The following is a 1,142,728-nucleotide window of genomic DNA, read 5'->3' as shown; positions in this document are numbered from 1 at the left end:
GCTTTTAATCTATGGCAATCAATAATGAAATCGAAACTGGTTAATTTCTATTACTTCCGGATTGAATCTACGATTAACAGATGTGATGGTACATATTCTTAGGACGCTGAATCGATTTAAAAAGACACATTCTCTATATTACTTATTGTTCTTGCTCTAACTGTCCATAGACAGATGGACGAACATAGCCGCTCTGTAAGACTTTCCATACTTACGCATACTTATGTAAGACAGTTTGGAAGCTTAATAAAAGGAGAATATAGTAACTGACTATTTAAATGCTTGAGAGAGAGACCCACCCAAAATCAACATGATTTACAATTAAAATTATTTAGTTTTAAAACTCAAGATACTATACAGTTTCAAGTGTGCTCTACAAATTGTAAAGCATGTAGTTAAAGAGGAGAAACACATTGCGAATACAGCGAAAACTTTACGTACCACGTACTCATTTTAAGTGCGTTTTACACGACGGACACATAATTCATCTATATTCTGCCCTCACAAATCTCAAGACACAGAGAGAACAACATAGATCAAAAACATGATGAGAGCAACAGGTATCATGAAAATAAAGATACTAAAGTGGCAATTGGCTGGATATATTGTAAGATATAATGGTCGATGGACAAAAGCAATTCTTGACAAGATATCAAGACAAGAAACGACCTAGGAAACGTTCTTATATAATGTGCACTGATAAAATCAATAAGTACTGCAGACAACGTGGAAAAGATTTGGCCAAGATATATGGTTGTGAAGAATATTTGAAGAAACCTTCATCTGGCAGTGGATTGAAGATGGTTGACTATATATACATTTCTTGCAGTACGAGTGAATGTATACTAAACATATTTGTTTCGCGCATATGAAGATATTTTAAATACACATCAGTTGTAATTAGATTTCTGCGAAGTTGTGTCTATACTGTTTCGAATGCCTTTTACCTATTTCTTACATCTAACGGAGCAGACGTTTGAGCTTGCAAACCTCTCCCTTTCTCTCACGGCAGAGCTGGAATTTCCCTCTGGGGGTTGAAGGTTGTTTGAAATGTTGATGAGAGAAGATGGAACACTTCCAAAGAGGAGGGAGCCCATGGAAAAGTGATAAAAGGTATCAGGAACCCCGAAACGAATAAAAGGTGAGCATGAAAGGCAACAAAGACTTAAAGAAGGGTCTTCTCTCAACAAAACTCGTGCTTCGTGTATACCAAACGTTTTGTTAATGCATGAGGACGAAACCCAAGTCTTCATCAAATGCAAACTCTAATCAATGCAGGGGAAGGCCAAGAATAACATTAAGTGAAATGTCCCGAGAATCATCTAAGAATTAACAAAGATTACTATTTTTAGCAATATAACGCGACAGATTAACTACATTATTGAAATATACGGTGATTATTAACCCTTCAATTTATTTACCTTAATAAAATCTTAGCATATGTAGCAGGTTTTTACATATAAAAATAGATTAGAGAATTATATTTTAAGATAAATTTCTTTCTATTGTTCAAAATTCAACACAAGTGGAGAAACTGTGCCTAATATGATTCAAGAATATAGACATTTATCGGGAAAAGTAAAGCAGCATACGGACTTAGTAATTTTCTTACTTCAGAGAAATAAGTGTATTTATTATTCAGGACATTCTAAACAAACGATCACTAAATGAATCATCTTATACGAGAGAACAAAACTATTTTAAACACTTACAAATATGCTAGTTACTTATCTACTAGACTAGTGGTTCCCAATCTGGGAGAGTAAAGGAAGAAAGGAAGACGCAAGCTATTTATAGAATTAAACTGGAAATATGAGTGAAAAGTATTCTGAAAAAATATGAAAACACTTAAACATTATAACCAATTTATGAGCCGATACAAGATTCCTACAAAATTTGAAGAAAATTCCTGATTTTTCGCTGATTTTCCACGACTCTTCATAAGGATTCCATGACTACATGAAATTCTTGTGAAGTTAGTCTCTTCTTCTACAGCCGGTTCTCCCTTATTAATCTAACAATTTCTCTTCAGCATTTTTTCTGTACTAACTGCTTTTATTTTCATATATATATATATATATATATATATATATATATATATATATATATATATATATATATATATATATATATATTGTCTCTTATTTTTTTAAATTACAAAATTGTCTACAAACAAGATTACATATCTCTATATAAAATATGTATAAATATAACTAAATAATTCAAACAGAAAGGAAAATAGGATTTTATTTAAATTGAAACTATTAAACTATAAGTAAAAGCAAGTTAACGAAAATCGTAACCAAACAGAAATTTTCGCATCACGAGTTTCTGATATTTACGTCAAGGAAACCCTTTTCTTTTTGATCTCGTTCAGTTCGGTATCAATGGCTCGATCCTTTTCATCACTTTCTAATTTTAGATATATCTTCTGTTGATCCAAGTCTATCAAATGTGCATCCAACATTCTCTCTTCAGCTCCCTTTTCGTTGTGCTTCTTATCTCTCTCTTCTGTTGGTGCAACAAGGAAGAAAGCATCTCTCTACTCTTTCACATGAAGCAGCATCTTCCGGTGATTTGCACGTGTTCAATACTTCCTGTTTCTTGTACCTGGCTATGAACATGTCTTCACGCTACAATAGACTTTTCATACATACTTTCCATTAAAACTGATTTATTGTTGGAAAATCCTATTTCCAATGATAGAAAACCCTCTTTTGACCATTGGATTTCTATGCGAGAATGATAGCCTAGTTTTCATTACCGTCTTCAAATGTTTGTATTCTTCAGTACAAACAAGAAATTTTCTGTAAGCAGCGTCAAGTTCTAATTCGTTACAACTCAGGGGGACTTCTTAAGGTTCTCCCGAGGTTCTACTGGAGAAAGAGATGCATCCTTTCCCAGAGTTTTCAGCAAGATCATCATCTACGATGTCACAAATATAAAGTTCGTTTAGAAAAAGAGAAATTTTCTGACCTACATAGGAAGAATGTTGAGTTACCTTAGGATCTAACGAAGACAGATCTATACTGCTTTGCACTTTAGGACTGCTCTGTTGAAGTTTTGTAATCATGGAAGTTAGGTTTTAGCGGCAATTGTAGAAATTCCAGTTTCTGTTACTGTTTGGTCTCTGTTCCTATTTGTGCGAGAAAACGTGTGGCAGCAAATCCAATTGAACATTTTCGCACACAATAAGATTTTCTGTATCTGTCCTATCAATACGTAATAGCCCGCATTTGTACGTTTCAGTAGTTCTAATTTCACACATCGCATCATGAGATCTTGCAAAAGTTTTTCTACAGCATCAAAGACGAACGGGACCAATGGTCTTCAATTCAGAAAAGTGCGCAAGAAGGGCTGAATGGCATGCAATGACTACCATCATGCAGAAAACAAAACTGCACTTAAAAATGGATTGCTTGTTGCCTTCTTCAGGGTTTCTATAGGTCTGGTGTTTGGCAGCATGACTACTTCTAGAAATTTAATTATAATCCCAAATTGTTAATGTCTTCTGAAAACAAATGGAAAAATCTTTCAACCAGCGGACGCCGCACAACTTCACAGGAAATTCCGTGCTTCTGTTATATCAGTAAACTTTTCTCGACAAGCTGAAAAGTGACTGAATAAGTACTGTAAGTGACGTAATACGTTACGCAGATTCCAGTCCACCGATTCATTGGACAATCAATGATTCATAATAGCTTTAAGTTAAAGATATTGCTGTTATTTTAAAGCATTTTCCACTTTTCAAAACAAAAATGACCGAAGAAACTTTAACATTTTTCCTGACTTTCAATTAGTTTCCATGACATTCTTTAACCATCTGTAATTTCCTTGACTTTCCAGTTTGCAGGAACCCTGCAAGAATATAAATGAAATTACGCTGTTTCACCTCATAGTTACATAGCTGACAAACATTACGAATAATGCAACAAAGTGTGTTAAATTAAATATACAAACACAGATCAACTGAGATCACTGTGATTTCATTAAGAACAAAGCTAGTAAAAGAATAATAGTGATCTATAATGATATGCAGAACTGTTGCTGAGAATAAACATAAACTAATGAGATTTTTAAAAATTATTATTATTATTATTATTATTATTATTATTATTATTATTCAATGTAGCATCTGAAATCACAGGAGGCGGCAAACAAAAAGCACGTATAAACAACAAGCGGGAAGGGAAAGTAGCGTGAAGTACGTAGGGTTTAAGAAGGGGTTGGAAACCACTTCACTAGATGCTTGATATATACCACCAGCACAATATGGAAAATAATTACGATTCCTTTCATACAAAAAGCAGCTACCAATTCATAAATCAATGAAAGGAAATTTTTATTATCTTTGTTGCCAAATAGTCTCAAAAGAACATAAAAGCTGTAAATGAAAATCTAAGATCAACAGAATTCATTTACTCCACGTAAAATTACACAATAAAAATAATAAGAAACCACTGGCAGTTTGTGTAGAAGTCTCACGAATGTTTTACACTAATTACTTTCTGTTTAGTGTAAATAAATAGTAACTTTCTCTAGGGGTATTCACACTAAATATTTGGAAGAAAATTAGAAAAGATGTTAACCAACTTAGCTAAGACTTGCGATGGACACAGGTTATTACGATTACTTGAACTCTGAAATGCTTTAATGAATGTGCGAGTTCCACCGTAATTTTTTTCTCTTTCACGAGCGAGCATTCAAAATAAAACTGAACTAAACAACTTTGAATAACAAGGAAATTCTGCACGTTCAATTACACAGTTATCATGTGCGAAGATGAAAAAAAAGAAGAAGAAGAAGAAGAAGAAGTGGGTCTCAGGTTGAGTAAGGCTTAAGGAATTAAATTGTCACGAAAAACACCGATGTGTGTGAAATTATAGTTATCTCCATTGTATCATTACTTTATGTAATACTAGCTGAAATGCAGCTTCTTCCTATGGGAAAAATGGGTTGTAGAAAACACACAATCCTTTTTTCACTTTGGATCCACATTTCAATAAATTGAAACGATAAAAATCCATAAAATACTCTATTTGGGGATAAATTTTGTATACCTCTATTCCCTTTGAACGTGCCCTTTAATCAACATATAATAAAAGTACGGCTTGCGGCAGGTACGGACTATGTTCCAAAATTCACTTCAAACTATTCAGTCATCTTCATATAATGTGAACACAAGGAACAGACAACGTTGATTTCAAAGCGGTCAAAGTAACTAAAAAACTGCCCCTTTTCCCCCTTAAAAGCCGGAAATTACAAGGACTCCAACTACTTCTCAGTTTATCGTTCTATTCGAATAAATTTGGGCTTAAATGCCATTGGTACTGTCACCAATCAGCTTAACGACCCCGAAAACTGGATATAACAGTAATCTCGTTTATTTTGAACTTTTTTCACCTCTCCGCACCCCTAGTGCCGATGGGGGCTGAACTTGGACTTTAACATCGGGATGTGTCACTTATTCATCTCACCGAACACAAAACCATGGAATCGTCAATAATATCAGTTGTTCTAAATTATTTTTACATCTCGCTCCTCCCCCCCCCCTAAGGATGCTAGAAGTGTTATTCCCACAATATTTCGTTTCAAATTTTAAGTCATTATGTACCAAGTTTGGTAGAAATTACTCCAAGCATTCCAGTTATACCGCACACAAACCTATATATATATATACATACATCTTCATTACGTGTGTATTTCTCATTATTCCTTTTAACTCACAGCCCGCATTCTTCGAAGTAAAATTAAATGTTAAAATGTTTAAAAATTCCAGAAAAGTTTCAATACAATTAAATGTTAATTAAAAGTAGTTTTTCATCAACAATTCAATAACAGGATCGAACACGTAATGACTGTCATTCGTTTTATTTCCCAATGACAAGGGTGATCGCGAAAAAAAAGAGAGAGAGAATAAAAGGGGGGTCGAATTTTCTTCCTATCTCTCAAAGTAATGTAGTTCACAGGATGGTGAAAATATAAGATTTCTATTTTCTTGAAAACGGCTCTGGGGGCACGGTGGCTCGGTGTCCAGTGCTTACCTCTGGTGCATGGGGTCCCTGGTTCGATCCCCGCCCAAGAAAGTTTGTGCTGGACATCGTGTCCGTAGGTTTTCTAGGAGTGCTCCCGTTTTCTTCCACATTCTCATTCTATCAATTCTTACATCATCATTCGCTTGACTGAATCATCCATCTCCCTTAGCCTAAAGGGTATAAAGTGGGACGTTAAACTGGAAGGTTCATTTCATTTTGAAAACAGCTCTTAACGATTTTGTTTAAATTGCATATATCAATGTTTCACTAACAATCTCTTACTGTGCTGTAAGCCATTTCCCTGGAAAAAATCTAAAAAGAATAGTTTACTCTTCACGTGAGGTTTCTTGACCGATTTTCTCGGAAATGACAGGCGGATTTGCTCATATTTCAATACTTACTAGATAATCTGGCATAACTCGTTTGTCCTGAAAAATCCACAAGAGGCAGTTTATTTTAGGGATTAGTTTTATTCGGGCGATTTTGTTGCTGTTTCAAGAGTAAATGTTTCATGAATAACCTGACAATATGGTGTAACTCATTTGATGTGAAAAACTTCAGAAAGGGTAGTTTACTTTTGGAGGTGAGATTTTTCGGGCGATTTTGTTCATACTTTACAAGGGATAAAAGTAGATGTACCCCACTATGGCTGAAATTTGATCCCTCCCGTTCTTAGAATTCGGTATCATTTCCGGGAATTCGGTGGCAAGTTTCGACAAGCCTTTAGTTGCTATGGTCATAGCCTTTTACGGCTACCACAGAAGTGCGTGGGAAAATTTTGGTTTATTTGAACCCCCGTTACCCCCCTACTCCTCTTTAGTTGCTATGTTCATAGCCTTTTACGGTTACCACAGAAGCCCCGTGGGAAAATGTTGGTTTGCTGTTGCTATGCTCATAGTCTTGGACGCCTACCAGATGTAGAAAACAAGATAAAACATGAATTTTCGTGTTCTTGTCGTTTATTGGTTAATAATTTGAATCCCCAAACCCCTCACCCCTCCTGCGAAGAGCGTAAGCGGAACGTATGTGCTTGTGTCGATCATTCTGTTAGCAGCTGTTGCAAAGGAAGAAACGTCAAAAATTTTAAAGATGTCATCGTCAATGAGTTTATTAGATAAACTTAATAAGCCATCAATGGTACCCTTTACAAAAATGCGAGATTTGGAGATTGGAGTACCATTTCGTATTGTAAACTGTGAGATAATTACAACGGTATATGGTAGGAAGGCCTGTGTGACATTTGAAGGAGGTGAAAAAGTGATTTTACCTGGACGTTGTACTGAAAAATTGGAAGCAGATAATGGTGCATTATTAACGTATTTACAAAGTGGGAATGTCTGTTTAATATATAAAGGAATGAAGATTAATGTATCTGGACGTAACATGCATGATCTTGAATTTACTGAACTGGTTTACTCATCGTAAGTGTATGGTGACATGTACAAACAAGATGAAACATGAATTTTCCTCTTCGCCCCTCCTCTTCATGCATGCGCAGTCATCTGTATGCATAGTGTCGTTATTCTGTGCTGACCAGCGACTAGAGTAACATGTCTTTGAGTGCTTGTGCGTCAACTATGGATACCAAGAAAGAGTACTTGTTAAATGTTGAATATGGACTTAATTCAATGAAAACCAAATTAATTTGCATTGGACTGGATAGTGATACATTTGAACCAGTGATTCGTGTTGGCAAAGGACTTGTGTTTGGAATGGAGTTAAATTTGGCAGAGTGGGAGAAACTTGTACATTTAACCCCATTTGTTACGGACTATTTAAATTCTCAAGTGGAAATTACATTTATAAAATCTCTTGGTCGAAAAAACGAACTGGTGGTGCGAAAACTAATGGGTGAAAAATTAGTGATGTTAGAGAAGAAAGGAACACTTCATGCTCCTCGAAACACTGTGTACTTATCTTCAAGTGATTGGCTTTATTTCTTGGAAATATTACCGTGTATTGAACATGCTGTGAAAAACAGTAAAGTTTGTAGTGTTGTGCTACGTGATTATTTTGACTTGTGTACAGATACTATTCGTAATCATGTACAATTACAGTGTCTTACATGCAGAGGACTTGCCGGACTCCATACCTGTGTAGATGAACAGAGTATTATTAATGGTATGAATATTAGTTTTCCAAGTGTCTCTCTTGATAAGAACAGTGATGTGAACATTGATGGTGAACGATTAAAATTGGAAATGAAAGTATTTTGCAAACAAAAACTCATAGATTCAATTATGGCTGATTTATTTGATAGTGTATCGACACAGCCATGGTGGGGGGAAACCGAAACTCAACCTTCGGAGGGTATCAATGAAGTGAACGACTCTTCATAAAGAAGGAGAAATTGATTTGTTTTTTTTCATGTATGCTAAAGAACGTAATATTAAATGTAATAAAAATATATATATATAGTGGAAAGTGAAATGTTTTATTTGTGTGTGTGTTTTGTGTTCGTTTCATACACCTCAATATGTTAGGATTTTAAAATTTTTTATAAGAAAAAAATCCTAACATATTTTTTTCATCGTATATTATAAGTGATACGTATAATAATAATAATAATAATCATAATGAATTCAAATTCTTGAAATGAATGTTAAAATAAAAATTAGTATTTGAAATTATTATTATTATACAACTTTGTCTTAAGTATGATAGGACTTTTTTTTTAATTTTAAAAAAAGGAACTAAAATAATTAATATTAAAATTTTAAAAAACAAAAGTCCTATCATAATAATAATAATAATATTGAATTCACATACTTGATTTAATTTACGAAAGAATAACTGATTAAGTATTTGAATTCATTATTATTATTATGTAGTTATATGATTACATCATTGAATTAAAAATCAGTTTTAGAATCTTTTTTTTTAAATCACTATGAAATTCTTTAATTCAATGACTTAAAAATATGTTTTATGATATGTGTATTTAATTACATAACTGATCATAAAACATATTTATTTATTAGGAAACGGAGAAAATAAGAAATAAAACATTTGTTTTCAAAGAGAAAAAATAATACAAAGTGTTTATTGTTGATGAAACTATTTACACAATTAAAACGCCGGTAAGTATAGTACATTTTAAAAAGAACGTTAGATTTTGTTTCCACTGTCCGTGTGATGATAACTTCACAACTGCCATATACTGTTCACTGATGATACTACTGCTGTTGATGTTGATGATGAAACGTAGATACAAGTCAATCTGTACATTGAAGATGATGTCCATACACACGATGATGATCTTTTACTCTCTGAAATGAAAAAAAATTGAAAAATAAACTTAAAATTTATTTTATCTATAATCATGAACAAATAATAATACATACAAACACATTATAATAAAGAAGAAGAAGAAATGGCTACCTGCAATAATATGAAAAGAAAGTAATCAAAACAAACGAAGAAGAAGAATGAAGACATGATTACCTGTAAAAGTAAATACAGCAAACGACGATCATTTTTTTCTGGAGTTGATGAGAAAGTGTAATGAAATTCATTTAAGGACTTTCCTTTAGCTTTGAAGCATAGGAAAAGATATGAATAATGCCCACATAAGGATGATTTTACACTTTGAATTTGTTTATTATTAAATGTATAAGAAGTGGAATTTCTACGTAGAAATTGAATATGATGCATTACATATGGAGGAAATCCAAATGTATCGAAGTAGTGGGCACGGCCATCAGTATGAATATATACGGAAATCCAGTGTGTGCCAAGTTTGTTCGAGGGATCTGTATTTATGATGATAGCTGCAGGTAGTGGAACATGTGCTGGTAATTCATTGGCTGCATATACGCCAACGAAATGATTGTGAAATAAAGAATTTGTTTGCAAAGCATTTAATAAATCTAGTGTAGAGGACATCATGTATAAAAATGCAGACATGTACATATATGATATGATATTTAAATAACGTACCTTTAAAAATCCATGATGATGTTCCTCTGATGATTCACTTCTAAGAGAGATTGGAATTCTCCATACACAATGCAGGAGATAGGTGCTGGTAGAGGCTTCGTAAAATGAACTTCCAGACGAACACACCCATGACGTATAAGATTCCAATGCTGCACAGCGCTGGCTTCTCCATCTTGAGTAATGTCGAAAACAAAGATAGTGTATCCTTGAGGAAAGTCAAGGCGAGGAATATTGTTGCCATGATTGGAAAAGTGAATGCCTGATCCACAGAATAAGGTATGATATGAGGAAACATAGAGGTTGTTTTCGAAAATTGGTTGTAATGGTTTTGAAGGTACAGGTTTTCCATCAATGTATAGAGAGAAGAAATTGATGTCAAAATGTTTGAAATGAAATGGATTTGAAGTTATTGTTCCTGTATAGGCATCATTTTGTGTAAACGCCACAATCACTCGAGTTGGTAATACTCCCATAAATAAATTATCAATTGTTTTTGATTGAAGATCCTTTGGAATGACGAATGACTTCATTTGCACTCTTGTGAGAGGATATTTGGCTGTTGTTGTTGATTGTAGAAGCTTGTTATGTGCTAGTTTTATTGTAGGACTAACATTAATCTTTTTAATATGTAAAGCAGCGTCTAAAATGTTCACTTTAGCTTCAACAGACGCATCACTAGCGATGAGACAAAAGTTTGGCTTTGCAGGAATTAACTTGAGACGTAATTCTACTCCTTGGATTAAAAATTTATCTTGATTAAAAATATCACAATGAAGATGTCCAAGCATGTCGAATTTTGCACTTTTTTTTGTTAATTCATAACGTTGTTGAAATCCTTTATTACCACTAGATGTTGCATCCATATGTCCAGCAGTATCTTGAAACCAGAATGCACATTGAAGATGAGTATTTTTAGCAGAATCATCATAATTTAACAGTTTTTCAATGTATGATCGATATGGATGATTATGAGATGGAAATGAAATCAGTTTGTTATTTAAATACACTTCCACTTCACTGAACATAGAATTTAAAAAGTCATTAATAGGAGCCACCGTGATAAATTGGACAGGAAACGTATTACAAAGGAAGTTTTTCCACATCCACTTGGTCCGGCAACAATACATGAAAAGGGATGTTTCCACGTCGTGTCCATGTTAAAGAGTATGATCATTCTTTCTTCATACGTATATTTATAAAGGGCCTTATTACATTTCTCTTCTTCTTTTGTTGGAAGTAGTGTAGCCATATGGAAGAGTATCATATGAATTTGGTATTCTACGTCGTTTAATATAATTTATCTTATAAATTTTTGTTTCGGGCATGCTGACGATAGTATGGTCTTTCCTGCGGCAAATTTTTTTCTCATTGGTAATTTTTACTTCAGTAGGACGAGATTCTTCCTCTTCTTCTTCTTCTGCATCCTCTTCATTATCTACTATCATTTTCTTCATTACATCAAAATTTAGGTGTTTTGAAGATTCATAGTTTAATGAAAAGCCCCGTATCTTGCATACTTGAAACTCCTTCTTCGTGCTGGGATCAAAAATACGTAAGCTGTAATTCTTCGGGCCCGCCGAGACATATTCTGAAATATAGGCTTCTTTACCATATTCGAGGACTTCATTTGTTAAATCGCCTAAAAAGTCACCAGTTGGAATTGTACTTTCACCAGGTTTTTGCGTATAAATGACGGAATCAGTATCAAAATATAATACTCTTTCTTGTAGTTGATCTAAATATTTGTACAATTCTAATCTTGCTTGTGCTGTTGTGTATGCGGCTATGACAACATTTACTGTTGGTAGTGAAACAGGAACGTCATCGGTGTATTGCCAATATACATATAACATGTCATCATTTACTGGGAATATTTGATGAACATCTATATCATGAGATGTTAATTTTTCATATAATTCCTTGGGTTCGTTAATAATGCTGACATGACCCATGTTCTCACGTTGACCAAATTTTCCCCAAAATGAATTTAGCATTAATTTAGCTAAACTTCTAAGTGCTGGATTATGTTTAATTTTGTTCTCATCTAGACGTATTCCTTCCTTTTCATAAAATTGCTGAATGTACTTCTTCTTTAATTCATCTGTTTCACACCATGCTGGCCATCCACTTGCTTCTGTTTTTGCTTTCAGGAAGGTGTTTATGTATTCTGCAAATAAGCCACCACTTTTTGTTTTTTCATCATATTGAACAACGTCATATGCCCATATTTCATGAATATCTATTATTTTGTATCCTTTTTCTAATGCCTTTCTTACTTCATCTGCTACCCATGTTCCATGTAGCACTCGGTCTTCATCGTTGTGATTACAAGGTGCTTGGTTTAATTCATCACAACATGTACGGCAGAGTGGAAACATCAATCTATCATTTGATTTATAAGGGAGTACAGGATGAAACAGTTGTTTTGGAGGCAAAATACTGAGCTTAACTAATCCTTCTACTTCTTCAATGGTGGGAATATTTGAATCTCCAGGCAGGTAGATAGTAGGGTGACGAATTGGAAACTTCTTAGTCTTAGAGATAAACGGGTACAAGGAAATAACATCTTTGTAATTTATGGTCTCTCCTTCAGATTCTTGTGCTTTATGATACAAACGTATGGCATTCACACGTCCTCCATAAAAAGCGTCACGAGGTTTTAATGGTGTTTTCTTTGTATACGGATGATTACTAACATACTTCTTCATCTCTTCATTTCCTGCCAATTGTTTTTTAAATTCACAACCCCATATTTCATGCACTTCACAGCCAAAATCTTTTAATTTTTGGATTTTCTTCTTTGTTGCTTCATATCGAAATTCCATGGTATCTGTAGCATTGTTATAGATGGGTTTATTTCTGTCGTTAGGGTAGCAGTAGATACAACCATGTGTGAAATCGCCTTCATACTCCCAGACGTGTATTCTTCCTGTGTTGGGATCTGTCCATACACCATCTACTTTCATTGATGCTATTCGTTTTTCCTTACTACGTGCAGCATTGGTAATTTGGATGTTTCTGTTTTTTTCTTCCCAAGCTATCCATTGTACTGCTTCAACTGATTGAACATCTCTCCATCGATATCCGTTCTTTGGTATGATACCAATTGTATTTTCCTTTAAGAAATTTCTACGATATACCAAATTACATGCACTGGCAATTGTAATACATTCAAGTAAGGGATTGACATTAGTTTCAGATTCAAATGTATTCATAAATGAAATACAGGCTTGACGTAATACCTCGACATCCTGTACACAATACTTGATGAGTTCTTCTTTCATTTTAAAGGTGTCGTTTTGATGTTCGGTATACCATTGGAGAAACTTGCGTCTTTCGTCTACTTTCATAGTATCTGCTCCATAATATTTAATGTCTGGAAGCGGCCCTTCATAGGTTTGGTTCTCACGTCGATTAAAGAAGTGTGGGAAATATCCTTTGCACGATTGAAGCCCAAATGCACCACTTAATTTACTTAAGGGCATAGGAAGAAAGCTTAGTGAATCGATGAAGGTTACGTTTCCTATTTTAAGAGAGAGAATTTTTGCTCCATTCATGATTACTTCTGGAGTCCAATTCATCTTCTCAACCATGGTCTTAATGATGAAATGTGCGTCATATCCCTTTGAGTTATGGGCAACACAGATTACTGATTTAATGTTTGGTCGACGCTGTTGAAGATGTTTTAGAAAATCTTCTATTACATTTTCTCCGTCAAAAATATTTTCTCGCTTTCCACAAATGACACAATCATTCTTGATGTTGTTATCTTCATAACACTGGTAACATACATGTTGACTAACCAAGACATTAGGTATGTGTTCATATATGTTTGCGTCCTCATCTTCTATTTTCGTATCTTGTGTGCATTCAATATCATAAAACAGAATCATAGCTTTCTTCTCCATGATGATTTTTTCATTGGCTTTTTTCGATTTTCTTCTTTCATTCACTTTCATGTAACATTCATGATTGGGTGGTACTATATCATAGCAAATGTTGCAATAAGTTTCTCCACATACGTGAGAACCTTTCTCTTTCACTACATAAATTTTCAAACACTGGGTACAGCATTTCACAATGGAACATAAAGGCTTTCCATTTTGATACGGCGCTGACTTGTGATAGTCATAGCATGTCTGGCCATAAAATTCTCGATTACAATCATTGCAAGTAATATGGGTTTCTTTAAAATCACATGGAGGCTTCTGATGACAACGAAAACATACAGCTGTACAATGTTTCAAATGTTCATGCTTCTTTTCATATTTCTTATGACAGCTTTCGCAATAAAACTTACAGCTAAAACATGCTGTCAAGCTTTCAATGACGTTGTAGTGGTTATTTATGAACAGTAAATTTAAAGCAGTTCTCTCGTTATCACTTGATGGAGCTTCAAACATAACATCACTTCCTGAAAAGCCCCTATACACTGTGATTTTATAATCCTTTAAATATTCCTGAAATTTACGAATTTCAGGAATTCCACCACCATGACTGAGATCTACATCGGCAGCTTCACACAGATCTTCTACTTCTTGCTGAATTAAATATTTATTTTGATTTTTTACATATCTATTATATTCAATTTGATTTCTTCCCTTGTATTTTTTCAGTCCTATGGCAACGACGATTGCATGCGCTAAACATCTTGTACCTGTGTTCTTAATTGTGATAATACCACGTTTTGCCTTTACATAATCGTCGGTATTCATAATATGTTGTTTCAAACGACCTTGGCCTCTCGGCATGCGCACATGATGAAAATTCACGATGCAATCTTCATTTATAAGAAAAGCCGCATTACTTTGCAGTACTTTCTCATAACTTATCCATAGAACTTCTGCTGAGAGATTTCTTGCTTCTCTGAATGACAACCAAAATGGACGGTGTCCTTCTCTCTCATTTGTGATTGTTATTCCTACGTAATCATGCTGGTCCACATTACGTAGTAAATAATCTATTAGTGCCCGTAGACTTGCTTCAATTGCCGTAAAAGGGTTTTCATCTGCACGCACGGGGGCTAGACGGAATCGTAGCATTCTACCCTCCATATTGTATCTTCTGTATTGTCTTCTTCGTTCTTCTATTATATGAAATCTATTGTGTCCATCATTACGGTTGTTATTTCCGAATCCTACTTGTATATTTGAATTTCGTTGTGCTTGAAATACGGCTAGCAATTCGTCCATTCTTTTTTCTATGTCGTCTAAATCGACTTCCATTTCTTCGTGTTCTGCACTAGCCTCTGCTAATATTTCCATAATTGAGGGATATATTACTTCTTCTTCTTCTTCTTTTCTGGGGTCGGGAAACAAATTGTTAATCCAATTTTCTAGTTCATTCGTGTAAAACTTATCATCTTCTTCTTCTATCTTCATCTCTTCCTTATTGTAATCCTCTCCTATTATTTGGGAAAACGTGAAATTTAGCAGCTCTTCTTCTTCATTTCTCCTTTCTTCGACGTCTTCTTCTTCTGTTCCTTCTTGTAACCACTTTATAATTTCTTTAATACGGCCTGATGCTTCTTCTGTTATCGTTCTATTGCTAGCACTGTTCAATATTTGTAATAGTTCTTCTTCATCATATTCTTCTTTTTCTACTGGAATTTGAATTTCAATAGTTTCTCTTTCTTCTTCTTCTTCTTCTGTTGCTGCTTCTTCTATTTTCATTTGTTCTTCTTCGTCTTCTTCTTCTTGCATTTTTTCATGATGATCTATTTCCATTTCTTCTTTTGCGTCTTCTTCTTCTTCTTCTTCTTCTATCCCGATTATGGCATTTATTTCACTTAAAAGAACTTGCGTTTCGTTATTTACGCCCACTACCTCTTCTTCTTCTTCTTCAATGTCATTAATGAAGATCGTAATCTCCTTCAGTAAATCTTGCGTACTCTCTTTTGCCATTTTTCTTCCTCAGATGTATATATACGTAATGCAATATATGTAAATGGTATATGTAATAGTATATAATAGGATATATAAATCTTATTTAAATGGAATATATATATGTATATAAATATTTTGAAAGGATATATAAGCGTTTAAAAGAATATACGAGTAAGTAAAATGTGATATATAAGTAATTAAAAAGGAATAATAATAATAATATCAACGGGAATAGGGTAAAGGATTACACTTATCTTTATTTGTATGCAACCTAAAATAAAAAAGAAATGAATTTTGTTACTTATAAATCAATATATATTAGATATATAAATATATACTATATAAGACAGAACTTTATGATGTCAATGAAATAATCTCTCATCATACCTTTTAAATATTTTTAACTTTTCTTCCTATTCCACGGGATGAGGCGTGAAACAAATGTATGTTCACAATCTCTTTCAAATGTATTGACTAATGAAGATATGTAGATTACACGGTCTTTTATACTTATTCTGTTTTAGAATTTTATCGTTAATTTTAGTGAACGCGAAATCCGTATTTCCTCCTCCTCCTCCTCTCTACACGTCTTTCTTTTATACTGTCATTAATTTTAGCGACCACAAATTCAATGCTATCTTCTTCTTTACAACTTAACGAAAAGATGCTATTGACTTTCCCCCGGAAAACCATTCCTACATGTGTCTTATTCATATGCTCCCCTTAACGTGTGAATGAGGGATGGAAGACATTTTAAACTAAAAGATTTCATCTCTTTTTCTTACGTGATACAGCGTTCATCTTTAGTGCACGGGAAGTCACAGATTGGAATCCTGTCACGATATGGAATCAACACTAGGAAAACTATGGAATCGATACTAATATTGTTTATTTTATATTATTTTTTACGTGTAAGAATACCATCCCCGGGGATCCCACAACTTTTTACCCCTTAGATGTCATGTTACTGATTTCAAAGTGACTTTATTGAATACAACACCTTCGAAAACTATAGAATCGATACTAATGTTGTTTATTTTACGTGTATGAATATCACCCCCGGGAGCTCATCACTTTTTACCCCTTAGATGTCACGTTACTGATTTCAAAGTGTCTTTATTGAATACAACATCTTCGAAAACTATGGAATCGAAACTAATACTGTTTATTTTAAATTATTTTACGTGTATGAATATCACCCCCCGTGAGCTCACCACTTTTTTACCCCTTAGATGTCATGTTACTATTTTCAAAGTGTCTTTATTGAATACAACACCTTCGAAAACTATGGAATCGGTACTAATATTGTTTATTTTAAAATATTTTACATGTATGAATATTACCCCCCAGGGAAACCCCGTGAGCTCACCACTTTTTTTACCCCTTAGATGGCATATTACTATTTTCAAAGTGTCTTTATTGAATACAACACCTTCGAAAACTATGGAATCGGTACTAATATTGTTTATTTTAAAATATTTTACGTGTATGAATATTACCCCCAGGGAGCCCCTCGACAAGTGAACTTTATGTTACATAATATTATTACATGAGTACTGTACTTTGATCTAAGGGGACTCGGTGAATCAATGGTAAAGTGTTCACTTGTGATGCGATAGGGGACCTTGGTGATTTAGTGTCCACGTCTCATATAGCCTCGCTGCTGAAAGGGACGCTATGACAATATAGATGAAAGTATTTTACAAGTACTTATTGTCTTTTCGAGTGCAAAATAATACGCGTTCAATACTACACAGAGGCTTGTAGTGTTTGAGCCCCGTCGCCCAAAGCTTGGACCTCTCCCAACAAAAATTTCTTAATGCACGCCTGTGTACATAGCTAGTATACGAATTCTATGACAGGATTCTGAGCATTTTAGAAGAAATTGATGATAATAATGGGGAATATTTTAACTACTTTCGTCCTTTTAAAGTAATATCACATACAGCTTAGACTATAATATGGAGAAAACTGTATAAAGTTCAACTTCCTAGATCCACTTAAAGAAATGAAGAAATGTTCTCTTATTTGAGAATAGACAATTGTTTTAACTTGAAGATTTGTGCCCCATGATGAAATCGTGGGGTGCTGTGGATCAGTGGTAAAGCGTTCACCTTCTGTGATTGGGGTCTCTGGTTCAATCCTAACTTTCGTCGTGTGAACTTTGTGATGCATATAGCCTCGCTGCTGAACGGAACGTTAAACTCAAAAATCAATCAACATCATGTGTACATGAGTAACGACATCCGAGATGTATAAGCAACACTAGTTTTGTCAAGTTTTAGATCTCAAACACTGTTTTAATATTACCTAAAACACACACACATACATATCTTCGCTTCGTGTTGTCTGAAACCATGACCTAAGATAATGTTGACGCGACAGCTGAAGAACAACATTGAAATACAAAACATGTTCTGTTATCTTATTTTTCTGCTCTTTGCAAGTAGACATTGCAGATACAGAAACTCTCTCTCAGTTCGTTGACTTGTGTATGTGTATTTAACGTTAGATTTCACTCTTATTAACATTAGAAAATTATGAAATTAACTTCAGTGCCTCAGTGGTAGAGTGTTCACCTCTGATGCATGAGGTCCCGTGTTCAAATCACGTCTTTTTTTTTCTATATACTTGTCATTAATTTTAGCGACCACAAATTCCCTGCTTCCTTTACAACTTAACGAAAAGATGCTATTGACTGTCCCCGGAAAACCGTCCTTATCATTTCATTTTTACGTTCCAGAGGGCACGGTGGCTCAGTGGTAGAGCGTTCACCTCAAGTGCTTAGGTCTCTGATTCGATCCCAGTTCGTGCCCTATGAACTTTGTGGTGGACAAACATCATATGCGTGGATTTCCCTTCGGAGTTCACCAGTTTCCTTCCACTTTCTTCATTACATCATTTCATTCATTTTTTCATTATCACCTCTCCTTCATTAGCCTAGTAGACGTAACCGTAGGACGTAAAACTCTGTGGACAAACATCGTGTACGTGAATTTAATGCAACATTTCATTCATTCATTTCTCATTACCATCGTCCCGGCTGGAGCTCATGTGATTCGGATTCCACGTTAATCAGTAGGTCAACGTCTCATATAGCCTCGCTGCTGAAAGGGACGCTAAACTAAAATCAACTCAACTCATCAACTCATCATCACCGTCTGCATTAGCATAGCCGACATAACTGTAAGACGTAAAACTTAGTGGCTCAGACTCCACGATAATCAGTAGGTCCACGTCTCATATAGCCTTGCTGTTGAAAGGGACGCTGAACTAAAATCAACTCAACTCATCACCATCGCCTCCATTAGCATAGCCGACATAGAAAGACAGACAGACCTTGTTGGCTTTATTGTTGGACGTAAATCTCTTCATTGTTTAAAAGATTTCATTTACAAACAGAAAGACAGACGTATACATCATATTATCAAAATTAAAATACCAAGTCTACAGACACTTCTTGCGTCAATTGCAATGCGAGCCAGAAAACATTCAAGAATTCCATCTTATCATTTTCTTAGAAGCATCATAGAAGTTCGCTTATGTGTTTTTAACTAGGGCAGTCTTGTTATCTCGTTGTAGTACGTATCATCAAAACATTTGACAATGGCATCTTATCTGTTGCTCTTGAAACTAAACCATTTTAAGATGTAGTTCAATGTACTAACAAAACAGAGGAAGAAAGAGACTAACAAAACAGACATTCACATATATGTCGTCAACTGCTATCTAATTGCAATGTGCGTCAGAAAACATTCAAGAATTTCATCTTATCTTAAATGAAAACCTAACATATTGTTTTATTCTTTCAGGAATAATCATAGACCGTAATATTTTTAATAATATATTTTTTTTACTTACCTATTTTAATAAGTCTGATGATAACACTTATTCTCAGCTTTAGGCATCCAACGGATCAACCACGTACAAAGACACACACACACACTCACTCACTATTACAAATATGAAGTGAAAGTTTTTACGTGGAAGAGGATCGACACACACTTTACTCTTCTAACTCTGAATCACAAATGTTCTCTGTATACACATACATACACACACACACACACATACACACATACACACACACACACACACACACACACACACACACACACACACGTGTTTGTCTTAGAGAAACGTGTTTCAACAAGTTCGATCATGCCTACCATAATCGAAAACATATCTCGTTACGATTTCAATGCATAAGATAATATCTTTCACATCAAGACTTGAGAAAGTCATGTTTCATTTTGTTTACACAGGTATCTATATGGGACTGTATTTCAATTCTAAATTTCGTTAACGTAGTTTTTTCTACTATGGGAATATATTATATTGCAATTTCTCGTCACGACTTAGCAGCAAATTCATTTGGCATAATCTGATCTTTAATTTCTCTACATAAGTGATTTTAATTACTTGTCATAACAGACATCATGTGAATATTCATATAACACATTTCACATTCTACAATATGATATGCTATGAGAAGCTAGCGTTATTAGAACCCATTCGCAGGGGGTCTGGGGAGGAGTGTATAGGTATGTGTTTCGTTATGGGACTCATATATGGTTTCTTTTCTCATGTCTTTAAAAAAATTGTGAAATACAATATTTACCTTAGCAACTAAGTCAATTTCGTGAGAAGTTTTGATCATTTGAATATCACGTCTTCTACAGACACTTTGTGGGAATAGGGCCAAGGGGGGCTAAGCAACACGATTTTGCATGGGTATGTGTTTCGTTCTGAGACTCATATAATGTGTCTCATCTCACGCTTTTAAAAAAAATCATGACATATAATATTTACCTTAGCAACTAAGACCAATTTCATACAAGCTCCTGAGAAGCTTCGATCATTTGAATATCATGCTTTCAGTTCATATTCTCCAGACATCTCGTGGGAATAGGACCAAAGGGGCTTAATCGCTTATGCTCTTTGAAGACAAAAATCAATCAATCAATCAATTGGGAAGCTTCGATCATGATAACTTCTGTGCTATCCGTAAAAGGCTATGAACATAGCAACTAAAGGCTTGTCGAAACTTGCCTTCCAATTCCAGGTGCTATGAACATAGCAACTAAAGAGGAGTAGGGGGGTAACGGGGGTTCAAATAAACCAAAATTTTCCCACGCACTTCTGTGGTAGCCGTAAAAGGCTATGACCATAGCAACTAAAGGCTTGTCGAAACTTGCCACCGAATTCCCGGAAATGATACCGAATTCTAAGAACGGTAGGGATCAAATTTCAGCCATAGTGGGGTACATCTACTATAAATGATTTCTCATGAAACAATTTACACGGAGTGGTTAATCTTGGGAATGAGTTTCTTTTTGGACATTTTTATCAAAAAGACTCATGCGATTTTCAACATTATAATGTTGAGTAAATTCTTGCTTATGAAAATAACCACAAGGGGTAGTTTTAGTTAGGGGCGTCAGCGTTTCCTTCGGACGAATTTTTACGACAACGCCTTTTAATTTTCTTGGTATTTCATAGGTTAGTGTTTCAGTGGTAACTGCAGTATAATGAGATTTGGTTTAAAAAATTAGAGCAAGAAAGTTTAGTGCAGTAGCCCATGTATTTTATTTCTACTGTAAGAATACATCTGAATTACATATCTATCGTCTTAGTATCTCACTTTCCATCATTATGTAATATCGGAATGCAAGTTTTTCGCATAAGTGTAACATTCATGGGAAATCCTTTGAATTATATTATACATATTATTCAAAGATTTTATACGATGCAAGATCGATTTCAGTGGAGTTAGTTTACAAAATCGCTGCTAAATAATTTCTCACGTCAAGACATAGTCAAAACATTTCTCGCACACTGAAGACGTTGAATCACCCAAATTTGTGCTAAACCATTAAGGTGAAATCTTTAGTCAATCCCTACCACAACGAAATCATTTTTCTTTCTTCAGAGAGGCATATATCTATATTTTGTCAAAGTTGAGTTCAATCCTTTTCTTGCACCCGAAACTGAAAGTTTCTGGGACTTACGATATTTAAAAGATCTCCGAAGATAATATTTATCGTCATAAAAGTTCATATTTCTCAAAATAAATTTTCCAAAAGACACTATATAGTATATTTGTGTACTATATACAAACTCCGTGGTTGTATGTTAAGCATGTCACAAGAAATTGGTAATAACAATATTTGTTTTAAATTAATTTAGTACCCCGTGGAATAGAATTATTCAAAACTCCGTCAAATATACAGTTAGTACATATGAAATTTTAACATCCAAACGCGAAAACACGTTTAACCCCTCTTTCTACACTCTTAGATATCGAATTCTGCCTTATCCTCAATCTTAGGTCAGAGAAGAACACTTGCACAAAATTTTATTTAGTCACGTCCAACTGGTTCGGAGACGCACTGAACTGCGAGAAAGATCCAAGTCCGTTTTATTCACGCCCTTCAAGGTGAACGCCGTCTTACACTCAGCCTAATATTCAATGAAAGGGCATGTGTATAAATTTTCAAGTTCCTATACTCAACAGTTCCAGAGGTCTGGTGAAGGGCAAGGAAATGGTTCAAGGCTTCCTTCTCCCCGTAGGATTGGCATTTCGTAATTTTTTTTTTTTAACTTATCCTAAGCCTAGAGCACAAGCAGAACATTTCTACGACATATGAAGAAAATTTCAAGTTACTAGCCCAAAAGTTACGGAGATCTGATACATGTTACCGAAGAAGAGGTTCAAGGAATTCCTTTCCTCCAAGTAGAATCCGCATTTCTTAAATCGCCGTTTTATCTTGAGCAAAAGATTCAAAGAGAATGTTCTGTACAAAACTTCAAGTTTCTATGCCTAACAGTTAGGAAGACCAGTTGAATGTAGAAGCATCATTTAAACTTCCTACCTCTTCTGGGTTAACTTCTCAAAAAATTCTAGCCTAAAACTTACAAAATTTCAACTTCGTACGCCTAAGAGTTGCGCAGATCTCAGGAAGGAAAAAATCCATACTCTCCTTCCTCCTCATAGGTGTTGCAAATCGTAGAAGTTCATGTTGTCCTCAGCCGAAATTATAAGGTAAACATTTTTACATAATTACGAAGTTTCAGTTTTAAAAACTCAGATATCTTATGAAGGGCGAAATACACATTTCAACACACCATCCTTTTTAGGGTTACATTTAGAAAACTCGCTGTTTAATCAAAAAGTAAAAATGTACCTTGCAGCAAAGCAAAAAAGAAAATGAAATATTTCAGTTTAACGTCCCATGTTTATATCCTTTAGACTAAGGGAGACGATGATTAAGGCAAGTAAATGATAATGGAATAATTGGTGGAATGAGAAAGTGGGAGGAAACGGGAGTATCCCGAGAAAATGACATTTACACAACAGTATAGTAAGCAAACATTGTACCCACAGACATGCTCAATAACATCATATGTAATGCAGTGTTGCCAACTCAACACAAAATGAAGTTCTGTTAAATGGCACGGAACAGAAATTAAAACATGTGGAAAATCTAATTAGGAGTAGAACCATACCAGTGAAGTCGTGATGTACAGTGTTGCCAAAGTTTGAAGATAGGTTTATATGAATTCCTATATGAATCTCGGATGTAGAAGAGTGCATACAGTACACGATTCGAACTAGCTGAAACAAAAATATGAGACAACAAATAAGAATATTATCAGTGAAGTACAAAAATAATAGACAAGAAAAATGTCAGAATAGTACCAAAACACAGCACATAAGCTGAGATGACCCATGCCCTTGGATGACCAAGTGGCCCGCAGGTTCATTTCAGTTGTGTGTGTTGTGTTTGATAATATTATGATTTTCCACTTGGGCAAAACTGCATCGACACCGTGCTTCGTCCCTTATTTTCGTACTCATTTCGTATATTCTTGTTTGTGGTCTCATATTTTAGTTTTAACTCGTTCGAATCGTGTATCGTATGTACTCTTCTACATCCAAGATTCATAAAAGAATTCATATAGGCCTATCTTCAAACGTTGGCATCACTGTACATCACGACGTCACAGGTAGGTTCTACTCCTACTTACATTTTCTGCATGTTATAATTTGTGTTCACTTCTGCGTTTTAACAAAACTTCATTTTGTGCTCAGTTGGCAACACTGCATTACATATAATATTATTGAGCATGTCTGTGGGTACAATGTTTGCTTACTATACTGTTGTGTAAATGTCATTTTGATTAATTTGAACACTTTGAAGTTCTTTCTGTGCCAGTGTATATTTTGCATTGCTATCTTCACATGATTCTAGATCCTTCCTTCCTCTGTATCTCCTGTGTTTCTCGGTGTCGGCTCGTAAAACTTCGGATTCCTCACTTTTCTTCACTCCTCTATTGATTGCACATTCTTTGATTGGGCAATGTTACTATCAATATAAGATGTTCCCTTGTGAGCCACCGTGCAACCTCAAAGCAAAAATGTATTCACAACAACTTATATATACTTTTTGAAGCATATGTGTTTCTTCAGTTCTCCACGAGATGGCAATTGTGTGTACGTTGCGCACGTTGAATGATAGTTTTTTTCACGATGAACCTAGACTAGAGATGTTCAAAATTGTGAAGTTTCAAAGTATGGTCAGGTTTCTGTATCAGGACAGAAACCACATTAAATACATATTAAGCTATGTACAACGCATGATGACAAATGCATGATACTCGTAAATATAGCTGTGTGCAAAGTTTACAGCAGGGCTCGTAAATTTGTTCAACGAAACCCGTTCCGGACGGCCGCACATATCACACACCATGCGAATATTGACAATATGAAATGAAATAGTTCAACGGGACCGGCGGACAACAATCCAAACAACAGCGCATGAAGTGGACATTTTATATGGCAGTACCTACGGTAAACGTCTATGAAGTCCGTAAAACATCTATGAAGTCCGTAGGTATAGAGATATAGATAGAACATTGGGATGAACTACACCTTCCTTGGCCCACCCAATTCTCAGACCTATACATTATTGAACACCTGTGGTCAATTCTAAAGCTCGGAATCCGGAGCAGATAGTTTTCTCCGTACTCGCTGACGTAACTGAGTGCTGCACTGCACGAGGAATAGTGCAACATTCCTCTGAAAACTATTCATGGCTTATATGCCTCCATTTCACGATGATTCAGAGCTGTTCTATATGCTAAGATGATCTCGCACCATATTAATCAAGTAAGCTGCACTTTATTCAAGTGTTTCCGTTATCTGATTATTTGATGATGCATACATATGATTATGAAAATAATCATAACATCTCAGCAATACGTCATGGGACTACTATTAGTCTGCTTTATTATACAGCAAGAGCTAAAGAAAGTCAGTCGAGTCATATAATCATGAGAGAAGGTAAGCAGACGATCAAAAACTTGGGAAACTTGTGCTCTAGTTTATTTGCTACTGGATATACTCGGATACAGCAAGTAGATCTACATGCTTAATTCTACAGCATAGCCCTAGAATAATTAACGGTAATCATCATCATCCATTATGTCGCCGTGAGCTCATCCGTGGCTAAATGGTTAGCGTACGCGCCTTTGGCGCGGGAGACCCGGGTTCGATACCCGGTGGGAGCTCATGTGGTTCGGATTCCACGTTAATCAGTAGGTCCACGTCTCATATAGCCTTGCTGCTGAATAGGACGTTAAACTCAAAATCAACTCAATTCAACCATTATGTCGCCGTCTCCATTGGTTCAAAAGAAGGACTATGAGTACTAAACTTTATGCACATTCCAACTAATACTTATAAATCAAATACAAAGCAATAATTGAATTATAATTGACTGTTGGTTTTCAGTAAAATATGTAACGTGAATATTAAGAAACATCTAACATATTCGTACAATTAGATACGTAATTTAACTTTCCTGTGCAATCAGTTTCAACGCACTACTAAACTAATTTCGTCTCGAAAACATTTTCGTCATTTGCTGTACTGAAATTGTTAGCGGTTCTGGAAGAGCATATATTAAGTAAATTAAAATTCGGGACGAACTTGATGAAAATTCATTGTCTTTAACTTTGAACTCAACATGTGTCTTCTACCATTACACTCGCCAACTGACGCCACAGAGACCATCAGTGACCGTGATCTGCGTCCACATTGGGCACATTATACAAAGCATCTTGATTAAAATGCATATCCTGTTTAACGTCGTACATCACGAAGAACTGAAACTAACACCCGAATATACAGAGATGGTGACTAAACATCAAGTATCGGGCAATACTGAGGGGATTGAAAGCAGACGACATAATCTGAATGTTTAACAGGAACAGTTTTGCGTACAGAGACATGTTTTTTTTTTTTTTTTTTTTTTTTTTCCTTCACGAAGAATTTATGGATTCAAATGTAGCAAATAATGTTTTGTCTGGGGTTTGAGATGTATGTTATATATATGTGTGTGTGTGTGTGGTGTGGTTGTGTATATATATGTGCATATTTTACTAGGTTTATTACAAATAATAATAATATTAATAGTAATCATTTTAGTAAGTTTACTAATATCTTCAAACCCAACTTCAATTTCTTTATTTTTTAAATTGCGACTATTCTAGTTCTTAAATGAAATTTCAAATCAAATATTACGTATAAAACCTATTTATTTATCAAACTGTTTTATGGATGATCCAGAATCACTACTATTTTTTATATCCTCATTCTGCAGTTTCTAGTATGAACAAGTGAGTTCCGTTTCACAGTGCGAAACTACGTCAAAGTTCCAAACTATGCAAATTCAATAGTCAAACTTTAGTATATCCATAACTACTGGTTACAACAGAGTAATAAGATAAAAGATAGAATTTGTTTATCGGCGCTGAATCCACATCAAAAAGCCATTACTCGTTATCTCTTACTGGTTTTCCTATACGGAGATAAACATTAAAACCAGAAATGGTAATTGATATCCAGCATTTCCGGTTACAAAAGTGGAAGAAAATCAAAGATGGAACATATTCTTGGTACTGAACCTATATAGAAAAACTACATGTCGCTAACTATTCTTATTTTATCGATTATTTATAATCAGTGTTATATCCGATAATTTTCACCAGTTCCAAGTATTATTCTCAACAGATACATAGAAGTCGAAACAAAACTAATTCTGGGATCCCTGAACTGTGTCAAAAACTGTTTACCGATATCCTTTACTGTTTTGTGCTCTATGAAAATCAATACTGAAACCGGAGGTACTAGAAAATATAGAGTACTTCCGGTTTCGGTACAGTGTTACGTGTCATGGTGACATATCTTCTTCAGATGCTTTAACCTATTGCGCAAAAAAAAAAAAAAAAAAAAAAAAAAACGCTTGACGTTAGCCGGTTGACGACTTAGCCCAGGAAATGAAAGGAAAAAATCCATGATTGTCGGGAAAAATTCGAGACAAGCTGAATTTTTGTCAGTTGTTAGAACTTAACTAGAGGTGTATTTTCCCAAAAGTCCCCACCCCTCCTCCGTCTGCTTTCCCCTCACTCCCCTTTAACATCCAATTTGCAAGGTTTTCGATTATCACTCATATCTCCGTTATTATTAATCCGATCTTCAGACTCTTTTTACAGTTTTCTTCCTTGAACCACGATCTAAAAAACGTTATTCTTAACAATTTTCGCTAGGTCTAACACTTTAAGAGATATTCGTAGAAATGTGTAAAATTTTACAATTTTACGTGTATTTTTTTCCGTTTTTTATATTTTAACTTTCGTGTATTCGATAATTTGTAGAAAAGCTTCAAATAAAAGTTGTAGAGCGTTTCTTTAGCTTTAAAACGGTGTCTGTATTAATATACTTAGAGGTATGGGAACGCGTAAAAGGGCACCTTAAGAGAGCGAAGCGCGTGCTCACTAATATCACAGATACTGGTGCCGGACAGCCGCTACATGCGAATTGTTTAGTCGACTTTAATATGTTAACATAATAGTCGAGTGTTTCGTATGGTTTGCATCATAAGTGGTGGTGTTATGTTATTTTGATCCCGTTTGTGCTCATTAGGACAATCCAGGTTAATTAATATTTTTACTGAAATAAAATTTTCGCTAGGTAGGATAGATTTTGGATGCACTTTTTACTTAAATGTGACTTTTAAGTTAAAATCTCTTATTTATTCAATATTCCAAGTCTATTTAATTTCATCTTTATGCATATATACATATACAGGGGTAGACAAAAAATCCAAAAACACTTCATACAGGACATGTAAGTTTGACCCTCCATTGTACTGTACAACACGTGTTGCGGTTGCCGATCGTTTTTTGTTTTCAATGTGTCATGTGCACCTTCCTCTTCCGTAAGCAGTAACCAGTTCACCTGTGAGTGTCGTGGTGCGGTAAAATGGGCGACCTGACAGACTTTCAAAAAGGCATGATCGTTGGTGCTCGTCTGGTTGGAGCTTCAGTGGCAACAGTCGCGAACATTGTGGGGGTATCGAAAGGCACTGTGTCCAATGTCACGAGAGCATACACAATTCATGGGCAAATGACGTCTGCAAAGCACAACAGTGGTCGAAAGACAATCCTGTTAGATAGTGACCGGAGGGCATTAAAACGGATTGTAGCAGCTAAAAAGAAGACCACTGTAATGAAAATTACGTCTGAACTCAATTCCGGCCTACAGAACCCGGTTTCATTGAAAACAGTGCGACGGGAACTTCATAAAATGAAAATTCATGGCAGGGCCGCTATCGCCAAACCCCTGGTCACAGCAGTAAATGCGAAGAGGCGTATCCAGTGGTGCAAGGACCACAAGGCGTGGACTCATGGGCAGTGGAAACACGTAATGTGGTCCGATGAATCGACCTTCACCTTATTTCCAACAACCAGTCATGTTTACGTATGGAGAACACCGTCGCAGGCCTATGATACAGACTGTCTGCTCCCAACTGTAAAGCAAGGTGGTGGTTCTGTTACACTATGGGCAGTGATATCGAGGTGTTCTGCAGGTCCCATCATAACCCTGCATGGGATTATGAACGCTAAGGCGTATTAGGCCATTTTGGGGGACCGGGTTTTACCCATGGCCAAATATTGTTCCCTGATGGTGATGGCATCTACCAAGATGATTTGGCACCCTGTCACGCTGCAGAAACTGTGAAATCATGGTTTGAGGAGCATGACCAGGAGCTATCACACCTCCCCTGGGTCCCACAATCACCAGATATGAACATCATTGAGCCATTGTGGTCTGAATTAGAAAGGTGTGTTCGGTCTCATTACCCTCCACCAGCATCCCTTAAGGAACTGGAGCATGTTTTGGAGGAACAATGGTACAAAATTCCACACACCACGATTAAGGAGCTGTATACGTCCATTACACGTCGGATCCAAGCTGTTTTGGACGCAAAAGGAGACCCCACATCATACTAGGTATGATTTTCACACTTTTGCAAACGTTTTAGATTTTTTTGTCTAACCCCTGTATATATATATATATCAAATCTGAGCTCTTGAAAACATATCAATTGTTAGAGCTATATACGAAGGTCAAAATAGTAAACAGAATACATTGATACAAAAGTAAATGTACCAATTAGTTTTTTACATCTAAACTGAACTCTTTGTCAATTAAATTACGTCTCCTCACTATGAAATTCCATTGTTACTAATGGAAACTTTGCATTATTTTAATTTATCAAAAGTAATACGCAGAAAATTTAATGTTTAAATATATTGAGTCAATTCGTATTGTAAAAAGGTACCAGAGTTACTTCCGTAAAGTTTCGACAGTACAAACAAACAAACTTCCGTAAAGTTTCGACAGTACAAACAAACAAACAAAAAAAAAACTCAAAAACAGCAAGGATATGGAGTGTAGTCTGGAGGGATGTCTCGAGGGGACTGCAAAACGCCGATGAAATTCACTGTCGGTTTTCGGGTCCCTTAGAAAGCCATTGAAGAGTTTTTTGGGGGACTGCTGTAACATTCACTGAACAACATGTAGAGATTAGAGAAACAAGAAAAAGAGACCAGGCAGATTTGGAAATGTTCACTACATGGCTTACAGAACATAATCCGTTCACTAAGTTATCTGGAAAACTCCTTTCTTTATCATCTGAATATGTGTCTGATGATTCTGTCAACTGTGATTAGGCTTACGAAATAGGAATCGCAGCGATGGAAAAAATGAAAGACAAAAATTTTAGCGATTTACAGCTTCATAGGAGAGAGATGGTGAAAAGTCAAGCTGAACCAAAAGAAGTGAAAGTTCGGTCAAAGGAACTGACAGTCAATCCTCAAAAGCTTCTCAACAGAATATTGTGTGTTTGTGACAATTCAAACAAATTAAAAGAATATCTATCACATGAGCTAGAATCTAGACCACCGTCTCTTTTTATGATGTGTCACTTCGTAAAGGCACGAAATCCTCATTGCTGAAGATATTCCAAGGTGGTTTGCAAGAATATATTGATGTAAGTGATGCGACATTTGTAGTCTATGGAGAGCTTCTGATTCATTATGTGAGATAACTGAGTGTTTCCACATATGGATAAATAGTCAAAAATTATTGCAACTGTGTAATATCTAACTATGGAGGAAATGCTACTATAATTTTTGACGGATATTCAGAGCATTCGACCATTAAACACGAGGAACAAAACAGAAGAGCTGCAAATAAAACGTCATGCAAAATAAACTTTGAGGATAACACAAAATGTTTAAGAAAAAATATGTTGCAGGCAGTAGCATCAGAACTGGACAAAAGGGATGTACCAGTCCTCACGGCAGAGGAAGATGCTGATGTTCATATAGTGGAAGCTGCCATAGGAAAACTAAATCAGTGTTCCAAGATCGTTGTTGTAGGTTCCGATATAGATTTATTGGTCCTTTTAGTGACCCTTACTTTTAAGAAAGAAGAAAAATAGCATTATTTTTGTACACAAATAGGCAGTAAGGATCGAACCAAAGTATTTTATAACATTCAAGTGTTGGTTGAACAAAACAAATCAGAAGAAGTCTCTTATTTACCTAGGCAGTGACTGGCTGCGACACTACGTCTTCCTTTTATGGTTTAGGAAAAGTAAAAGGAGTAGAAATATCGAAATTCTCGTCTGATGCTAAGAAGTGAAGAACGTTTTGTATGGACTGAACAGATACTCAAACATGAATGAAGCCCGATACTTCAAATTCACTGCACACAAGGAAGTCAAATTTGAGATCGAATTTCGATTTGGATAAACTATCTCTAAGAACAAAAGTATGTCAACAGCACTTATAAATTGTTTATTTGCAAGTACAGAGATGGTTAAGAGCCAATTTGTCAGCTATTGAAAGGGGGTGGAAGCTCGAGTCCGTAAGAGGGAATGGAGGAGGAAGAAAAGTACTTAAACCAGTTACCTCTTCAAAGCCTACTGTACCAGATGATTTATTGTGTTTAGTGTCGTATTCTTACAGAATGATTGTGGGGATTATTGTAAGTATTGTCAGGTATGAATTGTTCAGCTATGTGTGAACATTGTTAATGATCTCTCATGTCACAACACAGCAACCATGGATGAAGATCAAGAAACAACTGATTTTGAATAAGAGCATGTATATATTGTAAATAGTGTTAAATCCCTTCAATATAGAAAGGATTTGAATATATGTGAATTATTAATAGGATGTGTAAACAAAAAGTCAAGTAATTAGGATTTTAAATTTCTGGGCCTTCGGCATCTAAGGCCATTTAGCCCTTCAAGTTTTGAGGGATGACGTCCCTCGGCGAGCACACAATTCGGGGAAAGGGAAGGAAGAAAGCGGCCTGGGACCTAGAAGTTAGGTACCACCCCGGCATTTGTCTGGTGTGAATGAGGAAAACCCAGAAAAATCTCATTGAGAGTGGCTGGCCTGAAAAAGCTTTTACACTTTCGACCGAGTGCCCCCACCGGGAATCGAACTCGGGACCGCTCGCACCAAAGGCGAGAGCGTTAGTGACTACGCAAAAGTCAAGAAATGAATAATGAACATAGCGTGAATAAGAAACACATAAAGGATAACATTAGCTAGCGGTGGGTGAGAGGTCTGTGATTCTGTGAATGGCAATGATTATTTTTAATAGATAATATTGTCAAATAATTCACAACTGCCGGCTGTCAGTCCGGGACACGGTGGGTCCATACGTGGTGAATAATGGAACAACCCTATATCATATTGGGTTAGGGGAAGAAGCCCTCCTGAACCAAAATTGAGAAAAGATACGCGAAATTGAGACAAAATACGAGAAATATATTCCACAAAATCGGGAAATATTTATTTACTACTAGCTGAACCTGCGCTCTCTACACAGCGCATCATTCGCAATTGAGCATAAATATCCTTTTCATTCCTTACAACATCTGTACATGTCTCTTTGCAGACATAAGTGTAAGACGTCTTGATTTAAAAAAAAAAAAAAAAAAAAATCGGCAAGGCGTATTATAAAAGGAAGATATTTTATCGATTTTTTTTTCAATATCTCGCACCTTTGCAAGATTTGAGCCTACTTTCGGTTGTAGCTTCTAATTCATGCATAAAAAGTGTTTTCTTTCTTCTTGCATACAGTATGGAATAAGAAAATATACACAATTTGGCAGTTATATATGGTGTTCATTGGGCAAAACACTCCAAAAATAAAGATTCATCTTATTGTCCGTTCACTCTAGGATGGAAAATTGTTTACAAACAACTGTAGTGCGAGCGTCAACACCTTGCTTCTCACCCCTACATGGTTAATTCATGGTTGCCAGGCACATGATTCGCCGAACCGAATGCACCTACTTCTGCACAGTCATAGAACAATTATTATTACATAAACTGCTGTTTTGGGATGACTGAAGTATTAACGTTGTGACAAATCGAGTTAGTTATTAAGTAATACAATCTTACAATATAGTACACACTCAATTTTATACAAGAGTGTTCTTGTTCGAAAGTGTGCGAAAACCTTGTACGCCTGGCAATATTGGAAGCATGTAGTTTGTATTGTAAACAATAAACAGAGAAAGCAGACCGTTAGGTTCGCTGGACAGCATTGTTTTCATGATAAGGCGACAGAAACATCTTGTACTGATTGTAAACAGAGGCTGGGAATTTCGATGCGAGTATAGGTGGAAATTTTTTCACCACATTATTGCCTGTTTATGAAGGTTTGCAATGTTGCAAACTGCCAAGTCTAGAATTTCATACTAATTGAACGAGCTTTGAGAAGGATTAGTATGATGCAATAATTATAAATACTGTACTAACAATCATAGACTTAAGGTATTAGGATATAAAGCATGCTGCTGTAAGAAGAATATAATTCACATTGAATTACGTGTTCAAAGTACAGTATAAAGCGAATTTTAACATGTAAATATTTTAAAGCAGTACGCATTTACACTGTTTGGGTGCCCTTACCAGACACTGTCCAACACAAAAAAAAGGCATTAAAATAGGTAGATCGAGCGTGGGCATGAACTCAGCTCTGGCTGGTATTCCTTATTAAGGTTTTCCTCAGTCCCACGAGGTGAATGCCTAGACGATAGCTTCTGTAAGGCAGGGGCGGATTCAGGACGGACTTCTGGGGGGGGGGGTTAGTACTGCTACTTAGAGCTACTTTTAAGAGCTCCAAACCCTGGGGTGGGTTTTATTTAAATATATAAAATAAGAAAGATTCCTCTCCAGGGGGCCCCGATCGTCCCCTGGATCCGCCACTGCTGTAAGAACAGAATTGGGCCAAACACTGAGGCTCCAGAATTGGCGGGAAATATATTACGCCAGAATGTTGCCAACACTTCTACAAATATTATGGTGGTGGGTTCCGATATCCCTTTTTCGTTTATATGTGTTTAAATTCATTATGGAGTAAATGTAGAAGTGTTTCTTTCATTCTCTTTCTTTCTTTCTTCACATCCTCGCTCTCTTTTCCCCACCTTCTTAAAATCTGAATACTATCCTCCTGTAAGATGTTTCTCTCCACGACCCAAGGTTTAAAGAGACCAACCTGATATAGTTAACTATTGGCAGAACTGTACCAATAAATTCACATTAGAGACAGCGCCGTAACTTAGATTTCTTTTCTGGGGGCAAGCATTTATACGTGTATTGGGCCTCCTACAAAAAGTTTTTTCTCATTCTAGGGCCGTCCCCTTTCTATCTTTCTCTTACTATTTGTCCCCCCGGAGCCTGTGGCCCTCCCTCACGGCAAGGTCTGCGGGGCCGTTACTTACGCCCCTGGGCCTCTTCCATACACGACAAATTAATTGAGGGGACAATATTGACAAATCTCAAAATCATACGAATAAATGTTATTTCTAAGGCCCCTAATAGAAGACGTTTTTTACTGAAGTGGGCCCACGACTCACTTTTGTTGTATTTACCTTTAGTGTGCTGTTTAGTTTATGTAATATAGCAGGGTTGGCTGGTTTAAACCAAGGTGGTTTAAACCATGGTTTAAACCAAAAAACAAAAAATGTTCGTAAAAGTGTAAGTGTTTGTAAAATCTTGATGAACACACATTTGTGGGTTATCACGTTTTACTCCGGTATATTATTATTCGTATTATATTCAGACCTAAATTCTCCATTCATTACTCAAAAAGATTATACTACAAAAGCAACTTTCTTTTTGTTTATAAATGTTTATTTTGTGATTTTTTGTAGTTGTTATTATTGTTATGTAATTGCAATCGAAGAAAAATTCTAAATATTGTTTCGTTTCAATGTTTACTATTGATAAAATACATCGAAAATGCCGTACTTTTTGTGTGTATGTGGGGGGGGGTCATACAGACTCCACGGGAGGCATTTAGTGAAATAAGTATCTTTGGTATCTATTCATGTATAAATGAGTCTGAGCCAAAGTGGACTCAAATAATTCGTATCTTTATTCACTTTTCTTATTGATTAAGTTGGTGTATTTCTTTAATTTGGACCAATAAAAGTCGTTAACTAACTTGAATTAAATTAGTTCTTCTGTACACCGTAGTACTTTGAAATTGTCCATATATAATTCTGTATAATGGTTTCACTTGTGCAACTATTTATCTTTTTGTCCTTCTGAAATGACGCTTGACAGTTATATTAAGAAGCATGTAAAGATCAGTACAACGTATTTTTATCAGGATTCCTTCGTAAGTGAGTCGGCAGACGTATCGCATTTGTGGCCAATTAGTCCCGGTTCCGAGTTCAAGTGGAGGACAATTTCTCTCGGATGTAACTCGAGAAGCGGTTTGTATTCCGCTTTAAGCTTATGTGACCCCTTCCAGCATAACCCGGTTGTTGCATAATAACATCAAGGCGAAACAAACTTATTTCTGTCCATATATGATATGAATATATAGAGCAAATTATTTAAACCATAAAAACCTGATTTAAACAAAAAAAATACCTGGTTTAAACAAAAAAACCGTTTTTTTTGGTTTTTTAAATAAAAACCATGGTTTTTGCCAACCCTGTAATATAGTGAACCTGTTTGATGCTTCATTTATAATTTCATGTTCGTATCGTATATGGATTAAGAAAATTTTGCCTCAAACTGGGCCCCTTCGAACGGCGGGGAACCTCCCTGGGGGCAGTTGCCCCTCCCCTGCCCCACACAAGTTACGCCCCTGATTAGAGAAGAAGTAAACTGTTTCGAAATTTACGCAACTTGCAAATACCAAACCCTACTAGTGCTAAAGTTGATGAGTTAGTGCCACTGTTACCACTGCGATAAGGGGAAAGAAGGGGAAGGACTGCTAAGATCTGCTAGCCAGGTTTTGTGTCAAAACACAGTGCCAAGCTACAGTAAACGGACAATACACTGGAGAAATGGTTACCCTTCTTTTTTCATTATTTGGCCATGAAACAAACGCCTGAGACATATGCAACCCATATATACAACAGCGTGGTGTTGGAATTATAACGCGTAGGATATGATATAGTTTTTTTTTTAAATTTCAACTCTTCCAGTGTACCCTTAAAAACGTAATAAAGAAATAATGGCCATGTTTTTTAAAGATTCAATTAGAACTGGGCAATCTACACAAAATTTCCAATCGGTCAGTGAAAACGTCATCTTTCTAGAGCTTGTAGTTTCCGAGATCTCATTGTCGAAAGAACTGACCACAAACATATAAACGTCCTCAACGTATAGTTTAAAAGAACTCGGAAGATGGAAGCACAATTCATATGCATTGATTTTAGAGAAGGCGTATTAAAATACAAAGGCTTTGAACAATAATTTTATATCATAAATTTTATGAAAAAAGATATAGTTAACTAATTTAGACTATTTAAAGTACAAATACTTAAAATATTTGTCTCTGATAAACGTTAAATCACACATAACCGTAAACGAAAGATTTGAAAGCTAAAGTTATAGGTTGGAGTTCAGGCGCTTGTAATTGGTATTGTAGCATTTTAATAGATAGATCATAATTCATCAAGAACGATATTGAGTGTGACTTGAGGCAGGGACCGTGAGTGTCACGGCTCAGGTAACTAACAAAGCCAAAAAAGAAAGGAACCCATTTTTGAATATTGCGTAGCGTAGGGGTTCACGCGGTATTTGAAGTAAACGAGGCGAGCGAGGGCGCGACAACCCTGCGAAGTTTGCACTAATGGTGAGCGCGCACTTCGCTCTCTTCAGGTGCCCTTTCCCATACCTCCAAGTATATTAATACAATTACCGTTTTAAAGCTAAACAAGCGCTCTACAACTTTTATTTGAAGCTTTTCTACAAATTATCGAATACATAAAGTTAAAATATAAAAACGGAAAAAAGTACACGTAAAAATGTAAAATTTTACATACTTCTACGAATCTCTCTTAAAATATTAGACCTAGCGAAAATTGTTAAGAATAACTCTTTTTAGATCGTGGTTCAAGGAAGAAAACTGTAAAAAGAGTCTGAAGATCGGATTAATAATAACGGAGATATGAGTGATAATCGAAAACCTTACAAATTGGATGTTAATGGGGGTGGAGGGGAAAACAGACGAGGGAGGGGTGGGGACTTTTGGGAAAATACACCTCTAGTTGGGCCCTAACAACTGGCAGAAATTCAGCTTGTCTCGAATTTTTCACGACAAAAACCCTTTATTTCTTGGGCTATCTACCACTTTCGGTTTAAACAGAGGGTTAACAGACGAGATGGGACTTAATTCTTGGGACGCAAGATTGATTGCAGAAAAGCATTCTTTATATCCCTTACCGTTCTAACTCTATAAAAACGGAAGAACTCGTGAACTCCAACCACTTCCGCTTTCGATAGTGTGTTGCAGATGATTATATATTCTGTTAAGACGTTGAGTCAACTAAAAAAAAAAAAAAAACGCTTGTCGCTATTGCCGATTCTCTTGAGTAGCGAAGAACGTTGAGACCGGAAATGAATTATTTCTATCACTTCCGGTTTAAACAGAAGGTTAGCAGAGCAGTTGGAACTTATTCTTGAAATGTTGAATCGACTGCAAAAAGCTGCTTCTCGAAATCATTTGCTCTTTGAAAATAAGTATTACTACCAAAGTACTAATACATTTCAATTATTTTCCGTCTCGTTAGAATGTTGTAGGTAGTGTCGATACGTTATGTTGGGTGATATGTTCTCTTGAGTCACAGAGCCGATTGTAAAGGATGCCTGTCGCTGTTACCGTTTTTGTTCTGTGTCTATAAACGTGGAAACCGGAAATTACTGATTTGTACAACTTCTGGATTGAAGAGAGGGTTAGCCTAGAGTATGGGAACTATTCTTAATACGTTAATTTGATTATCAAAAACTGTTTCTTAATATCTTTCACCATTTTTGCTCTATGAAAATAAGTATTGAAATAAGCATTGAAATCGAATATAAAGGGTGGCCCAAAAGTAGGTATACACCCCTGCATTGATCCAGTATAACATTTTAGTTTATGGATTTATTTGCTGCGACTCTTCCGGGCTTAAATTATAAGTAAAAAGACGTTAAGAACAAATAATAAAGAAACAATGTCTACCTACCTATTTGATAACAATAAGAAATGATATGAAATACAGTGCGGGACTGTATACCTACTTTGGGGCCACCCGTATTAAATTCAACCACTTCTCGCTTTGGTACAGTGTTTCGGATGGTGATGGTATGTTCCCTTGAGGCTCTGGATCGATTGCAACAAACAGTTCGTTTATCGATTACTGATTTTGTTATAAAGCGAAAAACGTTGAAACTGAAAATGCAACTTAGCAATTTTAGCAACTTTCAATTTAAATAACAGGTTAACGAAGGTGATCGAACATCTTCCAGGAACACTAAATCAATTACACAAAATCACTTCTCGATATCTCTTACTCTTTTTGCTCTGATACCTGTGGACAGACAGAGAAATGTGGCCGTTCTATACTACCTCCAACACTTATGCATAGCATAATTTGGAAGCCTAATTTCGACACCATTTTACGCATAGCATGGTTTGGAAGTCCGATAATATGTAGGTTTTAACTTCATTAGTAGAAAAATATATTCCGTTCTTACGAAAATACCCGAAAGCAACGAAGGTGTTCCTGTCCCTGCAAACTAAAATGACCTAAACATATTTTAAATAAATGGTTTTTAAATTTCGATAAATACAAATGAAATTTTGTACGTGCATACCTCTTTAGTCTATATTATATTGCACTTATGAGATTGAACTTAAAGAGATAAGGAATTATTACCTATAGACTTATGAAATTACCTATGCCGATGTCATTTACGTAACTGTATTTCAGCTAAATACTACTTACGTTATATTTTCAGTCAGCGGCGCAAATCTGTCTTCAACAATGGGGGAGGGGGACAGTTAAGACCGTTCCCATAATCTTTTTTTTTTTTTTTTTTTTTTTAAGCGATGTTCAAAATATTTATGAAGTTGAAAAACAATGTTGTGGAGAATCAGGGCAGCAGAGTTGTCTTCAACGTTGGGAGCCGGGCATATTTGAGTCTTATTCTGGAGGGACATCAATTTTATCTCACTTTCTTTGTGGCAATCGGACAAAAATAATCACCTCTCTCCCCAAACACATTTCAAATCGGATTATTGGGGGGACAGTCCCCCAGTTTCAAGATTGGAGGGGACATGTCCCTCTCACCCCCGGGATTCGGGCCAGTGTTTTCAGTGAATATGTCTATTCATTTAAAATACTCTAGTACCTGAATTTTCATGTTGCATTACGGAGGTTACATATATAATGTCACGAAATATGAGAGGAAAAGCTTTTAACATTACATCAGTAGAATCGTGAAGAGAATTGAACGAATGAACTTGTTCAACAATTAGATTAACGTTTTTTTTTTTTTTGTTTTTTTTTTCCAAAAGAAGTTAGTGCCAAATACAGGAAAACATCGGATAGCATATAAGATATCATGGGCATGGAGTATGGCAAGATGCAACCCATATAATGCTCAGTAGTCAACTACCTTACCACCGCACGTTGCATCTACCTACTGCACTGTACATAACGACACATCTGAAATGTCAGAACTTACTCCAAATGCAGAAACATTTCTCATTCCACGTACAATAATGATGGTACTCAATGACGGTTTTTCACGTGTCCAGACCTTTTGTCCCCCTTACACACACACACACACACACATATATATATATATATATATATATATATATATATATATATATATATATATATATATATATATATATATATATATATATATATATATATATATATATATATATATATAGTAACAAAGACAAATGAAGTGCCACCATATACAAACTCACGAAATACATTAACTACGAAACAGTTTTTTTTTTTTTTTTTTAATATGATATAACTCCTTAATTCACCAAACCTTTCAATTCCTTGTAAAACAACGAAACACTTTCGACTGATGCATAAATATATGACTTGAATTACTCGTAACATGACGACCCTCGTTATTGTCTAGTACAACACAAAGCTCTCTCTGGATGGTTTCTGTTACAATGTAGATAACGTCCAACCAACAATAATTAAAATGAAATACAATACAGTATTTTTACTACTACTCATAAGTAGTTTACTTTAAAGCAGTTCTACACAATGAATAGGTTTTGTACATAAGATATTTTTGCACTGACCTGTTTTCGTTTTTCTCTTTGACAAGAATTTCACAAACAAGAATTTAAAAAGCTTAGAAAAAATACGCAAAAAACTTTCGTACAAACATCGGCAAAAGTATACACACAATATGTCCTTTATCAATAACTTCGAAACGAATAAATGATTTTATTATTATTATTATTATTATTTTGACGTACGAACTTAGTTCATTGTATGGTACTGAGAAGTGACTTCCTAATAGTCAATTCCTTCGCAAGTTATTACCCCCCCCCCCAACAAAAAAAGAGGAAGACAGACGCCCTGAATTCACCCACTTTTGCCACTGACTTTAAACGCCTGAACGCTCACTTCGCAATATAAAGTACTTCGGACACGTACAATTGTTATGCGTTTGTGTTTATGATTTATTCGTTTTTGATGTTCAGTTGGTGTAGAATAAAATATACACATTTGGTTGATGGCTGGTTGATTGACCGATCTAGAGTTTAACGTTCAGTTAAGCCTTAAGCTGTGTGAGACGTGGACCTACAGCTTAACATGGGATCCGAACATGAGCTCCCAACGGCAAGAGAATATGTTCAGGCATATATTAATCATATAGCCTAGCCACGAAGGAATTCTACGGATAACATCCTGTTTATGACTGTTTCCTGGGCTCTCCCATTGTCTATCAGTTTTTCGTTTCACAAAGTATTTCATCATAATTTATTTGCATTTTCATTCATATTTTTCAGCCTACAAAAGAACAGACGATACTAGACTACGAACTTCATCTTCAAGACTATATTGTTTTAAGTGTATTATTATTTTCATATTGCTGCTATTATTAATATGATCAATAATAAACATTACAACGATTAAAACTGTACCTCAGTAGTGATTTATAAATCGTTCCATACTCCACAGTTCACATTAGTGAAAAAGATCCTTGTATTATCCGTTTGGAAAAAAAAAAAAAAAAAAACATGACATTTTGTTAATAGCCTTTTTGAAACTTAAACACAACACACAACGCATTGGGAAACCAAGCTATCAGTAACAAGTAAAAATTTCCTCTAGTATTTAAAGTAACAAAGAGCAGAGATTCACTAAGTGAATACGGATTAGGCAGGGGGAAAAAGTGGGTAGAAAATCTTCAAGCTTAAATGATTTCAACTAAATTTTAACTATACAAACATCCCCATTGCATTTGGGATCATGAAACTAATTTTTCTTCTCTTTCTTTTCTCCCCCTGGAATCGTAATAACGTGAACGAATAAGACTCAACCTTTTGTAAAACACGCCGACTTCCAGCCAAGGGACGCCTGATTACTTTTAATTAAATGAGTTTCGGAACGGCTCGGAAGAAAGTAAAATCAGTTTCCTTCTGCTTTCGAGTCACATTATTTGCTGTTAGGCAGGTAGACACAGAATTGCCAAACCAAGAACAAGTGAATTATATGTGACAGTTGGCATTTATATCAACTTCGTAAGAAATATTAACGACTTTACACTAGCAAACACATAAATTGCCCAAGCAATATTTTACAACTATTTCCCATTCCTCTACTATTTGAAATAAAAAACACACTTGCCAACTTACAAGATATATAATCGTATATTCTTAACAAGAAGTAATTTTTAACAAACTAACAATGACTTCTTATAAAGACAAACAAAGGAAATTACTGTTGAATTAGTATCTAAGTAACTTATGACTACACCAAACTTTTATGTTAGTTGATTTCTATATTTAAAAATATGTTTGTAATAAAATGTTGTGCATATGTTGTATGTTTGCACTAATATCGCAACTAAATATGCCCTAATTGAAATTTAATGTAGAGCCTTGAGAAAAACGCGTGCAAGCTACTTATTCAATAGGGAGTTCAAAATTAATGAACGAAGTCGAAGAAATGCACACTTGACCATGTACGTTCTGTGATATTTCCTAAGTAAGAACACATTGTTCATTTACATACTTGAAAATACTATAAATAAAAAAAATACTATAAACCATTTATGCGTTATGGGAAGTTAATGAGGAGAAAGTAACATTTTATCAATACCTAAATAACGAAATTGTATTGACTTACACATTTTACTATACACTATGAAATTTTATTATTTCCATTTAATAATACAACTGTATATCTGGTATTAATGTAGAAAAAAAATCGAAAATTCAATGTGATCCTTAAGTTATCAGCGATACACATGAGACTTGTCCTCATGGGGATAGAATACATGCAAACCCTCACTCCCATAGGGGAAAGGAGGGTAAGTTGACGAGGTGTTTAAGATGACGAATTGTCAATTTCAGAATCCTGAAGTGATATGGCAACACAGCCTTCATGCGGTTCGGAAGGCACTAGTGCCACACGTGTTGGGAGATAGAAACTATTCCAATCGGCCGTGTTCCAGTTGACCAGGAGTGGTTTGACTGTTTGCACGTCGGTTCGTTGTAAGATTCCGGTGTCAGAAAATAACGTCTGAAGCTATTGTGGTAAGTCCCCAGGACATGATTTTTGTTTTTTCGAAACAATGTAGTATATTAATTACATCAATAGCTCAATGTAACTCAGAAATAACTTGATGACAGATTTGTCTCTTTTGCAATAAAAAATGGCTGTTTCGTGTAAGATGACGAATCAAATAGGCGGACAAGATGGCGAATTCGTCATCTTGCCCGAGCTGCGTGAGCCTAACAAGGGAGCAATTTGGAAGAATAGTTTATGACTATGTTGAGACTATGAAGATTCCTCACCGATTCAACCAAGAAAAGAAGGCCAGCAAGGACTTCATCAAGACCTTTATGAATAAATTTCATTACTCTCTGCGAAAAGCGGAACTACATCTGCAGGGAGGCTAACTGTTTTCAATAAAACAAATGTTGAATCATTCTTTAATGTCTATAAAGATGTTTTAAATGAGAAACACTTTGAATCTCATCAGATTTTTAACATGGATGAAACGGGCTGTTCAACTGTACCCACGAAAACCCCAAACGTATTAAGTTCAAAAGGAAATCGAAGAGTAATTAAAGTTTCTTCTGCTGAAAGAGGTGTGAATGTAAATGTAGGTTGTCGTTTTAGTGCTGTTGGCAACTACGTCTCACCATTCTTTATTTTCCCCAAGATGCGTATGCAGGAACACTTTTTGAACAATGCTCCTCCTGGCTCTGCTGGTATCTGGAATGAGTCCCATCCCGTATTACCTTACAGGCAGTTTACGTGTGCAGAGAAAATCATATTAGCCTCTTAGGATTTCCTCCGCACACAAGCCACCGGATGCAGCCTTTGGATGTTGCTCTGTATGGTTCATTGAAAACTGCATATAGCCGTGCTTGTGATGACTACTTGATGGCTCCTCCAGGTGAGAGAATCAGCATAAAGAATGTTGCTGCCATTCAATGTGGCGTGGCATATAGTAGGGTGGCCACGATCAGTCACTCAGTAAAGGGTTTCCGTGCTACAGGGTTAGTGCCATTAAATTTTCAGATTTTCAGTGATTCTGATTTCGAGCCATCATTGACAACCGAAAACCAATATGTTCCTGAAGTTACAGCGACCGCAGCAACTGAAATAAATGCCACGGAACATTCAACAACTACAATGTCTAACTCAGCATATGCATCATCTGTATCAGTACCTAAACCTTCTATTCCAAAATTGTCTCCTTCCTTTGCGCAATCTAACCAAATACAATCTGAATCTGCATCAACACTTGCAGAACCTGATTCTTCCATTTTTGAACCCGGACCATCTCATGCAGACCCTGGACCCTCAAATGGAAATCATAAAATGGTCTACACCTTCTTCCTAAAGCAGTTAACGAAGGAAGGAAACAGCGAAAGAAGCTGCCTTCGTTGCTTATCACCAGCAGTCCTGTCAAAAGAACTCTGGAAGAAAGGAAAGCCGGGAAATAAGCGAAAAAGAAGACACAAGAAGATACGCGTACCCAGAAAAAAGGAACACGGAAACGAAAAGACAAATCTCCGTAGTATACAAAGAAGACATGCATTCAGTTGACTCCTCTGACTCTTCTATATCAGTGACTTATATGGACGAAGACGACGATTCCGATGTTTTGGGGGAAGAAGTGTGTGTAGTATGTAATGAATATGGTAAAAGTGAAACGTGGTTCGCTTGTAATATGTGTCAGAATTGAGCCCATGTTGCTTGTACTGAATTGTCTGTAACAGAAGCAAAATTCAAAGCATACATCTGTGACTTTTGCCCTTGAAATCACATTGCGCTTGTGTTCATATTCTTCTATTCATGTTATTATTTGTGTATTCTGCAAAATACTGCGTTTGAAATACAATAATCAGTCCAGTTCTGTTCTCGCTTTTTCTCTCGTCATCTTACCCACCTATGGAAGTCATCTTACCCGCATAGGAGGGTAAGATGACGAAAATGATATGGGGTCAATAAAAGTGAAATATCATCGTAACTTTTGAATTTAAAATCATCAAACAATTAACAGAGTAAAACGAAAGTCTAATAATTGCCGTGAACATAAAATCGAAACATTTCATCAACACAAGGCTGACAAAACATGCATAGAAGCTTACTATCGTCAACTTACCCTCCCTTCCCCTACTACCCACAGAACACTGCTGACGGGTGGGTTGCCTGCGTAACAGGGGTTCTGTGTGCCAGGAGCACAAAATTAAGTAGTCGTTTGAAGTTTATGTAATCTGCACATCCCCGTCATGGACACTACTAAGAGCCCTTTTGACAAAATTTGTTGTAGATGGAAGAAAATTGTAGTAATCTTGTTGTTTCGTAGTGGTAGGTATAGTTTACCCTTGCGTCTATTAAATCATAGTTATTACTGCTATAGAAAACGAGTAGAATGTAGTATGTGAGTCGTTCTTGTAACCAGTGATAGACATTTTAAAAAGTGGATGACCCAGTGATGGACATAGAAGAGAAATCAGCAAATTTTGACGTCTAACCTACTGAGGTATAATTTAATACTGACCAGTATTTATGCGTAGGATTTTTTTTATCTATTTTGTACTTGAAAAACGCTAAGCAAAACCAAAACTTGTGTGAAAACAAAATGAAAAGAGCCAAAACTTATGTGAAAACGAAATGAAAAGAGCTCAATCTTCATTAGAAATTGCATGTGTTTGAAAACAATTAGTGAAAATAAATACCACTTTTATTACTGAAAAAATAAACAATAAAGCAAAAGGCTATTCTGAAAGGTACCGGTACTATCTTCCGATTTCTTAGGAGCGAAGTTGCTCTGAAATTACATTTTCCAGAACAAAAACACACAGAAGAAGGTCGACAAGAAACCTTAATTTTAAACAAGACGATCAATCTGATAAAACCGAATTAATTCATCTTTTCAGCTGCAAGATATACAGATAGATTAATGTTCGTTTCTTCACCACTCACACTAACTAGTCATTGTTTATGCAATAAACACTTCAATATTTTCTACCAGCAGTAGTTGAAGATCAATCATTCCGATGTTCTATCTATAGTTAGTTTTTTTTTTAACAGAGCCTAAGAATATAAGAAAAATACGGAATACCAAAAAAATCGTTGTAGAGCACTCAACATCACTATTACACTAATGACGGCACTAAAGGATTTGCCAAAGCAAATACAGCACATAGTTTATTTGCACGTCTATATACATTATTCCTTCCTCGTTACCACCAACTCTTCGATCGTCACGTACATTATGAAAAATATTTTTTCTTCTTTCTGCAAAATATATCTGAAGTAATCTAGCGATGTTATTCAACGTCACGAATCTTTAAAAAATAGGAAAAAAATCATTACAGACACACCATAACGAGAACAATAAACAATTGCTTCATGCTTAAAACAAACGGGGAAAAGAATCAAATAAAGACTAAAACAAGGAAAGCAACCGACTAGAAGCTTTAATCCGATGGCAGTTAACTTGCATGCATCTTCACGCTTTACTTCACGCACATCCTGTTATTGTTCCCTGTTTTTGCATTTCTAAGGTTTCTGAACCTCACGATAAATTCTCTAATTTTTTAGTGACGTATTTGAAAGAAAGAAAGAAAAACAAACAAATGTTACTGTCAGTGTGGCGCGGTCAACTCCGTTTGTCTCCTAAAAACATTCGATATCTGAGTTTAGAATCGTATAGCTTTCATTTGTCCATTTGCTTTAAAGCATTTAAGAAAAGCAATTACGCTTTCAATTTTAAGGCATTATCTCAAGATAACAGCGTTAGAATGTTCAATGTTAATAGCTCCTACGTTATTGTAAGCTTCAAGAACAGTAAAAATTCAAAATACCCAGCTCTTACATTCCTTAGAAACATGTTTCAATCCTTGTCGCCTGCAGACAATGCCTGTTTAAGGTTTGCGAACGAGTTTCACCTTTTTCATTGAAAACCTGTCTCAACACTAGCTCGAAATCAAAAAATGACCATAACAAATTTCTGAAAGATCCATTTTAACATACATTGATTGAAATTTAAAGAAAACAAAGAAGAAAAAAGTGGCATCCATCAAGGATAGAAATATAATAAACCAAATCCAAACAAATGTGACATTACGGTTGCTAAATTCACGAGTTCGATCCCCGTTGGGCACACAATGCCCCACATACGAATGAATGCAAGTAGTGTTCTGGGAGTAGTAGCTGCTGCCTGCTAGAGTTCTCACATCTCGTGTGGAGTATCTCGGGTTCGACTTCAGCTTGCATTAGGTAGATTTTCCGATGAACAAACACCGTCTCCATTTAATCACTATCGCCTCCTTTAGTCACAGAGTACAATCAAACTATAATAATAATAATAATAATAATAATAATAATAATAATAATAATAATAATAATAATAATAATAATAATAATAATAATAATAATAATAATATAGCCCAGATCATTTTAAACACGACGTCTCGTTTAATATACCTTCTGTGCCATAACGAGATATTAAACTCCAAACGAAAAGTTAACCACTACTATACTACGACCGTTAAAGTTTTAGAAATAACCTGATTGAAACTTAAGATTTGAGTCGCAAAGGAATTTTCAAAAAGATCTTTTTTGGTATCTACATTTTAAAATAACGTGTATTGTGAATTGCCGTCAATATCAGAAATATAATTGCAACACTCATTTACAAGTAAGTTATTAATTTGTACTTGAAACCTGAAAATTTTGAGTTGTAAATACTGTGCGTACATACATACAATTACTTTTCTTGAAAACACGCATATGCCGTGACGGTGCCTGTACAACTGGTTGGGAATCATTATGTAATGGAAGGAATTAAATCAATCAATCTTAAGCAATACAGAAAGTATCCTTTGCTCACGTTTAAAGACGAGCACTATCATAACAACACACTCACGTAGTAAATTATACCGTTCTCGTAACACAAGTAATGATCGTTTAATATGAACGCGCTGCTTTCTAGAAAAGATATATATTTGCTCCTCGATAGAAAACTATGAAAGCCTTGAAATTTGTATAAATGTAGCCATAAAGATCTTGCGAATAAAATAACCCTGTTTTCTCTTGCGTTCTTAGGACTTAGAAAGAGTAAGACAAGAAACTACGTTTATGTCAACATTCACGTTCGCAATGTCTCCAACTACGGAAAGCAAACTGCATGAGACACCCAATTCATGCTTTTATGAGTACTATCTATACGATATATGATGATGGTACACCTTAAAGAGACTGAAACACGTATGCCATGAAACCCACCCGGTGCGGGAATACTGTTCAGAATAACAAAAGTTTGACCCCAAAAAAAAGTCCTGTCCCACTTATCATGACATGTAACCCATATAAATGACCGAATTTCCACCTTCTGTGGTCTTACTTTTTCTACAAAGCTTGACTGGCATCGATTATTGACTACCGAAATGTGATTAAAATACAGGGCGTTTAAAATAAGATATTATAAAGAATAACATAACTTCGACGGTTACAGAGTCCTGCTACTGAAGATTTATTTCCGCCATTCTCATATTACACGTATTCAAGTTAAATAATCTACAGCCGCTGGCTTCCACAAATGGTTTTCTTTATTCCTCCCAAATGTAATCCGTATATTAAATGTTCTTCTTAATACCCACAGTAAAGGAAGAATGTTTATAATACAATATAAAACTTTAGAAAAAAATAATACACCAAGTCAACGCATTAAACTAACTAAAACTGCAATAAATCATCCACTTTGTTAATCTCATTTGTCTTCCTGGATGCACATACTTGCGAATTTATTACTATATTATTGCATAACAGAGTCTGAGTCTGATCTTATTTTCTCATATTTTCTTCTTCTTACCATTCATATCAATCAAAACACAAAGTTAAATAAAAACCGGCTTTCATAAACAATTTCTGATTTCTTATTAATATAATAATTGTTCCTATATCTTGTAATTCAAACTTCAAGCACCGTAAAGACCTGTGTCTTCATAAGGCAGCATTCTGCTAATATAACAATTTAATAAAATAACATGTATGTGTACGAATATATGTAATATTATTGTCGCTACGAAAATGATATTATTGTCAATTTTATTAAAAATATACCCGAGGGGTAAATTATTCTCATCCTTTGGAAATAAACATAAGCAAAGTTTATGATAGGAATAGACGAGCCTTATAATAGTGCAAGATGCAAAGCAAACTCAAAAATAGTAGGGACGTGCAGATTAAGAGTAGGCGCATTCAGATACTAACAATTAAAGTCACTTTCATTGGTAAGAATAGTCTGCAAATACATTCAAAGCTTTTATATTTCCTCTCTTTCCTAGCATGTATGGACATACAGAATAGGTACAAACATGAAATTAAAATAAATGCCACGAAAATGATTGATATAACTATTGCAGAAGAGGGTTTGTTTAGTGATTCACTCTAAAACTGTTGAAGAGAAATTAAAAGAAGTTGGACTGAAGAATAGAATGCCGAAATGGCAAGAGTGGGCGCTAGTACAAGTGCATCATATGACGAGCAATTTTGATGCTGCTTGTACGTTAAGATCTCACTTACATTATTGAAGGTCATATAAATATGTTTCTTAAATAGTTTAGATTAGGAATAGGTATACTAACCGGGAACTACTGCGCATATCATACCTTTTGAATCAAGTCAACACTTGGAACCTTAAAAATAGTGTTTATAGGAAAGTTTTATTTCCCAGTTCAGATTTACGAGGAAGGATCAGAAATTAAGATTATAAGGCCGATAATTCTGGAGTTTCGTGTCTTGCAGCGAAATGAGAAGTGTGCGGTAATACATGGAGTTGGCAACTGTGCAGTTTCAGCCACCCACCACCTATGCCGCTAGTTGTAGATAAATACAAATGGCGCCTCGTTTGGAAAACTGGTCTCGCGAAGAAGTCCGCTCAGTTATTCGATTTCTGTGGGCGAAACATGTAACCGAGGCTGAAATTCACCTGCAGCTGGTAGAAGTTTGCGGAGAGACTGTAATGTCTCGTCAGCATGTCGCAGAATAGTGTCGAAAGTAGAGAAAACGTCGCCAACGAGAAGCGCAGTGGCCAGCCCAGCACGGCATCAATAGATTCCGTGCATAGGTTCTACGCAATCTGTCCAACCAACAAAAGGAAAAGCGCATTGGGAGAAGTTTGCAACTTTTGGAACGGTTTTCCACGGAAGGGAATTGTTTTCCTCACCGCATTGTCACGGGTGACAAAACATGGATCCACCAACACATCCCTAGTAGTAAGCGGTCATCAAAGCAGTGGAAACATTCCTCCTCTCTAAAGACAAAGAAGTTTAAGGTGACGCCATCTTCCGGGAAGGTGATGGCCACAATGTTTTGGGACAGCGCCAGTGTAATACTGGTAGAATTATTGGAAAGAGGATGCGCAGTGACCGCTGACCGATACTATGAGACCTTGCCACGATTACGCGAAGCAATCAGCCGGAAAGGTGATGGCCACAGTGTTTTGGGACAGCGCCAGTGTCATACTCGTGGAGTTTTTGGAAAGAGGAGCCGATATTGTGAGGCTCTGACATGATTGCTCAAAGCATTCAGGAGAAAACGCCCAGGTTTTCTCACCGAGGGCGTCATCTTCCTTCACGACAACGCGCGCCCGTATACAGCCCAGAAGACCACCACGTTGCTGAAGTAGTTTCGCTGGGGCATTGTCGACTACCCTCTCTACAGCCAGAATCTCGCTCCAAGCGACTTTCACCTTTCCCGCACTTAAAGGAGCACCTACGAGGCCATCGCTTCGCTTCAGACCAGTATGTAAAACACTTCGTAACAACGTAACTGAACACGCAAGTTAGGATTTTTACCAAGAGGAATTCTTGAAATTCATCCCACGATGTGACAAGTGCGACAACTGCATATGAAGACTATGTCGAAAAATAACCTAATGTATTTACTATCCATTGACTGTATTGTTTGTAAGAAATCATGTACTGTATACACACAGGTTTACTGTAGGCTTTGTAACCATAATTTCTGATAAAGTCTCGTACTTTAGGAGAGTTCAATCATTATCAAGGCCAGATTTAATGTTCTGCCGCCCCTAGGCCGAAAGGTGTTTGCTGCCTATCACTCTAACAAAATTATAACACAATAGAAATTAAAAAAAAACTTATGCATACATTTGTTTCAACGTTTTTGTATAAATTTCAATGAGTTTTGATATGTTGATAGGACACGCACCAGCACAACGGCGTTACTTATTCACCTCTACGAACTGTCTACTGCACGTACAACGTCGAAATTCAATTCAACTTGAACCACCAATACTGAAGCCAGTAGAATCGTTAAAGGAATTACCACCTACTTAGTTTAATCATGTTTATTTTTATTGTTTATTCAACTTTAGGATTTTTTCGTCTTGTTTATAAAGCCTTCGCTCAACTTCCGCCCCTAGGCCTGGGCCCAGTGGTAAATCCGGCCCTGATCATCATGGCTATGAAATCGTTGTTTTCTTGAGAAAATTACTCGAACTGCTTAAGAAACAGTTATATTTTACTACGTTGCTTCCACGATGGGATTTGGTGACGAAATAAGGACTTTAAGAGTCTAAGTGAGCAACGATAAGTAAGTAATACACAGGGTTGAGCGCTGGACCGACATTTCCATACATTTTCAAAATATTGGCACCCGAGTTCTTGAAGTGTACCCTGGATAGAACCTAGATATTTTATCCGCAGGATGTTTAGAAATGCGAATTAATTTTCTCATAAAATTCTCTGCAAGGATACAGGGATTCGCACTATCAAAATAGGCCACTAAACTTTATATTTGATTATTTTAAATTTGATTAATTAAAGACAAGTAACAAGAGTAAATATACTCATTTTCTTGTCACTTGCGAATAGCGATTCTCCTGCCCCTATTCTGTGAACTTGAACGAAATCGCTTCTCGTTATTTAGCTCACGAAAAAGTCGTTAATGATAGTTAAAGAATTGGAAATAAGTGCCTTCGAGCAATTCATGTTACATTTCAGTGGCCAATTCATTAGTAAATTCATGTAACGATTGATGCAGAATAAGCTCCTGGAACGATTCATTCCGCACATTTATTTAGTTGAGTTTTCTATATTATAATATTAAACATGTCCAAGTTTCATCCTTTTATCACAATTTCATTATACATGCTGAGTAGACCATTTACCTAAACTTGTCCCTATAAAATTTAAATTAATATATTTTTAAATATACAAAGTAAATATTGGTAGGTAGAAATCGATTGGCATTCTCTCTAATACCACCAGATTAACAGTGATGCCAACATAAAGTGGTATTTTTTTTTTCAAATGACATCACATTGGATTATTACGTATTTCAAATCTACAAGTTAAAGGGGAAATTACTACATTTATTATTCAATGTTATGAGCTAAGGATCCCAATTTTGGAGGCCCCAACACAAGCAAAAACGCATGTTAGACGCCGGGGAAATGCACATCCAAATATTTCAGTAGGAACAAAGTGGGATTTACACTGACTTGTTGTTGTTGTTAGAAAGGTTTTATTTCGAAAAACTCGGGATAAGCATCACATGTAATGACTTACATCATTTTAGGTGACAAAAGATCATAACTCTGTTTATAATAATTTGATATCTCAATCCATTCCAGAGATATGACAAATATTGGTGAAGTGTTCAACAATGCTTCTAATTATGCAACTGCAAGAACTTCTTACAACTACCAAAAACTACTAATGTAATGTTATAGAAGGAAAGTCAGAATCATAGATACGTCAATATTAAGCAGTAAAGCCATTTCCGGAACGGTTTCGAGGTATCACATTGTTGTAAAATGTTTTACCTATGATCTTTACGTCTACTGAAAACTAAACGTGACTGCTTATGGAACATATCTAGTAAACTTACCGAAATAAAGTGATTTGAAAACAGTCCAATTTTCAACCCCTAAAAGTCTGTTCCTACTTACTCCTAACACCTATTACCATTATGAGCATAATATTCCACACTAAGGTGCTTCGGATGTGAAATTCCGTTACTACTGTTGCAGAGGGCTACAAAATTTGAACGTTTGTAATAATGCAGCGTTCTTAGTTTCCAACACTGAATAATTAAAGTGATGTCTTAAGTTTTCGCTTAACATCTAGATTTGAAATACATATAATATAATCCGGCGTGATCCACTTGAAAAACATTAGCTCTATGTTTGCCAATACTGTTAATTCGGTACTACTGTGGAATATGTCAAACGATTTCCTCTTGTCAATACTTGTATCGTACAGTATTTTTTTATCTATTGATTGAACAAAATTTCAGCATATAAATGGTTGAAAAGTTACAAACAGTGTTTCAAGATAAATGATCCACTCTGTATATGTGAGGAAGACCGAGTGAACAACGTTATATGATGAAAACATTATATGTGTTTGCCAACTAGAAATTCTGCGAGCTTTGACTATAAACTGAAGTTTGAGAAAGCGGAGAAATAATCCTCCAGGTGCATTGAAGTCTTTCCATCTTCCCTAGGCAGTCAAAACTGACAAATTATGACTGTTGCGAGCCAACAGCTGTAACCCTCATTTGACAATGGGTCATACACTAAAAACAGAAATGAATTCAAAATTTGAGAGATATAATTTCGATCAAGTGTTTCTGATTAAGAAGTGTAACTAAAATCAATTAACTTTGTCACTGACAACAGGTTTTTCCCTTTGTTTTCTTTTTTTTTTCAACGAATGGTCTCGCACAGATAAAAATTTTGAACCACAACTTATAGAATATATGTTAAATTTTATTTGCTGTACTTCCATGTTAGGTAACAAGCAACCAACATGTTTTTAAAGTTTAAGAATGACATACACTAAACACTGATGATTTGGGTCTAAAACTCTACTCATCCTTCCAAAACAGTTAATATATACATAATTATCAATAACCCTGTCAAGAACTCTCTCTATTTCCCCCCCTCTCTCTCTCTCTCTCTCTCTCTCTCTCTCTCTCTCTCTCTCTCTCTCCTGTAGCCTTATTAAGTATCATTGAAAAGTCCTAGCATAAGAGCAACTTCATCGGAAGATTTACCACCAACTCGATATACTCTGACCAAAAACGTTCTAAAAATACATTTCACCAACATGTATCTTTTGTATATTTTACATTACAATTACGAAATTGCTTCTACTGATTCCTGAACTTCTGCTACTAATTAAAATTTGCAGACGAAATACGATATTAGTAAACGTCCAATCTGGATGGTAAGACTAGGCTTAACCACGATGGCAGCTTTCTTTGTCTTTCTGCGATGAGCTTTTGTAAGTCAAAAATTTTCTGCAGGAATTCTGCAAAAATTTTCTGCAGAAGAAACACATGTGAAAAATACGCTTTACGCGACGTAAAGATCAGTTCAAACTATATTTATGCGAGTCGTCTGTGCATTTAAGACATCTACACACAGCAGACATGTTTTCATACTTTTCTGTTGGCTATTTTTTTCCTCTGGCAATGTTATAGAAGGCGGCAAATTTTCTGCGATCACATCGCGGATCGCGGCATGTTCTGCTATGGGGGGCTTAACAATCCGAAAACTGTATGTATTCATCTGGTAATCGCAAGTAAAATCAAATTTGTAAAATGAATTTAGTTCACAAACCATTTAATCAAAATTATTTATTTTGTGAACACTGGTATCAGCGAAGTAGATGAGATTTTGTTTTAAAATGTATGCGTAATATGCTAAGCAACAATGTATACATATATCCAATCGTCTCATTTCAATATTCCAAATAAATATGAGAGCAATTAATATTATTAAAACTTTTGACTGAAGACAGAATTCATTTCAGAAGAAGCAATTCCTTTCACATTGGAATCCATAGACCAAGAAGAAAAATTAGCAGCTTGTAGGAAAACAAACACAACGCAAACAAGCACATAGGTGTGAATAACTAGATAATAACTTGTCTAGCAACTATCTTGTGTACCCAGTGACAGGATAGACGTGGATCGAGTTCAATAAGGCATGTTTTTCACGGGAAAGATGCGCTATGAGCACAAGATCCCTCACTCCCCTCTCATTCTTACAAGTGGCGTTCATATTTTATTTGTGAAAAATGGCCTCAGCATGACGGTGGAACGGTCCTCATGGGTAAAAACCAGCCATACCATCACTCGGGTTTAGTTGTGATCGATGCTCACGGGAACAGAACTCCTCCAGCAGGTGGAACATTTCTACAAAAATAGCCTTAACCTCTTCTTGAATAGGTGAATAACTCGTACTTTTCTTCGCTACAAAGTATTGAGGACGAATGAATTGCTTTAATATTTTACGAGACGAAACAAAACATGAGAAGAATCTTTATGTGTCTTCTCACTCACTGGCTACTTTGTAAATGATGATATATCATTTTTTGGTTGACAGAGACAAGTTAGAACTCCTCAAAAATTACCACAATGAAAGAAAATACCCCGCTCACTCTTAAACGCACTTAACAACATAATATCACGATGTAACGACATTTATTGAATTCTACAAACATACAATTAGGGCTATGTATGCATTGTTGCTCAGCAAATTACGTAGACTAAACATTTTGATATAAATTTTTGACTTCAACTGAAATTAGTGTTTAGCCAAAGTTATTACTTTTTTAAACAATGAACTAGATTCACTTTATACTTGGATTTCACTTGTAACTACCACACGAATACAATATTTCGTTTGTTACATTTCAGTCTTACCTAAATTTATTAATATTATAGTGTTATTACAAACCTGAACAAATCTCGCTTAACAATGTCCAGATATGAAATGGAATCAATGGAAATGGAAACCCAGAAAGTTTTGTTTCACATTTGGTTCACAACACTACATTACATGTGCTCAATGTGAATTCTGTCACGCGACACACATCCAATTTTTGTCATACAAGTTCGTCTGCAAATTCTAATTAGTAAAGAAAAATGTAGAAATCAATAAATCAGGGGCGGATCCAAAGTGACGATCGCCCTTCCCCGCAGAAGAGGAAACTTTCTTATTTTATAAGTAAATAAAACCCAAACCAGAGTTTGGAGCTCTTAAAAGTAGCTCTAAGTAGCAGTATTAAATTCCCTCCTCCCCCCAGAAGACCCTCCTGGATACGCCTCTGCAATAAATGCAGTTTCGTACTTGTAATATGAAAATTACAAAGGAGACCATTTATTGAAGTATATTTCTAGTAGGAACTTTTTAGCTCACATTAAATCGATCTGAAGACAAATTTTGGGGTAAAGTTACTCCTTTCTAGATTTTTCAGATACTTAATAAGGATACAAAAGAGAAAGAGAGAGAGAGCTCTCAGCACATTTACTCTACTCAGCACATTTACATACATATAGTTTTTCGCACGGACTGAACACCATGTAACCTGCAATACAGTACAGTAGTTTCGGTTGCAAATTTGAGGGGCTTCTGAGATACTCTATACTTTTTGAACCTCCAAACTGTGTTAATTCCTCCCCCTCCCCAGTAGAAAATCGAAAAAACGGCTTCGCATGTAATTAGATCTGGCACATCTATTTGTGTACAAAATTTGGTGGCTCTAAGTGATTCCTCTCAAAATATGTCAAAATTTGATGACACGCGTTCTTTTATACACTAAAGCAGCGTTTCCCAACCGGTGTGCCGCGGCACACTGGTGTGCCGCGAATGGGCCGCTGGTGTGCCGCGAGGAAATCGAAACAAATTATTAATTCTATAGGAACCAAATTGCAAGACATAGGGGAAAATATATATTTGTATTTCACATTACTATGAACCTCTACTATAAATTTATAATTTTAAGTTTCATACTGTGTTATTTTTCTGTACATTTTTAATGTTGAAAACGAATTTATCATTGTCATGACCATTATTGCTTCTTTATTGTTGCAGACTATTTCGTAACTTGAAATTTTAACATATCATTCAATAAATTCAACAAAGTAAACATGCATACAAATTACCTACATTTGTGTTTTTAAAGTATAGGAGATTTGTTTATTTGTTCGGTATTTAGTGACCTTCCCTTTTAGTTAAAGGTTAGATACAGTTTTCGAAAGAGAAAGTGGATTTTTAAAGACCCGAGTCCTATATTTCATTGCAATTGTTTTCTATTTTAAATTTAGAATGAAAAATAAGCATAATGATTTACCACGGGGGAAAATCAGTGATCGAGCTTTCTTCTCTGTAAGAAGGAGATCAGAAATCACATTAAAATACCACGGCATTTTATATTTACAAATAATAATAGTAATTTATATATATATATATATATATATATATATATATATATATATATATATATATATATATATATATATATATATATATATATATATATATATATATATATATATATATAATATGGGTGTGCCGCGAGAATTCAAGTTGCACCTGTAGTGTGCCGCAAGTTGAAAAAGGTTGGGAAACGCTGCACTAAAGGATAATACTCGATATATATTAACGATATACTGGGGAAACGAGTTTCAGAACCAAATCCATATTCCCGATAAATGGCATAAAGCCAGCCCCGTAGCCAGCTCGAAAATGTAGGGGGGGGGGGCGATGAAAGTTAGGGGGGTCCGATTCAAAAATATTATAGCCTATTTCATCCCATATTATAGTTCATTTGCAAGCCTATTATGAAAATTTTAGAGGAGGCCAGTAAAAATTTAGGGGGCCCCGCCCCCTAGACCCCATGGATAGGGCCTACATAAGGCTACTTATTCTTGTACTTTAAAAATTTCACTTTTAAAATTGTTTCTGAAAGTACTGCGAATGAAATTTTTAAGTAGTACGTAAGTTGTGACTCAGATCATAGTCTTCGCACTTTAAATTTTATTATGCAAGATCTAATATTAGAAGCTGATTTATACAGTAAATTCTTGCGTATTATCAACTAGCAGCGTTCACCCCGCTTCGCTGCGGTCACCCCGGAACGCAATAAACTTTGTTACTTAGATAATTTTTACTTTTTCGCTTTCAAGTGATATGATAAAAACCATAGAAGATTGCAGTAAATGTTAACATTATATCGCCTGTCATTTATGTTAACCCGCCCCGCTTCGCTGCGGTCACCCCCGAACGCAATAAACTTTGTTACTTAGATAATTTTTACTTTTTCGCTTTCAAGTGATATGATAAAAACCATTATAACGCCTGTCATGTATGTTAACCCGCCGAGTGACACGGTCATGCGGGTTGCATATAAATACGTTTATTTTTATACCTATGATGAACTAACAAAGGATTTGTACGTAATGGACACCTGAATGGTCAATTATCTCAAGACACTGGTAATTGAAAATTAAAGTGATATGATAAAAACCATCTAGGGTCCAAATCCTAATAACCCCCCAAAAATAAAAGAAATTGGTTCAGCCGTATTAGCGTGATGAGCGGACAAAGGATTTGTACGTTCTCTTTTATATATATAGATAATGTGTACCTCTATTACTTGTCTCATATTTCTAGTTGCTAATGCAGTTACTCAGTATGCTATTAGAACTTTTTTAATAGCACATATCTACTGTACAATATGTGACCTCTAATTAAGGTGACTACTGATTGTAGCGTAACTAAGAATGCATGTGCCTTCCCACAAAAATGTCAAAAGCCTCCCTTTATAAAAGTTCATGAAGGCACGTAAAATTTATAGATAACATAAAATGAAATGAAATCTTTAAGTTTTACGTCCCAAAGTTATGCCGGCTCGTCTAAAGGAGACGGTGATGATGATAAATGAATGGAATAGTGGAATGAATAAAGTGGGAGGAAACGGGACAACCCCGAGAAAACCCACGCACACGGTGTTTGTCTACCACGTAGTGATGAGCGCAAGAGTCTTGGTCTTGCAGTTTTTGCAAGAATCTTGCATGCAAGACCAAGACCAAGACCAAGACCAAGACCAAGACCAGGAATCCCGATGCAAGACCAAGACCAAGACCAAGGGGTGCAAGACCAAGACCAAGACCAAGACCACACCTGCAAGACCAAGACCAAGACCAAGACTCTTGCGCAAGAGTCTTGCACAAGTACCGGCTCGGTGGTAGAGCAGTCACGTGTGGTTATACGGGTCCCTGGATGGATTCTAGCATGCGCCATGGGAACTTTTTGGTGGGCAAACACCGTGTGCGTTGGGTTTTCTCGGTGTTTTGATGTTTCCTCCTACTTTCTTCAATTCAACATTTCATTCATTTTTAATCAATACCGCCTCCCTTGGCCTCGATGCATAATTGTGAGACGTTAAACTAGATATTTCGTTTCGTTTCAAAACATATTAGTGGTGTTTTTCTTCCAAAGCTAAAGAGAAATGTAGTATTGAACATTGGTAATACCGTACATGGGTATAGCCTTGACTCCGAGACTCAAGCATCCGTTGGGAATTTTTTAATGTCTGCTCATAAAATTAATATCGAAATAACATTTTCATGACATTGAAAAAACTTAATACATGTGACCGCAAGTTTTGATTTCATGGGCGGATGCTTATACGTTGAATAATTGTTTATCAATACAACTTTTAGCGTCCTTAGGTATACGACTCATCGAGGATTGAACGATATAACTATATTATAACCTACAACAATAAATCTATATTATAAAATTGAAAGTGACTATTTTTGTGACTCCTAATCTCTTGAACCACCCGACCGATCTCGATCAAATTTTCAACATAGATGGAGCTTCGGCCTGGTAGTGTTTTCATCATTTCACTTTGACGGTAAAACTTAGGGGAGGGGAGAAGGGGGAGTTATAAAATAATAAATAAAACTTAATAACTTGAACCAAACGAGTAATCTCGATCAAATTTTTAACATAGATGAGGTTCAAGCCTGGAATGTTATATGTCAGTTCACTTTGATGGTAGAACCTAGGGGGAGAAGAGGGGAAGGGTATATATATAACTTATTAAATCTTGAACCACCTGACCGAACTCGATCTTATTTTCAACATAGATGAGAATCGGACCTGAGATGGTTTCTGTCATATCACTTTGACGGTGCAGTTTAGGGGAGAGGGAGAGGAAAGATATTTAAAAATGACTGAAATTGACCGACATTAAAATGGAATCTATAGTTTTGGGGATCGCTGAGGTAAACAATGATACTTCCGGTGCTGTTTAAATCAAAATTCAGCCCCGTAGCTTGGCGGAGGGGAGGGGATATATAAAAATGATCGAAAATGGCGAATATTAGTGTCGAATCCATAGTTTTCGTGGTCGCTGAGTTGAATACTGAAACTTCCTATACCGTTTAAGACCAAATTCAGCCTCGTAACTTGGGGAAGATGGAGATACATAATAATGATTAAAAATGACCAAATATTATTGCCGAATACATAGTTTTCGTGGTCTCTGACACGAAGAGTGACACTTGTGATGCCGTTTAAATCCAAATTCAGCCCCGCAACTTGGGGAGGAGGGAGAGAGAGAAACATAAAAATAATCGAAAATGACCGATATTAGAGAGCGCTTTACTAATAGTAAAAAAGTAACTGACTAAAGAAACATATTATTATTATTATTATTATTATTATTATTATTATTATTATTATTATTATTATTATTATTATTATTATTATTATTTTAGTTTAACTCAACAAAGTGGGTTCTTGATACTAGTAATCCATATTCACAAGTGAGACTTCAAATAACTTGGAGTTTGATGCCGTTATTTTGTGTTTCTAATACAGGTCAACATTATTTATATAAATTGAGTTTACACAAAAGACATAGACAGTTGAGTCGTTTTCAGTTTTCACGCAAATTATTCTAAAATATTAAGAGATTTGATTATAATAATTATTATTTTAATTTTCTCTCCCTCTTTTTTTGGTCAATATTGCTAAACATATCATCATCATCATAGCTATTCTGCAATTATTGACAGGTTATTTGCTTCAACAGACAAGGTTCGACGTTCGGTGGTCCTCAACTAGTCTCTTCGTCTTGACGTAGCAATTTTCTGTTTTAATACCTTCCTTCAGGTAGTCTGCTTCGCTCTCTCCCTCTTTTTCCTTCCACAATACTCTGTAGCACGTCCCTCATAATACAGTTCCTCTTCAGCCAATATCCTAAACAGTTCCCTTTCCCCCTCTTAACAATATCTAAAATTCTTCCTTTTTGCTCCTACTGCTAATATTTCTAACACCTCCTCATTCGTTTCGGTTCAACACAGCTAATTCTCTCCTTTCTTCTCCATGCCCATGTTTCGAAAGTATGCAATTTTTTCATCGCTTTTGCGTAATATGAATGTCTCTGCCCCATAAAGTACATATTGGAATCAGTAAAACAAAGTTTCAATATTTAGTTGGAAGTTTGTTTAATACAAGAATTAGCTAATCGTGGTTGGAAAGAAAAATCTGACGCCTTTAGAGTGTAAAAATAATTTTGCAATTCATGGTATTTCAATAATCTGAGCCGTCTAATTTTCTTTCATGTACCTCAGGGGTAGCCTCCCCAGTTTGGGAATCAGTGGAGTGTTGGATTTGTTAAAAAAATATAAACAGATTAAGAAACGTTGTGATTTAGGCATATCTTATAAGTAGTGAAGCATGGGCACCCATTAAAAAAAATAAAGATCATCACCTATGTTGTACGCTATCATACTTACACGACGTTAAATTATATTACATTTTGAAACATACATGTATTTTTCCGTTACTACTGGTGCATTGTAGAGTTTATTATCCCTTATATCCATAGTAAAATGTACCTATGAAAAGCTTGAGATTTCTTAAATGCAAGACTTGCAAGACTCTTGCATGCAAGACCAAGACCAAGACCAAGACTGGGTGTGCAAGACCAAGACCAAGACCAAGACCAAGGGTTCCAGTGCAAGACCAAGACCAAGACTCGATGTGCAAGACCAAGACCAAGACCAAGACCACCCCGGTCTCGGTCTTGGTCTTGCATTTGCTCATCACTACTACCACGGTTCACTTGGCGTGAGCAGGGGTCGAACCAGGACCACATGCACCAGAGGTGAACGCTCTACCCCACCTCATGCACCACGGTGGCCCCGCGTAGCGTAGTCGCTAACGCTCTCGCCTTCGGTGCGAGCGGTTCCGGGTTCGATTCCGCTGGTGGGGCACTCGGTCGAAAAGTGTAAAACGCTTTTTCAGGCCAACCACCCTGAATGAGTTTTTTCCTGGGTTTTCCTCATTCACATCAGGAAAATGCCGGGGTGGTACCTAACTTGTAGGTCCCAGGCCGCTTCCTTCCCTCCCCAATCCTATCTTCCTTCCCTTTGCCCAGATAGTGTACTCGCCGAGGGACGTAATCCCTCAAACGTGACGGGTTAAATGACCATAAGATGCGGAGAGCCCAGAAATCTAAGTCCTAAATCCTGAGCCACCGCGGTAGCTAGGAGCCGTCATGGGTCCCTCCACACACTACTGGGCCCAGAAGTGATCATGTTAAGTTTTCTCAAGTTATCAGTGAGTCACCACCGGTCTGTTATCATTCTGCTCTACACGCCTCAAGTAGCTGTTCCGCTCATTAGTGTGATGAAGGTGGTATCGTGATTCATCGGACCATGTAATACTGTGCCACTGCTCTGCAGTTCAATAACGACTGGGACATGCCCATTGTGCCGTGTGTTAACATGATACACATGTGGGACATCAGTTGCTGAGGCCCATATTTAACAGCGTACGTCGAATTGCATTCTCAGATACATTCGAGCTTTGTCCACTGCTACAGTATGTTGAAGTCTGCTATTAATTGTGCCAGCCGAGAAAGTATAGGAAGTCCGACATTTATCCGGCATGATCTGGCTTGATGATGATTTTACCGTCCCTTGCCCAATCTTGGAAGACACTAACACGGGAGTTGTCGCAAAAATCCACACAAGTTGTCTTTAAAATCTGATTGCCACATAGCACATCTGATAGAGCATCATGAGAAATGGAAATAAGCAAAATTTAAGGACCAGAAGGAGGTGGACCAGAAGGATAGGAGCTAGGGGGCTTCAAAATTTGAATAGCCAAAAAATTATATCATGGAATTATGTACGTTAAAAGTAAATATCTTGAAAACCGTTAAAGCAATCAAAACAAAAGTTGCACAATATAATTAGAACAAAATGCCCTATCGAAAACCATAAATAGTGTTTTCATAGGTGAAGCAGTGTTGCCAACTCAGCATAAAAATATGTTATTAGAAATAGCACCATATACAAGTGTGCACAAATTTAAAATGCACTATTATAACTAAACATAACAGTGAAATGAAGTGGTACAGTGTTGCACACTATTGGATCTACGCGTGCTGAAAATGTGCAATGGAGAAGTCTGATATGTGGCAACAGATGGTAATAAAGGAATCTGGGTTTCATACTATGAATTTAGTTCAAATGCGTAACACAGACAGTATAACATAGCAAAATGTCAGCAGTGTCATAAAATATTCATGCATTTGAAAAACGAAATTGAGTGATGCCATTTTTACGTCCTGCGTCAGCTCCGAAGCTATATAGAAGTGCAAAGTGGGATCCGAATCACTATGAAAGAGAAAGATAACAATGAAATGTAAATTGAAAAGTACAACAAAAACATGTCCGAGGCGGGATTGGAACCCACGATGCCTAATATGTCGGTTGTCTAGCTTTCTAGACTACACCGCTATCCGGTCCGACTAAAAACGAAATAAGGTAGTAATAAAATAATCATATTTCGAATGTGAATATGGTAATATTACAGTGTACAAACATAATCATTTAGTATGTAGAGGAGGAAGTAAAAGAATATGTCACTTAACACTCAAGACAACAACCAAGAAAAAACTCTTACAAATATTGATAAGATAACCGGGAGAACCAGATTACAGAATTAGAGAACACACGTTTCTTTCCTCGCGTGAATCATTTTGTGTTCGCGAGTTGTCTGCTTATTCATCGGGGCTACAGAAGTATATTGGAAAATCCTCACTTTTTTTCTAATGCATTCCTTTATTATCGTTTGTTTCCACATATCACAATTCTCCATTGTACATTTTCGGCACATGTAGCTCCAACAGTGTGCAACACTGTACCACTACACTTCACTGTTATGTTTAGTGATAATAGTGTATTTTAAATTTGTGCACACTTGTATATGGTGCTATTTCTAATAACACATTTTTATGCTGAGTTGGCAACACTGCTTCATCTACGGAAACACTGTTTGTAGTTTTCGATAGGGCATTTTGTTCTCATTATATTGTGCAACTTTTGTTTTGATTACTTTAACGGTTTTCAAGCTATTTACTTTAAACGTACCTAATTCCATGATATAATTTTTTGACTATTCAAGTTTTGAAGCCCCCTAGCTCCTATCCTTCTGGTCTATAGCACCTTAAATTTTGCTCATGTTCATTTCTCACGATACTCTATCAGATGTGCTATGTGACAATCAGATTTTCGCGACAACTTGTGGGACCCTCCCGTGTAAGGACGGCTGACCGCGAACACTCGACAAGTCGCACTGTTTCCGAAATACTATGCTCATTCCCAGCTGTTTGGCCTGTCTATTAAAATCTGATATATCGCATTCAACGCACAAGCTTTACACTGACTAGTCGAGTGCGATCCCTGTCACTGTCTGTCGAGTGGTTCTGCTCTGCCCTGTGGTGCTTACGTCAGTTCAACGATTCCGTTGAGAACGTAGCGGGTGATTATAATGTATGGGTGATCAGTGTATGCTTTGATGGCGCTTAGTTAACTGAATAATTGCTCAAATGTTGCCGTTGTCAAGTAAAAGATGAGGTATAGTTGCAACAATATATTTTTTAACGTCACATAACTTTCACATCCTAACAAACATAATTTTCTAATCTTAAATGCCCCCCTTGCTCTGGGCCCCTCAAATTGCGGGCCCGTTAGTTACGCCACGGACATCTGAAACAAAATTTCTGGTGTTAAATAATGTCCGTTTGTGTTCTTTACCGTTCCATTTCCTCAGTGAGGCTGTGAAAGAGAGAGATTTATAGTTTATTATACTACTCCAAATTTGTACTCGTATACTTACATCCGGGATGAAAGCGTCGACTTCATGCACAGAAGATATACATGCTAACTACTTGACTACTACGAATTCATTTAGTTAAACCCTGACCATAGTAATATTATATCCCATTACGTGGTAGACTCTGAGAATTTGTAGCATGTAAACTACGGAACTGTTGTATTGATTGCGGTTTGTATGTGATTTCTGTTTTTCGATAACTCATCTCATAGCTCATTGTTTCACTTATTTGTATTTTAATCTGTGGCGTGCGCTTTTCTGATTGAGATTGACGCACCTACAAAGAACAACGACACTGTTCAACCAAAATGATTTGATTAACGCTTTGGCCAGCTTTCGCCGCACACTTCGCGATGCTAGTCTCAATGTGATTTTCCGGTCCAGCGAATCGTCGCTGATGGGATAATTATGCATGATGACACGAAGTTCGCTGTCCATAGGATTTAATGAGAAAGTAATGGACAACAGTGTAATCACTTTACTGTATTCATGAGGCACGGATGTTCCTACCCTTATTGTCAACCTGTTTTTCGTTTTGGCTGTAACTCCAGAACTTAATTATACATTTTTAAAAAGTAGTTTTGAATATACATATGTCGCCTCAAATAAAGAAACCATTTCATTTAGCTGAAATGGATAAAAAAGGTAGTAAGCGTTACTTATCAAAGGTAAATAACTGTTTTGCACATTTGTTCGGAAACGAAATGCACAATATTTTCTTTTAATATCTCACAAAAAGATAAAATTCCCTAAAAGGAATTATTTTCTTAATTCATCCCAATAACATCCACGTAAGCCGCTAGTACTTCTTTGCTTCATAAAGGCGAAGGGCATAGCAGAAGAAGGTACTAACTGCATATGTAGTACCTTTCTATATTCAATTAGTACGACATTTTCTATCCCACTAAAAGTATTAACTTAACTGGGGTAAGTATTGCAGCATTTTGAAAAATAGGATCTTGTTATACAGTGTTACTAAACAAGAGTTTTGAAGTTAGTTGTAAAATGCTAACTCGTTGTTATCATCCCTGTATGGCAAATTAGACTTTTCATGGTTTCGGGTAGGAGGCAGTGGTGCTATTCTAATTTCTTAACGTCTCTCTCTCTCTCTCTCTCTCTCTCTCTATATATATATATATATATATATATATATATATATATATATATATATATATATTGAAAGAGAGAGAGTGGATACATAGATATAACTCTCTTAGGAAACAAACTATACATAGTAGAAAAAAGCATTTTTTAATTTTATAGCACAAGTGACAAGTACAGGCCTACACAGCATCCTAATACAAGGTAGTGTCACGAATTTAGGTAGCACTGTGAGTATCTTGGAAACGAATTATCCAAGATAGATGGTTCTCAAAAAGTGATAGAAAGATCTTAATCTAGCAATGGTTTGACAATTTATTATTCATAATTATACATGCGCTTCATATATAAATTACCCTTACCACTACACTCATGTGATTCAGTTCTCATCTTCCACATTTAAAAATTAAAGTACACACAAGTACAAAAATAAGCATTTACCATAAAAACACTAGCTGCAAGTGTTCAAAATAGATTTATGGCTTCTATAAAATCAATTGAAAATTGCTATTTTTAATTAGGCAGCTAGTGAAAAACAGCAGCTTTCGACTCCAGCCGAGTTTAAGCTCAACCTAAACTCAGTTGACCAACGTGAACTGACCCGACCCGATAACCCGACCCGAGTTGACCCAATTGACCCGACCCGATCTGTAACCCGACCCGTTTGAGAGCACTACTTATGACGTTCCTTTTCCCTTTATGCCTTTTGCTGAATTATGTTCTATGATAACAAACCCTCATCAAAAATGATAAAATATTACCCTGCCACCGTAAAGAACAAATTATTATTATTATATGTATTTTAGGTGAGAGATATTCTGGTAAAACAACCTTCCTATGACAGGCTCAGGTCGGATTTTAAATGTTACTTGTTAGCACTCTAGACAGGGTTAGCTGGTTTAAACCAAGGTAGTTTAAACCATGGTTTAAGCTTTGGTTTAAAACAGCATTTTATTTATTTTTTTTTTAACTGGTTTAAACCAAAAAACAAAAGTTTTCGTAGAAGTGTAAGTGTTCGTAAAATCTTGATGAACCCCGCTTTCCCTGTTTTAGGGTTCTTCTCGTCATCTGTGAGCTGTATTATATTCAGACCTAAATTCCCCATTCATTACTCAGAGAGATTATACTACAAAAGCAACTTTTTTTATAAGTTTATGAATGTTTCTTTTGTGATTTTTTATAGTTTGTTATTATTGTTATAGAATTGCAATCAAAGAAAAATTCTAAATATTGTTTCATTTTAATGATAATTACTATTGATAAAATACATCGAAATACCGTACCTTTGGGGGTCAAACAAACTCCACAAAAGGTATTTACTGAAATCAGAAGTATCTTGTGTATCTATTTATGTGTAAATGGGTCAGAGGCAAACTGGAATCAAATAATTCTTATCTTTATTCACTTTTCTTACTGATATGCAAATTAAGTCGATGTATTTCGTTAACTTGGACTAATAAAAGTCGTAGTGAACTAACTTGGACTTAATTAGTTCTTCTGAACTGTGCAGTATTTTGAAATTATCCATATTGCTTCTACCTATAAGTCATTACAATATGTAATGTTGTATAATGGTTTCACTTGTGCAACTGTTTATCTTCTTGTTCTTCTCAAATGACTCTTGACAATTAGACAATTATATTAAATGTAAAGATTAGTACAGAGTATCAGAAGTCCTTCGTAAGCGAGTCGGCAGACCTATCGCATTTGTGTCCAATTAGTCCCGGTTTCGAGTTCAAATGGAGGACAATTTGTTTCGGATGTTAAGTCGAGAAACGGTCTGGACCCTGTTTTAAGCTTATGTGACCCCTTCCAGCATAACCCGGTTGTCGCATAATAACACCAAGGTGAAACAAACTTATTTCTATCCATATGTGATATAAATACATCGAGCAAATTATTTAAACAAAAAAACCTGGTTTAAACCCCCAAAAAATGTTTAAACCAAAAAACCGTTTTTTTTTTTGTTTTTGTTTTTTCAATAAAAACCATATTTTTGCCAACCCTGACTCTATATAATAAGCATGAGCAGGACTCGGGGTAATTTATTAATAAAAACAGAATCTTCCTCGGTAACACTGTAGCAATTCCACCAAACAACACCAACAAATGTTATACTCAATTAAAAATAGGGTGTTTAATGATTTAATTACGATGTATTTCGTATGTCTATTTTTATCTACTACCCTATACGCATCTGTTAAAAATGCATTAAACTGGTAGGAAGCTGGAATTCGTTATATAATCCCAGGAGCGAAAGTATTAACACAGGACTCTGTCAACAGCGAGGCTATATTAAAGTGTAAATAAAAGTACACAATTTAAAGTGTTGTTCGAACTACCATTCGGGGTAAGTACAGCCACCGGGAATCAAACCCGAGATCAGGCTCACAGAAAACACTCGCATTAGCACTCGCCTATGGAAATACCAGTGCAATTGTAGTGACTTTGCATATTATATATATATATATATATATATATATATATATATATATATATATATATATATATATATATATATATATATATATATATATATATATATATACATGAAAATTACTTCATTATTATACAAATTGCCACATAGGTTACAAAAATATATTTTATATATTATTAATTAGCAGAAATTGCGTGGGTTTGGTGTGAGGAGGGTGGTTACAGGAAAAGTGTGATAATTCCTTTAAGTATAAGGTGAGAATTCCTGTCTTTCAGATACGTTTTAAACAGCTGATTGAATCCCTTAATCTTACACGTTCTTTAAATTATTTAAGACAATTGAAACATTTTGAAATTCTCGTGCCGTTTCTTTCCATTTTTTTTTAAATATACAACAGGAATACCCTTTACATTTAATCAATCTGTGAGAATAAACAGTATAGTATTATTCTTACGAGGTCTAAGATTTTGAAAGTTTGAATACCAAGGTAGTTGTTATTTATTTGTATATATTTTCAAACGCATGAAATATGTTGCACAGGTTGTAACTTTTTCATTAATCACACTTTGTGTCAATTCTTGAATACATGAATAAGTCTGCTTGTTTTCACCAGTCTGAATCAATAACAATCACCGTACAAGAGGTACCAAGATGCTGATGATTAGGGAGCTCGTGTTTGGCACAAAAAAAGCGCAAAAATATTAATAGCTACATGTATTAGAATCTTCTTTTTGTCCAGTTGTAAAGAAAGTAGAACATATGAATTATTTTGTTGCAGTAAATTGTGCATAGAGTTGATTATATTTTTCTCAGTGTCAATTTGAATCAAATTATAATTACATTTGTGACTCTGGTGCATTTATATATAACGTGAGTTCTCCACGAATCATGTTTCTTTAAGTTTTTTCTTATAAATATTTATTTTTTTCCTGTTCGACTTGCATGTTGATGAAGTGGTGTAGTTACAAAGGACAATCTAACAAATTGTAATGGCCAGACCCGTAAAATCGGTGCAAAACACGGCGCGTCGCACTAGCAGTTTGAAGCTCACTGAATAATTGAAGTACCCTGTATACTTTTCTGTATCATACACGTACATAATAAAATCTCATACTAGTAGCAAACTTACTTCATCGTCTCCCACTGTTAAAATGCACTTACGTTGAAAATGTAAAAATTATTTAAATATTAAAATTTTTTTTAATCGCATTCTACAATACACAATAGCTTGTGGATATCAAGCTTAGGCTGGGCCGATGAATGCAGAAAAAAAGACTCAATACAAGGAAAAGCAATCATCAATAAATCACTAAGATAATTATCGAAACTTCGTGTATAATATTACTTTGTTGAAATCAAAATATTAAGTAGGCTGACTTGTTTTGTTTTAATGACGTTACCCATTCATTGTCCCAGAAGAAGAGTTGTCCCAAAGAAAGAAAGCTACAGAAAACCAACCGAGAAACTATATATAGAAATAAATTCGAGGGACCTCGTTCTTGTGATCTCTGGCAGAGAAATCAACTTTAATCATTACATCTTCAAAATAAGTCGCTGATTGGTAGCCTCACAAATACCCTACTCTACTGGGACCTCAAACAGATTTATTATGGCGCTGGTAACCACCTCATTTTTTTAAAAAAAATTATCTGTCCTACAGAAATTCTTATATAATATATTGTTTATATATAATTCATTGACTAAATTCTTTTCTTGTTCTGTGAGACTCCTAGGTATGATCATCTTCGTAAATGCTTCTTTTAACATTTCTATCTCCTACTTTTATCTCTAACGCTATTCTATCTCCTTCACATTTTACATCTTCACAAGTAATGCTACCTATGTATCGTTTGCGGACATAAGTCTTTGACCAGGTAATGACGACTGCTTTGAAACAAATGCAGAGTATAATAATTAAATCTGTCATATCTGTAGTTTCGTGTGGAGAAGAAACAAACTTGTGAACGAAAGGTTTAATAACAACTCAAGTTATTAATATAAACTTTGCCCAAGATTGTTCACTTATATCATCATAAAAGAAACACGAAAGGCTCTTTGAAACGAAGAAAAATAACATACAACTTTACAAGCGGGGTCAAAGAAACCTAACGTAACCAAACTAAAGACAAATCATTTACAGCATAGTGATCGTGGTTCAGTGGTCAATGCGCTTGGCAAGTAATCCGCAGGTTCTTGGATCGAATCCACGTCGGGCAATTTTTTTTTACTTAAGGAACTTTGATGATGATAGATCGGCGATGACACACGTTTTATTATATTCAAATATTTGAATACTCGAATGTTACAATACTTGAACTATCAAATCTTCAGGAATAATAATTGTAATAATAATTATTATTATCTCGTAGAAGATTAAAAATTAAAACTTATTTTCGCTCAGGTCATACCATTACAAGCAGAAACGTTACATTAGGCAAAAAATATTTCGGTTTTGTTTAATGTTGCCCATGAGAAGAGGAATTTCTCATCTCGATTCTAAAACAAACCAAACAAAATCGGGATGAGACTTAACATTTTACATTCGAGACGGAACATGGCTAACTCAAATTATTGTTTCGATTAGGAGATGAGATTCGAGACGAGACGAACAATATCGTAAACATTTCTCATCTTATTTGGATTCTCGAAATAATGTATGCCATCTTTAAGTAACAATTGCTCTGTAGACTGAATCTTATACGTTATTTTGTTACTTGCTATTTCAGAGCTCACTGAATTATGGTCTGTGTATATATTTTTGTAGCAAAGCTTTTATAATTACATCTGCATATTCTACAATTTAGTTTATTATATACCTTACTGTTCAATGATATTCAGCTATTTTCCTTAAAACGTACAGTAGAATACTTTCTACATCAAACTTTAGTGGAAAGCTTTCGTTTAAATATGGGTAGATGCCGAAGTGTCTCTTGAAGATACGGAACCCCTTCCCCGAAATCCCTACGTTTACGTAAGTTTTGTCAAATTTAGGGCAATTTTAAAACTTTTAATACCATTATTATTATTATTATTATTATTATTATTATTATTATTATTATTATTATTATTATTATTATTATTATTATTACTGAAGTGTTGTTAATTTAATGGTTCACCCTTCTCCACCCAGCTTCCGCGTAGTGGGCATTATGCTGAACAAACACCTTGTGCATAGATTTTCTCCGAGCTCCGCTTTCTCCCACTTGCTTTATTTCAATATTTCTTTCATTCTTATCATCGACGTCTTCTTTAGCTTAGCCGAGATAACCGTTACATAAAAACAAATTTTCTTACTCATGTGAGTTCAGTATCCCTACTTTCTACATAAAATTTACCTGGAAAGTTTCCATTTTAACATTTAGCTAGTTGTAGGGACGTATGCAGAGGGTATGTACTGATGGTCCTGACACTTCTCTCCAATCCCAAAAAGTTTGTAACTTTTGCCTAAGGCTAGGGGCGATTTTACAGATTTTCATACAATGTATCCTCATACGGAAATTAGCTGCTATATCATTATTATTATTATTATTATTATTATTATTATTACTGAATATTTGAGACCTGTATATTACGCCCTATTCCAATGCAAATAAGCATACTTAAATTAAGAGAAATTTTTTGGACCCTCTATAAGGATGAATTGCCTTATAAGAGAGACTTTGGAAAGAAATGAAATCTTAGAGTTTTACGTCCCACGGTTATGCCGGTTAGACTAAAGGAGACGGTGATAATGAGAGATGAGTGAAATGGTGGTATGAAGAAAGTGGGAGGAAACGGGAGTACCCCGAGAAAACCCACGAGCACGGTGTTTGTCCACCACAAAGTTCACTTGGCGGGGGCTGGGATCGAGAGGTGAACCCCAAGCACCAGAGGTGAACGCTCTACCACTGAGTCACCGCGCCCCCCAGACTTTGGAAAGAAAAGAGGGGAGAAAAGAAGGTGTCAGCTACTGGAAAATATGAAAATCGAACCTTCGGATGCCTAAACAAAAAGTAAGTAGGATTGGTCTTCATCACGATACATAGCAACACCCTTTCTTTGAGTAAAAGACATTGGATTATGTAGGCCTATGCGTTATATTGATATTTTAACCAAAATATACAAACAAATATATAAAAAGAATAGTTCCTATTTACCAATTTTTGTTGAACGAATATATGGAACGTGTTGAAAATGGCGAACGAAAATATTTCTAGTAAGAGTGAAAGAACTTAGTAACAATTCCAGAATGACGTTTCAGACAAATTTCTGACTCATACAAGGGCTGAAGGATGATCCGTTTGTATGCATGAATTGTTTGCGAAACACGCGAAGTTTTCAGACAGTAGAAATAGAGATTGTAGATTGTGACGTCATATTGTTAGTTTTCCACTGTGAAGGAAGTCGTCTCAACTCTAACTTGAGCTCCTTCGTGGCGAAGCGGTTTGCGTACGCGCCAAGGCGCGGGTTCGGTTCCAGGGAGCTCATATGATTCGGTTTCCACGTTAATCAGTAGGTCCACGTCTCATATAGCCTTTCTGCTCAACGGGACGTAAAACTCAAAATCAGTCAATCAATCAATCAACTCTAACTTGTAAGAACAAGAGAAATTGACTATTTTTCATGTTATTATCATCATGATTATGTTTATACATCAGAAATATCAACATTCTAAATTATATTTTTTTCTAAATATCCTCGTATGGAATCGAACCGCGGACCCCTAGCTCACGAAACGAATGCGCAAGGCACTACTCTAAGACTGCTCTTTTAAGTAAGAGTCAAGAAACACTCGTCTATGTAGCAAATTGCAAACGTTTACAATTCCAGTATTTTATTAACGATAAAACACTGATTTCGGTCATGATAAAATACTATAGTACAGAGAATTCAAGTTTAAACTTTAAAAAATACCGAAAGTTTCTCCGTAACTATCTCTATAATATTCGTTTATTCTCGTTGTATAGTTATTTCTAGTAACCTTGAACGACAGGAACACGAACACAGATACATTGAGGACATTTAATATTTCAAAGGCTCTCCCACCTAAAATCGAAACTGAGACCCTGCCTACTGTACTATCTGATGGGTTGGGTGCCTGGTTCGTTTCCAAGGCAAGTAAGCTTGAGACGGATAACATCGTGCTCGTGGGTTTTCTGGGGACACTCCCACTTTCTCATTCCACCAATTCGTCCATTGTAATTCACTTGCTTCAATCAGTCTTCCTCAACCTAACAGGCATAATCATTGGACATTAAACGTAAAGATTTCATTTTCAAGCTGTTAACCCAAACCAATACGAATCGAAAAACAGTTGTATTTTCTATTGCTCATTAACGTGTTTTCACACAAAAAAATATATAAAGATAAAAACATGGGGAGTCGTAATTCCATTCAAAAGTGAAACAGCAGACTCATACTACCTAACCCTTGACGAAACCATTACATATCGTTTGGAACTTTTCCAAAATATGTACGGACATTCTGAAAAGTGCCAGAGTTGGAGTGGGTCAGTGAGTTGGTGGGTCCGTGGGTCAAGCGGATCGAGTTTTCTGAGAGTCAGTGGGTGGTGGGTGAACAGCATGATCCACTGCGACCCACCACGCACCGACCCACTCTGCTCACTGTATCTGTAGACAGCATCTTCTGAACAGTATGTTTTTTTAACACTTGACCCTCTACATAGAAAGGAAAAACACGTTTCTGATTGGTTGCAGTTTGCTATTGTCTAAACCAGGCCCGCAAACAGAGGGGGGCTAGGGGATCTGGCCCCCCTAAAATTTTCGTGGCACCTCCAGACCTCAACACAGAAAACAATTTAGATATGTGTAAGAGAATTTTCAATCACTTGATCCCCCTAACATATTCATGCCCCTCTAAACCTCTGTGGCTGGTTGCGGCTCAGGTCCAAACCTTCTGGTGTATGTATTCTGTATTATAGTTGTAACAGAAGAAAATTATTTTGTTGGAGTTGAAGGAGGAGATTGAAGAAGCAGTTGAGGTTAAATTTATATCATGGCAGTCAAGGTGGAACAAAACGAGTCCTGCGGGGTTTCTAATCCGTTTTTACTACTACTACTGCTTATTATTATTGTACAGTGGAATCGTATAGAAAAACTGCACACGTAACATAAGTAAATCACTTCTTTGGGTATTATTTTTTATATAAAAATATTTAAAAAATCCTTGGCCCGGACTTGAACCCACGCCAAAAGCAATTATAATTACTAGCGTATGGCGCTAGTACGCACAGCCACGAAGACCGCCAGTGACAGTTCCTTCATTTCTGCTGTATTTATATATGCTGCGAGACGAGAAACTGATAACTGCAACTAAGGAGATCCGCGTATTTAGCTCCTATGGATTTAAAAATATGCTTCTGAACACTGGTGAATTTGTCTACGTTTTACTTTCAAGGCCTCCATTTCCCTTTCACATTTGTTTGTGTTTACGTGAGGCATTTTTGGATATTGATATTTGAAATTGTTATAATAGCAATAGGACTAGTACTAGTACTTAGCTTTCGAAACTATGAGTTTTTAGAGGAGCTAACTACAGGAAAAAACATTTTTGAATCACTGTAATATATAAATTATTATATTAAAAATGAAGTAACTATGTGTGCCTAATAATTACGGCCAAATTGCAGTCAAATAAAATGAATTTTGGTATATAGTTAGGCCTTAATTCAAACTTGGATGTTATCTAAGGTTTACTAGGGATCCGAATTTTTGCGAAAATATTGAGTATCTTACAAGCTGTTCAACTTATGGAGTTGAAATTCAGTATATTAACTCTTTGTTGAAAATGAACAGAACGTCTCCTAGCATTTTTAAACTTCTTTTTTATGGGGAGGAGCGGCACTTTCTATATATGGTAAATTGATAGTGAACTAGTTTGTAAAAATAATCGAAAACGATCGATATTAGTTGAGAGACAAACAATACAGTTCTTCGCATCATATATCCATATATGCCTACCATCAGGGGCAGATCCAGGACGCACTTCTGCGGGGGCGGTGGGTTGTAATATTGCTACTTAGAGCTACTTTTAAGAGCTCCAAACTCTGGATTTTATTTATATATAAAATAAGTTACCTCTTCTGAGGGGTTATCGCCCCCTGGATCCGCCCCTGCTTACCATGCGCTTTCTACTATAATAATTCCTGAAACATGTTTATTATATGGAGCGCTTAGAGCACAAGGGAATCAACCCATAAAGGGGTGAGAAAAATAGTCATAAAATTTGTAATGCAAGCTTCTGTACGTTGGTCAACTTACCTTGAATTGGGACTTCAAAAATTACATCTGTTGTTCCACTGAAAAACATCGATTATTCAACAAGGAAATAATTAGACCATGATAGTTTAATTGAAATTCATCGTAATTTTATCCATGACAAACACTTTACCATTTTATATCATAAAGATCAGATGCATCATTATTCTAACAGAGCAGTGTTTCAGCGATTGGCGGTGGAAATTCAAACTTTGATTAGTGAGAATTTTACAACTTGGTTGTATTACAAGTGTAAACTCTTTAGTCGGTAAAGAGGCCGTGTATCATGTGTCACAGTTGATGGAATGCTTTGGTGGGTCAGTGGTTCATGGTGGATGGTGTATCGGAATGGGTAATTATGTTGGTGGATCAGAATGGGTCACGGCGGGTGGTGGGTCAAGTTTTCATTGACTCACACCATCTCTGGGTTAACTTGTCTGGGTTTCGTTTAAACTTGAAACAAAATGTCCGTTTATTTCAGAAAACGAACCGTAATTTGGTTGTTTTGTTTGAAAACAGACACTATATTGCCACTTTTCAGAATATCCTAAATATTTTCGAAAAGTTTCAAACGATATGTAATGGTTTCGTTTTAGGTTAAGGTATTATGAGTCTGCTGTTTCACTTTTGAATGGAATTACGATCCCAATGTTCTTTCTCCATATATTTTTTTGTGAAAACAGGTTAATGAGCAATAGAGAATACAACTGTTTTCCGGTCCGTATTGGATTGGGTTAACAGCTTGAAAATGAAATCTTTACGTTTAATGTCCAATGATTATGCCTGTTAGGTTGAGAAAGACTATGATGAAAGCAAGCGAAGTATGATGGACGAATTGGTGGAATGAGAAAGTGGGAGTGTCCCCAGAAAACCCACGAGCACGATGTTATCCGTCTCAAGCTTACTTGCCTTGGAAACGAACCAGGCACCCAACCCATCAGATAGTACAGTAGGCAGGGTCTCAGTTTCGATTTTAGGTGGGAGAGCCTTTGAAATATTAAATGTTCTCAATGTATCCCTGTTCGTCTCCCAGTCGTTCAAGGTTACTGGAAATAACTATACAACGAGAATAAACGAATATAATAGAGATAAGTTACGGAGAAACTTTCGGTATTTTTTAAAGTTTAAACTTGAATTCTCTGGACTGTGGTATTTTATCATGACCGAAATCAGTGTTTCATCGTTAATAAAATATTGGAATCGTAAACGTTTGCAATTTGCTACATAGACGAGTGTTTCTTGACTATTATTTAAAAGAGCAGTCTTAAGGTAGTGGCTTGCGCATTCGTTTCGGGAGCTAGGGGTCCGCGGTTCGATTCCCTACGAGGATATCCAGAAAAATTTTATAATTTAGAATGTTGATATTTCTGGTGTACAGTAAAATGAAAAATAGTCAATTTCTCTCGTTCTTACAAGTTAGAGTTGAAGCGACTTCCGTTCACAGGAGAAAAACTAACATGACGTCACAGTCTACAATCTCGATTCCTACTGTGAAAACTCCGCGTGTTTCGCAAACAATTCATGCATACAAACGGGTCATCCTTCAGCCCTAGTATGACTCATAAATTTGTCTGAAACGTCATTGTCGAATTGTTCCTAAGTTCTTCCACTCTTACTAGAAATAATATTATTATTTTCGTTCGCCATCTTCAACACGTTCCATATATTCGTTCAACAAAAATTGATAAATAGGAACTATTCTTTTTATATATTTGTTTGTATATTTTGGTTAAAATATCAATATAACGCATAGGCCTACATAATCCAATGTCTTTTACTCAAAGAAAGGGTGTTGCTATGTATCGTGATGAAGACCAATCCTACTTACTTTTTGTTTAGGCATCCGAAGGTTCGATTTTCATATTTTCCAGTAGCTGACACCTTCTTTTCTCCCCTCTTTTCTTTCCAAAGTATCTCTTATAAGGCAATTCATCCTTATAGAGCAGCGTTTCCCAACCGGTGTGCCGTGAATGGGCCGCTGGTGTGCCGCGAGGAAATCGAAACAAATTATTAATTCTATAGCAAGCAAATTGCAAGACAAAGGAAAAATGCATATTTGTATTTCACATTACTATGAACCTCTACTATGAATCTTCAACTTTAAGTTTCATACCGTGTTACTTTTCTGTACATTTTTAATGTTGAAAAAAGTATTTGTTATCATTGTTATGACTACTATTGCTTCTTTATTGCTGCAGACTATTTCGTAACTTGAAATTTTTGAAATATCATTCAATCCTTTCGATAAAGCAAACATGCATACAAATTACATACAGGGTTTGTCCGGAAAGTAATAGGACTGAGTCGATTTAAAAAAAAAAATATTGAGCCAATCGTTACAATTCTTTTAAAACTTTCAAAATAAGCTCCTTCTGCGTCGATGCAGCGCTGCCAGCGCGATTTCCAAGCATTGAAAGCGTCACGGAAGTCATTCTCCGGAATAGCCTTGAGAGCCGCGGTGCAAGTTGCTTGGATCCCCTCTGTCGTCTCAAAATGCTTGCCTTTCATCGGACGTTTCAGGCGAGGAAACAAAAAGAAGTCCGGGGCCACATCTGGGCTGTAGGGCGGCTGCGGAAGCGTTGGGATGCCGGCCTTGGTCAGGTAGCTGTTCACAAGAAAGGCGGTGTGAGCCGGGGCGTTGTCGTGGTGCAGCTTCCAGTCGGCTCCGATGTCTGGTCGGACCAGATTGACCCTTCGTTTGAGTCTCTTGAGCACTTCCACGTAAAACTTGGCGTTGACGGTTTGTCCAGGAGGAACAAATTCATGGTGGACGATGCCTTTGATGTCAAAAAAGACAATGAGCATCGTTTTGACTTTGGATTTGCTCATTCTTCCCTTTTTTGGGCGAGGAGACGCCGGCGTGTGCCACTCGGAAGATTGCCTCTTTGTCTCGCGATCATACTCAAAGATCCATGATTCGTCACCTGTGATTACGTTATTCAAAAATTGGGGGTCACTTTTACACATGTTCAAATTTTCTTTGCACAATTCCACTCGCCGCAATTTCTGGTCGTCAGTGAGCACTTTTGGGACAATCTTCGCGCACACCTTGCGTATGTTCAAATGCTCCGTCACAATTTCATGAACCACAGTTTTTGGTAAATTTAACATCTGAGCAATTAAACGAATACTTAGTCGACGGTCTGAGTTCAAAACTTCGCGCACACGAGTCACATTGTCGGTGTTTGTCGAAGTCGAAGGTCTTCCAGCACGGTCTTCATCGGCTACCTCTTCCCGGCCCTTCGAAAAGGCCTTGTGCCACCGAAACACACCACTTCTTGCTAAAGCATTATCAGGGTAAGCCTGCTTGATCATATCAAACGTCTCTGTCGCAGATTTACCGAGTTTAACACAGAATTTAATCGCATACCTCTGCTCTAACGAACGCTACATTTTCGGCTTGCACCACTCACAGAAACACGTCGCGCGAAAAAGCCTGTCCTGACTCTCCGTGTGCTCAGAGACAACTGACCAGCCGCTCGTTCGTTAGCTAGGAACGCCCTCTACCGGATCCAGTCGGTGCGCGCACGCTCCGAAGTACAGTCATGGCGGAATAAAATCAGTCCTATTATTTCCCGGACAAACCCTCTACATTTGTGTTAAAAGAGAGATTTGTTTGTTCGTTCGTTATGTAGTGATCTTTCTTCTTACCCTGTTAGTAAAAGGTTGGATACAGTTTTCGAAAAAGAAAGCTTAGTTTTAAAAACCTGAGTCCAATATTTCATTGCAATTGTTTTCTATTTTTAAATTTGAATGAAAAATAAGCATAATGACTTACCACGGGGAAAAACCAATGATCGAGCTTTCTTCTCTGTGAGAAGGAGATCAGTAATCACAGAAAAAAATACCACGGTATTTTATATTTACAAATAATAATATCTATGAGTGTGCCGCGAGAATTCAAGTTGCACCCGTAGTGTGCCGCAAGTTGAAAAAGGTTGGGAAACGCTGTTATAGAGGGTCCAAAAAATTTCTCTTAATTTAAGTATGCTTATTTGCATTGGAATAGGGCGTAATATACAGGTCTCAAATATTCAGTAATAATAATAATAATAATAATAATAATAATAATAATAATAATAATAATAAGAAGAAGAAGAAGAAGAAGAAGAAGAAGAAAAAGAAGAAGAAGAAAGAAGACAAATTCCCTGTGAGGACACGTATTAAAAATCTGTAAAATCGCCCCTAGCCTTAGGCAAAAGTTACAAAATTTTGGGGATTGGAGAGAAGTGTCAGGACCATTAGGACACCCTCTTCATACGTCCCTACAACTAGCTAAGTGTTAAACGGAAAGTTTACAAGCAAATTCCATGTAGAAAGTAGGGATACTGAACTGACAAGAGCCCTAAGAAAATTTGTTTTTAAGTAATGGTTATGCTGGCTAAGCTACAGAAGACGTCGATGATGAGAATAAAAGAAATTTTGGAATGAAGAAAGTGGGAGGAAGCGGAACCCGGAGAAAACCTACACAGTGAGTGTTCAGCACAATGCCCACTAGACGGGAGCTGGGTGAACAGAGTGAACCATTAAATTAACAACACTTCTGTAATAATAATAATAATAATAATAATAATAATAATAATAATAATAATAATAATGGTATTAAAAGTATTAAACTAATAATAAACTAACTTGTAGAATATGCAGACGTAATTATAAAAGCTTTGCTACAAAAATATATACACAGACCATAATTCAGTGAGCTCTGAAATAACAAGTAACAAAACGTATAAGATTCAGTCTACCAAGCAATTGTTGTTTCAAGAGTGACATACACTATTTCGAGAACCGAGATAAGACGAGAAATATTTACGATACTTTTCGATTCTCATCTCCAAAGCGAGACGATAATTTGAGTTAGCCTTGTCCCGTCTCGAATGTAAAATGTTAAGTCTCATCCCAATTTTGTTTGGTCTCTTTCAGAATCGAGATGAGAAATTCCTTTTCTCATGGGCAACATTAAACAAAACTGAAATATTTTTTTCCTAATATCATGTTTCTGCTTGTGATGGTACGAACTAAGTGATAGTAAGTTTCTAATTTTTAACCTTCTACGAGATAATTATAATTAATATTACTATTATTATTCTTAAAGATTTTAAAGTTCAAGTACTGATACATCCGAGTATTCAAATATTTGAATATAATAAAACGTGTGTCATCACTGATCAATCACCATCAAAATTCCTTAAGTAAAAAAAAAAATTTTGCCCGACGTGGATTCGATCCAAGAACCTGCGGATTACTGGTCAAGCGCCTTGACCACTGAACCACGATCACTATGCTGTAAATGATTCGTCTTTAGTCTGGTTACGTTAGGTTTCTTTGCCTCCGCTTGCAAAGTTGTATGTTATTTTTCTTCGTTTCAAAAAGTCTTTCATATTTCTTTTATGATGATATAAGTTAATAATCTTCAGCAAAGTTTATATTAATAACATGAGTTGTTCTTAAACCTTTCGTTCACAAGTTTGTTTCTTCTCGACACGAAACTACAGATATGACAGATTTAATTCTCATATTCTGCATTTGTTTCAAGGCAGTCGCCATTACCTGGTCAAAGACTTATGTCCGCCACAATACATAGTTGCCTGCTCTACTTTCCCCCTACTTTAAAAAAAAAATACATTTTTTCTATTAACAGAACACAATGTTTCCCAGCATTATTATTAAGTTCCCGAAAAAGATACATAATATTTCCATGTGGTGGCACTGCACGAATAATTCATCACTCAGTTCGAGGTGGAAAAGAATAGTAGTTTAATTTTTTCCCTTTTACATGTAGCGTAGTAGTCGCTACAATTAAACGAAGATCTCAGCAAAAGCAAACACGGGAATCCCTACTCAGTTTGACGTTCATGAGCACGGGAATCCCATACGTTCATGTTTTATGAGTATAAACCGGAATAAACAGCTAATGGAATGAGAAGAAAAATATATTAGACATCAGTAAGAAATGGTAAATTAGCAAACAGTAAAACAACACTTTAAAAACAAATTTAAGAATATGATGAATCCCTCTTGAAAGCACCACCTACGTAATATCCACAAGCCACACATAACGCGGTAGGCTGATAATGTAAGGCACTTGAAGAAACATTCAACTTGGCCAACACTTCCTTCTTTTGGAAAATACGAAATGGACTGAAATCTCCCCATTGAACTGACTGCAGTTCAAAAAGTAATACGATGTCTGATCAGGATTTTAGCGTTCCGTTCAGCACCGACGCTATATGAGACGTGGACTAATCGCTTAACGTGGAATCAAAACATGAGCTCCCACCGGGAATTGAACCCGTGTATCTTGTATCGAAGGCACGTACGCTAATTGTGAAACCATGAGAAATGAAATGAAATCTTTAAGTTTTACGTCCCACGATTATGCCGGTTAGGCTAAAGTAGACGGTGATGATGAGAGATGAGTGAAATGGTGGAATGAACAAAGTGGGAGGAAACGGGAGAACCCCGAGAAAACCCACAAGCACGGTGTTTGTCTACTACGAAGTCCACACGGCGCGAGCTGGGATTGAACCAGGGACCCCAAGCACCGGAGAGGAACGCTCTTCCACTGAGCCACCGCGCTCCCATGTAACCATGAGAGAGTTCGAGAAAGTGACATGAGAACATCCTTGTGTTCCTTTGTTTTCTCATCAGGGGAGGCTTCGTTACTGGACAGTACTAAAATGCAATAAGGGATGGATTCTTTACGATAATTCGAGACGCAGTTATCATTGGACAACATTGTAGTTTCGTCAGGTTATCACAGATTGCTACCACGTGCCAAGACAATGAATGTGTCCGGGTACTCGCCTCATTTCCAGACGTTGTACTGTCGTATTATTTATACAAGCATGTTCCATTCGCTACAACATCCGACGACCGTTCCGAACCCTGCATGAAGGACCCACAGACCGGATTACTTTCTGACATCAAGTTCCGTTGGATTATACACTCATACTATCAATTGCCTCCCCAAGCGCTGGAGACAGGTTATTATAGCTGACAGAGACTATTTTTCGTTTTACACGTAGCCTCACTTCACGTTATCACTTTTTTCCCCTTTGTTGGATGAAAATTGGATACACGTTACTCCTATTAACAACAATAAATTATATACAAGGATTGCTGGATAAGTTTCTGCAAACTACTACTAACAGTGGTGCTAGTGTTTCGCTATTATTAAAATCGGAAGAAAAAAAAACTTTCTATGTTTAAATTATCTTCGTTTGTTTGTGCCTATTTGTTTTCCTCTTTTTTTCCCCACCGCAATTTGAAGTAGTAGTTTTGTCTGAGAAATGGAAATTTCTCGTGAACACTTCCGAGAAGTGATTTTTCATTTATGATATACAAATGCACTTTAATAAGAAAAACAACGTATCAAGCGACTTCATTTGGCTTTTAGGGCAGGAGCGTCATTTAAGGAGGGCAGGAGAGGGCAACTGCCCCCCCCCCAAAAGTTTGAGGAATTCATATACTTTAATATATTGTCTATTAATATACTAGTACAAAACGTGAAAATCTTATGTCGGTGGTGTTCTTGTCCCCCTCAAGCGAAGCTTGAAATGACGCTCCTGTTTCAGGGATGAGGCACCATCCAATGGAACTGTGTGCAATTGGTTTTCCGAATTGCAGAGTGGTACCTACTTCTTAGTGGTGAATTTTATGAACATCATCCATCCAAGTGTGCTCCTGTCTGTCTAGAACTGTCAAAAGTTGATCGTTAGAGGAGTGCTGTCAAGCAAATGATTGCTTGTTTTTTCGGTTATACTGGACATGCAGCAATCATAGCTTTGGAATATCGAAGGACTGTAAATGCTGAGTGGTATACAACAATTTGTTTGCCAGAGGTCATCAATGAAATGCGCAAAACAAACTCAAATCATCGCATCACAAATCATCATGGCGGATTACCAACAACGCCATTTCCCACTCAGTACACCGAACTAGATTTTTGTCCAGTGAAAAAGTTGAATTAGTGACTAATTCTCCGTACTCACCTAATATATCACTTAATTACTTCTTTTTGTTTCCCGTACATGAAAAATAACATGTGCGGTGAGAGATTTGTGTTGCCACCTAAAGCACCTGTTCACGCTTTCCGAACAGCGGTTTCTTAAGTAACAGCCTCAGAATGAAAAAAAAAAATGCTTGCAAAATTGCTTTGAGTGTACGCAAAAGTGTACCAGTATCGATCTTAAAGATGAATACCTGGAAAAACTACACAGCCATTCCCAGAATTTCATATTTCTTTTCCTATTGATCGCAGAAACTTTTCTAGCAGCCGTCGTATTACATATATTAAAATAATCGTCTAACACATTTATTTTACATATTTCTTAACCATAACTTTAACATTACAGCAATCCAATGCTTTCTAAATACTACAAAGTAACGTGATCATTGTTTGTAGATGTGCTATCTATTTATGTTATCAGATTAGATCCTCAGTAAATACAAACGTCTTTAAAACACTTGAATCTTTTATTTCAGATTTTATCTAGCCAATTGCTAAAATAATCATATTTTTTTAAAACGGTTACGCTTTAATTACGAAAAATAGGGATAATTATTATCCTACCAATTTGTTTCATTGAAAACTTATAAATGCCACAGAGAAACAAAATTCAAACCATTCAAATCCATGTATGATACATTTGTACTACACAAGCACATCAACATTCTCACCAAACTTGCACGACTTCTACATGTTTTCAATATTTATATCAATTGGAAAAATAACATTTGTATTTAAATTTTCGAAGCATGGTAATAGTATGCGTCGGAGACGACACGCGACAATCAAAGAAGCTAATAGCGTACTAAACTAAAGAAAAGAAAATATTTTTTGAATAAAGTATCGCAAACTGAAAAGCAAGAACAAATTCTCATATCTTTTGACAATTCCAACTCAACGGTGTGTGCCTTCTACTTTAACCAATGCATTATTTTGAAAACTTAGAAGAAAGAACGAAAATTAACAATCCGCATTTAACGACGACTCATTGATGGTATGATTAAAAGCGAGAAATGCGAAAGCAAGGTATACATATGGTTAAAGAAGCAAAGCAATTGTCTGCTGCTTCTCGGCTATTTATAAAATTTAATCTGACAGCTTCCTAATGAACCATTCTCCTCATTATTTTACTCTAAAATAATTCTACTAACCAGTAATGTTTTGCAAATGAAAACATGAAGGAAAATGATTCAACTAATCTTTCGTATTTGGTTTGAGAAATAAAGCCTAGCAGGGTTGCCTGCGATATTTTTAAAACATGGTCTTTGTTCTCTGAAGGTTTCCAAGGTAAGACCACAAATGCATGGTCAGCTACCACATCAAAGGACTGTTCAGAATTCCAACAATCGCATTTCGATTTTCCGAACTCAGAGAATGCACAACAGCAAGCTTTAGGTTTGCTTTCCGCAAAAACTCTCCTCTGCAACAACAGTCTTCTCTTCTCTTCAGCCAGTCGTCTAAAGCTCACGTTTCGTCCATTCTAGCTTCGTTCTCTAAAAAAACACTTCTTCTAGACACAATAAACAAAGAAATTTTATACAAAATGGTACTGCTTTCACATTTTTGTCTCTACTGAATACATATTTCATTATATTATTTTACATCTACGGGAGACGTATTTTTAAAACATTACACGAAAAAAAAAAAAAACACTGGGATATGAATTCAAAGTTTTGAACTGAATTTTAAGACTTCTCCGTAAACAAGAGTAGACTTGATACATATCATAATAACTTTCGCTTCACAGCAGGAATGGTCGAAATCCAGGTCCTTCCATTCTTGACTAAGAAAACATAACGTTGATTTCATTAGTTTTTATTGTTAACACATCTAATGCTCCTGTAAAGATTTTTTTTTTAAATCGCATTTTTTTTTTTTCAGTTAACTAACTTTATGAACTTATGAAACTGGCGGTTCAATGTGATATTTACAAAAGCTTTGCATTGTCTTCTAAACTTGGCCAACTGAATCCAGTTTTTGCTTTGCAATTCCTATTTCTGCCACCTATCTGTACCAGATCTTCCTAATTGTATATTACCGATTGAGTTTCGAGTTAAAATTTTGAAAACGTTTCTACTTTCTTCCATTCTGACTACTTGACCTGCCCACTTGAGCTATCTAGACTTAATGTTAGATAACCCGTATAAATTATGCAGTTCTTCATTATGAAGTTTCCGTCAGTCCTGTCCCTCTTGGATCCGAATATTTACCTTAAGATTTTATTTTCAAATACTTTCAGTTTAGGTTCTTATTTTAAAGTAAGTGACCATGTTTCCCAACTGTACAGTATAACAGGCAAAATTATCGTTTTATATATTTTAAGCTTCGAATTTTCGACAGGATTCACGAAGATAAAATATTTTGTATGAACAAAACCACGAATTCCCTACTTTCAGTTGCCATTTAATTTCTTCGTGGATATAGTTCTGGTGTATTTATGTTGATCCTGGATATTTGAAAGTATCCAATTTGTCGAAAGTTTTATTTGATATTTTAACCTATCTATAATTTGCAGTATTATGGTTACGGCGAACTTCCATGTATTTAGTTTTCTTTGCATTTAACTCTAAACCATGTTTCTAGCGTATTCTAAAACAAAACTGAATACTAATGGAGATAATACATCTTGTTTCAGGTCATTTTGGACGTGAAAGCTCATGGACAAGTATTTTCCTATTCGAACTTTACTCGGTTAAATGAGAAGTGCACCTATAGTTTAAGGTGGAATCCGAACCACCGTGATGTGTTCAAATTATACATCTCTTTCACACGGAGTTCAACCCGGAAACTCGTGCACCGAAGACATGAGTGCGCTAGCCACTAATCTAGAAGGGGGGCCTAACTACATATCAAGTGCCATTAGTCTCGTGAGTAGCCCATTTGCAACTTTTCTGTGGATGGATGAGCAACTGAAATTGTTCTGATTTATTTTGTCTGGTAAGAAAAATTGCCAGAAATTCCATCAAATACAGCAAACAAGAAAATTAAAATATCTTCTATGCGATCCTCTTGTGTTTATTGTTTGCAGGGATGTAATTGTGCGTACACGGGAGTATACGACGTACAATTACGTAATATTTTTATAGTCCAACGTATACTCACTACAAATTCACAAAAGAACAAAAATATAGGAGGTGAGTATACGCTACTTTTTGAAAGCGTTCTAGCGTATTCCCACAAAAATCCTAGCATTACATTACTGATCGTGTGTAAATATGCTAAGGAAAAGAGTGAGCGGAAGGAAAATACTTTAACTGATGCAAGGTTTCAAAACGAATAATCCTACGTCAAGGGGAAGAGGTTAGATGAGGATTGTAGTGTAGGGCTTCCTCAATTCACGCGAAATGATCTACTAGTGATGGTAGAGTACTTATGATAATATTACGTATATCTAGGATTCAGATAACGATATGTCAAATAAGATTTTAAAGAATAATGATATTTGCACTGTATGTTGAGCAGAAAATTGGCTCCAGAATCACATTAATCTAAATAACTTGAAATAACTAAATAACTCAGTTAAATGTGTACCGTTATTATACATGAATTTACTTCGACAATCATTAACGTCCCCTTATCATGCACGATATATTAAGACATTGAAGTCAGTCTAGACTGCTGTTCTCTGGATCCACAGGAAACGTTTAGACAAGACTGTGCTAAATTTTGCACTACTTTTTAGCATCAACATTACGTGGAATTTCAGCTTTATGTTGTATCCAAACTACCTGCACCTCAACTAGGAATCGAACACTGGTCTTCCGGAACACTACTAATTTAACTATGATTGAGCTCTTACAATTGCCGTGTTATCTATCTATTTCATATAGTGTACTAGGTTTTAGTACCTAGCATTAAACAGTCTTTACATATTTGTATTAAATAATAACTAATTGGATTCGTTTGCTGTTCTAGTTAACTACTAGAAAACTATAACCTGCTTACAATGACTTCTTTCGTCATACACTCAACAAGAATTTATCAATTAATACAACATTGCATTGGTATTTATTAACATTTTATTTAGAATAAATCATCTCTTGTTAATATATTCTTCACTTAACTATATAATCACTTTATAATATTTTAACTTTATGTTTCAAAGTCTGACACAATTAAATCATCGTGGCTGAGCTATGTATTGATTTCAGTGAATTACGGCTCAGTTCCATCTTTCGTGTTTTGCGTTCTTGTACAACATTGAAGTTATGAAAGACAAGATCTAGTATTAACGTGTGTTTCGAATCATCAGGGCTTCATTCCGATGCAATTAGTGGATGCATAATCATGCAAGATTAATCCTCACCATATAGGCCATTCGCCATAACACTATCTCGCCTCCAAGAGAGCTGAATTAGACGGCCATGCCATTGTCCCCTGTTAGCTAATTATATTATTATTATTATTATTATTGATACGCATTTTTCGACCTCAGCTAGGCAACTCTAAAGACTTAGACGCAACTCAAGACTCCAAAATACACATTTTGAAACACTTGTAAAGGTAGGAAATTGTCCTTCATTTTCTGAAACTCTCATTTCACTGTAACGTCGTAGTCTTCAGAAAATTCTGAAGTACGAGTATGATTACCAAGTCCATCCTTACAACGTAAAAATCTATTTAACTCACATCAAATTCAAAAAATGTTTTCAAATCTTCGTACGATTTCTGTTTCTCTACACGGTCATCTTATGGTTACACGCTTGTAAATCTTCTCATTAAATAGCTAGAACACTGTAGATAAGACTTAGTTTTTACAAAAGTAAACAAAAAATACCTGCACTATGAGGTTAGTAAGATAATAATCTATTTCATACAACTCATTTTTAAATGGTATTTACCGTAGAAAACTCAACGCTTTTGTAATTTTTCTCAATATTTCAGTGTGTATACTACAGTAAGGAAAATTCAACATTCATCTTTTTTATTTTTTATTTTTTTAAATAATGAATTTGGCTTTGGCCGAAATTCCAGGAAATGTTGACAGTACAAAGTAGACGAGATTGTAATTGTTTCGCGTTGGGTGGTAAATTGAATTTGTTTTCTCTTTATAAATTTCCAGGTTTATCTTGTGTGTTAGCAGAAGTTAGTCTTTCATGATTTCTTTGTAAGTACGATACTTACTATCAGATGTTTAGAGCTCTAGTTTTCGTCAGGCTCATATTGAAAATGTTTCTTCACTGTCAATGTCAAATACGGAGAATGTATGAAAAGAATGTAGCATACATTTTAAAGAAACATTATATGTTGAAAGTAACTTATTAATCAATGGTTCATATGACCGAGAGAAATCAATGAAGGAGAAAAGTGTCAATACTTTAAATGCTAATATTTAACTGACATTTTATTATTATTACCTATCAAGCTTATGATAATTAAGACAAAAAAATTAAATTACGATCTAGGTATTAGGTATTTGGGGGGAGGGATCTCCCATATTCGATATCACTCAAGATCTGAGGTACAAAATACTACACATTTTGTGTCAAAGATTTTGATCAATTGCTTTCATCAATGGCATCTTACTAACATCAATCAAAGAAATTAAAATTATGTACACTTGTCACTTTTTTTCATACACATTAATGTGCATGGCACTCTAATAATGAATACCTGGGAGTACGGTGGCTCAGTGGTAAAGCGCTTACCTTTGGTTCCTGGGGTCCCTGGTTTGATTCCCAGCCAATTTAGTTTGTGGTGGAGAACATCGTGCTCGTGGGTTTTCTCGGGATACTTTTTCCTCCCACTTTTTCATTCCAACAATTCTTCCATTATCATGTACTTGCTCTAATCGTCTCCCTTAGCCTAACGGGCATAACGTGGGACGTTAAGCTCCAAGATTTCATTTTAATTTTCTAATTATGAATACATAACTCAAAATTTCTACTTACATATCTCCTCTAACCATCTCATAATATTCGATGCAGCATTCGAAGATATTTGTAAGCTAAGCTTGCATTTCCTATTTACACTACAAGTCAATGATTTCACATGTACACATTTATTTTGCACGACAGCGGCGAAACCCATGATTTATTTTCTGAAACGCAAGCAATTTTGCTTAATGGGTTTTTCACTTCGAAACTATAATTCACGCCTGTCATGGTCAGAGTGTACGCTCCTCATTGATACTAACCTAATTTACTCCGACCAAAGCAGAGTTCAGAAATGAAGATATATACGTCTGTTTACAGATTAAGAATCGTTTCCCATTATCTACGTGAAACTATTTTTACTTTATAAAAACAAAACAAATGCAGTATGTAAACTGAAAATTAATTGTAGTTTATATATTAGCAAAACATTTGAAATGGCTATTATTCATTTTACCGTTCAATACCCGGGAGATCCTTTCTTCCCTCCATGCAGTTCTTTCTTCCTTGACTATTCCACGAAATACTATATATAGTAACAATAGTGTCACAGAATTATGAGGATACGACCATTGCCATACAGGGTGTTTCTAAAGGTCATTTACAATGCTTGGGAGATGAATCTACTCATAGAAAAACACAGTAAAAAATTCCTCGAAATTGCTTAGTTTCAAAGCTATAAGCTGTCGAAAAGCATTGAAAATGAACTTCGGAGGGCATATCTCCAATTCTGGATCGTGGAACTCATAGGCAATATTTACGGGGAAAAAAAACGTAATCAACAGGTAAAACAATCATGTGTGATGTGTTGAAAATCTGTATGCTGTCCTTTTGTAGCACCATCAGCATAGTTTTTATTATTATTATTATTATTATTATTATTATTATTATTATTATTATTAAATTTGCATGGAGTAATGTAATCCAAACCCACCTGATTGGTCTTTATCTGTTGCAAACCTGTTTTTGTGGCGACAATTACCTTTAAGTTTTTAGGTGACTTACGCTAAAACTTCATGCTAACACTTGCAGAAATGTGGCAGTGAACGCAGTTCCAACACGATGGTGCACCTGCACATTTTGACGTCGATGTCAAGAACTTTATAAATCAAATATTTGCAAAGTGCTGTTGGATTGGCTTTGATGGGACTTTGCCTTAACCATCACACTCGGCTGAATTGCTATTCTGTGCAGTGAAATGACACACTTGGCAAAGGAAATACCTATTGCAATAGCGAGGACGTCATTACAGATGTCGTAGTAAATTCCGAAATTCCAGACGTATCTGACCATATCAGGCAACACCAGATACGTCGATGCTGTCTGTTTAATTAGGCCAATGGCGGACACTTTCAACACCGTCTTTGAAGCGTTCCTCATTTAGTCTTTATTATACAGTTAAACAACTTCGTAATATAATTCAAGGAACGTATATAGAGCGAAGGCCCAAGGTGTTCCATGGTAGTGAAATGAACTCATTTTACACGTTTGAACTTAGCATATTTGAATAGTACATGTTGCGTACCTTCGTGGCTGCCTGTCACTTCACTTCCGTTGCATTGCCGTCTTTGCCATTATCTATTTCGGAAATTCATTTAGTCACGATTTTTGAAATATTGACCTCCTTAACATAACCCTTTTCAAATTTTTGTTATAACCAGTTTCCTTTCTTTCATGTGTTATAATCACCTTTCAAATGTCAACAAAGTTTTGATTGTAACTGACAAGGGAATGGTCCCAACCTGACAAGTTCCAGTTGGACAAAATTTCGTATACATACTAACTGGAGGTCAGTGAATAACGTGGGAATATTCACTCGATTCGCTTCTACGTACTCCATGAGATATACAGGGAGATGCAAAACATAATACAACTATGTAATAAACAAGTGGTAAAGATGTACGCTTCACCCTAATGCGTGTCATAATAGCACACAAATGAAAGAAACTACAGTTGAAATAAATTGACTGGAAGTTAAAACGAGACGTATCCTATTGATAGTAGTGTGGATTGTCAACTCGCAGGTAACAAATGTGCAAACGTGCTGCTGCATCTTCTGTTGCACGTATATCATCACCAATTTCAAATGGAGTTTGAAGAGCATTCCGGAGACTGCTGTTCAGTTCTTTTATTTCATATCCACCCTTCCGCCACGCATACGCTAACATGTCTTGCAGTGCAGGGAAACAGAATTGATGATAGACCACATAATGTAATTTCATTATAAAGACTCTACAGGGTGTCCGGGAAGTCCTTCCCTGATCACAGAAATTGATAACTCAGGCTAGAAATAAGATAGAAATATGAAACTGGTGTTGAATTGTTTACAAACTATAAAAGTTTTGGTCACATCAGTACACTTCCACATGAGCACCCTTGGTAGCACGTAGCACATCTAGGTGATATTCAATTTCCATCCACACATTAGCCAACATCACTGGAGGGATCGATGCAACGACTGTGGTTATTCGTTGCTGCAGGGTTTCAAGATCTGGTACACGTGTTCGGTAGACCTCATCCTTGACATAACCCCATAAAAAGAAGTCTAATGGGGTTATGTCAGGAAAGCGTGGAGGCCAAGCTGTTGGTCCATCACGACCAATCCATCGCCCAGGAAATGTCCTATCGAGATAGGCACGGACGTCCAAACCCCCATCCAAGACTTGGTAAAACAGAACAAACCTAACACAGACAAAAACTTTTATAGTTTGTAAACAATTCAACACCAGTTTCATATTTCTATCTTATTTCTAGCCTGAGTTATCAATTTCTGTAATCAGGGAAGGACTTCTCGGACACCCTGTATAATGCAACTTTTCTGTATTATTTTCAAGTATAATCTTGTGTCGAAAGTACTCTTCAATTCTCCGAATGACAAGTTTGCACTGCTGGAAAAAATAAGCATAAAGTGGCTGCATTTACTTGGGAGGAATTACTTGGTTTCGAAGCATCTTCTTGTGTAACACCTGTTATATTTGGGGGTTGTTAAAAATATAATGATCAGTCTGTCCACTCCAGGAATCTAATAGCAGTTACGTGTCATCTATAACATCAGGAATGAACACGCTCATTAGCCATCTTTGCACATTTTGTTTCGCGAGTTTTCCCGATTTGCTAGCATCAACGACAAGATTAAATAGAGGGTGTCTGTTTATAAAGTTTGTTTAATTTTAGGTCCGAACTCACCTTTCGGTTCTTGGAAACATATGTAAAATCTTGTCTCTAATGTGCCAGCTGATGACATATGAAGAGTATAGGAATGCGTGGCAGACAAGATTGATTTCACAACTGCATGCGTATGATTTTCACTTATCTGTGCTCAAGTTCTACCCGATATCAGCTCATATTCAAATCGCGTATGATCAGTGTTGAATACACCATCAGCATTGTACGGAGTTTCTGATATAATTTTACTCACATCCGTCACAAACGCTCTTCCTATGTCAATTAATTCTGATTTATCCTGTATATCTTTTCTAGAAACAAATTTTGTGATTTTTCTGGAGCTGATTCTGTTTTACTATTTAAAGCGGCAGAGAAATGTGCTGATGCAAGTAGCCGATATATTTTTTTTTGCTGATAATATAGCCCACTTTTTTAAAATCAACATAATGAATGGTTAAGCGCTGTTGGCAGGAAACCCTGAACTTGTAACAAGTCCTTTCTAATAGTCTCCAACATGTGTGGCTTTGGTACGAAGATCCTCACGTACATAATTTAATCTTTTTTTTTTTTTTTTTTAAATAACCTAGGAACCTAGTCCCCTCGAGCCTTTAAGGTCATCATAATGTTCTATAGATAATCTTAACAGTTCCTTTTTTGGTGCACTTGTTACGTGTTGTTCCGGATTTGAAGGTGCATATTCATTAGTGGAAAGTTAAGATTCACATTCTAAAATTTTATTGTCCTTTTGTGCCGTTCCCTTACTATCTGCATCACTCTCTATGTCTAACGTGTCACACTTTACAGTAAATGTCATATATTTATATTTGTCCTGTATTAGTTCTAAACGCAAATGACTTATATTACAGCCCTTCCTCAACTATGTCGTCATACAACTTTTCAACTTCCACTTTTAAAATATTCACAACTTTAATACGATTCATGTATATCATCTTCCAAGCTTCCGTACCATGTAAGGAAAACACTGACCCTACTTTCCCAAAGAAACGTACGAACGTAGCGCAAGCGAAAAGGAAACACTGCAGATGGTAGATACAGTCTTTACATGAACACAACAGTCATGCAACTATGTTTGGGTCAGCGATTGTGCGTTATCGTCGCTGCGTTCGTCCTACACGCATATGTTTATTTCACGTTGCGCAAACTATGATGTCTCATGGCATCCCACGTTACAAAATCTTGCGGGACATTTTGCTGGACCACCACAAGCCGTGAGTGTATTTCCAGCAACACATTGTGTTTGTTGAAGCAATTACCCGACTCCGTTGCTGGTCATGCAAAATTCCAGACAAAGCAATATTCGCACCAGCACACTCCCTACAGCAAAGTGTGTTGGAAACATTTTCCACCATCCAGTCTGTATTGCCTGACGTATGCTGGATTTTTGCTGATCCAGGAAGAAATTGTAACCAGAGATGTTGATTCTCTGTTTATCATCCGTTATGACACGACTGTCACCAGCGATTGTGTCATCTGAGCATTACGTGATCGGCGTGCGCATCTCCAACGGTGATTTCGAATGTACTTGGACTAGGCTGTCGTGTGCATCTGCTGTTCGTGGGTCTGCACGCGAATATGTGAATTGAGCTTTTTTTTTAAAAAAAAAAAAAAAAATACTTACTGTTTACTTTACAGTCGCTGGAACCAGGTTTCCATTCTAATGTTGACCTTTCACTGTGCTAATGCAACTGGTAAATGGTGCAATTTCACGGACATTTGATCTCAACGACTCGTGCTTTTTTTCTAGGATTACAAGATTGACCACTTTTTTCCCTTTTATTTTCATGCGGAAGCTCCCTTCCTCGACGGAAAATTTTCCTGTGACGTCACTGCGTTTCTCATTATCATGAGATTCCGCATACTCATTTTGGTATTCACTTTTGGGCTTTAATCGTATTACAGAATGCTTCTATGTTATTTTACTTTTGCATCACCCTGTATATCTTGTAAAGTACGCAAAATCGAATCGAATGAATGTTTCCACGTTGCTCACCGACCTCCAATTAGTATCTATACGAAATTTCGTCCAACTCGAACTCGGATTACATAGTTGTCTTATACTACATTATATTTTTTTCATCACTCTGTGTATCTCGTAAAGAACGCAAAAGCGAATCGAATGACTATCCCCACGTTATTCACCGACCTCAAATTAGTATCTATACGAAATTTCGTCCAACTGGGACTCGGATTATTTAGTTATCTTATGTTGTGTAATGTTTTGCATCACAATGTACATCATGAATCAGTTCCACCTTGCCTAACGAAATATTCAGAAATTTCTAACTTCTTCTGGGACATTGCCATCACTAAAAGATTACAAGTCTAAGACGGTAACAGGCCGCCTCAGCTCAATATCTATTAGTTTTTGGAGATATTCACCCCTTAAGTTCATTTTCCCAACTTCCGGTAACCCATAACTTTCAAATTAAGCGATTCCGAAGAAATGTTTACTGTTCGGTCTGAACAATTTCGCTCCAAAGCGTTGTAAATGACCTTTTTTCCTGTATATTTTACTATCATATAAAAACTTTGATTCTTTTGTATAAAACTGAATTTCAGAATACATAAAAATAAACCTTCTTATTCCATTCAATAGTAGATAGTATAAGTAATATAAGGTTTTGTTACGTAATCGCAAAATTAATCAATGGTGTACTAGTTACGTAAAATATTACAAGATATAATTTTTAATTATATCACCTATTTTAATACTTCACCGACATCAACTCTAACTTTTATGCTAAGTACATTTAATTACTCCTGACGAACTCGGGAGAGCTATGATGTAGATACGATGAACAGATGCTCCGAAAAGATCAATAAATCGACAACCAGAACATTATGGTGCTGTGTAATGCAAAATCTGCAAAGCGTCTCTTGAGTTTAAAACGGTTTAGAAATGCAATTTCTTCTTATCTTTGACTGACGGTATAATAATAATGATAATAATATTGTCAGAAGCACTCTTGCCGACCTCAATCAACAATCTTTTTATTAATCGCTGTTTCCGAGTTTTAATTTCTGGTGCTCATCACCTTCACATAAACACACACACACAAATAATTTTTAGTATATCAGTTACACAATGCGGATATAGATTAGCAAGTCTTTAAACCAACATTCTGGTTACATTATCTTAAGAGAAATTAATGCAAGCCAAACTGCCAGAAGTGTCCCAGAAATGACATTTCTAATATATTTTCATGTAAATTTCTACAGAATTTCTCATTATATTATCTGATCACGTTACCTGACTCAATTGCAGCAGCAACTGAACAGGATTTATCAAAATATAAGATTCATTATAAAGTACATTGAACAAGATACTATGCACAAGAAATTAAACCCAGCAACGTATCCATGGAATAGAAAAGGTGTTCGTAGGCCATCTAAATAAAAATATGACGCATGCTTGAAAAATAAAGACAATTAGTCTCCAACGTTTACAGACAATGGTCGAACTGAGGCGGTATGCGGTGGTGTGCCATACAGCCTCTGGCTTTTCACTGATCAAGAAATACCGTCACTGGAAAGTAGATGCTAAATACCTTTAGTAAGTCCATTTTTAAACGCAGTAATTGACGAATAGCATTTCACATAAAAAGATTTCATTTATGTAGGAATCATTTCTAAGTTGACAACATCGACATTTTTGTTATCTTTTTCCTACCTTTTGTTTGTAAAATGAGGTGCCTTCCAAGAAGTTAATCTATTATAGTTTGATGTGTATATTGAATTGTTTCTTTCATATGTATGGTGTGTCTTGTTGTCTTAATGCACATAAATGCCTTGTTTTGAGTGGGGCACAGACAAAATCCAAGAGTACAAAATCCAAGCTAAATTCTGGCAAGGCGGACAAAATCCATGGAACAGTATTATGTGCGTAGCTGTGGTATGTGCCTGTGAACTAATTAAATTGCATGTTTGTTTCTTCAATTGTCATGCATTCTAAAGTTTTATCTGTAATTCTTCAATTTATTGAAATATCATTTCATTTACTTTTAAAGAACTGAAAATCCAATAAAATATGTAAGATTGTCACAGTAATACTGCAGATGAGTTTTAATTACTTATCACATCCATATCAAAGTATGTAAAAGTATGTATGTACAAATACATTGTAAAATTATGTACAGTAGAGCGTCGATTATCCGAAGTAATTGGGGGATATGGGTGTTCGGAAAACTGGTTTGTTCGGATAATCGAACTGTACATGTTTATTTGCCAAAAAGAAGTACTGTACAGTAAATTTATTCATAAAAACAGGCATCTCTTTAAGTATTACAAAGTAACGTACAAAGGCAACTTTAGTAGGAATATATAGTATGTGGTACAGTTTATTAAACAAAAATATGTACATATTACATACGCATTTTGCTGGCGGCTTGGCCGGTCAGCAGCGCCTTATGCAGGCCCCATTAGAAGCAATGTTCCGCCAGCGGTGGCTCAGTGCGGCGACTAATGTGGGAAACTTGGTTTGGGAGTGAGGGGGATGATGGACGGTAGGGTGGGAGAGTAACAGATGCGAGCGAGTACACAGTTTGGTTAAGCGGTCGTTCGGTTGACCGACGTTCGGATAATCGACGCTCTACTGTATTTTCATCTCAATTTTATTATATATAATACATTTAAAACACTCAGCATATCGTTGTAAGACCATTCATTGGAGTATTTTAAAGTCTCGATTTGTTTGTTGGTAGTGTTTTATGATTTATATATAAATTCTGATTAGTGATGGGTAGTTCACGAATGATTAGTTCCGAAAGAACGAATCTTTCAGAGGAATGAAAGGAACGAATCTCTGAAAGGAATCGGATTCATTTGGGCGGATTCACTCACGGGATGGATTCACTTACGAAGTTTACGTATTGAATCAGTGGATTTAGTTGGTGGAACCAGATGGCGGAACCAAACAACAGACAAGTGGATTGATATGAATGGAGTCGGATTGATATGGATGGGACAAAACCAGTATTAAAGAATAGACCGACACTGCACAACACAGAAGCAAATAATGCACGCACTGCGCAGGTCTTGAAACAAGCAATCTTTCTTACGCGCTCTCGTGTCACTTTTCCGCAATATTCTGACCACTGCAACTGCTCTCTCAACTGGAGGAAAGAGGGAGATCGGATGCTAGTCTTATCACTTATTTTTTCTTTCTTGCTTTTTGTTTTTACTTTTTCACAGGTGTTCAGCGTTACCAGGTCTATAGATTTTTGTTGCAAGACGGATAATATAACTATTTGCTGTAACACACAAGCTCTTATTCAATATATTCTGATGTAATGTCCATATAACCCTATACTAATACAGGTTTGATTAGGTTTTAATGCTTATTTCAACACCAAGATAATATGAAAAAAATTAAACGAAGTCTTTGAGTTTTACGTCCTACGTAAAGGAGACGATGATAATGAGTAATGAATGAAATGGTGGAATCAAGAAAGTGGCAGAAAACGGGAGAACTCCGATATAACCCAACCCACGCGCATGGTGTTTGTCCACTATAAAGTCCACACGGCGCGGCTGGGATCGAACCAGGGACCCCAAGCACCGGAGGTGAACGCTCTACCACTGAACCACAGCAACCCCTCACGCGGGTCTCCCACGTCAAAGGCGCGTACGCTAACCGCTTAGCCACGAAGGAGCACTCACAGCAAGTGAGAAAGTACCTCACGAAGCACTACTTTTCTATGAATGCAATTAACAAATGAAAATAATTTTTAACGGCAAGTAAAACACTGGACTGAAGAAAGTTCATATTAAATTAATATGCTTAATTGGCTCTTAGAGTCCCAGATGTCCTTACTTATTCCAGAAATAATATCGTAACGGACACGTTTGCTGGCAAAAACATTTGCTAGGACATCAAGGAATTATCCCGAAACTAATATGAACTTCCCCAAACTTGAATTAGAATGGCCATGTACGAAAAACTCGAATACACTTCGCATTCTCCACTGGTCTAGTGGCTAGCGAATGTACCTCTGGTGCACGTGGTTTTGGGTTCGATTCTCCAAAAATTAATTTCATAATCTGTTACTTTCATTAATAAGTCTCCTTAACCTCAAGGGCATAATTGTGGGACATTAAACTAAAATTTCACTTCATTTCGAATCTACTTCATCCACTAATCATTGGACTTATACTCTGAGAAGTTAGTCGCTATGTTATAAACGATATATCAAGCTAATAGTAAATTTAATTAGCTACTCATTTAACTTTTTTCATATTAACTTAATTGCTAAAATTTCTATCAAGATATCAAATCGTCTAAAAAGCACTGAACCTTTTCCACACAAGATGGCGTTAGTGTCCCAAACGCCAAACCTCAGAATATGAATCACAATGATCAGGTTTACTGTCATTTGACAGCTGACAGTTTAAGCTATTGGACGTGCAAAATGTCGTGAAACTTTTATAACCAGACTTAAGCTATTGTGCCGTGACGATGAGTACATTATTCGCAAAACTGCGCTATATATTATAAATTTATTTCGATAGAAAAAAAAATGAAATGAAATCTTTAAGTTTTACGTCCCACGGTTATGCCGGTTAGGCTAAAGGAGACAGTGATTATGAGAGATGAGTGAAATGAAGAAAGTGGGAGGAAACGGGAGAACCCCGAGAAAACCCACGAGCACGGTGTTTGTCCACCACAAAGTTCACTTGGCGGGGGCTGGGATCGAACCCGGGACCCCAAGCACCAGAGGTGAACGCTCTACCACTGAGCCACCGCGCCCCCCTTTATTTCGATAGAGGCGCAAATGTTGCACAATCTCTTGAAGAAATTTGCCTTGTTTATGGGCAGAATACGTTATCGAAAGCAATAGGCAAAACATGCTTCAGTCACTTTCGCTCTGGAATTTCATTGTCCAAGATGCTCCTCGCAGTGGGTGACCAATCACAGCAAAAATAGATTATATTCTAGCTAAAGTCGAGCAAGACCCGCATATAAGCAGCCATGGCATCGCCAATGACGTAAATATCTATCGCCAAACAGTGTTAAACCATTTGAAGAAAGATGGCTACAAAGAAAAACTCGGCGTCTGGGTACAACAAAAACATCCACTCGATCGAATTTCCACTGCAAATCTCTACTGAAATATAACGAACTCGAACCATTTCTGAAGCGGTTGATCAAGAGTAATGAAAAGTGGACAACCCATTACAACAACCATATGCGATAAATATCGTAGTCGAAGCAAGAAGCAGCTCCACAGTCGGCCAGGCAAATTCCACACAGGAAAATTATGCTGTGCGGTTGCGGTTGATGGGGTTGAAACGGCATCTTCAATCACGAGCCCCTGCCTCCGGGAAGAATAATAAACACAAGTAGAGCGAGTACATCTAACAATTCAAACAATACGGCCAGAATTGGTCAACAGAAAGGGTCACATTCACAACGCCAATTCGCACACATCTTTAACGATACGTTAGAAACTGAGAAAACCTGGCTGCAAGGTTTTAATGCAATCTACCGCATAGCGAGATATGACACTATCAGACTGTCATCTTTCTTCGATCTCTACATCTACAAAACTCCACAAACAGTATTAACTTAGTTTTAAGAGAGGTATATGAAAATCTCAATTTTTCACTGAAACCAAAGACGTTCTATGGCTACGGAATTATGGTGTTGCCAAAAAATGTCAGAAAGTTGTCAAATCAAATTGTACATATGTGGTTTCAAAATTATATTTTCAAATAACAACAAATGTATTCTCAATTTCGACTAGGGATGCGCAGGAGACAAGATTTGTAGCTGTCTCATCTCGAAAATGTGCTGTAAAAGTGATGTCTCGACTCGAAAAATGTATATTTCTTTATTGGAAGAGCCATGTCTCGACTCGAAATTTGTCAGGAAAATCCTGCCTCGACTCATCTCGTGCGCATCCCTAATTTCGACCTCCAATGACAATACTTTTTACACACCCTGATAAGTAATAAGTAATGCGTTCAGCATAAGTTACGACGATCCTATGCCCGGTCCAGTATCAATCGTAGGCAATTACTCTACCTTTATACCAAATGCAAGTAATGTATCTTGGTATGTGTTAATATTCTTTATTAATAAAACTAATAAAATGTATTTTATATGTAAGTACTACTTTTGACAAAAACAAATTCATACATTACGAAACAATTATCGTTTAAGTTATGAGATGCAATAGTTATGAGTTATGAGTTCTGAGAAACATTAGTTATGAGATACAATATAATGTTTTCGTTACTAACCATTTATCAATCTCTAATTTGAAACACGACTAACATACTGTATTTGTATTAAAGAACCTCCGAAAAATAAAACTCCAAAATTTCTCAAATTCACAATAATAATAATAATAATAATAATACCCGAAGTAAAAATGAAATCTTTCAGTTTAACGTTCCACGTTATGTTCTTTCGGCGAAAGGAGACGTATGATGGAAGAATTGGTTGAATAACAATATGGGAAGGAACGGGAGCACCCCGAGAAAATCCATGGACACGATGTTGTCCACCACAGACTTACTTTGTGAGGATCAAAATAGGGACTCCACTCACTACAGTATACGCTCTACCACTGAGCCACCGTGCTCCCAATAATAATAATAATAATAATAATAATAATAATAATAATAATAATAATAATGAAGAAGAAAATTAAATTCAATACGAAAAAACAGCATATAAATGCATTAGTGTTTTACAATACACATTAAAACATTAGATAGTGAGAGGATTCCATTTTCTACTGTTTTTCTCTTTGTTTCAAATATACGTTTGTATTAGCTGGTTGTATCCAGAGCAGATTAATTCTGCCAGCATGACAGAAACATTGATCAGATGAAAGGTATTCACGGGTCAGAAGTCAATTTTCAAATATTAAATACTAGTTTCTTTGTTTCTGAAGTGCAAATCTGTACGATTCTGGCAACACTACCGGCAAGAAAAATCTGAAGTTCACAGATCAATGCATCAAATTTAGAGAAACTATTTTTCTTTCACATATTAAAAAAAAAAAAAAAAAAAGTGTCCCTGAAAATGTGAAGAACATGAAAAAGGACCTATGTTTCTCGTTCAATCCATTTGCTCTGTCACAGTATTTTTTTAATAAATACAAAAGAGGGTTTGGCAACGTTATGCAGGCAAGCCCTCCTTATATTTTCAATTTTCAAAGAAAGAAATCAAACAGAAAGAACATTTTACATTTCATATCAAATGTGGACCAAATGCTACAGTCAGAATTGGATTCGTTAGCACATTCAACGAATATAAGGAAGCAGAAAGATGGCCAAGTGGAAATTAAACTATTCAGAATAATCACCATTTACTAGAATACCTGTGATCGAGCAAATGTAATCAATAATGTTCGTACGATCATAGTCAAAATTGGTAAAATTAAAACAAAACAACGAGAACCAACAAATTAAGTTTATCATTGACTTGTAGACATGATGAATAATATCGCTCGAATGTTACGAGTTCATTCGATTTTCTCCTGTTCTTTTAACTGCATAATAACTATTAAATAGTTAAGAAGCTTTAAAAGAATTGCTTTTTCTTATACAGCTTAAAGTTCTACCACAGCTGTATGACTTTAGTAGTAACAATTCATTTTTGTTACATTTTCTAATAAATATGAAAATCAAAATAAAGTTAATTGTTGTAGTCAGTTACACGAGGCTTGTCAGAACAGTAAAGGTACAAGCGAAAAATAAAATACAGTAGAACCCCCTCTCGTCCGCCCTCGGCTGGTCTGCCACTCCGGTTGATCCGATTGTGCACATGCCGAACTTGTCCCGACTTGGTGACTCACGAGGACCATTGTCGTTTACTGCCATCGCGCCATTGTTCTTTACTTGCTGTTACTGCATATCCACTGTACTGATCCGTCATCTCTTGTATCGCCTCTTTCGTTGTGTGTGTTTTTTGTGCTGTAGTGTGCAGTTTTTAGTGCTTACTGTTCGTTTGTTTCTGCTGCAGAGAATACAACCATTTTTGAGTTCAGAAATAGTTTATTTTACTGCAATTCCGCATTTTTCTATATTTTCTGATAATCCGACCTTTTTTGCGTTCCTATCATACTCCCAGTCCCAAAGGTGAGTGACGGATTAGATGATTTCTACTGTACACAAAAAAGTATTGAGCGCAACGAATGCTACACTGGTACAGAAGCTATTTCTTTACCTAAGCACCACCATTGTTCAAACACTGATCAAACGCGGAAAAGTTTTTGTACCCCAGAATCGTAAAAATACGGCGCCTGCATCTTGAACAACGTTCTGACTGGCTCCTCCTCTTACTTCATAGCCGTCGTCAAATTGTTTTCCACCAAGATATTTCTTAAGGCACAAAAGCAGATGCTAGTCGCCAGGTGCAAAGTCGGGGCTGTATGGTGGATGTTCAAGGACGTCTCATTGAAAATGGGCAAGCAACTCATTGGTGACCTGGCGTGATTTGGTATTACCGCTTCTATTTCAAACGCGCGCTTCCTGCACAATACATTGCGCAGCACTAACAAATCACTCCCAACTCTCGTTGTATGGATCAAGGTTATTGGCAGGATTGGCAATACTGGTATATACTTTTCTCCTGTCGTGCAAAATATGTCTCCTTACTTTTCTGACAAGCCTCGTATGTACATAATCTCCATCTTCCCAGCTTACTGGCTAGTGCATGGGTCTCAGGTTTGATTTTCAATAAAAGCAATGTAACTTTCTGTGTCGATCTCATAACGTAAAGGCAACTAGAAATCTGCTTGAGTTAAGGACAACAAACTCCAGTCTAGAAAGCCACAGAAGTAATGAACAAATAATTAAACAATTCTTGCTTCTTGTTTGAATACTGAAGGCAAATTTACTATTTTTAATTTGCTTACAAACAGAATACATTATGCAAAGGTAAGTCGAAGTCTTGCAATGTTTCCACAACCCAAACAGCAGACGTTGTATACGCCGTGATCGATCTTCAGTGCAAGGACGAACTGACCCGAGAAGTCGTGTGGCAAGCAGACAATATCTAACACGAGGCACCATGCCGTCAGATCTTCACCAGTTGTTAGGGCAGTGATAACGAGTGCTTAATTAAATCTGATACGTGAATAGTTACTGTATGTGTTCGATCTCTGGAATAACGCTGCGGCAACAACCCGAAATACTTGTCACGCAAAAGAAGAAGATGCAGTGAACCACAGCACAGCAAATCCCTGGTTCCAGAAATTTCGTGCATATTATAAAAATTTCGACGATCAGCCAAGGCATGATAGCCCCAAAATAACAGATTCTGAGGTATTACGGCACTCCATCGAGGAAAATTCATCTACCAGTACACGGCAACTGTCAAACCATCTTAGCATCTTTCAGTCCGCTATAGTGCGTCAACTTCATGAACTCGGGAAAACTATCAGAAGCTACTCCGTTGTGCAACATGAGTTGATCCCAGTTCAAGCCCAGAGGAGAGTGGATGTGTGCCGAGAACTGCTGCAAAATCCGCGTGATTTGTGTTTCCTGAAACAAAGTGGTACATGTGATGGAAAGTGGGTGTTTTTCTGAAATCCGAATGTGCAAAAACACAAGCAAGGGCCAATTTCCAGAACCGGTCGTCAAACAGGGCAGTTTTGAGCATGAAATCATGCTGTGTGTGTTGGTGGAACTACAATCGTGCAACTCACTTCGAGTTCATTCTTAACGGTCTATCATTAATGTCAATCTTTATTTCGGAAAGTTGGAGAGGATATACGCTGTATTCCGCCAAAAATACCCTGCATTCATGAACCGAAAGCGCCCCTGCTGTAACACGATAAAGCAAGACCACAATCGGCTTGAAAATCTGAACAAAAATGCTGGAACTTGATGGAAAGAACTGAGGACACACTCGACATACAGTCCTGACCTTGCCCGTTCGGATTACTACCAATTTCGGCACATGGTATACTTCCTGAAATAACTGTTTCACCAGCTAGTATAAGGTGGGAACGACAGTGACTGACTTCTTTGCCTATAAGGGCAAGACTGTTATCGACGTGGAATCTAGAAACTTGCAGCAAAGTGGCTGCAGACAGACAACACAAGGGCTATACTTCAATTGTTAATTTTCTTTGATTGTACTGTAATAAATACAGGTATGCTGTGAACCAGAGTATTGCAAAACATGACTCAATCTTGTATACTCCACTGATAAATTAGCTTGTAACAAATCGAAATGATGTATTGAAAATTTCTTTATATAAAGACCAGTGGCATATTTAGGATTTTGTTTCGGGGGGCTATGCACATTTTCCTGAGTGGGTGTATATATACTGGATCTATGTATGTATACAATATATAAATTTATTTATCTCGGGGGGAGGGCTTGAGCCCGATAGCCACGCCCCCTAAATACGCCACTGATAAAGACATATGTATATTTAAATTAATCGTTAACAAATGCCAGTCTATCCTTTCCTGAATTTTATTTCTTTTCTTGCTGTATAATTCGAAAAAAAAAATCCGGCCGTCATGCTTCCATAGCGACTGGAAAAATGACTCTGCCGTCTAGCTTTCTATGATTTAACTTGCCAGTAGTTGTGATTTGGTGTCTGGTTTTCAGAACTGGCGCGTAAGTCACAAGAAAATTTTTCGAACCCTGCTTTATGCAATAAAATATTTCGCTTAATAGATTTTTTTACTAATTTTGGAGTATGCATTTCACTTAGCATACTGGTTTTATACACCAAATGGTGTCAGTTAACAGTGGTTCCAAACCTTTTTTGACTGATGACACACTTTATGCCTACGACATCGAGACAGGCTTGCTTGATTTTTTAAAAATGTAAATTATAATAGTAGTGGCGTACGCAAAGTTTAATCAAGATGAGGTCCAGACACTCTATCCCATCCTTCCAGGACACGTATGATTTATATCTTACTTTAATAAATTTTCTATTCTTTTCATATCTTCCTCAAAGTGATTAAAAGCGCAAAATTTCCATTGCATACGCCACTGATAATAGTGTAAGACTTACAAGTTTCTATAAAAGCGGTGACTGTCTGTAAACTGAGCATTGCTGCTGCCGTTGGAGGCGTTGACTGGTACAATCTGTTTCAAAATTGATTCAACCTAATTGGCTCATTAAATTCTAAAATTTCGCAACACATCCTGCAGGGCTGCGCGTGGTTGGAAACCACTGAGTTAACATATTGGTATTCTAAGCATACCATTTTGAAACAAATAAATGTAGAAAGCATATATGTACCTGGCCTCACCTATGTTACACAATAAATCTACACACGAGTATGACAAAACATGATACATACTTTTTATACGAAAGCAAATTATATCCTTATAAATTAAGTTTGAAATACTTTCAGTTCACTGACGAAAAATAAATTTTATATATTTTGTTTAAGAGACTTTTAATTAAGTAATAATTAAAAGTTTTCACCATATTGATCTCAGTGTGACCAACTACCAGAACTAACAGCAAAAAGTGGCTTGAAAGTGACGTCGTGTTTCACCAAGTTCCTATAGATTCATAAAGTTGTAATTTGTTGAGATAGCATTAATTTGTAATATAATAGTAACATTATTAAGAATTTTATAATTCCACACTTTTACCAAATTGTGGGGTAAGTGGGGACACATGTGCAACGTTCAACTTTCAACTACTGTACCAGTAATAGCTTTCGGATTATCAAACTGAAAATATGATCATATTAACTTTGGTTTGTACACTTGATAAGCATAGGGTCAATTTTGAAGCAATGTAAAACCTTGTTCCGCAATAAAATGTTTCTTGAACATCAGTTACTGTCCCCACTTAACCCGTTTTTTGGGGTAAGTGGGGACAACCCTGTTATTCCCATATGTTAACACGGACAATAAAGACCGGAAAGTGAGGGCAGAGTACCTGTTGTCTACTGCTGATAGGTCCAAGTTTCATATTTCTGCTGCAGTTCTAGCCAGAGATATTACATTTCGAAAATGATGCTGTGGCAAATGTAGAAAAAAACAAGTAATGTCAGTATTTTAAAAATATGTTTTATTTTGTTCACAAAACTGATATTGAAAAATATTTGTTGGACATCATTTACTTATCCTAGAAGCATTGAAATAATGAATGTGAATACAGTTTGCCCTAAGGCTTGATATTGAAATAAGGCCAAATACTGAATACTAACTAATCTACTGGTGCCTGACAGTTCTAAAAATGGACAAATAAGAATAAATGTAGGCTACACCCCGAAGCCCATGTAGATTCATATGTCTCTGAATTAAAAAGTGATGACTATTACTGAGCATTGTAAGGCATCTAATACAAATCTACTTATAGTTTATAGAATACAAATAGGGTCTACACAAAACATAGACTGTATGAACTAGATTTGTAGTCTACAGTTTTACTTTAAAGAAACGATAGTGTTTATCAATATTAGCTAAAATACAAGACTTAATTACGAAAGGCATCACACTGTCAAATATAGAAAATAGCCCTTTTGTGTACAGTATCTACATCTTCTCGAAGTGGGAAACGAAACTGCATGCCAATCCGTTCAAGGAACTTCATCCCATACACATTTTTGCTGACTATATTACTCTGCCCATATAACAATACTTCACGTAATCAGCTGCACAATATTCATTTTCTTCCATTTCTCTAAACCAGGCATTGCACTGTCTTCATCATCTTCGACGTATTATCGGAAATATCTGCATCTGTGTCCGTGTACCCACTTACCCTACACGTATAAATGTTGTGTCCCCACTTACCCCACTGTACAAAAATGTGAGATAAGTGGGGGACGTCTCAATTGTACATATACTGACAAACATAACACAGTACATTCATTTTTTATAAGTACCTTATCATATCTTCTTCACTATACAATGGTTACCCCAGATACTTCTGACAATTATCTCAGGATAGCCAAGCGTTTCAAGATCTACGAAAGTTGATCGCATGCTAAACCATTGACCCATTTTTGGCATAAGGGTATTCTTTAATACTCTTCATATTAGTTAAAACCACTCTACCACACGAATGGCACTATGTCCACACTCTTCAAATTTGGATAAACTGTTTTCATATTTTTTATCAGATTTTAGAAAACGCATCTGTCCCCAACCCCAACTACCCCTAGCAACAATACACGTACTGAAATATGTGACTAAAATATCGAAATTAGTGAACTGAACGAAGAAATAGAATGGGATCGAGATTTATTCATCATCTTTCATCATCATCCATCATTTTTATCAACTTTTAAATTAAAATTACTGCATTACAAAACAATTACGTACTTATAACAAAACTTAATGATATAGGATAAAGATGAATGGGCAAGGGCGCCGATCCTGGGGGGGGGCGAGGGCCCCCCCAAAGCTCATGTGGGTAGAGATGCAAAAAAGCCGGCTTTTTTGAATCGATGGTTTTTTTCACATAAAAAGCCGGCTTTTTTGGGAAAAAAACGAGAATTTTGGAAATTTTGGCTTTTTTCAACTTCATGATTTTTCTATCTAAATAGCTTTCTTATAGTATATTCTATAGTTAGATAAGAATTCCATGACCTGAATGTGATATTTCGCTCTGAAATTCACCATCAAGATGGATGGAGCACATGTTTTACGAATTAAAGCTAACATGAAGAATGTAGTATTTGAGGGTAATTTTAGAGGCTATTTAACTTTATTTTAACTTTTGAGTTATCGACATCTCTTTTCTTCTCTAGTTTGTCATCCGTGTTTCATTTCTAAGAGCTTTTAGTACTCTAGCTTCTAGCGCAAAAGTTAAACTTGCCCGTTTTTCTATTTATCCGTCAAAGCGTACGTTTTTCAATATATCCGTCAAGCCGTACTTCCATATTTCTGTTATACTGTAGCTGTGAAGTGATTTAGCAATAATTTTCCGGACACAACCTTGAATACCAATTTATACAAATAATCAATAGCGGATTTAGAAAAGTACTTTAGGAGGGTTTTTTCTGATTGTTTCGTTTCCTAAAAAGTCCTAATTTTATTTGGGAAGTGCTTGAAGTTTATGAGTAAAGGCATAATATTTCGTTTCGTTTATATGTTTAGCAATAATCTTCCGGATACAACTTTAAAAATCATTTTATACTGAGAATCAGTGGCGGATTTAGAAAAGTATTTTGGGAAGGGTTTCTTACTAATGTTTAGTTTTTTTAAACATTCGTAATTTTTATTTGACGGGAGCTTAAAGTTTATGAGTAAAGGCATAAATAATAGATATTTCGTTTGTTGCAGACATCCCGTAACTTTGGGAAACGGGCTTCAGTCCGAAAGACCGCCCCCCTAACCTTCGCAAAACCGTCACTGCTGGTAATTAGTAATAATAACGATTTAAAAACAATAAAAAAGGAAGTCGCCCAACTCACAGTACACGCACTATTTCTACTTTCACAGATGGAATGAAGAAAAGCTTTGTCAGAATGGTCGAATGCTGGTTGAATCCCGGACTTCCCGATAGAAGCGCAAAAGCTAGTTTTTTTTCGGGGGGGGGGGAGTTCCGTAATGATATGTTGAATCCCTCTTGTTAAAAATTCAGAAAACTTGAGGATTGGGTAAACTGTGATGGTGGTTCTATAAAACTTAACTGTAGAATTTCAAGAATATACAGAACCAAAAGCTCTAGATGTACAGCCTTTAAGTGTATCATATAAATCTAAATATTTCTCTTATGTTTTATTTTAATTTTATTTTGTTTCAAAAAGAGGGTATGGAATATTTTGAAGTAAAAATACTACATACTATTTTGCTAGTTATTTGTGTATTCTTTAAAAAGAAGTGTTTACTTTTAGGGTTGGCTGGTTTACACCAACTTTTTTTTTTTAATAACTGGTTTAAACCACAAAAATAAAAAGAATGAAAAATGCGAATCGTGTGAACTTCATGGTAACGTTTCCAGATATCAAACCACCTGCAATAGTTTTATTTCCCTTTCACCTTTTAATCAAGGTGTCCCATGTTCAATTCTCGGTCGAACCACAAACCTTCTTTCATGCGTAACCCAAGTAGCGGTTCGGATGTCAGTTTAAGCGAAAGTCTTCTCCGTGATAACCTCGGTATTTCGTAAGGATGTTAAGCCTAAATATACGAAACAAACCAAATTGTATATTTCTGCATGCCTAAATGCGTGTTGTTTTATAAAGAAGCCAATATTGCTTAAATATATTGATAGAAATTGGCAAAATTTATCGATTGCCTACGTAGCTTCCAACATTAGCTTGGATTGGACTTTCAATGATATCTACGTACCGGTACTAAATTTGTAATTTAATACCACAGTTTTAGCGTACTGATTATGGTACGTTGACCTTTAAATTTTACATGCAAAGCAATAACAGGATTTTCCCGTTATTGTCTTACATTTCAAGTAATGACGGGATTTTCCCAATGGCTAGGGCGGGAGATTCTCAACTTAAGAAATTTACTGACCGCACTTCTTTAAGCTTATGGGAGTTCTTCCGGCATAACCCCGCTGTTACATAATAACATCAAGGCGAAACAAACTTATTTCTGTGAATATGTAATATAAATACATAAAGCAAAAAATCTAAGTCAAAAAAGCCTGGTTTAAACCAAAAAAGCCTGGTTTAAACATCCCCCAAAAAACGGGTTTTTGGCATTTTCAAAAACAACCACGGTTCTTGCCAACTCTGCTTACTTTTGTATATAGGAGGATAAAAAATTCTTATTATATACATTGGTTAATCCTGTGGAATTCATAATGTAAATATGTCGAAGAAAAATTGTTTGAAATATTTTTTCGAAATTCATAGTTTATTTTCGATGTTTTATATTATTATCAGCATCAACCACTAATTAAATGATTTTTTGTGTTATAGAGAAGCGATACAAAGTCTGTTTTATCAATTTAAAGCAGTATTTTGAAAAAAGCCCAAAATTTCCCAAGCAAAAAAGCAAAGCAGAAAAAACCGAGTTTTTTTTTTCAAAAAAGCCGGTTTTTTTCCGAGCCCTTGCATCTCTACATGTGGGCCCCATGTATTTTTATGAATATATATTTTTATATGTATTTTTATTGTTATACGAGGAAGGTTCAATAATTATTGTCCCCGGCATATTTAAAATACTTGAGCTGGTATGGATAATGGGGGATATGTAGCCTAATGTCTTAGATGACTATATGCTAAATTTCAGAACCATAGTTGCTATATTAATATTCTTTTTTGTCGTTTCAGGTGTGTGAGGTGGCACCTAGCTTGAAAAATGGAGAAAACCGAACAACGAGCTGTCAGCAAGTACCTCCAGAAAAAGGGGCTAAGCCCAAAGGAGATTCATGAGGACATGATTAGTGTGTTGGGTGATAGGGCTCCTTCCTACCAGGTGGTAAAGAACTGGTGCCGCGACTTCCGTTGCGGCAGGGAAAGCTGTCAACAGGCTGGTCCTCCAACAACAGCATACACCCCAGAAAACATTGATGCTGTGCATGATACGATTATAGCAGACAGACGAATCACGGTGCAACAGTTAGCAGACATCACGCACATCTCTGTAGGCTCAGTGGAAACCATTGTGCATAAACACTTGGGATTCAGAAAGGTGTCTGCGCGATGGGTACCCAAAATGTTATCTCGTGAACATCAGAAAGACAGAGTTCGATGTTCAAGGGCTAGTTTGGAAGTTATGGGGGCAGACCTGAAACAGTTCTGTGATAGACTTGTGGCAGTGGATGAGACGAGGCTCCACCACTATGATCCCGAGTCCAAACGACAGAGCATGGAGTGGCGGCACAGCAGTTCGCCTCCCCCACACAAGTTCAAGGTTCAAGCATCAGCACGCAAGGTTATGGCCACAATTTTTTGGGATGCGAAGGGTGTGCTCCTTATTGACTACCTGCAGGTTGGACACACTATCACGGGGGCCTATTATGCAGCCCGAATCCCTAAGTTACTCGAAGCAATCAAGGAAAAACGGCGCAAGATGTTGCAGTGAACAGTGCTGCTCCACCAAGATAATGCTCCTGCCCACAAAAGCCATCTTACTGCCGCAATCTATGCTGCTGGTTTTGATGTGTTGGAACATTCTCCCTACTCACCCGACCTCGCCCCTAGTGATTTTTATTTGTTCCCAAAGTTCAAGAAGCACCTCAAGGGGAAGAAGTTTCACTTAAATGCAGCTGTTATTGAAGCTGTGGAGAAATGGCTCACAGCTCAGCCAGACATTCTTTGAAGCTGGCATAATGGCTTTACAGCATAGGTGGAAGAAGTGCATTACTATGAAAGGAGATTTTTTGGAAAAATAATACTGTACTGCTTATAGGTCAGGGACAATAATTATTGAACCACCCTCGTAAGTAGGCCTATTGTTACATGTATATTTTTATGAATGGGCCCCCCAAAGTTACAGGAAAATCGGCGCCCTTGTGAGTGCGTCCTACGTCTGCGCCTGAAGACATAAGACCTCTTAAAACTTTGGAAAAAGAACGAAAAATTAAGAAATCTCAATACAGATAAGTATAACCGTCAATAAACCGTTAACACATTAACATCTCCTTTTGTTTGCAGCTGCATCTATTGTCACAGTTTGTTTTCCAGTCCTTTCTTCCTCCCTCTCTCTTTCTGAAAAGAATTGTCTTTGCCTCTACAACAGATAATAATTTTAGCCTAGAACTCGAATCTCAGCTAAAATGAAAATTAACTATTTTTAAGGAAATGATAATCTAGTCATTCCCAGCAGACTTTCATGATATCCGCTTTCATTTAATTAGGGCATATCATTGTTTAAATAAATCTACCCACAGAAATGAAAATGGCTTCTACGTCTCTAAGAAACTGTACTGTACTGAACAATAAAGGAAGAAGCTGTCTCTTTTTCACGTCATCTTTTGGCAAGAAAATTAAAAGCAGACAAAATTAGAAAGAAAAACTAAATGGTCTCAAAACAATCCAATAAATGCACAGAGTGATGGTTTCAGCGCTCAACGCGTTACGGCTCATTACCGTAACGATTAGCATATCTCTGATTACCAACCATCTCCTGTCTGCGTTCGCTGGCCGTTTTATCCACAGCTGCATTAAACAGACTCTCCAACCACTTTAATCAACTTCTGGGTTTACTTTCGAAGACAAACTTCGTGACAACGTGGTTCACAAGAAGTTGTTATAAAAAGTCGATGTCATTACAAGAAAAATATGCATTTTAATATATTATATATATATATATATATATATATACAGATACGTTTACAGCGGACTAAAATTGTTCTTAACATTCGCGCTACAATACAGAAGTCAAAAGATGAGCCTCTTACCGTTAGACAAAATCCATTGGTAGCATTGTACTTAGTGCACTGAATTTATTTCCATTATTTTATTTGATTTTTTTTAAAAAAAAGACGATCGAATGGAAAATAACCGGCAGCCAGGCGAAGAAGTATGATTCAACTACAATAGTTACGTTAAAAATTAAATAGATAGTATTACGTACACTATTATATTTTTTAAAAATACGTTAAGTTATCGTTAAACTTAATAAACTTCCTCAAAGACCCCCCTCTGGTCTAATGGCTCATGCAAGTTCCTTTGATGCACCTGGTATCGGGTTCGATTCGCGATGGGAAAGCACAAAAAGTTTAATTTCACAACCATTCACTTTCATTAGGCTAAAGGGCTATCCATTTCCTTTAGGCTAAAGGGCATAACTGTGGACGTCAAATTAAAAAGCACATCTTTTATAACCCATATACCTAGGTAGGATATTAATCCAGATAAATTGATTCAGACATGTAGTATAAACCTACTTTACTTCGTAATACGAGACGTGTTTCTAATCAAAGAGCAAAGCATGTGTTATACACTGTCTTGTAGAGACCTCCACGGGCCGGGCTTGGGCGGGCCGACTCTGTTATTTCTTTGGGCCGGGCCGGGCTTGGGCGGGCCGCCACTGTTATTTCTTTGGGCCGGGCCGGGCTTGGGCTGGCCGACACTGATTTCTCTTCAGGCCGGGCTGGGCTGGGGCCGATCAATTGCAATTCTTTAATAATTATTGACTTTTGTTAAACGATAATTGGAATAAAGCCAAACGTTGAAGAAGTGTGTCCGTGAAAAATATTACAAAGAACAGTAGCTATTTACAGTTTGTGTTGCTTAGCGGTTCCACTTTCACTATAGAGGATTCCAGGCATTATGCGGTAAATTGAGCTCTGACCTTGACCTTCACTGAACTCAAAATATAACAAGAAGGAGTGGGAATATTTTGCCTGTCGCTAAACAATATTGCCATCTTCACTTTATGCTAAAAATCAATTAAGTTAGATTTTTGTTACAGGGAATGGAGTTTTTGTTCTCTTGATGACAGGCAAAGTTCTAGGAGGCAATGGTACCATTCGGGAGGCAAGCGTCAGGTTGTAAACCAGAATTTAGAAAAGGTCTCTGAGGTTAGGTCAAATTTAGTACTAAATTTTTAGAAAGATTGGGGCTCGAGCTAATTTTTAAAAGAATTATAGGGGCGGGGGTCGGGCCAAAAAGTTTTAAAATTTATCGGGCCCGGGCCGGGCTTGGGCCAAGAATTTTAAAAACTTATCGGGCCGGGCCGGGCTCGGGCCGAAAATCTCCTAAACTTTTCGGGCCCGGGCTGGGCCGGGCCTAGGTACGTTCGGGCTGGATTGGGATCGGGCCGAAACATTCGGCCCGTGCAGGTCTCTACTGTCTTGCACCGTTTCTCAAGAGACGACAAGGATATAGCAATACGGTGAAAATCATTTGGAGATACAACTATTACTTGATTTGGTTTGAGTTTAGCGTCCCTTTTACCAGCAAGGCTATATGCAGGGGCGGCTCTAGAATATTTTATACCCTAGGCGAAAAACACCTGCGCCCCCACATTCTCCTTCCCCAAACCCAAATCAAAGCGAAATCTTGTCACCCTTGACATTTTCACCACATCACCACATTGTTACCATTTGTTTAAGAATTAAATAAAATAAAACTTGCCCCTAATGCCTCTCTCTGTGGTATTAATAAGTAATCTATAAGCCAATTATTTTTATTTTTATTTTATTTATTTATTATTATTATTATTATTATTATTATTATTTTACGTGGTATTTGAAATGAAATTTTATCAATATAACCACAGGGCAACAGACAGCTAAAGTTTTATTGTAATGTAAACCATATCAATGTTTATTGTAAATATAAAACAAAAGATGGTTAAGACAAAGCAAAGATGAAGTTCCTCAATTCATTTTTAGTTATTTTGAATTTGCATAATTAGTAAAAGCCGAGTAGCTTAAAAATGCCCACGTCAGTTATCTGATTATATAAATTCGATGATCTGTGAAATAATCTTTAAGTAATCGACAGTCTAGGGCAGGAAAGGTGGAAGAGGTGGATATTTGGTGGTACACGGGTAGGAATGTGAAGGGATAATTCTTGAAGTAGGGCTTCAGACCTTAAGTTTCCGTTCATTACCTTATGTAGAAACTTTAGGTCAGTAACATTTCTGCGAGCATCTGGAGTCTGGATATTCAGATAATGCAGGAGATCTTATTTACCCATAGAATGAACAGTGAGAACACGGCAACGTACTATGGCCAGATAGATGTTCCTCCGTTTCATATAGGTGAAGAAAATGAAAATGAAATTAAATTTTTGAGTTTTACGTCCCACGGTTATGCCGGTTAGGCTAAAGGAGACGGTGATGATGAGAAATGCATGAAATGGTGGAATGAAGAAAGCGGGAGGAAACGGGAGAATCCCGAGAAAACCCACGCACACGGTGTTTGTCCACCACAAAGTTCACTTGGCGGGAGCAGGGTTTGAACCCGGGACCCCAAGCACCAGAGGTGAACGCTCTACCACTGAGACACCCATATAGGTGAAGAGTAATTGATCTTGGGTGATCCAAATTTTTGATTAATTTCCTCCTCCTAAATATGTAAGGCGCTGACGCACGTACGTTTTGGCTAATGTTGATAAACCTCACGTAAAAGAAACCGCCCTTAAATGTTTCTGCCATAGGCAGCCGCCTAGGTTGTCTATATGGATGAGCCGACCCTGGCTATATGAGACGAGGACCTACTTATTAACGTGGAATCCGAACCACATGAGCCCGCGCCGAGAATCGAACCCGAGTCTCCCACACGTCAAAGACACGTACGCTAACCATTTGGCCACGACGGAACAACTACAACTATTACAAGGTGAAAATCAATTAAAGGGCTGATGCAAGGGAGGAAACTCTTTCCAGTCAATTCTTCTTCGATAAAATAAATATTTTGTATATTAATGATTTAATTTTGTATACGTTCTTACATAAGTTCAGTTTGCTCTACAAATATTTTAGAAATGATTTCAATCATAAAACTGATTAAGTTATTAAAATGTAACAAATGTATGCTTATGAAATTGTATCTGAATCTTGCGAATTTTGCTACAAGGTGATTCTAACACACAGCAAGATTCTGAGACAAAATACAGAAAGGAATAACTACAAAGAGCATGTAAAAAAAGGAACGGAAATTTATCCGACATACAGTACTAGATACAGAAATTGTTTGAGGAAGAATGTACTACGGAGAGTGGATATTTATCTCGATATGCTCTTATAACTTTTAAACTAACGAACAGAAACGCTGAAATTTTGTACCATGCAAATATCGGCAGGAAGGCATAGTTTGGGATACTCTGTGATACAAGGTTAACCAGTGTTGCAAACTCAATATAAGGCTGTATATCTTCAAATCGCACTACATTAGGTTATTACATATTTCAAATCTACATGTAAACCGAACAAACAACTTCACACTTGTCAAGCAGTGTTGCAAACTAAGAACGCTACAATATTATAGACAACGAAAAACAATAGTAATAACGCAAAAGAGACGGACGGGTTAATATATACATCAAAAATACCTTAATGTCGAATACTACGGTAATAACACGGTTTATTTGAACTAGTAGGAACAAAGTTACAAGGAACTGAAAATTTGACTTTCTTCAAAGGACTTTGTTTAAAGAAAAACAAAGTGCTTAGATAAGTATCACATCCAATTACGTAGATGGTTTTCAATGAAGATCATAATGTCGCTTACAGCAATTTGATATCTCAAACCATTTGGGAAACATGAAAAAAATATAAAATTTGGAATGTTGCTTAAAATGCCGTATCTGTCGGAAATTTAAACTTTTTATTTTATTTATTTATTTATTTATTTATTTATTTTTTACTAACTTTGCCATTAGAACGTTATAACGATACTTTTTGGCAGTGTAATTACAGTAAGATCTCAGAATTACATTTAACAGTTTTTACCATATCTTCAGAACGGTTTGAGATATCAAATTGCTGTAAACGGCAATGTAATCACATCTATTCAAAAAAACATTTATGCAATTGGATGAGATAATACCCTAAAAAGTTTTTCAAAATAAAGGCTTTTGTAAAAAGTGAAATTTTCAATCCCATGTAAATTTGTTAGTATTCATTCGAAATCCGTCATGAGCTCCTCCGTGGCTAAGCGGTTAGCGTACGCGCCTTTGGCGTGGCAGACCCGGGTTCGATTCCCGGCGGGAGCTCATGTGGTTCGGATTCCACGTTAATCAGTAGGTCTACGTCTCATATAGCCTTGCTGCTGAAAGGGACGCTAAACTAAAAAAATCAAATCAAATCAAATCGAAATCCGTCATATCACGATCTTATTATTAGACATTAGTACTTTGAACGTCCGTTGCCTGCCTGTTTCATTTGCGTTATTATTGCTGTAGAGGCCACCAAAATGTGGATGTTTGTGATTCTATCTTTTCATTTCATTTTGAGCTTTGTGTCCCTTTCAGCAGTGAGCATATATGAGTTGTAGAACTACAGCTTACCGTGGGATCCGAATCACTTGAGATCACGCCGGGAATCAAACCCAGGTCTCCAAGCCAAATACACGGAAGCTAACCGCTTAACCACGAAGGAGCACATTTTGTGATACTATTGCGTCCTTATATTGTAACACTGGATAACAAGTTTAACACTGTACTTCGTTTGGCATGTAAATTTGAAATATGGAACAACCTGGCGTAGTGCCATTTGAAAAACATCTTTATGTTGGGTTGGCAACACTTTTAACTTTGTAATATCACAGACTATGCCAAACAATGTCCCCGTGCCGATATTTGCATGGTACAGGTCTGGTCACAAAAAGTGGGAATGTCTTCCACAGACTGAAAAAAAAAAAAAAAAAAACCTAGATCCATGCGAATTCCCTTTAGGTGTGGATCTTTCTCCCTGCATTTTTACCACAGTCACAGGTGGAAATTGTACGATAATATTGCAGTATACATATGCTAATTTTGTTGTGGAGAAGCAAAATAGCTACAACTCAAAATTGCTGTAATTGTAACTCGCAAATGAGTGATACAATATTTACATTCTTAATCTAAAACAATTAAGTAAGTGATGGACGTAGGAAAAATATCGTAGCTACAGACAGACCACAATGATTAACCATCTGCTTCATGCTATTTGCTAACTGTTTCACTGCAAATTCGAGTGTCCCCAAAACATACCTTTGTCCAGTTACCTTCCTTGGAGCCAAGTAATTTATGAAAAACCATTAAGAAAGCATGGTAAACACAATAATATTTTAAACACACTGTTGTTTTCTGACATAACATGTCATTCATCCGACCCATCGTCTGCATAGGAGGTTGAGAAGGAACTATGAAACAAAGTAAAATCATATTTACTTGTAATGTCAGTATTCCTAACTAGTAGAAAATAAACCAAACGTGAATAAAATCACGAGTTACTTTTCTTTCTTTCTTTCTTTCTTTCTGGGCTCTTAAAACGATGTTTTGTGTCAGGAAAACAGATAAAGACTTTTGTAATTTATTTTCTGTAAAGTTCTTCGGCAAGCAACTCTGTAATTAGTATTCAAAATAAACATACAAACACGATGAGGAGAATCTTTATGAATCTTTACAAAATACATAATTATTTGTTCTTACTTATATCTCTCGTGCGTGAGATCTCTGGACTTTGTGGTAGACAAACACCATAAGCATGGATCTTCTCGGGATTCTCTCATTCCCTCTAACTTTTTTCATTCTACGATTATTTTCCATTTCATTATCAGTTTCCTTTAGCCTGGGTGCATAAACGATGTTTTTGAATACGATAATCGGTATGATGACGGTTACCTAACCAGTTAAATCGCTCTTTGGTACATTATTGGCACTGACATCTCTTCGGTGATGTTCCAGTGTTAGTGAAACTCTTTTCTATGACGTGCAGTTCTTTCACATCAAACCCCTTCGTGAAAACCCGCATTTAAGAAAGAAAAAAGCACCTAAACTTCAAGTAATTGGTTAAATAGGAGTTAGACTGAATTTTAAATCAGTACGATGTTTCACAAAAATAGGCTCTGATACAGTCGGATAAAATGATACGACCCGTACTAATTCACGACGATGATCTTTTGATTAAGTTTGTCTGTTAACAAGATTTCCAGTTACGTGTCGTTTCTGTTTGACTTACTCGATTGACACAAATGATGACATGTAGCGTACAAAGATACAGATCATTACAAAGTGTTCTAACATATTTTCTTCCATTTAAAACAAACACGTTTAATAGAAGTTCCCACGAAAAGTCTGCCGCTCTGTTAGATAATATTGATTGGCAGACTTCACAGGGAAAGAAGCTTCCTGGAAGTGTATGTATAACTTCTACACAATTCAACTTTCTGTAGAGCTCTTGCCAAATACTAAATACATGTATTTGACAACAACAACAACAACAACAACAACAAAAAGCACATAAAACAAGCTTACGATAAAATTAATGTTATACTAAATATGTAAATTACATATCCTGACTCAAGTATCTTGAAAAGAAACAAAAAGATTATATATATACAGCGGTCAGACAAAAAATCTAAAAACACTTCATACAGGACACGTAAGTTTGACCCTCCACTGTACAACACGTGTTGCGGCTGCCGATCGTTTTTTGTTTTCAATGTGTCATGTGGACCTTCTTCCTTCAGCAGTAACCAGTTCACCTGTGAGTGTCGTGGTGTGAAAATGGTGCGGTAAAATGGGCGACCTGACAGACTTCAAAACAGGCATGATCATTGGTGCCCGTCTGGTTCGAGCTTCAGTGGCAATAGTGGCGAACATTGTGGGAGTATCGAAAGGCACTGTGTCCAATGTTACGAGGGCATACACAATTCATGGGCAAACGACGTCTGCAAAGCACAACAGTAGTCGAAAGACAATCCTGTCAGATAGGGACCGGAGGGCATTAAAACGGATTGTAGCAGCTAAAAAGAAGACCACTGCAATGAAAACTACGTCTGAACTCAATTCCGGCCTACAAAACCCGCTTTCGTCGAAAACAGTGTGACGGGAACTTCATAAAATGAAAATTCATGGCAGGGCCGCTATCGCCAAACCCCTGAGCAGCCTGATTTTGTAAGTATTTCGTTCTCTCTCTCTTTTTCTTTCTTTCTTTGTGACAGTTGCATCAGTACCATTTTTATTTAATTTTAAATAAATCTTTTTAATTCAATTTTGCATATAATTATGAACATTAGTGAATATCATTTTCATTTTCATTTTTGAGTGTTTAAAGAAGCAAGGGACATTCTTTATTTTCTTTTACTATCCGAGAGTAAGATGTTTTCTTTTTTTTTTTTATTCTGTATACCTGTCGTCGCGGCGAGGACAGTTGAAAGACCCTTCTATTGTCTCTTAATACCGCTGCCAAAGCCACATGCGTAGAAGACCACACACAACAGAGGACCCTCCGTGAGCCCAAGAAAGAAGAACAGAACAGCTTTTAGCATCTTTTTGTGAAATTGAGAAAAATAATAAAGTCTGAACACATTGAATAGAATCCAAGTGGAAAATAATCTCTGCGAATTTGTCAAAATCACAGCATAGACCATATGTCGCCACGCAGTGCCAAGATAAAATTTTGACACAGGTCTGTAACTTGGTTCAAAAGCACGCACGAGACTAATAGGCGCCGAATCAACCCCTATAAAAATTTTAGATATAACATGTGAAATCTAAAAAACTCACGTACGTCGGAGAAACGACGCTCGAACACCGTAAATAGGCGGAGACCAAGAGAATCAAAAATTTAGGACATCGAAATAATCTAACGAATAAGAGAACAGAGACGAAATCGAAGACACCGTTAGAGGCGTATCCAAAAAGATCGACAGGTTAAAAATTCAAAACTCCAGGTCAGTCGTATACAAGTACATCGCCGGGAAACATCAGATCACCACAACACAAAATTACACCCGGAACTTACACACACACTACATTGATAATTAAAAGTTAATCAACCGAGAATAATGTGCGGCTAAACTCACCGAAGCCGAGTGTGCGAACTTGCAATTTTTCTTAGGCATCGGAACTTACACTTTGATCCTCTTTATATATATCTATGTAAACTTTTAACGCTGCTAATATATATATATATATATATATATATATATATATATATATATATATATATATATCGAAACGCTTACAGACATTTTTTTTTTGAGTGACAGAATTTCGTACTTATAAACATATTCACAAGCTATTACAGACAATTAGGATGACCTACATACGCACCGAAAGCACTTAGACTAGTTTCAATAATACATAATGTTTTGAAGTACTATCAACAATACTTAAATAACAATAAATACTATTTATCCGTGTAACACTACACTTCACACACAAAGAGTGATGTTGGTGCAGTGTAACGTTTGAAAGTGCTGTCAAGAGTGAAAGTGACCAACAGAAATGGACCAACAGAAGCCCCACTTTGATGGATCAGGAGACGCCCAAGAGCGACGCCCCTTGCAGTTTAAGAGGAGGACGCAGCAGGAGTCGAAGAGAGAAACTCCGGATCCAGGTCACTTCTCACGGAAGAAGGAAGCCAAGAAACGCAGGGACATCTGTATGTGTATGGTCAGATCAATGGTGACTACGAAAGTGGTGAGAGCAGTGTGGACGGCGAAAGGTACGACCCATCCAAATTATTTTTTGTTGATACTAAAAGGGAAATTTTCGGCATTGAATAAAATGCAAGACGTTCGCGATATAAAAGTCGGAACTATTTGAAAACTGTAAACGCATTTACACCGCGTGGAGATAAGATTTTCCAATTTGAACTATTATTACTAAGCATTAGAACTCTTTTTTTTTTCTTTCTTTTTGAGCAAGGCTTATTGAAAATAGAGAGATTTTTTACAATGAAACTTATATATACATATATTCTGTGACTTCAGTGAACATGTCGTTGTTTTTATTAAAGAGATAGTAGTTTATGTCATTATTCTATTTGTCACTTAGGATTTTTAAATAATATATCAAGAAAGTTAATTTAAATGTAGATCAAATAACGGGTTGTAGACCTTTAACGTCTCGAACTGTGAAATTTGTCATGAAAGAAGTATTTACCTTACCATATTGAAGTTTGTATGAAGCGAAAGTGTATCATCTGCGCTATGGACATGCAATATTAGAAATTTAAGATAATTTAGAACAAGGCGTAATAGGTATTCCTAGAAAATATATTCAAGACATTGCTCCAATTGTCCAAAGATTATTGTGTTTGTAAAGTCATTTTGCATGGAAGTTAACGGACTAAATAAATCTATTTCGATCTATATGCTAGTAACACTCTAATACATAATACTGTAATGTCTCAGCAAAAGTATGTTATGTAAGAGAGCTAAGAGATTAATTAGTGATTGTAATATATGCGACTAGTCTCGCAATTAATCATTTTCTTGGTTAGACATACGTAATCCGTAAATAAAGTGGAACCAACATTATTTCAGTCAGGTAGAAGACAGATGGAAAAACACGAAGTAGGCTAAGTAAAGCCGCAATTATTACGTCATTCTGATCCTCTAACAATCGAGCGATCAGAAGTTTATGCGCATAGACTAGACAAATAAATGAAAATATACGGCCATATACCAATCTTATTCATGATACAGAGAGAAAATCACGAAAACTCAATATATTCATGTTAACAATCTCGAGAGACGTCTTTGCATTTACTACTAATATTCATATGTTATTTGATTTTTATGTATGTATGCATGTCTTTACTTATGATTTTTTTTATATATATCTATATATGTTTGTGTCTGTTGATTTTCTATTTGTGCTAATATGTGTATGTATATAGCCTTTATGCATAATCAAATAGTAATGCTACACTCATTGATTTTATGTGTTTAATGGTGTATTCTTGTTAGTTAGGTAAATGTCGAATTGCATATTCAGTGTACTTATGCCCCATTCTCAGTTAATAATTTCAATAAGTAGAAATGGTTAGCAGTCAGGCAGTAGGTTTACTTAACTCCTTTAGATCATTCTATGTTTCTGTCATACTTCCCACGAATCTCAAATCAAAGTCATGACTTGTTTTTCGACTTATTTTATTTATTTGTTTCAATTTACTTCAACTTATTTCCACTTACTTCAACTCGTTTCAACTTATTTTTAAATCATCCCAATATTTAGTTTTCACCCGAATAAGATGTAGGTAGCTATATTCAAATTCCGTCAAGCAATGTAATATCTTAATTTCGTTAATCTTGGAAAGGTCATAGTCAGAACATATCAGCTGATCAACGTAAACTATATGCTTAGCATACGATGTCAAATAAGTTGGTATTTTTCAAATGCAAGATTGTGATTTAACCAGTTTGGTATAACATATATGTAAATTATGAAAGCTCTATATAAAATATAAACAATGTAAGATTGAATCGAGCACTGGTTATAGACATCAATTCCTTAGTTTGTTTATGTGTGTCAGGTTAATAATAACAATTCATTCACTACACAGTTCAAGAAAGAAAGCCCAGATGTAATTTACTTAAATTGGTTTCTTTTTGTGTTAAGGCCTTAAGCCTTATTCTGAACATTTGTTGTCATAAATCTCAAAATTCAATGTTAATTTTCGGCCTGCTTAATTTTTTTATTTTAGAAAAACATTTCTTGTTGTTGTTTTCGTTTGCTCATTAAAACTTTTATTAAATTGTTAACCCCAAAGTCATAAGCTTTTTCTTTTACAAACAAGTTGTATCCCTAACCTTGAGCATAGCTTTGGTTTCCAAGGGATCTGTTAGGCTAATTAGGCAATATAAGCAATTTCTCGATTCTAGTGGGGATTAGACTGATTTTCAGAATTTTCAACTAAAATTTTAAATTCTAGATATTCGTTTATTCTCTGGTATTATTATTATTACTACTATTATCATTCAGTACACTTGGAAAGTGAAAGTCAGTCTAGTTCGTCCACACAAACCAAACATTAGAGCAAAATTCTCTTTCAGCGTTGCAGCATGTGAATACAGGATACGTATGCGAATAATATCAAGTTTCATTTGCTTACACGGTTTTAGAGGGATCTTGTTTCCCTAAAGCCCTGGGACACCGCGGGGAGATAGGATTTCCAAATCGTGAAACTAGTCCTTATCGAGTCACAAACCATTTTAGTTCGGGGAACGGAGACTTTAACGGTGGTGCACAGGGAATAAATAGTGAGAGACGGAATATGAACCCAAAACCCGCCATCTCATTTTTTATTTTTATTATCACAAAATCTGGCGCTACAAGCGATCACCACCGGGATGTCTCTCTTTCATTTTTCAAATTTTACATCTTTTTTTTACATTTATTCAATACATGCGTAGCGTTTACCTCTGAATTGATTAGAAGTTGAATAGTCTTTAACTACTATATATAGAACATTCCTAACTCTACAAATCTTTAAATATCATCTTTGTGAACCAAATTCTAGTTTAAGTTTAGAATCATTGTATATCATAAAGAAAACAGAAAGAAGAGTTGGATGCTGCACGAAAGATCAAGGAAAAATTCGTTCCATGTTTAAACAACAGGAGATGGAGTTACTGTTCGGAAAAAGAATGTAAAAGGAAGATTTCCTTTTAACTGTTTTCCACCAGTATTTATGTGATGAAAGGAAATAGTATCGCAAGTGTAGTGGTACAGTACCCTACGAATTTTTCTTTCGTCATTCCATATGTGTTACATTTGATTTCATATATTTAGAATTAACACATCTAAGAGCCATAAGACGAAAAAGCAAACATGTGATAATTGCATAGCTAATGTTTTCTCTCTGCCTCTCTCACATAATTTCCCCTCTATATGACGCGCAAGATTTACTTTGCTCTTTCTACGAACTTCCTCTTCTTCCCCATATGCCAGCAGCACACTACAGTATTTTGTTGTAAGTAACAAGAGCAGCAAATGCTGTATTTCTCAATCTCCCTTTTCTGGAAATTAACAAAACACGAGACATTCCAAAGTAAATGTATAAAAGAAAACTCCAAAAAAGTAAATGACGTTATTACAATGTCGGTAAGCGCAACCTCCAAATATGCACAAGTACTATTTACCAGGACTTTCAAGATTTGGCTGCCGGACATACGTTTCTGAATGAGAAATCAATTGAAATAAATTATCGACGTTTGACGTTTGCATAATTTCGAATCGCTGCTAAATGTGAAATAAAGACATACAGTACGTACAGGTACAGCAAACTAGAACAGTGACAGCGTGTTAGTCCCATATTGAGATCCAGTCTCGAATTTTCGATTTTGTCATCCAGGAATATTTGCTTTATTACTTCCATCATGCAAATATTGGCATATTTACCTCTTTCATCCCCATTCTTTCCTGCAGAACAAAGAAAAAATAAACATAAGAATTCGCCAAAAACACACGCACCGGTATGTTCTATAAGATATTTTTTCTTATAAATATAGTGATGTTAATTTCGACAATTGCAACAATTTATAGAGGGGAGATGATAATAGAAACTAGAACTACGTTGAATGTTAATCTTTTTTATTTTTGACAAAATGTTTCTAACCCATATCTAGCTACTCGAAATATTATACCTACTAACACTAATTCCTTGATGCTAGAGTCTGAAAGGACCTTGGAATAAACAAAACTTTTAATGAGTCAATACCACAAACCATGTGTTCCAATGGAATCGAACCTAGCACCAGGCACATCAAAGGCAAGCGTACCCACCGTTCGACTAAATGGGAACACAGCAGAGCATAACAGACTAAAATTCTGTAACAACATATACTGTATATCGTAGTTTTATAAGTTAACTCCTTATAAACTATGCGGTGTTTATAAGAAGAACAAATGCAGTCGACTTTCTCTTAAATAACAATATACCGTACTTAAACAAACTAGCTAATCGCTACGGGTCTTATGCAGATTCGTTTTGACGTATGAATAGCGTCATACTGAAGGCCTGACTATTGCCGGAAACATACGCCTCAGAACGACTCTGCATAAGGCCTTACAAGTCTATGCTTTTGTCTTGATACTGTCTTGACCCCATAAATACACCATAAGTAAGTGTGTGGTTTGTGTAATAGTAGTGTGCTTCATTCAAGATAAAGTATTCGTTCAACTGTCACAGAAGCAGCTTGTGGTCGAAACTTCTAATTCTGGAAATTAAATTTATAGAATTATAACACTGCAAGCCCTCCTTTTTTTTTCAACCACTATAGAGATGCTATACAACTTAGAAGCTATAAAATAGTGATTTTCGCTTTAACGGACTATTTCGTTATCCGATCGGTGTCCAGTCCCGTGGTGGTCGGTTAACAAGAAGTCTAATGTAATTGAAAATTGAACTTAAGATTAACTTTTCACTTAATTAAGCCGATTCATTGGTTATTAATTGCTACTCATGAATAATATTAAAATTTCGTCCCAAGAAGAAGGAAATAGTGAAATTGTTCGTATTAGGGGAACTTTGAAACTTTAGTTTGACTTCAGAGATGGTGCATTTAGAGCAATTCGTTTTCTTCGTTGTATGTTTACGAAGGGGTGCTGACTTTGCCCCCTTCTCCCTGTTCACATAAAACATTGAGTATAAGTTCATAAGCTTAGTATCTTAATATATAATGGTGCGAATATATATAAGCAATGATGGTGGATCCTCGAGCAAGTTTCAAACGTTTGGAGTGTCGAACCACCACGAAGTTTTTCTCTCTCAAGGGAAGTCTCCAAAAAACATTCACACTGAGTTGTCACAAAACATTGGGAAGTGCATGTCCTCCCTGCAGTACCATCTAAACTTGAACAGCTCGTTTCAAGATTGGTTATTTCACCGTTGAATATGGTAGTAGGCGCTCTCCAACATCAACCGACCCGCATCATGTGCTGCTATCCATGAACAAATCCTTGAGGACAAGTAAATATTACCCACAAAATATTACAGATAATAACATCTCATGGGAACGTGTCGAGTTCATTACCAGCAGTATACTAGACAAGTGAAAGCTTTTAATAAAGTGGATGCCAAAATGTCTGAACAGTGATCAGAAGCAGGAAAATGTTGAAGCATCCAAGGCAACTTTAGCCCGATTTGAGGCTAGAGCTCCTCTCTCTCTCTTTTTTTTTCTTTTTTTTTTTTTACCGAAATAGTGACTGAGGATGAAACCTGGCTCCATATCTATAATCGTGAGACCAAGGATCAATGAACAGAGTTGCGCCACTCCGGGTCGCCGCGGCCAAAGAAGTTCCGCACACAGGAATTAGCAAAGGTTACGGTTTTAATTTTCTGGGACAAATATGGCATTCTATTGGTGTACTGCCTACCTTGGAACTATTGAAATCACCGGCGAGTATTATGTTAACCTACACGACTAACTGCAGGAGGCAATTACGACGAAACGCTGCCGAGTCCAAAGAAATTCTTATTTTGAACGACACTTACCCAGCTTACATGTCTCACGTTGTGGATGCCAAACTGAACACCCTAAGATTCCAACTGTTTGCCATTCCGCGCTATCTGACATAACAAATAATAAGGATTAGGGAGCCAAGTCAAACTTGAAGGAACACTTCAAGGGACATAAATTTCCCTGACGTCCAACATGATGCGAAGACCTGGTTTCAGGCCCAACCAAAAGAATTTTATTTACAAGAGACTGGAAAATTACTACACTGCTGTACTAAATACATCAGTCATCGAAAAAAAAAAATATGCTAAATAACTGTAATTTCATCCGTCTAGCAAAGCCAAGAACCATTCTGCAATCCCTCGTATATTAAAATAGTTCGTTACATAATTACACTAACATAGTTCACTTGAAATAATGCGGTCCATAATTTGGAAAACACAGAAGAAAACGAAATGGAAATACGAAAAAAAATCTTTATTAGAACTTCCATCTGATACACATTCGTTTTCAATTCTTGCTGAAATGTCAAAACGAAAAAAGTCTAATTTCCTCTACCAACAACGTAAAGTGTAAAACGAGCGAGCGCAAGGCAACTGACAAGGTATTACGCATCGACTGTCATTGCATCTATTCCATTTCCTCTGAAACCTCTACTGCAACACCTTATCTCGTCTCTACTCTACCAAGCATTATTCCTGACGATAACAGTGAAGTTTCTATCGTCTGACGGTGAAAGAAAGGCTAGTGTGCCATCGAAAAACATCTAACCAGCAGGGAATCATTCGTTCACTTTTGTGTGAACAAACACTGAACTACTGAAGTGAATTTCATGGAATGAAACCAGGAATGCGACGTTTGTAACAGGATTTCTCAAGAAGGATTACATATTACCGGGTGCGTCTAAAAAATGTATACGAACTTTGAACTGTAATAAAATTTTTATATATATACTGTATATTGGATTGGCAACTAAGTTCCCGCTGTTTTTAATAATGTTAGTTAAAAGGTTATTTTTCAATAAACATATACAGTACAAGTAGTTAACCAAGAATGTATTCTTCTTTGTAGTTTACAACGTTTTCCCAACGTTCAACAAGTTTTTGAAATACCTTCCCAGTCCCACCATATGCAATCCATCAAGCAATTCGAAATGGAAAATCCCTTCCCAGTCCCACCATACACACAACTTTGTTTTACGCGGATGAACGTCCTGTTTCGCGCGTGGGGTCGCTTGTTCTCCGGGGCTAAGTCATTCCAGTACAAATGTTGCGAGCAGCTTCCGCGGCCTTAGAACATTGATTAAAGGCAAAAAGATGATGTCGAAAATGCTCATTCTTCTCAACTTGACATTCCATGTTAATACATAAGAAAATGTGTCTTAGTAACAACGAAACATAGGTAGAACAATATATTCTCTTTCGAATGATGTACAACTTCGTGCCAAAAGTATTTAATGTCATACAGATTTTTCCAATTTAAAAAAACGGCGGGAACTTAGTTGCCAACCCAATATATATATGCAGAGTAGTTTTGACGCATTATTAGCGTCATAATAAAGGCCTGACTACTGAAGGAAACATGTTAGTCGAACTCTTTAGTATGGCACTAATCACGCGTCAGAACGACTCTCCATAAGGCCCTATATTATTTAAAAAATGACATACGAAACAGCTGATGAAAACTTTCTTCCATCTCTGAAATTAATGTCAATGTAAAATTATATTTTTCGTAAATGCAAAGTGTCGCAAGCCACTTTATTGTAATTGTATGACTTCGAAAATGTAACATAAAAAAATAACAAGCAGTAAATTCTATATTATTTGAGATTACAAAAGAGAAAAAAGAAATAAATATTACTTTATAATAAGCGATACATAAATGCACAAGTCAACATGGATTTTAAACAGAAACAGAATATGTCAACTGAAACAAAATGCATTCACCAACAGACTAGCATTGCTTTTCATATTTTCAAATGTCGATGTTTTTACATATTAAAACCTATGAATGCAATACGCAGCTTAAAACTCGTTACTTTTCTTCAACAATATTCTCCATTACATCTGTTCGAAGTAACCAATTATTGATGGCTTTTGGAATATGTTACCAGAAGAATTTGCATTCAATTCTACTATTGATTTTGAGTAATTACGGGCTAATTACTGATGACAACAACTTTTGACAAATAACAGAAGAAACTTAGCTAACAAGCAAAGGGTACGATATCAGGACTCGAGAGAGTTATATATCCTTAAAGAGAATAAAATTGTTAGTTAATTGCCAAATTATTAGCTGTAGTTCAAATTATTGATAATTAAGGTTAACGTTAGCATTAGACTGAAAAGTTGTCATAAGAAAATATTAGACTACTTCAATTTTTATTACACATACCCAACATCAACTTTTTATATATACTGTGAAGGATGCTTTCTTTAAACGTCAATTCCCCATTGCCTTCTATCATTATACTAGGTTTCTATTCGTAATTAAAAATGTAATTATTTAGCTACGAATAGATAATAATTTAATTATAAGCTGTTCATACCAATTGTTAGTTATTCACTGAGATGCCTTCTGAGATATAGTTTAGGAATATTTCAAGGCTATTACTTGATATTAAACACATTTTGAGGCGTTAGACTTATATTTTCTGCATGATCAAGTATATAAAGAATCATAAGAATTACTACGGCAAATTTTTAAACCTTATTAACTTTCTTTTAGTGTAAATTGTTGTCCAGTTCTTAACCCTTTAGGGATCACTGAGAGACGAAAAATGGAACCCTAAAAGCCACCCAAGCCTATGACTGGGTATGAATGACTTATTTGACAAGTTGAACACAAGTGAGACTTATGAACGCCACCTGTCCTCTCCCTCCAGATGTTGTGTTTATATACCGCATTGTCCTCAACGGACAATCGGCTGTGTTTACATGCCACGCCTTGTCTCTAAAGGGATAACATATATCCAATTAATACGTATTTTTATTTCTCAGTAGGAAATTTCTGAACTCGATTATGAAAAAGTACCTGGCTTCATACTTACTCCTGGCGTGAAAACTTACATTTAAAACTTGGGCCAAGAAGATAATGAGGTTGTTCTCTTTCTAATTACACAAGGCAAATACAGAAGTGTAGTTCCAAAAGGCGTTTCATTTATTTACACATACAACAAGTCGAAGGTAGTAGTTGCCGCAAGGTCCGGCGAATATGGTATTTGGTACAATGTCTCCCAGACAAATTGCTGAAGGGTCTCCCTGGTCTTCTTTGCCACATGTTGCTTGGCATTGCCGTGCAGGACCAAAACACCCCTGTGATTCACCAATACCATCTCTTTCTGCCGCAATGAACGTTGCATCCTTTGCAACTGCTGAGAATAGAGATCAGTAGTGATGGTCTGACCAGGTGGGAAAAGTTCGTAATGCACCACTTGCTGACAATTCCATTATACAGAGAACATAACCTTTCGTGGATGCAGAGGTGATCTTGAGGTGAGGAAAAAGGTCACATGGCGAAAACTAATGTTTGGTATGCTTGGGAGTAGTGCTCTCAACGGGTCGGGTCGGGTTAACCGACCCGAACCGTGATCCCATCTGATTGACCTGACCCGATAATCCGACCTGAGCTGACCCGGTTGACCCGACCCGACAACCCGACTGACCCGACCCGAGCTGACTTGACCCGACCCGTTTGAGAGCACTACTTGGGAGTGTCATAAAGGAACCACTTTTCGTCGCCAATGAGCAAGTGATCAAAGACGGGTATGTTCAGGTGCCAAGTGAGCATAGACAAAGAGGTTGACATTCGTTGTTCCTTGTTGGCTGCCGATAATGAGTAGGATACCCACTTGCTTAATTTGTATGACTTCCCTATCCCATGCAGGTGCAGTTTGACTGTTTCAGCGGAAACACGGAACCTTCCTGGAAGTTAATCACACTTTAGATCACTGTCCTCTTCGATGGCTGCTTTTAGGTCTCGTGATGCAACACATGTGGTCGTCCACTGCAAGGTTCATCCGAAAGGCTCACATCTCCCGCCCGAACGGAATTTTTGAACTAATGCCTGGCGGCGCGTTCGTTCACGGTATTGCAGTGACTTGATGCGGAAGCTGACAGGCCCGCGAACAAGCTGCTTCGATACCTTTATTTCTTTCCGACACTGGACTGCTAAAACTGAATACTAGCTATGACTACTGCGTGCATACTAAAGGTCGACGTCAAACTAAATGCAGATCGCTCGGCACGTACGTGCGTCATTTCATTTCCCCTCTGAGAGCATGATTAATGGGACGTCAAAAACGGCATAAACTTTTTTGGTAACCTTACATAACCTAAGTTTGGACGCATTTCCGTCATCCCATTTTGCGCATGCAATTTTCACAATTGGGAATTATCACTAAAAGACTGTTTCAATTTTCTGTCAGTCGACAGAGATAATGGCCTCAGTCATTCAACGAGACATCTGGTCATCAATGGCACGTCAGCTGTATGTATGAAGCATTATCATAATATAGCGGGAAAATATGAGGACGTTTCAGGAATCGAACTCGAGACCACGTGCGCTAAGTTTGTATAGCCCTTTCGGGACGTACACCGAAAGTCGTACAGATGTGTCAATCCCATACGAGCGTGCGTAGTTCTTTTGTTTGCGGTTGAAGTTTGGTGGGGATTCACAAAGATGTTAACAATTTTCCCGTCCCGAAAGGGATAGGGGAAACCAGGACCGTACTGTGAAAAATCAGCGCCCGGGGCGAGAGTATACGACGGTGACCCCCCCCCACACACATACATATATATATATATATATATATATATATATATATATATATATATATATATTCCAAGCAATTTTTCCTTTTTTCTCCAGAATTTTTCGCCCCCTTACTTCGGCGCCCGGGGCCGTCGCCCTGCTCGCCTCCCCCCACGGCACGGCCCTGGAGAAAACACAAAAAATATAAGAAACAATTCAAATTCTTTACTTTTAGATCAAATATAGTATACTTACTGTTATGTACCATTATTTTATTGTGATGAACGCAAGCAAACAAACAACCACAAAAAAAAAAAGCCACCAATACGAAAATGAAAATGAAATGAAATCTTTAAGTTTTACGTCCCACGGTTATGCCGGTTAGGCTAAAGGAGACGGTGGTGATGAGAGATGAGTGAAATGGTGGAATGAACAAAGTGGGAGGAAACGGGAGAACCCCGAGAAAACCCACGAGCACGGTGTTTGTCCACCACAAAGCTCACTTGGCGGGGGCTGGGATCGAACCCGGGACCCCAATCACCAGAGGTGAACGCTCTACCACTGAGCCACCGCGCCCCCTGCCACCAATACGAGTATTTGTATGTTTCTGAATGCACGTGTCTGTGGATTTTCTCAAGTTCTCCAATTTCTACCTAATTCTTATTCCACAAATTCTTTTACAAATATTTGTTATCAAACAATTATCTGTCTCCTTTAGAATACACCGCAAATCTATGGATTGTAAAACTCCCCTTTTTGTCATTTTACGTATGACCGCTTAATTTTAATTGTAACTGGTTATTTTCAAAATTAATTTTCGATTTACAAGTTTCCTCTTTCTCTATCTGTAATTTTGAATTGTAACCAGTTATAGTTCCAACTACCTTAATTCGTTCAATTTAAAATACCGTCGCAACTATAAATAATTACTGTACATAAAGAAATAACACAGTATAATGGATAAAAACAAATAAGATAATATTGGTGAAAACAAAGTGTTATGGGTGGGTCTTCATGAACACTTTCATACTGATACTTCAGGATTATTCATTTATTTTATTTTATTTATTTATTTTATTTATTTATTTATTTTAGCTTGAGTGCAGATATACTGTAGGTTATGTAGTTCCACGTAGTTGGCAATAACACACAGTACTTTATTTTTTCATTTTGTAAGTGTTGGAAAGTCAATGCAAAATATACAACTCAAGATTCATCCAACTAGTTGGTTAGGCAAAATAATAAGCAAACACGAATGACCTTTTCCGACAGCTACGAGTCTCAAGAGGCTATGCAGAATCTTGTGTCAGAGTCTTTGCTCGATCCTTATTCCTTCAAATGCAGTTTCTAACTCTCCCTTGCCTGTCAAGAATAATCTACTGCGACATTTAGTTTCCTCACACAAAATGGGACCCAGCAAAAGTTTCTATCTTTCCCAACAGAAAACATATACATTTGTTCTCCAAAGAGACAACTTGAACTAAACTGATTAAGACAACAGCTTGAAGAGAAGCAGAAAGCATCACAAGCCGCATAAAGGCAGCAACTAAGCCAACAAACGTTTCGCATTCATAAAAAATACGATTCCTATTCCATAAACCTAAGGAGCCAAAGATCAAATATCGTTAATTATAAAGCGTAAAATTTCAATTATCTTATAAAAACTTCATGAGTCAACAGTAAGTAGTCGCCTTTCGTCTAAAAGGCACAACTATCGGAAATAAAACTCAAAATATAATAATAATTAATTAATAATATAACCATAACATTGCAGTAGCTGTCAACAATACAGTAGTATTGATGAAATTTGAATATTCGATCAAAATATTCGAACATTTTATTCCAATATAATTATTAAAACGAATGTTTATATAAATATTGAAGTATGTTTAACAAGTACTCCAATATATTTACTTCATTTTAATCCAATACAATTATTATTAAGACGAATATTTATATAAATATTGAAGTAATTTTAATAAGTACAATTCTTGAAATACTTCACCTAAAATCTCCCAGGCACACTTCTGATTGAACCTGGGACAAAAAATCAAAAACATGTAGAAGTAGCATCTACATGTATAATAATAACACTATATGCGGAAATTTGATTCTCCAAGCAACTTCAGATATTATATGTACACTCATGTCCAAAATTATTGTCGCATGTCTATAAATGTGTTGTTGTACGAATATAATTTGATAACGAATTCGCCTGGTAGTTCTTATAAAGTTAGTATGAGTACACTCCATGTATGTATGTGGTATAAGACATGTATGTGGCAAATTTCATGTCAAAACAGTAGATAAGAACAATGAAACGAAAATAAAACTTCCTTGTCTATTTAGCAACATTTTGTTTTACTCATTCTAATTTTCGTATTTATAATTCATTTCCTATGAAATTTACCACAAATATACATTTCCCGATTATACACACAGAATCAGTATGAAAAAAAAACCTGCAAAATCATTATCAGATTACATTATTTACAAGACAGTTATAGATACGACAATCATTTTGGACATAAGTGTACATGAGTGAAAGGGATAATAAAACTGACGCATAATGTGGAAATATTATCGGCGCATGGTAACATTATCGTAAAAATATTATCTCTAATCCATATACGAGAAGAAATTGTGATTAAGCACTGATACTGGCACTAGTAAAATCAATTTCGCCATCAACGAGGATGCATTAAGCATGTTCAGCGTATTTTGACTTGTTCTTCTCATGCGCCATCATGAGACAAAATTGAATTATTGTTTCATCTATGTCCCAATAATAGTCTTTAGTTCAGCAACGTTTTAGTCTGAAAATTTTCTTCATACGAGCTTGTTGTTTGATTCCACTCACGGCTCAACAATTAACAAACAAAAACAAAAGTAGATATCGTATCTTCTCAAATCACACTGTTAACGCATGCTCTGATCATATACATTTTATGTCTTAGCGCTGTAAATTTAGTTATTTACAAACTTCCTCATTTCCCTAATGAAAATGAAAGATACTTCAGTACAGAAAAATGTTATCTCGTGATTGAATTCAAAAGCAATCTATTACATGTTTGATGTTCGATATATTGATCGATAACGGGAAAAGACTGCCCTCGAAGAACTCAAATTCATAAATTTAGAGAAACCTTACAATGCTCTGCTAGAAACTAGAGCTTTATTTTGTCTAGTGTACGTACGAAGAACCAGGTTTCAGAGAAGTCGAATGACAATTCAAGAAGACTGTGAGGCATATGCTTTATCCGTTACTACATGGTCTAAAATAAACACAAGTACACGCTTTCTTACAAAATCAACCAATGAAAATTAGAAATGTGATCCATGTTCCCGAATCCCTGGAGAAATGATTCTTACAAAATACTAAAAGGGATTTCAATTCCTTCGAACAAACAAACGCTCTATAAACTCTTTTCAAGTTCATCAATATGCGGCTCAGAGTACGGATATCAGCTCCGAAGTCCTCGGTCTCGTTCCTTGATAAGCTATATCGAACACGGACGGTTCAGATTTATGTTACGCGCGACTTGCAGGTATTGAATTCTCTTGGGAGGAAGAATGAACGAATGCCTGGCTCATATATAACGTAATTTACATTGAACGCTTCCTACCAGAGATTTTTCTTCGATTCGCAGCATTGATAGTAGGAACTCGAAGACTAAAGACCAATACAACTTAGTACTATGCAAAACAATAATCTGATTCCCCGTAAGGATACAAATATTCACACCAAAAATGAGTTGCTTTAATTTAACATTGTCAATGATAGGAGCCTTTCAATCAATTTTCAGTACCTAATTTGATTACTCTTAAACAAAGCAATCTTTAATCATCTGACAAACAATAACTATGTTCAGATGAGTGTGCTTAATTACATCTATAATGAAAAATATTTTTCTCTCTCCTCTCTAAATCACGGTACAGTCTAATACCAATCATAATAATCTCCTGTGAAATTTAACGATAAAAACTCAGAGCCCTGCTTTCCAAAGTAACTTCCGGCTATTCTTATTACTAGTCGTAGCGTGCATTATAGAGGGTGTTTCAAAACAACACCGACAACGTTTGGGAGGTGATTCCTGACACCAAAATAAGACGAAAAATATAGACCAACCTGGGCGCACAAATGCTTCTTTTCGGAGTTAAAGGCTGCCGAAAACATGGGGGAAAAAACTTTAAAGGTCCACAGCTCCAAAACTATGGGACCTACCGCAGTCGGGTCAACACTTCACTTAGGAACTAGTATGTGCCCTATCCTAAGGTCCAAGTTTCAGAATCCTGCTGTAGTTCCGCCCCAACAATTTTTATAGAGGTAGTTGGTGAGTATTTCAGGTTATATGCCCGTAGCCAAATTCACTCTATAAAAATTGTTGCGTGAGTATCTTAGGATTCTGAAACATGTATTTTTGGATAGCGCACATATTAATTCCTAAGTGAAGTGTTGACCCTACCACGGTAGGTCCCATAGTTTTGGAGCTATAGACCTTTAAATCTCTTTTTTTTTTTATGTTTTCGATAGCCTATAACTCCGAAAAAAAGCATTTGTGCACCCAGGTTAGCCTATACTTTGTCTTATCTTGGTGTCAGGAATCATCTCCAAACGTTGTCGGTATTGTTTTTAAACCCCCTGTAGAAGCGAACGAAAGACCTTACAAGTAGTATGTGTATTACTTAGGTAAAGTCAAAAAAATAGATAATCTGCTACTTAATAGATAATAGATTCATGGTTTTCTTATACAGTACATAAATTAATAACCAAAAGCTATTCCTGCAGAATAAAAACTATCTACTGTATCAGATTGGCGACAAACGACATACTGCCATAAACATTCGTTTCTCTTTATTTTCTTGAAAATTAGGCATGATAATTCAATTTTAAGCAAGTCATTTTCTTCATCTTGATGTGATCTATTGATTGATATATGCCTTACCGTTTTGAAAAAAAAAAAAAAAGCTTAAGAGTTGACCATAATTTTGGAGTATACCTCATTGGCCATCCTGTTTCTTGTTAGTGGCATAATGAAAAGCATGATTAATATCTGTGTTTGCTGCGTAAAAGATGTTAAGTCCAAAATGTTCTAAACGTTTGAACTTAAAAAACCTTTTCATAATACTTTGTGGGGAACAATTTATGCAGAGATTTTAAACATTCAACACGTCACCAGCAGTGTAAAGTGCTTAATAAACTTTTAAGACTTTACACAAGCAGAAAATGTTCAATCCCAATCTTTGTCAAATTACTACGATTTATGATTTTTGAACTTAACACCTTTTACGCAACAAACATATTTTATATATACTCTTAATAGGTGGTGGTGTTATCATACTGCACACATTTTGGAGTTTAGAAAAAGAAAACTTATTTTTATCCATTTCTCCGAGACATGTGAATAGGGTTTACATTCACTCATATTTTGCATTTTACATGTTTCATCTTTGGGTATATTTGTTTCGTTAAATGATAATAATATTACAGAATATTTATCATTTACTGTCACTTAACGTCGAGTTTCTTTTCGTAACCAGCTTTCTCCACAAGGTTTAACATTTTTTTTAAAGTGGTGGCTGTTCAGGCCATTTTCGATGTCACGAGTGCTTACAAGCTGGTCTTGCTCGATTTTTGCCAGAATAGCATCCCCTTTTGTGTGATTGATCGCACACAACGACGAGTATCTTGGATATCAGAATATGCAGAACGAAAGCGGATGAGCCTTCTTTTGGCTGTTGCTTTTGATATCGTATCTTCTCCATAGGTAGCACAGATTTCTCTAACAAGCTGCGCGGCATTCGCTTTTCTTATCGAAATAAAATTGTAAACTGTAACGAAGCTTTGCGGAAAGTTCACTCATTTTCACGGTATATCATCTTACGTCTTGTTGTGGCTAAAATTTCGATTAAACTTTTTGTGGTGTTTTTCTAAACACTCTGTACATCCACAAGTTCTCATCTACATACATTTTTAAAATTTACTTAAAGCAATTGTTATACGAGTTTCACCAAGGCTTATTCCTAATTTTTCTCCTTTTACGAATTCTGTGGAATAACTCTATTTCTTAAAAACTTAAAAGAACACAGATGTTAAGAAGTGTCTGGCTCCCTTCCGTTTCAGACATTCTTCCCAATCCTTATGACCAACTATGACATAAGATTTTTTTTCTTTTAAAATAACTTCTCTGTTTTGCGACCTTCTCTGTTTTGCGACCTCCTGACCTTAACACTTGGGTTAGTCCATTCCCTATATGTCGCTATTACCATATCTGATACCTACGTTACCAATCTCTCTTAGAGTATTACTCTTAGTATTAAACAAGAATCTATATTTAACGCTGACTCAACACGCTTTGGTACAGCTGCTGAGTCTGACCTTTGAACTGAACCCTGGTGGTGATTATGCGTCATCCTCTCTGGTGTAATGTTGTGCAATATTAACTGGATGTAGTTGGAACCCATGCCTGTATTCTTTTCCTTTATTTTTCTATGCATTATCTTTGTGAGGGTGTGAGTATTGGAAGCCATCAAAGTCACTGGAATCGACACGAACTTATCCTGCGTCTCATGAGATCATCCCCAGTTAATTAGATATCACCAAGTGGTCCAAACCATTACCTCATCGATATTCAACCAAACTGTACCAAATCATCCCTAAGGATTGCACCATCTGATGCAACACTGACACACCTAAATTCGATCCACATAAAATCTCAGAACTGAGATCTCTCGAGGTCATTACCCATTATCGACGAAGTCCGCTATGAGCATGTAACTCGTGCTCTAGCCTTCCCTCCACGGAGGCAAGGCTCCGCAATTTTGCAGAGTTGAGATACTTTGTATTTTACTTCGACAAGATTTCAGATTATGCCTCTGTGTGTTCGTTAAATTCCTGGACATCTTTGGCCTCGTTTACTTAAGTGCGTGAAATTGTGAAGTGTTGTGTGTCAACTCTATAAGTGTGATGTTGTAGCTACCATGTCCATATCTCACAAATGGACTTCTACTACCGTTTGACTAAGTACTGAATCCCCTCTGGTCTACTCAGAGGGCCGTTTTACTTTGCTCTATCGCCCTAAGCATTCCGAACTGTTTCGCAAATTAAGCGAATTATCTCCGCATCGATTCTTTGTGCACATCTAGAGGGCCGTTTTACTTTGTTTCTTATCGCTCTAAGCATTCTGAACTATCGCAAATTAAGTGAATTATCTTCGCACCGATTCTTTGTGCGCTTCTAACAAGCTCCACTATGTCGACTTTGATTCTACCAGAATGCCACACCTATGCATAAATTAACTGATCTATGGTAACCTGTGAACTTTGACCTTATTCTGTGACTTATTAGCTGTTTTAGAACACTCCTGTAATTGTGGCCTGTAAAGAAATTGGACTCTTTAATAAATCTTTCTGCAACACATCCGCTTTGTTGTTAACGTCTTCATTGCTCAGACAGACCACATCAAAATCCGAAACCTCATCGTAATTACTTGATTGGTAATGCCTCCACCTTGTATTGCACGCTGCGAATTACGTGATAAGCCACCTTCTGGTGGGCCGTCATGTGAGTTGTTTCTGCAAGCTGTCTAGTGTTTCAGAGTCCTGTTGACTTCCGGGGATATTTTTCACCATCAACAGACATCACCTGGGTAAGTTACACCGACATCCTGTCTCGACTAAGACGCATGCAATTGACGTCTCCTCCGCATCCACCTACAGGTAAGAACTAAACATCTTTTAGCCAATCCGCTCGAGCTACTAATAATCACTGCCAGTCTCCTTCAAGAATCGACTGTTAGTGTGTGTTAATTTCGTCTACGATAATAGTGTTGTGATTCGATTCGCAGTTTGTGTTGTGTGTCATCAGTGAATAGTTTAGAAGGGCTTTGGTAGGAAAGTGCCTCTTAACGTAGATCATGTGTTCGAAATATTGATTTCCATCTTATCCTTACCGTCATCCTATCCGTGCGTTCATTAATCTTGTGGTTGTGATCTAATTTTGTAAATGATTAAGGGGAGTCGCTTCCTCAATTGGTCTATTATTTGATGTGTAAATTAATAATTCTTAAGCCTTTTAATTTAATTAATTATGTTGATAATGTTCTTTTGATCTAACTGTTTGGTTATTCAATTACCTTACATCCTCAATTGTCCATTTGCTTGAACCCTCTCATTTATGGCGAAGGCGCACTCATACATTGTTGTTTCGTCCGCCTCCTTTTGATGTAACTAGTGATATTGGGATGTTTGAACTCCACTCCTTTGTTGTACGAGATCTGGAGGTGTCTCCTATCGCCACCCGAGTGGCCCACTTTATTTCTATTAATTTATTATGGGTTAATTTACTATAAAGGTGTATAATGTGATAACATGGCGGGCAAGTAATTTCTAAGTATCCTTTTCGTCATCTTGTGTTATGTCTTCCGCCCAGGTTCGATCTTTTACTGCGCCGCTCTCAGATTGAACGACTGACATACTGTTTAGGCCTTAGTCTCTAACCTTAGAATCATAAATCACACCGCTCCTTGTTCAGAACAATGCTATCGGTGTGACCCTTAGAGAAAACATCTAAATCATTTTTATTGTGTTTGCCACGTTTGTATTGCCTTACGAACCTCGTAACCAATTGTGAGATTGAGGAAGCGACTATTCGACGAGCTTTTACCTTCCACGCAAGTGACAGAAGTAGTGTTATTAATATCAAACACTAAAAATTCCTACTGGTGGTACCGCTCCGGGCCCAGTTCCCCTTGAGGGCTTGGGCGGTCACTACAGTCTGATTATACGAATCCCAAAACTTCTTGTACTAGTTTCAACTGTTAGCTATCGATTGGCATTAGTCCTGACCCGTTGCGACTCACATATTTTGCAATTTAGAATACTAACGTTATCTCTTGCACAAAAGGCTCACTACTTTTTCGACTACCTGATATAAACAAAACTATTTATGATCTTATTTAATTTCTATCAGACGAATTTTAAAACTCTTTTCGGGCAGGCATTGGGTAATAGAGTTTCGGCTTGAAAATCGGGATGTCCAATTTATCAAACTGGTGACGTTAATCTTGATTGAAGTTTCTCATTCCCCCCTTAGCTCCACCAGAAGAATGCTGTGATAGTACCTTCAAATTTTGGTTCTGTCCGACTTCCTTTCCGTATTTCATTGATATTATTGTTGACATTACTGGTCTCATTGCAAATCGCCTTTTCATAACCTATCTGGAAGATTATTAAAGAAAGAAAGAGAAATGAAATGGCTAACTTTGTTTTCCCCTTTTTGCTTGGAGCAAAACTTAGAAATAGAGTTTAAAAGAAATTGATACTTTATTCTACAATTTATGCAATGCATTCTTACAGTGATTTCTTAATCATACACTATAACATTTCGTGACCGAAATACGTTCGGAATGTACAGCAATTTTTAAAAACAAAACCAAAACAAATCTTCCTTCTTTTACTTTATTTTATTTATTTTTCAAGTATTACTCTTACACTGAATCCACTGTACTAACCCTGAATAACTTGTAAAAGCTATAATTACCACAAATTTAAACGTGAAACCAGAGAATGATAAATCTTAACCTATTCTCGAAGGCAAGGATAAGAAAGTTTCTCTTGAGGTTTAGAGTTACGATTTTCGTGTTAGTATGGAATACCAATGTTCCTTTTCCGCTGGAAATTTGTGTGATTTAAATCCTAGAAGTTCCTGGTACATACTTCATGTATTGCCTTGGCACTGACAAGAAATGTTAGCGCTACAAACGAAACGGAAAATAAAATGTTAGTTAACATAAGATGATTATGTTCTGTAGGCAAAAGAGAAGGATGATAAAATGCTGGTGGAATGAAAAATTGTAAATAAATTCAGTCTGAAGTCTTTTAACTCAAAATTATTTGGTCTAAGAACCACAGATCCTTCCCATCACAACTGAGTGTTCTGCCACTAGGCTACAGTTTTTTTAAGAAAGCTTTTACAGAAATGAAACTTCAAAGGCTTCGGGAGACGTGTGGTACAGATTCGTAATTCTAAGTAGGAACTATTTCGCAGCATAATGGGAAATTTCATACACATAACACAAATTAGACACAGAACAAGAAGAAAATCTAGAATAAGTTTGAATGTAACAGTAACATACACAAGAACTACTTCGTTCGCTGCTTTGATTAGCATGTTTCATGTTTTGTTAGCTATGAATTTATCCAACATCTCAAGCAAAATGTATATATCAACGTATCATCATCCCTTTTCGAAGAGAAACTCTCCTTAACTCTACGGACACAAGTAACATTGATACAAAGGGTTAGCATAGTCAAGTTCGATAACTTTCTTTTTTTAGTCGTGAGAAATGTCTCTTACAGTTTTTGTGTTGCCTGCTTATACTAAACCTTGTCTTAAGTAATGGGAATAATGAGTTACTATAATTTTTATGATACGAGAGCATGGTCCTGAGTTTTTAGGCATATTGTACAAGGGTCGTTCAAGGTTGACTGGGATTTTCGTACGTAAATAACCGATGAATAGCCGGCCGATGAAACTTGCGTGTGACGTAATGTATTCCTTCTCGAGTAACTAGCGCCCGGCATGACTTATTTGGCGCATGCGCAGCAGCTGCAGAAAACATGGCGGCAAGCAGTGTGTCTGTGGCTGTGGAGCAGCGGTGTGTAATCAAATTTCGTGTGAGAGAAAGTTAAACCTGAGATTTTCAGAAGATTGAAAGCACAGTATGGTGAACAAACGATTACACGGACAAGAGTGTACGAATGGTGTGAGCAGTTTCGCGAAGGATGGGAGCTAGTTATAAATGGCAAGTGTCTTCTGGGACATGAAGGGTGTTATCCATGTGGATTTTCTGGAGGTGTTGAGTGGTACTGTATGAAAGTCCATTCGCAAGAAAAGACCTGGGATGTCTGGAAATGTCATTATTCTCCATGACAATGCCCGCCCTCACAAGGCCAATATAACAACTCCGGGCGAAATAAGCTGGGAAGTTCTGCCCCATCCCCCTACAGTCTAGATTTAGCCCCAATGAGTATCATATATGCCCTCGGGTGTTCTAAAAATGGCGCTAACAGACCCCAAAGCACTATTTTCCAGACCAAAATGTTATATAATGGTATCCCCTCCGGGGCCTCATCAGCCGCTATGGGTTTCAAAATTTAACAATGCGGCAACGTCGCAGATTAACTTGGGGCCATTTTCATTACTCTACGAATACAAGTAGTTGAATCGATTGCTACACTAATAAGTGATGCTAGTGTCAATCAATATCGACTTTAGGTGCTATCTGGAAAGAATCGATATAATTATTTGATAGATTGGTAGATCTATTGTCTTTATCTGCGACGTTGCCACATAGTGCAATTTGTCTCCAGACGAGGACTCGAAAGGTATACAAATATATATATATATATATATATATATATATATATATATATATATATATATATATATGGATTCTCACAAATATGGTCAGGGTGTGTCCAAATCATAGAGCACGTTAAAAACACCAAATTACTGGACAGACCAAAGTAGCCGAAATATATATATATATATATATATATATATATATATATATATATATATATATATATATATATATATATATATATATATATATATATATATTACTGTATTTGCAACATACACAAAGAATTACAAAAAGGATAACAATTACTGTCAACCGTCAGACTTATTCAAGAAAAATCTTGCCCATTCGACTCTTTTCAGAAAGCTATGTATGTACTCTTTCCAAAAGCGAAAGAAAATAAGATAAATGACAAAATCTTGTTTAACTGTTTAAGAACTTCGTCGCCCAGTTCAAGTATTCAATTGTACTCAGAATGGTCCTTTTAAAGAAGGTAGGTGGTTAGATTTTTTTCTATACATACCAGCAACAGAATCAAAAAGTTCATCATCCATTTTAAACTTTTGCCTATCAAAACTACTAAAAATTACGTGCAGAGTAAAATACTTACAATGGTCACACCTTCGCTGCCATGAGTATCACCGGTGATACTCATTTCGGAATCGCTAATATGCCGTGAGTATCATCGGTGGTACACAAAAGAAAGTTAACGTATAGGCCTACACCCTTTTTTGTTTGGCACGTAATCACAGATTTACCTTTATCAAGATTGGCACTGAACAATCTATTATACTTGAGCCATGGCTGCCATCTATCTTCAATTGTTTCGTAATTGTGGAAATCGCATATCTTTATTTTGTGTTAATTATTCTCTGCTTCTGGGGCAAATGTTAAGATTTTAGCGCGAAGAAATGGAGGGAACAAGTGGTGTTTCTCTGTCTCAAGAGGGATGAAGAAATAAACAAAAATTGTCTTCTGTGTTGATGGTGCCGGCAGGAGAATAAAATAGGGAAATGATATGCATGGTATACTCTATGAAGGAAACCGGAGTGTTTGACGGCGGAAAATCTATCTGAGGCACAAAGGCATGTTACTTTATAGGAAGACGTTCTGGCTATTCTGTAAAGGAATACAGAAAACCATTCTGCCTTCCCTCCCGCCAAACCTTCGCCAAGTACCAAAACATATACACAACAGCAGCGCCACTACAAAACAAATGCACAGACTCGTGCGACGGGTAATACTATATCAAAAGTACTAGCGCCGAGTCGTGAAGCTTGGGCTCTAAACCAATCATAGAAATATTTTGCTTGAGCACCGATACATCGGAAAACTTCGGTACAATTCGTGGAGCCGCTTCCTGAGCGCACACTTGGGGAAACGTCAAACAGCTGAAATTCACCAACAATGTTGACAAACTTTCAAGACATAGTAAATGAATATTATATATAACAATTAAATATTACCAATATTTTTTTTTTACCAATAATAACATCCCACAACACTAATCAGTGTAACAATTATTCTAAAATGATAACAATAACACGAATAGTAACAACGAAAATATAATCTAATAAAAAACAATTAACAAAACGAAACTTGGCGCCAATCCGACAAAACTACTCTCAGGAGATGTTATCCGTGTAGCGCGAGAGAAGACACTGACAAAATTTGATGGGTGGGGGTTGACGAATGGAACACACCCTCCCGTTCTATTGGGTGGTGAAGTCAGTATATCTAGGTCAAGCTTCACGAGTCGGAGCGAATAGAAGCATATTGATAGTGAAAATTGTGACATAGAATTACACTATGAGGTTTCACGTAAGTGGTGAACTACACTTAGAAAACAGTTCAGAAGCCCACCACAGACTGTACACTCATGTTCTAAATTATTGTCGCATGTCTATAAATATCTTGTTGTAGGAATATAATTTGATAACGAATTTGCCCGGTTATTTTTATAATGTTATTATGTGTATAATCGGCAAAGACATGTATGTGGCAAATTTCATGTCAAAAGAGCAGTAAATAAGAACAATAAAAAGAAAATAAAACTTTCTTGTCCATTTAGCAACATCTTGTTTTACTCATTCTAATTTTCGTATTTATAATTCTTTTCCTATGAAATTTACCACAAGTATGCATTTCCCGATTATACACATAGTAGCAATATTAAAATACCCTGCAAAATAAATATCAAATCATATTCCCCCAGGAAGACAATTATAGATATGCAACAATCATTTTGGACATGAGTGTACGTACATTGGTAAGTAACAAACATTCGTACATCAGAAGTAAAAAAAAAAAAAAAAAAATGAAACTGCGAGTGTAGTTTGGGATGCAGATTATCAATGGTTGGACGTTGATGGTAGTCATATTCAGATGGACATTGTTTTAGCCGGCAGTGAAGAATCTGTGTATCATCCAGAAAATTATCCTGCCAACAAAAGTGATCTTCCAGCTTTTGATACGTATAAAACATTTGTGGATAAGAATATTATTTATTTGCTTGTGCGTAAGACGAACAGAAATGCTCAAAGTAAATTATATAAGCATACACCCTCCATTCCAAAAGAAACCGAACGTTTTTAAAAAACAAAAAAGCAATGTACATTTTGGAATAAATCATTTTTATTAATCAATGTATTCCCCTTCTGCATCGATACACATATTTGCACACTTCAACAAGTTGTCAAACGACTTCTCCATGTCCTTTATTGGAATGGTCTTTAGGACGGCGGTCGTCGCCTTCTCAATGGCATTAATCGATGCGTGCCACTTTCCTTTCATCGCCAAATGCAGTTTCGGGAACAGATAGAAATCGCACGGAGCGAGATCTGGTGAATAGGGCGGATGATGCAACCGAATAATGTGATTTTTGACCAAAAATTCAGTTACAAGTCGCGAACGATGTGATGGTGCATTATCGTCCAAAAGAGTCCAACTGCCGATTTCGCGATATTCGGGCCGAATACGACGAATTCTTGCCAGCAAACGCTTCATGACGCCCAAATAAAACTCTCCAGTGACTGTCTGGCCGGGCTGAACAAATTCTTTGTGGATAATTCCTTTTGAATCGTAAAAACAAATCAGCATCATCTTAACTTTTGACTTCACCAAGCGACTTTTTTTGGGTGTTCCTTCATCCGGCGCTCTCCATGCAGCACTTTGCCGCTTTGTTTCGGGCTCATATTCAAAACACCACGTCTCGTCACCAGTTACAATCGATTTCAAGAAGTTTCGATCCTGCCGAGCACTTTTAACGATGTCTTTGCAATGCGCAATTCGATCAACGTTTTGGTCTTCGGTGAGTTTGTGTGGTACAAACCGCCAATTAACCTTCTAAAGGCCCAAAACTTCGGTCAAAATGCGGTATGCGGTTGTTTGAGGAATGCCTAATTCCATTTCAATAACTTTCACCGACGATTTTTTGTTATGTTTGATGAATTCACGCACTTTTTCGATGTTTTCTTCCGATAATCCGGTTCTAGGACGGCCTGATCTTTCGTCATCATCCAGCGTCTCTCTACCCGATTTGAATCGCCTGAACCACTCGTCAACTTGCGTACGGGATAGACACTCATCACCATATGCATTTTGTAGCATTTGGTGCGTTTCACTAAAAGTTTTACCCAGTTTAACACAAAACTCAATTGCAGCTCGTTGTTTGAAACTTATTTTCCGACCGATGTACACATCACACTGACAGTTGAAACGCAATAACTTTGTTGCCGTGCATCCAAATGTCATGACATTTATACCAGTTGTCAATGAGGGACTACGCCATCTACCGGTAAAATATTACAACAGATGGCACTAGTGGTACTATTTGTTTTCAAAAGTTCGGTTTCTTTTGGAATGGAGGGTGTAAATGAGCATATGTAAATTATATAAGCATATGTACACTCATGTCTAAAATGATTGTAGCATATCTATAACTGTCCTCTTGTAAGAATATAATTGGATAATCATTTTGCAGGGTACTTTTAATACTTATGCTATGCGTATAATCGGGAAATGCATACTTGTGGTAAATTTCATAGGAAAAGAAATATAAATACGAAAATTACAAAGAGTAAAACAAAATGTTGCTATATGGACAAGAAAGTTTTGTTTTCGTTTTATTGTTCTTATTTAGAGATGCAAAAAAGCCGGCTTTTTTGAATCGATGGTTTTTTTCACATAAAAAGCCGGCTTTTTTGGGGAAAAAACGAGAATTTTGGAAATTTTGGCTTTTTTCAACTTCATGATTTTTCTATCTAAATAGCTTTCTTATAGTATATTCTATAGTTAGGTAAGAATTCCATGACCTGAATGTCATATTTCGCTCTGAAATTCACCATCAAGATGGATGGAGCACATGTTTTACGAATTAAAGCTAACATGAAGAATGTAGTATTTGGGGGTAATTTTAGAGGCTATTTAACTTTATTTTAACTTTTGCGTTATCGACATCTTTTTTCTTCTCTAGTTTGTCATCCGTGTTTCATTTCTAAGAGCTTTTAGTACTCTAGCTTCTAGCGCAAAAGTTAAACTTGCCCGTTTTTCTATTTATCCGTCAAAGCGTACGTTTTTCAATATATCCGTCAAACCGTACTTCCACATTTCTGTTATACTGTAGCTGTGAAGTGATTTAGCATTAATTTTCCGGACACAACCTTGAATACCAATTTATACAAATAATCAGTAGCGGATTTAGAAAAGTACTTTAGGAGGGGTTTTTCTGATTGTTTCGTTTCCTAAAAAGTCCTAATTTTATTTGGGAAGTGCTTGAAGTTTATGAGTACAGGCATAACTAATATTTCGTTTCGTTTATATGTTTAGCAATAATCTTCCGGATACAACTTTAAAAATCATTTTATACTGAGAATCAGTGGCGGATTTAGAAAAGTATTTTGGGAAGGGTTTCTTACTAATGTTTAGTTTTTTTAAACATTCGTAATTTTTATTTGACGGGAGCTTAAAGTTTATGAGTAAAGGCATAAATAATAGATATTTCGTTTGTTGCAGACATTCCGTAACTTTGGGGAACGGGCTTCAGTCCGAAAGACCGCCCCCCTAACCTTCGCAAAAACCGTCACTGCTGGTAATTAGTAATAATAACGATTTAAAAACAATAAAGAAGGAAGTCGCCCAACTCACAGTACACCCACTATTTCTACATTCACAGATGGAATTAAGAAAAGCTTTGTCAGAATGGTCGAATGCTGGTTGAATCCCGGACTTTCCGATAGAAGCTCAAAAGCTAATCACTCAGTCATGTTTGTTGTGCAGTTGTATTTAGCTTAACTTAAATATATTCCGTAGTCTTTATTTTTTATTGGGGGGGGGAGTTCCGTAATGATATGTTGAATCCCTCTTGTTAAAAATTCAGAAAACTTGAGGATTCGGTAAACTGTGATGGTGGTTCTATAAAATTTAACTGTAGAATTTCAAGAATATACAGAACCAAAAGCTCTAGATGTTCAGCCTTTAAGTGTATCATATAAATCTAAGTATTTCTCTTATGTTGTATTTTAATTTTATTTTGTTTCAAAAAGAGGGTATGGAATATTTTGAAGTAAAAATACTACATACTATTTTGCTAGTTATTTGTGTATTCTTTAAAAAGAAGTGTTTACTTTTAGTGTTTAGATGGTTAACACCAACTTTTTTTTTAATAACTGGTTTAAACCAAAAAAATAAAAAGAATGAAAAATGCGAATCGTGTGAAATTCATGGTGACGTTTCCAGATATCAAACCACCTGCAATATTTTTATTTCCCTTTCACCTTTTAATCAAGGTGTCCCATGTTCAATTCTCGGTCGAACCACAACCCTTCTTTCATGCGTAACCCAAGTAGCGGTTCGGATGTCAGTTTAAGCGAAAGTCTTCTCCTTGATAACCTTGGTATTTCGTAAGGATGTTAAGCCTAAATATACGAAACAAACCAAATTGTATATTTCTGCATGCCTAAATGCGTGTTGTTTTATAAAGAAGCCAATATTGCTTAAATATATTGATAGAAATTGGCATAATTTATCGATTGCCTACGTAGCTTCCAACATTAGCTTGGATTGGACTTTCAATGATATCTACGTACCGGTACTAAATTTGTAATTTAATATCTCAGTTTTAGCGTACTGATTATGGTACGTTGACCTTTAAATTTTACATGCAAAGCAATAACAGGATTTTCCCGTTATTATCTTACATTTCCCAATGGCTAGGGCGGGAGATTCTCAACTTAAGAAATTTACTGACCGCACTTCTTTAAGCTTATGGGAGTTCTTCCGGCATAACCCCGCTGTTGCATAATAACATCAAGGCGAAACAAACTTATTTCTGTGAATATGTAATATAAATACATAAAGCAAAAAATCTAAGTCAAAAAAGCCTGGTTTAAAACATCCCCCCAAAAACGGGTTTTCGGCATTTTCAAAAACAACCACGGTTCTTTCCAACTCTGCTTACTTTTGTATATAGGAGGTTAAAAAATTCTTATTATATACATTGGTTAATCCTGTGGAATTCATAATGTAAATATGTTGAAGAAAAATTGTTTGAAATATTTTTTCAAAATTCATAGTTTATTTTCGATGTTTTATATTATTATCAGCATCAACCACTAATTAAATGATTTTTTGTGTTATAGAGAAGCGATAGAAAGTCTGTTTTATCAATTTAAAGCAGTATTTTGAAAAAAGCCCAAAATTTCCCAAGCAAAAAAGCAAAGCAGAAAAAACAGAGTTTTTTTCCAAAAAAGCCGGTTTTTTTCCGAGCCCTTGCATCTCTATTCTTATTTACTGTTCTTTTGACATAAAATTTGCGACATACATGTCTTTGCCGATTATACACATACTAACATTATAAGAAATACTGGGCGAATTCGTTATCAAATTATATTCCTACAACAACATGTTTATAGACATGCGACAATAATTTTGGACATGTGTGTACCTAGTTATACATAAATATTGACACAAGTTTGAATGTGAATAACACAGAAACTATTAACACCAAGGCAACTTATTTTGGTCTTTACATTGATATGTTGTACACCTGACGCACGAATCATTTTTCGAATGTCCCCCCTTGGCCTTGATGCAAGCACGAAGTCTGTCCGGCCACTGGTCAATGGCATTACGCACCACGTCCATGGGAAAATTGTTCACTAGTCGAGTCAAGGATTGTTTCAGACTGTCCACAGATGAACGCCGTTTATGGGAGACCTTTGCCTGAAGGACTGCCTAAAGTTTGAAGTCCAACGGGTTACGGTCCGGGCTGCTACAAGGCCAATCAGCGGTAGAAATGAAGTCGGGGACGTTCCGTGCCAGCCACTCCTGGGTTGGTTTCGCTTTGTGGCCTGGAGCGGAATCCTGCTGGAAGGTCCATCTTTCTCCAGGGAACATGGTAGCAGACAGTGGTTTCACTATAGGTGATAGCACTGTGTCTTGGTACAGACTGGCAGTTGTTTTAACACATTGTTCGCAAATATGCAGCTGGGTTGTGCCTTAGCAGCTCACTCCCCACCAAACCATCAGTGAGGCAGGATGATGTACCCTTTGAACCCTTGGAGTTGCCTCAGCAGCTGCAGCAGATGATGTTGCATACACACGGTCATTTTGGGCGTTGTAGGCCTGCTCAATTGTAAACACCTTTTCGTCAGTAAACAGAATCTTTCTGTGCAGATTGTTGGCGTAACACCGCAACAGTCTCTTTGATTTAAGGACCCACTGCGACATTAATGTTTGGGTCTGAAAGTGACCAGTCCGCCTTTTATACGCCCGTAGATGTAGGTCACTCCTGAGCATACGGGACATGGAATTTTTGCTGATGTTCATCTCAGCTGCCATCACACTTTGTGTTCGAACAGGATTTCTTCGAATTCTAGCTGCGACTGCTTTCTGGACCTGCGGGGTTCGTACCGTTCATGGCCTGCCACTCCAGTCTCTGGCAGGTCAGCTGCCGTTCCAGTCTCTGTGTATCGCTGTATGGCGCGATACACGAATCTCTTCCTGATTTGTAGGGGTTTCTGGAGGTTGAAAATCTCACCAGCTGTCTTCCCAACCTTGTGTAGTGCAATTACTGTTACACGATTTTCGTAATCGCCCCCTTCCATCAGAACTCACTACAATATCAACGTATGACATGAGTAGACTTCAGATTTTTGCATATTTGCATGTTTTTCTCCTGATGTGATATTGATATGCTCTTTAAACAGAAATTCGTTTCAGCTGTTTTGGGGTAAAATAGTAGGGTTTTATAGTGCATATATTTGCATATTTCGGAGGTTAGTGCATATTTATGTTATTATTGCATATAAAAGCATATTTAAAGAAACGACCAAATTGATAAATTTTAATGCTCAATAACTTTCCTCATAAATGGAATTCCAAGTTCGTAATATAAAAAGACTCAAGACCTTAAAATTGTTCATTGTTGTCAGCTTCGAATATCTTCCAAGGTTATGTAGAAGTAGAATAAGAAAGGGGTGAGTGATTCATCCTCCCGTCAATGATGTATAATTGACACTTTTTTTTAAATAGAAGATATAAATAGAAGAGGGTGTCAAATCATCTACAACAAAATTTTCACGTCACCCATCTCGGAAGTTAAAGTTGCTACCGTTGTGTGTGTGTGTGTATGTGTGTGGATTTGAAATTATGTGGTGCTGTGGCAGGACAAAAATACTGAAAGAAAAATGTTCTAGAAATTATCTCCTGAAACAGGGACCATTTACTTGTAGTGCGACATCTTCAAATCTGAAATTTAACTATGTCAGAATTTTGTTCATTTTTTTCCACCCAAGATTTTTTTGGGTAAAATTCAAGTAAACGAGGGAGGACCATTTAAAAATTTGGCCACTTTGATGGCCTGTACTTCGAGACCTTCAAATTCAAAATTTAACTAACTCACAATTTTGTCCAATTTTCGTTCATTTTTATTCTCAAGAAAAATTTTGAAAATTCAAATAAGCGAGGAAGGGCCATTTAAAAATTTGGCCACTTTGATGACCTGTAGTGCGACATCTTTAAATCTGAAATTTAACTACCATAGAATTTTGTCCAATTTTTGTCCACCTAAGAAAAATTTTTGTGATTGAAGTAAAAGAGGGAGGGCCATTTCAAAATTAGTCCACTTTGATCAGCTGTCGTGAGAGATCTTTAAATTTGAAATTTAACTAGTTCACAATTTTATCCAATTTTCGTCTATTTTTGTTCGCCCAAGAAAAATTTTGTACCATTCAAATAAACGAGGGAGGCCTACTTCAGGATTTGGCTACTTCACACCTGTAGTGCGACATGTTCAAAATCTGAATTTTAAACAATTCATAATTTTGTCAGATTTTAGTACATGTTTAGTACCACCAAGAAAAATTATGTGAAATTGAAATAAACGAGGGAGGGCCATTTGAAATTTTGGCCACATCGATCAATGTGACATGCTCAAATTCGCGTTTTAACAAGCTTAGAATTTTGTCCAATCCTTGTACCACAAACAAAACATTTTGTACCATCCAAATAAACGAGGAAGGTCATTGCAAAATTTGGCTACTTTGATCACCTGTAGTGTGACATTTTCAAACTCGAATTTTAATTAGTTCAGGATTTTGTCAATTTTTGTACCATCAAGAAAAATTTTGAACGCTCAAATTAACAAAGGAGGGTCATTTCAAAATTTTGGCCACATCGATCAGTGTGACATGCTCAAATTCGCGTTTTAACAAGCTTAGAATTTTGTCCAATCTTTGTACCACAAACAAAACATTTTGTACCATCCAAATAAACGAGGAAGGTCATTGCAAAATTTGGCTACTTCGATCACCTGTAGTGTGACATTTTCAAATTCGAATTTTAATTAGCTCAGGATTTTGTCCATTTTCTGTACAGTTTTGTACCACCAAGAAAAAATTTTGAACGCTCAAATTAACAAAGGAGGGTCATTTCAAAATTTTGGCCACTTGGTTCACCAGTAGTGTAACATCTTTAAATTCTAACTAGGGGCCGCGGTGGCTCAGTGGTAGAGCGTTCACCTCTGCTGTTTGGGCTCCCAGGTTCAAACCCTGCTCCCGCCAAGAGAACTTCATGGTGGACAAACACCGTGTGCGTAGGTTTTCTCGGGGTTCTCCCGTTTCCTCCCACTTTCTTCATTCCACCATTTCATTCATCTCTCATAATCACCGTCTCCTTTAGCCTAACCGGCATAACCGTGTGACGTAAAACTGAAAAATTTCATTTCATTTTTCACTTTCTAATTCTAACTAGCTTAGAATTTTCACTGTTTTTTGTAGAATTTTGTACCATCAAGCTAGTTGAAATTCAAATTTGAAATGTTTCACTACAGGTGAACGAAGTGGCCAAACTTTTAAATGTCCGTCCCTGATTTATTTGAATGGTGCAAAAAATTTTTCCTGGTGGTAAAAAATGCTCCAATATTCAACAAAATTCTGAGCTGATTAAAATTCGAGTTTGAAGATGTCTCACTACAGGTGATCGAAGTGGCCAAATTTTGAAATGAACCTCCCTCGTTCATTTGGATAGTATGTATCTTTTTGTTGGTGGTTCAAGAATGTAAAAAATTGGACAAAATTCTAAGCTTGTTAAAATTTGAAGATGTCGCATTACAGGTGATTGATGTTGCCAAAGTTTTAAATGGCCCTCTCTCGTTTATTTCAATTGTAAAAAAAAAAATCTTCGTGGTTCACCAATGTTCAAAAACCGGACAAAATTCTAACCTATTCAAAATTCGAATTTATAGATGTCGTACGACAGGTGATCGAAGTAGCCGAAATTTTGAAATGACCTTCCGTCATTTATTTAAACGGTACATTTTTTTTTATGGATAAAAATGGACAAAAATTCTGAGAGCTAGTTAAAACTGAAATTTGAAGATGTAGCACTACAATGGACCCTATGAAACAATGGATTGAGGTCGAGAGACGTTAACAATTCAAGGAGAAAATATATTTTGCAAAGTGTGTGCTAAACAAGTTATATTTTCAAACTAAGTATGTTGGTTTTCAGGAGAGGACATTTCCATTTTGTTCGATAGCAAAAGCTTACACTTCAGCAGCGCACTATTTTTTGGCCTTCTTAAATTTTCACAACAGCTTCATGTCTGGTAAGGAGTTCTACAAGTATGAAACAACCCTTTTTTTTTTTTTTGCATACTCGACAGAGATCATTCTAAAGAAACCTTTTTAAAAAGTTTTTCGGGAAGAAATGAACAACCCTTTGGAAAATATGCTCTACAATTAATTAAAATATTTGCTTTACAAAATCTAAAACTTGTCGCAGCAGTTACTGTTTGAAATAAGTTACCGAGTTTTCCTTTAAGGAGTTTATGAGATTATTTAAATATAAGCTTGTGTTGCACCTCAGGCTCTCGAAACGTAACTTTCCTACTAAGTCTTCTGTTATGTTTTCGATTACTTTACCTTCTTCCCATTCATGCTCCATGTCTCGCTCAAATCAGTTTATTCCATTTAAAGTATCAATATTATACATTGTAAATTCTTACTGTTTTAAACGGACAATGTTACGCTAGAAGAAAGTATTCTAGGATTAACACATAATTGGATACAAAAAGTAATTTGAAGTGGATTGATTTTCTTTTAAACAAGAATATAAGGTTTTGAATGCAGGCTTTTAATACAGTAAAAAGGTCCCTTAATAAACGGAAATATTTCACGGTCCCATGAATTTAAAGGTTAAAAAAAAAAAAGTGTTAAATTTTCTTGATTAGTCGGAAACTGTGTTGCGAACAACGGATGTTAAAATATACTTTTTAACGGAAATTTTCAAGTTCCGAAATGCAGCGTTTAGAAAATTTTTAGACATTCTGTGAGAGGTTAGGTATATGAACTACGTTGTCTGTAAAGGTCTTCATTTACTTGTTACCCTACACATTTAACCTATAGTCTAGCGCCATATAAGGCCCTAGATACCGTGCAACTTTTTGAACGAAGTGCAATTTATATAGTAATTTCCAAACCAATAGCTATTTCCCTGGCTGGTCTAGAGACACGGAACAAGGAGCATAATATACACAATAGATCAAAGGGACCCAAAAGTAGAGGGAGGAGCGCTGAAAAGGATATAGCATCTACTTTTTGTCTTGGCCTTGGAAAACGTACGTAGGTTTTTTTTTTCACTGTAAGTTTTATGTGTATGAATTTGTAGCATAACTAAATACTGTAATTTAATAGGGTATGTATAACATTTTATTTTATCTCCCTATGTCAATTATTTATTTTCTTGCATAGATCTATCTCCGTTAACTTAAAAACCTTTAAGAGAAATTTTTACTAGTCCTGTTCAATTTCACTAGTCAGGTTTTACTATATGCTTATGCCAGAAATGTTAATTTACTTCTCTGAGTATATTTATTCTTTATTCACAAATACTTGGCGCATTCTATTTTTAATTTGTATATATATATATATATATATATATATATATATATATATATATATATATATATATATATATATATATATGGGGTAGATGTATTTCCACTTCACATACTGAGCCTGTTTGAACCCGAAGAAATCAAATGTATTCAAGAAGCCGTGGATACTAAGAACATTAAAAGCGAACTTGCGTTTATCAATACTCATTTCAGTTTAAAGATCATAACGAGATGAGAAGAGCGAGGATTGTGGCAGCGAAAGTGATAAAAATGCCTGATTTTTAACTTAAAATAATATAAACTAAACAAAAATTTAAAAACATGTGTCAATTTACGCATATAATCGATCTCATAGAGAGATGCATGCAACAGCAAATTTAAAGACAGTTTCCAATGAGACTTGTTTAACGAAATACCTCCGCAGTGATCAACGATGATTTTACGGCATGCATTAGAGCTTTAAAGCGTGCTCGTAAATTACAATATAGGCACAGCTAAAAGCTTATTATGGCCTCAAAGGTATCTCTTCAACAGAGGTATGAGTAATTATGTAAATGTTCCCCCTCTTCATTTGTATCATTTTGAAGGTTATTAATATAATTATCATTACTGTATTAGCTCCTCGCAAATCAAATCTGACACTTTATAATTAAAAATCAATTATATACAACATACTTCACTTCGTATCATGAATATGATTTGTTAATTCGAGTTTGAGAATATTTTTCACTAAACTAATGAACATTTTATATCAAATTTCCTCCGATTCGATTCCTTTCATTACTAAGATTTGTACCTTCTGTTTGTTTGTGTGTGTGTGTGTGTGTGTGTGTGTGTGTGTGTGTGCGTTGGTGAACCCGCCAATCTTTGTAGGTCGATCGGCTACAGAGCAGCACTCTGAGCAATTTTTGCAAAGCGAGAATTTTTTAGTGGTTGCTCGAAAAGTTTTTTACTTTTAACGCGTGCAGGACCATTATAGGGGTCCCCCCGCGAGTTCTTTTGACTCCGCTCGTTTATACGGATACAGCCGGTTTGTGTGTGAAAAGTGTGTATTCAGACTGAAAAATTTCGTTTCTCGATCGGTGTGTATTCCGACGCAGTGCCATCTACGTGTGTATTGCAAGCAGGAACTAGAGCAATTCAAACTCCCTGCAGCAACGTTCACCATTGTTGCCAATCAAGTATTTGTTGAAATGTTAAAGAAAATTAGCAGCTATAGCAGAGGAATTATTCACAGTACGAACTAGGATATGAATATTACGTAAAAATAACCCTATGCCTAAATTTTTTTCGTTTGAACTGAGGGGAGGGAGAGGTGTATATATATATAAAAAATCTATATTATAAAATTGAAAGTGACTATGTTTGTGACTTAATCTCTTGAACTGCCCGACCAATTTCGATCAACTTTGCAACATAGATGCGGTTCTGGCCTGGGAGTCTTTTTAGCTGTTTACTTTGACAGTAGAACTTAGGGGTGGGGGAGGAGGGGGACGTATAAAAAATAAATAAAACTTAATAACTCTTGAACCAAATGACCGATCAGGATCAAATTTTCAATGTAGATGAGGTTTGGGACTGGGATGACTTTCTTCATTTCATTTTGACGGAGAACGTAGGGGATGGGGTGGAGGGGGAAATTTATGAAATCAATAAATATAAAAATAAAAGTGACCATCTTTGTGAATTAATAACTTTTGAACAATCCGATCGATCTCAATCAGATTTTCAACATATATGAAATTCAAACCTGAAAAGTTTTTTATCATTTCATTTTGACAGTAGATTGTAGGGGAGGGACAGGGGGAAGGGGAAATATATGAAAATGAATAAAACTTAACTCTTGAACCACCCTACCGATCTCGATCTAATTTTCAACATAGATAAGGTTTGGGTGGGGATGGTTTCTTCATTTCACTTTTACAGTACAAAGAAGGAGAGGGGGAGGGGAGGGGACAGATATATAAAAATAAATAAAACTTAATAAGTCTTGAACCACTCAACCGACCTTGATCAAACTTTCAACATAGATAGGGTTCGGGCATGGGATGTTTTTATCATTTAACTTTTACGGTGCAACCTAGGGGAGGGGGAGGGAGGAGATATATAAAAAACAATTCATATAAGACTAAAAGTGACTATTTTTGTAATTTAATAACTCTTGAACTATCCGATCGATCTCAATCAAATTTTGAAGATACATGAGGTCCGGATCTGAAAACATATTTGCAATTTCACTTTAGCGCTAGATCCAAGGGGAGGGGGACGTATAAATAAAAACTAATAAAACCTAATTACTTTTGAACCACCCAACCAATCTTGATCAAATTTTCAACATATATGAGGGTCGGGCCTTGAGAGTTTTTTTTATTGTTTCACTTTGACGAGCCAACGTAGCGGAGGGGAGGGGGAGATATATATGTAAAAATAATAATGACTGCATTAGTGACTTCATCACTTTTCAACCACCCGACCGATCTCAATCAAATTTTCAACATACATGAGTTTTGGGGCAGGGATTGCTTTAGGTTATTCAGTTTCACAATGGAACGTATGAAGGAGGGGGAGAAATTTCTAAATGATCCAAAATGACCGAAATTAGTGTTGAATCCATAGTTTTCGGGGTCGATGAGAGAAACAGTGAAACTTCTGATGCTGTTTCAATCCAAATTCAACCCTGATAGTTGGGGAGGGGGAGGGTACAACGTAGTGGAGAGGAATAAACATTTAAAATGATCGAAAATGACTAATATTAGTGTCGAATTCATAGTTTTAGGAGTAGCTGAGATTAACAGTGACAATTCTGATGCCGTATGTCGCAAGAAGGAGGAGGGGAGGGGAGCTATATAAAATAATGATCGAAAATCACCGATATTATTAGTGTCTAATTCATAGTTTTCGAGATCATTCAGATGATTAGTGACATTTGCGATCCGGTTTAGGTCTAAAATTAGCCCCGCCACTTGGGGGAGGGGAAGAAAGAGATATATAAATATGATAGAAAATGGCCACTATCAGTATCGAATTTATAGTTTTCTGGATCCCTTCTATGAACATTGGTACTTCCGATCCCGTTTAAATCCAAATTCAAACTCACAACTTGGGAGAATATATAAAAATCATCGAAAATAACCGATGTTAGTGCTAAATCCACATTTTTTGAGGTCGCTGAGATGAACAGTAACACTTCCGATGTCATGGCCCGCAACATGGGGCTGGGGGAAATGTATATATATAAATGGTCAAAAATGACAGATACTACTAATAAATCTATAGTTCCTGCGGTAGCCGAAACGAACAGTGACACTTCTGATGCTGTTTAAGTCAATGTTCAGCCCTGACACTTGGGGGATGAGGAGGGATGACATACATTAAAATGATCCAAAATGAGCAATATCAGTGTGCATTTAAATTATTTATTTCAACGCAGCGAAACGGGTAATATATGCTAATAAATCTATATAGATAGATAGATAGATAGATGGATAAAATTGAAGATAACTGTTTGTGACTCTAAATCTGCTGAACCGTCTGACCGATCTGGATCAAATTTGTAACATAGATGAGGTTCAGGCCTGGAATCGTTTCTATGATTTAAATTTGACGGAGCAATGTATGGGATGAGAAGGAAGGGGAGATATATAAAAATCATTTTATATAAGAATGAAAGTGACTATTTTTGTAACTTAATAAATCTTGAACTATCCGACCGATCTCAATCAAATTTTCGAGTTACACGAGGTTCGGATGTGGAAACTTTTTTGTAATTGCACTTCAACGCATGGGGACGCATGGGGACGCATGGGGACGCATGAATAAAAATTAATAAAACTAATAAGTTTTGAACCACACAACCAATCTCGATCAAATTTTCAACATGTATGAAGGTCGGCCGTTGGGTGCTTTTTATCGTTTCACATTGACGAGCCAGCATAGGGGAGGGTGAGGGAGGAGAAGTATATGAAAATTAAAATAAAAAAGACTGCTTTGTGACTTCATCACTCCTGAACCACCCGACCGATCTCAATCAAATTTTCAACATACATGAGTTTTCGGGCAGGGATTGTTTTAGGCTATTCAGTTTCACGATGCAACGTAGGGGAGGGGGAGGGGGAGAAATTTAAAATGATCAAAATGACCGATATTAGTGTTGAATCCATAATTTTCGGGGTCGATGAGAGAAACAGTGACACTTCTGATGCTGTTTCAATCCAAGTTTAACCCTGATAGTTGGGGAGGGAAAGAAAACAACGTAGGGGAGGGGAATAAACATTAAAAATGATTGGAAATGCCTAATATTAGTGTCGAATCCATAGTTTTAGGATTAGTTTAGATTTACGGTGACAATTTTGATGGTTTGTGCCGCAGCACTGTTGAGGGGGAGGGGAGCTATATATGATAATGATCGAAAATGAACAATATTTGTGTCTATTCCGTAGTTCTCGCGATCATTCAGATAAGCAGTGACATTTCCATCCAGTTTAAATCCAAAATCATCCCCGCAAGTTGTAGGAGGGGGAGAAAGTTTTATATAAAAATGATCGAAAACGACCACTATCAGTATCGAATGTAAAGTTTTCTGGGTCGCTTAGATGAACAATGATACTTTTGATCCTGTTTAAATTCAAATTCGAACCTTCAACTTGGAAGAGGAAGAGATTTAAAATGATCGAAAATGACCGATATTAGTGCTGAATCCACATTTTTGGGGGTCACTGAGATGAACGGTGACACTTCCAATGACATGGGCTGCAACATGGCGGAGGGGGATATAATGGTCGAAAATGACCGATATTAGTCTTGAATTTATAGTTTTTGAGATCGCTGAGATGAACAGTGACACTTCTGATGCTGTTAAAATCCAAATTCAACCCCACATCTTGAGAGATGGGAAGAGAAATAAATCAAAAGGATAAAAAATAAGCCATATTAGTGTCGAATTCATAGTTTCCGAGGTCGCTGAGATGACCTGTGACACATCCGATTTCCTGCCGCGCAACATAGAAGAGGGGGAGATATATAAAAATGGTCAAAATTTTTCGATATAAGTGTTTGATCCGTAGTTTTTAGGGCCGCTGAGATGAAGAATGACACTTCAGATCCCGTTTAAAACCAAATTCAGTCCGCAACTTGGGAGAGGGAGAGATAATAAAATGATCGAAAACGATTAATATTAGTGTCGAATTCATGATTTCCGGGGTAGCCGAGATGATCAGTGATCTTTCCGATGCCGTTTAATTCGATGCCATTAAAAACGAAACAGCATATTTTGTGGTGACTGAACACATGAGAGACGGGATTGTGCATTTAAATTTTCATTTTACCCAACGAAGCGGGTAAATATATGCTGGTAAAACTTCATAACTTTGGAACCACTGAATCGCTCTCATTATTCTAATTTTCAACGTGGATGTAGTTCGGAGCTGGAATGATTTTTATCATTTTAGTTTTACGGTATATATATATATATATATATATATATATATATATATATAGAGAGAGAGAGAGAGAGAGAGAGAGAGAGAGAGAGAGAGAGAGAGAGAGACCACCCGGTAAAGGCATTTTTCTGTTCGAAGTGCACGTAGAAACTTCAAACAAAAAATGAATCACTGCTGACGACAAACAAGAAGTATCCCCCTTTTCCTCAACCCCAACCGAAGTTGCGCATTGTGGGTCTTCAAAGGTAGGCCTAGTATATCATCTTGGAACACGAATCAAATTTGCGGACAGATAACCGGGTCTGTAAATGTCTGAGGGTTCAGTGAATATATATTCCGGTGCACGCTAATCTATTGAGAACAATATCCATGCGACACACGTTTCAATATGCCTCTGAAACAAGTTAAGAGCCGTAAATTAGTTAGAAATAAATAATTGCTAGCTTATTCTCAGATCGATGTTGTGGTTGCAACGACAGTAGCAACACCATGCGGCTTAGCTGTAATGCTTTTGCTTCTACCAAAGTCGATGGTGATAAGTAACTTAAGATTAAAAGGTAAAATCTTCTATCCCACAGCGGTCTAGGTTGGTGATTGAAAGGATATCTTTCTTACTCATCGTAGTTTCAGAAGACAGTATAGTTGTATCTCTTTGCCTTTTGCAACCTCCGCGGCAAGTAGTTATAGAAATACGGAGTTTACAAAACCTCCGTAACACAAAACGATCTCAGAAATAGTTTAGGAAGGTCACTGGATCACCACTGGGACTTATTCTTCTGTCCACTTGAGGTCCTCTTTTATGACTGTCTTCTGAAGAGGAAGTTGGTGAAGAGAGGGTTGACCATCTTCAATTTCCTTCGGAACCAACTGCGCGTCTTTATGGTATCCTTTTTCCACCGTCTGTTGGTGATTATGTTTTGAATAGAAAACACGTGCTCCTGAATGAAGCATGCTTTATGGTAGTTGCTTACACCTGAGATACTGAACCTTACATCCCCCACACCAGGAACAGAATTCACAAGATTATTTGAAAAACACAAACATTGCTTTGGAAACATCTGTTAAAAACGTTCTATCTTCATGGCAAAATCCTTGATATGTGCCAGTAAGTAGGAACATAAGCCCGTAAAACTGCAAAATTCTCTTTTGGTGGAATCTTGAACTCTATATTTTTAGCTTTCTTGCAGAGGTTTTAAAAGAATTACCTGATACTAAATATACGAGAACATTCACTCTGAGTAAAATAAATTTGTCTTAGCTGAAGCACAAAAATTTCTTAATTTTTAAAATTCCCTTAGGTATTATTGAAAAGTGTAGCCTCTCAGCACGATGTCATCGGCAAAAGATCTTATTCGTTAATCAATGTAAAATCATCCTAGTTGCAATTAAGAGAGCTTGTGTGCTAATTTATTAGGTGGTTATGTATTTTTTGCCTTTTAAAGTGTTTAACACATACTCAATTGACTGGAATGGCACCCACAGGTATTTAATGTAAGTTTTACACTGCTGTAAATTCAAAACAATTCTAAATGCGTTCGTATTTGGTTTCTTGACAATAATTTGTGGCGAGGCGAAGCTATTATCGTCTGTGGGTTGTATAATTCTAGCATTAATAAGGTCTTGAATTTGTTTGTTTTCCTGATCTCGAACATGCATTGGAACAGGGAGATTTGTTCTGGAACACTGCCGATTTAGGGATTCTTATTTTATGACTCTAGCCCTATAATGTCCAATGCCGTCCGAAGTGTATAAAAACATTTTTGTATTTGTATAATAACTCGTGAATGGCATGTTTCTGCGACTGGTCTAAATTAGGATTAATATCAAAAACATCAATTTTGAAAATTTTTATCTATACTTCAAAGAATTGTCAATCTCCTATTTTATTGTACAATTTTTATTTTCTTCTATTGAGTTTGTTTCCATTATTGCAAAAGATTAATCTTGACATGCCACAAGTTCCACCACTGGCGTATTTTCCTCAAAGTTACAGGATAACTGGACTGGACATTACCAGTCATGTTGTTTACGTGTAACCTTTGCTCGATAGCTTGTATATGTCAAGGAAGTCTTGGAGAAACGATACGAAGAAAGATGTAGAATCATCAATCTGTCTTTTTGCTATCACCGGAATAAATGCGTGGAAAAGTGGAACTAAAGTAATGCGTTTGTCGATAAAAATGCAAGCTTGTTTTCGTTTTCTAAGTATATGAGTCGTGCGTTGTGATAAAATGTTTTCCTGGTTCTTCTCTGGGAATGTTGGCTTTTTATGATTTTTAAATAGAGAGATAAGATTCTTTGTTAAACCGATTGTAACATGTAAGCGTTTTAGCAAGTCTAAACCAAAAATAACTGGAATACATGATTTCTTCATCATACGAAAGTAATGATAGAATTTCGCTTCCCAACTTTGAATGATACCATTGCTACATATTTCAAGTTAATTTTATTTCATATCCATTTAACCGCTGTTTTATGTTATATTAATTGAACATCAGGAAGTAAATATTCGAAGGGCCAGATGGAAATGCTCGATCCGGTGTCCACTAGCACTGTTCGTCTGTGTAATTTAGTGATTATTTATAGGATTTGTTCTGTCATTACAATTGCTTGATATTTGACTCCAGAACAAGAGTTGGCCCTACTCGCTTTTTGGACGTTTAAAATAGGTAAAAGCATAGGCGCCGGAACCTAGGGGCTCAGACCCCTTCAGCCCCCCCAATATTACCGATGAGGGGGCTGAGCCCCCCCCCCAATATTTCAGTTATGTTTTCGTAGTATTTCTTCAAAATACTTTTTCCAGACAGTTTTAGAAAATAACTACTCAGTTGCGTTTTCAGTTTCAGAATATAATATTTAGTTTTCTTTAGTAAAATTAGTGTCGCCAAACAACTATTTTTCCGTTTCAGAACTTTTATTGAAAAGAGGAAAGAGAATACTTTTTTTCTCCCGTTCCCAGCTTCAATTCTTTACTGGTGACTGTATTGGTGAGTATTGTCTTCCTGGAGCATCAAAACAGAGAGAGAGAGAGAGAGAGAATTACCGTCATTTTATTACTATATGAGCGGATGTAAAGGACAAGTATAGTGCGCCTTTCTTTCTAGGAATTCTGGAAGCCTTCTGAACTTTCCCTGCTAGCAGTTGCAACACATGCTAGTTTATATAGGGGTTTATGACCCCTGGTTGCAGAAAATCAATCCTGCTTCCCTTTCTTTGTTCTGAAGTTTTTCTTTCTATATTTTCAAATATTGAGTTTTGGTCATTTTGTGGAGATAACGCAGTCAGTAATAACGTATATTCCGATGTGTTTTGTCCCAAAGATTTTGGTGTCGTGTCGGTGTGTTAGTTTGTCGATAATGTTGACAGAAGAAATAAATATTATTGTGGTGACGTGTTATTGTTTCAGTTTTCTGGAAGAAGAGGAGCGTGAGTTTTAGTGGTGTTTGTTTTATTTATTCACTCATTCATTATTTGCGGGTCAATAGTGTTAATTGAACACTTGAAAAATGGATCGTTTTATAGTGAGAACGAAAAAAAAAAGTGCAAAATGAATCTTCTATTTCAGTGATTGACAATATTGATAGTAGTGCTTCTGTTGTTGAGGAAGAGAGAGAGGAAATTTCAATGCCGTCTTCATCTACAGACAGATCTATATCAAATAAAAGAACCTTTCAGGTACATTGGGGTGAGAAGTTTCCTTGGTTGTTTTATGACGCTAAAGTAGACGCGGCATTTTGTAAAATTTGCAAAGACGCATATGAGAAAAAACTTTTGAGGTTTTCATCAAAAATGGAGTTAACCTTTATTGAAACTGGTTTCCGTAATTGGAAGAAAGCGCTGGAAAGAATGAGAAAACATGAAAGCTCTGATTGTCACTGAGAATCGTTTTCAAAACTTCATGTTCTGAATAGCAAGATCAATGTATCTTCCCAGCTCTCTGATGGTAAAAGAATTCAGATGGAAGAGAGTAGAATTGCCCTACTGAAGATACTTTCTTCTTTGCGTTATTTGGCTGTTCAGGGACTAGCTATAAGGGGTCATACTGACGACAAAAGCAATTTCAATCATTTGCTCCGGTTGAGAAGTAAAGACAGCCCTATCCTTAAGTTGTGGCTTGAACGAGAGAGAGAAAAGATGGATATCACACGATATATGTAACGAAATGTTATCAATTATGAGTAATGCTGTAGTGATGCAACTTGTGTCCACTATAAAATCCACAAAGTTTTACGCTTTGATTGTTGACGAAACAGCAGATATCTCAGTGAAAGAACAGATTTCCTTTTGCTTTAGAATAGTCACCAACGATCTTGAAATTGATGAAATTTTTCTAGGCTTTTACTCAACAAATGACACACAGTCAAAAACGCTTTTCAAAATAATTCAAGATGTTCTTCTACGTTTCAGTTTGGAAATAACGTATTGTAGAGGCCAGTGTTACGACGGCGCTTCCAATATGGCTGGCGTACGTGGAGGACTTCAAGCAAAAGTATCTCAATTAGAATCGAGGGCTTCTTATGTACATTGCTTTGCTCACTCTCTTAGCTTGGTTGTTCAAGATACTTTAAGAAATGTGACAGGCTGTCGAAATGTCCTCAACCTGGTTAGGGAAATAATTGTTTTTGTAAAACATTCCCCTAAGAGACTGGCTTTCTTTCATCAACTGCAAAGTGAAAATGATAAGTCGATTAACTTACGACCGTTTTGTCCAACAAGAATGACAGTACGGCATGTCTCTCTTCAGTCGTGTTACCTTAACTACCATGAGCTTATGGATTTTATGTCAGAGCAATCTTTATCAGATAAGTCAGATGCTGGTGCCAAAGCACATGGCTTCCTGGTTCAAATGCACTCGTTCGATTTCTTTTTTCATCTCGCATTGCTAATGAAGCTGTTTTGTCACATACATAGCGCAAATACAGCATTACAAAAGAAAACTTTATGTATTCAAGATGCTGTAAATATGATTTCAGCCTACAGCTCACTTTGCAGAATTTCCGAACAGATACTGAATTTGACACGTTCTGGGCAGATGTAGTAGGAAAAGCAAACGAACTTGAGCTTTCAGAACCAGCTCTCCCGTGACCAAGAAAACTTCCAAAACGGATCAATCAAGGTGATAATCCCCATGAATATGAAAACCCGCAGCAGCTATATCGTCAACAATATTTTGAAACTATTGACACAGCAGTACAGTGTTTAGAATCACGGTTTGATACTAAAATAAAACATTTTCTAGGGCTCTGTGAACGGTTTATCATTGGTCAAACAAATGATGTTAGTGCTATAGACGAATTTTACAAAGACGATATAGATATCGAACGGCTCAAGCTACATCGTGATATGTTACTTGATCTTCGCAAAACACAAACTAGCTCCGAACCTTTCCGAAGTTTCGCGTGTGTTCTTGACCTCTTAAAGCAAAACACTTATCTTCAAACCATGTTGCCAGAAATCGTTAAGTTCGTTCGATTATTTTTGACGCTACCATCCACTAGCGGAGAGATCCATTTCTTCTTTAAGACGACTAAAGTCCTATCTACGATCTACCATGGGACAAAATGGCTCAACGCGTTAGCAATTTTAAATTGTCATCAAGAACTTTCTGCAGGACTCGATCTTGATCTTATTGCAGACGAATTTATAATGCGCACCGAAATTCGCAGGCAAACCTTTGCTATGAAAAAGAAGTAATTCTCCATTTGCCACCTACAAACCTGAACCTGGATAGAAGAAAATCAACTAAATACAAGTAAGTTAATATTAACATAATATTACAATTTAATAAGAAATTTAAATTTGGTAATCATATCTTATTCCTACATCTATTTTATTGTCTCGTATCATTCAAACATTGGAAATGTTCAAACTTTTTTTTTTCTGCCTCCCAGCACAAATATATGTATTGTTACGGGAGAGAACACTCCCTTTTACAGTCGCCTTTCATATATGAACAAATAGTCATGTCCCATAGATGTCCGTTATTAAGAGGTTTAACTGAACTTATTATGAGATAAAAGGTTAAACAGTTTATTGGTTATAGTGAATTCTTAGACATTATCGTTTCTGAATTGTTGCAACTGTATTGTTGAGTTGATTTGATTATTATTCATCGTATCTTTTCAGCAACAAGCCTATATGAGACATGGATCTACAATTTAAGCTGAAATCCGACCCACTGTAGTTCAACGCTCTCCCACCGGGAATCGAACCCGGGACTATGTGCACCAAATGGACGCGCGCTAGCCACTAGACCAGTTGAGAGGACTGCAACTGCATTGTGACGAGTTGTCAGTAGTCCATTATTGACGCACAGAAACGGGGAACGTAAATAGTGAGAAAGTGAATGAAAACTGTTAACCAAACGAAGCGGGGGAGGGAGAACTTAGGCTACAAGCAGGGACGTAAGCAGGGGTGGGCCCTGGGGGTCCGGATCCCGCCCCCGAAATCCGAACTTTTTTGTAAATTTAGTCTAATTTTAGGGGCAATTTTACAATTTTTAATATAATTTAGCCTGAAATTGTGTTTGGACCCCCCGAAAAGCTTTGGACCCCTCCCGAAATAAATTCCTGCTACGTCCCTGGCTACAAGGTGTCTAAATCCACTCTGATTAAAACCAGTTGGTTTTCAACCAACTAACCCTAAATCATTGTTTCTATTTAGAGTAGTTGAGCCCCCCCCCCCCAATGTTTTTTTCGTGTCGGCGCCTATGGGTAAAAGCACAGTGCTTACGCTTTCTGCATCTTGCGAAGTCCAGTATTTCATCTTCTGTTGTGGATTTTGTTGGAGGTTTTGTGGTGACCCCTGATTCCTCTATACTTCTCCCCGTTCTAATAGTTTTTTTTTTTTTTTTTTTTTTTTTTTGCTTCATCGATTATTCCCTTAATTCCCATTTCTGTTTTGGTTATGCAAACTGGTTTGTGCAACTATTAAATACGGCTCTACTATTTTATTGGCCAGGGAAGAAAAATCGTTTTAAACAAGTTTTCTCCTGCTGTGGAGATTCTACGACGTCGAGGTTAGACTTATGATCTTTCTCTAGTTGTGGTGGTGATATTGGAGTATGTAATAGCAGAGGATTATATTGGAAAATATGATTTTGTATAGGTACTGCTAAATTGACATTAACTTTATCCTGTAATGATTCAAGAGACTAAGGTAGTACATTTATGTATATACAAGTATAGTGCGACAATAATATATCGATTTTTTTTTTTTTTTTTTTTTGCAATAGAGAAATGAAAACTGCGCCGAAAGCAAATATGCTTCTTCGTTGCCAAGCGGTTATCGTGCGCGCCTTTGGAGTGGGAGACCCGGGTTCAATTCCCGGCGGGAGCTCATGTGTTTCGGATTCCACGTTAATCAGTAGTTCCCTTCTCATATAGCCTCGCTGCTGAAAGGGATGTTAAACTCAAAATCAACTCAACTGAAAGTATGTGTCTATCAAGTGTCTAGCACAAATGTCAGTAGTCGAACAATAACAGTTACACATTATTATTATTATTATTATTATTATTATTATTATTATTATTATTATTATTATTATTATTGAATAGAATCTTGCAATTAGGTTTTATTCCCTGAAGATGGGAAATTCAACTACGAAATCTCATAGGTAGTTATATAATGCTCATATATTAAGCATTGTGTAGCATTTGAGTTGCGCAATATTTCGTAGGGCAGTGAGTCTTTGAAGCATGTCGGTAAGACAGAAAACCGAGAGAACAATTGTGCACATGTAGAAGCCACGGATCAAGTTTTGTTGGTGACTAATTTTGGTTTCCAATGGTCTCGCTATTCTTTCATTAAATTAACAGTTGAATCCTTTAAGAGCATATGTATGAATTTCATGAAGAGATCGAAGTAGAAAAAATTCTGTAAGAGTACTGTAAATATGTGAGACAAATGGATAAAAAAAAGTTATCAGAAAAGTGAAGGCACAGATTATTGCTAACCATTCGCATTAAAATTGACAACATTGCATATTAGCATAAGCTATGGTTTGTTTCATAGTTAGTACGGCTAAAACAGTAAAATAGATAAATTGATTCGATTAGACAAATATATTATAATATTCCAGAGAAACAAACATTTTAAGTGATACAAGATTACGACGTTCAATAGTATAATAGTATATTTGTGTTTTGTTGCTAAATGTTAATTGAAGTAACATGATAATGTCTTAACCTCTTAAAATCCACCCTTTGCCACTTTTAAACTTACTACCTTTTTCGTCTTCTTTTGCAGTATTCTTACCGTTTAGTACTTCATTTTCGACGTTATAACAAAAATATTAAATTCGGTGGTACGAATATTTCAGTTAAGTTGATTTTGAGTTTAACATCCTTTTCAGCAGCGAGGCTATATGAGACGAGACGGGAACTACTGATTAACATGGAATCCGAACCACATGAGATCCCACCGGGAATCGAACCCGGGTCTCCTACCTGGTATGAATAATGTATCTTGTCTCGTGTTTCTTTAGGCATATAATATTGTTCTCCCGCTGGCCTTATAGCTAGCACGTGCCTCTTTGGTCATATGGTCTCACGGAAGCATTAATAAAATCTGAACTATTATAGTGGTTCTGATTCCACCTTAACTTATAAGTCTCTCTTACAGCCTCGGTGCTGAAAAGAAATCCTAACCTTCATCGAAAAACAAACAGATATAACCCTACTTTAGTCTCGCCATTCCATTTCAAAATGAAATTAAATCTTACAGTTTAACGTCCCACAAATATCCTTGTTAGGTTAAGGGAGGCGATGGTTAAGGCAAGGGAATGACGATGGAATAATTAGTAGAATGAGAATGTGGAAGGAAATGGGAGAGTTTCGAGAAAACCCATGGAAACGATGTTGTCCACCACAAACTAACTTCTTCGGGGATTGAATCAATGCAGTATTCCATTTGAAATCAAATGAAATTTCTAGTTTTATATCCCTTGGTTATCCTCTATAGCTTATAATCGACGGGTGATTAATGAGAGTGAATGATTATGAAATAATTGGTGGAAAGGAAAATGTGGAAAGAAATTGGAGGGCCCAAAAAAGTCAACAGCATATATCCATGTGATTCATTTGCTACAAAGTTAACTAGTGTTCAAAGGAATTGCTCTAATTGCATTGCTCACATTTACTCACTGAACTCGCATTTTACACATTTTACACACAATATCTTCGTTTGTTTGTTAGTGTCTTCGTTTGTTACAATTACTCCTTTTGCAAATGCCCAGTTGTTTTGGGTGCTCACTTGTACGTACCCAGTCAGGTTCGAGATACTGCATTCTGGTGCCTCTGGAAATGTAGCTTTATCGCTGGCGCAACTTTTGAGAGCGTATCAGGAAAATAGCTCCATTGGTAAAGCAGATATGAGTGCATACTCGGTTTTCCTATGGCCCAGCTTGCATACACCTTTTGGAGGGTAGACAAACAGGGGTGTGTGTGTGTGTGTGTGTGTGTGTGTGTGTGTGTGTGTGTGTGTGTGTGTGTGTGTGTGTGTGTGTGTGTGTGTGTGTGTTGGTGAACCCGCCAATCTTTGTAGGTCTATCGGCTACAGAGCAGCACTCTGAGCAATTTTTGCAAAGCGAGCATTTTTTAGTGGTTGCTCGAAAAGTTTTTTACTTTTAACGCGTGCAGGACCATTATAGGGGTCCCCCCGCGAGTTCTTTTGACTCCGCTCGTTTATACGGATACAGCCGGTTTGTGTGTGTAAAGTGTGTGCTCAGACTGAAAAATTTCGTTTTTCGATCGGTGTGTATTCCGACGCAGTGCCATCTACGTGTGTATTCCAAGCAGGAACTAGAGCAATTCAAACTCCCAACGGCTGCGTTCACCATTGTTGCCAATCAAGTATTTGTTGAAACGTTAAAGAAAAATAGCAACTATAGCAAGGAATTTTTCACAGTAAGAACTCGGATATGAATATTACGTAAAAATAACCCTATGCCTAAAATGCTTTTTTTACTAGAGCTGAGGAGAGGGAGAGGGGAGGGAGACGTGTGTATATAAAAATATATCTATATATATAAAATTGAAAATCACTATGTTTATGACTTTAAATCTGCTGAACCGCTTGATCGATCTCGATCAAATTTGTAACATGGATGAGGTTCAAGGCCGGGCTGGTTTTAGGCTATTCACTTGGATGGTAAAAGTGAGGGGGGAGGGGGAATGGGTATAAAATAAATAAAACTTAATAACTCCCGAACCACTCAACCGATCTTGATCAAATTTTCAACATAGATGAGGTTTAGGCCTGGGATTTTTTCTATAATTTTAAATTGACTGAGCAACGTATGGGAGGAGGGGGAGGTATATAAAAATCAATTTATATAAGACTGAAAGTGACTATTTTTGTAACTTAATAAATCTTGAACTATCCGACCGATCTCATTCAGTTTCAACATACATGAGATTCGGATCTGGAAATATTTTTGTAATTTAACTTTAACGGTAGATTCTAGGGAAGGGGGTGGGGAGGGGAACATGAATAAAAATTAATAAAACTAATAACTTTTGAACCACACAACCAATCTCGATCAAATTTTCAACATGTATGAGGGTCGGGCCTTGGGTGCTTTTTATCGTTTCACTATGACGAGCAAGTATAGAGGAGGGGGAGGGGGAGATATATGTAAAAAAATAAAAATGACTGTCTTTGTGACTTCATCACTCTTGAACCACCCGACCAATCTAAATCAAATTTTCAACATGCATAAGGTTCGGATCTGGAAACATTTTTGTAATTTCACTTTAACGGTAGATCCTAGGGAAGAGGGAAAGGAGGGGAACGTATGAATAAAAACTAATAAAACTAATAACTTTTGAACCACCCAACCAATCTCGATCAAATTTTCAACATGTATCAGGGTCAGACCTTGGGTGTTTTTTGTCGTTTCACTATGACGAGCCACCATAGGGGAGAGGGAGGGGGAGATATATGTAAAAAATAAAAATGACTGCCTTTGTGACTTTATCACTCTTGAACCATCCGACCGATCTCAATCAAATTTTCAACATACATGAGTTTTCGGGCAGGGATTAAGGCTACTCACTTTGACGAAGCAACGTAGGGGAGGGGGAAGGAGGAGAAATTTTAAAATGATCAAAATGACCAATATTAGTGTTGAATCCATAGTTTTCGGGATCGATGAGAGAAACAGTGACACTTCTGATGCTGTAACAATCCAAGTTCAGCCCTGATAGTTGAGGAGGGGGAAGTTGCAACGTAGGGGAGGGGAATAAACATTAAAAATGATCGGAAATGGCTAATATTAGTGTCGAATCCATAGTTTTAGGATTTGCTGAGATTAACAGTGACAATTTTGACGCCGTGTGCCGCAGCACGGTTGAGGGGAGGAGGAGTTGTATATAATAATGATTGAAAATGACCAATATTAGTGTCTAATCCATAGTTTTCGGGATCATTATGATGAACAGAGACATTTCCGATCCGGTTTAAATCCAAAATCAGCTCCACAAGTTGAAGAAGGGGGAGAAAGAGATATATTAAAAATGGTCGAATATGTCCACTATCAGTAGAATTTATAGTTTTCTGGGTCGCTTAGATGAGCAGTGATACTTTCGATCCCGTTTAAATTCAGATTCAAACCTTCAACTTGGTTGAGGGGGAGTAAAGCGTTTAAAAATGGTCGAAAATGACAGATATTAGTGCTCAATCCACATTTTTGGGGTCGCTCAGATGGACAGTGATACTTCCGATGACATAGGCCGCAACAAGGGGGAGGGGGATATAATGATTCGAAATTAGTGTTGAATCTATAGTTTCTGGGATCGCCGAGATGAACAATGACACTTCGTATGGTGTTAATTCCAAATTCAGCCGCGCGTCTTCTGAGAGGGGGAGAGGGAAATAAAAAATAACCCATATTAGTGTCGAATCCATAGTTTCCTGGGTCACTGAGATGACCGGTAACACATCCAATGCCGTGCCGCACATGAAAGAAGAGGAGGGGGATATATATATATATATATATATATATATATATATATATATATATATATATGTTCAAAATTATCCGACACTAGTGTCTGATCCGTAGTTTTTAGGGTCGCTGAGATGAAGAATGACACTTCCGATCCCGTTTGAAACCAAACTCAGCCCCGTAGCTTGGGAGATAATGAAATGATCGAAAATGGTTAATATTAGCGTCGAATACGTGGTATTCGGGATCGCCGAGGTGATCAATAATCTTTCCGATGCCGTTTAATTCGATGCCATTAAAAACGAAAACAGCATATTTCACGGGTACAGAATACATGAGACACGGAATTGTGCATTTAAATTATCATTTCATCCAGCGAAGCGGGTATATACTAGTAAAACCTCATAACTTTGGAATCACCAAACCGATCTCATTCAAATTTTCAACATGGATGAAGTTCGGACCTGGGATGACTTTTATCATTTTAGTTTGACGGTCCAGTGTAGGGAGGGGAAGAGGGTGTATCAGACCACCAGTCTTAGACATTTTTCTCAGCTTCTAGTGCACGTAGACGCTGGAAACAAAAAATGAATGACCAAATGGTACATGAAGAATCAAATGGTGATACTTCCATATCCAGTGGCGTAGCGGGAATACACCAAGGGGGTCAACACCAAAATTTTTAATGGAAAATGGTATCAATTTCGATTTTTTAGAAGTAATATTGAAAAAGAATTAACTTTTACGGGAAACACTTTTCGTTAAATTCTACGGTTTCGGATCTACGTCTATTATTTGTTGTATTGCTACTATAAGACAACCCGGTAAACTCATTTTTCTGTTCATAGTGCACGGAGACACTTCAAACAGAAAATGAATGACTAAATCGTATCTGAAGAATAAAATGGTGATACTCCCATATCCAGTGGCGTAGCGGGAATGAATCAAAGGGATTAACTCCAAAATTTTTAATGGAAACTGGTATCAATTTCGACTTCTTTGAAAGTATTACTGATAAAGAAACAACTTTTACGGGAAACACTTTTCGTCATATTCTACGGTTTGGTATCTACTTATGTTATTTGTTGAATTGCCACTTCAGACCAATTGCCATCTCAGTCATTTTCCTCTGTTCGTAGTACACGCAGACACTTCAAACAACAACAAAAAACTGAATGACCAAATCGTACGTGAAGAATCAATGGTGATGCTTCTATATCAATTGGCGTAGCGGGGATACATCCACGGTGGTCAACTCCAAAATTTCAAATGGAAAATGGTATCAATTTCGATTTCTTTGGAAGTATTATTGAAATAGAAACAACTTTAACGGGAAACACTTATCGTTAAATTCTGCGGTTTGGGATCTACGTCTGTTATTTGAAGTTGAATTGCTACTATCAGTCCACCCGGCAAAGGCATTTTTCTCTGTTCGTAGTGAACGTAGACACTTCAAAAAAAACTGAATGACCAAATCGTATGTGAAGAATCAAATGGTGTTGCATCTATGTCTAGTGGCGTAGGGGGAATACCTCTACGGGGATCAACTAGAAAGTTTCAAATGTAAAGTATCAATTACGATTTCTTTGGAAATGCTATTGAAAAAGAAACAACTTTTACAGTTAACGCTTTTCGATAAATTATACAGTTTAGCATTGTCTGTTCTTTTTTGTGGAATTGTTACTATCTGATCATACGTCCGAGGCATTTCCCTCGGCTCTTGATGCACATAGGCACTTTAAACGAAAAATTGAATGAGTAAATTGTATGGGAAGAATGAAATGGTGATTTCATATTCAATGACGTAGCGGATTACCTATACGGTCCGTCATCTCCAAAATTTCAAATGTGAAGTTTTCTTTTTCGATTTCTTTGGAAGTATAGTTGACAAAGAAATCTGTCTTATTTCTGTTGGCATCTGTATTATTTGTTGTTGAATTGTAATTACAGAACAACAGTTTTACTTGGCAATGACTCCAAGACAACACCAAATAACTCATTTTCTATCAAATATTCTGCTGCGAAAACTCTTTACAGCATTTAGTATCAAACGTTGCGACAAATTTCGTGCACGAATCAACGAAAACAAAATTACAAGACAGTATGTAGTTTAAATTCCGGGGTTGAAACCATTTAAAACAGAGAAACACTCTTTGATTATAAGAAAAGTACTTATGAAAGAAATTTGGATGTAAAGTGAAAGCAATAAAAGATCAAAAGAAATCTAAAGTTTCAGACTTATGAAACTTCTTCCACTCTGTCGATCTTCTTAAAGTTCTAATTAACTTTTGTATAGACTACATTTTAATTGAAATCACTTTTCGGAATTCACTGCACGAATCATTTTTCAGGAATAGTACAAATAAACAAACTGAGGATAAATAAATAAGGTGAACAGCAAATTCCGAACATTCTTACCAATATATCGTACTTGGACCAAAATTACTTACAATAAAGGCTCAAAGCATCGTCCAGCACGTGCGATGCATATGCGAATGTGTACCGGGACATTGTTGATTTCTTTTAACACTTAGTTTGCACTTAGTTCGTGACAGCCTTTACGGATCCTCTCCATTATATCCTCCCATGTAGTAGGACAGTCTTGGTAAAACAGGTCTTTGACATATCCCAAAAAGAAAAAGTCGAGCGGAGTCAGGTCCGGACTTTGCTACTTCGTTTGCTGAAGTCACTTTTTCTTTCAATTTACCTCTTATATGGTATCGCAGTCTACAAAGTTCTTTTGGTGCGTGACGCTAAACGTCTCGCGATTTTCCGGCAATGATGATAACTGTTCACTACTGGAGAGTTCTTTACTAGTTGATGGACGAGAAGATTCTGATATCTCGATCATATGTGGAGAACATGAATTCGGTGCAGACGACAAACAAGAAATATCATCCTTTTCCTCAACCCCTACCGAAGTTGAACATTGTGGGTCATCACAATTAGTCCTAATGTATAATCTTACAACACGAATCAAGTTTACAGAGTGATAGTCGAGCTTGTAAATATCTGAGGGTTCAGTGAATATATTCCGGTGCACTCGAATCTATTCAGAGCAACATCCATGCGACACATGTTTCAATATTCCTCTGAAAAAAGTTTAAAGCCGTAAATTAGTTTGAAATAAATAGTTGCTAGCTTATTCTCAGATCGGTGGTATGGTTGCAACGACAGTAGCAACACTATGCGGCTTAGCTGCAATGCTTTTGCCTCTACCGTAGTCGAAGGTTATAAGTAGCTTAAGATTAAAAGGTAAAATCTTCTATCCCACAGCGGCCTAGGGTGGTAATTTAAAGGATATCTTTCTTACTCATCGTAGTTTCAGGAGATAGTATAGTTGTATCTCTTTGCTTATTGCAGCCTCCGGAGCAGGTAGTTATAGAAATACTCTTTTGCCTATTACGGCAACAGAAGTTGGATTTAAAGAAATCTCCGTAACACAAAAGGATCTCAGAAATAGTTTAGGAAGGTTAGCGATCAACACTGGAACTTATTCTTCTGTCCACTTGAGGTCTTCTTTTATGGCTGTCCTCTGAAGGGGAAGTTCGTGAGGAGAGTGTTGGCCGCATTCGATTTCCCTCGGAACCAACTTCGCGTCTTTCTGGTATCCTCCTTCCACCGTCTGTTGGTGATTATGTTGTGAACAGAAAACATGTGTTCGTTAATGAAGCACGCTTTCTAGTACTTGCTTACACCTGACGTACGGAACCTTACAGCCCTCACAACAGAAACAGAATCCAGAAGATTATTTGAAAAAAACAAATATTGCTCTAGAAACATCTGTTAAGACGGTTCTATTTCCATGGCAAAATCCTTGATATGTGCCAGTAAGAAGGAACATAAGCCCGTAAAACTTTGCAAAATTTTCTTTTGGTGGAATCTTGAATTCTGTATTTTTGGCTATTATTGCTGAGATTTCAATAGAATTGTCTGATATTAAATATGCGAGAACATTAAGCTCTGAGTTAAATTAATTTGTCTTAGGTGAAGCACAAAAATTTCTTAAATTTAAAAATAAAATTTCTATAGCTATTGTTGAAAAGTATGACTCCCAGCAAGATGTCATCGGCAAAAAATTTTATTCGTTTATCAATGTAAAATCATCCTAGTTCCAATTAAGAGAGCTTGCATGGTAGTTTTATGATCCATCACGCATATGAGAATTTTGTAAGATTTTCTTGTGTGATTGACCTCGAAGGTCATGTATCAGCGGCTTCTCGGATGGAGCAAGATTTGGTGCTAGCTCGAGGAGATATCTAAAGTCATTATGTAGTTTTTGCCTTTCAAAGTGTTTAACACATACTCAGTTGACTAGAATGGCACCCACAGGTACTTAATGTATGTTTTGCACTGCTGTAAATTCAAAACAATTCTAAATGCGTTCCTATTTGATTTCTTGGCAATAATCTGTGGCGAAGCGAAGCTATTATCGTCTGTGTGTCGTATAATTCTAGCATTATTGAGTTCTTGAATTTGTTCATCTGCCTGATCTCGAACATTCATTGGAACAGGGAGATCTGTTCTGGAACACTGCCGACTTAGGGTTCTTGTTTTGTGATTGAAGCCCCTATAATGTCCAATGCCGTCCGGAGTGTATAAAAGCATTTTATATTTTTATAATAACTCGTGAATGGCCTGTTTCTGCGACTGGTCTAAATTAGGATTAATATCAAAAACATCAATTTTGAAAAGTTTTTATCTATACTTCAAAGAATTTTGAACCTCTTTTCCTGTACAATTTTTATTTTCTTCTATAGAGCTCGCTTCCATTGTTGCAAAAGATTAATCCTGGCATGCTACAAGATCCATCAATGGTGTATTTTTCTTTAAAGTTACAGGATAACTATTTAGATTTGAAATTACTAGTCAGTTGTTTACGTCTAACCTTTGCTCAATAGTTTGTATTTGTCAAGTAAGCCATGGAGAAACGATACGAAGAAAGATGCAAAATCATCAATCTGTCTTTTGCTATTACCGCAGTAAATGTTTGAAAAAGTGGAACTAACTTAATGTATTTGTCGATATAAAAAACAAAGCTTTTTGTCTTTGTCTAAGTATGAGTCGTGTGTTGTGATAAAATGTTTTCCTGTTTTCTGGTAATGTTGACTTCTTATGATTTTTAAATGGAGAGATAAGATTCTTTGTTAAATCAATTGTAACATATAAGCTTTTAAGCGAGTCTAAACCAAAAATAATTGGAATACATGATTTCCTTCTCATACAAAAGGAATGAGAGAATGTCGTTTCCCAACGCTGAATAATACCATTGCTACATATTTCAAGTTAATTTTATTTCATATCCCTTTAACCTCCGTTTTATGTAGTATTAATTGAACATCAGGAAGTAAATATTCGAAAGGCCAGATGGAAATGGTAGATCCGGTGTCCACTAGCAGTGTTCGTCTGTGAAATTTAGTGATTATTTATGGGCTTTGTTCTGTTATTAGAATTGCTTGATCTTTGACTCCTGAACAAGGGACGGCCCGACTCGCTTTTTGGACGTTTAAAATAGGCAGAAGCACAATACCTACGCTTTCTGCATTTTGCGAAGTCCAGTATTTAATCTTCTGTTGTGGATTTTGTTGGAGGTTTTGTGGTGTCCCGTTTTCCTCTATACTTCACCCCGTTCTAATAGTTTTTTTTTGTTTAATCGCTTATTCCCTTAATTCCCCTTTCTATTTTGGTTATGCAAACTGGTTTGTGCAACTATTAAATAGGGCTCTGCCGTTTAATTAGCCAGGGAAGAAAAATCGTTTTAAACAGTAGTTTTCAGCTTGTGTGGAGATTCTATTACGTTCAAGTTAGACTTCTGATCTTCTTTCTCTAGTTGTGGTGCTGATATTGAAGTATGTAATGTCGGACCGGGAGGATTATATTGAAAAATATAATTTTGTCTGCTAAATTGACATTAACTTGATCCTGTAATGATTCAAGAGACTGAGGTAGTGCATTTATGTATATACAAGTACAGTGCGACAATAATATACCGAATTGTTTTTTTTTTTTTTTTTTGCAATAGAGAAATGAAAACTGCACCTAAAGCAGATGTCTATGAGCTTCGTGGCTAAGCGGTTATCGTGCGCGCCTTTGGAGTAGGACACCCGGGTTCGATTCCCGGCGGGAGCTCATGTTTTTTGGATTCCACCTTAATCAGTATGTCCCGTCTCATATAGCCTCGCTGCTGAAAGGGATGTGAAATTCAAAATCTACTCAACTGAAAGTACATGCATATCAAGTGGCTTGCGCAAATGTCAGTAGTCGAGCAGTAACAGAGTTACACATTATTATTATTATTATTATTATTATTATTATTATTGTTAATAATAATAATAATAATATTGAATAGAATGTTGCATTTAGGTTTTGTTATCTGAAGTTGAGAAAGTCAACTACAAATTCTCATGGGTAGTTATATAATGCCTATATAATGCCTATATGAAGCACTGTGTAGCATTTGAGTTTCGCAATACTTCGTAAAGGCAGTGAGTCTTTGAAGCATGCCGGTAAGACAGAAAATCGAGAAAACAATGCTGCACATGCAGAAGCCACGGATCAAGTTTTGTTGGTGACTAATTTTGGATTCCAATGGTCTCGCTATTCTCTCATTAAATTTTTAGTCGAATCCTTTGGGAGCAATTGTATGGAGAAGTAAAAAATTATGTAAAAGTACTGTAAATATGTGAAGATAAACATTAAAAAAAGTTATCAAAAAAGTGAAGGCACAGTTATTGCTAACCATTCGCATTAAAATTGAAAACATTGCATATTAGCATAAGCTATGGTTTGTTTCATAGTTACTACGCCTAAAATAATAAAATAGATATTGTTGATTCGGTTAGACAAATATAATATAATATTTCAGAGAATCATAAATTTTAAGTGATACAAGATTACGACGTTCAATAGTATAATAGTTATAGTAACGAACTAATAGTATACTAATTCAATAGTTTAATAGTATATTTGTGTGTTGTTGCTAAGTGTTAATGCAAGTAACTTGATAACGTCTTAACCTTTTAAAATCCCTTCCTTGTCAATTTTAAACTTACTGCCTTTTTCGTTTTATCTTCTATCTTGTTTTCCAATATTCTTGCCATTTAGTACCTCATTTTCGACATTATAACAAAAATATTAAATTCGATGGTACAAATAATTGAGTTAACGTCCCTTTCAGCAGCGAGGCTATATGAGACGGGACCTACTGATTAACATGGGATACTAACCGCATGAACTCCCACCGGGAATAGAACGCGGGTATCCCACCTGGTATGAATAATGTATCTTGTTTGGTGTTTCTTGTAGTCATATAATATTGTTCTCCCGCTGGTCTTGTAGCGAGCACGTGCCTCTTTGGTCACATGGTCTGATAGAAGTATTAATAAAATCTAAACTATTATAGTGGTTCGGATTCCACCTTAACATATAAGTCTCTGTCTCATACAGCCTTGGTGCTGAAAAGAAACACTAACCTTCATCGAACAAACAAACAGATATAACCCTACTTTAGTCTCGCCATTCCATTTCAAAATGAAATGAAATCTTACAGTTAACGTCCCACGATTATGTCGTTACGTTAAGGGAGTCGATGATTAAGGCAAGTGAGTGACGATGGAGGAATTAGTGGAATGAGAATGTGGAAGGAAATGGGAGTACTCCGAGAGAACCCATGGAAACGATGTTGTCCACCACAAACTAGCTTCTCCGGGGATTGAACCAATGCGCTATTCCATTCGAAATCAAATGAAATTTCTAGTTTTACACCCCATGGTTATACACTATAGCTTATAATAGACGTGTGATTAATGAGAGTGAATGATTATGAAATAATTGGTGGAAAGGAAATTTGAGGACCCAAGAAAGTCAACAGCATTAATCCATATGTTTCATTTGCTACAAAGTTAACTAGTGTTTAAAGCAGTTGCTGTAATCGCACTGCTCACATTTACTCACTGAACTCGCATTATACACATTTTACACACAATATTCTTGTTTGTTTGTTAGTGTCTTCGTTTGTTAAAATTACTCGTTTTGCAAATGCCCAGTTGGTTTGGGTACTCACTTCTACGCGTCCAGTCAAGGTCGAGATATTGCATTCTAATGCCTCTGGGAATGTAGCTCTATCTTCGACGCAACTTTTGGAAACGTATCAGGAAAGTAGCATCAATACTAAATTAGATATGAATGCATACTCGGTTTTCCTATGGCCCAGCTCGCATACGCCTTTTGTAGGGTAGACAAACAGGGTGTGTGTGTGTGTGTGTGTGTGTGTGTGTGTGTGTGTGTGTGTGTGTGTGTGTGTGTGTGTGTGTGTGTGTGTGTGTGTGCGTTGGTGAACCCGCCAATCTTTGTAGGTCGATCGGCTACAGAGCAGCACTCTGAGCAATTTTTGCAAAGCGAGCATTTTTTAGTGGTTGCTCGAAAAGTTTTTTACTTTTAACGCGTGCAGGACCATTATAGGGGCCCCCCCGCGAGTTCTTTTGCCTCCGCTCGTTTATACGGATACAGCCGGTTTGTGTGTGTAAAGTGTGTGCTCAGACTGAAAAATTTCGTTTCTCGATCGGTGTGTATTCCGACGCAGTGCCATCTACGTGTGTATTCCAAGCAGGAACTAGAGCAATTCAAACTCCCAACGGCTGCGTTCACCATTGTTGCCAATCAAGTATTTGTTGAAACGTTAAAGAAAAATAGCAACTATAGCAAGGAATTTTTCACAGTAAGAACTCGGATATGAATATTACGTAAAAATAACCCTATGCCTAAAATGAGAGGGAGAGGGGAGCTGAGGAGAGGGAGAGGGGAGGGAGACGTGTGTATATAAAAATATATCTATATATATAAAATTGAAAATCATTATGTTTATGACTTTAAATCTGCTGAACCGCTTGATCGATCTCGATCAAATTTGTAACATGGATGAGGTTCAAGGCCGGGCTGGTTTTAGGCTATTCACTTGGATGGTAAAAGTGAGGGGGGAGGGGGAATGGGTATAAAAATAAATAAAACTTAATAACTCCCGAACCACTCAACCGATCTTGATCAAATTTTCAACATAGATTAGGTTTAGGCCTGGGATTTTTTCTATAATTTTAAATTGACTGAGCAACGTATGGGAGGAGAAGGAGGGGGAGGTATATAAAATCAATTTATATAAGACTGAAAGTGACTATTTTTGTAACTTAATAAATCTTGAACTATCCGACCGATCTCATTCAGAGTTTCAACATACATGAGATTCGGATCTGGAAATATGTTTGTAATTTCACTTTAACGGTAGATTCTAGGGAAGGGGGTGGGGAGGGGGACATGAATAAAAATTAATAAAACTAATAACTTTTGAACCACACAACCAATCTTGATCAAATTTTCAACATGTATGAGGGTTTGGCCTTGGGTGCTTTTTATCGTTTCACTATGACGAGCCAGTATAGAGGAGGGGGAGGGGGAGATATATGTAAAAAAAAATAAAAATGACTGTCTTTGTGACTTCATCACTCTTGAATCACCCGACCAAACTCAATCAAATTTTCAACATGCATAAGGTTCGGATGTGGAAACATTTTTGTAATTTCACTTTAACGGTAGATCCTAGGGAAGGGGGTTGGGAGGGGGACATGAATAAAAACTAATAACTTTTGAACCACCCAACCAATCTCGATCAAATTTTCAACATGTATGAGGGTCGGGCCTTGGGTGCTTTTTATCGTTTCACTATGACGAGCAAGTATAGAGGAGGGGAAGGGGGAGATATATGTAAAAAAAAATAAAAATGACTGTCTTTGTGACTTCATCACTCTTGAACCACCCGACCAATCTAAATCAAATTTTCAACATGCATAAGGTTCGGATCTGGAAACATTTTTGTAATTTCACTTTAACGGTAGATCCTAGGGAAGAGGGAAAGGAGGGGAACGTATGAATAAAAACTAATAAAACTAATAACTTTTGAACCACCCAACCAATCTCGATCAAATTTTAAACATGTATCAGGGTCAGACCTTGGGTGTTTTTTATCGTTTCACTATGACGAGCCACCATAGGGGTGAGAGAGGGGGAGATATATGTAAAAAATAAAAATGACTGCCTTTGTGACTTTATCACTCTTGAACCATCCGACCGATCTCAATCAAATTTTCAACGTACATGAGTTTTCGGGCAGGGATTAAGGACACTCACTTTGACAATGACAGTAGGGGAGGGGGAAGGAGGAGAAATTTAAAAATGATCAAAATGACCAATATTAGTGTTGAATCCATAGTTTTCGGGATCGATGAGAGAAACAGTGACACTTCTGATGCTGTAACAATCCAAGTTCAGCCCTGATAGTTGAGGAGGGGGAAGTTGCAACGTAGGGGAGGGGAATAAACATTAAAAATGATCGGAAATGGCTAATATTAGTGTCGAATCCATAGTTTTAGGATTTGCTGAGATTAACATGACAATTTTGACGCCGTGTGCCGCAGCACGGTTGAGGGGAGGAGGAGTTGTATATAATAATGATTGAAAATGACCAATATTAGTGTCTAATCCATAGTTTTCGGGATCATTATGATGAACAGAGACATTTCCGATCCGGTTTAAATCCAAAATCAGCTCCACAAGTTGAAGAAGGGGGAGAAAGAGATATATAAAAAATGGTCGAATATGTCCACTATCAGTAGAATTTATAGTTTTCTGGGTCGCTTAGATGAGCAGTGATACTTTCGATCCCGTTTAAATTCAGATTCAAACCTTCAACTTGGTTGAGGGGGAGTAAAACGTTTAAAAATGGTCGAAAGAAGAGGAGGGGGATATATATATATAAATGTTCAAAATTATCCGACACTAGTGTCTGATCCGTAGTTTTTAGGGTCGCTGAGACGAAGAATGACACTTCCGATCCCGTTTGAAACCAAACTCAGCCCCGTAGCTTGGGAGATAATGAAATGATTGAAAATGATTAAAATTAGCGTCGAATACGTGGTATTCGGGATCGCCGAGGTGATCAATAATCTTTCCGATGCCGTTTAATTCGATGCCATTAAAAACGAAAACAGCATATTTCACGGGTACAGAACACATGAGACACGGAATTGTGCATTTAAATTTTCATTTCACCCAGCGAAGCGGGTATATACTAGTAAAACCTCATAACTTTGGAATCACCAAACCAATCTCATTCAAATTTTCAACATGGATGAAGTTCGGACCTGGGATGACTTTTATCATTTTAGTTTGACGGTCCAATGTAGGGAGGGGAAGAGGGTGTATCAGACCACCAGTCTTAGACATTTTTCTCAGCTTCTAGTGCACGTAGACGCTGGAAACAAAAAATGAATGACCAAATGGTACATGAAGAATCAAATGGTGATACTTCCATATCCAGTGGCGTAGCGGGAATACACCAAGGGGGTCAACACCAAAATTTTTAATGGAAAATGGTATCAATTTCTATTTTTTAGAAGTAATATTGAAAAAGAATTAACTTTTACGGGAAACACTTTTCGTTAAATTCTACGGTTTCGGATCTACGTCTATTATTTGTTGTATTGCTACTATCAGACAACCCGGTAAACTCATTTTTCTGTTCATAGTGCACGGAGACACTTCAAACAGAAAATGAATGACTAAATCGTATCTGAATAATAAAATGGTGATACTCCCATATCCAGTGGCGTAGCGGGAATGCATCAAAGGGATTAACTCCAAAATTTTTAATGGAAACTGGTATCAATTTCGACTTCTTTGAAAGTATTACTGATAAAGAAACAACTTTTACGGGAAACACTTTTCGTCATATTCTACGGTTTGGTATCTACTTATGGTATTTGTTGAATTGCCACTTCAGACCAATTGCCATCTCAGTCATTTTCCTCTGTTCGTAGTACACGCAGACACTTCAAACAACAAAAAACTGAATGACCAAATCGTACGTGAAGAATCAATGGTGATGCTTCTATATCAATTGGCGTAGCGGGGATACATCCACGGTGGTCAACTCCAAAATTTCAAATGGAAATTGGTATCAATTTCGATTTCTTTGGAAGTATTATTGAAATAGAAACAACTTTAACGGGAAACACTTATCGTTAAATTCTGCGGTTTGGAATCTACGTCTGTTATTTGAAGTTGAATTGCTACAATCAGTCCACCGGCACAGGCATTTTTCTCTGTTCGTAGTGCACGTAGACACTTCAAAAAAAAGGATTCAAACTGGACCAGTAGTGTGCGTTGTGTATGCTGACATCTCCATTACTCTTGAAGGTTGCTACATCCGTCCACAGAATGTCCCGGTGGAAACGGGTTTCCTGGCACTCATCCACTGATAAAACTAGACGGATATGTAAATCTTGTTCTCGGAGTTCCTGATTCAGATGAACATAGTCAAAATGGAGCACGTTGTTGAGCAGAATCCTCCAAACCGTCATGTTGCTTATCGCAGCATCCCTGGCGAATCGTGTTTTCGAGATTTGGGGAACCACATGGACTGCAGCAAGGATGCCGGGAGACCGTTTATCCTAAACACAGCGCCTGATCTGCTCACGTCTTTTGTGTTGAGAAGGGACATGCCCAGTCCTCTGCACACCAAGTGCAAGACGAAACGCTTTCCTCGACTGCCCAGCACGATTGAGAAACCGTTGATCATATAGCCGCGCAGCCTCGCGATAATTCTCCCGACTTCACTCAATACTATTAACATATCAAAAGCTATGATATTCGAAAACATCGTTTGAGTTCCCACAAGCACACGAAATAATAGGCAATAGGAGCCGAAATCAACAAACATTCAACACTTTATCTTTCAACTACAAACAACAAATATTCAACTGTTTTATATCAGAACTTTTTTTCCGGTTTCTTCTCTTCTTCTACTTTGTCAGATGGCACTTCATTAATGTATTTTTCGCTACTAATAACCATCATACAAAAATTTCTCCCTTTTCACTCCTTTTTGCAGCTTCTTTCCCTCTTAACCCCCGTCTTCACCTGTATCTCATTCTTATGTGCTGGTATAACCGTGGGACGTAAAACTTAAAGATTTCATTTCATTTTTCTTATGTGCAGGTGTAGCTTTGGCGCACGACACTGAACTATTTACATGTAAAATTCAATTCTTTGTATGGATAGGCATGTTTATAAGGAACAAATGGCGACAGAATGAAATACAAAGTAATACTCTGTATTATAGGTTTACAAGTGTAGTGTTCTAGTATAAAATAATCACAAGTGATTTACGCCGGATATAATAAGTGAGTGTATATAAAAGATGGCACTATTAGATATTATTTTCCACTGGCAGCATATTTTTGCACAATGTAAAAAACCTGTATTTTATATGTTCAAGTGCAACGTTACTGGAAAAAAATTACAAGTGCTATTGAAATTCGTACCATTGACAAAACCCATTCCTTTTCATCTTGGCTTGCGCACATATCCCCGACTGCTGACAGACTTGTTCCTTTCGGACGCACTCCCGCGCTAGCGTACGGACCCACCAGCTTTATTCTTCCCTGACCTGAGTGGATAGCATTTGTGTTTTAATGGCCACCTAAGGCAGGTTGGTTTGAGTTTTTGCACTATAATATTTAATTATTCATCCCTGTATTTTATCTATGCCAAGTGAGACATTTTCATGCCGCCAAGGGAAACCTTTTAGGAAATTAGTAAAAGAATTATAAGTTTTAACAATTGTTTCTAGTGGTGCGCCAAAAGTAAACTTGTACGCATTCCTTTTCTCTCTGACTCTCTTTTTCACCTGTGTCTCAACGGTTTGCTTTAATTCTTCAGACTTCCATCCATCATCTTTTTGTATCATTTCTTTATACTTATCCTCTACATCTTTTTTCTTGACTAATCCCTTTATATCTTCGCCTTCTCTTTTATTTTTACACATTCTTATTATTTTACTATCTACATTTCTGTATTGTTTTCTTCTGTTTCTTTCTTTCGTAACTTTATTTTCTGTTCTCACCTGTTTACCATATTTGTTTTGGACTTATATTATTTGTATTCTTTCCTTCTATTATTGTTGACCTTGTACGTATTCCCTGACTCATACTAAGGTATTCCATTTCTACTACCTGTTTGTCGGTGTGTCTACAGACCTGATTCCTCTGTTATCGATTTTCTGGTTCAAGATTCTCGTGTTTAACCTCTGAATTTCGTTTTACCAATTAAATTCGATTAATTACTAGTGAACATATTTTCTTCTCTGTATTGGCTACCTGAATGGAGCTTAACATAAAATCTCCACTGAACTAAAATTTCGTTCATCTTCTACATTCGTATTTGCTTCTGTCATCTAATTCTTCTGTAATTCAGTAAGGATGAAGATCTTGTCTTCCTTCTGAATATCTTCATCAGGCAACTCATTGATTCTTCTTATGTACCTATTTGTATACCTTTTGGACAATATTGTGCAAAATGATTATATTCGTTGCAATTTCTACATTGTGCGCTCCTAGCTGAACATTGATATTCAAAATTTTCCCACATACTAGTCAACCATATTGATAACATCCATATTTTCCTGTGATTGTTTCAGAATGAAACCTATTGATTTTATGTAGTTTGTCTTGGTAGATTTTTGTACCTTTCGTTGATCTGTTGCGGCATTCAGTTGTAGCGAAAAAAAATGCTTTTGTACACTGATTTAACAATGCACATCGCATAGATATAGCAAATCATGTAGCATTGCTGGAAAGGGAAGTAACCTTGTTTTGTGAATTTTATCCAAGAGTAGAAAAAATGAATCTAGCTGCTCTCACTCTATTATTGATCTTCATTTGGGCCTAATTATCTGTTCTATACTAGCAGCCTGTGTTAAATGGATACAAAATCTTTGAAAACATGGTCGTCCCTGCATCAGGAATCATAAAATTCGTAGTGGCGTAAAAGACGGAAGAGTGATGTAAGGGAGCACTGCCTCCTCCAATTTCAGGAGGGGAGTTGACTGGTGTCCAACTTTTTGTTTTGCACAAATTAGTACCTAACTCAAGAGTGCTAAGCATTTTCTGAAAGTAAACCTGGCAAGATAAACATGTATTAGTTTACATTTTTATGGGAAAGGAGGTAGCCCCAGACATTTTAACACATTGAAGTGCCTCTTGGTAAAAAGATATAAAATTGCCACGAAATAACCCTGAAATATGGAATGTGAACTTTATTAACAAACTGAAGATATCGACATAAATGCCAAAATAATGAAATAAACAAATGACAACACAGATCGCTAAATTTAACATATTTGGAATATTGGCGAGCACTAACGAACACGTAAGATAATTGAAAAACATCATATTCTACACATAGAAGGAACAATAAGAAAACCTACCCACGATGCTAACAATGGTAACGTGTGTAATGATATCTGTTGATTTAATTGAGGTGCCGTTTCATGTACCCAGCCATCGCAGAATTCACACTACACCCAGCCTTCATTGAACGTTTCACCACAAATTATGAATTCAGTGATGCTTTCCTGTTAATATTTTCTCGTAGTCCGTGTGGTGGTTCATTAGCTTCTTGTTACGTTACTTTGCAACTTCGTTTGCTGAAGTCACTTTTTCTTTCAATTTGCCTCATATGGTATCGAAATCTACCCAGTTCTGGTGCGTGACGCTAAATGCCTCTTGCGATTTACCGGCAATGATTATAACTGTTCACTAATGGAGAGCACTTTACTAGTTGATGAACGATAAGATTCTGATTTCTCGGGCATATGTGGAGAACATAGATTCCCTGCAGGCGATAAACAAGAAGTACCCCCCTTTTCCTCAACCCCTACCGAAGTTGAACATTGTGGGTGTTCACAGGTAGGTCTAGTGTATCACCTTACGACACGAATCAAGTGTCTGGACAGATAGTTGTGTCTGTAAATATCTGAGGATTAAGTAAATATATTCCGGTGCACGCAAATCTATTGAGAGCAGTGTCCATGCGACCCACGTTTCAATATGCCTCTGAAACAAGTTTAAAGCCGTACATTAGTTTGAAATAAATAATTGCTAGCTTATTCTCAGATCAGTGCTATGGTTGCAACGAAAGTAATGTTTTTGGTGGTGATTTAAAGGATATCTTTCTTACTTATCGTAGTTTCAGGAGATAGTGTAGTTGTATCTCTTTGTTTATTGCAGCCTCTAGGGTAGGTAGTTAAAGAAATACTCCTTTGCCTATTACGGCTTCAGAAGTTGGATTTGAGGAAATCTCCGTAACACAAAACGATCTCAGGAATAGTTTAAGAAGATTAGCGACAAGCACTGGAATTTATTCTTCTGTCCATTTGAGATCTTCTTTTATGGCTGTCCTCTGAAGGGGAAGTTCGGGAGGAGAGGGTTGACCATCTTCGATTTCCTTCGGAACAACTTCGCGTCTTTCTTGTATCCTCTTTCCACCGTCTGTTGGTGATTATGTTTTCAACAGGAAACATGTGCTCGTTAATGAAGCATGCTTTATGGTAGTTGCCTACACCTGAGGCACGGAACCTTACAGCTCCAACACCAGGAACAGAATCCATAAGATCATTTGAAAAATACAAATATTGCTATGGAAACATTTGTTAAAAAGATTCTATTTTCATGGCAAAATCCTTATGTGCCAGTAAGTAGGAGCATAAGCCCGTAAAACTTTGCAAAATTCTCTTTTGGTGGAATATGGAATGCTGTTTTTTGGTTTCTTGGAGAGATTTTAATAGAATTGCCTGATACTAAATATCCGAGAGCATTCAGCTCTGACTAAAATAAATTTGTCTTAAGTGAAGCACAAATATTTCTTAATTTTTAAAATAAAATTCCGATAGCTATTGTTGAAAACTGTAGCCTCTTAACACGATGTTATCGACAACAAGATCTTATTCGTTAATCAACGTAAAATCATCCTAGTTGCAATTAAGAGAACTTGCGTGCTAGTTTTATGACCCATCACACATATGAGAATTTTGTAAGATTTTCTTGTGTGATTGACCTCGAAGGTCATGTATCAGGGGCTTTTCGGATGGATCAAGATTTGGTGGTAGCTCGAGAAGAGATCTAAGGTCGTTATGTGTTTTTGCCTTTCAAAGTGTTTAACACATATTCAGTTTGGCATGGCACCCATAGATATGTATGTTTTACGCTGCTGTAAATTCAAAAAATTCTAAAGGCGTTCGTATTTAGTTTCTTGAAAATATTCTGTGGCGAGGTGAAGTTATTATCAACTGTGGGTCGTATAATTCTAGTATTAATGAGTTCTTGAATTTGTCTGCCTGATCTCGAACATGCATTGGAACATGGAGATTTGTTCTGGAACACTGCCGATTTAGGAATTCTTATTTTGTGATTGTAGCCCCTGTAATATCCAATGCTCTTCGGAGTGTATAAAATATTTTTATATTTGTGTAATAACTCGTGAATGGCCTGTTTCTGCGAGTGGTCTAAATTAGGATATCAAAAACACCAATCTAATTTTTTATCTATACTTCAAAGAATTGTCAACCTTCTCCTTTTCTGTACATTTATCCTTCTATAGAACTCGCTTCCATTGTTGCAAAATATTAGTCCTGACATGCCACAAGATCCACCGTTGCCGTACTTTTCCTCCTGTAATTATTCAAGAGACTGAGCTAATATATTTATGTATACACAAGTACAGTGCGACAATAATATACGGAATTGAAGTTTTTGCAAAAGAGAAATGAAAACTGCACCGAAAGCAAATATGTCTATGAGTTTCTTCGTGGCTAAGCGTTTATTGCGCGCACCTTTGGAGTTGGAGACCCGGGTCCGATTCCCGGCAGGAGAACATGTGGTTCGGATTCCACGTTAAGCAGTAGGTTCCGTCTCATATATCCTCGCTGCTGAACTCTAAATCAACTCAAATGAAAGTATATGTCTATCAAGTGCATAGCGCAAATGTCAGTGGTCGAGCAGTAACAGAGTTACACATTATTATTATTATTATCATTATTATTATTATTATTATTATTATTATTATTATTATTATTATTATTGAATAGAATGTTACAGTTAGGTTTTGTTCCCTGAAGTTGGGAAAGTCAACTACGAAATTTCATAGGTAGTTATATAATGCTTATATGAAGCATTGTGTAGCATTTGAGTTCCGCAATACCTGGTAAGGTCAGTGATTCTTTGAAGCATGCCGGTAAGACAGAAAACCGAGAGAAGAGTGGTGCACACGTAGAAGGCACGGATCAAGTTTTGTTAGTCACTAATTTTGGATTCAAATCGTCCCGCTATTCTCTCATTAAATTAACAGTTGAATCCTTTGGGAGCAAATGTATGGATTTTATGGAGAGATCGAAGTAGAAAAATTCTGTAAGAGTACTGTAAGTATGTCAATACAAACGGATGAAAAAGTTATCAAAAAAAGTGAAGGCACAGATTATTGCTAACCATTCGCATTAAAATTGACAACATTGCATATTAGTATAAGCTATGGTTTGTTTCATAGTTACTACGGCTAAAACAGTAAAATAGATAAATTGATTGGATTAGTCAATTATGTTATAATATTTCAGAGAAACAGAAATTTTAAGTGATACAAGATTACGACGTTCAATAGTATATTAGTCATAGTATATGAACTAATAGTATATTAGTTCAATAGTATAATAGTATATTTGTGTGTTGTTGCTAAGTGTTAACGCAAGTAACATGATAATGTCTTAACCTTTTAAAATCCTTTCCTTGACAATTTTAAACTTACTGCCTTTTATTGTTTTATATTCTATCTTGTTTTGCAGTATTCTTGTCGTTTAGTACTTCATTTTCCACGTTATAACAAAAATATTAAATTCGATGGTACGAATAATTGAGTTGATTTTGAATTTAACGTCCCTTTCAGCAGCAAGGCTATATGAGACTTGACCGACTCATTAACATTGAATCCAAACCACATGAGCTCCCACCGGGAATTGAATCCGGGTCTCCCACCTGGTATGAAGAATGTATCTTGTTTCGTATTTCTTGTAGGCATATAATATTGTTCTCCCGCTGGTCTTGTAGCTAGCATGACCTTCTTTGGTCACATAGTCTCATGGTAGCATTAATAAAATATGAACTATTATTGTGGTTCTGATTCCACCTTCACCTATAAGTCTTCGTCTATTACAGCCTCGGTGCTGAAAAGAAACACTAACCTTCATCGAACAAACAAACAAATATAACCCTACTTTAGTCTCGCCATTCCATTTCAATATGAAATGAAATCTTACAGTTTAACGTCCCACGTTATGCCGTTAGGTTAAGGGAGGCGGTGATTAAGATAAGTGAATGACGATGGAAGAATTAGTGGAATGAGAATGTGGAAGGAAATGGGAGTACTCCGAGAAAACCCATGGAAACGATGTTGTCCACCACAAACTAACTTCTCCGGGGATTGAATCAATGTGCTATTTCATTTGAAATCAAATGAAATTTCTAGTTTTAAATCCCTTGATTATACTTTATAGCTTATAACAGACGGGTGATTAATGAGACTGAATGATTATTAAATAATTAGTGGAAAGGAAATGTGGAAAGAAACTGGAAGACCCAAGAAAGTCAACAGCATTAATCCATGTGATTCATTTGCTACAAAGTTAACTAGTGTTTAAAGCAATTGCTCTAATCGCACTGCTCACGTTTACTCACTGAACTCACATTTTACACATTTTACACACATTATTTTTGTTTGTTTGTTAGTGTCTTCGTTTGTTACAGTTACTCGTTTTGCAAATACCCAGTTGGTTTGGGTGCTCATTTGTACGCATCCAGTCATGGACGAGATATTGCATTCTGATGCCTCTGGGAACGTAGCTCTATTGCCGGCGCAACTTTTGGAAACGTATCAGGAAAGTAGCTTCAATACTAAAGTAGATATGAATGCATTCTCGGTTTTCCTATGGCCCAGCTCGCATACGCCTTTTGTAGGGTAGACAAACAGGGGTGTGTGTGTGTGTGTGTGTGTGTGTGTGTGTGTGTGTGTGTGTGTGTGTGTGTGTGTGTGTGTGTGTGTGTGTGTGTGTGTGTGTGTGTGTGTGTGTGTGTGTGTGTGTGTGTGTGTGTGTGTGTGTGTGTGTGTGTGTGTGTGTGTGTGTGTGTGTGTGTGTGTGTGTGTGTGTGTGTGTGTGTGTGTGTGTGTGTGTGTGTGTGTGTGTGTGTGTGTGTGTGTGAAAAATATAATATAGTTTACGTTTAAAATGGCTTTATAATTGAAAAGTCTCAGGTGCGATTCTTCTTCCCTAGTTTTCAAATGTATATTTATGTAATGGTCTACTAAACACAAAATGGCAAGATTAGAATAATAAAGAAATCAACAATCAAAATATACTAAAACTAAGAAGATTGGTAAGAATAAAGTACATGGAATAGAGAAGTAATACTCTTAAACAGGTCTGTTTTGGGATATTCTGTCAAAACAACAAGTCACCAGACTTGACCATCTCTGATTTTTGTAAAAATTGATGCACAGCTTTATTACAGTGGGAAACGAAAAAATCCCAAATATTACTCCTCTCCTCCTGAAAGTGTCCCCATACAGGGTGTTCAATTTTTTTTTTAAAAAAAAGGGCATTTTTTCGTTACAATGATTATTTTAAAGATTGTCATAAAATGGTTAATGTGTGCACTAGAAATATAGAACCAACACCATTGAAAAGCTTTAAAAATGCTCTACAAGTTGTACTATACTGAAAGAACCTGTAGAATAAAAAATAATACTTCAAAAATTCAAAGTAAAATTTGAATTTTGAATTTCGCACAGAAATGTCCCTGTGAATTTGTTCAAAATTGTCCAGATTGTAGTCTCAAATGTGTACTGCAAGAATTTATTAACTAAATGCTTGTGCTGAAAGTGTGTGAAATGATTGTGAACAGTGCCAGAATGTTTCACAACACAAATATTGATACAAATATTGTGAAAGCGAAGGAAACATATCCCTCCCTTTCATAATAAGTTCTTTTTCCTGTTTCAATGATGCACTTCCACATGTTTGTAACAGCAATTCTGAAACAAAGGAATGAAAATAACATCTATGAATGTTGCCAATATAAATTTAGAAACATCCATACTCACTAACAAGAATAATAACCTGTATTGAGTACTGTTCGGAAACGTAATACCTGTCTAAATAACTCGACAGGTGGTTAAGTGTGCAAATTTAAATTAGTACATCAAGAAACAAATGAAGTTGAATACAAATTCCTTTGATGCTGCAGATAAATAGCTACAGGCAAATGGTTATCGATCTGAACTGAGATATTCACATGGTCAATATCTTGCATTGTTTGGTTTATGTTCAATTTTGAATCGGATCCCACTGAGTGCCCAACATGCAACTTTCTGGTGTTTTAGTACACATATGATACTACAATCTGGACAATTTTGAACAAATTTACAGGGACATTTCTGTAAAAAATTCAAATTTTACTTTGAACTTTTGAAGTATTATTTTTTGTTCTACAGGTTCTTCCAATATGGTACAGCTTGTAGAGCAATCTTTAAAATTTTCAATGGTGTTTGTTCCATAGATCTACTGCACATAACCATTTTATGACAATCTTTAATAACCATCATAACGGAAAAAATGCCTTTTTGAAATTTTTGAACTCCTGTATGGAGACACTTTCAGGAGGAGAGGCGTAATATTTGGGAGTTTTTCATCTTCCACTGTAATAAAGCTGTGCACCAATTTTTACAAAAATCTAAGTTAGTCAGGTCAGTTTTTGTTATTTCATTGGTTGATTTCACATGGAATGTCCCTTTTCTGAAACGTAAAACAATGTAACTATGCTTATAATTTCAATGTATGATAAATTACTGTACATGGGTAATTTCCCTGAATTTGTCAGATACTATTAATCAAAGTCGTCTATCCTTCAGTGTCCCTTTATGGTCAAGTTGTTAAGGTACCTGCTCCCTGTGCGCACAATTTTTGGTTTGATCCCAGAAAGCGGATCGGATTACATTAAGTGAAAGAGTCAGTTTTGTATAGTTTTAATGCTAAAAGAAGATATTATAATTAAGTATAATTAAAGAGTATAATCAAATAAAATATACAGGGGTAAGTCAAAAATTATCCGCAATTTTGATACAACTCTTCTTACGTTGTTCATTCTGATCTCTGCTTTCGTTTATTTTATTGTTATGCTGTTGTGGTCATGCTATGAAAGTTTGATCCAAATTCCTCCATTAGTCTTCCTTTTGTTGCAGATAGATCACGGCCGCTCTATTACAAGTTTGCACCAAAGAGGAACAACGAGCAATGATCTGGTTTTTGTAGTTGGAAGTTATATCAGAGACCGCAATTCCATCAAAGACTTTCGGCACAATATAGGAAGAGTGTATTGCCGCAGCAATGTGTCTACGAATGGATTGAAAACTTCAAAAATGGTCGCGCGAGTGTTACACACGAGGAAAGATGGTTGTCGGGCTCCACTATAGCATGTTTAATATTATCAAAATTTCTTATATATTGCATAAATATATTTGAAGTTATTAATCTTTATAATTTTACTATTGGCAGGTTCATACTTCTCAAATATTCATTAGGTCATAACTTTATCGTTTATCCCCATTGACAGCTACTACTTTGGAATATGTTACACGTTTAGATGGGCTATCTAAATGTTTTCAGAATATTCAAACCCATTTTAGAATTGGGAAGCATTTCTGGTTAGTGTTACGTCCCACGTGTATGGCCTATAGAATAAAGGAGATGGAAGATTAATGAAAGTGAATGATTGAAATTTATTGGTAGGAGGGAAACCAAAGAACCTTGAGAAAAATTAATGGATACGGCGTTGTCCAGTAGGGATCGCCTACAGAATCCCTCGCATCAGAGATAAGTGCTCCACCACTGAGCCACAATGTTCCAACATTTGTACAGAATTCAGCTCTTTAGTAATACGATAGCATACTTTAAGTGAATTTATCTACGATGAGAGCTTAATAGTACATTTGAATAGTGAAATTAAGAGTCAGATTTATTACATACCATCAATAAACTGCATGAAGCAAAGTAATTTTAGTGAGTTCATTTTGACTTGAAACAATAGCAATCAATTAATAGAGTAGCTGTTTTTTTTTTCTTTCTTTTTTTTATCTTATTGATCCTAACAATTTGAGTACTCACTTTCCAGGCGCAACAGAGTTTAACTTCTGCACAAGGTAACCTAATTAGGACGAGACATGCACAACGTGACCAACATGAAACTACTTCCAGGAAATAAAATCGCCTACTTCATGAAACAGAAAATCATCACTGTGTGACGCGCATTAGAACAAATATACCAAATTATACCATATGTCTCATTCTTCAGAATATTCAATTGCTATGCTGGCTCTGAACACCCTCATAAGTCACTGGAATTAGTACGGTTGGCTCTACATTTCGATAGTTTGTTACAAGAAAATAACTTAATACGTTATTTTTAAAATGATAGTTTTAAAACCACTCTTCATCCAGCCTTTGGTGCATGTGATCCTGGGTTCAAATCCCATTGGGAAAGTATTAAAAATGAATGCTTTATGGTGGTTCGGATTCCACCTTAGGTCCACGTTTCATATAGCCTCAGTGCTGAAAAGAGGCGCTCAACTTAAAAAAAAAAAAACGAACAAACTGAATTCACTTATCATGTATTTTCAGATTATATTTTTTATATATAGATATCAGATTTCTAATGGTCGTAACTTTTATTTTATATAGCCTATATTCTTTTAAAGGAACCAATTTTATTTAAATTAGATAAATAATTGGACGAAGGAAAAAAAGCACCAATTATATAAGAAATTGTTAATTTTCTTTTTTAAAAAATATTACTAACTAAACTTGTACTTGGAACACAGGTACCAGCTGACTGACTGATTCCATCAGTATCCTCTTTTTTATTTCAGATAAGAACCATCATCACTCGCAATAGTATCGATTTGGGAATTCCAACTTACCCTTGCCTGAATCGTATATTTGTTCAGGTAATTCATCACCATCGGATTCTTCCGAGAGAAGATCTTGCATAATCGAAAGTATTTCGTCTGAAGAAAGTTTCTTTTGATGAGACATTGTCTTGGAACAAAATATTTGTATATTGAATAAAAGTCGCCCTTGTAATTTCAAATGTGTTGTTGACGCAACAGTGAGACTAAATTACTACAGAGCACTCTGATGAGGTAACGGAACAAAAGTCTATAATAACTAACACAAGCAAACCTTCAACCGTTGTCGTAGTACAAACTACTTCACAAAATAAAACTTAATCGAAGACTACACAACAAAAGCTCAATTTCCCTTCATTTAGGCACAGGTTTAAATTTGACACCTTCGAGTGCTTTCTACAAAATGTATCGTGCAGTCGTACATGAATAAACTAATTGGGCAATTGTTTTATATTAAATTACATTATATATATATATATATATATATATATATATATATATATAGTGTGGTCCGGAAGTGGGGTACCCCTAATTGGTGTTTTCTGACTGTTTTAGGTTTTACCCACATTTGTTTGGTAACATTGCTATCCATGTTCATTTGTTTCCTGCTGTTTTCTGCTTGGTAACAGTTATTTGCAGTTGCTGTAATCAACAATGTGTGATCAAAGTCCATATACTGTAGCATTGAACAAAGATTAGTTGTTGCGGTTTGGCTTCACGAAAGGTAACACTATGGACAGTATTAGAGCGACACATGTGACACCATGGAAAGCATTAAAGCGAAATTTACAGACCGCTTTGGTATTAATCCACCAAGAAAAGCAACAATGTTGGGATGAGAAAACGCATTTACTATGGGCAGTGTGAAAAACCTTCCCCGAGGCAGTCGATCGATAAAACGGAAGGAAAAGTGCCGTGAAGTGGAAGCATCAGTGCAGCAGTCGCCTTCAAAATCAACACGTAAAAGGTCTTCGGAGCTTGGTATTCCTTGGACCACCATGATGAGTCACATGAAAGAAGATCTAAAATTGAAGGTTTACCATCCAATGCATGTGAATGAACTGAGTGACGCCGACCATAGGTGTCCAAACTCGCGAGCCCGACGCTCGTGAGCTCGGCACTCACGCTCAACCGGACTCGGGCTCAATAATTGAGCCCGAGCCCCAATGAAATAAGTGAGCGCGAGCCCGAGTCCACTTGAGATTAGTGAGCGCGAGCCCCAGTGACCGCGAACCCAATCGAGAGAAGTGAGTGCGAGCCCGAGTGAGCGCGAGCTCAGTTAACAGAAGTGATCGCGAGCCCAGTTAAGAGAAATGAGCGCGAGTGCGAATGAGCGCGAGCCCAGTTCAGAGAAGTGATCGCGAGCCCGAGTGAGCGCGAGCCCAGTTGAGAGAAGTGATCGCGAGCGCGAGTGAGTGCGAGCTCAGTCGAGAGAGATGAGCGCGAGCCCGAGTGAGTGCGAGCCCAGATAAGATTAGTGAGTGCGAGCACGAGTGAGCGCGAGCCCAGTTGGGAGAAGTGATCGCGAGCGCGAGTGAGTGCGAGCCCGCGCTCACTTCACACTCACGTGGACTGATTTGCTTTAGAGTCAAAAAATAGGAAATTCATTCCATGTGCAGAATTGTAAAGGAAGAATTAAACAACTTTACAAAATGAAAAATCACATTCTTGAGGTCTGAGCTGTCATTTTATTGTCCAGAGAACTTCAAACACCTTTCGATAGAGAACTGACTTTTTCATTGCTATTATGAGAGGATGGTATTTGAGGCAGGTATTTGTTTTTGTTGTTTTAGTAACAACTTACATGACCCAAGCTTTTTGTGTGTGTGCGAGATCATAGAAAAAGGAAACTACTTGACCTTGCGAAGTAGGAAATTTATTTACTAACAACTAATGAAGCTGTGCGTTCATAGAAAAGTCGAGCGAAATAATTATGTATTATTTAATCATAGCTTCTTTAAATCCCAATAAACAAGAAGAATGTTGATAACTTGCATCATAATGGTTATTCAGCCCATTAATTTATATGAGGAAACAAAGAATTTAAGCCAGTTAATTTTACTGATTACTTCTTCTTGAGATCTTTAAATGTATTCTATGCGAAATTTAACCACTGTATTATGTAATTTTAATATATATAAATAAAAACTAAAACAATATAACATTGAATATTTTTAAAGCAAGGAACCCTTAAATAGGCCAGAAGAAGAAATTATTAAAATTGAATGAGTAAAATCTCGTCTATTTAAAAGAAAAATACTTCCTCATATAAGTCAATGGACTATTAAAAAAAGAAAGATAACAATTCAACACCCCCCCAAAAAAAATAAAAATAAAAATAAAATAAAATAACACACACACACACACACATCTCCTTTCATTAAAGTCTTTTTTCGAAAGCTACCGTACCCTGAAACGATGGCGTGTCGTTTGTTACAACCAGAGTTAAAAGTGAAGGAAAAAACGGGGGACGTCATCTCCCACTTCCAAAAATATCTATGGCGTCCCTCCACTTCCTAAAAAATATAGTGGACAAAGATAGGCACAAGGGATGACATGACGTCATGCGTTCCTCAACCTTTTCAGATCAATTTTTACCCCTGGTTACAACTCGATTTTGATGTTGTTTGACTTTTATTAAAAACAGACTCCAAATTGAACTGAACCCGCTTGATATAGACCGAGCTCACAGAATGGGTAAGGACAAAAATAGACCGATCATTGTTAAATTTGCATACTACAAAAGGAAAGAGGCCATACTGAAAAATGCATATCGTGCCAAGGGGACGACGCATACGGACACCTGTGCGTATAAGTCAGGATTTTTCCTATAGTATTAGAGCCATTAGAAGAGAGCTCAATGTATACCGGGTTCAAGCCAAGGCACGGGGACAAAGGGTGCGAATGCAATTCGATAAGTTGTATATTGATGGGAAATCTTATACTATCGAGGACCTACGAAACACAGATGACAAAAATCTAAGTGATACAGTTGGTGTGTGTTCAGTGAGTGTGAACAATGGAGACGCTTCAAAAAATTCAGCAGTTGCAGGTGCTTCTTGTAGTGTGTGGTCACCTGCAGAGCCTGTGGGGGTGAGTGATGAGTTTCCAGCTTTGAGACAAACAATGAATGCAGCTCGAAGGGGCAGAGGTCAACCACGCCCTGGAGGAAGAAGCATCCCTTGACAAACAAGGGAGAATGACCTTCAACAAGGTAAGACTTCTCAAAGTGAGTGCAGTGATGTGTTATGTAATAATGACAGCAAGTGTGTTGTAGATAACGCAAAAAATGATAATTTTCTAATGTATTATATGAATGCGAGATCATTTAGGAACAAAGCATGTGAGTTTTCCAGCAACATTTCATTGAACAATTATGATATCGTAGCAATAACAGAGACCTGGTTGTCTTGTGATTATTTTGATTCAGAGTATTTCGATAACAGATACCTAGTGTATCGTAAAGATAGGGACTATAATACAAGTGGTAAAGCAAGGGCGGGTGGGGTGTTGCTGGCAGTACAGAACCTGGAAGTGAGTCAAGTGACTGTTATTGACCAGAACCCAGAAGGCATTCTAGTGAAAACTATGGTTAATTACAAACCGCTTTATATCTGTGTTGTGTATTTTGAACCAAACTCACATTTATCATTATACGAATATTTTTTTCAGTTTATCGAAAGTAATTGTACGATAGGTAGCACTATTCTCCTTGTAGGTGATATGAATTTGCCTGAAATAACTGGAACAAACTTTGATTTTCTGCAGTCAACGAGTAAATCCCAAAGTCTCTATCATTTTATGTTATATCATGACATGGAATCACTCAATAATGTTACTAATAGCTTAGGGAGAGCATTAGATTTAGCAGGGCCGGCGCGAGGGGGGGTCGAGCCGTGCCATCGCCCAGGGCGGCAAAATTTGAAAAAGAAAAGTATACTATCAAAATATAATGCTTAGTAACAGGCCCACATGGAGAAATAAAATTGTGTTCATCTGAGAACGTAATTGAACTTACTTCACTCACATTCGAGATAATGCTCACTCAGGAAATTCGGAGCATTATCCTTCATTTTCAATTATCAAACCACTAGCCACAGGTATGTCGTTCAATATTTCCCTTGCAGTGGCGTAGATAAGTTTTTCAGCTAGGGTGGATAAGACTATCAAGGTTTCTTTTATATTGGTTTCCTATTCAGCAATGTTCTAACACTCCACTTCAGGTATGCAAAAGGTACACTCAACTTGAGACAGGCCGTTCTAGCCTACAGCTTCTAGAGACATTTAGGTTCTCGCAGCGATTTGTTAACCAATTTACTGAGCAAATAACAATAATCGTTCGTTTTGTATAAATTACATAAAGTAATGGAGAATGCCTTGTGGAAATTTGCGAACACTTTTCTTGGTTTCGTACCGGTAACAGACATCACTAGTCTAGGACTCACAGCAGTAATAATTAAACAGCTAAAGGAAATAAACATTCCTATCGAAGACATAAGGGATCAACGATACGACAATGGTTCCAATATGAAGGGCAAACATTAAGGTATTTACAAGACAATTTAAGAAATAAATTCCCGAGTCTTCTTATATTCCTTACGGTAGTCATTCACTAAATCTTGTCTCAACGATGCAGCCACAGCATCTCAATACGCAGTTTCATTTTTTGAATAGTTAAAAAAGTTTGACTTTTTTCATCGTCAGTTCAGCGTTGGACCATACTAAAGGAACATATTTGCAGTCTCACTTTAAAACCACTAAGCAACATAATGGGACAGCCGAATTGATGTTGTGACTCAACTTAGATATCGAATAGGGGAGGTTTATGATGCCTTACTTCAAATAAGTAACAACAATAGAACAGATAGAATGGTCACCCACGATGCTCTGTTTGTAGCAAACCAGCTGCGTGGCTACTTTCCTTTGCTCACTCGTTATCTGGTATGACTTTTTACTACACACAAACATAGTAAGCAAAAGTCTCCAAAGCATCTTTTCTCATGTGTTGAATGCAGTCGGGTTTCTTGAAAATGAATTTGATTACTTGGAGAGAAGAAGAAATTATGCAAAGTTTCAATCTTACTTAGTTGATGCGATGGAGTTGGCATCAGCATTAGATATGAATGGTACAAGGCAATACAGTGGAAGCTCGAAGTCGAAAGAAAAGACATAGTTTCAGTACGAGGTAGAGGATGAAGCTATTGAAGATCCACAAACAAGATACAAGATCGATTTTTATTACAAAGTTCTAGACGTGATTGTGTTAGCTTTAAGAAACTTAGCAACTTAACAACTTGGCAATGTATCTGAGCAAGTTAAACATCACAGAGAGTATTTCGATTTTCTTTACGATATACTGTAAGTAATCTTAAATATATGTCACCTGAACTTTTGTCTGAAAAGTGTACTAAATTTCCAGCATTTTAACACACGAGTAATCTAAAGATATTAACCCCAGTAATTTGGAAGACGAACTGAAAGAAGTGTTATCCACTATAATTAAGCCTAAATGTTCACCCAAAGAGACTAAAATTAATTAAGGCACGTGACTTTGCTCCCAATGTTAGTGTTGCACTTAGGATTTTGTTAACCTTACCGGTAACAGTGGCAAGTGGAGAAAGAAGTTTTTCGAAACTTAAGCTTATTAAAAACTATATACGTTCTTTCATATCTGAAACACGCTTGAGTAATCTAACGATGATATCAACAGTACACGAATTGGCTGGAACATTGGGCTACGCGAATGTGATAAAGGAATTTGCTCATAACAAAGCAAGAAAAGTTTGTTTCAATTAAGTTGTGTTAAATTTATGTCTGTCTATTGTAGCGTTTCCCAACTTTTTCCAACTTGCGGTATACTACGGGTGTAGCTTGAATTTTCGCGACACACCCATAAATATCATTATTATTATTTGTAAATATAAAATACCGTGATATTTTTTTCTGTGATTACTGATCTTCCCGCAGAGAAGAAAGCTCGATCATTGGTTTTCCCCCGTGGTAAATCATTATTCTTATTTCTTATTCTAGTTTATAAATAGAAAACAAATTGCAGTGAAATGTTGGCCTCTTGTTTTTAAAAATATACTTTCTTTTTCGAAAACTGTATCTAACCTTTCACTAAGAAGGAAGACCATTAAATAACGAACAAAGAAACAAATCTCTTGTACTTTTAAAACACAAATGTAGGTAATTTGCTTCGTCGAAAGGATTGAATGATATTTTAAAATTTCAAGTTACGATATAGTCTGCAACAATAAAGAAGCAATGGTCATAATGATAACAAATACTTTTTTCAACATTAAAAGTGTACAGAAAAGTAACACAGTATGAAACTTAAAATTTATTAACAAGGTAATTATACGTTACATTTTTTAAATATTATATGAAGATTAGAATTGTTCAATAATATTAGTAATGTAACAATTTTTCAATATCTATTGAAGGTTACAATTGTTTTTATGAAGGTTACAAATTTTCAAAAATAAGTAAAACAAGTTGGTGCTCGAATCAAAATTAATGTACAACTTGAGCTTGATATTCTTTCATAATCTTCTTCAATTTTCCACGGATAGTTGATAAATACATCTTTATATCGTATTTTGGAGTTAACAGTTGTGATCTGTTCTTACACTTAATTGTGTTCATTACTGAAAATCCTGTTTTACTTAAGTAGGATGTAGAAAAGGGAATAAAAAGTAGGGATGGCCACAAAGTTCCGGTTCCGGCGGAACCGGTTCCGCGAGGAACCGGTTCTCGGAGATCCGGTTTTCAGAACCGGTTCTGGACCTGGATCCGAAAACCCGGTTCCAAAACCGGATCTTAGGAACCGGTTCCAGACCTGGATCCGAAAACCCGGTTCCAGAACCGGATCTTAGGAACCGGCTCCACATCTGGTTCTGAAAACCCGGTTCCAGAACCGGATCTTAGGAACCGGCTCCACATCTGGTTCTGAAAACCCGGTTCCAGAACCGGATCTTAGGAACCAGTTCCAGACCTGGATCCGAAAGCCCCCAAAGACCCGTAAAGGAGGCATAAAGTTCACCTTCAAAAATAATGCAAAGAGGACCATGCGCTTGTGCCTTCCCCGCCCAGACCCGTTTGTGCCCCCAGAAAAACAATTTTGGTCCACCAGTGGGTGTTTAGCCAAATGAGTTGGCCAGTTTGCCTGTTTAACCAATGAGTTTGCCAGTTACCCAGTTTATTTAGCCAAATGAGACAAGCTGCCGCCGCCTGGGCGCCTGCCTGTCGCTTCCACCATTTCATCTAGCATACTGTTCACAGCTTGCCAGCAGCTCGGGTTTAGCGTAGGGATGGTCAGAAAGTTTCGGTTCCAGCGGAACCGGTTCCGCGAGGAACCGGTTGTTTTCAGAACCGGTTCCAGACCTGGATCCGAAGAACCGGTTCCAGACCTGGATACGAAAAACCGGTTCCGGAACCGGATCTTCTAGAACCGGATCCGTTCAGACCCGAAAACCGGTTCCACCAGGAACCGGTTCTGGCCATCCCTAATAAAAAGTATGTAGAAATAGCTGAATATCTTCTCCGGAAAGAAATCTAGAATGATGCCATGTCTTGCTGTGAGTGCTGGAGCTTCAAACTTCGGTTATTCCTCATATCGACCAAATCACTTTATTCTTGGATATTTAATTCTGGTGACTATAGGACAAAGGGGTCACTCACCCAGTCAAATGAAGTCAACTGAAGCATAGGGAAATACTTATCAACATTGATGTGCATGAGGCTCCGAAAAATAAAATTCTGCTTATGAAATACTATCTGCTACATAGTATTATTGTATGTAGCCTCCAATAATATATTACAATTACAGTATTTTTCCCTTTGTGGAAGTTTATAGCATTTGTCATTTTCATTGTCATTTTAAAATTGTTTTAATTCATTTTATTACAGGATTTATTAATAAAGCTGGGGAAAAAAGCCTGATGTTAAAATAAGGTATCAGGCACGAATTTGTAAGCCCCACTCCCACCTTTTGGGATTGACTTGTAGAAACGAGAGCAGAGACATACATGAGAGAGATTGAACAGAAAAGGGGCAGTTGAGACTGCCAAAAACCGTAAGGAAACGGAAAGGCAGGGGAGTGTGGAGGGGGAAAAAAGTTCATAGCAATGCGAAATACAAATACATTTTTTTCCTATGTCTTGCAATTTGGTTGCTATAGTATTAATAATTCTGTTTCGATTTCCTCACGGCACACCAGCAGCTCATTTGCGGCACACCAGTGTGCCGCGGCGTACCGGTTAGGAAACGCTGGTCTATTGTGTTCTAGTACATTATAAGGTTTAGGCTAATCACTTAGTTTGCCTAATATCTGATTCACTTTATTATCTTCATACTCCATACTCTATTGGGAACACCTTTTGATATAAAATAAGCTTAAAAATTAAAAATCTTAGTTGTGAGTAAAGCATACGGTACTTCTTTTATTTTATTCTCTGCATGGGCTACTGTACATCACAGATATACAGCGAAATCGAGCATACTGAATATTGTGCCATGTATGGAGTCGTTTAAATATTATGTAAGCATTCGAGAGAAATAGTTCAATTTTTTCCGTCCAAATAAGGTTTGCGGATTAAAGGGGCGGCATTTGAAAGTATCGCCCAGGGCGGCAAAACTACTAGCGCCGGCCCTGGATTTAGTAATAAGTAATCTTTCCAATGTAACAGTAATAAGAGAACCACACCCATTAATTAAAGAAGATAATTACCACCCATCTATTTGTATAAGCTTTCCGCATGTTAAATCATCTAGAATAAAAAAACAAACGAAACATATTTGGTTTCAATTTTAAGAAAGGAAGTTATGATAATCTCTATAATGAGTTAGCGAGAATAGATTGGCAATATCTAAACGAATATACGGATCCAAATAAAGCAGTAGAAGAATTCTATAAAGTAATTTATGACATATTTGAGAAGTGCATTCCCATGAAAAGGCCAACGCAAAAAAGGTACCCTTGCTGGACTCAAACTGATGTTATGACGTAAATTTCATTCATAAACATCTTTATTGAGCTTTCATTTACTTCTAATTTTCTTTGGTGTTGTTTTAACAAAATACAGGCTATAATCAACGCATACTTTCAAATTTTCAGTTTTAATACTCTTAAACTTGGCCTAAATTAAGAAATATTCATATTTAATGTATTTTAGCAGGACAATATCCTTTCAAATACATAATTAAAAGTAGTGGTTGCTCCTGAGGGAAGTCACAAAGTTAAAAAATTAAAGTTTTCTTGCTTCAAGGTAAGGGGAAAAAGTAATCTAATGGACTTAGAAGATGCAGGCCCGAATGGGAACACTATTGTGGGACTCCCGGTTCCAGAAAAAAACAAGTAAAGAAATCTAATTAAGACTATATCATCCTGGTATTCATTGAGGTGTCATCTCTCTTAATGGGCCTATTTTTTCATCGGAAGTTGGAAACGTAAAGAAATAAAGAAACTACTCCAGAATTAACTTTAGAAAATATTGCTTGTTTGTTAATACAAACTATTCACTCCCTGAAATTCTAGATAGAGGCCAACAGGCTATACGCTCCCTTGTTTATGTTCATGGATGTACATGTATTACAATATGTTATTGTATTTCACAAGCCAAGAGTAACAGAGCCATCTAACAGTCTGATGATCACTTGGCAGAGGGACCCGCGAGCAGAATGTATTAATTGCATGCAGTGGCGTATTTACGATTTTGTTTCGGGAGGGGCTTTGCTAACTTTTGGGGGGGGGGCTTTGCCTGAAAATGTGAAAATTCTGTAAGATATTTCATATACTTTACTATAGTAAGTAAGAATTCGGGGGGGGGGCTTAAGCAAGGAAGCCTCCCCCCTAAATACGCCACTGATTGCATGTATTACTTGCAGAATTTAGTCATAGGAGCCACACTGGTTTCCACAGGGGAACATTATGCTGCTAAGACGGCACTAAATAGTAGATTACACTCTAGCGCGGGACCCAACTGGGAACAATCGGTCCAATCCGCTGAAGTCCGGCCCTGATTGTTGTATACAACAATTAATATAGTAGGGAAGTTTTCTTCTTTTAGTTTGAAGCAACAAAAAGTCTTTTAATTTTTATCGGTGTTACTTCTCTTACAAGCCCCCTCCGATTAAAAGTACATTTTAAAAAATTTAGAAAATATTTTTCTACTTTTCCTTTTCTCTCTATATAAAAGTTATTGCTCTGGAGGTATACACTACCAACATTTCTCAAAAATCTCTAATTTTTAGTGCTTTGATTAGCACATCCCTGTAGGATAGGCCGGAACTCCTGCTAGTATTACTGGAGTCTATGAGACCATTGACATTTCAATACCCTCTGAAGTACTATCATTTCGTTGTGTTACATTCAAACCGATATAAAGGGATCAGATAAAGTTCCCTTTTACCTTTTGGTTTGCTTTTAGCTTCCGCAGAGGTAGCTGTTTTATTATAAAATGGTTTTAACAAACACTTAGAGTCACTGATATCAGATCCTGTTACTTCCTTTACCAAACGTTTAGCAGATTTTCGGGAAACGTTTAGCTCTTGTTATTATAAGTTCTGTAATTTCACGAATGTTGAATACCTGTAATGTCTCCCTAAATTTCTACTTCTAATTTTACTTCTAAAGCTGTCTTCTCACAAATATAAATAAATAAAAAATTAAAACCTAAGAATCTTTGTGTTAGTTAAAAACAAGAGATATCTATGCGTAATGTGGGTGTTGGACATAAGCTCACCGGCAAAAAGCTCACCGACAGTCTCATATTACAGTGATGGACAAAAGCTCACCGATAGCAAACATAAGCTTCCTTGAAGGACTTGTAATAAAATTCACCGAATATTGAAATTCAGGTGTTAGTTACTTCCTAAGCAGAAAATGGAGCTACTATCTTATATGACTTATCTATCAGGTATAAAATAATAATAATAATAATAATAATAATAATAATAATAATAATAATAATAATAATAATAATAATAATAATAATAATAATAATAAGGACGTTGCGGAGTTGCGTTGTATTAAACGTGGGCAGACCTTGAGGAACTTGTAATAAAATGCCCTGGATATTAAAATCTAGCTTTTGACTACAATTACAAATAGGCCAAATAACTCGGTACAAAGTAGAGCTACTAATGTCGTATAGCAGTTATCAGATATCAGAATAAAATAGGGATGTTGCAAGTTTAATGTGTGAAGCATGGGCGACAGTAAGCATAATTTTGGTCCTGGAAATTTTCGAACCAAATTTTTCTTATAAGCCTGACAATTCATCAACTGCATTAAAATAATTTCATGATAAGGCATGAGTACTTACATAATAGAATTTTCTTGCTAACAGGACTGGTGATTTTTTTTTTTTTTTTTTTTAATTTTACGAAATCATAATACTCAGATAGGCTTTGCTTCTTAATGCTGCCGTCGTGCTTGCAGATAAACACTCAAACAAGTTTCTTTCGTATTTACTAACACTAAGCTTTTTTTTTTGTTGTTGTTCATAAGTTGTTTTGATCTTAGTAAATAAGAAAGAGATTCATTTAATGAGTATTGGTCTGCAAGTGTGATCACAGCCTTAAGACTTGAAGTCTGCAACACTCTTAATATTTATTCTGATGTCTGATAACTCCTATATGACGTTAGTCATATAGCCTATTTTCTATTGAGGAACTAGGCCTACTAGTAGTCAAAGCCCAGATTTAAATATCTGGAGCATTTTATTTCAAGTTCCTCAAGGTCCGCCCACGTTTAATACATTAAACCCTGCAACATCTTTATTATTTTATTTTCATATCTGACAACTGATATATAGCATTAATAGCTCTATTTTCTACTGAATTAGGCCTACTGCTAGTCAAAGTCTAGATTTTAATACCTCTTTATACCCATCATATACCCGCGAGCCCAACTGAGGCAAGTGAGCGTGAGCCCGGGTGAGCGCAAGCCTAGTTGGGAGAAGTGAGCGCGAGCGCGAGTGAGTGCGAGCCCAGTCGAGAGACATGAGCGCGAGCCCGAGTGAGTGCGAGCTCAGTCGAGAGAGATGAGCGCGAGCCCGAGTGAGTGCGAGCCCAGTTGGGAGAAGTGATCGCGAGCGCTAGTGATCGCGAGTCCAGTTGAGACTAGTGAGCGCGAGCGCGAGTGAGCGCGAGCCCAGTCCAGAGAGATGAGCGCGAGCCCAGGTGAGACAGGTGAGCGCGAGCGCGAGTGAGTGCGAGCCCAGTCCAAGGAGATGAGCGCGAGCCCGAGTGAGTGCGAGCTCAGTTGAGAGAAGTGAGCGCGAGCGCGAGTGAGCGCGTGCCCAGCTGAGACAGATGAGCGCGAGCCCGAGCGAGCCCAGTGGAAAATGGTCACCTTTGACGCCGACACGGATGCGCGGAAAGTGGCATGCAGAATTCTCCTTAAGGCGTTCCCTTCTAAACGATCCCGTGGTGCAGTCCTCTTCACAGACGAGTGTGCTATCTGCCAGAGTATGCATTCTCGGAACGTTGTAATGTGGCATAGGGAAAAACCCCGGTTTTACAAAGAAATGGAGAGAAACCCACCACATGTAATGGTGTGGGCTGGAATGTGTGCAACACACATTTTTGAGCCTTACTTCTTCGAAGACAATGTTAATGGACACTCTTACCTGGAGATGCTTAATGAGTGGTTGGTGCCTCAACTGGAAGAAAATGGTACCAAAGACACTGTTGTGATACAGCAATGAAGAGCACCAGCGCACTTTGCGATTCACGTGCGCAATTACCTGAATCAGACGTTTCCTGACCGCTGGATTGGAAGAGGCTGTGCATCTTCACCAGCTCCCTTTGCCTGGCCTCCAAGAAGTCCCGATCTGACGACACCAGACAATGCTCTCTGGGGTTTTATAAAGCAACAAGTAAGAAACACTCGATATCACACAACGCAGGAATTACGAGCAGCTGTGGATCACGCCTTCACCCTCGTGACTCCGGAGTATTTCCGCAAAGCATATGCTAGAACCTGACGCAGAATTCAGCTGTGTTACGACACGAAGGGTCATACCGATGTTTATGACTCTTAAGACTCTTTGACACTTCAAGATAACTGTGTACAGACATTCTACCACAACTAACACTATACTGTTGAAACTAAAGAAGATTACACCCACTTCCGGGCCACCCTGTATTTTACTTTGAAAAAAATGTCAAGAATTTGACATTTCTAGCTTAAAGACCAAATATTTTATCTTTGGCTTTAAGATGCGAAGTGTCAAAATGGCATCTTGTGCGCGCTCTAGTGGTAATTTGTACGTATATCTAGGTAGATTTAACATATACGCTGCAACATTGGATACTACAGATTAAGCAATGAAGGAGGATAAATCACAATGATATTTGCGTTTCATTGAAATATTGTTCTGAGGTAATGCTAATAATAATAATAATAATAGCAATGGTTACGTTTCTTTGCCGATTCCTGTATGATTCCTACGACGCGTTCGCAAGTTCCAAAGTAGTTACATAAGTATGTGTATAGAAGTTCGATAATCTATAATAAGAAACTGCGCTGAGAAAAATTTGAGAAATGTGATCAGAAACCTCACTTTACCATTATTGGACTGCAACTAGATAAAGTGACAGATGATCACTTGAGGGAGTTTGGATTGTTCCTATGACAATATGGAGGTGTGAACCGTCTCACCTTGGAGAATTAATCTTCAAAATGACACGACCTGCAGCTTCCGTTCAAAGATTTACATTTTCTCTACAGAAAAATGTATCCAAATTGGTTAATTCACTTCACCTATATCCAGAATTGTTGTGTATATCCACCTGTGCCGGAACGCTTAATAGGCAATAAGAGAACCAAAAACTGAAATCAAATTATGTACTCCCATGCGCAAAAAATATTGCGCGTATACTGTAACTCACGATTTTTCGCAATTATTTCATTTTCCATATGTTTATGGGTAAAATTTAGTTATTAGTAAGTGGAGATAATAGAAAGCAATCCATCTAAGGAGATATTTCCAAAAAATATAATAAAATAATAAAAATATAAGCAAAAAACAAAATTATGTTCGGTTTTGTGTATACTGGCAATAATGTTTTCGAGGGAATTTTTGGAGTAGCACAGCACGATTGCAGAGGGAATAACAAGATTAGTAGGAGAAGACCTGAACCAAGGAATGGAAATTGGAGTAAAATATTGCATTTATTGGCTTAAATCTAGGGTGTAAATTGTCTGCCAAATATAAATTAGCTTCTGTAAGCAAGATGTTATGCGAAAATATATAAACAAAGAGAAAAACTGTTGTCTTAAGTTTGGAAGTGACATGCTCTATAGCCATGAGCATTTATTTCTTAAGAAAAAGATAGGCAACAAAAGAAAGTCTGTGTGGTCAAGTGGGTAGTGTGACGGACTAGTAATTCTTATACTGTTTTGACACCAGATCGAATCCCATCCGGTCCTGTTCAATTTTTTTTCTTTACAAAACATTGTAGAAAGTGTATAATTTTTATGTTGATAAAACTGAAACAATACAATTAGGAAATAACTTTTTGTTTCCTCTGATGACGTATTTATTTAGAATTAGTGTACTATTAGTAATACCGATTGCTTTCAGTTTATGGTGTTGTATAGCTTCCTTTATCATCCTCTTTTCTTGAAAAAAAAATTATCTCCAATAAAGTATGAAAAATATATATAGTCAGAAACAGACATCTTAGTATCAAACGTGATTTATCGTGATGAAATGAATAAGTTTCCCGTTATTAAAAAAGAAAACTATAGAAAATCATTGAATTTGGTCTTAAGGTTTTTATTGTGCTATATATATTCTTTATAAGACTATACTTTATAAGGGAAGATGAGCGATCATACCCTCAAATTTAGCTAGTGAGTGAAAGATGTTTTCGGCACAAATATTTTACAGGTTTAGGTGCATGAAACACCAATACGCCATGGTCTTGACCTTCGTTTATTTCACATTATTATCCGACATATCATAGCAGGTAAAAAGCAGCATCAATCGGCAAGAAGAACTGCAAGTTGTGGTCTTAGTCTCTTTTTGATGCTCCGGACTCGATCGCCTAGCACGCTCGTCTATACCTTGACTCATACGTCTATCATTCAGTGCAGGCACATATCCAACTTTTCTTTTCGGAGGGGACCCGACACGAATCCTCGTAAGCACGTAATTCTAATGTTTCAAAAATATCAATAATAATAATAATAATAATAATAATAATAATAATAATAATAATAATAATAATAATAATAATAATAATAATAATAATAATAATAATAATAATAATAATAATAATAATAATAATAATAATAATAATAATAATAATGCAACAGTTCTGTATTTCTCTTAAACGTTTCTTACTTGTCATTTATGAACCGGTCAAACTTAATTCTAACTCACACGAAATCGAAAAATATTTTCTAGAGACATGTAAGGAAAACTGTCTGCTACGTATATCACATAACAAAAATAGCAAATGGCAATGAGTGTATCGTTCTAATAAAGTAATGTTATAAACAGACCGGAAACGAAATTGTAATCCCATTTAAAAGTGTTCTTTAATTCCACCTGGTATCAATGGCATTACGGTATATTCTTACAAGTAACACTTCCCAAGTGTAACACTCCGATTTTGATAAAATTTGACAGTCAGATACTACACATAAAATAAACGAATACATGTTTTTTTATTTTCTGCGGAAAAACTGTTTTACGGGGGCAAAAGCACTCACCCAAAATTTTGAAAGTTGACGCCCGAAAGACAAAAACAACTGGACCAAAGTGTACGAAATTGTGCACAGATATGGCAGACGTAAAATGAAGGAATACGTGTTTTGTATTTTCCTGGAAAAAACGGTTAGGTGGGACGCAGACCCCTCCAAACCTTTGATCATGAAATATCAAAAGTGCTAGTAACAATATGTCTGATGTGTGTAAAGGACGAAGAATTCCGATGACACTTTGTGTATGGACAATACGCAAAAACTAAACGAATGCCTGTTTTAGGGGACAAAATCCCCTATCCAAAATGATGAAAGTTGACGCCCGAAAGGCAAGAAGAAGTGAACCGAAATGAATGAAATTGTGCACAGATATTGTAGACGAAAAATGAGGGAATATGGGTTCCGTATTTTCCTGAAAAAAAAAAAAACGTTTCGGTGGGACACAGACCCCTCCAAACAGTATGTCAGAAGTGCTTAAAGGATATGAAGAATTGGAACGACACATTGTGTAGGGACAATACGCAAAAAAAAAAAAAGGTTTATTTTCTGCGAAAAATTGGTTTTAGGGGGCAGAATTCCCCCCCCCCCCAATTTTGAAATCGTGCACAGATATTCTAGACGTAAATCGAGGTAATTGTGTTTCGTATTTTCCTGGAAAAAAGCGATTGAGTGGGGCTCGGACCTTCTAAGCTGTTGATTAGGAAATATCAAAAGTGCAAATAAGTATGTATACGTCAGAAGTTCCTAAAGAGTATGGAGAATTGCAACAAAACTTCGTATAGGGACAATTTGCAAAACAATAAATGAAATGCATTTTAATTTGTATGAAAAAACAGTGTTGGGGCCTAGAGCCCCTCCAAAAAAAAGTTAATATTACCGTAAAAGTGCAGGAAGGAGTGGACCGAAGAAAATGAAATTGTGTGTAGATATTGTATAGACTGTATGTAAAATAAGGACTTTCGTGTTTTAAAGATGTCCCTATCAATTTTGGCACATCAACAGCAAACAGGAAATTAATCGGCACGAGTTTTTGTTTATGCGGAAAAACATTGTAAGGGTTAAAGTTGCCTCGTGAAATACTACAAAATACGCTATACTGTTTGTGCTTGTTGTTGATCTGCCAAATTTGAAGAAATCTGATGGAGACACTTGTGAAACACGAGGGCTTTATTTTTCATATCCAATATCTACAGACAATTTCATTCGCTTCGGTCCAATCCTTCCGACATTCAACGCCTCGGTCCACTCAAAAGGTTTTTTTCTCTTTTCAGGAAAATACGAAGCACGTATTTCCTCATCTTACCTCTACAACATTTGTGAACAATTTCATTCAGTTCGGTACATTTTTTCTTGCCTTTCTTGCGTCAAATTTCAAAATTCATGGGGGGGACCTTTTGTCCTCTAAAACCGTTTTTTCGCAGGAAATAAAAAAGCCGAATTTGTTTATTTTTTGCTTATTGTCCTAACACAAAGTTTTGTTCCAATTCTTCATGTAAATTTAGGCACTTCTGACATACTGTTATTAGCACTTTTGATATTTCATGATCAAAGGTTTGGAGGGATCTGTGCCCCACCTAACCGTTTTTTCCAGGAAAATACAAAACACGTATTCTCTAATTTTATGTCCGCAATATCTGTTCACAATTTCGTTCACTTTGGTCCACTTGTTTTTGCCTTTCGAGCGTCAACTTTCAAATTTTGGGTGAGGGCTTTTGCCCCCTAAAACCGTTTTTCAGAAAAAAAATAAAAAATAAAAAAGCACTTATTTGTTTATTTTATGTATAGTATCTACCTGCCAAATTTTATCAAAATCGGAGTGTTACACTTGGGAAGTGTTACTTGTTAGAATTATAACAACAACGCATTGTCCACAGTTTGGACATTGACTCAAAGTAATCTGACATAAAAAAAAAACTCAAAAGGGAAAAAGTAGGTTTATTAAAAAGTGCTTGAGGTTTGGTAAGGGACAGCTTCCAGGACCTCACGCTGGATATCACTGAGTCAATGCATTATATTTGTTTCTTGCAAAGATGATAATTAGATGCGTAATGTGTAAAATTATATCATAGTTTGACTTTTTATAGGTCTTTCCTTAACACATCCATATTATCCGGCGTTCTGCCTGCCTGTTTTATGTCGGATAAGCGAAACTCTACTGTATTTTCAGATAGCATATACACAGGAGCTAGAGGTCTGCACGGGCCGGAATTTTTAGAACGGACTCGGCCCGTCCCCTTTAATTTATAATCTATAGGCATTAGCATTAAGGGCAGAGCCAATGGAGCCCAGGGCCCCCAGCTCAGGGGGCTCTTTAAAATCCCTCTGTTTAATACTTACGCTCGCGGTATCGCTAGATTTAAGTCTTTGCATCAGCAGCATTTACCTGTTAATAATGAATGCAATTATTTAATTGTTAATAATGAATTTAACTAAACTAATTATTGTAAACTTGGAGCACATTCAAATATTACACCATAGTTCTCGGTAGTTCCATAAGTAATTTCAGAGACCACGGTGTTTCAGTGGTAGAGCGTTCACCTTTGGTGCATGGAGTCCTTGGTTCGATCTATGCTCGCGCCAAGTGAACCTTGTGCTGGACAAACACTGTGTGCGTGGGATATCTCGAGGTTCTCCCGTTTTATCCCACTTTTTTCATTCCACCATTTCATTCATTTCTTATCATCACTGTCTCTTTTAGCCTATCCGGCATAATCGTGGGACGTAAAACTTAAAAATTTCATTTCAAATCATTTCAATCAAAAAACGGTTGCAGGAAGTACCGGTATGTAATTTCGAATAAAACCAACTACTATATACAATTCTGAGTATATTATTCTTTTATGAAATTCTCGCGAAACTTATTTCTAAATTGAAGGGTAAGAAGACTAAATTCATTCTCTTATTATTATAGATCCATTTCAATTGAAGCAGTTGGAATAGTTGAAAAAAAAAAAAAAACATACCCTATATTCCAGTGTGCCACAATCGGTATAACGCGCCACACTGGTGTGTCCAGCAAAGTGAACAGTGTGACGCAAACTTTTTCCTATTATTTGCAAGAATATTTGTCGAGTTCCTGTTATTTATTATTATTATTATTATTATTATTATTATTATTATTATTATTATTATTATTATTATTAACGATTTTTTCATGGATCAGCTGTCTGTATACGGTTAAGCAACCACAAGTATCACATTGAAGGAATGAGTGTAATTATTTACTTTAATAGTAATACAAAAGTCTATTTGCTTGTATATTCTACCGGTAATAACTGCATCCGTCTAGAAAGCTAGGACTAACAACAAAGGGATACCAAGTTGTGACCACACACCGCCCCAAATCGTGGGTGCCACAAGTTCTCTTCTACGCCTTAGAACAATAAGGGCTGTAGCGTTCAGGGAGAGAGAGAAACAACTTAATTCCATTGCAGTTATATGCTTATTAAATGTTAACTTATATTTATAAATTGTGTAAGTGATCGTATCGTTTTCTGTTTATTATTATTATTATTATTATTATTATTAATAATAATAATAATAATAATTCTTATTATTATACATTTCTTAATACGTTGATTGCCATGTGTATGGAATTCCATACACACGGCTGTCCTGTACAGTAGAGCGTGATTATTTTCCATACGCAAACAATGTAGATATTCCAAGTTTGTTGTGTTCGTTCTATAGGTGTGTATGTAATTAGATACATATGGCGTAGAAATCAAAATTTAATGGTGTATGGTTTTGCATGCCATGTATATGCAAAACCATACACAAAGACATTTATGAACAAAGACATTGAGTTTGAGTTTAACGTCTCGTTCAGCAACGAAGCTATATGAGACGTCGGCCTACTGATTAACGTGGACTCCGAACCACGTGAGCTCTCGCCAGGAATCGAAGCCGGGTCTTCCACGCCAAAGGCGCGTACGCTAGCCACTAAAGAGCTTATGACTGAGACATTTATGAGCTAAAACAAAGGCGAAAACAAAGATGTGTGATGTGATTTTGAGTTTATCGTCCCTTTCAGCAGCGAGGCTATATGAGACGTGGACCTACTGATTAACGTGAAATCCGAACCACATGAGCTCCCGCCGGACGAAAACAAAGACCTTTGGAATTGACAATTGTTTGGACATTCCAGTCGAACCTACCTAATATTAACAACGTTTCTACGATAATTTCGTAACTTGTATTATTTCTTTTGTTGATTAGCTTGGTTAGGCTTATTTAAACACTTGCTTCTTTGCACCGACGTGTCACATCTCTTGGATGAAGATACACTAGCTCTCACTGGAAATCTAATCCAGAACCAATGCACTTGAACCATTTGACCACAACAAGGCACATTTAAAAAGAAGTTTCGATTTTGTTCGGAAAATTGCGATTAGGTGTAACATTTAAAAATATATTTAAGAAAGGGTACGGAGTAAACGCACTGTACTTTCTCGCTCGAATTTTTTACACTGACTTATGTTAGGCTGCAACTGTTATTGAAACATTTATTTGGGAAATTGCGAATAAAATAATGTTTTGGAAAACTTTGCTAGAAGAAACTTCAGGCCCAAAAGTAAAGTACCCATTGGTCATATTTCCGTTAGAAATAATTTGATCCATATATTAGAATTATAAAGGATATAATTGTATGTGAACTATAAGCAAAAGCGTCTGAGTAATTTCTGAGAAAATTATGCAAAAAGTCATCCCCAAGAATAAATTATCCCTTGTGGATCTTTTCAGTACAAACGAGCTATGCTATATTGTTAGTGTTTTCATAAAACATTTATTTATGAAATACAAACACAATCGCCTGAGTCGTTCTTGAGAATATCGCAGGGTAAAACTTACTGTCAAAAGTAATATACCATTTCTAGATTTTCCGGATGAGGGAATTATACCATATAGCTAGGTTATTTATGTAACACGTATTTATAAAATATGAACAACAAACATCTCCTGAGTTGTTTTTAGGAAGGTCATCGGGAAAAGCTTACCCCCAAAGGTAAACTCTTCTATCTGTACTTTTGACAGTATATCGAGTAATTTTTAAGCAAATCGTCGGGAAAAATTTCACTGTCAAAGTAAACTCTCTCTTTTGGATTTTTCTTTTCGGAACAAGCGAGTTATACCATATTGTAAGATTATTACAGAAAATATTTTTACTGAAATTAGAACAAATTTGTCTCAGTTATTACTGAGACAATTGTCCTAAAAAAATCAACCCTTGAGAAAACCACTTCTTCTGTATGTTATCGGAATAAACTATTTATGCTCTATGTTAGTTTATTAATGAAATATTTCTTTACGAAATATGAACAAAATTGCCTGAGGCGTTAATGGGAAAACCATCGGGGGAAAACTCACCCTAAGATTAAGCTACTCCTTCGAACGAGTTGTCATATTGTTAGGTAATTAATGATACGTTTATTTATGAAATGTGGTTGAGAAAATTGTGCAAAAAGAACGCATCCCATACAGTAAATTACACCATATATATTTTTTCAGAAAAATTATTCATATGTGGTGGAGATTTGTTAATAAAATATATATTTATCAAAAGTAAATAAAATCGTCACAGCTTTTTTTTATTTGAGAAAATTGAATTATTTTAAATTTTAATCCTTCAGTAAATTACCCTTGCTTTTAGGTGTCAAAGGACATAAAATTCGAAAGATATTATGTTATTAAAATGTTATGTCTAGAATTCGGTGCAGATAAGTTGAACAGTATGGCCTCTATTTGAGTGCGTGTAAAAGCGTGACGAACCGAGAGACAAATAGATGGACAGACATCGAAAAATCATTTTTTTCGATATGTAGGAGCCATGTAACTTGAATTTATTGAAATCTAGTATTCGGTTTTTATAACTATCACCACACTTTCTTGTTTCGTCGCTCGAATGTGAAAACGAATAGGCCTACACCGACACGTACTGTGATAATTTGTAATCTCAAAAATTTAATTTGTTATGTTTAATGTGTGGTTACTCTAGAAAAAAAAGCTTATGCATGTTACATCATTTTATTATCAGTTTTTCATGCTACTGTATAATTTGGTACGATTATAGTTAATATTCATGGCATCTTTTGGAAGCATTCGCGTTCCTCACAAAGAGAGCTGTAAAATTTACTTTTGTTTAAAGAAAGCACTCTTGATTTTTTTTTCACACAGACTTGCATTTGTTGCACTTGTGGATATGAAACAAAAGGAGAGAGAGAGAGAGTCAATACTTTAAAAAGAAACACACACACAGAAACACTAGAACAGTTTTTTTTCTTCATGACAACGAGCTATCGCTGTGACTGTGTTCCTCACGCTGTGTGTAAGCTGCAGGTTGCTCTTGTTTTGTTTTTTTCTGTTCCTGACTCACAGACACTCGCAGTGAGTTGAAGCTGTGTAAAAACGGAGAGGGAACGGTTAAGCGTACCGTACCATAAACTAAAAACAATCGCTATTAGTAATAAATAGTAAGCTAATTCTGAAAAAATACGTCATCAGAAAAACAAAAAGTTATTTCATTATTATATTATTTCGTTTCTTATTAACATAAAAATTATACACTTTCTACAATGTTTTGTAAAGAAAAAAAATTGAACAGGACCGGATGGGATTCGATCTGGTGTCAAAACAGTATAACAATTACTGGTCCGTCACTCTACCCACTTGACCACACAGATTTTCTTTTATTGCCGATCTTTTTCTTAAGAAATAAATGCTCATGGCTATAGAGCATGTCATTTCCAAACTTAAGACAACAGTTTTTCTCTTTGTTTATATATTTTCGCATAACATCTTGCTTACAGAAGCTAATTTATATTTGGCAGACAATTTACACCCTAGATTTAAGCCAATAAATGCAATATTTTACTCCAATTTCCATTCCTTGGTTCAGGTCTTCTCCTACTAATCTTGTTATTCCCTCTGCAATCGTGCTGTGCTACTCCAAAAATTCCCTCGAAAACATTATTGCCAGTATACACAAAACCGAACATAATTTTGTTTTTTGCTTATATTTTTATTATTTTATTATATTTTTTGGAAATATCTCCTTAGATGGATTGCTTTCTATTATCTCCACGTACTAATAACTGAATTTTACCAATAAACATATGGAAAATGGAATAATTGCGAAAAAATGTGAGTTACAGTATACGCGCAATATTTTTTGCGCATGGGAGTACGTTTATTTATAAATGAACAAATATTTAAAACATAACTTTGAACATTTCCCGTGTACGTTTTTCGTTTTGTATTTTATCTTCCCTGAAATAAATTCGCATTTTTTTTTCTTGGCTGCACCGAAGTGTAGCTCCTTACTTAAAAGCTGTGCCGGAGTGTCGCCTGTTATTTCTCTCAGCGCCGGCTCCACTACATTTCTGCCTATAGAACAAGAAGGAAAGAAATGCATTTTTGTTGACGACTGTACCAAGAGTGAGGGGGAAAAAATTAAAACGTGCTAGCAGCACCTTCCTGAGGAGTCAAGAAATGACATGAAAAAGAAAAGTGGGAACTATATTTTACTTCCACTCTCTTGGTTTGTCTAAGCATTAGCTTAAAATGGACTTGAAAAAAAAAAAAAAAAAAAAAAGTAATTTTAATGAATTCTTCCACTGTATCAAGCCAAGCATAATTTGTAGTAAGATCCATTAACGCAATATGCGCCTATATAGAACTATTTGCTGAATCCAATGGCTTTATCTATTTAGAAAAGTATCAAATTTCTACAGTTCCAATTTTTAAAATGTGTTACAGAGTTCGTTAAAAACTGCATCATATGCTAAATATAAGTTAACACAAAAAGGAAGAAAAGGAAGTTAGTTCCACTGTCAGTGTATACAAAATCCATTCAAGTTGACTGTCACTGAATTATGAAACCTAACACCAGATTAAAATAAAATCAAAGTGGCACGCAATGAGATGTCACAAATGTTACTATCTAATTTTCGTACAATACATGTAGAGAACCCCGCAGCGCTGCGTGTGGTTCCGACCACAACATATAGTGCCACACTTGCTACCACAAATGCTATTAAACCAATATAACCAGAGTTTCTATTTTAGCAAATCAGAATTTCCTGTTATATGTAGCATAATTTTTAAAATGCGTGCTTGCAGAGTGGAAATATACTCTGTTAGATTCACATAAAATATTGTATTTGTTGCCTGTAATAAGCTACGCTCTAGCGGAATGTTATCGCACTCATACCATTTAGTAAGGCGAGGCTATTGCTTATGTTTTCTAAATGGGAGCACAACCTTCATTATTAATCTACAATGCAAGCAACATATCTTTCCATTGCACTGAAAATTAATCAAAAGTTTTGGATGATAGAATGTAATAAATATATCCTCATACTTTTAAAATACCAATATTTCATGTAAAACATAGATCTATGCATGGCGGTAAACATTACTAAACGGGACATAATTATTTCTACATAATCTCTATTTAGAAACCGAGCTCCCTCATGTCTATGTGGATAGCGTACCCCCCTTTGGCGTGAAAGACCCTGGTTCGATTTCCACCTGAGCTCATGTGATTCGGATTCCACGTTAACATGTAGGCCCACGTCTTATATAGCCTCGCTGGTGAACGGGACACTAATCTCAAATCCAATTCATTCTGAAACTACTGAAAACACAAACTTTGACCACCATCACAGATAGCAATAAGGTCTCTGTCTTAAATTAATGCGTCATCATGATATCTAATTCGCATTTCGTTCCCATGTAACGGCGAGATCGCGAACACCAAACAAGCGATTGTGACGTGTTGACACGTACTGAGATACGTACTATAGTGAGTTTGAAGTGTGCAAATCACAACGTAGTTCAGTTCTCACTTAACATTTGTATTGTCTGTTTCCCCTTCGTACTGAAGTGATTTTGTACACGTTTCAAATTGAAATGGACTGAGGGAGGCAGCGTAGAGGTAGAATTCTTCGTCGGAGATTAGCTGCATATCTTTTAAGTTTCAACCAGCTTCATTTGCAAGCCCAATGACTTATTGATACGCGTTGAATTGATTTTTTTAAAGGTGGATTTAAGAACGGAGGATTATGTTTTGTTCTAAAATTAAATTGTATGTAGTGGCTTCTGTGACATTCTCTATAAATGAAAATAATATTTCTCTGTTACGTACTAATTTCAAAATAAATTCAAGTTATGGTTGATACAATATTTGTTACGAAAAAATCAAATTATAATAAGGTTTTGATATATAGTAAAAAACAATGAATCGAAGTAGAATTAGTAGTTCACAAGGCGAAGAGTAATAGTGTCTTATTTGGAAAATTCTGAAAGATCCATACTGTGCTCAGACTTTTGACAATGACTGTATATACGCAAATATCAACAGGATGACATTATTTAACATACTCTACAATGCCACCAGAGTAACAATTGAGTTGAGTTGATTTGTAGTTTAGCGCCCCTTTTAGCAGCGAGGCTATATGAGACGGGAACTACTGATTAACGTGAAATCCGAACCACATGAGCTCCTGCCGGGAATCGAACCCGGATCTCCCACGCCAAAGACGCGTACAGTATTCATAATTCAACCAAGTTCTATTTTCTCAAATGGCATATGTCCGTTGAGTTGAGTTGATTTTGAGTTTAACGTCCCGTTCAGCAGCGAAGCTATATGAGACGTGGACCTACTGATTAACGTGGAATCCGAACCACATGAGCTCCCGCCGGGAATCGAACCCGGGTCTCCCACGCCAAAGGCATTATGTCAGGTTACTACATATTTCACATCCATATATTACAATACATACTAATCGGAATCTTAGGACAAGTATACTTATAATGACACTTAAACCAAACTAAGTACTGCACTATCCTCTGAACTATCAATTCTACTTAGATTCACTATTTTTTAAACTATATTATAATTTGGTTTATTCATAACTTTAATGTTGTTCAGCCATAACCTAAATTTACTTTGAAAATTAGTACATAACTGAGAGCAATAATATTTTTCATTTATTGAGAATGTCAAAGACACCACTATATACGATTTAATTTTAGAACAAAACACAGTCCTCCGTTCTTAAATCCCTTTTCTTAATTTCCATTTGACGCATACCAATAAGTCATTGGAATTGTAAATGAAGCTGGTTGAAACTTAGAAAGATATGCAGCTAATCTAAAAGAATTCTACGAACAGAGAAACACACAGCTCATTCCATTAGCATTTATTCGCCCTCCATAGTAAAGCCAAATTGAAAATGTCAATTAAACATTCAAGAGACGGGAAAGTATCATTTTCCAAACAAAATATGTATAATAATAGGTATCTTAGTTCCTCTTTGCTTCATTATTGAATATTTATTACGCAACACATATTTAATTTTTGGTTGTGTAGTAATGGTTATATCAGAAGTGTAATAAATGTTAGAAATAAATATTGACAACCTAATACTGTGCCTAATTGGGGATGCAAATCGAGTGCTACTAGGCGCCTACCACTCACCATCTAGAATGAGTGGGACAAACTATAAAATTAACTTGCGAGAGGTTTCTCATTTGGGGATTAGACAAATAAAGATACGTCCACTTCATTTAAAATAAAACACTGTATTTCGGTAATCTTATGAATGAACTGTAAGATCTATGAATGTTAGCTATAACGGATATTCGGATTCATTTGCCAGACAGGTACAGAACGATCAAGTATTGAGCTTTGAATTCTGACTCGGTGCCACACATACCTGGATTAAACTGGTGTATTCCCTCGTCGTTCTGGTGTTGAACTCTGCTCCTTAAGCTGAAACTCCTTGTTGGTGGACGACGAAAATGGGCATTGAGGAATGGCTCCTCTCAATGCAAATCTCTGCCTAAGTTCTGCGTCGTTAGAATATGTTGAAGTACAACGTACTGTCTTCTCTTGTCATCTCGCTGATATTCAAATGAAACTCGATTCTCCAAAATCGAACCCAAGAATGATCACGGTAAATTGATCATGAACTTCTAAGAATTATTCGCTGTCGTAACTCGGCAAACTCTCCAAGAACTCATCCAAGAACTGTCCGTGAACTGTCAAGAACTGATCTCAAAACCTTCTCGTCCTCCGGTTTTGTTTGGCGGGGTCCAACTACCATCGTCTGCTTTTTCGTCTGCTGCGGCACGTGTAACACCGTTTTCACATGGAGAGACAAATTCCTTCCATGTGTCAAAACTCAAAATTGCAATCCTCGACACGCTCTGATTTCCCGGTTCTAAGCAATTCTCCGTACATCCGTAATCTCATGAAATTCATAAAATCCTACAGATTCAGTTTATACAATTTCTAGAATCTGGCTAATGTGAGGAAAGACACATTGTCAACATTTCCTTCCTACATTGCCAGACTCTTAACGATGACATTCTTATACACAAGTGTTTACAATAAATTGCTGACACAAACGTTAACAAGACTGTGCAGCTTGCATTTACTTCACATTTACAACATTAAATTCCCATAACCTTATTAACAATTCCGCGACATAAACATAAAAATAAAATCAAAATATACAACTTATTATCCTCGAAAATCGAGTACTTCCACATGTCCCCCCTTAAAAAATTGGTTGCTCCGCAAACCAAATTCGACATCGTAAGAGGGCGATTTTCTATAAACACCCTGTACATGATATATACTAACACCATAGTAAAGATAAATATAAACTTGAAATGAAATAAAATATGTATTATTATGCAAAATAAATTATATAAATAGTAATCGATATTCCTTCACCTAACATGTATTCATAATATATATATCTTTGAATTTTTAATTTTTCTCTTACTTCCTAAAATTATAAAATACAATATTTGAAATGTAATGTAGCAAAGTATATCCTCGCGACATCTAGCGAGTTTTTGCTGAAATACTTGCACATCACGTTTTGTCAAGAGTGATTGTGCATGAATACATATATATTAGTTTGCAAGTACTCTTGAGTTATCTCCTCTTAGCGACAACGCTTTTATAGTGTCGTATTACCAAAAACTTCCATTACTCTGACTGTCCATACGTGCCAACCAATAAATTTATTGGCCGTATCAGTAATGTTTTAACTTCATTTATTTCCACCTCTCTGTGAATGGAAATCTAAAACAAAAACTTGTAATATAGTTTTTAGAACATGGTTAATTAACATATTCACAATCGCACTGTAAAACTTGAACATATTAATGTTTTATTTTCATGAAAATTTTATTCACTGACATTTTAATCTGAACAGAAAGAAAATCCTAACGCAGGGCATTGGATATCCTGAATGTACTTCCCGCATAGTTACTGCAAGATCATCAGTTTTTCAATCAAGCTTTGTCAAGGTTAATTCAACTTCCTGCCTTCTGTTCACGCGTCACCGTTGACTGGATAACATCGAGTGCTAATATTCCGTCGCACTTATTACATTATTAGTTTTAAAACACTTTATTTTACAAAACCACTATGTCACATGATGTACGTGAATGTTTTTATCTACGTCGAATGTTTATTGGAATTCACTAAAATGTTCCAATTCTTGACCTCTATTCGTGGGATTGCGTGCGGGATCTCTTGCACTTCAGTAGTGTTACCGATATTCAAAATTCATACTAATACTCAATCATTACTCTACCAATCTGGCATATCCGTTCGTGATTAAAATATTCAAAATGTGATATATTAAAAATTAAAAATATTATAAAGTGATAAAATGTTTAAAAGTGAAAATGTTATTGATTAATATGTGATATATACTTAAATGGATATAATTCCTTTATGGACATTACACAGGATTACACAATGGACTATTTACTGGATTATCTATATGGGTAAGTACCAAAAATTTACACGCGAATATATTTAAATACTATAAATATTTATTTATTCTTAACCTATAATTATTATTATCCCTAATACTTGTTAACTGCATACAAAAATTGATTGCGATTAAGAAAAATGATGGATTTTCCATTTCCTAAAAATCCTGAAGGCTTTGGTTGTTAAATACGGCAGCCTGACTTGCCGTATCATCTCAATCAACAATTGGCTACAGTTAGCATATTTATAACTATCTATATACATGGTTTTACAAAATCTGACCGGTTTTCAAATTTAAAACGTAATTCTTCTTCATACCTAAATTTTGATCAACTTTCGTGACGTGAATCTCTTTTTTTTTCATCAATATCGAAGACGTGACTATTTATTTTCCTAGATCATAACCATAGACTATTTATTTATTTATTATTATTTACTTATTTGCCTAGTTACGTTGTTTAGGATGGCCTTTCCCTAACAATTTCACTAAGTCAACAATTCATATTATTATTTATTACTATTAAACTTCTTATCACATTTATTAAGTTATTACACTATACTTATCTCTACATTAAATTATTAAATTGTTACATTATTTTAAAAATTGCCGACAGGGCCTATAGCGTGTGAGAAGGACTACTATCGAAGAAAGTCTAAAACTACTTCATATTTCCAACTCGAATAAGTTCTATATCTGTTCAGGGCTTCTCTTCTGCAGGAAAAATCCTCTGCATGTCCCCGATAACATTTCTCCATTTTCTTCTTTTCTTGCGCTTTATTCATATATATATCTATATCTACTTCTTATATTCTCATGGAGTACTCCTAGCGCTAATATATGCATACATATTCATCTATATCTCTATTCGTTGATGCATGCTTAAATCTATAAACTCATTATTTACTTCTATCTTCTTCTCTTATTTACTTATTAAACATTATTCATTATTTATTATTTCTCTCTTCTTCTCTCTATCCACATTTTATTATTATTCTTAGTCTATGTTATAGATCTACTGGTGGTTATTTCTTTACGTCTTACGTCTTTAATTATTTACTTTCTAACTCTATCTTCTACTAAAATTTCCTTCTTCTCAATAATCACATTCCTAAATCCACCTCTTTTCCTCTTTCTTCCTAACCAATACAACTGAATCGATTAATCTAGACTATTTTTATTATAACTAGAAGAATATAACTATATTCTATTTCTACTATATTCTAGATGCTCTACTAACATCTATCTCTCTTCTGACTATCCTAGACTTCCCTAGAATGTCAAATAATTTACTTGCTAATTATTTCTATCTTAATTTTAATCTTACGCTAAGGGATTAGCTAAAAATGAAGGATATCTCCACCAAAAAAAATTTGCACGGCTTTCACGTGATGTACGAGTCAACTCCTGTGTCTCTTTTCAACAATCACGGAAGACTTATGTTGCATAATAAATAAAATATTCTCATCGACGTTCGGTAATCGCCCAATTTTAACTCGAAGAGAATGGGATTTCCTTCCTGATTAGAGTTTCCCCTAATGAAAGGTTTGGCCTAATTATCAGGGTTTCTTAATTTTAAACTTATGTCTAGATTAAATCTACTTCAATTGCATCATTCATTTCTGTTTTTTTTTTCATTCTTGCCTTTTCTTACATCTAATATCCTAATGCAAAACTAATCACAAAATCATTCATATTTCATTTTCTTTGTTTTGCTTTTCTTTCTCCATAGTCTTTTCCTACTTTTATTCTTTTATTACGTCACTATTAAAATTACATTAAAACTATATGCCATAAAGACATACTGCAATAAAACCAATTGATAGTCAGATTTTCCTCTTCCAATATTAATAATACTACTATAACTACCCATATACTTATGTCCTCTATTACTAAACAAAATATCTTATAATCAAATTATTATCCTAACTAAATACTTAAAACATTAATAATTACTAATAATATATCCTTATCCTATTCATATATCTAACTAATAATAATAATACTAATATCTATACACAAAACTCTTCTACTTTCTTGGTCATCTCTAGGCTAATAACCAAGGTGTCCGTTGTTTAAAGAACAACGCAAAAGCTACTAAGTCTAGCAACGATTTATCGCTTGCCACTACTATTTTTGCTTGTTTCTCATATAACGCTACTGTACTAATAAACTCTGAAATTTTTACTGCCTGAGTGCAGACAAATCTATTCCTAAAACGATCAAGCCATTGGTTCACTAGTTCTTGACTAGCACCACTAGTGAATAACGCACATACTTTGTATTTAAGTTGATCTTCTTTGATTGCAAAAAATATAGCGTTGCGTATTAACGTATTTGTCTCTGAAATACCAGTAATTATAGACAAGAAATGTCTCCTGAATCCTAATTCTACCAAATCATCAACGCTGAAATTCTTCTCTGAGAATTCAATCATGTAATAGTTTTTGTATCTGCGACCCAGAACGTTATCTCTAAACGTCTGTTCCTTTGTTTCATTATATGTCGGATAATATTCCGCAAAATATTTTAAAACTCCTAAATCTAATGAATAGTACCTAGATTTACTGAACATCGTCGCAGGTTTTCCATTGTCTTTAAGAACAGGATAGTGCACCCTGTGATTGTTCTTTAGAGACAACATTGTGACGCTTATTACTATTTACTTCAAAATAAATACTAAATAGTTCACTTCTAGGATTAATGTAGGTTATATTTAATGTATTATACAACAACTGGTTCGTCTTAGTTATTCCGCCTACTCTGCTCGTAACTACGATACGGAGCAAATTTTTCGTGCGGCTCTCGACGTAATCGTGTGCCTTCGTGTCCACTCGGCCCCACTCGTGCTTAAACGCTTGAGCGACAATCGTCTTCCACTCAGCATAACCTGCCTGATTCATGCATCCCAGTGATGCCAATTGAAGGGAAATTTCCCTTGGCGCAGGGAAATTTTGAGTAAATTTTGGAGAAAAGAGAAAAAGGGAAATTGCTTGTAATCTCTCAATATTGCAGGGAAATTTGAACCTCTCTTCAATCAATTATAGATTGAATGTATCTACGTATCTGATTAAACTCATTAAAATGCAGTATAAATTCAACACCCTATTTGTTCCAAACATAATCCGTTGCACATATTTCACATAAATTCTCACAAGTTATCTTGCTTTGCATTCGTTAATATTTATCAACATTACACAACGATCAACATATTCAGTTAAATTCGAAACATTACAACAATGCTTATTTAAAATCTTTTATCAAAATTAGTCTTCCCATTCTTGAATTAAATGCAATAAGATGAAATATTTCTCAATTAAATTATCACTCCAACTATTATATCAATTTGGTTTCCCAACCAGAAAATTGATTATGAAGAGGATTAATCGATGTAAGAGAAGAAAATCTACGTGTCGTGAATATAAATATGTATATATGGGCGAATACTGGGTCATTAGTGTATGTGTGTTTGTGTAAGTTTACACATTTTCTGGTGACTGTGCGCACAGAATGATAAATTCTTAAGAATTCCGCATCTCTAAACATTGATTTAGTTTGTATTGTGCTTACGAACATTCCTCGTGTACACCCAAAGACAGTAGCAGCTAGAGTTTTCTTTGTAACTGTTCTTTTCAGTAAATATGGGAATGCTGCTCTTAAGTAAGTACATATCAAATATATAATTAATATTTTCTTTGTACCTTAGGCTACATTAATATTAAAATCTATCATGATATCTAGGATAAAAATTAAATTTACATAATATTTATTTTATATTGTTTATGATTTATTTAGGTTGTCCATCCTCACCGAGTTATTTATAGGGTTTTTCCTCAGTTACACCAGGCAAATGCAGAGATTGCACCTTTAACATAGGTCCTAGCCTACACCTTTCCATATCCTTTCCCCTCCTCTATCGCGACGCCTTAGATGCTTAAAAAACAAATCAAGTTCAAATTCTGCGTAAGCTAAAAGGAAGGCTGTCAGATATCTGCTTGTATGTGGTTATAAGATTGGGGTGAGTGGGTGGAAGCGAAAACGATTAAAAATTCGTTTACTAAATACAGTACTTGAACGGTTTGGATGAAGGGAAATTTTGACCGGAAAAGGGAAATTCTGAAGCTTGTGAAGGGAAAACGGGTCTGAAGGAATTGGCATCACTGATGCATCCGTTCTGTGTATCCAGAACAACAACAAAAATTATTTCACTTTCTTTTATCTTATTATTCTTATTGTAAACTTGTAATATTATCACTTTATGTGTTATTGTTATTAACCTTAATATTCTAACATAAACTACCATTTAATTACTAAGTTTGATGAACGTAATCCGTTATTTACTTTAAAAATATCACTAATGCACATTTCTGTTATTCAATCGAGAATCGAACTCAGTCGTCGCACTTTTTTACTGTCATGCTGAATCGAAGCGAGGGTGGGATGGGTGGGTTTCATTCACAAATACATAAGTTACTAATTTAACAAACTTTACCATGAATGGGTGGGTAGGGAGGGTTTTTAAATTTACTAATGTTTTAAATTTTACGAACGCTTAAACTCTTTAACTGGGAAATTAACCCAACGCATCTGCACCATGTTAATATACTGCACCGGGAACCGAACCCGAAGCATCTCGACCATGCTGTCTAATTACTAGGATCGTTACACTAGTCAAAATGACTCACAGCATCTCCATCATGACAACCTAGCCACTCTGTGCCTAATTGGGGATGCAAATCGAGTGCTACTAGGCGCCTACCACTCACCATCTAGAATGAGTGGGACAAACTATAAAATTAACTTGCGAGAGGTTTCTCATTTGGGGATTAGACAAATAAAGATACGTCCACTTCATTTAAAATAAAACACTGTATTTCGGTAATCTTATGAATGAACTGTAAGATCTATGAATGTTAGCTATAACGGATATTCGGATTCATTTGCCAGACAGGTACAGAACGATCAAGTATTGAGCTTTGAATTCTGACTCGGTGCCACACATACCTGGATTAAACTGGTGTATTCCCTCGTCGTTCTGGTGTTGAACTCTGCTCCTTAAGCTGAAACTCCTTGTTGGTGGACGACGAAAATGGGCATTGAGGAATGGCTCCTCTCAATGCAAATCTCTGCCTAAGTTCTGCGTCGTTAGAATATGTTGAAGTACAACGTACTGTCTTCTCTTGTCATCTCGCTGATATTCAAATGAAACTCGATTCTCCAAAATCGAACCCAAGAATGATCACGGTAAATTGATCATGAACTTCTAAGAATTATTCGCTGTCGTAACTCGGCAAACTCTCCAAGAACTCATCCAAGAACTGTCCGTGAACTGTCAAGAACTGATCTCAAAACCTTCTCGTCCTCCGGTTTTGTTTGGCGGGGTCCAACTACCATCGTCTGCTTTTTCGTCTGCTGCGGCACGTGTAACACCGTTTTCACATGGAGAGACAAATTCCTTCCATGTGTCAAAACTCAAAATTGCAATCCTCGACACGCTCTGATTTCCCGGTTCTAAGCAATTCTCCGTACATCCGTAATCTCATGAAATTCATAAAATCCTACAGATTCAGTTTATACAATTTCTAGAATCTGGCTAATGTGAGGAAAGACACATTGTCAACATTTCCTTCCTACATTGCCAGACTCTTAACGATGACATTCTTATACACAAGTGTTTACAATAAATTGCTGACACAAACGTTAACAAGACTGTGCAGCTTGCATTTACTTCACATTTACAACATTAAATTCCCATAACCTTATTAACAATTCCGCGACATAAACATAAAAATAAAATCAAAATATACAACTTATTATCCTCGAAAATCGAGTACTTCCACAATATTGTAAAATAATTATTACGCATGATAATAATGCAGTAAATATTAAGACACTATACGATAAAATAATTCAATGGATAACTTTGTGAAAGGTCAAATAAAACCATCCTATGCAGTACCAGGAGATACGAACAAAGTTTCAAACATGTTAGTTACAATCACATCCAGTACTTCTATAATTTGTCAGAAGCCTCCGCTCAGCCCACATCAAGCAAGTCATCATTCTTATACTCGAACTATTTCGGATTAGGAAACAATCCAGCTGAGTATCTTACATTAATAATCTGTGGGTGAAAACCTAACAATGCAGACTTCCACTGACTAAATCTTTAACATACAGTATATTCAGGGCTATATAGTTTGGAGCTCAGATAATCAGAGTAATCATGTCCTTAGAAAGACATGGCGTACCAAAATTATTGTGGACAGATGTGAGAGACTTTCATTCATTACTAGAAGTACATATATTACAGTAAAACCTGTCTTCAACGGATTCTTTATTAAATGGAAAATTATCATAAACGGAAATATTTTACGGTCTCAAATTTAGGAGTGAAATACGTATTGAATTTCCTTCATTAAACGAAAACTGTGTTATAGTACAACGGCAATCAAAATAAGTTTTATTAATGAAAAACTTCATGTTCGGAAGGCAAAGTTTAGAATTTTTAAAAGCTATTCTATATATTATGTCTCTGTGAAAGGTTTCTGACCTAGGTGCCCTAACTGACGGAAAGTTCGAAAGCAGAAGAAGTAAAGCAAAAAAAAAAACGAGTAACATCACATTGCATTGGAAAAAAAAATGTAGACTAAAAGACTTACCAAGATGCTGTCAAAAGTTTAAAAGGAATTGCAACAATATGTCTTAGGGCGAAAAGACACTGCTATACTTAGTGTGGTTACTCACGCTAAAGTGTGCTAATTCGGGAAGACAAGGAATAATGTACACAGAAAATCCTCCTTGATTATTGGAAAAAATAAGAAAACGTGTTCACAATATTTTTTCCTGCTCTCAGTCTGTTTGTATTAGATTTAGTATATCAAATCTAGATTCGTTTTAAACTCGCAATTTAATAAGGTAGAGCATTTTAGTATATCTCTGCATGTGTATTGTATGCATGTACTGAATATGGTTTATTATTTTCTTTTAGCACAGAGGGTTGTTTAACAACATTTTTAGAAAAGGTGCTGCACCTTAAAATCCGTTCTCTAGCCATGACTCTTTATGTTCTATCTGTATCGACCAATAAGATCAGAGGACACCTGAAACGCTTGGGATCCCCAAATATGCCTTGGAACTTTTTTTTTTCACGCGCTACCCTACGCAACTGTTTTAAATTGGTCACAAGGAAACAGGTGAGGTTAGATTTACATTGAAGTTTTACCACCCGAGTGTGACGTATTATAACAGGGTCAAGGTGGAACAAAACGAGCCCTGCGGAGCTTCTAACCCTCTTCGCTTGCCCAGCTATATTTCGTAATGTAAGTAAATTACTATTGATAGTTATTGTTAGTTATTTGTAACGTAAGTAAGTCAATATTGTTAGTTTATTCTCTATATTATGCTTAATATAAATTATTGTAAATCATTGTTAATAGAATTAAAAGTTTCTATTCTTGAACTCACTGTTATCGTTACTAAGAGCTGAAAAATTCAGTGCAGCGAAGAAGGATTTGAAGATAACACGTGTTGATACTTTGCTCTTTAAAAGCGACAAAATGCTCTATAAGCGCAAAAATAAGACCTGTTGTGGAAAGTGGGAAAAATGGGACAATACCTCTTTCCTTCAGAAATATAAGCAGAAGTTTCCCTTTATAGATGATCCTTTGTCTACAATAAGTTGCGAGCGAAGGTGTCGAGAGTACCAGAGTCGTGATACCAATGGAAATCTGGTATACACATATAGATTTGATGAAGAAGTAGTAAGAACAGCTGTCATTTACACTTTACAAGGATTCGCTGTCTTTTGCTATTCACTTGAAGAAAGGCGTCTGAAAGGACTGCTTCCTTATGTGAGTGTAAGGACTGATCTACGCGTCTTTAGGGAGATTCACAAGGATCCATCATTACAATTACTAGCATTAGAAGAATACCTGAATTCCCTCGACAGCGAAAGCAATTATTCATCAAATCTCTCTTGTAACCTTAATTCAGAAAAAGACGAGGAAGAATTTAATATATTCGATTTGCAAGAGTTATTTAAAGGTACCGGTATACATACGCACAATTCTTGCATCACACTCGCATCTGATGATGATGCTCGAAGCGAATTATCTGATCATTACGTCCTTGAAGACATATCAGAGTCTGAGTTGGAGCGAATCTTTCTCAATGGCAGTACAGCTAGTTTAGCAGATTCAAAAACGCCAAAGAGATCTTGGTGGAAAAAGTTGTTGTGTTGCTGCTTCAACGGCGAGGACGATCTTCGAAGCGAATTATCCGAGCATAACATCCTTCAGGACATATTAAAGTCCGAGTTGGAGCGAATCTTTCTCAACGGCAGCACAGACGATTTACCGAAGTCAGAAACGCCAAAGAGACCTTGGTGGAAAAAAAATGTGTTGCAGCTTCAACGGTAATTAAATAAAGGGAATTCTGCGATTATATTTAGGACCTCTACTCAAACTACAGACGCCTACAACAGGGAACGCTTTTGGCTACCTAACAGCAACGCCGACACTGAGTAAGAGTTGATTTCCCTGATATTTCGAATCCTTATTGCACTTAAAACTGCTTTTGGAAATTAAAAAAGAAGAAGAAAAATTTCAGTTGTAGTTGCCGAGCCTTGGCACATAAAAGGAAGTTTGGAAGGAAAAATATATCTTAAACTAACATACCTGATATCATTTCGGCTTACCTGCAATAATAAAATAATATGATGGTCTTCTGGGGAAGCTATTAACTAATGAAGTGGAGAATTATCAGACATCGTCTTTGAAATTATTGAATTAGGTTCATCAGAAATGAATTAAACTATTACTGACTTCATGAATTGGCAATCACACGTGGATGTTATGCATTGTATTATTTTTAGTTGTACTCCTGTGTATGTGAAGGAGTATGTAAGCTTCTATTTCATTTATTGTATTTAAATATTATATTATTGTGAATGTACCGTTTAAAAACCATTGTAAACACTTGTGAGAGCCAGGCAATGAAGAAGTAATCTAATTTTAAAACGTGAAAAAATGTTTTGAAGAGAATCTGAAGCAGAAGATGGGACGATGCTGATAGGAAAACGAACGTTGGCATGAATGAAAAGTGGAAACAGTATTCACAAATACTTTGAATAATTATTGTATTGCATTGTTTTATTAGGCATATTTTGACGATAACTTAAAAAAAAAGAAACAAATTAGTTTCGTTTCCGTCGTATCATAATGTTACCTGGAAATACATCGAGAAATTTGTAATTATTTATTTTGGTTGAAAAAAGCTATTAAAAACCATACGTTGCCTTAACCTAACTTTATTCATAATACTTTTAAAACTGTAAGAACAAGGGGCATATACTTTACCAATTCACAGCATAACAGCGGTTCCCAACCTAGGGTTCTCAGTCTTAGTTTATAATGTGAACAGTTTATAATCATTAGAATTTGCTTAAGAGTTTTAAGGGCAAATGACAGACAAAAGTTTTGATATATCAAAAGCCCTCAACTTACTTAAATAGATCAATCTAGGGCTCTTTTCCAAACAAACTCACGAAAAGAACCCTAGATTTACGAAAAGTCGAATTTTCGCAATAAACATTTTCGTAATCAAATACGAAAAATAAGAAAAAATCGACAAATTATTCCAAATTAGTAGTAGTTCATGCCTCAGTCACTAGATGGCTTGCAACTTAGAATTTAGAAATTTAATAGGGTGGTCCAAAAGTGTGGAAACACCTAAATAACATCCAAACCGTTCAGAATTGGGAAAAAAGGAAAAAAGTGATGATAACAGACGGGGGGAAAATCTTTTGAGACATAATGGCGCCATCTGCCGCAGTCTTGAAATCCGCCATCTTGAAATGACAGGAACTTTTTTTAAAATGGGAATCCTATCATGTGAAACATCAAGTAGGACTGAAATTTTCCCAGGAAGCCAGTGGTGAAATGTTTTTGGATCTACGATCAACCGTTGTAAAGTTTTAACAGAATTTCTTCTGCTTCAGGTGACGAACACGGAATGGCACTAACAAGGGATAAGCAGATAGAGATCATGCTGATCTCAGGAGAGCGCAGCAGCAAACAGATCGCAGACGATTTCAACGCTCGTCACCCAGAACGGGAGCCCATTTCCCATAGCGCAGCGTGGAAAGTTATAACGAAATTTAAGGAAACCAAGTCGATGGAAAACAAACAATAATCAGGGAGGCCTCGCACAGCGACGGACGAAGCTACATCCACTGCTGTGTTGGCATCATTCGCGAAAAGTCCCACCTGCATTATCGTCGCCTACTCCAAGAATGTGGTGTATCTCGCCCTGCGAATCGTATCTGTGCATAAGTGGCACCCATGGGTCAATCCATCTGAAGTTGTCCAAAGATGGTGAAAATGGTTGCTCGACAATCCTTGAAAATTCAGCCCCTTGGAGCAAGATCACTGGCGTATCTGGCATGTAAAATTTGGGGGGGGGGGGACATAAAAGGAAGTAATTTAAATGGCAGTGCCTAGCCCAACCTGTTTATTATATTCGATTCCATTTGTTACCTTTCTGCTTACCTTCACGGAACCCCTGAGATATATCAAGAACTCTGCTATAATCGTTTCAGAGGCTAAATATTACATTCCAAATAAATATAATTATTATTATTTATATGTTATTCTGTCGTAAGTAAATAAATTGAATTAGAATAAAATATTGAATATTTTGTACTTCAAAATATTGGGGGGACGTGTCCTCCTCGTCCCCTCTCCAGAGACGCCCGTGGGCAAGATAATGGTAATCCTCAGTTATGCACTTTCGACAAAACGCGAATAACACTATGAAGCATGTGGGTTACTGTAGAGCAAAGCAATAAGTATACTATATTCGGAAGCCTCAACAGATATTCCAAAAATGTTGGTTACCATTATATTGCAAAAAGGGTGAGGTATATCATTTTATTGCAGAAAAAAAGATTAAATATGAAAATGAGCAAGGTATTTATTTCTTTACAAAAGTGTCATTGAAATCCAATCCCAGTTACGGAAGTTAATGTGTTCACAATGTTGTGTTACATCTATCTATCCTATATAACGCAACCTTGTGAACATATTAACTCCCGTAACTGGGATTGTATTTCAATGATACTTTACTGATATGGGCGCCCGAAGGTGGGGGTAGGGTGGGGCCCGGCTCCCCCTGGCTTACGAAAGTGGATACGTAATATAGCAAACTACGTATGGCACTCATTCTAGCTTTGGAACTTCTTGTATAAAATAACAGACAAATTCTGACCAAAGCATATATTAACTAATAAATAATAGCGTTACAGTTTCGGCAAATTAACTTTGCCTTCATCAGACACATTATGAAATACAATTTCTAAGATTACAGCTTATATACTTCTTAAAGTGAGAGGAGGTATTCCATGAACCAATCATATTCGTCCTTTCCTTTAACAATTATTCGAAGTCCGTGGGTTCCGCGGAGCGCCCCATTCTGCTTTCTCATGATGTCTAATGACTACTGAGATCGCTGATAATGCGTACCTGGCAGCAGGTGGCAGCACAATGCACCTAATATGAAAAACGTATGTTTTGGGAATGTCAGGATACTTTTGATCACAGTATATGTTACATTCTGTAACGCCGTGTTATAAGTTTGGGCGAAGATTAAGAATTTGTAAATTTCAGAATATGTGAACAGAATGTTTCTAAGGCACAAGCTACATCAAGTTTATAGGGGCAACAGTTTTTAGTTGTCCACATATTATATTCTCGAGACAATTATTTAAGGGAGTAGTTATAATTGACAGTTCATTTGAAGTACTGAACTAGGTGCGTGCAAAGAGCTTTCATTTTGTATATGCAACTCGCGACCGGATTACTGGCATCACAGATGTCGTTGTTTTGGTTTTAATTATTTGTTGGAAAGCGGAAAGCAGTAGAGCACAGACAGGTATTATCATAGTATCTTGTGCGCTGAACGAGGTAAAATAGCAAACATTAAGAATATACCAATTTCCCTGATTCTTTCGAGTCTGATAAAAGCAGTATTATGACTTGTTACAACTTTCGTCAAATGTATGGAGAGAAGGCATTTAACAATAGCACATTTCGCTGCTGGTTTCGAATATTTCGAGACGAAGACAGAAGCTGTACAGTTCAAGTATGCTCTGCATATTCACCAGAGGCTTCTGTAGAGTTCCTGAACGACATCACAACAAATAAACTCACACCCAGCCATCAACAAATACGTGGACATTTTTAAGATACAGAACAAGCAGATGTCTTTAAATGCTTAGAATCACAATCATCACAAAATTTAATGAGTGGGTCTCACACCAGCTTGCTGCGAAGCAACAACGAGACTGAATACTTGTGCTTTCTTTGCTTACTAGTCACAAACAAGAATCTTTTTTTGTAACAAACTCTAAGAGGAAAGCAGATCTAGGTAATATAACGTAATATGTAGCATCGAAAGGTCTGTCTCGTGTTGCACAACCTGCTCCATTAACCTGAAAAAGGCTACACCCCTATATGAACTTGCTCAGCGAAATCTGAAGGGAAAACCTACTAGAAGGTACGATAACTGCACATACAGTCAATAGTTGGAACAAACAGAGAAAAACTGATATCTATGTGGCCAGCGCTCGTCAATCGCAAGGGCATTATCTTCCATCATGATAATGTCAAGCATGTTTCAATCATACAGAGGATATCACTGAATTTTGGTTAGGAAGTATTATTTCACCTGATATTAAATCAATTAAAGGCATACGCAATGAGAGTTTTACGATTTTAACCCCTCCCTTGATCAAGATATACAAAAATAAATATTTACCATATTTAGATATGTGTATAATACAAACATTTGAAATTATATTAACGTGAGAAATTTGAACCTGCTTGATGAACTTCTGAGTATGTTTCTGCCCTACATTTCTGAGTATGTCTCTGCCCTACAGACTATCTTTCTCGCTCTTTGCAGATCATCGCTCACCAAATCTTGATGTTGTGGAGGATAAGAAAATAGCATTATATTCTTTCTTTCTTTCTTTCTCGCTCACTCACTCACTCATATTATATACCTTTATATATATTTAAACGGTATCGCATCGCAATTTGCTACGCAACATCCCAGAAATGAGATGCAAACAAAAATTTGTATCGCAAATTACAATGCATCTATGACCGTAGTATAGATATATTACAGAAGTCGGCTATTTCCTTTCGTTGTCGGTTAGGCTTTCAAAAACACAATCTACTCTGGACTACATATCAAATCACTGGAAACTATGTGCAGAATTGACGAATTGACAACAGATAGTTTATTGTATCTATAAAGAAAGTAACCCAATGCGCTCTCGAAATTAAGACCCGATATCGCTTACTTTTCACAAACTAGACTACTAGCTAAAACATGGGACCCTCTTCTGCCCATTTATCTTCTCATAGTGGTTTCATAGTATTGGCCCAGAAACATAATTCGTTTTTCTACCCTCTTCTGTTGCGCACTGAAATGACGAAACAATATTAGTGTCCGGTTTAAAACGTCTGAAAATTGGCAAAACTAACTAGATGCGAGTAGTAATTCGCTACAATATGAATTCGGAAATTAACATTTGTGTGCAATTAAACTATTTTGTTTTTACCATAATAATGAAGGTTTACTCCGTGGACTGCGTAATTCCATTTCTCCGTTTCTTGAGATAATTATGGATCCAGAACTTAATCAGCCCTATGCAGAGTTGTTTTGACATATGATTAGCGTCATACTAAAGGCCTGACTACTACAGGAAATATATGTTAGTGGAATTCTTTACTATGGAACTAATCACGCGTCAGAATGACTGCGTAAGGCCAATATGGTTATATTCAAAACCAGTTACTTACCAGCTTAGGTTAATTTTAAAATGACAATGTTGCAACATTTTAAAAATATAACTATTATTATTTTTTCCCTACTTTGCTTTTCATTATTACACTACTTTGTGGCACAAAAAATATTTATTACGTAAAATAAATAAATAATAATAATGTTTTCCTTCCTAATGAAAATGGGATAATTTTTTATCATACAAATGCCAAGAGATCGTGTATAATGGTGGCTTACATTTACACGTGTCCTCTGTGGTGTTTTCTATCTTTCTGTTTTACTTCCAAAAACGGGTAAATTTTTGCATGCACTAATATACAGAATCTCGGAAATAAATAAAGCAGTGATATATTTTGGTCTAGTATGTAGCAGTTGAACGGCCTCCCAAGGTTTACAATCATACTTCAGTTAGCACTAGATCAAGTCTAACATACATCGTGCAGAATTCTAACTTAACAGCTCAAAGCTTACAATTTCAACTCTATGGGTCCTCTACTTCCTTCAATTTTAAATTTATTTGTGTTGCTTTGATTTGTTTGAACTGTTTTCTTTGTAAGTTTTAGCTGAAGCTGTTCTCCATACTTGTCTAGTGGCTAGCGCATGCAAATTTGGTGCGCGGAGTCCTGTGTTCGATTCCCAATGGGAAATGACTGAACGTATTACGAGGTTCGAATTCCTCGTCTTATAGTAGCTTCTGTACTGAAAAGGGACATTAAACTTCAACAAGCAACGCCAATTTTAGCTTAACCTTCCAGACCACTACTGAAGTCCATTTATATTTTAATTACTAAAGCACTATTAGCATATACTGATGATATGGCATGAACGACTTTGATAATATTCTACTACATAACGTGCATTCTTGAAAGAATAATGTGAACAAACTTCTACCAATGAGATTTAAGCCTTTTTTCTTTCGCAATTAATACATGCAAGAGAACCATTCTATAGCATGTTAAAGAGCTCTTCAGTTTTCCACGCAGAGGTCCTGCTACTCTTCATTCATCAAAGTGTTGAAACCAACCATTTTTACATAAGTACACAAACAGAAGGACGCACTTAATATACACTTATCTTGTATGTTCAGCAAGTACAAAAAATAGATTGAATCTGTATGAAATGGTAAAAGTACTTGACATATTTTACGACTATCTTGAAAAGTGCCAGAATGTAAAATACGCTGTGTTCAAGAAGCAGTTTTCAAAAGTATAATGTATAGTAATATACCAAATAATTACGTCACCTTAAGGATAGAAATATTTTATTTTATTTTAATGAAGTTAATAGACGAACATAATAGATTTCAATCATGATTTTTTCACTTAACTAGTGAACACCTTTCTGAAATTAAGCTATCATCATCATATATTTCAAAGCAATTTTTTCCAATTCCACTTTCACAAGGAAGATATTTCTGCATTCCGTACCATTCGTCATGAATCTTGAAATGGTAATGAAAATATTTCGTGTACAAGATATTTAGTGCCTACTGTCTACTGATTACATGTGAGTATACCTAAAATTCGTTAAGCGCGAAAATGAAGCAACCTAAAATCAGTAGTGAGGTCCAATTACGAGAGCAGAAAGTATCAATTCAGGAAGAAAACAGCCGAAGAGAGCTGAAAGATTAAAAGAAAATATTTTATATATTTGCTCTAAATACAGAAGAATAAAGAAATAAAAATATCATTTCAAATTGACTGGCTGTCGATTCTTTGTTTGTTCTTTGGAAACAATTATCCCATACATATGTTACTTCATTTTGACCATGTTACTCCAATTATGTGAATATTTAAAAAAAATGCAACAGCTAAGATCATTCCTTTCGGGGGGCTGGGTTGCTATTAAGAGGGGCTGGGTTGCTATTAGTAAGTAGTATATAAAATTCTAGAATATGTAGCAGAAGAATATCTCTTCTTAATATCTATTATAGCAAATGTCTTTGAGTTTTGTAATTGAAAATATTCCCGAAAACTATTCTGATTAATAAATAGTTCCTTTTCAAGAAGCTCACATCTCGATAGTGTTTTTGCAATGAGGCAAAACATACAAGACCTGTCTGAAAATATCTGATCATGGTCCCGAAAAACAATACACTTACTTGGTGTTTTCGTTGTCCTAATCGTTGCCCTTCAATGGTCTTTGTACTGCCCAAAACAGGCCTGGAACCCCTTCTCCTCGGGAAATACTGTCATGGCAGACATCGAGTTATGCTAGATGTTCTTTCAGGTGCAAAAGGGAGTTTCTTTCAGCTGCCTTTCTCAGGAACGGCCAAAACTCGCACAGAGCAATATTAGAAGAGTAGGAAGCTTGATTAAATGTGCTGCACCGAAAAGAACAATGAGAAAAGCCTTATGAACGGGTTCATCGCTCTGGTACAGTTGCCCAGTCTGAGTTCCAAAGGTCTGGTCATCCTCGACGAAGAGCAGCACGTAGACGACTGAAAATGTCCAAAAAGTAATCCTTGGTAACTGTACGTCTTACTCTACTTAATTATGGCGCACTATGCAACGCCAGTCGAAGAACGCAATCAATTTTACCCATTGTTGTTGTTGTTGTTGTTGTTCCTACGCACATCGCAAGATTATTTGGGCCTTCGCGAGTCTTGGCGACTTTAGATGCTTCCATTGGGTAGATTGCGCCTTTGTTGTTGGGTCGTATCCATAAACCTACGTTTCCACCCTGTTAGACCGGTGCGAATGATCTTACAATAGTACCGAACATAATCACTCCTCCACAACAACAGACACAAGTGGAAATAACAACAACTTCAGGCTACGATGGACCCCTCTTCCACATCGCGCGTAGGGCCAACCAGCGCCATGTAGTTTTCCCGAAAACAAAGAAAATCGGGTACTTTTCAAAGAATGCTTGTACAGTGCCGAATCATTTTAAAGATGTCTGATTGTAAGCATAGTAAGTATTGTGATTTATATACTCGTATTGGGAGAAAACAACCGAACTAATTTCACTGAAAGATTGATATACGGATTAGGTATACACCGTATGTATATTTATACCAAAAAAGAAAGAAAAAATACACTGTTAAACTACGATAGATTTCCAAACTATAGGGATCCAATATTTTGATTAGAAGTGATGATTATTAGTTCCGGATTCAATATACGAATAACTGAAGAATCCTACTATTGGGACACTGAATCTGTATCAGAAAATAATTTCTCGCTATCTCTCATCGTCTTTTCTTTACAAGGATCTTTTTAAAACTATTTCTTGCTATTTATTATCGTTTCTACTCATGGAAGTAAATATTGAAATCGGAAGCTGCAATTTGTTTAAACCATTTCTGGTTTTACTAGAGTATAAACACGAGGAGTCTGACGGTGAATTTAGACCAGAAAAAACATTTCTCAACGTATCGTACCTTTCTCGTTCTACGGTGGTCGTGTAGAAGCGAGCTACACTCTACACTAAATAGTTTAATAGTTGCATATCCTATTTTGTCGTAGGTACTAACACAAGCGGTCTGATGTAAAACTTACAGCCAGAAAGCGCAGCGCAGCAAAATAGCCTGTTTATTGAAGACATGTACCAAAGATGAGGAAACAACAGATCAGGTTTCAAGTAGTGAGGGTAAAATCCAACAAACATTCAACAGATAATGAAGATACAGTTTGCGGGTTCCTAAGTGTTGCTTCAGCAGATGTACAAGTGACAGTTTGAAAATGGAATGTCAACGTTGACTAATGCAAAGCACTGCGGTCAACCACACACAGCAACCACACCAAACTGTCGCTGCCGTGGATCACGTAAAATCATTTCCGAGGAGCTACAGTAGTATAAAGTTTTCGCTAGGTGGGTAATAAAGTCACATCGAACCGAGGAAACACTGAAGATAGCTGCAATATTATGAAGCGAAAAAAAATGGCTTCCTGAAACGTACAGTAACTGGTGGTTATGTCTTTGGCCGCCTTAGAGGTACAACGTGCAGGAAAGGTCTACATGCATGAAATGACAAGATATACTGCATGGGTGGCTACACAACCAGTCGCAAAATGTGCTTTCTCGTGAAATCCAAGTACTAGTTAAACGATGACACAATTAAATTTCATGCTGAAGTAAGTACGTTGAAGTGATATGATACTTTCAATCCCATTGTAGATATTAAACGCACAAAATGATTAAGGCTGCTTTTTCACTCTTCCTCGTATAATACTGTTTAACACCACTACTTTTTTTTTTTTTTTTTTTTGCAAATGTCTCTATTATTAACTAAAATAGTAAATTCTAGCTCACTTGTACAACATTTATTAGAACTACATAACAATTTTCTCTCTGCGTTCTTACTTTAATCTTTCATCAACCCAAATTAAAAAAAAAAAAAAACTAATCACAGAATTGTATCCTGTCTGAAGGTGTCAAATCGGCTCCCACACACTGGAATGGTTGATTGGCTAATTGGCTAGTTGGCTTTGAGTTTAGCGATGCGCTGAGCACCGAGGCTGTATGAGACATGGATATACAGCTTAAAGTGAGATTGAAACACAGGAGTTCCCACTTGAAATCCAGATTCGATTTTAGATTGAAGCTCATGTAGTTTCGATCTCACTTTAAGCGGGTGCTTATTTCTATTTATTTTCACTATTCCCACTTTGCTTCATTGTTTCCATTCACATTTAGTTTGCGACAAAGTTTAACACGATAAAAAAAATAAGCAGAACCGTGGTACAATTTGAACACGGACTGCCTGGTTGCTAGACAAAAACGCTACCCTGCTCTACCCCAAATTGTAGTAGCAGTCCTCTGTTAGATATTTATTTTGTAAAGTGTCACACAGTGTTGCCACATTGTCATATCTTTAACGGGCCCTACCGCCGAAACAAAGTCCCGGAAGTTAAAGGTCATATTATTTTCTCGTCTTCTTTCTCCTTGTAGCATAACCGCCAGCTGAGCATCAGCGCGAGTTTTATACCATCCTATATATACACAAAGGAAGTAATTAAAAAGAGTGTAACAACGAATGCGGAAGTGAAAGGTAAGCATTTTATTCTAACCTATATATAAGCCTATATAATTATATTCAAAATTACAATAAATAGGTAAATGTATCCGTAGATAATAAATTTCCTATAAAATTAAACTGTTCCATGAATCTAGTTAAACACAGTTTCGACATACGCAAAAAGTTTGTAAATAATCAGCAAACTGCCAGCTCTTCTAATTTAAAAAATTCTGTTTTGAAATCACGACATAACAAATTAGGCTAAACACTGCATAATGCTAGTCACTTCAATATTTCTAGTGTGATCCAACGGAATGTTCCAATTTGGCAACGTCGCTGCAGGAACGACGGGAAGTCTGTACTCTGGAGACTAGGCGACTGTCGCGTGATATGTTTCTTCCCTTTCCCTTTAAACATTTTCCATTCGCGATTCTCCCTACCACAGAAAGTTTCTCTCTCTTGGATCTGGGACGCTGCCGAATCACGAAAACAGCCTGTAGTGTTAGTCTGTTGTTCGCTGTAGTGTACTAGAGCAAGGCACTGCTTTTATGAAGATCTGATATACTCTTAAATGACTGCTGAAACTCGAAATGATGGTGCTCTTCCACACACACACACACACACACACACAACACATGAATTGCTACCGATTCTACTAGCACCAACAGTACATTTACTCCCTCCCCTCCTTATTCATTCTTGTGTATTTACACTGAAGTGCTCGTCCTACTGTGCGAAATCTGCGATCAATATTTCATCTACAGCTGATAATCAACGGCCACACTAAGGTCAATTTTCTTAGTTTTTAACATTATTTAAATATGAACAGAAGAAAAAACACAATAAGGTTATCAGCCTGTTCTAGTTTTACTAATTGCAACAGTAAAATATTAAATTCTCGTGATTTTAAGAAGGTTATAGTAAAAGTTCACTTTCTTCAAGAAATATATATATGTGCGCGGATCCAAGGGGGTATAGGGGCTATAGCCAGGGGTGGACTGGCCATAATCAAGTACCGGCCCCATGGCCGCTGCGCCCTCCTCACATCAGTGCCTTTGCGCCCTCCTGGGGAGGGGCTACGACCCGTCTTAGCCTCGGAAAGGTGCACAGTTTCCTCTCTGAACACAATTAAAAAAAAAAAAAAGCTACATAATTATTTTATAAATTTGCTAGCCTTTGGCCAGCTAGGGCTCCACCCCAGACACCTGTATTTGCTCGGCCTGCGGCCAGGGGCGTCATTTAGGGAGGGCAGGAGGGGGCAATTGCCCCCCCCAAGAGTTTGAGGAATACATATACTTTAGTCGATTGTCTAATAATATACTAGTACAAAACGTGAAATTCTTATGTCGGTGGTGCTCTTGCCCCCCCCCCCAAGCAAAGTCTGAAATGACGCCCCTGCCTGCGGCCTCGCTCTTTCTGTTTTTGCCTTTGGAAATCATTATAACGATCTTAGGGACCCTGAAATTTATAGATTTGACTCTAATATCGATCATTTTGGATGATTTTTATATATCAACCCTACCACCCCCACTGCTCCACCCCCAGATCCAGTCTTTACTCGGCCTACGGCCTTGCCCTTTGGCCGAGTTTGGATGTTTATATATCTTTCTTTGAGCTTCTCCAGGAAATTCAGATATTTTTGAAAGAATCCCAGAAACGACTTGAGGTGTACTTGGAACAAAACCCAAGCATCCGTCTTGAGGCTATTGGGATAACTCTATGGAGAAGTAAAAGCAACGCTGCTGTAAAAATATTTGGACACTTTCATTACTGGGCATCCGACTCAAAGGATGCCAGACCAAGAAAATCAAAACCAGTATATGTGGAACTCGTAGCAGCTTTAAGTGTGATTGGCAACTCGCAAGAATTCAATTCCAAAGTCAGACATGATGCAATGTCTCTCATTCAAAAGTTGTGCTCCTTTGAGACTATCATTGTGGCTATGTTTTTATTGATTTTTCAGCATACCACACCTTTATCAGACTACTTGCAAACAGAAAACTTAGACTATGTCCAAGCATGGCGCCTGATATTCTCAACACAAAATAAGTTGAAAGAAGCTAGGGACCAGTTTGACAAAGTCTACAAAGCAGCCGAACACTTTGCAACAGAAATGTCAAATAGTATTGAAGGACTCATTACAGATGTTCCTAGTCTAGAACAAGTTATTATGGAAACAGAATTGCCTGAGGTGAGATGTAGAAAAAGAAAGAAAATGGCAGGGGAATCAGCTTCTGATGAAGAATTGAAGACAGTAAATACGGATTTGAAGTAACAGTTTTCAACTGTGTTCTAGACCAAATTTCTAACAGCATGCAGGAACGATTTGCTGAAAATCAAAGCTTATACTTAGATTTAGAATGTTTTGATCCTAAGAAGTTCAAGAGTTTAAGTCTGGCTTCGTTGTCACTGAAAAGAATCACTGAATTAATTTCTGATTGTGAAGAGGGAAAACTTAAAGAAGAGCTTTTTTCGTTTTCATCAATGAGGGAAGAGTTTTCAAAATCCCCTTATGAGAACCAAGAAAAGAATCAAGAAGCTGTTGAGGTTCGTACGATTGAAGATTTGATTGAAGAGGACAAGTTTTCTGAATATTTCATGGAGAATGAGGAGGAATATTTGGGGCCAACTGACGATATTGTAGATTTAAGGTCTATAAAATGTGATGGAATGAAGTGCAATTCTTGCTTTAAGTGCGCCTTCGATGTGATTCTGCAGTACAATATGTACTCAAGACTCTACACAGAATTATTCAAAGTTTATAAGTATCTTCTTACAATACAATACCGGCAACACAAGTGTCCTGTAAGCGAGCATTTTCGAAGCTCAAAAAAACAAGACTCCGTTCAAGACTTACAGATGAACATCTGGAATCATTGTTCTTGATGAACTCAGAAAGAGACATTCTGACCAAAATAGACAACAATCTTATTATTGACAAAATGTGTGAGAAAAGCAAGGAGATGCGAAGGCTCCTTCAAGCATAAAGCAGTGACTTTACTTTCATTTTCCAGTTTTGTTTTTGAATTTCTTTTTTCACTAGGTAGGTATATAATTCTAAATTTACTTTTGTTAATTTGTAGTAAATGTTTCATGTATACTTTTAATCAACGGTTTTAAAAATAGATGAAAAATAAGTCAATGTTATGATGATCATAGCTTTAAAAGGACGGAAGTATGAAAAATAGCATAAGCCCCAAACTTAACTCAAATCTTCAGTTATAATTAGGCTGTTAACAAATGTAGCCGAAGAAATTAAACAACTGGTGTGATTTTTGTAGTCTCAGTTAAAGTGTGCAGATTTATATAGGCCTAATATATTTAGTACTCAAAGTCTCTTTGTTTGTTTACGAAAATATTGAATTTGTATAATTCTATCGTGATTAACTGCAATATCTACTTAATCTTTTGTTGTATTTTATGTACTAATTTTCCGGGGGAAGCCCCCCGGGACTTCCTGTTATTAGGAGGGGTTATTAGGGAGGCTTTCGCTCGTATGGACAGCGCCCTCCCAGAGTATGTGACCGCGCCCTTTTTACATATCCAGTCCACCTCTGGCTATAGCGCCTCCTTGACGGTCAGATATACACTGGATAAAATGGGCTTCAATCCTGCTTTACACTGGATGAAGCGGCAAACTGTGGTTTAGCTCCTCCCTTGACAATATCTTGGATCCGCCACTGTATGTATATAAATGTATATGTGGGTGTTCGTCAAATAGAAAAAAATTGCAGGTTGTTTTGCTAGATAATCAGTTATCTACTGTTCTGTATTACATACTAAACGAAAGACTGTTTTCTTCTAGGTCTACTTATCGATCGTATTAGACCCTCTCTACAGTAACTTATATATATGGAAAATTAATCAAAATTTTAACGGATTAAAATTAAAAACTAAAGCTAATGAAAAAATAATTAATCAAATTAAAAATTAACACTATAAAATTAAAATTAACAATTTGCGCTACTATGTAATGAGAACTGCCCCAAGTTGTGAGTTGTGAAAGTTGATGTAAAATTATGAAACTTCAAGACGTGGGGAAACTGTTATTATGAAAAGTTACTGTTTAGGTATAGTATTAAAATATAGCAACAGTAATTATGTGTATCGTGTCAGTATCACATCTTTGCAGAATATACATTTCACATGTTTTGAGAAAAAATATATAATGATTAACATTTTAACTGTTCAATTCTTTAACTGTTATCAATGGAGACCAGATGTTAGGCAAAATATCTATTCTTTAATATTAAAGATCTGTTCAAAAATAACGTTTTGAAGTTTATATACGAGGTTATAGTTTCAATTTAAGCCAATTTTATTTTCCCTTACTGTCTAAATAATTGCTTTACTGCCTAATGTTGCCTATTCTATGCATTTTCTTCAAATATGACTTCATTGGAAAAATATACAATATAAATAATATACAGGACTTGAAATATCTTGTTTGAAAGTACTAGCCAAAAAAAAAGAACTACTAGCCAGGCCATTTTGCAGTCACAGTGTTTATACAAATAAACAAAAAATGAAAAATGAAAATGAAATGAAATCTGTAAGTTTTACGTCCCACGGTTATGCCGGTTAGGCTAAAGGAGACGGTGATAACGAGAGATGAGTGAAATGGTGGAATGAAGAAAGTGGGAGGAAACGGGAGTACCCCGAGAAAACCCACGAGCACGGTGTTTGTCCACCACAAAGTTCACTTGGCGGGGGCTGGGATCGAACCCGGGACCCCAAAACAAAACAAAAAATCAGTACACAGTAAACATATCATTACATTTTTTATTGGCATGTCTCTTACAAATAAAAAAAAAAAGGAGTGATTACTGTTCTTTATTCTTGAATTTCTTGTGGATATGTCCAGCTGCATGGAAGCCACTGCTTTTGATTGATCAGACTTTACTCGCCAAATGTAAAAAAAGTACTCGCCACTGGCAAGCAGGTAAGTGGATTTTTGAAGCCCTGATAATATAAAAATATATACATGAAATGTACGTCAAGCTTCGTTTTTAAATAGAGAGTGAAAGAATATATTAACAAATAGATATATTTCTACGTTCTTTGAGCATTATCTAAGACGATTTTTTTAAAATTGTATTGAATATTTATCTTCATTATTTCGAGTTACATTTTAGTGTCTTGTTCATATACGGACTACGGACAATATTTTGCCCAGAGTATTTACCACGGTCTCGAATTTTAAACATCTTTCGTATATATATATCCTGTCTATTTTCACCAGATTGCCATGTTCATTGTCCCCAAACATCTCAAAATTATTATGCAACCTCCTCTGTGTCTAATTGTTGACAAAGCACATTCCAGGTGGCTTCTCGTTTGATGAGTAGCGTACCATCATCACTCTATAAAGAGCCTGCTTCCATTGGGTCTATAGTTCATTTCTTGTGTATATTTGCCTAGCTTAATCTATTTCTCTTATATTTAGCTGTTAATTTTAGTTTCTTAGCGGCTACACATCCTCCTAGATCAACGGACTGTAAACTTTTCTACCGTAGGACTTCATACTTGAGCTTCGCGTGCCTCATTTAAAGCAGCGGTGAGTTGTGGAGCAGTCAGCTATCATTCCTTTTAGATAAAAACTAATGAAGTGTGCAAGCTTCGTTTGGTGGATCTGGACCTCCCAATTCCATTTTATTCTACATTTGTACGAATCTCTCGAACATGAGTGTGATAAACATCTTACAACGATAGACTGAGCTTGTTCACAATTTACCAATTACTACACATCTCCTCACGTAGAATATAGACACTAGACTCTTGCTCAACAGTACGCAGCTCTCGCCTTGCCACTATAAATGCAGTCTTTTATACTGCATTAATAAAATTATTTGAAGAGCACCGAAGGACAAATGTTCGCTACGTAGGTTTAATATAGCTCGCTCACGAATGTTTCAACTTATGATACCCGATATGTAAAACAATTTGCAATTTCATCGACTTTTGACAACATATATGACCGTGACTTACAATCGGTGATGGTAATAAAACACATGAAAGCCAAATCAAGAATATTGTAAGGATCCACACATTCTAGTATATGCTAGTTCTACAAACACATGTCTCAGTTTAAACATGTGTTATTGCATATAAACAGTCACCAGCAGACGATAGTACGACACCTGGAAGACACGAAGTTGATGCGGATAGGAACCGAAAACAGACTACCCTCTTCTCACTATGCCTCTTCCAAGAGGGCACTCATAAAAGAAGACCACACCAGAGCAGAGGCATCAGCTAATAGCTGATCTTTAACCTAACAACACTTTCTTTGGGGGTCGCACTGGGCTAAGGAGAATCCTTTCCAAACCTTATCTCTAAAGGCCACTGTGGGCGAAGAGATATCCTAACAACCTACCTCTCGAGGCAGCTATGGGCGACGAAGGATCCCTATAACTGTCTCCCGAGGTCGATGTTGGCAACGGAGACTCCTTCAAATAAACATACTCCGGTGACTGCAATGAGCGAAGGGGTTCCTGTACCAGGGTGGCTACTAAACTTCTAAAATGAAATTTCGTGACTCTTTTGTGACCTTTTTTTTACCAACTATAAAATTTCTTAACATTCTCAGGAGCGAATTTGGGTGCGAATTAGGAGCGAATTTGGGTGCGAATTCCCATGCATGCGATAGAAGCGTGCTTTGCTTCCTTTGGTAGCGTCTAAAGCCGACCACAGACACTTTTGGTGGTGAATTTTGACGTTTTATAGAACAAAATTTTCCAGTCTGTACTTATATTTGAACAGATTTTTTTAAAAACGTGACTCTAAAACTAAATTTCTTGACTTTCATGACCGTTTTCTAATTTCGTGACTTTTTCGGGACTTTCGCGACCGATAGACGTCCTGTGTACAAACCTAAATCTAAATTGAATCATATTATCCGTAGCCACTACTGTGTGCTAACGAAAACACTTTTTATTGTACTAGAAAGAAACTGTAAATTAACTACAGATATTTATTTTTAAAATAAAATATGTAGGGCTTATCCCGGATCGTTTTATTTGACTCTACTGAAAAACATTTAATATTTAAAAATTTATAAGAAACACGCAAAGAAACTTCTTGTCTTCGATTTTGTTTAGTGTAGAAACATGAATCAATACAAATATTTTTTTAATAGTTTATCGTAAATTAATATTGACATGTAAAAATGTGACTGCTCCTACATTTTTCGGACGGTAATGTATTTACAGCAGGGTTGGCAAAAACCATGGTTTTTATTGAAAAACCAAAACAACAGGTTTTTTGGTTTAAACAATTTTTTTTGGTTGAAACCAGGTTTTTTTTGGTTTAAATAATTTACTCTATGTATTTATATTAGATATGGACAGAAATTAGCTTGTTTCGCCTTGGTGTTATTATGCAACAACAAGGTTATGCTGGAAGGGGTCACGTAAGGTGAAAGCGGAATCCAAACCGTTTCTCGGCTTACATCCAAGAGAAATTGTCCATTTGGACACGAAACCGGGACTAATTGGTCACAAATGCGATTGCCGACTCACTCACGAAGGACTCCTGATAAAAACACGTTGTACTGATCTCTACATAGGCCTACTTGTTAATATAATTGTCAAGAGTAATTTCAGAAGGACAAAGAGATAAACAGTTAAACAAGTAAAAACGTTATACAGAATTATATACAAATCTCGAAACTCCCGCCTTAGCCACTAGGAAAATCCTATTATTACTTTAAATGTATTTGTATGTAAAATTTTAAGGTCAACGTATCATAATCACTACGCTAAAATTGAGGTATTAAATTACAAACTTGGTATATAGATATCATTCAATAACATAAAAACCAAGTCAAATCCAAGCTGCTGATGGAAGCTATGTAGGCAGTTGATAAATTTTGCCAATTTCTATCAATATATTTAAGCAACCTTGGCTTCTTTATAAAACAACACGCATTCATTCAAGTCAGGGGTGTAGCCAAGGGGGGCCCATCGGGGCCCGGCCCCCTGAAATGGTTTCCTGGCCCCCCCAAATGACCAACTTTTAAAACATCATAGTAAACTTATCTCGCTTCATTCATATAAAAGTAACAAAGTTTATTGACAATTAATAATTTATGGTAAAATAGTGTGGAGAAATATTGTTTTTCCATACCGATCTAAAAATAGTATAGTATATCTTCCTTATACCGATCGAAAAATAGGATACTTTTTTGTGACAGCATATTACACAATTTACTGCGATTTATATTTGGCAGTTTGAAAACAAACTTTTTCACAAGGTACTACAAATACAGCCATAAAACAAAGGTACTAAACTGATTTGTAAGTACAGTATATTTTATATGCTTTAACAAGCGTTTTAAAAGACATAGAGGATGGAAAATTTGGTGAGAAACAATGCTTTTATTCCATTTGGATTTCATTCGCTCTCTTTTATTTCTACTCAGTGTAATAAAATAATTCTGTTTTGTTTTAGTCACGAATAATAAATAAATATTTTTGTCAGGAAACCATAAAGAAATTAAGTGAAATTTCAAAGAGAATCAATCTTGTGGTTCTCTTGTAGATACCTTGTACCTTGTAGATAGGTTCTGTATACAAGGTATTAAATTTAAATATAAAGGTAACCAAGAAAAGTTTTGTTGCTTTTTCACCCACCACCTTCGAACATCGATATGTCACCTAACCTGGAAGATCAAAAATAGTCCCCATCAGCATCGACGACCTTCTGAAAACGTTCTAAAAGGCCATGCAATCCATCGCGGTAGAACTTGGTGGGCCGTGAAACGAAGAAAGTATGAGGTGCATTTTGACTTTTACTAGGGATTTGAACTGGCGTCCTCTAAAATGATTCTACAAGGAATGGAACAGATGATAATCGGATGGTGCAATACCCGGGGAATATAGTGGTTGCAATATTGTTTTCCATCCACGGCGGAAAATGGTGTCCTGAGTCATCCTAGCCACGTGGGACTTAGCGTTGTCCCGTAAACGAGGACCCATTTGCAATTGATGAGTTTTTGTTGAGTGATGGCTCCAGTTTTGAGTTTTTGTTGAGCACAGCTCAACTGCTGACAGTACACAGTTGAACTGATACTCTGACCAGCTGGTAGCAGTTCCCGATGTACGATGCACCAAACACACAGAAGGACCTTCTTCTGGTACAGTACTGGTTTTTGCTGTTTTGAAATCGGTTCATGGGATGCTAACCAATGATGACAGCGCAGTGGAGCTTCGTATAGGACACACTTTTTATCACATGTCAACGCCCTGTCCAGAAATGGCTCCGAAACAGTAAATAAACACAGGCGACTGCCGCGTTGCCTTCTGGCCCGTAGTCAAAATATGAGAGACCCATCGACCCAACTTATAGTGCTTCACAAGTTGATGGATGTGCTGCCGAATGGTTTCACCACATACTGAATTGTAGTCCCAGTTCCTCTTTGTACATGTGTTGGTCTTCTGGCACGTGGTGTTTTCGGGTGTTTCGTCACCGTTTTTAAACTTGTTAAACCACCACTGCACTGTCCGCGTCGTCACGACACCCTCACTAAAGGCCTGGCATATCTTCTGTCCCGCTACAGCGGCGTTTGGCCTCCATTTGACTTTGACTTTGAGTTTTACGTCCCGTTCAGCAGCGAGGCTATATGAGACGTGGACCTACTGATTAACGTGGAATCCGAACCACATGAGTGGCCTCCATTTGAACTCGTTCAGCATACATGCTCTTATGACGCTCTGTGGATATCCCGTGTTCCCTCTGTCTTTACGCAAGTTCACGGTGTGTCTGAATTGCCACAACCAGGTAGTATGTTGGATATACCCAAATCAACAACTGACGCTCGCCTTATCTCCACTTGCATTCAACTCAGAACTTTCTTGGTTACCTTTATAGTTATGCACAAAAGTATAGCGTTTGGTCCCGGGCAGTAGTTCTTGATTAAGCACAATAAAAACTATATTGAATATAATTTATGGATAATAATAATAATAATAATAATAATAATAATAATAATAATAATAATAATAATAATAATAATAATAATAATAATAATAATAATAATAACAAGAAGAAGCTAAAATAGTGTTTTTAGTCTTCCAGAAGGAAACAAAAAAATTCCTTTCTTTCAGGCCTCAAAAACACTAGCAGCAACACATTTTTTTTTGCTTTGTACATTGTAGCTGCCCCCCCCTCAAAAACGACGGGCCCCCCCTACACAAACCTGCTGGCTACACCCCTGATTCAAGTAGAAATATATAATTTGATTTCATTTCGTATGTTTAGGCTTAACATACTTATGAAATACCAAGGTTATCAAGCTTAAGGAAGACTTTCGCTTAGACGGACACCTCGAATCGCTACTTGGTTTACACTTGAAAGATGGGTTGTGGTTCAACCGAGAACTGAACACGGGACCCCTTGATTAAAAGGTGAAAAGTAGATAAACGTAATGCGGATGGTTTAATATGTGGAAACGTCACCATGAAGCTCACACGATTTAAAGATTTTTTTTTGTGTGTTTGTTTGTTTGTTTGTTTGTGGTTTAAACCAGCCAACCCTGATTTACAGTAATCAGCAGAGCCCGGATTTCCATGCACAAACCAACCCTGAGATATGCATGCAAATATGCACGAAAAATATCAAAAATATGGATTAAAAACTGAAATATACATTTAAAAAATAAAATCTCAATTTCGTACAAAACTATATTACCTTTATTGAAATGAACTGTGAATGTGTTTCTTACTTTTTCTTCTGTAAACTCTCGGCGTTTATCAGTGAGAAATGTTTTGTAGATCGAAAGAGCATTTCTACATCAGCAGAAGTCAATGGTGCATGTGAGAAATACCAAATGTCTTCATATGTTAGGTCTTCTTAGAATCTCTTGTTTTCAAAGTTAAGTACATTTGCAATGTCACAGATTGTTTTCTATCCGGGATTTTTGCCTTTGGCAAAGTTTATCTGACTCTATTTTCGCAACACCCTGAATTTCACCGAACAAAATCTGCGATAATTCGCCCAACAAGGAGAGTGAATGATGCAAACCATTGTTGCGGGATTCCAACTGTCTGATAATTTCGGTTTTTGAAAACTGGTTGTGTTGCCACTTGTACAGAAACATTTTTCTGACATAAATAGCGGCTGCATCATCGGGATTTAGTGAGTTTACAACTGTCTTCAACACAACACAGGCGGGGAAGAATTACTGAACATGCGTGTGAATGACGACATCTTCACTTCGCTAAGTACAAGCTCAGAAAATTTTAAATAAGGGTTTTGCAAATAAGAAAGTCAAATGTAACTTAGCTATTAACTAAAAAGTATCGAAAAATGTTGTCATGTGTCCAATACAACATTGGTGGAAATATACTATACTAAACTTATTATGATGATTTTCAAATGGTATTTGAGATTTATTAGGAACATGTGAAACACCATAATTCCTAAAATATTTCTCTTGATTCTAAACGTTTATTCTTTTACTACTAATCCATCAACCCAGCTCAACATTATGTAACTATCATGATTATTCTTTCTTTAAAGAATCCTTTTTCTGCTGGAGATCACATATTATGAGTGTGGTTCAACACATTATTGAAAAAAAAAAACAAAAAAAAAACGTCGACATACATACACACAAATGTTAATGAGTGTTCCCAACATACAAGAACATGTTTTTTTTTTAACTATTTATGACTATGCGACAGGCACTGTATTATTATTTTTTAAAACATTCTATGTCTCAAATGAATAAGGTAATTATCAAGAAGATTTACGTTAAAAAATGTTCCCATAATGATAATTCACTGTGTTATTAAATTGTAAAAGCACTGCTTCATCACCAACGCAGCGTGGAGCTGACGTAACAGAACTGTTCAGCACCCATAAGCTTATTAATATACGGAAGAACAACCTGTAATTCGTTGAATTTATTTCCGCATATAAGACCAAATCTTCATAACCCAAACATAAAAAAATACTTCATTCCTGTAAATCCTCGCATATAACGATTGTGTTTTTTCTTATGTACACTATGTATAATTTTGCAACTTAAATTTATTATTATATGGATTTACACATTGCTAAATTCTATTTATTCTGAATTAAACATTTGCTAACTAAACTATACTTTGACACAATTTCTACTTGATGTTTATTTCATTCCGATTAGTTTACACCTTTACATGTCATAAATGAAATTGAGATAACAAATCGCTCCCAGAAAGTAAAAAGATAAGAGCAAAAATACAAATTTCTCAGGAGAGCATAAAAACGAATGAAACACTAATTAATTCCGATTCTTTCTTTCTTCTAGAATTCAATTTTCACTGAAGACCTTTCATATTGTCTCCGCCACTTGTCTCCTTTCTGCACAACATTAAACATGAAATGGGTAATCAGGATATGCACTTAATTGGAAATCAAGGAAAGTGGCGCTTAGAACCTTTTTAGAGCTTCCTCGTGGCTAAGCAGTTAGCGTACGCGCCTTTGGCGTGAGACCCGGGTCGATTCCCGGCGGGATCTCATATAGTTCAAATTCCACGTTAATCAGTACGTCTACATCTCATATAGCCTCGCTGCTGAAAGGGACGCTAAACTAAAAATCAACTCATCAACTAGAACCTTTCTGCTTTCTGGGGACGAAATATGCATAATACGGACGTTATTTGAGAAGTTCTCGGGATCAAGTACAAAACATGGACAAATATATTAAAACGTGTTCTTATATTTCAAATTCCTCTTGCTATACACTAATGCACATGGCTCAATGATGTTTTAAAATTTTCGTACTATCATTAACATTAGAATTGGCTACGACTGAATAATTCTCCTCAACTAACGATTTAAGTGCTTTGTCTAGTAGAAATCAATGTACACCAAGGATTTTTTTTTTTTTACACCGCCAGAATGAGGAAAATCGACATAAATCGCAATTTAAATTAGGACGATTTTTTAAAGCAAGTTTATTTTGCTTAAAACAGAAATTAAATGGAATATTTCCGACCATTCTTGGACATTAATCGAATGTCAGTCTGAAATTAGCATCTTAATCCGTATTATGTGATGATAGGATCTTAATAATGCAAGTTGAAACAAAATATCTTCTTTTTTAAGTTAATGACCCATGAATATTTGACAATGTATTTAATTTGATAATTTCATACTGCACAGGAAACTTACGGAGAAAGCTTGTATCCATTTAACATTCAATACTCAAAATTTTTAGTTCAAAATTTCACATATCATGGTAATGCATATTACAGCTTTCTTTTCTTTTTACTGTAATTGAAACATCTACAAATTAACCCAAAAATATACTATTATAGTGTTTTTTGCCAACAAATCGAATTATTAGAACGTGGTAGTACCGCAATAACATTTTAACCTCGTAAGGTCATAAGAATTAACCAGTCTTAATTCTTCGAAACTGCATACTGTCGTTTTCCCAAGGAGATCGTAACCATTCTTTTAGTCGCCGATGATAGGCAAGGAGGAAATACTGCCGGAAGATTCAGGTGAAACAAGATCTAAAGAATTGACATCGATCCAGGATGCTTCGTATATTTGAAGTTTGCAAGTGTAGACGATGCAAAGTTCTCTTCCTCGTCGACCACAGATTGGAAGTGGCTGTACACGTGAAGCAGGGACATATAGTTTGCGAACAAGTTTTCAAGCATCATCTTTGGATTTCAGTTCACCCCTTTTCAAATTATTCTTGTCCTAAATTAGGGCCAGGATGCGAAAAACTCGAATACTCCAGAAATATTCAAATCTAATTTTTTAAAAAAAAAAATCAGTACCCGACGAATTAGGTTTTTAATATCTTGTTTTGCTCTGCAAATCGTGGATCGCTCTGTCGCGAAAAATATTAATTGACGAAAAAGAGTTTTTTTCTGTTTCACATGCAAAACCCCTTACAAGAATAGAGTGGCTAATGATTCAAATCAAAAGTTTTAAATAATATCATCAGAAAGAGTGGGAACGCGAAAAAAAATTTCAAATAATGGTTACGATCACTAACAACTAACTCCAGAAAAGTGTGTGCCGTAAATGCAATCCTGCGATAGCTACAAAGCGGAGTTTTATTGTACTGTAATACACGAAGTGTTCGTCACCAGTCATGCTGGTGTCTAAGCGTTTTCGAGTTGAGTTGATTTTGAGTTTAACGTCCCGTTCAGGAGCAAGGCTATATGAGACGTGGACCTACTGATTAACGTGGAATCCGAACCACATGAGCTCCCACGGGGAATCGAACCCGGGACTCCCACGCCAAAGGCGCGTACGCTAACCGCTTAGCCACGAAGGAGCTCTAAGCTAAGCGTTTTCGAGTCCCTTCTGCAAGAATCAATTTATATAAACTGTATATTCGCAATTTCCCAAACAATAGAAATATTTATTTATTTATAAAAACAACAGAATTGAATAAAATTATCTGTTTAAAACGTTGCATATAAACCTGAGAATAAGAATAAAAATTATAGCAAAACACATGCGTTATGTAACGAAGACGCCCTCCTCACTCTTGTCAACTTCGTAACGCAAGCCCGAACCCCTCCCCGCTTTGGTGCATTACGTAATATGTGTACAGCCCCTTACCATCACTTGAGTTTTTCGCATAAATATTTGGAGAAGTTTAGCCTTATAGCCTTAATTGACCCTATCCCTCCTTTAGACTGAGACGCATCCCTTTTATAATAAGGACATAACATCCAAAAATATAATTTCAACCAAATAAAAGCGCAGGTGTACTTTACAGCGAAAGTAACTTGCATTCCTTAAAAATACAAATGCTTGCCTCTCCTCTCTCTCTCGTTTTATCCTTAGAAAAAGGAAGAAAATGGAAATAAAAAAAGAAATCAAATGCTTACAATGCACATGTATGGAATGCAATGTGTCTGTGAGTATATATACGTGTGTGTCTATAGGTGTGTGTGTATGTGTGCGTGCAAAAATGAACTACATTCTTTCATCCCAATTTACACAAACCCGCACGATCTTGTCGCACGCACTTACAAAGGCAAAAGTATCTTTACAAAGTGTGACAGAGAAAATGATAAAAGATCACTGAGAGAAAATACCACCTCGCAAAAAAGGGATTATCTCTTTCATTACAGTTCAAGTACATACAGGGTACACATGTCACGTGCTGAGAGATCAAAGAATAAAATTTCCAAAGGAATGACTTAAAGTATTTAATTATTCTCAAAAAAGAGATTATATAAAAGCCTTGTGTCCTTTAAACATTCCTAGAAATATCTAAAACCACACCTGACAGCAGAAATGGTAATATGAAGAATATTTCAAACACAAGGAAAAATCAGATTATAGCAGAAGTGTGCTGGCACATGTCTAGTAAAGAACTAGTAAAAAGCGCTCACGCTTCAATACATTTCTAATTACATTTTTTATACTAATCTGAGGAGTTGAATCTACTGAAACTATTTCTAAACGTATCCGTCTATGGAGTCACGGGGAAAATAACCTTGCCGTTACGATCTTCGAAGTACTGCTTACGCCGATAGTAAAAGTGCCCACTTTTAAATACATGTTTAACTGCACTTTTTACATTTATTTGCGAACACTTTACAACGACTTATCACTGGATAGTCGTTAACTTGGTTCGGCTAAGTAAGATATACAAATTTCGAGTGGTAGTATTTCTTTGCATGTAAAAATTAGCTTCAATAATTATATACTATTAATCTCACCTTTTTTATAAGAATGATAACGTCTATGAACGGTGCTAAAAATGGTTTATTAGTTGATATACTTTATAATATCTTTTCCTTAAAACTGTCAAGCACACAAACTTGCTGACTAGGTATCCATAAACATGTACATAGCAACAACTATCCCATAATAATAATTTACATATCTTAAAAACATTCTTCTTCTGTTAATATGATATTAACATTCTATGAAGTATAGTGCATATGTATGAGCACTTTCTGCCCAAGGTACAGGTAATTATTAACCTATCCAAAGTATTTTGTTATATAAAATGTCGCCCGACAAATGGACTGAATATAAAAGTCATAAGCGAGTTTGGCTTTTATGTTCAAGAACCACTGGTCCGTTTACAATAGTGTTCTTAAATTACATATGTACTTTATATTTTGATCGCACCTCGTATATATCTTCATTACATTTCATATATATATATACATTTATAACAAATATTACACTTCATCAATACTTATTTTTAATTACATTCATTATATTATTATTATATTTTCTTATTAAAAAATGTCGTCGCTCATTTATTTAATCGTTGAAGGGTGCGAATTCAAAAATCGTAAGGGACAAACATGAGTTACAAATAGTCAGGGCGCATTATATAATAAATAAGTTAGATGTTTTAAAATAAACATTGGATTCCTAAGGTATCAAAACATAGAAGAATCTCATTCAAGATAGTCGTTGAATAATTAGTTTTATAGAATGGATCTTATTCTTAACATAATCTTTGACAATTAAGTTTTCAACACAAATCAATCTAATATAAATAATCTTTGCTTTTAATCATTTATGAATTAAATTATAATTCTTACATATATTAAAAACATTTGAGAATTATCATTGATTAATGAGAATTAAAGAGAATTAAATTGAATAAAAATAAAATAAATGTTCATGAAAATCTATAGCTGATATGGGTTTAACCAAATTTCATTAACGGTAATCAGGTTACATTCGTACTTGCATACGATTCTAATAAAGTACATTGTACTGCGCAATCATGATTAGGTTCTGTACTATTTTGTACATGTATTACGTCGTGATTCTGATTTTGATATGAAATGCCATCTCTTGTTCTCCAATTACGTCTATCCACGTAGTTCGTTGTATTCCTGTAATTTCGCTCAGTACTTCGATTGTTTTTATATCTACTTGTGTTGGGTGATCTGACATCATGATTACCATGATTAGTTAGGTTAGGCGGATTCCCTACATAACTTTGCCTATTTTGCGCGTTTTGATTGCTAGAATTTACTCGGCTTAGGTTATGTTCCGTATTATTCACACTTCGGATATCTAAATTCCGAACTGGCACAAAATGATCTGAATTATTCTTATTTTTACCCATTCCGGCTTGTTGATTCATAGCATGGTATTGAGTTTCATAGCATTGGACAAGCATTAATAAATGGTTGAAACTCATACACTGGGTGGAAAATAAGATCTGTTGTAACTTAAATGGAAGCAAATTTCGAATCGATGCTATTATTCTCGATTCCGATTGCAATGGATTAACGACCTTTAATTCGTTGTATGTATTTACAACAAACTCTACAACAGATTTATGCAATCGAGGATTGAAGTGTTGATTTCTAATGGTGGCATCTCTATTTGCCAGCAAAAAGTCATTTTCATAATTTGCGATTCGTGCCGCTTTGAATTCCTCATATGTACTGATGTGATCACGTACTGCTTTAAACCATAATGAACAAGGTGGGAGTAATACATGAGGGATTAATTTCATATATTGTGATCTATCTATACACATAATATTGCACTCGTCCTGGAATTTTTCTAAGAAAGAAGTAGCATTCTCGTTACACTTACCACTGAATTTGCTCATAGCTCGTATTTCACTCATCTTAACACTTAATTTTACCTTCCTTTTATCATTCCGTGTACTTGTTGAGTGATAGTTCCTATCCATTACGTGATGTGTTGTTACACCATCTATGTTTCGCCCATCTGTACTCTTCGGATGTATTTCGTCCAATATAATATCCTCATCAGACCCCGGCGAAGGTGAGTTCATCACTGGTGAGTGGGGAAACTCCAAGCGATCACTACCCAAGTTATTACGGTATGTGTTGTCCTTAACCTGTAGCGTTCTAATCTCTTCCTGTATAGTAGCTAACAATTGCGTATTTACACGTATGTTGTTAGAATTGTTGATGACCTGGATCTTTTGCTGTTGAACGGAAGATTCTATTACTTCTAAATCTTTTTTTACAGCACTGATTTCTTGGTTTTGGTGATTGTGCTTCTCCTGACAATCATCGGATATTCTTTTTAACTTTTCCTCGAACTGTGAGGATATGTCATTCACCACCTGGACAATTGTCTGTTTCGTTTCATCTGACTTCTGTTCTATCCGTCTACTTAATTCTTCATATTGCTTGTTAGATTCGTCGAACTTCTGTTCCATTCGTCTACTTAATTCTTCATATTGCTTGTTAGATTCATCAGACTTCTGTTCTATTCGTCTACTTAATTCTTCATATTGCTTGTTAGATTCATCAGACTTCTGTTCTATTCGTCTACTTAATTCTTCAGAGTTATGTTCTATCGTCTGCTTTAATTCTTCGTATTGCTTATTGGATTTTTCGGAGTTCTGTTCTATGGTCTGCTTTATCTCGGTAGACATCTGAATCAATTGTCGCTGTAAAGCTAACAAGATTCGGTCTTCCGATGTCAATCCTGGTGTTACACTAGTTTCACCGTTGTCACTATTATTTGATTTATGCTCCATTATTTCATTGTCCATTTTTCTTACAATTATTCTACCACTTCTCAATATGGTGAAATTCGTATTCATTAACTAAGAAAGTAAATTCACTCCTACTATGCTTCGGGATGAGAATTTACAGTATATCCCGGGTGAGGTAAACCAAAATTTTTACAACGACTTATCACTGGATAGTCGTTAACCTGGTTCGGCTAAGTAAGATATACAAATTTCGAGTGGTAGTATTTCTTTGCATGTAAAAATTAGCTTCAATAATTATATACTATTAATCTCACCTTTTTTATAAGAATGATAACGTCTATGAACGGTGCTAAAAATGGTTTATTAGTTGATATACTTTATAATATCTTTTCCTTAAAACTGTCAAGCACACAAACTTGCTGACTAGGTATCCATAAACATGTACATAGCAACAACTATCCCATAATAATAATTTACATATCTTAAAAACATTCTTCTTCTGTTAATATGATATTAACATTCTATGAAGTATAGTGCATATGTATGAGCACTTTCTGCCCAAGGTACAGGTAATTATTAACCTATCCAAAGTATTTTGTTATAACTTTAACTGAGCTTTTTTAAACATACAAGTCCATGGGGTGCCTACAAAAGTGATCTCAATTTGGGATATAAATAAATACGAATATCCGAATTTTGAGTCACTTTTTAGTAACTCCATGCACTGTTAAGTTTGAAAATCGTTTCATTGGATTCAGGACCTCAAATTAATTCACAAATTGCAATTAGAAATGTATCCAACCGTGGGCACTTTTACTATTGACATAAGTGGTATCTCAAAAATTACTCATTTCTTGTGACTCTATGGACGAATATGTTTTAAAATAGTTTCTCTAGATTCAGCAAAATGAAATGAAATCTTTGAGTTTTACGTCCCACGGTTATGCCGGTTAGGCTAAAGGAGACGGTTATGAGTAATGAATGAAATGGTGGAATGAAGTGGGAGGAAACGGGAGAACTCCGAGAAAACCCACGCACACGGTGTTTGTCCACCACAAAGTTCACTTAGCGGGGCTGGGACCGAACTCGGGACCCCAAGCACCAGAGGTGAACGCTCTACCACTGAGCCACCGTGGCCCCACTCTCTAGATTCAGCATCCTCAAATTTGTACAAAAGGCACAATTAGAAATTATCCAAGAGTGAGCATGTTTCGTAGTGGCATGATCGTTAGTTCTTGAAAACAACTGTTTAGTAGCTGCGCTACCATTACTCTCCATTTTCGCCAATCAAGTTTAGTATCTGTTCCTTTGTGGTACAATCTACTGTGGATCGGAAATTTCATTTCCTTCCAACACAGGTCTGCTGCACCATTCATTGGTATCTCTACACGTGTTAACCGTGTCTTCTCAGTGACACACTGTTCTTAATTTAAAACCTTTCTGTTACTGACTAGTATATATTTATCTACGATTCCTGGTATACTCCTATTCAATTAGTAAGGCATTCACCATACAAGATCCACAATCTGGTATGCAGCAATATACACTACATATGCAGCTCACCTCTAGTCTTCATTCAGTGGAATATGGTTAATGCAGTACATTCGCGATGCCATAAATTGTCTTCTAAGTGTATTTGCATATTTTGCATAACTTCTAGCAGAGTAATATGTATCTTCATACCGTCAGGACAACGTATTTGGTCTCAGATTGCTAAAGCTCCTTACCTAAGCCCTTTCGGTGCTCCTTCATGGCCAAGTAAGTAACACGTGTGTTCTTGAGTTCGATTCTCGGCTGAGGTACTTGCTACGGATACAAACTCAAGTAGTGTTCGGATCGCTAAAACTTGACACAATATGTCCTGTCTCATGTATCTTCAGTACTCAAAGGGACGCTGAGCTCCACCGTTCATCAAGTACATATGGGACATGGTGGAACGGTTCCTGACTGTTGTAAGATCTACAGTGGCCCAATAAAGAAGTCGGACATATACATATTCACACATTCCAAGAGAGAATAAACATTCTAAGAGTACGCTTTAGAGAACAAAAAATATATTTTAATTACTCTATATTATTTACTTATGAAAAGAAGAAACACCAATAACGAAACTCAATTTCATGACTATAAAAGATACAAAATGTGAAAACATAGCGTAAATCCATGTCAAAAAGAACTCGGACACCTAATTTGTAAGAAAAGTTTAAATGTTATTAGATATTTTTAATATTTGATTGGCAATGCTTTATTTTTCATGATGGCTTTTAATATTTCGGACATGTATTTTACAAGTGTTTTGCAGAAGGAAGGATCAATTTTTGACCATTCAGTCTGAAGTGTTGATTCCAAGTCTTCCTTTGTTCTAATAGTAGATTTTTTAACTGGTTTTCCAAATGAGCCAATAAGTGCTCAATCACGTTAATTTCAGGAGACTACGAAGGTGTTTCCAGCACATTCGGGCAATTATATGGGAGCTACAAACGCACATTGAGTGCTTTGTGATTGGGATCGTTATCCTGGTAGTACTGGAAGTAATCTTTTATTCAAAATGTTTCAGCACTTTGTACCAAATTTTGCTTCGAATGTTTAAATACTTTGTTTGGTCTATAATTCCATCGATTACACAAAGTTTACATAGACCAACAGCTCCAAATCATTACCGAGTCACCTTCATATTCCACAGTAGATCGTAGATTACGCTCTCGGGGTTCTTCGTTAGGTTTTAACCAGACATAACATAGACCATCTCAGCGGAAAAATTAAATTTGCTTTCGTCCGCGAATTACACAATGCTCCAAAACGAAAAATCTTTTATTTTTATAATTTTTTGCAAAACTGAGTCTCTTTTTCTATTGCATTTGCTCACGAACTTTTTTTTTCTATTTTTACGGGCTACTCTTCCATGTAAATTACTTCTTCTTAAAACCAATCTTATTGTTTCGGGATGCACATTTTTTATTAAGGTGTTCTGATACTTCTTTGGCCAGTTTAGGAGCACTTATCTTGGAGTTTTTATTAACCTCCGTCGCTCATCTGACTTTGAAAACACACTAAGTCTTCCACTTTTTTATTTATTTTCCACTGCTTTTGTTGATTTAAAACATCTAATAATGTCATGAACTGTAGAATGTGCTCTATTTACTATTACCCCAATATCACGAACTGATTTTTCCCTCTTTATAATATTTTAAAATAAGTTCTCTTAACCCTAAAGACGTTTAATCACGTCGCCTTTCCACGTTAAATTTTAAACACATAATTTTACCCACGTACAAACAGTACGGCTCCAACTCGTTTCACTTGGACACCTAAAACTGTCAAGTAGACACAATCTTGGAAATTCCTCTATTACGCCCAAAAACAGAGAGATTGCTGCCAACCGTCCGAGTTCTTTTTTGACGTGGATTTTAGGTGTATTTTCACTTTTTGCAATTTTTTACCCATGAAATTGAGTTTTGTTATTGCTGTTTCTATTTTCCATAAGTAAATAATATAGAATAATATATTTTTTCCTCTGAAACATACTCTTAGAATGTTTATTCTGTTTTGCAATATGTAAGTAGGTATATGTCCGACTTCTTTATTGGGCCACTGTATAGTGAGACTGGTACACCGTATCCCATACAGATACTTCGGATCTGTACAACAATTGCTTCTACGGCCACACAGGATGTTTTCACGTGCTATTAATATACACTGATTCCTGCAAGCGTATTATTTTCCTCTTGGGTGTCAATCATGGATCATATCCCTGAATTTCTACTGGGTGTCATTAAATTCCTATCAATCACTGCATAAAATCATAAATATGCAGTTAAATAAAAGAAATATCAATACAATAAATTAGGAAACAGTAAAAATTTTACATCTAAAATAGTCACAAAACAAGGAAGTCACACTAAAATAAGCTCACGTGTAGGTTTTATGCTATTAAAGGTAGTTTTAATAGGTTCTGCTTCATCAGACGGTCATTTTTTCTCTTTCATTTCATTTTAGGCATACGTCCACATTTTTCAGATGTGTACTACTATTTTATTTTATTTTATTAATATAGTTGAGGCATTCTTTGCAAAGCTAGGTTACACAACACTAATTCTCTACCTAAGCGGAAATCATAATATATTATTTCCGACATATTACTTATCTATCTATTAAAATGCTACAAAAGCAATAAAAGCGCCACAGCTCCAACCTCCAACTTTTTATTTCAAACCTTTGGTTTACGGTTATTTGTGATTTCACGTTTAACATAACAAATATTTGGAAATGTGTGTACTTTAAATAAATAATTTAAATAATCTTTTTCATGAAGTTTATCTTTTTTTAAATTATTGTTCAAAGCCTTTGCATTTTAATAAATTTTCTCCAAAATCAATGCAAATTAACTGTGCTGCCATCTTTGGAGTTCTTTTAAACTATACGTTTGTGGACGTTTATATGTTTGTGGCCAATCCTTTCGACAATTAGATCTCGGAAACTACAAGCTCTAGAAAGATGACGTATTCACTGATCAATTGCAAATTTTCCGTAGACTGTCCAGTTCTAACTGAATATTAAAAAAAAAAAAAAAAACATGGCTATTATTTCTTTATTACATTTTTATGGTTACACTAGAAGTGTTGAAATTAAAAAAAAACGCATCATATCCTACGCATTATACATTTCAACACCCCATGATTGTATGCAGGGGTGCATATCCCTCGGGCGTTTGTTTCAAGGCCACATTATAAAGAAAAACTAAGTATAACCATTTCTCCGGATCTCTGCCATTCTGAAACTCCTGCAAACAGCGTTGCCAACATGTACGATAATTATCGAGTCATACGATAATTTTGATTCCTATACGATGTACGATAGAAGCTGTGCGATAATAGGAAGATATAGGATAATTTAAGAAGTCCTGGTAAGAAGTAAAGATAATTCTGGAGATTTGAGATTCGGAAAAAAATCTTTCATTACATGGAAAAGAATGCAATATACGAGATGTGGCAAAATTACTCAAAACATTACAAAGACGATCAACGTGTCGAGAAGGTAAATAATGAAGACAAATTAAAGTTAATCGGGTGATAATTTAAATATTTTTGTTGCACTGTTAGCCAGTTATAGACTGTATGAGATGGAACATGGAACATGGAACATATTCTAGAATTGATCCAAACCATTACTAGCATACTGCAGACATATCAAACCGGGGACCACTAATATGCACACGGGTAATTAATCAAGAAGAAGTTAGCTACTTAATGTATATGTTTTCACTGGTAAACACATAAAGTGTTGAAGGAAAACCAGATTCTTTTTTTTTCGATATACTAGTAAAGAATTAAGCTTCGATCTTGTTCCCTAGCTGTAAATGTTCATGTTAGTTCCTTGTTAATAATAATAATAATAATAATAATAATAATAATAATAATAATAATAATAAAGGTCCATGTTCCGTTAAGGGGTCCAAAACTACACTGGACCTCCTTACGCTAAGCTAAGCTAAGCTAACCTAACCTAACCTAACCTAACCTGACCTAACTTAACCTAACCTAACCTAATATAACGTTATATTATGTAATCAAACGAAAATCAATAGAAAGAAGTGGCGTCAAAGGCACTGGACCCCCTTAACGGAACATTGACCAATAATAATAATAATAATAATAATAATAATAATAAAACTTGATACTGAGACTGAAAACAAAAGATACGATAATTTTACGACAAAAACGATAATTTTAACTGCTACGTACGATAATATCTTCTTATCAGGTTGGCAACGCTGCCTGCAAATCAGTGCACAATTTGTCTACTGCACCATCCAGCGATACAAAGAAACGGGAAATGTTAATGACCGGCAGTGTAGTGGCAGACAGCGCACAGTGAAGACATCACAGGCAGCTAAAGCCGTAGCTACAAGGATTTAGCGAAATTCCGTCAAGAGTCAATCCGTGATGTCCAGAGAGGTATTCATTTCGACACCAAGCATGTCACGAGTGCTTAATCAGAACGTACAAACAACATACAGGTCACTTCCTGACTGATGCGTTACGCCAGCAGAGCGGTGAAAGCCATTAGTAGGTGCATAATAATCTTTCAATACTAGTTGATTTGATTGGGCAATAGGGGACATGATGGCTCAGTGGTAGCGCTTACCTCTGGTGTGTGGAATCCCTGGTTCGAAACTTGGCCAAATAAGTGTGTGGCGGACAATATCGTGTCAATGCGTTCTCCCGCTTCCTTCCACATGTTTATTCCATAATTCTTCCATCATCATTCGCTTGTCTTAATCATCCATCTCTCTTAAGGTTAAAGGGCATAATCGTGGGACGTTCAACTGAAAGATTATTTCGTTTTATTCTGGATTGGTCAATATTTGTACAATGGCAAGAAATTCCGGCATCTGACAAGGGTTTACTGATACCGGACACTTACTGATTGAATGACTCAATCCTTCTCAATTCTGAATTTAAGTTGAGCACCTTATTTCATTTTTCTTCAGGTCTTTTTATTAATTTCGCTTGGGTCAAAACCTAAAGAAGTTTTCACACCAAGTTCGAATAACTTATAGAGGTATGCACTTGAGTTTTCAGACGCTCGATTGTTTTAATAATTGTCTGAAAGTGGGACAATATATTTTTAATGCAAGAAAGAAGTAGTGATGATAGAAAAAGTACTTCTAAAGGGAGTTGAATACCGATTCAGGATGTTAAGAATATTAAAACTATTCGTATGCAGAAATATGTGAATACCGGTACCTTAGAATATGCAGTATGCACTAACCTGGGATCGAACAAAGTAGTAGGTCAGAATGGGGTTGATTACAATCAAAAGAATTCATCATGAGGTTTCGAATGAACCCACAGCAAAAAAATTCAGTTGACCAGGAAAACACAATTTAACACTGACGCAGTGTAAACAGTTTCACGCTCACTTGATGACCATTCAATTTTCGGAAAAGCTTAACATTGAAAATTATCCAGCAAATAATGTGCTATACTTGCACAGAAAATCATGCATTTGTTCCCAGTGGTTCCCGAAGGAAACGGTGACATTATGTTTGCGGCTTATTACGTAAGTTATGAAGAGTCCATGTGCCTGCTTAGCAAAACATGTTGAAAACATCGAATATAGTTTTCAACGCCTCAAAATCGGATATAACGAACAAAATAGGTCTAATCAAATTTATTCAAGAAATCTTTGCTGAAGCAGCGAAAGAATGATAATCTCTTGCTACTTGATCAGTGGGTTCCGTTCATAGACATGACTGGTATAGGCGAGGGCATTTGAAGTAGTCATTGTTAAGAATCTGCAGGCTATAACGGCCAGACTAGTACACCTGTAGGATGTCTGAATTTCGACCGTTGAATCGTTACATGAAGACTTTTCAGCACCATTTGAAGCTGACAATGAAAGATTTCCGAGTATTCCAGAGAAACTTGGGTTCAGTAAATTACCCACAACCAATTTAAGTGTTCTCCAATACATCGGCTTGTTTCATTATTCAATTACTCCAAAGCTACATATTGAAGACGTGACAAGTATATTTCGTTCGAAAACTCTGTGAAGTTTGGTTTCCGGATTGGTGTCACAAAGTAGGCTTCATGTAGTCGCTTGCTCGTATACGTTATTGCTGGTGCAAACAAATACCTGTTGTTTAAAGCACTTCGTCGTCGGAAGTTATTTCACTAACTTTGGTATAATCTTTATACTAACTTTATTAAAGATTCTCAATATCGGTTCAATAAATTCATAGTTCGTTATCATACAAATGTGAAACTGTACTTACCTTTAATAATTTGCCGAGATTAGGTATCTGATCCTGTACGAAAATCATATTCACGAAGAAATTAAATGTCGACTAAAAGCAGGGAATTCGTGTTACTATTCGGTTCAAAATCTCTTGTCGTCGCGAATTCTGTCGAGGAATTTGAAGCTTAAAATATATAAAATGATAATCATGCCTGTTGTTCTGTATGGTTGTGAAACATGGTTGCTTACTCTGAGGGAAGAACATAGACTGAAAGTATTTGAGAACAGGATCCTGAGAAGAATATTCGGACCCAAGAGGAACGAGGATGGGGAATGGCGGAAGCTTCATAACGAGGAACTACATAGTTTATACGGTTTACCCAACATTGTTAGGGTCGTCAAGTCTAGGAGGCTTAGGTGGGCAGGTCATGTAGCTAGAATGGAAGAAAGTAGAAACGCTTTCAAAGTCTTGGCTGGTACACCCATAGGAAAACGACCATTAGGAAGACCTAGGCGCAGATGGGAGGACAATATTAAGATGGATCTCGCAGAGATAGGAATACAAAGTAGAAACTGGATGCAATTAGCTAAGGATAGAAGTCAGTGGAGAGCTTTTGTGAACGCGGCACTGAACCTCCGGGTTCCATAGGCCATAGAGTTAGAGTTAGTTAGTTAGGTATCTGATCCGATGTACCAGGTTAAGATTTCACGTGCTGATTTCGAAAAAAATTGAAATCTTTCAGATTTACGTCCCACGTTAAGCCAGGTAGGCTAAGAGATGGTGATGATGAGAGATGAATGAAATGGTGAAATGAAGAAAGTGGGGAAAAAACGGGAGAACCCTGAGAAAACCCACGCACAGGTATTTGTCCACCACAAAGCTCACCTGGCGCGAGCTGAAATCGAACCCAGGACCCAATACACCAGAGGTGAGCGCTCTACCACTGAGCCACAGCGTCCCCTGCTGATTTCGAGTAATACCTAGGTACATATTGCATGTTGCTAAAAATCAAAATCAATGAAAGGCAGATTGACTGCTTTCTGAAGGTATTTCTTCTTTCTCGTAAATTTATCAGAGTAAAACGTGGTATTCTCGGTGAATTATGACTTTTATTTTGGGTTCAATCAAAAGCTCATGATGAGTAGTTCTTTTCACTGCAATCGCTAAATCAACCCTATTCTGACCTACTACTCTATCCAATCCCTGGTAAGTTTCAAAATATGCATTTGAATATACGCAAACGTATTTTCTTAAAAGATTCGGACCTTACTTATAATTAGCTGGACATTATTTTTTTAAATTATTTCCTTGATGATGTTCATAGTATTACAATAAGTCCCGAAAATTACGTAGAAGTACAGGTATTTTGTTCTGGAAACTATAATTTTCACAACAGTTCAAAGAAGGTATAACTGTACATAATAAGAGAAAACTGTTAGAGATTGGAATATTCAACAAATCAACATCTAAGATTAAACTTACGTCACATGCTGGTGGTGGTGATGAGGAGAGTCCGCCAAGCCAGGACGACAAGACCGACTCCTGACACCTGAAAAAAATAAAATTAATAAAACATCAATCAATCAAATAATGAACTTCATGATCAAATAACGAGACGTCTCGAATTCGAGTCGAGACAAAATATTCGAGTTAAAATATACGCACACATCAGCCAGAACATTATGACTACCTACCTAATTGTCAGTATGTCCACCTTTGATACGGATAACGACGGCGACGCGTCTTGGCATGGACGCAATGATCCTTGGTACATAGCTGGAGAGAGTTGGCATTACATGTGCGCACACAGGTCACGTAGTTCCCCTAAATTTCGGGGAGGGGGCGATGCGCTCTGACGTCACGTTTAATCACATCCCAGATGTGTTCGATTGGGTTCAGATCCGGCGAGTTGGGGGGCCAGCACATCACTTGAAACTTGCCCCTGTGTTCCTCGAACCAGTCCATCACACTTCTGGCCTTGTGACATGGTGCATTATCTTGTCGAAAAATGTTACTCCGTTGGGAAACATGGTCGTCATGAAGGGGTGTGCGTAATTTGCAAGCAGTGTGCAATACGCCTCGGCCGTCATGGTGCCTTGCTCGAGCTCCACTAGACACATAAATACTCACATTCCCCAGAGCATAATTAAGCCGCCGCCAGCTTGTCTCCGTTTCGAAGTACAGGTGTCAAGGAGCTGTTTTCTTGGAACAGAGATTCGCACCCTCCCTTCGTCATGATGAAAAAGGTATCGGGATTCATCAGACAATGCAACGCTCTGCCACTGCGCCAACCTGTATGTAGTTTATTGTTTTATAATTTAGTGTTTACAAAAATCTTTTTAAAAAACATCTATCTAGATACAGATATAGAAGTGAAAGGTACTAATTCTTGGCATCGAAGCAGTCCATTTATTATAATATACTATGTAAAATAGTTTCGTATCATAATGTGTGATGTACAACAAATGTTACATTATATATTATCCGTAACTCGTGATATGCTGCAACATATTAAAGCCTCAGTCCGGGAAGCGAATAATCCAGAAGTTATGTAGCCCTATTGCGTTCATGGGAACGAAAACTCAATAATTATATCTACGGTAATTACTGTAGACTGCTAATTGCTCATTCAGAGAATTTATGAAGTTCACTTTATCGCAATAGTTTTATACAAACTAGATAATCTTTATTATTATTATTATTATATTTGAAGTACAATCAAATATCACGACATTAATTATTAGTTTTAATTAACTGAATTGAGCTGATAATTAAATCTTGAACTCGAAAGATTAACTATTTTAAGTTTATACGTTCTGTACCTTTCTACAGTAATAAATGCTGAAATTGGTTTCAACACTGTTTCTGAGTAAATACTTTCTTCAAAATATTAAAAATTATAGAAAGATTTTCGAAACACTCGAGTCGAGTCGAGATGTTTACGAGCAGTCTCGACTCCACTCGTGTCTCGACTCGAAAATTCCAGTCCAGAAATACGTTTGTTTCGACTCGTCTCGAATTTTACAAAGTGTGTCTCGACTCGTGTCATCCTCAGTCGATTCACCATGTCGAAGAATAGCTGGCTTGTGTGTTAAAAGGGGGTTGGAAAGAGGAGGAGTGAGGCTATCTCTGTACAGCAACTTTCCATTCTGATATGAGCCGTACACCAGCTACTATCCGGAAAGTGCAGGCAATCATTAAAACAGACAAACAATTACATAGAGAGATGTTGAACATCCCCCAAATCAATTCACATCATGATTCATCATAATTTTGAGTTGGAGAAACATCGAAAAGGATATGTTCGGAAACTTTTGTCGAAACATTATTGCAGAACGCAGTACTCATTGTTGACAGCTCAATGAATATCATCTAGCACAATACAGGGAAAACACGTCACACTGGACAAGCCATATCTGTACCTCAATTACTGTAACAGGCTGCATGCAATTTTGTAAAAGGGGACTTGCAAAGATGGTGTTGTGAATAAAGGCAATGGATTCACGTCATTGCTGGTTTATATTACAATGTGTAACGATATTTGAATAGAAATGATTAGGCAGAGAAAAGGATTCTTTAAAAAAAGCTTTAAGAGACCTTATAATTTCAGTGCAGTTCCGCAGCGCCGTTGTGCCAGGAAAGGAAACTACGCTGCCTGTTGGTGGCTGGTTTGGATACGGGTGTCCATAGCTACTTCAAATGCCATGTGGATTACTTCTAACGCTAGCTGCATTAACATCGTGAAGTTAGATACAAGGTTAAGTGCAACTTTATATAACAGGCAATGAATAGTTGTTATTGTGCATTATTCTTTTTACAAAGGTCTCGTCGTTATAACCAAGTTTTACGAAATGGAGTAGTGTTCCGTGTTGCTCAAAAAATCTTTCGAGTGATTTGGTGATTAGTTGGCCAATTTGGCAAATACAAATGGTCGTTAGATTGATCTTCCGTGATATATAGAAAAGGATTTTCTCTCTGGTTCTCTTAAACATATTAAGTTTTCCGTGAAGAAGTTTTTGGCTGTATATATATTATATGGAAGATTATTCATTCAAATTGAAGCACCTATACTTGTGTTGTAAAAGGAATGAGTAATTTTATACTTTTGGTACGTTACCCATTTATATACATTGAATATACAGTATTATATTTGATAAGTAAATCGACTAAGACAGTAAGTTGTTCATTGATAGATATCTTCAAGTTTTGGCATATATAAAAATTTTGAATCATATGCAGCCTTTCCTTTCTCAGAAAATAAAAATCAGTAAATTCATTTTATATAGTAACCAGAAATATGATGAGTTATATCTATTTGAATCCCTTCCTAGTTTATTTAGCTTTACAAAATCTGAATTGCATTACTCTAATGACTTTCAGTCGATTAACGTTTCCAGTGTAGTGAGTTCTGTAGGACCATTTTACTTGTACCGAATTCACTTCCACACAACAATTCCTCTACTCCTATTCATTAGGACGGGGTACGTTGCAAATGGGAAGTTTGTTCCTCATTCGACGGTTTTCTTAGTTCAACAAATGGCAGAAGAAACTGGTATTCGTGCCATTCTATTCACCCACATTCCAATGAATTTCCGAATGGATCACCTATGGAAAATGCTTCTTTTTGATCTTCTCGAAAAGGCTTTGTCACAGCAGAGACGGACAGTGGAAAGTATGTGAAAAGTAACGGTTCGACTGGACACGTGTACACTGTGTGTCAGCCTTCAATAGGAAGTTCAGTGACGGGTAATGGCGAGAATTCAGGATCAGGATGAAGTACAGTATCTACCATTAACTTGGGCTCCAAACTACGAAATGCACTTGATGAATGCATAGACGATTATGTAAGATCAACCTTCACAGTACAAGTAATTCCCAACACAACCTTGTCTCCAAGAGATCACGCTGCCGGCCACAGCTGAATCATCTCTACACAAAATATAATGTATTTGCTATGTTAAAATATGAAAATTAATGTAGTTGATTGTATTCTAGGAAGAAAGGGAAAAAGAAGGAGAATAAGAGAAATTTTATATAATAACAATTTTATAAGATGCTGTCCATATAATGCCGAGAGTATTTGGTATGAGCAGGCCCGTGCTGGGACACCGGGACGTGTCCCGGTGCGCCCTCCGAAATATCACAGTATAAATAAAGGTACAAGTTTTTAGTAATAAATTATTACAGTTTTATTGGTAAAGAACCCGTAAAAGGTGCAGTGCGCCCTTTACATTAGGCGCCCTTCCGAGATCACATCAAATATGAACGATTTTATTTACTCTTCTGGTATAGCACTGTTCTGTACAATAAATACACACAGTTACTTTTGGCGAAGAACCCGTGAAAGGCACAGTGCGCCCTTTACATAAGACGCCCTACGAAACATCACATTATAGATAAGTGGTTTTAGTTATCCTGTATACCAGCTTTGTTTAATAAATTCAAATACTGACTGCTAGTACAGAACCTGTGAAGAATACAAGGCGCCCTTTACATAAGATGCCCTGCGAAATATCACTTTTTATTTTATTTTATTCTTCTGTATTTCAGTTTTGTATTATAAATTCATACAGTTGCTATTGGCAGAGAACAAGTAAACAGTATAATCACTTACAAAAATATTATAAAGTTATATAGCTATAAAACGAAACAATGTGATACATCAAGAATAGTTCGGATAGTCAAACGTACAATGCATTTATGTAATACTACACTGACATTAGTCTCTAATTTACGATTTTTACGGCATCGAAGCTTTCACAGTTTTAATATGCATCCATATATCCGAGCATATTCATTGTTCCTGTGTGTTTTAAAGCAGTGTTCGGATAATCAGTACCTGTTGTATTTCTGAAATATAGCTGTATTAATTTCCGTAAAATGTGGTCTTCCTGTCACCACGGCACGGCGCGTCTTTAGGTTGTGGATCGAGAAGGCCTCTGGGATATAGAGGTTAGCTGCGAATATACTGAGTAAGCAGTCGCGGACAGACAAGGGGTGATAATCCAGCTTGAGAATTTGGTATAAGGCAAAAAAAAAAAAAAAAGTAGATAAGTTCGCAGAATCATCGGATCAGAACTGATAACTTGGGCACGAATTCCGCAAAGTAAAATCGACATGAGATTTGGAACATGAAATATAAGAAGTCTCTATAGGGCAGGCGCGTTAAAATTTGTAAAAAAATGAGTTTAGAAATAGAGGTTGGACCTATTGGGATATCAGGAAGTTAGATGAGAAGGAAATGGAGGAGTCAAGTCGGGAAATTTTACGTTCTTTTACGGTGAACAAATTTAAAATTACCAACTAGAAACAGGGCTTTCCGTTCACAAACGAATACGTAATATCAGCAATTACATAGGTTGAATTTGTAAATGATAGATTTTCTTTTACTTTCCTTAAGGGTCGGTTGTGTAATATTATTGTTTTAAATGCACATGCCCCAACAGAAAATAACGATGGCGATTTAAAAAATACAGTTTTTATGAAAGAAAAGAACGGGTATTTGATCATCTTCTGCAATACCATATGAAAATTCTGTTAGGTGGTTTCAATGCGAAGGTAGGACGAGAGGGTATTTTAAAACCGATTATAGGGAATAAATGTTTGCATAAGGAAGGTTGTGACAACGGCGTTAGACTCGTGAACTGTGCAATATCCAGAAACCTTATCGTGAAGATTACAAAATTCCAACATCGCGACATTCATAAATATACTTGGACTTCATCAGATGGAAAAACACATATTCAAACTGATCATGTTTTAGTAGACATAAAAGAACAGTCTAGCACAACTGATGTTCGGTCGTTCAGAGGAGTTGATTGTGATAGTAAGAGAGAGACTATCGTTGAATAAAGGAAATATTCAATATCTGAAAACGGAGAGTTTTTTTTTTTTTTTTTTAACAGAGGAGAGTCAGGTGAGAGGGGAGCCACATTGAAGTGTCGAATAGATTCTCGGTTTTAGAAGATTCGGAGTGCACTAGTGTTCAAGATACTTGGTTGAAATTAGAGATAACATTAAAATTTCAGCAGAAGAAATATTGGAGCACGCAGAAATACGTAGGAACAAACCATGGTTCAACTAGAAATGTACTAAAGTAGCAGAGAAGAGAAAACAGAAGAAACTGCGTCGGCTAAAAAATCCGAACGAAATAACTACATAAAATTTCATTGCCATCTGGCAGAAAACTTCTAAAACTTTTAGAAAAAGAAACGCGACTTTTGAAAGTTAAAATTAATTAACTTGAAGATAATATTGAAAACAAAAACATTCGGGACATGTATAAATGCATCAACGAACTTAAGAAAGGCTATCAACTTCGTGCTTATATATTAAAGAAACCTAAAGGAACAGTTCTCACTGATACAGATAGCATCTTAAATAGATGGAAAGATTTCTTTGGCGATTTGCTTAACACACAGCCAAAAACTAATGCGCGTGGAGAAAGTGAAACGCATGCAGCATAACCGTATATTCCATAACCTAACCAGACAGAAATAGAAATCGCTATTTAAAAAAGTTAAACACACATCTCTGGATGTAGACGAAATTCTGGTTGACTTAATTTTAGCTGGAGGTGAAAAATTGTAGAGCAAGATACACTAACTCATTCTCATTATCTGGAACAAGGAGGAATTACCACAAGAGTGAAGAGAATAAATCATTGTTCCAGTTCAGAAGATAAGCAACAAAACAGACTTAATAATTATCGAGGCATCTCTTTTCTGTCAACATTCAATAAATCCTCTTAAACATTGTATTAGCAAGATTGACTCCATACGCAGATGAAATTATTGGAGATTATCAGAACGGATTTAGGTAAAATCGATCAACTATCGACCAGATATTTACCATTCGACTAATACTTGAAAAGAAATGAGAGAATACAACATCCTGGCATATCAATTATTGACTTTAGACTCTAGTAGGAAGGAAACATTGTACAACATGCTTACAGAATTTGCAATACCGAAAAAGGTAGATTAATTATGATATGTTTAGATGAATCCCAAAGTAAGGTTGGAGTAGAGAAATTCTTGTTCACGAGCTTTCAAGTTGAGAATGACCTGAAACAAAGAGATGCGTTGTCGTCATTATTATTTACTTTGTTCTGGAGAACACGATAAGGAAAATCAAACACAGCAATCAAGTCCTAGAGCTGAATAATTGTATTTGCCAGGTTATGGCGTATGCTGATGATGTAAATTTAATAGGTAATGATAGAATAATAGAGAGGAATGCAGAAATCTTAATTAACGCCTGCAGGGATATAGGCTTAAAAGTAAATGCAGAGAAAACTAAGTAAATTGAAGTTTGTCGAGATCGTAATCTGCATTTTATGGATGCGTTGAAATTCCAAATAATATTTTCTTTCGACAAAGTGTATACTTTCAAATATCTAGGATCATTATTAACAGACCAAAACCATAATCACTAAAAAAATTGATGTCAACTGAAAGCAGGGATTTCGTGCTATTATTCAGTTAAGAATCTTTTGCTGTCACTAATTCTGTTGAGGAATTTGTAGCTCAAAATATAAAACGATAATCATGTCTGTTGTGCTATGTGGTTGCGAAACATGGTCACTGACTGAGTGAAAATCGCAGACTGAAAGTATTTGAAAACAAGATTCTTAAACCAATATTCGAACTCCAAAAGGAACGGGAATGGGGAAAGGCGGAAACTTCATAAGGAGAACCTGCATAATTTTATACCGTTTACCAAACATTGTTAGGGTCATCAAGACTAGGAGGCTCAAATAGTCAGTTTATGTAGCCAGAATGCAAGAAATTAGAAACGCTTTCGAAGTTGTAATTGGAAATCCAAATAGGAAAATGACCGTTACGAAGACCGAGGCGCAGATGGGAGGACAATATTAAAATGGTTCTCGCAGAGATTGAAATATAAAGTAGAAACTGGGTTCAGTTTTCTAAGGACAGAAATCAATGGAGATCTTTTGTAAACGCGGCAATGAGCCTCCTGCGTCCATAGGCGTGCTATATTAAGTTGTTGATACATTTAGCTCCTTTTTGACAGAAATGTTATTACACGAACTAAAAAGTTTTTCTGTAGTAAAGAGGATTTCGATTCGAGATTAAAATGGCACCCATACGTTCTTTCAAAGTCTCTCTTTCTCTCTCTCTCTCTCTCTCTCTCTCTCTATATATATATATATATATATATATATATATATATATATATATATATATATATATATATATATATATATATATATATATATATATATATTCCCGTTTGTATGGGCACCCTTTTAGTAGACTTGTCCACCGCCCTCATTAGTATCTCAGCACGGCCCTGGGTATGAGTACGCTTTGTACCGTCCAATTATAATTTGAACCTTCTTGCAGGCATGCACATCATTCTCTCGAATTGTGCAATTTTTCTCCGTTGGTTAATATCTGTGTAACTACATATAATTTTATCACCTTGGAACAGCAAGTTGTATTTATTTGGATTGAACTAAATTCAGTCAGAGATAGCGGCGGTTCTTGAGGGAATAGTAATAATAATAATCTACCGCTACACTCTAAAGGAAGAAAGCTTCATACAGTTTCAGAAAGCTATGTACAAGAAATAGCTATTTTCCCTTAACCTGTAGCGACAGTTAAAATTTTCATGATGTAACTTTACTTAAGAGCCGCCACTGGATCAGAGACGACTTCAAACTCTGAGAGGAAGTAGACCATTGAATATTTAAAATCCACTCATTTCTTCAAACTATCTCCACAACTTATAGGATGAAGGTCTACATACCAGAAATTTGGATTTTATTTACTTAATATAGAACTGACATTAAAATACGAAGGCAAAAAGTAACAAAATTGAAAGAATAGATTTAAATACTATCTCTTCTTACAATCACATACTACATATAAAATCTAGTTTGTCACATGAATATGTTCTGATTCTAGGGGAGACTGTGATGATGTTAATGAACTAAGTGGTGGAAGCAAACGGGACAATTCTGAGAAAATCTATGCACAAGGTGTTTGTCCACCAAGAAACCCACTTGGCGACAACTTGGAACGAGTCAGGAATCTCACGCACCTGAGGTGAGCGTTCTACCAGCGAGCCACCGCCCCATTCCACCCCAAAAAATGAAATTAAAGCTGACATAAAGCGTATAAAACTTTATGATAAATAAATTTACGAATGACCCTAAGAAAAAAAAAACGTTTTAAATGTTTGTAGTGCGTTATTTGTAGTTAAAATAGAAAGAAGATATGAATTTTCGTATTAAGTGAAATGCGCTATGCAATTTTTGTCAAAATAAAATACCCAATGTCATATTAGACACACAGTTATCTACAGGAAATATTTTTCATTATTATGAACGATCGCGAAAAATCTAAGAGCGTCGTATAGCATAAAGTAAGGTTTTGGAGAAAAATTACCATGAATTACTGGAATATATGCTGTCATTTCAACGTTATTATAATTGATTATGCTTATCACAAAGTATATGGTTCATGATAAACAATTATTGATCCTTATTACTATTGATCTTTTTTTCTTCAACCATTACTGTTCTAACATCAAAACAACATTTGCAAGCGATTTCTTATAACTGTATTGGAAAATCGTAGTGCACCTAGGTAACGAAAACTAATCTAATAATAACTAAACTCCTAGTGCATGAGGGTCTACCAGCTTGTAGCACTCACGCCTTTTAGGTGATGTGTGGTCAGTACATCGGCTTCCCTCGCCGTTAATGCTGGCATTCTAGACCAGTTTGCTAATTCTTTTTTTCAAGTAGCTCCCCAATTGTCTTGACGACGCTGGGTGGATGTTACAATGCCACCGCCATCTGGTGAGTACAGTCATCTTTTTTTCCGCTCTCATCATACCATTGACTGCTTAACTTATGAGAAGTGATATTCCAGTACAGCTAGCGAGTTAGCTACAGAAAACTAATCGTATTTTCTTCCCTCCTAGTTAATATATAGTTCACCTCTCTGCGATTCCCGTACTAGGAATAACCTACACCTCCACGACAAGAACCATTCCTTTACTAACGTAGTAGAAATTAATTTTATAATTCTAGGTATCCGTTGACAAGACATGCTTGTAAAACGACTTGAATGCCCGAACCTCCCAACGACTAATATATCAGGGATATAATGGTTCAACGAACTTCGATACGTTTTTAACATCCTTTGTTCCTTCGTAGTAAAACTTTGCACTTTACATGCTTTCTACAACGTACACGCTTACCTGTTACATGTGACAGTTTCCATTCCCTTTTACTAAATATCTATATGTGTTTCAACATAACTGAAACATTCTATCAGAGGTCTACCAGGAGAGGTCTGTTTAAACTCTCATTTTTTTTTATTTAAAAAAAGGAAAAGAGACAAATTACATGCCCTGATGTTAAAATCTGCTTGTGTAGGCATACATGAAAGATAGTTCATGTTTCAATTCTAAAAAGCAAGCTTTATACTTCTTTCTTCCTCGATGGAGAGCTCCATTCCGGAAAGAAACGAGCTCCTCACACTGTTCTGTATGATGAACGGCTCTCATCTTAAGCTATGTGCTCCAAAAGTGTGAATATGTGTATGTGTGCGTCAAGCAAGAAAATTAATGAGGGGTGGGTGACATGAGAGCAAGATAAGCTGAAGCGCAAATACCCTTTTAAGAGGGAACGTGCCTTAAAATACTATATCCTTAAAATGAGTAACGGCAAAATGATTGAATTTCCATCACAAAAATGGAAGAATATATTTACGGACGACCTGAATAGTAGTAGTTAGTGCCATTATGAAAATGAATGGTTATTATACTTGAATTATATTTTTCTCTTTTTCATTCTTATCTCCAATAGAAAGCAAAGTGGTTACAGAACAAGTAATAGGAATTAATTTAATCTCTTCCTATGTATGCAGTTCAAGTTTAAATTACATGAGCCGTTTGATTCGCTATTACCAACTTTGTATTTATTATTATTTACGAATAATTATTTAATGAGAATTTTCTGAGGTTATGTGTAACATTTTTCAGGATATGACACAGCTTCCTCAAGCATCAAATATGAAAGATTAGGTTTATCGCTTTGAGTTTACTTCCAAAGATAGGAAGAATTAAGAGTTTGCCGATGCGGTTTCTAATCAACCAAGCCTATGTCTACGACAAGAACGAACAATTTTTCTAATATTACATTCATTAACTGGCTAATTAATTCTATTCCTAATTGTGTAATCAGGGTAGTCAATATTAATAAAACTGCTGTTTGAAGCAATGAACACATGAAGAAACAAGTAAGGTTTGTTTCACATTGAGAAACTGCAACGAACTTCCAAAAATGAGAATCCGATATTGAAATCGGAAGTATGGTACATCTACCAGTTCTGGTTTAAATAGCGGGATAAGGACGGAGGTGTAAGCTCGTCTTGGGACCTCAATCCATAGATCAACAAATAATGCAAAATAAAAAATTCTCGCTTTACGAAATGTAAATATAATTGCATTACGTAACAAAAAATAAATTTCCTGGATTTCCAATTCGTGCCAATCCATGAGCTTCCGTTCGTTTCGAAGTGTAAACAGAATGGAAGATAACAAGTAGGTAAGCGATTTGTTTCCTCTTGTGGCCTGTTGGCTGTAATAATAACAGTTAGATAATTAGATCAAACATGTATTCCTAACAATGTTATACGGGCCTATTTGCAGAATTTGTTGTCCTACTGGCAGAAAAGTGTTACATTCTTGGATTAAATCGTCGCAGAAGACGAATCATGATAGTACTATCACTGATTCAAAAATCAAGTGCATCATACTGTAATGGTAACCTCCTGTATCACAACCATCCACAAAACCACGCTCTGCCCCAATGTTCGAACAGTTATCTTGATCCTTTTCTTTGATTGTCATGGACCTATCCTCATCGACTGGTTGGCGAAAGGTGCCCCAGTAAACGTTGTCCGCTTCTGCGAAACATTCGAACGTTTAATGCGGAATATTAAGGAAACTGACCTGAAATAATATCTCGAGAAATCGTTCTTCTGCATAAGAAGGCAAATGCATGCATAGCACCTGACACCGTGAAAAACTTTGAACAATTCGGCTGGAATCTGCTATCTTAAGCTTTGTTCAGATCCAATATATCACCCAGTGATATTTACGTGTTCAGTCCAACAAGGACAAGCTATTGGCGTCGAGGCCTCAAAGTGCAAAACGTATTTCTTTTTTCATATTTTCAAACCCTGCCCTACAGAAAACAACAATCGATCAGTGTATCTGTGAGATCCCCAACAAGCATGTGGAGAATATGTGCAATAAAAAGCACTTCTGGAATCATAATGAGAAAAGTCCAGTTATTTATCGACTCTTATACAAGAAGAAATAAATTTATCTACATAATAATATAACAAAACTTTCGGATCGAGAATACAGAATATACACTAGACTCTCGCTAATCCAGCCATTCCTGGCACATATTGGTGCCGGATTATTGAGTGTCTGACATTTATTTGATTGATTTGTTTTTTTTTTTTATTTATTTATTTTGAAAACATAGGGGATATAGTGTGCTGTACTTTATTAAATTGAAGGATATAATTTTAAAACATAGAGGATATACTTTATTAAATCCAAATATACATTAATTTTCGAAGAAAACTTAGTCATTGAGTAGTATCACTCACTATGAAACATGTCCCTAATTTTTAACTGTCGCAATGATGATACGCGACGGTGGCATGCTTTATCACGCAACCGAACTGTGAAGAATGCTACAATTTCGAATACGTACAGTATATAAAGCATTGTTGCGCATGCGCACGATAATTCATTGTGCACGTGTTTTTGGTTGGATGTGCGCCGGATTACTGAGAAGCCGGACTACTGAGGGCCGGATTAGCGAGAGTCTAGTGTTCTTATTCTAGATATCTCCAACATCGCAGTTTAAAATAGCTAACCCAGACACCCAATATTTATATCCCGGATATCGCTAAACATCCTGCGAAAAACAAGCAAATTAACATTGCGTATAGTAGGTAGACGTATAAATTTGCATTACCGGAGAGCTAAAACAATAACAATAATTATTATTTATTGATAAACAGCCTATGGTAAATATACGAAGGATTAGTTTGAATACATACAAATATTTGGAATACCCAGTTCCAACAGAAAGAACAAATTATGTTGAAAAGTTACCAAACGATGGGAGTGTGAATGCAGATGGAATGAGTGAGTAAAACAATTTAAACAAATTAAATAAAAACTTTCGCAAGCTCACAATGTCTGACAAAATATACTATTCTTACCCGTTATTTATTGTGCTCACCATTTGCCGTAGGAAGAAATGTTAACTGCAATCTATGTACCAAAGACTGACAGTATCCAATCTTCTTGTCACTCAGTAGAACAAATGACATTCTCTCGACACCTGACTTTTAGACCTCAATGTTTTTAAAGATATCGATGTTTTGTCTGTTTTTCTTCTAACAGGCAAGAGTGAAACAATGAAATACGAATGAAATTACATGAAACCTTTTTTTATAATAATAAAAAAAAACTAAGTATACGAATCTCAAATTCGAAACTTCTGTTACTGAAAATTTGCTCTCCTATTTCTTCAAACATCACTCACTTTCGTTTTGCTATATGCAGTACTTAAGCAATGGAAACACAATGTCTGTTTAATAATCATTCGAAACTATTCAGCTATAATGCATCATACCGGCGTTTATCACTCAAAACGTATTATCTTCCCTCTTCCTTACTCATTCATTAAAAAAAATAGAATAAAATCTTTTGTTAATAAATCTAACCATTTAAATTAATTATACTAACAAAAATACTAATTGTTTTTTTAAAAATAGATGTTAAGAAAAAAATCATTAGTCCCATGACGTACCGACAGGCAGAATAGTTAATAATAACATAAGTAGTTTCGTTTTACAGTGTGAAACTATGATAGACTTCAAAACTATGCGAATTCAAACCTGAAGTAGAACATATGTTTCATTAGATTAATAAGATCAAGGACAGAAACTGTTTCTCGGACGCTGAATCCATTACTCGCTTTCCGTTATTGATTTCTTCTATGGCGATGGCGATCGGAAATAGTTAACTTGAACCACTTTCGGATTGAACAGGAGTTAAGAATGGAGATAGAAACTACTCTTGGGAAGCAGAATTGATTGCAAAAAACGGCATCTTGATATCTCTTACCGTTTTTGCTTTATGGAAATCAGCATTCAGGGCCGGATTTAGCATTTTGGCGCCCCCAGGCCCAATAATTTTTTCCGCCCCCTAGTCTGGTTGAAGTTACTTTCCTTAAAAAAAAAAAAAAAAAAAAACTTTATTAAAAAATTACAGCCAGTTCTCCCGTGTTTGAGATCAATGTTGTAACGAAGTTAATGCATAATGTTGAAAAATAGTTTAACTTTACCAACAATTATTTGTTCCAATGAACTTCAAAATCAGAATGCTTTATTAGCCTGATTTTTAAAATCAATTCAAAAAATATGTTAAATATGGCTATTTATTTTTATTTCTAGATATCTTTTAATTTTTTCTCTCAGCCGTGCGCCCCCTGGGAGCTTGCGCCCATAGGCCCGGGCCTACCGGGCCTATTGGGAAATCCGGCCCTGTCAGCATTAAAACCGTAAGTAGTAAACTTCAACACTTTTGGTTTGGTAGATTGTTGCGAGTTGAATATATTCTCTTTACACCCTGAATCGATTGCAGCAAACAGCTTCCGCTATCTATTACTATTTTTGTTGTCTGGCGATAAATATTGAAACAGGAAATAGTTAATTTGAACCACATCCGATTTGAATAAACGACTAACGAAGAAGGGGGAATCTATTCTTGGGAAGCTGGACCAATTGCGAAAAATTGGATCTTGATATCTCTTACCGTCTTAGCTCTGTGGAAGTCAGTAGGCCTACTGAAACCGGAATAGTAAAGTTGAACCACTTCCGATTTTGGTAGTGTTGCGAACAGTAATTGTATATAGCCTTGAGACGGTGGATCGTTGCAGAAAACAGCTTCCCGATATATCTTCTTGTTTTTGCTCTGATACCTGTCGACAGACGGACAAAGCCGTTCTATAAAACCTCCGATACTTATGCAATCCATAGTTTGGAAGTCTGATAATATATATAAGGTCGTTTAAGGTTTACGTTAACGAATTTGTTACTCTTGCTTGCCAGCTTACGAAATACTACGATGCCATCAGTGGTTTTTCTCGATGTGCAAATTCTGTTAGCTATCAACCTGCATCTCAATTTCCATTAAAGAAGACTGTGTTACAGGTGAAGTACAGTGCAATAAGTCTATTCCACTTCTATTGACAAACTTTTCAAAGGCTGTCGAGTGTGTGCGGCTGCTGACGATCCAACTCTCTTTCCAACAACGGGAACCACAAAACCATTTACATGGAAGATGAAATAAGAGATTTGATAGGAATGTCTGTAAAAAGGATTGTATGAACTTCCCTTTTACGTGCTATCGGATCCGTATATGTCACCGTTACTTTCGCCGTGTGATCGTACCCCTTGTTCTGGTGAATGTCAACGCAAGATATGTCATTGCTGTATATGGATGGAATATCATGGCGGTATAGTAGCTCCAAAATGATATTCTGGAATAACCTACATTGATTATACCCTTTTTGTCCACTTCTCGTAATGTAAGTTCATTAAAGAATAACCACCAACCATAATGCTCCGTGGAAAGCATTACGTACACTTACGTATCCTGTCAGACCACCTCTGGAAACACGGGACAAAAGATGGCCCGATTGTTATCACGTTCCTACAGATACTCATGCCTCGTCCAGCAGGGTTTGCCCAAGTGGGCCCAGCCGGAAAAAACCCACCGGGTTTTTTCGGGTTGGACCCACCTGAAAAAACCCACCTTAAAACCCACCTGGGTTTTTGAGCTTTTTGTTAATATATTATTGCTACAACTAAGTTGATCACATTGAAAGTGATTTTTATCAAATTTTGGACTCTCCTCCGGCGAATTAAATGCTTTCACGTTAAGATATACAACAACATTCTACATAAGACCTTTATAAAGTTCTGAATGCACTGAATAAATGAAAAAACCTTACCTTAGCTTGAGATAATTATATAACAAATTAATGTATTGATTATGCTTATAGCCTATTTGAAAACAATGCAGTTTTATATTTTAGAAAATACTTTCCGTAAATAGTGTGCTCGCCGACTCGGCCATACCGAGGGACGTTATCCCTCATAGGGGAGACCGGGGCACATTGTCACAATTTTCACGTTTTATTTTCTTGTAATGCTCGTGTAAGGCCGAAAATTATAATTTTTAGTATACACATACTTTGTTATCTTGTGCACAGCATATATTTCTCTGTCCAATGTAACTCGCTCTGAACTGGACTTATGTACTATGTTTTATGACCAATACAGTTGTGACAATGTACCCCATATGCGGGGTAAGTTGTCACAATATATGGGGCAAATTGTCACATGTTATTCTTGTGGCACTTTCCAGAAATTGGTAGATATTATTAATGCAACTATTACTAATGCAAAAAGACTGTAAATGTTACAAGCATTAAATACTTAGCGTCTGAAAGAGAATCAAAACATAATTAAATGAAAGGGGAAACTATATTAGTTAAATAGGAAAGAAAGTAGGATGACCTGTAGCTTATATTTTCTCAACCTAAAAGATTTATTGTTACATCAAGCTTTGTAGGAAAACCAAAACTGCCATGAAAACAGAACTAACTCATAGCTAAGGAATCAAAACTACAAACTAAAAGGTCATAACAAAATGACGAAATTATCAAGTCATAGCCTACATCTCCAATAGGCCAACACAAAATTAGCCAATTGCATTTAAGTTGTTTCTGATTGTAGTTTATGAACTGCAAAGAATTTATCTGATAGGACTACTGTATAGCTAGAAGAGGAGTAAATATTATTACGAAGTTTAGTTGCGTTCTATCAGTACGCACCGCAAACTAGTTTGAAAATGTTTATCCTTTTGCTTCTATAAAGCACCATACCTGGAGGTCATCGTCAGTCACAGTTAATATACACGTAAAACAAGTTCTGCTTCCCTCAGTTTTCGTAGGCCGATTCCGTACATCGAATGCACTGAATCCACTTCTCGCTACATGTATTCGCACTGTATGGATCGCCATAAACTAAACAAATGTATCGTCGTCCTCTGAGGAAGAATCGTCATCTTCTTTGGACCTTCGTTGACATTGTTTGTAGGTGCAAAACTATTTGCTTGGGGAATTCTTATAGCAAGATCACCATGTTTTTTTTCAGAAATACCGGATACCAGTCTGGGCCAGCAATGGCCTTTTCATTCCACGACTCTAGGCATTTCAATCTTAGCGCTTTTGCATAGTTGTAAGCCAAATCGCGAACCTCTTTTGTAGTGAGTCCAAATTATATGTGCGAAGCTTGTTTTGGTATGATACTAGTAATTCTTCCTGGTATTACGAAGAGTAACCTAATATAAATGAGCATTGGCCGAACTGTAGTTCGCCATCTGTAACACATGCACAAAATCTTGCCAATGTTCTGTAGTGGACATGAAATTCTTTAGCAGCTTTAGGCCTACGTATTGATATGGGGTTATTATTTCTTTTCATAGCTCTTGCTGCAACCGGTAGATCTTCCATTGGTGGTGCTTTCCTCTCTGTCTTTCTTTTGTATATTCTCACTGTCTGAGAAACAGAGATAACCCTATCGTCTGTATTATACAGAACACACAGTGGAGCACATTGTCACAGTGACAACATGCCCCACGCGTCGCCATTACTCTTTTTACAAAATATCTATACCAAACGACAAGATTAGGTGCATTCAAAGTAACACATTATGAAGCTCTATTTGTAACCTACATAACACACAAAAATATTTGTTTCTACCGCTTTCCCGAACACACAAAATAGCAATTTCAGGACTCGGAAAATTTACATTCCGGCACTGAAAACAAAGTTCAACTGACGCAGCACCGTTGTTGCCGCGTATCTCCAATCGAGTACAGTTAGTAGTGACATCTAGTAAGTAAAAAAGAAAGCAGCACCGGCGCGCTAATGTTTTCGCTTTTTTCAGAATTGCTACTTTGACAACATGCCCCTTGTGACAATGTGCCCCGGCCTCCCCTACGTTTGACGAGTTTAAAGCCATATGTGCCGGTACTACCAGTAAATATGTAGTGCATTAGTAAAACTATTAGTATTATTTCTTACCTTTGATGGTAGCACAAGTATTCTTCAGTAAAATTTAGTTGTCCAACAATAACAGTTTAGTTCAGTTATTTGTTGGTACTCTTCAAATAAGCGTTCTTTAGAATCAACACCAACAATAGCGTAAACATTCTTGTCAAATTTAAGAAGCTTAATGCTCAGAGTTCCGAAAACTACGTAACACCTACTACTTCAAGTGCTGAATTCAAACTTCCGTACTAGTGGAAGTTTCGATATACAGTAAAGAAAGCTGCATTTTCGAGGGAAAATAAGTCGCGAAAGAAATGCTCGGGAAATTCCCGCAATTGAACGCAGAAAGCATCGGAACTGAATACTTCAACAATAAAACTATTTTATTTTACGCTGGAAGATAAAATATGAATTACATCTTTGTTAATTGTTTTAAATTAATTTTCTGGAAAGAAACGTCATGCAACAATTGCTCGGGAATTTCACCTAATTGAACGCAAAAAATATCGAAAGTGACCTTCAAATAAAACCATTTATTTTACGCTGTTAAATTAATATATTTGGTGTTCATATTTGGCAAACGTCAGTAAGGCTTCTGGAATGATTCGATCGTCTGCCTGTACCACACATACTACAAGGTAGCACCTTCGATGTTTTAAGTTTAAATTTTCAGGGTACAAGCACGAGACACACTAAATTTCCTGTACAGATTTTGGCGGCATACCAACGTACAATTTCACAATGGTGGCTTTAAAAAATATAGCTGGTATCCACGCTACAAAGTGCAATTTTCGGTCTTTTAAGTTGAAATTTTTAGAATATAAGCACGAGACACTCTAAATTAGCTGTATATGTTTTGGCGGCGATCCAACGTAAAATTTCAAAATGGCGGCCATTTTTTCAAAACAGCAGTGAATAGAAAATTGTTGCAAGTTGTGACAATGATAATCTTGAAATATAAATCACATTTTAACACTTTTACCCCAAAGACATTGAAATATTTCGAAAAAACCCAATTAAACCCGAAAAAACCCGATTAAACCCGAAAATACCCGAAAAAACCCACATGGGCCCAGGTGGGTTGGGCTTTTTCAAAAAAACCCGGGTTTTTTCAAACCCTGTCGTCCAGACACTATAAGCTTTCACCTGTCCCCGTCAAGGTACGGTTCATGTAACTTTCTACTCTTCGACATGTGATGGAACGGAGCATATGGACTCGAGCTTTATGCTTCTTCACCAGACGTCAATCTTGCTCAATTATGCAATTTACGGTCGCGGTGGAACTTTGTGCTGCCTTAGTCGTTGTTCTTTGAGGCTGTGGGTTCTCGTGTTATAAATTTTTGATAATGTTTATGCAGTGACGACTTCGCAAGGACATTCAAATCTCATTTCTATGCTTACAGCAGGGCACTTACATCTGACCTCAAAAGGTTAATGAATCAAAGTTAAGCGAATAAGTTTAACGAATCTCAGCTTCATTCATAGTGTGAAATTACAAGAAATGTTCAGTAAATTTAGGGACTTGAGACACGTTAATGTAAGGGCAAATACGACGCGAGGAAGTAAGTAATTATTATTATGCAAAATGGAACAGTGCAAGATAGTTAATGCAATTAATTTAGCGAAAGACAGGCAATTTATCTAATCAATTTAACGACACTGATTGGAGACTTTGTCAACTCTCGTCTCGTCTCGATTCTCGAATAATTCTTTGTTGTCTCGATTCTTTGAAAGCTTTTCTCGTCTTGTTTGTAAATTTAGGGGAATTTATGCCCTGATTTTTTAAAATTTCATCTAGAAGCTATCAGAATCCTTCCGCGTCGCAAGAGGTCCAGGAAGGGTAAGATATAACATTTAAACCAAATGTATTATTAGAGTATATTATTTCTTTTCTATTTGGGGGGGGGATAATGACTTGCGTATCGTTAAACGTTGATAAATATTCTTCACTATGTTTGTACAATCACTTTCTCAATTTATAGTCTTCTACTATGAACCATGTAACATTAAAACAGTGTTTGAGATCTAAGATTTGGGTGAAGTAGTGTTGTCCACGAGATTCGTCTCGAATATGAAGATGTACTTTCTGTCTCGACTCTTCTCTTGTTCACCAGCCGAAAATCGAGACGAAACGAGAAATTTGATAAGGTAGGAGGAGGAATTTGGCGCTCGGGGTAATTGGACAGAAAACTTTTTTTAAAAAATATGTTTTTCATTTCAGTATATTTTTATGGAATTTAATTATACCAAAATTTTGGGTAGATAGATGTTGATCAGAAAAAAAAGCTTACATGAATTTTGAGAGGGTGCAATAGTGACAAAAAAACAAAAACTGATTTGGTTGAGAAATGACATTTGAAACCGAGTTTCAGGTTTGTGTATGTTTTGGTTTGAGACACAATAAATCATTCATCAATTTACTGCTGCCAGATTTTTTACTGCTGCTTAAAAATATCATAAGGATGGTGCCGCGAAGAGCAGCCATTTTCAATCCTCACTGTGAGGCAGTTAAGATTGTTAAAATTTGTACCTTCCCAATTACCTGCACGGGGTAATTGGGCGCAAGATGTGGGGGTAAATGAGTGGAATATATTAAGTGAACATTTTTTTCCTTAGAATTCATTTGAATGCTGTGCTACCTTTGTCTTTTGTGGTGTACACTTTTGTTTCACAGTGCATTCTGCTTATTAAACTATTTTTATGATTTATGATTTAGATTTCTGGGCTTCGGCATCTAAAGCCATTTAGCCCGTCACGTATGAGGGATGACGTCCCTCAACAAGCACACTATCCGGGGAAAGGAAGAAAGAAAGGAGTGGGGAGAGAAGGAAGCGGCCTGGGACCTGTAAGTTAGGTAACACCCTGGCATTTGTTTGGTGTGAATAAGAAAAACCCAGGAAAACTTTATTCAGAATAGCTGGGCTGAAAAGTTTTTTACACTTTTCATCCCAGTGCCCCCACCGGGAATCGAACCCGGGACTGCTCGCACCGAAGGATAGAGTTACATTTTGTTCATTTAGGCCTCCAGTGGCCGTTGCGTATGCTAATAGTGCTGATGCTATAAACAGGACCTGTCTATCAATCCAGAGCTCCAACACATGTTCTATCGTAATAATTCATAGTTATTTAGCATTAGTCTTATTACTTTCTCCTATGTTTGTTTGAATATCAGAGCCTCTTCTCTTGGTTTTTCTATTTCTTTACGGTTTCGGCCAAAGTTTTGACCTCTTACAGTTTTTTTTTTTCGTATGTGATATATTTTAGATTAATTTCACAGGACAATATATTGTGATATAAACAATAACTGGAAGGCTTGAAAGGGTATTCAAATGTCTTTGAAATTCAGAAATAAATTATTTCTAATTTTGCACAAAGGTATATTTTATTTTTTTTCTAAGCCACATAACACTATTAGTTTTCAAGTGGAATACAAGTTATATACACCAAATGAAAGCTTGAGTTTTCTTCATTTACACCCAATCATTCCAATGGGGGTTTATGTGCACTGGCAATGGCTTTAACCATTTTGCTCCACGATTTGCAATGATTTGCAAAGGGGGTAATTGGGTGGAAATCAGATCACAAAACTAAAAATGTTGCAGATGCCGAAAGCTTACCATTACCACAGTAGGTCCAGAAGAACCTGCGACATACAATCAGTTCTTAAAAACTAGAAAAACACCTATAACCTGTGAGGAAAAAGTTGACAAAAACATACCTCCCAATTCCCCCTTCTATCCTACTAATCCTTTCCATCTGTCTACGAGCTGATGCGTGCGCCATTGTGAACGCGAATCCGTTCGATTCCCGGTTGAAAGCATTGAAATTTGAACATATTACGGTGGTTCCGATTCCAACTTAGAGTGTTGACCAACGTCTCATATAGCCTCAATGCTGAAGACAAAATTTGAACTGACAATAACAAAAATTTACTATTATTAAATATTAAACTGTGTCTCAATGAATAGTACTTGCATGGCATATTATTATTATTACTAACAAGTTAAGAGGATTAATGGATAAATGTTTTTTTTCTCCTGTGAAGAGGGGGGAAACTGCATCGATAAACATTTATCTCTGCTACTGCTGCTGAAAAATTTCGAATGCTTGTTATTCGAAAATCTTTAGCAAATATTCGAAAAATGATTTAAGCACTCGTTAATTGCATAATCACTATTATATGATTATTACAAGCATATGTTGTTGGAGAACCCGAATTTTCACAGAACTAATCTGAACAATCACACCATGATCTCTCTCTTTAATTGTTTAATTCGATAACCATACTTATGTGATACGGTGCATCTTTCATCCTTGCTTCTATAACTGTTAGTACTAATTCTATGAATTATTAAGAACTCTGTCAAGCTCACAGACAAAAGCAAACTAGTATTTTTTTTCACATTACACCAGATTATACGAAAAGACGCCGCAGCCCATTTTTTTAAACTTCCTTTCTATGCCTTCTGAAAACCTGTGTAATTGTACCTTCATGAATAGGATTTTAACAACAAGTTCCTAGAATGTTACTTGAATCTCAGACCCAATTAACGAGAAAATTCGCTGAATACGTGGCTTCATGCTATTCGCAGTAAATGGAGAAGATACAAAAGCGAACGCTTTCAAACTGCAAGACGAAACATTTAAGTTAGAAAACGTTCAGAAAAGATTAAAACTACTGTTTCATTTGAATTAGTAAACTAAAACAAAATGTTCATTCTTGTCTATAGAGGAATACCTTTAACCATAGAATCCGTCGTTAATTTAAACATTAATTTTTAATTACTGTAACCCATCATCTTTCAGGATTCGTTGGGTACATACTAGAATCACATAAAATTTCTTTGAAGTTGTTCATTCCCAATAATTACCACGAAGACAGATACTATTTAATTTATAACTCACGAAGACGTTTGTATCTCAAAATACCTATTTCGAATCGATTAATATATCTACCAAAATTAATAGACAAATTCGTAGACAATTATATGGTTAAGCATGTCGTCGTAGGTATTCTGCCCTTATTGGCAGGTCACTTGCCGCTTCGATGCTCCACGGTCCTCCGCTAACCTCTTCGTCTTCACGTATGATCTTTCTGTTTTTATATAATCCATTAATTGTAGTCTCCTTCGCCCCCTCCCTCTTTTTCCCGCCACCGTACCATCTAGGACGTCCCTCATGATACAATTTCTTCTTAGGCAATGTCCCAACCAGTTTCTTTTACTCTTCTTAATATCTAAAAAGTGTTCTTTTCTCCCCCCACCATTTCTAACTCTCTCATTCGTTTTCCGGTCGACCCAACTAATTCTTTCCATTCTTCTCCACACCCACATTTCGAAGGCTTCCAGTCGATTTTCATCACTTTTACGTAATGTCCACGTTTCCGCCCCATACAGTACAACACTCCACACGAAGCATTTTATGAGTCTTTTTTTCAACTCTTTATTCAAAGTCCCACACAACAGATTTTACTTCCTCCTAAAGGCTTCTTTCGCCATACCTATCCTTGTTTTTATTTCACGTTTGCACTTCATGTGATTACCCAGATGAAGCATGGGTTATTTTCGGTAGGAGTTTATGTAGTTCGGATCTCTCACTAAATTGTAGATTCATGTCTCATGTAGTTTGTGCTGAGAAAAGGGAGTAAACTCCATAGTACGCTACCAACCGTCATAGGAAATCTCCCTTAAAAACATTCAAACATGTGAAAGTGGTATTAGTGGAAACAGAAATTCAAAAATTTTCAGCATCTGGTAAAATTGTCGCATAGTTATCATTTTCGCCGCTAGGACAATAGGAGAGGAAATGGCTGCAAATGAAGATAAAAAGGCATTTTGTGTATAGGATTTTCACGTCTGCCAGTCCAGTAGCGTAGCGTTAAGTTTCGCAATGGTAGACAAAACTATTTCTTCTCCTTGTAAACTTCAATTATTAGAGTTAGAATTCAATACATAATTACACATATGACATATATGAGGGAGAGTTCAGTGTCTCACGATTATGCACCAAGGTAAGGCAGATGGTGATGATGAGTTGAATGATATGAGTAAAAATAGCGGAAGTGAAAGGAAACTAACTGGGATCGAACCAGGGATCTACGCACCAGAGGTGACCGCTCTACCACTGAGCCAATGCGCCCCTACTTAAATATGTATATTGAATATAAATATTTATTACAAAAATATCCACTCACACTATTCCATAATAATAATAATAATAATAATAATAATAATAATAATAATAATAATAATAATAATAATAATAATAATAATAATAGTAGTTTTAGAATTGTCGGTTTAACTTCTTTTCTTCTTGGCAACTACTTATTTCCTTCAAATGCCACATTATTTACGGATTGAAACACACATTTTCCAAAACTGCGATTATGGTCGAAAATCGTAACTCACTATTTCATAAAATGATTTTACGCGCTTAAGAGTGTTAATGCTTCTTACCTTTGATGTTAGTCGATGGCGTTTTTAACTAGCGTACGCCATAGATGGTTTCAACAATAGCAGGTTTGAATTAAAGGCAACAATATAGCCAACATGAGTTCCTTCATGGTATGGTTAGCCAATAGAGATTCTTACCGTTTTCGTCTTTGGTACAAAAACACTGGGGAACTTCCTCATGTCTATGTGGATAGCGTACACCTCTTTGGTGTGGGAGGCCCAGGTTCGATTTCCACCGGGAGTTCGTGTTGTTCGAATCTTACGTGAAGCTGTAGCAACGTCCCATACAACCTCGCTGCTGAGCAGGACGCTAAAGTCAAATCAATTCAATTCAGGAGCAGAGTTTAATACCAGTGTGCTTCTGGTTCGGAACCAACATTAAGCTCTAGGTCCATGTCTCATATAGCTTCGGTGTTGGAAAGGAATATGAAACTCCTAAGGACATTTCGTCAGAAACTGATTTTTGCAAGGTTACACTCCTATATATAACATATGAGATCTAATTTTGATTAACGAGGTTCTTAATGATTAAACGAAACTAGCATATCAATATTAATTAATTCTGACAATGTATACTAAACACATTAAATTTAATTAATAATTTACTTCTTATGTATAATCTTCCTACTTGCTTTGCCTCTGTAAAATAAATTCGAATATGGGATACCCTACCGGGAGTATTTGCATGATGTCTAATTCATAAAGTAAACTTAGGTATTGGCTATTTTTTAAAACTTCAAACTAATTTTTAAACGACAATTTAGAATGTCATTTAATAACAATTAGTGCAATAAATCTATATCTAATCATTTGGTTTGCAGGTAATACATAATTAACCCAGCTGCCCAAATATACACAAATTTAGCTAAAGATTTAAAACGCAACATGAAAACAGCAGACTACAAATCCTTTCGTGTCAGTTTTCCCCTTTCGCAGTGTTAATACACTCTGGTATTGCGATTAAACAGAAGCCGAACCTAGATCGTGGAAGATTTATATGAATTACTGGTATCCATAAAACTTATAATTATTACATTGTTTTCTTCTATTTCTTAATGATTTTCCTTAAAAGAAAGAGTAAAAAGAATTTTGTTTTAAAGCATTGTGCTAAATATGGTATCACTGCTGCTGAAATATTTTCCAAATATCTCTGCCACGTTGTTTCAGTGCGCGCGTCCTTTCAAGTGGGAAATCCGCCGATTTGTTTCAGCCGCGTTGAGACATATTTCTTGAAGTCTGTCTGTAGCCTATTTGACGGAGATAAAACTTTTCTTCCTTAGTTTAAAAAAAAAATGTATTTACAAATTTGATTCTATCACTATTGCTATTAAACAAGCTATCGCCAACCCTAGTATTTCAACATTTTTCTACAACACGAAATGATAAGCGCATTATAAAACTTTGTTATTTTAATTTGAAAGGATAGGAATTGTCTCAATGTCTCATAGTACTCTAAGCTACTGTACTAGTCTGTTATCATTGTACAACGTAATTTTAGAAGGGAATTGGTGAAGATGCATTCAGTGGGCATAGTATTCGTGAGTAGTATTCTGACTTTAAAGCAAATGGACGCATCTGTACGCGAAAGTTAACTGATCAACCACCAGTAAGCGAGGCAACTGTGAAGCGTGTGAGAGTGTGTCTCCGTGAATTGGCCTTTACGTTCTTCCAATCTTACACCCTATGATTTTTTTTCTGGGGGTTTGACAAAACAACACGCGTGTCGTCTACCTTTAACCAAATATCACCCAGGAACTTAGTTTTTGCATCACAAAAGTCATTGCATTAGTGGATCGGCCAATGTTACAACCTGTATGACATGAAATGGACTACAAGCTAGATGTGTGTCGCGTAACAAAAGGAGCTCACACTTACCACATATTATGTGATGTTGTGAGCCAAATGTAAAATCAGGGCGCAAAATTTCTGGTCGCTAGGTCGCCATTGGCGACTAGAAATTTAGAGCTGACGACCAGTGTTCAGTAGGAATGGTTTCTGCCTAAGCTCACAGGGCTGCGGAATTTCTGTTTCGCACAAAAATAATTGATCTTAGTGAGAGAAAGCACGGAATGTGAAGTCTTCACAATGGACATGGAAAGTAGTCTTGTAAATCCTTGAATTTGGTGTGGAAGAAATACAACTGCTTTTTAAGAACTTGTAACCACGTTTATCCAGTGAAAAAGTGGATCTTGTCTTAACAGAGTGGACAGAATATAAACTTTTGTTTTCTTCATTGACGTTGAATCAGACACTGAAAAAGATTTAGACAATGAAAACTTCATTACGAGATTCACAAATCTGCCCCCAATTGTTACATTTTGTGCAGTTTTACATGTGAGTACTGCTTCATGTGAGAGAGGCTTCAACAGTCACAACAGCGTTAAGACTGCCTACAGGAATTCACTGAAGACTAACACACTGGATGATTTGCTGATAATTTCCATCAATGGCCCTTCACTTAATGACTTAATGAAAAATGGTACTTAAGTGCAGAGAGAGAATGTTACACAAACGTGAAGTCTTAACGTAAGATATTTTTTTTTTAACTTGTATATCCAATTCAAGACTGATTACCCTGAATCTAACTGACTGGTTTTGAAATTTATACCCTGATGTAACAGTATGCCAAAGACTCAAACCAAAGAGTCTGAAGGGGGGGGGGGCGTGAGAGATACTGGTGCCAATCATTTTTGGATTGCCGAGTGTGTCTGACTTTGGACTTTTGTGACCTGGTAAAACTTAACAAAAAAAAAAAAAAAAAAAGGTTTCCGTTTCCATTGATACCATTTCTTCGTTGTTAAGTGAGATTTGTTCAGGTTTGTAATCGCGAAGACCATCTGTAATAACACTATGAAAAACATGAAATTGTTGATGGTTCACCTCACTAATTACAATAAATTTATTACAAGCACAGTAAAACGTAGCCTGACACCAGAACAAATTGTTTTCTCTAACTCTGTCCCAATTACTAAAGTTGATCACTAGATTCGACTCAGTCGGTCTACGTTAACTGCCAGACTTGGCACCATATGATTACTTCGATTTAATCGGATTTTTATTTGTTTCATCTGTCGATGTACGAAGATCACACATTGAAATTTTCTGAATGACACAATCCTTGAATCTATCAGGTAGTAGTCTCTTGCCCTACAAGCAATATACAGTGTTTATTCATGCTCAAAACTGTTTCTGAAGCATCCTTCCAGTTCTCTAGAGAGATATCTTTGATTTCTGCATCGAATGCTTGCAACACTGGAAACAAAGGAGTCACCTCGTCGCATAGTGCCGAACGAAGCAAAGGTAAGTTTATGTGGTTCGGATCCCGCGGAAATAGGTCTATGTGGAATATAGCCTTGGTGTTGAAGAGGAGCATTAAATTCCTAGGTATGAACAAACACAGGGTCGTACACACAAAAGAGAAAGTGCGGTAACCATTTAGCGACCCCCCTCCCAAAAAAAACAGTGTAATACCGTTCATTTAAGTTAAATAAGTAAATATAATAATTAAATAAATCTTACGAACGATGATGAATCCCTCCAGACGTCCGCAAGTCACACACAACAAGGCACTCAAGGTGACTATTTTGGGCCCACTAATAGCCAAAAGCATTTAACTGAAGTGCAGAAATAATAAATATACATCTCCACCAGTTTACTAAATGGTATAAAGTGGGAAGGAGAGTTCTATACGAGTTGACTGCGGCTTAGAAAACGACACGAGCAAGTCAGTGTTTCTTTGTTGTCTCATCAGGTGAAGTATGTTTCAGAACAAAGTAGGATATGGAGTGAAAAGTGCATGTTTTACTATATACCACCATATAATGGACTACTAAGGGTATACATACTGAACTGCTGCCATCTGGTAGATGATCTATAGAAATGAATAAATGCTGCAATTAGAACGTACGCATTATAAACTGAAAACTGTGGTGACATTTCTTGTGAATATTAAATGTGTTACTAAGGTAATGTTACTAAGGTACGCATAACACCATTGTCCAACTTGATTCGGAAATGCTAATTCATCCACAATCCCCTGGCATCCCATTATTAGATTACTATTCTTTTCATTCGTTGAACAAATACATGCGACGACAATGGTTTCATATCCTCGACGGAATGACTAAGGCACTGGACGACTTTACTTTTGTATTCTACCACTGTGGGACCTATTGGATCTCCTGAACGTTGGAGACATGTTGTGCTGACAGGAACTTCATCTGATTTTTTCACGCAAGGGGACTTCATGTAATCACTTTTTTCCGAGGGTCAAAATCGAACAGAATATTTTGGATACCTAATCAATTCCAGCTATTTATTTAGACTGTTTCGTAAATTCTACATACAACTTCGTAGTAAGTTACGAGTGTTTCTCGTAATATTATTCCTTCCGTAATATTATAAGGCCTGCGTGAACGTTGCTTAACAGTAACTAAATTCCGCAATACTTTTATTTATTTCTTCTTTTTAATTCTCACTTAAGCAACTGGTATTCTACATCTCAAACACAATTCTAATGACCTTTCAAAGTACAACTGAACACGGCACGACTAGATTTTTAAAAAAATCAAATGCAACAAACATTCGGTCCACGTGGTATCATATTCACCTATAATTGATTTCGATTTTGATTCTAGATTTCACTTTGCATAAATAGTTAATGAAAATACAATACACACACGGCATACATGTAGAACTATGGAAGCTGTTCAAACACTTTTTCTCTCACTGCAAAATTTATAAATAGCATTCACGCTCTTATAGATGCTTGATACTTTTTATCTGATCATTTTTCTCTGATATTATTGCTAATATTTAATGAACAAGTCACACTTAACGAACTGATCTTTTAACAACATAAAGTTATATCTTCAAAGTATAATAAAGATTGTCCTAAATGACAAAAATCTCTCGCGTTTCTTTTGAATAACAAATTCGTAGTATTATAATAATCCTATATATAACAGTTTCTCAGCCTGTGGTACATGAGCCGCTATTGGTGGTACGTACAACTATGGTGGTAAATATGTTTTTCTAGTACGCCTGTGAAAAAGATTGAGAACCTCTGCTATACTGTATATACATAATGCAAACACATTTCCAGTTGTCCATGACGCTAATTCTTAGTGCTATGCAAATTGCAATACACAAAAATTCCGGGTTGCATAACATCAGAGTGAGCTCAATACTTGGGCGAATAACTTTTATTAAGTTTGTTGGGTTGTTGCTTTTTAATCCTGAGGTTAAATGATACACGGACCTACACGGTTTAAGGTGGTATCCGAACCATTGTAATGCATTCAAATCTGAAGGCTATTGCAACGGGAATCAATCCCGCAACCCTGTGCAATACAAGCGCGCGCGTTACCAACTTGGCTGGCAGGGAGAGATAATAATAATTTATATTTAGAAATACTTATTAGCCTTGTGTGAAACACGGGAATATACTGGGGACACATCAGTTTGATTAGCCATTGTCTACTAAAAACCTTAATTAAAGGAATGAAAATTCATCTTTGAATTTTAACTTTCATGTTGGGAAAAGAAACGAAAGAAGTATAAGCAGACAAAATATTAACTTTTAGTACGGTTCATCTTGTTCTCCACTAAAGAAAATAAACATAAAACTACGGTTACATAATATTTACTGAAACCACGTTGTTTAAAAAAATTATATAAAGCATACACACGCCTCTATTCACTTTGAACACTAACCTGAGAAATGTTTTTTCCTCATTACTACGCGTTTCTTCTTCTCTTGTAATTACATCATCATCGATACTGTATCACATTAACGCAAACATGTTTCACATTCACATCTCTCAGTGAATTCACGAGAACATTAGATTATAATTACTATCATTATTTAACAAATAATTATATGAGTCACAAGAAATACATAGTTGTCACTTGAATGAGGAAGGAAGCACATGGGTGAGGAGACCTTCGTCACCCTATGGAAGCAGAATGACGAACCGAGCGAGCCCCTCCGATTTTCCACGCCTGCTCTCTAGCACGTCAGAAGAGGGGAATGATGACGTCACTCCATGGATAGACGAGATGTCTTTCCCTTGCCAGTGCTGCTCCCTATAAAAGCCGCACGAATGTTCCGAAAGCATTATTAGCACGCACGCAACCGACATTCGATTATGGATGAGGACATTGACCGATGGTCTTACGTTTTACTCAATAATAGGTACTACATAAAAAATCTTCGACTTCACATAAAATTTATACCATGCCTTCCGTCCCCGACTACATATATATTCACACAAATTAATGACTATCCATCTCCTCCTCTTGTGAGAAACGACCTACCTCTCTCCCTTCTCTACACATAATATACTACCTCCTAATCACCATTGGTTCAATACATATTACATGGAATCCTCGTGGCTACATAGCATTTTTTGGCCTCCGGCATGGGAGACTCAGGTTCAATTCCTGGAGGGTGTTCATGTGGTTCGGATCCCACGTCAAGCTGAAGATTAACGTCTCATTTTCACTCGGTGCTGAAAGAAAAGGTAAACTCCACCCCAACCAAGGAACCAATACCTATTATACTACTTTCTTTGAAATCAACATGAAATGCATTCTCCATTGAAACCATAATTCTAAGCTTTGCAAAAGTTCATACAAATTTTATTTATTTAACTAACTTATATACAGTGTTTTTTTTTTTTTTTTAAGTTTTATCTTAAATGGCTCAGATACAGAGTTTTGCTCTTGTAATCCAAAAATAGGATACTGAGAACGTGAGAACTGCTACGAGGGGGTGCTGATAAGTTCTTAGCTTTGCCCCCTTCCCTCTTCCGATATTTATAATGTTTGTTTTTATTTGAAAGCTACATGTGTCTATATGTTTGTGACGAAATATTAAAACATTGGTACTAAGGAAAGTTATTGTTTTTTGGGTGAGTGCTTGAGATGGCAGGGCAGCCCAACAAGTTCAACGATGTTGAGTGTCGAGCGGTGATAAAGTTTCTCTTCCTCCAGAGGAAATCTGCAAAGACGATCCATGGTGAAATGCAACAAACATTGGGGGTTCATGCACCTTGTTATGCCACAGTGAAGAACTGGGTTGTGAAATTTAAGACAGGACATTTTGGCACTGAAGATGAACCCCGCCCTGGGATACCATCCATAGTGATTATGCCAGAAATCATTGAACAGGTTCATGAAATGATTCTCACAGACATACGAATTTCTGCTAAAAGTATAGCACAGGACCTAGGTATATCCCGTGAACGCGTTGGTGTCATTATTCGCGATCATTTGCATATGAACTTTCTGCCAAATGGGTGCCGAAAAGTTTGCCAGCCGATCAAAAGCGTGCAAGAGTGCTTGCTTCCAAAGAGGTTTTGAGCCGTTTTGAGCAGGAAGGGACTAATTTTTGGAACGTCTGATCGCGAAGGATGAAACATGGATCTATTTATATGATCCAGAGACAAAGGAACAATCAAAAGAGTGGCGTCACAGTGGTTCACCGAGGCCAAAAAAGTTTCGTGTGCAAAAATCAAGTTCAAAGGTTCTTGCCAGTGTTTTTTGGGATAAGGATGGGGTAATCTTTTTTGATTATCTAGGACAAGGTAACACCCTAACCGGAAAGCATCATTACTGGAAAGGCTTCACTCAGAGCTGAAGCAAAAACGAAGTGGAAAGTTGTCTCGAAAAGTTGTCTACCTTCAAGACAACGCATCTCCTCACAAGAGCAATGTTGCGATGCAAAAATTGGCTAGCTTAGGGTTTGAAAACTTGCACCACGCACCATATTCACCTGACCTGGCCCCATCAGACTACCACCTATTCCCAAATTTAAAGAAATACTTGAAGGGTCAAAAATTTGCCACCATTTCTGAAGCAATTACGGCACTAAACTCATGGTTTGACACCCAACCAAAAGAGTTTTATTTAGAGGGCCTAAATAAATTGGAGGCCCGAAGAAAAAAATGCATCGAATTGAAGGGAGAGTATGTTGAATAAATCCATCAAAAAAATTTAATTTTGTCTTATTTTTCTTAGTAAAGCTAAGAACTTATCAGCACCCCCTCGTATGATTGAATCCTAAATTGAAAGCGTATATTTGTAGTTCAGAGATATTCAAATTTCCTCTGACAAATTCTCCTTATTCTTAAATTTTCATACTAAAATTCTACCTAACCAGTGGCAATACTACATTTATTTTATTGCATATGAAAATCCATTTCTCCTTTCCGTCTCTTACCTAAAATTTTTGTTGTACCTCTGTCATGGATTGCTAGCTCATAATCAAAATCAAGATCAAGATAAGGTACTTAAGGAAATGTTCTACATTTTCTGTGCTTGCGAAAATAGCCCTATACCCGATTTATTTAACTTACTTCTAGATACACCCTGAAAGACAATTCACATTGGAATAAACAACAATGGGAAAGGCAATGGAAAGACGGCGGCTATGCTCTATACTTAAAAGTACCATCCTGTATGTCTTGGATCGTCTTGATGAACTGATGAAAATCCCTGAAAAATGCATGTTCCGGATTCGAACCCAGGGCCTCGAGGTATCTGGCTATTTCCTCGAACACAGAAAATGTGGGACATTTACTGAAGTACCTTATCTTGATTTTGATCATAAACTAGCAATCCATGACAAGAGAGAGAAAGGAGGAATGTATTTTCATATGTAATAAATGTAGTATTGCCACTTGTTAGGTAAAGTTTTAAGAATGAGGATCATTTGTCAGAGGAAATCTGAATATCCCTGAACTACATATATACGCTTTCAACTTAGGATTCAATCGTAGTAGTTGTCACGTTCTCAGTATCTCATTTTTGGATTATACAGACAAAACTCTGTATCTGACTAGGGAAGTACATGAAGTGGTATGCGGGGATTTGCATGTGTTATATATCGTTGGAAAGATCACACCGAGCATACCTCACATATGAAATGTCTTGCTTGAATGGGGCTTGTAGGGGGCGTGGCGACCATTTGAAGATCAGAACAAAGCACGCTCCGAAACACAACAAAACGTGGACAAAATTGAAAGCTATGATGTAATTGTTTTGAGACGTGGTATATATAGGTTTGAAAGGTAGCTGAATACGAATCTGACATCAAATATTTAGAAATCAAAATGGCGGATCCAACATGGCGGACACAAATTACAAAAAACAAGCAATGGATCTGAAATTGGATATACTGAGACACTCGACGTCGCTATATATGAATCGGATACCAAAATGTAAAATTCAAAATGGCGGACAAAACGCAAAACACCGCTATGGAACTGAAAGCAGGTATCTAGAGGTTTTTGTGGTCGCTGAATACGAATTCAATGTTAAAAGTGCAAAAGGCATATGATGGATCCAATGTGGCGGACGAAAAATGCAATATATATATATATATATATATATATATATATATATATATATATATATATATATATATATATATATATATATATATATATATATATGTACAGAACGGGTATCTGTTATTCTTACACATGCAATAGAAAAATACCTATAGACAAGATGGCAAGAAGGGGTAGGCGATGTTTTACAATAAACAGGGAACGTGTTTTGCTATACAATCATGCCAAAATTGAAACAAAGCATGCAGGGCAGGTTTTGTAGCGCACATGAACGTTTTATGATGCAAACAGATTGCAATCATAGAGAATAATTATTTTACTTCCAACTCCCTCCCCCGACCCGAAGAGGTACGGGAGATCATCATTTGTTATATATCGTTGAAAAGCTGCATCGACTACACTTGATCTCGCTTGAATGCGCCTGGAGGGTGCGTTGCGATTATTTGCAGATACCATCTGAAGATCCGAACAATGGCAGTGCAAAGTGCGCATTTAAAACATTGTTATGCTTCCATAACTGTCTTTCCGGTTCCGCTTTAAGATACGTGACTTAATATAATAATAATAATAATAATAATAATAATAATAATAATAATAATAATAATAATAATAATAATAATAATAATAATAATAATAATAATAATTATTATTATTATTATTATTATTATTATTATTATTATTATTATTATTATTATTATTATTATTATTATTATTATTATTATTATTATATACGTGATAACGAATATATAATTTGTTTTACTAATCAAAAACAATATTTAACTCAAATATCGATAAAATATACTTCCGAACTACCTTTAGATATGGAAGCCGCAGTCACAAAGTACTGTACTGGCGTTACGGAAAATTATAATCGTAATAATATCGGTGTAGCAGGGAACAAACGGGACCTCTAGAGTATTATTACCACCCTATATTCCCATTCATTTAAAATTATTCAACAGGCAATCATACCATATCACAGATACATCAAAAGAATACCTCGAAAATGAAATAATAATAAATTCAAAAAGACACAAATTCGAGGAAATTGATATAATTCCCTACAGTATTATTCTTCCTCGTCGAGGTTTTTCTTTGATGTATCTTTTGAAATAGTATGATTTTCCGTTGTAGTATGTCAAATAAACGGGAATTCTAGGAGGTAATAATTCCCTAGGGTATTATTACTCCCTTGTACTTTTCTTTGATGTTTTATTTTGATATAGTATGATTTTCCGTTGAAAGATATCAAATAAACGGTAATTAGAAGGGGTAATAAATCTCGGGGGTAAAAATTCCCTGCTACATTGGCAATAATGATAAAATACAACACTGTTAGCGTTTAACAAAAAAAAAAGTGCAAAAATTAAACATGCCAGACGATAAATCTCATTGTGCTTAACAAAATGATACAGGTGAGTGTAAAACCTCATGTATAGCTTTCGAGAAAATTGAGAAATAATAATTTCTTTGTAAACGAAAAAACTGATGCTATATGATAAGCTTGCCATTTATCAAGATGAAACTTACAGTAGTACAGCACGTCACGCAGAATAAAATAAACATGCTTGTAAATTCTCAATGCATAGTTTTCGAGCAAATCGAGAAAAAAGAACTTTTGTGGCGCTAAAACATATTTCGCTCGTTGCCAATAGTAATTAATAGCTTTTATTTCGCTGAAAGAAATTGTTATTTACATGAATGTCTCCGCTATACATGCAATGTACACTGTTAACTAGCAGACTGTTTATCTTTTGGTAACAGTGACACACTTCTTTATGCACATATTATTTGTAAAAACTGTCGGAAAATTGTCGGAAATTTCAACAACCCAAGATCCATGTTAAACCCTTCAATACAATGGGAAAATATGGTACCCTATGTCAACCGTTAATAAACTATAAGGAGTATAGAAGATGAGTACGATGTATGTTGCAGGGGAATACTCATGTACTGTGTGGTTTTTATGAGTAACACTGAACTGAACCGAGACTGTCTTGTGTTGAGTGGTACTGAATAGTGCACGAGGCGGTGTAGTATCGATTCTTGTATACAATACGTCAAACGTTAGTGGTGTCACAACGACACACACTTCAATTTTCAAACTTGGCAAATTGTCGTTGCGTGGTTAATAGGAGGGGGTGAAGAAGTATATCCAAAACTGTCAGTGTGGGTTTAATGTATTGAGAGCAACATTGTCCACACTGATAAGGTAATAACAACATAGACAATTCGTGGCAAAGAGAAACCTTTACCGAAGAGAAACAATGGACGGAAACTAATCCTAGGTGAGAGGAAGAGGCAGCCAAACAAAGAGGACTGTCAGAAAGAATCGTGGAGCTAACGCGGTACATCACTATCTGAAAGGACTAGGGATGGCGGAATCCAGAAAGTAAAATCGGAAAAATTATGGATTTCGAAAAATATTCTGACCTAGGGAAAATACTATTTTCTTTGAATTCCGTAATTTTCTAAATTCCGGATTTTCCGAATTCCAGAATTTATCTTAATCCCAGAATTTTCTAAATTCTGGAAAATTTTGGCCATTCATAGGAAGGACCTATTTCTATAATCAGTCCGACAACTGCTACGTAATCTTAACATCAGTAGTCGCCTTATCCTTAGTAATGATTGGAAGAGAAGGAGGGCAATATGGTCCGATGACTCACATTTCTCTATGTTTCCAAGAATAGGTGGCTTTATATACGGCTGGCGCCAACAGGTATGTACGCTGCGGACTGCATATCTCTTAAACATATTAGTAGAACTGTATTGGTATCGGATCCAATTTCATGATATTACCCCGTTTCCCTTACTACCCTCAAATGACGAATATAAATGATGTGTCGATATTTTAGGTGACCAGATGCATCCTATGATACAGATATTGTTGAAAGAACGACACGTCTTTTAAGAAGACAGCGCACAAAATGCATAGCCAGAACTGTTCAGGTATAGGTTGAGAAACATCTGAATGAATTTCACCACTACCCGTGGCCTCTCAAACCATTGATTTAAACCTAACTGAACACCTAAGGCATGTTTTCGATCAGCTAGTTCGGTGCAGATATCCTCATCCATCATGGCTGACTCAGTTAAGTGCTGTACTGCATGAAGGATGATCCACATTTCTCTTAAAACAATTCACCAGCTATGTGCCTCAATTCCCCGACGAATACACTACTATAGACTGAACAACGTCCACTGTTATAGTGAGGTAAATTGCACTTTTTATTAATATTAACGTGTTGCCATTAACTGATGAAAATCCGAATGATCAAATTTAGTTTATTATTATTATTATTATTATTTAATAAACAAAATTTTTAGGTTTTCTAACTTTTGGTGCGGAAGACCAGAATTTGATTCTCACTAGAGCGCCTGGGAATCTAATCCCACGTTAAGCTGTATAGCCTTGTGATGAAACAAATGTCAAAATCCAAACAATGTCCATTCTCCATAAACTTCACTCGAATTCGAGCTCGCCACCCATTCTCAACAGGCGCTCCATCAAGCCTGTGCTCACTAGTCTCAATACAACCTGTCCACAATTATTAAGGTTGAGCTCAATTAAGCATGAGTTTCGAATCCACATGCTTATGATTGCGAATCCGGAATCTCAAGTAAATGCCATTCATCAGTAGCGTAGCGTGGTTTTCAGTAATGGGGAAGCCAAAGTTGGTCACTTGTGCGATACAATACTGCTGCAATCAGCAATACATAGCTATTCCGAGGGGAAATATGATTGTAAAAAAATTTAGAGGGGGCAGACCCTTCTAATTGGTGACCTAGTGAGGCATACAGAAGCAAATGCGTGGATTACGTTAGAAGCCAATAAGCAATGGTCTCAGCTCCTTCTTGCCACTACCGCTGTGACGAGAAAACTCGGCTCCACTGTTGTATGAACATTGTTTTCAGTATAGTTCCCTTTATTTCTTTCTTGTGGGCAGCTTCTTTCTTCGCATACCATACTTCAATCTCGTTCCTTAAAAGTCACCTCTAGAAATTTGTCATCTTGGGTCCAGAACTCAGACGCCCGTTCGTGAATATGGCCTGAGTGTATATCATTTGAAGATGCAAATAGAAAGCACTTGAAACAACTCAGGGAGCCTATTTCTATGTCTATTTCGTTGTCAGATGTCCAGATATTGAAGGGCCCAAGCAATCTTTGTGAGGAGCGGGGAGTATTGGCTCTCTTGGCCTACCACATCGGCGACCGTGATTCAACAGAATGTTTTATATTTATGCTTGTGTAGGTGTGAGCTCCCTCAAAGAGTTTCTGGCTACACCACTGGGTATACTATGTATTTATGATGAAGATTAATACTTTGCCTTTATTTACGATTACAATTACAATGCATTTAAATACAATTAAAACATAACCATTTTTATACTATTACTTACATAACCGACATGCTTAAAAAAGCATTGAACTAGCCATTTCTGTTTTGTTCTATTTCCTTGGCGTTAGCGCTCGTACGTTCTGTACAGAAACTATAGCTTAGTTTCAAATAGATGGAGTTGGAAATACTTGAGAATATGCCAGCTTATATCTAAAGCAAATGTAGAGTTGCAAGGGATGAGGAGGAGTGAGAAAGCAAGTAGTTGGGCATGCGCATTTGACAGAAAGCAGACGAAAACCCCGATGCTTGGAGTAGGCCTGGAAGCCCAAGGAACATAGCATACGACAAGAGGAAAGACATGAAATGTGCATCTGAGTGACGCGCATGCGTAGGTTCAGCTTGTCAAAGTAAGGCGAGAGAGCGCATTCAGAAGATTGCAGTGGAAATTTGTGATAATTACAAGCAAACAATTCATATATAATGAAATACATACTTTTTCTTATTAGCAGGGGATGCCGGGCATACCGGCGTTTCTTTATGCTACGCCGCTATATATCATACCAATGAGAGTCTGCTAGAGATATTAGTCTCAAAACAATGGGTTTCATTCTCAGCACTTTTGTTAATGTAACATCTGTACCCAGTATTTCAAACGTTAAAGGAAAAATTTGATCTCCTCCCCATTTTTTCAAGATATAGGTATAGTATGTAGATGATGAATATGGTCTTCCCCACGTGTTTCAGACTGCCTCTCCTGGAACAAAGAAGATTGGGTAAAACCCTATGTGTAATATGTTGAGAAATAATACTGTACGTGAGCCGAAAAGGTAATCTTTACTTCTATCTATTATATTTACGAAATTATAAACCTACATCAACATGTAGTTATCGAGATAAAATTGTCCTGATTTAGTCTCTCTCTCTCGACAAAATATCTCACAAAGAAAAGATAAAAAATATACCAGTTAGTTGAAAAGAACTCATTTTTGGCTCCACCCCTCGCATTCAAATATATCTTCATACGAAATAACTTTGACTTTCACTTGACTTCGTGATCACTCGCTCTGAGCAACCTCACTGAAAGTCGCACTCGCTAACTTCAATGAAACTTTACGCTGCTAGCTTCCATACAGCTCAAGTTCGATTGAACCTGCACTCGTCAACCTCAATGGAACTCGCGTTCAATTATTGTGTCTGAGCTCGATCGAGTACGAGTTCAAAACTTGTGGGCTTAGGAGTCAAGTCTGGACAACACTAATAAGTACTACGGAATACAGGATCGCGCAGAAGTAATTATATCCTGCAAAATCAAGAACAAAAAGATCGCGGAAACCACACGTAAAATAATAAAATAAAAATAGCATGTAAAAATAAACGAGTGTTGAATGGATTGGCCTGGCAACATACATCAGCGAATGGTGTAATAAAATAGCGACTGGAAAGGGTTAACTCTGGAGCGGTGCATAGGATATATTTTCTTTGCTGACTTACCAACAATTAGAAGGGAACGTAAAAGGAAATTCGATAAAACAATAAGCATGCTAAAGAAGTGAGAAGAAGTAATACACCAAAATAAGTGTGACACACACACACACACACAAAAAAAAAAAAAAGTGCTGCATAACATAGGATTATACAAGAGTTACACCTTCGTTCATACTATTCCAGATTTAATAGCAAATTGAGCAAGAACAATCCGCACAGATACGTTACATTCCACGCAACATGACTTGCTCAGCTTCAAAATGAAGTTGATTTCGGATGTTGTGGATAAATGAAGCAAATATGAATGTGTCTGGAAGAATGGCAGACAATTATGTTTATTGGAAATGTGGTAACTCTGATGTGGACAGCAACAACGAGGAGATAGTTTAAAAAAAAAAAAAAAAAAATCTGTGACAGCATGAAGATGCATAGAATTTCCTTTTAGTCCATCATTCAATTAGGATAATTTTAGATCAAAAAAAAAAAAAAAAAAAGGGGGAGAGAAGGAACTTATTAAAATATCTATCAAATACATAACTGGTTACACCACTGCATACAATTACGATAGTTATTACACCAAAACAACGCTATTACTTCTTGTAACATACAAAACTCAAAGCTGAATTCTACTGTAAAAGTCCGTAGGTGAGTGATCTACAGTTTGTTTTATTAAATTTGAAGTTACATGCGGTACATTCTGTTCTTAATACGTTTATAAGTAACAATAAATTTCATACAACCCTTTCGTGTAATGTGTTGGGAAATCATGTTTGAAGTTTAGCATCCCTTTCTGGCACTGAGAATGTATGAGACATGGAGTGGGATATGAATCACATGTGTTCCAGATGAGGGTTGATCCCAGATCAAGATTAACATCTAAATACGTTATATACAATTAATTTGTACTAGCCAAGCAGCATGATGTAGACTGCCTACTTGAAGAACTGTAATTAACTCGTTATCGGATCATTGAAAAAACAAACAACGTTATCCTATGTATGTTTCAGTGTTCCTCTTTCAGATTTTGGTTTTAGTTTTGAACTTTGCTAAATGTTTCATTTATTGATGCATATATGGCATTAGCTTTTAAAACTAGATATGTAAATCTTAGTTTCTTTTCTTTTTCTTTTTATTTATTTATTTATTTATTTATTTATTTTTGCAAAATTTTCAATTTATTTAAATGTTTTATGTTATTTTTTCAATAACAATTTTATTATTATATTATATAATATAATTAATTGTTGCATATCGTAGTAAAACTCTTCATACTACGAAATTTTACAAATATTCTGTGTCCACAATATTTTTAATCTAAGCTTAACAACACAATAGGTAAATTTAGCAAATCCTAAAACTTTTACACTGATGAAAGCAGTAAAACAAAATGAAAAACAAACAAATGGAAAATATTTCAATGAACGTAAAATGGTAACATTAAATGAAAACATAATGGAATAAATATATTCTTACAGTAGGAATACTTCTTCCAGTTTTCTGCCTTTGGGTATGGTACCGTGTATTGAGGCGACATTGCCTCTTAGAACTGCCATACTTATTCCTTGTATGAGGAAGATGCTTGCTCTGTCATCGCCAGATAACTGCGTGATCCGTCTGCCTATTTCTTTTATAAAATTAATACGTTCTCTGCCCCATGCATTACTGGATTCAATAGCGATAGTTACAAAATGATATTTCTCCGCAAGATTACTGTATTTCCTCCTTTTTATCCGTTTCATTTCGGCTGGCTATATTTCCCGCCTGAATCGAAGAAAAAAGGAGATTGAAAGGAGCGAACGTATCTGAACATGTAAAGTCCCAAATTAGGACTTTACCTCTCTTCCACGGTAACAGAGTCATCCCATCTTGTCTTTTTCTATCTGTTCTGCTACACCCAATGGGTTCTCTTATTGCAGATATGCCGGCAGAGATTAGTGCTCTCATTATAATGTCATTAACATTTCAGTGGCGAGAATGTCTACCAGCGCTCTTGGAACATGAAGGGCCATGTAAACCTTTTTTATTTACTTCGCTCTTACATGCTTGACATTTGTGGTCTTCACATATATCTATCCCTAGACGTAACGCAATGGCTATTCGGAAGCATTCATTACTTAGGTGAAGGCCGAGCGTGGGCGAAGGCAGGGCTTTGAGCCAAGCACCTGCTGCTAAGGAGGAAGGAGAGATTAATCTGGCTTTGTCTTCTAAGTTGTCTGCCGACTGGAGTAAAAAGGAGAGGTGAGATTTAATGATAGACATATCCCATGTGATTTGTTTTGATCTGGAGTTGATTTCGGGTAATTCTAAGCCTACTAATATTGACCAAGTTGTAGAGCAATCCTCAATCTCAGTACTTCCATGAGAAATTATATCGTGTTGGAGAAGCAATTCGATTAGGCATTTGGAATTATAGAATAATGTCAAGAAGGCGGGAATAGCCATATCTAAGGCTCGTCGGATGCCTAATCCTCCAAAACTGATCGGAAGAGAAGCATGTAGCCATGCATTATGAGGAAGAAAACAATTAATAATGGATTCCAATCCAGATTTGATGAAATTATCGTAAGTAGATCATCATCTCTCCAAGATGGTGAACACCGTAGAAAATATAGCAACCTTAGCATGGTAAAAGAAGTTCTTAATAAATAGAAAGCTGGGTGTGCCGACATTAATGACAATCGTTGGAAATAATTCTCCAGCTTGGCAGTCTTCTCAATTAATAAAGCTTTCCTTGCTTCAGAAGAAAGAGCAGAACACAAAAGAAAAGCGTTTGAAGGTGTCATTAATTGAATGCCTGGAGCCGTCTCATTAAACATGGTGAAAAATATATTTGTCTGTTCTGGAGGTGTTTCCCGGAAGCTAATCTCACATTTGGAGTAGTTTAGTTGGAGGCCTATTAAAGATGCCTTTGTATCGATATCATTTAATGTATTTAGTAGGGTAATCGGGTCTCCAGCTATATTGCCATCGTCCAAGTACCATATATTTAGATCTGTATTTATAGTGTTGACAATTGGTTGTAGCGTTAAGGCAAATAATGCAGGACCTAAAGGGTCTCCTTGCTGAACTCCTCTTTGGGATAAGATAATGTCTGTGCCGTATAGTAAATAACTGACTTTTTGTCCTTAACGGCAGTGAGCATTGCATTCCGGTCAATTTCATTAAAAGTATTTTTAAAATCAATCTTTAGGAAGGCTTGAGGCTTTTGATGAGGGTGGGAGTAATACATACGTGCAGCATGTGCTGGAACTTCAGCCCCATGTTGAATGCCTACTCCTAGTTGGTGTGGAGAAAGGCATTGAAGTAACTGACTTTTAATTCTCCCACATATTATTTTAGAAGAAAGTCTTCTCCATGTGTTTCCTATGGCAATTGGTCTAATCCCTCCACATTTCTTTTTTAATGCAATAAGAGAAGCTCCAAAGAAAATTGGCCTTATTTCTACGGGTACATCTCCTGACAAAATTATAGAGAAACTCGCAAGTGATCTTGGTACGGCGATCTTTAGAGTCATGAATGTTGTAAAGAACTAAGTCCTTGAGAACTGAAAGGCGCATGTTGTCTATTCCTCCAGCTGAACCAGAAGGGAAGGATTTGAGCGCTTTTAGAAACTCGCTGGACAAAACGTTATTAACTGTAATATGATCTGCTAAATTGGGTGCAGTAAATGTATACAAGTGCGGAGGATGTTTTTCTTTTAAGGATCTTAAAACAGCAGGATCTAATGGAGCAAAAGAATCCTCAGAAACGAGAAGTCTGACAGCACCATGCATATCGCCATCAGCGAGTTTATTTTCGATATGTTTGATGAAGATGCCGTTAGGTGATTTGTTAAGACGTCTGTTGCGTTTGTCTTTGTTCGTCGTAAACTTGTTTGAGTTCGTTCTATCGTCGTGAGAGCTATTTGACCAGAGTTGAACTCTTTGCTTCACCCATGTGGTGAGATTAGTTTTTTTTTTTTTTTTTTCGGATTGGGTAGGCATACAAAGAGTAATGTACGGGAATATTAGGAGTTCGGTCCAATCTTCAATATTATTTGAAGTTACACTCTTCTGGAGAATCTCAATAAGAGCTTCAGCCACTGCATGTCTTGCTCCTCGAGGAACCCGACGAAGAATGGGCACTGATGATTTTAGGCTTCCCAAGCTATCAATAAGTTTTGTACTGACAATCTCCCCAAGAGGAACGTTATCATTTGAATTCAAATCTTCCTTGTTTGAAATACTACTAATTGAAGAATGTCTCACATTAACACATTGATCGCCATGTGTATCACTTGTGATTATACCCTCAGCACCAAGTTGTTATTTAGAACACTCTCTAGGTGCAAAACACGTGCCTACCAACTTTTTCTCAATATCTCTTACGGTTTATGATTTATTGCATAATTTATGTTGTGTATCACTTTTGATACACGTGGCATACAACGTAAATATTAGTCCGTACGCTATATGTATCTATTTTCATACACACATTTTTCATACTGTTCAATCCACGCGCTATGTGTTAAGTCTGATGCGTATGCTTTTCATACTTATTGCGTTATTCTTTTGGCTCACATTTGCAACTCCCGCGCTTCACGTTTGCTGTCTGAAGTAACTTCGGCTTGAAAGCAACATGGATGAATTTGTAAGAGATGTTGATATTGAAGCTATTCTAATGGATTCTAGTACTGAAGATATTGGTGTATCAAGTGACGAGGGGGATGAAATGTTAGTTGATACGGACATTGACCCAGAATATTTACCCGGGGACGATCAAGGTGAAGTATACAGTTCAGAAGAAACGGGTAATATGCTAGTGAGATTTCTGCTGCATCGGCTATAAAAAATCAATCAGCGTTCTCTACACCTACATTATCCGAGGAAGTTACTAATATTGTTTGGAGTGATCCAGTTGGTAATCAACCCACGATACCCTTTACCGGCAAAAACGGCATGGATCCAACAGTGAGTGAAATTTTAGCTTTAGCTGAGCCTATTGATTATTTCGAGTTTTTTTGAGATGAAGTGCTGAGTGTTACGGTGAATGAAACAAACTTGTACGCTACTCAGACTCTTGTAGAACATGACGATGTTGGACCTCATTCGAGATTGCATAAGTGGACTCACACCAATATGAAGGAAATGACGGAGTTTGTTGGTCTCTCAGGTTGGATCGGACTTGTGAAATTGTGTAATGTGAAGGATTATTGGAGTAATAATAAATTGTATAACCTCACACTACCGAGATCGGTAATGTCGAGAAACAGATTTGAACTTCTGTTACGATTATGGCATTTTGCCGGCAACGAAGCTGCTAGTGGTAATAGGCTTCACAAAGTGGAAAATATTCTCAATCTCTTGATTAGCAAATATCAACACGCATGCTCCAGGAGAGAAAATGTGCATTGATGAATCCACGATCCTCTGGCAACGACGACTGTCGTTCCGTCAGTATATACCTTCGAAGCAAGGTCCGTCGACCCTACTGTTCCGCGCTTTTACAGGTCCCTTCATAACTCCCTGTTTTTGCGTAGCCACTTTCTCCAGCTGTAGTGTGACGTCACCGCGGTGAAGCAGGGACAAATATCGTGTGCTAAGCCTATGTTCCGCCGTAGCGATTTGCAAAGGAAAACACATTTTTAAATGCAATAAAATTAGACTACATACAGATACAATATGTACTCACTATAGCATTGAGTAGCACTTGAAGAATAGCTTTGCATCCACTATCTTAAAGAACATTCCCTCCTGCGGAGTTCTTGTGTGTTTCTATTCAAAAACCGAATTCTGAAGTATGTCTTAGCCTTGTCAAATAGTTTCAAGAGCGAATTGTCTTTCTTAGGACATAAAACGGTCGGCCAATCACATTCTTTTTCTTTTCTTCGATTCACAGTTTTTTTGTGAAATGTTCGAAATATAACTTTATACTATTTTATTGCTTCCATCCACCTGGAAGAAGGTGAAACCAGACCACCACATAGCCTCATATTGCCACCATTGAACTTCGAAAGAATCGCAACTATCTTGAATCCTGAGACTTCAACTTTCGATATGATTTCGAAGATTATTTTTTTACTTTTCATAGTCTTATCGAAATCATAATGCACTGGCTGTTTCCACACATCTATTAAGCCTCGAATCATTGCCACCTGGACATTTCTGTTGGTCCTAAAAATAAATAAACCTCTTGGTCATAGCATACGCGCCTATTAACATTCAATTCATCAAATATAAGCACCGAAAATGTTTCCACACTCTTTAAGTAGCGCCCTTGCTAAGTCAAAATTTTCAAAACTGGGGTAAGAATACCAGGAAAAAAAACGGTAATTTTTGCATACAACGTCGAAATGTTGACACATTGGGTACGGGGATTCGAACTTGTAACCGCAGATGATTGTATAATTTATCAATGAGGCGTGTTGCGTTAATGCGCGAATGATATCTTAATCAATCCATCTTAGTTTTTTCTTACCATTTATTAGCATATATACTTGGCCTAGTGTAAAACTTTTTCGTAATATATCATCAGCCGGTTATTAGCCACTTTATTGAAACGATCACAATATTATATTTTAGAACTGGCCTTTGAAATTAATTCTTTATTATATTTGCTTTCGAATTATTTTAACTTCGTTTGTAAACATATTATTTGGCTTTCTACATACTGTTAGACTTCAGTTTTTCATTCTCTTTACGCAAGAAGAAGAGCTCTTCTTTTGGTTTCTGCCCCTCACTCTCCACAGAACAAACGGAAAATAACATAAACAAAGAGTTATTTTTTGTTTCAGTCTCAATAGTTATTTCATCTGGCTGCACCCCAATGTCTGATTTGTTTTTTCTTTAAACACCTAATTTCCGTACATTTAATTATTTCATTATTTACATCAACACGGTTCCGTATGGTAATGGTAAGTTTAGTGAAGGCACATCTTGTTTAAACTTTTTCTTGGGTAGAATATTTAGAAGCTCACATTTTGAATTATGTGCATAAGCTTCGGGAATAAAATGATCGGAATAGACGCTGGCGTTTTCAACTTTAAAGATGTCTTTTCGACAGCATTTCTTTTGCCAAACTTTCCGCAAAGGATCCGAGGGAAATACATGATAAATAACTTGGAACCCGTAGTATTTCTACTATAATTGTGACAAGTACTTAGTGTACAATTCGACATGCTTATAGGCTAACACATTAATACAGGCTTAATACAGGAAAGCAAGAATCACTCACTTTCCTGCAAAAATCAAAGAAACAAGCAAGGGTGAATGACAAGGACCTTGGGCGAAAGCTGTTTCTGCTCCCGCCGTGACGTCACAATTTTACTGCATCTTCGGTTTTCAAAGAAGGGTAGTTATGACGCGACCTTAAAAGAGGAAAGGAACAGTAGGGTCGACGGACCTTGCCTTCGAAGCGTCAAAAATACGGAATAAAAGTGTTCAAGTTACGTAGTGATAATGGTTATACATGGAATTTAGCCGTTTATGCTGGTAAAAGTGCAAATTTAGAGATGTCAGTTCCGGAGGCAGCGGTTATGTCGTTGACCGCAGGACTTCTTGATGAAGGACGCACTCTTTACGTAGACAATTACTATACCAGTATTACTCTAGCCTATCGTTTGCTTCGCGAAAAAACGCACCTCGTTGGAACCTTGCGCAGTAACAGAAAATACATTCCTAAGGAAGTGAAAGATGCAAAGTTGAAGAAAGGAGAGGCTATTGGTAAGGAATCAGGAGAAGGAGTAACTGTCTTGAAATGGAAAGATCAAAGGGATGTCCTAATGCTGCCCACTGCTCATTCTGGAAACGACTATATCTGCTGAGTGCATTGCAGGTTACAATCAAGGAAAGGCATTAATTGATATTAGTGACCAGCTGGCTACTTATGGCAGTGCTTTGAGAAGATGTACAAAGTGGTACAGAAAAATTATTATTGAAGCAATTTGGGGTATAAGTCTTGTAAACGCCAACTACCTTTATAATAGTAATACCCTGAAAGACAAGATGAGGATCAATGAATTTCACGAAGCTATAGTGGAATCTTTATGCTGTGCATCAACGCAAAACAATTTATCTCCTACTGTACCAGTCAAGAGGAAGGTAGTGCAACATCACCTAATTTTCAAACTTGCAGGCAGTCCTCCCAAGAAGGTTGGAGGAAGATGTGCTGAGAAGAGATGCAACAAAAGCCGGCTTTTTTGAATTGATGTTTTTTTTTACATAAAAATCCGGCTTTTTTTTGGGTAAAAACGAGAATTTTGGAAATTTTGGGTTTTTTTCATTTTCATGATTTTTCTATCTAAATAGCTTTCTTATAGTATATTCTATAGCTAGATAAGAATTCCATGACCTAAATGCCATATTTCGCTCTGAAATTCACCATCAAGATGGATGGAGCACATGTTTTACGAATTAAAGCTAACATGAAGAATGTAGTATTTGAAGGCAATTTTAGAGGCTATTTACCTTTATTTTAACTTTTGAGTTATCGACATCTTTTTCTTCTCTAGATCATTATAGTTTGTCATCCGTATTTTATTTCTAAGAGCTGAGTACTCTAGATCCTAGCGCAAAAGTTAAACTTATGTTTTTCTATATATCCGTCAAAGCGTACGTTTTTCAATATATTCGTCAAACAGTACTTCCACATTTCTGTTATACTGTGGCTGTGCAACGATTTAGCAATAATTTTCCGGATACAACCTTGAATACTAATTTATACAAATAATCAGTAGCGGACTGAGAAAAGTACTTTGGGAGGGGTTTCTCTGATTGTTTCGTTTTCTAAAATGTCCTAATTTTATTTGGGAGGACCTTGAAGTTTATGAGTACAGACATAACTAATATTTCGTTTCGTTTATATATTTAGCGATAATCTTCCTAATACAAGCTTGAAGATCATTTTATACTGAGAATCAGTGGCGGATTTAGAAGAGTATTTTGGGAGGGATTTTTCTTACTAATGTTTAATTTTTCTAAACATTCGTAATTTTTATTTGACGGGAGCTTAAAGTTTATGAGTAAAGGCATAACTAATAAATATTTCCTTTGTTTTAGACATTCCCTAATTTTGGGGAACAGGCTTCAGTCCGAAAGACCGCCTCCCTAACCTTCGTAAAACCGTCACTGCTGGTTATTAGTAATAATAACGATTTAAAACCAATAAGAAAGGAAGTTGGCCAACTCACAGTACACGCACTATTTCTACTTCACAGATGGACTGAAGAAAAGCTTTGTCAGAATGGTCGAATGCTGGGTTGGATCCCGAACTTCCCGATAGAAGTGCAAAAGCTTCACTCAGTCATGTTTGTTGTGCAGTTGTATTTATCTTAATTTAAATATATTCCGTAGTCTTTTTTTTTTATTTGGTGGTGGTGGGGTGGGGAGAGTTCCGTAATGATATGAAGGGTGTGAGCCAAGAACATGGTAACCAACAAATTTTCAATTGCTGAGTTATGCAGCACCAGATAGACAGCAACGCATAACGCTTTGTTTAGTCCTTCATGTATAGTCTTATGTGAAAAATCAGCTTTCCGACTTTCAAAATGGATTGTGTAGCAGAAAATCTCTAATTTCTTAAAATAGTAAAATTGTGGGTTACCATGTTCTTGCCTCATAACCTTCATATGTTGAATCCCTCTTGTTAAAAATTCAGAAAACTTGAGGACTGAGTAAACCGTGATGGTGGTTATATAAAATTATAGAATTTCAAGAATATGCAGAAGCAAAAGCTCTAGATGTGTAGCCTTTAAGTGTATCATATAAATCTAAGTATTTCTCTTATGTTTTATTTTAATTTTATTTTGTTCCAAAAAGAGGGTATGGAATATTTTGAAGTAAAAATACTACATAGAATTTTGCTAATTGTTTGTGTATTTAAAAAAAAAAGAAGTATATACTTTTAGGGTTGGCTGGTTTACACCAGCTGTTTTTTTTTCTTCTTTTTAAATAAACAACTGGTTTAAACAAAAAAATAAAAAAAATAAAAATGAAAAACGCGAATCGTGTGAATTTCATGGGGATGTTTCCACACATCAAACCATCTGCATTAGTTTTATTTCCTTTCCACCTTTTAATCAAGGTGTCCCATGTTCAATTCTCGGTTGAACCACAACTCTTCTTTCATGCGTAAACAAAGCAGCGGTTCGGATGTAACTTTATGCGAAAGTCTTCTCCGTGATAACCTTGGTATTTCATAAGGATGTTAAGCCTAAACGTACGAAATGAAACCAAATTATATATTTCTACTTGAATGAATGCCTGTTGTTTTATAAAGAAGCCAAGGTTGCTTAAATATATTGATAGAAATTGGCATAATTTATCGATTGCCTACGTAGCTTCCAACATTAGCTTGGATTGGACTTTCAATTATATGTACGTACTAAATTTGTAATTTAATACCTCAGTTTTAGCGTACTGATTATGATACGTTGACCTTTAAATTTTACATGCAAAGCAATAACAGGGTTTTTCCGTTATTGTTTTACATTTAGAGTAATGACGGGATTTTCCCGATGGCTAGGGCGGAAGTTTCCCAATTTAAGAAATTTAATGATCGGACTTCTTTAAGCTTATGTGACCTCTTCCAGCATAACCCCGTTGTTGCATAATAACACCAAGGCGAAACAAACTTATTTCTGTCAATATGTAATATAAATACATAAAGCAAAATATCTAAACCCAAAAAGCCTGGTTTAAACCCCGAAAAAAAACCTAGTTTAAACTCCGCCCAAAAAACGGGGTTTTGGCATTTTCAAAAACAACCATGGTTCTTCCCAACCCTGCTTACTTTTGTATATAGGAGGTTAAAAAAAATCTTATTATATACATTGGTTAATCCTTTGGAATTCATAGTGTAAATATGTTGAGAAGTAAAATTGTTTGAAATATCTTTTCGAAATTCATGGTTTATTTTCGAGATTTTATATTATTATCGGCATCAACCACTAATTAAATGAATTTTTGTGTTATAGAGAAGCGAAACAAAATCTGCTTTGTCAATTTAAAGCAGAATTTTGAAAAAAAAAAAAAAAGCCCAAAATTTCCCAAGCAAAAAAAGCGAAGCAGAAAACACCGAGTTTTTTTCCCGAGCTTTTGCATCTCTAGTGCTGAGTGCTACAAAACGTACGGTAGAAGCGGCAGGTCAGTACAGGGACAAAGTAAATACGCAGCACAAGTGTACACTATTTCCGATGCGTGCGAAGGAATCCGTACTTGTGCCGAGAATGTTTCAACAACATGCACTAAAGTGGCCTAATGATTATGTACGGTTGACCTGTCAGGGATTTTTCACCGGAAAAGATAGTTCACATAGACAGCGCTGTCATCATGATAGTTTACATAGATAGCGCTGACATCTATTATAATACTACCATTAATTGTAAAAGAACGTCAAGAACTTTCTTTTAGTTTTCCTTTCCTTTTACTTATTGATCGATTTGTGTAGGTTAGGTTCAATTCTATGATATCTAGTAGGTACTTCTATAGTAGATACCATAGAAACCTAACCCAACCTACTAAACCGAAGTTAACACAATGTAGCAGAACATATATGAAAAATAAAGACTGTGTTCTACAAACTGTAGAGTTCGGATTAGCTAATTTTTTTACGTATTTGATTTAGTACAAGGTTTTCCAGGCTTTTCAGAAAAAATATACCCATTAAAAGGAAAGTATTCCACTGGCGCCAGAATTCCTGCTGCAGTATGTTTTTCCAGCGCCCTGACTACACAAAGGTCATGTTAAATAAATCAGACTATGTATCCAGTTGCATACACGTGGCAATAAAAAGTGTTCGATGTGTATCAGGAATGATACACAAAGCGTAGGCGGAACACGCCGTGTGTATCACCAGTGATACACATGGCGATCAATGTGTTAAACTCAGATGTTCTCTTTTCATTATGGCATTTGCTGTTGTGAATCGTCAATCTTCTTTAGTTGAAGTATTTATTACATTTGGAGCAGAGGACATCTCTGGAATTAAAACTAGTTCCATTAGGTGTGCAAGATATATGTTTAGATTGATTGATTATTGTATCTTCATTGTTGGACTATTTAAACTTAGGCTTGAATGAGAATGTTATTGTTGAAAAATTCGAAACTTTACCTCTTTTTTAACGAACAATAACTAACATTCATTTTGTACTGTGAAACAAAATACGTCTATGAATTGCTAAGTTAAGATAGACGCCATTCTACAAAGTAGCTGGGAGCTCTGTTCTCTCTTTTTATTCATTTTTTTATATTTAAACAATATTTACTTTAGTACAATTTCCATTTTATTACAATCTTTACTGTTACAAATATTTTTACTATGTTTGGCGCCACTTTTCTTCCTTATATACATAATATAAGTTGAAAAACAAGATAACTGTTGACCGGCTAATCGTCTATTGGATGGGCCATTTTGTGATACATTTTTATTTTAAAATAATAATCAGTGATATAGTCGATCTTGGCTTGATTAGGCTGCGACTCTAAAACTGTATTCCTCGAGAGAGGATCAAGACAAGACAAGAATTGCTAAATGAATTTCAATTTACGTACCAGTTTATAAGTTTTGTATCGCATTTATGCAACTGTGGGAAATTATTATATATTTTATTGTTTTGTGTGAATACGAAATAAAAGTGTTGATAATAAGCTGGTAACTGGTTTTGAATGCGTCCGTATTAGTTCTTCTATTAAATGCTAAATCCATAATGCCGTCACGAAACCGAGATTGGATTACGTAGTCTACAAAATGAACCTCGATTTTTACGACAGTTAATTTCACACACACCTCCATTTTGTAACTAATATTCTAGCCAAATGCTACTAGGATCCAGTTCATTTCCCCAAAAGTTCTAAACTAAACACTACCTATCTTCTTCATTTTTAATAGAAAGCGAGAGAGCTTAACAAAGAGAACATATCTGGACCAATGTTCTGTACAACTAGATGCATCATTTATGAATTACATACCAAAGCTTAGGGCAGGAAAGAAAGTACTGCTAAAAGTCCCATGTTTCGGTTATAATCTTGTTTCCAAAACGTAAGATCGGATCCTGCAGCTCAAAGTCTCACTAACGTGCTTTATTTCAAGATGCAATATGTCCACAGTAACCTTTGCCGTCAATTCTATGACGAGTCTCCAGTAATATGGTGTGTAATTCGTAGTGGATTGATTTGTAATATTGAGAACCTGGAATACACCTAAAAGAGAAGTGTTGAGTTTTCGTGAGGAGGTTCAGCGTTGAGTTTATCACTGAAAGTTTACGATATGTGACATCGAAAGAAAACCGTTCTGTCTTGAAGGAAAGACACCGCACTTTGTTGCAAAAGTAGCAACAATAAATAAATTAATCTTTGGCAATAAATTATGATCATAAGTGATCATAAATCGCATTTTGTGATGCTATATTTCATTTGCATCGTATACCTATGATTTTGTGTTGCAAACTATATCTATACTAGGGATGGCCAAAATTTTCCGGAATCCGGAAATTTTGTTTTCCGGAATCGGAAAATTTACTTTCCGGAATTCGGAAAAATTCCGGAATTCAGAAAAATTCCGGAATTCAGAAAAAATCCGGAATTAGGAAAAATTCCGGAATTCGAAAAAATTCCGGAATTCGGAAAAATTTCGGAATTCGGAAAAAATCCGGATTTCGGAAAAATTTCGGAATTCGGAAAAAATCCGGAATTCGGAAAAATTCCGGATTTCGGAAAAATTCCGACATTCGGAAAAAATCCGGAATTTAGAAAAAATCGGAATTTTTCCGAGATCCGGAATTTTTCCGATTTTAGTTTCCGGATTCCGGAGAGTAAAAATTCTGGAATTGGCCATCCTTAGCTAGTAGTTGTTAAAAGAGAAACACAATAATGAATAGGGTTAGGATTTTATTGCACTATAAATGTGGGGAAAATGCAAAATAAAAAATGCAATTATGCACTAAAAATCTAAAAAAAATGCACTATAATTTTTAAAAAAATGCTTTCACAGAGAATCATCCGTTACTATTTATTAGTTCATTACCTATATATAAACAACAAAAAAATATGAAGGTTGGTTTTTTCGAACTGGAATGCATGGCGGTTGTCTGCAAATAACGATTTGTACATTGAAAAGGTTCTTTCAGTTTTTACAGAAACCACCGTAGCATATTCGAAATAGACCATATCACTAATTCCTAGATCACTTTCTAATTTGGGCAGTACAAATTTTCTGCCTGAAAGAATGTCCACTATCGCACAAAACATGGTAACCTGAGTTTTTTTTCGATACATCTGTCATTTTTCTTGACAATACAAGTCCTACTTCCCCAGAAACACTTTCTAATGCACTTGCTGTATTTTTGATTGAGTCAGTTGAAGTCAACTTTTCTCCAGATTTCTCTAAAGAAATAATCACACCTGGTAGAAATCCAAAATTAGATTGAATGTGCACAAGCTTACCTTGAATTTCAGGATTAACCAGTATCTCTTGTGCAGTTCCAATCGCGGAAATTTCGGAGGAGTCGAAAGAGTCTATCGTTTTCTTCACAGCTTCGAAGTTTTGACAATAGTATTTACAGGCTTCTAGCCACGTTCTCCACCTGGTAAGAACGGGGCTAGGTGGTAGAGGGAGTTCAGGATGCTCCGACTAAAAGCAGCTACACGTGGTCGGGCCTTGCTGAACACTTTCTTTACACTTCCTATGAGTTTATCAACATCAGGAAACTGCACACGTATCTCTTCAGCTACTCTGTGACAACCATGCGCGAGGCACGTAGTGTGAATCATTTTCGAATATAGCGCCTGAAGTGAGTTCGCTGCTTTTACCATATACGGTGCAGAATCGGTTACAAAGAGCAGCACGTTTTCGTGAAGGACGCCATTAGGCCATAAGAGATGCATTGACTTATCAAATAAATTACTGATCGTGGAATAATTGACCTTTTCCAGAACTTCGCAATTCAAAAATGTTTTACCCGGCCCACCCTCATGCATCACTCCAACAACATTTACTACATTTCGTCCCTCCGAATCACAAGTTTCATCCATGGACACCCATATTTTCTTTCCAGCCATTTCTTGTCTAATGCACTGCATGGTTTTTTCGTAAAGTTTGTTCACGTAATTCTTTAATGTCGAAGAATCGGGAGGGGTTTACAAGTGTATTTTTCCAAAAAGGCACGCAATGTCACGTTGTCCACTTTATTGAACGGAATGTCAGCACAAATAAATGCTTCACACAAATCTTCGAAAAAACAGAACGATTTTTGGATGTACCACACTGCGGGAGAAGTTGTTGCGCGGCGTTTGCCTCTCGTTTCGCACGTAACGTAAGTCCCCGTGTGTGTTTGTCCCTTGAAACATGCTGTTCAACGGTAAATTTTCTTTCGGCTGAAACAGCCGTATCACACACCTTGCAGTACAGAACACTTACATCTGTTGTAAATACTTTTTCAGCTCCAAATTCACTCACAAATCGTTTAAGCTTGGAAGCACTATTCTCTTTTATCTTCGGCATTTTAACCAGATACTCTGCAGAATTAGGCGTCTACCAAGAGCTCACCATAACAGTGAATGCAACGGTCACTGAACTCTCGCTCCTTGGCTTCATGTGACTAATCGCCAGAAACTGCAGTCTGCGGACATTGGCCACGCCTGCTCCAACGAATCTTCGAACTAGAATCGTGTAGGCGGAAGCATTCTGCTTCAGTTTATTGTTTTTATAAGAAAAATGAGAATTATGCGGTTAAAAGTAAGAATAAATACTAAACATGCACGTAAAATGCCCAAAAACTTTAAAAAATGCACTTATACACAGAAATGGGCAAAAAATGCAAAAAATGCAAAAACAAGTTTGTCTTAAATTACTTCTTTTTAATAAAACAGGATTTATAACACGACGAGCAATGTTTATACTAATCCAGAAAAAAGATGCAAAATCATCAAGATCCTAACCCTAATAATGAATATATATACTGTATTAGTTTCTTGTAGTTGGATATGTCTTTATCACTTACGTAGACAATTGCTACTGCAGTTATTTACTGCTTTATGAGAAAGGTCTTATTTTCACACACAAAAAAGTCGCCGGTATGTCTCAAACATTATCGCGTTCACACCTGCAGCTGCTCTAAAGCACTGCAAACTACTTTTTTAACCAGGCGAAAGGCAGTGAAGGAGAAGAAATCTCAACAAATATTCTAATAACATTCGCTTATTGTCAACATACCTACAGTGAGCGCAGAAAGTGTTCGTACACCGTGCATACTTTATATTGAAAACAGCTAGCATGAGAACGGGAGGTGGAAAATATATATATAACCAGAATTAAGACTACACATTCATACATTTTATTTCTATATACAAAAGAAAGGCCAAACAAAGACAATCACTGTTTTGTTCAGAAGAAAAGAGAGAATTCCTTTTTTGTAAACGCAAAAAGTCACCGTACACTTATGCTTGAATTAATGTTTATAAAGTATACTACGTTATTTAATATTTTGTGGGATTACCCTGTGCGTTAATGATTGTCTGTAGTCTTCGTGGCATTGATTTCACCTGTAGTAGTTCGTAGTTCTGTAGCTTCGGGACTGATTATGTCCCATTCTTCTTGAATAGCTTTTCTTAGGCCTTCTTTAGTAGAGAAGCTGTGCCTTCTGATTCTTGTCTCCAGAACAGATCATAGATGTTATATGGGGTTCATGTCTGGGGATTGGGGAGGTGTGCGAAGCCGTTTCAAGGTATTATAGAGTCAGGGGCGGATCCAGAGGGGGGCGATCGGGGCGATCGCCCCCCACAAGAGGAAACTTTCTTATTTTATATATAAATAAACCCATCCATAACAAGTTTGGAGCTCTTAAAAGTAGCAGTATTACCGCCGACCGCCCCCCCCACCCAGAAGTCCGCCCCTGGCAAACCTTGGAGACAGGCCTCGTTCAACAGTACAAACGATAATTGCGATGTATAATGTTTCTATCACTGTGCGAAACCACAAAAAAAAAATAATAATAATAATAATAATAAAAATAATAATAATAATAAAAAATAATAATAAAAAAAAAGAACTGGAAGACCAAGAGTGTTGAGTGAACAAGTTAAACGTTACATTATTAGGGAAAGAAAAAAGGTTCCAAAAAGTAGTGCTGTGCAATTGGCAACGGATCTGGAAACACGCGGTGTTAAAGTATCAGACAGTACAGTGCGGAATATTTGCAGGGTATCGTGGTCGGATAGCCAGGAAAATGTTCTGGGTGAACAAGACAAATCGTATAAAGAGACTAAGTTTGAAAAAGAGTATAAAGATAAGGGATCAGGCTTCTTTCTGGAATAGGGTCATATTTTCGGACGAAAGTAAATTTAATTTTATCGAGTCCAATGGGAGGCGTATGGTATGGCGCAAGGTGAATACAGAGATTAATCCTCAAAATCTCGTCCCTAAAGTAAGACACGGAGGAGGGTCCGTGCTCGTCTGGGGTTGTATGAGTGCCTCAGGAGTGGGTCGTCTCCACCTTATCGATGGAGTGATGATCCACAAAGTGTATATTAACATATTAAAGGAATATCTCCATACTAGTGCGCAGAAGATAATTCTTGAAAACAATTTATTGTTCAGCAAGACAACGACTCCAAACATACAGCGGAAAATACTCGATTGTGGCTACTCTATACAGGGGCGGATCCAGGACGGACTTCTGGGGAAGGGGCGGTCGGCAGTAATACTGCTACTTTTAAGAGCTCCAAACTTGTTATGGATGGGTTTGTTTATATATAAAATAAGAAAGTTTCCTCTTCTGGGGGGGCGATGGCCCCGATCGCCCCCCTCTGGATCTGCCCCTGAGGTTTGCTATCTTTCTCAAAGACTTACCCTTCTTATGCACTTTAATAATTACTTTTCTTGTCTCCTCATTTGTTTCTGTTCGGTTGCTTCCCATTTCGACAGCTCATCGTGCAGTTTTTTCACTCCTATTCACAACTAAACTCATTCTGTTACTCGTCATGCTATACAGAGGTGTATACTCAGGTGAATACTAGTGAACCCCAGTTGTGGAATCTTTGTTTCGTACTCGTACGTCAGGTGTACGATCACTTTTTGCGCCTACTCTATACATTTTCTACGGAATTCATTTACTTTCTGACCATTAAACTTGTCTTTGTGGTTCTTTATTGATATATTCATAAAGCTTAGTTTTCATTATTCATATTGTGTGTGTTATTACACTTCTTAAATTTTCTGTTTCTTTTTCGCAGGCATTCTCGTTTCAATAGCATAGGTGTACGGACACTCTGCGCTCACTGTATGTACAGTAAATACAAATTTATAATTTTTGACTTTACGAAGTATACAATGTAATTGTTCAATAATTAACATAAGCAGGCATTCATTAATTTATATTAATATAATAATTAACAAAACTAATAAGCGGGTGATTGATGACTCAGTGGTAGAGTTTTCATCTATGGTATTCTAACCCAGGACATGTGGGTTTTCGATGGCTAATTTTGTGTTCGAAAATTTTCCCGGTGGTACTCTTGGTTCCCTTTCTTATATTTGTTCCATCATCACTCATTAACGAATTTAGTTTATCAAAACTCTATAGCCATATATTCATTCTGTCCGTCAGTGAAACAAACAGTCTCAAGAACTACTTGATGGATTACCAATCAATTTTGGCCATGATGTACAGAGTCAATAGTTAAGAATCGAGTTCCCTGATGAATGTAATATTCAAACCGGAAGCGGTACAAATCAACCATTTCCGGTTTTAACGTTAATCATTATATAGTAAATATGGTAATAGATAGCGAGAAGCGGTTTCCAGTAATCGACATATATAACATTCATGTAGAAGAATGTTACCCAGTTTGTGCATCTGCTGAAAATAATGAGCTTAGGTATTTAGAGAGAATTTTCCGCTTTAGAAAATGTGTGCTTGGTAAAGAATGTAGAGAATTAGCTGAGTCAGGCACGTAGCTAGAATATGGTAATAGGAAGGGGGGGGGGGTTGTCACGAAATACTGTGGTTATTTACCAGGGGCTCAATCATTCTAAACTATTTTATTGGCAACATATATTGGTTCGTTTAGCCAAGATTTCTAATGGGGGCATGATATGAAATACTGTGGTTACACACCAGAGGCTCGATCAATCTAAATATTTTACTGACAACATACCCATATTGATTGGTTAGGACAATAAAATGAGGATATATTAGTAAGTATTTTAATAAGAAGCTATGAAGAAATCTCGAGTAAAAGAATATAAAAAAAAAAAGTATTGAAAAAGATATCGTCTTCCGAGGTCATTCGAACGGTGTCGAGAATTTTGCGTCTGGGAAATTTGCGCCCTACCTCAAGAACAGGGAAAATTGCACCTGCGATGTACCTCCACCGGGAAGTTTGAGCCCTGCGAAATAAAAGAACCCATTGGAGCTTACGCATTTGCTCGGAGGGGCTGACATTACAGCATAAACAATCCTCCTCCCACAACCATGCCATTTGTGATTTATTTTCATTGTGGCTATATAAGGGGAGAATAAACTTCAATATAAGCCAAAAGAACACAACGGATCAACGCAATCACTGCTTCTTCCAGAGATGATTTTGGGGGAACACTGGCCTCCCCAGAGCTCTCAGAGTGCCCCCTCGGAGGAGACCAAAATAATACGTCTATAATGTAATAATAAATAGAATAGTACCAGCAGTGACCCCCCTCCGGAATACTAAATGTGCCCCCCGGAACATTTTTCCTGAAAGAACGACTGAACGCAATTGTGTGTTTGAAGTGTAATTCCAGCAAGTAAACACACTGTACATAGTTTTCTTGATAATATTACTGAACTGATTTTACATTCACTTTACATTTTCTTTTCTATATTTTGTGTCCTGAAAAGCCAAACAACTCGCAAGGATTGTGAACAGAGATATCTGGGTAGAGCCAAACAACCTTTTGTAGATTAAATTATACTCTTTGATTATATTAATAAATAATTATATATCAGTCATTTATACGTTTATTGTAAATTTTGTAGTATAATGAAAAATTGTATTTGTATGGATTGCCCTTTAGTGAAATAAAATTGTATTTTTTTCATTTGTTCGGAATATTATAACGGATGGAGTAACTCACTGAGACGATGAGAGGCAAGCCTAGTTCAAGTGCGAGTGGAAGTTATTTTACACAATACAATAATAAGTTGAATTGTAGGGCGCTAACATCCCAGTGCAAATATATAGCCGGTACATTTTTTCCTATTTTTGTGGTAGGGCGCAAATTTCCCGGGCGCAAAATTCTCGCATTCAAGGAAAATATAATGTCCGTGAAGTTGACAAGCCACTTATGTCAGACTCCAATTTCGACTTTAAACGTCGCTAGTGCTACGTTAGTGTTCGATAGTGACGCAAATCGTTAGTACTCCAACTGCATGCCAACACGCCCACTTCTAAGAATCATCTCAAAAATGAGGCCGTTAGAGCAAGTAAGTGCTCAATTGGTGCCATTAACATTAACGTTAATGCCTCCATCGTACGGCCCTTTGAGTAATAATAACACCACGTTTTTTGCTAGTCTCAATGCGTCCCTATATTCTCGCGAACATTCTGACGTGCCCAAGTTAGTTACTTTTTTTGGGGGGGACTATTGTTTATTGCTAGTCTGCAGAGTAGTCCTTACATTAATATGCCATTGTCCTTGATAATCATTGCGTATTTACAAGCAATTTGTTATTACTGTTAGAAGATATAAAAAAACAACAGATAAAATCTACTGCTTAACGGTTCATATTTTTCTTTTATAGTACATAAACGATTAATAATAATAATAATAATAATAATAATAATAATAATAATAATAATAATAATACTATTCCAGCATAAAAGTTATCAATTGCATCACACTGGCAACAAGCGACGCATATTTTAACTTCATAAAAAATCGTTTCTACGTATGATAGCATCTTCATTATGTCAAGTTGTTTATCTCAGTGTGATATATGTCTTACCTCTGGACAATATCACAGTAAAACAAAAAATAAATATTAGGAGTACATCGTACTTTTGGACTACATCTCATTAACCATGGGAAGATTGAGTAGTGTATACTTTAGGATGTAAGTTTCAGCTTAACTTGCATCATACATTCTTAGAATTACAAAAAGGAAATTTGTTCGTTTGCATTTGAACAAAATTCTTAGGATTACAAAAAGAAAAAATAATTTTTCCGAATTCCGGATTTTTTCCGAATTCCGGAATTTTTCCGAAATCCGGATTTTTTTTCGAAATCCGGATTTTTTCCGAAATCCGGAATTTTTCCGAATCCCGGAATTTTTCTGAATTACGGATTTTTTTCCGAAATCCGGAATTTTTCCGAATTCCGGATTTTTTCCGAAATCTGGAATTTTTCAGAAATCCGGAATTTTTCCGAATTCCGGATTTTTTCTGAATTCCGGATTTTTTCCGAATTCCGGAATTTTTTGAATTCCGGAATTTTTCCGAATTCCGGAATTTTTCCGAATTTCGGATGTTTTTCCGAAATCCGGAATTTTTCCGAATTCCGGAATTTTCCGATTTTACTTTCCGGATTACGGAAAGTAAAAATTCCGGAATCGGCCATCCCTAATCTATACCTATGTGATACCGGTTTAAAAAACGCTTACGTGTGTGTATATATAATCACTTTCTTTAGCTGGTACAGTCGCCAACAAAAAGGCGTAACAATCCCTACTTTTACTATTATCTCCTACTATCAACTTCAGAACAAATAGGTCACTTTACGACCCAATCAGGAAAACGAGCATCGGTGTCAAAATCTAGTAGGTCTTGGATCTCAAGAGTTGTAAACAACGAAGTTTAGATTTCGTTTAAATCAGCGTTTCCCAACCTTTTTCAACTTGCGGCACACTACGGGTGTAACTTGAATTCTCGCGGCACACTAATAGATTTTATTATATGTAAATATAAAATACCGTGGTCTTTTTCTGTTATTACTGATCTCCTCACAGAGTAGAAAGCTCGATCACTGGTTTTCCACCGTGGTAAATCATTATGTTTATTTTTCATTCTAATTTTAAAAAATAATTTAAAAAATGCAATGAAATATTGGACTTAGTTTTTTTTAAATACACTTTTTTTTTTCGAAAACTGTATCTAACCTTTCACTAAGAAGGAAAATAACGAACGAACAAACAAATCTCTTTTACTTTTAAAACACAAATGTAGGTAATTCGTATGCATGTTTGTTTTGTCAAAAGGATTGAATATTTTAAAATTTCAAGTTACGAAATAGTCTCCAACAATAAAGAAGGAATATTGGTCATAACAATGATAACAAATACTTTTTTCAATATTAAAAATGTACAGAAAAGTAACGCGGTATGAAACTTAAAATTGTAGATTCATATTAAAGGTTCATAGTAATGTGAAATACAAATATACATTTTCCCCCTATGTCTTACAATTTAATTGCTATAGAACTAATAATTTTGTTTCGATTTACTCGCGGCACACCAACGGCCCATTCACGGCACACCAGTGTGCCGCGGCACACCGGTTGGGAAACGCTGGTTTAAATTGTTCTACTTTTCTATGACTTACGGAGAACTACGTCATCGTTTATCGAAGAAAAATATACTCTATGTGGTTTACTCGTTTCGAAGTTACTGTTAAAGGGATAAATAGAAGAATGCACACTGTTGCTAGTGACCAGATGAACGGAAATTTGCGTACACAACTACCCGTAAACGTAAAATACACCTTGCAGTACAGCGAAAATAAAGTACATACAAAATTAAATGCCCTATCTGAACAAAAAATATTTTAAAAGAGTTATATAATAAGCAAATCTATCAAGAATATGGAAATAACTGACTAGAAATATAATTTTTATGTTGACATCATTAAACCAATAAAACGTCTGCCAAAAGTGAGTCCTTAGTGGGTTGTAGTTGCATTAAGTTATTCCACCTTATGAGTGAAACAGGTGCAGTTTGAAATGAATAAAATTACATTTCTTGATGAAGTATGGCTGTTAAAATACATCCAAAAGACGAACTTTCTTTCTCATATATATATATATATATATATATATATATATATTAGTTACGTAGATCTTTAGAAAGAGATCTTTCCCGGTGCGCTCTTGAAATCTGGTTAATTAAGCCTTTAATTGCCTTGTGCTATTTGCCTTTCCAAACAAGCACACTTCACTCTCGTGTTACATAAATCTTGCCCGTCAGCATCTCCTTGCGATTTGCTTGTCTGTACTAAGAATAAAACGCGAACTAACTCACACGGTAGAACTAATGTGAATTCCCCATGACCAATGCGCTTTTCTGAAAACACATTGAATTCTAAAGTATGGAGTATATATACTTTGACATTTGCTTACGGGAACAAAAGCTGTAACCCAGCTACTGTCATCATCCCAGCTGGTTTGCTTGCTAACATTGATTGGTGCACAGCGAGTCCTCTGGTGTAGGAGCTGGAAAACTTGCATCGATCGAACTTCGAAACCGGCTGGGAGACTTGAAATCAAGATCATTCTCATTTTCCCTATCGAACAAAAGACTTCTCACTGATCGAGCAGAAAACCGTGTTTTCAAAAGGGTTATTCTTCGACAACCAGGTTGCAGCTCCTGGGAATTTTGCTACTCTCGAATTACGAAATGCGATTATATGCTCAATTGTCACAAAAAATATTTCAAGACATTACAGTTAAGTCGCATAATAACAGTAATAGTAATAAAAAGAAGAAAATCTTTTACTGTTCTTATGTAAGGGAAAACTATCCTCTCAACTCGAAAAATACAATACCTTAAAATGTGATAAATTACCTCCTTACTTAAAAATTAGAACTAACTTTTTCTTTTAGAAATAACTTTATATAATTGTACTCATTTTTTAAGAAAAATCTGTCAACATATAATTTTATTTCTATTTTTTAAACTTTTATTTACAGATAGACAAGTATCCAATATCTAACTTTAAAAATATTCAGAGTTTGGAATGCTATACAGCTTGTAGCGAAAATAGTCACGCAGAGTTGGTGAAAATCAGAATTAAACTGAGTTTTCTTCTTATAAATCATCATTTCCCGTATAAATTGAAAACGGTTTCATATAGACAGAGAGATGATTTTCTTGATCCTAATCAAATGCTGCTGAAAGTTCACATATAGTAACACTTTTCTAGAACTGTCAATATTTATTTTTATTTATTGATTGATTTATTTTCAATGATAAGCAACAGTGACTTTTCAAGGCTTACAATGGGACTAAGTATTACACTCAAACTCAGCACATAACATTCTCAATAAAATGAAAGTTTAGCGTCACATGATTGTGTTATCATAAATGAGGCCAATTATAAATGAATAATTACTAAATAATTCGAGAAATGATGAAGTAGGAAAGAGTAGTGGAACTCTTGAGTTTGGAGAAGTTTACCAACTACGGGGAGAAAATAGTCTTTCACTGATTTCTTTCTTTCTTTCTTTCTTTTTTTATCGAAAATTTCAGGAAGTTCATATCCAACATTTGAGGCCCATAACTTGGGAACCAACGCCTGTACAATATGATATTTCGTATGTTTGTACAGAAGATCAAAGTCTACCCACGCCAAGTTTGCTTCAGATAAGATGAGTTCAGTGTATGTTTTTTGTTTTCGAAAATGTGACTCACAATTTCATCAGGAACCAAAAACCTGCCACAATATTGTATACGCTTGTATAGCAGGTTGTCTATCACCATGCAAAAGTTTGATCCCAGATCTGATGATCCGATTAAACTCGTACGATATACAGCGTGTTTCTAAACAACACCGACAACGTTTCGGACGAGGCACCGTGTCTAAACCTTTCGGCGCCGAAAATTTGTCAGAAAAGTGCAACAGCCATAACTCGAGAACAAAATGCTGAGTCGGTTGGGTAAAATGATATATCCATTTTTCTTAGTCATTGATTCCATTAGTGCACAAGGGAGGAGCAAAGGTGTGGATTGGATGTGGTGAAGGGGAGAAGCAAAGGTGACCCCTCCAAAGAAACCGGAGAATTCTTGGGGCATTTTATCAAAAAATGAATGAGAAAAATAAACAACAATAAAGTACAATTTGTAAACGTCAGCGAGTAAAGTCAGTGCGTTGTTAATATTCTTAGAATTCGAAAGAAGGAGGTATACAATGTTTTACTGATCTACTTTTCCCTAGTACAGAATAAACTCTCGGAGGAAGAACTGTCATTCAGATGGAAATATCTTATCAGCGTTTGACAGAATATCAGTGAAATGAAATCTGTGAGTTTTACGTTCCACGGTTATGTCGGTTAGGCTAGAGACGGTGATTATTAGAAATGAATGAAATGGTGGAATGAAGAAAGTGGGAGGAAATGGGAGAACCCCGAGAAAACCAACACATACGGTTTGGACAGAGTGTCAGTGTTTGTTTATAAAAAATATTGAACGCATGTATGTTGAATGGGAGTTCGCAGCTTCTGTAAGTGTAATTATTAAGAATGTATTGTACTATATGAACAATACATCACTTTTCCTAACATATTTGTTCTCCATTTTTATTGGAGAATTTATCCTTGATACGTTTACATAATTTCTACTAAACTTATTTACTATGACATTTTTGCTTTTCTACTACAATGTTTCCTATCTTTTTCTCTTGTTACCCTTACCGCGTTTCCTTCGCGATGTCCTTCCATTGTGTATGTCCTAATACGTTTGCAATGCCAAAACTCTCTCGTGGGTATGTGGATAGCGTGGAAGACCCGGGTTCGATTCCTGGCGGAAGCTCATGTGGTTTGGATCCTATGCTAAGTTATATAGCCTCGCTGCTAAACGGATCGCTAAACTCAAATCCAATCCAACTCAACGTTTACAATGTCCTAGATTATTTAAAAGTTAAGAATCAGTGACGATGGCAGAGAACGAACAAAGGGGGGTGATCGCTGCCACCCCAGGCATGTTGCAATGTAAATCAAACCATATAAAACTATCCTTTTGAGTACAATAATTTACTGCCCAGTTTTTCAGACATTCCGTTTACCTGCTCAACCTTTTCGAAGAAATTAAAGCTGGAGTCGTCAATGTTGATTCAGTTAGCTCCAGTATAAATTTCTTTTGAATTTAAAATCCTTTTCATTGACTGTTTTACAAGTTATTGTGACTCAGCGAAGAAGTCTATACAACTTAATTCATTATTGTGGAATACGTACAGATACTTAACAATTTAATGAAAACATCTGGAACATTCTCAAACACATCAATATCCGGGTTGGCAACGAATAGGAGGCGACCGCAAAGCTGGACTGTTGATAATGGTATGTTAGGCATACTTCGGAACGTAAGAGGAAGTATAACAGCAGTGTGCGGTGAACTGAGCTGACAGTGACGACCTCTCTCAGTTCCAAAGAGAACGAATTGTTGGCGCTTGGTTATGTGGCTTGAGCATGACAAAAGTGGTACGTCTGTCGCGAAACGGTAAAACCACTTCGGCGAAAAGAAACAGTAGTCGAAAAAACACTCTCAGTATCAGGGCTCCAGAGCATCAAAGCGGATTGTCACTCAGAACCATCGCCCGACTGTGGCGCAAGTGACAGAGGAACTCAAGCACCACTTTCTACAACCTGAGTCAACAATCATAATCCACCACAAGTTGTATGACATGGACATACGGGATTGCCCAAGCGAAATCACTAAGAGGCCGCCATGGTTTAGCACAACACCAATCGTACCGTGGGCATACAACATAGACTGCCAATGACTGAAAACGTGTGAAATGGTCGAATGAGTAAATGTTCCTCTTATTTTACATCACGGACCGTGTTCGTGTGCGGCAGACTCCCAAAGAAGATTATGATCCGCAATGTCTCTGCCCAAGCGTGAAACATGGTGGTGGCTCTGTAATGCTGTGAGGCGCAATATCCTGGCTTCTAGTGGGTCATATGCTGACACTTATAGGTGGCATTACTGTCCGTAAGGATGTAGCAATTGTAGGGAACCATGTGGATCCCACGCTCCAGATGTTTTTTTCCGGGCAATACACCATATTTCAGGACACCTATTCACATGCTGAAAATGTTGCAGTGTGGTTTGAGGAGCATCGGAATGAAGTAGTTGATACCTTGGCCCATTCAATCCTATTCTCCGGACCTGAACGTAACTAAACATCCGTGGACAATATTGCAACACGAATTCAGTGCAGATTTCCACCTCACTTGACATTTTCGTTGTATGACACAGTTGCAAACAAAAGAGGATAACTCCCAACTCTATGAGGTACAAGGTGACCAGACGTCCCGTTTTAGGCGGGACAGTCCCTTATTTTCAACCGTTGTCCCGTTTTTTTAATTCTCAAACGGGACGCCTAAATGTCCCGCTTTTAGGCAAACATGATCCAGGTGTCCCGTAATTATTATTTAAAATATAAATAGTCAATGCTAATTCTACACTCTTCCGTACCAACACGCATTGGGAAAGTTCAGCCCTGCCTAGAACTTCTGAATATTTAAATGAGAATTGAGTGTTCTGTGGTTCAAGTGGTAATTGAGTGGGAATTCTGGGTGTTGAAGTAGTTAAAAGTATTGTTGGGTACTACTTAAGTATGAAACGTTGTGTTATCATTCTTACTTGTGTATTTTGTAAATTGAAAACACTGCTGAGTCCCAAAATGCAATGTGGAAGTCACCCCCCCCCCCCCGTCGCCGATTCGTATGCGTCCCGTTTGTGAAAGTAAAAAAGTTCTGGTCACCTTCATGAGGTATCATAAAGCTGAATTCTCCACTGACAGTATTGAGGTATCAGAATGGAATTTTGTTAGCTCAAACATTTGTCCTTACAGAAGATAGAGCAAAAAGAATATCTGTATGTCTGTTGGCGCCTGCCAAATCTATGATGAGATAAAAACTGTCTATAATAATGATACTGTTGTACAGTCCGCAGCAAAAAACCTACAACATGAGCATGTAAGTTTATTGTGAAACGACGAAGTCTTTTGCTCCAAAATAAGTGTGCAGGGAGGACGCCAAGGTTTCTCCTGGCGTGATTCGTGCCACTTAGACGTTATGTTGATTCCCTGCGCTCTTAGGCGTAATTTCACAATAAACTTACATGCTCATGTTGCAGGTTTTTTGGTTCGGACTGTACAATGCAAAAAGAATTTTCAATCTGGTCACATATCCGTGGGAGACAAGCCAATAAATGGACGGCCCTCACTCACAGAGGATGTGGTCTTAGTAAACGAAGTGGGGCATCTCATTCTGAAATACTACGAAAAACCATCCACACCATGAATGAGACTGGTCTTAACTTATGGAAATGTCTGGAAAATTATTCATGATGAATAGTACATGTTTATACTGTTAGCACGCTGGGTTCCGCGTTTACTAGTTCCCCTTCCGAAGCAAACACAGAGAGGGACACGTCGCTGAGGCAGATATTGTTACAGCAACATGTAGAGGATTCTTTAAACATCTGGTAACTATGGACAAGCGTTGCTGGGTTTATTTTTAACATCTAGGGACCAAAGAGATAAGCGAAGAGTGAACCACACCATCCCATACCCCAAGAGGGCTAGGGTGAAAAGGTTATCTATGAAGGTGATGGCGTCGATTTTTTGGGACTGCAACAAAGTTATCCTCACAGACTTCTTAGGAAGGGTCAAAGTGACAAATCTTGAAACGCTGCATTATGCCGTGAAGCAGAAAGCGTTTTATGTTCACAAAAATCGTCTCTGACTTTTGCAGAAAATCACTAGCTCATTCACCTCAAGTTGCAGCTGTAGTAGCTGTATTGCCAACTGAGCACACATGAAATACTATCGCATCCACCCTACTCTCCCTATGTCATCCCACTCTCGAAGATTAAAAATCCTCTCCGAAATATGTGATTTAACGATACGATCACGTCACACAGGAAGTAGAACCGTTGCTTTCGACGTCATAAAGACTTAACGTCTGCAAAGTGTGAAGAAACGAAGCAAAAATCTGTACCTGGAAGGTGATTACGTATATAAAAAAAAGCCACCGCAAGAAGAATTACCTGAAACTGAAACTGCCTTTCAGTCTTTCAGTCCCATTTTCTTCATGGAAATAAAAGTATACAAAATCCATTCATACATGTTCTTTTTATTGCCGTTTCTGTATGAAACAGAAAACTCCACTCAAATTTGTTCGCCCGCTTTAAGTTACTGATACAAATATACGCAAGGAAGGTATACACTTTAGGTTATTGCAAAAATGAAACGGAATCTAAGTTTTAAGTCCTACGGTTATGCCGGTTAGGCTAAAGTTTAGGTTATTGGAATACGGAAATCCTCTGTATTCGCAATATGTTTACTGTCACAATTTTAAGTTTTGGGTGAAATCAAGAACTCAAAACTTGTCCCTGTAATTAGCGTAAAAATGAAAGTTGATAATTAAGAACTGTTTTTGTACTTACAAACTTATTTCTGGATCACGTGATTATTCTCATTACCAATTCTCATTATTAATATTTAACTTGTTACTAGTGTTGCCCACAAGACGGGAACTGTCATATTTTCCGTCTCATCACGTCTCGAATTTTTTAAAAAAAGGTACTTGTCATATCGACTCCTGTTTGAGTCACGGGAGAAACACTAATTCACTTACGCCATAGATCTCAAACGCTCTTTTAGTGTTATATTATTGACATGTAAGAACTATAAATTGATAGTGATTGTACGAACACAATGAAAAGTATTTATCAGCGTTTAAATATACAAGTCATTAAAACCATGGTTTTTATTGAAAAAAAATTCTGTTTAAAACCGGATTTTTCTGTTTAAACCAGTTTTTTTTTTTTTTTTTTTTTTTAATAATTTGCTAACACGTTATGCATTATGTATTTATATTACAAATGGACAGAAATAAGTTTGTTTCGCCTTGGTGTTAATGATGCAGCAACGAGATTGTGTTGGAAGAGGTCACATAAGCGTAAAGCGGAATCCAAACCGCTTCTCGGCTTACATTCGAGAGAAATTATTCTCCATTTGGACTCAAAACCGGGACTAGATCTATTGGCTACAAATGCGATGAGTCTGCCGACTCACTTACGAAGGACTCCTGATAAAAATACGTTGTACTGATCTTGACATACTTGTTAATATAGTTGTCAAGAGTCATTTCAGAAAGACAAGATGATAAACAGTTGCACAAATGAAACCATTATACAGAATTATATATAAATCAGAAAACTCACGCCTTAGCCATTGAGAAAATCCTGTGTAAATGCAAAGCAGTAACGGAAAATTCTCGTTATTGCTTGGCATGAGGTATCAAATTACAAATATAGTATGTAGATATCATTCAATTAAATTAAAATTGAAAGTCCAATGTTGGAAGCTACATAGGCAGTCGATAAATTTTGCTAATTTCTATCAATATATTTATGCAACCGTGGTTTCTTTATAAAACAACAGGCCCATTCGGGCATACAATTTGGTATCGTTTCGTGTGTTTAGACTTAACATCCGTACGTAATACCGAGGTAAGAAGAAGACTTTCGCTTAAAGTGACATCCGAACCGCTACTTGGTTTACACTTCAAAGAAGGATTGTGGTTCGACAGAGAATTAAACATGGGACGCCTTGATTAAAAGGTGAAAACGAGATAAAACTAATGCAGATGGTATGTTATGTGGAAACATCATCATGAAGTTCATACGATTTTAAAAATTTTTCGTTTTTTTTTTTTTTTTTTTTTTTTGTTTGTTTGTTTAAACTCCCTTTTTCTAAAAAAACTGGTTTAAACCAGCCAAATCTGCATAATATACTCAAATAATAAATATAATTTAAATGATGCCTTCCATTTATTTCAACTCAGGCAAAAAATTAATAAATAAATAAAATTGTACCATCACCATCTCAGATATTGTTGAAACTTTTTTTTTATAGCAACTAGACATGTTTTTAAGAGACTCATATTTTTTGTTTTGTCGAAAAAAATTTTCCCGCCAAGTAATGGGCCATCAAAGACGGGGAGTACAATTTATGAATTGTAGAAGACTGGTCAACTGGACTGGTCAAGAGTTATAATTCTTGTTGTGGTATGTACATAGGTATATAAATAAACTATATTTTATTATAGTTTGGTTTGCGCAAGCGCATCTTTTTGTACATAAATTAACAAATAAACGTCAGTTTATCTGAAAAGTCGAAGTTCGCGAATTTTTTTTCGAGCACTTCCAGTTCGAATTTTAAAATTCTGTTTTCACAGTTGGTAAGAGCTAGTTACCCGCTTTCCGAAAAAAAAAAAAAAAAAATTGTATCGCTTCTGTGTGGAAAAAAATTCGCAAACTTCGACTTTTCAGATAAACTGATATTCATTTGTTAATTTATGTACAAAAAGACGCGCATGTGCAAACCAAACTATAATAAAATATAGTTTATTTATATACCTATGTACATACCCCAACAAGAATTATAACTCTACCTGTCTCTATAGCTGAATGGTGGGGTTCCGAAGTTGACCATTTTCCATGTCTTCCACAATTCATAAATTGTACTCCCCGTCTTTGATGGCCCATTACTTGGCGGGAATTTTTTTTCGATAAAACAAAAATATGGGTCTCTTAAAAACATGTCTAGTTGCTATAAAGAAAGTTTCAACAATATCTGAGATGGTGATTTTTTTTTTTTTTGCCTGAATTGAAATGGAAGGCACCAAATGATGTTATATCACACCTTTTGTGTGAATCTCTCGTAACATGGAATAATTTTGGTAAATTCGAGATGAAATTAAGAAAAAATTCAAGGCATAAATTTTGTACATAACTTTACAGAGACGAGACTTGCAAAATTTACGAACTACAACAACTTCATTTGTCGTTTCGTGTGAAACACTACTTGTCACCATGTGAAACAAGAGCACTGAGGAAGACTTTTAAAATGATTTTTTTTTAAAAGGTTATAAGTGTCCATTTATATTTTCATTGTGAAGAACTAATGTGTAACATGTATTTCATAGATGAAATATCTTTGCCACATCACCCCAAAAAACATGAGTTTGTAAGAAACGAGATTATATAAATCGAACTCACGAAAAGGAAATGTAGCAAGCGGTATTCTCTTAAGACAAAGTTATATATCATGTTGCAATCATAAACTACTTTACGCAGTTTGTTCGAAAAAGGAAGACTTTTTCTCTCTACTTACAAGTACTTATTTCAGACTTTTGTAAGCTGTCTTCAATCTTTGCCTCCTTAGTAGCTGATATCTACGTGAGGGATCATAAGCGGTTAACTTTGTAACAATGATCAGCTTTGGAAAATCTACATTTCCCCACTAAATATACAAACATGAAGAGGTCATTTAAACTCAAGATACAGAAAGGTGCATTGAAATGATACGATCTGATTAAACAAAATGGAAAATGAACTATTTCAATTTACATTATTCGAGTTTAGCGTCCCTGTCAACATCGAGGTCATATAAAAGATGGACTTACAGCGGGTTTCCCGCGCCAAAGACATGTATGTTAACCATACACCGACAGCCACGAGAGAGCTCGCAACTATTTCAAGTAGTAGAATACATACCATTATCATTTTCGCACACTTATTCAGAACCACAAACCTGATGCGCTCCTGATTATCCTACGAGACAAACCAATTGCCAGCACAACGGATCGCAATCAAACTCATGAAGGAGCACATATATCCTGGAAGTGTCGATTCCCATTTGCTTATATACTACTTCTCTCGGAAAATGTTGGCTATCCGGTTATATTTTGTCAATAACTCAGAAGTCAAGTCACCTTTGAGAAGATACTTCTGTGATTAAAGAGGACATGATTTTCTTTAATTTACAGCAAACTACTTAAATCGGCTCACACAATCCGAAGATTTTGTACAAAGAATACTCGCTTTTGTTCACGTTTATACATTAAGGGGTTTTACAGATTCACTCACATTCACCATAGAATATAAAATTGAATCTAGTAAAGCATGTCCCCTGATTGTATAGCACCATAATTTCCAAAAGTGGACTGATACTATTTGTGTTGTATACGTCAATATTCAGCTAGGAATTGGGAATGCCGGAATCTGAATGCAGATTTGGATCAGATTCCTATTACTGAACCGGCGATGTAATGATCATGCTATTAAGTACTAGTATCGAAATTCACATCTTGTCGAACTTCAGCAATACAATTGTTGGATTTTAGTTGAAACTATCTTTATTACTGGCTATTCCTAGTGATTTGGAGGACATCGAGAATCAAATATACTTCGCTATCTTACGACTCCCTGTAAAACCCCTAAAAGCGTCAAGATTAGTACAAAATCTCAGGGGGGAAAAAACTTATGAAGGAGCACACAGGCATGCTGAAAGTAATACCTTAGTTAATTCTCAGTTTGCTTACACTTTTCCAGAAGACCCGGGCTTATTTTTATCCGGGATCCTTTGGCCAAGGTATTATTGTTCAGCAGGGGCACCCGAAGAAAATTTTCTAGAGGGGGGCCATCTCCATGGTTGCTATATTGCGTCTGGTATTTAATATATGTGGTTTGCCATATTACGTACATAATTTCGTGAACCCTACCTTCCCCTTCGGGCGCCCATGTTGTTCAGCTAAAAGGTCTAAAAGCTCAACTGGTTTTAATGTGGCTCAATAGTAGTACGCCTGCCTGCTTTAATTGTGGTCTCGAAAGCATCAAGATTTTTCAGTTCTCACCCAGTGTTGTAAAGACAAAGCTACTTTAAAGAAATAAAGTCAAATGCGCTGCGCTCACAAAGTATCATCTACTTCAACGTGCTCTCTCTCTCCCTCTCTCTCTCTCTGGGAAGCAACAGCAAATTTATTTATGTAACTTCGTAATTTTATAGTGTTCGATAACACAAAAGGTGGCAATAAAACACATAAAATTAATTAAATTTCAGTATTTTCTAATGTTTAACAAAAATATTCAGCTACAAATTAATTCTATGAAATTATCAAAATATTCTAGAATTTCTGGGAATATTATATCTACCTACAAAAGTAATGTAAAATATATCCCAATAAGAATACATGAATATTTTACGGAGGTGGTGCACTAATTGAAATTACTATTAGTGTTAGAAATTTACGAGTCTCAGACAAGCTAAATCCGAACGTTATATTCAGTTCACGTACGCTATTGGTGTGGTAATTCTTAGGTACAGCCTTTCGTTGGTGTTGCCTTAGGGATTATTGAATTCCGAAGAGAAAGAATAGAACGGACAACATTCTTACGACTTCTTAGCACGTACTGGCATCGTAAAACTTGAGAAAGAAAAATAAAATAAAAAGTTTCGATTTCAATATGGAGAAGTTGTAACAAGGCTGACGTAAGAACTTCTTTTCTTGTAAATTCAGTAATTTCTTACAGACGAAAGCATTTTGGGAGTACACGCATCCTGAAATATATATTACGTTTTGTTTCTGGGTTACTGCTTTATTTCATAGAATTAGAAAAAAGTTTAAGCCAGCATATTCTCCATTCCTACTACACAATGGCATCTCTGACATGTAAAATTTGGGGGAGGGGGACATCAAGGAAAGTGATTTAAATGGTGCTCCCTAGCCCAACCTGTTTATTATCTTCGATTCCATTTGTTACCTTTCTGTTTATCTTAACGGACCCCCTACTGTATACAAAGAACTGTTATATCCTTTCACAGCCTTAATATTATATTCCAAATAAATATATTTATTATTATTATTATTTATATAAGTTATTCTGTCGTTAGTAAATGGATTAAATTATTATAAAATATTGAATATTTTGTTCTTCAAAATGTTGGGGGGATGCGTCCCCCTCGTCCCCTCCGGCAGAGACGCCCATGCTACTACATAATCCCCTCCTATATTCTGTAGATACTAAAACACATTTAATAAACCCTTCACGCCGGAAGTCCAAGTGCACTCGTCATTTAAATACCTACCCTATGGGCGGGATCCCTATGATGCAATTGCTAAACGCAGTCTGTAAAACATCAAGAATCCTGTGCCATCTATTGAATTTTCTTTATACGTCAAATAAAAGCTTTAAAGGTCTTACAGAAGGACGTTATTTAAATAGCAACAGTAGGGAAGGGCTGGTTTGAGGGGTTATGAGTGAATGTCAACATTTTGGTCTCTTTAGTTTACGTAATAACCACCAGAACAACTATTCAAGGCGCAACACACTCGCTAAATAATAAATTTCGATAAATTATTATTCTTTCTATACTGCAACATGATTCTTATTTCTTTTTTCTCAAAATCACTTCTGGTTTCTGCTATACTCACAAGCAAGGGGCGCGATATCAAGACTCGAATTTCGCAATAAGAGTTACATATACTGAAAGAGCATCAGGTACTTAGTAAGTTACCAAATTATTAGCTGCAGTCCGCCAGTAGGGAAAAAGTTATGGGACTGTAAAGTTCAGAGCCTGGCGTACGAAAAGCACACAAAACTTAGTAATTTGGCTTGTTCCTCTTTGTACTGACAAGATATAATGAACTCTAACGTATTCCCATCAGAGAACATGATGTTTGACATAAGAAAATCTGTATGAGAAGAATTGTCAGGTGTTGCCAACCATAGAAATTACAGTGTTGCCAGAATAATACCTCGAAAAGCTTGCAAGCAAATAGTACGTGATCGGGACTTGCGTTGCACATTACGGGTTATAAAATATATTCTGAAAGAGCACCAATCATAAAGTGACCACGTTATTAGCTGCAGTCCGCCAGTAGGGCAAAATTATAGGGCTGCAAAATGAACATGAGAGACTATGGCAAACAGAAGGAATAACCTGTTTGTGTGTGCAATAGCAAATGGTATTTGTTTGGGAAGGGGAGATAGCTATGTAAATGACAGCGTTAAGCCACACAATTGATATGAAGAGCTCAAAGTATCGAGTGATTCAAACAAAAACAGTTAGTACAATATGCACACCGGACGATAGCCAGCGACCGAGTTTTACGATTCGCGATGCTCGGCATTTGTGTAGTCTGTCTGTCGGTATGCCTCACGATAAATGCCCAACGAACAAACCGATTCGAACCCGAATGACATTTTCACAGGTTTACCGTGAGGTCTACTTTGCGAAGCACCTTCATACTAGTGTTCTCTTGGTAGCTTTTGCACTTCTGTTTAAATAATATTCTGTAATATTAATACAAAAACTAACTAACTAACTAACTCTATGGCCTATGGAACCCGGTGGTTCAGTGCCGCGTTCACAAAAGCTCTCCACTGACTTCTATCCTTAGCTAATTGCATCCAGTTTCTACTTTGTATTCCTATCTCTGTGAGATCCATCTTAATATTGTCCTCCCATCTGCGCCTAGGTCTTCCTAATGGTCGTTTTCCTATGGGTCTACCAGTCAAGACTTTGAAAGCGTTTCTACTTTAATATAGTAGTAGTTATAATATACAAAGTAGTTATAATATACTTGTAATATTAATACAAGTATATTATAACTACTTTGATTCTTACAAACTAAATAACGTATTATGTAAAACGTAGTTCCGTGCGTACCACGAAAACATGATGTCACAGAACACAGTTGTGTTCACTCTTTCATTGGCTGCAAACCAAGCTTTTCGAGGTATTCTTATTCTGGCAACACTGTAATTTCTATGGATGGCAACACTGACAATTCTTCTCATACAGATTTTCTTATGTCAAACATCATGTTATGTGATGGGAATTCGTTAGAGTTCATTATCTCTTGTCAATACAAAGAGGAACAAGCCAAATGCTAAGTTTTGTGTGGTTTTCGTACGCCAGGCTCTGGGCTTTACAGTCCCATAACTTTTTCCCTACTGGCGGACTGCAGCTAATAATTTGGTAACTTACTAAGTACCTGATGCTCTTTCAGTATATGTAACTCTTACTGCGCAATTCGAGTCTCGATATCGCGCCCCTTGCTTGTCAGTGGAATTATATCCCCAATTAGATCAAATGTTCAACCTCTGTAGACAAGTTTAAAAGTAATTTCCGCAAAATTAATAGTGACTACTCATACACAATCACTTTTTAAAGATTAAATTCATTATCAATATTTATTTTTAACCGGAAACACATAGTAGGGTGTTATTACACCCCAGTAGGTGTTCAAAGAAGTAAAGCAATGATATGGAAGCGGTAGTGCTGACTTCCTTAGTATTTAAAGTAAAGTTCCTGCTTGTTCTATAGAAGTGTGTTTAGCATCGTGCAGTGTGCGCGCGTGTGTGTGTGTGTGTGTGTGCAGTACTGTCGTATTCCGCGTTGGGGTGCTTTCACACCCCGCCTGTATGTTAATGTACCAGTTTTTTTTTTAAGATTTTGTCTTTATTATTTTGGATACGGTATATTTATGTTGAAATATGGCTGACTCGAGTCGAGACCCTCTACATGAAAGGCGGTAGACGATGAGCAGATACAACTCTGTCTTGAACAGGAGGATGCAAGTAACGATAATAACGATGAAAATGTAAATGAAATTAATGATTTAGAAGAAAATTATCTTCTACGGAATATTGGATCAGGTAGATGAGAACAGTATGATACTCTACAAAAGCTCATCACCAAACTAAGGAATTTCCTTTACACAACAACAACACTATTTGAGAGAACTGAGAATGCAACTTGCAACGCCTCACATGAAAGACAGACTTTTGATGCCCCTCCCTTTGGACCTATCTAAGATGATCAGAGACAGTCTTGGTATAAAAGAAGACATAAGAGAACACGTGCTTACACGGAGTCAATGTAGATGCTACGTAAGGTCCAGAGCTAAAGAAAGAAAGACCAAATCATTCTGCGCAATGAGAATCGAAGAGATTTCTTAATTTTATTCACTAAGTATTTTCTCTCAGGCCATTACATTAATTTATTATATTTATATATTACATTTATTTCAGAAAACTACAAAACAATGAAAATACATATCTGGGGTGCCCCATCACTCCATTATGTTTTACGTGTGTGGTTGATGTGTTCCTGGGTTGATTCATTGTATGTTTTATACTATGGTAATATTTAAAACATGTGTCTATGTAGATATTTTCTAAAATAAAATTCAAAAATTGTACTTGAAAGACAAATTCACAAAAGGCTACTTAACTTAATCTAAATCTACAGCAATAAACTCTGGTAAATACTGTAAAGAGGATCACGAGAAACGTGCATTTATGAATAAATGGGCTCGCGTTTCTAATAAAGATTAATATTAGAGGTATTTATTGCACGCCTTAAGTTTTAAATGTTTTGAGAGCTGCAAATTAACGTTACGCGAAACATAGTTATAGACGAATGGGATATGAGGAGCCACCATTACAGTTACCCTTACCGGTGAGTCGGTCGAGATAATCGCTCTAGCTGTCTATTGCAAGAAAACTCTGAAACTCATTTTCATTCAAGAATTATTATGTGGAGTAATGAACAGATGAACGTACGAAGATAACAATCTTATAAAGAGCACTAGGATAAAAAAATCATTAATAACAGCTCAACAAGAACATAGTTAATATTAGTTAAAAATAATAACTCTCCAGCCCGGTACATGAAGTTAGTCTCTTGCAGAATAACTTTGCGAGCAAAATGATTTACCGAATATGATGTATCTGGCAATTACATATATAACGGATTCATTTTAAATACTTTCCCTCATTTGTTTCAATAGCACTATCACCGTCTACCTTTCCACTACGCACGTAACTCATTTTTATCATAGCAAGTCATTTTTATCATAGCATATCCCTCACAGTTGTATGGTTTGGAGACTCGGGTGCATGCCGATGTAGTTCGGATTTAACGCTAAGCTTTAGGTCCACACATATATAGCCTCAGGGCTGAGAATGGGACTTAGAACTTCAATTCAATAAATTATCACCGTCTGTCTTTTTATACTACATACGTTAACCTGCTTTGTTATATTCACTTTATTCAAAATTTCGATATCAACTGCACATACCAGTTACGTGTTTGTCAATAGTTTCAAATTTATGATGTAGTATTCTGTGATTGAATTATTAAAAAAATACCCATAACAGTTCTTTTACAGAATATAATAAATATATTTTATTCTGTTTTTGATTGCTTCCTGAAACAACTCATTTGGGAAAAAATATTTTTTAAAACGTAACTGTCATTCGTAGCAGTGGTGCCCATCAAATTTAATTGTTTGTTTAATGTTTGAAACATAATACGAGTGTTCATTTTGTGATTCACATCAGCCCAGAAGACTTTTTTTTTTTTTTTTAATTTCACATAATCTCCTAAAGTACAGCTAGTTAAATACATGGAACCAAATTACCTAGAATAGATTTGTCCTCCATTTTTTATCTATTCACTAGCAAAATGTGATGACTAAAGATTCTGTGATCACGAATCCAGATAAGAATCAGAATTAAGACCATTTTCTTACAATAATTTATAATACATATTTATTGAGTTACTTTCCATAACATTATGTAGCATTTCACAACAAAATTGAAAACCTAGGGTTAAAAGGGGAAAAATACCAAACTTAGTGTGAGAGGAAGCAGAACAAATGTCACGCGAAATGTCAACAAAATCTAACGATGCTATAAATGTCTGAAATCCACCCCATCCATGGGTACATCTGGATTTCGTTGATATTACATGTTACCTATACACATTTTCATAACCGTTCTATATATACCTCTCCATTTTGTGTGTTACCACGTGCAGATATCTATTGTAACCTACTGCATTTTGTTCTTTCTTTCGTACCCCTCCGAGATAAGGCTAATTCACATCAACCAACAAACGGATGCCATCAGACCAGCAATAACATTCTTCAATGTATCCTGAATTTGTGTACCCCTATTTATTGTTACAGTTCTGATTGCCGCAGTCAGTTACATCTGTTCAAATCACTGTAATTTAATACCTTATTATAAATAAGCTGACAATGCATCGCATCCATATACGAAAGTTTATCCAGAATAAATCATTTCTGTCTTTTCTCTATGCCAATAATCATCTTATCATGGCCAGACTTACTATGGTCTATCACAGAAGTGCATAATGCGTGCTAATAAGCAACTAAAAATACGTTGCACCGTCTAAATCTTCATGCTCCCGCTCTCATTAAAAGAGCTCCCTCGTGGCTAAGCGGTTAGCGTACGCGCCTTTGGCGTGGGAGATTCGAGTTCGATTCCCGGAGAGAACTCAGGTGCTTCGGATCCCACGTTCAACTGTAGGTCCACGTTTCATATAGCTTCGCTTCTGAAAGGGCCGCTAGACTCAAATCAAATGAAACCACTCTCAGTACATGAAATCATAGATCTTCCTATGTTACAGAGTTACTTCTGAACTACATATTTAATGAACTATGAGCAATATATTCTCTGCGGAAAACTACATCCGAAAAGAACGCCCGTTTCTAGACTCTTCCTTCTTTAACAATAACAATAATATGGCGTATAGAAGTGCCGATAATACGTTAAATTTGTCAAAATCATGTGACAATTGGAGAACTAATTAAATTACTAACAGCTAAAGAGCTTCCATGATTACTTCCACTAGTTTAATTAATCATCGTAATTATTGTTACCACTGCTAGGTATCTTGTCACAAATTTAGAAGGATCAATATGTTAAGAAACTCACCAAACTATTCTTTTGGTAAATACAGGAATCATACACTTTAATACTAGCTATTAATTGTAATCTATCTTCTCTTCCTTTTTTCCTTCCACCATGCCCTATACCACGTCATTGAGAATAAAATTTCTTTTGCACGAATAGCCTCTTTTGAATTACCTACAGTCATTAGTTTCTCCTCTATTATTTTTAATTTCCATCTCTACCTCTTCGTTTCGCACAGCCAAGTTCCTTCATTATTCTTAACCTAGTTTTTCGTTGCATTTTCATAATGTCGAAGTTTACATTCCATACAGCATCATATTCAACGTTTCATTAGTCCCTTTTGTAACCTTTCATTCAGTGACTTATATGCATTTCTTCTGATTCTATAGCTGTCACTGCACTCTTTGTTCTTATTACAATTGTCTTCGTGTTTGGTATTTATTTTAGTCTCGCGTTCTTTCCACAGCTTTCACTAATATTTTCTCCGACAATGTTAATTTCAGATTTAAATTTACAACACCAGTCCTATCATCTGCAAGATAAATGCGCATTAATGTTTCTACCTCCTATCAAAGCAAGCTTTTTACTTATTTATAGTACATCCAGGAGGAATTCACCGATATGGCACACATTTCGTACACGAAAATGAAATGAAATATTTGAGTTTAACGTCTCACAATTATGTCCTTCAGGGTAAGGGGGACAATAATTAAGGCCAGTGAATTAAGGAAGAATTGATGGAATGAGAATGTGGGAGGGAACGGAGTACTCCGAGAAAACCCACGGACAAAATGTTGTCCACCACACACTTACTTGGCCGAGGATGGAACCAGGGACCCAACGCATTAGTCATCTCCCACTGAGCCACCATGCTCCCAATTTCGTACACGAGAAGGTGATGGTAGGTGACAGTGATCCCGAAGGGCGCAGACGCACTCGCCAATCCAAAAATGATGGTCGCCAGTATCTCTTACATACAAATTATTAGAGATCCCCCCCCCCCCACTCCACGGCCTTTGGTTTGGCAAAGAAAGAGATTACATCAGGGCATACAATTTCAAAACAAGACAACTAGATTCAAGATAATCAATTTTGAATTGAACAATTCATACACATGTTAAAAATATCACATACCACATTATATCTTTTAAAAAAAAGAAAAGAAAGAAAGAAAGAAAGGGGTATATTTCAATTTAGGCTTGAACATTCCTAGAAATTAAAATGCGACCTAATTTTTTACGCATCGTCATCCGTTTATGAGCTAAGGAGCGATATGTTTGCATAAGTATCTAACAGAAAAATGTATCACGACAGGACAGTAACACAGAGAGGCGTGACCAGAGAAAAGACAAATGTTGGAAGTTGGTACTGGTAAAAAAAAAAAAAAAAAAAAAAAAAAAAAAAAAAAAAAAACCTGCGTTGAATGATTATGTGTATATCATGGCAGCCATCTTGAATTCTGCATATTTGAAATTACACAGTATTTTTAAATAGAAAGAGGTATTGTGTCACACTAATTTACGCTAGAAAGAATCTTCCTACAAACGAGAATCTGAACTGATTTTTGACCGACAACCAGTTGTTTACGGGGTAGCGTTTGCTACGTTTGACATTTGTTTCTAGTAGAAGAAAGGATTGGGACAGACAAGTAATAACGAGGGTGTTAGACGTGTTCTTCACGGTTCTGTTCGTTTGCTTGCGTTTGTAAAATTTTATGGAGTTACCATATATTTTAATAGTAAGAGTATTTATTGTACTAATTGTTACTTTACGACTATGAAACAATATTATGCTCTTAATGTGCAAAATTTCTAATATTCAGTAGAGCTTAACTAATCGCAGGTGTTGACAATGTTTAGGCTGGTTAATGTATTGTGCTGTGTAATAGCTTCTTTCAGGTCTCTATGCGAAGTGAGATACTTAACGTAATATCACTGGATGCCGCTTGGGTACAAATTTACGAAAGCTCTACTCATGGAGAAAGAAAAGCTTTGTATGATGATGCCTTTCTTGTACTACCTAGAATTTGGAGGATATTCGCGCTAAGATAATTACGATCTATAAAGAGGGTGTGCCAGCATATGAGAGCGTTAAAAGTGTATGGGAACTTGAAAAGCGAACAAGTGCACAAGACAAACTGCGAAGTCACCAGCCATCTCTTTGTGAGGAACTAACATTACTGCGCAAACGGAGGCCCTACTGCTCGCAGATTCCTATAAGATTATCACTCACGTCATGAAGGTTAACGTTAGTAACGGACCCGCTCTCGACATCATCTACAATAATTTGCAAATGACTAGTGTCCGTCCAAGAGTTCCGACATTACTCACATAATGCCAAAGAAAGCAGAGCTGTAGGGGTTTTCAGGAAATGTTGATGCTGTACCAGGACGATTCTACGAGCGGTTAATCACTATGAAAGTGGAATGTACTACTACGACTTCTGAAACAAGGAAAATTAGTAAGCAAAGAAAACACATGCCTCGCTCCCAAGAGAGCAAAATTGTAACATGCATCTGGGAAGGTGATATTAAAAAAGATTTCAAGATGGCATGTTACCAAGACTGATTATACCCACGTAGTCTAAACTATCTGGAAATAATATTGCGACCTACTCCTGCGACAGATATGGGCATTATCAAAATGGATAACCCTGGAATACTGAGAAAAGGATATGACATAGTGTCTGATGAAGCCAAAGTGCATAGTTGGCGATTGCCAAAGTGGATATATATAAACAATAAACGTGTTGTTCTATTTAACGAGTGATTTAAATCAGATTTGAGAAAAAGAAAGTCTGGATGATGTAAACAATGGATCAGCCAATTCTGTTCAAGAGACAATGACATTTGCTAGCGCTTTGTCACCGGCCATAACCCCAATTTGGCACCCAGAACTCTTTCCTTCCAACTGAAGTATGTATGCTTCATTATCGGGGTTTACGTGAAGATGAATATGTGGAGGTTTTCTCCAAAACTCAAAATGCCGACTTCTACAATTAGTGTATTCGGAAATTGGTCAACCGCTGGAAGATGTGTATCGCCTTTTTGGTTTTCATTATTTAGAGAACTAAGTACATCATAAAATCTCGTAGACGCAGTTCCATACCTACTTGATGATAATACGAACTTCGTGACTACTCCTCGTATTTTAGGGATCCTATTATACTAAACACATATACACTACAGCGATAATCACTATTTACTACTGGTATCCATACAGTTCTAAAATTGCATTATCAAATTGTATATGTGGAACGCAATAAAAATAGTAGCGAGACCAGTGGCGTCTCGTGAATACCTCCAACGGGGGGCAACTTCAAAATTTGAAATAGAAAGTGGTATAACTGTTGGAATCGTTCGAAAGGACATTAAATGTCATGCAACTTTTAGAAGACAAACTTTGCCATATCCTTTCCCATTTAGCTGCTAGAGGCGTTGTTGTAGACTTGTATCTGACTACCCATAGCAGGCCTTTATATCAGCTAATAATGCACAAAGAGCCGTAAAACAAACAATTGAACTACCAAATCGTATGTGTAGAATGCAATAAAAATAGTAGCGACACCAGTGGCGTATCATGAATATCTCCAACGGGGGTCATCTGCAAAATTTGACATGAAAACAGGGGTTGGTTGTGCCTCCATTGAAACAAGCGCAAAATGGGAGAAACGTCGACAGGAAACACCCTCGCACCTTCTGACTTTCACCTAGAAATGCGACCGTGTTGCTGCCAACGAGGAAGAAATATGCCAAGGTGTTTCCTCTCGACATTTCTCCAATTGTGCGCTTGTTTCAATGGAGGCACAACCAACCTGTTTCCATGTCAAATTTTGCAGATGACTCCCGTTGGAGATATTCACGATACGCCACTCGTGTCGCTACTATTTTTACTGCATTCTACACATACGATTTGGTAGTTCAATTGTTTGTTTTACGGCTCTATGTGCATTATTAGCTGATATAAAGGCCTGCTACGACTAGTCAAGACACAAGTCTGCAACAGCTCCTTCGTGGCTAAGCGGTTAGCGTACGCGCCTTTGGCGTGGAAGACCAGGGTTCAATTCCCGGCGGGAGTTCATGTGGTTCGGATTCCACGTTAATCAGTAGGTCCACGTCTCATATAGCCACACTGCTGAACGGGACGTTAAACTCAAAATCAACTCAACTCAACAAGTCTGCAACAACGCCTCTAGCGGCTAAATGGGAAAGGATATGACAAAGTTTGTCCTCTAAAAGTTGCATGCCATTTAATGTCCTTTCGAACGATTCCAACAGGTATAACACCTTCCATTTCAAATTTTGAAGTTGCCCCCGTTGGAGGTATTCACGAGACGCCACTGGTCTCGTTACTATTTTTATTGTATTCTACACATACGATTTGGTAATGCAATTTTTTGCTTGAAGGCTCTACGTGCAGCATTAGCTGCGATATAGGCCTGGTACGTTCTTATTGAATCACCCTGTATATATATATATATATATATATATATATATATATATATATATATATATATATATATATATATAAAATCTCCAACCAAATGGATTACGGGATTGTTACAAATTTTTGTGTAGTATCTGCTACAAGAAACATATAAGCAATTACACACACACACACACACACACATATATATATATATATATATATATATATATATATATATATATATATATATATATATATATATATATATATATATATATATATATATATATATATATTCATGTAGACCAAATTACACCATCATCAGTCATTTATATGGATTGAGTTTTTAATGAATATGAAAAATACAATGTCCATGATAATCCCAGTAACGAGTTCACAATCACACACACAAAAAATGATGTGAGATTAAAATCTCGTAAAAGATAATCTATACTGATAGCACTAACCCGCCATAGGGATCCTCTCACTGAATTTGATATTCATGAATCTCAATATACTGCACATACTTCTCATCACATCATGTGCCAATGGTTATTCCGCTCTAAGAGAATCGGATGTCAACACTCAATTGTTTATTTTCTAGAACATGCATCACGATGTGACACATGCATTGGGTTGCTAAATGCCTTGTTCTAGTCTAGCATCAAACATTACAGTGAAGATCTGCAAACACAAAATCAATACTTTATTTTTGACGATTATGTTAGATTATGTGGTAAAAGTCTCATATACATGGGTTCTTTACACATTGCACATGTAATCACAACACAATTTGAGAACATCTTTTTATAGATGAAAGCGTCACCGGATTCATGAAAATGTCAAATCAACAACACACAAAATGAGTACTTGCTAGTTTATACACGAAAAAAAGTTGGAGGAAATAATATTGTTTAAGAAATACCTATCAATTCTTAGTAACATTTGTGCCTACCGATGATCATTCAGAAAATAAAACATTTGGACTTGGACTTGAGTTTAACGTCCCTTTCAGCAGCGAGGCTATGAGACGTGAACCTACTGATTAACGTGGAATCCGAACATGAGCTCTCGCCGGGAATCGAACCCGGATCTCCCACGCCAAAGGTGCGTACTAAATAAAACACGTTTACGTCTGTTGCAGGAGACAATAATAATAGTAATAATAATACACCAGTTAACATAAACCCTTATTAAAAATATTGAAACAATGTGCTCTTTGCGCGGCTGATAGTGATGAGCGCAAGTCTTGGATGCAAGACCAGACCAGGAATCCCAATACAAGACCACGACCAAGACTCTTGCCCAAGAGTCTTGCACAAGTACCGGCTCAGTGGTAGAGCGTTCATCTGTGGTGCATGAGGTCCGTGGTTCGATCTCAGCTTGGGCCATGTGAGCTGTTTTGGTGGACAAACACCATGTGCGTGGATTTTCTGTGAGTTTTCCTGTTTCCTCTTACTTTCTTCATTCCACTATTTCATTTATTTCTCATCATTTTCCTTAGCCTCGGTGCATAATCGTGGGACGTTCAACTAGATATTTCATTTCATTTAAAAACATATTAGTGGTTTCTTCTTCCAAAACTAGAAAGAAATTTAGTATTGTACGGCAATTCCGTACACCATAGCTGCCGATTACATGGGTATGGCCTTGGTTCCGAGGCTCAAGCATCCGTTGGAAACTTTTAACGTGTAGTCACAAAAATTAATATCGAAATAACATTTTCATGACATTGGCAAAAACTTAATGCATGTGACCGTATGCTTGATTTCATGACCGGATGCTTATACATTGAATAATTGTTTATCAATATAACTTTGTCTCCTTAGGTATACGACACATCAAGGATTGAGCGATATCCCATTATACAACAATAAATAATCTATATTCACAAGTAAGAGTAATTTTGTACAGTTATTTCGAATAATTTTGAGTTTGGTGCCGTTATTTTGTATTTCAAATATAGATCAAATGTATTTATATAAATTGAGTATACACGAAAAACAAACAGTTGAGTCGTTTTCAGTTTTCACTCAAACTATTCTAGAATATTAAGAGGTTTGATTATAATCATTATTATTTTAATTTTTCTCTTTCTTTTTGGGCCAATATTGCTAAACATATCATCATCACCATTATAGATATTCTGTCACTATTAGCAGGTCACTTGCTGCAACTGAGAAGCTTCGATGTACGGTGGTCCTCCGCTGATCTCTTCGTCTTGACACACGCAGCAATTTTGTGTTTTAATACCTTTCTTCAACTAGTCTCCTCCACCCCACCCGTCTCTTTCCTTCCACCATACCTTCTAGCACATCCCTCATAATACAGTTTCTCCTTAGCCAATTACCCAACCAGTTCCTCTTCCTCCTCTTAATTACATATAAAATTCTTCTTTTCTCCCCTACTGCTACTATTTCTAACCTTCTCATTCGTTTTCCGTTTAGCCCAGCTAATTCTCTCCTTTTTTCTCCATGCCCACATTTCGAAAGCCTCCATTTTTTCATTGCTTTTACATAATGTCCATGTTTCTGCCCCACAGAGTACATATTGGAATCAGTAAAACAAAATCTCAGTATTTAATTGGAAGTTTGTTCAATGATGTGTTATGTGGCAATCAGATTTTAGCGACAACTTGATGGACCCTCCCGTGTAAGTCTCGAAATCCAAGTAGTAGTATAAGTCCTATTGCTATTATTACAATTACAAATATCAATATCCAAAAATGCCTAAAGTTCTTTTTTCACCTAGAGATACTCATCTCAGGTAAGTGAACAGAAACAAATGAAAAAGGGAAATGGAGGCCTTCAAAGTAAAACGTAGACACATTCACCAGTGTTGAGAAACATTTTTAAATCACGCTCGACCCTATTCATAAGAAATAAATACGCGGATCTGCTTAGTTGCAGTTATCAGTTTCTAGCCACGTAGCATATATAAGTACAGCAGAAATCAAATAACTGCTACCGGCGGTCTTCGTGGCCGTGCGTACTAGCGCAATGTGCTAGTAATTATAATTGCTTTTGGCGTGCGTTCAAACCCGGGCCAAGGAATTTTTTCTATTTTTATAAAAAATAATACCCAAAAAAGTGATTTACTTACGTTGCGCGTGCAGTTTTGCTATACGATTCCATTGTAGAAGAAGTAGTAGTAGTAATAGTAGTAGTAGTAGGAGGAGGAGGAACGGTTTGAAAGCCCCACAGGGCTCGTTTTGTTCCACCTTGACTGCCATGATATAAATTTTACCTCAACTGTTTTTTCAATTTTCTTCTTCAACTCCAACAAAGTGACAATTTTCTTCTATTAAAACTATAATAAAAATTACATACACCAGAAGGTTTGGACCAGACCCGCAACCAGCCACAGAGGTTTAGAGGGGCCATAAATATGCTAGGGGGGGGGACAAGTGATTAAACATTCGCTTACACATATCTAAAAAAAAAAAAAAAAAACGCAAACTGCAACCAATCAGAAACGTGTTTTTAGTTTATATGGCTAGGGTCGAGTGTTAAACATGCTGTTCAGAAAATGCTGTTTACAAGCAGTGAGCAGAGTGGGTCGGTGCGTGGTGGGTCGCAATGGGTCACATGCTGTTGACCCACGACCTACTCACACTCAGAAAACACGACCCATTTGACCTACTGACCCACTCCAACTCTGATTGGCACTTTTCAGAAAATCCGTACATATTTTGGAAAAGTTCCAAACGATATGTAGTTGTTTCGTTTTAGGTTAAGGTATTATGAGACTGCTGCTTCACTTTTGAATGGAATTACGATTCCCCATGTTTTTTTCTATATATTTTTTGTGAAAACACGTTAATGAGCAATAGAAAATACAACTATTTTTCGCTTCGGATTGGTTTCGGTTAACAGGTTGAAAATTAAATCTTTACGTTTAATGTCCAACGATTATGCCTGTTAGGTTGAAGAAGACTATGATTGAAGCAAGTGAATTATAATAGACGATTTGGTGGAATGAGAAAGTGGGACTGTTTCGAGAAAACCCAGGATGTTGTCCGTCTCAAGCTTACTTGTCTTGGCAACGAACCAGGTATCCCACCCATCAGATAGTTCAGTAGACGGGGTCTCAGTTTTGATTCCCGGTGGGAGAGCATTTAAAATATTAAATGTCCTCGATGTATCTGTGTTCGTGTCCCTGTCGTTCAAGGTTACTGGAAATAACTGTACAACGAGAATAACACAATATAATAAAGATAAGTTTCGGAGATACTTTGTCTTTTTTTTTTTTTTAATTTAAACTTGAATTCTCTGAATTATAATATTTTATCATGACCGAAATCAGTGTTTCATCCTTAATAAAATATTGGAAATGAATTTTTTAAGTTTTACGTCCCACGGATATGACGGTTAGGCTAAAGGAGACGGTGATGATGAGAGATGAGTGAAATGGTGGAATGAAGAGTGGGAGGGAACGGGAGAACCCCGAGAAAACCCACGAGCACGGTGTTTGTCCACCACAAAGTCCACACGGCGCGAGCTGGGATCGAACCAGGGACCCCAAGCACCGGAGGTGAATTTAGAATGTTAAGTATCATACCGATTTTGTTTGGTTTGTTTGTTTTAGTCGAGATGAGAAACTCCTTATGTCCCGTCTCGAATGTAAAATGTTAAGTCTCATACTGATTTTGTTTGGTTGGTTTTAGAATCGAGATGAGAAACTCCTCATGTCCCGTCTCGAATGTAAAATGTTAAGTCTCATACTGATTTTGTTTGGTTTGTTTTAGAATCGAGATGAGAAATTCCTCATGGTCAACATTAAACAAAACCGATTTTTTTTTTTTTTTTTTTTTTGCCTAATATCACGATTTTGCTTGTAATGGTATGACTTGAGCGATAATAAGTTTCTAATTTTTAATCTTCTCCGATATTATTATTATTCCTGAAGATTTGATAGTTCAAGTATTGAAACATCCGTGTTTTCAAATATTTGAATATAATAAAACGTGTGTCATCGCCAATCAATCAAAATTCATAAAGTAAAAAAAATGCCCGACGTGGATTCGATCCAAGAACCTCCAGATAGCCGGCCACGCGCCTGGACCACTGAACCACGACCACTACGCTCTTAATGATTCGTCTTTAGTCTGGTTACGTTAGGTTTCTTTGCCTCCGATTTCAAAGTTGTATGTTATTTTTCTTCGTTTCAAAAAGTCTTTCGTATGTCTTTTATGATGATATAAGTTAATAATCTTCGCCAAAGTTTATAGGCCTATTAATAACATGAGTTGTTCTTAAACCTTTGGTTCATGTTTGCTTCTTCTCCACAGGAAACTACAGATATGACAGATTTAATTCTCATACTCGGCATTTGTTTGAAAGCAGTCGCCATTACCTTGTCAAAGACTTATGTCCGCCACTATACATCCCAAGGTAATGTTGAAAGGTCGCATAAGTTCTTCAGTGACTGCAGCCCAAAGTCAAAGAAACGTAAAATGAAGAGTATGAATGAAAAAACAAGTCCTCCAACAAGGGGGGATGAGTGTGGGGAACTTCTCTTGTTTTAGTTTGTATTTCAGTTTGTGAAAGAAAAATAGACCGTTAACAGTACGAGAAGCTTGTATTTCTTGAGCATTATATTATTAAATTGGGTCTTATTTTTACGTCTTTTTATAGGCCCTTTTTTAGGCAAGTTTTAGGTCTTCAACTTCCGAGCCCTATCCATAACCAATGGTTCCTTAGAAGTTTCCTGTTCGCGGTATGCTACTACTACTGTAGTATGATGCATGGAAAGTTTAATAAGTTCCCACCTCCTGTTCGTCTGTGTCGTTCATAATTTTCTTAGAATTTCCACTCCAATTCATGTCTTATATTATTACTTTCTTTACTTTCCACTAGAGCACCATTTACTGGTGTGACAACGGTAAGCATCCCTTTCACTGACGTACGTCGCCACAGAAAATAAGGATGTTACACTCAGTACTATGATTGACACCACTGTTTTGACATGGTGTTCCCAACAGAAGGCATATTATGATCGTTTTTTCCTTAATTTGGACCACTTTCGGTTTGAATACAGCGTTAACGGAGGAGATGGAACTTACTCTTGGGACTCTAAATCGACTGCAGAAAACTGAAACTTGATAACTTTTACCCTCTTTGCTCTGTGGAAATCAGTATTGAAACCGGAATATTAAATTTGAACCACACTTGCTTTGGTGCTGTATGCTGAAAGTCATGGTATGTTACCTTGACACGCTGAATCGTTTGCAAAAAAGAAGAAAAAAAAAACGCTTCTCGCTATCTGTTAGTGTTTTCGTTGTAGGGCGATAAACGTTGAAACCGGAAATGGATAATTCGAATCTTTCCGGTTTGAATAGTGGTAAGTGGACGACACGGAACCTATCCTTGGAACGCTGAATCAACTGCAACAAACTGCTTCTCGATATTACCGTTTTTGCTCAACACCTGTCGACAGATGCACGAGCATGGCTGTTCTATAAGACTTCGACACTTATGCATAGCATAATTTGAAAGTCTAAACATTAATTTGATCAAAAATAAACAAAAACTAAATGAAATGAAATATTTCAGTTTAACGTCCCTCGACTGTGCCCGTTAGTGTAAGGCAAACGACGATTAAAGCAAGTGAATGATGATGGAAGAATTGGTGGAATGAGAGTGGAACTAAACGAGAGTACCCCGAGAAAAATCCACGTACATGATGTTGTCCACCCCAAACTTACTTGATCGGGGATCGAACCAGGAATCCCACACACCAGAGGTAAGCGCTCTGTCACTGAGTTACCGTGCCAGCGAAAAATAAACAAATCAATTTATAATATGACTTTTCTGATACTACTTTTTTTTTTTTTAAGATGCTACTTTGCCTCTTATTGAATTACGTCAGTTTTGCATGACTGCATTTTATATATATATATATATATATATATATATATATATATATATATATATATATATATGTATATGTGTGTGTGTGTGTGTGTGTGTGTGTTTTCTTTTACATGAATCGCAGATCCACCACTCCACCACCAGCTGATCCCACATCAATGTTCTTGCATTAAATCCTCTGGACTTCAGATTGACTTTTTACATCATCCCCTCGCCCCGTATTTCTGAAAAAAAAAAAATGTTATAGAATTTTGGATTTTTCTAACACACCGTGAAGAATTTCCACATGTATTTATTTCCTCGCTGGCGCATTTGCATGGCGATTTGTTTTTGAAATTATCCAAATCTGCAATTCAAAATGCTACTGGGTATTTTCTAGTATTGAATGAAGCAGAAAAACTAATACCTACAAATCAAAACCTCAAGGAAAATCTTTTCCTGCCATATTGTGATACATGCATATCAGAAAGAAAAAGCGACAATTTCCTGCACATCAAAAAATATATTAAAATGTTAACAAAATAATATGTACAAACCTATACCTTATACAGAAATTGTTATACAGAGAAACACCTTCTACAGAGAAACACCTCAAGAAAGTGCAACTTACCAGATTAATGTGGCCACGTTTTGCATTTAGAACAACTCTGATGAGGCTTAGAATGCATTCATAGATATCGTGAATGGCAACAAATAGAATTACAGAATTCCGAGTGCATCACTCTCTTCAGAGAAAAATGAAATGAAATGAAATTTTGAGTTTTACGTCCCACGGTTATGCCGGTGAGGCTAAAGGAGACGGTGATAATGAGTAATGAATGAAATGGTGGAATGAAGAAAGTGGGAGGAAACGGGAGAACCCCGAGAAAACCCACGCACACGGTGTTTGTCCACCACAAAGTTCACTTGGCGAGAGCAGGGTTTGAATCCGAGACCCCTAGCACCAGAGGTGAACGCTCTACCACTGAGCCACCGCGGCCCCTTCTCTTCAGAGAATCGAAGCGGAAGTCTAACGGAATAATTATGTTCAGGTGCAGGAATTAATATTAAACCTCATCCCAATGTTTCTCAAACCACGTAGCAACGTGAATGTGTACATTATCCTGAAACATCCAGAAATATGACGTCATTGACTGTAAACAACATTTGGACTACAGGATGCACATGATCTCCCAAAATGGCGACACAATTACGAGCAGTAATGCGATTGGTAAATATCAGCATAGAAGTCACTGAAAACCAGGATACTCCATAACAGATCCGTAGTCATGTTTCACGGATGGGCGGAGGCATTGCGAATCATACGCTTGTTTGAGTGTACGCCAAACATGGATTTTCTTCTGACTATTGTTCTTCTTCACTGGTGTGGTTTTGCCAAGTGTTTTGTAGGCCGTCATTACCTTTCCTACGCGCTGTCCTTCGCGATACACCCACTAGCTTAACACATTCGTAACTCTCGCACTACATAATAGAAAGTCAACAATTTGTTCTCTTAGGAAATCTGAGAGGTCACCCATTTTACACTATCACTGTCTGCTCAGTTCACTGTATACTACCTTCTACTGCTCCTCACGTGTTACGGTGTTTGCCGTAACATACCACAAAGAGCCTGGCGCAGTGTCCGCCGCCTGACCGTTGTCAACCCACATATCTGATGTTTCCAGTTCCAGCTTTTTTTATTGTTTTGGTAACTATTTGTGTATTAATATATGTAAATTAGTTGTAAATCAAAATAGTAAATTAAAACATATCTAGCTAGAAAAGAAAGAAATAACATTCAATCAAAAAACTAACAGTAAAAAGGATCACGCACTATTAGTTTCAACTTCCTAGGTCAACCGTTGGAAGATGTCTGCAGCCACCTAACGGCGAGTCGCGTCATTTCTATTATCTTTGCAAAAAAAAAACATAATTCAAAACTTTGCTTTCGTGCAAGTCATCGTGTCGAGTAACGGATAGACGTGTCACCGTTACCAGTTAAGAAGTTAAGAAAATAACTCCGTTAACGAACTTAGTCGAGACAATCGCTCTAGCTATTCCAATCATAATTCAAAAATTCACTTTCTGTCAAGAGTTACCTGTGTGGAGCAACGGACAGACGTAAGTCTTCGTTAAGATGTTAACGACTTGACTCCATCAATGAACTCGGCCGAGGTAATCGCTCTAGCTATCTACTGCAAAAGGGATTTTAAAAATCGTTTACCTTCAACAGTAATTACGTGGAGTAACGGTCAGACGTAAAGACGCAGTTATCCGTTAGAATAAGATGTTAACGGATGACTCAATTAACGAACTACCAGACATAATCGTTCTAGCTATCTCTTGCAGAGTGCAGAATTGAAAAATTTACTTACATGTACGGGATATGAGCTATAGATGACAACCGTTAGTCACCGTTGCTCATTAAGATGTTAACAGATTAACACGACTATGAACTCCGAATGAAATAATATTCTCGCTATCTATTGCATAAAACAGAGTTTAAAAATTCGCATTCGTTCAAGAGTTATCGTGCGGAATAATGGACGGACGGACGTACTAACAACACAATACTGTATGTCTCGCTATGTGATCCTAATAAATTGTAATATTACAGCAAGTAAAATAAGATCAATCTTCACATTGACACGAACACGAATGAGTGTAGGCCCCTTTTGATAGTAAGACATCGTCTCATACATCAGGACGGTTAGAAACAATTTTAATAGAATTACAAAAATACAAAAATCTGGCAGACCATTACTATGCAAATCCTACAGGCCTCAAAAGTTAAGGCTGGATTCTCTCTAAATTATGTGCGAAACTAGATTATCATATCCAGAAAGATTAAAACATCCCCACAATAGTGTCGTGTCTCATTCGCGATTATCTTGGAATGCCTATCACCATAGAATCCAGCCTTTGGAACTCGCATGAGGATGACAGAATGAAAATCCAAGTTCTTGCTTGCGGTACGTTGCAAACTGCTATCGTCAGACCGCTTTCATTGATGAAAAGGTATTCTCGAAACAGAAGTCTTGCCACCGCCAAAATGATTGGATCCCTGCGCGAAGTTTTAAAGAAGCTACTGAAGTTACACAGAGGATTCATAGATGCCATCAAGAGGCTTCAGTAATGGTGTAGTGGAAAGTAAGTTAAATATTTCCACTTTTGTGGACAAAGGATAAAACATTGGCAAATGTGAATCAATACGATCTGTTCACTGTGTAATTAAACTCCTTAATAACAGCTCTTTAAAGTAGGCATTGGGCTTTCCAGTAGAACTCACCTTCTGCGAACGAAGACAAAACAATACAAAAGTGATTCGCAAACAATGTCTCCGTGTTCATTTGTTGTGCGGATAGGCCAGCTGAGAGTTCACATCTTTTAACTTCTGGCTAATCGTTTGTAGTATGAGTTAAAGTGGGTGACCTGTACTAAATGTTACTTCGATGTACAATTTCAACCATGACCCTTTATCCCTTAAAATCGTGCGTGATTTCGTAGACGCGTGTTCCGAAAGTTTAAAACTTTGTACTAGGAATAGGATAAAGCATTTCAAACAGCCTCAGTTTCTCAAGTTGCTATACTTTGATGAATAAATATGATAAAGTTCCTTTTTTTAACATTATTTTTGTTGATATGAACTCGGTTTTTATGTGAGAACAGAATTTATGACAGGACTATGTAATTCTATATAATATGCTTGATACACATATAACATTCACAGAGAGACCTACTACGCCTAGTTATTCCAGATTCTTTTCATTGTATCAGCTCATCCTATCTAAGTAATGTAATGTTTTCGATGACCGATGCAACGACGCCATCTGACGAGAGAACAGTGTAGACAGTACGTATCATATAAGACACTTACTTGATAGTGCAAAATGTGTCGATGGATAACCGCTTATTCCATGGTTTGGAATTTTGGCGTGAGTTTGATCATGGCAGTGTCGGAGGACCAAGTACAGCATACCATCCTGTGTGACTTTCACCAGGGACATTCAGGTAGCGACACGAAACATCAAATCTTGTATATGGTCAGGGTACTGTGGATGTGTGTGTGGAAGTGCCAGAAATGGTTTCAGAGATTTCGGTCTGGAAACACTAATCTCGACGATAAGCCACGAGAAGGAGTACCTGTGCAGCCGGATAATGATACCCTGTGAGTAGCGGTGGCAAATTCTATGCAAACTGTTGAACTGGTCAGCAAACTCCATGTCACACTCATTCAGTCGTTCCTCAACATGTGAAAGAACTTCAGTACGTGTCAAAATTTGGTCAATATATATTCCATACGTTGACGCCATAACAGAAGCAGAAGGGAGTAGACATCTGAAGTTCCTTACTCGCCCGTAACAGACATGAGCCATTTCTGGACAAAATGGTGACAGGGGATGAAAGGTCGATCCTCTACCATAACATTACACGTCAGTAAGCATCTAGAGGTGGGAGTGCACAGAAACTATTCCAAAACAGGAGCTCTCCCCCCTCCAAAGTGATGCTGAGTGTTTGGGATATCCGTGGTATAATTCATCCCTAGTTCTTGCCATGTAACCAGATAATCAATGTAGTTGTCTATTGTCAGAAGCTGGAACGCCTACAAACTGCATTGCTGAAGAAACGTCCTGCTCTGGTTCATCGCAAGGATGTATTCATTCACAGTGATAACGCGTGTCCACATACGGCAATCAAAGAATCGAAGAATGTGGCTGAGAGAAAATCCCTCGGTCTTTCTAGCAGATTCTGCACCAATAGATTACAGTCTTTTTCGCTGCCTGCAAAATCACATTTCCAAGAAAACTGCAAGATGAAATTAAATCTTTCAGTTAAATGTCCAACGATTATGGCTTTTAAGCTAAGGGAGACGGATGATTAAGGCAAGTGAATGATAATGGAAGAATCTATGGAATGAGACTGTGGTAGGAAACGGAAGCAACAAGAAAACCAACGAACACGACGCCTACTACAAACTTACTTGAGGGTCGAACCAGGGATCCCACTCAGCACTCTACCACTCAGCCACCGTGCTCCCCCCCCCCAGGAAAACTATAAGACAAGGATGATGTGACGAATAGTGGCCCAGTTCTTTGCCTCCAAAACCGGTGACTTCTTTCAGCGGGGGACTCAACAACTGGTTAACAGGTGGCAGTACTATGAAGTCCGATGGAGACTATCTCCCTGACCAATGGCAGTGTTTCAGTTTATCGTTCTCTTCCTCCTAGTGCAAAAACACGACATTACTTATGGGAAAACCCGGTAATAACATACAGATGGTGATCAGAAAAATGGAAACACCTGTAGTTGGCAACACGTCAGATGTATGGGTTGGCAGTGGTGTCGTGGCGCCCGCAGCGCCGGACAGCTGGTGGTGGTGTGTTAGGTCGGTCTCCATACTACGTCAGGCGCAGTGGAACAGCAGTGTCCAGTGGCTGCAGCAGACGGAGGTAGTGTAAAATAGGAGACCTCTCAGATTTTTAAAGAGGGCAAATTGTTGGTGCGCGGTTATGTGGAATGAGTGTGACGGCAGTGGCTACTGTGTTAGGTGTGTCGCGTGGGACAGTGTTGAAGGTGATGACGACCTACACAACACACGGGAAAACCACATCGGGGAAACGGAACAGTGAGCGGAAGAAAATCATGAGTGACAGGTCACGCCGGGGATTAAAGCGCATTGTCACGCAGAACCGTCGTGCCACTGCGGAGCAAGTAACGGAGGAACTCAATCAGCACCTCCCCCACCCTGTTTCAACAATCACAGTCCGCCGCGAATTACATGACATGAACTTACGGGGTCGTGTTGCACGGGCCAAACCGCTCATCAGGGACCATAACGCTTTCACACGCCGCAAATGATGCCGCAACCATGCAACTTGGACCGTTGAGGACTGGAAACGTGTGATATGGTCGAATGAGTCATCCTTCACCCTATTCCCAACCACGGGCCGTGTTTATGTGTGGAGAACGCCCAAAGAAGCTTATGATCTGCAGTGTCTCCGCCCAACTGTGAAACATGGCGGCGACTCGGTGATGCTGTGGGCCGCCATATCACGGTTTTCATTGGGTCCTGTAGTCACACTTAGCGGACGAATCACTGCCAACGATTATGTCGCAATTTTAGGAGACCACTTGCATCCTATGGTCCGGATGTTGTTCCCGGACAATGACGCTATCTTCCAGGATGATAATGCACCCATTCACACAGCTGGCGTTGTTGCAGTGTGGTTTGAGGAACATCGGGATGAAGTTCAACACCTCCCCTGGCCCGCCCAATCCCCAGATCTCAACATAATTGAAGAACATCTGTGGTCGTCTTGGAAACACGACTCCGGCGACGATTTCCACCTCCATCCCCTGGCCGATGCCCTGCACGAGGAATGGTGTAAAATTCCACTTGCTACCATTCACGACCTCTATGCCGCCATCCCACGTCGCATCAAGGCTGTTCTGAAGGCGAAAGGTGGCCCGACACCATAGTAATCTGGTAAGTTGCAATTTCGTTCAGGTGTTTCCATTTTTCTGATCACCATCTGTATATCCCGGATTCTAAGGCACAGCAGGTTAAGTTTAAATGCCCTAAAAAAAGTTATTCTCGCTTAAGTCTTTATGTGAATTTTCTCTGAAAATTTATTTTATCGAAAATAAATAAATACAATGGTTCTATTGGTTCTACTTCTTTTTAATTTTACGTCCCAAGATTATGCCTTTGAGCTAAACGAGACGATTAGAAATGAATTATAATAGGTATTCTATAGCACCCATGCCTTTAGCGGGATTCGAACCGCATCAGACAGATTTTGCGATCGCCGGCAGAGTTCATAAATGCTATAGTACACCATTCTGCCACAATAACGTGACATTAATTTTAGTATTTTGTAAAATTACTATCATTCAGTGAAGGTCCCTTCTTGGCACTACAAATACAGTTCTACATAAAAACAAACGATTGCGGTAGACTGTAACAGTCTCACTTTTCATCGAGAGGGAGAGGTACACCTATTTTTATGTCTGTGATGTTGAAATAGCAGGCAGTTATAAACTAACATCCTTTCTCAATTCGTGGTCCGCGGACAATAGAGGTGACAAATTTAGAGGGTCCATGCCATTATTTATATCTCATAATTTATATTTAAAAAATGGGTATGTAATGACCTCGGTATGTACGTGCCATGTGCTATATCTTTATAATATAAAAAGAAGGTTCATAATTTAAAAGATTTTATTATTGGTATCTACCTATTATTTAAAGAAGTAGGGTCCGTATCTTGCCATAAAAATAAGAAGAGTAACTCTAAAGTAATTGGGAACCACCGAACTAACATAACGCTGTATTGACACCTACTCCCACCAAGTGATAAAGAATCATTTCTAGCTTTACTTGACTATGTAACGGTTTATTATGATATATTTAGCTATAATCCTAATGGACCCAACGATCAAGTCATTCTTGTCGAACTATACACATTTCACTCTTCTAACTTTCCTTTTTCTTTTCAAAACTCTCTACACAAAACTACTTCTTAAAACAGAAGTATAATCATCATACTGCAGTTAATATTAGAATTAAAAATCACTACTAGAACGAAATCATTTCGTACCTACAGTCCATACTAGTCAGAAAACATCCAATAAGCTAACATTCTTTAGAATGTAGGTCACTTGGGCCACACATGACCTTCCTTTCCCGAAAGAGTAAGGACGTAACAGACAGTATCCGCATTCTCTACTTCTCAGATTTTTACTGCTCGCTAACTCCAGACAGAAGACATACACTGTTTAAGCGTCAAGTGGTACTTATTCAGTGCAAGCAGAACAACTTCTCTCATGGCTATCCTCACTTTTACGTCATTCAACACACCATCTGCCTACACGGAACGGAAAAGCGATCGTATTACAGGGTAGATTTCATCACATCTGCGGAAATTAAATCAATAAGTTTCGCAGAAAGTTCATATTCACGCTATATCAAACACTTTCTAAACTTGCCTTCTCCGGTGGTCCAAGTTGTTAACACGCGCGGTGCACGGAATCTCGGGTTCGACTACCGGCAAGGGAGCCTTGAAATTTCAACGTATTACAACGGTTCGAATTACACCTTAATTTCTAGGTTTACGTCTGATAGCCGTAGTGTTGAAAAGGAACGCTAAACTCCAAGCAATAAACTTCCTAAACTTGCACATTTTAATAGAATTGAATAGTTTAAAGTAAATACTGCCGTCTTTATATCAAGGTTTCGACTTCAAAAATTGGACATCAGCCTCTTGCTTGATGTTTTCTTCCAAAAGAATGGTGCGGCACTACGAAAATCTCTTCTAAAAGCCGAAAGAGCATTTCTCTACCTAAGAAAGAAAGTACTGTATTTTTTTTCTCAAAGACGATCATCAATACTTTACTTCAAGAAAATTCCCATACATGATATGATCATACAGCACCTTCAATTTCAAATTAAATATTTTCTTTCATTTATCTCTCACATTGTAGACTACACATTTTCAAATGGTGCACTCAACAACTGATATGCCGAGAGAAAATTATACGCGTTAATTCCGCAACGAATAAATATTCAAAAAGAAGTTTCCTTGCAAGAACGAGATAGTACAAAAATCTTCAAAACTGAAACATACACTATGTGATCAAAAGTATCCGGACATCTGGCTGAAAATGACAAGTTCGTGGCGCCCTCCATCAGTACTGCTGGAATTCAATATGGTGTTGTGTTAGCCTTGATGATAGCTTCCACTCTCGCAGGCATACTTTCGATCAGGTGCTGGAAGGTTTCTTGGGGAATGGCAGCCTATTCTTCACGTGTGTTTTATAGGATTCAAGTCAGAACTCTGTGCAGACTAGTCCATTACAGGGATGTTATGTTCGTGTAACCACTCCGCCACAGGCCATGCAGTATGAACAGGTGCTCGAACGTGTTGAAAGATGCAATCGCCATCCCCGAATTGCTCTTCAACAGTGGAAAGCAAGAAGGTGCTTAAAATATCAATGTAGGCCTGCGCCGTTAGAGTGCCACGCAAAACAAGGGGTGCAAGCCCCTCCAAGAAAAACACGACCACACCATAACACTACCACCTCAGAATTTTACTGTTAGCACTACACACGCTGACAGATTACGTTCACCGGGCATTCGCCATACCCACACCCTGCCATCGGATCACCATATTGTGTACCGTGATTCACACAACGTTTTTCCGCTGTTCAATCGTCCAATGTTTATGCTCCTTACACCAAGCGAGGCGTCGTTTGGCATTTACCTACGTGATGTGTGGCTTATGAGCAGCCGCTCGACCATGAAATCCAAGTTTTCTCACTTCACGCCTAACTGTCATAGTACTTGAAGTGGATCCTGATGCAGTTTGGAATTCCTGTGTGATGGTTTGGATAGATGTATGCCTATTACACTTAACGACCCTCTTCAACTGTCGGCGGTATCTGTCAGTCAACAGACAAGGTCGGCCTGTACGCTTTTGTGCTGTACGTGTAACTTCACGTTTCCACTTCACTATCACATCAGACACAGTGGACCTAGGGATGTTTAGGAGTGTGGAAATCTCGCGTACAGACTTCTGGCACAAGTAACACGCAATCACCTGACCACGTACGAAGTTCATGAGTTCCGCCGAGCGCCCCATTCTGCTTTCCCACGATGTCTAATGACTACTGAGGTCGCTGATAATGAGTACCTGGCACTAGGCGGCAGCACAATGCACCTAATATGAAAAAAGTACGTTTTGGGGGATGTCCGGATACTTTGGATCACATAGTGTATGTGCTACGAGACATGGCCTATTCATTTCATGCCATAGTGTTGTGTTTATGCATTACACCATGTTACAGAAATTAACTCCAATCAAATGTGGTCTTAAATATCAAAATACGAATTATAACAGAGAATACAACTAGGCACTGACAATATTTAAAATTTATTGTTTTGGAGAATAATCCCATAGTCTAAAATTAGTAATTATTGGTTGCATATAAATCACATCGTGAAAACATCCCTAAACGAGTTTCGTGAAAAACTGAATTCTTGTTCTCCGTTGCAAGAATACAATTAGAAAGGGTTTAATTTCGAGAAAGCCCATTGAAAGGTGTCTTAATAAATAAAACTCTTAGAAATACCTCAACTTTTACTCAAGAAAACTCCACTACTTCATTATGTTTGGTGAAAACTTGTTTTCGGATGCGAAAAATATACTTCGCAAGATCTCGGCTCCACGAAATCTAATTTATGCCGCCTGTTCAAAAACTCGCTGTGGGGACGCCTGACAACTTTGATTAAATTGAGTATACCCATCGTTTGTCTTAAATATTTTTATAAAATATGATTCTACATGTTTTATAAACGATTTACCTTGATCTCAACTTAGGGAATATTACCTAAGAACATCCGTAGGTAGTCCCATTTTGATGTGGGACAGTTACTGATTTTCATTTAAAAAAAAAGAAAAAAAAGATTAAAATGTTTTCGTACGCAAAATGAAATATTCAATTTTAATCTCCCACATTACGCTCTTTGGGCTGATAAGACAGATGGTTAATGGAGGTGAATGTTTATGAATGAAATGGTGAAATCATGTGGGAGAAAAACCGGAGAACCCAAGAAAATTCACGGACATGATGCTATCCGCCAAAACTCGTACGGACTGGGATCGAATCAGTAACCCCTCGCATTAAAGATAAGCGCTCTACCACTGAGCCGCTTTCCGTGTGCAATGTTATTGCTTTAGAATTACTTCTGGCAAGCTAGTGAACTAATAAGCAGACCATAGTGATCACTTGAAATGACTAATAGCCCTCAATCCTAAAAAGGTTAACCACCCCTGATATATATACCATACGCAATCTACAACTCATCGATAATCTTGACCTGCTTAGTACATGGGTGAAAAATTTTCCCGTGCAGATCTCTGGAAAATCCAGTGTGTACTTCATCAATGAGGAACGATTTTTTTTTCTGCAATATGAAAAATCATTATTAGTTTACTATCTACACGTCACATCCTTTTTTTATTGGGGGGGGGGGGAATACCACACTTATTCCAACAACAACAACAGAACTTGTCCATTTTATTAGTTACTTTCAGAGCCAACATTTCAATATACTTTCTACAAATTTTAATTAAGTGCCTGACATCAAAATTAGTTTTAGAAACTTACTAATTCTTTTAAAATAGTCAACTTATTACAACGCCATACTTAAAATTTACTATCATTAATGAGTTTTTAATATATAAATTTACACACTATTCCAATTATAACTTTTTACTTTTAATCTGATAAGAATGCTACAATCGGTATGATAATATAAATGGAGTGCACTGGTTCCTTCTTTGTGAACAACAATAAATATAATTTATACAGGGTGTCCCAAAAGTCACCGAATCCGATGTTGAAGACTGTATAACTAAAAAACTAAATGGAATGAGAAAGAACGCTCTTTGCAACAGAAAGCCCTATATATTGAGAAACTTTTCAGACACAAACATGTTTTTTGCCATGCATGATTTAATAATAAACATTAAAAATGTTGTCCGAGTCCGAAAATAAAGTTTTGCAAATCGATTACACTGAATACAGAATCCATACCCGTAATTTTATTTCAACATTTCTCAATACTACCGAACAATCTGGATGCCCATATATTGAATTTGACAGAAAAAGTACGTTGTCTGTCAAATTCAAGTCTTACAAACATTGCGCACGTGTATTATTGAGCTCTTCACAAAATCATGTTCTTACAATAATATCAACCACGCTGGCAACATTGCTGCTGTCAAGTGTCACTAACAGATGGGTTTGACCTCTAGCTAGCACACTAAGGCACTTTTAATGAAAAGGAGAAAATTGATTTTTTAAGGGAAAATATGATAACGTACATACACTGTGCAAACCTGAAATGTAGCGATTAATTTTTCATTTGTTTCATGTGCCTAGAATAGTTGCTATCCAGTTAGCTTTTCACTATTCGATAGGTGATGGTGTGCACTTGCGCTGAAGTGCTTTGTTTTTCAAAATGAAATTCTCTACTCAGGAAAGTGTCTATATTGTGGAACAATACTTCCGGACAGTGTCATTCTGGTGTAAGAGAAGCATTTGGTGTAAAGTTCCCAAACTCTCCTTTGCCATAGAAGTCAATCTTTTTTTTTTCCCTAGTTCAAAGGTTTCGCGAAACTGGATCAGTAGCAGACAGGTTCCGTACAGGACGCCTCTCTTTTGGTGGCTGACGTTATGCAGCGTGTTGAACAACGAGTTGTGGCATCACCAAAGGATGCCACAATTCAGTTAGGCAGCTCCCCTCAGAATGTGATTTATGCAAGTCAACTGCTTCCAGAGCTGTACGGAAATTGAAATTTTATCCATATAGAGTTCATGTTGTGTGGGAATTAAAAGAGGTGGATTTTGCATCACGGTTGCGGTACTGTCGTTGGTTCAAATATATATATATACGAATCTTGGTTTCAATTAGACGGCTATGTAAGCAGCCTGAATTCGTGCTTCTGGGCTCAGAAAACCCACACCAGCTATATGAACAACCCTTGCACTCTCAAAAAAATCGGAGTGTGGTGCGAAATATCGAGGCGTCATATTGTTGGACCGTTATGCAATTCGTTGCTCTCCTGGAAGATGAACGTGATGCTTGGCTGCAATAAGATGGAGCACCTTGCCAGACATCCAACGATTCACTCCGTATGCTGCGCGAATTTTTTGACAAGCGTCTGATTTTCAAAGATTTATGGCCCAGTCGCTCTCCAGATTTGACGTCTGCTGACTATTTCCCGTGAGATTACTTAAAGGGGAAAGTACCAAAATAAACCCAGGACCTTCGAGGATCTGAAAAGAAACATTACACAGGAAATTGGAAATATCAGTGCTGTAACCCTCAGAAAGGTGTCGGAAAATATGATAAAACGTACAAACTTATGTATCCAAGAAAATGGTGAACATCTTGAACACTTACTTTGAACATTTCATGTGATTTGTAGTCATTCGTCAATTTCAGGGTTGCAAGGCGTATCACATTTTTTCTTTAAAAAGTCAACTTTCTCCTTTTGCCTTAGTGTGCTAGCTAGAGGTCAAACCCATTTGTTTGTGACACTTGACAGCAGCAATGTTGCCAGCGCGGTTGATATTGTAAAAACATGGAATTTGTGAAGAGCTAAATAATACACGCGTGCAATGTTTGTAAGACTTCATCAACGTACTTTCTCTGTCAAATCCAATATATGGGTATCCAGATTGTCCGGTAGTATTGAGAAATGTTGAAAAAATTTACGGGTATGGCTTCTGTAATTCAGTATAATCGATTTGAAAAAAAAAATCCGTCAATTCCGTTAATTTTTAATGTTTATTATTAAATCATGCATGCAAGAAACTTGTCTGTGTCTGAAAATTTTCTCAATCTATACGGCTTTCTGTTCCACAGAGCGTTCTTTTTCATTCCATTTAGTTTTTTAGTTATACGTCTTAAACATCGGGTTCAGTGACTTTTGGGACACCCTATATTTTAAGTATGTGACATACTTTTAACCAGGGTGGAAAAAAATCATGATTTTTTTCAAAAAAATCATTTTTGTTGATTTTTTTGATTTAAATAGATTTTTTTGATTTAAATCAAATCTTTTTCTTCGTATGATACAAGTCGCGAACTGAAGAAAAAACATTAGGAATTAGTATCAAATGTTAATTATGTCATTTAAGTGAAAGTATTGGGTTTTAATTTTGAATTAAATCCCAATCGTTAACCTATTTCAATCCCAAACAATGTTTCTTAAGCATTAAGGAAAAAGTACAGCAATGTATATCAACATGACACTTTTCTTTTCACGAAAGTTACTGACATTTGGCAGGGGCATATTTTTAAACAATTGGAACTAGTTAGCGGCACGAAATACATATAAAGTACATAAATTTCGCCTAAAATTAACTAACTCACTCTATGACCTATGGAACCCGGAGGTTCAATGCCATGTTCACAAAAGTTCTCCTGACTTCTATCCTTAGTCAACTGAATCCAGTTTCTATTTTGTATTCTTATTTCTGCGAGATCCATCTTAATATTGCCCTCCCATGTGCGACTAGGTCTTCCTAATGGTCGTTTTCCGATTGGACTTCCAGTTAAAACTTTGAAAGCGTTCCTACTTTCTTCCATTCTCGCTACAGTCCTGCCCACCTGAACCTCCAAGATTTGATGACCCTAACAATGTTTGGTGAATGGTATAAATTATGCAGTTTCTCATCATGAAGTTTTCGCCATTTCTCATTTCCGTTCCTTTTGGTTCCGAATATTCGTTTCAGGATTTTATTCTAAAATATTTTCAGTCTGTGTTCTTCCCTCAGCGTAAGCGACCATGTTTCACAACCATACAGCACAACAGGCATAATTATCGTTTTATATATTTTAAAGCTTCAAATTCCTCGACACAATTTGCGATGATAAGAGATTTTGAACTGAATAATAACACGAATTCCCTGCAGGAATTCCAAAATAAAAAAATCAAGATGATCAGTTCCAGAAGAAGAAACACTTGTGATTGTTAAAAATATGCTTTATGTGACGTGAAAAACAGTTCAAATGCGAGTTATCCGTGCATTTAAGACATCTATACATAGCAGGCACGTTTTTATACTTTTCTGTTGGCTATTTTATTTCCTCTTACAATTTTTCCTGCACAGGCGCGGCAAATTTTCTGCGATCACATCGCAGATCGCGGCATGTTCTGCAATGGGGTCAAGTATCCACTTTATCAAAAGTATTATTCGATATTTTAACGCATCCAAAATTTGTCGTATTACGATCCCGAGGAACTTCTATGTATTTAGTACATAAATTTCGACCAAAATTTTAAAATCTATTTTTTTTTTTTTTTTTTTTTTTTTGTTTCGGAGAGGGGATCGAACCCTCTAAATACGCCCCTATTATCTGGAAACAAACAAATAGACATGAACACAAAAGAGCTTTCATCTTAAATGTCCATGGTAATTTCCCCGTTGGAACAGAAATTTTAAAACCCTGTGTTACGAAGAGAAGAAAGCAGGGTTCACCCGTAACCCGTTCAAACGGGATTTTCCCTGATAGTTCCCACATGATACTCGTTTCATGCTGTGCTTACATACATTTGAGTCTCACTGTATTATGATTATTATTTTCCATAATCGGAATAACAGAAGAGAAACGGGATTTTACTTACTTTCACTTTAAATTAATTCATTTCGGAATTTGATTTAAATCAACTGTTTTTATTTAAAAAATCAAGTGATTTAAATCTTGATTAAAATCGTGATTTAAATCAGACTGATTTAAATCAATCCACCCTGCTTTTAACTACCAAAAATGTCTGTTCTTCACTCAAAAACAGGGAAAATGAATAAAAAATGTATTTTGGGTTGAGAAACTACTGCATGCGGCTTTAAATTCCTTTGACTCCTCCTTGTTCTAGTAGTCACAAATAGCTCTCCATTGCGGCAGACATAATTAATTCTACTTTGCTCTCTCCATGCTCTTAGAGTTATTTTTTTCTAAAATCCCTCCACGTGAATGAAATATTCGAATTCTCTGCATTATAAAAACACTCTTATACTAAACTCCGAGCCATCACACTCAACTATTCAGGAGAGACTTATAGTAAGTTACATTCCATTCCATTCTTTCGGGATAAGATTTCTGAAACTCATGCAAGTAATTGAAATGCACCGTATTTGCCTTGTATCTATTAAAAACTCATTTATAAAAGTCCACGTGTCTTTATCCTAAATTTGCAGCAAACATAACATTATAAATATATCACTCAATTGACTTAGAACAGTAATTGGTCTTCTGATTATCCTTATGCTATTCTGGGTGATAACAGTTTAATTCATCTTCCCGACCTTTCTTGAGGTGAACTTGTCAAAATTAGTACAAGAGAAAGCAATAATCTGTCTCTTAGAAACAGGGTTTTGAAAAATCCCGGGTAATTTTGAAAAAACCCAACCCACCTGGGCCCATGTGGGTTTTTTCGGGTTTAATTGGGTTTTTTCGAAATATTTCAATGTCTTTGGGGTAATTTCCTTATTTTCTCATGAGTTAGGTATGTTAAATCCGTGCACCTGCATAGTATGTTCCATGTTTGATTTGGCAATTATTTTTACAACCTGCTGTCATCAACCCCCAACCTGGAGAACCAGGATTTTCTGTCGGAGCTTTCTCCCTTAATTGAAAGTACTACTACTGCTACTACTAAAATTTACCAAACTACTGTTAAAATTACCAAGAACTACTACTAAATGTCTATCTTAATACCACTCTACTTTGAGTGGATTTATGTTCCTGACTAAATTCGGGCTTAAATGTCATTGAGATTATCACCAACCATCTTAAGGACCCGAGAAACATGGATTCGACACCAACCTCGGTCTTTCTACACATTTTACTTCTCAATCCTTTCTCTACACCGTACAAATGACTGACACTGCACTTGTATTTATGTGTAAAGTTGCACAATAATGACAGAGATGCTGAGTAAGAGTTTCAATAAATTTCAGGTAAACTTGTGATGATATAGGAAATCAATACACTATCGTTAACTTTAAATTCCACAAATGTTTTTGCTCATTTTCTTTACGTAATGTCTTTATTAATTTTTAAATTATTAGGCCTAATTTCTGTTTAAAAATTCATAATACCTTAATGTTCTCTTTAGCAAGAAGAGCAATATTCCAAATTTCGTTCCAGCGATCCAAAGGAAATATGTAAGAATGCGAATAATAATAATAATAATAATAATAATAATAATACTCATTTGTTCGTACATCTTTCTCCTTCCTATACGCCACTCACCAGTTTCAGGTAGTCGAAATCTTTAATTGTTCATTTTTTTCGTAATTGTTGATTTTCGAACAAAAATGCTGAATTCTATATACGATAACAATAATCAGCTCATTCATATTTATTCACATATCTTATTACAGAGTAAGTACATCTGACAAGGAAAGGACATGAACCTGTCAATGGGACTTCCTAATCAAACCTAGTCCATTCGATAAACACAACAAAGATACGTTAATGCACAAAAAAATTAGGTGCCATGGACAACGGAGTAAGTCCCTGGGAACTATTAATCCTGTCAGTATAAAGAAATGCTTGTATACCAATACACGATTTCCCCTCATACGGTAACCATTCCGTCTATCAATACAAAACGTGGTATACACATTTCTTATCCCCTATACTTTTGAGATACATTTGGATTGTGTGCTTTTACCCGGGGCCACTCCAGAGGAGTCCAAAGTTCATGGGAGGGATTTCTGGAGGGAATTTTCCCGACACTCTCCCAGTTTATGTACATTACGTGCCCCAATACATAGCACCTCTGGAAAGCTTGTTTCATGCTGAAGAGAATGACTCTCCTATGAATAGTGTTGATGCAATAGCTATTTCACTGCGGGTCTACGATTTTCTTTATACTAACAGGGTCAATGGGAACCAGGGACTTACCCCAATGTCCATGGCATCTAATTTTTTGTGCATTAACATATCTTTGTTATGTTTATCGAATGGACTAGGTGTGATTAGGAAGTCCCATTGACAGGTTCACGTCTTTTCCTTGTGAGTTCTGTGTAAATGTTTCAAGTCTTTTTGTGTGTGTGTGTGTCTTACAGTGCATTAAAATTTCATTAGTTTGTTGAGTGATATGCAGTTCACAACCGTTAAGTAAATGTCAGTTCAAGATCATCAGTTGAGTGTCTATTACGTAAAAGTAAAAACCAAGGACATTTCATCACCCATAAATCAGGAAGAGAAAGAAATCTTACTACCAAACTACAAACTTATCCCATCACCTTCATTCTACAGAATGGACTAGAGGAAAATTTCGAACTATTACATGGTCGAAATAAAAACATTACTTGACCTCCCTTCATACTGAAACTTCGAAACAAGATAAATCAGGAAGAGAAAGAAGTGAAGTGAAGTGATTTTGAGTTTTACGTCCCGTTCAGCAGCGAGGCTATATGAGACGTGGACCTACTGATTAACGTGGAATCCGAACCACATGAGCTCCCGTCGGGAATCGAACCCGGGTCTCCCACGCCAAAGGCGCGTATGCTAACCGCTTAGCCACGAAGGAGCTCAGCAGGAAGAGAAAGAAATCTTACTACCAAACTACAATCTTATCCAATCACCTTCATTCTACAGAATGGACTAGCAGAAAATTTCGAACTATTACATGGTCGAAATAAAAACCTTCTTACTTGACCTCCCTTCATACTGAAACTTCGAAACAAGATAAATCGAAGACTTATACGTACAGTAGTATGAGCTCTGCATATTTTGTAAACGCAGACTTTATTTAGTTACAGAATCAACAGATTCCATAAAATGTCCAACTAAATGTTTAAAACATTAGAAAATTCTTATTAAGTTAACAATATTAAATGCAGTCTGTTTGAAGATCATGATGTGAGTAAAGATTATAATAATCAGAGAAATTATGTTAAACATTGAAAATCCTTGAGTGAAACTTATCACTACTGTCCAACCAATGTAAGATATTTCATGATATTTTAATTTAAAATTACTTCTGAGAGAACTCATTCGTGTCTAGATAGTTTGGGTATGTGCTTTTGGCGTGGGGCGCAATTCCAGGTGAAAGCAATCGTGGCTTGATTCCTCGCTAAGATGTAGATCCACGTCTTATACAGCCAGGTGCTGAAAGGGACACTAAATTTCAATCCAACCACCCACCTAATTGTTTGAAAACTAAAATTCAACAGTAGTATCCTCAGCCACTATTTCTTCATTACTACGGGTGTTTTTAATATTATTATTAATGTATTATGAAGGTCAGTGGTAGTAAAAACTACTAAGCTAATATACGCCACACTCACACTTCCCATTGGGTCACGAAACATCGACTCGAGGAAGCACACTTTGTAAAAGTAAACAGCAGACAGTATGAACTAATTGATAAATATGGTTTAGAAGATATCAGCAGATTTTATTATGGTATATGTTAGCTGGTAAATTATAAATTTAAACACTGTAGGCGGTTAGTTGAGACAAAAAAAAAAGTAGGTACAAGGCATTAGGATACCATTTCCACAAAGAAATAGGCTGATATTAAGTTTCTCCCCCAATCTTACACATATAAGATCTCCAGTGTTACTTGCTCCACAAAATATAGCTGAGCGAGCAATAGCGAGCGAAATGAATTAGAAGACCCATAGGGCACGCAGGTTTCTACCTTTATCACAATTTAGCCAAAAACAAGGTACACGCTTCTAGTCATGAAACGAGTTGAGGGAGATATTAAATGCCAAGCAAAAGAAATGTAATGTTGAAATGTTGTTATCAATATGACTGCTGTTCAAATTTAATACCATACGCTTGTAAAATTTACGTAAGAAATATCAAATGTTATTTTAAACGAAGAATATATAAGTAATCAAAATATATGAGGATCTTACCTATGCTTTTAAGCACGTACTAACTCATAAGGAAGCCATGATAAACTGATTTTTTATGTGAATGTAGTGTGTTGTCATAATCCTTACGGATATGAGGAACACGGTGTATTTTCACCATCTATGCTTAAGCGCTTCTTCGCCAGCACTGACCGCAATCCCGCTAAGAATCGCCAGCTTCGCCATGCTCTAACTCGGTTAGATAACATTCGTGCTTTTACTGGCCACCCAGCACAGACTGATCCACGTTTTGACTACATATATCCACACGACATACGTCATATAACAAGCACTCAAACCCTTCTAAAAGAATCTGCATCCACGAGGGCAACTTCTCCCCATAAGCAACAATGTGTACAGCACTATAGTCCATTTCCTGAGGAAAGAACACACAATTCATGAACTCAAATATGAAATTCTGAAAGTACCGCAGTATGCCGCTATATTCTTCATCTGCACAAACTCTTAACTCGTTCAACAGAGGGTGCAGATAGAGGATCTGAAACCATATATACATCCAATACATGCATACTTCTTCCCGTATAATTCATTTTATATATATTACATGTAAATCACTCTTTGTGTCCACATTAAAACAATAATTTTTTCGGGGTATTATTTAGTTTCTCCCCCAAATCACTTGGTAGTGACTCTAATTCAAATACTGTTTCCGGAGTCGTCGACGGTGTGTAGATTTGCATTCCTCTGTGCAGATTCACTGTAGGACCTATTGTGCAAAAGACAGTAACGAACTAAGTTCCCCAAAAAGCACAAACATATTTAACCGAGTCAGAGCAGGAGGGCAGCAGGGGGCCCCGAGCGATAGTAGGCACGTCAGCGACGGTACGCATACACATAAACGACGATAGCGCAAAACATAGTGTATGGCATAAAACACCTTATGTGTGGATGTGGGAAGATACTAAATTCTATCTATTTTTCGAGCGTAGATCTCCATTTCTCGATGCAGATTCACTTTAAGAAAGTTTAAGTGTCTGTATGCCATAAAAGCTATTGTGCAAAAAATCACTAACCAACTCACGCTATATGGCCACAGAGATATATCGAGTATATGCTAGTTAACCGAGACAGTACAGGAATGAAACAGAGGTGCCTGCACAGTAAAACAAGGGCGTAGCACGTCAACGACGGTGGGTTATACAAGAAATGTGAATAATGGGAAAATACTGTGTATGCCTTAAAAACATTACATTATATGTTAAATTATGTTCGTATGCGTTATTATGGACGTTAGAAATAATATCCTAGCATATTTTCATTGCTATTGAAGTGTTCTAAAATATTATAACACATCATTTAGCTTACATAAATCACACAAATGTGGATCCATTCACTCTAGAACACCTCTATGATTACCCACCCTAAGTTTCACACGACTTTTACATATTTCACTTTGTATAGTGTACTTAATACCTACCTTATGGACGAATACGTGCCTAACAGGTTTGTATTTCATTAATGTATTTCTACGTAGATTTCGACGTATTTTTACGCACCTAGGGTAAAAATACAACATATTTCGATTACTTAGACACTGACCTATTAATACTTTTTTTTTTTTTTTTTTTTTGTAAATTTTACAAGTCAATGAATCCGGATTCTTAATCGGCACCCAACGGAAAGTTGATATGGTGTACATGACCACTTAATATTAAAAGTTACCCCAACAACTAACAATTTGAAGCTATTTCAGGTGCAAATAACGAATACCCTAGCTTATAAACTGAAACTTTACGGGTCATAGTGAAAGGTAGAATGTAGGCCTTATCTGAAGACTTCTTTCTGCAAGCATCACCCCCCTAACTAAAGCAATGAGATACAAATAATGACTAAAAACTATTTAATAATCTATAAGTGTAACTCGGGGCACACTATAAATGTTCGAACATTTTACATGAACTTCCGAAAGTTATTTTGGGGGATAAATCTAAATATCAGATATTGACTCATTAATGAAAACCTGATTGAATAAACAAAACACAGGTACGTCCCTCCTCATTTGCTATTGTAATTTATAATTCATTACATGTGGCGTAATTATTAAGATCCGACAATAGTATTATTTCATCATTTCAACTTTTAATCAAAATAGAAATAAAAAATATATATACAAGTTCCAGTACTCGAACTTATACCCTGAGGCAAGAACATGACAGGTGAAATGCCGTCTGCTCCAAATTTTTCTTTGCGAGACTAATCGGCACATCCCTTCGACAATCGATACGGAACAAAAGCTTAGGAGTTACTTTCACCATATCAACTTGTAGAATATTAAGTACAATTGCAGTAACACTCGTATTCAACATTAAAAATGTAATTACTTACCGTTAATTAGTTCTTGATTCCACAAACAAAAAAATATTGAACCCCAAAACACAACCACAACATTATCTAAAAAATACCACAATTACCAGAACATGCTACATACATTACTGACCAACTTATTTCACTAGGAAGATCAATTCCCTTTTCTGGCAATTCTGAACAAATAATACTAACGCTTCCCTGCAGATGGCAGAACATTACAAGATCTTCTTGCGCATTCCTTCCCAATCAGTGTTGCCTACTCAAAGAGAATTTAAGAGATTCAACTATAAGTGTGATACAAATAATCATATTTTCGATTGGCAACTTTTTTTTTTTTTAATGTGTAACAAATTAGCGATTTACTTACAAATTTAGTGACTTTTGTTCTGCGAAAAATTTTTCCTTCTATTATCAAGCACCTGCAATTCAAACAGTATTGATATATATGATGATTTTTGTATATCCCCCTCCCCATGTTGCAGGGCACGGCATCGGAAGTGTCATTGTTCATCTCAGTGACCCCGACAACTATGAATTCGACATTGATATTGGTCATTTCGATCATTTTATATATCTCTCCCTCCCTTAAGTGGTGGGGCTGAATTTGGATTTAGACGGCATCAGAAGTGTCACTGTTCATCTCAGCGGTCCCAAAAATTATTGATTCGGCACTAATTTCGGTCATTTTCAACCTTTTTTAAGTGTCTCTCCCCTTCTCCTCCATTAAGTTACACCGTCAAAGTGATATGACAAAAGCCATCTCAGATTTGAACTTCATCTAGGTTAAAAGTTTGATCGAGATCGGTCAGGTAGTTCAAGAGTTATTTTTATTTATTTTTATATATCTCCCCTCGTCTCCCCCTCCCCTAAGTTCTACAGTCAAAGTGAAATGATAAGAAACATCTCGGGCCTGAACCTCATCTATGTTAAAAATTTGATCGAGCTTGATTGGTCCAAGAGTTGTTAAGTTTTATTTATTTTTTAAACTCCTCTCTCGCCTCCCCTAAGTTCAATCGTCAAAGTGAATGGATAAATATCATCCCAGACTCGAACATCTATGTTGAAAACAAGATCGGTCGGGTGATTCAAGAGTGATGAAGTCACAAAGACACTCACTTTCATCTTTTTTTACATATATCCCCCTCCCCCTCCCCTACGTTGCATCGTCAAAGTTAAATGATACAAATTATCCCAAGCCAGAACGTCATCTATGTTGAAAACTTAATCGAAATTGATTGGGTGGTTCAAGAGTCAAGTTCTATTTATTTTTATATATAAATCTCCTCCTCCCCTTCCTCTACCCTAAGTTCTACCGTCAAAATAATATGATAAAACCAACTAAGGTCTGAACCTCATGTATGTTGAAAATTTGATTAAGATCGGGCGGGTGGTTTAAGCGTAATGAAGTTACGAAGCCAATTACTTTTATTTTTATATTATTTACATATATCTTCCCCTCCCTCTCCCCTACGTTGCACCGTAAAAGTGACAAAAATATCTCAGGTCCGAACATTATCTATGTTGAAAGTGATCGAGATCGGTCTGATGGTTCAAGAGGTATTAAGTTTTATTCATTTTCATGTTTACCCTCCTCCGCTCCCCCTACCCTTAGATCTACCGTAAAGTGAAATTATAAAAAAAAAACTTTCCAGTTTCGAACCTCATCTATGTTGAAAATTTGATTGAGATCGATATGCTGGTTCAAGAGTTATTAATTCATAAACATAAACTTATATATATATATATATATATATATATATATATATATATATATATATATATATATATATATATATATATATATATATATATATATATATTTGTATATCTCCCCTCCTCCCTCTTCCCAACGTTGGGGCTCCGTCAATGTGAAATTATAAAAAGCATCCCAGGCACGAACCTCATCTATGTTGAAAATTTGATTAATATTGGTCATTTGATTCAAGAGTTATTAAGTTGTTTTTATTTTTTATAATTCTCCATCTTTCCCCTCCCCTAAGTTCTACCGTTAAAGGGAATAGCTAAAAACACTCCCAGGCCAGAACCGCATCTACGTCTAAAATTTTATTGAAATCAGTCGGGCGGTTCAAGAGATTAAGAGACATAATCACTTTCAATTTTATAATATAGATAAGCGTTTCCCAACCGGTGTGCCGCGAATGGACCGCTAGTGTGCCGCAAGAAAATCGAAACAAAATTATTAATTCTATAGCAACCAAATTGCAAGACATAGGAAAAAATGTATATTTTTGTATTTCACATTACTATGAATTTCTACCATGGAAATAAAATTACTGTAATTGTAATATATTATTCTACATCTATTACTGTATAGCAGACAGTATTTCGGCTTGTACACATTTCCACGGTTAGCTGCTATATTACGTTTCAATTGAGTCATACTAACACCGAGAAATGGAAGCACTTGTACGGTACGCGTCAAGTGAACGTTCGTAGAACACTCATTCGCACGTGAATGACAGAACAACACTTTGTTCAACAGCTGTGTTTTGACTTAGACGTATCGCAAGCTGTGTGATTGGACTAATATGCACTGTGTTACCTTATACATCGTATAATGTAACATGGCCCGGAAGTTTTGGGCAACCAGTGTATATATGAATTTAATATTTATTAAAATTTTATTTTTAATATATAATTAATCAATGACTTGATTTGAAGTAGACCGCAAAATTTGCGTTAAGTTCCTTGAACTAATGATTTTAGTATATTTAGAGGGAAATATATGGTAATATATTTACATTGAATAATTATTCGTAGATTTAGCTAAAATATAATATTATTTTGGGAAATAAGGTAATTTCTGGTCGTTTTCAATCCTTTCCAGTCAATTTTCATTCATATTTTTGGCTTTGGGGATCTTCGAAAGAATTCAAAATTTTTATTTCAAAAATCTTCTTTAAAATTTTTCATTTGTAAAGTCAGCCATAGTAGCTTCTTGGAGCATCCCTTTGTTTAATCTAAATTATCTGTGATTGGATCTTCCGCAATCACAGTTGTGGTTGAGATTTTTCGGCTTCTTTGATCTTGAGAGATACACCTATCATCGTATAGTTACGTCACAATGAACCTCCAATTAGGGATCTTCTTCCCATTGTCATTGTCTTTTTCCAGAAGCGGTTTTTAGTGATGGACGTACGATTATCTCCGTCCATAAAAAACGTGAAAACAGAAGTATTTAAAGGTTACGACACAAAATAATTGATACCTTTGATGTCTTTGGGCAGTCTGTGTATACAGAGAGAGTGTTTTGCTGTGCTCAATGGACGATGAAGCTACAGTTGTGAGAGCAAAATTCATACGTCAGGGTGTGAGTGGTTGACGTAAGCCATCTTGGTGGTGCAGCTCAGTCGCCCGGATTCGAAAGAGGATTCCCATACTTTTTTGAACACCGAGAAACCGCTCAGTTATAGCGGTGGTGTAAGTTAGTTCTTCAAAATACCAAACCCGGACTAATCAGGTAGGAGAGGAACTAGTATTCTATTTTCCATGGAGTGAACTGACCAATAAGTGTGTAAGCAGAAAATCCAGGTAGTTGTATTCGGACGTACTAACCTGCAAAATTTCTATATTATCGGATTTCGTCATGGCTTATTCTTTTAGTGTTGTGATGTTCTATATTATGTGCTAAACGCTGCGTAGTTTTCCCTAAGTTGTACAATATACAGACTCTGCGATGTAACATAAATCACTCGTTCAATGGAGGGGGGGGGGAAATATTGTTCTTTTGGAGTTTCAGTGTGGATGTTTGTTACCAACAGTCCATGAAATGTGTATACTTTCGAGTACATACATTTCACCCCCAAAATTATATTTTGAATATGTAATCTCGTATATTCTTTTTTTTAATTTATTATTTTTCCGTACTGCTATATTACATAATTAAATCCATTCTCTGGTTTGTGCTCACCTTCACTGTAGTTTGAATACGATGAGACAAAATGTATACAAAGTTTCGACTCACATCGATAACAAGGGTGCTTGCATAGCTATTGCTAATGGGAGATACTCGTCAGTGACAACACGTTCGTTATGTATTTTAAATTCCTTACACCTGAGACCGGAAATTCGAATATTAAGCACATAATTTAAGACTTTTTTTTTCCAATTCAAAATTAAAGCTGAATGGTCGACGTCCCATACGTCCTCGGTAGAATGGCAGGGGATGTGCTATATTATTAATCTGTTGAATAAAGTGATTTTATATGTTTTAGGTTAAGTTAGTTAGATAGTTAGGCTAGGGACTAGGTTAAGTGTACTTTCTTTTCATGTAGATTTATTTAGTGTATGTATTGTCTCAAAGAAAATGTTTTGTTGTGGAATCAAAGTGGACGAGGTCTGAGCTCATACAAGGGAGGTCACCTTGTCGGTATAAATCCTCCGCGCTGACCCCACTTTCACAACGGTATCTAAAAGAGAAAATACTAAGAAAAGAAAGTATAGTATGTAGCACACAGCCGTAATAAGTGGTACCTGTGTAGTACAAGGCTCATGTGGTTATAGTAGTAAATGTCTTTATTTTCAAATTGTTTTTGACTAAACTAAACGTATGTAGAATTGTTCATGTTATGTGAAGAGAGTATGTAATGCAATGATGGTACCCATTCAGCTATGTCAAGAATTTCCTCAATTTCCAACCTTTGCGATTTTTTTTTTTAAATGTATTCTCCTGTTATTTCTTATCATACAGAAAGTTAGTGTAATAAAGTGTGCGAGTCGAAACAAAATCTTTCATTGTCCAGTGCAAAGCTAATTATTTTAAAACTATGTAGTAAAGTAACTTCAATAGTATTGTTGGTACTCAGAAAGTAAAGTGTTTAAAGCAGTACGTAACGAAAGTAAATATAGCGTCTTGAAAACTCACAGAATCGATTTCACTTAGTGTGACCGGGGTTGGAATCACAGACCTGCCAGGAAATTTCACTTCGTTAATAGGATCAACTAAATTCACTTTGGCATTCAGTTTTTTTTTTTTCGAAATTCCATCCCGTTGCGCGATTTAGATTTGATTCGAGAATTTTTTATCTGGGTTAGTAAACACACACATTTAGATTTTCGAAGCACTCACCGTCAGTTTCACTCTTGGGTCAGTGTCTTGTTCTGTCGGATTGTAGTTTGTAACCTTATCTCGCGATGGGATGCAGGCTATGAACTGCGGATCGGGATACTGGGCTGCGAGTGAGAATGAAGGAGGCTTAGAAATCTTTATATTTAGGGTCAACTTGAGTTCTATTTTCCGGAGATGATTGGTGTAGTGGATGGGTCAGTGGGTGTTGATAGCTTACTCGTCTGGGCCCGGTGGGTTCGCGTTCAGCGGTCAGTGACACGTTCACGCAGCCATAGTCTCGAGGAAAGGGAACATCATACAGAAACACAATATCAGTATCATCATCATTATTTTTATTTTTATTTTTTTTACATTTTTTTTTATTTTACATTTTTATTTTATTTATTTATTTTATATGATTTTTTTTTTGTAAAATTGGCGTTCCACAGCCAGGATCTGTTATTTCAATCTTTCGCGAGTGCTAAGTGAATCATATTGAAAGAGCAGTGTAATGTAATGGGGACTGTTGTGACAAACGACTCCTTGAACGATGTGTAGTCACTCTTGAGTTTGTATATGTGTAACTTGGGGAAAACAATTTATATGAAATGGAGATGTCTGCTGCTAGCAGGTCGAGTACTGAATCCCGTAGTCCGGATGAATATGTATGTTGTAGTGAAGAAATACAGGGCTTTAGTGTTTATTGTGACGGTTGCTCTGGATGGGTGCATGCACAGTGCTATGGTATAACCGACGTTCAGGTAGAAGAATTGAATAAGTGTAGTGAGCCCTGGTTTTGTAAAACGTGTGTGGCCAAACAGCTGACTGTGCAATCGCTTTCCAAGTCACAGGAAAGTGGAAGTGAACGGAACACCGCGACGCACGACACGGGAGAGAAACTCTTACACAACGGTGGAGAGAATGTTGGAACTGCAGGTTCACCTGCATCCGTGACAGACCTTGCGAAAATGTTAGAACGTTTTAGTCAAACTTTAACTTTAACTTTGGACCAAAAATTTGAAAAGGTTGACAGTATTATGAACCAAAGATTTGAAAAGGTAGATAATAATTTGTACGCGATGAATAAAAAATTTGATTTGTTAAAGTCGGAAATGGAGCAAATTGTAAATGAAAGAGTCGAAAATGTAAACAAGGACGTATCGGACCTCCGGAACGAAGTTCGCGATATATACACTTCGGTGGGGGAACTTCAGGATACGATAACAACGCGGGTGGACACCGTTGAGGAGAATCTCCGGTTGTCAATAGAAAAGCAAAATCGCAGATGTGATCAGCTCGCCAAAGAACTATCGCATCTCGAGTTGAGCACCCAGAAATCTTATAACGTACTCGAGGCTAAGATCCAAACTTTGGTGAAGGATCGGGAGCAAAATAAACCAGGTCGTGTCGGTCGCCAGCGGTCACGTGACTTTGTTGGTTGTGAGGGTGTTGACTCTGACGGAACAGACTCTGACACCCGAGTGGATGTACCAGTCTCTTCGGTTGGGGAGACTCGTACTGTCCCAACGGTGACAGTCTCTGTCTGTCAGCCGACCAGAGTTCACGCTAAGAATGTCTGGCCGTTTGACTTAAATTCGCATTCGTTGGTCACGAACAATTCCAGTCCCGCCTGTGGGGATATCATGAGTGGTCAGGTTGCCTCTAGGGCTTTAAACCCTCTATTGACGTGGTCTCAGGCTTCGGTCTCGACTTCCAATGTATGTAGCTTAAGTCATGTAGTGTCCAGTACTGTTGCAGATAGGACTCCTTCGTTTGTTGGAATTCCGGAGGGAGTATGTAGTCGCACAGTGGTATCGATGCCGAGCAACTTACCTTTTGGACCAAATTATACTTCTTATTCGAATTTTGGACAAAATTATAATAATGCAAAGAGCCCTGTGATTGGCTGCAACTCTCCCCTGAATCCCGGCAGATATGAGGGATGTTCTGGAAATAGAGCGTTAAATTTAAGGCTGTCGGAACTAAATCACTTACCAAACTTCACTGGAGAATATGGTTTGGCCAGGTCTTTTCTTGAAAGTTTAGAACAGGCGTTTAAGATAATCTCTGCGTCGGAATACGAACGCATGGTTTTGGTACCGTGTTGTTTGTCGGCTGGGGCCAAGACTTGGTACCAAACGGTCTGCAAAGACATCAGCAGTTATGCGGACTTTGTGCGTCTATTTAAGGAGCACTATTTCTCGGCCAGGATGGAACGCCTGCAGAAGAAATTCATCCAAGGAATGAAATTTGACCGGTCCAAGTATAACCGGCTAACTGACTTTGCCTGGAAGGTCATAGCTGAATACTATGCTGTGGCACAACATCCAGATGAGACAGAACTCATTGAAATAGTCCTAGATTGTCTGCCAGCTGGAGATGCAAAATTGTTGCGAGCCGTGGAGCCCAAGAATATTCAGCATCTGATTGTTAAGATAGCCGAAATAGAAGGTCATCCGGAACCTGTGGAACCTGTGACAGATAAGAAATTCAAGCGTCTGCACATTCGGCAGGCGAAGATAGGAAAAAAGACCGAAAAGAACGGAAAGGCGCAACAGACTAAAGACACTTCGTCGCAGACGGAGGAGGACGAAGTAAAGAAGAATGGTGATGCCAAGAAAAATGGAAATGGCAATCAATTCTTGGGGAACCGAGGTCGAAGAAGAAATTTTCAGGCCAGAAGACCCTGGTTCAACAACCGAAGGCAAAACTGGGGGAACGGAAACCAGAATGCTCCATATGTTTCCAACCCTAACTACCAATCGGGAGCAATGAACTTTGGATGTCATCGAGGTGCATCCCAACAGTGCGCGCCGAGTTCGAACCACATACCGGGAGCGCAAGCCTATCCGGGATACATGCCGAATTTGCCTCCTGGAGGAGGAGTGGCAACTCCCACATCCACTCCTTCCCCAGCGGTGAACATGGCTATGTCCACTGGTTGGCCTTCACCGTATACGACGTTCATGCCGCCGATGGCGCAGTCATCTGAAGCGAATGGGAATAGTTCGGGAAATGCATGTCGCAGCCCTCATTAGGGGAGACTGTGGACTGCGATATGAATTCCTCGACTCCCCAAAAGGAAGAAAGTCCGATAACGGAACATCAAAATTTTTGTTTGGCATCAACCTGTCCAGAAGTTAATTTCGAACCTCAAAATTCAAAATTAGATGTTTTGGTAACTTCCGGAATTCGGGGAAACAAATCGAGCACGCCTCTGTTCTCGGTTCGTTTCGTGATAGACGAGAGGGAGTGTGACTCCAGTGCGGAAAAAGGTGTTCTTTTATCCTATCCCTCACCCACTCTAACTTGTTCGGTAGGAGAGTTATCTTTGGTTTGTATCCTAGATTCTGGAGCGGATACGAATTTGCTCTCGGGAGATGCTTGGAGACGAATAAAAGAGATCTATCCTTCTGCCAAACTTCGACCGAAAACTAATATCTCTTTAAAAGGTTTTGCAGGAGACGAATCATTCCAAGTTAAAGGTTTCCAGATCTTAAACTTCACTATCCAAGGTTGTGTGTTTGAAGTCCCAGTCTATGTTGTTCAGAAATTAAAAGCACACTGTATTTTAGGATTTCCGTTTTTCGTTCGGTATAACCTTTCTTTAAATTGTAAGTCTAAAGAAATTTTGCTTCAGTCAGACTCGGGACAGACCATCTCTATTGACATGGAACAGCAGCATTGTTGCCAGGTTACTGTCGCCGAATTAACTTCAGATAAAGAGGACGACTCTTTGTTTCAGCCATCGGTCACGAAGGAGGAACTTCGGAACTTTGTTTCTCAGAGAACCGATCTCGATTCGGATTCTCAGGAGAGGTTATTTTCTTTATTAGTTCGATTCAGGTGTCTCTTCACAGAGAATCCCCGTATCATAAAGGTCGAGCCGTATAGAATACAGCTTTCCGACGACGTCCCGGTGGTAGGAAAGTTGTATCCTGTACCCATTCATCTTCAAAAAGAGTTTGAGGAAGTCTTAGATAAGTGGGTAAAACTTGGGATTATCGTTGAAGGTCCTTCACCTTACAGATGCCCTGTACATATTGTGCGTAAGGCGTCTGGAGAGCTAAGGCCCGTGATTGATCTGCGTGGTATCAATGAGCGTGTGATTGCACCAAAGATTCAGGTCGAGCCGATCTACGATCTAATCGCGCGAGTCAGTGGTGCAACCATTTTCACCTCGTTGGACTGTACGCAATCATATCATAGTGTCCCGATCCATCCAGACTCTTACAAATATGTTAGTTTTGTTTACAAAGGACGTCAGTATCAAATGACTCGTTTAACAATGGGTTTGAAATCATCACCAGCGGTTTTCCAGTCTGTCATGCACACCTTTTTTGGATTAGAAACCTTCAAAAATTTTCTTATAGTTTACCTGGACGACGTACTTTGTTTTTCATCTTCCATAGACGAACATTTCCAGCATTTAGAAAAGGTCTTCAACACTCTTCGTTCGGCTAATCTTTCTCTCAATTTTCGAAAATGCAACTTCTTCAAATTCGAAATTCCTTTTCTTGGTCATCTTGTTTCAGGATCTTCTGTAAAAATAAATCCTAAAAGTAATGAGGCCATCCGTCACTTTCCCCTTCCACGAACTAAGAAGGCTCTACGGAGATTTCTTGGTCTCGTGGGATGGCGAAAGCGACATTTTCAAAACTTCGCAGGTTTAACTGCTCCATTTTACGATCTTCTTAAGAAGGACCGGAAGATAGAATACTCTTCGGAGTTGTTAGAAAAGTTCAATCACCTAAAAGAACTTCTAAGTAGTCCTCCTGCTCTTGCTCAACCTGATTTCAATTTGGATTTTCATCTGTTCAGTGATGCCTCTGCGGAGTCATTGGCTGGCTACGTGGCTCAATTTCCCCCGGGACAGGATGACCCGGAGGTTATTGCGTACGCGAGTCGGCGAATAAAACCGCATGAGGCCTCCTTGTCAGTTTTCCAGTTAGAATTGGCAGCTGTTCTTTTCCTCTGCGAGAAGTTCTCCTACTTCATTTTGGGTCGACGGACTACGGTCCACTGTGACAATGCTGCAGTCACATATGCTTTCAGTTTGAGAAATCTTGATGCTCGAACTACTCGTCTTCTGCTCAAACTGCAACGTTTCGATCTGCAGTTTGTTCACATCAAAGGCTCTGACAATGAAATCGCTGACCTATTGAGCCGTTATCCTCCAGAAATTCCTGAGGCAGAAGAGGATCATTTTATAAATTTTTTGACCGCGGAGGACGCTGACCTCTTGGATGTCGCGGAACTGAGACGCGAACAGCGGAAAGATCCGTATTGTAGAAAGCTACACGCCATTTGGAAGGATTCTCGAGACAATGACAGGATACGTGTGGAGAATCATTTAGTTTATATTAGAAATTCTCAAAATTCTGTTTGGCTGCTGGTCATTCCTGCCAGCTTGGTGGAAAATATTGTTTCGGCGATTCACAACAAAGGCCATTTTGGTGTGAAGCGATGTTTGTCGTTCGCTAAGGCCATGTTTCACTGGAAAAGTATGCGTGCGACTTTTACTAAGTATATTCAAGAATGCCTTCCTTGTGCACGAACTAAGTACTCGTACAGGGTGATCAGAAAGGAACCCTGCCATGTTGAGGCCTCTGCTTCCTTCGAGAAACAATGCCTCGACCTGGTCGGGCCCCTTCCTAGGAGTCAGGGTTATAAGTATATCTTGTCTATCTTGGACGTCTACAGTCGCTTCGTGTGTTTCTTCCCCCTTAGGACGGCTCACACGAGGGAGATTGTGGCTGTCCTCGAGAAAAGATATTACTATCAACTACCTTATCCTAAGTATTTGGTGAGTGACCAAGGTCCGCAATTCTTGTCGCGCGTCTGGCGAGAATTTTGTCAAAAACATCGAATCAAGCACATACTTACCTCGCCATACCATCCTTCCTCCCATGGCATTATCGAACGCAGACATCGTGACCTCCACCGCATTCTCCGCCTTTATTGCAGCGAGAATCAATCCAAATGGAGTACCTTTCTAAAAGCCGCCCAAGATTTGTGTAACCATTCCTGGTGTGATGCACTTGGATGCACACCGGCAGAGCGTTTCCTATGCTACTCTGCGTCCAAGAGCTTCAAGGAGAACTTCATCTGGCCAAAAGAGTCACTTCCTGTCAGTGAAGACAAGAAACTCGTCATATCTAGTCCAGCAATGGTACCCAAGAAAGAACGTAAACAGCAGAAACATCAGGATACCATTACAGAAGGCTCATTGGTAATGGTTAAAACTCATCACGTGTCATCCATACCAAAGAAAATATTTGCCAAGTTTATGGATACCTATGTGGGACCATATATTGTTTCCGCTATAACTAGAAATTCAGCGAGATTACAAAGTTTAAAAGGAGAGAATATTGGTACTCAGAGTTTCGACAACCTCAAATTATTTCGATGCTCTGAAGAAAAGAGGAGAGAGCTGTTGGGAGGTTGAACAGAAACAAAACATAGTCGAGAAAAAAAAAGAAAGAAAATCGTAGGTTAAATTTAGATTAAGGTAATTTTTGTTTGCTTTGTGTCTATTTTGTGTCCAATTTTCTTTTCGTTCGTTTAGTGTAGTTATAAATTCTTTGTTAGGATTAAGGCCTCTGAAAATTTTTCAAAACATTTCCTATATTGATTGCATTGCATTAGTGTATTTTATGATTAAAATGTTAGGATAGGGAAAAAAAAAGGAGCTTAACTTAGGAATTCTAAGTTAGATTTTTTTTTTTCGAAGCTCCCGGAGGATGTTACCTTATACATCGTATAATGTAACATGGCCCGGAAGTTTTGGGCAACCAGTGTATATATGAATTTAATATTTATTAAAATTTTATTTTTAATATATAATTAATCAATGACTTGATTTGAAGTAGACCGCAAAATTTGCGTTAAGTTCCTTGAACTAATGATTTTAGTATATTTAGAGGGAAATATATGGTAATATATTTACATTGAATAATTATTCGTAGATTTAGCTAAAATATAATATTATTTTGGGAAATAAGGTAATTTCTGGTCGTTTTCAATCCTTTCCAGTCAATTTTCATTCATATTTTTGGCTTTGGGGATCTTCGAAAGAATTCAAAATTTTTATTTCAAAAATCTTCTTTAAAATTTTTCATTTGTAAAGTCAGCCATAGTAGCTTCTTGGAGCATCCCTTTGTTTAATCTAAATTATCTGTGATTGGATCTTCCGCAATCACAGTTGTGGTTGAGATTTTTCGGCTTCTTTGATCTTGAGAGATACACCTATCATCGTATAGTTACGTCACAATGAACCTCCAATTAGGGATCTTCTTCCCATTGTCATTGTCTTTTTCCAGAAGCGGTTTTTAGTGATGGACGTACGATTATCTCCGTCCATAAAAAACGTGAAAACAGAAGTATTTAAAGGTTACGACACAAAATAATTGATACCTTTGATGTCTTTGGGCAGTCTGTGTATACAGAGAGAGTGTTTTGCTGTGCTCAATGGACGATGAAGCTACAGTTGTGAGAGCAAAATTCATACGTCAGGGTGTGAGTGGTTGACGTAAGCCATCTTGGTGGTGCAGCTCAGTCGCCCGGATTCGAAAGAGGATTCCCATACTTTTTTGAACACCGAGAAACCGCTCAGTTATAGCGGTGGTGTAAGTTAGTTCTTCAAAATACCAAACCCGGACTAATCAGGTAGGAGAGGAACTAGTATTCTATTTTCCATGGAGTGAACTGACCAATAAGTGTGTAAGCAGAAAATCCAGGTAGTTGTATTCGGACGTACTAACCTGCAAAATTTCTATATTATCGGATTTCGTCATGGCTTATTCTTTTAGTGTTGTGATGTTCTATATTATGTGCTAAACGCTGCGTAGTTTTCCCTAAGTTGTACAATATACAGACTCTGCGATGTAACATAAATCACTCGTTCAATGGAGGGGGGGGGGAAATATTGTTCTTTTGGAGTTTCAGTGTGGATGTTTGTTACCAACAGTCCATGAAATGTGTATACTTTCGAGTACATACATTTCACCCCCAAAATTATATTTTGAATATGTAATCTCGTATATTCTTTTTTTTAATTTATTATTTTTCCGTACTGCTATATTACATAATTAAATCCATTCTCTGGTTTGTGCTCACCTTCACTGTAGTTTGAATACGATGAGACAAAATGTATACAAAGTTTCGACTCACATCGATAACAAGGGTGCTTGCATAGCTATTGCTAATGGGAGATACTCGTCAGTGACAACACGTTCGTTATGTATTTTAAATTCCTTACACCTGAGACCGGAAATTCGAATATTAAGCACATAATTTAAGACTTTTTTTTTTCCAATTCAAAATTAAAGCTGAATGGTCGACGTCCCATACGTCCTCGGTAGAATGGCAGGGGGTGTGCTATATTATTAATCTGTTGAATAAAGTGATTTTTATATGTTTTAGGTTAAGTTAGTTAGATAGTTAGGCTAGGGACTAGGTTAAGTGTACTTTCTTTTCATGTAGATTTATTTAGTGTATGTATTGTCTCAAAGAAAATGTTTTGTTGTGGAATCAAAGTGGACGAGGTCTGAGCTCATACAAGGGAGGTCACCTTGTCGGTATAAATCCTCCGCGCTGACCCCACTTTCACAACGGTATCTAAAAGAGAAAATACTAAGAAAAGAAAGTATAGTATGTAGCACACAGCCGTAATAAGTGGTACCTGTGTAGTACAAGGCTCATGTGGTTATAGTAGTAAATGTCTTTATTTTCAAATTGTTTTTGACTAAACTAAACGTATGTAGAATTGTTCATGTTATGTGAAGAGAGTATGTAATGCAATGATGGTACCCATTCAGCTATGTCAAGAATTTCCTCAATTTCCAACCTTTGCGATTTTTTTTTTTTAAATGTATTCTCCTGTTATTTCTTATCATACAGAAAGTTAGTGTAATAAAGTGTGCGAGTCGAAACAAAATCTTTCATTGTCCAGTGCAAAGCTAATTATTTTAAAACTATGTAGTAAAGTAACTTCAATAGTATTGTTGGTACTCAGAAAGTAAAGTGTTTAAAGCAGTACGTAACGAAAGTAAATATAGCGTCTTGAAAACTCACAGAATCGATTTCACTTAGTGTGACCGGGGTTGGAATCACAGACCTGCCAGGAAATTTCACTTCGTTAATAGGATCAACTAAATTCACTTTGGCATTCAGTTTTTTTTTCGAAATTCCATCCCGTTGCGCGATTTAGATTTGATTCGAGAATTTTTTATCTGGGTTAGTAAACACACACATTTAGATTTTCGAAGCACTCACCGTCAGTTTCACTCTTGGGTCAGTGTCTTGTTCTGTCGGATTGTAGTTTGTAACCTTATCTCGCGATGGGATGCAGGCTATGAACTGCGGATCGGGATACTGGGCTGCGAGTGAGAATGAAGGAGGCTTAGAAATCTTTATATTTAGGGTCAACTTGAGTTCTATTTTCCGGAGATGATTGGTGTAGTGGATGGGTCAGTGGGTGTTGATAGCTTACTCGTCTGGGCCCGGTGGGTTCGCGTTCAGCGGTCAGTGACACGTTCACGCAGCCATAGTCTCGAGGAAAGGGAACATCATACAGAAACACAATATCAGTATCATCATCATTATTTTTATTTTTATTTTTTTTACATTTTTTTTTATTTTACATTTTTATTTTATTTATTTATTTTATATGATTTTTTTTTTGTAAAAACTGGTTTTGGTTAAAACAGCAAAGTTAAAAGTACAAGACATTGTTCGTTCGTTATTTAGTGATCTTCGTTCTTAGTGAAAGATTGGATACAATTTTCGAAAAAGAAAGCGTATTTTTAGAAATCTGAGCCCTATATTTCATTGGAATTGTTTTCTATTTTAAAATTAGAATAAAAAATAAGCATAAGGAATTAGCACGGGGGGAAAACCAGCGATCGAGCTTTCATCTCTGTGAGAAGGAAATCAGTAATCACAGAAAAAATTACCATGGTATTTTATATTTGAAAATAATAATAATAATAATAATAATAATAATAATAATAATAATAATAATAATAATAATAATAATAATCTTTGAGTGTGCCGCGAGAACTCAAGTTACAGCCGTAGTGTGCCGCAAGTTGAAAAAGGTTGGGAAACGCTGATATAGATTAATCAGAAGTGACGGGAAATTGGGCAGGTATGCAACTTGACCATTCCTTCACAATCTCGCTCTAGGCCTATTTTCTATTATCTTTGTTCTCTAATAGACAATAACTCATATCTTCAATGTCCCTTTGTTTGTAGATCTTGCATTCAGGGGAATTATTAATGTAGTATGAGGCTGGCTATGCACTGAGATAAATCCTAGGAAATACTTTCGGATTTATCTTAGGGAAAATGTTACGACATATCTCCTAGGAAATCCTACCCTTTTGTGTCATACAGGTGACAATTTTTTCTGTCTGTCCGTGTATGCCATAAATTATAATTCTGTAGTATTTATTTATTTCTAGCGTAACAGATGGTTCACATTTTCTACTTTTCGGTTGTTTTACTCTCAATTGTTACGTTTTGAAAGACCTAAAGAGCTGATTTTTGGATATTGCAAACACTGGTACTACATTTGAAGCCATATCGTTTTGCTCAGTTACAATAAACATATCGTTTTGCTCAGTGAGTAGTTTAAATCAAATAAGTCTATAAAAAGTAAAGCATCATAAATCAATACTCCATTAACAACTCTAATTTGTTCTGCCAGGAAAAATCCAGAAATGATAATTGCTCTTGGAGGTGAGTTTTTTCGTTTTCTTAAACATCTCAGGCGATTTTGTTTATATTTCAAAATGATTTATTTATATCACTACACTATGGTGTAGTGGTTTCTCATTTAAAAGTCCAGAAGCGGTAGTTTGTTTTTGAGGAGGAATTTTTCCAGTCTATTTTTTTCACAAAAAGACGATATTGTATACACGACTCCAAAAGTGCATTACCACCTGTAATTCTCGTTTTCCTGCAATAGCAGGCAACCCAAAAAGCTCGGGAGTTGGGTTGGTTCCGAATTCGAAAGGCGTTGGACAAAATCTCAATTTTGTAACAAATATATCAGTGTGGCAAACTGCAAATAAGGAAATAAAACAAATTGTTAAGAATGACAATTTTATTATCATGACGGAGTTATATGACATCAAAAGTTACAAAATTATCTTACTTAAGCAGTTCAAAAAAGATGAATGGCAGAGACAGATATCAGAAAAAATTATTTCTCTCCTTCCCCCCAAAAAAGAATTTCATAAAAAAGAAAAGTTACATAAAGTAAATGTTTAATATAAAAGCCCCACCCAAAATTTTGAAAGTTGACTCCCGAAAGGCAAGAACAACTGAACCGAAGTAGATAAAATTTTGCACAGATATTTCAGACATAAAATGAGGGAATACAAGCTTCGTATTTTCCTAGAAAAAACGGAGGGTGGGGCACGGACCCCTCCAAACCTTTGATCACGAGATATCAAAAGTCCTAGTAACACTATCTCAGAACTGTCTAAAGGACATGAAGAATTGTAACGAAACTTTTTATATGGACAACACGCAAAAAATAAAGGAATACGGATTTTTATTTTCTGCGGAAAAACAGTTTTAGGGGTCAAAAGTCCCCACGAAAAAATTTGACGTTTGACGCCCGGAAGGTAAAAAGAAGTGAATCGAAGTGAATGAAATTTTGCACAGATATTATAGACATAAAATGAGGAATACAGGTTTCTTATTTTCCTTTAAAAATACGGTTGGGTGGAGCACGGACCCGTCCAAACCTTTGATCACGAGATATCAAAGGTCCTAGTAACACTATGTCAGAACTGTGTAAAGGACATGAAGAATTGTAACGAAACTTTTTATATGGACAACACGCAAAAAATAAAGGAATACGGATTTTTATTTTCTGCGGAAAAACAGTTTTAGGGGTCAAAAGTCCCCACGAAAAATTTTGACATTTGACGCCCGGAAGGTAAGAAGAAGTGAACCGAAGTGAATGAAATATTGCACAGTTGTTGTAGGCTTAAAATGATGGAATACGGGTTTCGTATTTTCCTGGAGAAAAGGGTTGGATGGGCCACCGGCCCCCTCCAAACATTTGATCACGAAATATCAAAAGTTCTAGTAACAGTATGTCATATGTGTGTAAAGAACATAAAGAATTGTAACGAAACTTAGTGTATGGATAATATGCAAAAATATACGAATGCTGATTTTTTTAATTTTCTGCGTAAAAATAGTTTTAGGGTGTAAAAGCCCCCACTCAAAATTTTGAAAGTTGATGCCCGAAAGGCAAGAAGTGAGCCGAAGTGAACTAATTGTGCACAGATATTGTACAGATAAAATGATGGAATACGGGTTTTGTATTTTCCTGGGAAAAACGTGGGGCGCCGACCTCTCCAAACTTTTGATCACGAAATATCAAAAGTGCTAGTAACAGTATGTAAGATGTATGTAAAGGACATGAAGAATTGCAACATAACTTTGTGTATGGACAATACGCAAAAAATAAAGGAATAAGTGTTTTTTATGTTCTGCGGGAAAACGGTTTTAGGGGGCAAGAGTCCCAACCGAAATTTTGAAACTTGACGCCCGAAAGACGAGAAGAAGTGAACCGAAGTGAATGAAATTCTGCACAGATATTGTAGACGTAAAATGAGAATACGGGTTTCGTATTTTAATGAAGAAAATGGTTGGGTGGGGAACGGACCCCTCTAAACCTTTGATCATGAAATATCAAACATGCTAGTAACAGTAAGTCAGATGTATGTAAAGAACATGAACAATTGCTACGAAATTTTTTGCATGGACAATATGCAAAAAATAAGGGAATACGGGTTTTTATGTTCTGCGGGAAAACGGTTTTAGGGGGCAAAAGAACCCACCCAAAATTTTGACAGTTAACGCCCGAAAGGATAGAAGAACTGAATCGAAGTCAATGAAATTTTGCACAGATATTGTAGATATAGAGAGAATACGGGTTTCGTATTTTCCTGGAAAAAACGGTTTGATGGGGCACGCACCCCTCTAAACCTTTAATCACGAAATATAAAACATGGTAGTAACAGTAAGTCAGATGTATGTAAAGGACATGAACAATTGCTACGAAACTTTTTGTATGGAAAATACGCAAAAAATAAAGGAATACGTGTTTTTTATGTTCTGCGGGAAAACGTTTTAGGGGTCGAGAGCCCCACCCAAAATTTTGAAAGTTGACGGCCGAAAGACGAGAAAGAATGCACCGAAGTGAATTAAATTGTGCGCAGATATTGCAGACGTAAAATCAGGATATGGGTTTCGTATTTTAATGGGGGAGACGATTGGGCAGGGCAGGGACCCCTCCAAACATTTGATGACGAAAAATCAACAGTGCTAATAACAGTATGTCAGATGTGTGTAAACACCATGAAGAATTGGAACGAACATTTTGTATGGACAATACGCAAAAAATAAAGGAATACGTTTTTTTATTTTCTGCGGAAACACGGTTTTAGGGGGGCACAATAACCCACCCCAAAATTTTGAAAGTTGACTCCTGAAAGGTACATCTTGTCTCAAAGGTCAAAGGCGTTCTTTATTGCTGTTTTGAGGCAAAAATTTTCTAAGTCCAACTTCGGGTATGTTCGTGAAAAAGTAAACCAGGTTCGCACCTCGAAGCCAACCTTTGCAATCGGGAATAACTTTGCAGATGTGTTTTCCTCCTTTTAAATATAATAAGACTTGTTACTAATTGTATGAAAAAAGCAACATTGATTGAAATACTTAATATTTCGAAACTGTATTAATGTCAGCACATGCTTTTTTTATTTAGCTCTCATACGTATTAAAACTTTAGATACGTAAACAAATCTTTCCATATGTGAAAGAATGCTGAAAATTAAGACATAGAACATAATTCTCGCCTGAGTACTAAATTAAAGTCAAAATAGAACTAAAACAGCGTTTACAGTGGATATGAACCAGAGCTTTGCACGGGCCGGGTGTGCTCGGTCCAGCCCTGAATGTGCGCGGGCCGACCCAATCCGGCCCTGCCCATTTCAAGTAATATCAAACGGGACCGGGCCCTAACCGGACCGGCACATTCCGGGCCGAACCGGGCCGGACACAAATGCTATAGGGCCGAACCGGGCGCATGTATTTCGGATTAGAAATTAATGTCATTTTTTTCTTAAATGTCCTCCACTACCCCTGCCTTTGCCGTGATTGTACGGTCTTACTGCCAGTTTATATTAATCGTAATGTGTTTGGGAAACTGACTCTTTATTCAAGACCGCAAAGTACTGTAATATTACTAATATTACTACTTCTACTACTACTACTTCTTCTATTATTAGTACTACGACTACAGCTAGATACCACTATAACTGCTACGATTTCTCGCCAGAGTTGACATGTCTGGTGGTACAGAATTTACCTTCTAAGTAGAGAGAAAAAACAGAGAAACGCTAGTTATTATGGCCGGTCTGCATAGAATGTGAAGCGATCCTAGGGACAACGGTGGCTCAGTAGATAAAGCACTCACATCTAGTGCTAGAGGTCATCGGATCAATCCCTGCTCATGCTATGTGAGTTTTGTGGTGGACAAACACCGTGTACGTGGGAGTTTTCGGGGTGGTTCCGTTTCCTCCCACTGTTTTCATTCCACCAATTCATCCCGTCATCATCCATATGGCCTGAGCCGTAGTTACCTAAAGAACGTATGATGAAGTCAAGTACTTGACCTACTAAATAAATTTGGTACGCTACCATTGGCCCACGGAGGCCTAAACCGTTCATAAGATCAGTGCAATTTCTAGTAATGTTCAATTAGCAAGGCAAATAGCAAATGGTGTTACATGTTCCTGTATTGTTTATAGTTTGATACTACAAATATAACAAAATATAATGATAAATCACCAAGACGCCAGGGTCTATTAGGTGTTCCTGGAACGGTGGATCAGTGGTTGAGTGTTCACTCTGGTGCATGGGGTCCCTGGTTCGATCCCATCTCGCACCAAGTGAACTTCGTGGTGGATAAACACCGTGTGGGGGGTTTTCTCGACGTTATCCCGTTTTCTCCTACTTTATTAATGCCACCATTTCATTTATTTCTCATCATCACGGTCTCCTTTAGCCTAGCCGGCATAAGTGTGAGACGTAAAACTCGAAGATTTCATTTTCATTGTTTTGTTTTCGTATTACTAGTAATAGCTGTAGTGGTATTCGCTGTCGTATTGGTATAGTAATGAGTAGAAGTAGTAGTATTGGTAGTAGTAATATTTGTAGGAGTGACAGCCATAGTGGAATTAGCACTATCATTCGTGATCGTAATAGTAATAGTAGTATCAGCAGTAGCAGTTGTAGTATTAGTATTATATACAGTGTAGCAGTTTTACATATCTTCTCTGTTACTCGTAACCCACTAATGAGTGTAGTATAAGACTTTTACGTCCATGAGCTGTATTATTGTATAATAAACATGGCTGGACACAGCAAGTACAGATAACAAATAGACAGATAGAATAGGAATATAGAAAGTAAACCTTGGGTAACATTTCAAACGATTTTCCCATTCAAGAAGGACAAAAGGACATCAATATTATGACGACACATATCTCATTTTCCATTGGGCCAGGCCGGGTGGAGCCTGGCACAGAATACAGGTCCATCCGGGGCGGGCGGGCTGGGCCATCTTTGGGGCTGGGTTTGCAGGACTCTGATATGAATGTCATAATTATGTAGAGAGCCGAATACATCGCTAGAAGCACGTTCCAAAGAGTGCATGCGTTGACTCTGTGGACGCCGGTGGCTGTAGCCGAGCGGTCTGAGGCGTTAGGCTGACAATCGTTAGGTTAAACCCATTGGGGGTTCGAATCCGTTTGAAGATCAAGGGTGGAATCGTAACTGTCCTCGCTGTATCTGTGTTCGTGTCCCTGACGAGTCTAGTAGTCCTGAAAAGTGGTGAAAGTAGAAAATAACTCAGGAAGTTTCTTTTTTAAAAAAGTGGCAAGCCGTTGGATTCCAAATTGTAAGGTCATGAGTTCGATTCACATCTGGGTCTTGCTTTTTTTTGAAATTCTATTTTCTGCAATGCATATAAAATAATTACATTAAAATACATCAGTTGTATATATATAACATAATCCTTGCAGAACATAGTAATTATTATGGTAAATATATAACATCTGATATAAGTGTTCACAGTAGGTCGGTATTATATATGAGAATGTAAAATACAAATTAAGAAAATAATACCATAGCAAAAATAGGTTATATAGTGTATTTGTTTGCAGCTATTTGACATATATAGGTTACTTCTCAACATTTATATTACAGCATGACATTTATGTTCTTAAAAAATTATCCGAAGCATAAAAAGATGGTAAAAACAGAGAATCCAAAGTCGGAACGTTCGCAAGAAATTCATGAGCACCAAAGGTCACGTGAGCAGACTGGAATTGTCCTTATGAAGCATGCATGCCACAGCAGAGTCTTTACACAGATTTTCAATTCAATACCTGATATATGCTTTTGCAATGTTGAAGTAGTGATGCCCTGGTTCGACCCCTCTCTCTCACTCGCTCGCTCACTCGGAATTTATATATATATATATATATATATATATATATATATATATATATATATATATATATATATATATATATATATATAAATGTGGATGTATGTGTGTGTGCGTCAACATAATTCTGATCTGTCTAAAGCAATTTTAACCATACTTCTTACAATATGGAAAAGAATACTGTCAGGATACATATCAAAAATGTTAGAAAAGAATCGATATTAGTATCGAATCCATAGTTCGTGGTCACTTAGGTAAATAGTTCTACCTTCAATCCAAGTTCAATTAAGCTCCCATTAGCACCCAGAGTGGTTACGTAGCGACATAAAATATCGAAATCAACCGATATTACATTCGAACCTAATTTTTCAGCGCCGCTAACTGTGCCGCATTTCCAATTAGTCCAACTAGGCTCGTGCCTAGAAAGCAACATCTTTGAAGAGCGAAATGTTTAAAAATTAAATAATATTTTCATTTTTCGTATGAAAAAGTTAAAAAATCAAGAGGAAATATACTATTTCATAAACAATCTTCTTTTACTATTCTAATATGTTCAATGAAAGCGTAAGAAATCTAAAAATAATTCAGAACATATTTCCCACTATTTATTTTTTGTTACGTAGTTGTAGCTGTAGAATTTAGTGAGTGGTATTTAACTATGATGAATTCACTAATTAAGCACTAATTGTTTTATTTTGAAGTTAGGGATCAAGGGTCGGAGAAATGTGTAGTAATTGGGAGCGGCGAGAGCAAAAGTAGGTACGCAGAGGTTCTAAATGCAGCACTGGTAGCTAAATTAATTGGTAGAAATTTTAATGCCATTTAAGACCAAATTTAGTCCTAGTGGTGGCAGCATCCGTTTGCTCTCCTAGAAGGAATGAAAGAGGATGACATCAAAATTATAAAAAAGACCGATATTAGTGTCAAATCCATAATTTTGGGGGTCGCTTAGATAAAGAGTTGCAATCCAGGTGTCATGTAAGTTATGCTCCCATTAGCACCCTGAAGGAGTGTGTGAAAAATGACATGTAGAAGTAATTAAAAATGACCAATGTTAGTGTCGAATTCATATCTTTCGGGGTCCCTAAGTTCATTGGGAACAATTCTGATTACCTTTAAGTTCATCTTTCAGTAGGTGTAAGGTTCCCTAGCACATCTAATAAGGAGAGTCGAAGGGAGTAACATATCCAATGATTCAAAACGACTGTTATTAGTGTAGAGTCCATAGTTTCGTTATAACAGAGATCAATAGCAAAACTTCTGAACGAATATGTCAGCTGGATTTTGAATTTACAGGGGCAGCATAGAATCCATTGCTCGCACAGCTCTAAGTATTTTAATCTTTCTGTATAAATGAATATTCCAACCTAACTGCGGAATGTCTGGGACAACCTTTACCAAATTTTGGGACATATTACTTTCAATCTAAGAAAAAAAAATATTGTAGTAGTATGGAATTTTGGAAGTAAGAGGTGTGACATGTAATATTAATGTAAAACGACTGATCTTAGTGTTTCATCCATAATTTTCTCGGTCGTTGACGTGGATAGTGATGCTCACAATGGAGTTTACAACCAAATTCCTTCCCATCTTCACAGGATGATGGCCTGGGAGAGCTAAAAGTAAAATCTAAAAAATACCGACATATATGTGGAATTCATAGTTTTCAGGGTTGAGAAAGCGATTCTAATAACTTTGGAAGGTAGTTTGTACCCACTTCAAGATGTTTTTTTTAATCGTATCAATTTCTCACCGTGAGAAGAAATGACCATTTCAACTATTATATTAAGCCAACCTTCGCAATCGATGAAAAAATTGTGTGGATGTATGTTTCGTCTTTTAAATGAAATAAGACATGTTAAAATCAAAGATGGACTGGGTCAATGGGTCGGTTAGTAAGTGGGTGAAATGGGTCAAGATTTGTGAGTGGGTCAGTGGATCGTGGGTCAAAAGGACGTGACCTACTGCAAAACGCTACTGACTGTGACTCACACTGACCCACCGACCCATTCTGTTCAGTAGATTGTAGACAGCATCTTCTGAACATTGGTGAGCTTGTCTACGTTTTACTTTCAAGATCTCCATTTTTCTTGTTTCTAATGAAAATGTTCAGGTACTCTTGGATTTTGATATTTGTAATTGTAAGAGTGGCAATAGCAATAGGTGGTCGATTTTGAGATGCATCCTGTGAGCTTTTAGAGGAGCTAACTACTGGAAAAACATATTTTTGAATCACCTGTAATATATGAATTATTATATAAAAAATTGAAAGTACTATGTCTGCGTGATCATCACGGCTAAATTGCAGTCAAATTAAATGACGTTTGGTATGTAACTAGGCCCCAATCCCAACTGAGAAGTTATCATACACGTATCACTTTCATTATAATATATATCCTTAGGGGGGAGTAGGGGTCCGAATTTTTGCGAAAAATTGAGTATCTCACAAGCCGTTCATGTTAGCTGAAATTCAGTATAACTCTTTATTAAAAATAAACAGAACGTGTCCTGGCATTTTTTAAAATTTTCTTTTATGAGCGGGGGGCATTTTCTATATATGGAAAATTGGTAGTGGGTTGGTTTGTAAAAATAATCGAAAACGATTGATATTAGTTGAGAAACAAATTAAGAAATGAAAACTACAGTTCTTCGCATTTTATACCCACTGCTTTCTGTTATAATAATTGCTGAAGCTGGTTTTTAATATATGGAGCGTTCAGAGCATAAGGCAATCAAGCCATAAAGTTATGAGAAAAATGTCCATAAAATTTGCATTCCAAGCTTAATTACAAGTGCATTTTAAAATTAATACGGCATGCTTAATTATATGGAAAACTAGTTTTATATTTTATGTTGATCTACTTGATCTTGATTTGAGACTTTCAAATTTCATCCTTTTTCTACCGAAATGTATCTGTAAGCCAACAAAGAAATAATTATATATGATAAATTTAAATTCATCTTAATTCGGAAGATAAGAAATATTTTACCAATGTATATCGTAAACGTCAGATCCACCGGTGTTGTAACAGAGCGATGCTTGAGCGATTGACGGTAGGAATTCAAACTCCGATAAGCGATAATTTCACAGTCTTGTTTCATTACAAGTGTAACCTCTTTAGTGAAAGGAGAGGAGGACATGGATCATGGTTCAGAGTTAATCACGATGAGATTTGGTGGGTCAGAGTGGGTCAATGGGTTATTTGGGTGGTGGATGATGGTGGATCATTGCGAGTCGTGGGATCAAATTTTAATTGACCCACACCATCTCTCGTTAAAATTGTACTCAAGAGAAGAGGCACCGAATTATGCTCAAATTTTGCACATAGATAGTACCCCACCAGAAAGCAGTACATCTGAAACAGTTCACGGTACCACCTCCTAGAACTCGAGATATAGGGGTTTGTCTGTTTGGCGAAGACCGTAATAATGATTTATCATACCGCAAGCAAGCTTTTTATCGTCGTTTCCCTGAGGAAGTCAGAATTACACGTGATCGTAACGTTGAATGTTCGCGCCCATCCCGGGGTATTTGTTTTAGTGTTTTTTCTGATTCACCTAAATATAAGAGATGGAATATAGAATAAATAAATATAAGAGCACACATATAGGAGATTTAACGTATTTTGGGGATGTAGATTTGTCGTTCGTTGGCGTTCAGTCGGTCTCTGCCGCTGGTGTTATAATTTTCAAAACTGAAGTGGAGCAATCGCAGATCGTCGCTGCGGGGCCGTCAATTTTTGACGAGAAATCGTTAGTTGTCCATCGGTGATCCACCGACGCTTACGGCATGGTCCGTTGGCACCCCTAAAAATCTCATACGGTGAAACAGATATGAAAATTGGAAAACACGTATTTAGTATTTTCAGAGGTACCCCGTGTCTAGGTAAAAACATATGGCAAAGGGCCCCCCGGATGGTCCCAGGATGGGTCCAACTTAAAATTTGAACATGGCAAGGGGAATTTAGTAAATCATTTGAAAGTTTTGCTAGAAGAAGGAATATTTTAAGAGTCTCGAGTCTCTATGCTAAACTTGAGCAAAATACCGAGTCTTCTACATGGTAATGAATTCATTGAAAATTCCGTGGTCACCTCTAGAAATGTGAAACTTTTAAACCGATATCAGAAGATGTAAACACTTGTCTTATCATTGCAAAGTATAATGCACCAACGTAGAACAAAAAGTATAATGCACCAACGTTCCTTCCATTTCTGTATTCTACCATTAATTTCATAATTCACAATCACCTTGTCCTTTAGACTAAAGACAGACCATGGAACGTAGAATTTAATATTAATAATGTAATAAACCGACAATGGAGCACTTCTTCTTTCACCTTGGTGCATTATACGTTTGAAATGGTAAGACAAGTGTTTACCTCTTCTGATATCAGTTTCACAGTTTCACATTTCTAGAGGTGGTCACGTAGTTTTTAATGAAGGATTTATTACCATCTTGAACGCTCGCTATTTTGCACAAGTTTAGCATAAAGATTCGAGTCTATTACCATCTCTTTTAATTTTGGCAATACTTTTAAATGATATACTACTTGATTCCCCTTGCCATCTTCAAATTTTGAGTTGCGCCCCTCCTGGGGACCTTGGCGCAATCCTTTTACCTCGATACGGGGTACCTTTGAAATTATAAAATACGTGTTTTCCAGTTTTGACATCTGTTTCATCGTTTCAGACTTTTAGGGCGGGCTTCATGGATACCATGCTTCTTTGTTCTCTTAGTTTTCAGATACAAGCCCCCATGCCGTAAGCGTCAGTGGACCACCGATACGCAACTGACGACCTTTCGCCAAAAGTTGGTGATGCCGCAGCTACGATCCGTGGTGCCCCACTTTTGTTTTGAAAATTATACCACTAGCGGCAGAGACTCGACGAAACGCCAACCAACCACAAAAATACTACCCCAAAATATGTTAAATCGTCTATATACCTGATTCGTTTATATTCAGGTGAGTTTAAAAATAGGGATGGCCAGAACCGGTTCCGGGTCTAACCGGTTTTCGGGTCTGAACGGATCCGGTTCTAGAAGATCCGGTTCTGGAAACGGGTTTTCGGATCCAGGTCTGGAATCGGTTCTGAAAAACGGATCTACGAGAAGCGGTTCCTCGCGGAACCGATTCCGCCGGAACCGGAACTTTGTGACCATCCCTAGTAAGAACACTAGAAAATAAAGCAAGTACCCCGAGTTGGGGGCGAACATTGAACCTTAAGTTTACTAGCCGCGTATTTTTCTGACTTCGCTACGGAAAGGATGAAGAAAATCTCGCTTGTAGAAGAATAAATTTTTGAGGTCTTCATTTAGCCAATCAAACAAATCCCTCTATGTTGAGTTCTGTGAGATGGTACTGTGAACCGTTTCGAGATTTATTTCTTTCTGGTGGGGTACTATCTATGTGCAAAATTTGAGAAAATCACCGACAAGCACCTTCGGAGCCTCTCCTCTTTAGTACAATGTTAACCAGAGATGGCGTGGATCAATGAAACCTTGATCCATAACATACTGGCCCACCACATATCGTGACCCACGACCGACCGTCACCCACAATGACTCACCACCCAACGTAACCCATTCACCCAACATAACCCACTCTGACCCACCACCAACTATAAACAACTCTGAACCATTGTGACCAACTCTGACCCACTAAAATACATCGTCATTAACTTTGATTCGTGATCAACGCCATCCTTTCTACTGACTAAAGAAGTTATATTTGTAATAAACCAATTTTGTCAGTAGTTAGCTACTCTAAAAACTCACAGTCTGCATCTCAAAAGCCAAGTAGTAAGTTCCATTTCCATTGTTACAATTGCAAATATCAAAATCCAGCCGTGTTACCTCATTTTATGTCTACAATATCTGTGCACAATTTTATTCACTTCGGTTCACTTCCTCTGGCATTTCGGACCTCAACACTCAAAATTTTGGATGGCGGTTTTGGCCCCTAAAACCGTTTTTCCGCAGAAAATTAACTAATACGTTTTAATGTATTCGTTTATTTTTTGCGTATTGTCCCTAAAGAATGTGTCGTTCCAATGTTTCATGTTCTTCAATTTCTTCTGACACTCCTCGCTTCACCGAAGCAAAAATATTCTTTGAACGTCATTGAAGGTGTTCAAGATCTGATTGTCTGATTCAAATCTCAACCAAAAAAGATAACTCATTATTTGTTTTCGGAATTTAATAAGCTAACAATGCTTTACCTTATTGTTCCTATGACTTCAGTGACACCAGAAAGATTATTTTCGATTCTATGAAGAATGAAATCTTATCTTCGGAGTACCATGTCCCAACATAGATTAACTACTTGATGATTCTTCATTCCTACAAAGATCTTCTCGAAGAAGTTATGAAATAACCCAGTACCATTGCCAAGTAGCTCATATTAGTTGATGTGATTTTGAGTTTAACGTCCTATCAGCAGCGAGGCTATATGAGACGGGACTTACTGATTAATCGTGAAATCCGAACCACTTGAGCTCTCGCCGGGGTCTCTCACGCCAAAGGCGCGTATTCTAACCACTTAGTCACGAAGCTCGGAGCTCATATTAGTAAAGAAGAAAGCACATTATGGGAATTTCAGTGCAGACAACTACGTACGACGACTGTTAAATGAATATTTGTTATCTTGAATATATTGTGACAATCGTCAATCTTATTTGATGTCATTTATTAAAAACTAGCAGCGTTCACCCCGCTTCGCTGCGGTCACCCCGGAACGCAATAAACTTTGTTACTTAGATAATTTTTACTTTTTCGCTTTCAAATTGCAGTAAATGTTAACATTATAGCGCCTGTCATTTATGTTAACCCGCCGAGTGACACGGTCATGCGGGTTGCATATAAATACGTTTATTTTTACCTATGATGAACTAATAACAAAGGATTTGTACGTATGGACACTTGAATGGTCAATTATCTCAAGACACTGGTAATTAAAAATTAAAGTGATATGATAAAAACCATCTAGGGTCCAAATCCTAATAACCCCCCAAAAATAAAAGAAATTGGTTCAGCCGTATTAGCGTGATGAGCTAACAAAGGATTTGTGCGTTCTCTTTTATAATATAGATAGCATTATCATTTCTGTAACTCACTACAGTATACAAGTTAAATTTCACACAGTGTGCAAAAGAGGGGAAGGGATTACAACGTACAGTCACGAAAGAAATAAGTCAGGCGGGCAAGAGGGGAAAATATTCCCAACCCTGTTCACGTGAGTTTACTTCTCCGAGAGACTTGCTGCTTTCACGTGAGGTCTGTAAGCAGCTATATCAAAACAAATCCAGTATCTGCTGAAAAACAATGTTCTTTTCGATACTAACTTTTGTAAGTTTAGTGCTTTTAGACAGAGAAGGAAAACAAAACAAATAATTCATTCATAGTAGTTTACAAGTGCCAGATTACCTATTATAATTAATTTAGATATCTAAATACTCATGATCTACTCACAGGTAATTGAAATGTGAACAATGAAAAGAGATTTCGGAAATTCAAGATTGCATTATTGGTCTAATACTTTGAAATGAAATAGGAATTTTAACATCACACAATTATATCCTGGAGGCTAAAGGAAACAGATGATAAGTGAACTAAACAATTAATGAAAGGAACTGAGGAATGAAGTGGAAGGCAATAAAGAACTCTTAGAAACAAATTGACACAAAGCTGTTCAACATAAACTTACATAGTATAGGCTGGAATCGAGCCTATGACCTTGAAACCAAAAGTGAGCGCTCTATCATTGAGCCACCATACTCTCATTGTGACGGAAAGGCGCTCCCGGTTCCTACGTCGATTGGTTGGGTGGTGGATTGATTTGGAGTTTACTATTCTATTCAGAGCGAGGCAATTGAAGACCAGTGTTGAATTCAGACATTTTCACCCGGGGGGGGGGAATGTCAACTCCTCGGGGGGGATGGTTGTTTTTCTGTATTTTTGCAAGAAAGCAGTATATTTAAGAATTCCATTCAGATGCACATCTTACCTAATATTGAGACTAATTGCTGATAAATATTCAATGTGAGATTATAATTTAAAAAAAAAACAATCTTTTAATTTTATCTAAAACATTAAAGACTGGCAAAAATATTTTAGACTAAACTTTAACTGGTATTTACAGTAGCTATTTTTGTTATTATTTCCTATATTCAGTAGTTACTGTTTGTTACTAATGTAGAAGTTTTTAAAAAAATTTAAATTAACTCAAATATATTTTGTCCTAAAACAAACATACATAGGAATATCTTAACAAAGAGTTATTCTTTCTCACAATTCTGATTCTAAATCAAGCATATTAGCCTTGGTTTCTGCATTGCAATAGTTTAGTTTACGAAATCTTCAGTAGGATTAGTGCCGTGTCGTAGAAAATCAGCGCTTGGGCGAGAGTATACAACGGCACCCCCGTATATATGAGTGAGGTCGACAAACCAGCCGCGAAAGGTGAGAAAATTTTTAAAAAGTAAACCCTGCTTTTCCTTGATTTTGAACACTTTTTATTAATTTTTTCCTTTCATTTTATATATGTGCACATATGTTACATTACTCTTTTTTCTTTTCTTCTTTATTTCTTTTTCCCCTCTCGTATTTTGCGTCCCTTACTTCAGTGCTCTGGGCCATCGCCCCGCTTGCCCCTTCCAAATGCCACGGCAATGAGCATGATCTTCATCGCCTTCAATAGCAATATTTCACTTCTATACTATTATTATATTGATAAATTCTATATACATCTCTAACCCAGGAGGGATAACTGTTCCTCCCTGATCACTCTAAATGACGCCCTCTGTATCTCACCCTTTAACTGACTTATTTTCAATTAGAGAAAGGTGTGTTTACTTTAACAATCGTAAAACACATTTACGTCTATTACTTCCGATGCGAGAAATGGGATTTAGGCGCTCTATTTCAAATAATGCAAGAACTGTACATTTTCAAGAACTGAAGTCTGCTGACATCGAAGATCATATGGAATGATCGAAAGATCTTCCTACCTACTAAAATACAAACCTTTCTTCAACAGTTAACAATTACATGTTCTGCCAAATTCGGTCATAGTGTTAAGAAATACAAGTTCTATTGACTATTTGGTATTCTATCTTAGATGTTACCTGTTTAATATTTATATAGAATGGGTCTGCGTCATTTATATGTATATGAGAGATCAGATTTCGTCTGCACATGCACGGAAAAAAAAGCAAATAATTGGGTGAAGTACTTTCTACATTTTGAGACTAAAATTTTTTTTTCTCCGGGGGGGAATGATTTTTGGGGGGGAGATTCCCCCGCGGGCTACCCCCTGAATTCATCCCTGTTGAAGACGTGGACCTATATCTTAACGTGGAATCTGAACCACATAATCTTCCACCAGGAATCGATGCCGGGTCTCCCGTGCCGAAAATAAGCACTCTAACTATTACGAGGAAATTCCCCACGGTCCAGTGGTGCTATTCAGCCGGATCGCTAGAACCGGTTGTTAAAATATTTTCAGTCCGCAGAACCGTTTGTTAAACCCAGACAACAGTTAATGTTACCCAGTTACACCCAGAAACAGTACATTTTTCTTTAACTATCTTTGTTTTTAGAACCTCTTACAGCTACAGGGTTAAACATTATCTCTCAGAACAAGGTATAAGCGTTTATTTCTTAATCTCAAATGGTCAGATATCAAGAATGAAAACTGCGATTACATCAGTATAGTTGTGAGGGTTATTTATATTCGAAACATATACATACCGGTACCATTATCAACAACGACGTAAACTTCGTGATTTTTGCTACTGTTGTTCACGAAGGGGGTCTCTCTCGTCTCGTGAAGTATCATGGAAATTCAATTTCGTTTTCAAAAAGGTTTAATGATTTCTATTGGACGATGTCGTCTTGTGTCTTTTCCTCAGCAACATTACTTTGTGCGCACAATAACACACACATCAGTAAATAGCATGTGTATCAGTTTTCAGTATTATAGCTTGTCGTTTACTCGTCATGCATTGCAATCAAAAGATCTTATAGTTGTAGCATCTCTACTGTCGTATAAGTTGTGTTTTAAATATCCAAATCATCTATTGCGTAATTGCTGCTCGTGAAATTTTCACCAATCGTTCTTGATCGTTCGTGCGTTTCGGAGATTTGTCCATTTCTGCGGGAGTTATGACCGATCGTGTGGGCGTTTTGACATTTCTTGACTGTGGGGGTTTTGAATTAGACCCAAAGTTTTGGCGTCCATCAAAAACATATTCCATTAATTCTTGTTTAGTTTCACTTTGAATATAGTTATGATTTAATTTGTAATTCATACTTTGTAAGGAACAATATTTCCGATGGAAGAAATGAAGTTTTAAATTTTGGTATCAAACTTGTAGAAACAGGACACCACAGGAAGACTACAAGGAATTTTTAGGACTAGTCATCATATTCTTGGGTGGTATACCTCCTCGAGGCGTTTTCTTTCGTTTGCCTGGATCAACTCACCATGCAGGGTGGAAGGGAAAAGCAATCTACTGTTTAAAAACATTTTTCTTTCGCTAACAATTTTGTTTAACGAAGCAAATAGAAACGGGCCTTCGGAGAGTATGCATTTTTCTGATACGACTATATGTGCAAGCTTGGTTTAAATGTAATTGAGCATCCCATTCACCATTACAAGACCTGCAACTTTTGAACGGTTTGTACAGTTATAGACAAAGAGATGCTGAATTCACTCTCTAAATTTTCTCGCCATCTCTGGAACTTGGCGAAGGAACACGCAGTTTTTTATATGTACTTAGCATTATGAAAAAAATTATTGAAAGAATGAAAACTGTAAGGGGAAACCGTGAAACAGCAAAGAGGTTTGATTCAGTAGATAATACGATAAAAATTCTTGTGAAAAGAGAAATCAGTCGTTTTGTGAAAATAAACACAAATATTCCTCGAGAGATTTAAAATACCTAAAGGGTTTCTTGAGTGTGATAAGATTTCATGGTCAAATAATAATGACTATTAAATTCATTCACGTAACAAAACGATGCAGCAGAAAGAGAAGTGAAACTAATAAAAGATTACAACAACGTTCTTACGAAAAATGAGGAACAGAAACAGTTTCTTTTGCGGATAGTGAAGGTCCACAGATAATCTTTTCTCAGATGTGTCCGAAGTTAACTGTGTAGCAAATAAGATTGAAAACTTCTTCCAAGTCATAATTTTTCTCTTTCCTCATAATGGACTATGAGTCATCATGATGAAAACTTATTTTTAGTTCATAGCGAAATAAAGATTTAGGTTTTTCTTGCAGTTTGTTTCACTTTACGTAAAAAAATTCAAAATTCTTACAAATATGTTGCCTATAACTACAATAAGAAGCATTTCGTTTTTCATGTGTAATGACTCTTACATGATTATAGGTATCTTGAAAATAATGCCAGATTTGTGCTTCTGGTAAAACGCTACCTCAAAACGATATGTCCTGTGACCCTCTTCCTGTGTAAAACTTTTTACCTGAATTCAAGATGGCCGCAATGATAATGCTATACAGGATTAGATTGGTCTGTTTTTCTAGTTCCATTATTCAAGATATCTTCCCATTTCCTTAAACTGTTTCTAAATTGCAAAAGATTCTTCCAGTTTTTCTCCATATACTACGTATTGTAATCGGATTCAAAACTTTAGGTCGCTTGAGGCACCATTTAAATTTATTCAATGGATCTAGTTTTTCTTTTTGCTTAATTTAGTCCCATATGGAACCATTTTAGAGGGCTCGTCCTCGGAAATTCCTAAATTTATTTTTCCCCATATAAATAAGGACCACCCTAGTAGGACAGCTACTCTTTATTGATAAAAATCGTAATTTGGCAGTTATTAAAAGCAATATTTCTGTGTCTAGAGGTAGAAGAGAGGGGACTATGCAAATTACTATTGTCAAGTATAAAAATGAAACCTGTGTTCAACACTGACTACGTATCATTCAAGTTTTTTTTTTTTTAAAAAAAAAGCGAAATGCTTACACCTTTTGAAAAGTAAAATTAATATAATTACTAAAAAATAAATTCATTGAAAAATTCATGGTTAGCAAGTGCACCCTCTTAAATCCACTTGAGAGCGTTCGAGTGCAAATTTCGAGTAAAGTAAACGCATGGAAGACCCAGATTCGATTCCCGTTGGGAGTTCATGTGATTCGAATTCGACGTTAATCAGTAGGTCCACGTATCATATAGCTTCGCTGCTGAAAGGGACGTTAAGCTCAAAATTAACTCAAGAAAAGTTAAAACAATGAGAAAGTTAACTGTTTTGGAGTATTCAATTCTAGGTTAATTAAACTACATACAGTATTTGATAATGGAAGCATCGTCAGAAATACAATATCCAATAAAGCAAACTTTCCGAGTAGGGTTCGTCTGAAGATACATACAGATATTGAAAATAGTTTAAAAGGGTGCATAATGCAGAAATACTATTTTATCGCGTATGAACTTGAGGCTTCTAGAACAGCAAGTTCTGACCAGACATTAACATCGCAGAACCAGGATATGATCAAGGGATGAACTAAACCATAATTTCCAACTTTACCCAGTGTAAATAAAGTAGCATTGAAACCCATTTTATCCAGTGTATACCTGAGCGTCATTGGGGGTTGTAACCCCTATAAAATTCTCTTGGATCCACGCCTATTGAAACCAATTCAAATTTCATAACTTCACACACGGCACGATCAACCCTGAATCTATTGAAATCTTACTACGTAATAATTACCGAGTGTCTACACTTTTTTATTAAAGCTCATAGTATATTCTATCATAATATAATTTGTCACTCATGTGGTGTGCGCTAATGTAACTAGGGATGCGCACGAGACAAGATTTGTGGCTGTCTCGTCTCGAAAATGTGTTGTAAAAGTGATGTCTCGACTCGAAAAATCTATATTTCTCTATTGGAAGAGCCGTGTCTCGACTTGGATTTTGTCAGGAAAATCCTGTCTCGATTCGTATCGTGCGCATCCTTAAATGTAACTCATGATAAAAATGTTTTGTATTCAAATAAAATGAAACGGTTGAGGTGGATGTTGCCAAGTAGAAGACATTCAATATATTAAATCGCCTCGCAACCCACTTGGCCACACACTTAGGTCACACTCTTCAACCTTTTTCCCAAGCTATCTAAAGTACGGGCTAATCTTAAATTCACATTGCCGATTCGGGTTTTCTAACAAGAATTATTATGTTGCAACTTAATTTGGATGTAAAATCCTGACTTAATTAGCATTTAAGAACATTGCAGTGTGCATTAAAATCATGACAGAAATATAGTTAAATCTCAATTTCAAATTTCATGTCTACCTTGCATCCAAATACTTGTACTGTCATTTGTTTCAACGTTGGTAGGAGCCGAAAGTTCCAATTGATCCCAATCTTTCGCTTTAATTCCCTCTATTTGTTCGTAAAATTTTAAAGAAATATTATTACTAACAAGTAACACTTCCCAAGCGTAACACTCCGATTTCGATAAAATTTGAAAGGTAGATAGTACACATGAAATAAACGAATACAGGTTTCTTATTTTCTGCGGAAAAAATGGTTTTAAGGGACAAAAGCCCCCACCCATAATTTTGGAAGTTGACGCCCGATAAGCAAAAACCAAGGAAACCGAAGTAAACGAAATTTTACACACATATTGCAGACATAAAATGAGGGAACACGTGTTTCGTATTTTCCTGGAGAAAACGATTAGGTGGGGAACGGACCCCTCCAAAAAAAGAAGTTAAGGCCCGGAAGGCAAGAGGAAGTGAATCGAAGTGAATGAAATTGTGTACAGATATTGTAGACATAAAATGAGGGAATACGTTTTTCTTATTTTCCAGAGAAAAAGAAAACCGTTTAGGTTGGACACAGACACCTCCAGAACTTTGATTGCGAAATATCAAAACTGCTAATAAGAGTGTGTCAGAAGTGCTTGAAAGACATGAAGAATTGGAACAACACATTGTGTAGGGACAATACGCAAAAAATGAATCCGACTTTTCTTTTATTTTATACGGAAAAACGGTTTTAGGGGGCAAATGCCCCCACAAAAAATTTGAAATTTAACTCCCAAAATACGAGAAGAAGTGCACCGAATTGAATGAAATTGTGTGCATATAGTGTAGGTGTAAAATGAGATAATTGGGTTTCGTATTTTCCGAAGAAAAGCGGTTGAGTGAGGCACAGATCTTATAAACTGTTGATTACGGAATATCAAAAGTGCAAATAAGCATACGTCAGAAGTCCCTAAAGAATATGGAGAATTGCAACGAAACTTCGTAAAGGCTATTTTTAAAACAATATATGAAACGTGTTTTAATTTTTGCGAAAGAACCGTGTTGGGGCCTAAGCCCCATCTGAAAAAAAGGTAAATATTACCATAATAGAGCAGGAAGAAGTGGACCCAAGCAAATCAAACTTGTGTGTAGATATTATATAGACCATATGTATAATAAGTCCTATCGTGTTTCTCAAGTGTCCCTATCCGGTTTGCTTCAGATTTGACAGATCAACAGCAATATGGAAATAAATCGACATGTGTTTTTGTTTATGCGAAAAACATTGCAAGGGTTAAAGGTGCCTCTTGAAATACTATAAAATACGCTATACTGTTTGCGCTTGCTGTTACTTGATCTGCCAAATTTGAAGAAATCGAATGGAGACACGACACTTGTGAAACACGGAAGGCCATATTTTACATATTCAATATCTACATACAATTTCATTCGGTTCGGTCCACTGATACCGCCACTCAACGACTCGGTTCACTCAATAGTTTTTCTCCTTTCAGGAAAATACGCAACACGTATTCCCTGATCTTACCTCTACAATATTAGTGCACATATCATTCACTTCGGTCCACTTCTTCTTGCCTTTTCGGAGTCAAATTCCAAAATTTTGAACGAGAGCTTCTGACCCAAAAACCATTTTTCCCTTGAAAATAAAAAACGTATTCGTTTACTTTTTGCCTATTGTTCATACACAAAGCTTCGTCCAAATTCTTCATGTCCTTTATACACATCTGAGATACTGTTAGTAGCAGTTTTGGTATTTCGTGATCATAGGTTTTGAGGGGTCAGTGCCCTACCCAACCGTTTTCTCCAGGAAAATACGAAACCCATATTCCCTCATTTTATGTCTACAATATCTGCGTACAATTTCATTCACTTTGGTTCACTTCTTTTCGCCTTTCGGAAGTCAACTTTCAAAATTTTGTTTAAGAGTTTCTGCCCGCTAAAACCGTTCTCCCGCAGAACATAAAAAATCCGTATTCATTTACTTTCTGCGTATTGTCCATACACAAAGTTATGTCCCAATTCTTCATGTCCTTTACACACATCTGACATACTGTTACTGCCACTTTTGATATTTCGTGATCAAAGGTTTGGAAGGCTCCGTGCCCCACACTACCGTTTTTCCAGGAAAGTACGAACCTCGTATCCTCATTTTATTCTGCAATATCTGTGCACAATTTCATTCACTTCGGTGGGGGCTTTTGCCCCGGAAACCGTTTTCTCCCAGAACCAAAAAAAAAACGTATTGCTTTATTTTTTGCGTATTGTTAATACACAAAGTTATGTTGCAATTTTTAATGTTGTTTGCACACATGTGACATACTGTTACTAGCACTTTTGATATTTCATTATCAAGGGATTGGAGGGGTTCGTGCCCCATCCAACCCTCTTTCCTGGAAAATAGGAAACCCTCATTTTACGTCTGCAATATCTGTGCACAATTGCACTCACTTCGGTTCACTTCTTTTTGTCTTTCGGGAGTCAAATTTGCAAATTTTGGGTCGGAGCTTTTGTCCCTAATACCGTTTTTCGCAGAACATAAAAGAACCCGTATTTCTTTATTTTTTGCGTATTATCCATACAAACAGGTTTGGTGCAATTCTTCATGTACTTTACACACATCTGACTTACTGTTACCAACACTTTTCAGTTTTTGTGGTCAAAGGTTTGGAGGGGTTGGTGCCCAACCCAACCGTTTTCTCCAGGAAAATACGAAACCCGTATTCCCTTATTTTATGTCTACAAAATGTGTGCAAATTTTAGTAACTTCCTTTGAATTCCTTTTGCCTTTCGGGCGTGAACTTTCAAAATTTAGAGTGGAAGATTCTGCTCCCTAAAACTGTTTTCACGCAGAATTTTAAAAAAACCGTATTCGTTTACTTTTTGGGTATTGTCCATACACAAAGATGTGTTGCACTTCTTCATGTCCTTTACACACATCTGACATACTGTTACTAGCACTTTCCATATTTCATGATCAAAGGTTAGGGGGGTCCGTGCGGCATCCAACCCTTTTTTCCAGCAAAATACCAAACCTATATTCCCTCATATTATGTCTACAATATCCATGGACAATTTTATTCACTTCGGTTCACTTTTGTTTGCCTTTCCGGCGTCAACTTTCATAATTTTGGGTCAGAGCTTTTGCCCCTTAAAACCGTTTTTCTGCAGAAAATAACCCTTATTCATTTATTTTCTGCGTATTGCCCGTACATAAAGATTCGTTTCAATTCGTCATTTCCTTTACACAAATCTGACATACTGTTACTAGCACTTTTGATATTTCGTGATGAAAGGCTCTGAGGGTTCCGTGCCACACCCAACCTTTTTTCCAGGAAAAAACGAAGCCCGTATTCCCTCATTTTATGCCTACAATATCTGTGCAGAATTTCATTCAATTCGGTTCACTTCTTTTTGCCTTTCGGGCGTCAATTTTCAAATTATTTGTTGGGAGTCTTTGCCCACTAATGCCGTTTTTTCGCAGAACATAGAAAAACCGATATTCCTTTATTTTTTACGTATTATCGATACAAGAAGTTTAATTTCAATACTTGATGTCTTTTACACATATCTGACATACTGTTACTAGCACATTTGATTTTTTGTGATCAAAGTTTGGGACGGGTCCGTGCCCCACCCAACCGTTTTCTGCATTAAAATGCGAAGATTCTGCTCCCTAAAACTGTTTTCACGCAGAATTTAAAAAAAACCGTATTCGTTTACTTTTTGGGTATTGTCCATACACAAAGATGTGTTGCACTTCTTCATGTCCTATACACACATCTGACATACTGTTACTAGCACTTTCCATATTTCATGATCAAAGGTTAGGGGGGTTCGTGCGGCATCCAACCCTTTTTTCCAGCAAAATACCAAACCTATATTCCCTCATATTATGTCTACAATATCCATGGACAATTTTATTCACTTCGGTTCACTTTTGTTTGCCTTTCCGGCGTCAACTTTCATAATTTTGGGTCAGAGCTTTTGCCCCTAAATCCATTTTTGCGCAGAAAACTAAAAAAGCCCGTATTCCTTTATTTTTTGCGTATTGTCTTTACAAAAAGTTTCGTTGCAATTCTTCATGTCTTTTGCGCAGTTCTGACATACCGTTAGTAGCACTTTTGATATTTCGTGATCAAAGATCTGCACTGGCCCGTGCCCCACCCAACCGTTTTTTTTAGGAAAATACGAAACTCGTATTCCCTCCTTTTACGTCTGCAATATCTGTGCACAATTTCATTGACTTTGGTTCAGTTGTTCTTGCCTTTCAGGAGTTATCTTTCACCATTTAGAGTGGGATTCTTATATTAAAACTTTACATTATGTAACTTTTTCTTTTTTATGAGATTCTTTTTTTGGGGGTGGGGAGGAGAGAAATGCTTTCCTCTGATATCTCTTTCTTGCCATTCATCTTGTTTGAACTGCTTAAGTAAGATCATTTTGTAACTTTTGATCTCATCAAACTCCGTCACGATTATAAAATTGTCATTTTTAACAATTTGTTTTATTCTCTTATTTGGAGTTTGCAACACTGATATATTTGTTACAAAATTGAGGTTTGGTCCAACGCCTTTCGAATTCGGAACCAACCCAACCGCCGAGCTTTTTGGGTTGCCTGCTATTGCAGGAAAACGAAAAATGCAGGTGGTAATGCACTTTTGGAGTCGTGTATACATATTTGATAAATAATAATTTCATTAATAACCCTATAATTTGATATATGTTAATGTTATTTCTCTTGAAAAAATCAACGAGAGGGAGGTAGTTTACATTATGATGAGTTTGTTTTGGAAATTTCTCCAAACACTGAACAACCGATTTTGTTCATATTTCATATATAAATATTTTATTAACTACTTTATAACATGGCGCAATTCTCAAGCAGTAGTTTATTCTCTTATGTGCACAATTTCCCGATGAATTTTTCAAAACTGCTAAAGCGATTTTTGTTGATATTTCATACTTAAATATTACATTAGGAACCCATGCTGTAAATCATTTCTAATGAATATGAGTAAATCATTTCTAATGAAACAATTCACAAGGGATTTACACTTACGATTGAGTTATCTTCTAAGTATTCCGCAAACGCTTATTACAATTTTGTCTTATTATTTTAAGAAATGGGAGCGAGAAAGTTTAGTCCGGGTAGTTTTCTCTTTTTTTATTTCTTTCTAAATTTTATTTTGCCTTTTGGTGTTATTTATGCTGTACTATCGGAAAGCATTTTAAAGAAGAAGCTGAAAACACAGGAAACAAAGCGAAAGAATGACAATAGTATTTTTTCCTTAGTTTGGAGTTACCCCCATACCTGCACCAGACCTTCTTCACAAACCAGTCGTTTTTGTGGAATATATTTGGATGCGTATTTTTAATTTTTATATAAATAGCACCGTATTAGTATGACGGTATTTATAGCACCGTACGGATGCTACAAATGAATTTCGTGATGAAATAATTGAAAATATTACAATAGGATAACATGTGATCATTTCAAGATTACTACTGTTTGCACACATATTTTCAATTAGTACGCAATTATTTGGACATACGCCATTGTAACAACAGTCAAGCAAGCAAGAAAATTCAAACTTTTATTTTGCATAGAATAGTCTGCAAACAGACTATTCTAAATCTGCATCGGGGGCGCGGTGGCTCAGTGGTAGAGCATTCACCTCCGGTGCTTGGGGTCCCTGGTTCGATTCCAGCTCGCGCCGTATGGACTTCGTGGTGGACAAAACCGTACTCGTGGGTTTTCTCGGGGCTCTCCCGTTTCTTCCCACTTTCTTCATTCCATCGTTTCACTCATCTCTCATCATCACCATCTCCTTTAGCCTAACCGGTATAAGCGTGGGAAGTAAAACTTAAAGATTTCATTTCATTTTCTAAATCTGCATCCTATATCCTGTATATTAAATTATCAAGTTAACATTTATACTTATAATTGTCTTCATAATTTAACAGTATCTACGGCCATGTAAACACTGTAAACATGATTCGTTCGTTTTCCTCGTGTACAGTGTCAGAATCTCAAAGCCCGGTCCCTTTCCCCCGGAACCACAAAACAGCACTCAAATAGCGCTAACAGACAAAACCCCTCCATTAATGTGTTCTACAACGTTGCAATATGCCTTTCCAAATTGTTAAGCAGGGTATACTGCATAGAAAGGAATCTGATGGTCACTCTCTATTTTTCCTCTTTTTATTGTCATTTTCTTAAAAATTCTTTTCACAACACACTTTTTTTTCACTTTCTCGTAACTCAGATATAGTAAACATATTTGCCGCTAAATCAGAGCAATGTAACACAAGATAAACGTCTTCCCTGAACATTAATTGAAGACTATAGCAATAGAATAATATATACTATATAAACAAAAACTATTGATTGCATTTTGATAAACATTGTACTCTATTGTGTAACACAGATCGAATAATATTACCAATAGAATAATAAATACATCTAATATAGTGCTATCCACGAGACGAGAGGAGAAAAGATTTCCTTGTCTCACTTCATAAATTTTGTAAATCACGTCTAGTCTTGCTTATCAATGAATTCTTTCTTCTCCCGTTTGAATTATCGAAAAAGCTTTCCTCGTCTCGCTTCGTTTCGTAAGTTGATAACCAAAGTTTATACTCTGATTTATAAAGTTGTAGATTTTTTGCGATCTACAGTATTCAGTCTCCAGAAAATATACCATCACAACGCACAACACTAGCAAAACCAGAAATGGTGGAAATTTACTACTATTTCCGATTTCCACAAAGTGAAAACGGTAAGAGATATCGAGATGTGTGTGTGTGTGTTTTTTTTTTTTCAATCGATTCAGCGTCCCATGAATAGATTCTTAGTCCCTTAACCCTCTATTCAAACAGGAAGTGTCTCAAATTAACGATTTTTGGTTGTAACCTTTATCGCCACAGAAAAAATCCATAACGGATAGCGAGTAATGGCTTTCTGATATAGATTCAGGAAGAAGTTCTCAGTGGGGGATCTAGCCCGCGACCAGGGGGCTAGGATCTCCCAGGTTTTTGTGATAATAATAATTTAAGCTATAGTTTATACACCGTGTCCGAGAATTATCTATACAACTTTACGACGTTATATTTAAAGAAGTTAAGGTGATATTTACATGCGGTTTGTTGCATTCAATGCAGAAAGTCTTAAAGTTTTTTCTTTTACAGGCGGTTTTGTGCATTCAAAGCAGAAAGTCTTAGAGGTTCTTCTTTTGTCTTTTACAGGTTAGCAAACAATAAATGAAGATGTGGACACCACAAGAAAAAGCACAGTGTCTTGCCTGGTACATAGAAACGAAATCGGAGACTCAGGTGCAGCGGAATGTAAGGACCAAGTATGCACGTGATCCTCCAACCAGAGCTACAATTAAAGCTTGGTATAAACAATTCATGGAAACGGGAAGTGTTCTGCACCAGAAAGGAGCTGAAAGACCAAGTACCAGTCAGGAAGATGTGGAAAGAGTGAAACAGGCCTTTGTGCGTAGTCCAACAAAATCTGTTCGCAAAGCGGCGAGAGAATTGAATATGCCCAGGGCTACGGTTCATGATGTCCTTCATAAACGGTTGAAGCTGCTCGCCTACAAGGTGCAACTCCTTCAGGCCTTATTGCCAACCGACAAACCCAGACGTACTGACTTTGCGTGTTACATGCTGAACCGCATTGAGCACGATAACCAGTTCCTGCAAAAGATTTGTTTCAGTGACGAGGCAACATTCCATGTGTCTGGGAAGTTGAACAGGCACAATGTTCGCATATGGGGATCCGAGAACCCTCATGTAACACGTGAGATGGAGCGCGATAGCCCTAAGGTAAATGTCTGGTGTGGGTTAATGCATAATCGCATTATTGAACCCTTCTTTTTCGCTAAAAATTCAATCACAGGTCAGGTCTATCTGGATTTGCTCTAGCATTATGTGATTCCTCAGTTGGAGGATCTGCAACCAAACATTTCTGTTTCAACACGATGGAGCTCCGCCACACTGGTCTTTAGAAGTTCGAGAATACCTGAATGAGGTGTTTCCCAATAGGTGGATTGGTCGCGACGGTCCGATATCATGGCCTTCGCGGTCGCCGGATCTGACACCACTGGACTTCTTCCTGTGGGGGTACCTTAAGGACATCGTCTTCGCTACGAAGGTAGCAAACCTTGAACAGCTAAAGCAGCGTATCCTTGCTGCTTTTCAGACAGTAACTGATGATTTGCTGCAGCGCACATGGGCTGAAATTGATTTTCGTCTGGATGTGCTTCGTATCACACATGGTGCCCACATAGAGGTGTACTGAACAGGTAAAAAACTTTAAGACTTTCTGTATTGAATGCAAAAAACCGCATATAAATATCACATTAACTTCTTTCAATATAACGTGGTAAAGTTGTATAGATAATTCTCGGACACCCTGTATATTTTTGAAAGTTTATTGTAAACTCATGATATACCTATCATAGTTTGTGTACCGGTTGAACCTCCCAGTTTTTACCCTCTAGATCCACAACTGGTCTTATTCCTCTATTACAACTAGTAGTTGTAGATGTAGCCTGCTACTTTGAAATTTGAGTATTATATTCAGACAGTTTGGAAATCTACCTTAGTTTCACACTGTGAAACGACACTTACTTGTTTTAATTTCACCAAGAAGTTTTCAAAATCCTTCAGTGAAACGACAGGTCCATGAAGGAAATAATACAACAACATTCAAACCATATTTATTATTGGAGAATATGGTGTAATGACTTGCGTATCTTTAAAATTTGATAAATATTTTTCATTGTACTTATACAACCACTTTATCAATTTATGATTATTGTGCTATGATTCATGTATAGAGATGCACGCGAGACGAGACGAGACGAGAAATGAAAAAGTCTCGTCTCGTCTCGCAGCCTCAAATGTTGGTCTCGTTTCGCGTCTCGTCTCGCCTCATCTCGCAAGTGAGAAGTCTCGTCTCGCGTCTCGCATAAAATTTTGAGCCTCATCTCGCGTCTCTCGCGAGACTTTCTCGCATGGTCTCGCAGTCTCGCATGTGTCAAAGTTTTGCAATGTGTTATTCTATTGCTGTTAATGAATGATGATGTGATATTCTGTCCGAAGGCAGTATTTGACCTAAAAGTCCCTTGGCAAGGTGAATCCATGGTGGTTTGCCATTGCTTTCCATGGGATGAATGTTCATAACATCCTAAGACGGAACCTAGAGTTCAACATGATATCCGAACTTATGTTCCCTCCGCTCCAAATTAAAAGAAAAGTTGTGTTGGAATTTGATTGCTGGACCATTAATTTTCGTCAAATTAATAGAATAATTTACAGCAAAACCAGCATAAATTGTTGCTGGATCCAACATTGTTTTCCAGCTTAGAGGTCTCCAGCAATATTTGGCTCTTCTTAAATATCGTCGCCACTATCAACATGTACACGTTTTGGTCGTTTCCTTGAAGGGTGATTTTCCATTATAAAGATGTTTTTATACCACCAAAAGCGCTTGTAGACAACAAAAGAACTCCTCACAACACAATACGACCCAATTCTTTCGATTTGTTCGCGCTTATAGCAATGTTGCATTATCGCATTTTCTCAACTTTCACTTTCAGCTTATATAGTGTTGCCAGATCTAGAAAATAAAATTACTGACAGATATATGGCCATTCCTACCATCTCGCACCAAACCTATAGGGCCATCCTACCAAACCAGTGTTTGAATTAAACTTCCGAACTAGAGGGGGGTGTTTTTGATAAATATATAGAAAGAAAATACTTATTCCATGTAAAAATATCATGTTATTTCTGCGAGCCGGGCCAGGGATAAACTTTGACGAGTGGGGATTTCCCCGCCATCCCCCAACATTAATCGCAAGTAGTAATGTGAAAAAGACAGAAACAACAGAAATATCACATTTCTCAGCAATGGGGATCTTATTCGCTTTTCACACCAAAAACAGAAGTTCATGTATTCGTGCGCGCCCGCGTGTATGTGTTTGTGTTGCAAAATAAAGGCCTAAATCGATGCTGTAATAAATTTCCAAATTACAAAGCTTTTTCTTTTTTAATGATGTTTAGAAACTAAAGAAGGCTTTAATTCTGAAAATCAACCTTGAATAATAATAAATCTCATAAAATGTCTATTGCCCCAATCACTTTTTTGTTCCTGGTGACATTAACGCTCAACTTAAAAAACTCAATAAATGTAAAATCACTAAATATACAATTACTTGTAATTCATAAATGTTGCGAGACTGCGAGAAGTCTCGCGAGACTTCTCGTGCGAGACTTAACCGAGTCTCGACTAGCGTCTCGTTTCGCATGGTTTAGTCTCGTCTCGCGTCTCGCATAAAATTTTCACTCTCGTCTCGCGTGCATCCCTATTCATGTATAACACTAAGACAGTGTTTGTGAACTTAGGTTGGGATAAATTAATGTTGCCGACAAGACTAGTGAAATTTGAGACGTACAACAATAACATGTATTTATACTGTATATTTTATTTAATATCTAGATCCAAAGTGCTATTTCACCTAACACTAGCTACTTAATTTAAGAAGAAGAAGACGAAATGATATAATGCGTGTCATGAATCAAGGATGTTATAAATAGAGGATCTGCCCATATGTGTCTTCATCCTATTAAATCGATGAAGCCAAAAAACAACCGAGCATAGACACGTCTAATTGGCTACTCTCGTTTTCGCCATCGTCTGATTACCTACTTTCCAAGGATCTTATGAAATATAGGATCTGCCCTTACAACAAAATCTTGAAGCCATATGTCACCGTTTCGCCACCCCTACTCTGCCCACTCTCCCCAATAGGATTGCAATGTTTTGAGCCAACACTCATGACGGAAACGAAAGTAGCCAATCAGACGATGGCAGAAACAAGAGTAGCCAATCAGACGTGCCGATGCTCGGTTGTTTTTTGGTTTCATTGATTTAATAGGATGAAGATACATATGGGCAGAACCTCTATATTACAACAGCCATGCTACTTTCGTTTCCGCCATGATTGTTGGCTCAAAACATTGCGATCCTATTGGGCGGAGTGGGCAGAGTAGGGGTGGTGAAACTGTGACGTATGGCTTCAAGATTTTGTTGTAAGGGCAGATCCTCTATTTTATAAGATCTTTGTCATGAATAATCTTATTATGTAAATGTTTATTTTTCAGTCGTTAGATGTAAAATGATTTTTGATTGGTTGGTAGGACAGTGATCCAGTTGTCAATGTATCGTTTTCGTTTTTAGAAATTTCTTTAGTATAAGTAATCAAGGTATAGGGACCAAGATGGCGACGGACATCTTTACACCTAGAGTGTCATGCTCTTACAATTGTCCAACTGTGAATTTGTACATAATATTAAATTTTAACAAAATTTATTTTCTTTACAATTTTTATATATTACATCTTTTATATATGTCCTGAGCTTCTAACCCCCAAAGTAATTTTACAAATAGTGTGAAAACAAATTTACTTAGAACAGGCGAATTCGTCCATGTTGGAACGCGCCATTTTATACCAATGTACATTTTAAAAAACAAAACAAATTTAGTGAAGTAGTCCACTGGGCTATAAGGCTGGGACTTTCTTTATAAATCTCCCGAAAGAGAGATAACTAGAACTATAACTATTCAAGATATACCAGAAGACATCCGTTAATACAGATGTGAATTGTGAAAATTTGAAACATTTAATAATTATTATTATTAATTTATCGTGTAGTTTAACTATACGGATCCACACAGAAATTCATTATATATATGGACATAGGAGGTGATGACGTCATAATTCTAAAATATATATTTTCTTTTATTATTTTTTGGCGGGTCTATGTTCATTATTTTTTGGTGGGCTTATTTTTGCACGTAGAAGATTGAAATTTTGCACAAACATTCAGTCCACCGAGTAGTATTTACCAGATTATTTTATCAGATTTCTGCGTTAAAACAGGGGGGATCCAGAGGGGCAAAAAGTTGAAAAAAGGGATATTTTTGCCAAAAAATTCCCTTTCTTCGGGATTTTCCCGCCTTTGACACATGATGGAGACATGTGAATGGTACCGCCTGAAAGGCAGTTCTATTCTGAAGAGAATGATGGGCGAAACATGACCCTAGGGTAATTAGGGAAGTGTCAGGGAATTTTTATCAAAATATACTTCTGTATTAGGGAATTTTGGACATTTTCGGTATTTTTTGCGGGCTTATTTTTGCACCTAGAAGATTGAAATTGTGCACAAACATCCAGTCCACCGAGGAGTATTTAACAGATTTTTTTCGTATTTCTGTGTTAAAACAGGGGCGTACAGAGGGACTAAAAGTTGAAAAGGGAAATTTTACCAAAAAATCACTTTCACGGGCTTTTCCCGCCTTAGATACATGATGGAGACAAGTAAATGGTACCGCCTGAAAGGCAGTTCTATTCTGAAGAGAATGATGTGCAAAGCATGATCCTAGGGTAATTAGGGATGTCTCAGGGAATATTTACAAAATATCCCTCTGTATAGGAGAATATGGGACATTGTCGGTATATATTTTTTTGGCGGGCTTACTTTTGCACCTGGAAAATTGGAATTGTGCATAAACATTCAGCCCACCTAGTAGTATTTATCAGATTTTATTTAGATCTCAGCGTTAAAACAGGGGGTTCCAGAGGGTCTAAAAATTGAAAAAAAATGATATTTAGACCCAAAAAATCCTTTTTTCGGAATTTTCTCGCCTTAGATACATGATGGAGACACGTGAATGGTACCGCCTGAAAGACAGTTCTATTCTGAAGAGAATGATTGGCAGATTATAGTCTTAGTGTAAATAGAGATGTCTCAGGAATTTTTTTTCCTGAGATCATGGTGTTTTACGGTAATTTGGGGCATTGTGGGGATTCTTGATAAAATTTCTCCCGCCCTTAGTATTCAAGATAAATACTTGAAATTGGGCACACACATTCAGTATACCAAGTACTATTATCAGATTTTTTTTGAGATCTCTACGTCCACACAGAACCGTTCCAGAGGGGCCCAAAGTGTGAAAAAATTCCCTCGAAATTTTCCCTTTGACATCACTTTTCCCTCTCTTGGTATATGGTATGGGCATGCAAGTGGTACCATTTGAAAGCCAGCTCCATTCTGAAGAGAATGAGGTATGAAACATGATCCTAGGATAAATAGTGACGATGCAGTAGCTGTTTGACTGAAAGTCTAAAAAATACCCCAAAAACCCAGGATCCCTTAAGGGTCTGCAAAATACCAAGCAACGTGTAATTTTACTACACGGATCCATAATATAAGTAGTAGTAGGAGTAGGCGTAGCAGTAGTAGAACAAGCAGTAGGGGAGCTGGGGGAATAATGGACACCTTAAGGTTGAAATTGAAATAGCAACGTTGCTATAAATTCAAGTCGATGATTTTGCAGTATAATATTCTTTCTCCTACAAATGTAAAGAGGTGTAAGGCGTGAAAGTTTTACCAAACAAGTTGTATGTGCAAATAAATTGGCCTATTGTGAATGACCGTTTTAGCCCACTCCCCTGGGTAAAATGGCCCCATCCTTGAAACATATATATATTAACCAAAATTATGTTCTGTTTCGGCAAAGAAATGCTAGTTTCCTTATTCGTTCAAAATGTTTATGTAACAGTTAGTTGTACAACTATGCAACAATGAGCGGAAAACTATGAAAACGGAAATAATACTAAAACTAAATGGAAAAGAAAATACAAAGTGAAATAGAGGGCTATCAAAAAAAATTCGAAACTAGGTCTCTAATATGCCAACAGATGACAGAACAAGGCCAAACTCTGGGCCACAAGGAGCACTGACTTTAATACGTCAGTGGGTTAAGAGATAGTTTATTGTGTGTATCAATAATTATCAGTGGCGTAATTTATGGCCAACAGAGGCTATCGGCAGCAGCCCAGCAACATTAATAAAGATAGTTCGTATAACACGTATAAATGAAATAAAAATGATAGGTTTACAGTTTATTATCTTCTTTTAATGGTACTAGATTTTCGCAAACATGAATACGTAACTAAGGCAGCCGTTAATGCTTAGAACGTAATCTCTCTCGCTTTCGTAAACACTGATGATTTGATAACTCCTGAGAAACCGTAGTCGTTTTCCAGCAGGGAGAAACGTGTAACTGCTTGCGCGCCCACATAGGTTCCCCCGTAAGAGTATACTAGCCAAAAATCTGCAAGCGGTTATAGCACAACAGGATAATGTAAAACAAAGTCACGCTATTGATTTTAAAGTGGGGTACTTAAATGTTCAAGGGATCAATAATAAACATGTAGTTTTAAATGACTTTGGGAATGGGAATAATTTAGATGTCTTAGGTTTAAGTGAACATTGGTGCAAAGAGGATGAAATTGTGTTTAATAAATTAGATGACTATGTACTTGTTAATAGTTTCTGTAGGAATCACCGTGCTCATGGTGAGGTAGCTATTTTTGTGAGAGACAAGCTCTCACTTAAGTGTAAGAAATTAGACCTTGACTTTCTATGTACTGAAATCGATTTCGAAGCCACAGGTATCGTTATTAATTGTGTTAAGTTGGTTTTCGTATCACTATACAGATCCCCAAACGGTAATTCAATAGTCTTTCAAGATAGGCTCGAGGAACTGCTAAACTTATTGAGTAGGCCTAGTTTAAGAAATTTTAAGATAGTCATGGGTTGTGATCTAAACTCTGATTTTGACGTAACAACAATAAAGAACAGTGTAGATGAATTAAAAAATTTGTTAAGGCAATTTAATTATGGTATTACAAATATGAAACCAACAAGAGGTCTAGCTTGTCTTGATAACATATTTATAAATTTCAAATTCATTGTGATGTATCAATATTTCCTTTTTCTGATCATGATTGGTATGGATAAAATTGGATAACGCACTATTAAGTAAGGAGATTGATATCCACAGAATGTAAAATAGTTGTCTCCAGGCCCATCACTGAGGGTAAAATATCTGAGTTTAAGAGTTCACTCTGCAACATGAATTGGTTTCAATTGTTGTCGAATTACAATGACTCTAATGCACTGTTTGAACGCTTCTTGAATTTGTTTCTCTATAACTTTGACATATTCATCCCACAAAGAATTTGTAAAGTTAATCGGAGCCTACTTAAAAAGCCACATAAAGAAAATAATTCCATGTGGTATACCCCTCAACTTTACTTAATGAAGTGTAAGGTGATGTTACATTTAAACAAATATAAGAGAGAGAAAAATGATGTAACTAGGTCAATCTATCTGAAAGCTAGGAATACATATAAGCAAGCTGTTAATGAAGCGAGAAAGCAGTATACTTCGGCAAAAATCGAATCGTCTGTAAATAAGTGTAAACCAGCTTGGAATGTAATTAATTCTATAGTTAAGAGTAATCGAGACTATCTTTACCCCAATCCAGAAGATTTTAGTAATTATTTCGTGAAGTCTGTAGATGAAGTACACAATAATATTGACAAACCTTATGTAACAGCAGTCAATCTAATGGAACAATCTGTAAATCCTATACACGATAATTTTGTATTCAGAAATATATCTCCCCAAGTAGTTCTCAACATTGTAAATAACTTTAAGTGTTCAAACAGTGTTGATGTTTATGGATTGTCGAGTAATCTAATTAAAAATTATTGATTATATTGTTCTGCCGCTTACCCATTGCATTAACCAATGTCTAACACAGGGAATCTTCCCCGAAGTTTTAAAATTATCACGAGTTGTGCCTGTATATAAAAAGGGACCCAAGAATTGTCCATCTAGTTATCGACTAATTTCTCTGGTACCAGTCTTCTCAAAAATTCTTGAAACTGTGATACATATGCAGTTATGTGATTATCTTGATAAGTATAACGTAATTAGTGATTCACAGTTTGGTTTTGTAAAGGGTAGATCTACTGTTGGAGCGATTGATTCGTTGGTAAAGAATGTTATTAAAGGGTTTGAAAACAAGGATTTTGTTCAGGCAACATTCTGTGATTTAAGCAAAGCCTTTGATTATGTTGAACACACAATTCTCCTTTAAAAAAAATTAGAGTACTACGCTATCAAGGGTTTAAGTTTTAGATTATTCAAGTCTTACTTAGAAAACCTGAAATAAATTGTTTTTGTAAATAACAATAAATCTGGTATTGCATCAGTTAAATACGGAGTACCCCCAGGGTTCAGTACTTGGGCCACTTCTATTTTTACTAATGATAAATGATCTACCTTACTTTTTATCTGCTTACTCTATACTATATGCTGACGATACGACCTTCCTAAATACTAGTCCTGATCGTAGTAGACTTAATTCTATAACTGAAAATACATGGGATCAGGTTGTAATTTGGTTTAAGGCTAATGGTTTTTTTACTTAACGAGAATAAAACTCAACATATGACTTTTAGTCTAAAAGAAGTGCCTGCTGAGAATAACTCAACATGTGTGAAGTTCCTAGGTATATATATTGACAACAAGTTATGGTGGGAACAGCATATTAATTATATTTCTGGAAGACTCTCAAGAGTAATATATCTGCTAAAACAACTAAAAAATAATGTTCCTGATAACTATGTCAGATCGGCTTACTTTTTTTTTCAGAGTATAATTTTGTATTGTATATTATTTTGGGGTAACAATTATCATGTAAATAGCATTCTTTTAATACAGAAAAAGGCCATCAGAATTATTTCAAACGTAGACAAATTAGCTCATTGCAGAGCTTTGTTTATCAATCTTAAAATTATGATAACAATCAATCTATACATTTACAGAGTACTCGTTTATATAAAAAGTAATCACCAAAATTTACAACTCAGGCAAGACATCCACTCGTATAATACTAGAAGTAGTAAATTCATAAATATCCCATATCAACAACTGTCCAAATCATTAAATATTTATGAGACAATTGGAATAAAACTGTATAACAAGTTGCCTGCATCACTAAAACACAGATCACATAGCCTAACGGATGAACATATAGATAGATTTAAAAGTAAGTTATACAATTGGTTAGTTGCAACGACCTTTTATTCTTTACAGGAGTATTTTAATTGTTCAATAGAAGTGTAACGTATTTTGTAATCTCGTGTTGAGCTTGTATTTAAAATGTATATCGTTATTGTAAATTATTTTATAATGTCATTTCATCATTAATTTAGTTATAGATCATTATTTATTTATACTTACGTATCAATATTGTATCACATTTTGACGTTGTCTATTGCTATGCATAGCTTAACGACAATAAAATTCTTTATTATTATTATTATTATTATTATTATTATTATTATTATTATTATTATTATTATTATTATTATTATTATTATTATTATTACTACTACTACTAGCGACGCACGGGATGGCAACGAAGCAGGTCATTTCTCTGTGGATCGGTTTCTGTAGGCGGAGCAAGTAAATTGAAGTTAAGAACAATGACATAGCAGTCATTTTGTGGCTAGCTGAGAATTTCGAGGCATCATTTCGTAGCGCTTTGCGTCAACGCAATACAAAAAGTGTTTACTTTGCAATTTTTGTTATTGTAGTCATAATTACTTATTGCGCTGTTTGCATTGAATTGAATCCGCTGATTTTGCGCCACACATTACGAAATGAGGCCCACAGACAGTATTGTAGATTGGAGAATGTGTTGACTTATATCAAGGTTGCAGGTCGTTTCTAGGAACCTTGGACTTATATTACGCTGTTGAGCATTGTGAGTAATATCTAGCGGGAAAATTAAATGATATGAAGAAAACTATCAATTTTTATTTTTGTTAAGAAGTAATTTGGTTATAGAACGTTTTTTGTATGACTAAAATCAAAACACTAATGGATTTAAAACTAAATAGCAAAATCACTATACATATTTCGTGATGCAAATTGATGAACAAAAAATATTGTATGGGATAACCGGGCATATTCCGCAACCGTTTGCGTTAACACAACGAAAAATTTTTCATTTAGGTAGCGATAATGGACATAATAATTATAATGACTGTCTGCATTTTTGCGTTACGTTGCTATACTCAGAATTTTTCCGAAAATTGGTACGGAATGACAATCAACGTCAGTAACAGAGGGACTCCTGAGGGAAGTGACAGTGGTAAAAATTAACATTTTATGAATGTAATCCACAAGAAGTTAACTGCCCAAATGTATGAAGTGATTTGATATACGGTGGAAAACATTAATGCTCTCGAAGTAAAAGTTGAAACAAAACACACCAACCACTTTTTGTTCATTGTTATGCATATTATTATTATTATTATTATTATTATTATTATTATTATTATTATTATTATTATTATTATTATTATTAACAATAATATGCAAGGTCAGTGATAGCCTATGCCTTCAAAATAGTATACGCCACTGATAATTGTAAATTCCGTGCTATTGTGAATGGATGCGTCATCCATTTTGCGATTCCAACATGAACGGCAAGCTTAAGTGGCATGGGCGTTTCCGAATTGAAAGAACATCAATGGAAGACGAAGAAAGATCAGGAAGACATTACGGTCCCGTCTACCATTTTAAGGGGCCATTATGCCCCAATCCCTTATAACTTTCAAAAACCCTTTATCTGCTATCCGCCATCTTCCACAAGGAAATCATGCCTGATTATTTGATGGCCAGACCTTACTATCTATGTGTGTTATATATTTTATTCAAGTAATTACTTTTTTTTTAACCAACTAGTAGAATATTCACTACATACCTTATATTGACGTACCACGAAAATGGTTTTTTCCACTTAATTCTCATTCTATTGAAGGTAGCGACGGTTCCCTTTCGCAACACTCCACGCCACACTAACTACGGCTTGTGCAGTAGTCTCAGTTCTGTCATCAGAGGAACACCGTTATATACTGGGGTGACCATTTTGCCCCGGGGGTCATTATGTCCCCACTTTCCCTAATAGTAGGAGGAGTGGGTGTAGTGGTAGTAATAGTAGTAAGAGTAGGTGTAGTAATAGTAATAGTAGTAGTAGGAGGTAAGTAGTAATGGTAGTAGGAATAGCAGTAAGAGGAAGTAGTAGTAGTAGAGCATTCCAGGTCAAATCAACACAAAATTTACCTTACCATCTTAGATTGTTATGAAATTTTGCACAGGGGTACTATTTATATAGACTAAGAACCAAATTTCAACTTTATACATCGACCGGTATTGAAGATAGGGCTATGTAAAGTTTGGAAAAACTGCCCAAAATAGCATGTTCAATGTATTTTGAAATTGGAATTTCAGATCTCCTAATTGAGCTAGCGAGCTGGTTGAGGTGTCATTTTACAGTATGTTTTATGTGCTTTCATGTAATATACATCATATAGGCTAATACAATGTTTTATTTTCAAAATCAAAATCAAAATTTTTCAAAAAGTACATATATTTAAAATTTTGAAATTATTTCCATGAATAGATAGTATTGTTGTAAAGCACCTGGCAAAATATGAATTTGGGATGATAATGGGTTCATTGTTAAAAAAAATTAAAACTAACACTATAGTTTTCATTAATATCCTGTACTTAGCTAAAAAAAATACACGAATGCGTTTTTTTTTTACTTGTGGGAATAAATATGAAAACTAATATGAAAGGTACAGTAATTGATCTAAAACATACCATACCAACATGTAAACTGCTGGCTATACTTATTACCTCATACTTTAAAAACTAACTTAAAGCAAGTTAAAGTGCTGATACTTTTGAACTTTAAAATAATATTAATACAAGTTTCGCAATGAACAATTTTACTGTAAATAAGCGTGGTTTGTAAAAGTATACAGATAGTACTGGTACAACAACAGGGTTGGCTGGTTCAAACCAGGTGTTTTTAATTATTGAATAAACAATGCAAAAATGCCACAAATTATAATCACAAATGCCACATGAATTTCATAGTGACGTTTTCATATATGTCGAATCATCTATGTTAGTTGAATTTAATTTTCGCCTTATTATTAATGGGTCCCGATTAAGGATGTACCGATACCACTTTTTCACCGATACCCGATACCGATACAGATTCCGATCCTTTTGAACACATTTCTTATATATTATCAGGAATTTTCAGAATAATGAAGTATCAACATTGTAATAGCGTATATTAGATATAAGACCAAAATTTGACATACAAAGACAAAAAGCAGAATTTCATATTAGGTCTCACACAAAAAATATATTTCTTCTAAATTTAATCCAGCTCACATAAAATGAACTAAAAAGCAACAAATATAGTACTTATATAGTGTAAACTTAATTCTAAGAGTCTGTGATTGATATTTACAGTAATAATGTACTTTGATAGTTACATTTATTTACTAGACTATTATATACATATACTGCAAACGGATACTTCCGTTACAGATTTTTTATTGTTTACAAAATTATGCGTGATGAACCAGGTGCTGCTGTGTATATCATAACAAAAAGAGGGTTATTTAAGCGATGTTGAAAACGATAAAACTTTTTATTAACTTTAGAACTAATTGTTTTTAACCAGTGAAACTTTTCAAGTCAGATGCCACTTCAAGTAATATGTTGAATTCTTCATAACCTCGCTGTTACGTAAGGACGTTAAGCCTAAACAAACCAAACGAATTGAAGCAGCTTCAGCAGGTATGCACAAGTTCATTGGCAAGCAACAGGGAGCCTTCCTTAACTACACAAAATAAAATCTCAAAGAATCAGAATTTGCTGTCGTCTGTGATTTTTCTGAAAATAGTAATATAGTACAGCGCTACAAGACGAAGCACAGAGCTACCACTGGACAAGCTAACAAGTCATCATCCATCCTTTTATTTTATATTTTAAACAGGAAAACAAAACCGAACATGTTAAATTTGTAGTTGCTTCCGATTGTCTAGAGCACAATACAGTTGCTGTTTACACATTCCCCCCCCCCCAAAAAAAAAGAAAGAAAGAAAGAAAGAAAAAGGAAGAAAAAAGAAAAGACATATCATTTCTGACATCCAAATTTCAAAAACTTCCAAACAAGTTTTTTTTTTTAAATTTTTTCCGAGAGGTCTACCGCGCAATACAAAAATAAGAAAAAACTTTTTGAACCTCTGTGTTTATGAGGCGGCTTTTAAAGTGAAAGGAGGGTGGTACTTTTCGGCTATAGCACATGGCAAAAGGCCTTGCGATGGAGTAGGCGGTTCGGTAAAGAGACTGGCAGCTTGTGCTAGTTTGCAAAGACGCTATGACAATCAAATTCAAACCCCAAGGCAACTTTTTGAGTGGACAGTAGAAAACATTACCAAAGTAAATTTTGCCTTCTCAAACCAAGAAGAATATACTCTATCTGAAATGTTCCTGGAAAGTCTCTTCGTTCAAGCATCGATTATCAAAGGAACACAACAATATCACACATTCATTCCGAAAACACCAACATTATTGGTGAAATACGTTTCTGATCAATGATGTTATAAAATATAGGATCTGCCCATATGTATCTTCATTCTATTAAACCAATGAAGCCAAGGGAAAAAAAAAGCATCGGCCCGTAGGATTGGCTACTCTCATTCCAGCCATCGTCTGATTGGCTACTTTCCTTTCCGCCATATTTGTTGGCTCAAAACATTGCGATCATATTGGGCGAAGTGGGCAGAGTAGGGGTGGCGAAACTGTGACGTATAGCTTCAAGATTTTGTTGTAAGGGCAGATCCTCTATTTTATAACATCCTTGTTTCAGGTGGTTTGCAGGGTTGGGAAAAAGAAGTGTCAAATCTCCAAATAAACTTCAATTAGAAGAAATATCAGGCTGTCACCGCTGTCTATGAAGGAAATTGGTGGTTCGTGTATGTTTTGCAGAAAAATGAAGAACTTGATGAAGTATAAATAACTTTTCTTCATCCACCTGGGCTATTTCCATCATTCTTATATCCAAGAAACGCTGATGTTGTGTGGATGTCTGTAGTGGACGTCAGGGCCGGATTAAGTGGGGGGGGGCTATAGTCCCGGGCCTCCAGGTGAAAAGGGGCCTCCACTCTGATCAAAATCTCAACTGGCTATCTAAAAAGAATCATGAAGATACAATCATCATCATAAAATAAAATATGACCCAAAATATGAAACATATTCTCTTAAATTTCCTACTGTACTTTCACAGAAATGTATTAGTTGAAGTCAGCAGGGGACACTTATTTTTTTTCAAAGCCCCGGGCCTCCAGATAGGTTAATCCAGCCCTGGTGGACGTTCTGACAAAAGTAAATCCTGTAACTCCCGATGGAAGAAGTTATATTCTCCTTGAAAGTGATTTATGGCAAAGAAATATCGCTTTTTCAAATTTCAAGTGATAAACATATCCTATTAATTATTGAAAAGATTTACTATGAAATCATCTGTATTCTTTCTTCATATTAGTGTTCATTTTTATTTTCACAGAAGTGTAAAACTTAGTATTCTTATGTTATTACCCTACGTACAGAGTATTCCTTAAAAATAAGTATTAGTTTTGAATTATTTTAACAATGAACCCATTACTATCCCAAATTCATATATTTGCCAGGTGCTTTACAACAATACTATCTATTTATGGAATTCATTTCAAAATTTTAAAATACCGGTATGTACTTTTTGAAAAAAATTGAAGTAAAATTTTTATTTTGATTTTGAAAATAAAAATTAGTATTAGCCTATATGCTGTTGTATACCACAGGAAAGGGCATGAAAAATGCTGTAAAATGACACTTTAACCAGCTCACTAGCTCAATTAGGAGATCTGCAATTCCAATTTCAAAATACATTGAACATGCTATTTTGGGCATTTTTTCCAAACTTTACATAGCCCTATCTTCAATACCGGTCGATATATAAAGTTGAGATTTAGTATTTTTCTTAGTCTATCTAGAGGGCATCTATGTACCAAATTCTCTTAAAATCTGGGATGGTTAGATTAAGTCATTGTGTTGAATTGATATGAAATGACCCAGTAGTATTTGTAGATGTAGTAGTAGTAAGAGTCGTAGTAGTAGTAGTAGGAGGAGGAGGAGTAGGAGTAGGAGTAAGTAGGAGTAGGGGTTGTAGTAGTAAGACTGGGAGTAGGTGTAGTAGTAAGAGTAGGAATAGTAGGTTCAGAACCTAGAAGTAAGTCAAGTAGCTGTTACTGACCACAGCCCAGAGGGCATTCTCGTGAAAACAATCGTTAATTACAAACCGCTTTATATTTGTGTTGTGTACTTTGAACCAAACTCAGATCTTTTCTTATACGAATATTTTTTTACATTTTATCGAAAGGAACTGTACAATAGTTAGCACTATTCTCCTTGTAGGTGATATGAACTTGTCTGAAATAATTGGTACAAATATTGATTTTTTTACAATCAACTAATAAATCCCAAAATCTGTATCATTTTATGTTTATCATAACATAGAATCACTCAATAATGTTACAAATAGCTTAGGGAGAACATTAGATCTAGTAATAAGTAATCTTTCAAATCTAACAGTAGTAAGAGAACCGCATCCATTAATTAAAGAGGATAATTACCACCCCTCAATTTGTATAAGCTTTCCACATGGGTCAATCCATGCTAAGTGATCGAGAAAAAATAAAAATTGCCGCTGAACCCCAATATCCAGTTCGAGGTGATAGATTCCAGTTCCTCAGTGATTTGTCTCCTAGACTGATATATCTTCCCATGTCCTTTTTGTGACATAATATGTCACAGATTCTATATAGAGTTCATATCCGCCGCCATAATCTTTGGAAATTCATATAGTGATGAGCAAATCCAAAACCAAGACCAAGACCCGGGTGGTCTTGGTCTTGCACATCAAGTCTTGGTCTTGGTCTTGCACACCCAGTCTTGGTCTTGGTCTTGGTCTTGCTTGCAAGAGTCTTGCAAGTCTTGCATTAAGAAATCTTATGCTTTCCATAGGTAAGTTGTACTCTATATATAAGGGATAAATTCTACACTGCGCCAATACAATGTATGTTTCTAAATACAATATAGTTTAGTTTACCTTCGTGTAAGTATGATGATAGTGTAAACATAGGCAATGACCTTTATTTTTTTTTTTCAATTGGTGCCCACGCTTCACTGCTTAGAAGATAAATCACAACGTTTCGTAATCCTTTTATATTTTTAACAGATCCAAATACTCGACTGGTTCTCAAACTGGAGAGGCTACCCCTGAGACGCATGGAAGACAGTGGCGTATTTTATGGGCAACCGAGGCTACCGGCGGTAGCCCTGCACATTAATAAAGAAAATTAATATAACACGTATAAACTAATTTAAAATAATAAGTTTACAGTTTATTACCTACTTTTCATGCTACTAGTTTCTCTATATTTTTCGCAAAACATACTAAGACAGCCGCTAACGCTTGGAACGCAATCCCTCTTGTTTTCGTGGACAGTGGTGATCCGGCAAACCTTGGGATACCGCTCTTTGCAGTCAGCAAAAAGAAACGTGTAACTGCTTGAGCACCCACGTAGGTTCCTCCGTTACAACACATGTGTTAGCGATCTGCAGCTGCAGCTGCGGCTGGCAACCAAGCAAGTTTCCTCTCTGTGTATCGGTTTCCGTAGGCGGAGCGAGTAAACCGAAGTTAAGAATGATGACGTAGCTGCCACTTTGAGGCTAGCTGCGAATTTCGGGACATCATTTCATAGCACTTTGTGACAACGCAATGCAAAATTTGAGTTTTACTTTTCGATTGTTGTTATTATAGTTATGATTACTTATAGCGTTATTTGCATTAAGTGGAATCCGCTGATTTTGCGCCAACCGTTACGAAATGAGGCCCGTAGACAATATTGTAGATTGGAGAATGTGTTAACTTCTATTACTCTGATCAACATTGTGAGTAATATCTAGCGGGAAAATGAAATGCTAGGAAGAAAATTATCAATTTTTCTTTTTGTTACAAAGTAAATTGATTAGAACGTTCACTTGTAAGGCTAAAATCAATGCAATAATGTATTTAAGACCAAATAGCAAAATCACTTTATATATATTTCGTGTTGGAAACTGATGAACGGAAAATATTGTATGGAATAACCGGGCACATTCCATAACCATTTGTGTTAACAGAAAGCAAAATTTCGATTTAGGTAGCGATAATCGACTTAACAATGATAATGACTGTCTACATTTTTGCGTTCCGTTGCTATACCCAGAATTTTTTGTGAAGACTGACAGAGGCGACTCTTGAGGGAAGTGACATTGGTAAAAGTTAACATTTTACGAATGCAATACGAAAAGTTAAATGCGCAAATTTATGAAACAAATTTATGATGAAATTTCATTTACGATGGAAAAGATTAATGGTCTCAAAATAAAAGTTCAAAGATATCAAACAAACAATTTTTTTGTTAATTGTTATGCATATTTTGTATATTATTATTATTATTATTATTATTATTATTATTATTATTATTATTATTATTATTATTATTATTATTATTATTACTGCTACTACTACTACCAATAATAATAATAACAATAATAATATGCAAGGTTAGTAGTAGCCCATGCCGTCAAACCAGTATGCCACAGAAGAAAGAAAACGAAGGCGGCACAGAATACGGAAATACCATTTTTTTTTTCCAATTTCGATTAGCTAATCTTTGTATTGAACAAACTTCCAATTAAATTTTGAGATTTTGTTTTACTGGCTTTAATATGTACTCTATGGGACAGAAACATGCACATTACGCAAAAGCGACGAAAAAAATGGAGTCTTTCGAAACGTAGGCATGGAGAAAAGAAATGAGAGAATTAGCTTGGTTGAACGGAAAACGAATGTGTTAGAAATAGTAGCAGTATTTTAGGTATAATTAACAGGAGGAACAGAAACTGGTTTGGACATAGCCTGAGGAGCAGTGGCGGCGGTTGGACGTTAAAAGTGGGGGGGGGGGCAAGACATGATCTCAATATTTGTATATCAATGTTAGTTTTCCTGGTTTCTTCTAACATTTTGAATGACGAAAGGTTGTATAACTATTAGGATACTCTGTTTTCCAGTTAAAATACCGTATATCCTGTTTCATATTTTTTAAAGTAAATTGGCAAGAGCAACGCAAGTAGATACTAGCCCTTTTTACTCTTAAACAACGAAGGTGTAAGAAGAGATTTGATTCCTTGCTCAAGAACATTTTAAAATTCTGTCTCGAAAATTGTGGGTCAGATTAGGGTCCTATTTAATAACAAATTTGCAAAACAAATAAACAGAAAAAATAATATTAATAGAATAGTAATGAAAAATGAGGCTTGTTTTGCAAAAGTTACGTTGAAACCGGGGATTAATGAAGAACTTATATTTTAATTCCACACATGCTATTAAATGTATGTTATTACTCTTAGAAAGATAGTAAATACTAGAAGCATATGCTGCGACATTTAAAGAAGTACTTTTGCAGCTTCTCGAAGCATGTTCGTTGCATGTACAGTTTTCACTTTCTTGGAATACGTACGTACATCAAAACTCAACAATACTTAGAATCATTCCAGTTATACAAAATAATCCTAACACATAGAATTATGTTGAATTCACTAAATTTAATTGTATATACAAAATTGTATATGTACACCCCTAAAATCGTATATTACACTGTAAACATTGCCGCGCCTTTGACGTGGGAAACCCGGGTTCGATTCCTGGCGGGAGCTCATGTGGTTCGTATTTCACGTTAATCAGTAGGTCCTCGTCTCATATAGCCTCACTGCTGAACGGGATGTTAAACTAAAAAAAAAGGTCAAATCAAAATATTCCTTAGTATTAGAAAGATGAAAAGACATTTTAGGAACTTTCGATTTTTGTGCAATTAAAGAATAACTTGTGATTCACAAGTTGTGAAGGACTTCTTTTTTGTACGAAATGTTATCTCAATTTGTACCAAAGCGGCTGAATAACATATTGAGCCCTTGTAAGAAGAATGAAAAAACACTTGAATGGGCGCTCCAATAGGTTAATTTTTGGGCCATTTTTCGTGGCAATTAAAACGCAATTCCTGTAGCTTTCTTAACTGAACCGGAAGACAACCAATACGTACTCACGGGACGGCAAATATTTTATGGCACAATTGTTATTCTATGAACCATTAATTTATACAAAAACTTAATATTTCCAAATGAAACTATATATATTAATGGGTCATTTCAAAAAAAGGGGGCAACTGCCCCCTTTGCTTCCCCCTAATCGCCGCCCATGCTGAGGAGGAAGTGTATTATGAGAGATATGTTAAAGGGTATGGTGGAAGGAAAGAGAGGGAGAGGCGAAGAAGACTGTAGTTGAAAGAAGGGTATTAAATTGCTACGTCAAGACGAAGAGACTAGCTGAGAGCCAGGACCACAGTACATCGAAGTCTTTCAGTTTGAGCAAATGACCTGCCAATAATAACATAATAGCTATGATGATGATGATGATGATATGGTTAGCAATATTGGACAAAAAAAGAGGGAAACCATTAAAACAATATTTATTATAATCAAACCAGTTTTAAAGAAATCTTCAATATTTCGAGTTTACTGCTGCTTTAATGGAAATAGTTCCTGTGCTTCGTTTCTATGAACTGATAAAAGATGTGTTTTTCAGTCTTGGAGTGTTTTCTGTTTTTCATTTTTTATTGCCAATTTATTCTTCGATTATTTTGCATAGTTTTCATAATCCATAGGAATGCTCCCCACTTCCCGCAACAACTTCGAAGTACGCATGAAATTTACTTTTTGCACACACCACTTGCGTTTATTTTGCAGATTCCTTCTTACTGGACATTTGTGGCGTTTCGTCAGCAGATTGCCAGAGGCAAAGTAGTTCCAAATCCCTCTTTTGCTATATTTATCCCAGGACGAGCCGACAAACTTTACCAGCACGAAGGTCAAAGGTTTAACTTTATTCTAGATAACACATACATGTAGAATAAATAGTGTCTGATTTCCCGATAAGTAATCCTCATTGTTTAAAAATGCAGGAATGCATCGTAACCCAGCACCAATGACACATTTCTTTTTGTGCAATATGCTTTGATTAGAATGACACCTGTGAGGCTTGAAAACGATTAACTAGAAATGGCGGATTTCAAGATGGCGGCGGAGGTTCATGATCTACTCTGCCCATTCTTCTTTTGCCAATATGTGAAACTACTACTGTTTGTATTGTCTATCTTTCACTATTTTTACGTCTCAACACTTTATTTGATGTATTTCTATAACATAGCATAGGCCTTCCCCACCAACTTTGACCCCCTCCCCCTCCGTTTCTTATGGCGCTCAGCCGCTATAACTTTGCACATACTCATATTTTCATATCCTCTATCAGACGTACTATGTCCTATCCCGCAACTAGATTCATCCATTTGGACCCTTTACTTGTGAGTGGTGCTATTTTTTGTGACTGACTGTAATTTAAAATTACATTATATGTAGACACTGTAATTAGTCAGTAATGCCTGTTGTATCGATAAATAAATAAATAAATAGTAGGAGTAGGAGTAGGAGTAAGTAGTTAATAGTAGTAGAAGAGTAGGAGTAGATATAATAGTAACAGTAGTAGTAGGAGGAGGAGGAGGAGAAGGAGTAGGAGTAGGAACGTGTAGTAGTAGTAGCAATAGTAGTAATAGTAGGAATGGGTTAGAAGGCCCGCAGGGGTTGTTTGGTTTCTGTTCTCGACATTAAATGATGAAATTACAGACTTGCCAAAAATTTTATGGCAGCTTATGGGAAATTACGTGCATTTCAGGTTCGACTTTAGTTTCTATATTTCCACGTAAATACGCATCTCAGAGGTAAGTGCTTACCATATTTGAATTACCTATACACCACTCTATTAAAATATTATTAGAAATTTCTTCTGAAAAGTTTATAAATCTATGGATCCGTATAGTAAAACTGCACCTAATTTATTAATTATTATCTGAAATATAGTATTCTACGTATGTGAATCAAGTATGTAATCCATTAAGTAGTTTATGGATTACAAGATTTAAGATTTTAACAATTCGAACCGTGGTGATATATATTCGGTGCTTCCGCAACGAACTTTTATAAAGGTAGTTGTTGAGTACTTCAAACTATATGCCCGTAGCAAAACCCCTCTATAAAAATTGTTGCGTGAGCACGTTAGGATTCCGAAACCTGGATTTTTGGATAAGGCATATCTAAGTGAAGTCTTGACCGGACTGCGGTAGGTCCCATAGTTTTAGAGCTATGGATCTTTAAAGTTCATTTTTTTCATGTTTTCAGTACCCTATAACTCCGAAAGGAAGCATTTGTACATCCAGGTTGGTCTATACTCTTCGTCTTATATAGGAGTCAGGAATCACTCCCAAACGTTGTGTGTTGTTTCGAAACACCCCCTATATATACACAAATCCGTCATGCTAAATGTTCGTTTAATGGATGACTCGATGTTGCTTTCAGTGAGGTCCGCGGTAATCTACGTTCTAAGCATGCAGTATGGTTTCTGCTTCCTTACTTTTTGTATAGGTGCCCTGGTTACGTAATTGTGCTGTTGTAGCAGTGTTACTTTCACTGATAAATTTGAAAGTGATAGTTTTATCAATAAATATTGATTTACCGTTTATAAATAATTGATATTGGACATCGACATGGATAAACAGTGTGACATTACACCACAGAAAGCCACAAGAATTAAAACATTAAGTGAGTGTGGCCAAACTAATGCTGAAATAGCCCGGATTATGCAACTGCATAAAAGTACGGTGGGTAGGCAGCTGGCCAAGATTCGAAAAGCACGGTACATAAAAAATAGGAGAATTGGCAAATGTGGTCGAAAAATGAAATCCTCGCCTAGACGGAACAGCACACTGCGACGATTGTGTCTTGCAGACAGGTTTGAGTCATCAGCAAATCTTGCTAGAAGTTGGAGGGAAACATCTGGTGTCGACGTTTGTCCGCAAACAGTGAGAAATGGGTTAAAACCAATGGGTTTGCGTTCACATATAGCTGGCAGGAAGCCATATCTTACACCGGAACAACGTAAAAGGTGCGTAGACTGGTCCAAAACTCACAAGGATTGGAGAATTGACCAGTAGCACAAAATTCTGTTTATTGATGAGACGAAAATAACCATTTATGGCAATAATTCACGCGCTAGAGTTTATTGCATGACTAGTGAAGCACTTAATTCTGCATATACTGTAAAAGCTTCCAGTGTAATGATTTGGGAATGTTTTTCTTTTAGTGGAATTGGTAAAATTCACATTTGTGGTGGTGGTGTTACAAACATAGGTTCTATTCTTGAAACGACAATGATATCTATAGGTAGAGATTTATTCAACGGTGGTTCCTTTATTTTTCAAGACGATTCTGCCCCCTGTCACCATGCCTGAGGCCGTGTCCAAAAGTGCATAGTGCACACTTCGAGGATGCACACTCGAAATCTACAAATGAAGTGCACACTAAATAGTGTACTCAGTGACGACGCCAGAGGGGGGGCAAGGGGGGCGAGCGCCCCCCTAGTAGCTACTTCTGCCCCCCTGACTGCCACCTAGACTGCCCCCCCAGACTCCTACAACCTTTAAACATTCTATATGTAGTATTTTATATCAGTATCATAACCAATCTCATTGTCAAATTGTAGTCTGCTTTCCATGCATTTACTATGTGGCAGATTAGTCCTCAAGCTTTCTTCTTTGAGCGTCTGGGTATGCACGCATATTTCTGTTTTCTAATTTAGCGCCTTTTCCGGTAAATTTTAGTTATACTTCTTTCTTATGATTTTTAATTATTGTGCCTAGCGAACAATAGTAGATTTGGTCGACTTGTTTTCTTCTCATTAGATCAACTTCGATTGGAAACAAAAGAAAGGTAAAACCAGTTACGTAACTTGTTTGTATTTATCCAGGTTTGAAGTTTTCAGTTTCATATTTTGTTTTATTTAAAGGTTCTATACTTCTTTTTTCTGAAACATTATTCTCGACTTTCAATATTCAGAGGATGAGGTTATAACAGCTTAGTTTGCAACTACCAGTGCTTAATTTTTTGAAGGGGATAAAAAGAGCTGTGTTTTCCCTTCCTGTAAATGATGATGATAAATTTATGGAATTAAATCGATTCCCAATAAAATGTATTGTCAGAGTGCTGATCTTTAGTTAGTAATTGGTTTATAGTAGTGCTCCTTTACTTATTTTGTTTCAAAGTACTGACGTGACGTCTACCATATAGACTAGGAACTGCTGAAAAATTCGTAGCCCAACCCAGAAGGAGTGCACGTAGAATGGCGAAGTTTACTTCTTCTACACTTCCCCCGCGAATCAATATACTACTTTGGGGCCGCGGTGGCTCAGTGGTAGAGCGTTCACCTCTGGTGCTTGGGGTCCCGAGTTCGATCCCAGCCCCCGCTAAGTGAACTTTGTGGTGGACAAACACCGTGTGCGTGGGTTTTCTCGGGGTTCTATCGTTTACCCCCACTTTCTTCATTCCACCATTTCATTCATTATTCATCATCACCGTCTCCTTTAGCCTAACCGGCATAATCGTGGGACGTTAAACTCAAAGATTTCATTTCATTTTTTCAATATACTACTTTGTACAGTGCTCCAGTTTTTGCAGAAAAGTTAAAAAATCTGAAGATTTCCTCGCACCACTGTTCGTAGCACTACCCCTATCAGCTCTAAAATGGCTTCCTTTCAAGTGTTATTTAAGTTTGGGAAATAAGTACACGTAGTAATTAGACGAAACTAAATCTGCGGAATAAGAATGATGATCTAGACATTGAAATCCTAAAATATGCAATGTCAGTTGTGTTTGCAGGAGCTTGATGGACAGGTGTATTCTCTTGAAAGAACAGAATTCCTTCCTTTTCATTTTCCACGGCGTTGAACTTTGAATTTTTCTTTCAGTTTTGTAAGTAATGTAGAGATTCTGGATTCAATATCTGACCGTTGCGGAGGTAGTCTATGAGTACGACTCCATACTTATCCCAGAAGAATGTTGCAAACAGTTTCTCAACCTACTTCTGTGTCTTGAACTGCTTGGGGCGATGGAGAAATGAGTGCTACTACTCCATTGACTGTAGTTTCGATTCCGGATCATAGTGGTACAACCATATTTCATCTATGGTTACTATTCGTCAGCGAAATTGATCAGCATTACGGTAAAATTGGAAGAAGACTTCTCTTAATGCCGTCACTGTTCTATTCTCCTGACAGATATAATTTTGGGAACCCATTGTGTCGAGCACTTGAGCATACCCAAGCCATTCTGAATTATGCCACCGACGAGTTCCAAAGAAATGCCCAAAATCCCTGACACAAGTTTTGCTGAGAAGGTAAAAACAGAAAGCGGGGTGCAGCCAGATCTCAGACCATAATGTGTATATCGTGAGTTTACTATACACTTTAAACTACATAAATAATACCTTAAATTATTTTTGTCACTCAAACCTGGGGGGGCCTAGGCCCTTCGGCTTCGGGCTATATCCACCACTGGCTGAAATGCTGCAATTTTCAAGAATAATGTCACAAATTGCATCCGTGAATTCGGGAAGAGTCATTGCTTTTAATCATCCTGGATATAAAGCATAATTTGTTGAGAAATCGCCACGTTTATCCTAAGCGTTTTTACTTCTTCACTACTGTATATAACGGTGGAGAGTCCCGTGGTGTTTCACTGATTTCCTAATTAATATACTTCGGTGACTTTCTTTGGTGGAACAAAAATGTTATAACAGTTAGGATCTGGATGTTCGTGAAATTATCTGTTTGGGCGCACACAATCACTTCAGAGGCCTGAGAAACAATAAGAATTTCATTATTAATATGAAAATTTGCATTTTTACATACAGAGATATGTTTTTCTAAACTACGGTTTCATTTTAATATCTAGTACCTACATTCCTTCTGGATTGGACTGCGACATTTTCAGCAGTTCCTCGTAAATTCATTCATTCTCTCTCTCTCTCTCTCTCTCTCTCTCTCTCTCTCTCTCTCTAACTAGACGAATGTGTTACTTGTAGCATACGCGAAAGTAATTCAATTTATGTTTAGGCTTCAAAATTTTCATTGAAAATATTTCATGTGCAGACGTTACTTATTTGTTACTTACAAATTTTACTTGAAATAACTTTAATTTATAATCATATAGGTCTGATATAAAAACAGCAACAAAATTACACAATGTAATGCAAAATAAGTCAAACGTACTAAATATGTCATTTTTGGCATAGCAAATAGCCGCCCCCCCGAAAATGTATCTGCCCCTCCTTTGCCCCCCTAAGAACTTAAAGCTGGCGTCGTCACTGAGTGTACTCTTCGTCAAATTAGCTTCTGATCTGCATTTGATTCCAACGCCTCATCATGGTGGAATATGGAACATTGTTAACAAAAGAAGAAAGAATTTCGCGTAGTAGATAAAAGTAAACATGCTTTTTTTCTTTTTGATGAATGACTCTCCAGTTATATTAAAGATAAATATATCGTACAGATTGACAATATGGGGTAACCATATAATGATTTAAGAGTTTCTTACCTGCAAATATTTGTCATTTCAGAACTTTCACGCGCAGATTAACAAGAGCGGAGCGTAAATGCAATACCTATATATATATATATATATATATATATATATATATATATATATATATATATATATATATATATATATATATATATATATATATATATATATATATATATATATATATATATATGTGTGTGTGTGTGTGTGTGTGTGTGTTGTCTTATGTGCACAATAAACTCGTAACAGCATAAAACCCACTAAACTATTGGCGATGTTCTGTTTATTAATCCCCCGCAAGAACAGTAGCACTACTGATTAGGGCGCTGACGACACTGTTGCGAAGTAGCTTAGGAATTTTATTGCAAGCGAAAGTAGGCAACTTGCAAGAGCGTTAGGACACTGAAGGTACTGAGGGGAGCGCTGTTTACAATTATATGGCTCAAAACCACTTTGGGACAAAGTTCATATTGGGTATAAATGCTTCCTGTACGGTAGATGACACATAAATGACACTATAGTTGTCCTAGTTCTACTGTATTGCTTCAATTACAGGCATACTGATTGGACTTTTTCTACCATATTGCACTAGTAATGAAGTTCCTTAGATATTACTCTTTCTTTGTGAATCTATAGATTTTACCCGTAAATCTTTGAAATAATGTCTCCATATTCTTAATCTACACCAAAGTTAATACTTGCAAGGATGACAAGAAAAGAAGTGCTGTTTGAACAACATGAGGACCAAAATTTACAGGAAAAAAAACTATTATGTCACTATCAAATACCAATTTATAAGGATCACATATACTCAAGGTGGATAACCCTAATTAAAGTAATATGGTAAAAATAACAAAAAATGAAAGATTACTATCTTATCTTATATGACTGCTTAAATACAGTCCTGTACATTGTATGAACTTCAACATTTGCGTGCACTTCACTACGCTTTCGGTGCCCTACATCTCTCTATTTTTATACACTCGCTATTTTTCAACAAACCCGTCGTAATGCCTGGAATAATTTTGTTCAAACTTAAGTTATGGTTCCTCTTTATCCTCCATTTGGAAATTTTACCGGTCCCTTCGTAACAAAGCGTGTCGTCCTTTCTCTGGTGAATCTATTTCCTCTCCCTGACTCCATCAATTCCATTCCAAATTAGCCCCATCCACGTGTCTCTTCCCTCCTCTCTGCCTCTCTCCTCTTTATTCTCCAGAACTATCTACCCCCTAACAATCTTTCTTTCACCATGTCTGAACTCCCTCTCACCTTATTCCGTCTACCCAACTCTTAATCTGGCAAAGACGGCATACATTACCGACACCTACAACATCTTCCTCCACAATACCAGCAATCCCTACTCACCTCATATAATACTGTATGGTCTTCTGAACTAATTCCCCCTCCGTGAACTAATTATTCCCATCCTCAAACTCACAAAACAACCTGGTATCGCTGAACATTACCGCCCTATTGCTCTCTCCTCATGTTTTTTAAAGGTCTTCGAACATCTCCTGAAACAACGCCTCCAATGGTTCTCTGAACACCACCTTTTATTTTACAAACAATACGGTTGTCGACTTGGTTTCTGACCGTTTCTGACTGTCTGTCTATTCTTATCTCCGATATTTGGCTTGCTTTTTCCCGTACTCAGTTTGTTTTCGCCGTATTCATTGGCCTTTCTCAGGCTTATGACTCTGTTCTCCTTTATGACCTCACAGATATACTTTGGCAACAAGGCATCCCTTCGAAATATCTCCATATTATTTACAACCTTCTGGTCCAACGTACCTTGTATCTTCGCCTCGGTTCCCAACTCTCTGAAGGTCGCACCACTTCCCAAGGTCTTCCTCAAGGTTGTCTATTATATCCCCTTTTGTTCAATCTCTTTCTGACCCCTATTCTTCGCCAAACCAGTAACACTGTACGGGTTCTTTCCTGTTGTGATGATTTAGCCTTCTATATTACTTCTCCCTCCCCTCAACTTGCTATACCCCAACTCATTTCAGCTCTCACCACAGTCTCCACCTGGTGTTCCAAACATGGCTTAAGATTAAACTGGAACAAAACTTCCTTTCTCGTTTTTACTCGCAAACGCACTCCCGCCTTCCATTCCTTTTACCGGTATTACCCTTCCTCGCCGTCCCTCTGTTAAATACCTCGGAATCGTCTTAGACTCATCTTTACGTTGAACCCCCCATTATCAACTTCTACATCAAAAATCATCATCCTTCTTACGTTTAATTCGCTCTATTTCCACTTCTACTTGGTCTATAGATTTCCGTGTCCTCCTCCTGTTATATAAACAGGTTTAGTCACCTATTTTAATGTATGGTGTTTTTTTTCTATCTCCTTCTAGGGTCTTACAAAAATTCCAATCTCTTCAATATACTACTCTCTGCCGTACTCTTAGCCTTCCTTCCACCACTGCTGCTACTGCGCTTTATTCTGAGACCCGAGTTCCACCTTTAGCCATTCAGTTGAAACACCTCTCAGACAAATTCTGTCTTCAACATTTCCAATTTACCCAATCCTCTCTCCTCCCTAAACTCACCCTGCTCCGACACCTTCATACAGGCCGCAAACGTTCTCCATATCTCGCATCTCTCCCTTTCATATACACCAGCTACCTAGATCTTGCACCACATCTGTTACACATCCAGCGCACGTATACACTCCCTTGCTACTTGTATGACTATCCAGTTTTTTCCCAATCTTTTTTTCTATCATTTTTACCAATATCCTCCCGCCCACCTTTTCACTCCCGTCTCTTACCAACATTAATTCTCCTAATCCATTCCTACTTCCCTCAGCACACTGGGCATTTGTACTGCGACGATTCTGGCTAGGGCTTGTATTTGGGATCAGCCTTTTACGATTCCTCTCTTCAGCAATGTTTCAGCTTTAAACTGCCTCAATATGTCTCTACCTTTCTCACTGAAGCTTATGCCTTGTTTGCGACTCTTCTTCACTGTCTTCAGCATCAGTATACATTTATCTGTATCGCCACTGATTCTAAATCTCTCCTCCAATCGCTACAATCTTTCCCCTGAACTTCGAAATCCTTCTGTATTCTTTATGAAATTCGTCTTCTTCTATACCGCCGGACTTCCCTCAATTATACTACTTGCTTAATTTGGTCTAAAGGTCATGCCGGCATCCTCGGGAAATCTCTAGCTGATGCCGCAGCCCATTTCGGAGCCCTACACGGCACTCCCATAGATCTTGCAGCCTCGCCTATTTACCTTTTTCCACGACTTATTACACTTCATTATCAACGCTGGACTGCTTATAATGCCTCATGTAGAAAGTCACGTTGGTACTGGCACCAACCTTGTTCTTTCCGCTCTCCATCTTGGTTCATTCAACATACTTTCTCTCGTTCCTACCTCCATTTTCTGCTCCATAACAGACTTCACATTCTGTATACTTCCCAACGCTTATATGTTCTCCGAAAACGCACTACTCTACTTTGTAACTGTTGTCTCGAAAGAGGCTCCATGAATAAACTCATTTTCTCTTACCCTCTCTACTAACAATATCGCCAGCCATTTCTCTCTATTCTTCATAAATTTCACGTTTCTGGTTCATTAATGTAGATTCGGTAATTTTCACCTTATCCCCACCTGTTATCTTTATTTACAAAGATCTACGTTATTTAGCATCTCTAAAGATTCACCTCTTTTCATCATCTGTTTCTTTTGAAAACACCGTCTATAATTGCCGGGAGAGCTTTGATGATGGGAGTGGGAAAAGAAGAAGAAAGTGTATTTAGTTTACGATACATTCTGAACAATTAATATTTTCTGATATCGGTAAGATCTGTCCATTGTTGCTTTAATTGTGGCATTAATTATTAATATTGTGTTTGTTTGGTTTTTAGGTGTACCTTTTTTCAACACATAATTTCATTTTAAATAAACATATCATTTCATGATCAATTGTCTCCATCCATTGGAGCCTCATACAGATGCAAATGCCCCCCAAATAACTCAAGTTTTAAATACTAACATCATCCCTACCTCTACAGACTCAATGGAAATATCAAATGAAATGGAAGTAAGTACAAAAGAAGTTCAAAACATTCAGGGAACTGAATTAATTCCAATCATAGATAAAATTCAAAATAAGAAACAGGAATTTCAAAACTTTTCGAAACATAATGATCATGTAAATCTATATAGTGATCATCATTCTGCCCCATATTTTATCTTTTTAAAAGCTAACAATGGAGAAATTGGGAGAAAGCATATTATGTCTATAAGTCGGAAACTCTATTTAGCAGAAATCCCTGGCATTAACAAAATCCAAACAATTGGAAGAAACCTTTTAAAAATTCACTTTAACACAGGAACTGAAGCTAATCAATTTATGAGTCACCCAATCCATAAAACACAGGACTGGTAGTCCTATATTCCAAATCACGCTTTGTATTCTACGGGAGTTGTGAAAGACATTGATGTTGACGTTTCAACAGATGACTTACTACAGGACTTGGATTCTGAGATACCAATTATCTCTGCGCGCCGTATTCTTAGAAATGGAAATAATAACCAGAAAGTTCCCACTAGAACAGTTATTCTAACTTTTAATTCACAACAATTGCCATCAGAAGTAAAATTATACTTTCTCAAACTTCCTGTAGAACCATATATTCCAGCCATTCGACAGTGCCTTTATGGAGGTTTAAAATACGGTCACACGAACCGTACGTGTACAGCAGGCATAAAACTATGTACAAACTGTGGTCAAAATCATGCTAAAACTGAATGTTCCAATCCTACACAGTGCTATCATTGCAAGTCTAATCATAGAGCAGATTTCCCTCAGTGTCCCGAACGATTGAGACAAAAAAGAATTGTCCAATTAATGGCCAACCTACATCTATCTTTTAATGAAGCTAGCATGTTAACGATTAATAATAAATCAAATTCATCTAATGTCACGAATACTACGGCTCTCTACAGTGAAATTACTAGACATCCTCCTGTTGACAATGTATTCTCTCAATCAGTGAACTTACATAACAAACCACCCTCTACTTCTATTATTCCTGCAATTCCTCCCGGAAAAAGAAGAAAAGGTTTGCAAGATGATCACTTTACTCCATCTCAATCATCTTTCGATAGTAAAAGAAGTTCCTCAATACCTTTTGAGGTGCCTTCTTCTCCCTCTGCTTCTTCCATGTTTCCCCCACTAAGATTAGACACTCCGGGATCTAAACCGGATCTTAAAGGTTTAGTTCGCAATAAAGACAAATTTAGATTTCCTGACATGCAAACATCATCTAGTAAATCAAAATCAGCTTCATCCATTGACAACAAACTCATTGAACATAATAGTGCAGAGCCTTCAACTGGACCAATCAACAATCGCCAGAATTATACTTTCCTTCATAATAATGACAATTCTACTAATGATCAGATTCGTGAATTATCTCGCCATAATGATATTCTCCATAATCAAATAAAAGCAATAAAACAAATATTGACTACCGCTTCTGTCACTTTTACCGCTGACCCCAATCCCAAAATTCTAGATACTTTAATTCAACAAATTACTAGTGTTCTTTCCACCAAATAACTTCATCATGACTTCCGATACTTACGAAAATCTAGTAGTTCTTCAATGGAACATGCAGAGTGCAACTGGGAAGGGTTACGCCCTACTATACTTAATCAATATATTTCATCCACATTTGATCATGTTACAGGAGACTTGGTCAAAACCTCATTTGATGTTTCGTTTAAAAAATTACAAGTTCATCGAGCAACTGCGAGAGGATGGTTATGGTGGAATAGCAATAGGTATACGTCACGACCTTTTCTATCAAGAAATACTAGTAAAAATCCGCAATAAACCTCCTAATGTCCAAGTCCTAGGAATACAAGTGCAAAATTTTAATCTTGCTAACATTTATATTCCCTCTTCTGTTACTGTTGATGTGTCTTTCTGGCAGGAGTTATTCATTCTAATAATTTTGACATCATTACTGGTGATGCTAACACCCAAGGACTTTGGTGGGGTAGTGCATGTACCAATTCTGCTGGCAACAAACTAATCACTGCCTTATCTACAGGTGATTATCTTCTTCTCAATGATGGTACACCTACTCGTATTTCTTATAACTTTAAAAGCGCACCTGATATTTCGCTGGTACGAACAAACACTTTATTTATTCCTCCTGGCATGTTTTTTACGATGCTCTCGGTAGTGATCATTTTCCCATTATTACTGAGGTACCAGTTTGTAAAATACCTACTTCTACTCAGGGATACTCTTTACCTTTCAAATCTTTCTTGCAACATATATCTACGGAATTACACTGGGATAAATACAGCAACTTCCTTGCTTCAAAATTTCAAAATAACTTTTCAACTCCTACTATTACTCCTGATATGCAAGAAGCAGCACGAAGTTTGGATATTTTACTAAAAGCTGCGGTGCATCATTCAAAAGTGCAGCCGGTTCTTCCATCGAAATCATCACGTATTTGTAGTCTTCCAGCCAAACCTCCCTGGTGGACTCAAGAATGTCAACAAAGTGTTAACTTCAGACAGCGGACTTGGAAATTATTTCTTCGCACTAAAGAAAAAATTCATTTTCTAGCTTATCAGAAATCAAATGCCCTCACAAAAAGAATACTGCGACAAACACAACATCAACATTGGCAAGATTTTTGCAATAATATGTCATACCAAACTCCGAAAACAAAAATTTGGAAATATCTCAAATATCAAAAGAGTGTATATTTTAAAACTGAACAAAGTAATATTCAACTCAGTGGATATACTTGGATCGAAGAATTTCATCAGAATCTGGCTCCACCTTTTGTAAATAATGACAGGTTAGATCTTGTAAAATATTTTTCTTCGACGTCACACTCTACTTGTGATCTTCCGTTCACTATTGAGGAAATAACCACTGTACTCCAATCACTAAAAAGAGATTCATCTCCAGGGTTTGATGGAATACATTATAAACACCTCAAGAATCTTCCGTCGGAGGGAATCTGTGCATTGTTAAATTTCTATAATTCCATCTGGAAAACACAAATTCCTTCACAGTGGAGGAAAGTTCTGATTACTCCAATACGGAAACCAACAAAACCCATAGGAGCAGCGACCAACTATAGACCGATCGCTTTAATATCTTGTTATTTAAGAACATTAGAACAATTAATTCTAATCAGATTACAATGGTTTCTGGAATACCACCAGATATTTCCCCCTAATATGTCAGGCTTTAGAAAACACAAATCAACTTTAGATGCACTTAGTCCATTCCTTTTAGACATCTGGACAACTTTTCAACATGGTAAATATCTCATGGCTATAAGCATTGATCTTAAACAGGCATATGATCTAGTTCAATTGGATTTATTGATAACTAAAATGGCAAAAATGAACATCCCTACCGCTTTCATAAGATTTGTTCATAATGTACTCATTAATAGACAAATTTATCTCAAAATAAATAATAAATATAGCACTCCTCGGCAAACTTCTCTTGGTTTCATGCAAGGTAGCAAGCTTAGTCGCACACTTTTTAATGTCTTCATGGTGGACTTACTGGAAATACTCAATGGTACTGTATCAGCCTCTCTCTTCGCAGATGACTTACTCATTTATATTGTTACAAGTGATCTGGATATTGGTCGAAAGAAATTGCAGTCATCATTGGAAATAATTGCAGCCTGGTGCCGGAACAATGGTCTAGAAATTAACTGGAATAAAACAAATTACATAGTATTTACTAAAAAGAAAATCACTAACTTCCCTCCTCTTCAACTCTCTCATACACAGCTTCACAGCACAACAAATATCAAATATCTTGGATTATACCTTGATCGCAAACTAACTTGGAAATCACATTTAACGCACGTAATAAAAGAATGTAAACAAGTACAGAACATTCTCCGCAGCTTAAGTTCTAAAAAATGGGGCATTCATCCGCACACATTATATACCATTTATCAACAATGCATTGAAGCCAAGATACTCTATGGAAGTATAATCTACTCTGTTACCATGCCAAAATTCTATAAATCACTAACAGCGATTCAATACACTACTTTAAAAATTATACTCTCCCAACCCCACTTTTGTCGTAAAAATGCCATTTTGGAGGAAACAGGCACGCTACCGTTTTCTATTAAAATACTCAAACTTGCCTGTAAATATATCATATCTCGACTCGCTATCATGAATTCGCCACTAATCAAAAAACTGGGAGCCTTAGAAGTACAGAACCGTAATACCAAATTACCATATGTTACTAAGTTACCATGGATATACAAGGCATTTTTACTTTTGAAAAATCTCCAAACTCAAATAATAAAACTTCCCAACCTGTCATGCTCTAGTTTCGCATATGAAACAAATACAACAATTATAAAACCTATTCTGCCTTCATATGTAGATACCAAGATTAAAGATCAATCTCATCGCATAAATAAAAATATTTGGCGAAGTTTTCTCGATCAATTCCATTCTGACACAATTTTCCTTTACACTGATGCCTCTAAGGTTGCACATAGCCCAGTTGGAGTAGCTATCTTTGTCCCGCAACTTGATATTATCCAACAACTGAAACTTCCAGTTGCCACTACAGTAGTTGAGGGTGAAGCGTTTGGAATACGACAAGCCTTATTACTCATTCAACGTAACAATATCCGGCCTGCATGTATCTGCACGGATTCCTACAGTGTATTACAAGCACTTTCTTCTGTTCATTGGACAATTAAATCTAATTGGACAGTACTAAACATAAAATCCATTTATCGAAAATTAATTGAAATGGGTCATATCATAGATTTTATCCACGTTATAAGTCATGTTGACATAAAACCGAATGAATTTTTCGACGATTTATCCAAAAAATCTCGCAACTCTGGTATTTCAGCCAATATAAAATTATCACCTCTCAATTTTTTAGTTTACATTGACCAGATAATCTCGGAGCAAACAGTCCTTTGGAAACATAAAATCAGAAGTGGACCAGGAACATACTATTGGCAAACTAACCATTTGCAATCATCCAGCTGGAATGCACTTCGCACTTGGTCACGGTCAAAAATCATATTATATTATAGACTTCGTTTCAACACTGCAATTACTCCATATCTTCTGTACAAAATTCATCGGAAAGATTCACCTCTCTGTTGGTGCAACGAAAAGGTTGGAACTCTGAATCATCTCATATTTCAATGTCCTTTGTTATCTACAAATAGAACTAAAGTTATGGAAGAGCTAAATAAACGCTATGGTTATGGACCCTTCACCATCAAACAAATTTTGACGCACAATGATTTGGAAATCCTGAAACATTTAATCATTTTTTTTTTCAAGATAATGGACTTGTCCTTTAATTTACTTTAATCATTACCTGGTTAATAATATCATGTCTTCTTTTACATTTCATTTTCCGGTGGTTAAAAAAAAAAAAAATCACTAGAAAATCTTAGCTCTGTATTTCCCACATAGGCAACGGAATTAACATCACTAATATATTCCAACAAGAGGGAATGACTATTCCAGTTCTCATTTTTCAATTTCCACCGGAAAAGGTCAAAGCAGACCTACTAAGCAACAAACACAATGTTACTCCGCTTACAATTCCAAGGATATGGGTGAAACAGACTATGTCTGGACTCTGATAATGCAACACCTCTCGATAGGTGAAGGTGAGCTTTCTTCGCTAATGCAATTAGCAACCGCAGAAGAAGAAGAAGAAGAACACGAGGGAGGTAGTAAACAAAACGTTTTTTTCCTGTCAGTTAAATTTTCCTTGCAAAAATTAGGAAACGCTAGTTTGCATCTAAGTAGTCACACACATTTTTAAATCTATTCACCTTCTATTTAAATTAATTATCAGAAAATCGAAAGATAGAAAGTAGTTTAACAAAACGAGAGTTCTGAGAGGTAGTAAGTTCTTTCAAACGGATGCAATTAATAATAAATCTGCATGCTAGGAAATTAATGCAGTAATTTTTGATATAAAAATTAAGTAATTCTACTTTTTGTACTGTTAGAAGTACACGACTAGTTAAAGCACAAAGTGCTTAGGTAATTAAGTACAGTACAGTGCCGAGAAGTAATAGATTTGGATAACGTTAATGTATATGGGGTGCAGGTTTACTTTTGACGCACCACTCGAAATAATTCTTGAAAAAAATATAATTCTGTTAGTAATTTATAATTCTCTCAGTGATTTCATTTTTAATGCCCGCTAAAAGATTTGAGGTAGGCAACATGAAAATATCTCACTCGGCATAGATAAAATTCAAGGGGAGTACCGAAAGTATTTTTCGAACAATTACAATTCTTTTATAGCTTCGTATATATACAGAGTTCGGAAGTATGACTTACAAAATACAGTGCAAAACAAATCAACGTGTCCTAGGTGGCCATTAAGAATGCCATCTTAACGAGTCTGGGCAGTGCGAAGCTGAGTTCGTTGAAGGGGACAGGCGTGTAAGCGAGGGTAGTAAAAGCAGTGAGCAATAATAACAGGTTTCGATAGGACTTGTCATGATTTCATATTAGTAATGCTCCAGTTGTAAACATAAAATAGACCTACAGCTTATGTACACTGTGTAGAAATACACCTTTGGTAGAAAATGGTATGTATACACCTTTGGTATGTAATGCATTCATCTTTCGCATGCACTCAATTCTTTTCTCTGTTGTAAAACCCTTGTAGTGGTTTTGCACTTACAAAACTTAAAATACAAATAAATTATTGTGTATTTAATTGTATCAGCTGCAGTAACTTGCGTGCAGTTTTACTATATGAATCCTAGTATAAGTAGTAGTAGGAGCAGGAATGAGTTAGAAGCCCCGCGATGGTTTGTTGGGTTCTTTTCTTGACATAAAATGGGCAAATTAAAGACTTCCTCAATTTTTTCCGTACATTATATGATCTGTGTAAAATACAATACTTTGTATAGTAAAACAGAACCAAAATTTGTTCTTTATAAGTGTATCTTTTCATTCAAAGTATTGAATTTTACCTGTAAATCTTCCAAAATATGGTGCGCCAGAAGTAAAGTAGCACGATATCTTACTTGGTGTCATTGATGAAATTGAAGAGGCCACCAGAAGTAGTTGTTGAAAAATTACGATTTGCGTATAAGTACGGTTTCCTGAGCATGGCATTAAAACTGCAGTACAAAAAAACAAACCAACCGAGCCGTGGCAGGGCGAAGCTGGTGAGCCCGCGCGTGGTAGCGTCCGAAACGAGCAAACGCGCGTCAGCGATAGTTCAGGTACGTGGTTTAAACCAGCGATGTTTTTTATTTTTTATTTTTATTTTTTTTTTAACTGGTTAAAAAGAACACGGAAAAATGCATTAAATCGTATGAACTTCATAGTGACGTTTCCACATAACATACCATCTGCATTAGTTTTATCTCGTTTTCACCTTTTAATCAAGGCGTCCCATGTTTAATTCTCGGTCGAACCACAATCCTTCTTTCAGGTGTAAACCAAGTAGCGGTTCGGATGTCACTTTAAGCGAAAGTCGTCTTCTTACCTCGGCATTACATAACGATGTTAAGCCTAAACACACGAAACGAAACCAAATTGTATGCCCGAATGGGCCTATTGTCTTATAAAGAAGCCACGGTTGCATAAATATATTGATAGAAATTAGCAAAATTTATCGACTGACTATGTAGCTTCCAATATTAGCTTGGATTGGACTTTCAGTTTTAATTTAATTGAATAATATCTACATACTAAATTTGTAATTTGTTACCTCAGTTTTAGCGTACTGATTATGATACGTTGACCATAAACTTTTACATGCCAAGCAATAACGAGAATTTTCGTGGATTGCTTAACTGTTGGACCTTTCAGTGGTTGCGCGCGTCATGAATTAGAACTCTGACTTCAGATAGCCTACATCACTTAATATACTGTGGTTATTGGCTGTCTTATGGGCATATCCATGCTTAACAGGTTATACTTTTATTAATGTATTTCTACGTAGATATGCATCTCACAGATGGGAATATATTTCTATTATTTACACACCACTCAATCAAAATATTGTTACAAGTTTGTTCCGTAAATTTTATAAATATGTGTATTCCTACACCAAATCTGCACCCAAAGAAGGTAATCGAAGTCCTCGTTAGGGAAGAAAATTAATCTTGGACGTGCAGGTCAAGTTTAGTTACACAATGTTCTGAGGGAAGGCAGCAGTTCAGCAGTAGCCAAGTTGGCGGAAGTCATAGTGATATTGCTGCAATTTGGACAGTTCCAGGCGAGTTCGGAGTGAGTTTTAACGCCTGGAATACTTCGAGGTGGAAGGAAACGTGATACCATCTCTCTCTTTTCCCTAGGGACGCAGAACTACATACCATGTTAAAGGGAGGGAAGTTAGAAAATCTTAAAGAAGAAATAAAATAAAATAATCTCGAATTGGTAGGAGTTAGGGAAGTTAGTGGGTTGAACAGCGAAGTGTATAGAAAGTTTTACTCAGGTAATGAAAAGGGCGACCATAATAGTGTGGGAATAATTCTTGGTAAGGGCTTAAGAGAGAAGGTAGCGAAAGTAGAATTTGTTGATGATCGAGTTATGGTGTTAAGACTTGAAAGAAAGATCTGGTAGTAGTACATACATAGGCACTGATGACTTCGTATACAACTGAAGAAGTAGAGGAAGAATATGATAAAATAGAAGAAATTATAGACAGGGAGAAGAGGGGTGCACCAGTAATGGGAGATTTCAATGGAGTTGTGATATAAAAAAGTTCTGTCGGAAGCAATTATGATTTAGGCGAGAGAAATAACGGAGGTGAGGGGAGAAACATGTACATTTCTGGTGTTAGAATTCACTAGTAATTGGGAATACTTCGTTCAGTTAGGAAATTGTACATTGAAATTCTCAATACACGGGCGAAAATATCAAATAGAGTGTTATGATTCAGGACAGGCATCGGAATAATTTCAAGAACGTGAAGACCCTTCCCGAAGCCGATATTTTTTCTGATCATAACCTTCTGCTGCCCAAAGTGGATATTCAACTGAAAAATGTAGGCAGATGAAAAGTAGGCAACAAGATGTTGAATTTATGATTTTCTTATTCAGGTGTTACCTTTGCTTTCCTGCAGTGGATTCTGCAATTAAAATCCTTTTACTACATTCACTTCTTATAAGTTCTATGTTCAGTCTGGGACTAGATATCGTTGTTGGTTTTCGAATTGGCATTTTATTGGTGGCTAAGAAGTTGAATGTTCGTTGCTTAAGCAGCTGCAGTTCCTGGTCAGTATAGTGTTTTCACCCCTCTCAACCTCGAATATTAACGGCCTCAATAAATATTATGTACACAAGATAGATAGATGCACTTGTTCCGCTGAACCTCATACATAAATGGTGTCGTTAGCTCCAAAGAAGTTGGAAATTTTTATTTATGCATATGTATTAAATAATAATTTTGTTTCATAGTCAAACTTCTACTTTTCTGAGCAGTTATTATTAACACTATTAATTTTCACCAAAACATTTTTTGTCGTAAAACTTTTTTCTAATACAGTGTGTCTATCGGTCACGAGAGTCGTGAAATTTAGCTTTTGGGTCACGATTTTTTTATCTGGAAAATTTTGTTCTGTAAAACGTCAATATTCAATACCAAAAATGCCTATGGTCGGCTTTAGACGCTACCAAATTACAAGCAAAGCACGGTTCTATCACATATATGATAATTCGGCCTAATTCGCACCCAAATTCGCTCTTGAGATTGTCCTTCAGCGGCCATCATTGAGCAGTGGCGATGCAAATCGTATCGCCGAAGCCATCTAAGCGCTTTATGCAACTGTGAGAAGACACCAAGTTTTTATCGCTCCTCAGAACAGCCTTTGAAAAAAGAGGGGAGATAAACATAAGTGATAAAGTATATCCTAGGTACTGTTACTAGTTTTTAAATGTTACGAAATTTTATGATTTCGCAAAGAAAAAGTCACGAAATTTCAGTAACACCCTGTGGTAGTTCTATAAACAATTCGTAGAAAATCCATTAGTCCTTTTTCTTTCCTATCTAGTGATCCATTATCATCCTTGGTTACTGAATTTCTCATACTTTTTCTTCAGATAATGCAATTAAGTGCTTTTTTATATTATAATAGGAAAAATAAAGTGCTTTTCTGTATTAAACCCGAAATGTTCAAGAAAAGCCTAAACTTTTCCAAGAAGAAAAACCATGGGAAAATCATATTTTACTTCAAAAAAGCCAATTTTTCCGAGCCCTTTTACAGTGCTGTTGTGTCTTGCTTCTAATTCGATTGTTTTACGCTAATATTGAAAAAAAAAAAAGTATTGGAAACATAGTCTACTAACGTAATAAAAAATTTCGAGTATATAATGAAATTTGAAATATTTTCGACAAAACGTTAGGTGCAATATATATATATTGCCAGTAAAATTATATTGCATCAAAATCTTACGTTTATGTTCTAATATTTCTTCATATCATTATATTTTAAGATGACTGAAGTTGCGGCAAGTAATGCTTCCGAGGCAGAGCTTCAAGAAGAAGGAAATTCTTCTTCCCAAGATATATCCCTAACATGTGCTCAGAGGGCTCAAATAGAAAGGAACAGGCAGAAAGCTCTGATGCGTCGACAGGCAAGGCTTAATGCTCAGCCGTATACTAAGACGTAAGTACATAAATAGTGCCTTCTGTATGAAGGTACAAAATTTACAAAACAGTAGCTGATATTATTTACGTAACTAAATAGCTTCCAAGTAAAATGGCATGAGATCTTTAGTTTAACTCCCCTGATTATGTCGTTTACACTAAAGGAGATGAATGGTAAATCGAGTAAATGAGTTTTCGAATGACAATAGTGGTAATGGAAAACCAGAGAAAATCCGCAGATTTCATGATGTTTACCACTGAACGACGGGGAACATTAAAATGTATAAACATAATCGACAAAGCTTTGGTAATAGCTCCAGCATCATCCGTACATAGTGGAGGGAGATTTCATATGTTTGAATTGTAATTAACCTGTATAAATTACAACTAACCATTGTTAACTTAAACTGCGTGAAGAACTGTCTTATTAATAAATCCAGATTCTACTAATCCTGTTCTTCTGTGCTTTGTCACGATTTTTTTGAGTATTATATACTGGGTGTATCAAAAGTCCGGAGCCATAGGCCAGTTTCGTCATGAGTAAAGATAGTAAAAAGTAGAACGAGAGAAAAGTTGTTAGAAATTGGTGGTTTTCAGTGTAAAATGGTGGAATCACACCAGTCGTTTGGGTTCCACATCAGTATGGCGCCCTGAACATAAGGACACGCAAAAATGACGGAGGAAACCGCGCATGGTTGTTGAAGGAACCTAGTACAGTTCTAATTAGTTTTCCAACAACCTTGTATTACTAGTAGAGTGAGGGCCCAGGGGAACAGCCTGCTGAACTGGCAACAGGGTACCCTACCAGTGTAAAATCCAAACGGCTGGCAAGATGGGAAAAATTCCAGTTTTAGATTGAAAACCACTTATTTCCAACGACGTTCTTTGCTTTCCACTTGTTTCGTATCGTTACTCATAACGAAGTTGACCTATGGCCCCGGACTTACGATATACTAGGTATTGTTGAATTTCGGTTTCTTCTCAGACAACACTATGAAGATCCTGTTGCGAAAAAAATAAAAGGAAAAAAAAAAAAAATAATAGTGGAAATGAGATAAATGGAATTACGCCTCTAATGCATCGTCTCACAAGGTACAGTCGCGAAGGGTCCCCTCGCGATTCGTGTGAAATTGATTCAAATGCCAAGTTCTCCACGGCCCAATGTGTATTGTACTAATTTTAGCGACCCATACTGGTAATTTGCATATTATAGGCCTTCATATATCCGGAATTCTATCATATACTACTATAACGCTTGGACATAAAATTACTTTTAGTTTCTTCAGATATAACTGGACATGAATGTGGGCTTATGCAAAGCAAATTGGATCAAGTACTGCTTCTCTCACACATCCGCCATATTGTATTCAATTTTCGTTTTTTTTTTTTTTTTTTTTTTAATGGGAATAGGTGCAAGTGATACATCAAATGCATGTACAATTTTCTCGGAAATTCATTGGTGTAGTGAGTTTTACCATATGTTGTACCGTTTGCAGGGTTTTGCATTTAAATGTCAGGCAGTTCACGAATACTGAACCAAATAGAAAGTTGTGCAGGACCCCGTATGTATATGTAATGTTTTACGTGATTTATTGTTGACAAATATTCTGTGAACGTACGTACATGCAGACACACAGATGTCAATACGGAAATGGTAGGTCTTCACCCAAATCTGGTCGTATGTGGATTTACATCAGGCATTTTGACCATAATACAAAGGCATTTACTTTCTTGTTATTGTACAACATGGAAGTAATAACAGTCACTCACAGAAATGTAATAAGATTATAACCCCAATGTTGTAAAGAGTTTGTTTATACCTACAGTATTTTTCCAGTTAGAGATTGTTTTGGTGTGTCAACATCAAAAACGTAAGCGTAACTGCTATTACCCTGCAGTGTCTATTCACGAAGTGCGTAAAGGGATTTAACATACAATACTTTCCAAAGGGTACAAGCTATAGTAAAATTGACTACACCAATGAATTTTCGAGAAAATTTTACATGATTTTGATCTATCACTTGCATCTATTCCCATTTTGAAAATCGAAAATTGAATCCAATATGGAGATCCAAGATAGCGGTCGGTATGGGTAGCCTGTGTCAGAGAAGCAGGACTTGATCCAGTTTATTTTGCATATGCCCACACTCGTGTCCAATTACATCTAATGAAACTAAAAGCAATGTTGTATCCGAGCGTTATAGTAGTGTATGATTGAATTCCATATATATATATATGAAGGCCCATAAATATGCAAATTACCAGTATGGGCCGCTAAAATTAGTACCATACACATTGGGCGGTGAACAACTTTGCATTTGAATCAATTTTACACGAATAGTGAGGGGACACTTCGCGAATGTATCTTGTCAGTGTACCAGCGGGTACTAGATTATATTAACAAATAGCCACTGCGAAACCCCGTCGATCACCTTACTTATCCGATTAATCTGTTCAACACAATTCATGAATCGCATACATCATTACCATCATTCATGAGTGAAATCATAATCATCCTAAATTAGCTCTTCTCTTTGGACACGTTACATTAATTTCAATTCGTAACACATTTACCATAAATTCCGTTATTTATATCTAGACTTCGAATCAATATGCAGTATAAAACGGCAAAATATGCACTAAAAATCACGAGAAAATGCACTGAAAATATGCAAATATGCACTAAAAAGAATAAATATGCACCAATCAAAAGCTAAACTTAAATGGGAAATTGTATTATCCACAGAGAAAAAGGTTGTATTACTTGAACTACATATACTTGGTGTATAACTATGATGCATTCATGCTACAATACAGATCTATGAAGTTTTCGGTATTTTCTGGTAAAAACCTGCATTTGTCAGTCCAAACATTACTGTACATCGAAAATGTTACTTCCATGTCACAGGTCATTAAGGGATAGTATTTCAAAGAAGCAATGCTACTGCCGATAAATCTGAAATGGTGCGTCGTTGTTCCCAGGGATACTTTATTTACATTAGATAAGAATTATGTGCCAGGATTTTTCGCGTGAATTGACTGTGATTTTCGAAGAAATACTTGTCGAAGTGGTCATGGCGGAGTCTGTTTCGTTATTGAATCAAACAGCTCAAATGCAATACAAGGTCGTAATCATTGCTTTTCTAACCTCGTTATGATTTTCGAAATTGAACTGCAATGAGTATTGATAAACACCACTTCGCTTTTAATGTTTTCAGCTCCGCAAGCGTGCACGGCTTCTTGAATTCGTTTGGTTTCTGCGAGTTCAAACAGCTCAGTATGTGAAATTAAAGTACATATATATAGTAATTTAAAAAAATCTGCCCCAACTGTATGTGAATAAAGAATAAATATACTCAGAGAAGTAAATAAACATTTCTGGCATAAGCATATAGTAAAACCTGCCTAATGAAATTGAACAGGACTCGCAAAAAGGATCCCACACAATCCTTATGGAAATTGGATTTCGGTGCAATTGCTTGAAACAGTGATTTGTTGTAGATATTGTTATCCTGAGAAAAAGTCTCAATGGGCACAACCACCAATCACAGACCGTTTGGCCACTACAGGGCTGTAACAGTATTCTGGATTTTGATGGAATTACTCGAAACCATGATATATTGTAGATATTGTTATCCTGAAAAAGTCTGAGTACGCACAAAAGCTAACCACTGACCGTTTTTCCACTAGAGGGCCCCTGTTTGAATTCAGCAGAAGGTAACAGTATTCTGGATTTTAATGGAATTGCTTGAAACCATATATCGTAGATATTGTTATCCTGACAAATAAGTCTCAGTGGGCACAACCATCAATCACTGATCATTTGCTCACTACAGGGCCATTTAAAAAATGGCCGAGTATAACGGTGTTCTGGATTTCGGTGAAAATGAATGAAACTGATATGTTGTAGATCTTGTCATCGTTAGAAAAAGTTTTAATAGACATAATCATCTATCATTGACTGTTTGTGCACTACTGGTCCAGTTTTTAAAAACAGCAGAGTATAACATTATTTTAGATTTCAGTGAGAAATGAATAAAACTGTGATATGTTGTAGATGTCGTGTCCCTGAGAAAAGGTATTAATTTGTGGCTACCGAGCAACGTTATGTCAGTTAATAGAGCGTTTGTTCACATTCGGAAGGGTCGGCCCACGCCGGTCATTTTCTCTATGACTTCCAGAGCTTTCCTTTGTCCCGCAAGATGGATATCGGTATGTTACCAAAGCTTAAATGGTGTTAGCTGCTACTCACCACCTCCCTTTACCGAGTTGTGTGATCGGATGAGAAGATCTAAACATTTTCATGGTTTCATACAATTCCACCAAAATCCTAGAATATCGTTACCTTCTCGGTTTATTATTATTATTATTATTATTAAAAGCCTCGTAGTGGTTTCAAGCAATTCCACCGAAATCCAGAATACTGTTACCTTGTGCTGCTTTGTGAAAAGTAGCCCTGTAGTGGCCAAACGGTCAGTGATTGGTGGTTGTGGCTATTGAGGCTTTTTCTCAGGATCACAATATGTACACCATATCACGGTTTCAGGCAATTTCACCGAAATCCAATTTACATAAGGATCGTGCGGGTCCTTTCCGTTAAAGGTTTTAAAGTTAACGAAGATAGATCTATGCTTAAAAAAATAAATAATGTACATACATATAATGAACATAATGAGATAAAATAAAATGTTGTACATGCCGTATTCAATTACAGTATTTATTTATGCTGCGATTTAATACTCATGAAACTTACAGTATTTAAAAATAATAATAATAATAATAATAATAAGAAGAAGAACCCTACACATTATTTCCAAAGCCAAGACAAAACGTAGATACTATGCCCTTTTCAGCGCTCTTTCCTCTACTTTTGGCTCCCTTTTGATCTATTATATATATTATGCTCCTTGTTCCATGTCCCTAGATCAGCTAGAGAACGAATTATTGGTATTTGAAAATAACTATGGAAATTGCAGTTCGTTCAGAAACTCACACGGTATCTAGGGCCTTACATGGCAGTGGACTAAAGGTTAAATATGTAAGTAGAATAACATGAAAACGAAGATCTTTACAGGCAACGTAGTTCATATCCCTAACCTCTCACAGAATGTCTAAAAAATTTTTCTAAACGCTGCATTCCGAAACTTGAAAATTTCCGTTAAAAAGTATATTTTAACGTCCGATGTTCACAACGCAGATTCCGCCTAATCAAGAGAATTTAAGATTTTTTTTTACCTTTAAATTCACGGGACCGTGAAATATTTCCGTTTAAGATAAATTCTCCGGTTTTTAAGGGACTTGTTGAAGGCAGTTTTTACTGTATTAAAAGCCTGTGTTCAAAACCTTATGTTCTTGTTTAAAAGAAAATAAATCCATTTGAAATTACTTTTTGTATCCAATTATGTGTAGATACTTGAATATTTTCTTGTAGCGTAACACTGTCAGTTTCAAACAGTAATAATTAACAATGTATAGTATTGATACTACTTTAAATGGAATAAACTGATTTGAGCGAGAAATAGAACATGAATGGGAAGAAGGTAAATTTATCGAAAACATAATAGAAGACTTCAGTAGGAAAGTTACGTTTCGAGAGACCGAGGTGCGTATCAAAGCAACACAAGCTTACATTTAAATACTCTCATAAACTCCTTAAAGGAAAACTCGGGAAATTATCTCCTTATATCTCAGAGAGTAACTGCTGCGACAAGTTGTAGATTTTGTAAAGCAAAGATTTTTATTAATTGTAGAGCTCATTTTCAAAAAGGTTGTTCATTTCTTTCCGAAGTACATTTTTCAACGGTTTCTTTGGAATGAACTCTGTCGACTATGGAAAAAAGCCACATCTCGGTTGCTTCATAGTTGTGTAAACTCCTTACCAGACTTGAAACTGTTATGAAAATATAAGAAGGCCAAAAGATAGGGCGTTGCTGAATTTGAGTTTTTACTGTCGAACAAAATGGAAATGTTCTTTTCTGAGAACAAGCTTACTTATCTTGAAAATATTACTTGTTTAGCATACACTTTGCAAAATGTATTTTCTTCTTCAATCCATTGTTTCAGAACATAAATTCTAGATTTTCTTTCGGTATTCTTATACTGCCACAGGACCACACAATTTCAAATCCATACACACCCAACAGTAGCAAATTTAACTTCTGAGATGGGTGACGTGGAAATTTTGTTGTAGATGATTTGACACCATTATTTATATCTCCTTCCAAACAGGTAACAGTCATGTATCATTGCCGGGAGGATGAATCATTCACCCCTTTCTTATTCTCCCTTCACATGACCTTGAAAGATATTCTAAACTGACAACAAGAACCCATTTCGAGGTTTTCAGTCGATTTATATTAGAAACTTGAAATTCCATTTATAAGGACAGTTGTTTAAAAATTATCAATTTGGTCTTTCCTTTAAATATGCATTTATATGCAATAACCACATAAACATGCACTAACCTCCGAAATATGCAAATATATGCATTATAAAACTACTATTTTATCCCAAAACAGCTGAAACGAATTTATGTTTCAAGTGCATACTAATATCACATCAGGAATAAAACATGCAAATATGCAAAAATCCGAAGTCCTTTCATATCATTATATTCCCTAATTATAATAAATCCTATCTTAACATCGTACATATTCAGAAGCTCACTTCAAGTCAAGTGAACAACAAAAACAAACTGCTTGTTTGTCTTATTTTATATATATAACATGACCAGTGGCGGCGGTTGGACGTTAAAAATGGGGAGAAGGGGGACAAGACATGATCTGAATATTTGATATCAATGTTAGTTTTCCTGGTTGCTTGTAACACTTTGTTTGACGAAGGTTGTATAACCAGGGCCGGCCTTAAGCCGATTGGACCTATTGCTCCAAATCGGGCCCCGCGCATGTGCCGTCTACTCTGCTGTCCAGTCTAATCTACTGTACTCTTCACTGCCGTTTTAACATCATATTAGGCCCCAGAGCAAACAAGTGTGTTGTGGCCCCTATGACTAAATTTTGCTCCTAATACATATAATTAATACATGCCACACTGCTCGCGGGGCCCCCAAACAAATGGCTATGGTATCATTAAGATGGTTCTGCTACTCTCGGTTGTCAAGTACACATACCAACATTGCAATACAGGTACATCCATGGACTCCATAAAGGAGGGTATGGCCTCTCCCTAACAAGGAAATGAATAGTTTGTATTCAGTTTCCGGGTATAAGTACATATTTTCTGAATTTAATGCTGGAGTAGTTTCTTTACTTTTTATACGTTTACAACTTCAGTTGTAAAAATAGATATGTCCATTGAGTATTCTGCATACCCGCAACACCTCTAATATTTCTCAAATTTCCTTACACACACCCTTTGCCATAAAAATATTGTTTTCTTTGAGTTTGTGTAAAAATGTATATCATTATTTTGGGTGCACACCCTCTTTTGTTTTGAACACCCCACTAAGTAGGGATGATACCATACCGGGACCAAGTACCTGGGGAAAACCTATATATTGTCTGAAAGTTCTTGCCATGAGAAAGTATGAAACCGTTTTCAAATCACGGGCAAAACCGCAACTTGGCCCTATAAGGGGTCGGTTTGTTGGTGTTTATCACCCGATGCATGGCATATTCGATAGAATAAAAATGTAAGTGTCTGAGCCCATCATGTTCCTTTTTGACTCACTGCTAGAACGTCACTCGAGCAATGGTTTGATAATATCACTTTGCACCCAGACATACCCATTTGGTCAGTGTTGCCAACAAACTGTAAATACAGAGTGGAAAATTGTTTCTGTACCACTGGATGTATATCCATGAAACGTGGCATAAACATAATTCGTCATTGGAGAAAATATGCTGTGGACGTATTCCTCTCCCAAGTATCCCAGTTTGTCAGTGTTGCCAACCAATTGTGAAAATGGGAAGTTCTAAACCAGGTTCCGTACGATGAGACGTTTATACAGCAATCTTGACAGAAACATCACACGACACTATAGCAAAAAGACGTTGAGTGTTACCATCTTCCAACCATTCTATTTTGTCAGTTTGCCAACTAAGCGTAAACATCATAATGTTGCAAATGGCGTGCGTGCCATTGACCGAATATAGAACAAATGCGACACAAGCAGCATTGGACAACGCAAACATAATGTGAGTGTCTCCGTCTTCCAAGCACTCCAGTTTAGCAGTATTGCCAACCAATGTTAACATTCAAGATTTTCTCATGAAGTCTGCAGCATTAGCGAACATAATTAGACTGCGACCCATACTAAGTTTGTATTATGTTAGTGTGAACCCACAAGCACCCATATTGTCAGCGTTTTCAACCATTCTAAAATAAATTTTATCGAAAGGTTGCCTTACCATTCCATACATAGAGACAAAACTTGGCATAAAATCTTTCAACACAACAGCAAACATACTGTGGTTGGTATCATTCCCTAAGCACTCCAGTCTGTCAGAATGGCTAACGTTTTCAAAATGGAATTTTTTCAAATAGATATATATTAGCTTGGTTGTGTTTTTCTATTGCCTAATAATAGTTCTTAAGGTTTGTGTCATCTCATCGCCATTTCTTCGTCTGCAGTTGATAACGATTTCAAGCTGATTATACCTTTCATAAGTAGCTACTTACGATGTTCTCATTAGGATTCTCTGACTTGAATTCTTTTCAAAAACCTCTTAAGAAATCTTTGAACCAATGAATTCATATCAATATGCATTGCATTATGTCTTACAAATATAAGCTTATGGAACCATAGACTTCACCATTCTATTTCTCGTAAAATTCTAACCTAATTTGATATATTACATGACCGCCTTCCTATTTAAAAATGTCAAGCGAGATACAAGATGGCCATAATACTCACACCCTCAAATAGATGTTTACTTCCTCCCAGTGTCGGTTAATGTGTTTTTGTTTTTCATCCGTTTTACAAATAAAATTAAATTTTCAAACTTGAAACACATTATTATGGCTTATTCTGAACAATCAGGTTTTTGGCCACTGCGGCCGTTTTATGGACGGAAGCGCTTTAAATTTTGCTTACATTCGTTTCTTGATATTTCATACTTCTCTGCCAAGTTTTGTCCAGAAACTAGATTTCGACATCAATAAGTTTACTTGTAAGAGAAGAAAACTATGAAATACTGGTACAGAACCTTCTTGAAAAATTGCGAGGCACAAGGGTGAAATGTGTATTTTAAAATTCATTGACTGTCTGTATTTCCATTTGAGTTATTTCTCTTTAAAAAACATTGAACAGGGTGAACGTTTTCACCAAAACATTTTGCAGATGGGAAAACGTTATAAGGAAAAAAAAAAAATGAAATGAAATCTTTGAGTTTTACGTCCCACGGTTATGCCGGCTAGGCTAAAGGAGACGATGAGGATGAGTAATGAATGAAATGGTGGAATGAAGATAGTGGGAGGAAACGAGAGAACCCCGAGAAAACCCACGCACACGGTGTTTGTCCACCACAAAGTTCACTTGGCGGGGCTGGGATCGAACCTGGGACCCCAAGCACCAGAGTTGAACGCTCTACCACTGAGCCACCGTGGCCCCAACGTTATAAGGGAAAATGGGTATAACCACTAGACCAGCAGGGAGAGCAATGTGTATATATATATGTTCTACTACCTTGGTGCAAGTTAGTTGTAAACCTGGGGCCCCGCAAAATGTTTCTAATCGGGCCCCGCACCACCTAAGGCCCTGTGTATAACTATTAGGATACTGTCTTTTTCAGTTGAAATATCGTATATCTTGTTTCATATTTTATTAAGTAAATTGACAAGAGCAACTCAAGTAGATACTAGCCCTTTGTACTCTTAAACAACAAAGGTGTAAGAAGAGATTTGATTCCTTGCTCATGAATATCTGTCTGGAAAATTGTGTGATCAGATTAGGGGCCTATTTAATAACAAATTTGCAAAACAAATAAACAGAAAGGATAATATTAATCAAATAATTATAGTAATGAATAATAAGGCTTGTTTTGCAAAAATTATATTGATACTGGAAATTAATGAACAACTTATATTTTTAATTCCACGCATGCTATTATATGTGTTGTTACTCTTAGAATGACAGGGAATACTACAGGCATATGCTACGACATTTAAAGAAATACTTTTGCAGCTTCCCGAAACATGTTCGCTGCCATTAAGTACAGTTTTCACTTTCTTGGAATATATCAAAACTCAGCAATACTTACTAGAGTCACTCCACATTTCAGTTATACAAAATAATCCTAAAACCTAGAATTATGCTGAATTTACTAAACTGTACACCCCTAAACTCCTATATTATGCTGAATTTACTAAACTGTACACCCCTAAACTCCTATATTACACTGCAAAATTAATATTCCTTACTGAGCTCCTTCGTGGCTAAGGGGTTAGCGTACACACCTTTGACGTGGGAGACCCGGGCTCGATTCCCGGGGGGGGGGGGCGCTTACATGGTTCGGACTCCATGTTGATCATTAAGTCCACGTCTCATATAACTTCGCTGCTGAACAGGATGTTAAACTGAAAAAAATAAATCAGAATATTCCTTATTATTAGAAAGAAGAAAATACATTTTAGGAACTGTTGATTTTTGTGCAATTAAAGAATAACTTGTGAAGGACTTCTTTTCTTGCGAAATGTTATCTCAATTAGTTCCAGAGCGGCTGACTAACATATCGAGCCCTTGCAAGAAGAAATGAAAGTACGCTCGAATTGTGGCGCTCCAATAGGTTAATTTTGGGGCCATTTTTAGGGGCAGTTCAAACGCAATTCCTGTAGCTTTCTTAATTTCACGGGACACGGGAAGACAACCAATACGTACTAATGGAACGACAAATATTTTATGGCACCATTTTTATTCTATGAACCAATAATACATACAAAACTTTATATTTCCTAATGAAACTATATACACTAATGGGTAATTTCAAAAAAGTTGGGGGACAACTTCCCCCCTTTGCCCACCCTAATCGCCGCCCATGAACATGACACTACACATCAAGCAGCTATTCGCCAGCTTTGAATAACAACTTAATTTCCTAACACTTCCCATGGGCGGAGTGAAGGTGTTGTCTCCTATTCTTTCCCATTTGGTACAGACTGGATGAATCTCTTAGCCGCTTTGGGCGAGAGTAAAACGAGAAAATAAATCCTGCTTCACTGAGTATCGAACCCGAGCCATCTAGTTCGTGAGTAACTGTAGACATCGTACCATTTACGCCACAGGGACTCAGTTATAAACCACAGATATCATCGGAGTTCCCACCATCGTCACTTCTACAAAAGAAAAGACACAACGATTATGAAAAGTAAAGAAAAAAGCCACACGTCGTCTGTTATGTTTGACACTAATATATTAATATACATAGTTCTATCTTGTAATTCCTGTTCGTCCTTTCCACAGTTAACTTTTTTTTTTTTTTTAAATCGTACGAAGGTCTTGACAACGTTGCCACTAAAGGCAGCGAAATTTATGTATTGATGATTGTTCAATAAACTCATAATACGTAGTAGAAAGATTGGTTCATTTGACTGTTAACGTCTTTCAACGAATATGTAACTGAAGGCCTTATATAGCTGTGCTCTCTGAATACCATAACCATATAAAAATTTTGGAGGTCACAGTTGGTAAGTAGCTTTCTCATTTATAGTTTCATTGAAATTAAATATTATGATTATATACATGAATATAGAATATGTTTTAAATTAATACACTCATAATTAATTACAGATCTCCAGAAAAAGCCACGAAGCATGTCGTTCAAATACAGGGAAGCAGGTTTATAGATACAGGTGGAGGATTTCTTTTAGATGAAAAGGATTTGGAAGAACAACAAAACGAACAGGTACTTTTCGTCCTTTTTTAAACAGTGATACGTATGTACCGTCTTAATTTACTTTCATCCATTTCACATCACATCGTATACTTACGAAGCACAATAGTTTAGTACAATATTGTTTGTTTTTAGAACGCTATTTCGCATAGTAGATTGGATTTCATACGCTGACAAAAAACACAATTGAAACGTAACACAGTAATACCGGAAACATAAATAATCTAATTTCTTTCCACTATTTCCTTAAGATTTATCATGGTCGTTGCGTGGTGAGATTCTGTATATATTTTAACTAAAGGGTATGGCCGGATAAGGGGGTGAAAAGTGCCCTTACACGGATTACTGTGGTATTTATACGAAAGGTACCTCATATTCAAAAACAACTTTGCTAGAAAATCAACTTACGCCATATATATTTTAGCTGACATGAATTGAATACTATCAGAAGTCAAAGACGGTCGAGTTTGAGTTTCTCACTCATCATGAATGGCTCTACATGGCAATATGACAATCATAATCGTACTGCTTCCAGAAACTGTGTGAGAGCGCTAGTGCCACCGATTTTCAATCTGCTTTAGTAGGATACCAATATTTTAAATCGTGGTTACAGAAAACAATGTCTTTAATTATCCCTGTATATAACGTATACTCATATATAATGCACAATGTTACAAGTTTCTGCTGGTCTAGCATGGTTCAAGTTGTAGAGGCAAGATCGAAAGTGAAGTTCGGTGTGTTCGTTGTATCCAGTGTTTGCGTGCATGTAACAAGCATGTCAGTTTCCAAATATTCCAAGACCACATTCAATTCTACCTAGTTGTTAGATATTTTTTTTATCGTGGATTCGGGAAGTGCAGGTAACAAATTTGCTGCTCGCTGCAACATTTGCCGAAGCATCTAATCGATGAGTAACATCGGACGTCAAACGGTAACAAATCAAATGAAAGGTAAAAACCATATGCAAATAGCCACGTCCATTTCAATATTTCAATAGTAGGAAATGCTATCAAGAAAACAAACAGACCTTCTGACTTGGAGTGTCATCCTATTTGTACCTCATCTGTAGAGAATATAAGGTGTTTCTGGTGATGTTGCGTGCTCAAATCTGGATTCTGTGATGCAAGTGAGTACAAGTTCGGGGACAAAACAAAGTAGTTTACAAAAATTTGTATTTAAAAAAATACGAAAGCAGAATTACTATGATATATTCGAAGTGTAATGACATACATCAATATTCACTTTTGTTAAAGATGTCAAAGTATACAAACTTACGTTCCCAGACAATGAAATTGCCAGAAAATTCAACGTGAGAAAAATTGCATACACTTTTGTTTATAGGTATTATCGCCATACTCTAGAAGTGAACTAGTTCAGTTGTTGAAGGAGATGTAAATGTGCGATTCTGAGTACCATGAAAAGGCAAATGTGCACGTGTTATGTGACACCGGCGCTTCTTAGGTAATTCTGCAGCTTCTGATCTCAAAGCTCATAGCGAGTGACTTTTTTTTTTTTTAACTAAATGTTACTTTTTTTCAAGTTGGTCACTAAAAGTTACTTTTTTTCATGTTTGTCCCTAAAAATTACTTTGGGGGGGGGGGGGTAAAGTCATTTTTTCGTGTGATTTGTTTTGCATTGGCAGTTTTCTAAGAAAAATATTATAAAAATAAATGAAAAAGGCAGAAACTTGTTACTTATTACTCTTCTGAAAACTTCAGTACTTGCTGCCATGTGAACCAAGTCAGGTTTATTCGCACTGTAGCCTTTATTCTTTCTAAAGCACAGTGGTAGAGCGTTCACCTCTGGTGCTTGGGGTCTCGGGTTCAAACCCTGCTCCCGCCAAGTGAACTTTGTGGTGGACAAACACCGTGTGCGTGGGTTTTCTCGGGGTTCTCCCGTTTCCTCCCACTTTCTTCATTCCACCATTTCATTCATTTCTCATAATCACCGTCTCCTTTAGCCTAACCGGCATAACCGTGGGACGTAAAACTCAAAGATTTCATTTCATTCTTTCTAAAGCGCAGTGGGTGGGTGGTGGGTGCTTAAGCTCAAGGTGGGTTTGAGAGCCCTTCTGTGTCTATTCGTTCTTCTATTGTAATAGTCTTTTAGTTTTCTATCGTAATAGTTAACGCTTCGCTCCACGTTTGTGTGTGTGTTTGTGCGGTTCATCATGTTAATCTTGTATTATGCTTCTTATATGTTCTTCTTAGAGTAAGTGATGAATTTGAATATTTCAAAACATTCTGTTATGCATTTGTTTAGTCTAACTATTGATTTCTACAAAAATCTATATTACAACCTGTCCGTGCTCTCACCTATGCTCTCACATATATATGGGAGTGTAAGTGGATCTTGACAACAACCAAATGTCTATACAAGAGCGCTACCTTGACACTGTAAAATCATGCCCATGGCATATGTTCAAATCTAAACGTGTTCAAATGTTAGCTGGATATATTGTCTGGTGTACTCCACTCACCAATATGTCATACCCATTAGCCTGGGCAGTGTTAAATCAGACCTGTTTTCCATTAGCGTATTATTTTTGTTCACGTATTTGTAGTGTACCGAGACCAATTTGGCCTCCCGCAGTGCATACATCCATTATCTTGTTCTCTGACGCCACTCCCAACTCATAGCGGTGGTTCATGATGATGGTACTATTTTGGCTTAAGTGCAATTTCAAAAATCTCTCATTTTTGTTATGGAATACTTAGCAGCAGCCATTAGTGTTGTTTTGTATTATCCTAGTTTTGTTCATGTGTATTGTGATAATCAGGCAGTTGTTTACTGCCTTAACTGAAATATATCTAGAATTCCAGTGTTATTGTTTGTTGCTTACCTTTTCTATCAATTGAACTCATATATTTCATGTTTCTACTTTGTAAGATAAAGCTGATGTGCCCTCACGCACTAGCGACGCGATCCTTTCTATACCCTCAACCAATCACAGTTTGCCACCTGGATCACAGGTCTATAAAATTTGGGATCGGGGGCAGAGGGGAGATGGTTGAGACTGGTTGAGGGTGTTGTGAATTTCGTGTTGCGCTCGGCGGGGAACCTTGATTGATTTGAGATTTCGGCCTTGTCTTCCCTCACCCCATCAGTTGGGTGGTTTCGGGTTAGACTAGAGCCGATGTGTTGTATACTAGTGGCATTGATTGTTAATAATGGGCAAGTGCCATTTTAGAAGTGAATGGCTTTCCATAACGGACTCAAATGGCTATGTAATCTCAAAATTAACAAGGAAATACTGAGAACGAAGCCTTCTGCCAAGTTTTCGAAATATGTTAAAACTTTACTTACTTCAGCCATGATCCAGCCGGCCCTATTTGGGTTTAAAAAAAAAAAAAATGTAAACTTCAATTTATGCTCAAGTTTGGCATCAAGGTTTAAAGTTACTTTTTGATGAGATTCTGGTCACTTTTTCATGTGGTTTTGGTTACTTTTCAACTATTTAGAAGAGACAGACCACTATGAGCCCTGTGATCTTTTAATTGCTTTTCAAAGAGATGCATTTACCGTTGAACTTAAAAAAGATGTTCAAAGTTTCAATGAATGAGCCCAATGTAAATTTTACGTGTCTGCATACTTTCATGTCAAATATTAAGACGTCGTCAAATGATCGTGTAACACTTGATATAGAAAACTGTAGGTTACTTACCTTCCATGGAGCATTTAAGTGTGCAATTGAGGTAACAAACTGGAGAATCGTTGAATTTCTAAGAGTTTTACGTAACTTATTTAAGAATGTTTCAATGTGCCGTGCCTGCCGAGTACATCCATAGAGGCTCAGAAAATTTTCAAGTAAAATGTTGTTCTGTGTTTGAAAATAGTAGTATTGCATAGCGATCCTTTGATATTCATCCCTGTCTTCTGTTGTATATTCAGGGTCTTAGAAAGGATATAGTGGCTCCAGCCCTTGGAGCTGGTCGCGTAGGTAAGTTGGAAGAAAATAAAATGGTTATTTCTGATCTTACATTTTTTGAAGCACTTGCTTCAGAAAGAGGAATTTTCCTTGCTGAATTTCAGACTGACGCTTATCTCTGTCCATTTCTTTACAACACTTTATCGGTTGCGATAAAATATGTGATGCAAAAGTGTAAAACCAGAAGTTTTTAGTTGTTTAAGTTCATGTATAAGAAGAATTGATCAGGAAAATAAAGAAAATCTTCTTTTCAGTGAAAAACGTTCATGTTTTGGTTTTTGCTTCGCATACTGCCTTTAAGAAGTAATCTGAACTGATGTTGAATTGAATCGCATGAAATCTCTTTTAGCTGAACTTCTTGAAAATAATTGGTTACGTGTTAGGTGGCAATAGGGCAGATGGAGTTGTGAGGCAGTTCAAAAAGTTTTGTGAAAATCCAAATTGTAAAAATATATATACCATTGCAATATATATATATATATATATATATATATATATATATATATATATATATATATATATATATATATATATATATTGGTATTCTAGAACTAGTTAGCGTTTGAGTAACTTTTGACTGAATAATTGGATACTTCAGAGTGCAATGGTTCAAGAGATGTTGATAAAGTGGTCTTGATTTCTCTCTTGAAAATTCAAATCGAAAAGGAGAATTTTCAATCAATGCGCAATGTGTAGCAGATTATGTAAAAGAACGAACTTCAATAGCGCGCAGACTTGTGTACGATATAGTAGCTTCTTTTTGTGACTTTGAGAAGCTATTCACAAAAAAAAAGTCCATAATTCATTATGCACGAAATTGCACGCTTCGCAGAAGCAACTAATTAACGAAGAGAGGAAAAGGGATAAAAAAGAAGTTGAAAACTGGAAAATAAAGATTATTCTGAATGAGCTTGAAACGAAGAGAATTAAAATAATGGAAGATAAACCCAATATTGATGTGGAAATAAAGCGTTTGGAGAAGTGAAATGAATTACATAATACAACTGATTGTTTTTTCTAAAAATATATCATTGATATAGACGGCCAGTTTTAGATATAGACGGTATATACATTTATCCTTTCTCGATGAGTGTCTCAGTGTGACTTTTTCCTTTCATATATGACGAAACTTTCATCATGTAACTAACTATACAGAGTTGTGGAAAACAAGGATAAGTTAAGGATTTTTTTTTTTTTTTTTTTTTTTTTTTTGTAAATTTTGTAACCACTTTGGTTATCAATTTTGTGAGATTTTCGCTTTACAATTTACGGAACTCTATGATGAAGAAGAACGATCCGTACTGTTCAAGTGGGATTTGAACCGCAATTCGGATTTGTATTTAAAGCTTTGTGCTTCCAGCAGAATTTATATCGAGGTATTCTTACAGTAATGAGGATGTTTGTCCATGGGGTAGGGAGCTTTACGTTTCGAGCTAATTATACATAACATTTTTGTGTGAATGGTTATAAGTTCTTGTTGTTTCAGTTGAAAATAAAGGAAAAGCCTGCGCCAATAGTGAAACCAGATAAACCAACATGTGAAGAATGCCAAGAAGAATTTGATGATTCATTTTTATTCCAAAATTATGATTATCCTGTTTGTGATAAATGCAGGTAATTATTATATTATTTACTGGAAAAAATATGTATCTTAATCTACAGTATAATTATGTATAGTGAAGCAATAAAATATTTATATTAATGTCGATAATAATAATCACAAGCTTTCCAGTATTTCTAAATTTTAAACTCAAGGTAGATGCTGTTACGTCTTTAAACGCTCTCCGCCGCGGACTGTGAATTGGGGAGAGCGTATATAGACAGGCTTCATAAAAAAAGATTTTTCTTTTTCGTGGAATGTATCTGTAGACATTTCCTTCGAATATGTCTTCTACATGGTTCTTCAGTCTAATGTGAAGTGCAAATATTCTTCGCATGAGTAAAAGTTTTGTGGTGATTCCGAGACCAAAGAACCTTAGAAGGCCTTTTTTTTACTTACCCTCAGTCATGTTTCTAAAGAAAAATAATTTAGGTTTCGTATTCGCTTTTATTGTAAAAACTTTTATTTTTTCGCCAGTGCTTTTTTGCAGTTTTTATCACAAGCAGTTATATACATGTTTTTTTATTCTGATTTTTTTCCAAACAAAACCTCATGAAAAAACGCATGACATTAGTTTATTATTATTAAACAGGAAATTGTTAAATAATTTCGAGCACAGCTTTTATTTTCTTTCAAAAAGTTAATGTTATTGTCGTTGGATTAACTTTTACTAAAAATCAACTATTTCTGCTGAAGCGACTACTGAAAACAAATCTTCCATGAAAGGGGCTAACAGAACCTTCTCGATGTTTAATTTGTTCAGATCGTACGTGACACAATTGGTTTGGAGCAACCTTCGAGGCATTTTCCTAAGCAATGCAGAGATTTGTTTTCTTTTTTTGTACATCCCAGCAGTGTTACCCGCTCGAAATTGAAGTACATTATCGAATAAGCATATTGCAATTTTGCTTTTTCTTTAATTAAAGCGTGCAATTTCGTTGTTTTTAAATACTTACAAATGTATAAAGTTGCCTAATTGTTTATAGGTGTCCGACAAACTTCAAAAAATGAAATAATGATGATTGTTTTTGTTTCACATGATATGAGTAAAAGGCTAATTTACTTTATATCTTTTAAATCCTCAGTGCAGGGCTTATTCGTAAATAATGGGTCTACGGTTGTGGGTAGAAAGTCGTAAGTGTAGTAGATGGCCAGGGTTTTTTTTTTAACAATACATATATTAATAGATAAGAAACTATGTAAATTTTTACTTCTCAAGAAGTACTGCAGTTTCTGACTACTGCAAATCACACGTGTCTTATTTTGTTTATTTTCATTTGTTTATGTATTTTGTAGAGCACAATTAAAATAGTATAGGTGAGGAGAGATACCAAGCTAAAATAAAGAACTACACTTGCATTCACATAGGAGCTAAAAATAATGTCACAAAGACTGGTTGGCTTAGAGTTTAACGTCCTTTTCGGCATCGAGGCTTTATGAAACGGGCTTATAGCTTAACGTGTATCCGAACCCGTGAACTCCCACGGGGAATCGAATCCGGATCATCCGCACAGAAGACACACATCCTAGTCATATAATCACGAAAGAGCTCTACTGCCATGACACTATTACAGATAATTAAAATGAGTTTATGAGTTTAGTTTTACGGTATAGTTATATTTAAGGCGTTACTCAAGATTAGGATTAGATTTCTGGTCTTGCCTTGAGCATGAGTATTTTTATATGGTACTATTATTTATTTCATTATAGCAATTTGTGAATTCCTCAACCTGTACTTTCAGAATGTTATAGTGGAACATGAAACTCGATAAACAAATGGTAAAGTTCTTTTCAATCTGATAGGCCGCGGTGGTTCAGTGGTAGAGCTCTCACCTCTGGCACGTTGGATTGCAGCTCCAACCAAATGAGCTTTGTGATGGACAAACACCGTCTGCGTAGATTTTCACGGGCTATTTCCTCCTATTTTCATCATTTCACAATTATCATCCATTTCATCAGCACCGTCTCCCTTAACTTTGGTGCATAATCATGGGATGTTAAACTCAAAGAAATTAAAAAGAGTATAATCTGACCATTTTACATCCTGGCAACCCTGATACAATTTTACTACCGCACTCAACTTTATTTCTTTTTCATAAGAAGGTAGCTACGTTTGGGTACAGAACCTCGCGGCCAAAATCTTGCAGCCGAAAATCTTGTGTGGCCAAAATTCGCTGACCAAAATCTCGCCTGATCAGAACCTCACGAGACGTAATCTCATCTAGAAAAGTCCCATCAATACTAAATATCACCATAACGACTTCTTCAGTAGAGTGCTTTATATATCGCCATAGCTATAAACTTAAGAGGTAACACATAGATAATTATATTACAAGTGAAATGCCCATAGATTTTTATTTGTTCTGCCCAAGATCAACCTTTCATTGCTATTTAAATGACATTTATTATGTTTTTGCATGTCCAGTAATTTAGAAATTCGCTTTTGTTCATAACTTGTGAAATAATATTTCACACGCCAGCAAAACAGATCAAGGTCTACCACCATGCCAAGTTTGATCCCGATCGGATGAGTTTGATATATGAGTTTTTTGTTTTGGAATACGAGGCGCAAAATTTGACAACTCGCAGAACATATTTCATACTCTTATATAGCAGGTCAAGGCTATCACCATATTAACTTTGATCCTGATCGGATGAGTTCGTTTGAACTTGTACGATATAGATTTCTTAATTTTTCAGGAAGAAACAAATGAAGGATGAAACTAGATTCGATGGATAAGATTTCTCTTGGTTTGAGTTTATTTTAGGATTATGTATCTATTCATTTTGAATGTCAATTTTTTACGCTTCAAGTGTCTAGAGCAGTGCTATTCAACCGGGGTACGCATACCCCTGGGAGTACGCGAAGATGTTTCTGGGGGTACGTAATGCTTCTGGGGGTCTGCTGGAAATTTCTGTTGACAGTTCACTGCAAATGAAATTCGATAACGTATCAATGTGTGACCTTTGTAAAGTTGCTTTTAGTTCTGAGTTTTTAACATTGTCCTCAGTGTACGAATTATCATGGAGGATTAGGGGAAAATCCTCCTCAGTAGAACTGGATGTCTCCCATATGTTTTGAAATTTCCCATGTCAATTTTTTCGGATGTGCACTTTATTCCCCTGTAAATAGTCTTTTGTTTGGCACACTTTTTTTGTGTGTGTGTCTCTATTTGCCCTCTTTTTTATCAATCATAATCATAATCATAATTTATTGCATCCGTTCATCGTCATACAACGAAATTGGACATGTCATTTATATATATACCAGTATACATAAGCATACATACTATTATTACATATAGATTCTTATGGTTTCACTAATTTACTTACTATACATTTAATTTTACGTATACGAATTATTTTCTACATGTTCTTCAACCGAGTAAAAGCAATGTTCTATCAAGTACCTTTTAAGTTTGGATCTAAAGCTATTGACAGAGACCTGATTTTTTATACATGATGGAAGTAGATTGTATAATAGAATACCTTTGTGCGTAACTGATTTATTGTATATATTTGTCCTATGTGCATGCAAGTGAATGTCGTCTTTACTTCTTGTGTTATAACTATGAATGTCTTTGTTAACAATAAATTCACTACTATGTTTTTTCAAATATATTAATATTTCGAACAAATACATTGAGGGAAGAGTCATTATTCCAAGTTCCTTAAAAATATTTCTGCAAGAAGAGTTCCATTTTACTCCTGCAAGTATTCTTACTACTTTCTTCTGTAGCCTAAAGATAGCAATACTTTTAGGTGCATTTCCCCAGAACATCAAGCCATATTTTATTGTAGAATGAAAATTTGAGTAATATATACACTTAGCTGTTTTTACATTAATCTTATCTCTTACACATCTAATTGCATAGCATAGTTTGCTTAGCTTACTTCTTACATGTTCTATATGTGGTTTCCAGTTGAAATTATTAGATATTTTAACTCCGAGAAAGGTAGCAGTTTCTACATATTTAACTGTTTTATTATTTATTTTTATTATTGCATTGGCTTGATTACTTTTACCATTGTTAAAATTTAAGGCACATGTTTTATTTACATTAATGATTAGGTCATTTTTATTCATCCAACTTGAAAGTTGGTTCATTGCCATTTGGCAGTTTGAAGCTAATTCGCATTCATCTTTCCCACTAACTATTATGTTTGTATCATCTGCATATAAAGTCACACATGAACTATTAATACTTTCAGAAAGATCATTTATATAAAGAAGAAAGAGAAGTGGTCCTAGAATTGATCCATGTGGTACTCCACGATTAATAATTTCTTCACTTGACACACATTTTTGAATTTTCTTTTTAACTATTCCTGTGATTTCAGTTACTTGTTTCCGATCTTTAAGGTATGATTCAAACCATTTATTTGCTAAGCCTCTAATACCATAGCAACTAAGTTTTTTCTAGCAATATATGATGATTTACTAAATCAAAGGCTTTTGTTAGATCTAAAAATATTCCTATAGATAATTTTTTCTCATCTGCAGTTTTCTAGAAAATGAAAAATTGCTGTGTCAGTAGATTTACCTTTCAAGAAACCATGTTGTGTGTTGGATATAATAGAATATTTATTAATGAAATCCATAACCCGATTGAACATTATTTTTTCCAGAATTTTACCTATAATGGGTAGCAATGATATCGGTCTATAGTTTTCTATTTCATTGAGTTTACCTTTTTTGTGCAAACGTTTAACTTTAGCAATCTTTAGTTTATCAGGAAAGGTTCCTGTGGCGATTGAAATATTTGAGAGATAACATAATGGTTTAACTAAATATTTGTAACAACTTTCTAGTAAATTGTTAGATAATTCGTCCGACCCAGCCGAATTCGAATCTTTCATTTGTTTTACTATGATGATTATTTCACTCTCTGTTACTGGTTTCAAGAATATAGATTTATTACATTTTTTAATTTTAAGTTCCGATAAGTTAGTTTTATTAGTTTCTTTGTTTTTAATAAGAGTTTGCCCTACATTTGTGAAATATTTATTAAAAGACGTTGCTATGTCCTTTGGATTTGTCATGTTCACGCCCTCATAAATTATGCTATTTATATGGGTACTACGTATTTGCATGTTGAGCTCATCTTTAATTATTTTCTACATTGCCTTTGTTTTATTGTGTGACTGAAGAATTTTCCTACTGTTATAATTTTGTTTCGCTATCTTCAACAATTTTTTATAACTAGTTTTGTGTTGTCTGTAAATTAATTCATTCATCCCGGTAGGGTAACGCTTCCTAGTTTTATTTAGTTGTATGTTTACCATGTTTGCTTTTAAGATTTCAGGTGTAATCCATTTTATTTTTTTCTTCTTTATTTTACTAAAATTATTTTTTATTGGAAATGCTACTTCAAAACTATGTTGTACAGTATCATATATTTTCTCATATACGTCATTCACGTCGGTTAGTTCATAAATATCATCCCACGTCTCCAAGCCAAGCAAATAAACAAAATAACTAATATTATTTGAACTAAAACATCTCGTTATTATAGGTGTTTCATTGACAATAGAACATGTATATTAAGTTTAATAAGTTCATTTCGATTTAATTTCATTTAAACAGCTTTAGGGGTACACAATTGAATTGCGAATTGTGTCTAGGGGTACGCGAGTTGAATAGCACTGGTCTAGAGTAACCATTTCTGAATTACGTGTTACTTGAGTCTTCCTTCTTTTCCTCCCTATTATTATTATTATTATTATTATTATTATTATTATTATTATTATTATTATTATTATTATTATTATTATTATTATTATTATTTCTTCCCCAGAAAATCATTGAGTAGATCGTCATTGAGAGTTTTTCCCGCGAGATTTTTTTCAGGTGAGATTTTGACCAAGCGAAATTTTGAGGGGCGAGGTTATTGGTAGCGATATTTTGGCCGCGAGATATTGTCCGTATATCAGGTAACTATGACCGTGGAAAAGCTTATCCACTCTTGAAACTCTAGGTAGACACCCATGGTTTACATTATTCTCTACCTAAATGATCCCTTGAAAGAAAAGCGTAATTTGTTTCACCATTTCTAATCTTTATTAACTTCGCAAAACAGCTTATAGACGTAAGCACATACAATTTAAAAAATGGTCCCACTTCACATTCTAGAAATAAACTTCGTAAGAATGTTGAATAAAGAAGAAGGCACTATAGTAGATCTAAAGAAAGATAAAAGTATGATTGTAATGGCAGGTTACATTTAAATATTGGTTAAGATTGTTGATTCAATGTCGAATGAATTATGAACTACTTTCATGAGTGCTTCTTTGTGTGTTACTATTTGGCAAGTGATTTAACTTTTGGGATTTGCGCTCAGATATGTTTGAACTCTATCTAATTTGAATGTTGGTTAATTGGTTTTAAATAAGTGTAGTTGTGCACATGATTGCGTAATTCTAATCTTAAAGGTTAAATAGCTACTAAATACGTTTTTATCTGGTATTCAGTATAAAGCAAAGATTTTTTACAAACTACTTGTTTTTTTATTATTAGAGATAATGATGATAAGCATCAGTTGATTACTAAAACAGAAGCCAAAAATGAGTACCTGCTCAAGGATTGCGACCTTGATAAACGAGAACCACCATTAAAGTTCATTGTGCGTAAAAATCCTCACAATTCACGATGGGGCGATATGAAGCTTTATCTGCTACTTCAGGTGAGTTCTAATATGTCAAAACTTTGTATAGAATAAACAGTAAAGAAAGGAAATATGCGAATATCATACCTTACTCGTACCTCTATAAGTATCATGCCTTACTGAGAATAAACACTAACAGTTTTTCGACTCTAACAAGTAAACGTTCTCAAACAACAATCGGGAATCTAAACATAGTATATATACGTTGGTAAATTACTAACCGAAATTAGTGAATTACAAAATCTGAGCGTCAGACATCAAAGGGTATAGCAGTTAGAAGAGTCTAAAGCTAACATTGCAATGTATTTAAAATCTTATTTGCACATTAGTCTTGAACTTCTACAAGCCTTCCTCGCTGGTCTAGTGGCTAGCCCATGTGCCTTTGGTGCACGTGGTCCTGGTTTCGATTCCCGATAGAAGAGTACAAACTTCAGTTTCACAATCATTCACTTTTATGAATCATCCGTTTCCTTTAGTCTACAGGGCGTAATCGTGGGACATTCAACTAAAAACGTAATTTTTTGTTCAAGCTTATGAAATGTTTATATGCAGACACATTAAGACTGACTAAGACTTTCATGCCAGCAATTGCACAGTTAAGAGTGAGGAAAGAGAAACGAAGTAATCTGGCGGAAAGGAGCGGAGAGCATAAGACAGGTCAGCGAAGAGATAATCAAAGAAGGAGAGGAACGAATGTGCAGATGGACATATGCACTGTGACATATATATGTGTACATTAGGGTGGGCCGAAAATACCCATTTTTTTATTTCGAAGTTGTAATAGCACGGAAAAGTTGCGAATTATATAGACAAAGAAAAATAAAAAAAATTATCAAAATCGGTTGACATCTTCCGGTCGCGCATAGACCCTAAAATTTGACAAAATATGAAAAAAAAATCATTTTTGCGATTATTTTTTAAAATTTTTGAATTAGATGTTTTCGTAATGTAATAGTTTTTAACGTCTTCAAATAGAGTCTAAAAACATTGTATTTTAATTTGGTTTAGATCAGTTGATATCTTCCGGTCGCGCATAGGGCCTAAAATTTGTCAAAATATTGAAAATGTTACATTTTTACGAGTTTTTAAAAATATCTTTAATATATTGTTTTTAAACATAATACTTACAGTATTTTTATTTTTGAACATAAGAACATTGTGTTTTATTAAGATGCGAATAAATTAACAACTTCCCATTGCGCAATGATCCCAATGCTATAGAAAAACAGTACCTAAAACAGATAGTCCTGTGACATGATGGGTGATAACAGTAACAACGTGCATGGTACTTTTTGACTTGCTCTATATTTAAAAAGCTTAAATATTTATTTAAGTTACAATGTAGTTTTTAACAATAAACTTACTTTTATAAAAAAAAAGAAACAAACAGAGTTTTGATAAATAGTCCATGTTAGTTGAACCTGTCCAGTCCAGTGTCCATTAGTACTTTTCTCTATTTTGTAGCCGAAGGTACTTTGAAGACTGATTTGCTGGTGAATTTAGGCATAGATGATCTGGACAGCAGAGTGGTTCTTATAAATGCATCTCGTGATTCAGCTCCACAAACTTTTCCTGAGGCTTTCGTGACGACCAGTCAGGGATTGAGTCACTGCCGATGTGCGATTTGATCTCGTCGTCACTGATTTCTGCCAACAATGGGGGAGAAGATAATTCACAGTCCATCCAGTTGATAATTTCTGAGTATTCTTTCGCATTAAAGTTGATTTTTGGTGGCATGAATGTTCTTACTGTTCTCCTTCTTGCATCTCTCTGCCTTGCCTTCAGAATTCTTCGCAGTCCGAGCTCTCTTACGTGTTTCCTGTCATCTTGAGTCATGGCTAACAGTAAGTGTTCTGGGTGGGCGAAAAAAACATTCCGTTCGATCACAGGGTCGACAACATCAAGCAAAGTTTTTGGCAAATCCCTGGTAGACTGTACTGCTTGGTAAACAAGTTTTGGGCCGTCTGTAAAGTGTTTACTTGTTTTGATAGTAAACCACATTGGCATGTATGATTTTAATATAAACAAAACTAGTTCTTGAAGTTCAGGTGAGGGGCTTTCTTCACTAATGTACAATCTGAGAGTTCTGTTTGCTTTTGTCAACCACCTCGAATGTGATAAGTGCCCAGGATCTCGTACAGCCAAATCTTCATTACAGGTTCCTGATTTTATTGCCTTTGATCTTTGCTAAGCACGTTTCTGTCTATCTCTGGGATTTGACAATCAATACTCTGGAAGTTAACCACCGGAAGTTTTTGGCAGCCTACTAACTTTTCACCGATTGGCCCTTTAGAAGTACTAGGCCCTGTTGTCTTGCCATCCAGGTGCCCAAACATGTGGCGCAATGGTAACTCATTAAAATAAAGTAGGCAAATTGCCTATTGTACAGGTTTCCTCAAATGAAGTTCAACTCGGCGAACCAGACCAGTTTTCCAACCTGTATTCACAGCAGTACCATCACATCCGATGACAATTAGATTTTCAAGAGAAATACCACGCTCAAACAGGTAAGAAATTACAGACTTGACAATATCTTCAGAGCTTCCAGAATTTGGAGTAACGTGGCCAACGTACAGTGAGCCGGGTTCTTGAATCAGCGAGTAATGTTCTTCCTTAATAATTCTACGAAACTTTTTTGAATGAGCTTAATAAACATTTAAGCTTTTTAAATATAGAGCAAGTCAAAAAGTACCATGCACGTTGTTACTCATCATGTCACAGGATTATCTTTTTTAGGTACTGTTTTTCTATAGCATTGAGATCATTGCGCAATGGGAAGTTGTTAATTTATTCGCATTTTAATAAATCGCAATGTTCTTATGTTCAAAAATAAAAGCACTGTAAGTATTATGTTTAAAAACAGTATATTAAAGATATTTTTAAAAACTCGTAAAAATGTAACATTTTCAATATTTTGACAAATTTTAGGCCCTATGTGCGACCGGAAGATATCAACCGATTTTGATATATATATATATATATATATATATATATATATATATATATATATATATTTTTCTTTGTCTATATAATTCACAATTTTTCCGCGCTATTACAACTTCGAAATAAAAAAAATGAGTTTTTTCGGCCCACCCTAGTGTACATCCCACACATCCTCTCCTTTCCTCCCCTTGACGTTCCTGTTCTCTTCACTTTTTTAGTTCTGTTACCTGTTTTCCGTTCTCTGGTTTAGAAACCTTCCCTGCTCCCCAACCCTTTGCTGTCTGCCTGTATTACCTCCTGACTCTCTTCTATCTAAATATGTACGCAGTTGGGAAAGAATGTTTATCAGGCCTTCTGGGCTTTTTTTTTCCTTTCTTCAGTGAGAATTTGATCTGTTCCTTGCAAGCTGGCTTTACTTCAAGCTTTGCTGTGCCTCGTAGTTCATTACAGACATTCTTCCCATTGCAAAAGGGGAAAAAAAAAAATGATAAAAATACTCAAGTTCTAGTCCAAAATCTGTTATGTGATGGCTGGAGACACGATTTTGTGGTAAATAAAAATTCGCAATTTCGTTATAAAAAATAACGCGTAAAGCTGGATAAAATCGTGAATAAAAATTCAATGTGAGAACACTGTTGTCCTTGGCAATTACAATTAGTTACTTTTTATTTCCACCATAATTTCCACTCATCAATCATCACGATATGAGCTTATGCATGACTATATCAAACAATATTTGAGTTTTTAAAAAATAACACTAAGCATCCCCACTGAATAAAAGTATCATTTAAAGAAAAAAAAAAAACACAGAGAGAACATTAATAGATAAAATAACTTTAGTGTTCACAGTTTACTTATGCAAATAACACTTAAGCATTGTTTCAATGTTTTCTGGTGTTAAATTTGTTCTTTTGTCGTTAAGTATGTCATTGTAAGAAGAGAGACCCCTCTCCACATCAACATTCGAAACTGATATATGCACTCATGTCCAAAAGGATTGTCGCATATCTATAACTCTTCTTGTAAGACATAATTTGATAATGCTTTTGTAGGATACTTTTAATACTGATACTATGTGTATAATCGGGAAATGAATATTTGTTGTAAATTTCATAGGGAGAGAATTATAAATACGAAAATTAGTATGAGCGAAACAAAATGTTGCTAAATGGACAAGAAAGTTTTATTTTCGTTTTATTGTTCTTATTTACTGCTTTTTTGACATGAAATGTGTCACATACATGTCTTTGCCGATTATACACATACTAAAAATGTAAGAAATACGGGGCAAATTCGTTATCAAATTACATTCCCACAACAACATATATATAGACATGCGACAATAATTTTGGATAGGAGTGTACATTAGTTGGAGACACTTTCTAGCGATTTCTGAATGCTCATTTAACATACCGCGCAACACTCTTTTCACACTATTCACTTCACCCGTAGATACCGTTTGGAGCTCGCATGTAAAATTTCAAAAACTCATGGCGGTCTGTTTTCTCAAAAATGTGAGTTTTCATCACATTGCGTTGAAAAATTGTCACTTTTGATTAAATTTCGTGGAATATCGGGACTTGTTGCAAATTTCGCTAATTCGACAGAATTCCGTGTTTAATCGCGAGCGTTATATGGCTTAACAAATGATGAAAAAGTATATATTTTAGGTACACAACGTTTTCGCACAAAACTGACACATTTCGCGTTTTCGCATGTCAGCAAAAAATCGTGTCACTAGTGATGGCAAATGTTTTTTTTTTTTTTTCCTATTATATTGCCTCCACTTCCATTCGAAAAATAAATAATGAGCGTGCAGAGACATGCTCCTACGTACTGTACTTTTTCTTAATTTAATTATAATAGTTTCATATTTTCCAATGCTGTATTAGTTTCTTAATTTTTTAAATACTTTATTTTTATTCGTTATTGGTAATTAATTTTCAAAATCACGAATTTACAATAAAATTACAACATTCACATAACGTTTTTTTTTTTTTATGTGAAGGTTGTAAACTTATTCCAAGGTGTAAGTCATCAACATTAAAATAACATTTTCTGTGCAATTTTTGAAAATTCGCAACTTCGTTCACAGAAATTTCTACTACTAGAGCTTTCTCTTATACAGTGTAAGGCAGCTAAAAGTACCACCTAAAATAGCGAAGAAACTAGAAACACTAAACGCAATATTCTGCAACAATGAGGGAATTTGCGTAAGGTTTCAAGATTGGAGAAGGAAACACAATATAATGGACCATGTAAAATTGCCTAAAATAGATTTTTGGTTTGATTCAGTTCAACGTCCCACACTTATGGCCGCTACGCTAAGGGAGACCTGGACCTACTGATTATAGTGGATTTTCTAATATATATATCTGAACAATCCCTTTGGTATTCTCTGCTCTTCAGCACTATTAAACAAGTGTTTCATCGACCACCAGTCTATTCCATCACACTTTGAAATAGGTATAATTTATTACAGTGCTGCTATTCCTTTTTTCACTACAGGCATTTCAATTTAATTAATGATTTCTCTCACTAGGCTCAAGATCTTATTGGTATAGTGGCTCTTGTGGATCAAATGACTATTACTGCATTAGTTAAAACCCTGCATTTACTCGCACGACCATGTTTCATAACACAAATCTAACTCGAACAATTTTTATATGTTCCTGTAGGCGAGAGAGCTCCTAACTCTGAACTGAAAACAGATATGTAAACATTGGTTACGGAAATGGATTCAGAAGTAAATTTCAGTGCTATTTGATACCCCACATAACCCCCTTGCTATTTATCATATTTGACCGGGATTCAATATGGCGCCTTTCAAGATGGCGATCATGCACTGGAAGTACTCCCACATATAGATGCACTATCCCGGTTTACAATGTTGAAGTCAGATGTACCAAAAGCTTTTTCATTTTTATGCCAAAAGGGTATTCTTGGACATTGCCTATTGGAATTCAGGATGGCGTCGGTGTAACAGCTCAACGAAGCATTTGCGCATCGAGTGACTATTACTATGTTACTTAGCATCTCGAACTGAGTCTTGTCACTAATTTTCATCAAAATTCAACTTTCACGGTTTATGGACCTTCCTCGTAAGTTCATTTCAAAAGTGAGCGTGTACAACCCTGGTAGTGGTTCAGTGTGCATAGTGCGGCGTGTTTTGATATGTTTTTGGATATGAAAAGGTGTAAGAAGATTGAAACATACCTAAAGCTAAAGCTGAACTTCGCAACTGGGTGTCCGAATTCAAGCACTTACAACAGACGGAAAATTTCTCTTATGCACATATTACAATAAAAATGTAACTAAAATGTATGATTTTCATTTATATTATACTTAAAGATGGTATTATTTATTTCACGTAAGGCAGTAGACAATCAAAACAACTCTCTACTCCACCCTCCATCTATTTGCCATTACAAAAGAAGAACACTACTTGCTAATCAGGGACACAACTTATTTTAGTGATAACAAATCACGTTAATTTAATTTCTATTCCGTCATTACATTTTTCAGCCGCTAGCAACAGTAACTATACTAGATGATATTATACTAATCTTTAATAGAAGTATTGCTATAATTATTTTTGTATTGAAGACATGATTTTAGTTGTAGTTTTGAATGAAACTATCAGAAATAAGCATTCAGTTGCATCGAAGTTAATTTCAGTGATTATTTCATCTCAGAGTTGGACGTAACAAGTCAAAGTAATCGTGTTGAATTTCTCCAAATTTCAAAGAAGGTTGTCTTCTGGATATGTTTACGTAATCGAATGTATAGAGTATTGACAGGTGCAAAATATATTAATTTAGTGTTCTAAATATTATATACAGTGCCATGTGTAGTACACATGTATTGTAACACATTATAGTGTAGATTCATTTGTAGCATCTTTAGTCCTTAGCAAAGCCAGAATTCTTAGTGTGATTGCAGTTTGAAAAATGTGAATATGTCTGTTTATTATAAGTTCGCACAAATGTGAAATTTGGTTTAATAGTGGGTCTGTGACTTATTTTCTTCAACTAAGTTTCTGTGAATGAAATGTCTCCTTTGACGTATGGTGGGAAACTCATTTCAGAAATACAACCCAGATATGGACCAAAGTTACACCTTTAACTTTATAAACTCTGTACACGTCAAGCAAACAAGCTGGGTATCCAGACAATCAGGGAATCAGGGAATAGTGACCTACTATGTAGAGTTGTATGAAAGTGCTCCACGGACAACAATACAGAATTGCAAGTTAATTTTTTTTATTATGATTTGAAACTGGTCGATTCTAGGGGAGGGGGGGGGGATGTACGTCCTACACAGCAAAATATTAACAATGCACTTGAGCCAAGAATGGCGAACGAATTTACCATTCACCATTTGTCAAATTTCGTTCCAGTGACACAGCACTGCAAATCGAGGTCCATGGGCACCGCCCAATGTTATGTTTGAATGCATTTCTCAGGAACATTATGGAAACAGATCCTCTGAAAAGTGTTCGTGCCACTGCAGATGAGTTTGACATGCACCAATCCACTGTCGTTCGGCGGCTCCATGCAATCGGTAAGGTGAAAAGTTGTGGTTGTTGGTGCTACATGAGTTGACTCCGGCCAACAAGAATCACCATGGGAGGTGTGCAGTTTTTTAAGTGTAAAGAATAACCAGAAAAGCTTCCTACATCGGATTGTCACTTTTGGTGAAAAATGGATCTGCTACAACTACCGTAAATGGTCAGGACAGTTACAGATCAAAGTTCAGAACAATTTTCGAACCCCTAGGTTATGTTCATCATAAGGTGATTTATGTTCGGATTAATTTCCAGTATCTTTTTTCGGCAAAGCAAAAACATTACTGCGGATCGTCACAGTGTTGAACACCATAAAATACATGGCAACATTGCCTGCAAGCATCCAGAAATTACCAAAAGACATGATGTCATGTTGCATGACTGCATGCGCAAATGTCGCTCAAATGACATTGCAAACTCTCCATGATTGTAGTATATAACCCTTCCTCATCCACCATATTCCCCTAATGTCTCTTCCATAGACCACCATGTCTTCCGGCATTTCGAGCACTTCTTGGGAGGCAAGACCTTCCTTGATAATCGGTCGGTGCAATATGCATTCTTCACATCAAAATTCCAGACTTCTTTCTAATCGTGGCCAAATAATGACAAAAAAGTGTCGTTGCTAACAACCACACACTTTTGCAATTGTGGTTTTGATTAACCAGGTATTATAGTTTTCATTTCTTTGGCCTTTGAAAATGACTTTTCCAAAGCTTTTATTATTGAAATAAATGGCATAAACCTATGCGTAATATTTTTAAAAAGGTCATTGAGTATGTGATATATATATATATATTAATACTTTGCTTCTCTCTAGTCATAGCATTAAAGATAACCAGAATAATGGCTAGGGCTCACTGAAATCCACTTATCTATCTACACCACATTTCATTCTGAGATGCAGGGAGATAAGTCATGAAGCTAATGATTTCAGTCTGAAGTGTTGTCAATAGCTATTTTTCTTTTGAAGATATACTTAGTGACTGACAGATGAACGACCAAAACAAATAGAAAACTAGCCTTTTACGTGTAAAAGATAGAAGAGAATGCTTAAAAAAAAAAATAGTTACTAATGTTTGAGAGATAAGTTTCACTTCGGTACTTGATTTAATTGATATTTCATTACTTTGAACTATTGGATATGTATGTACCAGGGTTGATTGAAAAGTAAGGCCTCCATGACTGTAACTTTCGTATTTATTAACCGATTTTCAAAATTATTTTTGCACCTGATAGCTATGTTTGTCCTCTACGTAATGCACTTGTACCTTTTGTTCCCGGGTGCTAGTTGAATCCCGCGGGTGTTGATTTAAGAGCACAAAGTAAAGAGGAAAGAAGTTTGCCGGGCTCTGTTTGGCCCAAAACGAGCGTCAGGTTAGGCTTTTCTCTAGCACATCTCGTGGGACATGAATCATGGGCGCATCATGTTGTCCAGGAGAACAAGAGACAGTCGTTGAAGTACCGCTATAGCACATCTCCATATTCCAAGAAGCTCAAGATGGTTCAATATCTTGAGAAAGTCGTGGAGACCACTTTCTGAGATTTCCAAGGAGCCGTGGTCATAGACTATTTGGAACAGGAAACCACCATAAATTTTCAATGCTATGTGGAGACATTGGAGAAGCTCCGCCCACAATTGCATCGTGACCGAAAGGATTTGTACTCTATTCTTCACCATGACAACGACCTCCTGCATACGAGTTGTGAAACAAGAGGAGTTGCTGCGCCTGCAGTTCAGTGAGGTTCTACTCACCCGCCGTACAGCTCCGACCTTGCGGCTTTCATCTCTTCTTAAAGATGAAAGGGCACCTCAAGAGATATCACTTTCGTTGTGACGACGACATGAGAGCTGACGTCCAATCTTGGTGTTGACAAGGATTCTTCTTCGATGAGTTTGCCGGACTAGTCACGTGTTGGCGCAAGTGCGTGGAAAGGGATGGGAACTATGTCGAAAAGTGAATAGTGCATTTCATAACAAGCAATTGTACCATTCAGATACAAACAGAAGTTTGAAAATCGGTTAACAAAATAAAAAAAAAAAGTTATAGCCATGAAACTATTGTCTTTCTTTTTATTTTGCCACGTAAATTGCTTATGAAATATTAATTCAGCCAGGAGACATAGCATGTAACAAATAACAATAATTGTAATTCCGGTAGGCAAATATGGAATTCCTGTGTTATAGTAAGGGCATTGTAATCTTGAATTCGTGTAGTTGTTTGTGTGTTTCAAATCTAGTAAGACAGCATGCTTACTGACATTTGTGATAAGTGTAATATTAATATAGTTGTGCACTACAATAAATGATTATTTACGCCTCATTTTAAATAATTACATATATTTCATAGGAGTCATTCAAAAAGAACAGGTGCCACTATACGCTTTGTTGGTTTCCTTCTCATACGCTATTTACGTATGTTTATACACTTTAATAGCTTTATTGTAAGCATAGGAAAATTGTATTACTAAATTTTGTAATATTTGCAGAGGGAACGTAAATTTCCTTGTATACTGCATTATAAAGTTTGGTTTGCATCAGAAATTTGTTGTGAAAACTTTTTTTCTCCCTCTTTGCAGATAGAAAAGAGAGCACTAGAGGTCTGGGGATCAGAGGAAAAACTTCTCGAAGAAAGAGACAGGCGCGACGAAAAGCGAGAGAAAGCAAAGATTAAAAAATATAACAAACAAGTAAAAGGTATAAATGTAATATATTGTGAAAATATTTGATTTTAAAAAGTAGTCGTTTTAGGAGCGTAGATTTATTCAATATCAGTTGCTTGTACGATACTATTATTTCTTTTTTTCTTTATATGAACATATTGTTGGACTGAATGCTAACAAGAAAATTCCGATTTTCAATCCAATTCGTTCTAAATAGTTGAGAGTTTCATGTGTTCTCGTCTATTATGAAATGAAATAAATGATCTGCAATGAATAGCCTAATGCAAAAAATAATTGTGCAAAGTTAATGTCCTAAATTCATGTTGAAAGGACCGTTTATTGTTAATTTTTGAAATATGGGTGAAAATGCTTGTTTTTAGACTTCTTAAAATAATCAAAACATGGTGCACATGAATTGATACAAAATTTATTAATGGTTTCTTCTTGACATGAACCGAGATATTCATTCGTGCACAATACTTTTTCTGTACTTCTGTGTAGATATAGATTACACTAGTTAACAAAGGTTTTGTTACATAAAAGGAAATACCTGTTCTTAAAGGAACTTTTTGCACTGAATTCGAATATGCACTCGGTTTTTCTCCATCACGTACGATTTTCCCGTAACAGAGGGATTTTCGGGAAAATCCCTCAAAAATTTCCCTTTTCGTTTATTTTACACCCCAAGATCTTGTCCCCTTGCATATACTAACATAGAAATTATACCTAAGTATACTTTGATTCATATTTAACAAACCCTCCAAGTTTCGTAATAATCGCTTTATTCTTTCTAGAGAAATAAATATGTTTGTATGTATACTGTGTGTACTGTTTATTGCACCTTATAGTAATGCTTTCAGATCTTTTAAGTTGAGGTAAAACGTTTTGCTTTATTACCACAAACACATATATAAAATATAATACAATATAATTTACAAGTGTGACAATTTACAATAAACAATAATACAAATGTACCAAAAGGTCATGAAAAGACAATCAAAACTATCACAATATATGAAACTTCCATTGGGTTACAAAAACGTACACTACTTCCTTCTTTTGTAAGAAATGTTGCATTCTCTAACAAGACCCCAACAATAGTCCCCCATCATTGAAGGATCCCATCGTCCCTGGTACCTTTTCTCCATTGCCATTATATCTTGGTGGAATCTTTCCCCCTGTTCGTCGCTGAGAGCACCTAGGTTAGCAGGAAAGAAGCTGAGGTGGGAGTGCAAAAAGTGGATTTTTAAAGACATCCTACAACCCAACTCTTTGTATTTCTGTATCATGTCCTGTACGATTTCTGTGTAACTCTCAGCTTTGTTATTGCCCAGAAAGTTGCGCACAACACACTTTAATGTTGTCCAGGTAGCTAGCTCAGCACTGTTTAACTTGCTGTCTAAGCTATCATCAAACATTAATTTCCTAATTTGGGGACCAATAAACTCTCCCGCTGAAATCTTAGCATCACTCAGGTTAGGGAACTTATCTCGCAAATACTTGAAACCTTCACCAGATGTGTCCATGGCTTTGACAAAGTTTTTCATAAGTCCTAACTTGATATGAAGTGGCAGTAGTAATATCTTATTAGGATCTACCAAAGGAGCGTATTTGACGTTGCATTCTCCAGGTACGTAATTCACTCTACGTTCCCATTCTTTCACTTCAAAATGTTTGTCATCAGCTCGGCTATCCCATAAACATAAAAAACATTGGTACTTCGTGTAACCGCACTGCAGTCCTAATAAAATACCAACTACCTTGAGATCACAACATATTTGCCAACAATGGTCCTTGTAATTTATAAGATTTAGCAAAGTTGACATGGTGTCATAGGATTCCTTAATCTTCACTGAGTGCGCAAGTGGTATAGAAGGTTTTTTATTTCCATTATGTAAAAGGACAGCTTTAAGGCTGACCTTTGACGCGTCGATAAATAACCTCCATTCTTCTGGAACGTAAGGAATTCCTAGCTCCGCCATCAACCCATTTATATCCGTACATACGCACACATTATCTTGCATTGAGAAATAGCTTGAAAATTGAACATGCCTTTTCCTGTACACTGATATGTTCGTTTCTGCATCCAATAAGTTCCACTGCTGGAGCCTTGATCCCAGAAGTTCCGCCTCTTGTTTTGTCAGGTGCAAATCACGGACTAGCTCATTAAGTTCACATTGCCGGATGAAATGTGGCTCGCGAACACAGTCAGGGATGAACGTTGGATCTTTGGATGTACATGTTGATGTCGATGGTTCATCAAGGTCATGATCATCATCAGAGTCTTTTGGCCATATCTCTTCCAAGTTGGTAGGGGGCTCGGGAAGTGGAAGTTCATCCCCGTGCGGAATAGGTCTAATTGCGGATTTAACGTTGGGATAACTTATTGTGTATTTGCTTTTTTTAGAATGTCCCTTAACTACTGTGAGACAAAAATAACAATCATCCAGATGGTTGGTGGGTTCTCTCCACACCATTGGTACAGCAAATTTCATGAACCTCCGTTTCCCTTTGGCCCATGCAAGTAAAGTGACGTAGCACGACGCACAAATTATGTTGGGTGCCCAAGTTTTGTCCTGATCTTCCACACGACATCCGAAATATATATAATATGCTAGTTTCACCGATGGCGTAATGGATCTACACTGTCCTTTAACTACAAACTGGCCACACACATAACAAAAACTATTTGGTGAGTTAACACACGAACGCCGTCCTCTTGACGCCATTGTACTGATCACAAACTAAACTTCTGGTCTTAGTTGGGTATAATGCCGTTAAGATCAAACATGAACGCACTCTTAGCAGCAAAGACAACTTTGAAAGTGAAGTAGTGTTAAACCACACGTCAATATAAAAATGTACAAAACTCCCTCAACAGGTGTCAAGAACACAAGAAAGAAAGAAATGCGCGGGGGGAGGGGGGAAACGATACCGTAGTGGAAAATTCAGACTGCATTAGTTCATTGTTGTCAACAATGAGTCTGTATTCCATTCTTTCTTTCTTTTGCATTCTGTTACATTTGATAACAAATATTGATAACCATTTCATGAACAAAACGAAAAAACTTGGAGAATTGTATATATATGTATTAAGATATACATATACTGTACGTTTAAAAAAATATACGTTGTAAGTACATTCTATTTTTTATACACGTTTCTAATTTACAGAGAGCAATACAAGTGTGTTGTTGACTATTGTAAATATTCATTTTTATGTCTGTGTTTGTAGTAATAAAGCAAATCGTTTTTACCCCAACTCAGGAGATCTGAAAGCATTACTATCAGGTGCAATAAACAGTGCACACAGTATACATACAAATATATTTATTTCTCTAGAAAGAACGAAGCGATTTTTACGAAACTTTTAGGGTTTATTAAATATAAATCAAGGTATACTTAGGTATAATTTCTATGTTACTATATGTAAGGGGACAGGAGCTAGGGGAATAAAATATCTGAAAAAGGGAAATTTTTGAGGGAATTTCCCGAAAATCCCTCTGTTACGGGAAAACTGTACGTGATGGGGAGAAACCGAGTGCATATTCGAATTCAGCGCAAAAAGTTCCTTTCAGATCAGGTGATTTTTCTCATGTAACAAACAAAAAGTTTAAATTTGTTAACTAGTGTTATCTCTTACATATGTTCATACCTTTTATCTGTGTACATCATTTCTGCACTATCGTGGTTTATTTATTTATTTATACAGCAAGATAAGTGGTATATGCAAATTGAACATAATATATTTAACAAGTTGAGATAGTAATCAGAAAATCAACGGAAATATAATAATCGATGAAGAGGAGACACAGAAGTTCAAATACATAGACATAGTGTTAAACTGACAAAATGACAGTCAGGGAAATTTAAAATAGAGTAAAAGCAATATACTTGTGCAACTACGTCGTGTAAAACATATCATGACAGATATCCAAGAAATTAAGTTGAAAAAATATAAAAGCATAATTTTGCCTCATGTACTATATAGTTGTCAAAGTTGCGTATTTAGTAGCAGGGATGAACACAACTGAGGATTCCTAGGGGTCGCGGTGGCTCAGTGGTAGAGCGTTCACTCTGGTGCTTGGGGTCCCGGGTTCGATCCCAGCCCCCGCCAAGTGAACTTTGTGGTGGACAAACACCGTGTGCGTGGGTTTCCTCGGGGTTCTCCTGTTTCCTCCCACTTTTCTTCATTCCACAATTTCATTCATTACTCATCATCATCGTCTCGTTTAGCCTAACCGGCATAACCGTGGGACGTAAAACTCAAAGATTTCAATTTTTACAACTGAGGGTTCCAGAAAGAAAAGCTTTGTAGAAAATGTTCGAAGGAAAAACATAAGAACAAGTCGATGGATGAAGTTTACGTAACGCGGAATTATCCCAGTACTTGTCAGTAAATATACTTCAGGTTGTTAAATCTATACACGTGAAATGGGTGGGATATATCACCTACATGGAAAATACACACAGGGAATGCATTGCGTAGGCCAAACCAAGATAGTACGATAAAACACGATCTTAGAGAGATGGATAATAATAATTCTGATTGAGTTGAAACGGGATCTAATTTGTTTCTGGGGTGATGAATTGTTTTGGATTTTATGCTGTCAGTTTCTAATAATACCATTTGGTTTGAATTATACACACGAATCGTGTTGAAGAGAACATGGAAGTTTCGAAGCTGGTCTATATGATGATAAACTTTTGATAAAATTGTTAAAGAACAATCCTTCATAGTCTTAAGCATCATTTCTGTAGTTTTGTAAGCATTACGTTAGGAATTAAATTACTAAAAAGAATCATACAAATGCAGCGGAGTTTGTGTGCGTGTGTGTCAGCAATGATTTGTTTCTGTACAAGAGAAACAGGATCCTCAGGCTAACAACTGTTCTTTGTTAGAGTGTTATTTTACCGAATAATTATTTGTAATTAGCAATTTGATTTTTCTTGTCATTATTACCCTTTCGAAAAACTTGTTCTTTTTATAATTTGAGGACGTCTCAGTATTTGTGTGTAACACTCCTGATACTTCGCACTCACCCTAATAGCTCTCTGCGTGCGTTGCATGCCTGTCTGACACAAATAGATGGCGCTAGCTTGTAGACAGTTTACATATTTAATTGCAACTTAAAACTGTATTGTCAATTTAATTTTATCAAAATATAACAAAGCATTTTAACCTACAGTGTCCAGGCATCTAAAGGCTTGGAAGAAGCAACTAGTTAAAATAGTGGAGATATAGTTTGTTTTGAAATGGTACATAGGCAGACAAGGTAACTTTTCATCACGTACTCTCCCTTTTAATCATTAATTAGCGAAGTTGTAAACACGGAGATTCAGCAGTAGAAAGCTCATTTCTTGTGCGGAGAATCTCTGGTTCGATTCCACATTCCGTATGTATGTATGTATGCAAATCACATCTGGGGGGTTTCTCAGAGTACTTCCATATACTCTGATTACTTCCATTTTCCCATTACTCCCATCATCACAGACTTACGTTTAAAATCGGTTTTAAGCAGGCATCACCAGATTAGAGGAAATCCTTGCATGAGTGGGCTGAACTTCAATGAGTTTCATATGAATAAGGCCACATGACAACTATAAGAAAATTAATTAGTAAACTCATCTAAATGGCTGGAGGAACGTGTACAACTTCTAAATTTATGTATGTAACATAACGAGATACATCATTTTGCATTGGCGTTTATCGAGCTCGCTGACCTCATTTTTTTTTTTGCTTACTAACCACAATGGAACTCGCAATTAACTAACATACTTGAGGCTTGCGCTCACCAATCTCAGTGAAGCTCGGACGCGTCAACTTTGCTGGGGTTCACGCTTTCTCGAACTCGTGCTTAAATTTTAATCCCGAGCCTGTTGAACATGAGCTTGGTCCTTTCTGGTTCATAACGTGTATGGCCCTTGTATTAGGCAACGGACTCTTGAGGTACGTGGAGCGAATTTCCTCCCGTAAACTTCAAAGGCGTATTGAGGCATTACCAGATAGAAGCTGAAAAACAAAAATGTCTCCATTTGACACCAGCTCTTACTTCTCAGTTTTGGTAATGCTTATTTGAACACCCTGTACATGTTTATATTATATATACAGGAGTCACAAAAGTCAGTTTACCCACAAAGAATGACATATACGAGAGTTTCCCAAGTTTCCGGTCTAACGCTGAAATTTTACGCCACTGGTAATAAACCGTGAATGCCATACAGTGCCATCTATGGAAGAAAATAATGTATCAGTTCCAACTGTCTAGCTCCGTCAATTCGGCAGTCATTTGAATCAGTTGCTGTGTTTTGAGCTCGGATACTGCATGGTAATATTTCACATGGCTGTTATTTTTGCCAAGCTGCAGTGTGAAGTCTTGGCTGTAGGGTGGATGCTGAATCTCTTTGAAGCCAATCTTTCCCTGCAGCCTTAGCAACAACAGCTCCAGACTAGAGCATTATCATTCAGTATGCGAGCTCAACGCACAGCTACTGATTCAAATGATTGCCTCCCACGAACTGATGCAGATAAATCTGATAAATTATTTCTTCTATATATGGCACTTATATGCCATGAAGGCTTATTACCAGTGGCGCGATCTTTGTGTGTCGGGCCGGAAACACCTTCGTACGAATATTTTATGCTAAGTGGTATGTTTAAGCGATTGGGTAGTCACATTGTTGTGTGACCTTGGCAATATTCTTTAGGTACAGGTGAGGCTCAATCTTAAGTGTGCAGATAATGTTACATCCCTTTTGCAAATAAATTTCAATTTATGTATAGTTGAACTACACCACTCTTTCAACTGAACTTTATGAGGCTCTTGCTTATATGACATGTCATACATGCTTATTTTACTTAACATTTTCTGTTTTTAGGTAACGTGCAGAACAGTTATGCAAAAGAAGTTCCGGTTGCATTCTGTTGTTGTACCCTTCTGACAACTTGTTTCTGTAGAATTAAGCTAAATCTAGGTTCTCTCGCCAGTAGGTGAAAACTTTAATCTTCCATTATCTTGCAGAACAGATAGTGGAACATTAAAGAAAGAAACAAACTCTATTAATTACTATAAATTTATAGAACTATAGTGTCATGGTAAAAATTGAAAGAAGTTATAAGGAAATTGAGTACAAAACTCCAACAAACGTTTGATCATAATAATAATGGGAGTTTCGTAAAGTTTAGCGATTCCGCTGACAAGTTGTACAGTTGCCAGCAAGGGTCGATATCCATCTACGAGCTTATAATTTCATTTCATAAATACGGTGAGTTTGTGAGCGGATTTCAACATAGTTTTTTGTGATTTGCAGTAAACCATGTCCTCTTCAAATGAGATAAATATGTACAGAGTCATTTCGAAGTTTTTGGAAAAAATTGTGTAGATGGATACTTTTGGCTGATGATTCTACTATTATTTCTTTTAAGTACATAATTTATTGATGTAGCTCTTCGTTGTTTATATATCCATCTGTTCGTTTATATATCTACTATTTTACCATATACAACTAATATATTGGATTGGTGCGATTGAAGTGTCTCGATTGATATATGTCACTTTCAAAGGTTTTATTCAAACATCTTTCCTTCCAAGAAGTGATTGAGATACCGAGAAAAGTGGTAATCCATAGGAGAGAAATTACGGAAACACGGTCGGCAAAGAAGGGCTTCACCGTCCATTGAGCAACATGTAGGCATATATGTTCATAGAACATGAAGACTATTGCTGGATGCTTACGGTGCATTTCTTTTAGTTCAGCACTGTGATGATCCCACTGCCTTCTGACAGACTGGAGAGCTCTGCATGTTATCTAAATATGTACGGAGTTTGTGACATCGTAAACGTGATCCATCCGTTGGTTGATTTAGATCGTGATTCTCACAGATATAAAATGAAACATTTCAATCGTACTAACCCAACAGAAATCACTTTCAATATTCGCGCAACAAGTATTGAAAAGTTTGAATTCACGGTAAACTACAGGTTACACACAAGTAAACTTCCTTTTCACTATCTCCGATTTTTGATATGCTTTAATAAGAATCGTTGTTAATATATTAATTCCATTACAACTCTTTACTGTCAATATAATCCATTATAACTCTTTACAGCCCTTCGAATGTCAGTACGGAGTAGTTTATACGACAGAACCACTAGCAGTCATACACATGAATATGGCGAAGAGATATACAATGAAGATGAAGATAATTATAGTCGAAAATGTAAGATATGTGGATATGAAGAAACCTACGAAAAAATGTGAGCATATCTCGTGTGCTGCATATTTTCAAAACAATTGAAACCGTAAATGAATGGTCAGGGGTAGCATTAGACATCGGTAAATAAGAATGTACGTTAATTAGGGTATGAAACCAGTGCTTCAGTGTTGTACATGTGTTCCAGCAACTTCGTAGTAGTTCAAAGATCAGTCATAAGTCTTGCAATATTTTCACAACTCAAACAGCAGATGCGTGTATACGCTGTGATCGTATGTAAGTACAAAATCAAACTGGTCTAAGAGGTAGTATGCAAGCAGACTATTTAACGCTGAGATCTTCAGTCACTTTTTAGTGGCAGTGACAGTAAGTGTTCAACAACTTACATATGTGTATGATACATGAACTCATACGTGTTACTGTATAAGTTCGAACTTTGGCATAACGCTACGGCAGGAAAAAAAAAAGTCATGCGAAAGGAGCAGTGAACCATAGGACAACAATTCGTTGGTTCTAGAAATTTCGTAAAGGTTGTAAAAGTGCCGAAGATCAACTAAGGTGCGCCTGCTCCAGGGTAATCGATTCTGAGATGATGGTTGCCAAACGAACTCGACATGTCTCATTCTACTGTAGTGGGTCGCCTTCACGAACTCGGGAAAACCATCAGGAACTGCTGCCGTGTGCTGACAACTGCTACCAAATTTGCGTGATGTGCATTTCCTGAAACTTATTGTCACATGCAACGAAAAGCGGAAATCGGAATGTAGTTTTCGGAAATTCGAATGTATAAAAACAGTGCTCGAGCAAGGGTCAACTTCCAGAACCAGCTGCCAAAAGTAAGTTGTGTGTGTGTGGTGAAACTACAAGGGGATAATTCAGTTGAAGTTCGTTCCTAAAGGTCGTACCATCAGTGCCGAACTTTATTTCGAACATTTCTAGCAGATGTATACTGCACTACACCAAAAATATTCTGAATTGGTGAGTCGAAAGCGCGCCGTGTTGCAACAGGATAACACAAAACCACACTCGGCTCGAAAAACGCAACAAAAATATAGGAACTCGATAGCATCAAACTGATGTCATACTCGGCATGTAGGCGTAACCTTGCCCCTTCGGGTTACTACCTGTTTCGATCTATGATGCATTTCCTGAAATAACGATGTTTCACCAACCAAGAGGAGATGGAAACAACAGTGATTAACGTCTAAGGACAAGACGTGATATCGACGTGGAATTGAGGAACTGGCAGGAAGGTGGATGCTGGAACTAGCAGGTAGGTCCAACACAAGGGAACCTACTTCGAGTATTCACCTGCTTTCATTGTATTGTAATAAATGTATGTTGCATATCAGAATATTGCAAAACTTATGACTCTTCTTGTATATAAACTTCATAATACATTGGGAAGTTGATTTGAAGTACTTTTGTACTTATTTTCCACAAATGATTTTTCTAATTGATTTATGAAATCAGCCGAATTGTAAGATGATTTTGTAAATATTGTTATACTATACATAACTATTATATTTGTAGTATTTTTTTTTAAATAAAGGAAACTAAAAATTATAACAATTTTCCATTTCCACATATAACCAAGAAAGTTCTGTCGCTTTTTGTGGAGGTCTGTATTCAATTGGCCCTCACACCGTGAGTTGTATGCGAATGGAGATAAAGCGAAGGTCAGTTGTTGGTGTGGGTATATCCAACATACTAGCTGGTTGTGGCAGTTCAGTTACACCGTGAACTTGCGTAAGGACAGAGTGAACATGGGACCTCCACAGAGCGTCATAAGTGTGCGTATGCTGTACGAGTTCAAAGTGGGATCAAACGCCACTGCAGCGGAGCGGAAGATATGCCAGGCCTTTGGTGAGGGTGTCGTGACTACGCGGACAGTGCAGAGATAGTTAAACAAGTTTAAGGACGGTGACGAAACACTCGTAGACGCACCACGTGCCGGGAGACCAAAACATGTACAAAATGAAGATCTGCAGGCAGCACCTCCCATCAACTTGGGAAGCACTACAAGTTGAGTCGATGGGTCTCACATGATTTGACTCCGGGCCAGAAGGTAGTGCGAGCAGACACCTGTGTTTCTTTGCTGTCTCGTCTGAGGAAGGAGCCATTTCTAAACAGCGTGTTGACACGTGATGATAAGTGGGTCCTGTACGAAGCTCCACGGCGCTGTCATCATTGGTTAGCATCCCATGAACCGGTTCCGAAACAACCGAAACCAGCACTGCACTGCACTGCACCAAAAGAAGGTCCTTCTGTGTATTTGGTGGACTGCTCGCAGCATCATATTAAATACATCGGGAACTGCTACCAGGTAGTCAGAGCATCAATGCAACTGTGTACGGTCAGCAGTTGAGCCGTGTTCAAGAAAAACTCAAAACTCTGGAGCCAACACTTCTGAATCGCAAAGGGGTCCTTCTGGTATAGGACAACGATAAGCCCCACGTGACTAGGATGACCCGAGACACCAACACTGTTGCATCCGCCATATTCCCGGACATTTCACCGTCCGATTATCACCTGTTCCATTCCTTGGACAATCACCTTAGAGGACGCCAGTTGGACCTCGTAGAGGTGCAAAATGCACTTGACACCTTCTTCGCTTCACGGCCCACCAAGGTCTACCGCAATGGAATCCATGGCCTTCCAGGACGTTAGCAGAAGGTCGTCGATGCTGATGGGGATTATTTTTGATCTTTTAGATACGTCTTAGGTGACATATCGATGTTCGAAGGTGGTGGGTGAAAAAGCGACAAAACTTTCTTTGGTTATCTTTGTAATTAATTTTAAGGAAAATTCAAATGTGAACAGTCTTATCTCGTATCGCAGAGTAATTATATTTTAACCAAACTGTTCCAGAGTACACTGACATTTTTAATCCTTCTGAGTTCCTGCCTTTTTGTAAGATACAGTAAACCAACTTACTTTTCAAAACGTAAAGGAACTCGGGCTTCACGAAGAACTACGCTACTCATTTTGTAGGTTTATCATTGTTTTAAATTTGTCGCCACGAAGCATCGTACTTTGTGTAGGTAGTTTGTTTACTCTATATGTCAGAAAGGTTCCAGGAAGCAAGAACTCTTGCATATGGATTCAGTTAAGCATTATTTAGAGTCATCTTCAAAAGAAAGCGTCAGAGCACACTGAAAGAATTAAGTTAAAATATAGTTACTTCGTTAAAATATAAGGTAAAACTGTTCATATTCAAGTTACTGATTATGTATTCTATAACGATAACGATATTTGTATCCAATTTTATTAATTAAAAAAAAGGAATAACTAAAACAAGTGATAACGCGTACACAAAACTTTAATTCCTTTATATCAGGTCTATCTACAAAGTATTGAGCTTTTTGCGCACAAGGTGACGTTAGTGTCCCACAGCTCAGGATGTATGAGTCACAACGGGTAAGGGCCTAACGCCATTTGACAGCTGACAGTCGAAGCTAGTAATGTTTTCGAATTCTTATAATCAGACGTAAAGTATTGCGCCGTGAAGGTGAGTGAATTTTCCGCAAAACTGCACTACTTAGTAAAATTTTATTTTGATAAATGGCGCAATGCTGCGCAAGCTACTCAAGAAATTGTGCAGTTTATGGGCAAGACACGTCATTAAAAGCAACAACTAAACGATGTCCAAGCTACATCTCGGTCGCTTTCGTTCTGGAAATTTCGATGTCCAAGATGCTCCTCACAGAGGACGATCAATTACAGCAAAAGTGATATTCTAGCAAAAATCAAGCAAGACCGGCATGTAAGCAGTCGTAACATTGGCAACAATCTAAACATCTATCACCAAACTATGTTAAACGATTTAGAGAAATCTGGCTTTAGAAGGAAGCTTGGGTGATCTAACACGAAAACATTTACTCGATAGAATTTCCATCTGGGTGCTTCTACTGAAACGTAAGGAATTCGAGTCATTTCTGAATCGCTTGATCACGAGTGATGCAAAGTGGATAACTTGAGGACAACAATGTGCGAAAAAGCCCGCGGTCGAAGCAAGAAGCTCCACAGTCTGGCAAAGCCCACACTGACATCCAAGATATTATGCTGAGAGTTCGGTGGGATTGGAAGGGATCGTACATCCAGGAAGAACGACGATAGACTCGAACCTGTATTGTCGACAATTAGGGCGAGTGCACGTACAATTCCAAAGAAACGGCCAGAACTAGTCAACAGAAAACGTGTCGTATATCACGTTCACAACGCCAGACTGCATATATCTTTATCGACCCGTCAGAAATTGAGAAAACTTGGCTGAGAGATTTTAATCCATCGACGCTATAGCACGAACCTAGCATCGTCAGACTATAATTTGTTTTGGTCTCGCCAGAAATCCCTGAATGGCGTTAAATTCGTTTTAAAAGAAGCTTGTGAAAACCATGTGCCACAATTTTTTGACCAGAAATCACAGAAGTTCTGTAGCGACAGGATTATGATTTTGCCAGAATAAAGTCATCTAACAAAATGGTGCATATGTGGTTTCTTAACGTTATTCTCAAGTTTGACTTCCAAAGGCTCAACACATTTTAGACAACTTGATATCATGGTATATTTTTCCAAAGCATACTGTTTTACATTTCACAGTGTAGATAGTTAATTTTGCGTTCTATCGAGGTAAACATTTTTACCTTTACTTTTCATCAAAAAATTTTAAGATGATACAAATGTGGATTAATACCATAAATATTTATTAAATGGCAGTACATACGGTGAAACACCAATTTTCGGTATTGACTCTACTATTTATGAGCAATAGCTACTAAATTGTGTTCTTGGGTACATAGTTTAAAACTCAAAATCCTACTTTGACCCCCTAACTTTCGTTCAAGTCATTATCCTTACTGTTTCAATCATCCTCAGGCGCAGACGTGATGCTAGCCGAAATCGATTTTGTTATTACAAGGTATGGTCAAAAAGCACGGTGAATTTAGTTGCATAGTAGCATCTATCGATGTTGTATCCATTTCAACTAGTAAACCCGGTAGCCTAAACCTTTGGTACAGTTAGTGTTGATTTTGAACGAGTTGTGACATGTTAATGGGCTTCCAGAGGCAGAGGAGTGAGGACATGTTAAGAGCGTCTGTCGTGGCGCTAACATTAAGTTTTGTTCTAAGATTTAAAAAAGTTCCAAAGAAGCTCACGAAACGTGAAAATCAGTGTATGGCGATGAAACGGTGACATTGAAGACTGTTTACAAGTGGTATGAGCGATTCAGAAGCGGCCACGACAGAGCAGCTGAACGCCCTTCCAAAAGAAGCCTTCCAGTCTTGGATTCACTGTTGGGATAAGTGCATTGCTAGCCGAGAATAGTACTTTGAAGGAAATTAAATCAAATTCTATGTAAGCGTATTCCTTTGTTTTTGATAAAATAATTCATCATACTTTTTGATCACACCCCGCACATTATTATATCGTTTTAAAACCTGTAAATTGAAAAGTGAGCACCAAGTGTTCATCTGTACACTTCTGTAGCTTCTTAGTGTCCACTGCTATTGTTGCTTAAACTTGTTTACGGGCTTGCAAAATAATGAAATAAATGCCACTTACTCTTAGTGTACTCAGAGTACTGAAAATGTCAATTGAGTAAGTTCTTTATGTTTGAATCTAGCTTTGTATAATATTCACATTTGATCACTTATTTCTTTGTTCCTGTAATTAAGCAACCTCGATGTTGAACTTTAACATTGATACTATTGGTTTTTGTTTTAATTTTATATTTTAGTTTAATAAGTCGCACTAGTTATAATTCCTTTTCCATCTTCTTCCCGAAAATGGCTTCCGTACTGATTATGAAGATTGATGTTGCCATATCAATGATGGTATTTGTTCTCTGCGTGAAAAACAGTGTTTTTATTATCTTTTCAAAACTATCCTAATTTTAATTCAGTTCTTATTCTGACGAAGAAAAATTCAAAAAACATTTCTATCAATGTTGTTTGAGCAAGAGTATAAGACTTCGATTCAGTCTACTTCATGGTCTGGTGTTTGAAGATGTCTGGACAGTCCTGATGTATGGGGAGTGAGGGGTTCTTCACCTCTCGCATCCCTTGTGTGTTCTCTAATCCTCGTCTTGATAGTCTTTTGCATTTGCGACAAACAGTACATAAGAATGACCAAAAGGAATATGTAAATCCATATGAAGGGTAAGGGGAAAAAAGAAGGAATGTCACAAAACTGTATTTTCGAGAAAACGGTGTTTTAATATTGAAAGCCGCGTAAAAAAGAATACGATTAGTCAAAACTTTTGCCCCTTTATACATGGATATTTTTACATTTACGGATGCTTACATATACAGTCAAATAGTACCAAGAGTCACCAACAAATAGAACAAAGTACCCGATAAAGCACACACATGGACATTCCTTGTTTTTTCCCCTTACCCTTCATGTTTGACAAATGATCTATGTAATAAGTTTTGTAAGAAAAAATAAAAAAATTCGGTATGCCGAAGATCTTGGGTTCCAGTCTCGGTCCAATCATACATTATTATTATTATTTTTAACTCTGTGTAACATTGAATTTGCACCTATAGAGGAATTGGTGTTGTTTCCTCAATTCGTTAATATTTTCTATAGTTCTTATTTTTAACAAAATATAATGCCCAGATTTTATTTATACGACGGTATTTTGTTTGGGGGGTACATTCATGCTCGAACAGAGTTTGATTATTTCGTAACTTCTAAAATTCCGTTGTAGCATATGTCGCTCTTATTAGACTTCCAAACTATGCTCTGCATAAGTGTCGAAAGTCTTATAGAATGGCTATGTCTGTCTGGTGACAGCTATCAGAGCGAAAATGGTAAGAGATATCGAAAAGCGGTTTCCTGCAATCGATTCAGCATCCAAAAGAGTAGGTTCCATTTCCTCCGTTAACTCTGTATGTAAACCTGAAGTGGTAGAAATCAACAATTTCGGGTTTCAACTTTGCTCGCCATAGACCAAAAACCGTAATAGATAGCGACAGGAAGTTTTATGCAATCAATTCAGTATCTCAGAAGAACATAGTCACCATCCGCAACACTTACCAAAACTAGAAGTGGTTGAAATTTCCTAGTACTTCTGGTTTCAATATATATTTCTGTAGAGCAAATACGGTAGCAGATATTGAAAAGTGGTTTCTGGAATCGATTCAGCGTTCCAAGGATAAATACCTTCTTCCCCCATTAATCCCCTCTTCAAGCCAGAAGTGGTAGAAATAAACCATTTTGATTTCAATGTTGATAGCCACAGAACAAGAACGGAAATATATAGGGACAGGGTGTTTTTTTAAAAAAAAATCTATTTAGCGCACACACGGCAAAATGCACTGTTTAGATGAACAAAAATCGAGTTTCGACTTGTTAAGAATAGGTCTATAATGTATTGAGAAACGTTCTGCAAGAACCCTAGTATCAAAGTAGGCATCTATTTTTTCTTTGAGGCTATAGTAACATAGCGAGAGGAGCTTCTAAACTATCCGATTTCAAATAAAAACGCGCGGTTCGCCTGAGTCGTAAACCCATGCGTACAAGAAGAATAAACGTGTATTGTGTTGTTATAACTGATCTGTAAAACATACTGCGTATGTATTCTGGACCTACAGTTCATTAATTGAATGTGAAATGAATCAAGATCTTGGCAAATATCCGTCATTTGTAGAAAAATCGATATAATCGTTTTTGGCGAGACATACAAGAAAAGTTCCAAAGAGTACCGCGCTAGCTTGTTGTTTGTGTGAAAAAGTTACCTATTAAAGTTGTTATATATATAAAATAAAGGTATCACAAAGGACCACTTCATAAAATAGTGCTGTGTGTACATGGAGTGTACACAATTTGATAAAACAGTAAGATAACAAAAAATAAATAAATAAAAATAAAAAAGAGAAGGAAAAACACAATAAAACACAAGTTTTGTGAAGAAATGAGTTGAGTTGTTAATCAGCCAAAGCAGGAGGGGAAAACAGTACTGATGGTAACGTTGCAAGAACATTCATCGATGCTCCAAATAAAGTGGCAGAAATTAAAGGTCTTGATGCTAGACTTAAACACTTTGAGTACCTTGTCAAGGTGCCGTTATAATCAACACAAAAGTATTTTACAACCTACTGTTTAGACACAGATAATTTATTCATCGTGTTGTACAGCTGGAATAAGGTCAGTGCATCTGTACACAAGGTTCTCATATATGACGCAGACATAATCGAATCAATGCCGCTGCGATTAAGACATATGTCTGAAGTCACAATTGAAGGCTAGTCAGAATGGAATATAAGAATATTCGTCTTTTCTATCCAGAAAATCCTCTAGAGTGAATACAAATGAATTGATGTATTGTTGATATAATCCAATTCGGTAATTTTCGCTCACAGGAAAGCACTTAAGGAAACAAGAAAACCTTTTTCACAGGAAGAAGTGATTGACATTCCAAACTTCCCTACGGATGTAGCTATGGGTCCCGCTGATAACATTGGTGATGATTCCATGATTAACAGTGACTAACCTGATTTATCCAGATGATTTAAAAAAACAACTTGTCATTTGTTAGAATCTTATGTATCGTTAAATAAATATGGAATTATTTTTGCATTTTCCATTTCTTTGATAATATTTACTCATAATGCAACCCCCATGAATATGTAGTTGTTTTATTTTTTATCTTCATCTCAATCCTTTTGCGTAATATATTAATCCTAGAAGCAACTGCAATCATTTTTGCAACCATTATACTTTTGTCCATCTAAATAGTGCATTTTGTCTTGTATGCGGGGTATCAAGGGAATATACCATCTCTACCGTAATACTCTACTAAAATCGGAAGTGGTAGAAATTTATGGCTTATAGATTTGTTTCAACGTTGAATTGGCATAGTTTGGAAACCTATCGTAGATTTCAGAACTTTGAAACGAAACCACTTTATTTTATTTTATTTACTTAAGTTCCAGATACAGCGGGTTAAGTAATTTTATAGCGGGAAAATTAAAAAAAAAAAAAAAAACGTATAAAAAGAGATTTTGAAGTGAAGTTGCTAATGTATGATCCCATTCTCCTAGCAGTCACGTGGTGAAGCTGAATAAAAACTCATACCGAGATTCGACTTGCTACTTCTGAAGCGAGAAACAGTAACCGAAACATCTTCACATGCAATATTGTATAATAAAATGATGTTTTCGTTCATCCGTTATATCTTTATTAGGGCTGAAACTTAATAATACCCTCCAAATCAATATTAGCAGGTAGTTGATTAAACATATAGTAGATCCAAAGATTAGACTATCCATGGACAATAATTTATACTGACATTCAAATATTGTGTCCATATCCTTGGTTGTATTTAGTGCGGAACACGGTGGCTCAGTGGTAGAGCGCTTACCGCTGGTGTGTGGAGTTTCTGGTTCGATTGCTGGCCAAGTAAATTTGTGGTGGACAACATCGTATCCATGGGTTTTCTCAGGTTACTCCCGTGTCTTACACTTTCTCATTCCACCAATTCTTCCATCATTCACTTGCGTGAATCATTGTCCCCCTTAGCCTAAACGGCATAACGTCGGACGTTAAACTGAAATTTTACATTTTTGATTCTGTTTGTTATGTAAAGCAAGCATATATACAAATTTTGTGGAATTTTTTCTACAAAATATGTTCACTTCTGTCCTACATTCCAAGGTTATGCCGGTTAGGCTAAAGGAGACGGTGATTATGAGAGATGGGTGAAAATGGTGGAATGAAGAAAGTGGGAGGAAACGGGAGAACCCGAGAAAACCCGCGAGCACGGTGTTTGTCAACCACAAAGTCCACACGGCGCGAGCTGGGATCGAACCAGGGACCCCAAGCACCGGAAGTGAACGCTCTACCACTGAGCCCCCGCTTTTTTTTTTTTTTTTTTTTTTAATACTCGTTTAATCTTTTGTGTGTTGAATTCTAAAGCGTTCAAGTTATCTTCACGAAAAATATTTTGAAGCTAAAGATAGATATTCATGCCCAATCGAGCTTCTATTGTTGTTATGAGTTTCTTCTATACAATGCATTATGAGTTGCAGCAGTTCGTAGATCAAAAAATTAGAACTACTTTGTACATGATTCATACATTTAATGAATAAACAGATTTAGGAAAAAAATATATATATTTCTATTAACATTCTGTGTAACTACAGAGAGGATTGGAGAAACATTACGTTCTTCCTAAATAAATAATAATTAAAAAAAAAAGCCCTGATAAATGTTGACATCTTGTCACTTCAACTACTTTAGCTCTGGTACAAATACATTTTGTGCAGACTCCTCTAAATTCTGGCTACTTTTGAGGAAATACAACGGCTCAAATAAATATCAATAAATAACCTCTAACGTGCAAATGATCAGCACATATGTTAGGTAGATAATATATTTCGATAGTTGCTTTTGAGAACAATCTACTCGTGATCTAAAGAAGTAACAACAGAATACAACATGTGCAAAATTGAACATGACTACTATTTAGTTTCGTACGGTAACCATTTTGAAAGTATTTTTTTTTCTTAATTCGTTACTGAGATGAAATATTATGTTGTTTTCTTAGTTTCCCGCGTAGGTTCAGTTTCTGAATTATTTTCGTAAAGTATACACCATTAGCTGATATATTGGTAACTATATCCACTCACAAGATTTACTTGCGTTTCACATGCACTTCACATCACACGCAAACACATTGATCATCATACACATATACGTAACATTTTTCATTTTCTCAAATATTAAAAATGATACCAAAAAATTGTAGTAACAAAATTCGTAGCGCTAATATTTACTCTCGAATTCTTTCGTTGACACAATGTATTATCAATCTTACTCAAGTATAATACAACATACGCAAGATATCGACTTGGTTCCTCTGGTCATATAAGAACAATCTAGTGCAATAAGTGGCACTCATTGTATGAATAGAACTCCTATGGCTTCATCTTGGAAGTCCACTTTATCTACAGTCCTATTTGAAGAACTGTAATTGACAATATAACTTTAAGTGATATTGTGTAAAATATATCCATTCCCATGAAATATAAGTCGCTTAAATCAGTCTTGTCTGTCGGATGCAGCACTACATCCCAACTGTCTACGTTTATAGAGCACTATCCTCTGGTTTATTCAATTCCTCTTCTGTCAAAGTAACTGGTCAAGACTTCTTACATGTAGGAGGAAGTAAGTGTTTGGAATCTTGAGATGCTGGTTCGCCACATGGACCTGGCAAATTTACTGCTACAGACGACCTACATAAAAATAATTTTAAAAATCATAATACAGTAATTATATTTTTTATCTCAATCTGCTAGAATACACCAAAATATAAAAATAAATAGAGGTGTCCTAAATAACAGAAACCAGCGAGAAATTTAACCGTCTAGCAGCCTTAGCATATAAATTTTACAATACAAATAATTTCATCATCACAATATATAAAATAAATCCCGAGAAACTTTATTAGGATGAATTCACTCTTATCTGATCGGTATGAACTCTCGAGGGGTGATTGGTAAGCCTAAAAGAAAGTATGATCTGTCAGGAAAGTAAATGTACACCTATTTTTCGAGTCTGGCATTCCTGCGCTCCATCCGTGGAGAGTATGAGAATTAAATCAATCAAATGTTTACTGAGGGGCAAAAAGAAAAACTTAATCTGAATAAGACATTGCAGAGGGGCACAAGCTGTGAATACGAATAGTGCATTGCGTAAATAAAGGACGACACCGAAAGAGAAAGCCAGAAACAGCTTTTAAACTTACAAAAAAAGAGTAAAAATTGTCGAAGTGGGAACATAAAACACAAATACAACAAATACGCCGACAACTAAACGATCACCATGCCATGATCTTGGTGTAGTGTTAAGGTGCTGGCTTATAAATGCAAAGGACGCAAGTTCGAATCCTCGGCGAGGACATTTTTAAAAATTTTTGTTAATAATACATACAACTCATGAGAGATGGTAAAAGAGGTCGTATTTAGTTTTTCGTAGCAATTTTTATTGGTAATGTTTAGTACTGATAATACTTTTTGTCTTTGCGTATTGCTTTTGTTCTTGTCTTCATTTCGAAAGAGAAGATAATCCGAACAAATTCCACCAAAATTCCTCATATTTTGAATGTAAACGCCATTTGCAATTAGTAAAGAATAAAAATTGAACGTTCCGAAGTAGCTGCAAAAAGTAAAAGGAAAAACATGGAAGTGGACCATACTCATGGTTACTAAAAATACAATTTCTACATGCCTTACACCTCCCGACCACGTTTCTACGTTAGCAAGTAAGAGGCTTGTGTTTAGGTTAGGCTCGTCAATACGTTTTGCAAAGGGGCCCGGTTTAGCTCTGACGCACCATAGGTGCGAGAAGGGAGAAAAACACTTTTTCTCTCTCCCTCTGTGTGTCTATTTATCTATCTATTTGTATATATATAACGCTATTTGTGAATGCCATAACCACCCTAATTTTCAGCGGATTGAGACGAAACTTGGCACAAACATTAATTGTTGAAATATCTTGATGAGTTCGTTAACCAGAATAATCAGATGAAAATGTTCAAAATGGTGGCCCTTCAAACTCTTAAAAAGTTCCAAGGGAACCAAATTTCGCCCATAAATAGGTATTCAGAAAGTTTGAATAAATTTTTCTCTTTTACTGAAATATTTGTGTGCAGAAACTTATTGAAATATTGGACCCGATTAATCGCCTAAAGAAGGTTCACGCCCTTTCGCTACGGTCAGGGTTTTTTTTTTTTTTTTTTTTTTTTTTTTGCAGGAGGGGGTTATCTTCCTATTGGAACAAGATGATTGTTACTGATGATATGAAATTACACATTGGAAGTGAAGTAACTTGTGTAACGTGTTATTTGAAAGAATAATATAATAAATGTGCATTCCTCTAACACAGAGAACTGTAATTCATGTATTTCGAGTTCGGGAGCCTGAATGGCGAGGAGTGTTATTTGATTTGCTTTTTAGTAACACATTGCATTGCAAATAAAGGTAGGCAACATTAATGGTAAGTAAAATAATAATAATAATAATAATAATAATAATAATAATAATAATAATAATAATAATAATAGGTGTTGTTTGTGGCAAGGTAATATCTTAATCAATTCTTCTTCAAACGTAATGATTGTAACGCCATATCTCCCTTACAAACAAAATATTAGCAATTTATATCGAGAGAACGGGAAACTGTAGAGCGATGGGACCAACGTTGGACAGTATGCACTCATAGTACTCAGAAAAGTAAGCGATTTCAATGCAAAATGGACGAAGAGTCATTGTCATGGGTACTCATGGGGCCACGGCAGAGCACTCTTTAGGCAAAGTGTCAATAACTTATATCGAGAGGTGATACTGGGATGGGACCAACGTTGGCCACCGTGGACCCATAAGGCGCATCGAAAAAATTAGGGAGGCGGGCGCCAGCCAGCCTTACTTATTTCCACATAATAATATAAAATTATATTGTCGAAATACACACACGAGTTAGCTACTAATATTTCATATTATTATTATTATTATTATTATTATTATTATCTACAGCGTCTTTTCATTACGTGAGCATGTTTGACATGAAACCAAAGAGAAAATCCATCCTGTAGCGAAAAGAAACAATACTTTCTCTCAAATGGATAAAATATCAAGCCGAGATTGATTCGAACTCGCATGGACGGCGCGAAAAGCCAGTGCTTTGTCCACTTTTTTTTTTAACTGACTCACCGAACGCGTTTCAGTAACTTACTTATTGCTAATTTTACTTGCTTAACTCGTTTAACTTGCTTTTTCTAATAATTTATAACGACAGGGACACGAACACAGAAACATCGAGAACAGTTAAAAATGATAGATGCTCTCCCGCCGAGAATCGAACCCGAGACTTCATACACCCAAGGCTCACGTGCTAGCCTCTAGACCAGCGGCGATGGCAACGCTCACTTCCTGTGTCGTAAGGGATTACGACCACTGTATTGCCAGCTATCACTTCTGTGGGTTGTATACTATGATCACACGTTTCTTCTTTGCTGGAAGAGTAAAACCTACATTATATGTAATACATGAGGTATTTAAACCTACATGCTCTTCATATAATGTAATAAAAGGGTCATGGTGTCGGATTTTAATACATGACGTATTGCAGTATACAACATGCTTTGCATTACTTGTTTGTTTGTAGACAGCTACTAGCTTAGTGTTCTGAAAGGTTGTGTATAAACTAGGGATAGCCCGTTCCGGAATTATTAGTTTTCGGACTCCCGAAAGTAAAGCCGGATAAATTCCGAAATTCTTCTGAATTCCGGAGTATAACTGAATTCCATAATTTTGCGAAATCCGAAAAGTGAAAGTTCCGCTTCCGAAAAATGAATTTATTTTGGTTAATATGAATCGTGGCGGAAATAAGTCTTTGACCAGGTAATGGCGACTGCTTTGAAAGAAATGGGGAGTATGAGAATTCAATCTGTCATATTTGTAGTTTCATGTGGAGAAAGAACGAACTTGTGAACCAGTGGTTTAAGAAAAACTCAAGTTATTAATATAAACTTTGCCGACTTCATAAAAGAAATACGAAAGACATTTTGAATCGAAAAATGTAACATACAAGTTTGCAAGCGGAGACAAAGAAACCTAACGTAACCAGACTAAAGACGGATCGTTTACCGCGTAGCGATCGCGGTTCTGTGGTCAAGGTGCTTCTGCGAATGCACGTTGCAATTTTTTTTTTCTTACTTTAGAATTTTTGATGGCGATTGATCAGCGATAACATACGTTTTATTATATTCAGATATTTGAATACTCGGATGTTTCAATGCTTGAACTATCAAATCTTCAGGAATAATAATAGTAATAATAATAATTATTATTATCTCGTAGAAGATTAAAAGCTAGAAGCTAAATTATCGCTCAGGTCATACCATTACAAGGAGAAACGTGACATTTGGAAAGAATATTTCGGTTTGGTTTAATGTTGCTCACGAGAAGAGGAGTTTCTCATCTCGTTTCTAAAACAAATAAAATAACATGAGAATTAACATTTTACATTCGAGACGGGTCAGGGCTAAATCAAAATTTTCGTCTCTCTTTGGAGATGAGAATCGAGACGAGACGAAAAGTATCGTAAACATTTCCCGTCTTGTCTCGATTCTCGAAATAGTGTATGTCAATTCTTTAAGTAACAATTGCTCTGTAGACTGAAAATGAAATGAAATCTTTAAGCTTTACGTCCCACGGTTATGCCGGTTAGACTAAAGGAGACGGTGATGGTGAGAGATGAGTGAAATGGTGGAATGAAGAAAGTGGGAGGAAACGGGAGAACCCCGAGAAAACCCACGAGCACGGTGTTTGTCCACCACAAAGTCCACACGCTCTGTAGACTGAATCTCATAGGCTATTTCGTTACATTGTATTTCAGAGCTCACTGAATTATGCTCTGTGTAGGTATTTTTGTAGCAAAGCTTTTATATTTACCTCTGCATATTCTAAAAATTAGTTTATTATATGCCTTACTGTCGCGTGATATTCAGTTATATTTATTACAGTTATTTTCCTCAAAACATACTTTCTACATGAAACTTCAATAAAAGGTTCTAGTTTAAAATGTTGGTAGTTGCAGAGGCGTGTCTTGAAGGTACGGAACCCTTTCCCCGAAATATCTACTTTTAAGTAAGTTTTGCCAAATTTCAGGGCAAGTTTAAAACTATTATTATTATTATTATTATTATTATTATTATTATTATTATTATTATTATTGTTGTTATTATTATTATTATTATTATTATATCAACTCCATGTATAATCACGGTTTGTATCTGAATAGTAAAAGCTAATTGACTGTCGATCTCGGTCGTCTGGAAGTCTTCAGGAGGCAAGGACATCGGTCACGTTCTGGGTTTGAGTTCCGAAGGGGCAAGTATTTGGGCTCGAGCAAAAAATTGTTAAAAGTTATAGGCTTCATCCAAACATATTCAAAACAGCTGGGACCGGGTTTGGGTTTCTCAACGGCTCGAGCGGCTCGGCTTACAGCTCATTCAATATCGAACCGAATCGAGAAGTGAGCCGAGCCAACAGCTCACCACACCGAGCCGATTTGAGCCATCGGCTTAGTTGAGCTGAGTCGAAACGTGCTGATGAACTAGTTTCACCTTAGCTGGCTCGAACCGGTTCACATGAGCCGAGTAGGTGACCCATCCCAACCGAGAAAGCTCGAGCCATCGGCTCAATTGAGCTGAGTCGATGGCTTGTTCCAACTAAGCCGGCTCGGGTCATCGGCTCACCCCAATCGAGCCGACTCGAGCTGTTCGCTCAGTTGATACGAGCCGAGCCGGTTGATATCACTACCCGAGTTGGTCTTCTGCTTGGGCTCAAGAATTCGACCGTGCAGATCTCAGCTTTGATTTTAAGAACTACAGTATATACTTATATTGGTGATTACGATATTTGAGGCTGTCTCGTAATAATAATAATAATAATAATAATAATAATAATAATAATAATAATAATAAACTCTTGTCTTCTCGTTATCTAGACGAGACGAGATACACTAAAATTGCCCCACGAGATGCACTAAAATTACGAGATGAGACGCACCTCTGTCGTGAGCAACACTAAAAGTATTCCACATTACTGCTTACATTTCTCATGGCTTTTGCTTTCCAGTCTGATCAGGCCAATATTTCAAAACGAGTTAAAACGAGCTGAACGAGCGAGAGAGCCATTATCAAACTCAACTCAACTCGAAACTAGACCTCGAAAACAGCGACTTGGCTCGGAACTCAATTCAAGAAAATTACCTTTGACTCGACTCAAATTGTACTCGAGCTGAATTGAATTTTGGCTCGACTTGTGCTCATCCCTATTCGTGTTTGTATTTTATGTTTCCACTTCAACAATGTCTACTCTTTTTTCTCCTTTTACCTGCTGTTTCTGGATTTCTCTTTCGGTGTCGTCCTTTATTTACACCGTGCACTATTCTTATTCCCAGCTTGTGACCCGCTTCAATCTCTTATTCAGTTTAGGCTTTTCTTCTTACATTGACTTCACATGAGATTGATTTAATTCTCACTTTCCGCGCACGACCGATGAAAATGTTTTATTATTATTATTATTATTATTATACTATTGAACTTGCACGGCAAAATTACTGTATAATACGATATCATTTCTGTAATTTTACTCCATTGTATGTTATTTAGTTTATTAATGGGCACTAAATTGTCTCCAGATCAACGAATAAATTAACTACGGCATGCACTTTGGTGGAAATATCATTGCAATAAGATTATTGGTTCGTTCCAAACATGTTCATGTAATGATATTTCCACCAAAGTGCATGCCGTAGTTAATTTATTCATTGATCTGGAGACAATTTAGTGCCCATTAATAAATTAAATAACATACAATGGAATAAAATTACTGAAATGATATCGTATTATACAGCAATTTCGCCGTGCAAGTTCAATAGTATAATAATAATAATAATAATAATAATAATAATAATAATAATAATAATAATAATAAAACATTTTCATCGGTCGTGCGCGGAAAGTGAGAATTAAATCAATCACATGTCAAGTCAATGTAAGGAGAAAAGTCTAAACTGAATAAGACATTGAAGCGGGTCACAAGCTGGGAATAAGAATAGTGCATGGTGTTAATAAAGGACGACACCGACAGAGAAATCCAGAAACAATAGGTAAACGAATCAAAAAAAGTAGAAATTGTTGAAGTGGAAACAAAATACAAATACAAATAGGGATGAGCAGGAGTCGAGCCAAAATTCGACTCGACTCGAGTTCAATCCGAGTCGAGTCAAAGGTATTTTTCTTGTAGTACTTAAAATTATACTGTAGTTCTTAAAATTAAGGCTGAGACCTGCACGGTCGAATTCTTGAGCCCAAGCAGAAGACCAACTCGGGTAGTGATATCAACCGGCTCGTATCAACTGAGCGAAGTTGTTGTATTACTATACATCTGCTTCCGCCCCTGTCAAATCTGGTCGATCTCGTTGACGCGACATATTTGCTTTTTTATACCCCTTTCTTCGTTTACTGAACAAAACAGTAACTATTCTGAAATATACTACTGCGCATGCCTCGTAGATAAATATTTCTGATGCCAATAGTTTCCGTTTTGTCCAAGGAATGTTCTTTTTCTTATTCCCAGCATGACCCTTTTATTACATTATATGAAGAGCATGTAGGTCTAAATACCTCATGTATTACATATAATGTAGGTTTTACTCTTGCAGCAGAGAAGAAACATGTGATCATAGTATACAACCCACAGAAGTGATAGCTGGCAAGACAGTGGTCGAAATCCCAAACGACACAGGGAGAGAGTGGTGCCCTTCCCGTTGGTCTAGTCGCTAGCACGTGCGCCTTTGGTGTATGGAGTTCCGGGTTCGATTCCCGGCGGGAGAGCATCTATGATTTTTAACTGTTCTCGATGTTTCTCTGTTCGAGTCTCTGTCGTTATAAGTTATTAGAAAAAGCAAGTTAAACGAGTGAAGCAAGTAAAATTAGCAATAAGTACGTGACTGAAACACGTTCAGTGAGTCAGTTAAAAAAAAAAAGTGGACAAAGCACTGGCTTTTCGCGCCGTCCATGCGAGTTCGAATTAATCTCGGCTTGATTTTTTATCCATTTGAGAGAAAATATTGCTTCTTTACGCTACAGGTAGTCCACTCTTTTCGTATTTTTCGCTGTCGTTCACAGTTAAAGTAACTGACTATTATTCTTTCTACGAATGATGGATCTTCTCTTTGGCTTCATGTCAAACACGCACACGTAATGAAAAGACGCTGTCGATAATAATAATAATAATAATAATATGAAATATTAGTAGCTAACTCGTGTGTGTATTTCGACAACATAATTTTATATTATTATGTGGAAATAAGTAAGGCTGGCTGGCGCCCCCCCCCCTATTTTTTTCGATGCGCTTTATGGGTCCACGGTGTCCAAAGTTGGTCCCATCCCAGTATCACCTCTCGATATAAGTTATTGACACTTTGCCTAAAGAGTGCTCTGCCGTGGCCCCATGACTACCCATGACAATGACTCTTCGTTCCTTTTGCATTGAAATCGCTTACTTTTCTGAGTACTATGAGTGCATACTGTCCAACGTTGCTCCAATCGCTCTACAGTTTCTCGTTCTCTCGATATAAATTGCTAATATTTTGTTTGTAAGGGAGATATGGCGTTACAATCATTACGTTTGAAGAAGAATTGATTAAGATATTACCTTGCCACAAACAACACCTTTTATTATTATTATTATTATTATTATTATTATTTTACTTACCACTAATGTTGCCTACCTTTATTTGCAATGCAATGTGTTACTAAAAAGCAAATCAAATAACACTCCTCGCCATTCAGGCTCCCGAACTCGAAATACATGAATTACAGTTCTCTGTGTTAGAGGAATGCACATTTATTATATTATTCTTTCAAATAACACGTTACACAAGTTACTTCACTTTCAATGTGTAATTTCATATCATCACTAACAATCATCTGGTTCTGATAGGAAAATAACCCCCTCCTGCAAAAAAAAAAAAAAAAAAAAAAAAAAAAAAAAAAAAAAAAAAAACCCTGACCGTAGCGAAAGGGCGTGAACCTTCTTTAGGCGATTAATCGGGTCCAATATTTCAATAAGTTTCTGCACACAAATATTTCAGTAAAAGAGGAAAATTTATTCAAACTTTCTGAATACCTATTTATGGGCGAAATTTGGTTCCCTTGGAACTTTTTAAGAGTTTGAAGGGCCACCATTTTGAACATTTTCATCTGATTATTCTGGTTAACGAACTCATCAAGATATTTCAACAATTAATGTTTGTGCCAAGTTTCGTCTCAATCCGCTGAAAATTAGGGTGGTTATGGCATTCACAAATAGCGTTATATATATACAAATAGATAGATAAGTAGACACTCAGAGGGAGAGAGAAAAAGTGTTTTTCTCCCTTCTCGCACCTATGGTGCGTCAGAGCTAAACCGGGCCCCTTTGCAAAACGTATTGACCAACCTAACCTAAACACAAACCTCTTACTTGCTAACGTAGAAACGTGGTCGGGAGGTGTAAGGCATGTAGAAATTGTATTTTTAATAACCATGAGTATGGTCCACTTCCATGTTTTTCTTTTTACTTTTTGCAGCTACATCGGAACGTTCAATTTTTATTCTTCACTAATTGCAAATGGCGTTTACATTCAAAATATGAGGAATTTTGGTGGCATTTGTTCGGATATTCTTCTCTTTGGAAATGAAGAAAAGAATAAAAGCAATACGCAAAGACAAAAAGTATTATCAGTACTAAACATTACCAATAAAAATTGCTACGAAAAACTAAATACGACCTCTTTTACCATCTCTCATGAGTTGTATGTATTATTAACAAAAATTTTTAAAATGTCCTCGCCGAGGATTCGAACTTGCGTCCTTTGCATTTGTAAGCCAGCACCTTAACCACTACACCAAGATCATGGCATGGTGATCGTTTAGTTGTCGGCGTATTTGTTGTATTTGTGTTTTATGTTCCCACTTCGACAATTTTTACTCTTTTTTTGTAAGTTTAAAAGCTGTTTCTGGCTTTCTCTTTCGGTGTCGTCCTTTATTTACACAATGCACTATTCGTATTCACAGCTTGTGCCCCTCTGCAATGTCTTATTCAGATTAAGTTTTTCTTTTTGCCCCTCAGTAAACATTTGATTGATTTAATTCTCATACTCTCCACGGATGGAGCGCAGGAATGCCAGACTCGAAAAATAGGTGTACATTTACTTTCCTGACAGATCATACATATTGTTTAATTAAAAATAAAATAAAATAAATAAAAATGAAAAGTAAAATGACAGTTATGAAAGAAAACAGATAATGGCATTCTGCTCCTGTACAGGTTTGAAAAAAAAAAATCACGATATTTTTTAAATATATCATTTCTTTGCTATTTTTATTTAAATCGTTTTTTTCTTTTAATTTGAATAATTGGTAGTCGTTTTCAAAACAATAACACTTATATTCCTTTTTATTTGTTAACTTGAGGCATTTCTGTTTTATTATTATTATTATTATTATTATTATTATTATTATTATTATTATCATTATTATTATTATTATTATTATTATTATTATTATTAGGTAATGTTAGAATAAAAGAGAAATCGGAGTTTCCCGATATTTATGTTGTGTCTTTCGCAAGGTGTTTCTCTCACGGGCAGTTACTCAGTAACAGTACATTATTGTCCTTTTAACATCTAAGGGCGGGCGGGGTGATTTCGCGAATTCAATTCACAATAATTGGACAAAAAAAGTACTGTATAGTAATCTTAGTATATTTTTTAAGCATCTTAATCAGTGAACAACCAAAATAAAATATGCACGTGTGGAACATGTTATCATTTTGCAAACTGCAAAAGTTTTTAAAACTCTGTTTATAAAGAACTAATTAACGAACTAACTCTATGGCATATACAGCACGGAGGTTCAATGCTGCGTTCATAAAAGCTCTCCACTGACTTCTGTCTTTAGTCAACTGGATCCAGTTTCTACTTCGCATTTCTATTTCTAAGAGATCCATCTTAATATTGCCTTCCATCTGCGTTTAGGTCTTTCTAATTATCGTTTAAGAATTGGATTTCCAATTAAAACTTTGAAAGCTTTTTTACTTCCATTCTGGTTACATGACCTGCCCACCTTGACAACTCTAACAATGTTTGATAAATGGTATAAATTAGGCAGTTCCTCGTTATGAAGTTTCCGCCATTCCTCATTCTCGTTCCTCTTCGCTCCGAATATTCGTCTCAGGATTTTCGTCTCAAATGCTTTCAATCTGCGTTCTTCCCGCAAAATAAGCGACAGTGTTTCGCAAACATACAGCACAATAGTCATGATTATCGTTTTATACACGTATATATTTTAAGCTTCACATTCCTCGACAAAATTCGCGCCGACCAACTGAATACATTTTATTGTCCTTTCATCATAACTTTTTCATACCGAATATCTTTGCTTTAAAGCAAAGGTAAACTTGCATATCATCATGAATTGTACATGAATATAAATATTTCTGCACTTAGTACGACAAAAGATAATAGTACAATATGTAATATATTATAGTAGTCAGGTGTTTCTAATAAAGAATGGCATATTTAAATATATATGTTTCATTTTCGTTTCTATTTATTAACTAACTGAAGTGACTGTTCTTAGCACGGGAAGAATATGTTTATGGCAAACTCTGTTTCCCATCCTCGTTAGAATGCGTATTTGAATCGGAATGAAATAACATAATTTATTTCAAACGGTTCGATTTTTTCCCGTTACGATGAGACAGACAACGTTGTTATTTTTATATACTAAAAAAAGAAGAAAAAGTACAGAAATTCTCCAGTCCCTTCCCTCCTAAAAAGCGATTTTTTTTTTATAAAACTCTGGACATATGTCTACTTACCTTTGATAAGCAGTTTACATACGAAAATTCATTTTCCGAATGTGAGGGTTAGATACTATATTTTTGACATACATTGTGGTCCAAAAGTGTGGAAACATTGCAAAATATAACCGAAGTAAAATGTAGGTGGGAAAAAGGGATGAGGGAAATATTTGGGGACAAATTATAATGATGTCCGCATCTTGAATTTTACGCAAATGGTTTAAATGGAAACCATAGCATATGATGTATCATTTTAATAACAAATTTTCGAGCGACATTGAAAGCCATTGTTATTTTTTGTTCTAGTGCTAATCACGATTTATTCTTAACCCATTAACTTCGATCCCAAATATGAGTTATTTTGTTTAAACTTGCATCATTAAGATCCCACCATCACACAGTATGCTTAAGATGCGAATTTCAAATTTACACTCGATTGGTGTCCCAAAATGGCCAGAAACAGCACATTTTATTTGTTTTAAACTTTAAAAAAATGAATGTTAATAGGTTCTACTAATTAGATTGCACGTGCTTTGACTTTTATACAGTTCTTTAGAAAACGAATTTCTCAGAAAGTGTACAGCGTTCGCAACATGCTGGAGGTGTATGTATAATCAGGGACATTAAAATACAAAATAGCATGTCGAAAGTAAATACACATGTAACAGTTTGTGTAAGACTGAAATATTCACTAAGGTGAAAGCATTTAGAGTAAAATTACTAATTTAGTCATAACTTGGGGGAGGGGGAGGAGGGGATTAACTTTTTCGAATGCTGTGATGGACACGAACTGTAAATCATTCAATCAATCTATAATAATAGCCAGAAATGGATTATAGATTCTAAACTCTTTTTCGCCACTATTAAAAGATAGATAATTGCACTTTTACATTAAATTGAGGGTGCTGAATCCAATGAAACTACTTTTAAACATATCCGTCCATGAGGTCACGAGAAAAATGACTTCAGAGTCGGATTCTTTGAGGTACCGCTTAGGATATAGTAAAATCATCTAGGCTTTGATCCATTTTTAATTTTATTTTTACACTAATTTGAAGATGGTGTATGCAATGGAACTATTTTCAAACATAACTGTCTATAGAGTCCGGAGAAAAATTACTTCAAAGTTACAAACTTTATTTATATCCCACATTTAAGATTACTTTTCCAAGAACCTCATGGGCGCGTACCGGTATGTATAAATATAGTTATATTGGATTTGACCTGCTCCTTCTTCACTCCTCACATGGCGACGTCCAAGTGAACGAGGTCAGCCGCCCATCGCTGAAACCAGTTCGAAACCCATATAACGTATGGCAAGGTCTTGTACAAATTAGGGATGGCCAAACGGAACCGGATCCGAAATTTTGGATCTTGAATCGGGATCCGGATATCCGAATCCGAAATTTCGGAGTTCAGATTCGGACTCCTGTTTTGAATATTTTATGCCTTAGATTCAGACCCAGAACTAAAACATCCATATGTATAAAATATACATAAAACTTACTAGGTGAATTTTATCTAACTCAGATAGCGGGAAAACACTTCAATTTAAATGACAAGAGATGACATCAAAATCTCATTTTCACATTTTTCGGGGTTAGACCACTGTTGCGCACACCTCATCATTTAGTCTTCTTTAAACGTACTACGAGTATGCCACTTTCATCTCAAGTCAGTAGTTGTATAGACAGGCTAGTCTAATACAAAAATGAAAAGGTTGTTGTTTGTGATCGAATTACGGCAAAACGGCTGAACCGTTCGAAATGCATTTCTGGACATACGAGGGTCGGCTGATAAGTTCTCGGCCCGACCCACTTCCGAATGTACTACCCTGATGTAATTGATGTCATGTCAAATTTTACGATTCTACCATGAACTGTTTTTATTTTACAGGTAATTGAATGAACCATGGCGGAGCCAGATGTCAAATTCACCAAAGAGAAGTTGCGAGGTGTAATGAAGTTCTTCTTCCTGCAACAGAAGTCGTCCAAGGAAATCCATGGTTGCATGCTCGACACAATGGGTGGACAGTGCCCTTCATACTCTACTGTGAAGAAATGGTGTGCGAACTTCAAGCGTGGTGAATTTTCAACAGAAGATGGTGATAGGTGTGGCAGGCCAGTGTCAGTGTCAACTCCGGAAAAAGTGGACCTGATTCATGACCTGATTTTGAGCAACAGACGGATTTCGCTTCAGGAGATAGCTCACGAAGTGCACATATCCAATGAACGTGTTGGGTCAATAATCCATGATCAGTTGGACATGCTCAAGCTTTCTGCGATATGGATTCCGAAATGTTTGAACGCGGATCAGAAACGCGAACGTGTGAGATCATCGCAGGTGATTTTACGGCATTTTGCGAACTCCAAGGTAGAATCGAATCTGACTGAGATTGCCCTCACGAAAGTCGACAGTTTTAGTCAATCAAATTTGGAGTAATTGTGACCTATTAAGACACAAAAACCAAATATCAACAGAATGAAGAGAACGCAAGGCTGTTTCCGATCACATACCACAAGTGTCTTAAAATCTTATTTTAAGCATAGGATTGAAAATCACTTTGTCAATAATTTCGAAAACTTTGCTGATTCGGAACATCCGAATTTTCTGACACAGAGTTTCGGATCCGGATCCAGTGTCCGGATATCCGGACCCAAGTGGATCTGGATCTGGCCATCCCTAGTACAAATACATTTAAGTTAATTGAATCACCCCATGTAAAGCTACAATTGATACTAATCTGCGAGGCGACCCTTAGCTCTAGATCGCCATACAAATATTCGCATCTGACAACATTTTACCAAGTTCGGTGAAGATGATGTCTTCGCCCTAAAAACCAACAGGCAGTATAACAGAATCAGCAGAATTTTTACTGTTTGAACAAGCATTCACTAACCGCATTATGACATTAAGGTTTGGAATTTAAACATAATAAACATTATTATTAAAACGTAAATAAGATTAAATAATAAAATAAGACAAAACACCAGTACTAAGATTATGAGATATACATTTTTTCAGCTACAGATATATCCCAAGATATTCACGATGTTTCTAAGATGGTTCCTGTAAAATGTTTCTGCATACCAGGTAAGTATTAACTTATGTTCGGTTAGCTTCCTACACTTCTATTAGCTTGGGTTAAGTTAACTTCATATGGCTGTTAGGTTAAGTTTATGTAGACATTCTTTTCTTCGAATATCTATATAAATTCATAATATTCATTTCACACACATATATTTTAGTATAGCTTAATCTTTGTTTATTTATTTCCTCATTTTATTAATTATTTTATTCATAATGATTTCTTCTTCTTTATCTTTAAATTATTTATATTCATTTCTTATTTTATTATATATAATTCTTTACAGAAAACGATGGGTTAATGCTGCTGTTTTCCTAGCTACAACCTCCGTGCTGGTACACGGTAAAGGTAAGTAAGCCAGAATAAACATCTATCTTATATATATAATTGATTTTGAAATTTCACATATTGAAGTACAGCGAAAAGTAAAAATGTTGAAAATCCAAGTGGGCCCGAATTTTGTGTTTTGTAACTCATATCGGTGTTGAAAATCATTGCATTAAAACATCGAATCACACAATAAATTACATTAAATTTTAAAAAAAATACAAATGTAATTTCTTATTTGACGTAAATTCCAATGGTAATTATAGATTATGTGTTTATTCTTGCTATTTTATTACCAATTTACACAAATATATTTGACCAAAATTCTTTTGGACACTTATTATTATTTTTTCTTAACAACATGTGTATCTTCCTCAACATGTGTATCTTCCTCGTGTTCCAATGGACGGATATTTTTAAAAATACTTTCGTTAGATTCAACATCCTCAAATTAGTATAAAAAATAGCAATCGGAAATTTATGTAAGCGTGGACACATTTTTTTTTTTACCAATGGCATGATCATTAATTTTTTCCAAGCTGATAGACTAATACGTAACGTGTATATATCTCTAAAACCTAAGAAGAACGCATAAGAATAATTACCTGTTGTGGCGCAAATGACTCCTCACTAAATGACCTGCTGCAAGAGCTGCCATTAGAGACAGTTCTCCTGCCAACACAGTGCCACAAACTATCCTTGCAAGTGTATTAGCATTTTCTCCAGGACACTCTGCATTTGGACCTAGTCAAAAAAATTAATTAATTCATTAATTACAAAAATAAAAGTATTAAACAAAAATAAAAAATAAGCATTTTTGCTTGTAACAAAATTTTGTCTCTACATGTTCTGAACTAAAATTTGTGGCTACAGTGTTCAATACATAGTTAATGTTGTGAAATAATTACAATTAGCTCTTTAGTAAGAAGACTGCTACATCAATACCTAATGATTTTTTATTATTTCTTAATTTAATTTAACTTTGGAATTATTCAAGACAAACGTATTTTTTTTGAATATCCTAAATTACATGTTTCTCCAGTCATTCGTTAGGTGAAAATATTTCATCAGCGTTTTTATCTATCTTCGAACAGCTAGTTAAGCAACAATCTCTGTAATAAAGCAAAGCTGAAACAAATACTGATGTTTTTTCTATTTAATTCAATTGCAAATTCTCTTTCACGTGTAAAATATAGGTCTATATGCTTTCCGATGATGATAGTAACGTCAGAAGTTAATGCGAGTACGGTTTTTATTATTATTTTATTAACTGTACTATTCTGGTAATGGTGGTGGTGTAATTGTCAGATGGTGCTTGTACAGTAAGGGACATTTCTGGATGGTACACTTTTGCCGTAAATTTCCATATGGGTGTACCATCCAGAAGTGTCCCTTACTGTACATCCACTGGCATTAGTCAAGTATGCCCGATCGTGAAAGAACGTTGGGCAGACTGCACGAATTAAGAGAATACACAAATGTAAGGACAAACTCGACATACATTCTGTCTATCCTGCTTAACACTTGCGATTTGCTTATTATTACTATTATTTACCTCTTACACCTAACATTTCCAAACACGAAGCCTGAGGAGGTAATACAGTCCCTCCACCAACCGTTCCTATCTCTATAGAAGGCATGGTGCACGAGACGTAGAGATCTTTGCCATCTTCACCCCATGGTTCCATCAAAGTCATACAGTTACTACTGCCAACATTCTGAGCTGGATCCTGAAAATCACAAACATTACTTCATAAGATAAAACTTAGATGAAAATATACATAATATATTATATAGAGCGGGAGGATGTAAGGAAAAACCTTCAGTGTCCGTTGAAAAGATCATGTTGCGTGTCGATTCTTGGAAATTAGAATAAGATAAGTAAGTAAATTAATTCGAAGTTTTATCGCGCACATAGAGTTATAAAAATTATTTTCTCTTGCATATTGTACAACACGGTGGCTTAGTGGTACGACGAGATCGTGGTTAAATTCCAGACCATGTGAGCTTACAATGGACAGTATTGTGTCGATCGGATTTTTCGTTTCCTTCCACGTTTTCATTTCATAATTTCTTTCATAATTGTTTACTTTCATGAACCATCCGTATCCTTTACCTTACAGGGCTACAAGTTAAATAATCGTGGGACGTTAAATTAGGGATTTCATTTCATTTTCATTTTTGTTTTATGCACATTGAGTAAATGTCTGAAGTGCAATGCATTTAAGTTGTAATGGAAACCAACAATATATTAATTAGGTTTGAAAGGACTGTATTAAAAATGTATAACACAATACCAATGAAAATATATAGAACTGTCCAAGTTTCAGGCATACTCTTACAAATGTTTAATGGGGCTTTCTTTCGTCACACGACACACATCTATGTGCTACCTGACGAAGAACTCCCACTCCATTGGATTAGGCAATGTGCAGAAGATGACTTAGCGCTTTTCCCATGGCCCCCTACATCTCCCGTTCTAACAGCTTGTGATTTCTTTCTTTGAGAGCATGTAAAAGACACAGTATATGTGCCTCCACTACCAACAACTTTGGTCAAGCTTCAGGATTGTATTAGAGATGCATTTACAATCATTAGTAGGGATATCCTAGAACACGAGCGGAGTGAACTATATTATCACATCTGTTTCGTCTGACGAAAAGAGCTACATCGAACATTTGTAACATTATACTCGAAACTTGCACAGTTTCTGTATATTTTCATATATCGTTCGTTATTGTATATGTTATATATTTTTAATAAGCCCTTTCAAACCAGATGAATCATTTATAGTCACCCTGCTTTTACATGAAGAAAATATAGCAGTTTCCACCCACTCACACGACATCAAATTTAAAAAGGGAGTATAGGAGAAAAGTATCTCAAAAATTAAGCAAGAAGTTTAGTGCATAATATACTCCTCTGAATCTCAGAAACAACCTACGGCTAAGTAAGTCTTTATGGAACAATAATATGTAGCAACAATTTGCAACTCATGATACCTAAGTATAAACTCAGCTACGATGACAAGTTTTGTAAATGCAAATACGTAATTTTATGAAATGCATTCTTAAGTCTTATGCAAGCTTCTTTATCTTCTTTTTATTTTTTACTTTATAAACCCTTTCCTTTACTACAATGTTAAAGTATGAAGAACTTTCACAAAGCAAAAATAATACCTGTCCTGTAGCGATAAAAATAGCTGTCACCAGATTCGCGGCGTGAGCATTGAAACCACCTATGCTACCAGCAATCGCAGATCCCATAAGATTTTTAGTAATGTTTACATCCACCAGAGCCTGTACAGATGTCTTCAACAAGTCGGTAACTATTTTTGCTGGAATAACAGCTTCACAAACAACAGATTTCCCTCTGCCTTCAATCCTGCAAGCAAAAAACGTAATGACTTACTATAATCAAAGTTATGCCCATTCTCACGGTTCTAAAAATAAAAAATAAATAAATAAATAAAATAAAATAAAATAAAAAATTAAAAAAAACACTTTACATTTAAATGTTTATTTTTTATTTTTTCATTTACTTGGGTATTATGTTGTATATATCTGGTAATAAAAAGAATTGCGTGTTAAAATGGAGTTTTATCATGTATAATTTTACGAGACTTGCATTTTAAATTTCTACCTACAATTGTTTGTTTTCCATGCAAATAATACACTCAGAAAATCTGGATAGCAAATGTTATCCTTCATATAATGAATCAACTTCCTTCAACGCAATCAAAACTCACCAATTTACTGCAGCTGGCTTCTTGTCAGTACAGAAGTTCCCACTGAGACTGAGAATTTCCATATCTTGGAAAATCTGTTGGACATATTGCAATGAGATTTCAGTCCCCTGGAACAAGTGAAAGAGTAAAAATGTATAAACAGTAGAATGTACGATTTATTAATTTACTCTACAGTACATTCTCATCGAGGATTTCTAATAATTAGAACAATATATGGAAGATTGGGAAACGGAAATGCTGGACGATTTGACCACGGTTAGTAGTATAACCTTGATAATTCTTGACACAAATATTTGAATTAATTGTATTAGAGCTTATGAGCCTTTTGATACGATTTGGTTTATTTTTGGGAAGATTTTTATTCAAAATAAATATACAAAAAACGATTTTATAAATTAACTACAACATGCCAAAAAGAATTTTTATGTACTACATGTCCTTCGAACTTGGTTTCAGTAGATACCACGCGTCTCCTACGTTCCAATGCATAAGATATTGATATGCGTACATGCAAAATATGGTAAAACATTATTTGCACTATGTTCATTTTTTTTTTTTTTAAAGTAAAAATAAATCTTAAGTTAGCATTTCACAATTCGTCAACTAAGCTCAATGAAATGATAGTAATTACAACATACGAGTACTTAAATAATTGGTGAAATGACGGAGTGCAATAAAACCAGGTGAATTTCGTGAATATTAACGCAAGCGGTTTCTGCCATCAAATGGCCTCAAAGACTACAAACCTCAGCACCAGAGAAAACATTTCACCGATTTTAGTCATAACGGTTTCTTTTTACTTCTTTATTAGCTTTCTGAATTTTCTATGGAGTTTCTTTAGGTAGAATGTAAGAACAATGTTACTTTGTTCTACGAGACTGACAAGGCAAGTTAGTCACTTTCCACTCATCAAGTATAACGTTATATAATGATAAACACGATGGAATTGATAAATCTGTGTAAAATCGCTTTCTATTTACGATTCATTAAAACGTAATTTCTTGATGTTTCATTTCTCAGATCCGAGCGTTCCGAGAAAATTCATGTACCTGCACGCATTGAACTTGTAACTCTACACACCACAGGTAAACTCTAATTACTGAATAACGATTTCCTTCATCGTAATTTTTATTTTCTTATATTCTAATCGTTTCTGTCTTCCTTCTAATGTTGTTCTTGGACACTGTAATTTATTCAAACAGAATTTGGAAAGCTCATACATTAAAGCTAAAATTGATCTTGCATCATATGGCTCATCCACGAAATCACTCATTCGGCCATTTTAAATACCAGATTCAATAGGAGTAAATTTAATAAAGTACGTACTGGGATTAAAAAAAAAGAAAAAAAGAAAAGAAACTTGGCAATAATAGTTTCAACCCAAGCAAATTGCCATCTTTTACAAAAGCAAACGTAATTCTCGCATTTGGTTTTATAGGTCTAAAATTAAATGGAAAATGGTCATGTCTAGTTGCAGAGATGGTCAACTTAGTGTTCCATGGCGAAATTAAGTTCAGTTTTGCCATGTATAATGTGTATCTTTGCCCAAAAGGTTTATTCGATTTAGTGATAAAAATGGATCCGGCTGAAGACGTCAACTTCGTATCTCACTAGAAACTAGACTTCATACAATGAGTACAATATCAAAGTTTTAAGAAAATTGAATTAAGACAATTCATTAAAAATCGTTCTAAATTAACATTAAAGCTTACGGAAAGGAAATAATAATCATAAAACCTGTAAGAAGTTGGATAAAGAAGTTTGCCGAACACTGTCCTTAGAGAGCAATAACCGGGTATTTAAAATACCAAAGTCGGTTTAAAAAAGTACGTTAGAGGTGGAAGTATGATTTAAAGACTAATTTTCTACGTAAAGCAGTACTGCTGTTGAAACACCCGAGGTACGAGTGACGCTTTGCAGTGATACAATCAAAACAAATGGCTGGGAGTGGACTTTCTTCCTACTGTTCTGTTTTCGCGCATTGCGTGGTATCAGTACCATATCTACTGTGTTGCACCATTTGAGATTTCGAATAGATCCTTTCGGAAAAATAAGGATGTGCTTTATACATAAGTAGTGCTGATTCCTTATCTGCATAAATATTTTCAAAGATTTTACTTATTGTTTATGCATTAAAAGCAACAGTGATATCTTTGTACAAAATGCTTTATTAATCTAAACACGATCATCGAATTTATTGAACTGTGTTGCAACGTAGGCTAAGGTTCAATCAAACAAAAATCAACGTTGTCAACCACAGAGTAAACGACTGTGTTCACTACACGTGCGACCGACTTTATTATCATAGCTGGAGAGCTCGATCATTTTCTTCACACACTTTAGGCAGAAGTTAGTATGCAAAGATTTCTTTCCCTAAAAGTTTAATCTCAAAATCTAGGTGACCAAAATACATGACAAAGTACTGCTTACTTATTTAAAAATTCGAACGAGAGTAAGAAACAATGATAAACGAACTAAAAAAAAAAACTCTTATTTCATCCATAAATGAATATATACATCCAGACAAACTAGTAAATACAATTTCTACTATATTCCTTTCTACAAAGACATTTCAATTACTCCAATTACCTTTGATAGCATGTTCATTCCCATAGCATCACCAGTCTTTGCCACAAATCGGATAAAAAGATGCCGTCCTGCTATGCGGACATGCAGTTTTTGTAAGCGTGCAAATCTACTTGTAGAATCAAAACTTTCCTTCATTTTCTCAAAATTAGCAGCATCCTGCATCCAAATCATTGCCTCACTGTAAAGAAAGAAGTACATTTTTGACTTCTGCATATATACATTAAAATCATTGTTTAATGTGTTTTAAGGTCTACTGAGGGAAAAAAAATACGTATTTTAATGCCCATAGAACTTATTTTACTCTGACAATACTTCATGTGCGTACAATATACACATACTAACTGATCATTCCACATATTAGTGTTCCATATATTATGTAGCCCGTAAGTCAATTGGCACTAACCGCTACTTGACTAGGCCAGAAGTTCCCATAATTCAGTTGACACTATCACTGATGAGACTCTTGTGAGTTGAAGCTGTTGTTTATGTGAGCCCTGTAGCTATTAGTGCCAGTTATTTGAGAAACAATGAACAAAAAACTATCTACAGAACAGTGTGAAGAAAATATAACCATAATTACAGTGATGTTTAACTGTTTGTGGATCATACCCGATGGAATTTTCTGTCTGGGGTATACCAAAAATTTTCTTCCGTGAAGATTCATGATATTTGAAAGAACGAATTCAATCTGCATTCAAAAACCCACACTCTCTGAAAATATATGACGACATGTGTGCTTCAATGATGCGAAGAACTTGAGTGTGAGTTTTGCATCCAATAGAATGGAAGCCACTTTGAGGATCTTCTGTAGGCATATCTTGTATACTTCAGCACTATCTCTACTTGAATTTGAAATTAAAATATCCAATCTGTATCACTATTGGTTTCTATCTCATTCCTATATTGAAGAAAGAAAAGAAAAGAAAAAAAAAAACCTTGTGGGCCACCCTGTACTATTCCTAAACTTGAAGATATTGAAAAATGTCCATCTATACGAAAGGACGAGAAGAGCATTATACAATGTGCTGAAGTACGGCAGAATGCATGATCAAGTAGAAAGGCTAGGAAAAAAGTTTCATTTCTACGCTGAACAGCGTATGTCAGTACCTTAAAAAGCTGAAATAATTACTTTATTTTGAACACAGATATTTTGTTTGTTTGTCTCTACAATCCACAGGTAGATATTAAGAAATTTTTCTGAATACACAACTATTCCAGAGTTTTGAATTCATATTAACAGTAAAAAAGTGGAAAGTTTGTATCTAGCAACGATATATGTAGAATTCCTTTAATTAATTTCTTCGAGGAAAGAAAGGGAAAAAACACACCTAGCTCTTGTAACTGTAGGAAATCGGATAACTGGTCCACGGGTCATTCCATCTGATACTACACGACTCTTGATGCCTGTGCTCATGACTGCACGGCAGCCTCTGTTGGTGCTGGCAACTAAACACCCTTCAGTTGTGGCCATTGGAACATAATACAATTTTCCATCAAGCAAGAGAGGACCTGCGACTCCAACAGGAACTGGCATGTAGCCAATTACGTTCTCGCAACAAGCACCCATCACCTAAAATAAAAATAAAAATAAAATAAAACAAAAAGTTAATGAAGTTTTCTTATATTTAGCGTACATCCATGTTTTTATGTAAGAGCCATATACAACTCTAAACTTTATATAGATAGCCAGTTTAAACTCTATATACAACGTAAAATGTCAATAATTCATAGACCAACAATATACACTCGTTTCAAAAACTTAAGGATATGTTAACTTCCAAAAATTACCCTTATGTCATGTTGATCCTGTGAATGTCAGATATCGGGCTGACATACCTAAATGAAATGACGTAGGTACAAGTCCATTCGCCGACACAGGTGCCCTCTATGACGTAAAAACACGAGAAACCGGAAGAAAGTCGCAATTACTGAGTTAGAGTTTTTGTAGTATGCAGTGCATATCAATCATAGTGAATGTGTTCTAGAAACACACATATGTAAATGATGTAATGTGCGATCGGATCACTGGTAGACTAGAAATGGGTCAAAGTCAACAGGATGTGGTTAGGAATTTGAATGTTCCTCGCAGTGTTCTGTCGCGACTGTAAAATCGTTTCCTGGTTGGTGGAAACAGGAGGTCGTTGACGTACAACAACGCCATATGAGGATCGTTATTCCGTCTTAAAACCCCTTGAAGAATAACGATCATTGCAGTTATACTAGCTCTCGTCCCATTTGGAGAGTGATTCTCCTCATCTGTTTGTCTGGAGGGCACCAAGAACACGTTACCACCACCATCAAAATGTTGAAAGAAACATGTATGGGGGCCTTCGTGTCACAGTATGTAGCGGCATCATATTAGAGGCCCGTACATTATACCATGTATTCCAGCAGCGGGAGGAAACAGCTGAGATGTACAGGAACGTCATTCTTGAACTGTATTTATTTCATGGTGTATACGGTCCTGAATTTCATTTTATGGATAATAATGCACGCCCACATATGTCACAGTTGGTGAAGGATTACCTGCAGCATGAAGACATCACTCGTCTCGAATGGCCAGCGTGGTCACTGGACCTCAATCCCATTGAGGGTGCATGGAATGCCCTCGGACGATGGATAAAAACTTTAACACATTTACCACGATTAATTGCTGAACCGTTCTGGGTACTTGTGCAAGAGTGGGATCCTTCACCACAGGAGCTGTTAGATGGCCTAATCAGTAGTATGTGCGCACGATGTGTAACCTGCATAACTGTTTGTGGTATTGAACATTTCTACCAACAAAAATCCGGACTTGTAACGGCCAACAGACGGTGACCCACATGATGAAAGTATATACAGTCAGTTTTTTTTTGTATGTTCATGTATTATTGGAAGTGTTTATTTTGTCCACAAGTATCTGTTCAATGTTTCTGGACGAGCAGAAACATTTTTGTACCACTTGTTCAAGATTGTTCAAGGCAAAAGGCCTCAACTGTTAGGCAAGATGATGCATTTTTCTACAATAATGATGCGCACCCTCATACAGCTCATACGACAGTGAATATTTTCCAGTGGTGAGGATGGGAAATTCTTTCGCTTCCTCCGTACATGCCGGATCTGCCTCTATCCGATTTCCATCTTTTCTCCAAAATATAAGAACATCTGTGTAGCAAACGATTCATACCACAAGATAATGTCAAGTGTGCAGCCCAAACATGGCTTCATGGTTAGGATCCAATCTTCTATCGCCAGGGTTTTGACAAATGGATTTTCCGCGTATACAAGTGACTCGACAGAGAAAGTGACTATGTCGAAAAACAATGGAAGAACATATCTTCATTCTACATCTTCATTTCTCTTTATATGTAGTACAATACACCTGCGATAGGAACTATATTTTCTGACTCCTTATTGTTTATATATATACAGATGGTGATCAGAAAAATGGAAACACCTGTAGTTGGCAACATGTCAGATGTATGGGTTGGCAGTGGTGTCGAGGCGCCCACAGCGCCGGACCGCTGGTGGTGGTGTGTTAGGTCGGTCTCCATACTACGTCAGGCGCAGTGGAACAGCAGTGTCCAGTTGCTGCAGCAGACGGAGGTAGTGTAAAATGGGAGACACCTCAGATTTTCAAAGAGGGCAAATTGTTGGTGCGCGGTTATGTGGAGTGAGTGTGACGGCAGTGGCTACTGTGTTAAGTGTGTCGCGTGGGACAGTGTCGAAGGTGATGACGGCCTACACAACACACGGGAAAACCACATCGGGGAAGCGGAACAGTGGGCGGAAGAAAATCATGAGTGACAGATCACGCCGGGTATTAAAGCGCATTGTCACGCAGAACCGTCGTGCCACTGCGGAGCAAGTGACGGAGGAACTCAATCAGCACCTCCCCCACCCTGTTTCGACAATCACTGTCCGCCGCGAATTACATGACATGAACTTACGGGGTCGTGTTGCACGGGCCAAACCGCTCGTCAGGGACCATAACGCTTTCGCACGTCGCAAATTGTGCCGCGACCATGCAACTTGGACCGTTGAGAACTGGAAACGTGTGATATGGTCGGATGAGTCATCCTTCACCCTATTCCCAACCACGGGCCGTGTTTATGTGTGGAAAACGCCCAAAGAATCTTATGATCTGCAGTGTCTCCGCCCAACTGTGAAACATGGCGGCGGCTCGGTGATGCTGTGTGCCGCCATATCATGGTTTTCATTGGGCCCTGTGGTCACACTTAGCGGTCGAATCACTGCCAACGATTATGTCGCAAATTTAGGAGACCACTTGCATCCTATAGTCCTGATGTTTCCGGACAATGACGTCATCTTCCAGGATGATAATGCACCCATTCACACAGCTGGCGTTGTTGCAGCGTGGTTTGAGGAACTTTTGGATGAAGTTCAACACCTCCCCTGGCCCGCCCAATCCCCAAATCTCAACATAATTGAACATCTGTGGTCCGTCTTGGAAACACGACTCCGGCGACGATTTCCACCTCCATCCTCTGGCCGATGCCCTGCACGAGGAATGGTGTAAAATTCCACTTGCTACCATTCACGACCTCCATGCCTCCATCCCACGTCGCATCAAGGCTGTTCTGAAGGCGAAAGGTGGCCCGACACCATATTAATCTGGTAAGTTGCAATTTCGTTCGAGTGTTTCCATTTTTCTGATCACCATCTGTATATGTAAGTAGTCCTTGAGTGGGTAAATATAAACCTACCAACTAACAAATTCTATGACATGAAGAATCGGAAGGTTCATAGTCGGAGGAATAAAACCTAGCCATCACACCTATCCTATCCTGAGTCAATTATTACCCACCTCTCTGAGATCTTCACATTAGCACACCACCCTCTTCTCACTCTACTCAAAGGTCTCTTTTTCAGTTTCAGAATTAGGACACTGTGTACTCCGCGTGTTATTTCCCACGAGAACGACGTATAAAACCCATCTTTTATGTCCTGATTTTATTGTCTGTACGACATCCGGTGACGAATATAAATTCTGAAGTTCCGCATAGTGTAACTTCCTAAATTCAATTGTTCGTCTCTTTTGCAATTTTTTCTTCTTCCTTTTAACTTTTGTTCGAAAATACTCAGTTTCTGCCTTCTTAGCATGTCAGCCACCAACTTTCACAGTGAAAGAGTATAAGAGTATATTTTTTAAAAAAGATTTTATATGTAATTCCATTATAATATACTACATTTTATCTTATATTGTTCAACACTGACTGTATTCGCATTAATTTGCATTTAATATTCCTATTTGCATATTCTGAAGCAGATTTAAGAAATATCGTTGATAACGTGTCTTCTTGTTTCAGACTTTGTAAATTTTGAATAAATTCTGAATCAGTTTTCTTCCTATACGCCTTACTATTGGCTTTACTAAGACACACATTCGTAAGATTAACAATTATCCTGGAATTCCGATTTTTTCCCCCTGGATATTATACAGACTATCTATTTTAACCAAATCATAAGCTCCCTTAAAGTCTACGGCATAGTTCGTGAACTGTACTGTTGCATTTCCACTTTTTTCTAACATATGTCCGATTTAGAATATCTGATCCAATGCTGATTCATTAGTTTGAATTCGCCCTGATGATGTCCAATCACTTCATGTACATAAAAGATTAAATGTGCTCCTGAACAAGATGGTGTGGCATGTTGGTAACAAAATAAAATTCTCGATAATCATTGCAATCTATTTTGTCACATTTCTTAAATACCTAGGTATATATATTCTTACTGTTGCTTTCCATTCTTTAGAAATGTCTTGTTTTCCTCCACATTAACAGATTAATCTGTGATTCTCTTTGATGAAGGTTCAATTCACCCTCCTCTCCTTTCTCCCCTCCTTTTGCATAATTTGGCTAGAAATGAATCCGTTCCCAGAAATTCTTTAATAGCTAACTTAATCTCTAGTGGAAACGGTTCTTCAATCAAGGGTTCTACGGTGTGACTTTACGGAGTGATATCTTCTTCGCTTTCTACAAGTATATGTAATCAGTCATCTAAACAATGCTTCCATCTGTCTGTTTCCTACACAACTGGATATTCCCAGTTTCATTCCGAACAGCATTGAATCTAAGCTAATATCTGAGTTCACTTATGTCATTGTATACAGCCCTTATGCATTTCTTTTTTATTTTCTTCTGTTTGGAACCTTGTCTATCACGTATTCTTTCTTTTGCGTCTAAAACGAAGATTGGCTTCACATTTACTAGTATCGTATCTTTCTGTGTTTACAGGTATAGATATACCACATTAACTTGATACCTAATCTTCTGTTCCAAGCGCCGCTATCGGCTGAAGGAATTCCACTCCCTTTCGCCAAGGCTCTCTCGCTTAGCAACAGCTGAACCCTTACTGGCTCAACGCGACGGCTCAAGACATTTTGGCAGCACTATAATCTAGCACGATTTTATTGTTCATTTACATCTTTCCACTTCTAATCGAGCAATCGTCTACCCTCCTCATCTCGAACATATTTGTAAGATATTATGGAATTGGCAAATAATGACGTGCTGTGTTGTGCCAGACATTTATGTTATAGATAAAGGTTACTGTTTGTTTACTCTATTTAGTGATGGATTATATTTCCATAATAGAATGGAATAGCAAGTATCAATAGGTGGTTTTAATAATACAATAATCTATGGTTTCCTTCACTCTATTTTTTCATACTATCACAGATACGCTTCTACGTTTCGTTATCATAGTGCTAGTGCCATTTTTACCTTCTTTCGTCGTGACTTGCAAAATTTCGAACCTATTAAGAATATTAATAAGTTATTCCTTCTAACTTTCTTCCAAAGTACAATTTTCCTCAATTTACAGTTTCATTAAAAAAAAAAAAAAAATCTACACCGTGTCCTTGCAATCACGAGATTGTGATTAAAGTTACAATTTCCCTTCTATGGAGAAGTCTATGCATATTTTTAGATACCTTTATGTTGAAAATACCTGTATTAGATTCTTTGGTGCTGAAAAACCGTACCTGAGTCATTACTTATTGCATGGTAGCTTTTTTTCACTAATCGGTGGGAGACCATATCTACCCGCCAAAATCGCCTACGATCATTTTCATGTAGTACCTTGGAAACTAGTTGAAACATATTCCATCCACGTAGAAATTCTCTTTAATGCAATGTTCAAGTTTTTTCCGTATGAGCGTGCACATTTATTGCACAGATATTGTGCTACCGCTCTTTGATGTATGGCATTCAATTATTTATAAATTTGATCTTACAAAGTGCCAGTAAGATATCATTCAAAACGAAAAATAATTGCCCTAAACAACAAGCTTCGGTTCTCCCCCTAGAAAAACGTTAATCGGTTCTCCCCCTGTTCTATCTTGAGGTTATTGCTTCTGCTTTACCTAACTTTTTGGTCAAATTGTTTTATTTCTTTACGTAGTACCTAAAAATCTAGTTTTATGAAGACATATTACATTCCATGTTTCTAACTTAACTTCTTCGAACAATTTATGCTTTAATCTTCTATGGTAGTCCCACCTCCAGAGACCTGATTGGTGCACTATCTTACCTCTGGTATATTTTTCCATAACAGAATTGATGGAATAGATTTTTTTTTAACTTCTTGAAATACATATTTAACGAACTTTTCATACTGATTCTGTATAATATATAACTACATCAGTACTGTCAATTTAAATGAATGAATATCGTTTCCGAAAAAAAAACAAAAATACATAAAATACGCAAACAATATATACATGAAGAAATATAAATAAAACGAAACTTTTGGAATAGATTCGTTACCTTGCTGTAATCGTAATTCTGGTATGGCAAACTTTCTAAAGTATCTCCGAACTTTCCTGCAGTTGCAATGATCTTCCTTCTTATCCCAACACCTCGCTCTGGATTATTAACAGCCTTTTCAAGTTGATATGCATGAATGTGTTTTGTGTTGACTAGTTGAATTACTTCTTCATCAGAAAGTGCACTTGCTCCAGCCTATGATGGTAAAACAGAACAAAAACACAATTATAGCCAATGAAGAAGAAAATGCCAATACAGTAGAAACTTATTCCAAGATACATTAACTATTACATTTGTCATTTAAGTACTAATTGTGAGTTACTAAAGCTTTAAAACTTAAATACAAGGGATCCTTATTTCAGTGATGAGCGTACTAATAATAAACTTGGGTTTGGAATGGAAAATTTGATGGAAATATAGATTGTGTCTAAACACTGTAAGGCAGTTAGTTGTAAGTCGAAAATTTCATTTCGACTACGGAATTTAAGACTTCATATCCAAAGGATACTGTTAGTCTCTAAAATAATTCTAACATCTGTAACTAATGACATGGAATGGAAGGAGAAAAATTAGAAACAATTATAAATACAAAGCTACAATGAATAACTAAATAAATATAATTCATAAACATTACTAAAGAAAAACCTCTAACTAGTTATAATTTGAACACTGTAATGGAAATTATTAGCTATTATAATCAAGAATTTAATGTAGAGTAATATGTACTTCATATACCTCTGAATTTAGTATTTCCACACATTCTTCTATTGATCTGACTGGCTTAGGTGCTACAGTCTCTGTATCACTAGGTGATGCTTCCGCTTCACTCACATCCTCAGTCTGAACAGCTTTGTCTTCTCGTTCCAGTCCAACTTCCACCCAACCCTGGTCAACGCCCACAGATCTCTCTATTGAAAACGCTGGTTGAGGAAAGGGCGATGACACTCCAAATCGGTGACGCAAAAACATATCTAAACTTTGTGCGTGAACTGAAGAAAGAAAGGAAGAAAAATGTTGTATTACAGTTCAAATGTAACATCTGTGATTTCCAGTACCGTATAGTATAGTCGAAAGTATAAATCAAATGATAATTTATGATTTTAACTTCACATCCATCCAGCAAGAAAGGAGGATTTTCCTTTTATTTGTGATAATTTACAGTGTAAAATAAATACATTTCATACAATTTATAGTACTAAAGGAATTTTACTTTATAAGTTTTCTACTTGTACTCATTACGAAATTTTGATTTTTAGGTTTCCAATCGATATTTCGAAGAAACACTCTTTTAATCTAATCCAACATAAGGTGAAAGTATAGTACCTTTTAAAGAAAGACCGTTGAAAAAAACTTAGACAGTTAAAAAAAAAAAAAAAAAAAAAAAAAAATAATAATAATAATAATAATAATAATAATAATAATAATAATAATAATAATAATAATAATAATAATAATAAATAATTTTATGCCTAATAACTATCTTTCCAGAACTGTTTTTCTAAATGAGAATGAAATATGACCCTTGCAAGACTCGATGGCCAACTTCAGGAACAACGTCAAAAATTGTAGGTGACCAAAGGTTATCCCGCTTTCCGCGCTGGTCTAGTGGCTAGCGCGCCCTCATTTGATCCATGAGGTTTCGGGTTCGATTCCCGACGGGAGTGCATTGAAACGCATTATTATAGTGATTTGAATCCACCTTACACTGTATGCCCCTGTCTCGGCGCTGAAAGAAACTCTAAACTCCAACTAACCAAAAGTTACCCACAAATGAACACATCCAAAATACATCTGAAAGGAAAGAAGCGTGAGGGTCAATCCATATGAAGTAGTCCAAAAAAATTGTTTTTGTTGCCTGGCCAATTTTATATATATATATATAAAAGCAAGCTCCCGCCATGTGTTTGAAGAAGTATTGTTCAACCTCATTTTTGACCTCGTCGTCGTTGCTGAAGCGCGTGTTCCGGCCAAATGTTCTTTCAACTTAGGAAACAGTTCTAATTACTGGTTTGGTCAGCCAACGCGACTGTCTCGTCGGAAACTGATGATCTCCTGCTCCTTTCAGTACGACCAGCTGCGAACTCCCCACTTCTACTTGCGGACATTTCTGAAATCCATGCACGACTCACCATACACTTCTGTCAATTGGCGAAGAATTTCAATCGGTTTAATGCCTTTTGCGTAGTAGTAGTAGTAGTAGTAGTAGTAGTAGTAGTAGTAGTAATAATAATAATAATAATAATAATAATAATAATAATAATAATAATAATAATAATAATAATAATAATAATAATAAACTTAGTATAGGAGGAGTATAGCTGCCCATCACAATATACCTCAATCGAGTCTGAACTTTTAACTATGAAAATATTTTCTTTAACATTTTAGTTATTAAGCTCATTCTGCAAAATACGGCCACTGGTACTGGGTCGATTTTTAGAAAAATGCAAATTTCATATAGTTACATCCAATTGGGCTAAACACTTGAACACGAAGCAAGATACACAGAATAGAACAATCATTTAGAAAACGTAAGACTTGTGCGCATTCAGCTACCGTTGCTTCGAGGGAGAAAGAAAAATGGAAAATGATCCCCAAGTATGGTTCTCATTCTGTCCTAGTCCGCAGTGCGTTATGAATTTGCCACTACTGAATTAGAATATTACAACTCACATTGTAATTTACTAGTTGTAGTTGAGATGTTTAAATATATAAAGTCAATTCGGAATTCTCCATGGCAATGTACTAATAGACATATTGCTTTCTCATACCTTGCTTTCCATCGAAGAAACACACATCAGTTCCATCACTTGATTCAGTCATCTCGCTCAATTTCAACTGTTCCGTGAGCTCTTCTTTGTCTTCGAAAAATATGTATTTGACAGCCAAAGCGAGTAGAAGAATAAGGATTACAGCATGATCAGGACTTACAGCAGGTAACCATCTGTAATGCAATAGAATGATGACTTCACTATTAAAACAGGTTTTTTTTTTTTTTTTTTTTTTTTTTTTTTTTTTTTTTTTTTTTTACAACAGTTATCGAGTAATGCGGCAAATACAATTCATAAAAAGAAAAGAAATATGCAGGTCAGTCGACTCCGAAAATGCTTCCCCGTCCAACAATATAAAATGTTAAAACTCTTTGCTTATTTCAAACTTTTTATTCGCACAAACTACTATTTGTGAACCTAAACTTCATATATTTCAGTAGCAATTGTACTTCTCGAAACCAAATGTCCTCAGAATTAAACTTTTAGCCTCTTGGAAGGTTTTGATCCGAAATTTCTAGTTCTGAAAGGGGAATGCCAATACGTTTTCCTTCTTCTGCTTTCGTTTTACTCTTCACGACATGAGAGAGAATATTTGGAGTACTTTTATGTTATTAAACAATTTTATGGAGCTAAACTATTACTCAAGTTACTGTGATACAATTATATGTACTCTTTTCCAGACACTATATTGCTCTCTTATACAATACTGTAAAACTAAATGCGTTGGAGCACTAGATCTTTACAGCCGCTTTTGTGAAATGTCTTTACATCAAAAAGGAGTTTTGTACGAGCTGTATTCGTATAACAGTCATGTAATAGACCTCACAAGAGAGATTCTATCGCTAATCAGTGAGTACAAAAGTACTTTTAAAAGTTCGTTGTTTTATAATTCATAATGCAATATCATTATTCGCGTATTACCTTTTATACTCGTAGCAACGTTTGAAGACACAACTGAATTTTTACCTATTGTGTTTCCTTTAATAAAATAATAATTTAAAAACCTCTAATATTTCATGTCTTGATTTGCAACAAGCTTATTTCTTTTTGAACATTCTTTTATTCTTTGTATGATATCTTTTGCATATCTCATCATCTATCTATCATACCTTTTCTTTCACTTCTTAACATATCATGTAGTATTTTTATATAATTCGAGCTTCAAATGTTTGCATAGAATAAATTGAATAGACATGGGGATTTCCAGAATAGCAAGACAAAAATTCTTATTCTACTTACTTCATAATATACATGTGAACATCAGACTCTTCCGTACGGTTGGTGATGATAGTATGTTCCGAGACAAGTGAAGTCTTTGCTTCTGTATCCAGTATATCATCATGTTCTGTTCGAAATGGCCAGCGACTGGAAATAAAAATTAAAATTGAAAGTTACTACCTTAAACAGGTCATTAAAAACTCTTCACTAAAGCTTCGTAACTGCACAGCTCTACTACTTGTGTTACTTGTACCTACCGATACTCAAGGGAGCTTGTATGTATGTTATTTTTACTGTCTCACCTAATATACATAACAGTAGACCAAACAAAATACGTATGTCAGGAAGTTCATAACCTCCACCTCTATACACAGTTCCTTTCAATGATGTCACGGCCAAAGCTTATCTCCTTTTCCTAATTCTTTTGACTTGTAAAACAGGTAAGACTTCTCCATGAGGCACGTTTCCTCATATGTAATATTCCATCACTCAAACATACTAATTAATCCGAATAATCATGATATCCCCAGTATATTCTAAATACTGAAATTTGCTTTAGGAGTTCACGTTGAATAATTTTTGTACAAGTATGTAACCAATACGGCAATACAATATGCTACTATTCTACTTCTCTACATAGTTAAAATAGACTATAATGACAAATCTCACTGAAGGACGAAGATTTAAAATGGGATAATCTTATTCTTAGTTTTCTATTTTCAAGTGAACCAAAATGGATGATTAAAAGGTGTTAGCACCACTATCCTGATCTCATTTGTCCATTTTTAGACAAGTCACGATTAGCAATAAAGGAAACAACGAATTTTTCTCACATCTATTCCTTGCACGTACGAATTCAATAAAATTCCAAATAATAATAATAATAATAATAGCATTCAAAAAGCAAAAGAAAAAGGATTCAAAAGTGAAAATAAACATTCAAAGAGTAGAAAAAAGAACATTTAAACAGTGAAAAAAATTAACAGAGTGAAAAATTAATATTCAGAGAAAGAAAAAATTAACATTCAAGAAGTGAAAAGATAAATAAATAAACTACTGGACTGATAATTTCAAGCCGTATTGAATAAAATTTACTTCTATCTCCAACTGACTCCAAATATATGTTTACACGACATCTATGAAGATTGTCTGGCAATTACTGAGAAGAATCTTTGAAAAGTGACAACATCTAGATTTTACTCAGCTTACATTAACATTTATTTCTTAATTCAGCATTATTTTAAAGTCTTTATTGTTTGATTTAATAAGATTCCAACATTAATTAGGATCAAATTACCCATACTTAAAAAATAAAGTTTAAGTTTGACTTGCTAAGTTTGCCAGTTGTTGTTATGTGAGAAAAAGCATTGAAAATTTCGTAATATTGATAATGAAGATAAATTAAATTCCATATTTGTTTCAATGTACAATATCTTTTACATCAAGCTCGAGTTCAATTATACGAGCTGATAATTGCCATTCAGTTAAAAAACATCATATTTTATACTTCTGCTAGTTCTACAAATACAATATTATTTTGCCTTTGGTGCAGGGGATTTCGAGTTCAATTTCTGGATGGAAAGAATTGAAATTGGAATGCATGACGGTGGTTCGGATTCCACCTTGAACTGTACGTCCACGTCCCATATAACCTCGGTGCTGAAAAGGAACACTAAACTTTTAACAACAAATAACGTTGCTTTTAATTTGTCTAACTTGTTGATCATCTTAATTACTGTTATACAACCAATTTTAAATCTTATATTATTACGTACCTGTGAGCATGAACAAGCATCAATCCTGCAGACATAATTACTTTAACTCTCTGAACAACAGGGTTAGGTTTCTGCTCTTCTTCATGAAGAGAGCTAACCAAGGACTTCTCATGCCATGATGGACGTCCATCCCCACTGCGAGAATACTGCAAATAACAATGTTTAATACTATAAAAAACAGCATTCATCAAAGAAAAGTAAGTTCATAAATAAGATGTTAAAATGAAATGAAATTTTTGAGTTTTACGTCCCATGGTTATTAAGGAAACACGTGAATCACAATGTTATACTAATTGGCCGAATCTATCTTTACTACAAGCTTCTGCTCGAAACACTGTTATTCCTTTAAATTATCTTTATAACGTTCTTTTTACTTTCGCAGTTCTTACGGGTAAATAATCCTTTAAAAAATAAATAAAAAAGATGCAACTAAATAATGAGATACCTTGTTAGTCAAAGATCCAATTGTGTCTTGATCTGTTTGTTTCAAGGCACACAGATTTAGATTTAAAAAGTTCCCTGTTAGATCTTCACGACCTTTGGATAAGGAAGCTTTTTACTTTTATCTTCAAAAACCCTTAATTACCGCTACTTTTTCAAGTTTAAATCCATTTCATCTTATAAACTTGACATTAAATTTGAATACGTCTGATTGTATGTATTGCATATTATCATCTTAAAAACCTGCGTCATTGTTACGGAACAACATTTGTACAATAGGGTGCCCCTGATCGCCTAAAATGTCCATATAATCAATTACAAAAAATTATCCCTTAAGAGTAAATTTAGAATAGAACTAACGGAATACTGAAACTGTGGCCCACAAAGCAAAGACTCGACGCCATGTTTAACGGGAGAAAGTATGTAGTCCGGATCATACGACTCTTTAGGCGTCCGCTATACATAAACTCAACCTCCTGTTGGAAACAAGGGGAAAGATTACTCATCGGACATTACTCCCTTCTAATCATCAGTGGTCTACGTTTTATGTTCTTGGCATCATCTCTTTGATACTACCATGTTGGTAATGGTGATTAAAGGTTTCGAAATCGCTACCAGCCCGTGGGTATTGAGGTTACACAATTCTCATTCCGACTGTAATTGTATGAACAGGTTGTTCTAGATGTTAACGGAGTTCTGCAGTCACGCTTTAGTTCTACGGTTCTTTAGTTCTCATGTAACAATCTTCTTCAACGTTTAATGATCTCTCTCATCTAGCCTTGATTTTCATCCACTGTTCCTTTTCTCTGACGATATCTTACCACAAGTTCTGTATATTGTCATTCCCTTGGATACTATTGCTCTCGATAAAGCTAACACACTGGTAGTCTTGGAAGCATTAGTACCAACTAACCGTGTACCCACAATTTGCCTTCTTTGAATATCGAAGAAGTTTCACTTTGCACTAACAATGTCTGACTTAAGCAATTCGTACTACACTGCCTCGGGTCCTATTCATCACTACTCAACAAATCATTAACAAGAGAAACTGCAGTATTCGAATGTACAAACTCACAAAGATTACGTGTTCAATGCATGGGTGTTTCCATTATTTTAATAAATATCTGTATACATTCAGTATATATAATTAAAAAGAACTTAATTTGGGATTTCAATAAGTTTATGAATCTTATATTGTGAAACAGCGAGCTGGGAATGATCGGCCATCATCCTATTCGTCTCTACGCAAAAGTCTAGTGAACATTCCATTCTAGGAATTATAAATAATTTTGGTAAAATTCATTTTCTTTATTATTTTATCAAATTAGGATAACTAACCGATACAAAAAAAAAAAAAAAAAAAAAAACACCTGCAATCTCTCTCAAATTGCTCTGAATAATTTGTCTATATAGAAATATGTCGTTAATAGCTCTATAATATATATATATATATATATATATATATATATATATATATATATATATATATATATATATATATATATATATTTCGCCTTCTCACACAAAAGCTGTAGTTTCCTGGCGATGGGTTTTATTCATAATTCAGTTGAATATAGAAATGTGGTAGATTTTATCTTCTGTTTCTTACCACACAGGTACAAATTATGACTATTATAGCGGTAGTCTTCAATAATTTATATTAAAACTATCATGAAATCACGTATTTAAAGTAACACACGAAACTTTTACAGCAATTCCGTACATCACATAAGATTTTTTTTTCTCATTTCTCTTTTTGTGACGAGAGAAAAAAATATAAAAAACTATCTTAAAATATAAAAGTGATACTAGAAGAAAATTGCCAGCCATTATGAGTCAAATGTTTCATTATAATGATATATTTTCAATGCTCCTGGATTTCGACAACTCTAGTAACTACAAAACCTGAATTAAGAAATTAGGCGAGGAAACCCACTTCGTAATAAATTACTTTTTGATTCTTGTAATTGTTACACCTTAAAATCACTTGAATTTATTACAAAAGAAATTATGGAAGTATATTAAGTTTATCCCACTCCAGCAACATGCATGTTTAATTCATTACCCATTCCATAAAACTGATGTGGTCCTACCTGTCATTCTTCACCTTTAGATGATTTTTGAGACTATCTTCTTTTGTATCTATGTTTGAAAGTGGTATAATTTAATAAATAATAATAGAAGATTTACATATATACATATCATGTTTATCAAAAACCCATGGGTTCTTTGATTACGCCCACAGATATTCAACTAACCTTATTCAAATCTCCTGTCGTATTACATTAATGTTTTCATTATGTACAATCCCTGCAGAATTGGACATCATCTTATATTATTATTATGAAAATAGCTTTGTGATTGATGGACAGATTTGTGTACAGTCTTCTCACTGAACTCTTTCCCTCCTCAAATCACCCAACCCAATGCGACGATATTATCGGAAATAATTGTGAACATATATATGAGCACCAAGTTTTAAGAAACGTATAATAAACATTTTTCGTTCGGGTCATTAATACCACATGATACTGTTTTCTTTAAAAAAAATACAAAATAGAATAATTGTGGGTTACTTTAAACTAAAAGTAAAATGATTATTTGTGATTCTGCAATCCCTCCTTGTTGAGTAACATCTAAAATACGATATGCATTTTAAAATAAAGGATTACTTTAGGAAGAAGAATGAATAAATTAGTCTTGCACAAATTATACGCGACACTATGTAAGAAGATTTTAGGAATAAAACTAAGCATTTTTCTGCAGTGATTTTTTTAAAATTTCGCGATGAATTTCCGTAAAATTGTTTCTTTACAGATATCGGTGGGTATAGATAAACTTATCTGTATGATTGTTTCATCGACTACAGCTTCTTCAATAAATATTCATCTATATACTATATTATCTTAAAAACTCATTAGTTTGGTTTCTTTCAGGAGTTATCAATATATCTTAGTACGAGTTATATATTTTTAACCGATTTGAATACTGTTAGGACTCGAAATTTATCGACTCAACTGAATAATGACATATTTCATAATGAATTCATTCATTCAGTGGAAAAAAAAAAGTATTAAGAAATATCAAGCACAATTGGTGATCGACTGTTTCTTTGGTGCTTCATTTTTCTCTTTAATTTTTCTGTACAATACTTAGGGTATTTGAAGACAGTGTATCTTCTATATCAAATACCATGCAATAAGAACATAGTTAGTAAAATCTTACCTCAAGAATAAGAGACAGACAAGCTGGATAAAACGTCATAAATACGACGTAATTGACTACCACAGACATACACGCAAAACAACAAAGTACTTCCAATCGGCGCACACCTGGAATAAAAAGATATTGTGAGGTACAATGACTCCACATAAGTTCAAATCTACACCAAAGGTAATTTCATATTAAATCTCTGACATGTCCTCCCTATAACAAAAACATTTTTTTTTTTTTTTTTCACAGTGTAGAAGAGAGCGAACATCAAAGGTTACCTGTACCATTCCCTCTACAGATTTCAACACCAATCAACAGTTTTAAAATAATAATAACTTATTTATTTATTGATGTAAAAATGATACATGAGTAAACAAGTCAAAAACTATACTGTACAAAATTTAAAATCATAAAATAATAATTTATAAAACCCAAAAGTTATGCAAATTTTAACAACAAAATGTATTTGTATAAAATTGTCCAAAAGAAAAAAGAAAAAAATGTAATGTAATGCTTTGACATACTAATTTAATTACAAAAAATGTTTATAACAATAATTCTTTATTCTTTACTAAGGAAAATAACATACAACTAAAGTCTTCAATTACAAAAAGGAAAGACTGATGACTAAGAAATCATGAAAAATACGTATATTCCGCAAACCTAGAACAACATTAAATAACAATTAGTAAAACACAAAACTTGTGTAAAAATTGACTATACAACATACTATGAAAACATATAATTGCTCTAGAAAAAAAAAAAAAAAAAAAAAAGATGACTTATTCATTAGAAATACTCGTGATGTGCTGGTTTTTAACTTGAGAAAATTGCTTACTAAAAATATCAAGCATTAACAGTTTTCTGTTTACTGTTAACAGCCTGTATAACATGAAGTATTATGCAGTGCGAAATACCTATTTAATTAGACTGCTGGGATGATGATACATTCTTAACGTTTTGAAACTATTATATGTATTATTTCAGGTGCCAATAATCACTTCACTGTTAAGATAATAAAGCTTATGTAAACGGCAACACAGTAAGGATTTTCAAAATTATGCAACAGAGTTTTATGTAAAATGTCTTACCATTTTTTAAAATGCGAATTAAGTAGTGCTATAACATTTTTTACTGTAGTCCGTTATACATACTGTTATCAACATTAACTTTATATCTGATTTTACAACAGTTATTGCATATGATAAGGAATAATAAAATTTGATCTCATTAAACTTGTTTTAATAATAACATTTAAAATAATATTATGAACAGTGATAGCTCACACGTACATATACACACACAAACATATTGTATTGAATAAAAATGGGAATTATAGTCGAAGAAAATGTAATGCTATTGGCTCAACGAAAGCTAAACCAGGATACATAAGTTGTTAAGATAACCCCTTATAACTGACCGATTCATTTTACTCTCCGTATGTTAGTTCTGTATTGTAATTTAAAGAAGATTGAACACGACAGACATAGTAATTACTGACGCTCAAAATCACACATAGTTTTAAAACGTTAACAATGCATTTTCATTTTTATCTTGTCGAAATCAATTAAATTAGTAACATGCAGTGCGTAGTACCTTAGTTTAAAAACTATATTATATACACTAATATACACTATATTATATACACTAAGTGAATATGACTTACCTGATAAAGTTCCTACTCCTATGACTAGAGTTTCAACAACGGTATCTAAAGTTATGGTAGGTCCCAGTACAGCCATTCCACGAGCAATATTTTGTTGAACCTCAGCTTGACTGGAGGAACTCAAAGCAAACTGTGCCAAAAGAGTTGCCTTTGACAAGTCAATCAATAACAGAAAGAAGAACAGAGCATCCCTGAAACAAGAGAAATACCACAGAGTTAGAAAAATCGCAACCTCTTCTTTATCTCACTAAACATAGGAGTTAAGAAAGCATAATACAATATAAAATGGCTTTTGAACAACAAATAGGAAGCGATACTTACATAATTTAGGAAACATAATTGCTGATACTTTGTATTTAAAATCAGGACCAGAATGGTACGATCTATAAGCTTTGGATATCTTAAACTAACTACATTTATGTATATTTAAATTTTTTTCTATTCTAAATACTAAAATTATACCTAGGTATTGACTATAATTAATATATTCCGATCCATTAATTTAATGTAACGTGTAATTGCACTGTAAATCTGTCAGCAACTTTGATCACATTTTTTCCCTCTTGTAACGTAAAACTAGTGGCTTGCAATATTACTATAGTAAAATCTGTTGACTTGGCCATCTGCTTATCTTGGCTACATTTTTGATTGAACTTGCATTTCCCCATTAGAAATTCATTAATTATTACTCTCTAAGTTGGGCTTCTTCTTATCTTAGAACTTAATCGCATTAAAGCAGTAGATAGACAGTTTCCCTTTTAATCAAATATTTCTCTAAAACATGTATGATCATAATGTTTTCTCACCAGAACTTGTTCCACTTCTGTATCACTATTGTTGTTTATATTAACGAAAAAAAAAAAAATTGTAGTCGTTGTTGCATACCCACCAGAGGCCAACTCTTTCCCTCTTTGCACGTCCCCTTCCAGTGTCTACTTTTCCAAAGTATTTTGGGATTACTCACATGACTGAGAGGAATTACATAAGTTATGCGGACCAAAATCTGTGAAGGCTCATAGACTTTGCATGATTTGAAATAGAAAGGACCATTTACAATTTTTTAAAAAAAACACGAATAATAATAATAATAATAATAATAATAATAATAATAATAATAATAAATACAATTTTGGCTTTACAGCTGTCTAGAATTTGCAAAATAACATGAAACGAAGTGATTGTTTCGAAAACTTGATTTGTGGTAATGATTAGCTACGTAAGATATTTTGCATTATTCATGTATCCCACCTAAATGTTCCAAAGACATATTGAACAATCTCTTGTAATAACTTAAAATCAGTATTTGTTTTTGTAACTGTTACATCATTTTAAAGCCTAAATTAGAACATGTGGAGGATAAACTCATTTTATGTATTTGATTTTTAATTAAAATGATTATACAGGGTGAGTCAAAAGTCCTTGGACACCTGCATAAGTTTGAAAATCGACGGTAAAAGTAAAAAGTGATGATGGTAACAGAGGTTCGATGACAGGTCGCAACTTTTGGAGTGTATGTCATTCATAGCCGCCATCTTAAAATCCGCCATTTTGGATTCAAGTCAATTTTTTTAAATGGGAAGAAGGGTGTATGGCACATCAAATAACACTAGCTTGAGCTCAGGAATTTAGTGGTGTAATTTGTTTTTCTCTATCTTGTACAGTTTAGAAGTTATTAATGTTCAAAGGTGGGGAACTTACCTTGATACTGACCCAGTTCTCTCTTTGTTCCAGGTGATCTAAAATGTGTCTGACACGTGAACAGAAGATCGAAATCATCCTTATATCAAGGGAACACAGCTACCGAACAATAGCGCTGACTACAACAGACGGCACTCAGACTGAGAACCGGTATCGCACAGCACGGTCGCTCACGTGATCACCAAATTCCGGGAGACGGGCTCTGTTCAAGATAGGGCACGTAGTGGGCGACCAAAGACTGCCATCAATGAGGAAACTGCAACGGCGGTTGTTGCGTCGTTTGTGAAAAGTCCTAAACGAAGTACCCGTCGTGTGTTCCTAGCATGTGCCATAAGCCAATCCTCCGTTGTCCGGATATTGCACGCCAATCAGTGGCATCCTTACAAGCTGCACATGCAACATAAACTGAACGAAGATGACCTTGATCGCCGGTTGGAGTTCTGCATGTGGACTACTGAACAACACGAACTGGATCCTGCGTTTGCCAAGGGCATACTGTTCAGCGACGAGGCGTATTTCACTTTGAACTGGGAGGTTAATCGACATAATTGTCGATACTGGTGTGCCGCAAATCCGAACTGGGTTGACCCGAGTCGAGAACATAGTCCAGCGAAGGTGATGTGTGGTGTGGCATATGGGACACCCGCATCATATGGCCATTTTTCATTTACAACAGCTTAACTGCACCATAGTATCTGATGCTGCTGCAGGACCTTATATTCCCTGCCACACTGAACGCTGACGGCATTTTCCCATCTTATTTTCAGCACGATGGAGCCCCTCCACACTATGGACTTGGTGTACGTGAATAGTTGGATGAACAACTGCCAGGGAAGTGGATTGGTGGCCGTGGTCCCGTGGAGTGGCCGCCCAGATCCCCTGACTTAACGCACCTTGATTTTTATTTATGGAGACATTTTAAGCAGATGGTGTATGCTGAGACAATCCGTGATTTGAGACACCTGGAGGAACGCATCCAACAAGCCTGTGACCAAATTTCAGGAGACATTCTCCTCCGTGTGCAGTCAGAGTGGTTGCGGCGACTATAGTTGTGCATTGCACGGGATGGACAACACGTAGAACATGTGTTGTAGCATTCAGTATCAAGGTAATTTCCCACCTTTGAACATTAATAACTTCTAAACTGTACAAGATAAAAAAAAACAAACAAACAAACAAAAAAACAAAATACACCACTACATTTCTGAGCTCAAGCTAGTGTTATTTGATGTGTCATACACCCTCCTTCCCATTTAAAAAAAAATTGACTTGAATCCAAAATGGCGGATTTCAAGATGGCGGCCATGAATGACATACACTCCAAAAGTTGCGGCCCCTCATCAAACCTTTGTTCCCATCATCACTTTTTACTTTTCCTGTCGATTTTCAAACTTATGCAGATGTCCAAAGCAAACTTTTGACTCACCCTGTACTCTATTCAATGGTAGTAATTAGTAATCTCGATGGAGTCTGCAAAATATGTTCGGCCACTTAACACTAATTTCGAGAAAAAGTAAGTTGAATGTTTGAAAACTGTATAAAAATCAGAGTCGCTATATCACAAAATTTAAACTTCCTTTACTGTTCGAACTTGATGTATCCATTTTATAATTTGTTCATAAATTGTGTTTTATTATTATTATTATTATTATTATTATTATTATTAACGAGCATAGAACTATTAGACAACAGAATTTGCTCCAAATTTTCCACGTAAATATTTTGGGTTTATCAAAACCTCTCACTGAGATTCCTGTAACTACTGAGTAAGCAGGCTCGAATTAGTGCCTAGGTTAAGTAGGCTACGGTGCCATATTTAATTGAAGGCTTTGTACGGCAGAAAGTGAGAAACACGTCTCTGGTATAATATTATCTGACTCCCTTCTACGTATCTTTTAATAATGTTTTCCATTATTTCTTTTGTTTACTCACATAACTTTTGTAGTCTCTTTATCACTGTTAGATTTCCAATACTCTGAAACCAAAGACTGAAGTCTAAAAGCTCTATCGAAATACAGTAGAGTCCCTAAAACTTGGCACTCGATAACTTGGCAGTCCTGATAACTTGGCCACACTCTGGCAGAAAAAAAAAAAAAAAAAAAAAATCTGCGCACATACCGTTTATGCTTTCATAAAGTATTTTTTCTGAGGTCTGTCATCAGTTAAATTACTGTACAGTGTGTATTCATTAATTTTCATTTTCATGTATAGTGAAGACTCTATACCCTCATAAAGTACGCACTTTTTTCTTTGTTTAAAGGAAAATGGGCAGTTTATTCTCTGTTGTATTTTCAAGCAACCAAGACACACAAGCACAGTACTGTAAGGAAACACTCGTACTTACTCTTTTTTTTTTTTTTTTAACCCCATTCCCGATAACCCGGGATAGCCCGGCATTTTCAGAAACTCGGCCACCCTTCGGCCACATTAGGACAAGTTTTCGGAACTCTACTGTATATATATACATATATATATTCATGCATTAAGAAACAAAGTGGGCAATAGCACTTTCAGATTCGATCAGTAGAAATTATATTTGGAGCTCCGAGAGTAAACACTGGAGACCAACTCGATCAAACTGTGTGTAACGACCAAACTCCATGCGGATATTTCAGTTTATTTTATAATCGTACACAGTATATATGTAGTGTCAAAAGCTTAGAGAACGTTTTATTAATGCTTCTAATCTCTGCTTGAAACCTTTCGATTTTAGAAATATTTATTTGAAGAGCGAAGGAAAAAAAATAACCTACATACAACTCCCTCGTAGCAACTATCTAGGCAGAAATAACTTTTCTTCCTAAACTGTATACAACTGTCATAATTTCATAAACTTTAGTCGGTTAGATTGCGTCATTTCTGGAAAGGGAGATACACTCACCAGCCTCGATTCTGAGAGCACAAGTCGAAATTGTTTTCTCTGTGTACTAAAACTGCGTAAATATAAAAGTCAGCCCTATTCACTGTTAAAACTAGTAAGTTAGAATTTAACACCAAGCTACAGAGAATTAGCGAATCAGAACAACAGAGAATGAGAGCAATAAATTAATTAAGTTAAACTTTTAAGAAGGAAGTCTTTAAATCACTGTTCTAAAAATATATATAACATATTGTTTACCATACATTGTCTATCAGATTTCACAGTATTCAAATTTATCAGTTAGTATCTTGACTGTATATTACTATTCCACGTACAATAACTTGACTTTGAGTACAGTAACTGATACCGGTCTTTCACATTGCAACTCCTGAAAGCGCAGAAAGTAACACATAAAAATATCGCGACTTAGCTAACAATTTGAAAAACAGAATGCCCCCAACATGAAAACTAGTTGTGGAAGTAATTATAACGACAAATTATTTCGAACAATTTGATATTACATTTACTTGATACACTGATTTTATTTACTTTAGAAACAGAATGTTAACGGCACTTAACTCCTACTGAAAGTTCATGCTCCAAAAATTTTAAAAAGCGATCTTTTTCTTTTAAAGGAATTTTTTTCACTCTCTTTCTTTTTACGTGAACTTGAAAAATGCTGAAAAGAACGTTGTTACTTGATACAAATAATTCACTAGTTGTAACAGTTACCTTTAAAATGGGGTACCCTGTTCATGCAACGTATTAATTGTGCTACGAAACTTCCTACGATTAATTAATTTCGGCTAAGTTACAACCATGTTTACTTCCCTAATGTTATGTACCGATACTAAGATACAGTACGTATAACCGGATTGTCATAACCACACAATGAGCATTATGAAGGATTGGAGATGTTTAAATAATATTATATATATTATTTTGTATTTTCTTTGTCGATAACATATTTTTCTTAGCATAATTTTCTGTTAGATCTGGTATACTTACTTCAAACCCGAGATATCACTTCGAAGGAAATTGATCACAGTGGAACTAAATACAAAGCTCGAAAATACGGTGAACAAACCAGCAATACCTGAAAAAAATAAATAAATAAATAAATAAAACGCATATTAATAACAATATATAAACACCTCAAAATTACAATTAGAATTAGTTTGCTATTCTCTTGGACTATTGTTTGCGATATTTTGTCTTTCGAGTGTAATATTCATATGTATGGTAATTTTCTACTACAAAGAAAAATTAAGGTTGTATTATTTTTTTCCCTCCATAATCAACGTACATGTTTTAATATTCTATGATAACCTAATCCCAAGATCCAGGTTTAATATCCAATGGATTATCGTGCATCTTATCCCACAGTTATAACAACACAACTGCTTGGAATAACAAACAAGTTGTGGGTTAGTAAACTAAAAACTTTTACACATACAAAAAGAGGCGTAAATGTATATATTATTCTGCATTTATTGTGGACAAAGGTTCGAAGAAACAAGGTAAATGATGCAAAATTTTAGTAAGTGAAAATTAAAATACAATTTGGTAACTGAACTGAACTTAATGAAACAAAACGAACTTCCATTCCACGAAAAGTTTTTCTTTACTCGATAAATTTTTTCCTTATTCAGAATGGAAGAATGAAATATAGCCCAGATGCTGTACCTTAAGCAAATTTCAACAAGCTCCTTAAGTTCATATTATTTTAGGTGTTTGTAGGCGTATCTTAATATGGTGAATGTTTATTTATGCGTATCTTGCTCAAAGAGGGTTAAAACATGGGAACTCCTACTTCTGTACACTATTGCCTAGATGTATTACAGTGGCGATGCTGTAACTAGTAAACAAATCAGTTTAAGGATATTTCTAAATTGAAACAAGTTCACTTAGTTGAAAGGTTTGGTATGTTTTTCAGCACAATGGGAAACCTGCACAATATTATCACTTAGCATGTATTTATAGTTTAGTTACTAGTATTGCATTTGTCCACACCATCAATAAGTCATTTCACATTTCTAATATCTTACATCATAGCTTTGTCCATAGATCTCTTGGGTACCCAGAAAACGTTCTGTCAAGGTCTCCCAAACCTGAAAAAATGACAACTGAATGCAGAAAACTTTTAATGGATGTTTTTTTTTTTTCAAATGCCCCTCAAATGTCCGGGGCCCATGCTATTCAAAATGTGTCTAATATGTATGTCAATTGTTCTACTCATAAAAATCGATATCACTATACATCGTAATATTTACTACAGGTTATATGAGAAGTACATTATTTTTATAGATGTTTAATTTTGAATTTTTAATATTTACAGCATGTGTTGGCCATTGGTTTATCGTGACACGAATAAAAATAGCATTGCTGCTGACATCCTCATTAAAAACTGTTTTCTGATCGCACATAGAGCTCATTAAAAACATCAGTGGTATTTATATATTTATTTGCTGAAATTCACGCTCTTCGGATGGGGAGAATATTTATTTGTTTACGCCCTTAAGCGCTTCGCGTATGAGGAATGACGTCCTTTGGTGAACACACTATCCGAGGAAGGAAGCATTTTGGGATCTGGTATAATTCCGTCATTTGCCTTGTTTGAATGAGGGAAACCCATGAAAAAACCTCACTCAGGATGGCTGGACTAAAAAAAGCTGTTACACCTTTTCGACCAAGAGTCCCACCGGAACATGGAGAATAGATTTGTGGAAATTATTTGAATCTCTTCCTTCCTTCCGATATGTATTTCAATGAATGTTTAATGATAAATATCCGTAATATCACCTCTTCCCACTCCAATGCGGACTTAAACGGCACCAAGATTGTCATTATTTATCTCAGCGACCCCAAAAACTATTGATTGGAAACTAAAATCAGTCGTTATGTCACACCATTTCACATCCAGACCGATAAGGCATGTGAGCATTATAGCATCGAGTGGGTCACTATTCATCTCAGCGATGCCGGAAACAATGAATTAAACACTAGCATTAGTCGATTATGTTTCCAAACCCGATATCAATAGTGTAATAAATGTCTAAGCTAGTCCGTGGTTCATTCATGTACCAAAAATCATCTCATTCGGTGCAGTGGTCTAGGAGTGGCCGCTAAACATAGTTTCATTCATTTTTATTTAGACCTAAAATGCCTCCCCTTCGCAAGGCTAGAATTGGTTTGTGGAAAGATTTGAATCTTCCCCCCCCTTAGGATACGCATTGCAATGAAAGCGTAATGATAAAAAATCCGTAATGTCATCCCTTCCCACCCTCACACCGACAGTTGTAAGCTTATACTTAAACGGCATTGGGAGTGTCACTTTTAATCCCAGTGACCTCAAAAACTATGGATTCGACACTAATGTCGGTCGTTTTAGACTATTTTTCACATACCAGCACCCACATACCCTCTTAGGTGTGTCTTAGCCCCTACAGTATTTGTTTCCCCGATTGTAAATCATATATTTACCAAGTTTGAGAAATTGTTCCAGAGTTATGCTGGAACACACATTCATACATTTACATATGCCCATTTGTCCCCCTTAAAACAGAAATTTTCAAAAACGCACGGAGATCTGTCCGTTTATTTTTAATGAAGAGTTTTTATACCGAATTTCATGTTTTTAGTTTGAGGGGTACGTAAGATACTACATTTTTCGCATAAATTATGATTCCCGCTCCCCCCTTAGAGTAGCATTTTAATCAAAGTAAAATGATTTAAAAATACAGTTTGGGGTAGATGATAACTATATCCAAACATATCATTTTAATCGGCTTAGCCGTTTTTCCCGTGATTCGATCACTCACAACATCACTTTCCTTTATATATATATATATATATATATATATATATATATATATATATATATATATATATATATATATATATATATATATATATATATATATATATATATATATATATAAAAATGGAAACTTTCAAAAATGCTGGGGTATAAATCTACTTATTTTTAATGAGAAGTTTATATGTCAAGTTTCATCTTTCTAATTTAACGGGCATTTTGCCATAAATGTTTTAATGTTTCTACCTCCTTAGAATAAGCTTTTTCGGAAAACTAATGTGATAAAAATTCAGGTTAGGCAAGAGTTCATTCATGTACAGTCCGCAGCAAAAAACCTGCAACTTTTTTTTTTTTTTTTTTTTTGGTGAAACGACGGTCTTTTGCTCCAAAATAAGTGTGCAGGGGAGGACGCCGAAGTTTTCCTGGCGTGATTCGTGCCACTTAGACGTTATGTATATTTTCTGCGCTGTTAGGCGTAGTTTCACAATAAACTTACATGCTTATGTTGCAGGTTTTTTTGCTGCGGAGTGTACCATGCAAGTATCGGCTAGGGAATATTGTTTGGCGTACGCTGTAATACACAAGGTTAACAGTGTTGTCAATCCAACATAAAGTTGTACTTTTTCAAATAGCACTACGTCAAATTATTACATTATATATATAGTTTTATCTGCTTAACTTGACAGGCTTATGATACGCTGCATTTTTAGCTAAAATGTTGAATCCTTCGGATACTTCTTTTAATCACAGCAATAAGATAAAAACTTGCTCAAGGAATATACTATGTTGCAAAATCCATTTTAAACTGCTCAACCGTTTCCTCGTGATGGGATTACAAACAAGCAACATCGTTTTCAGTGTGAAGAAATGAGTTATAGGAAATGATACTTTTTTCTTCCTCCCCTCTTAAAACGTAAATTTTCAAAAAATGCTGGGACACGCGTCCACTTATTTTTATCAGAAGTTTATATATCAAGTTTCATCTTTCTAACTTGATAGCTTTGTGATATACTGTATTTTTTTACATTAATTTTGAATCCCTCTCCTTCCTTACGATGCGCCCTTGAATTAAAGTAATATGATAAAAACCCAGCTCAATGCAGATATTAACTATGTTCATAATTTCATTTTAATTTAATGCGATCTCAAATAATACTGAACATTGCTTCCAATGTAAAGATAGAATTTATAGAAAATGCCCCCTCCCCTCCCCTTAAAACAAGAATTGCCAAATCTCTGGAATACGTGTCCACTTACATTTAATGAGGAGTTTATATAAACTTACCAAGTTTCATCCTCGTAACTTTACAGGATAGTGAGATACCCACTTTTTCGCATAAATGTTGACTCCCCGCTCCCCCCTTACGATATGCATTTTAGTCAAAGTAGCAAGATAAAAATCCAACTCAAAATACAAGATGACTAGGCCTATATCCAGAAATTCATTTTCAAACGGTTCAGCCGTTCACAAACAACATGGAAATGAAATGGAATCTTCCAGTTTAACGTCCTACAATACTCTTTAGGCTAAGGGAGACGGATGATAAAAACAAGTGAATACTGATGAAATAATTGGTAGAATAAGAATGTGGAAGGAAACAGAAGTACTCCGAGAAAACCCACGGAAATGATGTTGTCCACCACAGATTTACTTGACAAACTGTTTTCCCGTATTGCGATCACAAACAAGATCCTTTTCATTTTTATAGAGCTGAAATACCCGTTCTTCGCTCGGAAAGAATATGTGCAAGGGAAATAATCTTTAAATCTTGTTTCTCATTAGTATACGCATTCTAGTGAAACTGTAATGATAATAATCAATAAGATACTCTACTTTTCGAATAAATTTTGAAACACCCTACCCCCACTGAATCGAATTTTAATCGAAGTGGCATGATATATAAAAAAAAAATAATAATAAAAATTTTGAGATAGATAGGTCCACCGTTTTCCCATCTCCAAAAATTATTGATTCGATACTATTCTCGCTCACTTTTTATTTTTCACTCCTCACTTACCATGAGGATGGATCCTGAAAGTGGACTTAAAAGCCAGCGAAAGTGTCAATATTCATCTTAGCGATTCCGAAAAACATGGATTAGACACTAATATTGATATTTTTAAATATAATTTTTACATATTACTTCTTCTTCCGTCTCTCTCCCCTACTGGTACAGCATTTCTCCCAGATTGTAAATCATATATAGTTGAAAATTTGGTTGAAATAAGTCCATGCGTTTCAGAGTTATGGTGGGACAGGCACACACACACACACACACACAGATATATATTTTTGTGTGTGTGTGTGTGTGTAGATGTACGGCTTGAATATTGCCTCTGTTAAGAAATAAAGAGCTGAGTAGAATAAATAATGATGACCAACGCCTTTGGCGTTGTCTCTGTCATAAAAGAAGGAACTGAGTAAGATAAATAACGACAAGCAGCGCCAACCAGCTGATAAGCCCGCTATTGCCAAAAATTGAGCTTAAATGTCATTGGAATTGGCATCTAACAGCTTATCAACCGCGAAAACCCAGTACTCGACGACGGATTCGACAATAACCTCGGTCATCTTGGACATTTTATTTTATAGCTCCCATACCGATGGGGGCTGAATTTGGACTTCAGTGATATCAAGAATGTGGCCATTCATCTCAGCGAACCCGGAAAACTATGAAGTAGGTGGAGAATATAAGAATTCTGACATCTAATCTTTCCTTTCGTATTTCATGCAGATTAGTTCAACACTATGAACAAATACATCAAGGGATGACGGGTTTGGAAGATACTCTATCACCCAAAAGTAAGTACAACGTAGCTAACTAAGGCAACGCGCCCACAAAGAATCAGCTGCAATCTTACAAGTACTCAAACAGTCTCACTCATTGAGCTTATATATTTTCCTATAGAATTATTGCCAAACGCAACGTTTCTTATTTATTTTTATCTTGTTTATGCGCTTGTATTTAAATGAAATAAGTAAAATAATGTCACTTTCTTTAAGATATACAATTAAATCAAACCCAGGAAGTTTATTAGTTAGGATTAGGATGTGTGTGTTTCATTTCTAGTTGAGACACACAGAAACGCTACATGCGCACGTTTACACATTAGGAACCATATGATACCGTATTTTTAGAGCACAATCACGTGGATATCTATTGCTACCCACACAAACATCTGCTACATGTGTCTGGTGGAAAATGCGGAAATCAGCTGATAGTAGTGGATATAGGACCAGATGACTGATGACTGGAATACATTCTCAGAACTTTTATACTTCCTAAGTTCAATATCCCACTCACGAACCAATACACCTGACATATAACACTTTTAATGGTACCTAGGTCACTAGCTGAAAGTGCATACTATCTCTGTCGATTGGTTTTGGTTTGGAGTTGTAGCGTCCCTTTCGCACGGGGCTTATATGAGACGTTGACCCAGGCCCGTATGCAAGGGGGTCTAGGGGCGAGCCCCTCTAAATTTTTACCGCCCCCTAAAATTTTCACGGCAGGCTTGCAAATGAACTATAATATGGTGATGAACTATACTATGTTTGGATCGCCTCCCCAACTTCTTCCGCCCCCCCCTACATTTTTGGGCTGGCTACCGGTCTGCGTGGACCTACAGCTTCACGTCAAATCTAGGGGCCGCAGTGGCTCGGTGGTAGAGCGTTCACCTCTTGTGCATGTGTTCTTTGTTCGATCCCAGCTCGCGCCAAGTGAGCTTTGTGGTGGACAAACACCGTGGCCGTGGGTTTTCTGGGGACTCTCCCGTTTCCTCCCACTTTCTTCATTGCACCATTTCATTCATTTCTCATCATCATCGTCTCCGCCGTAAAACATAGATTTCATTTCATTAACGCCAAATCTGAACCACACGAGCTTCCACCGGGAATCGAACCTAGGTGACTCCGGTTCGCATATACTAACCATGCTATAAGGGAGCTCTACTTCCGATGTTTTCCGCCAAATATGTTTTCAAAAAATAAGGAAGAGAAGAACCAAGTCTTATTTGAGGGACCGTTATATTACTGCCCCGAGGAGAAAACTGAAAATCTATCAGTGATTACTTAGAGATCACTCGAATTCATTCGATCTCCAATTTACTAGATTTACACCAAGTGGCACAGCTGGCCAATATAACACATCTGGTGGTCATTGAACGACAACTAGGTATAGGAAGTTGAAATAGCTAGGTAGTTTGCAACTGAGTTTTGTTCCAATAAGAAACTCCAAGCATACAACTACATTTAATAAGTAAGAATGAATATATATATATATATATATATATATATATATATATATATATATATATATATATATATATATATATATATATAAGCTTTTGGGAAGAATACTTCACGGCTCTTTTCCATGGAAACTTTACTAAAGCTGGGTATTCTAAAGCTAATTTCCCGCATACTAGAACAGTGTCGGAAGAATGGCTTTGTGGTAGAACGGGCCACAGTTAATGTTATAATTAAAGGATACGAATAGCAGCCTCCTCTACAATCTACATCACCACCGAGCTTGCATCCAAAAAGGGCATCAGTGAAACTCACAAGAGTTGTGCTTAATAAGATCCGGGATATGATGCCCTGTGAGAACCCATTACTCGAGTGTGTTATGGCCAAATGATCACATATAGCCCAATCAACAGTGAATCGTGCATTTCATCGCAAAGTGAGGCTGCAAACTGGTCGCGACCTCAATATTTTTTTTTAAAGGTGGTTTTTAGCTTTTGCCACAGAAGAAAGCTTAATTCGAAGTTACAAAAAAAAAAAAAAAAAAAAAAAAAAAAAACCTTCCAAAATCAATACTGCTTATTACCAATAATCTGTCATATCCTCAGTTTACACAGACCAAATACTGGCATGACAACATCCATCGTGTGAAACTGCACCAGGACAAGCTTCAAGTCATACAGCCAAAAATTACTGGCCTTCTTCCAATGCATGGCGACTGCACTAGATATTCATGGTATTCCATTCAAGAACATTTCCATTAAGAGTCCACGTGCTTGTCCAATGGACTACTGCGGTTTTGGACTTCTCAAACGGTGCCTTTATCGCTTCGAGTTCGCATGGTAAATGATCTTTCGAAAACCTGAAGCTGGTATGAGAAAATATCTCCCTGCTGTATAGACAACGAAGTCTGCTGCATTGGAAACTGCGATGTCGTGCAATAGTCCATACCGGTGACCCTCCAATCGAGCATGATCGATGGTGGCAGGGTGGAATATCTGATGTAAGCAACAACTTCAATGTGTTCAGATGGAAATGGATCAGCTTCTGTATAGTTGGCAAACATCTGCAATTTCTGTTCGCGTCGACTGTGACAGTATTTACGTATTGCACTTCACTAACCAAACATTACTTTCCTTACTTCGGTTATCTCACGGGAACCAGTTAATCAGAGTGGCTACGGCGTAGGCATATTAATTTTTCGACCCTTCACTAAATGAAACATTCTTATTCTAATGATCTAAGACAAGTTCTCTATTACTTCTTAATACTAATTCTCGGAAAGCAAAAAGTTATTGAATTATACAATTACACAATAGCTATATTTTTTATAACTAAATTTTTTAAAGAAAAAGTACATACACATGTTATCAATGACTGACGACGTTATCAGAAAACAAATGAAGCGCCAGGACACCCTTTTAGAATATCATCATGACACAAGGATCCACAGAGCGCAATTCTGTAGAAATATCTTATCTGTGTTGATTCATCTTAAGCATTTAAAGGAAAAATTATTAAGTCAAATTATGTTGTAGCTTTGATGCAAAATAATCATCTTTCTGGTACTTTAAAAGAGAAAATGAGTAGCTACATAGGTTTAGTAGGCCCAGAAAAATATAACTAATATTTTTATTTCTTTCATTAAATATTGGTTTCGCTGTACTGTTACGTAATATCATATGGCATTAATGAAATCAATACTTTTTACTGATAGAATGGACTCAATATATTTCAAACAACTGAAATGGTTAAACATATTTTTATTGCTGGATAAACATCTAGTTCCTTAAACTTCGTTTGGATTAGGGAATATCTGTTTTCACTATAGGGTAATAAGCAAAGATAAAAGTGCGGGGGGATGCCGTCCTCCCACCTCCAAAAAATATGTACGGCGTTCCCCCAGTTCCTAAGAAATTACAATTGGCAAAGAATGACGTCATTCCACTACCTACTGTCCCCCTACCTTTTTAGATTTACTTTTACCCCTGGTAATAAGACAGGCTTATTTCATCTCTAACTTTAACTAAAGCTCAACAAACAGCTCGCTCGGAGAAAATTAAGCAATTACTCATATTTACGCTTTTCTGTGACGGAATTTTACTTACGCTCTCCTGAAAGCTCATATTGCGGTACGTGACATGTTAGTAACGGCTGAATACCTATGATGATTATGTATTAGAACTGCTTGGGAACTCCCAAGGAATTGCATGTGCCCAGTGCTGTAGTCCTGAAATTTTCAGAAGATACACCCTGTTTTGTGATAATCTATGATTGTCATAAAGGACATAGAAGGCATTTTTAATGAACTGCAACGCATGTATTAATTAATTGAATTAAAATATAAAGGATATATTACTGTTTTATAGTTTTAAAGCATTTCATGCTATTTTCTTGATGACATTCCTTACATAAATCACTCCATTAATAACATAAATGAGAGTGGGTATGGAGAATGAGCTCACTCACTCCGAGTAGGAACAGAAAAAATTACGCCCGACGTGCCAGAAGTTAAAAAAAAAAAAAATCCAAACTCAACTATATAAAAGCATTAAGATACTTTTTTTTTTCAATTAATAGGTTCTGTATTGCTTGAAGTTATGTATTAACATTAGCATGACATTGAAAATATTCATATTTTAGTTTAAAAAATATCGAACAAGTTTGGTTCTCTTCACCAGAGAACAAGGTTTTAACAAGCAATTGGAATATCACAGCAGCCATCGACCTTCAAAACTGCTAGGATATTCTCTCAGAGCAAAAATACGCCACTTTGCATTGATCTATCCTCTCATCCTAAAAGTAACAATTTTGTGTTTTGGTCTGGTTATATAGTCACTTTATCATTGGAATCATGGCTCTGATTAAATCAATAAATACAAAAGAAACAAAAGTAGAAAGTACGAAGGTATACTCCACTTTGAAGCAGAAGGTATACTCCAATGACTAAGATTAAGCAGAGGGTATACGGCGTGTACCGCCGTGCACTCTCGACTACAGCCCTGCATGTGCCCATTTCGCGTCAAGTGTATAATGCGTGTTTCAGTGAACGTGGTACTGGTTTCCATCCCCAGGGATGAAAGAGGACATTAAGACTCAGATAATATCTCCTTTAGTGATTGGGGGCCGCGATGGCTCAGTGGTAGAGCGTTCACCTCTGGTGCCTGGGGTCCCTGGTTCGATCCCAGCTCGCACCAAGTGAACTTTGTGGTGGACAAACATCGTGTGCGTGGGTTTCCTCGGGGTTCTCCCGTTTTCTCCCACTGTTCATTCCACCATTTCACTCATTTCTCATAATCACCGTCTCCTTTAGCCTAACCGGCATAAGCGTTGGACGTAAAGCTCAAAGATTTCATTTTTTTTTCGTTTAGTGATTATTTTATTCCGTTCGTGACAAGCAACCAAGCGATCCATGTTTAAACCAGATTTCTGGGATTTTATTTATCTATTTTTGTCTTATTATACATTATCTTTTCATGCTATTTCACATGTTGTGGTATACATACTTTTTGGCATCTGTAGTCACTATGTTCTAATGTATCAACCTCAGGACTCAAACCAAGGCCCACGAACACTGGAGGTGACTCTCATAGCCACCTTTCACCCCAAGAAACATGCTACCATGTGTATATATATAAACTGTCTGTGTGTTGTAGAACATTAATGCCGCATGTCAACATGTAACACAAATTAAACTCGTTCAGACATGCGAGTGTACTATTTCTGTTTATTATCCCATTTCGTTTCATTGTTTCCATTTACATTCATTACAAAGTGAAGAAAGGAAATAAAAATCCAATTTTGGTTCGAAATTCGTTTTCAGGGAAATCGATTTGGACACCAGTACTCAGAACCATCGTACGATTGCGGTGTTCATAACGGATGAAGTCAACAGGAGCCTTCTATAGCCTGCGTCGACACCAACAGTCCGTCGCGAGTTAAATAACATGGACATATGCAGTCGGGTTGCACGAGAGATACCGCTTATAAGGAACCATAACGATGCCAATAGTACCGAAAACATGCAAAATAGACCGCTGTTGACTGGAAACGTGTGATGTGGTCGGATGAGTCATTGTTCACTTCAGGGCCGGCTCCAGGATTCTCTGAGGGGGGGGGGGGGTGCACCAATAACTACCAGTGCATTGGAATTAAATTTGAGTTTTTTAAATGCCTTTAGACATCTTTAGACATTCATAGACATGTGAATGAGGAATTCATTTAGAAATGCTGTGTGTCTGCTCTCGATGAATTCTTTTCCTTCAGCCTTCAGAAAATTGACTTAAACTATTGATTTTGCATAACTTACTGCTGGCTTCTCAATTTAGGTAGTGTATATTTACAACTAAGAGGGGTGCACGTGCACCTTTGTACCATGGGCGTAGGAAGGAATTGCCTCCTAGGGGGCAAGACCTTTTGTCTGCTGGGAGGCACGGTAAATACAAATGAGAATTGAAGGATCTTATAGGTGGCATTTTTATTTTTTGTCAAAAAGTTGGGGGGCAATGTTCCCTATAGCTCCACCTATGCTTTGCACCCCCCTAAACCCGGCCCTGGTTCACTTTATTTCGAACAACGGGTCGTGTTTACGTGTATGATTCTCAGTATCTCCGCCCAACTATAAATATTGTGGTGTTCAATGGTCCTGTGCTGATGCTTACCGGTCGTGTCACTGCCTGTGATTATGTCGCTATCCTATGATCCATACATTGTTTCCGGGTTATAACACCATATTCCAGAATGATAATTCGCCCATTTACACAGCAAAAGCTGTTGCGACATGGTTTGAGAAACACTGAGATGAAGCTGAACACCTTCCCTGGCCCACTCAATCCCTGGACTTGATCATAATTGAACACATGTGATCTGTTTCGGAGGCACGAATCCGCCGATTATTTCCGTCTCCAGCCTCCCTTACAGAACTGAGTGATCTGAGTGATGCTCTGCGCGTAAAATGGTGTAATATTCCACTTACTACCATTCGGCACGTCCCTAATTCCATTTCAAATCACATCACAGTTGTTCGGAGCGTGAAAAGTGATCCAACGCCATATCAATCTGGTAAGTTGTACTTTTCTTCAGGTTTCTACTATTTTGACAACTATCTCTATATGTAAAATGACAACGACACAACTCGTATCTACTGATACAAACCTCATAGCCACAAAGTGGCCTCGTAGCTAACACGAATGGTTTCAAGTTCTATTCCAAGTAGGAGTTGTTGCGTCGGATCAACCGTTCTTGAGTAGTGATTCGGATTCCATTTTAAGTAGCAAATCCTAACTCATATAGTCTCGTTGCTTAAAGGAGACGTTAAATTCTAATCAGTCAAATGTCTTATAAAACCTCATTTCATAATAACATACATATAGGCCGTTGCCCCATTATACGAAACATAAAAACCAATCGCCGACTCCACTTTCTGTACTTTACTGCAAAAACTGTTTTGAGTTAGCCGAAATATTTTACAGGCTTATAACGAATTTCAAATTTGCTAATGTGAATATATTTTTCAATGAGCTATATATTAACCCGGGAACGGTCGACTGTTGATTTGTGACGCGAGCGGTCGACAGGTGAGCGCGGCGCTCACTTACAATAAAATCGTTTCTATAGCTGTTTATGACTTTATACGGGATTTATTTTCAACACATTTCTAAATGTTGACATTTTGTGATTTATTATTATTACTATTATTAAAATAAAATCGCAAATAAAATTATGATGCGTTTATATAAAACCCCACTAGGGCGGCTTTGAAACGAAAACACAAACCAAGGTGAGCGCTGCGCTCACCTGTCGACCGTTCCCGGGTTAATACAAGTACAATCGAAAAGTAATGCACACTATTACCTCTTTGGAGGGTGAAAACAACAGTTTTCTGGTTGGCAGGCAAAAAGTTTAGCTTCATGATAGAGATCGGTGTAGTTTGCTCCAGTGATTTCAGTTTTTCAGCTACTTCTCAAGCTTCCATCATACTTAACGAAGTTATTCCAACCTTAACCATTTAAACTTAATAGGCTCTTCTCGCCCCACTCTTTTGTACTATATACACAGCGCATCCAAAGGCAAGTTCTTGAAGTGTTCCAAGTTGGTATCAGTGGTCGAACGGGACGCGCTTACTCAGGAGTGGAAAAGGAACATCTACCAATAGCCTGACGCGAACGCAGGTATATAGAGTTATTGGTAAAGGTACGGCAAAATGATTGTGCGCATACAATTTCCCGCCGAGTGCGAAATGCGTGCGGTAATCAGTTTTCCCCACGCTAAGAATCTGTCGGCGTCAGAGACCCAAATGCAGTTTTGTTAAGTATATGGACCGGATGTCATGAGTGAAGGTATGGTCAGAAGATGGTACAGATAACAGTAAACCACACCAATGTAGACAAGGAACACCGTAATAGACGATCGTCCATAGTTAAGCCAGAATTGGTGGAAAGTGTGCAGCAAGCAATTCTGCAGAATTGACGGCTCACAATGTCTAACTCTTACGTTTGTTTCCGCATATCTCCCGTTTCCTGCTACACGAGATCGTCATCAACGACTGCACTTTATGCACGATGGGTTCCAAACCAACTGACAATGGAGCATAAGAAGTGGCTAGCTCTGCTTTGATCTTGTTACTGCATTATCACCATTATCAGGTTCCTCTATCATGAAGTCACTGGAGATGAAACATGGGTATCCTACGTGACCTCGGTCACAATGACCTCCACCTGTTCCTCCACCTGAAGCGATTACTGTCGGGGAACGTTTCAACAACGTACGTAAGCTGCAGACAATTATAACATCCTGGTACCAGTCTTTACCGACGAAATTCTTTGACACAAGCATACAAAAACTAGTAGCGCGCTACGCCAAATACCTCAACAAGGATGGTGCATATTATGGGTAGGTATTGTATGACTGGAGGAACACCGTAGTCTAGCGGTTAGAGCGTTAAATTTATGTCCACGTCGTCCCGGGTTCGATTCCCGTCCGGTATTTCCCCAATTTTCGGCGACCACCCAGCGTTGTGAGGCAAAATGGAAAGTCACGTGAATAAAAGACGTGACGGCTATTAGGTCTAGAATGCTCCCGATACGCCGGTTAACGATAGAGCGACGCGTTCGTCACTAGGTTTGACGTAGATGCACCAGTCGCTAACAGATGGCGTGGAGGGGCTCAGACCCACAAATCGGGCCGTTACGCCAAGTTTTATATATATATATATATATATATATATATATATATATATATATATATATATATATATATATATATATATATATATATATAGTGTTCGAAGGGGGAAAAAGCAGAGGTGGTATGTTTTATTATGATTTTGACTCAACATACCGGCTGTTTAAATATTGTCTTCATCACTGAAAAACCAGAGACGGTATGCCCTCATTACTGAAAAACCAGAGGTGGTATGGCATACCATCGCATACCATCTCACTTCGACCACTGTATATATCACCGACTCCACAATAATAAAATACTTTTCATCTTTCATCTTACACTTCATCTGAACTTTTTGAACGTAAATGTATCTCGTGTGTGTATATATGATAGATATAGATAGATAAACATTGTAAGATACAGATAGATAGATAGATAGATACACATTGTATACAGATAGATAGATAGACACACATTGCAAGTTTTAGGAAGAAACAAAATAATACACGTGTTACGAGCCGGTGAATTCAAAAATGATTTCATTATTCATTTTCATAATAAAACTTTCACTTTCTTCCAGCATACGTAATAATACGTAGTTGAAGGAAACCAGAATACAATATTACTTTCTCCAACGCATTGTACAACCTTCCCCCTCTTTTTTTTCAGTTGTCTTCCTGTTACGTCCCTGTCATTGAAGAGATCATTCACCTCAAGTAACGTTTATTTTTCCATCTGAAACGACTAAAATTTGTTATACTACTGGGATGAGAAAAGACAGCTAGCTATTTTCTCGCATCCGGCAACAAATCGTATATAAACATTACTTTTAACCATGACTAAGACCATACAGCTAGGGGCTTCAGAAGACTAGATGTCCATCTAATCAAGATAACGATGACGCGCTCTAACATTAAAACAACTCTGACCAAATTGCATAATGTTGAACATGACATACTAAGCTTTAAGTTTCACTAGGAAAGAGGGGCACGATGGCTCAGTGGCAGAACGCTCATCTCCGGTGCGAGAGTCTCTGGTTTGACTCGGGCATTGTGAAATTAGGTGGACATCATCATGTACATGGGTTTACTTGGGTTCTTGTCTCCTCCCACATTTTCATTCCACCAGTTATTTCATAATTTAGTTTCATTAATCATCCATCTTCTTTAGCCTGCAGGGTATAACCGGGGGTTTCAATGAAGAAAACGCTCAAATGGGACCCTCATAATTCAAATACGAAGGGCATCCTGAAAGTTTTTAGATACTAAAATTCAAATAGCGTTGCCGTACTGAAACGTATCACGTTTAAAGGCGTATGCCCTCTAGTGGTGAAATGCGAAACTGCAAGGCTGCAGATCTGTGTTTGAAAATTAGAGGTCTGGAAGTGTAGGTTAGTTTGAGCCTGTCAGTCAGCAACAGTGGAGTTCGAGCAACATGATTTTCCTGCAATGATCTTTCACAATTTTAAATACGGTTTAACGCAGGAGCAATGCTACGATCATTTAGAAGAGTGTTTAGGTGGGGATTCTGTCCTTTCATGCGCATTCATTTTAAATTAGTTTGAGGATTTTAAACGCGGCCAACAAAGACTGACGGATGAGCCTCGGTCTGGGCGCCCTAGCACCACAGTTACGGATAAAAATGTCGCAGCAGTACGAAATCTTGTGAAAGAGGATCGCCATATCATATACGAGGAACTTCAGGCAACCTTGAAGATTGGATCAACTTCAGCCCAGTCCATAATGAAATATTATCTTGGCCTTTCCTAGCGTTGCAGTCGCTGGGTCTCACATGTACTTACGCCTGAGCAAAAATATGACAGGGTTGAGTGGTGCCGCTATATGTTTAAAAAAGGTAAAGCGTACTACAGCCATCTGACAACTAGGAAGACATAATGGAGAAAATCAGAATGTATGCCATTCATAAGTACAGATGAAGTGTTACGGGACGGATCTGGCTTCGACAATGCATTTCACAAGGTGGAAGACTATTTGAACAGTCATGCTTCACTAGAAATTCCATTCATGCACACAAGATTGAAGTCTTTTTTCGTGTATATTAGAGGTACAGAAACGCAGGGACGCAAAATGTTTCTTGGGAAAGTTTCCCCCCTCAAAGATCTATTCAACAATATCCCACATCACATAATCTAGGTTCTTATTTGAAATTCTGAGACAAAGCACAGTATTACCTTGTCACTGAACAAATTCGTGTCCGCCTTCATTAAATTCTTTGAATTGGATAACTGATTTTTTCTACGTTTTTAGAACATCATACTTCCGAAAAAAATATTGGTACGTATGGTTTGATCACCCTAAAATATATATATAGTATCAACAATAGATAGGTAGCCTACTCGAACTGATTTTCTAGAGCTGTTTCTAAACTGTATTCCTATAAGGAATAAGCTGAAAATGAATCCGGAACTTGCTTTTAAAATATTGACTATATTTACATTTACAAAAATTATCGAATTCGTTAAGCTCCGCAGGAAATTGAAACGTTCTGCATCAAAGGTAGCCAACTTTCCTAGGTTTCGGGCTACTTTTGGTTTTAGAAATCACTGCCTGCTAGACGAATCAAAACAATTATGATCAACACAGACCATCGCGGGCTACCTCTCACGACTTGTCGTTCGACTAGTAAACCGCGGTAAACACGTTGTCCACCTTTGTTCTACATTCTACTGTTCTGTAATTACTGCCATCCATTTTCTAAGACTGTTCTCTTCACCCCGCAAAAATTAAAAGTAAAGCGAAATTGTGTAATAGTAAGGAAGACTGATTAATATGAGTAATTATAACTTAAAGGAAATTGTTATAATTTCTTTTAAAAGAATGAGATCAGTGTTGTGGCCTTGAATTAGTATCAAGTGCATTACCACTGGGGACTCCATATGAATAAACAAAGGAAAAGACCACAACAAGTTACTATACCTGGAGGCATTTCTTCCCATCATGTTTTGCAAGTACTTTCACCATCTTACCCGACTCTCCCTATTAGATGCCAAAGAATGAGTGTAGCTCAAAAGTGTGACATCACAAGCTTAGAAGTCAAAATAAATTAGTAGTATTTGTATTATTACTGAAAGATTAATACGATACAAGACTTGTATGTTAAACAGGAAATACAATTAACGATCCTCTTTTCACCCGCTATAATATTTATAAACAAACATAAATGGCTCCTAAGCCAGAGACCTTTCACTTTCATTATTGGTTACAGCTGAGATTCTGTTCTAGAAAGATCATTCTTAGAAAACATACTGTAAACCACACGTTACACAACGAAAAGGATTGTCGACGCCTTAAGTTAAATTGGGTCTTACATACTTATATAATATTGTAAAAGAAAACATTTTTTATGTACCCGGAATACATACCACTTTTCGACGCTGACTGACTAATTTCTTTTACATCTTATTAATGGTTTCACTGTTCTGTTCCTCTTATTACATAAATCCAGTTACAATGCACGAGATTTGAGACAGAACAACACATTTTCTACTAGATTATTGGAAACATTATTAAAAACATCTTCATCGTGAAGTCTCTTGTGATCACAATGCCTTAAAACATCTTCTAAGAGTACGCCTTAATACCATCCGCGTTATGAACGGACGGCCACTATTCGGACAAGTGTGATCTGATAATTAGCAATGCATTGCAGTGTGTAGAATTAAGTAGAAAAAAAATGATAGACCTTATGCAAAGTCGTTTTGATGTATGATTAGCGTCATACTAAAAGTCCTGACTACTTCAGGAAACATATGTTAGTCGAACTCTTTAGTATGGCACTAATCACGCGTCAGAACGGCTCTGCATAAGGCCCGATATGTTTAAAAGGTCACTCTAAATGTTTTACTCTGAGCTATACAAAGTAACGGGGTGCAAAAAAGAAATAAATGCTTAAAACTCGAAACAGACATAGACCGATGGATTCTGTAGTTTGAAAAGAAAGAACAACACGACAGGACGGAAGAACATTGGAAATGTGTTCAATGATAAACGAAGTAGCGTGAATTTCTGTATATAATAATCAGGCAAGTAAAATCATGCATCGATCGTGGACAAGTTAGTAATGACTTTATCTTCTTTATAGGATTGTTGTAACACCATCTTTCTTTCTCATCAACATACTGAATGTCCCCATTGATCCGACTTGTGCTCAGACTCTATCTTGGGAAAATGCCAAATGAACAGGCATTTTTATTCTGTATTTTAAGATATTTTCTCAAAATATTATTAGTTTTAGGGAAAAAAAATAGCTGGACCAATCTGAAAAGCAGAAAATTGTCTACCAAACAAGAGTTTTTGAAATTCCTAAAACTCACCACACTCCAGAAATGATGGCTAATTTCCAGAAGACTGTTGAAAACTGAGTTTGTTTGTTGTTAGTTTCATCGAAATGTTGAAACGCCTTTATGTTTAATGGCCATATATCATCTCCAAATTATGTTTTATTATTATTATGAAAGGTGAACTTTAGGATTATTCCTTATTCCTTGACGATCCAGGAAATGTTCTCCAACCCACACCTCGAAATACCTTTACTACTAAATATAGGTACAGTTTTTTTTTTTTTTTTAAATGAAAACACAAATACTATATATTTGATTCTTCAAAATGTTCTTAAGGTTCTGTTTTAATATTAAGGGACTCATATCAAAACAATGACACTTTAAAGAAAAAATAAAATATGATTACATAGCTCAAAAATACTACCTAGGTAACATAACATTGATGATCACATCCGGTCTACTGTAATATCGCAACGATGCATTTAGTATTCCCTACTGAAAGAAATGCTAAACTCCAAACTAAATCAGTATTCTCTACATAAATTAGGATATAAAGGTCAGGCATGCTAACTTTAAAAAATATTCTGAAGACAGCATTGGTTTCGCCCAGTCAAAAATTTCCTACGTACGGCCATGATTTATATAAAACAATTGCATTTCCCACCGTGACATACCATTCTCCAGAAAGTGACCATTATTATATATTGCGAATCTGGTTTAGTTCCTTTTTGGGAAAACTGAGAATGATTTCGTAAGTCCTGTAAGTTAGTCATATTAAATCGCATGTTTATGATCACACTTAGAAAAAGAAGCCCTTTTAAAAAAGAATTAGCGAGTTTTATGGTGAAATGCCAGGAAACTGACAGATTTTCACTGAAAATTTTAGGTTATCCCAGAAAGAAGAATGAAAAAAATGCATGTTGTTCTGTATATACCCTGACGGTAAAAAGGCCAGAGCCTGATATTTCACCGTAAAATTCAATGTAACATTTAAAGAGTAATGGTAATTTATGCATTAAGAATTTCAATATCTGTGATTTAATCATACATTATGAATGAACAGCAAAACACTTTACACTCACTAGATGTTCTGACAACGTTATTCTGATACACAATTCACTATTTTCCAACATTTTTAATTTCAGAAAATGCTTGAAATAAATTAAATCTTGGGAAACGACGCTCACTAGAAACACAATTTATTATATAGGTCAAAATATCAAATAGTATTATTGGTAAGCGAGTGAAATTATTGATGTAATTGTACTTTCCAAGTAAAACGTGAAATATTATTTATCTGTGCAAGACGTTTACTTTTATTATTTCTTTTATATAGGGTGTCCAATATACAAAGCAAACCCGGAGTTTGGGATAGTAGAACTTTTGAACCTGAAGTGATACACAAATAATGGTTATATCAAAATGAAGCCTTGTTCATGCACATATTTTTAAACTAGGAAGCAACGAATGAAGTACACTAGGAACCACACAGTGTTGCCAGATGTAACCGAAGGTAGGTATAATATATATTGTTGCAAAACATGTAAATTGACTCATAACTCATACGTTTATGGATGTTCTGTCGTTATTTTTAGTTTGTTTAGTTGGAGTAGCTTGGAACTACAGAGCAGAAAAAAGAATTTTTCATTTCCACCGATAACTAATAGGATGAGGCCTCTGTAAGGGGGAACTAGGGATATCGTAGTTTTCATAAATTAACACTCTGAATTGGCAACCCTGCTGATGTTTCAGAGCATCAAAAGGTGTGTTAAGGATCTATCTACATTATACAATTCCTGAAAATAATGAAAAACAAACTTTGAAATTATCATGATAAAATTTGTACTTACATGTACTCGGCAACACTGCTATTCATTTCTATGGGGCTATTTAAAGCAAGAGGTATACAAGAACAATTCTTGAACTATTCATGACCTGGAAACGAACATTCCCAGCGCCATTGAGAACATTAAGACTTCTAATCTTCGTAAAGTTGCTGCCAACCTGGTGAAACGTGTGAACCAGTGTTGGAATCAAAACAGGGGACACTCCCAGCATCCGCTGTAGAGCTGGTACTCATTTCTAATAGTAGCAGTGTTGCCGGGTGCATGTAAGTAAACGTTTTATCATGATAATTTCAAAGTTTGTTTTTCATTGTTTTCAGGAATTGCATAATGTAGACAGATCCTTAACACACCTTTTGATGCACTGAAACATCAGCAGGGTTGCCAATTCAGAATGTTAATTTATGAAAACTAGGATTTCCCTAGTTCCCCCTTACAGAGGTCTCATCCGATTAGTTGTCCGTGGAAATGAAAAATTCTTTTTTCTGCTCCATAGTTTCGAAGCTACTCCAACTAAACAAACTGAAAATTAACGACAGAACATCCATACGTATGAGTTATGAGTAAATTTACATGTTTTGCAAAAAAAAAAAAAAAAAAAGATTTACAACTTCGGTTACATCTGGCAACACTGTGTGGTTCCTAGTGTACTTCAATCGTTGCTTCCTAGTTTAAAAATATGTGCATGAAGAAGGCTTCATTTTGGTATAACCATTATTCGTGTATCACTTCAGGTTCAAAAGTTCTATTATCCCAAACTCCGGGTTGCGTTGTATATTGGACACCCTGTAGATCTAACTATTTTATAGAAGTGTCAACGCCATAGCTGCATTGGACTACCGCTTTTCTACAAATCGGTAAAGTCAAGCAGTGAGGGGTCTGGTCGAAGGAAAGATAGATGACCTTATTCACCAGCTAGTGTTCATATTACGACGTCCACCCAACGTCGTGAGGACAATTGGAGAGCTACAAGGAACAAAGAAGTAGCGAATTCCGCTCTAGAAAGCTAACATTAACGGCAAAGTGAACCAATCTGCTACCACACATCACAAAAACAGTGCCTCCTCCGACCGAGCTATTGCGCCAGGAATTTAGTTTCAGTATTTACACAAACTGTTCAAATAATAACGTAATTTTTGTATGTGTATAAAACAATTTCTTATAATCAACTCTCGATGTTTTAGAAACATGAATCGGTTAACGGTGTCAGTTCAATATGTAATTCGTAAATCATCTTTAAATTAAATAATTTTTTACTTTATTATTCCTCGGATGTGGCAGATACACCGGGTAAGGTAAAGAAAACTGATATTACCTGCATGCTCTTACATAATAATATTACAGATGTCGCACTTACCAATTGCTGATAAAATTTCATTTTTAGAACTTTGCAGTATGAGCGTTTTCCCTCAGTATGTTCTCTTTACGACAAACTGTTTATTCCTGTTAGCTTATTCCCTAAAGCGCAAAAACGTAGAGTGTGCTCAAAAAGTCGCTTCGCAATGGATATAGGTCCTTATTATTGTGAGAAAAGGATTTAAACATACATTTTTCTCCTTGTGTATGTGTGTGTCATCTTATGCAAATGTACGAAGCTAGACTTTAATTTTCAACTCACAGTGGCGTATACTACACAATAAAGACGACTCTCATTACACTGTAACCAGTTGTGCTCAAAGTCGGACACAGTTTTGTTGAGTATCGAGTAATACAAGCATGCGTTACAATGTTAACAATGAAGCAAACGTTTTTTTTTTTTTTTTTTTTTTTTTTATTGAACACGTCTCGCGGCATTGACCAAGTATAGAGAACATGTGAAACATTATTCATTGAAAAGTGGTTAAATTGTATCAGGATCGACCTAAAATTATTACGGTACTGAGGGACGTTATCAACGTTATCATATATAAACTGTACAGTTTATTGATCACCAATATTTACTTCGAGTGTTCGCAAAAATGTGTAGAAGGATAGAACTGTGCCTTTGAGTGCTCTGGTACAAAAGAATATTTAGCGCATGTGGACTAGTAGTGGACACAAAAACCGGCTTTTCGGTCTTTAGAAAAACCGAAACAGGTTTTCGAAAATTTTCAAAAAAAAAAAGGCTCGGTTTTCACCGAAACCGGTTATCGGTTTTCTCCAAAACTGGTTCGGTTTTTCACCAGATCCGGTTTCGGTTCTCTTCAAAACCGGTCCCGTTTGTTTTTCAAAATTTGTTCTATTTCTGAACAGAATAGTGTTTCGTTGTTCTTCGGAGACCGAATCCGTTTCCACAGAAATAGTTTTGTGTGTTTTCCAAAAGTTTTCACCGAAACCGGCTTCGGTGAAAAACCGAACCTGTTTTGGAGAAAACGGAAATGTCGGTTTTTCGGTTTTCTAGAAACCGGGTTCCGGTTTTTGTAAAAAAAAAAAAAAAAAAAAAAGATTTGCCCATCCCTAATGTGGACACGATCAAGTTTCGGTGAGATGCAGTCTTTTCGGTACTGACACAGCATTTTGATGCATTGGGGAGTTACTTGAAGTGAGGTATATATAATGGTGATTGTATCCGATGTACTGACATGCGCGCCGACTACGTGGGTGCTCCGGGGCTCCGGCACCCACAGATTTTTAGTTTGGACACGGGTTTGAACCTGTTTCTCTTGCGTTTAAGTCAGCCGTATTACCGACTGAATAGAACAGCCGCAACTTATCCTTACAGTAGCGGTGTATTTTACTTTATCACAGCACAGCCCTTTATGACAGTGTTCATAAAAGATTTTAACTAAAAATAAATCAGTCAAATATCGAGACTTTCCTGAAAACATATAGGCTAACACGTCCCGCCATTGATATGCACCCACATAAATTTTGGAAAGTCAGCGCCATTGTGTACTGACCACTCATTACCCAATCAAAATCTGCCTGACAGGTCACAGCCCTTCATGGAGTTTTAAATTTATAAATTAAAGATATACGAAAAAAAGGAACAAACCCGTTCATATTGTTTATGACGGAAATAATCATAGTTTATATATATACGTAGTATGTACAACACTAACGTACCAATAGGTATTCCTTCTCCGCCTTTTTTTATTTTCTTTACCACGTTTCAATCCTCAACCATACTAGTGCCAAGTCTCATTTGATGTCACAATACAAAGGAGAAATCTATGACAGCAGGAATCATGCACTCATTACGTAAGGGCGAAATTTTCGCTCAAACTTCACCGGGAAGTAAGTTCCCCGAGCTGAAGGTTATGATTAGATAATGTACGTATTCATTCATATTCGCTTCTTTCTTGTTTCTAATATATATCCTTCTAAACTTTCACATCTTTCATAAGTGATATAGCTTTTTAACAAAACATTGATAAGATAAATTATTTAGAAACACAACATCCGTTTCATTAAAAAAAAAAAAAAAAAAAAAAAAAAAAAAAAAAAAAAAAACAGTTCGATTATAATAATCAGACAATAGCATTTGCAACTGATTTTATTGAAAGCACCCGTTCAATAAAATAGGGTTCTTTATCTGTAATTTGCTATATGGTATGTTCAATTTTCGAATGCTTTTAATATAGATTGCTCCAACATTAATTGCTTTTGTGGTTCTGAACTTTCCATTTCAGGACTGTCTTCGAAAATTCAAGAATTTCGGCAATTCCCTTGATTTCTGCACACGACTCACAAGGGAATGATCCCAACCTGACAAGTCCCGAGTTGGACGAAATTTTTGTATAGATACTAATTGGAGATCGGTGAATAACGTAGGAATATTTATTCGATTCGGTTTTTCGTACTTTACGTGATATACAGGGTGATGCAAAACAGAATGTAAGGTAAGACAACTATGTAATCCGAGCCCGAGTTGGACGAAATTTAGTGTAGCTGCTAATTGGAGGTCGAAGAATAACGTGGGAAGAGTAATTCGATTCGGTTTTGTGAAATTTACGAGATATACAGGTTGATGCAAAACAGAATGCAACATAAGACGACTATGTAATCCGAGTCCGAATTCAACAAAATTTTGTGTAAATATTAATGGAAGGTTGGTGAATAGCGTGGGAATAGTCATTCGATTCACTTTGCGTACTTTACGAAATATACAAGGTGATGCAAAAGTAAGGTAATGCATTCTATATTGCACCGATATGAAACGATGAAAACCCAAAAGTGGATAGCAAAATTAATATGCGGAATCTCATGACGATAATGAATGCACTGGCGTTGCGGAAAAATCTCCTTTGGAGGAAGGGGGCTTCACATGAAAGTGAAAGGAGAAATAGAGGTCGATGTTGTGATCCTGAAAAGAAGCACAATTCGTTGAGGACAAAACCGTCAAATCGCACCATTTACCAGTTGCTGTAGCGCAGTGAAAGGTCAACATTAAAGCGGAGGCCGCGTTCCAGCGACTGTAAACAGTAATAGACAAAATTTAGAAAAAAACAAACAGCCTAACTCAAATGTTCGCGTGCGGCAGACCGTGCCCTGTTTGTCAATTTCGCTTGGTGTGCATGTCAGGCTGTAATTCGGCCGGCATACATAATCGCTTAACTCAGACTCGAATTACATAGTTTTTTAATGTTTCATTCTGTTATGCATCAACTTGTATATCACGTAAAGTACGCAAAAGCGAATCGAATGACTATTCCCACGTTATTCGTCGACTTTCAATTAGTATCTATACGAAATTTCCTCCAACTTGGACTCGGACTACATAGTTTTCTTATGTTGCATTCTGTTTTGCGTTACCCTGTATATCTAGTAAAGTACTCAAAAGCGAATCGAGTGAATATTCCCACGTTATTCATCGACTTTCAATTAGTATCTATACGAAATTTCGTCCAACTCGGATTCGTCAGGTTCAGGCCATTCCCTTGTCAGTAATACCAACCTGAAACGCTATAAAATTCCATCTCGAGCGGGAAAAAATAACATTTTGCATCTTAATTTCCCACGCTGTATTATTATTATTATTATTATTATTATTATTATTATTATTATTATTATTATTATTATTATTATTATTATTATTATAACAACACCTATGTATGTCGTATGCTATTTTTTAAATTTCTTGGTGAATTATGAATAAATTTCGATCTTCCACATTTATAAAACAGTTTCTGAATAACTATTTTCTTTAATCGAGAACAAGTAAATTTTATTGTTGTCGGATATGCAGTCCACATCATTCTACCGTCATCTTATACTGAAACGGATGATACAGGAAGTTTTGTTCTTCATACATTACATGCGAAATATTTGGAAAATTGATCGTTTCTCGTTTGATATTTTATTTTCTTTCTTTCATTTGTTCATTGTGTTTTTTTTTTCTTCAAATACCAGAGCACACATTTCTATTCTTGGTACTTGATTCTTAAGAATCATATAATTAAGTCACTCCTCACTAGCAAGAACTTTGCCGATAACAAAGAAAAGACTTCACACTAAAAACTGACACGTTATTGGTGACTCATTATTTCTACTTCCCACTTTTAGAGAATTTTGTTGGCGTGGATCATATATATAGTAAAAAATCCCATGTATGTTTCCAATTTCGACGAAAATGCCCTTTATCCCATTCTGAATAATTAATGTAAAAAAAAAGTCTTCCCCCCCCCACGTTGACCACTGACTAGACTGGCACTGCTCTAGATTAGAATCGAACTACAAAAAGAACAAAATAAATAAATAAAAATACCGGAGAAAGCAGCAGAAATAGACTATCGACTGAATTGTATTATATATATATATATAGGGGTTGGGCAAAAAATCTAAAACGTTTGCAAAAGTGTGAAAATCATACCTAGTATGGTGTGGGGGCCTCCTTTTGCGTCCAAAATAGTTTGGATCTGACGTGGAATGGACGTATACAGCTCCTGAATCGTGGTGTGTGGAATTTTGTACCATTGTTCCTCCAAAACATGCTCCATTTCCTTAAGGGATGCTGGTGGAGGGTAATGAGACCGAACACGCCTTTCTAACTCAGACCACAATGGCTCAATGATATTCAGATCTGGTGATTGTGGGACCCAGGGGAGATGTGATAGCTCCTTTTCATGTTCCTCAAACCATGATTTCCCGTTTTTGCAGAGTGACAGGGTGCCAAATCATCATGGTAGATGCCATCACTATCAGGGAACAATATTTGGGTCATGGGTAGAACCTGGTCCCCCAAAATGGCCTCATACGCCTTAGCATTCATCATTCCATGCAGCGCTATGATGGAACCTGCGGAAAACCACGATATCACTGCTCATACTGTAACAGACCCACCCCCATTATACATTGTATGAATCTAACGTTAAATGTGTGCACCTGGTAATATAAGGTGATATTAACTGAAAGATCGGCAATGAATGGGATAGTAAGTGAATGACAGAATGAGTAACATTAGTCAACATGATATCAGTGACAAGATTTTGATATCTTAACCCCAGAAATGGGATAAATGTCTTCGATAGATACTTCGACGAACAGAATATATGTCGGTTACGATTAGTAAACGTAATCTTATGTGTGTATAAGGAATGCAATAAAGTTAAATGTATGGACACCAGAAAGGGTGCTTTAATACTACGTATGGTGTTATAGCTCGTCTAGAGCTACGAGAGAGTACTCGTATCATTACTTTAAACTCATTTCTAACCCTCATCTTAAGTTTTTTCTTTCACTCATCGTATTGTATACTGTACTTATTCACGGACCTGTATCATATTTACCAAAAGTTAAATATTTTTTCTTTCCTTTTAATCTGTTGATATATATAAATTTATATATGTGTACATATCCTTGCATTACTATTGTTCAATCTCATGTGTGGATTGACATATTTATATGTTTGTTTATTGCATGTTTATAAAATTCTGTGTTTAATTTCTCAATAAATGTAATAAATGTTCACCAAATTGTAGTTAGATGGTTTCTTTAAACTATTTTCACCCATGTCGATACGCTGTCCTGTTTTATGTGAGTGTGTGTGAATGAATGATAAATTTAGTTTTAAGTGGTAGCATTTAATATTGATTTACTATGCTAGTGTTCATAATAAATGTGTAATAGCATGTTATATGTATTGGTGTATGACAGAGGTCATGAAATATAACTAATTCTAAAGTAGTCTAAATCGGCTCTGAGAGAAAAGCCAAAATAACAGGATGAGCCTGAATAACGACAGTCTTTTCAGAAATCTCAAAACTTCTATTTGTGAAGAATATATACATTGCTTTAATTTTTTTTCTTAGCTGATTCAAATGTGTGTTCGATCCCCATTATAAAAAAATCAGATACTTGATACAGGTTATTTAACATTTCAAAATAATAGACAAACAATTAAATTAAAATCTCCCGTCACCTGGGCTGGGTTAGGGCAACTCTCACTCGTGCAGTTGCCTGGATCCAGGTCATGATCGTATGAGGGAACATGTGTCTCTTCGGAATCACTTCAGAATTGATCCTCAAGTAATAACCTTCGAATATGAATCACCTTTTAATAACTGTTCATGTTTCTTTATCATATTTCCTTAATTATCCAGTAATCCTTTATCTCTAGTCTTTCTTCCTTTCTCCTTTTCCTCTTCCCCTTTCCTCCTTTCTCCTACCTTCTCTTCTTTCTCACTCTCTCTTTTTCTCTTTCTAATAAAACTGAACTGGGAACTGGGGGTCGTAACTGGGAATAGTCGCTATAGACACGATCATTAAATTCTTTTGGTGTTTCTCTTCGGAAGTCCGATATGAATTAATCTTAAAACATACATATGAAGCAAGAATTCCCAAATTCATTTTTATTTTACATTTGGCTAAATTATCAAATTTCAAGATTTCAGTTTCAAAAAAATCAGTCACCATCTCCCACTCACGGTGTCTTCTGTTTTTCTCTTCACAAAGAAGAACTACAGGAGAAGATAGACAAAATATGGAAAACAATATGGAATGGAAATCAATGTCGAAAACTCGAAAGTCATGAGAATATCTTCTAGAAACACCGCTTACGGGTTAAAGAAGAACAAAGAGAAATTAAAGAGGTCGATCATTTTAAATATCTGGGAAGTATTTTGACGAATGACATTTTTACTGCATGAAAGCGATCAGGTCAAGAATTGCCATAGCCAAAGAGACATTCAACCAGAAAAGAGCACTCTTACCTAGCAGACTTAATAGTGGACTAAGGAAGAAGCTGGTCAAGTGCTATATATGGAGTACTGGACTATAGGGTTCGGAGTCTTAGACATTGCGCAATTAGAGAAGAAATATTTAGAGAGTTTTGAAATGTGGTGTTGAAGGAAAATAGAGAGGATAAAATGGAGGGGGAGAGTAACAAACCAGGATGTTTTAAAACGGATAGGAGAGAAGAGGACACTTTTAGCCAGGATCCTTTATAGAAAGGCCAATTAAATTGGACACATCCTAAGAAGAAACTGTCTTCTTCGTACCGGCATTAAGGGAAAGATAGAAGAAAAGCAAAGAGTAAAAAGAACAAACCGGAAGTAGCATAAATCAAACATTTCCGGTTTTAACGTTGATCACTATAGAGTAAAAACCGTAATAGATAGTGAGAAGCTGTCTTCTGCAATCAACTAAGCGTCCCAACAGATTTCTATCTCTATTTCCACTGTAATATCTTTACAAAAACCAAAATAGCACAAATATATTACCACTTCCAGTTTCAATGTTAATTACGAAAATACTATGCCATATAAACAAAACTACTCCACGAGATGCACACTTGAAACTGATACCTGTTTTATATTATATGTATTTCCATTTAAAGAAAAACTCAACTTTGCTGGGTACATTGGCTAGTGGTGACCTTTTCTTTTCGTAACTGCTTTCCAGCATTTTATAACTTCACTTTCGACTAATCCTATGTCTAGATAAATTTATGTAGTGACGAAGCGTTGATATCGGAGAAGTAATTAACAAATCAAAGTCACAAAATTAGTTACACAACAGCAATAGAATTTCTAAACGCATGACATTTTACAATAACATTAATAACGAATGTAACATTATCTCTATTGATAGTTTAGTAATCCTACTCCACTGGAACTTTTCAATTGCGGCAATAATAATCGCAGAATACTAATGATGATTATCATATTGATAATGAGAGTAGAACTTATAAACAAAATAAGGTTGCACAAACAAAATAACACAATTCATTCAAAAAGTAAACATAGAAAACGAATATACTGTAGTCAGTACACGATATTATGTTTAATTTCTGTTTTAATAGAACTATCTTACAGACAGATTTTGATATCCTCTATATTGATTTATGTATCCGCAAACCGTGAAACAAGCTGTAAAGCAACTATTGCATATTTCAGTGGCACCATTTTTGCACAAAGGATCATATTCCTCACAGGAGAGCGGCGAAGTGGAGGGGAACGATTTGCAAACATCCGCGTAATTACAACAAAACATCTAGAAGGTGAAATTTCTCCCTAAGCGCCAGTTTCTTGAGGCTGGAGACACGCCTTTAAGGTTGTTTAACTTTGGCAACATCACAATCCCTGGCATTTCTACGAGAAAGTTCTGCTTACTTAACAACACGATAATCAACCTGAGAAACGAGTATTCGCCACATTGGGTGGGAGAGGAGAAATGTGAAATGACTGTAACTCGCGCAACATATGAATTGATAGTCCTCAGAGAATTCTTTTACCACTCGGAAGTGAAAGTTTCGTTGACTTATACATCCTTTACTGCTCTGGCGTCATCATGCTTTGTTCAATCTCCATTTATTTTCTTTCTCTAATTCGCTTCCATCGAGGCACCAGGGACACTTTCACATCAAGTTCACGGACATAGCTGCAGCTTCCAGTGTACTTCCATAGCACAAGAGCCTTACAAAATATAACCAGTTTAAGCTTCTCAAATTGAAGGAGGGGAGAATTACTTAAAGAAATGGACACATGAATTTAGGCTTAATTGGTTTCGACATGTATAAAATGACATCAAAATATACTATCCACTATTTTTCAAAATAAACAAAAACAGATGCCCATAGAAGAATAAATCAGTAAATATTACTGACAACGAGTTTTTTTAAAAAAATAAATATAGAATGAATAAGTGTGCTTAACTAACAAAGGAAATGCAATCAAAAATCTTATTCAGCATTTACTCATTTTCACTAACTTCCATTGCTCCTTTAATTTTCTTGACAATATCTTGAATTGAAAATTTAGTTAATTTAGCAAAATATAAATGAAATTACACGTTGTAACGTTAGCCACGAATGATCATAGTTCCCGATCACTACTAAATGAACATTAAACTCCAATAAATAAATAAATAAATAAATAAATAAACTAAGCCGGCTTGTATCATAGCCAAGACTCACTCGACCTGATTTGACATCCAGTCATGGAAGCCCTTAGCTTTTTCCTGTAATTTACATGTTATCCTATTGAACATGATCGCTACGAATTTCATCCAAACTTCCTATTAGTAATTGTAACTCAACTTTTGCCCTTTCCCCTTTTAATCTTGAAAGATTTCATTCACTTGTTGCCAGATACTGAAGTCCGGTATTATCTTACATTGTCCAAATTGAACTATACCTTGTCACTTGTGTTTAAGGAGGGAATTACTCCAAAAAGCTTTTTCAATGTAATAACTTTATATAAATGAAATTAGTTGTAATCATCAAAAAGGGTCATAAAAGAATGTTTTATGAAAGAGTGGTGGGGTTCACTGGGGCAATGAAAGAACTCAGTGAACCCCACCACTCCTTTTTCTTCCCGCCTAGCTCAAGTATCAAAAACCTGCAGACACACTTGTTTCATTGTTTACGTGAAAAGACAAAATACCAAATTTTGTCTCTAACCTTCAGGTTTTCCGAGATATGGATATGTCACTGTAATAACTGACTCTCCCTCCCTTTCCCACTTTATGTATTTCACATCGAATTTTCAATATTTTTTTCTTTCTTCTGAGTAAAATATCAGTAAAGCGCTGAAACACGTCTCATATTTTAAGCAAAAGGTCCTAATAACAATTTCATGTCTCTAACCTTACGGGATTCCAAGATATAGGTATATAGTTTCCAATCCCGATGTCGAATTTCAGAAAATCCTACCTTTGCTGTACACCGGTAAAGAAAGTATTTGACAGTTGATAAATTTTCTTTTGCCAATAACTCGGGAACAAATGAATTAATATGGATCATTTTGTTGTTATCCTTAGAATAGTAATAACTTGACAACTTACCAAAGTCGGTACTCTAATAGGTTAATTTATTGTTGAGTTATTAGGAAAAGAAATTTTGTCAATTGAAGAATACTTCTTTCGTGACTGTACCTTTCAAATCTCGACCTAGGCTTTGGTCGGTCAGTGGAAACGTCTTTTATATAGAGACTTCAGTGAAAACGTTTGATCATCCATGTACTGGTAACTCAGCACCATCAGGAACCAAGTCCGTAGTCAAGTTTCTTTGTCTAATCAAGGGCAAATAAAATGTCAATTTCATCCCACGTCCGTTTGGAGATAACATTCAAGATACATTCTAATTAATCATGTACCAAATTTCACATAAGTAAATCCCCACGCTAAGCGGGTTTGCATATCCAGGCTCCTAACTATGAAAATATTTACGATCACTCCAACCCCAATCATTTCACAGATTCAACCTGTTGTATATAAGTTATTAGGACGTAAAATTGAATGTAATTTATACGAAAAACCCTTTTATGCATTGCAAGACCTGTAACGTCCAAATATTCACCACAAACTTATAGTTGTATCGACATAAACAAACAAACAAAAAAAAAGTGTGGAGCAGGAAACCACTTTACACAAAAGTCAAAAGACATTGAAGACATACGAACTGGTCGAGCGGTTTGTGTCACTAGTCTATCAATCAGAAGTTTCTGTGTTCAAACCCTGTTGAAAATATTCGTTTTTTTTTTCTGAAAAGTGTGTTCCTATTTTCATCAGAGGACTGAGAACATTTCTTTGAATAAATCTTTGGAAACTACTTTTCTCTCAAATTCGATTAGAAGCGAACATTATATGAATTGAAAATCTAAAATCCACAGCTGAGAACAAAATATTAAGTATGTTCAATATGTCATTATTATCCTTTGATTTGTAGTGAAAAACTAATTATAAGCATTGACGATTTCAGAAGATTCTCCCCGGTAATGGTCAAGATATGAATGAGAAAAAACTGATAAAACATTATTAGTCCATTTGAGCATGATCGAAGATAACTTATGGCCATGAAGGGGAAATTTATGTCGACAGGGTCTCAAATTCTTCGACAGGTCATGCCCTAAAATCTTAAATGTTTGAAAGGTATCCTTAACAAATAGAATATTACATTTATTTCTCCTTCTACGTTTTGAAATGGAAAAATCATAATTTTAAATAGAATTATAATACGATAAGCATAAAGATTTATACAACTAATGAAGTAAATATTTTTGTGTAAGCTATCGATTTCTATTCGGATTAAAACTCGAATACTCATTTGCATCACACTTTAAAGTAATTCCTCTCTATATATATATTTCCTACTGGAAAGCATGTTTAACTCCAATTACTTAATCAATATTTTGAATAATATATTTTTATTGTAATACTCTTACTATTCAATGTTGTATGCACTTAATTTCTCAAAGCAAAACCTCACAAATGTATAATTGACTAGTAAATATTATCAAATAAATTATCATTTAGTTTACGTAAACATTGCATCGCCTGATTTGAAACTTCGTATTTTAAATAATAATAATAATAATAATAATAATAATAATAATAATAATAATAATAGTAGTAGTAGTAGTAGTAGTAGTAGTAGTAGTAATAAAATCATAGCCATATCTTTATCAGAATTTCAGGCTTAGTCAATAAATGAATTCAACATAGTCTCTATTCGAAGCTCTATTTAATCGAATCAGATAGAAATACGAAGAGGAACTTCGAGAACAGGTAAAAGAAAAATGTTACTTTGGTGGGTTTGGAAGTAACTTTTAAGAGTTTTTTTTTTTTTAACAAATTACAGACAAATGCCTTGGACACTTTTTTCTTTTCTTTAAGTTAACTGATTCACCGAACGTATTTGACATATGAGTAACTTGTCTCTATTTTCTACTCGGTTATACACGTTTTACAATCTTTTCCATTAACCTTGAACGACAAGAACACGAACACAAAAACATCCACATAGGTATGACAGTTAAAACTCCTAACTTCCCCCACGGGGAATCGAACCCGGGACCACATACACCTGAGGCACACGTGCTAGCCACTAGACCAGCGGGAAGAGCAAATGAAATGTATTTTGTAGTGTCTGAAGTTTATAGCTATTTCACCCTGTTGTAGTATGTCTATTGATTTTTTAATGTTTACCGTATTCGTTACTTTGAGGAATGATATATATTATTGATATAGGCTTTATTACATATTCGGCCATAAATATTATATAAATTATCAGAATTATTCATGATCTTCCATGGAAATTCACTGGTGCATGCGCAGTAGAAACAGAAGAACACAACTTTCTGATGTTGGTCAGAACACAAATTTCTAACAGGATGTCTGAATTCCTTGGTGGAAAGCAGTAGTTCCCAACCTAGGGACCCGCAGCTTCCTTCTGAGTAAGCATGAAGAGCGAGTAAGGTGGCGAAAGCTACTGGCATAAAAGAATTGTGCAATAAATAAATAAAGCACTACTTATTATGACTTTCAAATTCAGCTTGACAATTTTATAATTGCCGTTTTACAAAAACATCATATTGCACTAGGAGGGTATGCAAAAGTCTTGCTGGAAATAAATATAAATTCCTGGGATTATTATTATTATTATTATTATTATTATTATTATTATTATTATTATTATTATTATTATTATTATTATTATTGGTCTCCTACTTCTTGGCCAAGATGTGAAATATTCACTACCTTCTTCATACCGCTAAATCAATTTCTTCACTGTTTTTTCGTCACAGCTCATACCCCTAGATATCTGAATGGCAATTTGTCTAATTGTTGCTCGACCTATGATTTTCCCTCGCATAGTAACAGATAGTTTTCTACAGCTTTTAGAGCGAGGTATTTTGACAACCTGTAGAAATTTGCATTGTGATTCGTATTAGCAATGACAGTAAAGTGGATATTTCTGTTCCTACTGTGCATAATCAGTATCATTATATCAGAAGTATTCCGCCATTACCAGCGGGTCACTTACCGCAGCTCAGAAGCTGCCATGCTCCACGATCTTCTGTTAACCTCTCCATCTTCACATACGATTTTTCTGTTTTGATATCGCCAATAGCCTAATTCTGTTTCTATATAGTCTAATTCGTCCTCTCCCTCTCTTCCCTGCCACCATACACTCTAGCACATCCGTCATGATACAGTTCCTTCTTAACAGTTTCTACAGTTTCGTCCATGTTTATGTCCTATAAATACAGTAAAATACAGTAAACGAAGCATTTTATGAGTCTTTTTCTTTACAACTCTATTCGTGGTCCCCTCAAAATACTATTTCCTCCATCCTAAAGGCTCTTTTCGCCATTTCTATCCTTGCTTTTATTTCACGTTCGCATGTCATATCATCACTAGTAATAGTACTCAGATATCGAAAACTAATCACTTGTTGTTTTTTCCCGCTCCTACTTCTATATTTCACACCGATCGCTTCGTTTCAATCACCATGGATTTTGTCTTTCTAACATTTATTTTCAGCCCATATTCTTCACAAGCCTTTCTCAAGTTTTCTACATCTTATTAATTTTCTTTTTAGATTCTGCAACAACAACCATATCAACCCCAAACCGTATACACCTCACCATTCTATCTTCTACGGAAATTCCATCTTCATTATGTAGACTCGTTTTCGTTATCTCTTCTAAATAGTTATTAAATAAAATATAATCGGCGGAATATATAACCTCTGTTGAACTCATCTTCCAATTACACTGTCTGTCTACTGTGCATGCACCAGTGAATTTCCATGGAAGATCATGAATAATTCTGATAATTTATATAATATTTATGGCCGAATATGTAATAAAGCCTATATCAATAATATATATCATTCCTCAAAGTAACGAATACGGTAAACATTAAAAAATCAATAGACATACTACAATAGGGTGAAATAGCTATAAACTTCAGAAACTACAAAATACATTTCATTTGCTCTTCCCGCTGGTCTAGTGGCTAGCACGTGCGCCTCAGGTGTATGTGGTCCCGGGTTCGATTCCCCGTGGGGGAAGTTAGGAATTTTAACTGTCATACCTATGTGGATGTTTTTGTGTTCGTGTTCTTGTCGTTCAAGGTTAATGGAATAGATTGTAAAACGTGTATAACCGAGTAGAAAATAGAGACAAGTTACTCATATGTCAGATACGTTCGGTGAATCAGTTAACTTAAAGAAAAGAAAAAAGTGTCCAAGGCATTTGTCTGTAATTTGTTAAAAAAAAAAAAAAAAAACTCTTAAAAGTTACTTCCAAACCCACCAAAGTAACATTTTTCTTTTACCTGTTCTCGAAGTTCCTCTTCGTATTTCTATCTGATTCGATTAAATAGAGCTTCGAATAGAGACTATGTTGAATTCATTTATTGACTAAGCCTGAAATTCTGATAAAGATATGGCTATGATTTTATTACTACTACTACTATTATTATTATTATTATTATTATTATTATTATTATTATTATTATTATTATTATTATTATTTAAAATACGAAGTTTCAAATCAGGCGATGCAATGTTTACGTAAACTAAATGATAATTTATTTGATAATATTTACTAGTCAATTATACATTTGTGAGGTTTTGCTTTGAGAAATTAAGTGCATACAACATTGAATAGTAAGAGTATTACAATAAAAATATATTATTAAAAATATTGATTAAGTGATTGGAGTTAAACATGCTTTCCAGTAGGAAATATATATATAGAGAGGAATTACTTTAAAGTGTGATGCAAATGAGTATTCGAGTTTTAATCCGAATAGAAATCGATAGCTTACACAAAAATATTTACTTCATTAGTTGTATAAATCTTTATGCTTATCGTATTATAATTCTATTTAAAATTATGATTTTTCCATTTCAAAACGTAGAAGGAGAAATAAATGTAATATTCTATTTGTTAAGGATACCTTTCAAACATTTAAGATTTTAGGGCATGACCTGTCGAAGAATTTGAGACCCTGTCGACATAAATTTCCCCTTCGTGGCCATAAGTTATTTTCGATCATGCTCAAAGTAGACTAATAATGTTTTATCAGTTTTTTCTCATTCATATCTTGACCATTACCGGGGAGAATCTTCTGAAATCGTCAATGCTTATAATTAGTTTTTAATTACAAATCAAAGGATAATAATGACATATTGAACATACTTAATATTTTGTTCTCAGCTGTGGATTTTAGATTTTCAATTCATATAATGTTCGCTTCTAATCGAATTTGAGAGAAAAGTAGTTTCCAAAGATTTATTCAAAGAAATGTTCTGAGTCCTCTGATGAAAATAGGAACACACTTTTCAGAAAAAAAAAACGAATATTTTCAACAGGGTTTGAACACAGAAACTTCTGATTGATAGACTAGTGACACAAACCGCTCGACCAGTTCGTATGTCTTCAATGACCTCTTTTGACTTTTGTGTAAAGTGGTTTCCTGCTCCACACTTTTTTTTGTTTGTTTGTTTATGTCGATACAACTATAAGTTTGTGGTGAATATTTGGACGTTACAGGTCTTGCAATGCATAAAAGGGTTTTTCGTATAAATTACATTCAATTTTACGTCCTAATAACTTATATACAACAGGTTGAATCTGTGAAATGATTGGGGTTGGAGTGATCGTAAATATTTTCATAGTTAGGAGCCTGGATATGCAAACCCGCTTAGCGTGGGGATTTACTTATGTGAAATTTGGTACAGTACATAATTACTGCTTCATACTTTGACGTCACTGACTCTCAAATGATTCGTTCGATTCAAATATGCGCTCGATAAAAGGTCAAATACTCCAAGGTGAACAAAATATATGAAGACATCTGATGGCTGGAAGAATACTCAATACCCAAGCATAGAACACCTTCGATGCCAGTTACATGTAAAACCTGCGCAAAATTAAAATATTCAACGGAAATCGCCATATGACGCATATTGCTGATTTAAATATTCATTCAAAAACATTTGAGTTGTGTGTCCAATGCAGATATTAAATCCTGCAAAATGGAAAATCTCAATACCTTGTCTTTCTCATGGGAAGGTAAGTGATGTATATATATATATATATATATATATATATATATATATATATATATATATATATATATATATATATATAATCTTTCTCTAAGAATACACCAAAACTTTCTCATTCGATTTTCTACACTTATTAAGATTGCAAATAACATGTTCTTTCCCTCTGCTATTTATATTCCAGATTACAACAAACAGTGTTCAAAACATCTTCATAATAATCCAATATTATTCATCTAACGGTATCTCCTTAAATTCAATAACACCTTCAAACCATACCCTTACTTTAACATAAATATTTGCTGAACCTGTGTTGTCTACGCAACGCATCATTCTGATAAGAGCATTAATCTTCTTTCCACTTCCTCACTATATCTATATATACACAGGGTGTTAAAGAACTACACCGACAAACTGTAAGAGGTGATTCCTCACATCAAAATAAGAGAAAAAGTTCATATGGACCTATGGGCAAAAATTCATAGTTTCAGAGCTAGGACTGTCCAAAATCGCGAAAAAGCTAAATTTCAATAGGTCCTATTGCAAATTCTAGAATCTGTGGATGGTGGTCCTTATCAGCGTAAAGGAAGCCATGCATACACAATCCAAAAGTGAATATGTAATCAATTTTCAATAAGTGTACAGGGTATTCCCTACAGGGTGTAATTCTCAGATATCCTCTCAATAGAATTTTCAGATATACCCTGATTTCAAGGAGGGTCCAAAGTAGGCAGGAGGTAAGCCTTGACAAAATGAACATCCAATGCTTCGGAGGAGAGTTGGGAGTGTTAAGAACCGGCTGTTCCATTTTGTGTGTGTGTGTGTGTGTGTTTGTTTGTTTGTTCAGAATAACGTGTGATGCGATGTATTTCGTCATGGTATAATTCACGTTTTCCCCACTTATAAGCATATTCATGTCCCGACACTTAAAACTTGTGCTAATAACTCTGGTCTGTTTTATTGCAAAAAAGCAAGGACCAACGTATTATTGAAATCACCAATCATCTGCCTACTTTGGACCAATCATAAAGTCAGAGCATATCTCAAAATTCGGTTAATGGCATGTCTGGGAATTTCACCCTAGAGGGAATACTCTGTACACCCATTGAACATTAATGAAATATGCATTTTTGGATTGCGTATGCGTGACTTCCTTTACGCTGATAAGAACCACCATCCATAATCTCTCGCATTCGAAATAGGGCCTCTTGAAATTTGGCTTTTCCGCGATTTTGGATAGTCCTAGCTCTGAAACTATGCACTTTTCCCCACAGGTCCATATGAACTTTTTCTCTTATTTTGATGTAAGGAATCACCTCTTACAGTTTGTCGGTCTAGTTCATTAACACCCTGTATATGTCGCTTTACAGACCTAAGTGAAGGACTAGAAGACTCTCAAAAGGAATGAATTGCTATAGGTTAACACATATAAAGTAGCATTTTAATATATAGATGTTGGGATGAGTTTATGGCAAATTCGGAGACGTTAATGTCAAATGGATATTATATATATATATATATATATATATATATATATATATATATATATATATATACAAGGGCGGATCCAAGGGGGGGGCTACGGGGCTATAGCCTCCCCTTGACGCTCAGGTTTACACTGGATAAAATGGGCTTCAATTTTGCTTTACACTGGATAAAACGGCAAATTATGGTTTAGCCCCTCCCTTGATCATATCCTGGATCCGCCACTGTATATTATATATATATATATATATATATATATATATATATATATATATATATATTAATTAATCTATATCCGAGTACGCCTCATTGCGGGTCTACAGATCTTATCAGCATGCAATAGGTTTTGTCATTCTGACTAAAGCAAAGCACTTCCTATGTCGTCAACCCGCTATACGTATCTCTTCTATGGTTGCTTAACACAAGGATATCAACCTTAGTAACCCCTTAGCGACAATGTTAAATTTACAGGATTAAAACGATCCCTAAAATGTTGAAAAAAAAGTAACACACTTAAAAAAATGAATGAGAAACCTGATAAATGTCCACAAAAGTTGGTATCAACCAGCTGTCGTTTCTAGCGTCTGTAGTTTTGAAGATCTCATTATCGAAAGGAATTGACCACAAACACACAACGTAGCATTTTGATATACCGGTACAGTATATAGTACCTGAACCCTCGCTGTCTACACACGCTTCATTTTAATATGAGCATGAATCTCCTTTCCACTTCCTCGTTATATTTGTACATGTTCCTTTATAAACATAATGAAGGGAAGACTCACAAAGGAAATGACTTGCTACAGATAAGCATATTGGAATATATTTGAGTTCAGTGTTTCTTTCAGCAGCGAGACTACATGAGACGTGGATCTACAGCTTAATATGGGATACAAACCACATAAGCTCCAGCCTCTGGACTCCGGTTTTTCGTGCCGAAGACACGTACTTGGCTGTGGCGAGGATAACTGTGGCACAACACAAGAACGCTATGCAATATATGCAAAGAGGAGAAAATCTGTCGAATCTCTTTCTCCTGCTGAAAGAGGATCACTTGTTACAGTAGTGACGTGCATGAATGCTACTGATACTTTTGTGTCACCATTGCTGGTATTTCCAAGGAAAAATACGAAACAAGAATCATTAGATGGAGATCAATCTGGAACATTAGCGCATGTCATCCAAGTGGATGGATACAAACTGAATCCTTTTGCAGTGGCTTCAGAATTTTGTTAACTTTGTGAAAACCACTCCAGGTGATCCAGTCGTTTTAATTCTGGATGGATATTATTCGCACACCAGAAATTTTAACGTGATCGATCTAGCTACAGAAGCAAGTATGTTTACAGAGAAAAATGGATGCAGAGCTTAACTTGTAAAACGTGGTGCTTTGAAGACTGTGCTAGATGATAGAGGCCACTTATTCATTTCACCCATTTAGCTTGTTTGTCTAAATGACCATGACCATTTTCGTTTTTTTTTTTTTCAGCCCAACGTTGATCAGCTTATGACTTTCTCAGTATCGTTGTTGGGAAGGATATAAGGCAATCCATTCTTTATTTTCGCGCATCTGAACACTTTTCAAAAACTTTTTTCACTTGTATTTTGAAGATCATTTATATAGAGTTTACTTACGTAAGACATATAAGTATGTAATACTCTACTGAATCGTGTTGTTTTCCATTTTTGCACTTAGCTTCCTCAACTCAAATAGTGATTTAGAAAAGGGGACGATCCGAGATTAAAGCGATGTTTGCAACGTCCGTCAACCCCGCTATACGTAGCTCTTCTTCTGTTGTCTAACACAAGGATATCAACCATAGCAACGCTCTAGCAATTATGTTAATCTTTTGGGCTCAAAGCAATTCCTAAAACGCTGAATAGAAAAATAACGGCATGTTTTATGATAATTTGAATGACAACTAGCAAATCTACTCAAACTGAAATCGACTAGCTAAAACGGCACCTTTCTATAGTTTGAGCTTTCCAAGATCATTGTCGAATGAAATTGGCCAAAAATATAAAAACGAAGCATTTTAATTTATAGGCTGCCACAGATACAACTAAACTTACATCTATATTGTTTTAATGTCTTTTAGGATGTTCAACTACCTAAAACAATTATCACCCAAATTAATCGTAACATTTAACACTCCAATTTTTGTTTAAAATTAACCTAAAATACTGCCGCTTGGTGTAAAACACTGCTACAAATTTTAAAATACAACTGCCATTTTGTCGAACATTAATTATAGAATCTTATTGATTTTTTAAGGTTATTTTTCATTAACACTTCTGACGAACAGAGCTCAATCTTTTTAGCTTATTACTTTTCAGTGACTAAGAAAATAGGTCTTGTGACTGTGAAATAAAATCGATGGATTTACATGTTTCATAGCTCTTACATGTTGAAAAAGTAATTTCTGGATGTCCGTTCGTCCCCATATATGTACATATGCCTAGAGGCCATACCATTCGACTTATCCGGTTCAATTTTAAACTTAAGGTTCGTACAAAGATTCTCCAGCAGTGGGGAGGGTCGAATTTTCTTGCTACACCCCAAAACAAGTGTCGTTTTCTAAAGTGTGAAGATACAAAATTTTTCCTTTCTATAAAAATAGCCCTGGCGATTACATTTATATTTCATGAGCCAAGATTGAGGTTCGTCGTGGCTAAGCGGTTATCTTACGCGCCTTTGGCATCGAAGACTCGGGTTCGATTCCCTGCGGGTGTTCAGGTGGTTGGATCCCACGTTTAGCTGTAGATCCACATCTCACACAGCCTCGCTCCTGAAAAGGACGCTAAATTCAAGATCAAATCAAAGTCATAAATCAATATTTCATTAGCAGAGACATAAGTTGTTTCTCACGGAAAATATTCACGGAAATGAGTTTTAAAATTACACTTATTTTATTTCATAAGTAAATATTTCAGTAAAAACTAAAACTTGGCATGGTTTAAGAAAGAGGAGAAAAGATTTTAGAACGGTGGTCTGCACCTTTTATTTTAACCATAAATACTTTCCCCATGTCAACCTTATCAACGCTCTTAACGCAATGTTATTTTGTGTTCTCTCCACTTTAGGACTCGTGTCTTTGTAATCACAATGTTTTCTCAACTTTCGTCTATCGTCTTTACTTACGTCTATCATTAAATGGAAACGAACCTCTCAGTAATTTTATTTGTTTTAGTAAAGTAATATTACGAAATTTCTTATCTTGCAGCCAACACTAAACATGATTTTACAACCTTTGCTTACCCTTTTATTCAACGCTGAAGCTTGCTTAGATATTTTGGGTAGCGCTCTTTTGTTGATATTTTAACATTTTGATTATACTGCTTATTTATGTATTTTTGGAATATCTTCATCAACATGATTTTGTGGTTTGATAAGACAATCTCTTCCATAGCATTTTTAAAACACACTCCGTGATATTTCAATTTAGTGTGTGTGACATTGTCAAATTTGTGCACTTAAGAGCCGTATATTTTATTTCAAAATGAAGTATAAAAACACAAATATATAAAATTAAAATTACATTCTTAATAATTTTGTTGCAGCCATAGATGAAATTTTGTTTTCACTATTTGATAAGTAGGTATCTCAGGTCAGAGATGATTTCAGAATATTTTTCCAAGTGGGACTTCAATACAAAGGGACTAAAAAGTAGCACTGCTTTAATATTGGTAATTCCTATTGAAAACGATCGAATATATGGCCCAGTGGATCAAGAAATACTACATTGGTTGACAATTATTTGGGCCTCCTTGCACATTCCCTTATATTTCCCAATTCTTCCTAATTCTGATCTCTCTCCTTGCTCTGTTTGTTTCCTTTCGTAATTCGTTGTTTAACTTCATGTACATTTTTCTGCCTTCTTCTATATCAATCTGGTTCTACGTCTTCATTTCCCTCATTTTCTGTCTTAGCCGTTTTGTTTTCACGGTAACCTACCACTTCTTCTGCAGCCTGCTGTATGCAAAGTTTAATATGCTCCCACTGTCCGTTAGGCCTTCTATACACTATAGGATAGATCCTAGGAAATCTCTTACGATTCTTCCTAGTCAAAATCTCAACGTATAAGGCATCAGATCGCACGTCACCACAAAGGTCACTTGGCGCGAGCTGGGATCGAACCAAGAACCCCATACACCAGAAATGAACGCTCTTTCACTGAGCCACCGCGGCCTCTAATAATTATTCGAATTTGAACAGCACTAGAATGAGGATCATCTCTAGAACATTAGTTAAATTACTAAGTAGTACTTTCAAAAATATATACACAGAAATTATAATAGTAACGTTATGTCTTGAAAAAAGATGAAAAATTAGAGCTCAGACTCGTAAGTGCGTTTAAAGGACCCTTCTTATGTGTCAAGGTAGATCAAATTTGAATTAAAGCCGTATTTCTGGTTTTCTCGGATATCTTCCCTTCTTTCCATTCTATGAAATGAAATGAAATCTTGCCGGTTAGGCTTAATGAGACGGTGATGATGAGAAATGAATGAAATGGTGGAATGAAGAAAGTGGGAGGAAACGGGAGAACCTCGACAAAACCCACGCACACGGTGTTTGTCCAGCACAAAGTCCACTTGGCACGAGCTGGGATCGAACCAAGGACCCCATGCACCAGAAGCGAATGCTCTACCACTGAGCCAAAGTGGCTCCCTTCTTTCCATTCTATCACTGACAATGTGGCCCTTGAGTTTCGACTGCAGAAACAATTATATATATATATATATATATACATTTCTAGCACTAAAAGTCACTGACCTTTTACGGTATGAAAAAGTACACAATTTAGGGGGATAACTAAAAACCATCGCAGCTCACTCGACGGTAAAAACAACTGAAAGAACGATAATTTATCCGATTCCCGTAACAGTCTTCAGAATCTTATATAAAAAGCTCAAATTATTCTAGTGGTATTTCCATTTTTCTCATTCTTGATTTTAAGTGCTTTTTTGGCTTACGTTTGGAATTACCTACTTTTATGTCTTCGTTGAAGAAGAAAGTCCTTCTTTAAGTTTAACAGGCTCAAATTTATCAACATTGATCCCCTTTTAAGGTCAAGATCACACACAAAGAATGCGTCAGAAAGTATTCAGGACAAATGGATGGTAGCCGCACCTAATGAGCAGCCCAAAACCAACAACAGAACATTGGAAATGACTGACTACAGAACAAACTGTTATTAAATACTGACTGAAATAAAAGGAGTCCTGTAATAAACGTCTCTCTAAATTCCAGGCAGGTAGCAACTAAATTAAAATAAGCCTCGGTAAAAAATTTGGAGAAAATCATTATTGTTAGAGCCAAGCTTTTTATCTTTTCTTTATGCGTTAGATGTACGCACAATTGCCGCATTCATTTCTCAATCTACGCGTTAAACGAGGAAATCCTGGATGGAAAGGCCACCGCTTCAGGCAAATACAAGTGGCGGTAAGAACGAAAAAATGTACAGGGTCAAGTTCAGGAAGCATCACTTTCTCTTGTCTAGACTTCACGATTGGAAGAAAGAAAAAGAAAAAGGACACGAGTTTGTTACGTTGGTTGTGTTACATATAACTGTATAATCTCACATATTGCTTCACTGTAACAAATTCCGAATTAACGGTGACCGAATTATATAAAAGACCTACACAGTAGTATAAAAATATATTAGTGAATGATACTTGGTAGCATTTAAATAATTAATTAAACCACTATACTAAAACACGTATTTTTTTTCTAGAAATCGACTAGGTAAGTTACTTTTCTCATTTACGGCTAGTTCAAAGTGTATTTACCCTTTGGAAAGTCACATTGCCATCACCAGTTGTATTCAGTTGGACACCAACATTATAGACTGTCACCCGACATCGCAATTTCCACTGTTCACGCTGATGGTTCCATTTACACACGAGGTTAACTGTGCTGAAGACCTTATAGCGTGTTAGTCATAGCGGTATTCCTCGATAATTAATACAGTTCGCTTTATCAACTTTCTTAAATATATGTACTACTACTGATTTTATTCAGTCATTGGGAATTTTATATTTCTGCCATGTAAACAGATTAATCGCTAAATGAATCTCTATGATTAGATTGAATCTTCATCTTGCAGCCTCTAGAGATATGTTATTTGCTTAGTGGCTAATTCATTCTCTAAAAGAGTTATTTTCTCAATAACAGGGGCTGACTGGCCTATTCTGCTGCTCTGCAAATGTAGGATGGAGCCATCCCAACTTCGGGTAGAGGTGGGGCCCCATTAAACCTCAAAAACATACCAGCATGGAAAATATTTGTGGTTAACTTATATCCGATTGACTTTTATCTGCATTAAGACAAGTAAAATAAATATAGTTAAATTTTCAAAACCCGTCCTAATGTTCGAACATTGTGACCCTCGAACATTACGCCTAGTTTTCAAGAACTTTTATACTTAATCTTTTGCTTCTATTTTTAATATACGTATATAATACTAAAATATATTTACAGGTTAGAAGATAACGTGATATCTGATAACGAATAACACCAAAGTCAAGTACATTCCGTGGGTCCTCCTTTTGGTCTAGCAAGGTGCACCCTATGGCTGCCAGTCCACCCCTGTTCAATAAGCATTGCTGCTGCTTTTCTTCAGTGTGTGTATTTAGATCATCATAATAACGTCTTCCTCTATTTAAAAGAATTCCAGTATCAGTTAGAATGTTCTTTTCCATCCTGAATCACATGCATTCTAAGCTGATACCGCCTTTAAATTCACTTGTATCTTCGCAAAAGTCGTTTATGTTTCTGTTTTTACTATTTGCTTTTACATCCAGTATCTTGTTTTACACGTATTCCCTGTTCTCGTTGATAAAAGTGCGAGTAACTTCAAGTTTACTATTAAATACCTATCTTATATACTTTCTGAATCTGAACGCAATCTATACCGTTTCTGTTGCTCATTTGCGTTCATATTTCTAATCGAGTCATAGCTTATACAAAGTGGGTCAAGAAATAACGAATCGGACATAAGAGATGAGAAATCGAAAAGTGTTAGTGTATTCGATGTAGCAACACGTAATAATATTTCGTATTCTACGTAGTATACTGTGAACGTAGCACATTGATCTTGAACAGAGAAAAGGGGACGGTGCGGAAAGGTGAAACATAACCTGAAGTAATGACGTTTACAAGGCAAACGTTCTTCTAAACGTTATACTGCAGCTGTGAATAAAATGGTTTCGGTAAAGCTAACAAGCAGAGCACACACGAAAATGTCGCTGATGAAGAAGGTTAAGATATTCATAATAAATGAATATTGCTCGCAGTGTAGATCGATGAACAAGTACATGAAATATCTCATGCCAAGTTCAACAGTGATCTACCCGCTAAATCACCAATACATGAACACATAAAGAAGTTTGGCCAAACAGGATCCAGGATCCGTGCTTGATGAGGACCAGAAATACCCCCGTTGGAAGCGGACTGAAGTATAGAAGAAGGATATTTGTCAGCGAATGTTGCAGAGCTCTACTAAGTTCACGGCACGTTTGTCGCAGCAGACAAGAATATTGCGATCAACATGTCAGCGCATCCTGAAGGACCTTAACCTCAAGTCACAGAAGATCATGGCTTTACAGGTATTGAACGTGTACAGTGTTGCACATGCTTACGGCAGAAAATCAAAAGTGGTTTTCTCGATCCAAACCTTTACTTCATGACGGACGACGGGTGGTTCCACCTCAATGGATACATTAATTCGCACAACATGTGCTATTGGTCTGTCGAAAACCTACGACAAGTATTCGAGACACGGCTCCATGCTGCAAAGATTGGAGTGTGGTAAGCAGCGTTGAGCACAAGAATCATTGTTCTTATTCTTTTAGGAGACACTATGAACTTAGTGTGTTACATTACCGACATCTTTGAGCACTTCGTGGGTCGACTGATGACAGATGATAAACGTATTTCCAGCAGGACAGTGCAACAGCACACGACTCCTTGAAAGCAGTGCACTCTGCTTTCACAACTGACAGAACTATCTAGACTGATCAATCGCCTCCAAGGTCTTCTTATCTATCCAGTTGCGATTTTAGGTGCACCAATAATTCACGAACCATTCACGCACTGAACATGATCCATCGGGGCAATCTATGCTTGGAAGAAGGTGGTCAACATTTCCAGCAGTAACTGTATACACAGAGGAACCCATGCAAGTACGTGTTTTATCTTTGGTCTAGTTGTACAGAACGATCGAAAAGTCCCCGAACCCAAACTTCAAAAAAAGAAAAAAAATGGCGGTAGTTATTACGAGAAGGTAAATATTTCTGTGTAAACTGATTTGCTAGGGTCCTGGCTATACACGACCCAAGAGATGGAGCTGGGGAGTGGTGCTAGCAGTCGCGGCGAAGAAATAAACTACATAAAGCGCTGTTAGCAAAATAATCACTCCAGTTGGAAGGATGAGTTTGTCGGTGAAGGAACGTGTGTTTCTGTTAGATATGTATTTCAAAACTCAATTATACAGTGCTGCAAACGAGAAATTTGTGAATCGTTTCGGGCGTTCTGTGAGTAAATCAACTATTCATGCATTAACAACGAGATTTCGTGAATGACAGTGTGCATCATAAAAGCCGCGTAGTGGCCGCCCTGCAGTTTTGACGAATGATGTTTTGTAAGACGCGCCGCACGACTGCAACAATCACCACAGAAAGGACTTCAGCGGTTATCACAAGTGGGCGTATCATATGGCTCTGCACAAAAAGCAACAAAACGGTTAAAACTGCGACCATATCACGGGAAAGTCGTTCAGGAGTCGTGGACCGATTTTTTTCGAAACCCGAGTGAAGTCCATTGTGTATCAGGACATTATATAGTAGCTTATCGCGCTTTTGGACGCTGGTGAACGAGATGTGTGGTTACAGCAAGACGGGGCAACATGCCATACGTCCAATGACATCGTGGCATCTCTGCATGAGTTTTTTGATGACCACTTGATTTCAACAGGAGTTTGGCCGCCAAGATCACCCGATTTGTCCTCACCTGATTTTTTCCTATGGGGTTATTTGAAGGGGAAAGTCTACTAAAATAATCCCCCCCGATTTATATAGACTGAAATCAAACATCATTTAGTGCATTACTGCAATTGATATGCCTATGCTGCATAGCGTAGCACGAAACATGTGTCGTCGCATACGTTTGTGCATGCTGCAGGAAGGGAGCCACTTTCAGCATCTCTTGTAATGTGCTTACATCTACCCAGATATCCTCCGAGAGAAATCACCTGAATAACTTGTTAGCTGATTACTGTGTTCCTGTGTTTGTGTTACTGTGTGTGTGTTATTTAGTACTTGTGTTAACATGATTATTTTGCTAACAGCACTTTATGTCGTTCATTTCTTCGCCACGACTGCTAACGAATTCTCTTGGGTCGTGTATAGTCAAGGCCCTAGCAAATCAGTTTACACAGAAATATTTACCTTCTTGTAATAACTACCACCACTTTTTTTCTTTCTTTCTTTCTTTCTTTCTTTTTTTTTAAGTTTGGGTTCGGGAACTTTTCAATCGCTCTGTATAATACAGCCTTGCAGTTTATATGTTCATTACTTATTTGTGTTCATTTTATCTTCGCCCACCCTGTACTTCTCGACCGTAACACATTCCATGCTTTCTTCCATTACTTTCCTCACAATATTATGGTTGTTCTTCCATACTTTGTTTACATGTATGTTGGTTAACATGATAAGCTGCGAAAATACAGTTCCGTTGTGTTGTTCTGTATATGATACTTCTGAGTTCGGCCTCTTCTCAAATTTTCGTTTTCGGTCCTCCCCCCTTCCTCAATCTTCGCCATACATTTACAATTTGTGACAAGAGTTTTCGGTGATCCATCGAAATGAAACTAAATTGGTTTCTTGTGTAGACATCCATATAAGTTCACTCGTATATTTATAGATCTGTTCATGTTGGAAATACGAAAATTTAATGTTATTAGATGCTCATAAACTTAACTCCATTCCTACTACTCCATTGCTATTACTGTGCTTAGGCTTTCCTCAATGATCGTGCAAACAATCATACTAGTGTTTACTATTTTTTGTACCTCAAAAAGTGAATTTTTAACCGCTGGCCATTATGCCCTTAATCTTGCGGCATTAGGATAGGCTTGGAGCCTTACCGAATAGAAAAATACATCACTACACGACGAATCATCATTGGCATAGTACATGCAATAAAGATGTGTGCTAAAGTTAAGAAAACTAATAACATTTAAGATAACATAAGAAATCAAATAAACTTATGATAAAACTCCATCGTACAACTTACCGAGGATGTACTTCGATCCCATCTTGTGAAGGCTTCGGAATTGATGGTAACTGTACAATAATGCTATGCATCTTATAAGGGTCATTACAATCACATCAGCAGCATTATATTCCTGCAAAGAAGAAACTGAACTTATTAAGAAATAGAAATAGGATGGATTTGATAGTTTCATCTTCCGCCAAACTCAATTTTAAGTAAGAAAGGAAATCTTTGCAAACAAATAAGTTTATTACAACTCTCTCTCTCTCTTTCTTTCTTTCTGTCTGTTACACACATATATCATATATGGTCTACGCGACACGGAATTATACGTAAACATATCAGACTATCAGCTGTTGAAGAATCTCACAGTCTAACTCCAAAGACTGTCACTAGATCCTGATGAAATTTATATGGAAGCTGCAAGAAAGTATACTCTTCGAAACTAAAAAAGAATAATAAAAATCAGTACATCTGTATTGAAGTTATGTGTAAGCACGAACACAATGAAGTTAGTTAATTATGAAATTAACATTATCAACAGTTAGGAGTTTCATGGTGTAGTTCCGATAACTATCATCAGATCCTAATGAAATTTATATAAAACCACCGCGAGAATATCCTTTTTCAAACAAAAGGTAACTCAACAAAATTGGGCACCTATGTCGAAATTATGCATGATCATACGCATAATTATGGTATGAAAACCATCAGCCATTAAAAAGTTTCATGTTCTAACTCTGAAGACTATGATTAGATTCTGATGAAATTTACGTAGAACAACCGAAAAAGAACTCTTTCAAACAAATAATAATAAAATAAAATCGGTGCACATATGTCGAAAAGTTATACTTGAACATACGTATAATAGATTCTTTTGTAAAAAGTTCTTGATGAAACCGATGTTTCGACCTTATTCATAAATATTTGTCACGACAAGTTTTGTAATAAGTTAATGCTTTCCGTAATCCCTCAAATACAACTCCTGGGGTCGATACTATCACTTATAACCAACTTTGTCAGGCGCTAACAGTTTCATGTTATCCTTGCTATGTTATATACGGCTATACTCACTACAGGCTTTTTTCCTACTTTATAGATGCTTGATAAAATCGTCGTTTTCCTCACAAGGATCCTACTAACATTGGCTCTTATTGCCCAATCAGTCTTATCAATGTATTCAGCAAAACATTGGAACGAATCCTGCTAAAGTGACTCTATTCCAATCTCCTTGTTCACTCTCTTCTTCCTTCAACACAAGCAGGCTTTAGGACGTCATTTAGCACTGCTGATCAACTGTTAAAACTATCGAGCTATCTTGTTAACCATTTCAATAAACGATTGCTCTCTGTCCTTATTTCTTTTGATATTGAGCGCGCATTTGATACAGTTTGGCACCAAGGATTTCTCTTTAAATTACTCAGGATTCTCTGGCACCAAGGACTTCTTTTTAACTTACTCTGGATTCTATCATTATCATACATTCGACCAGGGCTGGATTAACCCATCTGGAGGCCCGGGGCTAGAAAAAAATATGTGGCCCTGCTGACTTCATCTAATACATTTCTGTGAAAGTACAGTAGGAAAGTTAAGGGAATGTTCCATATCTTTGGTCATATTTTATTTTATGATGATGATTCTTTTTAGATAGCCAGTTGAGATTTTGATCACAGTGGAGGTACCTGTCCACCTGGAGGCCCGGGGCTATAGCCACCCTAAGGTCACCTTAATCCGGCCCTGCATTCGACTTATAGCCGATTTTCTTCATAATCGATCAGCTTTCATAAAAATAAATCAAGCATAATCACATCACTTCATCCCATGGGCCGGAGCACCTCCAGGTTCTGTTTTGTCACCACTAGTATACATCTTGTGGGTTGCTGATATGGTAATATTAGAACCACCAATTTATGCACTTCAGTTTTCTGATGATATGGTATATCTCGCTTTGTGTTCCTCAGTAGATCGAATAAATGCAGCTTTGCAACCAGCAATTGATAAACTTGTCAATTGGTGTCAAATGCAAACTTGAATTAAATACATCTAAAACACAAATTACGTTATTTGGACTTAAACGCAACAAGTACTGCTTAACACGAAATCCGGAACGTTTACATCTTACTGTATATTACTAGGCTTCCCAATGTAGTTACCAAATAGTGTGAACTACCTTAGTATCACTTTCGACAAACATCTCTCTTGGAACGTCCACCTTTCTAATTTACAGTAGAAGCTAATAGTCCGTCGAATCAACTTGAGGCAATAAATACACTAATTGGGGTCTTAAGGCACTAATTGGGTTTGAAAGGCTCTAATTGGAGGTCTTACCACCAAACTTATTCTTTATAAAGTTTTTGTTCCTCCTGCTCTTATGCATGGACATGTCGCATGGTTATCAGCTCCACAAAAGTTTTATGACAAGCTACAGGCTCTGGAACGTTATGTCTTACGCCTTGCTAATTCATTGCAACCACGCACTCCGACTCCCGAGATCTACCGTCGCACAACAATACCAACTCTCTAACGTCACCTGTACGTCTTTCGCTACATTCAACGCCGCATATCAGATGCTCATCCGATTCTTCATGAACTCTTAGACCAGACACCAGCTTTACCACGTTATGCTTATTTACGAATAGATCATCATCTTGCTATCCACGAACGTGATCAGACCGTTGTTCTCTCTAACCTCGGTCGTCGCATTTATTGTCGCCAATTGCATGTAACTTCATCAATGCATCCTTTTGTCGTTAACAGGGCTCCAAATGTCTAAACCTGCTCTGAGTAGCTCCAGAGCAGAAGATTAACACCATCGTCGCAATTAACATCCTACGTCCTTGGGTTCTGTTACCTGCACTTCATTTCATCATTTACATTACATGCCATGCTAAAACCTTATTATGTATCCGTAAATAAAAATGCAATAAATAAATAAAATCCTGACACCCATCTCCAAATAAATTGATGCTCATAGCTCCAGACAAGATATTACCTTCTGCGTCCCGCCCATCTTCGGATGGAAATAAAACTGAACTTTAAAATAATAATAATAATAATAATAATAATAATAATAATAATAATAATAATAATAATAGTAGTAGTAAAAGTTGACAGTGCGAACGGTTCAATATTTTCTACAGTAAGAAGACAGTAGTCTTGACCATGATGCACCTTCGTTGAGAAATTTTCAAAACATGTTTATGAATCAGAATTGAATCAAGAAGAAAATAATAACTAAGATTAAGTTTTACTCACGATATGTTTTGAATCGTAATTGGGCATCATCTATGAATACGGGCCATAGATGTTTGCTTTGTACAAACTTCAATGAAGGGTTGCTTCTTGGTCGCAGCTGTTGTCAAATAATCATAAACAAAAATATTGCCTGTGTAACAAATAGTGGTCCCTAGCCTTAGCTTTGCCAGGTCTACATGCTTATCTGTATATCTACAGGTTTTTCACAGAATACGAAAAACAATAATTTTTGATTATGGGCATTACGGAAGTTAGAGAAAAAACATTTCGAGAGCTTCAAAGTGTGGTGTTGGAGGAAGATGGAGAAGATAAAATGGACAGGAAGAGTAACAAACGCAGACGTTTTAAAATGGATAGGAGAGAAGAGGACGCTTCTATCCACCATCCTTCGTAGAAAAAGCAATTGGATTCGAAACATCTTGCGAAGAAATTGTCTTCTTCATACCGCCATAGAAGGCAAGAGAGGAATAGGTAGAAGAACAACACAAGTGATAGATGATTTGAAAAATAGAAGAAAATATTGGGAGTTAAAAGAGGAAGCTGAAAATCGAGAAACATCAAAGAAACATTTCCAGGTCCAAAGCTGAAAATCGAGAAACATCAAAGAAACATTTCCAGGTCCAAACCGAAAATTAAGAGGGAAAGAAATAATAAGAAGAAAAAACCTCACTAGTCCGAGGACCTGCCAAAAGGCAGAATACTTTAATAATAATAATAATAATAATAATAATAATAATAATAATAATAATAATAATAATAATAATAATAATAATAAAACTAACTAACTAACTCTATGGCCTATGGAACCCGGAGGTTCAGTGCCGCGTTCACAAAAGCTCTCCACTGACTTCTATCCTTAGCTAATTGCATCCAATTTCTACTTTGTATTCCTATCTCTGCGAGATCCATCTTAATATTATCCTCCCATCTGCGCCTAGGTCTTCCTAATGGTCGTTTTCCTATGGGTCTACCAGTCAAGACTTTGAAAGCGTTTCTACTTTCTTCCATTCTAGCTACATGACCTGCCCACCTAAGCCTCCTAGACTTGATGACCCTAACAATGTTGGGTAAACCGTATAAACTATGTAGTTCCTCGTTATGAAGCTTCCGCCATTCCCCATTCTCGTTCCTCTTGGGTCCGAATATTCTTCCGAATAATAATAATAATAATAATAATAATAATAATAATAATAATAATAATAATAATAATAATAATAATAATAATAATAATAATAATAATAATAATAATGTATATACATTATTGTTATTGTTGTTTACAAATAGTACATCGTTCAATACATATATTAATATTCCAATCGAATCGTTGCTAAAATAAGAAAAACATGAAAAGAAAAGGAAGCCTTTTTCATTTTAAAAAAAAGTTTTAAGGATCGATTACAGCCAGCAAAAATACCTGCATGTTGAGTTACAGAACATCTTTCTTCGTTCCTTTCTGTCTCACTTATGAGTCATCTTCAATACCTTTTACGGTTTTGGGTCAATTGCAATGTTTTTTGTTTTTTCAGGCATACTTCAGGAAGTTTTCTCCGGAGTTAGCCAACCACCAACCCCTTCCAGAGATAAATTAAATTGCAATTACATGTCACGCTTGTGCAGCTCACATGTAGTAAGGGACGAGAAATAAGATTTTCCTGTCTCGTCTCGTAATCTTTTGTTCAACTTTCGTCTCGTCTTGATTCTCGGAAAGATTCTATTTTCTCGTTTTGTAAATTTATGTCCTGATTTTCTTCTTAATTTAATCTAGAATTTACCAGAATCCTTCCGCGTCAAAAGAGGTCCACGAAGAGTGTGATGTAACAACATTTAGACCATGTTTATTATTGAAGTATATTGTATAATGACTTGTATCCCTTTAAACGTTAATAAATTCTCGTCATTGTGTTCTTACAATCAGTTTATCAATTTATAGTTTTTTGAAAAAAAAAACTATGAATCATAACAATAAACAGCGTTTGAAATCTCAGACTTGGAGCAAGTAGAATTGTCCACGAGACTCGAAAAATTTCTCGTCTCCGAAACGAGGATTGCCATATTACTCGTCTTCTATTCAACACTAGTCACATCCTCCCCTCATATTTCGATTTGTCTCTCCCGCACAAAATTTTCTGAAAGAAAGCGTGGTCACCCTATTATTATGCTCGAATCTTTAATAAAAGAAACAATTTTCCATCTCGGAAGGAAGAAATAAGAAATAGAACAGAAAACAGATTTTTTTAAAAATCACAGGGCTTAGCTGATTACATGAAAAGCGCTTAGAGATGGTTTTAAAAAAGTAAAAGTTCATAGGTCACCGAAGTAATAAACAAATTACCTCATTGCTTAACGACGGAAATTACAGATATATACCCATCTTTCTCTCTCGCACATGTTTTTTCTTCGTTTGTTTTCTCTTCGTGCATCCTATAAAATTCAGTCAGTTACTACTTCTTCCTTTGGACATTTATTACTTCTGAAATTACTAACATACAGTGTTTGCAAAAAAATCCCCCACGGAATTCACTGCACACAACCAGCCAAGAAACATTTCTAGAGAGGGGATTTTTGGAAGTGCACGTGTCTCGCGTTTCTCTTTTTGTGTATGTGCGATTCCTAGGTCAGTGCTAGAAGGGAAAAAAATATGAAACGCGTTACTTCTCTGTGTCCAGTGACGTCGACTTCTGTATAAATTTGGAAACCCGTTCAGGTATGTCTGTGTCATACATCCCAGAAAACAGATTCAGATCCTGTCAGGCCGGATAAACTTTTTAGGGTGTCAGGCCTCCTCATCCCCCAGGATCGACGCCTGTGTTAGGTCTAACTGTTGAATTTGCCCTGTGCTAAAACTTTCAATTTGCTTAAATATGTGAAATGCTAGAAGTTATAATGCATAAGTAGATGTATAGTGATATCCTGTAATTGTGTACTATTTTGTGTTCAGTGAAAACTGTTTGGTTAGTTCTGGTTTCGGAGTCGCGGCAGTTACTTTGAAGGAGCAGTTCAAAATGAATGAACTAGTTCGTTACTAGTTCACTTGAATATGCCGTTCGAAAAACTCAGTTCATTCATGAACGACCCATCACTACTATCAGTAACTATGTCTAATTAAACAGAAAATTCAAAGAGCACATTCCCCATGGTGAGAGGAATTTGAATCCAGCAATTCTAAACTATAAAGGTTGATGTATAGCTATCTAATAATAACGGCCATATCTTTTATGTAACTTGCATAGAAAACGAACTTAGATAGTATTTTGAGAACTTACGAGCTTTTAAAAAGATTACACACTTTTACTCTTTGAATTCAGCTAATTATTGTGAACCCTTAAGTACTCGCGCGGGGTGTTCACTCACAGACCCCCAAACAGGTAACTTTTGTGTTGCTAGCCAGATGTCCTTATGAAAAAATATTTTTTTAAAATGTCTCAAAACGAGTACCGGTACAAAAAATCTAATTGCAGCAAATAATTTTAAAAACATGTCTAGAGTTATGCTACATTGTCTTAATTATTACAAAAATATATTTTTTGTAAAAAAAAAAAAAAAAAAAAAAAACTAATATTAATTTGGGGGTCTACTGAAGCCCCGCGCGAGTACTGGTGTCGCAACAAAGGGTGCGAGTGCTTACGGGTTAATATCACATTGTTGTTGAATATTATTTGAATCTATATATAGTGTTCCAAAGTACATATCATACAGCTTATAAAATATGGAATATTTTATGACAAATCTTTAAAAGCGCTAACATGTGACTTCACACGTAATTTAAAATTGAGTTTTGTTTCAATAGCATACAGTTTCACTTCCTCTTCTACATAGAATGAATTCAATCACACTTGATACAACCATGAGTAGTAGGCCCCGGCGTATATTGAGCCGAGTCAGCAAAAATTTTTGTGACGTCATAGGTCAAAGGTCAATGACCTTGGCCCGGGGTCAATGACCTAGGGGTACCTAGGACCACCCCCTCTAAATTTTGGCAGGGGTACAATGGCCCACCCCCTAAATTTTGGCAGGGGTACATAGGACCACCCCCCTTAAATTTTGGAAATTGCCAAATCTAAAAATTCGGTATGGTAGGGTAGGACCATAGTATGTACCTCTATCAGTATTGGGGGTCTATGTCGTTCCCTTTCATGGGTAAAAAATTGTCAAAAATTCAAATTTCGGGGGTTTTTGACCTAATTTATCCCCTTTGATGAGGTGTTATTACCTTATATAGTTATATAGGCGTATACAGGGGTCCATTCCCTTTCATAAGACATGGGTATATTGGTGCACCCCTTGAAAAATTTGGGAGGGGTACCTTGGCCCACCCCTTAAATTTTGGAAATTGACCAATTTCAACATTGGGTATTATAGTACAGGACCCTAATATGTATTATGATAAATTTGGGTGGTCCACTTCGTTCCCTTCTAGGGGTACAAAATTGCCAAAATATAAACGTAAGCAATACGTAGTACCACGTGTTTGGTTTTTGGTCGATTTTATCCCCTTTGATGAGGTGTTATTATCCTATATAGTTATATGGTTATGTATAGGGGTCCATTACCTTTCATAAGATATGGGTATATTTGTGCACTCCTTTAAAAATTTGGGAGGGGTACTTTTGCCCACCCCTTAAATTTTGGAAATTGCTCATTTTACATATTTGGTATTATACTACAGGACCCTAATATGTATTATGATACATTTGGATGGTCCACTTCGTTCCCTTCTAGGGGTATCAAATTACCAAAATATAAAACGTAAGCAATACGTAGTACCACGTGTTTGGTTTCTACATAAGTTATCCCCTTGGATGAGGTCCTATTACCTTATATGGTTATATGGTCATGTATAGTGGTCCATTATCTATCATAAGACATGGGTACATTTGTGCACCCCTTTAAATTTTTGGGAAGGGTACCTTGGCCCACCCCTTAAATTTTGGAAATTGCCAAATTTAAACATTAGGTATTATACTACAGGACCCTAATATGTATCATGATAAATTTGGGTGGTCCACCTCGTTCCCTTCTAGGGGTACAAAATTGCCAAAAATATAAACGTAAGCAATACGTAGTACCACGTGTTTGGTTTTTGGTCGATTTTATCGCCTTTGATGAGGTGTTATTATCCTATATAGTTATATGGTCATGTATAGGGGTCCATTACCTTTCATAAGATATGGGTATATTTGTGCACTCCTTTAAAAATTTGGGAGGGGTACCTTGGCCCACCCCTTAAATTTTGGAAATTGCCCAATTTAAACATTTGGTATTATAGTACCGGACCCTAACATGTATTATGATAAATTTGGGTGGTCCACCTCGTTCCCTTTTAGGGGTACAAAATTGCCAAAATATAAACGTAAGCAATACGTTGTACCACGTGTTTGGTTTTGACCTAAGTTATCCCCTTGGATGAGATCCTATTACCTTATATGGTTATATGTATAGGGGTCTATTCCCTATCATAAGACATAGGTACATTTGTGCACTCCTTTAAAAATTTGGGAGGGGTACCTTGGCCCACCCCTTCAATTTGGAAATTGCTCATTTTATATATTTGGTATTATAGTACTGGACCCTAATATGTATCATGATAAATTTGGGTGGTCCACCTCGTTCCCTTTTAGGGGTACAAAATTGTCAAATTTTAGTACAACCACGTGTTTGTTTTGGCTCAATTTATCCCCTTGGATGAGGTCCTATTACCTTATATGATTATATGGTTATGTATATTGGTCCATTCCCTATTATAAGACATGGGTATATTGATGCACCCCGGGAGGGGTACTTTGGCCCACCTCTTTATTTTGGAAATTGCCCAATTTAAACATTTGGTATAATAGTATAAGACCCTAATATATATTATGATAAATTTGGGTGGTCCATCTCGTTCCCTTTCATGGGTACGAAATTGCCAAATTTTAGTACAACCACGTGTTTCGTTTTCACCTAATTTATTCCCTTGGATGAGGTCCTATTACCTAATATGATTATATGGTCATGTATAGGGGTCCATTTTCTATCATAAGACATAGGTACATTGATGCACCCCGGGAGGGGTACCATAGCCAATCCCTTAAATTTTGGATTTTTTTTAATTTAAGCATTCGCTATCATAGTACATGACCTCAATATGTATCATGATAAATTTGGGTGGTCCACCTTGTTCCCTTTCATGAGTAAAAAAATGCCAAAATATAAACATAAGCAATATGTTGTATCACGTGTTTGGTTTTTGGCCCAATTTATCCCGTTTGATGCGGTTCTATTACCGTATATGGTCATATGGTCATGTATATAGGTTCATTTCCTATCATAAGACATGAGTACATTGATGCACCCTTTAAAAATTTGGGAGGGGTATCTTGACTCATCCACTCAGTTTTAGAAATTGTTTTAATATAAGCATTTGGTATCTTCGTACAGGTCTTCAATATGTACCACTATAAATTTGGATGGTCCACATCGTTCCCTTTCATGGGTAAAGAACTACCAAAAATCAAATTTCGGAGGTTATTGACCCCTATTTAGCACGTTATATGGTTTATTACCTTTATATGTTTATGTTCTCTTTTAAATTTGGGAACTATAAAATAACATAATTTGGTAAACGTTTTCTAGGACCCATTGGTGTTCCTCTTATGGCCAAATATTCAAAATTTAAAGGTTATTGAACGGCTTTATTATTGAATAACTACAGGATTTATTACTTTTTCATAAGACACAGGTGTATTTGTGTACCAATCTTAAATTTCGGGAGGGGTGCATTTCTTATTGTCATATCAATAATTGGTAATTGTTCTTAAAATTGGATAGTATTTCATTCATTGGGTAAATCATTATGATCACGTGATCAGTTATTGACCTATGATGGGATTAGGAGTCCAGGACATTGGTACATTTAAACTTTGTAGGATAATTTGAGAATGCGTCATTGGTATTGATTATTACAGCCAAATATAAACGTAAGCAATACGATGTACCACGTGATTGACCTTGATGAGGTAGTGTACAGGGATACATAGTTAACCTTATTGAATCTTATGACTCATAGTTTTAAGGGAATACATGCTACAACACTGACAAAGTTATTGTTGATGTAATTTGATTGGTTGATCACTATCTTTCGTGCAATCTGATTGGCTGATCACTATCTTTCGTGCAATCTGATTGGTTGCTGATTTTCAAATCTTTGCTGCATTCAGTTTTAAGTTTTGTTTAACATTTAAAAATCTTGGTTTCGTTCAACATTTTGCACTCACTGATAAATATGATCAAAACCGTTTATTTGTTAATCGAATAGTTAAAAACCGGATAAAGTTTGACGGTTAACCGTGAAACGTAAAATTTTTAGTTTGACATTTTTTTGTTTGAAACTTTTTGTTTGAAAATTCTTGCTTTCAAATTTTTGTTTGAATTTTTTGTTTCAAAATTTTGTTTGACATTTTTTTTGACAACTTTTGTTTCAAAATTTTTTTGTTTAAAAATTTTTCGTTTGAAATTTTTGTTTGAAATTTTTCGTTTCCAAATTTTTTCGTTTAAAATTTTTTGTTTAAAATTTTTTGTTTCAAAATTTTTTCGTTTGAAATTTTTTGTTTCAAAATTTTGTTTCAAAGATTTTTGTTCTAAATTTTTGTTTCAAAGTTTGGTTTGACATTTTTAAAAGTTTGTGCACTCATTAGTAAAGAACCGGAACTGTTTAGAGCAAAAACCTTTGACAACATTGTGGTGCAATAGTACACGTCAGAACCTGGGGTTGTACTTGAAATGAAAAAACACAATTCATTGAAATGGATCATTTTATTACACTCCACATACATCCATACCAGATAGTGGTTCTGGATATTGTCGATACAATGTATTTTGAACTTCTTGCACTAGTTTGTCTTTAGCATATAATTTTAATTCCAATTGAAGTCTTTTAAGATCTAATGCAATATCAATTGGTGGAAACTCAATGTCCATTTGATCACAAATAAACTGTTTATCAATACAGGTATGCACTAGCCGGAACTGTTTAGAACAAAAACATCTGGCAACGTTGTGGTGCAATAGTACACGTCAGAACATGATAATGCAACGTCATCAGTTTTGCATCATCGTTGGAGTTAGTATTCATGATAACGTCATCATGGCTACTTGTCTGCAGTTTCTAAACACACGTGATGTGATGAAATCATTTACCAAGATTACTAATTTACAACAGAATGTACCTTATAGAATCTTAGCTAGCCAAATGATCCCTACAAAGTTTGGATTAAGAATCGTAGTGAAGCTTGAAAATGATAAGAATATAATTTTACCAGCAAGATATTTACCCATGGAAGCATCAAAACAAGAAGAACTGCTGCGTTTCTTAAATACTGGATCTGTATCTTTATGTTACAAAGGATTCTTGGGTCGAAGTCATCAACTTGAATTTAGTACACAGCCGGATTCGTCAGCAAATCATGAATTCAAACGTCAGACATAGTTGTATGAATTTGGTTGATCAGCATGACGTCAGCAACTGTGATGAAACCATGAATTCAAACGTCAGCACATTCCTTACCAATGACGTCAGCAATAACTATAAACCAGCAAATACAGTGTCAGCTCATGAAATCATTTGAGCAAGTGCTTTTCAGGAGGAAAGATGTGTACTTCTAACGATAAAGAGTTCATCTTCGCAAGCTATTATCCAATAAACAAAACATGTGATGATTGGTATCAGTGCTAGAACATTTGAACCTGTGATTCGATTGGGCAAAGCAGAACAATTTGGTGTACAACTGACCTGTGAAGAATGGCACGAATCGACCAAATGAACGATTAGCTAAATGTGACCATAGTCAAATCATTAGGCTCAAATCATGAAGTGGTGCTGCGTACAGTCCTCGAAGAGAAGATGGTGCTGTTACGTAAAAAGAGTACATTCCATGTCCCTCGCAACATGGTGTATCTAACACAAACTGAATGGAACAAATTTATCAGCGTATTTCAGTGTGTGAAACATGCAGTGGAAGTGTGCAACAAAACTAGTATATTCCTGAAAAAGTACTATTTTGAAAAATGTGTTATGCATATTGTACAACATGTATCTAGATATTGTGATGGTTGTCAACATCGTTCGTGGGTGCATACCTGTATTGATAAACAGTTTATTTGTGATCAAATGGACATTGAGTTTCCACCAATTGATATTGCATTAGACCTTAAAAGACTTCAATTGGAATTAAAATTATATGCTAAAGACAAACTAGTGCAAGAAGTTCAAAATACATTGTATCGACAATATCCAGAACCACTATCTGGTATGGATGTATGTGGAGTGTAATAAAATGATCCATTTCAATGAATTGTGTTTTTTCATTTCAAGTACAACCCCAGGTTCTGACGTGTACTATTGCACCACAATGTTGTCAAAGGTTTTTGCTCTAAACAGTTCCGGTTCTTTACTAATGAGTGCACAAACTTTTAAAAATGTCAAACCAAACTTTGAAACAAAAATTTAGAACAAAAATCTTTGAAACAAAATTTTGAAACAAAAAATTTCAAACGAAAAAATTTTGAAACAAAAAATTTTAAACAAAAAATTTTAAACGAAAAAATTTGGAAACGAAAAATTTCAAACAAAAATTTCAAACGAAAAATTTTTAAACAAAAAAATTTTGAAACAAAAGTTGTCAAAAAAAATGTCAAACAAAATTTTGAAACAAAAAATTCAAACAAAAATTTGAAAGCAAGAATTTTCAAACAAAAAGTTTCAAACAAAAAAATGTCAAACTAAAAATTTTACGTTTCACGGTTAACCGTCAAACTTTATCCGGTTTTTAACTATTCGATTAACAAATAAACGGTTTTGATCATATTTATCAGTGAGTGCAAAATGTTGAACGAAACCAAGATTTTTAAATGTTAAACAAAACTTAAAACTGAATGCAGCAAAGATTTGAAAATCAGCAACCAATCAGATTGCACGAAAGATAGTGATCAGCCAATCAGATTGCACGAAAGATAGTGATCAACCAATCAAATTACATCAACAATAACTTTGTCAGTGTTGTAGCATGTATTCCCTTAAAACTATGAGTCATAAGATTCAATAAGGTTAACTATGTATCCCTGTACACTACCTCATCAAGGTCAATCACGTGGTACATCGTATTGCTTACGTTTATATTTGGCTGTAATAATCAATACCAATGACGCATTCTCAAATTATCCTACAAAGTTTAAATGTACCAATGTCCTGGACTCCTAATCCCATCATAGGTCAATAACTGATCACGTGATCATAATGATTTACCCAATGAATGAAATACTATCCAATTTTAAGAACAATTACCAATTATTGATATGACAATAAGAAATGCACCCCTCCCGAAATTTAAGATTGGTACACAAATACACCTGTGTCTTATGAAAAAGTAATAAATCCTGTAGTTATTCAATAATAAAGCCGTTCAATAACCTTTAAATTTTGAATATTTGGCCATAAGAGGAACACCAATGGGTCCTAGAAAACGTTTACCAAATTATGTTATTTTATAGTTCCCAAATTTAAAAGAGAACATAAACATATAAAGGTAATAAACCATATAACGTGCTAAATAGGGGTCAATAACCTCCGAAATTTGATTTTTGGTAGTTCTTTACCCATGAAAGGGAACGATGTGGACCATCCAAATTTATAGTGGTACATATTGAAGACCTGTACGAAGATACCAAATGCTTATATTAAAACAATTTCTAAAACTGAGTGGATGAGTCAAGATACCCCTCCCAAATTTTTAAAGGGTGCATCAATGTACTCATGTCTTATGATAGGAAATGAACCTATATACATGACCATATGACCATATACGGTAATAGAACCGCATCAAACGGGATAAATTGGGCCAAAAACCAAACACGTGATACAACATATTGCTTATGTTTATATTTTGGCATTTTTTTACTCATGAAAGGGAACAAGGTGGACCACCCAAATTTATCATGATACATATTGAGGTCATGTACTATGATAGCGAATGCTTAAATTAAAAAAAATCCAAAATTTAAGGGATTGGCTATGGTACCCCTCCCGGGGTGCATCAATGTACCTATGTCTTATGATAGAAAATGGACCCCTATACATGACCATATAATCATATTAGGTAATAGGACCTCATCCAAGGGAATAAATTAGGTGAAAACGAAACACGTGGTTGTACTAAAATTTGGCAATTTCGTACCCATGAAAGGGAACGAGATGGACCACCCAAATTTATCATAATATATATTAGGGTCTTATACTATTATACCAAATGTTTAAATTGGGCAATTTCCAAAATAAAGAGGTGGGCCAAAGTACCCCTCCCGGGGTGCATCAATATACCCATGTCTTATAATAGGGAATGGACCAATATACATAACCATATAATCATATAAGGTAATAGGACCTCATCCAAGGGGATAAATTGAGCCAAAACAAACACGTGGTTGTACTAAAATTTGACAATTTTGTACCCCTAAAAGGGAACGAGGTGGACCACCCAAATTTATCATGATACATATTAGGGTCCAGTACTATAATACCAAATATATAAAATGAGCAATTTCCAAATTGAAGGGGTGGGCCAAGGTACCCCTCCCAAATTTTTAAAGGAGTGCACAAATGTACCTATGTCTTATGATAGGGAATAGACCCCTATACATATAACCATATAAGGTAATAGGATCTCATCCAAGGGGATAACTTAGGTCAAAACCAAACACGTGGTACAACGTATTGCTTACGTTTATATTTTGGCAATTTTGTACCCCTAAAAGGGAACGAGGTGGACCACCCAAATTTATCATAATACATGTTAGGGTCCGGTACTATAATACCAAATGTTTAAATTGGGCAATTTCCAAAATTTAAGGGGTGGGCCAAGGTACCCCTCCCAAATTTTTAAAGGAGTGCACAAATATACCCATATCTTATGAAAGGTAATGGACCCCTATACATGACCATATAACTATATAGGATAATAACACCTCATCAAAGGCGATAAAATCGACCAAAAACCAAACACGTGGTACTACGTATTGCTTACGTTTATATTTTTGGCAATTTTGTACCCCTAGAAGGGAACGAGGTGGACCACCCAAATTTATCATGATACATATTAGGGTCCTGTAGTATAATACCTAATGTTTAAATTTGGCAATTTCCAAAATTTAAGGGGTGGGCCAAGGTACCCTTCCCAAAAATTTAAAGGGGTGCACAAATGTACCCATGTCTTATGATAGATAATGGACCACTATACATGACCATATAACCATATAAGGTAATAGGACCTCATCCAAGGGGATAACTTATGTAGAAACCAAACACGTGGTACTACGTATTGCTTACGTTTTATATTTTGGTAATTTGATACCCCTAGAAGGGAACGAAGTGGACCATCCAAATGTATCATAATACATATTAGGGTCCTGTAGTATAATACCAAATATGTAAAATGAGCAATTTCCAAAATTTAAGGGGTGGGCAAAAGTACCCCTCCCAAATTTTTAAAGGAGTGCACAAATATACCCATATCTTATGAAAGGTAATGGACCCCTATACATAACCATATAACTATATAGGATAATAACACCTCATCAAAGGGGATAAAATCGACCAAAAACCAAACACGTGGTACTACGTATTGCTTACGTTTATATTTTGGCAATTTTGTACCCCTAGAAGGGAACGAAGTGGACCACCCAAATTTATCATAATACATATTAGGGTCCTGTACTATAATACCCAATGTTGAAATTGGTCAATTTCCAAAATTTAAGGGGTGGGCCAAGGTACCCCTCCCAAATTTTTCAAGGGGTGCACCAATATACCCATGTCTTATGAAAGGGAATGGACCCCTGTATACGCCTATATAACTATATAAGGTAATAACACCTCATCAAAGGGGGATAAATTAGGTCAAAAACCCCCGAAATTTGAATTTTTGACAATTTTTTACCCATGAAAGGGAACGACATAGACCCCCAATACTGATAGAGGTACATACTATGGTCCTACCCTACCATACCGAATTTTTAGATTTGGCAATTTCCAAAATTTAAGGGGGGTGGTCCTATGTACCCCTGCCAAAATTTAGGGGGTGGGCCATTGTACCCCTGCCAAAATTTAGAGGGGGTGGTCCTAGGTACCCCTAGGTCATTGACCCCGGGCCAAGGTCATTGACCTTTGACCTATGACGTCACAAAAATTTTTGCTGACTCGGCTCAATATACGCCGGGGCCTACTACTCCATGTTAATAGTTAACAAATGAACTAACTTCAGTAAACATATTTATGCGTTTTATATGTAAAACAATCTGGTCATTTATTGTTTTGTATTTTTAATAAAAGAGACTTAAATATGGAATAAGTTCACCATGACGGGATTACTTACGAAGTAAAGAAAGAAAAAAAAACAATAGATTTTTGCATTATGTATAATATGCTTATACTCAGAAATACGAGTTTGTGAACTTACTTGGATGTCAGTAACTTCTGATAACATTAATTGCATTTCGATATAAATATTGGAATTCATGTAAATAATTACTTATATCATTTCAAACAGTGGTAGCTCATTATATACATTTCACTTTTATTTAAACAGCATTGTGGTCGATTCAAAATATGATTGCCCTAATATAATCAACTTTATTCTGATTATGAAGAAACATGAGCACTGATATAATTATCAAGAACATATGGCACTCTTATACAGATTATATAGTGCAGGTAAAACCATGAGCGTAGGGCCTACACAAATAAATTCATATATCGATTTGCTGCCGATTCTTTTGATATTTAGCAGAATTTTACGATAGATGTAGTTGAACAAGACACACAAAAATAAGATGTCAACAAATATACCATCTATCAATTATACATTATACATCTGAAAGCATTGGCGTCTCTGGCATGTAAAATTTGGGGGGGACATCAAAGGAAATGATCTAACTGCTAGTATCTTAGCGGAATGTTAGATTATGTCACTTCAAAATATTGGGGGGACGCGTCCTCCCAGTCCCCCCTGCCAGAGACGCTCATGTCTGAAAGGTTTTCCTAAAAATACATTAATTTCTTTGTTGACACACGGAATGCATATAAAAAGAAAAATTGCATTCGTAGCTGGTCAAAACTACAACTTCTAACGAAGATGGCGTGGTGCAAACTAAAAGCACCTACCTCTTGGATAGAAAATATCGTTCTCATTACCTTTTGAACAGACTGTATTTTTCACAATCTTACCCTCCATTACTTTTAACCCTTTGATTTGCTTATGTTGAAATTTAAAATATGAACCATTAATGATTAATGAAAATAATCCATTAAAATAATAATAATAAAAAAACTAAAAATAGTTTCTATCATCTGGCAAAACTTTGACTCCCATAATTATTAATTCCTATTTCGCGCAAGTTGAAATTCGGAACGAAGACTAATTAAGGCGTGTAGAATTGATTGACAGATTTCGAACTCAAAAAGTTAAAAAAAAAAAAACTCCTCACCGACCGTGTAATTTGCTATATAGAATATATAGTACATAAATAACGGTTTCTTTCAGCACAATAAAAACTATGTATTATTGGCAAGGACTGACATACATTTGAGCGCCACAAAAGTACATTTTTTTTTTATTTCTCGGAAACTATGCACGTAACTTCATCGGCAAGCAACATGTAATTTTCTTCAGCTGGATGTCACCTATCGACTAATACGTGTCTTCACTGTTCGCCTTTTCCCGTTTTGCCTTTATCCCAGGAAACGTCAATCAAAAATTGGTACTTAAAGACTTGCTATCCTAAGGCAAAACGGGGATTCCCGTTCGCCTTACAATAATTTTCATATATTGGCAGCCTTGCTTTAACAAATATAAATGTAATTAAAATGACAAACAAAATATTTTCCTAGAAATATATATTTTCTTTATCATGTTAGCGATTGCCGGATAGCCAGGTAGGCAAGTCCGTTGTCAGTGGGATAAATTGAAAAGGCATAAGAATTAATGTTTATATTCATGTAATTAAATTATTTGTATGCATTTGCAAAGATAGAGGAGGGAGAAAAGGGATTTTGGAATTTTCATGTAATTTCGTTTTCTATAAGATGATTGGTTCTTAGAGGCTAATCAGGGAACAGGTTTCCGATTAGATGCCTCATTTAAAGGTCCGTACGTTGTTCACGTAGTTTCATATTGAGTCTGATGAGTAAAAGTTCCTGATCAATACTGATTTCGTCAATCGAAAGTGTGTAAGTGCAAGTGTTTTTAAGTGTATAAAATCCTCACCTCAATATAGGCTAATTGAGTTACTGAGATAGGAACAATCAGAAAATGAAGCTTCTATGGTCACGCTTTTAGCAGGACATGATGCAAGACACAAGAAATGTAAGTGGCGACAATTAAACATTCCCCTGCGTACTTTGAAATGTAGACTGAGTAGTAAACAGATTTCTCTAATGCAATACTTTGATGCTGTTGCTCATTATACACATATGGAAGATAAATAGCATCTTATATGTAGATGTTCTGTACTTATTTTGTTAAATAAATAAACAAATCAAATTGTAAGTTATTATGAATGTATTTGCAAGCCTACCAACATAAAGTTTGTAAGGCGAAACGGGAAAATTCACATCGAGATTTCCCGTTCTGCCTTACATCAAGATGGAAAGTGGTAACAGGTTTTACATGCAAATTTCAATGCTAGAGGTCGTAAGGCGAAACGGGAAAAGGCGAACAGTGCAGAAATCGACTAATATATGTCTTATTTTGGATAATATTTCAGTTAAATAGAAATTATAATTTAAGAGTTAATTATAGTATTAGAATAAATCTTATTAACCATACTAGATATTGTCAAGCTTTGATAATTCATTATCAGTTTCTCCTCAATAAGGAGAAGGTTTCCGTAAAACATCAATTTTTAAGTTCGCAAAGAAATTTGTTTTCCTCTATTCTCTAGAAAACCACGCATGAACTTTTCACTCATGTATATTATGGTATGCAGTTCAATAAGTTCTATCGATTGACATATATATATTCTAACTTGAAAGTATTTTTTTATATAAAAAAGCACGTTACAAAACGAGATGAGAAAAAGCTTTCCGAGAATCGGGACAAGTTTACAGGCAGAATTTTACTACACGAGAGGAGAAAATCTTACTTCTTGTATCATCTTGTGGGCAACACTACTAATCGGGGGCGGATCCAGGGGAGGCGATCTCTTATTTTATATATAAATAAAACCTATCTCAGAGTTTGGAGCTCTTAAAAGTAGTTCTAAGTAGCAGTATTACAACCCACCGCCCCCCCCCAGAACCCGAACTGGATCCGCCCCTGCTACCAATATTTCATGTGAACAGATTTGGAAATTATTCTCGTTCTTCGTATTAAAAAGAAATAAGGTTTGAAAATCGCTTGCGTAAAGCATCGCATATTTTGGTTGAAGTAAATTTGAGTTCAGTTTTCGTTTCTGTGTGTTATTGTAATGCACAGTGTAATTAAGTGTAGAATAATCAAGAAGTGATTAAGTATTTACATTTGAAATTCTAACAGGTATATCGTATTTCTCTACGCACTATTGTTATTCTTCTTTGCACTCTCTTCATGGCAAAGTAAATATACTACTGATCAATTTAATGGAAACACTTAAGAGTTAGAAACACGTCAGATGTCTCAATCGACAACAGTTAGCCGGCGACCGCAACGCAAGGCTAGTGGTGGTATGATGATAATGTGTTAGGGCAAATTCCGTACTACGTTTAGTGTGCAGTGACTGATAAGACGGTGATAGTCTAAAATGGTGACCTCAACACAAGCAGCACCTCTACTCCCATAATCTGTGTCGACAGTCACAGCCTGCCGCAAGTTACATGACATGGACACGGAATTGGATTGCACGGGCAAAACCGCTGATCAAGATGCTTTAGTACGATAATAGTGCCGCGAACATGCAACATGGACCGCTTATGACTGGAAAAGATTATAGGTCGGATAAGTCATACCGTATTTCGAACCAAGGCGTGTCTGACGAGCGCCCAAAGAAGTGTATGATCCGCAGTGTCTCCACCTAACCGTGAGACATAGCGGCGGCTCTGTAATGCTTTCAGCCGCAATATCCTGATTTCAGGGCGTCCTGTACTGACGCTACCTGGTTGCGCTACTGCCTGTCATTATATCGCCATTTTAGGAGACCATTGCATCCTATGACCTAGACGTTGTTTTCGGGCAATTATGCCATATTTCAAAATGATAAATAAGTCCGTTTGCACGCGCTGTTGCGGCGTAATTTTGAAGATTATCGGGGTGAAGTTGAACACCTCCCCAAACTCCCTCCCTCATAACCGAACCTCAACATAACCTCATGTGTGGTCCTTTTGGAGATACAAATCCGGCACATATTTCCGCCTCCGTCCTCTCTCACGGAACTAGTGATGCATTGTACGCGGGATGTAATACTCCACTTACTACCATTCACGACTTCTATGACTCCATTCCACGTCGCATCGGAACTGTTCTGAGGGGGAAAAGATTGTCCAATGCTATATTAATCTGGCAAGTTGCATTTTTTTCAGAGTTTTCATTGACTTGATAAGTATCTGTATGTACATTTTTTTTTTTTAGAGTTTTGCACTTTATAGAACTTTTTGTTAGATGAGAACACTTGTGCTCTTCTAGAGTCTTAATTCTGTTTTTATCATCATCATTATTAACATTATATTGTTATAATCTTTAGAAGTGAATGAAAATTTAGTGCATTGTACTAAAAACACAGTTAACTTCAAAAGCCAACACACTTGGACCTGTTTCTTGATTACGTTAAATGTATTTACATGAATACGTTAATCTTGTCAAAGTGTGGTGTGTTTTGCAGTGTTTTTAACAGTCTAAATAAACATTACTGATTTAGTTGTTACTTAAAAAGAAACACACATGCGATCGTATTTTTCTTCTCATAGATTTAAATATATTATTACTACCTGAAAAACACCACTTTCTTCAATGATAAAATTTATACTGATATGAATTTATATTATTTGATGGTATCTTTTACAAATGAATTTTCCTACAGTTGCCCTTGCACGAGTTTCTCCAGGGTCCTTTTCTCCCACCCAATAACGCAGATTTGTTCTGCTTATGAAAATCTTTAATACTCCCTACCCCTTTAAAGAGTTCTCCCAGAGTCTTCCCTAAATGACTCCATAATACCAGGACCGAGCTAAATTGGTTTCTTCACCCGAAAGAAATGCCAGAGTTACTCCTACTTCTTGAAAAACGTTGGCACTTGCACCTTATAGACGCAGATTTATGCTACTTTATGAAAACTGATAGATCTCCTGGAGAAAAAGTTTTTTCCAACACTTCAAAATGATTTTCTTGAAATAATGATCTAACTAAATAGTTTTCTCACACTTGAAAATAATAATAATAATAATAATAATAATAATAATAATAATAATAATAATAATAATAATAATAATAATAATAATAATAATGTTTATTTCTGTGCTATGAACAACCTAACGGCAAAATACAGCACTTTATCAGACAAGATAAACACTTATTACAAACAATGTAAGCTACATACTAAAACAATAAAACATAATGATAAAATAAAGTAAAATAATATCGGATTAATAATTCCTTGTCAAATTAACACCAAATACTTTTTTAGTCTCAAAATAGTCGTCATAAATACTAAAAATAATATTTGTCAAGCTCTAAAATTCATGCTTTTATACTGATAAAAAAAAAAACAAATTAAACTAAATTAAAAGAATTGGTCAATCTTCTTAAAATTACAGATTTCGGATTCAAAGGAACTAATGTTGATGTATTTCTTGTATTATACATTGGTACCCTTATACCTATATTATGCAAGCAATATTCATTATGACAGCTATTGTCTAGTAGTTTCTTAAAATCTCTTTCAATAAGTTTTCTCCTGTCGCTCAATGCCTGCAATCCCCAAAATTGACACCAGAATTCGTAACTACGTGAGTAGTAATCTCTATTCATTTTATGGCAGAGTAACCTAATAAAACATTTTTGTACTGACTCAATTTTGTTTGCCAATGTTATACCTATACTATTCCAAATAACTACACCAAACTCTAATTTTGATCTTGCAAGCATCTTGTATAAATATACATATGAACTGGCATTTCTAAACTGAGGCTATTGTTTGAAAATAAACCCTATTATTTTTCTAGTCCCTTGGATTGTATCACTTATATTATAGGTAAATTTCATATTTGTCAAACCTATACCCAAATCTTTAATCTGTTCGGCTTTATGCAATCTTACTCCATTAATTACTTATTTGCTCACGTAGTATTGGGTTTTGTTAGTATATGATATGTATTTAGTTTACTCACAATTTATTTTCAATAAGTCACTTTTACACCATGTACTAACAGTATCTAGATCTTCCTGTAGTAAGTAGTTATCATACTCACTATTTACTATTCTAAATAATTTTAAATCATCGGCATACAACATAATATTTGAGTATTTAATTTTCTCAGGCAAATCATTAATAAATATTGAAAAAAGAAGGGGTCCCAGAGGAGATCCCTGAGGTATGTCATTCTTTATATAACCGTAACTAAAGGTTATTAGACCAATTTTTACTTTAAACGTTCTGTTTGCTAGATAGCTTACAAACCATCGAATGTACAATGGAGATAGACCTATGTTTCTTAATTTATCAATAAGAAGTTCATTCTCTATGGAATCAAAAGCTTTTGACGTATCTATATATATAGTGTCTACTTGTAATCTATTCTTAAGTCCTAAATGTGTAAAATCAGTAAAATGTGCAAGATTTGTTACAATCGATTTCCCCTTATAAAATCCATGCCGAAATTCTTGTTTTTTACATTAAAATATAAATGTTTGTGTATTATAATTTCAAAAATCTTGCAAAATGCATTTCTAATTCTACGATCACCTGTTTTGTGTACTGGTACAATGTATACTTGTTTCCACATTGAAGAAAACTCACCATTTCTCAGGGATGCATTAAATATATTTGATAAAACAGTTGACAATTCGGTACTACAGGCTTTAATTATATAATAGGGGATATTGTCAGAACCAGGAGCTGTGCTCGCCTTAATAACTTTAATTGCATGAATTACATCAGACTCAGTGATATTCGGTATATCTATGACGTCATGGTTGCTAATGAGCGAAGGAGAATTCATAACCTGGCTATCTGGGTAATGTCCTAATTCTAAATTAAAATTTTCACTAAAAACACCTTTAAATAATTCCACATCATCATTTAATTCTGTGACTGATTTGTCATTATGTTTCATTTCAGTTGGTATTTGCTTGCCATCAGAATTTTTAAGTATTTTCCAGAAAAAAACTATTTGTTTGTCTTGCTTTAGCAAAATATTTGGTTTTCTTATTAATTAATGATTTCAGCTCCTTGTTTATCCAGGGGTTTTTGTATTTAGGCCTATTGCTAATTGGTTTCTTAGGTATCTAGCACATCATATATATTGTTATACAATATATTGGTCAATTCATTAATATTAATATTATTACTACAATAATAATAATAATAATAATAATAATAATAATAATAATAATAATAATAATAATAATGTGTAGTGTGAAATTGAATTATTTTACAAGACACAATCTTAAAATTAATAGCAATAAAAGAACAATGCCAACATAAATGCCGATGTGTACCATCAAATTACTACGTCTTCCTTGAATTGGCATACAGGTTTACGTATGTAACTCCTCCTTCATCTCTGAAGAGTGAAACGCAAGCTGATTCGAGAAGTAACACCTTACTTAAAATGCAAAACTTGTATACATCACGGCCCTTGCATACATGTCTTGTTGTTTCCTCCTTCAAGTGCATTGTTTTGTTGTACACAAGTATTAGCAATAAACAATACCACAAGTGAAAATATATGCCTTGACCTCCTCTTGCCATGAAAGTACACGCTTATCATGAGCATAAAACTATTTTTTTTTTATACCAGGAGTATTATAGAAAAATATTTAATATTTTTATATATCGTGTGTTTATAAAATCTCAATTATTGTTCGTAAAATACGTAAAAAATTACAAGATCAAAGATTAATGTACAATTCAATTGACAGTTAACCTCGTTTACAACACTCAAGTTATATATAATTAAAAATGCATTACATTCCTTGTGAATAATAACATGTAGGTCTACATATTTTAGATCTCTGATTTTATATATGCTATAAAATTAGGGCTGTCAGATTTTCACCCTATGAACATTTACACCAAAAACCGGGACGACCTATGAAAATTGACAGTATAGTCACAGTTATGCACCTATTTCTATCTGAAATATAGAATTAATTAAATAATAGATCACTCTCACCAAAAGCAATTGGCAGAGCAAAGTATTTCTATTGGGTATCGATGATTAATAAAATCGGTATATTTTAAAAGAATGAATACCGCACGAATCATGTAAGCATAGGTATGTTTTGGAGAAAACGACGGCAATTGGGGATTTTGAACATTTTGGGGGGTGAGGAAGGTTGTGCAAGTGCATGACTGTTCCAGCTAAACCGAAACGTTTGGGAGCCCTATATATAATGAATATTTAAAAAATCTATTAGTAAACATCAGAATTTTCTATATTATTACGTATAAAACAAACAGTTTATAGCAACAATAGATCGTTACGTACGCAGTACAGCAATTGAAACAAACTTAATTCTTCCTGATTGCTCCAGTGAAGGTCTGAATGTTTCTAATACGTACTTCGCCCCATTTTTCTCTTATATTTAGTCCGTATTTGATTGAAAGAATATTGTAAATGAAAAGAAGAAAAACTTTTATCTACATAAGCGAGTTCCTAGTACAGGTACTCTGGAGGCTAGATTGAGGCAAAATCATAAAGAAGAGACCTGTAGAATATTGCGTGATTAAAATAACAATACGAGATTGGTGTGTAAATAGGAATAAAATAGAACAATTCTGATCCGATCAATTTTCCAAAGATTCAGTGCATAGTATAAAAAAATTCAGAGCTTAAAAATACAGTAGTAATATATCACGCTATGTTATAAATTAGTCGAAATATTAAGTTGGTTTAAAATAAATACAGTGTAATTTACATTACATTGTTTTGTACAAAACCTGTAAAATAAGGAAATCAATACTGCAATATTTTTAACTCTCACTTGTATTTACTGCCATCAGCAATGTGCAGTCTTTTGAAGACGTTTCAGATTTAAGACTTGCCTTGTATTATACGAGTAAAAGCGAATATCTGAATAAAGCAGAACGGATGTTTGTACCTATCTGTAAATTGTTTCTAACAATGAATCATACATATAAAGCTTGAAACTGGTAAGATATTAAGATAACTAAATATGTACAGGTTTAAAAGAAATCCATGGTTTATTTTGTCATAAATCTTGACTTTTGTAAAACGACTATAAGCTGTATATTTGCAGAAAATAATACCACATTTTAAGTTTTAAAAATCCCAAATAAGCTGATAGTATAACACGTTGCCTTACAAATATTCCATAAGGTAAACACCTAACAATTTGTGCAGCTTACTAGATATGTTTGACTTTGTCACACGTCTAATGTTACGAACTTAGTACGCATCCAATGAACAGGCTGGGGTAGGAAGGTACACAAGAATTTATTTCCGGAGGAGTCCAAACCTTTTTGGGGCTCCAAATTCAATATGAAGATAAATTATAATGAATGTTGTAAAGTCACACCTAAAATTAGAATAAATTCACAGGGTAGTAAGAGCACCAAGGAGAACACAATTGCCAGCGATTTTTCTTTACGACTTTAAACTGGAATATTGTGAACAGCAAGCCGCAAAAAACATTAAAACTACATTTCGGTCAGGAATGGTGAATAAACGCAGTAATTCGCCGTTGGATTGTCAAATTTCCTTCCGGTGCATGGTATTGCAAAATGATCCTCGTTAGCAGCAACCAATATAATGTTCGAATGAGCTCCTCATCAACATCATAGAAACGGACCATCAGCAAACTGTTCGTGTGATTGCAGACGAGTTGGGCATTCACTGTACCACTGTCATTCGTCGGCTCCATGTAATCGATAAAGTGAAAACGTTGGACTCATGGGTGCCATACCAGAATCATCATCTAGAGGTAGCAATTTTTTTTTTTTTTTTTTTTTGTCACATCAGATTAAAAATCGATCTGCTATTAGCTATGGCAGTCGTAAACGGTAAGGAGAATGACTGGGTCGTGATCAATATCCAGTACGCTTTTCTACACCATGTCTCCATCAACAGAAGATGATACTGCTGATATAGTGGTCTATGGTGGGAGTGATCCGTCATGTCTTTCTCAGGTGAGGTTAACCCATCGCTGCAGATCATTATAGTGCTGAACTACATGTAATACACCGAAGACTTGACCGCAAGCATCCGCGGAGACAGAGTCGTCATTTTGCACGACAGTTCATGTTCACATGTCGTTCAAGGGATAGTTCATCACCATGAGTTACTGTATGAAACCCTTCTTCACCCACTTGTATTGTGTAGACGTCTCTCTTTCCGACAACCTCCTCTTCCGATATCTCGATCACTTGTCAAAACCTTCCCTGATGATTGAGTGATACAACATAAGGTTAAAGAATTCTTCGCATCGCACATTACAGATTTCCTTCCCCATTGAATTCAACGTTGGCTGAGAGAAAGCAAAAGTCTATAATTGCAGATGATTTTGATTAACAAGGTATTGTAGATTTCATTTCTTAGTCTTGGAAACGACGCCCCTGGGGCGGATATTTCATTCATAGCAACATAATATGTTTTAGCTTATCAAAGACTAGATTAAATCAATATATAACCCAACTGTTAGCTTATTACTAATATTTAGGCTTTCTTGTGCTTCAATTATTATCTCAGTTACTGCATTTTTGAAATGGAACTTAGTATCGGTATTAGTCTATAGTAATTTGGATTTACTTTATCTCAACTCATAAATTGGAATAACTTGCAATTTTACATCGCTTTGGGCAATGTTCTAGGGTAAAAAAAAAAAAAAGTAGAAAATCAGATATTTTACTTATGTTGTTTTTGTAATTGATCAGAATTTCGCTACGTACACTTCTTGTTCGAGTTTTCTTTCTCCTTATGAAGCCAAAAATTATGATTTTTATTAAGATAACTGGGGTAAGATAGAATGAACATTCGTTTATCGTATGTGGATTTAGCATTTTAGAAGCTAATTATTTACATTTGCAAAATTATAAATACAGTGTTTCTCAAAGTGTGGTTCGCGGGCCATTTTTGGTGGGTCGCGAGAAGTTTTTTTTTCTTTTCATTATGAAAAAATTATTTTGATACAGAAAACAATGTTGTGAAGTACTATTCGGAGAATGAAAATTGGAAACATTTGTTAATTAATACGTAATGGTGAAGAGTAAGCCCTGCCCTATTGTCCAGTCAGCAGAGATGCTGAGTTTGGATGGAAGGAGAGTGGGTGAGTCAAAATTTGTCACAGAGTAGCAGAGCATTGCGTCGGGAGTTGGGAGTTGTGTCAGTTCTGTGTTACCTTTCTCTGGAAACTGCGCATGCATACAATTTTATATAACATATACAGTTATTGAGAAATAAATTTACATTACGCTTGCTCGATCATCATCGACTGATATTCTCATATCGGCAGGGTCATTATATTTATAAATTTACATTACAATTTAGTTTGAAAGTGAGATATTTAAGATAGATATAAAAGAATCTAACTAAATTTTGATTTAAAATTTTAACTTCGAGTTAACATTCGTGGTCGCTTGGGGTGTTGGTGTTCACAACATTCCCAAATAAAGTTCATGTTAATCACTCATACGGACTGTTATTGAACGATCTGGAATAAATACATGTCTCTTTATACCTCTTGCTAGCAAATATGGAAATATATTGTTTGTAAAAACAAAATATCTAAAGAAATGAGTATTTACAATATCCTTGTAGAACTCATATAAGAAGAAAGAATATATGAGAGTAGGGATAGACCGTGTAGCCTAAATGTTGAAGTGGAAAATGAAGTAGGCGAGGATGATAAAGGATTTAGTATTCGTCGGGATGAGTTTGAAAAGGCTATATCCGAGATTAGGAATGGAAAGGCAACAGGAATAGATAACATACCAATAGAATTCATTAAAAATATAGGAGTCAAGGGAAAGAAAGAATTGTGGCGACTATGCAATGAAATATATGAAACAGGAGAATGGCCAAGAGACTTTCTGAAAACGATCATGATACCGATGGCTAAGAAATCGAACCCAAAGAGATGTGAGGATTATAGAACTATTAGTCTCATATCTCATGCAGCTAAAATTCTGCTCCGAATACTGAACAGAAGGTTATATGGAAGAACAAATAAAGATGTGGAGGAAGAGCAGTTCGGGTTCAGAAGAGGCAAGGGCACAAGAGATGCTATTGGATTATTAAGGGTGATCGGTGAAAGATTTATAGAAAAAGGGAAAGAGGTGTATGTTGTATTTATTGATCTAGAAAAGGCTTTTGACCGCGTGAATTGGGAATTGTTGTTGGGAGTTCTAACAAAGATAGGGTTGGAATGGAAAGATAGAAGACTAATAAGAAACTTATACATGAACCAACAAGTAAGTGTTAGGATAGGGGAAGAACTGACGGAAGAGAGTGCAATTGGAAGGGGAGTTCGACAAGAATGCTGCCTCTCGCCAACACTATTTAATGTCTATCTAGAAGAGATAGTGAAAAAGAGCCTACATGATGATGATGGCATTTCGGTAGGAGGTAGAATGATTAGATGTATAAGATTTGCAGACGATATGGCGCTTGTTGCAGAATCTGAAAAGAAAATCAATAAAATGTTAGAAAAAATGAGAAAGGGCTTTGAAGAATATGGGATGAAAATAAATGTTAGAAAGACAAAAGCCATGGTGATTGGAACGAAGGGGTCTGTGTCAAATATAAAAGTAGGAGAGGAGAAAATAGAACAAGTGAATAGTTTTCGATACCTGGGTAGTATTCTTAGTAATGACATGAAATGCGAACGTGAAATAAAAGCAAGGATAGGAATGGCGAAAGAAGCCTTTAAAAGAAAGAAAAGTCTGTTTTGTGGGACCGTGAACAAAGAGTTGAGAAAAAGACTCATAAAATGCTTCGTGTGGAGTGTTGTACTGTATGGGGCGGAAACGTGGACATTACGTAAAGGTGACGAAAATCGACTGGAAGCCTTCGAAATGTGGGTGTGGAGAAGAATGGAAAGAATTAGTTGGGTCGAGCGGAAAACGAATGAGAGAGTGTTAGAAATGGTGGGTGAGAAAAGAACACTTCTAGATATTATTAGGAAGAGGAAGAGAAACTGGTTGGGACATTGCCTAAGAAGAGATTGTATCATGAGGGACATCCTAGAGGGTATGGTGGCGGGAAAGAGAGGGAGGGGGCGAAGGAGACTACAATTAATGGATGATATTAAAACAGAAAGATCATACGCGAAGACGAAAAGGTTAGCGGAGGACCGTGGAGCATGGAAGCTTCTCAGCTGCGGCAAGTGACCTGCCAATAAAGGCAGAATACCTATGATGATGATGATGATGTAGAACTACGTGCGATATTTTTGGACCAGAAAACCGAGTATGTGGAAAAGATGTGCAATGACGCATTTCTACTGAAGCTTACTTATTTGGCTAATATATTTTCGAAATTAAATGAAGTTAATTTGTACTTACAAGGCAGAGAAGTAGCCGACATATTTGCAGTTCATGATAAAATTCGAGGTCGTGAGGAAACCTGTTTTGTGGAAGAGTAACGTTGAAAACCACAATTATGATTGTTACGAAACATTCCAAACGTTCGTGATCGAAATGTGTGATTCCAGACGATTCCATAATTTCTGAAATATTCGCAAATTTGGAGACATTGAAAGAAAATTTTGAACGTTACTTTCTTGAAGATATGGAAAAGTGTAAGCAACAGAGGTGGATTGCAAACTTGTTTTCAATGGCATTTCAAGTGGGATGTCAGTGAAAACTGACGAGGAACTAATCGACCTATCTGAAGATAGCTCACTTCGAATGAATTTCAACGCCAGAAAACTGGCACTGTTTTGGCTGTCCGTTCAACGAACCTATCCACAAGTTTCTACTGACGTTTTAAAGGTGCTACTCCAGTTTAGTTCTTCCTATTTATGTGAAGCTATGTTTTCAGCGATGGTGGGGATCACGATAAAATAGAGAAACCAACTGCAAGTGTCCAATTCCTTGAGCCTGCAAGTAACTCATATCAGCGTGGATATCAATGCAGTTATTAATAAAATATCGAAAACAAGCACATGTATCGCATGTGCCTCATTATGAATAGCAGTACAAAGATTTTGCTTTCCAATTATTTTTTCTGTATCATGCTTTTTCCTTCCTTTTTTTAAATCTAGAAAATAATAAATTAGAGATATGATTTACAAAATTTAATTGCCTTGAAATACATCACCATTACGTAGAATGTCAATGTGTATTTGAAAAAAAAAAAAGTAGGTAGGCCACAAAATACTTTTTATTATTTAATGGGGTCGCGGTAACAACAAGTTTGAGAACCACTGACTTAATACATTTGGTATATGATCATTATCAACCAGAACTAAATCAACTTGCAGTTATATATTTTTAACAATGTTAATATTTCTTTTGTTAGTTAATGTTTCCGTAACTATTTCCCGCAATTACTCTACTACCAGACGGAGAATCTTGCGTATTTTATTTTAGCATTAATTCTCGTTTTTACCTTCTAGTTTTTGTCATCGTGTTTCTGAGTTTCTTATGTCTGACAGATCGTTTTTCTTTTTTCACTAAAAAGTTACATTTTCTTTACTAACTTAATAATTCCTCACTTGTCCTCGGTCATTTAGGTTATATACCTTCCTATTGCCTTAATAAGTTTATTTTAACTCTTGGGAAGTTAAATTAAAATAAAAAAAGTTTATTTTTAGATTTAGCTATTTCAGTCGCTTTTGATAAATACTTAACTAACTTGTCTATATTGATTACTAATGAAATTTGAATTCAACTTGACATTAAAATTCTTGTAACAATTGCTTAAAATACTGTAACTTCTTTTAGGTAACCTCAGATGTTTATTGTGGCTGTTATTAATACCTAATCGGTTTGGCTTTGAAAAGTCAAACTAGTTATTGATTATATTATCTTCACTAATATCAACAAATGTAAGACTGCTATTTACCGTAATTTATTTACCAAAACACAACTCATGAACTAGTAACTACTGAGTTGAGATTGGATAAAAGTATAAGATAACAACAAAAGTATACATATATACAAGAAAGAAAACATTGCACATGAAGCAATCTCGTTAACCTATTTGTTAACAAAGGATAAGTGCACACTATTTAATTTGGACATTTTTCGACAAATTCGCTGTAAATGAAATCGTAAGTTAGTGTTTCAAACCTATACTTTTTCACTAAAAGAAATGGAAAGTGTAAGATAGTGATGATGGAAGAAGATGGGAGAACTCCCACAAAACTCATGAACCATTTGGCATCACAAACTCACGTCCCCCTGGAATCGAAGCAGGAATCTTTCAAACCAGAAGTGAACTCTCTACCATTGAATTACCACACCTAGTGAGTAAATTTGTACTTGTATATGTATTTGCACATTTTATAATATTAGTAACAGCTGGTAATACAAATACATTTCTGGACTCGCAAGTACGAGTATTTACTTTGTCGCCAAATATACTGCTAACAGTCAAGTAATAAAATATACAATAAATAAAAATTGTTCTCAATGGCTAATGCATATATGTGTGTTCTGAGCCTAACTAAAAAAAAATACACCATTAGTTTCCAATCACAAAAACATTAAACAGACTTCTTAAGCAGAGAAAGTTTATAGGCATTCAAAGAGAAAAACAAAACGTTAAGTATGTAATTCATTTTACTATCACTATTATATACTTCCAACGTGTTACAATGTTTAAATACTTATTTATTACTTCCGGTTGTTATTTTTCCACGTATGTATATGCTAGCTTTTCTTTTGTTTAACATATCAACATTTTTTACTACAAATGAATACAGCATGCCTCAAGAAACAAATCTTATCAATTTCAATGATTTCATTGTTTCATTCTGAAAAATGTCCCTATTTTACAACGAGGTTCACACATCAGAGGTTCAGAGTATCAATAGTAACATACTATACAGTCTTTTAATCAGAAGCCACTTAATTCCTGGAACTGCTTACGACAACTGACAACTCATTTTCATCACGCAGATGCTGAAATAATTCTTCCACTTTGGTTCTAAGTATTTTCTCGTTCTTGCACGTCTTAGGTGCTTGTAATGCGTACAATTCTGGAAACGAGCAGTAAATCCGGCATCTTCCGATTTCTAGCAATTTCCAAAATTGAACTATTTATGCGAAGACTTTTCATGATGATGAAGTCATTACCGATGTGGAAAACTGGATCGTTGTCAATCTAAAGACTTTCACCATAGCTAATATTACAAAACTGTACTTGAATGTATAATACAACTAACTAATGAAATGCTTTTCTAGACTGCGCGGGAAAAACAGTATAAGTCAGAAATTGGCCAAAATGAAATGACAAAATTGTAGATCTATGTGTCATGCTCCACCTCCGTTTAACTTGGTATAAGCCAATTCTAAATGTGAGTTGAATAATCGCGTCTTGGTACTGTTAGTATAAGTGATTCATACTTATGCTTGGTAAAATAAAAAATCATCTTCTGAAAACCTGTGTTTTTTTGACTTTGACTGTTTCTTCCGCGCAGTTTAGATATATCAACAACAGAAAGAGAACAAGAGGAATTCTTACCTCCAGACCAGCACAGTTTCGCCTCCAATCGCATGTTTTGTCCGTAGTTGGGGCTGGACGGTTTTCAACACTTAGCATGCATGCAGTAAGTGTAAGAGTAGCAACTATCACTTCCCATGGATGAGAGGCGCAAAAACTGCCATGCGCCCGGAACACTCGGCTCAGCATCCTGGGACCTGACAAAAAAGTAAGCCTACATCAGATATACAAAGATAAACAATTTCCCAAGACAGTATTTATTAGGGTAAATGATTAAAATCATAAAGTCAGTTAGGCGAAACAAAGTCATCTTGTAATTAATAGATGAACTTTGAATGCATTACAAATTACACTGAAAATCAAATACCGGATATAAGGATACATACAATTAATCTTTACAGAAAAGAAATCACAGAAGTCCTAACTACTGTCGATGAGAAAAAGTTCTCGATCAGTGCATTTCGACGATGATTCTAGATAAAGTGCAGTCTACAAAAAACTAAGTATATATGGCTCCGGTTATGTGGATAAGGATGTTGACGGTTACACATGCAGGTTGTGAAACTGAAAATACTTTCATATCGATACAAAATTATAATCGTTACAATATAGATCTCAGTAAAAACCGTATATATATATATATATATATATATATATATATATATATATATATATATATATATATATATATATATATATATATATATATATATATATATATATATAAGACTCTATAAAATGAATATACTATGGCTTCCTTAAAGAAACCTGTGGTTCATCACCAGAGGAAGAGTTCTGTTTTTAGATATTGTTCTTTGCCAATTCAATCCAGTCTGGATTATTATTACCAGGGTTAGAAATTTTACGGACTTTTTCATGGGGAAAAGAGAAGAAAAAGGTACTAAAATAAGGCGAAAAAAGGGCAATTTTCCTCAACTAATTTGACAACTGCTCTTTTATCTAATTATAAACAATACGTATAAACTATGCACATTTCTAAAGCGCTAAATAAGATTAAGCATCTTTAAATTGTTGAATGTAACCGTGCTCCTATTTGGAGATAAAAGGTCTTAGACGCTAAAGCTTCTATCCACAACTACAGAGACCAGTGGGGCAAACTTCGTATTTACTCAGAGTGGCAACATTTTTCTGGAGACTACTATTTTTATTTTTATTTTTTGCCGAACTATATAACTTGGTCTCACAGAAACAGATAGCCCATTGCTCTTTTTGTAGGCATTGTTCTTCCAAGTTTCTGGGGATGGGGGCAGATTAAAGAAATAAAGGGCATATGTAGGAGAAAAAAGGTGCCAGAAAATTATTCCCAACTGAAAGCAAAATTTTATACATCCGGTATCTTTCGAGAGTTCGTTTTTGCCTCCCTTCCCCCCAAAAAAGTGTGCACTTTAAAATCCCAACCCTAGAAATTACCAACTCACTTAAGATCCTACTTATATTATCCTCCCACCTCCTTCTTGGTCTATCTAAAAGTCTTTCTCCCACCTTTTCCGACTGGCATTTTGGGCACTCCCCGCGTATTTCCCATGCGAGCGACTCAATATCTCCCACTCATCTACTAATGTCTCGACCTACTGTCCGCATGATATTAAATTATCTATATTTATTTTGAAGTTTCACATTGTGTAAGTTTCGAACTTCATTCGTTCATTCCTCTCTATATAAGCCAAACGTTGTTCTCAAAAATTTTTTCAAACACCGACCCATGAATGGATTATTTCTTCTTTTCCCGACTTTTTGTTGAAATCACTTGTGCGATTTCAAAATCAGTTTTATGGATTCTGGAAACTGGTCGACTACAGGTTATTGTTTTTCGTAGAAAACTATCTTTAACAGATTTTTATTTTTATTTTATTTTATTTTATTTTATTTTTGTACGCACATATACATTATGACAAATATCACATCTACCGTCCCTTCAGTTTGATGTTGAACATTCTATTATTTATAAATCCGACCATACAAATTGTTCTTAACACAGGATACCAGTTATGAACATTGTTCTCCTGCAGAAAATTGATGATGATCACATTGTAAGGCTGTCACTTCGGTTCTACGTAATTTCTTGAATCGTTAGTAATAATAATAATAATAATAATAATAATAATAATAATAATAATAATAATAGTAATAATATCTGAAATTTAATTTCGTTGACTCCTTATGTTCCCTTTCATTCTTCAATATTTTCTTTAAATTTCCTATAGTAGTCCTACCCCAAATAACTGATTGGGACACTATCTTACCTCCAGGATATTCTACCATAGAAAGCCAATAAAACACTTTTTTATTTTACAGGTTAAGAATGTCACACAAAAAAAAAATCGCCGTGTTGATCAAACATGTTGATGACCATGCTCACTGTTCGACTTCCTATAGTGAAATCAATCAAGTTTTACAATGGAAGATACAAAAAATGAAATGAAATGAAATATTTGAAAAAAAATGAAATGAAATCTTTGTTTTACGTCCCGCGGTTATGCCGGTTAGGCTAAAGGAGACGGTGATTATGAGAAATGAATGAAATGGTGGAATGAAGAAATTGGGAGGAAACGGAAGAACCCCGAGAAAACCCACGCACACGGTGTTTGTCCATCACAAAGTTCACTTGGCGGGGGCTGGGATCGAACCCGGAACCCCAAGCACCAGAGGTGAACGCTCTACCACTGAGTCACTGCGGCCCCTAATGGAAAATACATTCTCCTACTACACTCCCATACATTTTTGTTCGATCCGAGTACGAATATCTCCCGATTAAATATCAAACACCGTGTTGAGTCCACAATGAATATAAAGCATTTTTAATTGTTATACTAAAGTTGATGACAGTCACATTTTCAAAATTAAGCAGAACATTGGAACTCTCTAGAGGATGGGTAAGTCCCGTTACACATTCTCCATTTCACAAATATAAAATATCGTGGTTTACTTTGTCATCACATACAATGAATTTTGTGCTTAGAAATCATGTGATCAGTACTGTTATCGCAGTAACTGAATACAACACAATATTCGAGAAGAAGTTTTGGAGAGAAAATTTGTAGTCAATTGCCGAGTTCTCTCACAGTAAACCACAATTCGGCAGTTGCTCGGTGGCGCTGTTTATTGATCATATCCCTTATAAAATTAGATCAATAGATACAACATCATGTTGTATACGAGTATGCAAACTACTGAAGTTCAACAAATCGCAACGTTGTGTTTTGGGCTAAGGAAAGATTCAATTTGCTGCACTCGAATTGGATACGAATCCATCACACACAATGATATAGGCTAGTTTGTCCATGTATATTTTTGCACTTTTTTCTATGGTGCTGTTAATGGCTGTCTGAATTAGAGTAGAGTTTAGCATCCCTTTCAGAAGCGAGACTATGTGGACCTAAAGATTAGCATTGGATTCAAACCATATATATGTTTCCACCGGAAATAGGATGTTCTGTTAATGGGTCATACAAAGATATTTACACCCCCACTTCACAAATACACTTTGACGTTGTCCTTTTCTGTAGATTACGGCAACTGGAATAGAAATGTAAGACGATTCCTTTGCTTCGTGTTCGAACATATACTGTTTCCAAAGGTGTGGATTGGATGTGAATCCTAGACTGCATCAATTGCTTTGGTCAGGCCACGAAGTAACCTTAGCTTCTATTAGATAATTCTATGTGTGATAAAAATCAATCAACAACACTAACAATGGCTAAACTATGGAGTACTGTGACAAAATCATTCAACAGTATCTTCTCATGAGAGTTTCTCCTGAAACTTCTCGTCGAACGTAACACTTGTTTTCGTAACAACTGTTTTACGATAACGATAATATTCACAATGATGTTCTAATTGTATGTACCTATGTAATGTATGTCGTGATATAAGGCAAATGATGATATTGGTTACAAGTATGAGGTAGACGACACCTATGTTTCGGAACTTATCTATACCTCACCCTGTACAGTTTTTATGGGAAACCTTTTTTAATCAACTTGATTTTATATAATTTTAGTGAGCACCTATTAGATGGTTTATATAATCACTGTATTATAATTATTTCGTTTAATTTAATTGCACAGAGTTGCATGTTGGAATATATGTATTAAAGTCACTTAATTGTTTTTAATAGAGTACACCGTTACTTTAAAAATTGAAGAACAGAAATCACACTGTCAGAGGTTCAATTCTGGAAAGTAGTAATTCTAACTGTAAATACGATCTCTAGTTATGCAATTATTTCAGAGCATGTTGAAGCAGTGTATAATAAATCAACACCAAAACCACATTCATTCTTGATCTTTGCTCTAAGGAAAGCGTAACAAAGTAATAAAGGATGAACTGATAAATGCAGACGTATATTTCGAACATAAAAATCAAAGTTTATCACACTAGCAAAACTTTCATCCTTGGTAACTTACTTGCAAATCTGTAAAGGCCACGGAACATTATCTCATAAATCTACAGCAGATGTTAAACCTGTAGCTTAAAAAACGAAAAAAAATCACACTGTCGTCAGAGGAAACACTCGCACTTTCAACACATTCATAACCATCATGTGTACATGTACAAAATATGGCATACTGTTCTCTTATTTTTCTGCTTCGAAATGTAAACAGCATTACTTCTCTTGGCAAGGAACTATTTATACGTGTTGGTAAAATATTTTGAAGCAGTCAATACTATTTAGTCTCAGTAAATAACGACCACAAACAAAGTAATTGCCGTAATTGAAAAGATTAGCCAGAAAAGTAAACAGCTCTGGTCCCGAAGAAGATATAGAAAAAATTATCGCACACAGCAAATCCAACCTTCGCGGCGGCAGTGGAGTGAGAAATTCATTTTTTCTGGGAGGCTAAGATGGTTCAGTTATGCAGAGCTCACCTCTTGTACGAAGAGTCTCTGATCGGATCACAAACCATGTAATTCTGAGGTAAACCTTGGGTTTCCTTCTCAAATCTTTCTTTTGTCTGGCATTTTCATTACACCAATTCTTCCATAATTATTCACTTGTACTTCCATAATTATTCACATAAAATCATTCATTTGTAATTTCTAGCCTACAGGCCGTATATGTGGAGCGTTAAACGGCAGGCTTCATATATGCAGACGGACTTTTGTTTCATAGCTCAGAATATCTCAGGTCCCGACTCCCAGGTATGAGCACAGTCATCAGAGTTCAATTTATGAACTATTGATACATTAGTCAAAATTGCTTCTGGAAATCATTGAAAGATTAATTACTTTACTAAACAGATTCATTACTTAATATGTTCCCTGTCTTTTCTACTGAATTAGTACGGTGTAATAATCATAGAGGTTTGTTTCTACGTGATTTCGTAGAGTGGAAGTCAATTGTGAAATTAATTTTTAAAGTCCAAAAACGTTACGACGATTACAGTGCTAATCTATTATGAAAAATTCTGAAATTTTGAGATACTTTTATCTATGGTACTTGTACTATTTTTCTTTAAATATTTTACTATCTCAATTCTTCCCACAACAAAGAACTCTTACTACAATGGCGCATGAAGCACAACGGTGGCAAATTTCTAGAAAAGCAAATGGCAAGGTTAAATAAATAAACCTTTCTTAATAAATTCATATAAAAACGGGAGCTTTCTTATAAAGAGGGAATTTCAAGTGTGGCAATTAAGTCATCTTTATTTGATCTTGGTAATATAACCAATTTAAACCATCCAAATTTACGTGTTAATGTATTAGTACTGCTAAAATTAAAATAATATACAAAAAAATCGTCTATGTTAGTAGTGTATCCGAATATTCATTTTTAATAAATTAACAAATTGTTCAAATAATAATCCATTATCCGAATAATTATTCGAGCAAATTATACAAATAATTAATATTGTTCGAATATTCAAATGATGAATATTCAAAGAATTCATTATTCAGATACTCGAATAATGAATTGTTCGAAATTTAACAGCATTCGTATGTATGCATGTATGTATATGTATGACTTCGTGCAAGTTTGGATTGAATCCAATATATTCGTAAATGGCCAAGAATAATGATTTTAAAAAGACGATCATGAGAAAAAACTGTCAAGCTGTTTTCAATTACTATAAATGGTCGCTAATATACTCAATAGTCAGCTGAGAGCACACTGCTTGTCATTTCCAGAACTGATTAACAGTTAAGGCCCATATTGCCACCTAGTGTTGCCACGAGACGAGACGAGACGAGACTTTAGGGTGTCTCGTCTCGTGTCTCGTCTCGAAAAAATGTGCTCGTCCCGTCTCGTGTCTCGTCTCGAGAGGTTCTGTCCCGTCTCGTCTCGTTTTGTCTCGTAAAAATATAGCAGCATACCATGGGAACGAAAGTAAAATGTAGCAGGCTGCACAATGCTAATCAAGATACAACTAAGTTATTACCCAGAACACACAAGACAAGAAATGTCACGGTAGCTACACCGTGAAGCCTTCACCTCTGGTGTATGTGGTAGTCGGTTCGATCTCGGTTAGTGCCATGTGAGCTTTGTGGTGGACAAACATTGAATGTGTGTGGGGACCGGGGTGGCTCAGTGGTAGAGCGTTCACCTCTGGTGCTTGCGATCTCGGGTTCGATCCCAGCCCCGCCAAGTGAACTTTGTGGTGGACAAACACCGTGTGCGTGGGTTTTCTCGGGGTTTTCCCGTTTCCTCCCACTTTCTTCATTCCACCATTTCATTCATTACTCATCATCACTGTGTCCTAACCGGCATAACCGTGGGACGTAAAACTCAAAGATTTCATTTCATTTCATTTCATTTTTCGAATGTGTGTGTTTTCTCGAAGTTGTCTAGTGTCCTACTACTTTCTTCATTCCACTAATTTCCCCATCATCATCCATTCGGCCAAAGTTGCCTAAAGGTCTTAAAAATGAATTCAAATAAGCTCACAAGGCAAGGACAAATAGTTTACAAGATAATATATCTCTGCTGTTAGTTGTCTAAGGCTTCTCGACCTTGGCTTTTTTTTTTTTTTTTTTTTTTACATTCTGAAACTGAAATTTGTTTCACCAGTTTCAATACACGAATATATAGTAAAATGCTCATAGGTACGTCGAAGATGAAGACACTAATGTCAAATAATGTTTACACGACAAGCACAGTTCGATGTAAAGGTGTCACCATCCCGACACTACCGTATACTATCAACCCACTTGCTTTGTAGTGTCTATATATATATATATATATATATATATATATATATATATATATATATATATATATATATATATATATCAGAGAGAGAGAGATGGAAAGATACCGTATTTATCCGTGTATGCCGTGCACCTTTTCTGCATAAAAACGAAGTCAAAATTCAGGGTGCGCGGCATACACGAGGAAATATAGAATTGACTGAGCCATCAAGCATTTAAAATCACGGGGAATTTTTATTAGCTTAATACTGGAATATTGTGAGTAATTTTACAAGAGTAGAAAAGTTTTAATATAAAATGACAAGTTGCAGCTCATCTTTCCTCTTTGCATCAACCGGCCTTTCAAGAACTACTTGCGGCGACTGTACACTGAATGGATGGCAACTGCAGTACACGAAACTACGCCAACTGGCCGAATTAAGAAACCTGCACTCCGCCTTTTGTGCGAATGGATTATTGAAGCATGGAATTCAATTCCAGAGGATCTTGTCGTCCGCAGCTTTAAAAAATGCTGCATTTCCAATGCCAGCGATGGGAGCGAAGACTTTATTTAGTCCGATGGTGATACGTGTTCCAGCTCCTCGGCGACGAAGAAAGCTCGGCACGGGAGTGATTTCTGTTAATAATCACGGTATTGTTGGATTGTCTCTGTGTATAACAATTTTAATGATTAAAAGTAGGATGAAAAATACATTGTACCTTTTTTTTTTTATATTTAGAAAATTGATGTGCGCTGCTTACATGAGTTTATTTATTTATTTATTTATTTATTTTTTCAATTTTAACGTTCCAGAAATTGGGGGTGCGCGGCTTACACGGGGACGCGTTATACACGCGTAAATACGGTATATAGATAAATAGAGAGATAGATATGTGTGTACACTTTGATTTCATATATTCCAGCCTTTAGGTTTCACAGTGTTAGCCCATACCAATCAAAAAACTACTTTCCATTTTAGCATGTTTAGATTTGTTGCATTTTTTCTTTTAAAAAAAGCTCGGAACCAAATAATTTTATTGAGTAATGGAAAGTATTTGATTGAAATTTTATATGTTACTGCACAGTAAGCTCTACTTAAAGTGCCATAGTAATGGTAGCTGAACGACACATCGGACGAAAGAATGCTTGGAGCAAGTCTTCACCTCCATGGTTCAAATCTGTTCCCATAACCGCGGGATGTGTGATACATATGGTGGTTGCCCGGTTTGTGTAACAAACTCATGACAGTACACCCAGATTAGCTAGTGGTCTAAAAAAAAAAGTTGATTTTTGGGTGGCCATTTTGGATTAAAGTTTCTTATATTGTCGTGATCTATTCGCAATCATACAACATACATCTTCATACCAAGCCGAGCGGTCTGCGGCGACAGACCATCGGCTTGAAGTCCCCGAGTTGAGTCCCGGAAGGGTCATGTGTATGGATTTTAACAGCATTTGTTTTTTCGTATTGTGTCAGGGGGGGGGAAGTCGTACGGGATAAAAGGATTTCAGTCTGAAAAAATTGGAGAGAATATCCTCCCCCAAGATACTTTCATAGGAGTAAGGAATTAGTAAAAATATAGGATATACATTTTATAGCAGGTTTAAAAATATGGTTTGGGTATCCTATTTCCTTTCTGTTAATTATGTTCTTCAATGTTCGAATTTTGATCATTCTCATGATATTTTCTGCTTTCAACGGAGTTCCATGATCATTATACCAAATGTTCTTTACATTTATCAAGTTCGAAAGATTTTATGCGCCTGTAAGAAACCATTTTTGAAGATAATTCAGGTCCTAATGAATATTATTCACTAGGAAAGGGAAGTATTTCAGTCCTCTCAACATGGAAGCAGAGGGCAATTTCGCACTCTGGTCAGATCAAAGATTTCCGCGCAAGAAAAGGAAGGCCCCCCTGTAAAACCTCTTCACCTCCAGTGGTATTGTTAGTACCATAAATTTGCTGAAAGCAAACAATTTGAAGGGTTCGTCGACAGTATCTTTGCTTTCCTTTGTCCTTCGACCGGCTTCCAAACAAAGAGGTGAATTTTACAACATGACTGCTGTATAATAAGGGAGCGATTGGTAAAATGGTATAAGTGTGTTTTTATGTATATTATATATGTATATATATATATATATATATATATATATATATATATATATATATATATATATGTGTGTGTGTGTGTGTGTGTGTGTGTGAGAGAGAGAGAGAGAGAGAGAGAGAGAGAGAGAGAGAGAAGACAAAATTTTAGTTGCAAGATGACATACTTCAATTGCCGTTTTCGGTTCATATAGCAAAAAGAATACCGCAACTACAGTCTGTGATGAGTGTAGACCTTACCCAGTTTTCCAATTGAATAGCTGGTGGTGGTAGTTCGGTTTCTTGACCTTGTAAAAATCTTCCCTGTCTTTGATTTTGTTTGTCATCATTCCAGCCAGAAATGAAAAAAATGAGAATTCCTCAGTTTACAGCAAGGGGAATTGGGGACAAGACATTAAGTATGATATTCCTGGAAGCTCATGTATCACGATTGTTTCATTCAATAGACAGAGGACACTTTTCTATGAAGGCTTTTCAACATATTTTCTCACAAAGGGGATTTTCCTTTTGCAACCTATATGACCACTGGCAATTTCAATCTTGGCCATTCCCGCCAGCGTTTTCATTTTCGAGACACGAGACGAGACGAGACATTTCAGGAGACGTCCCGTCTCGTCTCGTTTTCGAGACGGGACAAGCATTCTGTCTCGTCTCGTGTCTCGTCTAAAAGGGTTCTGTCTCGTCTCGTGGCAACACTATTGCCACCTAATTTACATTGAATTGAAACGGAATTAAATATTTAACATTCCACGGTTATGACCTTTAAGCTAAAGGAGACGGATGATTTAGTGAAAAAGTGAAAGATTATGAAGGGATTGGTGGAATGAGAATAAATGTGGGAAGAAACGCGGAAACCCCGTGTTTATTAAAACAACATACAGAGCACACACACAAAAACACTAAAGATTCAAATATCATTCTAAGAATTTCGAAGCCCTTGAGCAACGATAACCATATAATCAAATCAGAAACTTCGATATTTCCAGTAATTAAGATTTGCTTTTTGTAACATCATTTTATTATTTCAAACACGGATTTTTTTCTCATATGCATACATCCTACGATTGAAAATTCATTTTCACGGTTGTTCTCTCTCTCATGAAATACTGCCTGCCATACTGACACAAATACGTTAAAAAGCTGACATTAACTTAATTAAAAAGGAAGTGCGGGAAATAAACAAATGGTCGTTCATCAAGAACTTACCGCTGAAGCCAAATGATAGGGTAAAACAATCTCAGTGCAATGGAGGAGTACACGGTTCTAGGATTCGACCGTCCATAAATTCGGATACATTTATACCTATGCTGATAACACATAAAGTGGAAACCCATGATTCATGGCATGATTCATCAGTCACTAGACACTCTAAATGGGTACTTAAATTGGTAACATGGCTGCTGAGTGACATTCATGCTAAAAATGCAGCAAGAAAAGTAAAGATCAAAAGCCTTACAAAAGAGCAATACGCTGGAAAAACTGTCAGTGATAAATAAAATCTGAAATTAGATATACAGGCTGTCCAATATACAATGCAACCCGGAGTTTGGGATAGTAGAACTTTTGAACTTGAAGTAATACACAAATAATGGTTATACCAAAATGAAGCCTTGTTCATGCATATATTTTTAAACTAGGAAGCAACGATTGAAGTACACTAGGAACCACACAGTGTTGCCAGATGTAACCGAAGGCTTTTTTTTTTTTTGCAAGACATGTAAATTGACTCATAATTCATACGTATGGATGTTCTGTCATTAATTTTCAGTTTGCTTAGTTGGAGTAGCGTGCAAAATATGGAGCAGCAAAAAGAATTTTTCATTTCCACCGATAACTAATCGGATGAGGCCTTTGTAAGGGGAACTAGGGAAATCGTAGTTTTCATATATTAACACTCTGATTTGGCAATTCTACTGATGTTTCACTGCATCAAAAGATGTGTTAAGGATCTGTCTACATTATGCAATTCCTGAAAATAATGAAAAACAAACTTTGAAATTATCATGATAAAATTTTTATTTAGATGTACCCGGCAACACCGCTATTCATTTCTATATGGATATTTAAAGCAAGAGGTATACAAGAACAAATCTCGAACTATTCAAGACCTGGAAACGAACATTCGCAGTGCCAATGAGAACATTAAGACTTCTAATCTTCGTAAAGTTGCTGCCAACCTGGTGAAACGTGTGAACCAGTGTTGGAATCAAAACAAGGGACACTCCCAGCATCCACTGTAGAGCTGGTAACACATTTCTGATAGTAGCAGTGTTGCCGGGTACATATAAGTAAACGTTTTATCATAACAATTTCAAAGTTTGTTACGGTTACCATACGTCAGCACTTATGGGGACATCCCCGCAATTTTAGAGTACATTTTCCAAATATGCTGTCACGGTGTTTTGTGAATATATTAGCATATATGAATATTTAAATGGTCAAGTCTAGACACACCGTGATTTTACATGTTATCGTTGTGCTGATTATATTCTTTCAGCATATCAGTCACGTAAAAAGGAAGGGAAAAATAGAGATTGATATTAGTTGTATGGTTTTATTTAGAAAATCATACATACAATTTATTTACTTTGTTTCAGATATTCAAAGATGAAAATACCATCATTTTTCTTAGATCACGTACTCTATTTGCTATATGATTCTTGTATACGACTTACCGACCGCCACAACGTTTATCGCCTACAATAACGTATGCAAAGGAGCAAGTTTTTCGGGTTTGAACCTCCTTCAATAAAATATATACAACATACAAAGATATGTAAAAGAAACCCGTTCCTGTCCTCGATATGAACTCGGGAGTTTGACCCCCTTGATGACACTCTGTGTAAGCCACTGATCGCCTACACCTGCACAATAGTGAATAATTTCAGAAATCGCATTAAATCGTTTCAAGTTACAGATCTACTAATTCTATGGTTCACAAATCTGTAAGATTAAATATTGGGTCGTAAAGGTCTGGTAGATTATCCTAATTTGTATCAATACTATCCGCTCAGGAGTACGTGTATAATTAGGTTGCCTAGAATTCAATTTTACGTATATTACCCTTACATTTGCTTCTCCGCCTATCCAAAGGTATTTTACACGGTTCCAACTAACACTCTATGCACATACCTCCTAACCTTCCCATTCATCTCGAGTTAATTATTCGACCTGTGTTTGCTGACAAATAAGCCTACTTACCGTGAAGTTCACCATTAGTTTTATCCAAATGTCCGTTTATTCGTCTTTTCGCGCTATTTCTCTCAATATTTTCTAAAATAACTCAAAGTGGCAAGAAAAAAAAAATAAATAAAGCATATCCCTTGACCTTGTATTGAACAATCCGACCTCAATCAACTCTAATGATTAAAAAAAAAAAAAAATGAGTTGTCCACACAATATACACGAATGTTCTGATTTGAAAATAAACATGCTGTCCAACTGCTCCATAAACAATTCTATTTCTTTATAAATAACTTATCTTCGCCTTTAATAACACACACATCCAGGAATCAAACATTCTGCAAGAAATCAAATAAACAGCGTTAAAACTTTTAAATTAGTGATTTCACAATTAGGGAAGCGCGCCTTCTGTTTTGCCAGCCTGTCTGCAACGCTCATACAAACTCTAGTCTGGAGCTTTTTCAGCGGCAACTACGAGCCACCGGTTTCTGTCAAGCTGGCAGTTATTCAGAAACTTTTTTATATAGTATGATACTCTTTTTGTGTTTCTATATTGGTAAACCGAAAGAAAGGAGTAAGTCGAGGGTTCTTAAGACTAGGTGAGCGGAAATCAATTCAAAAATTTTACTCTCCGATACCAAGTGTTCTACAGAGGTTTCTTAATATTCATTGAGCTTTGTACCGTACCATTGCTCACTACAGACTTCTTCTTCTTCTTTTCTATAGAGTCAAGTAGCGTCATTTTAGATGTTGCTAGAGGAGGACAAGATTCTGCACTCATATAATTTTGCGTATTTTATTATTGTATTAGTATACAATTAATTAAAACGTGTATTTCTCAAACTCAGGAAAGGGCAGTTAACCCTTTCCCTTAATGACGCCCCTGGTAAACTACACCTTAGCACAAATTACAATAATGGTTGATTTTAGTTGCAGTTGATATAAGCTTAATCAATTTCTAACTCAAAATTCTTGGCAATCCGAAAATACAGTAGTTTAATTCACTACACTGTTCAAACCCATTATATATTTGATTTCTGAGCTCAGTTGGAAAACTGGATAAAAACTAGGTCAACGTTTGATTCCAGTTGAAGTTAATGTAATTCGGTGTCTCATAGATTTTGCGTTGAAAAGAGATGTAACTCCACATAAACTAACAAAATTATCTAACAAGATATTACATCTGAAGACTCACAAATAACGTAAAAATCCAGTTAAAATTGCATGTAACATTTCTTGAAGATTTTCTGTTATGTATTAACATTTCTTCGTACAGTACTTGTTTGAATTAGTGGAATATGTAGCAAGAAGAAAGAAGCTTAAGCAATGGTTCCCAACCTTTTTGACCGACGACACATTTCACTAAACGCCCACGAAATTGTGACACGCTTGTTTTTGATTAATAATAATAATAGTAATACCGGTATAACAACAATAATAGTAATCAGGAACGTACGCACGGGTGGGTCCTTTGGGTATGGACTCCTCGAAATCCTGACTTTTCTGTAAATTTAGTCCAATTTTAAGGGTGATTTTACAAGTTTTAATATAATTTATCCTTATACTGAATTTGGACTCCTCGTGAAATAAATTCTTGCGTACATATCATAATAATAATAATAAGTAGTACCTAAGTCTAACGATAGTAAAGCTAAGGACTTTTTTTTTTAAATCGATTTCCGGAGTGTGGGATAATTTTAAGGAACAAGGGAAAATTTAGACTGGCAAGAGGAAACTGCTTCACTTGGTTAGCATCACTATCGTAACTAAGAAGAAACCTTTCCTGCTTTACCGACATCTAACAAGGCCTTCTTAGTAAAAACAATGTACTGCAAAACATTTTGTTCTCCTTCCTAATCATTTGAGGAGAACACAGGAGCTCTCAGAATAAGAAACGAGTACCTGTGATTCAAATTGTTGTGAATAAAAAATGAAGCATTAAAATGATGGAAGTAAGTAAACTCAGGACGTTTTTAAAAAACAAGGACATTTCTCGATTTTCTAGGCATCTGCGCAACACGCGGGACAGCTCTTTGAAAAACAGTACTGACTGCGAAAATCAGTACGTCTGGTCACCCTAGCGAATCGAATGTATTCTTCTAAATTAAGTAGCATGTCGAGTGATATCGGAGGACAGAGGTGAAGTGCTGGTATGCTGACCTATCATTACCGAAAGTCCGATATATCTATCTATCTATATATATATATATATATATATATATATATATATATATATATATATATATATATATATATATATATATATATATATATATATATATTACAACAGAAACTATTGTCAAGTAGTCGTTTGGTACGTTTTACAGTTTGTCAATAAGTACCTGAAGATGTGCCAATCAATCTCTTTCCTTCTTTAAATTATTGCAGATATTGCTAGTCTGCACAAGTATGGCGTTCAAATCAGCACCAAACATTTTATGGTTCTATTTGTGATTGTGGGATATCGCACATAAATCTAAACGGACTACTGGAATGTCTAGAAACATTACTTTCATGGCTTGTTTTCGGCATACGACACATGCCAAGTCTAATAATTAACGTTTGTTTTTTGACAGGTTAGTGGGATTTGGTATGTTGATCTTACCAGATATACTAAAAGTCATTGTTGCAGGTGCTGACTGGTCTCTAAATAAATTTTACCGTATTCAGGTTTCATGATAAATATAAATTATGTTGCATAGAGACTTTCCGAGTGTCATAAAATTTATCTTTAACTTCTAAAATTTCACAACACACCCCATGGAACTGAGTCATACACCGGTTGGATACCAATTGAATGTGTTGGAACCGGTTGGGAACCACTGGCTTAATGGATATGGACTGAAACAACATTGTCTTCCTGAAATAATACACAAATGATTTAACGTTGAAATAATATTTTATTATGTGTAATATATAAGGTTATGAACCAACCTAAAACAGCATTATTCCAATTTTACTGAAATGAGATTTAGAGAAAGAATTGTGCACAGAATCTCCTAAAAAGACACTACGAATCGTCTCGCCATTATTCCGGAAGATATTAATGAAACAACATAAAGAAGGCCACTGTAAACGTGGTTCCGAAACTGTCGACCGGTCGGTCGAAAAACAAGGAAGTGTTAGAGGTCAACAGGTAATAAGATATTCGTTTATATATGCTTCTATAATGTAAAAGCCATTGGCACCAGTGACATTGAATACATCATGTATATACTATATATTTTAAAAATTTTACATATCTAATAGGAACAAAATAACATGTATAATTGAATATATCATAGGATGCATGTAAGTCTATATTTTGTTCGTATTCCTACATATATATACCCCTATATATGGAAAGTTTCCTTGGAATATTTTTCTGAGATCACTGCAAACGTTTCGGAATGGAACAGGCTTGCAACCAAAATAGCCAATACTATAGCACAATGAAATCTAGTTCTCGCAGTATTAACAGGAGTTCTGGTAATAGTTTGCTGAGTGTTTTTGTCCAGTTTTCACAACAGTCTCCTTTGGTTAGTAATACATTTTGATTTAATGGTCTGATGGCATTTTTGCTGCCTACAACGTAGACGGAATTGATTTCGTGAACAGCGATATTCCGCTTTCGAAGATGATATAGCGTATCAAGGAAATTTCAGTGTTTGTATTGTATTCTTTATTTTCGTCCTTTTTTCATAGTATCTATATATTAAAATGCTAGAGAAATTTATACGTTTGTGGCCAATCCTTTTGACAATGAGATCTCGAAAACACAAGTGTTAGAAACGTGTCGTTCACGCTGGTTGATTCCAAGTGTTGTGTAGATTTGACAGTTCTCATTCAAATTAAAAAAAAAAAAAGTGTTTATTTTTCTTTTTCACATTTTAGGTGTCGTTTTGGCCCTATTGACCCTTGTGAAAGGCAACCAGTAGACGAGCTACGTATAGCGGGTTGATGGACATTTCAGGCGCTTTGCTTTAATCTGAATGAGAAAACCTACTGCAAGCTGACAACTTCGATGGCTTGTGGACCCAAAATGTGGCATACTTGGAAATGGAGTTATAAGAAAAATATTAAAATATTACATTTATATGTTTGTTTATAGCAATTCACTCCCTTCAAGAGTCTTCCTATCCTTTACTTGTGTTCGTAAAGGGATTTGCACAGATATAGTGAGAAGTGGGGAGGAGATTCACGCTCATATTAGAACTGTGCGCTGTGTAAATAGCGCTGGTTCAGCTAATTGTGTTACAATGCATCTGAAGTGTACACGTCGTTTATAGATACAAAAGTAAAAGGAACATTGTTAAATTACATACATTAGGCTAATATTATACCTTATAGTTTTGCATGGTATATAGAAGTCTTTGCATATTTCTCTAATGCTAAAAGCAAGTAATGACACCGATTAGGTTGCACGTGACTTCAATAGATCATGTAAATTTTAATATAATTAACAATTCATATATTCTTCTACTGAGAAAAGGCAGTGTTGTTATGAATATTTCTGGAGCTCTTTTTGAAATTTACCAACAGAGTCTTGAGTCTTGATATCTTCGGGAAGTTTATTGTAAATCATAATACCCGTGTATTTATATAGTATTTTATATAAAGCAGTTCTATGTTTTTAAATAGAAAAGTTTTATTTGTTTCTTGTTCATGATTATGCTGTTCTTCTACTCTCGTAAGAACATCCTCTAGGTATCTACAAATATCGGTAAATTTCAGATGTACAAACAGAGACTGGGTGTATACGAGTATATATATATAATATATATATATATATATATATATATATATATATATATATATATATATATATATATATATTGCTTTGCAATGATCTTTTGGCGTAGTTGCCATTATTCTTACTATTTGTTTATGTAAAAATTACTTTGTCTTTGCATGCATTTTCCCAAAAATACAATGCGATATGTTAAATTAGACTAGAATAATTCAAAGTAAATTGTTTCTTAAGTAGAATCTTTTAACACATTTTTAAGTACTTTAACCGAAATAAACCTGGTTTAATTTTTTTTGCAAAACTTAGTTATATGTTCACCTCACGAGAGATTTTAATTTATCAAAATTCCTAAGAATTTGGTCGATATCGAGTAGTCTATTTCATTATTTTCAATTAAGATATTCATAGGCTGTGTATGTTTATTGCGCAGGTGATGAAAGTTGATTGCTTGTGTTCTTTTAATGTTCAATTTAAGCTTATTTCCTTAAGTCCAGTGACAGTTTAGAAATGATTTCATTTGTACTACCTTGAACATCCTCATTAGTTTTCTTTTTTGCTAATAATGTTAGTGACATCTGCATAAAGGGATACTTCTGCTTATGAAATTATGCTCGGTATAGTTGTTAATGTATATCAAAAAATAATAACGCCCTAATATGGGTCCTTATGACACTCCAATATATTTTATGTTTCTCCGATATGTAGTATGTACCTCAGTTTGTTTCTCTGTTAATGTATGTAATTTTCGCTATTTGCTGTCGATTTTCCAGATACGATTTAAACTACTTGGATGCAGTGTGTCTCATCCCATAATCTTGAAGCTTTGAAAAATTTATATTTTTGTTTAATAAAACTCAGTGATGGGCGCTTCAGAAATGAGATATATGAACTATTAGAAAGAGCATTTAAAATTAAGCATTACTAGAAATAAATGTATCTTTAAAGTTACTGCTGTCTCAAAATTTCTGTGTACACATCTACACCATCTTTCTTTTTTAACAATTATGTTGTTTCTTTGTATTCTACTATTAAAAAAGAAAAGCGGATTTTTAAGTTAGGTTACGGACAGATAATATGTGAAGTCTTCTAGAACCTGACTTATACAACTTTTCAATTATTACGATTTTCAATAAATCAATTAATGTATTTTGCTTCAGCAACCATACGTTTACGCTAATAGCAAGTTTTGAACTAAAATTTCAAGAATACAGTACTACTCATTAACTGGAAACGGAGGAACTGCCACAAGAGTGGAAAGAATCAATCATTGTTCCAATTCACAAGAAATGCGACAAGACTGATCGCAACAATTATCGAGGCATTTGTCTTTTGTCAACATCCTATACAGTTCTCTAAAACATCCTATTAGCAAGATTGACCACATATGCAGATGAAATTATTGGCGATTATCAGTGTGGAGTTAGGCGAAATTGATCAACTATTGACTAGATATTTACAATTCGATACATATTCAAAACAAATGGAATTACAATACTCTAATACATCAATGATTTATTGATTTTGAAAGGTCTACGACTCAGTTAGGAGGGAAACATTGTACGACATTCCTACAGAATTTGGAATAGCGAAGAAGCTAGTTAGATTAATTAAAATATGTTTAAATGAATCCCAAAGTAAAGTCCAAGAAGATAAAAATTCTTGTCGAGAATGGCGTGAAACAGGGAAATGCGTTGTTGCCATTATTATTCAACTTTGTTTTGGAGTATACTACAAAGAAAATAAAAAAAAAATGGCAACCAGGGCCTAGAACTGAATGGTATTAACTAGGTTATGACGTATGATGTAAACCTGATAGGAGATGATAGATGAACAATAGAAAAAAATGAAGATCTTATTAAACAAGTGCAGGGACATGGGTTTAGAAGTAAATACAGAGAAACTAAATACATGGAAGTTCGCCCGGAACATAATATTACAAATTATGGATACGTCCATGGGTAGAGTCATGAATTGTCTGGTGGGTGCAGACAACGGTACAGTCTCGCAAATTTTGACAGGTCTTAGTAGGTGCCATCTTATAGGTGGCATTATTTTTGTCTATAAGTTGGGGACAATGCCGCTCCATGCCCCTCATAGCTCCGCCCATGGGTATGTCAAAATACCAAATAATATTTTCGACAAAATGGATACTTTAAAAATATTTAGGATCAATAATAACGGACCAAAACCATATCTACGAACAAATTAAATGTCGGCTGAAAACAGGGAACTCGTATTTTTATTCAGTTCAATTTTATTTATTTATTTTTCCGCGAATTCTGTCGAGGAACGTGAAGCTTGAAATTCATAAAACGATAATCATGTCTGTTGTGCTGTATGGTTGTGAAATATGGTCGCTTACTCTGAGGGAAGAATGCAGACTGCAAGTACAGTATTTGAGAAAATCCTGAGACAAATATTCGGACTCAAGAAGAATGGGAATGGCAGAAACTTCATAACGAGGTACTGCATAATTATACCGTTTACCAAACATTGTTAGGGTCATCAAGTTAAGAAGGCTTAGGTGGGCAGGTCATGTAGCCAGAAGGGAAGAATATAGGAACGCTTTCAAAGTTTTCACTGGAAATCCAATCAGAAAACGACCATTAGGAAGATTAGACGCAGATGGGAAGACACTATTAAGATGGATCTCGCAGAAATAGGAATACAAAGTAGAAACTGGATCCAGTCGGCTAAGGACATAAGTCAATGAAGAGCTTTTGTGGACGCGGCATTGAATCTTCAGATTCCATAGGCCATAGAGTGAGTGAGTTAGTTTAGTCATATTACTTAATTTAATACAACATTTTGCTTCCACGTGTTTTGTGCCATCTAGTATACACAACATAAATGACCGTGAAGAAACTATTTGAGATTTCTTCTTTAAATTCCCATATAAGAAATTCCCTTAGTATGCACTACATGAGATTGGAATATACGCTTTGTAACCACCAGTCCCTTGTCAAACGCAATATTATTTAACTATTAAATAAAGTCGTCTGATCAGTGGGCGTCACCAGGACCTTCACCCAAAGAAGCACGTCGCGTCATGTAGCTTGGGATATTCAGTGTAATTGGGTCAAGGATATATGCATCGTTCCTCGTTATTATACGTGATTTGCGTTGTAAGAAGTCATCAAGTAAGTAGTATGTTTGAAATTACCTTAAAACTATTGACATATTACGCTATTTGTTCTACAACATATGATGCAATGTGATTTGAAAGAAAAATATCTAAGATTTAAGATTCCTCTCAACAATTACCTGGCTAGTGCCATTATTTGTACTTTCTCTGTCCTCATAGCGATTTGTAAACATACAACTTCCGTTCTATGCTGATCGTGAGGCTAAAATGCTCAGCGTGTAGAAAGTAGAATACCTTGACTTCATTTTCTAAAGAAACAAACATTAATGAGAAAAATACACCCAAGTGTAGTCTCCTCGTGTCCCATCACTTACTTACACCTAAAACCGTTTCTTACGTTATTATTACTATTATTATTATTATTAAATACACACACACAAATGTTATGTCTACTGTATTGGGAAGCTGTTATGGAAATAATTTGAAATTACTAATCTAAGGTCTCACTCTCTTTGCTTTATGTCACTTTATTACAGTAAAATCTCTTTTCGAGTTCTCTGTTGAAGGTTATTTGGAAACCACGTGTTTATAACACGACAAATAAACTAAACTATGATCCGCCAGACGGTGTATGTTTGAGCGATGCGTAGTCAGCACATCGGATATATACATGGGAGCACCAAAGAAAGCTAGATACCGTTAAAATATACTTTTCTTGTTAGATGTGCTAAATGTGTATTTCTGATGCTATGACTTGCGAAGTTTAGATCAAAGGATGGGGCTATGTGAGCTTTACGGCAGTGTTTTCCTAGTAGTATCCCAACATTTATCTATTTTTAATGCAATCAATTATTTGTTGCCAGTAGTTTGCATTTATCGTAGACATCTATTACAGCAGCGAATTAAAATATTACCTTTATTTTGTATGTTAGATTGGCTGCACTTTTTGTTTTCCGCGCAGTGGCTGGCAGTTACGATGAATACGAAACACTGTATTTGAAACACGTAGTGCCATATGCAATGGAAAGCTAGTTGACACGAGTTGTTCATCGGAATTCCACGTTTCTCTTCGTAAAGTTTTCTAATGACTTTTAAACAGTAAAAACGAAATTAAAGACATAAAAAAGAATGTAGTTCACTCTTTAAACCAGACTACGCTAGACGCATTAGGACAGCAGTTTCAAATTTGCTCCTATCCCATCAGCGCGGAATACTATCTACATCAGTGGTAGAAACGCAACGGCTATAAAGAAAGAAAGTAAAAAAAATAAAAATAAAAAATAAAAAATAAAATTGTCCGCAACTTTTTGGCCTGGGAAATTTCGCTCTTAAAAAACAATTTCAAGATAGTGCAGAGATGACAGTTCGTTCCGCCTTAGTTTTTCCATTATAATACGAAAAGACATTTAATTACTGTATTCTGAAGAGAAAATCCTGAAAAAATTCAAGAATGAAAGAAAATCGGTCATCCGATAGGAAAGAAAAAAGGAAGTCGGTGGATGCATTCTAGTTCCAACGAATTGTTTATAGAGCTGTTAGTTTAACGTTCAACGACACAAATATATAACTAAAAAGTTTAATAGTGTTAGCAATAACTGTTCTGAAAATGTAGTAGATTTCGTGGAACAAAATTATCATTTAGAATTTATGAACAAACTATAATATCTAGATACTTGACAAGAAGGTTAGGCAACCAAAACGACAATTGGGATATGCTGTTTGCACAACGTACACTTGCTGGCATCAACTGCAATGCCAATATCAAAACTAATTCAGACAGATAGATCTGGATTGAACATAAGATTCACAAGTACTGGATGTTGTGAACGCATTTTCTTAATTAAGAACCTGAATTGAAAAACATTCCAAGTCCACAAACGCGTATACATATTTTTCTCGTTGATATACTGTATGTTTCACGCACTTCGAAATTTAACGATGAACAACAAGGAAAATAATTAATAAGACTAAGAAAAAACTTTCAAACAATATCATTCAATATTATGTTTTTCCGTTACTCCTAAAAAAATACTCCAGTGGATCTGAGTCGTTTTTCAATTCAAGTCTTCAATTGTAGAATCCACTACAGGGAAGCAAAAGTGGTATTTGAACAAATAAGTAATAAAAAATCAGATGTAAAAAAACTTGGCATTTTATGGGAAAAATACCTGCCCCCCCCCCCAAAAAGTTTTTTTTAAAAAAAATCTCTAATCAGTGGTGTGTGCAAAGGAAGGGTTTCCGGGTTTTAACCCTCTTCTCATCAACAAGAATTATGGAAATATAATAGTTTACTGAACTAAAATATGTATACAAAATTGGTGCGTGTCCCGAAACAATATCAGTTTGGGTGCTTGAATCTCTCACTTGAAATTGTGTGTACGCCACTGACTTACACGCACATACTTTCTCTCTATTTAATTTTCTCTTTTCTGTAATTCAGACGTACTCTCCAGCGTATTCTTTCAGTACACCGGCTATACATTATCCGCTATTATTATATGGTAAGTGCTCTGGAACACAGGCATGATTATGGGTAGTCTATAATCGTCCATACATACCACTCACTCCTCAACGTTTCTGTGGTATACAAGAGGCTGCAAGCGTAAACATTCTTAACCACATAAATCATTCTTCACTTCCTCGAAAAAAATAAAATAAAATAGGTATTGTCTGTTAAAATAAACCTTTTTTGTATATTCTCAGTTATGCATATTGCGCAAATTTCCTTAATATCGTAGATAATACTGTATTGTGCAACGTACCCACTTGAACATATTTCCTCCCAACTGAAACCAATTGAAGACAAAGAAAATTCCTTTATAAATAATGTATATATAATATAAGACGGAAAAATATCCAATCGTCCTTCAACGGTTTCACCAGCCATAATGTATAGAAGGTTGATGACCTTGTTCATTTTATAGCGTGTCTTCCTGAAAACATGGTTCCTCAATATTTTTCAGACAGATAGAACGCAGACACAAACACAAGTTGAATGATGTTTTTTTCTCTAACGTTATTTAAACTTTCTAATTCATAGACATAAAAAAAAAAAGCCTTGAGAAAATATTCGAAAAATCTAAGCAGACAAATATCTGATCCACTCCCATCTAAGATGATACATACAGATAGGGTTTTTGTCGTATCTGTTCATCCTGTTTTCTTTTTCTATTTCTTTATTCTGTTTTCTTTTTCAATATCCAAATCGATCGATAAATATCCAAATGCTTGCTTAATCTTGTAACATTATGACCATTTAAGTATAGGATGTGGCAGAAAGAGCTCCCCTATTTGGGAAGTAATCAATTCAAATACCAAGATATTACTTTTTATTTTTTTAAATGTCTGGAAAGTACACAAATACTGTTCTAAATCAACATATTTTGAACAAAATATCATTCAAGTGGTGGCCTTAATTGAATCAGTCATTGTTAAAAGGAGATACTGTACAATGTATTTTGGAATGTATTTCAAATGGATCATATTCCCTGTTAACAATGATCGATTCAATTCATAGCTTCATAACGCAAAGCGATGCGAAATGCAAGCTCCGTTGGCTGGTGTACACTATAAAGCACGTTATGGTGTACACTATCAACGGCATCTACATCACTATTCGACGACTCTCTTCCCATCAGAAGTAGTTTCCTTCCAAATTGGGCTTGTTCCGTCGCATCCTGTACGGTTTTTTTTTTTTTAATACGGAAATTGATTTTGATCTTAGCAGAATAATATATAATTATTGTGAATATAAATCTTGAACATACTTAAAAAGCAACAACTGGAAATCATATTACAAAGTAATGTCTACTTTTTTCCCTTTATCTTTATGGTATGTAAAGAACGTTAACACTTCTCCCTACACATCTTGGCCGTTTAAGTTGTAAGAGATAGAAATGAAGACAATAAGACAATAATAATAATAATAATAATAATAATAATAATAATAATAATAATAATAATAATAATAATAATAATAATAATAATAATAATAATAATAATAATAATTTTATTGCATACTGGAAATTACAGACAGAACTGCCCACTTAAAATTTCCATGCAAATAACAAAAATAAACATAATAGGTTACAAATACAAGTGATACATGCACAGAAAAGAAAAAAACATACATAAAACAAACATGCTATTATATAAAAGAAAATAATACTCTCAACTGATAATGAAATGATTATATAACTGTCTTTGTATATTGCTAAAATTATGATCAAAAATGTCAATAACACTGGCAAAATCATTGGCTACTGATAAAATTTTATACAAAGGAACATCACTAAGAAACTGAATGGGTTTAAATATTTTCGGATTTCTTATATGACATAATAATAATAATAATAAAACGAACATGAAACTTACATATATGTAAATAAAGACTCGTAGCTAAGATAAAAAAAGGAAGGGTGCAGTACCCGAAAAAAATAAAAGCTTAAACCTAGAAGAAAAGAAAAGATGATAGAAAATAAAAGATAGATGACTAAATTACGAACGAACAACATTTAAGGAAAAACCTTTTAAATGACACCTCACTAAATTAAATAAGTAAACATTATAGGTCCTTTAGAAATTTAAAATGTTTCGAACGAACTTTAACAAAGTGAGTTTGAAAAATATCTTGAACAGAGTAACATTTGTTTGCAGTATCTAGTTTTAAAAATAGAAGATTCTATAGTAGAAATATTTGAAACAAAATTTCTAATGTTACGGTAAGGAGTTCTTATGGAAAATAAGCCATCAACAAAGAAACGTCCAAGAAGGATATTATGAAAAAAATTCCGATCGAAAATATAACTCCTATCTGTTAAAGATAACAGGTGGAGTTCTTTAGATATAGAAGACAAGTTCATATCTTTGAGATATTTGAATTTTCATCGTAACCAGGCTAGGAAGTTATTTTAAATAGACACTATGGCAGGATACAAAATTTCAAAATCAGACGCACTCGCCAATCCAAAAAGGTTGGTCGCCAGTGCCTCTCACGTACAAATTATGAGAGGTCTCCCCCTCCACGGTCTTTGGTTTGACAAAGAGATTACATCAGGGCATAAAATTTCAAAACCAGACATCACATTCAGGATAATCAGTTTTGAATTGGATAATTCATATAATTACATTCTATACAATGTATAGAGTGTTGAGTTGTCCGAATTACGACGTTGTGAAAACTTCACTTTCCATGTCCGTTGTGAAGACATCACATTTCGTGTTTTTCTCTCACTCAGTGACAATTATTTTCGTGCGAAACAGAAACTGAGCAGTCCTGTGAGTTTAGGCAGAAACCATTCCTATTGAACACGGGTCGCCACCTCTAAATTTTTAGTTGCCAGTAGCGACCTGGCGACCGGAAATCTTGCACCCTGCTCTATGGCATTTACAAAGTACTTGGCTTCATTGTTCCAAATTACCGTGCCATACTTCAAATGATAACGCATGTTACATATGCAGAGAATTTTATAAGTATTAATATTTAAAAAAAATATGGCAAAGCCAGTTTAGCATTGCTAAGTTTTTTTTCTGGCTTTAAATGTAATTACCTGTAAATGTTTTTGGAATAATAATTTGTTGTCTAATATTATGCGTAAATCTTTAACATAAACTCTAAATTCAATTCCCTGATTACAAATTGTATATTTATGGCACTGGTCTAGCGCCTCCAATTTTGTGAAGGGATTTGGTCTGATAAGGAGACTTTTATACTCAATGGAACCACTAGTCGTCACAACTGTGTGTACTGGGTAACGGTGCCGACTTTCCAAACTTTATGTGGGTGCAAATCAATGGCGGGACGTGTTATGTTTTCAGGAGTCTCGATATTTTTTTTTATTATTGATTTCCTTTTAGTTAAAATCTTTTATGAACACTGTCATAAGAGGCTGTGCTGTGATAAAGTCAAATATACCGGTACTATAGGGATAAGTTGTGACTAACCTAGCTCAGTCGGTAACATGACTGATTTAAACGCAAGAGAAACCGGTTCAAACCCGAGTGCAAGCTTAAGGATAAGTTACTGTAATGAATATTCTCAACATATGTAATTGTAACATTAAATGTATGATGCACAATAATCGCAAGAGGCAATGATATTATCAACACGTTACGAAAAGAAAATACCACATTCATACAAATTAAAATGAAAGATCTCCATAAAAGCAAATAATTTTAATAATTTTAATAGAAAAAACTTGCAAGGATTTTGTTGTGAACATAAACTACTAAAACTACTAACTAACTAACTTAAGTGTGTGGTTGGTTGCCTTTGCACAAACACATTTGAAACAAACAATTAGCCTTATGTTTTAGAGATTAGAAATTTTAACTTCCATCTCAATGTTTTAATTGCATATGGGACATTCCATGTCAAATCAACAAGTCATCAGACTTGACCATCTCAGATTTGTGTAAAAATTGGTGTACAGCTTTATTACAGTGGGAGATGAAAAAATCCCAAATATTACCTCTCTCCTCCTGAAAGTGTCCCCATACAGGGTGTTTAAAAATGTCAAAAAAATTTCATTTTTTCAGTTACAGTGATTATTAAACATTATTATAAAATGGTTAATATGTGCACCAGAGATGTGGAACAAACACCATTGGAAAGCTTAAAAATTGCTCTACAAGTTGTACTATATTGAAAAAAACTGTAAAATAAAAAATAACACTTCAAAAATTCAAATTAAGATTTGAACTTTGAATTTCGCATAGAAATGTCCCTCTGAATTTGTTCAAAATTGTTCAGATTGTAGTCTCATATGTGTACTAGAACACCACAAAGTTGCATATTGGGCACTCAATGGGATCTGATTCAAAATTCAACATAAACCAAGCACTGCATGATATTGACCATGTGAATATCTGGGTTCAGATCGATAACCATTTGCCTGGAGCTATTTACCTGCAGCATCAAAGGAATTTATATTCAATTTCATTTTCTTCTTGATGTATTCATTTGAATTTACACAATTATCCACCTTTTGAGTTATTTAGAGAGGTATTATGTTTCCGAACAGTACTCAATACAAGTCATTATTCTTGTTAGTCAGTATGGATGTTTCTAAATTTATATTGGCTACATTGATACATGTTATTTTCATTCCTTTGTTTCAGGACTGCTGTCACAGATATGTGGAAGTGGATAATTGAAATAGGAAAAAGAATTTATTGACTAGTTGTTTGTGCTGAAAGTGTGTGAAGTGATTGTGAACAGTGTCACTGTGTTTCATAACACATTTGATACAAATATTGTGAAAGGGAGGAAAATATATTCCTCCTTTTCATAATATGTTCTGTAATAGCAATCCTGAAACAAAGGAGTGAAAATAACATGTAGCAATGTAACCAACATAAATTTAGAAATATCCATACTGACTAACAAGAATAATGATCTGTATTAAGTACTGTTTGGAAACGTAATACCTCTCTAAATAACTCAAAAGGTGGATAATTGTGTAAATTCAAATGAATACATCAAGAAACAAATGAAATTGAATATAAATTCCTTTGGTGCTGCAGGTAAATAGATCCAGGCAAATGGTTATCGATCTGAACCCAGATATTCACATGGTCAATATCGTGCAATGCTTGGTTTATGTTGAATTTTGAATCGGATCCCATTGAGTGCCCAAACTGTAACTTTGTGGTGTTTTTAGTACACATATGATACTACAATCTGGACAATTTTGAAAAAATGCAGAGGGACATTTCTATGCGAAATTCAAAGTTCAAATCTTAATTTGAATTTTTCAAGTGTTATTTCTTATTTTACAGGTTTTCTAAAATATAGTGCAACTTGTAGAGCAATTTTTAAGCTTTCCAACGGTGTTTGTTCCACGTCTCTAGTGCACATATTAACCATTTCATAATAATTTTTAATAATCACTGTAACTGCAAAAATGCCGTTTTTTTTTTGCATTTTTGAACACCCTGTATGGGGACACTTTCAGGAGGAGAGAGGTAATATTTGGGATTTTTTCATCTTCCACTATAATAAAGCTGTGCACAAATTTTTACAAAAATCTAAGATCGTCAGGTCAGATTTTGCCATTTAATTGGTTGATTTCACATGGAATGTCCCATATTTTTTGAGCACGGCAAGTGATAAATATTTATTTTATTTGGTTTCTATCAAACTAAAAATCTTGTGGGTGCGCCGTACCCATAAGATTATTTTGTGGGGTGCTGGAGCCCCGGAGAACCCACGTAGTCGGCGCGCATGGTACTGGGCAATATTATGGAAGAATGAGCTGTTAATACCCCTGGGTTATCAGTGTGGTGTGTATGTCTGTCAGAGATTTGTCGGGCTATTCTTTCTAAAGGAAAAGAAAAGGTGTAGAGTACCTTAACATGTTGCAGGGAAAAAATTGTGCCACCTACTCATCAACTGTACCCAGATGATTGTTTTTCAACACGACGGCGCACCGCCACATTACCATCGAGATGTGGCAACTCCTGAAAGAAACGTATTTTTTGAGAGGTGGATAGGCTGATGGGGAAATGAGTATGCACGGACTGAATAAGCCGACTAGCATCCACCCTGATCTCCCGATGTAATGCCGTTAGACTTCTTTCTGTTGGGAACTCTGAAGAACACTGTCTATGCCACAAAACCACGTACGCTAAGCGGCGCCATGAGTGAGAGGATTGATACTACTTATGAACCCATTGCAATGTAAACCGTATCACATGTTCGTCCGTCTGTTCCACAGCGTTGCTGACCATGTATTGCTGCCAGTAAAGAACATTTTGAACACCTTTGTGATATCCTTTTTTTTTTTTTTTTTTTTGGTTTGTTATTACAGTTCAAATAATGTAACGCCCGTTTGTGGGACACATTGTATGTAAGTGTTACTCTTGTAATTCAATTAAATAATAATAAAATACTAATAAGTAGAGGACAGCAACATGTACATTTTTCTAATTTTACAAAGGAATACATAAACACGAATTTCTATTTCAGTTTTAACTAAACTGAAGGTAGAAATTATCGTGGATTTGAGTCAACTGCCAAGTTAATGTACGGTAGTTTAAGACGAACATTCTCGAAGGGATCTGTAAATTCAGAGACCGCTAGACTTGCAGAACTTCACGCATATTTTGGAGCTTCCTCATGAACATGTAATTAGCAAATGTATCTTCAGCATGGAATATTATGGTTCAATTCCCGGTAGGAGCACGTGTGATTAAATTCTATGTAAAATAGTAGGTCTACGTCTTAGTGCTGAAAATGAATGTCTGAATGAATTACTCACTTGCTTTGGAAATGATCGAAATCTAATGCATAATTGAATTTTATTGTGAGTTCGTATTTTACAAGTTGATAAATACTATAAACATACGAAAATTAAGTTTGTTAACTTTTCATCATTGCTTAGCTTTCATATCAATTTCAAATTACACTGCCGGCGTGAGCTCAAGTGTTTCGGATCCCATGTTAAGTAGTAGGTCCACATGCCATATAACCTCAGTACTGAAAGGAACGCTGAACTGATAGTCAAATCAAATATAATTACACTGATATTAAGTATATATGTTAGTGGCTATATAACAGAATGATTTTTAAAGAATTGATTAAGAAATTCAAGATAAGGAGCAGTGTTGGCAACGTCAATTGCCTTTCACTTCTTAAATAGCTTAAATTCTTTGTGCTGAGTACAGTATTTCAACTTAAGTTTACTTTAATTAACCGTCCTCTTTCGAATTAAAAGAAACCACAAACAAATAAACCGAATGGGCTCATCGAATACAACAGAAAGCATACCCACAGCTTAGAACAAACAATAAACATCTTCTATACTAGTCTCCAAATTCGTTATGGATTAAACTGGCAACCCCACTCCTTGCAGCCAAGAGAGAAAAACAATAACCTTGCAATGTTTTAGATGCTTATCAAATAATGGAGCGGACTCTAATGAATACATATATATCTCGTCATTCACTGTCCTTTCCTCGATTTCATACGAATAACGAGAATAATAAACAAATACTTAAGAAAAAACTCACCAGCAAATGTAGTAGAATCTTCCAGGTCTCTTTCACTAGATATACTGTTTCCGTCGAGCTAATAACTGTTTATAAATATAACGTTAATGCACAGAGTGTTTTCCAACGAAACTATGTTGTAATAGCCGAAGGAGTAGAAACTACACTTTCAATTTTATTTTGCACAAAGAATACCGTTAGTTTCATTTTCATCAAAGCAGGAAGTCATATTTTAAATCTAGTATTGCACAAATGATGTACGAAAAATAGAAGTTTCACACTAGACAGATTAAGACTACATTTAATTAAATGCAACAAAACTACATCAGGGAGCCGCGGTGGCTTAGTGGTAGAGCGTTCACCTCTGGTGCATGGGGTCCCAAGTTCAAACCCTGCTCCCGCCAAGTGAACTTTGTGGTGGACAAACACCATGCATGGGTTTCCTCGGGGTTCTACCGTTTCCTCCCACTTTCTTTATTCCACCATTTCATTCATTCCTCATCATCACCGTCTCCTTTAGCCTGGCCGGCATAAACGTGGGACGTAAAACTCCAAAAAGAAAAAAAAACTCCATCACTCAAACATTAACCCTAAGAAATCCAAGTGCAACAGGTTAATATTAGTAATAAATCAACACTTTACGATATCAAAAACACAATAAAAGTAGGCATAATGTCTGTTTCGTTCAATTTTTATTAATTTATTAATTTATTTATTGTGTAGTGAAAAACTGCTACATTTCGATTCATTATAACTACATTTGACTTTTTAAATTATGAACAGAATTTACTCATTTATTTCCATCAGTAAATTCTATGAGACTGAAAATTACAACAGTGTACTATTAAATCACTTTATGTTGCAGAACTGAACTTACTTTTAAAAATATGTTTAAATTCAAAAAGCGAAAGAACACTAAGAATTCAACAGAAAATACAATTGGAAAGTTATTTTACCAGACACAAAAGAAAAAACAAGTAACTTAATATTGAAAATAAAGCAAGTTCAATTTCAAAAACTCTAGTTGCATAGATTAATGTAATCACTCGAAAGCAGCCACATATTTTTGAATTAGTAGTCATCATGTTCATGCTAACTTATTTGCTCCTTGCCTACATGTAAACGTCCGTTTTATAGCTGCGGATACCAATGATCAAGCATTGTCATCAACAGTAATAACGACCTGCCTCCAACGTTCTAAAAGATCATGGATCTAAGTGCAGCAGAATTCTGCGGAGTGAGTCAAAGAACTTCACGTGCAGTATACACCTTGTTTAGGTTTCTGAACTATCGTCCTGCACGTGGATTTCAAATGGAGGAACAAAAATGGTAATCGAAGGGACAATATAAGGGGTCATTTCAACTATGACGGATGCGGATGCGTCAGTTCAACTATGACGGATAATGACGCCATGCGTGACCTTAACCACCTGTAGCATTGCATTACCTTCCAAGAGCATAAAACATATGCAATTCGAGTGCTGGCTCAAACGTTTCCAGCAACTAAGTATGTTCAAAATGCTGAATGTATAAAGTTGATTGATTTTCTGTTACTAGTAGTAGCTCGCGATGCTCAATATCCCAAGCTGTTTACCAAATCCCTAACACTGGCGGAAGAATTTGAAGAATCTAAATAGATGATTCGCTTAGAATAATTCACTTTTAATCATATGAAAAATGTCCACAAAAATTTCATGAAAGATAAAACAAACTGGTTATAAACTCACAATGCCTTCTGAGAGCAGTCATGTCGTGTGGAAGTCACTGACCTACTGTGTAAAGTTTTTGAAGATATAGAGGAGTAGACGAATTGTTTCTGTGCCGACATAATTCTCACCCACCCAATTTTTCACGTATTTGTGCATTTTATTCGTTTCAAAATTTACCCGCAAAGCCTCACCTGTATGACTGTTAGTTTCCAGTCCGTAATTCAGCTTCGAGGAATTCATCGCCACAGAATACCGTTGTACAATATCCACTCCTTCTCATAATTCACGATAAACTTCAAGAACAGATTTAATGTAAAAACATATTAGATTGATCTGTTCCAGGTGCGTCATTTTCAAAGGTCAATAAAATAAAAACTGCAATACCTAGTTAATCAAAGTAGTCGCCATCTGCAACTACACACTTTTCCCACCACTCAGCCAACGATTAGATTTCATGGCGAAAGAAGTTTGGAATCTGCGATGCGAACAAGTCTTCATCCACACGTCGCACCAATCGATCATCAGGGAATGTCCTCGCTCCAAAGAAGTGATACAGATGCTGGAGACAGTGGGAGAAATATTGGGGAATGAGGTGGGAAAAGAAGCGTTTCATACTACAACCCATGGAGATCTTGCACCGTAATTTGTGCAAGAGAGCATTGTCTTGCAACGTAAGGACAAGTTGGCAAAGCATTTCATAGAGTTCAGTACCGTAACGATTTGCCTTGATAGTTCACGTCGCCTGAGAAAGACATGATGGATCACTCCCACCATACACTACCACACCAGCAACAACTCTTTCTGTGGATAAACAAGTAGTTTAGGAAACCGCCCAAGTTCATGATTCAATCACTATCCTGATTGTTATTCGTGTCATAGGCCTATTTGTTATACTAGATTAATTTTTCATCTGAAGTAGCAATCCGATGTAGGAAACTTTTCGGTTATTCTTTACATCCAAAGAACAGCACGTCTCCAGACGACGATTCTTGTTGGTCAGTGTGAACTCATGTAGTACCAGTAAGTCCAACTTTTTCACTTATGCAGAAAACCACCAACTGACTGGATGTCTAACTAATCTGCAATGCCACAAACATTTTTCCAAAGATCTGCTTCCATGATATTCCTGAGGAACTCATTCGACCATGAAGTTGGTCCAACTAACGACGAATGGTGCGTTCACTCGCCATTCCTGGCTCAAATGTACTGTTATTTATTTATTTATTTAATTTATTGGCTTGATGTGCAAAATGTCGCAGTTTGAACTCGTCAAGAAAAATCACTCGCAATTTTGTTCTCTCCAAGGTGAACTTTTATATGAACCTGCTCAACAACGCACTACCTCCTGACTAGGTACCCCAGTCTGTGTGTACAAAGTTTATGACGTTGGACACGTGATCATAGTTCATCCCTGTTTTGTGTTGCTAAGGAGAGCTTTCCACTGGACATCAATGCAGATATTTCATTCCCACCAACTTGATATGAATATGAATTTGTTTACTTCGTGCTTTCCCACACCAAAGAAAAAAAAAGTGTAAATTGCCCGAGTCAAGCTAATATATAACAATGAAATTACAAAGAAAATATTATTTTCAACCTTATTTTGACAAAAAAAAAAAAAAAAGATTGTTCTTCCTTGTCTACATGTATTTTCTTCCTTTTAAAGTATTACCATTAGATATAAAAAAAACAGGCTTTTTTGGGATGATTTCCCCATAAAAAGCTGACTATTTTTTTAAAGATTAAAAAAAATGTGATTTTCTTATTCAAGTACCAATTGACTTCCTGTAGTGGATTCTACAATTAAGAATGTACAGTTATAATATTAAATATTTGTAAGTTCTACGTTCAGTTTGGGACTGCTTATCTTGATGGGTTTGTAAACTAGTGTACTGCATTGTTTGTCAGCAAGTGTAAGTTACGTAACCCATCATAGCACAAGTGCCGTACTGGTTCCCTAACCATATTACCAAGTGACTGGAAGTTATACGTTTGTCATATTTGTTTTATCGGTTGTCTTAATTGAAACTGGCAGAGAAGAAAAAGTATCGTAAACTATGAAACAGATACAAGAACATTTTTGTTTTGGTGTAAAATTTCGCTTATATCTCGCTCTTCGTTCGGGAATCACTTTATACTGAGCTTCAGATATCCTGTTAGAATCTAATATGAGCTCAGTTTACAAAACAAAAGACATAAATGGTTATTTTGGGTACGATATTAGATAAACACGGTAGCAGAACTTTATTATTATTTCAAGTACTTATTAATACTTTCTTTATTTTTACATACTGTCAAAATGTTCGAAATAAGAAATATTTAAGTAGCGTTTTTAACTTTTTCACCCTCTAATTTTAACGGCATCAATAACTAAATTATGTATTTGTTTATTCACGAATAGTAATAAAGTTTATTCTTAAATTTCAAATAATTTTGTTGCACAAAATCTATTACATTCTCAGAACAGTCACTGCTAACACTTTATATATATATATATATATATATATATATATATATATATATATATATATATATATATATATATATATATATATATATATATAAAGTTTAATGTTCTACGATTATGTGCCAAAGGTAAGAAAGACGGTGAAGATCATAATGAATTAAACGACAGATGAAGAAAGTGGGAGGAAATGGAAGAATACCGAGAAAACTAATTCACAGTGTTTGTCCAGTACAAAGGAACTTAGCGAGAACTGGGATCGAACCAGGACCCACACGGATTGGTAACACTATTAAACTTTTTATTCAAACATCTTTGTCGTAGAAAACCCAGTACGTCCATCAATTTATCATTTTTATTCTTGTCGAATGAACTATTTTCTTTAATTATTGAATCCTTTCATGATTTTCATCAAAATACTGTAATTGTGTTCTAATGGGCAAAGAAAGGTGCAACATAGTGTTATTTGTTCATTAAAACTGAAGTATTTTAAGTAGTACAAAATATCCCAGGCAAAAAAGTCATGAAAAAAAATCTTCAAAAAAGCCTTTCTCGATGCCTTGCATCTGAGGAATTAATTTCATAAAAGAGCAAATAACTTACGGAATGAGATGACAAACGAACTGATTGAACTCGAAGTTCAATCATGATACATGCTTGACATGCACTTCGTATAATTAAAAAAAAAAAAAAAAAAAAGGATAGAAGTTGAGAATTAAACCCGAGTCATCTAGCCGTAAGCCGAAAACAGTATCTCCAGCCTATTTCGATAATCTGTTTATAAACACTATTATCTTCAAGCACGTTAAACACGAAATTATCAGTAAACCTACGCTCTTCGTGACTCTCACTTATTGAACTATAATTATTGTTACAGTTGTCAAAGAAAGCAATAAACGTAGCCAGCTGATCACAACATACGTCAGACGTCCTTAACATTCTTTCCTCCAGGGAAGGTCATTACTCTCCGTATTTCACTGCTCTCGATTTTAACTGTTTTCTTCGTCTTAGAATCGTTTGAAAAGGCATTTCGGCTTGTGCTATTTCACCACTTCGCTGTTACGCAAAGTCAAGAAGTGTTAACTTGCTTTCTTTCAGTACATGATCTAGGTTTGATTCGCAGCTAAGTTAAGAAATAGGGTATCCTCATCTAAAATTAAACAACTTCCGTGTTTCGTGTCTTCTCTACGCTGAAAGCTACACAGAATAAAATAGTTACGAAAAGCCAAGGTAATTAAAGATCTCGAGATCTAACTTCGCTTTATAAAACTACGGTTTTAGTTCATTATCATAGGCGGCGCCACAGTGGGTGCAGCTGCACCCACATTAACTTTGATTTTCAGATTTCCTACAATAATCCTTTCTATTTTGTACATTTGTTGTTTTCTATGTTTGGATATATTTGAGTGATTTTTTAAGTCTCTCATAAGTTACTTGCTATCATACACTTTTTTTTTTAATAAAACTTAGGGATTATTTATGAGATTTTAAGGCTCAATAGTGCAGAGCGTTCTGGCAACAATATTAGGATGTTTTGTTGTCCCTTCCCAACCTGCAGCCACATTACCAATTCCTGGCGCCGCCTATGTTCAGTAGTACACAATATTGAAATAAGCAACAATTTAGATAAATAGAAAACATCGTGTATGTCGGTTTTCTCCAACTTCTCTCATTTCCTCACACATCCTCATTCCAATAACGCTTTCATAAGCAATCACTATCATTAATTATCCGTTTCCTTTAGCCTAAAAGTATAAACGTGGGACGTTAAACAAGGAATTTTATTTCATTTCCATTCAGGTTATATTATTACCAAAGTATAGATTCTCATTCTTTTAACCTTGTCTCCCCCTTACCTAAAAAACTGCAAATTCCTCATTGATCTACTACCGTACATGCCCTTGTATGTGTGGTCCTGAGTTCGATTTTATATGATGATGCAGGGAATAATAATTTTAGCATTTTTTCAGTAGACTGTCCGACACACACCACACATCTTCTAACACCTACCTAACATACGCGGTCTCATTTTAGAAACCAATCCTTCACTTCTGATCAAAGAAGAATAATTATACACTGAAAGAATATTGCCAACAGGAACACAATCTAGACTATTCACTGTACACAAAGACACAAGTGTGTTGTCAAAAATAGCAGTCTTTTAAAGAATTTATATTTAAACCAGACCTGTCAGTGCATCAGTTGAAAAGAAAATGGAGAGATAAGTTCACCACACTATTCAATTAGCTTCCCTATGGGAGTATCGTTCAAAATGTTATGCGACAAAATCATTCTATTTTTGCGGTTGCGGGGTGACAGCCAGACAGGTTCACCTTGCACAGTCCTGTTTATAAATAACAAAGAAGCTCAACCAGAAAGAATTTAGAGCAGTCAACGGAAGCTCAAGAATCAAGTTCAAGAAGAAGAAGGGGAAAAAAAAGGAAGCTGGAAGTAGATAACCTTAAACTGGAAATGAAAACAAGCAGTTCATCAATGATTTACCATCACTTACACAAAATACTGGATCACATCAATCAACGGCCACGGTATTACATTTTACAAATTATGAAAGTCTGGATGCTTGGTTATTCGAGACATCTATCAGTTCATTTAAACGATCAGATTTTTTTTTTTTTTTTAATGTTAATAGTTTTTCCTTTTGGGATTTCTATAAGAGAACTACGAATTATGACAGCATCATTAATTAAATGTTGGTAAAAATGGAAAGGAACAGCTGTGATACACTAAAGACAAATTCGAATTTCTGCTCCTGCTGTTCAGGATTTTACTTTTACAGCCTCTCGAATAACTCAAGACTTTCAGCTCTTCGCAATCAAAAATTTCATATTTGGTAAGCGAAAGAAAAATGGAAAAATAACGTCTTCCTCGTACCATTAATCGATAGATGCCACAAACCAGTGTACCTAATTAATGCTTTATTAAATACAAAGATACAAGGTGTTCATAAATGTCCCTTCCGTATTCAATGTTTTACTATTTAGTAATACTGGAAATGTGGCTTCATTCATATGATGGGGGGGGGGGGCAATTTTAAAACTGTGTGTAACAATCAACGAATTTAACTACGTTCAATGTGAGTAGCACGAGTAATTACATCACATCGATATTCAATCTCCCGTTACATATTATGAAGAACATCATAGCCAATCTTACCACATGAATCTCTATCAGTCTTCAACTTCCTGATCGAATTTGTTAAAGGGTAGCGTTATGGCTGAAAAAAGACCGTAATTAGAAAGTACGAAACATGAACTGAAATATAATGGCTATTGGCCCGTAAAATATGTAATATTAATGCTAATTGTCTGAAATTGATATTAATACAAACCATACTTTCAAACAGGACTTGTAATTATTTCTTTCATTTCAGGTCATTATACGTTTGGGTACTAAGCATCGACAAGTTCTTGTCCAAAGAGGGTTGTAGAGCTGGAACCTGGAAGCATTCATGTTCGGGGCTGAAAGCTGTAGGCCTATGAGGAGGATCACATTGGACGAGAGCAACGTTTGAAGGTGGGTGAAAGAGTTAAGGAGATGAAATGTCAATAAAGGACAAAAATGGATTGGATGGTCAACGAGTGCAGTGACTGACTTATGACAACAATCAGCAAGTTGATGACATGATAGTGTAGATCTCCGAATCACGGTCCGCGACATTGTTACGACTTTGAACTATGGGCACGTTACCGCGCAGGTAATCTTAGCTATAGAATAAGTGTGTGCCTCATCAGTTAATAGATGCTTTGAAGCAAAGAAGGATTGAAGTGTGTTCAGAACTCCTTGCCATGCTTAACACCAATAAAGAAAACTTTTTGTTTTTCGATCTTGTGACTGAAAGTGAGGCTTAGGTACACCAGTATGACCTGGGTACTAAGAGGCAGTCTATGCACTGGCGACAGGGCAACTTATCTATGATTAAAAAGTTCAAAAGCCTGAGCCCCGCCACCAAAATAATGAGTATTGTTTTCTGAGAAGTCAAGCACTGTCACTACAGCGCGTTACAGAACCATGATCAATTACTTCTTACCACCACAAACTGACGAATTCGGTTTGAGTAACGTGTGGTTCCAGCATGACGGTGCGTAGGCCTACGCAGCAAGAGCAATTATAGAAATTCTCAAGCAAGCGTTTTCCAATCGCTTAATCTCTCGTTTTAGCGATTTGAAATGGCTCGCGAGATCGCCCGATTTGACAGTTCAGACTTCTATCTTTGGGAAGAGGGGGGGGGGTTGAAGCCAAGTGTCTACAGGAACAAGTCCCATAACTTGGCTGCCGTAAAGGAGAATATCCAACAAAACGTGGAGAATTTCTTGTCAAACGTTTTAAGGAAAGTAATGGAAAATGTTGTGAAACACGCCAGATTGTGCATCAACTCTGACGGTGGCCGCTTGGCCAATATTATCGTCTCAATTTAATGACACAAAATTTAAATATATCTTCATAAATGTAATCCAACAACAGAATCGATTTTTTCTTCATTTTCAAACAAAATGGACATTTCCACTGATTTTTTTATTGCTCTAAAAAACTTCAGAGCTAGCTGATTACGGAGAAAACTTCCTTTCGCTCATGCGACGATTCTAACTAATCGAAATTTGCGATTGAATTCCGGTCTGCTACTCGTGCGCTTAAAACAACGACCACCATGTTTGTATGTCACAGGTCGGTACAGCGGAAAAGGTCTGCGCCACTCATTAGGGAAACGGCTTAGCGAAAAAAACGATGCATGATTTTCAAATGTGTACGACGTTGTTAATAACACAAAGAATAAAATAAGTAACAGAATTTAAGGTTTATTTAGAAAGCAAGCTATTTATTTATTTATATATTTATTATCAATTATTTGAAAAAATGAAATGAAATCTTTAAGTTTTACATCCCACGGGTATGGCGGTTAGGCTAAAGGAGACGGTGATGATGAGAAATTAGTGAATTAGTGGAATGAAGAAAGTGGGAGGAAATGGGAGAACCCCGGGAAAACCCACGAGGGCGGTGTTTGTCCACCACGAAGTTCACACGGCGCGAGGTGGGATCGAACCTATCAATTATTTGAATATACTTGAATTTCTTAGGACAAAGTTGAAGTGTACTAATTTGCTATATTATTGACATTGTTTGCAGCCTGAAGTAAGAAACTAATTAATATTCTCATGTTTCGATCACCGACCGACCTTACGAAGCGAATTTTATTCATTCTTAAGAAAAAATGAACAATATAAAAGTATAATTATTTGATAGTAGAGTGCTAATTTCTTATATGCAAGTTCATCGTGGATTCGATAGTTAGGAGCTCAGGGGGATGCCTAAGGAAATTAATACATGAAAAAAAAAAATTCTTTTCTCTAAGTAAAAGTAATCTAAATTCTCTATTGAGTTCAACACAAGGACGCACAAACTTACGCTGATAATTATGTTCATGAGCATTCTGATAATTTATTAGTGCTATTAACGAACTACTTTACACATTATGAATATTATTTCATAATAATATCTTCACACTTATTGTCGTTTTCTTTAGAAATGGAACATACTCGTAAATTGGAACATACTCGTGAATTAGTTCATGTGAACATTTTCAAATTGGCTGAATTGTTTTAAGCACATGAGTTTACATTTAAACCAACAAGTAAACAGGCATGGTTTCACAGTAATGATAAACTAGTTATAGTGGCTTATTACTGAATAAAATAAAATGAAATTTCTACTTTTATGTTCCACGAATATGTCCTGTAGGCAAAGGAAGAGGATGATTAATGAGAGTGAATGATTATAAAAGAATCAGTGGAATGGTCATGTGGGAGAAAACGTCTGAATCGCGAGAAAACCCGCGGACACGATGATGTTCACCAAAAATTCCTATGGCTTGAATTCGAACCAGGTACCCCTCACACTAGAGGTCAGCGCTCCACTATTGATCCACTGTGCCCTGTGATAATGAATGTTTGTAATATATCATGACGAGTAATGAACACAATATTCTGTTCCAATGAGTGAAACAATACAAGAGAAATTAATCTACTTTACGAAATTTATCAGAGGTTGAACTCTTAAAACGTCTGCTTTTATTTATTTATTTTATTTTATTTTTTTTTACTTGTGGACCTCAGAACACAAAACACTATACTTTTATGATATAATCTTTTGTAAATGTACTACCATATACCAAACATTAATCATCTCAGAGCTGAGGACAGGCTTGTAGCCACCCCAAAAATGTAGGGGGTCCCTGTAGAAGTTAGGGGGGCTAATCCAACCATATTATAGTTCATCACCATATTATGGTTTATTTGCAAGCCTACTTTGAAAAGTTAAGGGGGCAGCCTCCCGGGGATACTGGCTTATCTGAAGGGAAGACGAATATAAATAAACTTATGTTTGTATACTTACAAGGAAACATCTTATATTGATAGTAGCATTGCCCAATCAAACAATGTGCAATCAATGTGAAGAAAAGTCAGAAATCCAAAGTTTTACGGGCCGACACCCCAAAACACAGGAGATACAGAGAAAAAAGAATCCATAGTCATGTGAAGATAGCAATGCAAAAGATACACTGACACAGAAAGAACTTTAAAATTATGACACGGAACACAAATTATAACATGTGTAAAATCTAATTATGAGTACAACCATACCTATGAAGTCGTGATGTACAGTGTTGCCAACGTTTGAAGATAGGCCTATACGAATTTCTACATGAATCTGGGACGTAGATTACACACAGTACCAACACACTGCGGAGCGCTTTATCAACAGCAATACTGAAAAACTGACTACCAATAATGTGTGAGATGATACAATACTACTTACATCAGAAGAGTGAGCCTGCTAATCAATCCAAGAGCATGCATCATATCAGTTGTGTGTGTTGTGTTTGATACTATTCTGATTTTCCACTTGGGCAAACCTGCTTCAACGCTGTGCTTCGTCTTTTTTTCGTACTTCAGTGATTATATTCTTGCTTGTGGTCTAAAATTTGGTTTTAAATAGTTTGAATCGTGTACTGTATATTCTCTTCTACATCTGAGATTCATATAGGAATTCATATAGGCCTATCTGCAAACGTTGGCAACACTGTACATCACGACTTCATAGGTATGGTTGTACTCAGTGGCGTATTTACGATTTTGTTTCGGGAGGGGCTTTGCTAACTTTCGGGGGGGGCTATGCCTGGAAATGTGAAAATTCTGCAGGATATTTCATTTACTTTACTATACTAAGTAAGATTTCGGGGGGGGGCTTAAGCCCGGAAGCCACTCCCCTAAATACGCCACTGGTTGTACTCATAATTAGATTTTACACGTTATAATTTGTGTTCCGTGTCATTTAACAAAGCTTCATTTGGTTGGCAACACTGCATTACATATGACGTTATTGAGCATGTCTGTGGGTACAATGTTTGCTCACTATACTGTTGTGTAAATGTCAGTTTGATTACTTTAATAATTTTGAAGTTCTTTCTGTGTCAGTGTATCTTTTGCATTGCTATCTTCACATCACTATGGATTCTTCTTTCCTCTGTATCTCCTGTGTTTTGGGGTGTCTGCCCGTAAAACGTTGGATTTCTCACTTTTCTTCACTCCTCTCTTGATTACACATTGTTTGATTGGGCAATGTTACTATCAAAATAAGATGTTCCCTTGTTAGAACATTATTTCGTGTGAGGTTATTGAAAAGAAAAAACTGAAGTTTTAAAGTAACAACATAAGCAACACATAATGAATTTCTGTCAATAATCCTCTTGTTCAGGGTCTAAAAATCCTGGACGCCAGGTAGTCAAGGCGATTAGAAATAGGAGTCTGGCTCATAAATAAGTTAAATCAAAAATAAAATTATGAAGGCCCATGTATGAAATTGTATTACTATGGTGCTTAGGTTTGAGAACCGGCGCCTAGGTCATAAGAAAAATTCTCGAGCACTTATCTTGTTTATTATGGTCTTTCGGCAGCCTAACCATCTGTCTGCCTGTATTTGCTACAGCTTCCTTCAGCTTCAAAGCACCGCGGTGACCACAAAAGCATTTCCCTTGTAGAAATATAAGAAAGTAAAGCGCTACGATTCTTGTAGTATTAAGATAAGAATAATTGTAGCAATTATGTGGGGTAACCGATTGCTAATATACAGAGTAAATAGTAGAAAAAATGAAAGGATGTAATAGAATATGAATATTTTTAAAGTGATTAAGAGCTTTTTTGGTGCAGAAAGTGCTTATTTGTAGCCGTAGTATAATAGCATGGAGATTCACGACAAATGTTCAAAATAAAGGAAAGCTATATGATGGCCTAGATATTCTCGATCTGTGCATGAACTGATATAGTACTTAAGCTCTAATGTTTTTGGGGTAATACAATAATAAAGTAATCCTCCTTAAGTGTATAAGTATCTAAAATATTTGCAATGATAGAACATTACAAATTACAATTAATGTATTTCAAGCTAGGAAAATAGGTCTTATTAACACGTTACGTTCATATACAGTACGTGTATTACTTATTCTGCCATTTTTCTTTTCACTATTCTACTAAATTTATTTGTAGTTTGCAGTGAGAAACTGCAATATGAAAAGATTCCCTGAAGCTTCCAATGCCACTCACAGAGCGCTACGGACCGATGACGTCACGCCAAAACCCTTGTCTGTGTTGCCGTGACGTAAGCAGCTCATTTTTTCATTGTTATATCTCCGTAACGAAGAAATATTTTTCTGAGATTTTTGGTATGTGGTATATTGAAGACTAGTTCTACATGATGGTGTCTAAATTACAACCTTTGGTCAAAAAGGAAATGTCCATTACAAACTTCAGAAATAGGGTGAGGCTATTTGTGCCACCCTTGTAACTTTTGAATAGACAAAAAAAAAAAAAAAAAAAAAACGCTGAAATTTCGTACTATGCAAATATCGGTTAAAGGGACATTGCTTGACATGTGATACCACCAGGTTAACAATGTTGCCAACGAACAAAGTTATTATTATTCAAATAATACTACGTCAGGTTATCACAAACTCCAAATCTAAATGTTGAACGAAAACTGACAATCTAACTTTGGTATTCCGTGTTGCAAGCTAAGGACATTACAATACCAAAAACATCCAAAATTTAGTAGCCTCTATAGAGTAATAACATAGGTGAGATGGGCGAGGCATGTACGTTTAAAGTATAGCAGGTCGAATACTAATGACGGTGATATGATGGATTTAAAATGAATAGGAACCAAGATACAAGAGATTGAAAAGCTTTTATGTGGAAAAACCGCTCAAATACAGTAAATACCTCATTCAATTGCGTGGATGGCCTTCAATAGAGATGAAGATAAGAATGCCATTTACAGCAATTTCATATCTCAAACTGTTCTGCAAATATGTAAATACTGATGAACTTTGCAACACAGCTTAAAATTATGTAATTCGGATAATTGGTTGTGATTGCACCTACCTAGAAGTATTATTGTAATGTTACAGAAGCGAAGTAAATCAAAAATTGTTTTAAAAAGTTCCTACAAATACGCCATTTTAAACAGTATATCAAATTTAACATTTTTTTTTCGTAACTTCAATTGAGATATCAAATTCCTTTAAAACGCATTCTGATCTTTATGCCTATTGAAAACAATCCAACATTTGCGATAATCTAAATACTTTTTTCAAAATAAAGTCCTTTGAAAACGATTACATTTTCAATTGCTTGTAACTTGGTTTCTACTTCTTTGAAATGATTGTGAAATTTAGCACTAAGGTACCTTGGATGTGCATTACCCCGTCTGGTGCGTTATTATTGTTTTAAACCCTCCAAAATTTGGTCGTTTTTCGATGTTTGTGATACTGTAGCGTCCTTAGTTTGCAACATTGCATAAGTATAGTATTGTAAAACTTTGTATTACTTGTAGTGTAATCACGAGATGTAGTGTTATTTGAAAAATGTAACTTTATGTTGGGTTAGCAACAATATTAATCTGGTTATATTGCAGAGTAAATCAAACAATGGTCCCCCCTCTCAATATTTGCATTGTACGAAATTTCAGTGTTTGTATTTATTAGTTGAAAAATTATCAGGGAGTATCCAGATAAATGGTCCACCCTGTATATACATCTGGGATGCGTTTGTGTTCATAGTTTCTCCGATGTATTTCTGTTAATAAAAATATAATGAACCACCAAGCATTACTTTCAGTGCAATTCTCATATAAAATTACAATTAGGCCTACATGTACTTGTACGCCTGTATGTAATTTGTGTGTATTCCATACAACCCCACTCCCCTTCCCGCCCAAGAAAACTACAACCACTATTGCATCTTCCGCGATGAACCATGCGAAGAAACTTTTCACCATTCAGATCTTACCATTATCACGATTCATCTCGACCAACATGATCTTGCTTCATCAATGAAAATGATTTGTCCACAGATGTGTCGCCATACTTTATCATTTCGCTATATTATCGACTGGAGCACTACGTAGGCTCGCAACATTGAAGTGCAGCAAAGAATAATAGTTTCTTTCTTTTTCTTTTTTCGTTTCTTTTCTTTTTTTAATTATGCATCGGAAGTCACGTTAACAGTCTGCGCAAAATGTTGAAATCAAAAAGAACATTTTTGGGCATCTTATGTATAAGGTTACAAAAGCATTTATTCTTTAAATTAGCATAATTTCTATATGAAATAACAATAAGGCAAGGTTTATTTAAATTTCCAATATTTTATAGCTCAGTGAGGATTCCACCTCATTTCATCCGGAGGCAATTTTAAAAAATATGTTGCCGAAAGTAGTGTTGCGAAGACGTTGGCAACCTAGATTGAGTAGGCCTACGTTCGGAGAAACGCCACTGAGGAAATTTCAACGCTCCAAGAGGAATTTTCCAATCAAGCCACCATCTGAAATCATCACTGCTATAGCCTGCGCCATTGAAGACTAATGCCAACTGTGAATCAATTTAAAGATATGCACTGTTCCTTGCGCTATTCACTTAACTTAAGACCCGACAACACTTAAAGAAATATCAAAACTAGTTACAGGAATGAGTAGGAATCCTACAGTCTGGCAGCGTACTTTTCCAAATCGAGCAAACTGTATTGTTCAAAATCATGTTTAAATTTACGGCAACGACTATTTACTGATGTCACACATGACGACTAATGTGAATATCACTGATACCCTCTTGTGTAATATCTCTGGTGCATACTATTACACTTGACAACATGCTCACGCATATGAGTTATACAAATTGTTATTAGAATGAAAATCAACTACTAAGTTAAAATATAGAATGTTACTAGCAGAACTTAAAGACTCGACTGTTACTCTTTGATTCCATCTTACCTAACGTTTTGTGTCAACCTTAATGACCGTAAAAAAAAAAAAAAAAAAAAAAAAAAAAAAAAAACCAAATTTAATGAAACCACAGTAACACTTCCTCAGAACAACGATATTTCTTGCTTTGAATTCTTAAGTGAATTTAGTTTATACTCACGTAATTTCGGAGATTATGAAATTTTGTAAGACGAAGAATTAAAACACACAGAGCAATTGGAATATATCTTCATAAGAAAGCATCAATGCCTGAGGATCACAGAAGTTCTTAAGTGAACATGTTAATATGATACCACTTAACGCAACAAACTACTTGTCGCTGACACGCGCACCCGTGCATTAAATTTCATAGACACACAGATATAGCAAAACAAAATACGTAGACAGACAATGAAAAATTATTCTTCTTTAAGTTAACAGCCATCATTAAAAGAGCAATGAAAAACATAACTCGAACTCGACCATAATCAACAATTTGCACCGAAACACACAAACATAATTACATGTAGCTCTGCTATTTAAACTCTCAATATCTTATGGCGTAATGTTAATAATATTTTACTTATATGCATAAACATTAATTTATCTTTGACGTAACAAGATTCATTGCACCTAATCAATTATTACAGTTGGTTCATTGTTATTTTATGCAGTACTGAAGTGAAATTACCATTGCTGTAAGTATTATTGTGTCTGCAGTAGTATAGGTGCAGATTACCAACTTGATTATGGCAGTAATATTTTTTCCCCTTTTTCCATAGAAATTGAAGATATTTCGCAAAAGCAAAACACTATTCGAATAAACAAAAGTGTGAATACTGTTTTCAGGATACCATTAAATGCCATCCAAAACTTATGAAGGGTGACAATCGATTTTAAAAAGCATTACCTACATTTAATTTAGAAATTTCGCGGAAAGGGAGAAAAATTAAACTTAAAAATCTAAACAGAGTGTTTTGATCGATAAATCAGTATTGCACTTCATGAAAATTGATAACACCACACACACATATACATACATACATAAAAGATACGGGTCACCACACTAAACTTTCTCCTTCCAAATCTTTAAACAAAATCATGTTATGCTGAATTTATTAATACAAAAAATCTTGCAAAATACGATTCAAATTATAAGGCGTTTTCGGAAAACTTCGTCCAAAGAAAACCACTCCCAAAACTAAAATCTCTCGTGTAGATTTCGCATAAAAAAAAATACTTATGACATATGTTAAGGTTATTAGTGATATATTTGTTTATAAAATAGCAACAAAATAGTAGTAAACCAGCCTTTATAAATATTCTGATGGAAGTGATTTATGCAACACCATATAAATATTAATGAAATATTTATTTATGAAACAAAAACAAAATCGCCTGTTTCTGAGAAAGTACTATGAAAAAACTTATCCCAAGATTAAACTACCCTTCTTCGTAGATATTTTCAAGATAAATGAGTTATGTCAGTTTATCAGGTTATTAATGAAATGTTTAATTTCAAAGTATGAAGAAAATCCCCAAAGTCGTTTTTGGAGAAAATCGTCCGAAAGAAAACTCAGACCCAAGACTAAATTACCCCCAGGACAAACGAATTATACAATATTATCAGATAATTTATGAAATATTTATTTATGATATATGAACAAAATCGCCAAAGTCGTTGAGAAAACTGTACAAAAAGAAAGTTAAAAATACCCCCAAGAATAAACTACTCTTGTAATTCTTTCAGGACAAATGAGTTACACCATATTCTCAGGTTATTAATGAAACATTTATTTATGAAATATGAACAAGATTGCTTTTATTTTTATTTATTTTTTGAGAAAATTGATCGAGAAAACTCACTCCCAAGAATAAACTAACCTTCGTACATTTTTTCAAGACAAATGAGTTATGGCTTATAGTCAGGTAACTAATGAGTAATGAAATGAATTTATAAAATATGAACAAAATCGCGTGAATTGTTTTTGAGGCAATGGTCCGAAAAAGCCAACTCCCAAGAATAAACTACCACTTCTCGATTTTCACCAGAGAAATAACTTGTACCACACAACGGAGTTGTTTGTGGAAAATTGATTTATGAAATATAAACAAAATCATTAAGAGCTGATTTTGAGATAATTGCAATTTTTGATTTTTACCCTTAAGGAAACTACCCTTACTTTTAGGGATAGAATGAAAATTCGAAACACCCCTCTGGAAAAAACTTAAGTTTAAAATTTAGTTTCGATGCCTAGAACGATATGGCCTCTAAGTGAGTGTACATCAGGACGAACAGATTATATATATATATATATATATATATATATATATATATATATATATATATATATATATATATAAATCGGTATCCACGGGCCATGAAACGTACCACACAACAGAAGTTGAAATCTCGAAATAGATTTTTTTCACGATCACCATACTTTCTTCTTTCCTTTTGCCGCTCTAAAGAAAAAAAGTCATAATAGATGGACACAATATCTTTCTCAATATAAATTTCAAAGACGGAACCTTGTCTAAGTGTGCAATAATTGGGTAGTTTACGACAATTGGCGAAACAGAAAGACACGCTTTTATACGACCTTGTTCAGCAATACACTGTCTCCTGAATGTCTATCTCGGTCTATTTACTGAACATGTACCGAGTTTGTGACGTCTACACGCGCAACCTGAGTTCATACTTGTATTGTGTTGCCGCGGTGAGTTTTCCACTAGCCGTCAGAACGAATATTTCATTAGTAGTACCAAACTAATACAGTGTATCCTCATCTGGGTTAATTGTTTGTTTCTTTTGCTTTTTCTTTCTTTTCTTCCTTTCCTTCGTACACTGCTAATTCAATGCTTCTCTAGTTGGTCTAATATTACACTGGCTTCGAATGTGAAGCATCTAACTTAGAATTCAATGTCAGATTCGGATGACTTGAATAACATTTCACCTCTTTTAGCCTACATCTTTAGCCTTTAGGATAATGTTTTGATAGTCGATATCTCCTTATTGTATCACCTCCTGCTGGCTTCTAAAGCTCCTCTCAAGTTTGAGAACCGTTTATCTCGACTTATTGATGATAAACAATCGAGTGTACTGCGGGAATCCAATGCTACTTACTCCCATACTAACGATTTGAAAACGTGGTACTTCATATGCCCTTAAGGCGTACTCAGATATTCAAAGGTACAGTATCAATCTTGTATCTCTTAAAAAGTGAAAAATTAAGTTAGACCAGTTGTTTCTTATAGTATTTGACCATGACATAATTATCTTGATCTTGATTCATATGTAGAGATATAGGCTATGGTGTATTCATGTCACCTACTCATAAAGTTCTCTAACTGGTTCTTACACAACTCTACGGAGCATGCTATATATGATTTGTGAGGATTCGTGCGAAGCTGATGAAAGTAAATTTGACAGACCTCCCAACCATTTTCAAGATGACCTCGTTACAGAGGAACCGGTACATTATGAATTGTACTCTCAACAAGAACCTGCCAAATTTACAACAGGTGCACACTCAGCATAATACTGCATTTCTAAATTGTGTATGTTCCCTTGATAGGTATATACAGTATATATTCTGTAAAGATATATACTCTGTAAAAATGTACAGGTGTAAAAATGCAACTATGGAACATCTCATTCTTAATAACATCCTCAATCGTTATAAAATATGATTGAGACTTCTTTCTTTTCTGCATGTCCTGCTACAAGCTGACACTAAAAAGTTCCATCTCGAATTGAAAGGAAAAGGACTTTGAAGAAAAAATGTGTGGTATTGATTTTTATAGGACTATAATTATACGACATAATAGGCCTATACTAACACATCCACTCGATTTCTAAAATAGCTTCGAGTTGTTTTGTTTTTAACTGTATCCACTTTAATTAACACTAAATTTCATAACCCATTGCCTTTATGGTAATTTCGTACAGAACACTTCCCGACTACAATTTCCGGTGTCACTCCAGAAGTTTTGGTATTCTCAACATCGTGAAATTGCCTATAATGAATCTATTATTACACAGTTCTTGCATATGTGGTATCCTTAGTTCTAATTCTCTACTCTAACTCGCAATTATCAGTTTGCTATGTCTCCTTTACATCCACAGGGAAAATACACTGGCAGTTCTGACCCTGCTTAACTAGCTTAGTGGCCTCACATAGCTATGCTAGGTAAGTTGAATAAAACCTGTCTTCGGGCAGAACACACAGACAGACTGCACCGTGAAGAACTACTGAGCTATCCGAATTAAAAAGTAGCAAAGTCAGGTCTACAAAGACAGATATAAAGTGGTACGGCTGGGAGCAACTATTGAGATGATGCACTGCAATGTAACATCTCATTCTGATGCTACACAATATTTTAATCAATTATCATTAATTTTTATTTCCTTGAGCTTCTGCTGTGCAGACATGTTGTTTTCGAGAAGTCGCGGTGGTTCAGTGGTAGAGCGCTCACTTCTGGCGCGTGGGGTCCCTGGTTTCGATCTCAGCCCGTGCCAAGCTGATTTTGTGGTATACAAACAACAATTGTGCGGGTCTTCTCGGGGTTCTTCAGTTGCCTCCCATTTTCATTATTTGACGATTATTATCCATCTCGTTATACTACAAAAAATCTTTTCAACAGTAGCAGCAGCAATAATAATAATGACTTGTTATTTTAATAGTCTGACTTTTTTTATTGCATATTATTTCGTGCTTTCAAGTATGAATCCGCAATAGCATTTCCTCATACATGTATAACAACAGACAGATGCTACACCATATTTTAATCAATTATCATTTTCATATACCTCCAGCGCACACTAATCAAATCTATTCTTACATTTTTCAGTAGCCACTGCAAGTATTCAAATACATGTTTTGCAAAACGCCAATTCATGGCTTAAATTACCGCTTACAAGGCAATTGAAATTTACAACATTTTAAAAAGTCATTTTTTTTAAAACCTACAACTGTAATCACAAATTTCACTGAAGAGAGATGTAGGAAAACCCTTCCACCTATAACTAATTCACATGCGAATACTGTTTGCAACGATCAAGGGCATAAGCATAAAAGATTATATCAATTATCTCTCCTTTATATCTAAATAAATATTGGCGATGATTATTTAGAAAGGAGGAATAATAAGTTTAATATTATACATTGCCTTTTTATCAGGTACAACACATGGTGTCTCAAGGTTCTTCCTGACATCTCTTACCTGTGTACCACTCTCTCGTTACTTTTGTTCCTCTGGCAGTACGAGCAACAGCATTCCACTGACAAATGGCAATCAAAAGGTATGTGTAGGCAGATGATTCATTCTTCCCACATGACTCCGTAAGATTACGAGCATTATGATGCATTATAAGGCAGCTTCTGAATGATAAATTATATACTTTTCATTTTGCATATTACCGTGAATAATGTACATCAGCGTTTCCCAACCGGTGTGCCGTGAATGGGCCGCTGGTGTGCCGCGAGGAAATTGAAACAAATTATTAATTCTATAGCAATCAAATTGCAAGACAAAGGAAAAATGTATATTTGTATTTCACATTACTGTGAACCTCTACTATGAATCTACAACTTTAAGTTTCATACCGTGTTACTTTTCTGTACATTTTTAATGTTGAAAAAAGTATTTGTTATCATTGTTATGACTATTATTGCTTCTTTATTGCTGCAGACTATTTCGTAACTTGAAATTTTAAAATATCATTCAATCCTTTCAACGAAACCAACATGGATAAAAATTACCTACATTTGTGTTTTAAAACTAAAAGAGATTTGTTCGTTCATTATTTGGTGATCTTTCTTCTTAGTGAAAGGTTGGATACAGTTTTCGAAAAAGAAAGCTTAGTTTTAATAACCTGAGTCCAATATTTCATTGCAATTGTTTTCTATTTTTAAATTAGAATGAAAAATAAGCATAATGATTTACCACGGGGAAAAGCCAGTGATCGAGCTTTCTTCTCTGTGAGAAGATCAGTAATCAGAGAAAAAAATACAACGGTATTATATATATTTACAAATAATAATATCTATGAGTGTGCCGCGATAATTCATGTTACACCCGTAGTGTGCCGCAAGTTGAAAAAGGTTAGGAAACGCTGATGTACATTAAAAAGTACACAGGATGAACGGTTAGCGATCTCGTCTTCGCCTGGTAATATGGGACCAGTCATCACGACAGGGGCGGATCCAGGTCTGACTTCTGGGGGGGGGTTGTCATATTGTTACTTTTAAGGGCTCCAAACTTTGGGATGGGTTTTATTTATATATATAAAATAAGAAAGTTTCCTCTTCTAGGGGGCGATCGCCCCGATCGCCCCCCCCTTGGATCCGCCCCTGCATCACGACAGAAGTTTCCTGAGGGTTCACTTCAGAGTTCAGTCCTACAAATGCCTGAATGGTAGCTACAGATTCTGACATAATGTCATCCAAAAATTCTTTTCCGTCTTTCACTGCTAATGTTTCTGTGGTAAAAATGGCCTTGCGGTTGTAACTATTACTATGTTTGAAAATAAATAAAGCTGAACTTCAAGGTTTCTCTGATATAACAGGAGAAATGAGTTAAACTGAGTTCGGGATAATCGGTTAAGTTCCGAAGAAATACCTAACGTTTGATCTTGTTAGTTTTGGTTAGAGCTAAAGCAGAGGATATCTTCATATCAAAAAAGATTATAAATGCAAACGTTGAACTAATGTTAAAAGACGAGAAAACGAGAGTACTCCGAGGAAAGCCAATTTTCCATCATAAGAGTAAAGGCTCCACACAAAAGGCTCTATCACTGAATCACCATGGATTTCGATTCTTTGGCGACTCACCAGGGAAGGGTCCGAATGGGGCACTCGAATTGCCGGACGACATGTATCAGATATGAAAGAGGGTGTGAAACTATGAAACTATGTACACTCATGTCCAAAATTATTGTCGCATATCTATAAATATATTCTATGAATATAATTTGATAACAAATTCGCCCGGTATTTCTTATAATGTTAGTATGTGTATAATCGGCAGAGACATATGTGTGGCAAATTTCGTGTCAAAAGAGCAATAAATAAGAACAATAAAACGTTTTCTTCATATAGCAACATTTTCTTTTACTCGTTCTAGTTTTCGTATTTATAATTCATTTCCTATGAAATTTACCACAAATATGCATTTCTGGATTACACACATAATACCAGTATTAAAAGTACCATGCAAAATCATTATCAAATTATATACTTACAAGAAAACAGTTATAGATATGCGACAATCATTTTGGACATGAGTGTACATATGCAAATTTATAGCGGCTGAGGGCAACATGGAAAAGCAGGAGAGCCGGAAGAAATATGGTCGACCGTAGGCCCAGCAACACAGTAAGCTAAGGAATCACTCATTCTGTGCGTGAATGGCCACAGAAATTAAGGTCAAATATTTAGTAGTAGATACATGATAAGATCTGCTATCCCTGTAATTAACATCATGGATGGCCATATTGAGTGACCATCTTGAATTCGGATTCATAATGTAAAAGATAAACTGAGTCATGTGGCATATGAAATAGCACTGAAATTTTACCAGGAATTCATTGGTATTAACCATTTTGTAGTAACTTTATTATGAGTTGAGAAGTAACATGCAAGAAAGTCGTGAGGGGATATTTGAACAAACGTCGGAATAACCTGTCGGAATAATGTTGGCACATGATGCACATCTAGAAAAAAATTACAAAGAGGATCTGCAGATGCAAAGCTCTTGTAATATTTCAGTGTTAAAAATGGATAGTTGTCGTCACGTTAAAACACCCGACATAAAGGAAGGCTGGGGATTACAGGTACAATTACGACGTGCTTCTTCTCAAAGAAAATAAATTATAACATATATCTTAACATAAGCAAGTATATTGATAAAAGTACATACCAATCTATGAAAGACAATTGATGTGAAGAGTATCTATAAGAGTGTGATGAAAACACAAGAGATGTTTTTACCTGACACGCTATCATTTATCTCTAACTTTTGATATTCTTTGACCACTGTATCAATATTCACTAAAAATACATTTCTGATCTTCTACACAGGGATTATTGTTGCACGTCCCAAACTCTCATACTAATAATGACACGACACAACTACCTGAAGATTCATATTCATGTCCACAAGAAGAAATAACTTTTCCATATGATGAATTATAATATACCTTGTCATTTTCTAGTATTGCCTCAACAGTGGCTCACCGACCAAGGGCACATTTACCTTCCTACCAACCACTCTATCTTACTTGACTACTTCACTAATAACGCAGATATTAGCTAATGAGCTTTCTCGCGTATTTTCTGTCTGCAAACAGGACACACAGCAGGTGGCACAGACTCACTTTTGATCTCTTCTTTCTCTGTTCTCAATGACTATCTTTCCCTTACTCGCAACTATTCTCCATGTAAACACACTTTTCCTTTGGTGTGTTTGCGCCGTGTGGACTTCGTGGGGGACAAACACCGTGCTCGTGGGTTTTCTCGGAGTTCTCCCGTTTATTTCCACTTTCTTCATTCTACCATTTCACTCATTTCTCATCATCACTGTCTCCTTTAGCCTCACCGGCATAACCGTGGGGCGTAAAATTTAAAGATTTCCTTTCATTTCTTTTCCTTTGGTCTGTATACAAACCAGAGTTCTCCAAGCTCTAGCTTTTGTGTCATACTAGTGAGTCTATCACAAAGTGTATATGCGTCCTTCTTGCATGTTACTTCACAACTCATAATAGTTCCTACAAAATGGTTGACACCAATGTATTCCTGGTAAAATTTGAGTGTTATTTCATATGCCACGTGACCCAGTTTCTCTTTTGCATCGTAAAGTCCAAATTCAAGATGGCCACTCAATATGGCGGGCATGATGTTCATTACATATAACAGATCTTATCATGCATCTACTACTAAACATTTGACCTTAATTTTTGTGGCCATTCACGTGTAGAACGAGTGATTCCTTAACTTTCTGTGTTGCTAGACCCAACGGTCGGCCATATTTCTTCCGGCTCTCCTGCTTTTCCATGTTGCCCTCAGCCGCTATAAATTTGCACATGTACATAATTTTACATCCTCTTTCATATCTGATACATGTCGTTCGGCAACTCGAGTGCCGCATTCGGACCCTTCCCTGGTCAGACATAAGTTTTTCAGCGCTTTTATAACTACTTCTTTTGTCTTTGATCTCTATCCAACAGATGTTAAAGCACAATTATAAAGCCAACATATATATATGTTATTAGTATTTTTGCAAATATTTGAAGGTATATGGATAGATAAAGTCACCGTTATCCGTGAAGATAATAACGGATTGACTGTATTAACAATCTTGACTCAGACAATCGCTCTAGCTATCTATTGAAAAAAAAAAGAATTAAAAAAATCCGATATCGTTCAAGAGTTATTGTGTAGAATAACAAGTGTACTAACACTACAATATTATAAGGTTTACTTACATCATCCTAATAATAATAATAATGGACCTTAAAAGAATAATAAAAACAATGGGAACAGAAATGGAGCAACGGTTCTCGGTTAGAGCGGGATTTATTCTTCTGCCAGCATAATCGTGAGACGTAAAATTTAGAGTTTTAATTTCATTTTCATGAAAGTAAAAGGTCGTACTGCGCTTGAGCCTGATCCAAAAGAAGAACGTATTTCTACTTTCACAGAAGTAATGTTCTTCATTTGTATCTGTTCTTAAACATAGATATGCAGGATATTACAGAGTAAACATCAAGAATACTTTTACTTATTTCATGGATGTAGGAAAGTCAGTTTAATAATGAAAAAAATACTAATTTATCTTTCTTTTCTATATTTAATTTGGTAGAAGTAAAGTTCCTCTTTGAAATTCCATATTTATGAAAATTTAATTATAGGGAAGATCAGCATCCAACTTAAAAATGTTATGCAACAGGGTTGCTAGGAAACAGAGACTCTCAATAGTTTTGCACATAGCGTTTTAAATGTGTATTAAAAATTTAGAGAAACTAAGAAAAAAAAAAGATGCTAAGAGCTCAAGATGCTACTATCCTTACGCTACGGTTGTGACAAGTAGTAGTGGGTGATTAGCATCACACTATTGTGTTTAAAAGATTTTACGACGCTTAACATAATCCGTAATTCCACTACAAATATTTGAATTGCAGCTCAAGCTAGAGTCCGGGTAAACATCAAAAAGAGAGAGAGAGAGAAAGATAATCTTTTTAGCACTTTTATGGCTTAGTAAAAACCATTTTTAGAAATATTAATGAAACGAAATCTTTCAGTTTTAGGTCCCGGTTATGCCGTGTAGGCTAAAGGAGATGCTGATGATTAGAAATTAATGAAATGGTGGAATGAAGAAAGTGAAAGGAAATAGAAGACCCCCCCCACACACGGTGTTTGTTCACCGCAAAGTTCACTTGGTGCGAGCTGGGATCGAATCAAGGACCCCGCACATCAGAAGTGAATGTTCTACCACTGAGCCAGTGTCCTCAAGAAATATTACTGCACAGTAATAATAAAGAACTTTCAGAAGTATTTTAATAAAGTGCTGATTGATTGCTTTAGCCGATTCTCTGATTTAATTTAATGGTCTTTCTCCTTCCATGCTCTTGCCCTACCTTATTCTTAAATTTCTGTTTCCAATCTGAAGATCTTACCATCAGACTGTAAGAAAATTTAGTACGATTATTTATATGAGCTGCTGTAACAACACAAGAAATTTTAAACATATTTGTATTGGATAATCAATGAACTGTAACGTTGGGGCGTTGACACTTTGTATGTTTGCTTTTCAAAATTGTTTCGGAATATGTTGTCACTTCGGTACACTTTCGATATACTATGTAACGATTGGTGCCATTTGCCGCCTCTTTCTACGTCTATGACTGCGGCTATACAAGGGCAATTGTTCCACTATCTTATGTATATTTAACAACGCAGGGATTTTGAGTAAATATAATTTCAGGAATTTTTGCAATCAATGTTCAAGACGAAACCGAGACTTTCGAGTCCGGGTTTACTCTCGTCTCGAATTATAAGTGTCTGTCTCGGTTTCACTTTCGCCTCGAGTAATTCTCGACATGTCTAGTCTAGTTATGTGTTTTGTTATATTTAAGTGGCAATAACCGATTTAACACATTGGCTGCCATGTATATTAAATTGATACACAAAGTATCTTATGTAATCTTGGTTGATTTAGGCCTGGTAACCAATGTGTTAAATCTTAACACACATAAAAATGTTAATGGTTCATTAAAGAAATGAAATAAAGGTCAACCAGAATACACATATTCTTTGGTATTATTAAAATAGTGTACTGTAGGCCTAATCTTCTTTGCACTTTCGTTTTGTAAGTATTCTTTGCAATATTTTGTATTTCAGTCGATCTTTCACATTTTAAATATATGACTTGATCACAGTTTTAGTGATTATGATTATATGCTAATTTTCACTTCATTGTAGTGATGTTATTGGCTGAACAAAATAGCTATTAAAAGTTTTAGCAGCATTACAGGAAGTTGATAATTACTGGTTATTCATTAAAGATCAATATTGCTACACTTAAAATGTTTTAATTTTTCTTCCATTCAGTTCTGGTTTATAATTTTTCACGTCTCCTTTGTTTTGCAATTACTAAACGCAAAATTAGTCCTATTATTTCCATTTATGTATTCTTTCTTATCACATTTGAAACTCGCTTCAAATTCCTAATATAATTTTTCATGGTATGAGGGATGTATTTTGTGTGTGTGTGTGTGTGTGTGTGTAACTAATATACGTTTCTGGGCAATTAATGGTTTGTTTTTTCTGTCCTTTTTTGGTTCTTGTGTTTTCTTTTCCGTTATGGCTTCAAAGAGAAATCATGTTACAGTAGTAATGAAATGTTTTCAGGAAAAAAAATCACTTTTTTTAAAATCATCACTGACAATATATTACAAGTACGCTTCGTATTCAAACAAATACAAGTACGAATAGTTATAGTTAATTCATTGTTTAGAGGAAATAAGCACAAAAATTGAAATTGATAAGAACGAAGGACGAAAAAAAAAATAACTGTGACTAAAGTGCATCCTGTCTTCAAGAATTGCAACAATAAATACCACAAATAATTAAGAAGAGCAGATTTTAATATATCTGTTTATTTTGTATTAATTGAATATTTATGTGCACGTGATATACCAACTGCGTAATTTTAGTTGTATGTATGTGTTGTGTCACTTATGCAAAACAACTGTAGTGATCAAAGGAAAAGCTTTACGCCGCGCTACTGCTAATCAGTTTTCCCTTTCTAGAGTTGACCTCGATCTTGAAGAGGGAAGGGGAAAAAGGCACGCGAAGAAGACATCGCATCTTTCTTTAGTTTCTTTTTTCTTTCTTTTTTTTATTTAAAAAAAAAAACTATTTATTATCTCACATCGTACAAGCCTAGTTGTGCTATGACGAACATTGGGACGAAGCCACAGATAATGAATCGGGAGATTACAGGAATTACATGACTCCCCACGACTTATATTAGTCCCCACAGTTCTACACGATCCTATGTGAATAACTACAATTAATTCCTATCAAATAATAAATCATTTTGTATTTTTTAACAATATTGCTAGCACTGTCATAAGACCCAGAATGCGAGATCTTTTATCTCAAATACATTTTCATGTTTATATTTAGGAGTAGAATATAATACAATAATTTCAATATGTAGCAGATACCAGTAAGTGCGGCACTGAAGATGCATTTATCAATTTTCCTGCTGTCCATCCCGCTGATCTAATGGTTAGCGTTCACACCCGGTGGAAGTCTTGAAATTTGAACGCATTATGAAAGTTAGGATTTCAATTAACTGTAGGTCCACGTTTATATAGCCTCGATGCTAAAAGGGGCGCTACACTCCAATTCAACCAACTAAATCAATTCTTTTGCCCCCTCCCTCCCGGACTCAATCTGAGAATGTTGCTTCTGTTTACAAATCATACCTGAAGTAATTGATCCCTTAATTAACATATAATTTGCCTCTTGCAGTTTTCACTGGAGAGTCAAAGCTATAATCAGCGAAGCAAATCAGATAGTATATTTAAGAACAAATTACATTGCATTAATTATTCCGAAAACCAATACCGAATGGGTAGAAAAAGTGCAGAAACAGCCTTATTGAATGAAACAATTCTACAGCTCATCTTTAGGAGCTAGCATAATTCGTAATAGTAAGTAAAGTGTCTTACCTTAATTATTAATTTTATTGGCTTTCCTCACATTTCCTTTCCTAATTGTTAACTTTGATGTTAGTTACGCCTCTACTATGAATATTCTACTTTAATTGCTACATAGGCCTATTATTTCTTTTGGTAATGGGATATCTTTTTCAATATATAATTAATTCTTGAGGGGAAAAATATCACACAATACCAACTAAAAATGACATTTTATTATTTTTTTAGACTTAAGGAAAGCTTTAAGTTGGAGTAACAATATTAAGTGTGCAAACGAATATGTACGAGATTTACAACCACCAATCACCATTTACACCACTGTGATTAGTTGAACATTGGCTAGTTCAGATTAATATATTTTATTAAGTACTAAAATATCTTCTCAAAAATGTCAATGTGTTTTGTATTTGCAGTATTGTTTAAAAATATGAAAAGAAATAGGGAAATTCAGTATCCCTTAATACTAATGCTAAGTGATAAATTGTCTTAATTAATTCATTTATTCCGTATTATTTACTCCTTTGTCATTATACTCTTCTCCATGCCCAATTTTAATATTCAATCTTTCAAATCGTAGCACTATTTTTCTTCTCTAGACAAATATCTCAAAAAGTTTCACGTATACTGCAAAGTTTCCTGTTTTTAAATAAAACAAACGCTTACTATAGGCCTATTTTAACTATAATGAACAAAATGTACATACAACGAATTTAATCGTCTTTTATTTTAAACATTTCAGTCAGTAATAGGAACACAATTTCATAGAGAATTAGGCAAGAATTTGTGTTGTCTGCATGTGACGTCATCAATTGACACAATGACGACAATCGCACGATGCATGCAGGTCATATACTGAAGACGGAGGCAGCATCACAACAAGGCTTTACGTCACATTTCTGTTCTCAGTAACTCCACCCTTCCTGCTAAGCAAATTTATTGCCAACTTCACGTTACAAGATACCTTTCACGCTACCGAGTAATACGAATACACTTCAGCCAGTTAAAACGAGGCTACTGGGACTTTCGTCTGTCTGAGACAAATGTAAACTATGACATCAGTTCGTTGTAGATTTAATTCATCGGTTTTCCTTCTTAAGAAAAAAACTTCCCGTTTCATCTTTCTTTGCAATATACGCAACATTCGCTGAATTTAACTAAAATGGATACTATTTCAATACAATACAATACTTAAACTCGTCACAAGACACGAAGATTCTTTATTTCATGGAGATTTTTTCAAATATAATATAAATCTGATTTTTATTTTTATGACGACTGGGAAGATGATAAAAGAACGCAGTCATTATAGTGTTTTTAGAATCTAAACTCCTGCCACAGACACTGATTTTCTTCGTGGCTATATTGTTAACATTGCTCCTTCCATGTAAGAGGTATGTTTTCGATTATCAGTAGGCATACATATTGTTCGAACTTCACATTTAAATATGGTATAGCTTGGATGCTGAAAAACGATTTTAAATTGTACACAAACATTTTAGCTTTGTTTGTTGAAGTGTCCTTTTCGGCATCGACGTTATTAGATACGTAGACCTACAGTTTGTGATGGTATTCGAATGAATTCAAAATTATCTGTCATCGGGAATCTAACGTGGGAATGTGCACCAAAAGCGCACGCTAGCCACAAGACCAGCTGGGTGGACTACAAACATTTTGGTATACAATGCTTTCTTTCTGAAAGCAAACTTCCTTCTCAAAAGCCTAAGATAACCGTAATAAGAAAGTTGCGAGAACGTGTGAAGACTCAACATATATACAGTAATAGTATAAAAGGAAACATTTGAGAATTTCCATGGCTAGAATGCGAGTACATTACGCGATCCGATAAATTTCAGATTTCCAATCAAATATAATACTGACTGGAAGTAATATTGTCATTTGGCACAGCCTTCTATATACCAACATATATATGTTCGGGGAACATATAGAAGGCTATGCATTTGGGGTTTTCACCCTTAAGTAAGCTTCAATAATTTTAATGTTAACACTTGATAGCCACACTGTGTGATCAGTCTCTCTACCATCTGTACAGCCCTCTTCGCTGGTCTAGTGGCTAGCGAGCGCACGGAGGCCTGGGTTCGATTTCCAGTGAGGAAAGCCTGAAATTTAAACGCATTATGGTAGTTTGAACTCCACATTAAACCGCAGATTCATGTCTGGGTCCTGGGATGAATGGGACGCTAAACTTCAATCTAGCATATTTTGCTCTACAATCTTTAATTTTTCCTTGTTGCGCAGGACAAAGTGCGTAAAATAAGAGTGATTGGTTTAATTTCTAAGATAATCTTCGTATTTACGTTATGTAATCAACAAGTAATATGGAAATACCTTAGTATCACTCAAAATGATCAGTTCCGAAAATCATAGACGCAAATTTCTGTTTTCTGATCTGCAAAAGTGTTCTGCACCACCAAACACTTCTAATGAAGATTACTTGGTACAGTACACCAGCAAATACTTCTAATGAAGATTATAACTAACCCATCTTGTAGGAACAGTCCGTATTGGGCTATTATTGGCAAACTTGTTTTGTTGGGTCTTGTGATCCCTCGAAAAGTAAGTCATTGTTATTATTTTCATCTGTCCAGAGTGGAGTTCGCTACTTTTTAATGCAAGCAGTTCCCAGTTGCTTTACAATACTGTGTCAGCATTGAAAAGTTTGTGCTTCACGAAAATTGTAGGTGCAACTATGCCCAGCACCCAAGATATGCACATTTTAAGTTTTCAAACTACTGATCGAATTATTTTAAAGGACTTCATGTTTATTAAGAGTTATTCGAGGCAAAATTTATCTTATTCTTAGGTAATTCTAAATCAAACGGAAATATTAAAATTTTGAGACTAGAGAGTCTGTGGAACTTCTAAAGCATGTAATAGGAACTCCACTGGTAAGATGAGCTTAAAGATGCTGCTCTTATAGTTAAGAAATACATCATGATCACACTATGACGTTAGAGTAATTATGATATATTTCTCAGTTGTAAAAACATATACAAACTCTTACCACAGTACTTCCTAAATTCTGGGAACCTGTTCCCCGAACTTTAAATGTTTTATATTTATTTTTGGGAAAAGGAAAGAAAGAAAGAACAAACGGTGAGAATGTTACTTGAAATGGCTTTTAAGTAGTGTACGTCTTTAACCAAGAATCAGTACCGTACACAAAAGGGAGTTCCGGGTTTTCGGCCTCCATTCCACAACATATTACGGAAAAATAAACATTTGCCATATTGAGATAAGCATACTAAAATGATGTTTTCTGAAACGATATGAACTTGAGTATTTGAACACCCCTTGCTGAAATTCAATGTACGCCACTGCCAAAAACAGTACCCATATTGTATAAAAACCTTAAATTAGGTTCAATGTAAAACTTATTTTGCTTAACGCGATCACTGTTTTAGCATACTTGACCTATTGTATTGCAGGTGAACTCTTTAAAATATCCACGGAACAAATTCGTTCATTACAAACCCCACATAACTTGTATCCAACCCGTGAATATTAATGTAAATGTACTGTAATTACAAAATATGAGCCCTCATACAATATCCAATGGTTTATTAGTCCTTGACCTGTAACTCACAGTTCCTAATGCAACACCTGATGATGTACGACATATTCGAGAGCTGTCGTAATGAAAACCGAATGAGAAACGGCAACATTGCTGTTGCACACTTCACTCTTTACTCGTACGAAGTATGTTCATCTGAACTTTCATCAACCTACACATAAGTACTAGGAAGTGGCCTCCTTTCGAAAAGAATTTCTGTTACGTTTAATTTGTAAAATCCCAATTATGAAATGGAGTGTGATTAATATTCTGGCATCAAATTTACCCCTCATAACATTTATAAAAACTTTCTTTTAAGATACTTTTGTAAATAGTAAGATTATATGTATCAACCATAATGATAATGAAAACAAATAGTTCTACTCGTATTAATCATAAACAGTTTTCTTCTTTGTTTACTTAGCAGCCATACTTTTTGGAACAGAAAATACAAATTTTGGAACCTTGCAAATCATTGTCACCGGAAGTGGTGGAAATTAGCTGATTTATCCATTGAGAAATTATCGAACTTGAATTAATAATATGGAGCTTGCCAGAAATACCATCTCCGAACATAATACATTAACTTGAGACTTTTAGATACAGCCGACAAAAAAGCAATTTTACATTAGGAGAATTACCAATGCTACGTGTGGTATTTGGGAGGAGGTCGGCAAGGGTTATTTTCGATATCACCCATATTAAACAGTACAGAACGGAATTCAAATAGTGAAACTAAGGGAAAAAAATAACCGGGCAGAAACCTCTCAAAATGGACAGCAGTGAGATTCAAGCCAAGAGCTCTCGCGAAGTGAGATGACCGCTGCGCTTGATCCATAATGTTTTGTATTAAAATAACTGTTTAAAATTTTACATTGTTGTTTAATTTATTGCAATATTTTAAAAATGTAATATAAGTAGATTCAATGTATATCCACCGAAATATAACAAAGCCCAGATATGCACAACTGACAGTTAATTAGATATTTCTATTTATGTACACATTCTTATTTTAAAAATTGAAAAAAAATACTATTTAAATACATTCAAAGTAGGCTACTAAGCATAGTGGTATTTTTTTTTTCAAGACAACTGTGCGTACTTCCTGACGACTGATCATTGTCAAAGTTATGATTATTTTGCTATTATGAAAACTAATAAACAAAAGAAGAAAATTGCCGACTGTACTTCAGCATTTCTGTGAAATAACTTGTGTTGGCAACAGTTACTGTGTGGTTGGCTGCAGTTATTGAAATTAAGGTTGCTTCATTGATATACTCCGTTGGATTTTAACGCCTCTTTTCAGCATCGAGGCTACATGAAACGAAAAATGTCTGCAGAAGAATCTACAGTATATCATTGCACCAGTTTCTACCCGTGGCAAGTACTTCTACTAGAAATCAAACTCTGGAATCATATGCATTAGACATGGTATCTCATGTCTACATCTATTTTGATTTCAATAGATTTTCATTTTTACCCATAGTCAAGCTCCTTTTCCCACCGAGACATGCTGAGCACCAAACGGAATATGGTTCACTATGCAAATCTACACTTGGTCTCCTTACATTCTGAAGAAAGAACATTCCTTTTGCACGGCACGAATTTACAACGTAGTCTTGGATACATGGTTTAGTAAGGTCAACAACATAAGATCTTTCGCGGAAATCTTTAATGAAAATATCTTCCTGAATAAATTTAAAGAGTTGGCTAGATAATTACGATCAATGAGTGCAACGAACATTACAATTTATTCACATTGAGTGATGAGTGAAAAGTGATTCAAATGTAGTATTTTCAAACTAAAAGTATCAACTATGTGAATTAGTTATACCAATCCAGAACACCAAGGTATTCCATTGATGTACAAGTTTGAATCAAGACAAACGTACGATAGAGATTCTGTTTCAATGTTTCCACTTCTTCTGAAGAAGAAATGAACCATAACATGAATATATAATTACAACACATTAGCAGTATATACAAAAGGAAACAGTTGTAGTTCAAGTAAATTCCAACGGAAAGTAAGGAAAAATGTAGTTCAAATGGAGGAAAACTACGAAGACACAATCGACAATACAAATATTGGATTGTAACACAAATTTCCTACTCAAATCATTAAAACAATCTTTTTGTACATATAATACCGTTATGGTTAAGCGGTTAACGTACGCGCCTTTAATGTGGCACATCCCTTTTCGACTCCCGACGGGAGTTCATGTGGTTGGAATACTACGTTAAGCTGTGGATCCAAGATTCATATAGCCTCGCTACTGAAAGAGACGTTGAACTCAAATCAAATCAAATAATATAATACATAACAGGAGGAGCATTAAATAGAATTTGGCACACAAATATACGTCACATTGCGAAGTGTCGCTTTTATAATACTTATAATTGTCTTACGTCTTTCAGTGACTCGATCCAGTAAATATTGAGTGAATACTACGGTTTTTCATCACATAAATCGCAAAGAAACGTATACATATAGGCTAATATAGGATTATGCATGCCATAATTGAGGATCAGACACAGTCAGAAAGAACGAGAAAGGGTTATTCGAGCTGAATTTATATTAATCTGACTGATTTCAGTTAATATATGACCTGTATAATGCACTCAAGAAAGAAACGTATACAATGTGCCTGAGTTTAAATGTATTTAAAGAACCTAGTTTAGAATAAAACGGCTCAAAGATACAAAAGCTTCCATTCACTTTAATTATTTTAACAAGATTCTTATAAAATCGATTCAATAACTTTATGCATGTAAATGTATATTATTACAAATTCGAAAAATCAGTTTCGATTTTCAACAATTTTGTGTTCCGTGACACACACACAACAGAAAGTTTATTCTGCAATCAAATCTTTTCCACACGTCCCCTACCTATATGAATGAACACTTTGTAATCTTACTTTAATATTTCATGTACTAAACATATAAACAATTACCGTTAACATGAATTTCTAATAAACTTGTCGAAGTAAGAAACTTTTAATTAGAAATCTGAAAACTGTAAAAGAGACTATTTCATCCACATGACCACCATTACTCAAAGTACAATAGTCTCCCTCATTAAATTCATTTTCTCTATACTTCATGTTTAGTTTTATAACACTATGCATAGCAAGAAAAATACAATTTTTCAGTGACGTATTAGTTCGCGGAGAGTAAACAAAAAAATTATACACATTTTCGAAAACAGCCCACATGTCTATCTACCCGACATTCAACGAACTATCTACAAAAGGAATCTGTATTTAAAAAATTACCGCACTTATATTTTACACATTAGGAGTGTTTCATTTAATCAATTACAGATTTTAATTAGACTCATATTAATCTTCTTTTAAATGTCCTTTTCACTGGTATGAGTCCTTTTAAATGTCCTATACAAATATTCTTTTCACTGGTATCGAAAAAAAGTAAACTATTTAACGCCGAAAAAAGTAGTGCATTTTATATAGGAAGGGAAATTCCCTCTCTAAATAACCTTCAATACTGTTTATTAATATTTTAATTACTCATATCAGTGTTTATTTTATATAAATTCTTTTAACTTGTATTAAAGATATGAAACTTGTTTTACACATATACATACACAAAAAAGAAAGAATAAGAAGAAGGAAAGACACGGAAAATGCATTTTATTCAGGAAAAGAAATTCCCTCATATAACAAGGTTCCAAATATTGTTTTTACTAAACGTAGTTGCGTCAATCTACATATATTTAAAATTTCACTTCATATTTAAATAATACATTATTTGATATAACAATATGCAACATAAAACACATTTCCTGCCTGCCATAGGGCAAATAGCTTCCTTTTTTTCAACTCTACTGATTTATTAATCTTAGAAGGTCTATAGGAAATTGAAATAAATCAGTAGGATACAGAATAGTGTTATTTAAGTAACTTTACAACTAGTTCATTGATAAATAGCTATAGCAAGTTGACATTATTATTATTATTATTATTATTATTATTATTATGTTCATGTTGTTGTTGTAAGCTTTGTAACAGTAAATCTCTTGCCTGAAGCCATGCAATTTCTCGATTACATTCAAAATTTCCCGCCACCTAAAATATATTTTTCTGGCCATTGATACAACGCCTGTGTGAGTGCCAAAAATACCAAAAGCCCGTTTTGGAACGGATCGCGTCTTCGCAACGCAAAATTTGTTACTGAAATGAAGTGCCTCTGCACATCGGCAGAATTACATTTCTGTTGAAAATACTGTCATGGGTTAATTTTCTCTATAAAAGCTGGAAATGAAAGAATTTATACTAGATTCTCAAAAATAGTGCTAAAGAATTATTTTTTCTTAACAGATTTATATAGATAAGAAATACAATTTTAACAATCGGTTCAGGAAATATGAGACATTTTAACATCCAGTTCGGGAGAACCGGATGAATAACATTGCTGAGATTGTATAGCTGTATAACTAAATGCATCTCTCAATATAATTTGAATTGGTAGCTGGTTTATTGCTGTCTAATTGAAGCGAGCCTGTATGAATTTCTGCCATCGACTTAACATGTATTTGTATGTTAGTTTTTCTTTCCACAAGAACTTTTCGTAAAACTCGATTTTAACGAAACTTTGAGTCTCCTTTGTTTGAGGTTAGGAAATAAGCCAGATTACTATTTGCGGTTGAAATCCATGGAGACAATCATCTCTAGCTGGAACTTTCGAATACACACATTGGCGTCTCTGGCATGTAAAATTTGGGGGACATCAAAGGAAATGATCTAACTGCTAGTGACTATCTAAGTAAATTAAATTAAAATAAAATATTGAATATTTCGTATTTCAAAATATTGGGGGGGACGCGTCCCCCCCGTCAGAGACGCCCATGAATACACATAATGTGATAAAATTACTTCTCCGGATAACTTGTATCTTTGATACAATACGGCGTATGTTTTCTCTAATACTTCCTAATCATTCCTATGGCTTGAAATTGGTGAACAATAACACGGTGAATTTATCCATTTGAAGACAATATACTTACACGTTGTTTCGTCAAACTGATTTTTGTGAAACATGTTTATTTTGTTAGTTGAAAAGTCACAGTAAAGAGATGGGTTCACACTTATGTTTTCTTTATATATATATATATATATATATATATATATATATATATATATATATATATATATATATATATATATATATATATATATATATATATAAATATAACGACAATCTTTCTGAAAATTGCTCGATTTTCATAAAACATGACATGTATTATCTTCGCAAGCGTCCCAATGGAACTGCTACTTAAGAGCTTAAATTAGTGCCGCCCAAGGAAATTTATTCACTCTATCTTAATTTTTTTTTTTTTTTTTAACAGTACTAACTTTCCTACAAAGTACTAGATTTTCATGATAAACGTTGCGTGCTTTCCTTGAGTTCTTTCCAATGTGCTCTACTGATTCATTTATATTTATGTCTTTTGTCAATAGTGAGGCTATATAGCACAAGACTTACAGTTAAAGTGGGATCTGAATCACTCCAATGCGTTCCATACTTTTCCATACGGAGTCGAACCCGGAACCACGTGAATGCACGCTCTCTAGTTATTCAAACCAAGGAATAGGATAAACTGAGCCTGCTGTTTGGAGTTGAAATATTTAGGTTCAAGAAGTGAATGCAGCCCACTTTAAGAAAATGTTTCAGAGTAACTTTCATAAAAATATTCCAGTTTTCATGAAACATGGTGTACGTTCTTTAAGGGCTTAAGAAATATTCTTATTGGCTGAAGGTGAAATCGATGCAGAGGAGTTGAAATCTCTTCCCCAAATAAAATATACAGGATGTCTCAAAAGTCCCCTGACAGGATAACTCTGTTATTATCAGAGTTACAACAAAATGTAAGAGGGAAAACCGTCTCCAAATATGATGTTTTCACTCTAAAGTGAAGGAATTTTTTAAATCGGACGAGCCGTTTGGCCTGTACATTCTTTATGCGTTAAATGAAAATGCAACGTTGCCCTTTACCCTGAACCACAACATAAGTGAATGAAATTACTGTCTTTTACTAATGTGTTGATGGTCAGCCTGCATTTCAAACAGTAACTTCATGTACTTATGTTGTGGGTCCAGGTGAATGGCAACGTTGCATTTTCATTTAACATTGGGCACATAAAGAATGTACAGGCCAAACGGCTCGTCCGATTTAAAAAAAATAAATTCATTCACTTTTGATTGGAAACATCATATTTGTAAGAGATAATACCGTCTCCATTTTGTTGTAACTTTGTTATTATCAGAGTTAATAACAGAGTTACTCTGTCAGGCGACTTTTGAGACACCCTGTATATATATATATATTCTGCTCCTCCCTCTGCTGTGTATTCTTGTCAACGAACTTAAAAAATTCGTTACTGAATTCTCTCTCTGTGTGTGTGTTTGTGTGTGTGTGTATGTGTTATTTGCAAATTTTTCAATTGTGAGCCTTCCATTCGATAGAGCATCAGAAGCTATCTAAAGAAATGATGGAATTTTCCGCGTTATTCTTACTGTTCCCGAGATATTGGCCAAAAAAGTGCTGATTTCGGGAGATTTAAGGAGCCATGTCTTTGGAACCGTAAATCATAGAGAGATGATATTGGTGTTGATCGTCGTACCGCATAGTAACTGATGGCCACTAACGGTAATAAAAAGCGACACCTCAATATAGCTAATTCAATAGATTCCCTAATACGCAGGTTCCAAATATGTACGAGTATTAACTATTGAATTTAATCAAATATATATAATTTACAATTTCATATAGATTTTAAAAATATTATTTCTTTTAAAGTTCGTTCTGGCAATGCTCTTCTAGCATTCTCAACATTTTTTCTGGTTAATGTTATCATATTCTTATTGTTCAAAATAAAAAAAAAATCATCTTAGTTTATCGCTTAGTTTGCATTTATCGACTTGTTTAAATGTTATTCTTCAAGGTTCACGCTATTTCCAATTCGTTAGCAATCAACCTTCTCTAGGTTCATGGAAACTACGCACGCTAAATGAAGCTGAACCTTGTTAAAGGCCAACATGTTGGCATACAGTATTCACTAACACAAATACACGAAGAGGATTTAAAAATGTATGTAGAAATAGACACGAGCGAAGATTGTGGTAGGTCAGAAATATAAGAATCTCTTATGAACTTATCCTACATGTTCTATTTGGTGAATATTAGAAACATGTTTAACACATCTTAATGTCGAACTAAACTACGTAATTAAAAGGTATTTTTAAAATATGGTTGATTTACTATTTTTCTTTAGATAACTTCAATTTTTCTATAAACAAATGATACACTCTTCCTAATTTTCAGTCGTTTATTTCTCTGCATTTTCTATATTCTTTGCGTTTATGATCTCTGACAAAACACGCACAATACTAGCAGCTCTATTTCAGCGTTAGCTTCGGGGGAGGGGGTAGACTCTCTGATATAAGTAGATTTATATTTTTCATTTCATTTCTGCATTATTCATTTCTGTATTGTTATATCATTGATTAAAATGTGCACAAATCTCAAATTCAGCGTGGCAATTGTTCTCCCTGAAGGCCCAAGTGACACCACTGAATACAATGATTACTTTCTAAATTAGTTTGAAGTAATTATTTTTAAAGAAATGAAGTTAATTTATTACACTTTGTCGCTAAAAACTACGATTTCCTCAGTGCGTAAAATGTAACAGCACGGCATTATATCTAGGACAACTTTTTTTCATATATATACTTTTATGATTGTGTACACTGCCAATACTGTACTTACGCAACGAGTAAAAATTATTTAGTAGAAAGAAGTCATTCATGTATTTCATTATCTTATTTTACATCTAATTATGCCTTTTTTCTTTTGCTTTAAAAAAATAGAAATGCACATTTTCTACATGTATATTTGTACACTCACGAACATTAATAAATGGAGGCTTAAGTCATTATTTCTTATGGCTCCAACCTCCATTTATTAATGTTCGTAACCAGGGTGCGAATTGGCGGGGGGATGCCAGGGATTTCCCCCCCTGACAAAAATCTTTCCCACCCTGGAGAAGAAAAATTTTATCCCTGGCAGGGATAACTTTTTCCCACTCTGGAGTATTTTTAAATGGACATAAAGATAAGATAGAAAAAGGGAACAATTCTTACTTTGCGCAGCTAACCTAAATATTACTTGAGTGAAAATTTATGGAAGATCTCATGGGTGAAATTCATCCCCCCCTGGGAAAATTTTTCAATTCGCACACTGTTCGTAACTGTATTACAGTCACTTACGTATCTACTCGTTCCAGGTTCAAATTTAACTTTTTGATTTGATAGTGTTCATGACGACGTGCAAAAGACAGTTTAATAATACTTATGAAGTTAATGAGGTCAAATGCTATTAATGTTAAAAATAGGTATTACTGCATTCACATAAAAAAACGTAGTTATGTGGACTGAGAATGACAAATGTTATTTAGAACCCTGAAAAAGTTAAAAGAATTTCATGAGGTTGTTTACAAGAAACTACTGTTATACGAATATTTTATTTTCCGATAAGATGCATTAATGCTATATGACATAAATATCTATTTAACTCTTATAATGGAACTAAGGAATTATTGATTATCTTGATAAACATGAACATCAAAGCTTTCGTTATTAAAATGCAAGTCAAACGACAAACAGGAATAATTAGATTGCACATCGAGGCATCGTTTCACCAGCATGCCAACAAAAAAGAAAGAGTGAAAGGAATGTAGAAAGTTATCACTAGGGAAAATTCTTCACGAAGCTTCCTCCATTCTATTAAGTAATCATGGATCTCATAACTTGATTTTATGTCCTACCACTTCCTTATAATAATCTAATATAATTTTCCATATCTACGAGATTCAAACTTATTGATTGATGTGCTATGTACTTTAAAAATATTATCGATTTCACTACTCTGTATATTACTATCAATGAGTAACCCTAAAATATGTAACCGATCATCGTCTGAATTATACAAAGGTTACACCAAACTCATAATCGAGTATGAAAATCATGATCATTAGAACCCATGCCATGAGTAGTCTGATTATTGCCATCATTTAAATTATACCATAATTCCACCACACAAATAATAATCGAAATGAAGTCACAGAAGTTAAATATTAAGTGAAACTGTCTTGGCTTTTCCCCATTCATTGCATTTTTTTCTCGTAACTACTTGGTAACAAGTCATCTTTCATTTTTCTTAGAAAAAGACTAATTCATTTAGTAGTCCAGCAAGTTTTAGAAGGAAGATTTACCACTTTCTCCAAACGATGATACGGTTTCTACCCAACCACGAAAGAAAGAAAGCAAGAAAGCAAAATGATAAAAAAAAATCCAGAAATGGCAAAAGGGCGACAACAAAATGTTACTTACCTGGTGTTATTATATTGTAAAGCAGAATTTGCTATTAGTTCTTCGTATATTTTGTTTCTGAAATGACAGCTATGCCAAACACGTGGTTTTAGGTCTATAAGCCTGGAAAACCTAAGCACTGATGTGCAAAAGTATTTAATATTTCTAAACAACTATAACGTTGTCAGTTTCCTATTCACTAACATATACTTTCTAATCATTCAAGTTTAGCACAATACTAATTCCCCTCTTAAGAGGGGTGGTTACGCTGCACTTGTTATTTGGTCCGATATCAACAACGTGTTTTGTATGGATGAACGCTAAGTGAACTAGGCTACCTGCTACTACGGCGGGGAAATACTACCGAACGACTGAGCTCCGTACGAGAAGTCGGACTACTTTATCTTCAGTCACTCTCACTTGTTTCACCCCTTTCAACGCAAAGGTTCCCCGCCAACCCTCGGCGGGTACAGAGATAGAGAGAATCAACACTACGATGTCTTCGGGAATAATCGGACGCTTTCGGCCTTGCTCGTCTAATCAAGGCGCGAGACGAAATATATCACGTGCACGCAGTACCAGAACTGACTCGCGGTAACAGTGAAAACACACAACGTGGAATATTGCACCCTAGCACTACCGGTGACGCAACACATGCCGTGTCGGGATTTCTGTGTGATAGCTGATTTGAATTTTAATTGATTAGATCAAGGACGTTGCGGTGAACAGTAGTATTTTAGTTCCTCCTGATTTTAAACAAATTAATAATTATCTAGCAACACAAATTTGATTTATGTATTTTAAAAGGTATAATCCAGTTTGTATCATTCTAACTTGTACTAAGAATCATTCGTTTGGCGATCGACTCTGATTAACAGGAAGATACCAGCTATGATTTTTTTTTTTTTTTTTCAAAAATCCAGTTTGTAGCCAATCGGTGACAGATTCTTTAAACGGAATTCTTGCCCAGCAGAGAAGCATTGAGATGATTGCCAGATTCTATTATTTTTATCTATTAACGCAAAATTAAGAAATAATCTAGCTACGGTACAAAACATGAGTAAACACAAAACTTGGCATTGCATTTTGACGAAATTATTAACAATTTCTGAGATTATAAAATAGTAATCTAAATTTAAAAATTAAAAAAAAAAAACCAAAAAAAAGGGTGAAAAATGTGAAAAATCGTTTCAATAATTCTTAAATTGTTGATTACTTATCAATCAAGGAGACATTTCTTCATTCTTTTCTAATAGATTTAAAAGTGAAACACTTTCTACGAAATGTTAACGAAAATTTATAAAGAATCTACTGACATTTTCATTTCTGTTCTCCTTCTCAGACAATATTTCATTAATTTCTCCGACATATAATTACTAACCACAAATTACTGAAAATATAAAATCTACTAATAATTGATTTGAATGCAAACTGCACAGAATTATTTTCAAGTCATAATATCACCATGGGCTATTTAGAATTGCAATACAAAAATAAAAGCTTCAATGAAAACTATTCAATTGGTCTATCTCTTCCGGCATCAATCCAGATCATTTCACTTTTGGGAATTTTACTACGTACATATTTCCATTGATTACATGACATCTGTAGCATCGTCATTTGCTGTACTGTTCGAAATTAGCAAACACCGTATGCGTGGGTTTTCTCAGGATTCTCCCGTGTTTTCTTACTTTCTTCATTCCACCATTTTTAAATTCATTTCTCATCATCACCGTCTCCTTTAGCCTAGCCGACATAATTGAGGATGTAAAACTTAAAGATTTCATTTCATTTGCTCGGAATTAGTCTCTAGGCGTCAAGCTGAGAGAAGACATTCGGGGTCATTCATTTAGATGAGTGATGCACAGTCTCTACCGGTACAAAAACACCAGGTCTCTCAAATGTTAGAAGAAAAATAAAAATGAGTCTCCAATGAGTCAGCAATTTACTGTCATGTTTTACATTAGAGCTCAAATACTGAAGATAATAATCATGGAAAGTTATCATGCGAAATACAATTATGAAATTATACAGCTAATAATGAATACAGTACTACAATAATCGATATTAACTTTTCAGTACAATAGTCACAAACTAATAACATATACAAAATATGTCTTTAACTTGTCAGTCTAATTTACAGATAAAATTACAGAGCACGGGCGCCGATTCTGGAAGTGGGGCTAGTCCGCACCAAAGTTTGCATGGCCTTCAGGAACAGGATAACATCTGCTTTGAAATCGGACAACAAAACACATGCATCTAAACGCTTCAAATACTTATACAAAAATCAGTGTCACTGCTACAGAGAAAGAGAAAGAAAGAGAGAGATACAAGAGAACAGGCAGATCCCACGAGGATGCAGCAGTAGTCCTAGAATGTACGAGTCCTCAGCTGTACTGAACCTTACAGGCACAGACTACGGGCACTACAGTGCAGAAGTTCTAAAAATATAGATGCACGAGTCCTAAACGACAGACGGCACTAGTTTTAAACTGCTAAGTCCTGAAAATCTCTTGTGGCGCTACAATTACGTCCACATCAAAAATACTGTACATTGCTGAGGATTCTAAAAATTGAAAGTACAGATTTATACTCCAATGAAGTGCTCAAACCAAAAGGTAATTCGTTGATATTTATTGGCAATATTTTCTGTGACTCAGGGTGTGTTGTAAAATTTCTGCAACTTTTGAACTTGTTGGTAAAAAAGTTTTTTCCGGTTTCACTCAGGAAAATCAGGGAAATAACACAACTATTTGTATTAGGTTCATTTTACTAGTAATGAACTGTTTCATTTCGAACGCGTCAAAAATGTAAATTGAGAAATTTTAATATTTCTAAAATTGAAAAAAGAAGCATTCGAAAATAAAACTGTTGTAATTATTCTTGAAAATTAATAGTTTGCACTCATTTCCTTTATGTACACTCATGTCCAAAATTATTGTCGCATGTTTATAAATATGTTGTTCTAGAACATAATTTGATAACGATTTCGCCCGGTATTTCTTATAACGTTAGTATGTGTATAATCGGCAAAGACATGTATCTGGCAAATTTCATGTCAAAAAAGCAGTAAGTAAGAACAATAAAACGAAAATATCACTTTCTTGTCCATTTAGCAACATTTTATTTTACTCATTCTAATTCTTTTCGTATGAAATTTAAAACAAATATACGGATTTCCCGATTATACATATAGTATCACTATTAAAAGTACCCTGCAAAATCATTATCAAATTATATTCTTACAAGAAGACAGTTATAGATATGCGACAATAATTTTGGACATGAGTGTACCTTTTAGTCGTTTATTCGTGGTTGTGCATTAATTACAGAACTTTTACAGTTGCATAAATATCTACCATCATGAAGCGTTTCTGTTGAACAAATAGGACTCTTGAATGAAACTGAGTTTTTAATATGTTCTTTGATCTGGTGAAATTTTGTTAATTTTAAACAAATTACTTCTTAAAAGAGAGAGCAGCAGGCAAATTTCACTAAATACTCATGCACTAAAACATAAAATTACTATTATTTAATATTCTAATATATATAAATTTTATGTACAAAATTTTGTATGTAAACAAATACCTGTTTTCTAATGCCACAAATTATTCATATTTTATATTATATATATATATATATATATATATATATATATATATATATATATATATATATATATATATATATATATATATATATATATAAATGAGTGATTATATTTGTAACTTAACAACTCTTGAACCACCAGACCGATCACGATAAAATTTTCAATATATATGAGGCTCGGGCGTGAGATGGCTTTTATCATTTCACTTTGAATGTGCAACTTGGACGAAGGAAAGAGAAATATATATATATATATATATGTATTTAAAATGACCGATATTAGTGTCGAATCAACAGTTTTCGGGGTTCCTGAGATGAACAGTGATACTTCCGATGCCACTTAAATCCAAATTCATCCCCGCAAATTGGGAGAGGGGAAGATGTAAAAATGATGGAAAGTGATCGATATTAGTGTCGAATCCATAGTTTTCGGGGCCGCTGAGATCAACAGTGACACTTTCGATGCCGTTTTCCAAATTCAGGCCCGCAACTTGGGGCCGGGGAGATACATAAAAACGATCGGAAATGACCGATATTAGTGTCTAATCCATAATTTTTGGGGGTCGCTGAGATTAACAGTGACACTTCCGATGCCCTTTAAATAAAAATTCAGGCCCGCAACTAAGGGAAAGGGGAAGGGGATATATAACAATGATTGAAGATAGCCGATATTAGTGTCGAATCCATAGTTTTCGGGATCGCTGAGGTGAACAGCGACACTTTCGATGCCGTTTAAATCCAAATTCATCCTCGAAAATTGGAGGGGGGGGGAGATATGTAAAAATGATGGAAAGTGATCGATATTAGTGTCGAATCCACAGTTTTCGGGGCCGCTGAGATCAACAGTGACACTTTCGATGCCGTTTATATCCAAATTCAGGCCCGCAACTTGGGGCTGGGGAGATGCATAAAAACGATCGAAAGTGACCGATATTAGTGTCGAATCCATAGTTTTTGGGGTCGCTAAAATAAACAGTAACACTTCCGATGCCGCTTAAATTCAAATACACAACTTGGGAGCGAGGGAGGGAGAAGATATATACAAAAATGATCGAAAATGACCGATATTAGTGTCGAATCCATAGTTTTGGGGTCGCTGGGATATACACGGGCAATACCGATGCCGTTTAAATCCAAATTCAGCGCCGTAACTTCAGGGAGGGGGAAGGGGTAATATATATAACAAATGATCGAAAATGACCGATATTAGTGTCGAATCCATAATTTTTGGGGCCCCTAAGTTCGATGGTGACATTTTTGGCACCATTTATGTCCAAAATGAAACGTATTCTCTCCGTGCGAAGAATTGATATTTAACTAGCATATAATAATAACGAACGAAAGTTTCACGTATTAAATTCTTTAATATATTTTTCGCTGCTCAAATTTACGCACTTGTACGGTATATGTGTGTATATGTAAATAAGATAATCTCTCCTTTTGAGTTGTTCGAAAAATATAATTACAAATAATAAAGAGGGTTTTTTTTATAAGAAATCAGAAAACTAAAAAGTAAAATTAAAACCTGTTGCTTTTAAGTATTTTTCCTGCTAGCGAAATATATACTTTGTGCATATGCTGCAGACACGATACGGCGAATAAGATTAGCAACAGGCGAAGAAACAGGTTTTAAATTATATTTTCCCGTTTTTGTCAATATTTCCCAACAAAAGATTTTTTTCTGATGGGTTCAAAATTCGGGAAATTTTACACAGCACAAGTAAGATACGTATCTCCATAAAATATACATTTAATTTTAATATACCAGTATTAACTAAAATGATTCCCCCCCCCATATTTTAACATTTCCCTGCCATAAGGTGGGAACTTCATAAGATTGCTTAAGATAATTTAAATGTGTCTATGTTAATTAATCAAACTAGGACTATATTTTAATATTTTTTGTAGCCATAACTCCATTCTTTCACGGTGCTAACTTCAAAGGAATGGTGTACATATATTTGTTGCCACAAATTTTCCCTATTCTAATACAAGAAACATAGGTACTCAATGATCTTAATTGTAAACTAGTAAATATAAAATAGTTTTCATTTTAAAAGCATAATGTAGTAAAATATTCGAAATTTTCAATTCTTCCCAATTTTTCCAAGATCAGGAAAAAAGCGGTAAAAAACTGTTTTTATCCAAAATTTCCGGTTTCTTTCCAGGCTTTTACAACTAGTGATGAACGCAAGAGTCTTGGTCTTGCAGTTTTTGAAAGAGTCTTGCATGCAAGACCAAGACCAAGACCAGGAATCCCGATGCAAGACCAAGACCAAGCAAGGGGTGCAAGACCAAGACCAAGATCAAGACCATACCTGCAAGATCAAGACCAAGAGTTCTGCATAAGCACCGGTACGACTTGATTTTTTTATACAATATAAAAAGGAAGGAGAAAAATCATTACATCTTTCACTTGAATTTCTTGGCTTCAGTAAAAATGCTGCTGGAGTGAGTATGTTCCCAGTAGTTTATGCAATTCGTATGAGTCGATCTGCCCCTGTAGCATATAGCTACAGTATGTCGTTTTCTGTAGATATTGTTCGTTTTCAAGCCACGCAGGTGTCATCTTGCGCCATGTGAGCTCTTTTTGTGGGCAAACACCGTGTGCATGGGTTTTCTCGAGATTTTTTCGTTTCCTCCTACCTTCTTCATTCCACCATTTCAGTCATTTCTCATCATCAGCGTCTCCCTTAGCCTTGGTGCATAATCGTGCGGGTGACGTCATTTCATTTCAAAGCATATTAGTGGTATTCTTCTTCCAAAACTAAAGAGAAATGTAGTATTGAACATCGGTAATTGCGTACACCATAGGTGCCGACTACATGGGTATGGCCTTGGCTCCGAGACTCAAGCATCCGTTGGGAAAATGTACAAAAATAAATAAAACTTAATAACTCTTGATACCGTTTTACAAAGTCAGTAAGAATACTTGCATGTACTGCAGTGTATTTTAAAATAACTTGCACGTAGGATAAAAATGATTCATTCTTACAAAGAAGCAAGTTACTTTATATGTATAATTCACATATAATTGGAGAATTATATATATTAAAATGGTACGTTTATATGCTTCTGGGCAATTCCTTTCGATGAGATCTCGGAAACCACAGGCCCTGAAAACTAGTTTTCGGCAGTCGATTCCAAATTTTGTGTAGATTTGCCAGTTCCCATTCAAATTTTCAAAACACATGCCGTTCACTTTCTATTCCACGTTTTAAGCCCATCCCTAGCGCGTTGATACGGTTAATAGCCTTGCGTTATGCAACCAGTACAAGAACTACGTATAACAGGTTGACGGATATTGCAGGAACTTTGCTTTAATTTGAATGGTAAAACCTATTGCATGCTTGCAACTTCAAAAGCCCGTAGAGTCGCAATGCGGCGTACTCGGATATGAATTTATAAGACAAATATTTCCATTTGACATCTTTCATTTCTCCAAGTTTGCCACAAACTCACCGCAACATCTATATAGTAAAATGTTACGTTTATATGTGTATCTAGAGCAACCCACTCTCTTTGTGAGTCCTCCCGTCCTTTACTTGTGTCTGTAAAGGGATATGTGCAGATCAAAAATATAATAAAAAAGTAGAAAAGAGATTCGTGCTCATGGGTATATTAGAATGATACGCTGTGCAGACAGCGCAGGTTCATCTAGATAATAATAATAATAATAATAATAATAATAATAATAATAGTAATAATAATAATCATAAGTTTTAGTATTAATAATATATCCGCTGGAATTAACTGCATTTGACGGGACTACAAAAATTAAGGTGGATAAATTGTTGTAATGTTGGTATATCTGGGAAGAGTGCATACATTCACAACATACGTTTTCAGCGAGTTGAAGACTGTCCATAATTGTGATTCTTCATTGGTTAGTTGGTTTGGAATTAAACACCCGTTTCAGCACTGAGGCTCTATGAGGCATTTATCCTTTTTCAATTGCGACATTTTTTACAAAAGGAAGTATAAGACAGTTAACTCTTAAAATACAGTTGAATTTGGTTATAGCGACACAACAGGGACATAAAAAAATGTATAGTTATAACCGAGATTAGCCATCCAAGTACGGAATGGGTATGTATTTGACCAATCTATCAATATTAGAGGTATGAGTCTGAGATATGTTATATACGAGTTCGATGCATTTGTGAATGTTGTACTAACCATTGTATAAAATCACTTGCCTTATGAGGAATTGCTTGGTGTCACTGAATAGTTGATGCAATAAACGAATGTCGCAGTAATCGTTGATGCTATAATCAAGTTCAACTGCATTTGTATCAGTATACGCACCACGGACAGTTGTCATTTGATTGTTAACTGCATGCATATTACTATATTGTAAGTGTTGATTATGCAGAACCTTTCACACGTAAGGTTACTAGCTCGCATTAGGTAGTAGCAGGGTGGATTGATTTAAATCAGTCTGATTTAAATCACGATTTTAATCAAGATTTAAATCACTTGATTTTTTAAATAAAAATCGTTGATTTAAATCAAATTCCGAAATGAATTAATTTAAAGTGAAAGTAAGTAAAATCTAGTTTCTCTTCTGTTATTTCAATTATGAAAGATAATAATCATAATACAATGAGACTCAAATGTATGTAAGCACAGTATGAAAACGAGTATCATGTAGCGAACGATCAGGGAAAATCCCGTTTGGACGGGTTACGGGTGAACCCTGCTTTCTTCTCTTTGTAACATAGGGTTTTAAAATTTCTATTCCAACTGGGAAATCACCATGGACATTTAAGATGAAAACTCTTTTATGTCCACGTCTATTTGTTTGTTTCCAGATAATAGGGGCGTATTTAGAGGGGTCTGATCCCCTCTGCGAAACAAAAAAAAAATTAGATTTAAAAATTTTGGGCGAAAATTATGTACTAAATACATAGAAGTTCCTTGGGATCATAATACGACAAATTTTGGATACGTTAAAATATCGAATAATACTTTCGATAAAATGGATACTTGACCCCATTGCAGAACATGTCGCGATCTGAGATGTGATCGCAGAAAATTTGCTGCGCCTGTGCAGGAAAAATTGTCAGAGGAAATAAAATAGGCAACAGAAAAGTATAAAAACGTGCCTGCTATGTATAGATGTCTTAAATGCACGGACAACTCGCATTTCAACTGTTTTTCACGTCACATAAAGCATATTTTTAACAATCACAAGTGTTTCTCCTGCTGGAACTGATCATCTTGATTTTTTTTTTTTTATTTTGGAATTCCTGCAGAAAATTTTTGACTTACAAAAGCTCATCGCATAAAGACAAAGAAAGTTCTGCCATCGGCTAATATATAGGATCAGAAAACGATATTCACGAAGAAATTAAATATCGACTAAAAGCAAGGAATTCGTGTTATTATTCAGTTCAAAATCTCTTATCGTCGCGAATTCTGTCGAGGAATTTGAAGCTTTAAAATATATAAAACGTTGATTATGCCTGTTGTGCTGTATGGTTGTGAAACATGGTCGCTTACGCTGAGGGAAGAACGCAGACTGAAAGTATTTGAGAATAAAATCCTGAAACGAATATTCGGAACCAAAAGGAACGGAAATGAGGAATGGCGAAAACTTCATAATTATGAACTGCATAATTTATATCGTTCACCAAACATTGTTAGGGTCATCAAATCTTGGAGGCTCAGGTGGGCAGGACATGTAGCGAGAATGGAAGAAAGTAGGGACACTTTCAAAGTTTTAACTGGAAGTCCAATCGGAAAACGACCATTAGGAAGACCTAGGCGCAGATGGGAGAACAATATTAAGATGGATGTCGCAGAAATAAGAATACAAAATAGAAACTGGATTCAGTTGACTAAGGATAGAAGTCAGGAAGCTTTTGTGAACATGGCATTGAACCTCCGGGTGCCATAGGTCATAGAGTTAGTTAGTTAATTTTAGGCGAAATTTATGTACTTTATATGTATTTCATGCCGCTAGCTAGTTCCAATTGTTTAAAAATATGCCCCTGCCAAATATCAGTAACTTTCGTGAAAAGAAAAGTGACATGATATACAGTACATTGCTGTACTTTTTCGTTAATGATTAAGAAACATTGTTTAGGATTGAAATAGGTTAACGATTGGGAATTAATTGAAAATTAAAACCCAATACGTTGACTTAAATGGCATAATTAACATTTAATACTAATTCCTAATGTTTTTTCTTCAGTTCGCGACTTGTATTATACGAAGAAAAAGATTTGATTTAAATCAAAAAAATCGATTTAAATCAAAAAAATCAACAAAAATGATTTTTTTAAAAAAAATCATGATTTTTTTCCACCCTGGGTAGTAGCTTATTATGTTTTTAGATAATCATATCTGGTAATTATATTATGTTTATTACATTTCTTATTTTTCAGATAATCATAGTTGGTAATTTAATCATCGATCAACGGAAGTGTACAATCAAATAATATTGGAAGACAGAAAATGCTGAAAAGTTTCGACGGAAATGGGCTACAGGATTTCATGACCTCCATCAAGTAGACTAACAGTCTACAGATTAAGCAATAAACTTGATGAAATTGGCTCCATCTGTAATGTAATAACTAGGGAGAATGAAATGTTAGTTACGCAGGCATTAATCCAAAGCCGAAAAAATCAAAGAGGACAGTTTCTCGTGAGTTAGACATTTCCGAGATGTTAGGGGCGTTTGATGCAACGTTTAGGTTTAAAAATGTATCGGCCAAGATTACTTAATGGATTATTAAAGGATGATCCAGATCGCCCATTACAATTCTATAAGGTAATGTTGAATGCAGAAAGACAAGGTAATGGCATCATTCAAAAAGTATGCTGGTCATACAAAGCGGATTGTAAACTGTCAGGCGCTGTTAATAGGCATTAACTGTGTCTATTATGCAACAGAAAATTCCCATGTAGCACTTGGAAAACAATTGAATCAACTTGGGGTTACAGTCTGGGCAAGCTTTTCATATAAAGGGGTCATTGGGCCTGCAGTGTGCTTGATCATAAAAATTAAACTGCTGGAATACGTAAATGCTGAAGGCCGGTACTTCGAGAACCCAGAGATTTTACTTAATTGTAATTCCTATATACCATCCTGATTATAACCTCATAAAATTACTGTTTTTTTTTTTTCATAATCATGAACTCATTAAAGAAAACGAGACCGCTTATATGGTGAAATCAGGTAAACTCGTGATAAATTTACAAAGTTGTTTATTGACCGGAAGTGATAAAACGTACTATGTGTTTTATGAATGAGAAATACAGTTGAACATTCTGGAATACATGAAACATGACTTAACGAAACATATAAGAAAAGTTTAGTGTACTTCAAACTTTGTATACAACTAAGTGAAATTCAGGCAATCTCGTGGTATGTCAAGTAAACTCATGATAGTATATTGATAATCCTGTGATACAGTATATTGGTAATACAGTAATGTTCCGAAAACTCGGCCTAATGTGGACCGAAGGGTGAAAATGTTGGGTTATCGGGAATGGGGTTAAAAAAGAATAAGTACGAGTGTTTCCTCAGAAAATACAGTGCTGTACTGGTATGTATTGTTTGCTTGAGAATACAACAGAGAGTAAACTACCCAATTACTCTTAAACAAAGGAAAAGTATGTACTTTATGAAGGCATAGAGCCTTTACTATACACGAAAATTAATGAATACACACTGTACAGTAATTTAGCTCATAAAACAGACCTTAGAAAAATACCCGGCAATGACCTTGAACAGGTCTGTGCGCGGAGTTTTTTCACCCTGCCAGTGTGGCCGAGTTATCCGGACTGCCGGGTTATCGAGTGCCGAGTTTTCGCGACTCTACTGTACCCAGATAACCTGAAACTTATTGAAACTCCTACTCAGAATATCTGTCACTGTTGTGCAGCTTACACATAAACACAAGTGCAGTGTCATTCACTTTTATATATTTGCAATGGTGCCAGATATCACAAAAATTACACTGGTTCCGTTTTGCTCCATTCCTCTTTTTGGCATCATTATTGTAACTGCCATAATTTGTTCCACACAGTCAGTCATTATTTCTTTTCACCTTTCTGGACACTAGCTTTGACATTGATTTCTTATGTTCTCCAGAGGTTTCTGGAAGCTGATCATTGCTCTCTTGAGACATTTGTCCTGTTTCCTTACGTTCTCCAGAGGTTCCTGAAAGCTGATCATTGTTCTTTTGTTCTGATGCAATAATTCTCGCAGATGAGGTTAAACGTACTCCTCACAGGTTGGAAACCACTGGTCTGTCTCCTCTAAGAACGGACAGGCGTGGAAACAGACTTCCGTACTATAACATCAAAGATAAATATATAATATTTTACGTGAATGAAACAACTTATGACTACATATGTATCATACACTGAAATATATACATATGTACCAATACCTTTCCATATAACATATATTTCTTAATAATAAGCATTAAAATATTTGGGATGTCTCACAAATCCATGAGCATCACTGTTTTAACAAAAATAAAGTAATCATTAAAACTGTAAAACATACATGACATATCTCTGATAGTAATAAATTCATGTTTTTTACTCTTCACCTTTTATAACAATATCAAATCTTTGAGGGCATTTATTTCAACTACGAACTGACTTTCTTAGTGTGGTCTCATCGTAAAACGAGCCAGGTTTCCATTCGCTATAATGTATCTACGATTTCTGTGGGCAATGTTTTCAATATCTTGAAAAACAACTATAAAAATAACGCTTTTTAAAGGACCTTTCGAACAACACTTTATCCAGACACTTCACTTTGTCGCCAATTCGTTCGCGGCTTCCTATAACCTACTGCCATCTGCAGAAAAAAAAGGCAGTTTGTCCTGCTCGTTTCTTTTCTTTCCAAAGCTCACAAACATTATCACGAGATTAACTGAATCACGGGATTACCTCATTTCACCATATACCTACTTTTACACCCCCACTACAAATAAAAACACATTTTTTCTTCCCCTACCGCCCTCTCTCTCTCTCTCTCAAAAGTCATACTTGTTTAGGAAAATTGTTCTTAGTTCGAAAACTTTTTATATATTTATACCTACTACCTATATGCCAATGAAACTTGGCGAATACATATCCCAAGATATGTAAAATTTTGGGCTTATCTTTCGTGCATGTAGATCATCTTGGAACTCCAGTAGGTTTACCAAAACTTAAAGAAATACTTTTTTAAAGGAAAATTTCGTGAAATTTCCCGAACTCTTCTTGAATTGATGGGAATGTGTGGTATCATTCGAAAAACTGCATCATTCTGAGGACAATACTGTATGAACTATGAACCTAAGGTTCGAATAGTACTTTCCTAAGCCTTTTATATATTGTGTCCGGATGAAAACATACCAATAACAAGAAATTTGAATAACTCCAGAGCCAATAGTAATACAATCATCTGGTTTTGTTTTCCGGAAAGCAAAGATAATACAATTACATATCCAATACAAAAAGTCACTCGACTCACCTCAGTACACGTCTACATGTACCCTTTAGTTGTTCGGCAAACATCAAGGTGGTACTCAACCTCTCTTCAGATGTTGCGTAACATTTAAGGTGTCACGGATCCACAAGCATTGATATATATAGTTAAATCATATATAGTTAAATCATCCGAATCTCGTTGGGTCTGGTACACAAGTCTTCATTACCCCCAGAGAAGAGATCCGGGGGTCAAGTCGGGCGATCTCAGGAGGCCACTAAATGAGACCTCTGCTTCCAATCCAATTGTTCTGGAAATAGTTATCCAGAAATTATCTCACGCAGTGGGCATAAGCAGGAAAAGCCCAGTCTTATTGGAAATGGAACATGTATCCCTGTGGTATTGGAGGTACAGAATAATTTTCCAACATTACCAAGTACTCTGCTCCTGTAATTGTAGCCCCTTCAAAGAAGAATGGGCCTATGGCAGAATTTTCACTCGACGCACACATTGTGTTCATGTTCCACAAACTGATGTGGATTTTCCTCACCCTATATCCTGCAATTGTGCCTATACACCTTATCTGATGTATGGAAGGAAGCTTAGTCATAAAAACAAAGCTACTCTTCTAAGGAAATCATCGTCCTCATCAATGTGCGATAGCATTTCAGCAGCGAATTCATATCTGAATTACTTGACATTAAACTGAAGTTTTAGAAAAAGCTGTTGCTTGTAGGTTTTGAGACGTACCCTTCTACGTACGATATCATGTACAGTTGAACTTGGGATTCACATTTGTGTACTCACCACATGCCTTATCGATTTGAGTGGACTTCGCTGAAAGGCTTCCCGAAACATCTTCATTTCTTTATTTACGTTTTTCTTTTCTCACTGCCTTTCTTCCTCAACACAAAGACAGTTTCCAACAATTGTTTCTTCCATCTAATGATGCAATGACGGTCTTATAGTTCCTTTCCATATTGTTGTCTAAATCTTCTCTGTACGGTTATAGGGGTTTTGAATTCTGCGATCCAAATACGGCACTCTAGTTTCTGACGAACAGTAAAGGGCACCATTTTGGTCACAAATAATGCTCCTACGTGAAGCCCTGTTGCGTTAAACTGTATGACGGTCATAAAATTATAGTCTTACCTCTTTGCGAAAAACATAATCGCACGATTCTATCATTAATAGTTCTCGAATTATTCAAATTTCTTATTGGTATATTTTCACCCAAACACACTATATATAAATATCAAAAGGTTTGTTTATTTTCATACCCACTACTCGAATCAATTAAACTTGGCCAAACTATAGCCAACCACGAATCCAAGGTAATTAGTAGGGTACGAGCAGCAGCTTCCTAAATGAAATCTAACATTTAAAAAAAAAAACGTGCTACTTTAAAATGGTTAACTATGCCTTGTTTGCTATCGCCTCTTAATGCAAACGCAGAGCTCACATGCATTGAATAAATATTACTAAGATTACTTAACTTATTCTACGTAGATTATGAAGAACCTTCACATCTTATCCTTATATATATATATATATATATATATATATATATATATATATATATATATATATATATATATCAAGATTTCCATTAACAAATAACAAGGATCTATAATTATATTATTTATATTAAATTATAACAAATTAGGTGCTTCCTGCGCACGTGGTCCTAGGTTTGATTCCCAGTAAGAGTACCCGCCTAGTGGTTCGGACTCTCAGGAGTGTTTAGGGTCCCACTGTAAACTGTAAATCTCATCTCATATAGCATCGATACTGACCCGAAAATGTAAATCCCAATCAAATATTACTTTTTTCAGTTTAACATTCCAGATAAGATACTGAGGAACAGTGACAGTAAGATGGATGATGATAATGTAATAACGAAAGTGGGAGGAAACAGGAGAACCCCGAGAAAAACCACGCACACGATCTTCATCCACCACAGAGACCACTTGGTGGAAGCTGCGATCGAACAGGAATCTTACGAGTCAGAGGTGAGCGCTCTACCACTGAGCCACCGTAGCCTCAATCAAAAAAATAATGTCCTTAAAACAAATACCATTCGTCGTCTTCTTTTCCTGAACACGCAATATTCCTTACCATTTCGTAAATATAGATTGTTACATAAGTCTAACGCTAAAATTGACCAGAACAAACAATGTTCAAGAAGCCATTTTTGCGCATGCTGAACTGAACAATATGAGAAGTTACCCAAGCAATCAATTTAAAGTTACAACAATATTCCCAGTAAGAGCTTGGGAGAAGTGAAAGCTTCTTAATATTAAGAATTATTATTCTCTTTAAAGCAACAGAAAACATGCAGAAGACGATAACTGATACACAAACATTAAAGGCGCCTGACATAAAATCAAAATTATTAAGAAAGGCTTCTAGAAGTAGTAACTTAATTAAACTAAAGTTACCGTAATAAAGTATTAACAAAGAAAGAAAAAAGTGGGCAACTTAAATACAAATGTCACGCCTATGACGTTATAATGTAATTCACCATATGACATAATGAGATGATGATTCCATTTTCCTTGTGTCGCAATCGCTCACTGAAGAGAAAATCTGAGCCTGGAATAGACACTCTGTTCCCAAGCCATCATATTATGAGATTCGTAAATACATTGGATAAATAATGTTTATTTGAGGTTCAGCTCACAATATTGTAATCTGTTTTAACTTTCCAAGATGCTGAGGACAAGAATAATGGCCCAGCGAAGTTCGTTCACTTTTGACGCGGATGGCCTGAGTTCGATCCCACGTATTATGAATCAATATCATATGGTCGCCTGTTATAATATTTCTTCGTGTTCTCTTGCATGTTCATTGCATGAAATTTTATTCACTTAGTCACTTGTTTGCCAATCATTTTCTCTAGCTAAGAGCACATACTTTATGAATGTTAAACTTAACAAATAAATAAGGGCGCTTATGTCAATTATTACTTCTTTTTCCCAATTTTTGATGCATTACTTAGAATTTTTTTTACGGTGATACATAACTAAATGGGACGTTTTGAAATAACTAACGTGTTCCAAAAATGTATCACTATCAAAATTATACATAATAAGATGTATCTAAGGTATTTTTTATATACGACAAATCAAAAAGTAAATTTAAACGTAAAAGAACATTGAATAATATAAATAACGAATTTAATTAGGTGTGTTAACATCAATTCCTTTGCTCCCTCGTGGTTATAGACTATGGGTAGCGGATACGCCTTTAATTCGAGAGAACTGGGTTTAGTTCCGGTATGAGCTCACGTGATTTGATCCTCGTTAAGCTGTAGAAACATGCCTGACACAACCTTTGTGCTGAAAAGGGGTGCTATACTCTAAACTACCCAACTTCAGTAATTAGATACTTTTTCAATGTATAAACGTTCAAATATATTTATAAATTAGTTGAATGATATCGATAATGGTACATGTCAATGTCTTTTTTTATTTTGGTTTTTGCTTCGCAAATTGTTAAAAAAAATTGAATTTGCGTAGCAATTTGTAAGTTTTTATCTCATTTTTGAAAGCGAAGGTAATTATTATTACTATATATTTTACTGTTTTATATTAATATGAATTAATGTAAATAAGAGCAGTTTTCGTATATCACAGACAAAAATGATCATGAAAAGCAACGGGGTCAATCCATGCAAGCTGATCGAGAAAAAAGAAAAATTTCCGCTCGACCTTCTCAAAAAAATGATGATTACACAAAAGATCATTAGGATATTTAAAACACAACTTATACGATAGTAGAGATGCTACAACTATAAGATCTTTTGATTGCAATGTATGACGAGTAAACGACACGCTATAATACTGAAAACTGATACACATGGTATTTACTCATGTTTGTGTTATTGTGTGCAGAAAGTAGTGTTGTTGAGGAAACGACACAAGACGACATCGTCCAACAGAAATAATTAAACCTTTTTGAAAACGAAATTGAATTTCGATGATACTTCACGAGACGAGAGAGACCCCCTTCGTGAACAACGCTAGCAAAAATCACGAAGTTTACGTCGTTGTTGATAATGGTATGTATACGTTTCGAATATACATAACCCTCACAACTATACTGATGTAATCGCAGTTCTCATTCTTGCTATCTGAGCATTTGAGATTAAGAAATAAACGCTTATACCTTGTTTTGAGAGATCATATGTTTAACCCTGTAGCTGTAAGAGGTTCTAAAAACAAAGATAGTTAAACAAAAATGTACTGTTTTTGGGTGTGAATGGGTAATATTTACTGTTGTCTGGGTTTAACAAACGGTTCTGCGAACTGAAAATATTTTAACAACCGGTTCTAGCGAACCGGCTGAGTAGCACCACTGGACCATGGAGAATTCCCTTGTAATAGTTAGAGTGCTCATTTTCGGCATGGGAGACCCGGGGTCGATTCCTGGTGGTGTAGACGGCCGAGTGCCTTCTCCTTCATCTGCATATCAAAATGCAGATGAGTGCACATTTGCATATCAATATTTAAATATATGGTAATTTGTGATCAAATTATTTGCTTATTAATTAGCATTCTTTTTAATTATTGTATAACTTCTATGAATATTATTGGGTAAACACCGAGCGTAATACGAGAGTATTAATACAATATTGATGTATATTGTATTTCATGTATGTATTTTATTCCTTTATAGGCTATGAACAACATTTAATGTTTACGTGCATCTCGTTAATGGGACTTTATATTGTATATGTTACATACGTTATTGGATTTATATAGCCAGCATACTATTCTACATATGATTAATTAAAGGAGAAATCATATCATATGCATTTGCTTCATGTATAGAAGTTTGAACTTCGTGGCTACAGAGATAGCTTGGACAGAGATTTTTTTCTTGGCGACGTTAGTCTGCACTGAAACTGCATGTGAGGTCTATGACAACTAATGAGTGGAGAAATCCCTAAATAAACAAGGAAGGATGAAACATTGAATAGAGGAAGTATACTGGAAACTTCCTCTTGGATAGCAATGGCTAGGTGGAAACATTGCTTACAGACGCTCTCCAGGCTTTGTTTCAAAAGCCATAAAATTTTTAGCGTCAACATGATAGATTTCTTATTTCTAAAGGTGTCGTTTTCACACCTTTTAAAAGAATCTCGCAAGTCTCAAGCCCTTGGCTTGGCTTCACCCCAAGTTCGTTACCGTCAGCCGACGGACCTAAGTATTTCTCCCATGATGCACTGCACTTTTGAAAACATGTATTTTATTTTGACTTATTTTATGTGTAAATTATTAATATTAACGTATTACGCTCACCAGTTCTTGGAAAGACCGTTTAAAATTCATGACTATATTTGTCATCGTGTTTCCCATCGTTCAAGACATTTAGATCTTGTATTTTTGTCAAAATTAATCATAACAAAAATGTTTCTATCTCTCTCTCTCTTGGAGTAATGGCTACTGGGTTGGTAGCAGACAGTTTTGAGGGAAGCCAGAGGAAAAGAGACTTCCTACACATACTCGGAGAGATGACAGCTGTATATAGTGATACTATTGCATTCTGTATATAATTTACTATATTTATGTATGTTTAATCAAGTGTAACTATCCTTTGTAATGTTTATTTCAGTGAAAATAGTAAATGTTTATCGTGTTGTTGTGATGGACTTGTTTGGGCAGAAGCTTTCGAATCTGCCGCTCTCTACAGTGGTGGCAGCACCTATCAAGCAGTGTATGCTTGTTTGCAAGAGCAAGCGGGTTTTCGGTGTGGCTGGGTGAAGAGACCACACACCGTTATTGCCGGAGGCATCAAAACCTTTTGTTCTGGAATTCTTAGAAGAGCGAGTCGATTCTTTTTCAGGAAAATGTGAAGTTTAATAACCCGTTCGTGGTTGAGTTGAGGCTAGTTGTTGCTGAAACGCGGAAGAGTTTATATCTAAACTACAGTGTGTGAAGTTCCTTCAAACTTCTCAATAGTTGAGAAGTATCCACCCAGGACAGTGTGAAGAGCGCTTCCCATGGAGTCCTGTGTAATATATACATGGACAGTCATGTATCGGGCAACGATGTTGTTAGTGGACAGTGCTTATAAATATTAAATTTATAGTGGAAATACTACAAGTGCTGCAGAAGAGTGATATTCCCTAAAAGTGTTAATCACGTCATGTTCATTTTTTTTACATAATCACTCTGCAACCAACATTTTCTGATCTATGGCTATTTTGGCTATGACTGTGTCAGCATTTCTAAGTAGCAGTTATTCTGCGGACAAAGCTTATTAACAGTGCAGTGGCACTAATCTTCATTCCTGTTATGGAATAGTACAATCGTTGCTCCAATCTCTATTTGAGATTACTAGGCCTGTCACGCTATATGACAATGTCTCTCCTTGAACTCTTAACTAAGGAGAATAGCAAGACTTTTAGCATTGCTAACTAAAACTGACATACCTTGGGTCAGTTGCATCACCATAGTTGACCGTCATATTTGGTTTACTCTTCACGAACAATTTGCGTCAAGTGGAATGGAAATGTGGAAAATTTCCACTGTTGTGTGATTGCCATCATAGGCATTTTGTCAACCCCTACTTTAGCAGAGACTACCAGTGTAGTGGACATTAAGGTACATCGGTTCACCATGAAACTGCGTCATATCTACGTAAATTTGCATTTTACCATATAAATTTTGTTCTTTTATTTTTTTTAAATCCTCCTCTCTGTACAAGAACTGTCAGACACACTGAACTCATTTACATGAGGAGTATGGTTTATTTTGTTTGTTTATCTGCTTGGCAGATAAATTTAAGAGGTCAGACAGATCTCTAGTGTCAAATATATCAATCTTGAGTATCTTTGCGGTGTGAAATGTGTGTATATATCAATTAGTGTGAGTGGTGCACCATTGCAAGAAAAGTTCTAAATAATTGTGTTGTAATATGATAGTGGTGAGTGTGGCCTTCCATCACCTATTGTTTCATGAGAAGGAATAAATATCCATCTTCCAACAGTATAGCAAAGGTGTCTGTTTTCCTGATTGGTGAGTACCCGAATGCTAATCCACATGTTTTTATTTCAGGAGTGAGAGTCAAGGAAACATTTCTCCTTACTCATGTACATCTGACCACCTTCCTTAATGGGGCCCAGGAAGGAGTACGCCCAGATAACATAAAGACACAGTTATGAGTGTAAAGAGTACGTAACAGGCTGCTACCTGTTGTTTGAAAATTATTTTTTTTTAACCTTATTACATTCTGAAACTCTTTACAAGTAGCTGCAAGACCATAACTGTTGTCAGAAAACCCTGAGATTTTTGTTTTTGTTTTATTTTGTTATGCTCTAACGACTATCAATTGTGGCAGTGGCGGCTTCAAAAGGAGATCACCCTTATCACTCCAAACAGGAATTTACCTATGCAAAAGAGGTTTATTTACATATTTAGTAATTTACATACTAATTTGAATATCCCTAGCCACTCCACCATATATATTTGACCGTTATTGTGTTGGTGTTTCTTTGGTATGCGTAGATTACATCTATAGCTACCGGCACCTCACAGTGGGAGCGTATGTGATTGAGATTTCACGTTAAGATATAGGTCTACGTTCACGTGTTAAATTGCCTCGCTCTGAATAGAATAGTAAACTCCAAATCAATCCACCACCCAACCAATCGACGTCGGAATCGGGAACGCCTTTCCGGCACAGAGTATTGTGGCTCAATGATAGAGCACTCACGTTTGGTTTCAAGGTCATATCCTCGATTCCAGTCTATAGTATCTAAGTTTATGCTGAACAGCATTGTGTCCATTTGTTTCTAAGAGTTCTTTATTGCCTTCCACTTCATTCCTCAGTTCTTTTCATTAATCATTCTCATAATCTGTTTCCTTTAGCCTCCAGGACATAATTGTGCGATGTTAAATTTCCTATTTCATTTCAAAGTATTAAACCAATAATGCAGTCTTAAATTTCCGAAACAACTTTTCATTGTTCACACCTCAATTACCTGTGAGTAGATCATGAGTATTTAGACATCTAAATTAATTATAATAGGTAATCTGATACTTGTAAACTACTATGCATGAATTATTTGTTTTCCTCGAAAACAAATTCAAGTACTGTTTTCCTTCTCTGTCTAATAAAAGCACTATGCTTAGTATCGAAAAGAACATTGCTTTTCAGCAGATACTGGATTTGTTTGGGAAAGATGCTTACAGACCTCACGTGAAAGCAGCAAGTCTCTCGGAGAAGTTAACTCACGTGAACAGGGTTGGGAATATTTACTCCTCTTGACCGCCTGACTTATTTCTTTCGTGACTACGTTGTAATCCCTTCCCCTCTTTTGCACACTGTGTGAAATTTCATTTATATACTGTATTGAGTTACAGAAAAGAGAATTTTTTAATAAATGACATTATCAAATAAGATTGACCATTATTACAATATATTCAAGATAATAAATATTCATTTAACAGTCGTCGTACTTAGTTGTCTGCACTGAAATTCCCATAATATGCTTTCTTCTTTACTAATATGAGCTCCGAGCTTCGTGGCTAAGTGGTTAGCGCACACGCCTTTGGCGTGAGAGACCCCGGCGAGAGCTCATGTGGTTCGGATTTCACGATTAATCAGTAAGTCCCGTCTCATATAGCCTCGCTGCTGAGAGGACGGTAAACTCAAAATCACATCAACTAATATCAGCTCCTTGGCAATGTTACTGGGTTATTTCATAACTTCTTCCAGAAGATCTTTGTAGGAATAGAGCATCATCAAGTAGTTACTCTATGTTGGGACATGCTACTCCGAAGATAAAATTTCATTCTTCATAGAGTCGAAAATAATCTTTCTGGTGTCACTGATGGCATAGGAACAGTAAGATAAAGCATTGTTGGCTTATTAACTTCCGAAAACAAATAATGAGTTATGATTTTTGGTTCAGATTTCAATGAGACAACCAGATCTTGAACACCTTCAATGACGTTTAAAAAATCATTTTTGCTTCGGTGAAGCGAGGAAAGTGCTAATAACAGTATGTCAGAAGAACTTGAAGAACATGAAACATTGGAACGACACATTGTCTAGGCACAATGAGCAAAAAATAAACGATTACGGTTTTTTTTTATTTTCTGCGGAGAAACGGTTCTAGGAGGCAAAAACCCCCACCCAAAATTTTGAAAGTTGAGGCCCGAAAGGCCAGAGGAAGTGAATAAAATTGTGCACAGATATTGTAGACATAAAATGAGGGAATACGGATTTCTTATTTTACTGAAAAAACCGTTTAGGTGGGACATAGACCCCTCTAAAGCTTTGATAGTGAAATATCAAAGGTGGGAATAACAGTGTCAGAAGTGCTTGAAGGACATGATGAATTGGAACGACATATTGTGTAGGGGGCAACACGCAAAAAATAAACGAATACGTTTTTTTTTTATTTTCTGCGTAAAAACTGTTTTAGGGGGCAAAGGTCCCCCACAAAAATTTTTGAAATTTTAGGCCCAAAAGGCAAGAAGAATTGCACCAAATTGAATGACATTGTGTGCAGATATTGTAGGCGTAAAATGAGATAATTGGGTTTCGTATTTTCCTGGAAAAAAGAGGTTGAATGAGGCACAGACCTTCTAAACCGTTGATAACGAAATATCAGAAGTGCAAATAAGCATACGTCAGGAATTCCTAAAGAATATGGAGAATTGCAACGAAACTTCGTATAAGGAGAATTTGCAAAACAATAAATGAAACGTGATTTAATTTTTGCGGAAAAACAGTGTTGGGGCCCCCCATCCGGAAAAAAATATTACCGTAATAGCGCAGGAGGGAGTGCACCGAAGCAAAGTAAATTGTGTGTAGATATTATATAGACCCTATGTAAAATACGTCTACGCAGATCAACAGCAATCTGGAAATAAATCGACACGTGTTTTTGTTTATGCGCAAAAACATTGTAAGGGTTAAAAGTGCCTCCTGAAATACTATAAAATACGCTATACTGTTTGTGCTTGTAGTTGATCTGTTAAACTTTAAAAAATTGGATGGAGACACGACACTTGTGAAACACGGAAGGGCAAATTTTAGATAACAAATATCTGCATACAATTTCATTCGCTTCGGTGTACTCCTCCCGCCACTCAACGCCTCGGTCCAATAAAGTTTTCTTCTCTCAGGAAATTACGAAATACGTATTCCCTCATCTTATCTCTAAAATATTTGTGCACATTTCATTCACTTCGGTCCACTTCTTCTTGGCTTTCGGAGTCAAATACCAAAATTTTGGGGTGAGTTTATTTGCCCCCTAAAACCGTTTTTTCCGCAGAAAATAGAAAATCGTATTCCTTTATTATTATTATTATTATTATTATTATTATTTGCGAATTGTCCATAAAAAAGTTTCATTGCAATTCTTCATGTCCTTTGCACACATCTGACATACTGTTACTAGCATTTTTGATTTTTCGCTATCAAAAGTTTGGAGGGATCCGTGCCATACCTAACCGTTTTTTTTTTTCGAGGAAAACACGAAACGTTTTCGTGTTAAAGTTTTCTTCTCTCAGGAAATTACGAAATACGTATTCCCTCATCTTATCTCTAAAATATTTGTGCACATTTCATTCACTTCGGTCCACTTCTTTTTGCCTTTCGGAGTCAAATTCCAAAATTTTGGGGTGAGTTCTTTTGCCCCCTAATACCGTTTTTCCGCAGAAAATAAAAGACCGTATTCGTTTATTTATTGCGTATTGTCCATACAAAAAGTTTCGTTGCAATTCTTCATGTCCTTTACCCACATCTGACATACTGTTACTAGCACTTTTGGTATTTCGTGACCAAATGTTTGGATGGGTCCGTGCCCCACCGAATCGTTTTTTCCAGGAAAATACGAAACCTGTTCCCCCATTTTATGCTACAATATCTGTGCACACTTTCATTCACTTCGATTCACTTCTTTTTTCCTTTCCGGCGTCCACTTTGAAAATTTTCGGGGTGTGTCCTTTTGCTCCCTAAAACCGTTAGTCCGCAGAAAATAAAAACCCATATTCATTCATTTTTTGCGTATTGTCCACACAGAAAGTTTCGTTGCAATTCTTCATGTACTTTACACACATCTGACATAGTAACTAGAAATTTCAATATTTCGTGATCAAAGGTTTGGAGGGGTCCGTGCCCCACCTAGTGTTGTAAAATTTAGGGAATTTTGAACCGGCTGGTAAAAAACCGTTTTTCCGGAAAAATTGGGAAAATAACAAAAATCTTTGTATTAGGTTAGGTTTACTAGTAATGAAACAGTTTTTTTTCAAACGCGTGAAAAATGTAAATTGAGAAATTTCAATATTGTGAATATTTAAAAAAGAAGCATTCGAAAATAAAACTGTTGTAAATATTCTTGAAAATTAATAGTCTGCACTCATTTTTTTATGTGCCTTTTAGTCGTTTAGGTCTACTCCTGGTTGTGGATTAATTACTGAAATTTTATAACTGCATACACATCTACCATCATGAAGGGTTTCTGTTGCAACAAATAGGGCTCTTGAATGAAACTCAGTTCTTAAGTGCTCTTTCATCTAGTGAGATTTTATTAATTTTAACTAAATTACTTCTTAAAAGAAAGAGCAATAGGCAAATTTCACTAATACTCATGCACTAAGCCACATAATTACTATTATTTAATATTCAAATACAGACTTTAATATAAATTTTATGTAGAAAATTTTGTATGTAAACAATACCTGTTTTCTAATGCGACAAATTATCTACGTATATAAAATGAAAGTGACTATATTTGTAACTTAACAACTCTTAAACCACCAGACTGATCTCGATAAAAATTTTCAATATAGATGGGGTTCAGGCCTGGGATGGATTTTACCATTTCAATTTGAAAGTGCATCTTGGAGGAAGGAAGTGCGGATATATATTGAAAATTACCAATCTTAGTGTCGAACTCAGTTTTCTTAGCTGCTGAGATGAACAGTGAAATTTCCGATGAAGCATAAATTCAAATTCAGCGCTGCAACTTGGGGGAAGGGGAGGGAGATACATACCTACGTAAAATGATAAAAATGACCGATATTTATGTCAAATCCATAGTTTTCGTGGTTGCTGAGATGAACACTAACATTTCCGATGCTGTTTAAATACAAATTCAGGCTGCAACTTGGGGGAGGGGAGATATATAAAAATGGCTGAAAATAGCCTATATCAGTGTCGAATCTATAGCTTTCGGGGACGCTGAGGTGAACAGTGACACTTTCGATGCCGCTTAGATCCAAATATATCCCCGCAAACTGGGGGAGGAGGGAGATAAATAAAAATGATGCAAAATGATCGATATTAGTGCGAATCCATAGTTTTCAGGGCCGCTGAGATGAACAGTGACATTTCCGATGCAGTTTAAATCTAAATTCAACGCCACAACTTTAGGGACGGAGAGGGGAGTGATATATAAAAATGATCGAAAATGACTGATATTAGTGTCGAATCCAAAGTTTTCGGGGTCGCTGAGATGAACAGTGATACTTCTAACGACATTTAAATCCAAATTCAGCGTCGTGACCTGGGGGCGGGGGACATATACAAATGATCGAAAATGACCAATAGTAGTGTTGAATCCATAGCTTTTGGGGTTGCTGTGATGAACAGTTACACTTCCGATGCTGTTTAAATCCAAATTCAGGCCCGCAACTTGGGTAGGAAGATATATATATATATATATAAATGACTGAAAATGGCCAAAATTAGTGTCAAATCCATAGTTTCCGAGATCGCTGAGATGAGCAGTGACATTGCCGATGTTGTTTAAAACCAAATTCATCCTCGTAACTTGGGGTGGAGGAGAGGGGATATATATATATGATCAAAATGACCAATATTAGTGTCGAATCCATAGTTTTTAGAGTCCTAAGTTCGTTTTGTGATAGTTTTGGTGTCCCTTATACCGAAAATGAAACATATTCTCCAAGTGGGAAGAACGGATACTCTGTTAGTCTTTAGGGGTCTAATAATAAGGGACGGAAATTTCACATGTTAAATTCTTTTATATATTTGTCGCTGCTCAAATTTACGCACTTGTGTAGTATATGTGTGTATATGTAAATAAGATAATATCTCTTTTTCAGTTCTTCGAAAAATATAATTACGAATAATAAAGAGGGATTTTTGTCAGAAATCAGAAAACTAAAAAGTAAAATTAAAAGCTGTTGCCTTAGGTATTTTTCCTGCTAGCGAATACGTTGTATACATATATATGCTGCAGACACGTTAGAGCAAATAAGATTAGTATCAGGCGAAGGAATAGTTTTTAATTATATTTTCCGGGTTTTGCCAATATTTCCGAACAAAAGATTTTTTCTAATGGGTTCAAAATATCCGGAAATTTTACACAGTATAAGGAAGAAAAAACATATTTCCATAAAATATATATTTGATTTTAACATACCGGTATTAACTAAAATTATTCTGACCCTATTATTTTAACACTTCCCTGCCATAAAAGGTAACTTTATAAGATTACTTAAGATAATTTAGATTACGTCTATATTCATTAATGTAACTAGGATTATATTTTAGGATCTTTTGCAGCAATAACTCCATTCTATCACGGTGCTAACTTTAAAGGAGTGGTACAAATATATTTGTTGCCACAAAATTTCCCTATTCTAATACAAGAAACGTAACTACTCAATGATCTTAACTGTAAACTAGTAAATTTAAAATAGTTTTAATTTTAAAAGCATAATATAGTAAAATATTCGAAAATTTCAATTTTTCCCAATTTTTCCGTTTTTTCCAAGCTTGGTGAAAACCGGTAAAAACTGTTTTTTTTTTTACCCAAAATTTCCGGTTTTTTTCCAGGCCTTTACAACACTAGCCCCACCTAACCGTTTTTCCAGGAAAATAAGAAACCCGTATTCTCTCATTTTATGTTGACAATATCTCTGCAAAATTTCATTCACTTCGGTCATATCTTCTTACACCTTGTCTCAGAAAGGTCTGAGCGCATTATTTATTGTAGTTTCAAGGCAAAAATTTTCTAAGTGCAACTTCGGGTATCTTCGGAAAAATGTAAACCAGGTTCGAACCTCCAATTCAAGCTTTGCAATCGGGAAAAGGTTTGCATTTGCAGGTGTGTTTTTTCTTTTTTTAAATATAATAAGACTTCTTACTAACTGCATAAAAAAGCAACATTGATTGAAATATTTAATAATACAATATTTCAAGTGTTTGTATTAATGTCAGCACCTAATCGTATCAATTTCTCACCTTAAGAAGAAATTACCATCTCAACTAGTAATGTACCAAGCCAGCTTTCGCAATCGAGAAAAAAATGTGTAGATTTATGTTTCGTCTATTAAATTATATACTAAATGTTAAAATCAGAGATTGAGTGGGTCGGTGGGTCAAGTGAGTCAAAATTTGTGAGTGGGTCGGTGGATCGTGGGTCAACAAGACGTGATCAACTGCGAAACACTACTCACCGTGATTCACACTGACCCATTGATCCACCGACCGATTCTGCTCAGTGCCTTGTTGGTAGCATTTTCTGAACACTGGTAAGTTTGTCTACGTTTTACTTTCAAGACCCATTTTTTTAAGATGCAGACTTTAAGTTTTTAGAGGAGCTAACTACTGGAAAAAATTGGTTTATTACAAATATAACCTCTTTAGTCAGTAGAGAGGATGGCGTGGATCACGAATCAAAGTTAATGACAAGATATATTTTAGTGGGTCAGAGTTGATCACAATGGTTCAAAGTTGTTTATAGTTGGTGGTGGGTCAGAGTGGGTTATGTTGGGTGAATGGGTTACGTTGGATGGTAAGTCATTGTGGGTGACGGTGGGTCGTGGGTCACGATGTGCGGTAGGTCAGTATGTTGTGGATAAGGTTTCATTGACCCACACCATCTCTGGTCAACACTGCACTAAAGAGTAGAGGCTCCGAAGGTGCTCGTCGACGATTTTCTCAAATTTTGGACATAGATAGTATCCTACCAGAAAGCAATAAATCTTGAAACGGTTCACAGTACCATCTCACAGAACTCGGGATAGAGGGATTTGTTTGATTGGCTAAAATAAGACCTCAACAATTTATTCTTCTACAAGCGAGATTTTCTTCATCTTTCCGTGGCGAGGTCAGAAGAATACGCGGCTAGTAAACTTAAGGTTGAAGGTTCGCGCCTACCTCAGGGTACTTGCTTTCTTTTCTAGTGTTTTTTTACACTCACCTGAATATAAAGAAATCAGGTATATAGGCGATTTAACATATTTTTGGGGGAGTAATTTTGTGCTTCGTTGGCGTTTCGTCGAGTCTCTGCCGCTGGTGGTATAATTTTCAAAACAGAAGTGGGGCCACCACGGATCGTAGCTGCGGCATCACCAACTTTTGGCGAAAGATCGTCAGTTGCGTATCGGTGGTTCACTGACGCTCACGGCATAGGGGCTTGTATCTGAAAACTAAAAGAATAAAGAAGTATGGTATCCATGAAGCCCGTTGGCACTCCTAAAAGTCTGAAACGATGAAACAGATATCAAAACTGGAAAACACGTATTTTATAATTTCAAAGGTACCCCGTATCGAGGTAAAATTATTGCGACAAGGTCTCCAGGAGGGTACCAGGAGGGGTGCAACTTAAAATTTGAAAATGGCAAGGGGAATCAAATAGTATATAATTTAAAAGTATTACTAAAATTAAAAAAGATGGTAAGAGACTCGAGTCTTTATGCTAAACTTGTGCAAAATAGCGAACGTTCAAGATGGTAATAAATCCTTCATTGAAAACTTCGTGACTACCTCTAGAAATGTGAAACTGTGAAACTGATATCAGAAGAGGTAAACACTTGTCTTACCATTGCAAAAGTATAATGCACCAAGGTAAAACAAGAAGTGCCGCATTGTGGATTTATTATATCATTAATATTAAATTCTACGTTCCACGATTGTGTCTTTAGGCTAAAGGACAAGGTGATTGGGAATTATGAAATTAATGGTAGAATACAGAAATGGAAGGAACGTTGGTGCATTATACTTTTTGTTCTACGTTGGTGCATTATAGAGGATTATTCAAAAAGAAAGAACAGATTACAAACATTTATTTCTTCCAAACTACAAAAGATAGTAACATGATTCGAACGTTACTTGATTAAGAAAAGTTTACAATTTAAACCGCGCGGATAGAAGTTTCAATCACGGCCGCATTGGTGCTGTTGTTTGTCCGTAGTGAAATGGCGGCGTCACCACAGAAGTCTTTTTGTGTGCTACAATTGGCCAAACTTGAGTCCATTGTTGCAGTTCAGCGAGCATTTCGCCGTCAATTTAATAAACAACCGCCGCATCAGAAGCAAATTTACAAGTGGCATCGAAAATTCGTAGAAGATGGTTGCATCTGCAAAGGGAAAAGCACGGGACGTCCACGCACATCGAAGGAGAATGTCGAGCGTATTCGTACACTTTACGAAAGGAGCCCAAAGAAATCCACATCACGAGCAAGCAAAGAACTTAACATTCCTCAACCAACGGTATGGCGAGTTCTTAAACATCGTCTGCACATGAAGCAATACAAACTGCAGTTATTGCAAGCATTGCATCCTGACGACCACAACAAAAGGTGCGAATTTTGTATTAGCATGTTAGATGATATGGAAAAAGACAATTTTGCTCAACGATTAATTTATTCCAATGAATCCACTTTTCATCTTTCTGGTAAAGTTAATCGCCATAACGTTAGAATTTGGGCAAGTGAAAATCCTGCGGCAGGTATTCAACATGAAAGAGATTCACCAAAGATGAACGTCTTCTGTGCGATATCTGTAACCAAAGTTTATGAGCCTTTCTTCTTCATGGAGAAAACTGACAGGATTAACCTATCTAGACATGCTTCAAAACTGGTTACTTCCCCTACTTGAAGATGATTCAGATGACTTCATGCAAGATGGTGCCCCGCCTCATTTCTCTAACCACGTTCGACGTTACTTGAATGACACCATTCCAGGACGTTGGATTGGAAGAGGAGGAGCAGAAGATCAACTTTATCGCCGGTGGCCTCCCAGGTCTCCAGATCTCACTCCGTGTGATTTTTATTTATGAGGTTAGGTAAAAGACCGTGTTTTATCCCTCCTATGCCTGACACTCTTGAAGATGTACGACATCGAATTGTTGAAGCTGTGAATTCGATAAGTAGAGATCAGCTGATTCGTGTGTGGCAAGAAATGAGCCACCGTTTTGACATTTGTCGTGTAATACACGGTGCTCATATTGAATGCCCGCCATAATTACTAACAATAAATTGTAAACTTTTCTTAGTCAAGTAACGTTCGAATCATGTTTCTATTTTTTGTAGTTTGGAAGAAATAAATGTTTGAAATCTCTTCTTTCCTTTTGAATAACCCTGTACTTTGCAATGATAAGACAAGTATTTACATCTTCTGATACTGGTTTCACAGTTTCATATTTCTAAAGGTGGCCACGGAATTTTCAATGAATTTATTACCGTCTTGAAGACTCGCTATTTTGCTCAAGTTTAGCATAGAGACTCGAGACTTAAAATCTTCCTTCCTCTAGCAATACTTTCAAATGATTACTAATTAATTCCCCTTGCCATGTTCAAATTTTGAGTTGGACCCCTTCCTGGAACTCTCCGGGGGTCTCTTGGCAAATGTTTTTACCTCGACAAGGGGTACCTTTGAAAATATTAAATACGCGTTTTCCGATTTTGATATCTATTTCACCGTATTAAATTTTTAGGGGTGCCAACGGACTTCATGGATACCATGCCGTAAGCGTCGGTCAATCACCGATGGGCAACTAACGATCGCTCGTCAAAAATTGACGGCCCCGCAGCGAGGATCTGCGATTGCTCCACTTACGTTTTGAAAATTATAACACCAGCGGCAGACACGACGGAACGCCAACGAACCACAAATCTACATCCCCAAAATACATTAAATCTCTATACGTGATTTCTTTATATTTAGGTGAGTCAGAAAAAACACTAAAACATACCCGAACAATCAACGTTACGATTACTAGCCACGTGTTCTTCTGACTTCCTCAAGCAAACAATTATGAAAAGCTTGCTTGCTGAAGGATAAATCATTGCGGTCTTATTAGCCAAACAGACGAACTCCTATATCTCGAGTTCTAGGAGGTGGTACCGTGAACCGTTTCAGATGTATTGCTTTCTGATGGGGTACAATCTATGTGTAAAATTTGAACATAATTCGGTGTCTCTTCTCTTCAGTACAATTTTAACCAGAGATAGTGTGGATCAATGAAAATTTGATCTACGACTCACCATGACCCACTATCATTCATCACCCAAATGACCCATTGACCCACTCTGACCCACCACCAACGATGAACCACTCTGAACCATTGTGACTAACTCCGACCCACCAAAACCCATCGTCATTAAGTCTGACCCATGACTCACGTCCTCGTCTCCATTGACTAAAGATTTACACTTAAAACAAGACTGAAATTATCACTTATCGGAGTTTGAATTCCTAGCGTCAATCGCTCAAGCACCGCTCTCTTACAACACCGTTGGATCTGACCTTTACGATATACAATGGTAAAGTGTTTCTCATCTTCCGAATTAAGATGCATTTAAATTTATCATATATAATTATTTCTTTGTTGACTTACAGATACATTTCGGTAGAAAATAAGATGAAATTTGAAAGTCTCAAATCAAGATAAAGTAGACCAACATAAAAAAAATAAAACTAGTTTTCCATATAATTAAGCATGCCGTACTAATTTAAAAATGCCCATGTAATTAAGCTTGGAATACAAATTTTATGGCCATTTTTCTCACAACTTTATGGCTTGATTGCCTTAAGATCTGAACGCTCCATATATTAAAAACTAGCTTCAGCAATTATTATAATAGAAAGCAGTGGATATAAAATGCGAAGAACTGTAGTTTTCATTTCTCAATTTGTTTCTCAACGAATATCAATCGTTTTCGATTATTTTTGCAAATCTACCCACTACCAATTTCCAATATATAGAAAATGCCCCCGCTCATGAAAGAAAATTTTAACAATGCCAGGACACGTTCTGTTTATTTTTAATAAAGAGTTATATACTGAATTTAAGCTAACTTGAACGGCTTGTGAGATACTCAATTTTACGCAAAAATTCGAACCCTACTCCCTCCTAAGGATATGTATTATAATGAAAGTGATACGCGTATGATAACTTCCCAGTCGGAATTGGGGCCTGATTATATACCAAACGTCATTTCATTTGACTTTCAATTTGACCGTGATGCTCACGCAGACATAGTTACTTTCAATATTTCATATAATAATTCATATATTACAGATGATTCAAAAATATGTTTTTCCAGCAGTTAGCTCCTCTAAAAGCTCACAGGCTGCATCTCAAAATCGAACTCCGATTGCTATTGCCACTCTTACAATTGCAAATATCAAAATCCAAAAGTACCTGAACGTTTTTTCATTAGAAACAAATGAAATAAGAAAATGGAGATCTTGAAAGTAAAACATAGACAAGCTCACCAATGTTCAGAAGATGCTGTCTACAATACACTGAACAGAATGGGTCGGTGGGTTAGTGTGAGTCACACTGAGTGGTGTTTTGAAGTAGGTCACGTCCTTTTGACGTACGATCCACTGACCTACTCACAAATCTTGACCCATTTCACCCATTTACCAACTGACCCATTGACCCAGTCCATCTTTGATTTTAACATGTTTTATTTCATTTAAAAGACGAAACATACATCCACACAATTTTTTCATCGATTGCGAAGGTTGGTATAATATAATAGTTGAAATGGTCTTTTTTTCTCCCGGTGAGAAATTGATATGAATAAAAAGCCCATCTTGAAGTGGGTAGAAACTACCTTCCGAAGTTATTAGAATCGCTTTTTCAACCCCGAAAACTATGAATTCAACAAATATGTCAGTAATTTTTTAATTTTATTTTTGGCTCTCCCAGGCCACCATCCTGTGAAATGAATTTGGATGTAAACTCCATTGGGAACATCACTATCCACGTCAACGAACGAGAAAATTATGGATAAAACACTAAGATCAGTCGTTTTACATTATTTTTAAATGTCACACCTTCCACTTCCATAACTTAATACTACTACACAGTTTTCTTCTGGGATTGAATGTAATATGTCCCCAAAGTTTCGTAAAGGTTGTCCCAGACATTCCGGAGTTAGGCTGGAATATTCGTTTATACAGAAACATTAACCCAGTTATGCCTGAAAAAATTCTACGATTAATTGTCTTAATCTTTTTATTTTGGCTCATATTACGGCCTTATGATGAAAAAAAGAGGACCCCCACCTCCAGTTTCACCGGGAGGAGGTGTCCATTAAAAAGGACAGTAGGCACATGCACCTATAAAAATAAGATATTTTTGAAAACAAAACTTTTGTCAACTATTTGGATATGTTATCTACAAAGAAAGGAAGAATGCAAGTAAAGTAACGAAGAACCAAGCTATATTTGCTATTGCTATTAATATATTTATTCATTACAGACCTTTCTTTTACATACTCTAGAAAAAATACATATTATGCTTTAAAATACACACTTTTAGTGGTATCAAAATGCACATTTTTCAGTCGTATCCCTTTCCTTGCACTTCTGTTTTCATTTTGGCGTGTGGTACGCATGAAAACATCCACCAAAGTATAAGGTTACATCACACTTTTTAAACACTTTTTTGTGGCACACGCGGCACCTTGTCTGCCCTCCCTGAGACACCAGCTTTTGATCGAATCAATCAAATCGCGCGTCTGCATTTTCAAGACTGGACGGGCGCGAGCGTTTACTTCTCCGATTTTAGCGATTAAAGATGGCGGATCACGGTAGTGTCGGTGTTTCAGTTAGTGCGGAAATAGTAAATAAAGCTACAACTTTATGTAAAAAATGTCGTAAGAACAATTAAAATATACGCGAGTTATGTGAATCGTGTGTTGTGAGAGTTAGAAATACGTCAGAACATATTACAAGATCCAAAACAAAGAAACAAAATATCATGGTTAATGACCTCGCCATAGTGGAAGATGAAATAGTAAAAGAAAAGTGTTCTAGCTGCATCCGAACAGAACAAGAAGTTTCGTCCCTAAAAGAAATCATACAGAATTTGTTTAGTGATGTGAAATCACTAAGCAGTATGGTTGATGATCTTAAACAACAGCAACAAGGCAACGTGATTAATAGCAGTGAAGTGCAAGTGCAAGGGGGAAACATGCAGTCAAACATGGTAAGCATAAACCATTGTGATGTTAATGAAAATATTGACAGCGTTTTACAAATAATAAATGTGTTACAGGAGGACATGAGGACACTAAAATCAGAAAATGAAGTATTGCAACAAAAAGTGAAGTCAGTAGAATCGTTTGTTGAAACTCAAAACATCTCCAACCAGTGGACAAAAATAAGTTACAGTAGGCCCAGACCCAAATATTCTAATGTGGTATCAGGTAAAACAATTGTATGCGAAAACAGATACAGTGTGTTGGAAAACGTCGGAAGTGAAAGAGACGTGAATTCAAATGAAAAACCGATAGGAAACTCACAAACGAAAAATAGTGCAAGGATACCCAGGTACAAGGGAAAAACTACTATGCAACCAAACGTGCCGAAAGTTACAAACAATAAAACTAATACAAGAAGAAAGCCTAAGACAGACGCGCAAGTGTACATATATGGTGATAGTCACGGTCGTGGACTGTCCGAAAAAGTGAATAGTAATTCTAAACACAAATTGGCAGTGCAAGGAAATATCAAGCCTGGAGCTAAAAGCGTTGATGTGTTGTCTGGTATTAATCCCAACATTGTAAATAAGGAAGGTAATTATGTAGTAATATTAAGTGGAACAAATGATGTGGCCAAGAATGAAGGTAATGAGGCTGTTAGTAGAATTGCAAAACAACTCTGTATGTTGAATAACTGTAAAACAATTGTGGTGAATGTCCCTTATCGCCATGATCTTACTGAAGACTCGTGTGTTAATAAAGCTGTACAAAGTAGTAACTTAAAATTAAAAACAATGTGCAATCACTTTAAGAATGTTGTAATGGTGGATATCAGTAAGTTTGGTAGAGAAATGTACACTCAACACGGTATGCATCTCAATCAAAAGGGTAAGGATGAATTAAGTACCAAGATTTGCGAAATAGTTGATAAGGACGTAGCCAGTAAATTTGAAAGTAAGGAAGCAATAGCGATGCCATGGGTAGCACAGGAAAACCAAATTCACCCGACTCCATGAATAAAATTGCATGGGGCCGGGTGAAAACTTCAAGTCTGACGACGTCTCTTCATTTTAGTAATATAAGTGGCATAATAGAGGCAAGGAATAATAATAATAGCTTTTCTAAGAACTATGGTACTATCACAGCTCTGCAGAATGTACTAATACTCCACTTAAATTTACAATCGATAAGAAACAAGTTGGCTGAACTTGAAATTTTCTTAGATACATTTCCCTGTGATATCTTATGCATTAATGAACATTGGCTTGCAAATGAAGAAATACATTTGTATGTTCCAACAGGATATAGGTTAGCCGCTATATTCTGTAGAAATTCAATACTCCATGGTGGTGTAGGTATATATCTCAAAAATACGTTTAACATTGAATACACTGTTTTGAATTTAGAATGTTTTTGTATTGAACAGAGTTTTGAAGTAGTTGGGTTATTGCTAAAAAGCATAAAAGTAATAATTGTTTCCATATACCGAACCCCAAATTCAGATATCAATATTTTCATTGCTAATTGGGAAGAGTTAAATATTTATCTTAATAAATACAAAAATTACAAAGTATTCTTTATTGGTGACGTGAACATTGACGTTTTAACTAATTCACCGGTACGAAGTCTATTCTGTGATATTCTCAGATCTCACAACTATTATTACGTTAATGATCAACCAACTAGAAAATCTGCATGCCTAGATAATGTACTTACTAACGAAGATAAGACCAGAATGACGTGTGGTGTCATACAGCCTTTGCTATCTGATCATGAAGGTTTGTGGCTTCTGATTCCTGTGACAGTATGCATGGATTCTAACTATGTTAGAACTAAAAAGTTTAGAATAATGGGGGAAGCTAACATACAAACATTACGAAGTAATCTAAGGGAAACTAACTGGGAAAACGTAGTTTTAAACGGTAAAAATATTTCTGAAGTCTTTCATAATTTCATGTGGACTTTGACTAAATATCTAGAGGAATGTTGTCCTGTAAAAGAAAGAACTACTTCCTACAAGCGCGTTAACAAATTGACCAGAGGAAATCCCAAATGGTTTACACCTCGCCTTCAACTGCTCCGGAATAAAGTAATGGCTCTTTATAACATAGCTAACGCGACAGGGTCAGCCAGTGACAAAGAGAAATATAAAATATCAAGAAAATTGTACAGAAAAGAAATTAAAATGGCGAAAATTGCTGCGAATGAGAATTTCATAAATAATTCAAAAAATAAGTGCTCTGCGGCCTGGTCTATTATTAACAGGGAGCTAGGGAAACAGGTTGTTGAAGACTCGATAAAGATATCCCCAAATAAATTCAATGAATATTTTGTAAATAGTGCTAACAAATTAATTGGTAGGCACAAAAATGGCATTAGTTCACAAGTAGATTTCGCTTGCTTATTGACACAGACGAATATTAATCATCATAGTACTCATTTTCTATGGACCCCTATAAATATTAGAACTGTACTGTCAGTGGTCAACAAATTAAAAGGTTCGAATAGTGAGGATATATATGGGTTTTCTAACAACATGCTAAAGAAGATAATAGACATAATAGTTGAACCTTTGACCTATTTATTCAATTGCGTACTTCTCGAAGGTGAATTTCCGGAGTGCCTTAAATTCACTGTTACAGTTCCGATTTACAAGAAAAATGATAAAACGGAGCTTAATAACTATCGCCCAATATCTTTGGTACCAATAATATCTAAGGTTTTTGAGCAATGTATTAAGAATCAATTGTCAAGATATTTTGAGGAAAACAAATTATTTCATAATATGCAATTTGGATTTAGACCTGGGTGTTCCACGACTAAAGCCGTGGAAAATATAGTATCAGAAGTGTTAGATAATTTGGAGAACAATCTTCATGTTGGGGTTACATTATTAGATTTGAGTAAGGCATTCGACACCGTATCACATAATATATTAATTGCGAAGTTACACTATTATGGTATTACTGGCTTGCAATTATCTTTAATTGCATCGTATCTTAGCAATAGAAAACAAGCTGTTCGCATTGGAAATGAAAAGTCAAGCTTCATGTGTGTAACAAATGGTGTTCCACAAGGTAGTGTATTGGGCCCCTTTCTTTTTCTTGTATATATAAACGATTTTCCAAGTTTTTTGCCCAATAGTTGTGTTTTATATGCTGACGATATTACTGTTGTAAATTCAGACAAAAATATAATTGATATTCAAAGTAGGAATAGCGAAATGTTAGAGTTGTCTTCTATATGGTTTAAATGTAACGGACTTACAGTAAATGAGGATAAAACAGAAACTATGTACATTAATCTTAGTAATTCTACGAGTCATTCAGATACACGTAAATTTGTAAAACTGTTAGGAATGTACGTCGATTCAAAGTTAAATTGGAATGAACATACAGAAAATTTATGTAGAAAGTTATCCAGAGTATTGTTTTTATTGCGTAAATTAAAAACTGTAATTAGTGAGAAATCTCTCATAACATAGTACAATGCCTTTTTTCATTCACATTTGGAGTATGGAATAATATTCTGGGGTAATTCTTCTGGTGCACAGAATGTCTTCAAATGGCAAAAGAAAGCAGTAAGAATAATTAAGGGATTGCCTAAAACAGCATCATGCAAGGAAGTGTTTAAAGAAATTCAAATTATGACAGTGCCTTCTTTATTTATTTATCGATGTCTCATGTATATAAAAGAAAATTTAGATAATTTTAATCACCGAAGTGATGTTCATTCCTACAATACTAGGCATAAAGGCGACCTTAATATGTCACAAGTTAGGTTAACCACTACTCAAAAGAGTTATAAGTATACAGGTATGAAATTATTTAATGTATTACCACAAAATGTACGCACAATGCCTCACGACAACTTCAAAAACTTTTGTAAATCCTTCCTTATAAGCAATTCTGTATATAGTATCTCTGAATTTGAAAAAATATGTTATCAAGAGTTGAAAGCAAGAAATATGATACATAGATAAAACTTGTCTGATAGTGTGATAAAACTTGTAAATATATATATATATATATATATAATTTATATTTGACAATGTCTATTGCAACAAATGTTGTTTAATGACAATAAAGCATATCTTATCTTATCTTATCTTATCTCCCTCTGGATTTGTTGGATTCCAAAAGTGCCAGTGCAATTCTTCTCCGAAATGTCAGTTTATAAAGTTTTCCTCCCCGTTGTCTGTGTAACTGCCATGAGTTTTGTGTTGCAGGGTCTAGTAGGAAAATAATCAATGGGAAGTACCACTTTCCCCCTCGAATTGTGGTGCAATGCAAACTGATATTTTGATCGGAACGATCAACGCCTTCCATTCCTGTGTTGTAGACATATACGTTATGAGGCTGTTGGATTGTAACATTCGCCTTCTCTCTTTGAGAAAACCTGGAAGCAATATGCCTGAGAGTTGCTGGTGTGGGATTTGAAGCCACAGCTACAATGTTGTCGTAGATAAATTTGCATATGATGTGAGGAATATGTTTAGTAACATTTTGTGCCTTGTACACCACAAAATACAATTTGATTATTCAACATCTAAATTAAAATTTCTTAGGGAAAGTTAGTTAGTTTGCGATAGAATAATGCTGATAAAGAGTTAATTATGTTGTGAGGAGTATAATTGAATAATATTTGGCCTTGTAATTCAAAGTATGATCCTGACTGCTGAAGAGAACCCTAATCCTCTTATTTTAATAAAAATATTTCATATTGCATATTATGCAGTTAAATGTTATGTAAATATAGTATCAGAAATGAAAATTGTATAAAAACAACACGAAGCACAATACATTTGACTTTCGTAATATTTTGACTATTTATGTTCCTATTGTCCTTTTTAAATATTATTCAAATTGAATTACAAGAACATTAAAAGCAAAATTAAATAAATATCATTACAGATATTATTCTTCATCTTTATTCAAGCAATGCAAGCACTCAACAATGAAATAAATTCAATAGTATTTATAAAATCTTATCTCTCAGAACATCTGTCCTTCTCTGCCATTTTTTTAACCACATGTGAGAATACGCGACCGCCACGACACCTATATCTGAAACAAAAGAAAGCGAAACGCCCAAGTGATTTCTTGAACATTCTCGTAAACATAAAAGCCAGTAGAAAGCACATTGGTGAGGGCATAGACGAGGGTGCCTGAAAGTCAGTATTGCAGAGTATCCTTCTAAAAGGACGGTAGGCATATCTGGGTTAAAATACTTAGAGTAGGGCCTGCGGTGGCTCAGTAGTAGAGCGTTCATCTCTGGTGCTTGGGGTCCCGGGTTCGATCCCAGGCCCCGCCAAGTGAACTTTGTGGTGGGCAAACACCGTCTGCATGAGTTTTCTCGGAGTTTTCCCGTTTGCTCCCACTTTCTTCATTCCACCATTTCATTCATTATTCATAATCACCGTCTCCTTTTGCCTACCCGGCATAATCGTGGGACGTAAAAGTCAAAGATTTCATTTCATTTCATTTTAAAATACTTAGAGCTGTGCGAGCAATGCCTTCTATGCTGCCCCTGTAAATACAAAATCCAGCTGACATGACCGATCAGAAGTGTTGCTATTTATCTCGGTGATAACGAAACTATGGACTCTACATTAATATCGGTCGTTTTGAATCATTGTATATATTACTCCCTTCGACTCTCCTTATTAGATGTGCTAGAGGATCTTACTCCTAATGGAAGATGAATTTAAAGGTCATCAGAATTGCTCCCAATGAACTTGAGGACCCCGAAAGATATGGATTCGACACTAACATTGGCCCTTTTCAATTACTTCTACATGTCATTTTTCACACACTCCTTCAGGGGGCTGATGTGGGCTTAGCTTACATGGCATTTGGAGTGGCATAAGCGATCCCCAAAATTATAGATTCGACACTAATGTCTGTCTTTTTTTATATAATTTTGATGTCAGCCCCTTTCATTCCTCCTAGGAGAGCAAACGGATGCTGCCACTGCTAGGACTAAATTTTGTGTCCACCGCTAGGACTTACATGTCATTAAAATTTCTACCAATTAATTTAGCGACCCTAACTTAAAAATAACTAAATAACTAAAACTAAACTAAATAACTAAATAAATAAATAAACAACTAAAAAATTTTGATCCCTAACTTAAAAATAAAACAATTCGAATATGCTTAATTAGTGAATTTATTACAGTTAAATATCACTCACTAGATGCTACAGCTACAACTACGTAACACAAAATAACAAATAGGAAACATGTTCTGAATTATTTTTAGATTTCTTACGCTTTCATTAAACATATTAGAATAGTAAAAGAGGATTGTTTATGAAATAGTATATTTGCTCTTGACTTTTTAACGTTTTCATACGAAAAAAAATATTATTTAATTTTTAAACATTGTGCTCTTCAAAGATTTTGCCCTCTAGACACGAGCGTAGTTGGACTAATGGGAAATGCGGCACAGTTAGCGGCGCTGAAAAATTACGATTCGACTCTTAATATCGGTTGATTTCAATATTTTTATGTCGCTACGTAACCAGTCTGTGTGCTAATGGGAGCTTAATTGGACTTGAATTGAAAGTAGAACTATTTACCTAAGCGACCACGAACTATGGATTCGACACTAATATCGATTATTTTCTAACATTTTCGATATGTATGCCGACAGTACTCTTTTCCATATTGTAAGAAATATGGTTAAAAATGCTCGAGACATATCAGAATTATGTTGACACACACACGTCCACTTATATATATATATATATATATATATATATATATATATATATATATATATAGTGAGTGAGTGAGCGAGCGAGCGAGAGAGAGGTACTGGGCGACCCAGGGCATCACCACTTCAACATTGAAAAATCTATCAGGTATTGAATTGAAAATCTATATAGGCTAAAGACTTTCTGCTGTGGCATGCTTCATAAGGATAATTCCAGTCTGCTCACGTGACCTTTGGAGCTCATGAATTTCTCGCGAGCGTTCGGACTTTGCATTCTCTGTTTATACCATATTTTTATGCCTCGCATAATTTTTCAAGAACATAAATGACATTCTGTAATATGAATGTTGAGAAGTAACCTATATATATCAAATAGCTGCAAATAAATACACCATATAACCTATTTCTTGCTATGGTATTATCTTCATAATTTGTAGTTAACATTCTCATATATAATACCGACCTACTGTGAACATCTATGTCAGATGTTATATTTTAACCATAATAATTACTATCTTCTGCAATGATTATATATAACTGATGTATTTTAATGTAATAATTTTATATAATTTTTCATGCATTGCGGAAAATAGAATTTCATAAATAAAAGCATTGACACAGATGGGAATCGAACTCATAACCTTACAATTTGAAATCCAACGGCTTGCCACTGAGCCAACGCACGCACTCTTCGAAACGTGCTTCTAGCGATGTATTTGCCTGTCTAGATAATTATGAGCTTCATATCAGAGCCCTGCAAACCCAGGCCCAAAGACGGGCCGGCCCGGATGGATCTGTATTCTGTGCCCGGCTCGACTTGGCCCGGCCCAATGGAAAATGAGAAATGTGTCGTCATAATATTCATGTCCTTTTGTCCTTCTTGATTGGGAAAATCGTGTGAAAGGTTACCCAAGGTTTACTTTCTATATTCCTATTCTGTCTGTCTATTTGTTATCTGTACTTGCTCTGTCCAACCATGTTCATTATATAATAACACAGCTCATGGACGTAAAAGTATTGTACTACACTTATTAGTGCGTTACGAGTAACAGAGAAGATATGTAAAACTGCTACACCGCATATAATACTAACACTACAACTGCTACTGTTAATACCACTATTACTATTACGATTACGAATGCTAGTGCTAATTGCACTATTGCTGTTACTCCTACTAATATTACTACTACTACTCATTACTATACTAATACGACAGCAAATACCACTACAGCTATTAGTAGTAATACGAAAACAAAACAATGAAAATGAAATCTTCCGAGTTTTACGTCCCACAGTTATGCCGGCTAGGGTAAAGGAGACGGTGATGATGAGAAATAAATGAAATTGTGGAATTAATAAAGTGAGAGGAAACGGGAGGACGCCGAGAAACTCCCCACACGGTGTTTGTCCACCACAAAGTTCACTTGGCGCGAGCTGGGATCGAACCAGGGACCCCATGAACCAGAGGTGAACGCTCAACCACTGAGCCACCATTACAGGAACATCTAATAGACCCTGACGTCTTGGTGATTTATTTTATCATTATATTTTGTTATATTTGTAGTATCATACTATAAACAATACAGGAACATGTAACACCATTTGGTATTTGCCTTGCTAATCGAACATTACTAGAAATTGCACAGATCTTAAGAACACATCAGTTCACGGTTTCGGCCTCCGTGGTCTAATGGTAGCGTACCAAATTTACTTAGTAGGTCAAGTACTTGACTTCATCATACGTTCTTTAGGTTACTACGGCTCAGGCCACATGGATGATGACGGGATGAATTGGTGGAATGAAAACAGTGGGAGAAAACGGGACCATCCCGAAAACTCCCCCTTACACTGTGTTTGTCCACCAAAAAGCTCACATAGCACGAGCAGGGATTGATCCGACGACCTCTAGCACCTGATGTAAGTGCTTTACCTACTGAGCCACCGTTGTCTCTCAGATCAAGCATCGCTTCACATTCTATGCAGACCGGCCATAATAACTAGCATTTGTCCGTTTTTTCTGTACTTGGAAGGTAAATTCTGTACCACCAGACATGTCAACTCTGACTCCAAATGCCAGCAGTTATAGTAGTATTAGCTCTGGTCGTAGTAGTAGTAACAGAAGAAGTAGTAGTAGTAGAAGTAGTAATATTAGTAGTATTACAGTACTTTGCAGTCTTGAATAAAGAGTCAGTCTCCCAAGCACATTACGATTAACATAGGTTGAAGTAAGACCGTACGAACACGACAAAGGCAGGGGAAGAGGAGGACGTTTAAGAAAGAATGACACTAGTTTCCGATCCGTCTTTCAGTGCCCAGGCCGAGCACACCCTGGCCTTTCAGTGCCCACCCTGGCTCGGCGCGGAAATACATGCGCCCGGTTCGGCGCTATAGCATGTGTCCGGCCCGGTTAGGAACCGGTCCAGTTTGATATTACTTAAAACGGGCCGGGCACATTCCGGGCCGAACCGGGCACGCCCAGCCCGTGCAGGGCTCTGATTCATATACACTGCAAACGCTGATTTTCTTCTATTTTGACTTTTATTTTAGTACTCAGGCGATAATTACGTTCTATGTCTTAACTTTCAGCACTCTTTCACATATGGAAAGATTCGTTTACGTATCTAAATGTTTCATTACGTATGGAGAGCTAAGTGACAAACAAGCATGTGCTGAAATTAATACAAAGTTACGAAATATTGTATCATTAAGTATTTCAATCAATGTTCTTTTTTATACAATTAGTAATAAGTCTTATTAAATTTAAAAGAAGAAAAACATATCTGTAAAATTTTTCCCGATTGCAAAGGTTGGCTTCGAGGTTCGAACCTGGTTTACTTTTTCCCGAAGATACCCGAAGTTGGACTTTGAAAATTTTTGCCTCAAAACAGCAATAAAGAATGCCCTCAACATTTTAAAGACGAGATATACCTTTCGGGCGTAAATTTTCAAAATTCTGGGGTGTGTTCTTTTGCCCCCTAAAACAGTCTTTCCGCAGAAAATCTAAAAGCGTATTCCTTTATTTTTTGCGTATTGTCCATACACAATGTTTCGTTGCAATTGTAGATGTCCTTTACATATATCTGACGTACTGTTACGAGCATTTTTGATATTTCGTGATCAAAGGTTTGGGGTGTCCATGCATTACCTAACCGTTTCTTCCAGACAATACGAAACCCGTATTCCCTCATTTTACGTCTGCAATATCTGTGCAAAATTCCATTCATTTCGGTTCACTTCTTCTTACCTTTCGGGCGTCAACTTTCAAAAGTTTGGGATGGGTTTTTTTGCCCCCTAAAACTGGTTTCCCGTAGAAAATAGAAAAACCGCATTCCTTTAGTTTTTGCATATTGTCCATGCAAAAAGTTACGTTGGAATTCTTCGTGGCCTTTACACACATCTGATACTGTTACTAGCTCTTTTAATTTTTCGTGATCAAATATTTGGAGGGGTCCGTGCCCCACTCAACCGTTTTCTCCATTAAAATACGAAACCCATATTCTCATTTTACGTCTACAATACCAGTGCACAATTTCATTTACATCGGTTCACTTCTCGTCTTTCGGGCGTCAACTTTCGAAATTTTTGGTGGGGCTCTTGCCCCTAAAACCGTTTTCCCGCAAAACATTTAAAAAAACCGTATTCCTTTGTTTTTTGCGTATTGTCCATACAAAAAGTTTCGTTGCAACACTTCATGTCCTTTACACACATCTGACATTTATTACTAGTACTTTTGATATTTCGTGATCAAATGTTTGGAGGAGTCCGTGCCCCACTCAACCGTTTTTCCAGGAAAATACGAAGCCTGTGTTCTCTCATTTTACGTCTGCAATATCTGTGCACAATTTTATTCACTTCGGTTTAGTTGTTCTTGCCTTTCGGGTGTCATAATTCAAAATTTTGGGTGGGGCTTTTATGTTAAACCTTTACTTTATGTAACTTTTTCTTTATGAATTTTTTGGGGTGAACGGAGAAAAATGCTTTCCTCTTATATCTGTCTCTTGCCATTCATTTTTTTTTTGTACTGCTTAGTTAAGATCATTTTGTAACTTTTGATGTCATCCAACTCTGTCACGATAATAAAATTGTAATTCTTAACAATTTGTTTTATTTCCTTATTTGTAGTTTGCCACACTGATATATTTGTTACAAAATTGTGGTTTCGTCCAACACTTTACTCATTGCATTTTCTGCTTATAAACTTTTCATATTTCACTCACATACTCATCCCAGCATTCCGGCAATTCACAGAGTTTTGGAAAACTGAGAGGAAAAATGGAACGGTGTCTCATGCTTGAGCGCTCATATCTGGTGCAAGAGGTCTCTGGTTCGATACCAAGTGATGTGAGTTTCTGGTAGAAAATATCGTGGTCGTGATTTTTTTCCCGTTTCTGATCACATGTTTATTCCATCATTTTTTCATAATAACTAAGTAATTCACTTTTTTAATCATCCGCCTCCTCATCCTGAAAGCCATAATTATAGGATGCAAAAATAGAAATTTCATTTTATCTCATTTCAAAATTTAATTTCGGACCCACTGCAAATATATTTAAAATTATTTGATTATCAATGTGTGATACATTTAATAAAAACTCTTGTCATGGAAATAAGAAGAAATACCATCACCATTTACACATGAAGTGCTTCTTTCACATGTACACCACTTGTCGCTTTATAGATTTCTATTTAACGTCGTTTCATCGTATGCTTCGTTTTTTTTTTTCGACTTAATACGGTATTACAAAAACCTTGTTAACTAGTGTTATATAAGGAAGTTTGTACATTTTCTGACATTTAAATGAATATCATCTTATGAGCCATATATTTCTAATAAACAATTACAAAACTGCTATTCATGTAAACGTTGTCAGAAAATTCATACGCTATCAACACTAATTTCTTTAGGAATTACAGGAAATATAATATGTTTTACCTAACTTGGTAAAATGTCAAATATACTGCACAAAGATTTGCTTATAGCAAAAAGTTAAGACCCAATATAAATTCTTAATGTTAATTACTAGATATATCTGTGTACGAACGAATGGTAACCTCCGGGAGTTATTTATTTTACACTGTATATCTGGTTGTGGACTCTCAATATTAAATTGTATTCGATGGGAAAATACGATACCAGAGATGATGTTCTGTTAACAATGTTTCATTTTAAGTATAGTATAACATATCTTGTTTTGTCAAGACAGGCACAACAAATCTTGCAAAGGTTTGGACAACCATTCTACATGGTATTTCCAACTATGTGGGAGTTCCATAGTTACATGTATTATAAATGACATAGTTGTTGCCATCATAAAAATGACTGGGAAAACAATATATTTTAATGACCCATCTCTCTCTCTCTCTATTATATATATATATATATATATATATATATATATATATATATATATATATATATATATATATATATATATATATAACAATATAATATTGTCCTCTCAGCTATTAGTAGTGCTGGCGCCATATTAAGAAGCATTATTGCATTCAATCATATTTCTGATTGTTCCAACTAAACCGTTTTTAGTGTGTGGTAGGAATAAAAATAAACGAAAACTTAAATAAGCTTATTATCTGCATTTACATCACAAAACTATATTAATCATATTATGTACTAACTTAAGCAATGAAAGTCATATGATGCAATAAAATGTTAGCTCAGGTGACTTTTTAGTATTAGCTGTTACAAAAATATGTTCTAGAAAGTGTTTGCATTTATCCTTCAACCAATAAGGTTAAACAAGGATAACAATAGAACACATAAGAGAAATAAAGCGACGTGAGAAGAAACTTGAAGTCTCCACTTTTACGTGTTTTTAAACAAGAGAATGTAGATTAATTGCTACTGCACCAAAAGTACATTATGTCTGATTTCATCTTAAAGGCACAAATTTGTTGGGTTTTTGGAATTATTTTGTAAGATAGTAGTAGTAGAATACAGTCGATTTACTCTATGCCAAGGCATAGAAAAGGGCATCCAGAAATGGCTACTTTACTCAGCGATTGTCCAAAACTAGACGATCTTGAAATAATGTTAGTCTGAGCCCTGCTATAGCAGTGACTGCTACTCTCCTTCAGATTCCGTATTGTCTCCTTATTGATTGTTGCACTGGTCAATCTTTGTCTTTCCTTTATGTCTCTCCCACTGTCGCATCTGTTATGTTTAACACCACACAAGTACTAAGTCCAGGGTTTCTCTTGGAAGAAACTAGGAAGAGTCATTAAAGACTATAAGAGTATTTCGGAAAGTATATGTATTAAATCTGAGAGAATTGATTTTGGCATTAAAGTGGATTGGACTATGGTCCGGAAGGTAATGGCGACCAGAGGACTTATCAGGGATTTTTTTTAAAAGAAATAAATAATCTCAGTCAACATTATGAGAAGCTATTGCTGAAAAGGAACAGTGGGTGCACTGAAACACACATTGCCACAACTTAATGTATCCACAAATATCGGTCGAGAAATACAAGGATTTAATAGACCTGTGCTCAAGACTAACATCTGTCAACCATGACAAAAATTGTCAAAAATTTTATCAAGACCATCCCCACTTATAAAGGAAGGCAAAGGCATGTGATCAATATTTCAACACTATTAGTTTCATTTACAATTTTCAAAACTATTAATAAAATTTGTTTTACACTTATTTAATAAAATGTCAACTGAATTTGTACTTTGGTTTCATAATCAAAACGTATTATGTGTAGTTGTGTTAGCAATACGAACTTTATTTTACATGAATTCTTAAATTCTTTCCTATCAGCAATTTGTACGAGTACCTAGTAAATAAATAAATAAATAAATAAATAAATAAAATCAAAACATTTATAAAAATCAGTGTTAAAATAATAAACTTCAGTCATGTATTAATAGATCTAGGGTAGGAAAATGGGTTAGTGCGCTTGGGTTTTCAGAGCGTGGGTAGGGGTTCAGTTTCCGCCGAAGCCTATTAAGCAGAAAAGTTCAGAACCCACTTTACCAAAATCTGTATGTCCCGTCCTTAGAAGCTCCCAGCTTGTTAGGGTGAAGAAAAAATTCAGTCATTCATTTATGCGTTAGTAAAGTTACAAGCAATTAAGGCGTAAATGTCAAATATATTAGATTGCACATTTGACGAACGGACGTATATCCATGTAAAGTATATTTCTAGCGTGATGACGTCATATTAAATGAGCACGTTGTAAGTATTCGAAAGAGCCATTATATATCATTTACACAGGGCTGTTATTTTGAAGCTATAGTTTTTAGTTGTATGTGTAAAACGGTTCAATTGTACTGAAATTTCTTTAAATGTCTCTCCTGTCTCTCCTTACACTTTTGGCGCTTATGTCTATACGTTATATAAGCAACGATATAAATCATCTATATAATTTGCGACCTATAATTACCGTATTTTTAGTCTATTGCTTTGATCGTACATTGTACAGGCAATCAATTTACGGCATACATACACAGAGAAAAATCCGTTCTCCGGACAGCGGTATATTGTACAAATATATGGTATCCTCTTGCTTACTATAGAAATCAGTACGGAGCATACGTTATCCGTATGCTACATAGGCACTGCCCTTAGATGTTACATCATGCCGTTGCAGAATGTCTAACATCTAACAGTTATCCGCATATCACATGCATATACTTATGTTACCTTCGTCAGCTATATGTTATATACGGCCGTTTGTATGTGCGATCCTGACCGCCTACATTGTTTCATTCGGAAAGTACGTATAGATGGAACACTTATACAGAAAGTATTATGAAACATGCGTTTTCAGTTATACGTCTGCTGTACGTTAAGTCCAAAAACTACAGGAATTACGCATGTAACCTATCTTTTTAAGTACGCCACCTACAATTTTTTTTCTCAGTGTACAGTCATATTATCATTCCATTTCCACTCCAGTCTGTTACAAAAAAAAGTAGGGAAAATAAATCAGACCTAAGGCAATTCTTAAGGAACTAATTAGGTTCATTTTTGGGGAAAGAGGTTAGTCTCTAGAAGGCAGTCTATTTTTGACCAGAAGTGTACAAGAATTTGTTATCCACTAGACCAAGAGCTATTACCTTCGTCTGTTTACTTCTGTTAAGTAGAGTAATCTGTAAACGTCACCATTTTTGACCTTGAAAGTACTTATACTCTATGTACATACTGTCGTTGAAGTAATGAATATTGTAATTACTCTAAGTACTCTCATTGAAGTACAAAGGTTCAATTGTAATTAAATTATTACGGCTTTTTTTTAACGGTACTTTAGGAACAATTACTGACATGTAATTATGCTGTACCGGACTGTAGTCTCATTATTTTGCCTACGTAATAACGACCTACATATTTTTTGTTCACTTTTTTTATATGCGTTCCTTTGTAGAGCATGTTAAAGTGACAGGATGAATTATTTTTTTGATAAAGGTTTAAATATGAAATTGAACGAAACGGTCGGCTGTGCTTGTACTTCATGTTGATTAATTATTTTTTGTGTATTTTGTAACATTTTGAATGTTTAAACGAGCTTGCCCATCTTTGAATGTGGTCTTTATAAAGTGATAAGCTGAATGCATTTGTAACGAGGGTGTGACATTAGATTGATTGAATCGGCAGACTTTGTAGTGCTTTGAATTATAGCGACAAATTTAAACAAAACAACATTAGTTACTGAAAATAAATTGTTTTGGGTTTAAATGAGAAAATAATGTTAATTTAGTTCTGGGTAGGGTGGACATTTTAATATAAAGGAAGTAATTAATAAAGAATTCACGCATGGTTCTTGAAGTGTATAATTAATGTCAACCGTTTGATTTTGAAAGACTTTTTTGAAACGGAAACGCAATCCTTTAAAGATTAATTGTTTGGGGAAACAACAGGCAAACAAAACTGCAACCCGGCAGGTTTAGGACGCGACAGGAAAATTAATTCAGAACGACAAGGGTTCTTTAAGAAAAGAGACCGCCATCTGTTTTAACATAAGTGCCCGCAGGGGAGGTTGGGCGACACAGAGGATGTAATATATGAGTTATGGAGAGTGAGAAGGTTCTAGAATTTGGTAGAACTTTCTGGATTTATTTTTGTTGGTATACAAACTTTGATGCAAATCAAGTGGTTACATTTGAAGAAATAAAAGCACGATGCATTTGAGTTGGTGAATTGTATTCTATAGAAGTTAACAGAGAAGAAGAATTTATCTGTAAGTACTGGCTTTGTTTTTTTTGTTTTATGTTATAACGAGATACTTTGTATCGGCTCATAATTACATATATCTCGGGCAGAAAGTGCTTTTACACAAGCACTATACCTGTTATAATGTTAATTAAAAATAATAAAAGAAGAATGTTTTCATATATAAGAAATATACATTATTGTCTAGTTGGTTGCTATGTCGTTGTTTATAGATACTCAGTGGACATGTTTGATTGCAAGTCAGTTGGTGTGAATATACAGTAAAAAGGAATCAAAGAATAAATTATTTAATATTCATCATGGACTTGTAATTTCAGTAGAAAAGGTGAGCATACTAGTTAATACAACTTCAGAAGATATTTTAAGGTGAAAACGATTATTACCACTGAAGATATAACTGAACCAGGGTTAACGACTACCTTTGGTGAGTCGTAAAATTTTTGGTTTACCTCACCCGGGATTCTTGTAAATTCATATCCCGAAGTTTAAGTAAGGGTGAATTTACCTTAGTAAGAAGGTTCATGAATACGAACTCAACTATTCTTAGAAGTGGTAGAGTAATTACAAGAAAAATCATGATTGGTGAGACAGTAGAGAATGAAACTGTTGATGATGCTAACAACGGGCAGAATATAGCTCCTATTGCACCCGGAATGTTGACATTAGAAGACAGAATTCTACTAGCATTACAGCGACAGGAACAACGACTAGAACAAAATTTAACTCAGATGTCCAAAGAGTTAAAACAAACGGTACAGCAAAAATCCGAAGAATTGAATGGACGATTAGAAACACAGTATGAAGAATTGAATGGACGATTAGAGAGACAGCATGAAGAATTGGGTAGGCAGTTAGAACAAATAGATCAAAAGTCCGAAGAAGCGAAACAATCTGTAATACAAGCTGTGACAGACATCACGTTACAATTCGACGAGAAGTTAAAAAGATTATCTGAAGATTGCAAGGATAATTACAATCATGTAATCCAAGAAGTTAATATTGTAAAAAAAGATTTTGAAGTAATCGAATCTTCTGTTCGTCAGCAAAAGATTCAGGTGACAGATAATTCTAACCAAATACGTGCAAATACACAATTGATATCTACCTTACAAGAGGAAATTAGGACGTTACAGATTAAAGACAACGCATACAACAACAACATGGTTAATGATCGTTTGGAGTTCCCTCATTCACAAGTGATGCCCTCGCATTCACCCGAAGCAGATCGACAAGGACCTTGCGTTATCTCTTCTTCAAGTAACTCATCCGATGAGGATATTATTTTGGAAAGAATTCAACCAAGGAATACAGATGGGCGGACAAGAGATGGTGGAACCACATATAACGCAGTAGGTAGAAATTTTCACTCAACACGAACACGAAATGGTGAAAGAAATGTAAAGTTAAGTGTAAAAATGAGCGAAATACGTGCTATGAGTAAGTTTAGTGGTAGATGTAATGAAAATGCTACTTCTTTCCTAGAAAAATTTCAGGACGAATGCAGTATAATGTGTATAGATAAATCTCAATATATGAAACTAATCCCTCATTTATTACTTCCACCGTGTTCTTTATGGTTTAAAGCGGTACGGGAACACGTCAACACATATGAGGAATTCAAGGCAGCGCTGATTGCAAATTATGAGAATGACTTTCTACTTGCAAACAGAGACGCTACGATTAGAAATCAACCTTTTAATCCTCGCTTGCACAAATCTGTTGTTGATTTTGTTGTGAATACGTATAATGAATTAAAAATCGTAAATCCATTACAATCTGAATCTAGAGTGATCGCATCTATTCGAAATCTACTACCGTTTAAATTACAACAAATTCTGTTTTCTACGCAATGCATGAGTTTTAATCATCTATTAATGCTTGTTCAATGTTATGAAACTCAATACCAGGCACAGAATCATCAAGCAGGAGTAGGCAAAATTAAAAACAATTCAGATAACTTTAGATCAGTACCAGTGCGGAATCTAAATATCCGTAATGTAGACGATACGAAACATAACCTAAATCGAGTAAATTTAAACAATCAGAACAATCAGAATAGGCAAAGATATGATGGGAACACACCTAACCTAACTAATCGTGACAATAATTATGTCAGACCATTTAACCAAAGTAGATTCAAAAACAGACGAAATACATGGCGAAATTCTAGAAATACTGTAAACTACATTGATAGACGTAACCGTAGTTCAAGAGATGGCACTTCGTATCAAAATCAAAATAATGACACAACTCCTGTACAGAATAATAATGCGAGACATAATCATGATTGTGCGGTACAATGTACTTTATTGGAATCATATACAAGTACGAATCTAAACTGATTGCAGTTGATGTAGGGGTTAAACCCATATCAGCTATTGATTCTTATGAATATTTATGTGTGAAAATAAATTTAATTTCTTCTTTTCGTTCACTTGAACATAGATTATTATATCTACCATACGGGAAGATGTTAATGTTGTTACTGATTAAAAACAAAGATTATTTATATTATATTGATTTATGTCGAAACTTTATTGTCAAAGATTATATTCAGTAGAAGGTTCATCCTATTAAGCTAATTATCCGATGACTGTAATCATGTGTCACCTTATATGATACTTGGATAAGATTCTTTTGTATCATGACGCCTTGTTGATATGATGTATACTTTAAAATACCATCTTACGTAATTGTTATATAATGCGGCCTGGAAAGAGCAAACATTTTTTTTAACATGACCGTTTTTAATTATGAATGAAATCGTTGATCATTGTAATTTGTGTTTTAAAATGTAATTATCTCTTACGCTTTTGATTTCGCATTCTTCGTTGATTGTATTAGTAAGCGACGACATTTTTAATGATAAAAGATAAATAATAAAGGAATAAAAGTTTTATTATAAATGTATTTATATGAAGGAAACTTAATGAAGTTATATATGAAGGGCGATCAAAATGTAGAGAACACAATTATCATCATGTCATTATTATAAACGGACCAGTGGTTCTTAAATATAAAAGTCAAGCTCCCTTGTAACTTTTATATTTAGTCCCTTTATCGGGCGACATTTTATATAACGAGATACTTTGTATCGGCTCATAATTACATATATCTCGGGCAGAAAGTGCTTTTACACAAGCACTATACCTGTTATAATGTTAATTAAAAATAATAAAAGAAGAATGTTTTCATATATAAGAAATATACATTATTGTCTAGTTGGTTGCTATGTCGTTGTTTATAGATACTCAGTGGACATGTTTGATTGCAAGTCAGTTGGTGTGAATATACAGTAAAAAGGAATCAAAGAATAAATTATTTAATATTCATCATGGACTTGTAATTTCAGTAGAAAAGGTGAGCATACTAGTTAATATAACTTCAGAAAATATTTTAAGGTGAAAACGATTATTGCCACTGAAGATATAACTGAACCAGGGTTAACGACTACCTTTGGTGAGTCGTTGTAATGTTTATGTTTTCTTTTTTACGTATGAGAAGGGACATTGGAAATGAAATACACGCAAAACATTTGTAATTGTTGGGAGTATAAGGGGGACGGAAGTGTTTGTTTTTATCGGGAATTGATTGCGGATTTTCCGGCATCGAAAACCATATGACTCGATGTACTTATATGTAATTATAAATTAACTAAGGTGTAGTGTAATGTAATATGGAGGCTACAGGGATTTAATATTGGTCATTGCACTTGGATTTGAACCAGGGCCCTCCCACGTGGAAAACCGTACGCTAAATTTTTTTTGTTCGATGGAGTTTTTTACTTATATGGCACTAAAATTGAACACAATCTGTGACTTGCCGGGAATCGAATTATGATCTTCCGCGCCGAAAACCAAAGACGATAAACAAATAGCAAGGAATTTTGGATTGTTTGGACCTCTCCGTTAGGACGAGGCGTAGTTATTATTTTACATATTAAAAGAATAGTTGTATAGACACACAAACGGACACATTTTATAATAAATATGCGATTATTTTCTTGTTCATAGGACCATAGCATATCTTCAAAATATAAGAAGTTAGTGTTACATGAAAAGACCATTAAATGATGTGTGAAACTGATTACTTATGTAATATGGTATTAATTTTTATTATTTTTGTGTGTGGTATTAACATTTACAGTAGGGGAAAGGAACTGGGTAGCCTACACCTGCTTTGAATTTTGCTTATTTTTATCTTTAGTACTATTGAACTAAACATAAGTTTGAATTTCGGTGACGAATAATATTTTTATAATTGTTAGCATATGTCAGTGGTTTCCAACCTTTTTCATTTTGAGGCGCATCTGGAAAAAATGTTGTTTGTAAAATGCAGGAGCTGAATAAAAGCTTCGTATGTGATACTTTTGTAATCATTTTATGAGAAAATTTAGATTTTTTCTTATTGTTCCTTGATGGTACAAATAATCGTATTTGATTTGAAGTTTAGCGTCCCTTTTTAGCACCATAGTTATGTGGGACATGGACCTACTGATTAACGTTGAATTAGAATCCTTGAGCTTCAGCAGGGAATTCAATCCCCACGCCAAAGGCGCGTACGCTAACCACGTAGCCACAAAGAAGATTTATTCGTGTTTGAAACAGTTACGTAAACTAAAATACGGTATATAGTTAATTTCCTTTTGGTAAGCTTCGTGTTTTATATTATATATTCACCTCGTGATTTACAGCGGTCCTAAACTAATAGATAGGAGTTTGTGTTGTAAATGAGAGGAGAATATTTGAAAATGTTATTTAGCTCAAAGTCGCGTCTCAGTTTCATTAATTGAATGTCGGACAAGCGCCTTTTGTAGGTATAGAGCATATGTTTTTTTTACTTTAACGTTTTAGGCTTACACTTCCTTGCTATGAAAGATGGGAAACTAGTTTAAAAAAGTAAAACGATTATTATGGTTTATATGAAAAAAGCACTGTGAATCAAACTTGGACCTACGTGTACGAAAAGCGCCCTGCTAGCCATTAAATTATCGGAATATATTAGACAGTATGGAGAACAAGAATTAGTACCAAGAATGTAATTTTACGTGCGTATGTGACATACACGCTGGGACGTTTTTTATACTAACATTATCAGTGAGATTATTTTGTTTTGCTAATATTATATATCTAGGGTTTAGGGTAAAGTAGACGGATAAAAGCGAATACTTATAAGTAATTTATGAAGGGAAGAAATAATAGTGGTAGAGGGAAACAGACATAATATTTCTTTGGATGAAAGGAAGACATTTCGTATGAGACATAACCATACTATTTTATTGAGACATTAGGTCAGATTTTTTAGATCAAGAATTTTAGATGGGGATAATGTAAAAGTAATTAGAACATGATACGATATTAGTTAACGAAGAATCTTCTTTATTGAAATTCTGTGTATGAAATTAGTACACAGTACTAATACTGCGTACTGCAGTGTGCTAAAATGATCCGAGAATAATAAGTTGTCTAATATTAATCACGTTGATTGTATGGTTTAAAGGCACTTTTTAAATATAGAAAACATATTTGTTTCTCGCCGAGCGACTTTGTATGAGAAGTGACTAGTAAGAGGAGATATATATATATAATAACAGGTAGTGTACGTCAGGGACAACTTGTAGTCATTTAAACAAGGTAGGTAGCGACACTTGTTGTTACGGAATATAAGAGATAAACGTTTATTCGGCAGCGCAGGTAACGGCATCTAATAGTGTGATTAATGTACTTATTGTTGGAATTAGCCTTATATACTGATTATAGTATTTAAGTTTATGACAAGATTTACTAGTTTTGAAATTCTGTAGGATGTCTGCAAATTTCCTGTACACTAGCGTCATGTTTGCCGTCAGATACGAGGCAGTGCAGATAATAACAACTATTGGCTTAACCTTCCTATTAGAAATTACCGTGACTGAGTTACTGAGACGCCTTGCTGTTACAATAAGGGTAGTAGTTTTAATTCGGTAACAATATCTACTGTATAAAAACAAGCAAATGAAAAGTGGCTTGTTTTAAGATAGCACTGGATAAAGCATACCCTTTAACTGGCCTACACACCGTCTGCATGATGTAACTAGCTCTATTAAGAGTTAGGATGGGTTGCATTTTAGATATAATGAAAGCTTTACGCAGTATACTTGACATTTATGCTACGTAAAAATAACGTATTTTTAAATAATGTTTCATAAGTTTCTTTTTTGGAAGTTTGTGATTTCTGTGACAAAAAATTGCATTAGGAAGTGTGCTGCAATCTATTTTGTATTTATATAATTATTACTATAATTATATTTGCTATACTTCAAACAAAATCGAGACTTAGCCCTAATAAATGACTGCTTAATATTTTTAACAAAACATATTGCATTCAAATTGTTTTGTTTGAAATATAATTGTGTTCTTATATTTGATATTGAGGAATTTCCGGCTATACTATGATCGTAAGACTTCTAAGAAGGAAGTGAAGAATAGCAAGCGAAACGAAAATGGCCCTAACTGTGTGTAAATCAGCAATTCACAACTTTTAATGCAAGTTGGCTACTAGTATGTAACTGACAGATTGTTAGATTCTTGCAGATGCTCGCTTGCTGCTAACTTAGAGATCAGATAACTTTTTAAAGTTTCGCAAGTCTAGTTCAAGTGAAGCGCAAACTTATGCTATGTAGGATGTGACATACTCTGCAATGAAGCAGAAACGGAACTGGTGGGTTACATACCTAGAACAGATAGAAGATGGACGAGAAATAACATACATTGGATTTTCTAGAGATAAGAAGCGATGTACATAGAAGACAATCGAATACAAAATGTATAGATATAACCTGCCGTTTAGCAGAAACTGTACAAATGGAAAAGATCAGCTGATGGAAACATGTAGAAGAAAATGATGGAGACCTTCGTTCAGGAGATGATTGATATCATTTGAATACATATGAAAGTTACACTTTTATATTTAAGCTGAACGTTACAATTTTTTCTACAGCGACAGGAAAATGATCTAGCAGTTGGCAACACTGAAAAAACGTTAGAAGCACAGACGGTGGATGATTTAAATTATTTATTTTTACGTCCTAATAGTTTTTTAGTTTCACATACATTAATTGTATTTTCGTTTCTTTATTATGAACATGAACATGCAAAGCATTTTGTTTATACAGTTAGTTTTAATTATTTGATATTGTACTGATTGGTATATTATTTCAATTACTAGAAGATAGTTGAAAAGTTTTGTGCAGCTAGACGACTATGGAAACCTTAGAGTATTGTGATATGAGCATGTTTTAAGTTACAGAAGAAGGGTGAAACAGAATCATGATGAAAAGTTGTAAAAGGAGAATGTGTAAGGAAATAAGAGATTTGTGAATTTAGAGAGACAATTGAAATCATATTTAGTTATTAAACTAAAATATTTGATAAAGATTTTTAAAATTTTCTATAATTTTATTTGACATATCCAGTTAAAAATGCGCACGCTATTCACAAGTAATGTAGTTAGACAGGTATTTGAAGACATTTAGTGGTATTTTGATACATTTTTAAAGATATGCCTGAATATTATTTTTAACGATATATAATTGTTTTGACTATATAGCTGAAAAGTAATCATACTGATATGTATTTTGGCTATATGTTTTGTTTTCCAAGGTTCTAATACGTGATATAAGCTATTCAGCATTTTATGAACTTATTTTGTTCATCCACTACTAAATTACATCTATCAGTTGCACATTTAAATCAGTAAATTTTTAACTTATGAACCAACTAGTTATTACTGTGAAGACTGCGTTACATCATAATAAATTATAATTGAGCAAATCAATTATTTCTAAGTCTTTAGCAGTGGAGGTTTAGATGTTAACTATCTCAATTGTTCAAAATTGGATTCCAATTGTAAGTGCACTTGTTATGATTACTTTTTGATATTTTAGTTTCATATTTAAGTATAAAGTTTGTTTGTTTATTATCTATATAAGTAAATGTTTGTATTCATACTATTTAAAAGTTCCTATAATACATTTTCAATGAAAGGAAAATTTTCTGCATCTTAGTTTATCCGAAGAAACAATATGTAGTGTATTCCCCTGCAAGAGAAATGTTTCTGAAATTCAGTTTAACAGAAAAAGTTGGTAAAAAAAATATGTTAATAAAAATTTTAGTGCAAAAGTTAATGTATATTGTAACCAAAACGTTTCTACATTTTAGTTTCTCAGAAGTTAGAAAAGAATGTAGTGTCAATTTTCTGCAAGAAAAGTTTCTGGAATTTAGTTTAACAACAAAAAAATAAAGGTTTGTAACGAAATGTTAGTAAAACATTTTTTAGTGCAAAATTTTATCTGTATAGTGTTGTAGCAATAAACATTCTGCATTTTAGTTTATCCGAAGAAACAATATGTAGCATAATTTTCTCAAGAAAAGTTTCTGAAATACAGTTTAACAGAAAAAGTTGGTAACAAGATATGTTAATAAAAATTTTTAGTGCAAAAAGTTAATGTTAACGTTGTAACAATAAACATTCTGCATTCTAGTTTATCAGAATCGTTAGAAACAATATGTGGTGTAATTGTCTGCAAGAAAAATTTCTGAAATACATTTTAACAAAAAGTTTGTAACAAAATATGTTAGTAGAATTTTTTAGTGCAAAATTTATCTGTATAGTGTTGTAACAATAAACATTCTTCATTTTAGTTTATCCGAAGAAACAATATGTAGTGTAATTTTCTGCAAGAAAAAGTTTTCTGGAACTTCGTTTAACAAAACAGTTAGTAACATAATGTTAGTAAAACACTTTAATGCAAAAGTTAATGTTTAATGTTGTAACAATAAAAAATTCTGCATTCTAGTATATAAGACTCATGCCAGAATAAGGGTTTTCGCTTTGCTCTCAAGACAGAAAAAGAAGAAACTCGTATCCACGAAGTGAAATTTCTCGAGTTGCTACTCGCCAAATTTCACAAGTTTCGTGGATACGAGTTTCTTCTTTTTCTGTCTTGAGAGCAAACCGAGAACCCTTATTCTGGCATGAGTCTTATATACTAGAATGCAGAATTTTTTTATTGTTACAACATTAAACATTAACTTTTGCATTAAAGTGTTTTACTAACATTATGTTACTAACTGTTTTGTTAAACGAAGTTCCAGAAAACTTTTTCTTGCAGAAAATTACACTACATATTGTTTCTTCGGATAAACTAAAATGAAGAATGTTTATTGTTACAGCACTATACAGATAAATTTTGCACTAAAAAATTCTACTAACATATTTTGTTACAAACTTTTTGTTAAAATGTATTTCAGAAACTTTTATTGCAGACAATTACACCACATATTGTTTCTAACGATTCTGATAAACTAGAATGCAGAATGTTTATTGTTACAACGTTAACATTAACTTTTTGCACTAAAAATTTTTATTAACATATCTTGTTACCAACTTTTTCTGTTAAACTGTATTTCAGAAACTTTTCTTGAGAAAATTATGCTACATATTGTTTCTTCGGATAAACTAAAATGCAGAATGTTTATTGCTACAACACTATACAGATAAAATTTTGCACTAAAAAATGTTTTACTAACATTTCGTTACAAACCTTTATTTTTTTGTTGTTAAACTAAATTCCAGAAACTTTTCTTGCAGAAAATTGACACTACATTCTTTTCTAACTTCTCAGAAACTAAAATGTAGAAACGTTTTGGTTACAATATACATTAACTTTTGCACTAAAATTTTTATTAACATATTTTTTTTACCAACTTTTTCTGTTAAACTGAATTTCAGAAACATTTCTCTTGCAGGGGAATACACTACATATTGTTTCTTCGGATAAACTAAGATGCAGAAAATTTTCCTTTCATTGAAAATGTATTATAGGAACTTTTAAATAGTATGAATACAAACATTTACTTATATAGATAATAAACAAACAAACTTTATACTTAAATATGAAACTAAAATATCAAAAAGTAATCATAACAAGTGCACTTACAATTGGAATCCAATTTTGAACAATTGAGATAGTTAACATCTAAACCTCCACTGCTAAAGACTTAGAAATAATTGATTTGCTCAATTATAATTTATTATGATGTAACGCAGTCTTCACAGTAATAACTAGTTGGTTCATAAGTTAAAAATTTACTGATTTAAATGTGCAACTGATAGATGTAATTTAGTAGTGGATGAACAAAATAAGTTCATAAAATGCTGAATAGCTTATATCACGTATTAGAACCTTGGAAAACAAAACATATAGCCAAAATACATATCAGTATGATTACTTTTCAGCTATATAGTCAAAACAATTATATATCGTTAAAAATAATATTCAGGCATATCTTTAAAAATGTATCAAAATACCACTAAATGTCTTCAAATACCTGTCTAACTACATTACTTGTGAATAGCGTGCGCATTTTTAACTGGATATGTCAAATAAAATTATAGAAAATTTTAAAAATCTTTATCAAATATTTTAGTTTAATAACTAAATATGATTTCAATTGTCTCTCTAAATTCACAAATCTCTTATTTCCTTACACATTCTCCTTTTACAACTTTTCATCATGATTCTGTTTCACCCTTCTTCTGTAACTTAAAACATGCTCATATCACAATACTCTAAGGTTTCCATAGTCGTCTAGCTGCACAAAACTTTTCAACTATCTTCTAGTAATTGAAATAATATACCAATCAGTACAATATCAAATAATTAAAACTAACTGTATAAACAAAATGCTTTGCATGTTCATGTTCATAATAAAGAAACGAAAATACAATTAATGTATGTGAAACTAAAAAACTATTAGGACGTAAAAATAAATAATTTAAATCATCCACCGTCTGTGCTTCTAACGTTTTTTCAGTGTTGCCAACTGCTAGATCATTTTCCTGTCGCTGTAGAAAAAATTGTAACGTTCAGCTTAAATATAAAAGTGTAACTTTCATATGTATTCAAATGATATCAATCATCTCCTGAACGAAGGTCTCCATCATTTTTTTCTACATGTTTCCATCAGCTGATCTTTTCCATTTGTACAGTTTCTGCTAAACGGCAGGTTATATCTATACATTTTGTATTCGATTGTCTTCTATGTACATCGCTTCTTATCTCTAGAAAATCCAATGTATGTTATTTCTCGTCCATCTTCTATCTGTTCTAGGTATGTAACCCACCAGTTCCGTTTCTGCTTCATTGCAGAGTATGTCACATCCTACATAGCATAAGTTTGCGCTTCACTTGCACTAGACTTGCGAAACTTTAAAAAGTTATCTGATCTCTAAGTTAGCAGCAAGCGAGCATCTGCAAGAATCTAACAATCTGTCAGTTACATACTAGTAGCCAACTTGCATTCAAAGTTGTGAATTGCTGATTTACACACAGTTAGGGCCATTTTCGTTTCGCTTGCTATTCTTCACTTCCTTCTTAGAAGTCTTACGATCATAGTATAGCCGGAAATTCCTCAATATCAAATATAAGAACACAATTATATTTCAAACAAAACAATTTGAATGCAATATGTTTTGTTAAAAATATTAAGCAGTCATTTATTAGGGCTAAGTCTCGATTTTGTTTGAAGTATAGCAAATATAATTATAGTAATAATTATATAAATACAAAATAGATTGCAGCACACTTCCTAATGCAATTTTTTGTCACAGAAATCACAAACTTCCAAAAAAGAAACTTATGAAACATTATTTAAAAATACGTTATTTTTACGTAGCATAAATGTCAAGTATACTGCGTAAAGCTTTCATTATATCTAAAATGCAACCCATCCTAACTCTTAATAGAGCTAGTTACATCATGCAGACGGTGTGTAGGCCAGTTAAAGGGTATGCTTTATCCAGTGCTATCTTAAAACAAGCCACTTTTCATTTGCTTGTTTTTATACAGTAGATATTGTTACCGAATTAAAACTACTACCCTTATTGTAACAGCAAGGCGTCTCAGTAACTCAGTCACGGTAATTTCTAATAGGAAGGTTAAGCCAATAGTTGTTATTATCTGCACTGCCTCGTATCTGACGGCAAACATGACGCTAGTGTACAGGAAATTTGCAGACATCCTACAGAATTTCAAAGCTAGTAAATCTTGTCATAAACTTAAATACTATAATCAGTATATAAGGCTAATTCCAACAATAAGTACATTAATCACACTATTAGATGCCGTTACCTGCGCTGCCGAATAAACGTTTATCTCTTATATTCCGTAACAACAAGTGTCGCTACCTACCTTGTTTAAATGACTACAAGTTGTCCCTGACGTACACTACCTGTTATTATATATATATATCTCCTCTTACTAGTCACTTCTCATACAAAGTCGCTCGGCGAGAAACAAATATGTTTTCTATATTTAAAAAGTGCCTTTAAACCATACAATCAACGTGATTAATATTAGACAACTTATTATTCTCGGTTCATTTTAGCACACTGCAGTACGCAGTATTAGTACTGTGTACTAATTTCATACACAGAATTTCAATAAAGAAGATTCTTCGTTAACTAATATCGTATCATGTTCTAATTACTTTTACATTATCCCCATCTAAAATTCTTGATCTAAAAAATCTGACCTAATGTCTCAATAAAATAGTATGGTTATGTCTCATACGAAATGTCTTCCTTTCATCCAAAGAAACATTATGTCTGTTTCCCTCTACCACTATTATTTCTTCCCTTCATAAATTACTTATAAGTATTCGCTTTTATCCGTCTACTTTACCCTAAACCCTAGATATATAATATTAGCAAAACAAAATAATCTCACTGATAATGTTAGTATAAAAAACGTCCCAGCGTGTATGTCACATACGCACGTAAAATTACATTCTTGGTACTAATTCTTGTTCTCCATACTGTCTAATATATTCCGATAATTTAATGGCTAGCAGGGCGCTTTTCGTACACGTAGGTCCAAGTTTGATTCACAGTGCTTTTTTCATATAAACCATAATAATCGTTTTACTTTTTTAAACTAGTTTCCCATCTTTCATAGCAAGGAAGTGTAAGCCTAAAACGTTAAAGTAAAAAAAACATATGCTCTATACCTACAAAAGGCGCTTGTCCGACATTCAATTAATGAAACTGAGACGCGACTTTGAGCTAAATAACATTTTCAAATACTCTCCTCTCATTTACAACACAAACTCCTATCTATTAGTTTAGGACCGCTGTAAATCACGAGGTGAATATATAATATAAAACACGAAGCTTACCAAAAGGAAATTAACTATATACCGTATTTTAGTTTACGTAACTGTTTCAAACACGAATAAATCTTCTTTGTGGCTACGTGGTTAGCGTACGCGCCTTTGGCGTGGGGATTGAATTCCCTGCTGAAGCTCAAGGATTCTAATTCAACGTTAATCAGTAGGTCCATGTCCCACATAACTATGGTGCTAAAAAGGGACGCTAAACTTCAAATCAAATACGATTATTTGTACCATCAAGGAACAATAAGAAAAAAATCTAAATTTTCTCATAAAATGATTACAAAAGTATCACATACGAAGCTTTTATTCAGCTCCTGCATTTTACAAACAACATTTTTTCCAGATGCGCCTCAAAATGAAAAAGGTTGGAAACCACTGACATATGCTAACAATTATAAAAATATTATTCGTCACCGAAATTCAAACTTATGTTTAGTTCAATAGTACTAAAGATAAAAATAAGCAAAATTCAAAGCAGGTGTAGGCTACCCAGTTCCTTTCCCCTACTGTAAATGTTAATACCACACACAAAAATAATAAAAATTAATACCATATTACATAAGTAATCAGTTTCACACATCATTTAATGGTCTTTTCATGTAACACTAACTTCTTATATTTTGAAGATATGAACAAGAAAATAATCGCATATTATAAAATGTGTCCGTTTGTGTGTCTATACAACTATTCTTTTAATATGTAAAATAATAACTACGCCTCGTCCTAACGGAGAGGTCCAAACAATCCAAAATTCCTTGCTATTTGTTTATCGTCTTTGGTTTTCGGCGCGGAAGATCATAATTCGATTCCCGGCAAGTCACAGATTGTGTTCAATTTTAGTGCCATATAAGTAAAAAACTTCATCGAACAAAAAAAATTTAGCGTACGGTTTTCCACGTGGGAGGGCCCTGGTTCAAATCCAAGTGCAATGACCAATATTAAATCCCTGTAGCCTCCATATTACATTACACTACACCTTAGTTAATTTATAATTACATATAAGTACATCGAGTCATATGGTTTTCGATGCCGGAAAATCCGCAATCAATTCCCGATAAAAACAAACACTTCCGTCCCCCTTATACTCCCAACAATTACAAATGTTTTGCGTGTATTTCATTTCCAATGTCCCTTCTCATACGAAAAAAAGAAAACATAAACATAAAACAAAAAAAAACAAAGCCAGTACTTACAGATAAATTCTTCTTCTCTGTTAACTTCTATAGAATACAATTCACCAACTCAAATGCATCGTGCTTTTATTTCTTCAAATGTAACCACTTGATTTGCATCAAAGTTTGTATACCAACAAAAATAAATCCAGAAAGTTCTACCAAATTCTAGAACCTTCTCACTCTCCATAACTCATATATTACATCCTCTGTGTCGCCCAACCTCCCCTGCGGGCACTTATGTTAAAACAGATGGCGGTCTCTTTTCTTAAAGAACCCTTGTCGTTCTGAATTAATTTTCCTGTCGCGTCCTAAACCTGCCGGGTTGCAGTTTTGTTTGCCTGTTGTTTCCCCAAACAATTAATCTTTAAAGGATTGCGTTTCCGTTTCAAAAAAGTCTTTCAAAATCAAACGGTTGACATTAATTATATACTTCAAGAACCATGCGTGAATTCTTTATTAATTACTTCCTTTATATTAAAATGTCCACCCTACCCAGAACTAAATTAACATTATTTTCTCATTTAAACCCAAAACAATTTATTTTCAGTAACTAATGTTGTTTTGTTTAAATTTGTCGCTATAATTCAAAGCACTACAAAGTCTGCCGATTCAATCAATCTAATGTCACACCCTCGTTACAAATGCATTCAGCTTATCACTTTATAAAGACCACATTCAAAGATGGGCAAGCTCGTTTAAACATTCAAAATGTTACAAAATACACAAAAAATAATTAATCAACATGAAGTACAAGCACAGCCGACCGTTTCGTTCAATTTCATATTTAAACCTTTATCAAAAAAATAATTCATCCTGTCACTTTAACATGCTCTACAAAGGAACGCATATAAAAAAGTGAACAAAAAATATGTAGGTCGTTATTACGTAGGCAAAATAATGAGACTACAGTCCGGTACAGCATAATTACATGTCAGTAATTGTTCCTAAAGTACCGGTAAAAAAAAGCCGTAATAATTTAATTACAATTGAACCTTTGTACTTCAATGAGAGTACTTAGAGTAATTACAATATTCATTACTTCAACGACAGTATATACATAGTGTATAAGTACTTTCAAGGTCAAAAATGGTGACGTTTACAGATTACTCTGTTACTGTTCTGTTGACGGTGTACTTTCCACAGGCTTAAATTTGGTATCACGTAGGTATTCCAGGTTTTGACTTATTTTCATTTTTTCTTGGGGGGGCGGCTCATATTTTAAGATTGTTTCCTACATGCTACTTTAATATTTACTTGAAGGGAATGTCCAGATTATCTATTTTTATTACAGAATACGCACCTTCCTATGTAACAAAGTGAAGGGAAAACAGCTTTCCTTTACACGCAGGTCCAAGGGAAGTAAAGATCTAGGTTTAACTTATTGAACTTAGTTTCAGCTTACAGTGTCATTTGTGGCGGGCCGGCGGTATGCGTTCGCGTAGACCGGCACCCACACAAGAGAGTTTAGTAATTAACCAAAATACTCCTAATTGGTCAACAAAGTTTCTGCAAAATCACCAATTATAACTTGAGCGGCAAAGTTATACTGGAACAGGAACTCAGCTAACAACCAATCTGAAGATCTTAGCTTTTAGAAGGTAGCGATGGCCTCGGCCAAGACTTAACTTCTAACTAGAGAACGATGGAATCGTTATCTCGACGAAAACTTGATAGATACCAACCCTTTGGGATATCACTTGAAAGCAGAAACTCAGAAATAAAGTTCCATGCAGTAAGCCTGCACTTTATTATTCCTAATGTTATTACAAGTCCACGAGTGTGACTATATGTGTGGTAAAGAGTTTGACTTACGTGACAGGTTCTAATCGATAATCAACTGCACAGAGAAACACAAAATAAAATAAAACTTCACTAGACTGGGAGGGCACGAGTCAGTCCTAGTAGAAGGATAGGTGCACAGGTGTAACTATTTGATTGTAATCGTGTGTTTAGGCCAGCTACGCTATGAACCTAGAGTCTGTCAAAACACACATCAAATAGGGGAGTAACAGAACTTCGACCGTCAACTTCCTAAGCTCGCCAGCAGTTTCTGGGCGCACAGGTCCCGGCTGGAGCTAGCTTTCAGAAGTAGATTGCCAAGTTCGAAGGAAGTAACTTTGACCGTCTGTTTCCTAAGCCGACCAGCAATTATGGGCAAACCCCTGGCTGTCGTCAAGCTTTCACAAACAGAGTGCCAAGTTAGCCACTAGGATAAGGTATGGATGGTAACCAAGAGAGTAGGGAGGCCTCCGGAGAAACCAAGAGAGGAAGAGGCAGAATGACGGCTAGGACAACTAGGAGCTTACTCGGAAATCCTGGGCTAAATCGTACGTAAGACATCGCGTACTCCGTGTAGATAGCACGACTTTGAGGGGCATCAGGAAAGGGACGTTGTCTGACGATCGAGCCAAAAACACGAGTTTTTAAGGGGCTCGATCGGCTTTGCGCACGGCACCAATTTACGTTTCGTGTGCACGATTGTAACGTGTGCAGACGTGGCACTCGGACCGTGAGGTCAGAGGTTGGACATGCGTGGTAGTCAGAAAGTTCAATGAGGAGGAACCCAAGAGTAGTCAGCAGCCTGAAAAGAAAGCTGATTGGTGTGCACGCGATACTATGGGCTAAGTCAGCTGAGAAAAGTGCTTCTCCGAGGGGCGGAGAGAAAAGCGATTGGAACACGTCATGCTCCTAACACCAAGATTGGTTTACAATAGGGTGCCTGGGCGGCGCTAAATGAGAAGAGATTATGTTGGTGGGCATGCGTGTATATGTACTCCGTGTACTTGGACGTGTTATCCCCAAACTCTGGAAGAGTGGTATACATCGAGATATACAATATTCATACATTGAATCACTTAAATTATAAAACATAAATGGTTTTAAATACTAAAGAACAAAGATTTTATATATGTTTGAACCAAGGTTCTTCTGGTTTAGACCCTTCTAAGATGACATATATAAACATCTGCAGTTTGAGGACAGAAAAATGATCTTTTTAGAAGCAAAAATGAAAAGATTTTTAAACATACAGATTATATGGACTTTGTTAAAAGTTTTCTACCACTAATAATAATAATAATAATAATAACTAATACAAGACTACATATATATGTCAGACACAGAGCCAGACATCTCCCTGTTGAGAGGGGATGTTATAATCTACCAGATGTTTGACCCCGGAGGTTAAGCAGTAGGAACTCGGATGCTCAGAACGGGCAGACGAAAAGTCTTTCGTTCTAAGAGAAAAGAACAACACTCAACACGTATTTGTATTTTAAAAGAAGTAAATGAAATACGAATTCTGTTGCAGTTTAAAAATGCAAAAAAAAATAAATAATAATAATAATAATAATAAAATAAAGTAAAAAGAATTTGCGAATCTGCGTACACTACACATTTTCAAGACCAGAAATGTACATTCTTGTAATCAACAATGAATTCTACAACGCTGATAAGGAGTACAAAATAAGGACAAATATAGGGCAATTAGGGAGAGAATGTGAAAATATGGATACATTGGGAAAAGAAGAATTTAGACCACTGTTGATTGCTTAAGCGGGAAATTTGAAATATCGGAACCCGAAAGAGAGTCAGAAGCATAGGCTCCGGGGCTCAAGCACCCATTGGAGTTTTCTCTCTTCCTTTGGCCAACTTTGCTAAACACACTGCAACAGCCAAACAAAATTTCAATGTTAGAGCTTTGTTCAATACAAAGTTTAGGTGATAGTCGTAAAAATACGTACATAAATAAATAAGTAAATTAAATTAAAATAAAATGCCTTTCACTTCAGTACACTACAGTGAGGGAACAAACGTATGTGGTGTACGTAAAAACGTAGATTACATGTGTAAATCCTGTAATTTTTGGACTTAACATATAATAAATGTATAACTATATAACTGAAAAAGTATATTTTATACGTACTTTCCCTACAAGTGTTTCGAATAAACGTGCTTTCCGTACAAAAGTAAGAACTAGATATAGGCGGTCAGGATCTCACATACAGATGGACGTATGTAATATATAGCTGACGAATGTATACGTATATGTATATAATATACAGAAGAGACTGTTAGATGTCAGACATCCTGCAACGACATAATGTAACATCTGAGTGGAAAAAAGGCAGTGCGTACGTAGCATATGAATAACGTATGCTCTGTAATTGTGTCTGTACATAAGGATTGCGTGTATTTGTACAATATACCGCTGTCCAGATAACGAATTTTGCTCAATGTGCCCTCCCCTTGATGGTTGTTCATGCCTATGAGGCCCCCCATTAGTTTGAAAACTACCGGTCTATTGGATTTGTTAAAAAGAAATTGAATACCAAGCTTGATAGGTGATTCGTCTTTGAAGTACCGAAGCGTGAGCACCCATTGAAAAAATTGAAAGTGGGCACCTATGGCCAGAATTATGAACGATAAAAAGAAAAGGTTTCACACGTCAACAGAGTCACTACTAAACATTTGTCAATCGCAAATGTGACGCGAATGGCAAATGTAATTGTTTTACATGTTAATCAGACGGCGTTTTATTAATTAATTAATTTATTTATTTTGACAAATCACCATTCTCCCTTATTTTGCAAGCAAATTGTACGTGATTGAAAGAATTGAAAGTGATTTTAAGACTCAGTGCAAACCAAAACATAACCAGTGAAAGGAACCTCTGCAGCTGAAAAAAAAAAATGATGACCTGTGTTACCTATCTCGCTTGCCTTTTCATTTCTTCACTTCAAATACAGTTCTAACATATTAGCAACGAGATATAGTAAACACTTCATCATTCCTGCTTACAGTTTTCTTCAACAACAAGGCTACGCAGTTCATCTTTAGTATTATATAAATTCTCAGTATATTCTATACATCTTCCTAAAGTTCGGGCGGCTTGTTGACTATCTTTTAATTTTTATTTTTTTTACTGCCATCGTAATACCTCTAATTCCTTCAACATTAAATAAATGTCACCTCCTACATTTCCTTATATATCCAACACTTTCTATTTTCTCACAGTCATTACATTTTATTTTCCTTTGCTCTGTATGTTTCACTTCGTAATTCAAACCTTTACTTCTCGTACATTTTTTGCCCTCCTCTCTATTATCCTGCTTCCTAGCCTTTATTTTCCTAATTTCCTGCAGCATCTTTCACATAGCAGTAACATTCTACTCTTCTTCTGCAACCGTATCCATGCAACGTTTAATGTGTTCCTACTGCCTGTCACTACCTGCATCTATTCCTTCTACATTTGGATGCTTTTTTTCTATTCTCTACATAAAGCAATTTCTTACTCCATAGCGTGTAGACCGACACAAGAATAATATACTTCCGTTTGAATATATGTAGTTTTCATTATATATTAGTCTAAACTCCACGTTTACGTCTCATACAAAGGGATATTAAATTACAAGAACAACCTATCACTTTCTAAATTTATGCTCAGGTTGAATGACTTCTGCTCTGAAATTACTGCCAGATTAAATAATTCGACTTTGAGTTTCTGTATTTTACATCCTTATGTAGCCCCGAGGTTATAAAATACAGGACGTAATACTAACTGATATGCACAACATCGTGTACTGTTGTTCCACACTGAAATATCTCGCTTCCAAGAGAGATGGATTGCAGAAGCACGCAATCAGATTCGACAATTAGGGAATTACAGCCATAAGAATTTCAAACAATACATATGATTAATGTGTTACATAGATATGAACTTTAAATATAAAATTATATAATATCGGAATTTCCGGAAACAAAATTCCTGTTACAATTTTATGGAAAAACCATAAATCGCTTAATATGTAAATATTACTTTCATGACTGAGTTGTTACACATCTGGATTCGCTTGATTTCAAATAAGATCCTGTTGTTAAACCAACAAGGAACTCCTTTTAACAGGCTCTCATCGTGGAAGAATAAATGTCTTCAATTATTTTAGGAACGCCGCCAGAAACAAAGAGAAAGACGAAAAATACTATTTAATTTCCACTCTAAGCTGTGTAAATAGTATTTTAAAAAAACTCTGACGTCAAACGTCACAGCATTACATACTGGAACATAAACACAGGCTTACAATTAGCCAACATTTGCGATAACTAATTTCATTCTGTATTAAAGAAGTTTTTTGTATGTAAAATAACCTTAAAACTGTGTGACTAATGACATATTTTTTTAAAAAAAACGGACCAATGAAGAAATGTAACTAATAAATTTTACTATAGCGGGAAAACATCGTATTTCATTGATTTTTTTTTTTTTTTTTTTTAGCAAATCTTATTTATAAATACACAGTGCACTTACTTCCCGTAACAGCTTTGTCAGGTCCAAGCCTGAAATTTGATGGCAAATAATTCGGAAACTAAAGGTATTCATTTAACCAATTTTAAAATTCTGGTAGACCTTAACAAGCTTAATATGTGCGTGAAATAGTGTGGAAAGCACAGATTTGGCACTTGAGTTATTGGCATAGGCGGAGCTAGCAGGAGGCAAGCCTCCCAGGAGCAATGGTAACCATTTTTTTTTCTTACTAGACGAAAATAATGTGATAACTTTACTTCAATGTCCTAAAAAAAAACCCTTTTTACTGTATTTGCATTCGGTATATTTAAAGTGATTCTACTTCGTCCACCCATCGATTTATTTTAATATAGCCTTGAAGCCTGGATGTATGGACGACTCCAAAAGTGCATTCCAACTGCAATTCTCCCTTTCCTGTAATAGTAAGCAACCCAAAAAAGGGGGTAGTTGGGGTGGTTAAGAATTAAAAAGGCGTTGGATCAAATTTCAATTTTGTTACAAATATATCAGTGTGGCAAACTGCAAAAAAGTGAAATGAAATCTTTGAATTTTCTGTCCCACGGTTATGCCGGCTAGGCTAGAGGAGACGGTGATGATGAAATAAGCCATCACCAGAGCACCAGAAGTGAACGCTCTACCACTGAGCCACCGCGGTCCTGTGGCAACTACGAATGAGAAAATATAATAAATTGTTAAGAATGACGATTTTATTATCGTGACGGCAATGGATGACAAAAAAAGTTACAAATGATCTTAGTTAAGCAGTTCAAACAACATGAATAGTAAGAAATAGATACCAGAGGAAAGCAGTTACATTTTAAAAAAATCTCGTCAGAAAAGAAAAAGGTTACATAATGTAAAGTTTTATATAAAAGAGCCTAACAGCACAAAAACAATCCACACGAAACTGAAAGAAAGACAAACACAGAAAGGGGACACCAGTGGGGCAGCAGACTTGCAGGCCTTCCCTGCAAGATAAAGAGATGGAACCTTAGTTGTAAACCCAATTGTTATAATAATAATAATAATATTGTTATTATTATTAAAAACTTGTTTTCTTTTCAAATTTCTGACTGCCTAAGAGTATATCTGCATATGGCGGTCATGTGTGCACTTTTTGTCAATGAGCAATCCCAAAGGCCAAAAGGAATGGAAATCTCGGAGGGAGAGAGAGAGAGAGAGAGAGAGAGACAGAGAGAGACAGAGAGGAACAAAAACCTTTCTTATGATAAATTCTAGGTCAAAGTTTGACGCATTTGCTTTTGACAGGTGTTTTTTTTCTTTTGTTTCGGGAACAGAAACGTTTGGGCGGCTAAGAAATTAGAGTATATAACATTGTAAATTTGCAAGTGGATTTATTTACATTGCAATTTCTAATAAAGAAATTGTCATTAGAAGATATTATTGTAAAAATTGTTTTATTTCTTCATTCATCACAAGTCTTAGGGGCCCCTATACCTCACCCCCCGAACACAGATATCGAAAATTTAGGATGTTAATATATCGATGTCGATATATTTGCGATATCGAATGTTGATATTCGCAATATCGATATATCTCACAGGCCTAGATCTGAGAAATGATGGCCTACATCCGAAATAGCAATATACTCGATAATTTTTCACAACTAAGAAAACCTAAAGATGAAATTCCTGAGATATTAAAGTGGAATGTTCTACAAAATAACCATAATTCATTGTCCTTATTTCTATCAGTACTTTTGCTACAAAGTCTGAGTTACAAGATTAATAAAACTAGATATGAGATTTCATTCTTTTTTCTCTTAGACTAAAAGAATTCTGCATTTTGCTGAGATTATCATTTTTTAAATATAAGTCCCCTATCTCGGGCTAATTCTCGATACCGGGGTTTCGAGGTAATCGGTAGCCGAAAGTATAGTTTGTCGACTCTCAACTCTCGACAGTTTGTTAAAAGAGATTTCACATTTCATGTTGTTATTTCTTCGTTACAAAAACACTTCTGGTTGACTATATTCATGGTGAATTACTGAACTTACACACTCCGGATCAAAGAATAGCGACAGCTAAGGCCGTGTAGCTAGGCCACCCAATATACACCTTCTTATCCGACAATCGTGTCTGGTAAAGAGACCCCTCTCTCTCATCAGCAACAACATGAGCACAATTCTAATTTCAAAATATACTGTGTACATGTATTAGTATCAATAAAGTGAGAATAAAAATGAGACGAAACAAGATTCATAAGTTGATGTAGGGAGAAACTCAATGAAAAATTGAAACCAGTATATAAAGTACAGAAGTGAGACAGAGAGAAAAGGGGATAGAAGAGGAAAAAGAAAAGGGAGCACAGATAAAATATTGGATTTAAACGTAGTAAGAAAACCTAACATTATAGTTCCGTCTCCAGAAATCCAACAGTAATACAGAAAAAACGTGTTTTTTATATTTTTTTCAGAACTACTGGAATATATAGAGAATTCATACATTTACAATTATTGAAAAATGAATAATTAGTTCTAAACAAAAAATTACAGTTCAGTAAAATCCAGTACTAGATGTATAAAAATAGGAAGGGAATGAAAATATTGTTTATTTGTTGAGATGTGCAAACTGATTGTGAATAGTAAGTGTTTATTCACTCATACTCTTGTGTAGCAGAGTTTGAAGACATGCGGCTCGTGTGATTACTGATCCTGCTCTGTAGGGATGGGGATAAGCAAGTTGGAGCGAGTTTTATTTGAAACTTGACTCGAAAAATGTTCTCCAACTGAAGTCGAGTCCATTCAAAACGAAGCAAATTGTGTGTGCAGTTTTAAGTACTCTGGAAAGAAGAATGTGAGGCACAAGAACGCGAAGGATCATACAGGACTTTAATGCCCACTGCACTGGATTTATACCAATAATAATAATAAGAAAACTGAAAAATCCTTTCTTTCAATCTTATCTTCGTTTCTGTCTTTTTCATATATCCTATCTTTCTTCTTTTCTATTATCCCTTAGATGCATGGAAAATGAAGGTATCGATTAAAAATCGATTGTTTTTCAGAAATTTGAGAAATGCTTTTACACGAAAGAATAAAATATTGTAGGACTAAAAGTCGTCAAATTTGGATTTCCTGTGCCATATAACAAGGGAGACGTGAATCAAGAAAAACGGCTTGGGGACTCAGTGGCGGTTTTAGCGGGTAGGCCGGGTAGGCACGGGTCTGCCCAAAAGTTTAAAAAATATATAAACGCTAAAAGATACAATAAAGATTAAATATATTTTCCACTTTATATTAATGGTAGACAATTATTTAACAAATAGCATCAACCACGACTGTAAAATTAATATCCTACTGTCGTTACTCAATCAAATGTGTACATGTATCCATAAGCGAGAGAGCGGGCCTACCCAAAATTAAAATCCTAAAGCCGCCCTAAGGCTTAGGGTTCAAGAGATACGTATGCATCCAAGGGTTAAGTAATGAGACTGATTTTATTGTGACGAAACAGTTAATGCAATCTGTAAACCAATATATACGTACAAAAGAGTAATCTCTCCTTTACAATCTGGGTTTTCCTCATTCACAACAGGCAAATACCTAACTTATAAGTCCCAGGCCGCTTCCTTCCTTTCCCAATCCTTTTTCCTTTCCTTTCCTTTCCTTTCCTCGCATAGTATGCTCGTCAAGGGACGCCATCCCTCAAACGTGACGGGCTAAATTACCGTAGATGCAGAAAGCCCAGAAATATAAAATCTTAAGGGGATCTTCTACCATCTCCGCTTAGGTTTCTAACTCTCCATTTGATAACATGTAAAATTTAATATGGTAATTTCTAACAAAGTATTGCATGTAATAACTTGAAATTTTTAATACAAATACACAAGACCCATATAAATCCAACCACGGTCTCCAATTTACGTTACATGCGTTAGATTAATTGCAATATATTCTTCAGTAAGTTTGGCAACAGAGAATAAAAAGTATGCTGCAGAGGGGAGAGGGCTGACCATCTGTTTGCTTGTTAGCTGCTTTTAAAAGGACGCTCTTACCAGAAAAATCACGTTGTGATTCTCACTTCTCAGTGGTTAGAATGGTCTGGACGGGAAGAGCCCAAAACCTCTTCTTTCTTCCTTTCACGGTTTGTTTGTTTCTTCCACCCCCTGCAGTCACAAGAAGACAACTTGTTTCGGAAAGCACTTTGAATTAGTAGCGAAAAGCCAAACTGAATGACACCACGGACGGATTAAAGGGAGGGGCGGTCACTCCCTCCGAGAACATTTGAATACTTTGAATAATCGGAGTAAGAAACTAGAAATTGCGTAATCTAATAAGAAAAGTTTGTTGAAGTATACAAATCAAGACGCATTTTAAGTGTCACAGCATTGTACTCTCATCCCCTCCCATCCCAATTCCCTTCTGAAGAAGTTCTCTTTTGTTTCTCTGTTTCATATTAGCCTTTACACTTACACTTTCATTATCCAGTATTGATTTTTACCATACCATCTGCACAGAAGGCGAATAAGGTTTACGAGTCCTTCCTGCCCCCCTTTTTAAAAATTGCTAATTATAATAAAATTTATCGAAAAAAAATTCATCTCAACGATAAAGACTTATACACATTCATTATTGCAATTTTAAAATAAACTCGCCGCCTGTCGCGTATGCTAGCGATCTAATATATACGAATAGATGAAAAGTTAGTTTGAAGCGTATTGTTTTTCTGTAATTAAGTCCGAATTCATATTTGTTTCTATTGTTGCATCGACAAAAGTGAGTGCTAAATCGATTTAGGCTCGTTGGTCTTTGCGAGGTCCCTCAAGATGCAAGGCCGTGGGAAGTTGCCCACCACTTGAAACGCCTCTGCACTAGAGGTCTGCACGTGCTCGGGCCTACAAAGAATGTATTACTTCGGGCCCGGGAGGGGTTCGGGCAGTAGCGTCATTTCAGATTTGGCTTGGGGGGCCAAGACCCCTTGATATATGTAAAATTTCGCGTTTTTCACTGATTTACTACTATGCTATTGATAAAATTATATAAATCTCAAACTCGGGAGGGGGGCAAATGCCTCTCCCTGTCCTCCTAAATGACGCCCCTGGGTTCGGGCTGTGAATTTTTAAATATACAACCATATTTCTCGGACTTTTTCGGGCCTAACTTTGTAAATATAGTGTAAAACGATACAAATTGCACCGTTCTAGGCTAGAGCCTAAATGCTAAGACATATTTTGGACTCGGATCGGGCCTCACATTGTAAATTCACGGGCCGGGCCCGGGCTGAAAATTCCGGCCCGTGCAGACCTCTGCTCTGCACCCGCACACATTCCTTCCTAGTCCAGAAAATCTCCTCCCCTCCGCATCGTCAATAATGGTAAATTTGTTCCTCGTATATGTGCTTATTATTGTAAGAGAAGTTCAAACCAGAACTCTAAAATTTGTTCGTTCTCTGGGGTAATGTGAGTAATGCAAATTAAGAAAGATATGCGTAATATACAAATGTCAGAAAAACTTGATATCAATTTGAATAACCTTTTACGTAATGTTTATTTTAGAAATAATAAACTTATGCAAGTATATCGAGACATTTGAAATTTAATGTTAAATAGTGGCGAGTGAGCCAGAAGGGGCGTGCACTATTCAGTTAGTCAAAGAACTCATATATGTAGCTTGAAAACTAATACTATTTAAACCAATATTGAATTAGACAAATTTGATCACTCTGGCCACAGAAAAGGCGTCACCTTCTATGGCCCACCCATCGCATGATGGGAATGAAAGACAGAGGAAAAAAAGACAAATTTGTAAAAAGTAGGATAACCATAATTAGAAATAGTGTGTGTATTTTTTAAGGAGGAAACCCAGAAATACATTCTCGATATAATAATAATAATAATAATAATAATAATAATAATAATAATAATAATAATAATAATAATAATAATAATAATCTTTCTCACTTCAATCATAGGTTGATGCGCAAGAAGGATATTTTAAAACTTTTCTCTCCCCTGGGAGAGCTGTTTTATAATTTGATAAGGTCTCTTCTTCGTAACTGCATCTATCCCTGGTCGGGCCGCGGTGAGTCAGTGGTAGAGCGTTCACCTCTAATGCATGGCGTCCTTAGTTCGATCTCAGCTCGCACCAAGTGAACTTTGTGGAGGACAAACACCATGTGTGGGGGGTTTCTCGGGGTTCTCCCGTACCTTCCACTTTCTGCATTCCAGCATTTCCTTCTTTTCACAACATCACTAGCTCCTTTAACCTACCAGGCATACTGTGGGACGTAAAACTTATAGATTTTTCTATCCTTGATCTTCCACTTCCTGGTTTTTCTTCTGCCTTTTCCCCTATCAACACGGTGATCCAATCGGAGTGTCGAATAAGATGTCCAAGCATGCTGTTTCTTTTTTTTTTCCTATTATCTTCATGATCTGTCGTCCTTCATTAGCTTCCTTTAGTACGTCTTCATTCCTTTTCCTTATACAGTATTATTATTATTACACAACCACACAAAACAAATAAAAGTTCTGTGCACTGGACCCCAGGATATTGATTCGATGCGGATAAGGAGGACTTGCAACGCTTCAGATTCCCTACCCAAATTGTCACGCGGTTCGTATGTCAGTCTTCGAGTTTCTTCAAAGAATGTTACATTATCTGCTATGAGATCTGCAAACGATCTCCATTGTATAACTGCTATCTCGATAGAGGCAGTGGACAAAACTGAGGACAAAGCTGCCCAAAACAAGTTTTTGACCAAAAAAAAAAAAAGGAAGAAACAGAGACAACATTTGTTTTTAGCCAGAAGCGCTCAAAAATCACTACCACGTGACGCGAAGACTATTAGGGCTAGAGGTTCAGCAGAGAGCTCTCAATTCCTGGAGAAAGTCTATCCTCTACGTTGCCAAGTGTAAACGGAAGTATACATTATAATTAATCTAAATTGATCTGGGGCATTAAATCAAAAACAGAAACCATGAACATATAGGTATTGCTGTTGGAAAATATCATGGAAAATTTTGAGACGGTAAGTGCAATATCTTGTTAAATATTCACATAGAAATATCTACGTGTTATCTTATAGGGATCCTGAAACACTTGCAAGTGGGTAGACATCCCCTTAATCCTAATCCTAATCTGCCCTACAATCTGGCAACACCGCATTGTCGCACGCGAAGCATAACAGAAAATACGAGCCATTACTAGCAGTTTTAAACAGGATAAAAGTGCCACAGAGACTGATGATTTGATGCGGAGTGTATGGGGATACAAGTATGTCTCGTACAAAGATCTTTAGATGATGTGAACGTTTTAAACGTATGGTGAAATCGATTGAAGATTAACCTCAGCCGGGTCATCCAATGTCTGTTCATAACGAAAAACTAATTGCAAATATCCGTGAACATATGCAAGGAGATCGTTGCGTGACTGTGAGAATGATGGCAGATAAGTTTGATGTTAACAGGGAAACAATTCATAAGATTTTCGTGGAAGATTTGGGTAAGACGTTCGCATCGCGGTTTGTGGCACACCTATTGTCTTAGGAACAAATAGTCTACGGGTCAGGCAAGGTCCTGTTGGAAGGTTCGCGTATAGAGAATTTGACTTCTGAAATGTGTTCCGGGATGTTAAAGGACAAAATTTGGCTTGGTCACATGATCATCATCATGTGAGTTTTTTCAATATGGCCGCCTAACACGGCGTCCGCTGTTAACTTTAGAAAAATGGCAGATCTTGATTTGCACAGCTCTTGTGCAGCTCCTAAGTAACGAAACGCAATGAATAATACACCGTTGCAAAGCTGAAGGAATGTATGTTCCAAAATTATAGCGTTTATATCCATCAAGTTCATTCTGCTCAAGAGGCAGACCAAAACATTCGAATTTTTTACATTATTCTGAAGAAATAAGAATATGCTGGCAACACTGTAAAGCGGATACACAACACTAGTAATAAATAAGCATACGATACGAATACATACGATATATATAATACGAATACATATGATATACATTTATGCACAATATACACAGGCATTTGGAAAATCTTTGAAAACAATGGGATCTCTGAAAATGGATCACATGATTTCGCTATTTTCAAGGCGAAGTATATCTTCAAACAAGTAAATTAACAGATGAGAGCAACGTGTTTGCTAGTGGTGTTATGTATCATTCTCACTGTATGAGTTCTTCTTTGCTAAAATATAGGAGGGCAGTTGAGAATAAGCAGACGGATCAGGAGAGAGATATTAAAGCCGCGTTTCAAAAATTACTACGAAAATTGGTATTCCTTTCCAAGGTTATGAACTTTCTGATTTGTGTTCCTTTATGGATGCGAATGTCTGCCACGGAATCTGTTAGCAACAAGCTACTCAAAACTACTGATTAATCATTTCGGTGAAGAAATAATGTTCTCGTATTCAAAGGAAAGAAATAATTCACAAATTGTCTTCTCTTCTCATATGCAATTACCAGACATTGTAGAGAAAATAAGTGCAAACAGGTCAGAACAGTCGGCTGAGAAATTGGCAGAAAAAAACGAGCAATATGATTTTGAATTTGAGAACACATTTTGTGATAAAAGCGATTTAGAATCATCATTGAAGAAGTTTGAAGAAAATCGACCAAAAGAGTGGGAGGAGTTTATTTCTAATCTTATGCCTAATTATGAACCATCGTTAGTAATACAAAGAATATGTAATGCTGTTTTTTAAATTATTTACTACATACTTCATGGTGGAAGTAAGAGAACATAATTACATGTGACTACAGTTCAAGTAATCCATGAAACTTGCAGCTTCAAGACTCTCATAACATGTTTTAAACACTTAGGACTTTGCATAAGCTCGACAACTTGCAGTGACAAGATCATTTACTTGCATCTAGAATAATTGCTCTCAGTAAAGGACATAGGATACCTTTGTTATCATCGTTCGTACTTTACAAGCCAATACGAGAATCAATGGACAATTTTGATCATGAGAAAGACACCTTTTCTGAATTGATGGTACGCATGATATATAGTTTTAATTATGTTTCAAGATGTTCAAAATTCTCCTGTAATCACAACTACCAATACACTTGATGACCAACTTTGGAGGAAGAGATAAAACTGTCACTGAAAACTGTGTTAGAATGTCAGAAGTTAATGCAATTTCAAAAGCCGCGGACTAGTGGTAACATTCCACAAGACTTCACCCCTGCTGAAATGATACCATCATATCATTATGTAACACAACGTCAGAACTTGATCGTATCCTCTTCCTTAGTGTTTCCCCCAGTTAACAAACTTTCTTGATAGTGATCTCCCGGTCATAACTAGTGTTCCTTCCTGGAGTGCTTTCAACTCACTGTCGTGTGACTAAGTTCTTCCCAAAACTAAATGTGTGTACCAGTTTTACCATACACTGCTACAGATTTATCTTCTGTATACACAACAATGTTGAACTTTCAAGGTGCGCTGTCCTAAACCAGTATACAGTCAGGTTCATTATGGACTGATGAGGGAGTGTACAGAATAGCAAAGGTACAACTGCGGTACACAGCACAGTTTTCAAATATATTCCTCGGGCTAGGAGCTTTCCACACTAGCAAGATTAAAATGAGTTCTATTGGAAGTTACTTAAGTGGCAGTGGTATAAAGGAAGTTTTAACAGAAGTTGAAACATTTGGACCAAACGTAGGAGAAAGTGTAGTGAGTGAATCTCACTACTCACGATGGCTACATGTAATCTTCATTATGGCAGAAGCCATTGAGCGTTTACAGTGGCAGCAATTCTTCGAAAATAATGATCTAATGAAGTATGCATCTCTATTTCAACATGTCATGAATCTACGAAATGCTTGCTTGCCGGTATGAAAATGCTGATGTCGCTAAGTAGGAAGTTTCGAAATCATCAACCCTTCTTTACAACACAAATGAAGATTTCAGATTCTCTGTTCAACAAGGATGCCAAGAATCAAAATTATTCAAATATTAGAATGTATTTCTGGCAAAGATATTCCCTGTTCTACAGGATATGATTCGTGCTGCAGAGAAAGCGAATCGGAACTTCATATGTCTTCATTTAGCAGAGCACTTCCATTATTACTTGTATTTGGTAAAGTTAACTTCTCCAGATGGGGAAGTATATCTTTGAGGATTGTCTGAGACTAAAGGATGAGCATCCAGATATCTACAAAGACTTTATGGAAGAGCAGTTTGTAGTTCAGCATACTGAAAACGTTTCAGTACTTAAACAGATGTGTAATAGGCCAGCTAAAGGTCCTGGTGGAATTATTGGAATGACACGATGTAAACAAGCTATTGCACAAAGAGAGCTTATTCAACATGAAAAAAACGCAAATAAAGCCGTTATTTTTAGCAATGTGTGGTATCCAAATGAATGATGAATATGTGATCCATCATGAATTTTCATAAACACGAACAGCTGCATGTGAAGGAAGAGTAAGCAGATGTCAACACTTCATCCACGAGAGGCAAAATCCATTTGATGTAAGAAGCAAAAACCTGAAGAATCTCACAACTGGAAAACGTTCTATTAAAACTGAGGAAGATTTCAAACTAAATAGCCTGAACATGGGAGAACAACTTTATCTAAAGTTTCGAAATGAAATTTTCGTCGAAAAAACAAGAGCCTGTTCTCTCCAATACATCGCTTAAAAAAAGAGTATCATACAACCTGAAAGAAGAACAATCAATGCTCAAAAGGAGACAATTGAACTCAGGGATATATTGATATAGCACGGAAAGATTATATTCTGTCGATCAACTGCTCTGCTGAGAGCTTAGTATGTTAACTTCTTTTTTCTTGACAAAAGATGGTTTTCTCCAGAAAACAAACAAATCAGAAATAGTTCATGAACTCAAAAAAGAATTGCTTCAAGAGAAAATCCCACAACATCTGCCTCAGTCATCTGTTTCCACAGCAACTTTGATTTTATGCTTCACACAAGAAAAGTAGCAGCATAAATTGGCAAATCGTTGTAAACTTTTGGAGATTTTGTGAAGCAGATACTAGACCGATTTTTTAAAAATATTTCGAGGTTCCTCGAGGATAGATATTTTACTGGATGTGTACAACGATGGAAGCATTAAATCATCAGAAAGAAACAGAAGGATGATATATGATCCAATTAAGGTTACCATATTTGGCATGAAAAGTTTTCTCCCGAAATATATGAAGGCAATCTGGACTTCTGAAAAATCCAAATTACATAAGTTCTTTGCTGACTATATTCAAAAGAAGCAGTGTTATCACTTACCTTGGAGGTCTTGAAGTTGATGGAGGGAAAAACATACGTTTATACAATGGACAAATCACTGACGTTCCCAATCTAGTTTCAGAATTTGAAGAAGCAGATGAAAGATAAATTCTACATATTCAATATTGTGTTTCCAAGTCAATTATGCAACGTATTTTAGTGGCTTCATCAGATGCAGATGTCTTTATCTGCTCACTGTATTATTATCTCCATGAATTTACAAGTCAAGGTGGGGGTATGGGATTTAGATTTCTGGCCTTTCGGCATCTAAGACCATTTAGCCCTTCACGTTTTGAGGGATGACGTCCCTCGGCGAGCACACAATCCGGGGAAAGGGAAGGAAGAAAGGATTGTGAAAGGAAGGAAGCGGCCTGGATGTTAGGTACCACCCCGGCATTTGCCTGGTGGGAATGAGGAAGACCCAGGAAAACCTCATTCAAGGTGGCTGGCCTGAAAAAGCGTTTTTTATACTTCTTCGACCGAGTGCCCCCACCGGGAATCGAACCCGGGACCGCTCGCACCGACTACAAGTCAAGGTGACGAAGCTATGGGTTGTTGGTGGAAAAGGTGCTACAAGTTATACATTCCACTTCTTGAATTGGCTACACGTTTTAACAAGTTCGTAACTGAAATTCTGACTGTTGTGCATTCCTTATCTGGATGTGACACAACCAGCAAGTTTGGCACCAAACATATTGCTTTGAAACTTACTAAAGAGTCATATTATCTTTTATCACATTTTGGAAAGGAAGAGTTAACTAGCACCATGATTCAGGATGCAAAAGTTTATCTTCCAAGGTTATTGAAACCAATTTCTACATCAATGAACGAATGCCGCAAAACACAATACCACCAAATGAAGTGTACTGATTTCACGAAGCTGGCACCAACATCCTCCTCTTCACATCTTCATATTACACGAGCTTACCTTCAAAGTCACCGTTGGTATCACATTCTTGAAGATTCTCCATTACTAAATCCTTCTGATTATGGTTTCATAGAACAGGATGGTGAATGGCAACCTTTCATCTTTGAAGATAGACTACCAAGATTTCTCGTTTCCCTGTAAATGCAAAAATGTACAGGGAGAGAAACTGTACAGGAAGTCCATAAAGTCCTGCAGGAAATTAAAACTCTATAACTTGGAAACTATGCAATGTATTAACAAATACTTTTTGATGTACTTACAGAAAGGTTCAAAGTTTTGTTTCAGCTAGTTAAGATTCATCGCCAAACCTCCAATTGTGCACCATTTAACGTCGAAACACTCTTGCAGTCTTTTTGGGAAACCAAGAATTGCGTGTTGGCGGTGCTCGTCTAGAATGTTCAAAATCACATCAGTTATTTTGTTCTTGAGATCGTGCAGATTAGTTGGCTTCTGCGAATACACCTTGGTCTTCACGTGTCCCCACAGCCAGTAATCACAAGGCTACAAATCTGGTGATCTTGCAGGCCAAGATGTGGGTCCTCTTCGGCCAATCCATCTCTCCTTAAATTCTTCGTTGAGAAACTGTCTAACTTGAAGAGTATAGTGTGGCGGTGCTCCGTCCTGTTGCATGTGGACCTCATTAAGGATGCCTAACCTAGATTCTGGCAAAACCAATGTCTGTAGCATGTTCAGATAATTGTTAGCATTTACCGTCTCTTCCTCGAAGAAAAAATGGCCAATAATGTGGTCCACTGAAACAGCACATCACACATTGACTTTGGGACTACCCCATTTGTGATACTCGAATTCACGTGGATTTTCCATCCCCCAAATTCGGCAGTTGTGCCTGTTCATTTTTCCCGACACATGAAATGTGGCTTCATCTGAAAACAGAAATCGAGACAGGTCACCATCTTCTTGTAACTGGGTAAGCATTGACTCACAGAATTCCATTCTCATGTCGCAGTATTCCTCTATCAGCTCGTGCACAAATTTTAACTTATAGGGCCGGACCTTCAAATTCTTGCGTACGTTCTTGTGTAACGCTGACTTCGGTATTCCCGGCTCCAATGACCTACGTTAAAACGACTTCATTGGACTCCTGGCTACGCTGTACTGCAACGTGTGAATCACATCGTCACTCGTTCCTGGCCTTCCACTTCGTGGTAAATCTGACACACTTCTCGTTTCTTTGAACTTCTCTTACCACCTCTTGATATTTGTTTTTGGGGGTGTTTTCCCATATGTTGTTTGGAACTTTCCCCGCACCGAAACGCAAGATTTTAATTCCGCAAACCACAAAACACATTGCGCCCTTTTTTAATAGACGCCATCTTAAGTCACGTGATTACCAGCGAAACGTCATCGAGCACTGTGGCCAGAACAAAACTTTGAACTTCCTTTCTTCCAACCCCAAAAATGTATACACTTAAACGTAATGGTTTCCAAGTTTTAGAGTTTTACTTTCCTGCAGGACTTTATGGACTCCCTGTATGTGCTTGCCGTGCAAAAATGATTTTTGTTCCAACTTTTGTGACTGTAGCAGGAGTAGTAGTTGCCAAAACCTATCAAAGTACAGGATAATGATATTTGTCAGAGTTTTTAAAGTTAAATATTAGGGGGTTCATAGTGGTCTGGTATCTTATGAATAGTTTAAAAGTGACCAAAAGCACATGAGAAAGTGACTACAAAGTTACCAAAATATAATCAAAAAGTAACTTTAAACCTTGATGCCAAATTTGGGCATAAATTGAATTTTATTTTTTTTTCAACCAAAATAGGACTGACTGGATCATAGCTGAAATACGCAATGTTTTAACATGCTACTATTAAAAATTATTTTACTTAAGTTTGTCAGCTAATAAAACAAATTGGATTACTTGTCTTTAGAGGTTCATTATTAATTACATACTTTGCACGGTTTCGTATTTCAACTTTGATCTGGATGCGGTAAGGCCAAATTTCTGTATTTTCATTATGTCCAATAATACAAAATTAAAGTAATGTAATTAATACATAGTATCTAGATTATCATTAAGTGATAATAAATTTTGTCTTGTATAATTGGTTTGTTACAGATTTTGTCTTGGTATCACATGATTGGCAAACATAGATATGGCTTCTACCAGCATTCCGCATACAATGAAAAATAAACTGTAAACAGGTAATATATGTCATCTCCTTTAGCACAATAAGATCAAAGCAAATAATTATGTTTATACTCTTATTATAGTCTTAAATTAGAAATGTTAACTAAAAGTGCAGTTGCATACAAAATGCTTACAAGGGCTCTCAAACGCACCTTGAGAGTTTCAGCACCCACTAGCCACACACTGTGCTTTAGAAAGAATACATGCTGAAGTGAGAATAAAGCTGTTTTAGTTCACATGGCTGCAAGTACTTAAGTTTTCAGAAGAGTAATAAGTAACAAGTTTCTTCCTTTTTTCATTTATTTTTATAATATTTTTCATAGAAAACTGTCAATGCAAAACATAAATGACAAGAAAAAATTACTATCTCCCAAAAAAATAACTTTTAGTGACCAACTGAAAAAAAAAAAAAAAAAAAAAGACTCGCTGGTGCAAAAGTGATGAAACACCTTTAAATGGTGAAGAAGACAAGACAAGACTTCTTAGGTGCAATATGATCATTGCTTTGGGTGAGTTCACGTACACTTTTAATAAACCACAGATTTGATAATTTTATATGAAAAAGTATATTTTCTTTGTAAATTCCGTTTCGGGTCCACTATACTAGTAAAATTATCAGCATTATATTTAAATATTCTTTTTATTTTGATAATACCTTTTCAAAGTTTACTTCTTTTAGATAGTGCTTAAACTTTCTGAGGAAGTAGATTTAACATTCTGATGCCCAAAGAGAAACACACATTAACTTCGGAACGTTGTAAACCAGCTGTTGATAGACAACGAATAATTTAGGTCTTGATGTGTTTCCGAAGGAACAGAGTTATTGTTGGTATGCACCACATCCATCTCTGCACTCCATGAAGAAAAGGCGACAAGTAAAAATGGTCTCCTACCAGTATTTAAGGTCATATTTTGGGACAGCTTATGTCGTACTATAGTCGGACATCCCATTCTTTGCACCATTGTTTTTGAAAAAAATCTATCCAATTCCTGTGTATAATGTACACAGATGATTATCGTATTTATTAATGTTGTCTAACCGCTGTATGCTAAATAACACTGTTGCCAGTTCAGGTTACTCTTTTTTTTTTTCAGAATAATGTAACAAATTCGAATGTTTTTGTCTGCTTCTTGAGCAGAATGGACTTGATGGATATAAACGTTATAAGTTTGGAACATATATTCCTTCAGCTTGCCAACGGTGTATTATTCATTGCGTTACGCTACTTAGGAGCTGCACAAGAGCTGTGCAAATCAAGGTCTGCAATTTTTCTAAAGTTACTAGCGGACGTTATGATTGGTGGCCATATTAAAAAAAAAAAAAACAACTCACATGATGATGATCATGTGACCAAGCCAAATTTTGTCCTTTAACCTTCCGGAACACATTTATGAAGTCAAATTCTCTATACATGAATCTTCCAACAGAACCTATGTCTGGACCCCGGACTAAAAAAGAAGAGCGTGTTGCTTACGCTTGTGACATCCTGGCAACGGCCAATAGGAATAAAATTTTCGTGCTTTCCAATGTTGTAGAGGACAAATGTTGGTGCTATCTTTACGATCCAACTACTAAACGTCAGAGTGTCAAATGGAAGTCCCCAGGATGTCCAAAAGGCAAGGAACTTTCACTTCAGAAGTCGAAGGTGAAAACAATGCTCCTGTATTTCTACGTCGGTAAGGGTAGGGCTATCATCCATAAGGAATTTGTACCAGAAAGTCACATAGTGAGTGCCCAGTTTTATTTGTTTTGGATGATGAAAATTCGTCGAGTTCGGCCTGAATACTCAGCCCCAGCTAGCTGGTTCCTTATCCATGACAATGCACCAGCTCAGCGGGCAGTATTTGTTATATTTGGCCAAAACACAAGTGTGTGCTGCAGCACCCCTCTGTTCTTCAGATATGTCCTCCTGCAACTATTTTCTGTTCCCTAAATGAACTTACCATTAAAAAAGGACGATCTTTTCACAATGTTGAAGGCATCCAAGCAGCTGCGACAACAGCATCACAGAACATACCATAAACTGAGTTCCAGAGGTCATTTTACTTCTTGCATTATCGTGCCACTTGCTGTATTGGCGCAGGAGGGATGTTCAGCGTGTATCAAAAAGAATCATCCAGTTTTAAACAACATCTATTCTGTCTTTTCAGAGATGTGAGTGAACAACGTAGATACTGTTGGAAAGAGGAGCATCTCTAGTTGTACATGGTTTCCCCTAGGTAGCAGCAGTGTGGTTGAATGAACGCCCACTACGGTTCTGGTTAAAATGGCATCTGGACAACAGAAAGCGTTTTGTGTACTACGTTTTGCAGAGTGCAAGTCAGTGATAACTGTTCAGCGTGAGTTTCGTACTAAGTATGGTGTGGATCCTCACACTGCACAGAGCATTAGACGATGGCATGAACAATTCCGAACAACAGGTTGTCTGTGTAAGGGAAAATCACCGGGACGTCCTCGAGTGCCCGACGCAGACGTGGAGCGCGTCCGTCAATGTTTTACACGCAGTCCGCAGAAATCCGTTCGTCGTGCAGCTCGACAGCTCAACATGCCCTCGATGTCCGTCTGGCGTGTGTTGCGTCATCGTTTACACATGGAACCATACATAATTCAGCTACTGCAAGCTCTTTGTGAAGGTGGCAAAGAACGACGTATGGAGTTTTGTAATTTCATCCTTGGCAAGATTGCAGAGGACGACAGTTTTGTTCAACGCTTAGTGTTTAGTGACGAGGCAACATGCCATTTGAATGGAAATGTGAACCGCCATAATGTGCGAATATGGGGAACGGAACACCCACATGAAGTTGTACAACATGAGAGGGACTCGCCAAAAGTTTGCTAATTATTTTGCTAATGCGTTTGCTAATTATTTTCGGTCAGTATACTCAGATGTCGGTGCTAAATATAGTACACAAAATTATACTCCTGACAAACCTGTATATGATACATTAGATCTGTTAGTACTTAATGAAATAAAAATGGAAGAAGTAGAAGAAGCGGTAAGAAAATTGAAGCCAAAAACGTCGTGTGGTTCAGATGGCATACCACCTTATATACTACAAGGTTGTATGGACATTCTTAAATATCCCATACATATTATAGCGAATATCTCAGTAAAGACAAGAATTTTTCCAGAAAAGTGGAAAGAAACCATAATCTGTCCGATACCGAAGGCCAACGAAACTAGAGATGTAGGTAAATTTAGACCCATATCATTATTGTCACAATTTTCAAAGGTATTTGAACAGATTATTTATCAACGTATTCTAAATCATGTGAAACAAGTGCTATCGACCTATCAACACGGCTTTATACGAGATAGATCAACATCCACGAACCTGGCCATCATTACTAACTACATCTCATCGGAGATTGATAAAGGTAATCAGGTGGATGTAATCTATACTGACTTTTCTAAAGCCTTCGACCTAGTCGATCATGACATTTTACTAGCCAAACTAAACTCTTTCCACTTTTCTCAAGAGTACAAACAGTTAATATCTTCCTATTTAAGTAACCGTAGGCAATCAGTTGTTTATAAAGGGTGCATCTCTGAAAAGTTCAATGCTTTGTCAGGAGTTCCCCAGGGCTCAAATCTCGGACCGCTTTTGTTTCTCTTAGCAGTGAATGATTTGCCGACTAGAATTAAACATGCTAACTGTCTTCTATTTGCAGACGACCTCAAAATATATATTAAGGTAAATTCAATTGATGATTGCGAGAAAGTACAACAAGACTTAACTAACATTATGGAATGGTGTAATAAAAATAAATTTAAAATAAATGTAAATAAATGTAACTTCCTACGTTTTACACGTAAGAGTAGTTATGTAGACTATACTTATTCGATTGATGGGACAAAATTAAGCTCTCCCAAGTATATCAAAGATCTTGGAATTTTCTTTGATCAAAATTTAACATTTAAGCATCATATGGAAACAGTAACGAGCGAGGCTTATAGAAACCTTGGTTTTATCATGAGGCTAGGTAAAGAGTTTCGTAATGATTTAACTTTAATGAAATTGTACTTCACTTACGTTCGGTCACAATTAGAATATGCTACTGTTGTGTGGACACCAAATATGCAAAAATACTGTGATATGATTGAGGGAATACAGAAAAAATTCCTAAGACTTCTAACGTACAGGAAAACTGGGCTTTACCCGAAATATGAATCTTACAAAGAGTTACTGGAAAATTATCAACTACCCACTTTATACGAAAGAAGAAGATATAATGATCTAATATTTTTATATAAATTAATACATGATGAGATTGACTCTATTGAGCTGCGTTCGTTGCTTTGTTTCCAAGTCCCATCAACCAGAACGAGGATAGGAAACACATCTACGTTTTATCAAAGAAAGGCAAGAACAAATATCCTTCGGAAATCTCCTATATGGAGGATAAGCACTTTCCACAATGAGGTTGAAAAAGACTTCAATATTGATATATTTAGCATGTCGGAAAGTGTGTACAAAAGAAAATTAAACAAGCATGTTTTGGAAACGGCATATAAAGAGCACATGTGCTAAAGACAATATAAATGTGTATTTTTAAATTGTCTATTTTGTAATGTGTATTTCTTTTAATTATTTGTATATCTCACTGTTTTGTATTATTATGTATTTCGTTGTCAAAGACAACACAATAATTGGGCCTAGAGCCTGTTGTGTTGTGCTTGAACTAAAATAAAATAAAAATAAAATAAAAGTTAATGTGTTTTGTGCAGTTTCCCGAAAAAAGGTATAGGGTCCATTTTTCTTTGCCGAGAACACTGTGACGGGGATAACCTACCTTGATATGCTTGAGTACTATCTTTTCCCACAGTTGGAGACTGATTCGAATGATTTCATCTACCAACAGGATGGGGCACCGCCACACTGGCATGGGAAAGTGCGGGGATTTTTAATCGAACGATTCCACAACGATGGATCGGTCGCACTGGACCAAATGATGCAGCGTTACATTACTGGCCTCCAAGGTCACCTGACCTTACTGTATGTGATTATTTCTTGTGGAGGTTTATAAAAGACTCCATTTATGTGCCTCCGTTACCAAGCACATTGAATGAACTGCGACATCGCATAACGGCAGCTGTGGAAGCTGTAACTGAAGACATGCTAGCTGCAGTTTGGGACGAATTTGAATACCGCATGGACATATGCCGTGCATCTCACGGGAGGCACATTGAACACCTATGAACAGGTGCAATAAAAATTTTTTGAGTTTCACTGTCATGCAAAACAAAAACTATTTGTATATGTTTATTACCTTCAGAAATACAGACTTGCCAAAGTGGATGAATCTTTTTGATACACCCTGTACTTTGAATAGTAAACAGGTATTATTACATTATATTTGCTCACAATAAAATCAGTCTCATTACTTAATTGTCGGAAGGTGTATTACTTGTACCTAGGTAGTGTCCGCAATCCGCAGATTATTTTTTAATTTTTTTCTTTCTTTTTTTGCATTTTTTTACGGCAACAGAATTAATATTTCAATTACTTTTAAAATACAAATTCGTGTTGAGTGTTTTTTTCTCTGTTAGCCGGAACGAAAGACTTCTCGTTTTCCCGTGTCTAGCTGCTTATCTGCCGCTACTTGACCCTAGAATTCAACTCTCTGGTAGATAATGACATCCCCTCTGTAACAGGGAGTTGTCTGTCTCTATATATATTATATATGTAATCTTTGTATTATTATTAGTATTATTATTATTATTAGTGGTAGAAGACTTGGAAAGAAGTCCATATAATCTTTAAAATCTTTTCCTTTTGCTTCTAAAAAGAAGATTCATTTTGTCCTCAAACTCCAGATGTTTATATATGATTTATCAGAAGGTTTTAAAGATAAACTATAGGAAGATCCTTGGTTCAAACATATCTAAAATCTTTCATGTTTCAAAATTTTAAGCGAAACTATGTATGATTTTTGTATATCTCGATGTAAATCCCTTTACCAGAGTTTGGGGGAAACACACAAATACACGGAACACATGATACACATATATACACACATGCGCACCAACAGAATCTTCTGTTCTCATTTAGCGCCGCCCAGGCACCTTGATGTAAACCAATCTTGATGTTATGATTTTGTTATCAGTAAGACGTGTTCCAATCACTACTCTCTCCGCCCACGGAGAACTTTTCTCAGCTGACTTTGCTCTTAGTGTCGTGTGCACACCAATCAGTTTTCTTTTCAGGCTGTTGACTACTCTTTGCTTCCTCTCCAGGGAACTTTCAGACTACCACGCATGTTTAACCTTTGACCTTACGGTCCTAGTGCAACGTCTGCAGTTACGTCTATGCGCCCGACACGTAAATTGGTGTCAATTGCAAAGCCGATTGAGCCCCATAAAACCCCCGGTTTTCGACTCGATCGTCGGACAATGTCCCTTTGCAGTGGCCCCCCAAGGTCGTGCTATCTAGACGGAGTCAAGGTGAATGGGCGGCGCTAAATGAGAATATTCTTTTGGTGCACATGCGTGTATGTATGTGCATCTTGTGCTCCGTGTATTTGTGTGTTTTGCCCCCAAATTCTGTTAAAGTGCTTTACATTGCGTCTTAGGTACGACCTAGCCCAGTTTTTCTGAGAAGTTCCTCGCCGTCACTCTGTCTCTCACTCTCGGCTTCTCCGGAAGCCTCCGTACTCTCTTGATTACCATCCATACCTTGTCCAAGTGGCTAACTTAGCACTCTGTTTCTGAAAGCTTGACGACAGCCAGGGGACTGCCCATAATTGCTAGTCGACTTAGGAAACTGACGGTCGAAGTTGCCTCCTTCGAACTTGGCAATCTACTTCTGCAAGTTAGTTCCAGCCGGGAAACTGCTGGCGAACTTAGAAAGTTGACGGTCGAAGTTCTGTCACTCCCTATTTGATTTGTGTTTAGACAGACTCTAGGTTCATTGTCTAGCTGGCCTTAAACATACCGGCAGATCAAATAGTTACACTTGTACACTTAAACCTTCTCTGGTAACTCCCCTATTTGATGTGTGTTTAGACAGACTCTATTGCCTACCTGGCCTTAAACACACCGGTAGATCAAATAGGTACACCTGTGCACCTAACCCTTCTACTAGGACTGACTCGTGCCCTCCCAGTCTAGTGAAGTTTTGTTTTATTTTGTGAGTAGTTATTCTGTGAAAGTATTTACAGATTGGGACATCTCAAATAAGTTTTTGTACACATTTTCTATAGACACTTAGCTACACTTAGCGCCCCAGCTCGTGGACTTGTAATATCATTAGGACCAATAAACTGCAAGTTTATTGCAAGGAACTGTACTTCTGAGTTTTGCTTTCAAGTTACATCCCAAGGGGTGTCAAACTTTCGTCGAGATAACGAATTCCATCCTCTTTATTAGAAGTCTTGGCCGAGGCCAACGCTACTTGTAAAACTAAGATCTTCAGATTTGTTGTTAGCTGAATTCCTGTTCCAGTTTATAATTTTACCGCTCGAGTTATAACTGGTGATTTTGCGGAAACTTTGTTGACCAATTAGGAATAGTTTGTTTAATTACTAAACTCTCTTGTGTGTAAACTCTCTTCGCAAACGCATACCGCCCGCCCGCCACATACTGTAGGTTCATGTACTATTATAGAATTGATTTGACCCCCATTTTCCAGTCCCAGCAATATGCTTAGTTCGTAAGGTTGTAAGGATAAATATACATTTCATTAGAATTCAGTAAATTATACGGAAATAACCATGTTAGCATACGTAGGCACTCATAGAAATAGATCCAAACACCCGTTGAGCAGAATGATAGGAGTTTGCTAATGATCGCTTCGACTAACTTAAGCTAAAGTCATGACAAAGAAAGACAGTTGTTAATATAGCTAGTACTTTCTGAGATTTGAAAATATTTTCTGAATGAAATGGCATATATATTTCGTATTTCTTTGTTGCCAGTTTCGCAACAAAATGAATACTGTATTACCTTAAATTACCCTTAATGCTAATTTTTAAATACATATTTCACTATTTATTACACAGAGTTAATTTAGTTCCCCTGGAATAAGACGCAGTCTGCAAACAATTTTGTTTACTAGTTTTATTTTTTTAAAACATAGATTTAATCTACAGTAAATTAATTAAGTCATTTACGAAGAGAATGCACTCCAAACCTTAATATTGGAAAACTTGCTGTCGCGGTTAATCATGCGGTCGCGAATCTATGTTTAAATTATGTTTCACGTCCAAATTGCAATGATAACTGATTGTTGAGACCTTAAAAAACATGCTTAAATCATGTTTACGAACAAGAATAATATCCACTTGTACATTCAATTTTAATTATTGTTCCATCAATACATTTCATAGTAACAAGGCGATTGCAAATCAATAAAAGTAATTCTTCGAAATGGGAAGTAATAGGAAACTGGTTCGAACATGAAAACTAAAGAACGTTTACGAGTTTAAATAGATGTATTTTTATTATATTTTAATAGTCAACCAATTATACAGTACGCCGATACTAGCAGTGAAATGTGAAACACAGTAGTAGTTCTGAGTTGCAAAACTCCACTCTTTATGGAAAACTCGTTGAGCATTTCGTGTCTCAAGAACGCTTCTAAATTACCAGCTGATGGTACAACCTGCTTTCCATATTGTTCGCAAATGTTGGTATAAGGATAAAAGGCCATAACCTTACCATCACAGATTACAGGACTGCCACCTGCAATCTTGCAAGTTTTTACAGTTGAATTAACACAAATAAATTCATTGCGATTGCCCGATACTGGAAATACACACTCAGAAGCTGGAAGGGTACCAATATCTTTTTCTGCATAGTCAAGTCCCTTCAATGGTTCTGCACCGAACGATACCAGTTTGCACGAAAGCTTCTTGGCATCCTTTCCTCTGGTTTCATCAGCCTGTTTTGCAGTAACTAGAGTTGCAATACCAAGATCAAGCTTGTCATCTCGAAGTTTAATAATGCCTATATCGTAAAAAGTCCCGAAAGAGTCAAAAGGTCGCATACGTACAAAATAGTCATCAATAACCACCAAATATTGCATTAACTCTTCCAACGTTCTTATTCTTCCTTTGTAAGGAAGTACTTTAATATGTGATTTGTCAATAAGTACGTGAGGGAGAGCTTGTATAAAACAGAATCCAGCTGTAATCACCCATTTTGGAGCGAAGATCACTCCACAGCAATGATCTATCACACCTCGAAGATGTAAAGGTCTGTACACGTACACAATATAACTTTCTTTTCCTTCTGAATATGTTGGAATATATATAACTAGAAGAAACAATCCAAGATAAAGGATTATCATAGTTAAGATTTGAAGGTTGTTCAGCACTATCTGACACGGTTTGTTTCTCTGATCTTTCTTATGGATTCGTTTCCTACTTTTAACTTCTTTTCTTTCTTAACTTGAATTAAAGTTTCTATATCTTCTGGTAAAGATTTATGTTCCAATCACCTACATCACTGAGCTTTGCTATAAATAACAGTTTTTAATAAAGCAATTTTATGTAAAAAATTATGAAAATGATGGATAATTATGAAATATTTCTATTTCTATTTCCATTTGTTATACCATAAGATATAATAATATCACTGCAGACATAAGTCCAAGCAACCTGTATTAAACTTTAAATGTATCGAATTGTTAAAATGTTTTTTAGTAGTTACAGCACATACTGTATTGAAGTGGCACAGACCAGGGGTGCCCATCCCCCCCAAAGCTGATGGCGCACTCCCCCCCAAAACTAATAAGTTCTTCCCTCCTTAAAACTCAAGTCCTCTAAAAACAATTGCCCAGTCTAGCAGTAGTTTTTATAGTACTAGTAATTGTTACTTTTGTTGTTGTTTTTATTTCCTGTAGTAGTATTATAGAATGCTTGTAGTAGTAGTAGGGGCAGTAGTAATTATAAAAATGGCATTACTTTTATTAGTAGTCTTGGTAGTGTACAATACTAAATATGTTCTATAAGGATATTGAAGGGTATAAAAACTTCTACACACTGTGTATGGCACAGGTATTCTTTTTTTACAATTAGTAGTATTATTTTTTTCTTTACAAAATATTGATATAATTCCCTTGTACATGAAAAGACGCAAGTTACAAGTTATTGAGTTTGATACCAAAAGAAAATGTTATCCTCGAAATTAGCCTACAAAAAGAAGTGATATCCAACAAAAAACATTCCTGTAAAAGAGCCAAGTACGAGTGGCCTTAAAAAGAATTGAAATCACAAAAATAGGCGCCAAGTTCTGGTGGACAACAGTTACAAACACTCACTGGCTCACTTCAAATTTAGATTTGAAACTTGGCTGTTGTCTGTATGGTTACCACTAGCTCACAATTATGTCAAACTACTTTGTAATTTTCAACAGACAACATAAGCAAGTTTCAAATCTAAATTTGAAAGTGATTCCTTGAGTGTTTGTAACTGTTGTTCACCAGAACTTGGCGCCATCCTTTCATATAGCAACTTGCGCGGTACTTCATTCATAGAGTTTCTAAGCAGAGGGTAGGGGGATTCATTCTCGAGATTAAAAAAAAATATCGCATCGTGTTCCAATGTTATTCTGACGACAGCAAAATTACTTATTCGACATTAGAGTAAAATTCTTCCCCAATTTTTTTCCCCCCAATTTTTTTCTCGATAGCACAACTTGCGCCATACATCCCTCCTGTGGGCGGCCCTTCTCTCTTAAAACGAACCAACCTTTCCTTTCATACGGCTACTTGCGCGGTACTTCATTCATCGAGTACGTATCGAAGCAGGGGGTACGGGGGTTCACCCCGGAAAATTTTTGAAAATTAGCTTCTCAAAATCGTGTTTTAATGCTATTCCGACAGTAAAATTGCTAGTTCGAAAGTAGAGTAAAATCCCCCCCAAAATTTTTCTCAATGGCGCAGCTTGCGCCATACACCCCCCCTGTGGGCGGCCCTGGCACAGACATTGATCCGAGATTGTCTGTAACCGGGTGGAATGTTTAAATATTTAAATTGTCACAAGAAGGCCTTGGTTTTGGCGTTTGTTATATTTTACTTAAACACCTTGGGCCTTATGCAAAGTCGTTCTGACGCGTGATTAGTACCATACTAAAGAGTTCGACTAACATATGTTTTCTGAAGTAGTCAGGCCTTTAGTATAACGCTAATCATACGTCAAAACGACTATGCATAAGGCGACTTATTATAAAACATAGTACTAAAACATATGGGGCCTTATGCAGAGTCGGTTTAAAGTATGATTAGCGTCATATTAAAGGCCTGACTTCTGAAAGAAACATATGTTAGTCGAACTCTTTAGTATGGCACTAATCACGCATCAAAACGACTCTGCATAAGGGCCATTAAGCCTAAATAAAATAAATTTGTTTAAATGTAAAAAATATGTATCAAAGGTGAGTATAAAACATGTTATCTGTCTGCCATCTCACAAGGATCATTATGAAAGATGTGAAGGAATCTCGGTACCCCCTTACAACTTTGCTAACGATAGGATATTAAAAAAAAAAAAAAAGTATGTCCTTACTCAAATAGTCTCCGAATTCTCTTCTTTGAGCAATAATAACAGACTATTGTGACGTAACACATTCGGAAACTTAATTACTGACTTTTAGATCTCAAAATAAATAATGAACTATTATTATCAGAATCTTTTAGTGCCGATGAAGAACAGAGCAACACTGATAAGAAATATTACGACTGAAAAGTAATAATCTATCTATATATATAAAAGAGAACGCACAAAATCCTTTGTCCGCTCATCACGCTAATACGGCTGAACCGATTTCTTTCATTTTTGGGGGGTTGTTAGGATTTGGACCCTAGATGGTTTTTATCATATCACTTTAATTTTCAATTACCAGTGTCTTGAGATAATTGACCAATCAGGTGTCAATACGTAAAAAAAATCCTTTGTCCGCTCATCACGCTAATACGGCTGAACCGATTTCTTTCATTTTTGGGGGGTTGTTAGGATGTGGACCCTAGATGGTTTTTATCATATCACTTTAATTTTCAATTACCAGTGTCTTGAGATAATTGACCATTCAGGTGTCCATACATACAAATCCTTTGTTATTAGTTCATCATAGGTATAAAAATAAACGTATTTATATGCAACCCGCATGACCCTGTGACTCGGCGGGTTAACATAACTGACAGGCGCTATAAATCACTTGAAAGCGAAAAAGTAAAAATTATCTAAGTAACAAAGTTTATTGCGTTCCGGGGTGACCGCAGCGAAGCGGGGTGAACGCTGCTAGTTCAAAGATAAATATGTAGCTGATTCTGTTCGCACACAATTCAACATGTCAAAAAATATTAAAGGCATAAAAGTAACCAACTAATAAAAATTTGAGGAAGATCGTTCAACTAGATTTTTGTAACATATTTGCATATTCAATTAAATATGTAATCCCGTATCAAGTAATTCTTGCAATATCAACAATAAAATATTACAAAAACGCACATCCTACTTTGCGTAAAGGTGGAATAAAATTCGTACATCAGCATAATAACAAATGGGTTTCATTTCACATGGTTAAACTAGTCAGAAGTCAATGCTAAAAATCAGAAGCAGCATATCTAAACCCTCCCGTTATAAAAGAAGGATATAGTTAGAAGCTGAAGTTATTCTTTTCACGCTAAATCTATATTAAATAGCCATTTCTCGCCATCTCTGATCGTTTTTCGCCTACGAAAGGCAATATTGAAACCGGAAGTGGTAGAGATTTTTACTATTTCTGGTTGCAATAAACGACTAAAGTCGGAGGTAAAACATACAGGATGTTAATGACATGTACCGAAAACCTAAAATACGTGAATTTTCAAATTAAAATAAAAAGCAAAGTTCATATGAACCTGTGGTGTAAATTGCATAATTTCAGAGCTAGGTTCGTCCAACGAGTAGTGGTTATATCAGATAAAGGAAGAGGCACATCCGCTACGCAAAAATGCATAGATCAGCAACGTGTAATGGGGCTACGTAACATATTCTCTAAGCAGAATAATCCCCAGAAATGCTCTATAACGTATGAATTTTCATTGGTTTTATTATTATTATTATTTTCATATTATCAGTCTAATTGTTTATTACTAGTTCAATATTTTTGTTTGGTATTTGTAAGAATGCCATCTAGCGGCTAAAATGTGATTTCTATGGTCTGACAGCATTGCTCCATTCATTTTCCTCTCCGATTTGAATAAAACTGAGGTCTAAAAACTGGCATATTATATTATATTATATTATACTAGCAGCGTTCACCCCGCTTCGCTGCGGTCACCCCGGAACGCAATAAACTTTGTTACTTAGATAATTTTTACTTTTTCGCTTTCAAGTGATATGATAAAAACCATAGAAGATTGCACTAAATGTTAACATTATATCGCCTGTCATTTATGTTAACCCGCCCCGCTTCGCTGCGGTCACCCCCGAACGCAATAAACTTTGTTACTTAGATAATTTTTACTTTTTCGCTTTCAAGTGATATGATAAAAACCATTATAACGCCTGTCATTTATGTTAACCCGCCGAGTGACACGGTCATGCGGGTTGCATATAAATACGTTTATTTTTATACCTATGATGAACTAACAAAGGATTTGTACGTAATGGACACCTGAATGGTCAATTATCTCAAGACACTGGTAATTGAAAATTAAAGTGATATGATAAAAACCATCTAGGGTCCAAATCCTAATAACCCCCCAAAAATAAAAGAAATTGGTTCAGCCGTATTAGCGTGATGAGCGGACAAAGGATTTGTACGTTATCTTTTATATATATAGATTATATTATATTATATATATATATATATATATATATATATATATATATATATATATATATATATATATCGGGTGTTGCAAAATAAGTGTTAAGTGTTACTACTTTTGAGAGGTGACTCCCGCCACTGCGACAAGAAAAAAACTTCTCTTGAACTTTCGGCTATCGGACATAGTTTCAGATCTACAAGGTGCCGAAAGCGTGGGAAAATGACTTTCGGACGCCAATAGTTCGGAAACTACCCAACGTAAAAAGGGCGGGTAAAAAAATCACTGAAGAAGTCATACCTGCTGCATTGAATTTGGCATGTTTCACAATCCTACCATGCACGCGGAAGGGATTCCCTAAAGGAACATAGGGAGTCCTGGATAATCTGCCAAATGAAAATTGGTCTAAATGGATATGAATTGATAGGGTTTCTACCAGGTAACAATAATTCGTTTGTATTAAGTCGATATCTGGAACAAATACAAAATGGCGGACACCTTCATGCCCATTGTGTGTGGTTGCATAATCCCAGGTACGGATGCTTGCCAACAGTGACGTTCTGAGTATTAAGTGTAGCGAATTTGTACTCAAATGCTCTAGAAAGACATCTGGAGCGTCCGTAGAACACAACAGATGAAGCAGGGTGATTCACATGTGTGGAAACACTTAACGAAAAATGTCCAGAAATGCACTCGTACTCAGTAAACGTGAGTTCAAAGCGTCGGAAATGTAAGGATAGCGTCAAGAACATGAGAGTCATTGCCAATTCACCAATAATATTCCACCAAACCGATGGAATACGATGCACAAGGTTGCATACCAATAAGGATGCAACAACTGAGGCCAAGTTGAAATTGTGCAAGGGGACTCACTAAGAAACTGGATAAACTAAATGAATGTCACTAGTGGGATCGCATGATAGATATTGAAATGTGGCCAATGTGTGTGTTGATATCCACATGTAGCTAATAAACAAATGTCAACATATCCCACTACTGCAGGGACACCGTCCCACGTGCGATAAATAGGAAAATAACTATTTACTAGGGTCTTGAATCTAAGGACGTGGGTTCCCAGTAAGATTGGAAACCGCGACCACGAGAGCGAAAGCAAGCGCTCTAGCCCTGAGGCTTAGAGAAAGCCTAACTTTCTCTTCATTCATTTTTTTGAGGAGTACCCACTTTGATTGGCAAGCGCTCTTGTACAGCTTCCCGACATACTTGTGTGTTTCATTGTGTTATTCCTACTGCACAGTTGTAAACAATCAGAGCTTTAATCCGGTGTCCCAGCAGTAGTGAGACATGTTGACATTTGTAAATTAGCTACATGTTGATATCAACACACACATTGGCCACATTTCAATATCGATCATGCGATCCCACTAGTGACATTCCCTCATCTTACGTCTACAATATCTGTACACAATTTCATTCACTTTGGCTCACTCTTGCCTTTCGGGAGTGAACTATCAAACTTTGGAGTGGGTGATTTTGCCCATAAAACCACTTCTCCCCAGAAAATAAGAAAACCCGTATTTACTTATTTTTGCGTATTGTCCCTATACAAAGTTCCGTTGCAATTCTTCATGTTCTTTAGGCACTTCTGACAAACTGTTATTAGCACTTTTGATATTTCGTGATCAAAGGTTTGGAGGGGTCAGTACCCGACCCAACTGTTTTTTCCAGGAAAATTTGAAGCACGTGTTCCCTCATTTTACGTCTAGTCTAGAATATCTGTGCACAACTTCATTCACTTCGGTCCACTTCTTATTGCCTTTCGCACGTCAACTTTCAAAATTTTGGGTGAGAGCTTTTCTCCCCTAAAACCGTTTTTCCGCAGAAAAAAACACGAATTCGTTTATGTGTAGTATCTTCCTGCTAATTTTTTTCAAAATCGGAGTGTTACATGTTAGTCTTGTAGAGTTTAAACCAGGCCGCAGTGGCTCAGTGGTAGTGCGTTCACCTCTGGTGCATTCGATCCCACTCGCGCCAATTGAACTTTGTGGTTGACAAACACTGTGTGCGTGGGTTTTCTCGGGGTTCTTCCAGTTTTTTATTCTACCCTTTCATTTATTTCTCATCATCACCGTCTCTTTTAGCCTAGCTGACATAACCGTAGGACGTAAAACTCAAAGATTTCATTTCATTATAGAGTTTAACGTCCCTCTCAGCAGCGAGGCTATATGAGACAGAACCTACTGATTAATGTGGAATCCGAACTACATGAGCTCCCGCCGGGAATAGAAGACCAACTGATTACGTAATAAGTAGTGACTATTTTCATGAATACATGTATCATATAAAAATCTCTTTAAGTCTGATACTAAAATATTATTATTATTATGTTACATATTACTTGAGATGCAAACTATAGTTGCAGTATTGTAAAAGGAGTATTGCCTAACTGATAATGCTTATGAGATTTGTTAGGTTTCTACAGGCGTGGATCTACTCTTGCCACCCTGGAAAAGCAGTAATTAAGTAAATTCCTCTTCCACTCTACAAATAATACAAATAAAGCACTGATTAGCGTATAGCACTGGAAAAGGATTAAATTTTAAGCAGGAAAGTAAAACTTAACATATTGTTTTTTTTTCTGTAAAACATATGATTGTTCAGCTTTAGTGAGTGAACGTTAAAAAAGTATGGAACGTTTAATTTCTTTATACGGGCCAAAACAAATAGCTGTCGTTTCTATAGAAAGCAGAAACATAGCAAGTAAACATAATTCGAAACCTCTGCAGAGCTGATACTCACAGAACAGTATGTTAACATTTTGATTTTGTCTTATGCCTAGAGGCATTTACAAGGTCAGTACAATATTGTGTGTTAATCTGTAAAAATTGGCTGAAGGAAAGTGGAACAGAATACTAAACAATTGTGCAGTGCTCACTTTAAGTCAAACAACATATATCGGAATAAGGAGTGGATTCTGGCTGATAGCAAATAAAAAACTACTTTTTTATGAGTTGTTGGAGCAACCAATTGCACATACTGGTAGAAATAAAAGCTCCTGTTAGAAATAGAAGAAATTTAAATGCTTCAGCAAAGTAAAAGTATGCTTCGTAGGAATTGAATCCCAAATATGAAAAATTATGACCGCAGCGAGATTCGTACACGGAGTTCATGACTTCGTTAGTAGTCCATGACTTCACCGTCTGAGCAGCGACTATTTCCTTGCTTTTGTCTGGTATATCAATGCATTTCGGGCACAACTTTGGAACATGAACATTGAAGTGAAATAATTAGAATGATGGGATTGACAGTTTGAAATGTCCACTATTGCAACCCTAGTTGAGCATTACAACATTACGCAAACTCTATTTTATATACAACCATTATTATACATTTCATTTTCATAAACTTGCTCTTATGATAACAATACCGATTTCCTAATTAAATTCAATGTATAGATAGTTGTTTAGTTGAGTTGATTTTGGTTTAGCGTCCTTTTCAGAAGCAAGGCTATATAAGACGGGACCTACTGATTAACATGGAATCCAAACCACATGAGCTCCCGCCGGAATCGAAACAGGGTCTCCCACACCAAAGGCATAGATAATTGTGTCTTATATAGCAGCTAATATCGATTTTGTGGTAGACTAACACCGTGCTCTTGGATTTTCTCGGGATACTCCCGTTTCCTCACACTTTCTTCATTCCACCATTTCATTCACTTATCATCACCGTCTCCTTTAGATTAACCGGCATAACCGTGGGAAGTAACACTAAAGATTTCATGTTTCTTGCTATAAAGAATAAAATAAATAAACATTTGATGTAAATAAATGAGGAACCTAAGATATTGCAGATTACTGAAATTGCGATTTAATTCAATTTTAAGCATTATATATCTATATGATTGTTCAAGTTGTTTTATAAAAATGCAGATTATGAATTATACTATTTTTTCAATGAAAAGAAATTAAATCTTTAAGTTACACGTCCCATGCTTATGCCAGTTAGGTAAAGGACAATGGTGATGAAGAATGAATGAAAATTGTGGAATGAAGAAAGTGGGAGGAAACAGGGGAACCCTGATAAAACCCAAGCACACACAATGTTTCTCCAGCACAAATCTCACTTTGTGCAAGCTGGAATCGAACCAAGGACCCCATGCACCAGAGTGGTGAACACTCTACCACTAAGCCACCGCGGCCCTATGAAAAATACAACCATATTTATTTTGCTCCCCTCTCTCGCCCTGCTTCCCCCTGATATATATATACGGGGGCGGATCTAAGGGGACTATAGGGGCTATATCCCCCTTGACGGTCAGGTATGCACAGGATAAAATGGGCTTCAATCCTGCTTTACACAGGATAAAACGGCAAACTATAGTTTAGCCCCTCTCTTGATCATATCCTGAATACGCCACTGTATATATATATATATATATATATATATATATATATATATATATATATATATATATATATATATATATCAGCGGCGTAGCGTAAGGGAATGCATGTATGCCCGGCATCCCCTGTTAATAAGAAAAAGTACGTATTTTATTATATTTATAAATTGTTTGCTTATAATTACCACTATTATTTCCACTGCAATGTGTAATCTTCTGGATGCGCTCTCTCGCTTTACTTATGGCAAGCGGAACCTACGCATGCGCATCACTCAGATGCACATTTTCTGTCTTTTCTCTTGTTGCATGCTATGTTCCTTGGGCATCCAGGCCTACTGCAAGCATCGGAGTTTTCGTCTGCTTTCTGTCGAATGCGCATGCCCAACTACTTCTTTTCCTACTCCCCGTCTTCCCTTGCAACCGAACATTTGCTTTAGATATAAGCTGGCGTATGATCAAGTACTGCCAACTCTATATATTTTGAACTAAGCTATGGTTTCTGTATAGAACGTACGAGCGCTGTCAAGGAAATAGAACAAAACATAAATAGTTAGTTCAGCGCCATTATGAAGCATGTCGCTTATGTAAGTGATAGTATAAAAATAGTAATGCTTTAATCGTAATTAAGTGCATCGTAATTGTAATCGTAATTAAAGGCAAACTAATAATCTACATCATAAATACATATCACGTCCCAGGGTGCAGCCACATACTCTTCGAGAGGACTCACATCACATACACAAGCATAACTATAATGCATTCTGTAGAATCACGGTCACCGATCTGGTAGGCCACCCTCCGCCCTTCACAAAGTTTATTTGGGTTCTTCCGTATCTGAATATACACACTCAGGCCCATATTCACAAACGGGCACCTGAGGTCCGGACCCTAGATTACAAATTTCTAGGGGTGCATTAAAAAAAAAAAAAAAAACGAGATTGAAGTATACGGAGAAAGAAGCTGCCCACGAGAGAGAAATAAAGGGAATTATACAGAAAACAATATTCATACAAAAGTGGAGCCCCTTTTTCTCGTCACAATGCTAGTGGCAGAAAAGGAGCTGAGACAATTGCTTATTGGCGTCTAACATAATCTTCGCGTTTGCTTCTGTATGCCCCAATAGGCGTGCAATTAGGGGAGCCTGGCTCCCTAAATGTTTTGGCCTCCTAATTATTAATAGTAGTTATTGATAAAAGAGATCCAGAATTGTGACGATTGAACTCCCTAGCATATTTGTGCCTATCTCCTAAACTTTAATGGCTGGTTGTGGGCCTTAGTGAGGAGACTCAGCCTGTTAATCTTCTATTTGTGTTGTGTAATCGTATGGGATGGTTGCAAATTATGCCGTGCTAAATATAAAGCTTCTGCAAGTTGTTTAATGAACATGGATTTACAATCCTTTCTTGTGATAAATTATTGGCACACCCCTCCGTGGCTATGCCCTTGCGTTCTGTACTAGATTTATGTTTTTGATTAGCAACATTGATCGTTGGTGGTCAAGAAAAGTTGGCGGTATAATGTTTCTTTTGCGTTGTGATTTGAAATGAATATTTGTTTTATTGTTTTACTGAAGTATGAAGAAAATTGCATTTATAAGTAAGAGACAAAGCTGTGGAAAGTGTTCGGCTGCTACAAGGTATAGTACCTTACTAACTTTTAACAAATGATGACTACGATAACAGTACCAGACACAAATTTAACTGATTTTTTGTTAACAACTACCATATCTCGGTTGACTTACGAGCAGCGCTGCTCTCTGAAATGGATACGACCTACCCCAGAGCTTTCCATAAAAACGACAACTAGCAATCAGTCGCGAATATTTCAGTCTTCCTGGTATGATGATAGTTTTTTTTTTTTTTTTTTTTTTTTTTGCGTCTTCTGTAGGGAATAAAATCTTGTGTTTCGTCTGCATTATGTTTGGGGCAAAGAAGTCGGAGTGGTGTTCAAACGGTATTTCTGATTTGGGTAATTTCATTTTCATTTTGGACGCATGGTTTCAAGTTGGTATTTAACTCAGAACTATGTTCTTAATGAGTTGATTTGGAGTTTAACGTTCCTTTCAACAGTAAGACTACGTGAGACGTGGACGTATTGATTAACGTAAAAACCGAACCACGTGAACTCCCGCCTGGTGGGGATGATGATTTTGACGCAGCGTTCATTTATGCCACACATAAACTTCGGAAGACAGTGCCTCATATTTAGGAACGTTATGGTGTCAGCAATCATAGGCTAAAATGTGAACTTCTACTGCTATTTAAAAACATAACACTTTGTACTAATTTGGCAACATTGTCAAAACAATAAGCTCAAATGTTGATTAGTTTCATTCTCTATGTTAGTATAAAAGTATTTGCACAGGCATAATTCCACTTGATTGTATTATTCCTGTAATATTGAACATTTCCATTTACTTTTCCATAGTGAGCCAATGTAGGGACTCGACATGTGAACACCCTATATCTCGGAAACGAAGTGGCATCAGACCCATGTTTATAGGAACATTTTTACTTATTTGGATGTCCTCAATCACCTTGTCACTTTTGGCCATGCATTTAAGTTACACCCCGTATATACAGTATATATACAATTTGTATTTTCCAAATATATCTTTGTAGAAGAACGTAAGATCATAGCCATAAAAAAAATATACACAAAGTATGAGAGATGTAACACGACATAAAAGATATCTCAAATTAGAATGGTTGCTTGTGGGCAACGTATTATATGTCATATATTGTAAACAATAAATTGATTTTCTCTCTAAATTTTGGATTGTCGAATTGCAAATCACCCACATTTGCAATTTTTAACACAACTCGTTCACGTTTTGTCAATTAAAGGGATAATATAAGGGTATTTGATTCAAAATAAAGGAGTTTTGTATTTAGTCTTTTAAAAATCTGTAATGTTGATAATTTAGTGAATACAATGATATAACGCCCTGCGAGTCCTCAATTACATATTTCTGTTTTGCCAATCAATTTGACTATAAACAAGCTACTGTTTTCAGCGAACAGAACAGGCTCTTTGTTTAGGCGAGCTACAGTAAGTAATGCTTTAGGTGAATGCTTAGCGTTGTGATTTGCGAATTTCCGGCCCGGGTTCGATTCCCGGGCCGCTCCCTTTACACTTCTTAAAATGTTTAATCCTTTCCCCTGACTGTTATCTACTCATCGGCGCCTCTGGTGTCCGTATATTTTTTTCTGGTATTGTGCTGTTTACTGTGAGTACAAGTATCCAAAAACTCCCTTCTGTCATTTCGTCAGCCAGGGTTTGTCCTCACTCCTGCACAAAACCACACTTTACGATTTGTTCTTTTAACGGGTTTGGCAACATCTTGCTGCTGTTTTAGCTACTCTACCAGTCGTAATTAATCTTGGAGCAGGCGGTAGTTGGGTTGCCTAACTCACGAACTTTGTACATCAAGAATTTCTGTGGCCCACTGTACACACTGTCATTAGAGCATTAAAGCATTTATTCAGGTCATCATGAACACGTCGGAAAAGAGAGTGGTCCCGTGACCATTTCCTGCGTAACGCGTGACATATTTGTCTTTTACAGCTTTGCTAGCATAACGCATCGGTCAGGAAGTGACCTGTACGTTCTATGTAGGCTTTGAGTTCCAGGTCCTGGTTGAGCACTCGTGATATGATTGGTCTCGAAATGGGCATCTCTCGGGACATCACTGAATCAGTCCTCATGAAATTTTGCCGAATCCTTTTAGCTACGGCTTTAACTGCTTGTGGTGTACTCACTGTGCGCTGTCTACCATTACGCTGCCGGTCACTGTCGCTTTCCGTGTCATTGTAGTGCTGGATGGTGCTGTAGACAAATCGTTCACTGATTTCCAGTGGTTTCAGGGTGTCGGACATCAGTGGTAGTGGCATACCTACCTTTTGTGTAGCCCTTTGACCACAACACGATTCTCGTAGTCACCCCACTTCCATCGTTGTACGTCCACATGTCTCACCGCGGAGTGAACAACACAGGGACCTACCTTGCCCACGATGGCAGTACTCATTTGTATCTAGCATGGTCAAAATCTGACAATATTTATGAAATAACTAGGTAATAAACTGCAAATAATTTTGTGATTGATTACTTTAACTCAAATTACTGTAAGGAAGTGATACTTGGAGAAGCATTAGATATTAGCTATAATTCAAACTAAATATTTCTTTGTTATTCATTTAGAGAAATCCCAAAATGAATAAAAAGAAAACTGTAGTTACAAATTATGATAAATACAGTATATGCTTGCCTTAACTGCTTTTGCGTCATAATAAAATTTATTATTTACAAATTTATTTAGTAGTCACTTAAATACGTGCGCATGTACTTCGTGTTTTCTTTTTTTACAGAACATAAGGAGAAACAACACAGCAACATTTATTTTCTATTATTTTATGGAGTATCTGTAAAATCAAACTCGCTTGTGAATTTCCTTATTTTAAAACAGTAATACCAGTGCTGTTTTTAGGATTTTTTTTTCAGAGATTTTGGCTAAATCCGAAATAGCAATAAACCTCGTTCAATTATTACACATCAAATGGAGAAACAGGTGTAGCTTAAGTTCTTTTGAGGTGAAGAGAGATATCATGTCCTATAGCCTTTGTAAATACGTCTCTGTGTAATTCCGGTCTCCCCCCTCAAAGTTAATTCTGAAACAAGGGCCCTGAATTCAGCTTTGGAAGAAAATATCTTACATTTTCTGCTAACACTAGATTCAAAGCGAAAGTGGTAAAAAATCAATCCTTCCCGTTTTCACCATTGATTTCCATCCCATAGAACAAAAACAGTAATAAGTTACATAGAGGCAGCCGTTTTCTCTACGGATTCTTCAGATTGAAGTGTAGAATAGATTCACCGCTTTAGAAAATTCAGATGTACTAGTTTTGAGGAAACTTTGAGTTAAATTACAGTCAGCATTAAAATTTCAGCAGAAGTAAAATTAGGGAGTGCGGAAATACATAGGAACAAACCATGGTTATAACAGGAATACATTAAACCAGCAGAGACGAGGAAACAGACGAATCTGCGTTGGCTTCAAAATCCAAACGATAGAATTGTACAAAATTTCGCTAATATCAGGCAAGAAACTTTGAAAATTTTTAAAATAAAGAATTGTGATTTTTTGAAAGCTAAAATTTTTGAACTTGAAGATAATACGTATCAGAGTCAGCATTTAAGCTTAAATTCCACTCTATAGTTTGACTTTGTGTGTGTGTGTGTGTGTGTGTGTGTGTGTGTGTATGTTACTTACATAAATTAAACGAAATGAAAAGAAGAACTCTCACACCTGTTAATTACATATTTTGTGTTCTTTTATATGCTGTAAATTATACATCATTCACAAGTTCAACTTTATTTGGAAATAGATAACTTCAACTGAAAATTTGGTTTCTTTCCTATATGTGAAACACGGAAATAATACAAAAGACTTCATTTATCATTATGGAGTACTTTATTTCCATTTTGGAATAAAAATATAAAATAGGGTTTATTCTTTTATTGTTAAAATTCAGAACCATCAATAACTTTAGGGATCAACTGAATTTCTCTCTTAAAATCGAGCGTAAAAGTAAAATCGACAGAGAACGATCAGTGTCATACTCTTGAACTAGCCAATGCTAAGGCCGAGTTTCTAATAGTTTTTCTCTCTAAAAATAGGAATTTTATATAAGACTACTCAGTATGATTTGACAACAGGAAATATCTGAATACATATATATATATATATATATATATATATATATATTAGCATTTCTAGCATAGTTAAAGATTCACCTTTACTACTTATTACCCTCATAAAGCAACAATGGACATGAAATCTTAAAATAAGTGTAATGTATTTACATTTATACTTTTAGTACTTGCTATCTTTTACTATAACGAAGCCTGACATGACATGAACCTCCTTTAAATAAGTAGTGATGTAAGTTGTATTTTTAAAAGTTAAAGAATTGCCCTTAACCTTGTGCTTAGATTTAAAAGTCCTTCTGAAGGTAATTAGTATTTTGTAAGTTCTATTATATATATATATATATATATATATATATATATATATATATAGAGAGAGAGAGAGAGAGAGAGAGAGAGAGAGATTACAAGTTAACCTAATGCTACTACTCCTACATCTTTAGGCCTACTTCTTACTGGAGGCACCTTTAGTATTATTAAATTGTTATGATTGATTTATTTTAAAAACAAGTATTACAAAATAATTTAAGCTATTTCAACAGAATATAAACTACTGTACTTTTGTTTTACACTAATATATTTTTAAAACTACAAGTATTATATCTTGGCACAGAATGTATTTTCTATATTTAATATGCGTGCATAAATAATACTAAAATCGTTAGCGAACTGGAAGGCTGGAAAATTTATTGCTAATAACACTACATAAACAAAAAAAATACAGAAAATGTTATGGAAAGAGTACTATGTATTGTACAGTGTACGTTTCGTATCAAATTCGCAATCCGATTAACAGAGAATAAGTTAATCGTGTACTTAGAATTGACATGAAATCATGCATTAACTGACTCATCTACGATATGGCAGAGACTGCAACAAAAAAGAAATATGTATATTTTATTTACAGTCTATATACAAAATGACATTTCCTTTTGTCGCAGACTACCCTTTTCCGAACTATGGTAACTGAAACAAAGAAGCACATAACTGCAAGTAAATACGAAAAATAATAATGTACTTATATCTACACACACATTCCTAAACGAATATTTTGTTCTCTTGCTTGAAACTTATTTCTAACTACGAAGTCAGATTTTAATCTTACAGAAGTAAATTATTAAGATTCAATACTGTCTTTGAATGCCTTTCTTTCAAAATACATATTAATGCTTATTTCACACCATTTAACGTGATCTTTATTATATTTTCAACTTCGTTTTCCTGCAGCATAAAAAAACAAATTCTAAACTTTAATATGGTACGATCCTGGTTTGCAGAGCATTCACCCGACTTCTATTTGTCTGGCCTGCAAGCAATGCAGCAGCAATGTAAAAAGTGCATTGCACTACAAAGGGAATATGTTACATAAAAACACCAAGCTTCGCTTTCTATCTACTTGTTTTCTTGGTGAGGCTGAGAACTTATCAACCCACCCTCGTATTGGATGTTAATACGCTTTAATCACTAAAAGAGTTCGGCAATTTTCTATTTCAATATAGTAATTCACAAAGTACAGGATGAACGGAAAGTGCCCTTAAATTTTTCGTGAAACAAGGTAGTGATAATGATAAAACAGTGGGTGCCTGAAAATGAAAGAAATCATAGAACGATAAACTTGCTGACGTATACTTCAGATATCTTGACTAAAATAATTTCAAGAAGACTTTGAAGCCAAGATAGAAGATAGCAGAGAATCGGTTTGGTTTCAGAAAGAATACCGAACAAGGGAAGTAAATTTACATTAAAATGACTGATAGAAGAAAGAATCCAAGTGAGAAAATTAATTTACGTAGCATTTGTGAATTTGGAGAAAATGTATGACAAGGTTAAATGGATTAAAATGTTAAAGTTTCTGAAAGAATAAAAAACTATAAGGAGCAAAGAATAATATATGACTTGCAAGGAGAACAGAAGGCAATAATTGAAGTAAAAATAACAATTCAGAAAGGAATCACACAACGATTATCATTACCGCAAACTCTGTTCAATCTCTACATAGAAAAACTAATAAAAGGAATCAAGAACTCTCACAGCCTAAGTATAATTGTTCACGGACAGAAAATGCACATTCTTATAACTGCAGACAATATAGCGCTCTTGATAGATGGCGAGAAAAACTGCAAGTAGGTTTAAATTAAATGGAAGAAATGCTTACAAGGCAGGGTACCCCGGTGTAACACACCGATTGTGATAAGATTGCATAGACATAGAGAACATCGACACGCAAGAAGCGACATATATATATATATATATATATATATATATATATATATATATATATATATATATATATATATATATATATATATATATATATATATATATATATATATATATCGGCCAACAAGCGCATTCAAAAGGGTCAAATACGAGCATAAAAATGCGGTCAATGAGATTATCTGGAATATAGCGACAACGAGAAGAGATATCGGAAAAGGTTAAATGTGCGAAATACTACCCATAGTCGACGCAAGGCAATGAGGTAGAGCACACCCACGTATATATACCGTAGGCAATAGATAATAGATATGTTCCTTGGCTTACGTGAATATTTGTTGAAATAAACATTAAATACTGTAGTCTGTCTCATGTTTATGGCCTTTAAACTAAAGGGGACGAATGATTAATGAAAGTTAATGATTGTGGAAGAACTGTTGGAATGAAAATGTGTGACGAAACGGGATAACCACTAGAAAACTCACAGACACAATGTAGTCTATCAGAAACTCACATGGCTTGATATCGAACAAGTAACGCCTTGTATTCTCAGGTGAGTGCTCTATTACTGAGCCACTGTGCAATCTTTGGCTGTTTAAGTTAAGCGTCCCTTTTCAGCACCAAGGTGTACAAGAATATCGCTGACATTGTCAGAATGACAACATTGTGGACATTTATCAGGACTAGCTCGGGAGAGTAATGCTCCCGGAAGTAGAAACGAGAAACACAGTTCTGATTGGTTGGCGTTATCCACTTCTTGCCACGTTGTATTAAAATAGCAGAAATCAAACACTTGCTGCTGTCGGCCTTCGTGGCCGAGGGGGCTATGCTAGTAATAAAAGTCTCTTTTGGCGCGAGTTCAAACGCGGCCCGAGGAAGGTTTTTTTAATTTTTTTTTTACATTTTTATAACACATATTAAATTAAAATAATATGAAAATAATACTTAAAAAAGTGATTTATTTATTTTTGTGCAGATAAGTAGTTGTAGTACTTATGCCCTTGTACTCCATGATATAGGGCTCTTTTTGTTCCCCTTGTACTTCATGATATAAATTTTGTGACCAACTTAAAACAACTGGCTAGGATAGCGCGTAAAACAGCTGGATAGAGTAGCGCGCGGAAAAACGGACTTCCGGGAGTATTACTCTCCCGAGCGGGTCGTCATTTATCTGTAGAGCGTGAAGTAGCGGCTTTGACGTGGCAGTTTTGGTTTGCTTGCTAATCAGTTGTGAGCATGTCTCGACAGCTGCATATGGCATGTCTAAATTGGTAATGCCTGGTGCAGTGATTCGTTTTTTGTGGGCAAAAAGATGTAACTGCACAGAAATTTACTTACGCGTGCGAGAAGTGTATGGTGAAACGGCAATATCGCGTCAAGCTACCGCAGACGGGTACAACATGTCTGAGAACGAACGTACAGATATTGACGACAATTACCGCGAGAAAAGACTGTCAACTTCGGCAATTTTTTTTGATTACTACTCGCGGGAATAAACTCATTCTTGCACACAGATTGCAAATGAACTGGATATTTCACATAAAATTGTGCATACGATTAACGCTGGGGATCTTGAATTCCACAAAGTTTGTGCGCGATGAGTGCCTGGGCTATTGACAAAAGAATACAAAGAGAAGCATTTTGACAGCCATTATGCATTCTTGAAACGTTATCAACAGGAAGTGGATAAAAATGTGACCGGAGACTAGGCATGCGTTCCTAATTTGTAACCTGAAATGAAACACAGCTTCTTAGAGTGGAAACATTTATTTCCTTGATTCGAAAGTGTCTAACAATTCCATCTGCAGGAAATATAATACTGACACTGGTTTTCGATCGAGGAGGTGAGGTTTATACCGAACTCATGCAGACAGGTGCCACCATTAATGCATTGTCTTATTGAGAAAAGCATTTAAAGATCCACCAGTCAGGTAAATATTCGAAAGATTGTGCTTCTGCATGACAATGCGAGACTGTATGCGGCAAAACTAACATGCGATCTTCTGCGCAAGTTTCAGTGCGAAGTATAGAATCACCCTCCTTAAGCCCAGATCTTGTACTTTATGATTTCCACGTTTTCGGTCTCAGGAAAGAAAAAGTTTCAAAACGACGATATCACTCGGATGACGAGGTGAAAATTCATACCCAACAACGGTTATCGGACGTTGGGCAGGAATTCATTGCAAATGGCATAGGAAACTTCTGCCACGCCTCGACAAATGTTCAAATAAGGTGGTTATTGCGTCGAAAAGTAGCTACTGTGCGGAACTTTTGTGTACATATAAAAAAATAACACTATAAAGTTTTGTTTATATATATATATGGTATCTCAAAAATCCCCTGAAAGGGTAATTATTTATTAGCAGACTTACAACAAATGTAAGAGGAGAAACCATCTCCAAATATGATGTTTTCAATCTAAAATGAAAGTTTTTTTTTTTTTTTTTTTTTTTTTTTTATCGGGCGAGCCGTTTGGGCTGTCCACTCTTTAAGCACCCAATGTTAAATTAAAATGCAACGTTGCCATTTACATGAATCCACAACGCATGTGAATGAAGTTACCGTCTTTTACGCTAACGTGTCGATGGCCATCCCCCATTTCGAACATGTCCTTATTCACTTTATGTTGTGTGTCCAAGTAAATGGTAACGCTGCATTTTCACTTAACATTGGGTGCATAAAGAGTGTACAGCCCAAACGGCTCGTTCGATTAAAGAATTCCTTCACTTTAGACTGAAAACATCATATTTGCAGATGGTTTCCCTGCTTATACTTTGTTGTAACTCTGATAATAACAGACTTACCCTTGTCAGGAGACTTTCGACACACCCTATATATATATATATATATATATATATATATATATATATATATATATATATATATATATATATATATATTAGTTAATTTCTTAATGATAAGAAATTCCGAATTTAAGATTACTTATTATTAATTAACATATTAAAAATACATTAACACATACAGTACATACACACACTCTCTCTCTCTCTCTCTCTCTCACACACACACACACACATAATACTTATATATATATATTATGTGTGTATATATAAGAAGTTCTGACGAATACATACATACATATATATTATATGCAGGGGCGGACTAAAGGCCGGGTTACCCGGACAACTGCTCGGAGCACCAGTCAGGGGGCGTCAAAACGATCCTCAAAAAATAAATTTTATAATTTGTTTTCTACCAACTTTTTTGTTTATATTCTTGTAAAGTAGCGCCAATTACATCGTCTTTTTCCACTTTACAATGGAAGAAGATAGTTTCATAGGACTACGGGCCTGTATCGATAAATAAAGACATGGCATGTAGAAGAAAAAGTGAAGGAGGAGTTGATATTATTTATAGCGGGCCATGTTTCTTAGGCCCGAGCTCGTGTGGTAATCAAATGAGCCTGAAATAAGCCCGATTTACAGAAACTTTATAATTTACGCTTAATTGTATTTTTATTTAAAGCAATTAGAAGTTTAATTTTGCAGTTATGCTTTAAAAGTTCTCCAGAAAGAACAGTCTAAAGCTAAACCTAAAATAAATATCGTTGTACAGTACATTTAGAAAGTTAGGTCCAAAAATGCCCGAGAAATATGGTTGTATATTTAAAAATTTACAGCCCGAGCCCGGCCTGGGCCTGAAGTGATATATGCTTTGTAGGCCCGAGTCCGGCACGCCGTCTCGGCCGGAGCCTGTGCAGACCTCTACCCTGATGAGTGCATTGCGGATCCAAAATTGCTGTCAAAACTAGCTTTTATTTTCATGTTTTGGATCAACCCATAAACTCACTAGAAGAACGGTCTTCTCAACTAAACCACCATCATGGCTTATTTGGGTTTTTATATAGGATCAAAAATGAAGACAACGATTCCCTAATGAAGAAATGTGCTGACATTCAGGTGGCTTTAACAGATGAAGAGCACCGTAATATTGGGGGTTTCCAACTTCAACAGAACTATTGGTTTTACTCTCCCTACTACCAGATAAAAACGCTTTAAAAAAACTTGGTGTTAAAATACTCGACGAGTAACCAGTTGAAAATTTCTCTAATGTATCAATTATACTCACAATTGCCCTCACTCTTCCTGCCAGCGTGGCTTCAGGCGAAAGGAGTTTCTCAAAATTAAAATTAATTTAAAATTATTTAAGATCTACCATGTGCCAGGAGCGCCTCATGGGACCCGCCATGATGTCCGAGTTCGACATTCTGCAAGACATTGACATAGATGTGATTGTCAGAGACTTTTCAGACAAAAAAGATTATATTGTAATCGTTGTGAGGTGCTGAAAAATTTATTTAAAATTTGGTTAATTTGTTGCTAATTTTCAGTAATAGTGGGATTTATTTAGTTTTTCTTAAGCTTTTTTATGCTATTAATTATCACTCCAGACGTCAAAGGATGCAAAATTAGGAATTTGTGTAAATTATTCTAGATTTTAAGGTGGTTTTTATAGAAGAAAAAGATATGGACGCTTTCTTATAAAGTTCCTAAATTGACTGATATGGTTTACTTACTTATCAAACTTACGAAAGTTAGAGGATTTCTAATTCTTGATAAAACCTGTTATTAAGCTTTAGTCTTGTTGGTGTTCAGCTTTTGTACAAATTCATGAGATATGAATGCCCATGGACTTGAATTATTAATACATACATAAAAAGGGTGGTTTGTATTGCTGTGCGTAAAAGATGTTCAACATGTGAAATGTATTTATTTGTATTTCACGTTATTAGAATAGATTGTTACATAGTCGAATATATGATAAAGTGACTCCTGTTTTATTATCGAGAGAAAACAATTTAAATATAGCAGTAATCATGTCATCATTAGTAGTATTCAATAAATGCTGTTCGATATTGTTTTCTGTTTATACATATCAGTACATAAATAATAATAAAAAAACACAATATAACGAATATTATATGTATATTTTTAAATACTAAGTATACATATATCATGTATTTGAGTATTAATTTTTCTTTTGAAAAATGGGTTTAAAATATTAAAATCGCTACGCTAGGACTACAAAGGAGGGAGGGGAGCGAAAAATTCACTTTGCCCGGGTGAAAAGTTTGCCTTGATCCACCCCTGATTATATGAATAGTATTATTACAGAGACCCTATTCCGTAGTGGTTTGCGTTATCGCAATGCAAACTTCGCATTTTAATTTACGATAATCGGCATAACAGTTATAATTACTTGTATTTTTTGCGTTACGTTGTGATACGCAAATTTGACGAAGGCCGATACGGAACGGGGTACCAGGTATAGTTTCTCTTTTTTAATATTTCCAATCTAAAAATAGCTATTTCCGTAAAAGCATATAATAGCACAATTGATTGCACGCAGCTGCACTACTGTTTTGTACTAGTACACTGATATGTTTTGTACTATTACGCTGGGAGAAGTGGTTATGTTTGCGTGTATGATTTGAGAAGTTTATACTTCAATACAGGCCTATATCCATTTTTACTTTTCTTTATCAGTTACTGTGTCAGTTTTGAGTAATATCTGGGCGTGTATGTGTATTAGATATGTAGTGACATAGGTAGATCTAGTATGGCACCATTGTAAATTTAGTGTAGGATCTCAAAGAGAATGAGAAATATTTCACCCGTTTCACATTAGAGGAAAAAGTTGATACAAAGAATAAGTGACCCATTCCATGTCTCTTACTTGTGTAAAAAGATGAAAAGTAAGGAAAACATTTCCAATCTAAGTGGTACGTAGCATACAAGAGCATGATTAACTGGAAGCGCAGAGAAAAATATGGGAGGAGGGGAATACTTCACTTTACACTCACACGACATACACACATCAAACAACTGAACGTTTCAGGATGCTGACAGTGGTCGCAAGGGTACTGGGCACGTCCTAGTACTCCCTACTCCCTAGCAACGGGCATGGTTTTAGCCTATCCATTTCAAACATTAGCGTTACGTTACTGCTTGCCAGATAGGTAATTACATGAAATTGATCCACATTACAAAAATATTTTAATGCTTAATTAGTGCTCAAGTCCATAGAATTAGTGTGAAGTCTATAGAATTAGCAATAGTCACGTGGATGAATCTATTTCCCACGTGACTCAAATAGGTGGATGTTCTTTGTCAAAACAAATTAAATCAATTCTTCACTTGATTACAAATTTAGAGAAAAAATTAGCCAATTATACACTTTGATGATATGAAAAGATGTAATGCGGGAAAATCTGCCTTAGACTAAGGGTATTGTTTACTGACTAAATATATATCTTAATCTTAAAAAATATAATGAATGGAAAAGAAACTAAAAATTATTAAAAGAAAATGTATTGTTTTTAATTAATCAAATAATACAGCAGCAGCAGTGACTGCAACTAGGAATGGTTATTGTTAAGTCTTCAACTTATGCAAAAACGTACAAAAAGGTTTTTAAAAATTAAATCACTAGAAACGTGTTTTCTTGCTGTATTTCAATTATTATTATTGATTGAAACTACTGCGAGAATCTCCAACGCTACATAGAAACATTACAGGTTATACGGTTACTTTTGCAATATGGGTCATTAGAGTCACATACCGTCTTCCCTGCAGCTAAGTTATTACATCATTAAAAGATAGCTTCTGGCGTTCTTTCACAATAAGTTCTGGAAAAAGGATGACTTTTACTTTAGAAAAAAAGTTCTATAATAACGTGAGAGTTTAAATCTCACGTAAATAGACTGATCATCTGCTACACTTGAACACCATCATGAACTATATTTAAAACAGAAAACAACAAAAACGGAAATGTAAGAAAGAATATTTCCAGAAGGCAAACATAAATACTTACATCCAAGCATTTAATTTCCTTTATGATTTAATTCTATAAGCAGGCTACTTACGGTTCGTACACCGGCTGAAATGAAAAGAAAACAAGTTGTTTTTTTAAAAAAAATAAAAAACTGAAAAGTTCATTTATACAGAGAAATTTACATCAGCTTATTAAAGTTAATACAATAAAGGCTTACTTTCAGATATTGCAAACACACAGTACTTAAATGGATTTAGGCTATAAGCTCAGTAAAATAAGCCGTAAGAGAGCTATCAATAACCCCCACGGGACAATGAATTAATTGGTTGCTTACAAGGGACATCACCCAAATGTCCGGTTCCGATTTACTTTTCTTTTTTTTTTTCCCTGATATAAGGCACGTATGCATTATTTGTGATGGCACAAATTTTTGCCATGGTGCATGCTTTCTATTTTTTTAAATAGAATTTTATAATTTAGTGGTTATTAGAGCTTACTGCAGAAGTACCTTACTACCCTTTGTAAACGGAGTGTTAATGAAAAAAGTGAAAAACAACCATGTGGATACATGTAAGACCTAGGGGGAAGTCATATGGTAGGTATGATCTTGACAACAGCCATCTTGAAATCCGCCATTTTGAATTAAAATAAAGTTTTAGAAAATGAAAACCATAGCATGTGACACCTCATTTTAATAGCAAATTTTCACAAAATGCCAATGGTATACTTATTGTTGTTCTACAGTTAACCAGTATGAATTTAGGACTGCTTCTAATGTGCACCAAACGTCCATTATTCGATCTTTCAAATTGGGAACACTCCTAATTTTCACCGCATGTTTTAAGATTCCAACTGGCACTTTGCAATTGTTGCCATGCCTTATGTTTTCTAAATTTAACACATTTTTAAGAGTTGCGATTTGTCAGTTCATGAATAGTGTTGGAATAAGCATCCAGCAATCTCTCTGAATTTTGAAAACTTGCAATGTAATTATTTATTAATTCATTTCGAACCAGAATACATGAGAAACCTATGGACCTATGTGCGTAAAGAAATACAAATGAAATTATAACAAATTGATGTTATATAAACACAAAATTACCAGGAAATGTAGCGGACATGTTGTGCAAACGACAAACAATAAAATACTTTTAATAAATACAACTTTAAAGGAACAGCAGTAATGATAGAAAATATCAAAGAGGCATAATATGACTGTTTCCAACATACTACTGTTTGTACCATGACCATAATATGAAAAAGGTAACTTGTTGATAAAAAGGGTAACTTGATCGAGTTCCCGATCAAAACTGATTATAAATCTTACAAATATGAACCTTCGACAACAATAGCTAGAAAACGAATGTCGTTTTCGTCTGACTAGCTAAAAAAAATTGCCATAGAAAATAAAAATAAGCAAATCATTGGCTTTTGGGGAAAATTTGCTATTAAAATGAGGAGTCACATGCTATGGTTTTCATTTTTCAAAACTTCACTTTAATTCAAAATGGCAGATTTCAAGATAGCTGCCGTCACGGTTACCCTTACCGTACCACTTCCCTCTAGGCCTAATGTATTACCGAAGCTTTTATTCCACTTATTACCATTAATACTCGGGTTAGAAGCGACGGTAAGGGACTTACACACATAGTAAGTATAAACAATTAATATGCCTGTAACTTTTCCCCAAATGTGCGTATCTTAAAACTAACTTCACCATTGCTTCCCTGATTAAATTCTAGCCCGAAATTATGTATCACGTTACCCTATACTCATATAAAAATCTTGACCTTAATTCAAAATGGCGGATTTCAAGATGGCTGCCGTCAAGACCATACCTACCATATGACCTCTCCCTAGGCCTTATATGTATCCACATGGTTGTTCTTCACTTTTTTTTTATTAACACTTCGTTTACAAAGGGTAGTAAGGAACTTCTGCAGTAAGCTCTAATAACCACTAAATTATAAAAAATATAAAATTATATTTAAAAAAATAGAAAGCATGCACCATGGCAAAAATTTGTGCCATCACAGATAATGCATACATGCCCTCTAGCAGCAAAAAAAAAAAAAAATCATTGAAATCGGAGCAGGGCATTTGAGTGATGTCCCTTGTTAGTATAGTTGGCGCTCTCTAACCTGGTCACCTGCTTTGTAAGGTCCATATCTGTGACCCAAGGGCCTCTCTGGCGAGGGGGATATGTGTTCAGAGTATTTATATGGAAGAAGCAAAGAAATGAGGAACACATGAATATTATATTTGTTGTTAATTAGTAGTATTATACTTGTGTACATACTTGCAAGCAACTTGTCTTCTAAGAAGAAATTGACTTCTAAATGTCGTGTTATGATCGGAGTAAAACAAGAGAGGTAGAGAAAGACCAATTTAGTGAAAAATTTAAAGTTCACTAAAGTCTTCTATTCCTAGTTTGAAACACGCTTCAATATTTTCACATCAATACTATTGTTAAATTTCAACATACTTTGACCGTCATTTGTTTTTACAGCACTTAAATCCATATTAGATCCTATTGTTTTTCGTTCTTGACCGCGTTACTATCGTATTTTTGTTTTGAATTTATATATTATATGCTGCACAAATGTTTAATGTATCAAATTCACTGTTGTTTTACATTTTCTACAAAGTTCAACATCGATACTTTGTCTCGTTTCAAGAGCTGTAAGTCGAACAACTTCACACACCGCCATCGGATAAAACCGACGAAACTGAAGTATCTGAACTAAATGGTAATGACTAACCCTACAGTATCACTGAGATAAATACTATCACTGTAAGATTAGTTATGTCATTTAGTTAAGAAAAAATGCCGGACGGTTTATTTATTTCATTTTAAAGAACCGGAAAATTGTTCTATTCAATCATTTCTGAGAATAAAAGTAACAAGAACTTACGTTTGCACTTATCGATGTGATTTAAGCTTATTTGAAAGGATATATGTAAACGTCATCTCTACAGCGTGCTCAAGCCTCATTAATCATAATTTCGCCTTCCAAATATCCTCTATTGTAGGAAAACTTTTACGATTTTACACAAACTGAAAATAAATCGAGCCAGTATTTAATCAAAAGATCAAATTATACTAGTGTGACTATCATATTTATCTATTACTGTTTTTGTGTAAAAGTAATATAACAAAATTTAATCTATCACAAAGGAGTTGTTGGTTTGTAAGATTCCTGTAAAGTGCCAAGACTACATACGAGGTGAACCTACAAGATCAGATCTCGTTGATTGTTTTGAACTAAGGATCAAATCCAGATATCACTCACCGAAGCCAAAATTTCAGAATACAAAGGACTTTAAAACATTAACTGAACTGAAGGATTATATATATATATATATATATATATATATATATATATATATATATATATATATATATAGTTCAAATTTAAGATCTCAGTAATTCACAGACAAAGAAAAAGCCTAAACAACGGCCTGTATGTATGTGTAACTTAGGATCATATATTTTATTTAGACTCTAAATGACTTTCACTTTCGCATTTCGTTTAGTGTGAAAGTGTTTTATTTTGAGAAAACAAAACTTACTAGTTATTATTTCCCCTTTTCCTTGTAAAGCCAAACAAATACAAATGATAAAATGTAAACATGAGAGATCGTTCTCTCACGTGTATTTAAATCAAAACCATTATATCTGTTAACAAAAGCAAGAGGTTCACAGAATTGTGAAACCATGCTAATACTTAAGTAGTACAGTACATACAATAGTATATACTACAAATCAAACAACAACAAAAATTCTTGCCGTTCGTGATAGAAAGACAGACAGACATGGTACTCAGCGTTAGGTCTCAAAGTAATCTCCATCAGTATCCAGTGTCCTTTCCCAAAGTTCCTGCAGCTACGAATGCCCTGCCGATAAAACTCTGGGTTTGGACGCAAAGAAGTACGTGAGTGTCGCAGGTTCGCCCATTGTAGAAGGATTTCCCATAAAAGTATTGTCTAGGAGATCGAACATATGGTAATCTGATGGCTATATCCAGTGAGTATGGTGGGTGTCACAGTGTCTCCCAGCCAAGTCGATGAATGGTATCACTGATCGTCCTTCGCATGCGTGCTCTCATATTCTCGTAGAAATGCAGCACACCTTGTAATTAGCTAACGCTGGTTCATTTTACTCAGTGCATGCTGCACCCGTTGGAGATGGCGTGGATCAATGGAAACTTGACCCACTGATCCACCACCCACCATGACCCACTCCGACCTACCACTCACCGTGATCGGAGTTTGAATTTCTACGGTTAATCGCTCAAGCACTGCTCTGTTAAAATAATGGTGGATCTGACCTTTATGATATAAAATGGTAGGATGTTTGCCATGGATCAAATTACGATGAATTTCAATTAAATTATCATGGTATAATTACTTCCTTGTTGAATTACCGAAAAAAGGATGAAATTTGAAAGTCACAAATCAACGTAAGTAGACCAACAACAAAGAAAAAAGTATAAAATTGTCCATATAATTAAGCATACAGTACAAACTTAAAATTTCCATATAATTAAAATTTACAGTACAAATTTTGTCTATTTTTTTCAACTTTATAGGTTGATTGCCTTGCGCTCTGAGCACTCTATATAATAAACACAATTATTATAATAGAAAGGAATGGATATATGAAGCGAAGCACTGTATTTTTTCTTTCTCAATCAATAATTGTTTCTGAATTTGTTTCTCAACTGATATAGATAGTTTTCGATTATTTTTACAATCAACTCTCTACCAATTTCCCATATATAAAGTGCTTAACCTCATAGAAGATAATTAAAAAAAATGCTAGGACACAATCTGTTTATTTTTAATAAAGAGTTAATATGCTGATTTTCAGCTTCCTGAGTTTAACGGCTTGTGATATACTAAACTTTTTCGCCAAAATTCGGACCCCCACTACCCCGTTAGAATATGAATTATAATGAAAGTGATATGATAACATCCAAGTTTGGATTAAGGCCTAACTATATACCAAAAAAGACGTTTCATTTGACTTTTCAATTTGGCCGTTATGATCAGCCAAACATAGTTACATTCAATTTTTTTTATATAATGATTCATAGATTAGAGGTGTTTTTAAAAATTTTTTTTTTAAGTAGTTAGCTCCTCTAAAAGATTACAGGCTGTGTATCTCGAAAGCCAAGTAGTAAGTCCTATTGCTGTGATTACAATTACGAATATCAATGTCCAAAAGTGCCTCACGTTCTTTTTTCACTTAGATATACTCATCTCACGTAAGTAAACCGAAACAAATGAAAAAGGAAGAGAAATGGAGACCTTGAAAATAAAATGTAGACTAATTCACCAGTATTCACAAGATGCTGTCTACAATGCACTGAGCAGAGTGGGTCGGTAGGTGAGAATGAGTCGGTGGGTCAGAGTGGATCATGGTGGGTGGTGGGTCGCAGTGGGTCACATGCTCTTGACCACGACCCACTGACCCACTCCATTTCTGGCGTCCATTGCAACTGCAGGGAGTACAGGTCTGCACTGATGGTTTGGCCTAGTAGTAGCAGTTCCAGACACAGAGGACGTCTTGAGTGGATACAAAAGTGGTTTTGTGTTGTGACGCACAGGGTCATGCTTGGAAGTGTCATACTGAACCCATTTTCTTCACTCGTGAGCACTAGAATAGCACGGTAGACAACAACGAAGAACGAATGTCACTCGTTGTTCTTTGTTGGCTACCAACAATGTATGGGATACTCACTTGCTGAACTTGTACACGTTCCCTATGCGGTCAAGTGAATAATGGAAGTGTTCCTCGGAAACATGAAAGTGTTCCGCAAATTCATCAAACGTTTGACTGCTCTTCTTTTCTATGGCTGGCTTCAGGGCCTCTTGATCCAACACTCATGGTCGAACACTGCGAAGTTCATCACAAAATCTCAGATTTCCTGACCTCAACTTCTGGAACCAATGACGGGCGTTACGTTCGTTCACGCAAGTCTCCCCAAGTGCCTAACGTATTCGATGACTTGATGAGGAAGCTGACAACCCTACCTTGAAGTGATATAGTAAATAATGACAGACGAGATGCTTACATGTCTCTATATCTCTTCCACATTAGACTAACTGTGATCTCTGTCTCTGCAACGAACCTGTATTTGCATACCTCGAGTTACACAAACACCTATCATTTTTCTGGCGCGAAAGTAACTTCGTTTTCTCTCTGTAAGCTCTTCATCAAACAGGTCGTCAAAAGCGTCAATAACTTTTTTGGTTACTCTTAGTTTTTACTGTCATTTCGTTTAATATTTTTAAATTGACTCCTACAAACATTCGAAAGTTTTATTTTTGCTTTTTAGCTATTATAGACACTTGAATATTATTATTATTTTTTAAAAGTTTCAGTTTCGTATACCTAATACTGAAATAAATTACCGGTATATTTCTTTATCAAATAATGCTACAAGAAGTTCTTATTTAGTTCATTAAGACAACTAACATGAATTTTCCTTTACATTAATTTAATTATTTATAATTATGAAGCGGCGCACAAAAGAAGACTGACTTAATACACATTAATCCACTTCAAACTTTGGTGTCAGAAACTAGCTATTTGGGTTTGAAAATAAGTGGAAACAGATTGGTTGAACCATATATAATCAAGAACGCAGAAAATAAATAGTAAACAAGTAGCAGTATTACGTGAACACCATATGAAGGAATTCAGTTTCTGTAGCGTGATATTTTCTCAATACTAAAATCGAAAATTTTAGCAACTGAAACCAGAAGGGGTAGCCGATTTCTATCAATTCTAGTTTTAATAGAGGAATTAGAGTGGAGATGGAATATATCCTTGGGACGCGTAATTGATTACATAAAACGGTTCTCGTCATTGCCGTAGCAATCAAGTTTAAAACTGGAAGAGGTTGATTTCTGCCGCTTCCCGTCTGAATAGAGAGTTAAGAGAGAATATGGTACCTATTCTTAAAACAATAAATCAATCCCTTCCAAAAATAATTTAAAAAAAAATACTTCTAGCTATCTCTTGTTGTTTCCGCTCAATGTAAATCAATATTGAAATCAGATATTGTAAGGGATGTCTATCACTTCCGGTTTTACTAGAGAGTTAAAGATGAAAATAAAAATGTATTGAGGAATGCTTAATCGATTCAGGAACTGTTTTACGCTATCTATTACCGTTTTTTCCATAATCAAGTTAAAACCGGAGATGATTGGTTTGTACCACTTTCAGCTTGAATATCAACTCTATCAACGACCTTGATTTATGACTTTTGCACCTCTACATCTTCGCCAAATTTAGTGGTGATCCATCCAAGAGTTCTTGAGATTTATTTTTCTCCCTGATGGATACCCGTACATACATGGTTAATATATAAAAGGATTTTGGTAAACCAAACTTTTTAATTCGCTATGTTTTTTTTAATTTTAAAAGAAAGTTTAAATATAAAATCTTTAATACAAGTTAATTCATTCGTTATTAAGGTGTACCCGGGTAGTAGAGTCTTCTGGGTGAACAATAAACTCGCAGTCATATTCGGAAAACGAAAAGAAGTCTCAGCATATAATCGCTGACAAATTGCTCACATCACTCATGTAAACAATTATTCAAAAATCCGTCAAGAATTATGGAATCCTCATTGTTCTACCAACATATATTCTAGAAATAGCCATACACACCAAGGATGAAACACATTACCAATTCAACAAAATACAATTATAATACAAGAAATACAAAACATGACAATCGATATCTATAATCACCTTCCAGCACATTTTATGAAAAAAAATATGTACTTTAAGAAATAGGTCAGAAACTTTCTATTAAATAAAGTATATTACAATGTTAAATCATTTCTGGTCGATAAAATTATGTAATTTGTTTTTTCATGTATTTACAATACTACTTTGCATCTAAGTTTGTAATAGTTAAATACCATATGGAATTTAATGGAAACATACATAATCAGTTATGAGGAAAGCTACCTATTAACTATTGTAAATAATTGTAAATATGTAGTCCTAGCATAATTTGAACCTATGTATTCTGAACTGAACCTCCGAACGCCATATATCTTGGTTATATAGAGTAAATAAATATTTTACTTCCTCATAAAAGTCAGTAGAGATGGGGTTGCAATATTTCATTAGACAATACGAATGTGTATGTTAGTAGGATAACGCTTCATATTTGAATACAATACTATTACTTCACCTAAAAAGCTGCAGAGTAACTTGATGGGCGTGCCTCACCAGCAATTTTCTCTTAAAACTGTCGCTGAAGTGAAAGAGTTTAACCAAGGTGTTGGCCTTTCCCCATTCAAATTCGCGCAGAGAAACGGACGCTCCAATTGTTCTTGCTAATATGTATCTGGAGCGACACCAGGAAGGGCGTCAGAAATCTATTTCTTACAGAAGCACGATGAGATTAAAAGCTGAAGAGACTTCCTTAATCTGCAACATGAAAATGTGCAACTTTGAACTGCGTAGTTCTAATAAATTTCAGAATTTGTTCAAGGCAATCCTACTTGAATAAGTATTGATACTTTTAAAACAAGACTTGCGAAGCTACTGAACATTTTCTGATTACGTTATAAATACGATTAATACCTTGTTTCTGTGTTGAGAGAAAATTCCGAATATTAATTTCCTTGATCTAATCTGATTCTGCAAATATTATGAACTATTTTCAGAAGCCAAACATTAGGCATATACTGAGTAAAACGAAGGAGAATTAATTTATTACTTCTTGACAAATAGTTTGAGGGACAGAACGAGATTGTTCTCGCAAAGCATGCATGGATAAACCAATGTGGTACATAAAGCAAGACAATGTGTGCCTTTGACATGAGCGATTGACATAATAAAGGTTTCAGATCCGAGCTGAAATCTTGCTTAAAATGCAAAACGGGTGAGTTTGATTTTGCGTCCATGTTACGAAATTACCACGCGAGAGAACCAATTATAGGCTGTTTCGACATAAGGGCTATCCAGCCATGCCTGATGACCACAATAATGATCAATGCTCATGTTTCTGCTGTTTCTGAGATTTGTTGGCAACTACTGACCAGCCTACATTATATTGTAATTTGGGGCTATGCGCACCTAAAGGAATTAATTAGCATAACTACAAAATAAGAAGAGTAATATACATGAAAATTTCTCATATTATACTTGGGTATTTCCTTTATCACAATTTTTGCACAGTTTCAAAGTACCTGTAATGTAGGGTAAATAGTTATGTAAGTGAAAAACTTAGAGACGCATTTTATTCTAATAGTGGGGCAATATGCACACATATGAGAAATAAACGTATAGGTACGACTGAGAATCAATATATCAAATTATAGGTCTATATAATTAATTGTAATTAATTACATAATAGTAATTACAAAAATGTAATATGTGTAAATACGATGTGAACGATAATATATGATAACTAAATGGAAATATAAAAAAAATTACCTATGCATCACATATTAATAATAGCACGTAATTATAATGTGACTATCGTCTAGTAATTCATAATAATATCTTTTTAACAATCAGAAAATGGTCGTAGAGTCACATAGAAACCTAGTTTATGGTATTCCATATGTTTAATAAAAATACTTATCTATGACAGAAACACAGACGCTTAATGCCAAGTGTATTCATAATAGGAGTCGACACATTGTTCTTTATTTGCACGTCTATGGCACAATTAACATGTGCCGCTAATAAACTATTTCCGCATTCTGTGTGATACCAATAGAGGCATTTCACACATATAATGCAGTCATCTACACAGAAGAAAACGGTATTAAAACAAGTCAATTTGTCTACCACTCTTAGCGTATTATTTCAACACCAAAGTCATCATCTTCCTAGCGTATCACAAAATGCACACAGGGACAACTGATGGCAGAACTTCTATTCGTCAAAAAATTAATGCGCCCACAAAACTATTTTCGTGAAGGATTACAGGAAATATAACACATCGATCGTTACTTATATATATATATCGCGTAAAGCTTTGCTCATAGCAAACAATAACAACTAATACACATTCTCACTGTCAGTTACTAGATATTTATGATAACCTAGGAAGGCGATGGCCTTGGTGTTGAAATAGGCTACCAGCGGTACACAAATTGAGCCCATTTAACATCATGATTTTTTGCTGTGTAAACGAGAGGAATTTAGATCGAACCATTAGCCATGGCGAACAATACACTAGTTGTTTGGATAAATCAAGCACGGCTAGAATGCGCTTCAAGAGCCCACACCTTAGCGTTCCTATCACATTTTGGAGATAATTTGCGCATGTGCATTTTTTCCTGTATATCAATGAATGCATTTTATCCCAAAAACGAACAAAAATGTTCAATTTGGCCACAATTACACAGTCTATTATCAGTGCCATGTGATCTGTAGAACACTACAAATCGGGCTTGGTACTTAATATGAATTTCTTTCGATCTGTCTAATTACGAAAAGCTTTTTTTTGTTTGTTTGTTTTTTTAAGTAATCATCCGTACAATACCTTGAGATTACACCAAACCTTACTGAAAAACAGAAACGATACTTTTTGTCCTACTTACCCTTAAAATCTGATTTCATCTTTACAACAGCTCTTCTACTAAATATTTTCCCCATAGCATACACACGATATTAACAATGTTTCTAATTACGGATTAAATGTAGTAGTGCATATTTTCCCCGTAATTATTATATACAGTATATCCTTTCACCATTTGCCACAAATACTTACACATTAGGTACCTCGGTACCGTGGGTTCCCACGTTGCAAACACCTTAGCAGCAGGTATGAGTGGGCGCCTGTGAAGAATGTCTGCATCTGATTGATGAGTATTGGTAATGATAAAGTCTGTAAGACTTATTCCACTTAATTTGAAAATGGAACTAAAAGGAGGGGAGATGCTCGCTTAGACACGTTATGAAGAACAGGTATGTTGTGTAAAACTAGTGATGCTGTATATTGTACAAGCGAGCAAAAGTTTCCTTTAATAATCGTAATAATAAACGGTCTTCTAAAAGTACTGGAGAGGTTTAAGGAATACCTTTGGGTCTCATCCTAAACGAAGGAAAATCCCAATCTACATCTACTCATGAGAGAAAGCAGGCAACATCTTAAGCGGTTAACGTAGGTGGGGACCGACTGACTCCCGGGATAAGGAATCAATCTCTACCAGATGCCAACGCCCTCCTTGGACGACGGATGAACGTGTGGAAATCAGGGAACCTTCTTGTCCTTAGGAGGGGAAACTGTCCTAAAAGGCGCATGAACCACAAGATGGTTAACGGCATGTAGATGTGGAAAGGAAATGGAAATACTACCATATATTTTTTAGGAAGGATGAAGAAGGAGAATAAATATAATTATGGTTCTTCCTGAGGTGAAACATTCTGGAGGTAAAATAGTCTCCCATACGGATCCCCGGGTGAGGACTACTCTGGGAAGAATCATCAGAGGGGAAAATAGTAACTTTCATTTCAGCATAGGAACCTGGAACGTACGAACATTACGACGTGCGGGTAAACTTGAAAATTTAGAAGTGGATAAATGTAAAGTAGAGACAAATTAGTAACATATTGCATCAGGAGGGAAGAGGTAAGGTCAACGCCATAGTAATGGGATACTTCAACAGCATAGTAAGAAAAGGAGTTGCGAATAAGGTGGTGGGACCATTTGGACTAAGCAGAAGAAACCCACGAGGTCAAAGCTTTCTGTAGGCAACATGATATAGAGGTGACGAACATGTGGTTAAAAAAAAAAAAAAAAAAAAAGCTGCACATGTGAAAAAGCCCAGGAGATAAGGAACACCGATTATATTCTTGTCAAACAACGTTTCAGAAATAATATACAAGGCGTGAACACACTACCGGGAGCGGACATTGATCCGGTTCACCATCTCCTAGTGACGGAAGTGCAAACTTGGTTAAAGTGAGGAGAAAAAAATCGAAAATGAACATAGAGTGACTAAGAAGTATGGACAGTGACATGAAAGAAGATATTGATGAACAATTCAGTGCGGGTAATATGGTAGGTAATGTAGAAAATAGTTGGAGAAAAGTTAAACAGATTCTACTTGAGACACTCCAGAATAACATTGGCAGGCTGGAAAAAGCACCGAGAAACCCATGAATAACTGAAGCGATTCTTAAGATGTAGGAGCGTAAAAGGGGCGAAAACGACGGATACCAAAGAATAAAGAAGGCTGAATACTGAAATAAGAATAGAGACAGACAAAGCCAAAGAAAAGTACATGGAACAGATATGTGAAGGAATAATGGAAATTCAAGGCGCAAATATGGTATGATGCATCTGAAAGCACAGGAATTAGGAGGAAAGATAACAAAAGTATGTGCACGTCTGGAATAGATCAACAAGAGCACATAGTCACTCACCATCAAAGAATCTTTAGAATTTTGGAGGAATACATAAAAGACTGTACGACCAGGAAAAACGCCCCAAAGATGTTGCGATTAAAACAGAAGAGGTGGATAATGAAGAAAAAGGACCTAACATATTGAAAAGTGAAGTAATACAAGCCATCGAAGACATACAGAGGAAGGCTAATGGAGAGACGATGACATACCAGCAGATTTGCTCAAGGGATTAAGAGACAACGCAATGAAAGTACTGATTTCACTTATTAACAAGATCTACCTGAGTGAAGAATAGCCAAAAGATTTTCTTGATGTTACAATGGTTGCATTTCCTAAGAAAAAGCAAGCAAAGAAGTGCCATGATCACAGAACTATTAGCCTTATCTCTCACAGTGTAAAGATAATTGCACGCATACTGAAGAGGCGGCTGCAAAGTAATATACAAGAGATGTTGGAGGAAGATCAATTTGGATTCTGAAAAAGGAAAAGGGACTGAAAATGCTATTGGGTTGTGAGAATTATATCAGAACGAGTTCTTGACGTAAAGGCAGAGTTCTGTTTGTGCTCCATCGACTGACAAAAAGCATTCGACCGGGTCAATTGGACCAAATATCTGAAAATACTTAAAGAAATGATGGGCAACTGGATAGACCGACGACTCATTCGCAACCTGTACAAACAACAACGAGTGAAGATGCGTTTGAGTTAAGAAGGAACAAATAGTGTGGAGATTGGAAGAGGAGTCAAACAAAGCTTAAGTATGTCGCCCCAAATATTCATAATTTACAGTTAATGTTTAATGAAGAAAGCATTGATGGGAATTTGAATTTCAAGATTGAAGGGTAAATAATTAACAAGATCAGGTATGCAGATAATATGGTTATTATAGCTAGAACCGAAGAAGGACTTCACATGATTGACAAAATAGTTGACACTAGAAAACTATATGGAATAGAAATAAATCGCAAGTCATAAGAATATCCCGTGGAAACGCACCCATACGAATAGAACTTGAAGAGGTCGATAACTTCAAGTATCTGGGAAGTATTTTGACGAGAGACGCTTACTACCAAAGAGATCAAATCAAGAATTACCACAGCTAAAGAAGTATTCAACAACAAAAGATGATTCTCAATTAGCAGTTACTGTAATATTGTATGTAATACTGTAAGGAAGAAGTTGGTTAAGTGTTATACATGGAGTATTGGACTGTATGAACATTATGGAAGTTAGAGAAGAAATATTTAGAGAGATTCAGCTTCAAAATGTGGTGTTGGATGAAGATGGAGAAAATAAAATGGATAGAGAGTGTAGCAAACGAAAATGTTTTAAAACGATACGAGAGAAGACGACGCTTTTGACCAGCATCCTTCTTAGGAAGGTCAATTGAATTGGACATCTTGCGAAGAAATTGTCTTCTTCACACTGCCATAGAAGGAAAGATGAAAGAAAGCGAGGAATAGGAAGAACATAACTGATCGATGATTTAAAAAATAAAAGAAAATGTTGGGAATTAAAAGAGGAAGCTGAAGATGATAAACGTGGAAGATACAGTTCCACACCCAAACCTAAAAATCATCCGTCCTAGGACCTGCCAAAGGGCAGAATACTTAATAATCAGGGCCCGGATCTTGTTGACAAGTCAACTTTCTTCTGTTACGCATAGGAGAAAGCAAGTTCAAGTAAAAACGTTATCCATCAACTCTAGGTTCTAAAAATATAGATTTTTAGGATCAACTTTTGGTCTCTTTTTGCTGTTTTGAAATTTCATGTCATTTTTTTAATATTTTAAGGTAACTTTTAGGTCACTTATGGTCTTTTTATTATTTTTTTCTACATAAGGAAATCTTGAAATGAACACGGTTTACGGATGTGGAAAAGACGAAGTTGAATAATCTCTTTTCTTACTTCCTGACTATTGGAGTGGAAAAACTGCATTCTCAACAAGCTGATGAAAACTGAACTGTAGCTGGTTAACAAAAGGCGGGGGTTGGTAGGTGGCCAAACAGATAGTTTTGGGTTATTGACCACAAAGAATGTGATCACGTGAATAACTAAAAATGCATTAGAAGGCGTACAAGGGCTTTAAACGTGTTTTTATCTATTATTTTCATGTAGTCTAAACTTGCTAAGTTTTATTGTTTAAGAGTGCTTCCTAGTTACAACTCGGGAGTGAACTGACGCTTGCAATACTTACAATGCCGTACAATGGACTGATCAATGGACATAAGTGATCAATTGACTGCAACTAACTGAAACAAAACTTTTTGAATATGAGTGAGAAATGTTAATTAAAAATCCAATGGATATTAAAAAATTTCAATGTTTAATGAAATAAAAGTTTGAGAAAACGTAAGTTTTAAGGTCAATTTTTGTGATTTTTAGGGTAATTTTACAGGAATTTTAGTGTCATTTTATAGGTCACTTTTTAATTTTTTTTAGGTCAACAAGATCCGGGCCCTGTTAATAATAATAATAATACACGGCAAACATCATGGTCTATACGCCACGCTAATCATATTAATAAGATCACGTTAATAGATGCCGCTACCTGCACTACTGCTTGATACACAAGGTGATCCAAACGTGTGGAAATAGCCAAATAAGTAGTGATACTTCAAAATATAACGAAAGTAATTATGTAGATGAGGAATAGGGATAGGAGGAAATGTTTGAGAACACATTCTCAAATGTTTGAGGAGTAAATTCACGATACAACGATTTTTCATAAATTTGAATCATGTATAAGGTGCAGTCAAATGAAAAGGTCCATTTCCATGTACAGACTTTTTACTAGATAGAGCTATATATATATATATATATATATAATGACCATTGCTACTTAGACACTTATCCCACCTTGACACAAGATTATGAATGCCCTGAAAGAAGAACTCCTTGGATTGAGTATGGAACCATTCTGCCACAGCTTGCTGCACTTCTTCATCCGATTCATAGTAGTGTCCCCGGAGGTGTTTCTTGAGTGGCCTAGAAACGTGGGATTTCACAGGGACTCAAGCCATGACTATACGCGGGGTGGTCTAGCACTTTCCACTTCAATGACACTAAAAGATCCTGTGTTTGTTTGGCAACATGGGCGGGCATTGTCGTGCAATAAAATGATGCCCTTTGTAAGGTTACCCTGGCGTTTAGTCTTGATTGCTAGCCGCAGCCGACGGAAAATGTCGCAGTAGTTATTAGCGTTTATTGTTTCTACTTTGGGGAAGAACTCCACTAGCAGAGGGTCCTGCTTGTCGAAGAACACAGTCACCATGACCTTAGCAGTTGATGTTGTGGAACGGATTTTCTTTGTTTAGGCGACCCTTCATGTTTCTACTGCATACTCTCACGTTTGGATTCCGGTTGAAAAAGTGGGCATACGGATTCATCTGCAGCAATGATCTTTCCAAGAAAATCGTCGCTCTCGTTCTCATATCGCGTCAAATGGTTCAGTGATATTCCCATACTGTTATGTCGCTGTTTCTCGGATAAACACTTGGGGACACATTGAGCACAAAACTTCCGGTAACCAAGTCATGGTAACGTGGTCACTGACACCTCCATTGGTGTGTCACACGGTACCACGTCTTACCTGGTGGAGAGAAGGAAACATTAATAAGTAACGAGCCTCTGCTAACGTGGCACACAACGTCTGTGCGCAAAAAATGTAACATTTATTATGGCCAACACATTTGTGGATATAAACAGCAAACAGAACTGACATCTCCCTCAACACGTTGTCCGGATATTTGCAATTTGACCTTTTCATTTGACTGAATCTTATAACTATTCTTTCTCGTCCAGACTGTAGTACAAGCAAGAAACAAATAGATAACAGAAGTTTTCGTATAGTACAAACCCGAACGGCGTTTTCGTTGTAGATGGAATTTCTTTGTTACTCTTAATCAACCGCCAACTAGTTATGGACATTGGAGGTGCTACTTGTTGGATATATGTGGTTACTACAGTGTACTCGTGGAAATAGGTAAATTCCTTCTGTAATTTTTCCTTTTATTGATATTTTTTCAATGAATTGACTTCTTTCGTTATGATTTTCTGTAAATTGATGACAATATAACTATTTGATATACAGAAACTTGTGATGAGCTTTATCATATCATTCACAAGTTATTTAAAATAGAAAACTGTAGTGAGCGAATTTACTTATTTCCGCGAGAGTACGTCAAAAGTGGTTAGGAATTATTACGTTGCGAGATGTGCCAACCAATTGAGTAGACGTTAGGATGTTTTCGGATTAAACATATGCAACATACATTTTTTGTTGTCTACATGTATCTAAAATAATTGAATCATTTGTGAATCGGAAACCTAACTGAGATTTGGATGGGTGAAAGTTAAAGTGGTAAAGTCAAAATGAAGAACTTTGTCTAACAAAACAAAAGAAAGAGAAAGAAAAAGAAAGACAAAAACCAGACCTGCTAAAGAAAATGTGAAGTAAGTCAGATTCATTTTGAAAGATGGATATTTTAACATTATTCTGGAAGTTTTGGTGATAATAAAGAGAGCAGTTGTTTTGTTTAACAGAAAATGGTACTAGACAAGAAAATATCGCTTACCACTAACTTTCACCCGTCCACTTGGATACGTGGTTGACGCTGTTCATGAGTGAAACAATATATAAGTACAGGATTGTGTAGATTTACTTCTTTATGTTGATTAGGCTTACAAACTCCAACATACTGCATGCAGGGGTACAACCTAATGTGATTCTGCAACTGAATGCTCCCACACCATTCACGAGTAATCTCAGCACATCGAAATTAACTGTAAACCCTACACAGCATAACAGATCTAAAATTATACATTGTCTGAAATTAATTCTTCTACACTACTGTCTGCAAAAGGCGCTTAACAGAGTCAACTGTGAAACTCCTAAGAAACAATGACACAAGATAATAATGAATCATAACAAAGACTTAAAAACAGCTTGTTAAAGAACTGAGAAACGAGAAAACAATACATAAAATACTGGCACAAATATGTATGCCTCTCGATAATTTTGTTGAATCCCTACACACCTACCGAGAACAGAAATTTCAATAAGGACAAAAAGCATAGTCGCAGAAAGAAAACTGGAATGCATTACGTTATGCAGATGATATGGTTCTTGCTAAGACGAAGTTCAATTAACCAACTCTTGAAATTATGCAGAGAACATGAAAGGAATGTCGTTAGGAACAAAAGAAATTACATCAAATAATTACACAAAAAACAGTGATACAGACAAGCTTAATTAAAAAAAAAAAAGATTTCATACAGTAATATAGCAAGAAAATATACACTATTGCCAAAATTAATTATTACAGTAAAAAAAAAATATTTAAAGAATAATCTTGAATATTTGTTTCTACTGTCAAAGCAGACTTTTAGGCTAAGTTGAGGCACACATCTTGAAGTCTGATGACTAGGGAGAGGCAAAATGTTTAATTTCATTTTAAAGCATGCCTCGCAGGGCAATGGGAACAAGGATCTTAACTTTCACAGAATTGCAAATGATTTTTCTTCACGACTTAAAACTGGGCAATTCTGGGCGGGGATGAACATCCTGCACAGCAAAACACTAACAATGCACTTGGGCCAAGAATGCCGAACGAACTTACCATTCACCATTTGTCAAATTTCGTCCCTGTTGCACAGCGTTGCAAAACGAGATCCATGGGCACCGACCAGTGCTATGTTTAGATGAGTTTTTTAGGAACATTGTGAAAGCAGACCTACAGAAAAGTGTGTTCGTGCCATTACAGATGAGTTAGACATACACCAAGCCACTGTCGATCGGCGGCTCCATGAAATCGTTTAGGTGAAAAAAAGTTGGAGTTGTAGGTGCTACATGAGTTGACAGCGGCCAACAAGAATCGCCTTGTGGAGGTGTGCTGTCCTCTGAGTGTACGGAATAAACGGCAAGGTTTCCTACATCAGATTGTCACAATTGGTGAAAAATGGATCTGCTACAACTAGCGTAAATGGTCAGGACAGTGACTGATCAAAGTGCAGGACAGTTTCCGAAACCCCTACATGATGTTCATCATAGGGTGATTTATGTTCGGGTTAATTCGCCAAAGCGAAAACATCACTGCGGATCGTTACAGTGTTGAACACCACGAAATATATGGCAACGTTGCCTGCAAGCCTCCAGAAATTGTCAAAAGGCATGGTATGTTGCCTGCAAGCCTCCAGAAATTGTCAAAAGGCATGGTATCATATTGTATGACAGTAGACGTGCAAATGTTCTAAAAGAACTGCAGGTTCTCCATGAATTGCAGGATGAAACCTTTTCTCATCCACCGTATTTTCCCGATGTCTCTCCCACTCACTACCATCTCTTTCGGCATTTCGAGCATTTCTTGGAAAGAAGCCCTTCCCTGATAATCAGGCGGTGTAAACATGAATTCTTCATATCAAGGACTCCAAACTTCTTTCGCAACGGAGTTTAAGTGTTGTCTGAACGAAGGCGAAAATTGTGGTTGCAGACGACGACCACACACACACATTTGCCATTGTAATTTTTGATTAACCCGTAAGTACTCGCGCGGGGGTCTAATAGACCCCCAAATTGATATTTTTTTTACAAAAAGAAGATTTAAATAATTAAGACAATGTAGCATAACTCTAGACATATTTTTAAAAGTATTTGCTGCAATTAAATTTTTTGTACTCGTTTTGAGACATTTTGTTATATTTTTTTCACCAGGACTTCTGGCTAGCAACATAAAATTTACATGTTTTGGGGTCTGTGTACACCCCGCGCAAATACTTAAGGGTTAACCAAGTATTGTAGTATTCATTTCTTTGGCCTTTGAAAATTACTTTTCCGGAACTCTTATCATCTTTGAAATAATTGGTGTAAATCTATGCGTAATATGTTTTTAAAAGATCAATGTATACATGACGTAAATCTAAGGTGATTTATACATATATACTTCATCTTTAAAAATCATATCACTAAAATTTCATATTTTCGACTTTTAATTTTCATATTTTTTCTTTGCCTCTCTCTACTGATGGCATTACTATAGTATGATTTCTGGATTAAGAAAGGGCTGAATGAATCAGATTACGTTGTGTTGAAAATATATTTATACTAGCTCTAGGTACGGGAGAAATACATTTATGGAAAGCTATATATGAACCCCCTTCCCTCCCTTAGAGCGTATTTCAATCGAATAGCATGTGAAAACCCAGCTTGACGCAAATGTTCAAAAATTAGTTTTAAACGGTGCTGCTGTTATTTCTTGTGAAAAATTTCAATCAAGAGGACTTAGTCTACGGGCCACCCATAGGTCCTGTTGGACCGAAAAGGTCGAGAGCAAATTATCACTGGACTCTGTCTAATGGTACTAGTGGATGATTTCTGGCTTGGTCACATGTCCTGAAAACCCTGAGTTTTTTGGCAATATGGCCGCCAAGTTCAAAGGTCGCCGAAAAATTTCTCTATATCAGAAATCTTTAAATATAAACGTTTTTTTAAAAAAAATAATCTTCTACAAAAGTTGTTCAGAATTAAATTTTGGCCAAAGTCACTATTTTTACCTTTTTGTCCAGTGGCGTAGCGTGATCAAAAATTCGGTGGGAACTATTTCCTAAACTATCTTATAAATATCTGGACCAAACAAATATCAATACGATAAAGAGGTAAGTAGATATTTTAGGGGAGAAAGTTGGGGCATGTACCTCCCTATTCCCACCCTCGACTCGACACTCTTGCCTAAAACCTACCTTTATCGCAAAAATGGGGTAAAAGTTAATTGCTGATATATAATGTAAGCGTATACGCTACATTTTATTTTATTTACTTTTACAGTATTTAGTAAAATATAAGTCATTGTAACTTCTCAGAGGTTTTATTTTATTAAATAGAAGTAATAGATGCTTATAGACTGGCAAAAGAATTGCACAATTGGTTTTGGGGTTCGTTTCACACTTGTAAAGTTTTCATCAACTGCAGTGGTGACGACTTGAGTAAAAATGAAAATACACTAAAAAGAAATGCTAACAAAGGCAGAAGTATTTGGGACAAAAGTGATTGAGAGCGTGCTGAGAGGTAGTCTCTGCTTTCGTGGAGTTTGAGGTCTATTTCTAGGGCCAACAAGTCTTTCTGAAATCAAGATCCTAGGAAATATATGGATGCCATTCAGTCAGTGAAATGTCTTCAAGATGCATGTGCAGTTGAAGACCGAGATGCAGCAATACATTTGGCTATTGAATGTTATGCAACCCATTATCGATGATTTCAATTCCTTTGTGGAAGACGGATGCAATGTCAAAAATGTTCCGTTATTGGAATACATTCATCAATGTTGTGTTCTCAGTCTTAAGAGATATGATTCGAGCTGACAAAGAGAGCAATCGGGAATTCATGTGTCTGCTCTCCAACGTTCCCTTTCAGTGTTCCTCGCATTCGGAAAAATTAATTATTCTACAGAGGCGGAGTTCAATTGGAAGACTGCTTGAAGCTTAAAGAGAGACACAAAAGCATCCATGAGGAGTTTCATGAGAGGACACTTTGCTTTCCAACAAACAGATCGAAACTTTAGTGGAGTTGTAATGGACCAGGACTGGAGGAACTACCTGGTATACAACAAACCTGCAAAAGGTCCAGGAGGAATCATTGAGCTCACAAGTCGAAAGGAAGCTGTTGTCCAACGCGATCTAATTCAACATGAAAATATCAACATCAAACACTTGCATCGTATAATGTGCGGGTTCCAGTAAAATGATGAGTGCACGCTTCACTACGAATTCTCAGCTACAAGAGAAAGGAATAACTGATCGTGTGTGGGTATAGCAGGATAGGGCTCCAGCAGACTTTGCTCTTCAGGTGTGTGATATCCTTAATGAACAATTTACACGCCGCTGGATGAGGGAGGTTCCCCAACAATTAAATCTGCACTGCAGCCCAGAACTTAGAACACCAGAGAACTCCATGTGGAAATAATCAAGTCACGTGACTCTCATCATCAGTAGAGGTCAGAAGAAGAATTGTGCTAAAGGTGGGGGAGACCTTTCGAACTCCTGAGATGCTCCGCTACATGTCAAGGAGGACATAAAAATGCACACATCTATGTGTAAAGCACGATTGAGCACACAGAGATCCGTTGGGTACTGGTGTTCATATATGTACTCTATGTACTAATTAAATAAACTAAAATTATACTGATCCTATTCTCTGTAATATCCAAACCTAGGAGTTCCGGGACTTCTCAGACATCCTGTATATGAATTTAATGAAAATGACGTAAACAGATCAATTTGAGTTAGGTACTATATTCAAAAATGCATATTATTCGGGTCAGTGTATCAGCCGTGATCCGATTACAATCAAAAACAAGATTAGAATTATTTTTATTAGCTTATATGTGAAATTAAAATATTTTTCATTTAAAAAAAATACAAATTTGACTAAAAAGAGACCTCACTAAAATATATTTTGAATATCGGAGGAAACAAAAAATGAAAACAGGATAAAATAAAAATAATTTTAAAACTATCTGATTATGTATTCTCAAAACGTTTCCTACGCTATAAGCTGATTTCAATTTCTTTGTTTCTGATATTTCAGCATAGCGCCATTGTTGGGAAAAGGTGTTGCCAATATTATTATACTAACTACATACATATAAGAAAGCAGATCTTGAGGGATAACCTTAGTTCAGTGACCGTATTCTTACGTGGGATTTAAATAGCTAACGTTAGCTAAGGTTTTTCTGTTCAGATTTTATCTGTTAGATTTTAGTAATATTGCTATTTCTTCAGTTATTTTCTTAATTTTTTTATTTTGTTCTTTATTTTTTTTTAATTTTCCCACAACCTCTCTTTTATTTTTTAAGGACTTTGGTTTACCATCAGTCCTTTATATATTTTTTCTGGAAGACCGTGTCCATCAGTCCGGAAGGCAAAAACAATCTCAAGAACAACTTGATGGATCACCATCAATTTTGACCAGGATGTAGACGGTCAAAAGTGGGTAGCAATCGAGTTCGTTTATATTCAAACCGGAACTGGTAACAGTAAACTATTTCCGGTTTTAACGTTCTTCACTATAGAGCAAAAATTTTAATAGATAACAAGAAGAGGTTTCTTGCGTCCTAAGAATACATTTCGTCTCGAATAAAACCAGAAGCGATAGAAATCCACTTTAACTTCAGGTTTCAATATTTACATGAAGCAAAAACGATAAAACATGGCGAGAAGCTTTTTTTTTTTTTTTTTTTTTTAAATTGAACGTTCAAAGAATAGGTATCATCTCCTCTCTTAACCCACTATTCACACATAAGTGGCAGAAATTTATCACTTCTGGCTTTATCGTTGATCGCTATAGAGCAAAAACGATAACAGACAACGATAAAGTGGTTTCCTGCAATCAATTAATGTCCCCAAAACACATCCCCCCACTATTCTAAGCTCTCTACTGAAACAGAAAGTGCTCAAAAATTTTCTGCCACTTTCGCTTTCAATATTAGTTGAGAAAATAGCATGCAATACAAACCAAATTCTTTCACGTGGTATACACATATAACACTGTACTTGTTTATTGTATTATTTCATCGAACATGTATTCAGCTTTCACTTATTAGAACTCTAATTTTTATCTTTTATTTCTTTATTTTATGAATAGTAAGCTATGTGCCGGCCGTTGACCGTATCATAACAGGGTCAACCCACCCTGTTATGACATACCCACCTACCTAATTATGACATGCCCACTAAATCATAATTAGTTAATTTGATCAGGAGTCCTGTCGCTCTGACTTTTTTTTAGTTAAAATATTTCCCTCTTTCATTCCTTCGCCATTCCAGCTCTTTTACCAAGCTAGAGATCCAATAATTTTAAACCGATGTATAGCACAGCTTACAGGTATAATGCTTTTGCAAAAGCGCACTACTGATACAAGATACTATTGTATAAACGAAAATTCATAAATCAATCACTGTCAGGAATATAATTATTATTATAGTTTTTAACCCTTCATTTGGCACTGTTGCTTACAAGCAACATCGCATTTTATTGCGTTATCCGCACGAATTATAACTTCAGTGATCATTTAATTGGCATTATTGCTTTCATACGATATTCATATACATCATTTGCGGGTCGCTTGTTTAGATGTTTCTAATCTTCGTCAACAGGGGTCAGTCAAATTTAGTATTGTAGAAGCTTTATCTCCTACGTTCCGCGAAAGTCCTTTTTTTAAAAATTATTTTTATTTGTGGTTTCTTGCTCTATAGGAAGATATTTCAGCAAAACAGCTGCTAATTACTGAAAATATTCTTATGATATTTGACCATAATAGGGCAATGCTACTCACAGCAACACATAAGACCTATTTTATGGCAATGTTGCTTTGAAATAAACATCCTGTATTTTGTAACGAAAGTACAAAAATACCTTAAAGTGGATTACTAGGTGTTCCCAATGCTATGCTAAAGGCTGTTTAAATAGTGTGGCGTTGCCAGATAGTGTCGAGCGTTTACTGATGCCAGATAATAAAGGAAGTAATCACGGAATTCTGCTTGGATACTTACTAGAGAAATTAGTTTTCGACCCTTACCGCAATTCCGCTTCTCGAACTGCAACACTAGAATCCAGGAATTTTATTATTGTGACTACTACAGTAAACGTACAAATTTGGCAACAACGCATTATGGCGTTCGGCGCAAGTTTCGTCCCAAAATCTATTTTTTTAAATGTAAATTAATGTTTAAATAAAATATGAAACATAACACGAAAAACGGTCAAACAATATATCTATTTCGTAATATGATCGTTACTTTAAAATACTTCACCCATACAAATACACATTTCGAAAAACAGCACTTCTAGTAAGATCTACCAGCAAGTGCCATCTTGTGTGCTTCTTGTAAAACGAGTCAAATATTTTCTTTTATTTGTTACATTTTTGGATATCAGGAGAGACAACCAAATGAATCAGTGTCTTGTGCTGTAGCTGAAACATTACTCTATCTTATAGTACAATATTTATAATATGTAACGTTTCATTGCGCAGTAGTGAAGGCAATGAGATAAAATATGTACTGACTTCCGGGTAGTGATCCACCTTAAAAATTACGAAATTATGATCAGAAAGACATGGTCCAATCATAAAAACAAACTAAATATTTTAATGGTAATGCTATCAATGCTTGCCAATTAAAGGGTTAAAGAAGTGACATTGGTATAACTTTAAATTTCAAAGTTTCAAACTAAGAGGAAAAGTTTAATACAGGTTTAGAAATCTGTATAGACCCTATAAGAAATGCTATATTAAGTAAGCTTACTTTCGTTAGCTTATGTGATCAAGTTCGTATTTTACAGAGTGATTTCTGTCAAGAGCTGCCACTGGAGTTTTTATTATAGAGTGAATTCTCTCTCAACCATCCTCTCTATAACCAACCATCAGCTTAACCATCCATCTTACAATACAATACGTGTGTGGTTCGTGTAATAGTTTAGTATTCTTTATTCAATATACAATACTTCGTTCAGCTGAGAGTAGTTTGTGATTCAAATTTTTGCTTTTGATAAGCTATATTTATTGAACTAAGCTTTTATAGAGATGCTATACAATTGAGGGGTTATGAAATGGTGATTTTTGTTTTAATTGACTTTTGTCGTTATCCGAAAAGGCTTGGTCCCGTGGTGATCGATTAACAGGAATCTACTGTGCAATGTAAAAAAAGCTATTTTAATATATATTGATATTTGTACATTAAGTTTGATACATTTTTACACACTAAACATAGAGTAAATTGTAATTTGGACAAAATAACACCTTACACATAATTATACAGCATTCTTAACACTATTGGGAAATAAGCTTATATACTACTACACTGATATGTAGATTAGGTTAGTAGGTATTAATACTTTCAGTTAAAAATAATAAAAAAATGTGCACAAACCAATCTAGTTCAGTTGCGCTTCCACCAAAATGTTAGCAGGTTTAAACAGGACAAGTAACTATTGAGAAATCAGTTAACAATGGAACAAAAAACTGTCATAAAACTACTCACTGTCTCATTGGCATGAATACTGTCCAAAAACATTGATATTGCCAGGTATACTATTTTCTTGTTTGCTTTAAATTATTCAAGTAGCTACTCACGAACACGACTAGTGGAAAGCTGGTTTACAGGAAATCGCATAGATCACGTAGCGATTTGTCTGTCACAACACAGAATACATATCAACTGAAATTACCAGTAATTTAAAATGAGAAAAATAAAGTGAACAAATGTTTAAAACTGAGTTAACACATATCCTGCAAACGATATCTTGATCAACCACATGTTCTAGTTCGTTTTCGCACCTAAGTCGCAGCAAAGACACTTCATTATTTTTAATTATCTGTATTTCGCAAATAAGTAATTCCTCTTTGATGAAACCTCTATCGTTTGATAATTTCTGAGAATTTTGATCAATTAAAAGTCCATTTATTTCGGAGCTTCAAGTTTTGCCTATTTAAGATTCGTATAATATCTTTGAAGATTTCAATCAAAACACTGACACAGGGTTACACTTCTTTACTCGGAAATCGGATTTAAAAAAAAATCGCTTACGGTGGTAGTCCTGGATCTCATTAAAGAGATTTTAATGGACTGGCCCTTCAAAATTGGCTCACTGATTTTTGCAGTCATATGGAAGTAGTATTCCTTTGAAGAGAGAAACAACGAACCAAGATATAGATTCTCTGTAATTCTAGAAGTCATTAATAAGAAAGAAATGCGAAAGATAACAAAATTTGGAATCCGCAAAAGATAAGAAAAGATTTTGAAAAGTCAGTTGTCAATTGGGTTTTAAAAAAAATCAAAATGTAAAAATTTAAGGATGCTACTTTTACTATTCTCAAAGTATTTGCAGAAAGTTCAGGGAATATGATTAATTCAGCTACCTTGTGTATGGAGAAGATGAGGATATCAGGAAGCGGATCAAAAAGAGATGTTTCACTACCTCTTTCTCTTTCTCCACAAGACAGAATATCCGCTATTTTTATTCAACTATGGAAAATACACCGGACGTACCAGAGGCACCAGAGTTCCACAACTATATGGTTGAGACTTGGCTACACTAGAATCAAGCACATTATTTTATGTAAGTAGTATATCCTCCTTTTTAATTCCATGTTATAACTGCAAGTGTAACCAGTGGCGTACGCAGTTCATCAAGGGGGTTCAAGCATATTATCTTACGAAAGTAGTATATCCTCTTTTTTTTTTTTAATTCCATAGTAACTGTAACCAGTGGCGTACGCAGTTCATCAAGAGGGTTCAAGCACTCAATCTAATATCCTTTCAGGATAAGAGCAATTTTTGTCCATATATGTTAACACAATAAATACTTATTTTTCCATAACATCTTGCTCAAAACCACAAAACGCCCATCCCTTGCGTACGTCACTGACTGTAACTATTATTTCTCACATGTAAAAGACATCAATCTGCATCTGGGATTAGAATCTTGCACACTGAATTTTACGAGGATATAACCATGATTCTCTGTAACAAAAAGAAAAAAAAAGCAAGGAGATGAATTGTAACCTATTTCCAAACAGAAAGTGCTAGAAGTACCCATTACTAACAATGAGAGACGCATACAGTCTGGCATGCAAATTACAGAAATACGCATCAGTTTGTCGTGTGATATACCCCAGAGAGGAGTGTTGATGTTCTCCTTACCTCATCTAGAGTACCGTACTTGAGTTTTTCTCAAGCACTTTTACACTAAGTTTAAATTGTGTATCCCAAAGATAAAAGTCACAACATACAAACCAGGAGTACGCGGAAATCATGAGTGGTCTCGCTGCCGATGAACCTATCATGTGGAAATACTTACTGAATTCGCTCAAGATTTACTGCTATTGCACATGATATTTTCGCAATTCTCTCGAAAATGGGTTTAAATTATTAAAACCTGATACGTAAAGTTTTAAATGTATACCAAGAAGTATATCGAGTCGATATCTATCGATTACTTGGGTGATTTGTCGTTAGTATTCCGGTTCCCATTGTCATTATATTGGCTTATTAGACAAAAGTTCACTACTTCTACTACTTCTCCCCATTTGCCACATGATGACTGACCAACACCAAAAATATGTGAACTAACCACGAGTAAAACCTGAGACCAGATTCCCTATTTATTCAACTACACGAAAGCTCTATTTTTGTTTCCTCCAGTGTCCAGATAATGAAAGCTGGACTTCCTTCACAAATTATAAAGCAAGGATAAAATTATTTAAACTCTCAAATTAAAGTAATAATTATAACAAATCATTGAACTCAATTTATATTGTAACCTCACATTAAAAAGTATTCGTAACAGTTCTGAAGTGCCACTCCAAGCAGAATCCTTGAATGACCGAGTGCACTCGTATATTGTACTCAGAAAGAATAACTTCATGATGTAAACTGTGCTTAGACACTTTATACATAAGCATCGAGTATTACGATTGCGGAAGATTCTTCACAATGCTTTGAAAAGGAACACAAGTGTAATTCTAATTCCCATAATACGACAGCACAGACTTAACATCTTCCTCGTGTTAAATGTGAACTGTGAATTGATGTTCAAACTTTCTGCTAATCATTGCGTTCGTTTTTAAGATGTATTATATTGAAACACATCATGATATTTTGATGGGATTTATTTGTTTACTGGTATCATAGCAGGAAGATGATTATTATGTAACTGAATGCAAACATACGAAGGGCCCTCCGTTCTAAAAATGATTCAGCATAATATTACACTATAAGAAGATTACACTGGAAAATTAATATTTGTAGGTTACACCTTTCACATTTAACCTCACACTCGCAAATATTAAACAAATTTTCTTCTTTTCTGTTTTATTTTTACGGCTACTTTTGGATAAATACTTATCTAGAACGGAAAATTCCTGATGGGAGCATGGAGTTAGAATCCAACGTTAAGTCACAAACCCACGTCCTACCTGTATTTAGCCACAATGTTGAGAAGGAAAATTAAACTCACGAATTGTATATAACTTGAGATTGCAAAATATCTGGAGAAATAAGTATCGGACAAAAAAAATGTTCGAAATGAAAGTTAATATTCTGGAGGGGGGAGAATTCAGCTGGGATAAAATTAGTCCCATTCGACCTTGTGGGGGGAGGTGGGGCCAACTTTGGAAACTTAAATAGGGATCCCCACTTTTTATTGCAGATTCGGATTCTACGACGGAAAATAAGTAAATTTTATTTGACACATTTTTGTCGATTTGTAGTAGATGGCGCCGTAATCAGTGAAAAGTAGGTTTCTCCAATTACGAGCGCCATGTTTAATTTCAGAATAAATCTACGATAAAAGTACAAATCTTTTGTATTAAATGTTCTCTCCACTTGTGATAGGTGGCATGGAAGATTAGTTACTCTGAATTTTACGTGAATTCAGATAACTGAAACGGTGAGGCGTGCGGTGTTAATCGTGGTTGGCTAAAAAGCTATTGGTACGAGACTAACAATTTACCAGGTTGTATCAACATTTGCTACAAGATAAAACCTAAAGATATGAATACATTCCCATCATCCAAATTCCTTGAAAACTTAAATTGTTAGTATCTAGTGTTAATATCATCTTAGTAGTACCTAAATTATTACATTGTGAGAATCTGTATTATGCCCGCCATATTCATCCTATATAAATCCGGTTACGTTTAGCGTTCTCAAAATGTGAGACTGCACATTTGGAACATTCCTCTCGATGTAGATACTAGTATATAAGAATCTACGTATTACTGAACACTCGTACATCCGGACATACTTGCCATGGACGTTTATGCTCGTCTACACCTATAAAATACGCTCATGAAGTTACATCTAATTTTACAACATAGGTATAAACTGGTATTATTAAACTGGTATTAGATTTTCAATCTTCTTATCGAAATATATCAATTCCCTTCGTAGTATTTAGATGAGTGCAAATCTTTCATTAACCTAACCAACTAATTCCTATGGTCTCTGGAACCCAAAGATTCAATGCCGTATTGGGCGTATTCTCTAAAGCTTTTAATTGATTGTTGTCTATCAACTGGATCCAGTTTTCTTTTTCTTTTTTAAAAAAATCTGCACTTAGATCTTCCTAACTCTTTTTTTTTTTTTTTTTTTTGATTGGGTTTTCAGTTAATATTTTAAAAGTGTTCCTACTTCCATGACCTATGCAACCTGAGTGTCCTAGATTTAATGACCCTCAGAATGTTAAGGAAATGGTACAACTTATACAGTTTCTGTTTCTCGGTATGAAGGTTCCGCCTTTCCACATTCCCGTCCCTCTTGGATCTAAATATTCGTCTCAGGGATTTTATTCTCAAATTCTTCAGTCTACGTTCTTCCCTCAAAGTAAGCTACCATGTTTCGCAATCATATAGCACAAAGGTATAATTATTCTTTTACACATTAACACACACATGTATTTAAACTTCAAATTCTTCTGAGAGAATTCGCGAAAAAAGAGTGTGGACTGAATAATAACACGAGTTCCCTACTTTCAGTTCACAATTAATATCTTCGGATATAGTTTGGGTCTGTTAATGGCAAATCTTTTACTTGTGTCCAGAGTACAACATTGACTTTGGTGTTACAATTAGTCCATAACTAGTTGTTGATTTGGAATTTAGCGACCATTTCAGTCCTGAGACTATTCTCTTTCCAGCCTTAGAGAAAAAGTAGATGTAAACAAACCCACCTGACTACCAGTGGGTCGATGACCAGTGATTGGTTGTTGGTCTCATTGCACTAGTATCCTACCGCAATATAAGCCCTACTAAAATAATAATTTCAAATAAAGATATCTGAATTTATCCTGCATTTTGTGATAATAAACGCAATAAATATAATATTTAACAACAGATATACCTTTATTTCAACCTCACCCGTATTTGCACATACAGTATTTACTGCGCATGCGTATGCTTTCGCGCACCTACCCCACTCATTTAAAATTATTGTAGAATGCAGAGATTCATGGCGACGACGTGTGGCAGTAATCCATTTTCGTCTCGTGTTATAACACACACACACACACACACACACACACGCATACACAAAAGACAACAGGTACAGAGGCAATCTCGTTTATATAAGAATTTAAGAAAATACCTATTTCCAACATAGCAGTAGTCAGTACGTTAATTATTTACCAACCAACTGTAGTCTTACCCTTTGGAAATTATGCGACCACGCTGTTCGTCACTCGCTACCGAAGCACGTGTGAGCCGCGGAGTAATAGATTTCGCTTTGGTTACGTCTACTTTGTTCTAAGGCTGGAAAAAGAGTATATGAGACGTGGATCTATGCTTAACATAAAATCTGTACCATATGAACTACCACTGGAAATTTAACCCGTAACTCCCCGCGTAAGGTGCGTATGCGAACTATATAATCAGGAGAAAACTCTCTATGATTAGTCTCAACACGTTGACGAAGCAGAAGTCAAACAGGAGTTAACTAGACGTTAAATACAGGGTGCGGCAGCGTTCATAGCGTAATTTGATTTGCGTAGTACAATCACGTACTGCATGAATGCGCGCCAGCTCGTGCCGTATTCGTGTACTAATGAGCTGCCATTTCGAGTGTGACAGTGATATGGAGCGGTGGAGTGCACAGCATCGTGTCTTTGCTGTTGAAAGTTTTCAAGAATAAGGACTCCGTTATTGCTACCCAACGTCTATTTCGGCAACATTTCAACTTGGAACGTCATGGGAAAGTTACAGATGGACGGATCATTGTGAGGTGGGTACGTGCATTTCGAACAACCGGTTCTGTTTGCAATGGCAAACCGGGAAGAAGTTAAAGAACTGTGCGGACACCAGAAGCTGTGGAAAATGTTCGTACTGCAATATTGCGTAGCCCAAAAAGATCTGCTCGTCGTCATTCGCAAACTGTGCATATGTCCGATCACTCATTCAGGAGAATATTGCACGAAGATCTCCATTTCCACCCATATAAGCTGCAGATTGTTCAGGAAATTAGGCCTCGCGATTGGGTTTCACGAGAAACATTCTGCTTAACAATGCGTGATCTTCTTCGCCAAAGTCCACAAATGTTGCACACCATCCTGATGTCAGATGAAGCTCATTTCGAGTTATGTGGTTCAGTGAATAAACAAAATATGCGTTATTGGTAGGAATGAGCACGAGACAAGATTTGTGGCTGTCTCGTCTCGAATATGTGCTGTAAAAGTGATGTCTCGACTCGAACAATGTATATTTTTCTATTGGAAAAGCCGTGTCTCGACTCGAATTTTGTCAGAAAAATCCTGTCTCGACTCGTCTCGTGCGCATCCGTAGTTATTGGAGTGATGTAAACCCACATGAACTGCACATCAAGCCCTTGCACAGTTCTCGTGTCACAGTGTTGTGTGAAGTTGCTTCCTTTGGGATTATTGGCCCTTACTTCTTTGAGGATGACAGCGGTGTGGCTGTAACTGTCACCAGTGAACGCTACCTAAAGATGCTGCAAGACTTCGTTCTTCCCCAATTAGGTATGTTCGATGTGGATGTGGAACAATTATGGTTTCAACAAGACGGAGCGACCTGGCATACAGCCAGAATTTGCATGGATTTCTTGCGACAGACATTTCCAGGTAGAGTAATTTCCCGTTTTGGTGACGTTTCCTGGCCGCCTCGCTCACCTGATATTTCATGTGCAGACTTTTTCCTTTGGGGCTACCTGAAGCAAGAAGTTTTCCGAACACGTTGTGCCACCATTCCTGAGTTGAAGGATCGCATCAGAACTGCCGTCGGCAATGTCCCAGAGAATACGTTACGCCGAGTTATGGAAAGCTTCCAACGCCGCCTAGATGAATGTATTGTGCACAGGGGGCATCATTTGACAGGAGTCATATTCAAAAGGTAATCCACGCAATTGACAATGACTTACACATTAGTACATGGCATACTTTTAACTATTAATTGACATAAGAGGTAATAAATAAATTACAGTTACTCCCTGATGATGTTTTTAATATCCTAGTATGAACTCTGCCGCACCCTGTAGTATTTAATAGGCGCTAAATAATAGTTAACAACTGGTTAATATTAACGATTGTTAGTAAAACTAACAATCCGCTCATAGTAAGTAGTACGATGCATTCGTACACACACATTCTTAAATATCTGGTGATAATGGAAAGTGTTTTATTCGGTCTTCCACAAGCTGATTTGTTCTTTACCTAGTTAAAAGATTCGTTAAACTTAACAGATGATTCCATTACGATAAACAATAACGCACATTGGTGAAATGGTCAAGTTTTTAAATAGGTTACAATATACACTCTATTCCCCATATTCTATGACACAAACCATGTACATTCTCGTACTACCATGTCCCTAAACACAGGGTTACCATTTATACACTTACTGAACTCTTCTGACCTCCAACACTGTTACTATCCCATCCCTTCTAATGTGGGCACCATCTTGGTAAAATCGCACTTTCTTTGTTATAAGTACTAAACTTGCCTAAATGTTTCAACTATTTTTTGACCCCATTTGAGGGAATGCTTGATATGCTATGGTAAATTGATATAAGAGGCAATTAGGCTTAAAACTGGTATGCTTTAAAGAGAAATAAGCTAACAAATAAATAATTTCTCCTCTATATTAAAATTCGTCCGAATTGAAGGAAAATTGTATTTCTATACAAGCAAGAACAACATTGGTTGTATCTATCAAACCTAACACACTATATGCATGCAGGGATAACCTTTAGCAACATGCCAAAGTTAATCAAAAGGCCCATTTAATTGAGTGATAGTCACGAACACAAATAGATCCACTCACATACACACACTTTGACATATTTTTTTTTATTCTTTTCACTTATACACTTTCTCAAATTCTTTACTTTGTCTATTGAGCTAGAAGAAATGAAATTGTCATTCTCTCAATATGTCCGAGCGATATTAGTTTAGGTCAATTAGAGTAAACGATAGAAATATTCAATCGCAAATTTCTTGGTTATAAAATGAGTACAGCATTGTCGACTCGATGGCATATGAAAATTTATACTAAAAAATTACGAACAAATAGATACACCAAATGTAAATCATTTTATTTCCTTATAAATACCGGAATTGCGAATAAGACATTGTGACATTGTTCGAAGCAAATTTGGTAACAAGCACTGAGGAAACTGCTCTTGAAATTCCTGACTGTGTCATTTTACACGCGCAATTACGTTATAAGAACAAGGAAAGGCTAGATGAACTGTTACAATTTAGATCTAATTAAAGCACTATTAATGATCGACTCAGGTCACAGTGCCATGTCCCAAATTGGCAAAGCATGCTTTCTCTTACCATATTTCTGTTGCTCTCCTTCTTTATGTTTACTACGCAAGTACAAATATTTTTTGCCTCGCTATTACAAGTTTAACAGGTTCTCTTCAATTTCTGAAGATTGTTCTGGAAATTCTAAGAATTAAAAAGGAATAATAATAATAATAATAAGAACCTATATAGTCACAACCTAGTGATCATTAGTTAACAGCCAATTCTTTAGTTGTTTTCAAAATTTCTTGTAAAGTCTCCAATAAAAGAAAATAGAATACTCTTATAGTTTGAAATATGCTGTTTTCTCCGTCGATGGCTGTACAAATAGGTATTACTGAAATGAAGTGTTCTGTATTAGTAAAAGTCTTTCGATTATTAAAAATTACGGTACCGGGTCCAGGGTTAGAAGTTCTTTAGATATATACGCTAAAAATAGTCAAATTGAGTTCTGTACATACCTAGGTATTTCCAAATTTATAGCAGCTACGGTAGCAACAGTCCATCATGCCTTAAATTCAATTAATTTAATATGCATATACTTTCACAAGCAAATTGATTTTAAATGGAGAAAGTATGACACTGTAATTTTCCTTTTTTTTATTTCACGAAACAACTTTTAATGTTGGCAGCAAGCAATATTCAAAAATTGAGATTTGATCACTCGAATATCCCTGGGTGCAGTAGTGAAAATACTGTTCCTACAAAAATTTGATTTGGATATTTACAAGCTCCGAAACTTGAAATCTGATATATATAGAATAAGACGTAAATCTGGAGTCTCTCTTCCATTTATAAAATTCCTGCGTAATCAAATTCAGTAGTTAGAAAATGATATATAATAGGCTTCATTTCATGTGGATACAAAATATAGCTGTCATCTTGAACTAAAGTTTTTTTTTTTTTTAACAAGAAAGGAGAGACGTTAAATTAATCTAAGCTAAAATTCAAAAATAAACCCAACGATGTTAAAATCTTGACGTGTATGCAATCGTTTAGAATAGAAGTCATATCTATCTACTATCTTTACGAGTTGTTTCAACAAAACCAACTAGTACGTACATTCCAGTTAACTGCAATAATCACGCGCATCACTGACGAATTATTTAGTCATGTGTTTACTAATGAAATGCCATCCATAGCAATAAAAATGGGCAATGATAGTTCTAAAACAAGTGCCTAATTTCCTGTCCGATGTACTAATTATTTAATACTGCCTACATTGTTATCCAAACCCACATGAAGTGGTGTTATAGGTCTGCAACAGGTATATACGTTTGGCATCTGAATGCTGTTCAATGTTAATTTATTTACCTAAGAATTCCATTAATTAATGTAAATATTTGCCAGTTCTTTCGATACATGGGCAGAGAAAAATCACATAATAATAAGTTACAACCAGTTCCAAACCCGTGACTTTCCATAGAATATATAAAATAGTGTAAATCGCTCGAAGTAATTCCGTAAAGTTGAAGCCCATGTGAATGAAATACAGCCACTTACGAATGAGAATACGGAATCAATGATTCGAGAAATATTACTCTAGAATCTCAACGGGCCTCTTATGCCACAGACAGAAATGACAGACATCTTGTGCGTATGGCTACTGCGAAACGTTCAACCACATCACGAATACTCGTGCGACAATTCAGGGATGACACCAACAAGCATCTACATCAGCGTTTCCCAACCGGTGTGCCGCGGCACACTGGTGTGCCGTGAATGGGCCGCTGGTGTGCCGCGAGGAATCGAAACAACATTATTAATTTTATAGCAATCAAATTGTAAAACGTAGGGAAAATGTATATTTGTATTTCACATTACTATGAACCTTTACTATGAATCTACAATTTTGTTTCATACCGTGTTACTGTTCTGTACATTTCTAATGTTGAAAAAAGTATTTGTTGTCATTGTTATGACCATTATTACTTTTTTATTGTTGCAGACTATTTCGTAACTTGAAAATTTAAAATATCATTCAATCCTTTCGACAAATTACCTACATTTGTGTTTTAAAAGTAAAATAGATTTGTATGTTCGTTATTTAGTGATCTTCCTTCTTAGTAAAAGGTTGGATACAGTTTTTAAAAAGAAAGCGTATTTCTAAAAACTTAAGTCCAATATTTCATTGCAATTGTTTTCTATTTTTAAATTAGAATGAAAAATAAGCATAATGATTTACCACGGAGAAAAACCAGTATTTGAGCTTTCTTCTCTGTGAGAATGAGATCAATAATCACAGAAATAATACCACTATATTTTATATTTACAAATAGTGTTGTAAAAAAACGGTTTTTTTTCTGTGAAGTTTTTTTTCAATAAAAAACACCGTTCTTTTTCATGTTTTTTTTCAAAAGTCTGTTTTTTTCTGGCAACTATTATTTATTGATTTATGTTGCAGATTATTGAAAGAATCAACAGAACTACAGTCGAAGCCCTCGTAACTTACAAATCGTTTGTTTCTTCGAACCTATACGAGCAAAATTGTGTGATTATTCCTTTCGGTCCCAGGCCATTTTTGGCGTTTTCCTACATTTCCAGTTAGTGACTTATTGCTCAAAAACTATTCATTCGATTGATATGGTTAAGGCCTTGTTTTTAAGAAAATGGATGTAGCTATCTTTTGGTGTAAGTTGCATTGCAGTGTTACCAACGGGTGGGAAATTATTGAGGGAAATGTAGGGGTGAAAATTTACAAAAAATCAATAATCGAATTTCAATTTTTTTTTGTATCTAGCACCACTGCTGCTATATGGGTTCAAGTAACCTAAAGAAATCTTTGGTGTGTTGACAAGGTACAGTGAAATCCTGAAGTCGCTGGCTTCCATTCAAAGAGGGAAAGAAAAAATTCTGTCGTACACATGAAATTTTGACACTGTTTACGGCTAAGAGGCAAAAATCAAATATGCCGGGGTACAGCTTCTCTAATTATCCTATTGAAACTTTTTATGGTGCGTTGTGTAGGGCAAAGAGGAAGCTTTCAGGTAGTGGTACGTTTGTTTCAATGTAGCCAGTAAGAGGGTAATAATAGAGGAGAAAAGGGAAATTTTCCGAATTTTTCACCTAATAGCGGGAATTAATTGTCTGGCTGGAAACGCTGCCATCAGACAGACGAAAACTATCTGAAAATAAACCGTAGTACTCAAAGAATATATCCTACAAGTATCATGGCGATATATAACAAAGTAAGTATGAAATTTAAAAAAAAAAAAAATCTCATTCTACCTCAGAAATTCACCATTTTCTTACCATTTCCTGAACATGGTTTATTATAAACCTCAACTGTACTTCCCCTAATTGTTCTAGTGAAACTTTTTATGGTGCGCTGTGTATGCTAAGGATGAGGCTGTTAGACACTGGTACATTTGTTCGAATGTAGCCAACAAGAAGGAAATAATAGAAATAAAAAAGGGAATTTTTCAGAAAATTTGCCCCTAAAATCTGGAATTAAAATTTTTTGTAGCTAGCAAAACTACTATCAGACACACACAAACTATCTTAAAATAAGCTTTGGTATCCCTCTAATATATCCTACAAGTTTTGTGATGATATCTAATAAAGTAAGCATGTCAATAAAAAATATCTCATTCTACCTTAAGAAAAATCACAGTTATCTTTCCAATTAGAGAACAAGGTCCACTGTAAAGCTCAACTGTACTTCCCTTAATTATCCTATTGAAACTTTCTATAGTGCGTTGTGTAGAGCAAAGACGAGATTTCCAGATACTGGTACGTCTGTTCCGATATAGCCAACAAGAGGGAAATAATAGAGACAAAACATATAATTTTTCCAAAATTTCCTTCTAAAATCTGGAATTAAAATATTTGGTAGCTGGCAACACTGCAACCCGACAGATGCAAACTACCTTAAATTAAACATTGGTACACCACTAATACATCCTACAAGTATTATGACGATATTTATGGAAGAAAGCTTCTAATTATCAAAAAGATATTACGGTAAAAAGAAAAGTAAGGAAAAACTAGAAAAATCAAGGGCTAGAACCTAAAGATGAATTTTACGTGCGTCCCCTAATTACCCCATTGTAACGATCTGTACTTTCGTTTGTTAAGTAAGGACAAATGTTCGATTGGCGTAAGTTGACTTGCACTCGAACGTATAGGTACGGATTTATAAACAAAAATTTCTAATGTTTTGCCCAAATATAGGAGAATTTTAATTTCCCTAATTGGCAACACTGCGTGCAGGCCCATCCAATTGATGTCAACAGTTAGGTATCTATCCGAGGTATCTACCTGGCAAGTCTTAAGGATATCTTTCTACAACGAAGGAAGCTACAAGGAAAAAAATGTAAAGGAAATTTGAAATTAGAAAATTCTCGAATTTTTTACTGGGGTGAAATTTGAGAAGGAAATTCGACACCAGAAGAAAAAGAAATTAATATGATAAACTATAGTTCAACCACATTTTGCAAGAACAATATACCGATATCTTAATTAGTGTCCACACTGGAGTGGATTAAACAAGTGACACACCTGTGTGTGCCATTTTGGACACCTGGGCCACCGAGTACACATTTGATTACATTTTTTTGACTACTAACTCGTGTTGTTGTTGTAGTTATAGTCTCGACTAATAATAATATTATTGTAAACAAAAACTTTATACGGAAAATTTTCTCTCCTTTTTACATCTTAGTTCCAACACTGTTATTGAGAAATGTCGAGTGTTTCAAAATAAATTTTGGGGTTTTAAGTCTTCGTAGTACTTACTACATTTTACGTACAATTATGAGCAATGCATCAAGTAAAAGAGCACTTCAAACAGTTTTTACTACAAGTGTTCAATGTGAGATTCATTCATCACACGGAACACATCTAGTCGATAGGCGAGAAAGGCCCATAAATTTTCCGCCATATTGCACAAAACACATTCAATTTAGGGGAGTTTCGTTTCAATTGTACCATCTCCTGAGGATTTGCTGACTGCGAGATGCAAACATTATGAGTGTTCACATTAGCTCTTAGGTGAAAAGTCGATTTATCACTGTAGACGATACGATCCAGAAAATTTTCATTGTTATGCAGGAATATTTCACTTGCGAAATTGTCACGTAAACCGTAGTCTGTAAGTTTTAGACCTGTAGCAACTGCAAACAATAAAGACGTAGTTGCAAGCGTCTCCTTAATATTCTTCACACAGACGGTTGCACTGTACAGGTTCAGTCTTTATTAAAACACAAAAAGCTTTCTGCTCTCTAGTCTCCATCTTTGCTACTTGCTCTTTCTAACGGCAGACAGAAGAAACAATGCATGTACATGCTTGCGTACAAAACTGTTTGAGTTGCTCTTTCATGTGATATAATATTTATAATTGTAAGTTAATTGTAATAGATACTACAAAGTTTCAAAACCCTAAAATTAATTTTGAAACACCCTGCATTACTTCAAATTGAGTCATCCTATATTCAGGTCCTAGTCAATTTGACGCCTCGTGCAATGGCATAATTTGCCGCCTCCTCCTTTCTCCAGAAAGAACAAATCTTAGAAGTCATGATTTTAAGTATGCTACTCCAGCATGAACAACAAAGGGGAGGGTAAGTGCAGTCGCACTCAGAAAGGCTTAAATACTTACTAAAACTGCAATTCCGTTGTGTATGTTTCTTTTTCTTTAAATGTGAATCTATTATGATAGTGAAAGATAAAGCAAACACACCTGCAGAGGATAGATGGTAATCCTTTTTATAGAATTCACTATCGAGCTTCAATCTCAATGTATCAGTTTGCAATTCCAGTGCAAATAGCTCTTTTATCTTTATTTCTTGATTTTTCTTCTACATCTCCTAACATTTTTAAAAAAACTTGTTTCTATCTTCAATGATAAGGAACTTGCTTCTGACAAAAACAAGACTACTTTCATATCAAAACTGTGATAACATACGAAATGGAACTGATATTCACTACTATTCGAGAATTGAATTCTTGCATTTGACAACAATCAAGCAATTTGTGCTCGGATTTATTCGACCATTTGCTTTAGCATTGTCCATGTGGCCTTAAACTAATACAACCTAAACATAATTTATGAATATAGTATTCAAATAGGTCAGCTTAGTAAATGTAACTACCATCATCATGAAGTATGTTTCCAACAAGAAATATTTAATTTAAATAATATACTTATGACAGATTTTGCCGAACCATCCAAGCTTGCCGTTCCACGCAAATGCACGTGTTGCATATATACAGTGGCGTATTTAGGAGGGCTTCCCGGCTTAAGCCCTCCCCCGAAATCTTACTTACTATAGTAAAATATATGAAATAGTATATGAAATATCTTGCAGAATTTTCACATTTTCCGGGAAAGGCTCCCCCCCCCGAAAGTTAGCAAAGCCCCTCCCGAAACAAAATCGTAAATACACCACTGCATATGTGGTAGAGCCGGCTCTGCATATCATATATATCTAGTCGACAAATTATTTATATATGATATTTAGAAAAATACTATTAGGCAAATTAGTATGTTTTTACCTTTAGACAAGTTATTGGAATTTTATACTGGTCGTGACATTATTTTCGTACTTATTAAAGGCCTGCTTTCACGAAAAAACAAAATTTCATTTCTACTTTTATTTCTTAGTTGATATTGATGAAAACTGCTGAAACCCGAATTGTTAATAGGTATGGTATTCATGTAAATTGTAAAATATTTGTAGCGTATCAGTATCTAGCGTTTAATTTATGTTGCATTTTACGGTGATTACACCTACATAAAAATATTTCATACTTAAATAGACGTAAGATGCATTACAAATGAATATTTGAAAAAAAAACGAAATTTAGAAAAAAAAACGAGAGGCAATGTTTTTTTTCTAAAAAAAACGTACGTTTCTGAAAAAATACGAACCGTTTTTTTTCTATTTACAACACTATTTACAAATAATATCTATAAGTGTGCCGCAAGAATCCAAGTAACACCCGTAGTGTGCCCCAAATTGAAAAAGGTTGGGAAACGCTGATCTACATGGTTCGACATCGTCTGGACTGACGGGACATTCTCCGCTCGCTCATAGGTATGAACTCTTTTAACGTACACTATAGGTAAGCAGTCAGTTTGAAGCCGCAATAGTGTCGAGAAAACAATGTATGGCAAATCAAATGGCATGACATCCTTTTCTTCGACGGATCCTGCATCTATCTACAACAATGGTCGCCATTGTGGTTGGCGGATATTACATTGATAGACTATTTCAACACCGGTAGGACACTCGGTATTATTCAATGTAATTGGATTTCTTTCCCGCTCAACACTAGCGTGCGCAGGACACTGGGAATGTGGGTGCCAGATCTAAGTACCACCATATGGAATGTCGTTCTCCCCCCCCCTCCTTACCCCTAAAAAGGATAGCGTCATTGCACCCGACGCTGCGTCCGCGACGCACGGCACACATGCACACGGGAAATAATTTACACGTAATCTCTTCTCAGTTTGTAATAATTCTACATAAAAAAGTTTGTCTAATGGGGGTGCCAAGGCACCCATGGCACCCACGTTGCGCACGCCTATGCCGCTCAATCTAGTACGCACTAACCTCAAAAACTAACTTAATCACTCACTAACTGAATCAGCTAAAAACATCGCTGAGGTTCTGGAGTATGTTCTAGTTTCTGAACGAGGCCTGTTTCAAATAGGATTATTGATACCTTACAGGTTAAGTTCAGATTAGAATTTAATTTCAACAAGTTGATTAGCAGTGCGAGAATATTTTCAACACGTGTAAATGGACAAAGTTCATTAACCTATGTTACACGTGTAAATGGACCAAGTTCATTAACTATGTTGATAAACGTATGTGATGCTTGTCCACATTATGGATTCACCTATAAACTATTATCTTTTAGGGTAACGACTATTGTGACTCGAGTAAAGGCTATTGTGGACCAAAGCAGACGTCTGAATGTGAAGCTGATCATCACGAAGTAGGTAGCACTGCTGAAATCAATGAAAACAACTGTCATGCAGAGGATGATTAGGGAAAATCCCGTTTTGAACAGGTAACGGAGCAATCCTGCTTTCTTCTTTTCGTAACATTGGGTTTGGGATTTAAAATCGTTAACTATTTCAACGGGGAAATCACCATCGACATTTAAAACGAAAATTCTTTTTTGTGCGTGTCTGTTTGTTTGTTCCCAGATAATAGGGCGTATCTAGAGGGGTCCTATCCTCTCATCAAAAATAAATAAATAAATAAATAAATAAATAAATAAATAAATAAAGTATATATATATATATATATATATATATATATATATATATATATATATATATATATATATATATATATATATATTGTTAATTTTATAATTTTACGCGAAATTTATGTATTTCATGCCGCAATCTAGTTCTGAGTTTTTAAAAATAGGCCCCTGAAAAATATCAGGAACTTTTGTGAAAAAAAGTGTCATTTTGATAAACGTTGCTGTACCTTTTCCTTAATGCTTAGCCTTTTAAATTATATCACCCGTTTTTAGGTGATAAGATAGAATCTTCATTATTCGATTAAAAAAGTACCAATAAGGTTTTTTGCTTCGTTTTCTTCAAGACTAGAGGCATTTTAGAACACGTTACATATGTTTTCACGCCTTTCTGCGTTGAGGAATAGTGTATGATGACGTCACAAATTTAAAAAGATATTTTTGTTATGCGTATTATTATTATTATTTGGCAGGTTACATTTTGCATTCAGAAGACTGATATTTTGCACACTTGTTCAGTGCATCCCTTAATAATTTTTAGATGTTTTCAGATCTCTGCGTGGAAACAGCGCGATCCAGAGGGGCAAAAATGTTTTTAAAAAGGATATTTTTTAACAAAAATAGCTTTTTTCGTGATTTTCCCGCCTCAGATGGAGACATATGAATGGTACCGTTTGAAAGACTGTTCTATTCTGAAGAGAATGATGTACGTACTATGCTCCTAGGATAAATAGGGATGTCTCAGGAAACTGTTACCTGAGATCCTGTTTTATACGGGAATCTGGGGTATTTAGGGAATATTATTTTTCGCAGACTTAGAATACTTTTGCACCTACAAGATTGAAATTTTGCACATTCACTCAGTGAACTCCTCAGTATTTTTCAGATTTGTTTCAGATCTCTGCCTTAAAACAGGAGGAGGGGTCCACAGAGGTAAAAAGTTTTTTAAAAAGATATTCTTAACAAAAATTCCTTTTTTTTTCGTGATTTACCGGCCCCAGATACATGATGGAAACATTGAAAGGTACCGTTTGAAAGTTTGTTTTATTCTGAAGAGAATAATGTACAAATCATGATCCTAGGATAAATAGGGATGTATGAGGAAATTTTTATATTACATCCGGGTCATCTGGGGCATTGTAGGAAAGTTCTTAGTAGCTCACTGTTAAATAATTTCCTCCCGGGAATCCAGAGGGGATCAAAATTTTTTTAAAAAAGTAAAAAGAAATGCCGATTACTCTCAAAATTTCCCGCTTCAGGGACATGATAGGGAAATGTGAATGTTACCGCTTCAAAAGCTGTTCTATTCTAAAGAGAGTGGTGTATGTACCATGATCCTAGGATAAATAGGGATGATGCTGTAGCTGCTTGACAGAAAGTCTATAATATACCTTTAAAAAGAGCCATAATTTAAAAGGGTTAAGAAACATTGCTTGGGATTGATATAGGTTAACGATTGGGGATAATTCAAAATTTAACCCCAATATTTTTACTTAAATGACATAATTAGCATTTAATACTAATTCCTAATGCTTTTTCTTCAATTCGTGACTTGTATTATACGAGCAGAAAGATTTGATTTAAATTTTAAAAAAATCGATTTAAATCAAAAAATCAATAACAAAAATGATTTTTTTTTAAAAAAATCATGATTTTTTTCCACTCTGGTCTGAACTGAAGGCTGCATCGATGAACACCTAAGCACAGCAATATCGAGAGAAAACATACAGTATTAAAAGCTGTTTAGCATTCATTTTATGGGACCGACAAAAGTTACAAGAAATTTCAGTCATTGGGACGAACCCGGAAATGAAATCGAGGACTAGTTAGATCTTATTTATGTGTATGTACCGTCTCTGCAATAAGAAAAGAAAATCCCTTATACAGTATAATTTATGATAGATCTAAATGCAACGATGATGGTTAAAATTAAAAAAAAAAAAAAAGAACTCTTTCATTGAAACTTTTGGCGGAGATGGATTGCATAAACTTGGTTGAAACGACAGAATACTTACAGCAGAAAACACTTAACCAAAATTGGTAATGATGACATTCCGTGTTACACAATGTGAGAATGGCAGAGCGTCAATTCATTCTGATATGCGAAACACTATGACTGCAGGGTAGTCAAGTGGGTCGACTCAATTTTGTCCTTGACTTTCTTTACTGCGGTCATAGGCCTTTCTAGTCCTTTAAAAAGATAACGGGTTACCAATGAAAAAAAAAATAATAATAAAGTAAGCAATTTCAGTTGAAAGTAAAGTTAAAATAACATGCCAAATTGCACAACTTTTTTTTTTGGCATTGCGTAGTCTGAAATGAATGACAGGGTGCGTGAAGTCTTCAGGCTTATTTTACAAGGAATAATTCCCCCCTTGTGTAGCAAAAATTAATACACCAATCGGATTTCTTGTCCCAATTCCCTATTTACAAAGTTCCCTTCCTCCAGGCTTTTTCTTCTATTTTGTTTTGACTACAGGTCGAGACATTGCTTCATTTTGATACCGGTTAGACGACTTCTTCAGCCATAACGGAGAGAGGGAACTTCGGAAGAACTTGAAATCGGAAGTTGGTAAATGCGATGCTTCCTTCCAAGTAATAAAAATTGCAAAAGTCATTAACAACATCTAAGTCACAGAGTCAACATATTTTCTTTAATAACTATACAACAATAACTATACACATTAGGAAAAAAAGGGAAAAAGAGAGAAAGAAATGAGGGAAACATAACATATTAGCATACAGCATAGTTGATGAGTCACCGCTCCTATCAATGACTGGAAGCACATGTAGCTCTTTCCGGTTGTTGTGTTTTTCATATGACGTAATACGTCCCTCAAAAATAAAAATAAAAAGAATTCAAAAACAGAAAAAAGTTGATGGCCTTCAAGACACTGTGTTGGGAGTTGATTGTACCCCGCTTTTGACACAGTTATATTTGGACAAGAAATTTAATGAAAGACTGCAAGACCTATGTACTTAGACGTTGCTAAATAGATGTTGCTCCATATAGTCAGATATTCTTAATAATACAGGTGCTTCTGGAGTGTTTACTAAAATGAATTCTCAAAAATTCTGTAAAATTGTCAGATTCACACGACAGCGAGTTAGGTGTCAACTACAGTACCTGAAATATGGTGCAAAACATGTGCAGGAAACATGATACTGAATAAATTTATTGATTAATAAATTGAATTGATTTTGAGTTTAACGTCTCTTTCAGCAGCGAGGCTATATGAGACGGGACCTATTGATTAACGTGGAATCCGAACCACATAAGCTCCCGCTGGGAATCAAACCCGGGACTCATACGCCAAAGGCGCGTACTTGATTAATATTATACTATTAGGTTCATCTTAGGTGTTTTAGATTAAATTGTGCAATACTTAATGAAGCGAATGTAAATGCGCTGTTAACGTTTTTGCTACGTAATAGAGGATTCCAGATTTGAACCAGGTGAGATCCATCAGCGCTACTAGAAGAGTGCTGACGCAGTATTTTTATACATAATAATGGACCCTGAGCAACATTAATAATAACAATAATAAGTAAAATAATATACTGAAACGTTTGAAAGGACCGCGGTGGCTCAGTGGTAGAGCGAGCCCCTCTGGTGTATGGAGACCCTGCTCCCGCCAACTGAACTTTGTGGTGGACAAATACCGTGTGCGTGGGTTTCCTTGGGGTTCTGCCGTTTCCTCCTACTTTTTTCATTCCACCATTTCATTCATTTCTCATTATCACCGTTTCCTTTAGCCTAACCGGCATAACAGTGGAACGTAAAACTCAAAAATTTCATTTTCATTTTTTGAAACGTTTGAAATGAAGTTTCGAACATTAAGAGTACCTACATCGAATATATTTTATCACATCACTTTCGTTTAATTCCATATCTAAGGGATTAGAGAGATAAGTTAAAAATTTATGCCAAAATACGAGTAACTTAGAAGCCCTTCAAGTTAGGAAGATGAAAGCATATAAACTCCTTATTAAAAGTAAATTAGACATCACCAAGTGTTTTCACAAATTCTACTTCTAGGGTGAGGAGAGGGAAGAATATATTTCTATTGATTTCCCAATCTGTATTCACAAAATGGCGAAAGTAAGGAAACAGTTGAATTGTTTAAAATGCGTTTTTAAACATATCATTGGATTGAGTTGGGTTTTTATAATTTTGATTCAAGCACGCATCCTAGGGGGAAAAGAGGATCAAACATTTTCCATAAACTTATTCTTTCCATGCGAGGAACGACCATTTCAACTAATAAATCGATAATAGCTGAACTGATATTGTGATATGAAATATAAATTTGGGGACATGGTGACTCAGAGGTACAGTGATTACCTCTAGTGCATAGAGTTCCTGATTCGATCCCCGGCCAAGTAAGTTTGTGGTGGATAACATCGTATCCGTGAGTTTTTTCTTTGAGTATTCCCGTTTCTTCCCACATTCTCATTCCGCCAATTCTTCTAGCATCATTCGCTTGCCTAAATCATCGTCTTCCTTAGCCTAAAGACGTTAAACTTAAAGATTTCATTTCATTTCATTTATGAAATATACGAGGGTCATTCAGAAAGTAAAGAACGTTTTTGCATGGTTAAATGAAAATAAAATATATCAGCACAAAACTTTGTTTACAAAGCAACATGACCTTACTCTACTTTTCTACGTAATCGCTATAGTTGTCAAAACATTTATTATAGCGTGGGACCAGTTTTTCAATGCTGATGTCATACTCATCTGCCGCCAAAGATTTGAGCCAGACTTATAACGACTTATCAAAATGATAGTCGTAAACCTGGTTCGTTTGCTGAGATAAAAATTCGAAGTGGTAGTATTTCTTTGGCATGAAAATATTAGCTTCGATATTTAAATACCATTAATCTCACCTTTTTAATAAAAATGACAACGTCTATAAACGGTGCTAAACTGGTTTATTATTTGATATAATTTATAGTATCCTTTTCTTAAAACTGTTGAGTACACAAACTCACTGACTAGGTAACCATAAAACATGTCCATAGCAACAACTATCCCATAATAATAATCTTACATATATTAAAAACATTCTTCTTTTGTTAATATGAAATTAACATTCTACTAAGTATAGTGCACATGTATGAGTACTTTCTGCCCAAGGTACAGGTAAATATTACTCAATCCAAAGTATTTTGTTATATAAAATGTCGCTCGACAAATGGACTGAATATAAAAGTCATGAGTAGGCTTGGCTTTTATCTTCAAGAACCACTGGTCCGTTTACATTAGTGTTCTTTACATTGCATATGTCCATCATATTTTAATCGCACCTTGTATATCTCTTCATTACATTTCACATATACATTAAACAAATCTTACATTTCATCAATATTTATCTTTAATTACATTAATTATATTTATTTCATTATTATCCATTATATTATTATTACATTTTCTTATTAAAAATATCGTCGCTTATTTAATTAATCGATGAAAGGTACGATTTCAAAGAATGTAAAGGACAAACGTGAATTACAAATAATATTAATCTTTAAGGGCGCATTAAATAACAAATAAATCAGATGTTGCATTTAAAGGTATACATCGTAGCACTAAGATGTTATAATAAAGAAGAATTTCATTCAAGGTAGTCGTTGAATAATTAGTTTTATAGAATAGATCTTCTACTTAACATAGTCTTTGACAATTAAGTTTTCAACACAAATCAATCTAATATAAATAATCTTTGCTTTTAATCATTTATGAATCGAATTATGATTCTTCACATTAACAAGAAAGAATAAAAATCATTTGAAAATCAATTTTCCAGTCTACTTAAAACTCTATTTAAGCATTTCAAGTATTTTTAAGAATCGTTTTCATTATTGATATTAACACATAAACTTTAAAATGAAAATTCACAAGAATCTATAACTAATATGGGTTTAACCTAATTTCATTGACGGTAATCATGTTACATTCGTACTTGCATATGAATCTAATAAAGTGCATTGTACCGCACAATCATGATTAGGTTCTACATTATGTTGTACATGTCTTTCATCGTGATTTTGATTTTGATATGAAGTGCCATCTCTTGATCTCCAATTACGTCTATCCACATAGTTCGCTGTATTCCTGGAATTTCGCCATTCATTACGTCTATTTTTAAACCTATTTTGACTATATGGTCTAACATATGAATTGCTACGATTAATTAGGTTAGGCGGATTCCCTACATAACCTTGTCTATTTTGCTCATTTTGATTGCTAGAGTATACTCGGCTTAGGTTAGGTTTTATATCATTCACACTTCGGATATCTAAATTCCGAACTGGCACCAAATGATCTGAATTATTCTTATTTTTACCCATTCCTGATTGTGGATTCATAGCATGGTATTGAGTTTCGTAGCATTGGACAAGCATCAATAAATGGCTGAAACTCATACACTGTGTGGAAAATAAGATCTGTTGCAATTTAAATGGAAGCAAATTTCGAATCGATGCTATTATTCTCGATTCCGATTGCAAAGGATTAACGACCTTTAATTCGTTGTAGACATTTACAACAAACTCTACAACAGATTTATGCAATCGAGGATTGAAGTGTTGATTTCTAAGGGTGGCATCTCTATTTGCCAGCAAAAAGTCATTTTCATAATTTGCGATCAATGCCGTTTTGAATTCCTCATATGTACTAATGTGATCACGTATTGCTTTAAACCATAAGGAACAAGGTGGGAGTAATACATGGGGTATTAATTTCATATATTGTGATCGATCTATACACATTATATTGCATTTGTCTTGGAATTTCTCTAAGAAAGAAGTAGCATTCTCATTACACTTACCACTGAATTTGCTCATAGCTCGAATTTCACTCATCTTAACACTTAATTTTACCTTCTTTTTCTCATTCCTTGTTCTTGTTGAGTGATAGTTCCTATCCATGACGTGCTGTGTCGTCGCACCATCTACGTTTCGCTCATCAGTACTCTTCGGACAACTTTCTTCTAGTATAATATCCTCATCAGACCCCGGCGAAGGCGAGTTCATCTCTGGTGAGTGGGGCAACTCAAAGCGATCACTACCCAAGTTATTACGGTAAATGTTGTCTTTAGCCTGTAACGTTCTAATCTCTTCCTGAATAGTAGCTAACAACTGTGTATTTACACGTATGTTATTAGAATTGTTGTTGACCTGGATCTTTTGCTGTTTAATGGAAGATTCTATTACTTCTAAATCTTTTTGTACAGCACTAATTTCTTGGTTTTGGTGATTGTGCTTTTCTTGACAATCATCGGATATCCTTTTTAACTTTTCCTCGAACTGTGAGGATATGTCATTCACCACCTGGACAATCGTTTGTTTCGTTTCATCTGATTTCTGTTCTATTCGTTCTATCCGTCTACTTAATTCTTCATATTGCTTGTTAGCTTCGTCAAACTTCAGTTCTATCTTCTGTTCCATGGTCTTGTTAGATTCGTTGAATTTCTGTTCCATGGTCTGCTTTAATTCTTCATTTTGTTTGTTAGCTTCGTTGAACTTCTGTTCCATGGTCTGCTTTAATTCTTCATTTTGTTTGTTAGCTTCGTTGAACTTCTGTTCCATGGTCGTATTAGATTCGTTGAACTTCTGTTCCATGGTCTGCTTTATCTCGGTAGACATCTGCATCATTTGTCGCTGTAAAGCTAACAAGATTCGATCCTCCGATGTCAATCCTGGTGTTACACTAGTTTCACCTTTGTCACTAGTATTTGATTCCTGCTGCATTGTTTCGTTGTCCATTTTTCTTATGATTACTTTACCACTTCGCAATATGGTTAAGTTCGTATTCATTAACTGTAGTATAAAAGTAAATTCAACCTTACTCTTCTTCGGGAATTGAATTTACAAAATCCCGGGTGAGGTAAACCAAAATTTTTGTAACGACTTATCAAAAAGATAATCGTAAACCTGGTTCGTTTGCTGAGATAAAAATTCGAAGTGGTAGTATTTCTTTGGCATGAAAATATTAGCTTTGATAATTATGTACCATTAATCTCACCTTTTTAATAAAAATGACAACGTCTATAAACGGTGCTAAACTGGTTTATTATTTGATATATCTTATAATATCCTTTTCTTAAAACTGTTAAGTACACAAACTCACTGACTAGGTAACCATAAAACATGTCCATAGCAACAACTATCCCATAATAATCACTTACATATATTAAAAACATTCTTCTTTTGTTAATATGAAATGAACATTCTACTAAGTATAGTGCACATGTATGAGTACTTTCTGCCCAAGGTACAGGTAAATATTACTCAAACCAAAGTATTTTGTTATAGACTGTCACTACTTGCTTGAGTTTATCATCGCTTGGTAACTGTTTTTCTCCCAAAAATTCCTTAAGTTTCGGGAATAAGTGAAAACCACTTGGTGCCAAGTCAGGACGGTAAGCATGATGTCCAAAGATGTCCCACTTTAGACGAAGTTCCTGCTGTGTTCGTGCTGATGCATGAAGCTGGGCATTGTCATAGAGCAACAAAACTTTTGTCGACAGCATTCCACGTCTCTTGTTTTGGATGACGCGTCGAAGTCGTTGGAGAGTTTCATAATAGGCTTCTAAGTTTATTGTTGCTCCTCTTGCCATGAACTCCGTACTTAATATTTGGCGGGATTTTCGATTGGCTCTGGCATTTTGAATCGCTGCAAAAACAAGTAGCGTGACCGCACAGCATTCAGACTCGGCTCAAACTGAGGTGGAGGAAGGAGCTAACTGCCGCGCAGTCGATCACAATGGTGGGAAGTCGGTTTCGGGCGGGATACGCAATCGTTCTTTACTTTCTGAATGGCCCTCGTAAATTTCACTTTTATTCTATAGAATATACTACTTTGTGATTGTTGTTCCCTCCTCATAACAACTCGACGTTAAATATAGTTTAGGGCCTACTATTAAACTGGGATCGATACAAAGCACTACTCGGTGTTGTATTCGAGGCTTTTATGCCCAACAGGGTTTGAATATGCGATCACACTCTCAAAAAGTGTGCACATTAGGCACCAGACTACAGGAAAGACTATAAAATGCTGAACTGTGTCGTTAAAGAAATGTGTTTTAAATAAATTGTACTACTATTGAATTGAAACACGAGCAACCCCAGTGTTTTACTTCTTATATATTGTTCAGAAGTTAGTATCTCCTTAAGGTCTGGTTGGTTGGTTGGAATTTAGTTTCCGTGTCATCAATAAGACTACATGAAATATGAATCTACATTTTGAAGATGGAATCGGAACCATCGTAATGCGTTCAAATGTCAAGCTCTCCCACTGGAATCGAACCCGGAACGCCGTAGATCTACACCAAACGCACCATAGCCACTAGCCCAGTGAGGAGGACTTAACTTCTTAAGGATTTTCACTACGCTTCAACCACTTTTTTAAAAAATAATTTAGTAAAAACATCAAATATGAAAATTTTGAAAAGTAGACTATTTAATACTTATAAAATGCTATCAACTGAACTAATTTGCTACATTAAAAACATTTCACATAGTAGAGAATTCAAGTGCCCGACGATTATGACATTATAAACTGCGCTTCGAGATTTCTAGTCCATAAGAAAAGGCCTGAAAGCAATAATTATCTTATTCAACTGCATTTTTTAGACATTATATGGTTTCCTTTTAATATTTCCCACGAAATGAGAAATTTCTCGAATCTCGTGGGCAACATTAGTTCACCCAAGTATTAGATCTCAAAACATTGTTTTAGTGGTATATGATTCATAGTACAAACTACAAATTGATAAAGTGATTGTACGAAAAACATTTAGCAACGATTTTAAACATACGCAAGTCATTACACAATATATTTCAATAATAAATATCAAGGATGGAAAACGAACCGGTTCTTATGAAAACACTCCGGACTGGTTCCTGAATCGGTTCTGGGATGTGGCTGTTCAGGAACAATTCTGTTTTTTCAGTAAGTGGTTTTCGAACCGATTCTGAGATGTTAAATGCAGAGAGGAGCGGTTCTTAAACCGGTTCTGAGACATCAAGAAAATGAAAAACCGGTTCTGAGATGTTAGGAAAAAGGTCGAACTGGTTCTGGGAGCGGTTCCAAGTTTCAGCTGTTGTTCAAGAACCGGTTCACGAACCGCTGTCATACGAAGTGGTTCTCGGTCCAGCTCTGAGAGTTAAGACAGGAGCGTTTTTGGGACAGCTTCTGATATGATAGGAAAAAGTCTAATCGGTTCTGACATCGGTTCTTGCATATTCCTGAAATATATCGAAAAAGAATATGAGCCCAGTGATACTGATACTAGATTTCGGTATGTATACATTTATTGAGTGAAAGCGCTTTTTTTAATATTCCATTGAATGTAATTTTTCTTATATTGATATTATGCATCTGAAAATCAATTCTTTGCTTTATTACATTTTCCTTTTTTCTTTTTGTACAAGGGTCGTTCAAGATTGACCGGGACTTTTATTTCTTCAGAGGAAACAGATAACACAAGAAGCACCAAACCATGTCAGCTTTTCAAAGTATTCTCCGTGCGCGTCGAGGCACCGTTGCCATCGTTGTGGCAGCTCCCTGATTCCTTTGGCGTAGAAAGAACTTGATTGTTGTCGTAGCCACTGGAAGACATCGTTCCGCAGTGCTTCATCTGTCGTGAATTTCTTCCCTCCCAGATGGTATTTAAGGAGTGCAAACAAATAATGACTGGGGGCTAAATCTGGACTGTTTGGGAATGGGGCAGAACTTCCCAGCGCATTTCGGCCAGAGTTGTTGTCACATTGGCCATATGAAGGCGGGCATTGTCATGGAGAAGAATGACATTTCCAGACAACATTCCAGGTCTTTTCTTGCGAATGGACTTTCATACAGCACCACTCAACAATGTGTAGTAATACAGGGTATTAATTATGCTCCCTTTGTCCAGAAAATCCACTGGATAACGCTATTCATGTCCCAGAACACACTTGCCACGATCTTTCCAGTGGACGGCTGCGTTTTGTTTTTCTTGGGCGGCGGGGAACCTTTATGTCGCCACTCCATGCTGCTACTTTTGGTCTCTGGGGTTGAATTGTGCAACCATGTTTCATCACACGTGATGATGGACTGCAAGAATTCATCACCTTCGGCTCGAAACCGCTTCACAAGCTGTTCACAGACCGTCATGCGCGACCACTTCTGATCAAATGTCAGCTGGCGGAGAACCCACCTTGCACAGATTTTCCCGATACTGATATTCACCTCGGCAGCAATTCCTGCACTGTTACTCACCGGCTCTCAAGAATCATTTGCTCAACACGTGCGATATTCACTGGTGTGACTGCAGTCGGGCGAATGTGTCCATGCGCTTCATTTGTCATCAGCTCCCGTCCTTTGCGAAACTGTTCACACCATTCGTACACTCTTGTCCGTGACATCGTATGTTCACCATACCGTGCTTGCTGAAAATCTCAGCTGGTTTAACTTTCTCCTTCACAAGAAATTTGATTACACACCGCTGCTCCACAGCCAGAGAAACACTGCTTGCCGCCATGTTCGCTGCAACTACTGCGCATGCGCCAAATATGTCATGCCGGACGCTAGTTACTCGAGAAGGAATACATTACGTCAGCCACAAGTTTCATCATGAGCCGGCTATTCATCGGTTATTTACGTACGAAAATCCCGGTCAACCTTGAACGACCTTTGTACTAATGTACTATACTATACATCCATGTATTATCTCGACATGATCTTATATTAGAGCTTTATCACAAATTTACCTTTCTGAAATTACTATAATTTTCTTTTTCGATAGTATTGTGAATCTAATATTTCTTTATTATTTCATCTATTTTCCACTAATCTTAGTTTGTTCTATTCTATAACGTTAATTCTATATTATTACACATAATAATATATAGTTAACTAATGCATACGTTTTAATTACAACCATTATATTATCCCATTGCACACAAATATCTCATATATTTATTTGTATGTAAACGTAAACTGTACGCCTTCTATAACTGGAGTTATATAGTCAACTGAGGGAATAATTAAGTAACTAAATAATGGAATAAATAAATAAATCAGTCCATCATTGCCTATAGAGGAAACAACGTCTAGTTGAAAACGTAACGTACGGTAGCATTGATTCTGATTACCTCTGACGACAAGCATGATTGAAAAAATATGTGCGGTCAATTGATCAATCTGTTTGGTTGCACATGAAACAAATACCATTCACCGCCAATAAAAATAACAGAAAGACTTGGTAACTCTACATGATTGAAGCTTACTTGGTCGACGCGTTGTATTCTTCGATTACTCTCACTACTTTCGCCTTTTGATGGGCTTCGGCTTATCGACTACCAACCTCCTCCCCCCCCCCTTACACACACACACTCACACAATGAAATCAAAACCACTGAAGTTGCGTGAAACACATACACTTATTTAAATGATTTTCATTGCATTTTCATTAACATTTCTCAAATATGTAGCTCTAAAAGCAGGGAATATCCTGTTGACGTCCCACGGATATCTCATGGATGTCACGACGTAAAGAGGATATCCATGGTACGTCCCAGGTATGTCTTACTTGTTCTAGTACGGTGTCCACGGACCGTTACAGACTGTCGCAGAGCCGGTCTTTTGTTTCATTTTTTAGGTCTCATACAAACACCAGTCTTTCTTCTTCTGACTTCTCAGAAAGAGCATCAGAACCGGTTCTAGATTTTTCTTTAATTTAAAAACCGTATCCACTTTTACCTTACATAAAAGACTAACACAAAACCGGTCTCTGTAGTTTCTTGACATCTCACAACCGGTTCTGGTCTTTTCTGCATATTCCAGAACCGGTTCCACAACCACTTCGTAATAAACCAAACAGGTTCCTGAACCATGGTCACAACGCAGAACCGGTTTTGAGAGTGGTTCTTAAATGTAGGTAATATGTTGAACCAGTTCTGGAGGAGTTTCTTATAGGAAATATGTTGAACCAGTTCTGGGAGCGTTTCTTAAAGTTCAGAAACCAATGGAACCGATTCTGGGAGCGGTTTCTAAAGTTAACAAAACAATAGAACCGGTTCTGAGAGCGGTTCTTAAATTAAACAAAATAATGAGACTGGTTTTGGAAGCGGTCCTAACTTTATCATGGGTTCTCGGTTCCTGAACCGGTTCAGAATCCGTTCTGGAACAAACAGACTTGTTCTTTTTGCATCCCTGATAAATATGGTTACTTGTTGTTACATTATACTCTTCGTGGACCTCTTGTATCGTAGAAGGAGCCTGATAACTTTTAGATGGAATTAAGAAAAAATCAGGCATAAATTTTGTACATAAATTTACAAACGATATGAGACGAGAAAAGCTTTTGGAGAATCGAAACGAGATGAGACGAGAATTCAAAAGTTGAGACGATACGAGAAAATTATTTATCATCTCACCTTGTCTCGTGGACAACAATATTTACTTTTTACACTTTCGATATTCCTTATTGTTATTAAGTTATTCACTAACTATAAGAAAATGCCGTGTGTAACTTAGTAAAAACCTTTAATTTAATAAGCACTATTTTGTAATTTCTTGTAGACTACTCTGAGTTTCGAAGTTGTTCTTGTCTCATACAGCTCCCAAATATATCACAAATTGCATTCATTTAACGTACAGTGCTCCTCCATCCACCGCTACCCTGGATGATAGATTGACTTTTTATACTGTCCCTACTTCGGCAGTTCCTTCTACTACACAATGCAAATCCTGCATATATTCTGTCAACATATCTCCAAGAAATATCCGCAGAGTGTCTTCCTTCGACACCGAAGAAGCCGACATAATAAGTACGTATTCCACGTAGACAAAACATAACGGAAATTCTGTATGCATCATACTACCACCGATGTCCGTAGCACATGCGATAGGCGATTAGTAGGCTTGAGTCATAAGCTTATTAGAGGGGTACCAAATCCAGAATAGAAAAGGTCCATATCCAAGGAATCGTAACTAACAGAGTGTTAGTCAGAAATTCAGATCTGTAAGAAAAAATAAACTAGTACACAACATAAGGATATACATAGTTAACATCTTATCTGTATAGAACTGTACTAACTACGTTTTATTTTCTTTCCATGTTTCACTTCACGACTTCCACAGTTCACCAGGCGATATTGGAAATTCAGGTAAAAGGTAAGTAGACTTATTCTAGTATTTTGCTTTATCAGCTTATTACTAGCGTAGTATTAGAACAGGTAAATATAGATGTAAAACGCTTTGTTAGTTACAGCTGGGATGGCCAACTATGGCCCTCGAGAAGATAAGTGGTAACATTTTTTTATATATTGTATTGAACATATAAAAATTATTAAAATAGTTAAAATGTACTGACTTGGACTAATATACAAAGTACAACGTGGATGTATGTTCTAGATGCGGAAACCAAAAACAAATTTAAGGTTAAGATTAGAAAGTTAGTGCCTTATTTCGTTTATTTGAAAACGTTAGGTACCTAAAAATTTAAGCTTACCATTTCTGTTCACGCTGCAGCGTGAAAAAATGAATGATTGTGAATATTTTTAAGCGTCAGTACCATTGAGGGTAGGCATGTTTTTTACGATTTAAAATATTTTTGCCATTTCTTTCATATGTTTTCAGGTTTGAGAAATTATCCTGAATGTTTTTGCTCAATCTTGCGAGTGTGAGAATAAAAATTTTTAAGACTCGTTGGAGGGACTTATTCGTTGAGATCCTGGAAATTCTGAGTCTGTGTTTAATACTGGTGGATTACATAAGCATACTTCAGAACTGCAAAGTGTTTCACCAAGAATTAAATGATTTTGAGTAGTCTTTTAAGTCAGTGCTACTTAATTATGAGTAAGAAAAGGGAGATTAGTGATGAAAACCGAAAATTTCAAGGTAAGTGGGAAAGTTAATTTCTTTTCATGAACAATCAAGAAAATAAACCACAGGGTATGTGTTTAGAAGTTCTCTCGTGTCACCAGGAATACAATCTCAGCCGCCATTACAACCAGAATATTGTAGAAAAATATAGGAATTAATGCGAACAAGCATAGAAAAGGGTTAGTGCTCAGATTTTTTTCACAAAGCCACGTCAATCCAAAGTCATTCTCTCTTCGCTTCTTTTTGTTGTGAGTTCAGAAATAGTAAAGGCAAAACGGTGTTTATCTTATGGTGAATTTGTGAAAAATATTCGGTAGAAATGATAGGGTTCTCGGAGGGACAGGGGAGGATGCCTCGAAACTCGAAGACTTTATCTATCAAAACAAACTGTTACCATGAACGCTGAAGAATTAAGTGCTCATATATTCACAATAATTAAAAAAAAAATCTCATTGATCAGTATAAGCAATTTTCATTAGATCTAATTCTGGATTAATTGGTTTACTGCGTTAAGATTGTATTTTATGTCATGAAAATAGTGACAAAGTGTGGTTATTTCATAAGAGGAGGAAACTTATCTTTCACCCATCGAAAGTTTTTCTTTCCTAGGACTTGAGTTTCCTAGGACTATATATATACACTGCCCGTCAAAAGTTTCCGGACAGATCAAAAAACAGGGAAATGTTAAGTTAGGCTTGTAATACGGTGCAATTTTGGACAAGATACTTGGCAGTTTAGGAACACAATGATAGTTTTAACATCAGAATAACATAAAAACGTTATCCAACAAAGAAAATTGTCAAATTCTTTAAATGTTCCTCTAGGCAAAGAAACCGCCCTTTGCCGCTTTCACTCGTTTCACCAATCGGGGCATGTGGCTTACAAGTTTTTGAAGATTTTCATCTGAATTATTATTCCAGGCGTTCTGCAGGATAGCAAACACATCAGCAGCAGATGTTGGACAGTCTTTTCGTACACTTCTGCCAAGCTCTTACCAGAGAAGTTCAAAGGGGTAAGGATCTGGAGACTGAGGAGGCCATTCCATGATACAAATATCTATTTTGGCTTGTTTCTTCTTATAATAATTAAAACAAAGTTTAGACGTGTCCTTCGGATCAGTATATTGCAGAAAAGTGATTCTGCAACCAATCAAATCAAATTCAGTGGGAATAATATGGCTGCTTAAAATGGAATGATAACCATTTTTGTCCAGATTTCCTTGTATTTTGTGAATCCAACCAACCCCAGAACTTGCGAAACACCTCGAAAGTATCACAGAAACTCCTTCATGTTTAATAATCGGGGTTACACAGTTAGGACGCATCTTTTCTGTAACAGATCTTCGAACATAAACTCGATGTCGTTGTCCAAAAACTTCAAATTTTGACTCATCAGTCCATAATACCGTACGCGTTTCTACTGCTTTGTTGTCAATTTTTTTTTGTTCTTCAGAGTCCATTGGAGCCTCTGTTACTTGATTCCACTGAACCTGTGATGGTTTCTGCACATCAATTCTTACCCAGAGTGTAGTTACACTCAAATGTCGATTCACAATAATAACTGAAATGTTTGTAGGGTCAATACGATTAAATTCTGATTGGAGTTTCGCTGCAGTAAGTTTCAAATTTATTTTGCCAAAAATACAATAATCCGATTTTTCGTACGTGACGTAATACGAGACCTTCCAGTTTGATTTTTGTCCACGTTCTTTCGTCTTCGCTGAAAATGCTTGATGGAATCATGAAAAGTAGATGGAGTGTATTTCAGTTTGAAAGGTATTTGACGAATAGAAAAGCCCATATTATAACGCGCAATGATACCAACGTGTACCTCTTCACTTAATATCTTACCTCTGTGCATGATTTCTAACAATAACCGCAACAAACCCTCAGAAGAGTCAAAAACATCGACACAAACACTGTTCAAAACTTCACTGTACTGTATCTTATAATATTGTTCATTAATAATGTAAACTTCTAACATAATATATGTCTGATAAGGCGTATATACTAAGGAATTATATTCCAGGGGTAAAAGGAATTAACTTCTAACGTTTAACCCTACTTCGATCAGGCAAAGTTATTTCATGATCCTGATCGCGTTATTTTTAATTAAAATAATCGCCGACTTTACAATAATTCAATAATCTTTCGTTTTTACTACATGTAAACATGTTACAGAAACGAAAAACGTCTATTATCCTCCTGAGACATTACAGAGAACACAAACAAAATATTTCGAATTGGTTGCTTTCCCTATCGAATATATATTGATTAGCTCATAAAAATGTTAGTTGAACCACCTGTTCGGAAACTTTTGACCGGCAGGGTATATATATATATATATATATATATATATATATATATATATATATATATATATATATATATATATATAGATAGATAGATAGATAGATAGATAGATAGATAGATAGATAGACTACATACATACATACATAGATATAGATATGGAGGAATTGGTGGATAAGAATGTAGGCGGAAACGTACAAAAGCCACAAACAAAATATTGTTCATCTCAACCTCCCATGGTCTGGGACGAACCAGTGAACCCTGGCCAGAGGTGAGCATTCTACCACTGAGCCACTGCATCCATCATTCTTACTACAATTCTAGGCAACTATCATTCCTTACATACAGCATAGAGAATTTTCTTTCTATACTCTTCTGGAGAAGACTCCTTTATATCCTCCAGCTTGTTATTTTGCTTCTTCCCTCCTTATAGATAGCTTCAGACGAGAGGAATTCGCAGTTCATTTTTACGGATGACTCATTTTAATTTACAAAACCCACGTTGCATCTTTACTTACTGCTAAATGCCAAATGGACGAAAATAAATAGTATAACGGGAATTCCCCAAGTAGTTTCTTGAATAGGAACACGTGAGCCATTTTCCTTAGGTACACTGGAAGTTGTAATATGACTAAAATTTAATATGTTTGCGCAGCAATACTAACGGTTTTCCGTCATTACATGTTACATATTCAGGCTCTATCAAAATTTCATTATATACATGAATATGCTACTGCAAAAAGGAAGCCGGTTTAGTTTCCTGAATTTCGAGAAAGAATGATTCGCTTAAAAACAGTGGCTACATTATATATATACACAATCACGCAACTTTAAATTTGTTTTAGTTTAAGGTATTTTCCACGACCGGATATTGTCTGGAAAGAGGGATCGAATTTTCATGATTGAGGACTCACTTTACAATACATTGCTGTTTTGGTTAAGTGAACAGCTTTCGATCAATAAAATGAACGAATATCGGTACACTTTAAAAAAACAAACGAAAATGAGTTAGAAAAACGACTATCGGGTAACAGTCAAGTGAAATAATTTTCGATGTATTGGACAGATAACAATATTGTATGTGGAACATCCGCTTGTTCTCAAGTAGCTCTATTAGTTACCATTCGTCTTTTAAATACAAGCAAATAAAGGTAACTTAATATAATTCATTTACACTGAACTCATAAGTATTGGCAAAGTTTGCAACACTGTTTAAAATTAGGTAATTGCAAGAGCTTGGTGTACGTCGATATGATAGTTACATATGCATTTTCCGGTATGAAGCCTTTATAAAAGTGCAAAATTTTCAATTCTATTTAACTTCGTTGTCATTTATTTGGAATATGTCATATCAAGTCATTGTACGAGGGTCATTTACCTCGAACTGACAACACTGCTACGATTAGAGTGTCGTGTGGGCAGGAGATAAATGACGAACGTAGTGTATTCTGTGGGTGTATACGAGTCAGTTCAACGCTGCTGCGGTCCCATATTACGGTGTGTGTGGCGAGTAGACATTGTTAAAGTGATTGTTGTGTGAAATACCGCTCTAACGCAATGTTCACGCGTACAGAACAGCCTATGTTTATCAAATTCCAGGTGGCACGAAGCCGAATACTAGGACGATTCACAGAGGGTTAGTAGAGGTCTGTGGTGAAGCTGCTCTACCGTATCGGACAGTAGCGTGATGGGTTGCAGCATTTCAGGCGAGACAACAGTCAACAGACAAAAGCACGGTGGAGGGCATATGCGAACGGCTATGGACGAAATTCATCTTGCAAGACTGCGGACACTGCTTCACGATGATCGGCGCTGGACTTGTAGTGAATTGGTGCAGGAGCCGAACATTTCTTCCGGATCAGTGTTCCGCATGCTAACACAAGATCTTGGCGTGCGCGAAAATTGCAGCCAGATGGGTACCCCATTCTCTGACCGAGGTTCAAAAGTGGCATAGGTGGGAATGTGCGCGCCTACACGTTCAACGTTACAATGAGGAAGGTGATGACTTATTGCACCGCATTATTGTAAGTGACGAAACGTGGGGAGCCTGAATGGAAACGTCAGTCGAGTGACTGGCACCAGCCAGAATCTCCACAACGGAAAAAGCTTAGGCAAGAGCCAACCAACGTGAAGGTGATGATGATAATGTCATACGACCACGAAGACATTATTCCGTCACATCAAGTTCCACCTGGCGTTACCGTCAATGCTGTATAATACTATGATGCTTCATACCTCAGTCACCATTTGCGACCAGCATTGCGGCGCAAGCGTCCACACCAATTCTCCTACACGACAATGCCAGATGCCATACAGCCAATCCAGTACAGACTCTGTTACGACGATGGGGTTGGGAGGTACTGGAGCACCCGCCATACTCCTCGGATATGAGCCCTTGCGATTTTGATCCTTTTCCAAAAATGAAAGAACCTCTCAGGGGCAAATATTTCAGAGACATTTCCAGCATTGTTCGTGCCTTAGGGCGCACTATCAACACCCTCTCATGTGGGGCTTTGATAGGTATTCAACGATTACCAGACATCTGGCGAAGGGTTCAACAGGCTGGCGAAGACTACATCGAAAGACTGTAAGCTTCTTGAGCTGAGTGATTCACTACATTCCATTTCACAACTATGTTGCCACTTCGAGTTAAATGACCCTCGTATCCAACACTAAGTTATTTTGGATGTGCATTGCTCCGTCGTCTTGCTGTTAATATACTAGAGCCTTCGTATATTTCGATGTTTGTGATAACGTGGTACCCTTAGTTTGCAACACTGAATAATAAATGTGGTATTGTATACGTTTTCGATTAGCACGTACTGTATATTTGAAATATGTAATAATCTGGCCTAATGCTATTTGAAAAACAACTTTATGTTGGGCTGGCAACACTGTTCATCTGTTGGTACTGCAGAGTATGTCAAACTATTTCCCTCTATTGATATTTGCTTCGTACAAAAATAAGTCTTTTTTTAATTTATTGGTTTACTGTTGTATCAAGTTGAAAACTCAATGCGTATCTCTCCCCCATATTATATAATATGGGGGAGGGATACTCATTGAGTTTTTAACTTGATACAACAGTAAACCAATACATTAAAGACTTATTGGTTCAAGATATATATAACTTGAATTTGTTGACACAAAAAATTAGAATAATATAAAAATGAAAAAAGAATTGTTTATTTTTATAAACTAAATTATATTCAAAATCGTTTTAAACATATGATGAAAGTAAGAAATGTTCTTCAATTACAATGAAAAATGAAATATCTCATTCTACATCCGAAGATTTACGCCCTTTATGCTAAAGAAGACTGTTGAATAATGAAAGTAAATGAAAGGCATTGACGGAATAAGTATGTGACAGGAAATGGGGAAACGCCGAGTTGAAACACCTACCTTCACGATGATGTCCATCATAAACTGATATGGTCTGAGCTCGAACTAGGGACCCCTCACACCACAGGTGAGCGCTTTAACACTAAACCACGTGCCCCATATTCTTGAAATGCAGTTAATATTAACCCCAGATCCATACTCAACTCGACTGCCATCAAATGGCCTATGTTTTACCTATAATTTTGTGTACATATATGCGAGAACATCTATTGATTATGGACAGTTAATTTTATAGCTAATCATTAATGACACTCCCTCTATTCAATCTATCAATCCGGCAGTGGAGAATGAGGGAAGAAAAGTTACATGTGAATGCGAAACCTACGATGCATGAGGTTTGTTTTGTTGAGTTTAACGTCCCATGATTATGCCTGGGCGGCTAAGGGAGACGTGGACCTACTCACTATAGACGACCGCTCGGGAGAGTAATAGTCCCGGAAGTACGTTTCTTTTCGCGCGCTACACAAGCCAGCTCTTTTGCGCGCTATCCTAGCCAGCTGTTTTAAGTTGGTCACAAAATTTATATCATGGAGTCAAGGTGGAAGAAAACGAGCCCTGCGGGGCTTTTAACCCGTTCCTACTACTACTACTACTACTCATCTGCACAAAAGTAAGTAATTCGTTTTTTTAGTATTATTTTCACCTTATTTTAATGAAAATAGTGTTATGAAATTTTTTTAAAAAAACTTTCCTTGGGAAGGGTTTGAATCCACGCCAAAAGGAATTCCCGTCACCAACCCGTAACGCTAGCACGTTCGGCCACGAGGACCGACAACAGCAGGTATTTGATTTCTGCTATGTATACCTTCACTTAACTCTTAGGGAGAGCCAACCTAATTAATTGTAACAGCAAACAATAAAAGTATTTTTACTAGACCTGTACAGAAAAAAATATGCACAAAAGAAGTTCTAGACCCTCAAATTATGTTATGCATAAGTGTAGAAAGTCTTATAGAACAGCTTTGCCCATTCGTTTGTCGATAGGTATCAGAGCAAAATCGCTCAGAGAAATCGGAATGCTTTTTATCTTGCAATCGATTCGCATCCCAAGAATAGATTCATTCTCCTTCGTTAACCTCTATTCAAACCGAAAGTGGTACAAATTAGTCATTTCGGGTTTCAATGTTTATCGTTACGAAACAAAAAATAACAGGTGGCGAAAAGTGATTTTTGCAAACGATTCAGTCTCTCAAACCAACATACCATGACTGTCTGCAACTCTACCGAAACAAGAAGTTGTTCAAATTTACTATTACTTCCGACTTTAATATTGATTTCTACATAGTGAAAACGGTAGGAAATATCGATAAAGTTTTTTTTTTAATCGATTCAACGTACAAAGAATACATTCATCTCCTCCGTTAATCATCTATTGAATCCGGAAGTGGTTCAAATTAATCATTTCCTGTTTCAACACATTGACATACAACAAAAATGGTAATAGATAACGACAAGCGATTTACTGCAGTCGATTTAGGGTATCAATACAATATACCATCACAATCCGCAACACTTTACTGAAACCACAAGTGTCTGAAATTTACTACTTCTTGTTTCAGTATTGTTGTTCGTAGAGCGAAAACTAAAAGATATCGATTTTTTAAATCGATTCCGCGTTCCAAGAATAGGTTCCATCTTGTCCGTTAATCATCTATACCAGTGGTTCTAAACATTTTTTGACTGACGACACACTTTACTGTACCTCCAGGACATCGCGACACACTTGTTTGATATTTTTATTATAAAATAATAATAATAATATCTATTATGATAGTGAAACCAATTAGTTTTTATAATGACTCTATACAGCACTGAGCATTATTGCTACAGCTGGAGGTGTCGACTCCTACAATCTATCTCGATTTTAATTAGTTATTATTAAATTTTCATGATTTTTAAATTCTAAAATTTTGCGACACACCTTAGGGGACTGCGTGACGAATAAAGTATGTCGCAACTTCGGTTGAGAACCACTGATCTATACAATCAGGAAGTGGTTCATATTAACTATTCCTGTTTTCAACGCTTATCGCCATAGAATAAAAATGGTAGTAGACAGCGACTAGTGCTTTTCTGCAATTGACTGAGGGTCTCTAGAACGTCTCGTCACTATTCGCAACCTTAAATAGTTCGAAGTTACTATTACTTCCGGTTTTAATACTGTTTCCAGAAAGCAAAAACGGTAAAAATATATCAAGATTAGTTTTTCTGGAATCTATTCAGCTTCTCAAGAATAGGTTCCATCTTCTTAACCTTCTATTCAAATCCGAGGTGGTTTAAATTAACCATTTCCGGTTGCCATAGAACAAAAATGCTAACAGATAGTGAGAAGCAGTTTTCGGCAATCGTTTCAGTGTCCCGAGAATAGGTTCTATCTCCTCCCTTATCCCTCTATTCAAACCGAAAGTGGTTCAAGTTAACGATTTCATGTTTCAACCTTTACCGCCATAGAAGAAAAACAGTAAATAATAATGAGAAATAACTTTTTGATATGAATTTAGCATCTGAGGAACAGATTCTGTCTGACTTATTAATCTACTGGAAACAGTAGTTATAGATGTATTATTTCAAGTTTAAGTATTGAACTCCCATAGTTCGGAAGTCTACTGTAGTTTCACACTGCGAAGCAAAACTTACTTCTTATATTTTATAGATGTACTGTATATTTGTACTTTAACCCAGCCTACTGATCAACGTATTATTACTTTTGAGGAATTAGCAACCTCATTACATTTTGAAGCAACAGAAGCTTTTCGTTTACCAAGGTTAGAAGGAAAACCCTATGTTAGTTTATCACCATTCATAATTTAGAAGAAGAATATGTATCTGGCATAGGTTCAATGATGTCATTCTTTCAGATAACTTAAAGAATAGTCACCGATTGATAGCAAACTAAATTTTTGTTTATGGCTCATGAATGTTACTGTAGCTGATTGCTACAAGAATGATAATGGCCTTGATTGCAAACAGCACGGAATCAATACATATCCAGTCGACTTTTTCAAAACTTCATCTTTCCTATGACCTACAACGTGCGCCGCACACAAACCAGTACTATTCTACAAACCAGTACTATTCTACAGTACTATTCACCTTGACCTCCAAAATCTTGTTGGGTAATGTTCCACAAGTTACGTGTTATAAAAATAAAGGAGAATTTTTTGAATGATTGTATTCATGATATCAGGGCCTAAAATTCAACGAAATCACAGCTCCATACTGGTAAAAATTTTATATAGTATAGAAAAACTAGTTTAGTCAGCATTTGTTTAGACATATAATCAGTGTTCTGTCCAGTACATCACGTTTACCTGCGACCAATAAAAAAATATTATTATTATTATTATTATTATTATTTAGGAAAATTTTCGCATCCAGTGCAAACAAAATTAAAGGCACATTAGAATACATATTTAATTGTATTGTATTAAACCATAAAAATACAGGAAACAAACCGGTAAGAAAAATATTCTCACTGGAAGAAAAAAGTCACTTCTATAAAAATTTCACTGTCATTTTTCCGTGATCACCATGCTGTCTCAGTCCGTTTTCTGCCGCGGCAAATGCACCGTTATACCAGGGCTGTTCCTTTGACTTCCTACCAACTTCAAAACGCCTTTCCTTTCTGGTCAGCCTTTTCATAACAAGCAGGGGTTGGGCTAAAATCTTGCAACGGACCCATATTTATATTAACGTGAAGGTAATTTTTCACAGTAGTGGGAGCTAAAGACAATCTGTTATCTGTTTTCAATATGTTGTAGTCACTTATAAGTCTTTCAGCATCGGAAAAAGATGGTTTCGAAGCAACAACTCGGGCTAGACTTGTTGACAGAGCATGAAATGACTGATTTCCACAGATTTTCACATGAGAAATCTTTTAGCGCCCAGACCTTTCAACATACTGCACAATGATGCCTCTCTATATTGCATTGCGAACTGCAAAAGATCTGTATCAAGACAAATAACTTTGTGGCATTCTCTTAGGGCATCATCAGTTACATCCTCTTGCAAAACACGCAACTCTCTGAAGCAACAATACTGTCTTCATACAGCAAACATTGACTAACAAAGTTAATTATGGAATCCAGGACTTCGTAGCGTGCTACAGTAAAATCTCTTTTCTCACTGACATATTTGTTATGGGATTTATTGCGACGTGTGTTACGATGAAGTTGAATACCATGTAATGAGTACTATATTTCTCCGTTGACGTTCTCTTGCACACGTTCGTTTAAAAACTGTTTTTTCCACCCGCCTAACAGAAGTTTCTCTTTCATACTCTCCAATTGTGCTATAGTTCTATTTTCATTTGTTATTATGTCCAAAAGAAACATTTCATCATTCTCAAACTTCTGCTGGCAGTTCTTCAAAACATATAGACACAGACACAGAAGATGAAGACACAGACACAGAAGACGAAGACGATCTACTTCTATCCATTTACGCAGATGACCATTGGCTTCATTACATACATGGCTTTCCGTTCACAAGTAAAGGCAGCTTGGATACCAATCTTTTAGGAGAGTAGTGAGCATACTGAATGAAAATTTTGTCCACCTGACGTCAAAATATTCTGGGTAGTGCAAAACTTCTAAGTTATTTTCTGAAGCTACCATCGTTAAACTTTTCGTTCGCTGCCCTGAAGAGTGATAGAAAGCACACAGTCCAGATGCTGCTTATATGAGAGATGAAACTTCTTGGACATTCTTGGTGACATCTTTCCTTGCTAAATTAATGCGATGGGCAGCACACCAAATTTTCAACAGAGGTAACGTTTCACCTGAAGCAACTCTTTCATCAGTTAACAATTTCCACATTCCTTTTTGTTCTCCTGTATTCATGTTTTCACTATCAGTCACTATCGAATTCACTCTGGGAAACATTACTCTTTCTACTGATTTTCGTAACGCTGTACTTCGGCTAAATTTTTGGCGGTTATTGATGTATGTTATCTCTGGTAGTACATATTTCTATAACGGGTTCAAAGAATCGTGTATTTTTTATCTACAAAACAACACATTTCATTATATCGGAAAAGTGTAATGTCCTATTGAAACAACAGATAAACGTGCGGTTAGTTGCATATTTTAAAACTATATGAATGCAACCGAAAACGTTTGAAAACTAAATATAATTAAAAAATTCCTTCACCTTAAAATTGGCAATGGTTTTCTCTGTCATCTAGGAGACACCTATACGTATTAACTCTGGCTTAATGTCATATACTGCCAGTTATATGGAATTGAGTAACCCATTGCATAATGAATGTATTGAAACAGCAAGACATAGTTTGACACACTAAACACGTTTAAATGCATTATCCGAGAAAAGTAAGGTACTCACATTAACACCACTCCACACTTTAAGAATTACAGTTCCACACTCCCTTCCTACAGTTCCACAAAGTGTGGAGTACTCCACTCAATTTTAGGCCGTGCATGATATACTGTATATTCACGAAACTTGGTGAAAACATAACGGAAATGGAACAGACGCACTACTGAAAGCATTAAGTTTTTCAGATGACGTGGAAAGTATGTAAGAGGAACTGTGTTCAGAAAATCTTACAGTGGAAAATACAGTAAAATATACTGAAAACACTCATTCCTTCAGGTAACAGCTTTCCACATAGAGAATTATTGGTAATAAATTAAATGTCACCCATTTAGCCAACTTTGGAAATGGAAATGGTCATGGAAGGAATAAGACCTCAATCACGGCAATGCTACTTGTTACAATGCCACCAAATTTTGACCGAAAAGTGTATTCCAGTGATCCCCCGACAATCTATTCACCTGGTAACAGCCGTCTGACCTTTTTCCTTCACCCCGAACTACAGATTTGGTTGATTTTTACCACTTTCTGTTTGAAGAGAGGGTTAACGAAAGAGACGCTGAATCGATTGCAAAACCATCGCTTGTCTATATCTTTACCGTTTATGCTCTGGTACCCGTCAATAGACGGACGGACACTCTATAATACTTTAGACACTTATGCATAGTATAATTTAGAACTCTGTAATTGTTACACATTCCTCTACTTCATTTATGAAGTTTCATGCAGTCACTGCTTGGTACAAGTCGATTCAGAGGTTAAAAATCGGGTTAGGCACCGAAAAAAGAGTAGGTAACCAAATTTAGGAAATTTTAGTGTGAATTATATTTAATTTATGTTTCCAACATACCTTCGAGTAGATACTATCTAGTGATGAGTGCAAGAGTCTTGGTCTTGCAGTTTGTGCAAGAATTTTGCATGCAAGACCAAGACAAAGACCAGAAATCCCGATGCAAGACCAAGACCAAGAGTCTTGCACAAGTACCGGCTCAGTGCTAGAACGTTAACCTGTGGTGCATGGGGTCCTTGGTTCGATCCCAGCTTGCGCCATGTGAGCTTTTTTTGGTGGCAAACACCGTGTGCGTAGGTTATCTCTGGATTTTTTGTTTCCTCCTATTTTCTTCATTCCACCATTTCATTTGTTTCTTATCAGTATCGTTTCCCTTAGGCTCTGTGCGTAATCGTCGGACGTTAAACTAGATATTTCATTTCATTTCAAAACTTTTTTTTTTTTCAAAACTAAACAGAAATGTAGTATTGAACATCGGTAATTTCGTACATCATAGGTACCGACTACATAGATATGGCCTTGGCTCTGAGGATCAAGCATCCAGTGGAAATTTTTCATCAAATTAATATTGAAATAACATTTTCATGACATTTACAAAAATTTTATGCATGTGACCGCAAGCTTGATTTATGGGCGGATGCTTATACGTTGAATAATTGTTTATCAATTTGAACGATATAACATTATACAACGATAAATAATTCATATTCACAAGTGAGAGTGATTTTGTACAGTTATTTCAAATAACTTGGAGTTTGATGTCGTTATTTTGTATTTCTAATATAGATAAAAAGTATTTATATAAATTGAGTTTACACAAAAGGCAAAGACAGTTGAGTTGTTTTCAGTTTTCACTCAAATTATTCTAAAATATTAAGAAATTTGATTATAATCATTATTATTTTATTTTTTCTCTTTTTTTGGTCAATATTGTTAAACATATCATCATCATCATAGCTATTCTGCCATTATAGGCAGGTCACTTACTGCAACTGAGAAGTTTGATGTACGGTGGTCCTCAGCTACTTTCTTCGTCCCCTCCCTATCTTTCCTTCCACATATCCTCTAGCATTTCCTTCATGATACAGTTCCTCCTCAGCCAATGTCTCAATCAGTTCCTCTTCCTCCTCTTAATTAGGTCCTATATCTATTCTTTTCTTTTCTCCCCTACTGCTACTATTTCTAACACCTCATTCGTTTTCCGTTCAACACAACTAATTCTCTCCTTTTTTCCCCATGCCCACTTTTCGAAAGCCCCCGACTTTTTTTTTATCACTTTTGCGTAGTGTCCATGTTTGTGCCCCATAGAGCACAAACAAAATCTCCATATTTAATTGGAAGTTTGTTCAATAGAAAAATTATTTAATCGTGGTCGAAAAGGTAAAAAATCTGACTCCTTTACAGTGTAAAAATAATTTTGCAATTCATGGTATACCATATTCCGTAATCTGTACCGTCTTGATTTTCTTTTATGCGTCTCAGGGGTAGCCTCCCCAGTTTAGGAACCAGTGGAATATGGAATCTGTTTAAATAAATATTATATATATATATATATATATATATATATATATATATATATATATATATATATATATATTAAAATATATATGAAAATATTACGAAATGATGTGATTTGTGTCATAAGTAGTGAAGCGTGGGCACCCATTAATAAAACAAAGGTCACTGCCTATGTTGTACACTATCATCATACTTACAGGAAGGTAAACTATATTACATTTAGAAACATACATTGTATTTCCATTACCATTGGTGTATTGTAGAATTTATTAACCCTTATATCCAGAGTAAAATGTACCTACGAAAAGCATAAGATTTCTTAAAATCAAGATTCGCAAAACTTGCAAGACTCTTGCAAGCAAGACCAAGACCAAGACTGGACATGCAAGACCAAGATCACCCGGGTCTTGGTCTTGGTCTTGCATTTGCTCATCACTACTACTACCATAGTACAAAACCAAACCTAACAATTATAATAATCTACTGTATTCTATTCTTTGCTAATCTTCTTTTATAGTTTAATGAAAACGTTGGTCTTGTAAACCATTAATGAATAATATTCTAAAGGCATCAAGGGAAAGTACTATTCGAAGCTACTCGAAGCTATTTCACCTATTCTACGCTACGCTACGCCTTTTCAGGTCTACTCTTCGCTCGTCTTTGCCACTGTTCCGCAACCGGTGTGCTACATTAAGATAAAAGGTGTCACGCGAACTTCCAAGAAATTAATTGTCGAGTTTATTATATTACTACTAGGTCTATTAATATTTTATCCCAATTACTGCGCTTTATTTGCACAGCATTTCATCTCTGCTGTATTTTTTCTACCAAATTTCACTTGGAAAATGTATCACGATGAAACTCTGCAAACGTTGGAAAAGCTGTTAAGCATTATCTGAAGCTGATAACCCAGGGCGACCATATCGCTACAAAAAGTGGGAGCCACATCTTCAACGGTGCGCGGCTTCCCACGGAAAATACTTTCAACTGAAAAGGGAATTTGTAAAGTAGAGTACTATAGCAACAATTTAATTCCTTTTCTGCCACACATTATATGTTTCATATAGTCTTTCTGTTTCTATTCATATTCTCTATGTATCATTATACATAGCTGGATTAATGGCAGTATTCACAGTAAGTAAACTTAATAAATAAGTGGAGATCGACTTGGTGCATGCCTTTACAACAGTTGTGTCTCACATAATCATATGGATGAATCACAACTCCTTATTTCTTTAAATGCAAGCTCACATTTGAATGCTATCACAATTTTTTATCTCATATTTCAGAGTAAATATTATTATATTTTTTACTCCTAGTATTAAAAATGTCCCAGAATCAAGTGTAACACATAAATCAAGGAATTTATCAAATAGTCCTTCCAAGATTCAACGAAGCGCATTATGCGAGTGATATGAGATATTAATACCTGCTATTAAACGATATCAAGGAAGTTTACTCACGTAAAGAATATACACCGGAAGTACTTCCGAAACTGATTTTTTACTTCACATGTGTCAAAGTTCCACTGATTTTGCTTTTGTATCTAGGTTTTAAAATAAACCATGGAAGTTAATAATAAACAGAACACAGTTAAAACGGGGGCGGCCAATTACACCGGCTGACACAAAACAAGAGCAAGACCTGGCACGTAACTGCATCTAAGTCAATTAATTGCCTACTTTGTATATTGTTTGATTTCAAATTACGCAGTACCAATACACACATATACACATTTTTTCTATGGAAGTATCCCATGCCGTGAATATTAAATTACATTCAATCAAGATGGTAAATACCTACTTTCCTCTCCTTTCCTGTTTATTTCAAGGACGTTCTGCTGACCACCTTCCGTTTTACTTTCACTTTCGTTTGCACTTTCTGTTCTGCCCGGCCGGCATATTCCGACTTCCAAAGCAAAAACATGTTCATCATTAACTCTCTGTCCCATGCACTTCATAATATACTTGCCTATTCCCAATGAGGCCAGGGTCGAGACACAGTTACAAGAAGATATTACTCTCTAACGGTGACTTCTGTTCATAAACGTATAACGTGGAACACCATCGACTTTTTGTCAGCTTGATACATTCTCATCCATACATATTGCATCACTAAAAGCACGGACAAAATAACTACAAATAGTATATAAGATCGTTGTGGCTGTCACTTTTAAAACTTCGCTTGTATTACGAAACAAGACTGCCGCTGGAGATAGAGAAAAGTATTTATTTTAAAAACAATAATATTGCAATCTCTTTTACCGGAAGGAATAACAAAAAGAAATTCACACAGTTTCACATTTCACCTTGCTACCTCGTATTTATCCAACATGATCTCATTTTTTTTTCTTTAATAACAACAGTTTATTTATTTACAATGCTAAGAACAGCGATCAGCCAAATACATCACTTTGTCAAATTCAGACATGAATACATTCAAAGGCATTTGTTACTACAGCCTTGAATCAATTTTAAAATTATAGTTTGACATCTCATATGTTTCTTTTTAAATATTTGAAAATACAAATTGTAATGTTTTTCATCTTTACTGTTAAGTTCCTTGAGTTCTTTTCTCATCATAGTTTCTTAGCACCTTACTTACAATAGGCCTACTATACCTAATAAAATATGTCATACCATATCTTGTTCTAACATCAGGAACTTTCAATAAAATGTTTTAAACTAAATGTTGGACAATTTACTACTTTTACTTTTGAGCGACAAAATAAGAGTATGGTGGTCATGAAAAAATAAATAAATAAACGATTCGAGATTTCAACGGATTTACAAGTTTCATGGCCTATAGTTACCGAAAAAGTGATTTTTCGACATCGTTCGTCTGTTCCTACGTTCGTGTTCTTCCCGATGTACACTCACTAGAAGCCCGTTCAACGTATTTCAACCAAATTGTAAACTTCCACGGGAAATTTTCGAATTTTCTTCCTCTCCCTAAAAATTAGGGTAGTTACTTAAGAGTAAAAATTTTAAAAATTGCAATTTTCTCAAAAACAGCTCTAACGATTTTGTTTATATTTCACAAATCAATTTTCCACTAACAAGCCGACTCTGTGGTATAAGTCATTTTAAAACCAAACACATCAACACATTGAGCAAGGTTATGTAATAATATATTAAAACACACAATCACGTAACAGTTTCAACACAATAACCGTGTCTTCATCAGACTTCCACTCCTTCTCCTGAGGAGTGAAAGTTTGATGATGACACGGTTATTGCGTTAAAACTTTTACGTGATAGTGTGTTTTAATATATTATCACATAGCCTTGCTCAGTGCGTTGTGTTTAGTTTGACAATATGAAAATACGGCCTGATAGAATAATTATAAGTCATTTTCTTCATAAATCTTAATAATATTTCACACTTCATAATGCTTCTACTTAACAACCTGACAATATCGTACAACTCTCTAGTGCTGAAAAGAATCTACGAGCAGTAGTAGTTTATTCTTGAGGATGAGCTTTTTCGGGTAATTTTCTCGAAAATGACTCTAGCTAATTTGTTCGTATTTCCCAAATAAATGTATAATAACCTGCCAATATGGCATAGCTTATTTGATCTTTAAAGTCCGAGAGGGGCAGTTTATTTTTGGGTGTTTTTTTAGAGCATTATCTAAAAAAAAAGAAAAGATAATTTTCTTCATATTTCATAAATAAACATTTCATTAATACCCTAACAATGTGGCACAACTCATTTGTTCTTAATAATCTACGAGGGGTTGTTTCTTCTTGGAGGTGTTTCGGACGATTTTCTCAAAAACGATTCAAGCCAGTTTGTTCACATTTCATAAATAAATATTTCAATAATAGTTTTATAATATGGTATAAATTAGTCCTTACAAAAAAAAATCACAATGCGTAATTCACTCTTGGGGGTCACTTTCTTTTTAGACTACTTTCTCAAAAACGAGTCAGATTATATTTCGTAAATAAATATGTCATTATTATTCTTACGGTGTTGCATAAATCACTTATTATAATGTCGCATAATAAGTAGTTTACTCTTGAGGTGTTTTTTTTTTTTTTTTTTTTTTGACAACTTTATAAAATACCACCCATGCAATTTTATTATTATTTTATCAACAACCATTTCATTAATAACCCTATTAACATATGGGAGAAGTTACTCTTTTATGAAAAAAATCTGCAAGGGGTAGTTTATTTTTGTTTCCTGACTTTCTTTCGGTGAAGTTTTCCGAAGATGCCTTAAAGTTTTCTTCGTATTTCAAAAGGAATGTTTCATTAATAAATGCAGCACTACATGATTTAGTTTAAGGAATTGGAGCGAGAAAATTTAGTACGGTGACCTGTATTTTTTAATTAAACTTTGTATAAACGTCTGATCATTTAACACGAATCTCCTTTTCAATAAGTCGGCAAGTTTTAAAAATATTGCCCATTGTTCGTAGTAAATTATTATTATTATTATTATTATTATTATTATTATTATTATTATTATTATTATTATTATTATTATTAACAAAAGTGTTGAACGAGAGATGTTCTAAGAATTCAGTGGGAGTCGAGAGAAATTTCCCTCATGGAAAATGATTTCAGAAAATAGGTTCCAATGGACAGACACAAAATAAGAACAAAACGAGATTGAACACAAAGTCTGCCGAAATCTAAATAATATGCTATAATCCATACATTGATTTAAACTTAGAAGTACACAAAATAAGTTGAAATTGTGTATCCTATCCTCACATTCCTCTATTAACCAGTGAAAATTATTATTCCTGCAATTGGCAGGCTATGCTGTTTTTTCGTATACAATAACAAATAATTTTAAAATTTTAGAAAGCAAGTCATTTAATACTTATAAAATGTTATTAAATGAACTAGCCCCCTGTTTTCGAAACTTTTTACATTACCGAGAAATTTCATTGTCATGGATTATGATTACATAAACTAAGCACTGAGATTTCGGCCTGTAAGGAAGACATGGAAACAGTTACACGCAGTATGTAAGTAACTGTTAGGAGTATGGGTGTCACTGTTAAGAGAAATTAACAAGACATAATCTGCTACTTAAAAGCGTATACATACTTTTCATTTACGGTACATACATAAAAATAAAAATCTATTGTAGCAGAATAAAAAATATCAACAGCAACCAAGTAGTAAAGACAACTTTTTAAGGATATAAAAATGAGTTTTTCTCGATTTTCTCGAAAACTACGCATTAGAATATATTCTCAAGCACATATTTTTCCGGATCAATGTCATTTATGGGTTGATATATGTTTTATCTTTGGACATCATATAATTATAAAAAAAATAGAAGAGTTCATCATTAGGAAACGGCACGAGTTTAGTTAGAACTCGACTCGACTCGAATTTGACTCGAGTTCCGACCCGAGTCACTGTTTTTGAGGTCAAGTTCGAGTCGAGTCGAGTTTCATAAATGGCTCGCTCGTCGAGCTCGTTTTGAAATCATGGCCTGATCAGACTGGAAAGCGAAAGCCATGAGAAATGTAAACAGTAATGTGGAATACTTTTACTGTTGCTCACGACAGGGGACACTACTCGCATCTCGTCTCGTATCTATAACGAGACAATACATTTTTATAGCGAAACAGCCTCGAATGTCGTGAGCACCAATACAACTATATACTGTAATTGTTACCATCAAGGCTGAGACCTGCACGGTCGGATTTTTGAGCCTAAGCAGAAGCCCAACCCGGGTAGTGATATCAACCGGCTTGGCTCGGTTCAACTGAGCGAACAGCTCGAGCCGGCTCGGTTGGGGTAAGCCTCAGCTCGGTTCGGTTCGGCTCGGTTGGATGAGCTGTTGGCTCGATTCACTTCACTTCTCGGTTCGATTCAACAGTGAATGAGCTGTGAGCCGAGCCGCTCGAGGAATTGACGATTCTAACGCCGGGCTGAGCAGTTTTGAACATGTTTGGCAGCCAACCTATAACTTTTAATAATTTCTGGCTCGAGCCTGAATACTTGCTCCTCCGAAACTCAAACCCAGAACCTCGTGAATGATGTCCTTGCCTTCTGAAGACTTCTCGATTACCGAGATCGGCAGTCAACTAGTTTTTAGTATTCAGATACAAACAAACCCTCTATCTTTTATCGTTATACACGGTGTTATAATAATAATAATAATAATAATAATAATAATAATAATAATAATTATTATTATTATTATTATTATTATTATTATTATTATTATTATTAGTGGTAGTAGTAGTAGTAATATCATTGATAATTGTATTGTATATGTAGGATACTTGAAGAGACTACTTGAAACTACACACAGGATTTAGCTCAATTTGACTCGATTCGACTCGCAACTTGACTTCAGAGAAAACTCGCTCATGCCCATTCCTATTCATCATAATTTGGGATTAATATCTTATCCGTATTGTGTAATGTCATCTTGCTAGTATCATTATGAAAAGTTTAATTAGTGTATATTTCAAGAACAGTTTCATCTTAACAGTTGATATGATTATTCTACAGAATCCATTTCCAGGATTAGAAGAGTTTCGTTTTTCTCGATAACTACTAACTACATGAGAATTTGCACTAACCCAAGCCATTTTGTCCAGTTCAGTGAGCTCTATTTATTGGTATGTTTCATGCTTAGGCATTGTAGTAGTAGTCATTCAGCATTTTTGAACGGTTTATTGGATAGCAGTTACTGTGTGTGTCAGTTTTTATTTTCATTAACATTCTCCATTGTTTTTAAGTAACACACTAAAATTCACGTAAGTGAAAAGAAGCGAAGAGCCTTAACCAAAATTTGCATAAAAGAACACAAACTTCTATACAAGCTACTTAATCCATGGTACAAACGAACTGAATTGTTGATTGTGCTATTTCGTGATAAATTTTTCTCCCATTAGTTAGTTCATACAGTGTTACCCACAACATATTTTCCTAGCCATCCATAATCTATGTTGTTCTTTAATAAGCACCAATAAATCACTCTTTACACTGCCACATTGAAAGAACGTTGAATATAATACAGCAGTAAAACCTCTCGTCTCGTTGTTTCTCTTCGCTTGGCCATTGTTTGTGGTCAACACTTCACTGAAGCCCACGGCCAAAACGGAACTCGTACGTTGGCCGTGTAATAATAGTGTTACCTGAATTTGACAATTAAAAGTGTATTTTTAAGTCCAACATCCTACCGATCTTACCTACATATCGAACAAATGCTTTTAATATCTAAAAGGGTAATTATTTCGTCTGGTATGATAAAGTCAATAAAAAATGTGATATTTACTTGATCTAGAAAAGTATAATTATTTTGCTTATGACATCGAAAGTAATAATCTACACTTGTGTAGTAAAACCGGATTCTATTCTTTTTATTTTAAAAAAAATCCATTTATGACTGAAAGAATTAGGACCTTTTCATTTTTCTTTATAAAAAGCACGTTTATTACTAGTTCACAAATGATTTCAAGTAAAAAAGTTTCAAAGCCGTAATTTTTAATCTCCTGGACTATTATGCAACCACAATTACCGTGACGTGACGTGGGTTACATGATGTAAGGAAATAATATATAATACAAGATAATTTAAGTCATCATATATGAGAACTTAAAAGTCAAAAGCACATCTGGTTACACAATATGTTCAATATAGGTACACACATGCCAAGGCGTTTGATCCAATTGCATTGTGTGTAATCTGACCAGGGACCCAAACATGCACAAAAAGAGGAAATCCGAAAGGGCCGCAAATCTTTGCGACTGATTTCATCAATCATATAAAAATTCACCTTTCAGTGAATAGAATGACACGCAGATCGTCACATAGGCGTCGCTGTACACATTCACAAAATTTTATTCGTCTATACCAAGCCTTACAGCGTGAACCTACGGTATGCTTTCAAACTATGCGAATTGATTATCGAACTTGTAGTATTGTATCTATAACTTCTGGTTGCAATACAGAAGTATAATCAAAAATAGAATTTGTTCCTCGAACGATGAACCCATATCAAAAACCTGCTTGTCGCTTTCTATTTCAGTTTTATTCATTGTGATTAGTGATGACATTGGAAATAGTAGATTTTCGCCACTTCCAGGCTGAACAGAAAAGTAGAGATAAAACTCATTCTTGTAATGCTAATCTTTTTTTTTTTTCGACATTTCGCACCGTTTTCGCTCTATGAAAATAAACATTGAAACCGGAAATACTAGTACATTTTAATCACTTCCGGTTCTGGTAGGGTGCTGCGGATGATGGTATATACCAAGTTCTCTCGAGATGCTGAATCGATTCCTTAAAAAAAAAAGTTTGTCGCTATTTATTACCATTTTGTTCCATAACGAACAACGTTGAAACCAGAAATAATTATTTCGGTTTACATAAAGGTTTGTTGAGAAGATTGAATATATTCTTGGGAAACTGAATTGATTGCATAAAAACAAGTTTCTCGATATCTTACCGTTTTTGCACTATGAAAATCAGTATTGATACCGTGAGTACTACAGTGAAACCACTGAATAACGGTCACCAATGGGACATGAAAATTTTTGTCCGTTACAGAGAGATTACAGAAATTTAATTTCTCACAACGGTAATAGTATGCAGTAATGTTCAGTAAATACATCATGTATGAGCGTAAATACATAAAATCCAATATAAAAATACTCTAGTTAGTACGTATTTGAATTACTGGGAGGGATGAAGGAGAAATTCATTTCTGTTAAATAATATTATTGCTGGGTGATGTGTTAATATATTCGTATACTGAAAAAGGTAATGCGTGTATGGTTATTTTCTTGTATCATTCTTCCTCCACAAGAATAATAAAACTCATTAGCAAGTGTCCTTTGACAAGTAAAGGGTCCAAATGGATGAATCGAGTTGAGGAATGAGACATAGTGCGCCTGATAGAGGATGTAAAAATATGTGTATGTGCGAGTTATAGCGGCTGAGCGCCATAAGAGACGAAGGGGGAGGGGGTCAAAGTTGATGGGAGAAGAGCTATGTTATATTATAGAAATGCATCAAATAAACTGTTAAATAGTAAAAATAATGAAAGATATGTAATGCAAACGGTGGTAGTTTCACATACTGTGAAAAGAAGAATTGGCGGAGTAGATTATGAACCGCCGTCGCCATCTTGAATTCCGCCATTTTGAAATATGTGATATCTTTTGAAATAGAAAGGTAGTAATGTGATGTATCAATTAGGGCTAAAATGTTCTCAAAAAGTCAATTATGAACTTTAATTATCATTATCTGTACTTATTTGGAATATTTAAGATCATCTTCATAGTCATTTACGAAAATCTTGGAGACTGATACTCGTATGTTGAAAGTTTGGATTATCATGAATACATAAGTAAGTTAAACATACCCACAAGCCAATAAAACTAAAAATGAAATTTGATATCCACGTTGTATATTATTCCAGTATTATTTATAACATTACTTTCAATTTGCTTCATATAGTGCCGAAGAGAACTTTTTCCGATCTGGAAGAACCGCTTTCGTTTGGCGTTTTTGTTTTTGTTGTGTTTTGTTCTTGCGCTTTTGGTCGAAAACAATGTTGAATTTATATAGCTATATTTTGTTAAATGACATACTAATATAGACCATAACACAATAAAATCTGATAGATTGGAATGCAATTATTACGTACTGTACGTAAACTACATGATTTTTAACCACTTGCTATATTTTTTACTCAACTTTGTTTGTCCACCTTTGTAAGCAATAGCAACTTGGGACGAGCGTAGCATGTGATATCTAAATGAAAAGTGGACTACTGCAGTCGAATACGGCAATGAAGTTGTAGTGGAAAATAAGTTATCGGGTGGCTTCCTCGAGTGTCTATCGTGTCGCATTATATTTGATTGGTTTGTTTGAAATATGAAACATTCGATTATTGAGACAATGTTAGCACAGGACACGATTATTGTGTCCTCCGACGGTGGATCATCATTGCAAGTTCCAAATTCGGGAACTAACATTGTCACAATAATCGAGGACGAATCAAACTTTCAACTTACAAGTATCAGTCTCCTAGATCTTCGTAAATAACTATAAAGATGATCTTAAATCTTCCAAATAAGTACAGATAATGATCGTTAAAGTTCATAATTACATTCTGGCCTTAACTGATATATTACATGACTACCTTTCCATTTTAAAAAAAAATCACATATTTCAAAATGGCGGATTTCAAGATGGAGGCGGAGGTTTGTGATTTACTCTGCCAATTCTTCTTTTGCCAATATGTGAAACTACTACCGTTTGCATTGTCTGTCTTTCATTATTTTTACGATTTAACAGTTTATTTGATGTATTTCTATAATATAGCACAGCCCTTCTCCCACCAAATTTGACCCCCTTCCCCTCTGTTTTTTATGGCATTCAGCCGCTATAACTTTACATATATACATATTTTCTCATATTCTATCAGGCGCACTAAGTCTCATCCCTCAACTCGATTCATCCATTTGGACCCTTTACTTGTGAGAATCTTCAGTGCGGTTGCGGAAGTAACATGTGTTTGTGTGTATGTGTGTGTTGTGTACTGGTTCGGTACCTTTGTTGGCGGAATGAGTGAAAAGGCAAGTTATTGGGAGTGCATATGTTTATTTACCCAGCCCCAATCACAAAGAATATCCTCTTAGAGAAAGTGAAAAAGGAAGCCGGGAAAACTCCAATCTAGACTTGTTCCAGTATCACAAGTAAAAGAAAAATGTTACTTTTCCAAAAATAAAAAGTAAGAGGAAACATCGCTCGTTGAAAATGTGAAACAAAGAATGTTTGTTTTGTTATTTATGAAATTGTCGGGAAAGATGCAAGGCCCAGGGGAAATAGGACTAAATTTGTTAGGGAAGGGAAGATCTTTCGCATAGAATTCTTGGCCAAACGACTGACTCTGTATGAGTGTTATTGCTTATTGAAAGTTTTCTAGGATTTCTGCCAGAAAGCAATTTATTGCGGGGCAGAAAAAAAGAAGTTCAGCTTGAAGCTGTTCTGTTTGATAGCTAACCAGGTCTAGACTCATGATAGATACACTTGTGGGAAAAAAGACTTTTCTGTCTCCTGTAATATATCGCAGAACCGAGAATAATTCCTGTCCGTTATGAAGAGGTTATTGAAACGTTTGGGGGACTGTCCGCGTCCGTATGTGAGTGTGTCCGTAAAAGGGGAGAGTTTTGTTCCGTAAGAGAACATATATTTTTGCCGGGACAAAAAAAAATGTCTGTATTATAGAAATCAAGTTCACAATTGCAGTTCATATTCAATATAATAATTTCTCTGTAGAAAATATTTATGAATAAACAAGGAAAAGTGACAGAGAATTACGTTACACACTGTAGTTAGTCTCATTTGTTGGCATAAAGTTTATCTGAGCTTACCAATCCACGCTAACTATTTGCTCTTAATCCATACACTTGCAACTACATAATGTTGTGCAGGAGAGATTAAAGTGGTAGCATTTACATTGTCGCTGATATTCTACCTTACATCCACACATAGTTATTTGCCTACAACTCTGTGGGAAAGGTGGAAGTTCGTTCCAGACAACTTTCCACGTATCAGTACTCTTGATCCATCCCCATTCAGCAGGACTGTGTATTTCTGGTTGGACTCGAGTTGACTGGGTCCATATGCAACATGACTGGTAAGCAGTCCGCTTCGCATGCTGCAGTAGGGCTCCTTTATTTGGTGGAATGCATTCGTACTTCGTAATGAAATGAAATCTTTACGGTTTACGTCCCACGATCCTTGCAAACAAGTTTAATCTTGCATCATCAACACTCTCAGCAGTATTAAGATTACAAACTTCTCAAGTATCTTGAAATCATCATCATTGAATTTTGGAGGATACCGGCTGTTCGCAAAAAAAAAAAAAGGAAGACTTATCATATATGTCCCACGTTTGCCAGGCACTCTTCTTAACTTTACCACAGAAGGCCGAAACAACAACATAACCGGTGAATTCATGAAAAAACAGGATGCCTTTGCTCTTGTCCTGTCCAACTGAGAGATAAAGATCATGCATAGGAATCCAACGTATGCTCCGTCCTTGTCCAAAATCAATCCACAGTTGTTGTAGGCCTATTTCCTGAAGGATTGGCAGAGCATTAAGTACTATGATGAGAACATCTGTATCACTAGTTTTGACCATAAGAATTTTTATGCCTTCTTTTGTTGCATGCTTGGCATGCACGAATATTCTGGTATCGGCCTCTTCATGACTGCATGGTGATAATTCATCAAGGTTGACGGAGTGGGTGCCAACAACATTCTCTCCGTTACTCACAATGACTGTATTCGACGCAGGCATTTGAGTTATCTTATCAGCAACATAGCTAAACAGCTCTGTCTTATTCTCATTGTTCCTTAGGAAGTTCTTCCAATTTAAAGGAATTCTCCCCTTCTTTGTCACCTTGCTGAGAGTGTAGTATTTTTATATCAATCTAGGGAATTAATAAGTGTTCCTTTATGGCTGAAATATCCGCCATTTTGAAACAATGACCGCCTACTTTTAAAACTTCCTTCCATGTTTATGAATTCCACATCTGTACCACTAAGGACAGTATTCGAAACGAAAATCTATGTAATCAGTTCAGTGTATTAATTCTGCTATATAATACGCGTTTGTCTGGAATATCCGCCACCTTGAAAACATTGAGACCATTTTGAATATGAACTGCAATTGTGAATTTGATTTCAACACTGGTAAAAGTAGAACATTCGATCGAAGATCTTTGAAATCAGTCAGTATATTAATTCTGTTATACAATGATATTTTGTTCCGAACTTGATATATCTGCCATATTGGAAAATGGTCGCCATTTTGAAATTTCATGTGGCTAACGTTATTTTTTAACTGAGTAACCCTTAAACAATATCCATACCAATTTTGGTGCTTGTTTCCAGTTTTGAACGATTATTCTGAAATATGCAATTATCTGCCCCACTACTTTAAGACTATTCACTTTGACGATGGAACGCAGAGCAGGGGGAGGGAAATTTTAAAATGATCAAAAATGATCAATATTAGTGTTGAATCCATAGTTTTCGGGGTCGATGAGAGAAACCGTGACACATCTGATGCTGTTTGAATCCAAGTTCAGCCCTGATGGTTGGGGAGGGGAGGGTACAACGTTGGGGAGAGGGATAAACCTTTAATAATGATCGAAAGTGACTAATATTAGTGTCGAATGAATAGTTTTCGGAGTAGCTGAGATTAACAGTGACAATTCTGATGCCGTTTGAAGCACGGAGGAGAGGGAGGGGGAGCTATATATAACAACAATGGAAAATGACCAATATTAGTGTCTAATCCATGGTTTTCGGGATCATTCTGATGAATTGTGAAATTTTCGATTTGGTTTAAATGCAAAGAAAGAGAGGAGTGGAGAAAGAGAGATATAAAAATGATCGATAATGGCCACTATCAGTATCAAATTTACAGTTTTCTGGTTCGCTTAGATGAACATTGATACTTTCGATCCCGTTTAAATTCAAATTCAACCCCACAACTTGGGGGAGGAGGAAGAAGAAATATTTAAACATGATCGAAAATGACCGATATTAGTGCTGAATCCACATTTTTTGGGGGTCGCTGACATGAACAGTGACACCTTCGATGCCATGGTCCGCAACATGGTGGAGGGGGAAATATACATATAAATGACCGAAAATGACCAATATTAGTGTCGAATTCAAGACTTTTGGAGTCGCCGAGATGATCAATGATCTTTCCGATGGTGTTTAAATCGATGCCGTAAAAAACGAAAACAGCATATTCTACGGGTACTAAACACATGAAATACGGAGTTGTGCATTTAAATTTTCATTTCAACCCAGTGAAGCGGGTAATATATGCTAGTAATACTAATAAAGCTTGGGTACTGTCCTTACTCTATTTCAAAACCAGCTATTTTTTTTAAATCTCTTTCCTATAATATTTGCTACTGGAGCTATCAGTATATTTTTGTTTTTCGTCCTTATACAACACCAATGTTATAAAGGACGGTCTATTTAATGTGGGTTCGGAGCTTGAATCTGATAGGCCGTTCTTAACCATACTATCCCGTCTCCAGGAAAACTGGATTAGAGAGCAGAGTCTAAAGCAAGAACTTTATATTTCTTTCGCTAAAAAAATATTTAGTTCGCATACTAGCCATAGCACATGTTCAGAGTTTTTTTCAACGAATCTGTATGAGACGAGATCTGCAAATGACAGGACTGAAAGTTGAGCTTACACCAGGAGTCGAATCTGGTATGCCTTTCGGGCGTCAACTTTCAAAATTTTGGGTGGGCTTTTATATTAAAACTTTACATTATGTAACCTTTTTCTTTAAAAAGATTCTTGTTTTTGGGGAGGAGAGAAATGCTTTCCTCTGATATCTGTTTCTTGCCATTCATCTCGTTTGAACTGCTTAAGAAAGATAATTTTGTTTGATTTCATCCAACTCCGTCACGATAATAAAATTGTCATTCTTTACAATTTGTTTTATACTCTTATTTGCAGTTTGCCACACTGATATATTTGTTACAAAATTGAGGTTTAGTCCAACGCCTTTCGAATTCGCAACCAACCCAACCGCCGAGCTTTTTGGGTTGCCTGCTATTGCAGGAAAAGGAGAATTGCAGGTAGTAATGCACTTTTAGAGTCGTGTATACATAGGAGAAAACAATAAATATACATATCAGTAATACTTCTTAAATTACATTGATTTACATACAAAATGTTGTGTCCTATATTTCACAGCTCATTCTTTTCACCGATGATATGATGTCTTATTTTAATTTTGCTATTAGTTGGGTAAGTCCGGACTGATTGGCTTGTATGAGATGGAACAGGAACTTCCGAGATGATATTTACAAAAGGTATCCAACAAAAATCTTCATTTTCTGGCCAGTAGAATATAGAAGGCCCAGAGCGATTCATGAATTACACTCTGACGTACAAAAAAAATAATTACAAAAATACCTACTTACTTTTTATACTTTAACCATATCATGTATGTTGCAAAATGATCCCACAAAAAAGGTTTCGAGAGTTTCGTATTTGTACAAGCAATATGCTAGTACATTTTCATCACATGTACAAGCATTCATTTTTTAACAGATCATTTTATAGCATGTACAAGCAATGACACAATTTGTAACGAAACTTAAAACTATATATTTCCGTACATGTAAAATACCAATAATAATAATAATAATAATAATAATAATAATAATAATAACAAAAACAGGAAAAGCACCCGTTTTATTCTTGAATCATATCATGTATGGGCTAAGATGATTCTATTTAAAAAGTTTCGAAAGTTTGGTAGTTGTAACTTACGAGCAATAACACAATTTGTAACAAAACTTAAAGCTGTATATTTCCGTACATAAAAAATAATAATTACAAAAATACAAAAAAGCTCTTTTATTTTTAAACCATGTACGTGTTAAGATGAATGTACAAAAAAAAGTCTCATAGTTGTACCTTTTGAGCAACGGCAGAATTTGTATATATATAAAAAAAACGAACTAAAATTTGTTTTGTATACCCATTAATGTTTGACAGTGTAACTTTTTGCAAGGTTACTTAAGATCTACTGAAAGAGCAAAAATTAAGGTTTCATTTGACACCTAGATGAGCCCAATAACTTCAAAAATAAGGAAGTTATGGTAATTTAGTTCCATGATACTGAGTGCCAGAAAGTGAAATTGATGCAAAATTCACATTTTTCAAAAATTTCTCCCCGGACCATTTCTCATGCAAAAAATGGGAAAAAAATTAATTAGCACAATTTCATTGGTATTTATGTATGAAAAAATTTTGAAGAGAATCTGAGACATTGAAGCACAGTGCTCTAGGTGATTTGACATGAAATGACTCTCAAGATAAAACAAAAACAAACAAACAATATATATATATATACCAATCTGGATGCACAAAAGCTTCCTTTCGGAGTTACAAGTTGCTGAAAACATGAAAAAATGAACTCTGAAGGTTCATAGCTTCAAAATTAAGGGAGTAAACGTAGTCGGGTCAAAATTTCACTTAGGAACTAATATGTGTTCTATTCAAATATCCATGTTTCAGAATCCTGCGGTACTTCCGCAACAATTTTTATAGACGTAGTTGATGAGTACTTCAAATTATATGCCCGTAGCCAAACTTCCTCTATCAAAATTGTTGCGTGAGAATTTTAGGATTGTGAAACATATTTTTGGATAGTGCATATGTTAGTTCCTTGACCCGACTACGGTTGGTCCCATAGTTTTGGAGCTATGGACATTTAAAGTTCATTTTTTTCATGTTTTCGGTACCTTATAACTCCGAAAGGAAGCATTTATGCACCCGGTTGGTGTATACTTTGTCTTATCTTGGTGTCAGGAATCACCTCCCAAACGTTGTCAGTGTTGTTTTGAGACACCCTGTAGATGTAGCTGAAATCCATTGCACTTATCTGCTATAATAAATTTTAATTCATGATAATAAATTATAAATAAATACATGATTCGATTTGTTTAATAATCTTAGAGTATTTGCACACGTTCCCGGCAATGCCGGATCCGGCACCGACAATGCCGGAACCGGAACCGGGGCTGCTTTGCACATGCAGACGGCAAAACCGGAGCCGGATCCGGCAATGTCGGTGCCGGCGCTGCTTTGCACACACATCCCAGTAATGCCGGTGCCGAAAGGTAGTTTGAGTTTGAACGTGAAGGAGAGAATATGAGCCCGTTAGCGCTATTCAGATATTTTTTTTTTGCAAGAACCGTGTAATTACAGACTGACTTGAATAAATGGAAGGGTCGTTCAATATCTGAGAAATAGCTCAATGCAAAGAACAAGGTTAATTGTATTACGTCAATCAAGTGACGTAGGAGCATTAACGTCTAAATCCCCAAATATCTTTTCTTTAGTACACAAGGGTATATTGTAAATTGGTCCGTATATACTCCTAATCAAAAGTATTCGCAGAAGAACATGGCTAAATTAATAATTTTGACAAGTAGTAACCCTATACTTAAACCCACAATCCAATAGTGTCAAATTGTCAAGAATTTGCGAAAACTGGTGGCAAATTGTCCGCTTTGTCGAATTTTGGTGGCAAATTGACAGCTGGTAAATTGTCCTTACCCCGAACATCGAAGTGGCCCATTTTTATGTCTTCGATTGTACACTCATGTCCAAAATTATTGTCACATGTCTATAAATATGTTGTTCTACGAATATAATTTGATAACGATTTCGCCCGGTATTTCTTATAATGTTAGTATGTGTATAATCGGCAAAGACATGTATGTGGTAAATTTCATGTCAAAAGAAAATGAAATGAAATGAAATCTCTGAGTTTTACATCCCACGATTATGCCGGTTAGGCTAAAGGAGACGGTGATGATGAGTAATGAATGAAATGGTGGAATGAAGAAAGTGGGAGGAAACGGGAGAACCCCGAGGAAACCCACGCACACGGTGTTTGTCCACCACAAAGTTCACTTGGCGGGGGCTGGGATCGAACCCGGGACCCCAAGCACCAGAGGTGAACGCTCTACCACTGAGCCACCGCGGCCCCTTCATGTCAAAAGAGCAGTAAATAAGAACAATAAAACGAAAATAAAACTTTCTTGTCCATTTAGCAACATTTTGTTTTACTCATTCTAATTTTCGTATTTATAATTGTTTTCCTATGAAATTTACCACAAATATACATTTCCCGATTATACACACAGTATCAGTATTAAAAGTACTCTGCAAAATCATTATCAAAGTATATTCTTACAAGAAGACAGTTATAAATATGCGACAATCATTTTGGATATGAGTGTACATTTTATTTTCATTTACATATAATCTACATTTTATGTATCAACTGTAAGTAAACAGAAAGCGTTTGAATCACTATTGTTTTATATTATCCTATACATACCTGTCGCTTCTCGTTTCTTTTTGTCCATAGTGTCGAAGGCTTGTGCAAGGTTTGTATATACTTCTTTCCAGGCTTTCTGCTTTTCGACCTTATCTTTATATGAGTCTGTAGTCTTGTCCCATAGACAAGATCTCATTTCCACTAATTCAATGAAATTCAAAACATCGTACTGAAACACTTTAGTCATTGTCACTCGATGAACGATGAAATGAATTGTCACTGAAGCAAGACTTCAGTGCACTGCAGAAAACAATCCACTAAATCAAAAAGCTACTTCAAGCGGAAATAAGTAACATATAGCGACACTCACGCAGAAAGTATGGCACTCCAGAATAGTTTCATATAAATGATAAACGTCAGTTTAATCCACCCCCTATCAAATTGACCTACTTCTGTCCTTGATCCCCTGTGGGCTTGCATAGTTGCATACAGATAGACGAATCGAGTACATTCCTGGAATCGAACGGAGGAAACGGAACTAAATTGTAATTTTCTTCAGCATAGGAGGATTTTTTTTCCAGGGGAGATTTTGTTCTAGATAAGCCTACATATTTAGTATGTTCGATATAACATTCATAGATAACGTTTTCCAATGCATCTTGCATCTTGTAAAACAAAAACATAGGTAATTTCGGCTGTAGCCTGTTGTGTTGATTAAATCAGATCATACTGTTATACAAGATATTCTTCTTTATGCATTCCTTTCCCTCTTTCAACAAACACCCCTCCCCCTTCCAAATTACGTACTATGATCTTGCAGGAGCCAAGAAAGACAATCAACACAGAAGGAAAATGCTTAGGAGAAACCTAATCCCTATTAATGATTGATGGAAGGAGTCTTGCAAACTATTATTTTTCTATATTTTCCCCTCGGGGGAGACTTAACAGAAGATCGAAAAAACAAGGTTATTTGCTCTTTGTGTGTGTGGATGTGTGCGCACGAGGTATATGGCCTTCTTTTGGTTTCTTTCTCTTTTTTTTTTCACTTTTGTTGCCATAATTTTAACATCTATTTAAATTTCTCAAAATTGAAACAGGCTGAGATCAAGCTATAATAATAATAATAATAATAATAATAATAATAATAATAATAATAATAATAATAATTTCTACAAAGGCAACATTGCGGCTGCCTATTCACTCAGTATACAATCGTTCTATGGAACAAATACCAGACAAGACAGAGTACATATTTTTATTATGATCTATAAGGTAAAACAGTATGCAACCACAAGAATAGAAATTTTCTTGTTCTGTTTGTACATTTTCATTTCTTTCTGTAGTTGTGTTGTAGTTTTTATTTACTTTAATTTTATTTACAATCTTTGTTATGCTTGAAAATGCCTACTTCTACGATTATGATGGATATTTATACTGTACGTACTGGGTTGCATAATTAACAGGATAAGCACTGGAGAACTATCCTAGATTCATAATTTCTTCGTATCTCCATTTTGTTCATTTCCGCCAAGTTGATTTTTTAAAAATTATGACTTCATATATGCTAAGACATATTCTCTATCAAAACGAATCCAACGACCCCTTTGTTTAAATCGTTTAAGTAAGTTTCAGCTGTAGAAGATAACATACATACATACATACATGTTAATATACATACATACATGTGTGAAACTCACTTTACGCGTTGCCGTAGTTGGATAATTCAAACAAGATCCGAATTTCCCTTGCTGAGAATTTATGTAAATAGCAAGCCACTATATTTGTGGTACCTCACAGCCATTTTGATTATTCCATTCTTCATTATATATTCTTATGATGTGAAAAAAAGAAAATAACAAAAAACTTGAAGTAAACAAAAAATCCAAATACAGGAAAAGAAACAAGAATACACAACGCCTTGCCACTCACTCACTGTAGCTAGATTGAAGAAACCTATCAACAAGCCGGCTCCGTCTTTGCCGGCTGCGTGTGCATCTACGCATAATAAAACATTGCCGCCGACAAAACCGGAGCCGGAGCCGGCACCGACATGTCGGCGGCTAGTCCGGCTGCATTTGCCGGAGCCGGGAGTTCCACCGGCTTTTTTGCCGGGTCGGAAAGCGTGTGCCAGCTACCATTTGATTACACTGCCGCCGACTCCATCGCCGGCATTGTCGGACCCGGATCCGGCATTGCCGGGGACGTGTGCAAACGCTGTTATTCTAATACAATAATAATAGTAGGTTATTTACAATATGTATTAATATTAATAATGTCGTACAATACGTTTTTGAGGAAATATCGTTTTGATGTGCCATACTGAGTCATGTATAACTCCTGCCTCGCCCCTAGTAAAAGAAGGTTGCGAGACACTGCTCTATGCTACAGTATTTTCCTTTACTTTATTCATATCTATCCTACCTCCCACACCACTCTATGCTGCCGGGGCCGGTGGCATTGTCCTATAATCCAGCAGCTCTCTTGCAGGCAAGGTAGCGTAGTTTGGAACAGTTTATACAGTTAGGGTTAACCTTGCATAATGCTTAGTGCACCGTCAACCACACCATATTGAAGCCCCACTCGTGGTTCGGAGCCCACGTTTGCAGTAGGTTCCATCCTTCATAATGTCGGTGTTGGCTAAGGACGCAAAACGAAATTCAACCACTCCATAGTATGCTTCCCCACTCGCGCAAATCCAGGAAAGGATGAGAGGGACATGACCCTTTCCATTCTTGGAACTGAGGGACTGTCCCCCCTATCCGATTTGAAATAGGTTTTTTTTTTTTGGGGGGGAGAGGTGATTTTGTGTCCGATTGCCACAAAGGAAGTGAGATGAAATTGCTCTTCCTTGGCTTGTTTCGTTTTTAAAAGACAATCGTATTATTATATCATTATAAAACAAGTGACTTAAAATGTTAATGTGGATCATTGTGGATGCCTAAGTAGAAACATTCCAATTATAAATATGCATGTATTCAGATTTCAGAATGTGTTCACGGCACTGATTTGTAATACTGATATGTACACTACTTCATCTACATCGCCTGACATAGAGTATAATATACAACAGTTTCACCTCAGAAATCACATTCATCTACCGTAATATGAGTTATCTCATACCCTCGAGAATAAGCTTCAAATGTGCCCGCCTCCCAATTTTGAAGACAACTCTACTCCCCTAATCTTACACTGAATTCTTTCTCAACTTCATAAATATCTTGAACATCGCTTGAAAAAAATGGGAACGGTCCTACCCGTCCCCCCTCTCAATGTTGAAGACAGATTTGCGCTACCCTATCCTACTCTATGCTCTTTTGTACTATATTATTATTTCCAAAAACACTAGTCATTATTTTTACGCTGAAAAGTCTCACCAATTCTTAGTAATAGTTTCATGTTGGGTAACTATGCTTAATATACACGCCTTTGAGTACTTAAATAAATACGCACTATTATATGTCGTTTTAACAGACAATTATTGCAAACAAGAAAACAATAATTAGCAAGGCTTGGAAAAAGGGAAGTATAACTTGGCCCCGCTTCACGTATAATATTGGCGACTTCAACTTATACATAATTAAAACATTAAATTTGACAAATTAAAAGAAAGCGAATATGTAATAATATTAGAGGCGCTTATCAGCTAGTCATTAGCTGGAAGTTGTTCATTAGTGTGAAGTCGTCATATGTGATCTAGCTCCATAATCAGAAGCCTCTCAGACTGAATCTCGAAGTGTGACGATCTGTTTTTCCTGATTTTCCTCAATTTTACAAAGCTGATACAGAAATGGCATTTTATTCACCACAGGACTGTTTCCTTAACCTCGCTGCAAAATTAACGTCGGAAAGATCGCAACAAATAAATTCTGTGTTTATTAATTTATTGGATGTTCCTACGTTTACAATCTTTACGATAGTATAAGAGTAAAAATGTAAAATATTTATTTTAAGAATACACATGAGGAATAAAAATTAAATGAAAGAAGCTCACTCCTCTATTTATAGATGCTAATACTCTTTGCAATGAGTACGATAAAAATAAAGTGAAAAAAATTAACGAAGACTATTTACTTTCTTTTACTTTTGATAAAAGCACATTGTTACTGTTATATCCATTACTTTAAAAATACGAAGAATTAATTACCTTCAAAATTTGTCAATGGGAAATATTTTTATATATTCATGATTAACACTGGGACAAAATGTCTTAATAGCTAGGATCGTATTAACATACTCTTGCACCCTATACTCTATTTCAGGAACCTTTACTCCCTAAAAAGTAATATAGTTTCAAATACAGGCCCTATTTCTAATTACCGATTTTGAAGGTACTGTTTTAATTCATTAAGAAACTATTGTATTTTGATCAAGTCTTTAGACTTTGTTGAAACTTTCAACGACCAACTTGTCGATAAGAATCCAGCACTTAGTCGCGACTAAACAATCTCATTTTTTAATATATATTTATACGGTAGAATCACGCGAAAAGGGAAAAGCATATTATAATCTATAATGCAGAAACATTTACATGGAAAATTTCTAGTACGAGTAATTAGTTTGTTCTAATCTATATAAGGTGCCATGAATGGAAAGCTCTATTTCAAAATTTCCCGTCGTAGCTACCGAGGGACCGTTGACTCATCACTTTCTCTTTTTCCCCTCAGGATTTACAGTGGTGCTGTCTGACTAAAAACAAAGGTGCCGCTAGCGGGCAACAAGGAAGAACATTTGGGGGACAAGGGTATGATACACTTCCTTCATGTCGTATTGAATGAGATTGTCAATAACAGTCATATCCTGCTTACTAGTCGTCCAACGTGTTTCGTCCAGCATGAAAACGCCAAAAAAAAAAAAAAAAAAAATCTTACTGTTTTGTCTGGTACACATTTCTTACCGTATACAATTTGCATGCTCCGGTAAATATCCGCTGGATGAATACTTTCAGCGTAAAGAAATTGTTACACCCCGCTGTTCTCCCAAATTCACTTCCGTTAACGGCACCTTCATTCCTCAGTCATATAGTACCACACTGCACTTGGAGGAAGAGAAAGTGATATACAACGGTTAGGTGGGAGCCAATGCGTATGCGCTGATGCCCGACCACTGCCATGTCATATACACATCATACAAAGGAACTACCTCAAGTAACACGTATGTCCGGATATTTTGATGCACCTTTTCATTTGATGGTACCTTATATAACAAATATAAGGAGGGAGAAGGACCCAAATATGTTCCTCTAAGCTCCAGTCTATACAGGCGTTAATCTGGGTCTGGTAGTTGTTTCCAACAATAACTACGATCAAAAACATCGCTAGTACGATACCAGCTGTTGAAATTAGGATAGTAGCTAGTTCTGTTAGAAGGAAGTTAGCTAGTAACTCCATGTACTGTCAAACCGTAAATGGATCCTTTGAACTGCCTTAGTATCTGCATGATTAGAAAAGATCTTATAGTGGGTGTGCTTGCCATTTCTCTTCAGAGCAGCTCACAAATCTATCCTTCAAATTTATCCTATACTCCTGCTGAGGTAGACACCATAATCTGAATATCCATGATGCAGACTGTTTTCCTGAAAAGATAGTTTTCCCCCTTATGTTTCTGATTAAATTCCCTAAAACAGATTAACTACTTTAGTGTGTTTTCCAGGACTTTTATCTTAGAACTCTCCAGAATTCTTAATTAAGTATAATAGAAAACTACAAATAAATTACTGTAAAACATATTGATTCGAAAAGTACTATAATCCCATACCTGATCAAATTATACCTTACTCTCCACTCGTACATTGAAGCAAAGAAGTAATTCTTGTGAGACCTAGCAATATAGCCTTCTCATCTTATTAAATATGCACTTAGTGGCCAAGTGGCTAATACACTTGGTTTTCGTGTTCTGTTCTCGGTGGGTATTTGCCTCGGATAAAATTCCGAGCAGTGATTCGAATCCAAGCAGTAAATCCCATTTCAGATAGAAAATTATAAAAGCAAATCAACAGGTTTCACTGTACTTCAATTATATTTCCAAATTATTACAAAGCTTGGAAATGTATGCTTTCCTTAATATACCACGTTTGTTTGTGAGATTTTGACTATTTTTTCTTCAGACACCCGGACAGCTTGCTTTTCTTTTTTGAAGAAGTTTTACTTATGGTAGGTTCACTGCACTGGTCCTTCCACACTATAGACTTTCTTCCCGAAACACATACGTCTGAATTGTTAGGTGACTCTGAGACAGAACAAACAATTGAACTTTTACCTCTTTCTGAGAATGATGTCGAGGAGGTGACTTCATCGACATTTAGATCGATGTTTGCTACTCTATTTGCTAGACTATCACTTTTCCGTTCAACTCTAACACCTGAGAATGATTTTGCTGGAAAACTTATTTTTATATAATCCTCTGTATTCTTTTCACTTCCATCATTTCTATTACTACTGTCCGGCAGCAATGATTTAGCGAGAAGTGATCCTGCAGCTGCGGCTGCAGCAGAACTTACATTCGCAGCTGTAGACGAAAGATTAGCTGCAGTTGATGTCACTTCGGAGAGAGGACCTGAAGCCTGCCATATTGTGCCTGCAGCGTTTTTTATTAATGACGCATAATTTGGAGCAATTGGTTTTGAATCATCAACATCTGGTATTCCTTCTTTTCCTTGTCGATTACTACCTACATTGTACTTCTGTTTAATTAAATCAGCTACTGAACAAGATTGTGATATGGCATCAGCTGCTCTACTTGCTAAAGAATTAAGCCACGTATCATTTGAGTTTGTAATTCCATCATCAATCCCTTTTTTATCTTCACTTAGTCTAGCATTTTCATGATTGCATCGTTTGGATGGGAGACTACTTGAACATGAAGAAATTTGTAAGTTTGCAGAATTCATCAAGACTTCCGCTACTTCTGTTAGAGATGAATACATACTATCTCTTATTTTCAAAATCTTTTCAACTGTATCATCACAAGAACAAGATTTTCTGTACATTTGAGTGAACTTTCTAACACGATCCTTTTTAAATTGTCCTTGAGAAGAACAACGGCATGGTGTAAATCTCTTCTTGAGTCTGCTTAAGATATCACGTACGTCCGGAAAATAAATATGTTCCGGATCAGGTGTTTGTAATAAACCCAGTCCTGTATCACTATTAAGACATGGTATATATGGTTTTCTACTTTTGCCTGTTCCTTCTAGTACTTTCGGCAGTATACAGGGACAATTCTGAGTAAGTGCATATTTTGGTGTAGACTTCCCAAGAAATGACGAAAACATATAACACGGGCATTTCTGTACAGGGAAACATTTTCCTCTAGAATCCTTTAATGGTGATGAAATCCTGCACAAACACATATGTAAAGCTGAATTAGCAGTGCAACTACTTTCATCACCTTGTAATACCGGTAAAGACTGCTGACCAGAATTTTCTTTATGACAAAAGGTAAGACAATTACATTTGAATGGATGAGAATTAGTTTCAACAAACTGAGTATCTGATAAACTAACTTGAATGCACTTTGACTTGAATTTTGACGGCAACGGCGAAGTTGGATCAGCTGCGGAATTAATTTGGGTGTTTTTTGATTTAATTTGTGAATGGTACGCAACTGGATCAGACGATCTTAACTGCTTATCAGTGACATGATGCATGCAATGCTCTGGAACAAAAATGGAAGGAGGAGAAGTATACACTCCTTGCTGCTGAAAGGGTGAGACAATACACCATGGCCACTGAGGATATTTGGGTGCAACTGTTGGTATTACGCCACAAGTCTGGGAAATTGTAGGATGCATAATATAAGCAGGAAAGGGAGTGTAATCTCCACTAGACGATGATATGCTTCCATCTGACTCTTCGGAACTACTCTCACTAGACATATCAACGACCACCCGAAGCGCAACTAGAATGAATTAATTCAATGTTCTTGGTCAAGTAGATAGCATAAAGATGAATTCTGTACTTCTTGAGGATTTAGAAAATATTTTACACCAAATTTAGAATTCTTTCTATTTTCATTCAAAAACACCTATAAAGATTCCACACCACATTTCCCTGAAATAGTAAAAATAATACAATAATTACGTTTAATACTGACCCTAAGGTTTTGAAAGTACACTTGTTAACTAAAACATTAAAATATTCTAAAATAAATTAAATACTAATCATTACTAATTATGTGTACTTAAAGACGAAATAGCAGTTGTGTCTTCCACTTTATATGTAGCCTTCCTCGAGGTTTCGTGGCTAGAGAACTCAATTTTACCTCTTCAAACCGTATTGGAAGTACAACCCAACCGATATAAAACCAAGGGCTTTTCCTTTAGTAGTAAGATCTTCTCTTCACTACTTCGTTGGCACATAATGGTATAATGCATAATCACCAGGAAAAAGCGTAGAGATCCTAAAGCTTACAGCTTTATGTTGGGTTGTTATCGGCTGGTATTGCAGAGTATGTCAATGTCCCATTTCCAACCGTTGTTGTTTACGATATAAAACTTCAGCTATTTTATTACCTATTATAACAGTGAGTCATAAATGCGCTATTAGTTTTTCAGTAAAACGCATATGACTTCGATCCACTTGGTTTCCTTTCACCAGTAACCATCAAGGCGAATGTGGTTCTAGAGTTGTTGTGGAAGGAAAACTTGATGGGATGAAAACCTCCCTAGTTCAATATGCATGGAGTGGAAGGAATACTGCAAAGAACTGTCCCTATTAGAGGAAGCAAAATTTGAGCGGTGTATCGTGCCTCCCAACACTCAAAAATGTCAAATAATTGGCTTCTCAGATACCAGCGAGCAGGCTTATGCTGCAGTGGTGTATTTGCGGGCCGAGCTTTCAAACGGAACGGTCAGTGTGCAACTAATTGCTGCAAAAACAATGGTGGCTCCAATTAATACTGTTCATCTAGCTCGATTGGAGTTGTGTGCTGCATTGTTGTTCGCGAAGTTGCTCAACGCAATCTCAAATGAAGGGTAAGGGGGGAAAAGAAGGAATGTCACAAAACTGCATTTTCGAGAAAACTGCGATTTAATATTGAAAACCGCGTAAGAAGAATAGGGTTAGTTACATCTTTTCCCCCTTTTTACATGGACACTTTTACATCTACGTATGCATGGCATATACAGTCAAATAGTACCAAGAGTCATCAACAGATAGGACAAAGCACCCGAAAAAGCACATACACGGACATTCCTTCCTTTTTCTCCTTACCCTTCAAATGCCCTTGTGTTTGAGTTGCAAGAGGTAAAGGCATTTACCAATCCACAAGTAGTGTTGGCATGGATTACTTCTTCCCCTGACAAATGGAAAACATTTGTGGCGAATTGTGTCGCGGAAATACAAGAAACAGCTCGTGCAGCGGAATGGGGGGTTTGTAGACGGCTTGCTAAACCCTGCTGATTGTGCCTCCAGGGGTGTGAACCCCAGTGAATTAGTGTCATTCATTGTGGTGAAACGGTCCCAACTGATTGCATGACAGTGTTGCCAACGACTGCGAAAGACCCTATATATGACAAGGTGATGAAAGAAAAGAAAAAGTGTGTCAGTGCTATGTATGCAGCTACAGTGGATGGTATCACTAGCCGTTATTTATCTCTGCTCAAAGTGAAACGCGTTGTAGCCTGGTATCGTCGCTTTATCTACAACTGCAGAAATCCCCTCCAGAAGCTTCAAGGCGCATTAACAGCAGAAGAGCTGGAAGGTTCTTTAAAGTGTTTAGTGAAACAAGTTCAAAAGCAAGCATTTCCTGAGGAACTGGAATGTTTGAAAAATGGCCAACCCCTCCCACCCAAGAGTCGTGTTTCGTGTCAAATTCCTTTCATTGATGGTAATGGGCTTTTGCGTGTTCGGGAAGACTGTAAAATGGAAAAATCACCATAGACAAAAAATATCCGGTTTTATTACCAAAACAACACAAGCTTACAGAGCTTTTAATTCAAAGGAAGCACCTCAAATACGCTCCACGGGGGTCCTCAACTAGTTTTGTCCATTCTTCGCCAAAGATTCTGGGTGGTTGGTGCCAGAAATTTAATAAGAAGCATCATTCGAAAATGTGTCATCGGTTCGAGGCCAGACCAGAAACTCAAATTATGGGACCGTTACCCCCGGCTCGTCTAAATCCTAGTAGATGCTTTTCTCACACAGGTTTACACCATGCGGGACCGTTCCTATTGAAAAACAGTCATGGGCGAAGCCGAATAAAATACAAAGCATACATCGGTCTTTTCGTATGTTTTGCGACTAAAGCAATACACCTCGAGCTAGTGTCTGACGCAAGCAGTGCGTCATTTTTAGCGGCGTTAAAACGCTTTGTATCTCGGAGAGGGCTTCCTAGTGATATGTATAGTGATTGCGGCAAGAATTTCGTAGGAGCCATAAGGAGCTCAGAGACCTGATCCAACACAGTGTGCATACGGAGGGAAACCAGCGGACTTCGTCCTAGTGAGCGAAAAGGACATAAGATGGCATTTCAATCCCCCCCTATGCCTCTCATTTTGGTGGTTTGTGGGAGGCTGGAGTACGTAGTGTGAAACATCATCTTAAAAGAATTGTGGGTAATGCAACTCTGAGCTGTGAGGAGATAAATACTATCTTGACCCAGCTTGAAGTGATTTTGAATTCACGTCCGCTTATTCCCCTATCTGAAGAACCTAATGACCTATCTGTGCAGACACCGGCACATTTCCTTATAGGAGAACCGATGCTTGCTGTTCCGACAATATTTCACCTTGTCGAAAATGTTCCATGTGAAGAGATGGCAATTAGTGCAGCAAATGGTACAACACTGTTGGTAGTGCTGGTCTCAAGAGCATTTATCCCGCCTACAGCAGAAGCCAAAGTTTGGTACCCGGCGTGACAACCTCAAAGGAGGAGACATGGTGCTGTTAAAGGAGCCTCACCTCCCTCCCCTTCAGTGGAGGCTGGATCGTATCAAAGACATCCAGAGTGATAGCGATGGACTTGTGCGAGCTGTCACCGTAAGAACAGCTGCTGGAGATTTAAGGCGCTCCATTGCGAAGCTGTCTCATTTGCCGTTTGATGCAAATGGTTAGATATACTAGTGCATTCAAATATCAAATTTTCATATCTCGTGTTTATGATACTCTTATTCATATCTCGTGTCTTTATTTTCATTTTTCTTTTTTTTTCATATTGTGCTTACAGTATTTCTTTCATTTAGTGTTTCGATTTTCTTTACTTGTTAATTTTGTAGATTTGATAGTGTTTTCTATTTTGTAGCATTACATATCTCATAATATTTAAGGGGGGGCTATGTTCGGATCGATCGCCCTTCCTTGAAGATCTGGTCCTTAAATAGTATTTTATCCATCCCGCAGAGGGCTCCGGGGTTCACTTTTGTCAAGCCTCGGAATTTCCTTCTTTTTGGGCGGACAAGTGTATGTTTGAAAAAGAGCCGTTAGACCAGTTGCTTTTGTGTGTCATGTCTCTATGATGTGAGCGTGTAATCGTCGTTGTGCCTGCAGTGTATAGTGGACAATACCGCTTCCATAGTTCCGTCAAATGGGGTGAATAGAAACACATTTTTGGCTATATGAGAATATAAGTCTGGTAATGTTAAAGATTTCGCGTATCAGATTATTCCAAAAGAAAGGTCTTAATATGCTAATGAATTTCAGTAAACGTCATATTAATTTATCAACTCCACTTTTCTTCACCTTGATTTTTCTTAATGTTTCTATTCACCCCTACCCATGGGGTGAATAGAAACAATTACTTTATTTTCATTGTTGTTTCTTTTATACTATTGGAAAGGTAAAAAAGAAACAGCGTATTTGTTGAAACGAACGATTTAATTGATACCTGCAAGATATTAGTTCAATAAGACCAGTATTACATAAGTTACAAACTTATAAAACAATACAATGCACAATATAGGTATAAACGACCATATAGTTTTGATGATATTTGAATAAGATTTAAACCACTGAAATCATCAGGGAAACTTATCATGAGTTGAGTTGATTTTGAGGTTTATGTCCCGTTCAGCAGCGAGGCTATATGAGACGTGGACCTACTGATTAACGTAGAATCAGAACTACATGAGCTCCCGCCGGGAATCGAACCCGGGTCTCCCACGCCAAAGGCGCGTACGCTAACCGCTTAGCCACGAAGGGGCCCGAAAGTTATCATATACTTAAAGTGTGCTGACGAACTCCTAATAAAACCCAACAGTTTCGTTCTGAAAATTTCATTGTTTATGTGCTCTCTTATAAAACACTCCCACATATGCATCATGTTCCCATTTTTGCACTTGGGTGCTGAATAGTCTCATCGAGTTTTAGCTTCTCATTTTACCACAACAAAATCACCAGCTTTAGAAAACCATCATCTAGTTCGTGATCGTCTGGAATGTTGTCTTTCTCCTCTTCCGACAATACAAAAGTAGGTTGAGTTTCGTTGTGATTTGATGAAAATGTATCATTTTCAGAAAACAAACCAAAACTCTTACCAGAAACATCTATTCGTACTCTCTTCTTCCCTTATTTAATTTTTTCATCTTCTCTCATGCTCCTGAGAAGATCCATAAGGGAACGGTTTACAGTCTGAGATGACTTTTGCTGTTCTGTTTCTTCTCGTTCATTGTCTTTTTTTAGCAACATCCTCAGTATTTGGTCTCGACAAAGGGGAAAAATTCCACACTTTTCAAATCCAGCCCTGATATTTTCCTCCTTCAGTTTCACACTTTTTTTTTTTCAGAAGACTTGGAAATTTGTTCTTAGAGATGGTTGATACATTCTTATCAGGTCCTTTTTTCTGCTCCTCAAGAATTTTCCACTCCTTGAGGAATTTCAAGAATTTCCCAAGAAGTGTTTCTATTCACCCCACTAATTAAAAATCATAACAATAACCCAGTAAAGTTAAATTTTGATTAAAAATAATTTACAAAAGGAAAACTTTTACTATGAACGTCAGTAAATGAAACAACAAACTACAAAATAGGCATATGCTCAAATGCAACAAATATGAAAATGTCATACTTACCAAGAAAGTTTAAGGAGCGCTAAAATACCGTGTAAGATTTCAGTAACACATTAATGCTACTGCCGTCTACCTCAGTGTTCCCAACTCAGTAAAACATTTTGTCTCTGCCCTGGACACTTTAGCCGTATAAGACTATGTTAAGAAATTTCAGTTTTCTTGATTAATTTATCGTCCAGATAAATCCAAAACTAATCTGGGAGTTTTGTTTCTATTCACCCCCATGTTTCTATTCACCCCATTTGACGGTTTAAATTTAATGTGTTTTACTTAAGTTCCTACAGTTACAGTTATTTTTTTTTGATCCAGTTAATTACATTATTAAATAGTATATGCAGTTAATAAAAACTTTAATTTTAATAAATGTGTATAGCAAACTACATTTGCTTGGTACGTACACAGACTGACTTCAGGAGAACTGTATAAATTCAGTGTGGACGTATGACATAAAAGCTACAGTGCATAAAATATTAAACAACTTGTGCTAGGTAGCCACTAGAAAACACGAATGCTATGCAACCGAGTCAAAGCAGGAGCACAGAAGAGGGGTCCGAGCGGTAGCGAGGGGGTGCATTCCTAGGGAACAGGCGCATCAGCGACGGAGGGTACATGCATACACGAGGATAGTGGAAGAGCACACTAATACATACAATACTCTCACTATCATTTAAAATTCATTTCAATATGCTGTGCACTGACAGTAATTACTTATATTTACACTTTCATTCCCCCGCGAAAAATGTTTCACATCATATATTATCTATAAATTTTCATGATACACATATGGTGGGCTAGTTATCTACCTCTGCCATATATTGTATTTATTGTCATGTTTCTCAGCGCTCTGATCTTGTGGTATTTAACTAACCTTAATCCCTCTAATGATGCAGATGTAAGCGAAGTGGAAGTAAGAAAATTTTTGGAAGACAAACTTGCAACAAGTGCCTGAAAATTGCCGTAGATTTTGAAAAATACCAAATGCTACAACCTTTTACGTTATTCGCTCTACGCTTTACAACACTACCTCGGAAATTATTATTTTTAAAGGTAAATCGCAGCGCCTGTGATTTTTAACTAACAAATTCCACCAAAACAAAAATAATTATATACTATATACGAAATATAAAGGGTTCACTCGAGCAGACGGTTCTACCACATAGAAAATTTATAGGCAAAATACGATGTAAAACATTTTTCGCGAAGGAATGGAAGTGTGAATATAAGTAATTACTGTCAGTGCGTAGCATATTGAAATGAATTTTGAGTTATAGTGAAAGTATTGTATATGTAAGTGTGCTTTTCCATGTTTATGCGAATACCCTCCGTCGCTGACGCGCCTGCTCGCTACGGATGCACCCCCTCGCTCGCTACCGCTCGGGGCCCCTGCTCTGACTGTCACATGGCATTGTGCTTTAGAGGCCACCTAGCACAAGTTGTTTCATATTTTATTCACTGTAGTTTTTACGTCATACGTCCACATTGAATTTGTACAGAGCCCTCCTGAAGTGAATCTGCATGTAGTAATGGAGCTCCCCATTTAGTGCATGGTCTTTAAAAAGAAATACAAAGCTCTACCGTACCTTGAAAATGTATGAAATATGTCAAAATTTGGTAAAATCGTCTGCTCGAGTAATGCCAATAAATCTTCAATTTTGTAAAACCGTCTTCTAAAGCGAACGTAAACCTATCTACAAATATACTTTTTTTAAATTACAGAATATCGATAAATAATGTGCGACTGGTGTGACAGATAGGCTTTTTGTTCCTTTTAATAGTGAGTGGGGATTATTTTATGCAGTAATTGCTATCATTACAAATATTTAACGTAGGTAAAGTAGGCCTACTCCCTTTGTCAAGGTACAACACAAGACTTGTACATTATATAATTTTGGCAAAATTTCCAATGTAACTCATAACATATAGTTCAATATATAAGCAAACTTAACAATAGTTTGACAATTCTCTAGGTAGTGGCCTTTTGACAGTGTAAATACAATGCATATGCCTATTCACTCAATATTATTACAAGTACACAACCATATTATATTACTGACTGTTACAGTGCAAAAGAAGAAGAAAATAACTTATCTTTGACATATTATGAAATTCCAAAGAACGTTGATTTTTTCGTCGTATATTTTTTCTAGGAGCACAGTCAATCACCAATAAAACAGACATAAATTACTATGAAGAAATAACTTGTTTTCCATTTCCCATATGACGGATCGATTCGATATATGCGAGTTCGATACCATCAAAGATCTCGCATCGGGACACCTCTACGTCTTTATATTATCTCGATGCTCGGGATACACACGATTCAGGTATTTCCGCACATCATCTAAGAAATGGGACAGGCTCCGTCATATTGGAACCAGATGCACTAACAAAGTTCTAGTGGAATCTCCGAGAGTTCTGGTAAAATGTTTTCCAATAAGTAACGATAAAACTCTCCATTTAATCGAGCTGCAACAAGATATGGACCAATGAGCTAACAACCCAAAGTACCACCCCAGATATCCACTGTGAACGTGTATTGGCGACCACTATGGATTATAGCGTGTGCATGTTCCCCGTCCCATATATGACTATTCCGGCTATTCAACACATCTTTTGTAAAGCACGCTTCATTACTAAAGTATATCTGCGTTGGAAATACACGATTATGCTCATGCATTTGATGAAAATATTCACAGGAGTTCGCAGGTGGACCGTAATCATTGTCTGACAGAGGATGCACTTTCATTAAATGATATGCACTTAACTGCTATACTTGTAATTTTGCCATATAGTGACATGATTTGTTCCTCGCACTCGCGCAACAGCTCTTGCGCTTACTGACGGTTCATGTGCTACTGCTTCTAGTACATCCTCTTCCAAATCAAGAGTCGTGAGAGTTTGCAGAACACCGGTGTCGCGCACATCCGGTAGCACAGACCCAGTTCGGTGTAGCCGAACAAAGAAATTCGCAAACATGGATTGATGAGGGGTTTGTCTCGCGGGGTATCTTGCTTGATATAATCTGGTTGCCGCTCCCCACATCCACTAGCTTCACTACACGAAAACAATATCCGCTAGATCCTCAATTTGATAGTTGGTCATTTTGTTCCTACCACTCAACAGTCCTGTGGTTGAATAATAGGCTAAGTGAACCAGGGGCGGATACAGGGGGGACGATCGCCCCCCCAGAAGAAAGAACTTTCCTATTTTATATATATAAATAAAACCCATCCCAAAGTTTGGAGCCCTTAAAAGTAGTAGTATGACAACCTCCCCCCCTCCAGAAGTTGGTCCTGGATCCGCCCCTGGAGTGAACACAACTGACAGGGTTGAAAATAGAACGTAATCGAAAACCTACTGCTGACATCACGCGAATATTGGACGTATGAATTCAATGCCGCACAAAGTATATTACTCTTGTACTTGAAATATTTTATGTGGCTGTGTATGTTCATATGCATGGCTATTACATGTTATGGCAACACTGAAATGCAAAAGTTGTTACACTTAATCATCAGTCATTTCTGTATGCCCTATGACAGGTGCATTCAATATGACCAATATGGTGAAGGAAGAGGCCATCTACTATCTCGATTTTCGAATGCTGGTTACAGCACTAGCTATGTTATGGTTTTATAATCTTTCTCAGTGCCCATACCATTACAAATTACCCATACCCATATCGTCCGTTTCGAACCAGTTGTAACCTACTAGAAATCGCACCCGCAATGCTTTTGATTACGAGGTACCGCATGATATTATTCATCCCTTGTGACCAATGTGAATGCACAAGTAAAAAACCAGTCTTCAATGTAGTTGCAATTTGTTTTCGCTGTGATAATCTCATACGTTCATATATCAAAGAGGGCAGGGGAGATGAAGGGAGGGGGATTACTTTCAGTGTAGATTGTACTATTGTTCCTAGATATGTCCGTGTGCTCTTCCATGGAACTGTGTACTTGCTGGTTTTGATCGTTTCAGATGCGTTCAATGGCGCTCCCACCAGCGGTCGAAGTGAGACGGTATGCCATACCGCCTCTGGTTTTTCAGTGATGAAGGCATACCGCATCTGGTTTTTCAGTTGACGACACATACCGTCACTGGAGAGCTGTTGCTAAATAGCTTTAATAAATCTATTTTTGTACACAGTACTTGACGAATAGCTTTGCACGTAAAAAGATTTTATTTCTTATGTAGAAATATTTTTTTTTTTAATGAGATCTAGTTTATATTTTGATGTGCCTTATTGAATTGTTTCATTCTTATATGTGTCTTCTTGCCTGAATGCGTAATATCGTGTTTTGAGCATGGGGTTGTTAGGGGTTATCTGCTAAGAGGGACGGATCTTTCGGGGGGTTGGAATACCCCTTAGTCGAGTGGAGTGTCCAGGGGTTTTCCCGCAGAAGTTAATATAAAAACTCGGTTTTTGAGCATTTTCGTGTATAATTCTCTATAATCTAACATAAGGGGATATTTTTTTTTAGAAAGTTATTGGTGATAAATCAGATTCCCTCCCTCTTCCCCCCCTCCGTAATTACAGAAAAGCTCTCCAATAGTCTTCAGTCATTATATAATAGAAATACAATATTTTAGGCAAAATACCCTCACTGTATTTTAACATTTAGATAGCCAGTATGTCGAGTCAAAATCGTAATAAAACATACCGCCTCTGCTTTTTTCCCCACTTCGTACACTGGCTCCCACCATACCATGCAACACCATATGTCCTCTTTCCTATTACTACCTATTACCTGACCCACATGGCCAAGAAACTTTTCATATCGGTCACCGACATGCACGTGTGTCTTTCCAGAAGTGTTCATGGGTTTCCTCGTGGTTTTCCCATTGTCTAGTTTATTCTCATTCCCTCAACTCTTCATATTTCTTTAATCATCCACCTCCTTTAGCCTAAGAGCAAGGGCGCCGATTTCTCTGTATTTTTTTTGGGGGGGGGCATTCAAATGCAGAAAGAATACATGAGAATTTTAAGACAAATTGAATTCAAATTATGCCAAATATTGTATATTCATAACAGGGGTGTAGCCAACAGGTTTGTGTAGGAGGGGCCCGTCGTTCTTGAGGGGGGCCAGCTACAATGTACAAAGCCAAAAAAAAAGTGTTGTTGCTAGTGTTTGTGAGGCCTGAAAGAAAGGAAAATTTGGTTTCCTTCTGGAAAACTAAAGACACTATTTTAGCTTCTTTTTCTTAATAATAATAATAATAATAATAATAATAATAATAATATTATTATTATTACCATCCATAAATTACGTATATCTATCTATATATATAAAAGAGAACGTACAAATCCTTTGTCCGCTCATCACGCTAATACGGCTGAACCAATTTCTTTTATTTTTGGGGGGTTATTAGGATTTGGACCCTAGATGGTTTTTATCATATCACTTTAATTTTCAATTACCAGTGTCTTGAGATAATTGACCATTCAGGTGTCCATTACGTACAAATCCTTTGTTAGTTCATCATAGGTATAAAAATAAACGTATGTATATGCAACCCGCATGACCGTGTCACTCGGCGGGTTAACATAAATGACAGGCGTTATAATGGTTTTTATCATATCACTTGAAAGCGAAAAAGTAAAAATTATCTAAGTAACAAAGTTTATTGCGTTCGGGGGTGACCGCAGCGAAGCGGGGCGGGTTAACATAAATGACAGGCGATATAATGTTAACATTTACTGCAATCTTCTATGGTTTTTATCATATCACTTGAAAGCGAAAAAGTAAAAATTATCTAAGTAACAAAGTTTATTGCGTTCCGGGGTGACCGCAGCGAAGCGGGGTGAACGCTGCTAGTTCAAGATAATTTTTATTATGCTTAATCAAGAACTACTGCCTGGGACCAAACGCTATACTTTTGTGCATAACTATAAAGGTAACCAAGAAAGTTCTGCCCCTTTTCGTGGAGGTGTGTGTTCAATTGGACCTCACACCGTGAGTTGAATGCGAGTGGAGATAAGGCGAACGTCAGTTGTTGGTGTGGATATATCCAACATACTACCTGGTTGTGGCAATTCAGATACACAGTGAACTTACATAAAGACAGAGGGAACATGGGACATTCACAGTGCGTCATAAGAGTATATATGCTGAACGAGTTTAAATGGAGGTCAAACGCCGCTGTAGTGGGACAAAAGATATGCCAGGCCTTTGGTGAGGGTGTCGTGATGACGCGGACAGTGCAGCGATGGTTTAACAAGTTTAAGGACGATGACGAAACACCCGAAAACACCACGTACCAGAAGACCAACACACGTACAAAGAGGAACTGGGACTACAATTCAGTGTGTGGAGAAACCATTCGGCAGCACATCCATCAACTTGGGAACCACTGCAAGTTGGGTCGATGGGACTCACATGTTTTGACTCCGGGCCAGAAGGCAACGCGGCAGTCGCCTGTTTTTATTTACTGTTTCGGAGCCATTTCTGGACAGGACGTTGACATGTGATAAAAAAAATGGGTCCTATACGAAGCTCCACGGCGCCGTCATAATTGGTTTGCATCCCATGAACCGATTTCAAAACAGCCGAAACCAGCACTGTACCAGAAGAAGCTTCTTCTGTGTGTTTGGTGCATCGTGCATCGGGAACTGCTACCAGCTGGTCAGAGTATCAATGCAACTGTGTAGTGTCAACAGTTGAGCTGTGCTCAAGAAAAATCTCAAAACTCTAGAGCCATCACTTCTGAATTGCAAATGGGTCCTCGTTTACGGGACAACGCTAGTCCCAAGTGGCTAGGATTACTCAGGACACCTTTCTCCACCTTGGATGGGAAACAATATTGCAACCACTATATTCCCCGTGTATTACACCGTCCGATTATAACCTGTTCCATTCTTTGGACAATCACCTTAGAGGACGCCAGTTCAAATCCCTAGTAAAAGTCCAAAATGCAGCTGATACCTTCTTCGTTTCATGGCCCACCAAGTTCTACCGCGATGGATTCCATGATCTTCCAGAACTTTTTCAGAAGGTCGTCGATGCTGATGGGGACTAGTTTTGATCTTCCAGGTTAGGTGACATACCGATGTTCGAAGGTGGTGGGTGAAAATGCAACAGAACTTTTCTTGCTTACCTTTATATTTAAATTTAAGACCTTGTATACAGAACCTATCTACACAAGATTGATTTTCTTTGAAATTTCACTTAATTTCTTTACGGTTTCCTGACAAAAATACTTACCGGTATTTATTATTCTGACTAAAAAAGAACATAATTATTTTATTACACTGAGTAGAAATAAAACAGAGAGCGAATGAAATCCAAATTGAATAAAAACATTTTTTCTCACCAAATTTTCCATCCTCTATGTCTTTTAAAACACTTGTTGAAGCATATAGAAATATACTGTACTTACAAATCAGTTTAGTACCTTTGATTTATGGCTGTATTTGTAGTACCTTGTTAAAACGTTTGTCTTCAAACTGTCATATATAAATCGCAGTAAATTGTGTTACCTGCTGTCACAAAAAAGTAATCTATTTTTCAATCGGTATAAGGAAGAGATACTATACTATTTTTAAATCGGTATGGAAAAACAATATTTCTCCATACTATTTTACCGTAAATTATTAATTGTCAATAAAATTTGTTACTTTTAAATGAATGAAGCGAGATAATTTTACTATGATATTTTAAAAGCTGATCATTTGGGGGGGGGCAGGAAACTATTTGGGGGCCTGGCCCCGATGGGCCCCCCTTGGCTACACCCCTGATTCATAAATAAAGTGTGGGGCTTACATGAGATTTGGGGGGCCCGGGCCTCCTCGCCTCACAGGATCGGCGCCCTTCCCTAACAGGTAACACCGTAGAATGTTACTTCGTTTAAAACAAATCTGTGAGGATACGTCAGACCTACTAACAGTGCTCTAGTCCTAAAATTTTCAGAGAGTATAAGCTAGTTTGTTATTACTGCTTTATACTCTAAAAGCATTTCATGCTATTTTCTTGATGACACTTCTTACTTAAATAACACCATTAATAACATGAATGAGTGTAAGTATGAGTAATGAGTGTATTAGTCCAATCTTTAAGAGTGGAGAAAAAAATAAAATTGAAAATTACCGACCGATATCAATAATTTGTGCTCCAGCCAAGGTATTAGAATATATACTCTATATACGTATTTTTAATCACGTTAAGTCTTTTATTTATCAGAACCAACATGGATTTTTTACAGGTAGATCAACTGTTACAAATCTGATTAATTTTGTTGAAGATGTACAGGATGCATTGCATAAACAAAATAGAATGGATACTATATACTTTGACTTTTCAAAGGCATTTGACAAAATTAATCATGATATTTTATTGAATAAATTGTCAAATTTTGGTTTGAGTTGTTGTTTTTAAAATTAGTGGCATCGTATCTTGAATATAGAAAACAATATGTTTCATACAACGGTCATCAGTCTTCTTTTTATCAAATGAGTTCTGGCATACCGCAAGGCTCTAACTTAGGACTTTATTTTTTCTAATATATGTAAATGATTTACCGTCTAAAATTAAACATTCGAACTGTATAATGTACGCGGATGATTTAAAATTGTATAAAGAAATAAAAAATAAGAATGATGAATATATGTTACAATCCGATATTGCGGAAGTCTACAATTGGAGTGTTGAAAACATATTGTATCTAAATTTACAAAAATGTCAATTTATGATAATAACTAAAAAGCGGAGCTATATTGATTGTAAATATTACTTAAATGGTGTTGAATTGGAAAGGAAATATGAGGTTAAAGACTTAGGTGTATATTTTAATAATAGCTTGTCATTTAAAACTCATATTGATAATATAACGAATGATGCTTATCGAATGTTAGGTTTTATCATAAGAAGTACAAAAAATATCCATGATTTATCAGTTACTGAAATATTATATAATTCAATAGTTCGAAGCAAATTAGAGTATGAATCAATAGTATGGTCACCAAGTTGTAAGTCACAAAAAAATGAAATTGAAGCAATACAAAAGAAATTTTTAAGATATTTATATTTCAAAAAATATTCTGTTTCATCATATCAGAGAAAAATTTCGTATATGTGGTTATTAAAGGAATTTCACTATGTCAAATTAACAAACAGAAGAATTGTAGCTCAGCAAATGTTCCTATATAAAATTATCAATGGATTAATTGATGATAGTACGTTTTTAAAAAGAATATGCTTTAACGCTACCCCATGTAAATTAAGAAATAGGAATCTTTTGGTAAATAAAATACCCAAAACAGTGGGATATAAAAAATCACCATTATTTGCAATGTGTGAAGCATACAACAAATTAGTAAAAATATGTGATTTGGATTTTAGTTGTAAAGTGAAAAATTATTGTAATTTGGTGGAAACTTATGTAAATTTGGAGTATATGTAAACCCCTGTCTGTAAATTGCAGCACATAATAGTAGGAGGTAATGGTAATAGGTCTCGAAACATGAATACTTATGTATGTTGGCATTCTTGTGCGTGTTTGTATTTTTTATTTTTGTGTTTCTTTCTATTTTTTGTATATTTTTTTATTCTAGTGTTTGTTTTAAATTGATAACATAGATGTAATATTTTATGTAAGACTCCTGTGATTGGGGTTCTCCTGTTGGAGTCAGCGGATTTAAATAAATAAATAAATAAAGTATGGAGAAGAAACCAACTCATTCCAAGAAGGAACAGGAAAAAAAATCACGCCCGATATGCCACAAGTAAGAAAATTGTGCCAAATTTAATTCTATAAAACCATTAGGACATGATATTTTTTTTCAATTAATAGGTTCTGTATTGCTCAAAGTTACGTATCAATATTGGCGTGATATTGAAAAAAATTCATACCTTAGTTTAAAAATATTGAATAACTTCGGTTCTTGGCGTGGGAGACCCGGGTTCGATTCCCAGTGGGAGCTCATATGGTTCGGATTCCACGTTAATCAGTAGGTCCCGTCTCATATAGCCTTGCTGCTCAAAGGGACGTTAAACTAAAAATCAACAACTAAGTTTGGTTCTCTTCAGCAGAGAACAAGGTTTTAAGCAACACAGCCATCGATACAGCTTGGATATCCTCTCAGAACAGAAATGCGCCAATTTGCGTCGATCTATCCAGCTGATCTATAAAACTAACAATTTTGTGTTTTAATTCCTTCCTGTATAATAACATCCAAAAAATAGTAGCTAATAACAACAGTAACAATAAAAACCTTCGATAATATAGAATACGTGACACTAACCTTGATAAAGTCTTCTCCGGAAACTACTTGCCAGTGGCCACCGGTTACTATTTGGTACCAAAATGATTGTTATCCTCTTAGGTATTGATCAACGCCAATATCATCTCTCGATGACTTACGGTTCCCAAGATATGGCTTCTTAAATCTCCTGAAATCGGAACTTTCTAGCCAATATTTGGGGAACGGTGGCCAGTTGGCCATTGACCACCGGTTACTATTTGGTACCAAAATGGTCTCCATTCTCTATGGATGTATTGGTCAACGCCAATATAATCTCTCTGTGACCTACGCTCTCCTTAAATCCCCCGATACCGGCACTTTTTGGCCAATATCTCGGAAACGGAAAGAGTGACGCGAAAAATTCTATCACTTTCTCAGATAGTTTTTGATGCTCTATCGAATGGAGGGCTCAAAATTAAAAAAAAAAAAAATCGCAAATAATAGATGGGCACTCACAGAGAGAGAATTCAGTAATGAACTTTTTAACTTCGTTGAAAAGGTGATACAGTTATTTTATCATTGGAGTCATGGCCCGATTAAATAAATATAAACGAAACGAAAGTAGAATAAAATATACGCTTTGAAGCAGAAGGCACACTCTAATGACTAGGATTAAGCAGAGGGTATACGCGTGTACCGCCGTGTACCCTGGACTACAGACCTGCCTACTAACTCTAACTCTCTAATCTTCTTAATACGACTTTTCCCTCTTTTTGTTACGTAACCAGTATCGTTATTTTTATGAGTCATCAACTTCTATACGTTGTCAACAATCTATTGTTCTCTACCTGGGAGGGTAAAAGGGGTACATGGTAGCCTAACTCAGTGGTACTATGCACCTAAATGGCAAGGGATCCCACTTTAGATCCACGGCCAAGTGAGTTTGCGATGAACATTATATCAACTTTTTTTGTCTTTTGGATACTCTCATTTTCTCGCAATCCTCATTGCAGCCAATTTCTCCAAAATCATTACGTGTTACGTATTATTAATGTCTGTCTCCTTTAGCACAGATTTTGGGTCATGCATCTGCAAATGTAATGCTTTTATTTTATTTTATCCACTACATTCAGTCCGTTGTAGTTATGAAACCGCGCACAACATATCAAAAATTCTTCGCTATCTTGATTCTGTACAAAATATCGATGGTCTGTCAACGACTTTATGTTACTTGTTGAGACGTCATTCCATCTGTCATGAATCGGACTCATCTGTCCTAACGGAATATCCGAGACCCCCACTTCCTGTGGATGACTCCCTTGCGCCGCCACTGAACGATTCAGAATTATGCATTTTTTGAATAGAGCAGATTACAAGTTTTATACAATAACATGCCATCTCAGCTTAATGGGTAATAGTTTTGGAGATATTCGTCTCCAAAGTTAATTTTCCCACGGTTTTGGACAGCCCTGCTCTGAGACTATGCACTTCTGACCACTATGCCTATATGGACACTAGAAATATCCAACCCCCGAAAATAAATTGCTACTCTAAACCCGAAGAAACTTTACGGACGTCGCTAAAACTGATGTCACACTATTCGTTTCGTTATCCTGAATCGATTGATGTCCATATTATTTATACAGAATTACTAAAAATGCCCACTAAATTATGATTCTAAATCAGAAGTTTTCAAAATTGATGTCAAACAATTGATGTCGATGTTGTATACACAGGCTAACATAAAAGTTTCAGCCCCAAGAAGTAAATTGTGACTCTTAACCGGAGATGATTTTCCGAAAGTGGTCAAAATTTGGTATTAATCGATTATTTTCGTTACACTGAATATATTGATTTTATGTTCATATCGTATATACAAGGTTACTAGAAATGTTCTGACTCTGGAAAGTAAATTCTGACTCTAAACTGGAAGCGAATTTGCGTAAGTGTTCAAGATTGATGTCAATTTATTACGTTAGCCTGAATCGATTAGTGTGTATATTGTATATACAGGTCAATCGAAATATACAGGTCAAACCCTGGAAAGTAAACTGTGACTGTAAATTGGAAGTGAAGTGATCAAGATTAGTATCAATCGATTGTTGTGTATACTGTATATACAGGATCAATAGAAATATCCAGGCTACTGAAAGTGAATTGTGACTCTAAGCCGGAAGTGAATTTGCGGAAGTGGTCAAGATATGTGTCAAACGATTTATTTCGTTATGCTCCATTGATTGTTGTCCATGTTGAATAGAAATGTCCAGGCCCAGGCCCCAGAACACAAACTGTGACTAAATCGGAACCAGTCAAGATTGATGTCAATCGATTTTTTTAATTATCCTCAATCGATTGATATACATATTAAATATATAGAGTCACTAGAAATGCCCAGGCCTCAGAAAGTAAATGACGGATCTAAACTTGAAGTGACGTTCCGGGAATAGTCAGGATTGGTTTCAATATATCTCTTTTGAATCGATTGATGTACATATTGTCTATATATAACTACTAGAAATGTCAGAGCTCCGGAAAATAAATTATTTCCAATAAGGCATGTAGCACATTTTATGGAACGAGTTTGCTAACTTAATTTTGTCAGACCTCTTATAGTGTAACTGCTACCTCCTCTAATAACTGAATTGTATAATTTAACTTTTTATCATAATGGCTTGAAATTGTAGATTAACAAAATAAATTATTTTTAAAATTTAATTTATTTCACCAAAAAGCCTTAAAATTAAGTCAAACTACGATTTCTAGTGAAGTATATTTTTCATAAATTTCAGTAGTTTTCTTATCCTGTTTCAGAAATTTAATAATACATAAGAAAGTTATCACCTACTTTAGATCGTACGTGCACTCTATAAATAGTATATTGTAGTCTAACTATTAGCAGCTCTCTTCATATAAGGACTTGGTCTTCATTCTACATTTATAATTTACTTGCGTTGTCTCGTATTTCTATTAGATAGACTATTCACTATTAAGTTTACCATCTGATAAACCTGGTTCGATTGATTGTATCTAGTTCTCTTGTGATTCTGTAACAATAAATATGGGAACAGGGAACTTGTAACTCTACAACGAAGACAGAGCCAAAAGGTTCACTTCAGGTTATAAGCGCAATTCCTCGAGAGAAAGCACAGTTGTCCAAAATCATGTATCTAAGAAAGGAAGCAAGGGATGATTCAGTGGTAGAACACACAACTCAAGTGATAGGAGTTGCTTGTTCGATTGCAATTTGTAGTGGATAATCCACCATCATTCACTTGCATTTATTTACGTAATCTCATTTAAACTACGGTTGAAGATTTGCCCCATTCATCATATGGGTAAGCTTTCTCTAGTTTCTTTTGTTTTCTAAAACTTGATTGCTCTACCAATCTCATCCCCTTCTCTAGCTTTAGTAAGAGAAAATACAAAAACTACATACTACAGTGTTATATAGTAAATAATCTACAAAACTTATATATATTCAAAATAAAGACAATCAATGCCTAGTATGTTGTGTTATTTAAAATGTTAACAAGCTAAAATAATACAATTTGTCATCAAGTTTTACGTGCAACATACAATGTCCAATTAAGAATATACAGTTGAATCTCCTTACATTGTGCCTCAAAACGCACTTGGTCATGTCGCTGTTGCATGTCCCCTTTAATCTACCTGAATTTCCGTTTTCATGTGCGCATTCTAGTTCGAATTTCCAATGTCTTTAGCACCAAGGATTGTTGTAGTTACACATTCAAAATTCACTATCATCTTAACCCTTAAAATCGGTCTCTCTGTAGTTTCCAAATTGTTTAGTTGTGACTGTACTCCCCTGGGTATCAATGTTTCAACCATTAAGATAAGACAATGAAAAAAAGATCTCTTTTCGCTATGCGCTCTCATTTTCACAAGATAGCAGAAGAAAAAAACTTTCCGTTTACAACCTTAGACAATCTGCAAAATGGCATTTTTTTTTAAAAAAATATAATTATCATAACGTCTCCACTTTGCCTTTCGTTATCATTCAAACTTGTCTGTGATGTATATTTTCTCTTATTTTTATTGTACGTCTTTGTAAAGCAACACTTCCTTCGTAAAAACCAAGGATCTTATAGAGGATCTGCCCTTACACCAAAATCTAGAAACCATACGTCACAGTTTCACCACCCCTACTCTGCCCACTCCACCCAATAGGATCGCAATGTTTTGAGCCAACAAACATGGCAGAAACGAAAGTAGCCAATCAGACGATGGCGGAAACGAGAAGCCAATCAGACGTTCCGATGATCGGTTGTTTTTTAGCTTCATTATTTAATAGGATGAAGATATATATGGGCAGATCCTCTATTTTATAAGATCCTTGGTAAAAACAAATCTTTTTAAAAACTTCTTCTTCTCGTTCACTTCAACCATTGGATGGTGGGCAACGTGGAAATTTTAAAACTTCTGATTAATACAGTTTATTAAAGGTAGAGTTCGGAAGTACTAGTAGAGCGCTCACTGATAAATATGCTGTTTCAAGTGAAGATATACAGGGGCTAGACAAAAAAAAAAAAAGAATCAAACGTTTGCAAAAGTGTAAAAATCCTATCTAGTATGGTGTGGGGCCTCCTTTTGCGTCCAAAACAGCTTGGATCCGACGTGAAATGGACGTGTACAGCTCCTGAATCATGGTGTGTGGAATTTTGTACCATTGTTCCTCCAAAACATGCTCCAGTTCCTTAAGGGATGCTGGTGGAGGATAATGAGACCGAACACGCCTTTCTAACTCAGACCACAATGGCTCAATGATGTTCAGATCTGATGATTGTGGGACCAAGGGGAGGTGTTATAGCTCCTGGTCATGCTCCTCAAATCATGATTTGACCGTTTTTGCAGCGTGACAGGATGCCAAATCATCTTAATAGATGCCATCACCATCAGGGAACAATATTTGGGCCATGGGTAGAACCTGGTCCCCCAAAATGGCCTCATACGCCTTAGCATTCATCATTCCATGCAGGGCTATGACTATAACAGAAGCACTCCATGCTTTACAGTGGGGAGCAGACAATCTGTATCATAGGCCTGCGACGGTGTTCTCCATACGTAAACATGACCGATTGTTGGAAACAAGGTGAAGCTCGATTCATCGGACCACATTACGTGTTTACACTGCTCATGAGTCCACGCCTTGTGGTCCTTGCAGCACTGGATACGCCTCTTCTCATTTACTGCTGTGACCAGGGGTTTGGCGATAGCGGCCCTGCCATGAATTTTCATTTTATGAAGATCCCGTCGCACTGTTTTCGATGAAACCTGGTTCTGTAGGCCGGAATTGAGTTCAGACGTAATTTTCATTGCAGTGGTTTTCTTTTTATCTGCTACAATCCGTTTTAATGCCCTCCGGTCCCTATCTGACAGGATTGTCTTTCGACCACTGTTGTGCTTTGCAGACGTCGTTTGCCCATGAATTGTGTATGCCCTCGTGACATTGGACACAGTGCAATGTTCCCCACTGTTGCCACTGAAGCTCCAACTAGACGGGCACCAACGATCATGCCTCTTTGGAAGTCTATTAGGTCGCCCTGCACCACTTTCACACCACGACACTGACAGGTGAACTGGTTTGGAAGAGGAAGGTCCATATGACACATTGAAAACAAAAAACGATCGGCAAGCGCAACACGTGTTGTTCAGCGGAGGGCAAAACTTACGTGTCCTGCATGAAGTGTTTTTAGATTATTTTTGTCATTCCCTGTATATGCTACTAATCGGTCAAGAATGTACCCTATTGCGTCAACCCACGTACTCTTTGTGCGTGAAATTCTGCGTATAATACAGTGCTCGAAGAGCTACTGGAATCGGATAAAATCGCAAATAGTGGTTTAGATACTACTAAAGCAATAGGTCCTGTCACATATAGCCTCGATGCTGAATAGGATGTTCAATCAAGTTATTTTATTTCAACTCGCCTCGAGCATGAATGTAACTATTTTTTCATTGTTTTTTCTTAGAAAATGCTTAATAGGTTAAAGCCAATTTCAGCAGCACACAATAAGCATTATTTCTATACACAAGGAAACCATCCAAATATGTTGTTTTTTTTTTCTGCACTGTTACACAACGCAATTTAATTGTTGATGCTAGTGAAATCTGACTGTTCAATCCCGCAGCTGATATAATCTTGTCTTACACAAACTTAGATCAATAATAAATACAGAGATCTAACAAAATTCAATAATATTCTCCTAAAATAAGTTATATGGAAATAAAATATGTATATGTACTTACGAAATTATCAGCAGCTGCTTTCTTTAATTTTGTCACACGAAAATACATGCCGGCTGTAAATGAAAATAATAAAATTTAAAGCACAATAAATTTTAAAGCATTTATTTAAGAATCTGATTTTTTTAAGAACTGCACACATAAGTGATAAAAAATTTTAAAAAAATGATAATTAAGTAAAATATAACAGATTAGCTCCTATGAACAATTGTATAACTGAACAGTACACAAAGATTGCCTACAGTCGGCAGGTAATGAAAAAGAGGGGTTAACTTGCAAAAGGTCATAAAAGGCCTCCAGAAGTTTGGGAGACAGATGTCAACTGGGAAAATATTTGCAACATTCTTGTGGGATAAGGATGGAGTCGTACTCATAGACTACTGCCCAACGTTAGACATTTAATGCAGAGTATTACTCTGCATTACTCACAAAACTAAAAGAAAATTAAAAGTACCGTACAACGCCGCGGAAAATTGAAAAAAGAATTCTGTTTCTTCAGGACAATGTCTCTGTCTACACAGGAAACACAACCGACATTGCATGATTTAGGGTTTCAATGCCTAGCTTCATCATACTATTATATTTCCCAAACTCAAACAACTCTTGAAAGGACACCATTTTGGATCTGATAAGGTGATTACTGTTATGAAACGATGGTGCGAGGAACAGTCTTCTGAATTGTTGTGACTGGTCTGTAAAAACTTGAGCACCGTGCAAGCAAGTGTATTGAACTTCGGGCGAAGTAGGTAGAACAACTGTAAAATTTAATCATTCCACGTGCACACCTTTTGGGTTGTCTACGAATTTTTCAGCAGATCTCATATACATATATCGGGTGTTCTATAAATGGCGCCCACGGATTACAGAGCATTATTCTACAAGTCAAAACAAACCTATATATATATATATACAGGGTGTTAATGAACTATACCGATAAACTGTAAGAGGTGATTCCTCACATCAAAATAAGAGAAAAAGTTCATATGGACCTGTGAGAAAAAGTGCATAGTTTCGGAGCTAGAGCTGTCCAAAATCGCAAAAAAAAAAAAAAAAAAAAAAAGCGAAATTTCAAGAGGTCCTGTTTCGAATTCGAGAAACTGTGGATGGTTATCCTTATCAGCGTAAAGGAAGTCAAGCATGCGCAATCCAAAAATGCACATCTCATGAATGTTCAATGGGTGTACAGAGTATTCCCCGTAGGGTGAAATTCCCAGACATGCCATTAATCGAATTTTAAGATATGCTCTGACTTTATGATTGGTCCAAAGTAGGCAAACGATAAACTCTGACAGTAGTGAACAGGAATCCTTTGACGGGGTGTCGAAAGTGTTAAGGAACGTCAGCAGCACGGTCTCTCGAACTCGGAAAAACACATGCTGCGATGTTTTCTTTCACGCTTATAAGGGAAGAAAACGTGAAATATACCGTGACGAAATACATCGCAGCACACGTTATTCTGAACACAAAAAAGCATAGAGCTGCCGGTTCCTAACACTTCCGACTTTTCTTCGAAGCATCGGGTATCTATTGTTGTCAGGACTTACCTCCTGCCTACTTTGGACCCTCCTTGCAATCAAGGTATATCTGAAAACTCTAGAGCATATCTGAGAATTACACCCTGTAGGAAATACCCTGTACACCTATTGAAAATTGATGAAATATGTACTTTTGAATTGTGTATGCTTGAGTTTCTTTACGCTGATAAGGGCCAAGATCCAGTTTCTGTGATTCAAAATAGGGCCTGTTGAAACTTGGACTTTTTGGCGATTTTGGACAGCCCTAGTTCTGAAACTACGCACTTTTCGCCATAGGTTCATATAAACTTTTTCTCTTGTTTTTATGTGAGGAATCACCTCTTACAGTTTGTCGGTATAGTTCATTAACACCTTATATATATATATATATATATATAAATTTTTTTGTATACTTTTCCGTTCTCGTCTGGAGACGCAAATTGCTTTATGTGGAACGTCGCAGATACAGAATTATAGAATAGATCTACCAATCTTTCAAATAGTTACATCGATTCTTTCCACCTGACAGTTAAATTCGATTTAGATCGACAACAGCATAACTTATACGAGTAACAATCGATGTAACTGTCTGATGGATTTGTAGTTAATCTACGACGTTGCCACAATGAAATTTTGATTCCCCGTAGCGGCTAAAAGATGCTCCGGGGGATATACCATAATTTTTACTCGACTCCACTCATTAATAATTTCGCTCCACTTTGACCTATAGACCTGTTCCAGTGCTCTGTGGTCCGTGGGCGTCAGTTTTGGAACACCCGATATATATTCAGTACACGAGGCACATGTCAAAAAAGGCTGATAATTTTTTACACAGAATTGGCACAATGATGAATTCGGCCATATGCATGAACATGCCCTAGTGTTCTATGCCTGGAACACAGAAAGAATCGTCTTGATAGAGTTGTGTACGTAAGAGTAGCAGTTCCGTGAAATGTCTGCCGTAATACAAAATCTCGTCATGTGAAGCGAGAACTGTCATAGGATTTCTGAACGCCAAAGGATAGAATGTAGCTGACATCTATAGGGAATTGTGTCATTTACGGGCCAACATTAATAAGTGAAGGGAAGACCAGGCAATGATGCAGAGTAGGGATGGCCAATTACGGAATTTTTACTTTCCAGGATCCGGAAAGTAAAATCGGAAAAATTCCAGAATTTTTCCGGAATCCGGAAAATGAAATTTAAAATTTCCGGTATCCGGAAAATTTTGGTCATCCCTAGTGCAGAGAGTTTCGATAAGAGCATTTAAATGTTCATGACAATGAGTGTATCGGAAGACCTGGTATTCAGATGGACTACGTATACGGTGGAACGTGTTAACGGAAAAGTGGGATCCAATCGAAGGTTCACCATACTAGTTCGAAAAGACTTTTTACAGAAGTGTTTGCGAAAACAGTGCATCGAACTGTGACTAACAAGTTGAGTTATCACAAACTGGTGCCGAAAACGATGACTGATGCTCACAAAGACTAAAGCATGAGAACTGCACGTGATTCTTTGGCCTGCTGGGGAAGAATGGGGATTACCCCTTTTCTTACATAGTCACTAGGGATGAAACCTGGATATCTAGCTAGACATTCCATCCGAGAAATATCCTCATTTGAGCAGTTGCAGGAAGACAAACAATATCGCTTAAAAAAAAGGTCAACAGTATCCCAAACTGCTGCTCCAGGACATGACCATTTTAGTCTAAGTGATCAGAGAACATCCTCAATTGTGTTGAAGCTGGTGAAGGCGTCGATCAGATGCTGCTCTACACCAGCAAATCATCCTCATCAACCTTATTTCTGGTTGTTCGACGAATTATACGTCTGGCTTTTACCAGATGAGTACACGTCAGGAATTGGGCTATAAACTAAGTTTTGACTTGTCTGTAAATATAACGTTAGACTATATCAAGCCCAGTGACAATGTTGATGACACCACTCCAGACATTCTCTTCGCTAGAACTAATGACAAAGAAACTAAAATATTTCTTGCGGGGAGAGAAAAATCTTTCGTAAAACATCCGAGACATAGTTCACTATATGGCTACAAACAGCTTTAAAAACCAGTTAACATGTAGATATACTGCGATGATGCCAGGCAGTTAGGACCAAATGGAGTTCATTTTGTGAATTTGTTGTCCTTAAATAATCTTGGCCAGGAATCCGCGATACATCTATCCACTGAAATTAATTCCATAAGCACGTACCATGGGAGTATTTCTAAAGTTACACATATTTGTTGGAATAAAATTTACTACTTTTCTCTTTTTCTTTTAAAGAAAATATTGTAATAAATGTTTAATATACATACAAAAATATACAAGAGGTAAGTTAAATATATATTTGATGAGCTATTTTATTTTAATTTCATAGGTTACCCAAGCGACCATGAACCTAGGCTCTTTTTACTTCTTTATTATATTCCTTCTCCATCTTATAGCATTGGAGAAGTACTTCACTATTCCGTCCAATGCATTCAATCAGGCGAAATATCTACAATTCTCAAATCTCAGCAAGACCCATCTCTGTCAAACGGGATTGACTACTCCTCTTACTTTCTGCTTATAATACCGGAAATAAGGAACTAACTACTCTGCCCAACCCATTCAATCGGATCAGAATTGCTACAACGTTCAAATCTGGGTGAAATCCACCTCACTTAAACGGGATCACCCACTTGAGCCTTTTTTCTTGCTCACCCGCTTATAAAACTGGGGAGACAAGAACAAACCCATGCTCAATAAGACACCTCTAGGCACATCTCACTTTATTAGCCTTCACAGAATAGTCTCTTGGGTTCTCATCCCCAAGCGCTTTCATATAGTCCCGAAGCGAGATGTGAGTTCTTCTAATTGAAAAAAAAAAACTTACTAGAGGGAAAAAACACAATGGGAACTGGATTTATAAGGCAACGCATACCAGATATTACACAGAAAAGTACAAAAAAAAAAAAACAGAATTTCTTCCAGACATGTTTTTCCCCCTCCCCGGAGAAGACCAAAATAATACGCCTATAATATAATAATAAATAGAATAGTGCCGTGAAAATAATGTCCCCCCTCCGAATACTAAGTGTGCCCTGCTCCGGAACATTTTTTCTGAAAGAAAAACTGCAAGAAAACTATTCTCGATAATATATCGGGTATTCATTACTAGCGTTACACAATACTTTTCGGACTACTCATAACTCTAGATATTTCTGCCTGCTGCTGACGTACCTCGATTCGACCAATCGATCTCTATCTCAGAGGAAAATTAAAACGTTTATGAACCATGGCATCATCAAGTGAGCATCACTATCACTGAACTATGCAATCACGCACACTTTCTGACTTGAACTTGTGCACTGTTTAAATGCAGTCAATTATGTACTACATCACCACTCTGACTCCACCCATCTACATTGACGTTCGTATTTCTTGTCGTCTGTTTGTGGTAAGTTTTCCTTCAAGATGATTTTTTTTACGTAAAACTAACAAAACCTTTGTTATTTGAACTTTGCGCAAGTGTATTTATATATTACATAAAATAAAACACCATGTGCGTCAGTTTTGTCGGGGTTTTGCTGTTTCCTCACACTTTCATCATTCCACCATTATAACCCATCTCATAATCACAGTTTCCCTTAGCCTCAGTGCATAATTGTGTGGGACGTAAAACTGAAAAAAAAAAATCGAATATTTATTGTCTTCAGTGAGGCCAATTAAACCTGGTGACGTCTGAGTTCTTTTAACAATACAAAAAGTGCAAAAGTCTAATTCAATTTTTTAAACATTTTTCTGAAAAGAAAGCAGGGTTAAGAATTTTTGCAGGAAGCCCTGAGAGTTATTCTTGCGGGACACCTATCACTCAAGTTCTGCCACCAAGAGATGTCCCAGCAAAACATACATACACACTTGAATATTTGACAAATTTGAATAGTACTACAAGAGTGGTCATTATATCATAGTTAATTCAAGATAGTTTGCAATTGCAACATGTACATATTTCAAATTACAAATGAGGCTTAACTTCAAACAAGTGATCTTGTAATGCCTACAGCCTTTGGTTTCATCTCTTCGCTCAATCAAAATACAACCAATACTCCAGTTATGGCGCACTGAAGGAAGTCAATATTTAACAAGAAAATTAGCTTCCGATGGATTTAATTAATCCTCTTGTTCCAATTGATATGAACCTACAGCAACAGGAAGACGCGCAAGTAAACTATTAACGATCTTACAGATCACGTTACCAATATTTCAGAATTTAGCCTCAGAAAAATATTGAGTACAACTTCTTCACTTATATAGTTATTTTTTAATTTTTTTTAATAAATAGATTTTCGTACTACTGACATTTCAATACAAACAAATAAAATACTTAATAAAGGAATATTTTTTCTCTACACATGATTTCCTATTATTATCGAATTTTTAACCTCGACTTCAAAAAACGTGGTGATTCTCAATTCAACCGGTTTAGATTTATGATCTGGGTATGTTTATGCAAACTTCACAATAGGTGCACCAATTATTATTATTATTATTATTATTATACGAATAGCAGTGAATATATTTACTTTATACGTATAGGAAGGCTATATTTATCATAATATGAAACAAAATTACTCTATATGTTAATTTCCTCAATCGCCAATAACTTGCTGGACAAGTGAGTGAGAATACCAAGTATGTACATGAGCGCCCCTTAATAATAATTTTAGATTGAGTTTAATTAAAATTATTGAAAATTGTTATGCTATATATTTCTGTCATATTGTTTGTTTAGCTTCAGTGAAAATGTTTAATATGGAAGAAACTTGATTTTTATAAAATTAGTAATCAGATATTCGGAACAAAGTAGTACAGCGCTAGAATAACCAATGCATTTTGAAGCATACAATTACGAATACATAATCTCAGAAACTTAGCATCTTCGTGGAAATAATTTCCTAATTTATTCTTCATTCTTTTGTTAGCGGGTGTCCATTCTTTGCTTGGCACTGGTAAAGTTGAAATACGTCACCACAAATAATTAAATAATTTAAAAGGTATGACTCTCTAACTATCCTATATAATGTCCTAATGTTATCTGAATTATTTTAGAGCTCCTCCGTGGCTAAGCGGTTAGCGTACGCGCATTTGGCACAGGAGACCCGGGTTCGATTCCCGGCGGGAGCTCATGTGGTTCGGATTCCACGTTAATCAGTAGGTCCACGTCTCATATAGCCTCGCTGCTGAAAAGGGACGTTAAAATGAACTGAATTATTTTCTTTGCGTCTACCACAAACGACGTACAGATTTGTAACATCAGCATATACATGTATTAAAATTAATAAGAAGAACACATATCAACTTACGCTAGGTGGTCACTTCACGTAACACTACATCTACGATGATTAAGGGCATCTCGAAGCTCGAGCGCATGTAAGGATGCATCTGTAGGGAGCAGGCGGATCAGTGAAGTTGAGTATGCGTAAAAGAAAGACAGGTACGAAAAGCGTACACTAGGTGTAGGGGCTAGTAACCACTACAAGTGGATTTGCATTTCAATTTCTTAATAACCATGGCACATTTTTAACGCTGTTTCTATGTTCTCCCTCTACATAAATAATTTTCTTGCACAGAAGTATTTTCGTAGATTAGACAAATTTTACACATAAGTTTTCAAATAATGATCCCGTACTTCTCATGCGTACTTAGCGTAGTTCGATAGGATGGACCAATTATATTTTATGTCAAACGGGATGAAACAAATTAACAAGTCCGATTTAAACTTTACTATATTCCCTGTACTATACTCTTACCAAAATTCATATGCGGTAAAGTACGGGTTGGTTAGCTTGTGATTAGTTAAATGAGGTTGTCTTACATATATGTGTAATGCCGATTTACCAATTTTAAAATCATCCATTGCCTGCAAATCTCAATTGTATCAAGAGTTTCAAATTTTTACACATATATGTAATCACAAAGGTCATATTGTTATCGAACTTACGCTCGTGAGGATCGGAAAGAGCGGAGGGAGGCAGGCGAGTATCAAACTCCATGCTGGGGCAGGCACTGTTTCAAGATTATAGTGTGCCTTTAAACGTGTGATTCAATTATCAGTTTACTAAGAAACGATTTTACAGTGTTCTGAGTATTAATATATATATTAAACAGTGGAATTAGCCTTAAAAATGTCACAAACAAACAAAAAGGATAGAGCAAGGGAGCTTTGGTAAAAATATGTGTATTTTAAGTTCTTTCTGGCAGAATATGCAAGGAGAGAAAGTGTTCTTTAAAAAGATTGATATATATATATATATATATATATATATATATATATATATATATATATATATATATATATATATATATATATATATATATATATATATATATATATATTCGCCCAATATGTGATTAATCATCATATCGCTTGTTGTACAGTATGGCTTTGTTTTTGTTCCTCTTTAATATGTTATATAGTACAATATTTCTAATTTCATTTTTGAAAAAAAAAAAAAAATTGCATGTACCTCTTAAACTGATATGGCTATATCCGAAAACGAAACAAATCATTTTCACAGGCGAGTACCATGTAAACTTCATATAACCCGCTCAAAGCTGGTTTGTTTGTAACCAGCTAGCTGAACAGGAAGCGTAAATAACGTTTACTTTACCAGCGTATAGAGTTTGAGGGGTCAGGGCCTACCAGCTGATTTCTGGCACTTATGCCTCTAGGGTGATGTGTGGTCAGTACATTCACTCTCCTCACCATTATTGATAGATTTCACTAAATCTTTCATTCAAGTAGCTCCTCAATTGTTCTCACGACGCTGCAATGTCAACACCATCTGATGAGTACGAATGGTCAATCATCTTTCCTCTTATCAGATCCGGCACGATATAATCACAATTTCAATCTAAATAATTGGTGTCTAATTATAATAAGCCTGAGGGCCATACCCGTCGGTACTAGTAAGGTGGAGGGCCGCAGCTAATAATAATAATAATGTATTATTATTATTAATTATATATATATATATATATATATATATATATATATATATATATATATATATATATATATATATATATATATATATTTGAAATATTTGGTACATACCTATCCAACGTGACAAATGAGGGTGATTAACAGTGTTTACAAGGGCTGGGATATCTACATCCATTTCTGTTGTTACGACCCGCAGAAGATATATAAAAAAGAAGAATCTCCAAGGCAGCTTCTGAAGCGATTCTTCAAAATTTTTATGGTGGAAAATGCACTTTCAGACAAATAAGTACTGCCAAATAGTGACACTATTTTCCGACCAAACACACAAAATTTAGGGAACCTTTCGTTAGAAAGTAGCCTGGAAAAATCTGCTCCTTTCTCTATCCTTGTCTGAAAGAATGGATCAGCCTGAAGGTCACAAAGTTCGAATTGTAAGTTTGGAGGTTATTCTTCGATGTCCGTTGTCAATGGATTTGTAAATAATGCAATGTCGTTTTTTAGTTTGTCAGAATCTGAGAATCTTACATTAAATTCATTCATGATACTCTCGATGTCTCTACAGAAGTCAGAAAAATCAAATGCTTCCTTTTCAAAATCTAATGGCAGACGATTGCAACTTGGAAACTGTTCTAAATTATTTTTCTTCTAGGCGGAATTCGATGAAGAAAGGGTTTGCTTTACAAAGCTAGATCAGAGTTATTGATTTGGTTTGGTTTATTGAAGTAATCGTTTCTTTCAGCAATGATGCCTTGCCTGTAGTTACATTACTGACTCTAGTGTTGCTGTAGATGCCTTTTTGTTGCAAAGCAGCGCTAAATGGATGTCTTATTTCGAAAGAAGAGTGGAAACATCAAAATAATGAATAAATATAAATGAAAATATTATCAGTAATAACAATCGTTAATCCTGAGAGCTTTGTGGGCTGCAGAAAATGGTTTAACGGGCCGCCGTTTGGACAGCTCTGATCTAAATCGTTGTACGAGAACATAAGACAAACTTCTGTTAGGTAAATAATACTTCAAGAATAAAATGACCTAACGAAGACAGATGTGAAAAATTTTTAAAAAGAAAATAGAAGGCTAAAACCCAACACTGGAAAGAGAATTTACAAATTAGTCTCGGCTAGTTTTAGACGGAAGTATTTATCGTAGCAAAAATCATTTAATCGATATCCTACCGTGTAAAGTAGCAAATGTTATAGCATTTTCGATGTCATGGCATATCCTACGGCATTTCTTGTCGATAGAACCTGCTCTATTTCGTAGCATTTCCCCCAGCATTTCTGGTCCGATTGCAGCGCCGTGGTGTGTTAAAAGGAATAGAAAGATTGTGTGCCAAATATCCATGCTCTTTGTTTTGTATGGGAAATTGAATTGTAGTAAAGAAAAATGAGTTGGAGAAGGGATGCTCTTTGCCCACATACTTCTTTGTGATTTTCGTTTTTTAATATATGGTAACCGGCGAAAATTGTTGTTACAACTGCTATAGAGCCATAATTGCGCTCTTTTCCAGTGATTTGTTTGCTACGTCACGACAAGATGCTTATCAAAATGCTACTGTGTAAAAGCACCATGTACTTTTGATGCCATAGAAGATTATACGAGATTTTCGGCAGCACATCTGCTACGATAAATGCTTCCGTCTAAAACTAGCCTTATTGTCTATAATCTTCCATGGAGCAATTCCGAATTTTCATAACAGTGAAGTGTGTTGTATGTATTCAATGATTTTCGTTTTTTCCCTCTTTTTTCTTAATTTAAAAGGAAAAAATACCATTTCTAATAAGACGATAGCAAGAAAATATGAACAAACTGAAAACTTTCCGTATAAATTATAACCACAAACTTCTTTTATCTTATACACATCTTTCACTCTTTTTGGCGTATTGTCTTCATATTTTACGGGATAAGATTATACAAAATAAATTTTCATTATAAATGTCTGGCTTTTCTCATTTTATCGAAACTTACATTAATTTTTCTCATAGCAGGGTGCTCCTTTATACTTCGACATAAATGACAAATAAATAATAACGCTTATATATTTTAACAGAACACTGAGACGAATGATGTACCTATTTTTCATTACTTCCACTGTAACTTGTTTGTTACCTCCTTACTATGTGGCTTACTTCTATTGTTAAGAATCAAGCTATTTCTCCACCACTGTCAAAACGTACCGGTACAACACTATCGAAGTATAACATGTTCAGTAGTTTGTTTATTGCTTCTTTCAAAAATTATTTCTATTAATTTGTATCCATAAAATGTTGATATTGTGACAGTTTCTCCAAATATTGATGTATGACTTTCAGCGGTAACTGCTTTTCTGAAACAATCATGACTATTGGATACCATCAGAAATTACCATGATCCCAGGCAGAGAGGAAAGTAATAACAAATGGAAAAATAAAAAGAGTATGATAATGTAATAGAAAGTGAGAGGAAGAGTCACAATCGGTGAAGATGAAACGTCAAAATCAGAAAAAAAAAACTCGTACATACCCAGACTGATAAAGATAAAAATTGGGGGAAATATGTGTATATATTTAGTGTTCTGGAGAACTGAGAGATGACGTCATATACAAATAACCATTAGATTCGTGAAGTGTCAACAGGAAATAGATTTCAGCATTTAGATTCAAGCAAAGCACATGGAATATATAGTAACCCGCTACACGTAACTTGACTCTTCTGGATGCCTAACACAAGGACAGCAGGATGCTAGTTAGAAACGAACATTCATTGGAGTGGCATTGAATACCAGTTTGATAGAGTAGTTGAAATAAAACGTTTCATATATACAAAACTTGTATTATAGCGAGGTGCATGGTAACAGCAGAGGCGTAAAGTTTATTTATTGTGCTGTTTCCAAAAAGACGTTCCACATTTCCAAGAATTAACCAACATCTACGGGCACAGAGCACATACATCCACACTTCTAAGGCTGTGGCGCAATGCGAACACTTACGAATACCAGCATTTGAGGAAGCCGTAATACAGTGAATAGATGTGAGCTCATCCACGAGCACTTCTGCGTTCTTCCAGTACTATGTGAGAATTGTTGCATGCGAATTAGCTGTATCCATACTACACAGAAAGGATTCAATCTCTGAGTCCATCTGATTTTGAACCACGACACGAATACTGCAGATGATTTCGACAGAGGTATGCCGTGGAACCACTGATTCCTCGTATTATTACGATGCCTGTTCTACACAAGATTGTCCATTCAATAGTAGAGAAATGGGATTATGCCACTATATCTAGGTCACATCAAGAGAGGTTTACTGTGAATATGTGGCCTATCATAGTTGCGTATCAGCTGTTAAATCCACATCTTCATCAAAACATCTAAACTACGACATGCATAAGCGTTTTATGCATTGGATACTAATTGAACTTTGGAAGAGGTATCACACATTGCACGTGAACTGATTTGGCTCTAGCATGATGGTGTCCCGACCACTGATCTCAAATATTATGTATCATCATTTTCTGGGCAGTGGATAGTAACAGAAGGGCTGTTGTGTGGCCAGCCCGTTTTCTAGACCCTACACCACTGAACTATTTTAACAGTGAAGAGGTTGGTGCATGAAGTCCCGATGAACAATGGAGAAATGCTGGTAACAAGAATCAGAGCTGCCTGTGAGAACATTCAGAGAACAGGTGTGTTGCAATCGACCCTACAACGATACAATGCACCGATGGAGAAGAAGCGCTGGTTGGAGCCTCGTCGTTGTGCGAGTATTTCATTTTTGTGCATGCGTGGGTTGGTGCGACTGAAGCGTTCGATTTTACGTCTGTAACCTTCTGTAACGCAACCAAGAATGTATCAAACTCTTGCTTACAAACTCCAACATGTTCAAAATATTAAATCTTTCAGTTTAACGTCCCACGATTATAGTCTTTAGGCTAAGGGAGACGGACGAGTAAGGCAAGTTTGATTTGATTTGAATTTAAGTTTAGCGTCCTTTTCAGCAGTGAGTCTATATGAGTTAGTGTCTGATGAAGGTAACGTTACGTTGTCGAAACCGTTACATTGTATTATAATTTTTAATAAATAAGTTTATATACTCTGGTCAGAAGTGTTAATTACTTTAGTGAATTCCAGAGTAATGGTGGACAGAATTGCAAGTAAAACTAACTAACTAACTTAACGAAAAACAAATAAAGAAAAGCATACCGTTTCGTGTAACTTCGAAAAGAAAAACGCATGTGATACCTCAATCAAGTATTTCAATTCTGCATTTCGCTATTTATATAGCAGGAATGCCTGTATCTTTCCCCTCCACGGTCAACTGCTTAATTCTCCTTTTCACATCAGTCACTAAGTCACGACCTTTCCGGGTCGTTCAGTCTGTGTTTCGCTTCTCAGACACGGTGACCTGGACAGACCGGGAAACAGCCGAAATATCAGCACTGCATAAGTTTATAGCTGATTAATGATGTTCTCTACTTGAGCTCAAACATTCATTTGTCCGATTTCTTAATAAGGTACCATCCCTTGATTATTTCAAATATAATTCCATGTTCATTCGTCTTCCCATACCGAAAAATTATATAGAAGTTTGTAAATACAGAGTATACGAAAAGATTTAACAAAACACTGTTTATCTTTTATATTCTAAATGGTCGATTAAACTTTGACGATCACACATAAGAAAAATGCGTTGCTTATCTTTCCCTTACACTCTGATAAACCTTGTAGTTATCTCTCAGTACAATGTTTTAACACAGAGAGACGTAAACAATAGCGAGAAAGAAAATTATTGATTTAGTGAGAAGACAGAAAGTAAGAAGAAAATCGTGTTTGTTAGAATTGCATTAGCAGCCTCACAGATACTCCTCACGGGTATGACAATCTTTCGTCGAGTTCGGGTCATACAAAATCTTTCAGGATTATTCCGGATCATGGGTCTGTTTGGGTCAGACCGGGTCATGGGTCTGACTGCCTCTGGGTCTTTTGAGTCATCATTGATTCACATGCTCCGTATTGAAAAAGTAGTACTATATCAATCTTAAATTTGATTATTTTTATTTTATTTTTATTATTTTTAAAAATTATTTTTAATTTTGAAGAACTATTGTTAATTTGCAGTAGGTTATTTGTAACATCTTAATTGGATTATTACTTATTTAATTTTACGGATTATCAACAATACCACCTTAGTAATTCGCGGTGAAGACACTAGGTCGAAAAAGTGTAAAAGGTTTTTTACGCTAGCCATCTTCAATGAAGTTTTCGAAGCAAATGCCGAGATGGTATCTAACAAAATGGTCCCAGGCTGCTTCCTTCCTTCCCCATTCCTCTTCGTCCCCATTTCCCTGGATAGTGTGATCGCCGACGGGCGCCGTGGCTAGCGTGGTCGAGAGCCCAAAAATCTAATTTCTAATCTTAATCCAACAACTTTATTAATTTTATTGGAAACCAAATAATTTTAGCTACTTATTTATGTTTGAGAGTATTAGCACGAATTGCAAAGCGAGCTGAATAGGTAGTTCGAACCACAGAAACACAAGTCAGAGCTGAATAGCTAGTCCGATCTACAGAATTTGAAAGATTTTCTTGGATTCTGGCTTATTTGACAAATTCCCACATATTGTTGAATAATAAAAAGTTATACTAGTCTCTTCTGCAAACAGTGAAAAATAATGAAAATAGGCGGAAACTGTATTAAACCTGAAGTTGCTATTAAATCCTCTTAACTGTTTTTTATTGCATCAAATCTATTTCATTCTTTTTAAATTGTATTAATAACTAAATAACTAAATTATATTTAAGTATAACAGACTCAGGTGGTCTCCTTGAAGGTAAGCTCCTTGTAACTTCTACTCTTAAAATGACTAATAAAAACAAAAACTAAGTATATGGGCGACCAATATACAAGAATCAACATCACATAGTGTTTATATTCAAATAGGCATGGAAAATAAATAATAAGTAATAGAAGTGTGCAATGCTTTCCTGGAAACAAAATACGGGCGTACATACCGGTACTAATTAACAATGTTGACAGAGTGTATAAGGAAAATCAAGAAATAAATAACTTCGAAATAGTAATGTTTTTCAACGTTAATTATGCGCAACAGTTTCCAAGAAAATCTTCTTGGACATTTTACAACAGAAATTGTCAGCTGAAAGAAATGGGGGAAAATATGACTGGTACATGACAAAATACTTGTAAAATACAGGCCCTAACGCGGCAACATGAAGAATTTAGTAGGATTAATTTAGATCTGTGGATTACAAAAGAAGTATATATTATGATAACAATCAATAAACAAATTAACACAGCTAAGAAGTTTTAAATTAGCTTTAAAACTCAGCCCAGTGGCGTTGCTAGGTCGGCTTAAGTAAGGAGGAGTGTAAGATCTTCCAAATCAACTAAAGGTTTCCGCTCATAATCAAGAAACGTGAATGTATTCCTTTATAAAGTTAAATATGCGTATATAATGTGAGAAATTTACCTCTAATTATAATCTTCGAAGTGTAGTCATATCATTAGATAGAAATAAACTTATTCTGATTTACAGGAAAACAATGATATGCATGTTGAAAAATCGAACACAAACTTTTATTGTATCTACGTAAGAACAAGTGAGGGGGGATTTTAACTTTTTATAATCTCGGTAGGAGGCAGGTGTTATTTTAGATCGCTTTTATACTATTAGCATCATACAGTGCGCCTTACAAGATTCTGCTGTTAGAAGGTTCGTCCGTTAGTCGTCATATAGCCCTAATTCTTGAACGAAAGCGAATTTTTTTTTTAAGCAATAGACAGCTAGAGCCGAGTTCATTAATAAAGTCAATTCTTTAATATCTTTTATGAGCCACTCCATATCAAATCAATAGTATTCTAAAACAAATTTCACCTTATTTCACCAGATTTTAAGTTTGTTACAGTTCTTGATACCACCGGAAAGTGACAAATCCTTATATGTAAACTGGGTTTGAGATTATAGCCTCCCTTCCCAATTTCTCAAAATTACCCAAAATTACGTAATATTTGTTTGATTAACATTTACGGATCACCTAAAGACCTAAGACGTCGGTTAAAATGTCATTTTCAAGCTTATTGAAAGAGGTTTCAGATGGTATATAACACTTATAGTTTTTGATTTTTTTTTCGAAAAATTCAAAATTTTGAAATCAAATATTTCAAAAACACATTTTGATTTTCTTTCAAAAAGTTGTAAATAACACTCTGATTATTATGACTGTATTCCCTAAGTTTTATTTAGGGATCAGCATAGGACAATTTGTTAGTTTCCACTTCGGAATATGAGTTGAAAATCGATTTAATCTAGCGAATTTTGTAAAATGGATCGAAATAATAATTTTGTAAAACACGATAAGGTACAAAGCTTTCACTGGGCTAATGACAAGCCACTGTTCACCCATTTATAGTCGACACCAAAGGGAGGCAATGGGACGGGCACTACATCTGTCCCTCATACTTGTATTACTGCACAAGTAAATCAAATAATATAAAACTATTCATCTCGGTATATGAAAGAATAGCTGCCTCCAAATATTTTTTTGCCCCTCCGTCCTCTTTCTCCGAAATTAAAGCTGACGTCATCACTGTTTGTAGTGTACTATAAAGAGGAAACAAAAACAGAGCATGTCAGTTATGTTATAATTTTGGACTGTCTCGGACATAAATAACACTATGGCTGTGTACTTCTTCCAGCACAAACTTACTCTGATCTTAAGAAACCAATTTAAGCCGAAAAAAATTACACTACTATTCTGATGGACCTAGTGTTCAGTAGGATGCAAAAAGAACGTTTTAAAACTTACATTTAAATAACGCTGATTTTGGCATAGAGACTGAATGGAAATTTGCTGTAACAGTTCATGGGAAGAGACTTTGTAATGGGGTTAATAGTACTATCAAGGGGTTCACAGCCCAAGCAAATCTGCACCATCCATATGATGATACAATTCTTCACCCTGGCAGCTTTTTGACTGGGCAGCGGCAAACTTAACTGGAGAGCGTTTAACATCTATCAGTCAAAACGAGTTCACCGAGTCAACAGCACTTCTACAAGATCGCATCAACAAACGATATACCTAAGACACACAAATTTCACGTTTTCATTCCAGCAGATTGCACCCCAAAGAATAAGACTGTCGTAACTCAAAATAGGTTTTAAATTATCAATTTTTACCGTGTTGTAATTGTAATCTATACAGTATATATTTAAGAAAGATTTTCTGTACAATAATTAATACTATTCATTGAAATAACGTTAAAATTCCTCAAAACAGCAAATATAATAAATTTCTTTAGATACATACTTTCTTTGGCTTATCTATAAAACTAATATATTAACGAGTTACGACAGCCTTATTCTGAGGATGCGAGATTCAAATATTCCCAAACTTTTTGTCACGGTATTTTCGTGTTACGAATTCATTGGAACACACACCAAATTCGACGACAAGCTGGTAGTGACAGACGTAAGTGGATACATAACTGCAACCTATAACAACAGGTAGTAGCTGGCATATGTTTTGGGGAAAGATGAAATGAACGTGACGTTTCTGTTGGCCATATTCAATTGGCCATCTTTACCTTTTGCATATCCTGGGAAGCTAGATGTTCCCTGGATTCGAGAAGTGGATGTACTGTGTAAGGTGAACACTGTAACCCTAACAGATCGTCTATAAATAAACCTTCCCTGACAAAGTCGTAGTGACAAAAAAAAATAAATAAATAAAATAAAAAATAAAGAAAGAAAGAAAAAGAAAAGAAAAGAAAAAAAGAAAAGAAAAGAAAAAACTTTTAAGTTCACTTCAAACTAAGTTAAAACAAACATCCCCTTCCAGAGAAGACTAGAACTTCCAAATATGGATAGAAAACAAGTCAATGTTCTTTTTTTGACACTGTGATATATTCTTAATTTGATTTTAATTAACAGCGGTGTCAACAAAAAAACTTCAGATCCAAATTGAGAATGACTATGTTTGTGACTCTTAATCCCTTGAACCACCCGACCGATCTCGATCAAATTTTTGACGTAGATGCAATTCTGGCCTGTATTTTTAGCTATTCACTTTGACGGTAGAACTTAGGGGAGGGGGAGATGGGGAATTATAAAAAAATAATAATAAAACTCTTGAACCAAACGACCAATCTTGATCAAATTTTCAACATAGATGACATGATGTTCGTGCCTGGGAGAGATTTTACTATTTCACTTTGACGGAACAACGTAAGGGATGGGGAGGAGGGGAAGATATACAAGAATCAATAAATATAAAAATAAAAAGGCCTTTGTTCGTGAGTTAATAACTCTTGAACCAATTAACCAATCTCGATCAAATTTTCAACATACATGACATTCGGCCTGGAATACTTTTTATCATGCGTGCCCTGCAACATGGGGAGAGGAGAGCGATATATAAAAATAACCGAAAATGGCCATTATCAAAGAGCGCTTTAGTAATAGTAAAAAGGAACATATTACTATTTTTCCTTAATTTAACCCAGCGAAATCGGGGTGCGTCTTAGATTCGAGGACGTCTTAAATTCGAGTAATTATCGAGAAATTCTTAATTAAAGATATTATTAACATGTTATTTAAACTACTTTGCTAGCCATAAATATTTTAAATTTTGTATCATATTCAATCATTCAGACAACAATAGTGTACTATGCTTGCGCAGAACGTGCGGGTATGCTAGTTTGACTTTAATACATCTTTATATATTTATTTTCTTTTTGTTAATGAAGAACCTAACGCGATTTTCAACTACATGTTTGGAAATGGAAACTCTCGTAACAAATGATCCCATGCCGATCCCAAAATAAAACTTCGGACATACATTCATAACAGTCCGAATATTTTTTAAAAGTCAAAACATGGTTTTCATCAAATAAAATTTAAATTTTTGAATTTTTCGTAAGAAGCATTTTTTTTAAAAAACAATTCTACAGTGTTATATACCACCTGAAACCTCTTTTCATAAGATTTGAAATTAGATCTTAATGCCAATCGAACAAATGCCACTCACGCAATTTTGGGTAAATATGGAGATCTTTGGGAACCTGTAATTTCAAACCGGTTCACAGATCAACTTGAGCTTTCCGCTTCTTCCACAAAAAAGATATCACTGCAATCTGTAAGAGTCGATCCGAAACCGTGAGTTGATTTGACATTAAATTGCTCGCATGCAGAATGTAAGTTCCGTGTGATCCCTTTACTTCTTTACCACAGTTTATTATTATTATTATTATTATTATTATTATTATTATTATTATTATTATTATTATTATTATTATTATTATTATTATTGGTCTATATAATAAATTTTAAATACATTAATAATCTCAAAAGTATATTTTTCTTAAAAGAAAAATAATATATTTAAAAAATATCACAAGAACAAGTATTTTCAAAATGAAAACTAAAATTTTAACATCAACGTTATGCCTTCCAGTCCCAAGAGGCGGGGGCCGCGGTGGCTCAGTGGTAGAGCGTTCACCTCTGGTGCTTGGGGTCCCGGGTTCGATCCCAGCCCTCGTCAAGTGAACTTTGTGGTGGACAAACACCGTGTGCGTGGGTTTTCTCGGGGTTCTCCCGTTCCCTCCCACTTTCTTCATTCCACCATTTCATTCATTACTCATCATCACCGTCTCCTTTAGCCTGATCCACATAACCGTGGGACGTAAAACTCAAAGATTTCATTTCATTTTTTTTTCCCAAGACGCGATTCAACATCTTACGACCATGCCTTGGAGACAAAAGAAAAATATTAAGTACAAATAAAATGAAAGAATTGGTCGAATAAAGAGAGTAGAAGGAAACGAAGAATCTGAAAGAACACACAGACCCGACGTTGTCCAAAACGATCTTGTGACCTGGAACTGTCCACACCGGAGGTAAGGACTATATTACTGAATTACCATGTCTTCGTGAAACACTATATGGTCAGAAGTAAAAGTGAGGGGCAGTGCAGTTCCCCCACTTCCCGAAAATATCTATGACGTCCCAGCATTTTTCTAAAAATACAATGGACAAAGATAGGCACAAACGACGGCGTAACATTATGTGTCCTCCTACCTCTTCAGCTTCATTTGTACTCCTGCTTATGGTATGAGACGAGATATATATATGTGAACCACAAAGCTTATATAATCCAAGAACGGTTGATAATTACAATAAACAACTAAAACTGAAGAAAATAATTCATTATTTCAGTCTTACATGCGGTTTAATCAAAGTGACAGTAATCTCCTGGAGTTCCCACAACTCGACCGTTTAACCTTGGTGATATTTATAGGTCTTTTTTTTTTTTTTTTTTTTTTTGCCCGTATATAGGGCAAGGTTGCCTCAATTGATGTCTTCTGATTAAATTTGCTACATACATACTGACATTGACATTGCAGTTCAGTTAAAGATGATATACCTTTCTTCCTTCAGACATATTACAGGGAATGTATAATTAGAAAAAATATATATAAAACCATGTAATTAAAACAATTTAATAAACAGGAAATGAGTATTTAAGTTGCTGTTTACTAACCAACGCAGAACTTATATCAATTTAAGCACTGAAAACAAAGTAATTACAACCTAAGACAATCCAACGTTCTTGTCGAATGATTCATATCATCATATTATGACAACTCAGCATTTTCCATTACGTAAAATTTCAGAATATATTTGCATTATGAAAAATGTTATATTTTCGATATTTCGATGTTAACCCCTTACCGCATGCCGTGCCATGTATGGCACATTCCTTTTTTTTTTTTTTTTTTTTACTTTAGCTTTTCTGTGATTTATCAAAGGCACCAAATGAATGGTTTGTCTGCTGTGTGACATATTGACGTGTATGAATAAGAGATTTTGGTGTCATCTGGCATATTCTTTGTGACTTGTAAGTGTGTCATATATGGCACTTACTTATTTCTCGTCGGAATTAAGTGAAAAATCTAAAATTCAAGTTTTAATTCATTTTCGAAGTTCCCATACGAGGATTTCCAATACTGATTATTTTTTTCGCTAAAAGAAAAAAACATGCAGAAACTGCCTTAACAGCTTGAATGAGGATCGCGCATTTAAATAAACATTCATATTTAGAAAAGTTTAAAACTTCAAATACGATTTTTTTAAAAAAAAAAAAATCTGAAAATTATGAAATTATTATAGAATACTACTAAGAACAAGTTCATCATTGTTGAGCAACTTATCATTTTAAATACATGATGTCTTAATTAATTTGAAGAGATACTAATTAATGGTAAGAAATATCGCTGTCATTTTTAATATGATATATACATTTCAAAACAACCGACAACGTTTGGGAGGTGATTCCTGACACCAAGATAATACAAAAAGTATAGACCAACCTGGATGCACAAATGCCTCCTTTCAGAGTTATAGGCTGCCGAAAACATGAAAAAAAAAATGAAATTTAAAGGTCCATAGCTCCAAAACTATGCGATGTTTCAGAATCTTACGGTACTCACGCAACAATTTTTATAGAGGGTTTGGCTAAGGGCATATAATTTGAAGTATTCACCCACTATCTCTGTAAAAAGTGTTGCAGAAATACCACAGTCTATTCTGAAACATGGATATTTGGATAGGGCACATATTTGTTCTTAATTGAAGTCCTGACCCGACTAGGTCCCATAGTATTGGAGGTATGAACCCTTAAAGTTTATTTTTTCCATGTTTTCGGCAGCCTATAGCTCCGAAAGGAAGCATTTGTGCACCCAGGTTGGTCTATACTTTTTGTCTTGGTGTCAGAAATCACCTCCCAAATTTTGTCGGTGTTGTTTTAAAACACCCTGTACATATACTGTAGTCCCAGTTCCTTAAATGTTTGGCCGCTGTTCGCCTCAATTGCTATCTGAAGATCTTCATTTCGTGCATGTGTTGGTCTCCCGGCACGTGGTGCATCTTCGAGTGTTTCGTCACCGTCCTTAAACTTGTTAAATCACCATTGCACTGTCCGCGTAGTCACGACACCCTCACCAAAGGTCTGGTATACTTTCTACCCCGCTGCAGCGGCGTTTGATCCCAGTTTGAACTCGTACAGCATACACGCCGTTATGACGCTCTGTGGAGGTCCCATGTTCACTTTGTCCTTACGTAAGTTCACGGTTTAACTGAACTGCCACAATCAGATAGTATGTTGGATTTACCCACACCAACAACTGACCTTCGCCTTATCTCCATTCGCATTCAACTCACGGTGTGAGAGCCATTGGAACACAGAGCTCCACAAAAAGCGACAGAACTTTCTTGGTTACCTTTATAAATCAAAAATCAGCCTCGTTACTACTCCTAAGGGGGATTGGCATGTAAAAATAATTGAAAAGACCTATATCAGTGTCGAGTTCACAATTTGCAGGGTCCTTAATTAGGTTGGTGACGTTTAGGGGCCCTTTAAGTTCAAGGTCAGCTCCTAGTTGAGGTAACATACACACAGGCACTGCTAGGGAGAGTGGAATGGGTAACATATAAAAAAATAATAAAAACAACCTATATTAAAGTATAGTCTATAGTTTTTGAAGTTATGCCGGGTAGGCTAAAGGAGATGGTGACGAAGAGAAATGAATGAAATGGTGGAATGAGAAAGTGGTTGGAAATGAAATGAAATCTTTAAGTTTAACGTCCCACGATTATGCCGGTTAGGCTAAAGGAGACGGTGATAATGAAAAATGAGTGAAATGGTGGAATGAACAAAGTGGGAGGAAACGGGAGAACCCCGAGAAAACCCACGAGCCCGGTGTTTGTCCACCACAAAGTCCACACGGCGCGAGCTGGGATCGAACCAGGGAAAAAGTAGTTGGAAACGGCGACCTGGTTACTCGGTTATGGAGAAAACCCACGCACATGGTTTGTCCACCACAAAGCTTACTTGGCGCTAGCTGCGTTCAAACCAAGGACCCCATGCACCAGAGATGAACGCTCTACCACTGAGTGCTGAGTGGGAGGGGGGTCCAATACTACAGGCCACTACATGTGCGTAGTATTGAACGATTATTATTCTGCACCCGAAAAGACAAGTAATTGTAAAATACTTCCACCCTTTATTCAGAAAAAAATATAGAACTAGATTGTTTTTTTATAAGAGAAAGAGTACAAATGAAGTGTAAGATCAAATTTTCATATTATATGTATTATTTCCCTATTAAACAAGTATACAAATATATGTTAAGTTAGGAAGTTTTGGGGGTACGGACCTAGTGGACCTCCGTGAGTGCGCCCCTGCATAACAATAATATGAATAAACAGCACTGCGAAAATTATATGTATTGTGATACGAAACACTGTCCTATACACTGCTCGTCAGACTTCGCCAACTGGCTTTAACTTTTTCCATCGTCTGGAAGTGTTCTTGTAGAGAGAGATGTCTTCGATAACGAAGACAGTAGTCATCAGGCCTGGATTAACCCATTTGGAGGCCCGGGGCTAGAAAAATATATGGCCCCTACTGACTTCGCCTAATACATTTCTGTGAAAGTACAGTAAGGAAATTAAGGGAATATGTCTCATATTTTTTTATGATGTTGATTGTATCTTTAATATGATTTTTCAGGGTGTCTACTGTGTTTCATTTTCAAAATTCCAGTATATTTCCAGTATAATCAGTATAACTATCAGCAAAATTCCAGTACCTAATAGTGATTTTTTAAAAGTTCTTTGGGAATAATCACACTCTCTTGATGATTTCAGGTTTGTATTTGTTTTACAATGAAAAGAAAATGAAATGAAATGAAATCTTTGAGTTTTACGTCCCACGATGATGCCGGTTATACAATGAAAAGAATATTTGTAATAAATTTAGTTAGCCATGATTTAAAAAAAAATACAATGATTTTTTTACCATCTTTTAAAAGGCCTCACAACTCCCCTCACAGCCCTCCTCTCCACCCATTGCTTTAAATGTGTATACAACTCTTGCTTTGGAAAAATTTGCAATCTCAATCGATACAAAATTGTTTCCAAGATTATTAAAACAATTAAAAAATTATTGTTAACGAATTACCAGTTTCATACATTTTCCAGTATGTGGATTAAAATTCCAGTATTTCCAGTGTCAAAATTGAATTCCAGTATAATTCAAGTATTTTCAGTATTTCCAGTATCAGTAGACACCCTGTTTTTTTAGATAGCCAGTTGAGATTTTGATCAGAGTAGAGGCCCCCGTCCACCTGGAGGCCCAGGGCTACAGTCTCACTAAGCCCCCTCCTTAATCCGGCCCTGGTAGTCATGATGCCTTTAAGACTTTGTCAGCCCAAAACCCACAAATTTTTATATTGTTGGATCTCTATAGTAGATAGATCCGTGCTGGATATTTAATACCGTTCAACTTCAAGTTCACATTTACGGTTCAAAATCCTACATTAATTTCCGAACCTTAAATATCAGGATTTCTCAATCTTTTCCAGTCTGAAAACAGTGGCATCGATTTATGTATAACTTCGGCGGTGATGGAGACTGCGTTCAGGTATATGAGTTTAATTGTAATATATTCAAGCAAAGATCGAAACAAATATATCCAGATTCTGGGGGACCCAAGTTAACTTTAAAGGAGGACCGGGCCTCCTCGGTCTCTAGAATTGGCGCCCATATCTTGACCCACTTGAGCTTTAATGATCCCAGAAGAGTACTGAAAATTCTTATGAGATTGTTGATACAAAAAATAAAGCTTTATACTACAAGAAGAAATTTGACATGGATTTTTCCCTTCATAAGCCCCCTCAATGACGATTCACTTAAGTCTTAATTCTAAAAATGAATCAACTTCTTTTTCACTTCAATTCAAGAATATACTCTTGTTTAATTCTATCTTACAGTGAAGAGTGACATGAGCTACTTGATGTTTTACTCTGAATTTCAGAATATATGTTCTTCACACCCTCAAAAATTGCCAAGTCGTATGAAGCTGTTTGAACGGTTTGCCATTAATGCACTGATCTTTAAGCAGAATGTCACTTGTTTCACCTTCCTAACTCTTCTCGTTCCAGAGTAATGGAGCAAACCGTGGCATATAGTGGTGACGTCCGATTGAAATAGCGGGCCATCACTGGATTTCTGTCTGCGGAAGGTAGTACGCCCAGAAACATTCATCGCCGGCGACAAGTCGTGGAAACACCATACGATAAGCAAACGAAATAAGTCGATGGAGTACCGCCACACGCCCTCTCCTCCGCCAAAAAATTCAAAGTTGTCCTATGTGCTGGCAAAGTGTTGTTGACGTTCTACCTCATCCTGCTTATAGTCTGGATCTTGCGTCCTGGGACTTTTGACTCTTCCTCAATCTTAAGAATCACCTTAAGGGCCAACGCTGCAGTTGTCACGTGGAGGTGGAAGCAGCAGTTCGACAATGGTGTCGCCAGTCCTATCTATTGGCAAAGTGTTGTTGACATTCTGCCTCAGCCTGCCTATAGTCTGGATCTTGTGCCCTGTGACTTTTGGCTCTTTCCCAAACTTAAGGATCACCTTAAGGGCCAACGCTACAGTTGTGACATGGAGGTGGAAGCAACAGTTCGACAATGGTGTCGCCAGAAGCCATTTTCGCCGACAGCATGAAAAACCTTATTTCGCGTTGAGTTGCGTTGATTTTAGTTTAGCGTCCCTTTCAGCAGCGAGGCTATATGAGAGGTGGAACTACTTATTAACGTGGAATTCGAACCACATGAGCTCCCTCCGGGTAAACCTTGTTTCGCGTTCGCGCAAATGTGTTGCCCGTAATGGGGACTATGTTGAAAAATGAAGCCACCGTTTGTAGCTGACACTCCAAGTTTTCCACTGATACTTGTATCGTGTTATATGTCACACACAAATAAAGATATCACCTTAGAGGCATTACTTTCTGAATCACCCTCGTACAAATATTGCACGTGAACTACACTCAAGTACAAAGGAATATGTGTCTGTCAAGGAAACTCGTAAATCAGATTAAAATTAAACTTTAAAATTGCACACACTTGTCTTCCACTTATAACAAATGATTTCACTAACAAGTATGTAACTAATTAATCCCACTTTTCGAGTATTCTTTAAAGAGCGTTGGGCGATATATATGTGAGAAAGACAAAATTCAGTAAGATTTATATTCAAGGGAATCCATAACATCGAATATAATGACTGACAAATGATAAAAGTTACATAGGTTACATTTATATCTATCTATCTATTAAAATGCTACAATAGCAATTAAGAGAGACTGAGCTCCAACCTATAACTTTAGCTTTCAAACCTTTGATTTACGGTTATTTGTGATTTCATGTTTATAACAAAGACAAATATTTTTTAAAAGGTGTACTTTAAATAAATTACTTACAGAGATCTTTTTCACAAAGTTTATCCTTTTAAATTATTGTTCGAAGCCTTTGCATTTTAATAAGCCTTCTCCAAAATAAATGCACATGAATTGTGGTGCCATCTCTCGAGTTTTTTTAAACTATACGTTTGTGGACGTTTATATGTTTGTGGCAAATCCTTTCGACAGTGAGACCTCGGAAACTACAGGCTCTAGAAAGATGACGTTTTCACTGATCAATTGCAAATTTTGCGTAGATTGTCCAGTTCTAACTCAATAATAATAATTAAAAAAAACATGGCCTTTTTTTATTTATTACAGTTTTACGGGTACACTGGAAATGTTGAAATAAAAAAAAAAAAAACTAAAGCATCATATCCTACCTATTATACATTCCAACACCATATAATTGTATATAGGGGCTGCATATCTCTCAGGTGTTTCTTTCATGGCCAAATTATAATGAAAAACGAAGGATAACCATTTCTCCAGTCTAAGTTGAATCTTTATTGTTTGGAGTGTTTTGCCCAATGAACACCATATAGCAGTGACATTATAATTGATTGTATGTGTAATGTATTAGATTATTTTATAATGTATAAAACGATAATCATGCCTGTTGTTCTGTATGGTTGCGAAATATGGTATCTTACTCGGGAGGAAGAACATAGATTGAAAGTATTTGAGAACAAGACCTGAGACGAATATTCGGACCCAAGAGAAACGGGAATAGGGAATGGTGGAATCTTCATAACGAGGAACTACATAATTTATACAGTTTATCCATTGTTAGGGTCATCAAATCTAGGAGGCTCAGGTGGGCAAGCCATGTAGCCAGGATGGAAGAACGAACGAACGCTTTCAAAATTTTAACTGGAAGACCAACCGGAAAACGACCATTTGGAAGACGTAGGCGCAGATGGGAGAACAATATTAAGATGGATCTCGGAGAGATAGGAATACAAAATAGGAACTGGATCCAATTGGCTATAGAGTTACTTAGTTTATGTATTTCCCTATTACACACTACATGCAAGAAGAAAGAAAACACAGATCATACATGAATTAAAAACTGCAACCGGAAGTACGTTCAAATCTTCCAAACAGTACGAGATATTGAAAAAGTAATCGAAAAAATCTCCCCTTTACGGTATCTCTTGCCGATTTTACCAAGACTTCTTTCACTTGCGTCTCCAAAGGGACATGTACAGATGTGAGGAATAACAAGGAGTTTCATGCTCATATATGAATGATGCGCTGTGTAAAGAGCGCAGGTTCAGCTAGTGTATAAAATACAATTTCACTGATAATTGTCTTATGGTGATTTCTAGAATTAAACTGCTACTTTTCAATAGATGCAGAAGTAATGTTATCCAAACTCAGAATCATCAACCTACGAAATTAAATTACGACTCACATTGTTGTTGTTACCACAATAACCATTTCTAAATCTTTCACTTCCCAGTCCCGTGCAATGTCCGAAATAAAGCGCTTATCGTATACTTCGAAAAATCGAGTCGTCGCATCATTTGGAACTAAAGTAGTAGGAAAATCACTGATGCCAGTAGTTAAGATTTTAGCGAGGAAATTGTTAATTTTATGTAACGAGTATTCGATGGGATAAGAGTGGCTGGAAATCGACAAGAAAAATACCATACTTTTTGAAATCTATAACATTTCACAATTTAAAAACCATGTATAAAAAACTTCAGAAATTATGCAAATCTCAAAGTCTATCGCGTCAATATAAGACCGTCACTGTAACACCTGAATAATTTAAATACTTTGTCATCCGAAATTTCTAAAATTTTCAGGTGTAACAGGCCAGATGATGAAAATAATAATCTTATTTCTTCGAAACCGTTACATATGAATTCAAAGTCAAATAAAACAGAAGCGGCTAGCGAGAGAGTTTTAACTCCTGAAATAAACGGAATAAAGGTTATTTAATGTACGAGGGTCGTTTCAAAATTAATGCCTCCTATTTTTGTGTGTGTGTGTTAGCTTAGTATGTCTGTGCCAAGTGTCGTTCGTGTAGTGCTAATGCAGTAGTTGGTGCCAGCATAGGAGTGTTCCAAAATGGAGCCTGATATGGACGTACGTATAAAACAACGGTGTGTGATTGAATTCCTCTCTGCTGAAGAAACTGCGCCGATTGAAATCCATCGACGCTTGGTGAAGGTTTATGGAGACGATACAATAGACGTGAGCAATGTGAGGCGATGTGTACAGCATTTTCAAGGTGTGAAAAGAGTGTTCACGACAAGCCTCGACCCGGTCGACCCTGCACAGCTGTCATCCCTCGCAATGAAGAACGTCTTGATCACCTCATTCGCGCTGATAACGACCAGAGAATTGTGTACCCAGCTGAATGTCGGCTGTAATGCCTTGGAAAAAATGAAACGTCAAAGCTGTAAGGAAGTGGTTAGCCTCAACTGCTTCCGATTTTTACAAGCGCGACATGCAGGCTCTGGTTCATCGTTGGCAAAAGTGCATAACGAATGGTAGGAACTATGTGGAGAAATGACAGTCCGTAGCTGAAATATTGCTTTGTTTAGCTGTGCTGTTGTTATTTATGAATCTCCATAAGTTCTCATGAAAAAATAGGCATTACTTTCGGAACTCCCCTCGTATTATTTCTTCTATATAATAATTAGTACATAAGAAAGTTTCCTTCTGTTTAGTTTCAAATGAAAATAATATTTTTTACTGGTAACAGAAAAGACCTAAGCTGCCTAAGCTGCTATTACAGTATCCTTTAACTTTTGTTTAAAATACTTTAAAAGTGCTGAGCTGAAACACTACATTGTATAATAGCTATATCATCACTAGTATACTTCCCGCAAAAATGTCCCAAAAAAAGGGGCGGGTTCAGTTAGAAACCTTACAACAAACATCTCTTATTACGAGCGGTTATGTTCAGCCACTTTCATAGATGCAACTTGTATGAATGTGCGTCAGTAAAGAAACACTGATATCGCGGAACAATGAATCAAGGTCACGAAAGGCAACACTGACGACGACAATAATGCACTAACTATACGGTGGCCCAAATATCCTATGACCTCGACAATGTACATGATGAATGACCCTGTCCATCAAAGTGATTCCTTTCCACTTCACACTATGGATCAGGTCACGGTTCATTCGATTTCCTTATCTATCGTAATCACACCAAGTGCATCATACGAATTCTACGTTTTAGATCAAAGCTTCAATATTCCTTTACTTTAAGATACAACGAAGCCAACATATGTTTTTTTGTTAAGAGATGTAAACTACTATTTTCCTAAAAATCCTTCATTCTTCTTAAAAACTGCCCTCCCAGCTGGCTAGTGACTAGGTGTATGCCTTTGGTACACGTGGTCCCGGATTCGATTTCCAATTGGTCGTCTTCTTTCTCACCTCAAAACTTCAACACCGCAACATGAAACTTTTAAAACTTCTTTCTCCCTTGGGAGAGTTGTTTTATACTTTGATAAGGTCTCGTCTTCATAACTGCATCTAGATATTATATCCTTGGTCTTCCTCTTCCTAGTTTTCCTTCTGCCTTTCCCTCTATCAACACGGCGATCCAATCGGAATGCCGAATAAGATGGCCAAGCATGTTGTTTCTTCTTTTTCCTATTATCTTCACGATCTGTCGTCTTTCATTAACTTCTTTTAGTACGTCTTCGTTCCTTGTCCTTTCGGTCCATGATATGCGCAGCCAACACCACATTTCAAATGCTTCCAGTTTGGATATTTCAGCTTTTCTCAATGTCCACATCTCTGATCCGTAAAGCGCCACGTTCCATACAAGAGTCCCTTTAAATCGTTTTCGAACGGCCAACGACACATTTCTTGACATTAGCAGTCCTCTTTTCCTATTGAATGCTTGTTTAGCCTGTGCTATTCTGGAACTTACGTCTTCTTTGCTTTTTCCGTCCGACGATATTAGACTTCCGAAATTGAGAAACGTCTTAACGTCTTTGATTTTCTCTCTCCGTCGATTTTCTCTTCCGATTGGTACAGCACAAAAAAATTAATTTCACAATCATATTAATCAGCCGTCTTCTTTAACCTAAAGGCCATAACATGAGACATTAAACTAAAAGAATACGTTCATTTTTTCTCGTTAAAAATTAAATATTAAGAATTCCATATGAAACAGAAGGAGTTTACATTCATGTTCACGGCGTACCCTGAGAAACTTTCACCCGATAAAATGTCCACTACACATTCAGAAAGTAAGAGCTTGTGACACTGCATCTGCTGATGACAGTCAGTATAACCAATATGTACTATCAAGTTCAGTTATTTAAGTTTTTAAGGTTTTGTTTTCCTTAGATTTTGCACCAAGTTGCCCTAACAATATGTCGAAGCGCTGGTAAAGAAATGGAATTCCCTTCTCATTTTATTCATTGTATTGTATATACACGATAATAATTCATGTTAGAGGATTCTAGAGTTTGTACTGACTATTGAGTAGAGTACATTTAGAATTTGAACTCGTCCGTAATACAGTACATTTTGTTCGCAACATGGAAAACAAAAGCCAAAGCAAGCCTGAAAATAATGCTGTATATTGGTATCTATTTATCGTATACTCCCGCGTTGCAAAAGATGAAGTAATGATGTCATGCGACGCAATTCACCTATTGCCATGTGTCTTTATCCCACTTTGCTGCCGCTACTATGTGCTTATTCATGTTAGTTGGGATTGCATGTTTGTGTGGAGCATTAGCCAACAGGTGTTTGAACAGGATGATGAGCACTATGCTTCTTTGCATGTATTGTTCATAACCATCTAACCAAATGGCAAATGCACACGTCAAGGTGCCAAATTTCCTTGCCTGCAAGCTCACTCGATTTAACGCCAGTTGACTGTTTTCTGTGTAGTCACATGAAAGGTTCAATTTATGGGATTCTTATTGAATCAGAGGAAAATACAGTATGTCAAGCGACTGCACCGGAACATCCATCGCAAGTATAATGCATGCATTGACATTGGTGCTCGCCACAAGCCGCTTGTGTAAGTAGACTCAAACTCAACGTAACAAGTCACCAAAATTCACAAGCATGTTTCCTTAGCTTGGCTTGTTGGATTGGAGTTACGTGTTCCTTTCAGCACCAAGGCTATATGAGATGTAGACCTACAGCTTAACATGGAATCTCAGCAGGCCTGTATCCAGGAGGGTCCTGGGGAGCGGGCCCCCCTAAATTTTTACTGGCCCCTCCTTTCATGGTAAGCTTGCAAAAGAACTATAATATGGTTGGATCGGCCCTCGCCCCTAACTTCTACCGGCCCCCTACATTCTTGGGCAAGCTACGGGCCTGAATTTCAGCTACGTTTCCACGAGGAATCGAACCTGGATCTCTCATTCAAAAGGGGCGTACGCTAACTACATAGCCACGAAAGAGTTCTCATCGGCAGTACTATTCTTTTTTCTTAGTAGACACATGCAATTTTTTCACTTACCTTGCTGTTATTTTCCGTGTAGGAGACAACCGACAGGTATGGATTCCTATTCTAAATATACTCTGCTCACTACTCACTTAGAAGCTTTAACATGAATATTCACTACCATTATGGACTATCGCCTGACATTGCAATTTCCATTGCAACAAACACTGGAGCACAGCCATTCCTGTAGGTTTTCCATAGGCCAGTGAGGACATCGTGTAATCGTTGTTTTAACATATCAAATGGGCAGCAAATCCATTGGGCTAGCACGTCATGAATAGAATAGGAATAACACGTCTACATTTCCTACTTCATGTCATGATAAATCGGAGGGTATGGGTGGACGCTTTAATTCATATAGATCAGTACCTTGTTCCTGAATGTTTTCCGAACATAGAGACAAAGAATGTTTCCGATAGACTGGAATGATTATGGATTCCTCGAAGTAGGCAAAATTCATCTTTATGATCTTGTCCTCCCTGCGTATCTCCAACCTCCCCGCTTCGTAACCGTATTCGACCACCTCACGATTTTCTGCAGGGAAACTTTCTTTGGACTGACAGCAGTGGCGTCGCCTTATGCAGTTCACAAGAGCACGTGAACCACCAAACATTGTGCGTCGCTTGTTGCTTCTTAAGATATTTAATAATTATTATATTATCGTTTAGTTTCTTTCTTCTATTTTTTTAAAACAGACTTCCCCTTGCGTATATGCATTCCATCATCACACTATGTTCACAACTGGGCCTCTGCGTGTAGTACAGTAGGGAAGCACAGTTAGCGGGGCGGAGGAACTGCGGTCTCCTGACGTTCAAAAGAAGACGTGCAGCATTGACAGACATTGTTAACTAATTGCCAGCAATGTGACGCTTTAAACAGAATCAAAGAATGGACTTTTGTAATTAAAAATTATAGTAGTAGTATATAACTCATTCTTTCAATCAGTTATCTACATTTCTTTTTATCTCTAGTTTTTGTAATGAAAATAAACTAATAGAACAAACAAAATTACGGTTTTCCAAGGTCGTACCGAGGGGAATGGGAGGTTTAGAACCTTTCCTCAGAGATTCTTGAGTTATCGCAGAAATTAAATGTTATTTTCAAGACTTCTTTTTAAATACGTATAATCTCTGAGTTTTCTTTAGGGCATGGTTCTTCTGCCTAAATAAACTAAATGTTTACATGAAAAGCACTATACCCTGCAAATAACTTATCAAAACACTATACCTTGTAACTTTTTTATAAATCTCACTTCTCTATTGTGGGAACCTGAAGGAAATTTTGGAATCGATTTTTCTATTTCAACATTCATCTTTAACACGTGTGAAATAGGAAAAAACTAGTATTATTATTTGCAGTAACGTACGTTCAGCGTATTTCTTTAAAAACGCGGCACTGTTTTTTCTTTGCAAGGAAGGGGGGGCGCGTAATTTACTTCGGAGATTGTACTCTCAAGAACTGGCGTTCGGAGACCGTACTTCATGCGCAGAGGCATTGTTCTGTTAGCATATTTCAAAGTGGTAAAAGTGGAAACGTGTTGTGTGGTGGTATACTGATTGATTTATAAATGTGTTTGCTAGTATTTATTATTCTTTTCCATGGTTTCCATCAGCTATGTATTGCTAGAAATTTTGGTAGGTATACGCTCGATCATTTACAAAAATATAGCTTATATCCATCTTTATACCCTCGTTACATCTCTTAATTGAAGTAAACATATACCGGTACTGAACTATAAAGATATTAGATGGGTATATGCTGTATACTCCCATATACCCTCCTCGACAGGTTAATAGTGTTAGTTTTTTTTTTCTAAAATACTTTCTCAATACTAGTGTTCTAAGGCCAATTCGGTACGGAAGTATTTTTCGGAAGATTTTTTGTGAGAAAAATCTTGTCATTACCATATTTTGTTGAGAATTCTGCTGAGCGATTGCAAACTACTGTATAACATTTAGCACACTGGCGGGCGGATTGTGAAAGTTTAATCGACCAAAGTTAACTACCATCTGAAGATGAAAACTAAACTATATCAAAATTTCAAAGTTTATTTAAAGCAATAAATGGCTGATACATATAAAATGAAAATATCATTGTTTTGGTTTTATGAAGGGAATTAGTAGTGGATCTGAATTGTGTAATATACTTGGGAAATCTGAAAAAGTAAAGAAGTATGAGAACTGTAATAGACACAATAAAACTATGCTGAATTTAACTAGTGTGAGCACCAAGGGCGCATCGACACAGGGTCTACCGGGTTCGGATCCCTCCTCAAAACTTCTTACTTGACATATGTTTGTACATTTTCATAGTAAGCCTATAATTGTTTAGTAAAGAAATGACTGATGTAGCCTACACTTGATGGTACACTTCATCTGTACTCATTCTTTTCTTACAAAAAGAAAATCTAATTCTATATTTTTTTCTGAGAATATAGATGGCAGAACTTAACAATTACTTATCGTTTCTCGGGTGTAGAATTACGTCGAATCAATAGTACATGCTAGATGAAGGTGCCTCTGCAACTATCAGAGTAATTCGATACATTACATGTTGCGTGTATACTGTTAACAGTTCACAAAACAGCATACCTGGCAATTCAAATATACGAGATAGCAGACGTTTGGAGTCTAATGCAGATGTCATTAGTATATTGTCGTGAAATTGATGGTGAGTATGTAGAAAGAGAATGACACAAAACAAAATTCGTGAAAATCATAGTAAATAATCCGACGTCGACTTCAGAAACTGAAAGTCATTTACGATATTAAAGAATATAAAAGCATTTAATGAAATGTCGTAGCTGAAAATAGTCTCAGTACATTAGCTATAGTATCAATAGAGAAAAAGAAAATTGTAAAAACTAAACTTCAGAAGAGTTATTGACAAATTGATTGCCCAGAAGAAAAACAGAAGTGATTTCATATAACTTACAAATGAAATGGAACTATATGGTTACTTTCATTGGTTTTACCGTTCTTCTTATTTAGAATAATGAACGAATGCTAGTATTAGACTTTCCTAACGGCTGTGAACTACCAAAAAATTATGTCATGAGACGTCACTGATTGACAGTAAAACTTCTAGTAGTACTTTGCCAAAAGTGGCATGATATGTAATTGCACAAACGATGCAATTACGTGTGAGATAAATGTAGGCTTTATCCAATGTGACAACAATCTTCCATTTTGAGTTCCTCGCCAAATGTCTTTCGTACAGACAGTTTGCGGCAATTTTCTTAAGTTCAACAATGCTGCACGAGAGAAGATTGTGGCCAACAGTGGATCTCTGAGCCATGTTACGTTAGGTTGGTGGTATCTCCTGGCCTGCCAGTTGATGAATTCCACGGAGCACCTCAGGCGATACTTTCGCTAATAACCTCGAACGAGGTCATTTTCTTGGCGAATATTCCTGTATGGCCCCATTTGTATTGCCTGGTCATATCTTTAGTTTTGGTTGCTCAGACAATTAAACATTTTCCTGACACGGTTTCATTATTTAGTTGTACGAAAAATGTGCGTGGAAAAGGGCCATGATGTGTCCTCTGCACTAACAGTTCACCTCTAGTGTCATTTCACTAGCACTAACACGACACTCCTACACCTGCAAGCCGAGACAGTACACTGATAACGTCACCGGTTTCATGTTTCTGGTGCAACTATACATGTGACAGCGCCTTTGGCAAATCGGTTGGATATAAACAGATCAACCTTCTTTTGTTCATGTATAAACAACTATTTTAATCAAGGCAGCATTATTAAGAGAGGAGGTTGTTGAAGATCAGAACCACTGAGAACATTTGTGAAGACACATGTCAAGAGGATCTGGAAGAGGAAGGGGAGTCACAGGCCTTGGGGGCCAAAGGCATATTGATTGAAGGAACTCTTATTTCAAGAAATTTTTACGGAACACCACTTAATTCATCAAAGCCTATCATTTCTTCAAGAAAATAGTTTCTTGTTAGGCTTTAATTTAAATTTCATTACGAAGTTATACGAACAAACAGTCACCGGAAGAACAAAAATTTATTTTACAAGTCTTAATTAAATCATATTTTGCCCGCCTTAAAAAAAAAAAAAAAAAAAAAAAAAAACAGCTTGTCAAAATACACACTAAAAAGCGTAATTAACTCGAGATCGTATGATGAAAAACAGAGAATATGCACTCACCCAAAGTATTGTATCGACTGCAAACTATGGGCAAACATTGACGAAGACTTGCTTTTGCTTATATTTTACTTTTGTAGTAGTATTTAAAAGTCACAGAGAGAAACATAACACATGCATCACGACAATCAGTTTTTTTAAATTTCAATTACTATATTCACACCAAATTTTTACAGACCCAAACAATACGTAAACACCCTCAACATCATCTTTTCGAGAAAGTGCAATTTATAACTTTCTATACTGCACTCGAATACATATATCAAAGTCTTTTTAAAGCATAGCTTGTGACCAGTTGGTTATAGGAAATATGTAATGTCCTTGTTTAGACATTAGTAAACAGATAAAAAAAATAGTAGTTTACCTTCACTACAGTCAATTACTCTGCAACAAGAGTGAAAGTGAGTGAAAACTTCAGATAAGGAATCTATACTAAAAAATGGAAACAGACAACAAACCTGAAAAAACGACACTCAATATCATTTACTAACTGAAAAGGTTATTTATACCTTCACGAATTTTAAGTACGATCCGAAAGCTATTTGAACTTTGGAATACACTTTATTAAAATTAACTTTGGAAAGTTATTTCTTAAGACTCAACTATTCTTAAAAGTATTGCAAAGCCATACATCATTCCTACAAAACTTAACAATTTTTTTTAAGATTTAATAATCCCGTGCTTCAAAAATGGTTAGTGTCACCGCATATCCATGTAACATCACGCCTTCTAAACTTAATAAATCGGCTTCTTCTCTACTAATTTACGGAAATATTTTGTTCAATATTTTACATTAAAGTTAGCCTACTGTCAAAATTAATTTAAACCGTGATATTAATTCTAGAACAAAGTATTTAATCTGCTAATAAATGGATTTCCTTCAGAATATATGTAAGGCATTTCCTATTATTTTTAGCTTGGAAATTTCATACACTCATTACATTGGGTGAATACTAATCACTATCTGAATCATAATTAGGAGAATCTAAACTGTTAACCTGTACTTGCATGTTTCCGTAATTTTCCCAATAATCGACTGCTTACTTTTCTTCTTTCGAAGACTCACTATCTAACGTATGAGAAATACTGCTTTTGGAATCACTATTTGGAAAATATACCTTGAAGAAGGCAACTGCTAGAGTTTTTATACATAGTACAATCCTAGTACTTTTCTGATGAAAACAGGAGCAACCTGCCAGCGCCGGGAATTTAGCTGAAGCCGTCCATCTTTTTTTTTCTCATATTAAGAGGAAAACGAACCAAACATTATCACAGTAATCTCCTTATTTCCTCATTTTTTGAGTATAGATTACACTTTTTCATATATTCAAGTCTTCGTAAAAAAAAAAAAAATTCTTACAGAGAGTTTTCTTATTGAGATGGATTAATATATAGATATCTTTCAAACTCAACGGATTTTAACAACCAATTTTACATATGACCCTTTTTTAATATAAATCCAAGATCTAAAACATATAAAGTATACAGACTGCACAGGAAAAACAAAGAGTAACAAAATTGTGAAAATAGATATAATCTTGATGTTTGGTGACAGGTTCGACTTTTTTGTAGATATCATAAAAATGGAACACAAATAATACTGCAGTATATAGATGGATGCAGTTCTGATTTTGGTTTTCCAAATACAGTAAATCCAGTATTTATGGTCCAGTCAATAAAGGCTTTGAGTCGGGACTAATTAGTAAAAAGCTGAAAGTTTCAGAAGCGTTAGACCACAATATGTGGTGTGTTTTCTGAAAAGTTCCACCCCTCCTCATCTTGCTTTCCCCTTTACTCTCTCCCAACCTTTTAGATTCCTAAAAAAAATCCCTTTTTTTTAAAATTTGATGCCCTTTGGAGCGGCCCCGGCTAAGGAACCTGAATATAATTTACCTTCAAAAATACTATGGTCATGTATAATGCGTGTGGCACGTTTTATTGCATATCTGTAATATTTACGGGGGAAAATATTCTTCAATCCTGTTGACAATACCAAATTTCATTCATAAATAAGGTAAAGTGGGATATATGTAAGTTTCCAAACACAATACTATTCATTCAACTATCATAGATCATTCTCATTACTCATATATACGTCATTCTCTTTAGAATTTAGGATTTAGATTTCTGGGCTTTCGGCATCTATAACCAAAACGTCACGTAAGAGCGATGATGTCCCTCGGCGCGCACACTATCCGGGGAAAGGATTGGAAAAGGACGGAAGCGGCCTGGGACTATATGTTGGTACCAAACCGGCACTTGCCTGATGTGAATGAGGAAAACCTAGGAAAACCTCATTCAGGATGGCTGGCCTGAAAAAGCTTTTTACACCTATTCGATCGTGCCCCACCGGCAATCGAACCCGGGACCGCTCAAAGGCGAAAACATTAGCGACTACGCTACGTGAGCCACCTCATCTCTTTACAATGAAACAAGGTTTGGAAGTAGTAGTATGCTCATGGTTTGCGATTATAATGCACGATAAAAAAAAAAAAAAAAAAAAAAAAAAAAAAAAAAAAGAATTTTGATGTACATAGGAAAATTTCTCTCCAAAAATCCTTTTGTTTTAAAATTTGGCGACCCCTGCAGCAGTCCCGGCTATAGGTACCTTAATACAATCTACCTTGAAAAATACTATTGTCTATTCATAATGCATGCGCCAATTTCGTTGCAATATCTGGAATAGGGGAAGGGAGGGTAAGTTGACGATAGTAAGCTTCTATGCATGTTTTGTCAGCCTTGTGTTGATGAAATGTTTCGATTTTATGTTCACGGCAATTATTAGACTTTTGTTTTACTCTGTTAATTGTTTGATGGTTTTAAATTCAAAAGTTACGATGATATTTCACTTTTATTGACCCCATATCATTTTCGTCATCTTACCCTCCTATGCGGGTAAGATGACTTCCATAGGTGGGTAAGATGACGAGACAAAAAGCGAGAACAGAACTGAACTGATTATTGTATTTCAAACGCAGTATTTTGCAGAATACACAAATAATAACATGAATAGAAGAATATGAACACAAGCGCAATGTGATTTCAAGCACAAAAGTCACAGATGTATGCTTTGAATTTTGCTTCTGTTACAGACAATTCAGTACAAGCAACATGGGCCCAATTCTGCCACACATTACAAGCGAACCACGTTTCACTTTTACCATATTCATTATATACTACACACACTCCTTCCCCCAAGACATCGGAATCGTCGTTTTCGTCCATGTAAGTCACTGATATAGAAGTCAGAGGAGTCTACTGAATACATGTCTCCTTCGTATACTACGGAGATTTGTCTTTTCGTTTCCGTGTTCCTTTTTTCTGGGTACGCATATCTTCTTTTGTCTTCTTTTTGGCTTATTTCCCGGCTTTCCTTTCTTTCAGAGTTCTTTTGACAGGACTGCTGGTGATAAGGAACAAAGGCAGCTTCTTTCGCTGTTTCCTTTCTTCGTTAACTGCTTTAGGAAGAAGGGGTAGACCATTGTATGATTTCGCATTTGAGGGTCCAGGGTCTGCATGAGATGGTCCGGGTTCAAAAATGGAAGAATCGGGTTCTGCAAGTGTTAATGCAGGTTCAGAGTGTATTTGGTTAGAATGCGCAAAGGAAGGAGACAATTTTGGAATAGAAGGTTTAGGTACTGATACAGATGATGCAGATGCTGAGTTAGACATTGTAGTTGTTGAATGTTCCGTGGCATTTATTTCAGTTGCTGTGGTCGCTGTAACTTCAGGAACATATTGGTTTTCGGTTGTCAATGATGGCTCGAAATCAGAATAACTGAAAATCTGAAAATTTAATGGCACTAACCCTGTAGTACGTAAACCCTTTATTGCGTAACTGATCGTGGCCACCCTACTATAAACCACATTGAATGGCAGCAACATTCTTTATGCGATTCTCTCCACTGGAGGAGCCATCAAGTAGTCATCACAAGCACGGCTATATGCAGTTTTCAATGGACCATACAGAGCAACATCCAAAGGCTGCATCCGGTGGCTTGTGTGCGGAGGAAATCCTAAGAGGCTAATATGATTTTCTCTGCACACGTTAACTGCCTGTAAGGTAATATGGGATGGGACTCATTCCAGATACCAGCAGAGCCAGGAGGAGCATTGTTCAAAAAGTGTTCCTGCATACGCACCTTGGGGAAAATAAAGAATGGTGAGACGTAGTTGCCAACAGCACTAAAACGACAACCCACACTTACATTCACACCTCTTTCAGCAGAAGAAACTTTAATTACTCTTCGATTTCCTTTTGAACTTAATACGTTTGGAGTTTTCGTGGGTACAGTTGAACAGCCCGTTACATCCATGTTAAAAAATCTGATGAGATTCAAAGTGTTTCTCATTTAAAACATCTTTATAGACATTAAAGAATTATTCAACATTTGTTTTGTTGAAAGCAGCTAGCCTCCCTGCAGATGTAGTTCCGCTTTTCGCAGAGAGTAATGAAATTTATTCATAAAGGTCTTGATGAAGTCCTTGCTGGCCTTCTTCTTTTCTTTGTTGAATCGGTGAGGAATCTTCATAGTCTCAACATAGTCATAAACCATTCTTCCAAATTGCTCCCTTGTTAGGCTCACGCAGCTCGGGCAAGATGACGAATTCGCCATCTTGTCCGCCTATTTGATTCGTCATCTTACGCGAAACAGCCATTTTTTATTGCAAAAGAGACAAATCTGTCATCAAGTTATTTCTGAGTTGCATTGAGCTATTGATATAATTAATATACTACATTGTTTCGAAAAAACAGGAATCATGTCCTGGGGACTTACCACAATAGCTTCAGACGTTATTTTCTGACACCGGAATTTTACAACGAACCGACGTGCAAACAGTCAAACCACTCCTGGTCAACTGGAACACGGCCGATTGGAATAGTTTCTATCTCCCAACACGTGTGGCACTAGTGCCTTCCGAACCGCATGAAGGCTGTGTTGCCATATCACTTCAGGATTCTGATATTGACAATTCGTCATCTTAAACACCTCGTCAACTTACCCTTCTTTCCCCTAATTACGAAGAGAAATGATAAACAAAATGCTACACTGTTTACACTTGCCATCATCAAGATCGATAACATCGTCGTAGGAGGATAATTATCGCAGGTAATTCCATTACAATGTTCACGCATGGTGGAACAATTTAGACCTACTTTTCTGTACCCGCAATAGGTCGCACAAGATTATTTGTAGCTGAAGAAATGAGGTGGGGATCCATCAGATGAAAAGGGTTTAGAGCTTGGTACTGGCATCAAAGCTTTGCTTTCACAAGCCTGTACTTGTAAATGCACTCGACACGAATGCTCATATGCAGCCTCAGATATCGGAGGAAGCTTTGCGAAGTCAAAATTTGCTCTTAATTTAGATTCTTCGTCCGCCTAGTATGTCGTGAAGCGCAGAGCTTCGTTAAGGTTAGAGTGTCGTTGCTTCCATACAGAGTTAGTGTTCTCCGTTGATTCGCAGTTTTTCTTCGGAAACACCATCATGGGTAAACACCAAAGCTTATGATCGGGCTTCTTTTGAAGACTGTATCGTGTCCATTCTTTTCCCTCCCTTTTCGGGATTAAAGAAATACAAAGTTGTGTCACAACCTATTATGACAAAACACAAGAGGATCCTTTTATCATCCACCTTAGTCAGTTTAGTGGTAATTTTTCCGGCTTTCTGTTTGCAAAAATAAATAGATTGGTTACCAGATGCAAGAGCTAGCAACAATGCCCAAAAATCAGTGTTTTTGTGCCCGAAACTATTACATTTGATTATGTTTTGATTTTCAATATCTATTTTCATAATGAGAACATTAGCATGTTCTTCACCAGTTAGTGTTTCAATTCCAATTCTTTGGGGTTCTGAAGAAACTAAAAATATGAGATTTTTCTTGTTCCCTAAAATGTCTTCTTTTGCAGTCATTTATCTGGTGTTTTCATCACAAGTAATGTCAAATGAGACCTGGCGGGAGTTGCTGGACTCCCACCAGGCGCCTCCCCAGGTGGCGAATAGGGGAACGCCCATCAGATATGTGGGTACCGGATATTTCCGGGGTGGACCAAAACAAGCACTGCTGCCTTGCAGTTAGTAGAGGGATCTACAAAGGCTAAGGGATGAGGACCCTGACAGAAATCTCCTGGTCGTCCTAGTTGGGGTTTAAGCGTTGGGCTACTAACCCAACCTTGTAAAAAAAAAAGAAAAAAAAGAAAAGAAAAGAAAAGAAAAAGAAAAGAAAAGAAAAAAAAGAACAAGTTCAAAAACCTCAACTTAAGCCTCGGATAGACAGGATGACGAGAACTAAGACAATGGCGGAGCGGGATCTGGCTATTGCGACATGGAATATACGAACAATTATGCAACCGGGTAAAATGCAAGAGATTGCTGATGAAATAGAAGAGTTTAAATCGATATAGTGGCGATGCAGGACATTCGATGGAAAGGTAGTTCAAGGATTGACAAACCCGACTATGTTATGATGAATAGTGGAACAGTAGAGCAAACAGGGCAGTGTGGAGTGGGATTTATGGTCTGGAAGAGACTAGTGAGAAGTATTTTACAACTTGAACCTGTAAATGAACGAATATGCAAACTAAGAATTAAAGGGAAATTTAAGAATGAAAATGAAATGAAATGAAATCTTTGAGTTTTACGTCCCACGGTTATGCCGGTTAGGCTAAAGGAGACGGTGATGATGAGAGATGAATGAAATGGTGGAATGAAGAAAGTGGGAGGAAACGGGGGAACCTGAGAAAACCCACGCACACGGTGTTTGTCCACCACAAAGTTCACTTGGCGGGAGCAGGGTTTGAACCCGGGACCCCAAGCACCAGAGGTGAACGCTCTACCACTGAGCCACCGCGCCCCGGGAAATTTAAGAATATACCACTTGTTTCGGCATATGCTCCAACAGTGGAAACAGAGGAGGAAGGAAAGATGAATTTTACGATAACTTGGAGAAAGTCTGTGACCAAATACCAAAATATGATATGCTAATCGTTTTAGGAGACTTTAACGAAAAAAATCGGAAAGGAAGAGTTTCAGGAAAAAGTAGCGGGAAGATATACACTTCACGAGGAAAGCAATGAAATTGGGATCAAACTAGGATAGTTTGCGGTAAGAAATAAACTGCTAATAAAAAGCACATACTTTCCACACAAAGACATCCATCTTGGAAGATGGAAATCGCCCGATAATAATACAATAAACCAAATAGATCATGTATTGGTAAACAGAAGATGTGCCACCTCAATTATGGATGTAAGAAGCTGTCGAGGCCCAAATTGTGATTCAGATCATTATGTAGTGAGAGCTAAGGTGAGAGAGAGAATAAGCAAATGGCACAGGATAAAGGACAAAAGAAGGAAATGGAACATCGATAACTTTAAAGATGAACAAATTAAGGAAAAGTACAAAACAACAACAAGGGAAAGAATAAGAGAGGCAGTAATTTCGGAAGAACAGGCAGAACACGTGAAACAAAGGTGGAAGGCGATTGAAGTGGTGTTAAAGGAGGCAGCAGAAAAAGTGATAGGAAAACAAAACAAAACACCGAATAAGACTGGTTTGATGATGAATGTAGAGAGATAATAACACAAAAGAATAAAGCAAGGAAGAAAATGCTTCCAAGAGAAAATTATGAAAAGTATATAGAACTGTGACATAAAGCAAATAAAGTCTGCAGAAGAAAAAAGAGGGACAGCTTAAAGCAAACCCTAGAAGAGATGGAGCAATGTTAGGTAGGTTGTGGTTTCATGGTAAGATGCCATTTTTATTTATGACAATACGTTTATGATGTGCTCTGAACCGTATAATCGATGCAGGATTACACCAAGGTTTGTCTCTATGGGTGACAAAAAAGATCTAGGTCTTACGGCACATACAAGAGCGTGTGCAATAACAAGGCACTTCCTTTCAACTTTCCTAGGATTCACCTGAAAGTTTTTTTTTTCTTTCTTTCTTGTGATGTAAAAATGTCAAGACTTTCTGGAATGAGATGTTTGCCACCTGACTGAATTGTATCTAACTAGTAAGTCAGGGTAGTTACTCGTCATAGCTCATTTTTTGTAGCTGAAGATAAAACGATTCTCTTTCGCTCGGCTTCAATGTCAACTCAATTTTTATACCATTGGTCCACAATTTTATGAACATTGTCTAAGAGACAGTATATTTTTCTTCCAGAAACATTTGAGATTGTACGCTTTAATAATACCATTTCCCGTAACATCTTACACACATCGTCTTTTCTTTGTATGCTAGCTTCACGAATAGTACATACATAATTTGTCACAACTACAGTGTAGTCTTAAGTTCATTTCAACCAATTGCACAAATGTAATCAAAATTATTTATTACTTTTAATGTTGCTCGAGTAGCCTGGAACAATATGAAATTGATATACTCTATTCAATGTAATATATTATACAGAATTAAGTTTCACTGATGACATGGAAATTCAAGTTTAAAATTAGGAATACTACTTTCTACTTGCTTTATTAATTATGGTAAGTGATGTTGAAAAAAATATTCATATTGCCAGGACGAAAATGATTAAATGTTGTATAATCACAAAAAGTTACAATGAGTTTATATATATATATATATATATATATATATATATATAATGAAAGACATTTGGGTTTTTATCCAGACGTATTGCATAACATATTTTATACTATTTTTACATTGATTGTGGATAACAATGTAGTGATTAAACCTTCCAATGCTTGTCTTGCACTGGAAAACTGTTATTTTGCAGTTAAACCTAATACAAGTTTCTTTGTTGTGTTTTCTTTTTCTTTCTGTCCTCTTCTTTTTTTCAAAAAAGAAAAAATCTAAATTGATCATAAGCATATGAGCCAAATGTTACATTCTCGACGGAGGTAAAAAATTAAAATAATACAGGCATATTAATAAATGCCTACATTTCAAATTATATATCAAAAACCTTATAGAAAATAATTCAAAAAGGCCTATAGACACTCGTTAAGTACTTCTCACTTCCAATGCATAAATTCACTTAGCACATCCTAATTTCATACATCTTCTACTGAAACTGACACATGAAGGTACACTCATGTCCAAAATTACTGTCGCATGTCTATAAATATGTTGTTGTAGGGATATAATTTGATAACGAATTCGCCCGGTATTTCTTATAATGTTAGTATGTGTATAATCGGCAAAGACATGTATATGGCAAATTTCATGTCAAAAGAGCAACAAAACGAAAATAAAACTTTCTTGTCCATTTATCAACATTCTGTTTTACCCATTCTAATTTTCGTATTTATAAATCTTTTCCTATGGAATTTATCGCAAATATACATTTCCCGATTTTACACAGTATCAATATTAAAAGTACCCTGCAAAATCATCATCAAATTATATTCTTACAAGAAGACAGTTGTAAATATGCGACAATCATTTTGGACATGAGCGAAAATGTTAAAGCCGGGATGAAGGCAGTTGGACCATAAATAGGTATATATACAGTTAAGTCAGTGTGAATAGTACTCAAGATAGGGCACGGCTTGCGGCCCGGCAGAGTGACTCACTCGCATCTGCAGTCTCTTAATAAAAACTGTCTGTATATCATTTCCATTCCTACAAACCTATCAATACGTAGGGTCTATATCATTCTAAAGGTAATAAAACAAGCTAAAAGTTTCATTTGAATAGTGGCGTATTTTATGGGCAACCGAGCCTACTGGCGGTAGCCCTGTAACATTAATAAAGAAAGTTAATATAACACGTATAAATTAACTTAAAATAATACGTTTACATTTTATTATCTTCCTTTTATGGTACTAGTTCTTCTATATTTTCGCAAACGTAAATAAGTAGTAACTACTAAGCAACGCAATGGGTGATATCAATAAAAATAAGTAACTACTCCTGAGAAGTCCTGCTCGAGAATCGGAGTAACTACGCCTGGAGTAATCTCCTCCCTCAATTTCGTATCAATAAAACAAGCCACTACTCAGGTCTAGTCTGCTCCAGATTTATGAACGTTTACTCGCGCTTCCTCTGCACGTAGCACTGAGTCGTATCAATAAAAGAAGTGATTACTCATTTCTCTCATTCATCGCGCAGTCATTTCGTTGTTTTTAACCTATGGCGTAGTATCTTAAAAGCCATGAAACGGGCAAGTAGCAACGATAGCTTCAATCAAAGTGCATTTGTGGATATTGTAAAAGAGTTTCCAGTGGTACTTTCAGTCACAGTTACCAGAAAGTAAACGAAGGAAAGCCGAAAGTTTGAAGGTAATTACACTGAAATGCAACGAAATATCAAATACATCTACGACTGAGACACAAATTCAAAAGAGAATCTTTAATATTCGAGCGAGAATAAAACAAAAATAAAAAAGAAGAAAAAAACGGGAAAGAAAGTAATACTGAAACCACGGGAACGAACCTCTTGGAACTGATGGATGTTGATTGGAATCCAGCAATATCAAGATTAACACGACAAGCGCATATCACGTGTTGTCCAAGGTCTTTGTAGATTGTTTGGCTTTAAGAACGAAATCAGACACTTGGCTCCTTTGTTTTCTTTTTTAAAAAGTCCAGCCACCCACGTCATAAATCACGTCCATCTGATTGCGTTTTCCACACCATACGAGTCCCCTTTCGTCTTGACATAAACAAAATACATTCTCATGTATACACCCTTTCTATCAACGTTGAGTTGAGTTGATTATTAGTTTAACGTCCTTTTCAGTAGCGTGCCTATATGAGACAGAACCCACTGATTAACGTGGAATCCAAACCACATGAGCTCCTGCCGGAAATCGAACGCGGGACTCCTATGCCAAAGGCATATACGCTAACCGCTTAGCCACGAAATAGCTCTTCCTATTAACGTATTACTCTCCAAAATACTAGGTTTCTTTAATGCCACTTATATATAGTCAAGTGCTCCGATAGCACCCGGAAATGTATATTGTTCTTGCCACTCTGCCTTTGCTGTTTGTATATTACGCACACTTCCGGAAACAATCCATTTTCAAGTAGTCATAGACAGTACTTTGAGCCACACCAGAATCCCCTGACATTCCGACCTGGAATCCCGGATCACTCACGTAACGCAAGAAAACCAAGGGCACCGATTTCTCTGTAAATTTTGGGGGGAGGGCATTCAGATGCAGAAGATATATATATCAGGATTTTAAGACAAATTGCACTCTAATTATGCCAAATATTGTATATTCATAAATACAATAGGAGGCCCACATGAGCTTTGGGGGGCCCGGGCCCCCACAGGATCGGCACCCTTGAAGAAAACCCGCATCTTTTCATCATTACGTAGTCTAACACCCCGAATTTCGGTTGATTCTCCTTAAAAAATGGGTGATACCAATAAAACGGAGAAGTTACTCATTACGCTCAATTTTGAAGTAGTTACTCGCATTGGTATCAATAAAAAGAGAACTGAGCACTAGTCGTCTCGGCTGACCTCGGAGAAGCCCCGCCCTTTTGAAGTAACCACACCTCTGTTCTCGAGCCGAGTAACTACTACGCGTTTGATATCAATAAAAATCAAAGACTCCTCTGTGATGCTAGTAACTTCTCCAAATTTGTGGAGCAAGCTAAATAGGTGACTCCGTGCGAAATATGGCAGATTATAGGCCTATGATTGTTTTACTACGTAGAAAAACTTATAAACTGCATAGAAATGTTGGAAATGGAGATTACAAAAAACATTATAAGTTCATGAAAGAAAATGTAGTGATTAGCACAACATTTTATAAGGAGAATCAACCGAAATTCGGGGTGGTGGACTACGTAATGATGAAAAGATGCGGGTTTTCTTCAAGGGCGCCGATCCTGTGGGGGCCAGGAGACCCGGGCCCCCCAAAGCTCATGTGGGCCCCCTATTGTATTTATGAATATACAATATTTGGCATAATTAGAGTGCAATTTGTCTTAAAATCCTGATATATATACCTTCTACATCTGAATGCCCCCCCCCCCCAATTTACAGAGAAATCGGTGCCCTTGATTTTCTTGCGTTACGTGAGTGATCCGGGATTCCAGGTCGGAATGTCAGGGGATTCTGGTGTGGCTCAAAGTACTGTCTATGACTACCTGAAAATGGATTGTTTCCGGAAGTGTGCGTAATATACAAACAGCAAAGGCAGAGTGGCAAGAACAATATACATTTCCGGGTGCTATCGGAGCACTTGACTATACACAAGTGGCATTAAAGAAACCTAGTATTTTGGAGAGTAATACGTTAATAGGAAGAGCTATTTCGTGGCTAAGCGGTTAGCGTACATGCCTTTGGCATAGGAGACCCGCGTTCGATTCCCGGCAGGAGCTCATGTGGTTTGGATTCCACGTTAATCAGTGGGTTCTGTCTCATATAGGCACGCTACTGAAAAGGACGTTAAACTAATAATCAACTCAACTCAACGTTGATAGAAAGGGTGTATACATGAGAATGGGCCACGTATGGTGTGGAAAACGCAATCAGATGGACGTGATTTATGACGTGGGTGGCTGGACTTTTTAAAAAAGAAAACAAAGGAGCCAAGTGTCTGATTTCGTTCTTAAAGCCAAACAATCTACAAAGACCTTGGACAACACGTGATATGCGCTTGTCGTGTTAATCTTAATATTGCTGGATTCCAATCAACATCCGTCAGCTCAAATAGGTTCATTCGCATGGTTTCAATATTACTTTCTTCTTTCCCGTTTTTTTTCTTCTTTTTTATTTTTGTTTTATTCTCGCTCGAATATTAAAGATTCTCTTTTGAATTTGTGTCTCAGTCGTAGATGTATTTGATATTTCGTTGCATTTCAGTGTAATTACCTTCAAACTTTCGGCTTTCCTTCGTTTACTTTCTGGTAGCTGTGACTTTGAAAGTACCACTGGAATCTCTTTTAGAATATCCACAAATGCACTTTGATTGAAGCTATCGTTGCTACTTGCCCGTTTCATGGCTTTTAAGATACACGCCATAGGTTAAAAACAACGAAATGACTGCGCGATGAATGGGAGAAATTAGTAATAACTTCTTTTATTGATACGACTCAGTGCTACGTGCAGAGGAAGCGCGAGTAAACGTTCATAAATCTGGAGCAGACTAGACCTGAGTAGTGGCTTGTTTTATTGATACGAAATTGAGGGAGGAGATTACTCCAGGTGTAGTTACTCCGATTCTCGAGCAGGACTTCTCAGGAGTAGTTACTTATTTTTATTGATATCACCCAATGTTGTGCAAATCACTACATTTTCTTTCATAAACTTATAATGCTTTTTGTAATCTCCATTTCCAACATTTCTATGCAGTTTATAAGTTTTTCTACGTAGTAAAACAATCATATACTCTGCCATATTTCGCACGGAGTCACCTATTTAGCTTGCTCCACAAATTTGGAGAAGTTACTAGCATCACAGAGGAGTCTTCGATTTTTATTGATATCAAACGCGGAGTAGTTACTCGGCTCGAGAATAGAGGTGTGGTTACTTCAAAAGGGCGGGGCTTCTCCGAGGTCAGCCGAGACGACTAGTGCTCAGTTCTCTTTTTATTGATACCAATGCGAGTAACTACTTCAAAATTGGGCGTAATGAGTAACTTCTCCGTTTTATTGATATCACCCAATCTCTTTCGCTTTCGTAGACACTTACGATTTGGCAACCTCTGGGATACCGCTCTTCTACTACTGTCAGCAGAGACACACGTGTAACTTAGAGACATGCACGGGCCGGGCTTGGGCGGGCCGACACTGATTTATCTTCAGGCCGGGCCGGACTGGGGCCGATTAATTGCAATTCTTTAATAATTATTGACTTTCGTTAAACGATAATTGGAATAAAGCCAAACGTTGGAGTGTACCCGTGAAAAATGTTACAAAGAATGCAATAGCTATTTGCAGTTTGTGTTGCTTAGCGGCTCTGCTTTCACTATAAAAAATTGCAGGAATTGCGCGGTAAATTGAGCTCTGACCTTGACCTTCACTGAACCTAAAATATGACAAGAAGGGATGGGAAAGTTTTGCCTGTCGCTAAACAATATTGCCATCTTCACTTTATGCTAAAAATCAATTAAGTTAGATTTTTGTTACAGGAAATGGAATTTTTGTTCTCTCGATGACAGGCAAATTTCTAGAAGGCAATGATACCATTCGAGAAGCAAGCGTCAGGTTGTGAACCAGAGTTTAGAAAATGTTTCTGAGGGTTAGGTCAAGTTTTGATAAAGATTGGGGCTCGAGCTAAATTTTTTTTAAAAAAATATCGGGCCGGGCCTAGGTATATTGCTTGCGCTCCCACATATGTTCCTCCACAACAGCGTGCTAACGAGCCACGGCTGAAAACCAAGTAGGTTTCCTCCCTGTGAATCGCTTTCTGTAGGCGGAGCGCGTAAATTCAAGCTAAAAACAATGACACAGCAGCCATTTTGGGGCTATCTGATAATTTTGGGATATCATATCATAGCGCTTTGCGTCAACGCAATACAAAATTTGAGTTTTACTTTGCGATTCTTGTTATTGTAGTTATAATTACGTTATTTGCATTGAGTTGAATCCCTTGATTTTGCGCCAACCATTACGAAATAAGGGCCGCAAACAGTATTGCAGATTCGAGAATGTGTTAACTTCTATTACTCTAGTGAGCATTGTGAGTAATATCTAGATGGAAAATGAAAAGCTACGAAGAAAATTATCATTTTTTTTCTTTTTGATACAAAGTAAATTGATTATAGAACGTTTTTCCTAAGGCTAAAATCAATACACTAATGGATTTAAGACCAAATAGCAGGGACGGCTTTAGGATTTTAATAATGGGTAAGCCCGCTCCCTCGCTTATGGATACATATACACATTTGATTGATTAATGACATTAGGAAATTACTTTTACAGTGGTGGTTGATGCTATTCGTTAAATAATTACCTACCATTAATATAAATAGTAAAAAAATATAATTGCTCTTTTTTGTATCTTTTAGGGTTTAAATATTTTTTAAAATTTTTGGGCAGGCTTACCCGCTAAAGCCGTCACTGCCAAATAGCAAAATCACTATACATATTTCGTGATGCAAATTGATGAACAAAAAATATTGTATGGGATAACCAGGTACATTCCGTAACCGTTTGCGTTAACACAACGCAAAATTTGCGATTTAGGTAACAATAATGGACATAAAAATTATAATGACATCTGCATTTTTGCGTTATCTTGTTATACTTAGAATATTGGTGAAGACTGGTATGGAATGACAACCAACGTCAATAACAGAGACGACTCTTGAGGGAAGTGACATTGGTAAAAATTAACATTTTACGAATGCAATCGACGAGAAATTAACTGCACAAATGTATGATGGAATTTCATTTACGGTAGAAAATATTAATGGTAGCAAAGCAAAAGTTCAAACAAAACACACCAACCACTTTTTGTTCATTATTATGCATATTTTGAATATTATTATTATTATTATTATTAATAATAATAATAATAATAATAATAATAATAATAATAATAATAATAATAATATACAAGGTCAGTGGTAGCCCATGCCTTCAAACCAATATTTGACACTGCCTTTGAAACATCTTGTTGCATTATTATTATTTAATAATAATAACAAAAATGTTGAATATTATATTGAAAAATCTACTATTGCAGCAACTTGTTTCAATAGCGCCATATATAGCCCACTTAAGCTAAAAACACATAAGGACATAATTTAAAGAGCGTAATGTGAGGAAACTAACTTTAAAAAAATCATACTGATACGAGCTGACTTCAACGAGTTATTAACCATTCAATTTAGGTATGCAAATTTGCATGTCAGTAGAAGGGGGGAGCAAGAGGAGGAGAATTGGGAGACCTTTGAGGAAATACTCCCTTCATGATGTAACTGGCACATTTTCAGCTTTTTACTAATTAGTCCCGACAAACGCCTATTATTTCCCTTTATTGACTGGACTATTAGAGGTATCGCACGGGACTCGCAAAAATTTTTCATTAAAGACATTTCCGGCTAATGAAGTTAATAGTAGCGAAGGTAATCTAAGCTTAAAAAAGAAAAAAAGCATATAATAAATATATTGATACAATGCTGCAGGGGCGGATCCAGGGGGGGGGGCGATCGGGGCGATCGCCCCCCCCCAGAAGAGGAAAACTTTCTTATTTTATATATATAAATAAAACCCATTCCAAAGTTTGGTGCCCTTTAAAGTAGCAGTATGACAACCGACCGCCCCCCCCCAGAAGTCGGTCCTGGATCCGCCTCTGCAATGCTGTAGTATTTTATTCAATTACTTTATTTCTGCTACGAAACAATACACGCGAAACTTACAATGAACATAAAAAAAAAAACAATGCATAAACATTTTCTTAATTTTTTCCAATAGTCAAGGAAGTTTTTTGCACATATGCTGCTTGGTTAATTGGCTTTCCACAACAACCGTTTTAGCCTCAGAAACCACACTACGCATCAAGTTCTTTCGCCATAAGACATACTATTGCAGTTCCTTTAAACTCCCTTTCCCCCTTCCTCTACTTTTGACTCGTTTTTGATAATTGTGCTTCTTGTTTTATGTCTCTAGAAGATCACTTAGGGAATGAGCTACTGACACTGAAAATGGCATTTGAAATTAAGTCTATGAGAACTATTACGTTCAACAAGTAGCATCTAGGATCTTAATGGTGGAATGGGCTTAGTTGACTAAAGGTTAAATGTGTAAATAAAGTAACAAATGGACGAAGACCTTTTCACAGATAACACAGTGTATATATCTGACCTCCCACAGGATGTCTAAAAATTTTCTAAACGCTGCATTTCGGAACTTGAATCTTTTTTTTGGTAAATGGCTTATTTTGATTTTCATTTTTAACACAACACAGTTTCCGTTTAATGAAGGAAATATAAAATGTTTTTCACCCCTAAATTAATGAACCATCTCAGTTTAATAAAAGTTCTATTGAAAGCAGCTTTTACTGTATTTGTTATATCTTGTGACATTCAGTGGTCTTCATATCATGCTCAAAACCATTTTTCAGACAATCTTTACTACGAATCAATAAATATGACAAAACATTACCGGACACCTGTCTACATTTGGCATTCTACCCAACAAAATAACTGAGTATATATAATCCTCCATGTCTTGCCTGAGTATTCTTCTCGAATGCAGTTTTGGCACATTTACTTAAAGTAGCTGGGTGGGGCTATTAAGACTACAGGGGGGGGAAGATAGTCAGCTCTTTTTCCTGTACTTTGAAATGGGCATATGGAAAACCAACGTAGATAGCTAAAATGAACAGATATGTTGAAAGTTAGAATTAGAATTAGTATGTACAAAAATTAAGTAATTACGACCGCCGCACACATCAGTGAATATTCCTCCATATAAGGCACTCGGTTTCTTCTAATATCAAGAAAACAAATTCCTAGCATGTACTTTACAGAAAAATGTTTAAGTAATTCTATTTTTAAAGCATAAGTCATTGATGTAAACAAATATTTAGCTAAATTGCTCTTAGAACAGAAAATAAACTATACTCATACCATGGTAATAAGCAACACATTATTTAATAGTGAGAAATGATACAAGGTTTTCTCTTCGCAAGTTATTACAAGGTAATGAGAAACCTGCAAGAAAACTGATATCACTTCTATGCATATATTATTATAAGCGGTAACAGTTGTAAAATGGTACAGAAAAAGTTGTGAAAATATCCCACAATCTCTTGTCCTTATATCCTTCAAAACTAAAATAAACCATATATAAATTGCACACGTATTACAGTATGCGCCTTCCTTTCGCAGCTATCAACTACGCTGAACGACTGGGAATCGTAATCGGATGATTATTTTCCAGGAATGATTTCAGCAACTAATCTTGCTGCCCTCGATTGCCAAGAATCAAGAGCTTCGGCTTCAGATTATTACATGTTATATAAGTAAGTCCTTTTCACAAAGAAAACACTAAAATCAGCAAGAATTTCTTAAAATGTTCGTAATCACCTACATGGGACCACTAAGTTATGAGTTTGTACAGGGTGTGGCACGTAAAACCGGCCCGTAAAGTGAACACATAAAATGAAATGTAATGTATTGAATATGATTAACTACAACACATAAATGAAATGTAATGTATTGAATATGACTACTCACCTTCACAGCAGGTGCTGAAAGTGTCCTCCGCCCACTTCAACACACATGTGAGCACGATTGAGGAGATTCATATATACCCTTGTCAGTTCTTGTGTTGTAATGCTATTGGTGACATCCTGGATCCTGGTCTTGAGTTCTTCAATTGTGTATGGATTTGTTTCGTATACTCTTCCCTTTAACAGTCCCCATAAGTAAAAGTCACACGTGGACAAGTCTGGTGACCGAGGAGGCCACAAGCCTTTGCTGATTGTCCTCTCTGGTGTAAACATCTCATGCACAAGGGACAATGATGCAGCTGATGTGTGGCATGTTGCACCGTCCTGCTGAAAGTAACATAACTGACGCTCCTCTTCGGTCAAGTGTGTATAAAACACCTCCAGGATTCCCATATACACGTACTGTTCACTGTCGTCTCAAAGAATATGGGCCCAATAACGCGTGTGGCGGAAATGGCACACCAAACACCAATCTTCTCATCATGCAAGGGTACCTGGTGGATTGCGTGTGGATTTTCTGTCGACCAATACCGGTTGCTTTGGGAATTTACGTACCCAGACAGGTGGAACCACGCCTCGTCACTCATGATGAGCATTAGTGGATCCAAGAAACCACTGGCAACATTGCTCAACAGCCATGAACAGAAATGCACCCTCTTCTGCAGGTCAGGCTCCTTCAGTTCTTGCACAACACTTATCCGATACGGTTTTAACTTCAGTCCCCTTAAAATACGTCTGCAACTTCTCTCACTCGCATGAACCTGTTGACTCAATCTCCTGGTTGACTTTCGAGGACTTCTTGTCATTATCTCCTCCACCTGCATCTTTAATTCAGGTGTGCAGACAGATGGTCGTCTGTTCCTGGGAGCATTTTGAACCGATCCTGTACGCCGCCATTTTTCAATCAATTCCTGAATGGTGCTTTTTGCTGGCACAGAACGTCCTGGAAATTTCTCCCGAAACAAATTCTTTGTTTTCACAAAAGATCCAGTGAGAATGAACCCTTCAACAATGGCAACACGCTCGGGTATCGAATACGGCATTATCACACACTGACACTCACCCGGCTTAACACAACGAGGCCTTTTTCTCAACTGGTTTCGACAAGTTTCACTGGGTGTGGCTGCACGTGACTGCTGCAGGTCACGTAAGTCGACCCGACCTCGACACGCCATCTCTTGGTAGGAAGGTAGATTATTTAAGTGTTGCCAACAACACAATATACCAGAATATTACGACGGGCCGGTTTTACGTGCCGCACCCTGTATTTGTGGAGTTAAAGTTCTCCATTTAGCTGAAGGCAAAAAGATTGGGTTCTGAAATCGTTCCAGCAAAACACTCATCCGAATAAAGTTCTCAAGACACATAAAAGATTAATAGCTATTAATTAACAAAATGTACCAGACTATATCTAAACCTAAACCTAATTACACTAATAGCAAACATAGATAGAAAACACATACAGTGAATCCACCCTTAACGGACACAACCTTAATACGGACCGACTTATCTCTTGGCAAAAGTATGTGTACTATTATGGAGGATAACCCTCTTTTATAGCCACGGATAATATGGATCCTACGTTAAGCTGTAGGTCTACGTCTCATAGAGCTTTGGTGCTGAAAGGGACGCTTAACTCCAATACAACCAACCTCTTTTACCCCTAACCTCTTTATAACGAACAAGAGTCATTCTCAGCTCATACGAATTTAACACAGAAAATACATTGTAGTACACTACCTGCAATTTCAAAATAAATCTTTTATTCGTTTCTTCAACTGATCAAGCAATTATACGCGAACTTGGATCAAAAATTACTGTGTACACGATTACATAGAAGATAGTTATTGTTGATATTTTCATAGTTCATAAACCAATAAATTCATCAACCGTCATAACTGATTCTTCTGTCTACATTTTCGGTATTTAAATAACAATGTTGCATGTTGTCATTTTGTTACTTTTACCTTTAATAAAATCAGTATGCAAATTACGTGACTTTTATAGAGGTATGATTTGTACTTAAGAAGACAATTATCACACAAACACTATATTTTGCAGTGCACGCACATATAGACACATCCTCCAGCGATAACTTTTATTTCTTTACAGAAGGAAATCTTCCCCTTATTTCCCTGTAGTTCAAACACTTAGGTGTGGTGTTTCCGTATTAGCCTATATTTACATTTATAACTAACGTATTTGTTGTATATTGAATACAATTACAACATGAAGAGTAAGTAATCTAAATATGTATGAGTCAATCAAGGCTTGAAATATATTTTGAAAGTCAGGGAAAAATCAAAGAGTATTTTCCGAAATTTACTACAGACTGGTTTACTGCAATGTAAAATACTACCAATCGACGTAAGTTAAACCTTCATTCAAACAGTTTGGCAATAGTATCGCAGTATCGGTGTCAATCGCTCTCACATCATCGTTACTCGCATATGTCGAGATGATTAGGACGCCTTCCTTCAGCAGTTAGATTCCCGGTAGAAGCACAAACAATTCTGCGTTGCTCACCACAGTATAATATCTCGTATTTACCCTGTCTGTGTCCAACCGTCCGTCCGACCGGGAGACAAAAATGTCAAGAACTACTTTGTGAATCACCACCAAATGCGGTTAAGATGTAGAGGATCGAAGGCATTTTTTAAGCTACCTTTTTGTATCCAAATGGATACCCTGGTCCAGCAGTTTGGATACCGAGTGCCCTTCGTAAGTCTTTAAATTACTGAAAGAGTACTTAAATAATAAATAACTTGAATTACTATAAATTTAAAACGTTTCGCGTACTTATTTATCCATCTCGAGATGCTAACACTTTCATTCTACTCTAATACATAGAAAGTTAATAGACGACTAACGAGATAGAAAGGTTGAAGCCGAACTCTCACTCACATGTAACGGTCCAAATGACGTTTGGCTTATATACCTTTTGAACAGTCTCTCAAAACTATGACCTAAGACCGGCTGTAGCGGAGTTCTTGAAGAAAAAGTACATACGGGAGAGCAGGCCTGATAGTTGTATTTATAAAAGGAGGGAATTTGTGAAGAAGTTTTTCAGAGGTCTGTTATATTCAAAATCAACATATTTATATCACATAGACCTCTACTGCGATGTGTTATCAATCAGTGCCCTTTATTTGGTGATAGTGGAACATGTATCAAATGCCATAACATAATGTAATAATCTCACTTTCACCAGAGTGCACAAGGGTTATTACACTTCGTAGTTTCTACATTTTAGGTTCTGCGTGTTGATGGAGACTTCCCCAGTAAAGGATATTATCATTTCTACTCTCCATATCAGATGTACATTTAGCCTATGATTCCTTGTAACATTTACTGAATGATATTCAATAAATGACGTACTAGTATACATATGTGTAAATATATTTTATTGGAGATTAATTCAGTTACTCCTTTATCAGCCTCTTTATCAATTTAAACATTATTATTATTATTAACATACACTTTTCACTTATCATTATATTTATTTTCAATATTTATTCACATATTATTATTATATATAGATATATCAAATTATATTCTGTTGAAGGCTGAATTTAGTAATAATACACTAGAATCACATATCAACATATACAAGTAGGCATCATCATCCAGCTAATTATCCATCATACCGCGTTATTAAAATTACTCATTACACTATCTGATAGTTCAAATTAAATCACAAATATCATATACAAATTACAGTTGGGATAGCGTCGATGTTCGATCCGAGGCTTACAAATTTTAAAGATACATTTCTACACAATGCATGTTAACTAACTCATAAAATGTCTTCTTTACTATATTTTTTCTCAGTTTGTTTATCCAAAAAACGATTCGAAAAATTTAATTTCTTTTAGATTTTGTGATTTCCAGATCATCTGGTACGGACCAATATCCCTTAAACATTCTCAGGAACAGTTTGTAATGCGTCGCTCAGCTATACAATAGCGGCGCATTACAATAATACAGGTGTTAAGACTGTTAGTAATATTAATGACTCCGTCAAACCTATGATAACTAGATGAGACACTTACTCAATTATATTCTAAACATGTAAGAATCCAAACAATGCAGAACACATTCAGATGTAGAATGTGAAAATAATGTTAGGAGTGTAACTAATAAAAAAAATAACACCTTTTAAAGCACGTAAGAAACCAAACAGTAACAGATTCGGCTTCAAAGTGTGAAAACAATAGCAAGAGTATAACCATTAACAAATAGCATAAAATGCTTTAATACAGGTAAGAAACCAAATAATGTGGAACAGGTTAAAATTTGAAAAGTAGTGGAAAAACACGCTTTAAACCAGGAGAGAAACCAAACAATATGAAATAGATTGAGATTTGAAGTGTAAAAATTATAGCAGAAGTGGAACCACCAACAAAAAGGCTTACATGCTATGATATAAAGCATAAAGATAAATTTTTGATTCCATTGTTTCTTGAAAAATAAAGTATTGGTAGTAATATTTAGTATTGAATACACTGAATACACATAAAATGATTTCATCAGAGAAATGTTTAGTCAAGTTCACGTATTGTTATTTCCTTGCTGAGTAGTTTGTGTCTTGTATTGTGTTTTGTATCCTCTTCATCTGTACCAGTTGCGTTTCTTTGTTCTTGTACTGTCTATGTCCAACTTAAAAATATGGATATAAAAATAAATAAATAAACAAATGAAGGAAAATATCCAATTATGATAGCACAGTACGGCTTTATCTTTAAGTACCGGCCTCAAGGCGGACCTGAGTCAAAATGTAAAAAGGAAAATGTCCGCCCCTATATTGATGGCGATGTGTTGAATCAGAAATGAAACGGTTAGCAGAAGTCTGACAAATACGTCATTTTGTATGTCATTATTTCAAAAGTGTTCTTTATACAAAAATACACTTTAAACAATCTGTGCGTTTGAATAGCGTCAAGGGCCCTCTTGTGTCTGGATATCCAGTAGCGATTTCTTCAAAAATGCACTGGAGGATCGAAAGTTAGGAATCAAGTTCGTTCTTAGGGGTGATATTTAAACCGGAAATGACAGGACTCAACTATTCCCTGTTTCAACATTGATCATTCTAGAATAAAAATAGTAACCAGTAACATAGCGAGAAGTGGTTTTCTTCAATCAATCAACTGTCCTAAAATATATATTCCATTCCCTCTAATCTCTTAATTAAAACTGAAAGTGAATAAAATCAACCACTTCCAGTTCCAACGGTAATCGCTATAGAATAAGAACTATAATAGAGAGAGAGAAGCTGTTTTCTATAAACAATTAAGCGCCCAAGGATATGTTCCACCTCCCCTCTTCTCTTCATATTAAAATTAGACGTGGTAGCAAATTTCTACCACTTCCGGTTTTAAATAATTGACAAAATATCACGCCATACAAACTAAATTTCTTTACATGGTGCACAAGTTACAATGCTATTTATTCACTGCTTTAAGCCAGTTACAGTGTTTCACTTCAGTAAATTATGTAAAATGTATTTTGACTAAACAGTTTATGGTGTAATAGTTAAAATGGTTGTGTCTTAAGCGACAATCCGCAACAAAGGTGGGGAAAAAGAGGTAAAATCGTACAAAACCGAAAATAAATATAATATTAAAAGGGCGATTTGTTTCTTAAATTACCCGTCAGTTCTTCTAACTTAAAATGTTTCTGTGTATAGCATCGTGTCGATAGACTTTCTCTAGGTTCTCTTCTTTCCTCCCACACTTTCATTCCATCAATTCTTTCATAATCATTCTCCTTCATAAATCATCAGTCTTCTTCAGCCTACTAGGCCACTGATCTGTGATTACTTCATAAAACAATTTACGCTCTACTCTTTATATTTTATTTATTTATTTATTTATTTTTAATACAAGTACTGACAACATTTATTATCAAAGAATTCATAATATAGTGCTCATTTTCTCTGACTCCCAAGATTATCCAAAATGAATTTCCTAACAAAGTGATTTACGACGTTATCTTTCAACCCAAATATACATACCATTACATTTTGATTATCCTTTTTCCAGTCATATTCTTAAATGAGTAGTATATTACATTCTTACAGTTTTTAGACACAAAATTTGATCTGAATTCGGTTAACGAATTCTTCTACTACTATCACTAACACATGATGTTATTACATCATAAATGTGTAAAGAATGGGGAAAAAAATACGAGATCGACATGTAAAGGATCTAACGAGCATGTAAAGTAAGCCTTAGGGGTTAGACGATTTGCGCGCTCTCCTCTGATACCTAAACTCGATTAGGAATACATGGAGCTAGATTCTGTTGGTAGATAAAATGGTGATTAGGTGCATTAGGATATTAGCATGTGAATGGTGGAATGAAGTAGAAAGAACAGACAACACAAAAGAGGACATTTTTGTAGTTGTTCATCCATGTTAATTATTACAAAGATAAATAGGAAGATGAGTTGAGTTGATTTTGAGTTTAACGTCCCGTTCAGCAGCGAGGCTATATGAGACGTGGACCTACTGATTAACGTGGAATCCGAACCACATGAGCTCCCGCCGAAATAGGAAGATGTTTCCAAGTTAGAAAAATGTATATTTTTTAACACATTCTTTACTATTAAATTATGCATCCTGAAATGAAGAAAGGTATAAGAAATTACTCTATTTTATATACACACATCTGTATTTCGTTATGATGTTTGTGGTTAGATATTTATATATTAATGTTAAGAGAGTAAATCTCACTTTGAAGCCTAGCTCAAACCCTATGTACAGATTTGGTTTGTAACATATTTCCATGGTTCTAAATCACGAAGATGAGCACGCATATGTTTGTAAAGATTAAAATAAGTATATGGAGTTGGGTGAAGATAGATTATTTACTTTAGCAACAGATTCCAACATTATGATCTAGGACCTCGTCTCATAGTTTTGACACAAAAGGGAACGTTAAACTACACGCAGATAAAAACACTGCCGAAATTAATAACTTAATCGTAAATCAATTCCCGCTAGAAGTGCAATCTTCAGTAGACTTCTTAGTAAAACTGAAACTTATATTTTTTTTACTTTTTTTTTTCTCTTTTTTAAAGGTTGACAACCACTAACTTTCTTACTTGCCATTCAATTCCTATTCTTATGATTATTTTACTGGGATCATTTCACCAAACCTAATTCTGTTGCCATCATCTTTAAGACAATTAATTGAAGGCCATTGGATCCTAAAGACTTTTACATGCTATTCGTCTTGAAATAATTCCAATAAAGTATCATCAGAACATGAATCACATGGCAAATAAAAAGGTTAGATATTTTTAAATGAAATGCTTGAAGTTAGTTTATGTGTAGGGTAGGTAGGGAGAGAGAGAGAGAGAGAGAGAGAGAGAGAGAGAGAGAGAGAGAGAAAAAAAAAATAAAGCATCCACCACAAAAACAGCACAATACATAATCCTATCCTACGTGAAGTGGCACCTTTCAAAACCGTCGGAGCAGTTCCTCATTCGGTATGTGTTACCATCAAATAAAGTTCCATCTACGTACACGCCTTCGTATCCTTTAGAAAAAATGAACGTTATCCTGACTAGGCTAAAGGAGACGGTGATGATGAGTAATGAATGAAATGGTGGAATGAAGAAAGTGGGAGGAAACGGGAGAACACCGAGGAAACTCACGCACACGGTGTTTGTCCACTACAAAATTCACTTAGCGCGAGCTTTCATAGAACCAATGACTCAATGCACCAGAGGTGAACGCTTTTACTACTGAGCCACTACGGCCACGTATCCTTGAGAACAGTACAGGATTGGCCAAAAACTTTTTTTTTTTTTTTGTTTAAACCCGGTTTTTATGGTTTAAACCAGGTTTTTTGGTTTAAATAATTTGCTCTATGTATTTATATCACATACGGACAGAAATAAGTTTGATTCGCCTTAGTGTTATTATGCAACAACCAGGTTATGCTGGAAAGGGTCACATAAGCTTAAATCGGAATCCAAACCGCTTTTCGGCTAACATCTGAGAGAAATTGTCCTCCATTTGAATTCGAAACCGGGACTAATTGGCCACAAATGTGATACGTCTGCCGACTCACTCACGAAGGACTCCTGATAAAAATACATTGTATTGGTCTTTATATACTTGTTAATATATGAAATGAAATTTTTGAGTTTTACGTCCCACGCTTATGCCGGTTAGGCTAAAGGAGACGGTGATAATGAGAGATGAGTGAAATGGTGGAATGAAGAAAGTGGGAGGAAACGGGAGTACCCCGAGAAAACCCACGAGCACGGTGTTTGTCCACCACAAAGTTCACTTGGCGGGGGCTGGGATCGAACCCGGGACCCCAAGCACCAGAGGTGAACGCTCTACCACTGAGCCACCGCGCCCCCTACTTGTTAATATAATTGTCAAGAGTAATTTCAGGACAAAAAAAATAAACAGTTGCATAAGTGAAACCATTATACAGAATTACATATGAACAATTTCAAAATATTGCAGAGTACAGAAGAACTAATTTAGTCCAAGTTAGTTCACTACGACTTTTATTAGTCCAAGTTAAAGAAATACAACGACTTAATTTGCATATCAGTAAAAAAAAAAAAAAGTGAATAAAGATACGAATTATTTGAGTCCACTCTGGCTCTGACCCATTTATACATAAATAGATACCAAAGATACTTCTGATTTCAATAAATGTCTTATCGTTTGGTTTGTATGACCCCTCCCCCAAAAAAGGGGGCACGGCATTTCGATGTATTTTATCAAAGTAAACATTATTAAAATGAAACAATATTTAGAATTTTTCTTTGTTTATAATTGCATAACAAGAATAACAAATTATAAAAAAGTCACAAAAGAAACATTCATAAACTTATTTTTAAAAAAAGTTGCTTTTGTAGCATAATCTCTTTGAGTAATGAATGGGGAATTTAGGTCTGAATATAATACGAAGAATATAGGGAGTGAAACGTGATAACTCACAGACGTGTGTTCATCAAGATTTTACTAACACTTACACTTTTACGAAAATATTTCATTTTTTGGCTTAAACTTTTTTTTTTTTTTTTTTTTTTTTACCAGCTGGTTTAAACCACCTTGGTTTAAACCAGCCAACCCTGGAACATTATGATTAAATTTCTTCAAGATTACAGCATCTCCAATTGTTCTTGACCCTCCTATCTTAAACAACTTTCCTAGACTAATTTTTGCTCCTTTTTTAATGAACTCAGGTTTATACGGAAACTCCATATTGCGCAACAAACAATAAACAGAACCAAATGTTTTGATTGATCTAAAAATTCATAGTCAGCTTCAAATGTCTCTGTGAAAATTATTTGAACCAGCGTTCTTGCTGCAGATGAATTTTATAGCAGTAAGACACTGCATGTCATTGTAAATTGTGAGTAAAATAATATACTTTGCCGAATGGCTTTTTTTTTTTCTTGTTTGTTTGTTGGTTCGAGTTTGAAAAATGCTATAGTCTAAATTTCTGATGTGTTTTATTGTAGTGAGTTCAATCTAAGATGCGTTTGAAGTTAGTATATATATACCAATTTTTATTTGACAAAGCTCCAATGTTTTAAGTTATTTCATACAAGAACTACTGTATGTTTTGCGCTATAAGCATGCGCATCTTCCTCAGTTTTGCTTCAAACATGCGATCTTGTTTGTTAATTGAACTTCCTTGGCCTAATTGTGGAACTTCCAAGTGATTTAAAAACGGCTGGAAAAGTTTATACATGGAAAAGTTTATACATTTTCAATCAGTGACGAAATACGATAACACTGGCAAACTAAGTATAATAGGGAAATAGAGAGTTCCAATCCAAAGACTGGCAAGTGACAACTAACGTCATTTTTTATTATCAATAAGTTGAGTAGTTTTATAACAAACGAACTATCGTTGAACCAGCCAGATCTTCACCCCGTCCTCTACGTTCTTTGGTGTAAGAAAATTGAAAAATATGCTTTTAATTTTTTGTGGATTTGCTGCTGTATGTATCTCCTCGAAACTTCGAGAATTGAATTTCTCATTCGCGAATTGAGTTTTAAGCCATGTTGTTTTAAAGAAAACAACTTCAGCGAATTCAAGCTAAAATTTGAGATTTACGAATAAATTTTTACGTGTGGTTCTTTGATACGGTTTACAAAATCCGGACAGTTATAAAAATTCAGGAAGTAAAATTTTAAAAATAAATAAAGAAAGAAAGAACCACACTACCTGCTCTAAATCTGTGAGTCGAAACTAAAACACCAAAAAAAATCCTTTATAGGAATTAAGAACAATATTTTACCCGTTTAGAGTGTAGAGTACAATGTTTCTTCTTTCCCCTCTTTTTTTTTAAATTAACTTTTTCTTTCTTAATCTTGACAAAAACAAAAGCTTCTTTAACTTATTCATCCATATCGTATTTTCTTAGAACAATAAATAACACAAATATTTTGCACATGAATGTATTCCATGTTGCTGTCTAGGTTAAACTAAAAAATCAACCTGCATTCTTGACCACATTAAGTATTAATTTAGAACTATCTGGAATGGAAACTCTCAAAGAAGAAAGAAAATCAAATTAACGAAAGAAATAGGCAGCGCTGACTCCTTCGTACACACCAGTGAGGCTTGTGGTTGACAGGCAACAGGAGATATATGAAGATCTTCTCTCTTACATGAAAAGGCAGTTTAATGGTCTCCCTCAGTATAATTATTTAATTCTTGTATTCATGGTATTCCTAAGTATAACTCTCAGTTACCCCTTCTCCATAATTTCCAATTTTCATCTACCCTTTCCAACCATAGGAAAGAGATTGACCATTTTATCTCCGTTTTAATGGTTTAGTAGCCCTGTTTAACTATGTTAGGTAAGTGCGCTAAAATCTGCATTCAGGAAGAACATTTAGAGAAGACCGTAATCCACCTTCTCACTTTTCATTACTCTACTAAAAACTGGGATTTTCACTATGATGTCTTTATCTTGTATTTTAAGTTAGGTGATTTACTTATACTATTTCAGTGTGCTCTGCTACTTTCTTCAGTAACGTTCTAAAATTGACAAATTTGACACAATATTAGATTCCTCCTCCCTACAGAACTATCCTAGAAAAATTAGTGAATCTTTGAAAATTTTAGAAACAGATTACTTATTTATTTTATATTCATGTGTAATGTTGTTCAAAAATATTGCTAGTTTTTTTATTTATTTTTTAAAACCTTCTTGTGACTTAAGAAAGTAACGAAATTCCCGAAAACCGTTGATCGCTTTCTATACTTCAGCCAAACTTCTTAGAAACAGGATGATGTACCAATTAAATATTAACCCATTAACGCCGAAATTATTTTTTGTTTTTATTTTCGGTGAAATTTGTAATTTTGAGTTATTTAGGTGTAAAGACCATTCACGAGAAATTTTGAGTTCGTGACGTAAGCGGTTTTGTTGGGGTGCCCCGTGATCATATGAACACGCTAGGCGTTCAAGTACTTTCGTATATCATGATTAAGTGGATGCCCTGTTAAATTATTAACACATATGGAAAAGAAAAGAGACATTTATTGTCTTAGAAATTGTTACACTTTAGAAGGCAAAAATAAACACAGTATTTGGACTATGGAATTACAGGCTATGGAGCCCAATATCTATGGGACTTTATGGAAATTGAAAAAAAGTTGGTAGGCGCACAAACCCATGCTAGGTTTGAAACATTTCGTAGGTACTGTGTTTGAACACAGTGTACTTGCACAACGTTTACGCTTGGACCGAACCACTAAGTGGTTTCTCCCGTAAAGACAAACGTCATCTCTTACATGGTGTTGTTGACTGCTGGACTCAGAAATGGCTGGAAGCCCTGCATCTAATAAAATAAGTTTGTAAAATATGTCTTGCAAATTCTAAGTGTGAGATGCCTATTCTGGCTTTTCTCAACATTAGCCATGCGATTCGTGCGCTACATCAATCATCCAAGAGGGAGGCGCCCACCACCACTTTTTGGACTTGATTAAAATTCCATAATATGAGATATCCTGGTCCATTTGATCACTAAGTTTCATGTGCTTGCTAATATTCTCCGAATTCATACGAACGAGTACTTTCTGTTTTCATTTTAGAAATTTTGCTCGACATTAAAAACAGGCTGAACCCCGTTACACGTAACGCAGTTGTAACGAGAGAGTTGTCACATCATCTTCACCAAGTTGAGTATTATCTATAAAAACAATTTCAGCATGACTGGTAAGTTGGCGCCCTGTAAGGTTGTCCATTTCCATCCCCTTTTCCCGAATCTTCATCCGAAAAGACGTTAGGTCTCGGAGGTTCAGCATGTCTTGCATGTCATGCACGTCGTCCGATTCTAAAATATCAACAATTTGTTGAAAAGAAGGACCTCTGTATCTAAAGGGATAACCATACAATTACCAGTAACAGGAGTTGTAATAGTCATTTCAAATAATAATAATAATAATAATAATAATAATAATAATAATAATAATAATAATAATAATAATAATAATAATAATAATAATAGTAAAATAAAAAGAATAGAGTATGTCAACTGAAAGCATGTACAAACTGTTCATAATTGATATACCTGCAAAATTTTACTGTATTATTGACACCTATACGTACGTACGTAAGAGAGAAGAAGCTACTTAAACGCCTTGCGTGTTCATATGATCACACTGTTGGAAAATGTCAATAAGCATGACCCAAATATTTTCAGATGAGTGAAATGTAATCTGTAACAACTTTTGATATCTCTAAAACATAAGCCAGCAGAAAATAATTTGAAAGGATAAGATATAAGATTGTTTTTTAACACTTACTGCGAGGACGATGCCATTTCTCTTGTATTTCTGGCGCGTTGTGGATATATGTACCTCTAGGTTACATTCACGCCGCAATGTGGTATTTGTTTTGTCTGAATATCGTTAACAGAACCTTTTCCTGGTAGTCAACACACAAAACGTAAAGAAACCACTGAAAGTATGTTATACAAGGCTTATTTTCATAAATACTAACTGCTGTGATCATATGATCACGCACGGCGCTAATGGGTTAACAATGGTCTGTACACCTTCCTCTAAGTGAAGAAAACAACGAAATTCCACAAAACCGTTCATCACTTTCCACACTCACTTCCAAAACGTCGTCTTAGAAAAATTATGATGTAGCGATTAAATGTTAACACAGGGAGGAGGAATCTAACAATGCATCCAGTTTAGCACTTTTAAAAAGCTACTGAGGAAAGTGGCAGAAGACAATGAAACAATCTAAGTATATCATCTAACTTGAAATACAACTTAAGAATATACCAGATATAAGTTACCAGCACAACATACGGAACAAGGTAAGAATCTTAAGAATTCAATATGTACCTTATGGTATCTATAAGCGAATAGTATTTTGACTTTCCTTCACTCACGAGACAAGAAAACACTACGAAACATTTATTTTTATATTTCAGATCTATACGTATCTCTCTTTCTCTTTCTATTTTACAGGTCTAATCACTCCAATAACATTTATCACGTGTTAACGGACTTCATATTTTATTTCCAATCAAACACTCTTTTATTATTTTCTCAATTAGAATTTTATGTTTAAACATTTTAATAGATAGATAATATGTAAAGCTGCATCCATAATATACCAGACCAATAAAAACATGATTTCCAACGTTCTTATGAAACATGAAAAACAAACAAATGTTTCTGTATATTTATTAATGTACACATTATCAAAGAAACCGAATACAGAAAAACGATTAAAAGCACATCATTCTCAATCAAATATAATTTAAACTATTAACTTTACTTGTCTCACTGAACGTCTTCTTAAATTCACCATTCTTTTCTAAATATTTACAGTTGGTTTGTTTGACTGATTAAAGTTTAAGATTCGTTTTTAGCAACAAGGCTATACGAAAGAGAACCGAACTACTACTTCAGTTTGTACTCTATACCAGTACCCCTCACTGGGAATCAAGCGAACTTTTAAAAAACACGCGAAAAATTTTAAGATAAAAAAAAACGACACCTTCAAAAAATTCCACGCGTTCTTTACAAATTCCAGGTTTTCCAAGCCTAAAAGAAAATTCTGGATAATCCTATTATTTCATTAATCCTTCTTCCGGGCGAATCGGAAATAAAAATGCCACGGGTATGGCCATGTAGAAATCTAATTCCCAAACCGTGTACTTATATATATATATATATATATATATATATATATATAAATTTCCATATTTAAAAAAAAAAACTATTACGTGATAGACATGATTGTCCTCTCTTGTACCCACTTGTAGCAAATGTGCTGCAAAAGACCTCATGTATTATTATATTTATAATTTTCAAGATTTATTTGTATTCATTTCTAACAATTACGTAATTAGAATAATATAAACAGTGGTGTAGCTAGAGGGAGACACTTGACTTGAACTCCGAAATGACAGTATCATCTAACTAACTGGAGAAATAAGATTGACTCGGTTTGTGTCTCTAAAAAAAAATTCTGGCTACCACTGAAAGATCATAAGTATTACAAATATAAGATACTCAAAAAATAATTATATTAATTTTATGTATTTTGTTGTTTTTTGATTATTTTTTAATTATTTTTGTATTAATATTTATTTCATTTGAATTTTCCAGTACAAATATAGAGCCTGTCTGTTTTATTACATTTTAGAAATTAAGAGAAATAAATTGAATACAAGGAAAAAGTGACAAAACAATTATCAGTGCATAGTATAACACTCAAAATGCAACAGATTCAAAAGAGTTTGTCCTTATAAAGAGGAAATAACATCCCATCATGAAATGGTACAAGAAAACTGTGAATATCCTACTGTCCATGATATTGGAAAAAACAGGGATCAGTACACGAAGGAACACAACAAAATGTGCAAGTAAAAAAATGTAATCATTTTTCAATTCCTCCTGTGCTACATTTTCTGTATCGACGATAAGTCAACAGCTCTTTTGGGCACGTGACATCCAATACAATCTACGAACATCTTCAAGCACTTTGGATTGGAAAGAAAGCTTATTGGGCAACTCCTTCCTTTCCTAGATGAATAACTGCAAGCAAGTGCTCTAGGATTGTAGGTTGAAGTAAGAATAGTCATTTTATTTTATTTATTTACTATCAATCCCTTTTAGAATAGTGCAAGACGAATTATAAAAGCTCTATATAAATACTATCAGTTCAATACAGTATCTGTGTTGTTGCCAGATACAAACAATCAAAATGACTTTCTAAAAACAATTTCGCCAGTTGAAACAAAATTAGGTAAAAATATTTTGATTTTCCAATTTCACACACATATATATATACGTGAATACAGAGGCCTTGATGCAAGATAAACACAAGGAACATCCTCTCTAATACAGAGTTAGAAGCACTAAATTTCCATTTTACCGTATTCATTGTCAAGTTTATGACGTATAAAATCTAATGCAGTAACATGTCCTGAAAGACAATTATTCTCTTTGAGGTTTGCATTTGTTGCTGAGTTCGAATATTTTTTAATTTGAAATAATTAGAAAGTACGGTTTTGTGACTCAAAAAGACTTTTATTTTATTCTGATACGTTTTTACTATTAATCAGAAAATTTTCTAGATTTTAAAGGAATTTCACGGCTTATTCCAGGGTTTTCATGGTATACAAAATCCACTGCTTATTCACGAATGGGTACACTCTGGTTATTCGTCAGAGCCGAAGAAAATTTTACTGAAAATATCAAAATAATATTTCATAATTATTAAGACACAATGACAACAAAGCATAACGCGTAATATCGTCTGTATTTTGTTCTCTCTCTTGTTCGTTTCGTTGTATAATAATAAGATATACAACTAGAAGAGCTTCTTTCAACAACCCATTTCAAACGCCAATCGAACAATATTATTGGGAATATATCTTTCCACTTTCCACGGAAAAAGATTAAGTAATTTCTGTGAACTAGATAACTAAGATGTTTGCTAATAGATGGTATAGGAAATATATTAAAAACTTAAAGATAAAAAAAAAATCTTATCTTGTATCTGGTCATAGTCTTTTTAAAGTGACCGACATTGTGAGATCGTGTTCTAGCACTAACATTTTTTTTTTTTTTTAAAATCTCGAACTCAGTTGAAATCATGCCATGTGGAATTGATGGTCGACTACGTAATGTGTTTCCTTAAATTATTTCCGTTTTCTCCCAATTTCGTCATTCTTTGAATTATTTCATCATCATCATCATTCTATCGTCTTTTTACTTTTTCATCATCTTACACAGCATAAGCAATACATTAAAAAACAGTGTGTGTTAGTTTTATGTGCGCATGTTTGTAATTTCAAACACTGAGTAGTGGTTCGTAGTATATCCTGCCTGTCATGATCTTGCTCGTACACAAACATGTAACGCGCAGTTTACTACAATTCAATGAAATAAAAATTTGATCACAAGATACCATTTACTATTCAAAAATCACATTAAAATAAATGAGACAATTAGATTTGTACTATAATTGAACTCTTTAACCATGCATTTAGTACTACGTAAAGATACTAGTTCTTGATCAAATTCATGCTACGTGCTCTCGCATATTAAATGAGAAAATCAAGCGAAATCTCTAATCGGATATATGCTCTAATAAATATTATGTAATCGATCATGCATGGTGAATGAATCAAATACATTCACACAATTATTTTATCAAAAAAATAATAAATAAAAAAGTACGTAGTCAAGCTGAAACATAAAAGAATTACATACATTATTTTCACTTCCCTACGGAGAGGAAAAATATAAGTAGCTGTGTTTCAATTCATTCACCTAGCTAACAACTAATCAGCAAATTAACATACAACAAAAATTTTTACTGGTCTTCTTGGGTCACGCGACACCCCGATATTTCTCTACTCAAGTAACTTCCTATCGATCTCGTGAACCAGAATCAATTGTTAATTTAACAGTTTATCGTGTATTTTAAAAATAAATTTACATGCGACACTACAATTTTGCCCTCATAATGGTACATTTAGAAATTTGTATGGATCGAAGTGATCAGTACCTTGGGCTACTAAAGGGTTTATCAATAAGAAAGTCAGAATTTTGAAATCATGTTCTGGCAATATTGACTGGTTTGACGAGATCTAAACTGTGACTGTCGTGTGCAGTAGTCTGCGGCAAATTAACATAGAGAGATACACAATTCAACAACGCACAGAAATTCCCACATTTTTATTACACGAAAAGTTCTCTGGGCGCATTCTGGCCAGAAATGGTAACGAGAACTGGCCGCTCAGGTCATGTGATTCCCCCCCCCCATTTTATTTATTTTTTTTTTTAATGAGGTTATTTCAGATCTATGAGAATAAGCCTGGAACAAGGAAACACTGAACCATCATTGCGAATTTACCGTGCAATGTGTGTACAAAAGTGGTGCACAAGTGGACCTTCAGAATCCATTCTATCCACCCCAGACCATTCCAGAGGAGAACACTTGAACAACATTACCTTCAAAACATAATTTTATTGATTGCTTCTAATAATAATAATAATAATAATAATAATAATAATAATAATAATAATAATAATAATACGAAATATACTCGTAAAGCTCGTAGATAACTAAAGAGTTAAAAATATTAAAAAATAAGACGACAAAATATTTTGTAAAATTTATGAAAACTGGTAATTTAGTCATGTATGAAAAGTCCTCTGCTTTTAAAAATGAAAACTGAGAGAAGAATGTTCAATAATCTTTTAAAATGTTATTTTGACGAGTTGGAGAACAGTATTTATAATAATAAATTGTATCTTTGGAATAATTTTAAAAAGTTACCAGACAAATATGCACCAAATAGAATTCTGTTCAATGAAACCATTGTCACAGGGATAAAACATATTCCTGAAGTTCTTAAAGAAGTATTTTTTAATAGTTTTAATCTAAACAGTACAAATGCTGGAAAGTAAATTACTTAGTAATTCTAATAACAATAACATAACGATTAAAGTATCGGTAATACATGTAAATGACTTATGCATCTCTCTAATAATAAGCAAAGCTTGGACCATTAGCATCTACAGGTCTTGACAGTATTCCTAATTATATTATTAAAGCATATTCAAAAGAAATAGCTCTAGTTTCATCAAAAATATATAATGTCTCATTAAGATCAGAAATATTTCCATCTAAATGGAAATATGTACATGTAGTACCAGTTTACAAGAATAGCAATGAGCTAAATTCAAACAACTACAGCCCAATAACTCTACTGAATATATTTTCTACAATTTTTGACACTATTCATAAACATTTGTTTTTAACTTCACAAAAGAAACAAAAATCTCTGAACAAAGCAAATTTTAATTAAAAATAATAATTACTAAAGTAAAGCAAAAATAACACGAACCAAATAGTTACTTTTGTTTTTTCGCGTAAAGATGTGCTGCAAGAACCACAGCACTACTTTCATAAAGGTAAATCAATTGTAGCTAACCTATGTGAAATAACATTAAAGCTACTACGCAATGAAATACAGATCACAAACAGATACATTGACGTGAGTAAAGCTTTTGATTCAGTTAATCATAGATTGCTGTTGTCAAATGTCAAACTGTCAAACGTAGGCATATCACCCTTGTATCTAACTTCTTTTTAAGTTATCTGACACGTAGAATACATCAAATTAAAAATTGAAAGCACTGTCTGATTCATCCACTATCAGTAACAGAGTTCCTCAAGGTTCTCCATTTGCCCCATTACTTTTTTCAATTTTATTAATTATCTGCCAACAGATTTACACCACTCCATAATTTTACTTTATGTGGATGACATCAAGCTTTTCGGAATTGTCAAGAAGCCATAAACAGAATTATTACATGGTGTAAAGGTAATGGTATGAATATCAATTGTATAAAAACGAAGTGCCTTACTTGCAGTAATAATACAATACTATGTCAGTTAATTTGAGATACAAGGTAATATATTGCAAAAAGCTGACACGATAAGGAATTTAGGTGTAATATTTGATAGATCCTTACGGTTTACTGATCACACACAGAGCATGTGTAATGAAGCAAAGAAAGTAACTCGGTACAAGTTTCAACAACGGTCTGCATTTTGCCAACCAGACAAGTACATACATTTATATAAACTGAGGGCAAGATCAAAATTAGAATATACACGGTAATTTGGAACAGCCTAACACAAACACTTATAAATAGTATTGAAATGGTGCAAATATGTTTCATTAGGGACTCGATTGCTCCTGTAATACGTCAAACTACTGGAGAAAATAGTTTAAATGGGAAGCATTGGTGGGTAGAACAAAATTAATTGATTATACATTTGTAGAAAAGATACTTAATAACCGCTGTAGTTCAGAACATATTTTAAAAAATATAAATCCGTACAAGGGTTAAACTCGTATCTCAAACTACTAATAGGAAACATATTTTAATATCTCCATAAACGATAATCGAACAGAAGTCACACACACACCTAAAATCAGGAAATACTATAGTTTGGAAAATTATTAATTCTGAGTATAAAGGTTAAAATAATAAATAAATAAATAAATAAATAAAAAAGAAACTCTTTAATTTTCAGAATTTGATAACTATTGATTGGTAGTAGACACCTGAATATTATGATTCTTTTTGACAGCAAAATCAGTTTTTGCACTTCATCTTAAATTAGTTTTGCCTTTCAGTTGATTCCGAACAAGTGCGCGCTTCCTTTCTTTTGACGCTACTATTTTATATCAGGAGAAACATAAATGTTAAAAAAGAAAGTAAATTATTATTATTTATTTATTTTCTCCGCTCAGCGAACAAAAGAACTGAAATCGAAAACAGCGATTGCAATCCCAAATTCAATTTAACAGAGCATCGTCTATTAGCGGTAAATTTTTCCCTTATTTTCCTACCAATTAGATGTTTAAAAACTTGCCAAATGTAAGAAATTAACGATATAATACTCTACTGAATTTCGATTTACAAGTCAAGTAAAAAATTTAATTTTGCAAATTCGACATTGTAACAAAATTGTACACATTTCAGATGTCTTAAATTTTTTTTAGCTGAACAAACTGGTATCAAACTTGTGGATAATTGTCTCTATTTCTAATATTACTTACTGCTTTTGATATTATATCAATACTTTTGAAAAGCTATGATAATGATAATAATAAAACACGTCGCATTTAAATATCGACATGATGTTGCGTTGTTCCGCCTGGTTATTATTATTACACTGATAGAGCGTATGGAATATACATTACAAGATAAGAACCGATTCACCTTATTGTATTCCTAGAAAAACTGAAAAGCTTTCCAATATCCCAAATATATGGGCGAGTATCCTTTTTCGAGGATTACAGAGGCTTAATGTTCACAACAAATTTTAAAAATTTCTTCACATGCTTTTAACTTTAATATGAGTGGGAATTTTAAATTTTTATACAAAATAACGTACCTCTGCGAAGTGATCTTTTTCAAAAAACTAATTTTTTAAGCGTAAGATTGTCAAAACTATTCATACCCCTTAAAATTATGCTATATGTGAAGTAGGCCTATACTTAGACAACTTTTAACTATTTCATATTATTTATTAATTTTTCAGGTTCATGAAAGTATTAATATCTCTTTGGCACTAGAGCTCCTTCGTGGCTAAGCGGTTAGCGTACGCGCTTTTGGCGTAGGAGACCCGGGTTCGATTCCCGGCGGGAGCTCATGTGGTTCGGATTCCACGTTAATCAGTAGGTCCCACGTCTCATATAGCCTCACTGCTGAACGGGACGTTAAACTCAACTCTCTTTGGCACTATTCCTGATGTTTTCAGCATCCTACACAAAACGACTGTGGAACCCCCTGCAGGTTCATAGCGATATTGAAGTTAAAAGCATGTGAAAGTTAATATGTATTAACTTTCTGCAATCTTCCAAAAAGGATACTCGCTCTTGTATCCGAAATATCGGAAAATAGCTAAGGCGAATCTGATTTCATCTATTATTATTATTATTATTATTATTATTATATTCATTCGATTTAGTATTAAGCTTTTGTTTTGGCGCTACTTCTTTTCGCTCATATTTATCTTTTTGAACATTCGTACCGGTAATATTGTGTCGTAAGGCCTCAAACAGCTGTAAGTAAAGCTGCTACAAAGGTCCGAATCTAGTATGTTCGATTTATATATATATATATATATATATATATGATTTGGCTTGCATCAAAGACTGTGAATGATTTTTTTATATATATATTTTAACTCTAAACAGTTCTCTACGTAAATTTGGTGAAGAGAATATTGAAGAAACAATGTGAGGAGAAGTACTGTCAAGACCAGCAACTTCGCACTTTTAATTGTGTACACCAAGCATATGAGGAATGTTCATTCAATATCTGAAATTATGTATCTACTCGCTCTTTTACTTAAATATAACGATATAAAAATTATTGATCACTACGTTAGATGTACCAACTAGGGTCATAACAAAGACAAAACAGACAGACACACAAACGAAGAATAACATTTCGCATCAGTATACAACCAAATTATGGTGTTTGATGACTGTTTGAGCATCATCTGTCTTCTCCATGTGTTACATCCTTATTATACAACGTTCGATCCCTTTCCACGTTTATGAGAAGTTTACAGTTTTGATAAATGAGTGAATCAATGTCAAAGTATGCATTTTCTAGTACAACTCAAGTCATAAATATGTTACGATTAAATCTTAATATTCCTACAGGACCATGAACTAATACAACTTAATAACACATTCAGTGGTATAAACAAGGGGAAGGGAAGTTCGAAAAATGATATTTACGTTCCACGCTTATGCCGGCTAGGCTAAAGGAGACGGTGATGATGAGAAATGAATGCAATGGTGAAATGAACCAAGTGGGAGGAAACGGGAAAACCCACGCAACGAACCAGAGACCCCATCCACCAGAAGTGAACGCGGGAAGGTTCTAGAACACAGGTCCCCCCATGTAGGTTAGTAGCAAGGTTGGTTCCTTTCTGTACAAAAGTTTAACTTTTAATTCACAGAGTATTGCCGAGCGAGCGTTAGCGAGTGAAGGCCGGTTAAAGCCCGCACGGCATGTCGTTTTCTGTCTTTATTACAGCTAAATGGGAAGGAGGACCTGTGTTCTAGAACCCTGCTAGTGAACACTCTGCCACTGAGCCATTGCGGCCCCCAATGCGGGTTTGGAGTTTAAGATATTATGGAAAAATAACCACTTACTATATTAAAATATCTATATCTATATATATCTATATCCTGAGAGGATATGAGATTAAGTGCTTGAACCTCCCACCCCCCTTTGATAGAAATTCTGCGTACGCCACTGGAAATATTCAATTTTCATTGTACTTGTACTGTCTTGGTGAAACGAAAAGTTATGCAGATACCAAATTGATGGGATTAGGATTAGGAATTAGATTTCTAGGCTTTCGGCAGCTTAGGGTAGAGTAAGTTAGGTTGGCTTAGTTTCGCTTAAGCTCGATATTCCTGGGCCTACTGTGAGGCACTTAACCCGATCAGAATTATCGAAGTTTGGATCCACTTTGTTAAAATTAATCAACTGCAATTTCTTGCGCCTCCGTAACAATACCAGCTGGAGAGGACATTCACCCGAAAAATTATGTACTCTATGCAAAATGAAAATAAAGATTTGCACTTCAAAAATATCATACTAAGTAAAATTACACTACTTCTCTAAACAGCGATCCGTATGATCAAATCGAGCAATAATGCTAGTTTGTACATATTAGCGCGACTGACTTCGACGGAGTACTTTTGTCGTCACGCACATTATTCTAGATATTGTATCATCATTCATTTTCATTTAGTTATTAATTCTAATTTATATAGTTACTTTTCTTCTTTAGTTTAGCGTCAGACGACTATGTACCGAGGCTAAGGGAGAAAATGATGAGAAGTTGGATATAATGGTGGAAATGAAAGGATTTTTTCAGTTTTACGTCCCACTTTTATGCCCTGTAGGCTAAAGGAAATAGCGTTGACGATAATGAATAAAATAGTGCAATGATAAATATGGAAGAACCCCGACAAAACCCACCCACACAATATTTGTCCACCACAAAGCCAACTTGGAGGAGGATGTTTTACAATGACAGATTAAACTTATAATTTCATTTTCCTTCTTTCCATTTCTTAGTATTTTGTCTGATACTAACTTAATACTGTGGCAAAGTCCTTGCACTAAAGTATTGTACAGACTCTGAATCGATAGTACAGATTTCACTGGTTGCTAGCTCCTATCCGAAAACTGAATCGTGCCATCCCATTTTATGGGACACATTTATAATCATGAAGTGCACTCCCACTACCTTAGAAAGTGTTTCTTAGAGGAAGTTGCATTAATGGGTGGAGATTGACTTTAGGAGACAGCGTGTACACATATAGCATAAACCGAGTCCAGGCGGGAGCGCAGCATGAGGGCCTGCGCGTCAGCGATTGTGGGTATACGCATAAACTAGGATGATAGAAAAACACTTCAAGGGGCATAAAAACACATGCCTCCCGTGTAGCACAGCGTTGCAACACTTCTATGATTACTTTGTACATTTCCTTCACATAGGCCTACCACTTATCACATTTTCAATACGGAATACTACGTGGTGAAGAGCTAACTTTGCATTTCATATTTCTACGCTAAAAACCGTGTGACACGTACGATCCCGCCATATTTTGATTACTTATACAATCCTATTTTGGAATCAAGCATCATACTTTTTCGTAGATTTTACAAATTTATGACCCCATAAAATTGTATAGCACCGATTGCATAACTGAGCCTATAAGGAAAATACATTGCTTATAGAATCAGCAAATATAAAAATTAACTGAAATACAGTTCTAAACGAAGACCGGTAACTTGTATTTATTAGGTGTTTCTAGTGTTTGCAAATCCTACATATTACGGATGCTACAAAAAATAAATTTAACGTCTTAATTTATAACTTAGCACTTAGACATCACTATAGCAGACGACACACCATTGTCTAGCCATTTCGTTAATAAAAGTCAGGTATATGTTAGGTTTGACATACGAAGGATGATACTCACCACATCTCCTGGGATTTGCTTCAGACACTGAACTTTGGATATCACAAGGAAAGGAAAACTCATTTTAAATTTGGTCTACAAAACAAGTAACAACCATTTTTTACTTAATTTTGCTAAAATTGGCACTACTGCCATCTGTTGACAGCAAGATAAACCATGTGAATTGATACATTAATAAATGAAGTACGAATTCCGAGAAGCCTATAATTTTTTTTTCTTTTTTACTTGCTTTCTATCCGAACTTCGAAAGGAGTAGGAGATAAGAAAGTATGGTGATCGTGAAAATAATCGAATTAGGAATTTCAACGGATTTACACGTTTCATGGCCCATAGATACCGAAAAAGTTATTTTTCGACATCTATCTGTCCGTTCACACTTACGTATAACCGCCTGGAGACAATCGTTGAACGTATCTCAACCACTGATTCCCCAGGGTAATTTTTCGAATTTTCTTCCTTTTATAATTATATGTTTATGTTTATATTTATAATTCTTAAATATTCATAGGTTTATAATTTTTAGATCAATTTTTAAACAATTTCGTAGTGTAGTAAAGTTATTTTTCTGGGCAAAAACGAGAAGGGGAAATTTACGCTTAAGGATGTGTTTTTCTCGAGCAATTTTCTAAAAGAATAAAAGACAAGGGCAGTCATGTTCATATTTCATAAATAAAGATTTTATTAATGACCAAACAATATGACATAATTCACTTGTTCTGAAAAATATATACCTAGGTACAGTCAAGGAAGAAAGAATTCTGCCTTTTAAGTCATACAAGAGATTGAAAATATTCCCAACTCTGTTCCAACATGTGTTGAGAAATCTTGTTTGCTGTATGCTATTTTACTTTCAGGCAAGCATGTGGGTGGGTAAATAGCCTCAAGGAGTTTGCTTACCTTCGTCGGGAAGAGAGAAAGAGCCGCGCGAGAGAGAAATGTACGTGACACATTTCACGTAGAAAACATAATAAAAATATAGTTCCTTATGCAGAGTCGTTTTAAAGCGAGTCTAATGCCATACTAAAGTGTTGGACTAATATATGTTTCCTGCAGTAGTCAGACCTTTAGTATGACGCTAATCATTCATCAAAACGACTCTGCATAAGACCCATACCGTCTTATGCAGAGTAGTTTTGACGTACGATTAACGTCATACTAAAGCTTGACTACTGCAGGAAACGTATGTTTATGTTAGTCCAACTCTTTAGTATGGCACTAATCACGCGTCAGAATGATTGCAGAAGACCCATACCGCCTTATGAAGAGTCGTTTTGTCGTATGATTACCGTCATACTAAAGACCTGATTACAGCAGGAAACGTGTTAGTCGAGCACTTTAGTATGGCTCTAATCACGCGTCAGAACGACTCTGCATAAGGCCCATAATATTTAACTGCTCCTTGGTATTTAGCGTTTGAAAGCCTAAAACAATGCTCCGAAACATCTACTTTTTAATTCTCATAAAAGAATAAAGGAAATTGTATAATACTTCCTTCATATATATATATATATATATATATATATATATATATATATATATATATATATATATATATATATATATATATATATATATATATCTTGACAGTTATATATGTTTAGAACTTTTTCCCTATCCGTGGACACTTCGTATCTTAATACTAGTATCAGTGCTATTTCAAAACATGTTTCAAATTCAGAAGAAAACCTTTGTTAAAATATTTTTAGACTAATAGCGTGTCGATACTCCATGATTATCGTTTGGTGTTGCCCTGTGTATGTTTATTTTCTATATACAAAAATTAGTGTTTTTTCAGTGACACTTCCAGGAAGGTCAAATCCTCCTGGGAATGGTCAACTGCCCCATCCCACGGAACTAATGTAGGTGAAATTCCGATCGCAGGTCAATCTTGCGCAGGGCATATTCTTTAGCGAATAGTCTCTCTCACATTTTGTTCTTTTTCTTGTGAACAAAAATTTTTGGAAGAAAACCTTGTTGTATTTCCAAAATCAATTTTGCTCTTCACTCCTTGAGCACCAATAGAACTTTGTTGTGGGTAGAACAGGGGTGCCCATGGGCGAGTTTTAGGAATTTGGACACGCCCAAGAGGCTTTTTAGGGGAGGCATAATTTTTCATTTAAAATGGCACAATCTAACTTCAGCTATACCATAATGAATGGTAGCCGTGAAGAAGAACTTAAACCCATGAATAACAATTTAAAGCAAACAAGTTTCTTTCTACAGTTTTGACACCACGGAATTTAATTTTGAAATAGATTTGTCAACAATATTGAAATTTCTAGTTGCAGTAAAGGAATAATGTGAAAGGTGGAACCTGTTAATCTGACGCTAAATCAATACCAAAATCTTTTTTTTTTTTTAATATGCCTTGTAAGTATTATTATATATGAGGTTATTTTTCATTTTCCTCAAAGCGTGTTAAACACGAATTTCTCAAAATTTCATAGCTTCCTTTCTTTCTTTTTTAAATCCTAGCTATGGTACTGTTGTGCACCTACAGTAGAGCGTCGATTATCCGAACGTCGGTCAACCGAACGACCGCTTAACCGAACTGTGTACTCGCTCGCACCTGTTACTCTCCCACCCTACCGTCCATCATCCCCCTCACTCCCAAACCAAGTTTCCCACAGTAGTCGCCGCACTGAGCCACCGCTGGCGGAACATTGCTTCTAATGGGGCCTTCATAAGGCGCTGCTGACCGGCCAAGCCGCCAGTCGCCGTGTTTCAACAATCAGCACACTTTTGTCGGTTTGGCACTGGCTGTAGAAGTAGCGGCAATATCAAAGCTGTTCACAGCAACAGCTGCGCCAGCTTAGAGTTGAGGCGTGCCGCTCCGCGCAGTTTGAAGAATTGCGCCCCCCTCCCCCTGTACAGTACTTCTTTTTGGCAAATAAACATGTACAGTTCGATTCTCCGAACAAACCAGTTTTCCGAACACCCATGTCCCCCAATTACTTCGGATAATCGACGCTCTACTGTACTTTGAAAACCGGATTTCATTCAGAAAATATATTTTGACAGAAATTTCCGAATAAATTGGCCAATTAGAGTAATAGGTCTACACTAAAACTTCTTGACAGTACAGCTCATTAAGGACTATGGCGGACCAGATGGTTTTTAATTGGGTAATATAAGGTCAGCACATTAACTTCCACCGCAGTTTTTTTTTTTTTTTTTTTTCCTCGGCACGAGTTCGATAGGTCTTAACTTTGAGTAGATTCGAAGTTAGCTATCTCACGATATAACCGAAAATTTTCCACATGACCGAGAGCCGAACTCGGGACACATGCTTGTAAGTTTTCTAAGTTGTATAAACTTCTCTAAGTTATATAAACAGCAGAACTGGAATCAATATATTCAGTTGGAAACTTAAAATTGCTTTATCATATTAAAGAGTATAAAAGGAATTAAAGAAATGCTGTAAATCAGAATCGTTTCTGCACATTAGCTATAGTATCAATACAGAAAAATGGTAAAAACTTCATAAGAGTTGTTGACAAATTGGCTATCCCGAGGAACAGCAGAATTGATTTCATATACACATGAAATGGTCCATTTCTTATGAGTGGGTACTTTCTTTTATGTATAAATATATATGGTTACCTTCATTAATTTTATCGTTTTGGTTATTTAGAATACTGAACGAACTGTACAAGTAGAATTAGAATTTGAACTACAGAAAAATTATGTCACGAGACTCCACTGGGTTCCGGTTTTGTATTGCTGGAATTTTTGGTAGGTATACGTTCAATCATTTTTTTAAAATACAGCTTATTACCATCCTTTTATCTCCATTTTATCCCTGAATTAAAATATATGTCGAAGTATAAAAATATTAGGTGGGTAAATGTCCTAAACTCGTATATATCCTTTATTAAATACTTGATATATTAGTTCGATACTAGAGATAAGAGTAATATCGTTTAACTGTAAAGGAACGAGTAAAGTGTCAAATGAACTATGTGACTAGACGTGAATAATGGACCTTTATGTTGTGGTGAGAATGTAAGTTTAAGCGTTCGGAACTCATGTCAAAGTATTAGGTTTTCTAAATACTTTCTCAATACCGTAAGACACATCAGGGGTTACTTGGAAGAAATATAAAAAGAGTTTCACAGTCCTCTGTCGGTAAAACCATGAACTCTAAAGAGGAAGTTTCAACTGCCACGATAGAACATCTAACTGTATTTTGGCCATAATGTTGGCGGTTAACATCAGTTCTAATTACTGGGAGGTTTAGTTCATATAGGGGGGCCGCGGTGGCTCAGTAGTAGAGCGTTCACCTCTGGTGCATGGGGTCCCGGGTTCAAACCCTGCTCCCGCCAAGTGAACCTTGTGATGGACAAACATCGTGTGCGTGGGTTTCCCCGGAGTTCTCCCGTTTCCTCCCACTTTCTTCATTCCACCATTTCATTCATTTCTCATAATCATCGTGGGACGTAAAACTCAAAAATTTCACTTCTTTTTATTTAGTTGATCTAGAGGTATGAAAAGCAGTCATTGTAAAGGCCGACAAAATTTGAAAGATATCATGTACATGAATTTTCGTCAAAGTTAAGTCAGTTTCGTAGAATAGTACTGTGTATAATCTGAGTTTAATGCAATAGTTGAAATTGAAATGTGAAACGTTTTAAAGTCATAAAAAATGTGAAACTGGGAGAAGGCGGTTTGTGCCTCTACTCGGAGTTACTGTGCACCGGTCCACAATACCGCTTAGATAGGGAATTATAATGACTGGAACCTCCTGCATTCTAAATTTAGGTAAATTTTCTATTTAGATAGATGCCGGAATGAATTTCTTATTGGAAAATAAATTATGAACAGTGACGGATTCAGAAAAATAACACTCACAAAGGCCTTTTTTTTTTTTTTTTTTTTTTTTAAGAGATCACTAGACCTTTGGGGGGCTTTGAAGCTTATACACATAGGAATTACTAACATTGGAGTTTTAAAAAAAGACATCATGCAATTTGAGTGGGCTTCAGCCTGAAAGTCCCAAATCCCGTAAATCTTCCACTGATTACGGTTGGGATGATATTTTTGGACGTAAGAAATAACCAAGGCAAATCAGTTCACGGGGATTGTTTTTTTGTTCCTGAGTTGGCATTTTTGTGGGACATATGATAAACTATTAGAATGTGGTTCCTATGCCGGTACCAGAAAATACCCAATTTGCTTTACAAATATTGGTAATTCATACTAAGTATCGATACCGGCACCCTCATTATATCAATATTTGTAGACTGCATGCAGTTTTGTATAGAAAGTAAAATTTATAAATACTGAAGGGATAACATTGCACATAAACGTTATGTTCGTATGTTGAACCTACTTTTTTGTATGTTGAGCAAAGTAACCCCAACTATGGGGTTACTTTGCATCAAAATTTATATTTCAATAACTATGGTCATGCTGAATGTTTACTAATGAATTGGCCTGTTTTCGTTACATATCTAGCTATTATACGTTTAAAATATACTGTTCTAAATCATTACGTTTGTAAGTTACATGCGATTTTTTTTAAGTCCTTAAATCTTGTGCAAAGTATCTTACGGTACTAGTGATTTTTTTTTCTAAAGCCAGTTTGACCAAGTCCGTATTTAGAGAAGTGCTATTCTGTGGTCGAGCACAAGGCGGCAAATAGATTTCTTAAAGATTCACAATAAAGTAATATTTAAAACTAGCAACCCGCAGAGTCCCTCGCAAACGCGAGAAAATATGTTAATGTGTTTAATTCGCTCTAATTACAGTAGTTAGTAATTAGTTGCTTATCTGATTATTTTTAAAAAGCCAAACCTGGGGAGGCTACCCCTGAGACACATGAAAGCAAATCAAGACGGCACAGATTATTGAAATACCATGAATTGCAAAATTATTTTTACACTCTAAAGGCGTCACATTTTTCTTTTCAACCACGATTAGCTAATCCTTGTATTGATCAAACTTCCAATTAAATATTAAGATTTTGTTTACTGATTCCAATATGTACTCTATGGGTCAGAAACATTAACATTACGCAAAAGTGATTAAAAAAAATTGCAGGCTTGGAGAAAAAAAGGAGAGAATTAGCTGTGTTGAACGGACAACGAAGAGAAGGTGTTAAAAAAAGTTAGCAGTAGGGGAAAAAAGGAAGAATTCTAGATATTGTTAAGAAGAGGAACAGGAACTGTTAGGATATTGGTTGAGGAGGAACTGTATTATGAAGGACGTGCTGGAGGGTATTGTGGAAGGAAAGAGAGGGAGGGAGCGAAGGAGGCTAGTTGAAGGAAGGTATTAAAACAGAAAATTGCTACGTCAAGACGTAGAGACTAGCTGAGGACTATATCTACCGAACGTCGAAGCTTCTCAGTTGCAGCAAATAACCTGCCAATAATGGCAGAATAGCTATTATGAAGATGATGATATATTTAGCAACATTGACTACAAAAGAGAGAGAGAAAATTTAAATAATAATTATTATTATCAAACCTCTTAATATTTTAGAATAATTTGAATGAAAACTGTAAACGATTCAACTGTCTACGTCTTTTGTGTAAATTCAATCTATATAAATACTTTTCACCTGTATTGGAAATACAAATTAACGGCATCAAACTCCAAGTTATTTGAAGTCTCACTTGTGAACATGGATTACTAGCATCAATTACCCACTTTTTTGGGTTAAACTTTAAAATAATAATAATAATATGTTTCGTTAGTCAGTCACTTTTTACTATTAGTAAAGCGCTCTCTGATATCGGTCATTTTCGATTATTTTTATATTTCTCTCCCCTTCTCCTCCCCAAGTTGCGGGACTGAATTTGAATTTAAACGGCATCGGAAGTGTCACTGTTCGTCTCAGAGACCCCAAAAACTAAGGATTCGGCACTAATATCAGTCATTTTCAATAAACTTATATATCTCCTTCACCCCACGTTGCGAAGTACGGCATCGGAAGTGTCATTGTTCATCTTAATGACCTCGAAATCATGAGTTCGACATTGATAATGGTAATTTTTGACAATTTTATAAACTATATCTTGTTCCTCCCCCAAGTTACGAGGCTGAATTTGGTCGTAAACGGTATTGGAAGTATCAGTATTTAACTCAGCAAACTGGAAAACTATGGATTTGACAATAATATTTGTCATTTTCGATCGTTTTTATATATCTTGTCTTCCCTCCGGAAAGCTACGGGGCTGAATTTGGATTTAAATAGCATCGGAAGTGCTGTTTATCTCAGCGACCCCTAAAACTATAGACTCCATTTGAATATCGATCATTTTTAAATATCTTTCCTTCCTATTCCCTTAAATTGCACCGCCAAAGTGATCCTCATCTATGTTGAAAATTTGATTGAGATCGATTGGCTGGTTCAAGAGTGATGAAGTCACAAAGACAGCACTTATATTTTTAATTATATATATATATATATATATATATATATATATATATATATATATCCCTCCTCCCCCTCCCCTACGTTGCACCGTCAAAGTAAAATGATAAAAATCGCTCCAGGCCTGAACTTCATCTATGTTGAAAATTTGATCAAGATCGGTCGGGTGTTTCAAAAGTTATTAAGTTTTATATATATATATATATATCCCTCCCTTTTTCATCCCCTAGATTCTACCATCAAAGTGAAACAAACACTAAAAAAAACTTTCCAGGACTGAATCTCATACATGTTAAAAATTTGATCGAGATTGGTCGTTTGGTTCAAGAGTTATTGGGCCTTATGCAGAGTCGTTTTGACGCATGATTAGTGCCCTACCAAAGAAGACGACTAACATATGTTTCCTGCAGTAGTCAGGCCTTTAGTATGACACAAATCTTACGTCAAAACGACTCTGCATAAGGCGGATTAAGTTTTAGTTTTATATTTTATAACTCTCCTTTCCCCTCCCCTAAGTTTTACCGCGAAAGTGAAATGATGAAAACACTCCCAGGCCCAAACCAAATCTATGTTGAAAATTTGATCGAGATCGGTCGGCTGGTTCAAGAGATTAGGAGTCACAGAAATAGTCACTTTCAATTTATTAATATAAATTCATTGTTGTAGTATAATGTTATATCGTTCAACCCTCGATGTGCCGTATACCTAAGGAGGCTAAAAGTTATATTAATAAACAATTATTCAATGTTTTTGTCAATGTCATGAAAATGTTATTTTGATATTAGTTTTAAGAGCATACATTGAAAATTTCCAACGGATGCTTGAGTCTCGGAGCCAAGGCCATACCCATGTAGTGGACACCTATGGTGTACGAATTACCTATGTTCAATACTACATTTCTCTTTAGTTTTGGAAGAAGAACACCACTAATATGCTTTGAATTGAAATGAAGTATCTAGTTTAACGTCCCACGATTGTGCACCAAGGCTAAGGGAGACAGTGATCATGAGAAATGACTGAAATGGTGGAATGAAGAAAGTAGGAGGAAACGAAAAAATCCCGAGAAAACCCACGCACACGGTGTTTATTCACCAAAAAAGCTCACATGGTGCGAGATGACACCTGTGTGGCTTGAAAACGAGTAATATCTACAGAAAACGCGAACAACCAATTCAGGAAACGACATACTCTTGCTATAAGTGACAGGGGCAGATCGACTCACACGGGTTACATAAACTACTGGGAACACATTCACTCCAGCAGCATTTTTACTGAAGCCAAGAAATCCATCTCCTTCTTTTTGACATTATATAAAAAAAAAAATCAAGTAGTGCCTTTACTTGTGCAAGACTCTTCCGCAAGAGTCATGGTCTTGGTCTTGGTCTTGGTCTTGATCTTGCACCCCTTGGTCTTGGTCTTGGTCTTGCATCGGCATTCCTGGTCTTGGTCTTGGTCTTGGTCTTGCATGCAAGACTCTTGCTAAAACTGCAAGACCAAAACTCTTGCGCTCATCACTACTATCCATCTACAGTCTTCCAAGGAGCTCATCCGTGGCTAAGCGGTTAGTGTACGCGCCTTTGGCGTGGGAGACCCGGGTTCGATTCCCGGCGGGAGCTCATGTGGTTCGGATTCAACGTTAATCAGTAGGTCCACGTCTCATATAGCCTCGCTGCTGGAAAGGACGCTAAACTGAAATCCAATCCAATACAGTCTTCCAAACTTACTAACGCTATTAGTCACCATCTCTTCATCTTTTTCTTCCAGAATCCTGGTAGACAATGTCTCGCAAGTGCGAGAAACCAGGAACTAAGATAACACAATCCTACATGTTTCTAGTAGACTAACTTAGTTAACCTTTAGGACACGAAGTAACTATATTTAGTTACCTAAAAATAAAGCTTGGGATACGAAGTAACTATTTATAGATACCTTGCAGTTTGCCCACTAAACCTAATTGTTTTTTAACTTTCTAGGTATCACATATATGCACTTGCATGTGTTTTATTCAGGAGACATACTAGGCAACTGCAGAAATTGGCGCCGTATCCCAGGCTTTATTTTTTTAAAAAGGCTCCGTAATTAAAAGGTTAATGCAGGACCTAGGGAATAGATAACGGTCTATGCCCAGGACCGAGTGCTGCGAGATTTACGAGGCAGTACCCAAAACCACCTTTCTTTTACTGTTTCTTTTCACCTTCATATTGACCCTGAGGAGGCTCACGATAGAACCAGCGAAACGATCGTCGGTTAAATACCTAAAATACACGACATTAATCACATGGAAAACAAAGAGAGCAATGTTGAGGTTGAAATTACAGGTAGTCTATATCAGTCTTGGAGCATTAATTTACTTGTACTCAATCCCTCAAGTCCGTAATTTGTTTCGTTTAATACCAAGTTTTCGATGATTGGATTGGACTTATGCAGAGTCGTTTTGAAGCGCGATTAGTGCCATACTAAAGAGTTCGACTAAATAAGTCTACTGCAGTAGTATGTAGTTTAGTATGACGCTAATCATACGTCGAAACGACTCTGCATAAGGCGGTATGAGATTTAAAAATCGACAATGGTGGTTTGTTGATGAGAGTTTAGCGTTCCTTTTAGCAGCGGGGCTATATTAAACGTGTTGCTTTAGGCTACGTGAGATCTGAATCACCTGTTCTCCCACCAGGAATTGAACTCTGGCCTCCTGCGCCAAAGATGCTTACGCTAACCATACAGCCACGAGGGAGTTCAGTAGAAGTATATAATTTAAGTAGACACTTTTCATCCTTATTCCTCCTTCAAACTTGTTTGATTGGCTAATTTCAATTTAGCTCTAACAAGGAGCAGAGATGCTATATAGAATAAGACCTACAGTTTAAGGAGGGGTCTTAAGCACTATAGTGCGTTTGACACTCTCCCACTGTCAACTGAGCTTTCTTGTGGCTATATGGTTAGCGTACGCGACTTTTGTGCAGAAGAATTGGGTTCAATTTCCGGTGAAAGTTCATGTGTTCGGATCACACCGTCAGCTGTAGATCTACGGTGACTATAGCCTCGCTTCTGAAAGGGATACTAAACTCTAATCCAATCACTGGGAATTGAACTCAGAACCTCGTTCACTGAGGATATATGCATTAGTCATTTTCTTTATTATTTTTACTTTTGAACAAAAACTAAAGCACTAATTATACTTGCCTTTCTCTTTTTTCTCATTTTATTTTGAAACATATTTCTCATACTTTCTTTTAAGACGTTGTCTTTATTCATCTTTGTTCTACTTTTTCATATGAAGGAAACGACCTCGACATCATACAGAAAGATCAGTTAAAAAAAAAAAATGCACATCCTTTTCAGTGGAACTCGAACACAAAGTAAACTCCGCCTTGTAATCTGCAGTCTAAAGTTAACAGACCATTCATCTATGAATACCGGTAACGAGATAAACGAATAGACTTTTCAAATTTATCGTATTTCTTGTTATTAAAAGCTAAATAATATCGCTGGATTTTGAACTTTCTTGAATTTAAAGTTTTCTGGCATATTAGATATTCGCTAATATTGTTTTAATCTGCAAATAATAATAATAATAATAATAATAATAATAATAATAATAATAATAATAATAATAATAATAATAATAATAATAATAGATAAATCAAATGTTGGATATTTATCTTCTTTTCCATTATTTGTAAATCAACATAAAGAACAACACTACGTTACTACTTCATGTTGAATTTTAGGTCAAAGTCTTTTTTTTTTTTCTTTAAAAGAATTTAAGAGATGACAAGTAATGCCAATGTTTCATTAGCACACATGTAATTAACAAGTTTTATAGTGCTTAAGTAACTCATAATATAGATATAATTTAGCGACAATTTATTTTCTTACGTAATGAAATACCGAACAACTGTTCGAAATGCTGAATAAATAGTTTCTTCGATTAACATATTTTCATATTACTTTCTGTTCAAGAATGTGTATTAGAGACCAAAAAAAAAAAAAAAAAAAAAGTAAAAAGAAAAAAGAAAAAGAAAGAATGATTTAAAAAAAAATTAACTCCCGACGGTTATGTTCTTTAGAATAAAGGAAATGGATTATTAATAAAAGTGATTATAAAATTATTTTTTTCTGCTCTCTCAGCGAGAATCGAAACCGGGACAGAGTAAACATTAGAGACAAGACGAAAAGAATTTGTGATTTGGTGTAATATATTGTGATATAATTTGCTATATATTACATAGTTGTGAGTATTTATATATATATATATATATATATATATATATATATATATATATATATATATATATATATATATTTTACATCCATACATGATACATGAAGCATGAATGTTCGTTACAATAAAATGCAAACTCTTTACTTTAAAAAAAAAATCTAACAAACAGGATTCGAATTAATGCTAAAATGAGCATTTCTACAGAATTCCGTGACGCTAACCACCAAAATAAGAAAGTATGACTTCGGAAGTGTTTCGTCTGTGCGTATCTAGCTTCCTTGGTGATCCTTACAGGATTGAACCATCCCGTATCACCTATGATTGGATTTTAATATCATTTACATATTTCCTTTTGTAAACTATTAAGATTGCATTCTATACGCCAATTATATCTTTACTTGACAGGAACGTGAAGATGGTTATTGCTCTTGGAAGACTATGTACAGTATGTACTTAAGCAAAATAAATTTTCTTGTAAACACAAATCCGAGGGTCGAAAGGAACTAGGTTCAATTTTTTGGATTTAGTTTCTGGAAGGCAGTCTAAGATTTCGTGACAAGACGTGTACAACACTATAAAACTTAAATTGTTTACCTTATCAAAAGTATTGAGCCAACTAAAACGATTAGTCTTCCCAAAGTTTATAAATTTCCTATTCTTTTTCAAAATACTACGAAAGAAATAACACGTATACTAACATTTCTCTCTGTATGTTTATAAAATAGTATTTAACGAAATAGTATTTATTATTGATCAGTAGCGTAGCTAGAAATTTTTTCAGGGGTAACAATGAAGGGTCCAAGAAAATCTCGGGGGGCCATCTCCAATTAATGAAAAATTTTATTCTCACAAATTTATCTATCTATCTATCTATCTATCTATCTATCTATATATATATATATATATATATATATATATATATATATATATATATATATATATATATATATATATATATATATATATATATATATATATATATATATATATATAGAGAGAGAGAGAGAGAGAGAGAGAGAGAGAGAGAGAGAGACAGAGAGAGAATGTTTTCATCTTTGTTGTTCATGATTTTACTCTTTTTCAAAACAGTGAAAATTTACTAGCTCAAACAGCTAGGATACATTAATACAATTGATTTCTAATATAAGTAAGTAGTTATTTAATCACGACGTTTAAAAAATATGTGTGGCTGGTTGATTTAAGTGGAAGCAGATAAATATACTTTCACAAATAAAGAAAATAACTTTTATAGGCTCATGCCTCTACTTAGAAGCAGAGTTGGCGTGGGTCAATGAAAACTTGACCCACCACCCACCGTGACCCACTCTGACCCACTGACCCACCACCCACCATGACTCACCACCCACGGAGATCCACTCTGACCCACCACCCACCATGAACCACTCTCATCCACTATGACCTATTCTGACTAACCAAAATCCATCGTCATCAACTCTGAATACGATCCACGGCCTCTTCTGTACTGACTAAAGAGTTTACACTTGAAATAAAACAAGACTGTGAAATTGTCACTAATCGGAGTTTGAATTTCTAGTCAATCGCTCAAGCACCACTCTGTTAGAATAACGGTGGATCTGACCTTTATGATATAAAATGGTAAAGTGTTTGTCAGTGAGGAAATTGAAACAGTTCGAGGTGGGGGGAAATTAGTGTGTGCCTAAAATATACTTGTACTAAGAGAGTATTCTTGCAAGTGTTAATTTCTGAACGCATTCCAAAAGAAACTTCTATTCGCAGGAAAATACCCCTGTACAATATGGAAAAGGTTATGGTTTCTCAGTTCACAGTATTTTTCTCACAAAAAACTTGAAAAATCAGTTGTTCATAGGGTATAAAGGTGTTCGGGTACCCTATGTGAGAGCATCTCCATAAAGTATGCTCATAATTGTAATTTGTGTAATCACTAAAACACCACGTTAAATTTAAGTTACAAATATGCATAATTGCAATTATTATGAATATTTATTCAAAGTAGTTTACTTAAAGCATAGAAGAGACTTACTAAAAAATAGGTACAAAGTTGAATAACACAAATAAGCCATTACTAATACAAGTAGGCCTATACATTTTTTTTTTAACTCGTAATTTTCTACCTTAAAACAAATCTGAAATAGGGTTTATTTCCTGTTCGTAACTTTTTCGTGGTAAATCATCCGCAGCGGAATTATGTCCATCCTTCAGCCAAGAAATAACTAGCTCGTCTACTTTGAGGTGGGCCATTAACATTGATGAACAACAAGTTAGACAATGTTTGAGCACTTAGTCTATCTCTAATATCAGTCATCTGTAAATTCATAAGGGGGAAATCACCTTCGTACTCTGTCGTGGAAATTGATAATATTTCTACCCGATTTCTGCAACTCCTCATCGATAATCTGCTTGTTAGACTTGAATACTCAGCAAGAAGTATAATCTCTCTATCACCATACAACATCTTTTCCATATCGACCATGTCAGTTGGCAATGTCGACTCATGGAGAACAGAAACTTCATCTACCACGCCTTCGATAGGGAATCTTGTGAATAAATTATCAATTAAAGCCTGATAAACTGATGATTTCTTATTTGTTTATAAATTTAATTTTTGTAATTACACATGAAGGTTTGATACCATTACCAAGTTCCCTCCCCCGTCTAGAAAGCGAAAGGGAACGAGGTTTCTGGAAAGTATTCAGAGGTGAATGGGAATTTCCCTCCTTCTTCAACTTCAATTACCACACTGCTGTTTGCCATGTGACAAATTACGATGAATTTCAATTAAATTATCATAATATAATTATTTCCTTGCTGAATTATCGATACTTTTCAGTGGAAAAAAGGATGAAATTTTAAAGTTCCAAATCAAGGTAAGTAGACCAACGTAAAGGGAAAAAAGTGTAAAATTTTCCATATAATTATGCGTACAATCCAAACTTAAAATTTCTGTGTAATTAAGCTTACAGTACAAATTTTATGCCTATTTTAGTCACACGTTTTTGGGTTGATTGCCCTGTGCTGTAAGCGCTCCACATAATAAACATAAGCTTCAGCAATTATTATAGTAGAAAGCAATGGATATATGAAGCCAAGCACTGTATTTTTTGTTTCTGATTTTTTTTTCTTAAATAACATCGATCGTTTTCGATCATTTTTACAAACCAACTCACTACCAATTTTCCATATATAGAAAGTGTCCCCTCCCCCACACACAAATAAAGGAGAATTTTAAAAAATGGTAGGACACATTCTGTTTATTTTCAATAAAGAGTTAATACACTGAATATCAGCTCCGTAAGTTTAACGGTTTGCGAGATGCTCATTTTTTTGTTTTCGCAAAAATTCGGATCCTTTCTATCTCCTTAGGATATTATGCATTATAATAAAAGCAATATCACATCCCAATTTGGATTAAGGCCTAACTATATACCAAAAGTAATTTCATTTGACTTTGCAATTTGACCGTGATGATCAGGCACACATAGTTACATTCAATTTTTTATATAACAATTTATATATTACAGTGATTCAAAAATGTATTTTTTCCAGTAGTTAGCTCCTCTAAAAACTCACAGGTCTCGAAAGCCAAGTATTAGTAGAAGTCCTATTGCTATTATTACAATTAAAAATATCAATATCCAAAAGTGCCTGAAGTTCTTTTTTCACTTGGTTAGATATACTCACCTCAGGTAAGTAGACAGAAACAAGTAGAAAAGGAAGGGAAATGAAGGTCTTGAAAGTAAAACGAAGACAAATTTACCAGTCTTCAGAAGATACTGTCTACAATGCAGTGAGCAGAGAGGGTCAGTATATCATACTGAGTCGGTGGGTCGCAGTGGGTCATGGTGGGTTGTGGGTCGCAGTGGGTCATGGTGGGTGGTGGGTCACAGTGGGTCACATATTGTTCACCCACGACCCACTGACCCACTCAGAATACTTGACCCACTGACCCACCGACCCACTGACCTACTCCATCTCTGCTTAGAAGAGAATGATCTTTCTATTCTTGTAAGCAGCAGCACATTTATCCATAACGTCTTCAAGATCTAACGATTTAGCAATGTTCGTCTCAATGTAAAGTAATATTAAGTTTTCCAATCTGTCATTAGTCATCAAATTGCGTATCAGCAGTGGCGTAGCAATAGGGTAGGCAGGGTAGGCATTGCCTATGGTCGCAGGGCCTTTCAATACATTACGGGGCCCCACAGGTTTTTAATAAAAATCAAACAAATTATATAAATGGAGCCCCAAGTTTTCGCGGTCTTCATTTCCGAACATGGCGAGAATAAAAATTCCCGCTCACATCGCTCGCAGTTTATTACATTTGCGTATCAAATTATTGGCATTCAGTGATGTGAGGTGGAGATTTTCCGTTATATTTTTCCTGAAAATTTTGCGTTCTAAAAAAAATATCAATAATCAATTAACACTTCCTCAGTAATCATGAAATGGATTGAATTTATGTATAGAAATGTTAAAAAGTGAAAGATCGTTTAAAGAATTTAAAAATTTTCATGGCTCAGACAATTTTCAGTGCTATGAAGGAAGAAGTGAAACAATTTTTCATGAATCGAAATATTTTCTGCCTTCTATGAAAAAATTGAAGAACATTTTATGTCGGAAAATTTTCATCATTTTCAAGCAAAAAGCAAAACAATATTTTGTGAATCGGAAAGTTTTATTGCTCTGTGAATAGAAAGAAGTGAAAGGAATTTTCATACATCGGAAAATTTTCATTACGATGTAGAAACAAGTGTAAAAAACTTTTCATAAGCCGGACAATTTTCGATATTATGTATAGTGATTTAGGTGGAAAATTTTCCACTATATTTCCAATTAGCTTTCGGAAACCAGAAAATTTTCTAATATTTCAAGTTGGGAAGTAAAAATTTACATAGGCCTAGTGTTTCTCTCTCTCTCTCTCTCTGCGAACTCATTCGTTCCTAAGCGATTAGCATGCGCGCCTTTGGCATGGGAGACCTGGCTTCGATTCCCGGTGGGAACTCGTGTGGTTCGGATTCCACGTTAATCAGTAGGTCCACGTCTCATATAGCCTCGCTGCTGAAAGGGACGCTAAACTAAAATCAACTCAACAACTCTTTCGTCCAATGCAAGTGTGACGTTTTACTGCAGTGTATGCTATTTGTAAGTAAGCATCTCATATTTTAGTATGACTTTTAACATTCAAGCGAATGTGAATGCCGACTATTTTGCTTTTTTTTCGGTTCTTTGTCTGAAACAAAGGAGATAACCAGATAAGGAACAGAGGTTAAAAGGAGCGTTCAGATGGTGAGGTCAATGCATGCATCTTACAGATTTCGATGAATAAGATATTCCTATACTACAAATAAAATCGAGCCTGGAGCTATTTGACATGGAACGCAGACTATTGCAAAATACGGTATTCTGCAGTTAGTAACTGTTGTCGAGAGATGTTTCGGTAGTAGTTTCACTTGTGCCCACTACCAACTCATTTTTTGTCGACCTATAGTAGTATCACCCTGTGTGAGGCGGGAACTAGGGGGGTCAAGGATTTGAGCAAGGGGGCCTGGCCCCCGTTGGCCACCCAGGATCGGCGCCCTTGTCCATGGGTATGGTATATATATATATATATATATATATATATATATATATATATATATATATATATATATATATATATATATATATATATATGTCTCATTCATCGTTTTAATTCTGTCGCCATAATTGGCTAAAACATATATTCATTGATATCGATGGCACAAATGGCGTCATTCTTTTTAGTACTACATAATTATGTTTAAAAATTTTTTTTCATATCCGTTACATTTTAAAAAATGATGGAAATGGGAGTGGGACTGATTGATTCTTTATACATACTTTGTAGTTCGTCAAGATCCAGATAGGTGGAGGTAGTTGGCTGAGCAAATTCAGTTCTTTGCCTATGTGGTTGTAAACTAGCGTCATCTGTTGGATTATTTGGAACTTTTTGGTGATAGCTTATGCCATTTTGGAAGTATAGTGGAGTCTCGTTAATTCGAGCTTGGATAATTTAAAATATTGGATAATTCGAACAGAAGTCCATTCTCCTTGAAAACTGTATTGAAAATAATAGCAAAAAATCGTGGATAAATCGAACTTTTGAACCTATGGTTTGGATAATTCGAAGTAAATACAGTTGAATATTTTTAATGTTGGACAGATGTAAACAGATAAATACAGTTTTAACGTGTTTTCAGTTATTCAGAGGCAGCCATAGGAAAGAGTAATACAAAAGATAAATAGAAAATCTATGTAATGATAAAGATGAAGGTGAGTTGGGGAAGAAGTAAATATAGAGAACGTGTGCCAATCTCATCTTGTTTCAGAATTGGTTGAAAATTTAAGATGAATTATTGATAAAGTTAACCAAATGTTATTAATATCGTATTCCACGCAATAATGAAATTCAAGATTTATTGAACGTACACAAACAATCAAATTTAAGTAAATGAGGTTTATGACTTCTTAAAAGTGAGAACAGAGTATTCAAATTGTTACTGGTGTTTAATTATTTGGGCTATTCAATGTATGGTGTAGTGTTGTACGTAAATATATTTTCCATTGTATACGTAGTTTGAATTATGTGGAATCAATGTCGTTTGTTAGTTTGCTGTATTCGATCACGCAAATAATAAGCTGCTTTAAAGGGAAAGTCTACACCATATGAATATGTTTTGATGCACAGTACTTTGGTTTGTTTGTTGTTATATATGTGAAAATGAATGTTGTTGGATAATTCGAATTTTGGATGATTCGAAGTTTTTTCGTGTCCCCTTGTACTTCGAATTAAAAAGAGTCCACTGTACTTTCTTTTCTTTCTTTCTTCTTTTCCTTTTAAATACTCTGTTTTCTGGCTCTCTGAGGAGGGACTGGAGAGTAGAACAGCACAAATAATGTAGACCTATATAATTGTTAAAGACCGGAAGTTATGGCAAAATAAAACATCGGAAATGGCAGGCAAAATGGCGAAATAAATTTCCAAAATTGCTGTAAAAAAAATGGCAAAATAAATTCCAAAAATGGTACTCTATGTGGCAGAAATCAGCATATTCGTTTTACTTTTAAAACTTCGTCTTAATAGGGAAAAAACGTTGATCTTTAATAACTATGCAGATTATTAAATTTAATAGCAAAATAATGATGAGTAAAATAGTCATTGAAAGTATCACTAATTTAATTCATGATCTTGGAATTATGAGAAAACATGACACATCAATTTTTTAAAAGGTATATAGAACATAAATTTTAGCAGTTTTTGTAGCACAGGAAAAGCTTAACAAAAATAAGCTTAAAGCACGCGACAACAATGGGATGCGAACTCACCTTAACCATGCTCTCACCCTCCAAAACTTAAGAAATATTTCTCATTTTCTGAAAGTCGCGGTTTTCACTAACACCTTTTCTTCAAAACTTCACTCTTTTCACCGGGAATATTGGACAGATCTTTCGCTACACCAGCAAACACACTCATAGCAGTCCCAGATTTTGTTTTTGCAGAAAAATTATTGAGTTTGGTATCTGTGAGAAATTTGAAAAGATGAATGTGAGATCATTCTTCACAGATGTCTGTAAAAGTAACTCCTGTGCAATTCTAATAGAAGAAATATCTTCATCAAATATATTGACAATCTTGTCGATTTTGTCGAAATGCTCGGCATTGTAAAAAACTGTTTCCGACCATGGACTGGGATTGGAGGCAATGGTATATCTGGTGCAATCTCTTTGAAGACTCTAACAAGGAGAAGGCAGACTTTGGTAAGTGAACTTCGGCGCCATTTTTTGCGAGGTGGTAGTGCACATTTAAAGAGTTAATATTACAAACTGGGAGAGACAAATAGGCAAAAATGACGGAGAAAAACCGTCTTAAAGTTTTCTACTCGACACATATATCGTACGACGCGCAAACTTATCAAGTGACGGCGAGGCAAAGTGAGAAGAATCAGCGGCTCCGGGTTCGATTCTCGGATTCGAATAATAATAATAATAATAATAATAATAATAATAATAATAATAATAATAATAATAATAATAATAATAATAATAATAATAATAATAATAATAATAAGTTCCTTTCAATACTCAATACTGCAACTTGGATATTTAACACTGTATTTCTATTGTTCTTCAAAGGTATTTTACCAGTAAGTTTTGTGAGGATGTGTTTTATGAGTATGTAAAATACAATAATTTGTCGGGAATTGTTTTACAAACCTACAGTAATAAAATTTTATGTATTACTATTTTATTATTTTCTGTTTCAATAAAATATTCATTTAAAAAAATATAATTCCTGGCCTAGTTTAAAATGGATCATTCAAACAAAATCGTCAGTATTTCAAGGAAAACAAAACCATTAGGATCAGCAAGGGTTTACGGACTACCTTTTGAGAAACACAATTCTATACATTGAAAGTAAATTTGAAAATTGTCTAATGTACTACGATGTCATTGCCTCTCCTCCAGCTATCAGTTGAATTTAAAACACGGGAGTTACGATTTTTAATAATAATAATAATAATAATAATAATAATAATAATAATAATAATAATAATAATAATAATAATAATAATAATAATAATAATAATAATAATAATAATAATAATAATAATAATAATAATAATAATAATAATAATAGTTGTTAGCTACATTTATTAACATACTTATTTTTTCATTTCTGCAGCAACTTGCGCTGTCTCCTCTCCTTCAAACTTATCATACTCATCGGTATGATAAATTTGAATAATGTCGTTTAACGTTAAATTTCTTTGAGCAAATCTTTAATAGCTTTCTACGTATTAAATTCTAGTACCATTCCTGTCTTCTACGAAAAATCACAAGGAATGAACTCGGGATTGTTGAGAAAGTGAATTTCGTTTACATAAGCATTCCGCTCCACTCAAACTATCGTACTCGATATGGTATCACAAATATCGAAAAGGAAACAGTGATGAAATTCTAAAATTTCGCGACACACTCTATGCAATTGCATGTCACATTGATTGGTGACAACACCTGTATAGAACTCGAGTAAATATCTTAATAAATTTGGATGGGCCACCTAGTTCCATTAAATGGATAAAAAACTACCAAAAATATATATAATACGTTTTCCAGATGGGAGGTTTTTGTCTTAATCCTCTAAGATGAGGCTTCATGACAGCATATGTCATATGAATGGGTATATTGGTTCATTCTCTTGAATAGGACATAGGTACTTTCGTGCACCTTCTCAAATTTCGGTAAAGGTGTATTGCTCCACCCTTAAATCCGGGAATTGTCAAAACAAACATTGATAAATATATAGCACTAGCGTACATACCTCTGTAAGTTTTGGCTGAAAAATCTTGTCACCTTCGATGGTTAAGAAATTGACAAAAATATTATTTTACATTGGGTATGTTACGATTCACTCATTACTTTGGAACTATATTTCAGTTTGTGATAAATTGAATGTTAGGTTCATGGAAGATGGAACTAGGGGAATATACTTTTGTACTCCGTCTCATTCTATTGGATGGGTAACAAATTGGTACCGTTTTATTTTGGAAAAGGTATGTTATGGATAATTGATTAATTTGGAAACAGTATCAAAGCCTATGATAGTTATATTTCAAGTGCATCCAGGGACCCAAATTTAATCTATCATAGGCTTTGATACTGTTTCCAAATTAATCAATTATCCATAACATACCTTTTCCAAAATAAAACGGTACCAATTTGTTACCCATCCAATAGAATGAGACGGAGTACAAAAGTATATTCCCCTAGTTCCATCTTCCATGAACCTAACATTCAATTTATCACAAACTGAAATATAGTTCCAAAGTAATGAGTGAATCGTAACATACCCAATGTAAAATAATATTTTTGTCAATTTCTTAACCATCGAAGGTGACAAGATTTTTCAGTCAAAACTTACAGAGGTATGTACGCTAGTGCTATATATTTATCAATTTTTATATTTCAAGTGCATCCAGGGACCCAAATTTAATCTGACTATCGCAGGTCCATATTGTACCTTAGATGTATATAAAATTGCCGAAAGTAATAATTTGAAAAAGGATTTTATGATTCATCTGAACTGAATTATAACCTATTGTATTATCACGAGTAAAATTACAGTCATACTTCCAATTTTTTACATCCTACACGTTAGGCAACCAACAATACAGTTAAGGCTGGTTAATTGAGAACTAAGTAAGGTGTTTTACAAGTGATCTAATTTGTACGAAAGATGCAGAGAAGCATAGGACCAAAAAAAAAAGCAAAATATCCATGCGTCTGCAACGAATAAAAAATCGGGTAGAAGACACTGTTTAATGTCTACAGTGATTGATACCATTAGAAAATTACAAAGAGATCCTATTTAACTTTAGACATACCAAGGAAAAATCAATGTTGGTCAAATATTCATTTTATTTCATACGTTACAGTGTAAAATCTCTGAATGTTTTACTTTATTCGTTTCAACGTTACCTTCACTTTTGTTAGTTTTCAGTTTTAATATACCTACTGACACTGTATGAAAAAACTTCATGTTGTGCATGGTTATTTGACTCTCATCTTTGTTGTGCAAGAATTTCTTTTATCCGCAAAACAATCACAGTTTTCCTTTTTAAAATGTATTATTATTATTATTATTATTATTATTATTATTATTATTATTATTATTATTATTATTATTATTATTATTATTATTATTATTATGTGACATTTACATATTAAAGCTAACAAGAATATTTTCCGGTGCCATATTATGAATTTCCACTGTGTTTGGAAAATACGATTGAAGAAATAAAAGGATAATCTAAGAAAGTAAAAATAAGATGTTCAGTGTGCAAAGTTTAATTTGTGAAAACTACTACATCAATAGAAAGCATGTCATAAGTTACAAATATGACAAATAGTAAAAATTTCTATATTTGACTTCCCTTGCTATATCCTAAGAAATCAAGAACTGTAATTTCGTAAAAAAGAATAAACAAAAGTGCACTAAAACATAAAGAAATATAAATATGGATGTATATTCTTGATAATATTTCAATAAGATCTATTTCCACTCTCTCTCGATTAATATGTGCATGATTCTTGCATCTCATCTCTAGATGGAGAACTTTTAGCAAAGAGAATTATCATTCACAATGTAAGAATAAATTAAATTTTAAAGTATTATTTTGGAGAAAAGTGGATTTGAACTGAAGATCTATACTAGACGAGCGACTATTATTAGAAGAGCACCTATAACACTTCGACTATTCTTCCACTACTGGTGAAGTCTCCTAACTTGATAGTGAACTTCTCCTAACATATTTTATGGCTTATTACTATTTAGTCGTTTGTTTACATGTAAAATGTTTAATACCTGTGATTATTAGAACTGTTCCATATGTATACTAACTAAAATTACGAGAGATTTGCTTTGTATTTCTAATCAAGCACAAAATTCCCTCTCTCTGTAAATTTCGCTGCGTGTTGGTCATGTTTACGAAAATGGTACTTAGAATTTGGCGATGAAAGTTTTAGAAATTTCTTTTTTTAATTATAATTTGTTTATTTCTTATTTTTTTGAAATATTTTTTAAATATGTTTTCTTCTTATGCATATTTCCAAGAAGACATGCGAAATTTTCTATCATAAGAAAGAGAGTTATTTCTATTTATGTAATTTCTAAAGATACGCAACAAAAATTTTGGACAAGTGTACCTTTTATCTACAGCAGTTCAAATCGTGCCGAAGACTAATTTGATTAAATTTTGTTAGAAAAACGCGGCGGTTGAGTAACTACTACTGCAACCATGTGGATAAAAGTTATGACAACAGCACTAACGGATTCGGAGCGGTCAAGCAACCGCTACCACAACCACAAGGATAAAAAAAAACCAAAAGGTTGATTACATAGAGAAGTGACACAAGTGTTAACTTTCTTAGGTTTGTGAAATAAAAAATGGGAGATTTTACAACTTGAACGCACCTCGTATCAGCAGGCTGAACAGGAATCACCAAATTGATTGGTAGAATAGGAAAAGGTGGATCAAATTTTTGAGACGAACAAAGTTTTTATTGTTTGTCTTTTGTGTCTAATGAATTATTATCGCTTGTTGTCTTATTGCATTGAAAACGTTCTTTTTCCTTTCTACACGATGATTAAAAAATCTTGTCACTCTCTACGAATTATTCTCAATGCCATTAAGAAAGGAGTAGAATATAAGAAAAGAGAGATCTTACTATATAACTTATATCACAATATATTTATTCCAGATATCTTAGATAATTCGATTCGGCATTCGCAATTTTGATGTGGAATTCTCCTTAACACTGCTGGCGTCATTGATGTAAAGACGCATCGAATTAAAATTTTTAAGTTCTTTCACTATGTTTTGATGAATGGGAGCTACATGCTCTTTGATGTCCACGCTCAACGTGTTATTTCAGGGCAGAATTTATAACCTCTTCCCACCAGTTCACCTGTGAACATTGCACCCACATATTCTGTAACAGCAAATATGTGCGCTGGTGGACCATTATTATCATATCAAACAGCTTTTTCCTCCCATGTAAAATTGTCCGATTCAGTAGAGTAGGCTTACAAAATCATTCTCGGAAACCTTTTTGAATGTCTTTTCATCGATTCGTATGTGTATGATCGTTCGTAAGCTTACATGCTCACTACAGTCCGTTCTTTTAGGCTGTGTGTTGAATCACGTGCGTCGTCAGCGGGAGGAGCGGGGGACGCGTCCAACCGGATTTTAGTCAAATATATTTAAAGAAACTATTCTACTGTGTATTATAGCATTTGTCGGAAAGAGGTTTTTGATTTTGATTCATCCGACCCCAAGATTTAAAAAGCTAACGACGCCAGTGGTTGAATCGTTAGTCATGGTTATATTTCATACCTATAATGAGAAATAACATCATTATTAGGGGCTGATGGAACTTTTGGAACTTCTTCTATATATAAGCAAATGTTTGTGTACGTTTTACAGGAAGGTTTTAATTTTCATTTTGTAAATATATACAAAATGTAATATACACAACACATTACAGTTTACTGCACTTTTCAATAACGACGCTATGTAAGACGTGGACCTATAGCTTCTTTGTGGGATCCGAAACACAGGAGCTACAACCGGGAATTGAACCCAGACTTCCCGTGTCCAAAATGAAATGAAATAAAATCTTTAAGTTTTATGTCTCACGTTTATGCCAGTTAGCCTAAATGAGACGGTGACGATGGGAAATAAATGAAATGGTGGAACGAAGAAAGTGGGAGGAAACGGGAAAATCCCGAGAAAACCCACAAGCACGGTGTTTGTCCACCACAAAGTTCACACGGCTGGGGTCGAACCAGGGACCCCAAGCACGGTAGGTGAACGCTCTACCACTGAGCCACCGAACCACCCGTGTCCAAAAGTACACGCTACCCAACTTATGTTTGTGTTAATATAATAATTCTCAATGAAAGCACTTAACGACGCAACAGGGTGTTGTCATAGTAAAAAGTTACAAATGTGGTGAGCTCTCCATCCCTACCCATACAGAAAACAGATCACAATCATGCGATATTCGGCGCTCCGTTACTACTAACCACAAAGACAACAGATGAAAATCGTATAACGTTCAGTGCTGCTTAGAACAGAAATAGCGGGCATTTCAAAACCTGCGCTCTTAATGGGACACCCTTATAAGCACATAAAGAACAAAAATTAAAACCACTTGTTAAGGTTTTCCTGCCAAAATTTGTCTAACACGTAGAAATCACTCGTTAGAAATGAGAGGTATAGTTCGGAAGAGTTTTTTTTTTTTTTTTTTTTTTTTTTTTTTTTTTTTTTTAAGGCAATCTTGACAGTTGCTAACTGCAGGATGAACAGACCTTATTATAACTTTCCAAGATATTTACATCATCGAATATTTGACGGTAATAGTGTAAAAAAGCGGATAAGCAATTTTGGGTAAAGATAATTTAATACTTAGAAAATACAAGTATTGTTGTAACAATATTATTTTACAATCATGGCTGCATTTCATTCTTTTATTTCCATTTTCTTTGGTCTTAGACGTAACACTTTCTTTAAAATTTCCTTACTTTCTCGTCTTCAAGAATTCTCTACACACACATTAGCATCCTTCTACTTCATCATTCTCTGTGTCTCCTTTTTTTCTGATAATAATTTCTTTGATATAGTATTGTAACAAAACCTTTGGGATTGAAAGAATACCATGGAGTTTGCGTCGTAAAATACGAAGGAATTTGTGACAATTCTTCCCACCTTTCATCTCATCATCACCCACTAGCAAGTTACTTGGTAAAGTATCGTAGCAAAACTTTTGGCATATATATATATTACTTTTTCGATTTAATGTCCCACGATTATACTCTGAGGCTAAGGGAAACGTTAAATCGGAATGAAAAAAGTGGAGGAAACGGATGAACCGGAGAAGACCATGCATACGATGGTTGTCCACTCCAAAACTTATTTAGTAAATCTATTATATAAATTGCCCCATTAGGAGTTGGATTTGTTATAACGCTTAGACACATAAACACTTATTCCTAATAAGGAGTTCATATGCCGGATTTCGTCTTCCTAACATGAGAAGATTGTGAGATACTAATTTTTGGCATAAGAACTTTTTTCTTAACTTTAGGATGTAGATTTAAATAAAAGTAACGTGACAAGAATTCGGCACGAGGACATTGCTACTTACGTTCAAAAAATTAACTTCAAATGGTTAACCTGTTTGTCCGGTATATCATGTTACCGACAATGTTAACTTCATATTTATAATATAGATATAGATATAAATTATTGTTGGTTTCTTTAGATTGAAATTTTATTTGAACTCCTATCGTCGATGGCAATTGATTGCTTAACGAATTGATAGAACAAATATCTTGAATATGGAATACGAAATTACAAGCTATTGTTCATCGGTAGACGAATGAGCAAAATTATCTACCTTAGAGAATTATACCCATAATTTAGACGAGTGTACACTGTAGTATTGAAAATACCTTTCCCGTATCTGATATATTCGAATAAAACTCATTGTTGTGTAGGTACACTTTGTGATACTAAATTTTAGGTATTAGTATCGTTATTACTATTATTGAAGCGTACAAGAGATATTTTCCATTCGATTAGATGCTGACTTGTGTGGAGGTGCATCTTCCCAATAAAACCTATCGAACATTGATTATGCGTTCCTGATGCTTCTGAATCACATCTGTTTCTTGGAATTGAAATAATGAAAACTACACCAACTAGGATGGATGGTTACACATATACTAGTCCTAGGGATAAAGTAGGACCTCAATAACTTGATGATGAGACGATGAAACCTTTGGAAATTAACAGTATATCTGAAGATTCAATATTGTATTTCCATTTATTTGCAATAGTTTATTTTGAATAAGCAATTTCTAGCTACTATCTTCATTTAACTGTTTAAGACCTTGGAATAGTATTCTATAATTTCAGTTTTGTACCCAATCAGCTATCAAGACACGGTAACTGTATTATACATAACGTATATTTATTTATTTACTAAAAGCATTTTCGATGCAGCAAAAGGTCATTTTACATTGAAACTTTGACAAGGAATGAACAAACTTGTAAAGAAAGTTTGCCAAAGCTTATGCTATTAATGGTATCCCGGCATTCGCCTAGGGGTACTGCAAAATCACTAGTTAGAATGCTTGATATCGAAATTCGAACCTGAGTACTCCTAACTATTACCATTACCAGTAACGTACGTTGACTTGGTAAATGTTATTAAATTACTTTTCAGAAATTATTTTTGTAAAATGTTTATTCTTTTCATGAAACAAGGAGTGAATTTTCTACTTGGGTTCAGAATTATCCGTACAATATTTTTAATCGATAACTAATAGTTTACGTTCATTATTTCTGTCCTTTTCTACAAATTATTTGCAGAGACTATTCGGGGTAAATGTTTTTTTTTTTAGTAATGTTTCATGAAAGTTTAGAAGTATGTTAATTAACATTTCAAATATTTATAAGTTTCCCATTTCAGTTATGACAATAATTGGAAGATAGCTTCCTCTTTTTATAAAATCCTTGACAATTTTAACATTTTTTAAAAAGACATACATCTGAATTATTTGGAAATATTCAAATAAACTAGATAATACTAAAGAATATTATTAGAACAAAACATTGTTGTTTAAGGAATTGATAAATGAAGCTTTTCTTTACCAAAAAAAAGTTGGGTAGGGTATGGGATTTGAATTGATGATTGTGAAAAAAAATTAAAAGTATCTACTGAGCACACGCTGACCAAGTACTCTATGAAGGTAAGTTATGTATGATTCACTAATCTGGTAGACGTATATAAAGAAATCACTAACACAAAATGCCTGATCATTCCGCATATTTTGTGGATTATTTCTATATAGTTATTTGCTTACATGTAAAATGTTTAATACCTATGGTTATTAGAGCTGTACCATATGTATAGTAACTAACATTATGAGAGATTTACGTTGTATTTCTAATAAAGCATAAAATTCTTCTTATTTTAGTAAATTTTACTGCGCGTTTGCCATGTTTATGAACATGGAACTTAGAGTTTGGCGATGAAAATTTCGGAAATTTCTTTTCTTTCTTTCTTTTTTTTTAATTAAAAGAAAGATGAGATTTCAAACTTACCAGTGTTTCCAAACAGAGCTGGATTTAGGTTTGGTGGGGCCCTAAGCTACTGAAGATAATGGAGCCCTTTATGTGTCTAGATGAACGTAGGACCCTATATAGAGAAATGAAGAAACCAGTGACATTTTAGGAGGCAGAAGAGGCTCCCATTACTTACATCATAAGGGCTTACGCAAACGAAGCACTGTTGCTATATGCAGATTTTACTTTGAATATTGTTTTTCTTATATTTTGGAAATGTACATTCAATTTTTCCTTGAATTTTTGGGGCCCCCAAGAGTATGAGGCCCTAAGCTATAGCTTGTTTAGCGTATACGTAAATCCGGCACTGTTCCCAAAGAACTCAACTCGAAGAGTTAACTATACCTTTTGCATTTTCCGCAGAGAAATTACCTATATCACAGAATAGGGTTATTGAAAATTTGATTTCTGAAATATAAACAAAATCATTACAGCTGTTTTCGAGAAAATTGCATTTTTTTTACTTTTATCCTTCAGTAAATTAGGGTGTACTCTTATTTTTAGAGGTAGAAAGAAAATTCGAAAAACGTCTCTGGAGAATCGTACAAAAACCTTAAGTTTAAAATTTGGTGTCCATACATTGAACAATATTGCCTCTAGGCGAGTGTATATCAGGACGAACGGACAAATATCGAAAAGTCACTTGTTCGGTAGATTCCCTATCTGTAGACCATGAAACGTACAGTATAAATCCGTTGAAATATCGAAATCTATTTCATTCAAGATCACTATACTTTCTTCTCTCCTTTCGTCGCTCGAAAGTAAAAAGGGATCCGACACAGGCAAAGAAGCATATTACTGAATTAAAAGTAGTAATATAGGTGAAATTAGAATAAGTAGAGGTAGAGGTGAATTTAACGGAAGTATACAGAATGATTTATTATATTTATGGAAAAATCCTTGTTTGATGTCTCATATGACCATCTTGCCGTTTATAAAATATAACACCCACGCAATATGATGGATTTTAAAATAGCAGCTATGACCCGGAAGTATCTAAACCATAGGCCCTCTGACCCAGTAGAGTACGCAGGGATTTATTGCGCGAGGGGTCCAAACTCAATATGAGGGTATTTTATATTAAAATTCCTAAAATTGCCCCTAAAATTAGGCTAAATTTACATAAAATTCGAAATTTCGTGGGGTCCAAACCCCCATGACCCACCCCCTGCGTACGTCCCTGCTCTGACCTGATTTATACAAGTGAAGTAGAATCTACAGTAATTCCATATGGTTCGATTAAATAAGGTGTCAGGACTTTTGAATCGTCTTGTGCTTTTGGATTATTATTTTTATTTATATTTTGGATGTTAAAATGCATTTACAAAATAAGAAGAAAAAACACAATCAATAACTAAGTCACACTTCATTGAAAGATAATATTACATTATGATGCAAGCCGACTGTAATTATCACTTTGTTTCTAGTCATTTCTATGTTTCTAATTGTTGCCAGTGATTCAGTTGAGAAAACATCAACCAACACACCGAGCAAGTTTCTACACCTTAGTTGGAAATCTTCCAAAAATGTTTTTAAGTTCAAGTGAAAGATTATATTTAGCTGTAGACGGTGCGTGAATCAACATATATGTCTAAGCTTATCCACCCTTGACCTTGCCATATTGGGGAACTTTTACTTGAGATACTTCTTTTAAGAAACACACCCTATCCAATAGACTCTCCGAATTCTCAACTCCTCCCACGAATCAAACACAACAGTTGTGACGTCACGGATTGTGAAAAGAATGATCCAGAGCAAAATGACGTTACAGCCAAACTGACAGTTCTTTTTATAAATAAGTGATCGCCACACAGCCGATCTCCAGTAGTGGATTCGAGTTTTCCAAACAGTTCCGGTAGGAAGCAGATTCTCATTTCCGATTTAGTTTGATCGACAAAGGAAACACGGTGAGTTAATTGATCAGTGTTCACTTTCTTTCTTGCTTTTTGATATCAAATTCTTCTTCTGTTCATTTCGTCAACTTTTTTTTTTTTTTTTCTAATACTGTGCATTTTAAAGTTTTTGTATAAGCTGAGGTAAGCGGTTTTGCTTTTCCTTTCCCAAAAGTAAGTTGCGGAGTTTTTTTTCTTCCTAATGCTGTTCTTGTGCAACAGTGGCGGAGCATTCCTCATACGCGAGAACTCCGCTCCCTCATTAGTAGTAGTGGAGATGTAGCTACTAACTAAAATATTAAAAAGTTTAGTACAGATTGATAAATACTGTACTACATCTCAAACATTCAAAATTACTTAAAAAAAAAAAAAAAAAAACAATTACGCCCAAAGTGAAAAGCAGAGGTGCGGTCGTTACTAGAAAGAAAAACCGTATTGCGAGTTCGGAGTATCATGTTCGTTATAAAACCATATTACGGTAATAGTTCTTTAATTCGGCATTCGACAATTCTGTACATTCTATTATCTGGTTCCGATCGAGCACCAAAATATTCAATTAAGTACATATTCAATGTTGGAATTTAATTTCGTACTCTATTGAATTTTAAGTAAGAAGGGTGCTTTAAAGCTCACAGTTGCTAGAATGTCGAAAATATCCTTTGTATAGTAGAATATTATATCGTCTTTAAGTCGAATTATGTTTTCAAATGGATGCCTCTCAATGAATACATTTCATCAAACGGATGGAGCTGCACATATTACTCATATCAGTAATTTTTGTTATGGTGATTCTTCTATCTCGTGTGCGAGTAATATGAATGATATTTTCTAAGAAAAGGATGAAAAAATAACTATTCTAATGACATATTGTAGATTCCATAATCTGACGCGTGAGAACATAAGAGACCTCGAGGAATAAAAAAATAAAATAAAATAAAAATATAAACGTGTTGGGTGTAATTACTCAGCAAACATTTCCTAGTATATCACCATGGTATTTTATGAACAGCTCCCACCATCTACGAGAACATTTACAGATTCATCTCGGTCTGTCGATCGCGATGGCTCGGTGGTAGAGCGTTCACCTCTGGTTGATCCCAGCTTACGCCAAGTAAGCTTTTGTGATGGACAAACACCGTGTGCGTGGGTTTTCCTATTCTTCCCATTTTCTTCGTTCCACCATTTCATTCATTTCTCATCATCACTGTCTCCTTTGGCCTAGCCGACATAATCGTGGGACGTAAAACCTAAATATTTAATTTCATTTTTCTCGATCTGCCCCGGATTTCTTTCTTACTCCTGATATTTTAGAAAAAATCATGCTGTATTCAACTTTTACGAGGTAGGCGTTGCAACCCAAGTGCCCAACAAATCGATAAAAGTTTAGAAATACTAAATGTTGGCTTTATTAGGGTTGCTAAAGTTAATGAAAATTATTTAAAAAAAAAAAAAAATAGGGAATCGTTAGGCATTATAATGAAGCTCAATACTTCAACTAGTACGAAAGTAACCCTGGAAAATACCAATTAGATGACTCCAACATTTGTTATATAGAGTCCGGATGTTGCTACGATGATTTTTTTCTTTGCATCAAATTGAAGCAATGACAAGAAATATCATATAAAGTGGTATGCCAACTGATATAGAAATAAGCAGCAACAGCGAAATTTGACAAATTTGTAAGAGTTAATATGGAAAGATATAAAATAACAATTCACACAAACAACTGTACAGAGTCCAACGCATTGAATAAACAACGGTATTTTTATGTCGAAACTGAAAGAAAAAAAAATGAAATCTTTGAGTTTTACGTCCCACGGTTATGCCGGTTAGGCTAAAGGAGACGGTGATGATGAGTAATGAATGAAAATGGTGGAATGAAGAAAGTGGGAGGAAACGGGAGAACCCCGAGAAAACCCACGCACGCGGTGTTTGTCCACGACAAAGTTCACTTGGCGGGGGCTGGGATCGAACCCGCGACCCCAAGCACCAGAGATGAACGCTCTACCACTGAGCCACCGCGGCCCCAAAACTGAAAGAAAATATAAACCAAAATACTATACTACAAATATTATGTATAATAACGTTTGCTCAGAGAATTTGCTGGGTTTGTATGTAGAAATATATATATTCTTACTACCAACCATTATACCATTCCGTGCTTTGAAAATTATTACATTACATGAAACAGACAATTTGTTATAATTTAGTTGTCATACAGGACTTGCTTCTCACTCTATATTTATATATTATTATTTCTATAATTACAAATTATAATTATATATTATGCTTTGTTTACATTTTGTTTTCGATGTTCTGTTGATCTGAAATTTAAATTATATTTTTTTAATTACGATTTTTAATTAACAACGATTTTTTCTTTCATATTTTAGTTTTCACTATCCTGGAAAGATGTACTCTTGACATATAACACTAATCGCAATATATATACATAGGTACAATTAACGAATATGTGTAATATTTTCTCAATGATTTCGGAAGTTTGAACAAAAACCCATCTTACACACGACACGTGCTATTTCTGTATTCATACATCAAATCTGTATTATAAAATGAAATGAAATGAAATATTTCGTTTAACGTCCCTCCTTTAGAGTAAGGTTAACGATGAGTAAAGCAAGTGAGTGATGAGGAAAGAATTGATGGAATGAGAAAATGGGAGGAAACGAGAATATCCCGAGAAAACTCATGGGCACGATGTTGTCCACCAGAAGCTTATTTGGCCGGGGATCGAACCAGGAACCCCACGCACCAGAGGTAAGCACTCTACCTCTGAGCCACCATGCCCCCAAAATATTAGAAGAAGAGTATGAAAATGCGGTAAGCCCCTTTGATTACACCACTTATAAAATAGAATATATCAGGCCCGTGCTGGCCCACCGGGACGTGTCCCGGTGCGCCCTCCGAAATATCACACTATAAATAATGGTACAAGTTTTTAGTAATAAATTCTTACAGTTTTATTGGTAAAGAACCCGTGAAAGGTGCAGTGCGCCCTTTACATTAGGCGCCCTTTCGAGACCACATCAAAGATGAACGATTTTATTTACTCTTCTGCATAGCATAGTTCTGTAAAATAAATGCAGTTACTGTTGGCGAAGAACCCGTGAAAGGTACAGTGCGCCCTTTACATAAGGCGCCCTACGAAACATCACATTATAGATAAGTGGTTTTAGTTATCCTGTATACCAGCTTTGTTTAATAAATTCAAATATTGACTGGTAGTACAGAACCTGTGAAGAATACAAGGCGGCCTGTACATAAGAAGCCTTGTGAAATATCACATTATTTTTTTTATTTTATTCTTCTGTATTTCAGTTTTGTATTATAAATTTATACAGTTGCTATTGGCAGAGAACAGGTAAAGAGTATAATCACTTACAAAAATATTATAAAGTTATATAGCTATAAAACGAAACAATGTGATACATCAAGAATAGTTCGGATAGTCAAACGTACGATGCATTTATGTAATACTATATTGACACTAGTCTCTAATTTACGATTTTTACGGCAGAGGAGAGTCAGGTGAGAGGGGAGCCAGATTGAAGTGTCGAATAGATTCTCGGTTTTAGAAGGTTCGGTGTGCACTAGTGTTCACGATACTTGGTTGAAATTAGAGATAACATTAAAATTTCAGCAAAAGAAATATTGCAGCACGCAGAAATACGTAGGAACAAACCATGGTTCAACCAGAAACGTACTAAAGTAGCAGAAAAAAAAAACAGAAGAAACTGCGTTGGCTACAAAATCCGAACCAAATAATTACATAAAATTTCATTGTCATCTGGCAGTGACTTCTAAAATTTTTAGAACAAAGAAACGCGACTTTTGAAAGTTAAAATTAATTAACTTAAAGATAATAGTGAAAACAAAAACATTCCGGACATGTATAAATGCATCAACGAACTTAAGAAAGGCTATCAACTCTGTGCTTATATATTAAAGAAACCTAAAGGAACAGTTGTCACTGATACAGATAGCATCTTAAATAGATGGAAAATTTTCTTTGACGATTTGCTTAACACATAGCCAAAAATTAATGCGCGTGGAGAAAGTGAAATGCATGCAACATAACCGTATATTCCAGAACCTAACCAGACAGAAATAGAAATCGCTATTTAAAAAAATAAACACACATCTCCGAATGTAGACGAAATTTTGGTTCACTTAATTTTAGCTGGAGGGGAAAATTGTAGAGCAAGATACACAAACTCATTCTCATTATCTAGAACAAGGAGGAATTACCACAAGACTGAAGAGAATCAATCATTGTTCCAGTTCAGAAGAAAAGCAACAAAACAGATTTAATAGTTATCCAGGCATTTCTCTTCTGTCAACATCCAATAAATCCTCTTAAACACTGTTCTATATTAGCAAGATTGACTCCATACGCAGATGAAATTATTGGAGATTATCAGAACGGATTTAGGTAAAATCGATCAACCACCGACCAGATATTTACCATTCGACTAATACTTGAAAAGAAATGAGAGAATACAACATCCTGGCACATCAATTATTGACTTTAGACTCTGGTAGGAGGGAAACATTGTACAAGATGCTTACAGAATTTGCAATACCGAAAAAGGTAGATTAATTAAAATATGTTTAAATGAATCCCAAGGTAAGGTTCGAGTAGAGAAATTCTTGTTCACGAGCTTTCATGTTGAGAGTGACCTGAAACAAGGAGATGCTTTGTCGTCATTATTAGTTAACTTTGTTCTAGAGAACACGATAAGGAAAATCAAAGACAGTAATCATAGAGCTGAGTTGTATTTGCCAGGTTATGCCGTATGCTGATGATGTAAATTTAATAAGTAATGACAGAATAATAGAAAGGAATGCAGAAATCTTAATTAACGCTTGCAGGGATATAGGCTTAAAAGTAAATGCAGAGAAAACTGAATAAATGGAAGTTTGTCGGGATCGTAATACTGCATTTTATTGATGCGTTAAAATACCAAATAATATTTTCTTTCGACAAAGTGGATACTTTCAAATATCTAGGATCATTATTAACAGACCAAAACCATAATCACTAAAAAATTTGATGTCAACTGAAAGCAGGGATTTCGTGCTATTATTCAGTTAAAAATCTTTTGTTGTCGCTAATTCTGTTGAGGAATTTGTAGCTCAAAATATAAAACGATAATCATGCCTGTTGTGATGTATGGTTGTGAAACATGGTAACTGACTGAGGGAAAATCGCAGACTGAAAGTATTTGAAAACAAGATTCTTAAACCAATATTCGCACTCCAAAATGAACGGGAATGGGGAAAGGCGGAAACTTCATAAGGAGAAACTGCATAATTTTATACCGTTTACCAAACATTGTTAGGGTCATCAAGTCTAGGAGGCTCAAAAGGTCATTTTATGTAGCCAGAATGGAAGAAATTAGAAACGCTTTTGAAGTTGTAACTGGAAATCCAAATAGGAAAATGACCGTTAGGAAGACTGAGGCGCAGATGAGAGGACAATATTAAAATGGTTCTCGCAGAGATTGAAATATAAAATAGAAACTGGGTTCAGTTTTCTAAGGACAGAGATCAATGGAGAGCTTTTGTAAACACGGCAATGAGCCTTCTGCGTTCATAGGCGTGCTATATTAAGTTGTTGATACATTTAGCTTCTTTTTATTTGACAGAAATGTTATTACAGGAACTAAAAAGTTTTTCTGTAGTAAAGAGGATTTCGATTCGAGGTTAGCTATTTACGTTAATACTAAATCAAATTTGGTGGTGATTTTGATAAATGGCACCCATACTTTCTTTCAAAGTCTCTTCCTCTCTCTCTCTCTCTCTCTCTCTCTCTCTATATATATATATATATATATATATATATATATATATATCTCTCTCTCTCTCTCTCTCTCTCTCTCTATATATATATATATATATATATATATATATATATATATATATATATATATATCTTCCCGTTTGTTAGGCGCCCTTTTAGTAGACTTGTCCACCGCCCTCATTAGTATCCCAGCACGACCCTGGAATATATTCTAAAATATATTAATCAGATCAGTACATAGAACTAATTTTGTTCACAACTTGATGTTCGTTTTCATTTAAAATACAAAAATAATAAGGGGACATTAGAGGCCCTCAAAATGCAAATAAATCATGATAGAAGAGGGAAAGTTCAGGTGATGGTTAAAGGGAAAAAGAGAGATTTTTTAAAAAAAAGAAAGCGCCACATTTGACATCAGCTTTGTCGACTGTTTGTGATTGCATCACGAGAAAACAGCTGAACAATTTGAAATGAATTTTGTAACATAATTTGTACTTACATCGAGTTAAATTTTTACTTTGACTTAAGTGTTCTAAGTGAGTCCGGGGGATCAAAATTCATGGGAAAGCAGTTAACACGTTTGAAATCAATTTTATAACATAGTTAAAGCAATTCTATTTCAAGCAGAGTTGCGAAACTCAGGGACCAAAATTGTCGATTTTTGTTTTTAAAATTACCGTATATTACAAAAAAATTATCGTATTTTTCATGCACGTGATAATTGTAGAAACAAGTATAATACTACCTATAATAGTAATAATATATAATAAACTTATCTAGTAATCTTCAGTTTTGAACTCCGAATCGGCATCATTGTCCTACAAATTTCTTAAAATCCTTATTAACAGCACTCTGAACAACAACAACAATACTTTTTATCCCTCTTATAAACGTAATTGAATTTTAAAAATGAATGCAGGATTGCCATTTACCAATTCTCAAATTCTTATTGATTTATTTTAGTGGGAATACCTGTCAAAATCTCAGTACGTGTGTTTTATAATTATTCAATGCACATCTACAATTTATTTGCACATTCAAAAAATGCAAAAAAAAAAAAAAAAAAAAAAGTGTGCATTCTAAAAATTAGCGTATATCCACCTGTTATCGCAAGGGCATTATCGTATATAGCATTAAGGCTTAAATTACTGTATGGTTGGCAAGCCTTATTTGAAGTGTGACCCTGCTGATGCTGCTATCGATGTGTTTTTTCCCGTACCTCCTTCGAAAGAGGAGAGAGAAGTTGTTGTAGCCGAGATCCTTCAATAGTTTAATGCAGACAGGGTTCTTCCCCCAAAGCAAAGGGAAGGTTTATTCCGTAGGGGGGTGGGGGAGGTGCAGCCGAAAAATGCTTCACATTTTTTTCCGAGGGCACACTTGAAATAGAAAGGCTCTAGTACCTACCAGAGATGGAGTGGGTCAGTGGGTGAAGTTTTCTGAGTGGGTCAGTGGGTCGTGGGTCAACAGCAAGTGACCCACTGTGACCCACCACTCACCGTGACCCACTGCGACCCACCACCCACTGCGACCCACCGACTCAGTATGATCTACCGACCCTCTCTGCTCACTGCATTGTAGAGAGTATCTTCTGAAGACTGGTAAATTTGTCTCCGTTTTACTTTCAAGACCTTCATTTCCCTTTCTTTTCTACTTGTTTCTGTCTACTTACTGAGGTGGGTATATCTAACCAAGTGAAAAAAGAACTCCGGGCACTTTTGGATATTGATATTTTTAATAGTAATAATAGCAATAGGACTTACACTACAACTTGGCTTTCGAGACCTGTGGGTTTTTAGAGATAACTACTGGAAAAAATACATTTTTGAATCACTGTAATATATAAATTATTTATAAAAAATTGAATGTAACTATGTGTGCCTGATCATCACGGTCAAATTGCAAAGTCAAATGAAATTACTTTCGGTATATAGGTAGGACTTAATCCAAATTGGGATGTTATATTGCTTTTATTATAATGCATAGTATCCTAAGAAGGTAGTGAGAATCCGAATTTTTGCGAAAAAAAATGAGTATCTCGCAAGCCGTTAAACTTACGGAGCTGAAATTCAGTGTGTTAACTCTTTATTGAAAATAAACAGAATGTGTCCTAGCATTTTTAAAAATTCTCCTTTATGTGTGTGTGTGGAGGGGGGGGGGCACTATCGATATATGGAAAATTGGTAGTAAGTTGGTTTGTAAAAATGATCGAAAACGATCGATGTTATTTCAGAAAAAAAATCAGAAACAAAAAATACAGTGCTTGGCTTCATATATCCATTGCTTTCTGCTATAATAATTGCTGAAGCTTATGTTTATTATATGGAGCGCTCACAGCACAGGGCAATCAACCCATAAAGTTGTGAGAAAAATAGGCATAACATTTGCACTGTAAGCTTAATTACACGGAAATTTGAAGTTTGGATTGTACGCATAATTGTATGGAAAATTTTACACTTTTCCCCTTTACGTTGGTCTACTTACTTTGATTTGGAACTTTGAAATTTCATCCTTTTTTGCACTGAAAAGTATTGATAATTCAACAAGAAAATAATTATACTATGATAATTTAATTGAAATTCATCGTACTTTAGCACATGGCAAACAGCAGTGTGGTAATTGAAGTTGAAGAAGGAGGGAAATTCCCATTCACCTCTAAATACTTTCCAGAAACCTCGCTCCCTTTCGCTTTCTAGACGGGGGAGGGAACTTGGTAATGGTATCAAACCTTCATGAGTAATTACAAAAATTAAATTTATAAACAAATAAGAAATCATCAGTTTATCAGGCTTTAATTGATATTAACAAGATTCCCTATCAAAGGCGTGGTAGATGAAATTTCTGTTCTACATGGGTCGACATTGCCAACTGACATGGTCGATACGGAAAAGATGTTGTATGGTGATAGAGAGATGATACTTCTTGCTGAGTATTTCAAAACTGACCAAGAAAAATCGTTATCAGACTTAAGTCTAACAAGTAGATTGTCGATGAGAAGTTGCAGAGATCGGGTAGAAGTATTACCAGTTTCCACGACAGAGTGCGAACGGGGATTTCCCCTTATGATTTACAGATGACTGATATTAGAAATAGATTAAGTGCTCAAACATTGTCTAACTTGTTGCTCATCAATGTTAATGGCCCACCGCTAGACAAGCTCAAAGTAGACGAGCTAGTTATTTCTTGGCTGAAGGATGGACATCATTCCACTGCGGATGATTTACCGCCAAAAAGTTACCGACAGGAAATAAATCCGATTTCAGATTTGTTTTAAGGTGGAAAATTACGAGTTACGGAAAATGTATACTTGTATTACTAATGGCTTATTTGTGTTATTCAACTTTGTACCTACTTTTTAGTAAGTCTCTTCTTTGCTTTAGGTAAACTACTTTTGAATAAATATTCATAATAATAGCAATTATGCACATTTGTAACTTAAATTTAACGTGGTGTTTTAGTTATTACACAAATTACAATTATGAGCATACTTTATGGAGATGCTCTCACATAGGGTATCCGAGCACCTTTATACACTATGAAAAACTGACTTTTCAAGTCTTCTGTGAGAAAAATACTGTGAACTGAGAAACCATAACCTTTTCCATTTTGTACAGGGATATTTTCCTGCGAATAGAAGTTTCTTGTGGAATGCGTTCAGAAATTAACACTTGCAAGAATATTCTCTTAGTACAAATATATTTTAGGCACACACTAATTTCCCCCCACCTCGAACTGTATCAATTTCCTCACTGACAAACGCTTTACCATTTTATATCGTAAAGTTCAGATCCACCGTTATTGTAACTGAGTGTTGCTTGAGCGATTGACTAGAAATTCAAACTCCGATTAGTGACAATTTCACAGTCTTGTTTTATTACAAGTGTAAACTCTTTAGTCAGTTCAGAAGAGGCCGTGGATCGTGTTCAGAGTTGATGACGATGGATTTTGGTGAGTCAGAGCAGGTCAAAGTGGATGAGAGTGGTTCATGGTGGGTGGTGGGTCAGAGTGGGTCACGGTGGGTAGTGGGTCAGAGTGGGTCACGGTGGGTGGTGGGTCATGGTGGGTCACGGTGGGTCGTGGGTCATGGTGGGTGGTGGGTCAGTGGGTCGTGGGTCAAGTTTTCGTTGACCCACGCCAACTCTGGTACCTACTTCAAGCTGGGTTTTTATCATGTCACTTTGATTAAAGAGCGTATCTTCAGGAGGAGAGGGATTCAAAAATTATGGCTAAAATAGTACATCTTTTAGGTTCTTATCATTATTTTTCATTTAAATGTGTGGGAGAAAGAGAATCCAAATACTTTCTACCAACCTATTCTCCCCGTACGAAGAACGGACATTTCAGTTAGTAATTCATAAATACATATTTCATTAATAACAATACTAAGATATGACAAACCATTTCTCATGAAAAATAACAAGGGACAGTTTGCTATGAAGGCAGGGCTTAGGGGGGCTATAGCCCCGGGCCTTCAGGTGGACAGGGGCCTCCACTCTGATCATAATCTAAACTGGCTATCTAAAAAAAAAAAGAAGTATGAAGATACAATCATCATCATCATAAAATAAAATATGACCGAAAATATGAAACATATTCCCTTAACTTCTTTACTGTACTTTCACAGAAATGTACTGAGAAGTCAGCAAGGGCCACATATTTTTTCTAGCCCCTGGCCTCTAGATGGTTTAATCCAGTCCTGTATAAAGGTTAGCTTTCTTCCGAAAACCTTATTTTTTATTTTATTTTATTTTATTTATTTTTTTGTTCGTATTTTGTTCGTAGTTAGTGTTTCCGTAGTAACTACAGCATGATATGATTCAATTTAAAACATCGTGGCGAGAAAGTTTATAGAAAGCATTTTCGTGCGTCAAATTTATTTCAATATCTTTTAATTGTCTTTGTATAATACCTTTTATATATACTTTCAATTATCTTTAATATACACTTTTAAATAATCTAGACTTGACTATCAAAATACAGAATGCGAAGCTTGTAAAAGAGACTCGTCCGTATCTTGTTGTTTAGTCTACTATCGTTGTTTTCGGCGAACAAACGAAATAAGGTGCAGAAACTAGAGTATTAGTTACCCTTCGTGTGTGACATTAATCAGAATTCGAACCGACGTTCTGTTTCTCTGTGTGGTTTGTTGAAACAAGTTAAAGGAAACTGATGACGCTTGACTTCCAGAAATAACAAGCGTGTTGAAGGCGAAGCGAGGGTTTCACCTTTAAAAATAAACCTTAGTTAATAGAAACGGCGACGACTACCCTTCCCTAGCAGATGCAGCAGCTGTTTACATCTTTCAGATTTCACTTGGCATTCTTTCTGTTGCTAGGTTCTGCATTTTTTTCTTAATACATTCAGAAATACCTGGCCTTGAAATAAATAATTTTGGACTGCTAATCAAAGTAGATTTTCCAAGGCAAATAACAATTTTAAGAAAGAAGATGGCAGGTACAAAGTATCGGAAATATTTGAACATAGGTCTGTTTTCTTTGTTGTTAAGTAAGTAAAAAAAGAGACAAATTTTACTAAACAATGGGAAATGCAGCAATTTACTAAGGAGAAATTTTCAATAGTGGAATACTTTCTCTATTATCTCATTAAGTATTTTATATAGTTTCACCTCACGTCATGTTTCAGCAGAGAGAATCATATGTAGACTTTAGTTTCTTATTCCACTTCCAGTTACTAGAAGTACCACATTCTGTTAAAAACTGAGAGAAGCGCTGCGTAACAATTTAATTTCATTTACATAGTGAAATTATATTCAATGGGAATCCAATATTGAAACCGGAAGTGATAGGGGGATAAAGATTGAGATAGAACTTATTCCAGATGTGCTTAATCCTTATACAGGGTATACCGAAAGTCCGGGGCCATAGGCCAACTGCGTTATGATTAAAGATAGGAAAAAATAGAGAAAGGGGAAGTATCAGAAATAAGTGGTTTTTAATCTAAAATGGTTCCGATCGCACTTCCGTTTGGGCTCCATGTTGCTATGGCGCTCCATGTTAAATGAAGAAAAAGCAACGTTTCCAGTTCAGCAGGCTGTTCGAACGGAGCGCAAGGACTCACAAAATTGACACGAGAAATGTGCACATTATTGTGTGAAGGATGCTAGAACATGTGTTGTTTGTATGGTGAGAATTCAAGGGAACAACCTGTTGAACTGGCAACATCATTTTTTCATTTAACATTGGGCGTCTTACCAGTGTGGAGTCCAAACGGATGGTGCGATTGAAAAACAAAATCCACCATTTTAGGTTGTAAACCACCATTTTTCAACAATTTTCCTCTTTCCAATTTTTCGTATCTTTAGCACTGCCAAAGCTGGCCTACAGCCCCGGACTTTTAATACACTCGGTATAAACATTTCTTCTATCCCTTCGTTTTTGCTCTGATACTAGTGAACAGACACGTTACTTTCTTCAAGTATCGTGAGCAGCAAAAAAGCAATTGTTACTTTCTTCAAGTGTCATGGGCAACGTTTCCTTAGGAGCACGCTCCTCGACCAAACTATCTCGAATCACTAGTTCCTGTTGAACTCTCTCCTTTCCGATTGCGCCAAAAATCTATTAGACAAACTAATCTCACTAACATTGGTATATCTATAAACGAAAATATTCTTGGGAAATCGCTTAGACTTCCACCAAACTAACTTATTGATATGCTTGTCGCTATGACCACACACCCTTGAATCTTGCGTAATAACTAAATAATGCATGATTATTTCCAAGATCTCCTATATTTATTTCTTCATATATGAACAAAGCCCCTTTGGTCCAACATTCCGTCATGAACATTAAAACCAGAGAATATTAATTAACTTCTTGATCTACTACTATTTGTTAACTGTGGTTAATTTCATTTCTCTTCAATCTGTCTAATAGTAAGTACAATAATAAACAACTGATTAACGAAATTCCTCTTTCAAAACATATGTCCGATTATTTCCCCAACATCCTCTCGCCAGAGATGCCCTTTGATAAGCTTTCTGATCAACTCAAGAAGGTTATGATTACACATTAGAAGGTTATGGTGTAGCTACTAATGAAATTCCTGAGAGGTACAAATTTCATAATTTACGATAGGAAGGCGATAGAATTTGTTGCTCATTTGTATTAGCTTTGAGAAGATAGGACTCATACTGCAAATGGAGAACATGTTTAGAACGGAGCAATTTGTATTTGGCATTAAGAATGAAGAACCTAGAAGGCAACTGTTAACAGCAAGAAAGTTAACCTTCCAGTAAGCAGTGGATATGGCCAATTCTGTGGAACAAATGCAGACATAGTTGCATGTATTTCTAACAAAGTCAGTGGTTCCTCAGGAAGTAGATAAAATAGTTGGTCAAACAGCGCAAGCCTTTGTATAAGTCTTCAAGTTTTGAGACTTCCAAGGTGACCAGACGTCCCGTTTTAGCAGGGACAGTCCCTTATTTTCAACCGTTGTCCCGTTTTTTCTGATTCTCAAACGGGACGCCTAAATGTCCCGTTTTTAAGCAAAAATGACCCAGGTGTCCGATAATTATTAGTCAAAATATAAATAATCAATGCAGATTCTACATTCTTCCGTACCAACACTCATTGGGAAAGTTCAGCCGTGCCTAGAACTTCTGAATATTCAAATGAGAATAGAGTGTTCTGTGGTTTAAGTGGGAATTCTGAGTGTTCAAATAGGGGAAGGGAGGGTAAGTTGACGATAGTAAGCTTCTATGCATGTTTTGTCAGCCTTGTGTTGATGAAATGTTTCGATTTTATGTTCACGGCAATTATTAGACTTTTGTTTTACTCTGTTAATTGTTTGATGGTTTTAAATTCAAAAGTTACGATGATATTTCACTTTTATTGACCCCATATCATTTTCGTCATCTTACCCTCCTATGCGGGTAAGATGACTTCCATAGGTGGGTAAGATGACGAGACAAAAAGCGAGAACAGAACTGAACTGATTATTGTATTTCAAACGCAGTATTTTGCAGAATACACAAATAATAACATGAATAGAAGAATATGAACACAAGCGCAATGTGATTTCAAGCACAAAAGTCACAGATGTATGCTTTGAATTTTGCTTCTGTTACAGACAATTCAGTACAAGCAACATGGGCCCAATTCTGCCACACATTACAAGCGAACCACGTTTCACTTTTACCATATTCATTATATACTACACACACTCCTTCCCCCAAGACATCGGAATCGTCGTTTTCGTCCATGTAAGTCACTGATATAGAAGTCAGAGGAGTCTACTGAATACATGTCTCCTTCGTATACTACGGAGATTTGTCTTTTCGTTTCCGTGTTCCTTTTTTCTGGGTACGCATATCTTCTTTTGTCTTCTTTTTGGCTTATTTCCCGGCTTTCCTTTCTTTCAGAGTTCTTTTGACAGGACTGCTGGTGATAAGGAACAAAGGCAGCTTCTTTCGCTGTTTCCTTTCTTCGTTAACTGCTTTAGGAAGAAGGGGTAGACCATTGTATGATTTCGCATTTGAGGGTCCAGGGTCTGCATGAGATGGTCCGGGTTCAAAAATGGAAGAATCGGGTTCTGCAAGTGTTAATGCAGGTTCAGAGTGTATTTGGTTAGAATGCGCAAAGGAAGGAGACAATTTTGGAATAGAAGGTTTAGGTACTGATACAGATGATGCAGATGCTGAGTTAGACATTGTAGTTGTTGAATGTTCCGTGGCATTTATTTCAGTTGCTGTGGTCGCTGTAACTTCAGGAACATATTGGTTTTCGGTTGTCAATGATGGCTCGAAATCAGAATAACTGAAAATCTGAAAATTTAATGGCACTAACCCTGTAGTACGTAAACCCTTTATTGCGTAACTGATCGTGGCCACCCTACTATAAACCACATTGAATGGCAGCAACATTCTTTATGCGATTCTCTCCACTGGAGGAGCCATCAAGTAGTCATCACAAGCACGGCTATATGCAGTTTTCAATGGACCATACAGAGCAACATCCAAAGGCTGCATCCGGTGGCTTGTGTGCGGAGGAAATCCTAAGAGGCTAATATGATTTTCTCTGCACACGTTAACTGCCTGTAAGGTAATATGGGATGGGACTCATTCCAGATACCAGCAGAGCCAGGAGGAGCATTGTTCAAAAAGTGTTCCTGCATACGCACCTTGGGGAAAATAAAGAATGGTGAGACGTAGTTGCCAACAGCACTAAAACGACAACCCACACTTACATTCACACCTCTTTCAGCAGAAGAAACTTTAATTACTCTTCGATTTCCTTTTGAACTTAATACGTTTGGAGTTTTCGTGGGTACAGTTGAACAGCCCGTTACATCCATGTTAAAAAATCTGATGAGATTCAAAGTGTTTCTCATTTAAAACATCTTTATAGACATTAAAGAATTATTCAACATTTGTTTTGTTGAAAGCAGCTAGCCTCCCTGCAGATGTAGTTCCGCTTTTCGCAGAGAGTAATGAAATTTATTCATAAAGGTCTTGATGAAGTCCTTGCTGGCCTTCTTCTTTTCTTTGTTGAATCGGTGAGGAATCTTCATAGTCTCAACATAGTCATAAACCATTCTTCCAAATTGCTCCCTTGTTAGGCTCACGCAGCTCGGGCAAGATGACGAATTCGCCATCTTGTCCGCCTATTTGATTCGTCATCTTACGCGAAACAGCCATTTTTTATTGCAAAAGAGACAAATCTGTCATCAAGTTATTTCTGAGTTGCATTGAGCTATTGATATAATTAATATACTACATTGTTTCGAAAAAACAGGAATCATGTCCTGGGGACTTACCACAATAGCTTCAGACGTTATTTTCTGACACCGGAATTTTACAACGAACCGACGTGCAAACAGTCAAACCACTCCTGGTCAACTGGAACACGGCCGATTGGAATAGTTTCTATCTCCCAACACGTGTGGCACTAGTGCCTTCCGAACCGCATGAAGGCTGTGTTGCCATATCACTTCAGGATTCTGATATTGACAATTCGTCATCTTAAACACCTCGTCAACTTACCCTTCTTTCCCCTAGTTAGAAGTATTGTTGAGTAATACTTAAGTTAGAAACACTGTGTTATCATTCTTACTTGTGTATTTTGTAAATTGAAAACACTGCTGAGTCCCAAAATGCAATGTGGAAATCATCCCCCTCCCCGTCGCCAATTCGTATGCGTCCCGTTCTTGAAAGTAAAAGTTCTGGTCACCTTGGCTTCCTCGTCGTCTACGTGCAAGAGTTATAAACGGACGGATGGCAATAGGAATGTGTAGAAGGTGTAACAAGGTACATTGTAAGAATCAATGCCCAGCAAGAGGGAAGCAATATTTACGTGGGTCTATGAACTCGAACCATTTTGTACCTATATGTACAGCTCGACAAAATCAAAAATTGAATAGATCAAAACTTTTGGTGCAGAGGGAAGCTCACAACAATGAAAGCCTGTTAATATCATAGAGGATACGAGGTGAAAGAACTTGCCGACAGTTTAAAATTAAATACAATTGAGTTTCTGTCGGGCAACATATAAACTTCGGTGCAAGAGTCCGAAAAGGATAATGTTTTAGGGCCACCTGAGTGTTCACGTTTCGCGGATGAAATGGAAAAGGCAGTTATTGAAGAAAAGAAGAAGTGCAGTCGTGTGAGACGCAAAAGGAGATTAGTAGATGGAGTAAACTGCAAGCAGCACCTTCTCATCTGACCAACTTGTTAACTTAAAAAAAAAAAAGTTACAGGAAGTCAACTTTTCCCAACAATACAGACGGACGAACGGATAACAGAGTCATTCTATTATTATAAGACTACCCAGAATTTTACATAGCGTAGTTTGGAGTTTGGAGTTTCTCTTTCATATGGAATTTGGAATGAGAAACACTAAGTTCTTACGTGTGCATATGTTCCTATTGTGCGGGAGACCCGATTTCGATTCCTGATGGAAGGTCATCTGGTTTGGACTCGATGTTAATTGTTTGTTCACGTTTCATATAGCATCTGTTGAAAAGAAACGACGTTAATCTTCAAATCAATCAAATCCAATTGCTTGAATGATACTACAAAACGGATTTCTTGCTATCATGAAAATGCATCTCTCAATGTAAACGTTTTTACGAAATATGCTAAAGTGTATTATTACATAGTACGAAAGGATTACATTCTATTAGTGAGGAAAAGTACAAATCTGTTGATTTTTACTTTCGAGTTGACGAAATTAAAGCAGAAAGTATGGTGATCGTGAAAACAGTCGAATTCGAGATTTTAACGGATTTACACCTTTCTTCGTCCATACATATTGAAAAAGGAATTTTTCATCTATCCATCTGTTCCTATATTCGTTTGATCGTCCTGATATAATACACATTCGCCTGGAGGTCATACGTATGGAGACCAAATTTTAAATCCAAGATTTTTATGTGATTCTCCATGTGTCATTTTTTAAATTTTCTTCCTACATTCAAAAGTAAGAGTAGTCTACTGAATAGTGAAAATCAAAATTTGGAATAATCAAAAAGGGCTCAAGCGATTTTGTTCATATTTTATAAATAAAATTTCATTAATAACCTGATAATATGGTATAACCTATTTGCCCTGGAAAAATATACAAGTGGTAGTTTGTTCTTAGGGATATTTCTTTCGAACGGTTTTCTTAGAAACGACTCAAGCGATGTTGTTCATATTTCATAATTAAAATTTTCAATAATTACTTGATAATATGGCATAACATATGTGTCGTGTACTAGAGGTAGTTTATTTTTACGGGTGAATTTTTTTTCGACCGATTTCCTCAAAAGTAACTCATGCAATTTTGTTCATATATCATAAATAAATATCGAATTTCATTAATAACTCTATAATGCATAAATTACTCTTTACGAACAATTTCACACTTGGTAGTTTACTGAGGGGCGTGGTGGCTCAGTGGTAGAGCGTTCACCTCCGGTGCTTGGTGTCCCTGGTTTGATCCCAGCTCGCGCCGTGTGGACTTTGTGATAAACAAACACCTTGCTCGTGGGTTTTCTCTGGATTCTCCCGTTTCCTCCCACTTTCTTCATTCCACCATTTCACTCATCTCTCATCATCACCGTCTCCTTTGGCCTAACCGGCGTAATCGTGGGACGTAAAACTTAATAATTTCATTTTTTGGTAGTTTACTCTTGAGGTGAGTTTCTCTTCAGACTACTTTCTCAAAAACAACTCACGCTATTTTGTTCATATTTCATAAATAAATGTATTACTAGTATCCAGAGGCGAATCTACAAGGTAAAAACTGGCATGCCAGCCAGACCCCAGGCTATGATAGGTACATCGTGAGTTTACTATACACTTCCAAAAATATATAAATAATAGCTTAAATTATTTTTGTCACTCAAAAACTGGAAAGGCCTTAGACGCCCCGGCCTAGATCCGCCACTGCTAATATCCCTATAATGTTCCATAAATAATTTCCATGAGAATATTCACAAGAGGAAGTTTACTCTTTTTTTTTTTTTTTTTTTTTTTTAACAGTTTTGTGAAATACGTCTTCCGTGATTTTGTTATTTTATATACAGATATTTCACTAATAACATAGGCATAAATGATATTCTTATGGGAAAAAAATTACAAAGAGTAGTTTACTTTTGGGGATGAATTGTCTTTGGGCGAAATTTTCCGGAAAACCCTTATAATTTAACAAGAATATGTTTCACTAACAACTGCAACACATCATTTATAGTTTAAGGAAATGGAGCGAGATAGTTTAGTGCAGTAGCCCGTATCTTTTATTTTCTACCTTCTATCAAGATCCAGTTGATCACTTGTGTAAAAACTGATAAATATGAAACTGAAACAGTTACTAATTATATTTAAACATTTAAAATTCATTCTGAATTAAACCATGTATTTTTCTTTTATAATTACACTCTGCCTCCAGTGGAGACATACAATTAGCAATTTTGTTTTATTTTAGATTGAACATTTATTATATGTGTATTCTTATAAATTTCATGTTGAAAATGTACCTAAGGATTTTCATATAATAAACTAAATCTGTTATTTTCGGGTGCGATTAACTTGGTCCCGACATTGGAAAGAACGCATTTAGAAATCGACTTGGGGAAACTAATTTAAGGAGAGTTTTAATAATTTTTGATGAAATGGGGTAAGTCTACTAATTCGATTTTGTGAGAATAGAATAGGACTAATGATTTTCAAGAAACGAAACGACTCTATCCATTTTCGGATGCGAGAAATCCATTGATCTCTTTCTATCCCACTAATGAATTCTCGATATTCTAGATAATATATTGATAATGGAACGATTTTGAGATTGACTTAAATAATAGTAATTTATCGCAGTTGGTACGTACCTTTGGGATGAGTGGTCTAATTTTTGAGCCCCCGTGATAAAGGTAGAGAATCTTTCGATATTTATCCGTATCCTGAGGCAGTTAGCCTCAATTGACTTGAGATAGTAAACTTTGATTAGAGAATAGAGACAATAGGTAGAACAATTGGGACAGAGACCTTAATTATCTAATGTAACAAGGTTTTTGTCCCTTTTTTTGTGAAAGTCTCGTCTCATTTCGATTTTTGAATTTTTTTAACTCTTCTAGGATTAAAATTTTGTATATTTACATATAGAATTTATATCCTGATTTTTCTCTTAATTTCATCTAGAAGTTATCAGAATCTTTCGCATCACGAGAGGTCCACGAACGGTGGAATATAACAAAATGTAAACTACATTTATTATTGAAGTACATTGTGTAATGACTTTTGCATCTTTAAACGTTGATAAATGCTCTTCATTGTGTTCATACAATCATTTGATCAATTTATAGTTTTTATACTACGAATTATGAAACACTAAAACAATGTTTGAACTCTAAGACTTGTATGAACAATTCGTGAAATTTCTCGTTTCGACAAAGAAAAAAAAAGTACTTGTCTCGATTCTCAATTGGGCATTATGTGCATGATCTGATCATATAACACTTTTGGACGGTGAGTTTAAGTTTAGTTTAATAAAAACAGTTTATGAGTTTAGTCTAATCAATAATTTAAAAGAGGAATCTTAAAACTATGTAGAAATTAAATAGGCTCTTACGTAGAGCAACAATTATGAAACCAACCTGGGTCTGCAATAAATAAATAAAAATAAATAAATAAATAAAATATTAAATAATACTTTTGATAAAGTGGATAGTTTCAAATATCTAGGATCGGTATTAACAGAGGAAAATCATATTCACGAAGAATTAAATGTCGACGAAAAGCAGGGAATTCGTGTTACTATTCGGTTCAAAATCGGTTGTCGTCGCGAATTTTGTTGACGAATCTGAAGCTTAAAATATACAAAACGATAATTATACCTGTTGTTCTGTATGGTTGCGAAACATGGTCGCTTACTCTGAGGGATCAACATAGACTAAAAGTATTTGAGAACAAGATCCAGAGACGAATATTCGGACCCAAGAGGAACGGGGATGGGGAATGGCGGAAACTTCATAACGAGGAACTACGTAATTTATACGGTTTACCCAACATTGTTAGGGTCGTCAAGTCTAGGAGGCTTAGGTGGGCGGGTCATGTAGCTAGAATGGAAGAAAGTAGAAACGCTTTCAAAGTCTTGACTGGAAGACCAATCGGAAAACGACTATTAGGAAGACCTAGGCGCAGATGGGAGGACAATATTAAGATGGATCTCGCAGAGATTGGAATACAAAGTAGAAACTGGATGCAGTTAGCTAAGGATAAAAGTCAGTGGAGAGCTTTTGTGAACGCGGCATTGAACCTCCGGGTTCCATAGGCCATAGAGTTAGTTAGTTTTAATAAATAATAATAATAATAATAATAATAATAATAATAATAATAATAATAATAATAATAATAATAATAATAATAATAATAATAATAATAATAAGTGAATAACAAGTGGAATTAACTTACTTCGATTAATTCAACCCAGACACAGCTTTGCACGATCCAGTAAGTCATAAGCTGTAAATGTGTTTAAAAGTATCTAATTATAGTACCTTCTGGATAATGGAAACATAATTTAAAAAGAGTATCAATGATGCCTTAAATTTGGGGGAAAGAAAGTAATCACAGGTGGTATGCGGGATGTAACACATTTTTGGGCCAAGTATTCACGAACAATCACAACGGGACGGACTCTTCAGTTTCTGTTTCTCCGTTAAGGAATGGGGCACGAAACGTGCCCACAGCTTCAATTTTTAAAAATCCTCCTTTATTATTGGCGAAAAGTTATCTTTTTTACCGCTAGGAAGTTTGATATCAAATTCTGAGCCTCGTATTTCAGTAATTTAAAATAATATCCCTAATTTTGTCAGTCATTTCAGTTATTTTGACAGACTTGCTTGGATCCTTGTCATCTTCCACAGACTTCCTGCCAGTATTGAATCACTTATCCCATTCAAAACTAAGGCAATGAGAAAGACAGTTGTCTCCACTAACCTTTATCAATATCTTAAAAGTTTTCGTTGGAGTTTTCCCCGCGTAGAACTTGACTTTCACTCGTTACCCCATTGTTGAAACAGTGCAAAGTATCACATCACCACGTCACGTGTCACATTAACCACCGACCGAACTGGAAATGTCTGCACATGTTTCCAAAATTAAATGTAAAATCCATCACTATTAACAAGAAACTTTCCTGGCGAAAACTAATTTTGCAGAAAAAAGCAGTCTTGTTTCCTAATTGCCGTACTGTGTACATCTCAAAGAATAAATTATAAAATGAACAGTACACACTGAATGCTAGATTTCAACAATTTTCATGATCACATATGATTGTGGTATCAGATAAATTTTATTTATTTATTTATTTATTTATTTTAGATGTCTTTGGTTCCTCTGATGTTTCGTGACTGGTGGGAAGATTTTGACCGTCCTCTCCGACTTTTCGACCAGAACTTTGGTCTTGGTTTGAAACACGATGATCTGTTCCATCCAAGTCTTTTGAGATCTTCAGGTTATCTCCGACCATGGCGACATCTGCCCAGACAAAACAGCGGAACATCCAGCGTACAGATCGACAAGGATAAATTCCAAGTCATTTTGGACGTTCAGCAGTTTGCACCAGGAGAAATTACCGTCAAAGTTGTCGACAACTTTATAACAGTTGAAGGAAAGCATGAGGAGAAACAAGACGAACATGGGTTCATTTCCAGACATTTTGTTCGCAAATATACGTTACCTAGAGATACGGAACCAGATGCAGTCACATCTAGTTTGTCGTCTGACGGAGTACTTACTATCACGGCACCTAAGAAGGTAAGAAAGAATTTAAATATTAGTATAGCACAATTTATTTGAATTAGTGAAGCAAGATTAATTAAATCTATTTTAGAATAAAAATATACAGGAAATAATTTCAGTAGACCAAACAAGTATAAAAAAGATAGAAATGAAAGTGACTAATTGGTAGGTGATATTAAGAAATATAGTTTTTACGCCAGTTCAAAACAGAAGATTTTTTTTAATATATACATTTTTCTAAATTAATGATAAGTGTCGCAATAATTTTGAAGCACATTAACGGGTATGATTCTCAGTGCGACTTTGTCTTGATTAACTTTCAAGATGTAAAGGAGTAAATCTGTTTAAATCTTAACTAGCAAATTAGGTTGGCTCAGCATTAACCCTAATTCGTCATTTTTGCCAGGGCCGGCGGAAGGGGAAAATATCACCCGGGCAAAGAATCTATATGGCGCCCCCTACAACCCATTGGTATTACTGAGTTTAAATTTGCTATGCTACCTTACAGATAGCTGCTTTTAAAGGATAACTCCTTGAACTCTATAACTATAACTATAAGAATCAATTATCAAACTGAGTAAGATCTTAGCTTTTGTCAGTTAAATACACAGAGTAAGTTTTGGTTAACGATATACGAAACAATTATTTACACATGAGCATGCAAAATATTCTACGTCACTGATTAGAAATTTACAGAGCGATTCAAGAAACAACGATTTATATAAAATTAAGATTGATGATGCGATACAGCATTTATTTACACATATATACATAAACAACCTTGTTAACTGCGAAAGAGAACACATAATAACAGAACAAAAGAACTGAACAAAAAACATACAAATATATTTTGTAACAGCATTGTACAAAGATTTCGTAATACAAATAATACAACCAGTAATATAATTTTATATCTTTATACAGTTTTAATGCAAATTGTCCTTTGACTTGTTTACAATGCTAAGTAAAGTTAACTTTTCGTGCCTTTTTCTCTGCAAAGTCTTTATTTAAAGTATCAGTGTCAAGCTCACACAGAATATCACATTCAATAGACATCATAGAAAGGCCTACAAGACGCTCTTGCGTCATCGTTGATCGTAGGTAGTTCTTTATAAGTTTCAACTTGGAGAAACTTCTTTCTGCTGAAGCTACACTTACAGGAATAGTTAGTAAGATTCTTAGAGCAATAGTTGCATTTGGAAATAACCCAATAAGGGAGTTCTTGCAAATATATGTAAGTACTTGCAACGGTTTGCTCCCACTTTCAGAACCGAGAAATGAAGGTAAAAGTAAGAGCTCTTGATATAACTGAAATCCGTCAATATCACAGTGATCTTTGTTAAAGATAGCTGTAAGTCCTTGCAACACTTTAGTAAATACTCTTTGTCCGTTATTGGATGGATGTCATACAAAAACCCAAATATTTCTTGCGACAAAAGAAGAACACGAACACCATGAAGCCTGCACTACATGTACATGACTACTGATTTATAATTTTCTTTCACGAGACATTTGACAGTACAAACAGAACTAATTTCTTTTTGGTTGCCGATAACTCAATATTGTTTGTGTGTATTGTTAGAGCGGCCGACATAGCTTTGTCGCAAGGAGAGCAATTGTCGGCACCGCGGCGGTTGTAAGTGTCAGAGCGTGTTATTGTTGCTCAAAACTTCCAACTCTCAACAATAGCCTTTAGCTTTGTCAGCGGAGATTTTTTTATAGACAAATAAGGTGAAGGGATGAAGGGATTTCCTTTATAGGAGATTCAAGAAGAAACCGGGGTTGTTATAAAGAGTGAGGCCTATGGCATGAGGTAGTAACCAATGTTGCTACACAATTTATGAAAAAGTTAATTTTTAGTTCACCGTTTACAATAATATAAATTTAGCAAGGACAAGGATTTTGGCGCTCCCTAAACTCCCTAAAATTTGGCGCCCCGGGCGGTCGCCCGGCTCGCCCGGCCCTTCCGCCGGTACTGATTTTTGCTGAGATTTTTCTTAATTTCATTAGCACGTGTAAATACAACCAAATTCTATTGCTTTCTTGCTCAAAACTTTATTTAATAGAAGAAATTTAAATTTAGCCAGAGAAGTTTTAGAGACATGTTTTCTCATACTTAATTACACACATTTTGTGGACACACCAGAAAAACATTTTCTATTGTTCACTGGATAACACAAAATTTATTTTAGTGATTCTGTTTGTGTTCCTTTGCGTGCTATCTTATCAGGGGCACAATAAATGTCCGTTTGCAATGTAAAAAAAAAAAAAATCGGGAGAATTTCATGGTGTTAGCGCTAAATCTGTAGAAAACACGTAGATTTTGTGCAAGTATGATCAATTCTTTGTTTTTATGCATAACATTTCCTTGAATATGGCAGACAGTCATGGTAACATTTTCAAAAAAAGATATTTTTAAAACTGTTACCACGAATGTCACTAATCATATTGTCAGTATTTACATTGAAAGTATGATGTTGACTTTAGTACAAACAGTACAAACCGAGCGAAGGCTACACCTGGAGTGTTCAGAAAACAAGACAATCAAATTCAATTGCCAAAGTTGTGGCAAAAAGAAACATAAAGTTGATAAGTACATGGGAAAGTTAGCATTAAAAAGAATGTAAGAGTTATTTACAACATCACATATTCTTGAGGTAAACCTTTTAAACTCTGAACGGAGCTTCAGATATACATCTTAAAGATGAAATATTCCCAAAATGACGAAAAGGGGACTTCATTTCTTTGTTCACTGAACACGCCAAATGTACAAAAATCCTATTGGAAAGACATAATTTGAAATATATATGTTTGTACTTGGAATAACTTACCTATACGACAGATTTTGCCCTTATCTTTAAATTTTGAATTGACTTTCACTTGTGCTCTAGTGTCAAAATTCAAAACATAAGAAGTCAAGAAAATGTGCACCACAGTGTTTGGTGCAGATCATGTTAATCAACATATGAAACATATTAAATGAAGTATTACAGTATACGTTTCTAATTACATGATTTTTAATCCCTTAAATGTAGATGGTCTTATTCCCATTAACATTAAAAGATGGTTAACGTATATATTTCATAGTACATTTTATAGCATACATTGTTAATTATCTGCACATGTTATCATGTCTTTGAAATAAAACCCAAAACAAAATTTTATTTGTATCAGTTAGTTAAAGTTTTTAAATCGTTTTTACATCCGTATATATTCAATATACTACATTACGTCATTATTATTTTAGAAAATAACGTTAGATTTACAAATAAAAAGAGCTCAAGGAACCTCCTTTGAACTTAAAAATTTTATTCCAGTTTGTTGAGCTGCGTAAATATCAAATAACTGCATTTATGAGTGGAGTTCAAAAACATCTCTTTCTGCATGAAATACTTAAATCTGTATTATTATTATTATTATTATTATTATTATTATTATTATTATTATTATTATTATTATTATTATTATTATTATTATTAATAATAATAATAATAATAATAATAATAATAATACACTACCCTTCATTCCATAAATAAATAAATAAAGTAGCTCCAAAGTAGATGAAGTTGAAGAAAATGTTTTGTAGAACTAAGGATTTTTTTCTAGAATGGAACTAGAGAAAAGAAACAATAAAAAATAATACACTAGTTTATGAAACTACAAGTTTATTCTGTGGAAAATTAAATACTGAAAGTAATACGGCCGATAAGATTTGTTTTGATGGCCGATGGCAATGCAGATGTGATTCTTATGAAGTGACGGAGAACGGTAGAATCTCGAGCATATCCACAAACATAAGACGTTCCTTTGTTCACGTCAAAGGCTTGTTTTTTATATACAATATAATATTATATTCATACATGTGCTGTTAATTTTTTCAAATCAATTTGTCTTATCTTCGTTTCATACATTAGATACAGAGGTTAATCCGTTTCCATAGGAACAAGTTTTTGCTTACCTAAGGTATTCCATTCCGCCACCATCAATCAAGCTTGATTTGATTTTTTAGCAGGACCATTTTTTAGCAGGACATCGCAGAACCCACTGCAGCAGACTTCGTTGCATTTGCATCCAAAGTATTGTCCCACTCCTGCTTGCAAGCTTTTTAGAGGCCATTTACCTCGAAAACCCGACGTGATGAAATGTTCTTCTTGAGAATTCCAAAAGCACAGCACTCTAAACTCTTAAGGGGGCAGACTACTAAATATTTTTGAAAAACTAGTAATTTTTCTTTTGCCCGTTTTTCGTAAGTGAAAAGAGATAATAAAATGTAACTTACCACACTAATAGATAATATTATTCTACGCTCGAAAGAATTTTCAGTGTTGCCATCCATAGAAATTACAGTGTGACCAGAATTTGAATTACTCAAAAATCTAGGTAAAGGCAGCGACTAGAAAAATGAACTCAACGGTAATTGATAACTTATCATGCTGTCTAGGTTTCTTGTTTACTACTTTTTAAATAATTTTTCTATTTATTTTGTAATAACTTATTTATTTTGTAATAATTTATGTAAGGTTTATAAAATGAGTAGAAAGATTATTTAAAAAGTAGTAAACAAGAAACCTAGACAGCATGATAAGTCATCAATTACCGTTGAGTTCATTTTTCTAGTCGCTGCCTTTACCTAGATTTCTGAGTAATTCAAATTCTGGTCACACTGTAATTTCTATGGATGGCAACACTGAAAATTCTTCCGATTCGTATTTTCGAGTGTAGAATAACATTATCTATTAGTGTGGTAAGTTACATTTTATTACCTCTTTTCACTTACGAAAAACGGGCAAAAGAAAAATTATTAAAGCGTTTTTCACAGTCCTTTGCACCTTTCAAAAACAAACCGCGTAACTTGATGTTGTATCACTGCGCACACGACTATTTGCTGATTGGTGAAGAGGAAAATGTTTCGTCTGTTTCCCGCAATATTTCTGCAGCAGCACGTGCATGTATTTCTGCTACTGCGATGTGCATTACTCGTCTTAATCTCACACCATTGCCGTGATATAGGGCAAAATATCCAATACTATATAATCCCCCCTCCTTTAAGAGCAACTGAACATTGCTATTTTTCCCCAAACTGTAATTATAGATGAAATTACAATGATTTATGTCAAATTGTCAACTGAATGATAAAGAGATGGCGCTGGTATGTAACAGCAAGCATATTTATCATTATGGGAGATTATTTCTTTTTCATCTATTACGTAAATCATTAAGCATATCCATGAAAAACAGATGGTACTTTTCCCCCTTTGGTTCAATTTTTTGATGTGCTTTCTTAGCATGCGAATGTACAAATACTATCTTCAGTACTACAAAGTAAGTAAATAAATATTCTATGAGAACATGAAAATTAGCTATTATAGGTCTTAATTTTCTTCAAGTGAATTGAACAACGTTGATATAGTTTGATAAAGTATTTGCTTTTCTTCTGCACTTACGGGTTTGCCTTGTTTATGTTTAACAGAATAACTCGGAACAGCAGGTAACCTGCTGGCTTCCTTGGGCGACATCTTTAAATTGTGGCGCGCACTTCTTGTGTTTTGTCATTTGTTGTAACAGTTTTCCCTTACAAATTCGATTTTGGTTCAAGATTTCGATCCCATATAGATACATACTTTGAGTTGAAACCTAAATGTTCTTAATGTGCCTTAACAATACATGAATTACCATAATACATTGCATTTGTTGTGTACTATTTGCTCATGGAAGAATAAGCTGTTATTAGTCTCATTTTCAATATTGCTAACTCATAGTTATTTTCAGTTTTTCACAAAGAATGGTTCTCAAACAGTTGTGCCATTTCATGAAAATGGGCTAAGAAAATGAAAAAGAGAAATCAAGTGAACTCGCTGTTCTTATTGAAGATATTTTAATAAGTTCCTTATAGTATTTCAGATCTTTGTTTGACCTTGCATTAGAGACGAGTCAATTAAAAAAAAAGAGAGAGAGTGCGTGAGGGGGATAGAGAGAAGTTAAAGAGGATAAAACATGTTTTAGTGATTCACTACGAAGTAATATGAGGCTATTTTTTTCAGTTATAATTTGTATATCGCCTTTTTAAAATGCGATCAGAATAAATGACCATTTAAAAGATGCAAAAACCGAATATTCGGTGCCAGAAATGAAATAGTGTACAAAGGAATCTTCAACATTTAAGAATTTTTATAATATTGGATAGGAATGTTCATAACTTTTGAGTCTTATTTTTTATCTGGCTGCAGTGAAATTAAGAGGAGGTACTATGTGCATGTTAAATAATGTGTCTTTATTCCTATGTAGAATCTAAAAAGTTTCTTGGAGTTTGTTGAATAAGATGTCGATAGAGTCTTCATACTCTCATGACTGATATTAGTTTATGGCGTAACTTTTCTGTTAGATATCAAATGAAAGGATAAGTCACGAGGATTCAAAATATATTTCATAGATATTTTATTACATATAACAAAGGAAATAAAATAATAAATTCTCTATTCAATAAATAAGTAAACTCATTAGTTTTCAAGTTCTTGCAGAATGAACAATTGCTTGTTCCAGACACTCGCTCGCCTATAATGGAAACGTACAAGGAGCTCAATTTTGAAATGAAATGAAATGACATTTTTCGAGTTTTGCGTAACACGATTATGCAGGCTAGGCTAGGCTAAAGGAGACGGTGATGATGAAAACATGAATGAAATGTTGGAATGAAGAAAGTGGGAGGAAACTGAAGGACCCAAAGGAAACCCACGCACACGGTGTCTGTCTACCACAAGGTTCACTTGGCGCGAACTGGAATCGAACCAGGAACCCCATGTGCCAGAGGTGAACGCTCTACCACTGAGCCACTGCAGCTCCCCAAAAGCTAAATTTTGAATAGAAGTCGTGAGTACAACTGCACATGTTTCTAGATCTGATAATTAACTCCTTTGTGGCTATATGATCCGCGTACTCGTCGTCGGGCGGGAGATCCGCGTTTGGTTTCCGGAGGAAGTTCATGTAGTTCGGATCACTCGTTCGGCTGTAGGTCCAAATCTTATAGAACCTTGTTGTTGAAGAGGACTATAAACTTTAACCCATCCATCCAACCATAGATCTGCTAGTAGGAACACTAAGCCATCATGTAATAGTGGCTCTGAATCCTAACATTTTAGTTAGATTCTCAGTTAGAGGAAACGTTAGGAGTGGGGATAGTAAGTTTTAGTTGTAATTTACACTGGTAGAAAAAATTCAAAGTTCTGCCCTTCTTCCTCCTGATGCGTGTATGCGTTTATATAGTAGTTCAAAGATTCAGGAGAGCAGCGCGTACGCTACTGCAAACGAGACAAAATGGTTCCTGATTCTCTTATCACAAGCCCATGCCATTTTATTTTTAATATCATTGTTTTTCCCTCTTCAGTTTGTTTATTCATTTCTTAGCACAAAATTGCATATAACATTTTTTGTTTAATTAGTTGGCAACATTTGTGCACTGCAGTCTGCATTGTTTACAAGGAGTGCAAAGCTTCGTGAAAATCAGATTAGTTTTTCAAAAATATTTAGTAGTCTGCCGCCTTAACAGAAATATCTTCGAAATATCATGAATACCAGTTCCAGCTGTCATGAATCGGTAGAAGGCAAATGTGATTTCCAGGTTTATCTTTGTGCAATTCCACGTGAAGGAAGTCATCGCCATAAAATGCTGGTATTTCGTTTGTGTAAACTGAATATATGACATGTTGTTGGTAATAAACATCATTAATTTTGACAATATATATAAAATTTCTTTGTATTGGCGCACAAAGTTACAGCGATCTTTTTCATGAAGGTCACTATGGCTGATGGCTCGAAAATCAGGTAGATAGATCGTAGACTCATGCTTCGTTCATTGTCAAAACAATTTCTAGCAGTTACGAGTTATATGGCTTTCGTACAGTACTTTTGCAGTCTCAGTTTGTGATCGATTGTAGGATTCAGTGTTAAATGGGCTACATGTAATCATTTGACCATAAAACGCTGTGCTAATGGACTTCCACAGACCGTTATACTCCAGATCCTCTTTCGCACTGATCTTGTGAATTTCACTAACACCCTGTTTGGATACGATTTCATTGATGTGGGTTGTGGAGGAGGCTGCTGTGCGTAACGTTTAATTATGACACTTAACAGTGACCCTTTCTACAACAAAACCGTTGCTCTTAACTGTTCTAGTATGAGGAAAATACTAAAGCTTGCATGGAAATGAGCGACAACGTAATCTTCCCTCCATTTTTTTTCGACAGCATTTTGCCCGCTACAACACCTTCACTCTTCTACGTAACAGCTGAGAGATTGATCCTTTGTATGTACATTAGTTGCTTTGCGTAATCGATCTGACATGTGTTTCTGTCTTCAAGTTGATCATATGGAAACAAATCAAGCTCTGTACTCTCTCTGTGTATAATCCTACTGTCAATAGTATCATTAAGACTCTTCTATTGGCATGGTAGAAGTAGCAGACACATTTATTCTTTATATGTATTAATTTCATTATTTATATTATTTTGAATATTTTTGTGTTCCAGGCTCTGCCACCTCCATCATCGAATGAGAGACTTGTGCCAATAACACAAACAGGAATACCTGCCAAGACTGAAACAACACAACCTATTGTGAAATCACCTTGAACAGCGAACGTCTCGATCAATAACAAAATAAAATAAAACTATCTTTGAAAAAGGTAAAACAAGATACTGATAACATATTATATTTGTAACTTTGTTGACTGGAGAATCTTTTCCTGTTAATGAACTTCTGTATATACACAGAGACGATAGACCTTATTTTCAAACAAATGAACGTTATTTGTTCTTTGTTCACCTCTAGCAGTTCAAATTTTCACAAATACTAGCAGTTGTTTCACTGTTGTTATTACATATTTGTTTTGATAGCTTTAACAATATTTCATGCCAAAGAAATGCATCAATCATTGAATGTACTGGAGAGAAAGATGCTTCTATAAGAAATTGTACTACAAACACCGAAAGTTTAAACAACTATCCAGAAACTATAAGAAATCAATGCCAAATTTAGTTTATTCCTTACATTTTTTGTATTTGCAAATAAATTTTGTATTGACAAACTTAGTTGTCTTTGTTTATTTTTCAAAAAGTCTGTTATTGTTAATCTACTTGTAAAGTGCTCTACACAGAAAAATCCGTTCTCCGGACAGCGTTATATTGTACAGCGGGGGACACTTCTAAATGGCACACCTTAGCCGTAAATCTCCATATGGCTGTACCATTTAGAAGTGTCCCCCGCTGTACAAATATACGGAATCCTCTTGCTTACTACAGAAATCAGTACGAAGCATACGTTATCCGTATGCTATATATGCACTGCCCTTAAATGTTACATCATGCCGTTGCAGGATGTCTGACATCTAACATTTTTCCGTATACCACATGCATATACTTATGTTACATTCTTCAGCTATATGTTATATACGTCCACTTGTATTTGAGATCCTGACCGCCTATATTGTTTCATACGGAAAGTACGTATAAATGAAACACTTATACAGAAAGCATCATAAAACATGCGTTTTCAGTTATACGTCTGCTGTACGTTAAATCCAAAAACTACAGGATTTACAGATGTAACATATGATTTTACATACACCACATACGATTTTTTTCTCAGCGTAATCATAAGAATTTTCATGTAATTAGTTCCGGTTGTTAACATACACCAAAGTTAAAGTTTTTATATCAAATATCCGGACTCAGGCTCGCATCTAGGCAATGACCAGAGGAAGAGCTCAGCCGCCGGAAACTTTCAGTTTGTTTATTCAGATAAATGTAGTAAAACCTGTGTTTAGCGGAATCGAACAAGACTCGCAAAAATTGTCGTCACAGATATTTTCCCGCGTAAGGGAGGCAAACTTCAGCTTTTTTTAAAAAATAAACATACTATAATCGACATAGTGAGATAAAATGTTGTACGTATACCTTATTCTCTTATAGTATTTATTTCTGTTACGTACTAATATACGCAAAACTCATGCACAATGAACATAAAAATCTACCCTACATAAGTTTTTATTTTATATATTTATTTTTAATTTTTTTCCCAAAAGTCAAGGAGAGTTTTCTGTACACTTGCTGCTTGATTTACCGTGAACACTATAATCTGAAAAATCACACTAAGGATATGACTCATTTTGACGTTAAGTAAATATTTATGATTTTTTTAAACGTTTGACAGAATCTTGGCAAGTGTTTAACATTCCTATAATTTTTTCACCTCCTCATCTTTTTTCCGACTTTCCGTATAATTTTTGATTAAGTGATCCGCTGTGTCTATATCAGTTTGCAGACCAATTATAATATTATGCAGACCTATAGGGAATGAGTTACTGCATTTGAAAATGAGGTAAAAGAACAAAGATCTTTTCACAGACAACTACATAGTAATTACATTTTGTCTTACAGGAGGTCCAAAATTTTTCTAAACACTGCATCCTGGATGTTGAAATTTTTCGTTAAAAGGTGTATTATGATTTCCGTTGTCCGTGTAACACAGTTTCCGCTCAATGAAAATAATTTAACATGTTTTTCATCCCTGAATTCACGAAACCGCGAATATATAAGTTTAAAATGAATCTCGGCTTAATAAAGTTTCCGTTCAAGGCAAATTTTACTGTATATTTTCAAGAATTAAGCGATCAAAAATGTAAGGTGAACAGTTAACCCCCAACAATTATGCCACATCCTATCCTATTGTTTTATCTATACGAGCCTGTCTGAAGTACTGCTTGTTTACAAATTACAAAAATCGACTTATATTTCGTATTTTATAACATTTTCATTATTTTAAATTATCTTTCAAATTTTGTATTTTACATCTTATAGATGCTCGTAATGTTCTGAAACATTTTATAAACGTGATCGGAAATAATTTCTTAAGTTCATAACACTGTTTACTTAAATTTTGTAAAATTTTAATTTCCATTCCCAGGAACGGGAGAGGAATTTGTGATTGCCGTCGGAAAATAGGCGATTCCCTTATTTCATTAGAGTCCTTTCGGATATCGATTGCATATATTAGTTGTTCAACATTTTCCCACACCTTTAAAGTTATTAAGGAAAATATAAATCCTTATTATAAAGCTACAAACCCCAAAACATTTAAGACTTACATGTTACACATACATCTAGACCAAACTATTTAAATGTCCTTAATCCATATTATAAACGCAAGAAATCTAAATCTGACAGTCATGCTAATTCCCAATAGTTCACAGTCACGGTAATAGTTGTCTACTGCGTGAGCTGGGCTGCGTTCTACTGATGGCAAGAGAGGCAAGAGATGTTGCTAGCGTGCAGGTAATTTCCAAGAACCCGAAGGGGGGAACAACTAGTAATACTAAAATTTATCTACCATATTATTTAGTAGCGTAGAAAAAAATATTCCTTAGTGAAATAGTCTGTGTTGTCAATAAGCTTTCAGTTGTTAAAGAATAACATTTTGAAATAAATTATGATGCCATACGTTTAGATGATAAGCTGTATCAATCTCAGAAGCATTAACAAGTTTACTGGCATTTTGAATTTTTATAGAAAATAACACACATTTTTTATAAAGGAAGAAGGGTCTGAATTCAACCCGATATATATTCTGGGCATCCTCACACACAACTTCGCCAGAGGTGCATCGATATATATTGAAAGAGAATTCCTTTCCGATGATTCCATATTATCGGTCTATTGCAGGTTTCAGATGAGAAACGACATGGCCTTGAGTTGGCTTCACACGGCGTCCAATTGGCATTGAGCGGTGTTGACAGTTCGCGACAAGCAGTTCTGCACGCTGTCTTCTCGCGCTACTGCGAATCTTGACAATATCACAGGCGCTACTTAGAAATATTGTACTAGCACATTAACTGCTCACTTTACCAAGTAGAAAAAAGAATTACGAACAAATACGTGAAAACTACATCTTTCTATGTCAACTGGTTGTCATGATAGACGCTTTGAAAGGTTTCCATATAAAACAATTAGTAAAACGAGCGTTGAGTCCCGCGTCTAATTTCCAGTGGATTTTGTTTCGATTTGCAAATAGAACTCACAACTTTTATTACAGGATAATCAGGGGTGTAGCCAGCAGGTTGTTCTAGGAAAACATTACTTTCATGGGGAGACAAGCTTTTCACATGTTAAAAGCAGAACAAATTACCTCTTTCACAACATGAAAGCATTTTAACTCACCATACATACATACATACATACTATGCGCATATTATATTTTCACAATGCTTCCTTATCAAAAGACGGATCTTGACAGTACTGAAGTTAAAAACCGGAGTGTAAAAGATGAATCAATAAGCTATTCATAAGAAAATAAATGCTGTTTATAGCAGTCTGTTGATCTGACTTTGTGTTTATGTAGGTTAAAATACTAAAGGAAAAAAAACTCGAAAAAATATTAACTCCGATATTATTATGCAATAATATAGTAGAGTTCACCATGCACCCAGTTAGGGAAATGAGAATATAAAGCATATGATTAATTTTAGTTGTTTCAATTAGGTATAGAAACCGTATTGATGATGATTGATTTTTTTAAATTTTCATATTTTATTATAAAGTCCTTCATTTGCATTAACTGTTAAATAAGTTTATTAAACATATACCAGACGAACCTCATTTTGGAGCTGGAAATAGTTCGGAAAAACAGAGCCCCTTTTCCCCCGTGGCTACATACCTTTGCAATCTGATTCATATACTAACATCGTAAGAGTAAAGCATGTGAAGTTTGTAATTTGTTTTGAAATTTACTTCAAGATAGACCCTTTCTTATTCGAGAGAAGGAACGCAGTATGTTTTCTGTTTCTTTTTTTTTTCACGTTCCACTGCCTTATTTTGTGCGACTTTTAACACCCTCTTTTCTCCTCTATAAGGGAATCAAAAGCATCAGGCGTCTGAATGGTATCATAAATTATCGTAACCCAAAATAAACTCGAGCATATCGAGTTGCTTAGGAATCAGATGGATTACTTTCGTGGCACCTACACCAAGCCCAAGCGTGCTACTTGTTATGAAAACGGAGAAGGAAACAAAGGGGCTAGTTGTGTAGGAACTAACTTAAGAGAATTCATCAGTGTCTCGTTGCTTTCTTTCGTGGTAGTTCGTTTATTCTCCAAAATTATAGTTGACAATGTCTTTAAGCAAACCGAGTACAGCAGAAGTTTTATTTTCTGTCTTCCTTTTTTTCTTTTTCTTTCAAGTGCTACGAAGTCAAGCTCGAAGAATTATTTTTTGTGTTTACAGTTTTTGGAACTCATAAAAATAAATTTACAAGACACAGATTCAGACACAGACGAAATATTAACTGACATAAATGATAGTGAAAGTAGTGTTGAAGACAAGTGTTTAGCATTTCCACTGGAAAAGTTAACATGTAAGTAATTTAGTTGCTATATATACTTCTAGGATGCACATTCAAAATTCTTGAGTTTACTGGAATAGTACATTTACATTGTGAATAATGTTGCCAATGTATATGTCATAATCTCAACTGAAGGAAGAGCGAGAAGGGAAAGGGGAGTCCGAAATCCGGCAACACCGCGCGGAATATCGTGCTCCATTGGCCACTGCCCGTGATGCTTTACGTCTGAAACACACAGTAGTAGTAATCTTCCAAGCTAGGCTTCAGCGGATGAAACACCTCAGCGGATGCTGGGTTAATTATGGCAAAGTAATATGCTTATAGGCAACCATACACTCTTTAGAGTTATTATGGTTGCATAACAACATAGGGTTTGCAATGTAAAGTTTCGGAACACTTACATTTTAAACAAGTGGGTTACGTGTGTGAAGTCGTTTCAGAATTGTTTTTGAATACAAGTTTTATTATTATATTACTTGATTTCTGAATATTAAGAAAAGCGAGGAAATGGGAACGGATCTCAGGAGCACTTTCAAAATTCAGTCAGGTAGTGCAACAGCAGAGCATAACATTAATCGGTTGACTTTTCTTTTTAGGTTATTCAAATCACGATATTTTAATGTTAATTCCTTCGACATCCATAGCCCGTTTAATGCCCTAATTTTCATGAAACGTTTTACACCGATATTTCTCATTTATGGACAATAATCATGTCTCATCAGTGTCCATTATTTAGAAGAGTCACTGTAATTATAATGAAATAAGGTAGAAGATAATTTTCAACACACCTTTGGAAAATACGTAATAAAAACAAATAAAATACAAATCATAGAACATAATAAGCGATTTTATTAATTTTAAACAGAGAAAAAGGGAAGAATAGCAGTTACTTTCCTGAATATATTAATAAGATGGAGTTACTTCCTGCGAGAAAAAATCTTCGCAGTTCACGCTTATCAACTAATTTAAATAAAATGATTCGAACCATACGATTTCTTCTAATTAGGATTTATCTTGCGATTATATATCCAATCACTTGAAACGTATTACGTTTCTAGAGTCTAAAGTTAGCATTTTTGGTTCCATGTTACTTAAGCCTTTCTTCTTCTTCTTCTACTACTACTACTACTAATAATAATAATAATAATAATATTACTACTACTACTACTACTTCTACTACTACTACTACTACTACTACTTATTATTATTATTATTATTATTATTATTATTATTATTATTATTATTATTATTATTATTATTATTATTATTATTATTATTATTATTATTATTATTATTATTATTATTAGTGATGGCATATTTACAGCTATTCAGCTATTCTATCAGAATGTAAACGGTTTAAATACAAAAGAAAAGCTATTTGTAGGTGAAATAAATTGCTGTAAGTATGATTTTTGTTGCGTAACTGAAACATGGTTAAAGAAACAAACTCACATTTTGTACAGATCTCTAAAAATTATAGTGTCGTACGAAAAGATAGAAAATTGACATAAGTTAATAAAATAAAGGGTAGAGTTGTATGGACATAATAAAAAACGAATACTCGTACGAAGTAATGAATCCTCCAGATGAAATATTTGATGTTATAATTAAAGTTTTAATCCCTGAAAATAAACTATTATTATTGTGCCTGTAAACTATTATTATCTACTTTCCACCAGATTTACCGTTGATAGATTTTACTAATTATTGTGACTGGTTATGTAACAATTTACGTTTTTACTCACAAAAAACTGTAATTTTATAATTTTAGGTGATTTTAAGTAGGTGGAATAGATGGAGCTACCGGATATATAAATATAAGTAATTATTATATTAAGAAAAAATCTGAAAATATAGTTGAGTAATGTTCTCTAATTAAATCATTTGAATAGATCATATAACCCCTTTAAGAAGGATAGAGTATTAGACCTACTGTTAACCAATATGGAAAATAATTCAGTAATACTTGAAATTCCACAGTTAAAAATTGATAATTTCCATCCAACTTTTGAATGGAAAATAACAAAAAATGACAATAATAACTTTGGTAACTCAAACCAAACCCAAATCCAAACCCAATGGTTTGGATCTCAAATCAAGGTAGAATTTATGACTTTAAAAACCCAGATTTTCTAGGTGTATATAATGGAATTAAGGAAAAGGATCAGATAGATACAAAGAGTAGTGATATTAATGAAATAACCAATATATTGTATAACAATAGGCCTGTATATGATGTACCAGACAATTGTGTACCAAAGAAACCAAATAGTAATAGGCCTAAATACAAAGACTCCTGGATGCACAAAGAACTGAAATCATTAATCTATATACAAGGTTGCCCATTTTAATCTGTCCACGGAAATATCTCGAAAACGGTTGAACTTCAATCAATTGAACAAAAACTAAAATAGGAAATACCACGCCGCAAATCGAATGGTGATGTCGCTGTGCCTCCCAGGGCCGTTCTTCAACGGGGCCCGGAGTCCAACTTTAAAATTTTAAATAGAAACATGGGGCGAGTGACACCTCGTTCGATAGATCTTTAAAAACTAGAAAGGAATGTGACAAAAGACTTTTCATATCGGTCACCGTATTCAAAATAGCCGACAAGATATGTTTGTTGTATCAAATAAATGTCCGGTAGTACTAATATGAAAACGGTTGAACACAAATGAACCAAATAAAAACTCAAATAAGAAAGCCATGAGGCAAATCGAATGATGTTGTTACGGTGCTCCCCTGGGCCGCCTTTCATGAGGGCCCAGCCCCAACTTAGAAATTTTATGCAAAAATATGGGTCAAGTGATACCTCGTTCGATAGATCTTCATACACTAAACAGAGTTGTGGCAAAATATTGTTCATATGGGTCACCTTTTTTCAAAATGGCCGCCAAGACATGGTGCCTGTAACAGATAAAATGTCCAGTACCACTAATATGAAAACGGTTGAAGATAATAACGGATGAACAGAATAAAACTCCTAGAGGAAAACACAGAGGGTATTTATCATTCCAGGGCTCAAAAATGTTGCAACAAAGGAGAAGATGATTAGAGTAAAAGTGCCATAATGCAAAGGAGGAAATCTAGTTCCTAGAAAATCGTCGTTCCAAAGTCCTCCGTAAGTGGGTGAAGCGGGACGGGAAGAAACGGTGAAATTGCAAGTTTGAACCTTACTTTTTGCAAATTGTATCTACACAGCAAAATGATCTGAAATGTGTTTTTATAACAGATAGAAGGCTGTAATGGGGAAAAGTAGGTAAAATTCTTGTTAAATGGTACCTTCCATTTTGATTGCAGGCAATGATTTGTGCAAAAATGAATCAACTGAAATGAGAAACCAATTTGTCGAACAATGCAATTTTAGAACAACGTGTACAAACGTTGGTTTTGCTCAAAAGTCGTCTGCACAATATTGATTCACTACAGTACTAGTCACTCACTTGTACACCCAAGTGTTTCAGACAAACCATACCTATTGCAAGTAAAAGTGGGGTTCTCATTTGAGATTTTACCATTCATTTCCTCTTCACTCACTTACGGAGGGAGATCGGAAAGATAACTTTCTAAGAATTAGATTTCCTCTTTAGCATAATGTCACTTATACTTTAATAATATTTTTCTCGGTTGGATTATTCTCGAGGCGTGGAATGATAAATACCCTCTGTGATTTTCTATACGAGTTTTATCCTGTTCATTTATCTCCAACCGTTTTCATATTAGTGCTACTGGATGTTTTATCTGATACCGGCATCATGTCTTGGCGGCCATTTTGAATACGGTGACTGATATGAAAAATCTTTTGGCACAACACTTTTTAGTTTTTTAGTTTTCCAAGATCTATCGAACGAGATATCACTTGACCTATGTTTTTCCATTGAAAATTTTGAAGTTGCGCCCTGAACTCCCATGAAAGGCTGCTCTGGGGAAGGGGAACCGCGACAACACAATTCGATGTGCCCCCATGGCTTTCCTATTTGAGCTTTTGTTTGGTTCATTTATGTTCAACCGTTTTGCTACTGGACGTTTATCTGATAGAGGTAACATATCTTGACGGTTATTTTGAATACGGTGACCGTTATGAAAAATCTTTTGCCACATCCCTTTTTAGTTTTTAAAGATCTATCGAACGAGGTGCCACTCGCCACATGTTTCCATTTAAAATTTTAAAGTTGGTCCCCGAGCCCCCTTGAAGAGCAGCCCTGGGGGACACCGCGACATCATTCGATTTGCTGCATGGTATTTCCTATTTGAGTTTTTGTTCAGTTTATTATCTTCAATATTTTTAGAGATATTTCCGTGGATGATTAAAATGGGCCACCCTGTATATAAAATTGAAAACCATTATGTGACTCTTAAATCTCCTGAACCGCCAGACCAATCTCGATCAAATTTGTAACATGGATGAGGTTCGAGGCTGGGCTGGTTTTAGGCTATTCACTTTGACGCTAAAACTGAGGGTTGGGGGAGGGGAAGGGGGTATAAATAAATAAATATAACTTAACTTCTGAACCACTCGAAGGATCTTGATCAAATTTTCAACATAGATGAGGTTCAGGCCTGGAATCGTTTTTATGATTTAAAATCAATTTGTATAAGACTGAAAGTGACTATTTTTGTAGCTTAATAACTCTTGAACTATCCGACCGATCTCAATCAAATTTTTAAGATACATCACATTTTTGTAATTTCACTTTAACGTTACATCCTAGGGGAGGGGGAGGGGAGGGGGACGAATAATTAAAAACTAATAAAACCTAATAACTCTTGAACCACCCAACCAATCTCGATCAAATTTTCAACACATATAAGGATCGGGCCTTGGGAGTTTTCTATAGTTTCACTTTGACGAACCAATGTAGGGGAGGGGGAGATATATATGTAAAAAAATAAAAATAAAAATAACTGCCTTTGTGACATCATCCCTGTTAAACCATCCGACCGATCTCAATCAAATTTTCAACATACATGAGTTTAGGGGTAGGGATTACTTTAGGCTACTCACTTTGACGATGCAACATAGGGGAGATGGAGGGGGAGGGGGAGAGAAATTTAAAAATGATCAAAATGACCGATATTAGTGTTGAATCCATAGTTTTCGGGGTCGATGAGAGAAACAGTGACACTTCTGATGCTGTTTCAACACAAGTTCAACCCTAATAGTTGGGTAGAGGGAGGGTATAACGTATGGGAGGGGAATAAACATTTAAAAATGATCGAAAATGACTAATATTAGTGTCGAATCCATAGTTTTAGGAGTAGCTGAAATTAACAGTGACAGTTCTGATGCCATGTGCCGCAGCACGGAGGAGGGGGAGCTATATTTCCTATATAAAAATGATCGAAAATTACCAATATTAGTGTCTAATCCATAGTTTTCGGGATCATTCAGATGAACAGTGACATTTCCGATCTGGTTTAAATCCAAAATCAGCCGCGCCACTTGGAGGAGGGGGAGAAAGAGAGATATATATATATAAATGATCAAAAATGGCCACTATTAGTGTCGAACTTATAGTTTTCTGGGTCACTTAGATGAACAGTGATACTTTCGATCCCGTTTAAGTCCAAATTCAAACCCTCAACTTGGGAGAGGGGGAGGAAGAGATATTTAAAAATTATCGAAAAATGACCGATATTAGTGCTGAATTCATATTTTTTGGAGTCGCTGAGATGAACGGTGACACTTCCGATGCCATGGCCCGCAACATGGAGGATGTGGGAAAATATATATATATATGATCAAAAATGACCGATATTAGTCTTGAATCTATAGTTCTTGCGGACGCCGAGATGAACACTAATTGAATTAAGAAAAAAAATATTTATTTCTGCAGTATTAGAACACGAATCACACTTAATTTACAACTAAGAGAAAAGATTGTTACTACGTCATAACGTGCCCAAACATGAACAAAAACTGTCTAAACATGCTTGCTGCAATAAACAATAAAAAATTAATGACAATAAAACACATGAGATACAAAGATGTCCGTTTAAATTACTTATTTCAATCCAGCAAGGCGGGTAATATGTGCTAGTTAATGAGAAAACCAAATATTTTGTAAAAGTAAGACAAACAAAAAGTAAAATATGGTACCAAAGATACAGCGACTTACGGAAAACTGTCAAAAAGAAGTACTTAGAAGAGAAAATCATATTACTTGAATCTGGAAAATAGTATTGTCAATAACAATATGTTTTTCTGGAAAATATTTTATAAGTCTGATGGTAAGCAAATACCAACTGAAATGAAACATAATGACAAGTCAGGTACAGAATGTAATGAGTTGAGTTGATTTTGAGTTTAACGTCACGTTCAGCAACGAGGCTATATGAGATGTGGACCTACTGATTAACGTGGAATCCAAACCACATGAGCCCCCGCCGGGAATCGAACCCGAGTCTCCCACGCCAAAGGCGGGTAAGTTACATAATCAAATGATGTTGTGGAATTATTTAAAGACGTTTTTAACGAAAATTTTAATTTAAAATTAAGACATTACGCAGATAGCCAGGATATCAATTCTTCATCGTTCACTAGTAATCATGACCCAATATATCACTGAATCTCATGTAATTGAAGCAATTACAGTTATTAAGGCGAGCACAACTCCTGATCTTGACAATACCTCCTATTATATAATTAAAGAATATAGTACCGAATTGTCAGCCGCTCTGACAAATATATTTAATGCATCTTTAGAAGTGGTGAGTTTCCTTCAATCTGGAAACAAGTACATATTGTACAAGTACACAAAACAGATAATCCTAAAATTATAAAAGAATTATAGGCCAATAATATTAGTTAATGCATTTTAAAAGAAATCTGAAATTAGTGCTAAGAGAAACGTTAAACTCTTCGAAATCAACCAATTAATCGATCTTTGCATTGGGATATATCATGTAAATAATATTTCAAGTCTATATACCTAGGTATGTATGGCATACACAGAGTTTCATCAAAAGTATGTTCAAATACCCAAAATGATATCAATAATATTTTAAATGATAATAATAGCACATAAACGTACATTAACAAGATCCTGAGACGAATATTCGGACCCAAGAGGAACGGGAATGGGGAATGGCGGAAACTTCATAACGAGGAACTACATAATTTATACGGTTTACCCAACATTGTTAGGGTCGTCAAGTCTAGGAGGCTTAGGTGGGCAGGTCATGTAGCTAGAATGGGAGAAAGTAGAAACGCTTTCCAAGTCTTGACTGGAAGACCAATCGGAAAACGACCATTAGGAAGACCAAGGTGCAGATGGGAGGACAATATTAAGATGGATCTCGCAGAAATAGGAATGCAAAGTAGAAAATGGATCCAATTGGCTCTAGAAGTCAGTGGAGAGCTTTTGTGAACGCGGCATTGAACCTCTGGGTTCCATAGGCCATAGAGTTAGTTAGTTAGTTAAACGTACATTATTATGCTAATATTTTATATAATATATCCACAAGTTATTATTGTTACATAATAATTAATACAACTTGATTTCGAAAAGTTAGCTTTTAAATTTAGGCATCGTTATCCTTTTAAAGTAATAAATTCTATTATTGGTTCCATGATGGATATCGCTTTACGACTGAATACTACATTCGAAATAATTTTATAAATTAGACTTTTTTTTTTTTTAGATATTCGAGACGAGACAAGACATTTCACGAGCTGTCTCGTATCGTGTCGTACCTTTTATTAAAAATTCTACAAAGCGCATCTTGACTATGAGTCGAGACAGATAGACGAGACGAGACGAGTTTTTAAGTCAAATCTTCATCATTCTTTTGTTTTCTCCACTTTTGCCCATAAAGTATAGTCTACTTGTTATTCAATTCTTGAGATATCAAATCTCAAAGTTAAACAATATTTCAAGTTAAATAACAATATCCAGTTAATAATGTATTTCTTTCTAAGCAATCCAAAACTCCAGTTTGAAATATGCTGCTCCACACGTTTTCGTTCTTTCGGTATTTGTGGAACAGGGTCGGTTGTTTACCGTCCATTCACGGAGAGTACATAATAATAATTTGCTAAACATTCAGCTGCGGCTGCATAGTCTTGGCAAAGCTGCCAGGAGATGCAGAAAAATCAGACCATGTTTAATTACCGTATCCAAAAAGATGTTAAGTTGGTATAATTTGACAGTAAAACCATTACATTTTATTTACGGTAAGAGTTGGTTCAGACAGGGAGTAGATCCAACAAAGCCAAAATATATTCTAATTCTGGAACTCAATGTTATGTTGGAAACAAACTTGAAAATAATCCTGTTAGATTTAGGACACAATAGTATAAGACGGTAAACATTCCTAAGTGCATCTCGATTCCATTGCATCAAAACATTTTAACGACTTTAACAAGGATTTTAAGATAATGTTGTTCGTCTACAGTAAAATTTCTCAAACTGTGTTTTGCGGACCACCCTCAAAGTTTACAATAGTGGTTCTCTTAGTTTGAATATGAGTCCAGGAAAGCAACAAAAAAAATAAATAAATAAATAAATAAATAAATAAATAAATAAAATTTAAGTGAATTCTGTAACACACACTAAAATTGAGAATTTTAAACAGGTGTATGTTATACAATTTTAATACTTTAAAGGGCTCTATAGATGTATTAGTATTACGTTGGCCTTTAATTACGTATTTTTTTAAAAGAACTAATATGAAAATTCTTCTATTTATAATAAAATGACCAGATTGAGAAAATCAAAACAAGTGAGTTTCGTTTCACGTGTGATACTATAATAGACTTCCAAACTATGCGAATTCAATACAAACTTGGAGTTGTACAGCTATAACTACTTTAACAAAGGAACAAGGTAAAATATTGAAATTCTTCCTCGTACGCTTAAACCCTATCTAAAAGCATTACTATTTATCTCTTACTGTTTATGCTTTACGGAGATTAGTATTGAAACCGAAAGATCTAATTGATGTATATCACTTCCGATTTGCAACAAAGGAATAAAATCAGACGTGAAACATTCTTCTGGTACTGATTCCTTATCAGAAACTGCTTGTTGCTATCTAATTCTGTTTCATCCATTACACTATCAGTGTTATAACCGGAAGTCGCAAATTTTCCCCACTTCCGATTTGAATACATCGATAAAAGTTGAGCAAAACTCGTAAATTTCAATCACTTTCAGTTATATTAGACTGTTATGGCCAGTAATGGTATGTACTCTTGAAACACTTGATCGATTACAAAAGACAGCTCCCAGCTATCTATCATTGTTTTGGGGGAAACGACAGCGTTTGAATCGAAAATGGTTGATTTCTACCACTTCCGGTTTGATTAGAGGATATTCTTGACACAAAATCGATTGCATAAAACAGATTCTCGCTATATCGCACACCCGATGGAAGACTGCTACAAGTCAAAAATACACATTTTTGAAAAAATGAATTTTAAAGTTTGTTATTCTCTCCCTGCAATGTATGGGTCAGAATAAGCACTGTAGTTATTAAAATATATTCTAATACTAGTTGTTAGTCATGTTTAGGGCAAATAAGTATTTTCGTATTGTTTGTACAGGGTGGGTCTGAGGGAGCAAAGAATATTTGCAGTTGTGATCCTATTCTTCCTTCATGGTCAAAGTAATTTGAAGTTATACCACACTTAAGTAGTAGTTTTATGCTACAGTTTCTCCATGGTAAATAAATTTGGCTTTCATTGCAAGTTTGAAATTTCTGTACATTGGATTATCACAAAGTAAAAAAATCTGAGTAAGAAAACGTTATTAATAACTTTTCAGCTAAGTGGTTAGAGATGTAGTCACACTGTGAAACCGTAACTTGATTTGCAATAACTTGTTCGCCAAAAATAACACAACATGAAAAGCATGCAAATGTAATAAAAATGAAGCAACGTCTTACTAAACGAAATCAATTTTTTAAAATTTTTGTTTTAATTCTCGTATACCCTTTCTTCTTTTACTATGTGTCTTTAACACAGGTTTGATTTCCGCTTTACTTCTATTTGCGGACATGCTTCACATTATCTTCAGCATCATTTTTATATATTTTGAAATGTGCGTTGAGTTAGAAATGAATGAAACTTCATTTCGATTATAACCATAGTCATTTTCTGATCAACTGGACAACACGAAGACACTGTGTTCAGTTACGTTAGTGTTACGAATGTCAAATCAACATTAGCTATCAGCAACAGACATCACTGCCGGACGCGGAATCGATGCTGTAAGTTAATTAGCTATAATAATATCAAGAATATTTTAACTAAGAAATATGTCGTAGATTCTGGTGTGCCTCAGGGATCGAACTTAGGACCTCTACTATTTACATTATTCGTTAATGATTTACCACCTGTAATAACATCCTCCCACAAACTATTCTTTGCTGACGATCTAAAAATCTATCACAGTATCTCCACGGAAATAGATGTTATTTCTTTACAAAGCGACATAAATGCTATTTTTCAATTGTGTGAATTAAACACGTTGCTGCTAAATATTAAGAAATGCAAAGTAGTATCATACACCAGAAACATGAACTACGTACACTGTTAAAAATGGTTTCTTAAATTCGATAAAATATTCCTCGTATTTGAGAACATCCGTTTCTTATCTGTGCACCGAGTAATACATTCTTAAAAGTGAGATTTCGATTTTCTCAAATCATTTTGAGAAATAATGACTCAAATGCGAGGAATTATGTCTCATTTCTGAGGGTGCAAATGCTTTCTCAAATTTGAGAAAAAGTGTATTTTTTCTTAAAATTGAGAAAGTAACATTTGAGGAAATGAGACGTATAGCCCCAATTTTGAGAAACACATTTCTCAAAAAGATTTGAGAAATATCTCCCTCAAAAGCGAGAAACGGTGCACAGAAACAGGGTTCTCAAATACGAGAAGACGGAAAAGAATATAAACAAAATATAAACCTGCAAAAAAATTCAAACTATTAGTACACCCAGAATTTATATTAAATAAACACCTACAGTTATAGATATTTTTAAAAACATAACATTTTAATCTTCACTCACTTCAATTCATGAAAATTCCACGAATACCACGATGACTTGTATTTTAGGTGCGTTACTTATTCCTACTGCATCAGACAGTTGAACATTTTTCTTTTCATCACTGTCCACTTTCTCAAGACTTTTCTTTTTCATCGACGTGGTTTACTCACGATTGTCCCGTTTGATCCAACATTATACCAACTTCTTGATAATTCAGATTCAAGAATTATCCGTCTACTTCAGAATAACAGAACAATTTCTGCTGGAGTGTAACGTCCCACGATTATGCTACGAGGCTCAGGGAGACGTTATGATGATCATGAGCGAAAATGCTGTAATGAAGAAAGTGAGGGAATCCCGAGCAAACATACATAATATGTTTACTCACACTGCCCACTTGACGGAGGTGGAATCAAACTAGGGACCCCATGCATCGGAGTTTAGTTCTACCACTGAGTTATCGCAGTCCAATATGCCTACTTCTCTACCATAAAAAAAGTTACCTACATGAGAAACACCGTGTTCGTAGGTTTTTCCAGGATTTTTCAGTTTCCTCCTACAAGAAACGCACGCAGGAATTTATTTCGGAGATGCTCCAAGTTCAATACGAGGACAAATTGTATTAAAACATGTAAAATTGTACCTAAAATTAGATAAAACTTACATAAAAGTAGCGATTTCGGGGAAGGTCCGGAGCTCCAGGAATCACCCCCTACCTTCCACCTTCTTCATTACTGCAGGGGAATGCGACAGTTTGTGCCCCTCATAAATGTGCTGAAACTCCACTGCTAGGATTCAATTCAGATTGGAAACAAGGTCACAAACCCATGCAAAAACTGCCAAGAAACGTACGTATCTCTATCACTGTCTCTTTTAGCCTTGGAGCACAATTCTGGGACGTTGGGTTAAAAAAATAAATGAAATCTTTGAGTTTTACTTCCCACAGTTGTGTTGGATAGGCTAAAGGAGACGATTATGATGAGAATGAAAAAAATAGTGGAATGAAGAAAGTGGGAAGAAATGGGAGAACCCCGAGAAAACCTATGCATACTGTGTTTATCCACCAGCAAGCCCACTTGCCGCAAGCTGGAAATCCTGGGATCAAACCAAGGGCCTCATCGCACCAGAGATTAGCGCTCTACCACTGAGCTACCGCAGCCTCTATGTTAAATCAAGAGCAAATGCGTACAGTACTATGTCATAAATAACCAGCAAACGCGTGTCATTAAAACGATTACTTTTAGTGAAAGAACGGAGGCGCCAAGCTATGCTAGGTGATCAGTACAAAGTACCTTTGTATTACAATTCCATAATAATAAATCACACTTTTGTAACGCTCTTTCTAACTACACAGATGACTTATGTATTCTTTGTTTCCGTACATAAGCTATTTTGCACATTATAACGAATGACGAAGGGTGTAAAACATTGACATGCCTCCCCGTTCTATTGTAATATAGAAAACAACGTGTCCTACGGGGCTCTAACCCGCCTTCACTTGTTATTGCTGCACTCGTTATTATGTAAATTGAGTACTGAGCTTTGATACATAAAGAGCCAACCTGACTGCTATAGCCTATATAACCTGTATGAGGGGGGGTCAGCATTCTACACTACAGTACTTTTACTATACTACAGTATACTACAGTAACTTTTAGTGTATGGTAGTGTTTACAATTCACCCAAACTTACGTTCGAAAGTTGATATGTACGCTGCTCCTCGCCGCTGTCACATGACGTATATTCATACGCCACCTCAGCTGCATCACCTACTGCGTACTCATATCCATTCGCACTCTGCTACAGCTGAAATCCTTTATCTCCTTTCCTGAATAGTAATTAAGCCCTAATAATATTACTCCCTAGTAAAACATAGTAATATTATTTCGGTAAGATTGTTATCGTTGTTTTTTAAATCATCTATGATATTGAAAATCACGCACTATTCCATTCTCATTTTTAAGAAGTGAGAAAATCTCATAAATGGGAACCTGAAAATTTGCCTTGAGCTCATAAATGAAAACACATTTGGAAATAATGAGACATTTTTCCTCAAATATGAGTAAAAATTACTTATTTTGTTTTGAACATGCATTTTTCTCATTTCTGAGCAAGGAAATTTTTAAGAGTGTACGCAATGTGTATATTATTAATCAAATGCCAATTGAAAAAGTGGATTATACTGTATAACTGATCTTGGAGGCACTCTGCAGTCAAACCTATCATTCGATATTCATATCAACAGGGTAGTTGGTGAGGCCTTTAGGAATCTTGGCTTTGTAATGAGATTAGAAAGTGATTTTTCAACACCAATATCCTCAAAACACTATATAAGGTCTAAATGGAATATGAAGCGATAATATGGGGTTCTAATAGTAAGAAATGTGTAAACAAAATCAAAAACATTCAAAATAAATTTGTGCGCTTTTTAACATATAAGGAAACAGGTATATATCCGAAATTTGAGAAGTACAAAAATCTTCGAAACAAATATCCATTACAATTATTTGAAAGCAGAACTCAGTTTATTTTATCTTTCTTACATAAAAAAATTCATTGTGCAATAGAAATTCAGAATATTTGTTATCAGAAATCAAACTCCACGTCCTACATGCAGCAACGAGACCCCATAATAGTAGGGTACAGCGGGGTAATTTCAATAATTTCAGACATTTTCTCATATATCTCAGGAACTGTAAATAGTATTCAGATACAAAATTGTGAACAAAAATTTTGAACCTTACTATGACTTAACAATTTTTCTTAAGATAGTATCTGTGATACATCATTGTGAGATTTGGGTATTCAATTTCCTCGTCGAAATTTCAAAAAACGTAAATGCGAGGGACAATTTGAATAACGAGTAGGGTAATATGAATAACCAACAACATAAGCAAGTCTTAAGTAAGGAAAATATATATACATAGAAATAATGTATAAACTATTTAATAGTTAGATTGCAAATTCTACGGCAGTTGAAATATGCTAATATTAAATGAAAAGAAGTGCATAAATTGTAAATGTGCGTCACCTGTAGCTATCTTTTTGAATGTTCACTTAAAAAAAAAATGTTAAGAACACTTCTAAGACAGAGATTTGTAATAGGTTAATTCATCTTCCATCGTTCGTATTTAACGATAACGACCACAAATAAACTGCTTCCGACCTTCAGCACCAACAAAGATCTCATGGAACCATGTCTTACAATGCTGGCAACGAATCCAGTCTCCCTTTCTAGCAGAACGTTCTGAATAGTAATTAAGAAGGCAAAAACCGCAATTTCATGTTTGATCTTCATTGCCTGCAGTCACCTTTAGACTTTAGGCCTACGTCTTCGTCACTGGAAGGGGTAGAGGATATCAGTTTCTTTTAAGCTTTCATTTGTTTTTTCTTGGCAGGTTCTGTATTAGCACTCTTCTTTCTTGTATTGTTCTTGGATTTTGTTGCATCCGCTGCTTGCGTCTTTCCTTGGAGTTGTTTTACTCTCATTGCCTGAATATTTTCAGGAGAAGTCGAGTGACATGATTTTCCTGTGACACGACGTCTCTTCTGCAACTTTTTCTGGGCTGGGAAGCACTTGTTGTATGGGTTCACGTATAGGCTTCGTTGGGACAACGTTTTGAGAGCCATGACCGGAAGAAGAAGGCGCGTTGTTAAGATCTTCTTCCCGTGAAGACTGCTCCTCAGAATATGTAACTAGGCCATACGTTTCCGAAGGGGCGAATCGAAACTCTTCAATAACTTGTGGTCTAAAGAGGTATATGCCGGGACATGAAAACCCATTAACTGCCAGTCCAACAGAAGCTGTCCGCTTCCAGACTTCAGTGAACAAAATGCAGAACTGAGACTTACTTATCACTGAGCTCGGGTTTTGGTGAATCCAGGTAATTGCCTCTTGTAGTAATTGGCTTTAAGGGCGTTAAAAATAAAGTGGTTGTAATATGTGTGTTGCGTGTGGAGGCAGGCAAAGCATTTCGATGTCATGACTTTAGCAGAACTCACAGGACGAAAGTTGTGAGTCGAGTTATACCCGTCCAAAATCAACAGAACTCGGCCCGGAACTCTATCTTCGTTAAAGTGTTTGAGAAACTTTAAAAACATATCTTCATTAATGTATCCACTATCACTTATGCAGACAAGTGATCCATGCGATGGATAGGTTTTAAAGTCCGGATTTTGGCGTACACCTTTGAATGTTACTACAGGAGGTATAAAAGACCCTCCGGCATTGCAGCATGCTATATCATGGTTACATTTTCCCCGTGTTCTACAGATGTTAAATTGGTCATCTCTCCTTTACCCTTTTCTGCAAGAATTTAAGGGGGTCTGTTATTTAGAGGAAGTCCACTTTCGTCCATATTGTAAATACGGCTAGGATGGTTATGGAGATCATACTCATTCTTTAATTTTCTCAGTGAGTCAAAGTAAGAATTCAAGGATTCACAGTTTCCTTGTTAACACCAGAAGCTCTCGTTTTTGACAACCTTCAGCTTTTTTCAAACTTAAAACATTTGACATAAGTCCTTCCTTGCCATTTTAGTTCCAGTCCAGGATTGAGGAAAGTCAAGTTTACATTTAGACCATATAAATATGCCGCTACACGCACTTCCTTCGGAGTAACTCCAAACGCCCTGGATTCTAGATGTTTTACCCCATCCGCTAGTTTTTTCTCTACATCACTGGAAAACATGCTTGGCCTCCCAATATCATCGAACGATATTTTAGACGTATTACCTACAGCAGGAACATCAATTAGTACCCTCTCTTCATATTTAACTCATCTGTATAAGCTTGTGAAAGGGTCTTTGGAAACTCTGATGCTCCCAGTATCGACAGGTCATCATTAACAACCGATTTAATTGCTTGTTCCATACACTTTTTGTTCCATTTTAATCGTTTTTATCTTTCTCCTTATAATGTCTGACCATCTGAAACGACAAAACATTACAAATGCTTGATCAGAACCAAGACATAATTAAATATAAAATAGTAGACCTATAGTTCTAATTGGACTGGTATTCAAATTGCCTCGTTTTGAATTATCCAAATTGCCCCACAGCCGACGAATATTCCATTCAGAACGTGGTATGAAAACTGCTCACTAGTTGATGCCAGCGTACAGGATATCAACGCATCATATGCTACTGATACGATTATAATCCAGATTAATTATAACCAGTTAGTAATAAGGAATGCTTAAAGAAACATTGAAAATTATAACGACCTAAAAATAGACATATTCGTACTTACCTTGCAGCAAGTAAAAAATCATGTAGGCCTTCAGAACCACAGGAGTGGTTTGTGTTTCTGAGAGCGACTTCTGCAAACCACCACCTAAAAGTCCACCGCAAGTTCACTAACATAGCGAACCGCGTTTCCACTCCAGCTAGCAAAATGCTTAACATTATTCAAATTCCCCACCTATTCGAATTACCCCGCTCTACCATATATTCCATCTCTCAACGCAAAGGGCTAAGCATTGGACGTATCGCCTGGACCTATAAGGCATGTATTTTGCTATCATATTGTTGGTATCAATGTGAATTTTAAAGTGTATTATCATACAATGATGGAAAACTTTAATTAGCCATTTGGCTGTTTTTTCTGAAATAAATCAATAAATAATTTGTCTTGACTCTTGAAATATCACCTAGGAGCATTACATGGGAAACATGATTTCCCTAAATTCCAACCAGCTGCTAACTTACATCTTTAGCGGTTAAACTCCGTTAAACATTTTTTTATAATTTTAATTAGAACAGACGGGTGGACTTTGGAAGCCTATCGTGTGTGCCAAATTGGCTTTCTAGAGTTCACTTACATCAGTTCAGGTCATTAGAATTGGTAACGCTTCACTATCCTACCTAAAAAATAAATTTTGTAAAAAAGTGGCCGACTTAAAGTGAAATAAAACTTTTTCTTCTTCAAAATTGGTGGCCACCAGTCGGGAGGACGACCAGCTTTAAGGAAAATTAAATTCTATCTAGGTTTTCAGTGCAAATTACTGGCAACTTAAAGTTACGGTTCTGTTTCTATAAAGCTTGTATTTTGTGCTAATTTGAAGAGAGTTGACTCCATAAGAAACGGTCGTGTATGATCTTCAACATATATAGTAAACGAAACCTAGGGTTACCGCGTGCCCTAGCTAAGCCGGGACAGTTCCAATTTCGGAGAGAATGTACTCCATATCGATGTGGCTCTGCCGGGGCTTTAAAAATTCCCGATTTTGAAGTTTATTGATAAAATTGGTTATTATTATTATTATTATTATTATTATTATTATTATTATTATTATTATTATTATTATTATTATTATTATTGGAATTTAATGTTCACATTATCTCACAGAAGATTTAAAATAAGAGGAAATTTCTTCGAAAGAAACAGTGGAAAAAGCGAACTTGAAAGTGCTTAAAGCTTCAAAAAATATAGTATTGTTTATCATGTGTGTCTAAGGAAAAAGGTGGTTGGAAAACTCCAAATTGTGTCTGCAAGAAACCCGACATGAAAGGGAGACATTAGAGATAGAAAACAAGACCTTCTATGTCGCAAGCATGATATTGCGCTTATTTCTTTTCTCAGAACTCGGTCAAACATAAAATAAAAAATTCCAGGCATGAAGTTTTAGTAAAATAATTCAATGCCACACCCGCATTCCCAATTTAACATTCTAGGTTGCCGTAACTTAAAGAGTGGTGAAAGCAATGCTGGTGCTGGGTCCTAAAAATAGAAAGTCATCCAGATTTTGTAGCACTGAATGCAAATCTATATAGACCTGAGATGCTCTCTCTACTTTGTATACTTAAGTATGAAAATTGCATATATTCATGAATGTGTGAGTTTATTGTTTCTACAATATTTGTAAAATATCATATTCGTATTACAATGTTACAAGAGATGAAATGAAGACTTTACAATGCATGTGTATACTCAGAGCTGGATTTAGGTTCGATGAGTCCATAAGCTATTGAAAGTAATCAGGTCTTTTATATGCCCAGTTGTCCTTTGTCAACTGACATTTTAGGGAGCAGGCTAGCAGGAGAAGCCCCATTATTTACATCATAGAGGCACACTGTTGCTATATGTAAATTTTAATTTCTTTATTTTATATCTTGTAAGTGGGAATACAATACCACGGTACATCAACTATTTATTGATTTTACAAAGGCTTACGACTCGGTTAGGAGAGAAACATTGTACAACATTCTTACAGAATTTGGAATACCGAAAAAGCTAATTAGATTAATTAAGACTTGTTTAAATGAATCCCAAAGTAAAGTTCGGGTAGGAAAATTTTTGTCTACGAGCTTTCACATCGAGAATGGCCTGAAACAAGGAGATGCGTTGTCGCCATTATTATTTAACTTTGTCCTGGAAATCAAAGGAAAATCAAAGATAGCAACCAGGGCCTAGAATTGAATGGTATTCACAAGGTTATGGCGTATGTTGATGATGTAAATTTAATAGGGAATGATAGGAGAACAATAGAAAGAAATGCAGAGATCTTATTAAACGCCTGCAGGGATATGAGTTTAGAAGTAAATGCACAGAAAAGTAAATACATGGAAGTTCGTCGTGATCGTGATATGACAAATTATGGATGTGTTAAAATATAAAATAATACTTTTGATAAAGTGAATGCTTTTAAATATCTAGGATGAATATTAACAGACGAAAACCATATTCACGAAGAAATTAAATGTCGACTAAAAGCAGGGAATTCGTGTTATTATTCAGTTCAAAATCTCTTGTTGTCGCGAATTCTTTCGAGGAATTTCAAGCTTAAAATATATAAAAATATAATCATGCCTTTTCTTCTGTATGGTTGTGAAACACGATCGCTTACTCTGAGGGAACAACGTAGGCTCAAAGTGTTTTAGAACAAGATCCTGAGACGAATATTCGAACCCAAGATGAACGGGAATAGGGAATGGTGGAAACTTCATAACGAGAAACTACATACGTTATACGGTTTACCCAACATTGTTAGAGTCATCAAGTCTAGGAGTCTCACGTGGCAGGTCATGTAGCAAGGATGGAAGAAAGTAGGAACACTTTTAAAGTCTTAACTGGAAGACCAATCGGAAAACGCCCACTAGGAAGACCTAGGCGCAGACAGGAGGACCATATTAAGATAGATCTCGCAGAAATAGGAGTACAAAGTAGAAACTGGATCCAGTTGGCTAAGGATAGAAGTCAGTGGAGAGCTTTTGTGAAAGTGGCATTGAACCTCCGGGTTTCATAGGCCATGAAGTTAGTTAGTCAGTTATTTTATATCTTATTTTTGGAGATGTACATCCATTTTTTTTTCTTTCAAATTTTTGGGGTCCCCAAGAGAGTGGGACCCTAAGCTATAACTTGTTTAGCTTATAGGTAAATCCGGCACTGTGTATACTTTAACAAACTTCGAGATAGAAATTCTGTAATACCTCATTCATCGTTTTTACAGACTTCGGAAATAACATACAAAATCCGGAGCAGTGAATTAAGCCTGAAAGTCCTGATTTTAAACTAAAAATATTGAATTTTTCAGCATTATAAGCTATACTTACGATGCAGGGCCGGCGCTAGAAGTTTTGCCGCCCTGGGCGGTTCTTTCACATGCCGCCCTTTTATTGTTTTCTTTCTCAAATTTTGCCGCCCTTGTATTCTTTTCTTTTTTCAAATTTTGCCGCCCATCAGACTTGCCGCCCCGGGCGGTGGCACGGCTCGACCCCCCGTCGCGCCGGCCCTGTTACGATGTACCAGGTATTTTACTCTGTTAGATTGGATTGTGAGCTTAATTAAAAGTACAATACTGTATTTTCCTTTTCTTGTAATGTAATTATGGATATTAGGCACTCCAGACTTAATGTTGGAACTTACCGACAACATCTGACCTTTTTGTTTGAACTTTTCCCCTTTTGTTGGAACTTATTTCCTTCTTGTCCGTTAAAACAAGGAGTGAGTGTATTACTAACGTTTAACCAAAACAGAAAAAGAAAGTCAAGACATGACAATATCAATCGATAGATCTTATTAAGCTTAACAAAATGATATACATGATATGGTAGTTTTCGAGACACTTGTTGAATACTATTTTTTTAAATTATTGACCTAAAAATTTATGTATACGATAGGATGCCCCATAAAAACAGGAAATTGAATGTTATTTGTTTAAAACATGTTTTATTATTTTTTGAATGTCTTAAGAACCGGGGTTGACGTGCTATGGGAGAATAAAGTGCAATATTCTTACTGAAGCACATCAGGTAGCATGAGAAAGAAAATGTGAGTCTCTGATCCAACGTTTCGACTTTCAAAGGACACGTAAATGGAAACAAATTGGGGTTTTAAATTAAATGAGTTTCAGTCTTCATACACCTTTGATCCTGCAAAATAATTGCATTTACCTTGCTGTTCAGGTTTAAACAAGCATTTCAGAGAGTGATTTGTTGGTGGAAATTAATAAGCAACAGCCATTAATCATTTCCTGACATGGCAAAACAGAGTTATGGTTTATTGAAAGATAACGGTGCTGGACATCTACAAAGATATAGAAGAAAGGAAAAATGAGTAAACTAGGTTGTATATAGAGACAAAATGTGCATACAAATGTAAACAAAGTAATGGACGGAGATTAATGAATGTGGCAAACGGACGGAGCAAAGGGCCATACAGTCAGCAAGACTGTGTGGCTTAACTCAGAACCAATACTACTGACTTTATTGAACCTAACGACTGACCTTCACAAAATTCTGATATTAAAGTAATGAATTTTACCATTTTGGGTCTACTGCTACACCTAGATAAAGTTCAGAGGAGAGAAATCACACACATTGACAGCTTAAAATATGTGTTGACAGAAGCTTGTAACAATATTCCCCCTGGAAACTACCTAGAATACCACTGCAAGTTGATTACAACATCTACAGTACGTCGTTGTGTAACATCTAATGGGAAACTTTTCGAATACTTGACCTGAATATGACAAAATGTACTACAGCCATATTAAATGAGCTAAGACAAATTTTCTTATTTCTTATGGGGCACTCTGAGTAACCACGCCACCATCATATTGAAATATACCCTTGTCAGGCTTGACTAACAAGTTGACAGTACACAATACAGTTAGTGAGATATAACCGAAAATCATTTTTAACTCTTAAACTTTATGTTTAGTTTTACTATAATATTGTGCAAAAATCAGGTATATATGAATCGATAGGTAGGAGTACAAAATGAAATATTTGAGAGAAAATTTTCATGTGTAGTTTTCGAGAAAAACGAATCTTTATGGCGCTAAAAAAACTATATCGTTAGTTATCAATAGTAATTGATCATTTTTATTCTGCTAGAACAGATTGTTCATTTATTTATCATATATATACTTTATATATTATCATCGCCGGCTACGATCCCTTAGCACCTTACCATATCCCTCTCGTAACATGAAATTTAGCGTACAGGAGATAGTTGACCTTTCGGCAGTTGTGGCGCCACTGTCGTGGACTAAACAGAAGGACAGGTTGTCTGTTGTCACGTAGGTCTGAGTGGATTTAGACAAGTGTAGTGGTCAGGGTTGCCAAATAAAAATAGTCTAAATAAGAGATGGGTTGACGAGTTTCAATGAGTATTCACGGGAAGGGTTTTGATAAACATGATCTAGTGGTAGAAAATGAGCCAGGCATCAAATAGAAAAGCAATCATTTTAGACTGAAAGAAATACAAAAGTATGAACAAAAACAAAGAGTTAATATAGATCTAAGAAAAATAGGTAAATCTTACCTTTAAAACATTGGATTTACGTAATCTAAACTTTTTTTCAAAAATCCTACTTCACGCTTTACTTAACTGTACTTATAATCTTTTTCAAGTTTGGATTTTTCTTTAGGCTGTCGAAAAACTCAGCTGTCGTCAACTAGGCAGAACACATATTTCTGTGTCAGTCCATTTGAAATCCATATGTGAGAAAATTCTTTCCACAAATGAATTTATCGGTGAGATCCTTAGGAAAAAGGAGACGACTTTAAATAAATTTGGCAACTCGGAGCTTTTCTGAAATAGCATTTGCTTTTTACTGCCCACACTCATGACGACTCATTCAAAATTGCGGGCTTTAAAGTCGTTGTCTGAAGTAAATTTGTCATTTGGGCAAAATACGAGACTTCAGCTATCCTGTATCGAAGTTCCCCGGGACGCGAGACAAAATCATAAAATAAGGGACTGTCCCTTAAAATCCGGGACATTTGGGAACCCTAAGTGTGGTGTTTTACGTGATTTTTCTCCTTGCTAAAAAAAAGTCACGTGGCGTTTATATTCACTATAGTTACATAATATTTGCGGTGTCTTTATGTGGTAAAATTAACAGAACAAAAATTGTTCTTTTATTGTTTTAACTATGGTATATTGTTGTGTATCATTTTGTCTGGGAGCAATGATATATTGGTTAGCAGAGCAATAAGTCGAATTTTGAAAACTGGATTACTATCGCTGCCTTCCACTGCAAATTCTACTACTATTTCAAAGGAAAATATTCCCGTTTACTTTCCTGATTCTGAAGCATATATCCCAATACCAGATACAGTTACAGAATTGTTGACTGGTCTTCATACTAATCCTAGTAAGTGCTGTTTTTTGCTTGTGTAATTAATTTGATTTATTTATGTTTCTGAGTAGTAAGGGATCTATGCGTAGGTTGGTTCCTTTCTAAAGAAAAAATAGACCTAAAACCTTTAGCTCATGGGCAAGAGTGCCAATTTCTGTGTAACTTTGGGGGAGCCCTATGGTAGATACACTTTAGTAAAGCAGGAAAACGAATTACCATGTACTGTAGAAATTGGAGAACCTATTTCAACTTAACCTTCCCCCCCATTAGGGGAGCCAATTTCAACTTCGGGGGGCCCGGCCTCCAAAGCTTCCCAAGATTGATGCCCTTGCTAATAGTGTTGCCACGAGACGAGACATTTCTCGTGTCTCGTCTCGTCTCGTCTCGTAAACGAGACGAGACACGAAACGAGACAGAACCTTTTAGACGAGGCACGAGACGAGACAGACTACTTGTCCCGTCTCGAAAACGAGACGAGACACGAGACGAGACGGGACGTCTCTTGAAATGTCTCGTCTCGTCTCGTGTCTTGAAAATGAAAACGCTGGCGGAAATGGCCAAGCGTGGAATTGCCAGTAGTCATATAAATTGCAAACGGAGAAGACATGTTTGTGTGAAAACATGTTGAAAGCCTTCATAGAAAAGTGTCCTCTGTCTATTGAATGAAACAATCGTGATACATGAGCTTCCAGGAATATCATCCTTAATGTCTTGTCCCCAATTCCCCTTGCTGTAAACTAAGGAATTCTCATTTTTTTTATTTCTGACTGGAATGATGATATACAAAATCAAAGACAGGGAAGATTTTTACAAGGTCAAGAAACCGAACTACCACGACCATCTATTCAATTTGAAAACTGGATAAGGTCTACACTCATTACAGGCTGTAGTTAAAAGTTCTGGCTGAGGAAGAGAACAGAACACACTACACTTGTCTTTATTCTCTGGTGGCGGTATTCTTTTTGCTATATGAACCGAAAACGGCAATTGAAGTATGTCATCTTGCAACTAAAATTTTGTCTTCTCTCTCTCTCTCTCTCTCACACACACACATACACATACACATACACATAAAAACACACTTTTACCATTTTACCAATCGCTCGCTTATTATACAGCAGTCATGTTGTAAAATTCACCTCTTTGTTTGCAAGGCGGTCGAAGGACAAAAAAGCAAAGATATTATCGACGAACCCTTCAAATTGTTTACTTTCAGCAAATTTATGATACTAACAATAACACTTTAGGTGAAGAGGTTTTACAGGGGGACCTTCGTTTTGTTACGTGGAAATGTTTGATCTGACCTCTGCGAAATTGCCCTCTGCTTCCATGTTCAGAGGAGGGAAATACTTCCCTTTCCTAGTGAATAATATTCATTAGGACCTAAATTATCTTCAGAAATGGTTTCTTACAGAGTGTAAAGAACATTTGGTATAATATTCATGGAACTCCGTTGAAAGCAGAAAATATCATGAGAATGATCAAAATTCGAACATTGAAGAACATAATTAACAGAAAAAAAATAGGATATACATAAGTTTAAACCTGCTATAAAATGTATATCCTATATTTTTACTAATTTCTTACTCCCATGAAAGTATCCTGGGGAGGATATTCTCTCCAATTTTTTTAGACTGAAATCCTTTTATCCCGTACGATTTCGCCCCCTGACACAATACGAAAAAACAAATGCTGTTAAAATCCATACACATGACCCTCCGGGACTCAACCCGGGGCCTTCAAGCCGATGGTCTATCGCCGCAGACCGCTCGGCTTGGTATGAAGATGTACGTTGTATGATTGCGAATAGATCACGACAATATAAGAAACTTTAATCCAAAATGGCCACCCAAAAATCAACTACTTTTTTAGACCACTAGCTAATCTGGGTGTACTGTTATGAGTTTGTTACACAAACGGGGCAACCACCATATAGTGGCACACACCCCGCGGTTATGGGAACAGATTTGTACCATGGAGGTGAAGACTGGCCCCAAGCATTCTTTGGTCCGATGTGTCTTTCAGCTACCATTACTATGGCACTTTAAGTACAGCTTACTGTGCAGTAACATATAACATTTCAATCAAATACTTTCCATTCCTCAATAAAATTATTTGGTTCCGAGCTTTTTTTTTTTTTTAAAAAAAAAGAAGAATTGCAACAAATCTAAATATCCTAAAATGGAAAGTAGTTTTTGGATTGGTATGGAAACCTAAAGGCTGGAATATATGAAATCAAAGAGTACACACATATCTATATCTCTATTTATCTAGATATCTTTCCATCTCTCTCTCTCTCTCTCTCTCTCTCTCTATATATATATATATATATATATATATATAAGGTGTTTCAGATAAATTGTCCAGTGCTTATAAATCCGAAACGGCTGGGAATAAAAAGGTAAAACAAAAACTGAGATAGGAAAATGTCATAGGGCGCATCATATGGTGTTGTTGTGGTGACCCCCAGGGCCCTCCTTCAAGGGGGCCCAGGGCCCAACTTCTAATTTTCAAATAGGAACATGTATTGATTCATACCTCATTCAATAGTACTTGAAAAACGAAACAACTTTTGTAGGAAACAATTTTCGATTTGGGCCACCGTTTTTAAAGGCCGCAAAAAGTGGGTCCTATATCAGATAAATCGTCCGGTGCTTATAAATCCGAAATGGCTGAGAATAAAAAGATAAAACAAAAACTGAGATAGGAATATGTCATAGGGCGCATGACATGGTGTTGTCGTGGTGACCCACAGGGCCCTCCTTCAAGGGGGCCCAGGGGCCAACTTGAAATTTTCAAATGGGAATATGTATTGAATCATACCTCATTCAATAGTCCTTGAAATACGAAACAACTTTTGTAGGAAACAATTTTCGATTTGGGGCACCGTTTTCAAAATGGCCGCAAAAAGTCCTGTATCAGTTTGAAGTTGGCACCTAGGCCCCCTTCACTGAGTTTCCTGAGGGTCACCACAACAACATCACTTGATATGCTTTATCATCGTTTCTATCTCAGTTTTTGTTTCATCTCTCTATTATCAGCCGTTTCTGATTTAGGCCTATAAGCACTAAACGTTTTATCTGATACAGAACCCACTTTTTGCGGCCATTTTGAAAACGGTAGCCCAAATCGAAAATGGTTTCCTACAAAAGTTGTTTCGTTTTTCAAGTACTATTGAATGAGGTATGACTCAATACGTGTTCCTATTTGAAAATTAGAGGTTGGCCCCTGGCCCCCCTTGAAGGAGGGCCCTGGGAGTCACCACAACAACACCATGTGATGTGCCCTATGACATTTTCCTATCTCAGTTTTTGTTTCATCTTTTTATTCTCAGCCATTTCGGATTTATAAGCACTGGACGTTTTATCTGATATAGGACCCACTTTTTGCGGCCATTAAAAACGGTGGCCCAAATCAAAAATTGTTTCCTACAAAAGTTCTTTCGTTTTTCAAGTACTATTGAATGAGGTATGATTCAATACGTGTTCCTATTTGAAAATTAGAAGTTGGCCCCTGGGCCCTCTTGAAGGAGGGCCCTGGGAGTCACCACAACAACACAATGTGATGCGCCCTATGACATTTTCCTATCTCAGTTTTTGTTTCATCTTTTTATTCTCAGCCATTTCGGATTTATAAGCACTGGACGTTTTATCTGAAACACCCTATATATATACAGACACTATAAAGCAAGTGGGCTGTACGATAGTGTCGGAGATGGTGACACCTTTACATCGAACTTTGCTTGTCGTGTAAACATTATTTGACATTAGTGTCTTCATCTTCGACGTACCTATGAGCAATTTACTGTATATTCGTGTATTGAAACTGGTGAAACAAATTACAATGTTTCAGAATGTAAAAAAAAAAAAAAAAAAAAAAAAAAAAAAAAGAAAAAGAAAAAGAAAGAAAAAAAGAAAGAAAGAAAAAAAGCCAGGGTCGAGAACCCTCAGACAACTAACAGCAGAGATATATTATCTTGTAAACTATTTTTCCTTGCCTTGTGAGCTTATTTGAATTTATTTTTAAGATCTTTAGACAACTTTGGCCCACCCCGAATGGTTGTTGATGGGAAAATTAGTGGAATGAAGAAAGTGGTAGGATACTAGACAACTTCGAAAAAAAAACACACACACATACGAAAAATGAAATGAAATGAAATGAAATCTTTGAGTTTTACGTCCCACGGTTATGCCGGTTAGGCTAAAGGAGACGGTGATGATGAGTAATGAATGAAATGGTGGAATGAAGAAAGTGGGAGGAAACGGGAGAACCCCGAGAAAACCCACACACGCGGTGTTTGTCCACCACAAAGTTCACTTGGCGGGGGCTGGGATCGAACCCGAGACCCCAAGCACCAGAGGTGAACGCTCTACCACTGACCTACCGCGGCCCCCACACACATTCGACGTTTGTCCACCACAAAGCTCACATGACACTAACCGAGATCGAACCGACTACCATATACACCAGAGGTGAAGGCTTTACGGTGTAGCTACCGTGACATTTCTTGTCTTGTGTGTTCTGGGTAATACTTGTAACTTAGTTGTATCTTGATTAGCATGGTGCAGTCTGCTACATTTTACTTTTGTTCCCATGGTATGCTGGTATATTTTTTACGAGACAAACGAGACTAGACGTGACAGAACCTCTCGAGACGAAACACGAGACGGGACGAGCACATTCTTTCGAGACGAGACACGAGACGAGACATACTTTACACGAGACAGCCTAAAATCTCGTCTCGTCTCGTCTCGTGGCAACACTACTTGCTAATGGGATAGAAGAAGAGCCCAGAGCCTTTACTTCAAATACTATACCAGTATTTGGTGTTCCAGTGGTAACCCCAAATTTCCCTAAGTAGTAGGGAAAAAAATGATCGATCTGGGCCAACATTGGCCATACTAGAACAACTCAGGAGCCCCCGAGAAAATGACCACCGTGCACCGTGAGCCCACGGTCTTTTACGACCTAAAATTTAGGGGTGAATTTAATCCCTTTTATGAGCACTTTTAAGGGGGTGTATTCGTTCTCTTTTATGACCACGTTTAAGGGGTAAACTCGTTCTCTTTTACGACCTCCTCCATTTTAAGGGGTGAACTCGTTCTCTTTTCAACCCTTATTTTAATTATGAACACATAGAAGAGAAGATAACACATAACACTACGTAACACACAGCACAACAGATAATACATGGCGTATTTTCCAACCCCTATTTTAAGATAACAGAAATTACGAACACATAGAAGAGCAGATAACACATAACATAGCAAGGGTGTATTCGTTTTCAACCCCTATTTTAACATAGCAGAAATGACATAAGAATACATAACTCATTCCAACCCTTATTTTAACATAACGGGCAAAGATTACAATCGAACACCCACGGTCTACAGATAATCATTTTAGAGGGTGTATTCATTCATTACCCCTAATGAAATTACATAGGAGAGCAGATAACAAACACAACAACCTCCATTTTAGGGGTGGACTCGTTCTCTTTTATGAGCATATTTTCCAACCCCTATTTCAACATGACAGAGACTATGAAACATGGCGGACATAGAAGAGGGGGTGTGTATTTTTACCTGGGTCCTATAGTTTATGTGGCATACGCCCTTTCTATGACAATTTTAACCGATTTGGATGAAACTCGGTATATGGGGGTTTTCGGATATGCTGATTACAAATATCATACTTATTTTTATCTGGGTCTGATAGTTTATGTGGGATACGCCCTTTGTATGACACTTAAAACCTAATAACTCGAAAACGGAGCCAAATATCGAAGTGGTGTTTCCAAATCTAGTAACTGGTCATCAACTACTACAAGTTCCAAAGTACTGATCATCGAGGTCAAAGGTCAAAATACTTAAAACCTAATAACACGAAAACTGAGCCACATATTGAGGTGCTGTTTCCACATTTAGTAATCGGTCACCAACTACTACAAGTTCCAAAATAATGATCATCGAGGTCAAAGGTCAACATACTTAAAACCCAATCACTCGTAAACGAAGCAACATATTGAGATGGTGTTACCACATCTAGTAACTACCGCAGTGATTCTAGCAGACATTTGTCCGCAGACAAAACGAAATTTCCCAGGGTTGCCAGTATACATTTTAAATGTGTACTATCAAAACCAATCACGGTACTTCTAGTGCAATGTCAATAACGATTCACGACTATAACTTAATATGCACATAATATGCTAACATGTATAATATCTAATTTAATTTTCATATATATAGCGATTAATTTTTCAGAAAATAACAGCAAAATATTGCCTTCATAAAAGGTAAAAATCGACCAGTGCCAACTTTAAAATTAATAACCAAATAATTTTATATTCATCTACAGGGTCCCCACTTACAGTTTATCACCATACAAAGTGGGATATGTATATCTCTATAAAATATGTACGAGGAAAGAACACTAATTTTTCCGATAAAAATGAGCAAAATATTCCCTCAAATTAAGCTGAAATTCGACCAGTGCCAACTTTAAAATTAATAACCTCATAATTTTATATTCATCTACAGGGTCCCCACTTACAGTTTATCACCATATAAAAGTGGGATATGTATATCTCTATAAAATATGTACGAGGAAAGAACACTAACTTTTCCGATAAAAATGAGCCAAATATTCCATCAAATTAAGCTGAAATTCGACCAGTGCCAACATTAAAATTAATAACCTCGTAATTTTATATTCATCTACAGGGTCCCCACTTACAGTTTATCACCATATAAAAGTGGGATATGTATATCTCTATAAAATATGTACGAGGAAAGAACACTAATTTTTCCGATAAAAATGAGCAAAATATTCCCTCAAACTAAACAGAAATTCGACCAGTGCCAACTTTAAAATTAATAACCTCATAATTTTATATTCATCTACAGGGTCCCCACTTACAGTTTATCACCATATAAAAGTGGGATATGTATATCTCTATAAAATATGTACGAGGAAAGAACACTAATTTTTCCGATAAAAATGAGCAAAATATTCCCTCAAATTAAGCTGAAATTCGACCAGTGCCAACTTTAAAATTAATAACCTCATAATTTTATATTCATCTACAGGGTCCCCACTTACAGTTTATCACCATATAAAAGTGGGATATGTATATCTCTATAAAATATGTACCAAGAAAGAACACTAACTTTTCCGATAAAAATGAGCAAAATATTCCCTCAAATTAAGCTGAAATTCGACCAGTGCCAACTTTAAAATTAATAACCTCATAATTTTATATTCATCTACAGGGTCCCCACTTACAGTTTATCACCATATAAAAGTGGGATATGTATATCTCTATAAAAAATGTACGAGGAAAGAACACTAACTTTTCCGATAAAAATGAGCCAAATATTCCCTCAAATTAAGCTGAAATTCGACCAGTGCCAACTTTAAAATTAATAACCTCATAATTTTATATTCATCTACAGGGTCCCCACTTACAGTTTATCACCATATAAAAGTGGGATATGTATATCTCTATAAAATATGTACGAGGAAAGAACACTAATTTTTCCGATAAAAATGAGCAAAATATTCCCTCAAATTAAGCTGAAATTCGACCAGTGCCAACTTTAAAATTAATAACCTCATAATTTTATATTCATCTACAGGGTCCCCACTTACAGTTTATCACCATATAAAAATGGGATATGTATATCTCTATAAAATATGTACCAGGAAAGAACACTAATTTTTCCGATAAAAATGAGCCAAATATTCCCTCAAACTAAACTGAAATTCGACCAGTGCCAACTTTAAAATTAATAACATCATAATTTTATATTCATCTACAGGGTCCCCACTTACAGTTTATCACCATATAAAAGTGGGATATGTATATCTCTATAAAATATGTACGAGGAAAGAACACTAATTTTTCCGATAAAAATGAGCAAAATATTCCCTCAAATTAAGCTGAAATTCGACCAGTGCCAACTTTAAAATTAATAACCTCATAATTTTATATTCATCTACAGGGTCCCCACTTACAGTTTATCACCATATAAAAGTGGGATATGTATATCTCTATAAAATATGTACGAGGAAAGAACACTAATTTTTCCGATAAAAATGAGCAAAATATTCCCTCAAATTAAGCTGAAATTCGACCAGTGCCAACTTTAAAATTAATAACCTCATAATTTTATATTCATCTACAGGGTCCCCACTTACAGTTTATCACCATATAAAAGTGGGATATGTATATCTCTATAAAATATGTACGAGGAAAGAACACTAATTTTTCCGATAAAAATGAGCAAAATATTCCCTCAAATTAAGCTGAAATTCGACCAGTGCCAACTTTAAAATTAATAACCTCATAATTTTATATTCATCTACAGGGTCCCCACTTACAGTTTATCACCATATAAAAATGGGATATGTATATCTCTATAAAATATGTACCAGGAAAGAACACTAATTTTTCCGATAAAAATGAGCTAAATATTCCCTCAAACTAAACTGAAATTCGACCAGTGCCAACTTTAAAATTAATAACCTCATAATTTTATATTCATCTACAGGGTCCCCACTTACAGTTTATCACCATATAAAAGTGGGATATGTATATCTCTATAAAATATGTACGAGGAAAGAACACTAATTTTTCCGATAAAAATGAGCAAAATATTCCCTCAAATTAAGCTGAAATTCGACCAGTGCCAACTTTAAAATTAATAACCTCATAATTTTATATTCATCTACAGGGTCCCCACTTACAGTTTATCACCATATAAAAGTGGGATATGTATATCTCTATAAAATATGTACGAGGAAAGAACACTAATTTTTCCGATAAAAATGAGAAAAATATTCCCTCAAATTAAGCTGAAATTCGACCAGTGCCAACTTTAAAATTAATAACCTCATAATTTTATATTCATCTACAGGGTCCCCACTTACAGTTTATCACCATATAAAAGTGGGATATGTATATCTCTATAAAATATGTACGAGGAAAGAACACTAATTTTTCCGATAAAAATGAGAAAAATATTCCCTCAAATTAAGCTGAAATTCGACCAGTGCCAACTTTAAAATTAATAACTTCATAATTTTATATTCATCTACAGGGTCCCCACTTACAGTTTATCACCATATAAAAGTGGGATATGTATATCTCTATAAAATATGTACGAGGAAAGAACACTAATTTTTCCGATAAAAATGAGCAAAATATTCCATCAAATTAAGCTGAAATTCTACCAGTGCCAACTTTAAAATTAATAACCTCATAATTTTATATTCATCTACAGGGTCCCCACTTACAGTTTCTCACCATATAAAAGTGGGATATGTATATCTCTGTAAAATATGTACGAGGAAAGAACACTAATTTTTCCGATAAAAATGAGCAAAATATTCCATCAAATTAAGCTGAAATTCGACCAGTGCCAACTTTAAAATTAATAACCTCATAATTTTATATTCATCTACAGGGTCCCCACTTACAGTTTATCACCATATAAAAGTGGGATATGTATATCTCTATAAAATATGTACGAGGAAAGAACACTAATTTTTCCGATAAAAATGAGCAAAATATTCCCTCAAACTAAACTGAAATTCGACGAGTGCCAACTTTAAAATTAATAACCTCATAATTTTATATTCATCTACAGGGTCCCCACTTACAGTTTATCACCATATAAAAGTGGGATATGTATATCTCTATAAAATATGTACGAGGAAAGAACACTAATTTTTCCGATAAAAATGAGCCAAATATTCCCTCAAATTAAGCTGAAATTCGACCAGTGCCAACTTTAAAATTAATAACCTCATAATTTTATATTCATCTACAGGGTCCCCACTTACAGTTTATCACCATATAAAAGTGGGATATGTATATCTCTATAAAATATGTACCAGGAAAGAACACTAACTTTTCCGATAAAAATGAGCCAAATATTCCCTCAAATTAAGCTGAAATTCGACCAGTGCCAACTTTAAAATTAATAACCTCATAATTTTATATTCATCTACAGGGCCCCCACTTACAGTTTATCACCATATAAAAATGGGATATGTATATCTCTATAAAATATGTACCAGGAAAGAACACTAAATTTTCCGTTAAAAATGAGCAAAATATTCCCTCAAATTAAGCTGAAATTCGACCAGTGCCAACTTTAAAATTAATAACCTCATAATTTTATATTCATCTACAGGGTCCCCACTTACAGTTTATCACCATATAAAAGTGGGATATGTATATCTCTATAAAATATGTACCAGGAAAGAACACTAATTTTTCCGATAAAAATGAGCCAAATATTCCCTCAAATTAAGCTGAAATTCGACCAGTGCCAACTTTAAAATTAATAACCTCATAATTTTATATTCATCTACAGGGTCCCCACTTACAGTTTATCACCATATAAAAGTGGGATATGTATATCTCTATAAAATATGTACGAGGAAAGAACACTAATTTTTCCGATAAAAATGAGAAAAATATTCCCTCAAATTAAGCTGAAATTCGACCAGTGCCAACTTTAAAATTAATAACCTCATAATTTTATATTCATCTACAGGGTCCCCACTTACAGTTTATCACCATATAAAAGTGGGATATGTATATCTCTATAAAATATGTACGAGGAAAGAACACTAATTTTTCCGATAAAAATGAGCCAAATATTCCATCAAATTAAGCTGCAATTCGACCAGTGCCAACTTTAAAATTAATAACCTCATAATTTTATATTCATCTACAGGGTCCCCACTTACAGTTTATCACCATATAAAAGTGGGATATGTATATCTCTATAAAATATGTACGAGGAAAGAACACTAATTTTTCCGATAAAAATGAGCAAAATATTCCATCAAATTAAGCTGAAATTCGACCAGTGCCAACTTTAAAATTAATAACCTCATAATTTTATATTCATCTACAGGGTCCCCAATTACTGTTTATTACCATATAAAAGTGGGATATGTATATCTTTATAAAATATGTACGAGGAAAGAACACTAATTTTTCCGATAAAAATGAGCAAAATATTCCCTCAAATTAAGCTGAAATTCGACCAGTGCCAACTTTAAAATTAATAACCTCATAATTTTATATTCATCTACAGGGTCCCCACTTACAGTTTATCACCATATAAAAGTGGGATATGTATATCTCTATAAAATATGTACGAGGAAAGAACACTAATTTTTCCGATAAAAATTAGCAAAATATTCCCTCAAATTAAGCTGAAATTCGACCAGTGCCAACTTTAAAATTAATAACATCATAATTTTATATTCATCTACAGGGTCCCCACTTACACATTATCACCATATAAAAGTGGGATATGTATATCTCTATAAAATATGTACGAGGAAAGAACACTAATTTTTCCGATAAAAATGAGTCAAATATTCCCTCAAATTAAGCTGAAATTCGACCAGTGCCAACTTTAAAATTAATAACCTCATAATTTTATATTCATCTACAGGGTCCCCACTTACAGTTTATCACCATATAAAAGTGGGATATGTATATCTCTATAAAATATGTACGAGGAAAGAACACTAATTTTTCCGATAAAAATGAGCAAAATATTCCCTCAAATTAAGCTGAAATTCGACCAGTGCCAACTTTAAAATTAATAACCTCATAATTTTATATTCATCTACAGGGTCCCCACTTACAGTTTATCACCATATAAAAGTGGGATATGTATATCTCTATAAAATATGTACGAGGAAAGAACACTAACTTTTCCGATAAAAATGAGTCAAATATTCCCTCAAATTAAGCTGAAATTCGACCAGTGCCAACTTTAAAATTAATAACCTCATAATTTTATATTCATATACAGGGTCCCCACTTACAGTTTATCACCATATAAAAGTGGGATATGTATATCTCTATAAAATATGTACGAGGAAAGAATACTAATTTTTCCGATAAAAATGAGCAAAATATTCCCTCAAATTAAGCTGAAATTCGACCAGTGCCAACTTTAAAATTAATAACCTCATAATTTTATATTCATCTACAGAGTCCCCACTTACAGTTTATCACCATATAAAAGTGGGATATGTATATCTCTATAAAATATGTACGAGGAAAGAACACTAATTTTTCCGATAAAAATGAGCAAAATATTCCCTCAAATTAAGCTGAAATTCGACCAGTGCCAACTTTAAAATTAATAACCTCATAATTTTATATTCATCTACAGGGTCCCCACTTACAGTTTATCACCATATAAAAGTGGGATATGTATATCTCTATAAAATATGTACGAGGAAAGAACACTAATTTTTCCGATAAAAATGAGCAAAATATTCCCTCAAATTAAGCTGAAATTCGACCAGTGCCAACTTTAAAATTAATAACCTCATAATTTTATATTCATCTACAGGGTCCCCAATTACTGTTTATTACCATATAAAAGTGGGATATGTATATCTCTATAAAATATGTACGAGGAAAGAACACTAATTTTTCCGATAAAAATGAGCAAAATATTCCCTCAAGCTAAGCTGAAAGTCGACCAGTGCCAACTTTAAAATTAATAACCTCATAATTTTATATTCATCTACAGGGTCCCCAATTACTGTTTATTACCATATAAAAGTGGGATATGTATATCTCTATAAAATATGTACGAGGAAAGAACACTAATTTTTCCGATAAAAATGAGCAAAATATTCCCTCAAGCTAAGCTGAAATTCGACCAGTGCCGACTTTAAAATTAATAACCTCATAATTTTATATTCATCTACAGGGTCCCCACTTACACATTATCACCATATAAAAGTGGGATATGTATATCTCTGTAAAATATGTACGAGGAAAGAACACTAATTTTTCCGATAAAAATGAGTCAAATATTCCCTCAAATTAAGCTGAAATTCGACCAGTGCCAACTTTAAAATTAATAACCTCATAATTTTATATTCATCTACAGGGTCCCCACTTACACATTATCACCATATAAAAGTGGGATATGTATATCTCTATAAAATATGTACGAGGAAAGAACACTAATTTTTCCGATAAAAATGAGCAAAATATTCCATCAAATTAAGCTGAAATTCGACCAGTGCCAACTTTAAAATTAATAACCTCATAATTTTATATTCATCTACAGGGTCCCCACTTACAGTTTATCACCATATAAAAGTGGGATATGTATATCTCTATAAAATATGTACGAGGAAAGAACACTAATTTTTCCGATAAAAATGAGCAAAATATTCCCTCAAATTAAGCTGAAATTCGACCAGTGCCAACTTTAAAATTAATAACCTCATAATTTTATATTCATCTACAGGGTCCCCACTTACAGTTTATCACCATATAAAAGTGGGATATGTATATCTCTATAAAATATGTACGAGGAAAGAACACTAATTTTTCCGATAAAAATGAGCAAAATATTCCCTCAAATTAAGCTGAAATTCGACCAGTGCCAACTTTAAAATTAATAACCTCATAATTTTATATTCATCTACAGGGTCCCCACTTACAGTTTATCACCATATAAAAGTGGGATATGTATATCTCTATAAAATATGTACGAGGAAAGAACACTAATTTTTCCGATAAAAATGAGCAAAATATTCCCTCAAACTAAACTGAAATTCGACCAGTGCCAACTTTAAAATTAATAACATCATAATTTTATATTCATCTACAGGGTCCCCACTTACAGTTTATCACCATATAAAAGTGGGATATGTATATCTCTATAAAATATGTACGAGGAAAGAACACTAATTTTTCCGATAAAAATGAGCAAAATATTCCCTCAAATTAAGCTGAAATTCGACCAGTGCCAACTTTAAAATTAATAACCTTATAATTTTATATTCATCTACAGGGTCCCCACTTACACATTATCACCATATAAAAGTGGGATATGTATATCTTTATAAAATATGTACGAGGAAAGAACACTAATTTTTCCGATAAAAATGAGCAAAATATTCCCTCAAATTAAGCTGAAATTCGACCAGTGCCAACTTTAAAATTAATAACCTCATAATTTTATATTCATCTACATGGTCCCCACTTACAGTTTATCACCATATAAAAGTGGGATATGTATATCTCTATAAAATATGTACGAGGAAAGAACACTTATTTTTCCGATAAAAATGAGCAAAATATTCCCTCAAATTAAGCTGAAATTCGACCAGTGCCAACTTTAAAATTAATAACCTCATAATTTTATATTCATCTACAGGGTCCCCACTTACAGTTTATCACCATATAAAAGTGGGATATGTATATCTCTATAAAATATGTACGAGGAAAGAACACTAACTTTTCCGATAAAAATGAGAAAATATTCCCTCAAACTAAACTGAAATTCGACCAGTGCCAACTTTAAAATTAATAACATCATAATTTTATATTCATCTACAGGGTCCCCACTTACAGTTTATCACCATATAAAAGTGGGATATGTATATCTCTATAAAATACGTACGAGGAAAGAACACTAATTTTTCCTATAAAAATGAGAAAAATATTCCCTCAAACTAAACTGAAATTCGACCAGTGCCAACTTTAAAATTAATAACCTCATAATTTTATATTCATCTACAGGGTCCCCACTTACAGTTTATCACCATATAAAAGTGGGATATGTATATCTCTATAAAATATGTACGAGGAAAGAACACTAATTTTTCCGATAAAAATGAGCAAAATATTCCCTCAAATTAAGCTGAAATTCGACCAGTGCCAACTTTAAAATTAATAACATCATAATTTTATATTCATCTACAGGGTCCCCACTTACACATTATCACCATATAAAAGTGGGATATGTATATCTCTATAAAATATGTACGAGGAAAGAACACTAATTTTTCCGATAAAAATGAGTCAAATATTCCCTCAAATTAAGCTGAAATTCGACCAGTGCCAACTTTAAAATTAATAACCTCATAATTTTATATTCATCTACAGGGGTCCCCACTTACAGTTTATCACCATATAAAAGTGGGATATGTATATCTCTATAAAATATGTACGAGGAAAGAACACTAATTTTTCCGATAAAAATGAGCAAAATATTCCCTCAAATTAAGCTGAAATTCGACCAGTGCCAACTTTAAAATTAATAACCTCATAATTTTATATTCATCTACAGGGTCCCCACTTACAGTTTATCACCATATAAAAATGGGATATATATATCTCTATAAAATATGTACCAGGAAAGAACACTAATTTTTCCGATAAAAATGAGCAAAATATTCCCTCAAACTAAACTGAAATTCGACCAGTGCCAACTTTAAAATTAATAACCTCATAATTTTATATTCATCTACAGGGTCCCCACTTACAGTTTATCACCATATAAAAGTGGGATATGTATATCTCTATAAAATATGTACGAGGAAAGAACACTAATTTTTCCGATAAAAATGAGCAAAATATTCCCTCAAATTAAGCTGAAATTCGACCAGTGCCAACTTTAAAATTAATAACCTCATAATTTTATTTTCATCTACAGGGTCCCCAATTACTGTTTATTACCATATAAAAGTGGGATATGTATATCTCTATAAAATATGTACGAGGAAAATACACTAATTTTTTACATAAAGATGAGCAAAATATTCCCTCCGATAAAGCTGAAAAACGAGCAGTGCCAACTTTAAAATTAATTAACTAATAATTTTATATTCATCTACAGGGTCCCCACTTACAGTTTATCACCATATAAAAGTGGGATATGTATATCTCTATAAAATATGTACGAGGAAAGAACACTAATTTTTCCGATAAAAATTAGCAAAATATTCCCTCAAATTAAGCTGAAATTCGACCAGTGCCAACTTTAAAATTAATAACATCATAATTTTATATTCATCTACAGGGTCCCCACTTACACATTATCACCATATAAAAGTGGGATATGTATATCTCTATAAAATATGTACGAGGAAAGAACACTAATTTTTCCGATAAAAATGAGTCAAATATTCCCTCAAATTAAGCTGAAATTCGACCAGTGCCAACTTTAAAATTAATAACCTCATAATTTTATATTCATCTACAGGGTCCCCACTTACAGTTTATCACCATATAAAAGTGGGATATGTATATCTCTATAAAATATGTACGAGGAAAGAACACTAATTTTTCCGATAAAAATGAGCAAAATATTCCCTCAAGCTAAGCTGAAATTCGACCAGTGCCGACTTTAAAATTAATAACCTCATAATTTTATATTCATCTACAGGGTCCCCACTTACACATTATCACCATATAAAAGTGGGATATGTATATCTCTATAAAATATGTACGAGGAAAGAACACTAATTTTTCCGATAAAAATGAGTCAAATATTCCCTCAAATTAAGCTGAAATTCGACCAGTGCCAACTTTAAAATTAATAACCTCATAATTTTATATTCATCTACAGGGTCCCCACTTACACATTATCACCATATAAAAGTGGGATATGTATATCTCTATAAAATATGTACGAGGAAAGAACACTAATTTTTCCGATAAAAATGAGCAAAATATTCCCTCAAATTAAGCTGAAATTCGACCAGTGCCAACTTTAAAATTAATAACCTCATAATTTTATATTCATCTACAGGGTCCCCACTTACAGTTTATCACCATATAAAAGTGGGATATGTATATCTCTATAAAATATGTACGAGGAAAGAACACTAATTTTTCCGATAAAAATGAGCAAAATATTCCCTCAAATTAAGCTGAAATTCGACCAGTGCCAACTTTAAAATTAATAACCTCATAATTTTATATTCATCTACAGGGTCCCCACTTACAGTTTATCACCATATAAAAGTGGGATATGTATATCTCTATAAAATATGTACGAGGAAAGAACACTAATTTTTCCGATAAAAATGAGCAAAATATTCCCTCAAATTAAGCTGAAATTCGACCAGTGCCAACTTTAAAATTAATAACCTCATAATTTTATATTCATCTACAGGGTCCCCACTTACAGTTTATCACCATATAAAAGTGGGATATGTATATCTCTATAAAATATGTACGAGGAAAGAACACTAATTTTTCCGATAAAAATGAGCAAAATATTCCCTCAAACTAAACTGAAATTCGACCAGTGCCAACTTTAAAATTAATAACATCATAATTTTATATTCATCTACAGGGTCCCCACTTACAGTTTATCACCATATAAAAGTGGGATATGTATATCTCTATAAAATATGTACGAGGAAAGAACACTAATTTTTCCGATAAAAATGAGCAAAATATTCCCTCAAATTAAGCTGAAATTCGACCAGTGCCAACTTTAAAATTAATAACCTTATAATTTTATATTCATCTACAGGGTCCCCACTTACACATTATCACCATATAAAAGTGGGATATGTATATCTTTATAAAATATGTACGAGGAAAGAACACTAATTTTTCCGATAAAAATGAGCAAAATATTCCCTCAAATTAAGCTGAAATTCGACCAGTGCCAACTTTAAAATTAATAACCTCATAATTTTATATTCATCTACATGGTCCCCACTTACAGTTTATCACCATATAAAAGTGGGATATGTATATCTCTATAAAATATGTACGAGGAAAGAACACTTATTTTTCCGATAAAAATGAGCAAAATATTCCCTCAAATTAAGCTGAAATTCGACCAGTGCCAACTTTAAAATTAATAACCTCATAATTTTATATTCATCTACAGGGTCCCCACTTACAGTTTATCACCATATAAAAGTGGGATATGTATATCTCTATAAAATATGTACGAGGAAAGAACACTAACTTTTCCGATAAAAATGAGAAAAATATTCCCTCAAACTAAACTGAAATTCGACCAGTGCCAACTTTAAAATTAATAACATCATAATTTTATATTCATCTACAGGGTCCCCACTTACAGTTTATCACCATATAAAAGTGGGATATGTATATCTCTATAAAATACGTACGAGGAAAGAACACTAATTTTTCCTATAAAAATGAGAAAAATATTCCCTCAAACTAAACTGAAATTCGACCAGTGCCAACTTTAAAATTAATAACCTCATAATTTTATATTCATCTACAGGGTCCCCACTTACAGTTTATCACCATATAAAAGTGGGATATGTATATCTCTATAAAATATGTACGAGGAAAGAACACTAATTTTTCCGATAAAAATTAGCAAAATATTCCCTCAAATTAAGCTGAAATTCGACCAGTGCCAACTTTAAAATTAATAACATCATAATTTTATATTCATCTACAGGGTCCCCACTTACACATTATCACCATATAAAAGTGGGATATGTATATCTCTATAAAATATGTACGAGGAAAGAACACTAATTTTTCCGATAAAAATGAGTCAAATATTCCCTCAAATTAAGCTGAAATTCGACCAGTGCCAACTTTAAAATTAATAACCTCATAATTTTATATTCATCTACAGGGTCCCCACTTACACATTATCACCATATAAAAGTGGGATATGTATATCTCTATAAAATATGTACGAGGAAAGAACACTAATTTTTCCGATAAAAATGAGTCAAATATTCCCTCAAATTAAGCTGAAATTCGACCAGTGCCAACTTTAAAATTAATAACCTCATAATTTTATATTCATCTACAGGGTCCCCACTTACACATTATCACCATATAAAAGTGGGATATGTATATCTCTATAAAATATTACGAGGAAAGAACACTAATTTTTCCGATAAAAATGAGCAAAATATTCCCTCAAATTAAGCTGAAATTCGACCAGTGCCAACTTTAAAATTAATAACCTCATAATTTTATATTCATCTACAGGGTCCCCACTTACAGTTTATCACCATATAAAAGTGGGATATGTATATCTCTATAAAATATGTACGAGGAAAGAACACTAATTTTTCCGATAAAAATGAGCAAAATATTCCCTCAAATTAAGCTGAAATTCGACCAGTGCCAACTTTAAAATTAATAACCTCATAATTTTATTTTCATCTACAGGGTCCCCAATTACTGTTTATTACCATATAAAAGTGGGATATGTATATCTCTATAAAATATGTACGAGGAAAATACACTAATTTTTTACATAAAGATGAGCAAAATATTCCCTCCGATAAAGCTGAAAAACGAGCAGTGCCAACTTTAAAATTAATTAACTAATAATTTTATATTCATCTACAGGGTCCCCACTTACAGTTTATCACCATATAAAAGTGGGATATGTATATCTCTATAAAATATGTACGAGGAAAGAACACTAATTTTTCCGATAAAAATTAGCAAAATATTCCCTCAAATTAAGCTGAAATTCGACCAGTGCCAACTTTAAAATTAATAACATCATAATTTTATATTCATCTACAGGGTCCCCACTTACACATTATCACCATATAAAAGTGGGATATGTATATCTCTATAAAATATGTACGAGGAAAGAACACTAATTTTTCCGATAAAAATGAGTCAAATATTCCCTCAAATTAAGCTGAAATTCGACCAGTGCCAACTTTAAAATTAATAACCTCATAATTTTATATTCATCTACAGGGTCCCCACTTACAGTTTATCACCATATAAAAGTGGGATATGTATATCTCTATAAAATATGTACGAGGAAAGAACACTAATTTTTCCGATAAAAATGAGCAAAATATTCCCTCAAATTAAGCTGAAATTCGACCAGTGCCAACTTTAAAATTAATAACCTCATAATTTTATATTCATCTACAGGGTCCCCACTTACAGTTTATCACCATATAAAAGTGGGATATGTATATCTCTATAAAATATGTACGAGGAAAGAACACTAACTTTTCCGATAAAAATGAGTCAAATATTCCCTCAAATTAAGCTGAAATTCGACCAGTGCCAACTTTAAAATTAATAACCTCATAATTTTATATTCATCTACAGGGTCCCCACTTACAGTTTATCACCATATAAAAGTGGGATATGTATATCTCTATAAAATATGTACGAGGAAAGAACACTAATTTTTCCGATAAAAATGAGCAAAATATTCCCTCAAATTAAGCTGAAATTCGACCAGTGCCAACTTTAAAATTAATAACCTCATAATTTTATATTCATCTACAGAGTCCCCACTTACAGTTTATCACCATATAAAAGTGGGATATGTATATCTCTATAAAATATGTACGAGGAAAGAACACTAATTTTTCCGATAAAAATGAGCAAAATATTCCCTCAAATTAAGCTGAAATTCGACCAGTGCCAACTTTAAAATTAATAACCTCATAATTTTATATTCATCTACAGGGTCCCCACTTACAGTTTATCACCATATAAAAGTGGGATATGTATATCTCTATAAAATATGTACGAGGAAAGAACACTAATTTTTCCGATAAAAATGAGCAAAATATTCCCTCAAATTAAGCTGAAATTCGACCAGTGCCAACTTTAAAATTAATAACCTCATAATTTTATATTCATCTACAGGGTCCCCAATTACTGTTTATTACCATATAAAAGTGGGATATGTATATCTCTATAAAATATGT

General features: G+C 35.8%; 7 protein-coding genes and 2 long non-coding RNA genes across 25 annotated transcripts in view; 4 read left to right on the top strand and 5 right to left on the bottom strand.

Moving 5' to 3' along the window:
- The window catches only part of LOC145679220 (protein lin-10-like), a 492,250-nt gene extending 365,269 nt beyond the window's left edge, over positions 1-126,981 (bottom strand). Inside the window, exons 1-2 of the mRNA XM_081749807.1 lie at positions 126,900-126,981; positions 124,805-124,825 (exon numbers count right to left, since the gene is read on the bottom strand). Coding sequence (XP_081605933.1) covers positions 124,805-124,825; positions 126,900-126,981 — 103 coding nt within the window. The remainder of the gene's footprint in view (positions 1-124,804; positions 124,826-126,899) is intronic.
- LOC145679750 (uncharacterized) lies at positions 9,094-12,096 on the bottom strand. Its single transcript, XM_081750309.1, has 2 exons — positions 9,975-12,096; positions 9,094-9,304 (listed from the first exon to the last, which is right to left on the bottom strand). Exon 1 carries the CDS (start codon positions 11,966-11,968, stop codon positions 11,183-11,185), a length of 786 nt encoding a protein of 261 aa, XP_081606435.1. The 5' UTR covers positions 11,969-12,096; the 3' UTR covers positions 9,094-9,304; positions 9,975-11,182.
- A 12,300-nt stretch (positions 126,982-139,281) lies between the features above and the next one.
- LOC145676569 (uncharacterized) lies at positions 139,282-384,821 on the bottom strand. Of its 9 annotated transcripts, none has more exons than XR_014129409.1 (3): positions 384,583-384,750; positions 271,636-271,702; positions 139,282-141,371 (listed from the first exon to the last, which is right to left on the bottom strand). It is a non-coding gene; the product is annotated as an uncharacterized LOC145676569 (long non-coding RNA). The 9 variants fall into 9 exon arrangements; XR_014129404.1 differs by lacking the exon at positions 139,282-141,371 and adding an exon at positions 219,612-219,757 and having other exon boundaries at positions 384,695-384,821; XR_014129411.1 differs by lacking the exon at positions 139,282-141,371 and adding an exon at positions 219,636-219,757.
- A 77,676-nt stretch (positions 384,822-462,497) lies between these two features.
- Xpac (DNA repair protein complementing XP-A cells homolog Xpac) lies at positions 462,498-511,502 on the top strand. 6 transcript variants are annotated; one of them, XM_081747385.1, is made up of 7 exons: positions 462,498-462,635; positions 467,376-467,548; positions 479,276-479,390; positions 484,793-484,920; positions 491,424-491,589; positions 501,662-501,779; positions 509,856-511,502. In XM_081747385.1, the coding sequence occupies exons 2-7, from the start codon at positions 467,376-467,378 to the stop codon at positions 510,005-510,007; spliced, it is 852 nt and encodes a 283-aa protein (XP_081603511.1). In that variant the 5' UTR covers positions 462,498-462,635; the 3' UTR covers positions 510,008-511,502. The 6 variants fall into 6 exon arrangements, with proteins under 6 accessions (XP_081603511.1, XP_081603516.1, XP_081603518.1 ...); XM_081747390.1 differs by lacking the exon at positions 462,498-462,635 and adding an exon at positions 462,643-462,810; XM_081747392.1 differs by lacking the exon at positions 462,498-462,635 and adding an exon at positions 462,643-462,813.
- Positions 511,503-520,062: 8,560 nt separating this feature from the next.
- Positions 520,063-1,034,140, bottom strand: Hmgcr (HMG coenzyme A reductase). Of its 4 annotated transcripts, XM_081747341.1 has the most exons (20): positions 1,033,985-1,034,140; positions 956,377-956,429; positions 839,024-839,037; positions 649,022-649,197; positions 615,925-616,036; positions 566,565-566,652; positions 560,999-561,189; positions 559,345-559,451; positions 555,679-555,824; positions 553,925-554,050; positions 552,686-552,858; positions 550,650-550,903; positions 549,915-550,109; positions 543,468-543,709; positions 542,140-542,317; positions 539,551-539,657; positions 538,982-539,186; positions 537,358-537,532; positions 536,408-536,546; positions 520,063-521,203 (listed from the first exon to the last, which is right to left on the bottom strand). In XM_081747341.1, the coding sequence occupies exons 4-20, from the start codon at positions 649,187-649,189 to the stop codon at positions 521,110-521,112; spliced, it is 2,700 nt and encodes an 899-aa protein (XP_081603467.1). In that variant the 5' UTR covers positions 649,190-649,197; positions 839,024-839,037; positions 956,377-956,429; positions 1,033,985-1,034,140; the 3' UTR covers positions 520,063-521,109. The 4 variants fall into 4 exon arrangements, with proteins under 4 accessions (XP_081603467.1, XP_081603480.1, XP_081603473.1 ...); XM_081747354.1 differs by lacking the exon at positions 839,024-839,037; XM_081747347.1 differs by lacking the exons at positions 839,024-839,037; positions 956,377-956,429; positions 1,033,985-1,034,140 and adding an exon at positions 720,936-721,357.
- LOC145676562 (protein GVQW3-like) lies at positions 533,021-536,397 on the top strand. The gene is made up of 2 exons (XM_081747400.1): positions 533,021-535,480; positions 535,762-536,397. Exon 1 carries the CDS (start codon positions 534,299-534,301, stop codon positions 534,827-534,829), a length of 531 nt encoding a protein of 176 aa, XP_081603526.1. The 5' UTR covers positions 533,021-534,298; the 3' UTR covers positions 534,830-535,480; positions 535,762-536,397.
- On the bottom strand, positions 894,373-911,268 carry LOC145676598 (uncharacterized). The gene is made up of 2 exons (XR_014129414.1): positions 910,890-911,268; positions 894,373-894,865 (listed from the first exon to the last, which is right to left on the bottom strand). It is a non-coding gene; the product is annotated as an uncharacterized LOC145676598 (long non-coding RNA).
- Positions 936,980-937,324, top strand: LOC145679218 (uncharacterized). Its single transcript, XM_081749806.1, has one exon. It carries the CDS (start codon positions 936,980-936,982, stop codon positions 937,322-937,324), a length of 345 nt encoding a protein of 114 aa, XP_081605932.1.
- Positions 1,034,141-1,064,045: 29,905 nt separating the features above from the next.
- Positions 1,064,046-1,095,332, top strand: LOC145676509 (protein lethal(2)essential for life-like). Its single transcript, XM_081747330.1, has 3 exons — positions 1,064,046-1,064,203; positions 1,085,827-1,086,261; positions 1,094,772-1,095,332. Exons 2-3 carry the CDS (start codon positions 1,085,827-1,085,829, stop codon positions 1,094,871-1,094,873), a joined length of 537 nt encoding a protein of 178 aa, XP_081603456.1. The 5' UTR covers positions 1,064,046-1,064,203; the 3' UTR covers positions 1,094,874-1,095,332.
- Positions 1,095,333-1,142,728: the final 47,396 nt, after the last annotated feature.

Source organism: Thermobia domestica, chromosome 2 (genome assembly GCF_964235325.1).
Source record: "Thermobia domestica chromosome 2, izTheDome1.hap1.1, whole genome shotgun sequence".
NCBI classification, from domain to species: Eukaryota; Metazoa; Arthropoda; class Insecta; order Zygentoma; family Lepismatidae; genus Thermobia; species Thermobia domestica.
The sequence above is the reverse complement of the archived record's forward strand: the minus strand, read 5'-3'. Positions and strand labels throughout refer to the sequence as shown.

Coding starts and splice junctions, on each gene's coding strand:
- LOC145679750 (XM_081750309.1), bottom strand. CDS start 11,968: ATGCTAAATTCATTTTGGGGAAAATTTGGTCAACGTGAGAACATGGGT.
- Xpac (XM_081747366.1), top strand. CDS start 463,968: ATGAAATTGAAGAGGCCACCAGAAGTAGTTGTTGAAAAATTACGATTT. Junction 467,549..479,275: donor GCTCAGCCGTATACTAAGAC/GTAAGTACATAA, acceptor AATTAATTACAG/ATCTCCAGAAAAAGCCACGA. Junction 491,590..501,661: donor AGCTTTATCTGCTACTTCAG/GTGAGTTCTAAT, acceptor CCCTCTTTGCAG/ATAGAAAAGAGAGCACTAGA.
- LOC145676562 (XM_081747400.1), top strand. CDS start 534,299: ATGGCGGAGCCAGATGTCAAATTCACCAAAGAGAAGTTGCGAGGTGTA.
- Hmgcr (XM_081747341.1), bottom strand. CDS start 649,189: ATGCTGAGCCGAGTGTTCCGGGCGCATGGCAGTTTTTGCGCCTCTCAT. Junction 616,037..649,021: donor GAAACTGTGCTGGTCTGGAG/GTAAGAATTCCT, acceptor TCTTCTTTGCAG/GAATATAATGCTGCTGATGT. Junction 559,452..560,998: donor AGGAGTAGGAACTTTATCAG/GTAAGTCATATT, acceptor TTTTTATTCCAG/GTGTGCGCCGATTGGAAGTA.
- LOC145679218 (XM_081749806.1), top strand. CDS start 936,980: ATGTGTCATCGGTTCGAGGCCAGACCAGAAACTCAAATTATGGGACCG.
- LOC145676509 (XM_081747330.1), top strand. CDS start 1,085,827: ATGTCTTTGGTTCCTCTGATGTTTCGTGACTGGTGGGAAGATTTTGAC. Junction 1,086,262..1,094,771: donor CTATCACGGCACCTAAGAAG/GTAAGAAAGAAT, acceptor TTTGTGTTCCAG/GCTCTGCCACCTCCATCATC.